Source organism: Schistocerca cancellata, chromosome 2, assembly GCF_023864275.1.
Source record: "Schistocerca cancellata isolate TAMUIC-IGC-003103 chromosome 2, iqSchCanc2.1, whole genome shotgun sequence".
Lineage (NCBI taxonomy): Eukaryota > Metazoa > Arthropoda > Insecta > Orthoptera > Acrididae > Schistocerca > Schistocerca cancellata.
The window spans coordinates 561,149,783-562,303,215 of NC_064627.1; the positions used below are offsets into that span (position 1 = coordinate 561,149,783).

Here is a 1,153,433-nt window from a genome sequence, read left to right on the forward strand (position 1 = left end):
AGAGCACATATGCGTAATTGCAGCGTCGATTCCGAACCAAGTACAGTGCTGACGAGCAAGTTGTTTCGTACGCACTATACCCCAATGTCCTTGGTGGAGAAGCTTTAAGACAGAGGACTGTAACGAACGTGGGACCACGACCCTAGACTGATCATTATCAGAACGCAACAACAAAACACCACGTCGTACAAAAAGTCTCTCCCTGTGAGCAAAAAATCGGCGAACCATCGGATCCTCGATCCGTGACTTCGACAAGGGCCATTGTGTAGCAACAAAACGCAAAACGGTAGCAAGGACAGGGTCAGCAGCTGTGGCTGTAGCTACACGACGAAAATCAATCGGAAACGATTCGACCACGTCATCGGTTTCCGCATCAATGAACATGCAAGCAAGTTCGGAAGAATCGAATGCTTTATCCTCAGCAACAGGCAAACGGGACAACGCATCTGCGTTTCCGTGCTTAGCAGTGGACCGGTACAAGATACCGTAGCGGTACTGCGATAGGAAAATAGACCAGCGAATGAATTTCTGCGCGGTACGCGGAGGTACAGGCTTGTTCGGATGAAAAAGCGATGTCAAAGGTTTGTGGTCTGTGATGATGGTAAAGTGACGACCATACAAGAAATCGTGAAACTTTGTAACACCAAACACGAGAGCCAAAGCTTCTTTCTCTATCTGGGAATAATTTCTTTGCGCTGACGAGAGCAATTTGGACGCAAAGGCGATAGGGCGATCACGCGAACCTTCTTTGTGCGCAAGCACTGCACCGATCCCGAAATCCGATGCATCTACCATCAACAAAAGGGGTTTCTGGGGATCGAATGGCGTAAGGCAAGTATTTGAAAGCAACGCCGATTTCAATTGGCGAAAGGCGCGTTCGCATTCCGTCGACCAGACGAACGGAACACCTTTACGGCGTAAGCGATGAACCGGAGCTGAAATGGAAGAGGCATTGCGCAGAAAGCGATGATAATAATTAATTTTTCCCAACACACTCTGTAGCTGCTTCAAAGTTTGTGGGGCAGGCAAGTCCTGTATGGCACTGAGGTGCTCTGGACTCGGATGGATGCCTTGGGCATTAAGGACATGGCCCAGATATGGCAAGTCACGAGCAAAAAACACACATTTGTCCTTCCGCAAGCGAAGACCATTCTGTCGCAAGACCTGAAATAGTGTTCTGAGATTTTGTAAATGTTCTGCTTCTGTCTTTCCTGAGATCACTATATCGTCCAGATAGTTAGCTGCAGTAGGGACCGACGCACAAATAGTTTGTAAATATTGCTGAAACAATGCAGGGGCGGATGCACACCCGAATGGCAGTCTTTTGAATCTGTATAGTCCAAGATGCGTGTTAACCACCAATACGCGCTGGGAATCTTCGTCCACCGGTATTTGCAAGTACGCATCTGCTAGGTCCAACTTTGAAAAATATTTTCCCGGGCACAGTTTGTCAAAAAGATCTTCCGGGCGGGGCAAAGGAAAAGTAGCAGTCACTAGTTGTGGATTCACTGTTGCTTTGAAGTCCACGCAAAGTCTCAATTTGCCGGAAGGTTTTTGCAAAATCACTAAGGGTGAGGCCCAGAGAGAAGCCTGCACACGTTCAATGACACCTTGCGATTCTAAATCTTTTAATGTTCTTGCGACCTCATCACGCAATGCGTGGGGAACATTGCGCGCTCTGAAAAATTTCGGTTGCGCGTTGACTTTTAGTTCCAAATGTGCTTCATAGTTCTTAGCGCAACCAAGGCCCGGTGCAAATATGTCTGCAAATTCCTCACATAGACTAGAAACACTGGCTGAAGGCACAGTCTGGTTCACTGAGAGAACCTGATTCACAATAGACAAGTTAAACAATTGAAATAAATCTAAACCAAACAAGTTCACTGCAGCAGAAGAACGAAGAACGTAAAACGACACAAGTTTTGTTTGTCCCTTGTATGTTGCAAGAAGGCTGCACTGTCCTAACACAGGGATATGCTGTCCTGAATAACTAGTGAGCTGAACTTTTGCGGCACGCAACGGCGGTGCGCCCAGTTGTTTGTACGTGGCGGGATTGAGCAATGAAACTGCAGCTCCGGTATCGAGCTGGAATGGTATCACTTGTCCGGCAAAGTCCAAATCTACAAAAAGTTTATTGTCCTGCTGACGACAAGAGCGACTGTTTTGTGCAACGTGAACAGACACTGGTACAGAATCACTTGCGACGTGACGGGATTGCCGTCGACGTCGACGCACACTTTTTGTGGGACGAACACAGTCACTGTTAGAAAGAGTAACACTGGGCGGAGTGGCATTAACTACGTGAATGGCCATGGGCGAAGGTTCCCGAGCCTGAGTGTCCGTGGTTCGATTCCGGCGCGAAGCAAAGGGCCTGGAACGGTTGTGATTGTCTGATCTGAGCTTTTTCTGGCAAACACTTTGAACATGTCCTTTCTTGTGACAGTAAAAGCAAATAGCTTGGCGTGACGGGCAATTTTCACGCGAATGTCTAGTAGCACACCGCGGGCATGATTTCACTGCATTTGCGGGCTGACGAGGCACACCTGGTTTAGAGCGCGGCGTCAGCTGCGTCGAAGTGCGCGAGGGCCGGTTACCGGGCCGCGCAGCGCGTCCAGCGGGCCGGTTAATGTTACACACTGCTGGCGAAGCTTCAAAAGATTCCTGAGCACAGTCAAGTGTGTCTTGCCTATCCAATATGTCTATCACTTGTGGAAGGGAGGGATTAACTAGTTTCAAAATCTGTTCCCTTATGCGAACATCAGAAACGTTCTGTGCTATTGCATCACGCACCATTGTATCTGAATAAGGAAGGCCACAGTCACACTGAAATTCACAATCCCTAGTAAGGCCTTGCAAAGTTGCAACCCACTCCTTATTAGTTTGACCGGCCGTACGTTTCGTACGAAAGAACGTATACCGTTTTGCAACCACATTAACTGTTTCTTTGAAATAGGCATCTAAAGCCGACACAATTTCTTCGTAGGACAGTGTAGCTACGTCGCGTCGGGGAAACAATTTCACTATCACACGGTACGTTTGCACGCCGACACAAGACAATAAGTGAGGCTGCCGCTCGTTACCTTGAATTCTGTAGGCTGCCAGATGAAAATCCAGCTGTCGGGAATATTCCGCCCAAGATTCTTGAGTGGAATCGAACCGGCGAAACGGCGGTGCAACTGCATGTTGTGGCTGCGGTAGCTGTGAGGAAGCGGCGGCGGCCGCATCGTTGTGCAGCGCACGTTGACCCTGGACGAGCTGTCCCAGGGCATCCAATAACGCCTGCGTCTGCTGATTCTGCAAGCGATAAAATTCGGACAGTACATCTGGAGATTGTGGCGAAGCCATGACACAAGCAAATCAAATCAGAGCAAAACAAGTAGGAAGAACACGTTGACTCGTCGCCAAACTGTTGTGGCGTAGCAAGACAGCCACACCACTCGGAGGTAGCCGAAAGGCACGCTAACTAATGCAGACGGGCGTGAAGTCTGAAACAGGATAACTATTGAATGGTAGCAAGAAAAGTACGTAGTTGCTTTATACTTAACTTTTATTCTCTGATGAATACAGCGTTCTTCTTGAGACATTTATACTATAACTCTCAAAGTAGGTAAGGCTAATGGCGCCTTGCTAGGTCGTAGTCATGTGCTTAGCTGAAGGCTATTCTAACTGTCTCTCGGCAAATGAGAGGAAGGCCTCGTACGTCTAGTCGCTAGCAATGTCGTCCGTACAACTGGGGCGAGTGCTAGTCCGTCTTTCTAGACCTGCCATGTGGTGGCGCTAGGTCTGCAAGTACTGATGGCGGCGACACGCGGGTCCGACATGTACTAATGGACCGCGGCCGATTTAAGCTACCACCTAGCAAGTGTGGTGTCTGGCGGTGACACCACAGTTCGTAGCCCACTTGTTGTTCTGACACACTATTTCCCTTCGTGCTCTGGGAAAGAAATCTGTAAACTGGCGCTGTGGTAGCAGCTTGGCTCCTCCTGCAAGATTTCCATTCTACCACTGCGTTGCATTCTTGCAATGCTTGGCCTAGCCCTCCTCGTATAAGTAGCCCAGTTGCTGCAACCTGCTGCCTCGAACTGCTGCCACTGGATAGCTAGTTTCTGCGGTAACGCCCAAAAATAATCATGGCGCTCCAGTAGTGGACATAGATCGATACGAATAGTATCCTTTCCCTTGTTTCTCGTGTATGGTGTTAATGTTGATTCATTTCAACTTTTTACGGATTTTTCTCTGTACAAATGCTAACTCAGAACATATGTTCGAAAGTAGCCGCTATGTAATTCTGCACGTAAATGTATGATGCTGTTATAACTCTGTGTAGTATTAATGTAATTTTTGTGATCTTATGTTAATGAAGTACTATGTCTTCTACGACCAAAGTTAACATGTTTGTTTTTTACTGAAGATGGAGACAGTGAGAATGAGAAATGATTAATTAGACTTGGAAATACGTTAATGGAGGAACAATTTATATCTTGAGGAAAGACGAAGTAATTTGAGACGAGGTGGAAGCAAACGCCATTTTCCGCTATCGTGATCCAGCAGCATCGCGGTGGCGAGAGAACACGTCCGTGCAGGTTCCACTTCCAGCAACTGCTACTATCTCTGGTAGGCGATTTGCAAAAATACATCTTTGTAACCTTCACTTCTAAAACAACAACGTAATATGCCGTAATTTTCTTTAAGTCAATGCTGTTAGTGCTTTAATAACCTACTAAAACAATCTTGGACATTTAAATATTACATTTTAAACATAGGACTATACAGCCAACCAGTTGCCGTTAACTGGTAGGTACATTGACCTAGGTTTCGACACCTACTAGGGGTGTCTTCATCAGAATGAAATTATGATAAATCGTAAAATTATATTGCCAAAAAAGCAATGGTCAGAATTTAGAGCGGTTATGCTCAAGTCAAAAGTGCATAGCTCCTCGAAATTCTGACAACTGCTTTTTGGCAATGTAATCATAATTTCATTCTTATGAAGACACACGCAGTAGGTTTCCAAACCTAGGTCAACGTACCTACTATTTATGTAAAACCGGTGGGCTGTACAATCCTATGTTGAAACTAGTTCACGGCTGCTGAGTAACAGCCAAGTTTAAAACTATTCAAATATTAGATCATAGAAGTTTAGCTCATTGGAATTACGAAAACTATAGGCAATTCAGTCGGAGGAACATCCACAGCTCAGCATTACACCAGAGGTTGAAAATACCGTTACAGCTGCAAGGTTCTTTTATTTAGAACACGAAGGATTACGGGCTCACACGCCCATCTTCATGAGTTATTAGTTCGTGCTGTGACCACGAGCGCCGCGGTTGACTAGTATAGGACGCGCTGTATTACCAGCGACCGCAGAGCACGGAGTATCCGTGCTCTGCACTCGCTACTGATACACCGCGTGCTGTATGCGTCCACCGCGGCGCACGGGGTCACAGCACGAACTAATAATAACCTCTGGGAAATTATAGGAATAAATCCAGGGTATCAGTATTGAGGCTGCCACACAGTTATTTCCCTCACAGCTATTAAATTTTCTTTTATGACCGTGTACCACTACACTACAGAGAGCCTACAAGTCAAGTATAACCCATGCTACTCAATAAACACAGCAGACATGTGCGGCCCGATAGACATGCGTCAGCAGAGCAACCCACTCTCACGCATACTACTACCTAACGTTACTGCATTCTCTGCACATGCTGGAGCCCTCCAAATCATGCCAACTGTCGAGACCAGAAACAAAGAGCAAAGCACTGTCAAGTTCACACGACACCAAATCCTCTCTCTCACAAACGTACGGCATTCAATAAATTGATACAACACGAACATTTGCGGTCACATACAGACTATACGATCTTCCTTCCATGCGGTAAATGCCTTGGCATTAAATTCAGGTATGTTGCTGGATGCACAGAAATCTGATATAAATAACTGCCCGCTGTTTGCGGTGTCCTTTGTGACGAGGTCTACGCATGTACAGGGTGGCGCAAATGAAAATGTCCCAGAGAACAGAGAAAGACAGAAGTGGAAGGGAAATACAGCACTAAGCTGACTATAGCAGATGTTGAAAGTGACCACCATGCATCTCTTGCCACTTTTGTTCCCTGGTTAGTAAGTTGCTGGAAGCAGATCGAAGGTGGTCTGGAGGGATTGTTGAAGTCTCATCCGAAATGTTCTGCTGCAGTTTTTGAATACTGCGAGGGTTGTTGCGATATACCTTAGGCTTGAGGGCTCCCCACACAAAGTAATCGCACAGTGACAGACCAGGTGGCCTGTGTGGCCAGCTGAGGCCGCGACCAGACTGACCTCTGCTAACATCTCTGTCAGGTGTGAAGATTGTGTAAATGTTCTCCATGGATCAGCCGGGTTTACGCAAAGTTGCTCCATGCTGTTGGCAGTAACTGTAGGTCTTTTCCTCCTCCGTTAATACTTCCACAAATGGTTTCAAAATGCTTCACAAATAAAAGAAGCTAAACGCGTATGGCAAAAAGCAAACTGCCTTGCATTTATCTGCATAGACAGAACACGCCTCCATACCAGCATCCTTCCCCCCTCCTTCGGATTCTCCGCTGGCCATTCTGTGTGTTGACATAGCTACTCATCTGAAAAAAGACATAGAGAATAGATCTATGTCAAAGCCATTCATTCTTATCTCAGTGAAGAGTCACTCAGAAAACTGGAGGTACAGAGGAGTATCTGCTGGTTTTAATGCACGAACAACAGATTCTGGGTGCGTTTTGTAATGTTCCTTAACTTGTTAAAAACAGATCCCCTTTACGCCATTTTCGGACTAAACGTTGCTTGACACTCTTTCAAAAATGGTTCAAATGGCTCTGAGCACTATGGGACTTAACATCTATGGTCATCAGTCCCCTAGAACTTAGAACTACTTAAACCTAACTTAACCTAAGGACATCACACAACACCCAGCCATCACGAGGCAGAGAAAATCCCTGACCCCGCCGGGAATCGAACCCGGGAACCCTGGCGTGGGAAGCGAGAACGCTACCGCACGACCACGAGACGCGGGCTTTGACACTCTTTGCTGGCAGTTAGGTACCATTAAACTTCTCAGGAAACAACTGATCACACCGTTTTCACGGCTTTGTTCTCACGTAACCTTCCACAACGAACACCCGCTGATCCACTCACACCGACGCAGCCCGCACTTCGCTCTAAACTGGTGTGCATGACGTGGCGCGCATACATATGGTGTGCTCGTCATGGGGTGTGGCTGTATGCATACATTCACGTCCAATAGTATCCTCTCGTCGTGTCACTTTTATTTGTTCCACCCTGTATTTTGATGGAAGCTTTGTTGTGTTGGCATCTAGAGAAATATCACTTAAGCTCCAGACCGCTGTATCTTTATCATTTTCTGTAATACGTTAATAAAATTAACGTTGTTGTATCTCCGTATTCCTGTGACGCTGAAAGCCGATATTAAATTAAAGAATGTATACAATCTCTATTCCAAGAAGTTTTCCGAAGTGGAGATTTTTCTGTGAGTACCGCTGTTCCTGTGGTAAATACTGACTTGCTGTGACGGAGAAAAAATGGTTCAAATGGCTCTGAGCACTATGGGACTTAACGTCTGTGGTCATCAGTCCCCTAGAACTTGGAACTAATTAAACCTAACTACCTAAGGACATCACACACATCCACGCCCGAGGCAGGATTCGAACCTGCGACCGTAGCAGTCGCGCGGCTCCGAACTGAGCGCCTAGAACCGCTAGACCACCGCGGCCGGCTGCGACGGAGAGACAACCTAGAAATTACAAGGCTTTACTCTTGTATTAAAGACTGTTTTAGCCCTGACAGGGAACGCTTTAATCGCAACAAGCCACTGCTTTTAAGCGGTTGTCTGGAAACTTTTGTTAATGTTTGGCTTTTCACATTATGGTAGCAGGTAAATGTTGTACGAGGTGAGTACCTTAGGAAAAGGAATTTAGAAGCGCAGGTTCGTCCTATGAACTGCGTGGTATTGAGTCATTCCTGTCAAAATACAAATCTCCATCACGTTGTTTTTTTCAGTAGGAAAACAAAAAAAAAATGGTTCAAGTGGCTCTGAGAACTATGGGACTTAACATCTGAGGTCATCAGTCCCCTAGAACTTAGAACTACTTAAACCTAACTGACCTAAGGACATCACACACATCCATGCCCGAGGCAGGATTCGAACCTGCGACCGTAGCAGTCGCACGGTTCCGGACTGAAGAGCCTTGAACCACTCGGCCACCGTGGCCCGCGGAAAACAAAAACTGGTTTCACGTTATGGTCCGCGCCAGACCATACTCAGTGCAAGAAAGTTTTCTTTCTTAGGGAGCGCTGTTACAACTGACCGATGGCGGTCGTGCAGTGGGATAGCGGGCACGAATTCGAGAGGAGAGCGCCAAGCTGCTGCGATTTTGGACACCAGTGGTGAAAATTGGAAATCCTGGTGCCACCGCAATTCCCTGCAAACCCACTTGTTCGCCCGACATCCGATTCGCATAGTCTGAACACTTTGTTCTCAGTCGAGGGTGAGTGGTGGACTTTGGCGAGTTTTCATATCCCTGGCCGGAACGCGGAAGCGATCGCTGGCCGCACGGCTGCCCCCTTACACCTTATCAATAGGTACGAGGCGCCATGTTTTTTCGTGGAGCACCCATTCACTTCCCACGGAACTTCACTGGTCCGTGAAACACAGTTTCGCTCACTCTGGGTTAGAGGAATCATTCTTTGAGATCACTGATGAATTGCCTGCCGAAATCGAATGTCGATCAGTCGCATTATTCTCAGAGTGCATTCGTCCTCGCAGATCTAGAATAGGAAAGGTTGATTTGATATTAGTGCACATCAGCTGATCGACGAAACAACAAAGCACAAAAATGTTTGCTAAAATCAGGAATACAGAAATATAAGTTACTTTGGAATGAATTAAACAACAACGGCTGGGAAGCTAAGGCGAAATGGCTGCCTGAAGAATTGGAAGAAATTGAAAAAGAAATGTTTGTCAAAAGGACTGGCTCAGCATATAGAAAAGTCAAAATAAGTATCGTTGAAATTAAAAGGAATGCTGGTAACATTAAGAGTGCAGTGAGATCTCCGCTGTTCAGAGGAGAGAGCAGATAGACGGAATGAGTACATTGACGGACTCTCTGAAAGGAAGGACTTGTCTGAAGACGTGGCAGAAGAAGAAACAGGAGCCGACAGGGAAGAGAAAGGGGATCCAGTATTAAGATCAGGATTTAAGAGAGATGCCCGTAAAGTACCAAACTTCTCGGTCCGTCACCTGCACACGTATTTTACTGCCCATTGTTTCCACGGGAAGATATGGCAAAAGGGACTCCATTAAGATACCAAGGAGGAGAGAATCTCTAAACTTTGCAACAAACCATGTCCCAGATAACGGTTAATGAAGTGTGAAAGCAGAACACAACCACACTGAAACTGGTGAAATAGTAACTCAAATGTAACTACATGTACATATTGTGTTTAACGAAGTTATCATCAACAAAAAAATCAAGATGAAACGTCGTAACAGATCTTGCGAGAGACAGCTCACTCTGTTCGTCCATGGAACCCAGAGCGTGGATGACAAAAGTGTTCACGTTGATACCGTGTTCCATGATTTCATTAACGCATTTTATACAGTTCCACAACGTCGTTAAGTGAAAAAAATACAGGTGTATTTGGTAACGGATTTGTAGCTGGATGCAGGCTTCCTTGCAGGTGGAAAACAACAAAAGTGGGTCAAATGGCTCTGAGCACTATGGGACTCAACTGCTGTGGTCATAAGTCCCCTAGAACTTAGAACTACTTAAACCTAACTAACCTAAGGACATCACGCACATCCATGCCCGAGGCAGGATTCGAAACTGCGACCGTAGCGGTCGTGCTGTTCCAGACTGTAGCGCCTTTAACCGCTCGGCCACTCCAGCCGGCTGGAAAACAACACATTGTTCTTAACGAAATCAAATCGATAAATGTAAAGGTAATTTCTGGGGAAGCCCTAGTTCATGTTACAGTTCAGCTACTATTTGCTTATATTAATGATCTAACGGATAACGCTGTAGGCTCAGAGAGGCTATTCGTCAACGGTGCTTTTGTTTGTAGGCATTCTGTAAAGCCGGAATACTGTAGCGGATGCAGAAAGACCTGTAGAGGTTCACTGGTAGAGGGAGGGATTGAAAGTTGTCCTTAAACGTAAATAAATCTAACGAAATATACACAAATAGGTGCCGAGGTAAACTACAGTTCGATTACACAATTGGCATCAGTTCACGGGAGACAGTAACTACCATGAAATACCTAGGAGTTACCATCCGTAGCTCATAGCGTGGAATGACCACAAAAAGAAAAAAAGTAGGAAAAGCAGATTCCAAATTGAGATTTATTGGGGTAACCTTAAGGAAACGTATTTCATTTACGAAAGAAGGGGTTGGAAAACACTGGTTTGACCGTTTCTTGAATATTGTTCAACACATCGAGAAAATTCAATAAATTAAATATCACACGGAGCTTTATTGGCTGTCATTTTTCCCAAGCACCATTCGTGAACAGAACAGGAAATAGAGCGGGACAATATTGTGGTACTAGACGTACCCTTCACCATATACTATAAGATTACTAGTGTAGAACAGATGAAGATGTAGACGGTTTGCGGAAATACCGGTATAATGATCTACATGTGTATCTTTTATATTATAAATTTGCACAGTCATCGATAACATTAACGTTTACCTCATGTACCAATTAATGTCGAATCAACCAGTCAGTCTTGTTTTTCTTTACTTGGTGGTGCTTATGGAACAGTGCTTATAACTCTTACCTAATATGCTTCACTTAATAATGTTTATACCGGTCGTAATACGAGTTAGATACAGATTTGTGACGTCACTGTCAGGGGCATAGGACAGCATATAAGAAGGAAGCTACTACATTTCAACCCAGTTGGATTTGCGGATGTGGCAGACACGAGTCAGTCCGGTAAGGTGGTTTGGGTGGTAACTCATTCGCGGCTGCTGCTATCGTCCACACTTAAGGTTCTTAGCTACAAATTTTTCGGAGTTAATCTCGCTCGTGAATTACTAAAAATCGCGAGTCACGTTAAGCAGTGAATAGCTGCCACGAACAATGAAGCTAATTGGGTAATAAGAATGAGGTTATGAAACTCTGTCGGAATATCTGTAAATTACCAGTGCAGCATTCATGGTGCAACTCTGTTCAACTCTGTTACAGTTTGATTATGAACTTGAGAGTTACAGAGAACTAACCGCTGGTATTTTATTGCGAACCGGCTTATATCAAGCCAAATGCTACCTATTTTTGAATAACAGCCCCAATATAAACTCATTTTTAGTAACAAACTTTCTTTAAAGCTTCATTAATCTACGTGCCACCCATATCATTTAAGCTGGTCCACATACTTACTGAGGTATATAAACTTTTCGGCTAGTCACTGCTATCTTAGCAACAGGTAAGTATGATACTGAGGTAAGTACGATACTGAGGTATATAAACTTTTCAGCTAGTCACTGCTATCTTAGCAACAGGTAAGTACGATACCCGTAGTCGATGCAGAAGAATATTTCCGGACGCTCATCTGATCCGGCGGACGATGGTAAAGTTGTAATTTGAACAGCAGCAGTCATCTAGTACCTGCATCTCTCATTTCCCGTTCATTTTACGAAGTCGTAATCGGACAAGAATGCATATACCAACGATGAAGGATGGGATGTGGTTTTGTCGGTATTAACTAGATATCTCTCCGATACTGCTGCAATTGCTATCAGCCGCAGCAAATACGTCGTAAGAACCGGCTATACAGCCGTATGGATCAGTGATGGAGAACTCCTCGCTTTACATTAGGACTCTGTCGCTGGAATGCGGTCGTTCACGGTTACCCACTACAAAAAACACGGCACAGCTGTCGCTGGATGTATGAATTGGAATTACATTGTTTTATCAATCACAGCATTCTATGAAAAGAATTATATTTTCCGTATCAAAGATGTGCTGCATGTTATGCTGTGAGATAGCGTGCCAAACTGTTGACGTACTTGGGATATCGCAAGTAATTCAGAAGCGATGGGACGAAAATGTTGTCCCACACGTTCATCGCATCAGGTAAAAGTGGGAAGTGGGCACTATCCTTTAGAATTTCGTGAATTAGTAATGTCAACAGTTTGGGTTGGATTGCACTCTGAATATTTCATGCATTGTTCTGTGTGCCTTCAAAAATCACCACATGTCTGCAGTCATTTTTCTGCCTCTAATAGACCTTTTGCTGGCAGGCAAGACATGGAATTTTCAAGACGACGTGGCTCTGACATAAATATTTTACTGTTACTCGTTCATGTTATTCACGATTCACTCATTGCCAAAGCACTACAAGAAAGAAACAAGCTTTACTCTTTAGGGTCAAAGCTTTTCCAAAGTTAGTCTATATTCATTCTCTCTTACACTGAATATAATCATGGTAATAAACAAAAGTCACGCACATACTTAAAATAAGACTTTATATTGCTTAATATAATGGTTTTACGGGTTTGTATAATGTATTGTATTGTATTGTATTGTATTGAACTGGGGACGTAGAAACGACGCAGAGGCTTCGTCCCCGCCGTAGCCCTCAATGGTACACAACCCTACAATAGGATACAGCAGTCCACTCATCCCACCCCACCACCTCACCCCGTGGTAGAGTAATTATGGTGTACCTGTACGTGGAGACCAATTTTTGCGCAGCAATCGCCGACATAGTGTAACTGAGGCGGAATAAGGGGAACCAGCCCGCACTCGCCGAGGCAGATGGAAAACCGCCTTAAAAGCCATCCACAAGTTGGCCAGCACACCGGTCCTTGAGACCGAGCGAGGTGGCGCAGTGGTTAGCACACTGGACTCGCATTCGGGAGGACGACGGTTCTATCCCGTCTCCGGCCATCCTGATTTAGGTTTTCCGTGATTTCCCTAAATCGTTTCAGGCAAATGCCGGGATGGTTCCTTTGAAAGGGCACGGCCGATTTCCTTCCCAATCCTTCCTCAACCCGAGCTTGCGCTCCGTCTCTAATGACCTCGTTGTTGACGGGACGTTAAACACTAACCACCACCAACACCGGTCCTTGACACTAATCCGCCGGGCGGATTCGTGCCGGGGTCCGGCACGTCTTCCCGCTCGGGAAGCAGCGCGTTAGACTGCTCGGCTAGCCAGGCGAGCTCGGGTTTGTGTTGTTGCCTTATTTCTATCTCAGAATTCAGCTATTGTCGAGAAATAATTTTTAAGGAGGAAAAATCGGAAACTATATTCGTAGTTTCTGGTAAAGACATAATATAACATTGGGCAAATTCTCAGTGTTATACCTCTCCACGGTAAAGATCACTTTACTAGAAATGCATCTAACTTTTACTTTCTGGTACTGTATATGAATACTGAAGTTCAATAACGCATTTCAACTACAGATAAATTTAAAGTGGTTAGCAAGGAACTAAACATCTATGGTCCTTAGCACGCTAACACAACAGTGTTGGCGAGCCCCCGCACCACAGTTACTACTGGTAAGCCCAGTTGCTCGACCCGCCGAAGAACAGGCAATCGCAGGGAAGCCGTGCTGTACACACACCCCGTACAGTGTGAGCTGATCTATGGCCGATCGCCCACTAATGTATGGCGACCTCGGACTGTTACAGGGACGCAGCCGCTGCAGCAGGTCCAGGAGAATTCAAAGGAGCTCAGCTGCAGCGCCCGGACTGACCCATCTACAACGAGCACCCGCGACGACAAAGGTAACGAGGCACGATACCTCGCACTAACATAACCTCACCTACCTCTTCGCGGTAGAGGATCCTTACCGGATAAGATTGACGGAGTACATCGAGAAAGTTCAAAGAAGAGCAGCACGTTTTGTACTATTATGAAATAGTGGAGAGAGTGTCACTGAAATGATACAGGGTTTGGGATGGACATAATTAAAACAGAGGCGTTTTTCGTTGGTTTATAAGTATATTTCAACAGGGAAAAGATGGATATCGCCTACAGGAAAGTTAAAGAGGCCTTTGGAGAAATATAGCGGCTGTATGAATACCAAGACCTCAGATGGCAAGAGAAACAGTCGTAAACAAAGATAGGAAAGCTAAAGGTGGAAGGCGTATACAGAGAACCTATAAGGAAGATGGACTTGTGGGCGGTATTATAGAAATGGAAGAGGACGTGGATAAGGATGAGATGGGAGATATTATACAGTGAGATGAATTTGACAAAGCACTGAAAGACCTAAGTCGAAGCAAGGCCCCAGAACTTCGCGGACTTCAATGTGAGATGCTTATAATAGTTTCTACAACGAAACTTTGTCTAAATACACGGCAGAAAATCCAAAGAGATTCTCGTCTTATGTGAAACATGCTAGCGGTAAGACACAATCAATGCCTTTTCTGTGCGACAGCAATGGAGATACTATCGAAGATAGTGCTGCCAAAGCAGAGTTACTAAATGGTTCAAGTGGCTCTAAGCACTATGAGACATAACATCTGAGGTCATCAGTCCCCTAGACTTAGAACCACTTAAACCTACGGACATCACACACATCCATGCCCGAGGCAGGATTCTAACCTGCGACCGTAGCAGCAGCGCTGTTCCGGACTGAAGCGCCTAGAACCGCTCGGCCACAGTGGCCGGCAGATTTACTAAACACAGCCTTCCGAATGCCTTCACGGAAGATGTTGAAGTAAGTGTTCCAGAAATTGAATGAAGAACAGCTGCAAACATGAGTAACGCAGAAGCAGATATCCTCGGAGTAGTGAAGCAACTTCAATCACTTAACAAAATCAAGTTTTCTGGCCCAGACTGTATACTAAGTAGCTTACTTTCAGAGTATGCTGATGCAATAGCAGTACTTAACAAACATATACAACCGTTCGCTCGACGAAATAGCTGTACCCAAAGACTGGAAAGTTGCAGAGGTCACACCAATATTCAAGAAAGGTAGTAGGAGTAATCCAACAAATTACGGGCCCATCCCATTAACGTCGATACGCAGCAGGATTTTGAAACATATATTGTGTTCAAACATTATGAATTACCTCGAAGATAACGGTCTATTGACACACAGTTAACACAGGTTTAGAAAACATCGTTCTTGTAAACACAACTAGCTCTTTATGAAGTGTTGAGTGCTATTGACAAGAGATTTCAAACTGATTGGGTATTTCCGGATTTTCGGAAGACTTTTGACACTGCACCACACAAGCAGCTTGTAATGAAATTGCGTGCTTATGGAATATCGTCTCAGTTATCTGACTGGATTAGTGATTTCCTGTCAGAGAGGCCACAGTTCACAGTAACTGCCGGAAAGTCATCGAGTAAAACAGAAGAGACTTCCGGCGTTCCCCAAGTTAGTGTTATAGGGCCTTTGCTGTTCCTTATCTATTAAAAACGATTTGGGGGACAATTCAAGCAGCCGTCTTAGGTTGTTTGCACGTGACGCTCTCGTTTATCGACTAGTAAAGTCATGAAAAGATCAAAAGAAATTGTAAAACGATTTAGAAAAGATATTTGTATGATGCGACAATTGGCAATTGACCCTAAATAATGAAAAGTGTGAAGTCATCCGCATGAATGGTAAAAGGAATCCTTTAAACTTCTGCAGCACGACAAAACTGTCTAATCTAAAGGCCCTAAAGTCAATTGAATACCTAGGAATTACAACTACGCACAACTTAAATGGAAGGAGCACATAGATAATATTGTGGTGAAGGCTAACCAAAGACTGCGTTTTATTGGCAGGACACTTAGAAAATGTAACAGATCCACTAAGGAGACTGCCTACACTACACTTGTCCGTCCTATTTCAGAATACTTCTTCGCGGTAGAGGATCCTTACCGGATAAGATTGACGGAGTACATCGAGAAAGTTCAAAGAAGAGCAGCACGTTTTGTACTATTATGAAATAGTGGAGAGAGTGTCACTGAAATGATACAGGGTTTGGGATGGACATAATTAAAACAGAGGCGTTTTTCGTTGCGGAGGAATCATCTCACGAAATTCCAATCACCAACTTTCTCCTCCGAATGCGAAAATATTTTGTTGACGCCTTCCTACATAGGAAGAAATGATCAACATGATCAAATAAGGGAAATCAGAGCTCGTACGGAAATATATAAGTATTCGTTCTTTCCGCCCGCTATACGAGATTGGAATAATAGAGAATTTGAAGGTGGTTCTATGAACCATCCGGCAGAATATGTTATTTGCAGAATGTCCATGTACATGTAGAGATGTAGAAGTAGATCTGATATACAAGATGTAGAAGGCAGGTGAAATACACTCAGACTTCAAGAAAATTGTAATAATTAAAGTTCCAAAAAATAGGATGAGCCTGACTATCAGTTTTAGAAGTTATGGTTACAAATTACGAATTGTTTACAATAGAATGGAGAAACTAGTAAAAGCCGATCTCGGGTAAATCAGTTTGGGTTCTACAGAAATGTAGGAACACATAAGGCAATACTGACCCTACGACTTATCTTAGAAGATAGTTTAAGGAAAGCAAACCTACGTTTATAACATTTTTAGAATTAGAGAAAGCTTTTGACAATGTTGACTGGAATACTCTCTTTGAAATTCTGAAGATAGCAGGGTAAAATACAGGGAGCGAAAGGCTATTTACAACTTGTACAGAAACCAGACGGCAGTTACAACAGTTGACGGAGGTGGAAAGGAAGCAGTGGTTGTTAAGCGTTTGAGACATGTTTGTAAACTGTCCTAGATGTTATCCAATAAAGAAAATCAAAGAAAATTGTGGAATTGAAATTAAAGTTCTGGGTGCAGAAATAAAACCTTTGGGGGTCTGCTGATGACACTGTAATTTTACCACAAGCATAAAATGACTTATAAGAGCAGTTTGATGGAGTGGCCAGTGTCTTGAAAAGATGATGTAAGGAGGACATCAACAAAAACACAACAAGCATAATGCAAAGTATTCGAATTAAATCAGTTGATTTTGAGCGGATAAGACTGAGAAACTACACACTTAATGCAGTAGATACTTACTCAAGAAGAGAAATTTGTTAATACCGAATATGGATTCTAAGTGTTAAGAAATCTTTCCCAATAGTATTTCTATGGAGTATTGCCATGTATGGAAGTGAATCATGAACGATAAACAGGTTAGACAGAAAGAGAATAGAAGCTTTTGAAATGTGGTGTTACAGAAGGATGCTGAAGATTAGATTGATCTTATATATCACGTACCTATGATGTGCTGAACAGAATTGGGGAGAAAAGAAATTTGTGGCACAACATGACTAAAAGAACGGATTGTTTGGTAACACACATTCTGAAACATTAAGGGATCACCAGTTTAGTATTGGAGGAAGCGACGGGGTAAAAATTGTAGATGGAGACCAAGAGCTGACTACTGTTAGCAGATTCAGAAGGATTAAGTTGCAGTAGTTATTCGGAGATGAAGAAGCTTTCACAGGATACAGTAGTATGGAGAACTTTATGAAACTAGGATTCGGACGGTACAGACGGTGTTTAGAAAGGATAGATTGCATGCAACCGGTGGTGGAGTGTTCGTCGCTGTTAGTAGTAGTTTATCCTGTAGTGAAGTAGAAGTGGATAGTTCCTGTGAATTATTATGGGTGGAGGTTACACTCAACAACCGAGCTAGGTTAATAATTGGCTCCTTTTACCGACCCCCCGACTCAGCAGCATTAGTGGCAGAACAACTGAGAGAAAATTTGGAATACATTTCACATAAATTTTCTCAGCATGTTATGGTCTTAGGTGGAGATTTCAATTTACCAGATATAGACTGGGACACTCAGATGTTTAGGACGGGTGGTAGGGACAGAGCATCGAGTGACATTATACTGAGTGCACTATCCGAAAATTACCTCGAGCAATTAAACAGAGAACCGACTCGTGGAGATAACATCTTGGACCTACTGGTAACAAATAGACCCGAACTTTTCGACTCTGTAAGTGCAGAACAGGGAATCAGTGATCATAAGGCCGTTGCAGCATCCCTGAATTTGGAAGTTAATAGGAATATAAAAAAAGGGCGGAAGGTTTATCTGTTTAGCAAGAGTAATAGAAGGCAGATTTCAGACTACCTAACAGATCAAAACGAAAATTTCTGTTCCGACACTGACAATGTTGAGTGTTTATGGAAAAAGTTCAAGGCAATCGTAAAATGCGTTTTAGACAGGTACGTGCCGAGTAAAACTGTGAGGGACGGGAAAAACCCACCGTGGTACAACAACAAAGTTAGGAAACTACTGCGAAAGCAAAGAGAGCTTCACTGCAAGTTTAAACGCAGCCAAAACCTCTCAGACAAACAGAAGCTAAACGATGTCAAAGTTAGCGTAAGGAGGGCTATGCGTGAAGCGTTCGGTGAATTCGAAAGCAAAATTCTATGTACCGACTTGACAGAAAATCCTAGGAAGTTCTGGTCTTACGTTAAATCAGTAAGTGGCTCGAAACAGCATATCCAGACACTCCGGGATGATGATGGCATTGAAACAGAGGATGACAAGCGTAAAGCTGAAATACTAAACACCTTTTTCCGAAGCTGTGTCACAGAGGAAGACCGCACTGCAGTTCCTTCTCTAAATCCTCGCACAAACGAAAAAATGGCTGACATCGTAATAAATGTCCAAGGAATAGAAAAGCAACTGGAATCACTCAACAGAGGAAAGTCCACTGGACCTGACGGGATACCAATTCGATTCTACACAGAGTACGCGAAAGAACTTGCCCCCCTTCTAACAGCCGTGTACCGCAAGTCTCTAGAGGAACGGAAGGTTCCAAATGATTGGAAAAGAGCACAGGTAGTCCCAGTCTTCAAGAAGGGTCGTCGAGCAGATGCGCAAAACTATAGACCTATATCTCTGACGTCGATCTGTTGTAGAATTTTAGAACATGTTTTTTGCTCAAATATCATGTCGTTTTTGGAAACTCAGAATGTACTATGTAGGAATCAACATGGATTCCGGAAACAGCGATCGTGTGAGACCCAACTCGCTTTATTTGTTCATGAGACCCAGAAAATATTAGATACAGGCTCCCAGGTAGATGCTATTTTTCTTGACTTCCGGAAGGCGTTCGATACAGTTCCGCACTGTCGCCTGATAAACAAAGTAAGAGCCTACGGAATATCAGACCAGCTGTGTGGCTGGATTGAAGAGTTTTTAGCAAACAGAACGCAGCATGTTGTTATCAACGGAGAGACGTCTACAGACGTTAAAGTAACCTCTGGTGTGCCACAGGGGAGTGTTATGGGACCATTGCTTTTCACAATATATATAAATGACCTAGTAGATAGTGTCGGAAGTTCCATGCGGCTTTTCGCGGATGATGCTGTAGTATACAGAGAAGTTGCAGCATTAGAAAATTGTAGCGAAATGCAGGAAGATCTGCAGCGGATAGGCACTTGGTGCAGGGAGTGGCAACTGACCCTTAACATAGACAAATGTAATGTATTGCGAATACATAGAAAGAAGGATCCTTTATTGTATGATTATATGATAGCGGAACAAACACTGGTAGCAGTTACTTCTGTAAAATATCTGGGAGTATGCGTGCGGAACGATTTGAAGTGGAATGATCATATAAAATTAATTGTTGGTAAGGCGGGTACCAGGTTGAGATTCATTGGGAGAGTCCTTAGAAAATGTAGTCCATCAACAAAGGAGGTGGCTTACAAAACACTCGTTCGACCTATACTTGAGTATTGCTCATCAGTGTGGGATCCGTACCAGATCGGGTTGACGGAGGAGATAGAGAAGATTCAAAGAAGAGCGGCGCGTTTCGTCACAGGGTTATTTGGTAACCGTGATAGCGTTACGGAGATGTTTAACAAACTCAAGTGGCGGACTCTGCAAGAGAGGCGCTCTGCTTCGCGGTGTAGCTTGCTCGCCAGGTTTCGAGAGGGTGCGTTTCTGGATGAGGTATCGAATATATTGCTTCCCCCTACTTATACCTCCCGAGGAGATCACGAATGTAAAATTAGAGAGATTAGAGCGCGCACAGAGGCTTTCAGACAGTCGTTCTTCCCGCGAACCATACGCGACTGGAACAGGAAAGGGAGGTAATGACAGTGGCACGTAAAGTGCCCTCCGCCACACACCGTTGGGTGGCTTGCGGAGTAGAAATGTAGATGTAGATGTAGAATATTCTTATGACAAACGTTGTTACCTAACTGTTTAAGCAATTCTTCTACAAAGCTTTGGTTTATAGTTTCAATTTTCATCATAAAGTAGTCTCAAAATAACAGTTAAAGCTGGTTTTATATCAAATTAGTTCTTAGTAAATATTTAATTGCTCGAATTTGGAGGGAAATACTTGAACTACTTAATCCAACTATGCAAATTCAAATAACAGCTTTTACACATACATCATTTACTATTATGTCTCTGCTTCTTTGTTTGACTTGACAATAACGTTTATATCAAATTTAAAATGTGATTTTGCAACTTTAATCAGACGACATGGTAGATTACCAAAAAAAAAACAATACGAACAATGGGCATGGTCGAACCCACTTCAGTGCATATTGTAATTTCTTCCCATGTGCAAGAAATTCATTCCTCAGTGAATAATTCGAAGAGCCTAGCGTAACATTTTGCTTTCTTTCTCTTAAAGAAGACCAAATAAGGTATGAAATGAATTATGTATCCCATAAAAATGCGATTCCTCTAATACAATGTTACGAGTTTCAGAATCGATATCTTTGAATGTGTCACAGAAGGTCGCCACTTCTAGAATTCAACATTTTGATAATATGCTCACTGAAAGCGTAAACAGCAGTCTCAGTAGCATAGCCCTTTAGAAATCCAAACAGTGATGCATTAAGTTACGTTTACAGTTTAGGAAGAAATCTAGAAAACACTGATCTAAGTGACAGAGAAACTAATGGAAAATGGCACTGAACGGACAAAAAGTTATCGAAGAGGGCCAAGTTTGTACTGAGTACAGAGCCTGCTTTATTTCCTTTATACTTTGTAATTAATTTGTATCATAGCCTACAGAGTGAAATGGTGCAGTAGTTTTCAAATTGGACTCAAATTGGGGAGGACTAGAATTAAAATCCACTTTAGATTTTGTGAGTCCATGAACCATGGACCTTGCCGTTGGTGGGGAGGCTTGCGTGCCTCAGCGATACAGATAGCCATACCGTAGGTACAACCACAACGGAGGGGTATCTGTTGAGAGGCCAGACAAACGTGTGGTTCCTGAAGAGGGGCAGCAGCCTTTTCAGTAGTTGCAAGGGCAACAGTCTGGATGATTGACTGATCTGGCCTTGTAACAATAACCAAAACGGCCTTGCTGTGCTGGTACTGCGAACAGCTGAAAGCAAGGGGAAACTACGGCCGTAATTTTTCCCAAGGGCATGCAGCTTTACTGTATGATTAAATGATGATGGCGTCCTCTTGGGTAAAATATTCCGGAGGTAAAATAGTCCCCCATTCGGATCTCCGGGCGGGGACTACTCAGGAGGATGTCGTTATCACGAGAAAGAAAACTGGCATTCTACGGATCGGAGCGTGGAATGTCAGATCCCTTAATCGGGCAGGTAGGTTAGAAAATTTAAAAAGGGAAATGGATAGGTTAAAGTTAGATATAGTGGGAATTAGTGAAGTTCGGTGGCAGGAGGAACAAGACTTCTGGTCAGGTGACTACAGGGTTATAAACACAAAGTCAAATAGGGGTAATGCAGGAGTAGGTTTAATAATGAATAGGAAAATAGGAGTGCGGGTAACCTACTACAAACAGTATAGTGAACGCATTATTGTGGCCAAGATAGATACGAAGCCCACACCTACTACAGTGGTACAAGTTTATATGCCAACTAGCTCTGCAGATGACGAAGAAATTGAAGAAATGTATGATGAAATAAAAGAAATTATTCAGATAGTGAAGGGAGACGAAAATTTAATAGTCATGGGTGAGTGGAATTCGAGTGTAGGAAAAGGGAGAGAAGGAAACGTAGTAGGTGAATATGGATTGGGGCTAAGAAATGAAAGAGGGAGCCGCCTGGTAGAATTTTGCACAGAGCACAACTTAATCATAGCTAACACTTGGTTTAAGAATCATGATAGAAGGTTGTATACATGGAAGAACCCTGGAGATACTAAAAGGTATCAGATAGATTATATAATGGTAAGACAGAGATTTAGGAACCAGGTTTTAAATTGTAAGACATTTCCAGGGGCAGATGTGGACTCTGACCACAATCTATTGGTTATGACCTGTAGATTAAAACTGAAGAAACTGCAAAAAGGTGGGAATTTAAGGAGATGTGACCTGGATAAACTGAAAGAACCAGAGGTTGTACAGAGTTTCAGGGAGAGAATAAGGGAACAATTGGTAGGAATGGGGGAAAGAAATACAGTAGAAGAAGAATGGGTAGCTTTGAGGGATGAAGTAGTGAAGGCTGCAGAGGAGCAAGTAGGTAAAAAGACGAGGGCTAGTAGAAATACTTGGGTAACAGAAGAAATATTGAATTTAATTGATGAAAGGAGAAAATATAAAAATGCAGTAAGTGAAGCAGGCAAAAAGGAATACAAACGTCTCAAAAATGAGATCGACAGGAAGTGCAAAATGGCTAAGCAGGGATGGCTAGAGGACAAATGTAAGGATGTAGAGGCTTATCTCACTAGGGGTAAGATAGATACTGCCTACAGGAAAATTAAAGAGACCTTTGGAGATAAGAGAACCACTTGCATGAACATCAAGAGTTCAGATGGAAACCCAGTTCTAAGCAAAGAAGGGAAAGCAGAAAGGTGGAAGGAGTATATAGAGGGTCTATACAAGGGCGATGAACTTGAGGACAATATTATGGAAATGGAAGAGGATGTAGATGAAGACGAAATGGGAGATATGATACTGCGTGAAGAGTTTGACAGAGCACTGAAAGACCTGAGTCGAAACAAGGCCCCCGGAGTAGACAACATTCCATTGGAACTACTGACGGCCTTGGGAGAGCCAGTCCTGACAAAACTCTACCATCTGGTGAGCAAGATGTATGAAACAGGCGAAATACCCTCAAACTTCAAGAAGAATATAATAATTCCAATCCCAAAGAAAGCAGGTGTTGACAGATGTGAAAATTACCGAACAATCAGTTTAATAAGACAGAAGCTGCAAAATACTAACACGAATTCTTTACAGACGAATGGAAAAACTGGTAGAAGCCGACCTCGGTGAAGATCAGTTTGGATTCCGTAGAAGTGTTGGAACACGTGAGGCAATACTGACCTTACGACTTATCTTAGAAGAAAGATTAAGGAAAGGCAAACCTACGTTTCTAGCATTTGTAGACTTAGAGAAAGCTTTTGACAATGTTGACTGGAATACTCCCTTTCAAATTCTAAAGGTGGCAGGGGAAAAATACAGGGAGCGAAAGGCTATTTACAATTTGTACAGAAACCAGATGGCAGTTATAAGAGTCTAGGGGCATGAAAGGGAAGCAGTGGTTGGGAAAGGAGTGAGACAGGGTTGTAGCCTCTGCCCGATGTTATTCAATCTGTATATTGAGCAAGCAGTAAAGGAAACAAAAGAGAAATTCGGAGTAGGTATTAAAATGCATGGAGAAGAAGTAAAAACTTTGAGGTTCGCCGATGACATTGTAATTCTGTCAGAGACAGCAAAGGACTTGGAAGAGCAGTTGAATGGAATGGATGGTGTCTTGAAGGGAGGATATAAGATGAACATCAACAAAAGCAAAACGAGGATAATGGAATGTAGTCGAATTAAGTCGGGTGATGTTGAGGGTATTAGATTAGGAAATGAGACACTTAAAGTAGTAAAGGAGTTTTGCTATTTGGGGAGCAAAATAACTGATGATGGTCGAAGTAGAGAGGATATAAAATGTAGACTGGAAATGGCAAGGAAAGCGTTTCTGAAGAAGAGAAATTTGTTAACATCGAGTATAGATTTAAGTGTCAGGAAGTCATTTCTGAAAGTATTTGTATGGAGTGTAGCCATGTATGGAAGTGAAACATGGACGGTAAATAGTTTGGACAAGAAGAGAATAGAAGCTTTCGAAATGTGGTGCTACAGAAGAATGCTGAAGATTAGATGGGTAGATCACATAACTAATGAGGAAGTATTGAATATGATTGGGGAGAAGAGAAGTTTGTGGCACAACTTGACCAGAAGAAGGGATCGGTTGGTAGGACATGTTCTGAGGCATCAAGGGATGACCAATTTAGTATTGGAGGGCAACGTGGAGGGTAAAAATCGTAGGGGGAGACCAAGAGATGAATACACTAAGCAGATTCAGAAGGATGTAGGTTGCAGTAGGTACTGGGAGATGAAGAAGCTTGCACAGGATAGAGCAGCATGGAGAGCTGCATCAAACCAGTCTCAGGACTAAAGACCATAACAACAACATGGCTAGGACGAATTCCGGGATGATTCACTTGAGTATGATACTGCCGATTGCCTCTCACGAACTTGCACCATCTGAAGCAGTGCTTCGTCTCTAACGACAGTAATTTAAACTCAACGTGTTTTTCTTCTTTCCTTATCAACTGAACGAAACTACCTGAAGATGTTCGTTGATAAAGTCGTATTAATCCTCTTTGGTACTCATAGATATTTCTCCCTTCCACATTATCTTCAATATTACCTGAGTTACCTTAAAGCCGCTTAGCTATCGAAAATTAAAGTTAATTCTATCACATTGTCTTCTGGCCTAAAGATGCACACATCTCTCCATCTGTGGTTGAAGATCTTAAACTTTACCGTACATTTCTCTGTGAAGCTACAGTGCGTCCACAAGCAGAGTGTGACTCCCTCCACTGATGTTAAGCCGCCGCTACATTTCTTACTTCCTTCTTCATCATCTTCATAACTTTTGAAGCACTATTTTAATGGTTGGTCGGTAATTGAAAAAAGTATTTTCTTTTGTTTTTGTTTTTGGAAACAGGCATTTGACGGCTACACAGTTTTCTTTCACTTAGACTGTGTGACAAAAACAAGTGAAGTACTCGGAAGACATGTTGTAACCTCCCCACAAAATTTCGTAAGACTATTATTTAATATAAATGGAGCCAAGTGTAACCTCCCCACAAAAATTTACAAGACAATATTATATAGAAGTGGGACCCAAATGAAACCTTCCCACAAAATGTTGACCGGACAATAATTTGAATGCTAACAAGAATACAACCTAACGTAGTCTCCCAGCAAATAAGTTTACTGACAATGACAATTAAACAAAAATTAGCAATCTGACCCAAGCATAAGCTACTCACAAAAAATGAAAGTCCATTCAGTGATAAGAAAATCTCAGTGATAACGAAAATTCAATTAAACCGAAATATCGGTCTTTGGCCCTGTGCAAAAATCAGAATTAAATTCTAACCTCATTGTAACTGCTAGTCAAATTTCTGCTCTTATTCTTGCGCACAGCTTGGACGAACTGCATTGCAAATAATAATATTCCTTTTTTTATATATATAATTAAACTGAAACCTTTGTTTAAGGGAAGTGGAACGAAATCGTTAGTTCAATTAAATAAATTATTTTTTTTTTTTGAAAATTGCTTTTGAAATCAAAATTATTATTGGGGCACTTGTTGGAAATTAATTACAATAAATAAACTTTACATTATCTGATGATTACCTTAATTAACAATATACCTCATTCAGCATCTTGACCAGAATGCCATGTCGACGCTCCCGACTGCGTTCTGCTCGCGACCGTGACCGGACCAGACCACTACAGAACTGCACTACATGACGACTACAGCCGAACTCCACTACATGACAACTACAACTGTACTGCTCGCAACACTCGCGCGGTCAAGTGCAGACTAACCACGAAAATAAGCTCTCTGGTCAAAGATTTTAACGTGCCTCACCATCGCTGCTATGTTACATACGTGTTTCATAACCCTCCACTGGGGGGGCAAAAATTTGGCAGCGATGGTGAGTTATTTGGACTTGCCATCGCAAGAAATTTTTACAATTTACAGAATATTCAAATTTAGTACATAAATTAAATGTTGTGCACGTGCACCGAGTACAAAACATTTCAGACAAAGACAGGATGTGAGTACAAAACATAGTAGTAAATCAGAAAACTGTATATACAAATTATTTGACAGATATCAAAGTGCACACGCACTGAAAAAATTCTTTAGTATTTTCAGAACGAATAAACAGAATGGCAGAAAATCGTGTTGATAAGTGACATGAGTGTACTCGCACTGGAGTTGATAACATATTAGCAATTTACGAAATGTATATATATATATAATTAGTAACAAATGAGATAAGTGCATACGTACTGAAGTATTGAATATACAGAATGAGTACAAATCATATTGAAAAATGAGAAAAGTGCACAGGCACTGAAGTTCAGTAGAGAACATATTAACACACAACATAAGTGCACATGCACTGTAGTTCAGAACATATCATTAAAATAAAATAATAAAAAAATGTATATACAATATAAAAGACAAGAGTGCACATACTGTACTTGAGAACAAATCGAAAAAAATGTCTTAGGCATTTTTGCAATAAATAAACATAATGGCAAAAATCATATCGACAAGTGACATAAGTGTACTCGCACTGGAGTTCAGCAAATCAAAAAAATGTATAACCCATGAACATAAAGAATGTTAGCAAAAAATGATTTTCACTATGTGACAAGAATTAGGATAGGAAAGGGAAGGATTGCATCATGGTTGTAGCACTTTAGATTGCACACAGCTGTTCTGAAAGTCCATATCTTTCCACAGAAGTATAACACCAAGTGACACAATTTGAAGTTCTTTTCCCATCAGAATTTACCAGTGTAGCCAAGACACTGAACTGTCGTACTAATGTTCCATGTTCTCATTTTGGCAGTACACTAGGTACACCAAACAGTGGGACCATAATAACGTCTTCATCGCTCACGGTGGTGGACAGCATGTCGTGTCAACACCACGCTCTTACAAGGCACACCAACGTAGAATTAGTGCAAAACCAAAGATAGTGCTCCGTGATCACTAGGATAGACAGGACAAATGGACATTGCAGTAATTCAGGGTAGTTAGCTCATGAGGTGAAGGACATTAAGTCACATAATATTGATAATTACAGTCTTCATTAGTAGTTTGCGGCATTCATAGCCCAGTGATTGAACATTTCTGTACCAAGTGTGTAGTATTACAGAAAAATGTTCATTAATTGTTTTACATAGAAACAGTAACCTTCTTTTCCTAGTTACAAAGCATTATTAAATAATCGCATTCTTTTCCAGTTACAAAGTATGGCATAGTTAATTAATCATTGGTCATTCCAATAGTAATAATCATTAGCCTTCTCCTAATTACAAAGCATTATGAAGCAATCGCATTCTTTTCCAGTTACAAAGTATGGCATCGTTAATTAATTATTTGTTATTCCAATAGTAATACAAAGCATTATTAAACAATCACATTCTTTCCCAATTATAAAGCATAGTTAATCATTTGTCATTTCAATATAGTAAGAATCATATTCTTTTCCAGTTACAAAGTATCAACATTGAAAACAAGAGCTAATTAATGGCATAATTAATAACATAATTCATTGAGTGACATTAATTATTGGCACTCAGTGTCCAGCAAGTATTAAATAGTACAACATTTTTTTTTATTCATTATTATTCAGAAATCTCTTAATTCATTATAAAAAATCAGTTAATTACAGTCATAGCATAAATAATCAGTAGTACTCAGAAATCTCTTAAGTCATTATTAAAAATCAGCTTATTACAGTCATAGCATTAATAATCATGGGCATTATAAGTAGTCTCATTACAATAAACAGTGGCAGTTATTAGCCAGTTATAAAGCATTATTTTATATATATATATTTTTTTTGTATCATGACGAAGTCATTACTGAAGTGATATACTATTCAGAGTTGATCAGTATTATTCAGAACTTTCTCAAACTGGTATCGCTATTTGGGACTGGTAATACATTTTTTTGTTGGGATCGATAATTAATTGCTGAGGCATAACACTATTTGCTTTTTGACCTATTGCTGCAAATGGGGATAGGTAACGTCATTCGTCAAGATGTCAGCTGTAGCAAGGTTATGTAACAAGGCAGTATATGTGATCACATTTATAAATGATAAACACAAATGGGTTAAAAAAATGCAAGTACTAGAACAGGTATAATAAGTAACAGGTTTAGTATGTATCATGAAAAACTTCTCCTGGAAAAAATACAAAATGGATTATTGACCTGAAAGAAGAAACGCACACTATGCTGAAAAGTAGTGAACTTCGAATTAACAAGTAGTGAAATGTGTATCAACATGTGTTCCATAGCTGTCCTTTCCAAAACTTTCCGTCATCCTACTATGCAATATAACACCTGCTGTCAAAACAAACTGCAACAAATACTTAAATAACTACGTAGCATAAATACATAACTTCAAAATTATCCTCATCTGTAAAGAAGAAACTTCATTATCAATCACTTCATTATCCATATTATCATAACTTCATTATTATCATCACCTGTAAAGAAAAACTTCATTATTCATAATAGCATATTCTTCATCATTATTCATCAGTATTCATTATCATCTGCAAAAATATCACTTCATTACTCATTATACAACTATTCCTTATCTCTAGCATATTTCATCACTAAAACTAAGATGTGTAGTTCTGTCCGACAGCCTGCATCAATCACCTTGTATTCTGAAAGAAAAAATTAGTTAAGACTGCTATTCTACGATGAGTATAGTATATTCTTGTTAATGCTTGTTAATCCTGATCCATTTACTCTTCCTCATAAAGTTATTGCATCTTCTATCGTTTATTCCGTAGGTGAAATTCCCATTTCTGTTGAATTTATTTCTTACACGCATCATTTCTTTCTGAAATTGATGAACAGAGATTAACGTCTTGCATTTAAATCATATACCCACTAAATAATGACTGGTTTATGGTGACACAATTAACCATACAGCATAACATTACAGACAACGTAATATGTCAAAGACATTGACAGTGTTCAAAGCCAAAATGTACAGAGAATATCACAATGCAGCAGCAAAAAATGTAAAAGTCACGATGTTGAGATGTCATAAGCCCAAAAAAAAAAAAATGTCAAAGTCGACTGGTGTGTGTTATATCTTAACTATTTCACAGTGCATATAGACAAAACTGGAATACAATCGTACATAAAAAAGTGGAAAATGTGCATGGTCTGATGTGTAACGACAAGAAAAGCGACCTGCTAACCTTACCTTGCCGGGCACTTGCCAAGAAAAAATACGATAATCATCAGTAATTAGTCAGGTGAAATAATTGCATTAGTAAATTACATCATAGTGTATTGAATCATAAAGTGTCTTCATTCAATAAACGGTTTAATGTTTGAGATATGGTGATTGCCTTTCGATTTTCTGGTTCTCAAAGTTTCGACGTGTACAACATTGGGGTGAGGGATGCTGCGAATCCGATATGGACCTGCGTATAGAAGTTCAAATTTACTGCACTTACCTTTTAATTTGCTGGATAAATAGTGTGTACGTACTAATATTTTCTGTCCAACGTGAAAGTCGCGGCGTGTACAAACCTGTTTTTGCTGTCTTCTCCGGCGCTCTGCGGCACGTTTGATGTTGTTCAGCGCAATGTCAATTATTTCGTGGTGTCGTAAGCGACGAGATGTAGGAAAATTTACAAATTCTTTAATTTTGTTTGGTGGTTCAACGTTTTTCAATATAACAGACGGAGATAGCATAGTGGATTCAGTTGGTATGGAATTAATTACTTCCTGGCATGAGTGTATGTGTCTGTCCCAATCAATATGTCTTTTATGGCAGTAAATTCTACACAGTTTACCAATTTCTTTCATCAATCGTTCACAAGGATTCGAAGAAGCATGGTACTTGGATATATAGATCGGAGAAATGTTTCTAGCTCGTAACATACGTGTCCATATTGCAGATCGAAACTGTGGTCCATTGTCGGAAATTACTTTCATCACATGCCCTACATGAAATAAAAAATGTTTTACAAATGCTTTCGAAACAGTTTTAGCAGTAGCTTTGCGTAACGGAGTGAAAGTAACAAATTTTGAAGTGAGCTCAACAGCGACAAAGATGTAGCAAAAACCTCTGTTAGTTCTCGGAATCGGACCAAAAATATCTACTGCGGCCATGTGTCTTAATTTAACAGGTACAATGGGATATAAAGGAGGAATATGTGAAGTGGTGTCTGATTTAGATTTCTGGCAAATTTTACAAGACGCTAAAACTCGTCGTATACGTTTCTCCATGTTGTTAAAATAACAGTTGTGTCTCAGTATAAGAAAACATTTTCGTGCTCCGTAATGTGCGTAACTTAAATGAGTGTACCAGATTAATTTGTTAACAAGTTCGTCAGGGATGCATAATAACCAATTGTTGCTGTAAGGATGGGAGCGGCGAAACAGAATGTCATTGCGTACAGTGTAATAGTTTCTAATCGTAACATTATTCTTATCTTGCCAAAGGTGTTTAATTTCTTTCCACACGTTGTCTTTACTTTGCTCTTTTGCTATATCCTGTAATGACGACGAAATAAAATTTTCAAATGCTACTTGCTGAATGTACATGACACTGAAATTTGTTTTGCAGAAGTTGGTTGCTACGTCTTGCTGATTGTTGCCGAGAGAACGCGATAGTGCGTCTGCTATAACATTTTGCGTACCGGGAATGTGAACTATTGTAAAATTAAATTCCTGTAAATAAAGTTTCCATCTGCTTAATCTGTCGTGCGTGAATTTGGCCGAAAGTAAAAATTGTATCGCTCTGTGGTCTGTGTACACGGTTGTATGTCTGCCATAAAGAAAGTGCCGAAATCTCGTGAAAGCCCATACAACACATAATGTTTCCAATTCTGTAACGGAATAATTTAGTTCAGCGGGTGACAAAATGCGGCTTGCAAATGCAATGTTTTTAATTACTATCGAACCATCTTCTTCAATTTCCTGGAAAATGTGTACGCCTAAAGCGGTGTTAGAACTGTCGGTGGCAATGGAAAAATTTCTAGTAAGGTCTGGGTGCGATAAAAGTGGAGCATTCAACAAGGCTTCTCTCAGGTTCACAAATTCAGAATGTGCTTGCTTATCCCAAGACCAAATACTGTTTTTACCTGTCAGTTGACATAATCTAGGTGTGTCTAAAGCAGAGTGATGAATAAATTTACGAAAAAAATTAATTAAGCCCAAAAAACTGCGTAGTTGCTTTTTTGTCGTAGGAACAGTAATGTCACGTAGAGCTTGAAGTTTTTCCGGATCAGGTGCAATGCCTTCCGCTGAAATTACGTGTCCAAGAAATTTTATAGAAGTTTTGCCAAAGTGCGATTTACTAAGATGAACTGTAAGTCCTTGTGCATGGAAAGTTTGTAACAGTTGTTCAAGAATCAGATTGTGATCAGACCAGTTAGCTTCTGCGATAAGAATATCGTCTACGTACGTCGTAATTCTGTACTTAAGTTCTGTCGGAAGTATTGTGTTCAAACCGCGAATAAAAGCTGCAGAAGAAATAGTTAAACCGAATGGTAATTTACAAAATTGATAACAGTCGCCGAAACAGAGAAAAGCTGTATATTTTCTGCAATTTGGATGAAGTTGAATATGTCAAAATCCCGATTTCAAATCTAATGTAGAATAAATAACAGTACCGTGAAATTTCTGTAAAAGTTCCTCTAGTGTCTGTGGTCGATCTGTTTCATTAATAATAATGTCATTAATGTGACGTGAATCAAGTACGAGGCGAAGTGAGCCATCTTTTTTCTTAACAATATGTAGCGGGTTTATGTACGGACTAACTGCTGGTTCTATAATTCCTTGATCAAGCATATCCTGCAATTCTTTTTTAACTTGTTCTCTGTGAATATACGGAATAGGATAATGCTTTGCTTTAAATGTGTCGTGCTGTTTCACTTGAAATTCATACATAAAACCGGACATAGTACCAGGAATGTTGTCAAAAACTGGAGCTTGCTGTAAAAGAATTTTGTGTAGTTGCATTCGTTCGTCGTCTGTAGTTGCACTGCTTTGTCTAACTTTATCGGAAATCATTTGCATTACGTCGTAGTCAGCTTCGTCTGGAGTATTATCGTTGTGTACGTACGTATTCGTGAACAATGTGGGATTACAGTCTATGTCACGTGTTGCGGAAATGACCTCTGTGCGGTTAATTGTTTGTTCTTCCGCTGATAAAGAGTGCTGAAATTCTATAGCCAATTGTACATTTTCATCCTTTAACATTAAATAAGAATTCTGAAAGTCAATGACTGCATCGTGTTGTACCAGAAAATTCGTACCTAAAATTACGTCTGTTGTCAATAAAGGAACAATCCAAAAATTAGAGTGGAAAGTATGACCTCCAATACAAAATGATAAATGTGTCTGCAATTTAACGTCTACTCCTTTACTCGATACTGCTCCTTTCACTTTTGTTTTGCCTAAAGGTAATGTCGGATAAGTATTCTCTTTGTTGCACTCGTTAAAAGTCTCCTCATTTATTACTGATATAGGTGATCCGGAATCGATTACTGCTGAGAATTTTGATGAACCAATTTTAATTTCGATGACAGGATGTGAAATAGTTTTCTGAACAAATGGTCTTTCCTGCAAGAGAGTGTCTCTGATATCGTCAAAAGTAATTACATTTTCGTGAACAACATTTTGCGTGTCAAACGTAGTGCTTGTGTTATTGGAAGATGCGTCCTGTACGGTATCTAGTCAGATTCTATCTGACGTGTTATTATTATTAGGAGGATTCTGTGGCATTTCGACGATTTGAACTGTCCTATTACTTCTTCCAGACGTATTACGCTCTGGATGGTACCTACTGTCGGGTTCATTCATGAGAATATGTTCTTGTTGATTACTTTGTTGCTGGTAGGACCTACTGTTATTATATGTACGCTGATAATTGTGTTCATCATTTTTACGTCTGTCGCGATAGTCATTCCTATACGGTGTATTGCGATAGGAATTGAAATACTGTCTTCTTTGTACATAGTTGTTTCCTTGCTGTCGTGTGTTACTATTTGTTGTATCAGGGACTATACGTGCTCGCGGCGGAACATTAAAGCCTGGTTGACCTTGTGCATTACATTGTTGGTTACGTATGCTAACCGGTTGACTTTCATGCTGTTGCGGTGGAAAACTTCTATTGTTACCAAAATGTGCTTCCTGTTGCTGAAAATTTTGACAATATTGATAATCTGAATTTTGTCTGTGATTTAAGTTCTGGTAGTTATCGTTTCTAAAGCGTCTGTTATCCCTTCTATTGAAATTACGTGTCTGATCATAATTCCTGTACTTTTGTTGACCTTGGTTATTATATGAAAAATTTTTGTTTACAAAAGAATAATCAGATTGTTGTACTTCCAAGAGCTGTAAAAGATCTCTGAATGCTGAAATGTTTTCCTTTTGCTGCCCCGTTAGAAGTGACACTCGTAATGACCGTGGTAATTTGGAAATGCATAATTGTATAAGTGCGGATTCACTGTACGGTTCACTTAGGTACTGGTTCTGTTGCACCATGTGCTCAAAAAATTGCGTCACACTGGGAAAATTTGAGTTCTCGTAATTCGGCAAACTAATTAACTGATCTTTAATTCCGCGCTGTGTCGTCTTCGACCAGTACGCTGATAGAAAAGCATTCTGAAATTCCTCTACCGAGTAACACTGTCTCGCGATCGGTCTCATACGAGTTGCCGGTTCGCCTTCCAAAAAGCTGCAAATAAATTCAAGTTTATGCGTAACAGGCCAAGTCGGTGGTAGAGCAAAGCTAAATTGTTGAATCCAATCCAGTGGGTGAATCTGTGTTCTATCGTTTTTAAAAACTTTAAACTTTCTCACTGACAGAAAATGTTTGTAATCGAAATTATCATCTCTGTGTGATGGAACAGGTTCAGGATCGTAAGAGTATCTATTGAACTGTGGTTGTGCGGAATCTAAGTCCCGTACTCTCTGCAGATTACCCAAATTATACGCGCTGCGTGAGTCTGACAAATGTTCATAAAGTGGCGTCTGTTGTATGTTATTATTAACTGAAATATTTTTAATCTCTGTTACCTCTTGCTGCAAACTTGACAATTTTCTACGCAACGTGTTATTAGACGAATCGATCTCATTAATTGTCTGCTGTAAATTTTGAAATTCAGGTGTTTGGTTAAATGAAATCGGTGCAGTATCGTCTGATTTATTATCATTACTACTTTCAATAGCATTAATACGACTGGCTAATTCATCATATTTTTCAGTCAGTATTTGTGCCTGATCATCGGTTTTAGAATCGGACGCATTAATCTGTTTTTGCAACTTACGCGTAGTTTCGCTCAGTTTTTTAACATCAGCTTTGATGACATCGCAATCCTGCGTTAGTTCTAATTGTTCGAATCTGTCTGTCACTGTTTGAATATTTACTGTGTGTGTATCTGTTTTTGATTTAAGATCAGAAATTTCATCCCGTAATTCCGCGTTCAACTGTTCTATGGTATTAATTTTGTCGGACACTGTAGTAATATTATTGTCTACATACGTCTTCGCTTTCGCGAACATTTTACGTTTGTCTTCTTGTCTCTGAGCCGTGATTGTTTCCATGACTTGTCGTTTTACTTTGTTTTGATCTTGAATAAATTTGCGGAAACGCGTATCACTGTTCTGTATGTGCTGATTAAAGCGTTCGTCAATCTGAGTGTTCTGTTGGTCGAATTTGGCGTCGATCTTTTCATCCATTGTGCGCAAAAGTTCTGCTGTCATTGCTTTAAACTCGTCGCGTAATTGTGTAGCTCTTTCAGAGCATTGTTTAGCGACTCCGCTAATTTCGTCTCTGAGTGTTTCTGTTGCGGCTGTTTGCATTTCCCTTAATTCTTGCGCAACAGACTTAATTTCTTCGCTATTTTTTCGTGAACAAGCCTCAATTTCCACGCGCAACTGTTCCTTAGTGTCATGGCACTGCGCGGCAACGGCTCTAATTTGTTCACTAAGCTGTCTGGAATTGTCGTCTAATTTTTCATTTAACTGTCTGGAATTGTCGTCTAACTTTTCATTTAACTGTCTGGAATTGTCGTCTAACTTTTCATTTAAGTATTGTTTGAGTTTTTCGTTACCTTGTTTGACCTGTTCACTAAGTTTGTCTTGTTTTTCGTTCTGTTGTCTGGAATTGTTATCTAGTTGTTTGATATCTACACTAAGTTGTTTGGAATTTACAGTAAGGTCGTTCTTAAACTGTAGCATTATTGCCATAAATTGATTCAAATCTAAAGTAGCTGTTGCATTCTCAGTACTCTGTGATGGAGAACATGCAATTGTCACGTTTTGTGTGACCATTTGGTCATTCTGTAATTTACAAAAACGTTTATCAGTCGAATGTACACTGTCAGACACTATTTCGGAATTGAATAGATCCGTCGTACTTTCACTACACTGACCATTTTCATTAGAAAAATTTGTATGTACATTACTTGGATTTTCTAAATCGGGTGTGTTAAGCTCGGCAGCGCTCATTACTATAGACCGCTCCGCGTCATCAATTGTCGTCAAATTAACAGACGAGACAATTGAGTTCGTTTGTTCATCATTAAGGTAAAAGTCATCATTAATGGTTGGAACGCATTGACTGTCAGTGAACGCCGGATTGTCGTCATTACACTGCGTGTCACAATTACTATCGGTCACGTTGTTTAAGTCGGTAAATTCATTTATAATACCTCGCGATACACTATTCACAGTCTTTCGCGGTATTTTTACAATAGTCACAAATATTCACAAAACAAATCAGCACAAATGCAAAAACAACACACAAATACAACAGAGCAACGAATGGCCGTTGACCTGTAGAAAGAAAGTCACAAGTTAATAAAAGCGTTGCGCCAAATCCTAATTATATCTAAGCAAATAAGAGCAGATATCTGACTGTTGTTCAAAAGACTCTCAACGAAATACGATCCTGGACTGGGTGTCGCCAAGTGTAACCTCCCCACAAAATTTCGTAAGACTATTATTTAATATAAATGGAGCCAAGTGTAACCTCCCCACAAAAATTTACAAGACAATATTATATAGAAGTGGGACCCAAATGAAACCTTCCCACAAAATGTTGACCGGACAATAATTTGAATGCTAACAAGAATACAACCTAACGTAGTCTCCCAGCAAATAAGTTTACTGACAATGACAATTAAACAAAAATTAGCAATCTGACCCAAGCATAAGCTACTCACAAAAAATGAAAGTCCATTGAGTGATAAGAAAATCTCAGTGATAACGAAAATTCAATTAAACCGAAATATCGGTCTTTAGCCCTGTGCAAAAATCAGAATTAAATTCTTACCTCATTGTAACTGCTAGTCAAATTTCTGCTCTTATTCTTGCGCACAGCTTGGACGAACTGCATTGCAAATAATAATATTCCTTTTTTTTTTTATAATTAAACTGAAACCTTTGTTTAAGGGAAGTGGAACGAAATCGTTAGTTCAATTAAATAAATTATTTTTTTTTGAAAATTTCTTTTGAAATCAAAATTATTTTTGGGGCACTTGTTGGAAATTAATTACAATAAATAAACTTTACATTATCTGATGATTACCTTAATTAACAATATACCTCATTCAGCATCTTGACCAGAATGCCATGTCGACGCTCCCGACTGCGTTCTGCTCGCGACCGTGACCGGACCAGACCACTACAGAACTGCACTACATGACGACTACAGCCGAACTCCACTACCTGACAACTACAACTGTACTGCTCGCAACACTCGCGCGGTCAAGCGCAGACTAACCACGAAAATAGGCTCTCTGGTCAAAGATTTTAACGTGCCTCACCATCGCTGCTATGTTACATACGTGTTTCAATGTTTGGATATCAATATAACTTCTTTCATGTACAAAACCTTCAGCCTAGACTTGAAATTCCCTACGACAGGTAGGACGGCGAGCGGAGTGCCTTATTGTTGTTTATGTTTAGTATTGTAACCTGGCCTGGTAGGGTGTATAATGGGCCGACCAGCGTCCGATGTCTAATGGTCAGTGTGAACGCAAAGAGATGCAGAATACACGTGTGAGACAGCGTTATCAGCACCTGACGGTGTCTGGAAGGGATCACATGGTGGGCCTCAATTTGACTGTCTGTCCAAATAAAAAAATTTTCGGGTTTGTGACGCATTCTGTTGTGTCAGTGGCTTGTTGTTGGAGTCCATGGGAACGTTAGGCCAGGCATACTTGTCGTCCATGTTCCGGTAGGTCACGCCTGTTCATGGCAATGGAGGATTGCCGTACCGTGCACCGATCTCGACACAACCCCTTCACGTCTGGCCTGCTATCCGATAACAAATAATGGAGTTCCTGTAACATTCTGCGTCATCCAGCAACATCAGTCAGAGCCTGGGCTATGAAATTACCGCGTCATTTGTAGGCTGCCATTAACACCACAACATAAACAGGTGCATCAGGAGGGTTTCCGTGGCCAGGAAAGATGGGCTTTTAATGAATGTTACCTTACTGTGTTCAGCAATGAATCGCGGTTCTGCGCTTCTGATCGTCGTCAGCAATTATGGCGGTGACTTGGGGAGCGTTTCTATTCTTCCAATACTTTACACAGGAACGGCGGTGTTACTACTGGCGCTACGATGTGTGGAGCCTTCGGGTGTGCCTTCACTTCAGGACTGATAGCGACTGAGAGGATTGTGATGCACAGCGGTACACCACGGACATCCTGTGGCCTCATGAGTTACCTCGCATGCCACGGTATCATGGTGCCATTTTTCAGCAGGTCAGTGCTCGTCCAAACATAAACATGTATCTGTAGATGGTCTGCTTGATGATGAGGTACTCCCGTGGCTAGCAAGGTCCTCCGATTTGTCACCAATACAACATTTGTGGTTCACATCATACATCAACTCTGTCTCAGTGGCAGGATATCAAGGACCAGTTACAACATTTGTGGGCCAGCTTGCCTCAGGAGAAGATACAACAGCTTTATGACACCCTTCCCAACTGAACCAGTTAATTCATCCTGGCGAGAGCGACTGAAACGTCATTCTGATAAGTGTGTTTATAATACCACAACTCTGTAGATGGTCTTACATTTTACACGTGTTTTACGAAGTTTATTTTATTAGTTGTACTGAATATTATTCTTGTGAGTATGTTCTCAACCTACAAATGCTGTTTGTTATTTAAGAAGAAGAATACGCATGGAATGTTAACATTTGTGTAAGTAGAAACGTTGGCCTAGTCAGGAAATAGATTTTGTTAAAGACTGTAATAAATTGTAAATGCATTACCGCTGGGCGTGCGAGCGCGCCAGAAACGTAGCAGTTGGGAGTCGCGAGGAGACGATTGGTGTCGTTGGTTGTGTGTATTCGCCGCTGTAAGTGTGTCAAAAGCGCGGAGACAAAAAGTCTATTTCTGAACTGCGGAACAGTGAAAACTGAAATGGTTTGCTTGGCGGATGTTTAATAGCAGCAAACTATGACATTTACTGGGCACAATATAAATGCAACAAGAGTAATTCACATAGCATCGAGAGTAGTGTGGGCCCTTGTTGTTAGCTATGGTATGGCGAGAAGATCAACATGTGCCCTATTTTACCGATTAATGAAGCCACTCGACAAACCTACCGCATCATGAAGTGAAGAAAGATCTACACATTTTATAATTAGAAGTGTAATAGGCCGACAAGCAGGTTGGAATTTTATTGATTAAATAACATTGTTTTCATGCATATTGTCACGTAAATAATTTCACAAGTCCTCATCCACGTAGTATCCATCCTATCCCTTTGTATGAAACGAGACAATCAGAAAATGATTTGAAAAGGAAGTGAACATTAATTTATTAGATTATCAAACATAGCTTTTACATCTTTCGGACAATTACGTAATAATGAAATCTTTGGCTGTAGTAAGAATAATGTCAGAAAGAAAATGATGCAAAATCCAGTATTAATTCATTTGTTAAAAACAGATTAACTTTCATAAGAAAAAATTGATAGCAGAACTATACAGAACTTGGACACTGAATTTTACTGTGAAGGCACTGTTCTAATTTATAGCTTGTGACATAATGTATAACTTTCATTACAAAGAAATATCAGAGTAACTGTTAGGTAAACAACAGTCCTTACCAATGACTAAATTCAAATAATGTTTCTGCTTGCTACAATTATGACGGTCAGTATTACGGTGAGTAATGTAAGAAAAAGTTTCTGTCCATAGCCACTAAACAATCTTACTTTAATTCATCTTTGAAAATTAATATAATATGCTGTATGTGTTTGCTATTTTATCACTATCAGGCTACTCTGACATCTGTGGTGTGAAGTACTTGAAAGTGTGCGTTAGCTCCAGTTCCTACGTTATGGCGCCAGTAACTATTCCTAGTAAGATTGCTTACGAGTATGAAATTCGGTTTCTATTTAATTAGTCTTGTTCCGGTGAGGAACTGAAACCGTTGGTTCTTTTCATTAATGACATACTTTGAAAACATTTTTCCAAATTTTCCACTAACTATTGTTAATTAAAAACTAGTTTACGTAATAAGATGTATAAAGCTAACCGAACTTTGTTTCTAATCGTCATTGTTAAAATACAGAGCAGGGACGATTCAGTTATAGCTTCATCTATTTCTCTCGGTTTTGCAGTATTCTTCGAAGTAGATGCCTTTTCCCCATAGATTAGGCATTTCAGGTACACGGTCATGTAGAAAAGCCTAATTAGCTGGAGAGGTAGGTGTTATAGGCTCAGACTGTTAACTTCTTTGTAATTTAACTTGATTTTCTAATCACTAAATAATGTCACATATCCACTCACGCTTTGACGTTTCATTTACTAATCTCCTCACCTTTTGGGTGCTTCAGTTCTTCTTTTCTTTCTTTTTTTTGTCAGGCAATATTTTTATCTTCCATTCGTAGTTTTAGCTTCCGAGTCGTAACCGCAATTTCAGGGCAGGTATGATTGCCTGAAAATGAAGCTAAGAGCGAAACTGGTAACAAGAATGCAGGGTAAATAAGTGAATGTCGACTTCTGTTGGACACCTCAGCCAAAATTGATGTTAATTTCTGTCGCTGATTGAAAATAAGGTGTACCTGCTCAAAACCTTTACTTGGACAACGGTAAAAAAAGACTCATAACTGAAACGGCACACAATAAGAACAACATTTTTGGGATGTTAAGCGACGGGTAGTAAGGGCCACACTGAAAAATGTGGGTTTATAAAGAAAAAAGGCTTTTATGAATCATAAACAAATTAATCTGGTTATACACGGTGACTCAGCTAACCCAACCAATGGGTTTTTTACAACCCAAAACACCTTCAAATACGATGTGCAAGATTTTCAGACTCTCTCTCTCTCTCTCACTATGTATGAACTATTAGTCCTCTAGATAAAATGAGCAGGACCTTTATGTAAGAAATTTAATAAAGTTAAATTTTATACTGGGATACCTTTTCGGCACAGGCTGTGGTTTCCGAATTATTCAAAACGAACGTACAAGAAAAACCTACAACCGTGTTTCTTTTAATAATTCGGAAACGTATATCAATATAAAATGTAACTACATTAAATTTCCTACAAAAAGGTTCTTTTCATTTTTCCTGTGGTACTGATAATTGGTGCATAGCGGGCAAGAGAACACGAAAATCTCGCATGTTGGGTTTGAAAGTGTCGTGGATTGTATAAAACCCAGTGGTAGAGGGGATCTGAATTAGCCTGTATATTATAAGGTAATTTAAGAAACAACAGCTGGTTTAATAACCATTTACCTGTTGGTCGATTGAAGCCGACACAACGCATTAAACTTGTTGAGTGACGCTTCCAGGGTGAACATTAATAATGCTGACAAACTGCAGGACAGAATCCTGACCGGAAATGGTGGGAAAAAAGCCCTACGAATGTGGTTCTGGAAATGCATCGTTGCCAAGGTAGACGGCGGTGACGAATTACAGTTCCTCTGACTACATGCCGTGTGTTCCCTACGTGTTGCAAGCTGTGTGACTGACGCAGCGTACCGTAAGCAGCAGAAAAGTCCGATATTCATGTCAGGATCAAACCGAGACGCAGCACGGCTGTACCAAAGCAAGTAACCTCACATCCATATCACACAATATTTCAAGCCCTTTTTGGGCGTTTGGGTGATCATCGGTTTTTTCAGAGAGATGAACTTGCAGGTAGGTGGCGGACTGTGTGTACACGATATCTGGAGGACCGGGTTCTACACGGTATTGAAACTAGCCCTAGTATAAGCTCCAGGCGAGGGGCTCGCCAACATGGTGTAAGCCAAAGTACGTTTATGTGAATCCTGCATGACAATGTCCACCTGCTTAGCAGGGTGGTTACGTGCTCGCCTCCCATGTAGCAGGTCCGGGTTCGATTCCCGGCCGGGTTGGAGAGTTTCTCCGCACTTGGACTGGGAATTGTGTTGTCTTCACCATCATTTCTTCCTCATCACCGACACGCAAGTCGCCCATTGTGGCGTCGACTGAAATAAGACTTGCACTCGGCGGCCGAACTTCCCCGAATGGGGCTTCAACCAACATTGCCATACGCTTATTTCATTTCACCGCTACTATCCCTGTCACATGTAATCCCATGGAGGCCACTTTGAAAATCTGTTGTGACGTGGATGCGCTGCAGCTCTTCACTATGTACTGTTACGATTTTTTATCGTTCCACGCACACTGTTCATTTCCGGAGGCATATTCATAGGACCTAATTCCTCCATTTCCAATCAGGAAACCGACCCTGCAGTTTGTCGGTTTCATTAATGTTCACCCTGTATTACTGATTGCCACATGCTACCTTGCTGAAACTGAAAATTAAAACACGGTGCAAGCAGAAATCGGCTTGAAAGAGCGGAATTATTACGATATAGTCCACATTAGACTGCGAAAATTTTTATACTAGTATTAAAATATTTCTTCATACATTTAAAAGTATAAACCGTTGCTGAAAATTACACCAGTCACCAGCTTCGACGCTCAAAATGAAATAAAATTTACTTGTCACAGAAACGCTTTACGGTAGCCGATAAACTCCAAGTGGACCATCTTACCTACCGCCCTATACTTACCGCTGTTCATCTAAATGACATGAAAGCAGTGTAGCTGTGGAACGTCTGTTTCCAAAGCAAATGTTGTATATTAATTAACAACTTTCATCCTCATAGTGAGACAAGTATCAATTAGGCAAGAATGCTCATAAAGACAGAAAAATTAATAACGCATATTAACTAAATAATTACATCAAAATAAACATTCATTTTTTAAATTTCCTGACTAAACATGATGCAGGATATCGTTGCAGACTTCTTGTTGACATTTGCTGTCGTCCAGCTCTCTTACTGCACAGTCCTCCTGTATAGATCCGATAATGATGGTGACTTTGACCAAATCAGCTCTTTGAATGCGACGAAGTTTGATAAGTTGTTTTAAACCTGAGACTTAAATATCGTAGATTTGTCTTGTATTTAATCCTTGACAGTGCTTAGTGTGCGAACCCATGTATTTTAGGTTGACCACGTAGATGATCAGTAGTGTTGTGGTGGGTGATGTTCCTGTAGTGGACTGGCCAGACAGCCAATCCACTATGACCGGTAGCCGAAAAGCACGCGTTAAGCTCACGCAGGCTAGCGTGAGGTCTGGAACAGGACAGTGTAATTAATATAGCCAATAAGGTACGTTGCTGCTGGAATACTTAACTTTAATCCATAATTGGTGTAAATCGGTCTGACGGTACAGGCATGACAAGATAAATAGTAAAGGATAGAGGCGCCTTGCTAGGTCGTAGCAAATAACGTAGCTGAAGACTATGCTAACTATCGTCTCGGCAAATGAGAGCGTAATCCGTCAGTGAACTCTCTCTAGCAAAGTCGGCTGTACAACTGGGGCGAGTGCTAGGACGTCTCTCTAGACCTGCCGTGTGGCGGCGCTCGGTCTGCATTCACTGACAGTGGCGACACGCGGGTCCGACGTATACTAGCGGACCGCGGCCGATTTAAAGGCTACCACCTAGCAAGTGTGGTGTCTGGCGGTGGCACCACATTCCTCCCCCGCAAATCGGCGAACGGTTGTGTTATAAGGCTTCCGCCCGCCGTGGGTAGGACCCCATGTTGACGTATGCGACGAGGTGAGGAGCCTAACAACAGGCGAGGCTGTGCCACCCGCACCCTGCCATTCGGTCCGAGGGGAGCTAGGAAACGCCTGGAACCTAGTCCAGGGTGCACGCCAACATCCGGTGTATGCGCCCGTAGATAGTCAGGAGGGGCCGAAGGGTCGACCTCCATCGAGTCAGAGCACCCGACTGGCGAAGACGACAGATGGTCCGGAGCGGGCAAGAGTTCCATGGCGGAGGACAACTGGTCACGGGAAGCGATCGGCGGCGCATGACCCAGAGAGGCGCCCGGCGGTGGCAGCGACGCGTCCACTGCGGGCGTCGTCGGCGGGAGAACAGGCGGCAGCGGTGGCGGCGGCGGCAGCGGCGCGTCACCATGGGGCAAAATGGAACGCAGCATCGGCAATACCTGGGGCTGAGGCGAGCCAGCAGATGGGTCCCCAGGGCGCTGACCGGACGGCACCGTCGCTGAAAGCAGAGGGGGAGCGGCAGAACCCGTGCGACGACAGAGGCGCAGCTGATTGAGATGCCGACGCACCTCACCAGAGGCCCCCAAAACCAGATACATCGCGCGGCCGAGGCAGCGAAGAATGCGCCCTGCGAGCCAACGCCGTGAACCTCGATAGGTGCGGTAGTAGACAAGATCGCCGGGGGCAAAAGCAGGTGTCTGCCACTGCACAGGAACCGGATGCGGCGGATGTAGCAAAGACATCAAGGTGCGATGAGGGCGATCGTGAAGCAACTCAGCCGGCGAGCGACCATCTCCAGGCTGAGAGCGATACGAGGACAAAAAGAGCAATAACGCGTCATCCCGACTCTTTCAACTTTAACATCTGTGACTTGAAAGTCCGAACCAAACGTTCAGCGGCACCGTTGGAGTGTGGCGAAAACGGCGCGGACGTCAGATGTTGAATACCATTGGCCTTGCAGAATGACTGAAATTCTGCAGACATGAATTGTGGGCCATTGTCGGAAACAATAGTCTGTGGCAGACCTTCAATGCAAAAGATAGCGGATAACGCTTGGATGGTGGCAGAAGACGTCGTGGAAGACATCCGGGCAACAAAAGGAAAATTACTGAAGGAATCGACCACAACCAACCATCGAGCATTCCAGAAGGGACCAGCAAAATCGATGTGTAAGCGTTGCCAAGGGGAAGTGGCTTTTGGCCATGCAAAGAATTTCCGCGGTGGTTCGGACTGATGTTCGGCACACGCCATACAAGAAGAGCACATATGCGTAATTGCAGCATCGATTCCGAACCAAGTACAGTGCTGACTAGCAAGTTGTTTCGTTCGCACTATACCCCAATGTCCTTGGTGGAGAAGCTTTAAGACAGAGGACTAACGAACGTGGGACCACGACCCTGGACTGATCATTATCTGAACGCAACAGCAAAACACCACGTCGTACAAAAAGTCTCCTTGTGAGCAAAAAATCGGCGAACCAACGGATCCTCGATCCATGACTTTGACAAGGGCCATTGCGTAGCAACAAAACTCAAAACGGAAGCAAGGACAGGGTCAGCAGCTGTGGCTGTAGCTACACGACGAAAATCAATCGGAAACGATTCGACCACATCATCAGTTTCCGAATCAATGAACTTGCAAGCAAGTTCGAAAGAATCGAATGCTCTATCCTGGCGGTGACACCACAGTTCCCTTGTGGCTATTGACTTCTAAAGGCACCTCCAGTACTCAGAATTGTTTCGGCGTTTGGAGTCCTTGTCGAGTCGGTGTGTCGAATGGGGACACGGACTCCTGGTGCCCTGGCAGGTCGGTGTAGCCCATACGAAGGTGTAACTGAGGTACTCACCTGACTTAGGTGGGAGTCCTTGAAGGATGGACGACGTAATTCTTGCTAAATCTGGTGCGAAAATGTGGGCAACGGGTATAGAATAAAACTGCCCGACCATTCTGCTGGCATCTTCGTATATCTCGCACGGGATCGTCAGAATAAGATGAGAGATTAAGGCACTTACGGAGTCAACAGCCATTTTTCCGTCGCTCATTACTTGAATGGAGTAGGCCACACAATCTGTAATACTGGTATGATGTACCTCGTGCCATGCACTGTGCAATGACTTCGTATTTATGTTTATGTATATGTAGAATTCCTACCTTCTTTGACTTTCATATTACAGCTGCAGGTCAGTGTTCTTGTGTTTTCCGATTTGTGAAAGTTTTGTTTTCTTTTCTTTTCTTGAGATCATACAGTTCAGAGAAAATCCGTTTCGGTTGTTAGTACCGATGGGTCTTTAAAACTACGATTTGCGTACCGCAAATCATTACTTGAAGCAAGGTTTGTACTAAACAACATAATCATTTATGATTCTGCCTGTAGCCACTGACAATAATGCCTGGAGTCACTTCTTTTTCTCATCTATGGAGTTGTGGAACCTACATATTGCTGATCTGACGAGTGACATGCTCAGCTACTGGATGAATTACCATGTGATCGGAAGTCAGTAACCTCCTACCCTGACAAAGAATGTGAGGCATTTCATGGACACAATCATCAGCGAAATTAATGATTTCATATTTGTTGTTTGTAGAGGAATCAATGTAATCTCCAGCTCCAGCAACAGGTGCAAATAAAGATATACGCATCAGCTGTTACGACCTCAAACGGTAGGAGAAGCTGTAAACATTTCCGAATAGGGAACATCACGGGGTGTGCATTGTGTAGAACAGTTAGAACAGTGAATCACCCCCACCGCGTGGATGAACGTGAATTAGATTCTGCATGAATAATGAGAACTACTTCCCCTTAAACAGTGTCTCAAATGCAGAACAGTTTCTGGTTTATATGTCGTTTCACAGTGAAACTACGCACAATAAAAATACCGGTGACCGCTACCTTTTGATACTACACGGCGCACACACGGCAAAATGACCACTTTAGGCGGCCAAAATACAAATACGTTAAATAAGATGTTAATTTATAGTTAGAAAGGCTTCTGACTTTGGGTTTGATGTGTATTCAGACCTGACAAGATTCTGAAAGTACCTACCAACCTAAAAGGTGATTTATAGGTAGCTAAAAATGAAGAGCCTCGGGAGAGCCTCGGGAGAGCCAGTCATGACAAAACTCTACCATCTGGTGAGCACGGTGTATGAGACAGGCGAAATACCCTCAGACTTCAAGAGAATATAATAATTCCAATCCCAAAGAAAGCAGGTGTTGACAGATGTGAAAATTACCGAACTATCAGTTTAAAAAGTCACAGCTGCAAAATACTAACGCGAATTCTTTACAGACGAATGGAAAAACTGGTAGAAGCCGACCTCGGGGAAGATCAGTTTGGATTCCGTAGAAATGTTGGAACACGTGAGGCAATACTGACCTTACGACTTATCTTAGAAGAAAGATTAAGAAAAGGCAAACCTACGTTTCTAGCATTTGTGGACTTAGAGAAAGCATTTGACAATGTTAACTGGAATACTCTCTTTCAAATTCTGAAGGTGGCAGGGGTAAAATACAGGGAGCGAAAGGCTATTTACAGTTTGTACAGAAACCAGATGGCAGTTATAAGAGTCGAGGGGCATGAAAGGGAAGCAGTGGTTGGGAAAGGAGTAAGACAGGGTTTTAGCCTCTCCCCGATGTTATTCAATCTGTATATTGAGCAAGCAGTAAACGAAACAAAAGAAAAATTCGGAGTAGGTATTAAAATTCATGGAGAAAGAAGTAAAAACCTTGAGGTTCGCCGATGACATTGTAATTCTGTCAGAGACAGCAAAGGACTTGGAAGAGCAGTTGAACGGAATGGACAGTGTCTTGAAAGGAGGATGTAAGATGAACATCAACAAAAGCAAAACGAGGATAATGGAATGTAGTCAAATTAAGTCGGGTGATGCTGAGGGAATTAGATTAGGAAATGAGACACTTAAAGTAGTAAAGGAGTTTTGCTATTTAGGGAGTAAAATAACTGATGATGGTCGAAGTAGAGAGGATATCAAATGTAGACTGGCAATGGCAAGGAAAGCGTTTCTCAAGAAGAGGAATTTGTTAACATCGAGTATAGATTTAAGTGTCAGGAAGTGGTTTCTGAAAGTATTTGTATGGAGTGTAGCCATGTATGGAAGTGAAACATGGATGATAACTACACTCCTGGAAATTGAAATAAGAACACCGTGAATTCATTGTCCCAGGAAGGGGAAACTTTATTGACTCATTCCTGGGGTCAGATACATCACATGATCACACTGACAGAACCACAGGCACATAGACACAGACAACAGAGCATGCACAATGTCGGCACTACTACAGTGTATATCCACCTTTCGCAGCAATGCAGGCTGCTATTCTCGATCGTAGAGATGCTGGATGTAGTCCTGTGGAACGGCTTGCCATGCCATTTCCACCTGGCGCCTCAGTTGGACCAGCGTTCGTGCTGGACGTGCAGACCGCGTGAGACGACGCTTCATCCAGTCCCAAACATGCTCAATGGGGGACAGATCCGGAGATCTTGCTGGCCAGGGTAGTTGACTTACACCTTCTAGAGCACGTTGGGTGGCAGGGGATACATGAGGACGTGCATTGTCCTGTTGGAACAGCAAGTTCCCTTGCCGGTCTAGGAATGGTAGAACGATGGGTTCGATGACGGTTTGGATGTACCATGCACTATTCAGTGTCCCCTCGACGATCACCAGTGGTGTACAGCCAGTGTAGGAGATCGCTCCCCACACCATGATGCCGGGTGTTGGCCCTGTGTGCCTTGGTCGTATGCAGTCCTGATTGTGGCGCTCACCTGCACGGCGCCAAACACGCATACGACCATCATTGGCACCAAGGCAGAAGCGACTCTCATCGCTGAAGACGACACGTCTCCATTCGTCCCTCCATTCACGCCTGTCGCGATTCTACTGGAGGCGGGCTGTACGATGTTGGGGCGTGAGCGGAAGACGGCCTAACGGTGTGCGGGACCGTAGCCCAGCTTCATGGAGACGGTTGCGAATGGTCCTCGCCGATACCCCAGGAGCTACAGTGTCCATAATTTGCTGGGAAGTGGCGGTGCGGTCCCCTACGGCACTGCGTAGGATCCTACGGTCTTGGCGTGCATCCGTGCGTCGATGCGGTCCGGTCCCAGGTCGACGGGCACGTGCACCTTCCGCCGACCACTGGCGACAACATCGATGTACTGTGGAGACCTCACGCCCCACGTGGTGAGCAATTCGGCGGTACGTCCACCCGGCCTCCCGCATGCCCACTATACGCCCTCGCTCAAAGTCCGTCAACTGCACATACGGTTCACGTCCACGCTGTCGCGGCATGCTACCAGTGTTAAAGACTGCGATGGAGCTCCGTATGCCACGGCAAACTGGCTGACACTGACGGCGGCGGTGCACAAATGCTGCGCAGCTAGCGCCATTCGACGGCCAACACCGCGGTTCCTGGTGTGTCCGCTGTGCCGTGCGTGTGATCATTGCTTGTACAGCCCTCTCGCAGTGTCCGGAGCAAGTATGGTGGGTCTGACACACCGGTGTCAATGTGTTCTTTTTTCCATTTCCAGGAGTGTAGTTTGGACAAGAAGAGAATAGAAGCTTTCGAAATGTGGTGCTACAGAAGAATTCTGAAGATAAGGAGGGTAGATCACGTAACTAATGAGGAGGTATTGAATACGATTGGGGCACAACTTGACTAGAAGAAGGGATCGGTTGGTAGGACATGTTTTGAGGCATCAAGGGATCACAAATTTAGCATTGGAGGGCAGTGTGGAGGGTAAAAATCGTAGAGGGAGACCAAGAGATGAATACACTAAGCAGATTCAGAAGGATGTAGGTTGCAGTAGATACTGGGAGATGAAGAAGCTTGCACAGGATAGAGTAGCATGGAGAGCTGCATCAAACCAGTCTCAGGACTGAAGACCACAACAACAACAACAAAAATGAAAAAGTAGAATGAAAACCAAATTAGTATATTTTACTTAAAGTTTACAGACAGTAAGACAGTATCTCTCATCATAATCATCCATTGTCATCGTCGTCATCGTCGTCGTCATCGTCATCATCATCATAATCATCATCATCATCATCATCATTCATGGGTTCTTCGTCACAATTATCTTCAAGCATTTTCACAACAGGTTCTTCTAATATTAACAGCACCTCCTTAGGAAAGGGTTTTCTTTTTTTAATGTGCCTCCTCCTCTTGGACGCAATGATAGGATCTGAAGCTATCAGCATCCAATGGACAATATCGGTATTGGTATGTATTCTTGAAGTTTTCCTAGCATGGAAAAGTCTTAAACCTTTCTATTCTTTCTGACTAGAATCCAAGACGTCTTCTGAAAAAAGCCCCATAGGCAAAGGTAGTTCCTTTCTTGTGTCTGCACCATATATTAGTGGCTTGTGCACAGATGCACTCATTTTGTACGACTTGTACGTTTATAAACAGATGTTTGCTGTTTCGAGGCAATAGTTTTTATAATTACTGTAATTAACATTAAATCCGCAAGACAAAACGCTTAGGATGTTTGCAAATCTTTGAATAATTTCGGGCTCTAGACCTGTTATGGTCGCAGACTTCGTGGGCTCTGCAAAAAATTTTCTTGCAGTATTCAAGTCATTGGAGTTACCTCCTCCTTGCATGGGCTGGTCTACCACTAACCCCATTTCACGATAGAATTTAGTGGTTATTTCTTCTTTTCTTCTTTTTATATTTTCTTTGGTTTTTTTACCTCTTGCTTGCCATTGCTTCAGTTACAGTTTATATGATATATGTAACAAGTACTCGTAACATCTAAGGTATGAGTGTAAAATAGATATTCCAAACTTAAATGAACTAGTCGTAGAATATTGTTTTTGCAAAAGTAAGTCAAGGTTGTTGAGTTCTTTGTGTGTTGCCTTGCACACATTACACGCTTGTGTTGACGAAGTGACTGTGAGCACATTACACGTTTCTCCGTCCGTCATTGTACATACAGCACGATGTTTAAATGTGTAAGATTTATCCCCGAGAGTCACCTCAGTAGGCTGCAAACTTGATATTTGTTCCTCAGTTGCTTCGTAATGGAGTTTTACTGATTCCTTTGTCTCCTTTCAATCTGCAGGCGAATGATGCGATTGTATCTCGACGAAGAAGGACTCGGGTTTTCCCAGAAAATCTGTTTACCATTCGTTGTGACCTCAGACATTTGCTATGGAACTATAGTACATAGAATTATGTTGTTATCTGCATACAGTGAGTCGTTGGTGACACATTGTTTGTAAATGGTACGTCCGCCACTACCGTTAAGGCCCCACTTATAGATGACTTCTATCGCTGAGTTTGCAGTGTGATCGTGGTGTAACACAAGTACATCCTGCTGTACATGAGAAAGTCTTTTGATTCTGTGGTCCAAAATACCTTGAAATGCCATTTGCACCTCTGTCTCCGTGATTGTTATGTTACTTGGGTAACACTGCTTCTTTGTTCGTGCTATGACATTATAAGGTGGATAAAAGTTCACGCCTCGGGATTTCGCACCTTTTTGCCAATGAATATAATCTTCTTCTCCCGTGTTAGGGTCAATAATGAGCGCTAAGGCTTCTTCGGGTGAGTAAGGCTTCATAACCGAATATGATGGCTTTTCGTGAATGTGTTTCACACGTTTGTATCTGCGAGGGCTTAAGGCTAAGGTTACTACTTGTGCAGCTGTTCTTTTTCCACTCTTGCAAAGGCTGCTTTGATCAGAAGTGCACAAAAGCTCTGGGGTCGACTCAGCAATAATTGGTTGCACTATTCTTCGTTTTGATCGTTGACAGCTCTCTTCGAAAGATTTTGCACGTCTTCCTCTGGGTTTTTTCTCGTGGTTGCAATGCTTAGAACTGGCAAGACCAAGTCGTTCTTTAACCATTCTGAATTTGATTTGGTAAACCTTTCCATATTCCAATTGGACTTTTTCCACTTTTGTAGCAATTTTGAGACAAACACTTTTAAAATGACTTAATTTTACATACACTGTCTTTTGACTGTTTATATTCACTAAATTTATCCAATATGTGAGTCGTTAATCGTTCTATACACTTAGACTGTGATAGTTTGTAACAGTTCTCCATTTGTAACACTGAAACTAGATCCATTTCCCTCATATTTAATTCCGAGTGACTTGGTCCACTCCGACTACCTCTAAAGAAAAGAGCCGGGTCTCACAATGCATTGGTTTGAGTTCCTAGAATTTACAATACTAATAGCCAACAAATGCACAAATGTAAATATTTAGGACAGAAAGCGGTACTAAGCGGAATTTTTTTTTGAAAGTCTAAAGAAAAAATATTTTTTATAAAATCGTCATTTACTATTAACAGGGGTAAGAATATGAATTGTACGTTGTCTATTTAATGAACACACCTGTGGCTTCCTCCTCCATGACAAATATTGAGGTTTTCGTATGAGATGATCAAAAAATTCACGTTATAATACTTTCGAGTTTCGAATGCAACTTGTTTGCCAGACCCTCGCACGCCTTTATCATCAACATAACTAAGGATATTTTACGGCAGTGCGATGGACCAGTCACCTGAGGTGAAGAGTACAAGGACGTTTAGACCTAATCTATAAGTGTGAAAATCGATTTTGGCCGCCTAAAGTGGTCATTTTGCCGTGTGTGCGATGGTTCCGAGCGCCGGTTCCTCATGTGGTATGAGTAAGTTGCTTGTGATCTGATGATGGATGTTACAAACGAAATACCTCACCATGAATTCTAAGAAAATATATTACGATTTAGAATGGTTCAAATGGCTCTGAGCACTATGGGACTTAACATCTGAGGTCATCAGTCCCCTAGAACTTAGAACTACTTAAACCTAACTAACCTAAGGACATCACTCACAGCCATGCCCGAGGCAGGATTCGAACCTGCGACCGTAGCGGTCGCGTGGTTCCAGACTGATGCGCCTAGAACCGCTCGGCCACAACGGCCGGCCGATTTACAGTTTATTATTATATATACGAAAAGTCGCTGACTTTTGCCAAAATTTCATACTGTGAAACCCGTTTTTTTGAGAGTATTTAATAGGCTGTACCTGAGTTACGAAAGAGAGAATTATAACAAAATTCTATTGATGATAAAGAAGGAATTAATACAAAGTAGTTGCTAAAGATGGAGATATAGTCTGTTCTTTTACTCGGCAGTGGTTGGAGTTCCTGGAACTATCATTGGGCAATGATCTAAGACACTTTCTGCATTGCAGGGAAGCAGTATGACGAGTTGAGATCACTGCCTAGGCTATTAACGGAGCAGCTCTTTGCTTTACTCGCAGGCTCGGGGTAGAGGAGCAGACGCCGGTCGAAGACAGTGGGGAAGGAGAAGAAAAAGAAGGTGAGAGGGTGGAGCCAACCCTGGGGACGAGTCGGAATTAGATAAGGCACGCGACGCGACGCGGTCTGTATTTATTGGCCGTTGGGGTGAGCGATCGACCGCCACGGGCCACATAAATAACTCGTGAGGTGGGTATAAATTCCGACACCCGGATTGGTTCCCAGGGAGAATCGTTTTGAGGCGTGCCAGACGGCCGGGAAACGTATCTTGCCTCAGTTCGCCGGGCAGTTGGCACGACGTGCCGATTACTCTGAACCTCACTGAGCGGCAAGACACATTCGCCTTCGTAGATAGAAGAAGAGCCACAGGGAGCTAACATTTCATTTTATCTCAAGTTGCGACTTGAAGTCGCACAGGAACTCTGCGACTATTACGTAACTTCTGGACACGTCTCCTGTCACTTCTTCATTACGTCACTGAAATCAATGTATCACTTGTTAAAAATTATATTAGCTGACGTGTTTCAGGCGTAGCCCATCATCAGTCATCTGCCAAAATGAAACATAATTTTTATGAAAATAAAAGCACAACGAGTACATGACATACGAGTGAAAATACTTAAATCATTCGCAATTAAGCACACAGACAACACAAAACTCCTTATGCCACATAATAGCATACTGACGTTGGTGCTCTTCTGATAACACGCTGCCGTTTCGAAAATTAACTACAATATTTGGCACCGGGTGACACAGTTGTAGTGGCGTTAAAGGCTTTTCTGCGTTAAAAACTGAAGGACAAATTAGTTATAAAAATTATATTAGAAAAGATGAAAAGGTAATAGGAGCAAAATCCAACCAGTAAAACTAATAACAACAGTCACAGGTGTATAATCAAAAGTACTTCAATAAATCACATGTTTGAGGCTTGGTGGGAGCGGAATGAAAAGAGGAGAGGGGCGAGCATATAGGGACAGTCAGAAACCAATTTTAACGTTACTCATACCGATAAGAGACAACAACACACAATTTTCATAAATCATGTATATTGTTTCTCAAATCAACATCCGTTTTTATCAGCACATACTAAACGTACAGGGTTGAATGAGGTATCCTAAGAAAAATGATCGTATGGCGTTGTTGGTCGAGGCCTCATTCGGGCAAGTTCGGCCGCCGAATGCAAGTCTTATTTCATACGGCACCGCATTGGGCGACTTGCGTGTCTGTGATGACGATGAAGTGATGATGAGGACAACACAATTCCCAGTCCAAGTGCAGAGAAAATTTCCAGCCCTGCCGGGAATGGAACCAGGGCTGCTGCATGGGAGGCAAGCACGTAACCACCCTGCTAAGCAGGTGGACATTGTCTTGCAGGGTACACATAATCGTACTTTGGTTTACACAATGTTATCGAGCCACTTGCCTTGACCTTGTACTAGGGCTGGTTTCAATATCGTGTAGAACCCGGTCCACCAGATTCTGACATTACACACTAGTTTTGCGCTAAAACTTATTACTTCTGGAAAACCATAATATAAAATAGTCTTTTACCTATCCTATCCAAAAGGGGATCATGGATACCAAGCTTCATACCTATATTTTACGAAGTTAACTTATTAATCACTAATAAAAGACTTCATTTTCATATTATCTTATTGCAAATATCAATTTATTTGTTTTAAAGTGCTTATTAACGTTATACACTGAAGCGCCAAAGGAACTGGTGTAGGCATGCATAATCAAATACAGAGATATGTAAACAGGCAGAATACGGCGCTGCGGTCGGCAACGCCTATATAAGACAACAAGTGTCTAGTGTAGTTGTTAGATCGGTTACTGCTGCTATAATGTCATGTTTTCCAGATTTAAGTTTGAACGTGATGTTGTACTCGGCGCACGAGCGATGGCACACCGATCTCCGAGGTAGCGATGAATTGGGGATCCTCCCGTAGAACCATTTCACGAGTGTACCGTGAATATCAGGAATCCGGTAAAACATCAAATCTCCGACATCGCTGCTGCTGGAAGAGGATACTGCAGGGATGGGACGAACTACGACTGAACAGAATTGTTCAACGTGACAGAAGTGCAACAATTCCGCAAATTACTGCAGGTTTCAATGCTGGGTCATCAACAAGTGTCAGCGTGCGAAACATTCAACGAAACATCATTGGTACGGGCTTTCGGGGCCGAAGGCCCATTCAAGTACCCTTGGTGACTGCTCCACACAAAGCTTTACGCCTCGCCTTGGTCTGTCAACACCGAAATTGGACTGTTGATGACTGTGAACATGTTGCCTTATCGGATGACTCTCGTTTGAAATTTTATCGAGCGGATGGACCTGTACCGGTACTGAGACAACCTCACGAATGCAAGCAGGGGACTGTTCAAGCTGTTGGAGGCTCTGCAGTGGTGTGGGGTGTGTTCAGTTGGAGTGATGTGGGACCCGTGATACGTCTAGATACGACTCTTGAGAGGTGACACGTACGTAAGCATGCTATCTGATCACCTGAATCCATTCATGTCCATTGCGCATTCCGAAGGACTTGGTCAATTCTAGCAGAACAATGCTACAGCCCACACGTCAAGACTTGCAAGAGAGTGCCTCCAAGAAAGATTTTATGAATTTAAACACTTCCGCTGGCAACCAAACTCCCCAGATTTGAACATTTTTAGCATATCTGGGATGCCTTGTAACGTGCTCATCAGAAGTGATCTACACCCCTCTCGCACTCTTACGGATATATGGATAACCCTGTAGGATTCATGATGTCAGTTCCCTCCACCACTATTTCAGACATTAGTCGAGTCCATGCCACGACGGTTGCGGCATTTCTGCGTGTTCGCGGTTGTCCTTGCTTCCAATGTAGAAAATACCGTGAGTGTTGCGATAGTCGATTACTTACGCCCAGAGTACTAGTTGACTTTTCAAAACGAATCTACTTTCCGAAACGAGAACCTTATTTGTCACTGTCATATTGAACTGTGACTTACCTGTACTAACGTACAGTCGTGCTCAAAAGTATCCGAACGACCTGGAGTGCATTTCGCCTGATTCGCATGCAACCCACATAACGCAGCTGTCTAGCAGGTCCTCTAATCGCTCCTTGCTACAGTAGTTTGACTATTGAAAATGGTTCCAACACGTCACCACTAGAAAACACTACTCTGTATCGCAATAACTCAAGACGTAAAGTAATACTACGATACTACAAATATCGGGGACAACCTTATCACGGGTAAGACTGTCCTTGAGGCTTGTAAGCTCACATTTATTACAATAAATGACATATCTGAAATGTTACCACTCTCATTACTACGTCAGATAGGTAATGCACGTAGTAAGTTCGTCGTATTCATGATTTCCTCTTCAAAGTAACATAACGTACTTATTATTTAACACAAAATGACATTAAAAATTTAAGTTATTCAAGAGCAGATAGTTGAGAATATGTATCAACTTCCAATGACATGACGAACCGTCTCGTTTTGCATATGGATTCAAACCCAGGTCATGCAGACTAAGCAAAGATTTCGTGACTGACGCAAACTAACAGTCATTCCTGATTAGGCATACAGAGAGTGATATACCTCGATTTTAGACAGTATCAATTAGCAAATACCAAATTTCAATTACATAACGCAAACATTTTTAACGGATGCGAATTCCTAACCTGCACCTATTGTCCCTGTTAACGAACTACGAGAGATGTTAAATACTGCTTCTTAACACGTAACTTACTTCAAATGCCGTGAGGTAAAGATTTGTGTTTTACAGGGATTCGAACGCAGAGCCTAATCGGATAGCTAACTGGACAGGGATTCGAACGCAGAGCCTAATCGGATAGATAACTGTGACATATAGCATTTTCTCGGCAGTAGCTAGATCTTTTAACTGAAATGACGAGACTAAACATTAATTTTTATCCTTCCCAGGGCTCCAACCCAGCACCTATCGCTCTTATATTCTAGAGAAAACGAACGTTAAATATGGGTTTGTTGCACCAGCAGCGACATATGGGCATGTTAGAACTAGAAATAATATGACGAAAATTTCAGTGCTGACTGGGAATAGAACTCCACACATATCGTTGTTGACTACACACAAAGAGACGTCAGCTACCGAATTTTTCTCCACCAGCAACTCGGAATAACATCTTGAACTTACAGTGATCTCGAAAATAGTTCTGTGTGTCACTGGGAGTCAAAAACGTCAAATATCGTTAGTGTTGACACCGAATGAAAATACATTAAAAATCGAAATTATTATCCACCAGCAGATAGGTGTTCTCATGCTAGATCTTGATAATAGATAATGAAATCTTTAGTGCCGGGCCAGGATTCAAACTCATTCTCGCGCAATATGTGGAGATGTTGAGGAATCTGCAGTTTTGAACAAACAACAAATTGTAGCTGAGCTGTATTGTCACGAAGGGATCAAATTCCACGTTAAGGGTGGTCTGAGTTGCATTCCCACTTCAGAACCAATTTTATCGACATACAGAATCTCAGATAAAAGATGGAATAAGTGTCCTATGATCCTACATAGCGTTTGTTTCGTCACTATAAATAAATAACTACTATAAGAAAGGTTACTGGTGATAGAGTTTCTACATGTCGCCACTTCAGACTTTATTGTGGCTCAACCTAACGTCTACTTGGTAGAGGGGGAATATCATTTTTAATTTGAATTTCAGACCACAATGCCATTATATCTTCTTCACTTGGTGTAGCCAAAACAGAATGGAATCTGTCTCTCCCTATCGAAATCACTGAACGAAGCTGGAACCGAACCTAGACCATAGAAATATAAACCTAATATCAGCCCAACAGACCACAAATCCTCTTCTCAGTGGCTCATTTTTCCATCATAACGCCAATGTGCCACACTTGCTGAGTATTCTAACACACAGGCTTCCTGTATCAAATTGCAGCATGCTCAGGAAATTCATTTACTTGGTTGACTGAATCGCCATGAAGTAGCTTCCTCGGCTACGCAGTGCATACATTCAACTTTATTTTGTAATCACCAAATTAAATCCCGTATCTGCCACCCACACAGAACTGCCAACAGTGTAGGATGCAGAAATTTAAATAGGAAGTGTTCCTTTCCTCTTCATCTACTCTATTTCCCTATGTATTTGTTGAAAAGTCGTGCAGTGCAAAAGAAAAGGTATAACTGTTTGTCTCTCATAAGTATTGACCTGGCCATATGCATTATCCACAGCGCTGTGGAATGTAGAAGTTCGGGAGCTGTAATAGCTATGTGTGAGCTAGTAGCATAATGCTAAGTATCGCGCACGGTAAATAAGATATCGCGAGTTCGAGTACATTCACTGCTACATTTTTTTAAAACGCAATTCTGCTGTCTGCTAAAGTTATCAATCTAATCGAACTTGTAACATAATTCCCTTCACTTCTCAACCCAAAATCGCTGTACGTGGAAAAAGGGCTCACTTCTGCGACATTTTGTTCATTTCAGGTTTAACAGACAGTCATACAGTAGATGCATCTCGAAACTTTTGTATTATGTATGGGGAGAGCGCATCGTGCCAAAATACGTCGGAAAAGTATTTTCTACATTAGCTGTCGTCTGGTAGTGCCATTTTATTCTTCTTCAAACCTTGTTTGGCAACTTTAACTCAGAACACGTTTTCTACATGCATGTAATCAATAAACTGCATGCGCATTTTCAGACTGTTGTAGATAACATCAGAGAATTCGCAAGTATCGTAGATGATTAATTTCTCTCTCTTGTTTACTATTGTTTTAACCACATTAAAAGAAACCTTACGAAAACTGTGAACTGTATTAGAAAAATGAAATAAAACTACCCACGATAACCTTACGACAAATGTTTGTTTTAATAAAACCAAGTATCTGTACACAAGAGTGCCTCTGTCGACACGAATTGTTAAAATACTACTCACTTAGATTCTGATTGGGTCTGTGGTTAATTGGTGTTCTGTGCAATACCCAAGAGGGATGCAAATGTGGCATTTCATAAATATAGTTATGTATTCCTGGAAACCCAAAATTTGCTTGTCAGCAGCGGAAAGAGGCGTTACCTGTTGTGCAGCATTGTAAGTTTTTCACCATGAGCAGAAAGTATTTTCTTGAGATTTCCTTAGCGATGTCTGATCTGATTGCTTGTAGCTCTTTCACATAAGGGATAAATAACGCTACACTCAGTGAGACTGGAAATGCGAACCATAACAGATGCTTTTTCACAGATCAGCACGTTGCCACAGACCTGGCGAAGAAGAATGTGTCTTAGCTTCCTCTCACGAGAGCAATAGTGGCTGCAACTCGTAAACCGCTATTTAAAAGACGAGATTAGTTGCGATTTCCACGTGCAACGACATTTCTGGGCTGAAAACCGTAAAATTACAACCTTTTGTTACACCTCAGGCGATAATAAATCAGATTATTCAATGGAAGTGACAGGTAAAATCAAGTAAACTTTGAGGCTTAATTCCGTGCACACCAGGAAGTAACTCGTTGATCACAGAGTTGCCAAAAATACGTTGCCTTGTTGCCAAATCTCAGTTACATTACCAGCAGGAAGAAGACGAACCGAAGTGATCCTACAGCGGACTAGGAAGTGACCATAGCTGGTGACTCCAAGTCGCGGCTACAACGGCTTGGAATACGTCATGCGTCTGATTCGAATTTCTGTAACTAGGTTTAGGGACTGGAGCGTAGTTACTAATAATACTCAGAACTGACTGCAAACTAAACGTCATAAATCAGTAACTCTCATAGTTGTTTCTATATTTCTTTCGTAAGTGTACTCAAAACTAAGTAAGTCATTCACAGACGTTTTCGTGCCTCGCCGATATTCGAGCACAACAAACAAATAAAAATAAAAAAAAGAATGTGTGTGTGACAGAGAGAGATAGAGAGAGAGAGAGAGAGAGAGAGAGAGTGAGAGATAAAAATCAAAAAGAATGAGAGAGAGAGTAAAAAATTGTAAAGAGATTGAATCATGGTATCTATAGAAATCTTTCATTAAAATGACACGTTCCAAATCATTACGAAATATCATATTCGTGATCTACGAAACAAGAATTAATCTATTGTAATCTAATCTAATCATATCATATTGATGACTACCCATGCAGAGTCGTGAATTACCGAAGTTTTTGCCAATACCAGTAACCAAATCTAAAATTGAAAATAAATGACGACAATTTTTGTAATAAGCCAGGCCTTCTATGTAGACCCTTTCGTCCCTGTTAATTAACTACGAAAGATGCCTGGTATACCTCTATTCTGAAGTAACAAAGTGTGCATGCATTTACAGATGAATTGCATGATTTGAAGTTCTGCGATGGAGATACGAACCCAACACGGTTCTTTCCCTGTCTACGGAATCCTTTTCATGTCAATATCAAACATCTGCAATTACTCGTAGATTTCATTAAAACAAATGCAATTCATGAAGACTTTACTTGATGACAAAAACGCGCTGCCTTTCTGCATTTGCGCCTAGAAATGGGTACCGAGTACTACCAAACCAAAAGGCAAGAGATCTTACTGCCTTCCGATATACGCCGCTGTCAGTTCTTCCATATGATTTGGTCGACATTATCTGTTTAAAGTTGTGTATGACACACGATGTTTTAGAAAATCAATTGTTTTCCTTTGCAATAAACAGAAAGATTTTCATTCTAAGCTATCCAAGTACAAAATTTTTGCATTATTAGTTCACATTTGATATTCGCTTCTATAATGTAGAAAAGTATTTCACAGTTGCAAAACTCGCATCCGACTCATTGACCTTACACTTAGTGGCTGACTATAAATTCTAGCTCAGAGTGACACCAGATTAAGCAACCTAATGTAGCGAAGGCTGTATTCCAGTGCTCTTTCTCAACAGAAAATACGCAATTCACTCATTGGGCTTCATAAGTGCATTGTAACAGTGATTTCTGTGTATATGCAATGCATACGGATTAGAATTTAGTGATGCTGTCTCTTCCACTTCTGTATACAATATGCCTGACCTAAACGGGCCCTTTATCATTCCAGGCCCTGGGCAGTTCAACATCATACTGACAACAGTAATGTGCTTATACTGACAACCTGACTGTTCGTTTTACCTGATTTTCTAATCATTTAAATATAACAACATGACCTTCCAGTAGGAGACATTTCGTCCCCCTCTTCCTTCTGTGAAATTTGTCAGGAGGCTTTTTGCCTTCCAACCAGCGAAATGCGTCAGAGTACGGTCGGTAAACGGTTCACAAACCGCGATTTAGTGTCGTTAAGACGATTTCGTTAAACATTGTCGTCTCTGAAGGAATTTAGGTTCGTCTTAAATCGTCTTAAACAGCAACGTTCAGAGACATCTCAAATAGGAAAAAGCTCATTATCCTGGTACGAAGGTTGTAAAACAAACTTCCCACAGTTTGTGTCAGGTTGATCTTTTCGTCTGATAGCACTGTGTAAGTATTTTGTCTAAGAAGTATCACAAGTAGTGTTCCTGTAGCTGTGGGAATCATTGGTTGAAAACGAGTTTAACACCAATAGGTACAGTACTACTAAATATTCAAAATGATTATCAACCCAAGTCTGAGGTCATCCGCAAACTGAGGCGAATTTATAATATTGAAGCTAGACTGTGTATCCTTGTCTTCCTTGAGTGGGCATTGGAAGGCGTTTCCACACACGTATACAATACTATGAATACTTCGAACGATATAGTTAACATTGCTCTCATAAACTACTTTTGTTTTTCAATTCTTCCGGGATTTCAGTGTGCAATATGCTTTGTAAATACAGTCTTAGATCCAAATATTGACCGCCGAGTCGTTCACGTAAGGTAGGCAATACAGTCGTGCACCTCTCAGAGTCCTACGTCCGGCAATATGCTCGATCTGCCAACATTGTAGACTGCGGCACTTTCCAGAAGAAGTCTTGACTTCAGTCTTAGTACTTTAATCTGGACTACGACCGTAGTCTTGAGGTAAAACGCGAGACTAGCTAATAAGATGTCTGGTAACTAAAAGCACACGTCGACAAAGTTTTTATCGCCCCTTTCCTCTCGGTGCTGAAGCTATGAGTGTAATTCAAGAGAATCTACAATAGATTTCGCTTTCTGTCACACTGGTAATAACAGTTTGGTCCAACAATGTTTTAGCAAAAGATTTCTTTGCCCACCATCTGCCTCTGAACACTGCATGCGTCTAGAGTTCTCTGGGACCCGTTTACTGCCTACCGGCGGGGGCTGTGGCACTGCATTGTCTCGCCTTCTGCCGACAACGCCTGCTCCACTCCGAACTCTCGACCATGTAAAATGCTTTAATGTTGTTGAGTGGTGACCCATAAAATCTTTCTACGATTTGTGTTTCACCGTTGATAGCAAAGGAGGCACAAAACCATTTTATTTGATGATTATTTTATTACACTAGAATGCAGTACATCAATGTGGCACCCAAATAATTACATTGTTTCTGATCCACTGCACTACAATTAAAGCGTCACATTCTGTTCTTTTTCCTTTCATGGGAGGTTCCTCAAATAATAAATGCATAAATAAACAAATAAATAATTTATTATTGTCATGGATTCATATGTGTTAGTCAAGGCACAAAGAGTAAATACAATGAAATGTGTTTGATTTCTTTCTTTGATTGTCTATGGTGAATGAATGCAAAAGATTGAATTAGTACCTATCAGAACCTGCTCTATAGCCACTCAGGCAAATTGCTTGTTTTGAGGTCTGTACATTAAGTAATGGAGAAGTGAACGCTGTTCACAAGTGATATTTAAAATATTCAATTGGATTTAAGGCGCCAAAATTGCTCGTATTTGAAGATACCCAGAGAAAAAGTAAGTTGCTAGAGCTGCTGTTAGCAAATGTCTGCAGGGAGTTCCTAATTGCTACTGTGTAAATTCAGCATAGAGGCCCTATAGTAATCAAGAGGTTCATTTCCTTCATACTTATCACCCTGGCAAGTGAGTCTTAAGTGAAGAACAATATTGAAATTCGTATCGCTGATGGTCGATTCGAATTTCTTCAGAGACGCTGGTATTGCGAAGCAGCTTGGCAGTCAGAAAGCCAAGATCTATGACCATTAACACAACTTACTGAGTCGAGCTACCAAGAGGATTTGATGTGTAAAGGTTAGAACTGGCGACTGATTGAGGCGTTCTGACCCGAGACACGGGCGGTACCACCGGGCTACGGACACACTGCTGCCTGTACGCCACTCTCATCATGGTGTTTGTCGCTCAGCCTCATAACACATCGTGAAAGATAATAAAAGTTATCACTTATGTGAAGAATAGCATATCTTTAGGCAAAAAATTGAATTTTCTGTCTCAGTGTCTTTGTTTACATGAGGATTATATAGCACGAGTCATTCAAATGGAAAGGGAATATCAATGAATTTAACGAGTCAATTCAGTACCATACGCGGAAGTGATTGCACTGTCACAGTGTTGCCTAATGTTTGTGACGACGTTGCCAATTCTCAGCTGTGCTAGGAACAGCTCTGTAGCGGTATGCGAGGAGAATACCGTGCTTGTGTCATAGGAGGATGTGGAGAGGAGGTGCGGGGTTTGGTTAATATGCAGCGTTTTCTCTACCAGTTGTGTCAAACATTCACGTGTATAATCTTCCATCACAATTACAGTTTCCTACAAATTACATATGAATAAAACACTTACCTTGTTACTTTGTGACAAAAGATTATTTCAGCACAATAAAAAGTCTTTGGAAATCACTTATGCCCACCTGTCACAAAAGTAAGATAACAAACCCTTTGCACCTCGAAATCGATTGCACCTATGTGCAGTCTTGAGACGTTTAAATAAATCGACTTAACGGCAGTAAATCGTGGTTTGTGAATTATTTACAGGCCGTACTGGGCCGCATTTCACTGGTTGGAAGGCATAAAGCTTACTGACAAATTTCACAAAAGGAAAATGGCGACGAAATGTCCCCCACTGGAAGGTGATGTTGTTTTATTTAAATGATTACAAAATCAGGTAAAACGAACAGTCAGTTTGTCAGTATAAGCACATTACTGTTGTCAGTATGATGTTGCACTGCCCAGGGCCTGTAATGATAAAGGGCCCGTTTAGGTCAGGCATATTGTACACAGAAGTGGAAGAGAGAGCACCACTAAATTCTAATCCGTATGAATTGCATATACAACAGAAATTACTGTTAAAGTGTACTTACGGAGCCCAATGAGTGAATTGCATACTTTCCGTTGAGAAAGAGCACTGGCAAACAGTCTTCACTACATTAGGTTACTTAATCTGGTGTCACTCTGAGCTAGAATTTATGGTCAGCGACTAAGTGTAAGGTCAATGAGTCGGATGCGAGTTCTGCAACTGTGAAATATTTTCCTACATTATAGAAGCGAATATTAAATTTGAACTAATATTGCAATAATTTTGTACTTCGATAGCTTAGAATGAAAATCTTTCTGATTATTGCAGAGGAAAACCATTGATTTTCTAAAAAAATGTCTGTCATACACTACTTGAAACAGGTAATGTCGACCAAATCATATGGAAGAACTGACAGTGGCGTATATCGGAAGGCAGTAAGACCTCTTGTCTTTTGGTTTGGCAGTACTCGATAGCCATTTCTAGGCGCAAGTAAATGAAGAAAGGCAGCGCGTTATCTTATCAAATAACGTCTTCATCAATTACTTTAGATTTAATGTAATCTACGAGTAATTTCTGAGGTTTGATTTTAACATGAAAAGGATTCCGTAGACAGGAAAAGAACATGTTCTTGGGAAACTATATCTATAGTGACCGAAAGGCATCAAATGATCTTCAAGTAGTGTTCCAGCAGCGGTATGAAGATAATGATAGTAATAATCGAATTATCCGGTAACTTCACACTTCCCAGTGGATTTTCTCGAACTGAGAAATTTACTGAATTTGTTAAAATTTTGAAATGGCTTCGCATCGAGCCTATGATGCCTAGAAGAGTATTTACATTCTGCTGACATGAGAATAGCATAATCTCCACTTCAGAAGCTTGCTTCTACTTACCCATGTAATTGACTCTCGTTTTTTCCACCGTGACTAATTTTGTAAGCTAAGCACATTATCTGATACAGCACACTCTTGGGGCGGGGAAATGTGGCCACAATGATCTGGCAGAACGAACTATCACAGATGCAATGCGTGGGTTCAGGCATTTACTTTTAAGAGGCACAAACAGATTTACTTTTACCTCTGGTAACAAGATAAAGACGTTATAATCCAGAATCCGCATTAAACATCACGTTCCTTCATTAATAACTGGGCAGAACAGGTTTATGTTGGGATATGACACTGAGGAAGTAATGGTAAACAGAAATACTGTCGAGAGTAAACTTACTTACATTAGAAAATTTTATTTTATTTGATGAACCAATAGCCAATTGAAGGAACAGGGCTCTTACTGTTCTTGTACTTGATTGAACTAGAGACGTTGAAAAATTTGGTGCTGGACTGTGATTCGAATTCGTATCTCATTTTTCGGGGATCTGAATCTCTTGGAACAGTATAGTTGAATCATTTCATTTTTTTTCTCAAGACTGCAATCATCTCTAGGTCTCCTCCGAAGGTAAGTATTTGGGTCCGAATCCTGATCCAGTACAAAAATATTCATAATTTCATTTCAAGCCCTATCACGTGCACAGTGGCCTGTTAGTGAAAATTAACGTATATTTTTAATGTCTGTTCGTGTGTTGGCAACAATCGTAACAGGTGCCGTTATTTCTGGTCAAACATGCACACATCTTACTATTGGTGAGTAAACAATTGATACTTAAGCTATATCCGTGGATGCACGGTAGGTGTGCGGTTCGATTGTCGCTTAGGCACACAAGATTGTATCCTTATTTTAGATTCAAACACCTAACAGCTGGTAAGAAAAACCGATACGAAACATTTGATTTTACTTAGTTAGCAACCCCGATTACGTGTTGGGTTCGTATCTCCGTCACAGAACTTCACATCATGAAATTCATCTTAATGCCTGCATACTTTGTTACTTTAGAATAGAGGTATATCAGGCATCTTTCGTGGTTAGTTAACAGAGACGAAAGGGTCTTGATAGAAGTCCCGGTTTATTACAAAAACTGCCGTCTTTTATTTTCAAGATTAGATTTGCTTAATGGTGTTGGCAAAAATTTCGGTAATTCATGACTCTTAATGGCTAGTCATCAATATGATATGATTAGATTAGATTACATTAGATTAAATCCTGTTTCATGGACCATGAATACGATATTTCGTAATGATGTGTAACGTGTCATTTTAATGAACGATTTCTTTACATACCGTGATTCAATTTCTTTACAATTTAGTACTCTCTCTCTCTCTTTCTCTTTGATTTTTATCTCTCACTCTCTCTCTCTCTCTCTCTCTCTCTCTCTCTCTCTCTCTATCTCTCTCTGTCACACACACACACACACACACACACACACACATTCTTTTTTATTTTTATTTGTTTGTTGTGCTCGAATATCGGCGAGGCACGAAAACGTCTGTGAATGACTTACTTACTTTTGAGTACACTTACGGATGAAATATAAAAATAACTATGGGAGTTACTGATTTATGATGTTTAGTTTGCAGTCAGTTCTGAGTATTATTAGTAACTACGCTCCAGTCCCTAAACCTAATTACAGAAATGCGAATCAGACATATTACGTATTCCAAGCCGTTGTAGCCGTGACTTGGAGACACCAGCTATGGTCACTTCCCAGCCCGCTGTAAGATCACATCGGTTCGTCTTCTTCCTGCTGGTATTGTGAGTGAGATTTGGCAACAAGGCAATGTATGTTTGGCAACACTATGATCGACGAGTTACTTCCTGGTGTGCACGGAATTAAGCCTCAAAGTTTACTTGATTTTACCTGTCATTTACACTGATTAATCTGATTTATTATCGCTTGAGGTGTTACAAAAGATTGAAAATTTACGGTTTTCAGCCCAGAAAAGTCGTTGCACGTGGAAATCGCAACTAATCTCGTCTTTTAAATAGCGGTTTACGACTTTTTGCCACTATTGCTCTCGTGAGAGGAAGCTAAGACACATACTTCTTCGCTATCTCTGTGGTAACGTGCTGATCTGTGAAAAAGCGTCTGTTATGGTTCGCATTTCCAGTCTCACTGAGTGTAGCGTTTTTTTATCCCTTCTGTGAAAGAGCTACAAGCAGTCAAATCAGACATCGCTAAGGAAATCTCAAGAAAATACTTTCTCCTCATGGTGAAAAACTTACACTGCTGCACAACAGGTAACGCTTCTTTCCGCTGCTGACAAGCAAATTTTGGGTTTCCAGGAATACATAACTATATTTATGAAATGCCACATTTGCATCCCTCTTGAGTATTGCACAGAATACCAATTAACCACAGACCCAATCAAAATCTAAGTGAGTAGTATTTTAACAATTCGTTTCGATAGAGACACGCTTGTGTACAGATACTCAGTTTTATTAAAACAGACTTTCGTCTTAAGCTTCTTGTGGATAGTTTTATTACATTTCTTATAACACAGCTCACAATGTTCGTAAGGTTTCCTTTAGTATTGTTAAAACAATAGTAAACATGAGAGAAAAATTAATCATTAATGACATATGCGAATTCTTTGATGTTACCTATAACAGTCTGAAAATGCGCATGCAGTTTACTGATTACATGCATGTAGAATACTTTTTCTGAGTTAAAGTTGTCAAACAAGGTTTGAAGAAGAATAAAATGGCACTACCAGACGACAGCTAATGTAGAAAATACTTTTCCGACGTATTTTGGCACGATGCGCTCTCCCCATACATAATACAAAAATTTCGCGATGCATCTGCTGCCTGGTTGACTATTAAACCTGAAAAGAATAAAATGTTGCAGAAGTTAGCCATTTTCCCACATACGACTATTTTGGGTTGATAAGTGAAGAGAATTATGTTACAAGTTCCAATACGTTGGTCCGCAGCTCGTGGTCGTGCGGTAGCTTTCTCGCTTCCCAAGCCCGGGTTCCCGGTTTCGATTCCCTGCGGGGTCAGGGATTTTCTCTGCCTCGTGATGACTGGGTGTTGTGTGATGTCCTTAGGTTAGTTAGGTGTAAGTAGTCTTAAGTTCTAGGGGACTGCTGACCATAGATGGTATGTCCCATAATGCTCAGAGCCATTTGAACCAATACGTTGATATCTTAAGCAGACAGTAGAAATGCGTTTTAAAAAATGTAGCAATGGATGTACTCGAACTCGCGACCTCTTTTCTACGGGTCACGACACTTACCATTACGCTTCCAGCTGACACATAGGTGCAACAGCTCCAGAACACAAAAACAAGTCCTCCAGAACTTCTGCATTCCACCGCGCTGTGAGATAATGCCAATGGCCTGGTCTAGAATTCTGAGGGACAAACAGTTATACATTTTCTTTTGCACTGCACCATGTTTTCAACAAACAGATAGCGCAATAGAGTAGCTCAAGTGGAATGGAACACTTCCTATTTAAATTTCTCGATTCTAAACTGTTGGCAGTTCTGTGTAGGTGGCAGTTACGTGATTTTATTTCGGTGATTACAAAATGAAGGCGAATGTATGCACAGGGTAGCCGAGGAAGCTACTTCATGGCGATTCGGTCAACCAAGTAAATGAATTTACTGAACATGCTGCACTTTGATACAGGAAGCCTGTGTGTTAGAATTCTCAGCCAGTGTGGCACATTGGCATTATGATAGAAAAATGAGCCATTGAGAAGAGGATTTGGTGCTCTGTGTGGCTGGTGATAGGTTCATATATCTATGGTCTGTGTTGGGTTCCAACTTCCGTCAGTGATTTTAGATAGGGAGAGACAGATTCCGTTCTCTTTTGGCTACACCAAGTAAAGAAGATATAATAGCATTCTGGTCAGAAATTCATATTAAAAATGATATTACTTCCCTACCAAGTAGTCGTTAGGTTGAGCCACAATGAAGTCTGGAGTGGCGACATGTAGAAACTCTATCACCAGTAACCTTCCTTATACTAGTTATTTATTTCTAGTGACGAAACAAACGCTATGTAGGATCACAGGACACTTATTCCATCTTTTATCTGAGATTCTGTATGTCGATAAAATTGGTTCTGAAGTGGGAATGCAACTCAGACTGCCCTTAAAGTGGAATTTGATCCCTTCGTGACAATACAGCTCGGCTACAATTTGTTATTTGTTCAAAACTGCAGATTCCTCAACATCTCCACATATTGCGCGTGAATGGGTTCGAATCCTGGCTCGGCACTAAAGATTTCATTATCTATTATCAAGATCTAGCATGAGAACACCTATCTGCTGGTGGATAAAAACTTCGATTTTTAATGTATTTTCATTCGTTGTCAACACTAACGATATTTGACGTTTTTGACTCCCAGTGACACACAGAACTATTTTCGAGATCATTGTAAGTTCAAGATGTTATTCCGAGCTGCTGGTGGAGAAAAATTCGATAGCTGACGTCTCTTTGTGTGTAGTCAACAACGATATGTGTGGAGCTCTATTCCCAATCAGCACTGAACTCTTCGTCATATTATTTCTAGTTCAAACATACTCACATGTCGCTGCTGGTGCTACAAACCCACATTTAACGTTCGTTTCCTCTAGAATATAACAGCGATAGGTGCTGGGTTGGAGTCGTGGGAAGGAAAAAAATTAATGTTTAGTCTCGTCATTTCAGTTAAAACATCTAGCTACTGCCGAGAAAAGGCGATATGTCACAGTTGATTGTGCTTCAATATCTATCCGATTAGGCTCTGCGTTCGAATCCCTGTCCAACACAAAGCTTTACCTCACGGCATTTCAAGTAAGTTACTTGTTAAGAGGCAATATTTAACATCTCTCGTAGTTCGTTAACTTGGACAATAGGTGCTGGGTAGGAATTCGCGTCCTTTAAAAATGTTTTCGTTATGTAATTTAAAGTTGGTATTTGCTAATTGATACTGTCTAAAATCGAGGTATATCACTCTCTGTATGCCTAATCAGGAATGGCTGTTAGTTTCCGTCAGTCACGAAATCTTTGCTTAGTATGCATGACCTGGGTTTGAACCCATATGCAAAACGAGACGGTTCGTCGTGTCATTTGAAGTCCATACATATTCTCAACTAGCTGCTCGTGAATAACTTTAATTTTTAATGTCATTTTGTGTTAAATAATAAGTACGGTATGTTACTTTGAAGAGGAAATCGTGAATACGACGAACTTACTACGTGCATTACCTATCTGATGTAATAATGAGAGTGGTAACATTTCAGATGTGTCATTTATTGTTATAAGTGTGAGCTTACGAGCCTTAAGGACAGTCTGATCTGTGATAAGGTGTTCCCTAATATTTGTAGTATCGTAGTATTACTTTATGTCTTGAGTTATTGCGATACAGAGTAGTGATTTCTAGTGGTGACTTGTTGGAACCATTTTCAATAGTCAAACGACTGTAGCAAGGAGCGATTAGAGGACCTGCTGGACAGCTGCGTTATGTGGGTTGCATGCTAATCAGGCGAAATGCACTTCAGGTCGTTTGGATACTTTTGAGCACGACTGTACTTTGATGATGTACTAAATGCTACTTTATTGTCATGTTGATAGGATACCTGAACAATGAATACATTTTAGCCAATGGAGTACGCTTAGTTGTGACAAAAGTTAATGAATTTTCGATCAATGTTCGGCTGATAAAGAGACAATAGGAACTGAAAACGTACCGACGGCTCTCATTGCACACCGAGATGAAGAAAGTCATGGGACAGCAATATGCACATATACAGATGGCGGCAGTATCGCGTAAACAAGGTATTAAAGGGCAGTGCAATGGCGCAGCTGTCATTTGCGGTCAGGTGATCCACGTCAAAGGATCTCCGACTTTATTATGGCTGTACGATGGGAACTAACAGATTTTGAACGCGGAATGATAGTTGGAGTTAGACATATGGGACATTCAATTCCGGGAATGGTTAATAAATTCAGTATTCCGCTAAGGTCGCAGGTTCGAATCCTGCTTCGGGCATGGATGTGTGTGATGACCTTAGGTTAGTTAGGTTTAAGTAATCCTAAGTTCTAGGGGACTGATGACCACAGATGTTAAGTCCCATAGTGCTCAGAGCCACTTGAACCATTTTGAAATTCAGTATTCCACTATCCACAGTGGCCGAAAATACCAAATTTGAGGTATTACCTCTCATCACGGACAACACTGTGACAGATGACCTTCACTTGACCAAGATTAGTGGTGTTTACTTAGAGTTGTCATTGTTAACACAAAGGCAACACTCCGAGGGTACGGCAGAAATCGATGTGGGTCGTACGACGGAAGTCCCCGAAGGACAGTGCAACGAATTCGGGCTGTGGCAGCAGACGACCAACGTGAGTGCCTTTGCTAACAGCACATCACCTGCTGTGCCTCTCCTGGGCTCGTGACCATCTCAGGGGGAGGGGGGGTATGCGAGCTAGACCCTGGAAAACCATGGCTCTAAGCTATCTGAGGTCATCAGTCCCCTAGACCTAACTAACCTAAGGACATCAAACACATCCATGCCCAAGGCAGGATTCGAACCTGCGACCGGAGCAGCAGCGTGGTTCCGGACTGAGGTGCCGAGAACCGCTCGGCCACAGCGGCCGGCTGGAAAACCATGGACTGATCGGTTGGTACGAGCTGACGGCAGGATTAGAGTGTGATGCAGACTACAGACGCCACGCTATGGAGTCAAATTGTCAACATGGCACTGTGCAGGCTGCTGGTAGCTCTGTAATGCTGTGAGATGTGTTTAGATGGGATGTACTGGGTACACCATCTACCATGCACAGTGTACCATGTCAGTGGGTCACAGTTATTCGAGATTGGTTTGGAAAACCGAGGGAATGATTTTGCCACCCAGTTCACCCGACATGGGACGTAATCGTGCACAAAACCTTATCAGCTGACTTCTGGGATTATGGACTGCTATAAAGGCATCATGGCTGAATATTTCTACAGGAGAGTTCCAACGACTTGTTGAGTCTATGCCACATCGAGTTGCTGGATTACGCCCTGCGAAATGCGGTTCCACACGATATTAGGAAATATTTCATGACGTTTGTCACCTCAGTGTGGGTCAAATGAATGAATATTGTTTCTTTCAACTAAAATTTTCAAATGTGTGTGAAATCTTACGGGACATAACTGCTAAGGTCATCAGTCCCTATGCTTACACACTACTTAACCTAAATTATCCTAAGGACAAACACACACCCATGCCCGAGGGAGGACTCGAACCTCCGCCGGGACCAACGGCTTTTTTTTTTTTTTCATTTTGTTCGCTTTAGTTCGTTCCATCTGCTCGGGATGGACGTCGTAAGACATCCATTTAAGTTCGTTGTTGATCTGTTAACTCAGTTATTTTATTACAGAGGCCACATTACCCTCTGACCGAACACGCTGAGCTACCGTGCCGGCTGAACCGCTCGGCTAATCCCGCGCACCTTGTTTCTTTCACACCTTCGTTTGAGATATCGTTTGGTGTTTCAAATAGTAGCTTAAGCAGTTTCGACGGATGATCCTTAGCAATTCGTAGGGAGGACAGGTCTTATGGCAACCTGTGTTACGCAGCAGAAGAGACTGCTATGAGTTTGTATACTGAGCAGAAATCGATTTTGTCTTACTCCACAGATAGTCACCCGTTTTGAGCAAAGAGAAAAATACGACTGTGATGTAATAATTGTTTGCATGTAGCCAGAAAGTATGTTTGGTAACGTTTAAGCTAATAATATGTTTAGTATGGACAGTACGGGAACCATCCGCTGCCAGTTACCACCATTATCATTAGGTATTGCTTTAATGTCAAACAGGAGGTGCACCGCACACCACTGCAATTCACCCGCTTTACCTTGAATCTGTTATTCGCACCTTAGCGCGAAGGCCTGCATTTTCCTCTGGGCTATTTGCGCTCTGCTTTATCTCCCCTCTTTTTGTTGGGAGAGCTTCGTATTACAGGCGTTTTTAATCAAGAGATGGGTCGATGGTGGATGCATGGGTGCTTTCAGCTAGCGCTGTTGTATTTTTGTGTGGTGTCTAATATATCACCGCGGCTTCTTATTGTACTTACATCCATTCATAACGAGAGCTCTCTGTTGCGCCGAAGTACAAAGACTGCTATTACGTGCAAAATTACAGTGGAAAGAACTATCACAGTTGTTTTCACCGACAAGAGATAGTTCGCTAAGATCTAAATTTAAGATACGGCCAGTGTTTTCCTATGAAAAATGAAATGATCGTATGACATTTATTGGCCGGGATATCCACTTCGGGGTTCGACCGCCGTATTGGAAGCCTTTTTTAGTTGACCCCACTTCGGCGACTTGCATGTCAAGGATGATGAAGGACACACAACACCCAGTTCCCTGCCGGGAATCGAAGCCTGGGCACCTTGCCTAGTAGGCGGTAAAGGTACCGCTGCGCTACGGAATGGAGGAACTTCCAAACTTCTTATCTACGCGAGCGATAAGTTCCAGCAGTTGCCATTCGGGTGGCTATAACATATTCAATTAATCTATCGTATCGTGGAGAACCGAATGACTTTTGGTAATAATAGGAAACAACTGTATAAGTTATTTGGGCATGGCATTGTTAATACGGTAAAAGATCAATCATATCGAAAGAAAATTAAAATGATTTATGAGAAGTGCTAAGAGGTGTCGTACACTTTCAAACATTACTCGAACAGAGGGAAATATGAATTTTCTTTGGTCGTCAGTCACAAAAAGTCGTATGACGTGGTTAACGTACGGTTGGCTGTAAATTTTACGTTACTGCAGGCGAACAACACAGCGTACAGCATACTTAAAATATTTCGGTGATACGACAAGTTTTGTATAGCAGCGTTGTCAGCCTGCGTCTGCATGTCCAATACACCGTGTCCCCTTGCTTGCAACTATGTAAGCGGCCTGAGAGTATCGAACAATGTACAAAGAGACGTGGTGTGTAACAGAACTGAAATGATGGTGGGCTGACAGTAATTTGGAGCCCGCGCGTCGGAAATGGGCGCGCTTGTGTGAGACTGCCAGGGAGTGCACCCTGATGCCATCTATTGGCGAAACTGGGAATTAGCGCTGCCTGTCAGACAATGCACTAAGCTCTCAGAGTCAAATGTATTCTTTTTCTTGGTAATTATAAGTTATTACTGTATAATTTAATGTTGTAAAGCGCTAGTAGTAAATTATTATGACTGGTATGGACTCCAGGGTAGTAAATATAAATATTCTTAAATACTAAATGATATCGGTAAAAAGGTGGTAGGGGAACGCCCCCACTCTTGGTGATACGAGCGTAGCTAGGGGTAGCTGGAGACACAGGAACTGAACAATGGAATGGCCTGGGGAGTGTTGACGTGATCGGACGTGCGTAACTGTGCTCACGCAAAAGTGATTGTGCAACAGAGAAGAGGCGAATATCGTCGCCGTTTTTGGAGTAAAACGCGACGAATGGTTGTTGAAGCCGCCTCTATGCCACTGGGGCTGATTGTAAGAGTTCCTGCGCCCAGATTTTATGGCGGACGTGCAGTAGCTTATACGAGTGCTACAGCTCGTAGTTCCAGCCGCCATTAAGGGCATGAGGCGTGAAGAGCTGCGTTAGCCACCGGCATCTCACCACCAGCACCGACACGTCTAGCCAAGGCAAGACTGCTTGCAATTGTTAAGTCGAACTTTGTATACATGTAAAAGGAGAATACCAGTTTTCTTTTATGCAAGTGCAGAGGACAGAATATAGTAATGAGTAAAATTACGACGCATGTTGTTCATTGTAAAGTGTAGTAACCTCAAACATAGTATAGTGAAATCAGACTGAGGCCACCATCGCCTCTTTCATTTACAATTCTTTTGGTTGTAGAATACTTTAGCGTATGAGAATGTTGAAAAGAGCAATGGTCACACCAGAATGAGTCGCCTATTTACAGTTACTTAAATTTTTCTGAGCAACCTTTCAAGTAAAGTCACTTAACTAATTCTGTATCAATGGTCCAAAGAGTAATATCCAAAATCATTAAATAAGTTGAAGGATAGAATTTTGTTAACCGAAGTTGCATAACCTGTCTTGGTAGTAATTACCAAGCCAACTCACAGAAATTGAGAGAGTATTTGCTTTGTAGAATCATCTAGAATGATCAGAAATAGTAATATTCAGAATTAAGTTTAAATTCAACTCAAGCCATTTCACTTTGAAACGAGCCCAAAAATTGATTTATTCTTTTGCTCCTTCAGAGCTGGCGACCGTAGTTATAAGTACTTTCAGGAGGATTCGACGGTAAGTCTGCTGCTCTCGTCCTGCTGATAGGATTATCCACTGCTGCTAGCAGTGGTGATTGGATACATAAGCTCACTACCAAGTTAAGTGGGTCAGGTAGGCAGTGTTACCGTGTGAACTGTAGGGCACTGTAGGCCGTGGATCGAACCCGTTCAATTATCACAGCTCTTAGGGAAATAGTCCGGTTAGGAGTGTACTAATCATTAGGTAAATACTGGCGAGTAACGGTCAAAAATGTATACGTAAGTGAATTTAGCAAGGTCCACGCAGTACCTAGTTAATGTGGTGCAATGGCGAGGGTAGGAGTGGAGTAAACGCGAGCTGAGCTTGTGGCAGCTGTGCTGGATTTAAATATTAACTACGTGAATTCACTACTGCCTCTTACCATTGGGACTGAGCTATTTACAGCTAAAATACGTAGCAGTAAGCGCAAAGGCGTGACAGCTACAAGTCCGTATTGGTTTTATACATACGGAATTGGGAAGTGGGTCATTCCGTCAGTGGAGGGGGTTAAAACAACCGAGTCAGTGGAGAACATACCCCATTTACTGATGGAAAGATTCAGCAGTTCGGTCGCATGTGGCGACCGTGACAGGACTAACCAAGTTTGTAGAATAATGGCTGCAATAAAAGTGATTTATATAAACTTGTAGTTTCAAGAAAATTTTAAATTTAAAATTCTGTTGTAGACCAATATACCACAATTGGTAAGTTCAAGACGACAACCTGCAAAGCAGCAAAAGAAAGTCCAATAGTAGGTGTTAAACAAGTAATACTTGGTTTAATAAACATTTCTATTAGGCACGAAATACAGCAGCATAAGATGGAGTCGAATAGTAACAAGCAAGACGAAAACATTACAAGGTCAGACCCAGAATTAGGGACCATAGATACTGTTGTAGGGTTGGAAAATCTTATAGATGAATCCACACCTATAAGACCGGAGGAACGGGAAATGAAACCAAAGGTAGTGAAAAGTGAACCCAATGTATCTGTGGATGCAAGTCACAAGGGAGAGGATATGGAATTAACAAGTTTGTTAAATAGGATGATGGCGCAAATTCGAGAAGGGAATGCTAGTTTGAAAGCAGAAATGGCTAGTCATATATCCCAATTGGATGAAAACCTATCTGGTAAAATAAAAGCCAATTTAGATATTTTGAATACGCAAAGCCAACGTATCACAGAGGTAAACAAATCAGTAAATAGCATTAGGGCTGTCATAACAAATGTTCAGAGAAAAGTCACAGAAATAGAGAAAAGATTTGATACCGAAATTCAGAGAATAGAGAAATCAGTGGAACCTTTGGTTAGTGAAAAATTAGAACCGATAATTGAAAGTAAATTACAGGTGATAGTACCAGTTCTAAAGAAAGAGATTGTTAAAGAAACGGCAGCTGATATTGAAACACTGCGCAATACCATGTTGAGTTTTGATGCATGTGTGCAGGAGCAGGAAAATACACTGCGTAATGAGATAAAATTATTAAGTCAGCAAGTTCAGAATCAGACGTTTCTTAACTGTAGTGGTATCCCATTGGTATTGCAAAAATCGGAAATACTGAGTAGGGAGGAAAAATACGATCCTCAAAAGAAACAAGGTGGATGGCATCCAATGGATTTTATAAAAAATTGTGAACGTGTCTTACCAACAGACATGTCGGATAAAGAAAAAATTAATTTAGTAATAGACGCTTTAGCAGGTCATGCTAAACGTTGGGGATTGAATTTGGATATCGACAATTTGAAGTTTACAGACTTCAAAGAAAAGTTCCTTGAGGAATTCTGGAGCACACAACAGAGAGATAGGTTGTGGAGAGAATTCGTTGTCGCCAGAATGCCAGAACATGGGCGTGGGCTCATGAAAGAATACTGTGAAGGATGGTTCAAGCGTTTGGAGTATCTTAAAGATCGTAGATCAGAATCGGAGATAGTGTGGGAGTTGTGGAAAAAGCTACCTGACGATTCAAAGCGTTATGTAGGAGGCATTCATCGAACATTCGACGAATTTTTAGAAAAAATCGAGAATGAAGATAGGTGGCGTGAAACTAGAGAGTTTCGAGGTTTCAGAAATCAGAATGGAATAGTAAAAGGTGGTAGGAATGAACCGCAAATTAACATGATGAGAGGAAGAGGTCAAGAAGGTAACTCTCAGCGAGGGAGAGGACACTATCAGGGAAACAGGATGCATTATCAAAATCAGGAAAACTAAATACCGCGCAGGTCAAGGGCCTAACGCGCGCGGAAAGAAAGAAATGGCCCAAATATAGGGAAGATCGGAGTAGTCAGTACTATAGTAGGATAGTGCGTCGTTCGCCTGAAGAGCAGTTACATAAACGAAACTTTGCGAAGTATAATGCAGGGATACAAACAGAGGAGAGAGAGCAGGGAGGAATTATTAAGGGAAATGAAATAGGAAAAGAATATCGGTCGGATGTGAAGGCTCACGTGAATGAAATAAGTACAATTCGCGGTCAGAGTGACGAATTGATGAAGGAAGAGTCAGAGAAGGCGTTGTTTGTCGGTAGGGATGGCAACTGTGCAGAGAGGCAGGGGCAAGGGAGGAGTGATGTGACTTATGGTAAAAGGTTCGTACGAATAGTCGACGAATCGCATCGAGAAGTAATTAAAGAGGAAAGGGTGGATAAGAAAAAGGGGCATAGTGCAGAGACGCATGCCGATTCAGAAATTGCCTCGTATGCAGAATATATACATCAGCTCAAAAGCCAGCCAGCACAATTAGAAAGATCTTCCACTCAAGTGATTAATTTGGACCCGAATATGACAGTGTTAGAGAGCCATACCGATTATGATGTGTACCTAGTGACAGCAAGAGTACATGACTGTGGTGAAGATTCTTTTAAAGAAATTAGAGAAAGTGTATCTAACCAAGAGAAAGAGTGTTGTGATCCCTGTAGTACTGAAGCAAATGAGTTGAGTGAGACTGGAATTACATTAGTAGGGGAAAATAATGAAAGTAAGAGTGGCGAATGCACTATCCAACAAAGGGAAAGTGTTGAAATGGATTATAATTTGCGAGAATTATTTGAACCCGAAGAAGGTCATATTTCCAAGGAGGAGGAATTATCGTCGGAATCATCAGAAAGCATCCAGGGAGAAAAAGAAATAGAGGAAGTTTCCGATTCCGCAACCGAGAGTTCAGGCATGACAGATTTGAATGAGAACGCGATGGCATTAAAGAGCCTAGACGAAGGACTATTAGAAAAAGTGGTGAAAGAATTTAGGATGAAAAGGAGAAAGAAACCTCCGGATGGAATGGTCAGTATAAAAACCGGAAAAATAATATGGCAAGACTTGGCGGTGGAAAAGGATTTATTATGGGAAGATAAAGAAAGTATGAAAGAGGACAATAGGATGCAAACAATCCTACCTATTAATGTATGTGGGTACGATTTATATGTATTGTTGGATACGGGTGCTCAAATAAGTGCTATTTCGCACGCATTTTTTGAGATGATCAAAGAGCAACGAGGAGTAGTCATGATGCCAGTAACAGGTGTTAAAGTGATAAGGGCGACAGGGAAATGTAGTAAACCTGTTAAACATCGAGTGATGATGGAATTTAAGATAAAAAAAACAAGCTATTTTCTAATGCATTTTTAGTAGTTCCAGAGCTCAGTGCCGAGATCATTTTAGGCATTGACTGGTTAATAAAACAAAAAGTAATTATAGATTGTGACAAAGGGATAATAGTTTGTAAAGTTGATAGTGCGGTATTAGAAATACCATTTGAATCATCTAGAGTAATGGAAGAGAACCAGCTGAGATGGGTAGAATTTAGAGATGATCATGATTCAGGAATAGGTCAAAAATTCGATTGGTTTCTGGTGAGGCAGATAGTTGAAGATGGAAATAAGGAGACACTCCTTCGAAATGTAGTGGATAAAACGGAAGGACTATCTGATGCCCAAAGGGAGGATCTATGGCAAATTCTGAAAGAAAATCAGGAGGTATTTTCGGACAAACCGGGACGAGTGATAAATTATGAGTACTGCATGGAGGTAGAGGAGCATGAACCTTTCTTTAAACCACCATATAATGTACCCTTGTCTAAGAAAGAAGCAGTTCAAAAAGAAATAGATAAAATGGTTTCATGTGGGGTCATTGAACGGAGTTCTAGCCCATATAATAACCCATTGGTGATAGTAGGTAAGAAGGATGGAAGTGTACGAATAGTGATAGATGCTCGTACTCTGAATAAAGTAGTGAAGAGGGAGTTGGATCGTCCAGAGAACATAGATAATTTATTGCAGAAGTTTAATGGTGTAAAGTACATGACTAGTTTAGACCTAACGGCAGGATACTGGCAAATCCCATTAAGTGAGGAGTCTAGGAAGTACACGGCATTTTTATTCAATGGCAAATGCTACCATTACACAGTGGTACCATTTGGCCTAAATACTTCCGTTTCAGTGTTCATTCGGGCTTTAGACAAAATTTTAGGGAGTGAACTTAGTTCGCTAATCACGGTTTATGTAGATGATCTGTTAATTGCTACAAGGACATGGGAAGAGCACATGGAGTTATGCGACAGGGTGTTCAAAGCTTTAATTAAAGGAGGAATGACCCTGAACCTGAAAAAATGCGAGTTTGTGAAGAAAGAAATAAAGTTTTTAGGTCACATAGTAACACCAGAGGGAATTGAAAAGGATCCCAACAAAGTCAAAGCAATAAGAAATTGTCCGGCTCCCAAGAATAAAAAAACAACTAAAGTCGTTTATAGGACTTTGTTCCTTTTATCGTAAGTATGTGGATGATCAGGTGTTCAATAGCCCACACCTGAACAACCTACTTAAGAAGAACAGTGTGTATATATGGACTGAGGAATGTGAAACAGCATTCAACCGGCTAAAAGACAATTTGGCTAAAAACATAAAGTTATGGCACCCTGACCTGTGTGAACCATTCCACATGGCAACAGATAGTTCAGATTATGGATTGGGAGTATCCATATTTCAGGAGGTAATGATAGATGGGGAAAAAACTCATAGACAAATAGCATTTGCGAGTAGAACCATGTCTAAGTACGAAAGAAACTATACAGTTTCAGAAAAAGGAGGCTTTAGCTGTAGTATGAGGTTTTAGGAAATTTCAACTTTTCTTATGGGGACATAAGACTGTGGTCCATACAGACCACAAAGCTTTAATATTTTTGAAGGACTGCAGATTGTTACATAACAGTTTGACCAGATGGGCGCTGTTTTTACAACAATTTGATATAGAGATCAAGTATGTTAAAGGGAAAGAACATGCAGTACCGGATGCTTTGTCGAGATTACCGGAAGGATGTAAGACACTAGAAAGTGTAAAGAATAGGGAAGATGTTTTTGAGGTGAATTACTTCAAAAAAGCGGAAGGAAGAGAAAAAATTAGGGAAATATGTCGAAATATGCGAAGATATCAAAGTGATGATGATGCACTCAAGTCGGTAAAGGTCAAGTTTGACAATCCGGATGCAACTAACATAAGGGCTTCATATAAAATACATAAAGGTGTACCGTATCTTCAAAGATTAAATAATCCAGGGAAGTGGAGAGTATGTTGGCCGGAACAACACACTGAAGTGCTGATAGATTATGTTCACTTGGCATATGGCCATTGTGGTGCACGGAAGTGTACCGATAAGTTAGATGAATGCATTACCTTTAACAACATGGCACGAAGGGTAGCACAGAGGATAAGATCTTGTGATCCATGCCAAAAGGCGAAAGTAACAAATGCAACTAATCAAGGGCCCATGCAATCAATAAAACCTGATGAAGTATTAGAAATAGTAGCAGTAGATATCTTTGGACCATTACCGAAAACCATGGGGGGTTTTGTGTACATATTTGTAGCAGTTGAACTTTTCTCAAAGTATATAAAGCTATATCCCTTGAGAAAAGCTACTGCCAGAGCTGTGTATGATAAAATGGTGTTCAGTTTTGCTCAAAAATGTGGAAGGATGGGATAACTGAGAAACAGGTAGAAGTGGTACATATCTCAGCTTATCACCCATCAAGCAATCCAGCAGAAAGATATATGCGTGAGATAGGTCGGTTATTTAGGACGTACTGCCATAGTAACCACAAGAAGTGGGGCATGTATGTGAGTGAATTCGAAGAAATCATGAATTCATTAACAAACGAGAGCACTGGATTTACTCCAGAAGAAATCCTGAAAAAGACAAGAAGTAAAAGTCTAGTAGAAGACCTACTAGAATTTCCAAATAGAGTTGAATTAGATTATGATAGTAAAAAGAACTTAGTAAAAGACAAGATGAGAAAACAAGCAGATGCGAGAATTCGTCGTCACGACGAAAAAGTAAGGAATCCCAAATTCAAAATAGGTGATTTCGTTCTTGTAAAAACACATGAAAAGTCAAGTGAAATTAATAACGAGATCAGCAAATTTAAATATATATATAATGGACCATTTAAAATAGTGTCCATACCCAATGTGAATGCTTATTATTTAGAGTACCCATTAACAGGCAAACGCCTGGGAGTAAGAAACATAGTGGATCTCAAAAGGTATGAACCACGAATTCTACCAGATTGAAAATAAATATATAAATAGATATTAAAGTAAACCAATATGTAAATAGTTGAGTTTCTTTTGTTCTATGTGAAAGGTAAATGCTCACTAAAATATATTGCAGTATTCTAATGAAACTTCTAGTTTAAGTAGAGACTAAACGGACTGGGAAAGACTGAGCTTCTAAGAAAGCCTTAATAGACGTGTAAATAAGTGTTGTGGAAGAGGTAGAAAAGTGAGGAGGTAAAGTAAAAAGGACGGGCTACAAAGTAATAGGCGCATAACGTGTGTTTTACTTGCCTGAATTAAAAGAAGTGTATTTAAAACTTGGTAAAAAAAAAAGATGTTTAAAGTGTACTGTGTTTAGAAGTAAGAAAATTTGAAAGAATATATGTAAATCATTTATGTAATGTTTAGCAGGAAAGAGAGAAAGAATTGGTGTTTAATTTTAAATATGTAATATAAGTATCGAGGTGTATCAGTAAGAAAGGGAAAAACCTTGGTAAAAAGCTTATCGAACATTTCAGATTCATTATAGGAGAGACTTCTTATTGAATTATCACTGTAAGATACTTCAATAAGAAGTGGGGCATGTGTAACAGAACTGAAATGATGGTGGGCTGACAGTAATTTGGAGCCCGCGCGTCGGAAATGGGCGCGCTTGTGTGAGACTGCCAGGGAGTGCACCCTGATGCCATCTATTGGCGAAACTGGGAATTAGCGCTGCCTGTCAGACAATGCACTAAGCTCTCAGAGTCAAATGTATTCTTTTTCTTGGTAATTATAAGTTATTACTGTATAATTTAATGTTGTAAAGCGCTAGTAGTAAATTATTATGACTGGTATGGACTCCAGGGTAGTAAATATAAATATTCTTAAATACTAAATGATATCGGTAAAAAGGTGGTAGGGGAACGCCCCCACTCTTGGTGATACGAGCGTAGCTAGGGGTAGCTGGAGACACAGGAACTGAACAATGGAATGGCCTGGGGAGTGTTGACGTGATCGGACGTGCGTAACTGTGCTCACGCAAAAGTGATTGTGCAACAGAGAAGAGGCGAATATCGTCGCCGTTTTTGGAGTAAAACGCGACGAATGGTTGTTGAAGCCGCCTCTATGCCACTGGGGCTGATTGTAAGAGTTCCTGCGCCCAGATTTTATGGCGGACGTGCAGTAGCTTATACGAGTGCTACAGCTCGTAGTTCCAGCCGCCATTAAGGGCATGAGGCGTGAAGAGCTGCGTTAGCCACCGGCATCTCACCACCAGCACCGACACGTCTAGCCAAGGCAAGACTGCTTGCAATTGTTAAGTCGAACTTTGTATACATGTAAAAGGAGAATACCAGTTTTCTTTTATGCAAGTGCAGAGGACAGAATATAGTAATGAGTAAAATTACGACGCATGTTGTTCATTGTAAAGTGTAGTAACCTCAAACATAGTATAGTGAAATCAGACTGAGGCCACCATCGCCTCTTTCATTTACAATTCTTTTGGTTGTAGAATACTTTAGCGTATGAGAATGTTGAAAAGAGCAATGGTCACACCAGAATGAGTCGCCTATTTACAGTTACTTAAATTTTTCTGAGCAACCTTTCAAGTAAAGTCACTTAACTAATTCTGTATCAATGGTCCAAAGAGTAATATCCAAAATCATTAAATAAGTTGAAGGATAGAATTTTGTTAACCGAAGTTGCATAACCTGTCTTGGTAGTAATTACCAAGCCAACTCACAGAAATTGAGAGAGTATTTGCTTTGTAGAATCATCTAGAATGATCAGAAATAGTAATATTCAGAATTAAGTTTAAATTCAACTCAAGCCATTTCACTTTGAAACGAGCCCAAAAATTGATTTATTCTTTTGCTCCTTCAGAGCTGGCGACCGTAGTTATAAGTATTTTCAGGAGGATTCCACGGTAAGTCTGCTTCTCTTGTCGTGCTGATAGGATTATCCACTGCTGCTAGCAGTGGTGATTGGATACATAAGCTCACTACCAAGTTAAGTGGGTCAGGTAGGCAGTGTTACCGTGTGAACTGTAGGGCACTGTAGGCCGTGGATCGAACCCATTCAATTATCACAGCTCTTAGGGAAATAGTCCGGTTAGGAGTGTACTAATCATTAGGTAAATACTGGCGAGTAACGGTTAAAAATGTATACGCAAGTGAATTTAGCAAGGTCCACGTAGCACCTAGTTAATGTGGTGCAATGGCGAGGGTAGGAGTGGAGTAAACGTGAGCTGAGCTTGTGGCAGCTGTGCTGGATTTAAATATTAACTACGTGAATTCACTACTGCCTCTTACCATTGGGACTGAGCTATTTACAGCTAAAATACGTAGCAGTAAGCGCAAAGGCGTGACAGCTACAAGTCCGTATTGGTTTTATACATACGGAATTGGGAAGTGGGTCATTCCGTCAGTGGAGGGGGTTAAAACAACCGAGTCAGTGGAGAACATACCCCATTTACTGATGGAAAGATTCAGCGGTTCGGTCGCAAGTGTTTCGGACCTTTTGGGTCAAATTGAAACAGGTGACAGTGAGTCCACAACCGATTATATGTGTATAGAGAACCAATCGTCGGATTGCGTATTTATTGTGTGCCGCGCGGAGTGACGGCATGGTTAAAGGCACCATGTCACGGAGTGCGCGGCCCCTCCCGCCGGAAGTTCGAGTCCTCCCTCGGGCATGTGTCTGTGTGTTGTTCTTAGCATAAGTTAGTTTAAGTAGTGTGTAAGTCTAGGGACCGATGACCTCGGCAGTCTGGTGCCTTAGGAATTCACACACATTTGAACATTTACTAATTGTGTTATGGACATACACAGCGCGCACCGCATAACAACAACGTAGTGACGGCAGCCTGTCTGGTTACATGCTTGGCAACGTTCCATGGAGATCTGCCGCACTCTCTCAAAGATCCCTGGCGTCTGTTGTACCAGGAACCATGCAGCTTGGACCCTAGCAAGTAGGCCAGGGGTATACGATCTTTATCACCCGCTGCATTTTCCAGTGCACTACAGACACCCGGGATCTTCGCGAGGGTGCAGCAGAACGGCACGCGCTGTGCAGTACACACACTGAGACTGGTGGTCGTCGCTTTGAACAGTTACTGTGAGCTACGTTGTTGTTATGCTCTGTACGCTATGTATGTCCACAACGTAATAAATACGCTTTTCTGACCACTAGTTCAATATTTCATTATAGTCGGTTGTAGACTCACTATCAACAGTTTCATTTCACCCTGTTTAAACAGTTCCGTAAAATGTATATTTGTTTGCATCATAAATGTACTCGCTAATTTCATTACAACCTTGAAGTAACAAATCCCAGATTGAGGACTAAATATGAAGGATAGTCATAAGCTTTCATTATTACCATAAATACACTCCTGGAAATTGAAATAAGAACACCGTGAATTCATTGTCCCAGGAAGGGGAAACTTTATTGACACATTCCTGGGATCAGATACATCACATGATCACACTGACAGAACCACAGGGTCATAGATACAGGCAACAGAGCATGCACAATGTCGGCACTAGTACAGAGTATATCCACCTTTCGCAGCAATGCAGGCTGCTATTCTCCCATGGAGACGATCGTAGAGATGCTGGATGTAGTCCTGTGGAACGGCTTGCCATGCCATTTCCACTTGGCGCCTCAGTTGGACCAGCGTTCGTGCTGGACGTGCAGACCGCGTGAGACGACGCTTCATCCAGTCCCAAACATGCTCAATGGGGGACAGATCCGGAGATCTTGCTGGCCAGAGTAGTTGACTTACACCTTCTAGAGCACGTTGGGTGGCACGGGATACATGCGGACGTGCATTGTCCTGTTGGAACAGCAAGTTCCCTTGCCGGTCTAGGAATGGTAGAACGATGGGTTCGATGACGGTTTGGATGTACCGTGCGCTATTCAGTGTCCCCTCGACGATCACCAGTGGTGTACGGCCAGTGTAGGAGATCGCTCCCCACACCATGATGCCGGGTGTTGGCCCTGTGTGCCTCGGTCGTATGCAGTCCTGATTGTGGCGCTCACCTGCACGGCGCCAAACACGCATACGACCATCATTGGCACCAAGGCAGAAGCGACTCTCATCGCTGAAGACGACACGTCTCCATTCGTCCCTCCATTCACGCCTGTCGCGACACCACTGGAGGCAGGCTGCACGATGTTGGGGTGTGAGCGGAAGACGGCCTAACGGTGTGCGGGACCGTAGCCCAGCTTCATGGTGACGGTTGCGAATGGTCCTCGCCGATACCCCAGGAGCAACAGTGTCCCTAATTTGCTGGGAAGTGGTGGTGCGGTCCCCTACGGCACTGCGTAGAATCCTACGGTCTTGGCGTGCATCCGTGCGTCGCTGCGGTCCGGTCCCAGGTCGACGGGCACGTGCACCTTCCGCCGACCACTGGCGACAACATCGATGTACTGTGGAGACCTCACGCCCCACGTGTTGAGCAATTCTTCGGTACGTCCACCCGGCCTCCTGCATGCCCACTATACGCCCTCGCTCAAAGTCCGTCAACTGCACATACGGTTCACGTCCACGCTGTCGCGGCATGCTACCAGTGTTAAAGACTGCGATGGAGCTCCGTATGCCACGGCAAACTGGCTGACACTGACGGCGGCGGTGCACAAATGCTGCGCAGCTAGCGCCATTCGACGGCCAACACCGCGGTTCCTGGTATGTCCGCTGTGCCGTGCGTGTGATCATTGCTTGTACAGCCCTCTCGCAGTGTCCGGAGCAAGTATGGTGGGTCTGACACACCGGTGTCAATGTGTTCTTTTTTCCATTTCCAGGAGTGTATATCAATCTACTAACATAATAAGTGAAGTTGTTACTCGTTCTCGAAGTGCACTTTAAAGCGACAGAATTTTCCAACGCTCTGTGTCATGGCTGTCAATGCGAACCATCATGCAGTGAGTTCTGCATTGATTTGGCACTTGATAGCGTGTAGGTTGCACCGCATGTGCTTTTAGCGGGAAGTGGCGGGCTTTATGAGAAAGTAAACACGCTGTCATCAGTCCCCTAGTACTTAAAACTCCTTAAGCAAAAAAAAAAAAAAAAAAAAAAAAAAATGTTCAAATGGCTCTGAGCACTATGGGACTTAACATCTGTGGTCATCAGTCCCCTAGAACTTAGAACTACTTAAACCTAACTAACCTAAGGACATCACACAACACCCAGTCATCACGAGGCAGAGAAACTACTTAAGCCTAACTAACATAAGGACATCACACACACATCCGTTCACATCCATACCCGAGGCAGGATTCGAACCTGCGACCGTAGCGGTTGCGCGGTTCCAGAGTGTAGCGCCTTGATCCGCTCGGCCACCGCGGCCGGCCTATATGTAATAGATGTAACCATACACATAGAAGGTATAAAGCAAAGAACTGTCTCGTCATATCTAACAAGGGGAGGCCACGACATTTGGAACGCGGATTTACTTCAAACTTCGTACACTCGTAGTACTCCATTAGGACAAAAGAATGTCTAAGCAGTAGCGTGTACTTTTCAAGCATTATTGAGAAAATCGCAAGATAATTTCGGTCGTCAAATATATACCTGTGCTTGGCCATGTTTAACGTGAAGCGATGGCAGCAGATAGGCATAGCCGGCGCGGTAACTCATCGTGCTCGGTCAGAGGGTTAGCTACCCTCTGTGATACAAAACTGAGTGAACGGATCAACAAAGAACCTAAACGGCTGTCATCGGACGTCCGCCACGAACAAATTCATTGACCAATATAGAGCAAAATGAGGTCTAAGAAAAAAATAAATAAATTAATAAAAGAAAGTGGTTAACGTTCGAGCCGCGGGATTGCTTGATCGAGTCGCGTTCGTCAGTGTTTTTATTTTTATTTTTTATTTTCAACATAGTCATTTCCTTTACTATTTTCATTGAAGTTGATATAATGGGAAAAATACGTGTAATCGGATGAACGTTTATTAATTTTACAATGTTATTTGACAGTCTACAAATTTTTATTATCAGAAATAATATAATATTCATAACTACCGACTAGTAAACGACCAAACGTATAAAGTGATACTGAAAATGTATGCTTGTCCGTGATTTGAGAAATCCCTTATACCTGGAAGGAACCCGAAACGACTTGCTACGTCCAAGTTTTGACCGGCACAGACGGCTTTCGAAAGATGTACAATTAATCGTCTCTCTCGACATTACGAGTAGAAGTTGCAGGGTGTTATTTTTAGTAAAAAAACATGGAAAACATAAAGTTAAACGGCACCAGCTGCATTGAATAAATGCTATGTTTCCGCATACGCAAGATCGTTTGAGGTTTCCGGTGGAAAAAAAAACCTTGTTAACATTTTCAAAAACTTCTCTTTCAGACGATAATTTGGAAGCAAACGATGCATAACCCATTATTTCCTTAAATATCGGCGCTGATAATTGGTCATGCTGGATCGAGTCTATTTTAATGGCGTCTTCACCAGAAGCAATTTCTAGTTCTCTTTCGATTAAATACGAACAATTTTGAAGACACGAACAAGCACACATTTTTAGTATCACTTTATCCGTTGGTCGTTTACTATATTATATGTGATAATAAAAATTTGTAGACTGCTAGATAACATTGTGAAATTAATAAAAGTTCATCCGATTACATGTATTTTTCCCATTATGTCAATTGCAATATAAACAGTAAAGAAAATGACTGTGTGGAAAATAAAAAGTAAACTGACGAATGTGACTGGATCCAGCGATCCTGCGATTACGGGGCTTCAACGTTAACAACTCGGCTGCCGCCGCTTCATGTTAAAAATGGCCACGCACAGGTATAAATTTGACGACCGAAATTACCTTGCGATTTTCTCAATAACACTTGAGAAGTAAGCGCTATTGCGTACACATTTTGTTGTCCTCATGTAGTAGTACAAGTGTACGAAGTTTACAGTAAAACCGCGTTCCAAACGTTGTGGCCTTCCCCTTGTAAGTGAAACTGGCATCTCTTATTTCTTCCATTAAATAAATTTTAAATTTTAAATTAAAGTACATCCACAACCTATTTTGTATCTTATTTGTTATCGTTATCTGAGTTAGCAACAAGTTTAAACAAATTTGTATATACAAGTTTGTATATTTTCATTTGTTTTTTGCTTTATCCTTTTGTAATATTCTCAGAAAAATGCGCTAGTAATAAAACTGAATCTGTATGACATAACATGTAAAAATCACAGGATGTTCGATCTGCTATATAACAACAGGAAGCAGTACTTGAGCAACAGAAAAAAAGTCAATGAGATTCCACGCCGAACGTGCACAACGTCACTGCAGACTGGCTTGTTGGTGTACAAAGGTCAATGGTAGTCGCGGAAGGGCTGCCGTGAGCTCAGCCTAGTTTCGGTGAGTCATCTATTAATGGCCTTTGTCGTTACTGAAGCACCAGTTGCACATCGTATCAGTGATAATGTTCAAACCGGGAATGTGAGTGCCTCTCTCACGACTGCTAGGTCCTCACATTCTGTAGCCGGCCGCTGTGGCCGAGCGGTTCCAAGCGTTTCAGTCCGGAATCACGTGGATGCTACGATGGCAGTCTCGAATCCTGCCTCGGCCTCCGATGTGTGTGATGTCCTTAGGTTAGATAGGTTTAAGAAGTTCTAAGTCTACGGGACTGATGACCTCAAATGCTAAGTCCTATAGTGCTTAGAGCCACTTAAACCATTTTTTTAACGTTCTGTCGTCTCTTTAGGTTAACCGTTTCCCTCTTGACAGTGTGTTCAGTCATGGTTCACCCATGCCTGCCAACAAAGTCGAACAGTAGCATCGCTCTTATGCAAATGTCTAGCGATTTCCCAATTACTCCCACTGGCTTGTTTGAGCCCAACTACGCGTTTCTCTCAAATGCTGACATATGCGTATGTTGTTTACGCTCTTGTTTTTGAGTCATATGAGGAGTTACTGTCCAACTGAGTACACAGCAAAGAATTCCCAAAGACTTTATACCCTGGTATGAACATGTCCCCTTTTATTATCATTTCCAGCTGTAAGGCGAAGTGGCGCTGCGACTTGACACAGATTCATCCATCAGTCGACAAAGTTTACATTTTTTATCCGTTATCAATTTCCACTCTTTCCACTACATAATAAGTAGATATTCGACCACCAAGGCCTCCGTTCCTTCACCATGATGCTAAGTATGGTGCTGTGTAATGTTTATTTTTTGCGTAACTGGGGGTTTGTTACCAAAGGTTACGTAAACAATATAATGTGAAAAAAAAGTACCTCATTTTATTTATTTACAAAGTATGTGGATAACATGAACAAAAAATAGCATACTTTGGATTTTAGTAGGAACTGCCTGTACGGAATATAGTGATTTTTGGTACTGATCCTGGGTTGTTTACAGAAGTGTGCACTATATTGTCATCTCCTGGCTTTCTATGTTTCATTTGGACGCTACTATAGTTTGTAAAACAAAATTGTTAACATTTCCTGTAATGTAAAATCGATATTTGCGTAGTTTTTAAAAATGTTATTAGTATGTGACAGTGGGTGCGGTATTAACTTACAAAATTAATAGGGAACCATATGGGCTACGTATATATTTGTGAGGGCGACACTTACTAACTTGTCTTGTCGATTACAGCATATTCGTCAGTTTGGTTGCGTCGTTCAGAAGCTATTCCTGCCTTATAGTACAATACTGTGTGAGTAGTTACGGTTAATAATAGGTACATCTACAAGAATATCAGTACGAGGGCTATTCGGAAAGTAAGGTCCGATCGGGCGCGAAATGGAATCCACAGTGAAAATTCGCTGACGCTTAGCACAGATGTGTTGGGAAGAGTCTCTAGTATGCCCATGGACCGCATCACGTCACCCTTTTCAGTTCTAAGCGCACAGTGAGCACGTAAAGATGTATTGAAATTAATGTCTCCCGCCAAGGACGAAGTCCTGGGAAAGGGTTTTGCCTGATTTCATGAAACTCACGTAATGTAATTGTCATGCATTCCCTTCTGCGTGACAGTTCTCCTCCACACTCTGCAGGGACAGTGAAGATATTCCTGCAGCGTTTTCGATGGGAAGTGTTTGATCATCCACAATACAGACCGTAACTGGCTCGCCCAGAATTTCATCTCTGCTCACACTAACCGCTGACTGTTTTGGCGCACACAGCGAGCTCTAGACAAACGTAGAGAACTGGCGGGAAGCACAGGCGGCTGTCATTTAAGGGAACGGTATTGTCAATTTCGTACGACACTAAGACAAATGTCTATTTCGGAGCGGAAATTACGCAGAGAAGTAGCTGGAAGGTGTAGATAACTGTTGCAAATAAAACTTTTTTGATCTTCACGGAAGCCGAGCGGTCTAGGGCGCTGCAGTCATGGACTGTGCGGCTGGTCCCGGCGGAGGCTCGAGTCCTCCCTCGGGCATGGGTGTGTGTGTTTGTGCTTAGGATAATTTGGGTTAAGAAGTGTGTAAGCTTATGGTCTGATGACCTTAGCAGTTAAGTCCCATAAGATATCCGACACATTTGAACATTTTTTTGAACATTTTCACGGAGGTATTCATTTCTCGACCGATCGGACATTACATTCCGAATTCCCCTCGTACCTATAATTCGGACATGCATGCTGTATGTAAACATTGTTGTACAACATGTACTTCGTAGTTTTTAGATCTGTGGTTTGAGAAAGACCGTGTCAGCCAGAAATCAGTAACCTCTGCAGCAGAAAATATATGTTCATGGAACTGAGACGGATAAGGCCATTAAAATTGCTACACCACGAAGATGTGCTGCAGACGCGAAATTTAACCGACAGGAAGACGATGCTGTGATATGCAAATGATAAGCTTTTCAGAGCATTCACACAAGGGTGGCGTCGGTGGCGACACCTACAACGTGATGGCATGAGGAAAGTTTCCAACCATTTCTTATACACAAACAGCAGTTGACCGGCGTTGCCTGGTGAAACGTTGTTGTGATGCCTCGTGTAAGGAGGAGAAAGGCGTACCATCAGGTTTCCGACTTTGATAAAAGTCGGATTGTAGCCTATCGCGATTGCGGTTTATCGTATCGTGACATTGCTGCTCGCGTTGGTCGAGATCCAATGACTGTTAGCAGAATATGGAATCGGTAGGTTCAGGAGGGTGATACGGAACGCTGTGCTGGATCCCAACGGCCTCGTATCACTAGCAGTCGAGATGACAGGCATCTTATCCGCATGGCTGTAAAGGATCGTGCAGCCTCATTTCGATCCCTAAATCAACAGATGGGGACGTTTGCAAGACAACAACTGTGGTGTCACCGCCAGACACCACACTTTCTAGGTGGTAGCTTTAAATCGGCCGCGGTCCATTAGTACATGTCGGACCCGCGTGTCGCCACTGTCAGTAATTGCAGACCGAGCGCCACCACACGGCAGGTCTAGAGAGACGTACTAGGACTCGGCCCCAGTTGTACGACGACTTTGCTAGCGACTACACTGACTAAGCCTTTCTCCCATTTGCCGAGAGACAGTTAGAATAGCCTTCAGCTAAGTCCATGGCTACGACCTAGCAAGGCGCCATTAGCCTTACAGTTCTTGTATTTAAAGACTCTCAATTGTATCGTCAAGAGCGATGTACCACAATGATGGAATAAAGTTAAGTATTCGTGGAGCTACGTACTTTTCTTTATAGCATTCATTAAGTGTCCTGTTTCAGACCTCACGCCAGCCGGCGTGTGTGTACGCGTGCCTTTCGGTTACCCATCACTGTGGACTGGCTGTCTTGTCAGTCCACAACAACAACCATCCGCACGAACAGTTCGACGACATTTGCAGCAGCATGGACTATCAGCTCGGAGACCAAGGCTGCGGTTATCCTTGACGCTGAATCACAGAGAGGAGTGCTTGCGATGGTGTACTCAACGACGAACCTGGGTGCATGAATGGCAAAACGTCATTTTTTCGGATGAATCCAGGTTCTGTTTACAGCATCATGATGGTCGCATCCGTGTTTGGCGACATCGCGGTGAACGCACATTGGAAGCGTGTATTCGTCATCGCCATAGTGGCGTATCACCCGGCGTGATGGCATGGGGTGCCAGTGGTTACACGTTTCGGTCACCTCTTGTTGACATTGACGGCACTTGGAACAGTGGACGTTACATTTCAGATGTGTTACGACCCGTTGTTCTACCTTTCACTCGATCCCTGCAAAACCCTACATTTCAGCAGGATAATGCACGACCGCATGTTGAAGGTCCTGTACGGGCCTTCCTGGATACAGAAAATGCTCGACTGCTGCCCTGGCCAGCACATTCTCCAGATCTCTTACCAATTGAAAACGTCTGGGCAATGGTGGCCGAGCAACTGCCTCGTCACAATACGCCAGACACTACTCTTGATGAACTGTGGTATCGTGTTGAAGCTGAAGGGGCAGCTGTACCTGTACACGCCATCCAAACACTGTTTGACTCAATGCCCAGGGGTATCAAGGTCGTTATTACGGCCAGAGGTTGTTGTTCTGGGTACTGATATCTCAGGATCTATGCACCCAAATAGCGTGAAAATGCAATGGTATGTCATTTCTAGTGTAATATATTTGTCCAATGAGTACCCGTGTATCATCTGCATTTCTTCTGGGTGTAGCAATTTTAATGGCCAGTAGTGTAGAAAATTGTCAAATTTCTTCAATACTTCTCAACGTTAAACTGTTGCGGACCTACCGACCCAAGGCTGCATGCCGCGAATCAGCAAGTCAGTATGGGCCAAAATGAATGTAGTGGTAAAAATAGGGGTCTGGCACTAACAAGCTGTGTGGTGTGGGTAGTGTGGCGACACACACAGCGGCGCCATGACAGCAGCCGGCGTGGCCTCAGATGCTCATTCCAGATAAGCGGCGCTGCAGCGGGGCTCGGCCCTTATTTCACGGCCATCCCGTCGCGTCGCCACGGCTGCTGCCGCTTAATTAGGCATGGCTAATGACCGGCCTGCTCGCCGCCTGACACACACCCAGTGCTGTAATTTTCCGATCGTTACGACTCGGCGCCCGCAACGAGTGGAATTTTACTGCCATCCGTGTAGCTAGCCTCACGAAGTTGCTTTTGCGTCGGTGGAGCACTGCTGAAAAATCCGGACGGCTGTTCCGCTTGAGTCGACAGATTAGTGGTTACGTATAAAGGGAAATGAACTTGTAATATTGTTGGATAAAGGAGGCCTCGCAGTTGTTAGGCAGCGTGATGGATGTACGCTCCTTCAGAATTTGGAAGCTACTCCCAGTAACACCTGGTCGAATCCTCACCGCGTTACACAGAGGAGCAGAATCTGAGAAACATCACCAAAATTTGTAGGCAACGTTTGAATTACATTGTACGGTGCGGCTTTGTCGGACGCAGAGACTCAGTGCCACTTCTGTAGCAGAACCGGATTTTTTTTCCGGTTGAACAGGAAGCGCAGCAAGGGTGAAGGAGTGGTTTGATCTGGCTGACTTCTGTTTTTGATGCATCTTCATACAACTAATGTGAGAAATTTCGCTGTTTATAGTGCCCGAGGCACATTAGAAATAAAGAGAAGAAGGAAAATTTTTCAAATGTACTTTTTCCTTCAACTCAAAAGGGAACAGAAATACCGATTTCATGATATGAGTACTGCAAAAAAATTGTTTGCATGTAACTGCGTAGGCTTCCGCGGCCAGAGTCAGTCGACATAAAAGTTTTCTGGGTTTGGTACCGCGTAATAATGTAAAACTACTGCTGCTGTAGTAGTTTTTACATTATGACGCGGTACCAAACCCAGAAAGCTTTTATGTCAAATTGTTTGGCGTTTAGTAGGATGTGAGCAGATTTTGTTTTCCAACAAGATGAATCTGCTATAGGATTCACAAAAGTATTACTGACCGTTTTGTATCCTGGTACAATGACAAATTCCGCGATAGCGCTTTTTCCAATTTACGTGTGGACTCCACATCTGGGATAGTCATGCCTGTAACTACTGTGGTTGCGCGAAGCTCGAGTTAGGGAGGCCCTCAAATGTTGCCTCACCCACACTGTTGTGGGGAATATATCATGCTGTAAGCATAGTTTTTAGTCTAATGTTGCTTGGTTTGGTAATGCCCAAATAATTTACCCTCTCTCTACCTGTACGTATAAAAGACAATTGAGGAATAGCCGGCCGGTGAGGCCGAGCGGTTCTAGGCGCTTCAGTCTGGAACCGCGCGACGGCTACGGTCGCAGGTTCGAATCCTGCCTCGGGCATGGATGTGTGTGATGTCCTTAGGTTAGTTAGGTTTAAGTAGTTCTAAGTTCTAGGGGACACATGACCTCAGAATTTAAGTCCCATAATGATCATAGCCATTTGAGCCAATTGAGGAATATTGTTATTTATCACGTTAGAGTGGCAGAGACAGTATTGCACCAATAGGCAGCGAAGGAAATAAGTTAAGATCGACATTTCAATGGCTCTAAGAAACATTGTTAAAACGTTTTTATTGTCGTTGCTGCTTTCGCGGCCACTTGTTGACGTGGTAAATGTTGATAATTGTCTCAACATCTTCCGCCGATAGTCATTTTTATGGACTCTAGCCAATTGAGTGTAAATCCTTGACGACGCAAGCCACTCGTGCAGGCAAAACGTCAGACAACCTACTAAACAACAGACGTTTGATGCTGTCATCTAGTCATCTAGTCATAAAATAATTGTCGTATAAGAAGTAAATGAAAAACAGCAAAATTTCGGTCCTTTCTTTTTTTTACAAACACTACTACACACGAGATCGTCCTTTTGGTTTATCCAAATATAATATATTACCTCGTTTTCAAACGCTACAGTGTTCACGGAAAAAATGCTGCGAAGTGGGGCACGCGAAGGGTATGGCATGACAGAAGAGAGATTTCGTTCATTGTCTTCTTTTAATTTTCAGCTCTTCTTGCTGCACCTTAGCCCCTATCTTTTGTCTCGTCTGCTACAGTCGTCACGTTCATTGCGTATTCCAACACGCAAGGCTAACTCCTGGATATTTGTGAACGGCGTTCCACTCTGCATTGCGTTACTTAAATGAAGACTAAATTACAGACCTACTTCGAAAGCTAATATTTCTATATACAGTGCTTCCGTAAAATGGAACGCAGTTGTGTACCTCAAAGAGATATAACAGTGAATTAATCACGATTTCCGGTTAGTCCGTTCTTGTTATTGAGTTTTTCGTAGTATGAGAATACTCCTCGTTAAGAGGTCTGATAATTTAGTTCTGTCTACATTTCACACCACTTATTCTCAGATATATATTGCCGAGCAGTTATCTTTCATTCGAATTCCCTTTGTTACTCACCGTTAGTCTTTTATCTGCAATTATATTTTACGAATAGCTACTTCCTCTTATGCTTCTTGAATAAAAACCGCTGCATCTATTGTAAATCCTTTATTAAAGGTACGATCGGTTTCGTAATTTTAAATTACATCACCCACTTTTCGGTACTCTGTACAACCCTTCCTCTCGCCCCGTTTGTCCATAGATTCCAGTTTTATTGCCGCGTTCTAATCCATGACTGTCTTAAAGAAAGGGTTGGGATCGGACTGTAAAACTGGATTCACGATTTATGTATGTGCTCAGTGTTATGGACACTGTTTATCACTGTGATATTGTCTTTGCGTAATGTTATTTACTTTCTCTCTCTTGTTTTCATTCATATTTGTTCCTGATGATGTAATTTAAAATTACGAACCAGGTCGGGTCTTTAATAAAGAATTTACAATAGCTACAGTGGCTTTTATTCATCACGCAAAAGTTGGGTATGGACCCTATTATTACGCAGTTACATACTTTCTTTTACTTTATAGTTACATTCATTAGAGTCCCCGCTCTACACTATCTGCGTACGTAGCCAGGGCAAAATTACTGTTAGGTTCCTCACATACTATAAATTCATTTATCTAATATTAATGATCCCTGTGCAGGGTACATAAGTAAGAAAAGTTCTTAATTTGTTAAACTGTTAACCTCGAATATCAGACTTACCCATATTAATTTCACGGGAAAAGTTTACACTTTCCTCAAGACTATAACGGTCCGTTACGATCCTAGGACTGCGTTTCTGATTCCCCCGTCGTCTGTACCTGAAAGTACTTGAAAAAGACTTCAAATATGGGAAATTATTTTAGAATCGATAGCGCTAACTCTGTGATCGAATAGTGCCGAATTCTATTTGTATGTGTCCACATTTAAAGAACGCAGCCATTCAGCTGCACTTCTTCGATATATCAGTGAATCTCAATCATTACTACAAAGATTTTTTTTTTCATTTACGTAACAAGTCTCAGTCCTGTACACTAATTAAGATTAAATAAAAATAGTGTAATTTGTATTTGTTTACAAACGAAAGTATTTTTCACTTTGTTGTTAACACAGTGTACAAGCTAACAATCAAATTGTTTCTGTAGAAACTAGTAGTTTTGTGTTTCGGATGGGGTAAAACATTGAGGTGACTAAAGTCATGGAATACCGATATGGACGTATACAGCAGGCGCTAGCATCGCGTACTCAAGCTATAAAACAACAGTGCTTTAGCGGACGCGTCATTTGTACTCAGGTGATCCACGTGACAAGGTTCCGACGTCATTTTGGCCACACGAAAAGGAATTAATAGAGTTTGAAAGCGGAATGGTAGTTGGAGCTGGACGCATAGGACACTCTGTTTCGGAAATCTTTTGGGAATTCAATATTCCAATATCCAGTGTCAGGAGTGTGCCGTGAATATCGAATTTCAGGCATTACCTCTCACCGCTGCCAACACAGTGGCAGATGGTCTTCGCTTAACGACCGAGAGTAGTGCCGTGAGCATAGAGTTGTCATTACTAACAGACAAGCAACACTACGTGAAATAACCGCAGGAATCGATTTTGCACGTACGATGACAGTGGGGCGAAAGTAGGCATTAATAGGCTATTGCAGCAGATGACTGGAGCGAGTGCCGATGCTAACTGCACGACATCACCTGCTGCGCCTCGTCTGGGAACGTGAGCACACCGGTTGAACCCTTTTTATTTTTTGAGTCATCAGTCTTCTCACCGTTTTGATGCGGTCCGCCACGAATTCTTCTCCTCCAGCCTCTTCATCTCAGAGTAACATTTGCAACGTAACTCCTCAATTATTTACAGGATGTATTCCATTCTCCGTCTTCCTCTACAGTTTTTGCCCTCTACAGCTCTCTCTGATGTCTTAACAGAGATCCTGTCATCCTGCCCCTTCTCTTTGTCAGTGTTTCCCATATATTCCTTTCCTCTCTGATTCTGCGGAGAACCTCCTCATTCCTTACCTTATCATTCCACCTAATTTTCAACGTTCGCCTGTAGCACCACATCTCAAATGTTTCGATTCTCTTCTGTTCAGGATTTCCCTCAGTCCACGTTTAACTACCATACAGTGCTGTGCTCCAGACGTACATTTTCAGAAATTCCTTCCTAATATTAAGGCCTTTGTTTGATACTAGTAGACTTCTCTCGGCCAGGAGTGCCCTCTTTGCCAGTGGTAGTCTGCTTTTGATGTCCTCCTTGCTCCGTCCGTCATTGGTTATTTAACTGCCTAGGTGGTAGAATTCCTTAATTTCATCTACTTCGTGACTATCAGTCCCAATGTTAAGTTTTTTGCTGTTCCCATTTCTGGTGCTTCTCATCACTTTCATATTCCTTCGATTTACTTTCAGTCCATTAGGTTATTCATTCCGTTTAGCAGATCTTGTAATTCATCTTCACTTTCACCGAGGATAGCAATGTCATAAGCAACCTTGAATTTCAATTTCGCTCCTGAACCTTTCTTTTATTTGTGTGATTGCTTCTGCGATGTACACAATGAACAATAGAGACGAAAGACTACATCCTTATGTTACACCCTTTTTAATCCGAACAATTCGTTCTTTGTCGTCCACTCTTATTATTCCCTCTTTACTCTTGTATACGTTGTATATTCCCCGTCTCTCTCTAAAACGTACCCCAATTTTTCTCAAAGTTTTGTACGTCTTGCACCATTTCACACTGTCGAACGCTTATTCCAGGTCAGCAAATCCTATGGACGTGTCTTGATTTTTCTTTAATCTTGCTTCCATTATAAACCGCCACGTCAAAATTGCCTGGCTAGTGCCTTTACCTTTCCTTAAGCCAAACGGATCATCATCTAACACATCCTCAATTTTAGTTTGAGTTATTCTGTTTATTATTCTTGTCAGCAACTTGGATGCGTTAGATGTGAAGCTGATTGTGCGATAATTCCCGCAGTTATCGGCTCTTTCAGTCTTCGGAATTATGTGGATGATATTTTTCCGGGAATCATATGGTATATCGACAGCCTTTTACATTCTACACATAAACGTGAATAGTCGTTTTCTTGCCACGTTCCCCACGTTCCCCAATGATTTTAGAAATTCTGATGGAATGTTATCTATTCCTTCTGTCTTATTTGATCTTAAGTCTTCCAAGGCTCTTTCGAATTCTGGTTCTAGTACTGGATCCCATATCTCCTCTAAATCGACTCCTGTTTCTTCTTCTACCATATCACACTACTCTTCCCCCTCATAAAGACCTCTTTCCACCTGTCTGCTCTCTCCTCTGCATTTAACAATGGAATTGCTGTTGCACTCTAAATGTTACCACCCATGCTTTTGACATCACGGCATAATGTTTTGGCTTTCCCATATACTGAGTCGAGTTCTTCCGACAATCGTTTCTTTTTCGATTTCATCACATTTTTCATGCAGCCATTTCGTCTTAGCTACCCTGGACTTCCTGTTTATTTTATTCCTCAGGGACTGTACTCCCGAATTTCCCTGAACTTTTTTTCTACTTGCTTCTTCTATCAATCAACTGAAGTATTTCTTCTGTAACCCGTAGTTTACTCGCATTTAGCTTCGTTTTATCTACGTTTTCTTTGCAAATTCTGTGATTGCCCTCTTTAGAGATGTCCACTCCTCTTAAAATATACTGCCAACTGAGCTATTCCTTACTGCTGTATCTACAGTCTTAGAGAATCTCGTCATTCATCTTGGGTATTAATAATCGCTTCAGCTGTATTTTGATCCTTTATTACTGTACCACTACCCGTTTCGTAGCGTTAAATCCATATCTTCAGGTGACATCTGTATAACAGCATATCCAGAATGAATAACTACCCTGACACATACAATAGTGTGGTAAATGAAGATTTTAAAAAAATATTAAAAGTTTTTACATGAGAATATGAAAATATTACCACTCACGTGATTAAAACATTAGAGCCGAAATGCTCTGAATCTTTTTTCCAACATTCGTTGTCTTTCAAATACAAAACACCGCTAAAAGACGGTATGTCACGGATTAAAAAGTCCTAAATTCCAATATAGCGGATGGGTCCAAAACAAATCATATCGTAGTGATCTATTGGTAAGAAGAAAACAAATGAATATAATTAATACCTGATTTTAGGCGAGAATGAAAAACCAAGAAGTGGTTGCCACAGAGTGGAGGGATGCTCTACCTAGACAAAATCGTCAAGTAAATAGCTAATGGCAGAAAAGCAGAACCTGAGAAACGCACTTACCGCTTTTCCTATCTGTATGGAACCGCGTAGAGGGGATGCGGTCACGTGCTCTGTCATACTGACAAACAGTTTGCCTGTGGACTCTCGCGCATGCACTGATAAAGCGGCGGCTCGACAGAATGATTGGTGGTCTTTCGGCGATTACACGAATGGTGAATGAGAACAAACAATATTGGGATAAAAAGTACAGAAACATATCAATATAATAGTGACAGCAGACATTTTTCGTTAACAACGTCCCTAAGTGATGTTGAAGCCAGAGTGTAAAAGAGGAACATTAGTGCATATATGCCAGGGCAACGAAACAAATGTTACGGCAGAGTACACTGAATAAATCCTGTAACTTGAGTACATTAAAATATTAAAAATTATGTCTAGGTGAATACTCTTAGCTGTGGCGGCCCCACCTACAAGGTACTCTCGTCATTCCTTAATAGATCTTCTCTTGCGTATTGATTCTTCCTGACTAAACTCTTAAACTTCAGCCTACTACATTGTGATCTCAGTCTATATCTACTCCTGGGTACACCTTACAATCTGATTTCGGAATCTCTGTCTGACTATGATGTAATCTAACTGAAATCCTCCCGTATCACCTGGTATTTTCCAAGTATACCTCCTCCTCTTGTGATTCTTGAACAGAGTTTCGTTATTACTATCTGAAATATATCACAGAACTCAATTAGTCTTCATTTTTTGTCCCAAACCAATATTCTTTTGCTACCTTTCCTTGTACTACTTCACTTGTAACACCATGGCTTACACATTACATAACTTTTGTTGATTCATTTAGCTTTCTGTTTTGTTCAACATCCCATCGTTGAACTTCTGTAATTAGTGTATGATTAATTCATACTGTAATGAAGTGTAATCTCTGTAATATGAGCAAATGATATGTTTTGCAATTCTCACATAATCTCTTTGGTTATATTTGAGGTTGAATAATGTTGTTTAAATAATTTTTGGTAGAAATGTCAATATGTGCAAATGTTCTGTTTTGTTTAATATGTTTGGTTGCTGTTATGTAAACTGCTGACCTTCACTTAGGGTTCTTAGTTATTTTGTATGTAAAAGGCGTTGTGGTTCCCCTCCGGAACGGAAACATGTAGCGCGCTCAAAATGTGATTGGTATGGATAGAAAAGTGGAACCAAGAGTCAGTCGGGGATGAGCTACTGAACCACCAGCAACTCACGAAAAGGTTGTGGTGCTCACGTAAAGGTTGTGAATTGTGCTGGTGCCGAGAGGGGCTTTTTGTGTAGTTTTCCAATGTGCCATAGCCTCAGATGGATGCATTAACTAGCTGGAATTATGATGGAACTCATATCTATCATCGCCACCAAGAAATGACAGAGTCCAGCAATTCTACTTGCAAATACACCTACCAGCGTGCACTCGCCACCACATTGCACAATCACTGTAATGGAACAGAAGAACTATGATAATGTACAGTGAAAGATCAGCTCATAGGATGTTATAGTGTACCCAAATATAAGGTAAATTTTGACTGAACTCTTGTGCCTACCATGATTTTCCTCAGTCACATATCCACTTAGGGTCCCTCCCACACTAAGTTGCTTACCGAGTGTCCTTTATTGAAAGCATATTAAAATTAATATGGCAATAGAGTGTGCTAAAGTTAATATTGTTTGTTGAAAGGATCTTACAAATATCTCAATGTTGTTGTTTCACTGCAGTAAAAGTTCAGACCTGCACCTTTTGAGCGTTACATGTTCATGCTTGCTAAGTACTTGTTTCACTAATATAATGAAAGGGCGTTTATTTTTCTCTATTACAGTGGTCAAGATTAATGCCCCCCCCCCCCCCCAATTGAAAGTAATCGAAATGCTCAAAGTTACTTAATTATAGAAGGTTTCAATTACTCTTCCTATTCCTGTGAAGTTCTGTACAATATTGGATTCCTCTTGTTTATTAAAACTGCATATTAATGGTGTAACAGGATCCACAGTTTGTCTATTGTGCTCATGCTAGATAACGATTAATAGAAAGACCACTATCTATGAAAACAGTAACTTATCTATTCAAATGACAGTGAGTAGTAATTTGTTAGTAAACTCCATTTATTTTTCATTCTAAGTAGAAAGAAGTTTAGTGGTGAGAGACTTAATCTATGCACAAAAACTAATTTTGCTGTGAACCATATCCATATTTCATGTCTAATAGAAATATGTTTGAAAAGTAATATTGAACCGATGTCCAATTTATGATTCTACAGTGAATATTAATAGTAATATTATTGAGACCATTCATTTAACTAAGCCCTGATGGTAATAGTGTGTATCGTTCTCTATTATATTTATGAAAATAGTTTATTCTGCTCTAACTGTCAGCTCCAACCTTAACGTGAATATACGCAGGTGCCAGAGTTCATTGCACTCCCGTGTGACAAAGTATAGGCTGTGTTTGCCCGTTGAAGTTACTTATTTTCGGTTTCTTGAACAATTAGGCTGGCGACCATTTCTTTATTCTTTGAACAGTGTGGATAGGTAAAATTTGTTTGTTACTGTTTAAATATTTACGTAATTCTGACTTTCACTTCCGATAAGCCACCTCCGTTAGGTACATCGCGGTCAACACAATAAAATTCCTTTCAGAGGGTAAGATTGCTCTGTTGCTTTATACCATAATTTCTAAAACAAGATAATTCCATCTTACGATCTGCCTCCAACTTTAAGGTTATGGTATAGCAGTAGCAGACGGTAGTGTTATACCCTTCAACTGCGTTCCCGTCCTCCATGATTATCGAATTATCATCTCGCTTTACGTATTATACTACCCTTTCAGTATCCTCACATAATCCCTTCATCTTTAGTTTGCGACGTCGGTATGTATACCTGAACGATTGTTGTCTGTGGGGGTTTTACTGTCGAGTCTGAGAAGGACAACCCTATCGCTGAATTGTTCACGGTAACACACTCTCTGTCTACCTTCCTATTCGTAACGAATCCCGTTCTTATTATACTCCCTACTATATACAGACAGAGCATTTACATTTCACTTTTCAGATTTTTTTAGCTTCCCTACCATGTTCAAGCTTCTGACATTCCACGCTCCAATTCGTAGAACGTTATCATTTAGTTGTTTATTCGACCGTCTCCTCGTCGTCAGTTCCTCCTTGGCAGTCCGCTCCCGGAGATTCGAATGGGGGACTATTCCGGAATGTTTCGCCAATGGAGAGATCATCATAACACTTTTTAAATTACTGGGCACATGACCTAGGGATATGCATTATGTGTCTTTAATGCAGTGGTTTCCATTGTCTTCCGCATCCTCACTCCATTAATCATTGCTGATTCTTCCACCTTAGGGGCAGTTTCCCACCCCAAGGACATGAGAGTGCTCAGAATCTCTGCCCGCTCCTCCGTCCTCTTTGACAAGGCTGTTGGCAGAATGATGGATGTTACGCCGGAAGTCTTCGGCCGCCAGTGCTAATTACTATTCAAAATTTAAGCGGTGGCGGGTTTCGGACCCGGGACAGAGGACGTTTTTGTTACTAATTAGACACGCTATCCTTTTTTTTCTGTTCCGTGACCTACAAGTTTCGAGGCACAGAATTTCAAGATATTTTTATTTTACATTTTTTAAATAATGTTTAGACTTCACCCATATTACCCTCAAAAACCTATCTAACCTAAAAAGTAAAACGATGCTCGTGCCACCGCCGCTTTCACCCTAAAATCTAAAGCTAACTACTACTGTTGTTTGCCACCACTTGAGGCTCCACCACCGAACAAAAATGAAATATGCCGCTTATCGTTTTGCTGAAAAAAGAAAAAAATAAACGAAGCGGTCGCAGGTTCGAATCCTGCCTTGTGCATGGATGTGTGAGATGTCCTTTGGTTGGTTAGATTTAAGTTGTTCTATGCTCTAGGGGCTGATGACCTCGGAAGTTATGTCCCATAGTGCTCAGAGCCATTTTTGAACCTAACCGGGCCCTTTATCATTACAGGTCCAGGGCAGTGCAACATCGTACTCACAACAGTAATGTGCTTATACTGACAACTTGACTTCGTTTTACCTGATTTTGTAATCATTTAAATAAAACAACATGACCTTCCAGTGGAAGACATTTCGTCCCCCATTTCCCTTCTGCGAAATTTTCTCCAACCAGCGAAATGCGGCAGAGTGCAACGGGGAAACGATTCACAAAACACGATTTAGCGCCGTTAACACGATTTATTTAAACATCACAACACTGCACATAGATGCAATCGATTTCGAGGTGTAAAGTGTTTGTTATCTTACTTTCGTGACACTTGGGCATAAGTGATATCCAAAGACTTTTTATTGTGTTGAAATAATCTTTTGTCACAAAGTAACAAGGTAAGTGTTTTATTCGTATATAATTTGTAGGAAACTGTAATTGTGATGGAAGATTATACACCTGAATGTTTGACGCAACTGGTAGGAGAAAACGCTGCATATTAACCAAACCCTGCGCCTCCTCTCCATATCCTCCTATGACACGAGCACGGGATTCTCCTCGCATACCGCTACAGTACTCTTCCTAGCACAGCTGAGAATTGGCAACATCGCCACAAACATTAGGCAACACTGTGACAGTGCAATCACTTCCGCGTATGGTACTGAATTAACTCGCTAAATTCACTTGACATTCCCTTTCCATTTGAATGACTCATGCTATATAATCCTCATCTAAACTAAGACACTGAGACAGAAAATTCAGTTTTTTGTCAAAAGAAATGCTATTCTTGACATAAGTGACCACTTTGAGTATCTTTCACGATGCGTTATGAGGCTGGGCGACAAACACCGTGATGAGAGTGGCGTACAGGCAGCAGTGTGTCCGCAGCCCCGTGGTACAGCCCGTGTCTCGTGTCACAACGGCTCAATCAGTCGTCAATTCTAACCTTTACACATCAAATCCTCTTGGTAGCTCGACTCAGTAAGTTGTGTTAATGGTCATAGATCTTGGCTTTCTGACTGCCAAGCTGCTTCGCAATACCAGCGTCTGTGAAGAAATTCGAATCGACCATCAGCGATGCGAATTTCAATATTGTTGTTCACTTAAGACTCACATGCCAGGGTGATAAACATGAAGGAAATGAACCTCTTGATTACCATAGGGCCTCTATGCTAAATTTCCACAGTAGCAATTAGGAACCCTCTGCAGACATTTGCTAACATCGGCTCTAGCAATTTAGTTTTTCTTTGGGTAGCTTTAAATATGGCCAATTTTGTCGCCTTAAATCTAACTGAATATTGTAAATATCACTTGCCAACAGCGTTCAGTTCCCCATTAATTAATGTACAGACCTCAAAACAAGCAATTTGCCTGAGTAACTATAGAGCAGGTTCTTATAGGTATTGACACAATGTTTCGCATCCATTTACTATAGAGAATCAAAGAAAGGGACCAAACACATTACACTGTATTTACTCTCTGTGCTTTGACTAATACACTCGTGGAAATGGAAAAAAGAACACATTGACACCGGTGTGTCAGACCCACCATACTTGCTCCGGACACTGCGAGAGGGCTGTACAAGCAATGATCACACGCACGGCACAGCGGACACAACAGGAACCGCGGTGTTGGCCGTCGAATGGCACTAGCTGCGCAGCATTTGTGCACCGCCGCCGTCAGTGTCAGCCAGTTTGCCGTGGCATACGGAGCTCCATCGCAGTCTTTAACACTGGTAGCATGCCGCGACAGCGTGGACGTGAACCGTATGTGCAGTTGACGGACTTTGAGCGAGGGCGTATAGTGGGCATGCGGGAGGCCGGGTGGACGTACCGCCGAATTGCTCAACACGTGGGGCGTGAGGTCTCCACAGTACATCGATGTTGTCGCCAGTGGTCGGCGGAAGGTGCACGTGCCCGTCGACCTGGGACCGGACCGCAGCGACGCACGGATGCACGCCAAGACCGTAGGATACTACGCAGTGCCGTAGGGGACCGCACCGCCACTTCCCAGCAAATTATGGACACTGTTGCTCCTGGGGTATCGGCGAGGACCATTCGCAACCGTCTACATGAAGCTGGGCTACGGTCCCGCACACCGTTAGGCTATCTTCCGCTCACGCCCCAACATCGTGCAGCCCGCCTCCAGTGGTGTCGCGACGGGCGTGAATGGAGGGACGAATGGAGACGTGTCGTCTTCAGCGATGAGAGTCGCTTCTGCCTTGGTGCCAATGATGGTCGTATGCGTGTTTGGCGCCGTGCAGGTGAGCGCCACAATCAGGACTGCATACGACCGAGGCACACAGGGCCAACACCCGGCATCATGGTGTGGGGAGCGATCTCCTACACTGGCCGTACACCACTGGTGATCGTCGAGGGGACATTGAATAGTGCACGGTACATCCAAACCGTCATCGAACCCATCGTTCTACCATTCCTAGACCGGCAAGGGAACTTGCTGTTCCAACAGGACAACGCACGTCCGCATGTATCCCGTGCCACCCAACGTGCTCTAGAAGGTGTAAGTCAACTACCCTGGCCAGCAAGATCTCCGGATCTGTCCCCCATTGAGCATGTTTGGGACTGGATGAAGCGTCGTCTCACGCGGTCTGCACGTCCAGCACGAACGCTGGTCCAACTGAGGCGCCAGGTGGAAATGGCATGGCAAGCCGTTCCACAGGACTACATCCAGCATCTCTACGATCGTCTCCATGGGAGAATAGCAGCCTGCATTGCTGCGAAAGGTGGATATACACTGTACTAGTGCCGACATTGTGCATGCTCTGTTGCCTGTGTCTATGTGCCTGTGGTTCTGTCAGTGTGATCATGTGATGTATCTGACCCCAGGAATGTGTCAATAAAGTTTTCCCTTCCTGGGACAATGAATTCACGGTGTTCTTATTTCAATTTCCAGGAGTGTATATTGCACGCTGAAGACCCAGAAGAATTAAAAAAAACGAAAGTAGTTTATTAGAGCAACATTAACTATACCGTTCGAAGTATTCATACTATTGTATACGCGTGTGGAAACGCTTCCAATGACCACTCAAGGAAGACAAGGATACACAGCTTCAATATTATAAATGCGCCTCAGTTTGCGGATGAACTCAGACATAGATTGATAATCATTTTGAATATTTAGCAGTACTGTACCCATTGGTGTTAAACTTGTATTCAACCAATGATTCCCACAGCTACAGGAACCCTACTTGTGATACCTCATAGACAAAATACTTACGCAGTGCTATCAGACGAAAAGATCAACCTGACACAAACTGTGGGAAGTTTGTTTTACAACCTTCGTACCAGGATAATGAGCTTTTTCCTATTTGAGATGTCTCTGAACGTTGCTGCTTAAGACGATTTAAGACGAACCTAAATTCCTTCAGCTACGACAATGTTTAACGAAATTGTCTTAACGACACTAAATCGCGGTTTGTGAACCGTTTACCGACCGTACTCTGACGCATTTCGCTGGTTGGAAGGCAAAAAGCTTCCTGACAAATTTCACAGAAGGAAGAGGGGGACGAAATGTCTCCCACTGGAAGGTCATGTTGTTTATTTAAATGATTACAGAATCAGGTAAATCGAACAGTCAGGTTGTCAGTATAAGCACATTACTGTTGTCAGTATGATATTGCACAGCCCAGGGTCTGTCATGATAAAGGACCAGTTTAGGTCAGGCATATTGCATACAGAAGTGGAAGACAGAGCACCACTACATTCTACAATACGTATGCATTGCATACAAACAAAAATTACTGTTACAGTGTTCTTATGGAGACAAATGAGTAAATAGCGTATTTTTCAATTAGAAAGAGCACTGGCCAACAGTCTTCGCTACATTAGGTTGCTTAATCTGGTGTCACTCTTAGCTAGAATTTTTGGTCAGCGACTAAGTGTAAATTCAGTGAGACGAATGCGACTTTTGCAACTGTGAAATACTTTCCTACATTACAGAAGCGAATATTAAATTTCAACTGATATAACGAAAATTTTGTACTTGGATAGCTTAGAATGAAGATCTTTCTGTTTATTGCAAAGGAAAACAAGTGATTTTCTAAAAAATTGTCTGTCATACACAACTTGAAACAGGTCATGTCGACCAAATCATATGGAAGAACTAACAGAGACGTATATCGGAAGGCAGTAACATCTCTTGCCTATTGGTTTGGCAGTACTCGATAGCTATTTCTAGCCGCAAGTAAATGAAGAAGGCAGCACCTTTTTGTTTTCAAGTAACGTCTTCATCAATTACTTTAATTTTAATGTAATCTACGAGTAATTGCTAATGTTTCATATTAACATGAAAAGGATTCCGTAGACAGGGAAAGAACCTGTTTTCAGGGAAACTACTTCTATAGTGACCAAAAGGCATCAAATGATTTCAGGTAAAGTGTTCCAGCAGCGGTATGAAGAAAATGATATTAATAATGACGGTAATAATCGAATTATCCAGTAACTTCACACTTCCCAGTGGATTTTCTCGAAGCTAAGCAGATCATCAGTTATAGCACACTCCTGGGGCTGGGAAATGTGGCTACAATGGTCTGGTGGAACGAACTATCACAGGTGCAATGCGTGCGTTCAGGCATTTACTTTTAAGAGGCGAAAACAGATTTACTTTATCTCTGGTAACCTCAAGAGAAAACGTTATAATCCAGAATCCGCATTAAACATCACGTTCCTTCATTACCAACTGGGCAGAGCCAATGACATAGCGAAAGTCATGGTAAACAGAAATACAGTCGCCAGTAAAATTACTTGCATTAGAAAATTTTATTTTATTTGATAAACCGATAGCCATTTAAAGGAACGAGGTTCTTATTTTACTTGTACTTGGTTGAACTAGAGACGTTGAAAAATTTGGTGCTGGACTGTGATTCGAATTCGAATCTCCTTTTTCGAGGATCTGAATCTGTCGGAACAATATAGTTCAATCATTTCGTTCCTTTTCCCAATACTGCAATCTTCTCTAGTTCTCCTCCAAAGGTAAGTATGTGGGTTCGAAACCTGATCCAGTACAAAGATATTCATAATTTCATTTCAAACCCTATCACGTTCACACCAGCCTACTAGTGAAAATTAACGTCAATTTTCAATGTCTGTTCATGTGTTGCCAACAATCGCAATAGGTGTCGTTATTTCTGGTCAAACACGCACACATCTTACTGTTGGTGAGTAAGCAACTGATACTTAAGCTATATTCGAGGATGCAAGGTAGGTGAGCAGTTCGATTGTCGCTTAGGCACAAAAGTTTGTATCCTTATTTTAGATTCAAACACGTAGCAGCACGTAAGAAAAACCGATACGTGACAGTTAATTTTACTTAGTTAACAATCCGATTACGTGTTGTGTTCATACATCCATGACAGAACTTAACATCATGCACTTCATCTTTAAATGCATGCACGCATTGTTACTTCAGAATGGAGGTATACCAGACATCTTTCATGGATAGTTAACAGGGACGAAATGGTCTTGTTCGGAGTCCCGGTTTATTACAAAAATTGTCGTCTTTCATTTTCAAGTTTACATTTGGTTACTGGTGTTGGCAAAAATTTCGGTAATTCATGACTCTTCATGGCTAGCCATCAATATGATACGATTAGATTAGATCAGACTAATTCTTGTTCCATAGATCATGAACACGATATTTCGTAAAGATGTGGATCGTGTCATTTTAATGAAAGATTTGTTTACATACCATGATTCCATTACATTACAACAATTTTTTACTCTCTCTCTCTCTCATACTTATTAATTTTTATCTCTCTCTCTCTCTCTTTCAAACACACACACACACACACACGCGCGCGCGCGCGCGCGCGCGCGCGCGCGCGGGCACACACAAATTCCTTTATTATTTTTATTTGTTTTTTGTGCTCCACTATCGGCGATGCACGAAAACGTCTGTGAATGAGTTTCTTATTTTTGAGTACACTTACGAAAGAAATATAAAAACGAATCTGAGAGTTACTGACTTATGATGCTTAATTTGCAGTCAGTTCTGAGTAATATTAGTAACTACGCTACAGTCCCTAAACCTAGTTACAGAAATGCGAATCAAACGCATTACATATTCCAGGCCGTAGCAGCCGCGACTTGGAGACACCAGTTATGGTTACTTCCCAGCCTGCTGTAGGATCACATCCGTTTGTCTTCTTCCTGCTGGTACTGTAACTGAGATTTGGCAACAAGGCAACGTATGTTTGGCAACTATGTGATCGACGAATTACTTCCTGGTGTGCACGGAATTAAGCGTCAAAGTTCACTTGATTTTACCTGTCATTTCCATTGAATAATCTGAGTTATTATCGCTTGAGGTGTAACTAATGATTGTAAACTTACGGTTTTCAGCCCAGGTAAGTCGTTGCACGTGTAAATCGCCACTAATCTCGTCCTTTAAGTATTGGTTTACGAGTTCTAGCCACTACTAGTCTCGTAAGAGGAGGGTAAAACATGTCAGTCTCCGCTAGCTCTGTGGTAACGTGCTGACCTGAAAAAGCGTCTGTGACGGTTCGCAGTTTCATTCCCACTGAGTGTAGATTTTTTATCCCTTGTGTGAAAGAGCTACATGCAGTCAGATCAAACATCGATAAGGAAATCGCAAGAAAATCTTTCGACTCATAGTGCAATGGTGAAAAACTTACAATGCTGCACAGCAGGTAACGCCTCTTTCCGCTGCTGACAAGCAAATTTTAGGTTTCTAGGAATACATTTTCATACTTCTTGAGTATGACACAGCATACTAATTAAACACAGACCCAATCAAAATCTAAGTGAGTAGTATTTTACTAATTCGTGTCGATAGAGGCACGCTTGTGTACAGATGCTCAGTTTTATTGAAACAGGCTTTCGTCGTAAGGTTATCGTGGGTAGTTTTATTTCATATCTCATGATACAGTTCACAATTTTCGTTAGGTTTCCCTTAGTGTTGTTAAAACAATAGTAAACACGAGAGAGAAATTAATCATCAAAGATATATACGAATTCTCTGATGTTACCTATAACAGTCTGAACATGCACATGCAGTTTATTGATTACATGCATGTAGAAAACTTCTTCTGAGCTAAAGCTGCAAACAAGGTATGAAGAAAAATAAAATGCCACTACCAGACGACAGCTAATGTAGAAAATACATTTCCCACGTATTTTGGCACGATGCGCTCTCCCCATGCATAATACAGAAGTTTCGAGATGCATCTGCTGCCCGGCTGTCTATTAAATCTAAAAGGAACAAAATGTCGCAGAAGTTAGCCCTTTTTTCGCATGCAACTATTTTGGATTGAGAAGTGAGGGGAATTATGTTACAAGTTCCATTAGATTGATAACTTTAGCAGACGACAGAATTGCGTCTTAAAAAATGTAGCAAAGTATGTACTGGAACTCGCGACATCTTATCTACGGTGTGCAACACTTACCATTACGCTACTAGCCGAGTGGTAGCTAGAAGGCCTCCAGAACTCAAACACAATTCCTCCAGAACCTCTGCATTCCACAGCGCTGTGAGATATTGCATATGGCCGGGTCTAGACTTCTGAGAGACAAACAAAAACATCTTTTCTTTTGCACTGCACGATGTTTTCAACAAACAGATAGCGCAATACAGTAGCTCAAGTGGAAAGGAACACTTCCTAATTAAATTTCTGCATCCTACACTGCTGGCAGTTCTGTGTAGGTGGCAGTTGCGTGATTTTATTTCGGTGATTACAAAATAGAGTCGAATGTATGCACTGGGTAGCCGAGGAAGCTAGTTCATAGTGATTCGGTCAACCAAGTAACTGAATTTACTGAACATGCTGCAAAGTACTACAAGGAGCCTGTGTGATAGAATTCTCATCCAGCGTGGCTAAGCGGCGTTATGATAGAAAACAGAACCACAGGAAAGATGATTTGGTGGTCTGTTGGACTGATGATATGTTCATATACCTATGGTGTGGGTTCAATCCCAAATTGTTCAATGATTTTAGATAGGAAGAGACAGATTCCATTCTCTTCTGGCTACACCGAGTGAAGAAGATATAACAGCTTTGTGGTCTGAAATTCACATTAAAATTGATATTCCCTCTCTACCAAGTAGACGTTAGGTTCGACCACAATAAAGTCTGGAGTGTCGACATGTAGAAACTCTATCACCAGTAACCTTTCTTAGCCTAGTTATTTATTTCTAGTGACGAAACAAATGCTATGTAGGCTCACAGGACGCTTATTCCATCTTTTATCTGAGCTTCTGTATGTCGATAAAATTGATTCTGAACAGGGAATGCAACTCAGACCACCCTTAACGCGGAATTTGATCCCTTCGTGACAATACAGCTAGGCTACAATTTGTTGTTTGTTCAAACTGCAGATTCCTCAACATCTCCATATATTGTGCGTGAATGGGTTCGAATCCTGGCCCGGCACTAAAGATTTCATTATGTATTGCCAAGCTCCAGCATGGGAACACCTATCTGCTGGTGAATAATAAATTTGATTTTTAATGTATTTTTATTCCTTGTCAACATTAACGATGTTTGACATTTTTGACTCCCAGTGAGACGCAGAACAATTTGCGAGATCACTGTAAGTTCAAGATGTTATTCCGAGCTGGTGGTGGAGAAAAATTCGGTATCTGACGTCTCTTTGTGTGTAGTCAACATCGATATGTGTGGGGCTCTATTCCCAGTCAGCACTGAACTCTTTGTCATATTATTTCTAGTTCAAACATGCTCGCATGTCGCTGCTAGTGCAACAAGCCCATATTTAACGTTCGTTTTCTCTAGAACATTGCAGCGATAGGTGCCGGGTTGGAATCCTGCGAAGGAAGAAATTAATGTTTCGTCTCGTCATTTCAGTTATAACATCTAGGTAATGCCGAGAAAATCCGAAATGTCACAGTTGATTGTGCTTCGATATCAATCCGATTACGTTCTTGGTTCGAATCCCTGTCTAACACACGGCTTTACCTCACGACATTTCAAGTAAGTTACTTGTTAAGAAGCAATATTTAACATCTCTCGTAGTTCTTTAACAAGGGCAATAGACGCTGGGTAGGAATCGTGTCCTTTAAAAATGTTTGCGTTATGTAATTTAAAGTTGGCATTTGCTAACTAATTCTGTCTAAAGTCGAAGTGCATCACTCTCTGTATGCCTAATCAGGAATGACTGTTAGTTTGCGTCAGTCACGAAATCTTTGCTTAGTCTGCATGACCTGTGTTTGAATCCATATGCAGAACGAGACGGTTCGTCGTGTCATTTGAAAAATTGTTCAAATGGCTCTGAGCACTATGGGACTTAACAGCTGAGGTCATCAGTCCCCTAGAACGTAGAACTACTTAAACCTAACTAACCTAAGGACATCACACACATCCATGCCCGAGGCAGGATTCGAACCTGCGACCGTAGTGGTCTCGCAGTTCCAAACTGACGCGCCCAGAACTGCGTCATTTGAAGTTCATACATATTCTCAACTAGCTGCTCGTGAATAACTTAAATTTTTAATGTCATTTTGTGTTAAAAAATAAGTACGGTATGTTACTTTGAAGTGAAAATCGTGAATACGACGAACTTACTACGTGCATTACCTATCTGATGTAATAATGAGAGTGGTAACATTTCAGGTATGTCATTTATTGTAATAAGTGTGAGCTTACGAGCCTTAAGGACAGACTGATCTGTGATAAGGTGTTCCCTGATGTTTGTAGTATCGTGGTATTATTTAACATCTTGAGTTATTGGGACACAGAGCAGTGTTTTCTAGTTGTGATTTGTTCGAACCATTTTCCATAGTAAAACGACTGTACCAAGGAGCGATTAGAGGACCTGATAGACAGCTGCGTTATGTGGGTTGCATGCGAATCAGGCGAAATGCTATACAGGTCGTTCGGATACATTTGAGCATGACTGTACATGTTGTTGGTTGGAGAATTTTTCAGTCGTTATCTCATGCCATAGCGCCCTCATCGCGGTGGGAAGGAATGGCGAGTGTATGTTACTCCATAACAGCCTCCACCCAAACGCCGGGTGTCGGCTTCCATATTAGCAGGCAATGTCCGTTGAAAGTGCGCTAAATGTCCTGGTTGTAGGAGCCCGTGAGGTCAGTAGGACATCCAACAGATAGCTCATGTCGACTATACAGGTGCGAATGTGGCTCGGTGCCGGCGCGTTATGTCCAACAGGAACCGGCGGCGTGAGGGATCGATTTGCCACTTCCTCAATTAGAGTACCAGGGAAGAAAGTAGGTGATGCTTCGTACGCAGAAAGAATGCGCGCATCCTGCTGTGCACGTTTATCATTCCAATGTCGTCTGCATGTGTGGGCAACGTTAGTGTCTCGTAAACGTTCTTGAACACCCTACCATCGCTGACGAAATTACATAAGGCCGCCCGAAACTTGGCAGCTACCGTAGCGACCCTTGGGAGAACGTGTGTGTAATGATTAAGTTTAGGAGCGAGGTAAACGTTGAAAAAATTTACCGGCATGATCCAGTCAATCGTCCACATAGGCACAACATTTAAAATGCACATTGCGGAGGCGAAAGCCCTGCAAACGCTGTCGTAGGCCATGAAGTGCATAGGGCGACTGAGCGCCGAACAGTGAACGGTGGCGATCAGTATCCATTGGCCATGAGGTAAGGCTCTCCGTAGATGAAACGGAGAACCACACCTGCCGATATTGGGGACAGTCCCATCTTCTACTAGAGGGCGTATATTTATATAAGTAAGTAATAGGGGCATCCCCAACACTGATCCCTGGGGCACTACCCACTTGACCATACCCCACTCAGACCCCACGTCACAGCCATTCTCAGCGCTGTGAATAACGACCTTTTGCCATCTGTTGCTAAAGTAAGAGGTGAACCAATTGTGAGCAACTCCCCATATTCCGTAATGGTCCAACTTCTGGAGCAATATTTTGTGATCAACAGAATCAAACGCCTTAGTTAAATAAAAATATATGACTAGCGTTCGAAATCTTTTGTTTAACCTATCCAGTACCTCACAGAGATAAGAGAATATAGCATTTTCAGTTGTTAAACGAGTTCCGAAGCCGACCTGTACACTTGATAGCTAATCGTGTGATATAGAATGATCTATTATCCTCAAATACACAGCCTTCTCAATACGTTTAGCAAACACTGATGGCATAGAAATACGTGTAAAATTGTCTACATTATCCCATTTTCCATTTTCATAAAGCGGCTTTACTACTGAATACTTAAATTGTTTAGGAAACTGACCATTCCTAAAGGAAAAATTACAAATATGGCTAAACACAGGGTTGACATGTGCAGCACACTATTTTAATATTCTGCTAGGCACTCCTTCAAATCCATGCGAGTCCTTAGTCTTCAGTGATTTAATTACTGAAACTATCTCCCCTTTGTATGTATCACACAGGAGTATTTCAGACATCAATCTCGGAATTCCCCGCAGAAAATAAATTTTCGTTCAATTCATCAGCAATGCTCAGAAAATTATTGTAAAATACTGTACATATATCTGATTTATCAGTAACAGAAATGTAGGAAATAGTGCTCAACTCGGTCAAATGCGTGGTCTAGCTCAGCTGCCACGAGAGCGCCTTCTAAAGCAGCATGCCGACATTAGCGCCGCCATATCTCTCTAACAGCTTAACGCCATGGGTATATTATTTCCACCTCCGAGACGTGTTTGTTCGGCATGAATGCCATCTTTGACAATAGCGAGGAGGTGAGCACGAAGTATATGGGCGAACAGCTTGTAATCCGAATTCACTAATGTCAATTGCCGGAAGTCCTGCGGTCCGCACCCCCGGTTGGTTTTGGCACAGGGATGATCATGCCCTCCAAAAATTCGGGAAAGCAAAGGGGGGGGGGGACGAGAAAGTCAGGATCCACAGTTCGCAGCATATCAACTGCCAAACTTCCTCCATCATGTCAGAAAAGGTGTAAGACCAATAAGTCCAGGGGTTTGTTTCTCGCGCCCCTCGACAGGGCCATGCACATTTCTTTCGACGCGACGCCCTCCAAGAATGTGGCGTCATGCAGGTCATGCAGGATGTCGTCAATGCCATTGTCAGGCCGCTGACCTGCTAGATAGAGAGTGCGGTAATAATCTGTGAGGACACGGGAGATGGCAGGGTGTGTCTTTGCACGTTGCCCATCCGCCGAAGTAACTGCCGTGATGAGTCGCGTCTTTCGATGTCTCCGTTCTCTGACGATGTGATAAGGAGAAGCACGTCCCTCAGGGATGGAATCTTGCAGTCTCACTCGAACTCACGTGCCGTCCCATCTGTCAGCCGTGATCTGCAGAAGCGATGCCTGTGTCCATTGGACGTTCGTTTCGCGCTCTGATGAAAGATGTTGCGACGCTGGTTCTAGCAACATCGTGTAGTAAAACTCAGAGGTCGATCGGAGCCAAAGGGCCCTTTCTTGTTCATACGCCATGAGCGTGCGGCGAAGAGCTGGTTTGGAGCAGTGTGTCCACTATCGTGTCGTGGAATCTCAGGTATGTCGCCGTCGCTCACATTTGTGCCAGGTATCAGTGACGGCTGCACTGCAAGTCTCTTCTGTTGTTGTGGCAGAGTCACTGCGCAGATGAAGCCCTGATGGTCGGTGAAAACAATGGGCCACAGCTCGACACCGACAGTCGCTCCCTGAAGACCTCGGGAGACGTACATCCTGTCCAACCTGCTGGCCTAGTGGCTCATGAAGTGTTTATATCCGCGTCGGTCACCGTGGATTAGTGTCCACGTATCAAGCAAAGCGTGGTCCCTGATCGTAGCATGAAAGGGCGGGCATGGGGCAAGGTGAGGGATCTGATCCCCAGGGCGTAAGACGCGTAAGTCCCCGCCCACCACAAAGTGCTCTGTGGCGCCTTGAAACAATGGAGCTACCTCAGGAGAGTAATAAAGAGTTTGCAGTACCAGATTCAGAATGCAGACAGCGCCAATGGTGAGTGGAACACTTCCTACTGATGCAAATATTGAATATCTGTTGTTCAATGCCATCGCTTAGTTGAATGCCCGTACCACAACCACTGTCGGAAGTTGTATTGACGTAAGACGCGTATCCATAAACATCCAGGCGCAGATCACGACGTACCTCTCGAAGAAACACGATATCAATGTCCGCCGCCAGAATAATGTCGTTTAATAGCTGGGTTCTGATCGTGGAACTAATGCCGTTGACATTGACTGTACCTATCCGATACACCTGGGTCATAGGAGACTACGATGACGTATCCTAAAGTCGTTAGGCCAATAAGCGCCACGTTGCCCTTCTAACCGTCCCTGTCACCCTCACCATATATACAGGGTGTTACAAAAAGATACGGCCAAACTTTCAGGAAACATTCCTCACACACAAAGAAAGAAAATATGTTACGTGGACATGTGTCCGGAAACGTTTGCTTTCCATGTTAGAGCTCATTTTATTACTTCTCTTCAAATCACATTAATCATGTAATGGGAACACACACCAACAGAACGTACCAGCGTGACTTCAAACACTTTGTTACAGGAATTGTTCAAAATGTCCTCCGTCGCATGGAATCCCTGATGCGCTGATGCAATGGCGTATTGTATCACAGCCGTCCACAATACGAGCACGAAGAGTCTCTACATTTGGTACCGGGGTTGCGTAGACAAGAGCTTTCAAATGCCACCATAAATGAAAGTCACTTCGACTGAAATGTGCAGGAGCTCCATCGTGCATGAACCACATGTTGTGTCGTACTTGTAAAGGAACATGTTCTAGCAGCACAGGTAGAGTATCCCGAATGAAATCACGATAACGTGCTCCATTGAGCGTAGGTGGAAGAATAAACTAAAATGAGCTCGAACATGGAAATCAAGCGTTTCCGGACACATGTCCACATAACATCTTTACTTTATTTGTGTGTGAGGAATGTTTCCTAAAAGTTTGGCTATACCTTTTTGTACCACCCTGTATACCTTATGACTATTTAACAGCATCTATGACAGCTGTTAGCAAGAGTTCTCAGTGATTATCAGCTGACCCTTCTTATTTGATATATTAATTACATCTACGAAGCTGCAGCAGCAACAGCTGCAGGCAAATTAAAGTTAAACGTTCCATGGGCGACGAGGTCAGAATGATGAGAGGTAATCGGCTATCGAAGAATTCATTAGGGAAATCATGAGAAAGCTACATCTGGATGGCTGGACGGGTACTTGAATGGGATTGTCAGTACGAGACCAGTAAATTAGCACTGCGTCACGTCGCCAAGGCAGGCGTTACTTTTATGTTAGTTTTCACTGCAAGAAAATTTTGTCTTACATTAACACGTTCACACGCTGGTATATCACCAACAGTATCTTATTTGCAACAGCAAAGGGCTGATAGGTGTAAAGATGTTCTGAGGTGTGCTGTCTTACTTACACAACAATCTGTCATCAGCACCAGATTGATTCGCACAAAATAAATAAATAAAATGCACATATGTGTTACTTCCTTTTTTAATTTGTTATAGAACTACGTCCACCATTTTATCTGCATGGAAGATCACTGTGACGTAGCCGTGTAATTGAGCTAGTGTTTCTTCGGGGAAATAAATGAATCGTTCCTGGCAATAGGAGTTACTCAGAATGCCTTGCTTTTGAACTGAGAAATACAATTTGAGAAAACGGATAGCCTTCTTCATCAATTTCCAGAATTTATTTATACAAATCGGACGCTTTTTACCCATTTTTGTTGGCACATTCCTGTTCCGGTTCTTCGAATACGATAAACTTGTCTTGCCAGAGGAGATAGCATTGTGTGTATCCTATTCCGTGCTGCCGCTGAGGTTGGGTGGAGGATGGTATCTCGAATGGAAATCTGACCGGACTTCTCCGTGCGCGTATCCCGGGGGTCTTCGGTTTCAGAAGCTATTGTCGTTCCAGTAAAGGCGTTTAGCCTAAAGATAAGCAGAGCAGCAGGGAAAGGAGACAGAGCCGTGGAAGATATACTTCGAAACAATCGTCTTGCCGGAAAAACAGTCCTCAGCGGAAGCGGAGGCAAATCTCTTCTGAGCAGAACAACACCGACACTAACAAACGCGGTGACTCGCTCGTCATATCGAACTCCCGGATTTAGAATGGACTTCAGACGGCAGCTCCTGTTCCTCAGACAATCATCATCTTTATTTTGCCTTCCTCAGAAAAGGAAACACATTTAGAGACAAGGTCCCCGTCTCAATGAGAGAAAATTCATTATTTTACTTATTTTGCAATCCATATAAATATAAAAAAAACGTTTTACAACATCAATAGTAATCGTGGAAGAATAATCAATTATTCAAACTGACAATCACAATCGTATTATTTATTTTGCTGCAAACCGGTTTCAACACGCGATGGGGTCATCTTCAGGGCAATTTACACCATTTGGTCGCTCGCAGGAGTCGTCACCCTGCCCGTGCAAAGGCAGGGTGACGACACCAGCGAGCGACCAAATGATGTAAATTGCCCTGAAGATGACGCCATCGCGGGTTGAAACCGGTTGGCAGCAAAATAAATACCTAGAGATAGTTACCAACTGTGCACAGGCAGGGTGACGACTCCAGCGAGCGACCAAATGGTGTAAATTGCCCTGAAGATGACCCCATCGCGGGTTGAAACCGGTTGGTAACAAAATAAATAACCGATTGTGATTGTCATTTTGAATAATTGATTATAAATAAATTAATCGCTGTTATTTCCACGCAACTATGTTGTCTAAAAATCTGCGGAAGAATAAGATGGGAAGACCAAGAATGAAGTGCGCGGATTAATGTTTCAAATGGCTCTGAGCACTATGGGACTTAACTGCTGAGGTCAACAGTCACCTGGATCTTAGAACTACGTAAACCTAACTAACGTTAGGACATCACACAGATCCATGCCTGAGGCAGGCTTCGAACCTGCGACCGTAGCGGTCGCGCAGTTCCAGACAGTAGCGCCTAGAACCTCTCGGCCACTCCGGCCGGCTGCGCGGATTAAAAAGGGGGTTATCTGTACATGGAAGAAGCAGTAATAGACATATAAGATAGGTTCAGGTCTGTCATTCAGACTCAGGGTAAAACAATATCAATGATAACAACAGCTGAAAACATTCCTACTCTTAGTGAAAACCAGAAAGATTTTGCTTAACGCCTCCAAAAATAAAGTAACGTGATTCTTTTTTTTTTAATTTTGTTTCCAGGTGTATGTAGTAGTCCTCGCAAGAAATTAAATCCCTGCGCCACAATACGTAGCACACCGCTAGAGGATTCAGAATAAACAGGCACTGCACATTAGTGAAGTGGAGATGGGATTCGCCTGCTTGTTTTGGCTATTCTGGCATCACATACGGTTCCATGACGGGGGGACTGCAATGTATACCTGGAACTCTGACATTTACCTTCAAGCAAAAAAAAATAATGACGTAAAGCCATATTTTCGTGTTGATAATTAAAACTTTACCTCGCATGCTGTTACTGTATTTCACTACTGCTCGTAATGCTTTACACACTGTTCAAATCTCCGTTGTCTTGTTGAAAGATACCTCATCAGTAGATTCAGTTCGTATGTTCATTTCATTTCATAAATTCAGCTTCTGTGTGTTAGTTTAATTCTCCTTTTAACAGCAAGCAACGCTGTTGTATTTATGTCAGAATTTACCGTCTCATACTGTCTCTTGTGTCTATTAAATTTCTGGGAAATACACTCCTGGAAATTGAAATAAGAACACCGTGAATTCATTGTCCCAGGAAGGGGAAACTTTATTGACACATTCCTGGGGTCAGATACATCACATGATCACACTGACAGAACCACAGGCACATAGACACAGGCAACAGAGCATGCACAATGTCGGCACTAGTACAGTGTATATCCACCTTTCGCAGCAATGCAGGCTGCTATTCTCCCATGGAGACGATCGTAGAGATGCTGGATGTAGTCCTGTGGAACGGCTTGCCATGCCATTTCCACCCGGCGCTTCAGTTGGACCAGCGTTCGTGCTGGACGTGCAGACCGCGTGAGACGACGCTTCATCCAGTCCCAAACATGCTCAATGGGGGACAGATCCGGAGATCTTGCTGGCCAGGGTAGTTGACTTACACCTTCTAGAGCACGTTGGGTGGCACGGGATACATGCGGACGTGCATTGTCCTGTTGGAACAGCAAGTTCCCTTGCCGGTCTAGGAATGGTAGAACGATGGGTTCGATGACGGTTTGGATGTACCGTGCACTATTCAGTGTCCCCTCGACGATCATCAGTGGTGTACGGCCAGTGTAGGAGATCGCTCCCCACACCATGATGCCGGGTGTTGGCCCTGTGTGCCTCGGTCGTATGCAGTCCTGATTGTGGCGCTCACCTGCACGGCGCCAAACACGCATACGACCATCATTGGCACCAAGGCAGAAGCGACTCTCATCGCTGAAGACGACACGTCTCCATTCGTCCCTCCATTCACGCCTGTCGCGACACCACTGGAGGCGGGCTGCACGATGTTGGGGCGTGAGCGGAAGACGGCCTAACGGTGTGCGGGACCGTAGCCCAGCTTCATGGAGACGGTTGCGAATGGTCCTCGCCGATACCCCAGGAGCAATAGTGTCCCTAATTTGCTGGGAAGTGGCGGTGCGGTCCCCTACGGCACTTCGTAGGTTCCTACGGGTCTGACACACCGGTGTCAATGTGTTCTTTTTTCCATTTCCAGGAGTGTAGTTCCCTCTTTACATTTGCACAATCTATCCAATCTTTCTTTGTTATTTTTAGTTTCTAACCATCGTCTCTTTACAGGGCCCCTTCTAATTTCATCATTTAACTGTGGCGCTGCTCTTCACATTAGTAAAGACTGGTGACCGGAAATGACCAGCAGATGTCCCTTATGAACTATCTCTCCTTAAGCCATGGACAACCTATAGTTGCACTGAAATTTACAAATCCGTTTCTTGTGTGACAGTGAATAATGCACACCCGCGATAATGTTTTTGTTTTTTTCGTTTTTTTTTGTTTTTTGGTGACCAGTCTTCTGGCCTGTGACTGGTTTGATGCGGCCCGCAGCCTACAACGAATTCCTCTCTTCTGTCAACCTCTTCATCTCAGAGTAGTATTTGCAACCTACGTCCTCATATTCTGGATGCGTTCCAATCTCTGTCTTTCTCTAGAACTTTTACCCTCTATAGCCCCCTCTAGCACCATGTCTCTGCAGATGTCTTATCATCCTGTTCCTCATGCTTGCCAGTGCTTTCCACATATTCCTTTCGTCTCCGATTCTGCGCAGAACCTGCTCATTCGTTACCCTGTTAGTGTACCTAATTTTCAACATTGGTCTATAACACCACATTTCAAATGCTTGGATTCTCTTTTGATCTCGTTTTCCCTCAGTCCACGTTTCATTACCATACAATGCTGTGCTCCAAATGAACATTCGAAGGAATTTCTCCTCAAATTAAGTTCTGAATATAATACTAGTCAACTTGGCCAGGAATTCTTTCTTGAAAGTGCTAGTCTCCTTAGAATGTCCTCCTTACTCCGTCCGTCATGAATTGTTTTGCCACTTACCTGGAAGATTTCTCTAACTCCATATACCTCGTAAGCACCGGTCCTGATATCAAGTTCCGTCCTGTTCTTTTTTCTGCAATTATTCATTACTTTCGTCTTTCTTCGAGTTACTTTCACTCCATATTCTGTACTGATTAGACTGTTAATTCCATTCAGCAGATCCTGTAATTCTTGGAGATGGGATTCGCCTGCTTGTTTTGGCTATTCTGGCATCACATACGGTTCCATGACGGGGGGACTGCAATGTATACCTGGAACTCTGACATTTACCTTCAAGCAAAAAAAAATAATGACGTAAAGCCATATTTTCGTGTTGATAATTAAAACTTTACCTCGCATGCTGTTACTGTATTTCACTACTGCTCGTAATGCTTTACACACTGTTCAAATCTCCGTTGTCTTGTTGAAAGATACCTCATCAGTAGATTCAGTTCGTATGTTCATTTCATTTCATAAATTCAGCTTCTGTGTGTTAGTTTTATTCTCCTTTTAACAGCAAGCAACGCTGTTGTATTTATGTCAGAATTTACCGTCTCATACTGTCTCTTGTGTCTATTAAATTTCTGGGAAATACACTCCTGGAAATTGAAATAAGAACACCGTGAATTCATTGTCCCAGGAAGGGGAAACTTTATTGACACATTCCTGGGGTCAGATACATCACATGATCACACTGACAGAACCACAGGCACATAGACACAGGCAACAGAGCATGCACAATGTCGGCACTAGTACAGTGTATATCCACCTTTCGCAGCAATGCAGGCTGCTATTCTCCCATGGAGACGATCGTAGAGATGCTGGATGTAGTCCTGTGGAACGGCTTGCCATGCCATTTCCACCCGGCGCCTCAGTTGGACCAGCGTTCGTGCTGGACGTGCAGACCGCGTGAGACGACGCTTCATCCAGTCCCAAACATGCTCAATGGGGGACAGATCCGGAGATCTTGCTGGCCAGGGTAGTTGACTTACACCTTCTAGAGCACGTTGGGTGGCACGGGATACATGCGGACGTGCATTGTCCTGTTGGAACAGCAAGTTCCCTTGCCGGTCTAGGAATGGTAGAACGATGGGTTCGATGACGGTTTGGATGTACCGTGCACTATTCAGTGTCCCCTCGACGACCATCAGTGGTGTACGGCCAGTGTAGGAGATCGCTCCCCACACCATGATGCCGGGTGTTGGCCCTGTGTGCCTCGGTCGTATGCAGTCCTGATTGTGGCGCTCACCTGCACGGCGCCAAACACGCATACGACCATCATTGGCACCAAGGCAGAAGCGACTCTCATCGCTGAAGACGACACGTCTCCATTCGTCCCTCCATTCACGCCTGTCGCGACACCACTGGAGGCGGGCTGCACGATGTTGGGGCGTGAGCGGAAGACGGCCTAACGGTGTGCGGGACCGTAGCCCAGCTTCATGGAGACGGTTGCGAATGGTCCTCGCCGATACCCCAGGAGCAACAGTGTCCCTAATTTGCTGGGAAGTGGCGGTGCGGTCCCCTACGGCACTTCGTAGGTTCCTACGGGTCTGAAACACCGGTGTCAATGTGTTCTTTTTTCCATTTCCAGGAGTGTAGTTCCCTCTTTACATTTGCACAATCTATCCAATCTTTCTTTGTTATTTTTAGTTTCTAACCATCGTCTCTTTACAGGGCCCCTTCTAATTTCATCATTTAACTGTGGCGCTGCTCTTCACATTAGTAAAGACTGGTGACCGGAAATGACCAGCAGATGTCCCTTATGAACTATCTCTCCTTAAGCCATGGACAACCTATAGTTGCACTGAAATTTACAAATCCGTTTCTTGTGTGACAGTGAATAATGCACACCCGCGATAATGTTTTTGTTTTTTTCGTTTTTTTTTGTTTTTTGGTGACCAGTCTTCTGGCCTGTGACTGGTTTGATGCGGCCCGCAGCCTACAACGAATTCCTCTCTTCTGTCAACCTCTTCATCTCAGAGTAGTATTTGCAACCTACGTCCTCATATTCTGGATGCGTTCCAATCTCTGTCTTTCTCTAGAACTTTTACCCTCTATAGCCCCCTCTAGCACCATGTCTCTGCAGATGTCTTATCATCCTGTTCCTCATGCTTGCCAGTGCTTTCCACATATTCCTTTCGTCTCCGATTCTGCGCAGAACCTGCTCATTCGTTACCCTGTTAGTGTACCTAATTTTCAACATTGGTCTATAACACCACATTTCAAATGCTTGGATTCTCTTTTGATCTCGTTTTCCCTCAGTCCACGTTTCATTACCATACAATGCTGTGCTCCAAATGAACATTCGAAGGAATTTCTCCTCAAATTAAGTTCTGAATATAATACTAGTCAACTTGGCCAGGAATTCTTTCTTGAAAGTGCTAGTCTCCTTAGAATGTCCTCCTTACTCCGTCCGTCATGAATTGTTTTGCCACTTACCTGGAAGATTTCTCTAACTCCATATACCTCGTAAGCACCGGTCCTGATATCAAGTTCCGTCCTGTTCTTTTTTCTGCAATTATTCATTACTTTCGTCTTTCTTCGAGTTACTTTCACTCCATATTCTGTACTGATTAGACTGTTAATTCCATTCAGCAGATCCTGTAATTCTTCTTCACTTTCATTGGGGTTAGCAATGTCATTATCGAATATTATCATTGTTGGCCTTCATATTCAATTTTCATTTCGTTCTTGAACCTACCTAAGCTACCACAAGAACTCAAAAATCTTAGCAGTAGCCCAAACTCTTTTAAGTCTAAACTGAAGAGTTTCCTCATGGCTCACTCCTTCTATTCTGTCGAGGAGCTCCTGGAAGAGCTAAAAAATTAAGCAAATTCCAGTGTTACATTGTTGATAGTCTTCATTTAAACTTACGACTTGTCACCTGAATATGTTTTTTTTTTTTATATTTCATTTTATCTGTTTCTAATATCGTGTTATAATTTCATGTATTGACTCGTTCCATGACCATGGAGACTTCTCCTTGATTTGGTCCCACGGAACAATAAATAAATAAATAAATAAAATAAATAAATGACACACATCCATACCCGAGGCAGGATTCGAACCTGCGACCGTAGCAGTCGCGCGGTTCCAGACTGAAGCGCCTAGAACCGCTCGGCCACAACAACCGGCAAAAGGCAGGACAAATTAGTTTTACTAAGTTTCTGCACCGACTTAGCACACATACTGACTTCGTACTGTAAACACCGGGCGCCGGAGAACTCATGTCTCCAAACCCACGGCAGCATGCTGAACCCTCCCGCGTGGCAAACAAAATTGCTCCAATGATCTTCTCCACAACTCACCTACGAACTTAGGGCCGGAGTGCGATTTTCGCAGGTGCACAACTGGACTTTGCAAGGCGGGTCGAGCTGAGGACATAGGAGCTGACTGCCAGTTTGAAACATGAATGAAGTTATCGACGGAGAAGCTCATTTGTATTACCAAATGATTATCTGCAGAGGCAGGAGAACGGTTTTATGCGCTGTGAAATATTCTGACGCGCGAACATTTATTTGGGAGGAAGGGGGTTCCCTGCTCCGTTGCGCCACAGGACGAACATCCACTGTCGTATATGTTCACGGATGAAGAGTTTGTAGATTTTTACCTCTTTTAACAGTTCAGCGAATGCTGTCAAAGAGCGGCATAATGACTCAATTCTAAGTAGTTACCGCAATTGCAATTGCAGGGCTGTCACTGTACTTTTGCATCTGAATGTAGAAGTTTTGTCACTGTATGTACACTCTCAGACAAAACATAAAGGATGCACCTTGAAGTAATTATCAGAATGGTGTGGAAATCGGTGGATGTGATGCAAACGTGCAGAAAAGCAAATGATTACAAACTGATCAAGTCAAAAACCTATTAGTCCACCTCTTGCCCGTATGCAAGCAGTTGTTCAGCTTGGCCTTGACTGACAGAGCTGTTGGGTATATTCCTGGGGGATACTGTTCCAGATTCCGTCCAAGTGACGTGTTAGATCGTCAAAATTCCGAACTGGTTGGATAGTTCCACCCATAATGCTGCAAACGTTCTCAGTTGGGGAGGGATCTGTCGACCTTGCTGGCCAAGGCAGGGTTTGGCAAGCAAGAAGACAAGTAGTAGAAACTATCGTCGATCGCAGGCAGGCATTACCTAGCTGAAAAAGTAAGTCAAATGTCCTGTAAGGTTCTGCAGATGACAACCTGCTATGGAAAGAAACGGAAACGTGGATCATCCTGGTTGTAGGGTTGTTGGGCCGTGTGGCAGGCGACAGTCTGGTCGGCTTCCAACCGGTCTGCGGCGTCACCACGCATGTTTTCACTGGTTACCGGTGTTCAGCTCGAAGCGAGCCTCGTCACTGAAGACAGTTCTTCTCCAGTCAACGAGATTCCTTGCCAAATGTGCCCGACACCACTGTTAATGGGCTTGTTGGTGTATAGACGCCAATGGTAAACGTCACATTACAACGATTTCTGCCAACATCATCAAATAGTAGCATCACTCCTGTTCACATGTTGAGTGATTCGCTGATTACTCTGAGCCCAATTACACGTCTCCCGGGGCACCACCAGTGATGTAGGGGTATTCTTGCTTAGCGTGTGGGGCGAAAAGGTTCTACCGCAGTGCCCTCAGAGATTCCTTGTTTCCCTTCTGTGTAGTGCGAGTCCTTGTGTGTGTCTCATTGTTGTTTGTCTCTCAGTATCTCCTGCTTGTGAATCAATTATGATGCGGCGTACCCATGTGCCATGATGTTATCCAAGGCTTTCAGGAACATTCCACGTACAGCAACCATCAGTTTTATTTTTGACACGTCCACGTGTCATGTGCAACCAGGTTTTTCGTAAATTGATGACTGGCTTGTAGACACGATCGAGGTAACTCTATAACAGGTTCACATGGCTCACATCGCTTCTGAATTGTGTGTGTCTAAAGTCAAGTTTCTAAACCTGATTCAGGCTGACATGCTCCTTTTGTGGCACACGCAATAAACCCCTTTCATTCATCGGCATGGTTCTAAAAGTATGGTTCTTCTGGTGAATGCATAGATGGAATATAAGAATGTCAGGGTGTTTAGCTTTCCGTCCGAAGTTGGTGACTGTTTCCTCATGACCGTCTTGCTTCCGTTTGATGCAATTATTAGGTCGTTTCCTAATGACAGATCATATTTTTCGACTCCAGTGACACATATTACAACCAGATCTCCGCTTTACGCCAGTCATACCTTGGAAAACAGCGTGGTTCCACGTTAGTCCTCCTATCCTCCTATTGGGAGTCGCCTCACCGTTGCCCAGGGTCATTCACAATCTGATGCTGACCAATCAACGACTCATGTCATCAACCTAATACGTTACCACACAGGCTTGTCTCTTATGGACGAGAACAGCAGCAGTGAATTCACCGATAGCTGGCTTTCGTTACCCGATCAACTTAAGATATTTCCATAGTTGAACTTCTCTACGCGGGCTTTCTAGTTTTCCGTCGAACGAAATCTAATACAATCGTATGGATCTTCGGACGCTACACCCACTAAGAAAAAAAGTTCTCTTTTGAATACTGGAACTGTGTAATTCATTTCTAAAAAAACATTAAAAAAACAGCATAATGAGAGGTTGAGGATGGGGAGGGAGATGGGGAGGAACATGAGTCCTTGTGACCAGGGCTCGGGATTCAACCCCTGCCCACCTTGTCTGCACACAGCCTGCCGCTACGAGAAAGACTGGGTCCGTTTCTTCCTGTAATGAAAGAAAAGGGATTGAGTCTGCGGCAAGTCCCCCTTCCAATCCCCACCACTGCCTACATTTTGATTAAAATTCGGCATAACAAGTCAGCCTCGTACTGCCGACGCATTTTTCATAGAGGACCGAGGAGGGGACAGAGGTTCAGGTCATTCTCTTGTCCTTGGGGTGAGAAATTGCCGCTAAAGGTGGAATAATCAGCAACGATAAAAGGAATGAGGACGAAGAAAGCAATCCAAATCACTGCATTAAAGGCACATGATGTATGTCCATAGGACATGTGACCTGCAATTGAAAAATTGTCATGATGATCTCCCCTTTGGTGACAGATTATGGACTAGTTCCCCATTCGGAACTCCGTTAGGGTAGTGCATGATGGAGGTGACCATGAGAGAAAGATAGAATAACCAGCGAAGGGATAACGTTCTATGTGGCGGAGCATAGAACGTCGGCAGTTTCAACGTAGTAGAAAAGTTAGGAAAGCTGAAAAGGAAATACGAAGGCTAAATCTAGATAGAGTGGGAGTCAGTGAAGTGAAATGGTCAGAACAACATAAGATAATATCAACAGCAGCACAAAATGATATAACGGAACTAGAATTTTGGACACTAAATAAATTTTCAAATTCTGAGATTTCTAAAATCCTGTATTCACATAGATTACCGTTTTCGGCGTTTCCCTGTTGTCGCCTTTGGATCTACGTTTGCATCATTACACCGTCTTCTCTTTCAGTACTAAAACAGAATATGGTCCAGTGATATAAACATAGATTCGAAGATGATAACAGAGAATTGCCAAAATTGGAAATCTAAATGAATAAATGATTTTAGCGATCTTGTCAGTTGAAAATTTATTCAGCGTTCATAACACTACAGACTACCCCCACTCTGACGATGTCAGAAAAACATCAGGGTTAGACAGAGATTTCGAAACCAGATATTGGATTATGCAGTATTTGATCAAATGTATACAGACACTCACAAAAACATATGTTTTTCATATTAGGTGCATTGTGCAGCCACCTACTGCTAGGTACTCTGTATCAGCTACCTCAGCAGTCATTAGACACCATGAGAGAGCAGAAAGGGGCTCTCCGCGGAAATCACGGGCTTCGAACGTTGTCAAGTGATTGGGTGTCACTTGTGTCATATCTGTCATACGTCTGTACGCGAGATTCTCACACTCCCAAACATCCCTAGGTCCACTCTTTCCCATGTGATAGTGAAGTGGGAACGTGAAGGGACACTTACAACCCAAAAGCGTATAGGCCGAATTCGTCTGTTGACTGACAGAGTCCGCCGACAGTTGAATAGGGTCGTAATGTGTAATAGGCAGACATCTATCCAGACCATCACACAGGAACTCCAAAATACATCAGGGTCCACTGCAAGTACTATGACAGTCAGCTGGAAGGTGAGAAATTTTGGACTTCATGGTCAAGCGACTGAGGATAAGCCACACATCACGTCGGTAAATGCCAAACGACTTTTCGCTTGGTGTTAAGAGTGTAAACATTGGAGGATTGAACAGTGGAGAAATGTTTAGTGGAGTGACGGATCACGGTGCACAATGTGGCGATCCGATGGCAGGGTGTGGGTACGGCAAATGCCCCTTGAACGTCATCCGCCAGCGTGTGTAGTGCCAACAGTAAAATTCGGAGTCGGTGGTGTTATGGTGTGGGCGTGCTTTTCATGGGGGAGGCTTGCAACCCTTGTTGACATGCGTGCACTATCACCGTACAGGCCTACATTGATTTTTTAAGCACTGTCTTGCTTCCCACTGTTGAAGAGCAATTCGGGAATCGTGACTGCATCTTTCAAAACGATCGAGCACCTGCTCATAATGCACGGCCAATGGCGGAGAGGTTACACGACAATAATGGACTGGCCTGCACAGTATCCTGACCTGAATCCTATAGAAAACCTTAGGTATGTTTTGGAGCGCCGACTTCGTGCCAGGCCTCACTAACTGACATCGATACTTCTCCTCAGTGCATCACTCCCAGAAGAACGGGCTGTCATTCTCCAAGAAACCTTCCAGCACCTGATCGAACGTATGCCAGCGAGAGTGGAAGCTGTCATCAAGGGTAAGGGTGGGCCGACACCATATTGAACTCTAGCATTACCGATGGAGCGGCCACAAACTTGCAAGTTATTTTCAACCAGGTGTCTGGATACTTTTGGTCACATAGTGTAAGGCGTACCAAGCAGCAGATATTGACTCAGGTGATGTAGTAATAATGAATAGTAGACTGAAGTTTAAGAGAATCAATCGAGACAGTTAATTTGTAAAGAAGTGGGGTACTAAAATACTGAGGAATGATGAGACGCTTTTTAAGTTCTCTAAGGATGCGGGTACTGCGATAAGGTATATCGTAGTAGTCAGTTCAGTTGAAGAGGACATTTATAAAAATGGCAAACACAGAGGTTGGACATACAATCTTTTGTAATAGGGTGGTGAACGCAAAGAAATCTTGGCGAACAGAGGAAATATTTATGTTGATCGACCACTGGAGGAAGTACAAAACTGCTCAGGGAAAGAGCGGAATGCAGAAATATAAATCACTTATGAATGAAAGAAAGAGGAATGCCGGGAAGTGAAAGCTAAATGGCTGTGGGAAATATGGGAATAAATAGAAAAAGAAATGATCGTTAGAAGCGCTGACGCAGCTTGTAGAAAAGTCAAAACGACGCCCGGCGAAATTAAAGGAATGGTGGTATGATTAAGAGTGCAACTGGAAATCCGCTGTTAAACGCAGAGGGGAGAGTGGATAGGTCGAAGAAGTGCGCTGAATATCTTTATGAGGGGGAGGACTCGTCTGAGGACATGACAGGAGAAGAAACTGGGGTCGGTGTGCAAGACTTAGGGAGCCATTATTAGAGTCTGAGTTTAAAAGATCATTGGAAGGCCGGAGATCAGGTTAGTTGAAAGGATAAATAACATTCCTTCAGAATCCCTAAAATCATTGAAGGAAGTGATAAGTAACCGCGTGGTCGCGTTCGTGTGTAGTATATACGAGACTGTCGACATACCATGAGATTTCTGGCAAAATAACATACACACAACTGCCAATATAGCAAGAGCCGATAAGTGTGAGACGTATCACACAACAAGCTTAACAGCTTACGCAGCGAAGCTGCTGACAAGAATGAAATACAGGAGAACGCAAAGTAAAACTGAGGATCCGCTAGATGAAGATTAGTTTGGATTTGTGAAATGTAAACGTATCAGGGTGGCAGTACTCATGTTGCTTTTCACGGTGGAAGCAAGAGTGAAGAAAAATGGAGACACGCTCATACGATATGTCGACCTCTGAAAAGCGTTTGACGGTGTTAAATGCAGCAAAATGTTCTTAGTTCTGAGGAAAATAGGAGAAAGGTACAGAAAAAGAGGGTAATATACAGTATGTGCAAGAAACAAGAAGTAACAAAAAGATTGGATAACCAGGAAGCATGTGCTCGGATTGCTTAAGGTAGGGATGTAATCCTTCTTCCCTACTGTTCTATCTATACATAAAAGAAGCAATGAAGGAAATAAAGGAAAGGTTTAATGGTAGGGTTAAAATTGAAGGTGAGAGGATATCAATGATAAAATTCACTGATGACATTGGCATCTTCTATGAAAGTGAAGAAGAATTACAGGAGCTGTTGCATGGAATGTACAGTCTAATTTGGATATGGATTGGGAGTAAAAAAGAAAGAGATCAAAGCTAGGAAAAGCAGCAGAAATGAGATCAGTGAGAAACTTAACATCAAGACTGATGACGACGAAGTAGACGCAGTTATCTTGGAAGCAAAATACCCCGGGACGGACGAAGCAAGAAGGACATAAACAGTATATTAGCACAGACAAAGAGGAAATTTCTTGCCAAGAGATGGCCACTGGTACCAAACATACGCTTTCATTTGAGGAAGAAATTTTACGTTTTGAGCACAGCATTGTGTGGGACTGAAACATGAGCATAGGGAATGCCGCAACAGAAGAGAATCGAAGCATTTGAGTTGCGATGCTACAAGCCTCTGTTGAAAATTTGATTGATGAGAATCAGTGAAGAAAGTAACATTTGGAAAACACTGCCGAGAAGAAGTGACAAGATGACAGGAAATGTACTAGAAGGAGCTGTAAAGGGTGAAAACTGTATTGGATGATAGAATTTTGAATAGAGCCAACAAATAATTGAGGACGTAGGGTACAAATGACCGTGTCTGCGAGCCATAGTTTCTGTGCAGCTGAATGCACGGAGAGAAATTCGCAAAGACTTTATGGCCTGGTATCGACATGTCGCCTGTTTACAATCCTTGCTAGCCGTGCGGTGGTATTGGACTATAGCGTCATAAATTCATCTATCGGCCGCCAAAGTTTGCAATTTAGCATTTTCGGTCGATACCTGTATGAATATAAATTTTTGACAGATTTGCGTAACTCCGTAGTGGTGCGTCGCTTTTTTTCCCTCAGAGTGTACTCCGAAATTTTGTTGGCAGATTTCTGGTTCATAATTACCTCTGTAACTCTAAGAGTTACAGAAAAGACACACATCATAGTGGGCAGTTCATCTCTCCAGATTTTTAACGCGCATCACGAGTGCTCGATATGAGCTCCGGTGATCATGCATCAAATGTCGCGAAACGACATGGAGGATATTAGCGACTGCATTTATTATCCATCCTTGCAGCTCTTCCAAACTATACTGTTGTAAAGTCAGGAACACCTGATATTTGACATAACGCCAGAAAAATTAATCATATGGAGTTAACTCAGGTAACCATAGAGGCCATCGACGAAGAGAAGAATCATGATAGTAAGCACGTCCGATTCAACGCTATGCCAATTCGGCACTGAGGTAGTCACGAACGTCGGAAATGAGGGATGTGGTGTATCAGCGTTTTGTTGCAAAACGAAGTCACCATTGTGTTTCTGAATTGTGACATAGGCCACTACTGTAGCATGTACAGGTACAGGAAATTATTCACAGTTTTCTCCACAAAGAAAAAGAGTCCATTAATTTTTGAAGAGGACATGACACAGAAGACGTTAACTTCACGTTAATCACGAATGTGTTACACAATTACAGGTGGGACTTACGTGCCACAGACACTCGACTGCGGTATCTGCAGTCCTCTCCTTGCACTTGTCGTCAGTTTCTTTGGGCTTCTGACGAAAGGTTCCGGCACACGTTCTACCTTCTCTATTGACGGCCTCGATCGGCTGGTTCTTCGCACCACACAAGTAGTCAGTCTTACGAAACGTTCTGTACCATCGTGGACTGTTCAGTATGTCGGAGGCATGCCTTGATATTTCTTGCGAAACCTTCGCTGAACTTTCAAAAATGATTCATCTTTAGCAAATTCAAGGACAAAGTCGCACGCATCGTTCCACTAGAAGCCACGTTCTCACACGCCAGTCTCTAGCTCTACGACAACGGGTGCGCAGCACAAATCGAGATTTGGAGAGATACTCCTAACACTATAAGCGTCTCCAGAATGAGATTTTCACTCTGCAGGCGAGTGTGCGCTGATATGAAACTTCCTTGTCTATTAAAACTGTGTGCCGGACCGAGATTCGAAGTCGGTCCGGCACACAGGTTTAATCTGCCCGGAAGCTTTTCTATAAGCGTCATTTTTCTGTGTGTCTTGTACTTTTGTCACAATCGTCTTCTGAAATGCAGAGGTTCTAATGAATAACCGTGTGAGCTCGTACACTTGAAATCTTGTCTCCTTTCGATTTCACTTGTCTGACTCCTGTATCTAGACTGAGGTTTCACCTGTTTTTTCAGATTTTATAGCATCCCTGCTACATTCAAACTTCCGACATTAACGGCCCGACTTCTAGTCTGTTACCGTTTGACTAGTTTTTCAATGATTTCTTTATGTTCACCTCACTGATTGACAACCCCTTTCCAGAGATCCGAATGGAGGACTGATCCGGAATATCTTGCTAACATAGAGATCATCATAACACTTTTTTCTATTAAGGTTACTTTTTCTGTGGATGCAAATTATTAGTTTGTAACCAAGCTTTCAACTGTCTTCTGATTTCTCATTTCATCGATTATTACTGATTATTCCGCTCTGAATATCACTTTTTCTCACCAAGGGCAGAAGCGTGCCGTGAACCTCTGCTCTTTTTACTTTTTGAAAAGGTGTTTGGTGAACTGAAGGTGACTTTTTGCGTCAAAATTTTTCACTGTCATTGCTCGTTGTTTTGTATTCAATATCTGAGCTGTGGCTGATACTGCACCTTTTAGTAGGACCTGTTGATTAGTAGTGAAAAAATGAATATAGTAAAATCATAGTGTAAAAAAAGTGTTCGGAGATAAAATGTGCCCGCATTTGTAAGCTGAACCGTTCTGCATGTGCCAAAAGAGGCTATAGCTCAGACAACATTTTTCGTCAGTTGCAGACGAACTTGAGAATGAATGGATGTGTATCGCAACGAGCTGTGGAGCTTACACACAGGAAAAGATAGGAGGAAGGCTTGTAGCTAGGCAAGACGTTTAGTCCACAGAGTTCGAGAAGATTTGTATGTATTATGTTGGGAATAATCCCATGCCTCGGGCATGGATGTGTGTGACGTCCTTAGGTTAGTTTGGTTTAAGTAGTTCTAAGACGTGACTGATGACCTCAGATGGTAAGTACCATAATGCTTAGAGCCATTTGAACCAATTATTCGATGTTTTTTTTTCTGTCAACTCGTTGTTCATATTGGTATTGCAGTGTGAATAGTCCGTAGTGTCCATACTTTCCCAGCGGTTGGTGAAGCGATATTCGGATATTCTCGTTACAAGATTCTAAGAATTGTAGAGCAGAGTGAGTACATAATATTTTGAATAGGAATTCGTGTCCGGAAAAGTACGGTTCCGTTTTACAACGGTTTCACTTCCCATGGTTAACTCATCCACTTCTGCTTGAGGAACTGAGCTGAGCGTGATGCACGCTAATTTAATAGGTAACTATTCCAAAGGAAACATAACGAAACAACGTTGACTGTCGCCACATCGAGCCGCTGTTGTAATGCAGCAATACTGTTCTGTACGAACAGTATGCTGGTTCTATTTTGTTCTGGAGTAATGTAAACATGTAATGTTTTGTGTTAACACAAACAGATATGATTAGGTGATAATGAGTGTTTTTTATGGTTACTTCCGAATTGTTACCTAATAACTGTACTGCGTCACACCTGATAGAATTTCTCAAGCTGAAGTGAATGATTTAAATATCTTAACTGAAACTGTCCGGACATTGGTTCCTATTCAAGAAATTATGTATTCACTCATCTTTACAAGTCCTAGAAGTCCAACGAGAGTTTCCGAACACCCTGTGTTTGTCAAACGTAAACAAAAATGTTTTCCTATTATTGAACAACTACACTGGGTTTGATCTATGTTTATTCTGTGATCGGTATACTAGTGCATGGTTTCTTAAACTTTCAAGAAACTGGAACCCCTTCTAATATTCACTTTTAACTGAAACCCCTGTAAATGGATTATTTGTATCAAAACCGACAATTATTTCAAACATCATTTATTTGTTTCGAAAGTTGTTTCAAAATTAACCTACGAGTTCCTAAAGAAATTTATATTTAAAATAAGTTTAGCATCAAGTCTGTTGCAGTATTTATTTTTTGTGTACATCTACTGAGAACCCTAATTCTTGCAAATATATAGTTGTAAAAGTACCAACGAGTACCAATGTGACCTATAGCGCTCAGGCGATAAAGACAACCATATTCGATATCGGTGTCACTTAGTTATCGGCTGTTCAGACAAACGAGTGCAAATGGTGGTTTGTCATTATGCTGTTGTTTTTGTAAATTTTATGGTGGCGTAATTTTTTAAGTTACATTCTTTAATATTAAGAAGAAAGGCACATGTTTGACGAGACCCAATGGTTTCGTGGGAATTAGTTTAAGAAAAACAGGTCTAGTGGAATCAAGGTCACAGTTTGTTTGGAACATTCTACTAGTATTTAACTGTCCAGTTATTGGTTCCCCACGATGGCTGATGCTACTAAGGCGGTCAAGTAGTACTTATTATGATCTATGATTGTCGGCGACCCGTTAGCTTCTTCTTATAATTTAAATGAATATACCGGCAAGTTGTCACTGTTATGCCTGCTGCTCTTACACGCCGCAACTATATTTGTGACAGACTCAAAATATAAATATATGTGGTGACGATACATTCCTATTTGGTGTTGTGTCATGATGACTTTTTTACATCTGGATACATTCACTGATAATTCAATAGACACTTTATTGTTGGTGCGCTATGGTAATCAGCTGACTTCTAGATGTTTGTTTTTCTATGGCTTTAGAAAATTTTATCACCATTCTTCAAAACATTAGTAAAACAATTAATTGAAGACTGAAAATTTATATTACCTTCTGCAGAGCACTACTGAATGGAAATAATTCAAAAGGTCAGCCGATTTCTTCACATTTTCTGCCCAATCATAAACATTTAATTTTAATTCTGGACGATAACTTAAAAATGGCTCTCACTTTTTCGGAATCTGACATCACTTTTAATATCCCTTACCTATTTTGCATAGTGTTTCTGCAAATTTTTCTGTTTTGTTCTTTGACTGTGTGGTCGGTTTAGTAGAAGAAGAATATAATTTAATGGTAATTTCTTTCAGCAACTTTTTATTGGTACATAGGAGACTGAAGGAAAAATTTAAAAAGACTCATTTTTTAGATTATTACTGGTGTATTGAGCAAATAACCATTGTTTTATATACAACGCTTTCCTCAATTTATTTCACTGAACATTTAGGTGACATTCTTGCAGAAAACATAACTAGTAATGTTGTTAAGTGATTTTCTTTGTTATAAAGTCAGTGTTAAAATTAATGTACATTTACATATATTTTCCTTTACATATCTGTCTTACATGTAAACACTGCATTTGAACACGAGACCATTGACTCATTACATCCACAAAGATATAGATTTATGTCACAGAAGAAAGTTTCTTTCATTCATTGCAGAAACTGCAAAAATGTATGTAGCCTTTTGACAAAAAAGACAGTAAGAAAATAGTTATAGATCTGTTTACAACTCTTGTTTAAAAATTTTATTTAGGTATTTTATTACTTTCTCAGTCTTAACATACTTCATATGCAATGTTCCAAACAAGTAAACTTTTCATTTATGAGTTTTAATTAATTAATTTCAGACATTTTTCTTACTTTAGAGCGCTATTTTATTTTACTGAGTTACGATAGAATCCGAAATTTAGACAATACATTTTAGGCCTTCTGTTAGTTTTAATGCAGTGTTAGTGATCACTGAAGCAAGTATCCATGCAGAAAGCATAAGTGACTACACCTTAGATAAATAAAATTACTGAAATTGTCTTTTAAAGAAGCCAGCGACAAGCACACCGCCTGCTAAAAATGTCGTCAGAATATGTATGGTGTAACAGGTATGAGAACCAGAGACACAAAATGTAAGACCTTGGGAATAAATGAAGTTGAAACAGAGTACCATCTTCCATACAGACTCCTGTCCACATTTAGTTTACAAACAAAACATTGAGATATTTGCAGGGGCCAATCAAAATGAAATGACATTTGACACATGAAATAATTTTATAATAAAGTTTAAGATACACATTCATTTGACATATAAAATACGACCTCAGACATACATTCCACACAAAGAATAATAAAGAACATCGAGACACATAAGGTATATATGAATATCAAATTCAGAGTGCACATTTACATGAATCTCACGCGAAAACGAAAATTTTTTTCACATCACATCTATAACTTTTCACATCTATCTATATATTGATATACAAACACAGCAATTAATGATGATGACAAATGACATCATCTATCGTGGAACGTAGGAGTCTGTCTAAAGAACAGATGCCTTGCAGAGCTCGTACTACACAGGTTACATAATAGCTAAAATAACTGTCACAGGAATTATATTTACCCTGAAAATCAGAAGTGCAGGGGAAAGGAAACATTTTCCTTTACGTTTCATTTGCCCTGCACCAAGCGAATACATTATACAAAAGAAAATGTTTCTTTCTCTTTTTTTTTAATTGCTAAAATTTCTGTTAGGCCTCTGAATTCAAGATCTGTTAACTAACATTACTTTTCGCTCACACTGATTACGTTTATGCTCCATAGATAGAAATATTCTTTGCTGTTACTGTCATTAAGCATATAGCATTCTCAAAATAAATACTTTTAATCACGGTCTAAATATACGGAATGTTGAGGCCTTTCTTTATCAAACACCTCGCAGCATTACTGACGATAGTAAATAGCTATCATCGTTATTGGTGATCGGCCCACAGTACGATTTTACGAGATCATCTACAAAGCTTATCCTATTTTATACATACAAAACACTAATACATACAAAACACACAAAAGTGTAATAACACATTGATCCCAGATAGTTTGTTGCAGTCGTCATCAATTAAAGCCCTGGGTTACTTGCTATATCTGTGTCCCGATTAGTGATTCTCCTACGCAGAGAGAGATTCTCGTGGCGAATTCTTTCGTGTACGTAACTTTTGAAAGGCTCACTGCCATTAATGAATGTTGGATGCAAGGGAAGTGTGGACCTGAAAAGAACACTCTTCATTCGGACTAACGTCTCGACCTCTAACGTGTTGGGCAATTTCGATTGCATCGCAAACAATCATGTATGCACGTTTCCTTCGTGTTTAAAAACAGAAAATAAATTGATGCTTTTCTGGCAATGTGAAACTTATTTGAAGACAATTAGCTATTCCATCCAACAATATGTATTCAAACGATATCTTTAACTGCAATACTTTCAATTATCATCATATGTTTTCAGTCAGCAAACACTTTAAAAAATACGTTGGACAGATCTTCTGGAATTACTGGTGGGATGACACAAAGCTGGTCGAAAAGTAAAATTCAGTGATGGGAGATCACTTGTAAAGCAGAGCGAAAACAAAACGCTGAGCGTAATAACGTTCACCTTGTGATGCATGGATCTCAGAACGCACTTGCTTTAGCTTTTATGTGACGCGTTTTAATCAGTGTTCAGAAAGTGAGTAGCTTGCACAACAGGCCACAGAAATAAGTTTTTAGGAGTGAACGTTCTACTTTGTATGAAGGTTGTTAAGTATTTTAGTGCTAAATATTTAATGTGGAATGTGGTGTCACAATAGTTTCAAACTCACTGAATTTCGTACTTTAGTCCACAAGCATCTCTATAACAAAGAAATCAGCTTCATCGTAACAATGCTGTGCAAATATTGACCATTAATTTCATGCGAAAATGTTCAACACTATTGCTATAGCTGAACAATAAACAAATAAGTACTGTTCTTACATTTCAGGATTTATAGAATGTGATTCTGATTCTACTGTCGTCCCCATCTTCGGCGTCTAATACACTTCCTTAATACCTCATATTTCTTTCCCAAGAGTTGGATGCATTTTTATTTCGAGCTTCCTCGGTGAGTATCAAGCTTTGTTTGGATGCTACAACTCGTACCTCAAGGCGATACGTCACATTTTGTCAGATAACGTTCCTTCCGTATGATGAAAGATATGTCTAAAGTTACTTCCAGTGTTCACTTTACGAACATACAATGATCTTCCCCTTAAAATCAGAAATGCATTACTGCGTTTAATAAATGGGTAATCTTATTCTCGTGTTCAAAAATTTTTGTTACTGCATTGATTAGTATCAGTTCCCCGTATATCCTGCAATAGTGGTCTACACTTCTCTCAGCTATTGCAACAGCACATTCTGTAACTTCAAGCAGTTTCACGTATTTACATTAACTGCCTGTCTGATCGCGGGATAGGTGTTACTCATGTCTCCAATTTGTTGACTGCTCATCAGAGCATCGACTTTTCATATACAATGTAAATACGTTAGTGCCGTTTCCGATAGCTTCACTTCGGCTTTCATTCATTGAAAATTCTCGTATTTGCTGGTGGCTTTAGCTTCCCGCTTAAACTCTAAGAAAGCTAAATACTTCGTCCAACCAGCGTTTTTACTTCAAAGCGCTCCTGGTAGCGCTTACTGTGACATACCACAGTCGGAGAAGTTTAACGTCAGTTTCACAACTAAGCAAACGAGCTTTGTTGGCGGACTGTCGAGGTTCACGGTTTGTGACACAGTGTGGCCCAGGCGCGGCACTAGATGCTACCAGAAATACACGTGTCTCCCGCACTTCGTGTGCCGGGAGTTGAGCCACTAAGAGGCTGCAGGAGGAAGCCGCCCTAGACGGGGTTGGTGCAGGCGCAGGGCGCGCTGCAGCAGAGCACGGGCACGGGCACGGCCCCCGGCGGCGGCGGGGCCGGCGGCGCCGTCGACGTGAGCACGATGAGCGCCAGGGGCCGCGGCGGGCAGCAGGGCAGGCGCAGCAGCTGCGGCGGCGCCTTGTGCGGCTGCTTCTGCTGCTATGCCAGCGTCACCAGCTGCTCCGGCTCCGGCGACCAGCAGTTGTCCGACAGCCAGCAGCCGATTACCACCGTCACGAAGCCGATCAGCAGCGCCAGCACGATGTACGGCTCAGCGTTGCCTGCAACCGGCAGCACACGCACACACCTCTGTAAGCCCATACTCACCACGGCATGCACAGTGAGTCACTAACTGTTGCCACCTACAGTAACTCCGAAAGTATGATAGTAGCTGGAAAGGTTGTGGGACAAACGTTGCATGGGACATCTGGGGCCATATTACGACTTTGGGTTTTTGTTGCTAGGTGCGGTCGCGTCAGAGATATGAAGGTCAACTTGTCTTCTTAATGGGATGCTATAGTTTGGTACTTATTTTCTGATAGCGGTTATCGAAACGAATCCAATGGTGTGGAACAGTAAGGTCTTTCAAGGTCACCGAAGGTTGTAACACCATATCTCTAATACTCTACTGCTTTATTTTGCTTTTGTTTTATTTAATGTTACATCGTTGAGCTTCTGTATATGTTGTTTGACTGAATCGCCAACACAAAATTGTTTACTCCTTTCTTTGTATAAACTTTGATGTCATGGTTTGATTCTATAGAAAATAGTGTATCTGTCATTTAAATTCTTTGTCCCGTTTGGAAGGAACAAAACTTACTGTTTATAATTGTAATTTCTGTGTGAATAATTTTTTGTACAAATGTCAATATGTGCAAATGTTCTGTTTTATTTAAAATGTTTGTTTGCTGTTATGTATACTGCTGACCTTCACTTAGGATTCTTAGTTATTCTGTATGTAAAAGCTGTGTGGTTCCCCTCGGGAACGGAACTGACTAGCGCGCGCAAATTGTGGTTGGCCTAGGTAGGAAAGGTGGAACAAGAGTCAGTCCGGGACGAGCTACCAAACTGTGCACTGGCATGTAAAAGTTGTATATTGCGCTGGTTCCGAGAGAGGCTTTTTCTGCCAGTTTCCAATGCCTCGGATGGATGGATGGATAAATAGCTGGAACGATTCTGGAATTGGTATCCATCATCGCCACCAAGAAGGGACAGAGTCAGCAATTCTGCCTGCAAATCCACCTACCAACATGCAGTTGCCACCACATTGCGCAATCACTGTATCGGAATGCCATAATAACGTACAGTGAAGGATCAACTTATTGGATGTTTTAGTGTGCACAAATATAAGGTAACTACCTACCTTGATTTTTTTCCCTATTACATCACCTCTCAGGTTCCTCTCCATTTGAACTATGATTATCGAGTGTCCTAGTTTGTGGAAAAAATGAAAGCCTCAAAACATTAAATGATGTTGTTTGATCTTTGGTAATAAGAGAGTATTCAGGTTTACTGTGGATTTCATGAAATTGTGGGAGGTAATAAATGTACTTTTGTGAAAGCCTCCCAGTGACGGAAATAGTCCAATTTATAGTGTTGTGGAGTTTCAAAGGTACCTATTTAATCATTTACTTGCAAGTAGAAGACTGTGGTAATAAAGACAATTTGCTGTTTCTTTTAAAGATTAAAAGTTCATAAAACTAAGGCTTATAAAGTTTTGCTTAGTAAATGATCACATTGCTGCCAGTAGTAAATTTTAAAAGGTGAGACAGTTTCTTGCAATATTGTCAACATTGTGTTTCACTGTAGTAAAAGTGGAAAACAGCAATAATAGAAAATTATATGTTCATGATTGCAAAGTGTTTGTCTCTCTTGCGTATTGTATGTGCATATTAATAGTACAACAGGATCCACAGTTTGTCTATTGTGCTAATTCTAGATAACAAATAGAAAGACCACTATTTATGAGACCAATAATTTCTTTATTCAAAAGGCAGTGACAAGTAATCTGCTAGTGAATTCCAATTAACTTTCATTTTAAATAGTAAAGTATTTAATTGAGAGAGATTTAACCCATGACCAGTTCATAATTTTGCAGTGAACTACATTTATAATTTTATGTCAACTAGGAAAGTGTTTGAAAAATAATACTTAACCTGTGTTCCATTTGTGATTCTGCTGTGAATATTAATAGTAATTTTATAAAACTTATTCGGTTTGAATAAGCCCTGACAGTAATAGTGTGTTTCGGTATCTGTTATATTTTTGCAAGTAGTCTGTGCTGCTCTAGCTGTTAGCTCCAATCTTACCGTAAACTTTTTATGTGTCAAGAGTTCATTACACTCGCGTGTGGCCAAGTATAGGTTGTGTTTGTCCGTTAAAGTTACTCATACCTACTTTCTTAAACGAGAACGTTAATCTTTCTCTTGCCTAACTAGGCTGGCGACCGTTTTCCTTATTCTTTAAACAGTATAGCTAGGCAAAAATATTGTTTATTACTGTTCGAATACTTACGTAATTTTGACTTTTATTTCCGATAAGCCACCCCCGTTAGGTACAACACGGTCGACATAACAAAATTCCTCTCAGAGGGTAACACTGCTCTGTTGCTTTATACCATAATTGTTTTAACTAGATAGTTTTATTTCACGACCTGCCTCCTACTTTAAGGTTATGGTATAGCAGTAGCATACAGTAGTGTTATAAGGTGACAAAGGTGGCATGAACGTCCTTTTACAGAAGGTGTACGAAGTCGTGATCATTGTCATCAACGCAGTGCTGCAATCTTCTTATCATGGATTGAGTAAGTATTCCTTATCACATTAGCACGTATCGAAGCTCATGCTCAGCCAATTCTCTCTCGCATATCTGCAGGTGTAGTTGGAATGCCTTTATAAAGAATGTCTTTAACGAATCCCCACAAGAGGCGTCAGGTCTGGCGAATCAGCCGATCACGACACATCTCCTCGGCATCCATCCAACGATTTGGGAAATGTCTCTGCACCTCATTTCTAGCCATCAGCGAAAAATTTGGCGGACACCCATCGTGTTGATACCACATTCCGTTCCTTGTTCGTAAAGGTATTTCTTCCAATAACAGACATAATGTTTCTTGCAGGAATGTGGTGTACTTGCTACCATTAAGATTTCCTTCGATGAAATAGGGGCCTATATATCTGTCCTCCAGAATCCCATACCGCGAATGCACAGACAGTGCCCGAACTCTTACGGGAATCGGCAACGCGCCGCGAGTAATGAGTATAATGGGCGGGGGCACTACGAATGTAGTGCGGGACAATACGTTGAGAATGTGGGTTTCGCGAGAGGCGTGCCAGAGATAAGTCCCTGCAGTCGCACTATCCTCTGTGTCCTCGGTGGTTCAGATGGAAAGCCGGCACGGTAGCTCAGCGTGTTCGGTCAGAGAGCTGGTTGGCCTCTGTAATAAAATAAACTGAGTGTAACGATCAACAAACGAATCTTAACGGATGTCATGGGACGCCCGCAACGACCAAACACAACGATAAAAAAAAAGGATGGATAGAGCGTTGCCGTGTAAGCAGGAGATCCCGGGTTCGAGTCCCGGTCTGGGCACACATTTTCATCTGTCCCCGTTGATATACGTCAACGCCTGTAAGCAGCTAAGGGTGTTCATTTCGTCGTAATACCATTTTTTGGTCTGCAACTTGCCGCAACCAACATGGATTTTCAGTCGCCCAATAAGGCATGTTATGCAAATTAACATTTTCACGGTTTGTGAGTGTTGCCTCGTCTGTAAATAAAGTCAAATTAATAAATGTGTCATGCCTCTGAATCTGCAGTTGAGCCCAATGGCAGAATTCAATGCGACGCATACAATCCGTACCAGTTAATTCTTGGTGGAGACTGATATGGTAAGGATGATATTTACGGCCATGCAGAACACGAACTGCGCTTCTATGGCTCATGCCAGATTCCCCTGAGATTTGACGCGAACTAACACAAGGATCACGAACCACAGCGGCAAGAGCACCAGTTGCCGTTTCCTCGTTAGTAACTTTCCTTTGCCGGATATGTTTCCGATGCGTTAAAGGTCAAGTTGTTCTCAATTTACCATACACATATTTAAATGTACGACGTGTAGGGTGAGTACTTTGAGGATATTTTTCAGCTGTAAGCTTCTAGCTCTCACTGAATTTCGTTGACATTCTCGTTAAATGAGAAGCCTATCGACTTGTTCTTCGAAGGAATACATAATTCACATTCGCTTGATTCGACGATACTAGTCTTACTGTTTCTATTTGTGTTGTATTGTGAAACCATCGAATGGTTTTTACATGTCAATGGCAAGTATTCGGCGAATATTTACTATTTGCACGATATACTAGAGAGAACTGTCAGAGCATGATCTTCGATAAGTGCCGAAGTGAAAAGGAATACCACTCAATCCATGATAAGAAAACTGCAGCGCTGCATTGACACGAATGTGTGCCGTCCTTAGCGTAAGTTAGTTTAAGTTAGGTTAAGTAGTGCGTAAGCTTAGGGACCGATGACCTCAGCAGTTTGGTCCCATAAGACCTTACCAGAAATTTCCAATTCTTTTTTCTTAGCAACCCCACCTAGCAACAAAAAACCAACGTCATATTATGTCCCCCGTTGTCCCATGCAACTTATATCCCACAAACGTTTCAACTCCTACTTTCGGAGTTATTCCAGGTGGCAATAGCTGGTGACGGACTCTGTATATCTAGTTCCTCCCCACAGGCCCACATTTACATTGGGCAACACTTTTCGAAACCCCGCAATTGTGTCCCATTGCGTCGTAGGGATTTGAAATATGCCTCATAGGTACCCACAACCTTCTTCTGTAAAGGTGCAAAACTGTTGCTCTTTGAGAGCACCCTCGGCAACACCTCAAACGGCAAGGTGTCGACACATGCGAAAGGAAGACCAGAGCTCAATTGTGTCCCATTGCGTCGTAGGGATTTGAAATATGTCTCATAGGCACCCACAACCTTCTTCTGTAAAGGTGCAAAACTGTTGCTCTTTAAGAGCACCCTCGGCAACACCTCAAACGGCAAGGTGTCGACACATGCGAAAGGAAGACCAGAGCTCAGAAGTTCACGTGAGGGGTAGGGTGGGTTAATGATGTCACACTGACAACAAAATGAACCACATTTCTGAGCATTGTCACTGTGGATGTGTCACGCGACAGGAAGGTCGTCCCACTCCCCCTCGTGCACACATTTCACCCCACCTATCGACGCCTCTGCGATGGAGCTCAGAACCGCGACACCCAGCGTTGAAATCCAAGGGCTTGTCTTATGGGTGACTGAAGGAAATAATTCACACACCGTCGCTCAGAATGGACAAGAACAGGCTTCAGGGAGTGTCATAAACGACGTCAGTGAAACAATCCCTTCTCCTTGGGTCTTGATTTGCACCCATTTCGCGGTCGAAAAACGACAATTTGCAGTCCAATGAGCAACAGGATGACGATCCAGATAACGTTAGACACTGCTGATACCTCCCGACGTTTCAGCCCACCTCTAGGGACTTTGTGGGGCTGCATTCACATTAAAAGTTATCGCACATGTTTGGAGTGCAGCGTGACCATAATGTTGTTCTTGTGTATATGTTGGAGCCACTAGGGACAGCTGTAAACAATTCGACGTGTTCTGAAGCAGCACAAGGTGGTGTTTCACGCCCTTCTGCTCCGTGATCACGGGAACTGGGGTGGAGGGAGAGGGAATGGGAAGTGTGTGACGTTAACACTGCGTGCATAAAACGGCAAAAGGTCCCTCTAAGAACCCCACGGCTCAGGAGCACCTTCTGTGGTACCTGCCCACCTATACTGCGAGTTTTTAAAGTATGTCTTTACAGAGACAATCTGTGAAGCAGTCCAAGGTATCTGCAGGCACACATCTGTTATCATATTGGCGTAAAAGAGTTGCCTGTAGGCGCCTAGCACTACTTCACAGGTAAATTTTCATAATTGTCAAGAAACGTGGGTTGGTGCCACAAGATTATTGCAGAATTGTGTGCTTCTTAGAGAGACCATCTCCTGTTTCATTCATGCAAGTGTCAATGTCACACCGTACCGCGATCAAGCAACAGGAGCACGTGAAACGGAGGGCTGAAAATGTGTAAGCTCTTTTTACTGCTTCTGATCTCATTCAAATTTCGTGGAGTGGTTTTCAACGGTCACTGGTGATTGCAAACTGTACACCAGAGCAAAAATTGCTGTCACGCTTTACTTCAAACGGCTATTATCCCGTCCAAACGGGATGCATCACCAGAATGTCCTTAGAGAAGCGTTGAAACGTTCAGGGTGTAAGTAGGCTGTTTAGGTTTTCTTATTGGTAACGCCACGTAGCGCTCTGTATGAAAATCACTGGCTGTGCTGTGTGCAGTCTGTGGCTAGTTTGCATTGTTGTCTGCCATTGTAGTGTTGGGCAGCTGGATGTGAGCAGCGCGTAGCATTGCGCAGTTGGAGGTGAGCCGCTAGCAGTGGTGGATGTGGGGAGAGAAATGGCGGAGTTTTGAAATTTGTAAAAATGGATGTCATGAACTGCTGTATATATTATGACTTTTGATGACTATTAAGGTAAATACATTGTTTGTTCTCTATTACAATCTTTCATTTGCTAACTATGACTACTAGTAGTTAGTGCCTTCCGTAGTTTGAATCTGTTATTTAGCTGGCAGTAGTGGTGCTCGCTGTATTGCTGTAGCTTGAGTAACGAAGGTTTTTGTGAGGTAAGTGATTTGTGAAAGGTATAGGTTAATGTTAGTCAGGGCCATTCTTTTGTAGGGATTTTTGAAAGTCAGATTGCGTTGCGCTAAAAATATTGTGTGTCACTTTAGTGAATGTTTGAGTACGTTCAGTTTTGCTCAGCTGTTTGAAAAGCAAATAATGTAAGAGGTTTATCAGCACAGTAATTCAGAAATTGTTCTAAGGGGACGTTTCAAGGGATATTAGTAGTGTCAAAGGTTGTCGAGAACGTCCGTTTCTCATAGTGTTTTTTGTTTTGATCGCGAAATGTGTGGGAATCCACACCCCAAAGAAACGGCGTGGTTTCATTGACACCATTTATGCCACCACCTGAAGGCTAATCGTATCGCGGTGTGTCCATGATGTTTTCCTCGGCCATCCATAAGAAAAGAGCGTGATTTCAACGCCGCACGTCGTAGTTCTGGCCCGCATTGCATAGGCGTCAAAAGAAAGAGGAGGTATCGAGACCATCCCATAGTGCAACAAGTCCGCGCTGGTGCTGGACAGAGTTTTGGTGAAATCTGATGCCAATGTGATATCACTAACCGAACTTACACGTCACATGAGCTTCCGAGTTTGCCATTTTTTCTCATGTGTCGATATCTTGCTGTCTGAAACAACTTCGGGGTCGAAGATGACATCTCAGGGCGCCACACTTATGAGCTCTGAGAAAGGAAGGTTGTACGCCCATTTGAACCAAATTTTAAAATTATGCATCGCAATGGGAGACAGCTAGTGAGTTTCGATGTAGTGATTCTTTAATGTGCTGCGCAGTGTATTTCTTCATTTATTATGATCTGAGAAACCTGGTGTTGCCTGGCTATTTATTTATTCCATTCTTCTATTAATCCATGTGCTCCTCTCTCTTCTCTTTGTCCATCTACTTCTTCTTCCTCTCTCTGTCCATCTCCTCTTGCCCCTTATCATTGTCCCTCCTCTTAACGCCCCTTTCTGTCGCCCTCCCACTCCAATTTTTACCTGTCCCCTCTCACTTTATCCACCTCTCTTCCCTCCTCTTTCTATCCGTCTCCCGTTTTCCCTGTCCATCCTCTCCACCCTTATCTCTGTCAATCTCCGCCACCCCCATGCTCTATCAGTCTCTTCCAGCCCTTCTCTGTCCATTTACTCCTCCCACCATCTCTCAGTCAATCTACTCCTCACCCCGCTATCCATCTACTTCTTCTTCTGTCCATCTTGTGCTGCCCCTCTAATTCCATTTCCTCCACCCCCTTTGGCCAATATCAGCTTCTTCCTTCATCTCTCTCCGTCTTACTCTCCCTCTGTCTGTCCATCTTCGCCTCCCACTCTCCCTGTTCATCTCTTCACCATACCTTTATGTGCCCGTCGCCTCCGTTGCCCTCTGTCACTATTCTCCACTTCATCTGCCCATTTTCCTCCTCCCCCATCTCTCTGCCTGTCTCTTCCTTCCCCTGTCTATGTCTATCTCATCCTCTTTCGATGTCCATCTCCTCGTCCTCCCTTCTGTCTCCATGTTATAATACTGGCCCCAATAGGAGGCTAGTGGTTCTTACACCCACATTATCTCTTTCTGGATTGTAAATAATAAGTGTACCAAATTTGATTGAATATGTTCCATGGGTTTAGAATGAGCTTTCTACCTGTGCATTTGTTCCCTAAGCGAATTTCAAATATATTTCACACATATTCAACTTATTTCACGAGTAATTGTACACATATTTCAGCTCTATGTCTAGGAAATGGCGGCCTGGAGTTTCATTTTCACGCAGCTTAATATTCAAGACACCGTATCTCCTTAAACTATATGCCGTACAATGATATAATTTTGCTGATGTGTTGAGTGGTACAAGTGCCTACTGCCTGCGAAATGTGTTGTGAATAAATGCAGTAAATAAGTCATAAATTGAAAGGTCATTCATGATTGGGTAGTTTCTCACGTATCTCAGTGTTGGTGAGGTCGTATGTCCTGAACTGTTTGTAGCAAAATGATATGTTTTTGCAGGTACATTCAGCGGCAAATGGGGATACTGTCTGAGAAAAGTGTTGCGAATAACTTTAGTAGCAAAAAAGAAATTTAAATGTCAGTCATTACGTGGTACTTTTTTACGCATTCAGCGTTTACGACATCATATCTGCTGAACTAAGTGCCATACAGCGATGTAATTTTTCTGGTACATTCGGTGGCAAATGTGAATACTGTACGGGAAAGTGTGACAAATACAATCTGTTGTAAAGAAGTAATAAACAAAAACATATTGCTTAGTTTGGATGTTTTATTGTATGAACTGCGAAAAAGTAGTAAGGGATAAAATTTCTTCCTTTGTCATTTTGTCAGCGAAAAAATGTTTAATAAAGATTTGAAATTATGAGTAAAGTTTATTGCAAGTCTCTTAGTGGCCTCATTTTTTAATACTGAGTGACTTTGTTGTAGATATTCTCACTATACGGAATACACTGATGTTTCACACCCACGCCTTTGATAGATGGGTGGTTCTTCATTCCACAGTAATTATTTCCAGACAGTAAAGGATACATCTGACAAGTTTGGATGGAATCGGTCCATTGGTTTAGGAGATGTGGTATATACACTCCTGGAAATGGAAAAAAGAACACATTGTCACCGGTGTGTCAGACCCACCATACTTGCTCCGGACACTGCGAGAGGGCTGTACAAGCAATGATCACACGCACGGCACAGCGGACACACCAGGAACCGCGGTGTTGGCCGTCGAATGGCGCTAGCTGCGCAGCATTTGTGCACCGCCGCCGTCAGTGTCAGCCAGTTTGCCGTGGCATACGGAGCTCCATCGCAGTCTTTAACACTGGTAGCATGCCGCGACAGCGTGGACGTGAACCGTACGTGCAGTTGACGGACTTTGAGCGAGGGCGTATAGTGGGCATGCGGGAGGCCGGGTGGACGTACCGCCGAATTGCTCAACACGTGGGGCGTGAGGTCTCCACAGTACATCGATGTTGTCGCCAGTGGTCGGCGGAAGGTGCACGTGCCCGTCGACCTGGGACCGGACCGCAGCGACGCACGGATGCACGCCAAGACCGTAGGATCTTACGCAGTGCCGTAGGGGACCGCACCGCCACTTCCCAGCAAATTAGGGACACTGTTGCTGCTGGGGTATCGGCGAGGACCATTCGCAACCGTCTCCATGAAGCTGGGCTACGGTCCCGCACACTGTTAGGCCGTCTTCCGCTCGCGCCCCAACATCGTGCAGCCCGCCTCCAGTGGTGTCGCGACAGGCGTGAATGGAGGGACGAATGGAGACGTGTCGTCTTCAGCGATAAGAGTCGCTTCTGCCTTGGTGCCAATGATGGTCGTATGCGTGTTTGGCGCCGTGCAGGTGAGCGCCACAATCAGGACTGCATACGACCGAGGCACACAGGGCCAACACCCGGCATCATGGTGTGGGGAGCGATCTCCTACACTGGCCGTACACCACTGGTGATCGTCGAGGGGACACTGAATAGTGCACGGTACATCCAAACCGTCATCGAACCCATCGTTCTACCATTCCTAGACCGGCAAGGGAACTTGCTGTTCCAACAGGACAATGCACGTCCGCATGTATCCCGTGCCAGCCAACGTGCTCTAGAAGGTGTAAGTCAACTACCCTGGCCAGCAAGATCTCCGGATTGTCCCCCATTGAGCATGTTTGGGACTGGATGAAGCGTCGTCTCACGCGGTCTGCACGTCCAGCACGAACGCTGGTCCAACTGAGGCGCCAGGTGGAAATGGCATGGCAAGCCGTTCCACAGGACTACATCCAGCATCTCTACGATCGTCTCCATGGGAGAATAGCAGCCTGCATTGCTGCGAAAGGTGGATATACACTGTACTAGTGCCGACATTGTGCATGCTCTGTTGCCTGTGTCTATGTGCCTGTGGTTCTGTCAGTGTGATCATGTGATGTATCTGACCCCAGGAATGTGTCAATAAAGTTTCCCCTTCCTGGGACAATGAATTCACGGTGTTCTTATTTCAATTTCCAGGAGTGTATAATGATACATACGTATATCCATTTTTATTATTCGTGTAGATTTATTCTCTGTTTGAAGAAGTAGAGAATGCTGTTGGGGATCCGACCCATTACGTGGTGATGGTAGCGGTCAGCCGTCTTCACGCTGCTGCCTCGGAGTGTAGCGGCAGTGGGGAGTCCGGTGCGTCGCATGTTACACCCCAGGTGTTACATGCTTCACCCACTGTCCCTGCTGTCGAGACATCTTCGCGGGTACCGGGCGCGGTTGGGCCACCCTCTCCCCAAGGGGAGTGGCGTGTTCAGCAGCGTTCGCGGCGCACGAGGCGGAGGGTCAATGTGGAAGCTGGCCGTGTGGCATCACCCGCTCTGCCTGTCAGTGGACATGTGGCCGCTCCTTCAGCAAGGTCCGAGCAGGCACACGGGGGGAGGGGTTTATTAGTTATTGGGAGCTCCAACGTTAGGCGGGTGATGGAGCCCCTTAGGGAAATAGCGGGAAGGTCGGAGAAGAAGGCCAGTGTTCACTCTGTCTTCTTGCCGGGGGTCTCATCCGAGATGTGGAGGAGGCCCTGTCGGCGGTGATAGAGAGCACTGGGTGCACGCGACTGCAAATTGTTGCTCATGTCGGCACCAATGACTCCTGCCGTCTGAGTTCAGAGGTCATCCTCAGTTCGTACAGGCGGTTCGCGGAACTGCTGAATGCGGAAAGACTCGCTCGCGGGGAGGAATCTGAGCTAACTATTTGTAGTATCGTTCCCACAACCGATCGCGGTCCTCTGGTTTGGAGCCGAGTAGAAGGCTTAAATCAGAGGCTCAGACGATGCTGCGGAGATCTGGGGTGCAAATTTCTCGACCTCCGCTATCGGGTGGAGAAATGTAGGGTCCCACTGAACAGGTCAGGCGTGCATTACACGCCGCAAGCGGCTACAAGGGTAGCGGAGTACGTGTGGAGTGCACATGTGGGTTTTTTAGGTTAGAGAACTCCTTCCCTAGGCCCGACAAGACGCCTCCTGAGACGCGGTAAGGTAGGAGTAGGCAAATTGCAACAGGGAATAACAATATTAATGTGCTAATTGTAAACTGCAGGAGCGTTATAGAAAGGTCCCAGAACTGCTCATTAATAAACGGTCACAATGCCCATATAGTACTAGGAACAGAAAGTCGGCTGAAACCAGACGTAAACAGAAATGAAATCCGAAACTCAGATTGGAATGTATACCGCAGAGAGAGGCTGGACAGTGAAGGGGGAGGCGAGTTTATAGCGATAAAAAGTGCAATAGTATCGAAGGAAATGGTAGGAAATCCGAAATGTGAAATAATTTGGGTGAAGGTCACGGTTAAAGCCGGTTCAGACATGGTAATTGGATGTCTCTATAGGCCCCTGGCTCAGCAGCTGTTGTGACTGACCACTTGAAGGATAATTTGGAAAATATTTCGAGTAGATTTTCCCACCATGTTATAGTTCTGGGTGGAGATTTTAATTTGCCGGATGTAAACCGAGAGACTCAAACGTTCATAACGGGTGGCAGGGACAAAGAATCCAGTGAAATTTTTTTAAGTGCTTTATCTGAAAACTACCTTGAGCAGTTAAACAGAGAACCGACTCGTGGCGATAACATATTAGACCTTCTGGTGACAAACAGCCCCGAACTATTTGAAACAGTTAACGCAGGACAGGGAATCAGCGATCATAAAGCGGTTACTGCATCGGTGATTTCAGCCGTAAATAGAAATACTAAAAAAGGTAGGGAGATTTTTCTGTTTAGCAAATGTGACAAAAAGCAGATTTCAGAGTACCTGATGGCTCAACAGAAAAGTTTTGTCCCAAGTACAGATAGTGTTGAGGATCAGTCTACAACGTTCAAAACCATCGTACAATATGCGTTAGATGAGTATGTGCCAAGCAAGATCGTAAGAGATGGAAAAGAGCCACCGTGGTACAACAATTGAGTTAGAAAACTGCTGTGGAAGCAAAGGGAACTTCACAGCAAACATAAACATAGCCAAAGCCTTGCAGACAAACAAAAATTACGCGCAGCGAAATGTAGTGAGAGGAGGGCTATGCGAGAGGCGTTCAATGAATTCGAAAGTAAAGTTCTGTGTACTGACTTGGCAGAAAATCCCAAGAAATTTGGTCTTATGTCAAAGCTGTAGGTGGATCAAAATAAAATGTCCAGACACTCTGTTACCAAAATGGTACTAAAACAAAGGAAGACAGACTAAAGGCTGAAATACTACATGTCTTTTTCCAAAGCTGTTTCACAGAGGAAGACTGCACTGTAGTTCCTTCTCTAGTTTGTCGCACAGATGACAAAATGGTAGATATCGAAATAGACGACAGAGGGAAAGAGAAACAATTAAAATGGCTCAAAAGAGGAAAGACCAGTTCGATTTTACACAGTTTACGCGTAGGAACGTGCCCCCCTTCTTGCAGCGGTGTACCGTAGGTCTCTAGAAGAGCGTAGCGTTCCAAAGGATTGGAAAATCTACATCTACATCTGCATCCATACTCCGCAAGCCACCTGACGGTGTGTGGCGGAGGGTACCTTCAGTACCTCTATCGGTTCTCCCTTCTATTCCAGTCTCGTATTGTTCGTGGAAAGAAGGATTGTCGGTATGCCTCTGTGTGGGCTCTAATCTCTCTGATTTTATCCTCATGGTCTCTTCGCGAGATATACGTAGGAGGGAGCAATATACTACTTGACTCTTCGGTGAAGGTATGTTCTCGAAACTTTGACAAAAGCCCGTACCGAGCTACTGAGCGTCTCTCCTGCAGAGTCTTCCACTGGAGTTTATCTATCATCTCCGTAACGCTTTCGCGATTACTAAATGATCCTGTAACGAAGCGCGCTGCTCTCCGTTGGATCTTCTCTATGTCTTGTATCAACCCTATCTGGTACGGATCCCACACTGCTGAGCAGTATTCAAGCAGTGGGCGAACAAGCGTACTGTAACCTACTTCTTTTGTTTTCGGATTGCATTTCCTTAGGATTCTTCCAATGAATCTCAGTCTGGCATCTGCTTTACCGACAATCAACATTATATGATCATTCCATTTTAAATCACTCCTAATGCGTACTCCCAGATAATTTATGGTATTAACTGCTTCCAGTTGCTGACCTGCTATTTTGTAGCTAAATGATAAAGGATCTATCTTTCTGTGTATTCGCAGCACATTACACTTGTCTACATTGAGATTCAGTTGCCATTCCCTGCACCATGCGTCAATTCGCTGCAGATCCTCCTAAATTTCAGTACAATTTCCCATTGTTACAACCTCTCGATACACCACAGCATCATCTGCAAAAAGCCTCAGTGAACTTCCGATGTCATCCACCAGGTCATTTATGTATATTGTGAATAGCAACGGTCCTATGACACTCCCCTGCGGCACACCTGAAATTACTCTTACTTCGGAAGACTTCTCTCCATTGAGAATAACATGCTGCGTCCTGTTATCTAGGAACTCCTCAATCCAATCACACAATTGGTCTGATAGTCCATATGCTCTTACTTTGTTCAATAAACGACTGTGGGGAACTGTATCGAACGCCTTGCGGAAGTCAAGAAACACGGCATCTACCTGTGAACCCGTGTCTATGGCCCTCTGAGTCTCGTGGACGAATAGCGCGAGCTGGGTTTCACATGACCGTCTTTTTCGAAACCCATGCTGATTCCTACAGAGTAGATTTCTAGTCTCCAGAAAAGTCATTATACTCGAACACAACACGTGTTCCAAAATTCTACAACTGATCGACGTTAGAGATATAGGTCTATAGTTCTGCACATCTGTTCGACGTCCCTTCTTGAAAACGGGGATGACCTGTGCCCTTTTCCAATCCTTTGGAACGCTACGCTCTTCTAGAGACCTACGGTACACCGCTGCAATAAGGGGGGCAAGTTCCTTCGCGTACTCTGTGTAAAACTGAACTGGTATCCCATCAGGTCCAGAGGCCTTTCCTCTTTTGAGCGATTTTAATTGTTTCTCTATCCCTCTGTCGTCTATTTCGATATCTACCATTTTGTCATCTGTGCGACAATCTAGAGAAGGAACTACAGTGCAATCTTCCTCTGTGAAACAACTTTGGAAAAAGACATTTAGTATTTCGGCCTTTAGTCTGTCATCCTCTGTTTCAGTACCATTTTGGTCACAGAGTGTCTGGACATTTTGTTTTGATCCACCTACCGCTTTGACATAAGACCAAAATTTCTTAGGATTTTCTGCCAAGTCAGTACATAGAACTTTACTTTCGAATTCATTGAACGCCTCTCGCATAGCTCTCTTCACACTACATTTCGCTCCGCGTAATTTTTGTTTGTCTGCAAGGCTTTGGCTATGTTTATGTTTGCTGTGAAGTTCCCTTTGCTTCCGCAGCAGTTTTCTAACTCGGTTGTTGAACCACGGTGGCTCTTTTCCATCTCTTACGATCTTGCTTGGCACATACTCATCTAACGCATATTGTACGATGGTTTTGAACTTTGTCCACTGATCCTCAACACTATCAGTACTTGAGACAAAACTTTTGTGTTGAGCCAACAGGTACTCTGAAATCTGCTTTTTGTCACAGGTCATCCCCGTTTTCAAGAAGGGACGTCGAACAGATGTGCAGAACTATAGACCTATATCTCCAACGTTGATCAGTTGTAGAATTTTGGAACACGTATTATGTTCGAGTATAATGACTTTTCTGGAGACTAGAAATCTACTCTGTAGGAACCAGCATGGGTTTCGAAAAAGACGGTCGTGTGAAACCCAGCTTGCGCTATTCGTCCACGAGACTCAGAGGGCCATAGACACGGGTTCACAGGTAGATGCCGTTTTCCTTGAGTTCCGCAAGGCGTTCGATACAGTTCCCGACAGTGGTTTACTGAACAAAGTAAGAGCATATGGACTATCAGACCAATTGTGTGATTGGATTGAAGAGTTCCTAGATAACAGAACGCAGCATGTCATTCTCAATGGAGAGAAGTCTTCCGAAGTGAGAGTGATTTCAGGTGTGCCGCAGGGCAGTGTCGTAGGACCGTTGCAATTCACAATATACATAAATGACCTTGTGGATGACATCGGAAGTTCACTGAGACTTTTTGCGGATGATGCTGTGGTATATCGAGAGGTTGTAACAAGGGAAAATTGTACTGAAATGCAGAAGGATATGCAGCGAATTGACGCATGGTTCAGGGAATGGCAATTGAATCTCAATGTAGACAAGTGTAATGTGCTGCGAATACAAAGAAAGATAGCTCCCTTGTCATTTAGCTACAAAATAGCAGGTCATCAACTGGAAGCAGTTAATTCCATAAATTATCTGGGAGTACGCATTAGGAGTGATTTAAAATGGAATTATCATATAAAGTTGATCGTCGGTAAAGCAGATGCCAGACTGAGATTCATCGAAAGAATCCTGAAAAAATGCAATCCGAAAACATAGGAAGTAGGTTACAGTAGGCTTGTTCGCCCACTGCCTGAATACTGCTCAGCACTGTGGGATCCGTACCAGATAGGGTTGATAGAAGAGGTACAGAAGATCCAACGGAGAGCAGCGCGATTCGTTACAGGATCATTTAGTAATCGCGAAAGCGTTACGGAGATGATAGATAAATTCCAATGGAAGACTCTGCAGGAGAGACGCCCAGTAGCTCGGTACGGGCTTTTGTTGAAGTTTCGAGAACATACTTTCACCGAAGAGTCAAGTAGTATATTGCTCCCTGCTACTTATATCTCGCGAAGAGACCATGAGAATAAAATCAGAGAGATTAGAGCCCACACAGAAGCATACCGACAATCCTTCTTTCCACGAACAATACGAGAATGGAATAGAAGGGAGAACCGATAGAGGTACTCAAGGTACCCTCCGCCACACACCGTCAGGTGGCTTGCGGAGTATGGATGTAGATGTAGATGTAGATTACACCGGGTCAACCCGAGCTCAACCAATAAAATATTAGTATGTTGTAAGCGGATGTTCACTGACAGATTTGGGATTAAGGAACTGTGGTCTCCAATGACACGTCAAAGAGTAATGCATTCCTTGTGATTTGTTGGCCCCCACTTATCCGTGTGTCTGTGTCGCCGTGGACTGTACGCACCGAGCGGCGTCTTGCTCTTCCAGAGGCTGTTGATGAGCGTGGGGTCTCCGCGGCGCCACTCGCGCCAGACGCGGCCCCTGCGGATGATGGGGCCGCCGCCGCCCGGGTTGGGCGTCGACGGGGAGCCCGCCTGCGGCTGTCCGTGCTGACCCTGCGGCGCCGGCGAGCTCACCGCCACTGGAACACGACACGAGGCGGCGAGTGAACACCGCGCGCGTCACATGGCTGTACTTTTGGTCACATTTTGGTCACTCACGCATTCATTGAGAGCTGAATGTGCCGCCTGATTCATCAGGTTTTAACCTTCACAATTAGATTTACTAGGTGATCAAAAAGTCAGTATAAATTTGAAAACGGAATAAATCACGGAATAATGTAGATAGAAAGATACAAATTGACACACATGGTTGGAATGACATGGGGTTTTATTAGAACCAAAAAAATACAATTGTCCGACAGATGGCGCTTCATCTGATCACAATAGCAATAATTAGCATAACAAAGTAAGACAAAGATGATGTTCTTTACAGGAAATGCTCAATGTGTCGACCATCATTCCTCAACAATAGCTGTAGTCGAGGAATAATGTTGTGAACAGCAATATAAAGCATGTCCGGAGTTATCGTGAGGCATTGGCGTCGGATATTGTCTTTCAGCATCCCTAGAAATGTCGGTCGATGACGATACACTTGCGACTTCAGGTAACCCCAAAGCCAATAATCGCATCGTCTCGGGACCTGGGAGGCCAAGCATGACGAAAATGGCGGCTGAGCACACGATCATCACCAAACGACGTGCGCAATAGATCTTTCAATCGTCTAGCTATATGGTGTGGAGCGCCATCCTGCATAAACATCGTACGTTCCAGCAGGTGTTTATCAGCCAGGCTGGGGGTGATGTGATTCAGTAACATATCGGCGTACCTCTCACCCGTCACAGTAGCAGTTACAAAACCAGAATCACACATTTCCTCGAAGAAAAAAGGCCCGATAACGGTAGGTGTGGTAAATCAAACACATACCGTGACTTTGTCAACCTGCTGCGACTGCTGGCGCATCTGATTCTCTCTCTCATTACAGCTCCTTTTATAAACGATTGTCATGCGCAGTCACTGACGTTTTGCTGTCCAGCGCCATCCGTCGAACACTTTGCGAACTTCGTTTTTTTTTTTTGGTTGTTCTAATAAAACCCCAAGTCATTCGAAGCACGTGTGACAATTTTTACCTCTCTATCTACATTCTTCCGTGGTTTATTAAGTTTTCAAATTTATACTGACTTTTTGATCACCGGGTATTTCTTACGACGAACTTTCCATAAGTAATGCAACACTTTTTTTTCTGAAACCAGGTTAGTTTTAATCGGGATTCGAATACACCATATTATTTCCCAACCTTTTGGCTTCAAACTCCTATTTTTCAACATAATTTCGGCTCAATGCGACGGCCTTACGTTGTCTTACTGGGAGGCATTAACAACATCCGAATCATCCACTTACTGTTTCCAGCGAAGTGCATCCTCCATCGGACCAATGAGACGCTCTTTGTCGTCTTCTGTTAGGCGGCAAGGAAACCAGCACAAGCACACTTTTCACTACCCCGAACGGTGGACAAGTGTGTCATTACAACCAGCAAAGACGTCCAGTTCTGCAGCGAGGTGTTTGATTGTGATCCGTCGGTCACGTCGAATGAGAGTATCCGCACTTTCCAACATTGTACGCGCCACAGCTATGTGCTGATGGCCAGCAGGCCGGAGATCGGACAGTTTTGCCTCAACTCGTTGTGATGAGGGGTGATACACTACGCCCAACAACTCACCGTGCTTTTGTTCACTGCCAAATCTCCGTAGACATTCTGCGAGCGTCTATCAGTGTCTGCCATGCTCTGGTTTTCCACCAAAAGAAATTCAATGACAGCTGCTATATATAGCGTCGTCATCTGTCTGAGCGTCATGGAACTATAGAGGCAGAAGCAGGAATATTCTACCATGTCCCACAGCAAATTCCGCATTTTTTGTCAACCTAAACTGGCTGAGAAAAAAACTTGTGTTGCATTACTTGTTGAATGCCCCTCGTACAATGGCCCGTAAGCTCTCTACATCAGATGAAATCAGTGGTTTATCAGTAATTATAGTAATGTAGAAATTTCCGAAGAATTATGTTTCACCAACAACAAAAAATAATAAAATAAAATAAAATCATTGACCGTTAGCACGATAGTAATACCGCTAATTTATTGAGCCGTGTCACTTTATCGATTACGCTTATTATGTTCGAGACATCATTCGACTGTTATCAAAGAAGTGATCTACAGCCTTTTTTTTTTTTTTTTTTTTTTTTTTTTTTTTTTTTTTTTTTTTGGGGACCCTGAGACTGGAGGTGAAACGGCCAGTATTGTGACAGGAGTCTTCTGTTGGTAGTACTGCTACCATGACATCGGAGGAGACATAGATTACCGGAAGCGCAACGTACCGTATTATGACTGATTGTGAAGGAAACACTTTCAAACATTTCATCTGGAACTTAGCAGCCCGAGATAAATACAACGTTGCTGAACAGTTACACATTGCTGTGTCACGTCAATTTTAGTGCTCAAAACATTTAATGAATTTCATTTGATATCTCACGAAGTGCACGAACATTTGACCGTGCAGACTGTGCGATAAACTACTAACAATCGGTTGGAATTGTATATGCATGAATTCGATCACATTAAGCCTGTAATCTTCACAAGCATTAAAACCCTTTCATAATTAAAATTTTATTAAACTGATATATCAGTTTTAAAAAAAAGTACAAGTTGAAATTTTCTATAAATAAATGAGCTTAAAACAGAGCATGTCTTGTTCAATAAGTACTTTTATTGTTAATGACAATTCTCATACATGCAGACATGCAGTCTGCATTTAGCCTTAACCTATACAATAAAAAAATGAAGCTGACTTCTCCATATTCATGTTCCCTCTTCGATCGGTCAAGTTCTCGGCAGGTCTTGTATCGTCTCCCTCTGGTCTTAACATTAATTAGGTGTATTAGTGAATACGTTCCAAAGTGTGCAGCAGCTCGTCTTTCTACCGATTTTAGTTATAAGTAGACTGGGCGCACCGGCAGGTAGGTTACGCTTGTACGGAAACGCGTCAATAATACAATTCAATTTTATTTTCGATCATGAACACTTCCTACTGGTGTGACATAATATCGATACTCTTGGTTTAAATCTTCACTCCCCCTTCCGAAAATTCGCAAGGTTAACGTACCATTTGCTTACGCAACGCAGTCGATCACCAACTCAAGTGCTCGTCATTCGTGGTGGGTGCATTCCAAACCCATGCACGGTGACCTAGGCCAGTGGCGCTGCTACCACTGGACAAGACTCCCGTCACAATACTGGCCACGCCGCCTCCAGAGTCCACACTCTGCCCCCGGTCTATGAGCGATGGCTGGTCTTGCAGCAGCACGCATCGTACTCACCTCCAGAGCTTCACCTTTTACTGACCACCGCTCTGTCTCAACCTGCGACTATTCTCCTCCTCGTACTCTGTCCATCGATTGATTATACATACACATTGCATAGTCCATTCTTTGAAAACAGCCGAATACAGGCTCGATCATAACCTACCGTAGTCGGTAATGTGATGCGTCTCGTTAATAAAACTTCATGTACTGATCACTTTTCTCATTTCATAAGTCATAAAAACTTAGGTGATCCCCTGTGACAAGAAAAAGGGAAAAAGACAGAGAAAAATAATTTCCTAAAGAGACCGATACCAATGAACACCACCCCATTTCATCTCAATATTTTAATGTACTTGCTATAAATTCTAATAATAAAGTTAGCATTACATATTACAGAACTTCTTTCTAAAACAAAAATATTCCAATACGTCTTTTAATAACTTACAAAGTGGTAGAAAACTACCTAATAACGCTATACTTTAAAGTAGTTCCATCGTAACATTGGCTTATAGAACGTTCTGTTACTTCCTATAGAAGCTACCCTATATGTAATTACTATGTGTCTAATTTAGATTTTTTCTCAGATATAATGTTCAAACATTAACTTGCAGATAGTATTTCACCCTCGCCACCCATGGTCACAGTTTGTTTTGTATGACGCAGGCTGTCTCATAACACTTACAAGGGAACCTCCCCATCGCACCCCCCTCAGATTTAGTTATAAGTTGGCACAGTGGATAGGCCTTGAAAAATTGAACACAGATCAGTCGAGAAAACAGGAAGAAGTTGTGTGAAACTATGAAAGAAATAAGCAAAATATACAAACTGAGTAGTCCATGCGGAACATATGCAACATCAAGGAACGCTAGGACGTGGGAGCGACGTGGTCCCCTGGTTAGCGTGAGCACATATGGAAGCAGAGGTCCTTGGTTCAAGTCTCCCCTCGAGTGAAAAAGTTTAATTTTTTATTTTCAGACAATTTTAGTGTGGGAGTAGACGTGATTACCATTCCTCCAGGTTGTACACCTCTTGTGCAACCGTTAGATGTGTTCGGTTTTCGGCAAGTGAAATACTTCGTGAAAAGATTCTATGATTTTGCGAAGCTGCACAGGTACACAGAGCAGTACTGTTTACGTGATCGTGTGTCAATTATCAAAGTTCAGGCACTCACACATAATCAACTTCGCTCTCCAAAATTCGAGGACATGTTCAGATTTGCTTGGACGTATGCAGGATTTGACGGTCTACACACGGAAAATTTTGAAAACGTTAAAAACATATGTTTTGACAGGGAAAACTGTGCGACTGTCGAACTGTTGCATTCATTTGTTGCAGTTTATGTGACAAACTCTTATGTTTTCATCACTTTTTGGGAGTGATTATCACATCCACAAGAAAACCTAAATCGGGCAAGGTAGAAGAATCTTTTTACCCATTCGCCAAGTGTAGAAGTTAGGTGGGTCGACAACATATTCCTGTCATGTGACGGACATGCGGTCACCAGTGTCGTATAGAATATATCAGTCGTGTTTTCCTGTGGAGAATCGGTTGATCTATGACCTTTCGATCAAATGTTTTCGGTTCCCATTGGAGAGGTACGTCCTTTCGTCTACTAACCGCACGGTTTTGCGGTGCGATCGCAAAACACAGACACTAAACTTATTACAGTGAACAGAGACGTCAATGAACGAACGGACAGATCATAACTTTGCGAAAATAAAGAAATTAAAATTTTCAGTCGAGGGAAAACTTGAACCAAGGACCTCTCGTTCCACAGCTGATCACTCTAACCACGGGACCACGACGCTCCTGCGCTCATGTTCTCCTTGATGTTACCTATCTTGCACATGGACTGCTCAGTTTGTATATTTTGCTTATTTTTTTCATAGTTCCACACAACTTCTTCCTGTTTTCTCCATTGATCTGTGTTCAGTTTTTCAAGGCCTATCCACTGTGCCAACTTATAAATAAATCTGCGGGGGGTGCGATGGGGAGGTTCCCTTGTTAGCAATAGTCCATGGTGTATAGTGCAACTGTGGACTGTTTTTCATTCGAGACAATTATATTAGAACACTTTTTCTTCATGTTGTCAGTAACTTCTTGTTCATGGGTCGATCCTGTGGCTTGCTGTAAAATATTTATGGCATTATTCTGTGCTAGAGGACATCTTCTAAATATTTCGACTCTGGACACAAGCTTCCCATTAGTGACACAAAATTATTAACTAGTGTAATACCCATGTGATTTTTGCATGAAATCTGCACATTTTTAGTTCCATTTATAACACCTTAAAGGTATGATCCTGAATTTCGGTTAAAACTGTTGACATGTTTAAAAATTTTGATGTAACAAGGCTTCTGCTTAGAGATCTTGGCACTTTTTGTGTCTCATTAGTTCAGACATTCCGCACGAAAGATCAAAACTACAGATTTTGCAGTAAGCTTTTGTAACTCCCTTATTATAGCTCTTTAGCCAAGACTTAAACTCAGGATGGTCCAACCAAGAAGTTTAAAATTTTTGCCTATTTTTTTCCTTTACTTAATACTTGCTTTGATGATCCTAAATTATAAGATATAGAAAGTGATCTGTCATCATTTTCTTCCGCGGTTAATAAAATAAAGCTCAAATGAATAATTAATAGAACATTTTGTCGCAATTGTTTGGCAATGCGGAATGAAAAACAAACATATTGTACAATACCTGTACGAGAAGCTGACCGATTGTACCAAGAAACTGATTGTTGCATGTCGGAAGCAGTCGGAATACTTGGAGGCGACTACATTTTTATGCCATGGCAGCCAAAGTCAGCGATCTAACAGCTGTGGCATTCCTGATTCCTAGTATTACAAAAGCCGTACGACTTCAACATTCGTTTTTCCAATAGGTGATTTCAGAGATCCATTTCCCTTCTGAAGAAGACAAATTAATGTTTGTCGAAACCATGGTGAAGGACACATGGTAAAGGGTTAGTATTAATCCTGCAACTGGCTGGCTGTTGTTTTGAAGTTATTCAAGTTTCTACGTGTACCGTTGGTGAAGTACAGCCACGTTTAAAATTTTATTACAACAGCCTTATTCTATTTTCATATTCTTTCCAACGAGTAAGTGCCACATTTCAAGATGACTCTGTATAACCCGCATTCACGAAACCTTGTTAGTTATATGTGTTATTTTTCTCACATTAACTGACGAGTGTAAGGCGCGTAGTGCCGTAACATATCCCGAAAACATCTCCCTTCTCGCGTCCCGACATCGCACAGCAGTTTGTCTGCTTTACCTCTATACTTCATACGCTCCGCTGAAGTTGGTCAACTTTAAGTGCGGTTACCGTAATTATACGCTAAAGCGCTAAAGAAACTGGTATAGTCATGCGTACTTAAATACAGAGATACGTAAACAGGCAGAGCAGGGCGCTGCGTCGGCAACGCGTATGTAGGACAACAAATGTCTGGCGCAGTTGTTAGATTGGTTAATGCTGCTACAATGGCAAGTTATCAAGATTTAAGCGAGTTTTAATGTGGTGTTATAGTTGGCGTGCGTGGAATGGGACACGGCATCTCCAAGGTAGGGATGAAGGGATTTTCCCATACGACCATTTTACGACTATACCGTGAATATCAGAAATCCGGTAACACATCATATCTCCGACACTGCTGCGGCCGGAAAAAGATCTTGGAAGAACGGGACCAACGACGACTGCAGAGAATCGTTCGACGTGACAGATGTGCAACTCTTCCGCAAATTGCTGCAGATTGCAATGTTGGGCCATCAACAAGTGTCAGCGTGCGAATCTTTCAACGAACCTCATCTTCATCCCCTCGTACTCTTACGGATCTATGGACAGCCCAGCAGGGTTCATGGTGAGACCTGAGTTCCTCCTGGCGTATACAACTTTCAAATAACTTCCGGGAATTCAGCCAGGTAACACTTTCAGCGACCGCCGATATTTCGGTGGCAGAACACCCCGCCGTTTCCAAGGCAAACAGCAATGGACAGGCAACGTACATGCAAATTTAAAACCTCGGTTCTCGGACTGATGCAGGAAAGAGAACAAACACACTGAACTCTTTTGCCACCAAAGATGACCATGTCAGAGATATCGATAGACTACGAACTCGCGGGTGAGGTAGCATTGACTCTGTCCCTCTGTTTTTTGACGAGGGGGAGAGCCGGATTCCAAACAGAGTTTAAACAAAAAACTCCATCCCTGTTAACGAGGTTGCACGCTTATTTAATCTCAACTGCCTCCTTAATGACACTGTCCCTATAGTTGGACTTGCATGTCAATATCTCGGTGTTATTATATAACATGGCGTGACCAGTATCCAAGCAATGTTCGGCGATAGCAGATCTACTTGGCTGCTGTAATCGTGTGTGCCGGTTTGCTCAATACATCGGTCCTCCACGCTCCTGATAGTTTGACCAATGTGTGCCATGCCGCAACTACAATGAATGCGATATACACCCACCTTACGCAGACCAAGATCATCCTTAACAGAACTCGAAAGCACACTAATTCTAGATGGAGGTCGGAAAACACTTTTCACATCGTATTACCGTAAAATACGACCGATCTTGTTGGAAGTGTTTCCTACGTAAGGCAAAAAGGCAGTAGAGAGGCGAAGAGAAAAGTGAAAACATGGCTACGTAGAGATAAAAGGAAGTGGATAGACGAGCAAGCAAAGTTAGCTGAAGAGGCAGCAAAACAAGGAAATATAAAAGAGCTCTATAACATAACCAAAAGGTTGTCAATTAAGAAAAATTTCAAGGACAACAGTCACCCAAGCAAAATACAGCAAAGAGCAATAAGGGGTCATGGTGTATCAGTTACAACTAATATGGTCACATTGCAAGACAATGCTGTGTACTGGAGAAAAAACCCAACAAGTTAATCTAAAATGATAAAACTTCCATCGTAGGTTTTATAGATTCTTCTTATTCAATGAACCCGGTCGTATGAACGTGGAGATTTCTGAGTGCACTAAACAAATTGTGGGTGGATGTGTGATGTACGAAGCCTACTGATATTTATCACAACTGTTGCCAGTAAGACGCCGCTTCATGTGGAAAGTATGAGAAATGTCAGTTTGATACTGAATGGTGACTAAAACAGAATTGAGTTAAGAGATGAATCATATGTACCCAAAACTTATTGGTAAACTTTAGACAGTTAGTGCAATGGTCATAAACAGATGCCAAGTAAATTTTAAGAATGAGGGGTGTGACATACAAAAAAGGGAGGGAACGCCTGTCTGTGTTCGGCGGAACTGACAAATAATTTGTATTTTGCTAAATAAACACAAAGTGAATGGAAATTTTACGAGTACATTGCAAAACTTCGCGGCATAGTACTTCTCTGAGGCCTCCAAAACTCTTTAAGAAGAACCACGAACTTAAATTGATAACGCGAAAATTATAGCCTTAGGGGTACATCTTAAGGAGGAAAACTCGCACAGTATTTCCCAATGACTAACGCTATGTGACAGGAGTGGAATGTTGGATATTATTTTTAGCCAATGACTAGACACAGAGTAAAAGCCTCCAATTTAATGTAAGTGATGGGACCGATCAGAGATAATGATTAAATTTAATATTTTCATTTATTCATAAGCACATTTACGGGAACAACAAATAAAATGAACAATCAAAAACCAGTGACAATTATATCTGTTCAAATTTGCATGAAGATTAAATAGAAAGTAGTGTCACTCCTCTGTTACTTAAGAATTTACTGTCCCACAAAGTCCTACGATAACTGACAACTATTTAATCCTGTAATTCTCGATCAGAACAGTGACCGGAAGTTGGTGACTAATACCCAGAAGTCCACACATTCATTACCACTGCAAAAGGAGATGAGACAGGCGATCTTCCTGGATTCCACAAGTGTGAAATCAACTTGAACTACTCAGCAGGTGCTGCGATTTATGCTCATCGGACCTTGCTGCACCGATCTGTGTGTTGCATATGAGCTGGCTCTTCACAAAGACAGAGTCGTTAGCAACCTTTCGGACTCCAAGATGACGCAGTCTCTACCGCACTGCTACGCTAAATCGATCAGAACACCGTTGCATCATAACGCAAATTCGATGCGGACACTTTTAATTTCATACTCGGATCTGCTTACTTTGCAGTTCTGACTTATGTCCCACCTGTTCCTTGCCGCCAAAAGGCACCAGTGGCCAGTCAAAATACGAATCACTGCGGTCCAATAACGAGGGTTCCCTTCAATAGAGAATTCTGCCAGAATTTCGGGTCTTTTTCAGAATCCACTGACAACAAGCAAAGCTCTCCCCTGGTACCAAAAAGCATTCACTTCAGCGCTGCGATCTGGCGTCCCATGTCTTTACGTCAACCGCACATTCCCCCACCAACGTCCATAAGGTCGCAACCGGGTTCGAGAAATTCACAGAGGACCGCTACAAGGTTAGAGTTTATTTCCTGCGGGCCTCGCTTTCTACAGATGATACTTTTATGACTAGTATTAGTGATGTCAAATGACAATCAAGTAATAATGGTCGAAGGCTACATTTCTGATGGGAGAATATCTACGGGTACTCCGATAAAGGATTACAACTTACACCAGTAAAGAGAGAAAGAAGAGGAGGGTCTCAGTTTATTTCGCCCAATTCCATGTTTGAATGGTCCTGAGACTGTTGAAGAAGATTTATCATCTGCTCGTAGTGGTCCATGGAAAAAAGCAATTGTAGAAGAATATGACTCTTTAATGCAAAACACAAGTTGGCCGTTGACAGATCTCCAACAAGGGAACAGATTATTACCTTATAAGTAGAAATTTAAGAAGAATACAAATGAGAAGAGAGAAATAATTAGGTATAACCCAGCATTAGTGGTTAAGAGAAGTGTTCAAAGGAAAGGTGCTGATTTTGATTAAGTCTACTCACCAGTTACAAGGTACACTTCAGCTCAGTACCTGTCTGCTTCACCCGAAGGATACAGCCTAGACATGGAGCAGATGGATGCAGTAAGTGCATTTCTGGAGAACACTGACATCGAAATTTATGTGTCATATCCAGCTATGTGCTCAGAAAGCACACAGATCCGTTAGCTACATAATTGTCTGTCTGGTTTGAAGCAGGACACTGGAATCTGAAGTTGAGCAATATGCTGCTTGAAATAGGACTCAAAAGGTCAAGAATGGAACTCTGTGTGTACTACTTTGTTGACAGATTGATAATATTATTCCTTACAGTGCGTGCACGTGACAAATTAATTTTTGCTGTTTATTACTGAAACTAACTAGAAATGAAAGAAAAACCGAAAGAAAAAATTTTCATGAAAGATATTGGTGAATTAAACCAAGGAATTGGCACAAACTAGGAAGTGACTAGAAATCGTTAAACATGCGTGATTAACTAGACCAAAAGAGATACATAATTGAAGTATCCTTTTGGAATTTCAAACTGCACACCTGTTCGAACTTCCATTGAATAAGGGCAAAATCTGATAAAAATTACACTGAAACAAAAGACAACATGCACAACAAACTAGGGATAGGTTGTCCGCTATATCGTACATAAGTGACAACACTAGATATTTCATACGCTGTAAACAATTTAAGTCAATGCTGCAATGATCCACAGAACCAACAATGGCTCGCCGTGAAACGAGTTTCCAGGTATCTTCAGGGAGCCAACGATCTGCAACTACGTTTCACTACAGAGGACTCGACAGCAAGCCTCGATCTACGGGGAAGGAATGGGCGAAAACCGGGTAGCAATTTCAGGCGGCACCAATTGCGTATTCTTGAAGAAAAAAAAAAAACCTTGTTCCACAATGCGCCTAGCATCCAGCGCACGTTCGTCTATTGATTGTTCATATGTTTTTGAAACGCATCCCTGTTGGTCTTTGAACATTTTTAGCACATTCTAACTTTATTTCTGAACGAATCACAAGTTGATTTTTGATGCTTCCTTAGTGTACGTGAAGTCTCTGCTAGGGGAATCCTGTCGCATCTAGAGATAAAAAACTTTGCCGCAGGCAAAAAGGGACGGAGCTGTACTAGCAAGTCGAATAATTCCGAACGGGTAAATGCCAGTCTCTCGTGGTTTATGAGGTTGATTGGGTGCGCGAATGATCGGAGTTGTTACAATTATTAGCGAAATGCATAGATTCAGACTAACACAGTGGAAATAAACGTCTAACTGGAATGACAGGTAAGAAAGATTACATATTAATCTTATCGGCGTATCCAAGAAAATGAAATTTGACAGAAAATTTTTTCCAGATCGCTGCATTACTAAGGGCCAGTTGTACAGTCCCCGGCTAGCAGCCACTTAAGTTCTACTCATATTCTCAAAATACTGCGGAAAACGCGTTGTACGAACACGTAATGACGCCGAAGCGGAGAATAAACGCGGTTTTAGCTAAATTGGTGTTACGGCAGGGATGGCGATGTTAACTGGAGAATAAGTTATGACAATGGCAGAAATAGCTACAGAGTTAGTGATGACAAGATTGTTCGTTAGTAAGAGGAAGGAGAAGAAATGGGGACATCATACAAATTATAACGAAGAATATGCCGATTTAAAATCTATTTAAAAATTTAGTATTGCTTCTTCTCAATCTCATGCTTGAGAAACTGGAGCGTGTGAATGAGATCTGAAACTATTTCCTAACATCAAGGTTTTTATTTGTAGTAGGTCTAATAGACATTTGATATTGGTACTTCTTGAATTATAGTCTGTTGTGTTATTTATGCAAATGAGATGAAAATGATCAAAGCAGTATCGCTTATTTCGCGTGTCTTACAATTGCTGCAATATTACGTTTTATTTAGCAGAGAAAATAGACGTAATCAAATCGAGAAACCACAACAGTCTTTGGTATTATTTGCATTTACAGTTCTTTCAGTATTAGACAACGGTAGTTTGGTATTTCATGTGGCAAAACGTTTGACGAACTTTGATGAGGTAATAGATTCTTTCGCAGAAAGGAAAGCACGCCTTGTAAAGCTGTAGCAAAATTGTATGAAAAAAATGTTGGGACCGAAGGATTGAAGAAGCTTGTCTCTTGTCTTTACTGGTTTTATGTTTATTATATTCAATTTTATGTCTCGCAAATTAGAAAGTTGTCAGCTAATAGGTAATAAGGAGTGATAATTTTCTGAAGAGTTCCTCTTCTCCCGGTTGCAAACAGTCCCAGCCAGTATTAGCTGTGAGTTTTTCTAAGGGCGTGGGCTGTCAAACCGGCCGACTCGAAGCAGGAGAGGCGCTACAGGACATTTTAATTTCCTCTGCCTGAACATAGGTTTGATGGCTTCCATTGCAAAATATACATCTTTGTGTTTCACACAGCGAAATAAAGTGGCGTCCGATAGAAGAACGCTGTGTGAAGAGGCGTGGCACTGCACTTTGTCACCCTTAAGACCAAATAAAATGTCTTCCAGTTCCTCCAACATATATGTTTTATGTACCAAGTTCTCTCAGAAAGATGTGTACTACAAAATGAACAATTTTTTTGAAAAATCAGTTTTTAAAAAAAATTTAACTTGCTGTCTCGATCGCTCGAGGACACAGAAGCGGGAGGGGGGGTGGGTGGATGAGGGCGCTACTATCAAGTTTTTCCCCCCGGTTCGGAAGTATCATTGATCCGGCGCTGCTCGACAGGAATAACTGGATACTGCGATGCGGCCTGGGAGATTCGTCTTTCACTTTCAGAAAGGCGGTATTGCATGGAATTCGTACAAACAGCGAACGTTCTCAGGGAAAAATAATGTAACGAGGAAATAAATCGCGTGATATGTTGGCAGATAGCTTGACTAAAGGAACAATATGCGAAAATCATTTGTCGACATTTGTATTGTGCCAATAAAACGGGTTTGTCTTGTTCGTGGAGTGATCATATGTGCAGCACCAAATTGAATTCCCGTCCGCTTGCTTTACAATAGATAAGAGTGTCATGATTAACCAATAGGAATAATAACTGGCGCATTGCTTGCATTTTAAGCGTACAGTCATAACCACAAAAACCAGTTCATTTTCATGGAGTGATCATATGTACACCATCAAACTTGATTCCCATCTGCTTATTTTATAATAGACAAGGGCATTGTGATCAGCTAACAGAAAAGGTGACTGGCGCATCGTTTCCATTATAATCGTACAGTCATAGCTTCACTCATTATGTACTACAATAATTTAAAAAAATTACGTGTTACAAGTTGATGACTACTGAGTCATCGGCACGTATTTTATAGTAACAAACACTTGCAGTATGAATATTCAAATTCTTTAAAAAATCGTAGTTCTGTGTTATTTATATAAATGTCAGCCAATGTCCGCAACAGACAGCTACCTACAGCCAGACGACCCTCTCGTGCATAAGTTTCTCGTTAGAAAATAAAACATTCATTGGCCACAGTCAACTATAACATTTTCCTGTATTTCATTACGGTTTCCCATATTAACTCTAAGATCTCAGTTTTTTTGTATATTTGTATGCACATTACCTGTATCAAACGATATAAGATTAGTGTACCACTGTCCACTATACACAGAGCCTTAATTTCTTGTGCTACAACTTGTCAGTTACGAACCTTACATCGTTTTTTATACCTGTAGTATTCTTTAAACAGTCCGTCTAGGTTTTTACCTAAATTATATGCAGGGCTGTTTAGGAATTAACAGTGGTCTAGTTCGGAACACACTCTACATATTTTTGGAGTGCTCAGATTCATACTAATACCTTCTTTAGGCTCCTTATCAAGAGAATGACGTTACAGTACTTGAGCTTTTTCTTAAAATATCAATGAAATTAACAGTGAGGACTTTACTTAGTTTGTTAATTTTGCTTTACCAATAAAACTGTACTATTTTAGCTTTTTAAACAATTTCCTTCATAGTTAAAAAATCTTGTTGCCTAATCTGTCTGTGAACTGATTGTCTAATTTGTTCTCAGTGTCTCCTTGATGCTTTCAATGATTCTGTAATCCTCATTACTTTTTGGTAATTATTTTTGAATCTACCTACACACTGTACTAACAACTTTACTTGTAATTACGTTTTGTTCTTCTACTTACAGCAAACGAACTTTCCAAGGAGAAAAACATACACAACAGCATGGTCATTGGTTCACATATTTGTAAATAATCTGTGAGTAATTTTTTTTTTATTTTGAATATTCAGGCTGTGAATTGTTACTATAAAAGATACAGTGACGGGTGAGTAGCCTTGTTGAAGGCTCTCTGACTGAAATACAATCAACGCATTATGATATGAATAGCATCAATCAAAAAATTCAATTTACCAAAATCATTAATTTCCTTGACTTTAAAATTGTTAATACCAGCAACAGACAGTAGATACAAAGTTTCCAGAAACTATCAACTACTGACGGTTTAAATATAATGACTGACGTAGTCACAAAGTAAACATTAAAATGCTTCCTTCAACTATGCGGTACACTGGTACACCAGTCTTCCACTGAACAGTGAAGAGACTGAGACAGAACTAAATTTCTGCAGTCAACAATGGCTATATACCAGATGTAGTCACAATATTATAAGAAAAGAAAATAAGTGATAATAAGGCCTTGATATTGTGAAAAGTACCCCAATTAGAGGCGACAGACAATTGAAAAAGTATGCATTTGTTAGCCTTCCTTACTTAGGCACTGCATCAAACAAAACTTCTAATACATTTGATAGAAAAAATGTCTCAGTAGGTTTCCACACCAATAAAAACTTAGGCAACACCCTTAGACACAGTATAAATAAAACCATCACTATGAGAAGATCCAGTCTCTACAAGATTATATATCACACATGTGACATATAGTACATTGAAAAGGTTGGGTGCTCTTCTGACAATAGGTTTAAAGAACATGTTTTGAAACAGAGAGATGTATTTCAGCATTCACAAAGTTATTACAGAAGAATAACCACCAAGTGAAACGTAGTGAAGTGGCATTTTGCTTGTGCATACACTACATGAAAACAAGAAAATGAATATGGTATAGGAAATGGAAATACAAAACTGTGTGATTAACTCTCTGCATGATCTACTAAACAATCAACTATTACAGCATCCTTAGACATCATTAGAGAAGTGTTATTTTGTCATAATCTTTAATACAATCATATATCTTTTAGGACACTATGAAGATTTTTCACCAACCAAAGGATTTAGGTTGGTCATGAGTGTATATAAATATTTTTATGCTGCAGTTTTCTATACTATGTTCCTATATTAGGACCATAGTAATTTGAATTTTATAGATGTACACAATATATGTTGACAATGTATGGTGATAGCCAATTTTCTTTTATTTTAGCTACTGGGCTACAAACATTAACTGTGTTGTAATGTCAGGTTCATATTATCTGCGTAACGATACCATCGAACCCTGACTGTATGCCTGAATCATGAAAAACAATAAAGGTTAATTCAGTACTAGTATACTATCCCAATAATGCAATCATATGTCTCATAGTACCTTTCTATTTCTACTAACTTTTAATATTTAGAAACTGGCAAATAAATTTAATACATTTTCTTAGTTATTATTTGTAAATGATATCTCAAGACAGTATACAGAACCTATTATATGTGCTTCAGATGTATGCATGGTAAGATTAGTACAACAACATTAATATAAAATTAGAGAATGTTTATGTAATACTTCTGTATATGGTTATGTACATAATGCAGACTGTTAACATACCATCTTCAGAACATTTCTCCCTTTCCCACTTCCACCTTCCCTCCCTCACTCCAGTTTCATCACCCTCTATCTCCTTTATAAAACTTTTTCCAGTAAGTTTTGACAGATTTTTTTATATTATTACTTACAAAGTGAGTGTTTTAGTATTTTAGTTCAAAAATGTATATAACGCTCATATGTGTTTCAGATCTCCATATGATGGTGTTATTAAGACCACAATAATGTGAAGTTGAATGGTATTACTACAGTATATGTTTATGTATATGGGAGGGGATACCAAAATAAACCAGATTTATTTTTTATATATTTTCTAACTGTTTACAAAACAAATCTCTTTCGGAAGACTCTCCATTAAAGCTAATGCATTTGTCTTACCGGTGCTTCCCCTAATTGAAACATTTTCTGTAGTCATCTTTAGGAATGGCTGGTAGCTTCTCCCTCGTTTTTTCTTGACATCTTCAATGTTGTCAAATCAGTGTCCTTTCATGCCCCTTTTCATGAGTGGAAATAAGAAAAAGGCGCACAGAGTTAGGGGAGTAATGTGTGGGGCAGCGAAACCACGCCATTCGTAGCCAAAAACTATCTAACAGAGGTGGATGTGTGTGCAGGTGCATTGTCATGTTGGAAAAATCAGTCTCCTGTCTGTCACAAATCGGGCCTTTTTTGACGAACACTGTTGCGCAATCTTCATAAAACTTCCAAATAAAAGATTTGATCGACAAGCTCTCAAATTTTTTGTATGTTTTGATGATTTGGATAGTTGATAGTCGTTAAGAACGAGGTTTGTCATCAATCGACATACCGCCATTTTTTAAGCGAGCGAACCAGCTGTACACTTGAGTTTTTACCATAGTGTCATTCTAGTACGCTGTTTTCAACACTAAAACAGTTTCAGCAGCATTTTTACTTAGCAGAAAACAAAATTTCACAGCTGCACATTGTTCACTTAAACTTGCGATCATGTAAAACGAAACAAGTTAAAAATATCGCTAGCAAAAACAGTCACTACACATGAACACAACAGGTGAGGTCGGCCACACAGGAGGCACTGCATTGGCAATGAGTTGCACTATGCTACAACTAGTGGCAGAAAAGCGTACTACACAAGCTCTGCCCAGAGCAGTGTTACTCTTTTTTGGATGGTGCACCTCCTTATAACGTGAAATATCAGTGTTCCGTCCTTCACTTGTTCCCGTTCCACTCTCCCTCCCTCCTTCACCAACTTCGACCCTATAACACCGCCAACGTTCTTCTACTTTAACTTCAGAGCTACAAACACTAATACCTTATACTGTCTAAGTATTGACGCCACTGAAACTGTGAATGCATTCGTGAATTTAGATGAGCCATATAGACTAAGTCAGTACTAAAACAGTGTCTCCATACTATAGGTGTACACTGATCAGCCAAAACATTATGACCACCAACCTACAACCGATGTAAAACTGCCCAGGCGATAGCAGCGTCACCTGTTGAGGAATGACTGCTAGTCAGACACACACACACAATGCATGTAGTATCATTGAGCATGCTTCCCGTGTGTAGAATGGTGCAGGCACACAATCCATCTGAGTTTGACTGCGGGTAGATTGTGATGGTCCACATGCTCGACATGAAGATTTCGGAAAGTCTACGGCCTGTGATGTGTTAGAGGAGTATTGTAGCGAGTGTCTTCAACACTTGGTGAACCCAATGTGGAACCACGTCTGGACATAATGAGGTTGGGCGGCCATCTTCATTAAAAGGATCGTACGTCGTAGTCTGGTCAGACTGGTAAAACAGGACAGGCTGGGAATTGTGACAGAATTAATATCAGACTTTAATGCTGCGAAGAGTACAAGTGTACGTGAACACACAGAGCACTGAACACACGTAACAAAGAGCCTCCACAGCCGACGACACAAGCATGTGCCAATGTTAACGCTGCAATATCGACATTTATGAATTAAATGGACATGTAACCATCGGCACTGAATGATAGCAGAGCATTGCATGGTCTGATGAATCCTTTTTCCATTATGAAGACGGCAGGGCACAAATCCACCATCTACTAGGGGAATAGCTCCTTGACACCCGTACTGCAGGACACAGATAAGGTGGTGGCGGTCCCATTATGCTCTGGGGAACATTCGTATTGGGCATCCGTGGGTCCACTGGATCTTGGGCAAGGCACCATGAAGGCCAAGGATTATTGTGCACTGGTTGCAGACGCATTGACCTCTTCATAACGATCATGTTTCCTGATGGCAGTAGCATTATCTACAAGATAATCCACGGTGTCACAAGGCCAGGAGTGTAGCTGAGTGGTCTGAAGAATGCAGTGGCGATGTGATGGTCTGCTAACTCGAGGGTCTGAACCTGATTGAACAAATTTGCAACATGATTCAATGTGGCATCAGAGCTCATCCCCTCCCTTTCTGGAATTTATGAGATGTAGGTGATTTTCATGTGCAGCTACAGTTCCCCCTCTCTTCACTAACCTACTAAGGCCTCATTGCTTCTATGTCACGACACGCTGCCGCTATTATTATGCCAAAGTGGACATACCAGCTATTCGGTAGGTGGTCTTAATCCAATAACTTACCTGATATTTAATCTCTAATAACTTTCCAACAGTTCTTGTTAAATATTCTTCCTTTATTAACAGTTTCCTGTTATGACAATTTCTTGTGTGTTTGATACAAATTCTGAAATTATTTTGAACTAACTTCATTATTACCTAGAGACTTGAAACATTCAAAATATCGTAGAACTGCAAACAGTGCAATATTAACTGTCTTTCTTGTATGGGAGTGTAGCCAAGGGTACTTCACTTTTATATCTGTCTAAATGCACTCATCAAATTTTGCAACTGACTTCAAATTAACTTCTCAATAAGCTAGACTCTTCTGACTGTAAATATAGTTCAGAACAGGACGACAATGGAATAGTAATTTCCTTTACGTCTGTTGTGTTAATTTGTTCTTCTGTCTTTTCTTTCTGTTTGATAGAAATTTCGTAACTGATTTCAAACTAATGAGCTAGAGACTTGGAACTACCTGCATAACCCAAAATTTGATAACGATGCAATATTGATTCGTTTTATTCTCTGCTGTTTGCCGGGGGATATTTCGTTTTTCTTTCTTGCTTATTTTTTTTTTTTAGGAAATGCACAGAATACATAACTGAAGTATGAATATTTTGACTTATAACTAATACCTATCTTGAGCATACCATGTTTTCCATTGTAAGTCTTACATGTATTTTTGTAGCTATTACAAATTTGCAATCATGAATTGTCAAAACTACATGTATTAAATCAGAAACCTATATGGGGCTGGGAGAAATCAGTTTACATTATACTTTTTACTTCATTTTAAAAACAGGTTATAATATATTTAAATGATTATTATTTGTACAATATATTTTATTTTTAGAACACTTTTTTTGAGTTATCAATTGTCTGACTGGTTTGATGCATTTCACCACGAATTCCTCTGCTGTGCCAACATCTTCAACTCTGAGTGGCACTCTTAGCCTTCCTCCTCAGTTATTTGCTAGGTGTATTCCAGTCTCTGTCTACCTCTTCAGTTCTTACCCTCTACAGCTCCCTCTAGTACAATAGTAGTTATTCCCTGATGTCTTAACTGATGCCCTACCATCTTGTCATTCCTTCTTGTCAGTATTTTCCATGTATTCGTTTCCTCACCGATTCTGTGGAGAACCTCCTCCTTCCTTACCTTTCAGTCCCCCTAATTTTCAACATTATTCTATAGTGTCGCATCTCAAATGCTTTGAGTCTCTACTGTGTAGTTTTCCCACAGTCCATGACACTACCATACAAAACTGTGTTCCATATGTATATATTCAGACATGTCTTCCCAAAATTAAGACCTATGTTTGATACTAGTAGACTTATCTAGGCCAGTAGTGCCTTTTCTCAAGTGCTAGTCTGCTTTTGACGTCCTCCTTCCTATATCCATCGTGGGTTATTTTACAGCCTAGGTTGCAGAATACCTTAGCTTCATCTAATGTGTATTCACCAGTCCTAATGTTTAGTTCCTCACTGTTCTCATTTCTGCTGATGCACGTAGAATATACTTTGTGTACTTCTAATCTTTACATGATGTAATTAGTAAGACAACATTAATATAAAATTAATTAGTTTCTTGTAATACTGCAGTATATGATGATGTATGTAGTGTAACATGCCAGTGTACCATTTGCGTTCCTTCCTAGCCTTCCCCATTCCATCCTCTCTTCTGCACCTCCATCTCCACCACCACCCTTATCCACTTCCCTTTTATCCCCCACCCCATTCACCTTTCCACCTTCCTCCTTCAGTACAATCATGTTTTAAATAGTATGTTATAAACACTGTCTTCTTTTGGGAATGTGTAAGAAACAACATTAAGAGTGTTCTGCACTCAGGATTTTGCAGGTGTATTGGTTTCTGAGTTTTGTGGTGTTTTTTGTCATTCGCATGAGTCTTGTGAAGAGTCGTGTGTATGCATTTCCTTTATGTACATCACCTGGAATAAGTAGACTACGATCTTATAGCATTGCATCTGTGTGATTTCTTTCAGGATCACGTTTTGTAACATATCTTAAAATGGTCATATTTACATTCTGAGAACGGAGTTTTGTATTCTTTCGTTGTAAGCATTTGGTATGTGCATGTATTATAAGTGTATGTTAAACACTATGCCAAACCAATAGTCTCATTTTGCTTTCCTGGTACTGCCTTGGGAAATCCAAAGATTATATGATTCACACTACGATATAACTTCATAACGATTTGTGTTTTTTTGGCAAATGTTAATGTTAGTTGACGTCTGGACATGATGCATGCAGGTCAAGCACTGTGTCAGCTGTCATATATGCAATACTGTATGTTAAGGTTCGTTTGCTGTGCACACTATCAGCGGAATTATGTTCGATCTGTGTTCACGTCCTGTAATATGATGACTGATTTATAAGCACACAGATATGTTAATTCGACGACGACATGTCATCTTATCATGTTGGGCATCATGTGATATGTAAGTGATGTTCTCAACATTACTCATACTTTGTATGATATGTACATTTTATTGTTTTTCAGTTCATTGTTTTCTTGATAATGGTGACAAATCCGACATAACGATTCTGTGAAATAATAGAATAGTAATACAGAGAGAAAATTCCATATAAAAGTTTGTACATCATTGTGGTCCCCAACGAAGGAAAGAGAAAAGAAGAGACATGACAGAAAAAATTTCAGATAGCCTATGACAAGCAAATCGTGAAAGCAACATTTTTAGTCTGTTTGCATGAGAAAATGAATTCAGGAATGTATTAATACTGACGTTTATGATGGAAATAAGTTTTGAATACAATGGAAATGAAGTCTGAAGATTGGAGACTAGTGCTTCAAGGTGCAACAGTATCTACTTCCGTGAGCGTTTACTTTTCAGACAGCCGCTGAAGTACTGTGACACATCAATTTGACAATTGGAAAGAGTGATAGAGAGCAGCAGTTGGCAACAGCAGTAGCAGTGGCATGCAGAGGTTGGCAGACCTGTGAGGGTGAGCAGCAGGACGAGCCCCGTGGCGCACACCCGCCGCATCCCGCCGCGCCGGCTACCTCCTCATCGCCGCCGCGCCACACCTGCAAAACACACGTTACATCACCATTGAACATGCTACTCAGTACTTCTGATGTCGTTTGTGTTCTGCTGCCTTAAAGAATATTATTACAATGGCACAAGGATCCTTCTGTTACCTTCATTGGAGAAAAGTGAATACTTGCTACAGCCACCAAGAGACATTAGACTCGTAATCTTCAGTGAGTACTCTCCGTATATAAAGATTGGTTCATTCACGCAGGTTTAAGTTTTCTATTGATATGTGGATGAGATTGTGTGATTGTTGAACAACTCTCATGTTTTTGCAATTCTGCTCGTTGAGTAGTTGTCTATTGAATCATGTCAATTTCTTCCTGCTGGTGTATTATGTAACTGTACCATAGACTTTATGTGTATAAAATTCTGTTTCATACTAAAACTAATTAAAATAAACTTTGTACGAACAGGCCTTGGAAGGCCCAAAGGTACAGACTAATCGCCATTACTTGAAGCCTCAGTACGTCGACCGTAGTACTGTACACACGAAATAAATGAAGAGATTGATGGAAACGGGCGACTTTAACGGATTGTTTGTAGAACGTACCAGGCTCTTCCTGGTGCACCGAAACCGGATTGCTGAACTCTACTGTTTATTGCTGTGGATTTCTTATATCCGTTAGCTTTTCGGTTTGTACAGTACTGTCGAAGGACCGGTCAGAGAGGTTCGATAGAAGCTGAGACTTCCACTATTTTCTATCAGTCATGGGTATGAATGAAGTAGTGTGTTGCTCATCAATTGAAAGTGACAGGTCGTTGTTCTGAGAACAGGTATTGGAATTCAGCAAACAAATTCTTGTGTCATGCAGAATGGTACTTCAAAGAGTATTAACAATCAACAACAGAGACCTACGTGCCGAATACTTTTAAGGCGGTCATTCATAACATAACAATCTTAGCTACATGTCTTTCAGTAGAAAGCAGTTATACGTCTGTTTTATAAGAGTGATCGCCTTGAGTAGGCTGAAGCAACCTGTAAAATTTATGATCTCTTAGTATTTATTGCAGCATGCCAAGGCCGTCATCGTCACATCGCCTACATTTTAGTGTATAGTTCACCATTCCTAAATTAGGTACTCAATTTTTAAAGTAAACATCAGCAACACAAGCATTACTTGAAAAAGAGATAAGAGCACTTTAAGTTGTGGACAATTAAATCAAAGTTCCTTTTTTTCTCATAGAAACTGATGTTGGTGAGTTGGGTATGACTACAGTCCTTTCTTCGTTAACAAGACAAAATATGTAAACAAGTAGGCTGTTGTAAGAAAAGTAAAAAGAAAAATTAATTTTATATACAGACTGAAATATTCAAACCAGATTAAACTATGACGCTCCCTTTCAATTCAAAAAGTTTCGAGCCTGAGTTAACAAACAGCATAAAAAAGTTGAGATAATGATTTTGATGCTTCAAGTGTACTACTAATTCTTGCCCCCCCCCCTCTCCTTCCCTCCCTGCTTTACTAAAACACAAAGAGGGTTCATACGATCATGTGAAAGTGCCAGAAAAATCCTACTTACAGACATTGTTCAGATCGAGCGTGACACTGACTTGGATGTCGGTTATGTCGTCAAACCGTTGCACCTTCACATAAATTTCTTCATTTTATGGTTCTGTGGTTGGTTCGTATTAACCACACTAGATTTTTTTCCAGACGAGAACTATTGATCTCTTGCATTTCAATGAAATCTCGACAGGCGTTAAAGCATTATTGTTTTCGATTGAGAATCAAAGTGAGCCGGACAAACTTTGTACAAACTTCTCTCATTTTCGAAACATTCTAGAAAATAAATTGAACACTTGATTTAGTGATGTCGCTCCGTTACGATTTGTGGAACAACAACGCTGAACCTCTGTATCTGCTCACAACTGAAAGATGGAGAACGTGTATGCTGTTTAAAGTTGTTCAAGCTGCCGCCGTGGTCACTGAGCTGACGTCGCTTCTACGCCTTTGTTAAAACCAGTCTCTGAATTTTTTGGACGGGCGGTGTAGACACATATTGTTGTTGTTGTTATCTTCAGTCCTGAGACTGGTTTGATGCATCTCTCCATGCTACTCTATCCTGTGCAAGCTTCTTTATCTCCCTGTACCTACTGCAACCTACATCCTTCTGAATCTGTTTAGTGTATTCATCTCTTGGTCTCCCTCTACGATTTTTACCCTCCACGCTGCCCTCCAATACTAAATTGGTGATCCATTGATGCCTCAGAACATGTCCTACCAACCTACCAATCAATCGCTTCTTCTAGTCAAGTTGTGCCCCGAAGTTCTCTTCTCCCACATATAGTAACAATAATAATGAAATTAAGTTAGGGGCAAAAATCTGCAAAACCTACATCTGTATTCACAATCGGAAAGTCCTCCACCGCACACCGTCTGGTGATGAGTATTGAGTATAAAGCATACTAGACCTATACCCCCCCCCCCCCCTATCCACCGCCACCGACCACACCTTCCCAGTTCCATTCGCAGAGAGTATACGGGGAAAAAAGTTGTTGGACCTCGCTGTTTAAAGCCAGATACCCCAATTTTAGCATGGTGGTCATTATGGTATATGCTGTAGGGTCACCATTAAGCGAATCCCTTATCACTATCACCCTGAAGATCATTTCTTTAACTCTCTCCGTCTATAAAATAAACCGTGTCGAACTGTGCATTCCTTGTATGAATGTTATCTATATTTATCGTTGTTTGAATAGCACTGGAAAACTGAAAAGTGGTTTTGTGAGAGATCTCCATCACATGTTCCTTAGCGTTATTGCAACAAATTTGAGCACATCACTGGCCTTATCCACAGCTGGACTGATATGGTAGTTCCATCATACATCACACCGTACAAATAGATACTCGGGACAACCGTTGCACCTTGACGGTGGGCTTGTTATAGTCTCTCAAGTTGTTTGCTAATCTCTTGAGGTGCTAGAAAACAAAAGCCAATGAGATCGTCACCGTAATTATGTCAATTGGTTCAAATGGCTCTGAGCACTATGGGACTTAACTTCTAAGGTCATCAGTCCCCTAGAACTTAGAACTAATTAAACCTAATTAACCTAAGGGCATCACACACATCCATGCCCGAGGCGGGATTCGAACCTGCGACCGTAGCTGTCACGCGGTTCCAGACTGTAGCGCCTAGAGCCGCTCGGCCACCCCGGCCGGCTTATTATGTCAGTGCGGTAGACATTTGGAAAAATACGTTACAGAAATAGTTCTGTGCACAGACAGAAACGATAGAAAGGAATACTGTAACGAAGGTATACAACTATTGCCTTAAGGTTGCTGGTTTACCGGTCCCGTACACCGAACACTATGGACACCATATGACAACGTGTAGCTGCAGGATGAAATTTTCGCTTTGAAACGGGTGTGCGCTGATATGAAACTTCCTGCCAGATTAAAACGGTGTGCCGGACCGGGACGGTGGAGCACTTGGCCGCGAAAGGCAAAGGTCCCGAGTTAGAGTCTCGGTCCGGCTCACAGTTTTAATCTGCCAGGAAGTTTCATATCAGAGCGCACTCCGCTGCAGAGTGAAAACCTCTCTTTCTGGAAACATCCCCAGGCTGTAGCTAAGCCGTGTCTCCGCAAATCCTTTCTTCCAGGAGTTTTGCTAGGTTAGCAGGAGAGCTTCTGTGAAATTTGGAATGTACGAGACGAGATACTGGCAGATTTGAGGCTGTGAGGACGGGTCATGAGTCGTGCTTGGGTAGCTCAGACACTATAATAGCTAGCTGTGGTGTAGGGGTAGCGTATACAATTCATAAATGCCGGCACGGCATCTCAGCGTGTTCTGTCAGAGGGTTAATTGCCCTCTGTAATAAAAAAAAATGAGTTAATCGATCAACAGCGAACTTAAACTGATGTCTTACGACGTCCGCCCCGAGCAGATGCAACGACCAAAATCGAACAAAATGAGATTTTAAAAAAGAAAAAAAGGAGACGGTAGAGCACTTACCCGCGAAAGACAAAGGTCCTCAGCTCGAGTCTCAGTCTGGCACACAGTTTTAATCTAACAGGAAGTTTCAGGTATTTAAATGTTGTTGGTGTGGGGTTTGAAGTGTTTTTTACTTTTATGGAGACGATGATCTATAGAGATTAATATTTTGATACTAAGGACAGATGGGCTGTTAGATGAAGTATGAGAAAACTTTGCATCTGAAGTTACTGGGAAGGTTGCATACCTATATGGTTTCTATACAAATATTAATTTTGATAGCAGATACAACCATATGCTTCCACGGCCATTGTCACAGCCACTAAAATTGTTGTGTGTTTCTGACCGCATTGTCAATATGTAAGACTACGGACGTTTCGATCAATGTTGCAATTGACCTACTTCAGGGTGTTTCTGTTTTTTAAACAAACAAACCCAGACGTTCACGGATATAATTTGCAACTCTACGCTACTATTCACACAAAAATTCGTACCTATTTATTCAGCCCACTATCATTTACATGATTTCATGAAGGACGACTATGGATAATGTTTCCTTACCTATTAACATTCTCGTGAAAACACGTGTGAAGTAACTTCCTAGATCACTTGCAAGCCAATATCTCGAGGTCGTGGCTGTCATGGCGGAATATATCGATTATCTGTTGCTTTTGTGTCCAGCTTTTATAACTACGCATGTTGTGATAGTTCCGGCGTAGTGCCAACTTGTAATACTGTCACCTGGCGGGAGTTAATTCCGAGATTGTGTACAGGGGAAAGTAGTTTAGACTTCGGAATATCGCTTATTGGCGAATAACGATTTTAGAAATTGGGTGGATTGTCATGGGGAGACGTGTGTGTATAAACTGGTAAAAAAAAAGGAAGACCGACATTGATTTCTCGTTTCGTGTGAAATGATATAAAAGAACTACGATCAGGAAAAATAATGGGTCGATAAATAAAAACTGACGATAGAGCAAAGTATTATTTTAGTCTCTTATTGGGTTAAAGAATATTCGTTGAAGTCACTGCTTCAGAAACTGAATTATCTTACAAACGCTGCTTGGGGTTACTATGGTTTCTGTAGGGCAGTGCGTTATGTGATTTTGACAACCTGAACGTATTTCAGTACCTGTAGTTTCACAATTTGCGGCAGTGTGGCTAAAAGCTTCCTTTTAGACTCTCACAGTTTTCCTGAGAGATAAAACTACAGTGCACTCTGGCTACGGCAAAAAAGGATTGCCCCGGCTGCGTACGCAACACGTGGAATTGTCGATGATGAAGATCTGGATGACGAGTGAGGTACGTTAAATTAATGTCGTCTTACTCATATCTGTTGTCAACGGGGTAAACAAAATCTATATCTGCCACCATGATAATCGTGCGCTCGATCTATATCGCTTGTAAGTGATCTTGTAAATTACCATGTATAGTATCCTGGACAGTTTCTGCACACTGGGTGCAGAAGCTCCGCGTATCTACAACGCGATTTTGTAAACGTTCCTAATGAAACGCCCCATTATAGCTCTGCAGACGGCTATTGCTTTCGCCTACAGCCGTTTGCTCTTCGCAATTGATAGCTGTCAAAGGCGCTGCCTGCTGTCTGGAATTTCCTTAAATTCAGTCGACTTAGGGGTGACTCAGTAGTAAAGAGCAGATGTAGTAAAACTTCATGGGTGATACGGCTGTTTTTCTCGCATCTCGTTTTTTATGTCGTCATGTCTACCGAACTAGCATAGGTAGGTGATTCTTATCTTTATTGCAGCTTTTACTTGACAATAAGGGGTATACACTATGTGATCACAAGTATCCGGACACTTGGCTAAAAGAAAAATACAAGTACGTGGCGCCCTCCATCGTTAATGCTGGAATTGATTATGGTGATGGCCCACCATTAGCCTTGATGACAGCCTCCACTCTTGCAGGCATACGTTCAGCCAGGTGCTGGAAGGTTGCCTGGGGAATGGCAGCCCCTCTTTCACTGAGTGCTGCACTGAGGAGAGGTATTGATGTCGGTCGGTGAGGCCTGGTACGAAGTAGATCTCAGGTCAGGGCTCTGTGCAGGCCAGTCGATTACAGGGATGTTATTGTCATGTAACCACTCCGCCACAGGCCGTGCATTATGAACAGGTGCTCGATCGCGTTTAAAAATGCAATCGCCATCGTCGAGTTGCTCTTCAATAGTGGGAAGCAACAACGTGCTTAAAACAGCAGTGTAGGACCGTGCTGTGATAGTGCCACGCAAAATTACAAGGGGTGCAAGCCCCTCCATGAAAAACACGACGCACAATAACTCAACCGCCTCAGAATTTTACTGTTGGCATTACATACACTGGCAGATGACGTTCACCGGACATTCGCCACACCCACACCCTGCCAACAGGATCGCCACATTGTGTACCGTTATTCGTCACTCCACCCAACGTTTTTCCTCTGTTCAATCGTCCATTATATACGCTCCCTACACCAAGCGAGGCGCGTTTGGCATTTACCGGCGTGATGTGTGGCTTCAGCAGCTCAACCATGAAATACAAGTTTTCTCATCTCCGACCAAACTGTCACAGCACTTGCAGTGGATCTTGATGCAGTTTGGAATTCCTGTGTGATGGTCTGGATACATGTCCGCCTATTACACATTACGACTCTCTTCCACTGTCGGTGGTCTCTGTCAGTCAACAGAAGAGGTCGGCCTGTACGAAATTTTGGAAATTTGTGGTAAAATCTTATGGGTCCCAACTGCTGAGGTCATGGCTCCCTATGCTTATGAACTACTTAATCTAACTTAACTTACGCTAAGGCCAGCCGGAGTGGCCGTGCGGTTCTAGGCGCTACAGTCTGGAACCGGGCGACCGCTACGGTCGCAGGTTCGAATCCTGCCTCGGGCATGAATGTGTGTGATGTCCTTAGGTTAGTTAGGTTTAATTAGTTCTAAGTTCTAGGCGACTGATGACCTTAGAAGTTAAGTCGCATAGTACTCAGAGCCATTTGAACCAACCTTACGCTAAGAGGACAACACACACCACACACCTATGCCCGAGGGAGGACTCGAACCTCCGACGGGCGGGGGGGGGGGGGGGGGGGGACGGCCTTTACGCTTTGTAATGTACATGTCCCTTCACGTTTCCATTTTACTATCACATCGGAAACAGTGGACCTAGGGATGTTTAGGAGTGTGGAATTCTCGCGTACAGACGCATGACACAAATGACTACCAATCATCTGACCACGTTCGAAATCCGCGTGTTCCGCGGAGAGCGCCATTCTGCTCTCTCACGATGTCTAATGACTACTGAGGTTGCTGATATGTGGTACCTGGCAGCACATTGCACCTAATATGAAAAACGTATGTTTTTGGGGGGTGTCCACATACTTTTGATCACGCAGTGTATGTACCAAGTTTGGATGAAATCGGTCCAGTGGTTTAGGAGGAGATGAACACACACAGACACATGCATACATTCACTTTTATAATATGAGTGGATCTGTCAGAAACAAAGATGCAACAACCAGCAAGAAATGTTGCAGGTAGTTCGTTATTGTAAGAGTATATGCTATCGAATCCAGACCAAATGAAACATACGTGTTACTGTAAAAGATGCCCAAGAGGTCTCATGAGTAAGCCGTTAATCACACTGTCGCAGTGCAAACACGCTGAAGGGCATTCTGCGACAGATGGTCTCAAGCATCTTGCAATCTTTGTTACAATTCGGTAGTAGTTCTTGCAGGCTCTGGAGCACCTCATCATGTCCCATTCGTGCTCAATTGGCAAGCTACCTGGTGATGTGGCTGGCCATGGCAATACCCGTTCAGTGTACATGCAAAGTCCTGCTGATACAGCACGTCACCCTCCTTTCGCAGAAACGGCAGGAGCACCGAGTGCAGCTGGGCAGGCAGTTGTTAACTATCTTGTAGAATCAGCAAATGTGACAGCGAGCTGCAAGTGACTGGCTCCCACATCTTGATTCCTGGGATGAAATCTTGGTGTCATGGGCGAATGCACGCCGAGATGGACCGCTCATCAGCTCTACGCCGTAACGTGTGCCTCTATCAGTGGCATAGAAGAGAGCACCATTCCAGGATCCATTCGATTCTTTCACGACACTAGAGTAGCCGTGCTTGATGGTGTAGTGGTGACAGTAGTAACCTGGCCAGGGGCACGGGTTGTTTTAGTCCTGCTGCAAGCAGACTGTTGTTCCCAGTGGTTCTTAGTGACACAGCAGGTGTGCCACGTGCCGTACTTCTTCCCTGGACGATTTTCAGTCAGCCACCGTTGCTCGCATCATGCATCGGTCTTGGCGTGCACCTGTACTATGTTGACGTCCAGAACCTGGTCTACAGTTGTGAGAATGTTCCACAGGCCACTGCTGGAAACAGCAAGATGTCACCGATACATTGTGCCCAGCATGTGCAGCAGTTCGTCGACACGTCCATCCAGGTTCGTGCCGGCCCAAAATGCGACCACGTTCAAGTGGCTGAAGTTGTTCTACACGGGTACCCCACAATGAACGCTGCAAACACTCTCTAAACTTGTCACGGTTACTTCTTGCAGTGTCACAATAGAGGGTGTAGAAATGTTATGGCTTCATTAAGGAAATAAGACATCGCGATTCTATGATCAATTTTGTTAATTTATTTATTCACACACTTTTGTCAAGAGAGGTCACATTTTCAGCAAATTTAGAGGCCATTTATTTGAACCTGAATGTATTAACTGACATCTTTTATACCATGATTTGCTCAATATTTCATATTTTGTACTGTTAAAAAAGCTAGCTCTTCATTGTCACTTTAACACATATTTTTTTCTAAATTCCATATTCTCTTAAATCAACATAAAATAACTTTGTCACTCTTGTGACCAATTATGATTTGTAAAACAAAATAATTAAAATTCATACGACTTAGAACATTTTTCATGAAAATTGTTATCGTCGATGCAACTTAAGTCAAAATAATAAATTCTGCTTGTATTTACCTTTGCATGAATATCACCTTAACAAGAAAAATATAAGTACTTAAACAGACTGCAGTGGTAAGATACTAATCGCTGTAACGAAACTACACGAGAAATTTTAATATTTCTTGGGCCTCAGATGTTAGAGAGTATAGTTTGTAAACACTTGCCATGTAGTTTTGGGGAGAGACGGAGTGTGAACTCATCAGAGATACGATGTTGTTGTTGTTGTTGTTGTTGTGGTCCTCAGTCCTGAGACTGGTTTGATGCATCTCTACATGCTACTCTATCCTGTGTAAGCTGCTTCATCTCGTCTGTAAAGCATTCGCGTTAGTATTTTGAAGCTGTGACTTATTAAACTGATAGTTCTGTAATTTTCACATCTGTCAACACCTGCTTTCTTTGGGACTGGAATTATTATATTCTTCTTGAAGTCTGAGGATATTTTGCCTGTCCCATACATCTTGCTCACCAGATGGTAGAGTTTTGTCAGGACTGGCTCTCCCAAGGCTGTTAGTAGTTCTAATGGAATGTTGTCTACTCCCGGGGCTTTATTTCGACTTAGGTCTTTCAGTGCTCCGTCAAACTCTTCACGCAGTATCATATCTCCCATTTCATATTCATCTACATCCTGTTCCATTTCCATAATATTGCCCTCAAGTACATCGCCCTTGTATAGACCCTCCATATACTTCTTCCATCTTTCTGCTTTCCCTTCTTTGCTTAGAACTGGGTTTCTATCTGAGCTCTTGATATTCATGGAAGTGGTTCTCTTTTCTTCAAAGGTCTCTTTAATTTTCCTGTAGGCAGTCTCTATCTTACCCCTAGTGCTCTACATCCTTACATTTGTCCTCTAGCCATGCCTGCTTAGCCATTTTGCACTTCCTGTCGGTCTCGTTTTTGAGACGTTTGTATTCCTTTTTGCTTGCTCCATTTACTGTTTTTACATATTTTCTCCTTTCATCGATTAAATTCACTATGTCTTCTGTTACACAAGCATTTCTACTAGCCCTCGTCTTTTTACCTACTTCAAACTCTGCTGCCTTCACTACTTAATCCCTCAAAGCGACCCATTCTTCTTCTACTGTATTTCTTTCCGCCATTCCTGTCAATTGTTCCCTTATGCTCTCCCTGAAACTCTGTACTACCTCTGGTTTAGTCAGTTTATTCAGGTTCCCACCTTTTTGCTGTTTCTTCAGTTTTAATCTACAGTTCATAGCCAATAGTTTGTGGTCAGAGTCCACGTCTGCCCCTGGAAATGTCTTGCAATTTAAAACCTGGTTCCAAAATCTCTGTCTTACCATTATATAATCTATCTGAAACCTGTCAGTATCTCCAGGCTTCTTCCATGTATACAACTTTCTTTTATGATTCTTGAACCAAGTGTTAGCTATGATGAAGTTATACTCTGTGCAGAATTGTACCAGACATATTCCTCTTTTAATTCCTACACCCCAATCCATATTCACCTACTATGTTTCCTTCCCTTCCTTTTCCTACTATCGAATTCCAGTCACCCATGACTTTTAAATTTTCGTCTCCCTTCACTACCTGAATAATTTCTTTTATCTCATCATACATTTCATCAATTTCTTCATCATCTGCAGAGCTAGTTGTCATATAAACTTGTACTACTGTAGTAGGCGTGGCTTCGTGTCTATCTTGGCCACAATAGTGGGTTCACTATGCTGTTTGTAGTAGCTTACCCGCACTCCTATTTTTTTATTCATTATTAAACCTACTCCTGCATTACCCCTATTTGATTTTTATTTATAACCCTGTATGCACCTGACCAAAAGCCTTGTTCCTCCTGCCACCGAACTCCGCTAATTCCCACTATATCTAACTTTAACCTATCGATTTCCCTTTTTAAATTTTCTAACGTACCTGCCCGATTAAGGGATCTGATATTCCACGCTCCGAACCGCAGAACGCCAGTTTTCTTTCTCCTGATAACGACGTCCTCTTTAGTAGTTCCCGCACGGAGATCCGAATGGGGGACTATTTTACCTCCGGAATATTTTACTCAAGATGAAGCCATCATCATTTAACCATGCAGTAGAGCTGCATGCCCTCGGGAAAAATTACGGCTGTAGCTTCAGCCGTTCGCAGTACCAGCACAGTAAGGCGGATTTGGTTAGTGTTACAAGGCCAGATCAGTCAATCATCCAGACTGTTTCCCCTGCAATTAATGAAGAGGCTGCTGTCCCTCTTCAGGAAACACATGTTTGTGTGGCGTCCCAACAGGTACCCCTCCCTTGTGATTGCACCTACGGTACGACTATCTGTATCGCTGAGGCACGCAAGCCTCCCCACCAACGGCAAGGTCAATGGTTCATGGGGGGGGAGATACCATGTATGCATGTTAAATTAATCTGATTTGTATCCGATGTGAACTTGGCGAGGTTTACAACAGCGTGCTACCTTATAATGGGCATTATGTGGTGGAGAAATATAAACAAATGGGATTAAACAGGGGTCAGCCACTTTATTAAAGATTCATTTGTATATGTTTCAAATGAAACCCCCCTGTGCGTACAATTTGTTTTTACAAAGTAACAGAACATGGTAATCGGTAGGATGTTACATGAAGCACATAAAGGGCAGGTGCAGTGCGTTAAACTATAAACGATATAGGCATTGAAATCAAACTCCACCGACCATATTTCGGATGCTGTTGAGGGTCGTTTTCTGAGTATTTTTCTATAAAGGTAGGTGTTCCCCTGTGGCTCGTTACAAGTAATTGTATTTCCTATGACTTCTTTCCCTAATTTTTATTTACTTGTTTATGTACTGCAGAGAGCTACACAACACTGCAGATGTCGACAGTATGCGATGTGCGTATTGTATTTAAGTAAGGTAAGGCTATGTACGAAACCATAGAAGAATGCCAGGTAACGAAACACATTGTCATTTTTGATTCAGTGTTGCAGACATGTAAATCTTGGCTGTAGTCTTTCCCAAACTGTCTCTTCATTTCTTGCGTTTAAGTGATTTCTTACCTTCAGAGAAATTCTCCTGTGACCATGACTGTGGCAGCGTCAGTGTTCTTGTTTTACTACAAGCGTTCTGCCGAAATTACTGTATGAATATACTGGGACAGAATGGGACAGTTACAGGCAAGAAACAGCTAGTAAAGTTTTAACATAATGTAGGAATATTCTTTAGTATATAATAAAATCTAAGGCAGCATTTCTATTATGGTGAACCACTAATATACAGTGTTGGATTATAAGTTGAAATAGGCCTCTTACAAACAGAAGACTCTTAGAACAAAAAGTATTGGTACTGAAGTTCGCTTACTCCGTCTACAGAATGGTAAACTGGAACGACAAGACGGCATCAGACCATTTAACTATCGTGACTCATTAGGAGAAACAAAAGAAAAGCATTCGAATTTCGAATGCACACAAGTTAAAACTATCCTGAGACAGTATGAAGTTGTTGACTGCCATCAGAGTTTTACAGGTGGTACATACAGAACGTCGCTGACGAAAGCAAGAGTCCAAACAGTCAACAAAACATCAAGATTCTGCCTCTACATCTCTTAGTTGTATATTACGTGATGCAAACACATACCCATATGTGATGAAATACACGTAATTTTTTGCGGTGAAATACTTCTACAGTCTACGTCACAGCAGATTATGGGTTACAGAGGTCCAAGCGTGATACTATACAAATTGATACTTGACAAAAGCTTAGGCGTATGAGTAGACATTAAAGATATATGTATACTACCTTTGGAGGTATGTAACCTCACTAAAGTTATGATTTAGCCACTGAGACGTTGTAGCTCTTGCATACATGCCATGTGAATGATGCTAACATATGGAAGGTGAATGGGGTCGGGTGGGCGGCTATAATAAATTGATGGTGGACGTAGAATCATCTTAATAAGTGGTTTCCCTTGATTAACAACGCATCGATAGAGTGTAAATGGGTGTCAAGTCGTAGCGTGCACCCCAGGCATGCATGCCCTCTACTCCACCATCTAAGGACGACATCAAGCGACGCAATTAGTGGTAAGTCTGGTATCCACGAGTCTGACGAGTCTGACCGACCACAGCAACAGTGGTAGCAGGCACTGTCAATGCTACAGGATAGCTGCGCCGAACTACCCCTGCTAAGTCTTTATGATGAGGACGAGGAATGTCCATGTAGCGCCAACGTGAACACACGGAGATAATGTTTCCGATCGTGGGTCACGAAAAAATTGAGCATTAACGATTTTCCTAACAGCCACCGTAATCTTGGCATTTGTAACAAAAGTTATTTATGGTAATTACATAATTATTCTGACATCAAACCAGATAGTCCCATATTTCCACTACACGTTGGCAGTTTCAAAAATTTGCCCGTAATTGATTTACTGGAAACTGTTTTATGTAATAAGTTTATGTGCCTCCTTCGTATTGTTACCCTGAAATTTTTCTAAGTGTATCAACCGCAGGTGGACAAACCTCAGCTAATGTGTCGTCCAATCCCTGACAAAGGAAGAATAAAAAAATGGTTCAATAGTCTCTGAGCTCTATGGGACTTAACTGCTGTGGTCATCAATCCCCTAGAACTTAGAACTACTTAAACCTAACTAACCTAAGGACATCACACACATCCGTGCCCGAGGGAAGGAAGAATACTTAACTGACATAACAATAGTCGTACAAGAGCCAATTGCATGAATATTCGACGAGTTGGATGGCATTATAGGCAAATATTAGTAAAAAAATAACTTTTTCTCGACTTCCTGGTCCCACGGACGTTCCGCCTTAATGCAGGGCCATCCGATGTTGGGGAAGATTTCAGCTGAGCATTAATTTGAGAAGAAGAGAGCGTAAATTGGTAAGCGGTAAAGCAGTCGCATTGAAATTGGTGACACAGACACAGCATCACGAAAGAAGATGGTGGTTTTTATCGGAATCGCCCTTGTGGTGCCGCCGCAAAACGACCAACAGAAGGACTCTTTCCTCACCTCTACAGTCAAAAGCCGCTGGGGCTGCTCCGCACCATGGGGGTAGGTTAAGGAACTATTTTCTTTTGAAGTAGCCGCTCCATTGTATTCCGTTCGAGACAATAAAACCGAGAAGATTCGTTCTCAGAGCCCACACTTAAGCAGCCTTCAGAAGCAGCTCAATCGCTAGCAGATTCATGATGGCTTTGTTAAATCATTAGTGGGGAAATCGGCGTCTTATGTAGTTAATATGAACCAGCTTGCATTGCACTGGAATCGCTCCTCTGTAAAATCACATCAGTAGGATTCCACTCGAGGCCGCGCAAGAATGCACGTGTTTGCGCCATTGCAGTTATGTGCACTCACTGCACGCTTTGTGAGCTGTCGGTACCACTCACTGATGCTGAAGGGGTACGGGTTGCCGTGTTTAGTACGCTCCGTATCCAAGTCTGTCGTCTCTCACGGAACAATGGTATGTTTTGTCAATTTATTAAAATTTTTTCTTACCTTACACTCGTTAAGACTCTCTAGGGGCTGGAGAAATCTTTATTTCTTATCTGTTTGCTTTCTCCCTAATTATTTTTCTTTCTGTGAAGGAACGTACCCGAAGAGTAATCCAAAACTAGGGACTGATATCGTTCTCTGCTGTAACAAGGTTACGTCACATTGATAATTGGTTTTTTCAATAGTCGGTATTATTTTGCCATTAATTTACTGCTTATCTATTAAGAGATTGTGGACTTCCCAGTGTTCACAACTATATAACTTTTTCTCCTGGAAGTACCTGCTTTAGGGACGAATTGTGATGCTCTATAGTCAGAAGACCTGCAGGTAAGTGGTCTTTTATTTGCTTGTGTACAAGTGAAACCATGTGTGAAAGCTAGATGTACGTATTTCTTCTGAACTTCTATTCATCAATGATTCGCATACGCTACAGTATAAATATAATCCACCCGTGATTGCGCTCAATCGATCTGTAATTTCATCAACTGTCAGAATCTGTGATCTGAATTTAATGGTCTGGATCTAAAATGCTCTATCTTAGTACTGATTGGATTTAATGGTTGCTCTGACCTTGCCAACGTTTAAAACTTGAAGTGCCGTTTGTAATTACACATCAAAGTGTCTGAAAAGTTTAAAACTCCCATTTAAATTATTACAACTTTAAAACATTAGGTATTCCAGGTTTTGTGCGATGCTTTTTCAGTGCGAGCTAGTTGTAGCTGCAGCGTCCACAACAAACTCCGGCACAGTCCAGAGGGTGCTTCAGCGGACACGGAGGCGTCCGTGTTTGCCGTAGCGACCGCCGCGGGCGCTGCCGTCGCGCGACAGCGGCCGGCTGATGTTTGTTCAGGCCGTGCGCTGCCGCAGGCGTCTTGTCTAACAGCTGCGCAAACAGCTGGAGTGAAGAAGACTGTGCAAGCCCAAGGCCCCCGGCACTGCGCGCCCTGTCGGCATCCGGAGGGTGCAGCGCAACACTGCGGCACAGCTAACGAACCGCTCGGGGATTATGCTGCGGCGTGCGTTAACGGGAGGGCGGTAATCCGAAGCTTAACGGCCGATGGATCGATCGATCACGTTGTGCTAGCGAGTCCTTTATACGGCATAAAGCAACGTTAACTGCGATACTATCGGCGGCGGGATATACGGGAGACAGGAAAAAACAAACCTTCGCTTAAGAAGGGTCAGCAGGCTCTTTATTAAGATCATTTACAAAGCAGTACACACATCATCTGTGTTACTGAACCCGATAGCTGACAAACAAAAATATATTGCTTGTAATATTCACTGGCCTCATTAAGTGAGATGCTAACGTACCTTCTACAAAGCTACAGACAATAAAACTGCCTGTAGAAATATAAAGAGATTAATGTGCGAGCTTCAAAGGTGAAAAGAGAAATGCATAGTATGAGGTAACCGGCGAGTTGTGGTGCCCAGAAAATATTCTAAGTTCGGAGCTGGCGTGGCCGTGCTGGGGCCTCTCGGCAGGCCGCGGCTCGCCAGCGGCCACGTGGTGCCGAATGTTAGCCGGGGTCCAGGGAGCGCGTGGCTGGGAATTCCATGGTGACGCTGTGTCGATGAAAGAGTCTTGTATGCCCAGAGTGCCAAAGATGGCGGACTTTGTGAAAACATCATGGCAAACATTTCACAGTTTGTATAGAAATTAATGGTATCCACATGAATCATGATACCTCAAAAAGAAACATGTACATTACCTTTATTTACTCGACGATTCCGATGGTGTAATCAGATTTTCAATATCTTTATGAAAGTTTGGTATCTGACTATAAATTGTACAAGTAACACCCGGCAACGGATTTCCAAAATCTAAACGGTCCATCCGATTTTGTCGATCGACGTGTCTTTAGAAAGCTATTAGTGTAAACCTAACTTGGTATAAATTGCAGACATATAACTTGAATAGCACATAAGTTATTGGAGGTCAAAGTGGCCAATTACTACGATCGCGTCAGGCCACAGTTACACGAAAAAACGGTAACACCATGCTTGTAAATATACTTACTCGTCTATGTCTATTTTTTATATCCGAGATATACTATTCGTGAAGAAACTGGTCAAATTTTTACTGTGTTTTAGACAGTACAGAGACCTAAGGCTTCTGGCCTACACTTTCTCGTAATTCCTTTGATTTTTTTTATGTATTTATGTGTTACAGCGTGTTTATGGCCCAGCCGTAGGAATATTTATTTAATTTCAAGTTATTTAAATCTAAACCCAGTATTTCGAACGTTTTCAAAATGTTTGTGAGTGTGCGTTGGCTTGGAGACGTCGCGTGAGCGCAACCGAGAGTCACAGCGCTCGTTACTAAGGGAGGCGACTGCCGAAGTGAATGGAGGAAGTTCGGGACAGTACGGCACAGGTCACGAGAAGTGCTGGGCGCGACGGTGTGACCTACGGAGAGTCGCGGACAGACAGTGTGGAGCAGTTTGCGCGTGGTCGCGGCAGATAGAAACACTTTGGAGTGCCGACTTGTACACTTGTGAGATTTCTGTGGATTCTACAGTGAAGACGTAGCGTGTGTTTAGAAGTGAATGCCTCACAAGCTATATTGTTGTTCATAACTAATTACGTGCAGTAGGAATGTATTATTTCCCTATTATTCAGCCGGCTGGATTGGCCGATCTGTTCTACGCGCTAGTGTCTGGAACCGCGCGACTGCTACGGTCGCAGGTTCGAATCCTGCCTCGGGCATGGGTGGGTGTGATGTCCTTACGTCAGTTACGTTTAAGTAGTTCCAAGTTCTAGGGGACTGATGACCTCAGCAGTTAAGTCCCATAGTGCTCAGAGCCATTTGAACCCATTATTCAACTTTTACTTAATTGCTGGACCACCGACACCAATAAGTGTTTTTCAGAAGTATACCGCATTCTCAAAAGTGCTTGTACTATCGTACTCATCATTTAATGTCGTTAAGATAGTACGTGCAGATTTTATTTAATTTCAATCTTTCATTTAAAAATTTCTACGGTACATTCGCAATTGCTGAGTGATAGGAACCTTAGACCATTCGATTCGTGTGTACATTCGTGTTGTATAGTGTAGCATCAGCAGTATTTGGCTTGTAATGTTGCAACTATACAGGGTGTTACAAAAAGGTTCGGACAAACTTCAGGAAACATTCCTCACACACAAATATAGAAAAGATGTTATGTGGACATGTGTCCGGAAACGCTTAATTTCCATGTTAGAGCTTATTTTAGTTTCTCACTATGTACTGTACTTCCTCGATTCACCGCCAGTTGGCCCAATTGAAGGAAGGTAATGTTGACTTCGGTGCTTGTGTTGACATGCGACTCATTGCTCTACAGTACTAGCGTCAACAGGTTAGTGTTCATCATGAACGAGGTTTTGCAGTCAGTGCAATGTTTACAAACGCGGAGGTAGCAGATGCCCATTTGATGTATGGATTAGCACGGGGCAATAGCTGTGGCGCGGTACGTTTGCATCGAGACAGATTTCCAGAACGAAGGTTTCCCGACAGGAAGACGTTCGAAGCAATTGATCGGCGTCTTAGGGAGCACGGAACATTCCAGCCTATGACTCGCGACTGGGGAAGACCTAGAACGACGAGTACACCTGCAATGGACGAGGCAATTCTTCGTGCAGTTGACGATAACCCTAATGTCAGCGTCAGAGAAGTTGCTGCTGTACAAGGTAACGTTGACCATGTCTGTATGGAGAGTGCTACGGGAGAACCAGTTGTTTCCGTACCATGTACAGTGTGTGCAGGCACTATCAGCAGCTGAATGGCCTCCACGGATACACTTCTGCGAATGGTTCATCCAACAATGTGTCAATCCTCATTTCAGTGCAAATTTTCTCTTTAGGGATGAGGCTTCATTCCAACGCGATCAAATTGTAAATTTTCACAATCAACATGTGTGGGCTGATGAGAATCCGCACGCAATTGTGCAATCACGTCATCAACTCAGATTTTCTGTGAACGTTTGGGCAGGCATTGTTGGTGATGTCTTGATTGGGCCCCATGTTCTTCCACCTACGCTCAATGGAGCACGTTATCATGATTTCAAACGGGATACTCTACCTGTTCTGCTAGAACATGTGCATTTACAAGTACGACACAAGATGTGGTAAATGCACGATGGAGCTCCTGCACATTTCAGTCGAAGTGTTCGTACGCTTCTCAACAACAGATTCGGTGACCGATGGATTAGTAGAGGCGGACCAATTCCATGGCCTCCACACTCTCCTGACCTCAACCCTCTTGACTTTCATTTATGGGGGCATTTGAAAGCTCTTGTCTACGCAACCCCGGTACCATATGTAGACTCTTCATGCTCGTGTTGTGGACGGCTGTGATACAATACGCCATTCTCCAGGGCTGCATCAGCGCATCAGGGATTCCATGCGACGGAGGACATTTTGAACAATTCCTGTAACAAAGTGTTTGAAGTCACGCTGGTACGTTCTGTTGCTGTGTGTTTCCATTCCATGATTAATGTGATTTGAATAGAAGTAATAAAATGAGCTCTAACATGGAAAGTAAGCGTTTCCGGACACATGACCACGTAACATATTTCCTTTCGCTGTGTGTGAGGAATGTTTCCTGAAAGTTTGGCCGTACCTTTTTGTAACACCCTGTATGTCCCAGCCCCTAGTCAACGAAACCAGCCAAAACTTTAATATTTCATCACGGAGTCAGAGGGTACGTAATTGAGGGCCAACATCATTTCATTCACTATTGTCTGAAAGCCCGCAATAGGTAGAAATAAGATGCAAACAGAATTAGTGAAGGACTATGGCAGGAAAAATGGGACTTCCCGTCAGGTGAGTATAGGTTTACCAAAGTAAAATGAAACAGAGTTAGCGCAGGAGTAGATCTAATAATTAGTAAGAAACTAGGAGTGCGGATAAATTACTGCGGACAGCACTGTGAACACATCATAATAGACAACGTAGATGACCCATCAATGTGGTACAATAATACAGGGTGAACATTAATAAAGCCACAAACTGCAGGGACGGATTTCTGACAGTAAATTGAGGACAAAACGTGCTACATACATGTGTCTGGAAGTACAGCGTTGACGACGTAGATAACACTGATGAATGCTAGTTCCTCTGACTACCGGCCTTGTGTTGCACGCTGCGTGATTGATGCAGCAAAATGATCTGGTATTCATGTCGGTAACAAGCCGAGATTGTGTTTGGTTACGGCCAAGAAGATGGAAACGATCAAGAAGCAGCACATCTATAGCAGAACACGTACCCTCACAGATGCTAACCACATCACACAATATTTCAAGCCCTTTTTGGGGTGTTTTGTGATCATGGATTCTTTCAGACAGATGAATGTGCAGGTAGGCGGCAGATTTTGGGCACCAGATTTGGAGGATCCGATTCTACAGCATTTTGAGATGAACCCTAGTATAAGTTTCGGGCAAGTGGTCTGCCAACATAGAGTAAGCCAATGTACGATTATGTGTAGTCTCATTGCAACAGCTACTATCCTTATCACCTGCAACGAATGCAAGGATTATCAGCAACAAATTTCCCTGTAAGGGAAGGATTTTGTTGATGGTTTTTGCACCAGACCATCACAATTATGGGATATTTGTCATCAGTCCTCTTTACCGACTAAGCAGCCATTACCAGAAATGGCATCACCAATCTGCATTGCATCCCATGGAGGCCACTCTTAAGATCAGTTGTGACATGGATGCGATGCATCTCTGCACTGTATTCTGGGACGATTTGTTGTTGCACGCACATCGTCCATTTCCGGACATATGTCCATAGGACCTTTTTCCTCCATTTCGAGTCAGGAACATGTCGCTGCAGTTTTTCGGTTTTAGTAACGTTCTCCCAGTACACTCTTATTAGCTCCAAAGATCACGAAATTTAAAAAAGAGTGAAGAGACAAAAAAAAATTATTCAGTACTTTAAGGTGGACTGAAAACTGATCATGTGCAAAGTGTTAAAATATCTAGATCTCTGCTACGACAATAGGAAAATCTGGCTGCATATATGAAACATAGGTATTAGACGTATGAAATTAATCAACCTAACACTAGTGAAAACTAGCATTAAATGAGGACCTTGTCAAAATATGTGACTGAGCATACACTGTGCATTGGTAAGTCCACCCTTACACTTTGCATTCCTTTGTTTCTTGTCTGCTGCAGACGGCATTTTGCAAAAACTAAATAAGCACTAATACAAGGCTATCAGAATGTTGGCACCGTGGCATTTAAATCAGCTAATTCACTTTTCGTTGCAAAAAAATTGAAAATGATATAACTTTGTCTAAAATCCCTTACGAATTCAGCAGAAAAAATCTAATAAATTAATAGTTTTTCCCAGGTCTGACTTGTCCCCTGGCGACGATGGATGCTAATCAGGTGGTTGGCTATTAGAGGGGTCCTAGTTCAGCCTGTGACTAGAGAAGCTGATGCTGGACCACGTGGCGGATGGTCCTGTAGGATTCAGACACAAAGGTAACGGCGTCGTTAGTGCCGGGTAGTGTCGACCCCACTGTAGGGTGAGAAATCACAAGCAGACTTGTCAGGGCAGCACCTAGGTGTGCAGGTTCCTTAGCAGGAAGACGGAGCATATCCAGCCACTTTCGGTTTGTAACTAGTTGACTTATTTATCTTTTACGGCGTGCATCAGCGATTCAATGCCCACTGGCAGCAGGTAGGGATTGGGCGTCGAATCCATGGTTCTTGGCAGCAGTGTGCTTTCAGAATCCTATAGACATCTATAGACAGTGCAGCATGGCTCAGAACAAAGCAAGCTTGCTTGCTAGAGAGGCACCTGGCACAAATGATGTTGGTCATGTAATCCTGCCTCATGGCCTGGCGGTGGCCGAGTGATTTTGCTGGTTGGCCCGTCAGCGGCACACGGTGAATGCAGTATCATCCAGAGTGTGAACTCTGGTCTCCGATGTCTGGCTCTTTCGCCTGCAGGCGGCAGTTACTAACTGGGTCATTGGCTACAAGTGAGCTGATTTGGTCCTGGGTCCAATGGAGCTTTTGCTCACCCGCATAGTAGGTGTTCTTTCAGGATGACAGACACTAGTGGCTGCACCTTTGGGCACCAGTATACTAATGATGGACCTGTCGTCTAGTCGATGCCTTTCATTGTCTAGTGTAGCAACCCTGTTTCTGTTTTAGCTTTTTCGTCTAATAGGTGAAAGTTTGATTTTATTTTTTACACACTGATTGTGACTGAAGGGTTTTACTTTTATTGAATATTGTCCCGGCTAAGTATAGGTTTGATTACTTTTAAAACCCAATGTTAAACGTGGGTCACTACACGTGTACTCTTTCCAAATCCGAGAGAAAAAAATCTTTAGTAGCATTACTACCAATGTTTACAGACGACGATACTTTAACCTTTCGTTCAATTGTTTTAGTTACGAATCGCTAGTTTGTTTTTGGCATAGATCACGTAACCTTAACGTTTATTAATCTAAGTTACATTAATGTTCAAGACTTGTATTATGTTTCAAATTAACACCGTCAGTTAATTGACAAGAATTATTAATAAATAGGTTCACTCATACGATCTCATTCAAAGAATTTCTTTAATTAGATGTCTAAGTAGGATTCCCGCTAGCATCAGAGATGTTAGATAATATCCTGTCCCTTTCGGTAAATAAGTTATTTCTATTTAATATCCGCAAACTGTCATTAACTATGATCACTAGTCGCGTGAAGTTAAAGTTTCCCACTATCACAATTCAAAGTCCGAATCCGGTTAAAATTCTCAATTCAGTAAAGCGTTTAAATATTCACACGAATTGACATTAAAGCCAAAGAGATTACTATTCACCTTCCAGTTTATTTAATCCGATAAATGACCAAATTAAACTCTTGAATTGACAATCCTCAAAAACAATCTCGTCACGACCTGTTCTTGATCCCCATTTAATAAAGTCCCAAGTGTTGTTCTCTCAAGTTGAACGTCCTAATTAACTTCCGAGTAGAACAGACTAGAGACTGGAGTATCGTAATTGCAACGTATGGCTATTTGTACTTTAATAAACACTGTCTTTGATATCCCAGACCTATGTTCTATGGCTATAATATTGATTTTCTTACGTATTGGAGTAACTAATATTTTAATATTTTCTACTGTTTTCCCCTTCCCATGTTTCTAACATTTATAATTAAGTTTTCCTTTTCTTTTCTTTCGCTTTCTATACTAGATATTTTCCTCTATTTGTTTTTCATTTATTTTTCGTATTTACTACTTGTGGAGGGACTTGGGTCATTTTGTGAATTGATATTTTAAGGACATGGGAGCTAATTTGGGTGCTATTTTTCTTTTTTCAACACCGAGAGGCGCTGTAGGTGTTACATCGCCTCCCCCCCCCCCCCCCCGAGGACTATAATAAGCGTAAACTGCCTCCTAGGCAGCCAGTACTTATACACTCCATGGCCAGGCGTGTTGAAATGCAAACGATCCAGGAAACACATGGTTGCCACGTCGCCGTGCTGCAGGTGTGTCCTGATCTTAGTAACATCGCTGGCTATAGACCCTACGGTCGTACCAATCAACTGAGGCCAGCCATGATGCCGGGCGATGTAGGCGAGCGGTTCTAGGCACTACAGTCTGGAACCGCGCGACCGCTACGGTCGCACGTTCGAATATTGCCTCGGCCATGGATGTGTGTTCTTAGGTTAGTAAGGTTTAAGTAGTTCTAAGTTCTAGGGGACTGATGACCTCAGATGTTAAGACCTATAATGCTCAGAGCCATTTTTGAGCCAGCCATGATGGCAAAACGCCGCGCGCTGCTTGATGCAGCCAGCGTGATTACAGCAGCGGTGGCTTGCGGGCGCCAGCGTCCGTAGAAAAAACCATAAATCTTTGTTTTAAACATTGCTTATTTGTTATGAATACCGATACAATAATTCGTTTCTACAGTTGGACAGGTTACTGATTTTAGCACTGACAAATGAAAACAGAAATACTTTCAAATTACAAGAAGTAGCATCTGTAGTGCAACACTTTGCAAAACGCTGACTTGAATAGTTAAACTTTCAGTTGTTTCTGTAGTCTGTTCCAGAAGCATCAACTGGGAGAGATAGTTCACCATAAACTCAGATATGTAATCAAACTTGTCGTGCAACAGACTGCATAATAAGAAAGGAAAGACCTTGTAAGATGAGTTCTGGATGCCGCTATTACAGAATTATCGAGAGTCAGTAACTGGGAATGTTATCCATCTACCGAATTCAGATTTTTGGTCCAGACTAACTCCATTTTTATTCGCTCTTTCTGAGCACACAGACCAACAAGTAGCACCCATTAATGTAATTTACAAATAAGAAAAATAATAAAATGAAATACAAACAGTGAGCATCAGAATAATTTAACTTTTACAGGATCATTGTTGTTATCGTTGTTGTCTTCAGCCCTGAGACTGGTTTGAACCTGCTCTCCATGCTACTTTATCCTGTGCAAGCTTCTTCATCTCCCAGTACCTACTGCAGCCTACATCCTTCTGAATCTGCTTCGTGTATTCCTCTCTTGGTCTCCCTCTACGACTTTTACCCTCCACGCTGCCCTCCAATACTAAATTGGTGATACCTTGATGCCTCAGAATATGCTCTACCAACTGCTCCCTTCTTCTAGTTAAGTTGTGCCACGGATTTCTCTTCCCTCCAATTCTATTCAATACCTCCTCATTAGTTATGTGATCTACCCATCTAATCTTCAGCATTCTTCTGTAGCACCACATTTCAAAGCTTCTATTATCTTCTTTTCTAAACTATTTATCGCCCATGTTTCACTTCCATACATGACTACACTCCATACAAATACTTGAAGAAACGACTTCCTGACACTTAAATCTATACTCGATGTTAACAAATTTCTCTTCTTCAGAAACGCTTTCCTTGCCATTTCCAGTCTATACAGGATCATAAGGAATACTTAGGAGAAGAATGTCGATCATCTCAAAATACTTTTCCCTCAAATACAAAATATCTCTGTTGGGTGCATAAAAATTGCTCCGACCGTACCAAGTTACTAATTATATATGCAAATAACTAAACCCACTGAGTCATGAATGAACCCTCTACTACTACACATGTCAAATCACGTTATCTAATGAAGTGTAAAAGAAATGAAACGAAATTACCTAACCATTTCTTTCGGGCTATGACAATAGCTCAGAATGGCAGGGCCTTACAGGATAAAGCGCCAGTCGTGTAACAAAATTTAGGATCATCTGGAACTTTACCTTCTTGAATATTGATTGAGCTACATTGAAACGCCAAAGAAACTAGTACAGGCATAGGTATTCAGTAACATAGATATGTAAACAGGGAGAATACGGCGCTACGGTTGGCAACGCTTATTCTGTGTAAGACATAAAGAGTCTGGGGCAGTTGTTAGATCGGTTGCTGCTGCTACAACGGCTGGTTATCAAGATTTAAGTGATTCTGAACGTGGTGTTATTGTCGGCGCACTAGCGATGGGACACAGCATCTCCGATGTAGCGATGAACTGGGGATTTTCCCGTACGACCATTTCACGAGAGTACTGTGATGTCAGGAATCCAGTAAGACATTGATTCTCCGACATCACTGATGCCAGAAAAAGATCCCGCAAGAACGGGACCAACAGCGACTGCAGAGAATCGCTAAACATGAGAAGTGCAACCTTTCCGCCAACTGCTGCCGATTGCAATGCTGGATCATCAACAAGTGTCAGCGTACGAACCATTCAACCAAACATCGTCGATATGAGCTTTCGGAACCGAAGGCCCACTTGTGTATCCTTGATGGCTGCACGACACAAATCTTTACGCTTCGCCTAGGCTCGGCAGCATCGACATTGGACTGTTGATGACTGGAAAAATGTAGCCCGGTCTCGTTTCAAATTGTATTGAGTGATTGGACGAGCACAGGTATGGAACAACCTAATGAATCGATGGACCCTACGTTTCAGCAGGGGACTGTTCAAGCTGGTGGAGGCTCTGTAATGGTGTGGGCTGTGTCCAGCTGGATTGATATGGGACCCCTGATACGCCTAGGTAAGCATCGTATTTGGTCACCTGCACCAATTCATGCCCATTGTGCATTCCGACGGTCTGCGTAAATTCCATCAGAACAATGCGACATCCTACATATCCAGATTGCTACAAAGTGGCTCCATGAACACTCCTCTAAGTTTAAGCACTTCCGCTGCTCACCAAACTCCCTGGACACGAACATTATTTAGCATATGTGGGATGCCCTACAACGTGCTGTTCAGAAGAGATCCCCACCCCCTTGTACTCTTACGGATTTATGGACAGCCCTACAGGATCAGTCTCCTCCAGCACTACTTCAAACATTATTCGAGTCCATGTCACGTCGTGATGCGGCACTTCTGCGTGCTCTCGGGGACCCTACAAGACATATTAGGCAGGTGTACCAGTTTCTTTGGCTCTTCAGTGTACAACCGACCGTATTCGACTACTATGACTGACAAAATGCTGATCCGTCTCCTCTAAATTCTCACGCACGGAAATTTTAAGCATACTTTTCCTCCAGTTTAGCTGAACATTACACTGACACATGTAAGTAATTTCCCAAAACATGTGATCCCCCATTTGTTCAGATCAAACAGTTTATCTTCAGTAAGATATCTGCCTAAACAAACTGTACAATTCGTTGTGTGCCACTGCTTCCCAGTATAATGGCGGATAATGAGCAGCATGTCACTTACAAACTACACAGATGGAAAGGCATTTTCAATTAAAAATGAATGAAAAGAAATAAAACTGTAATTTTTACCTGATTCCTGTTAATAGCAATCATTTGCAATAATAAGGTCAGTATCTGAAGTTAAAGTCATTATGGTTATGGAAGGAAATAATATAATGGAATAAACCAATGTTTTTGCTAATATTCTGAATGTTTCTGAAAAGAAATTAGAATAGCACTAAAGCAGGGTAATTTACTATGGAGCGGAATCAATAATGATGAAAAGCTGCTCTTTCTGCAAAATGAGTTTACACATTACTGCTTGAAAAAATATAGTTTGCGATATTTCACACCCAACTTTCCTGTCAAAACGGTCTACACTTAGCTGGTCCTGTTGGCGAGTCGTCGATGTCCGCGTAATCCTTTAGCATGTATTCCAATAATTACTAGCTTCGAGCTGATCGTCGTTGCGAATATAACAGGAGAGCTCGATGTCTCTGGAATTAATTCCAGTTTGCGTATCTGCGAGTAACGACGAACAAAACGAACGCTTCTCTCCGTTAACGAGTGACGTAACACGACGTCATTGTTTGTTAGTGTTTTTTTCTTTTTTTTTTAGTCGTCAGTCTTCTGACTTGTTTGATGTGGCTTGCACCATTTTACACTGTCGAACACGTCTCTACTGTGCCAAAAGCTTCATCTCAGAGTAGCATTTGCAACCTACGTCCTCAATTATTTGCTGACTGTACTCCAATCTCTGTCTTCCTCTACAGCTTATCCCCTCTAAATCTCAGTCCCTGATGCCTTAACAGATGTCGTATCATCTTGTCCCTTCTCCTTGTCAGTGTTTTCTACACATTCCTTTCGTCTCTCATTCTGCGCAGAACCTGCTCATTCTTTACCTTATAAGTCCACCTACTTTTCGACATTCGTCTGTAGCATCATCTCAAATGCTTCGATTCTCCTCTATGCCGGTTTTCCCACAGTTCATGTTTCATTACAATACAATGTTGTGCTCCAAAAGTATATTCTCAGAAATCTGTTCCTCTGATACTAGTAGACTTCTCTTGACCAGGAATGCCATTTTTGCTCCATCCGACACTGGTTATTTTACTGCCTAGGTAGAAAAATTCATTAACTTCATCTACTTCGTGACCATGAATCCTGATGTTACGTTCCTCGCCGTTCTCATTGCGGCTACTTCTCATTAGTTTCTTCCATTTAATTTCATTCCATATTTTGTGCTCATTACACTGTTCATTCCATTCAGCAGATCATGTAATTCTTCTTCACTTTCACTCGGGGCAGCAATGTCATCAGCGAATTCTATCACTGTTACCGTTTCACCTTGAATTTTGATTACACTCCTGAACTTTTCTTTTATTTCCATCCTTGCTTCTTCGATGTACATATCGAAACGTGGGGACGAAGGACTACACCCCTTCCACCCTTTTTAATCCTTGTATTTCTTTCTATGTCGTCCACTCTTGTCATTCTCTCTTGGCTCTTGTACTTATTATACACTCCTGGAAATTGAAATAAGAACACCGTGAATTCATTGTCCCAGGAAGGGGAAACTTTATTGACACATTCCTGGGGTCAGATACATCACATGATCACACTGACAGAACCACAGGCACATAGATACAGGAAACAGAGCATGCACAATGTCGGCACTAGTACAGTGTATATCCACCTTTCGCAGCAATGCAGGCTGCTATTCTCCCATGGAGACGATCGTAGAGATGCTGGATATAGACCTGTGGAACGGCTTGCCATGCCATTTCCACCTGGCGCCTCAGTTGGACCAGCGTTCGTGCTGGACGTGCAGACCGCGTGAGACGACGCTTCATCCAGTCCCAAACATGCTCAATGGGGGACAGATCCGGAGATCTTGCTGGCCAGGGTAGTTGACTTACACCTTCTAGAGCACGTTGGGTGGCACGGGATACATGCGGACGTGCATTGTCCTGTTGGAACAGCAAGTTCCCTTGCCGGTCTAGGAATGGTAGAACGATGGGTTCGATGACGGTTTGGATGTACCGTGCACTATTCAGTGTCCCCTCGACGATCACCAGTGGTGTACGGCCAGTGTAGGAGATCGCTCCCCACACCATGATGCCGGGTGTTGGCCCTGTGTGCCTCGGTCGTATGCAGTCCTGATTGTGGCGCTCACCTGCACGGCGCCAAACACGCATACGACCATCACTGGCACCAAGGCAGAAGCGACTCTCATCGCTGAAGACGACACGTCTCCATTCGTCCCTCCATTCACGCCTGTCGCGACACCACTGGAGGCGGGCTGTACGATGTTGGGGCGTGAGCGGAAGACGGCCTAACGGTGTGCGGGACCGTAGCCCAGCTTCATGGTGACGGTTGCGAATGGTCCTCACCGATACCCCAGGAGCAACAGTGTCCCTAATTTGCTGGGAAGTGGCGGTGCGGTCCCCTACGGCACTGCGTAGGATCCTACGGTCTTGGCGTGCATCCGTGCGTCGCTACGGTCCGGTCCCAGGTCGACGGGCACGTGCACCTTCCGCCGACCACTGGCGACAACATTGATGTACTGTGGAGACCTCACGCCCCACGTGTTGAGCAGTTCGGCGGTACGTCCACCCGGCCTCCCGCATGCCCACTATACGCCCTCGCTCAAAGTCCGTCAACTGCACATACGGTTCACGTCCACGCTGTCGCGGCATGCTACCAGTGTTAAAGACTGCGATGGAGCTCCGTATGCCACGGCAAACTGGCTGACACTGACGGCGGCGGTGCACAAATGCTGCGCAGCTAGCGCCATTCGACGGCCAACACCGCGGTTCCTGGTGTGTCCGCTGTGCCGTGCGTGTGATCATTGCTTGTACAGCCCTCTCGCAGTGTCCGGAGCAAGTATGGTGGGTCTGACACACCGGTGTCAATGTGTTCTTTTTTCCATTTCCAGGAGTGTATATTACCCGTTTCTCCCTATTGTGTACCCCTATTTTTCTCGTAATTTTGAACATCTTGCACCATTTTACACTGTCGAACACTTCTTCTAGTCGACAAATCCTGTGAACTAGTCTTGATTTTGCTTTAATCTTGCTTTCATTATCAACCGCAACGTCAGAATGGCCTCTCTGGTATCTCTACCTTCCCTAAAGCAAAACTGATCATCGTCTAATACATCCTCAATTTTCTTTTCCATCTTCTGTATATTATTCTTGTCAGCAACTTGAATGTATGAGCTCTTAAGTTAATTGAGCGATAATTCTCGCACTTGTCAGTTCTTGCTGTCTTCGGAACTATGTGAATGATATTTCTTCGAAAGGTGGACGGAATGTTGTCAAACTCATATATTCTAGAGTCCAACGTGAACACTCGTTTTGTTGACTCTTCCCCTATTCATTTTAGAAATTCTAATGGAATTCTATCGATCCTTTCTGCCTTATTTGACCCTAAGTCCACCAAAGCTCTATTAAATCTGATTCTAATACTGGATCCTCTATGTCTTCTAAATCGACTCCTGTTTCTTCCCCTGTCAGACAATTCATCCCCTCACAGTGGCCTTCAATGTACTCTTTCCACCTGTCCGCTCTCTCTCCTCTGCATTTAACAACGGTTGCACTCTAACTGTTACCATCCTTGCGATTAATTTCACCGAGGGTTGTTCTGACTTTCCTATATGCTGCTTCAGTCCTTTCGAGAATAATTTCTTTTTCGATTTCGTCACATCTTTCATGCGACTATATCGTTTTAGCTTCCCTGCACTATGTATTTATTTCATTTCTCAGCACTTGTATTACTGTCTTCCTGAATTTTCTAGGACATTTTTGTACTTCTTTCATCCATCAGCTGAAATATTTCTTGTGTTAACCAAAGTTTCTTTGCAGTTAACTTGTTTGTACCCATGGTTTTCTTTCCAGCTTCTGTGATTGCCCTATTTAGAGATGTCCATTCTTGTTCAACTCTACTGCCTAGCGGACTATTCTTTATTGCTGTATCTACAGCCTTAGAGAATTTCAAATGTATCTCTTCATTCCTGAGGACTTCCGTATCCCACTTTTTGCGTATTGACTCTACCTCACAAAATTGTTAATCTTCAGAATGCTCTTCATCACTACTAAATTGTGATCTGAGTCTATACGTGGTCCTGGGTACGCCTCACAATTCAGATTATGATTTCGGAATATCTGTCTGACCATGATGTATTCTAATTGAAATCTTCCCATATCAACTGGCCTTTTCCAAGTTAGTCGCTATACCCACATATTTCATATTTGTGTTTATTGTTCGACGGTAACTTGGCAGTAAGGAAGTACATTAAGTTACTTGTAACTTACATGAACAGTCCGCAGTATACACCGAACAATTGCACCTCTTACAATAGTTACAGTGGTCACATCAATTGCACAGCGATCGAATCTCCATACGAGTCACATCAGTCCACGACAAGGAAATGCGTTACCATGTTTTTTGTTTAATTTTACAGACCTTGGCACGCATTAAACAGTATATGCAGTCGAAAATCAACACAGTACACTCGCAGCGTTCACGTAGCTTAGTTGTTTGTGCACTATACTTTTTAAGCTTAATGTGTAGAATAGCAGTTCAGACAGACAACCAACACGAAACGAAATTAATTCCTTGTGTGCAGTGCGCACCCAAAACCACAATACGTGTCACTGTTCAAGCAGTTATATTACATTAGCCACGGTCGTGGTAAACACACTGACACTCACGCAGCAAGACTTTATTGCTCGCGCTCCCGACTCTGCACTGACGCTTTCTCTGTCGACCTATCGATATGTTTCTACACCGCTCAACTCACCGCTTCACATTACATTTTCATAGATTCCTAGTACATCACTAAATAGTTTCATACAAAATTACAACTTCATCGAAAAAGTATACAAAAACATTTTCATAAATGTTAAAACATACATAAAAACAAATGAAAATGGGAAACACATTCATAATAATTGCATGACGTAAACAGAAACACAACTGCACAATGAAATTAGTTTACACAACTTACTCTGGATTAAACCTTTAAATGAATCACGAAAATAAAGTAGAATACAAGCAAAAGAAATTGTAGGAAAATAGGAAAAAATCTATATCGTTCAGTAGTATTATCTTCACATGTGTTACCCCCTCCCCAACAAGTTTATCATGTGATGTTCGCTAGAACCTCTCGCAATAAAACTTCTCAAATAAAGATGAAGTATGTTGTTTGCATACTGCTTGTATTTATGTAAGTTGACATAACTTGAAATACAACTGTTATCTTTTGAGCATAAACAAAATTGCATACAAATTGTCATTAGGACATATAAGAATAATCATTTCATTTCTCGTTAATTGCTAAATTATCATCTAAGCAATAGAAATAACATGACATAGTGAAAGAACAAATTTCATCTAACCTATATTGCCATAAAACAAAAGATAGTACAATGGATATGCTACATAGTACCACAATAATCACTTTTTGGGTCTTACTATTCTTAGTCCTTACATTACAAGCATTGTGGCATTTATGCTTGTTATTTTCTTTAATGCTACAAGTAATCACACAGTCTATCCGTTATTACTAACCTTAAAAATCAGTTGAAAATTATAGACCTTCATAGATTCCAGTTCTATATATAATATATAAATCTCTTTTATTGTTACCTTTCCTAGTGTTTTCTTTTTTTCATTTGCACTTTGTAGCCAAATTTAGAGTGGAAACACAGAACTACTAGTACATTAACACTCATCATGCTATGAAATTATCTACGCCTTTCCTTGCAAACTCAAATAAATAAAAAATTCACTTTTGTATTTTAAAAGCAAAATTATACACTCTCCACACGAAAATGCAGCTCCTCTGGATGCTCTAAGTGTGAAAATACGTCTCTTTATGGTCAGATATGCAATTCTCCAGTTATTATCCACTGAAATTTAATATTGCTGTGTACCTTTTCCAATCTTCCTTTAATTTTCTATAATGTACACCATTACGGTACTCACCGATTTCCATGTTATTTGTTGATCCCCCAAAACATAATACCACTTTGCTTATGCTTTTTAATGAATTCCAATTATGACTATATTATGGCAAAGCTACCTAAGAACATCCACTTATAATATTCTCTACTTTTTCTCCTATGTTACACCCATATTTATTTCTCTTTACCTCATAGTCCTCACATTATTTCTCACCTTACTTTATCCATTTCATCATTATCATTCTCGCCTACTCCTTCTTCACTTGACTAATCATTTAATACTTTCCCTTACTGTTGTGTGCCAAAATTCATGATTTTATCCGGCAGTTACATCTTACTCTTTAATTCTTCCACACAGGAAAACAGTCAAAAATTTCAATTGCATTCCTCCACATACCTACCATGCATCATTAATACCTTCTATTTTTAATCATTATTCCTATACAGGACCAACATCCTCCAAGTTCTCCTTTACTTCTGTTTAGATTACACCATCCCAAAACAAATTCAGTTAATTAGCTACCCTACTTATACACCATTCTTGCTTTTTGTCTTATTCTTATTGATTCCCAGAGCTTATATTTATCACTGACTTATCATTTCATATAGTCATACTAGGTTATATCTACTCAATCCTGACTCTACGTAGTTCGTTAGTTGCAGAGCTGTTTTTGACATATATATAGCACAGTAGAAGAATAGTAATCAGTGCAGGAAACTAAAGAAAAGCACTGCAACAACTTGGGTTCCTATGCACGTTTCTGTAAACATTCATTAAAGTATAGTGAACCCCTGTGATTTTTTTTGTCACTGCTGATCACTTCACTCCTCTTCCTCCTGGATGTCACAATTTATGGTGTTTATCAAAGTTTTCTTTCCCCTGCAGGCAACAAAGTGCTGTCTAGCAACACCTCTCACACTATTAAAGGAATTCTTCAGGCTATAATCCTCACCTACCAACTTAAATCTCTTTTCATAAAGCAGTTTCCTTACCAACTCTTCAACAAAATCACTCTTTTTCTGTGTTGTCCTAATGTTTTATTTTGCTAATCTCTTCTGCTCTACATGCTTTCATATTTTCCTCAAACCACCTATCATAATCTGGGTATGTTTGACAAACTTCCATTATTTTACTGTGTCTATCCCCAAACCAGCACAAATCCAAGAATACTGCAATAAGTTCTTTAAAATACTTTTATCTCTCTGGAGCACATACACGCCATTTTAATCCTTTTTGAAACTAACTCTACCGCTTCTCAGTTTAATATTTTCTAAACATTCCGTTGTAATCTGGCTTCTGACAGTGTTTACAACAGAAAATCAGTTACTTCCCCACTGCAGTTACAGACTACGTTGTCACTCTGTATTTGCATTATTGAAGAAGTCCTCAACGTTCTCTTCTAATGTATCTACCCCATTTCTCACTGTCAAAAGTGTTCTCTTTAATTTCTTCAACATCTGCCTCATTCTCAGTACTAAGTTCCTGTGAAGCTGATTACAGTCCGTCTCTGCTTTGTCTTTCTCTTGTTCGTCCTCAACAGCCTGGGCTTCAACGTTTTTATCCAAGCATTCAACTTCTTCAATTGTAATTCTTTAGGAATCATCTTGTTTTGTAAATATTATACTTTAAACTGCAGCGATTGATCTATTGTTTTGCCTTGCTTATGTAGCGTTTTCTTTTGTGATTCATCTACCTTCGTGCTATTGTCCCCACTCTGCTTTTTTTTTCATTTCTTCCTGCCCTGCTTCCATTTCTTTCTGCAATTTCTTACGCCCTTCTTTCATTTCCCCTTTCCATTCTCTTCTGCCCCTCTTCCTCCTTTCCCAGTATTAATTGTAAAGAGCTTTCCATTCCTCCATTCACGTATACTTCTCTTCCGACTCGTTTCTGTATATTTTCTGTAACTGATTCTGCTTTTTTATCTCCCAACTCTTCGCTTCCTCATATCTGGAAGCTAGTCCCGTTAATACTCTTAAACTTGATATTGTTGACCTAATGAAAACAAAACAAAACAGAACAAATTACACCACTCACAAAATTTCGAACTTCGACCCGAAAATTGACAGATCCCCTCAGGACAGCATTAAACAACAATGTCTTTCACAATACGTTTCATACTTGTGAAGATAACGGATCAGTGATGTCACAAAATTTAACTATGTGATTCGAAACAGTACTTCCCCGAATACTGATTGAGCCAGAACTGATAGTGTTTACCTATTAAGACTGAGGAAACCCCGATCCGTCTCTTCTAATTTCTCAGGAACTGCGGTTTTAAGGTACCTGAAACGAGAAGTACTAAACTTTTCCCACAGCTTAGCTGAGCATTACACTCAAGCACGCAAGTAATTTCCCAATAACTAAAGCTTTATAAATGTTCACGCATTATGTCAAATCAAAAAGATTACAGTTGATAAGATAGTCACCTAAAGAAAGTTAGAAACTCATTTCGTGCTACTACCTGCTACAGTAATAGAGGGTAGCATGCGTACTTCATCGGCACAGCATTGGAATTCACAGGAAGGAGATTAAATGCAAAACAATAAAACATCCAGATGTAGATAAACACAAACTACATAAATGAAGGGGCATTATCAATTGAAAAGCGAATGAAAGAAAATAAAGCTATTTATCTTTTACGTGATTGGTAATAATAGCAATTTTATCTAACAGTAAGGACAGTTTAATAAACGTAAACATGGTCCATAGTAGGTTGTAACGTAATTTTTATTTAATCGCGTGATAGCTAATTTCTACTACTTGTCATTGTCAAGTACTTGTAAAACCGACATTGTCATGCACGCTTCGCACGTATGAATGTTCGAATGTGTGTGTGAATTCCTAAGGAACCAAACAGCTGAGGTCATCGGTCCCTAGATTTACACACTACTTAAACTAACTAAAACAAACTTATGCTAAGAACAACACACACACACACACACACATGCCGGAGGGACGACTCGAACCTCCGTCGGGAGGGGCCGCATAATCCGTGATACAGCGTCTCAAACCGCGCGGCTTCGCATATATAACTAACACTTAATGCAATGCATGCTGACAATATAGTGCTTTTCCATGTTGGTTTTACAAGTGCTTGACAGTGACATTGGTCGAAATTAGCTTATCACACGATTGAATAAAAATCACGTTACAGCCCACTACGGACCATGTTTATGTTTATTAAACATCTGGAGGCTGTGGATCCCCACAAATACAGAATAATAAGGACAGCGTCGAAACTTAACGGGGTTGCAAAATTGTTGTGATTATGGAAAGAAATAATGAATGAAACCAAATTTTCACTATTACTCTGAATGTTACTGGACAGAAATTAGCATGGCAGTTCAACACGATAATTTATGGCCCATGGTACGCACTAAACAGTCTGTGCCGCCTACAATCAAAACCGCACAGTGTTCACATAGCTTAGTGGTCTGCATATCATAGTTTCCAAGCTGAATTTGTCGAATAGCAGTTCCAATTAATATGCAACGCGACACGTAAGCAGTTATTTTTCAGGGTACACACCCAAAATCACAAAACGTATCACTATACAAGCAGTTGCATGACATCAGTCATGGACACCTTAAACACACTAACACTCAAGCGGCACAACAATTTCTTTCTTCCTCTCGCACCCGACGCTCAGTTGACGCTTTCTCTGTCGTCTTATCGATATTATTATACCCAGTTCAACCTAATCGATTCAAATTACACTTTCAAAAATTCCTAGTACGTTGCTGTACAGTTTCATACAAAATTACAACTTTATATTGTTCCGTTCGTGGTAAAGGAATTGAAACAGCACGTTAATAAACGTGAAAACTTGCAGCATGAAAACAAATGAAAATATTAATCACATTCATAACAACTGAATAACGTAAACAAAAGCCTAACTATATAAAGAAATAAATTTGCAAATGTTATCCTGAAATAACCTTTTCAATGTATCACAAAAATATGAGAGGAAACATATAAAAGAAAATATAGGAAAAACTTAACGTATATCGTTCTGCAGTGTTATCTTCATGGTCTGCAACACCTGCGGCCTGCTGGGAGCAACAGATTTCACTGTGCAACAATGAAAATGTAAATCGAATGAAAATAGCCAATTCCTATTAATTCTAATGTGCTGAACGCAAATATCACAAAGACAATTCAAACTTCACTCTAGTCTTCATTTTACACTGTTTTTTATGGTGAGATAATCATATAAGGATTTTTATGATTAGTTTAAAATAAAATATTATAATGGTTTGTCAAGGTCATTATAACTAGCAACAATGTATTATATTACTGTCCGTGGTCTTAGTTGTGTGCAATAATTGGGATATAAACATTTTGATACAAAGTTTAGTGATCTTTCTGACTCCCTGCTCTTCAACTTTAGTGACTTTGCTGATTAAAATTCTTCTGGGTATTATGCCGCGTCATTGCTAAAAACTAACAACACGCCCCGACTCGTAGAACGTTATCCTTTCGTAGATTATTCAATCTTTTTCTCATGGTAACCTCTCCATTGGCAGTCCCCTACCGGAGATCCGAATGGGGGACTATTCCGGAATCTTTTGCCAATGGAGAGATCATTATGACACTTCTTCAATTACAGGCCACATGTCCTGTGGATACACGTTACGTGTCTTTGCGAGTTACGTTGTCTCATTAGAGACTTGGTGCTCTCTAAAGCTAAGACTGATGGCACCAAGATTGCAGCAGCGAAATTTTATAGAAAGCAATGTAAATGTTTCATTCTACCAAAGAAGGGAGCAACAATATATTCCTTTTTTAACATGCAAGAGAGTCCTGTGGCATGTGTAGACATAAATGATCTAACGAAGGTTCTCAGAATTAATTACAATCCTGATGAGTGGAGACTCTTCACTGATTCGTCAAAGTTGAGCTTAAAACCAGTGTTTTTAAATATTTGTAATGAGCTTCCTTCTCTTCCAGTTAGGCATAGTACGCATATGAAACAGTCATACCAATACATGAAAATTTTACTAAGCCATCAAGTATAATAACTCTCAATGGCAGATTTGTGGTGACTTGAAATTGGTTGCACTGCTATTAGGTATGCAGCTAGGGTATACTAAATATTGCTGCTTTCTCTGTGAATGGGATAGCCGAGCTCATGCATCTCATTGCAGTAAACATGAATCGCCCACCAGAAAATCTCTTCAACCAGGTATATAGAACATTAAGAGCGAACCCTAAAAAGATTCTGCTCCTGCCCTTGCACATCAATTTAGGTCTCATGTAAAACCGCGTTAAGGGAATGAACAAAGATGGTGACGCGTTTAAGTACTTCAGGCAAAAATTCCCGTACTTAAGTGATGCCAAATGAAAGGGGAGCACCTTTTGTAGGCCCACAGGTTCGAGAGCTTTTTGGAGAACATACTTTTGATGGAATTACACAAGGTGATGAGACGCATGCATGGTAATGTTTTAAGACAGTCTGTTTACATCCTTTAGGGAATAAACGAGAAATAAATTACAAGGAGATTGTAGATGAAAAACTTGGTTGCAACATGTCATTGAAAATGAATTTCTTACATAGTCATCTTGACTTCTTCCTCAAAGATTGTTGTGCAGTAAGTGAGGAACATGGGATGCGATTTCATCAAGATATTGCCACATTTGAGAAGAGGTATGCCGGAAAGTGGAGCCCAACTATTTTAGCAGATTACTGCTGGACAGTCATAAGGGATGTTCCTGGTTATTTTTATAAATGTCAAGCCAAGTGAAAACGGTCATTTTCTGAATTTGTCTCTGAAAAAAATATGTAATTGTATGTACTGTACATATGGACACACAAAATTTGTAATTCCTTATATACATTTGTAACCAATTAATTTATATATTTTCTTTTGTGCATTACATAGTTCTGGTACAAAGCAGACTTACAAAGCATTTTCATGCATGTAATATTATCATTTTTTTAATATTTTGCATTTATACTTCCAGAATGGCACTGAAATTTATCAATGCGTAACACATAACATAATTCAAGCAATTATTCACTTAAAATTTGTTATGCTGAATCTTGGAACATGAATGCATATTTAGTTATTGAGTTATTTATACAAAAATGTAGATTCCTTTTTTTAAAAAATCGGGAGCTAAATATATATGATTAGGATGGTGTTGTATCATTCTATAATTAAATAAGTCAGCAGCTCGTGGTCGTGCGGTAGCGTTCTCGCTCCCCGCCCCCGGGTTCCCGGGTTCGATTCCCAGCGGGGTCAGGGATTTTCTCTGCCTCATGATGACTGGGTGTTGTGTGATGTCCTTAGGTTAGTTAGGTTTAAGTAGTTCTAAGTTCTATGGTACTGATGACCATAGATGTTAAGTCCCACAGTGCTCAGAGCCATTTGAACCATTTTATAATTAAATAAACATAACTAACTCGAAATTATGCAATTTACACAATTTCATTCCAGATATTGTTCAGTGTTATCAGACATGAAGTGATGAGCTGAGTCTCGGATACAAGTCCACGTCTTTCATCCAGGTATCTCCGTAAACGTCCAGCGACCAGGTCGAAGTTTGTCCATCCGCACCTCTCGTCCAATTCTAATCTTTCTTTTTTTTTTTTTGTTTCCAATTACGTTGCCTCTCTGCTCCAGAGTTACCCACGGAAGGTCAACGGAAACCTTCCTCCACCAATGGGAAAGCTCGGCCAGGGATTAACCAAAGAGGTTTTAAGAAATGAAGTTAGGAGATCCCATCAAGAAGATATTTCTTAAGCTTCCCAATGAGGTGCTTTCTTGAGATGGGAGAGAAAAATTTTTGTTTTGTGTGCGGTCTTGTATCTGGGGGATGCTTGTCCTCCACCACGAAAAGAAGAGAAGCTTTAACTGCTACAGAGCTTTTCCACTTGATAACTGAACTGTCTTCCACCCAGGATGATGCCAGCTTTCTCTGAAAGCTTTTTTGCAAAGAACACGCCCAAAGAAAGTTCTTTTAAGATAGTTGGCAGATCGTAAAATACGCGCTACGTGCACGTGAGTACTCAGGGAGCTGCCCTGTGATAGGCAGGTTCACCGCTTCTCCTTGTCAGTGTTTCCCACATATTCTTTTCCTCTCCGATTCTGCACAGAACCTCCTTACCTTATCGGTCAACCTTTCTTCAGCAGTCTTCTGTAGCACAGTTTGTCAAATGCCTCGGTTCTCTCCGCTCCGATTTTTGCACAGACCATGTTTCATTTCCATACAATGTTGTGTTCCAAATATGCATTCTCAGAAATTTCTTCCTCAAATTAAGACCGATGTCTGATTCTAATAGACTTCTCTTGGCCCAGGAACACCCTTTTCGCCAGTTATGGTCTGCTTCCTATGTCCTCCTTGCTCCGTCCGTCAATTATTACTTTGCTGCCTAGGAAGAAGAATTCATTAACTTCATCTACTTCATGATCACCAGCTGTGACGTTAAGGTTCTTACTGCTCTCATTTCTGCTGCACTTTATTACTTTCGTCTTTGTTCGATTTACTCTCAATCCACATACTGTCCTAACTAAACTGTTCATCCTATTAAACACTTCCTGTAATTCTTATTCACTTTCACTGAAAACAGCAATGTCATTAGCTAATTTCACCATTGATATCCTTTCACCTAGAATTTTAATTCCATTCTTGAACCTTTCTTTCATTTCCCTTATAGCTTCTTTTATGTTTAAATTGAACGTTAGCGGCTAAAGATTGCATCCCTGTCTTACACCCTTTCTAACCCTAATATTTCGTTCTTGGTCTTCCAGTACCTCACCTTTCTTGAACATATTGTTTATTACCCGTCTTTCCCTATAGCCTACCCCTACTTTCCTCGAAATTCCGAACATCTTGTACCGCTTGCCATTGTCGAACACTTTCTCCAGGTAGACAAATCTTACCAACAGGTCATGATATTTCTTCATCCTTGCTTCCATTATCGACTGCAACGTCAGAAGTGCCTCTCTGGGGCCTTTAAATTTCCTAAAGCCAAACCGATCGTTATCCACTAGAGACTCAATTTTCTTTTCCGTTCATCTGTAATTATTCTTGTTAGCAACTTCGATGCATGACCTGTCAAGGTAACTGTGCTATAATTCTTGCACTTACCGGTCCTTGTAAATTTCGGAATTGTGTGGATGAGGTTTTACCGAACGTTTGATGGTATATCGCCGAGCCGGCCGTGGTGGCCGAGCGGTTCTAGGCAGTCTGGAACCGCACGGCCGCTACGCTCGCAGGTTCGAATCCTGCCTCGGGCATGGATGCGTGTGATGTCCTTAGGTTAGTTAGGTTTAAGTAGTTCTAAGTTCTAGGGGACTTATGACCTCAGAATTTAAATCCCATAGTGCTCAGAGCCATTTGAACCATATATCGCCAACGGGAATATTCTTTTTTTTTCACTTCCCCCACTAATTCTAACCTTCTGCCTTTTTAGATATTAAGACTTCCACTATGTTTTAAATTCCGATTCTATATAGACACCTTTCTTCTTCTATCACATGATTAGACAAGTATTCCCCCTCTAAGGGGCCTTCAATGTACTCTTTCCACCTATCCGCTCTCTCCCTTTCATTTAATAGTGGAATCCCAGTGCACTTTTAATGTTACAGCCCTTGCTTTTTATTCCACAAAAGGTTGATTTGACTTTTCCATTAAGTTTCGGGTGTGCAGCCGCAAGAAATCTCCTTCTTCTTCTAATATTTCGGCTGTATACCGTCCAGCCATCTTCAGAGTGAGCCGCAAGACTGCCGCTCCAGTGCTCCCTTCGTCCCTTTATACTCGTGTACCGCGCGACTGCGCATGCGGCCACAGATGCAAATGCGCCAGACACGTTGGTCGGCGGCAGAGACGTGCATAATGCGCAAGTTTTATCTATGACTCCGCAGTCGATCTGGGTTGGCATGTCGATATATCATTGTGAGCTGCACTGTGATGACGTCTTTGTGAGTTAATTACAGCAAGTGCCGGATTCCATGATTTATCAAGATTGAAACCACTATCTCTATTAATTAAATTCGTCGTCAATCGAATTTCTATTGCCTCCTTTACTATCGAGTCCCAAAAGGATGTTGTAGTTGCCCAAAATTTCGACGTTGTCATACAACATACTGTGACCATTATCAATGTAGTGCTCTGCCACTGCCGACTTGTTAGGTTATAAAAGTCGTGTGTACCTTCGGTGTTCCGTACATCTTTCTTGGACAGTACGAGTTGTTTGTCCAATGTAAGAAAGGCCACATTCACATGGAATTTTGTAAACACCAGATGTTTGGAGCAGCAAATCATCTTTGACGGAGCCCACGAGTGCAGCTGTCTTGGGTGGATGACGAAAAATCACTTTTACTTTGTGTCTACCTAGAATCCGTCCTATTTTTGATGAGAGGCTACCCACATATGGCAGGAAGGCCATCGATTTAAAGGTGTCTTCATCTTCTTCTGCTTTCTTTGTGGCCTCTTTCTATTTCATTTTCAGTGCCCTCTGTATTTATTGTGGAGAGTATCCATTGTCTTCAAACACTCTTTGTAAGTGGGAAAGTTCATCTTGCAGACTGCTTTCGTCAGAAATAATATGTGCTATGTGGGTCAAAGTTCGGAGAACACTCATTTGACTTTTCTATCAGTTGAACAAATTCTTCATAAAATCGTTTCTTTTTCAATTTCTTCACTGTTTTCAGGCAGCTATTTCGCCTTCGCTTCCCTTCACCATCATTCCCAAGTGTTTTGTACTTCTGTATATCTTAATTTGCCTGCACATTATTGTAATTCCTTCTTTCATCGATCACCTTAAGATGGCACAGTTAGCGCGTGTTGAGATAATACAAACCTCGAGGGTAAACTATTTAACTTTCAAAAAGTAACATGATTATAGCAGATGAATTAATCACAACTCTAAAAGCAACTCTTACTGTTCAGCAGCAGTAAATCACTATTTCGTATTAGAAATTAGCAGTCTCCAAGCTAAAGAACGCGAAACTGTACAAATAAATAACTCCGTAGTATGTAGATTAGAGGACATATTAAGAGATCTAAAATAATAAAAGTCATGTCAAAATTTACTGTGTAGTGTCAGTGTGAGATAAATGGAATGAAAATGGCAGATGAGATGACCAAACAGTTTATGAAGGGGAATAAAAACCCTTTAATGTACCGGCACCGTATGTTGTATAAAAATACAACGGCTATCCTGAAAGTAAGGTCTGATAGATCGAGAAATGGAAACGACAGTGAAAATAAGACGAAAGTTCACACAGACGTGTTGGGCAGTATCTCTAGTAAGCCCGTGGATGGCGTCACATCACTCTTTTCAGTTTTGAGCGCACAGTGAGTACGTGAAGATGTCTAGAAGAAAGTGTCTCAAGGCAAGTGTGAGGGTCTGGTGAGAGATTTCGCCTGAAGCTATTCATCCCACATAACGTGACTGTCATGCATTTCCTTCTTCAAGAGAATTCACGTCCGCACTCTGCAGGGCAAAGAAGATGCTCCTGCACCGTTTTCGATGGGAGGTGTTTGATTACCAACAATACGGCCCGTAATTGGCTTCCACTAAGTTTCGTTTCTGTTCACATGAACCGCCGGCTATGAAGAAAACATTTTGGCACAGGCAACGAGCTGTAGACCAGCGCAGAGATTTGGCGGAAAGCACAGGCGGCTGCCATCTGTGACGAGGTCAATGGTAAGTTGGTATAACGCTCTGACAAATGTCTGAGTCCGAGCGGCGACTATTTAGAGAAATAGATGGAAGTTCTAGCTAACTGTTTCAAGTAAAATACACTCCTGGAAATTGAAATAAGAACACCGTGAATTCATTGTCCCAGGAAGGGGAAACTTTATTGACACATTCCTGGGGTCAGATACATCACATGATCACACTGACAGAACCACAGGCACATAGACACAGGCAACAGAGCATGCACAATGTCGGCACTAGTACAGTGTATATCCACCTTTCGCAGCAATGCAGGCTGCTATTCTGCCATGGAGACGATCGTAGAGATGCTGGATGTAGTCCTGTGGAACGGCTTGCCATGCCATTTCCACCTGGCGCCTCAGTTGGGCCAGCGTTCGTGCTGGACGTGCAGACCGCGTGAGACGACGCTTCATCCAGTCCCAAACATGCTCAATGGGGGACAGATCCGGAGATCTTGCTGGCCAGGGTAGTTGACGTACACCTTCTAGAGCACGTTGGGTGGCACGGGATACATGCGGACGTGCATTGTCCTGTTGGAACAGCAAGTTCCCTTGCCGGTCTAGGAATGGTAGAACGATGGGTTCGATGACGGTTTGGATGTACCGTGCACTATTCAGTGTCCCCTCGACGATCACCAGCGGTGTACGGCCAGTGTAGGAGATCGCTCCCCACACCATGATGCTGGGTGTTGGCCCTGTGTGCCTCGGTCGTATGCAGTCCTGATTGTGGCGCTCACCTGCACGGCGCCAAACACGCATACGACCATCATTGGCACCAAGGCAGAAGCGACTCTCATCGCTGAAGACGACACGTCTCCATTCGTCCCTCCATTCATGCCTGTCGCGACACCACTGGAGGCGCGCTGCACGATGTTGGGGCGTGAGCGGAAGCGGCCTAACGGTGTGGGGGACCGTAGCCCAGCTTCATGGAGACGGTTGCGAATGGTCCTCGCCGATACCCCAGGAGCAACAGTGTCCCTAATTTGCTGGGAAGTGGCGGTGCGGTCCCCTACGGCACTGCGTAGGATCCTACGGTCTTGGCGTGCATCCGTGCGTCGCTGCGGTCCGGTCCCAGGTCGACGGGCACGTGCACCTTCCGCCGACCACTTGCGACAACATCGATGTACTGTGGAGACCTCACGCCCCACGTGTTGAGCAATTCGGCGGTACGTCCACCCGGCCTCCCGCATGCCTACTATACGCCCTCGCTCAAAGTCCGTCAACTGCACATACGGTTCACGTCCACGCTGTCGCGGCATGCTACCAGTGTTAAAGACTGCGATGGAGCTCCGTATGCCACGGCAAACTGGCTGACACTGACGGCGGCGGTGCACAAATGCTGCGCAGCTAGCGCCATTCGACGGCCAACACCGCGGTTCCTGGTGTGTCCGCTGTGCCGTGCGTGTGATCATTGCTTGTACAGCCCTCTCGCAGTGTCCGGAGCAAGTATGGTGGGTCTGACACACCGGTGTCAATGTGTTCTTTTTTCCATTTCCAGGAGTGTATTTTTGAACTTCACAATCGTTTCCATTTCGTGACCGATCGGACCTTACTTTCCGGATAGCCCTTGTGTAGACAGCTAATGAAAAACGAATAGAAGAAAAAATGGTCAGAATCCTCAAAAACATTACGCAAGTACATCATCTTTATTGCACGCAATCATGCGCGCTTAGACAGCTTTTACATAGGATTTATAGAGCCGAATCACTGCTGTTTCATTGGGGAGTCGCAGAGGATACGAACCACTTGTTTGTTGGATGATGCAAGCAAAGACAAAAGTTGTCAGCATTGATGCAGCACTTGGTGACACTAAAAAGTGCTTTTTCACAATTTGCGTCGACACTTCTCTCTACATGAATCTACACGATATTTAATCAACTCTTTCGTCTGTGTACAGGAAAGGTATAAACAATTAATCAGATCTGTCTCAATCTAGCACTTATGGGACATCACCGGATGACAACTCCAGCGGCATCCACGAATGGCATTAACCGCCCCTGTATTGACCGACCAAGTGCAACAGGCATGAACACCATCCCCCTACTGACATCCGGCACCTGCGCATTACATTGTACGCACGTTGTCATGCCTGCATTTAACATTCTTGCGGTTACACCGGTTATTAATGTAGCAACATTTCACGCCTGCGATGGCTTATCTCACGCTTACGCTAACGCGATCTTGCAATGTTAGTCTGTTAAACGTATCACCCAGACAAACGAGTTTCCGAAATTTCATTAGCCTATTTTAATTATTGATTGGTACTGCGATTTTTTTCCGTCAGTGTATTTTGTTAAATTAGGATTTAAGTAAGCAGTAAATATGAATTTGTCTTTCAATTTGCATTATTACCCCCCACCCGGGTAGCCGGGTACGTTACAGCGCTGTCTTCCGGAAAATGGGGGAGAACGCCACTCCCGGATCAAAACCGCCCAGCGGATTAACTACAAGGGCCAGGATGAGGCTGGTGCGCAGGTCCCATTTCAGCCACACGCTTCGCAAACATTTAGGAAACATTCTCACACGTGCAAGTGAGATGACTCTAAATGCAGATAATTGGAGTACACAAATTCTGCCCCGGTGAGGAGTCTGGTGAAGGAAGACGTCTGGCCACCCTCTATCAGTAACATTACCAAATACAAAGCACACTGACGGAAAAAATCACAATACCAATCAGTAATTAAAATAGGCAAATGAAATTTCTGGAACACGTTTGTCTGGGTGACATGTTTAAGAGATTAACATTGCAAGATCAAGTTGACGTAAGCGTGAGATAAGCCATTGCAGATGTGAAATGCTGCAACATTAACAACCGGTGTAACCGCTAGAATGTTGATTGCAGGCATGACAACGTGCTTACATTGCAATTAGGTGCCAGATGTCAGCTTGTGGGATGGTGTTAATGCCTGTTGCACTTGGGCGGTCAGTACCGTGTAGTGTCACAGATTAGTAAAGAGTTGGAAACATGGACTATTGTCAAAGTTTCATTGCCTATGACGAGAGCCAGAGGCAGTAGGTTAGCCAAGAGGTAAGCGTGGTGTCACCGCCAGACACCACACTTGCTAGGTGGTAGCCTTTAAATCGGCCGCGGTCCGTTAGTATACGTCGGACCCGCGTGTCGCCACTATCAGTGATTGCAGACCGAGCGCCGCCACACGGCAGGTCTAGAGACACTTCCTAGCACTCGCCCCAGTTGTACAGCCGACATTGCTAGCGATGGTTCACTGACAAAATACGCTCTCATTTGCCGAGACGATAGTTAGCATAGCCTTCAGCTACGTCATTTGCTACGACCTAGCAAGGCGCCATTAGCAGTTACTATTGATGCTGTAAAACATGTACCGTCAAGAGCGATGTTCACCAATTATGGATTAAAGTTAAGTATTCCAGCAGCTACGTACGTTTTTTGCTAGTATAATTTCCTTGACCTGTTCCAGACCTCACGCCAGCCTGCGTTAGCTAAAACGCGTGCCTTTCGGCTTCCTCTCATAGTGGGTTGGCTGTCTTGCCCATCTACAACAGTAAGAGGATTGCACATGTATCGGAATGCGTCATCACGCAGGGGCACTGGCCTGGTTACACACAACAAGCGAGAGAGAATTGGTTAGCACGCGGGTTTGTGTTAGACGGAGACTATCGTAGAGTGTAACACAGTGGTATAGCGTCAGCTGTACTGCATTTAGTAACTTTGCGTAAGTCTGCTGTAACAACACGTAACTCTGTCACAAGAACACGTAAGAGGCGAGTACGACAGATAAATCAGCAGTGTAAGTGGAACGAATGCGTTCATTACAAACGAGCAAGACGTCTGGACCTCGCTCGTGCTTCCTTTAAATACGCCAGCTTTGATAGCAGCAGTTTGACTTGCAGTTAGATGTGTACTGGAACGCTGCGTAGCGCTCAGCTGGAGATCGGCATGTTAATCTTTATTAAGGACATGTTGCAGTAAGGGCTGCAGACGTGAGGGGACAGTACCAGCTCTGGTCCTCTCTGCTGCCGCTGCCAATCATCAGCCCAGGATTAGCAGACATCACAGCAGACTCGCTTGCCGCCAATGCTGACCACATTAGTGAGCCGTCGACGAGATCGTGCGGGACCTAGGCCCTGTGCATCCGCCATCACAACTGGGTAAGCTGACGACGCTGGGGCACTGCAGCCCGTTCCGCACCACGGACGAGCCACCAGGAGGAGCACGAAAGAAGATGGGGTGGGATAGAGTACACTCCGCACTACGAGAATGCTTCTTGTGCCGACAGCGCCGGGACTCCAACCCGGAGCCTCCTACGTGCAGCGGCCTGCTGTCCGCCGCTGAGCCGGCCGGCCAGCCGGACGCTGCCAGCCATGCGCGGCCGAAGTAAGGGCGTTCCCCCGCTACGTCACAGCACGTGGCGCTGCGCTAGCAAGACTGATGCGACCCGGAGCTGGTGTCATCGCTCCGAGTCAGTGAGGACTTGAGGAAGGTCGTTGATATCATCAAGCTCAGCCAGCCTGTGTTATGCGAGCCACGTTGTACTCGGCAGGAATAAAGGTGTCCTGAATTAATAGTTTCCTTGGCGTTTCTGACGCGTCCACAGTCATTTCCTAGCATCCTGACAACTGGAGAGGTCAGCGCTCGGCTTCCAGTCCACCATAGGCGAGCTTGACCACCGAGGCGCTGAAACAGGTGCGGTTAATGCCATTTGTGGATGCCGCTGGAGTTGTCGTCCGATGATGTCCCATAAGTACTAGATAGATCTGGTGATCGAGCACGCCAAGGTAACATATCACCACTCGGTAGAGTGCATCGGGTGCGAACAGCGGTATGTGGACGACCGTTATCCTGGCGGAAACACCTCCTGGAGTGCTGTTCATGAATGGCAGCACTACACTGAAGTACCATTTAGCAGGCAATATGCTCGGGATGACCACGAGAGTGCCCCTGCTGTCATACGAAGTTGCACCACAGACCATATATCCAGGTGTATGTCCAGTGTGTCTACCACGCAGACAGGTTGGGTGCCGGCCCTCAACTGGACGCCTTCTAACTAACACATGGCCATCGATGACACCGAGGCAAATCCAGTTGTCCATCATAAAACACTACAGACCTCGATCCTGCCCTTCAACGAGCTCTCGCTTGACACAAGTTGCAAATTGAGGTGGTTTATGGTCATTGGAAAGCACGCTACAGGGCATCTGGCTCGGAGCTGTCCTTGAAGCGACCGATTCGTGACAGTTCATTGTGTCACAGTGGTGCCAACTACTGCTCAAAATGCTGCTGCAGATGCATTACGGTATGCCAGAGCCACACGCCGAACGCAATGCTTTCCTGTCTCGATACTGCCATCTGGTCGTCCACAGCCGGTCTTATTACTACCGTACGTTCTCGTGACCGCCGCTGCCAGCAATCATGTACACTGACTACTTTCCTTCCATGTGTTTCTGCAATATCGTAGAAGGAACATTCAGCTTCTTGTAGCCCTATTACACGGCGTCGTTCACTCCGAAATATTTCGTCTTTGTTGCTTTAAGGGCATTCTTAACTAACATCAACTTACCACGTCCATTTTCAAAGATAATTAAGTTCACGATTGTTACAGCGTGTATTTAAAGCAAATCTTATTTGAATACTCACAGTGGCGGTACTATCACCACTCTTATACGACTGGTCAGAAAACTGAATAGAAATAATCTTCCAAATGCAGGAACACGCCTAGAAACTTTAGCTTACGTTGCTCAACTCCTTCCCGGTGCTGCGATTTTTTTCTTCAAGTGTAACATGATAACACCGCGACGACACAAGATAAGACGAGAAAAATAAAGGAAAAGCAGGAGAAAAAGATTTACGTTACTGAACAGAGTAAATTCAACTGTCTTGTGTACGATCTGTACAGCATATATTATTACTATTATTGTTATTATTATTATGTAAATTTATTAATGTCTAGTACTATAGTGTGTAACTTACATGATGGACTTTCATGTCTCTCTTTACTCTGTTACGCGAGAAAATTAGTACGGAAACTGACAGAAAAATGTTCTCTAAGTTCGAACAGTTAGCTTTACTCAGTCACGCCGAAGAGACGCCAGCTGCCAGCCGGGAAGCTGTGGCGTTCCGACGCCCTTACTGGGTGATGTAGACAGCAACCTTGACAATCTTAAGAGAGGCAACTCAGCAGAAAATGGTTAGAACAGTGCAGCCAAACTGTCTTCTCTGCTTTGTAGGACGCAACAACATCCAGAGGTAATTTGACAAAGCAGTAAAGATACTGCAATAGATTCGTTAAGTGAGACGTGGGAAGAGCAGAATCAATTCCGTCATTACGAATGACGTTGTAGAGCAGATCAGAGCCACGGTGATGTAAAGCCTCCACCCTCACTAGCTTTTGGCACAAAAACCGGTACAGTGTACACATGGAAAACCTCAAAATCCTAATGAAAATTACATCTCCGTGATAGGAAAACGATGCCCCAAGGCAACGTTTCCAAAACTGCTGATGAAGTTACAGCGTGTGATCCACGTTAAGTTTTTAACTGTGCTAATCTTGGCAGACTACGGACTCTACACACTCTGGGATTTCATCCACGACTTTCAAACTGTCAAAATTGAAGGAAATCAGTAACAAAGTGATACAGCTGAAATTACTGTTACTCAGCTTGAAAATCAGGTTAACCTAAGAGAAGAAGTAAAGAAAAGACTGCCTGAAAATGAAGAGAAGAATAGATGTGGTGTGAACTAGTTCACCCAGATAAGTTAAGGCCTAATACAAGTACTGTTAAAACTTTGATTTAGGTTTCCCGTAACCTATATTTTGGCAACTTTATGTACCTTTTCGCTACAAACCACTGTCATTAATGTACTTAAATTTGGCATACAGTTATTCAGTACTACAATGAAGCATTCTGTGGAAGGAATTTTCATTTGGTTCAATAGTATGGCATTTATGTTAGAGAAAATTTATAAAATTCTGTACATTTTCCACTGAATTCTAGGGAGCTATAAAAAAATCTAGCAAAAGAAGAAATAAATATAATGTTCCACAGTTATTGGTAACAGTGGTATCTCAGACTTTGTACAAAAATACATATGTACTACGTCATGTTGAAAAAATTTCAATTGTTCTTAATTAAAAAGGTGTAACTTCAATAAACATTAAAACGTATCTATATATTCAAATAATACTCCTTAAGAACTGTGCCAAATTTGGTTGCATTTCCTTTAAAACTTTGGACTTAATAACGTTTTGTTCAAAATATAGCAATTTTGCATGCGTCCACACCGATACTAAAAGACTCAGTTCATTTGCGTGTATCATATGTTCCATAGTGAAAGCCCTACTTCTGTTTCAAGGCACAATGCGATGCATGAGCGGCGAAGGATGACTTAGCTGTCCACACGTTATGCAAATTATTGCAAAAATATGTACTCACCCTAAAATTCTGTACATGAACACGTAGCTACATACTCCAAATAGCTTTACTCTGTCATACAGAACAAATGTGCTGAAGGCAAAGCATTTACAAATGTTGCGCTCAACACACACACACATCTAAAAACTGTAGGAAATGCAGGAAACTGCTTATCACGATCAGTAGCGCTCGTTCTTTCATATGATTTTGAAATCTGTCACCATACTGAAGCATCGGCCAAAAATTATCGTATGTTTCTAGGTACACTACCTCCTACACTTGAATTTGGTCGGCATGGTTGGCATATCTAGCCTGGATACATTAATGTGGTCCGTAAACTCATGTTACGCAAGGCCAAAACTTTCAGAGATATCAACTGAGCAGGAGCCTCATTCTAACTCCCTTAATACCTCTTTTTCTCCACTCGATTGGTTCACGGTTTTGAAGAAGAGCTTCTGTTCGGATTAAATCTTCGATATATTTAAGAAGAAACTTCGTCTACAACTTACGCATGCATTGCCACAAATACCGCAGAACTGGGCGAGTAATTCAGCGATAGCTGATAGCGTATCAGCGAGGTGTCACGGCGGTGATAAGCCTGCGGGCCGACCGGAGGTGTGTTTGTCGCTGGTGCGCCCGGTCAGTCGAGTGCGGAGCCCGGTTCTGTCTGGAACTGGAGGACATCTTGAGGCCCGCATGCTGACGCGCCGCCAGGTGAACGGCGGAAAGGCTGGGACATGATTAACTTTCGAGCGCAGTTCACCACTAGCGTACTATTTTCGCTGCTGACCTTCATCACCGCAATGTACGGCGTTGTGGCGTTGGACGAAACAGGAAAATGTGATCTTGCTTTCGACGTTTTAGACTGTTCCAATCGTGGACTTTATTCAGTTCCACAGATAGAGAACATAAACGTAAGTTTTCCATTAAAACTGAATCTTTCGTACAATCACATATCGATCGATACAGATGAAATCTTTGATTTCTTGTATCGTCGGCCTGATCACCGCATGTACGTCTCTGAACTTTATCTCGACCACAACAGAATACAGTACCTGCCGGCGGGAACACTGAACCCATTTGTGAGGACTGAGGTTGTGGACTTATCGTGGAACCAAATGAAGAATATTGCGGATAAAGAATTCTCGAGCCTACTGGAACTAAAACGGCTGTCTTTGGCCGGGAACCCAATCGGCAAGTTGAACATAACACTGCCACCCAAGCTCGAGGAACTCAACGTCAGTTCGTGCGAGCTGTCGTCGCTCGGAGAGCGAACGTTAAAGGGGCTGCACCTAAAAAGCCTCGACATTTCGAACAACAGCCTCGTGGCTGTGGACTGGTCTCTGGTGGACAACGAGACCTCAGTGCGTGCGAACAGCAATCCTTGGGACTGCAGCCTGTTGTGGCAGAACAAACCTGAGTTCGCCAGGAGTCAAGAGCGATGTGCGACGACCACCGGGTCTGCAACGACCACGCCAGTTGCACCTGAGGTGGGCCCAGAAGCGTCGACGACTACGGAGGGGGCTCGGGTCCCTGAGGAGCTGCTGTGGAGCTCCTTCGGCATCGTGGAGGCCGTGCTGGTCGGCTGGCTGGTGTACTTCCTGCTGCTGGGGTCGGCGGCCTGGCTGCGAGCGCGCTCTCTGCAGAGGGAGCTGGCGCGCGACGGCAACTGGTGGCTCGAACCCCGCCTCTGACGCGCTGTGCCATCTACTCCACTCTTTGGAGTCCTTGATTGCGCCCGCTCGTTCGCGGTTCCGCTGTGTGCGTAAGTAATTGTCCATCCTCTTGTGCACCTCTCAAAATGGAATACGTGAACTGTTAGCTACCAAAGTAGCCAGCAAATGCCCTTTGTGATGTATCGGCCCCATGTTGTATCCGCGGACTTTCGCACTGCTGTGATGGATTCTACGCACCATTTACGACTGGACCACTTACACTGTGCATGTCGTTGCGTGTTGATTGACGATGAACTCTAATCATCATTTGCGCGAACAGTCACAGATATAACATGTCCAGAAATCCGAGGCCAAAGTGTCCGACACATGATGCAGTAAGAAATTTTAGTTAGAACTGTACTGTACCAAAGCGTTGTAAGATACACTTTTTGCCAGAAAAGTCTGGTAACGTGTTCTGTGTGACAACATTTCGTATTGGTAAGAGAGATCGGCTTAGATTCCACAGTGCCAGAATGAGATACTCCGTTATCACTATTCCTGTCCCGGAGTCTGAAAGTACAAATGTTACACTCGTAAATAAGATAATGGTGCAGAAGCACATAATATGTTAGCTTGTTCCATGTACTGTACAATTTTCTCACTTTGTTCGAAGCCTTGGATGTGGATTGAATATCGCTAATAATCTTTTTGGTGTTACCAAGATTTCATAGTGCGTGGGGCGAATATTTAGCTGGAACGTAAGTGCCATTTTTCCATTTCACTAAGAGTCGACTGCAATGTGAAGCTGTTGTGGCCTGTTTAAAACTAAGAACTGATTTTCATGTATAATATTTTGGACTGATGCTCAGTATATTGAATTAACGTTGAAAGTTATGTGACCATAAATGATAATCTGTAATAACTTATATTGGAACCTTCCTTAACATTTTATATTCTATCTTTTTTTGTTTGTTTGTTCACCTTTAAGTAATTTGCAAAGAGTCACAGACAATAGAAACTCAAATTTACTCACTGAATGATCCCATCTACGTCGATGTAGGACAACTTTTGCCAATTTGGATATAAACAGCTTGAAAAAGTCGTCAGACTTTGAAGAAAGTATCGTCAGGCAACGTCCACTACACCAGTAGAAAAGTTTAGTACGATAGACTTCAAGAGTGTTACACAAGGAAATATGTGAGTCAAGAATTTTTAAGAAGATAATTTATTGATTCGTGTACATAGATATGTTTATAAAGTCGTTTCTACACGTGCCTCAATCGTACATATGAACTGTGTGAGCGAACCCAACAATAAAATAAAATAACTTTGAGAAATTTTGGTTTTTTCTCTTTTCCTTCAATGACGGTTCCCATTTCAATACCCGAAAAGTAATTTTTGGAAAGGAAATAATAGTGGCTTGAATTGTATGTAGCGCTATTATACCTAATCTAATTCATTGAAGGTGTGAAAGTTCTCACAAAAAAAATGTCATTTACATTGTATCTGCCCTGATTCAATAATCACTTCCTGGTGGATACCGAAAGCCTCTGTGAGGGAAACTATGAGTTAATATAGACAAAATTTTATATTGTACGCACTTTAGTGGATATAATTTGACCATATTTCTCTATTCATATCAATATGAACATTCTTAAAAGTTTGTGTACACTATCTCATACTCTCTTAGTTAGTGCTTATTTAGCTGAAGAAAATTAAGAATACACCGAAGATAAGTTAATTGAAATGACGTAATCATAAACACGTCTAATTTCCCTACATTTAAATGCAGCTGAATGTTCCCTTATACCAACAAGTTTCTTACAGTTCCATTTCCGCCTTCGTCAGTTTGGTTGCAGTCCTCGCGCCCATCTTGCGCACATCCCTGTATTCAGATATGTTTCACACATACGGACAACTATTCCCTCACTGCCTATTATGTAAGAATTTTGTTCATGTTTCAATTGCTTTCCTTTTAATTTTGGTAATTTTGTGGAACTAAATGTAGAGGATTAAGAAAAGAAATAAAGTTTTAGTCCTAACTGAAACAACGTGGATGGAAAACATCATTTCGTACTCCGTGAACAGATTTGAGAGCGCGACATCGCTAAATAAAGCACGAGACAAAGTTTAACCTTCTCTATACATTTCGGTATGCGAACTATATTCGTAAAACCCGAAGAACTCCATTTTGTAACGATGGTTGGGACATTGAACACATGGGATCTACCGTGAACCGACAAAACAAATTCTTGTTGGTATTCATGCCAAGTAATTACAAAATAGCAGTTTCTAGGGGAAACAATATTGGCTGAAAATATTTAATAAGAAGAAAATTCGTGCTTTTTTCTATCAGAACTGTTTTTATGATTTTAGCTAATTCAGGAGCTATGAAGAAATTGCCTACTCTTTGTAACAAATTTCAGTCCAATTTTAGTAGTGACCGTCAGATCTGCAGGGAGATTTGAATTGCAATCGGAAAGTAGGCTTGGTAGATCTGCATCTAAACATGGCACTGGTTTGAGAATAAGCTTTAGCTGAATTCGATGACAGAAAGTGGTAGCCTTGAACGGGATGTCATAATCTCTGGTGAAAGGCGAAAAATTTGGTTTCTAGAGAGCAAGTTACATGAAGAGACAGAGATTGAGATGTGAATGTTTATTTCCAATTTCTGTTGTTCTGCAGTACGAAATACGTAGAACACCGGCAACATCTGTAAGCCTAGACTGGCGTGTTGCGGCTTATCTGTTGTCTTGGATGACGGAGATCCAGTTCTTCTTGCCGTTATCTTATCTCACTAGGAAAACAGAGTTTGAAGTTGGGCTCGGCTACGGCCGAAGATTGCGCCTGTACATCCATACATTAAGATAAGAGTAACGAGCGTTGCTGCACAGTAATTCTCCAGGCAGCAGTCTACATGCGTGCTCAAAGCTATAAAAGTTGCGTCCAGTAACTCAAGTAAGGTTCAGACGTCTACAGGCGAAAAATGTCTATGGATTTTACTGTAATAACGTGTACTTTGTGCAAACAGAAACGTTATTTTCACTAAACATTTTCGCACAGTGATTACGTCACATCCCGCAGACGATTTAATGGTGAAGACTATGGCCGCGGTGGCTAACGGTCACTGCCCCATAATTTTTTTACGCTGATATGCATTCCCATTTCCGTGTTATTCGCAGTAAACAAGAAAAGGAAAATAAGAAATGTTTTTTGATGGAAGCAGTCATCGAATAATGCCTGAATGTTTCGACGTTGTTGAGAATACAATGCACCTTGTACTGTAAAGTGCTTTTTACCATTTGTTCGTTCCCTCTGAATTTTTTTGGAAATCAAACACCTCTTCTGCCTTAGTGTAAAACATAATAACATGAGTAACTGGATTGACAGCAAATCAAAATTATTATTAAGTAAAATTATAGCACGTTCATCTCGATTTGAGAAAAAACAATCACGAGAATGACAGAAAACTGAAAGTGGGTGCTTTTTGTTATGTCAAATATGAGGAACCGCTTAGGTTCCACGAAAACCGTATTTTTTCCGAGAAGGTTATATTGTTGTATAACAAATTATTGCAATTCATGGACCGGTCCCCACCCGATCTTCTCTCACAGACAGGCACAAACGACAGAGACAAGAAATGAACGCCTATGCACAATAGGCCTACATCCGGCTTGGAAGGATTGTGCATGAAAAGTACCGATCACATAACACTACAAGTGACGTTTGGCTGTAAGTGACCACCGTGGGGGCTTTGTATGCAGTAAGTGATTATTTTTCTGTATCATTCCACTATTTGATATGTTAACAACTGTTTTTAATAACATTAAATGCCCATAGTTTCGAGTGAGTTCTAGTAATCGTCATGTGAATGACATAATGACGCAATAAATTACTCTAAATTAAAAGTGAAAGTACTTAAAATTAATGCATTACGCCTGTGAGCATGTGTGTTTAGTTTTCATTTCCTGATACTGGTGTCGGGTCTGCTCTTCCCTTCTACCACTGTATAAGTCGCTGCGTGCGTTCGAAGACGACAATAATGTTAAGAAATGATATAGATGGATACGGATGTCAGATGATTTTACAGAAAGCTGTTATATAGCACTGAAAGTAACTGGAAACATGATAGTACTAACGTCATTTTTTTACGTTACTGTTCGTGTTCACACACGCATGCCACATGGATTCTACTTTCAAGCTTAAACAGTCTATTTTCTTTTTAATACATGATTGCTGACTAAAGATCAGAGTTTGATTATCAATTCTGGATGGTCTAATATCTGTGAGTTTGCAACTGTCAATCAATACATGATTGGTTTCTGATGGTCGAGCGCCCTGTCACAAATGACATATAATTTACTTACATAAATACTCAGTTTGTTCAGGACAGTGTATAACAGTTGGTCCCGACAGCTCTAACACGGCTAATCGAATATGATTAACTTTATTACTATTCAACTGAAATCTCTATTTCCAGTTAGATCTTGTATGCACCCCCAGGCCACACGGTGATCTCAATGGTGTATTGAATAAACAATACAGAGTCTGTAATTGATTTGGCTTCGAAGTTTATTGCTTACAGCAATTTATTATGACCTCATTTAGGGGGGTTTAGTACGAAATTTAAAGCCAGTTACATTATACACAACTCTGCGACACCTAAATGAGCTAGGCAGCTAATTTCCTTGCACAATTCTTCAGATAGGGACTGAATCCGTCATTGTGGAGCAAATTCAAACGCCCTTATGAAACTGCATAACAGATTCAATTAGTATGGCAGAGTAGGATTCGAATCGTATTCGTGTCTTCCACTGGCAATGCTCTTGCTGACTAAATTTTTGCTGTCTTCTATTGAGATGCCAAAAATTACACATACCAGAGTCTAACATTACTGTTCACAATGAATACACATACCATAAGGATCGTCTTTAAACATGGACATGTAGCAAAGGGAAAGAAAAGTGCAAGGTAAATATTATAGTACGTAAAATATGGAAGGACCTATTGATGAACTGGTGTTACATATCACACATTATAAAGTACGGTAAAAAAAGACAAAGAACGTAACTTTGAAAAAAAACTGCATGAATCAGGGCAAAAGAGGACACGACATTACCGTTCTCTGGACATGCGAAACGAATATCAGCCAGGAGCATGACAGTGAAAATATTATTGGCAGTGACAGTCACACGAATAAAGACGACCAACGTACTGCAAAACCTATTGAGAGAACTGAAAGTACTGCTTTACACGGCATAAATTACGAAAATTTTCGTCTACACGTGCTGAGACCACACAGATGAAGATGGGGAAATATTAAATAGCCCGTAAGGGTGCAAACAAGCGGTCATTATTCCCATGTTGCCACCCAAGAATGGAATGGGAAGACACACTAATATACGATGCAAAAACAACTACACTCCGCCACAGCTGAAAGTGATTTGCAGAGTGTAGCTGATGCTTCAGATATCTTTATTAATAGAAATGGCAGTACATATGGTTTTTAAATCCTAGTCTGTGTGGAAAGGTGCCAAATCTGTTCCTGTCTTGGTTCGTGGTTATCCACAGATCGGTGAACTACGTCACCTGATCTGATTAATTCTGTACTTTGGTCGTGCATTTTTTTGTCATTACTCAGATTCGAATAAAAAGGTAACGATAACATTATTTAACGAAGTGTTAAATACAGAGACATATTTTAATTACATATATTATATATTAAATCTATTATTGTTATTATAGTTTGTATTGATCATTCAGTGATTGTTTATCTATTACATTATTGCAGCTCATGTTCTACAGGACAGGAGTCGCTTTTTAGGTGGCCAATGTTTTTGATCGTTCCCCGTATGCATCCCCAAGGTTAAGCCGTCGCAACACGGATAGTGCTTCCAACGTTGAGCGTGCCGACGTGACCGTGTTGCTGTCAGAAACGACGCGACTTGTTCATACGGTACGTGTGCCTCAACGTGGTATACACGATCGCAGCGCGCTCCAGCGGCAGTTGTCCGCTGTATCTGACTCGCGCATTACAATTTTTACGAAAAGAATGGGTCTAAAATTTCTACGTTAGCTCTATCAATACGCACATTTTCTCCCTTGTCCGTGTGTTAGTCATGTTGTTCTGTCTGTAGTATACATAAACACTTCAGTATCCATGGACTTGTTAATGCCGAAAGGAAAGTACCATGTCCAGCCAATTAGGTCAAAGGCTTATAAAACCTCGATTACAAATAGTAGTTCTCCACAAAAGATGAAAATAATTTCATCATTCTCACTTTTAGTAATATACTAAGGACATTCTTACTACATCATTTTCCCTGTTCAGCAACACATTCTTTGCAACACGTGAAATACGAAACTTACAAAAGTGTTAAATATCTTCCTGCAGGTAGTGCAAGCTGTCTTGTAGATTAAGCCAATCAGGCAAACCCACTCCTTAGGAATATTGCACTTATATTTACATAACATCGAATATTAGAGAATTTACGTTTATCTATCTAATAAGAAAGTATCATAACTTATTAACAAACGCGAAGGATAGTAAAGAGATTTTGGATACAGCGAGACGCGAACCAATAACAAATCACGTGATATCTTACAATTCTGCAACTCTGCTCATTGCGCGCTATCGCCCGCGAGCATTATGCGATCACACTTTGTATTTTGATATCGCCTGAAAGCTTTCATTGTAGATATTTTATTAACTGACATTTAATTATAACAAACTCTACCAAGAACATTGAATGTTTTTTGGATTCTGGGTGTGATGTTGCCTTGAAACGCTATAATCCTATAATACGCACTTTATTGCAAAAAATAATAAATTAACAATGAGAGATCCTCAGTTTTTTTTCTGATGCATAACAAATAATAAATTAATGACGACAGATCTTCAATTTCGTGATGCTTAGAAACGACATATATACATACCGGCTTCAATATGGCGTCTCGCGACTCTGTACTGAAGAGAGATGGCGTGCACGTGACATAGGTGGCATTCTTGTGTTTCATTTGTCAAAGTTCAAACACATGCTCAGAGTATGTGTCACGCTAGATATTGCTCTGCATGTTCGGAAAGACTTCCAACGTTGTTTTTTTTTTTACGCTATGACGGCAAATAGTTGGCATGTTTTAATGCGCCACCCCTGTGACGATAGGTTTGCCTGCATCTCACTGGTCGGGGCAGAGAGAGCTTCCATCCGGGGTGGTCTTTTCCTTTCGATATAGGGGTGAAGGTCTCTTATCCATGATATGTTTACTTGTTAACTCAAGACATAACTCAGTCGCCTGGAATGGCTAGCAAAAATTATTTAGTTATCAGAAATTAATCACCCATCATAATTTTTACAATACGACTGCCATAATGATCTTGAGTCTGCCCAGTTTCACTGGATAAGTTGAGATGATGGTGGCGGTAGCAATGCCAAAAGACTATCTCCAGTTTTGAAACAGTCTGGAACTAGATACATGCATACAAATAGCGGTAAAACCTAACCACTAAACTGTAGAAAAAGGAGGCTGTACTCCAGTTGGTAGGCTATTGAAATAGTAGCAGTTATAGTAATTCGTTTCGTTCCTAAGATTATCTGAGCACTAAAATCAGTTTTTAACAGACTGAACTGTTTCATAGAAACTGGAATTAATCAGGTTTTGAGTCAGTTATTGAGTATAGTAGATTAAACTGAAGAAACTGCAAAAAGGTGGGAAATTAAGGAGAAGGGACCTGGATAAACTGACTAAACCAGAGGTTGTACACAGTTTCAGGGAGAGCATAAGGGAACAACTGACAGGAATGGCGGAAAGATACAGTAGAAGAAGAATTGGTAGCTTTGAGGGATGAAGTAGTGAAGGCAGCAGAGAATCTAGTAGGTAAAAAGGCGAGGGTTAGTAGAAATCCTTGGGTAACAGAAGAAATATTGAATTTAATTGATGAAAGGAGAAAATATAAAAGTGCAGTAAATGAACCAGGCAAAAGGAATACAAACGTCTCATAAATGAGATCGACAGGAAGTGCAAAATTGCTAAGCAGGGATGGCTAGAGGACAAATGTAAGGATGTAGAGGCTTATCTCACTAGGGGTAAGATAGATACTGCCTACAGGAAAATTAAAGAGACCTTTGAAAAAAAGAGAACCACTTGCATGAACATCACGAGCTCAGATGGAAATCCAGTTCTAAGCAAAGAAGGGGAAGCAGAAAAGTGGAAGGAGTATACAGAGGGACTATACAAGGGCGATGTACTTGAGGACAATATTATGGAAATGGAAGAGGATGTAGATGAAGATGAAATGGGAGATACGATACTGCGTAAAGAGTTTGACACAGCAGTGAAAGACCTGAGTCGAAACAAGGCCCCGGAGTAGACAACATTCCATTAGAACTACTGACGGCCTTGTAAGAGCCAGTCCTGACAAAACTCTACCATCTGGTGAGCAAGATGTATAAGACAGGCGAAATACCCTCAGACTACAAGAAGAATATAATAATTCCAATCCCAAAGAAAGCAGGTGCTGACAGATGTGAAAATTACCGAACTATCAGTTTAATAAATTACAGATGCAAAATACTAACGCGAATTCTTTACAGACGAATGGAAAAACTGGTAGAAGCCGACCTTGGGAAAGATCAGTTTGGATTCCGTAGAAATATTGGAACACGTGAGGCAATACTGACACTACGGCGTATCTTAGAAGAAAGATTAAGGAAAGGCAAACCTACGTTTCTAGCATTTGCAGACTTAGAGAAAGCTTTTGACAATGTTGACTGGAATACTCCCTTTCAAATTCTGAAGGTGGCAGGTGTAAAAAACAGGGAGCGATAGGCTATTTACAATTTGTACAGAAACCAGATGGTAGTTATAAGAGTCGAGGGGTATGAAAGGGAATCTGTGGCTGGGAAAGGAATGAGACAGGGTTGTAGCCTATCCCCGATGTTATTCAATCTGTATATTGAGCAAGCAGTGAAGGAAACAAAAGAAAAATTAGGAGTAGTTATTAAAATCCATGGATAAGAAATAAAAACTTTGAGGTTCGCCGATGACATTGTAATTCTGTCAGAGACAGCAAAAGACTTGGAAGAGCAGTTGAACGGAATGGACAGTGTCATGAAAGGAGGGTATAAGATGAACATCAACAAAAGCAAAACGACGATAATTGAATGTAGTCGAATTAAGTCGGGTGATTCTGAAGGAATTAGATTAGGAAATGAGACACTTATACTAGTAGATGAGTTTTGCTATTTGGGGAGCAAAATAACTGATGATGGTCGAAGTAGAGAGGATATAAAATGTAGACTGGCAATGGCAAGGAAAGCGTTTCTGAAGAAGAGAAATTTGTTAACATCGAGCATAGATTTGTCAGGAAGTCGTTTCTGAAAGTATTTGTTTGGAGCGTAGCCATGTATGGAAGTGAAACATGGACGAGAAGAGAATAGAAGCTTTCTAAATGTGGTGCTACAGAAGAATGCTGAAGATTAGATGGGTAGATCATATAACTAAAGAGGAGGCATTGAATAGGATTGGGGAGAAGAGAAATTTGTGGCACAACTTGACTAGAAGAAGGGATCGGTTGGTAGGACATGTTCTGAGGCATCAAGGGATCACCAATTTAGTATTGGAGGATAGCGTGCAGTGTAAAAGTCGTAGAGGGAGACCAAGAGTTGAATACACTAAGCAGATTCAGAAGGATGTAGGCTGCCGTAGGTACTGGGAGATGAAGAAGCTTGCACAGGATAGAGTAGCATGGAGAGCTGCATCAGACCAGTCTCAGGACTGAAGACCACAACAACAACATGGAGTATAATATAAAGGGTGTTAAAAAAGTGTCGAATATATTTAAAGGTAGTAGTACCCACCAAAAGAAGAATAATAATTTCAGTAAACATGGGTTCAAAATACATACCTTCGGACTTATGAGCACTTGTTTAGTAGAAGAGAAGTGTTTCAAGAAGCGAAGATGAACAAGTGCTCATAGCTCTTAAGGTATACATTTTAAAGCCCATATTTCTTGGTCGGTACTATCACCTCTGAAAATATGAGAAATTTTTTTTACACGGTAACTAAATTACTGATGCACTAAACGTAGACTCACCAGGTCCTAATCTGTTTCTCGCAAATGTGATGGATATTTCTCACTCATTGCTGATCTCATCGGTAGAGTCCCCTTCGCGAGAGTGACTAATGCATAGTGCGTCCTGCTGAACTTCTTACTTTTCGACTTCTTTTCAATGTTCTTATTAGAAAGGCGCTTTAAAATGAATTTGGAGGTGGATAAACAAGTGGACTAATGGCGAGCGGATCAAAAGTACTCTTTTTAATCATTGATTATGTCGATTTTCGAATAACACTTGTGTTAACTCACCTGGACAGTCACCCTGGACACATAAGCCAATACCTACTGAAACCGGTGTTGCAGACAACCGCGCATGGTTTTCACCGAGTTCCTTACCATGTTACAGAAAAAATGTCCACATGTGTGTGAAATCTTATATGACTTAACTGCTAAGGTCATCAGCCCCTACGTTTACACATTACTTAACCTCAATAATCATAAGGACAAACACAGACACCCATGCCCGAGGGAGGACTCGAACCTCCGCCGGGACCAGCCGCACAGTCCATGACTGCAGCGCCTTACCATGTTACATTCTTGACGTTAATGCCACGAGTTATTTTACAGTTTTGCACTGGAAGTGTGCGAACAGTATCTCAGCTGCAAACATTCCTTCTATGTGTTCAATCGGAATCTAAATTTTTATAGTGCACAAAAATGCACCTACGCTCTCACGTCTGAACAGCGGCACATACATCGTCTTCAACTGCTAAGATCCTGTATACTATGACGCCAACACAGCTACGCTCACGATGCAACGCACCACCATCCACCACAGCTATTCCATATCTATTGCCCACCACTGCACCCACACGTGTGGTGTCCCACTGTGCTCCGTTCAGCTTATCTTGCTAAGACGAAAGCCGGCTGTTGTGCGTTCCATTTAGCTTCCGTGACACTTCCATTCATTTTTTCCCAATCAGTATTGATTTCGTAATCGGTTTTCTTTCCTGCATGCGCATAATTTACTTGTCTTCGTTGTCTCTATTGAATTTAACTTTTATTTTGCTTAAGTTCGTTTCGTTTCAATATCCGACAGTACAATATTTTAACTTTAAACATTCAAATCAACCCCCGTCACTGTGTCCGTCAATCAGCGGCCTCCCCTAAGAATTTCCTTCTTCGGTCGTCCTACATGCGCCATAGCACTCCTTTGGATTATGCGCCAAATTGGGCCAAAGTAACCCTGCTTTAAATTAAGTACGTAAACTTCTGCAGGAGAAACATGCTGCTGTAAAATCACTGCCATTTATGCCACGATCAACTGATTTCGACGCTACGATCGCAGGTTCGAATCCTGCCTCGGGCATGGATGTTTGTGATATCCTTAGGTTAGTTAGGTTTAAGTAGTTCTAAGTTCTAGGGGACTGATGACCTCAGAAGTTAAGTCCCATAGTGCTCAGGGCCATTTGATTTGAACTGATTTCGACTTTTTGCCCTTTTGACGTGCGTACTCCTAAACTCGTAAATTTAAACGGTCATTCTGTGCCTGTGGATACAAATGTACATCGCTCACTTTAGTAACTAACGCCAGTCGTGAAAAAAAAAAAGAAAACGAATAAGAACAACGTTCCACATTTGCCAATGTTATAAGAAAACGTTAGTGCCGTAGTCGCCTACAAACGTAAGCATAGAAACTCATAACACAGCACATGGATCATTTTTCTATGCTTATTATCTTGGATCCTTCCATTCATTCTGCCGTTTATCATCAGCGTGTGACATAACCATTTACCATTCCATGTCAGATGGACGGCGTCGTTGGCTTTCCAACAGTGGGCCTTGTGACCCATGACGTCAGCTCTTGCTTCCGATCATAAATATTTCAGCCATGGGTTTTCCGACCGTCAAAGGAAACCGCAATAGTGAGGGAAGCTCTGACGACAGTTTTGTACTAAAAGCTCCCTTCAGATTCCGTTCTACGCCAAACTTACGCAGCGTTCATGATCTGGTGCCGCTGATTAAAAATTTCACATTTTCATTGGGATACAAGGACCTTCCATCCACTGACTGACTGCACAGCCTGCGAATTTTACAAGCATTCCTCCACTGAGCATTTCGTCCATTTCCATCACACACACTTCATCAACACCGTCTGATGGGAGATGTATTACTGCTTCACAAACGCGGCAAAATAATCGAACTTCTCTATCCGGGTACTCCTCCGCTAATCCTAGTTCCTGCACATTCCGCCACAGACATTAGCTGAAGTGAAAATTGGAACGGGAAAGGCATATTTTACCTGTTTTCATAGTTTCTGTGGTAGCCATTTCAAGTTATAGCACCGCAGTATTCGGTGGCCACGCGGGCATCTTCCTTTTCAGTCGAGAAAAAATTCTCTCATACGTATTTTGACTTTTGTCTGTGAGTGAAGGAAAAACAATCGCAACACCAAGAAGGATTGTTGTTGTTTTGGGGAAGGAGACCAGACAGCGAGGTCATCGGTCTCATCGGATTAGGGAAGGATGGGGAAGGAAGACGGCCGTGCCCTTTCAGAGGAACCATCCCGGCATTTGCCTGGAGTGATTTAGGGAAATCACGGAAAACCTAAATCAGGATGGCCGGACGCGGGATTGAACCGTCGTCCTCCCGAATGCTCCAAGAAGGCGATGGGCGACATAAAAGAAAGTTGATACGCGTATTTCTACATCTGAAAGATGATGTCTGTTCAAATTTCACAGTTGCGAAAGAGTGGCGCCAGTAGCGCCACTAACAGCATGCAAATCAGGTGTGCTTTAAATACGCCTTCTCAAGGTCGTGAGCATTAGCTGCCTTTAAGATTAGATGTGGTGAGTTTATGTTGGCCAAGAATGTCTTTGAGGGGAGCAAGACGCCATTATCAACAACTCATTGAGTTTGAACTAGGTCTTGTAATAGGGCCACGAGAATCTGGAGGTTCCTTCTGCAATACTGGAGAAATGTAGCCACGGCACATGGTGGCCATGAGACCGTCCGGTCGTGAGATGGCTGGTCTCCGGACGGCCATGTAGCACTACCGAGAAGGCAGATGGCTCTGTCGTATCGTACTGCATCTGCAGCAGCAATCTGAGCAGCAGTTGGCACCACAGTGGCACAACGAGCTGTTACGAATCTCTTACTTCAAGGAGAGATCCGAGCCAGACGCCCTGTAGTGTTCAGTCTACCGATCCCAAACCATCACATTTCTAACTTCAGTGGTGTCAAGCGAGAGCTCATTTGTGTCTGATGAAATCTGGTTCTACCTCGGTGCCGGAGGTGGCCGTGTGTTTGTTAGGTGAAGTCCTGTTAACGGCTTGCAACCAACCCGTCTGCGTGCTACACACTATTGACCCAAACGTAGGGTTATGGGCTGGGTTGCGATTTCGTATGAATGCGGGAGCACCCTCGTGGATGTCCCATGTACTGACTGTAAATTTTTACGTCGGTCTGGTGATTCGACCTATTATGGTGCCATTCATGAACAGCATTTAAGGTGTGTTTTCCAATTGGATGATGCTCACCCATATACCGCTGTTGAAACCCAACATACTCTACAGAGCGTCGATTTGTCCTCGATCACCAGATCTGTTACCAGTCGAGCACATGTGGGACATCATTGGAAGAGAACTCCGGCGTCATGCACAGAGCATTATCCGTCCATATATTGATTGACCGTACGCAACTGGCACGTAACACCATTCCACAAACTGACATCCGGCACCTGTGCAACACAATGCAAGGACTTTTGCATACTTGCATTCAACACTTTGGCAGATGCATTGGTTATTAACATACTATCAGTTTGTAAGATGTCCATGACTAAGGAATTTCTTGCTAGCGCACTCGAGCAGATGTAATTTCGATGGATTGCTCACGCGCTGCCTGTGGTACGTAAGCTATAAGAGAATCAGACCAGAGAGCAGTGTTGACTGCAGTAGGAACTGTGTGGCAGTAGGAGTAAGTAGTAGCTAGTGAGCAGTCTGGTGTATCGAGTTGGCTGGGCCGGTCGTGGGGAGCGATGGCGGTGCCTGAGCCTTGTAGTATAAGGTAAAAGCAGCCTCGCGCATATGTAGTATTGTTATATCAAGTCCCAAGTAATTTTTTTTAAATTTATTAATAATAATCTTTCTTATAAAAATTAGCTTTTGACAATCATTCATATCAATTTAAAGAATTTACTAATTTCTCCAATCCAAGGTCATACCGATTATTGTAAAGAAAAACCAGTTGTTTCTTTTTATACATGACAAATCTATCGGCCAGCAATGCACTGGGCTGTGCCAGAAAAATTTCTTATAGGAGCAGATATATACGCGTTATCCGGCGACTTCATTGAGGTAAGAGTTTTCAATTTATTTAGTGTGATCTTTCAGGGCCATGACGTAGCACTGTTGACGACCAAATTTACCAGTTTAGATTCACAGTCAGTTATTGAAAGGTTAAAAGTAAGTCACAATTTTATTGAGAGGTTAGTCACATTGTATTATTGGTAGGTTATACTAAATGTGAATGTTATACATAATTATTTTTACTGTGGCGAGGTTACACTAAATGCCAATGCTATTTATACTCATATTTTTTACTGTTGCGAGGTTACACTAAACGCCAATGTTATATACTTATATTTTTTATTGTTGGGAGGTTACAAGTTCACATTTTCAATGCCGTATCTCGCGCTTACATTAGCCTGAGATCTTGCGAAGTAAGTCACTTAGATATGTTATCTAGACAAATTTATTTCCGAAATTTCATTACTCTACATTAATTACCTTTTGGTGATGCGATTTTCTCCCATCAGTATATTTCTATTACTCACGGAGTATAGAAATCAAATAGCTTATGTCTGCTAAACTATACGCAGCAAAGGCTGTCGGCGAGAGCGCGTCCTGACAACACATCCGCTGTTAGTGAACGAATGCCGTAAATCAGCGTAGGGGAGCCGCTGGTCGGAAAGCCAACGGTGCAAAACGGCTTCGTTGGAACCTGAGGCAAGTAAAAAAGGGTCGGGATGCTCCCGTAGCCGAATGGACATTCTTACGGTCCAGTGCTTCGATCTTTGAGCACCGGTCTGTTTGTCTGACCTCAGCTTCCAAATACAAAAGTAACACGTCCCCTGAGAGCTGATCACTGCAGACTATGGTCGCCTTGCGCCCGGAGCTATTACTGCAGCTGTCAACCAGCAGAAGAGGCTGAGCCGACCTGGACCGCCGTGTTAGAGACTCAGGGCACGGGAGACGAAGGCCACGTGATACCAGGGGCGGTCGACAGCGACATTCGCACAGAGACTGCATAAGCTGCCCACGCTCGCAAGTAGTGAGGTGAAGCGGTTTATCCCTCCCTCTACCTGCCCAAGTACTGACACGGGGCTACGCTCAGTCAAATAGGCTGAGACTGTATTTGTACTGTTGACCTGTGTATAAGAGTAATGAACGTAAATGTTTCCAAGTATTTATCATTTCCGTATTCAGTCCAATGCATGTTGGCCCTTTGTGTTGGGTGAATTTGTTATCGTATTAATCCATCAGTACAATTTTATTTTGCTGCACGTACTGGCACCCAGTGTGGGACCGTTTGCATATTAATTTCCATCAATCAATTTAATCCATTATATTTTGACACCCAATGTCGGGCAACTTCATGCCGTGTCAATCAATCCAATTCATTACAACAGATATGCGGAGAGAGAACGGAAGAGACGTCAATCTATTCTCATTATTTAAAAAAATCTATTTTTTGTAGTAAAAATTATTGTTGTCATAAAATTTAACTCATCTTCCGCAACAGTTTGATTCAGGTTTATTATTTACAGAAAAAGCCATTCGCGAGATTGCAATTATTCAATGTGCTGTTAACTGCGTGTCTGATTAACTCATAGGCTACATCATATAATTCCCCATGGAGTTCATCACAGACGATAGTTATTAGTACTGTGATTGCTCATTCGCTTTCCTTTATTTTTGTTTGTTGTTCTCGCCATGTTGTCAGGATTAAGAATCACAAATCTCTTTAAAATATACAAAACAGTATTAAAACAACAACTTAATAGGATAGAGTTGCATTCGAGTTTATATAAAACAAAAATATATAATTTTTGTGAGTTTAGCAAAACATAAATATGTAAAAATTGGTTTTTGCGTTTTAGGTGTGAAACCTGATGTTTTTCTCTGTATATTAGTGACTTTTGTATCAACAATGCAGTAAGATCTGTAACCTCCCCACTAAATTTGTTTCTGTATGAAATTTTTTGCACAACTTTACTTCCCACACTATAAAAGTCCATGTATAACCAGAACTATGTCCCCCACAAACTGTCATCCAACTTAAGCCCGTAAGCTAACCATCACCTAAACAGAACATAATTTGAACTGAACTGTAACTGATCTGAATACAACTTGTCTTTATATTAAGCACACAACTGAAGTAAAATAATTATCTGGCCCTAATCAAAATGTCCTCTTACATCGCGTCTTCACAACATTGTTGCAGATTTCACGAAAGCACATCATGCAGCAAAGAGGTAATGGCTAAGCTAGATTTCTAAATAAAATTTGCAAGTGTTCCGTAACACATATGGTAATGCCTGATGATAAACAGTCGGGACGGGGAGGGTAACTATTACTATGAAATGATAGACAACGGTTTTTGAATGAAGTATATATTCAAAAAGACTGAGTAAAACTTCACATGATCTGGACACATACCACAGGTCTGAAAAATACTATGCTTAAAAAAGTTGACAATGACTTAAAAAGGGTGCGCTGTTAACGGAGAGTTTCTATAAAAATCAAACAGCTTAATCAGTTAATATGCTGATGCATGACTGAGAGATGTGGGGCTGTCTTTCCCTAACTCTGAGCTAGTGACACAAGTTAACTAGCTCCCAATAATCATTTCTGCAAATTAGGTGCGCAGTGCTGCAGTCTTACCTGAAACTTCTTCTCTTTAAAAAATAATAGTTATTCAACATTTAAATTCCTTTCGCTTTCCAACATATACATCATATTCATCCTTGCTGTCCTTTGCAATAAATCTTTCTTTATCTGACAGATACATTCACACGTCAAAACACCTTTAGAGAATACGTCCGTCATGTATCACACTTCGACTAAGAATATATGAGCCTACTCAGAGGCAAATTCTGTGCCACAACAAGACCAAAGATTGTTTAACAGATACATAACTTGTTCTGTCTTTCTGAGGTGCACATCGGCAACATACAAAAACCAATATGATACGACCACCTTACATATTTGCTAAGAGGTGAGATACAGTACTTCGAGTGTGCGTTGTTTTCAGCAATTTTAACAAGGGGTAAGTGAAATAAAGGAAACAGTGTGTTTTTGTATGACTCATTAATGCTACTACATTCCATTACGACTGGTCTACTGCTTTCGATATTCTTCTCATACCCTCCTTTAAAAACGCTATTCATTACGTTATGTCCATAGACATACTGAAAAAAAATAGTAATTGGGAATTGTGCGGCATAAACGACAGTTGGTAGGTGTGTTCCAATATCTGAAAGATGATCTCTATTAAAATTTCGCGCCAGTCGCCTGAGTGTGGCGCTAGTAGCGACACTATGAGGATGAAACTCAGGTTTTCTTTAAATACAAGCTGTATTCGTCGTGAGCGTTAGTTATATTTGAGATTGGACGTAGTGAGTTGATGTTAGTCAAGAATGCTTTTAAGGCGACAAGGCGACATATCTACACTTGAGATGTAGCGATGTCGTGTAATATGACTGCGAAGCTGGAGTTTTCTTCTTCGATTCTGCAGAAAGACATTGCAGGAGTGTAGCCACTGCTCATTAATGCTGGCAGCGGTGGTCACGAAAGTGTACAGTCGAAAGAAGATCTGACTGCGGACGGCTACGTGGTACGTCGGAGACCGAAGACCGACATCTTCGGCGTATGGCTATGGCGCACCGTACTGCACCTGCAGCACCAGTACGAGCAACAGTTGGCACCACAGTGGCACAATGAACTGTTACAAGTCTGTTACTTCAAGGACAGCTCCGAGCCATATGACCTTCATTCCACTGACCCCAAACCACCGCCATTGGAAGCTTCAATTGCGTCAAGTTAGAGCCCATTGCAGACCAAGAGGTCTTTTCTGTTTTCTGGTGAAAGCTGGTTCTGCCTTGACGCCAGTTGTGGCCGTTTGTTCGTTAGGAGGAGGGCGGTAGAGGGTCTGCAACCAACCTCCCTCTGCATGCTGGACGCTCTGGATCTACACCTGGATTTAGGTCTGGGTTGCGATTTTGAACAAGAGTAGAAGTACTCTTGTGGTTATCCCAACCACCCTAACTCAGTATTTGTACGTTAATCTGCTGATAAGACCCGTTGTGATGGCATTCACAAGCAGCATTCCAGCACGTTCTTCAGAGTGTCGACATGTTGCCTTGGTCTACTCTATCACCAGATCTGTCTGCAATTGACCACATATGGGGCATTATCCACAACCAGCAACAGCCATCCATGTATTGATCGTCTAAGTGCAACAGCCATGGAACTCTGTTCCACAAAGTGACATCCGGCACCTGTACAGCACAGTGCATGCAGGTTTGCACTCTTGCATTCCACATCCTGATGGTTACATCGATAATTAGTGTATCAGCATTTCACTTGTCAGAGACTTAACTCACGCTTACATTAATCTGTGATCTTGCAATGTTAATCACTTACATATTTTACAGAGATGTATTTCCGAAATTTCATGACTGTTTAAATTATTTTTCGGTTTTGCGATTATTTCCCATCAGTGTATACAAGTGGATATCTGAGGCTGTGCTGCTTTTTATCCACCAAATGGATATACACATCAGAGCAGATTTGAACCTATATGCCTCTGTACATGCAGTAATCACTACTATCTTATTCTCACGATGGGGCACAATATTGCTCGAATACTGGTACTTTTCCTTCGTTTTTTGGGCACCAGCTAACATGTACTTAGATCCAACGTCTTTAAATGATTTATTGGACATAATTCCAATTTATGTCTTTCCCCTCAGTTTTCTGCTCTGCCCTCCAAGTCTCTCTCTAGTACCATGGAAACTATTCCTTGGTGTTTTTAGACGTGTTCTGTCACCTTGTTGTTCTTTTTTCGCAGTATCCTTCATACTTTCTTTCTCTCGTCGTTTATGCAGAGAACCTCCTCATTTACTGTCTTAAGAGCCCAAATAGTCTTCAAAGTCCATCTATTGGACCACACATCAAACGCCTCAATGCTCTTCTTTTCAGGATTTTTTCTCAGTCCATCATTCAGTTCCAAAGAACGCTGTGTTCAAAAAGGCAAATCTGAAGGAACTTCTTCCCAAGTTAAGGCTAATATTTGATTCTGCTCCGCGCACACATTGCGACCTAGTTCGGCAACACCGTCGGTGACACCCACCCGCCTTTATTGAAAATTAAAAAAAATGTATCTGTAGCGATACAACTTGCGCAGTAGTTCTAGACGCCTGCCGACAGGCCCCAGCGATTCCAGATGCCTACCTACAAACATGTAGGACTAATGAACAGGCTGTCTCCATAAAATGAAACGACCTCCTCCCCAGACCATGACGGCCCAAGGTATGTCTACCGGCTGCTGTGTCATCCTCTGCCTTCTGGCTTCCTTCAGGTGCAGTACAGATGTACTTGTGGTCAGCACATCGTTCTCCTAGCCGTTCTGGAGACACCACACAGTGGACCCGCCACTACATGATAAAATAGCTCCTCAGTTGGCATTACTTGGCTGAGGGAACCAGCTGCCAGTCCTCCCACAAATGAAAAATCTTCACAGTAGTGGAATCGAACTGAGGTTCTCCGCAGGGCAGCCAACGATGCCCACCACTCAGCTAGAAAGGCTGTCTCTGGAAAGACACCATTCGCAGTAAAGATGGTAATGGACCTTGCCTACATGTCGCTAATAGGCTGCCTAAGAGATGCAGTGTTCTCGGAATGCTATACCCCAAGCACATAAAATTAGTAGTTTTATTTCTATAAAGCAATTGACAATACTTAACTTTGAAGATACATTGCTGTCACAATTATCATGCAGTCATGTTGTTGTTGTTGTTGTGGTCTTCAGTCCTGAGACTGGTTTGATGCAGCTCTCCATGCTACTCTATCCTGTGCAAGCTTCTTCATCCCCCAGTACTTATTGCAACCTACAACCTTCTGAATCTGTTTAGTGCATTCACCTCTTGGTCTACGATTTTTACCCTTCACGCTGCCCTCCTATGCTAAGTTTGTGATCCCTTGAAGCCTCAGAACATGTCCTACCAACCGGTCCCTTCTTCTTGTCAAGTTGTGCCGCAACTCCTCTTCTCCTCAATTCTATTCAATACCTCTTCATTAGTTATGTGATCTGCCAATCTCATCTTCAGCATTCTTCTGTAGCACCACATTTCAAAAACTTCTATTCTCTTCTTGTCCTAACCACACTCCTGGAAATTGAAATAAGAACACCGTTAATTCATTGTCCCAGGAAGGGGAAACTTTATTGACACATTCCTGGGGTCAGATACATCACATGATCACACTGACGGAACCACAGGCACATAGACACAGGCAACAGAGCATGCACAATGTCGGCACTAGTACAGTGTATATCCACCTTTCGCAGCAATGCAGGCTGCTATTCTCCCATGGAGACGATCGTATAGATGCTGGATGTAGTCCTGTGGAACGGCTTGCCATGCCATTTCCACCTGGCGCCTCAGTTGGACCAGCGTTCGTGCTGGACGTGCAGACCGCGTGAGACGACGCTTCATCCAGTCCCAAACATGCTCAATGGGGGACAGATCCGGAGATCTTGCTGGCCAGTGTACTTGACTTACACCTTCTAGAGAACGTTGGGTGACACGGGATACATGCGGACGTGCATTGTCCTGTTGGAACAGCAAGTTCTCTTGCCGGTCTAGGAATGGTAGAACGATGGGTTCGATGACGGTTTGGATGTACCGTGCACTATTCAGTGTCCCCTCGACGATCACCGGTGGTGTACGGCCAGTGTAGGAGATCGCTCCCCACACAATGATGCCGGGTGTTGGCCCTGTGTGCCTCGGTCGTATGCAGTCCTGATTGTGGCGCTCACCTGCACGGCGCCAAACACGCATACGACCATCATTGGCACCAAGGCAGAAGCGACTCTCATCGCTGAAGACGACACGTCTCCATTCGTCCCTCCATTCACGCCTGTCGCGACACCACTGGAGGCGGGCTGCACGATGTTAGGGAGTGAGCGGAAGACGGCCTAACGGTGTGCGGGACCGTAGCCCAGCTTCATGGACCGGTTGCGAATAGTCCTCGCCGATACCCCAGGAGCAATAGTGTCCCTAATTTGCTGGGAAGTGGCGGTGCGGTCCCCTACGGCACTGCGTAGGATCCTACGGTCTTGGCGTGCATCCGTGCGTCGCTGCGGTCCGGTCCCAGGTCGACGGGCACGTGCACCTTCCGCCGACCACTGGCGACAACATCGATGTACTGTGGAGACCTCACGCCCCACGTGTTGAGCAATTCGGCGGTACGTCCACCCGGCCTCCCGCATGCCCACTATACGCCCTCGCTCAAAGTCCGTCAACTGCACATACGGTTCACGTCCACGCTGTCGCGGCGTGCTACCAGTGTTAAAGACTGCGATGGAGCTCCGTATGCCACGGCAAACTGGCTGACACTGACGGCGGCGGTGCACAAATGCTGCGCAGCTAGCGCCATTCGACGGCCAACACCGCGGTTCCTGGTGTGTCCGCTGTGCCGTGCGTGTGATCATTGCTTGTACAGCCCTCTCGCAGTGTCCGGAGCAAGTATGGTGGGTCTGACACACCGGTGTCAATGTGTTCTTTTTTCCATTTCCAGGAGTGTATTTATCGTCCATGTTTCTCTTCCATACATGGCTACGCTCCATACAAATACTTTCAGAAACGACTTCCTGACACTCAAATCTATACTCGATGTTAACACATTTCCTTCTCCAGAAACGCTTTCCTTGCCATTGCAAGTCTATATTTTATATCCTCTCTGCTTCGACCATCATCAGTTATTTTGCTATCCAAATAGCAAAACTCCTTTACTACTGTAAGTGTCACATTTCCTAATCTAATTCCCTCAGCATCACCCGACTTAATTCGAGTACATTCCATTATCCTCGTTTTGCTTTTGTTGATGTAAATAGTCGTTGGTAAAGGCAAAGTCCAGACAAGTAATTGATAAGTATCACAACCAGTTGTTCTTGTAGCACGCTACTCAAATACGTTCCACTAATGTCAGTACACTGAGGCGATCTGAGCCCCGAGGCTGGCAGGAGCGGCGATTATATTCACATCTTTCAGATGTCGCTAATGGCGCGGTGCGGTCCAATTCCGCGCACCATTGGCAGATGTTTCCTCACTGCCTTCTCTGGTCCTGCGTTCCGTATCTTCGTTCCGTCGCTTGTGGTTAAGCCAGAACAAGTGAGCAATTGACGCTTTTATTCGCGCATGTGTTAGTGCCACCTACAGGAGTGTTGATAAGCCACCTTTGCTGCTTGGGATCAAATTCACCAATGGCGCAGCAGACAACACTGTAGGGAAGGTAACCACAGCTACGGTTAGTACTATTGGGTATTAAAAAACCACTACAGCTGTATTTAATCCTTTATTATTAGACCATTACCGGTTTCACGACACTAAAAGCCACATCTTCAGGTGAACATATAACTATATTGTAATCCGGCTGTTTTATTCTATGACATACCTCCTTTTAGCATTGTTTTGTTCTGACGGTCAATGAATATTGTGTACAAAGTCCCGAGCTTTTTAAGTCTAATGAAGATGTGGATTTTAATATCACGAAACCGGTAGTGATCCAGTAATAGAAGATTAAATATAGCTGAAGTGGTACATTAATATCCAATATCATCGAATGGTTTTCAACCACCCCTAATAGTTACAACGTGTACACGAGAGCCAAAATTGTGGTCGTGCTGCACTCCAAAGGACTGCTATCATGTTCAGTGGCGATGCAGCCCCACATTGTCGTCATAGAAGGGTTGGAAGTTCCAGAGGCGTCAGCAGTGTCAGAGGTTATCAGGAACGTAGTCGTATAGCTCATCTGACTGCGAACTGTCTTTTCGACACGAAATGCGAGGGAATCAACACATCAAGGAAAGGAGTGGTCTATTGACGACATTTACGTCATACACTGAGACCTTGTCGTGTCGATTTTGAGTGGTGGCGTGTTTCGTCAGCCGCCCATTAGAAAAGCGCGTGATTTCAACTCTGGGCGTCACTGTTCTGACACCCATCGCAGAAGCGTCTAAAGAAAGGATGTAATGTTGGTGAAACGTCCACGATGGTGCTGGGGAGATTTGTGCTAAGATTTGGTGGAAATATGACGTTATTAACCCACCTTACACGTCACATGAACCTCTGAGCTCTGGACAGTTTTTCGCATGTGTCGACACATTGCTGTTTGAACCGCCGCCGGGCGCACGCTTTTGCATCGTTACAGAGGGTGGTTGTAGGCACCTTAGAGCCAAGCTTAAGCTTCTGTGTCGCAATGGGAGACAGCTACGGGATTTCGAAAATGTTATCCTTTAATTGCGCTGAGCACCGTAGTACACTTCTTTGTCATGGAATGCTCTCTATGCCAGTGATTGTCTCCTTTTCTTTTTGCGCATCTTAGTTCACCCACAGCGTGTTATTTGTTCCAGGGTACAGAGGTTGGATAAAAAATATGGAAACAATGCGAATAATGCAGGCTCGAACATAAATTCAGATGCTAACAAGCATGCAGATTGCGCTGTTGTATTTGACCATGAACAGCATCAGTGCAATGTCCTCAGTACGTGGTAACTGACAGCCGTGGTCAGAACATTGTTTATAGCTATGAGTGCATTATGTTAGAGCTACGTAAATTCGAACATGGGCGAATTGTTTTTGCTCATACGGTGCCTGCATACGAAACGAAGTCAGACGAAGTGTTTGTTGTTTCAAGAGGCACCGTAACGAAGATTTAAGGCGCTTAAATGGAACGCGGAAAACATCATCCATTAAGCCAAAACGCGGATGGAAGTGGGTGTTGAGATATTGTGAAAGAGGATCACTGACGAAGACTAGCATGACAAATAAGAAGAAGACAACTATAAAAGTGACGACAGAACTGAATGTTACAATCGTGAACACCGTCAGCACTAGCACAACGCGAAGGGAGCTCCGTAAGCAGCCTATTGGAGAGTGAGTTGAAATTCCAAAACCACTCATTAGTGATTATAATGGTAGTTACAGATAAACGAATTGCTGCAGCCACAAAATCTGGACATTGGAATAATGGAAGAAAGTCAACCGGCCGGTGTGGCCGAGCGGTACTAGGCGCTTCAGTCTGGAACCGCGCGACCGCTACGTTCGCAGGTTAAAATCCTCGGGCATGGATGTGTGTGATGTCCTTCGGCTAGTTAGGTTTAAGTAGTTCTAAGTTCTAGTGGACTGATGACCTCAGATGTTAAGTCCCGTGCCGGCCGGTGTGACCGAGCGGTTCTAGGCGCTACAGCCTGGAACCGCGCGACCGCCTCGGCATGGATGTGTGTAGTGTCCTTAGGTTAGTTAGGTTTAAGTAGCTCTAAGTTCTAGGGGACTGATGACCTCAGATGTTAAGTCCCATAGTGCTCAGAGCAATTTTTGCTGTCCCATAGTACTCAGACCCATTTGAACCATTTTTTTGAAGAAAGTCATTTCGTTTGTAATAGTCACGTCCAGAGAGTGAACCTTGGCATGGGTTCGGTAATTATTTGGGAAGCCATGTAGTGGTAATTCACGAGCCATGGGCCCCATGGCTACTCTGCAAGGTCGCATTACTGCCAAGGAATATATTATCAGCCTGGCTGATAATATCCCACCCATGGCACTTCTTCCCATATGGTGACGCTGTTTCCCAAGATGAAAACGCCCCTGCGTATACACCTGGCATAATCCAGGATTGGTTTTGCGGGCACGAGTACGAACTGTAGTGTATGATATACCCACGACAGTCACATCACTATACTACTGAACCTTTGTGACCCAATCTCAAGAGGAGTGTGAATGGTCTCTATCCACTTCCGTCATCTTCACATGAGTTCGTCCATAGTCTGCAGGAAGAATGGTGCAGATCATACAAGTCCAGTATGTAACCACTCCGAGGCAGCTAGAAACTACACTACTGACCATTATAATTGCTACATCACGAAGATGATGTGCTACACACGCGAAATTTAGCCGACAGGAAGAAGATGCTGTGATATGCAAATGATTAGCTTTTCATAGCATTCACAAAAGGTTGGCGCCGGTGGCGACACCTACAACGTGATGACATGAGGAAAGTTTCCAACCGATTTCTCATACACAAACAGCAGTTGATCGGCGTTGCCTGATGAAATGTTGTTGTGATGCCTCGTGTAAGAGGGAGAAATGCGTACCATCACGTTCCGACTTTGGTAAAGGTCGGATTGTAGCCTATCGCGATTGCGGTTTATCGTATCGCGACATTGCTGTTCGCATTGGTTGAGATCCAATGACTGTTAGCAGAATATGTAATCAGTGGATTCAGGAGGGTAATACGGAACGCCGTGCTGGATTCCAACGGCCTCGTATCACTAGCAGTCGAGATGACATGCATCTTATCCGCATTGCTGTAACAGATCGTGCAGCCACGTCACGATCCCTGAGTCAACAGATGGGGACGTTTGCAACATAACAACCATCTGCACGAACAGTTCGACGACGTTTGCAGCAGCATGGACTATCAGCTCGGAGACAATGGCTGCGGCTACCGTTGACGCTGCATCACAGACAGGAGCGCCTACGATGGTGTACTCAACGACGAACCTGGGTGCACGAATGGCAAAACGTCATTTTTGCGGATGAATCCTGGTTATGTTTACAGCATCATGATGGTCGCATCCGTGTTTGGCGACATCGCGGTGAACGCAATAATGGCTCCGAGCACTATGGAAATTACCTTCTGAGGTCCTTAGTCCCCTACAACTTAGAACTACTTAAACCTAACTAGCCAATGACATCACACACATCCATGCCTGAGCCAGGATTCGAACTTGCGACCGTAGTGGTCGCGGGGTTCCAGACTGAAGCGCCTAGAACCGCTCGGCTACTCCGGCCGGCGTGGTGAACGCACATTGGAAGCTTGTATTTGTCTTCGCCATACTGGCGTATTACCCGGCGTGATGGTATGGGTTGCCATTGATTACACGTCTCGGTCACCTCTTGTTCGCATTGACGGCAATTTGAACAGTGGACGTTACATTTCAGATGTATTACGACCCGTGGCTCTACCCTTCATTCGAACCCTGTGAAACCCTACATTTCAGCAGGATAATGCACAACCGCATCTTGCAGGTCCTGTACGGGCCTTTCTGGATACAAAAAATGGTCGACTGCTGCCCTGGCCAGCACATTCTCCAGATCTCTCACCAACTGAAAACGTCTGCTCATTGGTGGGCGAGCAACTGGCTCGTCACAATACACCAGTCACTACCCTTGATGAACTGTGGTATCGTGTTGATGCTGCATTGGAAGCTGTACCTGTACACGCCATCCAAGCTCTGTTTGCCTCAATGACCAAGCGTATCAAGGCCGTTATTACGGCCAACGGTGTAGCCGAGTGGTTCTAGGCGCTTCAGTCTGGAGCCGCGCGACCGCTACGGTCGCAGGTTCGAATCCTGCCTCGGGCATGGATGTGTGTGATGTCCTTAGGTTAGTTAGGTTCCATAGTGCTCAGAGCCATTTAAACCATTACGGCCAGAGGTGGTTGTTCTTGGTACTGATATCTCAGGATCTATGCACCGAAATTGCGATAAAATGTAATCACATGTCAGTTCTAGTTCAATGAATACCTGTTTATCATCTGCATTTCTTCTTGGTGTAGCAATTTTAATGGCCAGTAGTGTATTTAGAATGCCACCTGTTTTCTTACGCTGTATTAGAAATGGTTATGTGTTGTGTTTTTGGTGTTTCTATATTTTTATGCAGCCTCTGTAGCAGACTTTCTTCATTTGCCCTACTTTGTGCTCCCCAAGTTGTTCCTACTTGTATTGAACGAGAACGAGGTCGCTTTTTTCGATTGATTACCACTTGTGTTCCGTATAGCTTATACTTCTGTAGAATTCGCCGGCTAGGGGAAGCTTGCCCGCAGTCCCGCGGCCCTACGGGCGTGTCGGCCGCTGGTGGCGGCGCGCGACCGCAGGCGGTGTGTTTGGTTTGCATGGGGCGGCAGGGCGCGCCCGCGTGCCACCAGCTGCATCGATCGCCGGCGCCGCGCGCGCAACCTGTTGAGCGCGCCGCTCCTCCAGCCGCCAACCCGGAACTGGAGGCTGCGCCGGCGTCTGGAGTCTGGCCGCTTCTGCTCCGCCAGGGGTGCACCGCTCCTAGCAGAGCGCTCACCTCGTGTGGAGTGTGGCTGCACCGGGACTCGTAGCCACTACAGTACCTGTGCATCTGTATGTACATGCACACATGTGATAGCATGTTGCTGAGCACACTTTGTGTCTCCCGTGCGAAGTACCACGCAGTTGAAGAATTCCTTGTTCAACTGGGAAGACAACCCAAACGGTCGAGACAGTGACACTCTTGTACTAATGTACACTGTTTTGTCTTTTATTTTATATCAACCATAAACTATGGACTTTTTATAGTTACGTAACACGATTGTTTATCTTGTGGTGTCACCGCCATCACCACACTTGCTAGGTGGTAGCCTTTAAATCAGCCGCGGTCCGTTGGTATACGTCGGTCCCACGTGTCGCCACTATCAGTGATTGCAGACCGAGCGCCGCCACACGGCGGGTCTAGTCTAGAGAGACTTCCTAGCACTCGCCCCAGTTGTACAGCCGACTTTGCTAGTAATGGTTCACTTTCTACATATCCTCTAATTTTCAGAGACGATAGTTTTAGCATAGCCTTCAGCTACGTCATTTGCTACGACCTAGCAAGGCGCCATATTCACTTACTAACAGATAATATTGTGAATTATGTACCATCAAGAGTGACGTTCATCATTAATGGACTAAAGTTAAGTATCAAACTAATTACGTCCGCTTTCTGCATTCTAATTCCTTGTCATGTTCCAGACCTAACGTCAGTGTAGTTCTTCCCCCCTCATGCCAGCCTGCGTGAGCTAAAACGCGTGTTATTTCGGCCTCCACTAGTAACACGGTGTTGGCTCTTCTGCCAACACAACATACAGGGTGTTTCAAAAATGACCGGTATGTTTGAAACGGCAATAAAAACTAAACGAGCAGCGATAGAAATACACCGTTTGTTGCAATATGCTTGGGACAACAGTACATTTTCAGGCGGACAAACTTTCGAAATTACAGTAGTTACAATTTTCAACAACAGATGGCGCTGTGGTCTGGGAAACTCTATAGTACGATATTTTCCACATATCCACCATGCGTAGCAATAATATGGCGTAGTCTCTGAATTAAATTACCCGAAACCTTTGACAACGTGTCTGGCGGAATGGCTTCACATGCAGATGAGATGTACTGCTTCAGCTGTTCAATTGTTTCTGGATTCTGGCGGTACACCTGGTCTTTCAAGTGTCCCCACAGAAAGAAGTCACAGGGGTTCATGTCTGGCGAATAGGGAGGCCAATCCACGCCGCCTCCTGTGTGTTTCGGATAGCCCAAAGCAATCGCACGATCATCGAAATATTCATTCAGGAAATTAAAGTTTAAAAAATGGTTCAAATGGCTCTGAGCACTATGGGACTCAACATCTTAGGTCATAACTCCCCTAGAACTTAGAACTACTTAAACCTAACTAACCTAAGGACATCACACACACCCATGCCCGAGGCAGGAGTCGAACTTGCGCCCGTAGCAGTCCCGCGGTTCCGGACTGCAGCGCCAGAACCGCTAGACCACCGCGGCCGGCAGGAAATTAAAGACGTCGGCCGTGCGATGTGGCCGGGCACCATCTTGCATAAACCACGAGGTGTTCGCAGTGTCGTCTAAGGCAGTTTGTACCGCCACAAATTCACGAAGAATGTCCAGATAGCGTGATGCAGTAATCGTTTCGGATCTGAAAAATGGGCCAATGATTCCTTTGGAAGAAATGGCGGCCCAGACCAGTACTTTTTGAGGATGCAGGGACGATGGGACTGCAACATGGGGCTTTTCAGTTCCCCATATGCGCCAGTTCTGTTTATTGACGAGGCCGTCCAGGTAAAAATAAGCTTCGTCAGTAAACCAAATGCTGCCCACATGCATATCGCCGTCATCAATCCTGTGCACTATATCGTTAGCGAATGTCTCTCGTGCAGCGATGGTAGCGGCGCTGAGGGGTTGCCGCGTTTGAATTTTGTATGGATAGAGGTGTAAACTCTGGCGCATGAGACGATACGTGGACGTTGGCGTCATTTGGACTGCAGCTGCAACACGGCGAACGGAAACCCGAGGCCGCTGTTGGATCACCTGCTGCACTAGCTGCGCATTACCCTCTGTGGTTGCCGTACGCGGACGCCCTACCTTTCCAGCAGGTTCATCCGTCACGTTACCAGTCCGTTGAAATTTTTCAAACAGATCCTTTATTGTATCGCTTTTCGGTCCTTTTGTTACATTAAACCTCCGTTTAAAACTTCGTCTTGTTGCAACAACACTGTGTTCTAGGCGGTGGAATTCCAACACCAGAAAAATCCTCTGTTCTAAGGAATAAACCATGTTGTCTACAGCACACTTGCACGTTGTGAACAGCACACGCTTACAGCAGAAAGACGACGTACAGAATGGTGCACCCACAGACTGCGTTGTCTTCTATATCTTTCACATCACTTGCAGCGCCATCTGTTGTTGAAAATTGTAACTACTGTAATTTCGAAAGTTTGTCCGCCTGAAAATGTACTGTTGTCCCAAGCATATTGCAACAAACGGTGTATTTCTATCGCTGCTCGTTTAGTTTTTATTGCCGTTTCAAATATACCGGTCATTTTTGAAACACCCTGTATCTAGTAATGAGTTCCTCCTTACACCTGCTCATTTATTAACTTCTTTGGTTTCTTTTTCGGTATCGTGACCTTCCTTCTTCCAGTGTAACGCTAACCTCCACGAGGTGTTTTCACCACATCGGGCTGTTCGCAATACGGCGGATGTGAGCACATCTTACAGGAATTTGCCGGCCGGGGAGGCCGAGCGGTTCTAGGCGCTTCAGTCTGGAACCACGCGACCGCTACGGTCGCAGGTTCGAATCCTGCCTCGGGCAAGGACGTGTGTGATGTTCTTAGGTTAATTAGGTTTAAGTAGTTCTTAGTTATAAAGGACTGATGACCTCAGTACTTTGGTCCCATAGTGCTCAGAGCCATTTGAGCCATACAGGAATTTATGTTTTGCTCCCATCCGTTTTACACAGCTGGTGTCTGCTGAATCCTGTAATATATCCTAAAGGATGTTAAGCTATTTTTCATATTTTTTCCAATCTCTACGTTTTAGTTCCGTTCTGCAGTATTAATATTTAGACGGTATCTTCCAGTGTACATAGTACTTTCCCTAGACGTTAGCTAATATTTATTGATTTAATCTACGGTCATATTAGTGTCACATTCTTTATTCGTTTCTTCTCCCCTTTTTTCAAGGCCTGACTCATTCAGAAGTCAAGCTTTGTACACTTCTGACGAACATCTTTTGGGTATACTTAGTTTTACTATGACAAGCCACCAACGCGGCTTGCCTTTTGACGTGCATAATTTCCCGAATACTTGAAGTCCGTAAGAGTCCATCTAACATTATGAAAGTGTAACAATTGCCAGTACTTGCCAAGGTTTTTGTTGGATGCCAAGACTGTCTATGGTTCTACATTTCTACTATGTCGTAAAATTTCACACGGTGATTTGTATCCTCGTCAGATATACTGAAGAAGCGTCTATATTGTCGTGAAACCGGTGCTTCAGTTTAAAACACCTCCTTAGAACTATGCGGCTTTTGGTAACAAATAATCATATTTAATCTTTTCAGTTGTTATAAATTTTCTGATAATTCAAATGATTACCGAGTGTTAACCGTTTTTTGTCTTATGTACTATGACTTCCCCAGAAACTTCCTATGCCATGGGCCCCTAACACTCCTGAAACGATGAACGCTAGTACAGAAATTAACTGAATATGTACTTAACGAATATTGATAATCATGGAGTTAGAGATGGAAGGATCCGGACCATAAGGACTGGAATGACATCACCATAGAAAAGGAAAGAAATAAAAAACGCTGAGTGGGGCAACAGCACATTGCTAGTAAATCTTTTGTGAATGGTACAAGAAGTTATGTGGAAACAATTTTTTTCTTCAGACTAATTTAATAAAGAAAAATCTGTCATGCTAAACAACTTCAGTCTGCTCTCAAGTCAGCAGAAGCTAATCGAATGAAAGCAAGTTACTTTTACAACGCCAATCTTTCAATTACTAAGTATACAATACACTAACAAAAGAACTTACTTTTTGTTGTGATTCACTAAAAATAAATACAGTTTCTTCATAAAGTATTCCCCGTATTTAAAATAGTAAATATATTTTCTGCTTTAACCTGCAGACAGTCTGTTAAGTGTGATTCCTTTCGTAGCAATTCATATTTATGTAGATAACTAGTCATTTGAAAGTTCTCGTAGTACTACTTTCATCTACCTGAGAAAGTCGCCATTGAGCGGGTATTTATTCAGAGATGTTCCCGAGACTTCGCACTTCTGGAATTTATTTTTGATTTATAAGGCTTATAACGTTTGAAGTAGTATGACTGGGGACATGAATGAAGACCTCTTTTGTTTTACTATGTCAAGAGAATGCCATGTAAATCAGCCACCCGAAAAGCAACTGACACAAATGTCCATTTCTGCAAGATGCAGTGTCTGCCCTTCTACTTTGTTTATGATCATGATATAACCTCACCGGGAACCCTGCACGTTTGAAGCGAAATTGTAAATTGTTTGGCACAAGACCGACTCAGGGTGTAAAATTTCGCTTGCCTGCACCACATCCCGTCAAAATATCCGCTTCAATGATGTTAGGTGCTTAGTGTTTAACGTCCCGTCGACAACGAGGTCATTAGAGACGGAGCGCAAGCTCGGGTTAGGGAAGGATCGGGAAGGAAATCGGCCGTGCCCTTTCAAAGGAACCATCCCGGCATTTGCCTGAAACGATTTAGGGAAATCACGGAAAACCTAAATCAGGATGGTTGGAGACGGGATTGAACCGTCGTCTTCCCGAATGCGAGTCCAGTGTGCTAATCACTGCGCCACCTTGTTCGGTGTTCCAATGATGTTACGTCGGCGAGGAGTAACTGTAAACCTGTGTGAGCGAGTGCTTGTGAGGAGTGAGATAAGAGATCGTGTCTCAGTTTCCAGAGAGCGAGTTAAGGCCTCATAATCTTCATTGGGTTCTTGAGACAGAATAATCATCAGACTTTTGTCCATTCTGGTGTGTCCAGAAAGACTATCTTATGCTTGACACTTTTACTCGCAAACGAAACGAAATGAAAAAGTAATGAGTAGGTACCCAAATCACAAAGCAAACTTAATAAATCCGGTTATTCCTAGTAAACACTATAAATTAAACCTATAGAAAGAAGCAAAGCAATGTCGTTGAGTCTTAAATACCTTAGCTAAGTAAATTTGCTGTCAGTTTGTATTTATAAATTTAATATTGTAGCGTTTAGTTTAATCAATGACGTAACGAAAACACCTGGCACTAAGTTAAAAAAAAACGAACAGTACCGTCTGCCGGTTCTTTGGTGTCAAACGAAACTAACAGTGCTTTATGAACCACGTTGTATTTGTTAAACGTCCGAACTATTAAGTTGAGGATAGAATTTTAGACAAAATATGACAGAGATGATGGTTGGAAATAAAACTTTAATCTACGATTTTTTCCCATAAACCAGTTTTGATTAAATGAAGCCTCTACGTTGCCCCAGGCTCTGCTCAAGTTAGCAGTGGAACGCCATGAAAATTCATGTAGTTGATTTGGAGATTAGTGTGTTCAAACAGACAGGATAGTTTTACACTTTTATTATTAGTACAGGCTAAGTCTTTCCTTATCTGAGATTATATGGAAATGAATACTGTAAACTATGGCTACTTGTGCCCTGAATCCGAATATCCTTAGTGACGTTTACGTGTTGAATGAAGTAAATGCACACCGCAGTTTGTAACTAATTTACGTATCTTTTCATGTAGTTCAATAATTGTCATTCCTGTACATGTCCCAAAGCAAGGACATTATTGGCACGGAATCAGCAATCTCTTTGATTTATTAATAACTAGAGGCATCTTAATAATATTATAAAACATTTCAGTCTTACTCCATGTGATGCTAATTTATAGTAGTTCACTTCGGAGGTCATCCTTTCAAAATTACGTCGGAGCAGAGACAACAGCGGAAATGTTGCAGCTGTGTGAAGCCAACCCAGATGACGTCTTTAATCAGCTAATCACCTTTAAGAAGTTTTGGGTGTCTTAATACGATCATGAGACACAGGAATTAAAAACAAGGTACATGTGGTTTCATCACCGCCCAAAAAGGCGAACACGCGACCATCATTGAACAAGATGCTGCTGCGTGTTTTGTGGACTACCATGGTGTGGTAGTAACAGATTATGCTCGTGAGGGGTAACCCGCACCCGAAGCCATAATCCCCTTACTATGATACGGAAGCATTTCACGGAGAAGGTCCCAACAGAATTTCATTGCTCCACAATTTTCCATCTAATTGCGGACAAGACACATTCACAAATGTTACTTCTTTTTGTTATCAAACTTTCCCTAATCCCCAGTACTTTCCTGACGTGGCAGCCATTGATTTCTTCCTCTTTTGTCGAATGAAGGGTCTGTTGCGTGCCAGGCGTTTTCAGAATTCTACACCCAAGGCCTCCGCGAAATAATCTGTCGTGACGAAAAATGTGTCGCATTTTTGGTGAACGTGTGGGCTGGGAGTAACACCGGCACTGAGTTCCAGGGTCGCTGTTTGTTTTTCAGCGATTAAAATTTTACTATCCTCGAACGTACTGGTCCCACAGGCCATCAGTAGCAGCAGTAACAGCTGACAGATTACTAATAAAATAATGAAGATTTGACGAAAAAGCAAGATACAGTTCAAAAAGCTGTCGTACCATAGCTGATGATCGGTCCAAAAGGCACCCTAAAATCAATGACACTAACAAAATCTTCCGCGCTATATGGATGCTTCAGAAAGAAACCGGCTTCATAAAGGCTATGTGATGGGGTTAGCACTTACAGTCTAATCTGGATAACATGAACATGCTATCCCAAATACGTTTATCATCATACCGTGACCAGTTCAAAATAAAAAAAAAGTTCAAATGGCTCTAAGCACTACGGGACTTACCTTCTGAGGTCATCAGTCCCCTAGAACTTAGAACTACTTAAACTTAACTAACCTAAGGACATCACACACATCCATGTCCGAGGCAGGATTCGAACCTGCGACCATAACGGTCGCGTGATTCCAGACTGAAGCGCCTAATCGCTCGGCCACACTGGTCGGCCCCGACCAATTTCCTACCGAATCATAGGTGTTTGTGATTTTGTAAGAAAAAATTACTAACTGATTCTTCAAAACTGCCACAAGGAAGTACTTTACCAGCAGCTACTTCCAACGTTTTTGTTAAGGATTTAATAATGGCTGCAATGACCAAAACTGTTATCTCAGCATTGGACTTGCCATCTTATCTGCGTAACGCAGTCCACAAATGGACTTCGCTGAATACAGGAATAGTATAGGCACATTTCGAAAGGCAGTGTAATTTCGCCCCTTTGAAACTTACATGTGATATCGTTTATGAACTTGTTTGGCGGTCGTATTTTTAAGAGAGACGATTGCGAACAGATGATGTCGGACACAGAAGAAAAACGTCTATTTAATTCTCGTGAAGTGTCTATAGTTAATGGCTATTTTAATGTATTATTTCACAGCAACGAATGTTCGTAACTATGCCTTCGACGGCGACATTTTTAGAATCTGTTTGATAATTTGTCATTCCGGAGATGTCACCATTTACCAGATCTTGATTCGTTCATCGACACTAGTTGCTGCATTGCTACAGTCTCCTATCGATCGTTAATTCACGTAATTTATCTTCAGTTGTAATCGCACTAAGGAGGCTAACTCTACCTACTTCTGCTTAACTTCTATTGACGTGACAATTAATAATTGCACGACTTCTTACTACAATTCGTCCTATGTAAACTCTTTAGCTTTTACTGCCACCAATCTCCATCTTGCCGATCCGACCAACACCTTCAGCGCCAGGCACCCACTGTACTCACATGCCTGCACATATCGTATTCGAACATGGCGATGCGGCTCGACAATGCTCCCGCTGCCGAACTGAAAGGCGTGTAAGGCACCTGAAGTTCTAGGATATCAGACGCGCAGGTTAGCTAAGAATACTAGTCTAGCTGGCACAATACTCTTTCACGGTCTTCAGCAAAATCCCTATAGTTTAACTGTCATGATACACCACACCGTACGTAGGCATACATCTGCCATTTATTAACTACGACAGTATCTGCAGCATTGCCAAACACGTGAGATTACATATTTTCTGGCTTTTGGAGTAAGCTGATGGAGAAGGGGCGTTTCGCAGTACAGAGAAAGGCGGAAGAATATTGTGTACCTGGATCATCGTGTGTAAGTTTCCGTAACTACCAAATCTCTGTGTAGGGAAAGCATGGCCTTCCTGGTCCCCTTCTCTTGCTGCCATCTCTAGTTCGTGATTGGCTAAAGTCGCGTTACGTGATATTTCTAGCCACAGTGCGCCCTTCTGTTACATCTGTTAGATACTTAATTACATAATACAGTGGTCATCTAAACGGCTTACTTTTATCGAAGTAATACATAACGAGCAGTTTTACAGGATATGTATGCTTGATTATTTTCAATGCAAGTGCACGTACAAACAATTCATAAATTGCTAAATGGCACATGGGCCTAAATTTAATGTCAATAAACAAATTACTTGTCAGTCTTACTCATGCAGCTTTATCTTTAACATTTTTCTAGCTTACCACTTTTAACCAAATATATTCCATGACATAAGAGTTGTCCAGAAGAACTGATTTAAAGTTATGCTTACAACTTGCTGTACTACCTGTGACATTTTTTTTTTTTGAGCGGGGTGGGGGTGGGAGAGAGAGAGAGAGAGAGAGAGAGAGAGAGAGAGAGAGAGAGACAGAGAGAGAGATTGCTAAACAATTTTGTTGGTGCATATTGAACTTCCTTCTCAGCAACTGACAGCTTTAATAATAAGTATTAATGTACATTTTTCTCTTAGTGTTGTAGGTATGGGCATTTTCTCAGATTGTAATGTGTTATTTATGACGAATTTCATTAGCGATCTGTTTTGTGAAGGTGTAATTAAAATGTGTAGTTCCTTTAAGAAGTGACTACAAGATGACTGGTGAGCACCACATGAATACGTCTTAGTTTGGTGCAATCAGTCTTTGCTTTCTAAGTGATAAGACCCCTATTCTATTATTATTCCGTAAGGTCGCATTAAGAAGGATCGTGGCAGTATAGATGGAAAGAACGGTACATCTTACCCTGTGGACGATCTACATCGTTATATTTGTCGGCTATATGAGAAGATAACTTTATGACTGTTTTCTTTTCGTACTTTTGCTATTTTGAACACATGTTGTGAAGATTAATATCGAACTCGAGGATTGATATGTACTACGCAATTTATACTTACTGCGGAATTCATAAAGAGGGTTCCGTCAGGATTGGTAATAAGTAATAAATTGCTGTTAGTGACTTATGCACAAATACTGACAGTCACATTTCGTTCAGAGTCTTCAATTCTTCCTATAATCTTCACTCCTTTAAAGGTCAAATCATTTCTATTCAAATTAATACTTACCCGTTGCCTGTTGGAAGACTATTCAATGCGTCACAGATAACTGGAGCAGTAAACACTGAAATATTAGGTGTACAGATTCCCAAATCATTTAATTTTCAGAGGACGTAGATAAAGGCCCACTGCTGGCACACCAGCTGTTGTGAACCGTTTTGAGAGATGAGCAACACAAACTGCAGATTTTCTGCTGTATCAGTATATTTACCGAACCGTTTTTCGACTTACTTAGCCATCGCCTGACAGTAAATGACGATCGTCAGAAAGTTGGAAAGGCAGTATCATTATAAATTAATTATAAATATTTTATCTAAACAGAAAAGTGAAGTGTATATACCAGAAAACTTTAATAATATTAATTGTAATTTCATCGTGCGTGTGTGTTTGGGTGTGTATGCTTGCACGAGAATGAGGTGCAAGGGAAAAGGGACAATATGAATAAAGAAACGATCCGTTGTCTCACCTGTATCTAAATTTACAACTGTAACACATATGGCAGGATTATGTATTAAATATGGAGAACTACTCTCAATAGAAGAGAAGATGTACATATGGTAAAACAACAGAATATTTAGCAGTTCCAATTAAAAGAATAAAACAAATGCAAGACATTTTCTCTTTAGTGTTGGAGAGAAACATGCAAACGTAATAGATGTGGCTTTAAATGCGTGTATCCATGATATGATACTGGCATAGAATGTACTAAAATTTGGGATATGTTGGGGTATGTTGACATTCATGCTAAAGTAAATGAATAGAAGGAGGAATGGGTGACCACGATGTAAAAGATGGTGGAGAAGAAAGTGAGAAATGTAGGACTTAAGCAAAAGACAGCGCATGGGATGTATTCAGCTGAGTTTTATCTTTCATTACTGAAGGCAGAATATCAGAATTTTGTATTGTTTGGTCATGAATGTGATGTTGTTGTAGCAAGAAGCAACAGAATAATCGATTAACATGCCGTGAAACATACTTCGGCACGAGACCAATATATATGTATGGACTTTTGTAGATGCCAAAATTTTATATACACTGAAGAGCCAAAGAAACTGGAATAGGCATGCATATGCAAACACAGAGATATGCAAACAGGCAGAATACGGCACTGCGGTCGGCAACGCCTATATAAGACAGAGTTTCTGGCGCAGCTGTTAGATCGGTTACAGCTGCTTCAATGACAGGTTATCAAGATTTAAGTGAGTTTGAACCTGGTGTTTTAGTCGGCGCACGAGAGATGGGACACAACATCTACGAGGTAGCTATGAAGTGGGGTTTCTCCCGTACGACCGTTTCAGGCGTGTACCGTGAATATCAGGAATCCGGTAAAACGTCAAATCTCCGACATCACACCGGCCGGAAAAAGATCATGTGAGAACGACACCAACGACGACTGAAGAGAATCGTTCAGCTTGACAGAAGTGCAACCCTTCCGCAAATTGCTGCAGATTTCAATGGTGGGACATGAACAAGTGTCAGCATGCGAACCACTCAACGAACGCTGTTGCTGATGGTTGATGAGGAGACTCGCGCAAGCACGAAAGACAGAGAAGGGATCGAATGGTACGGAGGGAGGCAATTTGCTTGCGGCCGGCAGTACGTGGAAGGTGGTCCAGGCGACTGTTTGTGGTGGCTATGTGGTGGATAGTCAAGTGTAAAGTAGCTGCTTCTTCGGCCATCTCCATTGCCCTTTTACTACCTTCTGGAACATTCGACGTGGTGGAGCCAGGTTTTAATTCCGTCACGAGTACACTTCATCGAGGTTCACATACTGCGAAAGTATGTGGCAGTTATTACCTTCGTATAAAGGAAGCTGAAAGTGAACACCGGTCCGCTATATTGCTTAATGACTGAGTTGTGTCAAATGCGCGTGTACTTATTGGCTTTGAGTTAAGGCGCTCTAATAACGTTTTATTTTAGTCAAACTTCGAAGAGTATATATGGTACTGCAGTGTCTACATTCGTATCCGAAAGAACAGGCACTGTGGCGACTGCAGTCGCTATGAAATACATTAAACGTATTCGCAGTTGCCGGCCGGAGTGGCCGTGCGTTTCTAGGCGCTACAGTCTGGAGCCGGGCGACCGCTACGGTTGCAGGTTCGAATCCTGCCTCGGACATGGATGTGTGTGATATCCTTAGGTTAGTTAGGTTTAATTAGTTCCAAGTTCTAGGCGACTGATGATCTCAGAAGTTAAGTCGCATAGCGCTCAGAGCCAATCCATTTTATTCGCAGTTAGTTGTGAATACGGACAACCATCAAATGTGTAAGGGAATGAAAGTTCGCTCCGGACCGAGTTTAAAAACCCGAATTTCCTGCTTTGCGCGAGCGGTCGCGTTATCTGCTTTGCCTCTCCGTGTACGATTTGCGGCCAGACCCAAACTTCCATAAGTCGTCGTTCCTGCGTCATACTTGTATGTCCGAAGGAACGTTGCTTCCTTCTCTTTTAAAAACAGGGGTATTGCGATATCTGCCTATACCAAGCAGCGACGTTCAATTAAAATGTCCATCTCTCTACGGGAATTACGTAATGAGCTTAAGAGTACACGTTGTAATGCAGAAAAAAGTGTTCGACTCGATCCCGCAAAAGTTTTCACTGTCGTCATTCCCTTATACAGCTGATGGTTGGTCGTATTCACAACTACGAGTACATCTCATGCATTCTAATGGATAGGCAGTGATAACTTTCGTGTGTATTGCGAAGTCTGTATGTGCCCATAACTACTGCACCATCCGGGCGGCATTTTCCAATAAATAGCATTTGACACTTCCTTAAACGTGCACAGGTCTGCCAAAGGGGCCGTGCAGTAACTGTTTATCCATGGGTGAGACTATTGAGGCAGTTCAGTGATGTTATATATGCAAAATTGTTTCCTTATTTCAAGGGATATGTGATTGTTTTTGAGGTGCTATTACACGTTTCGTAACATTCTTCTTTTTCTGTTTTAGAGCTATAAAATTGTTCTTATTCTATCCGTGTAAAACTAGTAAGACGACCGCTTGTGACCAGTGTCAAATGAAACTGCCAACGAGGCCTTGGCGTTCTACGTCGAGATGGAACCAGAATTGTCATTGGAAGTCTGCTCGTACTAAATTTAAATCCGTGAAACGGTACAGTGTTCGTTTAAATTACTAGCATCTTTAAAGCAAGTTGTGATATTAAGTCGCTTAATTAGGCCTTTGAGCTCTTTTGATGCTAAACTGTCTTCTTATTGGTGCCTTTTAAAATTATCTTTCTATATTACAATTGCCTAATTTCGGTTTTTGCGTTTTGTTAAGAGTGACTTCCGATCCCTTTATTGGCACCCCTTAAATGATTTTGATTTTTAAATATTACCCTGGGTGTTTCCCCATCAGATCTTTTATTGTCACCTTTTCGTTCACTTTTATAGCGTTTCATGTATAGTAGATAGCTTGATGATAATTCGCATTTGCTTAAATGAATAACTGAATGGGCTCACTCTACCGGCGTTTGCCTTGTATAAGTTGTTTGTGTTAAGTAAGATTGAAAAAATTGGATTGATAGTGTAGGTCACTTACCACTCACCGTATCCCTGCATCCTATACCGATTCAGCATCCCTGAACAACTTCTGAAAGTTTGTCGGTGGAGTTGTGGCTCTCCCTGTATATAATATTCCAGTTGTGCCGCTCTTTGGGGGACTCACTATCAGTGACGGCTCGATGACTTCAACACGTCGCTGTTAACGGAACCAAACGGACAGATGTGAAGGTAATTTCGGGAGTACCCGAAGTAAGAATGATAGGACCGTTACTGTTTACAATCCAACGAAGAACGGCGTGTTTGAACGCCCACGACGAGAAAATTCAAGGAATTAGAGGCAATAGAGAGACTTACGGACAATCGTTCTTCCCACTACCATTCGCAAGTGGAACAGTGATGCGGGATATTAGTTAGTGGTTGCAGAGGTATCCTCCACCACACACCGCCAGGTGGCTTTCGGGGCTATTAACGCAGATATAAGAGTAGCGAAATGTTGCAACACGCTCCTTTGTCGCCAGTTTATGAAATTCATATTTCTTGTCTGTCATTAGGCTAGTTCCTGGTGCGGGCACTATTCCTAGCCGCTGGTAGCACGTGCTGGGCTATTTTAGGGTGCCGGCAGCTTCCGCCGTTTCCAGCTGAGACGGCACTCAGCTATTCAGCACATGCAAATTAACGTCAGCAGCGGTAGGCGGGCTCTGAATAAACCATTCTTCCTCCTGGATCTTCGCCAGTTACCTGTGCCACGCCTACAGAGATTTCCCAAAGAAAGTCACAAGAAAAACGTAGCTTTCATTTCCGCTCCCAACTGTAAAGTTAAGTACCTCCGAGCGTAGATGCACGGAAGTCTTCCCAGGAAAGCTTTTCAAAACAAAGAAAGGCTTTCCTCTTGCACGGACACAGTGATGAAAATGTCGAGAAGTCGTTATCATGCCGTGATGAGAACTGAGAATTTCTGCGCAGTTCGCGTTGCGAAGTTTCTCCGACATTTATTTCCCCTGAGACTTCTCTAAACAGGTTAACGTAACCGAGTTCTCCGGCGGCTGCAGTCGCTGTTGAAGCTGTGCAAAGCGAGCAAGTTACGTGCGTGAATGGTCTCAGCGGGTCTCCACGTAGCATGTGCTCCTGGTCCGACGAACACAGCTAAAAATGCGCACACATACTTGTAGAGCCGGGAGGACAACGAGCTATCAATTAACATCACAGCAGATGCTACATTGAAACGATTCTGCGCTACGAAAATGATTTTAGTGGCCACTATCAAGACTTAGTATAAATACGCCATTTCTACTACCCACTCTGCAACTCCGTGTCGGTAAAGGAACGTTGACAGAAAGTTGTATTCACATTTCAGGTTCTTATAAGGAATGGTGATGTCTCATATAGTAATAAATTATAAAATAATGATTCAAATAATTTGTTACTACTCACACGGACAATGTTTACCCAACAGCTCGTCACAGAACGCATAGACAGTAAATCATTTCATTTTTCTATCTTAATAATAGGTAAGAGAGGAAAGGGCAGGGTAATAGTCTGTTAGTACGAACCATCCACAATAATGAGATGATTCGGGTAAACTACGAAAACTCGGAGCGGACAGACAAATCTTTATCCAACTGCCTATTGGCTTCTGTCTCGGGTTCTTCGGCCGACGTTCATCTAATGATTTTTCTGACGTTTCGCCAGCACGAGTCGCTGGCATTGTCAAAGCTTCACCCTCCATTGCCGGTTCACCACCGGCAATGGAGGGTGAAGCTTTGACAATTCCAGCCACTCGTGCTGGCGAAACGTCAGAAAAATCATTAGATGAACGTCGGCCGAAGAACCCGAGACAGAAGCCAATAGGCAGTTTGTCAACAAGTGGCCACGAAAGCCTTAACAATTTTGTAAATCTTTATCCTCTTACCTGAGCAGGTTTTTCAGTGCATTTTATTGACTTGCAATTAGTATAATCAACTTGTCATTAGAAAATATGTTAATTGAATACGTCGGGACTTTTGAGTTGCAACTTGGTAGGGCAGTATCCCGTTCGTAAACAATTTGACTGTAGTTTCCATAAATATAAGAGTTGTCCTAGCAGAATGGTCAATATTTAGAATATGACGGGAACGATCCGTCGAAGAAGAAAAGTCTGGTGAACATGTATACCTCAAGAGCTATGATCACTTGCTCATCTTCGCCGCTGTGAAACACGTATCGTCTGCTCAACAACTGCTTACAGCTCTCCAGATTTACATTCTACTCCCATGTTTGCTAGACTTATTGGCTTCGAATGGTCGTTCCTGTCATATCACTGAATACTCGACATTCCTCCTTGGGCAAACTGTGTATGCGTCTGCTGATTAATTACCTCGAGTTTCGTTAAAATTCAATTTCTGAACGTGTCATCTATCATCGACCCTACACACCTTTCAGTCGATCAGTGACCATAACTTTACATGGTAGTTGAAGTCTGTGTCTTTATGGTTTAACCAGTTGCTCCGTCGTAAAGCTGTTATTTAATTACAGGGTGCTTATAATTAAACTTCTGCAATTTGAGGTAGTGTAGACGGAAAGCTGCTCCATTAAGTTTCGGGAATGCAGCCGCATGAATTCTGCTTCTTCTTCTAATATTTCGGCTGTATACCTTTCAGCCATCTTCAGAGAGAGCCGTACGACTGACGCTCCAGCGTTCGCTCCATCCTTTTAAACTCGCGGACTGCACCACTGCGCATGCGGCTGCAGATAAACTAGACGCCAGTGATGTTGATCGGCGGCAAAGACGTACAATATGCATGAGTTACGTCTGTGGCTGCGCAATCGATCCATGCTGGGAGGTCGATGTATTACTGGGAGCTGAACTGTAGCGACGTCTTTGTAAGTTCAATATTGAAAGTGCCGGATTCCATGATTTATCTAATGTGAAACCGCTGTCTCTATTAATTAAATTCTTCGTCAAGCGGATTTCAATGGCCTCTTTTACTACGGAGTCCCAGAAAGATGAAACAGAAGTCAGAATTTCCACATTTTCATATACCATAGAGTGACCAGAATCAATACAATGCTCTGCCACAGCCGATTTACTGGGTTGTAAGAGCCGAGTGTACCTGCGATGTTCCGTACACCTCTCTTGGACTGTACGATTCGTTTGTCCGATATATGAAAGGCCACATTCACATGGTATCTTGTAAACTCCAGGCTTGCGGAGTAGTAAGTCATCTTTAACGGAACCCAGGAGTGCAGCCGTCTTCGCCGGTGGACGAAAAATCACTTTTACTTTATGTTTAGTGAGGATCCGTCCTATTTTAGATGAAAGGCTTCCCACATACGGCAGGAAAGCCATGGATTTAAATGTTTCCTCGTCATCTTCTGCATTCCTTACGGACACTTCTGTTTCATCTTTCTGGGACTCCGTAGTAAAAGAGGCCATTGAAATCCGCTTGACGAAGAATTTAATTAATAGAGACAGCGGTTTCACATTAGATAAATCATGGAATCCGTCACTTTCAATATTGAACTTACAAAGACGTCGCTACAGTTCAGCTCCCAGTAATACATCGACCTCCCAGCATGGATCGATTGCGCAGCCACAGACGTAACTCATGCATATTGTACGTCTTTGCCGCCGATCAGCATCACTGGCGTCTAGTTTATCTGCAGCCGCATGCGCAGTGGTGCAGTCCGCGAGTTTAAAAGGATGGAGCGAACGCTGGAGCGTCAGCCGTACGGCTCTCTCTGAATATGGCTGAAAGGTATACAGCCGAAATATTAGAAGAAGAAGCAGAATTCATGCGGCTGCATTCCCGAAACTTAATGGAGCAGTCTTTGCGCCGCGAAAACCTGAAGATTCACAGACGGAAAGCTATTTACGATATGGGTACGCAGCTTTATAGGAATGACGTTCAGATTGTGCGCTGCAGTATTTGCGTTGTTAGCAGTGTTAGTGTTGTGAGCTGCTGTTACCCTTCGGTACTGGTACAGCGACGCAGAGCTGAAACACAGGGATCAATGTGCATTACAGCTGCAGTCAACATGGGCCCCGATAGGGTCGTCGTGTGACTAGGGCCTACCGACGGGTAGATCGTTCGCCTGGTGCAAGTCTTTCGATTTGAGGCGACTTCGGCGACTTGCGCGCTGACCCGACAGGGTGAACAGAGCTTTACTCGTTAGGCTGTTTTATCGAACGACGTATTAAGGAATACGGAGATGTCCTCTTTTTGCACCAGGGCTGAAGAACATGATTTGGAACTTCGAATTAACTGTCGATTTGAAAAATACTTCTGAGAGAGGCAGACGGCTATTTGCACCACAAATTATCTTTAAGAAGAGAACTATCACGGTAGATGAACATTCCATGGTCCATCGCTGTTTCGGGCAAAAGAAGAGAAATTTCTAGTGCAGTTCCGGGCTGTCGTGGTAAAAGTGATTGCCACAATGACCAACGTTTGTAAACCGAAACGTAAACATCGATCTACGTGCACCAACAAATATTTCATTTTGATGGAATTTTGGGTCTCTATTAGGATAACGTTTAGTAATTCAAATCGTTACTGGGCTACTTTTAGCTATACACTATACCTCAAATATTGAAATACCATTTAGTAATGTAATAAACATCTTTCGCAATCACCAAATGTTATCCTCTCATGTGGAGAACAAACTGACTTTTCTTCAATGGTCCTCATCCGCATCTCATTACAAATGCTTCCAAAAGGTTTCATTGTCCTATGATCACTCGTTTATCATGGGCCCTCTCAAGTAGCGAAAGTTTAATTATGACCAGCCTGTGTATAAAGTACGACTATACCTCCGCTTAGGTTGAACATATGGAACTATACGCTTAATATAGCGAATGTTGACTCTGTTCAGCTACATGTTTTTATTAACTACAATGATGAGCCAATGCAGCCACCTCATTAGTAGTGCGTTGGTCCACATTTAGAAAGCAGCACAGCAACGATTCCACTTGGCATGGATTGGCTGAATCCTTGGTAGGTTTCCACAAGTTTGTGACACCAGATTTCCGCGCCTTATAGTGTCTTAGATGTTTTCCATCAGGTTCAGATCAGCCAAATTAGGTGGGCAGGTTGATAACGTGAGTTACCTATCATGCTTTTCAAACCACTGTGCGGTAATCTGACCTTGCGAGACGGCGTTAGTCCTGCTGGATGGTGCCATCACCGTTCAAGAAGTCCGCAACTCGTGGTCTAGTGGCTAGCGTTGCTACTTCTGGATCACGGGGCCCCGGATTCGATTCCCGGCATGGTTTGTGTGTGTGTTAATTCCTGCTGCGGCCATCGGTCCCTAGACTTACACACTACTTAAACTATGTCAGATTAATTTTTGCTAAGAACAACATACACACCCATGTCCCCGAGGGACGACTCTAACCTCCGGGGGGGGGGGGGGGAGGGAGGGGGCGGCGCAATCCCTGACGTGTCGCCTCAAACCGTGCGGCCACTGAGCGCGGCCGGCCAGGTTTGGGAATTTCTGTACCCGGGGACTGGGCGTTTGTGTTTTCCTCCTCATTTCATCATCATCCTCATCATTCATGGCAATGGCTATATTGCATTGTGTAAAAACTGGACTGTCTAAAAATTGGGACTTTGTATGGGCGCTGATGACTGCGCAGTTGAGCGGTCCACGAAGTAATCATCATCATCATCATCATCATCATCATGCAGGAAGCCATCGACCATGAGTGGAAGCAAGTGATCAGCAATAATGGTCACGTAGACCACTGGTGTCATGGTGTCTTCATTTACTACCATAGGTTCCATGGAAGCCCAGACGAACGACCCCCAATAGCATAATATTCCCCCCAGTGGCTCGTGGTCTATTTCAATCAGCCGTTGATCCACTGCACCATTTAGATTATCCCTTGCCGACAGCAATCGTAGTTGACTATCTAGTTGATTCAACATGGGAACGTGTAAAGATCGCGAGCTGCGATGTCCCATGTTCAACAATGTGCGCTGAACGATGTGCTCCAAAATACGTGTACCTGCACTATATTGTCAGACCTACCAGAGTCACTGCTTATGCTATTCTACAGAGCGTGTAAGTCTACGACTTGTAGATTCTCCGACGAGGCAATGGACAGGCAACACCCTGTCCCAGACTCGTGGTTTCAACGTCCATCAGCCGCTTTCCATCGATGCCGAAGACAGAAGCACGCGAACAACAATCCTCCCTTTTTCAGGGTCGTCTACGGCAGTCCGTATCGTCGGTAGAATGACTCCATTCGTCTCAGCTCCATTTATATGCTTTCGTTTCGAGAAGACTTGCCCGCAGCATCTCCAGGAGGCATTCACTCTCTCGCTGGCCAGTCGTCGTCAGTGTTTTGGCTCGTCAATGTATGAAGAACTCTGAATCATCATTTATATTTTACTTAACATTAGAGGCACGAAGTCTTTCCTCACAGAGACACCATAATAATGATGATGTAGTACACATCTCGAAGCATCAGTATTGTGTTGGTACTTTTGAAGGGTTGTATTCATATCATAAGGCAAATGTAAAAATATTTGCGATGCATATCGACTAAGGTTTTAACTGCAACAAATGCGAGGGTCGTTCAATAAGTAGTGCAACATATCTTTTTGTGAAAGCAGGATAGTTTCAGTCAGGAGTCCAATGCACCATATTATCGCCATTCTTCTAGATACAAAGCCATATTTCTCAACAGAATCTCTGTTCAATGCGACAGCATGAACGCCACCTTACTGGGATGGCTTGGGTGCCCCCATGGTACCGCTGTACTGGCGACGTCAGACTAAACGTCTTTCCGCGTGAATAACCTCCCCATCATCCACGTACTGCTTCCCGCGGAGTTCGACTTTCATTGGGCCAAACAGGTGAAGGTGGATGGTGCGAGATCCCGACTGTAGGATGGACGAGGAGAACAGTCCAATCAAGTTTTGTAACCTCCTCTTGGATACACAGATTCCTAGGAGACGTTGTGTTGTCACGGGGAAGGAGAAGTTCCGTTGAGTTTTTGTAGCGTCGAACACGGTGAAGTCTTTTCTTCGATTCATTGAGGGTTAGCACAATACACTTCAGCGTTGATCGTTGCACCGCGAGGGAGGACATCAAACAGAATGATCCTTTCAGAGTCCCTGAAGATTGTCGCTATGACTTTACCGTCTGAGGGTGCGGCTTTGAACTACTTCTTCGGGGGAGAGGTGAGGTGGTGCCACTCCTTAGATTGCCGTTGTGTTTCCTATTCGAAGTAATGAACCGATGTTTCATCGCCTGTGACGATGTTCGACGGAAAATTGTCACGTTCAGCCTCCTGACGCTCAAGCGATTCCGCACAGATGGTCTTTCGTTGCTCTTTATGGTCTTCTGTTTGGAGGTGAGGAACCTAGAGGGGCCCATCTTTCAGTACATCAACTGATGGACGAGTGCGTCGGCATTACTAACAGGGACGTCCAGTTGAGGAATGAGGTGTCTGATTGTGCTCTGTCGATCACCAAGAATGGGTGTATCTGCTCCAACATTGCACGACTCAGCTGTGCGCACGGGAAATGGGACACGTTTGCGCAGCCTGGTTGGGATGGTGACAGCTGCTTCGCCCAAAGACTCACCGTGCTCTGTCCGATCACCAAGAATGGGTGTATCTGCTCCAACATTGCACGACTCAGCTGTGCGCACGGGAAATGGGACACGTTTGCGCAGCCTGGTTCGGATGGTGACAGCTGCTTCGCCCAAAGACTCACCGTGCTCTGTCCGATCAAAAAGAATGGGTGTATCTGCTCCAACATTGCACGACTCAGCTGTGCGCATGGGAAATGGGACACGTTTGCGCAGCCGGGTTGGGATGGTGACAGCTGCTTCGCCCAAGGACTCACCGTGCTCTGTTCGATCACCAAGAATGGGTGTATCTGCTCCAACATTGCACAACTCAGCTGTGAGCACGGGAAATGGGACACGTTTGCGCAGCCTGGTTGGGATGGTGACAGCTGCTTCGCCCAAAGACTCACCGTGCTCTGTCCGATCACCAAGAATGGGTGTATCTGCTCCAACATTGCATGACTCAGCTGTGAGCACGGGAAATGGGACACGTTTGCACAGCCTGGTTGGGATGGTGACAGCTGCTTCGCCCAAGGACTCACCGTGCTCTGTTCGATCACCAAGAATGGGTGTATCTGCTCCAACATTGCACAACTCAGCTGTGAGCACGGGGAATGGGACACGTTTGCGCAGCCTGGTTGGGATGGTGACAGCTGCTTCGCCCAAAGACTCACCGTGCTCTGTCCGATCACCAAGAATGGGTGTATCTGCTCCAACATTGCATGACTCAGCTGTGAGCACGGGAAATGGGACACGTTTGCGCAGCCTGGTTGGGATGGTGACAGCCGCTTCGCCCAAAGACTCACCTTGCTCTGTCCGATCACCAAGAATGGGTGTATCTGCTCCAACATTGCACGACTCAGATGTGAGCACGGGAAATGGGACACGTTTGCGCAGCCTGGTTGGAATGGTGACAGCTGCTTCGCCCAAAGACTCACCGTGCACTGTCCGATCACCAAGAATGGGTGTATCTGCTCCAACATTGCACGACTCAGTTGTGAGCACGGGAAATGGGACACGTTTGCGCAGCCTGGTTGGGATGGTGACAGCTGCTTCGCCCAAAGACACACCGTGCTCTGTCCGATCATCAAGAATGGGTGTATCTGCTCCAACATTGCACAACTCAGCTGTGAGCACGGGAAATGAGACACGTTTGCGCAGCCTGGTTGGGATGGTGACAGCTGCTTCGCCCAAAGACTCACCGTGCTCTGTCCGATCACCAAGAATGGGTGTATCTGCTCCAACATTGCACGACTCAGCTGTGAGCACGGGAAATGGGACACGTTTGCGCAGCCTGGTTGGGATGGTGACAGCTGCTTCGCGCAAAGACTCACCGTGCCCTGTCCGAGCACCAAGAATGGGTGTATCTGCTCCAACATTGCACGACTCAGCTGTGAGCACGGGAAATGGGACACGTTTGCGCAGCCTGGTTGGAATGGTGACAGCTGCTTCGCCCAAAGACTCACCGTGCTCTGTCCGATCACCAAGAATGGGTGTATCTGCTCCAACATTGCACGACTCAGCTGTGAGCACGGGAAATGGGACACATTTGCGCAGCCTGGTTGGGATGGTGACAGCTGCTTCGCCCAAAGACTCACCGTGCTCTGTCCGAGCACCAAGAATGGGTGTATCTGCTCCAACATTGCATGACTCAGCTGTGAGCACGGGAAATGGGACACGATTGCGCAGCCTGGTTGGGATGGTGACAGCTGCTTCGCCCAAAGGCTCACCGTGCTCTGTGCGATCACCAAGAATGGGTGTATCTGCTCCAACATTGCACAACTCAGCTGTGAGCACGGGAAATGGGACACGTTTGCGCAGCCTGGTTGGGATGGTGACAGCTGCTTCGCCCAAAGACTCACCGTGCTCTGTCCGATCACCAAGAATGGGTGTATCTGCTCCAACATTGCACGACTCAGCTGTGAGCACGGGAAATGGGACACGTTTGCGCAGCCTGGTTGGGATGGTGACAGCTGCTTCGCCCAAAGACTCACCGTGCTCTGTCCAATCACCAAGAATGGGTGTATCTGCTCCAATATTGCACGACTTAGCTGTGAGCACGGGAAATGGGACACGTTTGCGCAGCCTGGTTGGGATGGTGACAGCTGCTTCGCCCAAAGACTCACCGTGCTCTGTTCGATCACCAAGAATGGGTGTATCTGCTCCAACATCGCACAACTCAGCTGTGAGCACGGGAAATGGGACACGTTTGCGCAGCCTGGTTGGGATGGTGACAGCTGCTTCGCCCAAAGACTCACCGTGCTCTGTCCGATCACCAAGAATGGGTGTATCTGCTCCAACATTGCACGACTCAGCTGTGAGCACGGGAAATGGGACACGTTTGCGCAGCCTGGTTGGGATGGTGACAGCTGCTTCGCCCAAAGACTCACCGTGCTCTGTCCGATCACCAAGAATGGGTGTATCTGCTCCAACATTGCATGACTCAGCTGTGAGCATTGGAAATGGGACACGTTTGCGCAGCCTGGTTGGGATGGTGACAGCTGCTTCGCCCAAAGACTCACCGTGCTCTGTCCGATCACCAAGAATGGGTGTATCTGCTCCAACATTGCACGACTCAGCTGTGAGCACGGGAAATGGGACACGATTGCGCAGCCTGGTTGGAATGGTGACAGCTGCTTCGCCCAAAGACTCACCATGCTCTTTTTCACTGCCAGATCTCGATATACATTCTGTAAGCGCATATGAATATCTCCGATGCTTTAGTTTTACGGTTGAGGGAAACTGTATGACCACCGTTACAGACGTCATTTTGAAGACTACGTGTAGTGCCACCACCCATCGGAACTTCATGAACTTACAGGGGTTGAAGTGGGAATATTCTACGATGTATCAAAACAAATTCCACATTTTTTTCAACCGAAGTTCGTCGAGAAAAAAAAATTGTTATATTACTTACTAAACGATCCTTGTACAACTCATTTTATGGGGACTACTACGCAAGAGAGTGTTATCTGACAAGTTCTACGCAGTAGTCTCACAATCGTGAAACAGTGTAAATATTCTTTGGTGCTTTTTCCTAATTTTCCGCAGGTGGTTCAAATGGCTCTGAGTACTATGGGACTTAACATCTGAGGTCATCATCCCCCTAGAACTTAGAACTACTTAAACCTAACTAACCTAAGGACATCACACACATCCATGCCAGAGGCAGGATTCGAACCTGCGACCGTCGGAGTCGAGCGGTTCCGGACTGAAGGGCCTAGAACCGCTCGGCCACAGCGGCCGGCTCATAGGAAATATTTAGGCGAATGTTTAGGATATATTCTTTAAATCTACATCCGTTGTAATTTATGAATGACATGAACGAAGCATAAATTTCTTTTGGATGCAAAATTTATGGCATGAAACTAACATTCAGAATAATATTGAATATTGCTTAGTCGGTATAATCATTTATAATCAGTCAACATTCATCATTCAGTACTCAAATATGCCAGGAAAATATGCTTAACTGACGGAGTTTGTGGAAAAGTATTTACCTGAATGCAACAGTTACGCTCCTACGCGTTTAAAAATTATGGCGTCACCGCTGCAAACTCTCTTGGCTGAAACTAACAGGTTTTCTTCTCGACAAAACTCGTCTCTATTGAAGCGGCGAGACGCATTCGCAGTTATTAATACCGCGCAGAGCTTTCCCCCGCGAGCAATATTCGTTAATCATGGGAGCCATTACGGAGGATTTAATCGCTATGAACTGTGAAGCGCCCTACGTAGCCACTTACCAGCGGGCAGTCCTTGCGCGCTCTTGAATTGCAACGGCCGTCCGGTGCTGCGATTACCTTTTCATTGTACTTGCTAATGGCCAATTCACTACGCTTGCCAGGGTGGATGAGAACGCAAGGAAAGTGTGCTAATAGCAATTGTAAAATGAACATGTCTGTAGCTCTGTCAATATCGCTGCACAAGAATTTCATTACCATGCGGCTTTGACGCTCCTTGCCAGAACAAATCCAACTGAACCAAACCTAACTTTTTAGTAACTTGTGAATCTTCATGTTTTCACGGCGTGTTGTTTCTTCTTTAAAATTATGGGGATGCAGGAGTATCCAGTACTTTACTACTGCCGACCTTTCGACTCGGAACCGTCTAGCCATATTCTTGGCGACCGCACGCGATTTCCGCATATGGACACAAATCGGAGAATTATCGGCGGAGGAGATATGTACTACTGACGTTCTCTCTATATTAACACAGTGTCATAACCTCTTGTTGATATACACTGTGTATTGTCATTGAGAGCTGACTATTTAATGTACAGTATTCCACACTCTCATTCGTCAGATTTCGATGGCTTCCTTGATCTCCAGTGAGGATGTCGTTAGAATATTGAGATTTTCGTAGACTATTGAGCGACCTATCTGAATACAGTGCTCCGTCGCCGCTGATTTTTCACGTTGTAGACAGACGAGTATAGCGCCGATGTTCCGCGCACCGTTTTCGAACGCTTGTTGTTGTTTGCCCGACACGAAAGTTCACACTGACAGGCGGTCCTGTACACCGTTGCCTTACATACGCCAAGCAATCCTTCATTGACCCGAGTGACTGTCTTCGATTCTCTTGCGAAAGATAACTTCACTTCCATACTCTGAGAAGATCGGACGTATTTTAGAAGAAATTCTTGCTAGAAACGAATGGGTTGCATTGGATTTAAACCTCTCCTCTTGAGCAGTTTGACCCAGGCTGCTCATCTTCTGTTTTGACAGCAGAACCTAGCTTATTTTATACTGTGGGTAGCCGCTGTCTTCAAAACTTTTTTGAGGTCTACACTTACTTCACTTTACTGTTTCGTCTTGCACAGGACCCTTAGTCCCACTGGTCGTCATCTCCGTTACAGTGACCCCATCTGATGTTTGCTTTCACCTGGGTCACCTCTGTTCTTATGTGGTGCAGGGTCATCCACGTTTTGTCCAAAGTCATGGTCTGATGGCTAGTTTTGCTGCCTCCGCATCACGGCGTCCTGGGTTCGATTCCCGGCCGGCTTGGGGATTTTCTCTGCCCGGGGACTGAGCGTTGTCCTCATCACTTCATCATCATTATCATCATCATCATTCGTGACAGTGGTTGGACTGGACTATGTACAAAAACTGGCCTGTGTAAAAATTGGGACTTCGTACGGGCGCTGATGACCCCGCAGTTGAGCGCCCTACAAACCAAACATCACCATCATCATCCTCCACGTTTTCCAGTTTGCTGTGGAGCCGCCAGCCAATACCTGTGCTGATGAACAGTCAGGTAGTGGTTCTTCAGTGGCTGCGTTTAAGAACATTTTACGCGGTCTCAGTCGTCCATGTCCGCATTCAATGCCAGAAAGAGGCTGTCGATCATCAGTGGTTTGGCTGAGCCTCTCTGCGAATTCGTGCCGGCCGGTGTGGCCGTGCTGTTCTAGGCGCTTCAGTCTGGAACCGCGTGACCGCTACGGTCGCAGGTTCGAATCCTGCCTCGGGCATGGATGTGTGTGATGTCCTTAGGTTAGTTAGGTTTAAGTAGTTTTAAGTTCTAGGGGACTGACGACCACAGATGTTAAGTCCCATAGTGCTCAGAGCCATTTGATTTTGCGAATTCGTGAGATGTTCTTCGGGAGCCGGGACTCTCAAGACCAGTGGCTCTGTAAAGCTTTGGTAGGGACGCGGGTTAATACACCCCACTGTTATTTGACCTGATTCATTAAGGCCCATGTCAACTTTCTTCGTGTAGGTTGACGTAGTCTGTAGCGGACAGGCGTATTCAGCCGTAGAGAAGCATAGTGCTTGAGCAAGTTGCGCATGCAAATGCTCCTGGTCCAATATAATGTGTTCTCTCTAGATAATATATTTGTAAGGGATGGTGATAGCTGTCTGTTTGCAGATAAAAATCCAAATGTGTCGGATTCCGGTACCTTCAGCACCCAAAGTGTCATCGGTTTTGTAGCAAACAAAATATATTAAAAATTCTTTGCTCAACAAGGCGGATGTATGGTCTGGCGGCCAGGACGTCTACTGGCTCTCAGTGTGTGATTAGTGGGGCTTCGAGGCAGAGAGGCCGGGGCAGAGCTCGCGGCGGTGAGAATGCTGGATGGAGTTGTGAGGCGCCGAAACTGACATGTGTAGTCCGGTACCGATATGCGACATGCAGGCCACGTTCTTGTGTATGCGAGGAGTTCCTCGACGGGGCTCTGGTTACTCGCGTCTTCTCTGTGGAGTTTTCAGCCGATTTCTGCGGCTGTTCTCTTGCTATCAACTGTGTCTCCTCCTTGAATCGGCGACCACCATGTCCGTCGCTCGTGTCTACGTTGGAATTCATGTATACGAACTCATCCCAAATCTTATCATATGGTGAGCGGGTTTTTGAGTAGAGCATGGTGATGTGCAAGCTTCTAAACATTGCCATATTGTTTGGAGGACCTATGATTTTGATGAGCCATCCAGTTCGTTATCACTCGGAGTGAAATTGGTGCCAGTTTTTCTTGGTCCATCATACGGACCGTAATTTTTTTCCTTCAGGCACTGACTGTGGTGCTCTACTCAGGTTCCCATTTAAGTGGCAGCACAGTCCAACTTAATCCCTGTGTAAGCCTTGGCATTTTAATTTTTTTCAGTAAAAGGCGCTAATCCTTATATTTTGTTCTGCAGTGTGGTTCTTCCCAAGTGCCAAATTTTACGTGAAGAGGTATTTTGTAGCTCTGGGTTTAATTGTAGCTCTGTAAATTCGGCTTTGTCTCTTACATGATGATCCTGCCTCGGGCATGGATGTGTGTGATGTCCTTTGGTTAGTTAGGTTTAATTAGTTCTACCTTCCAGGTACTGATGACCTCAGAAGTTAAGTCGCATAGTGCTCAGAGCCATTTGAACCATTCTTACACAATGAAAGCGTACTGCCGTGTAGTCGGTACGGTGAGGCAGTACATCAGTCCTTGTCTATTCACGCAAGGGGAGCATCAGCTACTGTTTTGGGTGTACTGCTTACTGCATTCCGGTTGGGCGGTGTTTTCTTAAGTTCTGTTTCGTACCCCCGTATTATCCGCTCCCTTTGCGCCTGAAATCTTACTTAAATGGTTTTAATATAGTGTTGCCTTGTTTAAAATGTTTGTTTAAAATTGTTCACTGAGACAGACAAAGCAGAGATTTAAATGACGTCGGTGTGAAGCTGCTACTCTCGATACGTTCACGCTTGTGAAACTGAAGAAACACTTCACAACCGTGGGGCAGCAGGTAGTTAGTTTCTGTTATTGGTATTATCTCCCACGAGAAAACCTTAAGAATTAATTTTTAAATTTTGGCTAAAGTTATTAAAATCTCTTTCCTATTGTTTATTTTATTAGGGTTGATTAAATACTTAAATCATGAAAGTCTTTTCTTAATTAACACCCGCTACCTAACCCACTCATCTCTGTCGTCTCGAGACGACGACAGTCCGTGGTAATTTAAATGCCACTCTGAGGCGATACGCGCGCTGCGGCAGTAAGGTGTGCCGCCGAGTATGGCCTTGCGGATGCGCTGACAGCTCGCCTCTGGCAGTGGGCTTCGGTCTGGGAGTGTGCAGGGCTTTTGCTTGGGCGACGCGACCGCGTCTGGAACTTCAGTTGCAACCGTTTGTGGACGACGGTTCGACAGAAAACGCGGAATTGATGGCCTGTAAGATGCCGATCTCTTGGACCTTGGACTCCGGGACTATCTGGCTTTCTTAAGTGGTTGGTATATTTTATAAATGGTCGAAAAGTTTTGCAATGGTGATGTTTTTACGCAGTAACATTGTGGCGTAATGCAGAGAACATTGGTACAATTATTCCATGTTAATAAAGCAGAGTCCATTTGATCGTCATTTCAATTTTTTTGATCACTAATTGTGGCAGTAGGTTTCCTTGTATATCCATGATATGAGGGCTTGCTGAAAAGTAATACCTCCGAGATAATGTGAAAGCTCTTAGAACATTTTAAATAAAACAAAGTCTTCAAAAAGATTTCGGGCTTGCAGTCGGTCGTCGTTAGCTTCCACCCACGATATTTCGACAGGACAACTGCCAGACATCCTCAGGTGAGCCATCGAAGACTGACGAAGACGCCCTCCGCTCCGTAATATATAGCGTGCAGCGAGTATTCCGCACATGTGTCAAAATCATATGGACAGACGAACCACACCGCCCGCCAGCAGCGCCGTCGCTGGTGGGACTGCAGAACCCAGCTGTCTCCGGCACTGTCAATTGCCGCGGCCATCGGAGTACTCTGACGTCTTCGTCTGGAGCAGATCTTAGAGATGACGGGGTTCCACGCATTATCTGGCTGGTAGCCATTGTCACGGTTGATGCCTACCAGCCAGATAATGCGTGGAACCCCGTCATCTCTAAGATCTGCTCCAGACGAAGACGTCAGAGTACTCCGATGGCCGCGGCAATTGACATCGTCGAAGACAGCTGAGTTCTGCAGTTCCACCAGCGAGGGCGCTGCTGGCGGGCGGTGTGGTTCGTCTCTCCATATGATTTTGACATACGTGCGGAATACTCGCTGCACGCTATATATTACGGAACGGAGGGCGTCTTCGTCAGTCTTCGATGGCTCACCTGAGGATAGCTGGCAGTTGTCCAGTCGAAATATCGTGGGTGGAAGCTAACGACGACTGGCTGCAAGCCCGAAATCTTTTTGAATGTTTAGTTCTCCCGGAAAATTTTAAATTTCACATCAAAACAAAGTTATTAACATTCCAAATTTTTATTATTCTACATATTTATTTCTCAACACATTCACCATCGCAGCGGACACATTTCACCGATTGAGAGACAGGTTAATCCATACCGTCACTGTTGAATATTGGACTTCGTTGACGGAGCCACGACATCAGTCCTGATTGGACCGCTTCATCACTATTAAAGTGAAGCCCTCGAAAGTGTTCTTTAAGTTTTTGAAACACATGAAAATCTGATGGGGCCCAGTGGGAACTGTATGGAGGGTGGTAAATGACAGCGAACCAAAGGGGTCGGAGTGGTGCAGATGTCGCAGCGCTCGGCATAGTTATTCTGCAGGAGATGGTGCTCCACGTGTGGACGAACTCTTCGAATTACTAACTAGATTACAGCACGCTGTTTCTCTCGCACCGTCTTGGTTACCTTGCACACTGTCATGTTACACGCTACAATTCAGAGCCGTCTAGCGTCAGAGAGCTGAATATACGTAGAAATTAAGAATAATATGTAAAATTTTAATAAAGTTTCTTTCATTTAAAAATCTCTGAATTTCCAGATAAAAATATCAGAGGAATTAGTTTTCATCACGCCCCTCGTATTTTAAAAGATGCGTAAAAACTGTAGCTGAAGGAGCATTGTTTAAGTAAATGAGTAAAGATTTTGTTGATTACACTGGTGTTACAATTTTAATTAGTCCTCATGCTTGTTAGGTCCAGTGATCTGTCATATAAATGTAGAGTTATTCTATTTTATTACCGGTCAGCCCCTCACTATTATAAATATATTTTGGTAGGAAGTGCCCCGAGGGCATTTAATTTTTAAACGATTTTTGGAGAAGTAATGTGGTCATATGAATCTTTAGCAGTCAACAAAGAATTTCCAAGCGCGATCCACGGATTGTAAGTTGTAGTTACTGCCTTGAGTTTTCTAATTATTGGTGTCCCTTTCTTTATTCTAATGCATGAAATTTTTGTGAAAAGAATATTTAAGATCAATGGTCGTTCACTGTTGAATCCAGCCGTACCACTTCCTTCGACCACTACACCATCCTGTCCCAGATGAAGGCTCCACACTCCGTTTCCTCAGCTGCCATCACTGTTCCATCCCAACATCTACATCCCAACTATCTGTTGCTTCCCACATCCCTTATCCTTTTCCACACAACATGCTCCGCAAGATCTAAACATCACACTCCGATGCACGGTACAGAGGAGCTAACATTACATCATTCTGGTTATGATTTAGAATAAACATCATCATCGTCTTTTGTATACTCATCATCTCATCAATCCTATTTTAATCCGAACTGTTGTGGTCCCTAGTCTGACGTCTGGTAGGCTTCAGTCCTCCATGCTAGTCTTTCCTGTGGGAACCTGATCGTATCAGAATAACAGCTGTAGTTTCTATGCGTTTGAACAACGGCTAGATTTTCGTATATAATATTTACCCCTCACATTTCCTTCAATTGCCAAACTGACTATTCCTTGATGCCTCAGAATGTGTGCTCGTAGCCGATCCCTTCTTTTACTCGTGTTATTGCATAAATTTATTTTCCCCGCAATTCGGCTCAATAACCCCGCAACTAGTTGCTCGATGTACACATACAATCTTCAGCATTCTTCTGCAGCACTCTACTTCTCTGACATCCACGTTTCCTTTCCGTACAATGCCACAGCCGATCAAATGCTTTGACTTCGTAATTCTAAAAATTTTATTCGATATTTTTTGCTTTTGCCAGTCTGAATTTTATACCCTCTTTATTTAGATTATCACCAATTATTTCTCTGCCAAAACACAGATAGCAACTTTTAGTGCCTCATTTCCTAATAGTTTGCTCAGCATGGCTTGATTTGACTTGTCCGATTATATTACCTTTAGTTCACTTTGTTGATGTTTATCAAACACTCTCTTTTAAAGTCAGTACCCATTCCTTTCAACTACTCATCCTTTCCAGAATGAGATTTTCACCCTGCAGCGGAGTGTGCGCTGATATGAAACTTTCTGGCATATTAAAACCGTGTGCCGGACCGAGACTCGAACTCGGTACCTTTGCATTTCGCGGGCAAGTACTCTAGCAACTGAGCTACTCAAGCACGACTCACGCCCACATCCTTTGCCGTATCTGAACAGTTGCAGTATCATCCGCAGATCTTTAAGTTTTTAGTTCTTATACCTGAACTTTAATTCCCCTTCCAAATTTATCCATGGTTTCCTTTACTGCTCGCTCACTTTACTGAATCAGTAACATCGGGGGCCACCTATAACACTGTCGTAGTTTCTTCTCAATTTTTGCTTTCCTTTCACGTCCGTTATAGCTGAAGGTTCGTTTCGAGTGCAAGTTGAAAGCAAACTTTTGCTGTAGCTATATTGGTGGTTGAACCAACAATGCATTTTACATAATGCGTTTACACAAACCACTCTTCTCAAAATACAAGTCAATTCGCTGAATAGGAAAGAAGCTTGTGTGGGCGTATGACATCGCTGTCAGGGAGGCCCTACCCGGGGAAGTTCGGTTGCCAAGTGCAGGTCTCATTTCAGTCGACGCCACGATGGGCGACCTGCGCAACGGTGATGAGGATGAAATGATGATGGGGACAACACAACACCCGGTTCCCGAGCGGAGAAAATCTCCTACCCGGCCTTGAATCGAACCCGAACCCGCTTGCATGGGCCACCCAGCTAAGCAGTCGGACGATAGGGATGAAATAATCATATGAAGGCCGTCGTGGTCAAGAATGACGTCTGTGCAATAAATGTGTGGCGGGATTCATTCCAGTTTGACGCGACAGCAAGGTGATGACTGACATTGCAGAAAATAATCATCGATAAAAAATTGGTAATCATTGCTCCATAACAATGCGAATAGCACAATTAATCTACGTTGCTAGTAACATAAAAATTGCTATTCGCTGCGAGTAGGAAGTAAACTCATCAGCTTATAATAGATCCCATTATCTGGATGTAGTGCTTACCATAGCTATGAAAAGGTCCCTAACGGAAGGGGCAGTTGTAGTGCAAACGCCGAACGGCATTAAAACTGGGGTAATTTTTGAGCCGCGAGAATAGTTTGAAATACTTACCTCAACTCCTAGCCACATGGGATAAATACTTTCATCTTGCTGAATCACCCTTCTTAGCTTGCAAGGACAGTCAGAATGTGGCGGTGATTGTCGTGGATGGATTCCTAACTAGATCAGTAAGGAACCATTACATAAAGGTAAATGGCTCTGGGAATAAAACGATTCATGAGCCTTACCACAAGCTACCCCTAACGCCTCGTGTTCTTCCACGCATGTTCACATATCCTAGATGGATACATCTAGACAGATGTGCCAGTACCCATCTACGTCTACATGTAAAAGCCTGAAGCGCCGTTTCTGTATGTGGCATAGAGAACTTCTTGCAGAACATACATTTTCACTTTTTTAGTGTTCGTAAGTCATGTACGTGAAGAACGATTGTTATTAACCTTCCGTTTTAGCTGTTTCCTTCCACTTGATCATTCTGGTCATCTCGTGAGACTGATAAAGTACCATGCGGCTCAGAATTTAATTTGTGTATCACTCCCTGAAGCATTATGCCGCTCCTGTCGTGTCTACGACTGGAGTTGGATGAGTATCTCCGATTATGTGTTTTCTGAGCGAACCCTACACATAACGCGCTACCCACTACTAAACTTTACCCCTTCTAACAATCTCTCACGCTAAGAGATCCAGATGAGCAACAGCAAAGAGCTTCGTAACGGAAGTCAAAGACCGAAACGTGCAAAACAATGTTATTCAGTTATTAATATACAAAGCGACATCAGTAAATGCGAGTATCCTAGCCAAGTAAATTCTCTGTTAGTTTTTATTCATAAAGGTAAGACTGCAGCGCCTAATTCAATCACTGACGTAAACTTCCGAAAATACATCTGTTAATGACATAAAAAAAGACTAACAGCACTATCTATAGGCTCTTTGGTGTGCTACTGACCTAACAGCGGTATCTACCTCGTCACTAAAGTAAACACCCGAACTACTAAGCTGAACAGACTACTAATACGCTAATACGTTAATAACGACCTTTTTTCGTTCCCTGATCCAGTTTTGATGAAATGAAGCCTATATTATGGCCCAAGATATGCTGAAGCAATCTATGGAAACCGCACGAAAATTCGTCAAACAGACATCTCGACGAGTTGGTGGTTTTGCTACTTTTTGTAAACCCTCGTCGCCAGTTTTGGTTGGTTGGTTTGTGGGATTGAAGGGACCGGACTACTAGGGCCATCGGTCACGCCAATTTTGTGAAGGACTCGTCGCTACTACTGCGGAGGCCGAGTTTCCACTGTTATTACGGCAGGCCGAGTTTGTGAGTCCGTGACACGGCTTCTGGTGCAGAACACCACTAAGACCATTTCTGCCTTCCACTATTGCGCAGCTACGCCCCAGGATCAGGTAACAGAATAGCAGAACGAAGGTTCGACAACACCCCAACAAATTCGTAACAAAGCCACACAAATGAGTTAAAAGGTTTACTTATCTTTGTCAGTAGTTGAAAAATGAAGTCTGCAACACTGCTTGTAATATTACACGAAAAAGACAATCAATGGCTAAATGCGAATAATTGTAGGTAAACTTCACAGTACAAAGAAAATCCAATTCACAACAACTGTCTGTTCACTTCACTAAACGAAGTTCCCTGTCTAAGTCAGCCCTGGACGATGATTTTTTTTCCACCTGCCGCCCTGATTTTAATCCCCCACCACCTAATTGCTTAAGGTGGGTCTTTATTGACCACTTAGCCGCTGCGATCGGTATATGGGTGCTGATATGGCTGAACCTCCACACCAGTTCCCGTATCCGATCGCACCGTTGCCCGCGTCCCGCCACGTGGAGGCGGATCATAGTGGATCGTGTTTTGTTTTTTTCTCTTTTATTTGGTTTTCTTTTACTTGGTTATCTTTGTTTGCTGTTTATCTTTCTTTTCTTTTCTTTACGGCAGCTTTCCCAAACCGTTTAGCAAAAATTTACATGAAGTTTAAATTTTGAAAAAGAAATACAAAAATACAGTTTAGAATGAAGAAGAGGAAAGAAGATAGGAAAGAAAGAAGTTTATAGTCCCTCCACCCTGGGGAACTGAGTATGAAAGCCTTTGAATTAGTCGTCAAGCCATTGATACTCAGTCTGCAATCCTTTGCTCACCTTTAACTAAGAAGATCTATGCTAATCTATAATTTCTATGCTCATTACTAAAGCTGTTACTAAGATAATTACGCTATTAACAGGTTTTGTGTCGTGTTTGCCTGTGGCAATTGCGACGGTGCGCCGACACTGTTTACATCTATTCATGTTGAGTTTTAGTTATGAGTAATCTATTGTGAAATGTGTACATTATGTTTAGAAAATGCATTTCTGTCGGTCTTCTTTCTGTTTCAGTTTTCAACCTCTGCACCACGGCGTCTATGTAGGTGCTGCATCTAGGTTTGTCGTCTGTATGGTCTCTTGCGTCTGTACTCTTTATGGCATTCATCTGAGATTTCTTCTGTCAGTACGTTTAGTTCGTCCCATAATTCTGGTCTTCTTATTGCATCGTATATGTGTCGTTCAGTTTGTAAGTGTTATATTCCTGGTGTGTTCCTGTGTTGTCTGTATTTCCAGCATAATAGGATTGTGTGTTCGGGCGTTCCCATACCTCCGCATGTACATGTAGATGTTTCTCTTAGACTCTCGTGGTTCAAGTGCGTGGGATAAGATCCACAACCAAGTGGGCTAGAGCTGCTCTTCTGTCTTCCTAGTGGGCTTCTGTCCGTTGTCGTCCGGTCGTTGGAGGTTTGTACTCGGCCGGCAGTTGGCCGAGATGAAGTCGATATGTTCATCCTCAGCGCCGCCCGTGGCAATGGTGGAGTTCGCGCGAGTGCTGAGTATCTGTGGCGCTGGCACCAGCTTGCATCTTTCAACATGTGGTGCTCTTTCCCTGGCTGTGTCTTGTTCCGACGACACAGCATTATTAGTTTGGGTAAGTCGAATGAGGTTACTGTAACATAACCTCCTTAAGCTCTTTCCACTGAATCTGTCTGGAGTTTGCCTACCCTGCAAATAGTTTTGGCCGATCCATTTGAAATTTTTCCTGATGCATGCTAGATATTTCGCCCTTTGTTTTCAGTGATTAACAATCGTATAACCAAAGAATAATATTCCATATCGTTTATTTACGTATGTCACATTTATTCTGGTGGCCAACTGCCACTAGTTGACACAAAAAGTTTCGAATCTCTGAAACTGTTCCTGCTCATTGCCGCAATATTCTGGCGTTGCGAGCAAGCTGTGTGCTACAACATCTTATGAAAACTAAATACATTTCTGGTAGAAAACTACACCTTGTCAATCAGCAGCAATCCAGCTAGCATATGGACTTTCCTGTGGACGCTTTACTGCTAGAGCTGTCCTCACGTCTGGTTAGGAAGACCCTGCATAGCGGCATGGGTGAGCTGCTGCGGTAGACGTGAATCATGTTGCCTGCTGGTTTGTTTCGATGGTTGGCGGTTGCACTGTTACGTGTCCGTTATAATATCCGCGTCACCGAGGCCACTGGTTAACACTAACAACAACGTCACGTTGAGCCACACAAATTCGATACTATTCTTACATTACATGCAAACCTCACAGCCGCAGGTCCGTAAATCTCCCCTATTCAGGAAAAGCGTACCCTACGACTCAGAAGTGGGAGAAAATCACTTATTAATCTCATAGAGTGCCTCCGCTCTCATCTATCTCAGCAGCAAATGATATGCATCTGGACTACCTGTCACTCTCCTTGTATATCCACTTCGTTAGTGTATATAGACATCAATCCCGAAGTAGATTATTCCAAAGTAACTTAGCAGTTGTTGTTGATAATTCTTCCGGGTTATATGGCCGTGGTCCATGGAATTCTTCTATTCCTAACGTTTCGTCCAATACTACGTTGGACATCCTCAGAGGTATGGCTGGTCCTGCTGAGTCCTGTCGACTGGCGAGTCGGGCGTCGGAGAGCGGCCTAAATACCGAGGAAAGTGGGCGTGGTCTAGCTTGCACGTAGTAGCAGAGAGAAAACTAGTCAAAGATAAAATGTAACTATCGATAATAGTCCGTCATAGATAAAAATCACTTATCGATTCTGTAACGCCACTGTCCATATCTCGGTTAATATCAAGGCCTCTTCTTTTCTATTAAAATTAACTCCATGTTTTCCGGTCGTGGAAGCCTTCATTGTATAACTTAACAGCTAATATTTGCAGGAGATTGGCAGCCTCACTAGCGTTGTTTATCCATACTGAGGAAAGCCTATTGCCATCTCTCAACACCCTGAGGCATTTAAATCAAGGAAACTTTGGTTTTAATCCTTGACTCAATCACAGACTACTTCGAAAATAAATCATGTTTCCAATATTCCAGTACACGATAATGTTCTATAATGACGCTACTCTATAGGTCTTATTGTAACCAAATATATCAAAAGTAGACAAATGACCGTTTCATAAAAGGAAGGTGTGTTTTGAATCTTCCTGTACCTATAAAATCATGTTCTACGACCGTCGTCTGATAAGAACAACTTTATTTTCGCTACCAGCTTCAAATGCTACTAACCATCATCATGCGCAAGAATTTTCTGAATTACTATTTCTGAACGGTTACATGGACACTTTATGTCTCACTCTATACAACAGCAAGAATTCGAACCGGCCAACACAACTCAATACGTACCTGTTTAGAATATCAAACAAGTCGATAATTTATTTATTTCACTGCAAACAGGATTAATAACAACTACCTTCCGAAATACACTGCATACTTCCAAGAACAAATGGATTACAGTAATAAAATCATGGGATTGATAAAAATGACGGGTAAGTAGGAGATCATCACTTACTTGCGACGCAGGCAACTTTGAAAGGCTCTGTTGGATCTTGCCCTGTAGAGAGGATCGACTCTGGATGCCCGCTGCCTGTAAAGGTGGAATACGAGAGCTCATTAATTATTCGAAACGTAGTTAACGTAGCAAAAGAGCTGCAATCTGTGTCTGGTGCAACACAAGACAATAAGTACCAGTTCATTTATTCCTCGCGAATTCGAAAGCAAGAAACTGAAGTCAAACTAAGAAGTATTATATCACAAAAATTTGAAGTAATGCAGTTCGCGTGCCATCAGGCAAAGAATAATAGTCGCTTTTAGTCTTCTTTTCGTCTCGTTTAACTTTTGCCTGTCTCCAAAATAGAGTACCGATATTCTATCAGTAACGACGTGGGGACAGTTTTCACATAACTGCTGTCACCTTCATCGTATGTATCGGTATAATTTCATGGGAAACGAATACTAAGGAAAGGTCTGCAGGTGGCACATACAGTACACCCAGACTATGGGAGATAGATATCGTATCTGCATACCTCCCACGTAAGACACACGAAAAAATTACGTTCACTTCAAGTTCTACAGATTATTAGTACGATAGCTAAGAGAATGATGTAGAACGAGTCTATTTACCGGTTATGTGTGTGTGACTGGTATGTATGGTTTCATACTGGTCATATACAGATCACTAAATAGCAGCAAGGTTTTAAATTTACAAGAGAGAATTTACTTTTACTTTTGTTATTTATTTTAGTTATATACTACGTATACCACTAATTAGCAATTAACAATTTGTCTAAATAATAGAAAATGTTATCCAGAATAAATGATTTCATTTGCGTTTCTACCTGTCAGATGTTTTCTGTAACTGAACAGTCGACCAAAAATTGTTCTGCCTACATACTGAATAAAATAATCAATCGGAAATACCTCAGGTCGAATCTCACTTTAGAAATCATATCGAGGAAATCCTATTCTAACCCATAATCAAGGTCATTAATAATAAATGTGTAAATTTTGATAAGAAATTGTACACCGCATTGCAAGTTTGTTTCTTGTATCACGTTATGAATTCCATTCAGAAATCCCATGAATGAGTCGACGTCTTAGAGTCATTCCAGGCGGAGCACTATTCATCACCTTTGACGTTACTACACGGTATACAGTATCTAGTCAGTTGCAATAACAAATATATTACTGTGAATTATAAGGCGGTAATAAATTTAATTGATCTCTTAACACAAATGCCTCTCGTTCCAAGGTTAATTTACACACAAAACAGCGAAGTATTTATGGCATGCTCACTAACAGTTAAGATAAGGGATATTTTTATAATTATTCAGAGATCACATAATATTGTGAACTTTTCTGAAGTTTCCACTAATTGCGACAAACAGAAACGGTTTTGCCATCAGCCAGAAGCTACCTCTACAGACAAAATTATTGGTAACACTTTATGCGATCTGACCCAGCAAAAGGAATTATTTATGTACATCATCGTTAACAGAATTCTCTTCGATTAAGTAGAGATGGAGCTGCAACTGCTCACCAGCCCCTTGAACAAATTTAAGGAAAAGCAAGATGGTAAGACTGGACCCCAAATTCAGCTTTATTTGCAACAATTTCTGCTGCTTTCAATTCATCAATGTATACATGATATATTCAAACAAATATTTTACAATGTACAAAACACACAATAACCCAGATAATATAAAACCGAAGAACCTGTAAAAGGGGATTTCAGTTTAAATTTTCCTCACATAAAAAATTTTAAATTCGGTTTTACAAATTCCAAAAATTAATCATTATCCCAGTCAATAATCAAACTATGAGAATCTGTGGAGTAGGCCTCCAGGGCAAATTTTCAGCGTAAAGCTCAAGTTTTTTTAATTCAGTTGTACAGAAAGTTTAAAATAATGTATAATCAGCCTGAGTATCCGTTAAACGGTGAGAATCTGTGGAGCAGGCCTCCACCCTAAATTTTCAGCGCAAAGTTCTTTACGCAGTTTCAGGCTTGTTAGTTCATTTTTACAAAAATTTGAAGATAATAAGTAATCAGTCCAAATAATACTATACAGTATGATTTCAAAGGATGAGCGTTTAATTTAAATTCCCAGAACTTAAAAACTCCCTAATCTAAGTAACATGGAATGACACCAGCTTCACAACGTCTTCAACCCTGAATAACAGGCGTTGAGGCTTTGTCTTGAATTTGGGAAACGCCGTGTGTAAATTGGAGCTCTGCTGGAATAGTTCAAAGTAGCTAAAATAAAAACCTGGTCCCCTGAAGTGGGATAAGTCTAAAACAAATACAATGTTTAATGACGGAACCCAAGTACCAAGCATGATCTGAACGTAGAAAGACTAAGTATGCTCTAAGAGGAAACATAATACAATATGCAGTAGTGCATATTGTTTAGCGAAACGCCAGATAATTTAACTTTGGTATGAATGTGGCGAGAAGGATAAAGGAATATCACGGGCACAAGCTATTATACCATACACAGCACCCATACGGCTGGACTGTCAAGAGGAAACGTTACAGTCGATATATGGACCAATCATTCGGCCAGCTCCGAGCGTATTTACCACAGCGCTAACACAATAAGCGATAGCAGAGTGCCTGCGGTACCGATTGCAATAGCTATCCTGAAATACAGTTGTTCATAAAAGTACGAGACACCCAGATTTCTAGTAATTACAAAACTATTTAGAAGTCTCCCAATGTACTGGCAAGGACACAATTAATAATAACAATTAAGTTCACTAAAATGGATTGGTAAATGATAGAATGAGAATGAAACAAGAATCTGCTAAGGTCTAGGACGCAATTCACACAAAATTTTAATAGCTACTTACAATTTGTAATACGCAACTTCATTGCCCTGTCCAACCGGTATGTATCAGACCGACTATACATGGTGTTACAAAAAGGTATGGCCAAACTTTCAGGAAACATTCGTCACACACAAAGAAAGAAAATATGTTATGTGGACATGTGTCCGGAAACGCTTAATTTCCATGTTAGAGCTCATTTTATTACTTCTCTTCAAATCACATTAATAATGGAATGGAAACACACAGCAACAGAACGTACCAGCGTGACTTCAAACACTTTGTTACAGGAAATGTTCAAAATGTCCTCCGTTAGCGAGGATACATGCATCCACCCTCCGTCGCATGGAATCCCTGATGCGCTGGTGCAGCCCTGGAGAATGGCGTATTGTATCACAGCCGTCCACAATACGAGCACGAAGAGTCTCTACATTTGGCACCGGGGTTGCGTAGACAAGAGCTTTCAAATGCCCCCATAAATGAAAGTCAAGAGAGTTGAGGTCAGGAGAGCGTGGAGGCCATGGAATTGGTCCGCCTCTACCAATCCATCGGTCACCGAATCTGTTGTTGAGAATCGTACGAACACTTCGACTGAAATGTGCAGGGGCTCCATCGTGCATGAACCACATGTTGTATCGTACTTGTAAAGCCACATGTTCTAGCAGCACAGGTAGAGTATCCCGTATGAAATCATGATAACGTGCTCCAATAAGCGTAGGTGGAAGAACATGGGGCCCAATCAATACATCACCAACAATGCCTGCCCAAACGTTCACAGAAAATCTGTGTTGATGACGTGATCGCACAATTGCGTGCGGATTCTCGTCAGCCCACATGTTGATTGTGAAAATTTACAATTTGATCACGTTGAGATGAAGCCTCATCCGTAAAGAGAACATTAGCACTGAAATCAGGATTGAGACATTGTTGGATGAACCATTCGCAGAAGTGTACTCGTGGAGGCCAATCAGCTGCTGATAGTGCCTGCACACGCTGTACATGGTACGGAAACAACTGGCTCTCCCGTAGCACTCTCCATACAGTGACGTGGTCAACGTTACCTTGTACAGCAGCAACTTCTCTGACGCTGACATTAAGGTTATCGTCAACTGCACGAAGAATTGCCTCGTCACTTGCAGGTGTCCCCGTCGTTCTATGTCTTCCCCAGTCGCGAGTCATAGGCTGGAATGTTCCGTGCTCCGTAAGACGCCGATCAATTGCTTCGAACGTTTTCCTGTCGGGACACCTTCGTTCTGGAAATCTGTCTCGATACAAACGTACCGCGCCACGGCTATTGCCCCGTGCTAATCCATACATCAAATGGGCATCTGCCAACTCCGCATTTGTAAACATTGCATTGACTGCAAAACCACGTTCGTGATGAACAGTAACCTGTTGATGCTACGTACTGATGTGCTTGATGCTAGTACTGTAGAGCAATGAGTCGCATGTCAACACAAGCACCGAAGTCAACATTACCTTCCTTCAATTGGGCCAACTGGCGGTAAATCGAGGAAGTACAGTACATACTGACGAAACTAAAATGAGCTCTAACATGGAAATTAAGCGTTTCCGGACACATGTCCATATAACATCTTTTCTTTATTTGTGTGTGAGGAATGTTTCCTGAAAGTTTGGCCGGACCTTTTTGTAACACCCTGTATAGGTGTGCTACAACCTACATATAAAGTCACACTACACCTTCATGTCGGTTGAGATTTGACAAAAACTAAAACTATTTCAAATGACACATTAGACAAGGTAGAACATCACTATTGCCAAATTTTTCTTAATTAAATTCGGGGTTGCTTAGTATTGAACCCAAGGTTTAAAATCTCATTTGCAAATGCAGATACAGTATGTTAAAGTCTCGCTCACAATTGCTTGAACACATTACATGGTAATTAAAATGTTACTTTTGTTATTTCTTACATCTATGACCCTTCAGAAGGAGGTCATTGCATCTTAGCCGACGTGAGACAGTCATGGGCGTTCAAGGTCGCAAAACGAAAACCACCTTTAAGCCTTCTTCTCGCCGCAAAAGGGGCAAGAGGATGAACTTCACCTCGGCCACGTTCCAGGGAGAAAACAACAACAGCAGGCTCCACCACGGCTCCCAAGTGACTAAACACTTGCCGAGCAACTCCGCACACAAGAGCTAGTCGTCAACTCCGCAAACACCTCTCTGCGCGCGTCACAGGAAGGCTCTCTCGCCGCAGGCGCCACTTGATTATCGGACCCGGAAAGGAGGCACAGATCAACTTTTTGCGGTCACAGATCGACCGGATCGAGCCACTGGAGCATAAGTCCAGTAAGTCCATAGCACTGAACAGGACAGCAAAATCAGAAATAGCTGTTTAAAACTACAATGTATAAATGTGTGGTAGAATATCCGACAAAGTAAGTGTTCCATTTCGGAAATTCAGTCTTCATATTTCGTATACAATACAAAACCATTAGTAATATAATTAATCTACAATATTAATATGTACCATTGCAGATCTGTTACAGCAGGAACCTAGGAAATACGTCGCTCATATTGCAATGCCAGCTATTTGGACCAGATAGGTAATTTCGAAACTACGTTTAAAAAGAAATCGAGTTTTACCACTCATCTCTTTAAGAAAAAGTACATCAGACCCTATTCGAATGTAGATTCCTCTCGTGAATATAATTAAAGTAATCAAAATAAATTCTACGCTCGTAATGGTACAATGCTCAAAATAATCAGCGCATCTTGATAAACTTAAATTGTGCAGAAGAATTCGAGTCCACGATTAAGAAGTGTATTTGTAAGTAATCATCTTGTCAGAACTATAATTTGAGTCTCCAAATATCTTAACAGAAATGTTATAAATTCCAAATGGGCTAGCCTATCGTACCATTTCCTTTTCCTAAGATAATAAAGTCGGGAGCTGTAACTTAACGTTACTCATCCTGTTATCACATCAATACTTTAACACCCACTATGTTTTAGGTCCCAGTGCACACGCTGCTGTAGCTGTCACTTCACTCAGCTGAGGACGAGGGTGTGTTTTACGGTAGTGACTTCTGTCTTAGCTGTGTCATCAGGAATTCAAGATGTCTTACGAATATTTGGAGAACCTCCACCCTAGGAAACATTTTCGACTCAGTGTTCATCTATCGTTATTAAATATTTATCAGAGAGTAATATTCAGTTCATCAAAGAGTAATAATCTGTTCACATGTCCTCAAACATTACGATTTTAATCAGTTACATAAGTTTAGCAAGTATTAAAAATTTTTCTCGTTGTTTTCAGAGCTTCCATGTATTATTGCACTATGAATGAAAGAATCGATACAGCGCTTCTGTTGCACAGAATATAAGTGAAGAAAGAAGCAGGTAATAAGTGTTGGGCAGACGTCACGTAATCTATAAGCGGACAGATTATGCAGGAGGACACCATAGGGCAGCTTACAGTCAGTGCCCAAAAATGTTCGTCTCTCCACCGTCACCATGTGGAAGCAACTTATAACATTTACTCGTGACACAGGCTAACGGTCGGAACAGACATAATCATGAAACTGTTAGAATTGACCATCACTTTGCCGAAATTTGAACCATAAAATTCAAAAATTTGTTTGAAAAAAAAAAGATATAAATTTATCAGGGCGTTAGTGGCCGCAGCAGTAGGAACACACAGACAGGCAACGGCAGCAATGCTGGACAGAGTCGCTACAATAAAAAACAACTTTTCCTGCTCAGCAATACCGTCACTCGTACAACAAAAGTATAAGAGTAACAAAAAATGGAATATGCTTTTGTTTTCAGACTAATGAGTGTTTCATCTGCTTTGGTAGAATACACGTCACTGCCGTTACGCCTCCCTGTATTCTATTCACGAAAATTAGCTGCATTACTCGCCTCTTGGAAAGAAGGACTGATGGAAGTATTGAAGCTGGACGTTTCGTAGCCGTAGCGTTCGTCGGAGTCGAGGATTAGAAAATTAAAAAGGAGTGACAATCTATGGCTTAAGGAACAATCTCAGAATTCTTCTAAAAAAAGACTGTACGGGAAATCCAAACCTGGGACGCCGGACAGAGGTTTCAACACCGCTCGGCCAGAAATAAGACGGGAGTTCAATAATTAATGCAACAAATATTTTTTTCGGCCGGTTTCTGTTGAAAAAAATGCAGAAAATTTCGTGGGACATCGCAGTACGTTCTCGCTTCAGCCCCTATAATTTCACGAAATTTCAATGGGTGGTGGCGCCATCCGTAGCCATCAAAAATGACATCTCTAACGGAGGTGGGTCCCAATCAGAGTGCTGTCATTGAGTGTCTTTTGGCGAAAAACCAGAGTATTGCAATTTTTCATAAGCGCACGCAGAATGGCTGCGGAGACCAAGTAGTGAATAATAGCACGGTGAGACGTTGGGCTGTCGTCACTGTAAAAGGTCGCGGAAACCTGTGACTTCTGCTATGTTGGAAAGTGTGGACACCCTCACTCGATCACAATGAAACAGCTCGCTGCTTAGCTGAACGTCTCTGTTGGGAGTGCCGACATACTCGTGCAACATTTGGGGTTCTTAAAGGTGTGTGCCAGATTGATTCCTTTCTGTCGAACGGAACACCGTAAAGAGTAACAAAGGGCTATCTGTGAGGAATTGCTTGCATATTGCAAGGGTGATCGTGAAAAGTTTTTGTCGACATCGTCACAGGCAGCGAAACATGATTTCATCACTTCGAACCGGAAACAAACCTGCAAACCATGGAGTGGGATCACACCAATTTTTCTCCCAAGAAACGTAGCCACACCCTCAGCCAGAAATGTTCTGCATTCTGACTGATCTCCTACCTCGTGGTACAATGATTAACACCGGGGTGTATTGTGCGACCATCAGAAAACTGAAGAAACGACTTCAGCGTTTTCGTCGCCACAAGAATGAAAGCGAACTTTTCCTTGACAACGCAAGGCCTCCCACGAGTCTGCGCACCCAAGGAGCTCACAAAACTTCATTAGACTGTTCCTCCTCCTAGACCCTACAGCCTCGTTGTCGCACTTGCCATCTCTTTGGGCAATGAAGGATGCTCTCCGCTGGATCATTACGTGGATGATGGGGAGCCTATTGATGCAGCAAGACGTTGGCTCCGACGTCGACCATTTGTGTGGTCCATGCGGGCCCTCCCAGTAAGAACTGAAAGAAGAATATGTTGAAAAATAGGGTTTCGTAGCTAAAGGGCTTGAGAATAATATGGTGTATTGGAATCCTGAAGAAAGTAAAACTGCTTTCAGAAAAAAAGCGTGTTGCATTACTTACTGAACGCCACATGTATATCTATAGCGTCGTCTTGCTTGTTTAACATACCGCTAGATCGTCCAGGAATGTTTCTCAAGATCGTGGATGGATGGTTGGTTGGTTGGGTGATTTAGGGAAGGGGCCAAACAGCGATGTCATCCGTCCCATCGGATTAAGGAAGGATGGGGAAGGAAGTTGGCCGTGCTCTTTCAAAGGAACCATCCCGGCATTTGCCTGAAGCGATTTAGGGAAATCGAAGGAAAACCTAAATCAGGATGGCCAGACACGGGTTTGAATCGTCGTCCTCCCGAATAAGAGTCCATTGTGCGAAGTACTGCGCCACCTCACTCGGACTGGACCCATTTTGGATGACACGTCATTATCACTATAAACTCTTACCTGTCTAGGAAATATCTTTATACTACTTGGTAAAGTTTAGTTACTTTCAACCAAGCCTTAAATCCGACGTGTGGAAATTGTCGTCTCTATTATGTAAGCAGAAACATCCTTACGTAAAATTTCCTCGTAGATGGAGGCTGTGGTTTGAAATGGGGGAGTCAAATATGTTGGTTTCTTCCTAGAACATACTTGAACATTTATATTCCCAAGTCAAACACCGGCTTCTATCTACATCTACATACGTACTACGCAGACGACCATAATGCCTGGTGAAAAGTAATTTCTGTTATTTGGCATCCCTTCTGTGCTTCACTCGCAAATGGAGCGAGCGGAAACGATTATATGCTTCCGTACGATCTCTGATTTCTCTTTCCTTCGCTGTCCTGAAGTGCGATATTTTCACATGAAAGCACACGAGTTCGAAATGCAGTTGAACAGAATCATAGACATACTTCCGCATTGCGATATCATGTAAAGTACAAGTAAGGTTTGTACAAAACATAATAATACGGTTCCATACGAGCTCCTTTAGTAACCCATGAAATGTCTAGACCATATTCTGTGTCACCCCTGTGCACATAAGCGTTTCTGTGTGATAGGTAGCAAATGTTGTGCCGATAAACCTTTATACACATGTTGAAGGATGCTTCGTCAGAGGAAACGATGTTTCCCTGATCGTTTGCTTTTTTTTTGTCCGATCCGTTCCAATATACCAATAGTAACTTCGTGACGAAGGTGCAAGTCATTCCGATTTAATATTTACGCTGTATCAACTTTGTAAGCGTGCAAGAGGAGTCATTTAGACAGCACCTAGTGAGCTGTTGAGCGAAAGACCCTTAGCTCTAGTCATGTTCGACAAACTATCATTGATAGGCTTCCTTGGAAGGTCTCTCTGGTGAGGTATAGCATTTCTTAATTTGTGCGCTTACTGTCAGACCCTGACTGTCTGTTTACAGTCCCAGTGTCTAGGAAGTTATCATGCCAAGCCTAAATCGTCTTAATGTCTGGTAACTTCCTTTAAATTTTATGTCGGATACTTCTTTGCAGTTCCCTTCCGTATACTAGGCCATGTATTGGACTCTGTCTTGAGGTTTATTCGTTTTTGGCTCTGAGGACTATGGGACTTAACATCTATGGTCATCAGTCCCCTGGAACTTAGAACTACTTAAACCTAACTAACCTAAGGACATCACAGAACACCCAGTCATCACGAGGCAGGGAAAATCCCTGACCCCGCCGGGAATCGAACCCGGGAACCCGGGCGCGGGAAGCGAGAACGCTACCGCACGACCACGAGCTGCGGACTTTATTCGTTTTTGCTAATTGTTTAACACCTGTAACAAAATAAACGGAATCGTTTCGAAAAAAAATCTACACAAAACTTTTTGAATTGCTTTACATGTTGCCCCAAACAACTAGTATGTATTTATCATAGTTCATTTTTAATTTCGTGTGGAAATCAGGAGGATTTCATGTGGACACCTTGTTTGTTGGTGGGCAGAATCTTTCTGTAGTCTGTGTCAGACGCCAGTTCTATAAACGTTCTCAATAGGGTAACGTGAGAAAGCACGTCGTCTTTCCTCCTGGGACACCCATTTTCATAACACTCGCTTGTTGACAGAATCTGCCGGTGACAGATACGGCTGCTTGCCTCCAGATTGATTCGATGTCTTCCTTTAGTATGACACGGTTGGAAACCCAAATACTGAAGCAGTACTTAACTATGTGTCGCATTAGGGTTCTGTACGCAGTCTCCTTTGTAGATCAGCTACATTTCATAAAATTCTCTCCATAAATCAAAATCGATTATTAGTCTTCTCTACAGTCGACCTTACGTGCTCGTTGCATTTCGTGATACTTTGCATCGTTACGCCTAGATATGTAATCTAAGTGACTGTCTCAAGGAGCATACCTTTATTACTGTATTACATTATTGTACGATCGTTCGTCCTAATAGTCTGCATAAATTTACACTGGTCGACATTTACATCAGTTTGCGAGTCATTACAGCAAACAGGAATTCCGTTCGACTGATCCTGTATCCTCAGACAGTCACCTAAAGACGACACTTTCCCGTAAACAACAGCGTCATCAGTGAAGAGTCACAGATCTCTACAAACTCTATCCGTCAGATCGTTTACGTGTACAGAGAACTACAGCGGTCCCATCACATTTCACTCGGGTACTCATGATATCAACTGGTACATACCGTATAAAAAGCATTTCATCCACTGACTATTACGTCTGAGTGACGTGATCAGCACGAACGCTGAACCTTACGGCTAGAAAAAATTTATCTCATTCTGCCATGATGATCATTGAATGTCAAGTATATGCAAGGAAGTAAAATCTTTCTGCTGCGCTTCATGTAGGACTTTATGTTATACAATACAATCCCCCTTAATGGGCTCCGGAACGCCCTATACTTGCAATGTTAAAATAACGCTTATAAATTACATCTTTCCTCTCAAAGTATTTGAGGTAGGAAGTTGAACTTTTTACAGATTATTTATTGGAATATGGGCTACAACTTAATACAGGGATTTTACAAAATTTTAGTTCAGTTATTAAAGATGATTTTTTTCAATTGTAATGAAAATTCACAAATTTTTTTGCAATTTTTTATTTATATATTCAAAAATATACAGTTTTTTGGAAAAAGGCTGTGTTAAATTATGCAGAAGGTACTGTGTAACATTTACTGAAAGTTTGAAACAAATATGTTTGGAAGATCCATAGAAAACATGTATTTAGTATGAGAAAATAAAAGTTTTGGGAATCGAGCGACAAAGATTGGATTAACTTTTTAGTGCATTCCAGATCCATAGGATGGATTATCTTCATCCTCTGCAAACTCCGCCTCCAGCTTCCTCTTGTTCCTCCTCCTGTTTACTCTTGCTTGTATTTCTAGACTCTTTACAGCCCTGTCTGCAGCCCGAAGGCGTTCCTTGTCTAAAGCAAGCATCGCTCATACCATGTTAGAACCTATCTTCATTCCCATATTTCTAAATACCTTGCACCTTACAATGTTGCCATCATTGAAAGTCGCAACAGCATCATACACACCAAAGTGAAGTGTTTCTATTCCAACAAATACAGTCTTGGGGATTCTCGACCATATAACACTATTTACACTTTCATTGGGGTTTTGAGTTTTTCCGTGAATACATTTTTTCAACACTTCAGGTGCTGCTAAGTCTCTGAAAATAGGTTTTATCACCTCCATTATTGCATGAGGCACACTATGCTTATGAGTGTACACTTCACCAGTTAGCAATCCTTTGTTATATTTACACCAACTTTCTTCTTTGGGACACAAGCTATGTTGGGGATTTTCATCGGTTGAAGAAGTATGAAAAAAAATAGCCCAAACAGCCTTCTTCATTTCGTCGACACTTTGTGTATTTATAATAACTTTACTTTTACTCATTATTATGCTTCAACAAAACAGAGACTCAAGAAACAGAATTAATTACGAATATTTTCGAGATAACGACAGAGTAAATAAACATGAAACAATAGACAATCACACCAGCGATATATATTGAACCATCACAGGTTAGCCACAACACATACTTTATCTCACATCACTAAAATGTACCTGATGAACACGGACGTTAATAATAACACCATTTGACAGCAGTTTAACAGCGCCACAGTGGGTCACGCCCATGTAGAACACATTTCAAAAAAAAAAAATTTAAAAATAGTTGTAGTCTTCGGAATTGAATAAATTATATATCTATTCTGCAGATTCAGAAAACGCAAAAAAGTAAAAATTGAACTTTTCATGATTTTGAGCCTTTCCGAAGCCCCTTAAGACTGATGTGCTTATCCGAGTCAATTATTTGCTTCACTTAATGTGATTTAGTGTCTCACGATGATGAATAGTGGTTAACAGTTGGGCGTATGGTAGTTTTGTAAGTGGCCGTCTTTGAGGGTCAGTTACATTTAATTCAGGCTGTTGCATTACGTCAGCTTTCTTCAGGTAGCTGGCACCATTATTTACACACGTTGCAATTCCACTGCTATGTTGTCTTTTGAAAAAAGAAAATGTTCAAATGTGTGTGAATTTGTAAAGGATCAAACTGCTGAGGTGGTCGGTCCCTAGACTTACACCCTACTTAAACTAACTTATGCTATGAACAACACACACACCCATGCCCGAAGGAGAACTCGAACCTCCGGCGGGAGAGGCCGCGCAATCCGTGCATGGCTCCTCAAACCGCGCGGCCACTCGGGCTTTTGCCTTTTATTTCATGTCTATCAGTATCTCTCCAATGAAAAACAGCCATACTTAATATCTATCTCAATTTATCCCACCTGGGACTCTCTTTTCCGCTAATACCAGTGTACCTTGTATTTGGCTGACAAGAACTGAGGCTCCATAACGGGCCATACCTCAACCAGCCTTTTCCACCCCTTGGAGTAAGGAATTAAACATAATTCCTGGTACGTTGAGTTTAAATTGACGCGCGTATTCAAAAATTCGTTTTCTGTATGGATTATTATACTCTCGTCTGTGGTGTGCATTGTGTCCAGGTGCACAGTTGCTTGATTTATTACGTATTCCCTGTGACCACAGCACGCTGACTATCGATATCATGTGCAGTTGGTTGTTTTCCGTTCAACACATTTCAGAAATCACTGAAATCATTCGCAATGAGTTGGTCGTTGTTATAGTTCACAAACAGCTGCATTCAGCGTACCTAGCAAGATACTATTTTTAAAAAAATTCTTTTTTTTTCAATTTCATTTCATATATCAAAAGACAAAGAGAGAGTTGATCTGAGGCTCTTGCAAGTGTATCTCGAAAAATTTTCGAATATCCAGAAAGGAAATGGATAACTGTAAACTATCTATCTGCCCTCTGCAGTCACTTCTCAGACTGTAATTTGCTGTGTAATTATAACTGCTCGCCTTCAGCAAGTCTTTGATTTATACTTCAGCCTTACATTTAGTCTGGTAGTCTAATATAAGGTCCAGATATTGACCAGGTTGTCTTCGGTACCGACATTAGTGATAGTTAAGTAATCATGTGTCACAAGCGACCGGTCGTGGGGGCTTCCTTGGCCGCTATTCTCTAGCCTTTTGTAGAAAGCAGAAAATATTCATGTTCAACGGAGGGCCGCTCCGATTATCATGAAGATACATACCTCCACAGCAATTTCAGGTACATAAAATTTTTGGAAACTTTATCAGCCATCTTATTTTAATATGATAATTAAAAAACAGTTTTGATCGCAAATTTCTTTTAATCGGAGTGACCGGTTTCAGTCCTAAAGGATCATCTTCAGACTCTGGTATAACACACGTACAGATATAGAGATCCTTACAGTAACGCATATACACTGAAATAAGACTACAAACTACGTATACCCAGAACGCCGATCCACGACTCTCAACTGACTCCTAAATGGATGGCCAGGGAGTGGTCTTAAATATCCCTAGTCCCACTCGCCGTCCTGTGTATGACATCAGTGTTAACCAGTGTGTACTATTAGCATAAAATGTATTACAATAGTCTATATTACTAAGATTTGTAGACGAGTTATAGGTAAAATACATCGTAAAATTGCTATGAAATAGCTATTCGTCAAAAAATATATATTGAAGTAAATAATAAGCTTAAAATAAAGTAGTCTATGTTTCCCTCTGTTATCCGTTCCGTAATATACGTGCTGTTGGCAAAGATACATGGAATAGCTGTCAAAGGTTGCTATAGCGATAGAGAGAAGCTACTAGCAAAAATAATCTATATGGACGTTGAGGGTTGCCGTAGAAACGGCGTCCTATATTGATGCGACATTCTGAAGAGCTGCCACAGAGTGCTGTAACGACAGCAAAGCCGATCTATGTAAACGTTAAGGGTTGCCGTAAAAACGGCGTCTATATCGATATGACACATCAAAAATTAATAGAAAATGTAGTGGTGAATATAATAGTCGTTAGAGATTATTCATAGTAATAGGAATGATAAATAGCGAAACATGGGGCGTTAATTAAAAAGCAGTCTTCCCTAATATGTTGGAAGGAAACATAGACACAAAGGGCAGCATAAGGTTTTAGATACACAGAGTTCCATTACAACTCGTGTTAAACACGAAATGGTTATAAACTCATGTAACAGATAACATTGTGTAAAGTAATGGGGATGCGGAAATGACCCATTCAACATTGAAGGATACAAAATCCGTTAAAAGGTGACTGTAGGCGAAAAAACAGTTTGTGAAGAAAAAGGGGAGGGGGTTGGGAATAGAACATTAAGAATATCAACATAACATAAATGTTAAATATAAGGAAACTATAACGTCATTAATCATAGAGAAATGCTAATGATAATATCACTACTTGGCATTATTTGTATAGAAAGAAGGTAAAATAAAACGCGGGTTGGAGAAAAAACGAAAGAGCAGTCAAAATTATAACAAGTCTTCAAAAAAATAAAAAAAATATTTTTCAGTGAATGTTACGTTGTTAGACAACTCTTCACTAAATAGCAGCACAATAATACACCAACACAAAACGAATTTTCATTTCATTCAGTCTTCTATTTAATGTCTCATGCATACGACACGCGAAGATATTTCCTTTTTATGAGGCTGTATAACAGTGAAAGATAGAAACGAAAATCCAATAAAGCACGAGGCAGCGGCCATCATAATAACTGCGTTACGAAAATATCCAGCAAAGTTGCGCTACTGCGAACAGCGCGAGATGTGCAGTGGCTATGACGCTGAACTCATATTTGAGAAAATTGAGGATCAGAGTAGTCCATACAGACTCATTTAATTTCACTGGCATTTGTGTAGGTAAAGGTAAACAATGCTGACAATATTTTCTTTTTTTTTTTCTTCGGTTTCAACATTTCGTTGACCGGGAACAGCAAGTATACTTAAATCCTTTACAGCGTTTATTAATGTTTCCGTCAACAGTTGCAGTATACGTTAGGGGACTAGCTTCGAACTTGACAGATTTCAAGCCTGGCCTATTGACACCGTACTGACAGTGCCTGATCTTAATAATAAACGTTGAGTGACAACACATATGCTCTATAAATGTTTGTAGGATGAATGTGGCATGCCTGTTACCAAATCAAATCCTTTTTTTTTTATAACGCCATTTCCATTTGGCGTTGATTTAGTATATACAGAATTAAAGGGTTATTCATTTGAAATCCGTAACTGTCTATCACTGCAAACAGTGGTTTGAACTTTGGTTCAATGTTCCCCACAGTCTTCCTATTTAGTGGTGCAAAAGCGTGGCGTGCTACGTCACCGTAAGGCACGGCGACACTTCACGTAGCGAGGGGTCGACATAGGCAAAAAAAATGCCAGACCTCAGAAGTTCATGAAATATGTTAGGTATTTTAATGATTTCACATTCACACCAAATTTTACCACATTTGTACCCAGTGCCACCTTGGGCGTGTTACACCGTGGGAAGGTCGTCACACCCCTTCTCATCAACATTTCTTCTGTCAGCGCTTCTGCAATGAAGATCAGAACTGCGACGGCCAGCGTTGAATCAATTGTTTCTCTTATCGGTGGTGTGGGAAGATTCTTCAGACATACTGCCGCACAGAATTGACACTAAAGGCCTCAGGGAGTGGCATAAAGAGCGCCAATGAAACCACCCCTTTCCTCGGGACGTTGATTCCCATAACTGTTCGCAGTGCTATGAGTAACAGGACGACACACTTGACACAGCTTTCGACATTTTGTCTTACTCGTTTGGAGTATAGCATGACCACAATTTTTGGTATGGTATGTGGGCTTTAGTTTGCACCCGTGGGCTCGAACCCCACCACCGCTTAAATTTTGAATAATAATCGTCAGCAATAGCGGCCGAAGACTGACGTTATAAGAAGTCACCCTCATTCATCCAATGGCCTTGTCAAAGAGGTTGGAGGACCGGACAGAGGGTCAGGACTCTCTCTTGTCCTTGAAATGCGAAACTGCCCCTAAAGACGGAGAAATCAGCAACTAGCAACGCCATAAGGATGCAGAAGCCATTTATATCCACACAACATGTGGCCTGTAATTGGAAAAAATTTCGTGATAATTTGAAAGGTAACTTGTTTGGACTATTTAATTGACTGAGAATGTTAGCAAAACTTAGTGTACTAACCACATTTATTTTACCAAACAAGACATAAATTATACAAAACAAGTTATATACTGAATTCCCTTAACCGCTAACAGTTAAACAAGGTGATCAGTGAGACAAGTACATAGCCCTAAAAATGTGGATAACGCAAACTGAAGTGATCTGACGCTGAGCAGACTTTGACTGATAAAAACTACTGAAGGTTCTCTCATAGGTGCAGCTGAGGGCAAGTGGCGATTGAGATTTATACTCCTTGACAATGCAAGAGATGCAGTACGTTACCCTGTGTACTTCGTCGGCGAAGTGATTTGCAGCTGGCGAGATGTGTGCAGCGGAGGTGTTGAGACAGGGAGGCGGCACATGTGAATCGGACGCGGCCACGAGAGAAATGCAAAAATCTCACGGTCTAGCGATCAGGCAGACGGATCGCAATTTACTCTCTACCAGAACCCTGATATCAAAGTAGATTTCTGTGTGTGACACACCTGATCGCTAGTCGTACCAAGGACTAATTTGGCTCACCTTTACGACAGAGAGCACACGAATACCAAACGTCAAGACTGGTAAACCAAAAATGAATAAGTGTGCCCTCGGCAGACCAGTAGTCTGAGACGTTTGAGGTCACACTGTCGGTAGAGTAAGAACTTCACCACAGGCTCCCCAGTCTAAACTACTTGCAAGTGAAGTCAGTCTCAGGACTCGTATCAAGTACCAACCATACATGTCAGAGCTTCGACAAGAAGTGCTTACCAGACCAAAGTCCCACACCCGAGTGCTTCCCACCTACTCAGAAAAAATTCCGTTTTACTGTAAAGTGCATGAACGACACCGCTTTCACACCATCTTGAGCCAATCACAAGGCTCTACAGTTTCTAAATCTCCTCTCCTGTACGACAGCACAAACTCGTGTCGAGCCAGGGCAAGAGTTAAAAAACCTGCGTCCCTGGAAAAAAAAAGAAAAGAAACCGCCAATTACCGGCTTTTTTAAGTTTTTGCAGAGAGGGAAAAATGATTTTCTCCAAAGTCGTGACTCTTCCCATGGCAACAAGTGTACTGATATAATCTGAAAGATCTTTATCTAAGTCGCCTCTGACTTGGAGCATGTTCTTCCTAGCTATGAAGTGTAATAAAGATTCCATCTCTAAACGTTTCTCAGATGCTGGAGTTCTCTTACACGGTTGGGGCGGCCAAGGGAAGTGGCTCACTTGCAATATCGGTGAACACAAAAACATGTGAATTTTTATTACGTGTGGTTCTGCACACAATGCCTGGTTTATGACTCTACTGTGTAGATGTGTCCCTTCAGACCATCACCCCTGCCCAGACTTCTGCTGGCTCTATGGCAGGTATCGCAGCATTGTTCTGCTGGACCCCTGTCTGGCAACATATACTAAAGGGTGGGTTCACCACTAATTGCTTTCAACTCCAAAGAAGCCATTTCTATGAGTTAAGAATTAGAAAAATACCTCATGCTTTTAGCACATACCAGACTCCATCAACATCTCCACAGGCTGTTAACTTTCTAGAATCTTGTTGAAGGTGTATCAGGTTGCAAGAAAACCTTTAATAATTCCCATATACGAAAAATAGGTGAGAGAGCAACTTGTCTTCACTCAAGTTTTTCCACTGGCAAAAGATTCCTCCATTAGGATCTCGGTGACGGACTGCCAAGAGAGAAGTGACCGTATGAAAAATATTGGATAACCAGTGGAAGAATAACGTCTATGAGTCGGGGTATGAAATGTCTGAAGTCTGAAAGTGGCACAGAAGCCAGAAAATCTAAAAAAAGATGCTAAGCAGGGGTCTAGATATGGTTGCGGTTGTGAAAGTGAAATGGATCGAAAATGACTTCTGGTCGCATTAGTATATGGTAATATCAAGAAGAGCAGAAAGTGGTAGAGCAGGGGCAGGATTCGTTGTGAATAAAAAGGTAGGGCAAAGAGTGAGTAAATGTGTACAATTAAGTGAACGAGTTTTTCTCATCAGGAACGACGGCAAACCAACGCCGCCAACAACACATGCCTACGTCGCAAGCTGAAGATGAAGAAATAGAGAAAGTACATGAGTATATTGGACCGGTAATTCAGGATGTAAAGGGAGATGAAAATCTGGTAGTCATAGGGCACGGGAATGTGGCTGTAGGGGAAGGAGAAGAAGAAAGGGTTATGGGAGAATACGGGCTTGGTACCAGGAGTGAGAAAGAAGAATGTGTAATTGAGTTCTGCAAAAAATTTTAGCTACTAATATCGAATACTCTGTTCAAGAACTACAAGAGGAGGTGTATACTTGGAAAAGGCGGTGAGATACGAGCAGATTCCAGTTAGGTTACATCATGGTCAGACAGAGAGTCCAAGACTGGATTTTATTTCGTACTAAGGAGCAGAAATAGACCCAGACCACAAAGAAGTTGTGATAAAGAGTAGGCTGAAGTTCAAGAGATTGATTCGGAAAAGTCAACACGCAAAGAAATTTTGGAAATTTGTGGTAAATTCCTATTCGACGAAACTGCTGAGGTCATCGGTCCCTAGGTTTACACACTACTTAATCTAACTTAAACTAACTTACGCTAAGGACAACACACACACCCATGCCCAAGAGAAGACTCGAATCTCCGAGAGGGCGCGCCGCGCGAACCGTGGCAAAGTGCTTCCGACCGCGCAGCTATCCCACACGGCAACACGCAAAGAAGTGGGATGCAGAATTACTAAGGAATGAAAAGAGACGCTTGATGTTCTCTAAGGCAGTAGATACTGCAATAAAGAATAGCTTAGTACGCAGTTCAGTTGTAGAGGAATGGACATCTATAAACAGGGCAATCACAAAAGCTGGAAAGAAAAACACAGGTACAAGCAAGGTCACTCCAAAGGAACGATGGTAACAGAAGAAATACTCCACCTGATCAGTGGAAGAAGGAACTACAGAAATGTTCAGGGTAATTCAGGAATACAGAAATACAAGCCACTAGTGCAGGAAATCTAAGGTGAAATCGCTCCAGAAAAAATGTGAAGAAATCTAAAAATAAATGATTGTCATAAGGATTGACTCAGCATATATAAAAGACTATTTTGCTATTTGGGAAGCAAAATAGCTGTAAGACAGTAGAGGCTATAAAATGAAGAATAGCAACAGAAAGAAACGCGTTTCTGAAGAAGAGAAATTGGCTAACATCAAGTATACATTTAAGTGTCAGGACGTAGTTTCTGAAAGTATCTGTATGGAGTGTAGCCAAGTATGGACGTGAAACATGGACAATAATAAACAGTTTAGACAAGAAAGAATAGAAAATTTGAAATGTGGCGCTACAGAAGAATGCTGAAGATTAGATGAGTAGGTCACTTAACTAATGAGAGGAGTTGGGAAGAAGAGAAATTTGTGGCACAACCTGACTAGAAGAAGGGATCGGTTGGTGGGACGCATTCTGAGGCATAACGACATCACCATTTTAATGCTGGAGGGAAGCGTGGGGGGTAAAAACCGTAGAGGAAGACCAAGTGATGAATACAATAAACAAGTTCAGTAGGATGTAGGCTGCAGTAATTACTCGGAGATGAAGAGGCTTGCACAGGATTGAACAGCATGGAGAACTGCATCAAACCAGTCTTTGTACTAAAGACCACAACAACACAGAAAAGTCAAAACAACCTTTGGTGAAGTTAAAAGCAAACGCGGTAACATTAAGAGTGCAATGGGAATTCCACTGTTAAATACAAAGGAGAGGGTAGATAGGAGGAAGAAGTACATTGAATTCCTCTGTGATGGGGAAGACTTGTCTGATGACGTGAGAGGAGAAGAAATAGGAGTCGATATAGAAGAGATAGGGGATCAAGGGTCAGAATAAGAATTTAAAAGAGGTTTCTAAGACTTAAAATCGAATAAGGCAGAAGAGATGGATAACACTCCATCATTCAATAAAAAAATACCAATCGCAGTTATATAGATTTATTTCTATGCCTATATAATGGTGATCGGTATTGTTTTTATTGAACATTGAACAGCCGTCGTCCCATACTCCACCAGAATATGGACTTATATTCATTGAAAATTCCATCAGGGTTTCTAAAACCGTTGAGGAAATGGCAACTAAACGACTATTCACGTTGTGTGTAAATTGTAGAGTCTCGCGATATACCAACTGACTTTCGGAAAATAAATCATACTCATGTTTCCGAAGATTGGAAGAGCCAACAAGGGCTTAGCATCTCATGTATACAAGTTGCTGATATGAATAATATACAGAAGAATGGAAAAGAAATTACAATATATGTTGTATGTCGACGAGTTGTCTTTAGAATAGATATAGGCACCAGAGAATGAATTTTGACGCTCTAGTTGACAATGGAAGCAATACTGAAGAAAAATCAAAACACGTTCGTAGAATTAGTCGACCTGGAAAAAGCGTTAGAGTATGTAAAATGGTGCAATATATAAAAATTCTGAGAAATATAGTTGTGAGCTATAGGGGAAGGCGGATAATGTACAAAATCTAAAAGAACCAAGTGGGAACAATAAGAGTGGCTGACGAAGAACGAAGTGCGTCGATTAGAAAGCATGTAAGACGGGGATCTAGTCTTTCGGCCCTACTGTTCAATCTATACACCGAGGAGCAATGACAAAAGTTAAAGAGAGGTTCAAGAGTGGAATTTAAAGTTCAAGGTGAAAAGACATCTATGAAAAGATTTGCTGATGACGTTGCTATCCTTAGTGAAAATGAGAAAGGATATAGAATATGCTGAATGGAACGAACAGTCTAATGAGTACAGAATATGAACTGAGAGTAACTCGAAGAAAGACGAAAGTAATGAGAAGTAACAGAAATGACAACAGCGAAAAACTTAACATCAGGATTGTTGATCACGAAGTAGATGAAGTTAAGGATTTCTTCTGCTAGGCAGCAAAATAATCCACGATGGTCGGAGGAAGGAGGACACAGAAAGCGTACGAGCACTGGGAAAAATGGCACTCCTGGTCAAGAGAGCTCTCCTAGCATCAAACGTAGGCCTTAATTTGAGGTAGAAATTGCTGAAAATATACGTTTGGAGCAGGATAGTGAAACATGGACTGTGTGAAAACCAAAAAAGAAGAAAATCGAAGCATTTGAGATATGGTGATACAGAAGAATGTTGAAAATTTGGTGGACTGGTAAGGTAAGGTATGACGACATTCTCAGGAGAATCGGCGAAGAAAGGAATACGTGGTAAACACTGACAAGGAAAACAGACAGCAATTAGGGCGTCTGTTAAAAGTTCACAGAATAACTATAGGGCGCTGGACAGGGTAAAAACTGTAAAGGTAGACAGACACTGGAATACATTCAGCAAATATTCTGAGATAAAGAGATTGGCTCAGGAGAGGAATTTGTGCCAGGCCACATCAAACTACTCTGATGACTCATAAAATACATGCTGGGACCAATAGCGACCATTCAAAACGATTCAACGAAATCTCGACGCTGTCTAAGCGATCCTCCCGTTGCGCATCTTCCTGTATCGTGATCACGGGGTAGAAGGGGGGTAAGGGTGTTGCAACATTGGCACGTGCTTGAATAAAATGGTCCCTGTAAGACGACTCAGTTTGGCAACACCGTCAGTGCCACCCGCACTCCATTGTCATTGTTGAGCGCTTTAAAAACGTACTTGTACCTACAGGTCGACACTCATTCAGCTGAATGGCGCTCCGACGCCGCTCTAGCACCTGAGGGCAGGCAACCCCTTTGACACCCCTCCAATTATGCATGCCTGCAAGTAACGACCGACGGACAGATTTCTCTAATGGGAGCCAGCTTGTCAGGAGCACGGTTGTGCTGTCTCACATCTGCGTCATCAAATCGGATGCACCTTGAAATTGGCGTAAAGCGATTCCTAGCCATTGCTTCACTAAAAATGGGTCTACCATCCTCTTTATTCCACAGATGTGTAACTGCTTCATTACGGGCCTTGTAAGCGCCTGCTAGGATCAAGACACCGATAAAGCACTTCAGTTCAGTGGTATCTAGTGGATTCCATTTACTACCGTAAACAGGACTACCCTGTTTGTTAGTCCACTTTAGGGATTTCTGCCACGGGTTTTGGCCCCAGCGATTTACACTTTTATCGTTAATACCAGTTTTGCTTCGTATTGCTTACGATCAGTAATCCATATTTAAGACACTACATGAGTTCATAGTAACATGACAGGAAGGTGACCAAATAGTGTGTCAAATATGCAAATATGCACTTCTGTTTTAATTGGAGCCCTCTTAAGTGGATGCACTTTGTCAAATATCTTTCCAGTGAGTAATGTCATTCCCTGAAGTATGATTCTGAAAGCTTTACAAAATATCCATATACATTTTTAATAATCTCTTGTTATTTCTAGTAATTTGCACTTTGTATTCCCCATTTCCCTGATTAAAAAAAATGAATTGAACACAGTTGCATTGTCCTGATGAAGGTTTATTTCTTTAGAATACAAACCTCTACCTATGTATATTTTTCTTTTTAATTTTCCTGATACTCGTAATTTTATAATTCTATCTTTTACATATTAATATGTAAGAACAACTCAGTCAGTATCTTTGAAAATGCTAGGCATAACTCTTACAGTAAATGAAATATATCTCGCCTTCGTGGTGCACGACCATCTATTTTTTGTACCCACGGATTTGATTGCTGTTTCATTTATGGTGTGAAGTGGTGAAACCACTCATCATTCACAGAAACATCAGACTGACGTACGGAATCTGCAGAACCATTTTTAAAACAGTACAGTCATTACTGACATCAAAACTATTCTACTCTGCGGCGGAGAGTTCACCGTTTTGAAACTTCCTAACAGATGAAAGCTAGGATTGGAACACGGCAGACTTCCGGTTCGAGTTCTGGTCCAACACATAGTTTTAATCTGCTTGGAGGTTTCGTTCTTGGTTTACCTTGCCCTGTTTTCTGGCTTACCTTGCCCTGCATTGACAAAAATGGTACCCGTCAAGCACAATGCTATATTAATGTTGTATTAAGTTTACGTTAGGTAAGATACGCTACTCATTCCGTAAAATCGTAGTGAGAAGCTCCTGTAGATTGTGAAACATGAGGAAAAACAAAGATATGTTACACCTATTTACAAAAGAAAAATGTTTATGTTTCTGTTACCACTGCGAAGTGAGGTGCTCATGAGTATTGATAAAAGTTAAAATTTCTTTGTTTAACAACACGTTACCTGAAAACCGTGCTTAGGATATTTGTATACACACATACGAAAGTGAATAACATAATTACTAGGCTTTTTCGTCCATCATCGACAAAGAGACAGGGCATTAAGTACGGAGATCAAACTATAGCACAGAGGCTGTGAAGACGTCAGGTTTTACACAAGATTCATGTGATGTGATAGTGTTAATAGTAAGTGTATGAACACATTTAGCTAAGAAATTCATCAACGTACTAGATTTCTCCTAAATTGTACTGCTGCCAAGAAACTGAAAATGTGTGTTCGTGAATAGTAGACACCTTTCCGAACCAAATTGAATGACATTATGTGTTTATATAAAACATCCTCTACTGTTCCTATTTACCAGGCTACTACGTAAGCTACTCTATACACCTTCGACTCTTGTCTGTCTGACGCCTTACATTGCGTTTACTGTGAAGTTCTAGTATACCATCCTTCACGTGGATAACGTAAACATTTGTCCAGTGACCATTTTCAAGTTTCAGAATGAAGAAAGAGATACCTTACCAAATTTCATTAACTTCGGAATACGCTGTTTAGAAAAAAAAAATTAATGTAATGCAGTCACGGCACACGAATTTATCGCCCTTAAAACGCACATATAACAAGAATACTTTCAAAGGCCTCATAAACAAAACTATTCCACAGATTATTACTTAACACGTACTTGCGTAGGCCTATAAGGAAACTAGCTTCATTGATACACCATTATCTCTGTGCCAGACCGTGATCTTTGCATCTAGGCGTGTAACGTATTAGGAAACTCCTTCAGCACATTTGGAAATGGGTCGACATTAATGAACAAAATTAAAACTTTAGTAGTTTCCCAATATATTCCTTAAAAAGTATTATAATTCTTCTTTTCTTAAAACGCGAATATTGAAAACTGAATAATTACACAAGGGAACCAGGACATCAAAAATTCCTACATTTAACGAACGTATCTCGCTGTCTGTTACGTCTCATAAGCTCGCGCAATAGATAAACAAAGTTTCTGATCGGTCACAAGGTGCATATCACCTATACGTACACTTGATAAGATACGAATTATCCCAGCTGCAGGAAAGAAGGTTATTGACGTTCTGGAGAACTGCCTCGGTATTTCAAAACTTTATTTTCGCTGCCATGTTGATCATTGTCTTTCAGCCTGTGAAATGCGAAATCGTCACGTGTATGTGGTCGTGATGAAACTATGTGGAATGTAGTTATTGAGTTTTGAATAAAAGCTAGCATCGCGCAGAGCCTCCTTGCCTGCATATAACGATGAAGCCAGAGCTTCGATTACAATCCAAGAGGTGGATCTTCATCAACAGTGCGACGCTATTCTACGCGACGTGACTCAAAAAAACACTGAAAAAATTCAATTTAATTCAAGACAATGATGCGAAGGCTGATAATCAGAAATTTTATGACACCACACGCTTCTTGACTGCCAAATATCGATGGCCAAATTTTCTTCCTGTACCAGGATTCGAACCAGCTATAAGTCAAACACCACATCACAAGGATATTATATCTATTGTATCTACAGTGGCATTTTTCTGCTTTTCTGTAGCTTGTCACACGCTCTTCTGAAGAAGGTGGATTTCATCCGTACTGCTACAAGCGCTGCCAAAGAAGCGTGAGGCACTGTTGATCACCCAGAGTCATTTATGTCGGACGTCAACATCATCTGTGAAGAAGAGTGGGGATCGATCAGCCACGGAGAAAGCACTCAGAACCAGTGGAGAGCAATAAAAGAAACTTAGAAACCAAAATGATGACTGGTCACGCAAATCTGGCGACGCAGATGTGCGGCAAACCAAAAAACAGAAAAAGTATGCCACTGTAACGCTTCCAGTGTTACAAGCAGCTGAATTTCTTTGTCACTAGGTTCATGCTAGAGTACATAACCTTTTGAAATATTGATAGGTCGACAAAAAGCAGGACACAAATAATACTGTGGTCTCTATTCTTGAAATTTAAAAAACGAGAAAAGTCCGTTTTGCCTTGCATGGCAATTAATAACAGCAATATTTATTAAAAGAGCGTACACAGCTGAAGCTACCAATTCTTGAAAAATAAATCGTGAAGAGCTGCTGTATGATACTTTAGAGTTACATATTTATGTACACCTAAAAGAAGAATAGCACATGGGGGATTAAAAATACATAAAAATTTCTATAAATAGCGAGTATATACGAAGAAGACAGTATAATGTGATATACAAACTGAAATAAAACGAATTTAAACACAGTAATCAACTTAGTTATTTTCAGACAATTTACAGAACAATGTTGTGCGCCTCGGGCGTCCCAGTTTTTCCAGGCAGCTACGTATATTTCGAAGACCGCCGGCAATATCTCCTCCACAGGTGACTGTCATGCACGTCATACACTCCTGGAAATTGAAATAAGAACACCGTGAATTCATTATTCCAGGAAGGGGAAACTTTATTGACACATTCCTGGGGTCAGATACATCACATGATCACACTGACAGAACCACAGGCACATAGACACAGGCAACAGAGCATGCACAATGTCGGCACTAGTACAGTGTATATTCACCTTTCGCAGCAATGCAGGCTGCTATTCTCCCATGGAGACGATCGTAGAGATGCTGGATGTAGTCCTGTGGAGCGGCTTGCCATGCCATTTCCACCTGGCGCCTCAGTTGGACCAGCGTTCGTGCTGGACGTGCAGACCGCGTGAGACGACGCTTCATCCAGTCCCAAACATGCTCAATGGGGGACAGATCCGGAGATCTTGTTGGCCAGGGTAGTTGACTTACACCTTCTAGAGCACGTTGGGTGGCACGGGATACATGCGGACGTGCATTGTCCTGTTGGAACAGCAAGTTCCCTTGCCGGTCTAGGAATGGTAGATCGATGGGTTCGATGACGGTTTGGATGTACCGTGCACTATTCAGTGTCCCCTCGACGATCACCGGTGGTGTACGGCCAGTGTAGGAGATCGCTCCCCACACCATGATGCCGGGTGTTGGCCCTGTGTGCCTCGGTCGTATGCAGTCCTGATTGCGGCGCTCACCTGCACGGCGCCAAACACGCATACGACCATCATTGGCACCAAGGCAGAAGCGACTCTCATCGCTGAAGATGACACGTCTCCATTCGTCCCTCCATTCACGCCTGTCGCGACACCACTGGAGGCGGGCTGCACGATGTTGGGGCGTGAGCGGAAGACGGTCTAACGGTGTGCGGGACCGTAGCCCAGCTTCATGGAGACGGTTGCGAATGGTCCTCGCCGATACCCCAGGAGCAACAGTGTCCCTAATTTGCTGGGAAGTGGCGGTGCAGTCCCCTACGGCACTGCGTAGGATCCTACGGTCTTGGTGTGCATCCGTGCGTCGCTGCGGTCCGGTCCCAGGTCGATGGGCACGTGCACCTTCCGCCGACCACTGGCGGCAACATCGATGTACTGTGGAGACCTCATGCCCCACGTGTTGAGCAATTCGGCGGTACGTCCACCCGGCCTCCCGCATGCCCACTATACGCCCTCGCTCAAAGTCCGTCAGCTGCACATACGGTTCACGGCCACGCTGTCGCGGCATGCTACCAGTGTTAAAGACTGCGATGGAGCTCCGTATGCCACGGCAAACTGGCTGACACTGACGGCGGCGGTGCACAAATGCTGCGCAGCTAGCGCCATTCGACGGCCAACACCGCGGTTCCTGGTGTGTCCACTGTGCCGTGCGTGTGATCATTGCTTGTACAGCCCTCTCGCAGTGTCCGGAGCAAGTATGGTGGGTCTGACACACCGGTGTCAATGTGTTCTTTTTTCCATTTCCAGGAGTGTATAATTTATCAGGTGGAAGATTTAAGCAAGGTGCATTTCCCATTAACCTTCCTAGGATGTCACGAAATAATTCATAAGTGCTTTTAAGTGAAATACGATAGTCAAACAAACGAAACAGTGTGTGCAAGAGAACGCTTTTAGTGTATTTATAGCATAGCAATAAGAGACTTTTCTCAAACAGAAAAAAAATCAAGATTCACCGAAATAATTCAGTCAACATACATTACCCAAAATAAGTTAACCCCACCATTTATTAACATATGGTGATAAAAACACAGGAAAGAAATCTTATTCTCAGTGAAATCCGTTTCGCAGTAAGCGTCCTTTCTAGCTGCAGTTGTAAGTAGGCTGTTTATGTTTTCTTTATGTAAGTAGGCTGTTTATATTTTCTTATTGGCAACGTTACGTAGCGCTCTGTATGAAAATCACTGGCTGCGCTGTGTGCAGCCTATGGCTAGTTTGCATTGTTGTCTGCCATTGTAGTGTTGGGCAGCGGCAGCTGGATGTGAACAGCGCGTAGCGTTGCGCAGTTAGATGTGAGCCGCCAGCAGTGGTGGATGTGAGGAGAGAGATGGCGGAGTTTTGAAATTACATATATTATGACTTTTGATGATATTAAGGTAAATACAGTGTTTTTTCTCTATTAAAATCTTTCATTTGCTAACTATCCCTATTAGTAGTTAGTGCCTTCTGTAGTTTGAATCTTTTATTTAGCTGGCAGTAGTGGCGCTCGCTGTATTGCAGTAGTTCGAGTAATGAAGATTTTTGTGAGGTAACTCTTCGAAGGTGAATGAGCACCTCCACAGTCGCAACAGATGGCTGCTGGCCGTCACTACAAGGACTACAGTGGGTCTGCATCTTTGATGACTCACCAATACCATTATTTCTGCATGGACTACAGTGGGTCTGCATCTTTGATGACCCACCAATACCATTATTTCTACAAGGACTGCAGTGGGTCTGCACCTCTGGTGGCCCACCAATACCACAATCTCTACCAGGACTCCAGTGGGTCTACTCTGTGATGACCTACCTACCAATATTCATCAACTTCGACTGACTCTGTTGTCGGTTTGCTCTGTTGTGGCCCATTACCTGTCAGCATGTCAAGAGTCAGCACTGTCTTTCTGTTGGAAGGACAACACTACTTCTTCAAGACTGCATGGACATCCACTACTTCCGTGTGCATTGTCTTTTACTGCTCAGACTTTGATAAAAGAAACGGCAGTTTTACTGTGATGAATGATCAGGACTGTCTTTATGGACTGTGAGAATATTTTAGCTTTTGACCAACATTGTATTAATAAGTGTGTGCATTTGATATCTTTGATATTGTAATTATGAAAAATTTTTTCAAATCATTATTGGCCACTGCCCAAAAATATTTTGTAAAATTTTTTGTGGGGAGCATGGGGGCTATGTAAGTAGGCTGTTTATGTTTTCTTTATGTAAGTAGGCTGTTTATATTTTCTTATTGGCAACGTTACGTAGCGCTCTGTATGAAAATCACTGGCTGTGCTGTGTGCAGCCTATGGCTAGTTTGCATTGTTGTCTGCCATTGTAGTGTTGGGCAGCGGCAGCTGGATGTGAACAGCGCGTAGCGTTGCGCAGTTAGAGGTGAGCCGCCAGCAGTGGTGGATGTGAGGAGAGAGATGGCGGAGTTTTGAAATTACATATATTATGACTTTTGATGATATTAAGGTAAATACAGTGTTTGTTCTCTATTAAAATCTTTCATTTGCTAACTATCCCTATTAGTAGTTAGTACCTTCCGTAGTTTGAATCTTTTATTTAGCTGGCAGTAGTGGCGCTCGCTGTATTGCAGTAGTTTAGTAATGAAGATTTTTGTGAGGTAAGTGATTTCTGAAAGGTATAGTTTACTGTTAATCAGGGTCATTCTTTTGCAGGGATCTTTGATAGTCAGATTGCGTTGCGCTAAAAACATTGTGTGTCAGGTTAAGCACAGTCGTGTATAAATTGTTCTAAGGGGACGTTTCACAGTGACGTATATTGATACCTTTCCCACACAATATGAGTTTTTACTCAGTGTAGATGCCAAAAATATCTACTGCTGCATTCGGCTGTAACTTGTGAAAAATGCATCGATCGACTGCATTCTGATGTGTTCGACTGCACTTAGCAATTTTCTGTAAAATATACATTCTTCCCCATTCCTAAAAATTATGAAAAATTCAGACTTTTGCTGAATTAAGTAATGGGTTCGTAATATATTAATATAACTTTTAGAAAATATTTAGTTTCTCAGATAATCAAGAGAGAACCACTGAATACCATTGAGGTTAAATGTGACCCCATTTCTCTCTTGCGGTATCATTACCCAATAATGCTGCATTGAATCCGTAACTGTTGCTACTTTTCTTTGTTTTATTCTTGTAGATAATGTTGTAACGTGTGATTGTTGCCAATACTTTATAAGCTGACAGTTATTTGTTCCATACAAGTGGAGACTACTATTGTGAGTGTTGCATTTAGTAGAAAATGTCTTGTCACCTTTCCAAAGACGAAGTGCTTGAAATATTACTGCAGGATAATCCTCTATCTGGAGAATCAAATAGTGATATCAGCGATATACTTTTTGATGTCTCATGCAGCGATGGAGAAATTGATGTCTTAGAAGGGAATATTCCTCAATCAGACGGAAGTTCAGAAGAACATTTGGACAGTGCAGATGTCCTGCCTGAACAGGAAGTAACACATATTTCTGACCGTTATATGTAAGCACACATTGTATTTTTGTAATGGGCATTAGGATCTAGCACCAAGATATATCCTTTGTATTTTTTATTTTATTTTTTTATTTTGTGTAGGTCTAAAAACGTGGCAGAAACACGAGTTGAGAAGAGCTTGTGGAAGAGAAGGGAGATGGAACAAGTAAGTAGGCTGTTTATATTTTCTTATTGACAACGTTACGTAGCGCTCTGTATGAAAATCACTGGCTGTGCTGTGTGCAGTATGTGGCTAGTTTGCATTGTTGTCTGCCATTGTAGTGTTGGGCAGCGGCAGCTGGATGTGAACAGCGCGTAGCGTTGCACAGTTGGAGGTGAGCCGCCAGCAGTGGTGGATGTGGGGAGAGAGATGGCGGAGATTTGAAATTTGTAAGACTGGATGGCATATATATTATGATTATTAAGTGTTGGGCAGCTGGACGTGAACAGCGCGTAGCGTTGCGCAGTTGGAGGTGAGCCGCCAGCAGTGGTGGATGTGGGGAGAGAGATGGCGGAGTTTTGTAATTTGTCATGAACTGATATATATATTATGACTATTAAGGTAAATACATTGTTTGTTCTCTATTAAAATCTTTCATTTGCTAACTATCCCTATCAGTAGTTAGTGCCTTCAGTAGTTTGAATCTTTTATTTAGCTGGCAGTAGTGGCGCTCGCTGTATTGCAGTAGTTCGAGTAATGAAGATTTTTGTGAGGTAAGTTATTTGTGAAACGTATAGTTTAATGTTTGTCTGGGCCATTCTTTTGTAGGGATTTTTGATAGTCAGATTACGTTGCGCTAAAATTATTGTGTGTCAGTTTAAGCACAGTCTCGTATACAATTGTTCTAAGGGGACGTTTCAAACATAATGCGAGTAAAGCCAGGTCCAACAAAATTCACAGTGAAAAATGTAGACTCCATAGAAACAGCTTTTCAGTTGTTTCTTAGGAGTAACATTGTTGATGTAACTCTAAAGTGGGCTATCAAACAGGGTAGTCCTGTTTACGGTAGTAAATGGAATCCACTAGATACCATTGAACTGAAGTGCTTTATCGGTGTCTTGATCCTAGCAGGCGCTTACAAGGCCCGTAATGAAGCAGTTACACATCTGTGGAACAAAGAGGATTGTAGACCCATTTTTAGTGAAGCAATGGCTAGAAATCGCTTTACGCCAATTTCAAGATGCATCCGATTTGTTGACGCAGATGTGAGACATCAAAACCGTGCTCCTGACAAGCTGGCTCCCATTAGAGAAATATTTGAAATGTGGGTACACACATTGCAAGAAGCATATGTTCCTCACAGCAGCGTAACAATTGATGAACAACTTGTTGCATTTTGTGGTAGATGTCCATTTCGGCAATATTCCTTCAAAACCAGGCAAATATGGGTTGAAATTATGGGCTGTATGTGATAGTGCAACGTCTTACGTTCTCAATCTCCAAGTTTACACTGGTCGACAAGTACATGAATCTCGTAAAGTTGGTCAAGGCAATAAAGGTGCTTTAGATGTGGTGAAAGGCTTAGAAAACAGTGGCAGAAATGTAACAACTGACAATGTTTTCACTAGCCTTAGTTTGGCGAGAGAACTTCTGAAAATGAATCTCACACTCTTAGGAAAAATTAGAAAAAATAAAGGAGAACTACCACAAGCTTTCACTCAAACCAAAGGTCGAGTCAAATATTCATCTATTTTTGGATTTCAAGAGCATGCTTCAATTGTTTCATATTGTCCGAAAAAGCGAAAAGTTGTAACCTTCCTCAGTACTCGTACAATGCATTCGGGGAAGGTAGTGAAAGATGGTGAAGAATGCAAGCTAGTAATGATTCTGGATTGTAATAAAACAAAATCAGGAGTAGATACCGTGGACAAGCTGGTTAGAACGTACGCTACGTAGAAGGTGAGCAGAAGCTGGCATATGGTATTATTTTACAACATGATTGATATCAGTGCTCTCAATGCATTTGGCATATGGCTACATCTTACACCAGACTGGGCAGAAAGGACCAACTACAAGAGACGGGCATTTCTCATAGAATTAGGAAAGCAGCTCGTCGGAAGAAATCCAGACAAAATTATTTCCCCATTACTTCCATCAACAGTACAGACAAAAAAAAGGAAGGTGTCCGTTTTGTAAAAGGTCTAAGGATAGAAAACTCACCGATAAATGTTCAAAATGTGGATATTCTGTGTGTAAAAACCACTCTGCAATTTATTGCTGCAAGTGTAATGCGTCATAAATATCAATGCGGAATTTAATTAAAATGTTTGTAGTTTCATGAGAATCGTTTGTAAATTTAACGGAAATAAATAATTTTAAAAAAATATGCATTTTAATTTAATGAAACGTCACTGACATCATGTTTTAGATTGTGGAAAAAATAAGGAATGTGATTTTATTCTACCATTATTAAAACTATCCTTAGTAAAAATAAATTCCGTTTGGGTCACTAAAGACGCCAATGGTACTCAGTGTAACAAAAAATGCTCGGTATTAGAAGGGTTGTGGTGTTCCTTAATATGCTGCTGCATTTAAATTGAAACCTTTGACTGAGGCACTTGTCGTCTTCCCGAGAAACAGCTGCCCAGGAGGGGCGAAAATCAGTAGGGATTTCCTGTAACACGACCTTGCAGCTCTGTTTCTTATTGGTGGATTTGAAGTCTCCCACATTTATTTTCGTTTCGTAGTAAACAGATGCTGCTTCCATCGTTCTGTATTCCTGGTTACGATTTCTTGTACGTAAAGCACTCTTTCATTTGCATTGTGAATATGTTACTTGTAACTCTGCTCGATTTTTTTTCGCATCCGCAATATTGGGTGGAATAACTGATTCTATGTGTCTTTTTGTTACACTTAAAGAAAGATCGTTTCGTCGCATAGAGTCCTGTGGAGTTATGTTTGTTCCTGATTAAGATTCTGTGTGTGAACAGCACGGTTCAAATATGTAAATATGTTTATGGTATTCTACTTTATTTTAGTTCACATCAGTATTTCCCATTTTCTCGCATTTAATGGAGAACTCCGTGTTAGTAACTTCTGACAGAATTGGTACTCAACTTTATTCCATCTCGTCACGGAATAAGTGTGTATTTCTGCTTTGAATGGCGTTGCTTCTTACACTGCTTTTTAATGTTATTGACAGAGTACGCATTTGTTCTGCATCAAAGTGCATACTTGTATATGGGATTGTGTAAGAGAACTGTGAACGTCCTTTCACTGTACTGAATGCTGCTGCATTCAGTAAACCCTAGTTATACAAAATTCACTAGTAGATCCAATGATGAAAGACTGTGGATGTGAATTACTTGTTTTTAAATTCTCATTTGAGTGGGTGGATCGTAGTACCACATCAGTTTCTAGTAAAGTGTATCGTTTGTAGTACCTCTTAATAACGTGTGATCACATTTGCTTAATTGTAGTTGCATTTTTAGCACTTGAATGGAAGAATGCCCGATAATTAGTCGCTAAGTTACGTAGGAAGTTGCGTTGCTGTCTCGTTTGCCAATATCTTAAATAAGACGATAAATTAATACTGGCAAATGTTCCCTTATCAATACGAGAAATAAGAGAAGTGTTCATATTATTCCTGATGTAACGATTTAATAGTCTGAAAGTGGCTAACGCACATACCCCACATGATAGGTGTGTCGTTCCATAGACTCAGAAATAAAAGAAATAACATAAATGAGATATAGGAAGTACCAGATTACAATCTTGTTACAGCGTGATTCTGAACATACGTATCGTAAGTGCAAGCGATGATTGCTCTCTGTTCACTATCATAATGTTAATTTTCAATGCATGAACTGAATTCCTACATCATAACAATAAGAGTGCTACATATCGTAGCCGTTGTATGCTCTCGAAACCACCAACACCACCTTGTGATGTACTTAAGACTTCAAGAACACTGACCAACGGCATGTCCCCAGTATCATGCGGAATGACTCCAACCAGTGGAAGCATTGGGGTCGGATTTCCCATGGATGGGGTTTGACCTGTAAGGAAGAGACGCCTTGCTTCTCCTCATATATGAGTAATGTTTCTCATGGCAACGACATAGACGTTCCGTAAAGTAAAATACCATGACGAGGTCGCGACGAAGTAACATGTGGAACGAAGCCATCTTTTACAACAACATATTTGTAAACACATTGTGTGGTATAGTGTGAACATCCTTTAAGCGTGCTGAATGCTACTGCATTCAGTATATACTAACTATAGTAAATTGACTATGAGATCCAATGATGAATACCTGTGGTGCGTATTATTTATTTTTCAATTCTCTCTTTTTCCCTAACAATTCGCTTAGGGCACTACGGCAAATCCGACATACACTTCTTTCGTCATAAACTGTCAAATGTTAAAAGTTTTAATTCATGCTGGCTAATGTTAAAAATTTTCATTCATGCTGGCAAATACTACTTCTCTTTCTGCAGGGGAACCATGTGCTAGAGATGCTTTCGTTAATGCCTTGTAAACGATGGGACTCGGTTTCGTCATTGCCCGCTGGCTGAGATGCGTAAGCCTTTCACCGGAATCACTGCTGCAAAAAACGCCGAGCATACTGGGATATTACGGCAAGGTAATTTGGACTAAGATGCAAGGCACTGGTCGTGAACATATACTGACAGTTGCGTAATATCGGAATTCGACGTGCACAGATTAACGATGGCTATCCTACACAGGGTCCGCAGCTCGTGGTCGTGCGGTAGCGTTCTCGCTTCCCGCGCCCGGGTTCCCGGGTTCGATTCCCGGCGGGGTCAGGGATTTTCTCTGCCTCATGATGACTGGGTGTTGTGTGCTGTCCTTAGGTTAGTTAGGTTTAAGTAGTTCTAAGTTCTAGGGGACTGATGACCATAGATGTTAAGTCCCATAGTGCTCAGAGCCTTTTTTTTATCATACACAGGGAAATAATATGTAATGTTTTATCGATGCGCATCGGGAACTCAGCTCAAACAGAATGAATAACAAAAGCCCTGCAACAACTTCCGGATGAGATGACAGCGGCAATGCTTTCCGAGAAGTTTATACGGCACTTCGTGAGCCGACTCATCTTTGCGATAGGCCATCTCCGGACATCTACACATCACTTCAGTAACACAAATTTCCGTCACTCTTTCAAAACTGTTGTCTTCTTTGGTGGATGGGAGAATTTCTCCACATAGTTTTTTAAATCGTCGTGTACATTCGACTGTGATAGAACGAATTCCCCCCGCCCAAAAGAAAAGAAGTCTGGTCCATAGCAGTCCAGATTTGAATTCAGTTATCTTCCGCTACGTGACCTGCAGTATTGTCTACTAGCGCATCTTACTATTAGGCGTGCGTCGCTCTGCGAAAACGCAGGATGTAATGTAGCACGTGTAATAATGTGACAGTTGTGCTATTTGTTCGAAACTTTTCCATAGGGTAGTTTTCCGACAGCCATCTCGTTGTGAGACGGTCGCAACCTGGTGGAATAACTAGTGTGTATGCAGAGTTGACGATACTGTGCGACGTGTACATACGTTGCAGAACTGAATTCAATTGCATGTTGATCACGCGCTATTACAGTCTGCCAAGTTGTCGATTACATTCGAATAACGTGTTCCAACATATGTGCTTCAAACTCAAATGGTTTCAACTGGGACAGTGATCCAATAGAATTACTGATCCTTGTGTTACACCATTGGCTTCTTTCGGCGGTACATGGTAGAATAACGATTTATTTGCGAAAAGAAAAGGAGAAACTGTCGTTTACTTAATCCACTTCTTTCGGCTTAGAACAATACCAACGAGTGACAGTGGCTGAACTTCATCAACATCAATAATTTTCGTACTTATAGTCTGTAATACATTATATGACAAAAAAAGAAATAAAGGATAAAGAAAAACACGCACCACGAAAGAATTATACGAATGGGATGGACATTGGTAGATGTGATGTACATCTACAGACAAATAAATGATTACAATTTCAGAAAAAAGCTGGATGATTTATTCAAGAGAACGAGCCTCACAAATTGAGCAGGTCAGTGCCGCATTGATACACCTCTGGCTCTTTTATGAAAGCAGTTACTCGGCTTAACACTGACTGACAGAAATGTTGGATATCCTTCTGAAGAATATTGTTCCAAACTCTGTCTAATTGGTGCGTTAGATCGTCAGAGTCACGAACTGTTTAGAGGACCTTGCCCATAATGCTCCAAACGTTCTAAATTGTTCAGAGATACTTCGAACTTGCTGGACAAGGTATGGTTTGGCAGTAGATAGTCTCGCCGTGTACGAGTGGGATTTATCTTGGTGAAATGTAGGCCCAATGAGGTTTGCAACGAAGGGCAACAAAACCGGGCGCAGAACATCGTCGACGTTCCGCTCTGCTGTAAGGGTGTCGCGGATGACAACCGAAGAGCCCTTGCTATGACCGGAAATGGCACTACCGATGATCACTCTCGACTGTGTGGCCGCATGGCGGGTGGCATTCAGGTTAGTATCCCACCGCTGTCCGGGGCGTCAACAGACACGTCTCGGATGGTCATCGGGGCTCATTTCGAAGCGGGACTCATCACAAAAGACAATTCTATTCCATTCAATTAGATTTCAGGTCGAAGACGTGTCTGGATACGCCACGGACAGAGGTGGAATTTCTATTTTGCACTCGCGAAGTAATTCAAGTACAGACAGGTAAGTGTATAATTCTTTGCAGAGGTAAAATTGGGAAATAGAGCATAAAGTCTACATGAATACATCAGTATTTCAGTTTTTGTCTCAGACTTTGATCTTTACCGTAATTTGAAACTAACGTGAAACTGAGCGCAGTATCACACTCCTCATGGCGTTTAGGACTCATTCAGGTAAGCTTTTCTCGCCCTTTGATACAATGAATCGACGCCGAGTTAAAGCGGTCTCTCTGATACTCGAATGCTTGTGATGTGCAAATGAGGACTTTATAAGTTAAATGAAACACATGGAAAATCCCAATAACGCCCTCCCCACTCCCCCTCCACCAGCCTCATGTTCCTTATAGTTTTAACATGCCGTACTGCAGGGAAAATGAAAATGCTACATAATTAATAACTGTGCAATTAACACCGAACATCTGATTTATGAGACAGCCTCAGAACTTAAGAAGACAATTACGAAATATCTGTGACGCAACTCAAAAGTCATTGTTTGCTATTTTCTGAGAAAGCAAGTTGTTGTTGTTGTTGTTGTTGTTGTGGTCTTCAGTCCTGAGACTGGTTTGATGCAGCTCTCCATGCTACTCTATCCTGTGCAAGCTTCTTCATCTCCCAGTACCTACTGCAACCTACAGCCTTCTGAATCTGCTTAGTGCATTCATCTCTTGGTCTCCTCCTACGATTTTTACCCTCCACGCTGCCCTCCAATACTAAATTGGTGATCCCTTGATGCCTCAGAACATGTCCTACCAACCGATCCCTTCTTCTGGTCAAGTTGTGCCACAAACTTCTCTTCTCCCCAATCCTATTCAATACTTCCTCATTAGTTATGTGATCTACCCATCTAATCTTCAGCATTCTTCTGTAGCACCACATTTCGAAAGCTTCTATTCTCTTCTTGTCCAAACTATTTACCGTCCATGTTTCACTTCCATACATGGCTAAACTCCATACAAATACTTTCAGAAATGACTTCCTAACACTTAAATCTATACTCGATGTTAACAAATTTCTCTTCTTCAGAAACGCTTTCCTTGCCACTGCCAGTCTACATTTTATATCCTCTCTACTTCGACCATCATCAGTTATTTTGCTCCCCAAATAGCAAAACTCCTTTACTACTTTAAGTGTCTCATTTCCTAATCTAATACCCTCAACATCACCCGACTTAATTCGACTACATTCCATCATCCTCGTTTTGCTTTTGTTGACGTTCATCTTATATCCTCCCTTCAAGACACCATCCATTCCGTTCAACTGCTCTTCCAAGTCCTTTGCTGTTTCTGACTGAATTACAATGTCATCGGCGAACCTCAAAGTTTTTATTTCTTCTCCATGGATTTTAATACCTACTCCGAATTTTTCTTTTGTTTTCTTTACTGCTTGCTCAATATACAGGTTGAATAACATCGGGGAGAGGCTACAACCCTGTCTTACTCCCTTCCCAACCGCTGCTTCCCTTTCATGCCCCTCGACTCTTATAACTGCCATCTGTTTTCTGTACAAATTGTAAATAGCCTTTCGCTCCCTGTATTTTACCCCTGCCACCTTTAGAATTTGAAAGAGAGTATTCCAGTCAACATTGTCAAAAGCTTTCTCCAAGTCTACAAATGCTAGAAACGTAGGTTTGCCTTTCCTTAATCTTTCTTCTAAGATAAGTCGTAATGTCAGTATTGCCTCACGTGTTCCAGTATTTCTACGGAATCCAAACTGATCTTCCCCGAGGTTGGCTTCTACTAGTTTTTCCATTCGTCTGTAAAGAATTCGAGTTAATATTTTGCAGCTGTGGCTTATTAAACTGATAGTTCGGTAATTTTCACATCTGTCAACACCTGCTTTCTTTGGGATTGGAATTATTATATTCTTCTTGAAGTCTGAGGGTATTTCGCCTGTTTCATACATCTTGCTCGCCAGATGGTAGAGTTTTGTCAGGACTGGCTCTCCCAAGGCCGTCAGTAGTTCCAATGGAATGTTGTCTACTCCGGGGGCCTTGTTTCGACTCAGGTCTTTCAGTGCTCTGTCAAACTCTTCACGCAGTATCGTATCTCCCATTTCTCTTCATCTACATCCTCTTCCATTTCCATAATATTGCCCTCAAGTGCATCGCCCTTGTATAGACCCTCTATATACTCCTTCCACCTTTCCGCTTTCCCTTCTTTGCTTAGAACTGGGTTGCCATCTGAGCTCTTGATATTCATACAAGTGGCCTTCTTTTCTGCAAAGGTCTCTTTAATTTTCCTGTAGGCAGTATCTATCTTACCCCTAGTGAGATAAGCCTCTAAATCCTTAAATTTGTCCTCTAGCCATCCCTGCTTAGCCATTTTGCACTTCCTGTCGATCTCATTTTTGAGACGTTTGTATTCCTTTTTGCCTGCTTCATTTACTGCATTTTTATATTTTCTCCTTTCATCAATTAAATTCAATATTTCTTCTGTTACCCAAGGATTTCTACTAGCCCTCGTCTTTTTACCTGCTTGATCCTCTGCTGCCTTCACTACTTCATCCGTCAAAGCTACCCATTCCTCTTCTACTGTATTTCTTTCCCCCATTCCTGTCAATTGTTCCCTTATGCTCCCCCTGAAACTCTGTACAACCTCTGGTTCTTTCAGTTTATCCAGGTCCCATCTCCTTAAATTCCCACCTTTTTGCAGTTTCTTCAGTTTTAATCTACGAAAGCAAGTTATTATGCCTATTAAGGTTAAAGTTCAATCGTCATTTCAATGAAATATACTGCCACCGTGGACTTAGGTTACTAATTTCGTTCCAGCTGTAATGCCTCGTGTGTTATTGGACACCGCGTCCTACACAGAGAGAGAAAATTCTCGGTTGTTGAAGAAAGAGCCATAGCATTTTATTCCACGGGGATAGATCAGTTTGAGTTTCAGAAAAATGCAGGAGCATGCAGGTCCTTACCGATACCCCGAAATGTCTTATTGGCAAGGAACGACACGGCTACCTACGTCTGCAGCATTTGGAGATCGGGAGAAAGCTCGGGACTATGTTGACTGGACTACACTGCTTTAAATTCTGAGGATAGCATGCGTAAAATACAAAGAGTGAAAAGTTATCTATAACTTGTATAGAAACTAGACAATTTCTTGTAAGAATCAAAGGACATGAAAATGTATCAGATATGAAGGAGTGAGACATAGTTGTAGCCTCGCGCGATGTTCTTCAATTTGTACACTGAGCAAGAAGTAAAGGTTCAAAAAATGGTTCAAATGGCTCTGAGCACTATGGGACTTAATATCTGAGGTCATCAGTCCCCTAGAACTTAGAACTACTTAAACCTCACTAACCTAAGGACATCACACACATCCATGCCCGAGGCAGGATTCGAACCTGCGACCGTAGCGGTCGCGCTGTTCCAGACTGAAGCGCCAAAACCACTTGGCCACTCCGGCCGGCCCAAAAAGTAAAGGAAAGCAAGGGCAAATTTGGGAAAGGTATTAAAATTCAAGGATAAGAAATAAAAACTTGAGACTTGTGCACTGAAGAGACAAAGAAACTAGTCTACCTGCCTAATATCGTGTACCGTCCCGGCGAGCACGCAGAAGTGCCGCAACACGACGTGGAATGGACTCGACTAATGTCTGAAGTAGTTCTGCAGGGAACTGACACCATGAATCCTGCAGAGATGTCCATAAATCCGTAAGAATACGAAGGGGTAGAGATTTCTCCTGAGCAGCACGTTGTAAGGCATACCAGATATGCTCAATAATGTTCATATCTGGGGAGTTTGGTGGCCAGCGGAAATTTTTAAACCCAAAGATTGTCCCTGGAGTCACTCTATAGCAATTCAGGACATGTGGGGTGTCGCATTGTCCAGCTGGAATTGCCCAAGTCCGTTGGAACGCACAATGGACATGAATGGATGAAGGTAATCATACAGGATGCTCACATACGTGTCACCTGTCACTGCAGCTGCTCATGCCCCATATCATTACAGAGCCTCCACCAGCTTGAAGAGTCCCCTGCTGATATGAAGGGTCCGTTGATTCATGAGGTTGCCACCTCATCTGTACACGTCCATCCGCTCGGTATAATTTTAAACGAGACTCGTCCGATCAGGCAACATGTTTCTAGTCATCAACAGTAAAATGTCGGTGTTGAGGGTCCCAGGCGATGCGTAAAGTTTTGTCTCGTGCAGTCGTCAAGGGTACACTAGTTGGCCTTCGGCTCAGAAAGCCCATATCGGTAATATTTCGGTGAATGTTTCACGCGCTGACACTTGTTGATTGCCCAGCAATGAAATCTGCAGCAATTTGCGGAAGGGTTCGACTTTCGTCACGTTAAATGATTCTCTTCAGTCGTCGTTGGACCTGTTCTTTCAGGATCTTTCTCTGCCCGCAGCGATGTCGGAGATTTGATGGTTTACCGGATTTATTATAATCACGGTACACTCGTGAAATGCTCGTACGGGAAAATCTCCGTTTCATAGCTACCTCGGAATACTTTGTCCCATCACTCGTGCTCCTACAGTAACACCACCTTCAAACTCACTTAAATCTTGATAACCTGCCATTGTAGCAGTAGTAACCGATCTAACAACAGCGCCATACATTTGTTGTCTAGTATAAGCGTTGCTGACCGCAGCGCCGTATTCTGCATGGTTACACATCTCTGTGTTTGAATACGTATGCCTATACCAGTTTCTTTGGCGCTTCAGTGTACATGGCACTGTAATCTTCAGAGGTGGCATATGACTTAGAAACGCAGCTGAAAGGAATGGATACTGATAGGTACTGATTTATTTCAATTACATCTCATTATCATCATTTTGCTTGTCTCATTATTTAATTTATAACCTCTTTGAAGATATTATCCATTTCTTTACTGATAGAATTATATGAGGTAATGAAACACAAGAAGCGGTATATGAGTTTTGGTGTTTGAGCAACAAAACAAATGACAATGGCCGAGTAGAGAGAATATAAAATGCAGTAGCCGGCAAAGTGTAGGAAGCCTTTTCTGAAGGTATTTGTATGGAGTGTAGCCTTGTACGGAAGTGAAACGTGAATGTAAGCAGTTCAGACCAAAAGAGAATAGTAACTTTTGAAGTATGTTGAAAATGTGATGAGGAGGTCGAATAACAAATTATCAAGATCTGAATCGAATTGAAGAAAATGAAATTAGCGCAACCTGACTGGAATGGATCAGCTTACGACAAATCCGAAGGCACCAAATAACATCAGTCTGGTAAGGGAGGAACGAGTGCGCGTTAAAACTGAAGAGCGAGACCAAGGCTCGAATCCATAAACAGGTTCAAATTTACAGGGTTGCATTACGTAGACTGCATAAATCATACAAAAATAAAAAAAAACCTTACACGGGACGGATTAGCGTTGAGAGCTGCATCTGACCAGTAACATGACTGAACACGGGACCAATAACAGAGACGATATCCAAATAGCAACAGTGTTCGTAGAGTAATTTCTCATACGGTCATATATGCAGAGGGCAAACTCTCCTTTTCACGTTCGTATACTAAGTAAAGCCATATGACACAGAGACATTAAATAAGTTCGCTAAGTGGGTCTAAGGCTTCTAGCCAGTCAGTCGTAGACTGGCATGGCAGTAGAAGATAGTAAAAGTAAAGACAAAGTTTCAAATTTCGGGTTTAAGAGATCATTCACGCAGGAGAATCTTACCAAGATAGCGTCGTCTGACCATTGTAGAGACTCCCGTATGGAGGACATAGCAATAAACATCGCTGATGCAGAGAAGCCAGTGAAAAAGTTGAAAGCAAAAAGGTGCCAGATCACGATGGAATCCCGTTTCTACAAAGAGCACTCTACAGAACTGGCCCCTTATTTAGCTTGCAGTTATCGCGAATCTCTTGTCCAGCGCGAAGTCCCAAGTGACTGTAAAATATTACAAGTAACTCCTGGGGTGGCCATTTAGAACGAATGGATGGATGATAGATGCCTAAAAATAGGTATGAATGTAAGTTTCAGAGGAAAGAAGGAAACGTGGTCGACCGCCTATTCTGTATGGTTTCTGAACGTTTGGACAGTTAACAAGCGAATGTGGAAATGGTAAACGTAGAGTTTTATGTGGAGGGATATACACATGGAGATAGACCAGACGAGCGATGCAGGAAAGGTAGGTAGCGATAGAGGACGGAGAGGGGTGAGGAGGGAGGGAGGAAAGAAATGGATAACGTTGAGTAAGGCCCGTAATGAGAGCGAGGGACTGGAGGGAGGAGGGTGGGGCTGACTGATGTGGGCGGAGTCAAAACTGGGGCATTAGCAAACGACAGTCATTTATTCTGGCGCGTCGTCGGCCGCAGAGGCTGCATCATTTATTACGGGCCTCACAGGCTTCCATCAGCCGCTGGCAGGCAACGCTTCTTCTGCTGGCCCAGGCGGTGGGCGGCATCGGGAGAGGGAGGAAGAGAGAGAGAGAGAGAGAGAGAGAGAGAGAGAGAGAGTATAAAGACCCGAGCAAAAAATCACCCAGCCACTGACTCCTGGTGTCATTCACGCGCCGCTGATTTCGGCCTGCTAATGGATGAGATCGATTGCCCCAATTTCACAACACTTAAACTTCAGCTTACACTTATGATTTGCTAGGTGGCGCTCGTTTGCTATAAATGCTTCCATGCAATCCATAATAGGTACTTATTCTCGTTGAAGGCAGAGAAGCTCAAAGGAAATTTATACGACAGGAATCAGCTATTAAATTGCCAGATATCTTATCTGCAAATATTGATTTATTGACATTTATGTTCATCTCCATACTACAGCACACCTTTCACTTCAGACCGTTTTAAATTTCCGATTAGTAGCAAAATAAACTGACTTAGAGGGAATATAATCACTCTGAAAATGTAGCCCAGCTTACAGTCCTCAGTAATTGCTAACATTTCTCCTTATCAAACATTCAGTTTGTGATGGAGGAAACAATTTTTTTGTGGCCGACGTGCAATGTAACACAAAACAGTGCTTCTACATCTGTACTCCGCAAGCCATGTTACAATATGTGGTAAACATCAGGCGTGGTTCACAGTGAGACGATACGATATATGTCTTTCTTCAGGTCGCCATAAATGTGAAAATCACATGGTGAAAGGTCGTGGCTGCACGGAGGACGTTGCTCTGTTTACCAACCAAACCGCTGAAGCTTAGCCTTCGTCTATTGACAGTGTGGGGTCGGGCGTCATCGTAAAACAGGATGATTCCGTCGCTCAGGATTTCGACAGCCCACAGGCAAAAGGCGAAGCCAAAAGTGGAAACATCCAACGTCTCCCCCCCCCCCCCCCCCAAAAGAAATCCAAAGCTGCTCCGGTAAGGTCATGATGATCTTCTTATTTGACTACATGGGGCCTCTTCTCGTCGAGTTCCTTGGCAGTGGAACCACAATCAATGTGCAGTGTTATGAAGACATTAGGTAGTGACTGCGACACTCCAAGAAATCAAAACACTCAGGAATACTGTCAGACAGAATCATCCTGTTGCACGATAACGCTTGCCCCCACACTGCCAATCGGACGAAGGCTACGCTTCAGCGATCTATTTGGGAAACACTACAACATCGTCCGTACAGCCTGGACCTTTCATCGTATGATTTCAACATCTTTGACGAGCTGAAGAAAGACACGCCTGGACGTCGGCTTCAGTCAACGATGAAGTGCAGCCGGTTGTGAATCCGTCATCGGACGACCGCTTCCTTTGAGACAGGAATTGATCATCTCCATTCCAATTGGGATTCATGTATACTTTACTGAAAGTGGTATATACAATACATAAATAATGTTTACAAATTAAAAGAGCTCGGACAGAATTTCTTCCATTGTTCAGTGTCACAAGGTAGTATATGATACAAGCTGAGGAGTATTCAGATGAAACGTTGCTAGATTTAAGGGGCTCCGGAACGCCCTATACTTGCAATGTTAAAATAACGCTTATAAATTACATCTTTCCTCACAAAGTATTTGAGGTAGGAAGTTGAACTTTTTACAGATTATTTATTGGAATATGGGCTACAACTTAACACAGGGATTTTAGAAAATTTTAGTTCAGTTATTAAAGATAATTTTTTTTCAATTGTAATGAAAATTCACAACATTTTTTTGCAATTTTTTATTTATATATTCAAAAATATACAGTTTTTTGGAAAAAAGCTGTGTTAAATTATGCAGAAGGTACTGTGTAACATTTACTGAAAGTTTGAAACAAATATGTTTGGAAGATCCTTAGAAAACATGTAATTAGTATGAGAAAATAAAAGTTTTGGGAATCGAGCGATAAAGATTGGATTAACTTTTTAGTGCATTCCAGGTCCATAGGATTGATTATCTTCATCCTCTGCAAACTCCTCCTCCAGCTTCCTCTTGTTCCTCCTCCTGTTTACTCTTGCTTGTAATTCTAGACTCTTTACAGCCCTGTCTGCAGCCCGAAGGTGTTCCTTGTCTAAAGCAAGCATCGCTCGTACCATGTTAGAACCTATCTTCATTCCCATATTTCTAAATACCTTGCACCTTACAATGTTGCCATCATTGAAAGTCGCAATAGCATCATACACACCAAAGTGAAGTGTTTCTTTTCCAACAAATACAGTCTTGGGGATTCTCGACCATATAACACTGGTACTGGCAGAAGTACAGCTGTGAGTACCGGGCGTGAGTCGTGCTTCGGTAGCTCAGTTGGTAGAGCACTTGCCCGCGAAAGGCAAAGGTCCCGAGTTCGAGTCTCGGTCGGGCACACAGTTTTAATCTGCCAGGAAGTTTCATATCAGCGCACACTCCGCTGCAGAGTGAAAATCTCATTCTGGAAACATCCCCCAGGCTGTGGCTAAGCCATGTCTCCGCAATATCCTTTCTTTCAGGAGTGCTAGTTCTGCAAGGTTCGCAGGAGAGCTTCTGTAAAGTTTGGAAGGTAGGAGACGAGGTACTGGCAGAAGTAAAGCTGTGAGTACCGGGCGTGAGTCGTGCTTCGGTAGCTCAGTTGGTAGAGCACTTGCCCGCGAAAGGCAAAGGTCCCGAGTTCGAGTCTCGGTCGGGCACACAGTTTTAATCTGCCAGGATGTTTCATATAACACTATTTACACTTTCATTGGGGTTTTGAGTTTTTCCGTGAATACACTTTTTCAACAGTTCAGGTGCTGCTAAGTCTCTGAAAATAGGTTTTATCACCTCCATTATTGCATGAGGCAGACTATGCTTATGAGTGTACACTTCACCAGTTAGCAATCCTTTGTTATATTTACACCAACTGTCTTCTTCTTTGGGACACAAGCTATGTTGGGGATTTTCATCGGTTGAAGAAATATGAAAAAAAAGAGCCCAAACAGCCTTCTTCATTTCGTCGACACTTTGTGTATTTTGCCTAATAGCCATTCCATAATAGTTCTGTATTTTGTCAATTACACTGTCAGTTAACCTTCCCTTCCCATCCAACCCTTTACCATCACTGAGTTTGTGTTTTTTGTACGAAGCTTTCAGTCGCCGAAGTCTTGTTCCCATTCGCTTCTGTACGTGTCCAATACACTCAAATTTCTGCACTACAACATCATCACCATAGGTCTTCAGTCCTTGAACATGTTTGAAACTTTTAGAATCACCGTCACCAAGGTAATTAACATATCGCACAGCGCCACAATGGGTCACGCCCATGTAGAACACATTTCAAAAAAAATTTAAAAATAGTTGTAGTCTTCGGAATTGAATAAATTATATATCTATTAAAAGGTAATAGTCTGCAGATTCAGAAAACGCAAAAAAGTAAAAATTGAACTTTTCATGATTTTGAGCCTTTCCGGAGCCCCTTAAAGAGAAATCAGTCACCATCAACATTGTGGCATTGGGTGATGAACTCCGAGTAGGGATAGAAAATGTGTTTTGAAGAAATGGAAGAAGACCCTGATGATAATGAAAATACTGGCATATACTGCTCTGCTTCGTTCGGGTGCTTGTTTAGAAATAACATGAGCTTAGCGTTAAGACATTTTTACACCTGTCACAAAGTTACCTGAAATCAGGGACTATAGACTGAAAAAATATCAAATCAACATCATTAGTTGATGACTCCAGTGTCTTTTCGTTTCAGTAAGTCTTCAGTTTCCATCGTCTGCTTTTACGGCAGCATACTAAAGAAAGAAATAGGAGGTACCTCCACAAGCAGGCCATAGCATGTGGTTGAGGTTCCCGGCGTAACGCATAGCTGCCAACCTCATTACGGACAACGTCCAGTACTCGTCACACATTTTATCGAGAATGAAAGGAGGATGCATATATAAAACACTTAAGCAGACCCATTAATGAAAACATGCAAACCTATAAGGAGAGAAGAAATGTTGCTAAATGTGTAGAAAGAAAAGCACGTCAGGACCATTGGGGTAGATTTACTTCTAATGTCGAGATTGATGCTCACGGGAGACAGCAAATGGCCTAAGGTTTTGAAAACACTAAACAAAAAAGAAAAAGAGAAGAGATAAACAAACAATAGGGAAGAAGAACAAGAGATAAATATCTAGACAGGGTTACAGCACGATGATACAGCACAAGAAAGTGAAATTGAAACAGTAGACAAGGGATTAGACGAAATGCCTTCTCACGAAATAACGTATGCCTTAACACCACTTAACAGAAAAGCGACGGAAAGAGATGTATTAATGCTGAATTGCTAAAATATGGAGGAATGATGCTATGTCTACGAATGCTACATCTCATAAACGAATGTTGGAAGAGAAAGAATATCCCCAAAGACAGGAAGATTACTACAGTGGTATCAGTTTTAAAAATTAGACAAAAGCCTGTGCAGTAACTACAGAAGAATAAGTTTATTGGGCTCAGCAAGCCGGACATGCGCTAGAAGTTTAAACACAAGCCTTAAAAACATTACGGAAGTAGTACTGCATGGGGAACAAATGGACCCACTACGATAGATGCAGTTTTTATTTTAGAACAGATAACACATAAAACCAGAGAATATAATCAAGAACCACAGATTACTCTTATCGATTTTGAAAAAGTTTTTGATATTGTTAACAGATTGAAACTTGTAGATAATGACGAATCGTGGATATTCACAACATCTAATAAACGCTATAAAACCTTCGTATCAGAACATCACTATCATTCCAGCTTTCAACGGAAAAATGACTAATGAGATACCATCCAGCTTGTTGTGTCTCCCTAGCTTTGTTTAAAATTTTGCGTACTTGAAATAATACATATATGCAAAACATAATTTCAAAAAGGTATATGCCTAGACAGGAGGACTCTTTTAAATAATTTACTGTATGCTGACGATGCAGTGATCCTAGAAGATAAAGAAAAGAACATTCAGAAAGGAATCTACTTCTGACACAAATAAGTGCGGAATTTCACGTGGAGATCTCAACAGAAAAAACTAAGACAATGGCCTTCACGGAGAAGGAACATATTAGAACGAAAATAGTGGTAAATCAGAAGGTTTTAGAGCAAATAAAGCACTTCAGTTACCTTGCATGTGAGGTGACATACGGCTACAGCAAAGATATAGAAATTAAGCTTAGCAAATTCGACCGGGTATGGGGAACTATTAACAGAAACATTTAAAACAAAACTAGGAAAGACACTGGAATTAAATTTTACAAATCTGTGTAGTTACTACACTGCTCGACGGAAGTGAGACCTGGATGATTATCAAAAAGTGAGAAAGTGGTATCCAGGCCCAATAGAGAAATTCCTGAGACGAATTAAAGGTTGCACAATACAACAAAGACTAAGGAATCACGATATTAGAGAAGAACCAAAATTTTTCAGCCTAAACATTAACGTTGTAGATTATAGAAGAAAATGGAATGAGCACCTAGAAAGAATGGAGTGTGAGAGAATCCCCTTAAAGTCCAGAAATTTTAAGTATCGCGAAAAGTGAGAGATGGGTACCGTAAAAAGCGATTTCGCCTAGTAGCTGAAGAGAAGAAGAAGAAGAAGAAGAAGAAGAAGAAGATGATGATGATGTTGAAAAGACGTATCGCTGTCTTTCCACCGTTACATTTCTCACACTGTAGTCTGCGAAATAAAACGTGCCAAATGTAAAATGGCCAGTGATTATATTCTTCACCGCAAACTTTTCAGAAGACGCCCACTTGTTTACTTTTCTGCAAAGTATCACAATAACTATGAACAACAGCAAAAGAATTTTTTTTTTTTTTTTTGGTTACCGAACAGTCTCCTCAAAATCGATGAGAAACACTGGAGGCGAACATGTGTGAATCACAGAACAGTGGTTTTTAAAATTTTACGTGAGAAGTAAAAGGTTTACTTAGAAACTAGCCACAGAGACGAATCTAGTTTTGCTTCATGTAAAAAAATAATAATAAAAAAGAATAAAAAAAATTGCGCATCTGATGATCAGCTGTTAACACAGTGGAAATTCCAAGAACAGTCTTCTACATCGTTAGAGGGTAAATTTTTTTTAGCATGATTTGGATGGTCGTATGAGAGGGAACGCACAATATTCGGCAACACCTACCTGTCTCATCCACTTCCTATCCTCACAACTGTGCAAATCCGCCTTCTCTCTGTCACACAATACTGTCGTCCCAAATATCACCACTCCTCTCTTATCTGCACAGGGGAAGTCACATTCTCCGTTTCACATGTTCTAGTATGCCTACAATCACGCGTGCTCATTATCCAGCCCTGTACACCTTCCAATGTTCACTTCCGACCCACAGAAATACGTGCATCCCCGTTACCTTTACATTCATCCCATCAACAACAAAGCTTAAACAGGGAATGCGTCACCCGTCGTTTCTGTATGTATAATATGGTTTTCACAACCAAGGAAAGCTCTACTGATTTTACTAACCCATTAAAATCTCATGTACTAACTCTCAACACGATAAAAATCTGAAAATAAGATCCAAAAACCTCAGAACACATGTTACATTGAGTCTCTGCATGTCCATCTTCCTACAGGTGGTTGCAGGACCTCATCTGTACCGTACAGAATATCAAATCACTTTTAGCCGTCTAAATTTCCAAATTGTTATTTTACGGGGCAACCAGTTTCGGCGATATATTAAGCCGTCTTCAGGTCTTCTGACCGACTGGTCCTACTTTTGGTTCAATCAAAATAGAGCCGCCATCCAGACTGGTATATGTAGATTATTGAGACAACGATCACCTCAAGCATCACCTACCGGCTCCATTCACGTGCGACAACGTAGCTTGGCTCTCCGTAATCTCAAGCGTTTACAATTTCTTACAGGCCCTCACTTCATCTCGCCTTATTTATCTAACTACCCCCACACTTATTCTCTAACAGTCACTTATCAGCGTCCTTGAACAAATCAATAAAACCTATACATCCTAGAAATGAAAATTTGTTTTTCAATTACATACTGTCCAAGTATCGGTTAATGCCACAATTACGTCAACATTTACCTTCCATACGTTCCAGACCCAGACCCAGACCCAGAAACATCTGCACTTTAAGATAAGATCTGAATAATAGCTCCAGTTCTCCATTTTCCACATGCAAGAGGGGCCTCACGCAGACGAAATTTATAAGTAACACAAACAGTAGGTGCTCAGAAGGAAATACATACATTTTGGTTTATTATAATATTTATATGCCTGGTTTCGATACTATTAGGAATCCCCCCTCCCCCCCATGAACCATAGACCTTACCGTTGGTGGGGAGGCTTGCGTGTCTCAGCGATACAGATAGCCGTACCGTAGGTGCAACCACAACGGAGGGGTATCTGTTGAGAGGCCAGACAAACGTGTGGTTCCTGAAGAGGGGCAGCAGCCTCTACAGTAGTTGCAGGGGCGACAGTCTGGATGATTGACTGATTTGACCTTCTAACACTAACCAAAACGGCCTTGCTGTGCTGGTACTGCGAACGGCTGAAAGCAAGGGGAAACTACGGCCGTAATTTTTCCCGAGGGCATGTAGCTTTACTGTATGGATAAATGATGATCGCGTCCTCTTGGGTAAAATATTCCGGAGGTAAAATAGTCCCCCCTTCGGATCTCCGGGCTGGGACTACTAAGGAGGACGTCGTTATCAGGAGAAAGAAAACTGGCGTTCTACGGATCGGAGCGTGGAATGTCAGATCCCTTAATCGGGCAGGTAGGTTAGAAAATTTAAATAGGGAAATGGATAGGTTAAAGTTGGATATGGTGGGAATTAGTGAAGTTCGGTGGCACGAGGAACAAGACTTTTGGTCAGGTGAATACAGGGTCATAAATACAAAATCAAATAGGGGTAATGCAGGAGTAGGTTTAATAATGAATAAAACAATAGGAGTGCGGGTAAGCTACTACAAACAGCACAGCGAACGCATTGTTGTGGCCAAGATAGACACGAAGCCCACGCCTACGACAGTAGCACAAGTCTATATGCCAACTAGCTCTGCAGATGACGAAGAAATTGAAGAAATGTATGATGAAATAAAAGAAATTATTCAGATAGAGAAGGGAGACGAAAATTTAATAGTCATGGGTGATTGGAATTCGGTAGTAGGAAAAGGGAGAGAAGGAAACGTAGTAGGTGAATATGGATTGGGGGTAAGAAATGAAAGAGGAATCCGCCTGGTAGATTTTAGTGCAGAGCATAACTTAATCATAGCTAACACTTGGTTCAAGAATCATCAAAGAAGGTTGTATACATGGAAGAACCCTGGTGATACTAATAGTTATCAGATAGATTATATAATTGTAAGACAGAGATTTAGGAACCAGGTTTTAAATTGTAAGAAATTTCCAGGTTCAGATGTGGACTCTGACCACAATCTATTGATTATGAACTGTAGATTAAAACTGAAGAATCTGCAAAAAGGTGGGAATTTAAGGAGATGGGACCTGTATAAAATGACTGAACCAGAGGTTGCACAGAGTTTCAGGGATAGCATAAGGGAACAATTGTCACAGATGAGGGAAAGAAGTACAGTAGAAGAAAAATGGGTAGCTTTGAGGGATGAAGTAGTGAAGGCAGCAGAGGATCAAGTAGGTAAAAAGACGAGGGCTAATAGAAATCCTTGGGTGACAGAAGAAATATTGAATTTAATTGACGAAAGGAGAAGATATAAAAATGCAGTAAACGAAGCAGGCAAAAAGGAATACAAACGTCTCAAAAATGAGATCGACAGGAAGTGCAAAATGGCTAAGCAGGGATGGCTAGAGGACAAATGTAAGGATATAGAGGCTTATCAGAATAGAGATAAGATAGATACTGCCTACAGAAAACTTAAAGAGACCTTTGGAGAAAAGAGAACCACTTGTATGAATATCAAGAGCTCAGATGGAAACCCAGTTCTAAGCAAAGAAGGAAAAACAGAAAGTTGGAAAGAGTATATAGAGGGTCTATACAAGGGTGATGTACTTGAGGGCAATATTATGGAAATGGAAGAGGATGTAGATGAAGATGAAATGGGAGATATGATACTGCGTGAAGAGTTTGACAGAGCACTGAAAGACCTGAGTCGAAACAAGGCCCCCGGAGTAGACAACATTCCATTAGAACTACTGACAGCCTTGGAAGAAATGGTTCAAATGGCTCTGAGCAGTAAGAGACTTAACATCTGAGGTCATCAGTCCCCTAGAACTTAGAAATACTTAATCCTAACTAACCTAAGGACATCACACACATCCATTCCCGAGGCAGGATTCCAACCTGCGACCGTAGCGGTCGCGCGGTTCCAGACTATAACGCCTAGAACCGCTCGGCCACACTGGCCGGCCCTTGGGAGAGCCAGTCCTGACAAAACTCTACCATCCGGTGAGCAAAATGTATGAGACAGGCGAAATACCCTCAGTCTTCAAGAATAATATGATAATTCCAACCCCAAAAAAAGGAGGCGTTGACAGATGTGAAAATTACCGAACTATCAGTTTAATAAGTCACGACTGCAAAATACTAACGCGAATTCTTTACAGACGAATGGAAAAACTTGTAGAAGCCAACCCTGGGGAAGATCAGTTTGGATTCCGTAGAAATATTGGAACACGTGAGGCAATACTGACACTACGGCTTACCTTATAAGAAAGATTAAGGAAAGGCAAACCTACGTTTCTAGCATTTGCAGACTTACAGAAAGCTTTTGACAATGTTGACTGGAATACTCCCTTTCAAATTCTGAAGGTTGCAGGGGTAAAAAACAGGGAGCGAAAGGCTATTTACAATTTGTACAGAAACCAGATGGTAGTTATAAGAGTCGAGGGGTATGAAAGGGAATCAGTGGCTAGGAAGGGAATGAGACAGGGTTGTAGCCTATCCCCGATGTTATTCAGTCTGTATATTGAGCAAGCAGTGAAGGAAACAAAAGAAAAATTAGGAGTAGGTATTAAAATCCATGGAGAAGAAATAAAAACTTTAAGGTTCGCCGATGACATTGTAATTCTGTCAGAGACAGCAAAGGACTTGGAAGAGCAGTTGAACTTAATGGACAGTGTCTTAAAAGGAGGATATAAGATGAACATCAAAAAAAGCAAAACGAGGATGTTGTGGAAATAAGTAGGGTGATGGTGAGGGTATTAGATTAGGAAATGAGACACTTAAAGTAGTAAAGCAGTTTTGCTATTTGGTGAGCAAAATAACTGATGATGGTTGAAGTAGAGAGGATGTAAAATGCAGATTGGCAATGGCAAGGAAAGCGTTTCTGAAGAAGAGAAATTTGTAAACATCAGGTATAGATTTAAGTGTCAGGAAGTCGTTTTTGAAAGTATATGTATGGAGTGTAGCCATGTATGGAAGTGAAACATGGACGATACCTAGTTCGGACAAGAAGAGAATAGAAGCTTTCGAAATGTGGTGCTACAGAAGAATGCTGAACATTAGATGGGTAGATCACATAACTAATGAAGAGGTACTGAATAGGATTGGGGAGAAGAGGAGTTTGTGGCACAACTTGACTAGAAGAAGGGATCGGTTGGTAGACATGTTCTGAGGCATCAAGGGATCACCAATTTAGTATTGGAGGGCAGCGTGGAGGGTAAAAATCGTAGAGGGAGACCAAGAGATGAATACACTAAGCAGATTCAGAAGGATGTAGGTTGCAGTAGGTACTGGGAGAAGAAGAAGCTTGCACAGGATAGCGTGGAGGGCTGCATGAAACCAGTCTCAGGACTGAAGACCACAACAACAACAACAACAACATAGAAATCCTATAATCATTATTACTGAACTTTTACTTCATTAGATTTATTTTAATGTCAGATATAATGCATTTGAAAATTATAGATATAAGGACCACTTGCTAAGGAAGAAAGACGCCAATGTTTATAATTATACCTTCGCGAAGCATTTATTAATTTAGGGACACAATCCAAAAGGAGTAGACAAAATGGCTATTCTACAGAGAGATAAGAAAGGGTTTAAACATGATCTCTTGGAAGAACTTGAGATCTATAGACACATGGTCAGTAACTATGTCCTCATCTTAAACGAATAACTACAGTTAAGAAACGAAAGCTTCTTTGACGCCTTTAAGGCATTGCTCGCAACTTCATGGTGCTTTGGTTCCTGTTTCTGTTCTCTTCCATTTCGGAAATGCCGTTCTCCCTTTCCTTTACGGACTCTGTACTTCCTTGCTGAAAGCAAGCCAGATGGTACTGTAAACTACATTCTATTTTGCAGATTTTATGTAAAATATAGCATGTATTTGTAATTAATCATTTTAATCGTTCATTTCTACATATTGTCGTTTTAATTTTGGAAAAAAATATTTTATTCCTTTTGCATATTTTATACATCCTTACTCATGTGCTATATATAGTCTACTCAGGTTAAAACATCTAACTGATGTAGTACTCTAACAGTTGTGTATTTTATACAGTTGAAGTTCATTACGCTAGTAGTACCCAGCAATAGTTTTAACGCCATGTAACTTACGTAAGTAACAGTTTTGATCGATGATGTCCATTTCAGTGTTGTAAAGTATTAAGTATTTTAGATGTTTATTTATAATATGTTTAAGACGTTATAGGTGATTTTTCTTCTGAAGAAGATACCCTTAGTGGTACTGAAACCTTGTCCTGTGCAGCCGGTTGGCTGTATACTTTATTTATCTAAAAAAAGTGGAAATTATACCTTCTTTGACACCTTATAGTATATAGAAAATAAATGCATATCGTTTTTTAAATAACAGAAAATTTGTTTGTCTAAAGCGATCAATAAAGGAATTGGCGAAGGTTTTAACATGTAGAAACACATTGCGGGCTGTTATGTTTATTTAGGGATCATGCAAGCTCTAAAGGCGAAATAAGGCGTAATTTCGCTTGCCTTGTTTCTCCAGTCAGAAAAGTGGTCGTATTTTTCTAACAAAAACGTTGTTCGTGCGAAATACGCAAAACAGAGCTAACCTTTATGTTTGGAAACTATAGTTTCACTGCAGCCAAGAGAGATAGAGAAGGTTCAAACAAAACTTCAATACTCGTCAATCCATTGTTCGACGAACACGAAGTTGTCCAAAAAGTTGTGCAAAAACAACTACGGAGAACGCATTGAAGCACTGCATCACGAAAACGACTACACTAGTGCTTCCTTTCTTCTTTTCTTGTAGAATTCAAGCGCCGTTTACTGGTCATGTAAGCATTGCCCAACAACACCAGGAATGTTCAGGTGCAAATCTGACGACCAAGGAACGGTTGTTTCGGGAAACTATCCGGAATTATTATGAGAGACTGTACAAATGAAATCGCTGAACGGAAGATCATTTTATTATGTAAACTGAAGGTCGAGGAGAGGAGAGCAGACGAGAGGAGAGGAGAGCAGAGAAACTATCAAAACATGGTTCAAAAGGCTCTGAGCACTATGGGACTTAACATCTCAGGTCATCAGTCCCCTAGAACTTAGAACTTCTTAAACCTAACTTACCTAAGGACATCACATACATCCATGCTCGAGCCAGGATTCGAACCTGCGACCCTAGCAGTCCCGCGGTTCCGGACTGAAGCGCCTAGAAGCGCACGGCCACCGCGGCCGGCGTAAGGAACTATCGATGTCGGCTGCATCGAGACTATATGCAGACTCAGAGGGGAAGAGTGAAAATGTGTGCCAGACCGGGGCTCGAACCTGTAGTGTCTTACTTATTAGGCAGCTGCGTTAACCACTGCGCCACCCGGACACAGTGTGTGTCACAATTGCGCAGACTCTCCCGGCACGCCTCTCAGCCGACCCACTCTCTCATGTAGAACCACCTATTCGCAGTACCCGTCTATGAGTCCTACACTTGCTGCTTTGACATCCCCACAAGAGGTGCACCCGTCCTAGAGCTGGTGGATTTATTGCCTTTCGAGGCCAATCACTTATATGAATGCGTGTGGTGTCTGTTCTTTTGGATGTGTCCTAAAAGTGGGGTATTTATTATGTAAACTGAATGTGGAGGAGGGACGAAGGAAAGGAAGGGAACTACCGTAGTCAGTTGCATCGGAAATTTATGTGGAATCTCGTCGCCTCTGATTTCGCATAGAGTCGCGATGCGGTGATATCAGTAATTCCTTCATTTCCTTTTCTTTCTCCTCCAGCTTCAATTTACATGGTACGTACCACAGCTGCATACTCCGTGTTAATGACGAAAGATATGTTTTTACTCTGGACAGCGGTAGTGATAAGCATTAATAAACCTGTACTTTCTGTTTAACTCGTAACTCGTATGGTGGAGTCATGCGGAACTCAGTTTTTCTTTTTGTCTATTTTGAAAACTTGTAACCCTGTAGTGCTGCAGGTCTCGTACCATCAGACAGTGTGCTCTGAGCTGCTGAACAGAGTGGCCGTGTATAACAAGGATGTTTGTGAGCGAAGACCGATTTTTCTTTCCGTTGGGGTCAGACTGACCCCACCATATCAGGTAATACATGTTTCTAAAGTAGCATTTTATGCTATCCTAGTTTGAATGGCGTTACCTTCTCATAATGAAATTAAAGTAAGTAATCCTAAACTCTAAAAGTGGGTGTAGTCAATCCTTGATGAAAAAGAGAGTGAGTTCATCTGCAGTGATGACTCAGATCTTGACCCAGATTGTAGAAACAAACAGGACTGTGATTCACATTTAGGAGGTCAAGAGGGAAATGAAAATGAGATGGAAAGTGAAGAGGTTTTAGAAACAACCAGAACAAAAGACAGGAAAACAAGAATTTGCGCTATTACCTGCAACACACGAACGTGCAGTAACTATGCAAAAAGTGTTTGTAAGGACTGTGTATATAGCTCTTTGTAGTCACATCCTTGATCAAGTGTTTGCAATCTATATTATTTTATAACTATGGCTCCAATTGCTATAATTCATCAATAATTTCTGAATGTCAATAATTTTGTGAAGGCAAAACTCGCCATTTCTTTGTACTGTGAATTTTTGTTACTTTAAAATACTTATTTAACAAGGAAACTTTGCAGTTCATTGCAGTTCACACTTTTGAAGTACGCACATCTTAAAAAATTAATAACTATTAAGATTAAATTCACTGTACGGGCTTATTTTATTGTCACACACTCAATTTTGAAAAACGAAACTGGGGTCCTGATGACCCTACCATTCCAGTAATGGAAAAAAAACTTAACCATGCTAGTTACTGGCTAAATAACGCATTAAAAGTCAATCCCTAACTTATTTCTACAGCGTGGAAAGCAACTGACTATGCCTCCTTTAAAGACCCATTCTGTAGATCATCTTACGAGACGGGGAGCAAGACCTTATTATGAATAAAAGTCTTAATTTCAGCACGGCTCGCACCCCTGCACGAAATCAATTAGTGCGACGTGCTTGTGAAGAGCCAGATCGAACGGTAATTGCGATGCTATCGTAAAGTACAGTGTGAGGTTATTTAACAACAAAAATATCAGCTCACAGGGCCGTGATTCTAATGTCGATCCAAATTTTTCAGTTTTAATTAATGTTATCCTATAAGTATTTGTATAGGGACCGATGACCTGAGCAGTTTCGTCCTTTAGGAATTCATACACATTTGAACGTTCTGAGGATTTGTGCCGCCTCGCTACGTACAGTCTTCAGACTGCCTTTCATTGAATGATCAATTTTTTGTGTGAGCATTGCGCAATTTGTTAAATATGAGAAATAAAATAGAGGAAAGAAGAAATGTGTAACATACAGAAGGTTGAAGTTAGTTGGCAGAAGGTATAGCTGATTGCAGTGAAATAGCGGGCAGATCTGAAAAGTGGAACACTATTTCTCCTTCGCCACTCCAACATCAGTTATTAGTAAATTCATTTTACTCGGGTACATTATTATTATCATTATTATTATCATTATTATTATTATTATTATTATTATTATTATTATTACAATTCAGTTTATTTCATTTCTGTTCATTTAATGAAATGACATGTCCCATGAACCGCTGAAAATGTCGAAGTGAAGCTGTGGAAAGAAAATTGATATGAAGCGTAACAGACGAAATTATGTAACAATATGCTATTTTATATTTTTCTTATCCTGTGTGAATATTTTCCGAAGATACGACTACCACCCTCTTCGTTACTGTAGTCTACAATAAACTATTGTTGTTGATGCTGCTGTTGCTTTTGTTGTTTTTCAGCAATTAACTCCCCATTTCCCCATTGCTGGACAAAAGACTCTCCCTACTTCCTTCATTAATGTCTGCTGTGGTCGTGTTTAAGGTTGGAGCTTGTCCCCCCCCCCCCTCTTCTTCTTCGAGTTCCTTCTATGAGAAGCCGTTCTATTGTTAAAACACTCCATCTGTCATCAGATCTAATCAAGACTTGCCATTTTAGTGTATTACGTTCAGTCATCGAATTGTTTAATTTCTTCCTCTTAGTGTTAAATTTAATATATTGTCTCTGCATCACTTAGGTTTTGTTTTCCTGTTTATATATTAAACATCAGGTCTGAAAGTCATAAGTAAGGAACAACTGGCAACATCGAGACTGTCTATATTCAGATACTGCTTTTGTATTAAAAAGAAAAAAGGTTTGTGAGGCACCAGACACTTTAATTTTCCGTTATTTTCAGCGACCCCACATTCCGTAAGTTATCTTCTCATGAATAATGTGCACTATTACGTTGTAGAAATAAATTTACCAAGTATGACTTGGCTATTCTATTGAAATAATGGCACTTCTCCCCGCGTTTCTCATTGTGACTACGAGCAATAGAAACTGTTGTCTCAATATTGTTACGCAAGGCCTTAGCCACTTTCAGTCTACTTCTGCTTTTTCTCTTTCTTCTTTATCTATCAATTACCTTACCCTATTTGTAAATATTGACAGTAATGTATAACATTACAACTCAGTGCCACGTAATTACTAATTAATTTTTTTTTATTTTTATTTAATTTCTTAGAAATATACGAACCTCGTTATTGTTATCAATGTTCATTACTTAAAATCTGTAATTTAACTGGGAATGCTACGGTAAAACATTGTGATAGAACTATGACAAAGTCAGGGAATTTCGTTTTGTACAAAATCCAAAGAATATGTTTCACTTTCGAGTGAAGCAATAGTATCGTTGGGCACGAGCACGCTCAGAAAACGAGAGATCAGTTGCAAGTTATCGGACGTGAAGTGCCGACGTAGTGTAGCTGTGTTCAAGGACGTAATGAAGTGTATTGTCGAAATAGCGTTTTAAGTATTGCAAGCGTGGATTATCGTGCTCGTACCTGGTCACAATGCAAAATATGCAAGAACAACAGGTAATTAAAATGTTGCAAGAAAAATACTGTTTGGTCCAAGTTATAAATAGCTTCGCCTTACTGAAAAAGAGCCCGTTGTCATTAATTATTGCCACAAGACGCACTAAATTCATTAGTTACGTATACGCTTACCAGCGTCAGGTGCAATATTTTGAACATAGAAGTCTTTTTTGGTTGCACTGTAATTGATTTGAGTGTTGCTCATTATCCTACTTCACTAACCATAAATAGGCTCCTGTCCTTCCACCATTATTGGCGAATGAATCACAAGTAAAACAGATAATATTATTTTAACTGAGAGAAATTTTATTGTACTTGCCAATTAACCCATATTCAATCAGTTCATTCAACTACGTGCGGTAATAATTAAAATCAGAGTACACAGCAGTGTTTCTACTACATCCCATCAGCAACTAAGTAACGATTGTGTAAAGTAAAATTAACTTCGTATTTCTGGTAAATTGAAGTAAATATTCAATTCTGACTAAAGTGACAATTAAGCTTTTATCTGTGCTTGCAAATAATTCATGTGACTTGATTTTTTTTATCACTGATGTTGCGAGGTGATTGTTCTCGTTTAATGAAATTATCACAAATTTTTCTGAAGTAATGTTTAATACAAAACAGAGATTAGTCTTTGGTATTTGCTTCACAAAATCTGATGACGGATCGCACGACAGTGACTGATGAGCCGAAGTTGTTGAACAATGGGCGACTTAATTATCGCCGATTGGTGTTGGGAGCAATGCAACTAAAGATGTGCGTTTGTGGAATTTTTGGAATGTAAATTGCATGTCACGATCTGGTAGCCGCTTTATGCTGTGTAATTAAAATTCTCGGACTTCTTCTTCAAAGGACTGCAGGTTCAGACTGTACACTAAGCGAAAATATGACATTGACAGTTTCTAAAAAAGTCATGCCAATGGCGAATCGGTGCCACGTCGAAATGTGGCATCTGTCGCACAAAAGCGTGAAAAATAAAACTGTTAATAAAATGGTAGTTTTCGTAAATATGTGGAATGGTATGGAAATAAAGTATTCGACCATATTTTGATCGAGAGTTAGTTTAATGTATTATAAATTTTTCAGAGCTACAGAGAGTGGTGATTAATGGCGAGATCAGGATGGAAAAAGACAAAAGCGAGCAGCCAGGCATCTCCTAGCTACCATCGAAAAAACTAAAGACCGCTCCCTCGTTTATTGTACACATAATGTAAATGTTAACGTATGAAGTCTTTAGTCCACAATCGTTAAACAAGATTTTACATACAAAAATAATTTTTAGAATGGGCCATTACATGTTGTGTAGTGCATTCCGTGCCATGTACTGCTATTAGATAATCAGAATTGGATTTTATTGATTACAAAGAATTCTAATGCACCAATAATTCACTTAAATTGATTTTGTCATATGTGACTTCCATTCAAGCTCGCATGTGTGCTTTTTGTGTTCTTATACTGTCTACCATAAACTTATGATTATTACGATAATTTCAATCTCAATTCAGTACTCAACAGCTGCTAACTGTTACGTTTGAACAGCCAACCACAATTCATTTACCAGCTGTAATTAAATTTCATACAGTTTGAGACACAAATTCAAAATTATATAAAGCTACAGCGCAATATTGACATCCATGCGGATTTTCTATCCAATCTCTGTCACACACGATAAGGGTCTGTGCGACGGTGTTCAAAAAACATTGCTTGTATTCTTTTGGTCGCAATTATTTTTCGGAATCGATGCATTTTTTTGTAAAATGCGGAACGTTAGGTAACAGGGGTCATTAAATCACATAATTAACAATATGAACCAGGTACACACTTTCATTTATTGTTTTTAATTGTAACATAATAACAAGTATTCCACATTATAAATAGTGATACCTCCTGTCCCATGTAGGACACGGTTTGAAAGCCCTAACGCGACGAGAGCCAAGTATTAAATAAAGAAATGAATCTTTTCAGTAGATGTTTTCATTGTCAGTAGGATCAACAGGGTCCGCATACGGAATTCTCTTAGAATAATTATTTCGTGGACGCATAAGAGAAACAATGTTTTAACAGCGACCTATAAAAACTGACGAATTGAAAGAGTGATTCTCAGAAGTACGTCGATGGCCTCTACCTTCAGAAATACTTCAAGGCACCGAAAGTTAATGGAGATTCGTCGCAACTGTACTTCTTACAAGAATGTCAGAATTCTGGACATCTATTACAGTAGCCTGAAAACGGACTAAAATCTTCTCTTATAACAATTTACGAAAGTGAAAGTTATTCACGTTTATAAATCGTCATATACTTGAGTTGTTAAAATACCAAATCTATGTTAAATGTAATTATAAATAGAACAGAAAGCGTTTTCTTCGCAACAGAAATAAACGAAGTTGTTTCAGGCTCATCTTTAACCTATTAATCTTTTCCTTTCCTATAGTAATGATCAAAGTATTAAGTTCAAAAATATTTTAGGGAAAATTTTTAAAATTTTTTTAAAAATTATATCAAAGAAAAACATACAAAAGTGAGAGTTCTAATATGCGACACTAATTTTATACCATTTTTCCTTTCGAAATTTTGAAGCTAGTTTCATTTTCTACAGGTTTCAGCAGGTTTCAGTCAGTGTTCGCCACACCAATTTCTTTTTAAAACATGGCTGAAAAGAGTTTTACCAAGAAACGTTCTGACACAACTTTTTTCCGGTAAAATGACTTGACAAAGAATCGCCGTAGTATTTAGGAAAATTCTTGCACCAGTGGTTGTGACGTAAGTAACCGGAAACATTTAAAGTGACGTCTCCTTATAGATAAGTTAAACTAGTGCACTCGCCATACGGACTGTATAAGAGTGTGGAACAATGACGAGTTTACAACTTCTAATAGATTCAAACGCAGGTGATACCTACTGACAGCGTATACATGCCTCTGAGCGGCAGGACATTCATTTTCCACATATTTCAGTCAACGTTTTACCGTAGTGCTGCTCAGTACGACCAACATTTCCCCATATCAGGATCCCACCACCACCAATCTAGTCCTGAGCTGGGACACACTATCAGACGTTTGGTGTACAACTAGACAGCTGGTTTCAAGACATCATTAGATTTCTTCGTTGGCTTAAGCCAGAAAGTGGTTCTGTTTAGATGATCAGTACTGATATAAGTATGGCGGAAATTTGAACTGTTTGGGTAGAATTGTTAAAGCCTAGAAATAACTTTCATTCGTTGGAATTACGTCGTAAGCTTCACTGGGGAACAGCACTGTCTTCACGGCGATAGTGCAAACAACGCTAGGGTATTGTGGTCCTAACATTCAGATTCAGTTATCTTTGATTCCTTGGCTGTGCAGAGAGAATATTGATCGTAATTTGCAGTATTTGGTTACTTACCTTTCTTAATTTCATCGTTTCTCTTCACCTATGGACACTTGTTCATTTCTGTATTCCATAACATATAAGAATTATGTAATTTATACTACAGAATAACAGTTTTGGAATGAAAAGTGTATAGCAACATTTAATAACATATGTTAATACTGCGTGATTTATAAAGGAGCAAGTTCACGCCAAAAAACCGTACTATGTACCGCTACGAGTAACGGTTTTAACACAACAGATCTTTTGCCAGATGTCGAGAAAAACTTATTGGTCTCCTATCTGCAGGAACCAACGCCAAGACTTACTCCCATGGCAGCCTTCATGATGAATGGATTGTCATTTCTCGCTAAAACTTGGCTCGGCAGGTGCGACTGCGAGCTCGGCGACCGTCATAAAAGTGAAGGATGGGCCAATCGGTTACTAGGAGCCATTACGCGAGATGAGCCTCTGAGAAAACTTTGGCTCCAGTTCCAGAAATAAACATAAAAAGACGGAAAAAGAAGGATAAAAAAGCTCAGAAGTTGAGCTTGTGTTAATGGGTACGCCATCTGAGTCGGAAAACAGGTTCAACTCAATAAGAATGAGGGCGGTAATCACCCAGTGTGTTGAACAGTAAACCGCATCTATATTTCCTTAACTTTCACCAGCTGAACGATTGAAAATTCGAACCTGGATCGATATTTAGAACTCGGCTTTACCCAATACCTACCCGGTGGCTTAACCATTGCACCACCTCTCTCAGGTATATTACACTTTTGGGCTCGCCCATTCCATACTCACCCATGACTTCGATGTAGAACGATAATTCTGAACAAGACGCTATGGGTCAACTGGTATGAACTAATTAGCCAGTGGTCTTTCTGAAACAATAAAACGTGTACTCACTTGTAATGAAGATTTTGATACGGTCGAAGCTACACAAGGATTGAAAGAAGGACTTCCAAGGTAAAGCAAATGTTCGTTTTAGCAAACTACTGAAATTTACAAGTATGACACCAAAGGTGATTGACACTGTCTCGTACGTAAAGTTTAGTGAAACTAACATCAGAATTAATGGTGAACATATATATTCACTGTGATAGCGTAGTTCGGAAGGGAATGACAGTTTATCATTATAGATCATCGCCCAGCTAATTTAATTTTCAGCATATGTAGATTCATTGTCTTGAAGTTTTATTTACTTTAATTTTTCATAGTGAGTATCTGACAACACAGTTTCTTCGCGCTCATTTGATAAAAATTTCTGTAACAGGCTATACACTGGTAATTCCAACAGGGTGTGGATTGTTGGAGCAAATATGTACAGTGTTTCTCACATCGTTACCCACCTAAGGCAGAACACTATTCACGCAGGCATTCCTTTCCGTCTCTGACCTACTGTATGAAATGCTTCCAGCTCTTTCAGTTAATTTCAATGATTACACTTAAAGGATGAAGAACCTGTGCTGTGAAAAACCTGTGCTGTGGACGTAATTTTGGAAGAATTTGGTGCCTCGTAAATTTATAATATAATCTGTTTAATTCAGAACTTTGTGTTTGGATTCCTGTATCAGTCTTTCTGTGACATTACTCAGTTTCTAGAAACTGTTTTAATCTTCCTTTTCTGGTGTTTTTCCATGGTTAAGCCTTCACAAGCACAACATAAAAGAATAGAAAATACGAATCTTGAAAAATTGTCATCGTCATGTTTAAAGAACATAGTTATGTATTTGTTAATGAATTATTTTTATTATCAAAAACGTAGTACATCATTGTGATCATCCCATAAATATCGAGAGGTTTCTGCAGCTTCATACCAAAAGATAATAATTACTTTGTTTAGAGTCATGTCTGCTATCTAAACAAGCAAATGGTTCTCACAGAACGCTTTATTAAGACATTGGAAGATGTGGTCCTGATGTAGATTGATGTCAAACGGATAGATTGGAATACGATACTACCCCTCGTAACATTCACATACAACACAGCGAAAGGAAGACAGTAGAAGCTTAATTCTGTTCTTTCTGCTCCATGATGGCTAGGCTGAAACTTGGCTGTATATTTCCTTTCAAGTGGATGATACTTAGGATGACTTCGTGGTGCACCTCATCACCACGCTGAAGTTAAGCAGCTGTCTCATATACGGACACAGGACGCTGAGGAGAAAGAGCAAGAGCACTTACAACGCCAAGCACTGGCGAGTGCGATAAAGCGAGCGAGACGGTACTGATTTTTACGCACGTGGAAAGTGGGAGTATGGGAATGAATACCAAAGCCCTACTTCTGGCCGTATAGTGCCCTTCATTGGTAACTGGATGTCACATATGAAGTCGAGGATTATGACCTCTCATCATGAAGTCAAAAACACAAAGACGTTGTCCGTGTTCTCCACATTAATCAGTACTACAGTTGTGATGGGGAGAACGCCAACGAAGGCCTCTGGTTCCAGGAAAATGGAGACCCACCCGGCGATCGGAAAGTTCCAGTGGGAGGAGCTACTTCTGATCCTCGTCATAGCGAAGTGGATGCGACAAAATGGCCAGAAAGTGGCGCCCCAAAGAGGACCAGTGACAAGATCTAGATCCACAATGCTGGTGTCGGCTCCAGTGAGAACTTCTGAAATCGAGTGTGTTGTTTCTCCATTAAAGTGAACTTTGCCGTGAGCTGTGGTGCCTACAGTGTGGTGTAATGGTTAGCGTTGCTGAATGCTTTGCTGTGGGTCGTCAGTTCAAACCCGAACACTAGCAGTCATTTAGCGAGTATCATTTCTGATACCCGTCAGGGTAGCCGAGAGCGCTAACGCGCTGCTTCCTGCACTCGGGTAGGCGCACCGGCCCTGGATCGAATCCGCCCGGCAGTTAACGACGCGGCCCGGTGTGCCGGCCAGCCTGGATGTGGTTTTTAGGCGGTTTTCCACATCCCGCTAGGTGAATACCGGCTGGTCCCCACGTTCCGCCTCAGTTACACGCGTCGCAGACATTTTTAACACGTCCGCACTATTTCACGATTTACACTAGACGCAGACAGTTGGGGTACACTGATTCCGTCCTGGGGGGTACAGGGTGGCGGCAGGAAGGGCATTCGGCCATCCCTACAACTAACATTGCCAACTCTGTTGTAACCACACCGACCCTGCGATCGCTGTGGGACTATGGCGTAAGCAAAAGAATTTCTGATGGGTTCTTGAAATTTTTTGTATTTTTACTATATGTATAGCCTGGAATATTCGATGTTGGTATAAATACCAGCACACTCTGTCACGAGTTCAGCTATGCTCCGATCTATCTGTATACTGGTGTTCATAGTAACGTGCTTTCAGTGCTAACTGATGTACTTCATTGATGATCCTGCTTTCGGGTTTGGTCTTAATGGTGGTTATGACGTGACATTTCTGGAGAAGATGCTGGGTACATGAAAACATAATTATCAGTATGGCTACAATTAGGCATTGAAAGAGTCATCGCCTGGACAAATAGGAACCGGAATACAAGCAGTACATCGTTCTCTTTTGTCATATATTCAGGAGACCAATGGGTTCCAAAACGGCTGTTAAGTCAACTGCACATCAGTCATCCAACAGTATTTACCAGAGACTAAATGGCTGAAAGGATTCGACCGAGTCGCCAAATACAACACGTGGGTAACACAATGTGTTTAGCAGTAGTTCGAGAAGAACGAAGAGAAGATCAACAGCGCGTATAAATTCCAGGTAAAAGTGAAGGAAACGTTTGGTGAAAATCACTAGTTCGCCCGTATATTGGAATAAAAACTGAAGAACAGGGTCCGGTGTCGTGGGGAAACGACGTAGTCCTAGATACAGAACTCTCTGGTCCTATGCCGCATTGTGAATCCGAAGATGACAGAAAATGATCAATGTAGCGTGAAAACGTCATGCATACTCCAGCTGTCTGTAAGTGTTATAATACTTTCTTAGGAACTTTCAACTGCTTCAGTTAGATCTGTTTAGTCATCATCGCTTTATTTGTTTTTTATTTCAACACTGATCTCCTACATTGAACAATGTAACATGTAATTGAATTTAAACCATCTGGAGATAGTCGCAGTCCCAAAAGCGGTCGTGCATTAAATAAAATCGGCTTCTATTGTGACTGGTAACTGTTTTAATTCTACGTCTTAGATATGCATTCGACAGGCTAGTTGTGGGCAGGAAATATTAAGAAGTGAACGTTTGGCTGTAATGTGCCAGTGCTGTTGTGACATAATCGCAGTAGAACGCCTCTAAGCGAGTTGCTGAACACATTCTCTAGAATGTTTTGAGGAAGAGAAAAGTGTGCGCCAAGCTTGTCCCACACACCTTGTCTCCAAAGCAAAAATAATAACGCGTGGATGCCTGTTGCGACTTGACTGAAATGACGAAACGCGGACAGTTCTTTTCTGGGAAAACTGGTCACGGAAGACTAGAATTGATGTTATCGATACGAATCTACCAGAAAATGACAAAGGGCAAAAACTCACGTGAAAGGTCAACGATTTGACGACTTCACCGACGTTAAGACCAATGTGATACGCAAGTTGAACGACATCCCAAAAAAGAACTTCTCTGACAGTTTAACATGGTCGTATGAACGCTTTGTGTATCGCACTCAAGTGGGGGAAGAATATGCGGAACATCTGAAGTATTAAATCCACTGCCTCAACGTTTCCCCATTTTTAGGGTTCCGTGCCGCAATTACTAAAAACGGCCGTCTCTGTTTGTCAATCTGACCTACTGTGGTATAAGAAACTGAGGCTTCGAAATCATCACAATCAAAATATACGGCAATATATGTCACGTATTCTGCTAATCGCAAACTCACTCATCAAAACCAGCAGGGTACTTGCCGTTGGCCTAGGACCATGAAATTTGGCAAGAAACGAGGTTTCACGGTACAGCTACAGAAAAAAATCTGAATATTGTTAATCTGTAATTATATCAAACGAAAAGAATCTTTTGTAATTCGTTTTCTGACTGCCTGTCCGTCCTTCTGTTAACTTTCCATTTGTTCAGGATCAGGTAGACGTATCAAGTTGGATTTTACGTCACATACTTAGATCCACGGTTCCTTCATTCTGTAAAAAAGTTAAGCTTCTAAATCAATGCATCCAGAAGATACGGTAATTTTTATCACTTAATTTGATACTCGCAAACTCACTTATCAAAACCCGTGGGGTACTTCCCACTGGACTAGAACAATAAAATTTGGCAAAAAGGAAGGTTTCGCAATACAACTAAAGGGAAAATAATCACAAAATTGTAAATTTGTAATTATATCATACAAAGAAAGTATATAAAGTTAATACATTCTCGAACGTGTAGGAATTCAGAGCGCCTATGTGTCGATACCAGGCAAAAGGCGTCGAGATTCTCGATTCCCAAAGTTAATGAACTATCCATGCACATAACAGGGCCGTTGCCACTACGTGTTTGGCCACCCTTGACGAGAACTGAAAAATGACGCCCCCTCTCTCTTGCTACTATCCACCCCCCCCCCCCCACTAGCACCAAGACACAGGGACACAACAATGCAAATCTCCTATTGTAGTTTCAATCATTAATCTAAGGCGACGAGTTGTCCAAATTTTCTGGGGACGGTTCTCAGTTCCACTGACACTATTAAATTGATCTGCAGACACAAAAGCAAAAAGAGGAATTCATGGAGGTATGATCACATGATCACAGACCAGCGCACGAGCTCCCCACTCCAGCATGTGACGTAGATGAATCAACGTCATGTTTGTTTCCGTTTTGTACTCACTAGTGGCTGTTTTCGTTCTGAGGTAGGTACAGGCTATGTGTCTACTTTCGTCGAAGTGAGTAAAGACTTATTAAGTAACTGTTCTTTAAGCTTTTGAAAACCACTCGATGTTTTACTTTTTCTTCTTTTTCATACTTTTTCTCCTCATTTGATCAGCTTTTCCGATAGCTGATTTGAAAAAAAATTTAAAAAAATTTTGCCGCCCTAGGCGGCCGCCTAGTCTTGACTAATGGTAGAAACGGCCCAGATAAATAATTAGGTTTTCACGGAACCCTCAGTGTGCGAGTCCTATTGGCACCTGGCCCGTCCCAAAACTTTTTGGTTGACGGGAGTGTATTACTACTCTGCTTTTTCCCTTCCGTCCGCTAAAATTCGAGAAAACGCACTCAGGAAGACAACTTTTGTCCGTGCAGAAGTAAATCCGGTAGCGTAAAATTTGCATTTATGTGAGAGTTTTTTTTTCCGAATGCTGCGAGCAGAGACCAGGGGAGCCGCCGTGCCGGCTGGTAGGAACGTCTCGCCTTGCAGCCGCTCTGCTTGTAGGTGGCAGCGCTGTTAACGGCGGCGCGTGGTGATAGCGTTAGCGCGGCACTCCCTGGGAGGGGGCTCCCCGCGAGCAGCCGGCAGCCACTCAGACGCCGCCATTTGCCTGCACAGCTGGCTGTTCCCGGCTTCAGGGGCAGCGGCGGTAATCCGCCTCTCGCTCGCCGCCACACCCGCCTCCGCCTGCGGCCCGCCCCTTCCGGCCCCGCGGCATTAGCACGGTGCTTCCTATCCTGTCCGTCGCTCCCGGGGCGCTTTTAACGGCGCGTCGGCAGACGCTCCCACTGCTGTACTCGGACCGGCGCCGGGCGTGTCGCGGCGCGGTCTGGAATCGTTAACGCCTCCCCACGCCCCGTCCCCCCCACCACCGTTTCTCCAGCCACACTTAACGAAGCGGCACCCTTCTGCCGCTGGCCCCGTTACACCGCGTGGATTTCTCGGCCGGTCGTTCCGTCTTAAAAGGCTCCGCACCCCACCGCAACAATGTACTGCCAACACGACTACAGCTGCAAGAAGTACTCCAGCTTCCGAACTCTGTTCTTTTTGGCGCACGAAGTCGAGATCTTGGCGTCGCGGCATTCGGTATCTATGAGACTTAACGCTTCAAAAAAACGAAACGCTTCTATCATATACAGCTTCTACTAATTTGTGGAAAATCATGGTTTGCACACAGCTGTATTCTCTTTTAAATTACAAGTTTCGCTCGTAAACGGATCATCCTCAGTTACCAGTTGGTTATACACTGAAGCGCCAAAGAAACTCGTATAGGCATGCCGATTCAAATACAGCGACATGAAAACAGCCAGAATACGGCGCTGCCATTGGCAACGCCTATATATGACAACAAGTGTCCGGCTCTGCCACAATGGCAGTTTACCAAGATTTATGTGAGGTTGAACGTGGTGTTATAGTCGGCGCACAAGCGATGGGACACAGCGTCGCCGAGGTAGCGATGACGTGAGGATTTGCCCATAACGACCATTTCGCGAATGTACCATGTGAAACCTTCCATTAGAAAAATTATGAATGACAATGCTGGTAAACCTCTTACGTTATTTGATTTTCAAACAGCTGAGCACAACTGAACCTTCTCTGACGTTTCTCTCTTTACTTATTCTGATCAACACTAAACTGACACACAATATTTTTAGCGGAACGCAATCTAGCTTTCAATAGTCCCTAGAAAAGAATGGCCCTGACTAACAATAACCTATATCTTTCATGAATCACTTACCTCACTAAAATCTTCGTTACTCAAGGTACTGCAATACAGCGAGCGCCAATACTGTCAGCTAAATAAAAGAGTCTAACTACTGAAGGCACTAACTACTGATAGGCATAGTTAGCAAATGAAAGATTTTTATAGAGAACAAACAATCTATTTGCCTTAATAGTGTTCAAAGGTGATAATATATATCAGTCCATGATATCCAATATTACAAATTTACTCTTTCTGATGGACACACGTCCAGATCGTCCTCTCTCAAAATTCCGCCATCTCTCTCCCCACATCCACCACTGCTGGCGGCTCACCTCCAACTGCGCAACGCTACGCGCTGTTTACAGCACTACAATAGCCAACAACAATGCAAACCAGCCAGAGACAGCACGCAGTACAGCCAGTGATTTTCATACAGAGCGCTACGTGGCGGTGGCGTTACCAATATAAGAACCTAAACAGCCTACTTACAACCATGAATATCAGGAATCCAATATTGTGGTATAGTCAATGTCCACACAGTGGCGCCTGCAGCTGCGTGGCCACGGTCTTTACGTCATACAGCCAACGGCCGGAACGCCCCGCTTATGCGCATCTCTGCACAGCTGTGCAGCGCAGGCGCGGGCCTCACACACTGAGTGCCTCCGCACTGTCATGGCAACCTCGGCCGGAGTCCTCCCGAGAGACAGTTACGTGAGGCCGTGCCGCCAATCATAACAAAACACGACAAGCGGACTCGGTTACGGCGGGCTTATTCCTCCGCCAATCGCCCTATATAGCCGCATACGCCGCCACGCCTGGCAGTATCGTGTTGGGCTACCTACTGGCTACGTCGACGTCGCACCCAGGAACGACGCTACACTGTGCTACGACTGTTTACCATACCGGACTTGGACTCTGCAGCCCAGTCGCTGCTCTTGATCAAGCACCAAGCTGTGTTAGTATTGTGGAACTCTTGGCAATAAACAGAATTTGGAACTCACGCCAATCGCTATTTGTTGTTTCTTCAATTACGGATACAACCAGTATAACATCAAATCTCAGACATCCCTGCGGCCGGAAAACGATCCTGCCAAGAACGGGACCAACGACGACTGAAGAGAATCGTTCAACGTGACAGAAGTGCAACACTTGAGCAAATTGCTGCAGATTTCAATGCTGGCCATCACCTAGTGTCAGTGGGCGAACCATTCAGCGAAAAGTTGTCGATAATAGTGATGGGGAGCTCGTGAATGAGTCGTTTAAATGAACGCTTCACTCCAGTGAAGTGTGAACTAACCACTCAATTTCAATGAACTGATACTTCAAACTCTTCACACTTCACAGATAACACACTCCACACTTTTTTCTAGTTCACTCACTCTCTTCCCCTCTCCCTCATCCCATTACATCGGCGCTACGTCACTTATTCTCCCTTCACCTCAGTTCCCCCTCTACTGCCTGTCGACGAATCGCGCGGCGTTTGTGGGAAACGATAGGTTTGCGAATGGTTGAGGTGGTGAGGGGCGAGGGGAAGGCAGCGTCAGCTGCTTCCTGCAGTGCTGACATCATTACCCGTGACTATTTGTGCAGTTCAGTTATACTTCGCGTCTACCGGTAGCCTACCGTTGGCAGCGCTTGCGGACCAATGAATATTACAGATACAAACGATGAGGCTGGCTGTGTGAGCACGCACAGCCAACATGTTAATAACACTGAAATCGTACCAATGACTGCAGGTGACAGTTTACGTTTTGAATCTGGAGGGTTATTATTCTCAACAAAAATAAATCTACAGGAAAACTTCTGAATTATTACTTAAAGTAGATATACAGACTTTGTGACAATGGTAAACATACACATTCTATTTTGGATTAAATTTTAAAAGGAACATAAAATTGGACTGCATTTCGTTGGTAGCCCTAGTTTTCAGTCCATGAATACAACAAGTAATGTTTCACTTGGTAGATAAAGACTTTTTTGGGCGCTTCATTAGAAAATGTCGAGCAAGATTAAATGTAATACCTTCTTTATATGTGACAGGCTTCTCTGTTTATCTTTCCTTTGTCCCCTTCGACCATACTCTATTTAAGTGAGCTCAGACGTAAGAGCGTAAAACGTTGCGTGCACGTTACTGCATAGTTCGGCCATCTGTTGGTAAAATTATGAAGTATTACGAAGCTTTATTGTACGAGCGAGGCGAAGCGAGCGTAGCCGCGGCTGAGCGGCGAACTGGGCAACTTCGCCAGGCTTCCGTACTTCATGAATGAACTACTTCATTTGAACGCTTCACGGCAAAGAGTGAAATGAATGAAGCAGTTCACGGGAATGAACGAGTTCGACCCATCTCTAGTCGATAAGGGTTTTTGGTACCGAAACTACACTCGAGTACCCTTGATGACTGCACGACAAAAAGCTTTACGCCTCGCCTGGGCCCGTCAACGTGGTCATTGCACTGTTGATAACTGGAAACTTGTTGCCTGGTCCGACGAGTCTCGTTTCAAATTGTATCAAGCGGATGGACGTGTTCGAGTATGGAGACAACTTCATGAATCGATGGACCCTGCTTGTCAGCGGGGGAGTGTTGAAGCTGGCAGAGGCCCTGTAATGGTGTGTGGCATGCGCAGTTGCAGTGATATGGGACCCCTGATACGTCTAGATACGACTCAGTCAGGTGACACGCGTAAATCCGTTTATGTCCGTTGTACATTCCGACAATTCCAGCAGGACAATGGGACCCCACAGGTCAAGAATTGCTGCAGAGGGGCTCCAGGAACTCTCTTCTGAGTTTAAGCGCTTCCACTGACCACCAAACTCCCCAGACATTATTGAATGTATCTGGAAGGCCTTGCGAAGTGCTGTTCATAAGAGCCCTCTATCCCCTCCTACCCTTACGGATTTATTCAAAATTCGTGGAGTCAGCTCCCCCCAGCACTACTTCTAACATTAGTCGAGTCGTTGTCATGTCGTGTTGCGGCATTACCGCGTGCTCGCGGGGCTGCTACACAATATTAGCCAGGTGTACCAGTTACTTTGGCTCTTCAGTGTGTAAGAGGTCCGAGCAGATGTAATTTCGATGTATTGCTCATGCGCTGCCTGCGATATGCAAGGTATAAGAGAATCGCTGACCAGAGACCAGTGTTGACTGCAGTAGGAACTGTGTAGCTGTAGCAGTAAGTTGTTGCTAGTGGCTAGTCTGCAGTCTTCTCTGGTCTGGTATAGTGTATCGTGTTGGCTGGGCCGGTCGCGGTGCAGCGATCCCGGAGCCTGAGTATTATTGTATAAGGTAAAAAGCAGCCTCGCGCATATCTAGTAATGTTATCTGAACTCCCATGCAAATATTTTAAAAATGTCCTAATGATAATCTTTGTCATATAAAGTAATTTTTTTTTACAAGCATTCATTTCAACTTAAAGAATTTACTAATTTCTCCAATCCATGATCATTCCGATTGTTGCAAAAGAAAAATCAGTTGCTTCCTTTCATAAATGACAAATCTATCGGCCAGCATTGCACAGAGCTGTGCCGGAAAAATTTATTGTAAGAGCAGATATATAGGGGGACTTTATTGAGGTAAAAATTTTTCCTTTTTTATTCACAATGATCTTACAGGGCCATGACGCAGCACTGCTGTCGTCCAAAATTTACCACGTTACTGAATTAATTTTTATTACGAGGTTCAGGAATTTTTTGTTTCGAGCTTACATTAAATTAGAAAAGAATTTTGTGGGTACATTAAATGGGAAACAAATATTGTGTGGAGGTTAAATGTGAATGAATTTCTGTAGGGAGGTTATGAATGGGAACCAGTTTTATTCTGAGGTTACACTAAAATTAGAATCACATTCATATTATTATTATTTATACAATTTTGTGGGGAGATTACACTTGGCGACAACCGGCCAGGATCGTATTCCTTTGTGAATCTCTGAGAAGTAGTCATATATCTGCTCTTATTTACGTAAATGTAGTTTGCATCGGGCGCAACGCATTTACTAATTTGTCACTTTATCTTTCACAGATCATCGGCAATTTATTGCTCTTTGTGGTAATTGTTTGTTCCATTTCGCTTTGTCTTTGTTTCAATTTGTGGTTAATTTTGATTTGTGAAAAATCCCGCGAAGAACTGTTAACAGTACATCGCGATGTGCAATGAGTGAAATAGTCGACTCGAATAATTTGACCGATAATACTTGCGACACTCAGTGTAATAATGATGATCCCTAATTACAGATAATCAGTGCCTTCCGATCACTAGTATTGATTCAAATCGTAATGATGGGCAAATAAATTCAATTATGTCGACAGTAAATTTAACAATAATTTATGACGCGGCACGTTCCGATACAATGAACGCTGCCCAGTTTGACACATCCGTTTTGCAAAATTTGAATAGTGAACAGATAAATTTTTCGCACGAAGATGAACAATGTAGTCAAAATACATCAGATTTATTTAGTTCCGAGGTAGTGACCCACAGTGCACATCCGATTGGCAAACCTTTTCGAGAATCACAGAATGACCAAATGGTTACACAAAACATGACAATTGCAGGTACGCCATCAAACAGCACAGAGAATAGAGTAGGTAATTTTGACATGGATCAAGTTGTAGCATTATTACTACAATTCAAGAAAGAACAAGGCGACAGTTTCAAACAACTTAATGAAAAACAAGACAACCTTAATGAAAATTTCAAGCAGTTGAATGAAAAACAATAGAACCTTAATGAAAATTTCAAACAGTTGAATGAAACACACGACAACCTAAATGAACAGAACAAACAACTTAGTGAATAGATTACAGCCGTTGCCGCGCAATGTCATGATATTAAAGAACAATTACGTGAGGAAATTAAGGCTTGTGCCAGGAGTAGTAGTGAAGAAATTAGATCTGTGGCTCAAGAATTAAGTAATACACATGCAGTCACAACTAAATTACTTAGAGATTAAATTGGTGCAGTCGCTAAACAATGCTCTGAAAACGCAACACAGTTACGCGACGAGTTTAAAATAATGTCAGCAGAACTTTCACGTACACTGGATGCGAAAGTAGACGCAAAATTTGACCAACAGAACAGCCAAATTGACGAACGTTTTAATTAGCACCTACAAAACAATGAAACGCGTTACCGTAAATTTATACAGGTACAGAATAAAGTAAAGCAACAAGTCATGGAAACAATTACTGCACAGAGACAGGAAGATAAGCGTAAATTGTTTACGAAAGCAAAAACATGCGTAGACAACAATATTGCTACAGTATCAGACGAAATTAATACTATCAAACAGTTGAACACCGAATTACATGATGAAATCTCTGATCTTAAAACAAAAACAGACACACACACAGTGGACTTTCAGACAGGGACCGACAGACTTGAACAATTAGAACTAATACAGGATCCCGATGCCATCAAAGCAGACGTTAAGAAATTAAACAAAACCACACGTAAAATACAAGAACAAATTAATGCTTGTGATAATAAAAACGATGATCAGGTAAAAGCACTGACTGAAAAATATGATGAATTGGCCAGTCGTACTGACGTTATCGAAAGTAATAATGACACCAAATCAGACGATACGTCACCAGTTTCGTTTAATCAAACACTCGAATTCCAAAATTTACTGCAGACGATCAGTGAAATAGGTTCGTCCAATAATACATTACGTAGAAAATTGTCATCTTTACAGCACGAAGTGAGGGAGATGAAAAATATTTCAGCCGTTAATACATCACAGCATACGCCACTCTCCGAACATTTGTCAGACTCACACAGCCAGTATAATTTAGGTAATTTACAGAGAATACGTGAGTTACATTCTGAACGGTCAGAGACAAACAGATTATCATACAATCCTGAACCTGTTCAGACATACAGAGACGATAATTTTGATTACAAGCACTTTCTATCCGTGAGAAAATTTAAGCTATTTAAAAATGACAGAACACAGATTCACGCTTTGGACTGGATACGACAATTTGCTTTTGTATTTTCATCAGCTTGGCCTGTAATGCAGAAACTAGAATTGGCCTGGATACAACAATTTGCTTTTGAATTTTCACCGGCATTGCCTGTAACGCAGAAACTAAAATTTATTTGCAGCGCGTAAGAGACCTCAGGGGATTCATTACATTTCGATGAATATGTGCCGTAGCGTGCACAGGGCCCCGAGCCGTTGTAGTGCTATTTCATCTTTAGTTTTCTGCACTGCTGCCTTCTCTTTTACTATCCTTTATATCTATCAAAACAGCTCTTCAACTATCGATCTATCTAGGATTAAGGATGTGTAAAGAAAACCTGATATGACAAGTTTTACCGAAAGTGACAGTTTTCATTAGACACTTCCGAAATGACAAGAAATACCAGTGTAATTTTAACAACAGGCAAAATTTTAATCATCAGTATGTACAAAATTTCAGCTATCGCAGACGAATTTTGGTAACAATAGAGGCTTTTCTCCACAACAGCATCAAAATCAGCCGGTTAGCATACCTAACCAACAATGTAATGTGCAAGATCAACCAAGCTTTAATGTTTCGCCGCCTGCACGTATAGCGTCGGCTCCGCCAAATAGTAACGCACAGCAACAAGGAAGTAACCACGTATCGAAAACACACCATTTCAACTCATATTGCAACGCGCCTCATAGCAATGACTGTCATGACAAACGTAAAAGTAATGAGCACAATTTTCAGCGTACGTTCAATAACAGTCGGTCTTACCAGCAGCATAATCAACCACAACAACACATTATCATGAATGAACCAGACACTCGGTATCATCCCGAACGTAATACGTCAGGAAGGAATAGCAGAACAGTACAAATAGTTGAAATGCCACAGCATCCTCCCGCAAATAATTGCACGTCAGAAAGAATTTGACTAGATACAGTACAGGTTGCATCTTCCAGCAACGTAAGCAATACTTTTGACACAGAGAATCTTGTTCACGAAAATGTTATTAGTTATGACGACATTCTTACTGCAGAAGCTAATTGGTCTGAACACAATTTGATTCTTGAACAACTATTACGAACTTTTCGTGCACAAGGACTCACAGTTAATCTCAGTAAATCGCGCTTTGGCGAAACTTCTATAAAATTTCTTGGACATGTAATTTCAGCAGAAGGCATTGCGCCTGACCCGGAAAAACTTCAAGCTGTACGTGACATTACTGTACCTACGACGAAGAAACAATTACGCAGCTTTCTGGGATTAATTGTCTTTTTTCGTAAATTTATTCATTACTCTGCATTAGACACCCCTAGATTATGTCAATTGACAGGTAAGAACACTATTTGGTCCTGGGATAGCCAAGCACAGTCTGAGTTTGTTAATTTGAAACAAGCTTTGTTGAATGCACCACTTTTATCACATCCAGATCTTACTAGAAATTTTTCCATTGCCACCGACAGTTCTACCACTGCTTTAGGCGTACACATTTTTCAGGAAATTGAAGAAGATGGTTGTGCAGTAATTAAAAACATCGCCTTTGCGAGTCGCATTCTGTCATCTGCTGAACGTAATTATTCTGTTACAGAACTTGAAACATTATGTGTTGTATGGGCATTTACGAGATTTAGGCATCTTCTTAATGGAAGACACACTACCGTTTACACAGATCATAGAGCTATACAGTTTTTACTTTCCGCAAAATTTACACTCGACAGGTTAAGCAGATGGAAACTTTATTTACAGGAATTTAATTTTACAATTGTTCACATTCCCGGTACACAAAATATTGTAGCAGACGCACTATCCCGTTCTCTCAGCAACAATCAGCAAGACATCGCAACCAACTTCTGCAAGGCAAATTTCAGCGTCATGTATATTCAACAAGTTGCATTTGAAAACTTCATTTCGTCGTCATTACGAGACATAGCACAAGAACAGAGTAAAGAGAACGTATGGAAAGAAATTAAACACCTTTGACAACATAGGAATAATGTTACCATTAGAAACCATTACACTGTACGCAATAATATTCTGTTTCGCCGCTCTCACCCCGACAGCAACAATTGGTTACTATGTATTCCTGACGAGCTTGTTAACAAATTAATTTGGTATACTCATTTAAGTTACGCACATTATGGAGCCAGAAAATGTTTTCTTATACTGAGACAGAACTGTTATTTTGCCCATATGGAGAAACGTATTCGACAAGTTTTAGCTTCATGTAAAATTTGCCAGAGAGCTAAGTCAGACACGACTTCACATATTCCTCCGTTACATTCCATTGTACCTGTTAAATTGAGACACATGGCCGCTGTAGACATTTTTGGTCCGATTCCCAGAACTAATAGAGGTTTTTGCTACATCTTTGTCGCTGTTGAACTCACTTCAAAATTTGTTACCTTCACTCCGTTACGCAAAGCTACTGCTAAATCTGTTTCGAATGCATTTGTAAAACATTTTTTATTCCATGTAGGGCATGTATTGAAAGTAATTTCCGACAATGGATCACAGTTTCGATCTGCTATATGGACACGTATGTTACGAGCAAGAAACACTTCTCCGATCTATATATCCAAGTATCACGCTTCTTCGAATCCTTAACGTCTAATGAAAGAAATTGGTAAACTATGTAGAATATACTGCCATAAAAAACATATAGATTGGGATAAACACATACTGTCATTAGTGGATGTAATTAACTCGATACCAAATGAATCTACTATGCTATCTCCGACTGTTATATTAAAAAATGTTGAACCACCTAACAAAATTAAAGAATTAGTATCCTTTCCTACATCTCGTCGACTACGACACCAAGAAATAATTGACATTGCGCTGAACAACATCAAACGTGCCGCAGAGCGCCGGAGAAGACAGCAAAAACAGGTTTGTACACGCAGTGACTTTCACTTGGACAGAAGATATTAGTACGTACACACTATTTATCCAACAGAGGAAAGAATAGATGTAGTAAATTTGAGCTTCTATACGCAGGTCCATGTCTATTTCGCTGCATTCCTCACCGCAATGTAGTACACGTTGAAACTCTGAGAACCAGAAAAAGTAAAGGCAATCACCATGTCTCCAATATTAAACCCTTTATCGAATCAACATACTTTATGATTTATCACACTGTAATGCCATTTTCTGATTTCTATATGACCAATGATGCAATTATATTTATGTGACTACTTACTGATGATTATCATATTTTTTCTTGGCAAGTGCCCAGCAAGGTAAGGTTAGCAGGTCGCTTTTCTTGTCGTTACACATCAGACCGTGCGCATTTTTTCAGATACACTTACATATTTAATGACCAATTATGCAATTCTATCTAGTGACATATTAGTTTTATCAAATTCTTTCTCCATTAAAGTCTTCAACTCTCGCCTCTATCAACTACACAACATACAAGCTGAACACAAAGAAAGTCATTTCATGTCGTTATATATCAGACCGTGCACATTTTCCATTTTTCTTGTATGTATGATTGTTTTCCTGTTTTGTTTGTATGCACTACGAAATCTTTAATATATAACAAACACCAGTTGACTTTGACATTTTGCCTTATGGTATCTCAACATCGTGACTGTTTTACATTTTTTTTGCTACTAAATTATGATACTCTGTGTACTTTTGTTTTTTTTTTTTTTTTGCACCTGAACACTGTCTGTGTTTTTGATATAATACGTTTTCTGTCATGCTATGCTGTATGCTTATATATATCTCCAGAAACCAGTTTTTATTTAATGGGTATATGGTTTAAATGCAAGATATTAATCCTTATTCATCATTTTCAGAAAGCAATAACGTGTAAAAGAAATACATTAAACAAACCACAGTGGATTACTATGAAATGGGAATTTCACCTTCGGAATGAACGAAAGAAGATGCAATACCTCGTCACGAAGAGTAAATGGATCAGAATTAACAAACATTAACAAGAATATACTATACACATCGTATGATAGCAGTCTTAACTAATTACTTTTCTTTCAGAATACGAGGCGATTGATGCAGGCTGTCAGACAGAACCACACATCTTAGTTTTAGTGATGAAATATGCTAGAAATAAGAAACTCTGTACTATGAATAGTTGTGTGAAATAAATAGTAATATGAATAATGAAGTGTCTATTTTTTGCAGATGATAATAAATGATGATGAACAGTTATATGAAGAATATGGTAATATGAATAATGAAGTTTTTCTTTGCAGGTGATGATACTGATGAATTTTATATGGCCACTTAACGCACCACTTTTAAGCTTTTCTTTGCAGATGAGCATAATGATGAAGTTTATATATTTACTATTAGTTAAGAGATGCTATGTAGTTATTTAAGTATTTGTTGCAGTTCGTTTTGACAGTATGTCTTATGTCGCATGGTATAATGACTGAATGTTTTGGAAAGGACAGCTAGAGTACATACATATTGAGCATAATATACGTTTCTTCTTTCAGCTTAATAATCCATTTTGTATTTTTTCTAGGAGAAGCTATTCATGAGATTTATGTGCTATAAGCAGTTAGTCATTAAACCTGTTCTAGTACTAGCATTTTTTTACCCATTTGTGTGTGTCATTCATGAATGTGATCACATATACTCTACTTGTTTCATAACCTTGCTACAGCTGACTCATGACAAATGACGTTACTAATCCTTATTTGCAGCAATAAGTCAAAAGAAAATATTTTCATGCCCCAGCAATTAATTATCGATCCCAACGCAATGCATTGCTAGCAAAAAAAAAAAAAAATGTATTACCAGTCCCAAATAATGCTACCAGTTTAAGAGAGTTCTGAGTAATACTGAATGATGTTTTCTAACCACAGACCTTGAGTAATAGTTACAGTGTGTTACATCTTAAATATGTCGTATGTCACTTGAATGATGAGTTCTTAGTAATACTGAATGATGTTTTCTAACCACAGACCTTGAGTAATAGTTACAGTGTGTTACATTTTAAATATGTCCTATGTCGCTTGAATGATGAGTTCTGAGTAATACTGAATGATGGTTTGTAATAATGCATAAATACTATGCCAATAATTTCTGTAAATAATATTTCTGTTATACTCTATAAATGCTATGCCAATAATTAACTCTCATTTTAAATGATGACTTCTGAGTAATACTGAATAGTGTTTTATAAAACTATATGAATACTTTGTAACTGGCCAATGAGTGCCAATAATTACTGCAGTCAGATGAGTTATGAATAGTGTTTTGTAATATTCAATACTTGCTACATGTTTAGTAACTGGCCAATGAATGAAACTTCCTGGCAGATTAAAACTGTGTGCCCGACCGAGACTCGAACTCGGGACCTTTACCTTGCCCGCGAAAGGCAAAGGTCCCGAGTTCGAGTCTCGGTCGGGCACACAGTTTTAATCTGCCAGGAAGTTTCATATCAGCGCACACTCCGCTGCAGAGTGAAAATTTCATTCTGGCCAATGAATGCCACTGTTTCTTGTATTTTAAATTTGTCTTATGTCACTAACATGATATCATATATGAATACCAGTAGCTTGATGCTACATTCATTAGCACCTGTTTTGAATGATGACTTCTGAATAATGCATAAGAAATGGTTTATAACTGGCCAATGAGTGCCAATTATTACCACAATCAGATGAGTTATGAATAGTGTTTTGTAATATTCAATACTTGCTACATGTTTAGTAACTGGCCAATGAATGCCAATGATTACTATAACTAGATGAATTATGTAAATGGTATGCCATTAATTAACTTTTGCTTTGAATGATCACTTTTGAATAATGCATAAAAATGGTTTGTAACTGGCCAATGAGTGCCAATGTTCACTGTAATCAGATGACTTCTGAATAATATTCTGTAATACTTCATACATAGTACAGATATGTTTAGTAACTAGGCAATGAGTGCCACCAATTACTCAAATCGGTTGTTAGACTAGTGTAATTCTCAATTATGGCTAGCATAAGACTTAATGTCCTTTACCTTCTGACCTAATTACCAGAAATTACTGCAATATCCGTTTGTCCTGTCCATCATCATGATCATGGAGCACTATACTTGGTTTTTGCACTAATTCTACGTTGGTGAAAGAGTATGGATTCTGCAAGAGTGTGGTGTTGGCACATCATGCTGTTCACCACCTTGAACAATGGAGATATTATTATGGTCTCACTGTTTGGTGTACCTAATGTACTACCAAAATGATAACATTGAATATTAATATGACATTTCAGTGTTTTGGCTACACTGATTAATACTTCAGGGAAGAGAACTTCAGATTGTCTCACTTGGTGTTGTACTTCTGTAGAGAGAAATGGACTTTCAGTGCAGCTACGTGCAACCTACTGTGCTACAACCATGATGCAATCCTTCCCTTTCCTATCCTAGTTCTTGTAAAATGGTAAAAAAATAAATACAGTACGTGTGCACTTTATGTCATTTGTTAATATGTTTTGTACCCATTGCGTATACTAGTTCTTGTAAAATGGTAGAAATATATACAGTGCGTGTGCACTTTATGTCATTTGTTAATATGTTTTGTACTCATTGCGTATACATTTTGTAATTTCTTGATATGTTCTGTACTCAGTGCATGTGCACACTATTTCATTTTATGTTCTGCACTTTTATATATATATACACATATATATATATATATACTCTGTGACTGTAAACTTAGTTAATTAAGAAAAATTTGTTGCTCATGGCAAGTCCAATTGACTCACCATCGCTGCCAAATTTTTGCCCCCTCCCAGTGGAGGGTTATGTAAGAGGTCCAAGCAGATGTAATTTCAATGTATTGCTCATGCGCTGCCTGCGATATGCAAGGTATAAGAGAATCGCTGACCAGAGACCAGTGTTGACTGCAGTAGGAACTGTGTAGCTGTAGCAGTAAGTTGTAGCTAGTGGCTAGTCTGCAGTCTGCTCTGGTCTGGTATAGTGTATCGTGTTGGCTGGGCCGGTCGCGGTGCAGCGATGCCGGAGCCTGAGTATTATTGTATAAAGTAAAAAGCAGCCTCGAGCATATCTAGTAATGTTATCTGAACTCCCATGCAAATGTTTTAAAAATGTCCTAATGATAATCTTTGTCATATAAAGTAATTTTTTTTTACAAGCATTCATTTCAACTTAAAGAATTTACTAATTTCTCCAATCCATGATCATTCTGATTGTTGCAAAAGCAAAATCAGTTGCTTCCTTTCATAAATGACAAATCTATCGGCCAGCATTGTACAGAGCTGTGCCGGAAAAATTTATTGTAAGAGCAGATATATAGGGGGACTTTATTGAGGTAAAAATTTTTCCTTTTTTATTCACAATGATCTTACAGAGCCATGACGCAGCACTGCTGTCGTCCAAAATTTACCAGGGTACTGAATTTATTTTTTATTACGAGGTTTCAGAATTTTTTTGTTTCGAGCTTACATTAAATGAGAAAAGAATTTTGTGGGTACATTAAATGGGAAACAAATATTGTGTGGAGGGTAAATGTGAATGAATTTCTGTAGGGAGGTTGCAAATGAGAAATAATTTTGTTCTGAGGTTACACTAAAATTAGAATCATATTCATATTATTATTATTTATACAATTTTGTGGGGAGGTTACAAGTGTAATTAAAATGCAGCAACTCACACAGATCTTGTGTGGGCAGTGTTTATTGCATCGCGACGAAAGCTGATAGATGTTCTAATGCGAAACCGATTCACGATGGAAACAAAATGTTAGTCCCAGTTTTGACCAGCAGGTGCATATGTGCAAACGCCAGGAAGTCGTATAGAGATGTTTCCTTACGTAATGACTTGGGAATGGGACGTGAGCAGGAAAGGTCAAACAAGTAAGCAACGCGTAATGTCGATTTTATTATTGACTGCCGCTTACACAATATGTTCACTACGAGCAATGGAGTCGTCGACGAGATGCTGCAACGACGGGATCAACATTTGCCCGTTGCGCTTCTGGTGGAATCCGAGCAACGTGCTGCTGTACACTTGCCTTCAGATCAGGTGTAAAGTGTATGTGGGAAACTATCAGGTGATCTTGTAAGCAATGCATAGTAAATCCTGGAGGAAAAAGGTTCGTGGAGGACTACATTAAGAATATCTCCCTTGGACGACTGACATGAGATATTGTCCATTCTTGCATCAAAACAGTGATTTCCACACTACTGCGCTCTTCCAAAGTAGGAGTCAGTTGTTGTACACGGAGGTTTCAATAACATGAAGATGTTACGATGCACCTGTCTTCAAAGATGAACGGACCGAGAAACAATGTGCCCGCGGAACTGCACCACGTAGTCACATCCGGCGAGTGCTGTGGCTCTTCGTGCAGAAGATGCTGTTGAACAGTGACTCAAGTTTGGCGGCTCAGTATGCACAGGGATATGCGTATGTCGTCCTCCATGGAAATGGCGCATTGCGCAATGTGTCACATATTGTTCCAGCAAGGTTTCTTTTGCTGCTATAGATTGAGAAATTTGGCTCAATAAGTACGACACTTGACTCGTATTCTGAATGCGTTCGTCATTTGGATATTGTAACGTCCCGATTTTGTCATCTCCAGAAGCATCGAGAAATGATGGTATGAAGAATGGTAATGTTTCGAATTGTTTTAGCATATTTGTAATTATCTCTGTTGTAGTATGGTAAATTTTCATAAATGGTGACCAGTCCAAAGCAAAAGCAGATGTCGCTATGCCACATGGCACCTATGTGGTGCTGGTCGAGATGACTGATGGAAAACGCAGAAATTAGCTCACTCGGTGACTCACCAAGAATAATCTAAGATTCAATGAGCAAACATAATGCGTACAAACCAGTACGTGTATTGATAAAAGGACATTCGATAATGCTAGCTGAGAGAGAGAGAACCATACTTTTGTCTGTTAGGCGATAACTCGCGCGTCTAGAAACATTTTTTGTTATGAGGAAAATTCGAAAATTATAAAGTAAAACGTACACCGTATCACAAGTGTCTTAAATGTGTGAATGCACTGTATAAATCATTTTAAACTAAACGTTTTTTCTACCTATTTGTTGGGTAGAGAGACGTTTGTATCTAAATTTGTGTGCAGTAGAATGCATTGAAAGACAGTCTGATCAAGAAAGCTGAGCTATTAAAGGAAAATACTGGTCCCATTAAGATCACTATTATGAATTACAAGTATATAACGACACCATCAGTACTCAACTGATTCTACTGCAGAGGGAAAATTGTGTCAACAACAATAAGATTTCTGTCACCACGCAAAATTTTTCTCAGACCAACATTTATCTGTAATTGTCATTTCGTATTACAGATGCATTCAGTTAAGGCTCTGTGGTTTTAAATTCACAAATTAATTTTACGCAACAGCAACTGTTAGGCAGCAGCATTGCTAGTATCGAGTAGCGCTATAGATGTAGGCAAGAATAATGTCTTACGCTTCTCGTAATAAAAGAGACGATGAAAAAGTTTTTGTTCGCAGGTAGTAGAATACAAATCGGTATGCCACTCTGGCGAAATCACTTTGAGCGCTGAGGCAATCGCCCCACTGACGCGCCATGTTCAAGATACCCATTTGGTAAAACACTGTATTCTGCTGCTTGCAGAAGTCCGTAACAGCCTGCTGTACATCCTCCACCTTTCAAGGCCTCTTTTTAGGAGACCGAAGGCGCAATAGTCTCGTGCGGAGAGACCAGGACTATAGGCACGTGATCGAGTGTATCCCACTTGAGTTGACGAAACTTCTGCGTTATGATATCTGCGGTGTGGGAACGTGCGTTATCATGGAGCAACAGCACGGAACTTGTCGCACCATTCTGCAACGGTGGTTTTCGGCAGTCAAGGTGCCCAATGAAACATTTCTCATTCTCCTATGGATGTATACGGGTGTCTGTTGTCCATCAGCAGCCAAGAAAAGAATAACAGCACGTTGGTCGTTTGGACTCATTTGGTAATACCGTCACCATAGTTAACTTTTCCTTATTTACCCCACGAAATACACTAATGCCACTCTGATCTCTGGTCTACACATCGCCGTACATATATCCACATCGTAGTTGCGCTACATTGCATATACGCTGAAGCAACGCCCTCAAACGGAAAATTTTTTGATCGCCTGTTGTACCTACAACAGGCCGACGTGCTAATGAAATAACGTGATTAATTTTGCTACGTCAGTAATGCAACCAGTGATTAATCGGCTTCTGTTCCCGTCTTGGGCAGAAGGGGTAAAAGAGGAATGCTGTACCGTTAACGATGCTGTTACTCACAGCTACATTCGTTATCGACTTCAGTCCATTATCCTAGAGGCTGAAGCGTATTGGGTTCATTTCTCGATTTTTAGGAGGTGTAGGACTCAGCAATACACCGATTGATTTTCCTAAACCCACTGAAGACAATGCTGGGTTGGTACCTTTGGCTGGACCAGAATCGATTTCCTTTTCTATCCAACAAACCACGTACTCCTCCTTGATTACGATGCAGACGGTGGGACGTTGAGACGATTGAGTTCTGTATACAGGGTTATTCTAAATGACGGACCCATTTTCAAAAATTCGTGTGTATCCAAATACAAATACAAAGTGAACAAGCTTTATACCAATGAAAAGAGGAACTTTCAAAGTTTTCGGCGGGCGGCAGCGGGCGGGCGGTGATGGTTTCAGAAGCGCCCAGTGGAGTTCGTGTGGCAATAGGGCCGTCATTCCGTTTCAACACTCTGAACGATCTGTGGAACTGGATCACTGCTGCCGTGCACTCAGTAATAGCAGATTCGCTTTCGCGTGTGTGGGACGAGTTTGGCTACAGCGTCGATGTTTGTTGTGCAGCCAACGGTGGCAACATTGAACATTTATAACATTTATCACTTTTTAATTATTAACAATTATTAAAAGCTGTTTAATTACAAATTGTTACAAATTATTAAAATTATTAAATTGATATCGAACATTATGAGAAACTTTGAAACTTTCCCTTTCCATTGGTATAAAGCTTGTTCATTTTGGATTTGTACTTGAATGCATACGAAGTTTTGAAAATGGCTCGATCACTTACAATAACTCTATATTTTTGCTGACAATCTCTCTCCTACACAAACCATAATTCTCCGGTATCCTAACGATTTCCTGGGAAATACTAAGCACCCATATTATCTGCGAATGAGACTACTTACAAAAATACTTGTATAGTTTACAGAGAAATACTTCTTAGGTGCAATTAATTTCACTAACTTTCATTATGGGCCGGTAATTGGGAAGTCCTATTACTAGAAATCATTCGGCATTCTCTTGAAATTGTTTGCTTAAACAATATACTATAAAATGTCCTGGTTCGGGTAAAAAAAGTCACTCTCTTCTTGATATGGTTCATTATCATTCTCTCCACGTGATCAGTCGCATTAAGTTATAATTCGTCCCTTTCACTGTTCAGAGATGTCATTAAATCCGCCCGAAGATGTAAACAACCATGCATGACCAGTGCTTATTAGAAGAGGGGGTCCGACAGCCGATAAGGTCTAGTGGAAGGAGGTACACGGCTCGTGTTGTCTGTAGTTCAACCATGCCTAGATTAGCAATACCGTAGTTCGATCGCGTCCGCTTTGTTACTTTGTGCCAGCAAGCGTTCTCAACAAGGGAAGTGTCCAGGCGTTTCGGAGTGAATAAAAGCGATGTTGTTTGGGCAAATGGTTCAAATTGGTTCAAATGGCTCTAACAACTATGGTCATCAGTCCCCTAGACTTAGAACTTCCGGCATAAGAAGTCAGCCTCATTCTGCCAACGGTCTTGTCAAAGAGGGCGGAGGAGCGGATAGCGGTTCAGCGCACTCTCTTGTCCTAGGGGTGGGAAATTGCCCCTAAAAGGCGGAAGAATCAGCAGTGATCAACGACATGAGGATGCAGAAGGCAATGGAAACCACTGCATTAAAGACACGTAACGTGTATCCACAGGACATGTGGCCTGTATTTGAAGAAGTGTCATGATGATCTCTCCATTGGCAAAAGATTCCGGAATAGTCCCCCATTCGGATCTCCGGGAGGGGACTGCAAAGGGGGAGGTTACCATGAGAAAAAGATTGAATAATCAACGAAAGAATAACGTTCTATGAGTCGGGGCGTGGAATATCAGAAGCTTGAACGTGGTAGGGAAACTAGAAAATCTGAAAAGGGGAATGCAAAGGCTCAATCTAGATATAGTAGGGGTCAGTGAAGTGAAGTGGAAGGAAGACAAGGACTTCTGGTCAGATGAGTATCGGGTAATATCAACAGCAGCAGAAAATGGTATAACAGGTGTAGGATTCGTTATGAATAGGAAGGTAGGGCAGAGGGTGTGTTACTGTGAACGGTTCTGTGACTGGGTTGTTCTAATCAGAATCGACAGCAGACCAACACCGACAACGATAGTTCAGGTATACATGCCGACGTCGCAAGCTGAAGATGAACAGATAGAGAAAGTGTATGAGGATATTGAAAGGGTAATGCAGTATGTAAAGGGGGACGAAAATCTAATAGTCATGGGCGACTGGAATGCAGTAGTAGGGGAAGAAGAAAAGGTTACAGGAGAATATGGGCTTGGGACAAGGAATGAAAGAGGAGAAAGACTAATTGAGTTCTGTAACAAGTTTCAGCTAGTAATAGCGAATACCCTGTTCAAGACTCACAAGAGGAGGAGGTATACTTGGAAAAGGCCGGGAGATACTGGAAGATTTCAATTAGATTACATCATGGTCAGACAGGGATTCCGAAATCAGATACTGGATTGTAAGGCGTACCCAGAAGCAGATATAGACTCAGATCACTATAAAGTAGTGATGAAGAGTAGGCTGAAGTTCAAGATATTAGTCAAGAAGAATCAATACGCAAAGAAGTGGGATACGGAAGCACTAAGGAATGACGAGAGACGTTTGAAGTTCTCTAACGCTACAGATACAGCAATAAGGAACAGCGCAGTAGGCAGTACAGTTGAAGAGGAATGGACATCTCTAAAAAGGGCCATCACAGAAATTGGGAAGGAAAACATAGGTACAAAGAAGGTAGCTGCGAAGAAACCATGGGTAACAGAAGAAATACTTCAGTTGATTGATGAAAGGAGGAAGTACAAACATGTTCCGGGAAAATCAGGAATACAGAAATACAAGTCGCTGAGGAATGAAATAAATAGGAAGTGCAGGGAAGCTAAAACGAAATGGCTGCAGGAAAAATGTGAAGACATAGAAAAAGATATGATTGTCGGAAGGACAGACTCAGCATACAGGAAAGTCAAAACAACCTTTGGTGACATTAAAAGCAACGGTGATAACATTAAGAGTGGAACGGGAATTCCACGGTTAAATGCAGAGGAGAGAGCAGATAGGTGGAAAGAATACATTGAAAGCCTCTATGAGGGTGAAGATTTGTCTGATGTGATAGAAGAAGAAACAGGAGTCGATTTAGAAGAGATAGGGGATCCAGTATTAGAATCGGAATTTAAAGGAGCTTTGGAGGACTTACGGTCAAATAAGGCAGAAGGGATAGATAACATTCCATCAGAATTTCTAAAATCATTGGGAGAAGTGGCAACAAAACGACTATTTACGTTGGTGTGTAGGATATATGAGTCTGGCGATATACCATCTGACTTTCGGAAAAGCATCTTCCACACAATTCCGAAGACGGCAAGAGCTGACAACCGCGAGTATTATCGCATAATCAGCTTAACAGCTCGTGCATCGAACCTGCTCAAAAGAATAATACACAGAAGAATGGAAAAGAAAATTGAGAATGCGCTAGATGACGATCAGTTTGGCTTTAGGAAAAGTAAAGGGACAACAGAGGCAATTCTGACGTTACGGCTAATAATGAAAGCAAGGCTAAAGAAAAATCAAGACACTTTCATAGGAGTTGTCGACCTGGAAAAAGCGTTTGACAATATAAAATGTTGCAAGCTGTTCGAGATTCTGAAAAAAGTAAGGGTAAGCTTTAGGGAGAGAAGGGTCATATACAATATGTACAACAACCAAGAGGGAATAATAAGAGTTGACGATCAAGAAGGAAGTGCTCGTATTAAGAAGGGTGTAAGACAAGGCTGTAGCCTTTCACCCCTACTCTTCAATCTGTACGTCGAGGAAGCAATGATGGAAATAAAAGAAAGGTTCAGGAGTGGAATTAAAATACAAGGTGAAAGGGTATCAATGATACGATTCGCTGATGACATTGCTATCCTGTGTGAAAGTGAAGAAGAATTAAATGATCTGCTGAACGGAATGAACAGTCTAATGAGTACACAGTATGGTTTGAGAGTAAGTCGGAGAAAGACGAAGGTAATGAGAAGTAGTAGAAATGAGAACAGCGAGAAACTTAACATCATGATTGCTGGTCACGAAGTCAATGAAGTTAAGGAATTCCGCTACCTAGGCAGTAAAATAACCAATGACGGACGGAGCAAGGAGGACATCAAAAGCAGACTCGCTATGGCAAAAAAGGCATTTCTGGCCAAGAGAAGTCTACTAATATCAAATACCGGTCTTAATTTGAGGAAGAAATTTCTGAGGATGTACGTCTGGAGTACAGCATTGTATGGTAGTGAAACATGGACTGTGGGAAAACCGGAACAGAAGAGAATCGAAGCATTTGAGATGTGGTGCTATAGACGAATGTTGAAAATTGGGTGGACTGATAAGGTAAGGAATGAAGAGGTTCTACGCAGAATCGGAGAGGAAAGGAATATGTGGAAAACACTGATAAGCAGAAGGGACAGGATGATAGGACATCTGCTAAGACATGAGGGAATGACTTCCATGGTACTAGAGGGAGCTGTAGCGGGCAAAAACTGTAGAGGAAGACGTCAAGCAAATAATTGGGACGTAGGTTGCAAGTGCTACTCTGAGATGAAGAGGTTAGCACAGGAAAGGAATTCGTGGCGGGCCGCATCAAACCAGTCAGTAGACTGATGAAAAAAAAAAAAAAAAAAAAAAAAAAAAAAAAAAAAAAAAAAAAAAAAAAAAAGATGTGGAATGTTTATATCTTTTCTTTTATTTAAAAATCCTTAAGAGTTTTCACATAAACAAACGGAGGTATTACTTTTCAGCATGCCTCCGTATATCAACCATATAATTTTAAAAAATTATACATTGCATCATTTGAATTCTGAGTTGCATAATCCAAAATAGATTTGTTTCTGATTTTATCGCTTTGAAAATAATACACGCTACTCTTTATACAAGGAGAGAATCTGTAATAGGTAATACTAAGTAGGATCAACTACATATATGGTGATTTGAGGAAGCTCCAGCAACATACGTGTGTGTACAGTAGGCACCTCACATCCGGACAACACGTTCCAGAGCTTCGAATTGATTTTACAACACAAACACCCGTGAGAGGCAGTGGTTACTTGGCCAGGCCATGCAGACTATCACTACTGGATGACAAGCTATGATTTTCACTGCGGTTCTCAAAAGTATCACTACAGCAGATTTCAGGAACAATGGTAGACCGTTATAGCGGAAAGTTATCCAATAACCGTTACAAACAAATAGATGATTGCACACAATATTGTTTGGGTGCTCTTGCGGCTGTCTCCTGTATCATTACACAGGTATAGTAGTACAACACAATGGCAACCCGTTATCCGTCGAAAATGAAGCTGAACGGACAGTATCCAAAAATTAGACAATCATCCAATATGAAAGCAATATACACTACAGGCAAGTCTACTTAAACCAGTACGTCGTATACTAAAGACCAGCACGCTTAAACATTTTTGACAGACTGGTATAGCCAGCCGATGGACAAAATAGTCATAAGTAGAACTAGCCCCCTTACCGTATACCTAGGGGTGACTGTTAGCTGTACATCATTTTGGTCAAGGTAACGATTTGCTGCTCCCACCAGTATTAAAATTTTTGCTCAATCGGATAAGGGTTAGGCGACCCCCCAACGGAATGAAGTTGGGAAATACTATAAGCAAATTTCATTCAAAAGCAGTATTCTCTTTCCCATTTCCACTATGTCCTTCTTTGTTCTAAAAACCGTTATGAAAACATATCAAAGCCACTACAATGCAAATTACAAACTTTTCTGTACCTCTCCTGCTGTCACCATAAGCTGAAGTTCGGAGGACCTGCTTAGACACACTGACGGTGGAACTTCGTGTACCGGTAGGACACTTTTCAAAAATTTTCCTGATAAATATTACACAAATTTTTTTCTTGTTAATAATGCACGCTACTTCTGTTGAACCCAAAAATGGCGTGAACGAACAGACATTGAACTTTTTTTTCCTACGAAAGAATTCGATAACTGTTTTCATTCTACACCTTTGAACTGTAAAAAAACGCTAAGGACATCAAACACATCCATGCCCGAGGCAGGATTCGAACCTGCGTCCGCAGCAGCCACGTTGTTCCAGACTGAAGCGCCTAGAAGATAGAAATTGTAATTTCTCGGTACGTCGTACGTTTCTATTAGTAGCTTGGCAAAATGAATACCCGTGCTGGATTTGTCAGCCAGTATTATTATACAGTAACTACAGCTCGTATACATGTTTAGAGACTAACACTATAAAATATCATATGTTGCCATCCTTTATGTTCACCAAAAATTCCCATGTTTCTTTGGTGTTTTTCGCATTGCAACCGACGACACCTACGTGAAATAATAAGAGAAATTCCAAAATATAAAAAAAACATTGTATGAAAATCGTAATCGTTCTAATAGACACAGTCTTTAAAAACTGCGACGAATATCAGCAACCAGGCTGGCCAACAAACTGTTTAATAACACCAAATCGACAGGCTCCCATCAACATCATACCGCAGCAACACACAGCGTTAAACGGGGGAACAAAGCTGCTGCAGCAGAAGGAACGTACCGAGTCTGCTTCCCGTTTTATGTCCTTAGTGTGTTACATGGCAAAACATTTCCACTGACAAAATTTCAAACGTAAATGTTATAGCTAAATGCAGTTCTTTAGATAAAATGTTATTTCCAGGCCTTTATGCTAAAATCTTCACTGTTTCCCATTGTATTTGGTCGTATGCACTACTTCAATCGCCCGCATCTCGTGGTCGTGCGGTAGCGTTCTCGCTTCCCACGCCCGAGTTCCCGGGTTCGATTCCCGGCGGGGTCAGGGATTTTCTCTGCCTCGTGATGGCTGGGTGTTGTGTGCTGTCCTTAGGTTAGTTAGGTTTAAGTAGTTCTAAGTTCTAGGGGACTTATGACCACAGCAGTTGAGTCCCATAGTGCTCAGAGCCATTAGAACCATTTGAACTACTTCAATCTTCTCGAAAAGGAGCCGTGTATTTATGAAAATTTATAACAAATATCACGCATGGCGAAGAAAAACGCTCTTAATCTTACGTGTAAATTATTACAGCTGCATATTTTTTTCTCAGAAAAACGTTATCGAGCCTCGCTAAATCTTGGTACCCTCTTTGTCATTTTCTGAATGTCAACCGGTTTCTGGAGAATAAAACTATTTCTCTGTCTGCGTTCATGCAGTGGTGTGCTAACAAGGGAAATTTCCCATCGCACCCCCCTCAGATTTAGTTATAAGTTGGCACAGTGGATAAGCCTTGAAAAACTGAACACAGATCAATTGAGAAAACAGGAAGAAGTTGTGTGGATCTATGAAAAAAAAAATAAGCAGAATATACAAACTGAGTAGTCCATGCGCATGATAAGCAACATCAAGGGGAGTCTGAGCTCAGGAGCGCCGTGGTCCCGTGGTTGGCGTGAGCAGCTGCGGAACGAGAGGTCCTTGGTTCAAGTCTTCCCTCGAGTGAAAAGTTTCATTTTTTATTTTCAGGCAATTATTATCTGTCCGTCCGTCTGTCCGTCCGTCCTATGCGAGGTAACTGCACCGTAGTATGGGGACGCTACACCTAAACACTTTTTTTGGGAGTGATTATCACATCCACAAGAAAACCTAAATCGGGCAAGGTAGAAGAATCTTTTTACCCATTCGCCAAATGTACAAGTTAGGTGGGTCGACCACATATTCCTCTCATGTGACGCACATGCCGTCACCAGTGTCGTATAGAATATATCAGAATTGTTTTCCTGTGGAGGAATCGGTTGAACTATGACCTTGCGATCAAATGTTTTCGGTTCCCATTGGAGAGGTACGTCCTTTCGTCTACTAATCGCACGGTTTTGCGGTGCAGTCGCAAAACACAGACACTAAACTTATTACAGTGAACAGAGATGAACGAACGGACAGATCATAACTTTGCGAAAATAAAGAATGCAACTTTTCACTCCAGGAAATACTTGATCCAAGGACCTCTCGCTCCGCAGCTGCTCACGCTAACCATGGGACCACGGCGCTCCTGAGCTCAGAGTGCCCTTTATGTTGCTTGGACTACTCAGTTTGTATATTTTGCTTATTTTTTTCATAGTTCCACACAACTTCTTCCTGTTTTCTTGATTGATCTGTGTTCAGTTTTTCAAGGCCTATCCACTGTACCAATTTATAACTAAATCTGAGGGGGGTGCAATGAGGAGGTTCCCTTGTAAGATAAAGACACACACTTTGTCATCTCTAGGCACCTATCGAGGTGAAAATGATAGCCAGACATGAAATCGGTATCACTTGTCAGAGTTCGTTCACAGTGTGTGAGTGCTGCGTAAGTATACTACAATATCTAAGGTCTGCCGAGAAAGGCAGATACATCAACCATTCAAATAAAATTTCAGAGAAACTGACGCATTCGCAAACCACCTGGCATTTGGTCCTGTTCTACATAGATCCAAAGATGCCAACTGTCCACTAGTCGTAAAACTGTGTATGATAGGTATACGACTGAAACGGGAAAATGAAGAACGCCCATTGAATGTAACCGCTGGGGCTGCTCCGTAGACAAGGGCTGTTGTCCCTGTGTAGGAAATGAGCATAGAAGTTAGGACAGCATATGGTTTTAAGAAGTAAGCAAATCAGATCGAAAAAATGGTGATCCCTTCGTCAGATTTCTGCTATTTGACGAAGCCTCTTATCAAGTATTTCTCATCCACTCCAGCTTCCTGTGGTGGTGTACCCATACGCAATGAAATGAGATACTATTTCAATCAAATTCATCTTATCCTGCCACATGATGAACAACAAACGCAGTGAAATACATGTCCCTGAGTCGTGATGAGTGGAGGAGAGGTACGTTAAGCATATCAGACAACGGAAAGAATTCTTTATTAGTGGAGCCGTTGATCTGGATTATTTGTATATTTCTTAAGAGATAAATCCTGAAGTACATAAAATCCTTTTTGCTGTTATACATCTCACTTTGACAGAGGTAACATTACGCATGCTCTTCTCGAAATTGGAACGAGTGATAAAGCTATCTTTTATTTCCCTTTATAATTTGTAATGTTTCACTTTAACCTTCATAACAATAAGGTGTATGTTGCAATACTGCCAGTGCCATCAATATGAAGAGCATGGATTAACTGCTAAAATACTGCGGACTAAGTTAATATCATATATCAACTTGCATATCACAGACGAAATTTATCTCAAGTAACCTTACAGGGTTATTACAAATGATTGAAGCGATTTCACAGCTCTACAATAACTTTATTATTTGAGATATTTTCACAATGCTTTGCACACACATACAAAAAATCAAAACGTTTTTTTAGGCATTCACAAATGTTCGATACGTGCCCCTTTAGTGATTCGGCAGACATCAAGCCGATAATCAAGTTCCTCCCACACTCGGTGCTCACTGCAGGCCGACCCGTTGATTTCCCCTTACAGAGGCATCCAGAAGCTTTAAACTGCGCATACCATCGCCGAATGGAGTTAGCAGTTGGTGGATCTTTGTTGAACTTCGTCCTGAAGTGTCGTTGAACTGTTATGACTGACTGATGTGAGTGCGTTTCAAGTACGACATACGCTTTCTCGGCTCCTGTCGCCATTTTGTCTCACTGCGCTCTCGAGAGCTCTGGCGGCAGAAACCTGAAGTGCGGCTTCAGCCGAACAAAACTTTATGAGTTTTTCTACATATCTGTAGTGTGTCGTGACCATATGTCAGTGAATGGAGCTACAGTGAACTTATGAAATCGCTTCAATCATTTGTAATAGCCCTGTACGTGCCAGGTAGAACATTATTAGACTATCCTTTCGTTTGTTACAATGTAACAGCAAGAACGATCACTTACCCTGCTGCGAATATCGGGCTACTTTGGAAACACACAAGTTGAAACTGTTTGCTGAATTTGGTTTGAGTCCTCGTCTGACAAGCATTTTAATACATCAGAAAATTCCACCATAACAAGAACAGTACTGATGTCAAAAAGACGTCACAAATATTTCTTCCAGAGCTTGGGCCAGATATTTTAACACTAGAATATTAGGTAACGCAGAAGAATTCCTGACACTCCTTTTCGGTGTAGTTCATTCAGTTACTGAGCGAAATGAATACATTCTCCATCGCTCAAGAGAGGTCATTCAACAGAAACCAAAGTAACTTCTCGTGGATCTCGTATTTTATCAACTGATATTGTAGTCACAAAGTTTCTAGAAGCCAAATCCCTAAGGTATTTAAGGTATAATTTTGTGGACCCACAATGGACAACGTGGTAAGCGTGTGCGATTTCATTATTTTACTGATGTAGATGAAATATAACCACAGACTAAAGCACAGAAGCGAAAATCCTTGTTTTGGATTTTCCTGAATTTAAATGCAAATTGCAGCGTTACTGTCAGCTGTCGCCACTCATTTGCATAGGTACCCATCTACGGTTGAAATCATATTCTATCTCTGAAATTGGATGGTAAGTCATTTGTAAACGATGGATCTGTTTTGATCCTGACTTACATCCTACGATATTAACTACTATATTGTATCAAGTACATCACTTTAGTTTCATCATAGTTTGAAAGCGTGTAACTGAACTATATCGAGGCTCACAAATCCAACTGTTTTGTGCCACATAAGCCGGCCGGAGTGGCCGAGCGGTTAAAGGCGCTACAGTCTGGAACCGCACGACCGCTACGGTCGCAGGTTCGAATCCTGCCTCGGGCATGGATGTGTGTGATGTCCTTAGGTTAGTTAGGTTTAAGTAGTTCTAAGTTCTAGGGGACTTATGAACACAGCAGTTGAGCCCCATAGCGCTCAGAGCCATTTGAACCATTTTGTGCCACATAAGAATGAGCATGGTACTTAGCAACAACGGTTGCACCAATGGAATAGTTAAAGAAACACCACCAGTTAAGAACATCTATCAATTGTTTATTATGTCAGTGCCTCATCCTGGACCTGTCCACACTTGAAGAACTATAGAAATTCTGACTATACCTTTCTTGTCTTCTTCTTCTCTTCTCTTCTGCTTCGTATAATTTCTGTGTCGTCAAAAACAGTAGAAACGAGACATATGCACCTACGTTATGCCACAGAACGTTAAGAGCAGCGGTGTACACTGCACAGTGCCTGCCCACTAGTGCCTGCAAACTAGTATGCCTCAAACGGAGGGGGGGGGGGGGGGGGGGGCGCTTAGCGCATATAGACTGAGTCCAGCTCAGTGTCGCCACATTCCTGTCTACCTGTATAAAAACAGTCTAGATCGCGATGGTTACGAACACGCACTAGGACGAAACTACATCACACTAGCGCCGACCGAACCGACGCACATTCCCTACCGGAGGGGACACAGGCCAGACGTGTTAGACATGGCCCTCATCAAGGGCATAACAACGACACTCAACGTTGCCGTTGAAAACGATCTGCCCTCAAATCACCAACCCGTTATACTGTACATGGAAGAAACACTGCAGCACATGGAACAACGTAGGATGTTAGACTACAGGCGCGCGAATTGGACACAGTTCAAGGAAACGCTTGACAGTCGCATCCCACCCACCCACGCGATTAACGAGACAGCCCAAATTGACGAGGCAGTTGAAGCCCTCACCGGCGCCGTCCAGGACGCAATAGCCGACACCATACCAATCCGCACGCCACAACAACACAGTGCTGCCCTGCCCCAGGAAATCCTGGGCCTAATCTCAATGAGGAACCGCCTCAGGAGACACTGGCAGCGCACCAGGCGCCAGCACTTCAAACGGCACATTAACAGGCTCCAGGGTATAATCCGGGAAAAGATACAAACATTCAAGACACAACAGTGGGAGCAGAAACTCGTAGGGCTGGATACCACGCGACCTGGCGTGTGGCAGCTAGCCCGACACTTCACCAGGGAGAAACTGTACACCCCCACGTTACAAGGGCCCGACGGACCAGCATATTCTGCAGAAGAAAAAGCGGAACTGATGGCCCTCACACTCGCAGCGTCATTCACACCGAACCTGGATCCCTCAGACCCAGCGTTCACACTTGATACGGACCAGGTCACACGCATCCTGGCCCAACCGGCGCGCTACAACATCCGACAAGCTAGTACAGCAGAAGTCAAATGGGCCATCATGCATACCACCACTAGGAAGGCCCCTGGTCACGATGGCATTCAGAACCGTGTCCTCCAGGAGTTCACGGACAAAGCTGTAGACTACCTCACACACATCACGAATGCCATACTCAACCACCAACACTTCCCCGCCTTTTGGAAGACGGCCAAGTTCCTGATGTTCAGGAAGCCGGGGAAAGACCACTCCCTCCCACAAAATTACCGACCCATCAGTCTGCTGAGCGCGCTCAGCTAGATCGTTGAGAAGGTAATATTAAAACGACTCACCAGGCACTGCATCACAAACGACACCCTGAGGCCGGAGCAATTCGGTTTCAGGAATCACCACTCAACAACACAACAACTCCTCCGCGTAGTTGAATACATAACACACGGATACAACACAAGCAAGGCAACAGGGGCGGTGTTCTTGGACATCGAAAAGGCTTTCGATCGTCTATGGCACAACGGCCTAATACGCAAACTTAGCGACGCAGGGTTCCCCGGCGGGCTCGTACGTCTCATACACTCATACCTCACGGACAGGAGTTTCAACACCGACGTGCAGGGCAAACAATCGACACGACATGGTATACAGGCAGGAGTCCCCCAAGGAAGTATCCTGGGGCCCTTACTGTTTAACCTCTACATTAACGACCTCCCAGCTACACATAACACGACGGTAGCAATCTACGCGGATGACACTGCCATCCTTGCGCAAGATTGGAAGCCGTCTAACATTAACGCACGACTACAGACTACACTCAGAACGGCGGAGCCTTGGCTGGTGAAATGGCGTGTTAGAGTAAACGTCGACAAGTGCGAGGCCGTTCTGTTCACTAGACGACCGAAGCAACTGCGCAAACATCAGCACTGCAACCCAATAACACTACACACACGCCCAATACGTTTCCGCGAGAAGGTCAAATACCTCGGTGTCTGGCTGGACAGGAAACTACTCTGGGGGGACCACATTCAACACGTGACCAACAAAGCTAACGCGAGGTTCTAACAACTCTACCCTATGCTTAACAGGCGTAGCACACTGAACAGGAGGGTGTCTAGGTCCATGTACATGACACTTATCAGACCCCTGATGACGTACGCAGCCCCTGTCTGGGGATACGCTGCGCCCACTCGCCTGCGCCGTCTGCAGCTCATACAGAACAAAGTACTCAAAATCATAAGCAACGCTCCGCGCTACACACGCATCGCGGACCTTCACCGGGAATACCGGCTAGATACTATCTTGCAGGTATTCCAAAAACTCTCCACGCGACTGTACAATAACACGAGACACTCGCGCAACCCGTTTATCCTTTCTCTGGGTAACTACGACCACAACCATAGATGGAAGCATAACAGACCAAAGACATTACTGGTTAGGAACTAAACATCTATGGTCCATAGAACGCTAACACGACAGTACTGGCGAGCCCCTGCAACACAGTTACTACTGGAAACCCAGATGTGCGACCAGCCGGAAAACAGGCAACCGCAGGGAAGCCGTACTGTACACAGCACGCAAACCAGCCACGCACACCCCCTACACCGTCCGTGAGCCGATCTATGACCGATCGCCCACTAATCTACAACGACCTTGAACTGTTGCAGGGACGCAGCAACCGCAGCAAGCGCCGCAACAAGCTCCAGCAACGACAAAGGTAACGATGCACGATACCTCGAACTAACATAACCTCACCTTGCATGCTCTGTCGCAGCTAGCATGCCGCTACTGCCCTTACTACCCGTCCTACTGTCGCAGAGGTTTTTTCCCTTGGCTCTTGCCTTAGCACTTTTTTCCTCTGCCCTTACAACCGCTGCCCTTCAATCGTTTTCGACCACTTCTATCTCCTGATGGACCATGTTAATGAGTAATCTTACCCAGACGCATGGATAACATCACAGCCCGCATCCTGTGACGCCTGATTCAAAAACTAACATGTTTACGGAGGTGACAGTAGAACTTTTGGTTTGGTCACCACGTTGGTGTGGGCGTGGAGGGGCCCCATCCTTTGTGTAAAAAAAAAAAAAGATGGTTATTTTATTGAAATGACCGGTTTCGGCCTAGTCTTAGGCCATCTTCAGACAGCACCATCAGCTGAAGTTGACAATACATAGAGCAGTCAGTTGACCTCATTCTCTGAAACTGTTCACTTGGTCTACCTGGACCAGCCCAACCGGTTTTGCTATCCTGCTCACATATCGCGACATAGAACGACCTCACTAAACAAGTCGCTAGTGTGCAGAACCAAGGCCATGACAGTGCCAATTACTGGTTAGATAGTTACTTGTTGCGTAGACCAACTGACCTATTTTTTATCGAAATGATGTGGAATGAGTCAACTTCCACGATATCTAGTGTGTTTAGTACCAATATTAATGAATATATTATTTTTCAATCCCACTCAGGCAACCAGACTTCAAAACCTGGTCTCTTATTGGCTACCAGTTTTAAATAAAAATTAGTTAGTAGAATGGAAAGAGTTTGCCCAGAAGAAATTGTTTCAGTTTACATTTTAAACTTGTTTTGCTACCTGTCAGACATTTTAAGTTATTAGTCAAATCATCAAAGACTTTGTTGACACCTTCTGAACTCTGTAAGAATGTGTAATAGCTTCCCAGTGAAATATCAACAGTGTACTCAAGACAACCATACCCAGAGGATGACGTCGGTCAGCATTACTTCGCGTTTGGAATGATAATGCATTTTAATTTTTGCCAAGTGACTATGTACCACTTTGTGTTAATTGTGACGCTCTCTCTCCATGTAATTTACATGTTTTTGGAGTCCCGCAGAAAGACATTCACGGCTGTCGATTTGCTTCGGACGACGAAGTGCACATCTTGGTACAATCATGGTTCTGTAGGCAGCTGCAAGTTTTTCTTCATGAAGGTACTGACAGTCTTCTCTGATAGTGGCATAAATGTGTTAAAAGTTATGACGACTACTTTTGAAATAATAAACAGTTTACTTTGATTTTTCCAGCTGTCTCATTTTCATTTGAATGTCCCTTATATGACTGAAACTATATCAGAAAAATAAACAACGTTTGTGATGTACGCTGCTTCTTATATGGTAAAAGGAGATAAACTGAAGAGCCAAAGAACCTGGTATACCTGCCTAATATTGTGTAGGGCCCCGGCGAGCACGCAGAAGTGCCGAAATACGGCTCGACTAATGTCTGAAGTGGTGTCGGAGGCAACTGACAGCGTGAATCCTACACGGGTGCTCATAAATCCGTAAGAGTACGAGGGGGTGGATATCTCTTTTCAACAGCACGTTGCAAGCCACAACCAGATACGCTCAATAATGTTCATGTCTGGGGAGTTTAGTGGCCAGTGGATGTGTTTAAACTCAGGAGAGTGTTCCTGGAGCCGCTCTGTAGCTATTATGGACATGTGGGGTGTCGCAATGTCCTGTTGGAATTGCCGAAGTCCATCGGAATACACAACGGACATGAATGGGTACAGGTGATCAGACGGAGTCATATCTAGACGTATCAGGCGTCGCATATCACTCCAACTGCACACGCCCCACACGATTACAGACCCTCCATGAGCTTGAACTGTCCGCTGCTGACATTCAGGGTCCATTGAATCGTGAGGTTATCTTCACACCCGTACAAGCCATCCGCTCGATACAATTTGAAACGAGACTCGTCATACAAGTCATCAACAGTAAAATGTCGGTGTGACGGGCCCAGGCGAGGCGTAAAGATTTGTGTGGTGCAGTCATCAATGGTGCACTAGTGGACTTCGGCTTCCAAGCCCATATCGATGATGTTTCGTTGAATGGTTCATAGTCTGACACTTTTTGTTGGCCCAGTACTGAAATTGCAGAAATTTGCGGAAGGGTTGTACTTCCGTCACGTTCAGCGATTCTCTTAAGTCGTCGTTGGTCCCGATCTTGCAGGATCTTTTTCCGGCCGCAGCGATGTCGGAGATCTGATGTTTTACCGGATTCCTGATATTCACGGCACACCCGTAAAATGGTGGTACGGGATAACCCCACTTCAACGCTACCTTGGAGATGCTGTGTCCAATCGCTCGTGTGGCGACTATAAGACCACGTTGAAACTCACTTAAATTTGGATAACCTACCATTGGGCAGCCGTAACCGATGTAACAACTGCGACAGACGCCTGTCTTATATTGGCGTTGCCGACCGCAGCGCCGTAATCTACCCGTTTACATATTGCAGGCCTCTACCAGTTTCTATGGCGCTTCGTTGTATTTTGCGGTAGCTGTGTTTATAATGGATATATTTTTAAATTCTGTTTGATTAAATGCAATGTATAGATATGTAGTGTACATGTTGCTGCTTATGCTTTGGCAAAATAGCCCTTGTACTCTCAATGTATCCCACCACATGCGGGTAAGTTACATGAAATGATATGCTCCCTTCACCACCTTGACGAGATGAGCATTACAGGCGTGGAACACAGAGCCTGGGACTGCCTGTGGCTCGCGAACTACGGGCGAGCCGGACTGGACGGTACTGGTTGTTTAAATGGTCAGCACGTTTCCGGCAATTTCCATTCAAATGAATGTGGTATCTCCATTCAACTGCAATATACAATATTATCTGAGCTCATACAGCATGCCATTCGTCAAAATCTGCGATACATAAATGTTTATTTTCCTCTGTAACGACCATCTCTGGGGTCTCTGTTTTGTGCTGACTGCCCAATAAAACTTACCTGAAGGAAAATGTAAAACATAGAATGAGGATAAAGGTCTGAATATTCAGAGTATTGAAAGAGGCTTCAGTACAGATAAATGACCGGCTACCCGAAGGGGAAACATGTTCTTCGAAGTCTCTGTGCACTTTGAGCTGAAAAAAAAATTGACGAACGCTTATAATTCCGAGCCTAACAGAAATAGTACATCTCAATAGAAAATCATTGTGTAATTACTACTACCGCCTCAAAACAAGCGAGCAAGTAATCAGAACGTGTAGTTGGCCAGTGTTGCTGAACTAGGTAGAAAGCAAGCCCTAAATTTTAGCTCCTGACCTCACAGCTTGAACCTTCTGAAACACAGGTCCACGAATCTCTCTATCCACTACAGTAGTAGCCTCTTGGCGGCCTGAGCGAGGCATGACATCGACAGTTCCTGTATCTCTGTATCTCCTCCATGCCCGAACAACATCGCTTTGATTCACGCCTGGACAATTCCCTTGCTGAGAGCGCTTGCTGGCACAAAGTAACAATGCGGACGCGATCTAACCACGGTATTGATCGTCTAGGCGTGGTTGAACTACAGACAACACAAGCCGTGTACCTCCTTCCACTAAACTTATCGGCTGTCGGACCCCCCTCTTCTAATAAGCGCTACTCATGCATGGTTGTTTACATCTTTGGGCGGGTTTAGTGACATCTCTGAACAGTCAAAGGGACTGTGTCTGCGATACAATATCCACAGTCGACATCTATCTTCAGAAGGTCTGGGAATTGGCGTGATGCAAGACTTCTTTTGATATGTGTACATAGAAATATCTCCAATTGTTATGGATTAGGAACGGCACGTGGGCTTTTCAGGTGACAGTGTGAATGTCGTACCAACTCACAATCTGTCTACATCACCAGATTTGCACCTCAAGGCCAAAATTGGAACTAATTTTTTTTTCCAGTGTAAACCAGCTCCACATTAATGCATTAGTATATATACCAAATATCGCTCCCATACGATGATTACAGCCCACACTTGTCCTCTCTGGGTAGCTGCATTTTAATTATAAACACCCGATACTTGGCCTCTGAAATCTTCAGACATTACACCACACGGCTCCTTCTTGTTGGGATACGTGAACGAATGTATTTTTATTCCCAGCCGCAGCTCGCGTCATAAAGAGGCTAAAAATAACAGTTGGAGAACAGCAATAACTTGTATCAATAAAGATGTTGTACTGTGACGCCCTTACCGCGGAGCGCCAGCGATCGAACATCTGCTCGCCGCACGATTCACATTCCCGCGTCTCCACTCGAACCACGGAAGGAGCCGGAAGTCAGGCAGTAGACCGCCGGATGGCGACGCCGGTGGCCGTGCCAAAATCTCAATCGGCGTACAATTAGCACTGGCGTGCTCTAATCGAGACAATATTCTGCTCCGCGAGCCGGCCAAGCAGCCTGTCAGAAAGATGAAGTACTCCGCATATCGAGGATTTAAGCTTGCACCAGGAGAGCAAAAGGTAGTGAAATCACCAGCCTGGAAACGACAAATTTCACCATCGCCGCCGCCATGCAGTCTATTGTCCATCGCCACTCTTCAACCAAGGTGGTGTGTCCTGAGGACTGGAGTTGGCCAGCTTGGAGCGACTGGACTTTGTCATAGTTTCGGTTATTGTGGGTAGGAATGTTAACTTTTCATTAGTCGTGCTCGGCATAGACTTAGTGTCCATTACGAGTGTGCACCATAGTGGCTTGCCGGAATTTCAACTTTTGTTCCACCAGTCATATCTTCCAGCAAGGGCTTTGTTTATTTGTTTTCCAATTGTTGATGTTTTGCAAGATTGTACTGTTTACTACAGTGTTCAAAAATAGCTATCCTTGCCACAGTAAATACACTAGTGGCCATTACAATTGCTACACCACGAAGATGACGCGCTACAGACGCGAAATTTAACCGACAGGAAATATGCTGTGATATGCAAATGATTAGCTTTTCAGCGCATTCACACAAGGTTGGCGCCAGTGGCGACACCTACAACGTTCCAACATCAGGAAAGTTTCCAACCCATTTCTCATACACAAACTGCAGTTGACGGGCGTTGCCTGGTGAAACGTTGTTGTGATGCCACCGACTTTGATAAAGGTCGGACTGTAGCCTATAGCAATTGCGGTTTATCGTATCGCGACATTGCTGCCCGCGTTGGTCGAGATCGAATGACTGTTAGCAGAATATGGAATCGGTGGGTTCAGGAGGGTAATACGGAACGCCGTGCTGGATCCCAGCGGCCTCGTATCACTAGCAGTCGAGATGACAGGCATCTATTGACTCTATTTCACTCAATGCCCTGGCGTATCAAGGCCGTTATTATGGCCAGAGTTGGTTATTCTGGGTACTGATTTCTCAGGATCTATGCACCCAAATTGCATGTAATCACATGACAGTCCTAGTATAATATATTTGTCCAATGAATACCCGTTTGTCATCTGCATTTCTTCTTGGTGTAGCAATTTTAATGGCCAGTAATGTATAAATTGTTGGGTATTGGGTATCGGGTCGTTCGTTCTGAAGCAGCTTGTATTGCAGTCAGCACCAGCCTACGGCGCGTTGCACAGCAGCAATGCGCCTGGCCCGTGGCGCATAGCTGCAGATAAACCGGCGCCGGCGTGCCCTTGCTGTGTCCCGCCGGTTCGCCGCACCCCTGCGTCCCTCGCGGGGCCCGGCAGCGCGCCGTGCATTCACTTGTCGGCCGGCCGCGGCGCTCGTTTTGCAGGCGCGGCACGCTTTATGGCCAGATTCCAACGGGGCCGTCCGGCAGCGGCTGAAAAAGCGCTCACCGGCCGCCGCTCGTCCCATTCGGCCGGCAAAGTGCGGGCCGAATCCCCGCCTATCTCGCGGCCGTTGCGCGTTGCGCGCGCGCTTCCCCATCTGCTGCCGACGTGTTTAGAACCGGGACGTGGCCGTAAGGCACGCTGCAAATGACGACCGCATGGCAGGCTGTGTCCATTACACCGTCGATCGTAAAGTTCATCACCGTTGTAATGTGGCGTCCTACCCCTTTATTTAGCCAACTAAAAAAAAAAAAAAAAAAAAAATTCGCGCTCAGAAGCCTCGTTCTGCCACCACTAGTATCTCTACCTGTAATTAGTTGAGTTTCTGCTCTCATTATAAAAGTTTTTCATCCCGTAGGACAAAGGTAACTTTTTTAAAAAAAGTGAAAGACAGACCCTTCTGACAGGGTCGAAGACCCACCATCCGTTCATGGGATCGATGAACTGTAAGGCTATCAACGCCGGAGGATTGACAACAGTACATAAAGTTAGACTAACATTCTTTCCGTTATACCTATCACACACAAAGACTACGGTGCACACTGAAAAAGAATCGACTACGTAAAGTAGGTATGGTACGCGAAAACACTCGAAGGATATAAGACTAACTACTGATAACAGAAAGTGTTTCATTAATTTCCTTTAATCAAACGTACTTCTACACCCTTTGACTACTTTTTCAACGGAAGAAATTTACGAAATGATTTTTGTGAACTAAATGAAATATGTAAGAAATATGATAGGAAAATAACTTCGACTAAATCTCTGTCAAAGGATTTTTGCAGAGAAGCGTCGAGTGGGAACTAAGACAGTTGTCGTTGAAAACAGAATAGAACAGGTAAAATGTTTTAGCTATCTTCAATGCAAAATATCGTATGATTAAGAAGAAGATATACAGTTTACGTTGAACACATGTGGAAGAATCTGTGGAACAATTAACAGAACTTAATAGCATAAAACACGAAAATAAACAAGAATGAAGTTCTATAAAACAGTCGCATTCGTAACCGTATTATATGGAACTAAATCGATGATACTGAATAAAAGATAAGAAAAAAAATACAAGGAGTAGAATTGAGTAGTGAAGGGATGTAAAAGAATAAACAAAATACGAACTGAAGATATCAGAACTGTGATGAAAACCTGGAATGGGACATTTAAACTGGATGAAAAGAAAAAGAAATGAAATCGTGATCTAGAACGAACGGATCCAAAGAAATAACCACAAATGATAAAGGACCTTGATCCAAAGGGAAAACAGATGCTGTCAGACTGAGAAAAAGATGAGGTATGTAACTTACCACAATTGCCCTAACATGTAACGTGAAGGAGAGGAAGAAGGAACGGAAGGATTAATTTAACTGAGTAACACTCTTAGACACTTCAAATCCCTCAGACAATGCTAGTTACCGTAACAGCTACGTGTCCTCCAGCCTTCCTCCCATCCACATACAAACTATAGAGACCTCGCTCCTGCATTTTACCTTACCATGTGAACATGTGGCTCTTTGCGTCAGGTAGAACTACAGAACTGTCTTCGAGTTGGTTACACTCTATCCCTCTTGCCACAGTCACCGCTCACCATACACAGTTGCGAACCCCAATACCATGTTAATATCAACCGCCTGAGCTCGCCTCATGCTCCTGCACTCGGACACACTTTTCGCCTTCTTGCTCTTTTGATTGATCCTCTCGTAAAGGTACGTAGAAATTAGTTCTCATTGCTCATTCTGCTCCTGTGATGCCGCCCACTGCCGTGCTTGGCCCTCACAACCTAATTCACAATGTAACCGTCGTCGTCAAACGTAGATACCACTTCAGAAAAGGGAAGTAACACATTGCAGCCACATTCGTCTTGCGTTCACAAATTTCCCCCAGTTTTCGAGAGACGCTACAGTTGCGTAACTACTCAAGTTGTCTTACAGGCTTTATAGCAAACATTACGGTGGATGGTTGTACTTTTCTGCGTCGATCGATCCCAAAGGCTTTCTGCCCGAGCACTCAGGTAATCCAGCATCCCAGTTTCAACGTTTCACCGCACAATAAACACTAGCATTATAGCTAAAGACATTTCAGACCACTTTGACTGACCTTGAACCCAGACGACGTTATGAGCAGTTATTGACGTTGTACTTACTGCGTCAACAATGACCTTGGCATTTGCGAGCATGTCTTGAATGACCTTGAATACGTGACGTTATCAAGATTGCAAATGGCGGGAAAATTAAACATAGCGGGTGGCGAGAAATTTAAATATTAAATATGAGAGACAGTGGGAAACTTGAATATGAAAGATAACAGACGAGTGACAAATTTATAAATCAAGGATAACGGATGGTGGGGAATTTAATGATATGCTAGATGGCCCTGGTGGGAAATTTTAAAACTGCAGGATGGCACTGGCAAGTCAATTTTCATTAAAATGAAACTGTCAGTCACACCACAGTACCAAATTCAGCTCACAGTGTAGCCAACTTGGCCATTCTCAAAACTGTCTCAATGCTCTGAAATTTTTGTGCCATGTGCAAATGTATTTATCAAAAAAATTGCATAAAATAGCACCTGCACATCTTCAAAGGACGTTTTCTGTACCATAGAGTCTCAAATTTATTTTCCACACCTGAATTGTCCTATGGTGCTTGTAAAGTGTAACAGGGCAGGCAGGCAGGCAGGTATTGGCAAGACTGAACTCGTTTTGTTTGTTCAGACAAGTCCTGCTTTGCAGACATACAATGAAATTGACGCTCAGCTTGTTGAAATATGACGTGGAAAACTCATATCGACCCTACTGCTGATCTAATTTGTGGCTCTCAGTACACTTGTTGACGAGAATTACCAAAGTGAACAATTTTATTCCCACGTATAAATTCGGGAAAAGCTCGTCTGTAAAACCTACATCAATGCCAGCCAAATATTACAGGAACTGCATCTTGCAGATCAAACCGATTGTAACCTTGTGCTGTCTCACAGTGATGGAGACACTTTGATGTAATAGAAAAATGAGAAGTGGTAACAGACTGTTTTATAGGTAAGAAACGATGGATGCTATGCTGTCAAAGTCAGTCAAACATCGTAAGGATTGCATGCTGGAGAATCAACTGTATCTTTCAGTACATTTGCTCAAAATACCAAACATTATAGTGCAGTAGTAATACACATTCATGCAAGTAAGAAATTATGTTTGCTATGCTTTCAATTACCCACTTTCAGGGTCCGTTAGACACAATATTTACCGCATTGTAGAGGTAGTAACTTAATCTCCCAGTAGGAAACGTTTGTCAGTTTCTGCTGATAATGCTAAAACATGCTATCTTACAATATAAACTACTGACTGTAAGTGTCCGGCACAGGAGGAGTGCAGGGGGGGGGGGGGGCGGGTTGGAGCTGGTGCCAGCTATTGGGGTGTCCGTTACTGGGGTGAGTTTTTCAGTGAGCCTAGAAAATGGATAATATATAATTGTAACAGGTAAAGCATAACGGGAAATTTATTATGGGTAATGCTCGGTGTTGAACAATAACTAGTAAGTGATAAATGGTAAATAGGTAATGCTAAATTGCATCTTGTAAATGAGTTGGGTTCAAATGGCTCTGAGCACTATGGGACTTAACATCTGAGGTCATCAGTCCCCTAGAACTTAGAACTACTTAAACCTACCTAACCTAAGGACATCACACACATCCATGCCCGAGGCAGGATTCGAACCTGCGACCGTAGCGGTCACGCGGTTCCTGACTGTAGCGCCTAGAACCGCTCGGCCACTCTGGCCGGCTGTAAATGAGTAATAGGTAAGGAGTAAAGGGTGAAGGGTAAACAGTAAGGGGTTGGAGAAGTAAACGGATAAATTTATAAATGGAGGGTTAAATGATTAAACATGTAAACAGTTAAACAGTTGAAAGAGTACATGGTAAAACAGTAAAATGGGTAAAAGGTAAATGGTAAGCTCGATGGTCATGCAGACATCTCGCTTCTTGCCAATGACCTTTTTCCTGCAGCTGTCCACATTACTACAATTCTCTTACTTGCTACCCCTTACCCATTTACGTTTACCTGTTACCCATTAACCATGGGTTATGTATCACCCATTACCATTTTCCTGTTTCTCATTACTTATTACTGTTACTTACTTATCATTTACATTTACTGTTGACCCTTACATGTTCTGCTTTATTTTTCTTCTTCCTTCTTTTTTTGGTCATCAGTTTTCCTACTGGTTTGATACAGCCCTCCACGAATTTCACTCCTGTGTTAACCTCTTCATCTCAGAGCAGCACTTGCAACCTACGTCCTCGGTTACTTACTGGATGTATTCCAATCTCTGTCTTCCACTACAGTTTTTTTTTCTATCTACAGCTAACTCTAGTATCATGGAAGTCATTCCCTCATGTCTTAACAGATGTCCTATCACCCTGTCCCTTTTCCTTGTCAGTGTTTTCCACTTATTCCTTTCTCTCCGATTCTGCGTAGAACCTCCTCATTCCTTACCCTATCAGTCCGCCTTTACTACTGCTTCATTATAAACCATTTACCTTTAACAGTTCATTGTCTATCATTATACATTATCCATTACCAACAACCTATTATAAACTACCTACCACATATTACAAATTTATCATTTACTTTTTACCATTACTCGTTTCCTGGTTACATTAGAAAATTGGTCCCAAGAGCTGCCACCCCCCTCCCCTCCCCCTCTATCTATCGCCAACTAGCTGACACCGTCAGTAGCTGACATCCTAAAGCAGATGCTATTAAGCTATACGAAGTTCACGGAACAACTCTGACGTATAACATTTCTGGAATATCAAGTTTAAAGATAGTGTTTCCAATGTGTGACAGAAACATTGAGTATATTAGCAGAAGATGATTAATATTTTGTGCTGCAATGTAAAATTAATACCCTAGATTCGGGTAAAAATAATGTCTGTAGTTGAAAGCATAGCAGCCATAGTTTCTTATCTAAATAGATGTGTATTGCACTGAAGCGCCAAAGAAACTGATACAGGTATGTGTATTCAAATATAGAATATGTAAACAGCTAGAATACGGTGCTACAGACGGCAACACCTATTTTACACAACAAGTGTCTGGCGCATTTGTTAGACCGGTTACTGGCGCTACAATGGCAGCTTATCAAGACTTAAGTGAGTCTCAACGTGGTATTATAGTCAGCGCCCGAACGATGGGACACACCATCTTCCAGCTAGCGATTAAGTGGGAATTTTCCCGTACGACCATTTCACGAGTATACCGTGAATATTACGAATGAGTAGAACATCAAATCTCCGATATCGCTGCGGCTCTAAAAAGATGCTGCAAGAACGGTATCAATGGCTACTGAAGAGAACCGTTCAACATTACAGAAGTGCAACCCTTCCGCAAATTTCTAGAGATTTCAATGCTGAACCATCATCAAGTGTCAGCGTGCGAACCATTCAACGAAACATCATCGATATGGAGCCGAAGGCCCACTCATGTACCCTTCATGACTGCATGACACAAAGGTTTGCGTTTCGCCTGGATCCGTCAACACCGACATTCTACTGCTCATGACTGGAAAAATGTTGCCTGGTCGGACGAGACTCGTTTCAAATTGTATGGAGTGGGTGGATGTGTACAGGTATGGAGACAACCTCATGAGTCCATAGATCCTGCAGTCAGCAGGATAGTGTTCAAGCTGGTGGAGGCTCTGTAATGGTGTGGGGCGTGTGCAGTTGGACTCATATGGGACCCTTGATACATCTAGATACGACTCCGACATGTGATATCATCCATTCATGTCCATTGTGCATTCCAAAGGATTTGGGAAATTCCAGCAGGAAATGCGACACCCGACACGTCCAGAATTGCTACAGAGTGGCTCCAGGATCACTCTTCTGAGTTTAAACACTTCCGCTGGGCACCAAACTCCCCAGACATGAACATTATTGAGCATATCTGGGATGCCTTGCAACATGGTGTTCAGAAGAGGTCCTCAACCTGCCCTGCAGGATTCATGGTGTCCATTCCCTCCAACACGACTTCAGACATTAGTCGAGTCCATTCCACGTCGGGTGCTCAAGGGCGCCCTACACGATATTAGGCAGGTGTACCAGTTGCTTTGGCTTTTCGTTGTACTAGTGTACTGTAATGCTTGGTATTATCAGCAGAAGTTGGTAAAGAATGCGTATCGATGCTGTTCATTATGCTGTTCAATCGAAATGTTATGTAGTTTCCACTGTGTGACAACAGAAGAAGACAGACGTTTTGAATTGCGTAATGAAGCTAATAACCTAGGATGGAGTCACTATAATGTTTGACTGACTTTGTCATAGGTTTTAGACGTGTTTTTGACGAATTTAAACGTTACTTTGGTAACTCTTGGCGATGAGTGCACTTTAATCTGTGGATTAGACCAGCAATGGTGCCTGGGCGTGTTTTGTAATGCAGCTTGAGGATCATATTATGCTGACTAAGATTGTCAAATGCATTGGATGGCAGCAGACAAGACTAGATCAATTTAAATGTAGAAAACAATTAATATGAGGCTCCACTGACAACATCATAGACCAATTTAGGTGTAGAAAACAATTAACTTGAGGCTTCACTGTGCTCACACTATCTACGGCACAAAAATCGAACTTTACATGTATTTGCTGCTTAACATAATGCTTTGGATAAATACTTTTCAAGATGTCGCAAATAATTTCGGATCGTTTGGATACATCTGAATACAGCCAAGACGGCTACGTTATGAACGGATTGTTTCATTTTAATGGCCCATGAAGTAGCTTCAGATGTGGAAATACTGCAAGTTCCATCCTTTACATAAGTATTTGGATAAGTACCTTAAACACAATAGGAAATAAAATCAGAGCATTAAGGTGCTACAGAAATCAAACTTCGCACATGCATAATTGATGTTTTATGCAATACTCCTCAACATACAGCAAAAAATACGTTTTTACAGATCTAAGAGCATTATGATAAACTGTTTCATTTTAATGCACTGTACATGTGACATCAGAGATGGGTGACCTTGAACGGTAGTTGAAACTAGATATTTGAAAGCATCGCAGCGGATATGAAAAAATGATGAAACTAGGCGGTTCAAAGTGCACCAATAATCATTTCATACTTCTATGGACATGATGCAAAAAAAATCAGAGTACTCAGATCATATGGGTATAGCCAAGATGGCTACATTGTAGGCAAGTTTCGTTAAAAATGCTATACTGGGAATGGAAATTTTATTTTTAAGAAAATTATACTGTCGGTACCCCCTCGCATTTTTAAAATTTCCAGCCAGCGCCATCTTGCAAATTTTTAAATTTACCGTCAGCAGTTTGGAAGTTTTCTGCGTTCCAAAATGTTTAATTTTTAAGTAGCGTGCCACTTTTAATTTTTATATTTCCTTCGAGCTGATATCTTTAATTTTAAAATTTTCTGCTATCTAACAACTTTATGACATAGTGCTTTCATCGTCACTGATGACGCTATGCGTTCAAAGTCGAAGATCACACGTGACGCCCTCAGAGTTCTAGACTGTTTATTTTTCTGCTATGCTATAGGCACACTACTCAATCTTCTTTTAGTGTAGACATTTTGCAAAGGGATTTTCAGTTTCCCTGCCGACGAATTGTGATGGCAGGCCATTGCAAATTTTATCCAAATTTTACCCAAGATTGATATCCACTGAGTTACACGTTTCTGGAAAGAGATCCTCCCCGAAAAGAGATATGCCCAAGGCTCGGTCTGTCCCGACGTTTCTCCATCCTTCGCGAAAAAGTTCGGTACGGTGCGTCATTTCATGTAGTACATCGATATTCCTCTGTGTTTGCTTGTGGTTTAAAGGAAATGTAAAGGAACAGTGGTTGTTACAATGGCACATACATTCAAAACGAGGCAGTTTAGCGACATACTGTTACGACCATTGAAACGTCAGTGACAGTTTTCGAAGAGGACATAATCGTCAGGCACCGCAAATATGCCGTAGGACGCACTGCATCAGAATGCACAAGGGATTAAACATTTAGTTGGCGATGAAAAAGAAAACAAGTTGGCAGACATAAAAAGATACAGTGCTGCACAACGAGCGGTCTCAGTGTGAAAATCGTTGTGTTTGTGCTGTTTGCTTTTCTACGTATTTGCATGTGTAAACCCAGTGCGTTTACGGTCCATTCTATTGTTTCTTACTTTTAGCCTGCAACAAACTGTAGCTGCCTGTCATTAAAAGTAAGCTACGGAACAGAGCTCATAATTGCCAGATCTAATAAACCTTTAGAGATTCATTAAAAAGTGTATTTCTGAGGCAGTGTAAATCGCGACGTCACTGGGAGTATAGTATAGTCTTTCGTGACAAACAATACCTCGCCGCATAACTGTCATGGGAGACGATTTACTGAAAATGCCACCAAAATCACTGCATTCTCGATGGGTTCAGACATGCCGATAGACATTTCGGACGTGACGATCTACATTCTTGGAGTCGACAGCAGTTTTCACGTGACGGAAGAATGGTTTGATATGATGCCAGTGAAAGATACAAGAGAGGGGTCGACTAGCTGAAAACTGTTGAAAATTTGAAGCAGCTGGCCTGAATTGGAACATGTTGGCCCCAGCTGCCACCGATGGAGCGCCAGTGACGCGAGGGGCATGAAATGGGATTGTAGTATTTTTGCCCAGAAAACTATGATCAACAGACGATAGGTACGGAAACCATTTCGCACATCAAGGCGCACTTTGTGCTGAATTTTAAAGGATGGAGCACGTCATGACACTGTTGCCCTGAATAGTAAATTGCCTAACGTCACATGGGTTATTAAGTCGTCAGTTTAAAAAAGGTTTTGATGGAACTGCAGGAGCAGTATGGGGACGTGACTTGCTACAACGACGTACATTGGTTAAGTCGAGGGCATGCATGGAACGATTTTTCAACTTAGGATTTCATATTGTTCAATTTATGATGGAAAAAGGGACGCAGGAGGCAACGTCAGAAGATCCGGAATAGACTGCAGACCTCGCATTTTTAGTTGGGTTTGCTGCACACTTCAACACCTTCGGTAAGACGTAGCAAGGTGAAAAGCAATTAATATCTAAGGTGGATGAATTTAACGTGAAAATCATATAGTTGAAGGTACAACATCTGAAAAAGAGCACCACCCATTTCCCTAAGCTCTCTGGTGTTCATGAAAATGTGAATTTTGAACAATTCATTTTGGTGCTCAAAGAAGCACAGAAACTGTTTTTAAAACGTTTTCAGGGCTCTGCCAAATTCGTATCTGTTTCTGAGATTTTTCAATACCATTTGCAGTATCAGTTGCAATTTCGATTTCATTTTAATTTCTTGTCGTTGTTTGTATATACGCTTGTACCAACAGCCAGTAACAATATAATACCGCTCTTCAAAATACATAGCTTAAGTTTTTAGAATTTCCTAATATGGCACAATATGAAAGCAAGCCACGTGCAAGCCGATCTCTGTTCCGCGCGCGATCGTTCTACCGTCTAAGAGGCGCACTTGCAGTTCCCGCTCAGACAGCACACCGAGGTCGTGAGAAAACTTTCATTGAGACGAGACAGAGCGGCCCGAGCGCCATACTGCCACCCACGTGACAAGTTTCTGGAGGCATCTCATCTAAGTCAAAATCACAACATATGTGCATCTCTGCTTGCTCTTCATAAAGTGACTCGCGAACAACATAGACGATTCCTGTCCTGTATTGCTACAGGTAACGGGAAATAATTTCTTTATGTTAACATAAGGAAACAAAAGGAATGGTTGAGCCCAAACAAAGCAGCAGCACCTCATACAAAGACCTTACAGCATCTACGACAGATACTGTTACGCATCTGGTGGAACAGTGACGGCTTGGTGTGCTACGAATTGCCTCCCCGAGGCGCAATCATCACTGGTGACGTTTACTGCCGACAACTGACACCTCTTGCAGACGCAATCCAAGAACAGCGACCAGGAAGACTGTGTAAAGGTACACTGCCCATGCAGTTTAAACACGATACCACAGTTCATCAAGAGTAGTGACTGGCGTATTGTGACGAGCCAGTTGCTCGGACACCATTGACCAGAAGTTTTCAATTGGTGAGAGATCTGGAGAATGTGCTGGCCAGGGCAGATGTCGAACATTTTATCTATCCAGAAAGGCACGTACAGGACCTTCAACATGCGGTCGTGCATTATCCTGCTGAAATGTAGGGTGTTGCAGGGATCGAATGAAAGTTTCACCCACGGGTCGTAACACATCTGAAATGTAACGTTCACTGTTCAAAGTGCCGTCAATGCGAACAAGAGGTGACCGAGACGTGTAACCAATGGCACCCCATACCATCACGCCGGGTGATACGCCAGTATGGCGATGACGAATACACGCTTCCAATGTGCGTTCGCCGCGATGTCGCCAAACACGTATGCGACCATCATGATGCTGTAAACAGAACCTGGATTCCTCCGAAAAAATGACGTATTGCCATTCGTGCACCCAGGTTCGTCGTTGAGTACACCATCGCAGGCGCTCCTGTCTGTGATGAGCGTCAAGGGTAACCGCAGCCATGGTCTCCGAGCTGACAGTCCATGCTGCTGCAAACGTCGTCGTACTGTTCGTGAAGATGGTTGTTGTCTTGGAAACGTCCCAATCTGTTGACTCAGGGATCGAAAGGTGGCTGCACGATCCGTTACAGCCGTGAGGATAAGATGCCTGTCATCTCGACTGCTAGTGATGTGTGGCCGTTGGGATCCAACACTGCGTTCTCTATTACCCTCCTCCCTCCTGAACCCACCCATTCCAGATTCTGCTAACAGTCATTGGATCTCGACCAACGCGAGCAGCAATGTCGCGATTCGATAAACCGCAGTCGCGATAGGCTACAATCCGACCCTTATCAAAGTCGGAAACGTGATGGTAAGCATTTCTCCTCCTTACACGAGGCATGACAACAACGTTTCACCAGGCAACGCCAGTCAACTGCTGTTTGTGTATGAGAAATCGGTTGGAAACTTTCCTCATGTCAGCACGTTGTAGGTGTCGCCAGCGGCGTTAACCTTGTGTGAATGCTCTGAGAAGCTAATCATTAGCATATCACAATATCTCCTTCCTGTCGGTTAAATTTCGCGTCTGTAGCACGCCATCTTCGTGGTGCAGCAATTTTAATGGCAAGTAGTGTAAGTAATACAATACTGAATCCATCAATACAACAAGAGCTGTTAGATACCTACATGTAGTTCACAATGTTCAATACGTAGGCATCTAAGAGCTCTTATTGTATTATTGGATTATTATATTACTTATTGCTACAGAATATAGTTTTAGGACCATGTCCGGTGCAGTACACACTTTACTGACACTCGCAAATAATGCGACAGGTATAATATTATGAAGAGGGGCCCTAAGTGCCCAAAACTAGTAAAGAAATTAAATTTCCTTTATGAAACTGACTGCTTATTAGTTCATTATACACAACTAAAGTTGCTCACGTTGGATAATATACTGAACCAACCTAGTATGTACCATCTCAGTATAGTTGTTATTTTCATCCAGTAAAAGATAATATCTTCGTTTATGACAAATATGTGTGTGTGTGTGTGTGTGTGTGTGTGTGTGTGTGTGTGTGTGTGTGCTATACGTAAATCACAGATTTTTTATTCATTAATGTTGCGTTCCGCTTAGCAGAGGGAGCTTATTTGCACTACGAGAACGATAGCTTTGGAACATACTCATATAATATTATTGATTAACTTGGCTGATCAACCTCTGCAGAAACACTAACTCTTTTGTTTTAGTTGCCATTTAACACTCCCACCTCTTTTGTTGTTGTGGTCTTCAGTCCTGAGACTGGTTTGATGCAGCTCTCCATGCTACTCTATCCTGAGCAAGCTCCTTCATCTCCCAGTACCTACTGCAACCTACATCCTTCTGAATCTGCTTAGTGTATTCATCACTCCCACCTCTATTGTACACATGCTCGTCCACTAAAAGCGATCGAATGTTGGCCAAACCACATAAAACTTCAAATGGCTGCAATAAGCACATGAGGTTAATGCAACATTAAAAAGACTTATAGTACGAACTTATCATTCATCCCATGTAAGAAAATGTACTCAAAAAGTGTACAGAGCTATTTTACTATTATTTTCAGATGCCTAGTGATTTCGCAACTATTCTTGGCACCTATAGTGCGGCTGAAAACTGATATTAATTCCACTTTTTAGTCACGCCGCAATTTTGGATTTCAAGTTCGTTCATTTTATTGCTACCAAACTATTTGTAATTGACCTGATCAAACTTTTTGTTGCAATTAAGACCACATAACGCATTACTTATCCAGTTGCTACAAAAGACATTTGTAATATTCTTGAGTCCTTATTTCGCCGCTAGGAAGATAATTAACATTAAAAACTCTTTTTACGTTCCATAAAACCCTTTCCATAAAACCCTTTCCATAAGCAGATCAAAACGATCCCATCTCTATTAATACACGAACACGTGACACATATACGATGTCTTTTAGTTTCCATCATGAAGTGGTAGCACTAAGCAAACAAAATTGAGTGCACCCACTTTAAAACTGTGCTAGCGTTGCTGCAGAAGTGTTTCCGCATTTACGACGGTCAATATAATAATAACAAAAATATAGCTCGCATCTTGCACGATGCTTTCTTATGTCTACGCTTGATGTAATTCTCCTTGTAAGCTTAACGAGCCTATTTTTGTCCTCAGTTGTTGGATACTCGTCTGACGTTGTTGCTCAACGTGCAACAAAATAACAAAATGAAATTTTATTGATATCAATAACATTTCTCTAGTGGTCCGAAAAATTTTCATCTTGTCTACTCATTTCTGACGAAAATTTTGTTCTTCAACATGCTTTCGAGCTACATCGTCTGGCTGAATTTCAGCTAGTGATGCAAGGCAGAGATTAAGGGAGTCTCGATATTGCAGTTCATATATTAGAGTGAAACATGCTCAAAAATATTACTTTAAGAACAGGCTATTTTGCATTGACGCTTGACTAACGTTATTGTGCAGCAGGTACCAGCTCAAAAAATCATTTTGTCAATATAATGCCTGTACAGGGCTACGAATGTTTTACGTTACCTAAGATACGAATAGTAACCCTTAGGGAGAATCGCGCTAGATGAACTGCCTGATCCCTCCTACCTTGTTCACATACAATAAAAGTCACATGATTTGCACACGGGCAGCGTACATGGCTTTTCTCAAATATTTCTAGTGTAATTAACTGAAAACTCCAGAGGAGGCAAACGTACATTTTGAGCACGCACCAAGAACGGGAACAACGGCATGTAAGTGATATAAACTTAGTGTTTATACGTGATTTCAGATAACCTTCTCCATAAAAGGAATATTATTTCACACATTGTAAAATCTCTAATTATAAGAACAGAATTATAAAGTAATGAAATAATCAATTTTTTCTCATGGTCGTAGTTTTGATTCCCAATACATAATTTCAATTTTTATAGTTAACATAGCTCAAATTCAACATTTGAACCGATACGCAATTTATAATATTGTTTTATCTTTGCACTACCACTGCATACTTTTATTACAGATATTAGTTTACAAATGTCCATAAATAAAGTCACTGTGTAAAATCTGCAAGCTGTAACTTCCTTGTTCGCTCCACCTGTGATACTGTTGACCATCCACGATTCAGCGAGTAATTTGACTCTGATTCTGTGGCCGAATGCCCCTCTTCTCGCCACATAAGTTAGTCACCTTAAGGGACCAAAGACGTTAGCGCAATCCGTCTTTGATCGACTAAAAGCTTGTCTTGTGTGAAGTTGTGATTTAAATGTTGCTGCGTTGTGTCTCCGAGCACGTAAATCAGCTTGACATTTGCGCATGGAGATTTGAAAAACTCTGTTGCTCTCTTTGTGACCAGTTTAACTGTTTATGAATGCTACAGCAGTTTCTCCATTAACTTATCTGGGAAGTGTTTTCTATAGACTTCTGTCCTCACCTAATATTTTACTTATGTTTTCTAAAGACTTCTGTCCTCACCTAATATTTTACTTATTCTTCATTTCCTGCTTTATCTCAGACATAATTTTAATATTCGTGGACAGCACCAGATTTAAAATGCTTCCAGTTCTTCGTCTTCCATATTTCCAATGGTCCAAGTTTCAGTTCTCCGTAATGATGCGTTCTAAACATTGGGGCAAGTTAGAGTTCTGTATAATTCTATGTTTCTCTTCTCCGTCAGTTCCATATCAGTATCTGATATCGGTAGCGCTGTTCTACCTAAGAAAACTTTCATTTCCTTTGCCTCTCTCCTTTCTTGAACATCTTAATCTTTTTCACTTGGTAGGTGAATTATTTCACTTCTTCCACTACCACATCAACCAAATTTCGTTGCTAATCAAGTAATTTTAACTAACCTTCGTATCCTTTCTTGGCTTTGTTTATTTTTGAACCTTGAACCATATTCCGTGCCAAATATGTCGCAATGTTTTGTTAACAGGCTTCCTAAGTCTCCTTTACATTCGGCATTTAGCGGTCCTATACTTCAGCTGTCTCCACTGTTTTCGAGGTATCACGAACTGAATAAACTGTTTTCTACAAGCATTTGGAAGGAAGAATTGTAAGAGTTCAGATGAAACACAGGATTGGAGAACGACCTAGTACAAACGATCCGATTCGAATATATTCAAAATGAGGTAAAATAGAGAGATATTGGACGAAAATAGAATTGGCGTAAAGGCTCGAGTAGGATGCGAATGTAACATTCGGTCTTTTCAAAGGAACAAAGCTGGATCGCACATTACGTGATATAGGGAGTTCTCTAAAGACATAAACCCGGTGGTGTGGGAGAGACTTGGACTTCACTAACCCGAATGGTCGACCAGTGCCTCAAATACTGTGCCGGCTCGAATGGTCTTCCGAACTTAAGTACCGACAGATGCAATCAGCAGCAAGCAACTACTTACATCTGCGTGTTTGTTAAATAATATGATATTATTAACAGAACATGAGACATTGACAGACTTTAGGAAGGAAATTTCCACTACAATCTCAGTTTGCTGAAAATTGTTGCCCAAATAACACACCAAGCGGTTCTTACGCCGGTCCGCCAACCTTACGGCTACGCAGAGTCCTACTGCATCGGGAAATATCTCTGTACCAAACACAACCAAAGTAACACATTCACCACAGCAACAGGTTGTTTCCCGCTATTGACTTCTCTTTCTGCTTGAGTACTCACACGCGCACTGGTCACTCGCGGATTTGCTGCCCACTGAAAGTTCTCTCTGAAAGTAGTAAAAATAAAAGCACTCGAGAACCGACAAATGCCGTTCATGTCTAAAGTTAGATGTAAAGTACGAAGTGCTGTACTCCTGACTCGCTGATACGATCCCAAGAACACGGCTTCTAAGTGCAATGACTGATCTGTTTCTTCATTGTACAGGTTTTCTGTAGTATCCCTACATAAAAATGAAGCAAATGCCACCACTATTTCAACTCGAGGCCATTACGAATTCGTTTCCTTGTTGACAGCGAGGAAAGAAGTAATCTGTATTTAATTCATTGGAAGAATCCTAAGGAAATGCAATCCGAAAACAAAGGAAGTAGGTTACAGTACGCTTGTTGGCACACTGCTTGAGTACTGCTCAGCAGTGTGGGATCCGTACCAGATAGGATTGATACAAGACATAGAGATCCAACGGAGAGCAGCGCGCTTCGTTACAGGATCATTTAGTAATCGCGAAAGTGTTACGGAGATGATAGATAAACTCCAGTGGAAGACTCTGCAGGAGAGACGCTCAGTAGCTCGGTACGGGCTTTTGTTAAAGTTTCGAGAACATACCTTCACCGAAGAGTCAAGCAGTAAATTGCTCCCTCCTACGTATATCTCGCGAAGAGATCATGAGGATAAAATCAGAGAGATTAGAGCCCACACAGAAGCATACAGACAATCCTTCTTTCCACGAACAATACGAGACTGGAATAGAAGGGAGAACCTATAGAGGTACTAAAAGTACCCTCCGCCACACACCGTCAGGTGGCTTGCGAAGTATGGATGTAGATGTAGATGTAATGAAGAAGATGTGAGCGTGATTATGAAAAAAACTAACATGTCTGCTGAAATACTTAATTACGACGAGGGAAACGATAAAAACTTCAGTACGCTGAAAGGAGCTTGACTATTATAAGTTCGCCGTCGACAAGATCCTGCAATCAAATCAGTGTCTTGTCTATTGTACATGTATGCTGACGGTCACGAAGCAGTTAACAACTCCAGAAAACTGTTTTGCCTATACGGAAGTCGGAGTTGTTTTGTACTACAGTTTGTTTGATTTGATTAAAAGACAGAGGTTACTCTGTCTGATGTCAACGTTGTTATGATAAACCCTGCAATCCACTTACCGAGATATATCTTTCAGTATACATTGGCAAGATGTACATGAGACACTCAATCAGATTTTAGAGGTAGGAAATGCAGGTTGCTGTTCTGTTTGATCAGCCAAGTCCGTAAATGAATGGAAGCAAATCTTAAACAAACAGCTTCTTGATATATATAGAAGCTGTTTAATATTTGCTCTTCGATGTCTGGTCGGATATATATATATATACACTACACGCCATTAAAATTGCTACACCAAGAAGAAATGCAGATGATAAACGGGTATTCATAGGAGAAATATATTATACTAGAACTGACATGTGTTTCCATTTTCACGTAATTTGGGAGCATAGATCCTGAGAAATTAGTACCCAGAACAACCAAATCTGGCCGTTATAAACGGCCTTGCTACGCATGCGCATTGAGTCAAACAGAGCTTGGATGGCTGCCCATGCAGCTTTAACACGATACCACAGTTCATCAAGAGCAGTGACTGGCGTATTGTGACGAGCCAGTTGCTCGGCCACCACTGACAGACGTTTTCAATTGGTGAGAGATCTGGAGAATGTGCTGGCCAGGGCAGCAGTCGAACGTTTTCTGTATCCAGAAAGGCCCGTACAGGACCGGCAACATGCGGTCGTGCATTAACCTGCTGAAATAAAGGGTTTCGCAGGAACCGAATGAAGGGTAGAACCACGGGTTGTAACACATCTGAAATGTAACGTCCACTGTTCAAAGTGTCGTCAATGCGAACAAGAGGTGACCGATACGTGTAACCAATGGCACCCCATACCTTCACGACAGGTGATACGCCAGTATGTCGATGACGAATACACGCTTCCAATGTGCGTTCACCACGATGTCACCAAACACGAATGTGACCATCATGATTCTGTAAACAGAACCTGGATTCCTCCGAAAAAATGACGTATTGCCATTCGTGCACCCATTTTCGTCGTTGAGTACACCATCGCAGGCGCTCCTGTCTGTGATGCGTCGTCAAGGGTAACCGCAGCCTTGGTCTCCGAGCTGATAGTCGTCGAACTGTTCGTACAGATGGTCGTTGTCTTGCAAACGTCCCCATCTGTTGACTCAGGGATCGAGACGTGGCTGCACGATCAGTTGCAGCCATGCGGGTAAGATGCCTGTCATCTCGACTGCTAGTGATACGAGGCCGCTGGAACCTGCACAGCGTTCCGCAATGCCCTCCTGAACCCACCGATTCCATATTCTGCTAACAGTCATTGGATCTCGACCAACGTGAGCAGCCATGTCGTGATACCATAAACCGCTGTTATTATTTTTATATATTTGACTCCTTGGTATTAACGTTTGTTACATAAATTACGAACGTTTTACTTCTGACTTCCCACGCCAGATGGTGGCTATTATGTTTTTTAAAAAAAACCTGTGTTACGCCTCATTTTATGTTATTCATTTATTATTCTTTTGCATTATCTTTTGCTTTTTATATGTTCTGCACTCTAACAACTTATCATCGATCTATTTTATGTTTTATAGTTTATAAAAAACATTACGCCAATGTATTTTAGATATTCCCCTGCGTCTGCTATGTGTTGTACGTACATTTTAAATTTGAATTACTACATCATTCACAAAAGTACAAGAGTTATTTAATGTTAATAATTCGCAAAACCAGTAATACTATGTCTTCACGTGACACATGTCACATAGAGGGCGTGTCAAACCCCGTCACACCGAGGTCTGCTGAACAAGTGCAGGTAAACAGCGACCTCAGTCTATGTGATTGCCGTAAGCTTAGTGACAACAGTGCATCCTAATTTAAGTTATACAATATAGGTTTGTTTCTAACAAGTGTTATGTTCATATGCAGATGTAATTGTGATGTTCTATGTTATACTCTCTGATCGTAATGTGAAAAAATTTTTAACTTCTAGCACTGAAGATGGTCACTCAGTGACAGAAAATCGATTTTGCGATAGTAAAAAATATACGACCAATGCTGTCTCTTTTTTCAAATAATAAAATACATATCCTGAGTCTATTGAACTAAATGGAGAACATAATGTAATGTATAATTAAAATTATTTACGATAACGTACAAAAAAGTGTAATTAAAAATTTTATTTCCGAAGGCAGTGGCTGAAATGCAATTATTTTAGTTCAGTAGACTCAGTACATACAGTTTAATGTCCAGTAAAAGTTTCATGTAAATGGCTACAGTGGTTCCTGAAATACAGGGAAGCCATGTAACTAAATTTAACATTGTAGGAATGGGCCTTCCATCTCCCCTTAAGTGGGGATAACGGGCAGGTAAGTCCATTCGCCGAAAACTCTCTCATTCCAAGAGCTCCTGCTCCTGCAGGTCACGCATTGTCGGCCATAAAAATGCAGTCAGGATTTGGAGGTCAGTACGCATACGCAACATTATGACTCCCCACACCATAGCACCTGGACCACCAAACGAATTCAGCCGTGCCCTTTCAAAGGAATCATCCAGGTATTTGTCTGAAGAGATGTAGAGAAATCATGGAAAACCTACATCAGGATGGCCGGACGCGATTTTGAACCGTCGTCCTTCCGAATGCGAGTCCAGAGTGCTAACAACTGCGCCACCTCACCCGTCTATAAGAAATCTTATCATATGACACACGTACTATCGCTAATGCCGTGTACGGTACACTAGACGTGTTTCTCGGTGGAGAATTCGATTCAGTTATCGCCTTGTCATCAAACATTTGCGGTTTACCATTAGAAACCCACTTCCTTTGCCGGCCCGGGTGATCGAGCGGTTCTAGGCGCTACAGTCTGGACCGCTATGGTCGCATGTTCGAGTCCTGCCTCGGGCATGGATGTGTGTGATGTCCTTAGGTTAGTTAGGTTTAAGTAGTTCTAAGTTCTAGGGGACTGATGACCTCAGAAGTTAAGTCCCACAGTGCTCAGAGCTATTTGAACCACTTCCTTTTGGCTGCTAGTTGAGTAGTTGAGCAGAATCAACTGTGATTATAGGCCCCTACGTTACACCTCGCTGTCGCAAACAGATGTTATAGCACGACACGGGCACAAACTTCAATAAAGCGAACAGCGAAAGAAAAAATGGTACTAGAATTTTTTTTTAACATGGCGCGCCCGATGGGCAGTCCAAACGACAACTTAATCTACGACGCCGCTGATGTTGCAGGCTGCTCTTTATAGCTCTTCCTGTTCGTGGACCTTCACTGTTTTTATTTTGCTTTTCTTTCACAGTCCAATAACTTTCTTCCTAATCAAAATATCCACGGGTGTACTGCCGGTCTACAGTGTCCAACGCGCTGTGGAACAGATTGCGATGGCGCGGGGCGCGGACGGCGGAAGTTGTGCCCCGCGGGCGGAGGCTATTTAAATCGGCCGCCGCCGCGACCGAACCCAGTTCCCCCTGAGCAGCCATAGCGTACGGATCTCCGTACTGGCACGTTCACAGGAGCTCAGTCCGTCAGTTCACCTGATGATGGCGACATGTATGATCGCCGAAATATTGTGTCCGTTGGACACTGTAGACCGGCAGTACACCCGTGGATATTTTGATTATCAAATACGCCGAGAGAAACTCAAGAATCACAAATTTCTTCCTGTTTTCATGCTTCACGTGTGTTCAGTTTTTGACGGGCTATTCACTGAGCCCTCCTACCACTAAATATGCGGAGGGTGCGATGGGGAGTTTCCCTTGCTAGTAGCGTGCTGAACAGTAACGTCTGGCAAACATCCTGGCCCGAGTCTTAGTCTAGAGCCAGGGAGTTCCAGAAAGTGTGACAACACTGCTGTGTAACTGTTGTTTTATCTGTTCTACAATTAAAATATCAATGACTTAATGTAACTGAAAAGTACTCTCTCAGTGCTCTACAGACCATCCGACTCAGACCAGATAATTGATTTTCCTGACGTTTGGGAGCTGCGCGCAGCAGAATGTTTATGACGATGTACGTTTAATGACACGCCATTACCTCGCTGATTCCGGAGCTCTCGTTTGGGTTATCGAGTCGCGTGGGAGGTCGGCTGTGGCACGTTGCGGCGACACCGGCTTAATGCTGGCGCGGACAGCACACGGAATTGCTTTTACGTTAAACTGCGCAATCGATATCGACGCCCGCGAGCTGTGGGCGCTGATGCCGGCCGCCACAATCTCGTTGCTGCAGGCCGGCTGGGCGCAGGGGCGCCGCCTCCGGCGGCCAGACACCCACCCACCCACAGCACTCCGCGAATTAAAAGCGCTCCACCACCGAGACTGACACCGTTTCACAATGCCTTTAGACCGGTCGCCTCCTCTTCAGGGGATTCCAGCCCAATTATCGACTTCTTCACTTCTGTTACCCAGAACAGACTTAACTGATTTCATTACGGAGTTACTGTGAACGAAGAAGGTCTCGTTTCGAAAATATCAAAGAGTGCCCTAAATATTCTGGGATTGTAGAGAACCACTTACTGTCCGCAGCTAGTGGTCTAGTGGCTAACATTGCTGCCTCTGGATTACAGGGTTCCGGGTTCGATTTCCAGCCAGGTTGGGGATTTTCTCCGTCCGGGGACTGGGTGTTTATATTGTCCTCATCATCATCATTCGAGACGTGGCGAGACTGGAAATGGAAAGATTGGGAACTTGTATGGGCTCTGATGACCACGATGCCGGCCGGTGTGACCGAGCAGTTCTAGGCGCTTCAGTCTGGAACCGCGCGACCGCTACGGTCGCAGGTTCGAATCCTGCCTCGGGCATGGATGTGTGTGATGTCCTTAGGTTAGTTAGGTTTAAGACGAGGTACTGGCAGAAGTAAAGCTGTGAGGACGGGGCGTGAGTCGTGCTTGGGTAGCTCAGTTGGTAGAGCACTTGCCCGTGAACGGCAAAGGTCCTGAGTTCGAGTCTAGGTCCGGCACACAGTTCTGATCTGCCAGGAAGTTTCATATCAGCGCACACTCCGATGCAGAGTGAAAATTTCATTCTAGTTTTAAGTAATTCTAAGATCTAGGAGACTGATGATCTCAGATGTTAAGTCCCATAGTGCTCAGAGCCATTTGAACCATTTTGTTTGACCACGATGGTGAACGTCCCACAAACCAACATCACCATCACTTCCACTAAACAGTTTCTTCATCTGAGGAAAGGAGATGAAGAAGCTGAAAGCTGGACGTTCATATTCCCTTTTTTTTTTTTAAGTTGAGTATTGATTCTGCTGTTGCGTGCATACATAGACTCTGAGCCTGAGGAATTATCATCGCGAGTAGTATCGAGCGAACACTTGTTGGTATTCGGACGTAGCCTGGCTTGGAGAGCAGCCGTGCGTCAAAAGAGGTCGCAGCCCGCTCTGAGCGTGCTAGTAGCGCCAGAAGAGATTTTTGTATTAATCGAGGATATGTGCTAATTTGCATCTCTGCTGCTGGTAGCTGTTGCTTGCTTCCGCACTGGAGGTTTCTGTCAGATTTGTGTATGCATACATTGAAAGTAATAATCGTATTGTCGATGTGACCGGAACGTTGTGGAATGGATAAAGTATTTGCTAATCAAATTGTCGAGGAAAAGAAAGGTCTGAGTAAAGTTTGTCAGTGTTGTGAATCGTCAGTATTCAGAATGTACTAAATTAAAAGCTTTTATTGATTCCTTTCATCTTTTACACCGTTTAAGGCTTGTTGACTGAACCACTCCCAACCATGTAATTTCTGTAAAAAAAAAAAAAGGAGTAGTTGCATCAGTAGTTGTGACCATGCATTGCACTCTGTACGGACTGCAGTATTTCTTTTGAATTACTTCAGCGTGTTTCTGGATACAGTATGTGTGTGCAGTTGCAGCGGCAAGACGAGGTAAGTCGTCTGTTGCGTGCAGGAACATTACAGTATAATTGTTATGAGATGTTAGAGAATATTTAAAAAATATGGCAGTCAGATACAAGAGAATTGATTTGTCATGATTTGTTGGAAGAGTAGTTCATTTCAAATGGTTCAAATGACTCTAAGCACTACGGGACTTAACATCTGAGGTCATCAGTCCCCTAGACTTAGAACTACTTAAACCGAATTAACCCAAGGACATCACACACGTCCATGCCCGTGGCAGAAATCGAACCTGCGACATTAGCAGCCGCGTAGTTCCGGACTGAAGCGCCTATAACCGTTCGACCACAGCGGCCGGCAATATTTCATTTCTGTTCTTTTTTTTTTTTTGTCGGAATGCTATCATATCTGAAAAAGGGTTTTCATAATACAGATTGTACAGCTACATGTTAGATTTTATGATAGAGAAAAAGTACAGGTAACGATAATATTCTCAGAGACAGAAGCTTTACATACGGACTTGGGTTGCCACAATAACTATCTTTGATAATAAAACATACACCAGGTTAATAATAATAATTAAATTAAAATGTGATATCATTAAGGCGTAACAAAAGTTTCGGCACTCTCGTACAGCAAAAACACCGTCTTGGTCAGCTTACGGGTACACTTCGTCTTGATGATCGTAACATCGTCAGTAGCTTTCAGTAATATGGTCTTTCAACAGTTTTCCCTTTAATAGCATAATATCTCATTATTACGTCAGGAGAGTTCCGAGAAACACCCAGCATTACTTTTCCCGATGATGGATTCACATTTTTTGACTGTCGTGACTCTGTGTGTTACTAAAACTTCCTTTGCTCCTTGGTCTGGGGTGATTGTGGTACACGCATCTCTCACCTGTAATGATTAGGTGGTTCAAGAAGTAGTCTGTACTGACCCATCACAGCTGCAGCATTTCCACTGCTGCCCTCGTTGGACGAGACCTTTGAATGGACGTGAGCAGTCTTGGAACCCAGTGAGAGTCGACCCTTGTCATGCTCCAAATTTTGTGCAAGGTATTGAAAACTGATCAATGAGAGACATGCGGGTCTTCCAGCAGCAGAGCCTCCACTTCTCTTACGATATCTGCCTCTTCGCAGAGACCTGGTCTGTTACTTTTGTCTTCGTCATTCAACCTGTTGGAAGCGTCTAACCACTGTGTCATATGACAGATTTGTTGACGCATACAGCATGAATTCTTTCTGTATTGTACTCCTTAAGCTGTAGGAACGATTCCATGCTATTTGTTGACTACCGTTTCGTTTCAGCGGCGTGGTACGGTGCTGAAGTGCTGCGATTTTAATGTGTACCAGAGCTGCAGACGTGTACTTGACAGAAAAACAACTAAACGGCAATCCAACGTTATTTTGCACGTAGCTGACAAATGCCAGGCAAATCTATTAATTATTTAAATACCAATCTGAAACGGATGATCCTTTAAAGCCCATAAGTTACATTAAATTAGTAATGCTGAAACTATAACACAGGCAAATAAACATTCTGTTGTACTGTAATGTTGCTCCACCTTTTCCTTAGAGATTTACGGTATGTACCGGCAACATTTCAGGTTCGAGTACCGTTCCTGCGCATGCTTTTAATCGACGAGGAAGATTTAACAAGACCGTAAGCTAAACTGCAGAGGAAAAGGTTGAGTTATGTTACACTCCTGAATTCACCTGAGGTGACTTATGAAGAACACGCTAAGATAGCCATTTGATTGCTAATTCTATCGAATACTAATTTAGTAGCGATGAATTATTTTTGTGTTTATTGTTTCGTTCGGTATGTTCGTACAAACCTAATTAATAGTTCACTTTACAGTACTGAAACCGATGAAACTAAATCTTTCAGTATAATTCATTTGAAGTACTGTGAGTATGGGAGAATCCTTATTGAAGTATCGTAACAGCTGAGTTTTAACCCATTCTGTATAATGTGCTGTTCACATTGTTTTTTGATTTATCATTTTCCTGACTAGTTTGTTGTGGCTGTCCAAAAATTCCGCTCCAACACTCTCAGAATAGCATGTGCAACCTAGTCGAATTATTTGTTGGATGTATTCCAATCTCTGTCTTTCTGTACAGTTTTTACCCTCTATAGCTGCCTCTACTGCAATAGAAATTATTTCCTGTTGTCATAGCACATGACCTACCATCCTATCATGTCTTCTTGTCGATGTTCTCCGTATATTACTTTCTTTGCCGATTCTTCGGAGAACCTCCTTATTCCTCACCTTATTAGTCCACCTGATTTTCAACATTCTAATCTAGCACTACATCTGAAACACTTCGATTCATTTTTTTTCTGTGCCGGTTTTCGCACTGTATATGATTCATTACCATACATTGCTGTGCACCAAACAAACATTCTCAGAAATTTCTTTCCTGTATTAACTCCTATGTGTGATACCAAAAGACTTCTTTGGCCCTATATGCCCTCTATCCCTGTCTACTCTGCTTTTCATGCCATCCTTGCCTTTTCTGGCATGGGTTACTTGGCTTCCAAGATAGCAATATTCCTTAACCTTGTCTACTTCCCGATCTCCAATTTTGATAAGAGTCTACAAATTCTCATTTCTGCTGCTTCTCATTACTTTAGTCTTTTTCCGGTCTACACTCAATCCATACTGTGTACGCATTAGATTGTTCATTCCATTCATAGGATCCTGTAATTCTTCCTCACTTTCACTGATGATGCCAATGTCATCAGCGAATCTTATCGTCGATATCCTTTCACCTTGAGATTTTATCCCACTCCAAAATCTTTCTGTTATTTCGATGGTCGCTTCTTCGTTGTACAGAGTAAACAGCAGGAGCGAAAGACTACATTTTCGTCTTACACCCTTTTAAATCCGATCGCTTCGCTCATGGTCTCCCAATCTTATTGTTTCCTCATGGTTCTTATACCTGTTGTATGTCACTCGTCTTTCCCTATAGCGTACTCCTATTTTTCTCAGAATTTGGAACCTCTAGCACCATCTCAAACTGACGGAAGCTTTTTTGGGATCCATAAATCCTTTAAGGGGTACCTTGAGTTTTCTTCACTTTTGCTTCCAAGCAACGTCAGTCCAGCCTCTCTGGTGCCTTTATCGTTCCTAACGTCGAAGTCATCGCCATCTATCGGATCCTCAATTTTCTTTAACATTCTTTTGTGTAGCATTCTTGTCAGCAGCTTGGATGCATGAGCTGTTAAGCTTATCAAGCGATAGTTCTCGCTTTTAACTGCCCGTACTATTTTCGGAATGGCGTAGATGATATTTTCCCGAAAGTCTGCCGCGCGGGTAGCCACGCGGTCTTTGGCATCTTGTCACGCTCCCCACGTCGGAAGTTGGAGTCCTCCCTCGGGCATGGATGTGTGTGTTGTCCATAGTGTAAATTAGTGTAAGTTAGTTTAAGTTAGATTAAGTAGTGTGTAGGCTTAGGGGCTGATGACCTCAGCAGTTTGGTTCCATGAGACCTTACCACAAATTTCCAATTTCCGAACGTCTGATATACGTCATCGCTTCATAGATTCTCCACACCAATCAGAATAGTCTCTTCGTTGCCCAATGATTTTAGAAATTGTATTGCATAACAACAAGCTAGACATTCCAAAAGGTATACCTTTCTTTGTTTTTATCTTATATCAACGCACTAAGCTTCATGCAAATTACAGCGATTGCATGTTGATATAAATGGTGGCCTCATGGTCTAGGGGAGGGAGGAGGAGGAGATAAGTGATCTGCGCTATCAGAAGAGAAATGCGGAAAACACAAGTCCGAAAACAATTTATTGGACTCACCAAAACGAAACAGTAATGCAATCTCTAAAAGAACAACAGACTCGATCCCAACTGCGGATCGTCACAAAAATAACAAATAATAATAGAAAAGACTCGACTCTTCACGGGGATCTATCACAGTAAAAGAATTCTACAAAGTCAAGATGTTCGTCGACTATACCAAGTCCATCTGCAGAGATCGGCCAGCTAGAACAGGCGTCTGGCCGTGGCTGTCCGGGTGGCGGCTCTGTTTACTTCCAAACGGTGCGTCGAACTGCCCTTTGCCGGCAGTGCGTCACCCTATAAAGCCGGGTTGGTGGATGTATCTGCCGGAACTATTTGCTGTCACGCGCCTGGCGTATCAAAGTAGTTCCTGGGCTAGATGCGACCTTTGGTGAAGCTGTTCTGCAGGCTCCGCGAACGAGTAGCAGTCCCTGGCGGCCGTTGGTGGAAATCTGGTGTTGTGTTGTGTTATGGCCGCCGGCAAATACACTCCTGGAAATTGAAATAAGAACACCGTGAATTCATTGTCCCAGGAAGGGGAAACTCTATTGACACATTCCTGGCGTCAGATACATCACATGATCACACTGACAGAACCACAGGCACATAGACACAGGCAACAGAGCATGCACAATGTCGGCACTAGTACAGTGTATATCCACCTTTCGCAGTAATGCAGGCTGCTATTCTCCCATGGAGACGATCGTAGAGATGCTGGATGTAGTCCTGTGGAACGGCTTGCCATGCCATTTCCACCTGGCGCCTCAGTTGGACCAGCGTTCGTGCTGGACGTGCAGACCGCGTGAGACGACGCTTCATCCAGTCCCAAACATGCTCAATGGGGGACAGATCCGGAGATCTTGCTGGCCAGGGTAGTTGACTTACACCTTCTAGAGCACGTTGGGTGGCACGGGATACATGCGGACGTGCATTGTCCTGTTGGAACAGCAAGTTCCCTTGCCGGTCTAGGAATGGTAGAACGATGGGTTCGATGACGATTTGGATGTACCGTGCACTATTCAGTGTCCCCTCGACGATCACCAGTGGTGTACGGCCAGTGTAGGAGATCGCTCCCCACACCATGATGCCGGGTGTTGGCCCTGTATGCCTCGGTCGTATGCAGTCCTGATTGTGGCGCTCACCTGCACGGTGCCAAACACGCATACGACCATCATTGGTACCAAGGCAGAAGCGACTCTCATCGCTGAAGACGACACGTCTCCATTCGTCCCTCCATTCACGCCTGTCGCGACACCACTGGAGGCGGGCTGCACGATGTTGGAGCGTGAGCGGAAGACGGCCTAACGGTGTGCGGGACCGTAGCCCAGCTTCATGGAGACGGTTGCGAATGGTCCTCGACGATACCCCAGGAGCAACAGTGTCCCTAATTTGCTGGGAAGTGGCGGTGCGGTCCCCTACGGCACTGCGTAGGATCCTACGGTCTTGGCATGCATCCGTGCGTCGCTGCGGTCCGGTCCCAGGTCGACGGGCACGTGCACCTTCCGCCGACCACTGGCGACAACATCGATGTACTGTGGAGACCTCACGCCCCACGTGTTGAGCAATTCGGCGGTACGTCCACCCGGCCTCCCGCATGCCCACTATACGCCCTCGCTCAAAGTCCGTCAACTGCACATACGGTTCACGTCCACGCTGTCGCGGCATGCTACCAGTATTAAAGACTGCGATGGAGCTCCGTATGCCACGGCAAACTGGCTGACACTGACGGCGGCGGTGCACAAATGCCGCGCAGCTAGCGCCATTCGACGGCCAACACCGCGGTTCCTGGTGTGTCCACTGTGCCGTGCGTGTGATCATTGCTTGTACAGCCCTCTCGCAGTGTCCGGAGCAAGTATGGTGGGTCTGACACACCGGTGTCAATGTGTTCTTTTTTCCATTTCCAGGAGTGTATTTGTGTTGATGACAAAGACGGCGTAGATTTTCCTGGTGAATATACGCTCTGTGATGCAGGCATCCCATGTTGGTTGGGCGTGAAGTTGGATGCCGATTCAGTAGGCGCTACAATGTATGAAGTTGGAGGCCACAGCAATAAGCGTTCAACGGCCCGTCGACAACGAGGTCATTAGTGGCAGTACAAAAGCCCGGATTACGGAGAGATGGAGAAGAAAAGCGACCATGCCTTTTCGAAGGAACCGTCTCGGCCTATCACGGAAAACCTAAACCAGTATGGCTGGACGCGAGTTTGAACCGCCATCGTCCCGAATGCGAGTCCAGTGAGCTAACTACTGGGCTACTCTGTTCGGTCTAGAAGTCACAGTCACTCGCTTTTCAGTGGTTGGTTCTCGAGTGAACGGTTGCTTACGTATCCGCAGTGATGAAAAAAAAAATCGAAACGCCAGGACTGTATTATGTGACATAAATGGAAGTCGGTAGGCATGTCTTTTCATTGGAAATGTGATGTCTATTAAAATTTCGCCCCAGCCGCATGCTGTATCGGTAATGAGCGTTAGTCAACTTGAGATTGAACGTGATGAGTTGATGTTAGTCAAGAAAGCCTTTAATATGACAGAGATGCCATTATCAATACCTTACTAACAAGTTCGTGCAATAGGGCTACGAGAAACTGGACGTTCCTTCCGTGATACTACAGTAAGTTTTTGTAGGAATGTGGCTACTCTACACGATTGCTGGCAGCGGTGGTCACGAGAATGTCCGGTCGCAAGAAGACTGGCCTCTGGAAGCCATCTGGCGCTACTGAGAGAGAGGACCATCATGTTCAGTGGATGGCTCTTGCACATTGTACTGAAGTGCAGCAGCAAACTGAGCAGTAGTCAGAACCACAGTGACACAATGAACTCTTAATTAGTTCAAGGACAGCTCTGAGCCAGACATCCTGTGGCGTGCATTTCACTGACAAGAACCCCTGCCAATTGCGACTTCAGTGGTGTCGAGCGACATCTCTTTGGAGGGCAGAGTAGAGGTCTGTTGTTTTTCTGATGAAAACTGGTTCTGCCTCGTTGCGACTGATGGCTGTGTGTTGGTTAGAAGGAAGCTAGTTGAGGGCCTGCAACCAACCTGACTGCGTGCTAGAACACTGGATCTATACCTGGAGTTATTGTCCGGGGTACGATTTCATATTACAGCAGGAGCACTCTCGAGATTATCCTACACTCCCTGACTGAAAATTTGTACGTCAATCCGGTGATTCGATCTGCTGTGCTGCCATTCATGGACAGCATTCCAGACGGTGTTTTCCACCTGGATAAAGTTCGCCCACGTAACGCAGTTATAGCCCAACATGCTCTACAGTTTGTTAACGTGTTGCGTTGATCTGCTCGATCACCAGGTCTGTCTCCAACCGAGCCCATAAAAAATGTCACTCGACGATAACTCCAGCGTCATCCACAAACAGTACTGATCGATCAAGCGCAACAGGCATGGAACTCCATTTCACAAACTGACGTCCACCATCTGTGCAACACAATGCATGCACGTTTGCATGCTTACATTCAACATTCTGGCTGTTACAACCATTGTTAATGTACTAGTATTTCATATTTGCAATGTCTTATCTCGCGCTTACATTAACCTGTGATCTTGCAGTTCTAATCACTCTCATATGTTGCCTAGACAAATATATTCCCGAAATTTCATTACCCTATATTAATCTTTTTGTGTTGCGATATTTCCATTTGTTTATATACGGCTCTAAGCGTAGCCTGAAATTGGATGGTAAGTAGAGACGCTAAGATTACTTTTCGTGGTTATATAAACTCCTTGGTAAATGAGTAATGGGAAATAATTTGGAACTATTTATGCTCGTTAGAGGAATTACTTACCTACGCGCTTACTCGTTGGCGCTACAGCCCGTCTAGGGCCTTAGCCTCCTGGTTAAAGAAATTAATAATACTGATTCATCCAAAAAACTACTGAGAGGAGTACGACGTATACAACGTACTTGCTGAAACTTTGTTAGTACGTAGAAGACAGTAGCTACGTTCTCAATAAAGCCATGTTTCTTTGGATGCGTAACTTTTTTATGTTGTGCTTTGTAGGACTGGGTATTTGGACCTCTTTTCACTGTAAACCGTGTTGTAAGTTCCTCCTCTGATGTTACCCACAACATTGTTGCATCTTCTGCTGCCGTTTGTTGAAAGAGAGGGAGAAAGAGAACGACTTGACGGCCTCTAGTTGACATGATTAGTAACGGCTCACAAAATCGGATTGGGGGAAAATATAGAACAAAGAAAATTATAGTTTAACTACTAGTCGAGCGAGGTCATTAAAGGCGCAGCAGAACCTCATATTTAAGGAAGGATGTAGAAAGAAATAGGCATTCCTCTTTTCTGAGGAATCATATCGGCATTTGCCTATACCTGTTTGGGAAGCATATCCGTGGCTCCCATTTCTAAGAAACCATACAGGCATTAGCCTTAAACGATTTAGGGAAAATCACGGAAAACATAAATCTGAATGGAGGGTTGGAAAAAAATTCTATCTTCTGCGTGAGACCTGTATCGGTTCCTGCCGATAGCAGTTTTTCCTCTCAGTATCTTTGACTTGGTCGCCTAGCAGTGCGAGCTGTGGCTTCCCGCTAGAGCGAGCAACTCACTCGGCCACCCTGCATCCAGAGCGCTGTCCACGGAAGCTCGCTTTCCACCACCCCTGCACTTACACACGCTCCACCTATTCTCCATCTCCCCCTCCCAGACCATGAACTCCGACATTTCCTCATCGTGCCAGCTGTTAAGTCTATCCCATCCAATCCAAGTCATTAGTGCTTCTTCTCCATCCCTTCCACCACATTTCCTTATCCCCGCTTTTTTTTTTCATTTGCCTTTCTTTCGACATCCTCCTCTTTTTCCAACAACCATTAGCGTCACCACTTCCCCTTCTACTCCACCCGTTCATCTCTTTTCCGCTGGTATCCAAATCCTTCCATTTCATTTCCCCCTCCTCCCCTATTTACTTGTCTCTTTTTCGCCTAATAAGATTTTTACCGTCAATTGACCGAAGATCGGGTTGCCTGTACCGCTGACAGTCCACCTCCTGGCCATATGGCGCATGGTGGGGATTAAATAACAACAACAACAATAATAATAATAATGAAGGAAAAAGGCCTGCTCTTAATCCGTTTGGGGTGCTCGTGCTGCAGCTGACAAGTGCAGGAGGCGCTGCAGTGGCCTATCCGCTGTTCACATTAGCCCTTGGGAAGTGACGCACTCGCCGGACTGTATTTGAAGTGACGCGATGCAGTCAGTAGGTTCCGGGAAGTGCCAGAGGCCGGCTGGCTCTAAGAAGCTAGCTGTTGGCGACTTCATCCCATTCACTGCTGGGGACAATAAATTTTGTGAAAAGGCTCTCAGAATATTCGCTTGCAGCGTTTGTACAGCCACTAACTGATGTTTGCACTAGAGGAACCTTAGCTAAACTAATTTTTTTTTTTTTTTTTTTTTTTTTTTTGCCGGACTTCGTCGTCTTCTGCAATGTTAGGACAGAATGATGTAGCTCTAGTGGCGTCTAAAGTTATTTGTAAGCTTCTAAACCACTGTCATTGGACTTGGTAATCTTACTAAGGTTTAATACAGGAGAAACCTGGCGTTTCAGGGTACTTATTAATTCCGTTCTTCTACTAGTCCATATCCTCCTCTGTCCATCTTCTCTTGCCCCTCTCTGCCCTCTCTCTGTCCACGTCCTCTTCCCTTGTCTTTCTATACCCATTTCCTCTATATTTTTCTACTTCTCTTCCCTCTTCTCTGTATTCATCCCTCCTGTCCATGACCATCCCTCCCCGTCTCTGTCCTTTTCCATCGCCCCCTCTCTCTGTCCATATTCTTCTCCTCCTCCTCCTCCTCTTTGCTCTGTCTATCTCCTCCTCTTCCTTCTGTCTTACCATTTCCTCCTATCATTTCATCTCTTTCCTTCTCCTTTTTGTCCTCTCCCTTTTCTCTGTCTCCTCCTCTGTCCACTTCCTTCTCTCTTTCTTCTATCAATTTCTTCCTCCTCCTTACATTTGTGCCTGTCTCCTCAATGCCCTTGCTACCTGTCCATCTGCTCATCCTCCTGTCCCCATGTTATCACATTCACCCCAATAGGAGGCTGGTGGTTCTTACGCCTACAGTGTTTCTCGTCACGTTGTGTACCAAACGTGACTGGAATCCTTCCAGGGGTTTAGGATGAACTTTTCACCCAGGGCTTTACTAGCATACACAAATGTCAAAAATATTACACACACAGGTACTTCTACACATATTTCATCGATATATCTAGCGAATTTCCCCTGATGTTTCATTTTCAAGCTTATTAATGTTTATGATGTGGTATCTCATGAACTGCATGCTGTACAATCAAGTAATTTTACAGATACAACCAGTCGTATGTGTGGCTACTGTACGCGAAATGTGTTGCGAATAGAATTGACAGTCGAGAAATAGTAAATTAAAACGTCATCTATGATGCGGCAGTTTTTCCCGTGATGGTTTTTCAGCATTTAGTCTTTGCGACGTCGTATCGCCTGAACTAAATATTGTGCAACGATGTAGTTTTTCTGGTACGTTCAGTGATATATGTGAATATTGTCTGCAAAATGTGTGATGAATATGGTTAGTAGAAAAGACGTAATAAGTTAAATCAGCATGCTTCATGTAGCATGTTTATTGCATGAACAGCGAAAATGTAGTAAGCTACAGACTTTCATCATTTTGTGGGGGTCGTCAGCGAGAAACAGTTTCGTAGAGGTTTCAAATTTCGTGTTAAGTTTGTTGCAAGTATCTTCAGTGCTCTCATTCTCAAACACTGTATAACTAAATTATGGTTATTCCTGCGTCGTGGGCTACACTGCTTTTTCAGGTCCATCGCTTCTCCTTTGATAAGTGGATGGTTCTTATACCCACAGTGGTTTTCTCCGGACGGTAAATAATACTATGTGCACCACGTTTGGTTGAAAATGCTACAGTGGCTTAGGAGAAAATGTGGAACGTCATATATACATACGTATGTCCATATATAACTGCCTGATTTTCTTTTCTTCCACTGACTTTAAAAAATAAAACAAGTGCTTAATTTGGCATAAATTTTTCTTGGTCAAGCCCGTTCACTCCCAGCCACCCCTTTAAAATTTTTCACTGGGAACATCTATGGGAATATATTTCATCGGTGTAAAAGCCTTGTGGAAGAACTGGGGACGTAATTATTGCGAAGGGAGAATCTTATTAAGAAATCTATGAACATACGTAAGTGACTAGCATACAGAGAGACTGAAATAAAATATCTTCATACTTTAAGATGTGACTATTGTGCAGTAAATACATTAGACATTGGGTGAACATAATGTGCGCTAGATTTTGTGATACAGTTTTACTCAGTGTTGTAGTTAACTACAGTGAGCATTTTGGGTACTCGTACTGGCTGCTGTCTTCGACCATCCGTTCAATTCCACTGCGCTGCATATCTTCCGTCCGGATAAAGTTCCTGGACATAATTCGAAGAATGCCATGCCAACTCGCGACTAGGTGACTATCTCACCTTTTCCGTTAAAAATTCATTCGCTCTGCACAGCTGCCGGAGAGATCAATGCAGTCAACGCTATAGCCGACAGCTATATGAAGAATGACGGGCCAAAGTTATCACAAATGTTCGCACCATCGAGGTCGAAGGCCAACTCCTTGGGAATTACAAACCTTGCAGGACGATCAGCTAGGTATCCACTCATAAAGAATGAGTACAGAATGGTATTGTTGTAACGGGGTGATGGAACTGACGGACTGTAATGGCATTCAAGCGAATGCGAAACAATATGTCATGGAGCTTATCGCGAAACTGGCTCTCCTTTAAGGCATAGCTGCAGATTTTACGATAATGTGTTTTATGGCTCTGAAAAAAGAAACATCAAGATGGTGAATATGAGTGCAGGCTTTCTCGGCGAATTTCATATATGAAGTCTTCACTCATCTTCGCCTGAAGATGATGGAGTCGCATTCCATAGAAACGTTGCTACGAGACGACGACGCTACTCGGCTGACAACCCGTGCAGACTTCATATATCAAATTGGTGAATTTGTCCAGTGATGCCCAGGGCTATGAACTGCTATGTTATACACTTTTCAGGAGGGATAGTTTGCTTTACAGGAGTATGATTTTTACACGCAAACCAAGAATCAAGCGAAAGCATTTTATTCTGACCAGCTACTGGCCACAAGCAGTGCCATACCATAGTTGTTCTCTTACATTCATTTTGCCACTCTTGCTGCTCTTGTAAGACCAAGCAGACGAGAAAGAATCATAGGGGGCAGAGAACGTCCCACTTTTCACACCATAATAAATAACTTCTCGGCCAATTTACTATCCACATTAACTATCAGCATAATTGTATACTAACGCTTTAAGACATTGATGTTAGCTGATCTTCGTACAACTCTCTTGATACCTCTGATTTCCAGGTTTCCTTTCATACGAACTTCCTCTTCAAATCCCTATTGATGGGAGTTGAAAAATTCCTTGATCAACGACGACAAGTTTGTTTAATTTATCTTCAAATTTTCGGGGTGATTCTGCAGTTTGCTGTGCATAGTCAAGTTGATGCTTTACCTGAAATTTCGTTATCTTACATCTTCCAATTCTGTAGCGCTGTTTGAAGTTATGCAATCATCCTCTGCCTCCCTTGAAATCTATGTCGCACGCAGTTTGATGTGCATATCGCAATAGATCACTATCTTGTACATCAGTTAAATTGTATTGAGCTACATTGAAATGCGCAAAAACAAATTTTTGTAACAAATGCGTCCTACCCTCCCTGGAATACCTGCAGTTTTTCTTATGCAATGCTGCAATAAAAGTTTTATCGCTGCGGACTTATCTGATATTTGTTCATAATTTTTTTTACTGTACTGTGGATGATCTTTCATGTACGTAATTACATTTAGTACCCTCTCCTTGGACAACGATTGTCCTCCATTACGTTTCACTGGAGACTGGATTTGTGGCCCCCTGTCAGACAAGGATGATGAACTACGTGACTCTACAGCTGTTTCAGTATCTTTCTCACTTGTTGTCTACGTGTCGTGATTATTGTACTCCTCGTGTACATTTTTCGCACAGTCGAGCGTATAGGACACCACATATTCCACTGGCTTACCCTTAAAGAAATGTTGAGTTCCATCTGCCACTTCTTTTTCACTCCTTCCTGACCAGATGTCAACTTCGGCAACTGTTGTTGCAGATATAAAGTAATGTTTGCTTTGTTCATCGTTGCCATTGCTCTGCTTTGTGTCAACACCACGAGCACTGTAGCTCGGCTACGAGTTGCTCGTCGGCTAAGCAGCTGACCTACGCTTTGTACCCTCATGCTATGCTCACCATTGGATACTTCCAGTCTCGCCCCCTGTCGCTATTTGCAGCGAAAATTGTGGTTGCACGGTACACAACATGTGGGGCGTCGAATGTAATGTCGGAGACATAAATATAATTGGCCTTTTGCGGCCTCGCACTCAAGGGGTTCCTTGCTAGTCTGTTATCGGTACTGCGTCGTTGCCGGATTTCGCACATCATGGCCAGTGTCCATCGCAGTTGACAACATGTAGCTATCGTTTCGACAAATTGTGGAGTTGTTTTCTTGGATCTACAGCTTCTCGCTGTTTCCCAAGGAATATATGAGGTTTTTTTGAGGGGACACACCTTTCGTGCCTTTTGACACTCGTGTTCATTTGCGTTGTTATACGTCATGTAACCCATCTGCAATCCATCTGTATCATCTTTTACTGAACCAAGGATATACCTAACGTTGTTATCGTAGGAAAACACAAACTGCATTCCGCTGAAACGCGTTTCTTCCATTTAAAGGGCGTCCGGGCTAGAGATATTTAAAAACGTCTATATTTCAGTACCTATTAAGATTTATAAGTATATTCGTTCAACATTGTACAAGAGTTCAAATACTTTTGTGCATATAGGCACAATTTAGTGAGGTCACCGTTTGTAGATTGACAGATATCGAAACGGTACACCACTTCTCACCTCATGTTCATAAAGACGTTAGGTGTTATGGCCTGTACTGTGGCTCAGATCTATTGTCTCAAATGAATGAGATGTCGAACCTCTGATCTATAAACAACGCCCTCGATAAGCCCAACAAACCTCCATGCACTGAAATCCATCGGAGACCGCGGGGATCGGCTAGTGGGACCCATTCCCCTTCCGATCCCATGCTCAGGAAACGTCTCATGGAGAAATGTCTAACATCTTCAGGGTAGTGGTAGGCCAGGGGGGGAGGGGGAGAAGGCACCGTCTTGCTGGAAAATGACGTCGGGAGACATTTGTGGAAATGCAGTTTGCCAAAATGTTGAGATAGGTGTGGCCTATCACTGGCGCGCATGCGCCATTCGACTCAGCGCTGTTCATGAAATGAAGAGGATCACATGTTGGGGAGAGGCTCTGTCGATTGTGTATTTGCCAACAACATAAAACGTCGAGTTCTTCCATTATAAGTATTTGTTGGTCTACACCTCTAGCCTGGACATCCTGTGTGATTAGTTATGTCTCAGAGAATATTAGCCACTGCAACCACTCCGTCCTTCCTGGAGTTACAAAATCACAGCACTTCAGAGTAAGCACAAGGCCCACCGAGTTGCGAAGTTTTCCGAAGTGCTTATAGACATAGAAGCCAATCATCGGGAAGGAACGAGTACGGTCAACAGATCCCCATTCGCCAATCTGTTCTAGGTCTTACGGTCTCATTGTTGCTCGTAGTTGTCCTTATTTATGTCTGCTGGTTTTCTTGAAAGAATTAATGTTTCGTTAGGTTTTGCAGTGGAGCCTGCCACATACTATCGTGATTTTCACATGTTTCCATTGAGAACAGTTGTTGCCATAAATTATTATTCTGAATTGTGTTGCGCACTATTTTCAAATTATGATATAGCTGTTCTGGCGACTGCAAAAATAATCATTCGTATTGAATTAGTTTTAGTAGGAGGCGAATGAGATTGTTCCCTCCTGTCTGCAGCAGTGTTCGACTGGAATGAACGTGATGAAACAGAAGAATGTAATTTATTCTGCCTTTCCAATATTTATAGCACAAATATTAAATTTTATTACAAAAGCAATTCAGCATCAGAATCGCAACTCTCTCTCTGTCTCTCTCTCTCTCTTTCTCTGTATCACACACACACACACACACACACACACACACACGCGCCTACATACATGCACGCGTAAACCCGAGCGGAAGATGGAGAAAATAGTTGGATAGACAGGTGAGAGAGAGTTTGCCCTATTGCCATCATGTCTGGTCGACTCAAAATGGAAACAGAAAAGAAAAGATATACAGGGTGAATCACCTAACGTTACCGCTGGATATATTTCGTGAACCGCATCAAATACTGACGAACCGATTCCACAGTCAGAACGTGAGGGGCTAGTGTAATAGTTTAATGAAAACCATACAAAAATGCACGGAAGTATGTTTTTTAACACAAACATACGTTTTTTTTAATGGAACCACGTTACTTTTGTTAGCACATCTGAACATATAAGCTAATACGTAATCAGTGCCGTTTGTTGCATTGTGAAATGGTAATTACGTCCGGAGATATTGTAACCTAAAGTTGACGCTTGACAGGATGTTGGACGGGCGTTTCATAGGACGTGGAGGACGCATAAATTGGCCAGCCCGGTCTCCTGATCTTACACCTCTGGACTTCTTTCTGTGGGGTACGTTAAAGGAGAATGTGTACTGTGATGTGCCCACAACCCCAGAGGATATGAAACAACGTATTGTGGCAGCCTGCGGCGACATTACACCAGATGTACTGCGGCGTGTACGACATTCATTACGCCAGAGATTGCAATTGTGTGCAGCAAATGATGGCCACCACATTGAACATCTATTGGCCTGACATGTCGGGACACACTATATTCCACTCCGTAATTGAAAACGGAAACCACGTGTGTACGTGTACCTCACCCCTCATGGTAATGTACATGTGCGTCAGTGAAAAAGACCAGTAAAAAGGTGTTAGCACGTGGACGTAATGTGCTGTTCCAGTCTCTTCTGTACCTAAGGTCCATCACCGTTCCCTTTGGATCCCTACGTAATTCGGTGCTCTCCGATACACACGATCGAACAGCGGAGGAGTGGTACTCAAGCGTCAACTTTAGGTTACAATATCTCCGGATGTAATTAACATTTTACAATGCAACAAACGGTACTGATTACGTATTTGTTTATATGTTCAGATGTGCTAACAAAACTAATGGGATTCCATTTAAAAAAACGTAGGCTTGTGTTAAAAACATACTTCCGTGCATTTTTTATGGTTCGTATTAACCAATTACACTAGCCCCTCTCCTCACATTTGGTCTGTGGCATCGATTCGTCAGTATTTGATGTGGTTTGCGAAATATATCCAGCGGTAACGTTAGGTGACTCACCCTGATGAGCAGTGGGATGGCTCCAGGAAAAAATATGACAGAATACGAGTTTCGGTTAACTGACTAAACCATATTTCTGGGCGTAGAAAACATAACGAGTTTTACATTATCACTCTGCCTGAGACCTGACCAGAAAGCCGAGTGCGTGCTCCCGGTGCACGTGGACGCCCTCCTGTCCCTGGTCGAATCCGTGAGGGGGATCAAATGGTTCAAATGGCTCTGAGCACTATGGGACTTAACATCTGAGGTTATCAGTCCCCTAGAACTTAGAACTGCTTAAACCTACCTAACCTAAGGACATCACACACGTCCATGCCCGAGGCAGGATTCGAACCTGCGACCGTAACAGCAGCGCGGTTTCGGACTCAAGCGCCAAGAAACGCTCGGCCACAGCGGCCGGCCCAGGCAAAGGAGAAGAAGGAGATCATCATGCTCTCCTAACGGTTGTGTTGTGTGACAGAGAACGGTAAACACTTTGTCGGATGTTAATGAGTGGACTGGTTTACCAGCTACGCTATAACATAATCGCAACTTTAATATGGGGGGAAGGGCGAACGATGTCAAGGGTGTCCATTATTCAGAATTACTGGAGCTGGCAAACAACAAAATCATTTGTACTCTTTCTCCAGAGATTGAATGAATTCTCTGAAGCAATTACCAAGAAAGTAGATGAATTCACGAAAATACTGAACAAATTTTTCGTGGGGGCAGGGAGTCGGATTGTACACTGTTGCCAATCCTTTTGTGGAAGATTTCGAGGCACGTGCCCTGCATTCGGCGGCAGTGAAACCTGAATGCTTCTTTAGATATGTGGATGATAATACTGTTATTTAATCTAGTGGCAGTGAGAATTTGTGCTATGTAGATGGAAGTGGATGATTGTTTTCCTTTCCTTTATACATGGCCCTGTGACCTGTCACAAGCCTCAACAACCTTCTTGTGCCGCGCGGACGTGCAGGAAGAGTGTGAGTGAGGTCCTGGGAGGTACCGACAGGTATGTGGACCCATAATGACTCCAGTGTTGCTGGGTTTCTCGATTGAGGTTACATGGCACGAACAGCGCTATCGAGATGGTCCCACAGAATCTCGTTGTGTTTAAATTCGGGTAGTTTGGGGGCCAGAAGAGTATGGCAAACTCGTCCTGGTTATCTTCGAACCACGCTTGTACACTGCGAGCTGTCCTGCTGGCAGGTGCCATCGTACTACGGAGAAATCAAACTGCATGCAGGCGTTGTCATGGTCCCCAAGGATAGATTGATACTTGTGTTGACCCACTGTGTCTTCCAGAATGACAAGAGCAACAAGGGAATGACATGAAAACATTCCGCAGCCTACAGTGATCCCTCCTTCGGCCTGATGATTTATGCAGGGCCACACTCACCAACATCCAACTACGCGATGGAGCATTAACCACGACCCTTCTGAGAAGGCCACCTATTATCACACAGTCCACTTCCAGATGCGGTATTGGCGTGCAAATTCCAGCAGTCAGGACGGGTAAATGAAGCAGGCGCATGCTGTGAAGACCCGTATTTAGCAAAGTTCCCTGACCGGTCTTTAATGCGATACTGTTGGTAGCCCCTTGGTTCATCTGGGCGGCCAGTTGCACGACTATTGGGCATCTGCGCAGCCGTCGTTCATCCCTGTCATCTACGGCCAATGGTGCACCACAATTGTCTCGGTGCCAGTTTTGGGTAGCGCTACTATTCCAAGCACGGTATACTTTAAGCACGGTGGTACGTGAGCACTTAACAAACTTACCTGTTTCAAATATTCTTACACCCTTCGTCCGAAGTCCAATAATCATGCCTTTCGAACGTTAGATAAATCACTCTGTTTCCGCATTACGATAATGACTGCTTCGTGTACTGCCGCCCCTCCCCGACTTGCTTTATATAATCTCCAATGCTAGTGCTGACACGTGCCCTCTGTGAGTGGTTGTTGGATACTGACGTGGAACGTGGGCAATGCTCATATCAATATGACTAGACCGTGTATGTTAGTTAAGAGGAAGGGAGATGCTGCGTTCCTAATTGCTGTTTTTAGGATGATATATCTCACCATGCGGTCCTTCGTAACATGGTTCATAAAGCCTCTGGCAGGTCTGCAAACGAGAGGGCGAGAGCTGCGGCCGGCCGCTCTCCGAAGGCAGCAGTGTTCGGGCTCTAAGAGAGGAGCGAGGAGGGGAAGTAACACGACGGATGCAGGCGGATACCGCTAGAGCAATGCAGTGCCTTTGTTAAAAAATACTACTTGTGTTAAAGAAGGTTTTCGTTCTGTATTAGGAACACTATGGCGTCTAATCAACTGTCCAAAAATAAAAAATAAATGGCGAAACCAGATAGTTCAAAGCAGAGTGGGAACAGCCTTCTTTTTGAATGATTTAAGGGCATTTCAGACTGCTTAACATTCCAGCGTACTATTATGAGCTGCAAAAACACTTATTGGAACGTCACTTCACTATCACCCACAAAGACTCTATGATGCACTCTTTTTATGACGAACGGCAGTTAAAGCTGGCTCAACTGAATGTGGCCACTACGGAAAAAAAGTTAGTTAAGAGTAAGTAGAGCGGTGACGACGTCTTTTGTAGCCGTCATCAGTTATTTGAATTCATTGAGTGTATTAATGAGAGGCGAGACTATTAGGTAACAGATATAACAGATGAGATTGATGCTATCAAACAGAAAGTAATCGCTTGGGAAAATCAGTCTCAAGTTCATAACATAGAACTTTTCCCGTAACTCAAGGCAGTTATTTGTGGACAAGATATGGCTGACTACGTTTCAGCAAATGAAACATTGCATCATGAGCTCTCCAAGACATTACACGACAGAAGACGGATTTCGAAATATTTGTCAGATCATTCTTCAATTTGGCTGCTAATGTCCCTCTTTACTTTCAACTTGAGCTGATAGGCGTACATTTTAGACTTAGCTCAACGACCTTATTTGTCCAATCCAATAATTTACAAGACTTTTATAAAATATAACTCCAAGAGCAATATCTTCGACTGCACAGTCAAGCAGATAAAGTTATTTCACTCATGGCTGAATACGTGCGTGTGATTTTTTTTTCCTTCCCATATTTCCTACATGTGTAGCCTTCAGTATATAGCCGTCTCATTCACACGCACAAACTCGGAATAGCGCAGTGATAGGAGAAGCCGAGGCAGCAAATCTTGGCCAGGACTGACCCTGAGAGTTCGTCAGCTGAATGAATAGATTAACGATGTTACGGATATATACATGGGTGTGACATTACAGCGATTTTCGTTGGTCAACTCGCTATCTTCGCACCTATAGGTGATCTTCTTCTTGTTTCCCTGTGTTAACAAGTAACCTCTGTAGAAAACTGCTTCTACGGCGATTACCATCAGAGAACTGTAAACTTTATCTGGCAGATATTTTATATATTCTGTAAATAGCAACGGTCCTTCATCACATTTCTGAGACCGACTAGACGCTACTTTCGATTTTTAAACGAAGTCCGGCATTTTGTTTGCTAGGAAAAATCAGTCAATTTGCAGACATGTCCTGTACTGAATAATACACAATTTGTTTATTAGGTATCAGTGCAGAACTGTATTCAAACTGCATGGCATTGCCTTAGCAGTACTCTCTTTAGGTTCGTGAATATCGTATACGAGGATAGAAAGCTGGACTTCACACGAGCGGTATCTGCGCTGATTCCTGTAGAGGAAATGTTTGCTCTCGAAAATTGTCGGCGTACCAGAGCTAGAGATATGCTTCATAAACGGTCCATCAGCCGCTTCAGCTTTGTTTTCCGTAGGTACACTGCTAGCTATATGGATCTGACGTTAGTTAGCCTCATTTACTCTTGCTCCATCTGGCCAGGCTGCTTTCGTGACTCAGTACAATAGCTGTGTTGTATTTTTACACAAAGTATTATTCATACACGAAGAGAACTTGGATTTTAAAGTGCCGTCAGGGACAGTACTACCAGAAACGAAGCACAAGCTATGATTAAAGAATGGTAACGAAGAGTAGGCCTTAAATGATTTAGGGAACTGATGAGATCAACCAGTTGAAATATATACCTGAATCACAAACGTGAACCAAGTGTCACAATGACTACGGCACCTCGCATGGGGATTTCACTCAGAAAACCTCCACTAAAATACCTTTGATGTGCCTATTTGAAGCAAGATTTTAGTAAGCACGTTGATGGGAAACAATGGTTTCTGGAAAGGACAAAGAAGCATCTTGGAGAATTCACATCTTAGTTGATGGAAATACTCATATGTGCCACGCCCTTTGAGTGCGTTACCGAACATATTCTGCCTGAGTCACCCCGAAGACATGGTCTCATGTCAGTGTAACTCAGCACATCTGCGGATATGTAAATGATTAGAGTTGCACTTCTTTGTGAGAGATAGTACGGACGCCAGAGAGCTTTAGTGTTGTCCTTATTGCATTTTGTTACCGGGCTTAGCAGGGCATGTAAGGAATGTTAATACCGTCAAACGTTGATTGACTGCTTTGAAGGGCATGGACATGCCACTTACTCGTAATAAAGAGCGTTATTATCACCTGACAGAAATTGATAGGGGTCTCATTGTAGAACTCCATTTGACCAGCTTGTCCAATCATGCAACGTACAGATTTTTGGGGCATTCAGATGTGACAGTGGCGTGATGTTGAACTGTATGGGCAGGTATTCTCGTCGTCTGGGTTCCCGCAGACGATGTCCGTGCACTACAAGGCATGACCGCCGTACTGTGCACCAAGCACGTCACAACCTCTTCATATCTGCATATCTGCCATCCGAGAGTAGGTCATGGACGGCCTGCAGCATTCTGTGTAATTCCGCACCGTTTTTTGGAGACTTGCAGCAACCTAACTAAATATCCGCGTTTCGCGTGGTGTCATGACCGGGCATTGCAGTGTGTTCAGCAGTGAATCATGTTCTTTGACTTCCCAGTTGATTATGGACGGCGAGTATTCCGACGAACTTGGGATAGGTACACCTCTTCCAATGTTCTGAGTAAGCATTGCAGCGATATAATCCTAGCGTCATGGTGTGGGGAACCACGGGGTAGGACTTCTTCTGACGCCTGGTAGTGACTGAGGGAACTGTAACGACACAACGTTATCTCGTGGATATCCGACTTCCTCATGAGTACCTCAAAGGCGACAGAATCTTATCGTACACGCGCGCCTTTGTGAATTGCCTGCATGGTGTTTAGATACACCTCTGGCCAGCAAGACCTCCAAATCTGTCTCCCATAGGACTTGCGTGGCCCGGACGTCAACTCCGTTTCAGTGCCAATATCCAGACTATCATGTGACAATTACAAGACTTTTGGGCCAGATTCCGCAATGAGATGGTACAATGCCTACGGCAGCTTTCCCAACCGAATCGGGGCATGCATCCAACTCATAGGGGGTGTTATATCGTACTGATAACAAGAATCGTTTTTGTAAATTTAACTCGATTTTGTGACCATTAAAATAATATCACATACCCTCTCAACCCGTGAAGTTTCATTTATTTTTCTGCTCCCATACTGGACGCTTCTTTTTTTTTCTTTTTGTCAGGTGTTGTATAATGGGTATCCTAGGAGGAATTGTCAATATTCAGGTTTATGACAGGAACTATTATTCGAAGCAAAAACGTGTGGTAAACAGGGTCTCTAAAATGCATACCTTAAGAGCTATGAGAAATTCATCCTCGATGCTGTGAAACGAATCTGTTCTACTGGGAGTTCTCTGCTTTCTATATTTTGGAGGTAGTATGAACCAATACAAGAAAAAATTATATAGTAAACAAGGACTGTAAAATTCATATATTTAGAGCAGAGGAAACGAGTCCAGTACGAGAGGTATGTTTCATAATAGCGAGAGGAAAAGGTACTCGTAGCTCTTAAAATATGCGCTTTAGAGCCCATGTTTACTGGATATTGTTTCTTGTTTTAGTCCAAACTAATACCTCTCAAAATATGGGAAGCAAAGAGCTTGCTGCAGAAGAGATCTGTTCCGCAATATCGAAGATGAAGGAGTTCTCATAGTTCTTAATGTTGTTTACTGGAGATTTTTGCTTTGGATGATCGTTCCTGTCATATCCCTGAATACTGACCATTCTCCTGGGATACCCTGTGTTTGTTGATGGACATGTAGATTTATGTAGCTCTCCATTACACAACTATACATGAACAGCCACGGTAATTCTGAGACCTTCACCAAGATCCCTCGTATTTAGAAGGAGGTAATGAGAGGATGGACACAGCTGGTAGGTACCCGGCGGTTAGATAATACCAGCCAACAAATCAGAAGCGTTCCTTCAAACCTCATTTGCGAAAGTGACATAGCGTTTTTGTATCAATGTCTATTAGAGTGGCAGAAGAAAGAAAACTAACTTCTACAGTACACTGTTTTGTTGCTGATACTGAGTCTTTAAATTGGATTCAATAGAATCACTCCGCCTCTCTTTTGTCGGTTTTCTGAAGCAGCCATTGCAGTCAGTGTCCAAATGTCCAAAACAGTGGACCTTGTATTATGCACTATACTGGCGAAAGTCTTATCCTGAGGAGCAGTAAGAGCCTCTAGTACAGAGCAATGCTTTTGTTTCTATAATTTACACAATCGGAAAATGATCTTCGGGCCAGCAGTCTACTGCCACAACAGATATGCTATTGCCTACAGGCTGTGTAACAAGCCGGTGGTAACGTCCACTGTCGTTTGTAGTTTCTCGTATTTCTCTTTCTCGCTTGCCTCATACCTGTAATACCTTTCGAAATACAAAATACTAAATGTGTACAATTTTTAATTGATTTCATTTTCGGATAACAGCTGAAGCCTGTTATCAATACTAGTTCTCTCTGTACATCCGATTTCAGTGCATCTACGTATACACAGGAATTCTGCAAGCCAGCGTATGGTGTACGGCGTGTGTGGGGGGGGGGGGGGAGGAGAGTGGGGGCAAGGATACTATGAACTACTGCTGCCCAAGTTCCTTTCCTGTTCCACTCGCAAATGGAGCGCAGGAAAAACGACTGTCTATGTCAAATCTTGGCTTCGCTGTGTTTATGCGAAATGTACGTTGGCGGTAGACGGCTACAAATCCTGTTCTATAATTTTTTTCAATAGTGTTTCGTGAGAAAATGTCTTCCCTCCACGGATTCCCATTTGAGTTCACATTGCTTCTCCTTAACGCTTGCATGTTGATCGGACCTATTGATAAACTAGCTGCACGCTTCTCAATTGCTTCGAAGTCTTCATTTAATCCTACCTGTTGGGGTCCAAACTCTAGAGCAATACTCAAGAATAGGTCACTCACGTGTTCTACATGCGGTCTCCTTTGAAGATGAGTTACCCTTTCCTAAAACTGTCCCAATAAACCGAATTCGTCCATTCGTTTTCCTAATTACCGGCCTTACCTGCTCGGCCCTTTTCACATCGTTTTCAGCGTTATGTCAATATATTTAGTCGACATCACTGCGTCAAGTAGCACACTGCTACTGGTGTCTGAGCCGTGGTGGGACCGACGCCAGTAGTATCTCTCACATGAGTACGATCCATTTCCTAGTACAGAGGTTCGTCTTTGGGCTTGGGCCGGCTCGGGATATAAGCGGGTGACGACCGCGAGTAAGAGGAACAACGCTTTGAGAACGGAAGGCTGTGGTGAGCAAGTCGGCGATTGGTTGTCGGTCAGAAGCGAGTGGAACAGGCCGGGAGGCGCTTATCACGTGGTTATACTGGAGGCGGCGGGAGTTGGCCGGCGCTGTGCATTCTCCGGTAACCTCGTGAGCTGTTGGTGTGCCCGCTTCCTTGGAGGGACGCGCTGCTAAGGTCTTGCGAAGTGATGGTTTGACATCTTCGCAAAATCGCCCCAGCATCAAGACACCCAGTCATGTGACTAGGGCCTCACGTCGGGTAAACCGTTCGCCGGGTACAAGTCTTTCGATTTGATGCCACTTCGGTGACTTTCGCGTCGATGGGGATGAAATGATGATGATTAATACAACACAACACCCAGCCCCTGAGGGGAGAAAACCTCCGACCCAGCCGGGAATCGAACCCGGGCCCTTAGGATTGACATTCTGTCGCGCTGACCATTCAGCTACCGGGAGCGGACACTCTAATTACTAAGAGAGCTTAGTTGACTGTGAACTTGATCGATCTTGGTACAGTAAGACGTTGCTGGACGCGTGATGTTATGTGTGTTCGATTTCATTTGATGCCTCCTACTAAGCGTGTGCTCTGATTCCGCAAAATATTGATGTATTTGCAGAATGTTATTTCATTAGCTATTATTAGCAAGTGTTTAGTTTGCTTACGATATCGGTTAACCCATGTCTATATTTCCTCTGCGGGAAATCTGAGTTTTTATTCCTAAAGGTTACCGTATTGAGCTTTGCAGGCCTACTTAAGGTGGAAAATATGTGTGTCATTAAGTGCTAGTGAGTGTCGGCTCTCGTGAGCCAGTTCATTTCTCACTCTTAGAGTTTGTTTACCAGGTACCTTTTTACTTAAAGAAAGGACTTGCGAGTGAAATTAGTTGTTGTTTAGCCTTGATTTTATAGTGTTAATCCACTGGTCAATCTTGAATGTTAAATTTAAGGAAAGTTTTTTGGCCTCCTGTTGTCGGGTGTGGTATGTGTTTCAGTGAGCTGAGGCAGCGGGCAACCGAAGCGCAGAGCTTCCCTTTAGATTACAAGTTCCGTTTACGGGCAGTGGACTTCGCCTGATCTCGTGTGTTCCTCTTCAGTAGTGATTGCTGGGTTCACATTTCGGTGGCCTACTCGATGTGGGGTTGCAAACGGAGCAACGTCTTGGTTCGAAGTTAAGTATTGCTTCCCTCAGTCGGTTCCACTGTTCGTGGTTACACTTCGGCCTTACAAGCTTGGGCCTTACTTCTGTTGTTACACATTTCTGACTGTACCAAGTTGTAATTTTCTAAGCCCCAAAAGCCCATATTACAAGCAAATGGGCATATGACATTTGCCACTATTTCGTGGTTCGCTCTGCAATGTTCTCTAGTCCAGTAATTAGCAAGATTGCCCAAGTTACGTTTTAACAAATATGTTGTACGTATTCGTGTTAAATTGAGGCTCTGTGTCCACTGTTAGTTTTACTCGTAATTTTAAAGTATTAGAATTTAAAGGGTCTTACATAACGTGTCTTAAGTAGAGTTGTTTTGTTAAAGTTATGGTCAAATTCAGCCTTAGTGGTGTCTGTCAGTTTTATATGTGATTGTTGCTAACGTTTTATTAGTTTATTAATGATTTTGTGTAATGAGAGAGTTTCTAAAATATTTTGCCTGAGTGGCGTTTCTCAATGTTTATGGGAGATCGTTGGCTAATGATTTATTAACTTGCTTATGATTCTATGTAATGAGTGCTTCGTAAATACTCTCGCCTGAGTGGCATCTGACAATTTTTATGATTGGAATTGAAATGTTCACTTTATTGGGTCAGCCCTTCCACTCCCTTTAGATTTAAAGGTTAAACACAGCAGGTGTTAAGTAAAAACGTTCCAGCGCATTCGAACATCACAGGCTTGTATTTCTTATTCATCGCCATTAACTTACATTTTTCTGCGTTTAGAGCATTCTGCCATTCATCAGACCAAATAGAAATTGTAAGTCATCCTGTATCTTTTTACTGCACTCAGTGATGGTACTTTCCCGTGGAACATAGCGTCATCAAAAAACAGCTGCAGATTGCTGTTCACCATGTCTTTTAGAATCAGCCATATATGTAGTGAGTAAGAGCGGTCCTTTCACTCTTCCAAGGGTACTCCTGACGATACTTGTCTGTGATATCCACACGTCACCGAGGGCAGTGTAGTGGGTTCTATTGCTTAAGAAGTATTTGAGCCACTCACATAACTGGGAATCTATTCAACATGCTCAGACTTTCGTTAACAGTCTGCACTGTGGCACTGTGTCAAAATGTCATTTTGTATATTTCATTAAGCACATGCAAATAAACCAAACTTTTATGAACATTCTGCATATCTGCGAACTTTCGTGGGCTTACATTTAAGGGGAGCATAGAATAAAAGAATAAGCCTTATGCAACAAAGAATACTGTGTAACTAAAACAAAACAATAACTGTAGTGAAGGCAGGTCTTCGCATATCCATGGAATAAATCTGCTCTTGGGTAACATTCAGTAGCCGGCCGCGGTGGTCTAGCGGTTCTAGGCGCTCAGTCCGGAGCCGCGCGACTGCTACGGTCGCAGGTTCGAATCCTGCCTCGGGCATGGATGTGTGTGATGTCCTTAGGTTAGTTAGGTTTAAGTAGTTCTAAGTTTTTGGGGGACTGATGACCATAGATGTTAAGTCCCATAGTGCTCAGAACCATTTGAACCATTTTGAACATTCAGTACAATGTTTACTATTTAGTACCATAATCATGTCCGTCCGTCCGCCCGTCCATTCCGTCTCTTCCCCACCATCCCCTACCCAATGCGTTGTAGCACACTTGAGTTTCTTTGGAATGTTGTCCGAAGATTATTGGGAAACGGCAGCCTGGTCCACTCCTCAACGGCGACCGTCGTGAGGTCAGGAAAGCGTTTTAGATGACGCACTGCAGGTCTCAGCTGGTCCCAATCCCAGTCAGTCCTATTTACGTTAGCAGAGACCGAAGAGCTGTCCTTTTGGCTGCTTCCTACCACCGCGTACGAATGATGAATTCATCGCAGAAATTTCATCTGTGGGACTGGAATCGCAGAAATTTTATCTGTGGGGCTTGGGAATCGTGTCACTAAGCTGGACTGAGCAGCGTCCAACATCCGAGGCTGCTTTTATTCCTGGCATATAAGCGACGTCAGTGCAGTTATTACGGTGGCAGCTTGAACTGACATTTGTAAACAACAGATGTGTTCTCGACCGGTCAGTTGTGAGCACATAGTGTTAAGTAGCGGAAGGGCACCATTGTGTGCCAACGTTGTTGTGTCATAAATGGCAACGGAGCAATATCTCCTCAATCAAGTGCTCCAGACATTCTACAGACTGTTTTGAACAAGAGAAAAGTGTCTGCAAAGTGTATCCAGCGCACCCTGACTCCAGAACAAAAGCAACGTCTTAAGGATGCTAGCCGCGACGTGATTTGAATGCTACAGATGGACATTTATTTCTCAATAAAGTCATCACTGATTGCGAGATTTGCTGTTATCAACTCGAATCTACCACTCAACGAAAAAGTGGACAAAGTGCTGAAATTCACAATTGTCAACGCTCTTACGGCATAACCGGCAATCAAGTGAATGTGACGAGCGAGTTGAACAACACCCCAAAAGAAGGACTTTTCTGACAGATTCACATAGGTGCGTGGATGTTCCGTGCGTTGTATTCGAGTATGGGGAGTCTATGTAGCACACCTGAGGCGTTAAAATAACCATTCTCAGGTTTATCTGTTCTTTATCAATCCAGTCTCGATATATTTTGGGCTGACACGTTTAGTTTGAAATGATTCTTCGACGCACGTCGCCAATCAATCGTTTAGACATCTTACGTTGTCCCGTTTATGACTGGAGAAAGTACGTGACATACTGAAATGCACTGATTACCAGACGGATGGCACTGTGTACCAGTTTCCTGTAGTTGAGAGAACATCGTGAAACAACTTCCGATTTAAAAACCAAGAACAACGAACTGTGCTACTCACAATGAATGCACTAAATGTTTTCTGTGCGCAATGTATTTCAACTTTCGATCCACATTTAGGGTCTTCACCTTATTAGCATTATGATATCCTGTTTCCTATTTACCCACAGTCCCATCATTTTTTTAGATTGCAATAATGGCGCATACTTATCATGCCACTTTCGGGTAAGACACCGGTGTAGGAAGAAAATGATCCGATGATATAAAAACAGTGTTTTATTGATTGAAATCGACAGCATAATTTCAGCGGAAAAGCTGGTTTTTGGATCAATATAATATTAATTGCATAACATTTGCCGTAAAAAAGGTGTAATAAAGGCACTGTTCAAAATCTTAATTACAAGCAGTCGTGGTTCTTGAGGCTGGAAACCACTTCTCGCAGGTGGTTACCAATCCATCTGTGAACGAACGGCTACGAAGCATTTGGATTCTGGTGGGCCTTAGTTATCAGAATCACACCAAAAATCACCGTTTCTTTGCAGGCTACCAAAAAAAAAAAAAAAAAAAAAATGAAAACCCCTCAGATTTTATAAACAGAAATACACCTACGTTCAGAAATAATACGAAACGTACAGAAGGCACGGAATTTTCTATAAATTAATTAACTGGTATTCTCTTTACCACTAACACAGCGTTTTCCCTTTCTTTCCTCTCATACAATAGTACAGCCCCACTGAAAGGACCTAAGATACATGCTACTAGATTAATTTTTCCTCTGGAACGTGAATAAATGCGAGTGCGGAGAAGACACTTTATCGCACGGTCATAACTCTCGCTATTTTTTGGAGCGATGCCCAGAATCTTTCCAGCGAATATTCAGAGCATGAACACAGATAGCGCACAACCCTTGTAAATGGGAAACCGCTTTGTAATTTTGCCGACGGACATCGTTCTTCCTGTCTGGGGTGTGGTTTTCATATTGCGGAAGGAATCTCAACGCTGAAGGTAGATTCCGGCCGATATTACTTTACATCACAGGGAAAAAAGTATTAGATGTACTGTATTATATCTAATTTAAAATAGCGAGATTTAGTGGGTGAAATAATATAACTACTTGAAACTTTAATATGATGAATTGCATTCCTTCCAATAAATCTATTTATCCAAATAATAGACGATCTTAAAAATGTCTGTGATAAAAAAATCATATTTCAGAATCACAAGGACTGCTGCTGGAATACTTCTCTGTTTTCTATTGGTTTCAGTCCTATGATAATTTACAGCCATCAAAAAACTATTTACTGTAGTATACGTGGGCATTTTATTACTGTGCCGTCAGATAAAATAAAAACAATCCTGCGTCACTGTCGTCAAAAGGAAAAAAGGTTGTACAGTAACTAGTGCCATACACTAGCACACTTCATCGGTTATACATACTGTCGATCTGGTGTCACTTTATAATGTGGACTCACTCTACAGATTGTTGTTGTTGTCGTCTTCAGTCCAGAGATTGATTTGATGCACCCCTCCATGCTACTTTATCCTGCGCAAGCTTCTTCATCTCCCAGTACTTACTGCAACCTGAATCTGCTTAGTATATTCATGTCTTGGTCTCCCTCTACGATTTTTACCCTCCAGGCTGCCCTCCAGTACTAAATTGGTGATCCCTTGATGCCTCAGAATATGCCCTACCAATCGATCCCTTCTTCTAGTCAAGATGCGCCAGAAATTTCTCTTCTCTCCAAATCTATTCAATACCTCCTCATTAGTTACGTGCTCTACCCATCTAATCTTCAGCATTCTTCTGTAGCACCACATTTCGAAAGCTTCTATTCTCTTCTTGTCTAAACTAGTTATCGTCCATGTTTCACTTCCATACATGACTACACTCCATACAAACACTTTCAGAAAAGACTTTCTGACATTTAATCCTATACTCGATGTTAACATATTTCTCTTCTTCAGAAGAGCTTTCGTTGCCATTGCCAGTCTACATTTTATATCCTTCTACTTCGACCTTCATCAGTTAATTTGCACCCCAACTAGCAAAACTCATCTATTACTTTAAGTGTATCATTTCCTAATCTAATTCCCGCAGCATCACCTCATTTAATTCGACTACATTCCATTATTCTAGTTGATGTTCTTCCTATATCCTTATTCATATCTACTTATTAACAAAAAATAATTTTGTGACACCTGAAGATCTTTACAAGATCGCAACTTTTAATAAATGAAGAATTATTTTAACAATAACTCCTAGTGGCTTGACGCACAATATTTTTCAAACACTTAAGATCTATGATGCACCACCTCACAAAGAATTTCTCATTGGAGATTGTGACTGTCACTTGTCGTGTATATGTGGAGATATTATTTGTTAGTTACCAATTTATGGTTAACAGGTACTTACCTCCCTGGCCTGGAAGTCTACACCAGCCACTGTCTACAAGGGATAATAGGATACCTAACAGTGCTGGACTCATATTTTGCAAGACCACGGTTCAAATTCCCGTCCTCAAATACAAATTTATGTATTCACTGTCCTACTTAGTTCGTTTCAGGCAGATTCTGCAATGGTTCCTTTGAACAAGACAATGGTGATTCCCTAAAACATTTTTGTAAAATCGGAGCTTGTACTCAGTGTCTAATGACCAATCTTTAAATTGTTGTTACAGTTTATTGTTATTAATTTTCTTCTTTCTTCTAATAACATTTACGTCTCCTGAAAGTGAAATCACAACCTTCCTCTCAAAGAACTAAGATTAAGCGTTGACAGTGGAGAAATGGCAGCCTCTTTATTTCTCAAGAGCCGAAACGAGACAAGACAGATGTGCTGGACGCTGGAATTTGAAGCGACGTCGATGTTCTAGCATCCCAAAGGTGTTCCATGGATCGAGGTCAGGACTCTGGAGCAGACCAACGTATTTTAGAAATCCTATTGTCCTCAGACCTTTGCCTCACAGACGGGGTGCGTTGTCAGACTCATGTGAAAACTCATCGTCTCCAAACTATTCCTCTGCTGTATGCAATACACAGTGTCGTAAACGGTGTTCATACCCTTCTGCATTTCGTATTTTATTAAGTGCAAAGCGATTACATCCTAACCACAAAAAACACCCTTGTATAGTAACGCCACCTCCTCCGTACTTCACTGTTGGCACTGCACAGTATGGCAGATAACTTATAAGACATAATTTATCACTTCACACAGCACGGATACCCGCTGGTGACTGCTGCACCACGAAAAGGCTTCCGTGCTCCTTCCCTTCCGACAGTCTGTTTAAGAAAACTCTCTTCATGCATGCCTTCATGTCGTTGCTTCAGTCAGTCTGTAAAACTGAATCCGCATCCCCCGCAATTATAAGTGAGATGTTGAACTCAAGAGAATGACGTCAAGTCACGTACTGCAGATCTAGGTATATGATTTTCTTATGTAAGCATTACACTATAATGTAATGCTTTGTAATGTGACAGGATGTTACAATTGTCCCCTTTATTTGTTAACCACTGCTCTGGATCCTCTAAGTAACATGTAATCGTTCAGTATGCATTTCGTATGAAGTATGTTGTAGCAGCCTTTTGAAATAGATGTACGTTACCAGTTGTTTCTTGTTCAGTGGTAGTTTATTATTTAGCTTCATTCCGAAGTAGGACATACTGTTTTGAGATTTTTGTTTGTCTGTCTTTGATAAACGTAAGTCCAAAGTGGTACTTGTTCCATGGTTGTATACAGAACTATCGTAGAAATATTTAGTAATGTATTCTCTGATCTACAGAATAGACTGATAGATACTCACTTGGTGCATTAAGGAGATCCAGGTTTTTAAACAGTTCTTTGCAATGAGCCCTACTACTAGTTATTATTCCTAAACATCATTTCTGCAATTTGAAAATTGTGTCCATGTTTTGTGCCCTTGATCTCCAGAAAAGATTCTCACAGCTAAGAAATGAGCCCATATGGAACACTATGTCACTACACGACACTGGTTGCTACAGACTGGTGACGAACCCTAAGAGCATAACATTCTGATGACATTGCTTTTGCCAGAATCTTTGAGTGTTCATACCGTGTTAATTGACAATCAACGTTCACCAGTTCAAAATTCCTGTTTGTAACACAGTAAATAGATATGTCATCTAAAATGCGACTGTTTTCCTTATTTACGCGGAAGTGGATGCTGTTCATTTCCTTAGTGTTCTGTGTTAATTTATTGTACACTGTTCAAGGTAAATATCGTTGAGGATTTCATTTTATTTCTCTAATGGGAGCTTTGTTATTCTATCAGTGACTACGGTGTTGCTGACAGCAGGAAAGAGATCTTCTTTGCAATTCTTACACCGTCTGGAAAGTCATTGATAGATATTAAGAACTGAATGGTACCTATGCAAAACCCTGAGGCGCAAAAATGTCTCTACTTTTGTAGCCTGTCTTATAGGTAAAACTGGAACCACTCGTTTGCGGTTTCCTTTCTAACTTGTTTAGAAGTATTTATTGTAATCAGTGTCAAAAGAATATGCCTGTAACACATTCATCCTTGACAAGGCTTTCAGGTACCATTTCAGTGAGCTCCATAACGTCCAACAATGTTCAGACACTTCAGAAATCAAGCATCCTTCGTTAAAAAGTTTGTTTTACTCATATAACTCATTAGTCTACCTTTCACGATTGGTTTTTGACAAACCTGACAGTATTGAGCCCACGGCCTTGTCGCAGTGGTAACACTGGTTCCTTCAGGTTACCGAAGATAAGCGCTGTTGGGCTTGGTTAGCACTTGGAAGGGAGACCATTCCTGTCTGCCAAGCGCGTGGTGCACTCGCCTTTGTGAGACCAATTTAGGAGCTGCTGCATTGTACGTGCTTGAGCATTATCCTGCAAAATTATGGTCGGGTCCTGCAGAAAGTGTCATCACTTCTGCCTCTATGCTGTTCATTTTTGGAACACGGCCTACGACCAGCTTAGACACAGAAGTGATGACAATTTCTGCAGGACCTGACCATCATTTTAAGGACAATGCTCAAGCACGTACAGTGCAAGGTGTTACTGATTTACGATAACAATGGAGGCTGAAGAAGTGGAAGTAATCAGTCAGACAAATCAGTAAAAATATATTTTCCTTAACACATTTAAGTCTCTAATTTTAGAGACTTAAATGTCTCAAGGAAAATATATTGTTATTGATTTGTTTGACTGATGGGACTGCCAAGTGCTATACCACCTACTACACTCCCCTGACTTAAGCCCTCGTGAGTTCAACTCGATTTCTAAACTGACGGAAACACTTCACGTCATTCGCTTCAGAACTGCTACAAATTCGTCCGGCAATAGACCGCGGTGCTCGAACTGTCAACACAACTGGTACTGCTATGAGTATCTCACGACTTCCACACCTCTGGCAACGAGTTATACACAATGCTGGTGACTACTTTTAAGATCAGTAAAACTCTGAAACACGTATCTATTTTGTACGAGCTGTAAAAAATAGTTACCACTATCAAAGTTCCAACACTCGTATATTATTTTGTCACTAAATGATTTATTCGTAGTATGCAGGAACCTGTTGCAGATTTATCTGTACGTGTTATAGTAATCTAGAAATTGTGGACTGGTGTAGGGCTTTTGCAAAGAACTGAGAAACTGAAGAATCTAGGAGGGCTTTCTAGTAGCTACTGTTGTGCTTCTATTCTACTCAGCTGCTACTGTCGAAGTGGCTTCATTTGCAAGTATCTTCCAAAAAATTAATTTAAACAATGTGCAGAATTTGGAGAATTTAACTCTAAATTCTTTTCCATACGCACTTCATCCCAGGTTTGATTTGCGAATACTATAGCATAAAGTACGTAGTTTGCCATCCGAGGAGACTCTTGTAAGTCTGCTGTTGGTGGGTTTTAACAAGCCAGTCTTTAGCTTTGTATGACAAACAATCACAGATTGCGAAATCTTATAAATACTTCACAAAGACGCCTAGTTTTAAAAATAAGTCACAAATTTCACTATCAGAAATTGTAGGTATTTGCTCTCATACAAGTACTGAAATTATGGATAACTTAGAAGCAGCATTTATCATTTTTGTCAGGCAAAAAGTGTTCATAATGTTACGGAAGTTATTCTTATTTTAAACGTCAACACCAGTATTTTTCTTCTCTGCACGTATTATTATGTTAACAATTATTTACCCATTTTACTATATGTTGAGTTCCATGGCTGTAGATTATTTTATTTTTATAAATACATCTGACATTCACTTTTTATCCATTTTTATTTAACCTAATATGCTTTTCGGCCTTTCACACGTCTTCAATTAGCTTAGTAAATATTTGAATCTTCAGTCAGTACATACACTGGTGGACAGAAGTATTCACACATCACGATATATCATACGTACTTTTAAAGTTTAGACTACGTATAACATTTGTGAATACAAGCGACGAAACTGAAACAATCTATTCTCCATGTATTTCCGTTTAACCACACTTAAACATAAATCATCTGTAATACTGTTCCGAAAGGAAAATTAAAGTCTTAGCTGTACTGTGATAGTGGACGGTCATACGTATTCACACAGTCACTTATGTTGCACAGTTTGATTTAGCTGCAAACATGTAATAGCGTGTATTCATTCCCTTGCTTCTAAAAACAGGCTTCGGCCTGTCCTGTGTTGATTGTACTAGCTTTCTTGTTATTCCTGGGTCAATCTTCCCCCATAGTTGAGCAATTACTTCCTTCAGTTGTGTTTTACTGGAAATATGACGCTTTCTGATTCTTCTTTCTAACTCGTCCCACAAAAGTTCAATAGGGTTCATGTCTGGGGACTGAGGTGGTGTTTGTAGAGTGTGGGGCTTTTTATACAGAAGTCACAAACGTACATTTTATGCTGTGTGTTTTGGATCATTGTGCTGTTGGAAATGGTAGTCAGTATTCAAACCTAGTTTTTCAGCACTGACGTTCAAATTTCCCTTTAAAATATCCAGATGTACATACTGATCCATAGTTCCATCAGTAAATACCAGTTACCCCACACCTGAGGCAGCCATGCGCCTCCAGATCATAATACCGCCACCACCATATTTTACAGTACAGGCCATATTAGCAGCTTCGAACTCGGTATGTCATCTTTTCCATAGTGAAATACGTCCATCGTGAAGGAAAAAGTTTAACTTGTTCTCGTCAGAGAAAATAACTCTGTTCCAGAACTCTGAGTCTTTGGTCACATATTGATTTGTAAATTGCAACCTTTTCCTCCCTATGCCTTACTTCTACAGGCCTTCTTTCTTGGAACTCGAGCTTTGTAACCGGCGCGATGAAACATCCTCCGGACAGTCTTTGGGTGAACGTGTTTCCCATGAAGCTCGTGTACTTTTGCGGCAATCTCTGATGAACTTATTTTAGGTGTTTTCTTAATAATCCTTACAATTAAACTCTCTTCTCTTTCTGAGACGTGATGTGGTCTTCCAACACGATGCCCATTTATCAATTTTTTTGTTTTTTTGTACCTTTTAACAACATTGGACACTGTATAACGGGCTTCTCTTAACTAACGTTGCTATTTCGGCTTATGATTTACCCTATTCATGCAACGTTACCATTATCTTCCTCTGTTCTGGAGTTTTCCCTTTCCTTTTCTACCCATGTTGTTGTTACTGGGGTATTTGCATATTCGGCACACTGGCCTTGCTGCTGTCTTCACTCAGTGACATCCAGCTTGGACCTGAGGCGATGTGTTCGCATTGTACCGCCGGTGTGTGAATACTTATGTCTGCGTCAACTACAACACCTATCAGCGTTTCGGTCTCTGTTTTCTAACTAGTGCTTTGGATTTAATTAAATTTGTGCATACGCAAACATTTGGGGCACATGGCGCGAATAATGGACATAATAACATCGACAGATCGTCACCTTCATTATGAAGGTATGATCTACTACAAACAGGACTGTGTGTGAATACTTGTGTCCACCTCTGTTGTTACACCATCGGTAGCAAACTGGATGCTGCAGCTGCCCCGTGCAAAATAAAAGTTTTGTTTAGCTACTACACTTAGCGAGTTGTATATTTATTATATATTTGCTGTTTAGGTGTACTTAATTTCTAAACTGGCTGTTTTTATTCCGATATTCGCGTTCTTTTTTTCTTTCCTGAAACAGTACCCGCCATGTTGCCGGACTGACATCTTTGTTTACAACCGAAAGATACATCGATGGTTAAAGGTTATATTTTGCTTTCAGATTCTGTTATGCCCAAAATCATATTTTGCTTATGGGTTCTGTATGATTAAAAAGGACTGAAACTGTTTAGCATGAGTGTGATGAGTGCCCTGTATAGTTATTAAATAAATGCATTACTGACCGTAATTAGATGATATGGGATATTATAAAATAAAATAATATAGTAAAATCAATATAGAAGAAATAATGTTACCATATTTTCTCTTAGTTGGAACGATATAAACAATAAAGACAATACTACAATCTCTACAATGCGTAGAACTATCTTTTGTACTGGATGGGCTCACATTGGATTATGTTTTTCCCAACATATATATACAGATGTCACAATCAATAAAACCTCATGCCATTCAGATATACACGAAATTGCTTCATTCAAAGTAATGCTGAACTGAATGCACAAAATGCCATTAGAGGCATATGACGAAACCGACGAAGTAAACATCATTAAAGCAACTATAAAGGCTACAATCCAAAACTTGTAGATGAGCTGGGTATAAAATAAATTTGCGCATAATCAACCGCAAAGGCAAACCGGCAGTAGATAACACCATATCACCGTTAACAGAAATATATGTGTTGTTGTTGTGGTCCTCAGCCCTGAGACTGGTTTGATGCAGCTCTCCATGCTACTCTACCCTGTGCAAGCTTCTTCATCTCCCAGTACCTACTGCAACATACATCCTTCTGAATCTGTTTAGTGTATTCATCTCTTGGTCTCCCTCTACGACTTTTACCCTCCACGCTGCCCTCCAATACTAAATTGGCTCAAATGGCTCTGAGCACTATGGGACTCAACTGCTGTGGTCATAAGTCCCCTAGAACTTAGAACTACTTAAACCTAACTAACGTAAGGACGGCACACAACACCCAGCCATCACGAGGCAGAGAAAATCCCTGACCCCGCCGGAAATCGAACCCGGAAACCCGGGCGTGGGAAGCGAGAACGCAACCGCACGACCACGAGATGCGGGCAATACTAAATTGGTGATCCCTTGATGCCTCAGAACATATCCTACCAACCGATCCCTTCTTCTAGTCAAATTGTGCCACAAACTTCCCTTCTCCCCAATCCTACTCAATACCTCCCCATTAGTTACGTGATCTACACAACTAATCTTCACCATTCTTCTGTAGCACCACATTTCGAAAGCTTCTTTCTCTTCTTGTCTGAACTAGTTATCGTCAGTGTTTCACTTTCATACATGGCTACGCCCCATACAAATACTATCAGAAACGACTTCCTGACACTTAAATCTATACTCGATGTTAACAAATTTCTCTTCTTCAGAAACGCTTTCCTTGCCATTGCCTGTCTACATTTGATATCCTCTCGACTTCGACCATCATCAGTTATTTTGCTCCCCAAATAGCAAAACTTCTTTACTACTTTAAGTGTCACATTTCCAAATCTAATTCCCTCAGCATCACCCGACTTAATTCGACTACATTCCATTATCCTCGTTTTGCTTTTGTTGATGTTCATCTTATACCCTCCTTCAATGACACTGTCCACTCCGTTCAACTGCTCTTCCAAGTCCTTTGCTGTCTCTGACAAAATTACAATGTCATCGGTGAACCTCAAAGTTTTCATCTCTTCTCCGTGGATTTTAATGCCTACTCCGAATTTTTCTTTTGTTTCTTTCACTGCTTGCTCAGTATACAGATTAAATAACATCGGGGATAGGCTACAACCCTGTCTCACTCCCTTCCCAAACACTGCTTCTCTTTCATGCCCCTCGACTAACTTTAATCTAGTGTCTGTACAAATTGTAAATAGCCTTTCGCTCCCTGTATTTTACCCCCGCTACCTTCAGAATTTGTAAGAGAGTATTCCAGTCAACATTTTCAAAAGCTTTCTCTAAGTCTACAAATGCTAGAAACGTAGGTTTGCCTTTCCTTAATCTAGCTTCTAAGATAAGTCGTAGGGTCAGTATTGCCGCACGTGTTCCAATATTTATACGGAATCCAAACTGATCTTCCCCGAGGTCGACTTCTACCAGTTTTTCCATTCGTCTGTAGAGAATTCGCGTTAGTATTTTGCATCCGTGGCTTATTAAACTGATTGTTCGGTAATTTTCACATCTGTCAGCACCTGCTTTCTTTGGGATTGGAATTATTATATTCTTCTTGAAGTCTGAGGGTATTTCGCCTGTCTCATACATCTTGCTCACCAGATGGTAGAGTTTTGTCATGAGTGGCACTCCCAAGGCCGTCAGTAGTTCTAATGGAATGTTGTCTACTCCCGGGGCCTTGTTTCGACTCAGGTCTTTCAGTGCTCTGTCTAACTCTTCACGCAGTATCGTATCTCCTATTTCATCTTCATCTACATCCTCTTCCATTTCCATAATATTGTCCTCAACTGCATTGCCCTTGTATAGATCCTCTATATACTCCCTCCACCTTTCTGCTTTCCCTTCTTTGCTTAGAACTGGGTTTCCATCTAAGCTCTTGATATTCATACAAGTGGTTCTCTTTTCTCCAAAGGTCTCTTTAATTTTCCTGTAGGCAGTATCTATCTTACCCCTAGTGAGATAAGCCTCTGCATCCTTATATTTGTCCTCTAGCCATCCCTGCTTAGCCAATTTGCACTTCCTGTCGATCTCATTTTTGAGACGTTGTATTCGTTTTCGCCTGCTTCATTTACTGCATTTTTATATTTTCTCCTTTCATCAACAAAATTCAATATTTCTTCTGTTACCCAAGGATTTCTACTAGCCCTCGTCTTTTTACCTACTAGGTCCTCTGCTGCCTTCACTACTTCACCTCTCAAAGCTACTGATTCTTCTTCTACTGTATTTCTTTCCCCCATTCCTGTCAGTTGTTCCCTTATGCTCTCCTTGAAACTCTGTACAACCTCTGGTTTAGTCAGTTTATCCAGGTCCCATCGCCTTAAATTCTCACCTTTTTGCCGTTTCTTCAGTTTTAACCTACAGTTCATAACCCATAGATTGTGGTCAGTGTCCACATATGCCCCTGGAAATGTCTTACAATTTAAAACCTGGTTCCTAAATCTCTGTCTTACCATTATGTAATCTATCTGAAACCTGTCAGTATCTCCAGGCTTCTTCCATGTATACAACCTTCTTTTATGATTCTTGAACCAAGTGTTAGCTATGATTAAGTTGTGTTCTGTGCCAAATTCTATCAGGTGGCTTCCTCTTTCATTTCTTAGCCCCAATCCATATTCACCTACTACGTTTCCTTCTCTCCCTTTTCCTACTACCGAATTCCAGTCACCCATGACTATTAAATTTTCGTCTCCCTTCACTACCTCTTTTATCTCATAATACATTCTTCGTCATCTGCAGAGCTAGTTGGCATATAAACTTGTACTGGGGCTTGTACGTCGGCTTCGTGTCTGTCTTGGTCACAATAATGCGTTCACTATGCTGTTTGTAGTAGCTTACGCGCACTCCTATTCTTTTATTCATTATTAAACAGACTCCTGCATTACCCCTATTCGATTTTGCATTTATAACCCTGTATTCGCCTGACCAAAAGTCTTGTTCCTCCTGCCAGCGAACTTCTGTAATTCCCACTATATTTAACTTTAACCTATCCATTTCCCTTTTTAAATTTTCTAACCTACCTGCTCGATTAAGGGATCTGACGTTCCACGCTCCGATCCGTAGAACGCCAGTTTTCTTTCTTCTAATAACGACGTCCTCCTGAGTAGTCCCCGCCCGGAGATCCAAATGGGGGACTATTTTACCTCTGCAATATTTTACCCAAGAGGACGCCATCATCATTAAACCATACATTAAAGCTGCATGCCCTCGTGAAAAATATATATGTATATCACCATTTTTAGGAAAAGTATCAAATAAAGTAGCAAACCTTTTCCAAGAAACAAATTTCAGAATCAGTTTCTATACAAATAATAAAATTAAGAGCAAGGACATCCATAATATCAAACATAACAGCAAGCCATACAATCGATCAGGAATATACATGGCTAACTGCAATATATGTTTAAAAATGTATATTTGGCGAATAGGAAGAAATTTCAACATATGATTCAAGGAAAACTTAAGCAAATCCACAATTGTCCTATATGTAGCTGAGGATGAACATCAAGGGACATATAAAGCTTGAGAAGTGGTACGCCTCTCTATCACTTTAACATCACTGTCATTCACATTAATTATCATATTTCAGGTCATGATCTCGGTTTTCACGAGTTGTACATTTTATGTGTGTGGTTTATTACTTTTTTACATGAGGAAATTGTGGGCAACATGTTCATATAACTGCATGTGTGGCTTGTAGAGAACTTGTACGCTAAGAGCCGCAGTAGAGGCGAGGGAGAACAGGGGTAGAGTGATGGATTTTGGGCCATAGATGCTGGGTCTAGCGATCTGCCTGTGTGAGTGACTCTGGGAAGCAGCACTGTGTGGATTGTACCTACAGAGGGACTTTGGGCAGTGGCACTTCATGCTTTCAACTTAGAGTTGGAGCAGGAAGGAGCCAATTCGCAAAAGCTTGTACCTGGGCCAGACAACAACCCAATCCTGAAGCTGGCCAGTTGTTGGAAAGTGGATGGAGGAATCCATTTAAGAGAGAATGCTGTAGTCTCAGCTTTTGTGCAAACGGTTGGCAGGTCATAAAACTTCAAGGATTCTCATGTTAGAAGCTGGATGATACGGTCAGATCAGCTGATTCACATCTTTAGTGTTGGTAAGATTGTAACCCCCTGATGCTAGAGAGTCGCCAGGTTCTTTTAGCGAGCGGCAAAAACTCGTTGGATGAAAGAATTCAACGTCGGTTTCGGTGTTTCCTGCTGCAATGAATTACAAGCAAACACGGTACGTTCCTGCAAGTCCTCTGGAGTTGTTGGAATATCGCAATAGACAGAGTCTTTATATGCACACCTAAGAAAGGCTAGAAAATTTAATGTAAATTTTATTTTTTAATTACCGTTACCAGTCTCAAACTTTGTCAACTATTGTATTACTTATTTATTTAGCGACATGTTTCGAGGTAATGCCTCATATTCAGGCTACACAGCATTGCAAAAACAACTTTACAATAAGGCCATACTGATGTTACATAGTCTTTTCGTAAACGCTGTGGTCATCCTATGGAAGAAGAGAAATTAGTAAGAGGCGATGTCACTATGGAAGCTGGTCTGATGTTTCCACGAAAATGTTTTGTAACAGTCATTTACTTTTTTCTTCTGGCGTGACAGTCTCGTTGTGATGCCCCGGTGTGTTTCCTTTGCCGTGGCTCTCTTGGTCACTGTTCACAAATTGGCACTAACATAGCAGTAACTAGGAAACACGATCACAAACAGATCTGTAGTGCAGTGGACAAGATGACGATCGAAATTATTAGACTATCGATTTTTCGATCTATGTTGTGTCTGATGGCCGGCCGCGGTGGCCGTGCGGTTCTAGGCACTTCAGTCCGGAACCGCGTGACTGCTGCGGTCGCAGGTTCGAATCCTGCCTCGGGCATGGATGTGTGTGATGTCCTTAGATTAGTTAGGTTTAAGTAGTTCTAAGTTCTAGGGGACTGATGACCTCAGATGTTGAGTCCCATAGTGCTCAGAGCCATTTTAACCATTTGTGTCTGATGTTTACATGTGTTCTGCACGTCTTTTTATCGTATTACAGATGTAGGTTGACAAAATACATTACAAATTGAGCACCTGTTACAATATTATTGAACACATCATGATATAAACTGTTTATTCTGCACATTTCTAACCTATAGCTGAGGCTACAGTCAAATGACTGTCATGTTATGTATCTTTTATTGTAGGAGCACTGTAGTGAAATTGGAAAAGAAATGCGAATTTTTGAAGTCTGTCATTTCATTCAGGATCTCGTTATTCCCCATGTGGCCATGGATGAATATTTGCGTTTCTTCGAATTTGTCATTTTCCAGCTCTTTTCTAAGTTATGCAGTACTCTGAGATCGTTGTATATTGTAGCACTGTGTCCTGTTTCATTTACGTGTTTCGCTATAGCTGATTTATTCGGTTCAGTGAGAGATCTGGCTGGCCTCTGCAACAAAAAGCTGAGTGAAAGGATCAACAACGAATTTCAATGGATGTCGTGGGACGTATGCTACGACCAAATACAACGAACAATAATGAACAAAATGCGAAAAGAATCTGTAGAGCTCGTGTCTCTGAAAGACAAAGGCCCTGAGTTCAAGTCTCGGTTCGGCATACAGTTTTAGACTGACGAGAAGTTATATATCGGTGCACACTCTGCTGCACAGTGAAAATTTCATTCTGGATCCGCCGGGATATCACTCTCTCCTCCTCCTCCTCCTCAGTAACACTACGCTTTCCTACGACGAAGCTAAAAGAAAAGTAATACGATATATTTTCGAAGTAAAGACTGCCATTACACTACACAACATAACTGTACATAACACACCGTATAAAAGTTCTGAACTACTGTACTAGCCATTTTGCACTTCCTGTCGATCTCATTTTTGAGACGTTTGTATTCCTTTTTGCCTGCTTCATTAACGGCATTTTTATATTTCCTCCTTTCATCAAGTAAATTCAATATTTCTTCTGTTACCCAAGGATTTCTAAGAGCCCTGGTCTTTTTACCTACTTGATCCTCTGCTGCCTTCACTACTTCATCCCTCAAAGCTACCCATTCTTCTTCTACTGTATTTATTTCCCCCATTCCTGTCAATTGTTCCCTTATGCTCTCCCTAAAACTCTGTACAACCTCTGGTTCTTTCAGTTTATCCAGGTCCCATCTCCTTAAATTCCCACCTTTTTGCAGTTTCTTCAGTTTTAATCTACAGGTCATAACCAACAGATTGTGGTCAGAGTCCACATCTGCCCCTGGAAATGTCTCACAATTTAAAACCTGGTTCCTAAATCTCTGTCTTACCATTATATAATCTATCTGATACCTTTTAGTATCTCCAGGGTTCTTCCATGTATACAACCTTCTATCATGATTCTTAAACCAAGTGTTAGCTATAATTACGTTGTGCTCTGTGCAAAATTCTACCAGGCGGCTTCCTCTTTCATTTCTTAGCCGCAATCCATATTCACCTACTACGTTTCCTTCTCTCCCTTTTCCTACACTCGAATTCCAGTCACCCATGACTATTAAATTTTCGTCTCCCTTCACTACCTGAATAATTTCTTTTATATCATCATACATTTCTTCAATTTCTTCGTCATCTGCAGAGCTAGTTGGCATATAAACTTGTACTACTGTAGTAGGCGTGGGCTTCGTGTCTATCTTGGCCACAATAATGCGTTCACTATGCTGTTTGTAGTAGCTTACCCGCACTCCTATTTTCCTATTCATTATTAAACCTACTCCTGCATTACCCCTATTTGACTTTGTGTTTATAACCCTGTAGTCACCTGACCAGAAGTCTTGTTCCTCCTGCCACCGAACTTCACTAATTCCCACTATATCTAACTTTAACCTATCCATTTCCCTTTTTAAATTTTCTAACCTACCTGCCCGATTAAGGGATCTGACATTCCACGCTGCGATCCGTAGGACGCCAGTTTTCTTTCTCCTGATAACGACATCCTCTTGAGTAGTCCCCGCCCGGAGATCCGAATGGGGGACTATTTTACCTCCGGAATATTTTACCCAAGAGGACGCCATCATCATTAAATCATACAGTAAAGCTGAATGCCCTCGGGAAAAATTACGGCTGTAGTTTCCCCTTGCTTTCAGCCGTTCGCAGTACCAGCACAGCAATGCCGTTTTGGTTATTGTTACAAGGCCAGATCAGTCAATCATCCAGACTGTTGCCCTTGCAACTACTGAAAAGTCTGCAGCCCCTCTTCAGGAACCACACGTTTGTCTGGCCTCTCAACAGATACCCCTCCGTTGTGGTTGTACCTACGGTACGGCCATCTGTATCGCTGAGGCACGCAAGCCTCCCCACCAACGGCAAGGTCCATGGTTCATGGGGGGAGGACTGTACTACATGCAGATGTATTTTAACCAGGGAAATATTACTGTAATGGTTACTATTCTGCTAAATTGCATTCTTTATACGTGATTAGCGTTTCCAACTTGCCTTCGTTTGTGTGCATTGTACTCGTACAGTCCTTTAACTGATGGCAGTAGCGTTAGTAAGAAGTGGGCATTTTTCTCGTGAGAACCCCGCTAAACCTGCTGGGCAGAACTGGTGATTAGGATTGTGGAAAGGGACAAATAAGGTGTCGGTCAGGTTCACTCAAAATTGTAATTTGTTGTAATTTAATAACACCTTTAAAGTAAAAAGGCACATAGCCGGACCTTTAGAACTACAAGTTTCAAAAAGGCAATTATTTCACGGCTGAAGGCCTAAAATTTTCAAGATTTTAAAATAAATTGCCATAACCTTTCAAAGGCAGAGGCCACAATGGTTTTTTTCTTTAACTGGCTGAAGGCCCACAATCGGTTTTCCAAAATTCAAAAAACATAAAATCCAGTAAAAAAAGAATTTTGATAAATTATAAACAGGCAAATAAACACTTGTGAGTAGGACAATAAAGAAAACGGCACTCAGAAGCCTCCAGGGAGGTCGGTCTGCCCTCTTTCATTTAGGTGAGACAGGTGGTGAGCCCAACTACAACTGATCCGTCGGAACCCAACCAGGGGACACCCACGGACCGACCACCCAAAAGACTTGCTTCTTGTCAATCAGTACATGATAACTCAAACAGAAAAGGTTACAAACGTGATAATCAATAATGGAGTATGTATTAGCTGTCAAAACTATACACCATGCTGGACAGCGACAACAGGTGAGTAAAGGACGCTGCCTGAAATTACGTTAGTGGCCAGGGCACGTAACTGGAACACTAACGGCCACAAGGCAGAAAATTCCGCTGGTGCACTTGAATTTGAGATACGGTGATATAGTTAACTTCACCCAAAAGGAACACTGCCTGAATTTACGTCAGTGGCCAGGGCAGATAGCCAAAACACTAACGGCCGCAAGGCAGAAAATTCCGCTGGTGCACTTGAATTGTAGCCGACCAATATAGTTAATTACACCTCATGGCGGCTAAATTTCAGCAACAGAAACACTCGGTGTTTCTCACAGGACAACCTCCCCAACAGCGAACCACCGAAACGAGCCACACAACATGAATGGACGTGGCTTGGGTAGTTGAAATCACTACTTGGTGGACTACGAAGCTCGTAGCAATCGGACAGCTCCACACACGGTCCGACACTGTGCAGGAACCGCCAGCGGACCCAGCCGACTGCACCACAGAACTTCCCTGGACCGCAACAACCAACCGACTCACTGCAGACCCTCTAGCCAGAAACTATATGCACAAAACCAAAGATGGTACACGGTACAAATATCGATACACATCACTGCTGCCACACACAGAAGGAAGAAGAACCACGATGTGACTGCAACAAGGGCGGGAAACCAAACACAGATAGACAACTAAGTTCATAAAAACGCATAGCTGGGAGTGAGCATGGCTCACTTTGCATTTCCATTTGTTTTTTGTCAACTCCAGGAAGTGAACGATTTTGTTTATCCAGGATACTTGCACTATCTGCTAGTACAGGATAGTCGAAATGCCCGGTTTACATTAATGTTGAACTGCTAAGGTTTAATCATTAAATGCCAATGGGTGTCCATAGAAATTTGTGCAAGAAGGCACAAGATACTAACATTACCATTTTTTAAGATCTGAAAACATGAAAATGTCATATTGATTATTAATAATACCAGCAAATATACAACTTATTGAAATTCCTCAAAGTGAATAAACAAGAAGGGTACTTTCAAAATGGCTATTCAACGTATTCCACCACTGTTTTCTTACAAAACTTCACTTATGATCATACTAACTGACTTCGTTGCATTATTTTCATTCCTTTTTTCTTTTAAAGGAACGTTTTTTTAGGTTATGTCACTAAAGTGTAACTCAGGCAAAAATTAAAGTCGGAAACCTACATAAATGCAAACTGCCCGTTACACTCTGCCTAAGATTGAACAAATATGAGACATAGTCCTTGAACCCTCTATCACCCCTCCCTATCCCCCATCTGAGAATTTAGTGTGTAGTCATGCAAACTGGACCGCTGAATCCATAACTCTATTACTGAATAATTCTATCACAGAATTTTATATTGTGCAGCAGCTGATGCAGCTTCAAAAGTTCCTGTTTCTTGAAATGGGGGTCTTTACAATCTTGATTTTTCATACTTTATTTCCTCTGATCTGCCGCAGAAAATATTTCTCATTTTCGATTCATGCATTCTGCTCGATAGGTGAGTTACAGATGAACACACCTACGCCATAGAAAGACCGTATATTTCAGTTCTTCCAAAATCACTGTGCGACTGAAAAGCATAATGCGGTCTGAGAAAACCATGAAAAGTCTTCTTTGACCATAGACAAATGGTGAATTACAGTTGCGATTTAGCTGTACAGTAAGAGGAAGGAGTGACTTCATGTGGGATCAGGAAGGATACTGGGCAGGTACACTCCAGCTATGCTTCCTTCATGCTTAAAATAGCTCTTAGAATTCACGCAACAGTGTTGGAATGGACCCTCTCAGCAGTTCGATGGCGACTGGGTGAAGATGGGTCAGAGATTAGTTTGAGGGCTATATGTTAGCAATGTTCTGTAAACAGTCACAACAGCCGTGAATGAGATGATAGATAAATTTCAGTGGAAGACTCTACAGGAGAGGCGCTCAGTAGCTCGGTACGAGAATATACCTTCACCGAAGAGTCCAGCAGTATATTGCTCCCTCCTACGTATATCTCGCGAAGAGACCATGAGGATAAAATCACAGAGATTAGGGCCCACACAGAAGCATACCGACAATCCTTATTTCCACGAACAATACGGGACTGGAACAGAAGGGAGAACCGGTAGAGGTACTCAAGGTACCCTCAGCCGCACACTGTCAGGTGGCTTGCGGAGTATGGATATAGATGTAGATGTAGAATGCAGGACAATACCGAAACTACCACCGCGACGAATGAAGGGCATAATTTCCTGTGGACAGCCTGAGCCAGAATTCTGCACCCCAAATTCCAGAAGGGGAAAAAGTGCCTCCTCTTGCCCACCCCCACGACTACCCTCGCACTCGCGGACGCCTATGTAATTTCGGGTCCGACGCGACAGTTGCCGGTCCATTTACTGATAGATTCATCCGCAGAGAGGCGCCGGACCGCCGGAGGGCCGCTTTAAGCGCGCGTGGCGGGCTGTCGGCGGCACCTGTTGCTGTCGCTGGCGGGGCCTGGCCGCTACCACTTGTCGCTCTGGCAGTTGGCCAGAACCCCGGCAACGCCTCTCCACTTCACGTTGGTCTTCCGATGCAGGCCGCACGCTCCACAACCCACTTTTCTCATATTTCTCGTAAGTTCAGAATAAAAGAAGCAAATTTGCCCATTCAATTTTCTCGTGGCTTCAGCCACATATCCGTTCGACAAATATGATGCCCCCCCCCCTCGCCCCTCTATTTGTCCCTCTCCCTCTGTATGTCGACCTCCTCCTCCACACAGTTTTTCTGTACATATTCTCTTCACACCTCCCTATTCATTTCCTCCTTCTCCATCTGTCCTCCCCTCCTTTCCCTTCTCTCTCCACTACTCGCCTTTCTCTCTCTCTCTCGTCTCCCTCTCACCCCTTCCTCCAATTCCTCTTTATGTCCATTTTCTCCTGCCCTTTTCTCCCCACCCATGCCCTCCTGTCCCCTTCGTCCCTCTATCTACCTCAACCTTCCATCACATGATATCTTGCGAACCATGGATGAAGGGTATCAGACGGATGCCATATTCCTTGACTTCCGGAAAGCGTTTGACTCGGTGCCCCACTGCAGACTCCTAACTAAGGTACAAGCATATGGGATTGGTTCCCAAGTATGTGAGTGGCTCGAAGACTTCTTAAGTAATAGAACCCAGTACGTTGTCCTCGATGGTGAGTGTTCATCGGAGGTGAGGGTACCGTCTGGAGTGCCCCAGGGAAGTGTGGTAGGTCAGCTGTTGTTTTCTATCTACATAAATGATCTTTTTGATAGGGTGGATAGCAATGTGCGGCTGTTTGCTGATGATGCTGTGGTACACGGGAAGGTGAAGTCGTTGAGTGACTGTAGGAGGATACAAGATGACTTGGAAAGGATTTGTGATTGGTGTACAGAATGGCAGCTAACTTTAAATATAGATAAATGTAAATTAATGCAGATGAATAGGGAAAAGAATCCGGTAATGTTTGAATACTCCATTAGTAGTGTAGCGCTTGACACAATCACGTTGATTAAATATATGGGCGTAACATTGCAGAGCGATATGAAGTGAGACAAGCATGTATGGCAGTTGTGGGGAAGGCGGATAGTCGTCTTCGGTTCATTGGTAGAATTTTGGGAAGATGTGATTCATCTGCAAAGGAGACCGCTTATAAAACACTAATACGACCTATTCTTGAGTACTGCTCGAGCGTTTGGGATTCCTATCAGGTCGGATTGAGGGAGGACATATCAGCAATTCAGAGGCGGGCTGCTAGATTTGTTACTGGTAGGTTTGATCATCACGCGAATGTTACGCAAATGCTTCAGGAACTCGGGTGGGAGTCTCTAGAGGAAAGGAGGCGTTCTTTTCGCGAATCGTTGCTGAGGAAATTTAGAGAACCAGCATTTGAGGCTGACTGCAGTACAATTTTACTGCCGCCAACTTACATTTCGCGGAAAGACCACAAAGATAAGATAAGAGAGATTAGGGCTCGTACAGAGGCATATAGGCAGTCATTTTTCCCTTGTTCTGTTTGGGAGTGGAACAGGGAGAGAAGATGCTAGTTGTGGTATGAGGTACCCTCCGCCACGCACCGTATGGTGTATTGCGGAGTATGTATGTAGATGTAGATGTAGACCTTCCTCCCAGTGGTTCCCATCCACAGTTGTAGCCCTCAGGCAAAACAAGGGCATTAAGCACGCTGGTACCACTTCACAACAAACCTATCATGCAGGGCAGTCTACATATTACAAACCTAAAATCCGTTTTTTCCCCACAACGTATAGGCTGCCGCCCAAAAGGAGGTCGGTAAAGCAGGCCAATATCACTCCAACACAACATACCTACTGTGCAGGATAGCATACACTTGGATGGCTGCAAAACTGTTCCTATCCTTTGCGTATATATATGTGACTACTTGGCATACTACCACATGTTAGGGGGTTTCTCAGGCTCCTGTTGTGTATGAGGCTTTGAAAGAATGACTGCTTAAATGTATCTGTGTGTGTGTGTGCTGTAATTTGGCGTAACTTTGTCTTCACGGGCCCTGTAAAAGGATTACCCGATTCTTCACTTAATACTGCTTCAAGAAATTTTATAAGTAGGTACACGATGGATAATTTGAGTCTGTTTTTAAGAAACAGCCTGTTCATGTATTCTTTTTATCATTTCTATGATAAACTCCTGTAAGTTACATAAAGATGTCACCATCTGAACCACCAGTCTTTGTTTACGTTCAATATACTATTTTAATTTTATCTGGTATGGGTGTCACATACTTCAGCAATATTTGATACGCAGAAGTAATCTGTAAGAAGTCTCCTTCCCTTACTGCATTTTCACAGTATCCTACGAAGTCTATCGCCTGCTTTTCCTACTATTAAGTCGCTGTGATCACTCCATTTCATATCCCTATTAACTGTTACATCCCTATATTTGTACAAGCCCTTCTTTCTTCTTCTTCTTCTTCTTCTTCATCTTCTTCTTCTTCTCCTTTCCTTTAATGGGTTAGGTGACTTCACGTGTTCACTCAACAAGGTCCAGCCATCTCTTCCATGATTTTCCCTTTATCTTGTTTTGGAAGTCTATTTTCAGGCATTCTATCTATATGTTCTCACCGTTTGTTCCCATTTGGATCGATTTTCTTGTCCACCACATCAGCTTGTATTTCTGAAGCGATCGTCTACAGTGGACCCTTAAACACTGTAGATAAATGACATTTCTACAGTCTGGATACTGCTCATGTCTTTTTTCGTGGAACACCAGCTTTCTGATCCGTAGACAATAGTAGATACTGCCATGACTTCGTAAAACTTCACCTGTACCTCTTTCATGGTTTGCTTTTGTGGCATATTACTAATTTTGTCATAGATTGCGTTAAATTTTAGGATTTTGGTATCAATGTCAAGATCAAAATTTGTTCGTGTGTCAGAGCTGAGAAATTGAAAGTCGATTACGTGTTCCAGAACTACATTACTTATTAAACTATTACATCTTACGAGGGTTTCCCTTGAATGCTATAACTTCTGTTTTATTAGTAAAAATTTTCAAGTTATACTTACAAACAAACAAATTAATATAATAGACAGCTCTTTGAAAAATATATTCATTTTCTTGAGTCATTATTTGATCATGTATATATAGTGGGATACTACTAAAAGGCAACATCTCTCTGTTTACCTCTTTGCTGTAGGTGACATTTTGTTTCCAAGTCCTGACCAGTTCATCTACGTAGATGTTGAAAAACAGTTCGAGGCAGGCCACATCCTTGTCTACGTCTGTTGTTTTTAATTGTATAGACAAATTATATCCCTCTATTATAATTTTTGTCTCTTTGTGAAGAGCTTTAATAGTTAATTACATGCACTAGGAATTCTTTTCCTTCACGATGTCCCACAGTAGTTATCTACTGATTTTGTCAAAAGCATGTTCATAGTCTACAAACACTGTGTACGTTTCTCTAACGGTAGCTTTACACTAAAAATAGAATCAGTGCAGGATCGAATTTATGTAGAACCTATTCGCTCATCTAACAATCTGTACCGGAGATATAAATGGTTCAAATGGCTCTAAGCACTATGGGACTTCACATCTGAGGTCATCAGTCCCCTAGACATAGAACTACTTAAACCTAACTAACCTAAGAACATCACAGGATTCGAACCTGCGACCGTAGCAGCAGCGCGGTTCCAGCCTGAAGCGCCTAGAACCGCTCTTCCACAGCGGCCGGCATGCCAGAGATGGGGCGAAGTCGATTATTTCAGATAGTACAATAAATTTTATAGCCTGAGTTAACGATGATAATTCCTCTATAGTTGTTTGAGTCGCTTCTATTGCCTTTCTCTAATTTGGAATATGGAGAAAATTTTAGCCATATTTCACTATATGTCACTCCTGATATACCTCACCGCAGTTCAACATAGGTTAATGAGCTATAGTATGCGTTCCATCACTGGAAGACCTCCGTATCTAAACAATTCGGAATTTACTCTTGTCTGTCCCTGTTGCTTTCCTCTTCTACAATCTTTGCACAGTTGCCTCTAATTCAATCATTTCGATGAGCTCTGTGTTTCTGTTGATTAAGCAATTCTCACAATATTTCATCGCGGCTGAACCACCAACCCAAAGATTTTTATAACGCTGTTCCGATCGTTCTAAAGGTACTACATTTATTTTCGCTGTATTTTTCGATTTTTTCTACATGTGTCTCATTACTCTGTATGCTAGAGACTGTCGTTGATGAATGTTATCTTTAATTTCGTTACTGAAACTTTCAATTCCATGATTCTAATTATGACTTACTGGTATTCTAGTCATAGAATATAACTCTTACTCGTTTTGCAAAGTGCATAATTTTACATTTTCGTAGGTTTAAAGCTTGTTGCTAATCTTTGTACCACTTCGAAATCTTATCAAGATATGATTGAATATTTCTGTAGCTCGTTTCAGCCACTCTTCCATTGTAGATAACTGCATCGTCTGTGAAAGGTCCGAGGTGGACGTTCATGTTGTCTGGTAGATAATTAATACACAACATGAACAGCGATGGTCCCAACGCACTGCCCTGGGGCATGTCTGAGCTTACTTCTTTCTACTTCGGTTGAAAACTCTCCATCAAAGATAACTTGCTGTATGCTGCCCACCACGAAATCCTGAATTCAATCAAAAATTTTGTTAATAATTCACATAGTCATATTTTTGCTAGTAAGTCTTGGTGTGATAAGAAAGGTACAAGTTTGTTTTCGCATGATCGGTATTTTCGGAATCCGTGATGGTTGACTTGGAGGAGGTAATTCTACTCGAACCTCATTATATGTTCTAGGATTCTATAAGGCTGTGAATCGTATCTGTTACCCTTCCTGTAAAGTGGACACAGCTTTTTGTTCTATGAATCTGCGATATATTATGCGCAAAATGGAAGCTAACTCAGCAGTAAAAATCTGGCCATGGCTCCTTACACAACTTTAAAAATTTTAGCTGCTTCTCAGTTCCATTGACGCTAATGCATATATCACTCACTTTAGCGCGGCGTGAGAAGTAAACTAGGGAAGTATATCTGTTTCTGATTTGCAATGATCAGGTTATTTCTGTTTCTGTGTCATCCCCAAGTGGACACTAGCTTTTGGGTCACTGAGAGCCTCTTCACATGAGGAGAACTTCATTGAGTCTTTTGAGAGATCTTTCGATAAGGTTCTGCCACGGCTGTCATTGAAGTCTTCTTGCACTGCCCTGTCGACAGCCAAATACGTTTCATTCAACACCTGTCTAGTCTATACTTTTATTTACATTACGGAAAAGTCGTTCTTTCTTTAGAATATTCTTTACAGAGGCTGTAAACAATGGAACTTCCCTCCCAAACTAATCTACTAGTACATGTCTATCCAGCGCATGGGAAAATTTGATCCACAGTTTCTGTCCAAAGAAAGCTGTTTCTCTATGACATGTTACTCGACTAACTCGCTATGTAACTTACTAAATGTATAAATCTTCCTAATTATTCTTAAGGTGCCCTTTGTCCTTAAGTAGTCATTATTGCTGTAACTCTCTCATCGGCACTCATACTAGTTAGTATCAATACGAAAATCCGCAAAGAGGTGAGGGCTGTTAGTTTCCATTAGGATATATTTACACATATTGTAGGTAGCTTCCAGAGTACGACTTTATTAATGTTTCGCAGAATGTCTTGTTACCCCCACCACTTCAGATGCCTTAATGTTCTTAGTTGATTGTTGGATCATTTAAGTTCTCTCCAACTATATCAGGGTGATTGGGGACTATTCGTAATATCGAACTGAGGCTTTCTCTGAAGTTTTCGGTTATGTCCAGGATTGAGTCTGGCGGTCGACAGAAAGATTCAATTACAAGTGTATGATATTGAGTCTTTCTCAGGCCATCCCAGGTGCAACTTGAATTTCTATCTCTGTGGATTTGAGTTTCTTGTCTAATGCGACGAATATACGACTTCCATTTCCTAGTACCCTCTCCTTGTGATATGCACTTAGATTTACTCGATAAACCTCCCTGCTATCAGTTTCTGATTTATCCATCTTTCTGTACATAACACTGTATGAGGTTATAACTTTTGCAAACTCAGGGACTTCGTTGTAAATGATTCGGCAGTTGCTCACTAGGATTCTTACTCAAGAGTCGAAACCAGAGAAGGTAGTCATGTTGGATGCTGGGATCTAGAGCGTATTCGACATAATAACTCACCCCAGACGTTTTTCCATGTGTTCAGATCGGAATTCCTGGCAAGTTGGTCTCCTTCTGCGAAGTCATTTTCCATAAACCACAGGTGCTGCTTTATACAGGTTGCGTTTCACACTAGTACAATCATCGGCCTGCGAACTATTCGACTACTGTACGCAATAAATAATGCTGAACAATCTGCTCATATCCTTCCGCTTTCATCGACTTTTCAAGTGTAATAAGGGACCATACTTAAAGATGCGAAACGCTCTTTTGCTGTACCACCATCTCCCTGCGTGCTTCACTTTTGCCACTACACCTGATGGCAGGCCACGTTCTCCAGGCATTCCATAGGAATGTCGCACGTTATGGCTGCATCCATTACATCAGATCACTCGTTTTCAGTCATATAATACACTGTCCAGTGAAACAGCTCTTTTATTTTATTTTTTATGTTTTACAGAAGTGCTCCCTTCTTCGAAGGCGGGACTTGTTCATTTGTGTTCCACAATAACTGTAACAATAGTCGTGCCTTATCAGGACGTTAGACTGAAGCCCTAATGACCTGCTCTAGTATTGTTTCTACATGGCTCTAGGTACTCAAACGCGATCCTGGGTTGAGCGGGCCAGTGTACTCCAGGTGTCTGGTCGTAGGCCTGGGTACTCACACTTCTCGCAATAGCTACCGTGTGTGGTTGTTGATGGTAATATATAGTTTATGCTGAGTTCTTCGTGTAATTCTGATGTTCTAGCCCATCTGGACGCTTTTAGGGACAATATTATATTTCATTATGATCTTCATCTGAGTCTTTGAGAGCTGTGGGGATAACTTGTGAATAAGACGAACCATTTTTCTTTTTTTCGTTTTTGTCGTAGTGTGTAATCTGAATAGATGTTTACTTTGCTTTATCTGGCCAAGGTATTTGACCCAGTCCGTCCACTGGATTTCAGTATTGCTGATGACAAGTCTGTCCCTTAAGTCTGGTCTTCTTTTGTATGAACATTACCACCTTTGATTTCTTCACTTTTAACCGCATCATTCTGGTACGTACCCACTGTTCTGTTACTAATCGCTGGAGTCTAAAAATTCCTGCGTTCATTCTGCGACTCCACGCTAAGAACGCAGTGGTCTCACTCTTTGTACCACTTCAGTTCTTGTTTAGCTTCGTGTTTTTATAAGCTGCTCAACCACTATAATCCATACCTTTTAACCCCCGGTGCATAGTCATTGTGGTGTTTGGCCTGCTGGTAGGTAGCACTTTGGAATTCGTGAGTGAATCATTCTACTTATTTCAAGCGATGATTTACAGCCATCCTTCGCAATAGCCATGTACCGTGTCGGGCAATATATGAGGTCAGCTTGGTCTTGGCTCAGCTGTGGCCGTTCCACCGTATTTCCACTTCACAATCACATCACCAACAATCGACTTGGGCAGCTTTAGAAATAATGATATGTCCCTCGTGGATTTGTAATTCAGGTTCAAAATGGTTCAAATGGCTCTGAACGCTATGGGACTTAACTTCTGAGGTCATCAGTCCTCTAGAACTTAGAACTACTTAAACCTAACTAACCTAAGGACATCATACATCCATGCCGGCTGTAATTCAGGTGATATCCAGTGAGTGGTATATGTTCTAAGTCAATGAACTCGCCCAACAGACCCGGTATGCTGTTACTAGTTCTCTAATGACAATTTTCACCTCGTCCTTTTATCCTGGCGGGTATACCTTTTGTGACATTTAGCGGTCACTTTCACGTTATCTAGGCGTGTCCGGTTCCTTTTGATCAGATAGTGTACAACGTCCAACAAAATGTTTTGTTTAAATAACGAAGGAAAAAACCTGCGATCAGACTCACAGATTTTTCTAAGATAATTTCGTTTCTGGAACGTTTTTTAGACTCTGCTCCCTATCAAACTTCATAATAACGTCGAAAACAGTATTAAGTTCCCGTTTATATGGACAATATTAACGCTGTTGAGGTTGGAAAATAAATGAACCACGACAGTTACGATAAACAAAACAGTTGTGACATAGAGGTTAATTTTGTAAGAGAGAAGGTTACATAGCAAACTTAAAATATGAAACAGGTGCTAGTGTTTTTGACCGGTAGTTAAAACGCCCTTGGTCGCAGATTTGATCAATACAATGCTGGAATCTTGAATAAATATCATCAGGAATGGCGGCCGGAAAACTTCCAGTTTGAGGAGTCACCCTCAGTCTGTTAACAGAGGGTGGAGGGGCTCACAGAAGGTTCGGGAACCCTTTGCCCTAGGAGTAGGTAACTGTTCTAAAAGGTGTATACCCCAGCAATGACCTACGAAAGGGGATGCAGAAGGCAATATGCATCCACAGGATATGTGGCCTATAACTGAAAAGAGTTACGATGACCCCTCCACGGACAAATGATCCCGCATTATTTCCATATCCTGATCTGCCTAGGGGAAGGTGACCAAAGAATGGATACGAGCCTCAGCGTGGAATGTCAATAATCTGAACGTGGCACGGAAGCTAGAAAGTTTGAAAACAGAAATGGACAGGCATAGTCTAGATACAGAGGGGATCAATGAAGTGAAATGGAAAAGAAAATAAGGGTTTATGATCAGAACAATATCAACAGCAGCGGAAAATTGTAAAATGGAATAAGTTGGGCAGAAAGTGAGTTACTGTGAAGAGTTCCGAGTTAGGACTTTTCTCATCAGATCCAACAGAAAAGCAACGCCGACAACTAAAGTTCAAGAATACATGCCGACGTCACAAGCAGAAGATGAAGAAATAGAGAAAGCATATGAGGAAAATGAGGGGATAACAGTACTTACAGGGAGATGAAAATTTAATAGCCATCGAAGGTTAGAATGCTGTTCTAGGGGAAGGAGCATAAGAAGGAGTAACGGGAGCATATGGACTTGATAATAGGGATGAGTCGGGATACAGACTAATTGAGTTCTGCAATAAATTTCTGCTGATAACAGGGAACACTCTGTGCAAGAATCACAAAAGTAGGTGGTATACTTAGAAAAGGTTTACGTAGTGGTCAGATAGAGCTCCAAAATCAGGTATTGGATTGCAAGAAGTATCCAGGAATAGATATAAATTCATATTCAACTTAGTGATTATGAAGAGCAAACTGTAGCTTAAGAGAAGCGGACAGGATAATCGATGTGGGAGGAAGGGGAATACTGAAGTACTGATGAATGATGAGATAAGTTTGAAATTTGCTAAATATGTGGGTGCTACGATAAGGAATACCACTGCATGGATTTCTGTTGAAGAGGAGCGGACATCTTTAAAAAAGCAACCACAGATATTCGACAGGTATAGATACAAGATAGGTATCTGCGAACAAACTTTGGGTTAAACTTTCATCGTGAAAAGAAGGTACTACAAAAATATTGAGGGGAAGACAGAAACACGGAAGTATAGACCAGTTTGGAATTAAATAAATAGGAAATGCAGGGAAGCCGAGACGAAACGCCTGCAGGAAAAGTGTGAGGAAGTCGGAAAAGAAATGTTGGTCGCAAAGACTATAGAGCTTATAGAAAGGTGTGAATTAATTTTTTACTTGTGCTTTACTATTATGATCACTGGAGGAAAATTTAGTCACTTAATATACACCAACTCAATTTTATTTAGGGCTTTCGAGTAACTGATCTTCAGAATATCAAATGAGGTAAGGGGCTTCATACACACAGTATGGAGTCATGTACAAGTAACGAATGTCAGAGTACTCTGAAACTAGTTACCTGTACATGACGTCATGCCGTGTGTATATATTCCAAAACTGATTACTTGTACATGACGCCTTATCTTGTCCATGAAGCCCCTCATATTCTTTGTTATTGTGGATATGAGCTTGCTCGAAATGTGTAAATAAAGTTAGTTGCTGAACTCAGGTGACTAAATTTTTCTCCAGCGACATTACAGCAGTGTATAAATAAAAAAATGTTAAATTTATAAAGTAACCACTTTCCACTTATGTGTTTTCATGTCACATATAGAAAGTCAGAATAATCTTCTGTGAAATAAGAACCAAGAGTGACAACATTAAGAATGCAATTAGAATCCCGTTGTTAAATGCAAACAAGAGAGTGGATAGGTGTAAGGATTGAGGTAGTTGACTTGACAGAAGAACATAGAAGAAATAGAAAATCGTGTATTAGTACCAGAATTTAAAAGACTATGGAAGATTTGAGATAAAATAAGTAAGAAGAGATAAAGAAACATTCCATGTAAATTTCTGAAATGGGGAAGTGGTAACCAAACGATTATTCACGCTGAAATCAATGAAACAGATGACATACTATGAGACTTTCAGAAAAATATCATCTACACAATTCCTGGATATCAAGGACAAATTAGTGCGGCAACTACAGCACAGTCAGCTTTACAACTCATTTATCTAAGGAGGATGTCAAATGAAACACCTTTCAGCCGTCAGTTTGGAACCTTATTTTATTAGCCAACCTGTTTCGGTGCTTTATTACGCCATCTTAGGCACCTGACCAACGTGTAGAAATAATCTACCTCTCTTTTGATAGAAACAGGGGCCAGCAATACTGGTATTAGTAGATATCTATTTGCTACAGTGACCACTGCAAACATCACCAGCCGACTGTCATAACACACTATGGAGTCATGAACAAGTAACCAATGTCAGAGTACTCTGAAACTAGTTACCTGTACATTACGTCGCCTGAAGATGGCGTAATAAGGTGCCGAAACAGGTTGCCTAGTAAAATAACGTTCGAAATTGACGGCAGAAAGGTGTTTAATTTGACATCCTCAATCTAACAGCCGATTCCCGCGACCATCGCTAAGAAGATGGACATACAGAGTTATTTATCAAAGTGTCTGAAACGAATAATACTCAGAAAAATCGCAAAAATGGCATAGTGTTAGATGAGGATCGTTTTAGGAAATGTAGACGCACAAAGAGACATAACGGAAGCAAGACTGAATAAAAATGAAGACAATTAACAGTGTAATGAGAACGGAATATGGACTGAGAATAAACTGAAGAAAAACGAAAAGAATGAGAAGTAGCAGAAATATGAAAAACAAGTAGTTTAACACGATAATTGGTTATCACGAATAGACGAAGTTAAGGAATTCTGCAACCTTGAAAGCAAAGTAGCTCATTACGGACGAGGCAAGGAGGACATTAAAAGCAGACTAGCCCAGGCAAAAAGCAAAGTTCTGATCAAAAGAAGTCCATTATTATCAAACACAGGCCTCAGCTGAGGAATACATTTCTGAGAAGTTATGTTTGGAGAACAGCATCGTATAATATTGACTCATGAGCTGCAAGAAAGTCGGAGCAGAATAGGATCGTAGTGTTCGAGATTCAGTGTTACACAACAATGTTAAAAAGTAAGTGGTCTGATACTGTAAGGAATGAGGAAGTTCACAGCAGAAAAAAGGACCATATGAAAAACACTTGCAAGCAGAAGGGACAGGATGATCGGGAAAATTTCATACAACTAGAGGAAGTTGTGTGTTGTAAGGGAAGACAGTGAATGGAGTACATTCAACAAGTAAATGAAGCCGTTGGAAGGCAGAATGAAATACCGTGAACAGTTCAGTGATAAGTTTACTCTCATCAGAATCGACAGAAAACTTAATGACCAGAGTAATATTTCAGATATAGGCCCTAAGGGTGAAGGCCCTAAAGGCCAACGTTACAAGTAAAAGGCGGAGCGAAAGAAAACGTAGATCCGTATGTAGAGAGAGACGACGTCGTGACGTAACAAGAAACTGGAGTCGATGTGAAAGACGTAGACGATGCGTTATTGGAGTCACAGTTTCCATGGATCTGAGATTACCAAATAAATGAAGTGACGTCTAGTGTGAATCACTATTAGACCACCAACGAGGGGCTGGAAAAGAAATTTATATTTTTGCCAATCTATGGTTCCTTATCAGATAAGAAATCTGCCTGCTTAGAATACAACACGTGTCCAGCGGCAGGCCTCCGCCGAAAATGCGGTAATTGGTGAGATGCTGCACGTCTTAGAGAAATTGGAGATTACATAACGTACTGTGAGTCCGGCCAGTCTCATTAATGACAAACAGTGCGGCCTTAGAACAAGGAACGAAGAAACATGGGATTTTTTATCCTACCCTACAGCGGAAAATCTGTTTTAGCTGAGTCTTCCAGAAACGGTCACCGGACCAAAACAGACGACACATCTGTCATGACCCGCACTAACGGGTTCTGGGGCAGTTTAATTAAGGAAGTGACAAATAAAAACACATAATAGAGACTGTGGCCTGCAGCCCAGCTCGACACGTGATCCAGCGATTTCGATGTTGTAGCGGACGAGTCCAAAGCGGCTTCAATGTACAGCTACTTATGGTAGTTGATTTTTCGAAAGCGTGTGGCATTTCAAGCACTTGACGCCACGTGATGCCCTACAACATTTTCCTACAATGTTTTATTCACTGCATTTTTACTGTTTTGCAGCAAACTCGTACCTGTTGAGCAAGCCAGTGGCCTTCGTACCGACCTTGTATGTATCTGCCTGATGTTGGCTCCTAGTCAGGCGTGATGTGGGATCCCAATCCAAGTCGTACAGCAATATGCAATACCTTTTTGTAGACGTACTTCAGCGCTCTATTATCCGAGTAGCCTACCATTTTCTCTACCTACAGCTAAGCATACGTTCTCGTTCCACTGAATATCTCTTCACGTCGGTATTCCAAATAATCTAAGTGTACCACTCTTATAAGTTTCGTGTAGTGCTCGACCATGCAATATCTACATCTAGCTCTAGTTGAATCCTTTGCAGCAAGTGGGTATGTTTTGCAAACTAATTCGATACAAAAATTTTACCGGATAGTCTTTCTCCAAATAGAAAGGCTTTAACTACGAGAACTCTGAAGTTACAGCAGATAATATGCGTCAGTAAAGTACATCATGAATATTACAACATTTCCTTGGGGGTTCTTACCTATGGTGACTGGCTCTGCTCGCATGATCGCCTACCATTTACTACCAGTCGTACACCAGGGCAAACATCCCGTAGCTCTTTTTTTCTTTTTCGAGTCATCAGTCTCCCGACTGGATTGAAGCGGCCAGCCACGAATTCCTCTCCTGTGCCAACCTCTTCATCTCAGAGTAGCAGTTGCAACCTACGTCTTCAATTATTTGCTGGATATATTCCGGTCTCTGTCTTCCTCTCTAGTTTTTGCCGTCTACAACACTCTCTAGTACCATCGAAGACATTCCGTGATGTCTTAACTAATGTTCTATATCCTGAATCTTCTCCTTGTCAGTGTTTACCACATATACCTTCCCTCTCCGGTTCTGCGGAGAACCTCCTCGTTCCTTACCTTATCATTCCACCTAATTTGCAACATTCGCCTGTAGTACTACATTTCAAATGCATCAATTCCCTTCTATTGATGTTTTTCCACAGTCCATGTCTCACTACCATACCATCCTGTGCTCCAAACGTATCTTCTCAGAAATTTCTTCCTCAAATTAAGGCTTATGTTTGAAATTAGTAGACTTCTCTTGGCCGGGAATGCCCTTTGTGCCAGTGATACTCTGCTTTTTATGTCCTCCTCGCTCCGTCCGTCATTGGTTATTTTGCTGCCTAGGTAGCAGAATTCCTTAACTTCATCCACTTCGAGATCTTGAATACTGATGTTAAGTTTCTCGCTGTTCTAATTTCCACTACTTCTCATTGGATTTACTCCCAATCCATATTCTTTAGTCATTAGATTGTCCTTTGCATTCAGCATAAACATGTAATTCTTCTTCACTTTCGCGCAGGATAGCAATGTCATCAGCGAATCGTATCGTTGATATCCTTTCGACTTGAATTTTAATTCCACTCCTGAATCTATTTTTATTTCCATCATTGCTTCTTCGATGTACAGATTGAACAGTAGGGACGAAAGAATACATCCCTGTCTCATACCATTTTTAAACTGAGCATTTCGTTCTTGGTCGTCCTCTTCATTATTCCCTCTTGTTTTTTATACATATTGTATATTACCCGTCTCCCCCTATAGCTTACTCTTTGCACCATTTTACATTGTCGAACGCTTTTCTTGGTCGAAAAATCCTATCCGTGTCTTGAATTTTCCTTTAGTCTTGCTTCCATTATCAACCGCAACGTCAGAATTGCTTTTCTCGTGCCTTTATCTTTTCTAAAGCCAAACTGATCGTCATCTAACACATCCTCAATTTTCTTTTCCATTCTTCTGTACACAATTCTTGTCAGCAAGTTGGATGCATGAGGTGTTAAACTGATTGTGCGATAATTCTCGCACTCGTCAGCTCTTGCAATCTTCGGAATTGTGTGAACGATATTTTTTCGGAATTCAGACGGTATATTGCCAGACTCATACATTTTACACACCAACGTGAATAGTCGTTTTGTTGCCACTCTTAATGCTACCATTACTCCTTTTAACTTCACCGAAGGTTCTTTCGAGTTTCCTATACGCTGAGTCAATCCTTCCGACAACCATTTCTTTTCCGATTTCTTCACATTTTTCATGCAGCCATTTCGTTTTAGGTTCCCTGTACTTCTTGTTTATTTCATTCCTCAGCGACTTGTATTTCTGTATTCCTGAATTTCCCTAAACATTTGTGTACTTCCTTCTTTCATGGAAGTATTTCTTCTGTTATCCTCGGTTTCTTTGCAGTTACCTTCTTCGTACCTATATTTCACTTTCCAGCTTCTGTGATTGCCTTTGTAGAGATGTCCATTCCTCTTCAACTGTACTGCCTACTGGACTATATTTCTGCATCTACAGCCTTAGAGAACTTCAAGCGTATTTCGTCATTCCTTACTACATCAGTATCCCAATTCTTTGCATATTGATCCTTCCTGACTAATCTCTTAAACTTCGGCTTACTCTTCATCACTACTACATTGTATTCTGAGTTATATCTGCTTCTGGGTACGCCTTGCAATTAAGTTCCTGATTTCGGAGCCCTTACCTGACCGTAATGTAATCTATCTGAAATCTTCCTGCAGCTCCCGGCCTTTTACAACTCTGATTTCTCCTCTTGTGATTCTTGAACACAGTATTTCCTGATACTAGATGAAATTTATTACAGAACTCAGTTACACATTCTCCTGTCTCATTCCTCATTCCAAGCCCACATTCTCCTGCAACCTTTTCTTCTACTCCTTCCCCTACCACTGCAAATCTTACTCCCATTCTAGCATTTTCAGCTGCTGTTCTTAATACCCCGTACTCATCTGACCAGAAAACTTATCTTCTTCCAGATTTTCTTCCCTACCATATTCAAGCTTCTAACATTCCACCCCCCGACTCGTAGAACGTTATCCTTTCGTTGGTTATTCAGTCTTTTTCTCATGGTCACCTCCCATTTGGCAGATCCGAATGGGGTACTATTCCGGAATCTTTTGCCGATGGAGAGATCTCCATTACTCTTTTTCAACTGCAGGCCACATGTCCTCTGGATACAGGTTATGTGTCTTTAATGAAGCTGATTCCATTCTCTTCTGCAACCTCATGCCGTTGATCATTGGCCTTTAGGACAGTTTCCCATCCCAAGGACAAGAGAGTGTCCTGAACCTCTCCCCCCCTTGACAATGCCGTTGGCAGCTTGAAGATGACTTCTTATGCCGGAAGTCTTCGGCCACCAATGCTGATTTTTAGTCAAATTTTAAGGGGTGGCTAATTTTTAACCCGTGACCGAGGACGTTCTGAATACTAATCGAAGACACTACCCATAGTAACATTCTTTATTTGGAAAGCGTCGATATGGTACTCAGTCACCATTTAGACACGCGAATCTTTCTAGTTTCTTCTATCCGTGGCACGAAGCATATCGTATGCGAGTGGGGTTTCAAGAAGTTGTTGCTTTCAAAACTGATGCTCCTTTCCTAGGAGAAGTTAAAATGGAGAGTATTGCAGACCTTCCTCCACGTGAAGAAGTCTATGTGATTGCTGGATAATGAGACTTCTCGTCTACATCTACATCAACATCCATACTCCGCACGCCACCTTACGGTGTGTGGCGGAGGTTACCCTGAGTACCTCTATCGGTTCTCCCTTCTATTCCAGTCTCGTATTGTTCGTGGAAAGAAGGATTGTCTGTATGCTTCTGTGTGGGCTCTAATCTCTCTGATTTTATCCTCATGGTCTCTTCGCGAGATATACGTAGGAGGGAGCAATATACTGCTTGACTCTTCGGTGAAGGTATGTTCTCGAAACTTTAACAAAAGCCCGTACCGAGCTACTGAGCGTCTCTCCTGTAGAGTCTTCCACTGGAGTTTATCTATCACCTCCGTAACGCTTTCGCGATTAGTAAATGATTCTGTAACACAAGCGCGCTGCTCTCCGTTGGATCTTCTCTATGTCTTGTATCAACCCTATCTGGTACGGATCCCACACTGCTGAGCAGTATTCAAGCAGTGGGCGAACAAGCGTACTGTAACCTACTTCCTTTGTTTTCGGATTGCATATCCTTAGGATTCTTCCAATGAATCTCAGTCTGGCATCTGCTTTACTGACGACCAACTTTATATGATCATTCCATTTTAAATCACTCATAATGCATACTCCCAGATAATTTATGGAATTAACTGCTTCCAGTTGCTGACCTGCTATTTTGTAGCTAAATGATAAGGGACCTATCTTTCAATGTATTCGCAGCACATTACACTTGTCTACATTGAGATTCAATTGCCATTCTCTGCACCACGCGTCAATTCCCTGCAGATCCTCCTGCATTTCAGTACAATTTTCCATTGTTTCAACCTCTCGATACACTACAGCATCATCCGCAAAAAGCCTCAGTGAACTTCCGATGTCATCCACCAGGTCATTTATGTATATTGTGAACAGCAACGGTCCCATGACACTCCCCTGTGGCACACCTGGAATCACACTTACTTCGGAAGACTTCTCTCCATTGAGAATGACATGCTGCGTTCTGTTATCTAGGAACTCCTCAATCCAATCACACAATTGGTCTGATAGTCCATATGCTCTTACTTTGTTCGTTAAACGACTGTGGGGAGCTGTATCGAACGCCTTGCGGAAGTCAAGAAACACGGCATCTACCTGGGAACCCGTGTCTATGGCCCTCTGAGTCTCGTGGACGAATAGCGCGAGCTGGGTTTCACACGACCGTCTCTTTCGAAACCCATGCTGATTCCTACAGAGTAGATTTCTAGTCTCCAGAAAAGTCATTACATTCGAACATAATACGTGTTCCAAAATTCTACAACTGATCGACGTTAGAGATATAGGTCTGTAGTTCTGCACATCTGTTCAACGTCTCTTCTTGAAAACGGGGATGACCTGTGCCCTTTTCCAATCCTTTGGAACGCTACGCTCTTCTAGAGACCTACGGTACACCGCTGCAAGAAGGGGGGCAAGTTCCTTCTTGTACTCTGTGTAAAATCGAACTGGTATTACATCAGGTCCAGCGGCCTTCCCTCTTTTGAGCGATTTTAATTGTTTCTCTATCCCTCTGTCGTCTATTTCGATATCTACCATTTTGTCATCTGTGCGACAATCTAGAGAAGGAACTACAGTGCAGTCTTCCTCTGTGAAACAGTCAAGATCGACTGCTGACCTTCCTCCCTTATACTTAAATGGAACTCATTGCTGAAGAGAAACATCTTCGGTCTATATGCTTCCCTGTGTGCATGGAGGAGTGCCACTGCCAACTCTAACTCTTGACGCTAGCCGGGAGCGTCAGACATAAAAAGCCATTCTCAAAAGCCTTCTGTTCACAGCGCTCTTCGGCAGCACCCATACATGTCTACGTTTCTCATGATTCTTCCAGACTATACAACTCTTGCGGGATCATACCGCTGAAATTATTTTTGGTTATAAGTCGATATTTTAACTAGCATTAATTAACTTAAATATCTACAAAGCTACTTCACTGATTCTTATTATGCAGAGTCGTTATAATTACACTTTCGCTACTTGAGAGTGCCCCATGAAAAACGAGAGATAGCAGGGCAATGAAACTTTGTGGAAACTGTGGTGTCACCGCCAGACACCACACTTGCTACGTGGTAGCCTTTAAATCGGCCGCGGTCCGTTAGTATACGTCGGACCCGCGTGTCGCCACTATCAGTGATTGCAGACCGAGCGCCGCCACACGGCAGGTCTAGAGAGACTTCCTAGCACTCGCCCAGTTGTACAACCGACTTTGCTAGCGATGGTTCACTGACAAAATACGCTCTCATTTGCCGAGACGATGGTTAGCATAGCCTTCAGCTACGTCATTTGCTACGACCTAGCAAGGCGCCATTACCAGTTACTATTGATACTGAGTCACGTACAGTCAAGAGCGACGCTCATCATTAATGGATTAAAGTTAAGTATTCCACCAGCTACGTCCGTTTCTCTAAAGTCTAATTTCCTTGTCCTGTTCCAGACCTCACGCCAGCCTGCGTGAGCTAAACGCGTGCCTTTCGGCTTCCTCTAGTATACCGGTGTTGGCTCTCCTGCCAACCCACAACAGAAACAATAGTTACGACATGCGGAAGAGAACTAACGAATAAACCATTGAATGAAGCAAATTTTAATTATCACGTGAGAGGATAAAATTGGTTAATTGCGGACGATGTTTATCTTCCAGGTTAGAAACGTTGCTCAACGTGATGACCGTGTGCAACCACGTCAGCCTGGAACTGCACTAGAGACTACATTTCATAAATGTTCGCCATACTTTTTAAACGGTGGACATACACTCCTGGAAATGGAAAAAAGAACACATTGACACCGGTGTGTCAGACCCACCATACTTGTTCCGGACACTGCGAGAGGGCTGTACAAGCAATGATCACACGCACGGCACAGCGGACACACCAGGAACCGCGGTGTTGGCCGTCGAATGGCGCTAGCTGCGCAGCATTTGTGCACCGCCGCCGTCAGTGTCAGCCAGTTTGCCGTGGCATACGGAGCTCCATCGCAGTCTTTAACACTGGTAGCATGCCGCGACAGCGTGGACGTGAACCGTATGTGCAGTTGACGGACTTTGAGCGAGGGCGTAGAGTGGGCATGCGGGAGGCCGGGTGGACGTACCGCCGAATTGCTCAACACGTGGGGCGTGAGGTCTCCACAGTACATCGATGTTGTCGCCAGTGGTCGGCGGAAGGTGCACGTGCCCGTCGACCTGGGACCGGACCGCAGCGACGCACGGATGCACGCCAAGACCGTAGGATCCTACGCAGTGCCGTAGGGGAACGCACCGCCACTTCCCAGCAAATTAGGGACACTGTTGCTCCTGGGGTATCGGCGAGGACCATTCGCAACCGTCTCCATGAAGCTGGGCTACGGTCCCGCACACCGTTAGGCCGTCTTCCGCTCACGTCCCAACATCGTGCAGCCCGCCTCCAGTGGTGTCGCGACAGGCGTGAATGGAGGGACGAATGGAGACGTGTCGTCTTCAGCGATGAGAGTCGCTTCTGCCTTGGTGCCAATGATGGTCGTATGCGTGTTTGGCGCCGTGCAGGTGAGCGCCACAATCAGGACTGCATACGACCGAGGCACACAGGGCCAACACCCGGCATCATGGTGTGGGGAGCGATCTCCTACACTGGCCGTACACCACTGGTGATCGTCGAGGGGACACTGAATAGTGCACGGTACATCCAAACCGTCATCGAACCCATCGTTCTACCATTCCTAGACCGGCAAGGGAACTTTCTGTTCCAACAGGACAATGCACGTCCGCATGTATCCCGTGTCACCCAACGTGCTCTAGAAGGTGTAAGTCAACTACCCTGGCCAGCAAGATCTCCGGATCTGTCCCCCATTGAGCATGTTTGGGACTGGATGAAGCGTCGTCTCACGCGGTCTGCACGTCCAGCACGAACGCTGGTCCAACTGAGGCACCAGGTGGAAATGGCATGGCAAGCCGTTCCACAGGACTACATCCGGCATCTCTACGATCGTCTCCATGGGAGAATAGCAGCCTGCATTGCTGCGAAAGGTGGATATACACTGTACTAGTGCCGACATTGTACATGCTCTGTTGCCTGTGTCTATGTGCCTGTGGTTCTGTCAGTGTGATCATGTGATGTATCTGACCCCAGGAATGTGTCAATAAAATTTCCCCTTCCTGGGACAATGAATTCACGGTGTTCTTATTTCAATTTCCAGGATTGTAGTATGTTGAGCTGTCGTGACATAGCTCGTGCACTGGTTGTAGATAGCACACTGCGTCCAGCATTCTCAGCCACGGCTACATTATCTTCATCAACAATTGGTAGTGCAATTGGCCATCGGCCTCTCCCAATACCAATTCGTAAATTATCAGTTAATTCGAACTTCCGAATCATGTTCTTCAACATCGGTGCTGAAAGTCGACTTCCCTATGTTTAGTCAAAGCTCCCATACTCGCGAATAACAGCAGCACTATTGTTTTGATAAAATAGCTTTACGAGTAAAGCCCTACTCGCCTGTCGAGCCCGACGTTGACTGTCTGCAAATGTAATGCACGCTAACGCTTGTATTTCAACCACACGTCGCCCTACCTGTAACAGCTCCTAGCCACAAGTCATGATATTAACACTACCAACAATCAGTTGAAGACATAAACTCTAAAAATGAGTCCGTGACCATATTTTTGTTTCTAACAGATCCTAAGATGGTCATATTTTTGTTTGTAAAAGATCTTAAGATGGCAGTAGCCGAAACCGGTAATAGCGAATTGTAAAAATTTGTGTGATCAAGACGGACCGGTAAAATAAAGTTCCAAAAATATTATCACGGATTCATGTTCACAATTTATGTCTTCAATTGATAAGTTTGTTTCAAGTCAGGCCAAGAATGAGGTAAAGCTGGTCCTTAAAACAAAAATACGCATTGTGAAAGATATAATGTAAATAAGATTTAACACATTCTGTGTGGATGAGGAGATTGTTCCTGAATACGTTAATGTGAGGACTAATAATAATTCTACAGCAGCGGTACGTGTGAAACGGAAAAGTGAGATTATGAGGATAAGGACTGAGATCAGGGAAGCATACAAGAATAAACAAAAGCGTAATTTGAAAGTATTCACACTTCAGTTACTTTTAGGCACGTTACTCTCGCCATTACAATTGTCATGTCTTTCCAAAGGTGTTAATACTGTAGTCGACAATGAACAGAAAAAGATCACTATGAAACATAGGAAGAAAACCTCCAATTTACAGGTGAAGAATAATGTAAGAATAGACAAAAAGCGGGAAGGCAAACATCAGTTTTCGGACAGGGTGGTTAATCTCACGAACATAAAAATGACGGATAATGAAATGGGTCTTTTGACTAAGGATTGCTGGCCGCAGTGGCCGTGCGGTTAAAGGCGCTGCAGTCTGGAACCGCAAGACCGCTACGGTCGCAGGTTCGAACACTGCCTCGGCCATGGATGTTTGTGATGTCCTTAGGTTAGTTAGGTTTAACTAGTTCTAAGTTCTAGGGGACTAATGACCTCAGCAGTTGAGTCCCATAGTGCTCAGAGCCATTTGAACCATTTTGACTAAGGATTTACAATTTAGTATTGCTCCGAAATTGAGCCCACGCGTAATTAAAAATACTACTGCGGAGGTAAAAGTTGCTTGTGACGTGGCTAAAGAAAATTAATTTGATCAAATGTACATAGCAGTAAAAACTAACAAATGTCTATCCAAACTAAGTCGCTACGACCGTAAAAATGCAAAACATTTAGAAGCACTTAAAAGCCTAAATCAAAATTTGGAAATTGAAAGGGAAAGGAAATTCGGCTGTCGCAATTTATGATTCAGATTACATCCAAAAAAACTGAAAAATTTCTTGCAGAAAATAAGACAAGAGAAATCCTGTGAACAAATTTCAGTCAGATATAAGGAAAACAATTGAGAACAGTATCTATTCTGTTTCCTGATGAAAAAGAGAAATGTAGATTAAAAATGATGAATCCGTCTATTCCTGTGCTTCGTTCGCAAATTCAATTTCACAAGAGAGGGGAACAGATTCGGACGATTATTAATAATATGTCGTGTTTCAATTACAAATTGAACCGAAAATGCCACAAGAAACTAAGAGCAGCGTATATTATAAAACTATCATTCAGTGTCAAGAATATTCATGCATTTGCGAATGCGATTAAGGATGTACCAATATCAGCTGGAGCTACATTGGCTTTTCTTGACGTTGTTAACCTGTATACCAACGTCTCAGTAAACGAAACGTCGGAGATTATAAGGAAGAACTTTCTAACGTATAAGAAGATTAGTCAGGGCGAAATAGAACTTTCGGAAATTTTAGAACTTGTATTGTCATTTAATTACTTTAAGTTTGACGACAAGATATTTATTAGGACTGACTCGCAATGGGCAACAGTTTGTCTGGTACTTTAGCTGAGGTAATTCTAAGTGAGTTAGAAAATAAGTTTTTTGAACAAAATCCTGACGTCTGCGAAAAAATTGTCTGTTACAGACGTTATGTAGACGACATCATACTATTGTACAAAGGTGATGAAAGTGAAACAAGCGAGCTAGCAGAAAGAATGGGTGGGATGCACTAAAAAGTCAAATATACAGTGGAACTGGAAGAAGAAGTAAGTATAAGTTTTTTGGATCTTAGATTAACTAAAAGGGATGGAAGTTATAAGATTAGCATATTAAGGAAGACGACGCCAACTGACACGATTATAAATGTGAAACCCTGTCACTCCAAGAAGCATAAATGAGCTTACTTCAGAGCTATGCTCAACAGCATGCTAAGACTGCCACTCGCTCCTAATGACGAGGTGGAAGACTTAAGTTTGATTAAACAAGTAGCTAAGACAAACGGATATAAGGATCGTGATGCAATCATACTTTATTGTAAACTAAAATAAAAAATATGTGAGAAGAAAGAGTCAGTAGAACAAGAGGGCAAGAAGTTTGTTGCTATTTTGTACAATGGTGCATTTTCCGACAGAATTGCGCAGCTTTCAGAAAATCGAAAATAAAAATTGGATTTCGAACGAGAGGTATCGTTGGATGTAGGCTACGCCACACAGTTGACAACAACAGCAATAAATATTTGGAATCTGGTGTTTATGAGAACAGCTGCCAAGTCTGTGACAGGTTTTATATCGGTCAGACAGGAAGGAATTTCAAGACTCGTTTTAGAGAACATACGTATAATCAAATCAAGAGCGCTTACGGTACACATTTAGACAGAGAAAGTCATTCGGTAGGAAACATAGAGAATAACATGAAAGTAACGCATAGGGCGCCCTAGGGACAGTTACTGAACCTACTCGAAAAATAGAGATTTTTGTGCACAGAAAAAGGCAACCGGAATTACCGCTGAATTCACAGAATGAGTGTATCCTAGAGCCGGCTTATGTGACCGAGCGGTTCTAGGCGCTACAGTCTGGAACCGCGCGAACGCTACGGTCGCAGGTTCGAATCCTGCCTAGGACATGGGTGTATGTGATGTCCTTAGGTTAATTAGGTTTAAGTAGTTCTAAGTTCTAGTGGACTGATGACCTCAGCTGTTAAGTCCCATAGTGCTCAGAGCCATTTGAACCATCCATACTCTGTAATCATTAGACTGTTCATTCCATTCAACAGGTCTTGTATTCTTCTTCACTTTCACTGAGGACAGAATGTCATCTGCAAATCTTATCATTGATATGCCTTCAGCTTGGAGTTCAATTCCACGCTTGACCCTTTCTTTTATTTCCGTCACTGCGTCTTCGATGTATATATTGTGTAATAGTGGCGAAATACTACATCCCCGTCTGACACCCTTTTTCTACATCTACATCTACATCCATACTCCGCAAGCCACCTGACGGTGTGTGGCGGAGGGTACCCTGAGTACCTCTATCGGTTCTCCCTCCTATTCCAGTCTCGTATTGTTCGTGGAAAGAAGGATTGTCTGTATGCTTCTGTGTGGGCTCTAATCTCTCTGATTTTATCCTCATGGTCCTATACGTAGGAGGGAGAAATATACTGCTTGACTCTTCGGTGAAGGTATGTTCTCGAAACTTTAACAAAAGCCCGTACCGAGCTACTGAGCGTCTCTCCTGCAGAGTCTTCCACTGGAGTTTATCTATCATCTCCGTAACGCTTTCGCGATTACTAAAAGATCCTGTAACGGAGCGCGCTGCTCTCCGTTGGATCTTCTCTATCTCTTCTATCAACCCTATCTGGTACGGATCCCACACTGCTGAGCAGTATTCAAGCAGTGGGCGAACATGCCTTAGGATTCTTCCAATGAATCTCAGTCTGGCATCTGCTTTACTGACGATCAACTTTATATGATCATTCCATTTTAAATCACTCCTAATGCATACTCCCAGATAATTTATGGAATTAACTGCTTCCAGTTGATGACCTGCTATATTGTAGCTAAATGACAAGGGGTCTATCTTTCCATGTATTCGCAGCACATTACACTTTTCTGCATTGAGATTGAATTGCCATTCCCTGCACCATGCGCCAATTCGCTGCAGATCCTCCTGCATTTGAGTACAATTTTCCATTGTTACAACCTCTCGATACACCACAGCATCATCTGCAAAAAGCCTCAGTGAACTTCCGATGTCATCCACCAGGTCATTTATGTATATTGTGAATAGCAACGGTCAGATGACACTCCCCTTCGGCACACCTGAAATCACTCTTACTTCGGAAGACTTCTCTCCATTGAGAATGACATGCTGCGTTGTGTTATCTAGGAACTCTTCAATCCAATCACACAATTGGTCTGATAGTCCATATGCTCTTACTTTGTTCATTAAACGACTGTGGGGAACTCTATCGAACGCCTTGCGGAAGTCATGAAACACGGCATCTACCTGGGAACCCGTGTCTATGCAATTCGTTCTTGGTCTTCCACTCTTATTGTTCCCTCTTGGCTCTTGTATATATTGTATATTACCCGTCTTTCCCCATAACTTACCCCTTTCTCTCTCGGAAATTGGAACATTTTATGCTATTCGACGTTGTCGAATGCTTTTTACAGGTCAACAAAATCCTATGAAAGCGTTTTTCATCAGTCCTGCTTCTATTATCAACCGCAATGTCAGAATTGCCCCTCTGGTGCCTTTACCATTCCTAAATCCAAACTAATCGACATCTAACACGTCCTCACTTTTCTTTTCCATTGATCTGTATAAAGTTCTCGTCATAAACTTGGATGCATGAGTAGTTAAGCTGATTGTGCCATATTCTCGCACTTTTCGTCTCTTACAGTCTTCGGAACTGTGTGACTGATATTTTTTTGAAAGTCTGATGGTACATCGCCAGTTCGTTACTTTCTAAACACCAGTGTGAACAACGGCTTTTTTCCACTTCCTCCATTGTTTTTAAAACTTCCGATGGAATGTCATCTACCCCTTCTGCCTTATTTGATTTTAAGCCCTCCAAAGCTCTATCAAATTCTGGTTCAATTAGTGGATCCCTCATCTCTTCATTGTTGACTGCTGTTTCTTCTTCTATCACGCCATCAGACAAGTTCCCCCACTCATATAGGTCTTCTATGTACTGTTTCCACCTATCCGCTCTCTCCTCAGGAATTAACAACGGAATTCCCATTGCCCTCTTTAATGTTACAGCCTTGCTTTTAATTTCACCCAAGATTATTTTGAGTTTTCAACAAGCTGAGTCAGTCCTTGCGACAATCATTTCTTATTCGGTTTCTTTACATTTACCTTGTAGCCATTTCGCATTAACTTCCCTGAAATTCCGATTTATTTTATTCGTAAGTGTCTTGTATTTCTGTATTCTTGAACTTCCCTGAAAATTTTCGTGCTTCCTTCTTTCGTCGATCAACTGAAGTATTTCTTCTGCTACCGATCGTTTCTTAACGGTTACCTTCCTTGTACTGAAGCATAATAATAAAATAATCTTGCAATTTTACGTTGTCGAACTCCTTTTCGAAGTCGGCAAGTCCTATGAACGTGTCCTACTTTTTCTTCAGTCTTGCTCTCATTGGCAGCCTCAACGTCAGAATTGCCTCTCTCGCGCCTTTACCTTTCCTAATGCCTAACTGATATCCTTTACTTTCTTTTCCATTCTTCTGTATATTGTTCTTGCCAGCAACTTGGATACATCAACTGTTAAGTTGATTGTGCGATATTTGTAGCACTTGTCATCTCTTGCAGTCTTTAAAATCGTGTGAATCATATTTTTTCGAAAGTCAGATGGTATGTCGCCACACTCATACATCCTACACACCTACCTGAATAGTCGTTTGTTGCCACTTTCACAATGATGTTAGAAATTGTGATGGAATGTTATCCATCCCTACTGCCTTATTTGATTTTAAGTCCTCCAAACCTCTCTTAAATTCTTATTGTAATAATTTATCCTCCATCTCCTCTGAATCGAATTCAGTTTCTGCTTCTATCATATCAGGCTAATCTTCCGTGTCATAGAGGCTTTCGATGTACTCTTTCCATCTATCCGCTCACTCCGGTTTATTTAACAGCGGGTATCCTACTGCAGTCTTAATGTTACCAACCTCGCTTTTAATTTCACCGGAAGTTGTTTTGACCTTCTTATATTTTAGGCCAGTCCTTCCACCAATCATTCCTTTTTCGATTTCTTCACATTTTCCGTGGAGCCATTTTCTTAGCTTCTCTGCACTTCCTATTAGTTTCATTCTTCAGCGACTTGTATTTCCGTATTCCATAATTTTCCTGAACTTTTTGTACTTCTTTATTTCGTCGATGAACCTAAGTATTTCTTCTGTTACCCATGGTTTCTTCGCAATTACCTTCTTTGTATCTGTGTTTCTTTACAACTTCTGTGATTGCTCATTTTAGAGATGTTCATTCCTCTTCAGTTGTACCGCCTAATGAGCTATTCCTTATTGCTATACCCTTAGAGAACGTCAAACGTATCTCGTCATTAGAAATTTTTTGCCTATTGATTCTTCAGCCTACTCTTCATCACTGTTATATTATGATTTATATCTGCTCCTGGGTAAGCCGTACGATCCAGTATCTAATTTCGTAATATCTAATTTGGTAATCACTCTCTGACCATGATGTAATCTAACTGAATAACCTACGAAAAGGTAACATTCTACGATTTGGAGCGTGCAATATCAGAAGTCTAAATGTGGTAGGGAAGCTAAAGAATCTGAAAATGGAAATTTGAAGGCTTAGGCTCAATTACTGGGAGACAATATCAACAGCAGTAGTAAAAAGTGTAACGGCCGAGGGTTCCGTCACGAAGAGAAAGATAAAGTAGAGTGGTACGGTCAATAGTTCAGTCATAGGATTATTCTCATCAGAAGCGAAAGCAAACCAACGTCAACAAAGTAATTCAAGTACACATTCCGAAATCACGAAGAGATGATGGGGAGATAGTGTGTAAGGATATTAACAGTATAATTCAATATGTATAGGGAGAGGGTAATCTAATGACATGGATGACTGGAATGCTGTACTAGGGGATGTAATAGGTGGAGTTACGAGAGACTATGGGCTAGGATGTAGGAATGAGAGAGTACAAATTGAAATTTGCAACACATTTCAGCTAATTATAGCGAATACCCTGTTGAAAACTCACAAGAGGAGGTTATGTACTCGAAAAAGTCTTGAAAGACTCCAGCTGCGTTACCTCATGATCAGAAAGGCATTCTGAAACAATATTTCGAAATGTAAAGTCTACCCAGAACAGATATGCGATTAATGTTTAGTGAAGAGTGTGCTGAAATTTAAGAGAATCATCTGGCGGAATCAATATGGAAAGGAAACTGCAGCTCTGAGGAATGATAAGATCCGTTTAATGTCTTCTAAGTCTTGCGATACTGTGATATTCATTTGTATGGACATTTCCAGAAAAGGGCCAGTCGTAGAAGACGAATGCTGGTATGAGGAAGGTAGCTGCGAAGAAACTTTAGGTAAGTCTGGCCACGCATCTCTCGATTAAATCGCATCGGTAGCTACTAACACTACGGCTACAAGAACTTCCGATTTCAAATTCACTGATGTCGAAAGTTATTGAAAAACATGCAGAATATAATTGAGAACTCGTCTAATGTTTGTTGATCTGTGAGACGTAATGAGGAAAAGGGGGTACTCATTTCAGCTAATAGATCTCTAGAAATCTAAATCAAGAGAACTCAATGATCAAGTTAGACTAACGGGGATGAGGGTGGGGTGAGAAGGAGCAATCAAGGGTGCAGCATTTCGCCCACGACTTGTATCGGATTATTCCCTAAATGGGAATTTCATGATTTTAGCTGCAGTGAGTATAGCTGTATCATCCAATAGTGATGTACGAAAATTTATGCCGGCCCGAATTCTAAACCGGATTTCCCGCTTATCGTTTGTCGCTTTAACCATGTCAAATATCAGTGAACGCTCCCCCGCCTGATATAAACATTACTTGATTCCCTCTTAGGGAGTATGGCACTACCACAATGAATCTAAAACATTTTTATCGTGGTAGAACCCGTCTCGGCTTATATGATTTGATGATGAGAAGCCTGAAATCCGCCGTTTGTTGCTGTTGTGATTGCTGATCAGCTTCTCAATGAGAAGTTACGTCGAAGTTGTGCTGGGGCTCGGCAGTTGTGTGTGCAGTCTGTTTACCACGTTTACGGCTCCCAACATTAAAATACTATACAAGCGAGTGCAATGCTCGTTATGCATAAATTTAACAAGTTAACTACAATTTCCGTAGTGCGGCTACCTGTACTGCAGCGGAAAAGCCATGATAGTGAGACAACAAATTAGGTTTGTAAGTAACTGACTATATACACTCCTGGAAATTGAAATAAGAACACCGTGAATTCATTGTCCCAGGAAGGGGAAACTTTATTGACACATTCCTGGGGTCAGATACATCACATGATCACACTGACAGAACCACAGGCACATAGACACAGGCAACAGAGCATGCACAATGTCGGCACTAGTACAGTGTATATCCACCTTTCGCAGCAATGCAGGCTGCTATTCTCCCATGGAGACAATCGTAGAGATGCTGGATGTAGTCCTGTGGAACGGCTTGCCATGCCATTTCCACCTGGCGCCTCAGTTGGACCAGCGTTCGTGCTGGACGTGCAGACCGCGTGAGACGACGCTTCATCCAGTCCCAAACATGCTCAATGGGGGACAGATCCGGAGATCTTGCTGGCCAGGGTAGTTGACTTACACCTTCTAGAGCACGTTGGGTGGCACGGGATACATGCGGACGTGCATTGTCCTGTTGGAACAGCAAGTTCCCTTGCCGGTCTAGGAATGGTAGAACGATGGGTTCGATGACGGTTTGGATGTACCGTGCACTATTCAGTGTCCCCTCGACGATCACCAGTGGTGTACGGCCAGTGTAGGAGATCGCTCCCCACACCATGATGCCGGGTGTTGGCCCTGTGTGCCTCGGTCGTAAGCAGTCCTGATTGTGGCGCTCACCTGCACGGCGCCAAACACGCATACGACCATCATTGGCACCAAGGCAGAAGCGACTCTCATCGCCGAAGACGACACGTCTCCATTCGTCCCTCCATTCACGCCTGTCGCGACACCACTGGAGGCGGGCTGCACGATGTTGGGGCGTGAGCGGAAGACGGCCTAACGGTGTGCGGGACCGTAGCCCAGCTTCATGGAGACGGTTGCGAATGGTCCTCGCCGAGACCCCAGGAGCAACAGTGTCCCTAATTTGCTGGGAAGTGGCGGTGGGGTCCCCTACGGCACTGCGTAGGATCCTACGGTCTTGGCGTGCATCCGTGCGTCGCTGCGGTCCGGTCCCAGGTCGACGGGCACGTGCACCTTCCGCCGACCACTGGCGACAACATCGATGTACTGTGGAGACCTCACGCCCCACGTGTTGAGCAATTCGGCGGTACGTCCACGCGGCCTCCCGCATGCCCACTCTACGCCCTCGCTCAAAGTCCGTCAACTGCACATACGTTTCACGTCCACGCTGTCGCGGCATGCTACCAGTGTTAAAGATTGCGATGGAGCTCCGTATGTCACGGCAAACTGGCTGACACTGACGGCGGCGGTGCACAAATGCTGCGCAGCTAGCGCCATTCGACGGCCAACACCGCGGTTCCTGGTGTGTCCGCTGTGCCGTGCGTGTGATCATTGCTTGTACAGCCCTCTCGCAGTGTCCGGAGCAAGTATGGTGGGTCTGACACACCGGTGTCAACGTGTTCTTTTTTCCATTTCCAGGAGTGTATGTTAAATAATGGTCGCCTAGCGAGGATAAAGACATGGGATAACGGGGATTGTACTTGCAAAGCAAGGTTTCAGCGGACAACATCGATTTTTTTATTATATTTCTACATGAATCAGTGAAAAAGACTTAAGCAATTATCATAATGCAAAAATCAATTGACGGAACCTTAACAGCAGACATTGGCTCCTTAGAAGCTTAATTTCATCTGAACGTGCCTCTAATACATTGAAAGATACCTCAAATCTAACTGGAAGACTGCAATAAAAGTGCTACAAGCTTTCGTAAGCTGCACAGCTTTCAAATTCAAAGTAATCAAGTGTAAAAGTCACGAAATAATGCAATTACTCAAGGAACCCGAGTTGTGCAGCAAATCCTGCAAATAGTGAGCTGCTCATACAACAGGCAGCGCTTAACTGCAAAAGACGATACATACTTATAACTCGGCGATCGTGAGCCATTGTGATGATTGACGAAAGAAGGAAGTGGAAAATGCTTTGGAACAGACAGGAGTACAGCAATATCTCACTCTGGAATGGGATAAATAGAAAGTGCAGGGAAGCTAAAGCAAAATGGCTGCGAGGAAAATGCAAGGAAATAGAAACAGAAATGTTCCTGTAAGACATCCATCTGATGATGAGCCTATAGCGACTTGATAACTAGTTAACGGTATAATAAATTTTATATAGTAACTTCATAATTAGCTAACGGTATAATAAAATTTAAAAAAAATTTAAGGATAGCAACTAATTGTATAGTAAATCATGTAACTTGCCGATTCAAGCCACTGTTACAGTTCGCCACCTGCAAGCAAGGTAGTGAATTAACTCAGTGTCAGCTATTAAACAAATAAATATGTGGGATTTTGTTACTTCATATGTTGTACGTAAATCATGTACAGTACATAATAGTTTTGGAAGTACAAATTGTAGATATTAATGAGCTACCCAATCATCAAAAACAGGTTTTTCAGCAGTAGTTTGATGACGACTCGGTCCATAGCCCTCGCAAAATTTTTAAGTGGAATCACACCGCTTTTGGCTGTTAAAACATTATTTACTGCAATTCTAATTTCAACGCATGATCATTTTCAAGGATTGTGGGATGTTGTAACCTCCTCAATAATATAAAGCTGTGACATGCTGTTTAAGAACAGTTGTGATGTTCGATTCGCCAATACTAAATTAACAGGAGTAATTCGCTGTATTACAGACCCACAGCACTAACGTCGATCTGCAGTAGTATCTTGGAACAGATATTGTTTTCGACGAATTACCTCGAAAAAAAAAGAAAGGTTAAAAAACTGTCTGTCTCTTGCAACACAACCAGTTCTCTATTCTCACGAAGTAATAAGCACTGTTGACAGGGTGTGTCAAATTGATTCCGTATCTTTAGGTTTACAGAAGGCTTTGAACACCGTTCCCCACAAGAAGCTCCTAACCAAATTGCGTGCCTGTAGAGTCTCGTCTCAGTTGTGTGACTGGATTTGTGATTTCCTGTCAGAAAGGTTGCTGTTCGTAGTAATTGCTGGAAATTACCGAGTGAAGCAGTAATATCTGGCGTTCTCCACGGCGGTGTTATAGGCCCTATGCTGTTCCTGATCTACATAAACGATTTAAGAGACAATATGAGCAGCTATCTTAGAATATTTGTAGATAATGCCGTCATTTACCGTCTTATAAAGTCATTAGCTGATCAAAACAAATTTCAAAAGCAATTTAGACGAGATATAAGAGGGCTATTCGGAAAGTAAGGATCCATAGGTCGTGAAGTAGAAACCACAGTGAAAATCAAAACTGTTTTATTTGCAACAGTTAGCTACAAATTCCAGCTACTTATCTCCATCGTGGCCGATCCGACTGAGACGTTTGTGGTAGCGTTGTATCAACTTTCCAGTACCCTCGTTATAGAAGGCAGCCGCCAGTGCTTTCCGCCAGTTCTCTATGCCCGCCTACAGCTCGCTTTCCGTGCCAGAATGTTGTCTTCATGGCCAGCAGTTCATGTGAGCAGAGATGAAACTCAGAGGCAGACAATTACGGTCTGTATTGTGGGTAATCAAGCATTTTCAATTGAAAATTATGCAGGAGCATCTTCATTGCCCTGCAGAATGCGGCCGGGAAATTGTCTTGAAGAAGAAAACCCACGACAGTTATGTAATGTTGGCTGCATAGCTTGAAGCGAAATCTGTCACCAGGCCCTCGTACACAATTGTTCTAGGTATCCTTATGTGCTCCCTGTTTGCTCAGAACTAAAAAGAAAGACGTAACGCGATCGACGGGCATACTAGAGACACTGCCCATCACACCTGTGCGAAACTTCATCGGATTTTCACTTTTGTTTCCATTTCGCGACCGATCGTTCCTCAGTTTCCGAATAACATTCGTATCTATGATGTGAAAAGAGGCAATAGTCTCTAAACAATGAAAAGTGTGAAGTCATCCATATGGGTACGAAAAGGAAGCCGCCAAAATTTGGTTACTCGATAAATAATACAAGTCTAACGGCTCAAAATACAGCTAAATACTTGGGGATTCCAATTACGAATAACCTAAGTTAGAACGATCACACAGATCATGCTTGTGGGGAAAGCAAACAAAAGACCGATCACTTAGAAAAAATAACAGGTCTACTAAGAATTTCCGGAGGACATCGAAAAAGTTTAAAGAAGGGCAGTTCGTTTTATATTATCGCGAAATATGGGAGAGAGTGCCGTGGGTATGATACACGAGCTGAGGTAGCAATCATTAAAAGACATTTTTCGTTGCGGCAGACTCTTCTCATGAAATATCGATCACAAACTTTCTTCTAGAGTGCGAAAATATTTTGCTGACGCCAAGAGCTACGTGTTCGTTTTTCCCGCGCGCTGTTCCAAAGTGAAACAGTAGAGAAGTGGCTTGAAGGTAAGGTGATTCGATTAACCGTCTGCCAGGCACTTCATTGTTAATTGCAGAGTAATCATGTAGATGTAGATGCAGAAGATGGAGTTTATATCGCAATTTCAACATCTTTCTAATGGGTATGGTATGCGGAACAGCAGATAAATTCAGACCACAACATGCACTAGGTGGAATCATTGCATGTAAAAAAGTATTTTTTGCATTCGAGTCATCCAAAGCGACAGTGAAGGCAATATAATTGTGTGGAACATAAAATACGGATAACGTATCGGCGTTTTTATGGTACGTTTCCTAACAGGTTACGAAAACAAATGCACAGTTATTTTGTATTTGCTGTACATTTATCCCAATCCTTGCTTTATATCCCTGATGACCTTCCCCTTTCGTAATGGGAAAGTAGCGGTCTCCGGTCCGTATGCTGTGTTAGCTGGAAGTCTTGGTACAGGTTAACCGCGAGCGCTACGCGGCGCACTACGCTGTGTTCGATAGCGCTTGTCGTTGCGTGCGGGAGAGCACTCCCTACACGCGTGCGGATCTCTGACGTCACGCCAGCTCCTGGGGGTCGTGTGACGTCAGCGCTGCCTCGCGCTGCAGAAGCGTTCGTTCTCGGATCTGTTCCGCAGCCGTTCGCTTTGCTTTGTCAGACGCCATCTCAGTAATTTTCTTTTCCTCGACTCACAAGATATGACTTCTAGCACCCACACACAATCATCTTTTCTCTAGATGAGTTTCGGCAGCCACCGCCAGTGCAGGGCAGTTTGGTAGTAGTGGTACTGGTGCTCACTGCCATTCAAAAATATTATACTTCCTTCTGTCTACTGTTCCTTTGTTTCCCGAACTGATTTAGCCCTTTTTGACCAGTCTCCTATATTTTTCTGTGCAGATGCAGAATTAACTAGGAACAAAAGCTACAGAAACAGATATGATCCGTCACTTGACATAACAGCCACCAAGTGCTGAACTGTCAAAGTGACATCGGCTGTTCCAGCTGCCTCCTAGGCGTTGGAAGAACTACCTCCCACTTCTAGTTTCTTAGTAAAATATGAGTAGAATAAATGTAAGAAAGCAATAAAAATCGCTACCTCTTAGGATCACGCTTCCGACTTCGGTTTAACTATCATTAGACTCGTCTGCGGTTGCAATTTTAGTCTGTGCGTCGTCTGCTACACATTGCGCGCTTATAAGGAGAACTGATTATGTACCTGATTGACCAATGATACACGTACCACAATAAGTCGCGACGTTTACTTTCTCATAAAATAGTGCACATCCTACTATTTTAATAACTAATATAAAATAGTTAGTTTCATTGACATATATACTTAGGTTGGGCAACAATATCGAAACAACGAGAGAAATGCTTGCTCGAATAAAAATGCAGACGCTCGACAAGCCTGCAGACTGCGCTGTTGCAAAGTCCTGTGGAAATGTCCTCAAAGTGTTAAATGTCTCACTCGCTGCCAGAACAGTGTCCTGTGCAGTTGCGAGTTCATTGTGTCAGAGGTATTTACTTCGAACTTGGTACACTGTTCCTGCTAGTATGGTGCGTGCTTCCGTAACCAATCTACTACAAGTGTTCTGTTTTGCAAAGGCACCATATTGGAAATTGTTACCGCGTACAGAGAAAGGTTAAAACTTCACACGCTAAGCCACAGTGTGGGCGAAATTGTGTGTTGTATGATGGTGGCAGACGGGCGCTGAAGAGGACTGTGGCAAAATTAAGAGAATGACAGCTGCAAAAGTCACTGAACAATTGAACGACGCACTCGCGAAGCCTGTCTGCAGCCAAGCAAAATGAAAGGGGTGGGAACTGCAGGGGAAGCTGAAATTACAAAACTATGGTAACAGTAATAACATGAATCCATAGAGCATGGACGATGGAGCGATGAAAGTCATCTGGTCGGACGAGTCCTGTTGCAATTTGTTTGCAACTTCTGCCAAGAATGAAACATTGCAGTGTTTCGGTGCTAATTTTAGCGGCCATATCGTCATTGGCTTTCGACATTTACGTCTACACAAATACTCCGCAAGCCACCGTACGGTGCGTGGCGGAGGGTGCCCTGTATCACCACCAGTCACTTCCTTTCCGGTTCCACCAGCAAACAGAGCGAGAGAAACCGACTGTCTATATGCGTTGCGTGTTGTTCGAACCTACTGGTAACAAACCTAACAGCCCACCTCTGAATGACTCCGATGCCTTCCTTCAATACGACCTGGTACGGATCGCAAACATTCTGGATGATAGGACGCAGTTCTTACATCTCGTTGCATTTTATATCGCTTTGCAACGCTACGCCCAGATACTTAAACGACTTGGCTGTGCCAAGCAGGACACTAGTAATACTGTACCTGAACATTACAGGTTTGATCTTCCTACTCATCTGTTTTAGTTTTCGTTTTTCCACATCTAGGGCTAGCTGCCATTCATCACACCAACGGGGAAAATTGTCTAAGTCGTATCTTCGCACACTCACTCAACTTCGACACCTTACCCTACACCACAGCATCATCAGCAAACAATTGCACATTCCTGCCCACAGTGTCCGCCAAATCATATTTATATACAGAGAGCAACAGTGGTCCTACACTTCCCTGCGCCACTCCTGACGATACCCTTGTCTCTGATTAACATTCGCCGTCGAAGACAACACACTGGTTCCTATCATTTAAGAATTTTTCGAGCCACTCACATATCTGTGAACCTATTCCATATGCTCGTTCCTGCAATGAGGCATCGTGTGAAATGCTTTCCAAAAATATAGAAATATGCACTCTGCCTGTTGCCCTTCATCCATAGTTCGCAGAATATCATGTGAGAAAAGGGCAAGCTGAGTTTCACATGAGCAATGCTTTCTAAAACCGTGCTGACTCGTGGACTTCAGATTCTCTATCTCAAGAAACTTTATGGCAGTCTGATTGAGAATATGTTCAAGGATTCTGCAGCAAACCGAAGTTAGGGATATTTATCCGTTCTTTTGCCCTTCTTATATACTGGAGTCACCCACGCATTTTTCCAGTCGCTTGTGACTTTTTGCTAGGCGAGAGATGCCGTGGAGTGCTCTTTGTGAAATCTAGCTGTGATTCCATCCGGACGTGGTGATTTATTTGCTTTTACATTTGTCAGTAGTTTCTCTATGTCAGGGATGCTTAACACTATGTCGTCCATACGGAAGTCTGTCCGACGGTCAACTGATGATACATTTGTACGAATCTCTTGTGTGTAAAGTCTCTTCAACATGAAATTTAAAACTTCAACTTCATTCTGCTATCTTCAGCTGCCGCACCAGACTGGTCAACAAGGGACTGAATGTAAGTCTTCGACCCGCTTAGCGATTTTACGTAAGATCAGAATATTCTCAGGTTCTCTGTCAGACCTTTTGCTAAGTTGTGACGGTGGTAGTTGTTGTATGCTTCGTGCACAGATCTTTTCACAGACTCACGAATATCTACTGACCTTCGCTTGTCGATATTTGTGCGTTCCCTTTTGAACAGACAGTACAACAGTCTCTGATACCTCAGCATCCCCCGAATTTCGTTATTAAACCATGGTGGTTTTTTTCATCCTTTATGGAGTTACTAGGCACATAGATCTCCAGCCCAGATTTACAATCCACTTAAATTTTGCTCATAATTCCTCTACATCCATCTTACTGGAACTAAGTGATGCCAAATCGCTGTCTAAGTAGAAGCTAATAACTGCTTATCTGCTCTGTCTAGCAGAATCACTCTCCTAGCCGACTTGACTGATTTATTAACTTTCGTAATCACAGTTGCTATAATGACGTCATTATCACAAATTCCCGTTTCTATACTGACATTGTGGATAAGGTACGGTCCATTTGTCGCTACTGTGTCTAAGATATTTCCATTGCTGCCGAGCTAGCTGCATCCTTCGAATTTCGTTATTAATCCACGGTCGGACTTTTCCATCCTTTATCCACTTACTAGGCACACAGCTCACCAGACCACGATTTACAATCTGTTGTAAGGTATTTCGCATGATTGTCAATCTGTTACCCCCGCAATGAATCCACTGACATCCCCATCTATACCCGGCAGATTAAAGTCGCCTCCAACGAGTATTACATGATCGTTGACTTTCTTTGAATGAGAGGTGTTACATCAGAATCGGGTGGCTAGTAAAAATACCAGTCTGGCCTACACCTATTACCCGCGTCCAAATGACTTCACCGTCACAGTCAACTTCAACCTCAATGGAGACAAAATTTTTGTGAACCGCATAGTACGCTCACTCTCCTATGGCCTCTAATCTGGCTTTACGATGTATGGTCCACGATTCGCTAAATATCTCAGAGCTTCCCACTACGGGTTTCAGCCAGCTCTCCGTCGCAAGAATAATGTCATTGAAGATACAATGTGTTCTACAGTATTTGTTTTGTTGACCTACAAGCGACTAAATGAGTAATAGCTGCAAAACTTAGATGAAGTATTTGTTCATTGCTGTTGTGTTCTGACTAACAGCGATAGAAATTTCATTAATGTTAACATTACAAACTGTCTATCCATATAGGTTCCACCATTCCCTCCATTTCTAAAGTCATAATGCTAAATCTCTCTGTCGAAGATAAAGCCCACGAGTCAGTCTTCTAGATCCGCCAAGATTATTAGAACCGATATTTTGTATAGATGTGTCACCGTGTTATTTATAACTTACGTTAGCTTTTCTGTAATTCAAGTGCCAGCGTTGTTTTTCTTTTCCAGTGACTCTGCTGCTCTTAGTATTGTCAAAAATAGTGTAGCTATGGAGACAGCTACAACAGAAGTGACAAACAGCCTAACGCAGACCGAGCGAAGTGGTTAGCACACTGGACATGCATTCGGGAGGACGAAGGTTCAGGATTTCTCTAAATAGCTTCAAGCAGTTCGCCGGATGATTCCCTTGAAAGAGCAGCGCCCGTGTTCTTCCTCATCCTTCCCTAATCGGAGCTTGTGCTCCGTCTTTAATGACTTCGTTGTAGACGGGTCGTCAAATACCAATCTCCTCCTTCCTCCACTTAATGCAGAATATCATAGGTAAAGTCCAAAAAGTAGCAATAATTGAGAAGATCGTCAACTTCAGAATGTGTGATGTATTGTAAGTAAGGTTACTTTCCGTTCAGTAACGGAAATGTCGAGAAACATTTAGAAAGGGACAAGCAAAGCACACCAGGAAAAAATACCATCAACGACCAAGTTACATGACCGTCAAATATCCCTACTCAAACATTCGTCATGCAACAACAAATTTCCAGCAGAAGCGCAAGGAATGTAAACTTCAGGTGTTGAACATACAGAGATGTTACAGTGCACATAACTAAGTAGTGCACTACAATCCAGAACGAAAAGTCAGTCGTACAGTACCGAAATCTAATCAGAAGGCAACATTGCAGGACTTCCACACACATGTATCTTCTTGCTGATAGAAGCAAATAGCAAACACTATATGGGCTACATACCGATATCTCCATCCTCTATCATGCATTGTTATTAAGTCTGAACAGATAGGGGAATTTAAAAGAGAAATTGTAGTTAGTGAAGAGCTGAGCTGTTAGTGGGCCGTTTAGTTTTATTTTCTTGCTTCGTTTCAATAGGAGCAAACATTTTTACGCTTCCTTTTGTAAATTTCTGTTGAGATGTGATAGAAGAAAACTGTTTTGCATCCCGCAAAGAAGTGCTTCCACAATCTCAACTATCACTTTCCACAAATTATTGCAAAAGTTGTTAGACCCAGACAGGCATTTGGTCATCTATACATCCATACTTAGAACACCATATTATTCACCTACAATCGTCTTAGGACGCAACGGAAGAGCTTTATGAATGAGCGCATTCGAACTTATTTTCAATACCAGTCATCGTTCTGATTATTTTCCATTATTTTCGTGATTGCTAAAGGGATTGTGAAATGTGTGGTCTTCACATTAGAAGTACTAGCGTGGATTCTGTAGGTGTGTCATGTAATGTTCTCCAACTCAATAAAGAAACCGAGACGAAAATCCACTTGGAGCTGACAGTATGCACAAATTTCATATAATATATCCTCCGTAATGGCGCACTGTTATTATAATGTAAGCTTTTCCTCTAGTTACATTTTTTGTCTTTTTCGAGTGAGACTCTTAGAGTACTGTGAAAGCTGACCGCTGTTGTACAAGAAGTTTCGGGTAATTTTTATTGTCCCTGTTGTTTTAACAGATTTTTGTAGGTCACTTTCTTATCTGTTTGTCTGTTCGGTACATATTTTGTAACTGACTTTATACCTTCCCGATGAGCTAGAGATGTTAAACTTTCAATAGGTCAGAACTGGATGACAATGCAAGATTAACACTTTTTCGTGTCTAGTGATTGGTGGAGGATACTTTGTTTTCCTGTCTACTTGTCCATTCGGTCAAAATTTTGCGATTTATTTCAAACTCTTCCCATTGAGCTAGACACTTGATAACTTCCGATATCGCTCAGAACTGGATGAAAATGCAACATAAACTAGCTGCGGTGTGGCAACGGTACTTTTTTTACCATTGATATTCCGCATTTTCTGTCCCACACAAAAATGTTTAGCCGTAAAAACGATTGCTGATAAGCTTGTGTGTGATCTGGAATCTCTCTCATGTCTACTTCATTATCGTGCCCGCGAGATATGCGTAGGAGGCAGCAAGATATTGGCTGAGTCAGGTCAAGAGAAATCGAAATAAACCTGAAATTTACCACATGAGTCTCTTGTAATCTCATCAATATGTTTGATATCGATTGAAAAATTTCACATACAAGACTAAAAAGCAGAAAATAATTATCTAAGTAAAAAATTCTTTTTAATGTTACACGTTTTCAAAACAGACCAAAAAGTATGAAATAATTTTTCTTAGTCCATACAGATTCCCCACCCCATACAAGTAGCCCTAAGAATTTGTACTAGCGTATTTTTAGTAGCTGCGACAATACTAGCAAAATTTAAGATCAAATAGTTTGTTGCATGAAATAGATAATAGCAAGGAGTTTAGAGAGTAGCTGTCGTTCAACAAAATCACGTAACAGTTCATATAATTTGTGGTCCAATGAAATTGTTTGTGTCTTGGCGAACTATTCATACTCCAATTATCTGTTGCACGCAACCGAAGTTTTTCGTTTAAAATTTTACAAATATTAACAGGCACAGGACTACCTGTTGGAGATAGGAATCTGTATGGGGCTAGAAGCAATTACTTTCTCCTTTTTAGTCCGTTTTAAAGAGGTGTTATATTAAAAGGCTGTTTATTTAGGTATTTTATTTCTAATTACTTTTCGATTTCATTTTGACTTGGACATCAGGTCGAAATGGCATATTTCTAGACTAAAAAAAAATATACAGAAAATGCCTTCAGTAGGACCCAAATTTTGCTGTTACGTTGTGAATTAAGGATCCCGTCTACCTTGCGTGCGTGCATTTTAAAATGAAGCTCTCTATTAAAGACATTTTCTCCTAATAACTTTAAAAAGGTAACGGTAGTTACACTTTTAATGGGCGCCGAGCGGGAACCTTTTGTAAGATGCCATCTCTATTGCACAACCGTTTAAAAATTATTAAATGTAAGTACCAGTTTTAAAGAATAACTTTTTGGTTCAAATGGCCCTGAGCACTATGGGACTTACCATCTGTGGTCATCGGTCCCCTAGAACTTAGAACTACTTAAACCTAATTAACCTAAGGACATCACACACATCCATGCCCAAGGCAGGATTCGAACCTGCGACCGTAGCGGTCACGCGGTTCCAGACTGAAGCGCTGGCAGTAACTTTTTCTGGCATTCTTAATTTCACAAATAACCTTCGTTGCTGAGATTGAACATCAACTACAATGAGATTGTCGACGAAGAGGAGAACAAAGGACATGACAGAAAGATGCTAGAATTAAATTCCAACACTGTGAATATAATTTGATTAAACGCCGAAGCGAGAGAGGTATTGGAAAACTGAATTCCGTCGCTGCTCGTGTTTAACAATATTGGAATATCTGTAAGAAGCACTGCTTCTTTTTCTTTTATTAAACGAAATGCTAAGTAAGCGTATTCGCGGGTCGAACAAAGAAATTCTATTAACCGCATAAATATTCATAAATCTTTTGATTTTACAATATACCAAAAAAAATATGCAGAAAGTAACAACTGGCAATTGAATCAGTTGTGAATCGTTGGATAAGCTCGTGACAATTTTAGTATTGAGAATTTTAGCCCTTCTCTCAGCCTGAAACGAGATGTTTTTCTGGGTGCTTTGCTGCCAAGCAAAGGATATCTTGGCCTTGTGGAAGCAACAGTGGTGCCACCAAGTTGTCGTTCCTGCTTGCTTTCTACCTCATAATGAAGATTTTATCCTAATCGTTGATACAAAGCATTACCGAAGCAGGCGATAAGCACAGTAGCTCCGTATAGAGCCATAATTCTTATAATAATGTAAGTTCGAGTGGTACGGCACTCTAAATGACTCTGGTGCCATACCATCAGCATTAAATAACTGTAAGATCGCCTCCTCGTAATCTATGTCTGTATTAAGTTTTTACTAAAAATCTTGAAAAGTTATTAGCTATTTTTCTTTATTTATAAATTATAGAGCGCAGCAATCAGTTGTCCTTTTTTTTGCAGGTTTTATATGGCAAATCCAGATTTCGGCTAGTGCCTAGCCATTATCAATGCACTATTTTCTAGTCTCGATGCATGTCAGTTCCCTGTTGTTCGGGCGTCAGTCATAGTTATTTGAATACTTCACTTTATATCCTTACACGACACGCTTATTAAATATATGAAAGTAACAACTGTTGTTATTAAAAATGTCGAGTAGTTCTTGGGCAATTTAATTTCTCGCACGATCCTCTGATAAGCATTTATTTAGGCCAAGGACACATATTTTTTTAAACAGTAATGTACAGGTTTTCTGTTAATACCAACTGCGAGGATTAACTGCTGAGCTATGCTATGAAAATGTACGGTTTCTGTATGTTTCTCGCACTCAGTTTCAGCTACGATAAGAGGGCATGTAAACCACTAGACAAATTACTTTCTCGCATGTATATTCTTTATGTGTACACACACTTTCGAAAAAAAAATTATACACAAAAATGTACTGTTTTGCTTTCTTCCTTTCCATCAGCTTCACAGGAAACAGGAAAGTTTTGTATATGGTTTATCGTCTTATATTAGAATACTACTACGGAATCTGAATCTTTTAATCCTGACCACTCACAGGTTAAAACTAAGCGAAGTACTGTCATTGAAGCTACTATCCCCACAGATCCAGCTGCTGGAAAGATGTCTCTTATACCCACTATACCAATTATCCCAACCAGTTATTGCTTCTTGAAGAAAAGGAATGTAAAATCTAGTAATGTATATTCAGCGACAGTGAAGGCGCTATATGCGCTCCTATGATTGTAATAAGCATGATATTTGTCTCGTGGTACATAAGAAAAGAACTTTTGTTTCTTTGTGCTCTGCTTCTCTTTCATCTTCTTGATTATGACGTCCTAGCTGAAAGGTCGCATGTAGATCACAGTCTCTAATTAATTTAACTTTATGTAGTGTAATTATAATTTTGTTAAATGTATATGTCAGTATCCAATGTAGCATGTGTTTTTGTTAGTAGGAAGAAAGTACCTTCCCTGCCCCTTATTTAATTACGTAACAATTAAATGTTGCCCAGGCCATTTTGTGTAAGTGCATTGTTGAGCCGACACCTTTGTTGTTAAAATGATAAAAACTTTCTTAATAGTCATTTAATTCTGAAAGTATTGAAAGGATTTAATCGCAATAAATAGAAAACGGCGTCTTATAATATATCCTATTTCATTTTAAGCCAGAGGTACAGTTTTATTAAAAACAATTATTTCAATTGTATACGCTGCATTTGCACGTAGGCGGCTATACTGGAGCATCAAGCCTCACAGAGAAAACTAAATAATTAATTGAGTATTGTGTTTAATTTGCTTATCGTAAAACAGTAAAGAAAAATATTTTTTTGTATCCATCGTAAGACGGATGTCTTCACCTTCGAATAAGTATGATATTTCTGGCGATAGCGTCCTGAGAAAAATTAGCCGTGGCTTTTAACGAACATAAAAGATGTTTTTTAACAAAACATTTCACTCCAAATTTAACAGAATATTTAATTTCATTCACTTTTCAAAAAGTTGAGCGATGCGATTTATCCATTTATTTTGAGCGATTTCAGTTACCAATCTAAAAGTCGTTTGCAGGAACAATAAACGAAGCTGAAGGTCAGACCGTGCGATAAGAGAAGTGAGGGGGAGGAGCAAACGGTCATAGAATGAGGGAAGGAGGAACATTCAGTTTTAGGTCTTCTGTGTCTCCTCTAATCCGACGGGCATACGCAAGGATGGCTCCTTTGGAAAGGACGCTGCCTTTTTCCTTCACCAGCCTTATTCGTTCCGATCTTGTGCCACGTCTCTACCGAAGTAATCGTCAACCTGACATAGCGCAATCTTACTTCCTTCGTCTTCTAGTGGCATCGCAAGAACATTTTCCGTCATCGGTCACGTGATCCAGACAATTTTGTGACGCATTCAACACCTCTACGAAGTTATTACGCCACGGCCAGCGAACACTTCATTGAGTCACCCTCAACAATTTCATAACATCTGTGTGTTCTTTGATCAGTTTGGAAGCCTCGCTATGGCACACAAAAATACGCTAATTAATTGCAAATCTTACACCTATGGTTTGAGCCCTGTTGGTATCAGATCGCTCTCAGAGAAACTGAAAGTCCGATCAAAGAGCCGGAGGTAATACACTGATAATGCCATACACGTAACTTCCCAACTTGTACCGGAGAACCTGGAAATAAGTTTCACGGCTTTAGTTAAAAAGTGCAAGAGTCTATCAGATACACAACTCTTAAATTTCTCGTACAATTATTTCATGAATATGACAACACAACTACTTTTTATGGTAAACTAGGATTCGATCAAAGTGAGATAAGTGCTAAACATTCTCAAGGTCTACCAAATTCCGAAAAAGTCGTCATAAAACTTATATGAAATGAATGCAAAGCATTAATGGAGTAAACTGACGCAGTTAGTTGACTTCCAGACCAAACACTGCGAATATGTTACTTTTTGCGCAAATATTCCGCTAAAAAATCTACATATTGAATTTACTGATATTCAAAACAGAGTATAACAGAAACTTGTTGGCGCATTTTTACAATATTTGTCTGTGAGAAAAACTGTAAATATACAAACCGTAAATTTACACTTAAAAGCATTTCTTTTATTTTCGGCAGCCCATATTCGATTGGTACTTGATCAGTTTTTTGTTACATTGTATAGCAAAGTGGAATAATAGATGAAAACTTCAAACGTTGTGTGTGATTATTCTTAAAAAAAGCATACGTGAAAATTTATGACCTTGTGTATTAAATACAGGATAAATCTTCAAATTAAACTTCAATTCATTAATAGTACAAAAAATTACTTGATATTTACACTAAAGCATAATATGACGTATAAATGAAATGTAGAGGCTCGAGTTGTGTTTATTAACATTCTATTAACTTTTCTAATAGCTAACTTGTGCCAGTCGGATATGCAGATCTCGTACCGCATAATGCACGTCAGGTGTGATGTTTCATATTGGCTGAACATAGTACCACTGCGTGAGACTCAACATACACCTTTACATATCAGTAAGCCATAACACTAAAGTTTTGCTGAAATTTCTGTAGTTAAATGTAGCGGAACCAGCAGTCATTACCTCTGTAAAAAAGCTGCAGAAACAGAAATATTAAACGGTCGCACTGCGAACGTTATTGCAAACGGGAAACAAAAGCATTTCATCAACTTTCCCACTGAAGGTAAAAACTGGACGTCGACATCACGAAGAACGTAAAAAATTTCGTTCGTGTGGACGGTCAATACAGTACGATATAACCGAAGAAATCTCATATTTCATAAGTCTACGGCTTTCTGCGAAGTCAGAAGAAAAGCAATCAGATACTGGCGTGCAGAAAACAACGAGAAGAAAATATCATTTTCCCCAAAGTTCTTGCCGAGAACTTTACACATAAGTGTTTACCAACAGACTGTATACACAGAATTTAGTCAGGCCCTTGCTACTAGTTCAGCTATCAGTTTTATGAAAGTTGAAGAGTTCGACAAACGTAATAGCTAACAACACTGTGCAAAAGAAAAATATATTGAGGCGAGCTACAACGGACAAAATGCCATTCCGTAAGAACAGAAATACTGAACAAGCACTAAGCTCTATGCAATTGATCTTTGAAGGAACTACGGTCACAAAACAACAAAAATTAGAAGAAATTTATGAACATTGAGGCTACCACAGTCCATGCACAATTCTCAAAATCTATTGTCAAAGTACTGTTCGAATCACCCTCACCTACAGTCTTGAAACCACTGCGATGTGTATGGTAGAGGCTACTTCCGATAATACCACTTACCCTTCTTCCATTTCAGTAAGAGTATGGGCGTATGTAACGTAGCAAGAATGATGGTAAGGTACACGGAACGTAAGACAGCGAAACAGACACGTAGTTTTCTAGAGAGGTAGGAATTAGTGACTTCTACAGAATCACAATACAGCAACAAAGATAAATCCAACTTGCAGGTCATTTTTTTTATTTGGAAATGTAACAAATTTTTCCGAAGTGAGTCATTCGCTGACTCTTGGCACTTTAGTAAAAACCGAAAAAAATCATAAAATCAGACGCTGGAAACGAAGATAACATAACTATAATAGTTGTTTAGCAGTAGCAGTCGAAATCCGTAACACAGTGAAAAAATTAGTTAAATACCAACTGTTTCGTTTTTCTTTTCATGAAAATTATGACGAAGTGTAAAAGCATTATTAGCTGCAGATAACAAACTGTATTAAAACATTGCTAGCCATCAACATGGCAATAAACAACAGTAGCAGCAAAATGTGCTCCTCAGTTCAAGGTTTTGTGAAACTAACGGTGCTCTTTTTATATTATTTACTTTATTCTGTTAAATAAAGGTAACTCCAATTCAGCTCCAGCAAAATATGTGAGGATTAAACAACAACAAACTGTTTTTTTTTTGTGTCAAGGCGGAATCTGCAAACACATTTCTTTTGCTTAAGCTAACGAATGCACGAAGAGTGAGCCTTCTGAGAGGCATATGGGGTACATTCGTAATTTAAGGACCATTTGCTTACATTTAAATACTGACAGCTCAAAACAAAGTTGCACAAATTTAGCACAGTCTGTTGTTTTTTTTGTTTTTTTTTTTTTTTTTTTTGTTTCTTTGATTCAGAAGCTGTTTCAGTGTCGGTTGATGCAAATAACAATGGCATCGTAAACAGTTTCTCCCACCCGTTTCTAAGCGGATGCTGTAAATTGATTACTGTCTACTAAAGGATCTACAGAGTCTCGATTTCATCATCAGCTGTGTCGAGTTCGTTGTTTTATAGCAATTTGTGCAGGTAAAATTAGGCAGTTTAGCCGAGACTTAAAATATGCCGTAAGAATGTTACCGATGAGAAGTGAGGTGGCAGGCCCATGATCTAAATCGATGAAATCGTGAACTTCTCAATAATTAAGAGTCTATCGAAAATTGACAAATGGCGCTATGGCTAATTTATTCGTGTAGAACGCTGCATTAGTTGCACGACTGTCAAGGAAAAACTCGGATGTCTCTAATTGTGTGCTTAGGCCTATTGCCCAGCTTATAGAACAAAGACTGTCCAAGAGGTTTGGGCCGTTTCGACAGTGTGGCGGTTGGCGGCATGTTTATCCACGAAACATGGGTGAGCTATATCACCCAGAATCGATCGACACAACGCAGTAGCACCATTTCATCTTACCAAGATGAAAAGTAAATTCAATTAATCTTCTTACTCGGGTCGAAAACCATTTTCTGGACGGTAGTGTGATTTTTGTTGATTACATGTAACGTGGGTCAGTAATTACAGCTGAAATGTTATCTGAAAAGCATAAATCTCGTATGTGCCCTCCCTAATCGGCGGTAGGGAACAACAATTCTATCCTTACCGACGATACGAATCGGAATTTCATTTGGGACCTTTTCGACTACCATCTCTACTTGAAAAACCTCTAACCCTGCGATTACTATTTTCTATTGCCTTTGAAGCAATGGTTCGCTGGATAACAGCTCGGAGACAATGAGAAGCTTAAGACCACCGTCGTCGAATGGATCAACTCGTAATGGGAAAACTTTTTCGGGAGGTTTGAAGATTCTTAGGAAATTGTAGACATATTTATTTTGCGAACACACATTGCTGTTTCAATATGTAGACATTATATGATGAAAAATATCCGGATAACCCAGTGTCGCGACATGCCTGCTCGGCTGCTACCTCTGCTCTGTCATTCTCCGCAGTAGCCATGTTCCCTGGGTAGCCGCTGTGATTGGAGGAAGGCGTCTTGCATATTCTGAACTCCTTTATCTACTCTGTACAAACGTTGTAAAGAGTGAAGGGCACTCACAGAAACGTAACAGAAATGGAATTTAGCACTCGAACCCCATATCATCTACTCCAGTGCCTGTAAGAACCCATATAATTCGTCATCAAAAACAGTAACGTCTTGACGCAGTCAGACCTTGAGGACACGAACTGAGAAAACAATGGACTAACCAACAGAGTCGGCATGTTTCCATCCAGTTGTAAAGACAGCTGTCAACCAGTTGTGCTCAGTTAAAAAGTTCTTAAATAATGTATTAAGAACGTATGCAGGATTGTGACCTCTCCTGGACTACGCTAAATGTAAAATTACTCTGGACTTCTGCAGTAACCAGGGTGGCAGACGGTTAAAACGCTTTTTTTGATGTTGTATGTGCTTCATACCAAGTGACTCCAGCACACGCTGCACGTGGATCCTAAACAATGTTGCTCGTGGACGATTGGAGGAACGGCATTCCAGAGGTGGACGAGCAATAATGTGGTATGCATGTGAAGTCGGAGCTGTGAGGAACATACATGCATGAGGCAGCGTGCGGAGTTTGCGCCGGATGGTGAGTAATGGTTCCCCAGCCTCAGCCCAGAGGGTGGATATGGGGCTTGCCTTTCAAGCGCTTGTGGGCAGTCTAATCCCCTAATGGTGGATAGCATCTTCTGGTAAGAAGGTCTCACTGATCCACACACTGTGTATCCATAGTCAGCCGTGAACGCCCTATAAAACTGAAGCAAGACCTGTGGCTAAGGCATTTATTGATATTCAGCGCCTTATGGGTTCTGAACTCCAGATCTCTCACGTATGGTAGCCACTACAGTCAGGAGTCGAAAATGAGGCTCAGAAACCTCACTGATTCTTTAAAACGTAGAATGGCATGCCTCATATCCAAGTAAGGTAAAGTAAAAATATGAAAAAAATGATTAAAACGAACACACCCACACTTATCTGCAGAAAACTGGAAACCCAGTCTTTGCAGCCCACTCCTCTAATCTCTGTACTGTAAGTTTCAAGTGACAGGTCTATGTTTCAACCTGGAGGAACATAAAACTGGAGGAAAATAAAACAGTGAAATCATGTACAAATAAAGAGAACTGTAAAGGACCCCTTACCATAGATGCGAAATTGTTGATTGCTCTGGTAAAGAGGGTAACACTTAAAACACTGCCCTGAGAAATACCATTCTTCTGCTCAACATGATCTGACAGTACGTAACCTACTTGAGACCTAAAAAAGCGCCTAGACAAGAAAGATTCTAAGAAGATGGTGTGGTAACCACGAAAGCTCCGTTGATAGAGTTGTATGAGAATACAGTATCTCCAAGTAGAGTCTTATGCCTTGTATCAAAGAATATACTAAGAAAGTGATGTTTACGTAGGAAAGCCTTTTGAATAGCTGCCTCTAGTAGGGTCAGGCTGTTCAAAATGGTTCAAATGGCTCTGAGCACTATGGGACTCAACTGCTGACGTCATTAGTCCCCTAGAACTTAGAACTAGTTAAACCTAACTAACCTAAGGACATCACAAACATCCATGCCCGAGGCAGGATTCGAACCTGCGACCTTAGCGGTTTTGCGGTTCCAGACTGCAGCGCCTTTAACCGCACGGCCACTTCGGCCGGCAGGGTCAGGCTGTCAGCAGTGCACCTAAATCTCTGGAATTTACGTTGAGAGTGGCTGAAGAGTTGCCTAGTCTGTAACAACCAAGCCAAACGACGTTTAACCAGCCGCTCCAGGGTCTTTCCTACACAGCTCGTTAAAGCGAGGCTCCATTAACTACTGGACCATGTGCCCTTCGTTCCTCATTTGAGGAGAAGTATCAGATCTGCCTCTCTACACGACTTTGGAAATTTGCCAGTCTGCCGTATAAAATTACAATATTCGAAGAGCATTTCCATCGATGCTGCTGACGAATGTTGAAGCATGCAGTACCGGATTTGGTGGTGCCTGGATGCAGTAGCAGGAGTCCCACAGTGCCGATTCCAGCTCCCACCTGGAGAAAGGGCAGCTATAGGACTTGGCATTGTGGTTCTGGAGTCCAACTTGCCTCTGTCTGCAGTCGTACGGTAGCGGCGAAACGCCGGATCCTGGCTGGTATCGGCAGTAGTTGCTGCAAAATACTCTGCCAACGTCTGAGTGATGTCTCCGGGCGTTGTTTCGAGTCACCACCGTTTCAGCAGTGCTGCCATTGATAAATGTGTTCACCGGAAAACATTGTAATGGATTTCTATACCTTTACATACCAAGCGAACGGTTGATGGAGTCCAGGAATACCTGCTATGACCTCTTCTTACTCTCTTTAATTATTCAGCAAGCCTTGGCTTTCGCTACCCGGAAGGCTGTGAGGTTGCCTGTTGTTGGCAGCATTTAAACCGTCGGAGAGCCATTCGCCTGTTGCAGATTGCTGAGTGCTACTCACTGGTCCACCAAAAGCTGGTTACCTCCCAAGATGATGAATCACTTGTGTACTGTGGTCCAGCGATTCCTGAACGCTGTTGTAATGCACAAGCACAGCCATATGGCTGAAGAGCGTTGAGTTACCTCTGCTGATCTTCCATTTCGGTGGCTTCTCCTCAAGTAATCGTCCACCCAGTAATTGGATCCGTGGCGGGAAGTGAGCACTGGAGTAAAGGTCATCACCTGCTTCCTGCTGTACCTCGTCTCCTATCTTCCAAACTTCACAGAAGCTCTTCTGCGCTTCTGTGAAGTTTGGAAGGTAGGTGCCGACGCACTGGCAGAATTGAAGCTATGAGGACGGGTCGTCAGTCGTGTTTGGTTAGCTCAGTTGGTAGAGCTATCGCTCGAAAAAGGCAAAGGTCCCGAGTTCGAGTCTCTGTCGCGCACACAGTTTTAATCTGCCAGGAAGTTTCACCTTTAACTGGTATGGACCCCAAGGCTTTTGGCCTTCTGAATGTATGTCACATGTTGGGAACTTGAGGTTTTGACCAACAGCATCCAATTCCGCAACTGCTTGACAGATTTTAATGTGCCTGCAGTCCCCTCTAAATCCTTTCGAATTTGGAAAGGTGAGGATCCGGAAACATCCCTGAGTCTGGAGGACGGGCTACATGAGCCATCTTATTTTTTGGGATTGGCACCCTCCACCGAAACACCCATTCTGCTGGGAGGTGAAAGAGCAAATTTCAAAGGATCCATCTCGGTTCCGCGAGCAGTTGGGGAAATAAATGTCCACCTAGACAGAGCCCTGTGTGCCTTGGTAAGCCTTACACAACTGAGGTGCAGCAGGTTCAGCGACGTTGCCCACTAATGGATGTTCCACGTCAACAGCCATGGATCTCACAAGCGCGCAGCACACCTTTAGTCTGAGGGCTTTTTTATAGTGATTTGTACCAGCTTCGCGATCGGGCGGTCAGGCCAAGATTCCCGTTCTCTGTGACACACAACATTCCGTCGCCGCACTGCACGGTGATCGCTGAAGCATGACCAGAACTTACAGCGACTGACGGTGCATACCGCATACCAGTCACCAGTGGAGGAACCCCAGGTCGCCAAGCCCATACCCAGAAAACGAGTGCTTAGACCCTAAGAATGCCAGTCATTGATTACCAGAATCAAAAATGCTCCTGCCACAGCACAAAAGTGGCGAAAATGTCCTGGGCAGAATTAGGGATATAAAAAAATGGACCTCGCTTTTGTACTTATCTGGAAGCTTCAAGGACATCTAATCAAAACATATTAACATATTTGAGCTTTTTTACTTGTCAGTATTAGTACACATTTCGTGTAATATAATGCGTCGTGTCCTATAAGGTAACATGATAAATGATACCTCGTCGTATAAATTGATACATGCCATCATGTCCTACATGGCGTTTGTCGTGACGTGCAATATTACACAACGTATCATTAAAATGTAGGATGCATGCATACCCCGTCTAGACTAGTTCCTATTGTAGATGTACCTCCACCCTTCGATGCTTCTATTGTATATGCAGCCACTATCTTGAAGCACCAAAATTTTTGTCCATTTGTTCTTGCATTCCTCACAATACTTCTAACAGGGGATGGGTGTGAGACAGCTAACTGCGCTGGGGAAGTAGGTTAACTCGTAAAAAACCGCCAACATGTCAATATGTTTTGATTTAAATGTCTCTGTAGCTGCTAGGTAAGTCTAAATCTAGCTCAGTTCTTTTACATTCCTATTTATGCTCACGACATATTCGCCTTTTTTGTGCTATGAGGGGTGCGTTTTTCGTTCTGGCTACCATCTTCTACTCTACCATAATCTTGACATTAGAACGCCATAGCTGGGCAATCAAAGTAAAATTTTCTTGACTTGGACGACCACTGATCCATTGTAGGTTTCTTTATTGTCTTTTGAAACAAGTTACTTACATCGTGGCAACGGATAAAGCTTCCACGAAAAAACAGAAAAACCATTAAAAATTTCAACCGAGTCGCTCTAATCTGAAACATAGACATGGCGCACATAAAGGACCACCCAAAAACATATCTTTTGCACATAAAATCTGACTGAAGTTACATATCTGAAAGACAAGTTTTCAGTTTTATAGTAAGAGTGATTTTTTTATTTATTTGAATCACTTTAAACAGTTCCGCCATTCAATTAACATGACAATAATTTTTACCTGCTACATTTACTTCGAATGTAAATCGCCATCTCTCAACAACGGATAAAGATGTTTGGATAAAAAAATTTCGTTTTGAGTTTATCTATTTATCTACCTGAGTGTAAAGTTTGAACCGATTTGTGGTGATTTAAAACAGAATTGGCACGCTTCGAAAACCTCCCACAAAAACGTGCTTTTTTCCACCTATTTGCGCGTAAATCCGATCGGGGACCGTACAAGTGTTCTAGCTCAATTAACATATTTTTTAAATGAATTACTCTATTCTGACAGTTTTCATGGGTGCCAACTCCGGTTCCCCGTTCAGATCCTGCTTAATGTACTGTAACATAGCTAAAGAAGACAGTTGTTCGAATGGCTGTAGAAACGGCCGCTGGTTGGAGCTAAAGAAAAAAGTTTTGGCCTCTTGTTCAGATAAGAACTGAGCACTAAGACCTCTCTCCCACAAACCGAGATTCTGCGTGCGGTATTATCAAACATACGAGGCTAAGTCAATCATTATCCTCAAAGTAGTTATAAAATTTTATTGTAATCAAATAGGGAACTTACAAGAACATCATTCTTCAACATTGTCTCCTTGCATTTCAACGCACTGGGTCCATCCTTGTACAAGCTACCTGATGCCCTCATAAAAGAAGTTTCTCGGTTGAGCTGCGAGCCAGGAATGCACCGCTTCTTTCACTGCTTCGTCCGAGGCTAATCGACGGCCCTTTAATGCCCGTTTGAGTGGACAAACAAGTGATAGAAGGGGCAAGATCGGAACTATATGGAGCATGATCCAGTACTTCAAATTTGAGTTTCTGGAGAGTTTCAGCAGTGTGGGCAGCAGTATGCGGACGGGCATTGTCGTGCAACAACACACCTTTTGACATCAATCCTTGGCGTTTGCTTCGAATTGCAAGTTTTAGCCTGGCAGTAAACATCTCACTGTAACGTAAACTGTTTATTGTTCCATTCCATACTCTGCCGTTTACTCTCCGGTTCGTAATGATTGATCTATGTTTCGTCACCAGTAATGATCCTGTCTGAGAAGTTGTCCCCTTCGTTACCCCAGCGATCCAACAGATGTCCAGCGCGTTCGTTATTGCAACTGTGTGAGTTGTTTTGGGACTCATCATGCACAAACTTTATGAAACCCAAGTCTGTTGTGGATGATTTCAAAAGCAGAACTGTGACTAATTTGCAGACGATGTGCTACTTCACTAGTTAATCGTCTAAGAGAATCATTTCATGTGAACGCTCAATGGTTATCCGGCTCCTTCATCGTGCGCAACACTTGTGCGACAATTTCTGAATTTTTCAATCCATTCGTAGACACTCCGTTGTGGCAAAGTACTTTTCCCGTACTGTACTGAAAGCCTTTGATGAATTTCGGCCCCTGATACGCTGTTCCGACCACAAAAAATGGATCACTGAACGTTGTTCTTCTTTGGTGCAAGTACACAGCGGAGCAACCATGATTAACAGCACGGCAGCGATAACGAAAGTAGCCTGGCAGCTAGAAAATTGCAAAGATATAACAACAAATAAACAAAGCATGCGTCATCAACATAAAACGGCAGTACTACCAAAATAAACAAAAATATAACTAAATTGCTGATAATAATTGACTTACCCTCGTATTTGTTGCAGCTCTGGTCACGTAATGTTACCAGATTGTGGGGACGTTGATGGCTGCGATTCACCCGCTGTTGCAAATGGGTGGAGGCATTTCCTATGGGACTACGATCGGTTGTTTCAGCAGGCCAGTGGAGGTGTGACAGAGTGCGTGAGTGAATTTCAAAGGAGGAATGTAAGCGTGCACACCTGTGAACATAGTCTTTTCATATTTCAGGAAGGGAGTGTCCGCGGGAAATTCATTGGTCACCGTGTGTCGAAATAAACGTCCTGGTTTATGTTGATGATAAACTGAATGAGTTGGGAAGTTGAACGTCACAGAACCACCTCCCATCGGACTATATTCTCCGCACGCTGGGTGTCAAACGCCCCGTTGGAATGTTGATGCACTCGATGCCTTCCATCAGATAAAAAATCTCGCTGTACCTCAAAACACACTCCCCGTCACCTACTGTCCGGTTTCTGCCTTGTTTGGCTACGGTTACCATACGTCCAGACAACCGGGCTCGCCCCGGATTTGAGTGGTGTAAGTAATGTCCTGTTCATCAGAGTAAAAGCCCCAGAGTTTCAAAAAGTAATCTGTTTTCGTAGACAGCAAAGAAACATAGTTTAAACATCCGCCAAACTTCATGAAACTTCCTTTACCTATGAGTTGTCGATACTCAAAAATAATCGATTACCTTATCGCTAGAGTTAATAAACTATCGAATTATCGCCACTTTTCTGCTACATCCTGCGTCGCCGCTTCCTTTCTAACTAGAATACTAGAAAGAGTCGTTTGGGTGGTTCTGTGTTTTAAGAAGAAGAATTTGTAGGGATCCATCAAATTCAGTTTGGTATTCCGATAAGTGTTATCGAGTGTGAAATATTTAAGAATTTTAAGGTCGTGGCAACAAAATGGAAAACAACATTTGAAGATACACAGACTGGAGAATTTCTTTAAGTGAAATGAGGTCGAAGTGAACATGAAGCGGAATGTAAACTCTGAAAATAAGTACATTTGTATAATTTTTAAATAAAAATTAATTGGTGAAATAATAAGGGGGCTTCTATTCCTAGGAGCTACAATTACTAATTTTAAAAATATTCCTCTTCACACTTACTGTTTTTTGATTGGACTTAGGGAAGGGGGTGGGGCTCTAAGGGAAGGAACCTCAGAGATCGCGTAGGTACAGTGAAGTACAGGTACAGGAATGCCATGAACCGTGCGTCCTCCTATAAGGAACGTACGAATTGCATGAGTAGTAATTAGTCAGAAGGAAATAAAATAACTGCCGCAGTGGCAAAGTGTAGTCTAATACGTGTACAAGCAAATTATTCCCAACAATGTACAGCGATTCGAGAAATGCTGCAACACATTCAACTTCGAAGATAAAAAATGAAACAGCGGTAAATAATGTATTGTACAAGCATAACTACAAGAAAATCATTCTAAAGGTGATGTGATTTTCTTAGTATTAGTACAAACACCAGTAATCATAAGTATCATATTTGGTGTGATTATTTAATACTTTGAAAAATGTGACGGTATTCAGTCAAAACTAGTTCAGTATAACAACGAAGGTTTTGAAACAGTTTCTGAATTTATTCATAGTTTTACAGAACACAGCAGTGTCAATGGAGCAATAAGTGAATAGGGGAGCGCAACTAAAAATATTTATTTGGGGGTTTGGCTAGAAAAGGTCAGAACAATGTCCTTAGAAAATTGAAGTCTGAATTAGAATGAGCAGTTTTAGGGTTTTGACGTCGAGCCCATATTCTTCACAACTTTGCAAACTCGTCCTGACTGATTTTCTAAAGGCATTAAAGATCTAATTGTAAAAGTCTTAAATCACTTTTTTCTCGTATATACTGTTAGAATTGCATCACTCACTCGGTGTTGTAAATTCGTTAATGTTACATATAAAGACTTTCAAAGTAATATAAAACATGGTTAAGCTAATATCTACAACTGAAAGATTTTTGTACATTTTGTACATTTTGTTGGCGCCATTCTCCTTAGGGAAAAATGATCATCAATAAAATAAGAGAAATCAGATCTGACACAGAAAAATTTAAGTGTACGTTTTTCGCATACACTGTTTGAGAGTAGAATGGTAGAGAAGTAGCTTAAAGGTGGTTCGATGAACCCTCTGCCAGGTACTTAATTGTGAATTGCAGAATAATCTAGTAGATGTAGATGATCGAGACATTAAAACCTTATTTCACCTCACTCGACGAATGTTCTGTTCTCCTGAAGTATTTTCGCAGAAATGACGTTGGTGATGATTATTTGTGGCTTCTTATGACAGATTTCAAAAGTCCATTGCCAAAATTGAAATTTGGTTGAATTGAGTTAGTATGGTACTACATGAAGTAACTGACACTTTAACGGAAAAGCAGAATGATGCGTTTTATAGTACAAAAGAAAAGGATTTGCTAGATGATCTACCCAAAGCATTGAATCAATCGCTGTCACAACAGTAGCATTAGGGACTGGTTACTTCTGCAGATGACAGAACATTCTTTCAAATGGCTAGGTGCAACTGAAGGAGAGTATTGTATTTGATCAGGTCCTGAATTTAATTTAAAAGAAACACAAAGACTTGATTGCAAAAATATGTTTCAAATGTTACATTTTAATGGTAATCGGTTTCAGTCTTTGAAGATCTTCAGCAGATCACTACATGTTTCTTAGTTGATGTGCAGATACGCCGGGCAAAACAGGTACACATGTCAACAGGTAGATTTGACAGGTGTTTGTATACCACCTAAGGAACATGTAATGATATGGTGATGATCTTCAAAGAGTGAAACCGGATAACACTAAAATACAATATTTTAAAAATAAACTGACATCAAGACTGACTATTTCTTTTCAGTTTTCCAACTATGCTACCATAAATCACCAAGAAATTATTCTTTTAAGAAAGAAAACAAGTAAAAAGCAGAATACGGTGGTTTGTTAACTAACAAAAAGTGGTCATCGCTCTTCAAAACCTGTATGTGGAAAGAACAATGCTCGAAACAGTCCAGTTTTATTTCTCTATTGCTGGCCGTAATGTTAATGTGCAGACAGTGTTCAAATGGTTCAAATGGTTCTGAGCACTCTGGCACTTAACATCTTAGGTCATCAGTCCCCTAAAACTTAGAACTACCTAAACCTAACTAACCTAAGGACATCACACACATCCATGCCCGAGGCAGGATTCAAACCTGCGACCGTAGCAGTCCCGCGGTTCCGGACTGCAGCGCCTAGAACTGCACGGCCACTGCGGCAGGAGACACAGAGTCCACTAATAAATGTTCACTGGAGTAAAGACAGAACTTAAATTTTGACATCGGTTAGGGCCATCCTTGACATTCAGTATAATACGGTAAATGTCAGTAGTTGTAAATTCTATACATTAATCACCAGCGACAAAATGATGAAATACCTTGACTCTGTACAGTCTTCACAAAAGTACAACTGTTATCATCTACACATATTATAAAAATAGATGGACATATTTGAGCCATGATGGCTTTACAGGTATCGATATCTGTTCAGAGATGCTAATTTTTCGGTGCTTGTGGGTCGGTCGAGAGGTGGTGCGGCGGTGAGCGGATCGACGGACGAGCGAGGGAGGTTTCTTGGACGTGGGGAGGAGGCCCGTTCGGTGAAGAGGTGTTTTGAAAAGTCATTTTGTACAGGACAGTTGTAACGGCTGTGTCTTGAGAAGCTCTGCCTAGCCAAGCAGTTGGTGGCCGTTGACCGATTACAGTTTATTGGGCGATTGTACTGGTGACCTACTTCTCTGATGCTGCTGGACGATTATTTCGCTGACCTGATAAGGTGACATCATTCTAATTATGTCTTTCGCTGACCATGCATCTTCTGCCTTCCATATTGCATGTTCACCTCACCTGAGACGAACTATTAGCGAGTGCTCAGTCATGAAAGTCTGTTAGTAATCCATGTTGTGGTCCGACGCTACGCAATGTGTTACATCATTCCGATCGAACTGCTGTTGCTTAGTGTCTAGTACCGTCGGCATTCTGCCTTACCATACAAGCCCTGGGGCTTATTGCGTATAATGTTTTAAAACTGAGGGTTTGGTCTGTTCCAGACAATATTGTGCAACTTGAACACTTGTAACGAGGTTTGAATGTCGCCATCCACCAAAGGCTCGATTATCGTAAGGATAAAATATCATTTGGTGTTTTTTTTGTTGCATCAGGTGTGGAAGGGAGTTCAATCGGTCACTTAAAATATCTCAACCCTAAGTCTTGTTTAGTTGTTACTTGCAAGCTAAGCCGGCCGGTGTGGCTGTGCGGTTCTAGGCGCTTCAGTCTGGAACCGCGTGACTGCTACGGTCGCAGGTTCGAATCCTGCCTCGGGCATGGATGTGTGTGATGTCCTTAGGTTAGTTAGGTTTAAGTAGTTCTAAGTTCTAGGGGCTGATGACCACAGATGTTAAGTCCCATAGTGCTCAGAGCCATTTGAACCATTTTGTAAGCTAAATTTAGCAGTGACAATTTCTTTTAACTCTTGCGATACTGTCACTATGCCTTTTTATTTAAAGTTGTTTTAAGTGATTGATTTTGGTTTTATTAACATAGCTCTGCTTGAGACATTTGGTTGTAGAGTGTTGCTGCTGCGTCAGCACACACTACTTTTTAGAGTTTAATTGTTGACAATTTGTTCTACATCTGTGGCTAGGTGGTGGGTCTGGGCTACACCTTCGGATTCTCGCTTGTTCTTGCATCAGACGGAACTGAACTTTCCGTTAAGGCCCAGGAGGGGTGACAGCCATCTGAGTTAAGCGTTCGGGGGGGATGGGCACCCGGGGATTGAAGTCGGACGCACCTACTGTACTTCGCGCCTTCGGTCGGGCCGATAAATCGGGCCCGAGCGGCACAACCAGGTGTGGCCCGTGTTGGCTGCTCCGCAGGACGTTGACAGTTTATTTATATAGTTCGATACATTTATATATTTTGGAGCATAGAAACAACAGATAAGTAAGCCTAATAAAACGGTAACACAAAAACATTCATTTATATATTTTCTTGATACTTTCCCCATCGCCGGCCGCGGTGGTTTAGCGGTTCTAGGCGCTCAGTCCGGAACCGCACGACTGCTACGGTCGCTGGTTCGAATCCTGCCTCGGGCATGGATGTGTGTGATGTCTTTCGGTTAGTTAGGTTTAAGTAGTTCTAAGTTGTAGGGGACTGATGACCACAGATGTTAAGTCCCATAGTGGTCAGTCATTTGAACCATTTTTGAACTTCCCTCATCAATCACAAATCATCGAAAACTACAGGTTTATAATTTCTATCTCAAAAGAGAAAAAGTGACATTATGAACATTTTACTGAATTTGTTGTATTTCCATTTTATAAAATTTTTGGCACTTATTTTAAGTTATTTTCAGACATGGTGAACCATTTCTAACCCTTTTTTCACTGAAGAACCACATGTTTATGTAGACGTGAAGTTCAAAAGAGACAGGGTGCCAAAGATTTGTTGGTGACCAAATGGTGACTAAAAACATAGTTTGGTGACTTCAGAACCCTTGCGAAGTTCTAGAAACCCTTGCTATGTTTTCGGTTTGTCAGTTCAAACAACATTTACGTCTGAGACCGGTTATTACGTGAATATTTTACGTGTATAACTATGGTAACACATCATTTGGATCTCGGTAATGAATAGTGATATCGGAGAATATCATGTTAAGAACAAATTACGACACGCTGCCATGAATAGAAACTATCCATCCCCGTAGATGGTACTTTCGAAAATCATGGGTTCTCTGGAACCACCGTTGAACAAATAGTGCTTTCATAAACCGCCAAAGGTGCACTCTAGACTACACGTAATGCAAAAGAACCAAGCGATTTGCTCATTTTTCCTGGTTTAGAGGAGTGTGTTACATTTAAATTTTGACTCTGGCGTAGGATAGGAACACTTTGCTCGTTTTTCGAAAGGCATACAAATGGTCGCTAGGCCAACGGCTATCCAAAACACTTGACACCTTATCTTTGTGTCCAGTTGAGCCCGAGATACGGTCCCTGACAAATCAGGTTTTCTTGCGCTGCTCAATGGAACACATTGATACCGTGCGTTGTCGTGCACGGACCGATTACTTATTTCATCGACAGGGCGCTATATTTAATTACTAATATGCATTTGTACCAGTTTTCGTGTAACAGAATCATGGCAACCCTACGTCTGGCCCACTGAAGACGGAATGTAGTTGAGCTATATTTACATTTACTGACAGCCATAAACTTGACATAAAATCGATTTGCTTTTACAAGACGTGACACCCGTCTCCGTTCCTTGTCTGCTGGGATCTACACTGAAGCGCCAAAGAAACTGGAGTAGGCATGCGTATTGAAATACAGGGGTGTGTAAACAGGCAGAATATGCCGTTGCAGTCGGGAACACCTGTTTAAGACAACAAGTGTCTGGCGCAGTTGTTAGATCGGTTCCTGCTACTACAATGGCGTGTTATCAAGATCTAAGTGAGTTTGAACGTGGTGCTACAGTTCACGTACGACCGATGGGATACAGCATAACCCGAGCTAGCGATGAAGTTGGGTTTTCCCGTACGACCATTTCATGCGTGTACCGTGAATACTAGGAACCCGATAAAACGTCAAACCTCCGACATTGCCGAAAAAATATCCTGCAAGAACGGGACCAACGACAACTGAAAAGAATTGTTCATCATGTCAGAAATGCAACCCTTCCGCAAACTGCTGCAGATTTCAATGCTGGGCAATCAACAAGTGTCAGCGAGCGAACCATTCAACGAAACTTAATTGATATGGGCTTTCGGAGCCAAAGACCCGTTCTTGTGCCCTTCACGACTGCAAGACACAAAGCTTTACGCCTCGCCTGTGCCGTCAGCATGTTGCCTCGTCGGACGAGTCTTTTCCAAGTCGTATCGAGCGAATAGAAGTGTGCGGGTATGGAGACAGTCTCTTGAATCCATGGAACTAGCATGTCAGCAGGTGACTCTTTAAGCTCGTGGGAGCTTTGTAATGGTGTGGGACGTGTGCAGTTAGAATGAGATGGGAACCCTGACACGTCTACATACGACTCTGACAGGTGACACGTATGTAAGCATCCTGTCTGATCACATGCTTCCATTCAAGTCCACTGTGCATTCCGGCGGATGTGGGCAATTACAGCAGGACAATGCGAGACCCCACAGAGTACTGCTACAGAGTACCTCCAGGAATACTCTTCTGAGTTTAAACGCTTCCGCTGGCCACGAAACTCCCCAGGCATGAAAATTATTGAGCATATCTAGGATGCGTTTCAACGCGCTGTTCAGAAGAGATCTCCAACCCCTCGTACTCTTACAGATATATTGTCCGCCCTTCAGGATTCATGGTGTCATTTCCCTCCAGCACTATTTCAGTCAATTGTCGAGTCCATACCACGTCGTGTTGTGGCATTTCTGCATGCTGGCGTGGGCCCTACACGATATTAGGCAGGTGTACCAGTTTCTTTGGGTCTTCAGTTTATTTGCGACGGGTTGCACTGTTACGAGCGGGACATAATTCCTTGTAGACACGTTCGACACCCGGCGTTGACGCACTAAAACATAGGGCACGGGCAAAAAAAAATAGTTTCTGTATGCTGTTTTGACATGTCTCCATGTCGAGGTGGCAAATATACGTGATATCCCTCACCCTAAAAGACTCTCTGACCCTTGCATTTAGCTTGTAATATGAAGTTCTGAATTACCGGTCCACAATCTATCAGCTCAGAGGGTCGGATCGTACTTTTGCTGCTTCTACTAACGTTTCCCATCTAATTTCATCAACGTGGCTCTCATCGATCAAAATAGTCACTGACGGCTGCAATGGAAGAGGGGGCACCACCTTTGCTTTCTTATGTGGAGATCCACTATCTTAGGATATGTTTAAGTTACCGACAGAAGCCGGCATCTTCATTGCTGAAGTTCTTGCAATTTAGCAAACCTTACAACACGCAGCAAACCGGGTCAACGGCGCCCTTTTTGTCACTGATTCGAGAATTGCACTGGAAAACCTGGAAAAACAGCGGTGAGGCTCGTATATTAACCGTCATGTACTCGATGCAATTAAGAAAACCTCAAAGTATGAAAGTCAACATTAACGTGTCCCGTTATAATGGATCCAGGGTCACTGGTATTTCATGCAACGAGATGGCGCACCACATGGCGAGAGAAAGTGTGTTTGCTCAGAAATTTTAATACAGTTACGTTCTACATACAGATTTTGTTGCTGCCGTAAAGAAAAAGGTCTATGAAGAATGCTCACAGACGTGGGAGATCTCACAACAGCCCAAAGGAAGACATTATGCCACACAGCCGACTATTCCATGTAAAAACTGGTTCTCCCCCATCAAGGTGTCCAAAAATCATACCATTACTTATAACGCTCATCCGGCTGGGTTACGGCTGTTATCCTTCACATATTTATAGGATGGAAGTTCAGCTACCTCCATACTGCGAAGTCCACCCAACTGAGATTGAAGACCTTAGACATATGACACTAGGGTATTCACGCTATGAGAGACAGCACCCCAAGTTTCTTAAGGCCTTAATCTGAACAGGAATTCACCAACCTACGTCTATGACAGCCTATGTCAGTATTGCCCGGTTTCTGCAGGAAGCGGATATCTAGATACAAGTCAGACACAAAGGTTACAGAGTAAGAAGTTATGATGTATGGCCTGTATTGAGTATGTGAATGTACAAAGTGTATCATGAAGTTTACCTGTAATTAATGTAATATCTAATACTTAAGCTGTGTATGTCATATTGTATGCCAGATCTGTAGTTACTCACTTCCCTTGCTAAATGGTTAATGCCAAAGGCCAATAAATTAATAAAACAACATTTTACCGCGCTTATTCAACACAAACGACTGGTACATATGCACCACTCCACTGCCACGACTTATATCGATAATTGAGGACCACACCACCAACAGGTACAAGTTAAGCAACATTTATAGCAGTTCCAAGAGAGCAGTGTACTCTTCGAACGGAGTCACAAATATTTTCTCCGGCGAACTAATTTTATACCACATGTTTGTTAAGCCTGTAATTCCAGGAGCTGTGTGACAGTTGCTTCTCATTGCAGGCAACAAAAGAAGGGAAAAAAAGAATGTAAGTTTATTTAGAGGCTTTTTTCTCTGCGGGAACTTAGTTAAGGCTCCTCGCAGGAGGTAACGGACTCGTAATTCATTTAGCGCACGCGCCCGGCACTTTGCGGTAGGAGCACTAGAGGCGAGAACAATGGACGCAGGTTCGTTTGTGTTTACTAATTATGTGCTGTACATCTCCTGCGGTATTATCCAAACCGAACACGCAGCAGGCAATTAGCCACGAGTTACTGCGAATATAGAGGAGCGAGATAAGGTCCTGCCCCTGGAACGGAGCAGCGCACACGGTGACCCTTCATTGCTGATTCATGTCTGGCCGCGAGCAGCATCTGAAATTGTGATCGAGAACTGCGGATGCACAGTCCTGTTTTCGATTCTGCATTGCATAAGCGTAATTCTGTTCTTCTGCAGCTATCACCGTAATTAACATCATGTGCTAATTCTCTCATAGTAGCTACCGAACCCAAACCCAGGCAAATGATACGTCAGTTGAAGGTATTTTTATTTAGAAGTTATCGTAGTTCTTATCCATTCGTTCTTGATATTTGTATTTCGTGCGTCCATATGTTACAGTAAATAGAACTGATCAAAACTAAATCTATCTTATTAAAAACTGAAATACAGAGTGTTAATGTTCCGCAATAATACTTGTTTTGTAGTTCACTGTGAACCGACTGTTGGCTTTCTGGGACATCCTAACACAACATAATACTAAACACTCCACACATCGTCAGTGAGATTCTATGTTTGTGTACAAAAAACACAAACATAAAGGAGATATAAGCTAATTAATAAACCTTCCACTAGATTATGCTCAAAGAATCAAATTATACGAATGTACAGCACTACACGAGTGAGTACTGACACAGGTGGGAGAGGAGAGGAAAAGAGTGTGTAATTTGGCTGGGGAACATCTATAAACTTTCCATTAATGTGAGTCACCTTAGTTGGTTTATATTTATCGGAAGAAAAAAAATGTTCAAATGTGTGTGAAATCTTATGGTACCTAACTGCTACGGTCATCAGTCCCTAAGCTTACACACTACTTAACCTAAATTATCCTAAGGACAAACACACACACACCCATGCCCGAGGGAGGCCTCGAACCTCCGCCGGACACAGCCACACAGTACATCACTGCAGCGCCTAAGACCGCTCGGCTAATCCCACGCGGATTTATTGGAAGATACACGACTATCCCTTACTAAGAAATTTTAATTCTTCTTTACATGTTTATAGTTTTCTTTTATAACGTTGGGAGGCCAACCGCGCGCACATCTGCATTTTTCATAAGCGGAACCTTGCTAATTAAATTTCATATTACAGTCTTTATTTGTGTAACCCACATTATTCTGTTGCGTGATACATATTGTCACAGCTCGCCATCAATAACTGCTACCCAGTAACAACTCTGTACCTAACTACAAAAGAAAAAATAACAGCAGCATATAATAGCCGTTTTTTACAAGTAGGAAGTTCACATTCATTGTAAATTGAAACTGCCGTTTTATATTTGAGATGCTGAGAACCACAAGGACCTAAAGCTCACCGTAATCGGTTCTAAGATTGTAGCGCCATTGCATGCTCCTGACACCTGGATCTCTATCTTTGGTCCTACATTGTACATTCATGTACGTTCACTGTACATTCACGACAAGGCGTCTCACCGATTTCTCAGACATTCGATTCTGTACGGGTCCGAAGCACGAAGCATGATTTTGTTGCTATGCAGTGCTCAATTGAGAACATAATTTAGTGTCTACATCATGCACTAGTAGCGATAGTTCAGTTTTATGTGAACCTCAGATCACGGAATGTTCTGAATGAAAATGACGATAGCAAGGACAAGGAAGTGTTAGAACAGGTATTAATTGTGTGTGTGGTGCATTTAGTATGTGTTCTTTCTGTTCTAATTCCAGTTTCAAGTTAATTACAAACTTAACAACTGGCAAAAAACACTATAGTCAGTAATCCACAAATGGAAATTTTGTGACTTATCATAAACAATAAGTCTAATTTCAAATATTAATTAATATTTCAAAACATAAAGTAAGTACACTATTCTTGCTAGGAGATATAGAATGTTGAGACGTCTTTAAAAAACAATTTGGACCTATGAGATTGCTTGTTTGTCTATGAATTTAGTTTTCAGAAAGATCAAATTTTCTCAAAAGTGTTTCTGTGCTTTAGGCCCTTATAATTATCAGTGTCACATTACTTTACTAAACTCCTGCTTTGATCACTGTGATGTATCCTCCTTTCGAATAATCAACTTTCGGAAGAAGTAAGTACAAACATATCATTCCATACCAGCTTTTTTGAATGGTATACATTACGCCATGTACCTCTTTCCATATGAAAGAAAACTTCGTGCCCACACCAACGGGATGATACTTGTGCTGATAAACTAGCATCTCAGATATCACCAAATTTATTCCTCATGATAAGTTATCGATACTTCACTAATGCTAAGACATGCAACCTTACTACACTACTGGAAATTGAAATAAGAACACCGTGAATTCATTGTCCCAGGAAGGGGAACCTTTATTGACACATTCCTGGGGTCAGATACATCACATGATCACACTGACAGAACCACAGGCACATAGACACAGGCAACAGAGCATGCACAATGTCGGCACTAGTACAGTGTATATCCACCTTTCGCAGCAATGCAGGCTGCTATTCTCCCATGGAGACGATCGTAGAGATGCTGGATGTAGTCCTGTGGAGCGGCTTGCCATGCCATTTCCACCTGGCGCCTCAGTTGGACCAGCGTTCGTGCTGGACGTGCAGACCGCGTGAGACGACGCTTCATCCAGTCCCAAACATGCTCAATGGGGGACAGATCCGGAGATCTTGCTGGCCAGGGTAGTTAACTTACACCTTCTAGAGCACGTTGGGTGGCACGGGATACATGCGGACGTGCATTGTCCTGTTGGAACAGCAAGTTCCCTTGCCGGTCTAGGAATGGTAGAACGATGGGTTCGATGACGGTTTGGATGTACCGTGCACTATTCAGTGTCCCCTCGACGATCACCAGTGGTGTACGGCCAGTGTAGGAGATCGCTCCCCACACCATGATGCCGGGTGTTGGCCCTGTGTGCCTCGGTCGTATGCAGTCCTGATTGTGGCGCTCACCTGCACGGCGCCAAACACGCATACGACCATCATTGGCACCAAGGCAGAAGCGATTCTCATCGCTGAAGACGACACGTCTCCATTCGTCCCTCCATTCACGCCTGTCGCGACACCACTGGAGGCGGGCTGCACGATGTTGGGGCGTGAGCGGAAGACGGCCTAACGGTGTGCGGGACCGTAGCCCAGCTTCATGGAGACGGTTGCGAATGGTCCTCGCCGATACCCCAGGAGCAACAGTGTCCCTAATTTGCTGGGAAGTGGCGGTGCGGTCCCCTACGGCACTGCGTAGGATCCTACGGTCTTGGCGTGCATCCGTGCGTCGCTGCGGTTCGGTCCCAGGTCGACGGGCACGTGCACCTTCCGCCGACCACTGGCGACAACATCGATGTACTGTGGAGACCTCACGCCCCACGTGTTGAGCAATTCGGCGGTACGTCCACCCGGCCTCCCGCATGCCCATTATACGCCCTCGCTCAAAAGCCGTCAACAGCACATACGGTTCACGTCCACGCTGTCGCGGCATGCTACCAGTGTTAAAGACTGCGATGGAGCTCCGTATGCCACGGCAAACTGGCTGACACTGACGGCGGCGGTGCACAAATGCTGCGCAGCTAGCGCCATTCGACGGCCAACACCGCGGTTCCTGGTGTGTCCGCTGTGCCGTGCGTGTGATCATTGCTTGTACAGCCCTCTCGCAGTGTCCGGAGCAAGTATGGTGGGTCTGACACACCGGTGTCAATGTGTTCTTTTTTCCATTTCCAAGAGTGTATTTAGGCATTTCGGTTTAAAATCAAAATGATGTCTGTATCAGGGGTTGAACACAATCTGTGATGTAGAGTCACACCTTTTTATTAAATCAGCAAGTACAAAAGCTTTTCAGCCATGACTGGTGCATATGACAAGTCGCTGTATTTGCCAAAAATGCAACTGAGATAGGTGAACAACTAACGCCGTTGCTGAATCAAGGATAGATTACCTAAAGTAGCAGAAAATCGTGATAATATACAGTGTTCAAGATGATTTCTGATAATACGAGAAACTGAAACGGATCCTACAGTGATTTTTTCAAAATAAGTGCTGCCTCAGAAGTATCAAGCGCAGGTGTGCTTCATTTAGTTATGTAGCATACGCCGCTGTATCAGTACGCCTAAATGTAGGCAGACCACAAGGCGCCAGTGTCCTCTGCAACTGTTCTTATATTACTCTAGCCCGATAACATTTCAGCTGCAGTCTCCATCTAAGCCATTTATCATAAACGAAAGCTCTCAACACTTTAAATAGCTACACATTTACAAAAATTAATTATGTGCTTGAAAAATTGAGAAACTCCTCCGTATTGGAAGTCGATTGAAAATATAAAAAACGCTCTAGCGCAGTGGTCTTCAAATTGCGGCCGCGGGCCGCATGTGGCCCCAATCAAGTATTCGTGCGGCACGCAGCACTCAGCAATATTTTACAATAACATGCATCTAACAACTAACAGCCTAATCCGAAAACGTCAACAACGTTATGAGTCATCTGTCTTGAATCTTCTTAAAATGTAGTGTTATACTCAAGAAACTTATATAGTATAATATTTTAAAGCGTGCTAAATTTTATTTGACATTGGTGAACTCGGCCGTGAGGTAAGTAAAGTTCGCCGTTTACCCCAAGGGCAAATGGGTAATTAACGTGGCCATTGCGGGGAAGTTAAGGTGTATGAGAGGGCGAATATTTTGTTGTTTGTCTTCCAGTACTGACAACTCACAGCTGATACGGCATACATTTTGACACATAAGTAATATGGAAATATAAAAGTCGTCAAATATATGCTAACTGAAAAACATTTAATTGTCATTTTTTGAGAAGTTCATGTCTTCTTATTTCCAATTACATATTGCACAAAAAAAATCCAGTCTTCATTGAAAATATAAATTATTGATTACCAATCTTTTTAAACAATTGTTAACAATGATAGTTTAATTTGAAAAAAGTATTACAAGCTAGTTTTTTCTTCTTTATGTATTTTGCGCTTAACGGAAATGCTCGCGAACCACGCACTTCGTTTCAAAACTTCACCACAACCAAGAATGATTGCATTGCTTATTAATGAGAAAATCTTGTCTCCGTTGGTAAACGACCCCGGCTTAAAGCAAACGAGTCTGCTTCAGACCATATTTCTCAAAGAAATTTTCCTTCGGCGTTTCATTGAGACATTCCTGTTTCAACCACTTTCGGTCATTTCGCATCCTATGTAGACTCTGTACCTAAAGTAAGTCTTTCACAATGTTGACCCGACTCCACAAGAGCTGTTCCTCTTTGTTTTTAGACTTACACCTACGTGACATTTGCAAGTTTTAGTGAATAAGCTTGTGTCTCGAAGCTTCATAGCCATTCACTTCACTGTAAAGGACAAACCTTGATACAGATCGTCAAATTCCGTGAGTGTAGGCTGAGAGCTGTTTTTATTGTGCCTCTTGTTCTGTTCGACATCTACAGCGGTCAGCGTGAACTACGTGTTTCATGGAGCCGTATTGTCAGTTATAAGTTCTGTGGGATGAGGAGCTGATCGTCTGAAGACAGCTTTCGGCTAAGTTTTTCTGTATGTGGCAAAGGAATTATCGTTATAAGGTAAGTAGGAACATAATGTTTTATTTATGTATGAATGTACATGAAGTAACCTTACATTTCAGGTTGTCCCCTATCTGAATTTATTTGTGGGAAACTGAGACCGAAAAAATGACTTCGTTGCCAGTAATGTCCGCTGTAAGTTCGCAATATTGTACGGGTGCGATTTAAGAAACTTGCTCTTATAGTGAGCTTCAAAATATATTTAGCATTATTAGTGAACATAATGCTTAGAAAGGATGGGATGAAATTTCTAATGTGATCGTTATACTCACTTATTAATCAAATAATAATTTTTGTACTACAGTGTGGCAACAGGAAGACGTTATGGAAAGTGGAGCACAGGTGAATAGCCTTTTGCTGTAACAGTGTGTCTAAATGGGGATCATGCATTAAACGATTGTGCACGCACATAAAATGTTCCTAAGCCAAAATTAAGAGGCATGCTGGAAACAAAAATAAAAATGCAAACGAGGTACAAACATTTTTTGCACCAGAGAATCTATTTCCCAATAAAGGTGAATATTAATTGCAAAAGCATATTGTAACGTATGGAGAGATTTTGCGTGCTGGAAGAATTAAAAATTGCTTTTGGCACAGCAGAAACAAACGGAGTTATAGCTTCACGTGTGAAAAGGAAGGGTTTTGTAGACTCTGCGCGGAAACCACCACAGAAATTTGTTGGTAAAAAAGAGGAATGATACTGCGGGTTGTACGGGTAAAGTCGAATGGAAAAACATCATCAGATGTATGAAATAAAAAATGTGGATAAATGAGAAGTGTGCAGGAGTGAGAAAAGGAGTGAAAAATTATACTGTAATGTCTGAAAATAGGAATAAGAACTAATATATGGAACATCTCCGTAAACTTAGAGTAGAACATATCTTCAAGCTCAGGGAAATGGTTTACAAGGGCGGTACAGTTCATGGACCAATTGGTACAAGCTAGGAAACCTGATTCTTAAATTGTACCGCTAGCAGAGGTTTAGAAAATTAAGTGTAGTGTATCTCTTTCTCCCAGAAGATCCATTTTTTAATTCAGATACCAAGAACATTCTACAGTTTAGAGTGGCATTGTTCAAATAGTTTTATAACTTACTGTTTACCGTATAATAAATGCAACCTCAGAAGCACAAGTCAGGCATCTCTCCCCTATATGGGTATGTTTTGCTCCTTCCTCTCGTTACGAAGAACAACTTCGGAATTTCTATAAACTTTCTCTTAAGGCGGTCTAGATCATCCGTCGTTACCTCTTACAGTTCCTCAGCTGTTATTCCAAAGCATTTTTATTTTAAAAGTGGAGAACTGAAGAAACCTTAACCATCAATAAGACTGAGTAAATGGAATTAGCTAATGAGTATGTACAACGAAGTTTCACTGCAACTTATAAGCATGTAGCTCGACTTAATTAATAAGGATGGTTGATGGAAGACGATTCTGAGTCGTTCTGTGACTTACATTAATACCTATACCTTCAAATGTAACGAAATTTTAGGTCTCCCTACCGTTTCCAGTACAAATATTACAAGCTAACTAAAACGGGCTCGCAGTAGGACGTCTAAAGGAGAACAGTAGCACGCGGGATTTCTGAAATAACAGTATTATTATGGTCACTACTGGCGACGAGACTGAGGTAACGCACTATGAATCAGAGGCTTTCACCGGAGTGAAACGGAATTTTGATGGCATGAGTAATGACTGACCCAGCACGATGGCCAACGCAGCACAACGAGCACGTGTTTGACCCGGTTAAGACCACAGTTCCCCAGTTTCGAGCAGGAGCGATTCTCGCCACATATGACGGGTTGTCTGTGTACTGAGGCAGCTACAACAGTATGAATAACAAATTAATAATTTTCAGTACACATACAGAATTCTATCATCCATTCAAATGTTCTTATTTGGGTGGCATGCATATTTACATACCAAAAGGACTTTTATTTATATTTGAAATTTACAATTTCCTGCGGACTTTAAAGGTGTTATTGCTGACTTTTTACTATCAGCTTCTCACGATATTTTCAGCACTCAATTTAAAGTATATTAATTTATTTATGTGATTTCTCTATTTAACTGCCAAACCACTGTTTATTCATGTTATTTCTGTTGCCACAGTCGGGACAGCAGTAAATCTATACAGACTCTGGAACCGTTCTAAACATTATGCTCACATGATGATACAATAACTTTGTCAGCTGCTTACCTTTGAAATTCACTTATGCTCGCAATTCTCACTAGAAAGAACAAATTCCCAACAGATTTCTATTTTACTCCAGACTGGTTAACAATGAATTGAATTCATCAACTAATGACAAAGTAAGCACACTACACAGTTTGAGACACACGAGTTGTGGTCGCTGCAGGACAGTCTGCAGAGATACTATGTGTGATAGAGCGTTTTTACCACCTCATCATTCGTAGGGACATTGCGTACAACGACCTTGATGGTCGTCACATCGAACGTTACTTGTAGTAGATCAGAATAATACGGGTCCTTTGAGAAGGACAAAAACGGTTCATCTGTAAACAACAATGTTCGTGAGAACTGATTAAGTCTCTTTTTTTCCGTTGATTATTAATGTGTGGAACTGTAAAACAAATGATGTACTGGGTCACGCCTAATAAATTACACGTAAAAGTGGTCGTATTACCAACATGTTTCTAAAACTGGGCATGGGTACACGTAATATGTAAGCGCTATAAACGACGTTTCTAAATTTGAAAAGCCAAGCTTAGCATATGAGTATGTCTTTCTTATGAGAAGTTCATGTCTCCTTTTTTCTAATTACATATTGCACACAAAATGTGCGTTGGAAGTGGAAAAAGTGACACCGAATGTATCAGAAGCCACACAAATATTTTATTTTGCTTTTATCTGTTAGTACAAAGCATTGTTATCGTTAAATGGTCGACTACAAACGCTGTAATTACTAACAGACACTCACTCACTCCTGCACTCCATTGGTCTCTTTTGAAAAGTGACGATCCTCCACCGTGTTTACTATTTTCGACTTCTTCAAACCTCCAGTTCTTACGTCTCGTGCCGCTTCCTTACATTCACTATGTGATATCCGTAATTCACTGATAGCATAATTATTAGAGTCAAAATAAATCACTATTACTTTTTCATTCACTCTGTATACACGTGCCACCAAACTTAAGTGAAAAGTTTGAGAAGTACTAAAATTAATCAAAATTTGAAACCTGAAGTATAAAACGAAACTGTTATCTAAATCAATGCGAAATCTTATGATTACAGTGTTAACAAGTTGGACACAACCTGTCTATAGTGCTGTATAACAAAAAGTAAGATCATACAAATGTACTGTTGGAAACCCAACTAAAGTCAACTGAGTACAGTGGCTTAGGGTTACTAACGTAGGACTGCTACTCTTACTAAAAAGTATTGTTGGAAATGTATGATCTATCTCTTATGAGATGGAATGGATATACCTGAACAGTGCAGCCAGAAGTAAAAGGTTCGTTAACAATTATGTACTGATAGGTAGCTGATGGATACTTGCACATTACAGGTTGCATTAGGAGTACTGAAAATTGAAACTTAGTGAGATGACGTATTGGTTAATGCTTGTAATTTATACTTGGTAAACATGGAATTAAAAAACAACTGAGATTTAGCTTACTGGCAGGTTTCCTAAATGACTTCGAGAGAATCCTGTCACCCATTCGGTTAGGTCTACGACTTTCCGTCCGCTGTTTTGCAATAAATATCCGTAGGCGGAAGTGGTCGTACAGTAAGATTAGACAATTTAAAACAAGGTCATCAAAATAATATTGGATTTGTAATTGCATCATAAATTTATTCTCGTTTGAATACGTCAACTTACGAGCCCAGTTCTTGTCATTTGCCGTATATTTTTGTTTTCGGCTTTAAAGTGAAAAAAATCAACGTCTGAGGCTCATAAAACGCTCGGTACGACCTATGGCGAGGCACGTATTAGTGAAAGAACGCACACAGAATGGTTTTAACGCTTCAAGAACGGTGATTTTGACCTCCAAGACCGGCATGGTGGAGGAAGACGAAGGTTTTCGAGGCTGCTGAAACCGACAGAAACAATTGCAGAATGTGTTATCAAAAGCAGTTGATGCGATTGATCGGAGCACTAAAAGACAAAAGGCCACAGCACAGCGATAGACATGAAAACGTTAATTTCCAGCATGCTAATGCTTGACCCCATGTTGCAAAACCCAGCAAAACCTACTTGGGGGCATTGAAATGGGGACTCCTAACCCACCCGTAGTATTTTCCAGACGTTTCTCCCTCTGACCACTATCTTCTTTCGACCAATAGCACAAGGCCTGGCTGAATTACACTTCCATTCATACCAACAAGTGAAAATTGGATCAGTTCATGGATCTCCTCAAAAGACGCACAGTTATTCCGTTGTGGGATTCGTATGCTGCCCGAAAGTTAAGAGAAAGTAACGGCCAGCGATGGCCAATACTTTGAGTCACATATGTTTTCTTAAGTTTTTCACAGTTAAGCCCTTGAACTTCGACAAAAAACGGCGGAAGCAATGTCTTAGTAGGTTATGTAAAACTCTTTCGAGAAAAACAGTTCATAAACTGAAGTAACATCTCCAACGTAAGTGTAGCCATGAGCAAATGAATGCCGACAGGCACTTCCAGAATAACGAAACCGTCAAAAATAATTACGAAGCATTTACATTTTTATTTCTATAGTCGCTCTTGGCTTCCTTTTCATGGCAGAAGTTTAATGGTCAAGGACAAGACTACATATTGGTGGCATTAACAGGAGGTTTTTATGCAAGCCAATATAATATTCACCAAAGTCTCGTTATTATTTTATCATGTAGATACACAAAGAATCACGATAAACTGCGAATGACTCTCATAATTGAAACGAATGATATGCAGTGTAGTCTATAATCTCACTGACGCTGACATGTTCACATGTGGATCGCAACCGTTTCCCTCAGAGCGGTGATATATCCGAACTATTATTGGCACGAGCTTGTCAGCTTGTTATGTGAATGTCAATCAGTGTGTCGGACCGACAGTCTCTCTAGCATATCTACGATTGACTGCCATTGTGCAGCTAGAGAACAACCTACCTGATTCCTTCAGCGCACGGTGTACAGCTTCACGGATCAACAATGCTCCTGCGCTGCTTTGACTCGACGCAGCTGATCTCTAATATTCTCTCCTTGGAGAACACCTGAAAAAGAGAACAATAATTCTGAAAAATTAATGCCTTTGTGCTCAAAAACGAAATAGAGCTACTGCGCTAGCTTCTTAGTACCCAATAGCAGTTGTATTTAGACACAATTCCTCTTTGGAAAAACGTATTACGAGCAAATTTTTTTCTGCAAATAAATTCCTAATTGGATGGCATCGCTATGAAGTTTGCTTGATACCAGTGTACCTTTTAATATTCCCTTCATTTGTATCAAAACGTTGTTCAGTCCTTAAGAGATGGAAAATTTGTAAGTTTGTGGTAAGGTCTTATGGTACCAATCTGCTTAGGTCGCCGGTCCCTAGATCTACACACTAGTTAATCTAACTTAAACTAACTTAAGCTATGGACTACATACACACACAGGCCCGAGGGAGGACTCGAACCTCCGACGGGGAGAGCCGCACGGACCGTGACCAGGCGCCTAAGACCGCGCTGCTACCCCGCGCAGCAAGATAAGAAATAAGTCTCGAGAACACTAAATCTTTTTAAATTTGGGGATGATCCTTCAATATGTTTCAAAGCCGAAGCACGGTTGTGCTCTAGTACTTGCCCTCATGGAAGTGATGTTTTTTTTCGTTTTAAAATACAAACTTCTTCAAGTACAATTGTTTAGGTCGGTCCAGAAATTTTGCGACGTATTCGCCTGTTATTACTTTAACCGTTGCAGTGCAATTAATTACAGAGCCAACATCTTGGACACAGGATTTTGACTTATTTCGTTTCCAAAGATACAAACACATGTCCCATTCTTAGAAAAGCAACAGCAAAAAATTTGTTGAACTATGTTTGAAACAATCCAAAATTTGCAGTGAAAAGCGTTCTTGCCCATTCATTTTGACAACAAGTGTAACACTGATTTTGTAACAAAGCTTTATCGTAATTAATCTTCATGCAAAATATACTGACACTTTTTCGTGTAGTATAGTTTGGGCTTCTTCTGTTTTATGAAAAATTGCATCAGGTAGTACCCACAACAAGACTGAACAAATACTGAATAATCTCGTCTGTGGTTTCTATTTTTTCGGACAACTGTCAGTAGTACTGCTACTGGAGAAACAGAAGGAAAAGACTCTTTGCAAATCTCACTCAAAACCTGGAAGAATTTCCGTTGGCGATACTTCGTAAAAATAAAAAAAAAATAAAAAGCACACTGTGGTCCTGTTTTCCTGTTAATGCATTCCAACGAAATAAACTAATTTAAAAATGAGGACTTACATTTTCCGCGGATCAAGTTGGGATCTATCTTTGGTTATCGCGTGACATGTTCTAATACTATAGAAGCCACATTCCATTGGATCAACACCAAGTTTATATAGTGCCGAGTAATTCTTTTCTTCAATAGAAACAACATTTCACTGGATCAACAATGGCAAGTAATTCTCTTCTTGCTCTCATATGCTGCTGTCTCTTTTCAGCAAGCAGAGACCCCGGTTAATAAAGATGGAAATAGCATTTGTTTCATAGGTAATGATTTATACTGGTCACATTAATGAAGCACGCTTTCATTATCCACCAAAGAAAATGAGGAGAGCCACAACGGTACAGTTTATGATCAACAATTTGTGGAAAATTTCTCAATTAAATTTATTTGCCCATTGTGCGCTGCTGTAGAACAGTGACCGTTACCAATCTTAGCCTAGTCGTTCAGCAATCATGAGACAGGATGTCATCAATTTAGATGTAAAATGTTTTTGCATAAACAGTGCCAGTTTTCTAGTTGCTCCTGTTGAGGTGACATGGTCAGGGGTTCTCGAAACGAAAGCTTTAAGTTGTTTCGGCTTTAAAACAGAAACCGTCTGGGTAAATTGAAAGTGTATGTACTCCACACAATACCATCGTACACAAGGGAACGACATTCCGTTGGTGATACTTTGTGCGGAAGCTGTGCATATCAGATGAGATCCATTTTCCTTTAGTCTATTACTTGATCAAACACAACTAAAGTTTCCGTGCAGATGTAACAAAATTCAAGAATTTATTTTGGGGTATCATGAACAGTTTTATAAAAACTTTTATTTTTGGCGCCAGTCGCAAACCTTTACCCGCCCGGGTAGACGTGCGAGTAAAAGGGCTGCTTTCAGGACGTGGAGGTGGCCGACTGCATACCGAATACCGAATCCGCCCGGTGCGTTAACAACGGGAGTCTGTGTGCCTGCCAGCCTGGATGTAGTTTACAGGCAGTTGCACACGTCCCACTCGTTGAATATCGGGCTGGTGCCCAAGGCTCACCTCAGTTGCACCATTTCGCAAACACAAAAAACTTTCGCATACTTTCAGATGGTTAACGCTACACAAAGGTAGGTAGGGCACAGGTATTCTGTCCCGATGCGTAATAGGGAGGAGAAAAACTGACTGGTTAAAACTGATACCGGCAGTTTAGTTCTAAACAAGCGGTATTTTTCGGTATTTGTTTGGTCTCGGTAATAAGAGGTGTTTTTTTTTAATTCTTCCTAATAAAGGGGGAGAAAATCTAAATATCAATTAGCCAAAGGGGCAGTACTAGATGTTTATTTTTTAAATAAACCTTTTACAAAAAAAGGAGTATTTTTATTCGTAAAATTTTTTATTTCCTTGAAATATTGCGTTTTTATAGAAAACGGGAAAAGCGATCAGTGTTCTATTGATAAACAAGCCGACAGAAAAGAGCAACGAACACATGGCTTAAGAATTGGTACAGTTTTACACAATTTACATATTACGATGTGGCTTGGTCTACAGGATGGCGCATGAGTACATGGAGTGAGCGAGACTTGGACCATGTGGTCTCTACGATGGTTGTTGTTGTCAGACATTATTTGTATTACAGAATGGCACTATCACCAGTCTGAAAGTACAACATACTTGCGGCTTTACCTAAGGACAAAACACAACAATTCATTCATAGTTTACAACAAAAATAAAAAGCATCTGATCTGTTGCCTGTGCCCATATAATATGCCTTTATCTGACTATAGCCTTATTCCTCACCCTCAGGTTTCACCCTTTAGCACAAGCCACTCGTAACACCGAAATAATGGTATGATTCTCGATTACAACATTATCACGATTTTTGAGCAGAGTTTCAAAAAATTAGAATCTGTAGGAGAATACTGGCGTTTTTTTTTTTTTTTGTAGTATTCGAACACTTTCCACTTCTCGACAAAAGCAGCGATCGGTGGACGGACTAAGTTTTCTTTTATTTATCTATTTAATTTAATATTTCAATTCTGTATATCTTGAAACAGAGGGAGCCGAAATATTTCAGTCTTTGTTGGATTTTTACGTTTATCACAGGAAATAATAGGAATAAAGAACTGGAATTGGTTATTTCGGGAACGGGTTATTTTGAGCGGTTTTAACACTCAGGTTAAACCGATGTAAAAAGAAAATGATGTAACCGAAAACAGGTTGTTTCAGCGATAACCGCTATCCGTCAGGCGTAATGGAGTAGCGACAGAAAGGGCATACGGCCACCCCTTAAGCTAAACGTGCCATGTATTTTAATAACTATGTCGACCCACTACCTATGTGCGACGAAGCCAAAAGAGAAAGAAGGAGAAAAACATGACCAGACGCAAACTTTTATATTTACAATTAGCTTCGATGTTTAAGACACCATCAAAGAGCTATTATTAAGCATAGACCGTTACTAGTCATCTGGTACGTGAGAAGGCGTTGATGACGCAGCAGTTTAGTGTCCTAAAACTATAATAACCGTATCCTACTTTGTGATAAAAGATTAAACCTAAAACCTAAAGGATATTATCGATGAAATTGGTACCTATCGTTAACGAAGATATATATCAATATTCGCACGTTGTGGCTAGTGACCCACCTACGTACGACGTCTTCACAGCTGAATGGGCAACAGCTGTTTATCATCTGGTTAGGTGTAGTCTGGTACGCTGTCAAATAGCGCTCTCCGGTCTCCCCATTACCGATATGATCCTATTTTGTCATGATGGTCTGTTAGGCATTTTTTAAAAATCTTTCAGCATCTAGTGATGACGTTATTCTTTCTGTAGAAACGGCTATCTGGTGATGGCAACTTTGAAATAGAGCTGTGTAAGTTTGTGATTTGGATTGAAAGTAAAATTGTTTTATAATGACTGGCAAAGTGCTCCGTCGCAATACAGCTCGTTTAAGTGTTGTGCAGATTTCACGCGAGATTAGCTGACCGGGTGTTTTCGAAAACGAATAGGGGACCACGAGGCCTTTCAATTTATATCGTTATCTTGCTACTATAATCTTTTATTTCGTTTGCATCGCACAGTTTTCCACATATTCAGAATTCCTGCAAAAAATGTTACAGTATCACGTAATTCTCTGGTACCTATGTGTGAAATTGTACTGTATTCGTGGCCCTTTCGGATTCAGTCCGAATTGCAGGAGTGGAAGTTCGCAGTATTTGTCTTATTTTTTATGTGATATCATCTTTAGAACCTTGTCTGCACTAGTTGGTAAAGGACAATCTGAAAGATTTAAATAACGAATTCGTAATGAAATTACTCTTATCCCACTGTTGGTACGAAAAGTTAAAATTTCGGCAGCGGAATAACTAAAAAACTGTGGTAGCTAATTTTCCCAACTTAGGGGGAGAACTTGTATATAAATATCCTCTTCATTACCCTTAAGTCACAGGTATGGAAGTTACTGACATTCAGAGAGCTATAGCCTGAGCTTGCACCTAGAAAATTTCTACCACCTCAGTTTTATGCCATCTGCAGTAAACGGATATAGCGAAGAGAACATCAGCCATAAACCGGCGTGATTCCTCTATTTTCAGGACTGTTAAAGTTCGACTCTCACTCAATAACTTTGTTATTATCGGAAAAGTACAAGGTTTACAAACACTTATAAGTGTTTGTGCACAGTTGGTTATATGACTTTTATGTATCAAATTACTACAGAAATATGTACAATGTTTTATGAAATTAAGAACAAGTTGTGAACTGAAACCTACTGACAGATTAAAACTGCGTGTCGGGACCTTTGCCTTTCGCGGAAAAAGTGCTCTACCACCTCAACTACCCACGCACGACTCACGCCCAGTCCTCACAGCTTTACTTCTGCCAGTACCTCGTCTCCTACCTTCCAGACTTTATAGAATTTCTCCTGCGAACCCTGCAGAACTAGCACTGCTGAAAGCGCACACTCCACTGCAGAGTGCTAAATCTCATTCTGGAAACATCCCCTAGGCTGTGGCTAAGCCATGTCTCCGCAATATCCTTTCTTTCAGGAGTGCTAGTCTGCAGGGTTCGCAGGAGAGCTTCTGTAAAGTTTGGAAGGTAGGAGACGAGGTACTGGCAGAAGTGAAGCTGTGAGGACGCGGTGTGAGTCGTGCTTGAATACCTCAGATGGTAGAACACTTGTCCGCGAAAGGCAAAGGTCCCGAGTTCGAGTCTCGGTCGGGCACACAGTTTTAATCTGCCAGGAAGTTTCATATCAGTACACACTCCGCTGCAGAGTGAAAAATCTCATTCTGGAAGTTATGAACTGTTTCTCGTAATGCAGTTTGTTGTAGCGAGTGTAACAGATTTGTTTGTGAAATATCTTCTCGGATATTGACAGATATCAAAATAAAACTGATGCGGCGAGCCAAAGCTACAGTGAGTAAGTAAATACGTAGTTGTGGGCCCCGTTTACAATACATATTTTTAAAACGATCATATTTTAAAGGTTCAAATTCTGTTAACAAAATGTATTGCTTCTTTCTTCTGTTTTTGAGCTAATCCATCTTTGTTTTGTGTACTTAGTACACCTCTCCGCAATAACAAAAGCGACTGTCACCTCCTAAATTTCGCCCATACTGTAATGGGCAGGATCACAAGATTTAGCTAGTACGCGGATTTCGTACAGGCTGTTCCTACAAAAAATCAACTGCAAGAAAGCGACTGATGGAAAGGTGGAAGCAAAGATGGTTTGTGTTAGGAGGCACTCTCCCAGTTCTCCCCTTGTCTGCTTTCCTCGGAAAGAGTGTGGTGTAGCCTGTTGCAGCCGGTGGGCTCAGTGGAAGGAGATTCAGAATTAGTTATTTATTTCCATAAGTTACACACAGTGTGTTGATTCTCCGTTGACATCGACTGTCGATGACCGTCGAGGATTCGCGTCTTAAGCGGCCTTGAGCCGGCTCAAGGTAGCTGACGCTGTTCTCTCCGTTCCTGACCGGCCACTGCTTGGCATTCTGCCGCCCGTGGTGTCTCCGGCGCTGTCCGTTCCGCGGTGCCGCGGCAGTGAGTAAAGGCGGCGCGTGTGTTGGACTTACACACACTGATTCTGGAGGTGCTCTGTCCCCTCCCACTCGCCGCCGTTGTTCTTCATCTGTCGAACCCCGATAACGATTACCATGTAGCCTGCCTTTCAGAAACGCAGGCGTTCTGACCCGGGACTGTAGGGAAGACTCCAGGGTCCAACCATCTGCAACAGGGGCATGCTGTGATGTTGAACTCTGTGACTCGTGATTATGACGCTGTAGCCATCTCTCCCAGCAGCAGCTGTCGTTCCTCAGTAGCGTGCAGGAAATCTACAACAGTCTTGGGCCAGACGTCACTTTAGTGAAGTCAGGGAATCGAGCGGGAGCGTTGTGTACGAGGGTTGTCCAGAAAGTAAAGCACTGTAAATTTTTTCTCAGCCGAAAACAATAGTCCAGTGAAACTGTCAGAAAAAAAGCCTGTACCCTGCATATTGTTGGAAAGGTTAGAAAACCAAGTTTTGCCAACAATATTTCTCTTGGGAAAACTTTCTCCAGTCAAAAAACTTCGAAAATTTCGGACTTTTTTCAGTTTTTCCAAAATATCTCAGTTTCATTTGCTCCTATCGCTTTGACGTCTATTTTCTTATTTAAAGAGCAAAAAATTCTCTACAAATTTTTTACCATTTTTTTCTACTCCCAATATCTAAGGCGCTACAGCGCGACAAAAAATACCAATTTTTCAAATTTCGAGCAAAATGGCAAATTACCTAACTTTTGAACACTGTTATTTCGGTTTCTATTTGTGTGGTATAAACATATTACTCATCATGTTATTCATTGGAATTTACCATCTCACTCTGCTGCAGGGGCAGGACAAACAGCATCATATTCAGTAACTACGAACACATTCACGTCGGATTGCGTGAAGTTTATTTGTGTTACAATATGTAATACGACTGCATGCAGGTGCCGTACATTTTCCACAGTTCATTGACGTTAATGATCAGTTATAAGGAAAAGTATGTAGGAATTGTTCTTTAGCGCACAAAAGCGTATTTATTCTTTGGCGGGCGGAAGGCAATTATCTCTAGTGATTGTTCACAGCGCGCTGACAGCTATTAGCACACAACTATAAGGGTCCTACAGTTTGGAGTCGCTTCCATTCAGTATATGTTGTGGTGCTAAAAATGAGTATGTCTGACATGAATTTGTGATTCATTTGCGAAAAAACTGTGGTGAGTGGTGGATGCAATGTGAAAAAGAAAGGACTGAGCACACTTATCAATTGTAGTGCTAAACGCAGGGAGTCTGCTCACACCCGTTTTTTGAAAACGCTCAGTGAAGTGATGGTGCATGAAGCATGCTACAAGAAGTACATTAATGAGAGAATGATAGCAGCTAGCCTTCGACATCCTCAGGAACCAACTGGCGTGCTACGTCGGTCGCAGGATAAAGCTCAGTTCAAGTTCAAAGAGAAATGCTTCTTATGTGCAAAAGGAAATTCTGATTACTTTTTAACCAAGCAGTTAAGACTGCCATATGCCAAACGAAATTTTGATGGAGGGTACATTATCCAAAAAGTGACTTGGACTCGAAATATTTGCTTCAAGTCAATAGCCCAAAGCTATGTCTCTTATCTGCAATGTCAATTTGGATCTCAATTTGCTATTGTATTTTATGGGTATCCATGTGATGGAGACAAATGTAGCACAAAGACTGCTGAGAGGATTCGTAGGTGCAAAAAACATTCTTCGTTTGACGTTGTGGTTGAATCAGAGATGGTGAACCAAGTCCCTCAGGACAAGTTCTTGTACAACGAACGAAACAAAATGCGTTTGATCACACTTCTTGAACAGGAATTTCTGGAGTGTAGCGTTGAAGTGCACCAGACACAAGAAGATGCTCACGTTATGATTGTAACATATGTCATTTCAAGAACCAAAGATTTTGGAAGTGTTGTCATTGTAGGAGAAGATGTTGACCTGCTTGTGCTCACGACCGGTTTGGGGCAAGGCATTGAAAACTTATTTTTTCTTAAAGCCAGGAAGAGGAAATGCAGAAGGCAAGTGGTTTTCCACTGCATCTTACAAATTTGACATTGAATATATTCTGTTCACTCACGCCTTTAGCGGATGTAATACAACATCCGCTTATTTTGATCAAGGAAAAATTAAGTGCTGCAATATTGTTGGGAAAAATAAACACCTAACCTCAGCGCTTTACACGTTCATTAAACCACATGCTACCCGTGAAGAAATAATAACAGCAAGAAAACAGGTTAATATCGCATTGTATAGTGGAGGTGTCAGCAGTTCCCACACACTAGACCATCTGCGGTACCAGCTATTCGCCAAGTCTGCCACAAAAAGCAAACTGAATCTTGCACGGTTGCCACCTACACTAGATGCTGCACAACATCATTCGTTGCGGACTTACCAACAAGTCCAAAGTTGGATGGGAAACTTGAAACCTCCTGAGAAATGGGGCTGGAATCACAGTGACCACGGTCCAGTACCCTTTATAATGAGCCAAGATGCAGCACCAGAAGCACTTCTTCACGTTGTTTCATGCTCTTGCAAACTGAACTGTGGCGGAGCGTGCTCCTGCAGAAATGCGGGTTTGAAATGTTCTTCAATTTGCAAGAAATGTATTGGGGTCAACTGTGAAAACGTGCCAAAATGTTTATATGAAGGCAGTGAAGAAGATGTTATGGAGCATGTTGAGTAAACCGCTGACGATATCAACGAACTTGCTGAGGCTGACTCGCTGTTTAAAGAAGAGGTCAATCTGGAATCAGCTCTAGGTACAGACCTTGAATCCGTAACTCAAGGTATTTCTGGTGACACTGAGGAACCTGGCCCATCAAAACGTTGGAAGTGATGCTCATATCTGTCTCAAATGCGCTAATTTGCAATATTATAAGTATTACATACCCAGAACTGTCAAAATTTTAAGTAACTGACAATGCATTTTAATTGTAATTACTTATTTTTAATGTCAACTGTGTGGCTTTTATACACAAGTATAATTACCTACCTAATTAGGTTGCCTATTGCAGCTAATAATAGTTCAATTTCCTGAGACAATTTATTTTGTGTGTGTGTGTGTGTGTGTGTGTGTGTGTGTGTGTGTGTGTGTGTGTGTGTATGTCTCTTAATGATGTATTTTTATATTTATAGTTTTGCAAATACTAGGGCTGAGGTGGCCCATAGTGAACTTCAGGTAGTGATATAAGAATCACAATAGTTGGGTGCCTACCAATCCTCATGTTGCATACAGAGAAATTGAATAATTGAAAGTGAGGTAGTAAATTCCAACATATAACATGATGTATAATGTATTTATACTACACAAACAGAAACTGAAAAAAGCAGTGTTCAAAAATAAGGTATCTTGCCACTATGCTCAAAATTTGAAAAATTGGTATTTTTTGAGACGCTGTAGCGCCTTAGATATTGGGAGTAGGAAAAAATGGCAACAATCAAATTTGTAGAGAATTTTATGCTCTTTAAAAAAGAAAATAGACGTTAAAGCGATAGGAGCAAATGAAACTGAGATATTTTGAAAAAACGGAAAAAAGGCCGAAATTTTCCAAGTTTTTTGACTGCAGAAAGTTTTCCCAAGCGAAATTTTGTTGGCAAAACTCGGTTTTCTAATATTTACAACTATATGAACGAGTTGAAAAAATAAACTCTTCTACCCCACCTTTTGCAAGGTATTCCTGCAATTTGACTGGACTAGAATGCTACGAATGCGAAACGTTACGTATGCATTATTTGAAATCTCCTGCGTGAGCGCGCCAAGTTTCCGTCACGACAGGTAGCGTAGATGCAGGATAGTTTCAAAATGGCCTCGCTAGGAGATGTACGTTACAAGCAACATGCCGTCATTGAATTTCTCACTGCAGGGAAAGGAACTGTGAGAAATATTCACAAAGGGTTGCGCAAAGTCTATGGAGCATCGGCTGTAGACAGAAATAGTTAGTCGCTGGGAACGGAGGGTGAGGTCATCAGAAGAGAGTTCGTCGGAGCTCCAAGATTTGCGGCGATCGAGGAGACCATCCACGGCTGTCACACCTGACACGTTGCAGCGAGCTGGTGTTCGGGCCATTACAGGATGTCATTAGTGAAAGACATTTTGAAGACGATAAGGAGGTGATTGATACAGCTAAGCACTGGCTCCGCCACCGGGACAAGGATTGGTACCGAAAGGACATACACGCCCTTGTTTAGGGCTGGAGGAAGGCCATAGACGGGATGGAGATTACATGGTAAAATACAGTGATAGATAAAACACCGTTCTTTCGTGTATGTAATTCTCATTACATTAAATAACGACCTGCTGAAGGAAAAAGAAATGCAGTGCATACTTTCTGGGCAGCCCTTGTACACCATCGCTCGTTTACCGACTGCCTTACGAGCTAAGTGCTGGGGTGTCTATAAAGCGAAGCATTCGCTGTATTGTTACGTGACGTCACTTGTCATGACCGCACAGGTCCTGCTCTTATGAAGGTATCCGCGATTTTGACTCTGGTTTGCTGACTTGTCGAGTTCGTTACAGTGGAGGACTGGTTCGTAAAAGCTCTACGTACATGTTGTTACATTAGCAACACCGTCTCGTTCATCACGTAATGAAGGTCACATGATCTTGTCTAGTTGCTCTGTCCCACTTTATTTCCGCTGAGGTACGCTGTCTGGCTCGTCAGAAGCGCTAATGTTGTGTTTTTCCCTGATCGACTCTCGGTGGCGAAACGTCATTCTTCGTGCCCACCTCGTGTCGACACAGCCGTAATATAACCGAGATCACTTCGCTCTGGGACTTAAAGAATTTAACCGTTAGCTGCATTGCACAAGGTAGGCATGCAACAATATATCGGATTACAAAAGGAGTGTCATACTGTCTATGAAAAGGACACAGCAAGGAAAACAGGATGACGAGAGAATTTTACACTCCTAACGTGGTACTCAAACAGAACTTTTAATACTAAAGACCATACGAATTTTTTTTTAATGCGATGAAAATCAAAATCATCGTCAGAACCAATATGAATCTGAGAAATGAAGAAGAGCAATTACTTGTCATCGCAGATCGACGATTTCAATCCTGTGATTGTTTCTGTCTAGCGGCGTTCTCTTTGCGATTATACGCCACACTTTAAGTACGCCCACTAAGTGGTAAAATAAGGCACCTGATTCAAACACGTGACACAGGCCTAATCTTCATTTATGGACATCGATGTGTAATGGATATGCGTTTGATACAAGCCAGGAAAATTATTTTATAGTATGAAGTAATTATTCTGTTGTCAGCGGTAAACTGAGTGGTGTTATAGGCTCTGATTGTCTCAGTTTCCTTGATTACCTGTAGTATTTCAACTTTGTTGTCCAGAAGTATCGAATGCGGCGCTACTTGGAAGATAATGTGAAAGCGTCTTAAAGTATTCACTACCACTAAACAAAGAAACTTCGATCATCAAGGCTTGGTAAATGTACCAGAAGCGCATCTATCGCAATTTTTATTTGTGTTCTTGTAATTTTGAACAGAATGCCCGGAAATAAGTAATGCTTCGCTTTTTGTAATGTCTATCACTTCAGTCGTTTATTTGCATCTACGTTCATCACGCTAAAGCACACAAATTATAAGCATTGCTATGATATTCAATATCCGGAAATTTTGATTCGTGAAGTGTAAGCGTTCAGAAGTACGTACGGAATATAGAAAGTAAGTTACACACACGTCGTCCAACGCCGAAACCAGTGCGAAACAGGAGTAAGGAATTGACAGAAGAGAGTATATGATCCGGTTTTTACTGCAGACCCCGTTCTGTTGGGGTACGGATAGCAGCTGCATCATTGTAAGCTAATAAAATTTCTTGGCAACTAGGAACGTACTCCATGGCTGAAGTGCTGGTGCAGTACTTTTCTTGTGAATAAAATGTCTAAATTGCACACAGAATCACCATGAAATTCAAATGCTATACGGACTAAATACAGTGTTGCGTTCAGCCGTAGTGAAATGGTGAAAACAATTTCAGCAAGATCGCAAAGATGTCGCTGATGCTGATCCGTCATTCAGTCGAGACCTTACTCAATGCAAAACGGTATCTTACCAGTGTTCATAAAAATGCTTCGCGATTTTGAATGCGAGTGTGCAAACACATTCATAAAGGTAAAGAATAAAAAATTGATGAATTAAACTTAACGACTGATAAATGAGAACAGAGACTCCAAGTATAACTATGCTTCACTAAGCCATAACAAAAATAAACCCTTTCATAAAGTTCCTCCAACTAGACGAGTTAGCAAAATATTTCTTAATCATTTTCCTGCGTACCGCTTCTTTCCGTGACATTTGTTTCAATTATAAGTAAAAACCATAAGTTGCATAATAATATTTCTACACTAAAATTCAACGATACGCAATGTTCCAACAATAAGAAATTTCCTCTTTTGATATTCTTACATCCATATAATCCGATTTCCACAAAAATTTTCCTCAGAACGTATTATTACAAAATAATTTTTAAATAATGCTGCCTCCACTGCACGGCAGGCCAGCGTCCATCCTTCTCAAACCAAGTCTATTGTCAGACTCTCTAACACACACAGACTGTTCTAAAGAAGTAACCTCTCTGACAAATATCTGTGGTCTCACGAGCAGAGTCACAAAGAATATGGCTATATAGATACTCCAGAGTTCAGTACATTTATCACATTCGTTAGTTGAGTCACATTTACGGCCAGAACATCGTGAAAATCGTCATGGAAAATAGGACAGTCCTCTTTCCACTACTTTTCGGCCAACTGAAAGAACGTCTGGATGAAAACGGCTTTCCGGTTATCAGGACATACACACAGAGATTCTCGATTGGCTCCGTGATGAAGGAGCGGACTTCTATCGTCGGGAGTTAAACGACAGGAAGAGCATTCGGGCTGTTCTTTCAGAGATTCATGTTGACAAAGACTGTCTCTTTAAAGCGTAGTTCAGCATTTATAAAGGTTAATTTGTCTGTCCTAACTATGTCAGACATTTTTTTAAGTCCTCTCGTACGTTATTCGACATAAATCGTCTTTTGTTTCTATGTTTTGTCGTTGGTTACAAAGACATTCAACTATTATTTTATTTAAATAATGAAGTTTTAATTAAGATAGGCATCTTACAACTTGTATTACCCAAGGTCCAGGTCAGTAGTTTCCCAAGGTCTTGCTTTGGTGAATATGTACAGCACATTTTATTTTGGGCCTCTTGCCTAATGATTAGCCCTAACCTGATTACTCTGCTCCTTATATATGCTCCATTTACGAATTATACAAATAGTAACTCATGTTTAAGTACTTAGTAGACCGAGGTCTAGGTTTAGTACGCCCATGTAACGAGTTTGATGTTGACGCTTACAACTCATATCCAGATATAATGAACGTAAGTGTTTCACTGTTTTGGTTGTTGTTACCTATTAATAACATTCTCATATGACACGATACTTATTACAATTTATAAATGTTGGTTTATAGTATTGCAACCCCATAATGGTAGCAATATTTGCGATGTTTCGTCTTTATTATTGATCTAAAACTGCCTAACAGAAAAATAAGATTCACACGGGACTTCATCTTTTCAAGTATATTATTATATTTGTCTGCCGCATTGTGGCTCCACGATTAATATATGTTAAATATACCATTAGATTCACATACTGACATTTTAATAATCTCGATTTTATTAAATGTTTTATTATGATTAGACGAAATGTCACTATAAACTTAAATAATAAATCGTTGTTATGGACGCCTTTTGTTGAGAATATTGACGTTTGTTGCCAGCCTTGGCTAGACTATAGATCCTACACTGTTTGGCTGTAGATCCTCGCGCTTTTTTAATCTTTAACATTATTATCTTGGACAGTTACTCTGTAATTTATACCTCTGTAAGCCTGAACTTACTAGTTGTCAACAGCTGAGAGTAGACTACTACATACTACTGTATTTTTATGGTCAATAATATTTTCAAAGTTATCGAGTTTATGCATGCCATTACTGAGCAAGTTTGTAGTGGACATCCAGTTGTATTCTGTTTGAATTTAATGTACTTTTGATCCATAGATGTACAGCTTTAAAAGTACTTTCCAAACGATCATCCGCCACACAAGTGTTTCGTGTTTCTAAAAAGCTTGTCTGTATGTACTACAAATGTTTTTACGATTCTTTATGTGCTAGCTCTCCGTGATGATGGTTGCTAAAACTGAAGCCAGTTGAGAATGAAGGAGTGTAAGTACATTTGTTAGCTCAAAATGATTTTCTTCTGTTTCTGTTATTATTTTGAGAACCATAGTTATTTGTGTTAGAGAAAAGGCCGAGCGGTTCTAGGCGCTTCAGTCCGGAACCGCGCTGCCGCTACGGTCGCAGGTTCGAGTCCTACCACGGACATGGATTTATGTGATGTCCTTAGGTTAGTTAGGTTTAAGTAGTTCTAAGTCTAGGGGACTGATGACCTCAAATGTTAAGTCTCATAGTGCTTAGAGCCATTTGACCCATTTTTTGTTAGATAAGAAACCTCATTTGTATTTTATTTTGAGCTCATGTAAAATTAACGTATTTTGGAATACTTAGCTACCGAGTTTAATATTGCAGAATTAGTCAGCAGGCAGCTACAAAACGACAGTGTTCTCTGTAGCGCTCTCAGCACACGTCAGTCTCCCAGACAGCGGCGAATAACTTGTAGTGAGGCGTCTTCAGGTTTGCTAATGAGGGCTCACTCTGATGGACGTGAAGTAGCCCAGCTGTCGCGAGAAGCTGCGCTGCCGCCAGGAGGCTGACAGCGGGTCTGAAGCTGCTGGATCTGACTCGTGATCTCTGTAGCGTCGCACTCTACAAACTGGTGCGTAGGAAAGGGGGAAAGTAAGATACCTTGATGTAAATTCATCCAGACATAGAAAGAAATGCTACAGTATAGTAAAGAAAGTACTGAAGAAATTACTCAATGAGACAATTAGGAATGACGCTGTCATTCGAAGACAATAATTACAATGAAGTCACCATGATTCATGATGGTCCCCTCCACATTAAAGATGGCGGGACATGATTCTCACTAGGATGTGTGATCACCACGGACTATAAGCTTTGAAAAACTTTTTTTGTTACTGCAAACATTAAACGCGCTTTTCCTGAAACAAAATTTTCTAGCACGCGAAGTGCTCTACGGCCTCGACAAATCAACCCATTCATCTGATTTTTTTTTTAAATTAAGGATAATTAAACATTGGGGGCCTTAGCGAGAGCGTCTTTCGTAGTCGAATTTTAAATATATTTTTAAACATTTTAAGATAGAAAACATTCCAAGAATACAAAATGGTTCTAATGGCTCTGAGCACTATGGGACAACATCTGAGGTCATCAGTCCCCTAGAACTTAGGACTACTTAAACCTAACTAACCTAAATACATCACACACATTCATGCCCGAAGCAGGTTTCGAACCTGCGACCGTAGCGATCGCGCAGTTCCAGACTGACGCGCCTAGAACCGCTCGGCCACATCTGCCGGCAACATTCCAAGAAATTGAGATGGTTTTCAAACAGCTGCAATGTTTTCCAAGTATTTTCAAATCCCCATCGTGACTGGGACAAAAATTCATTTCAATTTCGGAATTTTCTATTTTTACGGGTTTCAGAAATAGCCTCAAGTTTGTATCATGCTGCGCGCGAAGCAGAACGCCTTGAGAGGGACATATTTTGACAAGGGCTGCAAGCGCCATTTTTAATTTGTTAAGAGATAAAAGATATATGTATGATAAGTAATAAACTGGTAAAAAACTTCATTTTAATAAGAAGAATCCTTGCTCGAAGAAAATCTCTGGACTTGACACATTTTCACTTCCTCTCGACGATGGCAAATAAGCAAACACAACAGTAGTCTGTTGGTGTGTAATGTGATACACAATGAAAAAACATGACGATAACCTGGTACAGAGTTCAAATCAGTCTCTGTTTTCTGGAATGTCTTTAGTGGATGCGGGTCGTCGCCAACCGTGAGTGGATGAGCACATCCGCCGACAGGCCCCGGACTTCAGTGCCTGTCAGGACCCACCGCGGTTCTTACCATCGGCGTAGGTCATCGCAGTTTGGGATCCGCCGAGAGATACTTCCTCAGGATCGACAGAGGTTCGACGCTGATCTCGAAATGATTCCCCGTGAGTTAAAAAAAACGGTTCATATGGCTTTAAGCACTATGGGACTAAACACCTGATGTCATCAGTCCCCTAGAACTATTTTTTTTTGTCATCAGTCTACTGACTGGTTAGATGCGGCCCGCCACGAATTCCTTTCCTGTGCTAACCTCTTCATCTCAGAGTAGCACTTGCAACCTACGTCCTCAATTATTTGCTTGACGTATTCCAATCTCTATCTTCCTCTAAAGTTTTTGCCCTCTACAGCTCCCTCTAGTACCATGGAAGTCATTCCCTCATGTCTTAGCAGATGTCCTATCATCCTGTCCCTTCTGCTTATCAGTGTTTTCCACATATTCCTTTCCTCTCCGATTCTGCGTAGAACCTCTTCATTCCTTACCTTATCAGTCCACCTAATTTTCAACATTCGTCTATAGCACTACATCTCAAATGCTTCAATTCTCTTCTGTTCCGGTTTTCCCACAGTCTATGTTTCACTACCATACAATGCTGTACTCCAGACGTACATCCTCAGAAATTTCTTACTCAAATTAAGGCCGGTATTTGATATTAGTAGACTTTTCTTGGCCAGAAATGCCTTTTTTGCCATAGCGAGTCTGCTTTTGATGTCCTCCTTGCTCCGTCCGTCATTGGTTATTTTACTGCCTAGGTAGCAGAATTCCTTAAATTCATTGACTTCGTGACCATCAATCCTGATGTTAAGTTTCTCGCTGTTCTCATTTCTACTACTTCTCATTACCTTCGTCTTTCTCCGATTTACTCTCAAACAATACTGTGTACTCATTAGACTGTTCATTCCGTTCAGCAGATCATTTAATTCTTCTTCACTTTCACTCAGGATAGCAATGTCATCAGCGAATCGTATCACTGATATCCTTTCACCTTGTATTTTAATTTCACTCCTGAACCTTTCTTTTATTTCCATCATTGCTTCCTCGATGTACAGATTGAAGAGTAGGGGCGAAAGGCTACAGCCTTGTCTTACACCCTTCTTAATACGAGCACTTCGTTCTTGATCGTCCACTCTTATTATTCCCTCATGGTTGTTGTACATATTGTATATGACCCGTCTCTCCCTATAGCTTACCCCTACTTTTTTCAGAATCTCGAACAGCTTGCACCATTTTATAGTGTCGAACGCTTTTTCCAGGTCGACAAATCCTATGAAAGTGTCTTTATTGTTCTTTAGCCTTGCTTCCATTATTAGCCGTGACGTCAGAATTGCCTCTCTCGTCCCTTTACTTTTCCTAAAGCGAAACTGATCGTCACCTAGCGCATTCTCAATTTTCTTTTCCATTCTTCTGTGTATTATTCTTGTAAGCAGCTTCGATGCATGAGCTGTTAAGCTGATTGTGCGATAATTCTCGCACTTGTCAGCTCTTGCCGTCTTCGGAATTGTGTGGATGATGCTTTTCCGAAAGTCAGATGGTATGTCACCAGACTCATATATTCTACACACCAACGTGAATAGTCGTTTTGTTGCCACTTCCCCCAACGATTTGAGAAATTCTGATGGAATGGTATCTATCCCTTCTGCCTTATTTGACCGTAAGTTCTCCAAAGCTCTTTTAAATTCTGATTCTAATACTGGATCCCCTATCTCTTCTAAATCGACTCCTGTTTCTTCTTCTATCACATCAGACAAATCTTCACCCTCATAGAGACTTTCAATGTATTCTTTCCACCTATCTGCTCTCTCCTCTGCATTTAACAGTGGAATTCCCGTTGCACTCTTAATGTTACCACCGTTGCTTTTAATGTCACCAAAGGTTGTTTTGAATTTCCTTAATGCTGAGTCTGTCCTTCCGACAATCATATCTTTTTCGATCTCTTCATCTTTTTCCTGCAGCCATTTCGTCTTAGCTTCCCTGCACTTCCTATTTATTTCATTCCTCAGCGACTTGTATTTCTGTATTCCTGATTTTCCCGGAACATGTTTGTACTTCCTCCTTTCATCAATCAACTGAAGTATTTCTTCTGTTACCCATGGTTTCTTCGCAGCTACCATCTTTATACCTATGTTTTCCTTCCCAATTTCTGTGATGGCCCTTTTTAGAGATGTCCATTCCTCTTCAACTGTACTGCCTACTGCGCTATTCCTTATTGCTGTATCTATAGCGTTCGAGAACTTCAAACGTATCTCGTCATTCCTTAGTACTTCCGTATCCCACTTCTTTGTTTATTGATTCTTCGTGACTAATGTCTTTAACTTCAGCCTACTCTTCATCACTACTATATTGTGAACTGAGTCTATATCTGCTCCTGGGTACGCCTTACAATCCAGTATCTGATTTCGGAATCTCTGTCTGACCATGATGTAATCTAATTGAAATCTTCCCGTATCTCCCGGCCTTCTCCAATTATACCTCCTCCTCTTGTGATTCTTGAACAGGGTATTCGCTATTACTAGCTGAAACTTGTTACAGAACTCAATTAGTCTTTCTCCTCTTTCATTCCTTGTCCCAAGCCCATATTCTCCTGTAACCTTTTCTTCTACTCCTTCCCTTACAACTGCATTCCAGTCGCCCATGACTATTAGATTTTCGTCCCCCTTTACATACTGCATTACCCTTTCAATATCCTCATACACTCTCTCTATCTGTTCATCTTCAGCTTGCGACGTCGGCATGTATACCTGAACTATCGTTGTCGGTGTTGGTCTGCTGTCGATTCTGATTAGAACAACCCAGTCACTGAACCGTTCACAGTAACACACCCTCTGCCCTACCTTCCTATTCATAACGAATCCTACACCTGTTATACCATTTTCTGCTGCTGTTGATATTACTCGATACTCATCTTACCAGAAATCCTTGTCTTCCTCTCACTGACCCCTACCATATCTAGATTGAGCCTTTGCATTTCCCTTTTCAGATTTTCTAGTTTCCCTACCACGTTCAAGCTTCTGACATTCCACGCCCCGACTCGTAGAACGTTATCCTTTCGTTGATTATTCAATCTTTTTCTCATGGTAACCTGCCCCTTGGCATCCCCTCCCGGAGATCCGAATGGGGGACTATTCCGGAATCTTTTGCCAATGGAGAGATCATCATGACACTTCCTCAAATACAGGCCACATGTCCTGTGGATACACGTTACGTGTCTTTAATGCAGTGGCTTCCATTGCCTTCTGCATCCTCATGTCGTTGATCATTGCTGATTCTTCCGCCTTTAGGGGCAATTTCCCACCCCTAGGACAAGAGAGTGCCCTGAACCTCTTTCCGCTCCTCCGCCCTCTTTGACAAGGCCGTAGGCAGAATGAGGCTGACTTCTTATGCCGGAAGTCTTCGGACGCCAATGCTGATTATTTATCAAAATTTAGGCAGTGGCGGGGATCGAACCCGGGACCGAAGACGTTGGGATTATGAACCAAAGACGCTACCCCTAGACCACGGGTACCCTAGAACTTAGGACTACTTAAACCTAAGTAACCTAAGGACATCACACACATCCTTGCCTGAGGCAGGATTCGAACTTGCGACTGTAGCAACAGCGCGGTTCCGGACTGAAGCGCCTAGAACAGTGAGTTTCAGCTGCACTGACAAGGGAAGGCCCCTACTGAAGAACTGCGGACGGTCGCCGCCTGACAACGGAGGAATTCTCACTATGCAACCGCAGATCGGCCGAGCGGCGACCTAAACAGCCGCGTAGCGGATGAATACAGGGGACAGCGCGGGAGGGCCCGTACCGGAGGCAGCGATGTGGTGCCGCGGGCAGCGCCCCTTGTTACGAGGGTCGCGCCAACAAGACTCGTGGCGACCGCTAGAGAATGGCTGGAAAACAGTTTGTATGTACTTCGGAATAGTTTCCAGTGTCCGTGTAACAAGCGGGCGGGAAAATCGGCTACACGCAATACACAACTGTAGGAAGGGTAGCAGTACTGTAGGCTCTGGCCGTCCAAATCCTTAGGAATTGACTTTGTCAAGTCCGGAGACAGGCGATCCGTAGCGTTAAAATGTGCGGATAAGAATCCTAGGTCAAACACGCTACAATTCGTTGTTGGTTACTCATTTCAGCTCATTGAAGAGCAGTATTCAGATAAAAAAAAATATTACTTAATTCAGTGTGAATAAGACAGTAGATATTACACATTCTTGATGGCGTTCAACTCAGCAGGCTACGGCGATGTATATCTGGTGGATGACGCACTCTCTGTTAAGTAACAATTTTTATTTATCTGAATATAATTTATTTTTCTAAAGATTGAGCTGAAACTAGTAATCAATTTTAACGATCTTTACCTAGGATTTTTACCCATACGTACTTACGGTTCTTCCAGAAAATACATCTGCATCTGCATTTGCCAGGCTTCTTTTGTGAGGTCGATCCATTCAGCCAATGTGATCCTACGATTTTCAGTCCATACATACAGATACTCTTTGATACTTGACGGCTGACGTATCCTATATGACGTAACTAAACAACACCGTCCTTATGAAAATGCTCTCACAATTTACAAATACGATTGTACAACGGCTGTGCGATTTACTTATAACATGCGAAAAATTTGTGCTGGAGTAGGACTCGAACCCGTATTTCCATCTGGGTCCAACCGCTTTGGCTGTCCGTGCACGACTATGCCGTAGTGTCAACGTCCCGTAGCGCTCGAGTGCAAATCGTATGATTCCCGGACAGGGAGAGGTGTTCTTCCTCAACAGATTACCTTGCTTTGACACGAGACACAATAGGTCTGTGTCTCTATTTTACAGTGTCTGTGTAGTTCGATACAATATCCCTTCGGACACACATACATGTCCTAAGGAATACTGCATTCCAAAGGACATGCATGTGTGTCCGAAGGTACATCGCATCGAAGTATACATACAGCGTAAAATATGGACACTGCCCTAATGGATATCGTATTTTTTATGCACATTGCAGTATATTTCTATACGTTTGAGGGTGTGGTGGCAAGATTTGAATCATGTGCCACTCATCCGGAAGTATCTATGTACACTCCTGGAAATGGAAAAAAGAACACATTGACACCGGTGTGTCAGACCCACCATACTTGCTCCGGACACTGCGAGAGGGCTGTACAAGCAATGATCACACGCACGGCACAGCGGACACACCAGGAACCGCGGTGTTGGCCGTCGAATGGCGCTAGCTGCGCAGCATTTGTGCACCGCCGCCGTCAGTGTCAGCCAGTTTGCCGTGGCATACGGAGCTCCATCGCGGTCTTTAACACTGGTAGCATGCCGCGACAGCGTGGACGTGAACCGTATGTGCAGTTGACGGACTTTGAGCGAGGGCGTATAGTGGGCATGCGGGAGGCCGGGTGGACGTACCGCCGAATTGCTCAACACGTGGGGCGTGAGGTCTCCACAGTACATCGATGTTGTCGCCAGTGGTCGGCGGAAGGTGCACGTGCCCGTCGACCTGGGACCGGACCGCAGCGACGCACGGATGCACGCCAAGACCGTAGGATCCTACGCAGTGCCGTAGGGGACCGCACCGCCACTTCCCAGCAAATTAGGGACACTGTTGCTCCTGGGGTATCGGCGAGGACCATTCGCAACCGTCTCGATGAAGCTGGGCTACGGTCCCGCACACCGTTAGGCCGTCTTCCGCTCACGCCCCAACATCGTGCAGCCCGCCTCCAGTGGTGTCGCGACAGGCGTGAATGGAGGGACGAATGGAGATGTGTCGTCTTCAGCGATGAGAGTCGCTTCTGCCTTGGTGCCAATGATGGTCGTATGCGTGTTTGGCGCCGTGCAGGTGAGCACCACAATCAGGACTGCATACGACTGAGGCACACAGGGCCAACACCCGGCATCATGGTGTGGGGAGCGGTCTCCTACACTGGCCGTACACCACTGGTGATCGTCGAGGGGACACTGAATAGTGCACGGTATATCCAAACCGTCATCGAACCCATCGTTCTACCATTCCTAGACCGGCAAGGGAACTTGCTGTTCCAACAGGACAATGCACGTCCGCATGTATCCCGTGCCACCCAACGTGCTCTAGAAGGTGTAAGTCAACTACCCTGGCCAGCAAGATCTCCGGATCTGTCACCCACTGAGCATGTTTGGGACTGGATGAAGCGTCGTCTCACGCGGTCTGCACGTCCAGCACGAACGCATCCAGCATCTCTATGATCGTCTCCATGGGAGAATAGCAGCCTGCATTGCTGCGAAAGGTGGATATACACTGTACTAGTGCCGACATTGTGCATGCTCTGTTGCCTGTGTCTATGTGCCTGTGGTTCTGTCAGTGTGATCATGTGATTTATCTGACTCCAGGAATGTGTCAATAAAGTTTCCCCTTCCTGGGACAATGAATTCACGGTGTTCTTATTTCAATTTCCAGGAGTGTATTTAGTAACAATTTTTAACCACATTATCTTTCTATACAAAGTGCGTCGTCTGCCAACTGTGTCAGAGAACTACAGATCTTATTCTGGAGGTCACGTCACGTACGGTATCAGTCCTGCCATAATATCTTGAAGGACTTTTAAGTAACGTCAGGTAACGAAAAGGAGTAAACTCATTGTTCCTGACCAGAATCATGTGCCCTAAATGCGGTGTCAAAGTACCTCTAGCCTTATGGAACGTTGCAGTTGTTAAACCGTGTCGGCTTTCGATGAACATATCTGGACGTTACAACACCAGGAAAAGCTAGAAACTGCATGCTTGAGAAGAACTTATAAAGTGCCGTAAACATGCTGGTGTCGAGCAATGGACAACACTGTGTGGTATCCACAGTTCCTGTTCCGTGTCATGGTCTCCACCCGTTAGCACTGGATTATGGTGGGAAGGTGATGTCTGATCAAAACCGGTCACCACCTGTGAATAAAAGTGGTTTTTGTGATCAAGAGTGTTCTATATGATATTTTATAACTGTTCATTGTGATCACTGCTATGCGTAATACATTTACAAAGACCCTCTATAAACACCAACATAGATTACAGAAACAGTAACCTGCGAATCACTACTCGCCCTGTTCGTCCGTTTAATCCAGACAGCCGTACACAAAGGCGCCCAAGTTTGTGTGCTCCTTGACTTTTGGAAGGTATTCGGTACAGCTCCACTATGTCGTTTAGTGAACGAAATATGAGCTTACCGGACATCGAGGCAGATGTGTAACTGGATTCAAGACGGAGAAATCAATTTGTTTTTCTTAACGAGATAAAATCGATAGATTTAAAAGCAATTTTTGTAGCACCCCAAGGTGGTGTTATCGAGCAATTATTCTTTATGTTTTAATGATCTAGTAGACAACGTCGAAAGCTGTATGAGGCTTTTTTCAGACAACGCTCATGTCTGAACGCCAGAAGACTAGCGACATGTAGAATGACACGCACATTACCGATTATTAGTGCAGCGACTGTAAGTTAACCAATAACGTAAATAAATGTAACATGTTGTGCCTAAATAGAGAGAAAGATTCATTACTGTTCGATCACGCTCTTGAGGAAAAATTACAGGAAAGAGTAACAACTGCGAAATGATTCTAACGAAACAACAAGTTTATTGTAACCAGTCACTTTTTATTTCCCCAACGAGTTTCGTAGATTTCAACCACCATCGGCAGGTGGATCCAATAAAATAAATCATAAATAATAAATTAAACGGTTACTGGTAATAGTATACGTGTTGTTCCATTCGATATCAATAGTAGTCACGGTAAAACCTATCCTAAAACGTCCGCATTGAAATATAATGTGAAATATCTAGAAATATCAGTGCAGATCGGACTAAAGGGTAATGGACACACAAAAAATAGTAGGAAAAAGCGGATGCTGGGCTGAGATTCAGTGGGAGAATACGCTGTTTGATCAAAAGTATTGAAACGTCCCCTTTGAACAATTATACATGACTGTGCTTAAACTGGCACACAATATTTTTAGCGCAACGCAATCTGACTTTCAAAAATCCCTGCAAAAGAATGGCCCTGACTAACATTAATCTATACCTTTCACAAATCACTTACCTCACCAAAAATCTTCGTTACTCGAACTACTGCAATACAGCGAGCGCCACTACTGCCAGCTAAATAAAAGATTCAAACTACGGAAGGCACTAACTACTGATAGGCATAGTTATCAAATGAAAGATTTTAATAGAGAACGAACAATGTATTTACCTTAATAGTCATAATATATACAGCAGTTCATGACAAATTTCAAAACTCCGCCATCTCTCTCCCCACATCCACCACTGCTGGCGGCTCACCTCCAACTGCGCAACGCTACGCGCTGTTCACGTCCAGCTGCCGAACACTACAATGGCAGACAAAATGCAAACTAGCCACAGACTGCACACAGCACAGCCCTACAGAGCGCTACGTAACGTTGCCAATAAGAAAACATAAACAGCCTACTTACATAGCCTGCTGTCCGTCAGCAGATGACGTCTGATTTGATGTTTGGTTTGTGTAGCGCTCAACTGCGCGGTCATCAGTGTCCGTACAAAGTCCCAATTTTTACATAAACCAATATCTTTACACAGTTCAATGTAACAACTATCACGAATGACGACGATAATGAAATGATGAGGACAACACACAGACCTACTCCCCGGGCAGAGAAAATCCCCAACCCTGCCGGCAATTGAACGGGACCCCGTGATACAGAGGCAGCAACGCTTGCCACCAGACAACGAGCTGCGGACGGGTGCCTGATCTTTATTAGCTATGGCTGCTCTTTCACGTTTCCACAGTCGACTTCGGCAGCTTTAGACGCGTCGAAATGTCTGTGACGGATCTGCTACTCCATGACAAGCAAAGATTCCTTCGGCTTCGAAACCAGTGAGCGCTCATGACTGACCTGTTCTGCCGTTACTGCTTCTCTACAGGCAACAGAATACTCGCCGCCAACTTTTATTTTAGTGTGTCCACCTCCCGCGGTCAGTCTTCCTAACATACTTGTGGAACTTCACTGTAGATGACCATCAAATTTTATTTCTATGCTCAGTTGAGCATAAAAAATCATCAAATCATTATCTGTTTACTTTTGTGTTCAACTGAGCATCAAAATAAGGTGTATTTCCTTTAGATTCTCCTAACGATTCTCAGCCTAGCACCTGGATGACCGGAAACGATTGATTTGGAATGATGTATCATTCTCCACCCTCTTACATTAGGGTAGAGTGGTTTGGATGAGGCGATTGCCTGCAGAATGATACATTGCCAACAGTTTAGTTCAGGGGAGGTAATTAAACACTACGGGGATGTTTCTCGTGCTGAATTGTCTTGCCTCCCATTACCAAGCTTTTTCACACCTCTATTTTACCAAGCGGGATATTTGGACTACCCCAAAACAATTTTGTGTTTTATTGTAATATTTGTTCTCAGATTTCGTTATTTCCATTCAATGAGTTTATTTGGTATTGACAAAGAACTTTTCAGGTTATTAGAAGTATTTAATTAGATCACAAATACAAAGTACAAAAAAAATTTTATATCTTTCACTAAATTCAGTACTCAACGAACAGATAATTAATAATCTATGTACCTCAAGAGTCATTGCTACCTCAACAGTCACTGCAGTAAAATAACACAAGACTTTATTCAACTTTTCAGTCAAGTACATTTTTGCACTACAAGCACTTCACAGTCACAGTTTCTTCTCTGTGTATATTACAAACAGGTTTCTTGCACGTTACACAACAGAATCTTGTTTTCCGATCTTAGTTTCTCTTGCAATCTTGACATCGCTGTGGCGTTGGTAAATTGGAACACTGGGTCTGGATCACTGCTGTAGGAATTGCAATACCACAAGCTTTCAGTGTATCTTGTACATCTTTATGAAGACCACTGATATTTTTGGCTCTTTCTTCCATGTTTCCTTTGCTGAGTCCAAATGCCAGTTCAGCTATGAAGAGTTTACGTCGGCTTCGGTTATTCTTCTGCCAAGACAGGAAATCTTTGAGTGTACAGAATCTATGCATTCAGTGCTGCAACATCTATCATTTCCATGAAGTTTCCTAGTGGCCGTCGCCTCGTTCCTCTAACACAACTGTACTTTCTTGTCATTTTGTCCCCATTATCTACAGCACCTTTGGTTTTGTTTTAGTGCAGCATGATTTCGGGTTTGTGTTCACTTTCTTCACCACTCACTTGTCTCTCATTATGCTGAGTAGAGAGTAGTATTACTGCCTTTCCCTTCTTTTGAACATAGGAAACTAGGGTCAAGTCATTTGTGAAACCAAACATTGAAGAGTGAAGTTCTCTCTTTATGTTTGGCAAGAATTCCTTCGGAATCCCTTTCTTATTGGAATGCAGGGTACCAACCAATGTCGTGTTTCGTTTTAGTAGCTCAGCAGGCAATGGGAAACTGGTGAAAAAATTATCAGTTGTTACACAATGACCGTTTTTCACAAATGGTTTCATCAGATCCAAAACAACTCTCTGTCCTTGATTCACTTCCCGAGTACTGTCCACCATTCCTATGTAAATTTGGATCCGTAATAAGTAAGATGTCTTCACATCAGCACAAACCCAAATTTTAATGCCATACTTGCCAGGCTTTCTCTTCATATAAACCCTAAAAGGGCAGTTTCCTTCGTACGTTGCTAATCGTTCATCAGTAGTCACGTATTCATAAGGATAGAAGATCTTGTAAAAGTTAGAATGAAATTTGTCGACCACTACCCTAATGGCTTGTAGCTGGTCCTTGGTTTCTTCAATTCTCTGTGCTCTCGTGTCTCTGTTGTCAAATCGCAAGAATTTCAGTATATACAAAAATCGGTTTCTTGAAATGGCAGCAGAAAAGAATAGTTGCCGAAAGGCAACATTACCTCCCCACAGATCGGAAGCACTTGTGCGATGTCCATGAGTTCGACCAGCTCCTATTAGAATTGCTTATACAGCGTACACTTCAGTTGCATTTATATCTCTCCATGTCATTCATGTCATTTTGTTCGAAGAATGAGCTGCATTCCACAAAGAAATTACTGGTTTGACTTCCCTGTTCGTTTCTTCTACAATGATGCTCACGATTTCCGGTGAGATAAATAATAAATATGTCTCTTTTATTGTTTTTCCATCATTCACTGGGCCAGGTGTTAGGTTCAAAATGTTGCGACGTCGACGCGACCCACCTTCTGGTGGTTCACTAGAAAATTGTAGTCCACTTCTAGAAACAAACAAATCTCCAGTGTCTTCTTCTTCTTCTTCTACTTGTTCACGTGAATGTGTAGTGTGAATGATATTTCATTATCAGCTTCATCTGATGCTATGATACGGTCTTTGTCAAGAGGTTCTATAAATTCATTCAGTTCATTATCAATGTTCCATTCATTTTCATCGTCATTGACTTCAGAATTGTATATAATTTCCAAGATCACGTAGCTAGAAAGTCCTTTGGACATCCTTACTTTCTGATGAAATACTGAGTCGTGTAATGTCAGATCAACAGTGAACGTCATATTCAACTCAGCAGTAGTAACCAGCAACAATAACAAACATTGGATCTATGCCAAAACTCAACAAAGAAGATGAATGACAAATATATTTCCCAAAATCTTTTTTATACAAATAAGACAATAAGACGTTTCATACCAAGCGGGGTAGTCTCACAACCCCACCAATAAATGACTTGAATAACAATGATAAAGCAAGAAAAATTAACAGTCTTGAGTGTGAATTCAACGTCAATCATTTTAGTACAAAGTCATGAAACCACAGGAATGTGGCCCTTCAGATAACATTATTATAGGGAAAAAATCAACCTGGGGCAGTCAGAATAACCCGCTTGGTAATGCGAGGGTTAAGGGAACACTAAATGCGGAAGGATATGAAAATATGCGTACAGTAGAGGAACTGTTCGGACGTGATGATTCTTTGTATCTGCATGACAATGAATCCTGTGAGGGTATGACTTGTTGACAGTAAATTCTTAAAATGGACTACCCTTCTCGAAGTCGCGACCTGAAAAAAATTAAATACATTTGGCATGACTTAGAACGTCGACATCGCTTCATATATCACTCTGGTTTCGGCTCTTGAGGAAAACTGGGCTTCCATGCCTCCACAGTCATTCACAAACTCACTGAAGTGTCACCAGCAGAGATGTAGTCGTCATAGGGCAAAGAGTGCACACATCCCATAACAGTGTCTGGTAATAGGTGTCCGGATACTTTTGATCAGCTAGTGTATTACTCATCCACAAAAGCAGTGCCTTACGACGTACTTGTGAAACTTCACTATAGATGACCATCAAATGTTTATTTCTATGCTCAGTTGAGCACAAAAAACCATCAAATCAGCAGCTGTTTACTTTTTTGTTCAACTGAGCATCAAAATAAGCCACTGATGGTCATCTACAATGAAGTTTCCAATCATTTGACAGCCGCAAAGCCCCACTTCATCACAAATCTATGTATTTGTTCGATCGATTCTTAAGTATTGTTCACGAGTCCTTATCAACTAACATTAACAGAATGGAGAAAATCCAACGATGAGCGATACTTCTTGTCAAGCCATCGATAATTAACGATGAGAGCGTGCCTGCAAGAGAGGCTTGTATACCACGTAGTGGTTTCCTGTAGACATTCCGAGAGCGTACGTAAAGAGAAGAAGTTGGGTAACTTATTACATCCCTCCAGAGAAATTGGAGCTCATACGAAAGTTTATCGACATTTGTTCTTCCGGGGCACCATTCATCAATGATACACAGAAGGAGGGAAATTATAGATGTAGATGTGGAGTAGAATTTGTGAGACCAAGGGTTGGTTAACCACACAGCAGTTCGTTGAAGACGTAGGAGGCAGCCGTTAATGCGGGGACAAAAAAGCACAGGGTAGTCTAGCATGGAGAAATAATCTCTCAGACATATAAAACGATGCATCAAGAAGCAGTTATCCGGATGGGATGGAAGTCAGCGGATGTGACGTACATCTGTAGACAAAGAAATGATAACAATTTTAGAATAATTTGAAGTTTTATTGAAGAGATAGTGTATCATAAATTGAGCAAGTCAATAACGCGTTGGTATGCTTCTGGTCTCTATGTAAGTAGTAATTCTGTCTCGAATTGATTATCAGAGTTCTTGGATGTCCTCCTGAGAAATATTGTGCCGAATTCTGTCCAATTGGCGCTTTCATCTTCAAAATCCAGAGCTGGTTGGAGTTCCCTCCCCATAGTACTCCAAACGTTCTCATGAGGGAGAGATCCTGCGAACGTGCCGGCCAAGGTTGGCTTTGGCAAGCACGAAGACAAGGCCTAGAAACTCTCTACACTCTCGCCGTGTGCAGATGGGCGTTATCTTGCTGAAATGTACGGTCAGGATGGCTTGCCATGAATTGCAACAAAACGGGCCGCAGAACATCGTCAGCGTACCACTGTGCTGTAAGGGTGGTTCAAATGGCTCTGAGCACTATGGGACTCAACTGCTGAGGTCATTAGTCCCCTAGAACTTAGAACTAGTTAAACCCAACTAACCTAAGGACATCACAAACATCCATGCCCCAGGCAGGATTCGAACCTGCGACCGTAGCGGTCTTGCGGTTCCAGACTGCAGCGCCTTTAACCGCACGGCCACTTCGGCCGGCTATGTGCTGTAAGGGTGCCGCAGGTGACAATCAAAGCGATTTGTCGGTAACTGGTAGCAGTTACTTCTGTAAAATATATATCTGAATATGCGTACGGAACGATTTGAAGTGGAATGATCATATAAAATTAATTGTTGGTAAGGCGGGGGCCAGGTTGAGATTCATTGGGAGAGTCCTTAGAAAATGTAGTCCATCGACAGAGGAGGTGGCTTACAAAACACTCGTTCGACCTATACTTGAGTATTGCTCATCAGTGTGGGATCCATACCAGGTCGGGTTGACAGGAGATAGAGAAGATACAAAGAAGAGCGGCTCGTTTCGTCACAGGGTTATTTGGTAAGCGTGACAGCATTACGGAGATGTTTAGCAAACTCAAGTGGCAGACTCTGCAAGAGAGGCGCTCTCCATCGCGGTGTAGCTTGCTGTCCAGGTTTCGAGATGGTGCGTTTCTGGATGAGGTATCGAATATATTGCTTCCCCCTACTCATACCTCCCGAGGAGATCACGAATATAAAATTAGAGAGATTCGAGCGCGCGCGGAGGTTTACCGGCAGTCGTTCTTCCCGCGAACCGTACGCGACTGGAACAGGAAAGGGAGGTAATGACAGTGGCACGTAAAGTGCCCTCCGCCACACACCGTTGGGTGGTTTGCGGAGTATAAATGCAGATGTAGATGTATGGCTGGCGGCAATCAGGTTGGTATCCCATCGCCGGCCGGGGCGTCACTAAGACGTTTTCGGGTTGCGATCTCGTTGAATGGAGTAGAATTGTCTACAGTAATGAGTCCCGTTTCGAACTGAGGCCCAATAACCACCGAAAATATGTCTGTGGACTCCCCAGACAGCGGTGGAATACCAACCTGACTGTCACCCGCCGTAGGGCCCGACAACCGGGAGTGATGTTCTGAGGCGCAATTTCTTTTCACATTAGGAGCCCTTCAGTGTCATCCGCGGCACCCTTACCGCCGCACAGCGATATATCTACGATGTCTCTACGACTCGTTCCCTGTTTCGTTGTCCTTCATGGCAAGCCATATACTGCGCTTATGTTTCAGCAAGACAATGCCCGCCGGCACACGGCGAGTGTTTCTACTGCTTGACTTCGCGCTTGCGAAATCCTATGTTGACCACACAAGGTCGCCGGATCTCTCCTCAACTGAGATTGTTTGAAGTATTAAGGGCAGGGTCCTTCCACTAGCTCGTGGTTTTGACCATCTAACGAGCCAATTGACAAGAATTTTGCACGATATCCGTCAGAAGGACGTCTAACAACTCTGTCACTCGATGCCGAGCAGAATAACTGCTTGCATAACGGCCAGAGGTGGGCTGACGCTCTGTTGATTGCCCAATTTGTGAAGCTCTTTCTCTTGAATAAATCATACAATTTTTCTGAAATTGTAAGCATTTGTTTTGCTTATCTCTACATCACATCTACTGTCCCTTTCGGATAATTTCTTCATGTTGCGTCGTTCTATTTTTCCTTTTTTCTACCTTAGAGTGTATATGAATTCAGTTATCAGGCAGAGGACTACAACAAGGAAAACAATACACATTTATAAGTATACAGGGTGTTACAAAAAGATACGGCCAAACTTTGTGGAAACATTCCTCACACACAAATAAAGAAAAGATGTTATGCGGACATGTGTCCGGAAACGCTTAATTTCCATGTTAGAGCTCATTTTAGTTTCGTCAGTATGTACTGTACTTCCTCGATTCACCGCCATGATTTCATACAGGATACTCTACCTGTGCTGCTAGAACATGTGCCTTTACAAGTATGACACAACATGTGGTTCATGTACGATGGAGCTCCTGCACATATCAGTCGAAGTATTCGTACGCTTCCCATCAACAGATTCGGTGACCGATGAATTGGTAGAGGCGGACCAATTCCATGGCCTCCACGCTCTCCTGACCTCGACCCTCTTGACTTTCATTTATGGGGGCTTTTGGAAGCTCTTGTCTACGCAACCCCGGTACCAAATGTAGAGACTCTTCGTGCTCGAATTGTGGACGGCTGTGATACAATACGCCATTCTCCAGGGCTGCATCAGCGCATCAGGGATTCCATGCGACGGAGGGTGGGTGCATGTATCCTCGCTAACGGAGGACATTTTGAACATTTCCTGTAACAAAGTGTTTGAATTCACGCTGGTACGTTCTGTTGCTGTGTATTTCCATTCCATGATTAATGTGATTTAAAGAGAAGCAATAAAATGAGCTCTAACGTGGAAAGTAAGCGTTTCCGGACACATGTCCACATAACATATTTTCTTTCTTTGTGTGTGAGGAATGATTCCTGAAAGTTTGGCCGTACCTTTTTATAACACCCTGTATATGCCTGCAGACTCTTTCTGGATCACGCTTGCCTACGGACTCCTCTGCCAGAATGTCAGTCGGCCCTCTGCTGTGTGCAGAGGCGGTCCCCACACGGCCCGTTATGAAGGCTCCACCCTCCGCCTGCCACCTGCTGGATATGAGTGTTCTCTTCCAGCCAGCCACAGATTCAATAAGGCGAGCCGCCGCCTGGCGCCGCTCCCAGCCACAGCGCGGCCACCTGTGCTCCAATATGGCAGCGGGCCGCACCTGCTCCCCAGTAACGTCTTTACGGGCTCCTCAACTTTGATTCCTCTTATCCCCGCCCACAGTATCAGATTCCTAAGTTCAGTGATCAGATTGCCCACTCTGTCTACTTCCCGCAATACGGAGCAAAGAGTTTTCCGACACTCGTTGATTCATTTACGTCGTTGAAGGCTCTGCAGTCGCACTTCCCGTAGCTTATCTTCTCTTTCACTGCAGTTTCAGCTGTTTTTTCGAGATTTCGTTGGTTTTCAAGGACTCCCTACTGACTGCCAAGAAAGGGAAAAACTTGTAGTAAAATCTATAAATTCTGAAATAAAATATTACCTACTTAGATTAAAATGTTAATCAATCCTCGACAATTAATTTATTATTTCATGGCAGCTTAGAGGGTTAACAAACATAGAAATTCATAAAACTAATTTTTATGAAATGCATTTTTTCATATTTTACAACTTTCATTTCTATCTATATGAGGTGACCATATGCAAAGGGGTGATGATGATGATGAGGTCCCATACTCCGAGGAGCGTAGGGAGCGATGCGGCCGACTAGACAAGTGACATTTTCCACAAAAACGAGTTACTTACACTTAGAGCATGGTACGTCATGTAAAATTATTGCTCTGTGCTCGTCCATGGTGAAAGAAAAGAACACTACTTACGAGATATGAGGAAACAGTTATTTACATGTGAGGTTATACAGGGTGATTCAAAAAGAATACCACAACTTTAGGAATTTAAAACTCTGCAACGACAAAAGGCAGAGCTAAGCACTATCTGTCGGCGAATTAAGGGAGCTATAAAGTTTCATTTAGTTGTACATTTGTTCGCTTGAGGCGCTGTTGACTAGGCGTCAGTGTCAGTTGATGCTAAGATGGCGACCGCTCAACAGAAAGCTTTTTGTGTTATTGAGTACGGCAGAAGTGAATCGACGAGAATCCACGGGAAACTACTCAGTATGAACGTGACTCGCCTAAGGTGAACGTTTTCTGTGCCATTTCAGCCAATAAAGTTTTTGGTCCCTTTTTCTTCGAAGGTGCTACTGTAACTGGACTACAGTATCTGGATATGTTAGAGAATTGGCTGTTCCCTCAGCTCGAACAAGAAGCACAACAATTCATATTTCAGCAGGATGGAGCGCCACCACATTGGCACTTACCTGTCCGTAACTACCTGAACGTCAACTATCCGAGGCGATGGATCGGCCGCCAGGCAGCCCGTGAAAGAGCACTTCATCACTGGCCTCCAAGAAGCCCTGGTCTTACCCCCTGCGATTTTTTCTTATGGGGGTATGTTAAGGATATGGTGTTTCGGCCACCTCTCCCAGCCACCATTGATGATTTGAAACGAGAAATAACAGCAGCTATCCAAACTGTTACGCCTGATATGCTACAGAGAGTGTGGAACGAGTTGGAGTATCGGGTTGATATTGCTCGAGTGTCTGGAGGGGGCCATATTGAACATCTCTGAACTTGTTTTTGAGTGAAAAAAAACTTTTTTAAATACTCTTTGTAATAATGTATAACAGAAGGTTATATTATGTTTCTTTCATTAAATACACATTTTTAAAGTTGTGGTATTCTTTTTGAATCACCCTGTACACTGAGGTAGCAGAAGGCATGGAATACCTCCTAATATCGTGTCATCGTGCCATACCTCCTTTTTCCCGGCTTAGTGTAGCGACTCAATAAATCGTTGGTAGTTCGCTTCTAAGGGGTAAAACACACCCCAAAAGGTACTTTGACGTATTAGGTTTAGAGGTAATATCTTCGAAAAGATTATATGCAAAAAAAAAAACGTTTTTCAGCGAATATCTTCGAAACAATGATATAATATAAACGTTTTTCATAAAGAAGACGATAGGTAATTAACGTTCTTGAAAACTGTATAATCAATTTTTCTAATAATTTGAAACTTAGCAAAATACCGCACAATTTTCAAAAATGAAAGAAGCATTCAAGCCACATCATTCATGTGTAATATAACTACTTTCTGAAATACCATTATTGAAAAAGTAGCTATACACAATGTGCTTTAAGAGTATTTTTAGCTTTCTTAATTTAAATATCTAAACATTCGATATTATTCTAATTTTTTATTTTACATGTATTTGTTTAATGTTTTAAATTTTTTACATTCATGTTTTTTAAGTTACCGTTTCACATACGTGTACTTTGTTAGTTGAATATAATAAGTAACTTATTATTATGATACACACTGTTAGAATAACTATAATTTGGAAAGAAATGCTTAAAACATAACTTTTTTACGCTATTCGCATACAATGAAAGGAATTTCTTCACATAATATACACGACTGAGAAAAAAATTTAAAACGGAAGTCAGTAGGGTTTTGAATCGTTGCTCGTGATCCTCTAAATATCCTGATTTGTAGCAGACACATTTCAGTACATTGGTAAGCATTGGCGAAGAGACATGATTATGTACTAGTGACTGCAGTTTGATTATTTTGTTTCTCAAGTGGAGGCTGAGATCATAACCATTCAATAGAACTAGATCTCAAGATCTTCTCCCTAAGCTCTTCCAACGTCGAAAGCCGTAAACGTCCCAGGGATATATATGAACCCTTTAGGATTGCCACATGACCAAGTTTTATGGGCTCGGGTACGACGCTCAAAACAAATCTTTTCACGCGGAATGAATGTTCCTGATGGATTCAAATAGTCTCGAATGCTGATGCAATTGAAGAGACATTTCGTAATGCTTAGTAGCGTCGTGCCGCCTTGATGCATTTTTAATTATACTCTTTTTTACTAAATTTTATATAAATTGAAGGTGTTAACGATGAAGGGGGAGAAAGGCAAGGGAAGGAGAGGAACTGATTGTATAAGCTTCATTGGGACTGTACGCGGAATCAGCGGCGACGAGCGGAAATGTATGCCGGACCCGGACTCGGGATATCGTGCTTGCTAGGCAGCTGCATTAACCCTACGCCACGCGGACACAGTTTCTGTCTCAAATGCGCGAACTGTCTCGGCACGCTCACCGGCCGACTCAGACTCCCAGCTAGCGCCATCTATCCGCTGTCCCGGTGCATGTCCTCCTTGTTGCTAACCGCCATTTGACTACTTATTACCGTATTTATCTTCTGTTCCGTCTAGATTTCGACTTTTAATCCATTATCAAGTATAATGCTAAAAACTGTTAGACCATTGTTACGTCATATGTGTTCAGGCTGTCCAAAGCAGGCAAACGAGACTAATACATGTGCTAGAGAGCGGACGTGCTATGTGTTTCCGTTTGTAGTTCGGACAAGCGCGCCTTGGTCACTTCCTTAGGCCGACATTAGCATGACGCGCGACAAGTACATAGCGAATCAGTACCGAAAATCAGCATTGAGATTCACTTTTAGAAAGTACTTTACTAGATCATAAGCACTCTATGTCTAGTGCTTTCCGATCGTAAGTAACACGGGCTATGTGAAACTTACTAACGATACATGCGACAGGATCCTTCAACACATGAAACAAGGACGATGTTTCTGTCATGCAGACGGAAATGTTAGCAACGACGAGATTGCTCATGCCGGACTGGGACTAAAGACTATACGAATATTCGAGCCACCCTTCGAACTATCGGAAGCAGACATCGCGGTGGCGCTCCATCCCTACGGCACAATACACGAACACGCGCCTGAGAAGTGGACCAAATTTAAGACGGAGTATGCCAGATGCGCACTGAACTCAGACGGCAGGTACCATCAAACCTCCAAATAGGAGATTTTTTTAGACGACATAGTTGTGTGGAGATAACAGCGATTAAATTACTTATACTCAATTATTCAGAATGACAGTCACAATTGCATTATTTATTTTGCCTTCAACCCGCGATGGGGTCATCTTCAGGGCACTTTACACTGTAAAGTTATAATATTGGTAAGTAATCCTGTACGTCATCTACAAGCCATTAGTCAAAGTTACATAAATACACTCCTGGAAATTGAAATAAGAACACCGTGAATTCATTGTCCCAGGAAGGGGAAACTTTATTGACACATTTCTGGGGTCAGATACATCACATGATCACACTGACAGAACCACAGGCACATAGACACAGGCAACAGAGCATGCACAATGTCGGCACTAGTACAGTGTATATCCACCTTTCGCAGCAATGCAGGCTGCTATTCTCCCATGGAGACGATCGTAGAGATGCTGGATGTAGTCCTGTGGAACGGCTTGCCATGCCATTTCCACCTGGCGCCTCAGTTGGACCAGCGTTCGTGCTGGAAGTGCAGACCGCGTGAGACGACGCTTCATCCAGTCCCAAACATGCTCAATGGGGGACAGATCCGGAGATCTTGCTGGCCAGGGTAGTTGAGTTACACCTTCTAGAGCACGTTGGGTGGCACGGGATACATGCGGACGTGCATTGTCCTGTTGGAACAGCAAGTTCCCTTGCCGGTCTAGGAATGGTAGAACGATGGGTTCGATGACGGTTTGGATGTACCGTGCACTATTCAGTGTCCCCTCGACGATCACCAGTGGTGTACGGCCAGTGTAGGAGATCGCTCCCCACACCATGACGCCGGGTGTTGGCCCTGTGTGCCTCGGTCGTATGCAGTCCTGATTGTGGCGCTCACCTGCACGGCGCCAAACACGCATACGACCATCATTGGCACCAAGGCAGAAGCGACTCTCATCGCTGAAGACGACACGTCTCCATTCGTCCATCCATTCACGCCTGTCGCGACACCACTGGAGGCGGGCTGCACGATGTTGGGGCGTGAGCGGAAGACGGCCTAGCGGTGTGCGGGACCGTAGCCCAGCTTCATGGAGACGGTTGCGAATGGTCCTCGCCGATACCCCAGGAGCAACAGCGTCCCTAATTTGCTGGGAAGTGGCGGTGCGGTCCCCTACGGCACTGCGTAAGATCCTACGGTCTTGGCGTGCATGCGTGCGTCGCTGCGGTCCGCTCCCAGGTCGACGGTCACGTGCACCTTCCGCCGACCACTGGCGACAACATCGATGTACTGTGGAGACCTCACGCCCCACGTGTTAAGCAATTCGCCGGTACGTCCACCCGGCCTCCCGCATGCCCACTATACGCCCTCGCTCAAAGTCCGTCAACTGCGCATACGGTTCACGTCCACGCTGTCGCGGCATGCTACCAGTGTTAAAGACTGCGATGGAGCTCCGTATGCCACGGCAAACTGGCTGACACTGACGGCGGCGGTGCACAAATGCTGCGCAGCTAGCGCCATTCGACGGCCAACACCGCGGTTCCTGGTGTGTCCGCTGTGCCGTGCGTGTGATCATTGCTTGCACAGCCCTCTCGCAGTGTCCGGAGCAAGTATGGTGGGTCTGACACACCGGTGTCAATGTGTTCTTTTTTCCATTTCCAGGAGTGTAGATGGATTTTTATATCCGATTGGTCGCTCGCTCGTCATGGTAGCCGCTTCGTATAAGTCGTCTGCTGTAATATCATATTTGCGCGACGTTCGTTATGGTAACAGCATACCGTAACGATTCTTCCGCCATGTTGTTGTCAATCCATATGGTCATCTGCTGCGACGTTATCTTTGGACAGCATGCGTTGTCGTGGTGTGTTCTGGCTGCTATCCATAAAAGTTGTTCCTTAGTAAAAAACTTTACAACTGGAACAAACTTTAAAACCTACGATTTATTGCTTAAGCATGTAACTACCGTTGGTCACCGTGGAGGGCGTTACCATCTGCCCACGTGTTGTTGGCAGTTATTTAAGCTCATGAAGAGAACCAACCATGCATAGTTACCAACCGTGTACAGGCAGGGTGACGACTCCAGCGAGCGACCAAATGGGTATAAAAATCTGTTTATTTATGTAACTTTGACTAATTGCTTGTAGATGACGTACATGATTACTTACTAATATTATAACTTTACAGTGTAAATTGCCCTGAAGATGACCCCAATTGTGACTGTCATTTTGAATAATTGATCCAAATAGGAGACTGCCGGACCATAGTTATTTATGACGGTCAGCCTAAAACGTGTTCCGGATGCGGTAGGGAAGAACAGTAACATACCGAGTGCCTCCAACATTGAACCACTCAAGATCTACGGCAGGACGTGGCACCTCCACCGACGTCGGTAATCTCCTCAGTAAGTAACGCGGCTGTGCCCACGACGTCTCCGTCCGTCCAGAAGCAACAGATCGACCGGAACCAATCATGAAGAGTCAGACGAAGTGTAAGAGACTAGTCAGGAAGAATCCATGTGTATAGAAATGGGATACGCAAGTACTTTGTGATGAAGAGACGCGCTTGAAGGTACGAGGCTATAGATACTACAATAATGAACAGTTAAGTAGGCAGTTCAGTTGAAAAGGAATGGCCATCGGTAAAAAAAGCAGTCACAAAAGTTGGAAAGAAAAACATAGGTACGGAGAAAGTAGTTGGGAGGGAACCATGGGTAATAGAACAAATATTTCAGTTGATCGAAGAAAAAAGAAAATACAATAATGTTCAGGGAAATTTAGGAATACAGATACACAAGTAACGAATGAAATAAGCAGGAAGTGCAGGGAACCTAAGGCGAAATGACTGTGTGAAAAGTGTGAAGAAATCTTAAATGAAATGACCTTTAAGAAGATTGACTCGGCACATAGAAAAGCCAAAACAACCTTCGGTTAAAGTAAAAGCAAGGGAGGTAACATTAAGCATGGAATGGGGAACCCACTGTTAAGTGCGGAGAAGAGAGTGGATAGATTGAAAGAGTACATTGAAGGCCTCTATGACGGGGAGGACTTAATCTGATGACGTGACAAGAAGAAACAGGAGGCGACAGGGAAGAGATAGGGGTTCCAGTTTTAAAATCAGAATTTGAAAGACCTTTGTAAGACTAAAAAGCGCGTAAGGCAGAAGGGATAGATAATATTCCATCTGAATTTCTAAAATCATTGGGGAAAGTGGCAACAAAACCACTATTCACGATAGAATGTATGAGACTGGCGAGATCCAGCAGACTTTCGGAGAAACATCATTGATAAAATTCCAAAGATAGCAAGAACCGACAACTGCGAGAAATATCGTATAGTCAGTTAACAGCTCATGCATCCAAGTTGCTAACAAAAATAAGATGCAGAATAATGGAAAAGGGAACCGTGGATCTGTTAGATGACGACCAGTCTGGTTTTAGGAAAGGTAAAGGCACCTCAGAGATAGTTCTGACGTTCTATTCGACAATGGAAGCAAGACGGAAAAAAAAATCGAGGCACATTCTCAGACTTCGTCGATCTGGAAAAAGCGTCCAACAGTGTAAAACAGTGTAAGATGTTCGAAGTTCTGAGGAAAATAGAGGTAAGCTATAGGGAGAGAAAGGTAATATACAACATGTACAAGAGCCAAGAGGGAGAGATAAGAGTGGAAGAGATAAAATGGAAGATCAACAAGTAAGTGCTCAGATTAAAAACGGTGTAGTACAGGGATCTAATCTTTTGCCCCTGCTGTTCAGTCTATACATCGAAAAAGCAAAGACAGAAATAAGAGAGATGTTAAAGAGTGGGATTAAAATCCAAGGTGAAAGCGTAACTGTTCAGATTCGTTGATGACATTGCTAATTGGGATAAAAATGAAGAAGGATTACAGAATCTGCTGAATAGAATGAACAGTCTAATGAGTAAAATTATGAAGCGGGAGTATATCGAAGGAAGACGTAAGTAATCGGAAGTAACAGAAATGAAAACAGTGAGAAACTTCACATCAGAATTGGTGATCACGAAGTAGATGAAGTTAAGGAATTCTCCTGTCTAGGCAACAAAATAACTCTTGACGAACGGAGCAAGGACGACATAAAAAGCAGACCAGCACTGGAAAAATGGCATTCCTGGCAATGAGATGTCTACTAGTTCAAACATAAGACTTAAAGAAATTTCTGAAAAAGTACATTCAGAGTACAGCTTTGTGTGGTAGTGAGACATGAACAGTAGGACAACCGGAACAAAAGTGAATCGAAGCATTTAAGATGTAGTGCTACAAAAGAATGCTGTAAATTAGATTGATCGATAAGGTAAGAAAGCAAGAGATTCTCTGGAAAATCGATGAGGGAAGGAATATATAGAAAACAATGACAAGAAAAGGGACAAGATGGTAGGACACTTGTTAATACATCAAGGAATAACTTCCATGTTTCTAGAGGAAGCTGCACAGGCTTAAAATCTGTAGGAGTATTGATATTGGAATACAGTCAGCAAATAATTGAGAACGTAGGTTGCAAGTGTTACTGTGATACGAAGAGGTTGGCGTAGGAGAGTAATTCACTGCGGGCCGTATCAAACCAGTCAGATGAATGATGAAAAAAAAAAAAAAAAAAGAAAAAGAAAAAGAAAAAAAAGAAACGCTAGCCTATCAGGGTCGTAGGTAGGGAGGTCATGAAAATTTAGAGTCTTTTAGTGACGCGCACTCCGGCACTTGCTCCCCCTCACCCCAACCCCACCCCCTCCAATACCGAGTTATGGAAGTGCTCTCTCGAGCTCGCCAGCGGCGCGCTGGTGGTAAACTTAAAAGCGCCCTCTTCCTCGTAGCATCGTCGCGCCGGGTGTGGTCTGTGAAGACACTGCCGATACTGCAGAATGCAGGACACCTGATTCCTAAGTACATCTTGCTTGTTCGGTGAAATCTCATCGTCCCATGGCTAGCGAGAAATAATGGGGCCCCCTAGCAAAGCGGGAAGCGTCAGCCAACATTTTGTCTCTAAGTTGTTCACCATGACATGATCAATCACACTTAGTCGTTTGTTGCAAGGACTTCGAAATACCCCACAAACAGCCACCTGACGGCACTGTTTCCCCTCGTTGGGAGAAAATACAAAAGCAATTGCGTAGTTGACTGGTATCTCCGATCGTGGTAGGTGTAGATTTCTGAAAAAGTACAACCTCAATCTGACGAGGAACATATTGAGTGCAAGGTCGCAAGTGCAGTCTTTTGTAAGGCCCATTTGAAAATGTTGTTTAACAATTATGACAAGAAAAATATTAGCTGCCAATGACTTAACATGTGTTTCAGAAGGGCGACTGAAAATAAGTGTCCGGCAGGTGCAGAGATCAACCTATCGGATGTATGTATTACACTTTAACAAAATGGATATCCTCGACATAAAAAAAAAACATTTTCTTACTCCATGACCACAGTATGAAAAATGTGGGCCACAGTGATCCCAAAGGTTTGCACCATCAAGATCGAAAGATCGAAAGCTAAGTCTTTGAGAGTTACAAACCATGCAATATGCTCAGCTAGGTACCTAGGTAGCCACTCCTAAAGAATGTATATATAACCATATAGGGTAACAAGTACTGAACTATACGAAAAAAACGTAAATTAGTTACAAACTACGGCTTGCACACACTTTATTCAACATGTAAACATCACTACAAATATTCAGAATTAGGTTATGACATGTTCGATACGCCTACCATCATTGACGATGATGTGACGCAGACGAATAGCGAAACTCTGCATGGCCCGCTGAAGTGACGGAACATCGATGTTGTCGATGACATCCTAAATGGCTGTTTTCAGCTCAGCAGTGGTTATGGGGCTATTGCTGTACACCTTATCTTTTGTATAGCCCCACAAAAAGGAATCGCATATGTTCAGATCCGGAGAATATTGTGGACAATGGAGGCCCACGGCAATGGCCTCTGAGCAACACAGAGCGGCAAAGTGGTCTTCCAGGACATCACTCACTCTCTTGCTTTGATGGGGTCGAGCTCCGTCTTGCATGAACCACATATTGTCAAAGTAGGGTCACTCTGGATAATGGGGATGAAATAATCTTCCAAAACCTTCACATACCGTTGGGTACTCACCGTGCCATCAAGGAATATCGCACTGATTATTACGTGACTGGTCATTTCACACCACACAGTCACCTGTTAAGGGTGAAAAGACTTCTTGATCACGAAATGAGGATTCTCTGTACCCCAAATGTGTCAGTTTTGCTTATTGACGAACCCATCCAAATGAAAGTGTGCTTCGTCGCTAAACCAAACCATATAGCGCATACTGATTCCCATCATACCCCGCGGCCAACCGTACAGTTTCAATGTCCTAACGCAAACCGTTCAGAAGTTATGACGATTTTATTTCATGTAGTTCAATAATTGTCAGCCTGTATTTTTGTACCGATATGATGAGAACTGATCGAATGTTATGGCACGCAACCGAATGTGAAACAGTCTATCATTGTTATGCAATGGCTGCTTTTAAGGTGTAGTTGCAGGTAGTGCGATAATATGTTTTATAGACACGGACGAAAACGTCCAGAGGCTGAATCTGTTCAGTGGTTCAACGTGATATGACTTGCACTGGTACACACTTTTCAGGAGGGGTAGTTGGCTCTAAAGGAGTATGATTTCTATACGCAAACCAGGAATCAAGATGGAGCTAATTGGCCAAAAGCAGTGTCCATACTGTAGACTTAGTTGTAGTTTGAGTTACGCCCATTTGCCCACTCCTGATTGCTGTGACGTAAATATTCCCTTCTGCACTTGCAAGATCAAGCAGACAAGAAGGAATTGCAGGGGACAGAGCACCTCCAACTTACTGCAGGACAGTAAATGACTTTCCAGCCAATTTACCATCCAGATTAACAGTCAGTGTTATCGTATCCAAATGCATTAAGGTATTGATTATAGTTGATTTCATACAACTCTCTTGGTACCTCTAATATCCAGGGTTCCTTTCATATGCGTTTCCTCTTCTGATCCTGACTGGTCAGAGCTAGAAACAAATTCGTTAGTGAACGATGTGATATATCATTACCAAATTTTCAGGCGCTACATGGTCATATTGTTGCGGACTTATTCGAAATCTGTTCATAAGCGTCTTCTACTAGGCTGCGGATGATCTTCTGTGTAGGTAATTATGTTTATTAGCCGCTCCTTGTACAATGATTGTCCTCTACTACGTTTCACTGGAGGCGGGATTTGTGACTTCCTGTCCTGATAAGCTATATGGCTCGACACTTGTTTCAGTATGATTTTCACTTGTTAACCTCGCATCGTCTTATTGTACTCTTCCTGTACAGAGTCCGCACAACGAGCGTATACGACACCACACATTCCATTGACCCATCGTCCAGAAAGCTAATATTTCATCTGCAGCTTCTTACTCACTCTGCGAAATTCTATGAGCTCCTTCCTGTCGAAACGTCAACTTCGGCAAGTGTTGTTGTAGATATAATGCAATATTTGCTTTGTTTATCGTTGCCATTCTTCTGCACTTCCAGTGCACTATCACTGCAGCACTGTTTAGAGTTTTCTACTGAGCAGTTCAACTACGCTCACGCTGTGCTCATTATTGGATACCTGCAGTCCCGCCCCGTGTTGCCATTATCAGCCAATATTGTGGTTGTATAGTATACAATATGTGGGCCGTCGAATGCGATAAACATCGTTGGTCTTTTGGGACTTCACACTCAGAGGGTTGCTTGTGTGTTATCTCCCCGTTTAACGAAAACATGATACGTTACTGATTTTATCTTGTAGCGAAGTCGAAGTAGACACTCCGTGCGAATTGGTATGGGTGGAGGTTATACTTAACAGGCGAACTAAGTTAATAATTGGCTTCTTCTACCGACCCCCAGACTCCGGTGATATACACTCCTGGAAATGGAAACAAGAACACATTGACACCGGTGTGTCAGACCCACCATACTTGCTCCGGACACTGCGAGAGGGCTGTACAAGCAATGATCACACGCACGGCACAGCGGACACACCAGGAACCGCGGTGTTGGCCGTCGAATGGCGCTAGCTGCGCAGCATTTGTGCACCGCCGCCGTCAGTGTCAGCCAGTTTGCCGTGGCATACGGAGCTCCATCGCACTCTTTAACACTGGTAGCATGCCGCGACAGCGTGGACGTGAACCGTATGTGCAGTTGACGGACTTTGAGCGAGGGCATACAGAGGGCATGCGGGAGGCCGGGTGGACGTACCGCCGAATTGCTCAACACGTGAGGCGTGAGGTCTCCACAGTACATCGATGTTGTCGCCAGTGGTCGGCGGAAGGTGCACGTGCCCGTCGACCTGGGACCGGACCGCAGCGACGCACGGATGCACGCCAAGACCGTAGGATCCTACGCAGTGCCGTAGGGGACCGCACCGCCACTTCCCAGCAAATTAGGGACACTGTTGCTCCTGGGGTATCGGCGAGGACCATTCGCAACCGTCTCCATCAAGCTGGGCTACGGTTCCCCACACCGTTAGGCCGTCTTCCGCTCACGCCCCAACATCGTGCAGCCCGCCTCCAGTGGTGTCGCGACAGGCGTGAATGGAGGGACGAATGGAGACGTGTCGTCTTCAGCGATGAGAGTCGCTTCTGCCTTGGTGCCAATGATGGTCGTATGCGTGTTTGGCGCCGTGCAGGTGAGCGCCACAATCAGGACTGCATACGACCGAGGCACACAGGGCCAACACCCGGCATCATGGTGTGGGGAGCGATCTCCTACACTGGCCGTACACCACTGGTGATCGTCGAGGGGACACTGAATAGTGCACGGTACATCCAAACCGTCATCGAACCCATCGTTCTACCATTCCTAGACCGGCAAGGGAACTTGCTGTTCCAACAGGACAATGCACGTCCGCATGTATCCCGTGCCACCCAACGTGCTCTAGAAGGTGTAAGTCAAGTACCCTGGCCAGCAAGATCTCCGGATCTGTCCCCCATTGAGCATGTTTTGGACTTGATGAAGCGTCGTCTCACGCGGTCTGCACGTCCAGCACGAACGCTGGTCCAACTGAGGCGCCAGGTGGAAATGGCATGGCAAGCCGTTCCACAGGACTACATCCAGCATCTCTACGATCGTCTCCATGGGAGAATAGCAGCCTGCATTGCTGCGAAAGGTGGATATACACTGTACTAGTGCCGACATTGTGCATGCTCTGTTGCCTGTGTCTATGTGCCTGTGGTTCTGTCAGTGTGATCATGTGATGTATCTGACCCCAGGAATGTGTCAATAAAGTTTCCCCTTCCTGGGACAATAAATTCACGGTGTTCTTATTTCAATTTCCAGGAGTGTAGTTGCTGAACAGTTCAGAGAAAATTAGTCTCGTAACAAATAAATACCCCACTCATACAGTTATAGTCGGTGGGGACTTCAACCTTCCCTCGATACGTTGGCAAAAATACTTGTTCAAAAGCGGTGGTAGGCAGAAAACATCGATTGATACGTAGTCAGCATGGTTTCAGAGAACATCGTTCTTGTGCAACGCAGCTAGCTCTTTATTCGCACGAAGTAATGGCCGCCATCGACAGGGGATCTCAAGTTGATTCCGTAGTTCTAGATTTCCGGAAAGCTTTTGACACTCCTAATCAAGCTACGGGCCTATGGGGTATCGTCTCAGTCGTGCGACTGGATTCGTGATTTCCTGTCAGGAAGGTCGCAGTTCGTAGTAATAGACGTCAATTCATCGAGTAAAATTGAAGTGACATCAGGTGTTCCCCAGGGAAGCGTCCTGGGACCTCTGCTGTTCCTGATCTATATAAATGACCTGGGTGACAATCTGAGCAGTTCTCTTAGGTTGTTCGCAGATGCTGCTGCAATTTACAGTCTAGTAAGGTCATCCGAAGACCTGTATCAGTTGCAAAGCGATTTAGAAGAGATTGCTGTATGGTGTGGCAGGTGGCAGTTGACGCTAAATAACGAAAAGTGTGAGGTGATCCACGTGAGTTCCAAAAGAAATCCGTTGGAATTCGATTACTCGATAAATAGTACAATTCTCAAGGCTGTCAATTCAACTACGTACCTGGGTGTTAAAATTACGAACAACTTCAGTTGGAAAGACCACATACATAATATTGTGGGGAAGGCGAGCCAAAGGTTGCATTTCATTGGCAGGACACTTAGAAGATGCAACAAGTCCACTAAAGAGACAGCTTACACTACACTCGTTCGTCCTCTGTCAGAATATTGCTGCGCGGCGTGGGATCCTTACCAGGTGGGATTGACGGAGGACATCGAAAGGGTGCAAAAAAGGGCAGCTCGTTTTGTATTATCACGTAGTAGGGGAGAGAGTGTGGCAGATATGATACGCGAGATTTTTCGTCGCAGCGAGATCTATTTACGAAATTTCAGTCACCAACTTTCTCTTCCGAATGCGAAAATATTTTGTTGAGCCCAACCTACATAGGTAGGAATGATCATCAAAATAAAATAAGAGAAATCAGAGCTCGAACAGAAATGTTTAGGTGTTCGTTTTTCCCGCGCGCTGTTCGGGAGTGGAATGGTAGAGAGATAGTATGATTGTGGTTCGATGAACCCTCTGCCAAGCACTTAAATGTGAATTGCAGAGTAATCATGTAGATTCTGATTTGAATAAGGCTTTTGTCTTATACGGAAGAGAAATGATCATACTACTTTAGATTAACGGAAATTCAGGTGTTTCCGTTCTCAACGCGCGGGAGACGGTACGTGGGGCGTCAAATGCCGCAAACACCGTAGGCAACAAGAAAGCACGTATTAGTAAGGTTTATAGGAATGGCAGCTACGCTGACTGCTGCAGTAGAGGAAAACATAGTTGCCGCAGTATCTTTGCACGGAGGCTGGGTAACGGTACGTCTAAAGCGTCGGGAACGGAGAGCGAACGGTAGAAAGGTGAGGCCGTGGAGCCGCATTTCAACCGGCGCGGCCACACTCGGCAAGGTTTGTGTGCGCTACGAGGATGAAGCAGCCGGTGAGTAAAAGCCGGGTGGGAACCCAAGCGCTGGCGCACAGGAGCTCTGGTGGCTGGAGCAGGGGTGGTAGGGTGGGGGAGGAAGAAGCGGCGGCGGGCGCTCAGCAGGTGAGGTGGAGGGGATCGATGCGACCGCCGCCGCTGACTTCTGTTCTGGGGCCGACCTGGAGCACACGGCGGGTCCCGCTGTACACGTGGCTGGTTGCGATTAGAAATCGATATGCTCCGCCGCGCAGGACTGGCCGTCACGGGAGAGTACGGGACACGCTTCCAGCACGTGCAATAAGCGTTCACCCACCAGCCAGCGGCAGACCAATGAGACAGCGACACCTAATGGGCGTTGGGGCGTCTACCTTTCAACTAGAGTGGTAATTATGTTAGTCTGCAGGTTTCGTGGACGATGTCACTGAAGTTAAAAACCTTCTGAGTCGTTAGCCCGCATAATATTTCTTCAAACAATCGATGTTCGATCCTCTGCTGAGAACTTCTTCAAGATTTTGTGGTGTCCTCTGTAGATTCAGAGCACTGTCAGAGACCTTCTCTTATAAAGGTGCTTTTTCTCTCGCTTGTGCTGGAGAAGTGCGGTTATTGGATAAAAAATCTTGGGCTACCAACGGTGGGCCATCGACATTGGATAGTAAGAGAAATTTTCCCGAGCTAATGCTGAAGAAGCAGGTTATTGGCTAAATCTCCTGTGGCTACCACTGGTAGTTAGAGGGGGATTTATACCGCACTTATCCTGCCAAAGTGTTATTGGTAAAATTCCTTTTGCTGCTGTTGGTAAACTCACATAATTGACTAGAAGAGAAACGGTCAGACTATCCCAATGGTAGCCCAGGGGTTTTTACCCAATAATAGCATTTCTAGAGCACAAGCGTAAGAGAACTCCACTTTATAAGACAAGGCGACACTGGTCTCTGACGCTCAGTCTACGGTGAGCACCACGATATCCTGGAGATGACCCCAAACGAGGGATCGAAACGTGGATCGTTAGCAGAAATATGACGCGACCTAACAACAAAGAAGATTTTTCCTTCACAGTCGCAATTACCCGTAGTCGCAACCGTTATCAGACTGGAAAACCGCCTTCTCGTCCTCAGTCTTACCCTTGGTAAAAGGAACAATGTTTAATTTTTCCGTGTTGCATCTAATTCTTTGATATCTGCTAATATAATACGTACATATTATGAAAATGTATATGTGTATGTAAATCTGTATGTAAATGTAATATCTATGTATTTCTGTAAGTGTGTTCCACATCCCCTCCAAAACCTCTAGACCAGGGGCGGGCAGGAATCCTGCATGTGTGCGGTGCACTTGCACGCGTGCAGTTAACAGGTGTTCTGCGTACACACAGGGGCAAGCTGGCCACCCGCTTACCTCCTCTCCCCACCATACCTTCTGTCCACTGCGTTTTGTTTTCCTAGCTTGCTTTATTGAATGATGGAATAAGGTTAGCAGGAGTGCCTGAAATAAATCGTGGTTTGAAAGAGTACCTATTAACTACGATACGTTTTATTTAATTATCACAGGTGGAGTTTACAATACGTTTAATATCTGGAACAAAATTTCTGCATACAGACAAACGCAAACAGTTACGTAAATTTTCATCACTTATGTTTGCTCTTAACCGAGGCTTATTAATTCAGCAAATGGTTTTCCAGCTCTCACTGTATTAAGCGCAATTTTATAGCTTGCACGTACCGCTGGGCTATTATTGTTGTCGTCCTGAAAAATTGAAAACAGTGCTCCATAAAATGTTAAATCAGTTAGATGAGAGACATGACGAGAGAAAGTCGCAGATCTCTCGTGACAACGGCAACTAGGACAGATGCATCTAATATCGTCAGGTCGCTCTTCTTAAGCTCAGTCAATTTTCCCATCCGCTCAGAAACCGACAATAAATTGTACTCGTCCTTGTGAAATTTATTATAATGGCCTTCAATACTAAACTTCCGCTGACCAGCGAGAATACTGCCACATATTAAACATTTCGAATTTTCACGTCTTTGCACAAAGAAAAAGTGATTCTCCCATTACTTTTTAAAAGATAGCAAATCTCCACGTCTCCGTTTCCTTGATTCACTCTGCATTTTCCGGTTCTTGAAATACAACGTTCACTACGTAGTGGTCGCTTCGCGTCAACGTCCGCGGCTTAGCCTTGTACTACACTGCCGCAACCTGCCGGCTGTCGCCACTGCCCCATTCGACAATTGCACGCGAGCAGCACACGTGGAGCGTTGTGCGCTCAAGAGCCGCGTGCAACGTTTGCCCGCCCCTGCTCTAGACTGATTTCTAACAAACGTGGTACACATACCCCTTATTGTCAGGCAACCATCGCTGTGGGGGCAAGAATCACCCACCTATCACAGTTCAGGAGATATGACGTCACAAACAATGAGATGCTTAAAATACTGCCGCATAAGGCATGACACTTTATCACTTCTGTGTTACTAATGATATTCGTGATAAATTTCGCATACAGTACCCACATAGCCGGTGAGTGCACGAAGAAAAACCGATGATGGTATCACACGTAATTCAGAAAATATGAGATCGTCCACACTGAGAGGCATGAAACCAATTCTATTAGCAACACATTTTTGAGAAAGTATCCACATACGCCACCGAATTTACGTACAAAATTATTGTATGACTTGCAGATCATGAAACACTATGCGATCAGAAGTATCCGGACACGTGGCTGAAAATGACTTAAAAGTCCGTGGTGCCCTCCATCGGTAATGATGGAATTGAATATGGTGTTGGCCCACCCTCAGCCTTAATGACAGCTTCCACTCTCTCAGGCTGCTGGAGGGTTTCGTGGGGAATGGCAGTCCATTCTTCATGGAGTGCTGCACTGTGGAGACGTATCAATGTCGATCGGTCAAGTTTGGCACGAAGTCGGCGTTCCAAAACATCCCAAAGATATTCTATCGGAGTCAGGTAAGGACTCTGTGCAGGCCAGTCCATTACAGGGATGTTGTCGTGTAATCACTCCGCCACAGGCCGTGCATTATGAACAGGTGCTTGATTGTCTTGAAAGATGCAATCGCCATCTCCGAATTGCTCTTCAAAAGTGGGAAGCAAGAAGGTGCATGTGATAGTTCAACACAAAACAACAAGGGGCTCCAGCCCCCTCCATGAATGCACGACACACCATAACACCAACTCCTCCTGTTGGCACTACACACGCTGACAGACGACATTCACCGAGCATTGGCCATAACCACACCCTGCTGTCGGATAGCCACATTGTGTACCGTGATTCGTCACTCCACACAACGTTTTTCCACGGTTCAATTGACCAACATTTACGCTCCTTGCACCAGACGAGACCTCGTTAGGTGTTTACCAGTTTTATGTGTGGCTTATGAGCAGCCGCTCGACCATGAAATCCAAGTTTTCTCATCTCCCGCCTACCTGTCAAAGTATTTGAAGTGGATCCTGATGCAGTTTGGAATTCCTGTATGGTGTTCTGGATACATATCTGCCTATTACACATTACGATCCTCTTCAACTGTCAGCGGCCTCTGTCAGTCAACAGACGAGGTCGGCCTGTACGATTTTCTGTTTTCGTTTACACTTCTCTATCACATCGGGAACAGTGGACCTAGGGATGTCTATGAGCGTGTAAATCTCGCGTACAGTCGTATGAGACAAGTGAAACCAATTCACCTGACCAAGTTCGAAGTCCGTGAGTTCCACGGAGCGTCCCATGCTGCTCTCTCACGTTGTATAATGACTACAGAGGTCGCTCATATGGAGTACCTGTCAGTAGGTGGCAGAACAATGCACTTAATACGGAAAACGTATGTTTTGGGCGGGGGGTGGGGGGGGGGGTGGGTGTCCGGGTACTTTTGATCACGTAGTATATGTCATAAACACTGAGTTGAGTGAAAAACAGTTGCATCATGCATAACGTTTAAATTTATTACTTCTTTGTTACTAACTCTATTCGAAAGATGTCTCGCAGACAGTATCCGCTGAATGTACCTATACAAATGTATCATTGTACGACAGACAGCCCACGAAATATGACGTCATAAACACTGAGATGCGTGAAGAAATGTCGCAGCTTGCGTACATTTATTCTTTTCTTCTAAGACGATCCTGCAGTCGGGTCAACTGAAGGAAGTCCGCGACGCCTGGCAGTGCTTTGGACGGCTTTCAACTGCAATGTGCACACGGCTGTAGGCTGAAACAATAGCCGTCTACAGAGCTACGAAGAGGTGTTGCTACAAAGACGTTTACAAAATCGCGTTGCAGACACCAAAGCAGCTGATCCCAGGTTATGTCGCTTGCTCAAGAGCTAGCTCACTTAATAATTTATTCATCGTTGCCCCAAGATGTACAAATAGAAAAACCGTTTATAATCGAGTTCTGGGTTAAATAAACATTACAGAGGATCTGTAAGTTCCAGACTATGTTTCTTAGTTTGGATACTGTACTTATACATCTGTAAATTATACATATTTCTTTGTACGACTGTTTCATAATTTCAAAGATGTTTCCGGGAATGAATGAAATGAATTTTTTTCGATATTACACTGTAAACAAATATGATCTTTTGTTTTCGTTTTTAATGGAAAATTGTCAAAATGGATATTGGGGCAATCCCGTGTGTCTAACTTGTCATTAATAACTGATATTTAAATGAGTTAAGCACCTGATGATGGCAGCCTGCTGCCAAAACGCGCTGTACGAGAAAATAATAGGGATAAAACGTGACTGAAGCTGAGGAAGTACTTTATAAATGAAGAAAGACAATTACGCTTTATCATCCGAGTTGATGACAGGAATGGGCGATATTTAATGATGTATTAAAATAACACACTTACTGATCTGTATCTACATTTTTTGATCACCAGAGTCGTGACTTGTCTAATATGGCTCACCACGAGTCCCATTCCACCAGCCAACAAAATTTTACTTCTTTCTGCAACTAGCATGAAAACAGTTAATATTGAGTTTTTGTATGTCCACCCTTTTCACTGGAGGCGTTCACTTATGTAATAAAATCAACTACAGCCGTTCTTAATATGTCATTTATCATATGACCACCTGTTTCGGTGCTTCTGTTAATATCGATGTTTTCGGGTGTGCTGATTACAAAAATGTTAATGAAAATGGAATATTAGCTTTCGCTTTGAAGTTATGATTACTTTATTGCCTATATAAGCTTATGCTTATATTTAGATTAATATTATCCCTCGGAAGAAGGTCATTGATGGCTCAACTGCCTTGTCTGGCGTTTGTAGTATTCTGCTGGCGATTCCCCAATTAATGATCAGTAGTAATCGGCTAATTGATGCACTGCACTTTCCCTGGCATCTCATTTCCACGTCCAAAATTTGCTAGTGGAATCGTTACCCGCATTCGTAGGTTACGCACCACATTTATCAGTAAAGAAGTCCTAGTGGGAATATAGGAAATGTAACTTTAAGGACATGTTGCATCCTAGTCTACTTTAGCAGTGCAGAGGATTTGCCAGAAGATGCTTACAGTTTTCTGTTCTCTTTTTTTCGTAGTAGGCTTGTTGACATTTGAACAAACGCCTCACTAAGACGTGAAAATTTCTCGTGATAATAGAGAAATTCTTTGTTTTGTCCATGACCTTAACGAAAGTTTTTCATTGGGCCAAATTTTATATGAAGAGCATGGAGAATTATGTTCTTGGATTTGACAAGGGAGTCGTGAACAACACTGTGAGACCTTGGTTCAAGTGATCGACGCTTAGGCCAGTCTCTCTTTAAATGCTATGGCGGCGCTGCCCCAGGGGCACAAAATGCAACAGAATTTTGCGTGGATACCCCTATGACTTGCAGATACCCAGGAATCTGCCCTTTATACTTGTGATAGCTTAATCGCAATAATAACTGTTTCGTTATAGTGTGTTTCCTTCATTTAAGGTGCGTACCCAATCGGAATCGATGGTAACGCGTTGCCTCTACGCAGCAGCACACACTTGAGACTAACTCGGGAGAAGTCGATGAACAACCTTCACTGATCACTTTCACAGTCAATGCCCATAGCTGCCACAAGACACTGTTTATCACTACAAACTACCAGTTCTTTTCGCTTTCGTAAAATGGAATGGCATATGCGATTAAGGAACGCATTCACATTTACCGTCTTCTCAAGACCATTTCAACACTGTACGTTTTCGCCAACAGTTCAGCTTTACCCCACAGTAATTTCAAATCTCTCACTAGGTCATTATGTTCACACTGTGTTATTTTTTAAATCTCTGTGCACTCGTTACATACAAAATCAGTATTTCCGCAGAACTGGATTTTGAAGGCGATGGTGCAGCAGTAATTTCTGTACCGCCCTCGTCGCTGTCACAATCAGTTGGGACAAGGACAGACGGTCGGTCTCCGTGAGGTACTGGTCACATGGCAGACAGTACGTTAGGATATGTCCAGGAAGAGTTTTTCTGCTTGGAAATACCATGCGTGATGTCATACAAAAGTAACATTCATTCACATGGATTGATGGTTCTCGCCATATCATGTGTATAACAGACACAAAGAAAGATTTTTTACGATTTAACCACGAATGAAGACTCCGGATAGGTGACATAGAACACGCATGAGGAGCCCAGGGCATGTCATACTCCCTGATTTTACTGCCAAAATAGAGTCTGTAAGCCTTCCTAATATATGCTGTTATTGGCCTCCTTTGCGGTTTCAGTGTAGGCTGTCCGCAAATGCAGCAAACATTGTCAGCACTGTTCACGAATTTTCTAGTCATATTGAATCACAGAAATTAAAGTGACCGACTTCACTAACTACACTACAGTAACCCGTTCTTCTGGCACGCGAAAAGAACACAGCTTGTAAGAGACTGAAACTACGCTTAAATGGAACATTCTCCGCTGCTCCCTTCCCCCTCCCCTTCACCTTGCTGCCACGAGCCCTGGCTAGAAATAGCGACAAAACAAACACAGCTAATGTTGCCTGAAAATTCGTCACCCTGTCTACCACCAGCGGGATTTCGAAGCGTGAAAGGAAAGATACTGACAATGAATGCTAATAAAACACAATTACAATTAAATGCACCGCTTCAACTTGGAAATGAGAGCTAATTCGAGTTTTTCATTGGTGTTTTCGTTATCAGGGTGGTCGATATAATTGACAAACATTTATTTCACCCCAGTTACATTTTCGGTGTTGGCTAGTGTTCTTGTATCGGCTTCTCCATCTTGAGGTAGCACTTGCTGCCAGTGTCCTCAGTTACTTGTCGGCTGTATCGAAATCTTACAGCTTTTACCTATACAATTTCCTCTATTACCATGAACGTTATTCTCTGACGTCTTAACAAATGCCCTATGATTCTGTCCCTTTTCCCCGTCAGTGTTTTCCACACAGTACTTTCCTCGCTGTTTCTTTGGTCAACCTCCTCATTCTGTACCTCAAATGTATACCTAATTTTAAAAATTCTTCTGTAGCACCACATCTCAAACGCTTCTTTCCCTGTTTTTCCACAGTCCACCTTTCACTTCCGTACAATGCCGTGCCCGAAAGGCACGTTCTCAGAAATTTCTTTACCAAACTAAGACCTATGCTTCACACCAGCAAATGTCCTTTAGAAAGGAATGTTTTCTTTGCCTGTGCTAGTTTGTTTCTTACAACCACCGCGCGTTATTTTACTTCATCGTCTTTATCGATAATCTCATTTCTTCTACACATTTATTTCTCCTCTTTCTTTGGTTTACTCCCAGTCCACAGCGCGTGTTCATTACGCTGTTATTCCATTAATACACTCCTGGCCATTAAAATTGCTACACCACGAAGATGACGTGCTACAGACGCGAAATTTAACCGACAGGAAGAAGATGCTGTGATATGCAAATGATTAGCTTTTTAGAGCATTCACACAAGGTTGGCGCCGGTGGCGGCACCTACAACGTGCTGACATGAGGAAAGTTTCTAACCGATCTGGCATAGCGCGCGGAAAGAATGAACACCTATATCTTTCCCTATGAGCTATGATTTCCCTTATTTTGTGGTGGTGATCGTTTCTCCCTATGTAGGTTGGTGTCAACAAAATATTTTCGCATTCGGAGGAGAAAGTTGGTGATTTGAATTTCGTGAGAAGATTCCATCACAGTGAAAAACGCCTTTCTTTTAATGATTTCCAGCCCAAATCCTGTATAATTTCTGTGAGACTCTTCCCCATATTTCGTGATAATACAAAACGTGCTGCCTTTCTTTGAACTTTTTCGATGTACTCCGCCAGTTCTATCTGGTAAGGATCCCACACCGCGCAGCAGTATTCTAAAAGACGACAGACAAGAGTAGTGTAAGCAGTCTCCGTAGTAGGTCTGTTACATTTTCAAAGTGTCCTGCCAATAAAACGCAGTTTTTGGTTAGCCTTCCCCACAACATTTTTTGTGTGTTCCTTCCAATTTAAGTTGTTCGTAATTGTAATACCTAGGTATTTAGTTGAATTTACGGCTTTTAAATTAGACTGATTTATCGTGTAACCGAAGCAGCGCGATTCCGGACTGAAGCGCCTGGAACCGCTCGGCCACAAGGGCTGGCAGATTTTCTCCGCTCGGGGACTTAAGTTCGTATCGTCATAACTGACATTCCACTTCTGAGATGCCTGAATGGGTACACCCCGAAAGTCAACAAATTAAAAGAAAATAAAGACTGCTAACTGCATTCGGCTTAGATCCCTCTCTATATAATTCTTACCTCCACGTTTCCCTCCGTTGCCAAACAGAGTATTCCTTAATGTCTCAAGATATTTCCTATCAACCTATTCCTTCTTGTAATCAAGTTGTGGTATAAAATAGTTTTTTCCCAAGTCTAACTGCACCCTTTCTAATACGAGCGTTTGTTTTCTGTCTTCCATTCCTATTATTGCATCTCAGTTCCTGTACACATTGCTTAGTGCGGTTTCCTACCCGTAACTGTTAGGCAAAGGATACACTAAACGGAGGACACTACTAATCTTTTTAGGGTACGGTACTCCAACAGAAAAACTAGTTTTCGTCGTTCCCTCGTTCCTGGGTAGGAATGAAGAAACTATTAATTTTGAGTATGACCTTTATTTGTGCTAGCATTCGTCTTCAGATCACAAAATACCGCTACATAGCGTAACATGGTACATGTTGTACAATCAAGTATTGAGTCACTACCTGGTCGTACAGCACGTGACGCGATACGCTTTGTAACAATATTGTAAGATCCGAAGATGATTGCTAGCAATATCGAAACCGGTCATATCATTTTAGGAATCCGCAATCCAGGAAAACAAATGTTATATGCTTTTCCTTATTCTTGACCAAGTTAGGCACATTCCGTTAAATTACTTTTGTTCTTGGTGTTAAGAGTTCCTAAATCTCAAACTGATCAACATAATCGTGCCTTGTCACTCTAATGAGTAGCCGCAACGTGTTACACACAGATTTTTTCATTGCGGTCAGGGTTTCACGCACCTGCGTTCCTTCGGAAAGCTACACCAAAGTCACTCCGTGCTCCAAGCCTGACACACTAAGAGAACCACACGGAACAGGGTGCGTGCAGTTCGCGGCTGAAACATAATTTACCTTCAGTAACAATAATCACCGTGTCCCCGTAGCCTATGGATAGCACTTTCGACTAACAGTCAAAATGGTTTGGGTCCTGCTTCGATCCCAGACACAGCTTAGATTTTTTTTTAAATTCTTTATTCTTCAGTACATGATACATAAGCAACCCACCACCTAATACATTAGTGGGTGTTACTTGATACTAATACAATTATTACTACTGCAGCTTCTGTTCTATAAACGTTAGTACTACTACTCTTCCACTATGGGCACTACTGCTATGTCTCAAGGTTACCAATATTTGCTATGTCTACTACTTATCATAGTTTACTCTACATGCAGCGTCACAGGTGTGCCAGCGAATAAAACCTGCATTGGTTGACCGTGCCCTCAGAGCTAGTCAGGTGAGCATGCCCCTGGCACTGCCGCTTTGGAAAAAGGTGTTTAGTATTTCAGCTTTACGCGTGTCATCCTCTGTTTCAATGCCATCATCATCCCGGAGTGTCTGGATATGCTGTTTCGAGCCACTTACTGATTTAACGTAAGACCAGAACTTCCTAGGATTTTCTGTCAAGTCGGTACATAGAATTTTGCTTTCGAATTCACTGAACGCTTCACGCATAGCCTTCCTTACGCTAACTTTGACATCGTTTAGCTTCTGTTTGTCTGAGAGGTTTTGGCTGCGTTTAAATTTGCAGTGAAGCTCTCTTTGCTTTCGCAGTACTTTCCTAACTTTGTTGTTGAACCACGGTGGGTTTTTCCCGTCCCTCACAGTTTTGCTCGGCACGTTCCTGTCTAAAACACATTTTACGATTGCCCGACATTGTCTGTGTCGGAACAGAAATTTTCGTTTTGATCTGTTAGGTAGTCTGAAATCTGCCTTCTATTACTCTTGCTAAACAGATAAATCTTCCTCCCTTTTTTTATATTCCTATTTACTTCCATATTCAGGGATGCTGCAACGGTCTTATGATCACTGATTCCCTGTTCTGCGCTTACAGAGTCGAAAAGTTCGGGTCTGTTTGTTATCAGTAGGTCCAAGTTGTTATCTCCACGAGTAGGTTCTCCTTTTAATTACTGGAGGTAATTTTCGGATAGTGCACTCGGTATAATGTCACTCGAAGCTCTGTCCCTACCACCCGTCCTAAACATCTGAGTGTCCCTGTCTATATCTGGTAAATTGAAGTCTCCACCTAAGAGTATAAAATGCTGATAAAATTTATGTGAAATGTATTCTGGATTTTCTCTCAGTTGTTCTACCACTTGTGCTGCTGAGTCGGGAGGTCGGTAAAAGGAGCCAATTATTAACCTAGCTCGGTTGTTGAGTGTAACCTCCACCCATAATAATTCACAGGAACTATCCACTTCTATTTCACTACAGGGTAAACTACTACTAACAGCGACAAACACGCCACCACCGGTTGCATGCAGTCTATCCTTTCTAAACACCGTCGCCGGCCGCGGTGGTCTAGCGGTTCTGGCGCTGCAGTCCGGAACCGCGGGACTGCTACGGTCGCAGGTTCGAATCCTGCCTCGGGCATGGGTGTGTGTGATGTCCTTAGGTTAGTTAGGTTTAAGTAGTTCTAAGTTCTAGGGGACTTATGACCTAAGATGTTGAGTCCCATAGTGCTCAGAGCCATTTGAACCATTTTTTAAACACCGTCTGTTCCTTTGTAAATATTTCGACAGAATTTATCTCTGGCTTCAGCCAGCTTTCCGTACCTGTAACGATTTCAGCTTCGGTGCTGTGGCGAGTTTTTATCAGAACGGTCAATACTCTACACAGGCGTTTACTGCAGCTACGCTTAAGATGGGTTCTACAGGGTCGCAACAAAAATTTGGGTGCAATCATATAAATTACATGTAGCATGGCTCCGCATTCGCGTAACAGAAAGGCACCAGTATGGATTATAAACATAGAAAAAAAAGCAGAGACGTATACACTGAGCTCATGCCATATGAGTCATCGACCTGACTCCCATCATTTATCTCTTGGTCTTCCAATTTTAGTGCTCCGTCTTGATTATTATATACATTATACGGTAAATATCTGTCTTTATGTATAGTTTAAACCTATTTTTCTGACAATTTCAAACATGTTGCACCACTGTACGTTGTCGAACGCATTTTCTTTATCGAAACATTGTAAGTAGGCTGTTTAGGTTTTTATTTTGGTAACGCCACATAGCGCTCTGTACGAAAATCACTGGCTGTGCTGCGTACAGTCTGTAGCTGGTTTGCATTGTTGTTGGCTATTGTAATGTTGGGCAGCTGGATGTTAACAGCGCGTAGCGTTCCACAGTTGAAGGTGAGCCGCCAGCAGTGGTGGATGTTGGGAGAGAGATGGCGGAGTTTTGAGAGCGGATGATCTGGACGTGTGTCCATCAGAGACAGTAAATTTGTAAGACTGGATGTCATGAACTGCTATATATATTATGACTTTTGAACACTATTAAGGTAAATACATTGTTTGTTCTCTATCAAAATCTTTCATTAGCTAACTATGCCTATCAGTAGTTAGTGCCTTCAGTAGTTAGAATCTCTTATTTAGCTAGCAGTATTGGCGCTCTCTGTATTGCAGTAGTTCGAGTAACGAAGATTTTTGTGAGGTAAGTGAATTGTGAAAGGTATAGGTTAATGTTAGTCAGGGCCATTGTTTGTAGGGATTATTGAAAGTCAGATTGCGTTGCGCTAAAAATATTGTGTGTCAGTTTAGGGTTGATCAGAATAGGTAAAGAGCGAAATGTCTGAGTACGTTCCGTTCTGCGCAGCTGTCTGAAAATCAAATAATGTAAGAGGTTTATCTGCATAGTAATTCATTAGGTTTTCTAAGGGGACGTTTCAACATTCTTGCATTTTCTTAGGTCTTGCTTCCAGCCACCTCAGTGATTCTTTCACCTTTCATAAAGCCAAACTGACCGTGAATTTTGTTTTCCGTTCTCCCGAATATTATTCTGTTCAATAACTTGGAAGCATGAGCCGACAGTTCTCGCGCTTAACTGCGGCTGATATCTTCGAGGATAGGCGGCTGATATTCTTTCCGCATGCCTGATGGTATGTCTCCAGACTAATAGGGTCTACAAACCAAATTGAATGTCTGACGTAATCCGTTAGAAATTTTCCCATCTTTCCAGGCCTTTTCCAAGTCCGCCTCATCCTTTTGTGATTTTTGGACAGTGTATTACGATTGGAGAAGTCAATTAGTCTTGCACCTCGCTCATTTTCATTCCCGAGCCCATATTATGTCGTAAATCTTTCTATCCCTTCCGCTATCACCGTGTGGCAATCATTCACGATTATTAGAGTTTCATCTCCCTTTATGTACTGAATCATAATTTCAATGTCCTCATATATTTTCCCTACATATTCTGCTTGTTGCGTCGGCATGTGTATCTGAAATATTGTTGAACCTCGTTTACTGTACATTAATTGGTTTACTCTACTCTTCCAATCATGAAGGGTTATACTCCCGTTATTCCATTCTCCAGAAATAACAAAGGTACATAAAAGTTGTAGCTTATCGCACCACAGACAATAATGCGTGGGATGTGGCAAACATGTCTTGGACTAATGAACCCTACGAGACAGTGCTCTTCAGCTCTACCTTTTACGTACAAATGACCATCACTTGCGTGTAAGCAGTATCTGCTTTCATCGCTGAAGACCAGGCGTCACATTCCAGGCGATGCTCTGGCAGCAGGCCAGCCACGCTCGTCTATGCTGTGGCGTAGATGGAGGACGGTCTAGAGGTCGAGTCTCTGGCGTAAGTAGAAGACAGGCTAGAGGCGTGCTTGCACCTAGTACCACTGCTAATAATCGGTTCGCAGCAGGTCGTGTTGACACTTCTGGTCTCACAAGAACTCTTACCTGTGCTGTGCTAGCTGCACGATATGCCACTACAGTAAGACGAACATGGCGGGCGTCTGTGATACGTGGACGTCCAGAACCTCGTCTACCTGTGTGAGAATGTTCACGTAACCCGTGATACCAGCATCGTTGCACAAGTGAAGCAGCAGATCTACCTTTGTGCATTCTGCGAAAGGACCATCCCGCCACTCGGAAAGCCACAATTTGACCCCTTTCAGGCTTACTCAGATGGTTTTGGGAAGCGCGAGTCCGTCTCTATACTGTGGTTGCCTGCTTGCTTCACACGTTTGCGCCACACTGAGCCTTTTGTCTGTGAGCAATCCCTGTTAAAGAGGAGAGGCAGATGGGGCTCTGGTAGGCATGCAACTATGCTATCTTATCAGAAAATCTAGTCCCCCAGGTGGTATACCCCGTCATTAGATCAGAGTCGACGTCGTCTGTCCAGGTGTACTTTTTCTTTACCGGCACTTTATGAAAGGTCGAACACAAAGTAGAAAGAACTGAAAGCGGATGGTATAGTCTACCATTTGCAACAGCACATTTTAAAGGCAAAGCGAGTAATAAGTATAACTAATATGTTGATAACTAAATAAAAAAAGTAAAAAACGGCGACGGAAAATTAGAAAGCATAATCAAGGACATGAATGGTGCCAAAGTAATAGTGACGATAGTAACTCCATTAAATAAAAAAATGCAATGTGGTTTGGCACAGACAGTCCAGGTAACATCATGCGACTGTATCTGTAACTACACATATAGCGACTCGGCAATAGACAAATTATCAGAAGCAGAGATCGTTTCGTATTTCGAAATATAAACTGGTTTAATATATGCTTTTTTTTTTTATTCTGGACGTAATAACTTTCTCTCAGCGGCGATCGTATTCACACTTTATCATTCCTTGCCACAAGGCGATGGTATAATTCTAACCTGCGATCTAGAAGTGAACTGTCACAGTGATTTTAATTGAGCAAAAGTAGTTCTTTGCGTGAATGTATTGGTATGGTATGGTTTTAAGGCTTTTTTTTTAATAGGAATAGTCAGACGTCTGAATCAGGATCTCAATATCAGGATTTGTATCCTACTTATACGTCTTCAGAGAGCGAGTGAGTGTCAGCTCCACGTCGCTTGTCTTGAAAAGTTGTAAGCTTACAGCACTCAACGAGCGGTTCAAGCGACTTTCAGCCGACTAAAAAAACCGTTACTTGCAGCAGCAAAAGTGCATCCAGTAGCTCGGAATATTCCTGACCCCGAAAGACAGCAACTTACCACTTTATACCGCGGAGCTTTCAGCTTCTTTGAAAGCCTGCCCATCCTTGGAGCTCACAGATAGCGCACGCGCAACCGTATCGTCTACAGGGGGCGGGGTGGGGGGGGGCGAGGGGGGTGGTCTTTCGCAGGCTTGAAGAGAGCACGTTTTTAAACTTGTGGTGACTAAAGAGCTTTTTAACGACCGCACGCAGGAGAGGTCACGTTTCAGCATGTAGCGTCGAAACGCTACAACGTATTTATCAATCATCGTCAGAGAAGGAAAAGCCGTGATCATTATGCATTATTTGTAGCTAATCAGATTAATCACTGTTAATGCTTTCTGACTTATCTGAAGTAAGGAAGAAAGTATTACATGCGTTAGATTTCGCATAAATTGCTTAATTAATAACGATGGGAAAGGACTGCTTGTTTTCGGTAACTGCACACCGAATTATAGCTACCTCGAAAATGCTAATTAAGACTGTCACAAGTTTTCTACAACAGCTGAGGATATAAACGCGCAACACTGTAAGTAGCTGTCTGCTGGGCAACACATTCACAAAACGTTGTCTCTCCACCGTAAACCTGTCACTGAAGATTGGTCCTTTTGTGACATCGCAACACCACTTTTCTATGTGGCCTTGGGCTCGAAGTGTCATCCATGAATCGTTCTCCTGGGTTTTCACACGCCATGTACGTCTTCTGATTTGTTACTGTGGTTCTATGATTGTCTCAGTCATTGTAAATAAACACTTTCTCATCGTGATTTGTGAGCGTACTTTCCGTGAATAAAATGAGAACGATCTGAAGAAGTTACTGCTTTGGTCTTTTTCCCTCTGGGTACTACTCCTCTTCGAATTTCAGGAGGTATTCCACCAACACTTATTCCAGATTGGTGAGCCGAGATTCAATTCTAGGAATTCTTATGTGTTAGCCGTGCGTGGCTCATGTTCCCGCCACCATGTATTTTACACCCTGCTTTTAACGTACTTCCACCTCACTATGTTAATTTAAATTACTGGTGTTACTGAGTTGCTGCTTTGCCTGACCGTGACCGGCGCTATCAGTACGTATCGGTATATCCCCTCTCGTGGTATCTTTCCTCGACTGCTATTACTTCCCAGTCGTTGTCTGTCGTAAGCTAGTTGAGTTCGGGTCGCGAGTTCGGGCTGCTAATCATTTGTAACGCGTCTGGAGCGCAGTCCGAGCCTGCAAGTCGGGAAGTTGCAATGCGGCAGTAGTGCAGTCGGGTTGTAGCAGCTTTGAGGTCTGCGTCGACATGGCTCGCCCGACCATTGCCACCACGCATCGCTTGAGCCGGATCGGATCTTGGTGTATCGTCGGTCGGTCGCCCTATCAGACGACGCGTTTTGGCTCGCTGATTGTTCATGAGTCGGCTGTGTGTGTGTTGCCTGGTGAAACGTTGTTGTGATGCCTCGTGTAAGGAGGAGAAATGCGTACCATCACGTTTCCGACTTTGATAAACGTCGGATTGTAGCCTATCGCGATTGCGGTTTATCGTATCGCAACATTGCTGCTCCCGTTGCTCGAGATCCAATGACTGTTAGCAGAATATGAAATCGGTGGGTTCAAAAGGGTAATACGGAACGCCGTGATGGATCCCAACGGCCTCGTATCACTAGCAGTCGAGATGACAGGCATCTTATCCGCATGGCTGTAACGGGTCGTGCAGACACGTCTCGATCCCTGAGTCAACAGATGGGGACGTTTGCAAGACAACAACCATCTGTACGAACAGTTCGACGACGTTTGCAGCAGTATGGACTATCAGCTCGGAGACCATGGCTGCGGTTGCCCTTGACGATGCATCACAGACAGGAGCGCCTGCGATACTCAACGACGAAGCTGAGTGTACGAATGGCAAAAAGTAATTTTTTCGGATGAATCCAGGTTCTGTTTACAGCATCATGATGGTGGCATTTGTGTTTGGCGACATCGCCGTGAACGCACATTGGAAGCGAGTACTCGTCATCGCCATACTGGCGTATCACCGAGCGTGATGGTATGGGGTGCCATTGGTTACACGTCTCGGTCACACATTGTTCGTATTGACGGCACTTTGAACAGTGGAAGTTACGTTTCAGGTGTGTTACGACCGGTGGCTCTACCCTTCACTCAATTCCTGCGAAACCCTTTATTTCAGCAGGTTAATGCACGACCTGCATGTTGCAGGTCCTGTACGGGCCTTTCTGGATACGGAAAATGTTCGACTGCTGCCCTGGCCAGCACATTCTCCAGATCTCTCACCAATTGAAAACGTTAGCCAATGGTGACCGAGCAACTGGCTCATCACAATACGCCAGTCACTACTCTTGATGAACTGTGGTATCGTGTTGAAGATGCATGGGCAGCTGTACCTGCACACGCCATCCAAGCTCTGTCTGTCTCAATGCCCAGGCGTATCAAGGCCGTTATTAGGGCCTGAGGTGGTTGTTCTGGGTACTCATTTCTCAGGATCTATGCACCCAAATTGCATGAAAATGTAATCACATGTCAGTCCTAGTATACCCGTTTATCATCTGCATTTCTTCTTGGTATAGCAATTTTAATGGCCAGTAATGTAAATTGTCCTTGTGAAAGACTGAAGAGTGGTGTGAAGCACTTCTCTGCGCTAGCCTGTCCGGACCAAGTATTTCGATCTGTACAACTCAAATTCATTTGTACTTGCTTACTGTTTTTTAACCTTGGTCTCCCTCCATAATTCCTACCCCTTCCACTCATCGCGAGCACACACACTTCCCTACATTACAAAATTAGCCCTTGGTGTCTCAGGCACAGAAACATAATTAGTGCTAGGGGATGTCTATTAGTTAGAAATGCTTTTCTTACTATTGGTAGTCTATATTTCATATCCACTCTACGTCTGCCATCAGATTTTTTCCTGCCCCAATAGAAAAATGTAGGTACGACTTTTATTGGCTCGCGTCCAAATCTAATTCCCTCAGTATCGTCTGATTTATTTCGAGTACATTCTGATTTCCTAATTTAACTTTAGAAGATGTTCACTTAATAGCCTCCTTTCAAGACTATCCATTCCATTCAACTGCTCTTCCATTTCCTTTATTCTCTCTGACTAAATTACTAAGTCGTGACAAAACTTCACTTTATATTCAGTCTCCATGTAAGTTAATCGTCTTTCAAAAATTCTTCTTATTTTCCTTTACTACTTGCTCAGTGTTCACATTGAATTGCATAGAGTATAAGCTACAACACTGTATCACTCTCTTCTGAACTGCTTCTCCTCTTCCTGGCCTTCGACTATCGTAACTGCAGTCTGCATCTTTCACCATCTGTAAATAACTTCGTGTCACCGTTACTATATTCTGAATTGAAAGGAGTATTGTCCAACCGACACTAATTTTTTTTTAAGTCTACACCTGCCTCAAATTTTATTGTATGTTTCTTAACAATCTTTGCTAGGATAAGACTAAGTACTGCCTCGCGTGTACATTTCTCAGGAACCCAAAATGACATTCCCGGAGGTCGGCTTCTGCGAATTTTTGCATTCTGTATGTTATTAGTATCAATATACGCATGTGTGTCCACTAATTTCACAGCCGTCACCACACACTTTATTTAGGACTGGAATTTTTATATTCATCTCGAAGTCTGAGGGTATTTCCCCTGCCTCAAATACCTTGCGCAGCTAACCTAAGGGCATCACACACATCCATGCCCGAGGCAGGATTCGAACCTGCGACCGTAAAGGACGCGCGGTTCCAGACTGAAGCGCCTAGAACCACTCGGCCACACTGGCCGGCGCCATCCTGGTCACCTGACCTAAACCCATTTCATAATACAAGGGCATCACAAATTGAATGTCTTTCTCCGAGACCGATCTTATAATTTTAAAGAGCCACGAGCGTTGATTGAGCTATTATGGATAACGACAGATTCCCAAAGCTTCCGGATATCTTACTACTAAGAGTCACGACCTACAAGGAAGGTAGCTTTAATTTAATTTCTCATATACTTATTTTAACGCACTGGACCATCACCGTACTTCAATAGAACAAACCCACGGTAAACATCGATGTGAGCCATTTTGGCACAGAGCACATTTAACTGTCAGCATTTACAACTGATATCCATTCAAGCATAACTGCATTACAGTTAACCTTCCCGCTCAATTTGTGTGAGTATTGTAGCTGTATAAGGGTGACTATGTTTGGAAATAACAGTAGGGACACATCGGTGAATTATGAGTGATACCAATAAAAGTTAGTTAACAAATACCTCTGAACAGGCTATCTTGGTGGGGAAAAATTCCCTTTCTATTCTTTACTCCTTTGGCAGGTATTCCGTTAGCAGGAAGATCTTCTCGTAATACTCAGTAGATTATTTGGATTATGATGGCCGGCCGAATAGGCCGTGCGGTTAAAGGCGCAGCAGTCTGGAACCGCAAGACCGCTACGGTCGCAGGTTCGAATCCTGCCTCGGGCATGGATGTTTGTGATGTCCTTAGGTTAGTTAGGTTTAACTAGTTCTACGTTCTAGGGGACTAATGACCTCAGCAGTTGAGTTCCATAGTGCTCAGAGCCAATTGAACCATTGATTATGATGTGGAAATGCTATCGCCTTGTATATGGAACCAATCCAAAGTCGTCGAAAGTGATTAAGAAGCACAGAAGAAAAGTAAAATTACAGGCATGGAAAGCGGAAATGTGTCTCACTATCCCTTTTGTAACAAGGATGCCTTCATGGTCTTCCTTAACTGTGGCTAGGCTATCATCCAATATTATATCTGGTTATGTGAGACAGAAAGACTTTCCAGCTATCCTTCGTCAATGACAAGAAATTTTTCCCTGCTATTTCAAATCAGTGGCATTTCATGTGCAATAGTGGCCTTAATTATGAAAAATAGTAACAAAGAATTAACTACAGATGCGCAGAGGAAAGGTCAGTTCGCTGGAGGTATTTCGGCTTGGACTTTTTTCACATCATTCATTTGATATAAAATATATAAACTCGCAAATATTGTAGCTTATTTCGCTGTGAAAGATGTTGAGGTGTCTGAAGTGGTGCTTTGTGCAAATGATGCAGTACTCACAAACAGAGGTGTGCCTAATTGGGATCTGGAGACAATTAGCGACGAGTCATTATATTTAGGTTAGAGGCAGGCAGAGCGGCAGGTAAATGAACGAACCGACGAGTCGGACGTTGAAACGTAATGAGTGTTCCGAGCAGGTTGTGGTTACAGCACGTAAGAATTTGAAAAACGACTTATTTCAATCATCAGCGGACGTTAATACACAATTATATATTCAGAACCGGTTTCTATCTTCAGACATCATAAACTTTTATAACAGGTTGCAGAAACAAACACAGAAAATAAAACGTTCTTCTGTAGGTTGTTATAAATACTTTTACCGTATCTGAAAAAAGATCTGAAGGTGTAAACCTGCATTAAATAAAGATTTATTTATCAGGAGTGGTTGAAAGAGGACGTTTTCCTAAAGAGGTTTGCTTATCCAAAGTACGGGATGCATAGAAAGCATCGAAGTAGCAAGCCTTCCCAAGGCAACATTTTTAAGAATCGTCGAGTTTTTTGTGACACCGCATTTCAATAATTCAGTACCCTGATTCGATGGCGTTAAGGAACAGCATAGTTTGAACATTGCAATAAACTGTGGCGCTGTTAGTTATTTCACACTGTAGACAAAATTAGATGGAGGCAAATGGAACTTCATCGCTTTTGGAGCTAGTGGGTGCAGTTTTCTTCCCAATAAACTGAACCAAGGACCTTCAGAAAATAATATGTCGGTCTTCCATCAGTCAGCGTACAATCGTATGAGATATGGAACTTTATTATATAAAATTGTGAGACAAGTAAAAATTATGTTTGTCTGTGTGTGTGTGTGTGTGTGTGTGTGCGCGCGCGTGCACGCGTGTGCGTGTGCGAACACCTGGCTGTCCGTCTAGGTACCGAACGTAACCCCAGTTGATCAGCCAGCAACGTGTAACTTGACAGTTAAAGCGGAAATCACCTTGGCATTTTACACACACACACACACACACACACACACACACACACACACACCTCAAATATAAACTTCACACGAGGTGTTAGAAGACGACTTGAGACTCGTATACGGTAGATCCCCGAATATTCGGAGCCAGTCTGGATTAGGAGTCAAGAAACATCAATCCTACGAGTGAAGTTCAATAAATGATGTAACACATTTTCTTTCTGGGCCACTTTCCGTCAGAAAAATGTGGAATTTGTTATGGGACATCGTGGAATATAGCCGCATCAGCCACTTCAGTTTCACGAAGTTCAGTCAGGTGACGGCGCTATACGCAACCTTAAAATGGGCTCTGTAACGGAGAACGTTCCAAGCAGAGAACTGTCACTGAGTTTCTCTTAGCGGAAAACCAGAGCATCGTAGATATTCAAAGGCACTTGCAGAATGCTTTCGGAGACCTGCCAGTGAGTAAAATCACGCTAATTCGTTGAACGAGGTGTCGCCATCATCGCAAGAAGGTCGCGCAAACCCATCAGAACTCCCGCGTGCCGGCCGGTACTGCAATATACACTCCTGGAAATGGAAAAAAGAACACATTGACACCGGTGTGTCAGACCCACCATACTTGCTCCGGACACTGCGAGAGGGCTGTACAAGCAATGATCACACGCACGGCACAGCGGACACACCAGGAACCGCGGTGTTGGCCGTCGAATGGCGCTAGCTGCGCAGCATTTGTGCACCGCCGCCGTCAGTGTCAGCCAGTTTGCCGTGGCATACGGAGCTCCATCGCAGTCTTTAACACTGGTAGCGTGCCGCGACAGCGTGGACGTGAACCGTATGTGCAGTTGACGGACTTTGAGCGAGGGCGTATAGTGGGCATGCGGGAGGCCGGGTGGACGTGCCGCCGAATTGCTCAACACGTGGGGCGTGAGGTCTCCACAGTACATCGATGTTGTCGCCAGTGGTCGGCGGAAGGTGCACGTGCCCGTCGACCTGGGACCGGACCGCAGCGACGCACGGATGCACGCCAAGATCGTAGGATCCTACGCAGTGCCGTAGGGGACCGCACCGCCACTTCCCAGCAAATTAGGGACACTGTTGCTCCTGGGGTATCGGCGAGGACCATTCGCAACCGTCTCCATGAAGCTGGGCTACGGTCCCGCACACCGTTAGGCCGTCTTCCGCTCACGCCCCAACATCGTGCAGCCCGCCTCCAGTGGTGTCGCGACAGGCGTGAATGGAGGGACGAATGGAGACGTGTCGTCTTCAGCGATGAGAGTCGCTTCTGCCTTGGTGCCAATGATGGTCGTATGCGTGTTTGGCGCCGTGCAGGTGAGCGCCACAATCAGGACTGCATACGACCGAGGCACACAGGGCCAACACCCGGCATCATGGTGTGGGGAGCGATCTCCTACACTGGCCGTACACCACTGGTGATCGTCGAGGGGACACTGAATAGTGCGAGGTACATCCAAACCGTCATCGAACCCATCGTTCTACCATTACTAGACCGGCAAGGGAACTTGCTGTTCCAACAGGACAATGCACGTCCGCATGTATCCCGTGCCACCCAACATGCTCTAGAAGGTGTAAGTCAACTACCCTGGCCAGCAAGATCTCCGGATCTGTCCCCCATTGAGCATGTTTGGGACTGGATGAAACGTCGTCTCACGCGGTCTGCACGTCCAGCACGAAAGCTGGTCCAACTGAGGCGCCAGGTGGAAATGGCATGGCAAGCCGTTCCACAGGACTACATCCAGCATCTCTACGATCGTCTCCATGGAGAATAGCAGCCTGCATTGCTGCGAAAGGTGGATATACACTGTACTAGTGCCGACATTGTGCATGCTCTGTTGCCTGTGTCTATGTGCCTGTGGTTCTGTCAGTGTGATCATGTGATGTATGTGACACCAGGAATGTGTCAATAAAGTTTCCCCTTCCTGGGACAATGAATTCACGGTGTTCTTATTTCAATTTCCAGGAGTGTACATCCCAATCAAAAACATACATTCTATACATCCCAATCAAAAACCTCGCTACACAACTTGATGTGTCTGTTGATAGCATTGATAAACTCATCCACCAGTTGGAATTCTCAAAGCCGTGTGCCCGCTCTGTTCCTCGACAAGCAACAGAAAACCATAAAGAGCAACGAGAGACCATCTCTGCGGAATTGCTTGCGCATCACGAGCCTGACGTATATATTTTTTGTCGAAGATCGTCACAGGCAATTACACATGGGTTAATCACTTCGAACCAGAAACAAAACGTCAATCCATGGAATGGCGCTATACCACCTCTCCTCCGAAAAAAAAGTTCAAAGCCGCACTCTCAGCCGGTAAAGTTATAGCGGCGGTGTTCTGGGGCTCTGGAACGGTTGTTCTGTTTGACTACCTCCATCGTGCTGCAGCGATCAACTTTGAAGTGTATTCTACTACTCTCAGGAAACCCAAGAAACCACTTCAAAGTGTTCGTCGTCACAAAAATACAGAGTAACTTCACCCTCTCCAGGCCACAAAATGCCTCACAAATGTGTGCGCACCCGAGTGGAGGTCACAGAACTTCATAGCACTGTTCTTCCTCATCAACCTCCCCCCCCCCTTGTTTTTGTGTCATTAGTCTTCTAACAGGTTTTATGCAGCACTCTATGAATTCCCCTCCTGTCGCAACCCTTTAATCTCGGAGTAACACTTGCAACCCACGTCATCAATTAGTTGTTGCATAGATTCCAGCCTCTGTCTTCCGCTAGTTTTTACTCTCTACACATCCCTCTAGTACTATGGAAGTTATTCCACTATGTGTTAACACATGTCCTGCTATCCTATCCCTTCTTCTTGTCAGTGTTTTCCATGCATTCCTTTCCTAGCCGATTCTGCAGAGAAACTCTTGATTTCTTACCTTATGAATCGATCTGATTCTCAATATTCTATTGTAGCACCACATCTCAAAAGCTTCGATTCTCTTCTGTTCTGGTTTTCCCCATTATGTCTCACTGTCATGAAAAGCTGTGCTCCACATGTACATTCTCAGAAATTTATTTCTCAAATTAAGGCCTATGTTTGATACTAGCAGACTTCTCTTGGCCATGAATGACGTTTTTGCCAATGCCAGTCTAATTTTCATATCCTCCTCGCTCCGTACATCGTGGGGTATTTTGCTGCCGAGTTACAAGATTCCTTCGTGATCACTAATTCCGATGTTGGGTCCCTCGCTGTTCTCATTTCTGCTACTTCCCATTAGTTTCATCCTCCTTCGATTCACTTTCAGTCCACATTCTTTACTCATTGGATCGTTCATTCCATTCAGCAGATTCTGTCACCTTCTTCACTTTCACTGAGGATAGCAATGTCATCAGCGAATCTTTTAATATCTTTTCGCATTGAATTTTTATTCTACTCTTGAACCATTGTTTTATTTTCGCCATTGCTACTTCGATGTGTAGATTTAATACTAGGGGCAAAAACCTATATCCCTGTCTTACATTTTTTTAATCCAAGCACTTTTTACTTGGTCTTCCACTCTTCCTGTTCCCTCTTGGTTCTTGTACATTTTGTATATCACCCATCTTTCCCTACAGCTTATCCCTGTTTTCCACAGATTTTCGAACTTATTGCACCAGTTTACATGATCGAAAAGTTTCTACAAGTCGACAAATTTTATAAATGTGTCTTGATGTTTCTTCAGACTTGCTCCCATTATCAAATTCAACGTCAGAACTGCCATCCACCCTACGACCTCGATCTCGCACCTTTCGCTTTACATTTGTTTGCCCCAAAGGAGGATACACTCCTCGGGAACCAGTACGTGGATGATGTGGAGGTTGTTGATGCATCAAGACGTTGGCTCCGACGTCGACCAATAGAGTCGTACCACGCAGTGCACAGGCCCTCGCAGTAAGGTGGTGTAAAGCCGTCGCATTGGAAGGATATTATGTTAAAAACAGGTTTTTGTAGCCAAGAGATTTGTGATAATATGGTGTATTGGAATCCTGAATAAAACCAACCAGCATTCAGAAAAAAGGGTGTTGCATTACGCCCTTCGCAAAAACGAAAATATTACTTACACAGCGTGAAAATGTTGTATCAACATAGCGTCACTACCGCTGGTCGCTCAACTTCTATAAAGTGGAACATTGTGATACCTCGCTGGACGAAAAATATGACTATAGCTACTGAATTAAAAAAAAATGTTAATGATCTACCATATAATTAGATATATAGTCATGGCCATACAGGATAACGTAACAACTTACATTTGACACTTGACATGTATAATAAAAGTGGGAAATATGTGGGAGACCGCTTCAAAGTAATTTTTTAGCTATTGAACGACGTTAACTAAATTATAATTATCCCTGCCAGCTCGAATAGTCAGTTGCTTCCAAAACTGGAATGTATAGGTATGTCTCCATTGAAACAGTGGGATTTCAGAACATGACTATGAAAGGAATAAGGAAACATATTGATGTTGCACAGTATATGAGACTGATTTATGAGAAATGAATTCTCAGTTAATGAAATTTCATATGTAAAGTAGTATTCGCAGGACGGAATTACAATCTGGCAAACGATCAAAGTGAATCATTCTGTCAGTGTGAAACTGCATATTGGTGTCAGTGGCGTTTAGAAACTACTAAAATCATTAAGGTCAAACATGTCTCCAGGGGATGATGGGATCACAGCCACATTAAACACAGAATTTTCAGCTGAGTTATCTCCCAACTGAATAATAATATACCGTAGAAACCTTGAATAAAAACTTATGGCCATACATTGAAAAAAAAAAAACAACTTTTAGAACCCATCTACAAGAGGGGTAACAAATCTCATACAAAAAACTAATGTTCCGTCTCATTGACGATCCTCTCTTGTAAAATCCAAGAAGAAATTCTGAATTCAGGCGTAACGAGATATCGCGAAATAATGACTATCTCGAAATAATGACGTCATCCGTGCCTACCAGTAAGGATTAAGAAAACATCGATCTTGAGAAGCTCAATCTGCGCTTTTCTGAAATAGTGTTCGTACAGAATTGGATCAAGGAAGTCAGGTGGATTCAGTATTTCTTGACTTCTATGAAAAATTGACTCTATACGTTTAGCAATAAAATGGAAAATTGTATGGAGTATCAAGAGTATTAAACAATATATGTGATTGCTTTGAGGATATCTTGGAAGGTAGGATGCAGCACTTTAGAGTCATCGACAAAAGTAGAAGTAACTTCAGGCTTGCCCCAAGGAACTGTGTTTGGATCCTTTTTGTCCATGTTACGTATTAATGACTTGGTAGCCAATATTAATAGCAACTTAAGAACTTTAGCAGATATTGCAGTTGTCTATAATTAAATATTGTCAAGGAGGTAACTGCAAAAATATACAATGACAACTTGATAAGAGTCCTAAATGATGGAAAGATCACAAACTTGCTTTAAATGTACATAAATGTAAAATTAGACGCCTGATAAAATGAAAAGTAATCTATGAACACATCAATGATTCGTAATTAGAATCAGCGAGCTAATCCACATACGTGTGTGTAATAATCTGTAGTTATAAGAAAAAAAATAATCGTATAGGCTCAGACTTCAATCCAGTGAAAGACGTGCGCTTGTTTCGCACTCCTTTGATGTTTTTGTCGTCGTCTTCAGCCCAAAGATTGGTTTGATGCAGCTCTGCATGCTACACCATCCTGTGCAAACCTCTTCGTCTCCGATTAGCTACTGCAACCTACACTCCTGGAAATGGAAAAAAGAACACATTGACACCGGTGTGTCAGACCCACCATACTTGCTCCGGACACTGCGAGAGGGCTGTACAAGCAATGATCACACGCACGGCACAGCGGACACACCAGGAACCGCGGTGTTGGCCGTCGAATGGCGCTAGCTGCGCAGCATTTGTGCACCGCCGCCGTCAGTGTCAGCCAGTTTGCCGTGGCATACGGAGCTCCATCGCAGTCTTTAACACTGGTAGCATGCCGCGACAGCGTGGACGTGAACCGTATGTGCAGTTGACGGACTTTGAGCGAGGGCGTATAGTGGGCATGCGAGAGGCCGGGTGGACGTGCCGCCGAATTGCTCAACACGTGGGGCGTGAGGTCTCCACAGTACATCGATGTTGTCGCCAGTGGTCGGCGGAAGGTGCACGTGCCCGTCGACCTGGGACCGGACCGCAGCGACGCACGGATGCACGCCAAGACCGTAGGATCCTACGCAGTGCCGTAGGGGACCGCACCGCCACTTCCCAGCAAATTAGGGACACTGTTGCTCCTGGGGTATCGGCGAGGACCATTCGCAACCGTCTCCATGAAGCTGGGCTACGGTCCCGCACACCGTTAGGCCGTCTTCCGCTCACGCCCCAACATCGTGCAGCCCGCCTCCAGTGGTGTCGCGACAGGCGTGAATGGAGGGACGAATGGAGATATGTCGTCTTCAGCGATGAGAGTCGCTTCTGCCTTGGTGCCAATGATGGTCGTATGCGTGTTTGGCGCCGTGCAGGTGAGCGCCACAATCAGTACTGCATACGACCGAGGCACACAGGGCCAACACCCGGCATCATGGTGTGGGGAGCGATCTCCTACACTGGCCGTACACCACTGGTGATCGTCGAGGGGACACTGAATAGTGCACGGTACATCCAAACCGTCATCGAACCCATCGTTCTACCATTCCTAGACCGGCAAGGGAACTTGCTGTTCCAACAGGACAATGCACGTCCGCATGTATCACGTGCCACCCAACGTGCTCTAGAAGGTGTAAGTCAACTACCCTGGCCAGCAAGATCTCCGGATCTGTCCCCCATTGAGCATGTTTGGGACTGGATGAAGCGTCGTCTCACGCGGTCTGCACGTCCAGCACGAACGCTGGTCCAACTGAGGCGCCAGGTGGAAATGGCATGGCAAGCCGTTCCACAGGACTACATCCAGCATCTCTACGACCGCCTCCATGGGAGAATAGCAGCCTGCATTGCTGCGAAAGGTGGATATACGCTGTACTAGTGCCGACATTGTGCATGCTCTGTTGCCTGTGTCTATGTGCCTGTGGTTCTGTCAGTGTGATCATGTGATGTATCTGACCCCAGGAATGTGTCAATAAAGTTTCCCCTTCCTGGGACAATGAATTCACGGTGTTCTTATTTCAATTTCCAGGAGTGTATATGCCCCTGAATCTGTTTACTGTATTCATCTCTTGGTCTACCTCGACAATTTTTACCCTCCACGGTTACCTTCAGTAATAAATTGGCGATCTCTTGATCCTCAGAATGAGTCCTACCAACCAATCCCTACTTTTTGTCAGGTTGTACCACAAATTTCTCTTCTCCCCATTTCTACTCAGTACCTCCTTATTAGTTCTGTGATCTATCCATCTAATCTCCAGCATTCTTCTGTAGCACCACATTTCAAAAGCTTTTATTCTCTTCTTGAGTAAACAGTTTATCGTCCGTGTTTAACTTCCATACATGTCTAGACTCCTTTACTTTTTGCTCAATATACAGATTGAATAACATCAGGGATTGGCTACAACCCTGTCTCACTCCCTTCCCAACCACTGCTTCCCTTTCCTGCCCCTCGACTCTTATAACTGCCATCTGGTTTCTATGCAATTGTAAATAGCCTTTCGTTCCCTGTATTTTACCCCTGCCAACTTTAGAATTAGAAAGAGAGTATTCCAGTCAACATTGTCAAAAGCTTTCTCTAAGTCTACAAATGCTGGGAATGTAGGTTTGCCTTCCCTTAATCTTTCTTCTAAGATAAGTCTCAGGGTAAGTATTGCCTCACGTGTTCCAATATTTGCACGGAATCCAAACTGATACTCCCCGAGGTCGGCTTCTACCAGTTTTTGCATTCGTCTGTAAAGAATTCGCGTTAGTATTTTGCAGCTGTGACTTATTAAACATATAGTTTGGTAATTTTCACATCTGTCAACACCTGCTTTCTTTGAAATTGGAATTATTATATTCTTCTTGAAGTCTGAGGGTATTTCGCCTGTCTCATACATCTTGCTCAGCAGGTGGTAGAGTTTTGTCAGGACTGCAATGTAGTAGAATTAAATCAGGTGACGATGAGAACATTTGATAAAGAAATGAGACAATTAAAGTAATAATTGAGTTTTGCTGTTTGGGAAGCAAAATAACTGATGATGGTCGAAGTAGGGAGGAAATAAGATGTAGATTGGCAATGGCAAGGAAAGCGTTTCTGAAGAAGAGAAATTTGTTAACATCGAGTATAAATTTAAGTGTCAGGAAGTCGTTTCTGAAAGTATTTCTATGGAGTGTAGCCATGTATGGTGTGAAACATGGACGATAAATAGTTTGGACAAGAAGGGAACTGAAGCTTTTGAAATGTGGTGCTACACAAGAATGCTGAAGATTAGATGGGTAGACCACATAACTAATGAGGAGGTATTGAAGAGAATTGGGGAGAAGAGGAGTTTGTGGCACAACTTGACAAGAAGAAGTGATCTGCTGGTAGGACATGTTCTGAAGCATCAACGGATCTCCAATTTAGTATTGGAGGGCAGCGTGGAGGGTAAAAACTAAGCAGATTGAGAAGTATGTGGGTTGCAGTAGTTACTCAGAGATGAAGAAGCTTGCACAAGATAGAGTAGCATGGAGAGCTGCATCAAACCAGTCTCAGGACTGAAGTTCACAACAACAACAACAACACAACAACATTCCATTATCCTCATTTTGCTTTTGTTGCTGTTCATCTTATATCCTTCCTTTACTATCTCTGACAGAATTAGAACATCATCATCAAACTTCAAAGTCTTTATTTCTTCTCCCTGGACTTCAATTCATACTCCACTTCTTTCCTTTATTTCCTTCACTGCTTGCTCAACATATGGATTGAATGACATCTGGGATAGGCTACAACCCTGTTTCACTACCTTCTCAACCAATGCAACACTTCTATGCCACTCGCATCTTATAACTACCGTCTGGTTTCTGTACAAACTGTAAATAGCCGTTCGCTCCCTGTATTTTACTCCTGCCAACTTTAGAATTTGAAAGAGTGTATTCGAGTCAACATTTTCAAAACCTTTCTCTAAGTCAACAAATGCTATGAACGTAGTCTTACCTTTTCCTAATCTCTCTTCTGTGATATGTCGTACGTTCAGTGTCCCTACATTTCTCCGGAATGCAAACTGATCTTCCTCAAGGTCGGATTCTACGAGTTTTCCATTCTTCTGTAAAAGATTAATGTTAGTATTTTGGAGCCGTGACTTATTAAAGTGATAGTTCAGTAATTTTCACACCTGCCAGCACCTGCTTTCTTTGGAACTGGGATTATTACATTCTTCTTGAAGTGTGAGGTTATTTCGCCTGTTTCATACATCTTGCTCACCAGAGGGAAGAGTTTTGTCATGGCTGGCTTTCTCAAGGCTGTCAGTAGCTCTAACGGAATGTTGTAACTCCTTCCATAGCTTATTTGGTTTTTATTCTTGTGATAACATTTGCAAGCTAACATCCCAAAGATGTTCGGGCTCACATGCGGTGCCTCTTCGACGAAATGTCTTGGCTCAAACTATTCTAGGGGTTGAGCCGCACGTGTCGCATTACACGCCCTAAATTAGGCACTTGTGACCCTTTGGTTAAATTGTCTCGCTGGTGGCAAATTTACGAAATAAAAAGTTAATATAACATATAATAACAGTAATAATAATATTGGAAACTAAATTAACGACTCATAAATGGTGTAAGCCACACAGTTGCGATTTGGTTAGAACAATGTTTATTCAGAAAGCGAACTAATATCGAAACTGGTAGTAATTAGAATTACTGTTACACTCGAGTGCATATCCATTTCAAACAGTTCGATCATTCACAATCTCATTGCGAAACGCAAGTCCGATACTCCACCTGGTCATTTACACGAACAGTTCGTGCCAGGCGCGTGGCTGCTCACCGCTCTGAGACTATGTCCCGCGATACCACACTACTCGAAATTTTCTAAGTCGTTTCACTTCCTAAAGACCGACTGTCTGCTTTCGCGTCTCAATCCGAACTGTGCCCTTTGGTGTCTAGACCAGAACTGTCCCTCTGCCCGTCTCCGGCCGCGTCCCCCACGTTAAATAATCAAAGCTTGGTCACTTTCACGTTCTAAATAAAGTAACAATATATATCCATTACGTAATAAACGTTAAATTCTCTTACATAAAACCAGTACGATTTTCTTCCTAACTTTGAATGCCACGGCCAGGAGCCTTGCATCAATGTGCTTTCTGATATATAAATAATGAACATAAGTAACTATTATGCACTAAACTTTACAACACATATTCTATTACCTAATGATTCAACGAGGTGTCATGCTGTCGTCGTTCAGTGTGTTCTGTGTGGAGGAAATTAGGATCTGATGCTTAACTAAAAATACTGATAATATAAATTTACTATATCTTTTAAACAAATAAAGTTACAGAGTTGATACTTACAACATTCGTCATTTCAATGATGCGCTTCTGTATGAAATGTCGATCGTTAAGATCGACCAAAACGTTCAGGTTCTAGCAATCAGGTCTTTGTTACAAAACTTTTTAATTTGACTTAAACAGTCAATACTAAGCTATTACAGATATGATCAATGCTCAACTTTTAATTGGATCACTATGAAAATTTATGAAGGATGGTAGATTAAAATTACTGTGACTTCATTTCTTGAATTACTACAGAATTAAATAGTTTTCATAAATGTTTCCCTTTATGGCCGACCTTAGATCCGCCATATTTAACACTGCTACGTCTCCTTGGCCACAAACAACTTCTACGGGGTTTTCCCCCACTTGCACACTACAGCGCCTAGGCCTCATTCAGCACAATCGACGCCTGTGAATTTTCCTATCTCATGGCGAATCTCCGCTCTTTGTGGCAAACGGTCCTGCACGACAGGGTTCGTTTTACAATTCCTGAAAGTTGACTCTTTCGGCCATATATTTAAATGAGAGATAAATACTCGTTAACTCACAAATTACCTTGTTGCTCTTAATTGGAGCATCAAAATCTTACTTGACGAAATATGGGAGCAGGTAGTTTGTTATATTTTTCCTCAAATGCAGCAGTGCCTCTGATGTAGCCATAACAGTTTCCTTTTCCCGTTTTGACCTTTTGGTTCGAAAGCACGAGTGAATGGTTTGAATGCTTTGTAGAAGTCAAAGAAGTAAATTTTCTTATTTTCCGAGGTGGCATTATAAATGCTAAGAATGTCGCGTTTTAGGTGTCGCAAATATGTCTCCCTGAACCAACTTTAGCGAATCACAGGCCTTCCCGCCTTCAAGTCAACTGCTAAAACAGCAAGAAGCCCTTAGCGGCTTTTCTGCCCATCCTCGTTGGGTAGTGTAGCTGGCGCTACCTCCCTCTCCTCAAATATTCGGATTCCGCTCTGAAAAAGCGATAGGGGTTGACTTTGTGTTGAGGAATGGTAAGCAGTTGTATTCCTAGTGGACAGGAAATTAGAATAAGTCGCGATGTATCTGAGTTTGGAAATCACTAGACTTTAAATAGTCAGCGCTTTCTTGTTGCCCTCTAAAAAATTCTTAGTGTATTATGTACACTCCTGGAAATGGAAAAAAGAACACATTGACACCGGTGTGTCAGACCCACCATACTTGCTCCGGACACTGCGAGAGGGCTGTACAAGCAATGATCACACGCACGGCACAGCGGACACACCAGGAACCGCGGTGTTGGCCGTCGAATGGCGCTAGCTGCGCAGCATTTGTGCACCGCCGCCGTCAGTGTCAGCCAGTTTGCCGTGGCATACGGAGCTCCATCGCAGTCTTTAACACTGGTAGCATGCCGCGACAGCGTGGACGTGAACCGTATGTGCAGTTGACGGACTTTGAGCGAGGGCGTATAGTGGGCATGCGGGAGGCCGGGTGGACGTACCGCCGAATTGCTCAACACGTGGGGCGTGAGGTCTCCACAGTACATCGATGTTGTCGCCAGTGGTCGGCGGAAGGTGCACGTGCCCGTCGACCTGGGACCGGACCGCAGCGACGCACGGATGCACGCCAAGACCGTAGGATCCTACGCAGTGCCGTAGGGGACCGCACCGCCACTTCCCAGCAAATTAGGAACACTGTTGCTCCTGGGGTATCGGCGAGGACCATTCGCAACCGTCTCCATGAAGCTGGGCTGCGGTCCCGCACACCGTTAGGCCGTCTTCCGCTCACGCCCCAACATCGTGCAGCCCGCCTCCAGTGGTGTCGCGACAGGCGTGAATGGAGGGACGAATGGAGACGTGTCGTCTTCAGCGATGAGAGTCGCTTCTGCCTTGGTGCCAATGATGGTCGTATGCGTGTTTGGCGCCGTGCAGGTGAGCGCCACAATCAGGACTGCATACGACCGAGGCACACAGGGCCAACACCCGGCATCATGGTGTGGGGAGCGATCTCCTACACTGGCCGTACACCACTGGTGATCGTCGAGGGGACACTGAATAGTGCACGGTACATCCAAACCGTCATCGAACCCATCGTTCTACCATTCCTAGACCGGCAAGGGAACTTGCTGTTCCAACAGGACAATGCACGTCCGCATGTATCCCGTGCCACCCAACGTGCTCTAGAAGGTGTAAGTCAACTACCCTGGCCAGCAAGATCTCCGGATCTGTCCCCTATTGAGCATGTTTGGGACTGGATGAAGCGTCGTCTCACGCGGTCTGCAAGTCCAGCACGAACGCTGGTCCAACTGAGGCGCCAGGTGGAAATGGCATGGCAAGCCGTTCCACATGACTACATCCAGCATCTCTACGATCGTATCCATGGAGAATAGCAGCCTGCATTGCTGCGAAAGGTGGATATACATTGTACTAGTTCCGACATTGTGCATGCTCTGTTGCCTGTGTCTATGTGCCTGTGGTTCTGTCAGTGTGATCATGTGATGTATCTGACCCCAGGAATGTGTCAATAAAGTTTCCCCTTCCTGGGACAATGAATTCACGGTGTTCTTATTTCAATTTCCAGGAGTGTACTTACTGCCTGTCAAATTCACTTACTCTTTTAGCGCTTTGGACTTTGTGCTCTTGCTTTGTCCCTTATTCATTTTCACGCACGTAGACCCGAAGTGTATCCACGCTAAGTAACGTCTTTAGCCCTTATTTAGATCAGTGTAGTGATTTTCCTGCTTATTCTTTAATTGGTGTGCTAAATGAATATTTACGAGTCAGTAAGTTTTCAAGAGATAGAATCTTATTGCTTTGTGCTCAGTCCTGATACCTCGTGGCGAGTAGATAATTCGTTGGTTAAGTCTACAGTGGAGTTAACTGATTAATATTCTTGTCCTTGTTATTAGTAGTGACTTTAATTTCCAATGATCCAAGATTTCTTTCCACAACGGTCGAACTACCGCCCATACTTCCCTTTTCTCTCCTAATCACTTTATCTTATTCCTTATTCTAGAGAGATACGACTACTGAGACGATATGCACACAAATCATAATATTTTGTGGAATGGTATAGGGACTTACAATAACTAGCTTTTATTTGCAGCCACAAGGAAGACAATTTGAGTAATAAATTTGATTTTCGCACATGATATCTCCTTTTTAATCATTATATCACTGCCTCCCTCCTACAGCAGAAAGTTAACGTATTAGAATTTGTAGAGCACTTGTTAAGAATTTCATGACATTTGAAAGGAAATAATGTGAGTTGGATCATGTCGTCGTACGGTGTGTCGGGTGTTGAATTACCATTGCATATCATTTGATGAATTAGTTTCATGACAGGGCTTAATTTCTTCTCTGACCTGGCAGGATCATTGTATATGTGACAGACATTTATAGATGATTTACTTGTCATTCTTACATAAAGTGTGCCTCATTGGTTGGCATTAAACTAAAATCCACCTGCTGCGGTGAAAGAGAGTATATAATAGCAGAGTTATTGTGAGACATTAATTACAGGCATCTTAGGCACGTTTCCTATCCCTTATATAAAATCCTATACCCCTTTTTGGTTGGACTGTTCCACCTAATGAGCGTAATCTGTCCTATAAATCCCATAATGCTACTTCTCATTACCAGGCACCTATTTTGCCAGTGGCAGGATTCCGAGAAAATGGTCGGTTTACAAAGGAGACTGCTTAAAAATTGTTTGTGCATCCCCAATTAGAATAGTGCCCATGTGTGTGTATGATCTGCACCAGTTAGGACTAGTGGAGATTATTCAACGTGTAGAAAGCAGAGCGGTACGAATGGTCCTAAGTTTGAATGATGGAATTGCTGGGTGGAAATAAAATATTCGAAATATCAACCTCTTGAAAATAGGTGAAAACTATCCCGTGAATTCCTGCTTACTAGCACTTAGTGAAGAGTCGTATTCTTCAGCCCTCTATGTAGCGCTCCGTAGGGACCGTCAGTACGAAATAAAATTACAGCACCCACAGAGACAATTAGACGTTAGCTCCGCCAAGGCACTTCACGCAGATTTTCAGAGTATGTATTTAGATGTGGAAGTATTCGGTATGTGAATCCCTCACACACTGCCTTCTTGACAGTACAAGTCAACACCGTGAAACAAAAGTTTCCGCTATGAAATGAGGTCCTTGAGAAAAATAGGTTGCAGACGCTTTTAACGTCAGATGATACTGAAGAAAGCGATGCGGTGTATACACAGCGACATGTTTACCTTGCATATATAGCTAGCTTATCAGCAGAGCAACTGTTTGCCGCGAGAGCCCCAGTTGTAGAAAGATAACTGGGAACGATGCTGCTCCGCTACCCGTTTAATTACAGGAAATAAAAGTTCTGGAGTTTGCACAGCACACAGCAGTCGGAGCAGTGGAGCTAAGCGGAAGGGGTGGAGAGAAGTTCACGTGAATTAGTCCAAGGGCGGATACGGAAGTGCGTTTCCCGCTAATAACTTTGTTAATCCATATACTGCACATACACCAGGCCCCCTAGAAAAAGTTACATTGTTATATCAGAGGAAATTTCCTAGAATGTTAATTATACTTTTGTTCATTTCATTCCAAAGTTTCTGAGGCGAAAATATAATTACTATCTTACATGACAGCACGCAGTAGTCACACAATAAAACGTTGCTAAAACAAACTTTTGCTAAAACGAACTTGAAAATTCTTACCCTTCTATGTAGCTGTGTACGTAGTTCACACCTTCAACTTGGCAGGCGTCAGCTGCTGGAAACTTTCATATGTTATCAATTTTACCACCTTTAGAATGGTTTTATGCTTCATTTCTTCTTTTACGATCTTGTGCTAACCTTGAGACATTGCACATCACAAAGACTCGGTCGGAAAGAGTGGGCGCTGTGTTGCGGTATTGTAATAGAGGAAAGTCTGAGGTCCTATAGGTAGGCGTTCACAAGTCCGCTCGGTGAGGACACTCTCAGAAGAGCATACAGATGTGAATCCCAACGTTCAGCTGCCGGTCAGATAAATCCTAATGGAGAATGCGAATGATGAAACATAAATGGCCAATAAGCAAGTAATATGCAGCATGTTTCAGGCTGAGTAGTAAATAAGTCATGACTAACTGCACTCCATGTGAAGCGCAGTAGCAAACCATCTAATGAAAAGTACGCCTGGCTCAAGTGTAATGCAAGGACGTGCAGCCACGCTAAGCACATTAAGCTGTGGTTTCAGCCACTGTGTTCCAAAAAGTGCAATGTGACGGCACACAGTTACCAAATGCAATTTTCATGAGGGGGTCGGTGGTAGAAATTCGACTTGTTAAAGGACAAAGAGACTAGCGTTTAAAACTATATTGAAAGTCTGATTCTTTAACAATTGAAATCAGACTTACAAAAATCACTAACGCAAAAGAACATACTCTGCCACGATTGAGTTAATAAATGCTAAAGGAGTGGCAAATCTATAAATTCTGAGTGCAAGCCGGGTGAATAAATAACTTTACTTGATGTCAAGCTGACTGACCAGAAAATTAAGAAAAATTCCACTAAAAAATTCCCCTTTTGAAGCACAACATTAATTATGTGCAAGCAATCACCGCAGCAACAACGTACCTGAAAATCTGCACACTTCTCAAATCGAGCATTACGAAATCATACTTCCAAAATTCAACGTCCTCTCCATTTTTATCTCTGTGGTCTCTTAGAATTTTCAGACCACTTAGCAGCAAGACGAACACCCGACTCACCTAATTTTCACAGAATGATACTGGCAACGACAATGCTACTGGCAACCAAAGACCACATTGCCACATTGCTTGTACTCACAACCTCTGAAGACTATCATAAAAATATCCAGTGTACAGATATGTTGCATGACATATAGAATGAAAATAGAGCTCACATTACTTTAACTGAATACAAAAAAAAAATTAGAAACATTAACAAGGTTTTCATTTCGCTATTGTTTTATATATTGATTAACATTTTTGTTTGATGTTCATGCTGTGAAGTTGTGCTTCAGGTTACATAACTGAATTTTCTACCATGATTTGTTAGTCAATTCTACTGTATCGTTCAGGCACGCAGCACATCTTTACAAATGCCGGATATATCGATATGATATTTGTGCATGGGTTTTGTAATCCAAAGGCTTCTGCTGATTGTAGAGAACACAGTAGTAGATTTCCTAACCGCAGGGCACCGATTAATGAGTATTTATTCCCATTTTCACTGAGCCGCGTCAGGCTTGTGCAGCACCCTGCGGTCATATATCTCTTTAGAGTGTGAATGAAGTGGATGATATTTTTCAGTTGGTAGAACACAGTCATTCAAAAAGAACACTCAGAATTTCTACTCTTATTGTTGTACCACACACAGGACGGGGAAAATTGAACTGGACCAGGAATTATACTCTAAGAAAAAAAAATTATCCGAATAGGACGGAAATCGGTGTGTGACGCACATGTACAAACAACTAATAGTAATCCATTTAATTTGTGGCATGCACCAGCGCAAATACTAGTTCTTCAATAGATATTCGGCCGCATATCATTCGTCCCGGCTGGACGACACCCGGGCGAAATATCACTTGGAGAAGTGGTATTTGCCTGGCTGCAAGCCCGAAATTTAATGGATTATTCATCACGACACGAGAAGATAAAAATGCACAAATGGTTACAGTTTCAGAGAAACAGAAAAAGAGCTTCACGTTTTGGGGTAGTCAGTAATTCGTTGGGTCACCTCTGTCCCTCATGCAAACAGTTACTCGTCTGCTAGTTGATTGATGCAGCTGTTTAATGTCCTCCTGAGGTATCTCGTGCCTAATTCTGTCCATAATGCTCAAATCGTTCTCAACTGTGGAGAGATCCGGCGACATTGGTGACCAAGGTGGGGTCTGGCAAGCACGAAGACAAGGAATAGAAATATTCGCCGTGTGTGGGCGAGTATTATCTCGCTGTAATGTAAGCCCAGGATGGAAGGCCATGAAAGGCAACAATACTGGAAGTAGAATTTCATCGCTGTACCGCTGTAAGGGTGCCTCGCAAGACAGCCAAAGGGGTCCAGCTTTGAAAATGGTCTTCCAGGTTCAGTTTGAAGTGGTGATTATCACTGAAGACAGTTCGACTCCAGTCAGTGAAATTCCAGGCCGAATAAGCATCTGGAGATGCCCTGAACAACGGTGGGATACGACCCTGACTATAGCTCGCCATGCAGCACGACAGCGAGTAGTGACGCTCGGGACTACCATTTCGTTTCATAGCACGAAGCCTTTGGTTGTCATCCGCGCCACCCTTACAGCATAGCGGTACGCCAACGATATTCGATAACTCTTTTTGTTGCCCTTCATGACATGCCATCATGAGTTTACATTCCAGCAAGATAACACCCGCCCGCAAACGGCGAAAGTGTCTATTGCTGGTCTTCGTGCTTTCTAAATCATATTTTGGCCAGCAAGGTCACTGGATCTCTCCTCAGTTGAGAACGTCGGGAGTATCTGGACAGGAGACTCGTACCATCTCGGGATTTTGACAATAACGCGTCAATTGGGCAGAATTTGGCACAATATCACTCAGGAAGACATCCAACCGCTATTAATCAAGGCCAAGCAGAATAGCTGCTTGCATAAGGGCCAGAGGAGGACAGTGCTTTACTGACTTTGCTAGTTTGGGAAGCTACTGATTTCCATGCCAGGGTGTATTCCTTCTTAGAGTGTGTTTCACGCATATTAGAAAAGGCAAAGCAAATTATATAATCTGTCTCACTTGGGTTCCATTGAATATTTCATGGGCCAGTTTTATTTTGCCAACTTTGTACAAGAGTATGACAGACATTACGCGTGTACAGCTTCCATCAGTTTCATTTATGGCAGATTTAAAACTTTACAGAAGGCGTTGAACGAAAACGATTTGTTTTTTTGTTACTGGACATCTGCAAGTCGCCCATTAATCATATTAATAGTGCATACTAACGTAGTCATTTTCACTCGTCATTGCATTAATAACACTCATTACTCATATCAGTGGTCCGATCGAAACCTACTTTTGTTTCTGGAGACGCACTTTGATGAATGCTTTTCTGTAAAGGTGTGTCGTGTTATGATAGTTCAATGGTTCAAATGGCTCTGAGCACTATGCGACTTAGCTTCTGAGGTCATCAGTCGCCTAGAACTTAGAACTAATTAAACCTAACTAACCTAAGGACATCACACACATCCATGCCCGAGGCAGGATTCGAACCTGCGACCGGAGCGGTCACGCGGTTCCATACTGAAGCGCCTTTAACCGCACGGCCACACCGGCCGGCGTTATGATAGTTGATTGGAGCTTTAGTGTTACGGCATCGTCTTACAGGGCCCTGTTATCTTGACTTTGTTGAAACGAATTTTCAGCATTATCGGAATGGTCTTTGAATCTATGCGGATCATCTTGCGCTTAGAGAGTGGCGTGGCCGCTGCTCATTCTGATCATCAACTAACACATCACCCAGACCTAACATTTCCAGGAAGACGAAACAGCTAAATTGGTCACTTTTAATGACCATCAGGATACTCCTTAAGAACTTTTCCTTTTGCGATGGTTGAACGGCGAGGTCTACGATGAAAGAGTAAACACAAGAGACGAGTAGATCGTGGGGTTTGTGAATGGCGCTGTCCTCATAAAAGAGCGCCGACAGAAGAGCTACAGGTGATCTTGTAAAGAGTATTAGAAAGCGCACTTAAGTCGGAAGTGGAATTTATGAAAATCAACATTTAAAGTAACCATTTTCCATTGCTAAAAACCCTCCGTCAGCATTTATTTGGGTGACGTTCTAATAGCTCTCTCTCTCTCTCTCTCTCACACACACACACACTCTCTCTCTCTCTCTCTCTCTCTCTCTCTATGGTATCAATTAAAGCCCTACACAGGTTATGTGGAAATTTTTATTCGAATTAGTCTAAATTACCACCTCCAAAAATATTTACTAAACACCGTGAATATATGGACCGTTGTGTCTCCATGTTATAAAAATCTCTCATTCAGAAAGCAAATACGTCGTTCGTCTAGAATCTATTTTAACGACGACTTTGCGGCGCGACGCTCCATCTGTGACGATTGTGCTGTGAACACACAGCAGGATGAATTTTTAAATAAATTAATAACCATTTACAGAATCATCCCACAGAAATATACAAGGGCTCAAACGATAGTCAGTGAGGAGTGCTTTCAGTTTACCTCACCACATTCCTGTATGACTATACACAGTCTGTCTGTGACTATACACAGACTGTAACGGTCAAAGGCTAGAACTATTCGTTAATAAAAGTTTTAGCACGGAACTTGTCTCTTATTTCATAAACAAACAACGGCATGTGATAACCTAGAATAGTTTTACCTTAAAGTGTCTTTCAGTGTTTCAACCGCATTTTGCGCAGTTGCAGTTTTACTGGTTAAACCATAACCATGATTCATAAATGGCACATGGTACGCAAAACGGACTACGCAAATCAAAATAGTGGACAAAAAACAGTATGTATCATCATATCGTACTTATCCATTATAATATTACCAAGATGAAAAATGCACCAGTCATAACCCAAGAAAGGCGAATGTGTCCTGTGCAGAGTAAGGGATGTAAAAGAAAGGAAGTAGCTTTTAGATTTATTTGGCAGCTTCAAAGACAATTATATTTAACATCTTCATATATTCCTGCTTGTTTACTCGTTAGTATTAGTATCCATGTCACATAATATAATTCCTATTACATGTGTACTCCTGCTCTCTGATACTTCGCATTTTAAATGCATCCGACTCTCTAGAAACACACAAATTTGCGTCTCACCTTACTCGTAAGAAGTGGTGGGTTTGATGGACAAATGGTTCCTTCGGAGAAAAATAAGCCCCTACGCAGAAATAATCTTTTTAGCGACCCCCTCCCTCAGAAACATTTCCATGCCTAGAAATTTTATACCCCCCAGACTAACGTTTTAGCTATTACATGTATGCTCTTGGTATTATCTGACGTAAATTTTCTGGCTTTCGGGCAGAAAAACAAGGAATTTATCTTGTAAATTGTAACTAACACAGCTCATGTCGGCCGGCCGAGATGGCCGTGCGGTTCTAGGCGCTGCAGTCTGGAACCGCGAGACCGCTACGGTCGTAGGTTCGAATCCTGCCTCGGGCATGGATGTGTGTGATGTCCTTAGGTTAGTTACGTTTAGCGAGTTCTAAGTTCTAGGGGACTAATGACTTCAGAAGTTGAGTCCCATAGTGCTCAGAGCCATTTGAACCATTTTGAACAGCTCGTGTCGTTGGGAAGTAGGGTTAATTCATAAAAAAGACGAATATTTCAGGATGCTTTAGTTTAAACGTCTTTGAAGGTGCCAAATACACTCCTGGAAATTGAAATAAGAACACCGTGAATTCATTGTCCCAGGAAGGGGAAACTTTATTGACACATTCCTGGGGTCAGATACATCACATGATCACACTGACAGAACCACAGGCACATAGACACAGGCAACAGAGCATGCACAATGTCGGCACTAGTACAGTGTATATCCACCTTTCGTAGCAATGTAGGCTGCTATTCTCCCATGGAGACGATCGTAGAGATGCTGGATGTAGTCCTGTGGAACGGCTTGCCATGCCATTTCCACCTGGCGCCTCATTTGGACCAGCGTTCGTGCTGGACGTGCAGACCGCGTGAGACGACGCTTCATCCAGTCCCAAACATGCTCAATGGGGGACAGATCTGGAGATCTTGCTGGCCAGGGTAGTTGACTTACACCTTCTAGAGCACGTTGGGTGGCACGGGATACATGCGAACGTGCATTGTCCTGTTGGAACAGCAAGTTCCCTTGCCGGTCTAGGAATGGTAGAACGATGGGTTCGATGACGGTTTGGATGTACCGTGCACTATTCAGTGTCCCCTCGACGATCACCAGTGGTGTACGGCCAGTGTAGGAGATCGCTCCCCACACCATGATGCCGGGTGTTGGCCCTGTGTGCCTCGGTCGTATGCAGTCCTGATTGTGGCGCTCACCTGCACGGCGCCAAACACGCATACGACCATCATTGGCACCAAGGCAGAAGCGACTCTCATCGCTGAAGACGACACGTCTCCATTCGTCCCTCCATTCACGCCTGTCGCGACACCACTGGAGGCGGGCTGCACGATGTTGGGGCGTGAGCGGAAGACGGCCTAACGGTGTGCGGGACCGTAGCCCAGCTTCATGGAGACGGTTGCGAATGGTCCTCGCCGATACCCCAGGAGCAACAGTGTCCCTAATTTGCTGGGAAGTGGCGGTGCGGTCCCCTACGGCACTGCGTAGGATCCTACGGTCTTGGCGTGCATCCGTGCGTCGCTGCGGTCCGGTCCCAGGTCGACGGGCACGTGCACCTTCCGCCGACCACTGGCGACAACATCGATGTACTGTGGAGACCTCACGCCCCACGTGTTGAGCAATTCGGCGGTACGTCCACCCGGCCTCCCGCATGCCTACTATACGCCCTCGCTCAAAGTCCGTCAACTGCACATACGGTTCACGTCCACGCTGTCGCGGCATGCTACCAGTGTTAAAGACTGCAATGGAGCTCCGAATGCCACGGCAAACTGGCTGACACTGACGGCGGCGGTGCACAAATGCTGCGCAGCTAGCGCCATTCGACGGCCAACACCGCGGTTCCTGGTGTGTCCGCTGTGCCGTGCGTGTGATCATTGCTTGTACAGCCCTCTCGCAGTGTCCGGAGCAAGTATGGTGGGTCTGACACACCGGTGTCAATGTGTTCTTTTTTCTATTTCCAGGAGTGTAAGTCGAAAAGCTAATTCCCTTCTTTTACATTTTTGACTGTGACCAGGACATATTTGCCTTTTTTGTGCTATGATAGTATCATTTTCCTTTCTGTTTCCCAAATTTTACTATATACTATATACTATATATCTTGACATTAGCCCTCTATAACATCGCAAGCGATGTAAATATTTGTTGACCATGACGATGACACATCCAGTAGAGGCTTTTCTTTGTTTTTTTCAGCCATGGTGCTTGTATCGTGGCAACAGTTAATGCTTCCACAAAACAAAGAAGGACCGTTAAGTAACTGTGTTTGTCAACCTTCTTAAAAAAATTTAACCGAGTCGCATAAGTTTGAAACGTAGAAGTGGTACGAGAAAAAAATTAACAAAAACATGTCTCTCCATGTAAAATCCGTATGAAGCTAAACTTCTGAAACAGGTTTATTAATTTTATCGCAAGACTGCATTTTATTTATTTGATTCGCTTTAAACCGTATGGAACAATGTAACACTTTGAATCAAAGTACTTCATATATTCCAGCCCCTGCAAATCTCCTTGCTTTAAGTTCAGGAAAATATTGGACGTGCGTGTGATCGACTCGAAGACAGACAATTGGTCAAAGTTTTTTGCAGTGGCCATAGCCGACTACCAAAGTACTGAAGCCCTTTGTACAAAAGCGTGCAAATTAATGCGTTTTTTAATATTCAGTATCGGCTTGACGGGAAATTCTTAATATTATCACTGAAGCAAATAAACTTCGTTCTGTCGAAGGGACAGCAACTTGCTAGTCGTAAGTTACTCATCTAAGACCGCGTTTTCTTCACATCATGTGATACTAGAAGCACTCGGGGATCGCGATAAATAAGTTGTTTTCAGAAGGGTAATAAGTAAAATATTGAAGAGGACAGTAATGAAATGAAATGTCGTGTGGCTAGGGCCTCCCGTCGGGTAGACCGTTCGCCTGGTGCAGGTCTTTCGAGTCGACGCCACTTCGCCGACTTGTGCGTCGATGGGGATGAAATGATGATGATTAGGACAACACAACACCCAGTCCCTGAGCGGAGAAAATCTCCGACCCAGCAGGGAATTGAACCCGGGACCTTACGATTGACATTCTGTTACGCTGACCACTCAGTTACCGGGGCCGGACAGGACAGTAATGAGCTTACGGAAGAGTTCATACTCAAAACCTTCTCCGTATCACTACTCTATAATTTGGGGGTACAATTACAACATAGGAAGGCGTGATGAAATCAATCCAGTTAATGCAAGAACATATAGCAAATCAAGGTACTTTTCAGCCAAAATCTGATAAATGTAAAATATAAAAGGCAACAACAGATTCATTCGCCAGCGTAACAGGTTTACAGACATTTAACTTCTGACGACTATGCACACATTAAACTCTCCATAATCAAACCACATTTTCTGTAATTTCGTTGATCTGGTGTGTACATCTGTAGATTATGGTCGACATTAGATCTGAAACTGTACTTGGACTTAATGTCAATTTCTCTGAGATTTGCTCTCTCAAAAATGAACACGGTCGCCGAAAGAAGCTTCCTATACAAGATGTAAAAGCTCTATGCGATACTTACATCCAGATGTAAGAGAAAGCAGCCTATTTTAACGATGTGGAAGCAAAAACACCCGCCGAATGCTTCCTAGTGGAGACACACAAGACATCGCCACCGTCAATATAAGAATTTTCCACGCTGCTTAGTAACGAATTTGTAAGAGGAGAAGTACCCTTAAAAAATAAGGTCTGAAAGCTGCAGTATTATATTTGTTATTATTGTTACGATTATTATTATTATTATTATCATTGTGTTTTCACCAGAAATTGTGGGACTTTCCATTTTGAAGTTCATTGGTAGTGGGTAGTTGGAGTCTTACACAAAAACTGTAATATTTTCGAGGTTGCTGTTTCTAGGCAGGACAAAATTTTACAAACATTTCGTTCCCTGTGTGACCTCTCCATGACAGAATAAAAATTTTAACGTTATCGAGAGTTCATATATTCAAAATAATTTGATTGGTATTGCAATATGAATAAAAAATTATCGAGAATGTCAAATATAGCAGTGCTGGACAATACAAAGGAGAGCATTGCTATTACAGTACCTAATGAGCATCCTACAATCGGTTAATAAATAACTATGTTCAGTAACAAAATGAATTAAAACCAGTTGTAACAATAATGAAGTTTATTCGTTGTGCCCATCATAAATACTGTATCTTAACATCCCGTGAAGAAAGCTGTATCTAACAGTCTTCCGGAACGCCAAATTAACTAAAATATGATGTAGATGTCTTTCCTAGATGTTTTAACAAAATTCTGTATTACAGTTTAGTTCTTAGATATACAGGGTCAAGAAAAATTCGCGCATTTGGACTTCGCAGGAGATTCCTCACATACTGGCAATACAAAAATGTGTCTCATAAAATTTCGTCCTTCGTATACTTCGGGCAGTAAATGGCCGTTAAAGATTGACAATCTGGCAACACTGTAATCACGAGTTGGTGACTACATCTGTCTGGATACATCAATAGTGCTGTGCAGTTGGTGCAGTACATAGCCTTTTGGGTTAGAATGGAGAGGCCAAGGGTTCGACTCTGCGTCGTGAATTATTTGTTTTTATTTGCAACCAGTAGTCCGCAAGGTACGGTATCTGGCGTCTCAATCGTCATACAGTGATTGCGGTGGGTCTTCTGCAAAACATTTTCAGTTACGTATTACGCACACAGAAATACGATCGTTTACATTGCTGAACTTTTAAAGAAACCTTTTACACGTCGTCGACGCGAATTGTTTCGCACCAATGCATCTACTAGATTCCAAACTAGTTTTATGTGTACGCTCCCCCAATGGTCCTATCAATTAAACTATTATTCTTGCCACGTTTAGTTTAGGTCCATTAGAATTATTTAGGGCTTCAGTCACTAATAGGGCTGGCAACGTACTTTGTAAATAATTTCAATTGGACCATTGGAGGAGGGCACACAGAAAACATCTAGTAGATGCAGTGGTGCGAAACAATTCGCGTCCACGACGTGTAGAAGGTTTGTTTAAGAGCTGACGAATAAAACGATTGTACTTCTGTTTCTGTGTTCGAAGTACGTAACTGTAAAAGTTTTGTAGAGGCCCCACTGTAATCGCTGTATAACGATTAAGACACCAAATACCGTACCACGCAGACTACTTTTAACAAATATGCCTCGTTCCAGAATCGAACCCTCGACCTCCTACATGCCAGCCCAAAACCTATCCGCTGCACCAACTGCACAGCACTGCTGCATACGCTGACAGAGGTACTTACGATAATGTGGTTACAGTGTTGCCAGTATGCCAATCTTTAACGCCCGAAACACGTGCAGGACGAAATTTTGTCAAAGATATTTCTGTATTGCCTTTATGTGAGGAATAGTGCTGAGAAGTCCGGGTGTGCGGATTTTTCTCACCTTATAAAAACGGGCACATTTCGAAAATGAACACGGTAAGCTTTAGTACATCATTCGACTGCCAATTGAAAATTTGTTCCTGATCAAAACGGTAACCATATTGTTACCTAAATTTATCATTTTCATATCCATTTAAAACTTTCAGCAAAATTTTAAAGGTCTGTCTGTACGTTGATCTTCGTCTTAGCCATCTTAAATTAGTGACAGACCTAAATGGAATGGTGGCACATGCTAGGATTGTACAAAAATATGTAAACACCGCGACAAGTGCAGGCTTGCATTTAAATGCAGATGGTATCCCAGCCTGCAGGTTGCGCTGTTACATTCGACTAGAAACGCCACCTGTGCAATGTCCTCAATTTGTTGCAAGGATCAGGCGCGGTCACAACAATGTTATGTACAGGTTTGAGTACATTGATCGAAGCAAAGTGATTTCAAACTTGAACAGATATTGGGTATTGTATTGTTTTGTACTGTGTGGACTGGGGACGTAGAAACGACGGAGAGGCCTCGTCCCCGCCCTAGCCCGCGGTGGTTCAAAACCGCCATCAGGCTACAGCAGTCCACTCACCCCACTGCCGTCTCACATCGAACATAGGGTTATTGTGCGGTTCACCCCCTGTGAACGCCCCTGGGAACGTCTTACACCAGGCGAGTGTAACCCCATTGTTTGCGTGGTAGAGTAATTATGGTGTTCGCGTACGTGGAAAAAGTGTTGGCGCAGCAATCGCCGACATAGTGTAACTGAGGCGGAATAAGGGGAACCAGCCCGCATTCGCCGAGGCTGATGGAATACCCCCTTAAAAACCATCCACTCGCTGGCCGGTACACCGGACCCAGACACTAATCCGCCGGGTCGATTCGTGCCGGCGACCGGCACGCCTTCCCACCGGGAAAGCAGTGCGTTAGACAGCACGGCTAATCGGGCGGGCGCATGTAGGGGTGCTTCAGCATCCAAGTTAGCCGAAAATGTTTCAAGAGGCACCGTGTCGAAGATTTATTCTGCGTACAGGGAAAGCGGAAGAACATCAACAGCAAAGTCAAAACTCGGACAAAAGTGAAACTGAACATCGCAATTGTAAAACCTGGCAGCACCGAAACAACACGAAGCGAGTTCCGTAAGCAGGGAATTGCAGGACTAGGTGGAATTCTAAAACCACACGTCTGTGTCGCAAATTCGACTAACAGGAAAACGTGGTGCCGATGCCATAAATCCTAGACTATGGAGCAACTGAAGAACGATGATTTTTTGTTTCTCAATGTTTCCAATTTCTAGACCAGTTTACGTCCAAACACTGAAACGTGGCCGGGATACGATGATGATTTGGGCTGCCATATTGTGGTATTCCATGGCCCCCCATGGTTACTCTGCAAGGTCTCATTACTGCCAAAGATTATCCGATTATGTTGCATGATCAAATCGAACCCATGGTGAAATGTTTGAATCCCCAGTGGTGATGTTGTGTTCCGAGACTACCTGTTCACACTGCTTGAATCCTAAAGGACTGGTGTTATGGGCACGAGGACGAATTGTCGCACCTCCCCTGGCCACTCTGGAGAGAAGGATCCGTGATCACTGTCCACCTCCGTCATCGTTACCTGTACTTGTCTCTATTTTGTATGAACAGTAGTATAAGGGTTCCTTGAAAATAATACCCGGATCTATATTTACCGAGACGACTGGAAACTATTTTGAATGCCAACGGATTTCATTTGTCGTATTAGGCGTGCTAATGTCTTGTGTTTCTCGTGTTTCCATATTTTTGTTCAATCCTATCTATGCGAGCTCTGTTCTTCCGCCCACTTTAGGTTGCAGCTCCTCCTATAAAATAGTTCAAAGGTAGTAGGACGGCAACGACAACTAAACCATGTGTAGGAGAGCATTTTCGGAGCAAGCTTATTTCGTCACCGTCTCTTTCAATATATGTTCCCCCTACGAAATCAGTTCTATCACAGTATTACAGCAATTTGTTAAAAGAATATAGCTGAAAACGGAATGCTTCCATTGTTTTCTGAATTGGAAAAATGCTATTAATCATCCCCCTTAGGGCATACGTGTACCTTCTTACACAAATGCATTTTTTTTAGTTTACATCTGGTATCTTGCTTTCTGCTTTTGTGGCTGTCCAACTCGCAAACACATTACCTATATTTGACCATGCGAGGAATACGATACATTGAAAACGATCTCCTCTACACTGGAACGTTTCCCCTCGCGCTTCATTAATGGTCATAGAGTACCCTAATCTTAGCGGAAATGTGAGACATTTGAAGTTGAATAGTAAGGTGAAATGAAAAGTATGGGTTAATATTTCCGCTTCTGTGGCGTTCTTTAGAAGTTCTTTTGAGAAGGCAACCTGGGAACACCAAGCAAATTTAGGAATTTTATTGTGAAGTTAGCGATTTCATCTTTACTCATCATTGCTTGAATGGATTAAATATTTTTAAGTGCCCTGGTCTCAAAATTGTATGTGTTGACTTTTTTTCTGAAGTACATAATTTTTTGTTGTTATGACTGTCAGCTCACACACCCATTCTTTTTACTTAGTTTATTCTGTACAAGCGGAATCACTTTTCTTTCTTCGTTGGGTAACTCATCGCTTAAAACAATTTTGCCGGAGAACAGATCAACGAAATGTGCGGCGTTTTAAAACAGCGTTCTAGATCATTCGAGAACAGTCTGCAAGTCTCACAAACACCTGTAAATATTGAGAAATACTCGTCATAGGCCAAGAATGTTAGGAAAATCGCGAATTTTTCCCTCTGAAAGGGACAGGAAGGTCCAGATGGCCATTATAATGAGATGGCGACCACGTCAAATACCCATAAAACTACCCGACCTCTCTTAACCACAAGAGCGAACCCAGCACAACGGCTGTAGTACAGAATAGGAAAACCGAGGGATGCACCTGACACAAAAACCACTGATTGGCGGTGTGTAGTTTTGGAGGTATCATCAACCTCACCCTCAAACACTAAGTTATATATACAGGGTGAGCCACATAAGACATAAATCCCCGCCGGCCGGTGTGGCCGTGCGGTTAAAGGCGCTTCAGTCTGGAACCGCTTGACCGCTACGGTCGCACGTTCGAATCCTGCCTCGGGTATGGATGTGTGTGATGTCCTTAGGTTAGTTAGGTTTAATTAGTTCTAAGTTCTAGGCGACTGATGACCTCAGACGTTGAGTCCCATAGTGCTCTGAGCCAAGACATAAATCCCCTTTTACTTCGTGAACAGTTACACATATTGAAACGGCAAATGCTAGAGCCCCGAGGGGCACGTATGGTTTTGTTTATTCAATTTTTTTTGCGCTGGTATCAAATGGTTCAAAGGGCTCTGAGCACTATGCGACTTAACTTCTGAGGTCATCAGTCGCCTAGAACTTAGAACTAATTAAACCTAACTAACCTAAGGACATCACACACATCCATGACCGAGGCAGGATTCGAACCTACGACCGTAGCGGTCGCTCGGTTCCAGACTGTCGCGCCCAGAACCGCACGGCCACTCCTGCCGGCAGCGCTGGTATCAAGGGAGATATTGACGCAAGTACGTTGTTTTTTTTTATGTACTCGTATACCTTTTATAACTGCATTCAGTAGCTCTTGAGAAGACAATTACAGCGGTAAAGCGATTGTTAATGTTGACTTTGAAACCTGTAGTAAAAAGATTCGAGAAATGTCATAGAGTGAAGGAGCACGGTGGCCGGAAACGGCATTTGCGGTGCAAACAGTGCCAAGCAGGTGTCTCGGTCCAGGCTGCACAGGTGTATATCGTAAGTTAGGCCTGCGCTAAGAGAATTATCTTTATTTCCCCTAGAACCGTCTTACGACCTAGACCCAGTTTCATCTAAGAATGTTGTATATGGAAGAGCAACGTAGGCTACAATCTAGGGTATCACATAGGGCTTACGAAAATTATTTCAGTTTGTGTATCCTCCCAGATTTACGTGAGCTGAAACAGAGTAATCAACTGTTTATTCTTCAAAAATAAAGTGGTTGGTACGTGGTCACCTTTTCGTACCCACCATATCTTAGATACCATAAAAGAGGAAGCGGGATGGAATCATGGTTGGTAGTCACAATTTATAATGAAGATAGTTTATTACCATTCCGACTTTTAAGGAATTTCACAATTAGATCTTCTAAGGAATTTGATAGTTACAAATTGTGGAGGAGCTTTGCAAATACAGTTAGAAACTCAACGTACTCAGGACACAAATAAACAGTCCCTTAAGAGAAAGTCATAAAAAATTATCGTGCCAGGCATTTATAGGAACTTTAAGCATAGTAGTTATCAATTACGTGACATACCAACTTCATCAGACTCCTTAAAATCAGGTATTACATTAAGATGGCCACACTTAACATTCTACACTAAAATACCCTTATAAAGTTACTATTTCAATCCGTTAAAGAAGCACTTGTTAAAAGATCAATTACAAACTTAACGTTGCCGGACACTAATACACCTCGCTTTATTTTCCATTATTAAGAAAACAGAATTACTGACAAACTTCAGAAATTCAAACTCCCATATAATATTTCCCTCAAAATACATATGATGTAAACAGTTACCAATAAAGGGTGACGTAATGACACTTTTAAACTAGTGCCAAGCTAATATCCAATTACATAACATGACAGAACCACTTGTTTAAAAAACTGTAGCAGAAACACTGATCTTTAAAAATGAATGTTCACGTGCTCAGACTTGTTAATAAAAGACTACTAGAAAAAGCTGCGCAAGGAACTCAGCAGACAGATTCCATGCAATTTAATGTTTATCCAGTTGCCAGGCGCTAATGTATAAGGAAACAGGTTCATATGAGAACGGGTTACATAAAATATATATTTATATATTTATCAGCGTAACCCGCCTTGGCGGAAGAAAGATAAATACTAAACTTTGGATGGCGATATGTGAACAACTCCCGGTAGTGGCCAGATTCTTGAACAGTGACAGGTCTAGACCTCGGATGACATTTCACTCCACACCAAGGCGCTGACACAATCGCAGGTTTTTACGCGAATCACAAAGACATTCCAGTAACTCTGAAACATAGTACACTCGGCAGAACCTTTGACTCGATACATGGGTAAGCGTGTAAAAGAACACGTTACACTACTGACAAATTCGCAACTTTGACCTTAAGCATTTTACACATGGACAACTATATTAATAGAGTGCATGCATTGAAAGCGCTGACATAAAATCATTTGATTACAAGAAACACAGATCACTAGTAAAACTTCTGCGAAAACTCTAAAATAACGGCCACCATTTAACTAGACCAACTGAACTCTTCCACACCAAATTAAAGTTCAACTGTGAATGTCTCACCATAATAATAAAAATTAAATGCCTCTGAGTGCGTCGGTCAACAAAACACAATTACGACCACTTACTTCATATCACGTACACAATACGAAGGAGCGGGTTCCACAGCCTCACCGCTTCACTTCAAATTTTGTTCCCAGCGAAGTCACAGAACTTGTATCTCCAAGTTGCCCATGTCGCCAAAACGCCCGACCAATTTCACACCACAACATATAACGGTCATCACGCTCGTTTGGCAGCCGTCGACACTCGTCTCCCAGCGAATGTCACGAGATCTCGAGGGTTACCCGTCGAAGGCTAACAACCCAATCCCTTCGCCCGCCAACCCGGAAGATAAGAAACGCGAAAATCAAAGATAGTTTATTTCAACCACAAATGACGTAAACGATACATGAACAAAATAACACTGGCGCCAGCTCGCCACGGCTCAGAGGTCTTATACGACGAAAAAAGCACCTAATGTGTTAAATATCTAAACGTTAGAAGCAAGATTTGTTTTCCTGTACATGGCAGTGTGTTGTTTAGAAGTAAGATACATGCCGTCGGACAACTGTCTCTACCTACACTGCTCTAAATTATATCATATGGGGTACATTCTTTGAACTAAACATTTTATTAAAAATATTTTGGTGACCTATACGTAGCAAAAACGTAGTTTCATGCTGAACGTTAAGCACGTAATGCCAGCGTTACCAATTGTGTCCAAAACACATTGTCGACTTGTTTGTCATTGCATTACGATTTCGTACACACGTAAATGAAATAAACATTTTAATAATAATGATTCGATAACCACCCACATAACATAACATAAATGTTGTCTTCCAAAACAATAACTTTATCCTTTAATTTAGTATGTGTTTAAACTGTTGACCATGGACTGAGAGGCAAATTTGCAAATTTACAATCGCCGTTCGAAAGATCGATGAACTGATGTAATTACAATGGATGACATAGTAGAGCAAGCACTGGCGAATCGACGAGACATATCGACTGGCGTAGTTGGGGCATCGTCGTAGACTGCGTTTTTGAGTGCTCTCCAAAACATCAAGGGAGTCTAATTGGGTGACCTCGCAGGCCATTTGAAAACAGAATTCCGTCCTATCCAATATCCAGGAAAGATCTCATTCAGTATTTTCGTTGTAACACGGGACGAGTGAGCTGGACAAACATGGTGTCGCAGCCACACACATTTTCTAATATCCACTGGTGCGTCTTCTAGAAGAATCGACAGAGTATTCGTCAGAAATGTGCTTACGAATGTCCATTTAGAGCGCTTGAGATAAAGTAAGATCTCACAATGTAATGTCATATGATACCGCGCCGTAGGTTTACGCTCCACGACCGTTGATGTTGCACTTGACGAAGCCAGTGTGGATTTTCGGATGCCCAGCAGTGCATGTTGTGCAAATTTACATTAACGTGGTTAGTAAACGCTGCTTCATCGGTGAAAAGCACACGTTGAAAAAACGTAGGATTGTCTCTCAGTTGCTGAAGGGCAGACCGACAAAATTCTATACTACGTTCGGAGTCACTGTTGTCGAGTGCCTGATGAAGTGACAGATGATAGGAATGCAAATTCTATCTGTGCAGGATGCGAATGACACTATCCTGCCTCATTCCACATTCCTTGGCAATAAATCTCCTACCAATGTGTGAGTTAATTAGCGTCTTAGCGAGAACAACTCCTTGGTGTTCTCTTTCAGTTGCAGCCTTATTCTTGTCCTCTTTTTTATGTTCAGGCAACCTGTGCGCTCTAGAGTCTTAATGATTCATACAAATTGTCAGACGCGTCGGAAATTGGCGCTCTAGATAGACAGCCATATACTCTATAGTGGTTTTGCGGCATTTGTTTCACATCCACCATTTTTATTACTGGTTTTATTCAGCCCGTCACAAACTTCTCTCCTGTGAAAACCCCTTTATCTCTGAGAAGGGCTTGCAGTCTACGTCCTCAATTATCTACTGGATGTATTCCAATCTCTCTAGCACCATGGAAGCCAAAATCTGATGTCTTACCAGATATCTTATCGTGCTGCCCCTTCTCCTCGTCAGTGTTTCCCACATATTCCTTTCCTCTCCGATTCTACACAGAACGTCCTCATTCCTTACCTTATCAGTCCACCTAATTTTCAACATTAGTTTGTAACACCACATCCCAAATGCTTCAATTCTCTTCTGTACCGGTTTTTTCACAGTCCATGTTTCACAACCCTACAATACTGTGCTACAGACGAACATTCTCAGAGATTTCTTCCTCAAATTAAGACTTATATTTCTTCGCCAGAAATGTCCCTTTTGCCAGTGCTAGTGTGCTTTTGATATCCTCCTTGCTCCGCTCGTCATTCGTTATTTTGCAGCCTATGTAGAAAAATTCTTTTTATTTATCTCCTTCGTCACCGTCAATCCTAATGTTAGGTTTCTCGTTGTTCACATTTCTGCTACCTCTCATTACTTTCGTCTTTTTTCGATTTACACTCAGTCCATAATCTGTACTTATTAGTCTGTACATTCCATTCAGCATATCATGTAATTCCTCTTCACTTTCACTCAGGATAGCAATGTCATTAGGGAATCGTATCATTGGTACCCTTTCACCTTGAATTTTAATTCCACTCCTGAACCTTTCTTTTATTTCCATCAATGCTCCTTCGATGTACAGATTGAACCCTTCTAAATCAGAGCATCTCTTGGTGGTCCACTCCTATTATTCCTTCTTGTTTCTGCTACATATTACGTATTACCCGTCGCTCCCTATCGCTTACTTCTATTTTTCTCAGAATTTCGAAAATCTTGCACCATATTACATTGTCGAACACTTTTTCCAGGTCGACAAATTATTTGAACGTGTCTTGATTTTTCTTTAGTCTCGCTTCCATTATCAACCGCAACGTCATGATTGCTTTACCGGTGCCTTTAGCTTTCCTAAAGTCAAACTGATCGGTATCTAACTAGTCCTCAATTTTCTTCTCCATTCATCTCTATATTGTTCTTGTCAGCAACTAGGCTACATGAGCTTTTAAGCTGACTGTGTGTTGAATCTCTTACTTGTCAGCTCGCCAATCTTCGGAATTGCGTGAATGAAATTTTTCCGTAGGTCACATGTTATATTGTTAGACCCATACACTCTACACAGCATCGTGCATAATCATTTTTTTACCACTTCCCCTAATGATTTTAGAAATTCTGAGGGCATATTCTCTATCCCTTCTGCTTTATTTGATCTAAGTCCTCCAGAGCTCTCTTAAATTCTGATTCTAATATTGTATACCCTATCTCCTCCAAATCTATTCCTGTTTCTTCTTTCATCACATCAGACGAATCTTCACCGCAAAGAGGCCTTCAATGTACTCTTTCCACCTATTCGCTCTCTATTCTGGATTTAACAATGGAATTCCGGTTGCACTCTTAATATTACCACCCTTGCTTTAATTTCACGGAAGGCTGTTTTGCCTTTCCTATATGCCGAGACAGTCCTTCTGACTATCACTTCTTTTCTGCTTCCTTCAGATTTTCCATGCTTCCATTTCCTCTTAGCTTCCCTGCACTTTCTATTTATTTCATTACTCAGCGACTTGTATTTCTGTGTCCCTGAATTTCCCTGAAGAGTTTTGTACTTCCTTCTTTCATCGATCAACTGATGTATTTCTTCTGTTACCCATAGATTTTTGCAGTTACCTGCTTTGTATATATGTTTTTCTTTCCAGCTTCTGTGATTGCCCCTTTCACAGGTGTTCATTCCTCTTCAACTGTACTGCCTACTGGAGTATTCTTTATTGCTGTATCTACATATAGCTTTAGAGAACTTCAAGCGTATCTCGTCCTTTCTTAGTACTTCCGTATCCCACTTCTTTGCGTTTTGCTACTTCCTGACTAATCCCTTAAGCTTCAGCCTACTGTTCATCACTATCGCATTGTGATCTGAGTCTATATCTGCTCCTGCATAAGCCTTACAATCCAGAATCTGATTTCACAATCTCTGTTTCATCATGATGTAATCCAACTGAAATCTGCCCTAATCACCCGGCGTTTTCCAAGTATACGTCTTGTGATTCTTGAACAGAGTATTTGCAATTACTAGCTGAAATTTATTACAGAACTAAATTAGCCTTTCTCCTCTCTCATTTCTTGTCTCAAGCCCACATTGTCCTGTAACCCTTTCTTTTACTCCTTCCCCTACAACTGCATTCCAGTCCCCCATGTACGCAGCTCGTGGTCATGCGGTAGCGTTTTCGCATCCCGCGCCCGGGTTCCCGGGTTCGATTCCCGGCGGGGTCAGGGATTTTCTCTGCCTCTTGATGACTGGGTGTTGTGTGCTGTCCTTAGGTTTAAGTAGTTCTAAGTTCTAGGGGACTGATGACCATAGATGTTAAGTCCCATAGTGCTCAGAGCCAGTCCCCCATGACTATTAGATTTTCATCTCCCTCCGCGTATTCTATTACCCATTCAATACCCTCGTATACTTTGTCTATCTCTTCATGTTCAGCATGCGACGACGGCATGTATATCTGAACTATTATTTTCAGTGTTGGTTTGCTGTCGATTCTTAAAATAATAACCCCCTCACTAAACAGTTCACAGTAACCTTCTTATTTATAACGAATCCTGCTCCCGTTGTACCATTTTCGGCTGCTGTTGTTATTATCCTATACTCACCTGGTCAGAAATCCTAGACTTCTTCCATTTCACTTCACTGACCCCTGCTATATCTGGATTGAGTTTTTGTGTTTCCCTTTTCAGATTTTCTAGCTTACCTACCACATTCAGGCTTCTAAAATTCCACGCCCCGACTCTTCGTACGTTATCCTTTCGTTGATTATTCAATCTTTTTCTCACAGTGAGCTTCCCTTTGGGAGTCCCCTCCCGGAGATCCGGATGGGGGACTGTTCCGGAATCTTTTGCCTATGGAGAGGTCATCATGACACTTTTTCAATTACGGACCACATGTCCTGTGGATACATTCTGTGGGTCTTTAATGCTGTGGTTTCCATTGTATTTGCATCCTCATGTCGTTGATCATCGCTGATTCTTCCGCCTTTAGCAGCAGTTTCCTAACCCGAGCACGAGAGTGCCCTGAACCTCTGTCCGCACCTCCTCCCTCTTTGACAAGGCCGTTGACAGAATGAGGGTGACTTCTTATGCTGGAAGTCTTCTGCTGCCAATGCTGATTATTAATCAAAATTTAAGCAGTGGCTGGTTTCCAACCCGTAACCGATGTTTTGAGTACTAATCAAAGACGCTAACACCCCTTTTCTCTAGCTCTCATTGCTGATTATTAATTAAGTAGTACATTCAACCTCTAATTGGTTGCGTGTCTGCACGGAACGAATTTTGAATCATAAATGAGCGGTCGGCAGTGCAGACAGATATACAAGCAAATCTGTACATTCTGACACAGTGTAGCACGAGAGCTCTAATTGGCGGTGATTGCAACGCTAACGTCTGTGTCGGCCATCGTGCTTTCAAAAGGCTAACACATTTCTCGAATACTGTACAATAGGTTTAAACGTCAACATTAACAAATGCTACATCACAGTAAATGTCTTCTCAAGAGTTATCGAATGTAGTAGTAAAATGTTTTCTGTTCCACTTAAACCGTGCTTGCTCCAATATCCCCGTTCATACCAGCGCTAAAAGGTTAACCAAACAAAGAAAAAGATGTGCTCCTCGACGCTCTAAGATTTGACGTAAATCTAGTGTAAACAGGGTACTTCAGAACTGATGGTCAATGTTAAGGGATATGACAAGAATGATGATTCGAAACAAGAAAGTCATGCAAACATAGGCTCTAAAACGCGTACCTTAAGGGCTATGAGCAATTCTTCATCTTCACTACTCCAAAACACAGCTTCCCTAGTGAACAAGTGCTCATAACTTTATAAGGTATGCATTTTAGACCAGATGTTTACTGGACTTTATTTCTTATTTTAGTCCATACTGCCACTTCTCAAAACATAGGGAAGCAAAAAGATTGCAGTAGAGGAGGTTTGTTTCGCAGTAGCCAAGATCAACAATTGGTCATAGTCTTTAAGGTATGCGTTTTAGAGCCCATGTTTGTTTGATCTTTTTGCTGCGAATAGACACTCCTGTCATCCCCCTGTATATTGACAATCACTTCCGAAACACCGTGTATACAGGACGTCTCTCATAGAAGTCATGAGGTGCATTGTCTGGTGTTTCAGTAGATATTTGCAGTTTGATTTTCCAAAACAAATACTGCTCCTCACGTGTTTCATAGGCCATTCAGCACCGACGAAAAGCGTCAGTTTGTTTCCCATTACAAAACAAAATGACTTTTAAATTAATATATTGCGATATTCTTTTTATCGATGTGTGTTAACAGGGACTGATTACACACACACACACACTTATATATATATATATATATATATATATATATATATATATATATATAGTCGAGGTAAATTACTTTGCAGTGTAAAATGTGACTCGTGTTTTTCGTACTAGCTGGTTTCGTAAGGATATCTATCGACCAAAAGATTTTTGTTGTTGCCTGCATAGCTTCTGTCATATGCACAGTCTAAAGCTGTCAGTAGCGAAAATAAAAGCTTTGAAGCTCTCAGTTATCTCAGTAGGATATAGGCTCTTAAAGGAGGCCCCTATACCCTACTGGCGTAATTAAGAACTTGAAATCTTTATTTTCCATTTAAAATAAATTCTTATATAACTAGATACTAAAAATAATGGACTAATGGTCTTGCTGAATATGGAATGGAATGTGATCGTTATCATTCATAAGACCCCGGGCAGTTCTTCGTACATGGGAAAAGAAGCTCCTGAAAACGACGTTTTCAGCTGTTTCCCGCTTCTGTGCGTGCCTGATAAATGTTTTGTATCACCAGCATCAATGACGTTGTTATGAAAGGGAGAGGTCCTAAATTAATTCTCTCATTTCGCTTTAAAGAATTCTTTAATTAGAGCGCTGCAGTTGAAAGAGTAGTATGAACTCAATTTATGAGGAATTGTAATTGTTTCCGATAGAGTTAGAGAGTGTAATTAGCTTCTACGGAACTCTGTAGCAGATTAAAGTTCTGCAATGGCAATTATTTTCACATTAGTGCCACCCCTGCTGAAATTGTCTTTGTGCATGTACACACATTCCGACGCACACGAAACATACCGTTAAGCTGCAGGTTGACACAACTATACAATGTATTCCCACAGCTAGGGTGCTAATTAAAATCTGTTTTCGGAATACGGTAATGAAATGTTTGTTACCCTGAAGCAACAAACGCTCCAATTAGCTTACCTAGGGTCATACTGTGATAGCGGTCTTACGGCTGGACGCCCCTTCGGCTGCTGGCGTGTCTGGTCCGTTGGATGTGCAACTGTACAGTGCTAATGATTGCCTTGTGTTTCTGTGGAAGCAATATTGCTCCATATTCACCGGTAGAGCTCTCACCCTCAGGACAACAGGAAATACGTGTCAACTGTATGGTAATGTGTGAGGTGACCTAGTTTTTAACCCTTTGAGCCCCAGTGGTTTGCCGGTCGCTGTGGCAGAGCGGTTCTAGACGCTTCAATCCGGAACCACTCTGCTGCTACGGTTGCAGGTTCGAATCCTGCCTCGTTAGGTTGAAGTAGTTCTAAGTCTAGGGGACTGATGACCTCAGATGTTAAGTCCCATAGTGCTTAAAGCCATTTGATTTTAACGCAATGGTTTCTGTCTCGAACCACCATTTTATAGTTTTTTTTTCTCCTTCAGGTACCGTTGCCTTTCGCTTGAAACCAACGATGCTAATGCAAGACTGAGAATCCAAGCGGTACGCAGAGGTATTTCTACGAATGTAATGCATGCAGCAGGCGCTCACCGCGCACAAAGCTACACTAAGGGGCGGAGTCTCTGCTAGGTGACTGTAGAAGATTTGTATTCGCAATTTTTTGCTACATGATTCATTTGACATGTGGTTTTTGTATATTCATCATTGCGATCTTCGAGATCATTGACTTTGAAAGTAAGTATACCTGTAGTACAGCTTTCTCGAGTTGTTCCTAAAGGGAACCATTTGCACTCTATGTACTTTTATAATAAATTTTGTAACTGGTTGTAAATTTATTAACTTTAGGCCCATTTTATACTTGTTATTTCGGACACTAATTTGTTTTAGGTAATGAGTACATGGAAGTTTCTAGATTTTACCCATGATGCAAACGACCGTCTTTTAAAGAAAGACACTCCAAGTGATTTGGATTCAAAGGCATCTGAGGCAGAAAAGGCTTCTGTGAATACTCCCCACCCAACTATATCAGGGACAGCGTCTCCTTTGCCACGTCCTGAACTACTAATTGACAACGCAGTTCAGAACGATGCTAATGACGACTATGAAGATGAGCCTGCCATGATAAACTCACAAATAACATGGTTTACATCGTACAAATTAGCTACTATGAGGGACTTCCCTAAAGAGATAGGACAAAATGTTGATGTAAGCTGTGAATCTTCCGTAGAAGTGTTTCTGAGTTTGTTTCCACAAGGAAGGGTATGTGACAATGATTCCAAAATGAAACCACATTCATAAAATAATTGGTTATTTAATTTTTGACAATTTGTCGTATTCGTTGCTTGCGATGACAATACAGGTTAATTTTGTGAAAATTTTTAAATTACATATTTTCTCACATTTTGTTGGGACTCAGGAGATCCCGAGTTCATTTCCCGTTGGGTCCATCATTATTGTGGTCGGTCGTTTGCTCAAATCACTTTAATGCTGCGATGTTTCCCATGAAAGCTTGTGCCTCACCTGTAAATACGGCAACGTTCATGTGATGTTAAAATTACACTCTAAGAAAGAAAAAACGGCGAACCACAACAGAATAATCAAAATGGAACGCGAATTGCTAGATGTTATGTACTTGTAAAGACAAACAATTAATTATAGTTTCAGAAAAATTGGATGACATTTTCTATTTCTTGTAAGGGAAAGAGATTCACAAATTGAGGAACTAAATAGCGCGTTGGTCGACCTCTGACCCTTATGCAAGCAGTATTTCGACATGGCACTGATTAAGAAAGTTGTTGGATATCCTCCTGAGGGTCATCGTGACAAATTCTGTCCTATAGGTGCATTAGATCATCAAAACCCTGAGGTGGTTGGAGAGCCGTAACCATAATGCTCTAAACGTTCTCAGATGGCGAGAGATCCGGTGACCTCGCTGGCAAAGGCACGAAGACAAGCAATAGAAACTGTCGCCATGTGCATTATCTTGCTGAATTGCAAGCCCAGGACGGCTTTCCATGAAAGGCAACAAAAATTGCGTAGAATACCGTCAACGTTCCGCTGTACTGTAAGGGCGCCTAGGATGACATACAAACGGGTCCTGCTATGAAATGAAATGCTAACACAGATTAACACTCCCGTTTGCACGGTCGCATGTCGGGCGAAAGTCGGGTTGGTATCTCACCGCTGTCCAGGTGTCTCCAAAAACGCCTTTGCTGGTCATCAGGACTCAATTCGAAGCGGGACTCATCACTGAAGACAATTCTACTTCACTCAGTGAGACTTGTCTGGACACGCTCCTTACTGTGGTAGGGTATGAACCAGTCGTCCGTCTTACGGCCCGACATGCAGGAGCCAGTTGATGGTTGTTACAGTCTGCGGAAACCAGTTCGTAGAGGTTGGCCACTGATGGAATTGTGTCAACATTGGTGTTAGCCCCCACAGGGTCAGTTAAGGCGTGGTGTCCTCAAGAACAGTAATTGGTAGCCATATAATATTTTTATTACATAAACGGCCAAAGTCCCTCAAACCTTCAGTCAGAAGGATGGACACACATAAACGTACAGGAGTAAGGGCGACATTTCTGTTCATAGCAAGACCCCATTAGGTGTCACCCGCGACACCCTTACAGCACAGAAGTACTCTGACGATATTTCACCCCCGTTTTCTTGCCTTTCAAGGCAAGCCCTTCTGGGTTTACATTTCAAGAAGATAACGCCTGCCTGCACACGACGAGTATTTGTAGTGCTTGTCTTTGTGCTTGCCAAACCCTAACTTGGGAAGCAAGGTCGCCGGGTCTTTAACCAGTTGAGGATGTTGGAGCATTATGGGTAGGACCAACCTGCTCTGGATTTTAAGTATCTAACATGCCAGTTCGAGAGTATTTGACGCGATATCGATAGGGTGGTCATCAAACAGCTCTATCAGTGAATGTCAAGTCCAATAAATGCTTGCATAAGGGTCAGAGTTCGACGAACGTGTTACTGACTTGAGTAGCTTCTGAGGCTCTTTGGCTCTCATTATTTTTTTTTGAACTGTAATCATTTATTTGTTTCTAAATGTATATCACAGCCACCGATTTGCGTTCCATTCGCACAATTCCTTCACGTTTAGTCTCTTTTTTATTAGTCTTAGAGTGTATTTTCGACGATATGGTGCCAATACGAGAACATCTGCAGAACGTGCTGCAGGGAAACCGAAATCACTATAAAAAAAGTAAAATAATCATCCGAACTGGAGTTAAATATTATTTGGGTAGTTCGGTGTAGATGTATAAAGGCTCATATAGAATAATAACGTGTTGTACAGGTAACTGCATAGTAAGAAGTAGGTATAACGGATCTAGCACTACTAATTTGTATTAGTACCTAGCTTCGGCTAGTTCAAGATTTAATGAGGCCGACATGCCGGCTCTTTTTTATCGTCGTCAGAAGTGTATACCAAATTGGGGTGACTCTGAGGTAAATGACAGTATGCAATAAGATAGAAGTTCCTCTTACCGAGAAATGAGAAGGACTGATCTTTATGTACTTTAAAGAAAATTTTTATATTCAAGATCGCGTTCAAAAGTATTTTTATTGATTAGTTTTGATAGGTAAGACTGTCATTTTTAGATCTTCAAATACTTGATACTTTATGTTCCATTGTCTGTTCATTACTTACGCCACGTAAACAACTTAGTGGAGAGAATATTGCACATTCCACATAGATTTGTCAAAAATAAAATTATTAACAGGTCTGTCACATACAAAAATATAGACAGCTAAAATGCATATTGCGGAGCTTGTCATGTCTACAAACGTAGCACTCCTTTGACGTTTGTCAGTTGTCGCTATATACTCGTATTGTGGATTTTAACAACTGACAAACATCAGTTGACTGCTACATATGTAGATATGCCAAGTTCTGCAAGGTGCATTTTAACTGTGTATATTTTTACACTGAAGCGCCAAAAAAAAAAAAAAAAAAAAAAACTGGTACAGGCATGCGCATTCAAGTACAGATATATGTGAACAGGCAGAACACGGCGCTGCGGTCGTCAACGCCTATATGAGACAACAAGTGTCTGGCGCAGTTGTTAGATCGGTTACTGCTGCTACCGTGGCAGGTTATCAAGATTTATGTGAGTTTGAATGTGGTGTTATAGTCGGCGCACAAGCAAAAGCACACAGCATTTCCGAAGTATAGGTGAACTGGTGATTTTCCCGTACGTGTACCGTGAATATCACGAATCCGCAAAAACATAAATTCTCCGACATCGCTGAGGCCGGAAGAAGATCCTGCAATAACGGGACAAACTACGACTGATCTTCAATCGTAGTTCGTCCCGTTATTGCGGGAAAATCACCAGTTCATCGATACTTCGGAAATGCTGTGTTCGTTCAACGTGACAGAAGTGCAACCCTTCCCCATATTGTTGCAAATTTCAATGCTGTGCCATCAACAAATGTCAACGTGCGAACCAATGAAACATCATCGATATGGGCTTTCGGAGCCGAAGACCCAGTCTTGTAGCCGGCAGGAGTGGCCGTGCGGTTCTAGGCGCTACAGTCTGGAACCGGGGGGCCGCTACGATCGCAGGTTCGAATCCTGCCTCGGGCATGGATGTGCGTGATGTCCTTAGGTTAGTTAGGTTTAATTAGTTCTCAGCTCTAGGCGACTGATGACCTCAGAAGTTAAGTCGCATAGTGCTCAGAACCATTTGAATCATTTTGAAACCAGTCTTGTACCCTTCATCGCTGCACGACACTAAACTTTACGCATCGCTTGGGCCCGTCAACACCGACAATGGACTGTTGATCATTGGAAACATGTTGCCTGGTCGGACGAGTCTCGTTTCAAATTGCATCGAGTGGATGGACGTGTACGGGTATGGAGACAACTTCATGAATCCATGTACCTTGCATGTGAGCAGGAGCATGTTCGAGCTGGTGGTGACTCAGTAATGGTGTGGGGCGTGTGCAGTTGGAGTGATATGGTACCCCTGATACGTCGAGATACGATTCTGACAGGTGACACGTACATAAGCATCCTGTCTGATCACCTGCATCCATTCACGTCCATTGTGCATTCCGATGAACTTGGTCAATTACAGGAGGTCAGGAGGTCTATGCGGCACCCCAAATGATCAGAATTGTTGTAGGAACTCTCTTCTAACTTTAAACGCTTCCTCTGGTCACCAAACTCAACAGACATGAACATTATTGAGCATATCTAGGTTGCCTTACAACGTGCTGTTCAGAAGAGATCTCCACCCCCTCGTGTTCTTACGGTTTTAAGGACACCTCTGCAGGGATTCAAGGTGTCACTTTCCCCCAGCAGTACTCCAGACATTAGTCGAGTCCATGCCACGTTCTGCTGTGGCACATTTGCGTGCTCACGGGGACCCTACACGATATTAGGCAGGTGTACCAATTTGTTTGGCTATTCAGTGTGATAAACCTGTTTGTAATTGTATTTCTGACAAACCTATGTAAAATGTGCCGTTCCAGGCGCTACAGTCTGGAACCGCGCGACCATTGCGGTAGCAGGTTCGAATCCTGCCTCGGGCATGGACGTGTGTGATGTCCTTAGGTTAGCTAGGTTTAAGTAGTTCTAAGTTCTAGGGGACTGATGACCTCAGAAGTTAAGTCCCACAGTGCTCAGAGCCATTTGACTTTTTTTTGTAGAATGTGCACTACACCCTCCACTATAATGGTAACATGGTATGTGTAACTAACGCAGAATGGAACCTAACGTGCAAATATCAAAGGCTGTGAAGATCCGAAGATTACCGTCTTATCTGTCTGAAAGAATCAACAAAAATAGTTTTTACCGCGATCTTAGCTACACAAGATTTCTTTTAAAGTGGGCAGTAACGAATCTTCCCGTATTTAACTCTGTTATTGTGGCATCTTCATATGTTGGAGTCTCCATGAAGATAAATTGAAGGCATTTCATTCGGAATAACCATCGTCTATAGAATGGTTGCAGGAGGAGAAGAATGTGCGCGCATTTGCGTGGCTAGTTAGGTGCGTACTGTGTGCCTTCCCACGGTCCCCTGCGGCCATTGCCAGGCATCGCCCACGGTCCCTGGGGGCCTGCATGTATCACGGCGGCGCTACTGGGAGCGGCGCGCTGATTGCGGCCGAAGCGCTGCAGCGTGAGGGTGGGCGTGACAGAGGGTGGGGGGTATGGGGGCTGCCTTTGATTTTCTGGCGGCGCAGCGCGGTAATGGCGGGGTGTGGGCGTGCAGGAGGCAGAGCTGGGCGTGAAGCGACTGCAAAGCATATGCTCCCTCCCGCCGGGCCACCTCTGTTCAAACTGCCAGCTGCATTCACGGCAAATGACCACACTAAACCATCTCTATCACTGTACTTTCATTTTTTGTGCTAAGAAGAAATTCGTTTTGAAAGTCATTAAATGGGAAAGGCGACCGAAGTTCCGTGAACAAGCATCATTTCACAGGCTGCTACAGACGGTAGTATTATGGGACTTTATATGAAACAACGAAAAGTGATGTACAGCGAAAGTGTGCTGTCACTATATTCTGAAGTAAGTATAAGCCAAAATGTATCTGACTGTGTACCTGATGGCTATCGGTATTGTTGTATCCGCCTGGTGGTCGATTTTGCTGCACACCAGGCATGCTGTGCCGGCAGCTGCCCCACCAGGAGGACGAGCGTGATTGATCAAAACATAGAGTTTCCTTGTATCGCCTGCGGTGCATACCACGAAGTTACATGTCACCTCCACAGCGTCTGGGAGGGCCAACCTCGCCGATAGGGAGCGTGCTGTTCGCAGCAGAGAGAGATCAGCACGGCACTCTTTTGCTATACCAAGTCACGTGCCCTCACAGCGACTAATGGATAACAATCCTCTCCCTACTACTTAGGTTACTGTCAGATAATGGGAAGCCAGATACATCTTGTGCCTCAAGTTGACACTACCAGCAGTTCCATCTAGTCGCATCAGCAGTTCACTCCCAGCGCCACATACCAACAGTTTCGTCTCAGCGCTCTACACCAGCTGACCCAGCCCAGCGATTTTCCAGATTTTCATGCCTTGCCTGTCACGACTGTGGGACTTGTCGTGTAGGCATATCACAGATAACCTCATAGCAGAGATATATCTTTTATATATAGCTCTGAGGATATTTAGCCAAGGACATAACTGAGTTTGGTTTTGTTAATGGACGATTATTCTTTTAAAGTGTCTTGTATCACCGCTCAGGATGAGGATATTTCAGATATCATCTATCACGATTTGCACAGAACTTGCATCAACAACAAATAATGGTATATGTGAAACTCTTTTGGGATCTTCAGTATTTTCACTCCAATCTCCTCCCCAATTCTCTGTCATTTCCTAACATGGAAGTAACATCTGTACGCAAAGTCCTCAATTATTTCTATTACTTTTTCTAAGTATCTCTTTTATAATTTTTATTCTCTATGGCTTCCACTAGTGCCATGGAATATATTCTGTGGTGAAATGTTCTGTATCATCCTAGTCCTTGCTCTACATTTGTGTACTCACATATTCTTTTACATGATCCTGCGAGAAACCTCTCCATTTCTCACATTATCTGCCTACCTAATTTTTAGTGTTCCTATATAACATCACATCGCTAACATTTCTGCAGCAGATGATTCACTTCATAACACCGCTGTGATCCACATCCACATTTTTAGAAATTACTTTCTGAAATTGAGAACTGTGTTTGGTACTAGTACCCTTTTGTTGGCAAGTTATGAACCCTTCGCTGATGTTAATCTGTTCATTATGTCTTCCTTGCGTCGTCTGTGTTACGTGGACAGTTTTCTTTGGAACGGTCATGCATCATATTTCAGTATGTTTATGTGCTCACTGTCTTGATCAAGTAGCTGATCTCCGATGCTGTAAAATAACTGGAATCAAGATTCAGTAACACCAACGGCTGTCCCTTCCTGTTCCCTTTCATTTGTCTGAGTGGAGGAATGCAGACCTGGGGGCAATGAGTGTAGTTGGGAAGATAGAGGTGTCTTTCTTATATGTCAGGGGCGATATGCCTGTAGGAAGACGAGGAAAGGTTTCACCTCCAAGTTGCCAGACCGGCATTGTCCTCCAGCCCACGCTCTCCATATGGTGGATTGGACAGTTCTTTTCAGCCGAAAAAATAGCCGTATTCTGTGTAGAATCCTTTAGAAAGATAAGGAATTTCTAGTCAGGTGTTGCTCTCCTGAGGCTGTCGTGAAAACAGCCATTTGCTTGAGGTGCGACACCAAAAAATAGCGTTCAGTTTCAATTTCAGAACCCAGCTTTCTGTCTGATTCCCACACTAACTTTGCATAGGGCAAACGCGTTCTCGTCTGGACCCACATGCCGGCCGTTTCAAAGGCCTGTTACGAAAATTTTCTGTGGTGTCGGAGATCTTTTCTGCTTTCTTCTCCAACCGTGCCATGTCTGTTAAACATAGAGTAAATCTGAAAGATTAGAAGAACTGGATGGAAATCCCTATGCCACCACTGGCTGGGAAGATACTGTGTCTGACAGGTACAGCGAAATCTGTTCTGGCGTAAACAGTGAAGACAAAGGCCGCTAGGCGATCGGGGGGTAAAGAATTGTTGCAGATAACTGAGAAGACAAGACTTGCAATTGCACAGAACTATGTCTCGACTTGAGCACTGAGCACAGAGGGAGACAGAGCTGGAATCAGATTCTCCAGTCATTACCGACACTGCCTTCTCCATTATGTTGCGATTTTAGTAAGATGGACCAAAACTTCTACCATCAATTCTGTAGGATTGCGATGTTAGTTCACTCCCTTCAGGAGCCAAGTATTGCATTTTAATGCTTCGTAGTCTGCTATTTGCCTCGGTTACGTAGTTTGGCGATCTCACTGGTGTTCGATCCTATTTTTCCGCGTTCTTCCATTAGTTTACTAAATATTCTGCGTATTCGTGTGTTATTCACATAACTTTGCATCTATCGTGATCACCCAGCTGTGTTCAGCATTAAAACCCCTTGCCTTAGGATTAATGTTCAGTTATTTGTCTCAGTAGGTAACTAATGTGTTTTGCTTTTCAGTAATAAACCTGATTGCTGTAATAACCACTTTGTTCTGTTATAGGTAAGATTATCACTCCTTTCATTAATACGTCTCTGCGCATGGTATGATGCCCGTATTTTCATGCTTGACTGGGTCACCTCTAGTAATTCTCATTCGATTACATGATTCTGTTGTGCAACATTATCATTTCCATTAATTAATTTGAAGAACCATATCGGGTGCTTTCTTTCTCTGTCGGTCACCAGAGATCGGAGGGGTCTGCACAACAGTAATCTGACACCCCCACATCCCCCATGCATTATTTTTCTTACATGGAAGCAAAATTCCTTCACTTGCTCTATTACGTGGTAGACAATTTACATGTTAAGTCTGTCGGTACTCTCATTTGTGCTACTTCTCTATAACTTTTTCTTTATCTCATTTACTTTCAGTACACACTCTGTTCTCAGTAGATTATTCACTTAATTCAACAGATGTTGTAAGTCCTTCTTACTTTCGCATAAGATAGTGACGTCAGTGAATCCAATCACCGTATTCTTCCCACCATTTGAACCCCCACTTCTGAACACTTCTTTTATTTCCTATGTTGCTTTCTCGATAGACGCAGGGTCGACTACAAGAAAAAATATACCGCGTCACCATCTTATACAGCACCACTGTTAATCGAGTCATTTCTGTGTTGGTCTTTGTATAAGGATGTGAAAATGGAAATGGATTAATAATTCCTTGAATAATTGCAAAACCTGACTGGACAGAATAGTTGAGAAAGTTTTGAGGGTAATTTATGAATCTGTGCACAATTTCTGGTGGACATTAACTGATACGAGTGCCAACAGACCTTGAATGTCATTACATTCAAAGTCAATAAACATAATTTGCATTGCTTACTGCTGCTTCCATTACTGTGCGGTATCAAATAATCACCGTAACTATAGAAACTGTCGATCTGTCTGTAAGTTCGTAAACACACGAAGCACAATATTTTTAGTGTAAGCAGTAGGTGCCTAACAAGTCTGAGTCATTACCTTCACATTAATTCCACTGTGTTTACTCTCGAGTGTGACAATGTCGATGCAGGAGCGCTCCTCCAAATAAATCGTTAGTTATTCTTGTCTGCGCCGAACCTCTTGATGCAGGATCACGGCGGCGAGTGAAATGATGAACAGATAAGGGTTGAACTTATAACCGTGCGCATAAATAATCCTTTTCTAATTACTTTTTATAATACATTTAATAAACGGTTAAATTTCACATTTTTAACAATGCTGGTCCGACGGAATCAAGCACATGTCCGTACGCTACCACTTCTCGGAACAAAGCGGTGAAGATACATGAATTAATAAATTGAAGAGAGTATTTCTTACTTTGTTTCATGCAGATATTTAAGGGGACCCGGAGGTGCCTATGCTGCCCATGTTAAAATCACTAAGTTTGAGGAACATTTATGAATAAACTACCAAATAGAAAAATTTGAATTTTTTTTACGTATAGAGTGGTTTAGTACTGCAGTTATGTCAGAGGGATTTTCGAGTATCTTTTCTAGTTTCCTTCCAATTATTTTTTTTATTAATGACCCAATTTTTTTACAAATAATTTGTTTATAATTAAACTGAAATGAAACTACTGAACATAGTGCTAAATGGCTGTGTTACAATGTAAGTTTGACCACTAGGAGTGCTGTATAAGAATTTCACCTCTCTAGCTTGAGTGGCTTTTGAGAAAACGTTCCTTATATTCGAAAAATTCTAATTTATGGGAAATGGCTATCAAAGTTTCTCAATACATTCCTGCACTACAGGATGGATTATCAGGGTCTTCTTCTTCATCCTCCAAAAGCTTCCTCTTCTGTCTTCTTTTCTGGCCTGTTGTTCCATCATACTTCATATGCCTTTCTCTTCTTTCTGTTCCTCTTATCCTTTCTCTGTCAATATTTCTTAGTGCTCGTACAGTGTTCACCACAGCTGTAAATCCTAATGCCTTCAGAACTTCACACTTCACACTGTTCCCTTGGTTGTAGGTTGCTATTGCATCATAAATGCCAAAGTGCAGTGTTTTTATGCTTACAAACACCCTTTTAAGAATCACTTTCCAAATAAATTTGTTTACGCTCTCATTAGGATTCTGCGTCTTTCCGTGTAGACATTTGTGTAACAATTCTGGCTGTGCTAAGTCTTGAAAAATTGGTTTTATTGCTTTTATCACAGCTGCTGGCAAACCATGTTTGTGATCATAGTCCTTTTTTGCATTATATTTGCACCAGGAATCTTTTGGGCACAGGTTGTGTTGAGGTTATTTATTGTAAGAGGCAGTATGAAGGAACAATGCCCACACTGCTTTTCGCATGTCACTAACATTAGTAGTATTTTGCCTTATAGCATACCCATAGTATCTCTGTAGACGTTCAATCACCTCATCAGTAAGCCTGCCTCTCCCTCCTACTGTCTTTCGATCACTGAGCTTACATGAACCCAAAGTTTGTTTGAGCCTTCGAAGCCGTGCACCCATACGCTTTTGCACATGCACAATGCATTCCAACTTTTCATCTACAAATTGATTTCCATATGGTTTCAGTTCCTCTACAGTCTTGAAACCTTTGGAGTCACCATCGCCAAGGTAGTATTTGTATCTAACATTGTATCTGGGAACTGAACGTTCAAAAATTTGTTTCACTCCATCCACTTCCATTGCTCCACTTGATCCACTAAAATTTGCCTCACAGGTTCCACTGTGCTCTCCTTTGATTTTATTTTTGCACCTACAATCTTTTGATAATATTGCAACATCTATCACTTTTGCACTATCACCACAAGTAGCAGTTACAACCCCATTCAGGGATTTATGACCCCTCTTTTGCCAGGAACCATCTAATGCCACTACCAAGTCCCTAGAACCATCGTTCATTTCTACAGATTCCTCCACTGCTTCCTTCATGGTTTTCAAAGCCACATCTTCAACAGAGGATCCTACCAGTTCACAGTAGTACCCAAATTTGCTTGGAGGCGATGGCAAGTTCATAATACCACAAAACAGTTTACCAGCAGCAGACCCTTTTCCAATGGATCGAAGACCATACACAAGTCGAACACTCACATCAAACACTCTAGATTGTCCATTTTCACCAAAGAGACTGGCATGTGAATTGTAGAAAGTCACTTGATACTTGCAACATGCACAGATTATCTTCATCTCACAAGCTAAACCAAAGTGCTTTGTTACCTCTAGTCCCACTCCTACACTTGAGCACATTTTGCACAGAACACTTCCTTTCAGCACAGAAGATAATAATCCAATATTCAGCACTTCGTTAATATCATCACTGTCACTAACATATTCACGAAATCTGTCACTTCCACCAGTCAGGTTCTTGCTAGAAGATGTCACAGGGCTATGGCCGGCCTTGTGTTGCTTAGCAGAAGAACGCACTGTTTCAGTAATTGTAGTATCGCAACTTGGTATTAGTGTTAATTTTCTTTTCCCTACATTTTTCCTCTTCTTATATACACGGTTACTAAAACGTGGCATCGTAACCAGAACAACGCTTTACACAAGAAGTATAATACTACCAACTACAGGCGCAACACTGAACTAATTCGAAACGGTAAACAGCTGATATTTCAAGAAGTATGCACCCCGCCATTTTCAAGGCACAAAAGCACCGAGAGACCGCTGTGCAAGTGCAAGGAAATTTATGAACTCGGTATGCCGGGAAACGCTGATCAAGAACCACACTACGACATATGCAAAAAGACAGCATACGCAGTGTAAACAATAGCACCAGGTCACATCCTAAAACGATCAACATCGGAAGTTATTGATATCGAATATTAATTAGCAGTGTGTCATCAAGTATTATTAAGTCTGTCCCTCTGTTGTTTCACCTTGATGGACCAGTTTTCCAAGCAGAATTTAGACAAAGACCTCTAACCTGAACTTCTTCTCTAAAAACATTATAACAGTAGTTGTAAGTGCACGTTAGAATCTCTGTGTTGTTATGCTACATAAGACGACCAGTACTAAGACGACCAGTACCTAGGAAGTGTTCTGCAATAACAGATTTGCTCCTCTGTTAAACTGTATGTGACGCTTATGCTGATTAGACCGGTTTTCCGTGGCCATATTCTGATCAAAGTATTAGATGCCATAACTCCAAGGAATACGATAAACAAAGCCTTCTGCAACACGAGATCTTCCTTCACAGACTCTTAAGCGGCCATAATGTTAGATGGTATTTGAAAAACACGCATCGTACCTTCTGCTACAACCAGTCTCGTTACCACCTTGGTAAGGCAAACAGGCCGCAGACTTAGTTGACACTTCCTTATTTTCATCACCCACCCGATTCACAGTTGGTCGACAATACAATGAGCGTTTCATATTTTCTTTGACGATAAGGATTCAACTAAAGTTGAACCAACGTGGGCTAACTCTTCTGACATTCCTTTAGGGTCTGTGATGACCAGAGCTCTATGAACTGAAGTACGAAGTATCTCTTCACACTGAGCCGGATGGCGACAACTACCAGTCTGAAGACAGAAGCCGGTGTGCGTTGGCTCCCTATAAATGGTATGTCCGAAGGCATCATCAGCCTTCTTCCTGACCAACACTTGAAAGAAGGAATGGCAGCCACTCTTTTCCACCTAGATAGTGAAAAGAATATTCATATGGATTATATTCAGGTGTTCTAAAAGGTGTCTAAACTCACTTGTAAAAAAAAACACAGCTTTCAACGCCGCTGACTCCAGGGCACATATATAGAAATCTTCCATCAATAGATTGGCAATAACTGGTGACAAAAGACTCCCCATCATAATTCCATCTGCCTGTTCATGGAACTGATCATTTAATAAAAAGTAAGTGGACGGCAACAACTGTCGAAATAGCTTAGTTAATTCAACACCAAATTTAACCTCAATTAACCTTAACAAATCACAGAAAACAACTTGAGTGAAGAGGAAGACCAACTTTAAGTGATGAATCCAAGGATATACTATTTATCACTCCCTTTGAGATCATGATGACAGGGTAACTTCATGCGTGAATCATCTGCCAGGCCCTTAACTGAGAATTGCAGGTTAATCAGATGTGGAGGTAGATATGTGAAGGGAATGGTACAATATCAAACACACTTTGACAAGTACTTCACAATAGTTTGGGGAGTTCAGGTGTAGATATGGATATAGACATAATTAACTGAATATGCACTTCGTTAGCTTAGCTACGTGTGTGTCTTAATAATCGCTCACAGACACGTATTAGAATAGTTGTAAATTAGTGCTCTCACAAGCGATGTGCGGTCCATATACTGTAAACTACTCGATATGATACTCCCTAAAATGTTATTGACGTTTATTCAACACGTTATCCCAGGCTGCGTCGTACAACACTGTGTGTGAGTTAGAGTATTATGCATTAACACCTTGCTTAATAAATTCAATTCAAATCTTCAACTTCTTTTTTTGAACTAAGGAAAAGATATTAAATACGCGTATTTTTATGAAACAGAATGGTTGAAATCACAGCAAAGAAGTAATAAATGATACTGCTTAGAAACCGGCAGGAGCTGATCCATTGCAGCGTTCGAGGGTGGAAATGCCCTCTAGCTCAGTATTACGGGGAGGTTCGAAACACTATGCGAAAGTGAACTTAAACAGTTCAGGTGATAAGATGACTACACATGACGTTGCAGTATGTCTTCTGTTAATATGTCTCTGTGTATTCCAGTGCGATAGATTTGAGACTATGCTAGCTGATCACTATCTAAATATACGACTTGTCGATAAACAGTAGTTTTGAAAAGAGTGCTTAATTTAATTGGAACGCCGGAAACCACGTCCAGTTTTTATTCTACTGCCAACTTGCTGGAATCTAATTACCAACCGTTATTATTGCTGCAGAAATCAATATCCACATTTGATTTCATTACAATTAATGAATTCAGCAAGTAATTTTTTCCAGCTCAACGAGTAAGAAACGAAGTGGCATTCACAATAATTCACACTGAATAAGTTATATCTTTAACGCCTATCTATTTTTGCTGACTAACACAACCGTGCAGTGTGCACTAAACAAATCTCAGTTTTCGGCTCCCAGCCACCACAAAATGCTGATTAAATTAATTCTCCGTCCATTTAATTTTTGTTAAAGTGACTTTTTTGCAAATTCGGTAGTGTTACATACCCGTATATTTAATTCGGCCAATATGTCTGGAGTCACTAAGAACGTGGAAGAACTGATAGACAGCGATGTGTGTGAGAAAGAAACAGGTAAAAGACAACCGAATGCAGATGGGTGTTGGAATTGGATTTCTCAATTTGAGCACATCATTGGATGCCCACCAAACATAACCATAACCACAGCGGCCCGTACTGCTTGTGCGATCGTCTTTCGGTGCTCAAGGCAAAAATTTCATTAGTTATTAATCTAATTATTCGGTATGGTCTACTGGTTTTTAGCATACATATCTGCAAGATGTGTTGTTTCTGTTGCGATTTCATTAACTTTCTAAGCTGGCTGCTTGCGTGTTACAAGCTACCCTGGTGGATCCAACAAGACAGATGGAATAATTGACAAAGGCAAGTGTAATGATTTATGCCCCAATGAAAATTATATACAATATCGTCTCCAACTTTTTGAGGATAATCTGTAAAATAACTGCTACGTCTGGCTAGTTTTGGAGTCACATATACTGCCCTTTTTCACCGTGGATTCATGTGCTGGACAATGCCCGATGACATCAAGCGAGAAATGAGGAAGCCTCCTTAAGAGAATTGCTCCCTGGCCCGTACGTTTATTTGACATGTCGCATAGAACACATATCGAATGCAATTGTTTGCCAACTTGTCGTCATTGAACTCCAGCTGTCACTTTTATTGTTTTATAAAGACACACATAACCCGTAGGAAAGAAGATAACCAATGAGTGTATACGACATTTCAACCCTCTTCGATTCTACGCCAAGTCTTCTAAGAACTGTGGCTACAGTTCCAGTCTCCAAGTCTGAGACAAAGTATACTTTGTAAATCTAACTATTCGTTCATTATAATGTACCTAATTTGTGGTTTACTGTTCATATCGGTCACACATATCCATCCTTGCTTTGCAATTTTTCCATTTACGTATTTGTTACACATTCGTTTCTAATACAACTAAAATGCTGATATGCCGAAAGTCTGCAGGACTGGGCAACTTCTACAATCAAAGCTCTGAGCGTCAGTTGTAAACTATAGCAGTCACTCATCATGTGAAATACGCTGAGCAGCTTCTAATTTTCATCCGTGTGATTCACTGAAGAAGCGTATACATCTCCTACGCGTATCCAGCTTAATAAGAATATGGACAGAACAAATGCTTGAGTAAACACTGTGACTACTTTGACCATTAGTGGTTAACAGCGCCATCTTGTAATAATATCTGAATAACTCTCTGTTCAAAGAAACAACCTCGATGAGTGGAAGGCAGATGTTTTATTAGGGGAGCCTTCGATCTGAGACCCACACCAAGTTAGCAGATCGCAAGTACCGGGTGATCAAAAAGTTAGTATAAATTTGAAAACTTAATAAACCACAGAATAATATAGATGGAGAGGAAAAATTGACACACATGCTTGGAATGACATGGGGTTTTATTGGAACAAAAAAAAAAAAAAAGTATTCCTAGACGCGTGAAAGATCTCTTGCGCGCGTCGTTTGGTGATGATCGTGTGCTCAACCGCCACTTTCGTCATGCTTGGCCTCCCAGGTCCCCAGACCTCAGTCCGTGCGATTGTTGGCTTTGGGGTTACCTGAAGTCGCAAGTGTATCATGATCGACCGACGTCTTTAGGGATGCTGAAAGACAACATCCGACGCCAATGCCTCACCATAACTCCGGACATGACTTACAGTGCTGTTCACAACATTATTCCTCGACTACAGCTATTGTTGAGGAATGATGGTGGGCATATTGAGAATTTCCTGTAAAGAACATCATCTTTGCTTTGTCTTATTTTCTTATGCTAATTATTGCTATTCTGATCAGATGAAGCGCCATCTGTCGAACATTTTTTTAACGTTTGTATTTTTTTGGTTCTAATAAGACCCCATGTCATTCCAAGCATGTGTATCAATATTGTACCTCTCTATCTACATTATTCCGTGATTTATTCAGTTTTCAAATTTTTACTGACTTTTTGATCACCCTGTAGATACGAAGAATCCAAAGAAGAGCTGCACGACTGGTTTCTTCATTTAGCATCTGAGTGTTACAGAGATCAACAAGCTGTAGCATAAAACCTTACAAACCAGACCTTGTGAATCTTAAAAGGCCTTAAAAAGTACAAGAACTAAAAGAAGCTTATTACTTCCTGTAACATATACATCGCGTAGTGATTAAGGCATTAAACTTGGAGAAACTCGAGCTCTTACTGAAGGATATCAACTATCTTTCCTCCTGCGCACCGTTCTCGAATGGAATGGGAAAAGGCAGAGGAGGGACTGGGATGGGTGGGGATGGGAGCTGGGGGTGGGGTGGTTGGAAGGGATTTTTTGGTTGCAGTGTGTACGCAACAACAAACACGGCTTGCGGGTTGTAGATGTAGATGTCTGTTTGTGAAATGCTGGCTAAGTTACATGTAACGCACATGAAGTTTGTCCGTCAGAACGTTTGTTCCCTTTTTTGAATCGACCTGATACATAGTAATATTATAATATCACAAGCTGTCCTAGAAACAAATTCCTATATATTCCCCTTAAACACAGAGACAAGTAGATCACAATAGTTATTTAACACAAGTGCACATTGATTCTATTATCATGGACTTGTCGTGGCTTGGGAAGACTAGAACACGTATCCTTAGGGAAAGGAGGTTATTATTTGCTTTCCTGGCATATTTGCCTTTAATCAAACTATATGGTTCCAGAGACGATTTCAAGCCACAAACATCTATTACGTATATGTACACTGAAGTGACGAATGAGAACTTGTACCATGGCTGGGATTCGAACCCGGGTCTCTTCCTCACTAGGCAGATGTAATAACCACTACACCATCCGAGCACGGTGACTTTGCACAACTGCAGGGACTACCCTGGCACACATCCGTCCTGAGTCGAAATCCCCACATGAGCTTCAGCGATAAACACGAACAGCATTGCAGAGGCTCGCCAACTCTATTGGAACAGCACTTCAATATCGAACGCAATGGGGGTTCCTGATCATCCAGTATAGTTGGAAAGCCTCTGCAATGCTGTTAGAGTCTAGGGGGGATAAAAAGTGGACTGTCATGAATTGGGATTTAGACTCAGAAGGGAGGCATGCTCGTGTAGTCCGTGCAGTTGTTCATAACTACTGTGCCAGGGTGGTGTAGTGGTTACTGCATCTGGCTAGTGAGCAGGTGAACTGGGTTCGAAGCCCAACCCTGGTGCAAATTTTCATTCGTCGCCAGTCTGCATACATTCATCGTATTTTTCATTTTTAAACACGAAGATGTAAGTGATCTTTTCTTTCAGTCTTGGTGTTCCTGGGCTGTGCCGCATGGGGTAGTCGTGCAGTCTAAGGTGCCTTGTCACGGTTTGCGCGGCTCACACTCTCGGAGGTTCGAGACCTCCCTCGGCCATGGGTGTGTGTGTTTAGTTTAAGTTAAATTAGGTAGTGTATAAGCTTAGGGACCGATGACCTCAGCAGTTTGGTCCCATAGGACTTACCACAAATTTCCAAACCTTTTCCTGGGCTGTATTATCCTTCCGCCCTCATTTAGTTGCTTTTCTCAGTGATCGCTGTCCGATGTCTCGTATATTTCGGCAGATAACACTTTTTTCCGCTGAATGTATCATTACTGTACAGGAACACCAATGTATCAACTCAAGCCAAGTATCATTCCTCATCTCCACTCATTTTCCAATATTTGCCATGACTATTGCTGATTAACCTCATCAGATACGCGACACATTTAACTACGTTATCGAAGTTTATAGCTTACTGATGCTCTAGTAACTGTATTAGGGAACTTATAAAAGCTGACTGAAGCAAGGAAATTCTCAAATCGACACAGTGTCATTGGCAAAAGAGAGAAATGAGATGTGAAAAGTGAGCCGAGCGGTTCTAGGCGCTACAGTCTGGAGCCGCGCGACCGCTATGGTCGCAGGTTCGAATCCTGCCTCGGGCATGGATGTGTGTGATGTCCTTAGGTTAGTTAGGTTTAAGTAGTTCTAAGTTCTAGGGGACTGATGACCTCAGAAGTTAAGTCCCATAGCGCTCTGAGCCATTTGAACCATTTTTTGTAACAAGCGAATGAAATATTTTTCTGTGTAAGGACACAAATATTAATTACTGTCGTCATTAGATATTATTTTACGGTTGTAGTAGTGAAATATATGACCTCTGAGGCACTAAGACCATGAAATTTTACTGTGTATGGGACAAGATTGCGTTACACGCGATAAAAAATAATAATTTACTGAAACAAATAAACATCTTACCTATCATTTTGCCGAAATCCTAAAAAATAAGAATGTGCAGGTAGATGTACAGGCCTGAAATTAGGATGATTCCTGAAACTAAATCGGTAGTACAACGTTCGATCGATGTGAGGCAGTGACACGAGGAAAACTGGAAAAATAGCAGCTAAAGAATTTCAAACGTGGTGCTTTAAAACAATATGAGAAATTAAGCGGGTACAAAACTACGAAACGTAGAGCTGTTAGTTTGAATAGGCATGGCAGGTAATCATCAAAACTTTCACCAGAAACAGGAACAGGTTGACAGGTAGTGTGCCAAAGCATGGAAAACTAGACAATTTGAGAACAGAGGGAACAGCGTCGCGGGAAATATTGCGAATTTCTTTTCTTTATAACAGGTTTCTGAGTAACTATTGCGCACAACGAATAAAGAGTTGATAGCATTCAGGCAGCACACTATGAAAGCAATCACTGCTGCAAATCGTCCAAACGAATGTGTCATAGGAAAGTCACTCCACCCACAAAAATCAGTGAAGGGGATCTGCGACTTGTTGATGCAGCAGCATACACTCCCTCCACAGGCTCTGGTGGGCTCATAGGTACCGACCAACTTCCGTGTCATCCTATGTCAAAAGCGTCATTGGATATGGTATGGAAAGGCGGGGGTCAGTACACCGCTCTCCCGGCCGTTGTCATTTTTCTGACCTGGAGCCACTGCTACTCGGCCACATAGCTCCTCAATGCGCGTCACGGAGTTGAGCACACTCCGTTCCAGTCTTGTCACCAAAGAAATATCGGTGGCAGTACTGGAATCGAAAGCAGGTCTTCCATATGGAAGTCAGCCGCGCTAACCCCTCACCTACAGAGGCAGACAGATGCGGAAGCAATCTGGCGAAATTAAACGTAGTACAGGAGTGAGCAATGGTCTCTCAAATGTATGGACGTCTAAGAAAGCAGATCCTCAGCTTGGGCTTGCACCTAGTGAGAGAAAGAGAGAGAGAGAGAGAGAGAGAGAGAGAGAGAGAGAGAGAGAGAGAGTTGAAGATGGGGATAGAGAGTGAGTGAGACGCAGAAGTCTGTTCTGTCCCTTCACTTAAGTATGGAAATGTAGGTCCTTCTATTAATCTGGCTCATTTATTCAAGCAGTGAGCACAAGGGAAGCAGGGACGCCTGCAAATAAGCTTCTGCAGTCAGGGATTGAATTAAATTAAATTCTCCGTAGCTAAATACTGCTTCTCTACAAAACTAAGGTTGAGTAGAAAAACTTTTCTAAATCAATGATCACATAACAATTCACTTTCTAAGAGTATCATTGTGATGTAGTACCAAAAGCTATTAAATCACTCTATTCTAATTTAGTAACACCTTTTTGGTGGTAAAAAGATGTCTTTAATATAATTACTGAAAGCAGTAGAACGCAACTCAGGGGAGAATAATCTACTTTTTGAAGAGTGTCCGTCATCTTCCAAAATTAGCTATTTACGTGGCGAGGTAAGTAAAAAATAACTACACATTATAGATAAATTTGATGTAGTAAGTAAGGAATATTATTTCTTTTTCAGAACATTAACTATAACAATAGCCTCGCTTTTAGAAAGTCCCTGATAGTTTATTCTTATTTTAGTAGTGAAGTTTGATGATGATACCTTAGTTTTATTTTAACGTAATTTAAATAAGTCAATTCACGATCATGTAGCGAATACTAAAGGACAAAAAACTGAAGTAAAACGTGATGACATTACATAAAGACAAGTATTCAGTTCGCTATGATATACGATAGTAGCTTGCTTAGGACATTACTGTTTTAATTTTCAAAATAGTCACAAAAACATTATCCACGTGTCTGCAGGTCTTGTTTATGTTCTTGTTTGCAGCTTAGAAGAAAGAATCGTAAAAGGCATAAGCAAGTGGAAGAACGTCATGAGTTTCGACTGGCTTGGAGATCCGCTATGTATCAATGCTCATTCGTAATCACTACTTGGATGTGTCACAAATACACCCGACATTGACTATCATTTCACGCTGTTTCCAGGTGTAAATGCATATCATCAGTGTAAAATATACAGGGTGTCCTAGCTTTATTGTCCACCCAAAATATCTCTGGAACAATAACAGCTATTGGAAAACGACTTTCACCGGTATCAATGTAGGGCTGGGGCCCATGAATGTACATATTTGGAAACATTCTAAAACGAAAGCATATGTGTTTTTTAACACAAACTTATGTTTTTTTTAATGGACCTCCTATATTTTTTCTTCAGCAATCCATAGCACGACAAAGCACATACACAATGGCGTTGATTGCATCGCAATACTCCCATTAAATCCCGAGATATTGAGACGCGAAGTTGCCGCTTGAAACACCCGACATGCGCTGCTAGCGCACGTCCTGAGGCTCAGGCGTGAGCCCCATGCTGCCCGTAATCGCGATGTGGTTGACATGCGTAATCACACTTCCATACTTATCAAGAGGTCCGAAACGAATAATACGGTCTGCTGCCATCAACTCTCATAAGCATTTAATGGTTTCCCTCTTGCACGTTTTACGTATCTACGTACACAATATGAACCAGTACCGATCGGTGTACATCCGTCAGGTTGTCTTATTTACCCTGCACACGCAAAATAAGGTTTATCTAATGCGTTATATGACCCATTGTGCCTGTCGCGCAGGGCCTGGCTCTACCTAGTCAAGTCTCCAACGTCGTTCCCACTACTGCCACAGTTACCACTTCGCCTTTTTTGTGATTTGCGACCCATGCAAACTCCTGTACTCCACCACCCTCCGAGCATTCCATTTGTTGTTGCTTTGGCGTGCAGTACACCTCTTCCCAGTGTAGTCGTGCTTCAGAGTAATCTAGTGACGGCACGGAAGTAGTACACATTGTGAATAAACGTTGTGTTGTGGAACTTATACTGTACAGTATAATGTACACACATGAGGATATGGTAGAAATACTGCTGATCTATGGAGAATGTACGTTGACGGGAAATACGTTATGAGATTGCTTGCTTGTTGATGGTTCAAATGGTTCAAATGGCTCTGAGCACTATGGGACTCAACATCTTAGGTCATAAGTCCCCAAGAACTTAGAACTACTTAAACCTAACTAACCTAAGAACATCACACACACCCATGCCCGAGGCAGGATTCGAACCTGCGACCGTAGCAGACCCGCGGTTCCGGACTGCAGCGACAGAACCGCTAGACCACCGCGGCCGGCATTTGTTGATAGTACTGTTAGCGAACATTATGATTATTAAGTTAATATGTCTGTTTTCTACCCTACTCTACATACCTGTACTGTACCCTGTTGTAGGTGGAGGTCATGAGGTGTTCAATTGCGTCTTTTATTAGAACATGTTACACGTTTCGGGATTACACCCATCTTCGGACATCGCAAACGTCAACTCTTTCCTAACCAATTAGGCGTACAGCCTTGACATCTCAAAGAAAGTGTCCAATAACATATGACTATAACTGCAACACAAGCAATTTTGAAGCAGAGCATATACTGACTCTCGTCATATAGTTACTTCCTACACATACTATACGTAATCATACTACCAGCTGAAAGACTTATGTATTACCATTAAAGTACGTAAAGGACCACGAGCCAAGTTTGCTGTAAGTGACAAGGGATGCGTTTCAACTGTATGAGTAGCATTTGGATGAAACTCATAGGTCTGGGCCATTACGAGTTGGTGAACGCAGTGGTGAAGTTTCCCTGTTCGGGAAACGCCTAGTTTTCGAGCAAACGGCCATTCATTTGTGAGCCATATGCCCGTTCTTTTTTAGGAAAACGGCTTTGTTATTCCCTAACGATATTAAACTCCGAAATATACTCTATACTACAAAACGGAGGAGGCTGTTTAAACAATAGTGACACATTTATTTTGATCCTTTAACATTCTCAGATACAAACCTACATACATAAATAGGTGCATAAATACATGTATGATTATATGTACAAAGGTTGTATTCATTCGCAGTCAGTATAACAAATACAGGCTTGCAATTTTCTATTGTAAAATATCATTTCTATACTGATATACCTTACCGCATCATACGACAGTATTTTAAGTGATAATTAGGTATTATTCCAATATGTTTTGGGAGAAATTTTGAGTACAGTGCAAACAGTTATTAACAGCGCCGTCTTCAAAGTGTTTGATAACCCAGTCACTATTCTCTGCTCGTAACATTGACTCTAACGCAATACTGATATTCGTTACATTTCCCTTTGTCACACATACACAGGTATAAATAAGCATGTCCTTGAAAACTGGCAAATACATCTGGTGATGAACAACTTAATGAAGTTTTATTAATAGTACTCGGTCATGTAATGTATCTTACGATGCCTTCAAAATAAATTTATTCCTAAGGTAATATTCAAACATGCGAACAAGAATTTTATATTGTGATACCTCCGCCCGGGGCCACTATCATCAACTCACAGCGATAGCGACCGAGGCGGATGAGGGAGCCGGACTCCACGCGGTGAACGTCGAGAAGCGAACGCAGCAGCCACTCTGCAACTACATAGCGGGTGTCCAGCGGACGTCATCGCCTCGCTTAAGAATGGATACGTTGCAAAGAGCCTGGCAGGCAGTAAGAAGCGTGCCGAAAACTGATGGACCCTGCAGCCAGTAGTATGGAACGTCAAGAATGTAATCGCGAAAGCATGTGTTTTCTTCTGACCTGGCAGCATTCGTTTCACCTGTGTTAGAAAGTAGGAATGTCCCGTCAATTCCAGCACTCCACAGGCACTAGGAGGAGCCTACACAAAGAGTGAAGAATTCGCACAGGAAGGCGTGTGAAGGAAGTCAGCCTTCTTAAAGAGACGTTTCCTGGACACTAAGAACGTTTTACATCTACATCTTCGTGATTACTCCGCTATTCACAATAAAGTGCCTGGCAGAAGGTTCAATGAACCACCTTGAAGCTGTCTCTCTACCGTTCCACTCTCGAACGGCGCCGGGGAAAAACGAGCACTTCCATTTTTCGGTGCGATCCCTGATTTCTCTTACTTTATCGTGATGATAATTTCTCCATATGTCCGCCCCTGGTAGCTGAGTGGTCAGCACGATGGAATGTCATACCTAACGGCCCGGGTTGGATTCCCGGCTGAGTCGGAGGTTTTCTCCGCATGGGGACTGTGTGTTGTGTTGTCCTTATCATCATCATTTCATCCCCATCGACACGCAAGTCGCGGAAGTGGCGTCAACTCGATCGACTTGCACCAGGAGAACGGTCTATCCGACGGGAGGCCCTAGCCACACGGCATTTCCATTTGCATTTCTCCTTTTGTAGGCGGGTACCAACAGAATGTTTTCCCAATCGGAGCAGATTCCTTCGCATCGAAAACCACCTTTGCTTTAATGATTGCCACTCCAATTCACTTATCATGTTTGTGGCGCTATCGCCCCCATTTCGCGATAGTACAAAACGAGCTGAACTTTCTCGTTGTCATTCATTAGTTCTACCTGATGCGGACCAAACACCGCACAGTAATACTCTAGAACAGGGCGGACAAGCGTGGTGTAAGCGGTCTCTTTACTACGCCTGTTGCACCTTTTAAGTGTTCTGCCAATGAATCGCAGTCTTTGGTTTGCTCTACCCGCAGCATTACCTGTGTGATCGTTTTTTATTTAGGTTATTTGTAATTGTATTGCCTAAGTATTTACTTGAATTTACAGCCTTCAGGTTCGCGTGACTTATCGCGTAAATCAAAGACGCCAGCGGACTCTGTGACGAAGCCAAGACATGAGTCTTCAAAAATGGTTCAAATGACTCGAAGCACTATGGCACTTAACATCTGAGGCCATCAGTCCCCTAGACTTAGAACTACTTAAACCTAACTAACCTTATCACATCACACACATCTATGCCGGATTCGAACCTGCGACCGTAGCTGCAGCGTGGTTCCGGACTGAAGATCCTATAACCGCTCTGTCACAGCGGCCGTCTAGACATGAGTCTGTTTAGGTCCCACGCAGATAGTGGATACAAAGAACTTTTGTGTGGCTGCTGTTAAATGTGAAAAAGATGCCAGTTCCCAATTCACACACCTGCTCACGCAATGGGAGGCGTTGTCATGAAACGGCGATAAATTATTGGGCCGCATTGAAAATTTGGTCCGCCGATGACAACGTCGAGCGCAGAAAAAAAATCGAGAAATCGTTGGGCTGAGAGGGATGAGGAGTGAAGAGAGGGCCAATGAAGCAGGGAGGAAGCAAGATGACGTGGGGGCTCTTCCATCACCAACGTCCGTCTTCCGACATCACAGCTTCGCAACGCCGAGATCGTACCTGGGCCTCGCGCAAAGCAGTGCTAACTGATCAGTGCAGTCGACTCACGCTCCGAAGCCACGCGCTGCATCGTCTCAGTGCCTGCATACGACGAATGATCACATATAATGGTGAGACGATTCGTCCCTGAGTCATGTCGATGCCCATTCGAATCGGCCCCGGGATTTGTAATAATGTGTTGTGTAAACGCTGCTGAAATAAATACATTTATTTTACGTTGTAATCATCAGTCAATCTTTCCTGTTTGATATCAACCCCTTAATGTCATAACCTTTTGGGCTTTTCACTTAATTGATGTCAACTATTGGCTGCCAGTGTGGGGATACCTCATTGATAATTTTCATGTTATGTGACATCACTAACAATTTCTCGCGATCACTACATTTTTGGCTAAAAAAACGGAGATCTTTAGCGGATGGATGTATTTAGTGGTTCGTGCGGGGATTATTTCTGAGCAAATATTATTTCTGAGCAAATACGTTTTTCATGTAAGGATACCTGAATTTCAGGTTCTTGAAGCATACCTCTGTTGGTTTGTCCAGCGCAAGAGCTAAGCCACAGTAAGGTGTCGCTTTTTAAATTGGGAATGAAAACATTTTCTAATCAACGGATACTATGGTTCCGTCTAATCTTACCTGAAATGTTAGCATCAATAAGCAAGTCAAAAGGATTTTCCCGTGTTATTAAGCAACCCACCCTTGGTTCAAATGGTCCATATTGTTTAGAATACAAAAGTAGATCTATGTACCGAGATTTCCAGCACGTGACATACGGAGTTGTACAGTATATGAAGCAGTTACAGCTGAAATAGAGTTCATCATAGCACATGTGTGCTTTTCTCCTACATTCGATAAAGTTCGTTTATTTGTAATTTCATTTTAAAACGTAATTAATAAATCAGTGGAAAAGACTCTGCATCGCTGTGGTACTTTATTAAAACGACCTGTTTCAACCTATACTTAGTCTATCTTCAAACAGCACCATCAGCTGAAGGTGACTGTGCATCTAACAGCCAGCTGAGGTGGTCAGGCCGGCCGGAGTGGCCGGGCGGTTCTAGGCGCTACAGTCTGGAACCGCGTGACCGCTAGGGTCGCAGATTCGAATCCTGCCTCGGGCATTGATGTGTGTGATGTCCTTAGGTTAGTTAGGTTTAAGTAGTTCTAAGTTCTAGGGGACTGATGACCTCAGAAGTTAAGTCCCTTAGTGTTCAGGGCCATTTGAACCATTTTGAGTTGATCAGTTTCAGCAACTGCGATCAACTGCCTGCTAGGAGCATCATCGTTGTCAGTTGATGGCACTGTCTAAGTATAGGCCGAAACCGGTCGTTTTAATAAAGTACCATCGCAATCTAAACAGTTTGATTACTGATTTTATATAGATTACGAGTTCGCTGCTTCCGGAAAGTTATCAAAGATTTTAAAATAGAAATTGGTCTGTATTGGAAATACTGTGTCTTCTGTACCATTGGTCTGCGATAAGGCGTTGCCCTTGTATATGATTGCTGCAATAGACCCGAGTATTTCTTTTTCGCCCCCCCCCCCCCATTTTTTTTCTTAGAAATTGATGTTTTTTACGGGAACGACTGCAGTTTCTTCTTTTAAATCTGTCTGAAAAAGCTTTCGTCACGGCAAAAATAATAGCACAGTTTCGTAAATTGTTATCATCGACAATCAGACTACGACTCCGTGTATTTTTTTTTTAATTTTTCAAACATTTCCTTTTTTATTAAAGAATAGTGATTTGATTCTGGAGCGATTTTACAAAATTTTACCACCTTATTAACTACATTCGTGTACAACCAAACTTCTTTGTGGCCGCCAGTATGTACTTTCAACCACGCTTCTTTTTAATTTTATCTACATCTGCATACTTTTTCTTGTACGTCTCTATGGTGGTTTCTGTAAACTGGTTTCGCTTAGCTAGTCATCATGGTACATAGTTGCTTGTAGAATAACCACCCCCATTCCCACTTTCAACTAATGCCGTCCATAAACACATCAATACTCAAAGAAATTCTCATAATCAACATCCAGTGTGTCATTTACAGGTAGAGATATTCCTTCGAACAGCTTACCGTTAATAAGTGCGAATAGGGTGTGGCAAAAGAGCGGTCGTCTATTCCATCTTCCATTACATTACGATACATAGCTTTCTAGACGATACATAATTTCGTAAAATGTCCACGCCGTGAATTTGCCTGATGCGATTCACGCTGGTTGACAAACAAAATTTAAATTATTATTGTGAAAACTTTTAACGAGAAGAATAATTGTACTAACAGTGCGAACGTAAAAACATCGCTATTTATATTAAATATACTAGACTGTTTAACAACATGCAGCCATATCTAGGATCTGTAAATACGGTACGCACTAGTGCACTGTGGTTAGTTCCATCTGCACAACTATAGTGGGTATTGCCTTAATGAACTTACCGTGAGGGCTCATAACAGTACCGAACAGTATGTAGTGCAGTGGTGTATGTGCGCGCAACAAGGACATATAGTTCACATAGCTCACATCTTCGTAATTCAAAAACTAGACGTTTCCTCAACAAGGGACTACCACCACTGCAATCAGCGGCACACAGAGAGCCCAGTACATTCATTTCATCCAGAAAAGGCTCATATAGTTGGAATGCGTCGGTACTGGAGTGGGGTCAATGAACGGGAAGGAGTAAGCTGGCCTGTGTCCTATCGCTGCCGCCCACCTCAGAGTCGCCAGAAGCCTGCAGTGGAAGCTGAATGCTCCCAGAGTATAAGAGCACCTGACGTCATCACCACCTGCCGGTTAGCAGAGACAATGAGGTGCCTTTTGTGGGGACCTGAGAGCAGACGTCAATGCAACTGCTCCTGCCAAATTAGAAACCGCTTTTGTTCGCCAGCCGGCTTTTGTGTGCAGCCGTTCGTTCAGGTGAGAGAGATTATCCACCGTCAAAGCTGGTGACTGACGGCGGCCAAAATTGGTTTTCGCCGTCCTCAGCGCCGTCAACTCCAGGTGTCAGTGTCTGGCTGGGCCTTTCCATAGTAGGCGCTGCGGGTAACAAAGGCGACGGGTCACTACTAAGAATTCCGGGAAGCAATTTCAGTTCCTCCTGTGTTCACCTCGAAGCTATATTCCGCCATAGCCCTAGAAATCAGAAGCTGTGAACTTTCTCAAGCAGCTTAAAACAGTCACTGGAACGAAGTGAGTTAACAATTTTAGCAGTTTCTTACCAACATTCCTATTACAGTGCACCAAAGAGAAAATAAAATCTATTAATTCGAATAGAGCCTTGTCGAAAAGATCTGGCCTCAGACATGTTTTGTTCGATATTTATGCGGCAGATATTTTTGAAAATTGGTTGTCCAGTAAGTTAGACATGATCGACAAGAGAGCAAAGGACACACGTCACTGTAAGGAACCATTCGAACAGCATTTCAGCTGCACTTGCAGGAAATTTACAGACAGAAAACGTAATTATATTGTTGCTCCTATTGGCTTGAACACAATACAGAATGAATTTAAGGGACAGTTATTTGGAAAATATTAAAGTGCAGATGACGCAGGTAAAAATGGAATGAAAATATTTTAACGAAAATGAATTATTTTGAGCAATGTGTATTAACATTTCTTACAAAATTGTTTTATATCTCCGCAGTTCTGTCATTTATTACTTTTAACGGGAATTAAAAGTTTGTAAGACGGGCAGTTACTGTAGCAGGTAATTCCAGAGCTTTACACAGAATTGAGTACTCCCATTACTACTCTATCCCCACTGGCTAAAATGACGATTGCAAATTTTGTATTTTAAGAAAAAAACCGCACATAATGCATAGGAAAAATATTTTGTTACCTTTCACAACTTTCACAGCACAGTTTAACAGGTCGATCAACATGGCATTCTCTATAAATTACAACTTTTAAAACAATAGTAATAATTAGAAACAAGCACACATCACTCTGAAACTAAGTAACTTGTAGAAGCTATGTAATGTATTACACAAAAAGGGCATCAATTGTTTAAGAAAGAAATAATAATAAATTGCTTTCAAATTAGGTGATTTTTCTGTACACATATACACTCCTGGAAATGGAAAAAAGAACACATTGACACCGGTGTGTCAGACCCACCATACTTACTCCGGACACTGCGAGAGGGCTGTACAAGCAATGATCACACGCACGGCACAGCGGACACACCAGGAACCGCTGCGTTGGCCGTCGAATGGCGCTAGCTGCGCAGCATTTGTGCACCGCCGCCGTCAGTGTCAGCCAGTTTGCCGTGGCATACGGAGCTCCATCGCAGTCTTTAACACTGGTAGCATGCCGCGACAGCGTGGACGTGAACCGTATGTGCAGTTGACGGAATTTGAGCGAGGGCGTATAATGGGCATGCGGGAGGCCGGGTAGACGTACCGCCGAATTGCTCAACACGTGGGGCGTGAGGTCTCGACAGTACATCGATGTTGTCGCCAGTGGTCGGCGGAAGGTGCACGTGCCCGTCGACCTGGGACCGGACCGCAGCGACGCATGTGATGTATCTGACCCCAGGAATGTGTCAATAAAGTTTCCCCTTCCTGGGACAATGAATTCACGGTGTTCTTATTTCAATTTCCAGGAGTGTATTACAGTTCGCATTGGTTTGCTGTATATTCTACTGTGGACAACCCAATCACTGAACTATTCGTAATAACTTTCTGAGCTACTTTGCTATTCGTAACCTTTGTACCAGTTTCTGCCGATATTGATATTACCTCTTTTCGTCTGCCCAGAAATCCTTACCTTCTTTCCATTTCATTTCACTGCCCCACTATTTCAAATTCTCTCTCCTGGTTACCTCAATCTTGCCAGTCCACTTCATGACATCCGAGTTCGGGACCCGGAATCTTTAGTCAACTGAGAGATCATCATAACAGTCTTTTAATTACAGGCCACATGTTCTGTTCATGCCTTTATGTGGCTTTAATGCAGTGGTTTCCATTGCCTTCTGCATTCTTTTGCAGTTGACAATTGCTGATTCTTCCGCGTTTTAGGGGAAGTTGCATCACCAAGGACAAGAGAGTGCCATAAACCTCTGTCTGGTCCTCCGACCCCTTTGACAAGGCCACTAGCAGAACGACTGCGGAACCTCATACGGGGCGACTACGGCCGCCAGTGCTATGGATTTAGTCCATGAAAATAGACAAACGATCAGAATTACAGGTTGTTAGTTTGTCTACAATCGAAGAGACATCTATATGTTCTACTAATATTTTAACAGCGGAAGTAGCTCTGTTTGTTATGTTTTCGCAATTAAATTGCTGAAACGATTTCCATGATATCTGGCATGGAAATAGCTTGAACGCCGACGAAGATCACTGGCTACTTTATAAAGTTTGTAGTATATCTGTAGACTGCTGAATATAACCGCGAATTTAGCAAAAATATTCACGCTTTCAAATATCTATTTACTCTTTGACTTTTGAGCTTTAACATACTTGTGAAAATGCTGTTACTGGTTGGTATGTTCTACGTAATGCGATTCAACGTAATGAATACAATGCTTACATAATCGTCAATATGCTTAATCCATACTAATATTAGTAAATGCAGAACTGACTGTCTGTTATGTTTTCGTGAGTAACCCTCAGAGCAGATTTCCATTAAATTTAGTATAGAGATAGCTTGGGTTCTAAGGCAAAGCGTAGGCTACTTAAAAAATAAAGTCGGCCGCACGCATGACCCGGCAGCGACACTGTGCATGCCGCGTCGTTGCCTGCATTGGTGCAATTTGCATCACGAACTATACTTACCTTAACAGGTAGACACGTGAGGGCAGCTGACGTACAGTAGCTCAGTTACTACCAACACTCATCATAACAAAACTACCGATACGTGAGTGCAGTTGCAGGTAACAGCCGGTATTGTATATGGACTATGAGTTATTTCTTACCATACGGGTGCCTAAGTATGGAGAGCAACTGCATGATATTCTATACTGTAATTTATAATAATAAAATTCTGCCCAGACCGCAATAAATTATTTACTTTTCATTCCGGTAAACTGGTTTTGGTCCATCTTCAGACTACGAGCAGTGTGTGATAGGCACCAGTAGGAGGGACACAGCGGCTGTGTAAACAGGCTTCTCACTTCATCTGGAATCTTTGGTCTGAGAATGGTCACAAAGACCAAACACCGAAATCCGTTATCGTGATTTAATACAAATGATTTATTACATTCGAGGCTGTTTTTATATTATAAAATGAAGTTCGATCGCCATAGTTCCTCAATGATGCAAAAATTACGAACTGTAATTGATACTATAGTAATAAGAATGATGACAATCTGTGGGAAGTGACTGACTGAATGTTGTTTAGACACTGGTTTCGAATGATGTTACATCTGAAGACATAATACGGTCCTGTCATTATATATTTACAGATACACAGGCAACAGTGGCATTTGAGCATCAATGATCTCAGTCTGTGAAACGGATTTGTATCAAAAATTGTGCAAAAATTAGGTGTTATCCTTCCTTTGAAAGATTTAATGTATATACGGATGTACACTCTACCATCCATTTCGGAATGAAGCAACTGATACTTCACTGAATGACTCTCTAAAGTAGGAGATGTTATACTGCAGTTTTGCAGAAAGCAGAAAAAGCGGTTTCTACAAAGTACTTTCCGCAAAACATGCTCTAGTTCTTGTTTGAATCAAGACATAGAATTATGTTGACGTCTTTGCATATGTAAGAGAAAGTGATATGACTACTTACATAAATTCCATTTCTTTTGTATTGTCATTTATCAATTACTATTTTATAAACGCACGAGGGAACTGACATGCATCGAGACTAGAAAATAGTGCATCGATAATGGCTAGGCCCTAGCCAAAATCTAGATTTGCCAAATAAAACCTGCAAAAAAAAAAAAAAGAAAAAGAAAGACGACTGATTGCTGCGCTCTATAATTTATAAATCATATCACAGTCAAGTGCACCCACTTTCCTAATGGGGGGTAACCTGGTGAATTATTATTTTATATATATCAGGAACAAATATCAAGAAGTATCTGAAATGCAGAAGCTTCCTGTTCATGAAACTAAAATATTTTATAATATCTGCGTTTCTTTGTACTCTTTCTCGCACCAAAGACTTTCATGTGTCATTAAATAGCTCAGAGGCATAACAGCAAATGCGTTATATGCCATCAGCCGCTGCTACGCAGCAGCACACAAATCCAATGGCCAGAGGAGCCGAAAGTGGAATTGCTTTCTGTGCAGCCAAAGGAGAGTGGGGTGATTGAACGCGGAAAACACTTTGACCGTGTTCGAGGGCAAAGAATGGGAGCGTCTGGGACATTTGTCAATGTTTCGTTCCAGTATCGTAAACCACAACTTGAGGGATAACTCTCTCAAAACGACGGCAGATGTATAGGTCCTGCCAATCCTAACAATATTGATTGCCTAAGGTTAATCAATCACTGTCGTAATGCTCATTCCTACTTTTTCTGCTGTTTTCTTATCTTTAAGAAAAGATTATTAATAGATATTCGAGGAGGAATATCGTTGGCCATAAAGTCATAGGACTGTTTTAAGTACATAAAACAAGAAACAAAATGCATTAGTATACGACATATGGTACATATCACTTCTTAGATCATTAATCTAGAAGTACAGTGAAAACGTCTGTGTGTAGTGAGCCATGTCATATCCTGAGAGCCGTATAGGAAGACAAATTTCTACGGAGATGCTATGCTGTCGCATAGGATTCCTAATTCTTGTTGCTGTACTTCTTTCTGCGCTATCTGATCAATAATTTTACCTGTTGAACGTAACCCTTGTTTAACAGGAACAAATAAAGTTTCAAATACACTTCGTTATAAGCAATAAAAGGTGAAATGAGTGTGGAATGCGTGTCTAATGATGATATATATATATATATATTATATATATCACGTTCTCGTTGTATACTAAAGTTTGGTATTCACGTTTACTTAAAGTCAATGTAACAGTGAATTGTATTGAGACATCTACAGAATATCAACAAGCGTCATAATTAGTTCACGTATAATAGCAATTCACGGACTTCATGATACGCGGATGAGTCAAATGTATACTTTAAGTACTTTTTTTAGATTTCTTTTATTGAACGAAAGTGGAGCACAAGTGTATCATTTTTCGACAGTCTCCCTGTCGTTGAATACATTTCGTCCAACTCGTAATAAGATTCCTCTGAAAAATATTTCTTTTGGTCGTGTGCGTAGTAACTCTTGCACCACCTGCTTAACCTCCTAAGCGTAACGAAATTTGTTTCCTCCCATTGGCTCTTTGGGTGGTCCAAACATGTATTAATCAGTCCGTATGAGGTCTGATGAATATTGCGGATGTGGGTGAGTATCAAAGTGCAGGTCATCAATGGTTGCAAGTACTGCACGGGCAGTAATAGGCCGAGCATAGTCATTTTTCTGAATGACACCAGTAGTGAAAAGTCCACGTTGCTTTGATCTTATTGCTGACGAAGCTGATTTTTACAACATATTGGAATAAGATATCCAAGAAAACGCCTCGTTCATCCCAAAAGATAGTCGGAGGAAGTTTGACTACAGATGTTTGCGTCCGGAACTTATTCAGTTTTGGTGATGAGGAATGGTGCCATTCTTTACTTGCCTCCTTTGTTCCGGATTGTTGGCAATGTGCCCAGGTTTCGTCTCCTGTAACGATTCTCGCGATGAAGGCATCATCTGCTTCAAAAAGCCACAAAAATTGTTCACGCTTTCACACACGTCATGTGTGTCTCTTTCGGCTCTGGATTGAGCTGTTGGAGCATCCAACTTGCAGTCACTTTACGAAACTTATGCACTTCATGAATGATGTGGTCTGCTGAGCCATGAATAACGCCCATATTTGACGCTAGTTCACTCATGGTTTCAACTGCAGCCGTGGACCTTGGTCACAAAACGCAGTTTGCTTGACTGGGCGCTGAGCTTCTGTCAAAGATGTCACGCCATTTCCGAACATTCTGGACCACTCATACATTTCCCAAAGTGATAGACACGCTTCACCAAACTGGATCTTCATTCGCTGATGGATATCAACATGTTTCGCACCTTCAAAGCTCAGAAAATGTATGATAGGACGTCGTTCTTTGGTGCATGTCGTATGCAGGGAAACCATTTTGAACTGTTATTGTGGCTTCGATTCCCTTATCTGTACTATGCGCTGACTGTAGGGCATTCCTTACACCACTGGTAACAGTACTGCCAACTTAGGGAAATGGCACAAATTTTCGATTTTTATTCCATTTTAAGGTTCTCTTTCGACTCTCCCTCGCATATAAAACTTGGGGAAGAACAAATGAGTTCAAAGAATGCTTCATCTACAGATACAGATTTTCGGAGTCTAATGATACATCCCATTATTATAAGATGATTATTAAGCTGATGAAGGCTGGAAAATTTTATGAAATGAGTGACACACAGCTTGCTATACGTCCTTTATAATTGCTACTGGTTTCGGTTAAATATCAAAATCACAGTATAAAAGTTCATGTATCCTTTACGTTTAATGTCACGCCATGTCATTCACAGGATGCACCAGAACCCCACAGACAAGTTTTCAGAGGTTGCAGAGGTTATCTTTTGAGTATTTTGGTATAACAGGCCCACGGTCTCCGGCAGCTCGTTACGGAGTTACTGTATTTCGTTTGGTTTCTTTCCCCAGTTATCTTTGTATATGTATCGCACTGACAATAGTGCACAACAATGAAACAATAGTAAATATGTCGACAATATACACTGTTTGTTTTGTATCAAAACGAACTTGTTCCATAGACTCGAGGGTACTACCTTTTGACAGCAATAACACCCATTTTACACTTCGCTCTCAAGCTTTCATTCCGTACTGCACTGTTCAATCTCGGGCTTTCGCAGCAGTGTTAGTCGTACCTTATTTGTGATACACAGCAGAAGGGAAACGATTGCTGATGAAGAGCTGGTCGATAAGCAACTCATTTGTGCGATCAACGAAAGCAATGGAGGAGCAACATAACCACACCAGGCTGAAATTTTGCCACAGCGACGAAAACACACTACAGCACTTTTCAAGGGTGACTGCAGTGACAAATCAAATAAACCATAATTAAATTATTACTCTGTAACGACGAACTGAATGGAATGAACAGTTTAATGAGTACAGAATATAGGTTGAGAGTAAATCTAATAAAGTCGAAAGTAAAGAGAAGCAGCAGAAAAGAGAACAGCGAGAAGCGAAAACTTAACATCAGGATTGATGATAACGAAGTAGGTGGATTTAAAGAATTCTACTGCCTAAGCAGCAAAATAAAAGGTGACGGATGGAGAAAGGAGGACATCAAAGGCAGACTAGTACTGGCAAAATGGGCATTCGTGGCCAAGAGAATTCTAGTAGTATCGAACATAGGCCTTATTTCTGAGACTATACGTTTGCAGCACAGCTTTGTATGGTAGTGAAACATGGATTGTGGGAGAACCGAAACAGAAGATAATCGAAGCATTTGAGATGTGGTGCTACCGACGAATGTTGAAAATTTGGTTCACTGATAAGGTAAAGAATGAGGAGCTTCTGCACATATTGAGAAAGGAAAGGTGGAATACACTGACAAGGATAAGGGACAGGATGATAGGATATCTGTTAAGACATCAGGGAATGACTTCTATCGTACCAGAGGGAGACGTAAAGGACAAAAACTGTAGAGGAAGATAGAGATTGGTTCACATTCAGCAAGTAATTGAGGATGTTTGTTGCAAGTGCTGCTCTGGGATGAAGGCGTTGTTCCAGGAGAAAAATTTGTGGCGGGCCAATTCAAACCAGTCAGAAGACTATTAAACTGAAACAAAAATGAGGAGCCAGTGTACGTAGGAAGGTATCCTTTAACAATGTATGAAAATTTGTCATTAGAGTTCTGGTATATGAGCTGGCATGATACGTAAATAATACACTGACATTTTATACCATCGTGAACGTTATTAGAAGAACCCGACAGTGATAATAATGAACATATATACAGCCGTGTGTCACGTATTTCAAAAAATACATAATAGCTGTGGCAGTAGCCTTCAAGACATGTTTAAGAATGAAAAAGATGGACACTAAACCTTCGTGATTTCCTAAAGATCGTATCATTCATCAATGAATATCATTGCAGTTTATATTTTTTGCAGAATACAATAAGATCCCACTGATGAGAATTTTTTGAATGTTCTGCGAAAGCCTTTAGCTGCTTCTTCATAACGTTAACGCAATGTTTCCGCTTTTATTATATCCCTACAAAAATGACCGAAATAAAGAACTGCAATGTTATTCCCTGATAAAGATTGAAACATAATACCGCCCTTATCTCTTTGCCTATTGTTATTTTTACTCTTGCTTTCGTCATCATCATCATCATCATCATCATCATCATCACCATCACGATTTCCTTCCAGCGAGCGGGGTAAGAACTTTGTGAACGGGGATATGCCTCCATTGGTTTCTGTCCTGGTATAGCTTTTCCCTTTCCACTACTACATCCCATGTTACTCCTCTCCTCTTGAGATCTTCCGTCCATCTCTTTCCAGGCCGCCCATTTGGTCTTCTCTTTCTAGGCTGCCCAACTGGTCTTCTTCCTGGTACCTCTATCTCCAAATACTGGCGTGGATTTCGAGTCCGGTGCATTCGCTTCACGTAACCGAACCACTTCAACCTCAAAGCACTCATCCTGTCCCCTGTAGTCAAGTCACCTGTAGTTCTCTCCTTACATAATCATTCCTGACTCTGTCTCTCCTAGTTTTTTGTAGAGCTGACCTAAGGAACTTTTTTTCAAATGCTTGTATTGGACTCTCTTCTCTCATATTTATGACACAGGCCACTAGACTACATATCATGACTGGCAGGTGATAAGTTTTATACAAGGTCTGTTTGGCTCTTTGAGGGACTTCCTTGTCCCAGATTAGATTTCGTACTTGTTGGAAGAGGCTAGATCCTTTTGTTATTCTGTTTAAGACTTCTAGTTTGGAACTTTCATCGCGTGATATGGTGCTACCCAGATAATTGAAGCTTTTCACACATTCAACCTCCCCCCGCCCCCCTACAGCATGATTTGAGAAGGTATGGGTGTCTTGCTCAGCTTCATTGCCACTGTCTTGTTCCTAATTGAGTTTTTTAAATTTTGTGTTTCAGTAATCTGGTCTCCTCTGAACCTCAATTTCTGTCTCTCCCCAAATGGCGATGTCATTAGCAAAAACAAAAACGTTGAGATCTTCATTTTCTTCTTCCTTGATTTCTTTCATGTTTTTGTCCATAAGTGTAATGAAGAGTAAAGGGGAGAGCAAACTACCTTGCTGAACACCTCTATATCTATTAAACCAATTTGGTCTTCCACCTCCTACTCGTACACTGCTCTCATAACCATCGTACATCATCTGGACCTTTTTAATTAATGAATCAGGAACATTATGTTTTCTCAAGCATTACCATATTTTATCCCTTGCTACACTGTCATATGATTTTTCCTAATCCACAAATACTACTATCAAGTCCTTTCCTTTTCCCCAATACTTCTCCATTCACTGGCGGAGGGAGAAAATGAGATCTTTTGTTCCCCTATTACTTATGAACCCATGCTGTTGTTCCTCTAATTGGTGTTGTAGAATTTTCCGCAATCTTTTTTCTATGACCTTTTCCATTATCTTAAGGCAGTGTGATAACAGTGTGATTCCTCGGGAGTTGGTTCATCTCTTTCTGCTACCTTTCTTGAACAATGGTATTATAATTCCTTTTTTCCATTCATCCGGCACTTTGTTTTCTTTCCATATCACCCCCAGCACCCGGTGTAACCATTGTATTCCATGGATTCCTGCGGCTTTAATCATATCCGGTGTCAACTCATCTACTGCAGCCGCCTTCCCACTTTTCATCCGCTTGAGGGAATTCTCAGTTTCTAACCGACAGATTGGATCCTGCTCCTCCTCCAATTCAATGACTTCGGTGTCACTTTCTTGTGCACCTCCACCATTGAGTAAGACTTCAAAATAATTATTCATCTCTTCTCTGATACCTTCCGTGTCCCTGATAATATCCCCATTCTCCGTTTCAATAGAAAAAAGCGGTGTATCGGAACGAATAGTAAAATGAAAGCTACTGGGAATTTACGAATGGCGGTGCATAATAAAGTTTAGTGAAACAATCGCACGAAAGTGGCACAATATGGTGCTTTCATTACAGCAGGGAATTTACATAATAGTTGAAAATATTAACAACCAATTATTGTGTCGTTGTATCCATTATCCCGCTTAATAAGTACAAACTTCACGTTAGAAGAGAAATGGCAGCGTCGCGCATTTGCCGTGCGGTGGCGGCGAGAACAAACGACATTCCATTGGCGACAGGTGTTCCAGTCGGTCCCGTGTCAGGCATGCAGCACGTTCGCGGTTGATGTTCGCCGCCGGCGTATTGCAGCCATAAAGCTAGTGTATGGCATTATCCGGCCGCGGGTGACACGCTGTTTGCTGTTGCGCCCGCGTCACGTGCAACCGTACTGGGCGCGCGCTGTGAACCGAAATTTGCTGCTGGGCGGCCGCCCACCAGTAAACGTAGGTATTCTATCGTGACCACCACAAAATTTAGTGAAGCGTTAGGGAACTAATGTTGTTACGCATATGTGGGGTACAGAGTCTGTCAAATACAGTTCACAGACTAGCTAACCAACATATGGTTACTATGACAAAACAATGTTAAACAATATTCATTTACATCCACATGGCTACTCTGCAGTTCACAGCTAATTGGTTGGCAGAGGGTTCATCGAACCACCTTCATGCTATTTGCCTACCGTTAAACTTTGAACAGCGTAAGGGAAAACCGAACATTTAAATCCTTCTTCGTCAGCTCTGATTTCTGTTATTTTATTATGATGATCATTCCTCCCTATGCAGGTGGGAGCCAACAAAATGTTTTCACACTCTGAGGAGGAGGCTGGTAATTTAAATTTCATGAGAAAATGCTGCCGCAACGAAAAACGATCTTGTTTTAATGATTGCCGTCCCAGTTCACAACACCGAGCGAGGTGGCGCAGTGGTTAGACACTGGACTCGCATTCTGGAGGACGACGGTTCAATCCCGCGTCCGGCCATCCTGATTTAGGTTTTCCGTGATTTCCCTAAATCGCTCCAGGCAAATGCCGGGACGGTTCCTTTCAAAGGGTACGGCCGACTTCCTTCCCCGTCCTTCCCTAATCCGATGAGGCCGATGACCTCGCTGTCTGGTCTCCTTCCCCAAAACAACCCAACCCAGTTCACATCATACGCGCGACGCGATAGTACAAAACGAGCTGCCCTTCTCTGAACTTTTTCGATATCCTCCGTCCATCCTATCTCAAGAGGATCCTACACCGCACAGCAATACTCCGGAAGAAGACGTGCAAGCATAGAGCAGGGACTCTCTTTAACAGACCTCTTGCAATTTTCTATGAGTTCTGCCAATAAACCATTGTCTTTGGTTTACTTTACCCCCAACATTATCAATGTGATCGTTCCAACTTAAGTTTTACAAAATTGTTATACCTAAGTGTTTACTTGAATTTACAGCTTTTAGATTTGTGTGACTTCTGTTGTAACCTAAATTCATCAGATGAAATCTGATGACCTTATAAGACTGTAAATGACAGCAGGATCTGCAAACAATCAAAAAGTGCTACTCAGATTGCCTACTAAATCATTTATGTAGATCAGGAACAGTTGAAAACCTATAATCTTTACGAATGCCAGATATGCTTCTATTTACTCTATGTCTTTCTGTCAGTCATTATGAACTTTGACCCTTCAGACAGGAAGTGACGAACCAGTCACACATCTGAGACGGTAGTCCATAGGCACGCAATCTGATTAGAAGTAGCTTGTGAGGAACGGTGTCAAAAATTTTCTGGAAATCTAAATGTATGGCATCAGTTAGGCAATCCCTCTCAATAGCACTAATTTCTTCAAGAGAATAAAGAGCTAGTTGTGTTTCACAATAATGATATTTTCTGAACCCGTGTTAGCTGCTTGTAAATAAATCGTTTTCTTAGAAGTAACTGACAATGTTCGAACAGTACACTTTCCAAAGCGCTACTGCAAATCGAAGTTAGCGATGTGAGTGTGTAATTCAGCGGATTATTCCTGCTTCCTTTCTTGGGCATTGGTGCGACTTGCGCATCTTTCTGTTCCTTAGATAAGGATCTTTCAACAAACGGTAGGTTGTACGTGATTGCTAAATATGGACCTGCTGTATCAGCATACTCTGAGAGTAACCGGACTGATAAACAATTAGGACCGGAGGCCTTCCCTTTATTAAGTGATTTAAGCCGCTTCGCTACACCAAGGATATCTAAGTCACTCATGTTGACAATTGTTCTTGGTCCGATTTATGGAATATTTACTTAGTTTTCTTTGGTGAAGGAACATCGAAAAACCGTATTTAGTAACTCTGCTTTATTAGCACTATCGTCAGTAGCATCATCATTGTTATCACACAGTAAAAGCCGGCCGCGGTGGCCATGCGGTTTTAGGCGCTTCAGTCCGGAACCGCGTGAATGCTACGGTCGCAGGTTCGAATCCTGCCTCGGGCATGGATGTGTGTGATGTCCTTAGGTTAGTTAGGTTTAAGTAGTTCTAAGTTCTAGGGGACTGATGACCTCAGATGTTAAGTCCCATAGTGCTCAGAGCCATTTGAACCGCACACTAAAGGTATTGACTTTGTCTTTCCTCCGGTGTACTTTACATAGGACCATAATGTCTTTGGATTTTCTGTTAAATTTAGCGACAGCGTTTCGTTGTGGAAAGTGTTACAAGCGTCTACCACTGAAATTCGTGCTACATTTCAAGCTTCTGTAAATATTGAGGGTTTGACTATTTTTTTAATTAGGCATGCTTTTTTCGTTGCTTCTGCAAATGTGGTTTGACTTGTTTAGTGTTCAATGGGCGATCAGTAACTCTTACTAAGATATTTGGTATAAGTCCCTCAATAGTTGTCGAAGAAATTCCTTTGAATTTAAATCATAACTGGTCGGCTTTTACATATTCAGATTCGAAGGAGTACAGATTGTCCCTTAGGAAGGCCTCAATCGAATTTTTATCTGATTTTTCAAATAGATATGTTTTGTGTTTGTTTTTGGTGGGTATGGATGTTATGGCATTCAGTCTCTCTACAACAGCTTTGTGGTCATTATTCCCTGTATACGTCACGATGCTTCCTATTTGCTCAGTATTATTTGTTGCTAAGAGGTCAAGTGCGTTTTCACTATCATTTACACTTCGAGTAAGATCCTGAACTAATTTTTCAAAACAATCTTCTGAGAATGCATCCAGAACAATTTCGGACGACTTTTTATGCCTACCTCTGACTTTAAACATGTGGTTTCGCCAGCACATTGAGGATAGACTGAAGTCACCATCAGTTATTACAGTATGAGTGGGGTACCTATTTGAAATGAGTCCCTCTAACCTAAAAAAAAACACCCAGTCCCCTCTACGCATCCCCTGCTAAAAGTTTAGGCGCCTCATATGTGTAGGGAACCCATGGTCTATCACTGGTAACACTATAGCACATTACATAAAGAAATGTTGTCTCAGAGTGACGTACAGCCCTAACTGCTTTATCGCACACACACACAGAAAGGACAAATTTTGATTACATATTTTAAAGTGTCATTTTTGTATTTGTCTTTGCACTCGTATTATGTGATTTATGACTGTAACTCATGTGCACGTATAGTCATTATTAAATTATTTATTTTTTCCAATGCACAGCTGTGAAAGTTTATGAAAGTGAAATACTTATAAAAAAGGGGTTATACTAATTGTAATTTTTGTGAGCTCACAACCAGTAGGTAACTATATCATAAATCTTTGAACCTAGACTTGTAACGAAAGTTAGGAAATTGCCTGTATGGTATGCTAAAGTTGTTGCTCACGTGACAATTTCAGTCTGGAATAAGCAGTGCTCTATCTCAGACGTATCTTATTTAACGGTTGTTTGTGAGGCCATATAGCAAACGGCAGCATTCTATCAGTTCTCAAACATAACTTACCATTACCTCGTATGGACGAATAGTAACGAGGACAGATTTCTGGAGAAACTACTCAATGTGTTGTGGTCGGACAAGAGAAAAACATTTTAGTGATGCCTGTGCTGCTGAGTTTTCTACAGTATGTCGGCCAGTGACGAACTGAACCTATAATTTCCAGTGTGAAAGGCATGAACATTTCTTCTTTTATGTGAAACGTTGCAATAGGGTAGTGATCACACTCAATATTTGCAGTGACACATCACATATAAGATGCTGTGTGCCTACGTGTACTAAGTACCTTCCTCATTCCAAAATAATAAAGTTTCGTACTACTTGTTATTTATTCAAATAAGATTATCAAGTGGTGTTGGGTTAAGTTAGCTAGTTACATGTCTCACAGATCATTTGGATGACTTTTTTATCGAAAAGACTTGAAAAAAGTCAGTTTACATGTATACATGATAAATGATTATTGCTGACATAATGAAGAAATTATATTTTAGTCCTACTCATACCTCTAAAGTTAAATTCCAGATTTTTTACTTTTTTGTTATAGGCTGCCAATTTCCAAATAGAAATTCGTTCACAGAATAGCACTTGTCCAAGAGAAATGATTTTAGGTTACGGGTCTAACATTTTATGTTACTATGAAATTGACCAAAACGTTTTGTCGCTGGATGTTAGTCTTCTCTCTGAGCCACTGACAGCTTTAATACAGCGTAATAAAGGTCACTTCTTCCTCCAGTGTTTTTGATATGGATGTCACTATTCTTCTCAAATTATGATGGATTATTTATGACGAATTTCATTAGTGAATGTCTGTGTTGTGACGGTGCTGCTAACATGTCCAACTCTTTGAAGAGGTGCCTAAATGACGGCCAAAGGTAAACACTATATATCCATGTATTATTCTTACTAATCGCTTTTCTTCAGTCATTAATTTTCTTTCCAAGATATGAGATAGCCCGTAAAATTAATCCATAACACATTATTGATTTGCGCTATGCAAAATATGTCAGAAGGCTGATTCGTTCGTGTCCAGGATTACCAATTACACGAAGAGCAAAAGTAGCTTCTTCCAGTTCACGTTTTCATCAATATGTACACCCATAACTGAAGAGAACTCTACCGTATCTAATGACGCATGTTAATGTGTTACATCAATTTTATATGACTATTTATCGAACAGAGTTGAATATACTGTGATTTCCCAAGATTTAGAGACAATACAGAGAGCTCTCTAATGACACCTTGTGATAACACGTTGTAAAACATTATTAAAAATCTTTTCTGTTGTTTTCTCCCTAATGATATTTATTCTAACTCTAGTATTGTCTACAAAAAGTACCAGTTCTGTATCTCTAAAATTGAGTGAAAGGTCATTTACGTATATAAGGAAGACGAATGAGCTCAAAATTGCACCTTAGTGGTACTCCCTTTGTGATTTCTCACCAGTTGCAAAAATTTTCTGTCTTTCCAACATTGCCTGAATTATTCAGCATGCCTTTTTGCATTCTGTTTGTTGTGTGTGAAGCCAAAAATTGCATAAAACTTTTTTCTCAGAGCATAACTTGATCTACAGAATGGAACACCTTGAAAAGCTCATAAAAAACCAGCTGGCGACATTTTATTACTTAAGGCTTTCAAGTACATTTCTTTATGGAATATTTTAGAGAAGATGTCAGTAGGGCAACTGACGCCAATTATTTAAGCATCATTGATGTGTATGTCTCAGTCTTACTGTCGTAGATGCGTGGAACAAAGAGTACCAAGTATGTGTCCAGTGGGTACACTGTGTAAGGAATATGATATTCATACGTCCGTTTCACAAAACAAGTAATTGTTGGTAACTTACTCAACCAATATCACAGTCTTACAAATGGTGATAATACTAAAGATGTTTTAAAAATAATGTAGTTAAATCACCTCTAAGGAGATTACATTTTCCTCTCAATGGGGAACAGGTTGGGAACCGGTGCACTACAGTGTAGCTTCACGGACGTATTAAGATCTTAGCACAGCGTCTCTGATTTCCTCTTATGCCAGTTTGATGAGAGTCCAAATACTGAAGCAGTACTTATTCCAGAGGCACCCCAGTTCTGACCTGCTGTTTACTTTTCTGATGCGTAACGTTTCAAAAATTATTGACTTAGGTTTCAAAAGTTTACCGGTAAACACGCCTAGTTACGTGTATTGTACTCACGCAGAACTGTCTTTCGTTACACTAAGTTTAAATGTTATTTTTGCTCCATCCTAAGCACATTGTTTGTACTTCTGTTATTATGAATGTCTATACGTATACGGGTGGCGGGACCTCTGAACCGAATATCTTCTTTAACGTAGAACTGAAAAGCTGAAATTTCCTGACGACATTGTACTGTGTGCCACATGGGCACTTGTCTTTCGCGGGCAGTACTCTCATCCACTCGTCGAGTTGATATCGTCTCATAGCCAATTAGGAGTCTGGATCCGTCGGTACCTACATAAGAAACAAACTCAAATTATCATCAGTTCTCTCTTTTGATTTCATGGATCTATTCCAGTAGTAGCTCATCTGGGTTGTTTGTAAAGTGATAATTCATAGTAGTTATCCTTGTAAGCCAACTGTACAAGCTTGTCCTAGATTGATTCCCAGGTTTTATGTGTCTGGCACCCGATATACAGCACGCAATCCGCTATTTGTAAGTGCTCTATATATTCCGTGATATTCATTATGTGTGTGTGAGACACTAGAGAAATGTTATACTTTGAAACTGTCAGCATTCTTCGTTCCGCAAACAATGCGTATTATTTCCTTTTGCATATTGCCTGTTTGTACATTCAATGCGGCAATTTTCGCTCAAACTGTGACGCTTGCGTATTTGATTCTGTAGTGTAGGAGAGAAATCTCAGAGGGTTATGGACAATGGATGCTTCATTAAGAGCCTCTGGGGGCTCTCGAATGCAGACGGTGGCCACAAAATTGCAGCGCTCACCTGAGGCCACCAGGGACTTAGGAGAGCCAAAGAGTTGTAATGTTTCATACGTTACGGTGGAAAATAAGCGTCTGCGGTAACTATAGGACAACGATCGAGAGCGAATAAGGTCAAAAGCTGAAAAATAATTAGTAGTCAAATGTAGATATTGCGTTAAAAGTATTCAGGAAGACAGCTTTAGGCAAACACTCGGCATAACATGGGACGACCGGTCGCTGACACATGCAGTAGAGGTAGGACATACTAACTCTAGGCCTGCGTGAATACAGGCGGTGGACAAAAACATGGGAGCACGAAACACATAAAAAACAGTTTTTTATGTTGCTGAGCAACGGTCAACAATAATTTTTAAATGAACACACCACCACTTGGCTGTTCTGTTGTTTATTTAATTACGACTCAGTTTTCGGCCTTTTATGCTGTCATTTTCAAGTGACTGAGTTTATGTCATTACTATATATTGCAGAACATCAACTTAAAACTTGCCAATAATATGGCGAATATTTTTCTTAATTTATGGCCAGTTTAAGGTTGACATCCTGCAATATATGCTAATGATATATAAACTCAATCACTTGAAAATGGCGTAAAAGGACGAAACCTGAGTCGTAATTAAATAAACAACAATACTTAAATGGAGGTGTATCCATTAACAAAAAAAAAGAAAAAAAACACACACAACAAGTTACCATGCCTCATACGAAGTAGGAAAACCGTTGGGATTCAAAACAGCTTCCAGTCGTCACGGAAAAGATCAACACAGGTGTTGTACAACTTTCAGGGAAATCTTATGCCATTCTTCCTGCAGAACAGGGTTGAGTTCAGGTAACGATGATGGAGGTGGATAGCTATCACATGGAGGTGGTTAGCTATCTCGCACCCTTCTCTCCAGAGTAGACCACAATGGCTCAATTAATATTGAGACCCTAATGTTTAATGAAAACCGCGTCAGCTGCATTATTACACATTTCCTCCCGGCGCAAGAATGGCGAATAGACACGGCATTCTGTGTTCAGTAAACTGCCCAGGCAGCGTCGCACTACGACACAGGTAAACATGTAAACCTGGTATTCGGCCTCTGTCTGGTGCGATAATCCACTGTGCTACAACAGTAGCTACAAGAAACGAAAAGAACTTAAGTACAGTTACTGGTAGAAGCAAAAAAATTTGTGTAGTGATACACCTAAGGTGGCTTTCATTAATCAATCACATTAGTATCAGCTGTGGTGCTTAACAATATGAAGATTATATTAAAATCTGGAGACTAGTGGGCCGGCCACTGTGTCCGAGCGGTTCTAGGCGCTCCAGTCCGGAACCGCGCTGCTGCTAGGGTCGCAGGTTCGAACCCTGCCTCGGGCATGGATGTGTGTGATGTCCTCAGGTTAGTTAGGTATAAGTAGTTCTAAAAAAATGGTTCAAATGGCTCTGAGCACTATGGGACATAACATCTGAGGTCATCATTCCCCTATAACTTAGAACTACTTAAACCTAACTAACCTAAGGACTTCACACACATCCATGCCTCAGGCAGGATTCGAACCTGCGACCGTAGCGGTCAGGCGGTTCCAGACTGAAGCACCTAGAACCGCACGGCCACACCGGCTGGCTTAAATAGTTCTAAGTCTAGGGGACTGATGAGCACAGATGTGAAGTCCCATAGTGCTCAGAGGCATTTGAACCATTTGACTCTGGTGGCCAGGGGAGATGCGTCAGTTCTTCCTCGCCCTCGCCAAGCCTTTCCTGGATGATACGAGCTGTGTGAACCATATCGCCTTGGAACATAACATAACCGTAGGGGGAACAAACATTGTACCATGAGGTGGAACTGATCATCCAGAATGGTCGCGTAATCTTAGATAATAATGCAACCTTGCAGACTAACCAAGGGTCCCAATTGAATACCATGATATGGCTGCCCAAATAATCACCGAACCCCCTCCATGTTTCACTCTTTCGACCTGAACTCTTTCTTTCTTTCTTTGTCGGAGCCTTGTCTCGCAGGTACGCAGAGTCGGCCATGGTTAATCGGATGTGGCATGGTAAGTTTAAGGCGTGGCCGGATGCCCTTCCTGCCACCACCCCGTACCCTCGGGGAAGGAATTAGTGTACCCCAGCTGTCTGTGTCTAATGTAAGCCATGGAATAGTGCGAATGCGTTTCAAATGTCTGCGAGTCATGTAACTGAGGCGGAACGTGGGGACCAGCCCGGTATTCACCTAGGGGGATGTGGAAAACCGCCTAAAAACCACATCAAGGCTAGCCAGCACACTGGCCCTATGTCGTTAATCCGCCGGGCGGATTCGATCCGGGGCCGGCGCGCCTACCCGAGTCCAGGAAGCAGCGCGTTAGCGCTTTCGTCTATCCTGGCGGGTTTTTGGACCTAAACTCTGCCAGAAGGAAACAGTGCGAAACAAGACTCATCCGACCAAATGACTTTCTTGTATTGCTTTGTAGTCCAGGTTTTATTGCTTCAGCACTAAGTTTTGTACCACTGATGTCGGTTTTGGAATTCCAGCTCTCCTTGCAATTTTGTGCTTAATGAGCTCTCTTAGTGTTTTTCTTCCGTTTTTATTTGTTCGGACAGGGTTCGCGAGTGCAACATTCAGTTTTGCGCTGACCTTTACAGCTGCTGTCCTCTTATTTTTCGCCACAATTGTCTTTAATGACCGTCTGTCTTCATCACTCAACACGTCCGCGTTATGGTTCTGAGGATAATGTTTTTCCGCTTTCCCTGTATAAGATATAAATCTCCGATACGGTGCCGCTTGGAACAACAAACACTTCGGTAACCTTGACGACGGTTGCACCCACCATAAGAGCACACAATTAGCGCACATTTGAAGTCTCTTAGTTCCGACATAATGCACTCACAACTACATAGAACATTGTTCTGACCACGACTGACACTTGCAGCATTATTGCACAGATGATGTTCATGATCAGATTCATCAGTGCATCCTGTATGCTTGGCTAGCATTTGCGTTTATGTTCAAGCGTCCATTTCTCGCGGCGTTTACATATTTTTGTCCAAGTATCGTAAGTTTCCTAGTTTGAAGAACACTCGGGCAGCCATAGGACCTAGACTGACCCACTAATTCAGTCATGTTAATCCCATAGGAAATGTCTGACAGTATTCAGCTCGCGAAACGTAGCAGTCGTGTTTTACAACGTAGTTCAGCTCACTGACACTAAGTGAGCAACTTACGGGTTCCCATTGTATAGCATAAGAATAAATGTCGATTTACTTTAAACAGTTGCACACCATAAAGCCATAAACACGTTCGCACTGCTAAGAGGAATCGAAGCCTGTTTTTGAGTATTCATTACAGGCTTCAGTCAAGTGAGTCTCGATGTGCAGCTGGTATAATATCTCAGGTAAATTGACACAGAACCAATACTCAGTTATCACCATGTAGTCAGATTAGATTAGATTAGATTAATACTAGTTCCATGGATCATGAATACGATATTTCGTAATGATGTGGAACGAGTCAAATTTTCCAATACATGACATAATTAAGTTAATTTAACAACATACTTAAGTTAACATAACAACTTTTTTATTTTTTGCGTTTTTTATTTTTTATTTTTTATTTTTTTATTTTTTAAATATTTTTTTGTTTTTTCTCTTCTTTTTTTCTTAATTTATATCTAAAAATTCATCTATGGAGTAGAAGGAGTTGTCATTCACAAATCCTTTTAATTTCTTCTTAAATACTTGTTGGTTATCTGTCAGACTTTTGATACTACACTCCTGGAAATTGAAATAAGAACACCGTGAATTCATTGTCCCAGGAAGGGGAAACTTTATTGACACATTCCTGGGGTCAGATACATCACATGATCACACTGACAGAACCACAGGCACATAGACACAGGCAACAGAGCATGCATAATGTCGGCACTAGTACAGTGTATATCCACCTTTTGCAGCAATGCAGGCTGCTATTCTCCCATGGAGACGATCGTAGAGATGCTGGATGTAGTCCTGTGGAACGGCTTGCCATGCCATTTCCACCTGGCGCCTCAGTTGGACCAGCGTTCGTGCTGGACGTGCAGACCGCGTGAGACGACGCTTCATCCAGTCCCAAACATGCTCAATGGGGGACAGATCCGGAGATCTTGCTGGCCAGGGTAGTTGACTTACACCTTCTAGAGCACGTTGGGTGGCACGGGATACATGCGGACGTGCATTGTCCTGTTGGAACAGCAAGTTCCCTTGCCGGTCTAGGAATGGTAGAACGATGGGTTCGATGACGGTTTGGATGTACCGTGCACTATTCAGTGTCCCCTCGACGATCACCAGTGGTGTACGGCCAGTGTAGGAGATCGCTCCCCACACCATGATGCCGGGTGTTGGCCCTGTGTGCCTCGGTCGTATGCAGTCCTGATTGTGGCGCTCACCTGCACGGCGCCAAACACGCATACGACCATCATTGGCACCAAGGCAGAAGCGACTCTCATCGCTGAAGACGACACGTCTCCATTCGTCCCTCCATTCACGCCTGTTGCGACACCACTGGAGGCGGGCTGCACGATGTTGGGGCGTGAGCGGAAGACGGCCTAACGGTGTGCGGGACCGTAGCCCAGCTTCATGGAGACGGTTGCGAATGGTCCTCGCCGATACCCCAGGAGCAACAGTGTCCCTAATTTGCTGGGAAGTGGCGGTGCGGTCCCCTACGGCACTGCGTAGGATCCTACGGTCTTGGCGTGCATCCGTGCGTCGCTGCGGTCCGGTCCCAGGTCGACGGGCACGTGCACCTTCCGCCGACCACTGGCGACAACATCGATGTACTGTGGAGACCTCACGCCCCACGTGTTGAGCAATTCGGCGGTACGTCCACCCGGCCTCCCACATGCCCACTATACGCCCTCGCTCAAAGTCCGTCAACTGCACATACGGTTCACGTCCACGCTGTCGCGGCATGCTACCAGTGTTAAAGACTGCGATGGAGCTCCGTATGCCACTGCAAACTGGCTGACACTGACGGCTTCGGTGCACAAATGCTGCGCAGCTAGCGCCATTCGACGGCCAACACCGCGGTTCCTGGTGTGTCCGCTGTGCCATGCGTGTGATCATTGCTTGTTCAGCCCTCTCGCAGTGTCCGGAGCAAGTATGGTGGGTCTGACACACCGGTGTCAATGTGTTCTTTTTTCCATTTCCAGGAATGTATTTGGTAAGTGACCAAAGACTTTAGTGCCAGTGTAATTCATCCCTTTATGTGCCAAAGTTAGATTTAATCTTGAATAGTGAAGATCATCGTTTCTCCTAGTATTGTAGCTATGCACACTGCTATTACTTTTGAAATGGATTTGGTTTTTAATAACAAATTTCATAAGAGAGTATATATACTGAGAAGCTACTGCGAATATCCCTAGATCCTTAAATAAATGTCTGCAGGATGCTCTTGGGTGGACTCCAGCTATTATTCTGATTACACGCTTTTGTGCAATAAATATTTTATTGCTCAGTGAAGAATTACCCCAAAATATGATGCCATATGAAAGCAATGAGTGAAAATGGGCGTAGTAAGCTAATTTACTAAGATGTTTATCACCAAAATTTGCAATGACCCTTATTGCATAAGTAGCTGAACTCAAACATTTCAGCAGATCATCAATGTGTTTCTTCCAATTTAATCTCTCATCAATGGACACACCTAAAAATTTGGAATATTCTACCTTAGCTATATGCTTCTGATTAAGGTCTATATTTATTAATGGCGTCATACCATACACTGTACGGAACTGTATATACTGTGTCTTATCAAAATTCAGTGAGAGTCCGTTTACAAGGAACGACTTAGTAATTTTCTGAAAGACAGTATTGACAATTTCATTAGTTAATTCTTGTTTGTCAGGTGTTATTACTAGTATCATCTGCAAAGAGAAATAACTTTGCCTCTCCATGAATATAGAATGGCAAGTAATTAATATATACACTCCTGGAAATGGAAAAAAGAACACATTGACACCGGTGTGTCAGACCCACCATACTTGCTCCGGACACTGCGAGAGGGCTGTACAAGCAATGATCACACGCACGGCACAGCGGACACACCAGGAACCGCGGTGTTGGCCGTCGAATGGCGCTAGCTGCGCAGCATTTGTGCACCGCCGCCGTCAGTGTCAGCCAGTTTGCCGTGGCATACGGAGCTCCATCGCAGTCTTTAACACTGGTAGCATGCCGCGACAGCGTGGACGTGAACCGTATGTGCAGTTGACGGACTTCGAGCGAGGGCGTATAGTGGGCATGTGGGAGGCCGGGTGGACGTACCGCCGAATTGCTCAACACGTGGGGCGTGAGGTCTCCACAGTACATCGATGTTGTCGCCAGTGGTCGGCGGAAGGTGCACGTGCCCGTCGACCTGGGACCGGACCGCAGCGACGCACGGATGCACGCCAAGACCGTAGGATCCTACGCAGTGCCGTAGGGGACCGCACCGCCACTTCCCAGCAAATTAGGGACACTGTTGCTCCTGGGGTATCGGCGAGGACCATTCGCAACCGTCTCCATGAAGCTGGGCTACGGTCCCGCACACCGTTAGGCCGTCTTCCGCTCACGCCCCAACATCGTGCAGCCCGCCTCCAGTGGTGTCGCAACAGGCGTGAATGGAGGGACGAATGGAGACGTGTCGTCTTCAGCGATGAGAGTCGCTTCTGCCTTGGTGCCAATGATGGTCGTATGCGTGTTTGGCGCCGTGCAGGTGAGCGCCACAATCAGGACTGCATACGACCGAGGCACACAGGGCCAACACCCGGCATCATGGTGTGGGGAGCGATCTCCTACACTGGCCGTACACCACTGGTGATCGTCGAGGGGACACTGAATAGTGCACGGTACATCCAAACCGTCATCGAACCCATCGTTCTACCATTCCTAGACCGGCAAGGGAACTTGCTGTTCCAACAGGACAATGCACGTCCGCATGTATCCCGTGCCACCCAACGTGCTCTAGAAGGTGTAAGTCAACTACCCTGGCCAGCAAGATCTCCGGATCTGTCCCCCATTGAGCATGTTTGGGACTGGATGAAGCGTCGTCTCACGCGGTCTGCACGTCCAGCACGAACGCTGGTCCAACTGAGGCGCCAGGTGGAAATGGCATGGCAAGCCGTTCCACAGGACTACATCCAGCATCTCTACGATCGTCTCCATGGGAGAATAGCAGCCTGCATTGCTGCGAAAGGTGGATATACACTGTACTAGTGCCGACATTGGTGCATGCTCTGTTGCCTGTGTCTATGTGCCTGTGGTTCTGTCAGTGTGATCATGTGATGTATCTGACCCCAGGAATGTGTCAATAAAGTTTCCCCTTCCTGGGACAATCAATTCACGGTGTTCTTATTTCAATTTCCAGGAGTGTATTAAGAACAACAAAGGACCCAAGACTGACCCTTGTGGAACCCCATTCTTAATAGTTCCCCAGTTTGAGGAATGTGCTGATCTTTGCATATTATGAGAACTACTTATTTAAACTTTCTGCACTCTTCCAGTTAGGTACGAATTAAACCATTTGTGCACTGTCCCACTCATGCCACAATACTTGAGCTTGTCTAGCAGAATTTCATGATTTACACAATCGAAAGCCTTTGAGAGATCACAAAAAATCCCAATGGGTGGTGTTCGGTTATTCAGATCATTCAAAATTTGATTGGTGAAAGCATATATGGCATTTTCTGTTGAAAAACTTTTCTGGAAACCAAACTGACATTTTGTTAGTACTTAATTTTTACAGATATGTGAAGCTACTCTTGAATACATTACTTTCTCAAAAATTTTGGATAAAGCTGTTAGAAGGGAGATTGGACGGTAATTGTTGACATCAGATCTATCCCCCTTTTTATGCAAAGGTATAACAATAGCATATTTCAGTCTATCAGGGAAAATGCCCTGTTCCAGAGAGCTATTACACAGGTGGCTGAGAATCTTACTTATCTGTTGAGAACATGCTTTTAGTATTTTGCTGGATATGCCATCAATTCCATATGAGTTTTTGCTTTTAAGCAAGTTTATTATATTCCTAATTTCAGAGGGAGAAGTGGGTGAGATTTCAATTGTATCAAATTGCATAGGTATAGCCTCTTCCATTAACTGCCTAGCATCTTCTAATGAACACCTGGATCCTACTATATCCACAACATTTATAAAATGATTATTAAAAATATTTTCAACTTCTTACTTTTTGTTCGTAAAGTTTTCATTCAATTTTATGGTAATACTGTCTTCCTCTGCTCTTGGTTGACCTGTTTCTCTTTTAATAATATTCCAAATTGTTTTAATTTTATTATCAGAGTTGCTGATTTCAGACATGATACACATACTCCTGGATTTTTTAAATTACTTTTCTTAATATAACACAGTAGTTTTTATAATGTTTGATAGTTTCTGGGTCACTACTCTTTCTTGCTGTCAGATACATTTCCCTTTTCCGGTTACAAGATATTTTTATACCCTTAGTAAGCCATGGTTTGTTACAAGGTTTCTTACGAGTATAACTATTTTCTTGGGGAAGCAGTTTTCAAATGCATTTACAAAAATGTCATGAAATAAATTATATTTTAAATTGGCATCAGGTTCACGGTACACCTCATCCAAGTCTAACTGCTGTAGGCTTTCCCTGAAATTTGCAGTTGTTAAATCGTTGACTGAACGTACTACTTTGGAGGACTATTTAGTATTGCTGAATGGAGCTATGTCATATATTGTAACAAGCTGTGCACCATGATCAGAAAGACCATTCTCAACAGGCTGAGCATTTATCTGGTTAAACTTATCTTGGTCTATAAAGAATTTATCTATCAGTGAGCTGCTATTCTTTACCACCCGAGTAGGAATATCAATAATGGGTCTCAAATTGAAAGAACCGAGTAATACTTCAAGGTCATTTTTCCTATTACCCTCTTTCAGAGAATCTACATTGAAGTCCCCACAAATAATAATTTGCTTCCCCCTGTCTGACAAATAGCACAACAAGGAGTCCAAATTTTTCAGAAATAGATGAAAATTTCCTGATGGGAACCTATATACAGTTACAATTATAAATGTGCCTTTATTTAATTTAAGCTCACAGGCACTCGTTTAAAGTAAGGGAAACGACATAAAAATTTTACAGACCAATACCTAACTCCACCTGAGATCCATGATGCCTGCATCTGAGCATTTGTTGCAAATCAGGAAATATATTTTCCGTAACATCAACTATTAAAAGTCAAATCCAAAGATACAAGCTTATATCGCGAAATACATTTTAATCACGTAGTAATAAGCACTGCTGCTGCACTATCGTTTCCAGTGGTTCGGTATAGTCTCTCATCTCCTAATGTTTGTTAAAATTGGAACACTCAAAAAGTGTGTCTCCAATGAAAGAAACTTTCATCCATACGACACTGCATCAGAAGCAACAGTTTACAACTAAAGGGAGATGATTTTCATGCAGGAGTAACAGCGTAATCTTTTCTGTGAATCGAGCCGGGTGGTTCACAGGTGAGACTCTGGTTGGGCATTCGTGACAGCTACGGTTTTTATCCTCGAAATGCCGCGCGGGATTAGCCGAGCGGTCTGGGGCGCTGCAGTAATGGACTGTGCGGCTGGTCCCGGCGGAGGTTCAAGTCCTCCCTCGGGCATGGGTGTGTGTGTTTGTCCTTAGGATAATTTAGGTTAAGTAGTGTGTAAGCTTAGGGACTGATGACCTTAGCAGTTAAGTCCCATAAGATTTCACACACATTTGCCCTTATCGTCGAAAGACCATCCAGATATAAGCTTTCCGTGATTTACCTTAATCTGAATGCGAGGATGGTTCCTTTGAAAGGGAACTTTCTATTTATTTCCCCATCCTGTCGCTTCTGAGTTTAGCAGCTAATCACCTCATCGTCGACGGAAATACAAAAGCTAATCATCGTTTCTTTCGTTTCTGTGGCATGCAGAGTGCTCTGTCAGTGAACAATCCTTAGGTGAAGTGGAGACCTGAAATAACGTAATGCCTTACATTAAACAAATGGTGTATCATTGGAATGCTCGGTCGTTGGGAAATGGGTTTGTCACACCAAGACATCAGAAGCAATACACGGTGTGTTGATACTGCAGTGATGCTTGTGTGCAACCAGTGGACAGAAGACCGTAATGGCTGGATCAGGTAATGAGAACACGTCACGGTTGCCGTACTTCTTTTATCAAGCACTGAGTAGATATGTAACTTGAAGAAGAAAAATAATCATGTTAGAGATGTACAGTCACTGTAAAGAAATTTATAAGGGAACAGGGACTGCAGTACGATAGTTGGAAAACAAAGCATAGGGCCACAGATGCTGACAGAAACCTGTTTCACTTTAAAGATGGCACTTTGTGAAAGATTCAACTGTTCCGTAGCAGAATGTTATCAGAAGACCTCTCCGAAAACACAAATAAATTCTGGACATATATAAATGTCGTCAGTGGGTGAAACCTGAGTTTAGAGACTTAATAGCTGACGTAACATTTCAAATATAACCATATTTTACTGACTAGAACAATATTTCATACTGAAATCAATAGCGACTTGTAACGACACATTCGTTATAATTTACTTGCAAACGGCTCTTCTGCCGGCTCAAGTTTACTATAATCTTATAACTTCTATTATGGCGTACCCTTATCGAAGCTGTGGTGGTCTGGCAGATACAGCGCTATGCTCCAGCGTGGGTTTCCAGGTCCAGTTCCACACAGGGACAGGGAATTTTCTCGTTTCCGTCCTTCCAGGACGTCCCCATGTCCATACTGACCACCGCGAACCGTTTCCGAGGATAAAAGGTAGCAAGAACGATGGATTCGCCATCCTACCGTTCCTACTGAAGCTAGAAACGAAAGGCTGTACTCTACCTGCAGTCAGGGCAAAAGTCCATTCAATGATTGATTGCTACAACCTTTACCTCTGTTTTGCTTCACCCTAAACAAAGGAGGAAATGGCAACAAAACGGCTATTCACGTTTGTGTGCAGAATGGCGATATGTCATTTGACTTTCGGAAAAAACATTATTCACACAATCCCGAAGATTGCAAGAGCTATAGTTGTCGTACAGTGAGATTAAGAGCTCATGCATCCAAGCTACTGACATGAATAATATACAGAAGAAAGGAAAAGGAAATGAAGTACGCGTTGGATGACGATCAGTTTGGCTTTAGGAAAGGTGGAGGCACCAGACAGGCAGTTCAGACGTCGTGGTTGGGAATCGAGAAAGACTAAAGAAGAATCAAGACACACTCATACGATTTGTCGACCTGGGAAAAGAGTTCGACATTGTCACATGGTGCTAGATTTTCGAAATTCTGAGAAAAATAGCGATAAACTATTGGGAAAGTCGGCTAATATACAATACGTACAAGAGCCAAGAGGGAACAGTAAGAGTGGATGGGCAAATCGACGTGCGCTTATAAAAAGGGTGTAAAGAAGCATGTGGTCTGTTGCCCCTGTTATTCAGTTTATACATCGAAGAATCAATGACAGAAATGAAAGAAAGGTTCAAGAGGGGAATTAAAATTCAAGGCGACAGGATATCAATAACAAGAGTCGATGATCACATTGCTGTCCTTAGTGAAAGTGATGAAGAATTACAGGATCTGCTGAATGAAATAAACAGTCTAATGAGTGCGGAATATGAAGTGAGAGTAGATCGAAGAAAGACGTAAGTAAACAGAAGTAGCAGAAATGAAAACAGCGACAAATCTTACATCAGGACTGCCGACCACGAAGTACATGAAGTTAGTTCATTCTGATACCTAGGTAGCAAAACAACCGACAGAGTCGGAGCAAGAAGGATATCAAAAGTAGACTAGCACTGGCAAAAATGGCATTCCTGGCCAAGAGAAGTCTACTAGTATCAAACATAGGCTTCAATTTTAGGAAGAAATTTCTGAGAATATACGTTTGGAGCCCATCATTGTATGGTAGTGAAACATGGACTGAGGGAAAATTGAAACAGAAGACAACGGAAGCATTTGAGATGTAGTGCTACAGACGAATGTTGAAATTAGGTTGGCTGATAAGGTAAGGAATGAGTCTCCGGGGAAGCGGCGAGGAAAGGAGTATATAGAAAACACTGAGAAGAAGAAGAGACAGGATGGTAGGACATCTGTCATATCAGGAAATAAAAATGGTTCAAATGGCTCTGAGCACTATGGGACTTAACTTCTGAGGTCATCAGTCCCCTAGAACTTAGAAATACTTAAACCTAACTAACCTAAGGACATCACACACATCCATGCTCGAGGCACGATTCGAAACTGCGACCGTAGCGGTCGCGCGGTTCCAGACTGAAGCGCCTAGAAGCCCTCGGCCACCCTAGCCGGCTATCGGGAAATAACCTCGATGGTACTAGAGGGAGCTGTAGAGGGTAAAAACTATAGAGGAAGACAGAGACTGGAACACATCTAGTCAGTAATTGAGGACGTAGGTTGCAAGTGCGGCTCTGAGATAAAGAGGTTGGCAGAGGAGAGGTATTCGAAGGGGTTGCATGAAACCAGTCAGAAGACTGACCACAAAAAATAATTTTAAAAAAATCTTCCTGTTAGTAGGACTCGATGATTGTACTTGAACTTCTAAAAGAAAAAAAAAATCTTATTTCAGTCCGTACATCTCTCTTCAAATATTGTTCTTCCCGCTAATGATTCGAACAGTTCGTAATTAGTTCGTACGCTGAATAAACAGGATTCTGAAGAGATCTATTATGGCAAAATGTATTCCTAGTGTGTTAAAACACTACGAAACTGCATCAATAATAATATATTCATTGCAAACATCCTTCAAGAACAGTGAAACTATTGATTATTTTGTGCTGAAATTCAGCTTTGCAAGGCAACTGAATAAATCAAGAGTTTCACTCCGCATCGGAATTTAATGAGCCTTTTGCCCATGTTAAACTGCTGAATCCGAACTCTACAAAATTTCGCCATTTTTATACTCAGCAGAAAACTTCTGATAGCTAGAAGCTGAGCTGTGTCGGAAACGAGAGATTTTCTGCAGCGTATACAGTTTGAAAACTGTTGCCCTTCATGAATTTCATTAACAGATTTCAGTATGACATAGTTACTTTGTTGCTCAAGGCATTTGGATGTTTTGTACATTAAAAAACAAACCAGTTTATAATTAGTGTTAAATTTTTTTTTTTAAAAATGCAGTCAGAATGCAATAAATCTCGATTATATTACCAAATAGTGGGTTAATTACGGAAGTAAGATTTCACCGCTATAATGTCAGTCTCCCACAAATCAAGACACTCTCTAGTAGTAAGGACCGCCATCTGTGTTCTTATATGTGCGTACTTCCAGCCTGAGTTCAAAGCAGTAAATACTATAGAGGAAATCAGTTTGTGCTTGGATACTACCACTCAGGACGACCCAGTCACATTGGCAGGAGACCAGAACTGCCGTGAAGACACACCTTCGCGGAGAACGACAGCCGCTCGGGATTAGTCGAGCGGTCTTACGCGCTGCAGTCATGAACTGTGCGGCTGGTCCCGGCGGAGGTTCGAGTCCTCCCTCGGGCATGTGTGTGTGTGTGTGTTTGTCCTTAGCATAATTTAGGTTAAGTAGTGTGCAAGCTTAGGGACTGATGACCTTGGCAGTTAAGTCCCATAAGATTTCACACACATTTTTTTTTTTGAAAACGACAGACGTCATGAACTGCTTGGAAGAGGAAGGCTTTGCACTTGCCAATAACAACTTATTTCTGTCATAACGGTTCAAGCCAACTGACGTTGTATTTGTGAAATCCAAACGTAAACGATTAGAGCAACGCATCATCCTGGAAGTGAAAAGGAAACACCTAACAAACATCGCTATAACTAGAGAACACAGTAAAAAATACGCCGAAAATTCCACTCAAACTAAGCAGGAAGGCAGACATACCAGCACACATCAGCAGACATATCGACACTAGTACAATAACAACATTGCTACAAGGAGAGAATTGCAATGAAGCAACATCATGGATACAAGGACTCATCCTAAAAGCAACTCACACAGTAGACATAGCAAAACGGAAAGCTAAATCGTGGTTCAACAAGGAATGTTATGAAGTCAGACAGAAAGCCATCAATGCCATTCATATAGCCAGAAGAACTCAATCACGGGATGACTTCGACCGCTGTGGTAAGCTGAGAAGAGAGTATAGAACCAAGATTAAGGAAGCGCAAAGGGTATTCTGGGAGGAATAGGAAAAACGTCTAATAGAATCAGCGATACAGAGACCGTACAAGGCTCTTCAGCCGAAGCAACCAAAATTCCCAGCGAACATCCCAATGGAAGTTTGGGAAAGACATTCAAGCTCAATCGTTCAGGCTAACGACACACGCCCGCCGGCAAGAAGCCCCACAGCGACTCCAGCCCCTAAGCAGGAGATTGAAGTTTTCACAGAAGAAGAAATAATCCCACACAATTATGAGCACGAATAACAATAAAGCATGTGGCCCAGACAACATCTATAAAGAGCACCTGAAAACTACGCTCCCTGTTCTAGTGATTCCACTCACAGCGCTCCTCAATGACTGCCTGAAACGAGGAATTGTACCGGTTCAGTGGAAACATTCAAAGGTGATAATACTGTACAAGGGAAAAGGTAACACGGCTGACCCAAATGCGTACAGGGGCATTGCACTAGAGAACACCCTATTCAGTATCTTTACAACACTACTGTGCAAGTGTCTTAGAGATATCATCGATGAGAAACTCCTCGATTCAAAGTTTGGTTTCAGATGTGGGAAATCAACAACACAAGCTGTACACTGTTCCAAACCGATATAAAAATGGCCTTAACGAACCGAGTGGGGAACCTTCATGCAATTTTCATAGACTACACCAAGGCGTTCGACACAATCAATAGATCCATTGTAATGAAGAAACTGTAAACCGCCTTAGGTCAAAGACATTACCTGTTTCCAATCATTAGACATCTTCTTAACGGGTGGAAATACATGGAAGTATAGATAAGTCGAGCCTGATACAGCAATCAGTTGGAGTGTTGCAAGGTGACCCACTGAGCCTCTTGCCCTAGATTTTAGCTACGGCAGACATCATTGAGACAATAAAACACGACAATGTAAATCTACTCTTGTATGCTGACAACATGGCATTAACCTGAGGTTTAGAGTGTGATCTGCAGAAAACCTTCAACCAGTTGGTGTACTGGACACGAAAAAATGGCCTATCCTTGAATGAAGAGAAGGAAGTCTCCTTGGCCTTCAGAAGAGGAGGAAGACCCGGCACTTCCTACTTTGGAGGGACGCCGCTAAAGTCAGTCATCAGTTTCACGTACGTAGGAGTTACTCTTCAGTCACAGGGGACAGAATTCAAATGCCACATAAAATAGGCAAACTCTCCCTACGACTGTTTGAACACAAAGCTGAACCTGTTGCAATTTACCGATTGGAAAACATATGGATTCATCTGAAGAAGACAGATCTCGAAAAAAGCTGAAGGCTACTGGCTTAAAAAGGGTGTAATGTCTCTCCAAATACACACTCGTGGCTTGTGTATGAATTGGCCAGAGAGCCATTCTTCATAGAAGAACTGTGACTGAAGCACTTACTACCAATGACGACAGCCTACCAGGACTTATTGACGGAACTACAGGAGAAGAAACGCATGATATGGAAGGATTTCTGTGTTACAGATGCTATGACAAACCGTGAATGGACGCAGAGAGGATACGAACTCCGCCACATAGTGACAAGACCCTCTCTTCACCACAAACAGTGCAACATCCAGTGTTTCCACGAGCCCAGCACGAACTGTATACGTGCGAGGTGCGGTGACCAGCGTGAGGGATATCATGTGCTAATCTGTAGGATGAGAACAGAATAGCTGGTGAAATTCAGTAGTGACTAAGAATAATAATAGTGAATAGAGAATAATTCCTGTACTTCACGCACTAAATGGCTATTTGGCTGCAATAAATCTATTATTATTGTTGGTATTATTATTATTAATGTTTGACGTTTCCTGCTCTACGATCAGGTATTATGGTTACCTGAGAGTGACCAGAATCTACACAGGATGTTTCAAAACTCGACAGCAAAACATCAGCAACGGATGCCTCAAATAACAAGAATAAAAGAAAATCTGGTGTACATTGGCTCTAAAATGCATACCTTAAGAGATATGAGCACCTCTACGTCTCGATACTGTGAAACAAAATTGCTCTGAGCACTATGGGACTTAACATCTGTGGTCATCAGTCCCCTAGAACTTAGAACTACTTAAACCTAACCAACCTAAGGACATCACACACATCCATGCCCGAGGCAGGATTCGAACCTGCGACCGTAGCGGTCACGCAGTTCCAGACTGAAGCGCCTACAACCGCACGGCCACACCGGCCGGCTACTGTGAAACATCTCTCTTCTACTGCAACCTCTTCGCCTTCCATATTTTGGGAGGATGTAGCATGGACCAAAACAAAAACAAAAAATGATCGATGAACATGCGCTCTAAAATGCATACCTCAAGAGCTATGAGCGTTTGATTTCTTAGTTACCGCGAAACACTTGTATTGAACAAACACGTTAACAAACCGGGTCCCTCCCACATCCGTTCGCTTACTAAGACGTTACCAGAATGACGTTACCTATTACGGAAAATTTACCTTTGAAATCCTTAGAGTGAATCAAGATACACAAATGTCTCGTGTAAAGATTATAACAGGAATGTTACTGAACGTAGAGTGGAGTACCGACTGTCATCCTTTCTGCACACCATTCATAAGTAACATATAAAAGAGAGACCTGAGGGGAAGGCACTAATACTCTATGCGTCGTCTGCTACAAATCATTTGCTGACTTGTCAAGCCCTCATATTGACGCAGGTAGGTTTCGTGATTACTTGTGTACAGTATTTTGCTTTTCGTCGAGCTGGAAACTTACAAAAATGCTGTTGGTATACAACGTAGTGTAGCTATATTCACAAGGGATACTTTTCTGCACAGAATGTTACCATTTTAGAGGTTCCCAGAAGTTCGCCACATCCATTATGCGTCGAGTGCCTGACAGAACATCATTCCCTTTGCGAATGTTGCAAATACCCGACATTGTAACATTCTGTTAATGTTTCCTTTGCTACCACAATCACAATTGATATCGAATGTACTGAAGCCTCAAGAGCGGAGTGGTCTTGTAGGATCTGCCCACTACTGATCGTAGCATTTTAAAGCCTTCCAGATCAACTGGCTTTCTTTGTGGCCAGAGAGTAGCTGTTGCTCTGTTCTCAATCAGGCGTGGTGCTGTTAAGCTGTCTTCTTCTTCCGCAGTTCCATGTTTGCCTTCTCACGTGGAACGTTAAGAACTTTCTGGAAGCCAGTTTTTGTGTAACCTCAGCGTCGACGGGTGGAATATGTTCTTGCGGCGATCAGGTACTAGAGATCAAAAATGAGCTCCATATACGTGCTTTGAACCCGTCAGCTGGTACTAAGACGTCATCTCCGATATCGCCGTCTCTCTTCCCTAGGAGAATCGACGACTCGCGAGACTTTGCCACTGCCCAATTACGACGCTAACCTTGCGGAACTTGTCGAGTAAAAATGGGCCAACGTGGAAAAGAGAGCTAGTACAGGAGTTCCCAAGTATAGCCGAGGAATCGCGGAATTGTCTCTGCAGTAGCAATCTTTAAGCATCAGGATTATTATACGCCAATTCAATGACTGATCGACGCACAGTGCGTCGCTCCTAAGAGACGTCAGGCTCGTTTTCTCCGGTACTTCGGCGGATGTTTGTGATTCCGTTCCTGAAATATGCAGCTGCAGTCATGGCAAATTAATACTCTTCATTACGTCTTTCAATTTCTGTTAGTAAAATGGTTCAAATGGCTCTGAGCACTATGGGACTCAACATCTGTGGTCATCAGTCCCCTAGAACTTAGAATTTCTTAAACGTAACTAACCTAAGGACATAATACACATCCATGCCCGAGGCAGGATTCGAACCTGCGACCGTAGAGGTCACGCAGTTCCAGACTGACGGGCCTAGAACCGCTCGGCCACACCGGCCGGCTTCTGTTAGTACGTCGCAATGTGTCGAAGAAGTATCGATTCGTTTCCTGATACAAATATAATAATTTTTAAGGCAAATTTTACGTGTTCATTCGAAAGAGTAGTCCCAGATTAGTCCAGTCAAATATTCATTTCATTGATATGCACTAACAAGGACCTTTAGATAGGAAGAACAACCAGTGCTCCAGCACAGTCCTGGCCCGTGCTGCCTGCAGCCGGCATGCAGCAGCGCTTCTCGGTGGCTGCTGGAGTACAGGTTATTCTTCTTGTTTTACTCTCCCTTTCAATACGTAGCAATTAACCGAATATTGAACTAGACTAATCTGTAACCATTCTTTCGAATGGACACGTAAAATTCTGCTTTAAAAATCATCTTGCAAGGGGAAACAAACAGATACTTTCTGTCGACACTGGTAGACTGTTGTGAACATTCGCAAATGTTTGTATGCAGTATATCGAAAACCTTGTCAACAGATATACGATTAGTCGCTCGGCAAAGAGGCTGATGCTACACTCCGGGCCATTAAAATTGCTACACCATGAAGATGACGTGCTACAGACGCGAAAATTAACCGGCAGGAAGAAGATGCTGTGATATACAAATGATTAGCTTTTCAGAGCATTCACACAAGGTTGGCGCCGGTGGTGACACCTACAACGTGCTGACATGAGGAATGTTTCCAACCGATTTCTCATACACAAACAACAGTTGACCGGCGTTGCTTGATGAAACGTTGTTGAGATGCTTCGTGTAAGGAGGAGAAATGCGTACCATCACGTTTGCGACTTTGATAAAGGTCGGATTGTAGCCTATCACGATTGCGGTTCACCGTATTGCGACATTGCTGCTCGCGTTGGTCGAGATCCAATGACTGTTAGCAGAATATGGAATCGGTGGGTTCAGGAGGGTAATACGGAACGCCGTGCTGGACCCCTAAGGCCTCGTATCACTAGCAGTCGAGATGACAGGCATCTTATCCGCAAGGCTGTAACGGATCGTGTAGCAACGTCTCGATCCCCGAGTCAACAGATGGGGACGTTTGCAAGACAACAACCATCTGCACGAACAGTTCGACGACGTTTGCAGCAGAATGGACTATCAGCTCGGAGACCATGACTGCGGTTACCCTTGACGCTGCATCACAGACAGGAGCGCCTGAGATGGTGTACTCAACGACGAACCTGGGTGCACGAATGGCAAAATGTCATTTTTTCGAATGAATCCAGGTTCTGTTTACAGCAGCATGATGATCGCACCCGTGTGTGGCGACATCGCGGCGAACGCACATCGGAAGCGTGTATTCGTCATCGCCATACTGGCGTATCACCCGGCGTGATGCTATGGGGTGCCATTGGTTACACATTTCGGTCACCTCTTGTTCGCATTGACGGCGCTTTGAACAGTGGACGTTACATTTCAGATGTGTTACGTCCCGTGGCTCTACCGTTCATTCGATCCCTGCGAAACCCTACTTTTCAGCAGGATAATGCACGACCGCATGTTACAGGTCCTATACGGACCTTTCTGGATACAGAAAATGTTCGACTGCTGCCCTGCCCAGCACATTCTGCAGATCTCCCTCCAATTGAAAAGTCTGGTCAATGGTGGCCGAGCAACTGGCTCATCACAATGGTATCGTGTTGCAGCTGCCTGTACACGCCATAGAAGCTTTGTTTGACACAATGCCCAAGCGTATGAAGGCCGTTATTACGGCCAGAGGTGGTTGTTCTGGGTACTGATTTTTCAGGATCTATGCACCCAAATTGAGTGAAAATGTAATCACATCTCAGTTCTAGTATAATATATTTGTCCAATGAATACTCGTTTACCATCTGAATTTTTCCTTGGTTTAGCAATTTTAATGGCCAGTAGTGTATTACGAGAGGGTGGTTCGACTGAGCTCCAAGGTTTGTAGTGTTCGGGGAGGACATCCACGGCAGTCATACGACAAGATGCAGCTTGCTGATATGCTCATTCGCGAGGACCGACGCGTAACGACTCGGCAGTGCTCTTGATTATTCATAAGTGTGCCCACGATGGATTCCGCGCTGTCTTACATTCGGACACAAATCTATCAGAAAAAAAGACATTTGTTCTGAGTTGGTGCAAAGCTTTGAAGCTGAGGAGGAAGATTTCTTGTCGCGGATTGTGACACTCGATGAAACCTTTGTTCAATGTTTTGAGCCCGGAACAAAACGAAAGTCGATGAAACGGCGTCATCTTCACTCTTCACAGAAGGAAAAATTCAAAGGAACTGCTTTCGCCGGTAAAGTCTTGATCACTGTGCTTTGAGACTGTGAGGGTGTCATACTCATTGATGTGGTGCTAAGAGGCTGCACCCTCGGTTCTGAAGCATATGCAAACACGTTAACCAAACAGAAAAAGCACTTCCAGCGACTTCAGTGCCATAAAAGCCCTGACTGCGGTGACGCTCGGACTTATACAAGTTTGAGGACTTCGGAGGACATCACTAAACAGGACTGCTTAATTTTTATCCCATCCAGTGACCTATCCCCCTCAGTGAGTACGTATCGTTATGTTCAATAAATAATTATTCGATAAAACAGAGTGGAGCATTCATATATATATATATATATATATATATATATATATATATATATATATATATATATATATATGTGTGTGTGTGTGTGTGTGTGTGTGTGTGTGTGTGTGTGTGTGTGTGTGTATATATGTGTGTGTGTGTGTGTATTAAACAGTTTGGAAGAAAGCTGCAATTTGTCTTAATATTCAACCTGCATTCAGAGAACGCCCAACAAGTGCATTGTTAAACAAACACTTTTGGCAGTTAGGACGACAGTACAAGAAAACAAGACACGAGGACGGTATGTCTTCTCTAAATGGTGATTAATTACTAAAGTAAACTTAGAGAAGTCTTAGAAAAATGTTATGCAAATGAATGGCAAGCTACAAGCTCGCCGTTACCCATAAATTCAAGTTGCTAAGACTAAAAGAATTCACAAATAGCGCGGTTTTCGATCACAGGGACCTAACAGTGGCGCTACTCTGTACCCTGTATTTTATTTCAGCGAGCATATGTCTCCTCTCATGGTGGAGATGGAATAACCAAGAATACAACCACTTTGCTTACGTTAGGTGAAATTGTAAGTTTCCCGTTTGAACGGTAGACTACAGCATCTAATTTTTTTCCCAGACACCACTGTTTCTGTTGTGGAGCACATTCTCCAGTGAATACACTGCATCAGTTAGTTTTCCTCTTGAACCCTCCACAGCTTCAGAAACAACAGCTTCTTTAAAAAGACATCTGATCCCACCATTTCGCCCTGTCACTCCTACATTACAACAGCGTGATTTTTCCCTCAACTAAGTACTAGTTTGCGACTTCCTTCACACCCCCGCACGCTTCACTAAGCGAGAACAAGTCGACGAGTAGGAGGCCACAGCAACGGCACCTTCTCAGACTCCTCAGACTCGCAGAGCTACAGCGCGAAGGCGAGGGGCCATTGCAGCACTGACGTAACAGCGGCGCCTTGATGTCTAAGGTATGCCATCCTCAACAACGGATTCTTACTGGGGCCATTTCTGATCTCTAGCGTATGTTATTTGTTTTCATTTGTTAACTCTTCTTATTGCCTCGTGCACCCGTGGTCTTGGGATACCGTCTTTGCTTATTAATCAAACAGGCCACCGTTTAAATTCTGATTAATAATCAGCATTGGCGGCCGAAGACTTCCTGCATAAGAAGTCACCCTCGTTCTACCAAAGGTCTTGTCAAAGAGGGCGGAGGAGTGGACAGAGATTCAGGGCACTCTCTTGTCCTTAGGTTGGGAAACTGCTCCTAAAGGCGGAAGAATCAGCAATGATCAACGGCATGAAGATACACAAGCCAATGGAAACCATTGTTTTAGAGACACATAACGTTTATCGACAGGACATGTGGCCTGTAATTGAAAAAGTGTCATGATGATCCCTACATTGGCAAAATATTCCGAAATAGTCCCCCATTCAGATCTCGGTGAGGAGACTGACAAAAAGATTGAATAACCAACGAAAGGATAACGTTCTACGAGTCGGGGCGTGGAACGTCAGTAGCTTGAATGTGGTAGGGAAGCTAGAAAATCTGGACAGGGAAACGCAAACGCTCAATCTAGATACAGTAGGGGTCAGTGAAGTTAAATGGAAAGAAGACAAGGATTTCTCGTCAGATGAGTATAGGGTAATATCAAAAGCAGCAGAAAATGGTACAAATGGAGTAGGATTCGTTATGAATAAGAGGCATGTCAGTTCAGTGATAGGGTTGCTCTTACCAGAATCGACAGTAAATAAAAACCGACAACGATACTTCAGGTATACCTGCCGACATAGCCAGCTAAAGATGAAGAGACAGAGAAAGTATATGAGGATATTGAATGAGTAATAAAGTACGTAAAGGGAGATGAAAATCTAAGTCATCAGGGACTGGAATGCAATTGTAGGGGAAGGAGTAGATTAGGTTACAGGAGAATGTGGGTTAGGGACAAGCAATGAGAGACGACAAAGACTAATTGAATTCTGCAATATATTTCAAAAAAATGTTTCAAATGGCTCTGAGCACAATGGGACTTAACATCTATGGTCATCAGTACCCTAGCACTTAGAACTACTTAAACCTAACTAACCTAAGGACATCACAGAACACCCAGTCATCACGAGGCAGAGAAAATATATTTCAACTAGTCAAAGCGAATACTCTGTTCAAGAATCACAAGAGGAACTATACTTGGAAAAGGCCGGGTATTACGGGAAGATTTCAGGTAGATTACATCACGGTCAGGCAGAGATTCCGAAATCATATTCTGTACTGTAAGGAGTACCCAGGAGCAGATAAGGACCCAGATCACTATATAGTAGTAATGAAGAGTAGGGTGAAGTTTAAGAGATTAGTCAGGAAGAATCAATAGGCAAACAAGTGGGATTCGGAAGTACTAAGGAATGACGAGTTATCCTTGAAATTCTCTAAGGCTACTGATAGATCAATAAGGAATAGCTCAGTAGCTAGCACAGGTGAAGATGAACGGATATCTCTAAAACAGGCAATCACACAAGTTGCAAAGAAAGACATTTCTACAAAGAAGTTAACAGCGAAGATACCCTGGGTAACATAAGAAATACTTCAGCTATGCGATGAAAGAAGTACGTATAAAAATGTTCAGGGAAATTCAGGAATATAGAAATACAAGTCGCTGAAGAATGAAATAATTAGGAAGTGCATGGAAGCTAAGACGCAATGGCTGCATGAAAAATGTGAAGAATTCAAAAAGAAATGACGGTCCCAAAGACTGACTTAGCATAAAGTAAAGCCAAGAGAACCTACGGTGGAATTAAAAGCAATGGCGGTAACAATAAGAGCGTAACGGGATTTCCACTGACAAATGCCGAGGAGAGCCCAGATAGGTGGAAAGAGTACAATGAATATGAGGTGAGAAGTTGTGTCTCATGTGATAGGAAAAGAAACAGGAGTCGATTTAGAAGAGATAGGGGATACAGTATTAGAATCAGAATATAACAGAACTTTGCATACTTAAGACCAAATAAGGCAGAACTTATACATAATGTTACATCAGAATTTCTAAAATCATTGGGGGAAGTGAGAGCAAGACGATTATTCAAAACGGTGTGTGGAATGTATGAGTCTGTCGTCATACCATCTGACATTCGGAAAAATACACTCCTGGATATGGAAAAAAGAACACATTGACACCGGTGTGTCAGACCCACCATACTTGCTCCGGACACTGCGAGAGGGCTGTACAAGCAATGATCACACGCACGGCACAGCGGACACATCAGGAACCGCGGTGTTGGCCGTCGAATGGCGCTAGCTGCGCAGCATTTGTGCACCGCCGCCGTCAGTGTCAGCCAGTTTGCCGTGGCATACGGAGCTCCATCGCAGTCTTTAACACTGGTAGCATGCCGCGACAGCGTGGACGTGAACCGTATGTGCAGTTGACGGACTTTGAGCGAGGGCGTATAGTGGGCATGCGGGAGGCCGGGTGGACGTACCGCCGAATTGCTCAACACGTGGGGCGTGAGGTCTCCACCGTACATCGATGTTGTCGCCAGTGGTCGGCGGAAGGTGCACGTGCCCGTCGACCTGGGACCGGACCGCAGCGACGCACGGATGCACGCCAAGACCGTAGGATCCTACGCAGTGCCGTAGGGGACCGCACCGCCACTTCCCAGCAAATTAGGGACACTGTTGCTCCTGGGGTATCGGCGAGGACCATTCGCAACCGTCTCCATGATGCAGGGCTACGGTCCCGCACACCGTTAGGCCGTCTTCCGCTCACGCCCCAACATCGTGCAGCCCGCCTCCAGTGGTGTCGCGACAGGCGTGAATGGAGGGACGAATGGAGACGTGTCGTCTTCAGCGATGAGAGTCGCTTCTGCCTTGGTGCCAATGATGGTCGTATGCGTGTTTGGGGCCGTGCAGGTGAGCGCCACAATCAGGACTGCATACGACCGAGGCACACAGGGCCAACACCCGGCATCATGGTGTGGGGAGCGATCTCCTACACTGGCCGTACACCACTGGTGATCGTCGAGGGGACACTGAATAGTGCACGGTACATCCAAACCGTCATCGAACCCATCGTTCTACCATTCCTAGACCGGCAAGGGAACTTGCTGTTCCAACAGGACAATGCACGTCCGCATGTATCCCGTGCCACCCAACGTGCTCTAGAAGTTGTAAGTCAACTACCCTGGCCAGCAAGATCTCCAGATCTGTCCCCCATTGAGCATGTTTGGGACTGGATGAAGCGTCGTCTCACGCGGTCTGCACGTCCAGCACGAACGCTGGTCCAACTGAGGCGCCAGGTGGAAATGGCATGGCAAGCCGTTCCACAGGACTACATCCAGCATCTCTACGATCGTCTCCATGGGAGAATAGCAGCCTGCATTGCTGCGAAAGGTGGATATACACTGTACTAGTGCCGACATTGTGCATGTTCTGTTGCCTGTGTCTATGTGCCTGTGGTTCTGTCAGTGTGATCATGTGATGTATCTGACCCCAGGAATGTGTCAATAAAGTTTCCCCTTCCTGGGACAATGAATTCACGGTGTTCTTATTTCAATTTCCTGGAGTGTATAATCCACACAATTTTGAAGACTGTAAGAGCCGACAACTGCGAAAAATTTCGCACAGTCGACTTAAGGGCTCATGAATTCAAATTGCTGATAGGAATAATATACAGAATAATGGAGAAGAAAATTGAGGCTGTATTAGATGAAGAGCAGTTTGGCTTTAGGAAAGATAAAGGCACGAGGGAGCCGATACAGACGTTGCGGTTGATATTGGAAGCAAGACGTTGCTATCGTGAGTGAATGCGAAGAAGAATTACATGATCTGTTCAATGAAACGGACATTCTAATAAGTAGAGAATATGGACTGAGAGTAAATCGAAGGAAGACGAAAGCTATGAGAAGTAGCAGAAATGAGATCAGCAAGAAGATTAACGAGTATTGATAGTCACGAAGTAGATTAAGTTAAGGACTTCTGCTACCTAGACAACAAAATAACCAGTGATGGACGGAGCAATTAGGGCATCAAAAGCGGACTAGGACTGGCTAAAAGGGCAGATTAAGCTATTATCAAACAAAGGCCTTAATTTGAAGAAGAAATTTCTGAAAAAAATTAATGAAGAGAGCTGTGATTTTTAAATCATTGGTTTGGATAGTCAAAAATTTCAATAGAATGATTTACCTGTTTTTTGTTTACTGTATTATCGGAATGCTGTCTTGTTCTAAGCTCTGTAATGCCCCTTCTACGCATTGTTTGGATCTCCTGTAGTACCTCAGTATTCGACAGCCACTGTCCTGTTTAACAAAATCTGTTTTTCGATTTACTTAAAGTCAAAGAAACTTATTACCGTGCTGCGTCTATTAAACATGCCCAGAACAACTAATAGAATTGACGACTTAGTGTGGACGTCTCTCCGAATGCATCGAACAACATTAAAATTGTTACAAATCGCCTCTTTATCAACTAAAATTTGCACCGTGGCAGGGTGTTTCTTTGCAGTCGTTTTCGAACCAAATGACTAATAAATTTATTTACGAATGTTTAGTAATAAAATGGATTACAAAACTTTTATCTAAAGTAAAGGTTTTAAGAAAATACTTTTCAAGCGCAGCTATAGTCATATGACGTTTATGTTTCATCCTGAAAATTATCTTCGACTCGTCGACGCTTCAGTGATTCTTTGAAGATATCATTATCGCATACCCCCATTTAAAACATTCAAAGTTTTGAAAGTCACGGAAAAATATTAAATTTTAATAGCTACATTGAGCGACACTGAGTTTAAACCAAAAAAAGGTTCAAATGGCTGTAAGCACTGTGGAACTTAACATCTGAGGTCATCAGTCCACTAGACTTAGAACTACTAACTAACGTAAGGACATCACATACATCCATGCCCGAGGCATGATTCGAACCTGCGACCATAGCAGCAGCGCGATTCCGGACTGAAGTGCCTAGAACCGCTCGGCCACAGCGGCCGGCACTGATTTTACAATCTCTTCCCATATTCTGTAGCTGTCTTTCTTTCCTCCAGTTTCCACAAAATCGTCACGTTTATCGTCCAGCCCCTCCCGAAACGTTACGCTAAAGAGAATTTCATCTGAGCATTTCCGACGCATCCTACTCTGAAACGGCAAGCGGTGCAGGGTAAGGTAACAGACCCGGGACAGGTGGTACACAAAATATAAATGTTTCAAGGTTGTTGGGAAGCTCAGCGAGTCTTCTTTCTTAAGTTCCAAACAAAAATGGTTTTCAGAAAACAAGTTTTTACTTTTCGTGCGCCTGCCAGAGAATTGGACGGCCAAAGAAACTACTGAATTGGCCAATGATAGAATTCGTCCTAAGACTTGCGAATCTCTGATTTGAGGAAAACATCTTAACAGAGATACACGATACATGTTACGTTCAACAGTTGCTCTTTAGCCTGGAAACACCTCCTGTATCTCACTAGCATACCGCTTTCCATTATTAACCATTCTCTCTTCGCACGCAGAGAAACACACAAATCTATGTGGTCATTCTTCCGCGCTGGAAAAGTCTTCGCCGGCCTGAGTGGCGCCACAGTCTGGAGCCGCGCGACCGCTACGGTCGCAGGTTCGAATCCTGCCTCGGGCATGGATGTGCGTGATGTCCTTAGGTTAGTTAGGTTTAAGTAGTTCTAAGTTCTAAGGGACTGATAACCACCGCAGTTAAGTCCCATAGTGCTCAGAGCCATTTGAACCATTTTTTGAAAAGTATTCAGCCAGTCTCTTTGTCAACGCTTCTGTGCGTTTACTGTAAAAGTAACGATGTCAGTGATGAATACTATACACTAAATTCTGATAAGGATCTCATTAAACCGTGTCATGCGTCACATGTGGTCTTGGGGGAACAGGAGCTGCTCGTCGCCGTCCGCTGTGGCCGAGCTGTTCTAGGCGCTTCAGTCCGGAACCGCGCAGCTGCTACGGTCGCAGGTTCGAATCCTGCCTTGGGCACGAATGTGTGTGATGTCTTTAGGTTAGTTAGGTTTAATTAGTTGTAAGTCTAGGGGAATGATGACCTCAGATGTTAAGTCCCCTAGTGCTTAGAGACATTTTTGAGTTGCTCGTCCTACCCAACCAGGGCTACAGCGTCTCGTTCAATTTTGCCTTACACTAGTAACTAAAATGTACTGGTACTGCATCATACGTTTGCCACATTCCCCGATGAAGATGCCATGTATATGGGAACCTAACGTAACAGTTTATACCTCAAATACATTTTTAATAATTGGGACAGTATCATTAGGTCAGTGGCACCTTGTTACCACATATTCGCAGTCGTCTTCCAGGCAGCTCATTTGCGAACGAATGATTACCTTAACGTGTTTGCTTCAGTTTTGGTATACTGTTACCCACTCCAGGCACCCTTGTCCAATGTTACTATCTCCGTTGGGTATAATGCGGCATTTCTAATTGTTGACATATGATGTCCTAATTCGGCCCTCCTCAAATGGTTCAAATGGCTCTGAGCACTATGGGACTTAACGTCTGAGGTCATCAGGCCCCTAGAACTTAGAACTACTTAAACCTAACTAACCTAAGGACATCACACACATCCATGCCCGAGGCAGGATTCGAACCTGCGACCGTAGCGGTCGCGCGGTTCCAGACTGTAGCGCCTAGAACCGCTCGGCCACCCCTGCCGGCCGGCCCTCCTCCATAGGTTCATTTGCATAGACTGTCTCTGCAGTATATCGTTATATCTGCAGTAGTTAATATACTTCTACTGTGCTCTCCTTCGTCTGTACCTTATTTTGTGTGGTCTCCCTCCGATACTAGTAGATCAGGGACTCCATTACAACTACTACAAGAGAAAGACTCGAAATCTTGCACATCCGTTCGATCACAGGGCTTTTCTCCTTAATCCTTCCAATCTGCCCAAAGGTCTTTCAATTATCCTGCATCACTTGAACAAGGAAGGGGAAAGGCACAATGCAGATAAGTCAGCCAGTAGCTTTCTTTTGAGAGAAAATCAATTCCATCGTCGCTGGAGAGCGTGAGATAAGGACGGCTGCAGCGCGACTACAGAGGCCGATCCAGTTCAGACCAAGTAAACTCGCATAAACGAAGCTCAGAAGGTCTCCCTCTGGGAGCGAGGTGAGAAAGAGGAATGGAGGAACGAGGGAAGGAGTATTTCAGTCAGTATAAACTGATGCTGAAAACTCTTTCAGTGAGAGCGGACATCGTTTCATGATAATTTTCGCACAGAGACGTTATTGAATTATCGAGCTTTATCATTTTCTAATTTCGGAATAATTTTGAAGTGTCACTGAGCAATTTTGTAGGCCTGACTCATTCTATGAAATAACGATCTACATGTCTCAAAACTGTTAGTAGGCTGCTGGGACAACGGTTCCAGTTGAGTACGATTGTTACAAATATTTGGACAAAAATCGGCGGTTACTTGGTCCCATCAAGACAGCATGGCACACTGCGCAGAAAGGCTTCGTTTATAAGTTGATACTGCTATAATATCTGACAGTTGCACATTTTCACTTAGTATCTCTGCAGTTGATAGCTCATAAGAATTGATCACAGCGTTGCAGTTCTCCACGCGCATGACCCCTTGGGTGATAGATATTAGCAGGTAAAGAACTCTTTCAGATGTTTCTGCAGGTTTCATGACAAGCCTATCAGGATTCTCTGCCTTTAGGATTGTCGTTGTATACGATAATTTCTAGATACCCCAAAAAATAAAAATCTAGAGGATAAAAACAACGGAAATGAATCCTATAAAAATGGTCGAGTCTGTTAATCAGTCACAACAGACATTCAGCAGTGCATACTGAACAACTTCACCTATCGTGAAATATGCTGGAATCCATCACGTATTAACCACATGAATCTTTTTATTCCACTTTTCCTAATTATGGAATGATTTGTCAGCTGCGTCAGTACAATGTTTAACAAGAGTAGTGTTCTTTCGATAATAACTAAGAAACGAAGCAAAACTGAAGCAAACACGTTACAGTAATCATGCGTTCGGAAATGAGCTACCTGAAAGATAACTGCGAATGTGTGGTAACAAGGTGCCACCTGAGATTTATTTCTCATTTCGGAATAATGTAATTATTCTAAACATTGTTCATTTATTTAAATATGTATCCAAAAGTACTCAATTGCGTTGTTCTTTTGTTTCTCTTTCATTGTTAAATTTTGCCAAACGTTGTCGAATGACGTCAAAAGATTATTTACGTTACGCTGATGTTCACATTTTTTTCCTTATTTTGAGGAAACTGAGCTGAAGCAGAAATCATAGTAAATGTATACCCCACTATTGCAAAAATTCGCCTTTGTTTCTATTTATGAATTCAGCTAGAGATTTTCAAAGCCATTTTGAAGCGTCTTCAGCCATAACTTGCTTGTTATGTTTGTAAGGAAGAACTTGAGCATCCCACCGTGCAAAGTGATAGATTTATATGAGATACGCGCCTTCTGTCTGCGGTTGCTTTGTGTTTAACTATTAGGACATGCACAAATCGGGAATGAAAACGACTCCACAAATATATGAAGAATATAGTCTGCGACAAGAGGTCATGGCATTTGCAATACATAGAGAAATTTTTATTCTTGTTTCAGATTTAGACAATCTTATATCACTGATATTAGTGCCTAACGATACAAAATATTCACTAACTTTTTAGTATCGTCCGAATTAGCAGATCGCCGGCGTCAGAAGAAGCGAATGGTATTGGGGGGGGCGGGGATATTAGCTGTCATGGAAATTAACAAGTACGCATTACCTCCGCTGCATGCAGAAATCGCAATTACAATAGAGAAATCTACATACTACGTGCAACCAATAATGAACACATCAAATTTCAGCAACATTTATTATATCAATCATATAGACGTTACCTTGGGCTTGCTACGGCGGAATAAGGAAACGTAAGGGATTCGAGTATGATGATTGGCTATACTCTGGCACACTTATAGGAATTTGTAAGTTGTCTTAAATTAATAAATGGTGTTTGATATGGATTCTGAACATTCAAAACACTGCTTAGAGCGAAATTCTGTTGATGTGTGCTGTAGCAACAAACAAAATAACGTAGAGGAGTTTAACAAGGTTATTTTTAGATTTATTTTTCTGGAAAGAGTGCTCCTTAAGCAAAAAACAATTTCTTTTATTTCTTTTATTTCCCAGACACGTTTCGCTGAAGTTTCTACATCATCAGTGGGCTTTTATTATCTTTCTGTAAAGCAGGAAAATGCTGCTACTTGTCTACATACAAATTCTAGTCTTTAAGGCAGTATTTACAAATGTGAAAAACAAAGTTTTGTATTCTTTGTTATCACATTCTGTGGTTCCCTGGATATTTATGTTTTTTGTTGCAGTTGTTTTCTTTCATAGTTTGTCATCTTCACGAACTTCTACGACTGGGAAAGTTATGGTTATGCCTGATATTAAGTAAATCTGTTTGGAAGAGTGTGTGTGTGTATGTGTGTGTGTGTGTGTGTGTGTGTGTGTGTGAGAGAGAGAGAGAGAGAGAGAGAGAGAGAGAGAGAGAGAGAGAGGAGGGGGCGGGGTGATTTTGAGTATTTATGGGTTGTTTTATCTGATAGTACTTTGAAGGCAGGGCACAAAGTTCCTCTCCAAAGAACTGTGTGTTCATTTATTATTTGTTTTTCTTCAACTATGGCTTTTGGATCTGAGAGCTATTCTTCAATTATCAGTTTCTGTTGGGGCTATTGCTGTATTTGAGAATTTTCAAGTCAGTGTTGATCTTTGTTGGTTTGTGTTTCATGTCCATAAGGTGTTTTGCAAATGTAGAATGGCAGCTGTAACTTTTTAATGCTCTTCTGTGTTGTATGTATCTGATATTAAAGTTTCTCGTTGTCTGTCCTATACGACTTGATTTGCTGTCCTAGCATGCCAGTTGGTAAATTCCAAATGTTTTGAGTTGGTCTGTGCTTGGTTGCCCTTAATTTTCTCTGTAGGCTATTTTAGCCCTTGTTTTTTGAGTATGTTGCCTATTCTATGGGATGTTTAAGTGACGGTGTACTATTTGCTTGTTGTTACGGATGTTTCTTGTCCATGTGCGCATGTGTCTTTGTTCTGTGTGTCTGTGTTCTATGTGTTTATGTTCTACGTGTCTGTGTTTGCTGTTATGAGTGTTTCTTGTTAATAGCGTCTTGTGTGTGTGCTCTGAATCTCTGTGTTTGTAAGTGGGTGACAGGCTGTTTGCCTTTATGTGCTAGGTGTCCTCTTTATTTTTGTATTAATTTTGTGGTTCAGTTTCTCTATAATATTTGTGTCATATCCAACCTCTATAGCCATTTGTTTCATTATCTGTGATTTATTTTTGTAATTTTTTCGCTGAGTGCAATTTTGTTCAGTTTGTGCTCCTTAAATTTGAAACTGGCTCGTTTGTGCGCAACTGGGTGATTAAAGTATTTGTGTATGGCAGTACATGTGTTGGTGACTTCCCTGTACATGAAGAACTGCAGTTAGTTGTCGTGGCTATATACTGTGAAGTCGAGGAACTTCAATTTTTTTGCCATTTTCCGTTTCTTTAGTGAATTTTTTTGGGTGAACTGTGCTCATATCACTGTGAAGTTGTGGGATACGACTAGCTGTTTCATTTAGAAGGCATTTGATGTCATCAACATAGCCGTACCAATATAGTATCCTGTATTGTTTGGGTCTTACTATCGTTTCAAATACTTTGCTTTCATGTGTTTGAGGAAGCAGTCCACTGACTGATGACCCCATGGGACGGACATCCTGTTTGAGTAGAACTGGTTGTCAAATGATAAATAGTTTTGCTTCAGTCAAATTTGCGCGAAACTATGAGAGTTTCGAACTTTCATCAGTGTCACAACTTTCCCATTTTCCGTTTACAGAGACGTATAATTTCTGGCATTCAGCTTTTGTCAGCGCTTTTTTCACTCCGGAATTGCGACGGTAGAAACACAAACAAAATTTGTGTGTTCATTCCTTGCTAAGAGAGCGCTGAGCTGCGTCATCTATTCATATTTTTTGGAGCAGAAAGCTCGAATTTTGAATAATTAGAACTGGAGAAGGCGTAACTCTGGCAGTCGGTAGCTCTCAAATGTGCATTGTTTCGTTGCCTAACAGGCGAGGACGTGCCGCAGTGATACAAAAATATTACTTAATGAGGATTCCTCCAATGCGGTGAAGTATTCAACTTGTGGAGGCCAATTCGGTTTCCCGATAGGATACTGTGAGCTGACTTTTACAGAAATTCCTTAATTACTGGTGTGTAATGGCAATATGATTTCGGCTTAACTCATTCAGACGATAAGTGAAATGATCTGTCAGGTGTTCATACATCAAGAAGCGCCAAAAAGGTGTTCAGTCGTGTAGTATTACCATGGGGAAGCAGTAAAATGGGTGTTCTCGCAATACAGGTAAATGTATGACACTGGTTTTGTTGGTACTGCGGAGATACAACTATGTCTGTATATAACCTTGTTTCATGTGGTCTGATGCCATTCAGACATGGCTGAATTTTACTTGGACGGCGATATCTTAGTACCACAGCGTTTTTATAAAAGCGATGAGTTAAGCTTATGCTATACTTGGTTGAAAGAGCTCCAGTGTTACGCCTTCTCACCTCAAAGCCTCAGCCGTATAGCTACTATGGGTGTCTTTCAGTCCGGGTAATTTTGGTAGAATATCCTTCAAGCGTTATGGAGAGATGGCTGTAAGTTACTGTCCTTACAATACATCCCCCCCCCCACCCGTACCCCCACCCGCAACCCATCACCCTACCACAACTTTATTAATTACAAATCACTTTGACTTCTACCAGTCAGTGTACCGACGTCGAAAAATACAGATTTGACAGTGATGTCGTCCGTTATTGAACTTTCTTTACATATCAAGTCTTCTCAAACTCACCCCAACATCCAAGAGTTTTGGAGTATATTTCGCCCACAACATGTTTATACAATCAATTGCATAACTAATCAGTGCTTTATAGAGAATTTTTTTTTAATTTGCTCCAAATATTCCTGAGTCAAGCTCCTCTGTTACCCACTCTCCACCGACACCGCTATGGGTGGTAGGAAGTTCTAAGCTCCACAGAAGTTTCATCGTCATCGAATGAATGGTATAGGAAAGCACTGAAAACGAATTCCAAATTGCAGGCCAATTCCGAAATATGGCAACAAAAAAAAGGTTCAAAATGGCTCTGAGCGCTATGGAACTTGATATCTGAGGTCATCAGTCCCCTAGAAGTTAGAACTAGTTAAACCTAACTAACCTAAGGACATCACACATCCATGTCCGAGGCAGGATTCAAATGGCTCTGAGCACTATGCGACTCAACTTCTGAGGTCATTAGTCGCCTAGAACTTAGAACTAATTAAACCTAACTAACCTAAGGACATCACACACATCCATGCCCGAGGCAGGATTCGAACCTGCGACCGTAGCGGTCGCTCTGTTCGAGACTGTAGCGCCCAGAACCGCAGGGCCACTCCGGCCGGGGGCAGGATTCGAACCTGAGACCGTAGCGAACGCGCGGTTCCAGACTGAAGCGCCTAGAACCGCTCTGCCACTGCGGCCGACTGGCAACAAAACAAAGATAAACATGCGTCAGCTTCCCATTTGGCGCTCTGCGACATAAACTATAATTATGACTGTTGACTATTTTGACACGATTACATTTATAGGGGCAGTCAAATGAAAACGAGACATCGGTAAAAAGTAAATAACCTGTTTACTGTTTCGAAAGTAATCGTCAGGCTGTTACCACATTCGTTCCAGTGTGAGACAAGACGGTGTATACTTTCATGGAAAAATGTTTGCGGTTGCCAACGGAACCTGGTTGTACCCAAGCGTGCACATCTTGGTCCGAAACAAATCGTCGCCACAGACGTCTTTCCTCAGGGCTCAAAAATATAAAATCGCATTGGGGGGGGGGGGGCGGGGGGGAGTGGGGAGTGAGTTCGGGATTCGGGCACCAGGACTATAATGGATGATGTGTAAGGTATTCCCACTGAAACTTCTGCAGCGTTGTTTAAACAACCTTGGCAAGATGTGGGCCAAGGGTGATTCGAGTACACTACACAAGTTTTGCTGGGAAACCCTTACATATCCTCACTACAGTCCAGATCCCTCCCCATGCGATGTCCATATTTTTCGAGCCTGAAGAAAGACATCCGTGGCTGTACATTTGCTTCGAACGAAGACGTACACGCCACGGTACAATATTGATTCCGTTCGCAGTAGCAAACGCTTTTCCATGAAGGCACCGGCAGCCTTGTCTCATAATGGAATAAATGTAGAAAAAATTATGGTGTTTACTTCTGAAATTATGAATGGTTTACTAAATGTTTTTTCCATTTGTCTCGTTTGTATTTGACTGCCGCTTATATAAGTATTGTATTGTCTTAATTTACGAGCCTTGTTGCTGGTTATACATTGGAGGAATCATTTTCTTTTAGCAGTGAACATTCTATGTAATACACAAAGCAATAAAACAGAAAAGTAAATAAGAAAATAAATTAACGCAACCGTCATAAACAACGCCGGTTTTTTCCAGCCAAGGTCCTTAATGCCTAGAGGGACTTTAATAAGAAGATAATGATGTTATCCATCAAATGAAACGTTAATTTAAGGTTCAAAAAATTTATGGTAATGCTATAGAAAAAGAAATATAAACATAAACAAAGATATGAAACAATGTGTGCAAGAATTTTTACTATGACCCCAAGAATTTATAGTGGGGACAAACGTTTTGAGGCTGTGACAACGCTACATTACCTCTACTGCGATAGCCATTGTATCTACAGCGTCGAAGGAGTTAGAAATCTTCTATGGTTGGTGAAACGATGTGTAAGACACGAGGTTCAAATAAATAACAGATCCGTCTCTTGACGTCACTTTTGTCGTATTAATCTTGTTTATAAGCAAAAATTAACATGATACAGTAAATGGGTCCCTTTGTGCCTTCTCCGGCGAAGTTGCCAGTTTTTTAATGACTGTCACAGAGACGCGTAGACTGGAGACGGAGACGTTAGGAAGAAAGGGAAGTTCAAATGGTTCTGAGCACTATGGGACTTAACATGTATGGTCATCAGTCCCCTAGAACTTAGAACTACTTAAACCTAACTAACCTAAGGACAGCACACAACACCCAGTCATCACGAGGCAGAGAAGAAAGCGAAGAAAAGCAGGAATAGGCATCAACGGAGAATGGAAAATTCAAAAAAAATCCAGGTGTTAAAAACTGTATTTATTCATACACTGAAAGGTAATATTATTTCCTTCTGAATTTTATTAACTCTTTAAAGCTGAAACCAGCACAACTTTAATTTGGTTTTAAATTTTTGTTCAATTGAGAATAACAAGGACAGTATAACATAAGAGTGTTCAGCCCTCAATAAAAGTCACTAGAGTCATATGATGCAAAAATCTGAGCCTGTTAATAATTCAACGCTCAATCCAAGCTGACAGTGTCGGTGATGCACTGAAGTTCGGTGACGTCACAGTTTTCCCATATTTCGCTGCGTTGTACGGTATCCATTCTCAAAGGCTAAGCAACTTTAGTTTCATCCGTGCAATACTCAAATAGCCGCAGCGTCACAAACCACCTGGTCGACAATGGCGTGCCTCTCACATAGGGCGCCTTCTAATGCTTTTGCCAAAGGAACGGCATTAAACATCCGGCCACCGCTCCTTTCCATCCTGTACTTTCAAGACGCAAATAAAATGAAAGTGATCTCTGAGGAAGCACTACTATACATTTTCGTTTCGTGTACTTTCACTGCTGTACCCAACCATAGTTGAACCCACATTCAGCATGGGCGTAGCCACCTTAACCTCATTGATCTACAGCGCCTGAGTCAGTAAGCCATACTCATACTATTGCATGGAACCTTTAGTGTGGGCTCATACGAATGTCCACCATCAGAGATGCAATCAAGGGGCAGTCTCTGTGCGACGTCATACTCAACTCTGGCAGGCACAACTGCATGCCGCCTTGTCCCCAAGAAGACATCAGGGCCGAGTTAATTATCTGAGACCGTCTTTACTGCTGGATATGCCTCCCAGCTGGGCTATGGCCTCACCGCTGCCTTCCAATCCCAGCGAAAGACCCCCGACTGAGTCCTCACCCCATTCCCCCCCCCCCCCCCCCCCCCGAATGCACGGACCGCCGTAGACGAAAGACTGTGAGGAACTATGCGGTTTTTACTGCTGTCACCAGCTATCCCATCTCCGCTGGAAGGGAAGAATAAGCCCCTGATGTCATTGCCAAGCCATCTATTGACACTGAGGCGTTGGCAGGGATGCCCGACTCCTTTACCCACCCATAGTTGAACTTACATCCAGATTGGACGTAGGCACCGTAAAGAAGTTGATCTATAGCGCCTGAGTCTGCAAGCTTAGACTCAATTCGCCGTTCATTACCACACCAACGTGGCTGTTAAAGCGGAGATGGACCCAGTGTTGCGACACTCCAGCCATATGGTAACATGTTCGGGAGTGGCGGCGGTTTTATTTGTCTACAGTCACTTCGGCTGATGCGTCGCCAGAGTTCGAGGCAAAGACATCACATGGATATGACCGTTGGTCCACTACGTGAAACAGATCTAGTGCTATCAACAGCTACCACATCGTTACTGAAATTTATGTACCCTGTATCGAGTGAAACTGTCATCTTACTTTCTGGAGCTACATTATTAGACTCTGTCCGAACAGGCTTTGGGAGGCCCAACGGTACCGACCGGCCGCCATGTTATCCACGGGCCACAGGCGTCATTGGATGCGGATATGGAGGGGCATATGGTCAGCACACTGCTATCCCAGCTGTACGTCGGTTTACGAGACCGGAGCCGCTACTTCTCAATCAATAGCTCCTCAGTTTGCCTCACAAGGTCTGAGTACACCCCGCTCGCCAACAGCGCTCAGAAGACCATATGGTCACCCATCCAAGTGCTAGCCCAGCCCGACAGCGCTTAACTTCGATGATCTGACGGGAACCGGTGTTACCACTGTGGCAAGGCCATTGGCTACATTCTTAGAGATCTGCGACATTTCGTGTTATCATTTAAGACAGTTCAGGCTTTACACGTTGGCATTGATTTAAGCTCATATTATTTGTAATCCTAGCGTTTGCTCGCTACTGCGTTTTTGACTGTCAACGTAGGTCTGAGCTTGCTTTCCAGGCACTGTGTGGTCATTGGCAGTAAGTTCTACATCTGCATCAACAATTCGCAAGCCACCTGACGGTGCGTGATGGAAGATATTTCTGGTACGACTAATTGATTCCTCCTTGCTTGGCGTGGGGAGAATGATTGTCGGTAAGCCTATGTATTAGCTCTAATGGTGAGCTGGCTCGTTAGTCAACTGACGGCTCAAAAGGTACTGAGGGACAACGCAGCCATTTTTATTGTTACCTAGCTATCGTTGAGAACAGTGAAAAACATTGATTCCTATGTTATCCCTTTTAACACGAGAGAGCATTTTTTTTAAAAAAGCACTTTACGCGTTCTCATTCAATTTTAACTTCGAAATATTTGCATTTTTCACAAATACTTACAAAAGATACACTGTACGCTTTCGGGTGTATTTTGTGGCAGTTGCAAATTTCGCCAGCGCAACTCCACGAAACCTGGCGACCATGGCGCACTTCGCAATGAGTGCTGGTGCCTCTAGGGCAGCACGCATCGCGGAGCTGACACTGGGCGTTCGTCCCCTCCGTCGTTCTCGCTGGGTTCTGAAAGATTTAGCAAAGTTAACCCATTATAGCACGTTGGGAAGGCCATACAGCGGGAGACTGCAAGGTGTAACTGGAATATACCAGACGACTTGCTGTGGATAAAATCAGTTCATTTAGGGTGTAACACATAACAGAAAAAAAACTTTATACGTGGACTCATTGCCGACTGCAATATTGTTAGTATGCTCCACCGAACCAGCGCTCACGACTTCCGGAAGATAGCGTTTTCTGTTGCATAGCCACGAAGCAAAAATGGTGCTGTGGTATTGATAAACCGGTTTCGTGAACAAAGCGCCTACTGATTTGTATTTTCAAAACCTTAATTAACGGATGTGGAGGTACTGACAGCTACTGAATAATGCAACGATCAATTTGTCTGGCGGAGCTCTCCCTGTTTGAGTGGAAACACCCCACAGTTGCCATCACCCTTCTTTTAATCTTTTGTCGCAATGAATATCAGTTTCATCCTATTGGCTACTCTTATTAATGTGATACAATATTCTTTTCATCAGGTTTTTTTGTGAATAATTGACGCCACATTCATATGAATCGTATAATCGTATTTCCTCTGACATACTAATGGGAACATTTCTAACCAAATGATGCAAATACATTTTTCCGTTAACGACAGACTGTAAAGACTGTGACTGAAAGCGCCTTTCGATGGGCTAACTAGAGTAAACGAAATGATAATGGCAACACTAAGCTTGCAGCTTGATTTTGCATCTTGAAACACTGTTCTACTGAAAACCCAAAATGTTACATTGACTGCCGATCGCAAGATTGAATGCCACCAATAGAGATGCAGCCACGTGAGGTACAAAGGAAAGCATATCGGCGGAGAAGACACGAATAGAATGTCATTCTAGCAACGAGACGGGCCGCAAGTAGTGAAGTCCACTGACAAAGAGTATATCGTTACGGCCCTATACCTAGCGGCGAGTGACGAGCTTTTCGGAAACGGTGAAGCGTGTCGGCTTTTACGTGATACTGTCGTCAACGTCTATGGGAAGTGGTTTAAGCATGGTGAAGTGAAGAGTAGACGAGAAGGTGTTGAACGTCACCTCCCATCTCAGAACGTGGAGGTCGGAGGCTTGCTCTTTCTGTACGACGATCTGTGTCCAGCGTCCTTGTAAATTACACATGCATAACCTGGTGTGAAGTCACGATCATGAGATCCTAAGTATGGCTGTTTCGGCATCTTCAGTGAGATAGAGTATTTTACACTACTGGTCTTTAAAATTAGTACACCAAGAAGAAATGCAGCTGATGAAGGGGTATTCATTGGACAAGTATATTATACTGGAACTGACATCTTATTACATTTTCACGCAATTTGGGAGCATAGATCCTGAGAAATCAGTACCCAGAACAACCACCTCTGGCCGTAGTAACGACCTTGATACGCCTGAGTATTGAGTGTACAGGTACAGCTGCCCATGTACCTTCAACATGATACCACAGTTCATCACGAGTAGTGACTGGCGTATTGGGACGAGCCAGTTGCTCGGCCACCATTGACCACACGTTTTCAATTTGTGAGAGATCTGGAGAACGTGCTGGCCAGGGCAGCAGTCGAACATTTTCTGTGTCCAGAAAGGCACGTACAGGACCTGTAACATGCGGTCCTGCATTATCCTGCTGAAATGTAGGGTTTCGAAGGGATCGAATGAAGGGTAGAGCCACGGGTCTAACACATCTGAAATGTAACGCCCACTGTTCAAAGTACCGTTAATGCGAACAAGAGGTGATCGAGACGTGTAAACAATGGCACCCCATACCATCACGCCGGGTGATACGCCAGTATGGCGATGACGAATACACGCTTACAATGTGCGTTCACCGCGATGTCGCCAAACACGGATGCGACCATCATGATGCTGTAAACATAACCTGGATTCATCCGATGGCGTTTTGCCATTCGTGCACCCAAGTTCGTCGTTGAGTACACCATCGCAGGCGCCCCTGTCTGAGATGCAGCGTCAAGGATAACCACAGTCATGGTCTCCGAGCTGATAGTCCATGCTGCTGCAAACGTCCTCGAACTGTTCGTGCAGATGGTTGGTGTCTTGCAAACGTCCCCATCTGTTGACTCAGGGATCTAGACGTGGCTGCACGATCCGTTACAGCCATGCGGATACGATGCCTGTCATCTCGACTGCTAGTGATACAACGCCGTTGGGATCCAGCACGGCGTTCCCTATTACCCTCCTGAACCCACCGATTCCATATTCTGCTAACATTCATTGGATCTCGAACAACGCGAGCAGCAATGTCGCCATACGACAAACCGCAATCGCGATAGGCTACAATCAGATCTATATCAAAGTCGGAAACGTGATGGTACGCATTTCTCCTCCTTACACGAGGCCTCAGAACAACGTTTCACCAGGTAACGCCGGTCAACTGCTCTTTGTGTATGAGAAATCGGTTGGAAACTTTCCTCATGTCAGCACGTTGTAGCTGTCGCCACCGGCGCCAACCTTGTGTGAATGCTCTGAAAAGCTAATCATTTGCATATCACAGCATCTTCTTCCTGTCGGTTACATTTCGCGTTCGTAGCACGTCATCTTCGTGGTGTAGCAATTTTAATAGCTAGTAGTGTATCTGTTGTTTCTTGCAGACAAAGTCTTTGTCATGATGTTATCGTCTGCTTTTAAGAATTAGATTTGAGGTACCTTTTTTAGCTTCAGCGAATTAATTCCATTCCTTTCCTTTTTCAGAATATGTTGCTAACTTTTTTAGGACATCTGCCTTGTATTCTGTTTACATGTTGCTTCCATTTCTGCTCATATGTATCTTATTTTGTGTTACTGCAAATATTTTAAGCTTATTTCCGATATTATCTGTTTCTTATCCATCTTCTAGTTTACATCCTTTAATTGATCTAATGAACTTCACTTCTGATTCGATTTAGTTCTTCCTTGTTTGCCGTCGAAGTCTCAGATACATAAAGCGGCACTGGAGCAGTCGCGTTTCTTTACTTGCCTTTTTGTTCAATGTTCTTTTCATTGTTCCAGAGATACCCTGAAATTTTGTTGTTTTATTTTTTATAACATTATCATAAAAGAAACTTCGCACCCCATGTAGTAAAAATAATCTGTTTGCACGATGATTTTGTTTTTGTCACTATTTCTGAGTAACGGTTATTTACCTCGGAATGCCATTCCTCACCTTTTCATTTTATATAATTATCCTTATCTACACTCTTTTTATGCCCTTTTTTTCCAATTATATCATTTGTATAGAAGCTGAATAATACTGGCGAAAGGTAGCCTTGTTTAATTTCTTGGTTAATTATAATGCCACTATTATTTATTTTGCTCCTTTTTTATTAGAAATTTAATTTCGTTGTATAAGTTTCTTTCTTTTCTTGCAATAATGACCATTTAATGTCACTCGCCTGTCTGTTGGCAGTTTCCTTTGGCTAAAATGTTCTACATTTCTGTCTCTTGCTAATGAATCATAAAACGAATGGTCGAAGTATATCATCACAAGAATTACTAACTGTAGTCTTTGAAAAGAGTTAAAATCCGGCATAATATCTGGCACCAGTACCAAAGAATGTAATACCTCATGAGTCTGTGCTACGCATCGTCAGGATACATGAAGTTTTCGTTGACTGCGAGATCCCATTCTGTACTTCTGTATCTTTCAAGCACTCTACCAGAAAATTGTCATCACAATTTTTTTTTAATTTTCGCCAATCGGACTGATTAATTTTTAACAGAGATTACATCCTTTGGTTGTATTCGCGTCTAACAGTGACTGTGCGCCCTTCATCAATATGACCATTGTTATAATCGTTATTATGAGTCTAATAACTAGGAAGGTGCTGAACAATAGCTGTTCAAGTAAAGTTTCATCTCATTTCTCCAACTTTCATGAAATATAAATATGATTTTAGTCTGTACATACGTAATGTTGATATGATTTTACCTTTGTTACATGTGAGTCAATTACCAGCATTAACTTTTCCAGTTACCAGAAATATTTAATTTCAGTTTCATTCTGCGTAAATCACTTTGTTAGTGCCGTTCGTACATCAGTAATTAAGAGAGTTTCTGGTGCTTTCGAAACGAAGAATTGGCAAGACAACGGCAACTATCTTTAGAAATGAAAGACAGCACACTTTTTTCATGTTGTCGTAACATTCATTTTAAAATAAACACCAAGAAATTATGAAAGCAGCAGCTACACACGTCTCAGACCGAATGTCTCGACGGATTAAAACTTCTTTTCACGTAGCATAAATTTCGTTCGTTATTAATAGCTATCTGAGCGACTACAATTGTTACAGTGATTGTTTATATATCTTTGTCAGAGCTAATTCATACCTTGTGCTGCCGGGAGATGTGCATAATTTCAGCTACATAACTACCAGCAAATGTTTTGTTTAGCCCTGAATTGTGTGCCCACTGTTGCAGAAAGACCACGCGTAATTACAGGGCGTGGGTGGGAAAAAAGTGGCGAACTCAGGCAGCGACGGAAGGGCAGCCGCCAACTACTCCAACTATTCAAGGTTCTCAGAGCAGAAACCGTAAATTCTGCATAATGAAAATTGCAGAGACCGGGTTCTGTCTGGTCGAAATGCCGCAGGATTTTTATAACCCGGCTGCCTAGGCACGCAGACATCTCTCTGCGAAGCAAAGAACACAGGAATTTCAAAATGGTACGCTGCAGCGAAGTACAGCACTTGCAATCTGGAACAGTCGGTTTCATTTCCCATCAAATCCTCTTAGTGACTCCATTTTGACATGACTTCCTAAGCTACTGCTGGTCCACGGTAATACAACCGTACATTTTATTTTTTACGATGACTTATTCCATTAAGGAAGGAGATTGGTAGGAAGGAGATGGTTCTCCGTAAGAAGCTTGGATATAGGTCACCAAAACAAATACAATTTCGCTCGGACTGGAATCTGATGGCTGTGAGGAGCTGATAGAAACTGAAAAAAATTGCATATATCCACATTGGAAATCAGAAAAATAGTAAGTTAATAGATGATCAAGTAGAAATTATTGCAAGTTTCAGCAAGTCGGAGGCACTTTTCTCTCTTCTATGCTTCGTATATTTGCTTTCCGCCAATCTGCGTTTTATTAAAATTCTTTGTTTTTCTACAGATATTTCATTATTTTTTATTTTCCGGTTATTGCGTTTATACGTTTTAAGGAGTTGTCTGAATACTTTAAAGACAAAATATTTCTGAAATTTCCTACTAGATTACAACCGTGTACCGGACCAGGATTCGAACCTAGGATCTTTGCCTTTCTTAGGCGTACTATACCGAGTGATCTGTAATGCACGACCCTCGAACCGACCTTTTAGCTTTACCTCCACCTGTACCCCATCTCCTAGGTTTCAGTCTTAACAGAAATTCTCCTGCAACGTCACAGTAATGGCGGAAGTACAACTGTGGGGACAGGTCGTGAGTCGTACTCGGATAGTTAAGTTTCCACTGTTCAAAGTGCCGTCAATGGGAACAAGAGGTGACCGAGACGTGTAAACAATGGCACCCCATACCATCACGCCGGGTGATACGCCAGTATGGCGACGACGAACACATGCTTCCAATGTTCTTTCACCGCGATGTCGCCAAACACGGATGCGACCATCACGATGCAGTACCTGGATTCATGCGAAAAAAATGACGTTTTGCCATTCGTGCACCCAGGTTCGTCGTTGAGTACACCATCTCAGGCGCTCCTGCCTGTGATGCAGCGTCAAGGGTAACCGCAGTCATGGTCTCCGAGCTGACAGTCCATTCTGCTGCAAACGTCGTCGAACTGTTCGTGCAGATGGTTGGTGTCTTGCAAACGTCCCCATCTGTTGATTCAGGGATCGAGACGTGGCTGCACGATCCGTTACAGCCATGCGGATAAGATGCCTGTCATCTCGACTGCTAGTGATACGACGCCGTTGGTATCCAACACGGCGATCCGTATTACCCTCCTGAACCCACCGATTCCGTATTCTGCTAACAGTCATTGGATCTCGACCAACGCGAGCAGCAATGTAGCGATACGGTAAACCGCAATCGCGATAGGCTACAATCCGACCTCTATCAAAGTCAGAAACGTGATCGTACGCATTCCTCTTCCTTACACGAGGCATCACAACAACGTTCCTACAGGCAACGTCGGTCAACTGCTGTTTGTGTATGAGAAATCGACTGGAAATTTTCCTCATGTCACATGTTGTGTGAATGCTCTGAAAAGCTAATCATTTGCGTATCACAGCATCTTGTTGCTGTCGGTTAAATTTCGCGTCTGTAGCACGTCATCTTCGTGGTGTGGAAATTTTAATGGCCAGTAGTGTATGTTTTAAATCGTGATTGGTTGCAGCCTAGTGGATTTAAATTCCATACGTTTGCTTCCGACAGTTCTTGCAGAGTGAAAATTCAGTTTGACTATTCATATTTCGACTTGAAGCTATAATCCTTCTCATACGACCACAATACAGTTTAAAGTATTCAGTCCCAGTATCTTCTTTTAGCTATAAGTTTTTGTTTATTTTCATTTAACGTAACTTTTATTTCTAGTGTCTCTAGTGTACCATTTTAATGTATAATTCTTGAGCATACAGGTTATGACTTAGTTACATTATCTGAATTTATTTTCCTAGAGATAGATTTTGTGCTTAATATGTCACTTATTTACACTTAGTGCTCTTTCCAGACCCCTGAGATTTGTACACGTCTTTCGAAATGAATTGCACAAACTGATCGAGTCAGAGTTTTCACATTTGATGACTGTGGTGGATTATGTTTACCAAGTGCGTGATCCATTACTTTCTTTAATGCAATACAACTGCAGCTTGAACATGGGATGGCTCTAAGACAGCAGCCTTCTCTGCTTGAGCCAGTGTAGACAGAAATTGTATTCACCATACGGGTATCCAGAGTTATAGGAATGATTTTCAGGCTGTGCGTGCAGGATTTGCGTTGTTAGCAGCTTTAGTGTTACGACTTATCGCTAGGCGCCGGTACTAGTACGGCGACGTAGTGTTGAAACACAAGCATCATTGTTCGCTGGAGTTGCAAAAAGTCAACATGAGTCCGGACAAGAGCAGGTCTTTACTCGTAAAGTGTTTTTATCGAATCAGCAATACCACTGCTGCTCTTTGCGAGTACCGACGCATTAAAGGATTACGGACAAGCCCTATTTCTGCAGCGGGATTGAAAAATATGATTTAGAAGTCCGAATTAAATGGCCATTTGTGAATTGCACCTGGGAGAGACCGACGGCCAACTGCACCACAAATTGTTGAAGAAATTACTGTTGCCATGGTGGAGAATGCTTGACGCAGTGTGCCATCTTCAAGCAGTGGGCGAGCTGTGTATAGACAGCTGAACAATGCATGGTCCACAGTTCAAGAAGTGCCACGAACCATCTCTAGTGCGATGTCAGGTTGTCCTGCATCCAGATGGTCTTCACATTGAGCAACTTTTGTAACCTGAAACGTAAACATGATACGAAATTAGAAAATGTTTCTCTCTCATGTGGAAATTAAAATGTTATTCTTTCAATAGTTTTTTTCATTATTTCTCTTGCGCACGTCCTTACAGATGTTTCCACAAAGTTTCATTGTCCTACGATCACCCTCTCGAGTAGCGAAAGTTTCATTATAGCCACCCTTTACATTCAAGAAAAGCCTTTGCCAATTTACAGGAATCGGCAACATTTCATCGTAAATGCTTCTTGTCATCTTCCTAGTAATTACTGTGCTCTGTCAAGTGAATTGTTCCCCTCGTTAACCCTTTGAAATCAAACGACATAAAAAAATTCAATCTAAAACTTTCGCAGAACTGGCATTTATCGTAATAGTAAGCAACGAATGCAAGAAGTAAACAACCAGTTATTTTATAGAGGTTGCTTAATTTTAATATATAATTTTGAAAATTTTCACCAAATTAACCTTTACTGTCATAGTAGGTAGTGACTACAAGAAGAAATTGGCGGAAAATGAACAATCAATTGTTTTAAAGTTGTGGTTTCACTTCGGAACCACTGCTACATACATCTTTCAACCATCCATCGTTTCACAAGATATATTTGAAAGCAATTTCGCACTTTTCTTAGACACAATCACACTTCTCAACACCTTCATGGATTCATAATGCTTAAAACAGAATTATAGTACTTAATTACAAGCCAAAGTGTGTCTAAAACTTAAAAAATTTATATCAAAAGTACATACTGCTCCAGCGGTATTATTTCGAAACCACTCATAATAGTAGTAGTAGTACAAACTCAAATATGCGTTACAATAACGTTACGTTATCTCCTAAATATCATCACTATTTAAAAAAAACGTATATCAATGTTCAATAATGACGTTGAGCAATGGCTTCATGTGAAAGGTATATGGTGGCTATAGGCAGAAACCATTGGTACTCAGGGGTTTAAGTCTGTATTTGTGCTTGGTAACGGATTCCGAATTAAGTTTTGAGTGGGGGCAAAAAGAGAAACAAAGGCGCTAAGGAATATAGCAGAATGAAATAGACAGGAAGAATTACTCATCGTTAGCACGTTTCCCCTTTTTCCATTCACCAGGAAAATAGTCCGTTTTTGGCTCTTGACAATTAGTGCCACCTATACACACTGAAAACAGATGATGAATCTCGTTTACTGTAAATACAAAAGACTGTAGTACTTTTTGCCGAGAGCTCCAGAAAAAAGAGAACAATCTTTCCCAGAACGATATATGGTTAACTCAAAAGATATGCAAGACTCTCCTTTGGTATATCGTGTACCATTTGAGAATGCGAACTAACGAATAATTATTGATGGCGAAATAAGTTTGGGCACCTCCAGTGCAGCCTCAGTAGATTAGGCTGGAGAAAGAACCAGTTGGTTCGAAAGTTGTCGCCAAACATATTTATTGCTACTCGGAAAGCTTTGTCGATAAATGCTTCTTGAAAAAACTGGAATAACAGTTGAATGATCCGAAGAAATACTGTCTCATGCTGGCATATGGGATGAAGAAAAGTAATGACGACGAAAGTGACAAACTCTGATTCGCCGTTGGACAGACAGAAGCTGGGGTTCGCGAGAAGGAAGCTACACAGATGGCAACACGTAAAACTTCAATCCCCTCTAGAATGCAGTGTGTTTTAGGACAAGACGCAGGTTAGTTATCGCATGTTGCATGAAAGTAATTGCGATCTCTCGCTATGAAGAGGTATAAGTCCGTTTACAAGGATAATAAAATTAGTGACAGAGAAATATGGCAACTTTCTGACTACTTATTTTATGGCGTTTTACATTAATTTTCAGCTATCAGCAGAAATATTTATTTCTCGTACAGAAATTTATAATAAACTACCTTCAGGCACATAGTAAAACACATAGCATTAGTGCACTTTCAAAATTTGGAATAGAATGAGCTGTAAAGCTCTTGCGATTCGTCTTTGTTTTTTAAGCTAATTATATTATGTATTAGATTCCTGACATCGTTGGGTTGGTGCACCAAGATATTTTTTTGTGGATTGCTAGCCCACTCCTTTGTGTGGCACTGAGACACAGGGTTGGATAGTAATTAAATCACTTCTCATAGCTTCGTTTCTGTTGTTTCTGTGGTGTTCAGTCTGAACACATGTTTGATGCTGCTGTCGAAGCTAGCCTATCACGTGCAGGGCTCTTCATCCCCACATAACTACGGCAGCCTACATCCTGTTGGACTTGCTTACTGTATTTGTCCCTCGGCACATTGCCGTCCGTTTCCGGACGACGCTTTGCTGGCGCCTAAACATCTGTCGTGAAAACCGGGCCCCTCTTTTAGTCAATCTAGGGCACAGTTCTCGTTTTCTCCCCAGTTTCATTGAGAAAATTGTCATTAGCTACAATGAACCGATCTAATGTTCAGCTTCATCTGTAGCACAACATATCTAAGGCTTCTTTTCTCTTCTTCTTGCCTGAGCTGCGTATCATCCAGGTTCCCATTAAAGACTTTCTATTGCTTAAATTTTTGTTGGTTGTTAACAATCACCTCTTTTTCAAAAACAAATTTCTTGATGTAGCAAGTCTGCCAAAATAGCAAAACGTAACTTGTACTCTTCGTGTCGCATATCCAAATCCTATTCCCTGAGCATCGCCCGATTTAATTCCACTATACTCCATTACCATTGTTTCCGTTTTGTTGATATTCATCTTATAAACTCTTTTCGATATACTATCCATTCTGTTCAACTGCTCTTGCAAGTCCTTTGCTGTCACGGACATATTAATCAGTATTAATACCATTTTCAAAATTGGTTATTCATTGACAGTAAATATTGTACAGGAATAAATGTAGGTATAGTGCCACCGTCAGGCTGTTTCCAGTATGCTCCACTGTTTAACCAACTGTCTACATGTGTCGAATACTAGTGACAATGTATGGTGTTTTCTTGTGGAAATTTCTACATGAACATATTGTGTTTCTGTGTATGATTCTGTTCTTGAGAGAATGAGAGAGAGAGAGAGAGGGAGGGAGGGAGAGAGAGCAAAAGAGAGAGAGAGAGACAACAGGACCATGCAACAATGAGATTTTTATGATTTTCTTACATTTTGTCGTACATGAAGTTCACAACTGAAGAATGAATCAGCCAAAGCAATTCGATGCGACTGTCAAAAATTGTGCAGAAAATCGGCTTTGAAGTCCTTCAGGCGGCTTTAATTTACTAAAGGTAAAACGATTTTTAGTGGGCCTTGTAGCTGTATTTGTAATGTCAGGCTAGTAATCTCAGGACTGATGATTGAGTCTCGAATCGGGGCATTACTTTTATATATTATATTCTTTCAGTTCGAATACCTAATTTACTTAAATTTAAAATTCATGAAATAAATAACAAACATATCTTATGAAAGCTGCATTTATGTTGGAGGAAAATGCGAACTAGAAGTGTTGACAGAAGGGCTCGCGCAGGATTACTTGGCCGGTGCGCAGAAACGCATTCTCGTTTCCAGATCTGGGCGAGTTCACCCCCATGTTCCTAAGGGGCAGCCGCCTTGGTTACTAATTGCTTAAACAGCTGTGGAGTTTTGTCCGTTAGGAACAAACCATTCTCCTTTCGCCCCGGCTATGCTGCAACAATAAAGACGTGTGCTTGCCAGTTGCACTGCTACTTTTATCAAATGATTTGTAGAAACTATTGGGTAAAAAAAATTGATTGTCACACCATCTCATAGCCTCATTCGCAGCTTCATGATGAACTGCCTATCATTTCGTTAACGGTCATAGTTGTTGCAATATTTCTGTATTTAATAGAATACCCTGCTAAATTTGAATTCTTTGCAGTGAAAAATTGGGGTCGCTATGAGTTTGCGTTTGGCACCTGTTAGTCTATACGTTGCTGTGTAATAAATGGACGTAACATACTGAATTTTTCTTGAGATGAGATCTACACCTATAGCCAATCTCAAGAATGTAAATTGTATGTACCGTGCTCACTTCCGATCGTCTGCGCAAACGACAGCTGAAGTGAAATATTCCTATTATCCTTTGATTCTCATAAATGGTTGGAGATACAGGAACGAATTTTTGGCAAATGACAGCACGCAAAGACGGGGGTCGGGTTGTTTCGCGGGAGGAGACCAGACAGCGAGGTCATCGGTCTCATCGGATTAGGGAAGGACGGGGATGGAAGTCGGCCGTGCCCTTTCAAAGGAACCATCCTGGCATTTGCTTGGAGCGATTTAGGGAAATCACGGAAAACCTAAATCATGATGGGCGGACGCGGGATTGAACCGTCGTCCTCCCGAATGCAACTCCAGTGTGTAACCACTGCGCCACCTTGCTCGGTAGCAAGCAAAGCAGAAAGAGTTTTTCCACATAGCTAAAGTTCATAACTTTCTTATCTATTGCTGTATATGAATGACAACAAATGTTTTCAATGAAATAATGTAATTCTATCAGGGGCTATCGACAACAGCTGGTGAAATGAGAATTAAGTGGATTTTGTAACAAATAAATGAAGGAATCAAGGTTTTACTTTCTCACTGAGCTTGAGATTTTCGTTATGTTATTGACCTCCTATTATCCTCAATTGTCTGATTAATAGTAGACTGTTTCAGGTTCTGCCGCAGTTGCAGCTACATTAGCTTGTTAGTGGGCGTGTACAAGTCAAGCGAAAATAAATCGCCCACTCTGATCTAATTTCAGCGTACTCCTGTGCCCACTGTGTTTTTAATAATAAACAGTTGACTTGTCGAATTATTTGTCGTACTGGCATAATCTGTTAGCAATGTCTTTTACGGACGCGCTGGCCGTAACTTACAAGTTCTGTGCGATTTCCGTTTGTCCACAGGCTGCCACGCTCTCCTGTCAGCAAGCGATCCCCCACCACTACCGGTGTCACCTCACGTACAGCCCCTTCTGCGCAGATAGTGGCACTCCACGCACTTCTATTTGTTATCTACATGTATTTACAAACTTTGAAATACGTGCGTTAACACTGGTTGACAATGTTAACGACGGTTCTCAGAACCACATCGCATGCCATTAGCCTGCTGCTCACACCACTAGAATTACCTGTGGAGTGGGGCACAGCTGCTTGAAACGAAATATTTTGGTGAATTCCTCGATGCTTGGAAGGGATACGTCATCTTTTGCAAAGGATGGCTGTAACTTTAGTAGCATTTCAGCGTTCGTTGCAGAAGCAATGTTTGACGACGTTTTGCCCGAAAATCTTCTAATCCGGCAAAGAAAAAATTCTACTATCGGATGTGAACGCAGGAAATTTCGTCCTTTGGCGGCACAATAAGATGTTGCTGAAGACTCCTTATGTGCTGAAGTGACAAATGTTCTTGTATTGAACGAACACACTGGCGGTGAGTCTGAAGAAGCAGTATTGTAGCTAACAGAACGATTTTCCATTGTAACTACAAAACGTAGACAAAAAATGTTCGTAGCAACTGAAGACTTAATTCTGAGTTCATAAAACAGATAACTATACAGACTGATAACCATTTGGGCTTTATATTCAAAACTAGAGAACCTGTCAATGCTACACAATTGCTAGATACGTATGAGAAATTTATATATATCCTACATTCCTTCCCCTCTGTCTATCCATTTCGTCCTCCCCCCTCCCTCTGACCACCTCCTCCTTTCCCCTCCATATCTCCACCTCCTCTCCACTCTCCATCTTCTTCCCTCTCTCTGACCTTGGAGTTGTTATTGTTATTCCAGAAATTGAAGTCGCTGAAAATGAAGGCGGTAAATCAGTTGAAATCGTTGGTACATGAGGTATGAGAGGGGCCTCTCCAGCTGCTAAATCTGTGTAGCTTCAATGACACTATTTCACATAATTTCAGTCTGCGAATAGGTAGGTTTAGAAAAGTTTGGAAATTCAGAATGCAAAGCAGTATTTTAATCATAAGCTCATAATCCGTAAACAGAATTTAGTTATTTTCGGTAAAACTGACTTCTAGGAATGAAATAGCACATTGACATATTGTTTAAAATTGTATATAAAGAGGAAGGATGTATGAGGGAAAATAATTCGTCTAATAGTTTGCTATCCTAGTTAAAAGTGACTGCGAGAAGGAAAACAAACCGCACATTTTTATCATACCGCATTTTCTTTCTCACAGTCGGTTTTAAAAGAAAACCTGTATAGTATATGTAAAATTGTGAAGTACGATAATCTAGTCAAGAACTTTTCGAGACTTTTGAAAACATTTCCCCTATATAGCCTTTTTCAATCTGAATGTCTATTACAATCTTCTTTATTAATTTGAAATAAATCGTCCAAGAATTTTTCGAGTTTTATGGTGACAATACTTCCCATTTAGATTTTGTATCAATACGAATATATATTACACACACAGCACTTAAAATTATATGTAGCTTACGTCTGTCGTGATTTTTACTGTAGCAATCATGTACCAATCTTATGTAAATCGGTTAGCATTTTTCGATATTTTTGGTAGCAACATTAAACAACGATTTGTCTTTATATAGATTGTAGATGAAATAGGTAACCGAACTGTCAAAAAAAAAAAAATACATAAATAAAATCTTAAGTTCAAATGTGTGATATCTTATGACACTTAACTGCTAAGGTCATCAGTCCCTAAGCTTACTCACTACTTAACGTAAATTATCCTAAGGACAAACACTCACACCCTTGCCCGAGGGAGGACTCGAACCTCCGCCAGGAGCAGCCGCACAGTCCATGACTGCAGCGCCTTAGACCTAAAATCTGAAGTATGACTCGAAACAGGGATCCACCAATTATCACTCTCAAGTGTTACCGATAATAATGGCCAGTGGTAGCTCGTCCACAATTTTAACAATGTTCTACGATGTGGTGGGTTACAGAATTTTGACTTACAAGGAGTGTAATCGTAAGTAAATTGGCCACAATAATGTTATGTACATAAATTTAATTGTTTAATAGATTTAAATTTTGTAATTCATTGTTTAACACAGCAAGGAATAAAGTAAAATGAAAAAAAAACATAGTATCTGCAGGAATCGGACCCAAGCCAATGTAATGACAATATATGAACTTTACCACTTGACCAAAGTTGTGTAGTGTCAGCTGTTCCTCAAGAATCCCTCATACCATACCCTTGAACAATATGTTATATGCACTTCCAAGGAAAAGTACTAAGCTGGTGTTCTGGGGAACTTAGCAATTCCAGTGTCAGAAAGGATGACGTTACGTCAGAAGCTGCTCAGTTGAAAGCAGGCAGCTTTGTCCCTTCCCTGAGTATATTGTATTGCGGCTGAAGATCGCACTTGACACAGGCTTCTAGTTATCGTAGAGAGAGCACTACAAATAAGTTTCCACCCGTTTTATTTGCATACCAACGTGCGCTCAAAGAGAAATGAGTAATTTTATGTCAATTTTCGGCCAGCACTTACGTGACGTGTGTAAGTTTAATGCTATATCTGACCGAGATTCCCAGAGAAACGGCAAAATTTTAGTGCGATGTTGACAGTGTGCTGTAGAACACACCTGATAACCAGCCGCCACTGGATACGTGGCGCGTCGAGAGATGTCCACCTTTCATTAAATGAAAGTGGCTCGTAGAAATTCAGAATCGATTTTCACGAAGGAATTCAAAGTCGACTTTCTCGGAAATTTTTGAGGATCTTTACAAAGTGCTTTGAAAATTGATATGTGATTTCTGAAGTTCGGGTACCACAAATACAAAAATTACAAAAAATCCAACTGTCATCTGGTCTTCTTGCGAGACAGGAATAGAGAGAGAGAGAGAGAGAGAGAGAGAGAGACAGAGAGAGAGCGGAGATCGGTGGAAGGGGGGGGGGGGGGGAGGCAGAGAGCCAAGGATGGGGAAGAGAGAGAGAAGGACAAAGTTGCCGAACTTGACAAGCCGGTCCAGAACTTGTGCACTTGAGTACGTCCCCAGAGTAGCGGGCAGCTCAGAGCTGACTCAGCACGCTGTTACTGGCACGGCGCAGCTAGCAGAGTGCCTGGCAGGCAGGCATATCGGCTACTCGTAGCGGGGACGCCGAGTGCTGCGCGCTCGGGCCATCTGAGCACGAGGGCGGAGCGGCCGGTCCGGCGCTGACCCCGCGCGCCCGGACAATCGATCGCCGGCTGACAGCAGCCAGCACGGCCGCCGCCGCGATCCCAGGCGCCTCACCTCCACAGCCCCGCCACGGCCGCGGCCGCGGCCGCGCCTCCGTGTCCGCCTATTGTTGCTGCTCACACCGGGCGCATGCGAAGTGGGCTGAACCTACCTGCTCGCAGCGAGGAACCGTGCCTCTGGGTGTCCTGACTCAGTATTCCCCTACAGCCTTTACCACCAACGAGCAGAGACTGGAGGCGAGCAATTTTCTCTTGCTTACTTTACTTATTTCTAGAAGCCAATGGTCGAATCTATATTCCCCAAGACGAAGTAAATACTGGCTGCAAAATAAACTGAAGAGCCAAAGAAACTGGTGCAACTTCCCAATTTCTTGTATGGACCTCGCGCGAAAGTGCTGCAGCTCGACGTGGAATGGACTCCACTAACGTCTGACGTAGTGCTTGAGGGAAATGACACCATGAACCCCGCAGGGCTGTTCATAAGAAAGAGTACGAAGGGGTCGAATTCTCGTCTGAACACCACGTTGCAAGGCTTCCCAGATATACTCGATGATTTTCATGTCTTGGGAGTTTGGTGGCCAGAGGAAGTGTTTAAACTCGTACAGCCACTGTGGACGAGTGTGGTGCCGCATTGTCATGTTGGAATTTCCCAAGTCCGTCGGAGTGTGTAATGGACACGAATGGATTCAGTTGATAAGACATGGTGGTTACGTACCTGTCACCTGTCACAGACGTATCTAGACGTATCAGGGGTCCCATATCACAGAAAAGAAACTGCACACGCTCCACACCCTTACAGAGCCTCCACCAGTTTGAACAGTTCCCTGCTTAAAAAAAAAAAAAAAAAAAAAAAAAAGATGGTTCAAATGGCTCTGAGCACTATGGGACTTAACATCGGAGGTCATCAGTCCCCTAGAACTTAGAACTACTTAAACCTAACTAACCTAAGGACATCACACACATCCATGCCCGAGGCAGAATTCGAACCTGCGACCGTAGCAGTCGCGCGGTTCCAGACTGTAGCGCCTAGAACCGCTCGGCCACCTCGGCCGGCTCCCTGCTTACATCCAGGGTCCATGGATTCATAAGGTTGTCTCCATACCCGTATATGTCCATCCGCTTGATACAATTTAAAATCAGGCTCGTCCGACCAGGCAACATGTTTCCTGTCATCGACAGTCCAATGTCGATGTTGACGGGCTCAGGAGAGGAGGAATGCTTTGTGTCGCGCAGTCAAGTGTACACGAGTGGACCTTCGGCTCCGAAAGCCCCTATCGATAATCTTTCGGTGCACGGTTCGCAGGCTGACACTTGTTGATGGCCCAGCATTGAAATCCGCAGCAATTTGCGGAGTAGTTGCACTTCTGTCACGTTGAACGATTCTCTTCAGACGTAGTTCGTCCCAATCTTGTGGGATCTTTCTCCGGCCGCAGCGATGTCGGAGATTTGATGTTTTACCTGATTCCTGATATTCACGGTACACTCGTGAAATGGTCGTATGGGAAAATCCCCACTTCATCACTACCTCGGAGATGCTGTGTCACATCGCCCGTGCTCCGACTATAACACCACGTTCAAACTCACTCACATCTTGATAACCTGCAATTGTAGCAACAGTAACCGATCTAACAACAGCGCCAAACAGTCTCTTGTACAGGTGTTGCCGCCCGCAGCGCCATATTCTGTCTATTTACATATCTCTGTATTTGAATACTCATGCATATACCAGATTCTTTGGCGCTTCTGAGTACTTATTACTAAAAATCACGATCGATTTCACGCTGCTAGAAGACGCATCCTCAGGTGATGGTTACAGATGATAAGGAAATTTTCTTTTATGAAGAATCCTTAAGAATGGTGTAAAGAACAAACGGATACGAAAGTTGCAAAGTTCTGCGTGAAGAGTACTCACAACGATTCTTTTTAACAAATCATTGCCGTAAGGTAACTGTGTTAATGCCCTCCTTATCGTTCACGCGCTAAAAGCGGTAGTTCTTATTCGAAACGAATAAAAGAACATGGTCAGCGAATTTACTAATATCAGTCTTGACGAAAGTACACAAAATGTTGATGATTAAATCAATAACATTTTAACAAAGTCATTGTCTTCACTATCTCCCTGGATTAATCACAAGAGCCTCTCAGAGATTTTACTTCTCTGCATCAGCGTAGAAGTCTACCACCGACTAGCTCATACGTATCGCAGAACGCAGACGGTATATTTCAAGGTACGGATCTACATCTAACGTTTGTGAACACTGGTTCTGAGACATGGTGGTATCGTCTTCTCACAGGTAAGTGAACGATAGACGATATTTGGTGGGCTGAATTTCAATACCTGTCGTCACCGATTAGAAAGCATCCTTTCTCTTTCAATCCAACCGTTTCAAACAACACATTTAAATAGTACTAGATCGATACAGACCAAATCAGATTGCATACGTATGACAATAATGCTAGCATGAGTCTGCTAAACATCGGACACATGTTCTGCGAGTACAAGGACGTTTCTTCATAGTCACTGTTTGGGTTTCCTTGTGTAATTTGCCTAAAAAATTAACTACGCACACACATTACAGCAAAAGGGTAACGACATCTATCTACCGATTGTCGATGAGTCAAATGGTTAACACTTATTCTTGGACAGTCAGATTAATCGTAAGGCATTGAAAACTAATTCTGTTCCGATTTGAAACAGTATTTACGAGAGTGAGCTGAAAAGTAATTACTCCTATTTATTTATTTGAAAACGCTCAAATCTTTATTTTATTTTTAAAAAAAACTTTAAAAAAAGCACGTAACATTTCTGCATGTAACGTAACTACGTAGGTACGTCGGAACGTGAGAAACAACGTGCTATAATCGACTTTGTAAATCGAATAGTTTGTCCCTGACAGTGCCACACCACACACGAGCGCTGCGATACTTGCAACAATCCGACACCTTGTGTTCACTGTCGTCGATCATCCTCCATACAAGCTAGATTTGCCTCCACCCGATTTTCAACTAAAACTTAAAGAACACCTGTAATAATGAAGCGGTGCAAGCACAAGTGAGTTCGTGGGTCCGTCAACGAAGTCAGACATTTTACAGTGACGGTATAAACTGGTCTCTCGTTATCAGAAATGTGTTCGTTGCCAAGGTGACTATGTTGAGAAATAAATACGTATACATGAAGAATAAAGGACGTTTATTCCAAAAAGTTTCAGAGTTTTCATAGGAAAAATAGGCGTTAGTTTTCAGTGCGCCCTCATAAATGTGTGACATACTTTACTTTCTGCAATTCTATCTCTTGAGGCAGTTAATATTGTAGAGCAGTCACCTCACTAATCGATGTCAACGCTCTTCCAACATAAGATAATGGAATCTCAAATCAAAATTCTACCGTTTAACTTCAAGCGACAACTTGGGAGTCCATGAGCTGTACATTCGACCTTTAAATTGAAGCTGTCAACAGTAACTACTAAAAAAATCTTCGCATAGCAACTCTGGCATTTTCCTAACTGAAAATTTAAATCTACAGAGAGCAACACTAGATACTGCATAGAAATTTACGTGATCATATCCTTACGAACAGACTGTCCCCTATATTGTCATTTCAGACACGCGGTTAGGGAAGTGCTTTGACTATCCTGGGATACAAAAATGTTCCAGAGCTTTCCAGTCAGTAGCTGGTTGATGCTAAGTCGGAGAGCTATTTTAATAGGCTGCGATAGAGGGTGACCAACAGAGTTTGGCATGGAACGTTTCATAAAATTAGTAAATTAAATCCCACTACAATATAAGACAGATCAGGTGTACATATCAAAATAGATGCATTTTGTGGTTTCTAGTAGAAAATTTATCAACGTATAATTACATGACTATTTTTGAGCTGTGGGAAAACTCATGTCTATTCGCACAAACTAGGAAGTAATACTTTTTATTTTTTTGAGTCAACAGTCTTCTGACTGGTTTGATGTGGCCCACCATGAATTCCTCTCCTGTACCAACAACCTCTTTATCTCAGAGTAGCACTTGCAACCTACGTTCTTAATTATTTACTGGATGTATGCCACTTTCTGTCTTCCTCTATGGTTTTCTACAGCTCTCTCTGTTGTCTTAACAGATGTCCTCTCATCCTGTCCCCCCTCTCTTTTAGTGATTTCCACATGTTTTGAATCTCTCCAATTCTGCGCAGAACTTCCTCATTTCTTAATCGGTCCATCTAATTTTCAACATTTGTCTGTAACACCAATCTCAAAAGCTTCGCTTCTCTTCTGTCTCATTTTTCCCACAGTTCATGTTTCACTACAATACAGTGCTGTGCTCCAAACGTACATTCTCATAAATTTTTCCTCAAATTAGGGCAGGCGTACGTCTGATACTAATAGACTTGTAATGGCCAGGAATGCCCTTTTTACTAGTGCTAGTTTGCTTTTGATGTCCTCCTTGCTCCATCCGTCATTGGTTGTTTTGCTGCCTAGGTAGCAGAAAAGGTTATTTACCTGTATTAAAAATATAGTTCCGATTGTTGTTATTCTGATTGATTATAACATTTAAATAGAATTTACGGTCTATATTCTGACAAAACCTGTAATTAAAGCTTAAGAAAATCATTAAATGGTAATATCTGGTCACGTGATCGAAAACGCTCTTTAACTGCTGATGATCTGGTGACGTCACAAGCTAGGAGTAAAACGAAGCTATACTTGTGTTATTGGAGCGTTATCCGAAGATACACGGTTTTTAAGTACTTATAGTCCAAGCAGTTTAGCTGTTTAGTGATGGGAAGCACAATTACAACCTTTAAGTAACAACAGAATGGAATTTTTTGAACACTGATAGTGAAAGCCTTGCGAAAGTTGTTGCGCTTATGCTCCTGTCACTTAGAGCGGTGATATGTGCAAGGATGGACATGCAACGATGGACATTCTTTTCTTTGCAACTTCATTAAGCTCGCTCAAATCTACGGAACTCTATAACTTTTTCAAATGCACTCAAATATTTGTCGACTATCAGTCATGAGATACAACCCAAAGACAATAAAATTATTCTTGACAAAACTTAGTTCTGATTTCCTGCGTAGAGCACACTCAGCAGAGGTATGTATTTGTCAGGGGTTCCGTGGCACAACGGATAGCACATTCGACTACTGTGCAGGTCACATGTTTGTAATTGTTTTGCACGAAATACGGAAATAGCGTTTGCAAGAACTGACTGTAGCAGTTGTTTCGATTGTGGGATGTATTATATACAACTTCACATTAGTCTTAGTCTTAGAAACGGACAACAGAGGATAACTGCATTTACTGTGGGCACAAACAATTTCTAGAAAGCAATGCTAGTAGTGAAGATACCATCATACATCCAAGTATAACGAAGTGTAGGACGATGAGGTTAAACGGAGAGATAAAGCGTGTACAACATGTAGGTGACACCCACGCAAGGGGTGTGATGGTTGTGAGCGTAAACTGAAGTTAGCGTCTGAAGACGGCTTACTTCATCTTTGTGTAAGATGATGAAAATGCGCAAGTTTAAGCAATAATAATCCTAGCTAGACATTACGAAGATAAAAACATTATTTCTAATAAAGTATGTGGCCACATTAAATAGACAATATCTTTTTGAACGTGACATTTGTGAACACCAATTGTAAACATAAGCACATGCAAACAGCAAGGAAAACAATAATGTTCTGTTTCTGATCGACGTGGTGAAATTTTGTAGTAGTGATTTAGTTTTCACATGAGAGCACTGTCGAGTCGTTTTCTAAATAAGTTAAATTGTTGTTTCGGGTTAGAACAGAACCAGCGATATATGGACATGTTGTTGTTGTTGTGGTCTTCAGTCCTGAGACTGGTTTGGTGCAGCTCTCCATGCTACTCTATCCTGTGCAAGCTACTTCATCTCCCAGTACCTACTGCAACCTACATCTTTCTGAATCTGCTTAGTGTATTCATCTCTTGGTCTTCTCCTACGATTTTTACCATCCACGCTGCCCTCCAATACTAAATTGGTGATCCCTTGATGCCTCAGAACATGTCCTACCAACCGATCCCTTCTTCTGGTCAAGTTGTGCCACAAACTTCTCTTCTCCCCAATCCTATTCAATACTTCCTCATTAGTTATGTGACCTACCCATCTAATCTTCAGCATTCTTCTGTAGCACCACATTTCGAAAGCTTCTATTCTCTTCTTGTCCAAACTATTTACCGTCCATGTTTCGCTTCCATACATGGCTACACTCCATACAAATACTCTCAGAAATGACTTCCTGACACTTAAATCTATACTCGATGTTAACAAATTTCTCTTCTTCAGAAACGCTTTCCTTGCCATTGCCAGTCTACATTTTATATCCTCTCTACTTCTACCATCATCAGTTATTTTGCTCCCCAAATAGCAAAACTCCTTTACTACTTTAAGTGTCTCATTTCCTAATCTAATACCCTCAACATCACCCGACTTAATTCGACTACATTCCATTATCCTCGTTTTGCTTTTGTTGATGTTCATCTTATATCCTCCCTTCAAGACACTATCCGTTCCATTCAACTGCTCTTCCAAGTCCTTTGCTGTCTCTGACAGAATTACAATGTCATCGGCGAACCTCAACGTTTTTATTTCTTCTCCATGGATTTTAATACCTACTCCGAATTTTTCTTTTGTTTCCTTTACTGCTTGCTTAATATACAGATTGAATAGCATCGGGGAGAGGCTAAAACCCTGTCTTACTCCCTTCCCAACCACTGCTTCTCTTTCATGCCCCTCGACTCTTATAACTACCATCTGGTTTCTATACAAATTGTAAATAGCCTTTCGCTCCCTGTATTTTACCCCTGCCACCTTTAGAATTTGAAAGAGAGTATTCCAGTCAACATTGTCAAAAGCTTTCTCTAAGTCTACAAATGCTAGGAACGTAGGTTTGCCTTTCCTTAATCTTTCTTCTAAGATAAGTCGTAAGATCAGTGTTGCCTCACGTGTTCCAGTATTTCTACGGAATCCAAACTGATCTTCCCCGAGGTCGGCTTCTACTAGTTTTTCCATTCGTCTGTAAAGAATTCGTGTTAGTATTTTGCAGCTGTGGCTTATTAAACTGATTGTTCGGTAATTTTCACATCTGTCCACACCTGCTTTCTTTGGGATTGGAATTATTATATTCTTCTTGAAGTCTGAGGGTATTTCGCCTGTTTCATACATCTTGCTCACTAGATGGTAGAGTTTTGTCAGGACTGGCTCTCCCAAGGCCGTCAGTAGTTCCAATCGAATGTTGTCTACTCCGGGGGCCTTGTTTCGACTCAGGTCTTTCAGTGCTCTGTCAAACTCTTCATGCACTATCTTATCTCCCATTTCATCTTCATCTACATCCTCTTCCATTTCCATAATATTGTCCTCAAGTGCATCGCCCTTGTATAGACCCTCTATATACTCCTTCCACCTTTCTGCTTTCCCTTCTTTGCTTAGAACTGGGTTTCCATCTGAGCTCTTGATGTTCATACAAGTGGTTCACTTATCTCCAAAGGTCTCTTTAATTTTCCTGTAGGCAGTATCTATCTTACCCCTAGTGAGATAAGCCTCCACATCCTTACATTTGTCATCTAGCCATGCCTGCTTAGCCATTTTGCACTTCCTGTCGATCTCATTTTTGAGACGTTTGTATTCCTTTTTGCCTGCTTCACTTACTGCATTTTTATATTTTCTCCTTTCATCAATTAAATCCAATATTTCTTCTGTTACCCAAGGATTTCTACTAGCCCTCGTCTTTTTACCTACTTGATCCTCTGCTGCCTTCACTACTTCATCCCTCAAAGCTACCCATTCTTCTTCTACTGTATTTCGTTCCCCCATTCCTGTCAATTGTTCCCTTATGCTCTCCCTGAAACTCTCTACAACCTCTGGTTTAGTCAGTTTATCCAGGTCCCATCTCCTTAAATTCCCACCTTTTTGCAGTTTCTTCAGTTTTAATCTACAGGTCATAACCAATAAATTGTGGTCAGAGTCCACATCTGCCCCTGGAAATGTCTTACAATTTAAAACCTGGTTCCTAAATCTCTGTCTTACCATTATATAATCTATCTGATACCTTTTAGTATCTCCAGGGTTCTTCCATGTATACAACCTTCTATCATGATTCTTAAACCAAGTGTTAGCTATGATTAAGTTGTGCTCTGTGCAAAATTCTACCAGGCGGCTTGCTCTTTCATTTCTTAGCCCCAATCCATATTCACCTACTACGTTTCCTTCTCTCCCTTGTCCTACACTCGAATTCCAGTCACCCATGACTATTAAATTTTCGTCTCCCTTCACTATCTGAATAATTTCTTTTATTTCATCACACATTTCTTCAATTTCTTCGTCATCTGCAGAGCTAGTTGGCATATAAACTTGTACTACTGTAGTAGGTGTGGGCTTCGTATCTATCTTGGCCACAATAATGCGTTCACTATGCTGTTTGTAGTAGCTTACCCGCATTCCTATTTTCCTATTCATTATTAAACCTACTCCTGCATTACCCCTATTTGACTTTGTATTTATAACCCTGTAGTCACCTGACCAGAAGTCTTGTTCCTCCTGCCACCGAACTTCACTAATTCCCACTATATCTAACTTTAACCTATCCATTTCCCTTTTTAAATTTTCTAACCTACCTGCCCGATTAAGGGATCTGACATTCCACGCTCCGATCCGTAGAACGCCAGTTTTCTTTCTCCTGATAACAACATCCTCTTGAGTAGTCCCCGCCCGGAGATCCGAATGGGGGACTATTTTACCTCCGGAATATTTTACCCAAGAGGACGCCATCATCATTTAATCATACAGTAAAGCTGCATGTCCTCAGGAAAAATTACGGCCGTAGTTTCCCCTTGCTTTCAGCCGTTCGCAGTACCAGCACAGCAAGGCCGTTTTGGCTATTGTTACAAGGCCAGATCAGTCAATCATCCAGACTGTTGCTCTTGCAACTACTGAAAAGGCTGCTGCCCCTCTTCAGGAACCACACGTTTGTCTGGCCTCTCAACAGATACCCCTCCGTTGTGGTTGTACCTACGGTACGGCTATCTGTATCGCTGAGGCACACAAGCCTCCCCACCAACGGCAAGGTCCATGGTTCATGGGGGGGGGGGTCTTATAAAATTCGACGGCTTAGCGCTCTAACAACTGAACTGGCAAACAATTGAGGTGTAGCTGGATAAAACGAAAATTTCCACTATAAGTTTAATTTCGTTGAATGATGCTATTCTTCGTTGTAACAGCGGGAAAGCATATCTCGGAGATAAGTTAACAATAACTTCACAGTACAACACATTTTTAATTTAGTGTCGACATGGTGATAATTTACAGGTATAGCGCAACCACATTTTACGCATCTTCTCATTTACGCTTCTTCTAATTCTCTGGAACACTCAAAAACAACTTTTCAGGAGTTTTTGTCAATTTGTAGAGCATGGTACTACGCACAATTTGTAATCCGTTTTCCAAAACAAATTCCAAAACAGGACATCACTATGAATTAGCATCATGACAGAAGGAGCAGCGAGCTAGCCAGTGACATCACAGGCATCACAAGACTCGAATGGAGCGTTTTACAGGGCGTTCAAATTATTTGAATTTCATTTCCTTTTTGAAAATTAATACTGAAATTCAAGAGGATAAAAGCATATTAGAGGCATAAAATGACATAATTATGCATTTAAGACGATTTACATAAAAGATTCAAATACCCTGTTCCTTAACTTCATCTACCTCGTACCCATCAGTCCTGATGTTCTAATTTCTGCTTCTTGTCATTCCTTTAGGCTTTCTTCGATATAATCCCTGTCAGTATTCCGTTCTCGTTAGATTGTTCATTCCTTTCAGCAAATCATGCAGTTCTTCTTCACTTTCACTCAGAATAGAATATCATCAGCGGATCTTATCATCGATATCCCTTCACCCTGAATTTTAATTCCATTCTTGAACCTTATTTTTATTTCCACCATTCCTTCTTCAATGTACAGATTGAACAGTAATGGCGAAAGCCTACATCCCTGCCTTTTTAATCCGAAATCTTCGGACTTGGTCGTCGATTCTGATTATTCCCTCTTGGCTCTTGTACATACACTCCTGGAAATTGAAATAAGAACACCGTGAATTCATTGTCCCAGGAAGGGGAAACTTTATTGACACATTCCTGGGGTCAGATACATCACATGATCACACTGACAGAACCACAGGCACATAGACACAGGCAACAGAGCATGCACAATGTCGGCACTAGTACAGTGTATATCCACCTTTCGCAGCAATGCAGGCTGCTATTCTCCCATGGAGACGATCGTAGAGATGCTGGATGTAGTCCTGTGGAACGGCTTGCCATGCCATTTCCACCTGGCGCCTCAGTTGGACCAGCGTTCGTGCTGGACGTGCAGACCGCGTGAGACGACGCTTCATCCAGTCCCAAACATGCTCAATGGGGGACGGATCCGGAGATCTTGCTGGCCAGGGTAGTTGACTTACACCTTCTAGAGCACGTTGGGTGGCACGGGATACATGCGGACGTGCATTGTCCTGTTGGAACAGCAAGTTCCCTTGCCGGTCTAGGAATGGTAGAACGATGGGTTCGATGACGGTTTGGATGTACCGTGCACTATTCAGTGTCCCCTCGACGATCACCAGTGGTGTACGGCCAGTGTAGGAGATCGCTCCCCACACCATGATGCCGGGTGTTGGCCCTGTGTGCCTCGGTCGTACGCAGTCCTGATTGTGGTGCTCACCTGCACGGCGCCAAACACGCATACGACCGTCATGGCACCAAGGCAGAAGCGACTCTCATCGCTGAAGACGACAAGTCTCCATTCGTCCCTCCATTCACGCCTGCCGCGACACCACTGGAGGCGGGCTGCACGATGTTGGGGCGTGAGCGGAAGACGGCCTAACGGTGTGCGGGACCGTATCCCAGCTTCATGGAGACGGTTGCGAATGGTCCTCACCGATACCCCAGGAGCAACAGTGTCCCTAATTTGCTGGGAAGTGGCGGTGCGGTCCCCTACGGCACTGCGTAGGATCCTACGGTCTTGGCGTGCATCCGTGCGTCTCTGCGGTCCGGTCCCAGGTCGACGGGCACGTGCACCTTCCGCCGACCACTGGCGACAACATCGATGTACTGTGGAGACCTCACGCCCCACGTGTTGAGCAATTCGGCGGTACGTCCACCCGGCCTCCCGCATGCCCACTATACGCCTTCGCTCAAAGTCCGTCAACTGCACATACGGTTCACATCCACGCTGTAGCGGCATGCTGCCAGTGTTAAAGACTGCGATGGAGCTCCGTATGCCACGGCAAACTGGCTGACACTGACGGCGGCGGTGCACAAATGCTGCGCAGCTAGCGCCATTCGACGGCCAACACCGCGGTTCCTGGTGTGCCCGCTGTGCCGTGCGTGTGATCATTGCTTGTACAGCCCTCTCGCAGTGTCCGGAGCAAGTATGGTGGGTCTGACACACCGGTGTCAATGTGTTCTTTGTTCCATTTCCAGGAGTGTATTTTATTTTACCTACCTCTCCTTATAGCTTACCCCTATTTTTCCCAGAATTTCGAACAGCTTGCACCATTTTACATAGCCAAACGCATTTTCCAGGCCGACAAATCCTCCTAACGTGTCCTGATTTTCATTTAACCTTGCTTCCAATTCAATCGCGACGTCAAAATTGACTCTCTGGTGTGTTTACCTTTCCTAAACCCAAACTGATTGTCATCTAACAGATCCCCGAATTTTTTTCATTCATCTCTATCTCATTATTCTCACCAACTTGGATGAATGAGCTGCCATGCTGATTGTGCGATAATTCTGGCAATTGTCAGCCTTCGGAAGTGTGTGGATGATATTTTTAAGAAAGTCAAATGGTATGTCACCAGACCCACACTTTGATTTTAGAAATTCTGATGGAATGTTATCCATCCCTTCTACCTTATTTGATCTTAAGTCTCCCAAAGCTCTCCTTTATTCTGAGTCTCTGTCTCGGACCATGACGTAATCTAACTGTAATCTTCTCGTATCACCCGGTATTTTCCAAGAACACCTCCTCCTCTTAAGATTCTTGAACAGAGTATTCGCTGTTACTAGCTGAAATTTATTAAGAACTCAGTTAGTCTTTCTCCTCTCTCATTCCTTGTCGCAGGCCCATATTCTCCTGTAAACTTTTCTTCTGCTCCTTTCCCTAGAACTGTATTACATTCCTCCATGACTATTACATTTACATCTTCCCTTACGTACTGTATCACCCTTTCGATATCCTCATATACTTTCTCAATCTCTTCATTTTTAGCTTGCGACGTCGGCATGTATACCTGAACTATCATTGTCGGTTCTGGTTTGCTGTCGATTCTGGTAAGAACAACCCTATCAGTAAACTGTTCACAATAACATGCTCTCAGCCATACCTTCCTATTCGTAACGAATCCTACTCACATTATATCATTTCTGCTGTTGTTGATATTACTCATCTGATCAGAAATTGTTGTCTCCTTTCCAGATCAGTTCACTGACCCTTACTATATCTAGACTGAACCCTTGAATTTCTCTTTTCGGTTTTTGAAGTTTCCCTACCACGCTCAAACTTCTGACATTCCATGCCCTGACTCGTAGAACATTATCCTTTCGTTTGTTATTCACTCTTTTTCTCATGGCTACCTTCTCCTTGGCATTCCCCTCTCAGAGATCCGAATGGGGGACTATTCCGGAATATTCTGCCAATGGAGAGATAATCACGACAGTTTTTCTATTACAGGCCACATTTCCTGTTGATACATGCTATGTGTGTTTAATGTAGTGGTTTCCATTGCCTTCTGCATCCTCATGCCGTTGATCATTGCTGATTCTTCCGTCTTTGTGGGCAGTTTCACATCCCAAGGACAAGAGATGTCCTGAACCTCTATCCTCCGCCTTCCTTGACAAGACCGTTGCAGAATGGTGACTGCTTAAAGACTTTGGCCGCCAGTGCCAATTATTAATCAGAATTTCGAAACCACTCACCGTTTTGTTTACTAATCAAAGACGCTTCCCGTGTCCTCATGTAATATCCTCTTGTAATACTAGGATACATAAAATGAACCTCATCCGCTTGCAGATCCTTTCAGGAACAGGGTTCGACATTGATGTATAACCTTACGAAACAACTGCAAAAAAAAACATGAAGTGTTGCTGTTCCATGAAGCCCAACTTTAGCAGATATGAAACCCAGAGTCAATTCAGCCTCATTGCCCTAGTCCCAAGTAGCCTGGATTTGGCAAAAGAGGATGTAATTCAACAGTAAACAAAGAAAAATAATGCAGCGAAATAGTGCATCAGCCATCTCCAGATAATACGAAACAAAGTTTCTTTTGCACATAGACCGAAAAAAAAGAGATTAGGCTGCTCTTCACAGACTCGTTTGAGAGAAAGGAAATGTTGATCCTGATCTTGTTGGCAGCGTAAAGTGTTGCTTGAACGTGCCGTCAACCACGCAGAGGCTTAGTAAGGCATCATCAAGCAGCGTACTATATACACAGTTCGCGTAACCCTTTGAACGTTATTACGAGCTACAAGTGAACCACATTCTAAAGTTGTAGGTACTTGAACCTTCCTTTATCACATATGGGATGCATTTTGACTTAAAAGTTTTTCATGAAAGTTACAATGATATTTCGTTTGAAACCCACACATATGTCATTCACTTATTAGGCCCGCTTTGCCTCTGCTGGATATTTTAATAGAGTGGTCTCGTTAAGGATAACGAGAATCACCATACGATTGCCATTAGATGACACAGAACATCTGTCAATGGTATACGTTCCTGAAAAAGTTTTTTCCTGCATAAACTACGAAACCGCTGTACACACCACCGCTTTCTGTGTACAACAACGTCTAGTTTCAGCGAGGTGGAGCCGCCAGCAGCTTTCACTGTTGAGGGCGACGCACAGTTAAATGTCGGTTTTCGGAAACACTGGACAGTTCGAGCAGGACTCATTCCACGGCCAGAGCTTTTGGCCTGTTTAATGCCTCTTAATGCGTCTTTCTGTGACTGCGTCACACGAATGTGTCGTACATTCCGAATGGAAAAACAGACGTGCTTGACTTTAGAGAGCACGATCAATGCTAGTAATGTATGAGCCTCAGAGCACTATATTTAAAACCGCTTTTTTATGTATTAGAATACACCTTTCATAAATATTCAGTGGAGTTGTAATTATTATTCATCTCCAAACACATACATCTCATGCATATAACTTAACGCGTAGGTTAAGAAAATAGTGGTTCGCTCAACGTTTGCCTTCAAGGATTACGGTAAACAACAGACAGTATCTGTCATTAAGATGTTACACATAATGTACACTGCTGAGACTAAACATAATATCATGTCTTGTCTGCCTGCTTAGCTAGGCCGTAAGTTCTAGCCTACCGTGCGACAGGTCCGGGTTCGATTCCCAGCTGAGTTGGAGATTTTCTTTGCTCGTGGACTGCGTGTCGTGTTGTCCTCGTTATTTCATCACCGACACGCCAGTCGCCCATTGTGGGGCCACTTGAAATAAGACTTACAACTAGGCGACCGAATTTACCCGAATGGGGAACAGTGTTTTGGTGCACCTTTGGAGGGTAATACAGGAGCAATTCTGCATTACATGTCTGGTAAGTTTACGGAGTAGCGCGCCACCAGATGTCTACCCACAGGTCACACAACCAACGCAAACCACCAACCGGTGGTTTGTGGGTGTGCCACTGGAGCCCGATACCATTCCACACTTATCAGACTGTGTTCAGTCTAACGAACTCAGTGGCCGTGACATCTTTAGTTCACTACCGTACCCCTCCATCAACAGGTCATTGTCAGACGTATAATTATCCTGTTGGAGGACGCCGTCGCCATCAGAGACGACATCAGGCATGGGGGTTTGCAGATGGCCCACAATAATGTTTACATAGCCCACTGTAGTAGCGGTGCCTTCAAATACCACCACAGGTGGCATAGAAGTTCAGGTGAATTTCCTTTAAAGCATAATACAGCCAATGCTAGCTTGCGTACATGTTTCGTGCTGCCATTCTCCTGCATGGTGACACATCCGTACTCAGTCATCTACTAGATGTATTAAGACACGTGATTCGTATGACCCGGTTACATGTTTCCATCGATTCCAAGGCCAATCTAGATGATGCCGTATCCACTGTAATGATTAACTGACGATATCTTTGGATCAACATGCGATCAAGTAGAGGTCATCTGCTGCGGGGCTATATATTCAACAATAAGGTCTGCAACCGCATTGTATTCTGTCGTCAGATCTGCTACGGATAGTCCCCTATCCTGGTTTGCAGAGTACGTAAACCTCCAGCCTCCATGTTCTGTGACGAGTCGTGGACTTCTAACATCTGGACACCTAAATATGGTTTCACCATTCTTAAACCAATTTTCATAAATGCTGACGACAGTACCACATCAACAGCCGCAGCTTTGCCGTTTGAAAGGTGATCATTCCCAGACGTAGGTCCATAACAGTCTACCATTTGTGAAAGCCGCTTACTTCAATGGATATCCTCATTTGCCGCCCGTATCGGCTCTACAACTCCCCATTGGACTCTACTCCGTCCATAGGCATTGCTTACCATGTCACGTGGCCATAGCGCCACCAGGCGACTTTAGGTCTTCCGGTGGGCAGTGGCTAACTTTCTGGCTTATTGATTTGTGTAAGAAATGGAACCAGAAATAAGTATTTTGATCGTTAAGCAGTGCAGGTAAGCCACCACATTAAGTAGTAACAGCCAACTTTGGCCCAGGACAAGACTATAGTCAATCGACATACGAAAATTTAAAAAAAAATGGATTGTAGAAATTGACTGTTTTCCATAAACTGAAGGAAATACCACACAAAAATGCCTCTGAGCACTATGGGACTTAACTTCTGAGGTCATCAGTCCCCTAGAACTTACAACTACTTAAACCTAACTAACCAAAGGACATCACACACATCCATGCCCAAGGCAGGATTCGAACCTGCGACCGTAGCGGTCGGGCGGTTCCAACCTGTAGCGTCTAGAACCGCTCGGCCACCCCGGCCGGCGAAATACCACACATCTTCGAATGTTAGTTCCTGTCGATGGTATATACGTATGCTGTGAAAGTAGTCACTTACTTCAATTTCTCTGTTTATATTTATTTCTCTTTTAACACAAGCATAGGTAACAACGCGTACGCAGCCAGACGGGGTGGCCGAGCGGTTCTAGGCGCTTCAGTCTGGAACCGCGCGACCGCTACGGTCCCAGGTTCGAATCCTGCCTCGGGCATGGTTGTGTGTGATGTCCGTAGGTTAGTTAGCTTTAAGTAGTTCTAAGTTATATGGGGCTGATGACCTCAGCTGTTTAGTCCCATAGTGGTCAGAGCCATTTGAACCTTTTTGAACAACGCATACGTCATCATACTAGTGTAAGAAGCAGTCAAATGAAAACGAGACAGATGGAAACAAGTAACTGATGTATTGTTTCAAAACCAATCGCCAGAACTGCTAATACATTTACCGCAATGTGAGACAAGACAGCCAGTGTCTTCGTAGAAAAACGTTTGTGTTTACCTACGGAACCGTGACTGTACGCAGGCATGCACCTCTTCGTCCGAAGCGAATCTACGGCCACGAATGTCTCTCGTTGGGAGAGATCGGGACTGTGTGGAAAATGGGTACTGATTTCCCAGGGAAACTTCTGCAGCGTATTCGGATCAACCTTGGCAACACATGGACCATGAAGTTTTACTTCTGAAATAATAAATAGTTTAATTACTTTTTCCCATGTGTCTCGTTTTCGTTTGATTGCCCTTTATAATTTAAGTCAGTTTTTCTGTTTCTGTTCTCTTACAGTAAAGAGTACTGCCTGATACCTCAAACATACATTAGTAGTTTTGGTGCTCCTTTGGCCAGTGTCGACATTTTCTACAGCTATATGCTGATGTGAATCCTGGATAGGGGTTACTCAAAGCATTTTACAACATGTAGCCACGAAACACACCGTAATCAGCTGCCGCGAAATGTTTCGTAATACTTCATCGACGATGAGTCGGCGTCATTGGCCAAACCACAAACTTTCGCAAAGAAAATTGTGACTGTCTATGTAATTTTCTTAGGTTTCGGGAGATGGAGGAACCGTGACAGAGGCGTAAGACGTGCTGCAGGACACAAATGACACAACATCAGATTGTAAGTGGAGCGTGTATCGCTTGTAGGATGTGATGTACCGCCAGCAACTTTGTTAATTCAGAACTCGGAGAAGTTTGTCATACCGGCGACGAACAGACGAAACTGCTAGCGCTTCCGAATTACCAGGTAGTAGATGCCGTTACGCTGTATTGTTTCGCTCTTGACACAAAGGAATAAATAGCTTTTGTCGAGACTACACGCAAATAAGGTAGCATGTGTAGAGCTCATTTTTGTTAGAATCGACTAATATAGTTCACTAAGTTCACGGGTATATTTTTGGTCGTCGTACCAAGATATCGTCAAGACACCATTGCAGTTTGCAAATCTTCCGCGTTATGCTCCAAGAGAGGGCCAAGAACGTACATTTCATGAGAAAATTCTGTGTGTGTGTGTGTGTGTGTGTGTGTGTGTGTGTGTGTGTGTGTGTGTGTGTGTGTGTGTGTGTGTTTGTGTGTGTGTGTATGTGTGTGTGAGGGGGGGGCATGGACTACAAAAAGAAACTTTGTTCTGCTCTTTTCCATATCAGAACTTCATGTAGTTCAGCGAAATGATAAATGCGGTACTGAGGCGCAAAAATGAGAAAACAACAACTTGGTATGTTCTTAGATACTTCCATTCTCAGATACTTGCGTATCTTGCCTTACTCGGTGGCTTTCTCTGTAATATCGTCCCGCTAAAGCGATATGCGAAAAGTTCCAGAAGCGTTTGCCATTATTCACCAAAGACTTAAAACAGATTTTTACAACAAACTTTCTTGCTTTCGGCGATACTCATAGAACCGTTTAAGTGCACTTGTTATTTCAACCAGAGAATCAATTGTTTGTTTTAGATTCTACGGTTTCAATAAATCTCACCCCTTGTGGCGTCTTTCAGACGTACGAAAGTCATAAAAAATTGTTTCGAAGCTGTATGGTTTGAAATTATTAATATTTGTGTATCTGAGCTCTTCATGGAACTGAACAACTGCTTCCGATTTTTCACTCATTCCATATTTTTTCTCGAACGGCTTTCGAGAAACTTCCGGTTGCATCTTATGTTTTTCAGGGTGATGGGGTGTGTCGTAAAACGAGTAATTAAACGATACCTGTTTAAATCCATAGTGTGCTTGTACGTGCATTAATTGCGTTTTGATACACAGTCTTAATCACTGAGAAAGATGCGAACATTAGTGAACCGCTGAGGAACAGTGATATTTCGTTTGATGTCACCCTTAGAGGAGTAAGGGTATTCCCTTGTACGAGCGTAATGTATACTCGGGAAAGGTTTGAATGTGATGTGGAATTTTTCGCATTCGACGGTCCCGTGAGTAACGGGAACTCCTTTGTCAATAAACTGGGATATATGGTTACGAACGAACCAAATGTGCCATTATTAGCTGTATACAGGAATGATTGTGAATACCCGTGCGGGAGAAACAAGTCAATCATTCCCGAATTACTACGCTGATAGCCTAATATAGCTTGAATTATCGACATATTTCGCTGTAAACTCTGGAAATTGCAGTGTTTCCAGTTTCAGGTTTTGTACACGAGCTTGATGATTATCTCGGGCGTATGTGATTTGAAGTTGGCTCTGATCGGCAGTGACAATCAGACCCGCGAGTGCGATGAATTAAACAAAAGTAGTGTTATTGTACGGCTTTAGCTTAGTATTCGGTCAGGGAACTTAATGTGTGCTGACGGTACACGCTCGAATACACAGACACAAGACACAGTCACCCCCCCCCCCCCACACACACACACACACACAACTAAAGACAAAAAGCAAATGGGGAAGTGTTTGACTTTGATATGGCTTTCTGACTTTCACATTTGAACTGTTGTCCTAAAGCAGCTCTTTGCTGGAACTGGTGAGAACTTCGGAAGATCAAATGGAGGTTAAACGCTGGCTCTTACTGTTGTATATTTTGAGTCTAGTGGTTGCACCGTGACATTTGTGTAGTCAGCAGTGATAGGTTCCGCCTGAGCTGTGATTGTTAAGCCTTGTGTTACGCGTTACCAACGACGCTGCCGACTTTACAAAAAAAGTGTCCGCTGGTTAACAGTTTCTTGGCTGACCGATGTGTAGTTACAGTACGAGGATCCCAAACGGCCGACCGATGTGGCCGAGCGGTTCTAGGCGCTTCAGTCCGGAACCGCGCTGCTGCTACGGTCGCAAGTTCGAATCCTGCCTCGGGCATGGATGTGTGTGATGTCCTTAGGTTAGTTAGTGTAAGTTGTTCTAAGTCTAGGGGACTGATGACCCCAGGTGTTAAGTCCCATAGTGCTTAGAGGCATCTGAACCATTTTTTTTTTTTAATTCTAAACGTCTGGAGGACGTGGTTACGCGATTTCGCACAGGTGTCACGTTGAGGTTTATCCTAACATTGTTGCCCTTCCTCTCGTGCTCATATCATGGTTTCTAATTTTCATCCTGATGTGTCAAAGTACTTATAGCTGTTGCTGATGAGAACAATACTGGTAGTTTCATATCTTCTGATTCTAGTTCACTGTGACATAAAACGTTCAGGTAGTTAAGTCCCAACAAGTAAAACAGAGACGGAGGGACATGGATTATTCAATTACAGTCATTTCCCACTTCCACATTAGCGATACACTCAAATATTATTGATAAGTTGTAAATATAAACTCATAAGCAGTTATGGGATTCACAGGAAACAGCTACCCAGTAGTCAGTCTCACTTCCACTGCTTTGCAGCAACGGCACTGAATGCATTGGAGAGGGAACGTCATTGTTTCAACTAATCGCAAAGGGGTCTGGGCAGTTCAGTCTATTTCAGGAATGGTTCTGTCCAGAAAATGTTGCTTCCCAGACGCGGCTTTATGTCGAGGTGTTTTGTAATACTGATGCAAACAATCACTGTGAACTGTTCCCCTACTGTACATAGTGCACAGTACTGTAAAAATGCGTTCATATCCTTTCACATTTAGCGTTTTCTAAGCGCAATAAGCAGACCACATCCTAACACCGAAAAATACGAGTACTCCTATTCCGTAGTATCACCTCCTCTATACCTCACTGTTGGCAGCACACACAAGGGCAGGTAATCTCCTCCAAACTTTCGCTATGCTCAAACCCTTCCATAGAAGAAAGCGTGATTAATCACTCCAAATCTCTGGCTTCCATTCATCCACTGACCATTGGCGTCGCTCTCCACATTACCTAAAGCATCAATTAACGTTGACGTTGACGTTGATGTTGACGTTGACCCGATCGCACTAAAGCACTGCTTATCCCATACGGGTGGACAAGTCTGCCTCGGATCGAATCCGCCCGCACGAGGCCTGGCGAGTCGGCCAAACAGGATGTGAGAAATCGTTCTCACGCTTGATCACAGACTCGGATTAGTTGGAAGTGGATGGGAAACGCAGATTCTGTTCCGGGGAGGAATCGTAGCGTCAAGAGAGGCAACCATCACAAACATTGCCTCAACCCATGTAACAATGCCGACCCCGTAGAAGAAACGGGGAAAGACAAAGGAGGAGAAGGAGGAGGAGGAGGAGGAGGTGAAGGAAGAAGCGTCGCTTAGCACTGAGTGCAGGAATGTGTGGCTCATGAGAGGCTGGTCAACTGTTCTACCCTACACTTCTTAACTCCCTAAGTACAGTCATTGTACTTGGTGGATTGGAGGAAGCACTTTGAAACTCACGAGTCATTCCTTCTGCCGATTGTGCCATTTATACAACAAGGCTCTCCAACTATCGATGGCCCCTGGGCGTCAGCACATGAGTCCTGCCTGGTCCTGGTTTAGCTGCAGTTATCCCTTCACACTTCCACTTTACAGTCACATCACCAAGAGTCAACTGCAGCACTTACAAGGGTTGAAATTACACGAAGGATTTATTACTCTTGTGACAACGAAAACTAATTATATACAATGTCACTTAACTCTACAGACCGAGCAGTTCTACTGTTACTGATGCTCTAACGACAACAAAATACTTCCCATCTCCTGCTGGATCTGTCGTGGCATCTAGTGGTCAGTTCCCCATTATGTAGGCCTGTTACGACAGTTTCGATCAGAATGGGGCCCCTTAGGGATATGGCAGCAAGAGAGGGGAAGAAAACCAATGTGCACTCCGTGTGCATACCGGGGGGAGTCATTCCAGATGTGGAAAGGGTCCTTCCGGTTGCCATGAAGGGTACAGGGTGCACCCATCTGCAGGTGGTCACTCATGTCGGCACCAATGATGTGTGTCGCTATGGATCGGAGGAAATCCTCTCTGGCTTCCGGCGGCTATCTGATTTGGTGAAGACTGCCATCTCGCTAGTGGGATGAAAGCAGAGCTCACCATCTGCAGCATCGTCGACAGGACTGACTGCGGACCTTTGGTACAGAGCCGAGTGGAGGGTCTGAATCAGAGGCTGAGACGGTTCTGCGACCGTGTGGGCTGCAGATTCCTCGCCTTGCGCCATAGGGTGGTGGGGTTTCTGGTTCCGCTGGATAGGTCAGGAGTCCACTACACGCAACAAGCGGCTACACGGGTAGCAGGGGTTGTGTGGCGTGGGCTGGGCGGTTTTTTAGGTTAGATGGCCTTGGGCAAGTACAGAAAGGGAAACAGCCTCAACGGGTGCGGGGCAAAGTCAGGACATGCGGGGACCAAGCAGCAATCGGTATTGTAATTGTAAACTGTCGAAGCTGCGTTGGTAAAGTACCGGAACTTCAAGCGCTGATAGAAAGCACCAAAGCTGAAGGCGGGTACCAGGTTGAGATTCATTGGGAGAGTCCTTAGAAAATGTAGTCCATCAACAAAGGAGGTGGCTTACAAAACACTCGTTCGACCTATACTTGAGTATTACGCATCAGTGTGGGATCCGTACCAGATCAGGTTGACGGAGGAGATAGAGTAGATCAAAAGAAGAGCGGCGCGTTTCGTCACAGGGTTATTTGGTAACCGTGATAGCGTTACGGAGATGTTTAACAAACTCAAGTGGCAGACTCTGCAAGAGAGGCGCTCTGCATCGCGGTGTAGCTTGCTCGCCAGGTTTCGAGAGGGTGCTTTTCTGGATGAGGTATCGAATATATTGCTTCCCCCTACTTATACCTCCCGAGGAGATCACGAATGTAAAATTAGAGAGATTAGAGCGCGCACGGAGACTTTCAGACAGTCGTTCTTCCCGCGAACCATACGCGACTGGAACAGGAAAGGGAGGTAATGACAGTGGCACGTAAAGTGCCCTCCGCCACACACCGTTGGATGGCTTGCGGAGTACAAATGTAGATGTAGATGTAGAAAGTGTATGTCGGGGTTGGCCGCAACATATGAGCACCGAGGCGTTACTGTTAATTGAAGATATGGTTTTGATGTGGTTTTAATGGTGTAAAAGCGGGCGATTTATTTTAGAAAAGAACACTCCAATAACAACTGGTGAACAGAAAGATAGCAGGAATTTATACGACCTCATGTGGTTATGCTTATGTCACAACACGATGAACTCTGAAAAAATTTCCTGATATAATGATAGAGGGGGAGGGGAATTTCTACGAAAGCAAAAAAAAAAAATTTAAAAAATAAGAAAAAGATTGTTTAAATGTGCCTGGACAAATCGAACAGGTTCCATAGTTTCCGATAGTTAAGACTGACACCTCGTTTACTGCATGAACTGCCAACCGCCTGTCCCGGCTACTTGTAAATTAATGTGTCTAAAATGGTGTAAAGTGAAACTAAACGCTCCTCGAAACAGGAAACATCCCCAGGGCTGTGGCTCAGCAATATCCTCTCTTCCACAAATGCTAGTCTTGAAAGCTTCACAGGAGAGCTTCTGTCAAGATTGTAACATAGGAGAAGAGGTACTGGCGGAAGTACGCTATGTGGTGGGGTCATGAGTCGTGCATGGGAAGCTCAGTCCATAGAGCACTTCCCCGCGAAACTCATGGGTTCAAGTCTTGGTCTGGCACACGGTGTTAATCAGCCAGGAAGCCTCGTACCAGGCTTCATAGATATGTTGTGTATCATAACGTCAGTGACTGAAGACTACTTAAGAGCATACGAACAGGTATAATAAATTATTTTATACATTACATTAATATACGAAATTCCAAATTTCACAAAATATTGAAAAGTGTCCAGTCCCTTAATTGCTGGCAAGCCAGACTTAACGACTGCCTCATATCATAGGTTGTCATTTTCTGAGTGCTACGTATAGGCGCACAGAAGCCAAACTATTAACAATTTCTTACTAAACAGTAATCCATATATGTATTACTACTGACGAATCGGCAAAGTCCTTCATTTACGTATACCAATAAACGTATGTCTGTACGTTTACTTTGTATTTCAATGTAACGGGTAAGTAGTGACAGTAGGTAACGAAAACGCAAAAGATGGCGAGTATAAACGACACACATTTGTGGTTACACTTTATTGGACACGTTAGGTTGCCAAACGATCCTCTCAAAAACGTGTATATCATTTTGCTTTAAGCATATTACCCCATCACATCATTTGAGATAAATGTACAGAATGAGTTAATAAAGTTGAGAAACCCCTTGTGTAAATTATTGCATGATGTACATGGGACAAAAATGTCAGTTTCTACAGATTCCTTAATGAGAGTAACTAGATATGAAAGTGGAATTCACTAAACTTTTTTCGAAATTACGTAGAGGGTACCAAAAAATAAGTAAAACTTTTTAACCTCTATCAACCAATATATAATTTAAGGCAGCACTGCAACCAAATGGCAGATTTGGTAGAAGTGTAGGAACCAATATTGAGTACATCATGTAATTCATGACTTACAGTAAATGATAATATAACAATATAAAAGAAAGTATCTAGTTCAACGTAAATTCAAAATAACGTGGAAAGACAACGTTGAAAAATGAAAATGAATGTTCCTGAAACACAAGGGTCTGCACAAATAGTATCAGGCCAGTTAAAGTGAGAACAACACTGAAGCATAAACTCTGCAAGCATTAACACCACATTCTTAAAAAAGAACAGTTTGTGACGATACATACTCAACGTTTACTGCAGCATACGTTACTAGATACATAAGGAAGCCAAAAAATTGTTCATACAATCTTATGTATGCAGCTAACATTGAGCAAAATACCTGGTAACATAGCACAATGTTTCAGGAAATACATATGGTAACCAACTAGCAAGATTAAGAAAGGCATAGGTTAAAATTATTGCATAATGTACGTTGAGTAAAGGTATCAGCTAATACAAACCACTTATTAAGAGTAAACAAGGCGTCAAAGGACATAAAATGCTGAGAGCGGCAGCAAACAACACCTGCAATAAGAAGTATAGCAGTCACTATTGGGTACACCATGTAATAAAGACATAAAATGTGTTCTGTTGTCATGATAAAAATACGGTATAAAATTATAAAACAACCACAGAGACCTTTGAGGTCAGTGCTATGTAAACCCAAATTGTCATAGTCAGGTGACACCAGAAAATGAAAACATAGAAAGACTCAGCACAAAGGGTCTGAGGCCGCATAACAGTAAGAGGAACATCCAAATGCATTATACAGAGACTAACACAACGTTTTCGTAACATTCTACAGGTAATTCCTGCTTTTCAAATCCGTTTGTTCATTTAGAACACGCTCGGGATGTACATTAAAAAGCGCCATGAATTACCATTTCTTCATGGATATTCATCACTCTCCCCTTATTAGTAATATGTAAAACTCCCAATACATTATGACCATTTGCTTTATGTGTATACCATATAAGTGATTGCTGAGCGAAGATTAGTTACTGCTACTAATATTCCTGTCCATCAACCTAGTTCCATAGACTCTCTCCGTCTATCTCATGTTATATTTTCCAAAATCATCACAGTTGACTTACATAGTCAACATTGCTTCATCGCTTCTGCTTGTAGGTGTCATGGCATAGAGATCTGCCAATCTGATTTTACGTCCGAAAACTTAGCTGTACTTTTATATTACGGAAAGCTCTAGCTATCTACTCAGAAACGTGCCCATGGTATGGGAACATAGCACACCTCACTTTTTCTTTGTAAGTGCAAAATAATACAGGTTCTTTTCCCTAGAGGTATTCCGTTCTTTTAATATGCAAGCTGAAACCATTCTATCGTCATAACCATTTCTACAAGTAGTCTCCTTCAACTCTGTACTCACTTCCTTGCTTTCAAGAGGAATGTTTCATATCCCGCTTATAATCGCATGAAGAAGAGCACGTTTTGTATGAATAACGATGGCATGAGTCGTTATCGATTATAGTCTCGGTTGTCGTTGGCTGACGGTGGGTGCCAAAAAAGCATAACACTGTTACTTGTAGTGTCACTTCCTCATTTAATTTTATCAGTAGCATCTAAATCAATTTGACTACACTCCAGAATCTTTGTTTTACTATTATTGCTGTCCAACTTGCAATATCTTTTGAAGATACTATTCATTCTGTTCAACTGTTCTAGCAATTCATTTGCCGCCTCTGACTGCTAAGTTTTTATTTCTTCCACTTAATGCCCATTCCAAATTTCCCCTTGGTTTCCTTTATTGCTTTCTCAATGTAATTATCGAATTTCTTCAGCGAAAGGCTACAACAATGTCTAACGCCCTCCTCCACTAACAGTAATACCGAGCGAGGTGGCGCAGCGGTTAGCACACTGGACCCGCATTCGTGAGGAAAACGGTTCAAACCCGCGTCCGGTCATCCTGATTTAGGTTTACCGTGATTTCCCTAAATTGCTTAACGCAAACGCCAGGATGGTTCCTTCTAAAGGGCACGTCTTTCAGATTCCGAATTGCTGAGTCCTAGGGGTGACCGCTCCATCTCCTCTGCTCTTCTTCCGTCTTAAGATACCGGCAGGGCCCTCAGTTTCGTGTGGAATCGTTCCATCCAACAGTGTCCCTGGTAGTTACGACCGATCTTCCTCTAGTGAACCGTGCTGTCCTTCTTTCATATGCCCTGAGAAAACATTCGAAGTTTTATATACCTTTTGTAAGGGTTGTTCATTTGGTCTCCTGGGGATGTTCTGAGCGACGGAGTCGCTTCTACGTTTATCTATATTCTGCAAAGCGCTGTGAAGTACATTGTAACACAGTAACACATATACTCTCGTTCGAGTCATATAAGGAGAGCGGGAATAACGCTTAAATATCTCTTTGTGTGATGTAATTAGTCTAAATTTCTCTTCGTGCTCCTACATGAGCGACAGAGATTTTTGTAGTGCATTTAACAGTCCTCACTTAACAATGGTTCTCGAAACTCTGTAAGTAGGGATCAGCGGCTAATAGCGTGTATCAGCTGAGTCTTTCCGCCTTCCCGTGATGCTCGCGCTTGAGCCAAGAAATCTATGTACCATTGGTGCTCCTCTTATTTGTATACATTTAACATCCCCTGGTACGGGTCCCACACATTTGAACAACAGAATGAATTCAAAAAAATGGTTCAAATGGCTCTGAGCACTATGGGACTCAACTGCTGTAGTCATAAGTCCCCTAGAACTTAGAACTACTTAAACCTAACTAACCTAAGGACAGCACACAACACCCAGCCATCACGAGGCAGAGAAAATCCCTGACCCCGCCGGGAATCGAACCCGGGAACCCGGGCGTGGGAAGCGAGAACGCTACCGCACGACCACGAGATTCGGGCAACAGAATGAATTAAGCAGGTGCTTTCTAAACAATCTCCTTTGTAGACTGGCTGCATTTACTCAGTATCCAACCAATGAACTGAAGTCTGCTACTTGTTTTATCTTCTTTGATCACTACATTAAAAATACTAACACGTGAATATTAGTATGAGGGACAATGAAGAGATGGTTCTGTAAAATACGTACCTCGTAGGAGGGGAGGGCGACAGAAATCGTATTCACGATATGAACCACTAGAGTTCAACGTCGCTAGGGATGGAGCAGTAACTTGGGTAGCAGCGATAGGTTAACGGTTAGAAGTTCGCGATATTTAATGTAACATCTCTGCATCCGTAGAGAAAACGCCTGAATCGTAATCAGACGGCCAGAGTAGATGTTTGAACGCTGCTCCTTTAGAATACAAGCCCACCAGGAACGTCTTAGTAGCAACGGCCGCTCGTGTTGGCTCGTGGGAGGCCGTTCTCGATTTTGTATTCAGGGAGCGCGCAGTTGGGTGCACAATCAATCAGCTATTCACCCACGATGGTCCCTGCAAGCACCTCACGCCCGCAACCGTTTTTCTACCGACGATCCTGCTCCCGTCCTACTGCGCTCAGCTACAAAGTGGTTCTCAGACGAGAAATGGACAGAAGTGATTCACAAGCGTGTGACTTTCTTCTAACAAGTGCTCCCAATAGAATTTTTCGACATTTCCCTCACGCTTTCTCGCTGACTAAACAAACCCCTGACGAACCACGCAGCTCTACTTTGAAGACAAGTATAGACGCCATTCCAAGACATATTAAGAGCTGACTATCTGAAGATTACGGCTAAAATCTAAGTCGTTTTTCAAATGCAACTGAAAAAATAGTTGTCTTATTTGAAGCATGTATTCCTATTTTTCTAATTCGTGTTGGTAAGTGTTTCAGAGTGACGAAATATACTCAAGTATTTTCGAACGAGTATTTTGTAATCGACGTGCTTTGTCAGCACCAATACATGATATATGTCGAGATGATTCCCTTGAAAAACGACAGCGTGGGAAATTTGCCGGGTGGGACTAAAGGAGATTGATAAGATCTAAAGTAGAGCAGAGCGTTTCGTTATGTGTTTGTTTAGTAAACGCGAGACGGTTACGGAGATGCTCTTCAGTGTTCTATGGCAAAGGCAGCAACAGTGTAGATTCACACCTCGTAGGATGTTAATGTCGAATTACCGTGAACGAACGTTCAAGGTGTCAGGAAACATTATTTTCTGAACCCACTCCGTCCTATTTTCCGGAAAAAATGGTGATAAGGAAAGCAGTCCTCAAACAGAGGCGTAACGGGACTTGTTCTCGGGACGTACCACGCACCAATGAAGCATGAAATAAGGGAAATCGTTGTTAAAATGATCCAAATGGCCCTAAGGACTATGGGAATCAACATCTCAGGTCCCCTAGATTTAGAACTACTTAAACTTAACTAATCTAAGGACATCACACACATCCACGCCGGAGGCAGGATTCGAACCTGTGACCGTACCAACAGCGCGTTTCCGTACTGAAGCGCTTAGAACCGCTCGGCCACAGCGGCCGGCGGGAAGCCGTTGTTGTACCGGCAATATACCACACACATAAGGGTTGCTTACGCATTTATTGGTGTGTATCTGGAATTGTTTACTCGCAAAAATGTGATTAGGACTACAGACCGATGGAGTTCACATACGACAACGCTGCCATACCTTGTGTGACTGGTATCTGTGTTACGTGTAACAAAACTATCTCCTCTACTCATTTTTTCTTTGCACTGGTATGCTATTATCGTAATACAGTGCTTGAAATATGACAGACAGGCGTGTCCCGACACCGGCTGGCACAGCTCGCGTGGAGGTAGCGTCTGGAATGCCTGTTTCATCTCATTCACCCCTAAGCGCAGTGATATCTATATAATTCTGAACTACTTTAATAAGCCATTATATTTGGACCACTAATGGAACACATTTGCAATTGTAGGAGATGATAATACACAACTGGGAGGCTACTTACATACGTACACACAAAGTTCTCATAGCAAATATTGGGTGTGCTCACCACCAGCATTGATACACACCTGTCCTTGGTTCACTATAATCCGCGGCGTTCTGTTAAATGTGTCCTTGCCAATGCTGCTTATTTCCTGAGTTATTGCCTCAAGGAGTACTGCAGTTGCCCGTGATCTATTCTTGTACACACCGCTTTTAATATACACCCACAAGAAAAAATCTGGGGGGTTAGGTCAGGTTATCGGGAGAGAAGGAGAGGAGAGGAGAGGAGGTCAAAGTGTTTGACACTATTCAGTCACCAAAGAGACTGGTTACAAATTGCATGGAAGCGTTAGATGTGTGACGCGTAGGCACGTAGGCACCACTTCTGTAAGTTCGCCTTCATCCACCTGCTCCACAAATGTTCTGGAGATGCCCGTATAAACTGTGGTGCCTACGGTCGTATCAAAGAGAACGGGACCAACAATCCTGGAAGCTAACACTGTGCACTGCACTCCAACCTATTCATCATGCAGTGGTGTTTCGTGGAGGATATGGAGGTTTACGCCAGCGCAGTATCTGTTGTTTTGTGTATTGATGTAACCTGGTAAATGGAACCATGCCTCATCTGTAAACGGTGTTGTGGAGGGAATGACTGGACGTTGAACATTTTCTCATGATCTGTTTCTTGCAGTGCTCGCATCATGTGCGCTCAGTGTGGTCGCAATTCCTATGTCTTCACGTCTCTCTGACAGGTGTCCAATGAAATGCCTCTATCGTGCCCCATTCGACACATCGATTTCCTTGTTGAATTCTCCAAGTGTCATATCAGCAGCTTCTGCACTCAATGACAATCTGCTCTTACCACTGTCACTCTTTAGGACACAAGTTGTCTTCAGCTTTCTTACAATTGATACAATTGTTGCCTTTGTTGGAACACCGCCCACATCGAAATATCTCCGGAATGCCCCTTATTGTGGTAACAAATAAGTCTGCTTTTCCTGTATGTTTTCGCAATAAAAACCTGCTGTCGAAGCGAGTACTGCATGTTTCTGTCAGCTGAATGCTGTGAACTACGACTTATTTGCTATTTATTGTCGCGCGGCCCGAACTACACGCTCACTGCACTGACTTCACAAACCGGGACCGACGAAGCTACGAAGGAACTAACTCGAGTCGAGCAAGCACGGCATTATACCGAACAAAGAACCACATGAACAAAAGAAAAGAAAAAAAGAACTTGCCAACAACGGGCAGTGCTTCTGATTCTCCCAAACTTACTGAGACCATTAAAACAACTTTCCCGTTTCTACGAGCTTTCGGGGGGGGGGGGGGGAATTATGACCCACTGATGCAGTACAGGTTTATATGGATCGCCCTGTATAGGGGCCGTGAGGTGAGCTGGCTGTCATAGTGACAGCACGAAACCTGAAGGCATACTGTGAGTGATTTTGCCCGGCTGAGTGACCGTCGCCGGCCCCCCGCGTGCTGTGAGGGGGCTGTCATGGCCTAAATTCAGAGCTCACGAACTATTTTACGGCCACCGCGTAAGTTCAATCCATATTAATAAAGGTACAGAATAGGCAGTGGTACTACAGGTAAAGGAGAAACGAGACGACGAAGCACGTCTGAGCAGCTGTCGTGTAGCGGTCAGCACTGGAACGCAATGGCGCGAATTTTTCAACATAAGTAACCAAAACATCTTCACTTTAATAGTTTCTTTACATCATTTAAAAACGTTGTGAGGTACAATTACAGTTAAACAGACATTGTCTTACATTTTGTTCTGGTTGTAAGGCTTCACCACCCCAAGGAAATTTCATTATGTGGGAAAACAACAAATGAAAGCTAATGTAAAATGTATGTTAACGTGAATGAGCCAATATGAACTGCAATGTTGGAAACCGGTAACGGTGCTATTTAATTAAATGCATAGCATTGTAAAAAATGGATAGTTGCTGTCATATGTTAGGTAAGGGTCAACCTGCATTAGAGACGCAGCACAAAGTCAGCCGGGGTGGCCGAGCGGTTATAGGCGCTACAGTCTAGAACCGCGTGACCGCTACGGTCGCAGGTTCGAATCCTGCCTCGGGCATGGATGTGCGTAATGTCCTTAGGTTAGTCAGGTTTAAGTAGTTCTAAGTTCTAGGGGACTGATGACCTCCGATGTTAAGTCCCATAGTGCTCAGAGCCATTTGAACCATTTTTTTGCAGCACAAAGTCGGCTTAAGAAACTAGGCGACCCTGTCGCACTGCCCTTTTTACAGATCCCATATTTTTTCATTGACGTTTGCGATTTAGGCTATGAATGTTGATTTTATTCAGAAAATTCTTCTTAGCCAAGATACCACACAGGGAATTTGTTAACTAGTTTCGACCGTTATCGTCCATCTTCTGATCAAAGTAAGCACAGCAGTGACTAAGGTAAGAGGAGACGTTGTCAGTGGGCTGTTAACAAGGCAGGGGATTGTCAGCTTCGAATTAGTGACGTGAGTAAATCTTGGATACAGAGTGACGCATACAGAAGTCACGCTGTCTGGAGGCAGTGACAGTCAAAGTCTCCGTGATGGTAGTTTAGTCTCTTAAATGTCTGGCCATCTATTTGAACAATTGTCCATCCAGATAAGAGGCCGGTGTCTTGCCAATGTTCTACCTTGCGTGCTGCAGGGCATTAGATACTTATATTAATGTACGACCGAAATTACACCCGAACATAACTACAAGTGACAAGTTCATTTGGTGTGCCTTTAGTATTCGAATCCGGATTTTCGTATTATGAGAAGAAGCCTGCTACCTCTGGCTCCACGGGGTACGAACGTACCACGACCTAGGCACAGACTTCTAAATAATGGGATAGCGTCGTTAGAGAGGCCATATAACTTCGAACCAGGCACGATCTCATCAACTGAGATGGCGTCTATAACCTTAGCAATGGCTCTGGAACTAGCATAGAGTTTCATTAAGAAGACTCTCAGCAGGCAAAACGATCTGGCGTCCAGGGCGGACAGAGAACTTACATCAGCGCCATCTCAGACACAGACGCTAGCGTCTCCGCAGTGTGCCGGGCAGTCTGGACGTGTGGTGTTTAGGCATCGGACAAGATGAATACGATTTTAGACTATCAATCACTGAACCGGATGTGGTATTGCGCCAGATCTTAAACCTGTAGAAATAAGAGAGCAGTAGTTGTTATATGGCTTTAATACACACACTGTATAAATAGAAATCTATGAAACCATTGAATATACGTGGGCATTGTCCTAATGCACGTAGGGTTGGATATCACCATTCAGTCTACATAAGGGCCTAAAGATAAAAATAATGTAGTGTAGAAACTGGTCGCGTTATTATTTTACAAAAAGGACGGCTGTTGGTATTTCTTGTTTGTACAAGATTAGGAACGCGCTGGTTCCCACGTCCCGCTTCAGTAAAAAGAATGTACAACTTTGAAAACTTTCTTACTGGGGTAACACTAGACCTCTGCAGATTGGGTACAAATTACCAAATCGAGAACCATGTGCCGATCTCGTGAAGGCACGGGATAAGGCTAGGAGAAATAAAGTCTGAAAAGTAATGAAAATCATCTAAATAATTATACCTCTATAGTCACCGTTTATATATCATTTTCTTTTCTCAATTCAAGATTAACGGCAGGGCCCCGATTACTCATCACTCCCCACATTAAGTAAATGTACGTTGATTTGTTTTTTTTTTTTTAATACATGGTTCAAATGGCTCTGAGCACTATGGGACTTAACTTGTTAGGTCATCAGTCCCCTAGAACTTAGAACTACTAAAACCTAACTGACCTAAGGACATCACACACATCCATGCCCGAGGCAGGATTCGAACCTGCGACCGTAACGCATAGTGTGTTGTGGGGCGATCACTCTGTTGTAGAAATAATACAAAAGCCAAGATCGCTTAAATACTGTTTACTGGATGACCGGTTTCAACACACTAAAGGTGCCATCATCGAATCTGACTGTAGCTTGACATTTATAAACCATTTGGATATAACGATACATGAGGCAGACCATCTGATACAATCATTGTCACAGAAATAAAAAAATAAAAACAACTGCTCTTATGGTCATTTTATTCCATCAGATATGTTTTCGGTTAGGTTATGGGAAAAGCGAATGCTCTATTATGTTAGACTACTCCAGCATTCTAAAAGCATCTTGTAATCAGTTCTGTCATTGGTTTAATAGTGATTAGAGAAGAGTGTCTCATAATTTTCAACGTCATTCGCTGGCGCTACATTCCGTATAGCGTCGTTGTACTTTACTGCCCGCCCGTTCCCTGCAACATAATCGTTTTGTCGGAACATTGCGCCTCTTTGCAAATCGCCGACGCTCAATAGCATGGTCGTTCATCTTCAGCTTTGCCTCCGCAAACAGTATTTCAGTAACATCAATGTCGTCAGGCGTCATTTAACGTTTTCGATATTCAGTGGGGCTATCGAACAATGCTGCTCTATGCAGAATTCAGGCAGGCATTCAGGCTTCTGCAGATGCTTATGGGCATAAAACAGATGCCTGTAGCAATCGATTTTGTTTTTCCACCAGTCGACAATGACGTACGGTTTAACAATCTTTCTTGAATTTATGGCAGTGAAAACGTATGTTCCATCGATTAATTTTCAAGTCCTCCTAATTTGTGTATGTATTTTTCACAATGACAGAATAAGACACAGTTATTCAAAAATAAGTAGATCTCAAAAATTTATTTCTCACAAAGGGTATAAGCACAAGTCCAACGCTTCTGGTTAGAGAAAAGTTCAGATACCAGAGTTCAAAGGGTTGTGCACTCACGGGGATCATCATTTGCTACACAACAAACATCAAAACTGTACCTCATTTCATGCCACACACGAATCAACCGTTGCCTAGTTTGCGAAGTAGCAGCTTCAACAGTAAGATATCGCAGATTTTTAAGAGTAGCAGGAATAGGTGCGGCAGAAACACGCTCTTTTAGGTTCCTTCATAGATAAAGATCGCAGGTGTAAAGTTTGATGACCTGATCTTATCCTCTACCAATCCAACGTCCTGGAAACGTGTAACCTAGGTAAGTAAGGTGGGGTGCCACTTGGCAAGAAGATGAAGTTACGTCAATCACTTTAAAGTTAGTGAAATAACAATTTTTGTAGCATTTTCAGATGTGAGATCCCTGTGAGAGTGTTCTCAGCGAAAATGAATGGTCAATAACTACACTCCTGGAAATGGAAAAAAGAACACATTGACACCGGTGTGTCAGACCCACCATACTTGCTCCGGACACTGCGAGAGGGCTGTACAAGCAATGATCACACGCACGGCACAGCGGACACACCAGGAACCGCGGTGTTGGCCGTCGAATGGCGCTAGCTGCGCAACATTTGTGCACCGCCGCCGTCAGTGTCAGCCAGTTTGCCGTGGCATACGGAGCTCCATCGCAGTCTTTAACACTGGTAGCATGCCGCGACAACGTGGACGTGAACCGTATGTGCAGTTGACAGACTTTGAGCGAGGGCGTATAGTGGGCATGCGGGATGCCGGTGGACGTACCGCCGAATTGCTCAACACGTGGGGCGTGAGGTCTCCACAGTACATCGATGTTGTCGCCAGTGGTCGGCGGAAGGTGCACGTGCCCGTCGACCTGGGACCGGACCGCAGCGACGCACGGATGCACGCCAAGACCGTAGGATCCTACGCAGTGCCGTAGGGGACCGCACCGCCACTTCCCAGCAAATTAGGGACACTGTTGCTCCTGGGGTATCGGCGAGGACCATTCGCAACCGTCTCCATGAAGCTGGGCTACGGTCCCGCATACCGTTAGGCCGTCTTCCGCTCACGCCCCAACATCGTGCAGCCCGCCTCCAGTGGTGTCGCGACAGGCGTGAATGGAGGGACGAATGGAGACGTGTCGTCTTCAGCGATGAGAGTCGCTTCTGCCTTGGTGCCAATGATGGTCGTATGCGTGTTTGTCGCCGTGCAGGTGAGCGCCACAATCAGGACTGCATACGACCGAGGCACACAGGGCCAACACCCGGCATCATGGTGTGGGGAGCGATCTCCTACACTGGCCGTACACCACTGGTGATCGTCGAGGGGACACTGAATAGTGCACGGTACATCCAAACCGTCATCGAACCCATCGTTCTACCATTGCTAGACCGGCAAGGGAACTTGCTGTTCCAACAGGACAATGCACGTCCGCATGTATCCCGTGCCACCCAACGTGCTCTAGAAGGTGTAAGTCAACTACCCTGGCCAGCAAGATCTCCGGATCTGTCCCCCATTGAGCATGTTTGGGACTGGATGAAGCGTCGTCTCACGCGGTCTGCACGTCCAGCACGAACGCTGGTCCAACTGAGGCGCCAGGTGGAAATGGCATGGCAAGCCGTTCCACAGGACTACATCCAGCATCTCTACGATCGTCTCCATGGGAGAATAGCAGCCTGCATTGCTGCGAAAGGTGGATATACACTGTACTAGTGCCGACATTGTGCATGCTCTGTTGCCTGTGTCTATGTGCCTGTGGTTCTGTCAGTGTGATCATGTGATGTATCTGACCCCAGGAATGTGTCAATAAAGTTTCCCCTTCCTGGGACAATGAATTCACGGTGTTCTTATTTCAATTTCCAGGAGTGTATATCCCAGAAATAGCACAGAAGGCCTCAGTCTTTGGTAAGTGACGGAGTTATATTCACTAACCCAGAATCCAGAATTTCGACGATTAACTCTACAAATGTGGTGAAAAAATCATCCTGAAAAACTGTCCTCTTCCTTGTCCTCTAATATTTCAGCCCAAAATTCATACCTTTTTGTGTGATCGTCAGAATGTAATGAATGCTTACACTATTTGCGGTTTAAAGGTTAAATGATGCAAACGTTGTTTGAAAATTCTCCGAAATTTTTCCAGAGGGACTGTGTTTGCTCGGGAATTTTCTAGGCCTCCCTTCGTAAGCTGACGGGAGACGCTCGACGTTTTCGTTCGATGTTTGTGGACGACCCGTACTTATCCGTTTCATTACGTAATCATCTTCTACGAATTTTCAACGCTCCTTGTAAATCTGCGTATGACTTGGCGGATCTTGGTGAAATTGGTGTCCAAACGCTCGTAACACATAAGCAGGGAACTCTAACTTGGCTAACTGTAGTAAAAAGAACGAATCTTCCTGTGGTGCCATTTTCTACAACCACGCAACTATGTGACTTTAACTTTCAACCGAAAATTTACGTGAACTGAGCAAAACTTTCAACTTTTCTCTGTGTAGGAGTTTTACTGCTACTCTGTGTGAATTTTGAGAGACAAATCTCCTCATTCTTTTTAAATAGCTCTTGTTAGTTTAAAGCAGCAGATCCTTCCTATGTGTAATGCGTGTGGGGAGGCGGTTTTATTCTTAGAGAACAGTCAACAAGTCACGCGATACATTCACTAACATTGAACATCCGACAAATAATGCAACCTAAACAAGTCACAAGTGGTCATCATAGTGTAAGCTCTGCTAAAGAGTGAGAATGTAATCTGTGATTTACCTGAAATTGAGATCAAGGATTCCACTAGACATCTTCCTGTCTTGGTTGCTAGTAGAGACTTATACTGTTTCTTCCGTACATAAAGCGTGCACGGAAGGTTTCACTGAAAATTTACTGCAAGGAACGTATGCTCTCGATTAGTAGTGTGTGTCTTCGATAGGGTAATCAAACACATTTAGTAATTTCATTCTACATCTACATCTACGGGATTACTCTGCTATTCACAATAAAGTGCCTGGCAGAGGGTTCAATGAACCACCTTCTTGCTGTCTCTCTACTGTTCCACTCTCGAACGGCACGCCGGAAAAACGAGCACTTAAATTTTTCTGTGTAAGCCCTGATTTCTCTTATTTTATCGTGAAGATCATTTCTCCTTAAGTCAGTGGATGCCAACAGAATGTTTTCGCAATCGGAGGAGAAAACTGGTGATTGAAATTTCACGAGAAGATCCCGTGGCAACTAAAAACGCCTTTGTTTTAATGATTGCCACTCCAATTCACGTATCATGTCTGTGACACTACCTCCCCTATTTAGCGATAATACAAAACGAGCTGCCCTTCTTTGTACTTTTTCGATGTCATCCGTCGGTCCCACCTGATGCAGATCCCACACCGCACAGCAATACTCCAGAATAGGGCGGACAAGCGTAGAGTAAGCAGTCTCTTTGGTAGACCTGTTGCACCTTCTAACTGTTCTGCCAGTGAATCGCAGTCTTTGGTTTGCTCTACCCACAATATTATTTATTTATTTATTTATTTATGCATTTATTTTACCTGGAAAGATTAGGGCCTTCAGGCCCACTCTTACACCTAACCAGGCATACTAAGATTGAACAAATTTCAGTTTCTACAGAACATTAAGGAAATATAACATGTTATACAGTATTAATGTTAAAGAAAAAATAGAGATTATAACAATAGTGCAATGATAATTATAACAATCAAAAAATAATTATAACAATCAAGAATAATAATAATAGTAATAATAATAATAGAAATGACTATGTATATGAAAAAACATATTTTTCTTTTATGAATGTCAGTCCTATTGCTAGTTGGGAATTTTCTAGTTATATTCTTGCAGCTTGTCAGTTATTCTCATCGAGCAGAGACTGAAGACAATAGAATGGGGTGAAAGAGATATAGAAGAGGTAGATAGGTTAGAGGAAGAGAAATAGAATGGTGAAATTACTGTCTATGTGATCGTTCCAATTTAGGTTATTTATAATTGTAATCCCTAAGTATTTAGTTGAATTTTCATCCTTCAGATTTGTGTGACTTATCGCGTAATCGAAATTTAGCTGATTTCTTTTAGTACTCATGTGAATAACTACGCACTTTTCTTTATTCAGGGTCTATTGCCACTTTTCTTACCTTACAGATATCTTATCTAAATCATTTTGTAAGTCGTTTTGATCATCTGATGACTTTACATGACGGTAAATGACAGCATCATCTGTAAACTATCTAAGACGGCTACTCAGATTGTCTCCTATGTCGTTAATATAGATCAGGAACAATTGAGGGCCTATAACACTTCCTAGGGGAGCGCCAGATATTACTTCTGTTTTACTCGATGACTTTCCGTCTATTACTACGAACTGTGACCTTTCTGACAGGAAATCACGAATCCAGTCGCAGAACTGAGGCGATACTCCGTAGGCACGCAGTTTGATTAGAAGACGCTTGTGAGGAACGGTGTCGAAAGCCTTCTCGAAATCTAAAAATATGGAATCAATTTGACATCCCCTGTCAATAGCACTTATTACTTCATGAGTATAAAGAGCTAGTTGTGTTTCACAAGAACGATATTTTCTGAAACTCTGCTGACTATGTGTCGTTTTCTTCGAGGTACTTCATAATGTTCGAATACAGTATATGTTCCAAAGCCCTACTGCAAATCGACGTTAGTGATATAGGCCCGTAGTTCAGCGGATTACTCCTACTTCATCATTTGGGTATTGGTGTGACTTGAGCAATTTTACAGTCTTTAGGTACGTATCTTTCTGGGAGCGAGTGGTTGTATATAAGTGCTAAATATGGAGCTATTTTATCAGCATATTCTGAGAGGAACCTAACTGGTATACAGTCTGGACCAGATGCCTTGCCTTAATTAAGTGATTTAAGCTGGTTTGTTACACCGAGGATATCTACTTCTATGTTTCTCATCTTGGCGGTTGTTCTTAATAGGAATTCAGGAATATTTACTTCGTCTTCTTTGATTAAGGAGTTTCGGAATACCGTGTTTAATAAATCTGCTTTAGTGGCACTGTCATCAGTGACTTCACGGTTGTTATCGCGCAGTGAAGATATTGATTGTGTCTTGCCACTGGTGTGCTTTATGTATGACCAGAATCTCTTTGGGTTTTCTTTGGCAATCTTGGGGATTTTGCGTTCTTTTAAGTTTGGGATGCTTTTTTCGTTGACTTATGTAATTACATTAATGAAAATTTTCTCACAAAATGTAAGAAGTTTTCGGATAAGATGTACTTCAAATTGCCTCCCATCTGCCTGAAACCTGCAAATTTGACTGTCCTTGAATATTTTTAGGGGTACCTTAACAATAGTATCTCACCACCTATATACAATAATTATGAGTGCGGTTCCATAAGTCTACCAGTAGTTATACGGGGTAGTCATACAGCACTGACCCATTCTTTCATGTGTAATTTCACCGTCATTCTATATAAATAATGATCGTACCACAGTCTTAAAGAAGGATGTTTTGTTTCAAGGTTGCGCATAATAATATACAGCCTGTAGCAGCGGAAGTGTACTTCGTAGTTGTAGGAGAATATGGCGGCCTAAGCAACCGATTGTAACTGATGTAAGGTTAAGTGCTTGGAACAGATAGCGATACTGGTCTTAAAAATACAGCAGTTTCCTGTTAGTCACGGCCCGGAATTAGTCATCGTATGAAAAATAAAATATTTGAACTTGGACTGGTTTTTCGTCATTAGTTAAATTTCATGACATAATTGTTCAAAGAAAGTGACGCACAGGGGAACCAAATGTAGCGATGTAGTCCAGAAAGCCTGTAAAGAATCATTAACATTATGTCAGAAACACTTATTTGTTGACGGTTGTGGTTTTCACAGACGAACCTGAGCACTAATAACATGCTAAAGCAGGCTGCTTCTTATACGACGTGTAAAGGTGATCAGCGGTATTCGAAACGTGTCATCTGTGAACATAAAAAGTTACTTTGTCAGGTAATAGAAGACTTAAAAATTTTGTGAATAAAGAACGTCATCTTTAACAACGTATTAAGTTTTTGAAGTACTTAAAGTATTACTCAGGGTCACATACAAATATGTGAACAAAGACAGCCTGTATTTAGCATTGCAAATATCAACAGTGAGAAACATTACACTAAAATAATTTGATTGTCTCCCGTATCAAATGCAATTAGTCTACATACTGCACACTAATGAGAGGCAGGCGTTTTGTGTCAATGTTGCGGCAGTTATTGAAAAGGTCAAACTTTTGCAAAACAAATCGTTATGAGTGATGAAACGACAATTCATTAATCAGGAAAACAAGACTGCAGCAACGAGCCAATAGAGTGATCTGGAAAATAAGGGAGGAAAATCAGGGTTTCCTGCCACGTCCATGATGACGTCATTCGAGATGGAGCACAAGCTAGGGTAGAACCAGGATGACGAAGAAAATCAGTTAACTCCGTTTGAATGGAACTATTTCAACGTTTTGGGAAACCATGGAGAACCTAAACACGTTAAGTCGGAAAAGGCAGGAAAATGATGAGGCCTAGCAGTAGCTCCCAGACTGCGAGTTTACTGGGCGATCTAGAGGAGCTGGCGTATGACAGCTAGCTGGTTGGACTGCACCTGTACACCAGTTGGAGCCTGACACTGTCGACTCCCACTGTACTGCAACTTTAGCTGCGCATGGCATTGTGCCTACCAGACCTTAAGTAGGAAACTTCTCTGAACGCCATATTTTCGCCTGTATCTAGAAAAAAAACCTAATTTCAGGTCTAACTTAAATTAACAAGGGTTTTGAAACGCTAAAAGGCACTATAAAGATCGATACCTTTGTACGAATTCAAGAGTGTTTAAGTTGTTTTTGCACGAGATACAGGCCCTAAATTTGCTCGAGGTAAAAATTGACAGTACATTTTTCTAACCTAATGTAAAGAAAACACAATGCCATATGCGACTTTGGGAAGAAACGTAACTGAACGAGGTGCTTTGCTAATCAATGAAAGAGAATTATTTCAGTGAGTTTATTAGTTTCGGAGATACGACGTGATAGCTTCGCTGCCCAGTGGCACGTTGTAGGATGGCTAACGGGCTACAGATGGTGAGGTGCACTTCACAATACGTAGAAAGGGTCTTAGAACTACAGTAGTGGTGAGTCCCAGTTTGAATCGGCCATCTCACACAAATATCTGTGTAACATTTTATGGGGATACGAAATAGAATGATCACGTAGGCTTGATCGGAATTAAAGCAGGTGGCAAACACCGGTCCATTAGCAGGATACTGGGAAAATGTGGAAGGCAACATCATCATCGTCATTCATGGATTAGGTTCGAGAACCCTGTTTCGGCTCCATTGTCTTAGCTCCACTGCTTCCTGGGCCGACCTACACCCCTTATCCCTTTTGGTAATTGTAACAAAACTTTTATATGATATTTGCCTTGCTGCCTTCTGTTTAACGGTTGCTACCATTTCTGCTTGTACGAGCCGATTCTTTCTGTCATTACAAATATTTTAAGCTCTTTTCTAATGTCTTCGTTTCTTTGTCTCTTAGTTTGCATGCGTTATCTTATCTGAGGCATTCCCTTTATGTTTTCCTTGAACTGTTGTAGTTGTTTTTTGTTGTATGTTTTTTTCATTCTTCCGCAGACATCCACAAATTTTGCCGTTTTATTATTTGTATTACCATCATAATCAAAAGAAACGTCACAGCTCAGATATTTAAAATGGCTCAGTTGCTCGATTATTTTACTTTCTGTCACTAGGTTCTTTCTCCGAATACCATTAGCTTTGTCCTTTGCTTAAGTATTTTGAAATTATAATTTTGGCCAATTTTGTTTAATTTAAAAATGTGTCTTTATAATACTTTCTCTGAAGGGGCTATAATGTCTGGTCGTCAGCATATATTTACGTTTCTATCCAGTGACCCTTTGCTCTTTTTCTATCAGCATACCGTTTTTCAATCATGTCATTTATACATAACTTGGATGTAACTGAAAAGAGACTGCAACCTTCTCTAACTTCTTGGTTAATTATACTGCCATTATTACTTATTTCACTCCCTTTTTATGTCAAATTAATTTCATTATGGCCCATATCCAGTGTCGTGAAATTTCGCTGTCGTGTAGTATTGACCAGAGTTTTTTCCTGTTTAATCTACCAAACGCCTAGACGTACTCGATAAAAGCTGTTTGTGTGATATTATTAACTTATCTTATTTCATTGATCAATATCTTCAAAATAAATACACGAACGGAAAAAAATCGCAACACCAAGAAGGAGTTGTGAAACATAAATGAAAGGTGGTAGATGTGTTTTTACATCTGGAAGATGTCTACTCAGATTTCCCACCAGTCGCATATGAGTGGTGCTAGCAGCATGCAAATCGGATTGCTTTACATCTACGCTGTGACGGTAGTGAGCGTTTGTTACCTCTGAGGTTGAACGGGGTGAGTTGACGTTAATCAAGTATGCCTCCAAGGCTACAAAGACATCATTATCGACACCTCAATGAGTTCGAACGAGGTCGTGTAACAGGGCTACGAGAAGCTGGAAGTTCCTTCTGCGATGGAAAGACTTGGCCGGATTGTAGCCACTGTACATGATTGCTGGCAGCGATGATCACGAGAATGTACAGTCGCAGGAAGACCGGGCTCCGGACGACCACGACGCATTTCCGAGAGGGAAGACTATCGTGCTCGACATATGCCTCTGGCATATCGTGCTGCATCTGCAGCAGCAATCTGGGCAGCAGCTGTCACCACAGGGACACAGCGAACAGTTACAAATCGGTTACGTCAACGACAGTTCCGACCCAGAGCCCTGTAGCGAGCATTCCATTGACTTCAAACCATCGCCATTTGCGACTTCAATCGAGTCAAGCGAGATCTCATTGGAGGGCAGGATGGAGGTCTTTTATGTTTTCTGATAAAAGCTGGTTCTGCCTCGTGCCAGTCATGGTAGTGTATGATTAGAAGGGGGCCAGCTCAGGATCTGCACGAAACTGTCTGTTTGTGAGACACACTGGATATACACTTGGAGTTATCGTGTGGTGCGCGATTTCGTATGACAGCAGGAGCGTTCTCATGGTTGGCCCGCGCACGGCTACTGCAAATTTGTACGTCACTCTGGTGATTCGATTTGATGTGCTGCCATTCGTGAACACCAGCCCAGAGGACGTTTTCCAACAAGATAACACTCACCCACATTCTTCTGTTGTAACCCAACAGAGTGTCGACATGTTACCTTGGCGTCGTCTGTCACCAAACCTGTCTCCAAAGGAGCACATATGGGACATAATCGGAGGACTGGCATTAACCGCCCCTGTACTGACAGACCAAGAGCAACAAGCATGGATCTCCGTGCCACAACCTGACAACCGGCAACTGTACGATACAGTGCATGGACGTTTGCATGCTTGCGTTCAACATTCTGGCGAATATACCAGTTATTAATGAGCCAGCATTTCACACTTGCAGTGGCTTATCTTGCGCTTACTTTAGCAGGTGCTCTTGCAATATTAATCAAATATGTCACTTAGACAATGGTCAAAAACTGACTAAAACCTGTTACCACTCAAATAAATATATTTGTGATAGAGACACTAAAACAACTATAGCACCAACGTTTCGACGATCTTTACTGCGTGCTGATCAATGTGTCTAAATAATAATTTAGTCGCTTCGATGAGTACTGCTACTAAGAAAATCGTGACTATGTCGCTGTGTGTGGTTCTTTCTTCAACTTTTTTTTTTTAAATCAGATTCCTTGGTGTTGTTCCGGTTAATCTGCGCTTGACTTCTCCCTTCCAAATACGATGTTTATGTTGACAAGAAAACAACCAGTCTTAATCCTGGTGTTTCGACACTGCTCATGATCTAAGACATTTTTCCCAAGAAATGACTCCCTATCTCTAGTTGTAACAAGAAACCCCTTGAGCGCGATGTCGCAAAAGGTTAATGTTATTTACTATGTTTGGCGGGCCACTTATTATCTACCATACTGTTGTTGTTATGATCTTCTGTCCAGATACTGGTTTGATGCAGCTCTCCATGGTACTTTATCCTGTGTAAGCTTCTTCATCTGTAAGCTACATCCTTCTGAATCTGTTTAGTGTATTATGCCCTGGTCTCCCTCTACGACTTTAACCCTCCGCGCTTCCCTCCAACACTAAATTGATGATCCCTTGATGCCTCAGAATGTGTCCACCAACCGATCTCTTCTTGTAGTCAAGTTCTGCCACAACTTCTATTCAGTACCTCCACAATAGTTACGTGATTTGCCCATCTAATTTTCAGCGTTCTTCTGTAGCACCACATTTCTAAAGATTCTATTCTCTTCTTGTCTAAGCTATTTATCGTCCATGTTTCACTTCCATACATGGCTACACTCTGTACAAATTCTTTGAGAAAAGACCTCCTGGCACTTAAATCTATACTCGATGTTAACAAATTTCTCTTCTTCAGAAACGCTTTCCTTGCCGTTGTCAGTCTACAGTTTATATCCTCTCCACTTCGACAATCATCAGTTATTTCCTAATCTAATTCCCTCATCGTCACCTGATTTAATTCGTCTTCATTCCATTATTCTCGTTTTCTTTTGTTGATGTTCATCTTATATCTTGTCTACCGTGCAACTACAATATTGGCTGCTGATGGCAACAGGGGGAGAAACTGGAGATATCCATTGGTGAGCGCAGCATGAGGCTACGGAGCGTAGTTGAACTGCTTAGTCGACAAATAACTCACTACAGTGCTAGTGGTGTTGGTACAAAACACTGCAATGGCGACGATAACCGAAAGAAACATTGCATTACATCTACAACAGCAGTTGTCGAAGTTGACATTTCATCTGAAAGAAACCGCAGGAATTTCGCGAAGTGAGAAAGAAGTGGCACGTAAAATATTAGCTTTTCTCCAAATGATACAGTGGAATGTGTGGAAAGAGTGTAGTGTCATATTTTTTGTTTCGTAATCAAGAGAGAAGGGAGAAGGGAGAAGGGGTGAACCCTAGTGCAGGCACTTAGCCTACTTCCCTCGAATAGAGCCAAGGAGACTTATGAGCTTCGTGTTAATGAATCACCATTAACAGATTCATATTCCCATGCTTTAAGAGAGACTGTGGAGAGATTCTGAATTTAATCCAGAATATCTGCTCAAAATCTGATGGCCAAGAAATTAAAGCAAGCACTTTTCTTTCCTTACTGGCCATTCACTGGCGAAAATTTCTTTCAACTCCAGGATTCATATAATCTACCTCCTATCGAACGCCACTGTAGAGAGGCAAGAAATTTTACAAGCTTTTTACCCCTTATCTTCACAGTCAGCATGTTAATCTGCATTTAGTAATGTTAGTGAAAGAGGGTAGCCAGATGCCCTTCCCTTACACCCTTCCCCTCCGAGACGGAACTTACGTACACCATCTGCATCTAATGTTACCACTTTTGAAAGCATGAGAACGTTTCCGAAATGATTGTGAATTGTGTAACTGAGGCAGGACGTGTTTATTAGCGCAGTATTTACGTAGTTGGATGTGGTAAACCACCAGAAAGTACATTCAGGTTGGCTGGCATATGGACCCTCATTGTTAATCTGCTGGATGGATTTGATCTGGGACTGTTGCATCTCCCTGAATCCTGGAAGAGGCGTGCTAATATCATCGAGTATAGATGTATGCGTAATACCAGGTATACTTGACATGTCATCCAAAACATGAGCGTTTGTCATTCAATAATCACTATTCACACTATTTAAGAGTTATTGACTGACAAGTCACTCGAGTCACTTCTCGTCGCATCGTATCCCACACGTGTTCGATGGAGACAAGTCCGAAGATCGTGCTCGCCACTGAAAATGCTGCACATCTTGAAGAGCACGTTTAGTTTCACAGGTAGTGTGTGAGCGATCATTACTCTGCTGGAACAACACATCACCTTCTCGTTGTAAGAACGGAAAAACAGCGGATTAACTTACCGGGTGCTGGTTAGTGTCCTCTCCAGAAACCGCAAAGGTGAACGAAAGTTGTAATTTATCGCATCCCGATATCATAAGGCCTCGGTGGTACCAGTGCGTCGTGGACGAACGCACTCTACGAGACAGTGCTCAACAGGTCGACATTGCATGCGCGAACGACCGTCACTTGCTTGTGGAATCGCTGAAGATCACAGCTAGTCATTCCACCTACCAAATGATCCTCTGATGGCACCAGTCGAGTAGTGCATATCAATGATGCGGCATGATTAAAGATGATGCGTTCCCATAGTCCCACTGCTAACAAACGGTTTGCAACAGTTCTTGTTGACACGTCTGGTCTGACAAGCCCTCTTATCTGTGCTGTGGCAACTGTACGATCAGCCACTGCTGCCCTTACAATCTGACGATCCTGGTGCACTTCCGTGATGCGTGCACGTGCAGAAACTCATCTACGTGTGTGAGAATGTTCACGTGACCACTGATACCGGCATCGTTGCGCAGGTGAGGCAGCATGTCTAGCTAGCGCGGAAATTCTACGAAAGGACCATACCGGCACTCGGAAGATCGGAATTGGACCCCTTCCAAACTCACCAGTAACTGTAAAGAAGTACGAGAGAATCTCGGTGGCATGGTTGCTCACTGGCTCCACACGTCTGCACAACACTGAGCCTTCTGACTGCGAGTACTGCGTATTAAAGGGTAGACACAGATGGCGATCTGGTAGCTAAGCAACTACATTACCTGTTGGCGGACTACGCTGACATCAGTACGTCTGCTATCCCAGAGGAGGCATATGCTAAATTCATATTAAAATCGATGGCGTCTTTCTAGGTGGACTAACTTTTCTTTCCGCCTGTTTATATGTACAGCATATTAGGCAAGGATTTCTTATTGTTTAGTCAGTTGTGCCCCTTAACGTTTTTATTGTTATTGTGGGGTGAGAGGTTAAAAATGGTTCAAATGGCTCTGAGCACTATGGGACTTAACTTCTGAGGTCATCAGTCCCCTAGAACTTAGAACTACACTAGTGGCCATTAAAATTGCTACACCAAAAAGAAATGCAGATGATAAACGGGTAACCATTGGACAAATATCTTATACTAGAACTGACATGTGATTACATTTTCACGCAATTTGGGTGCATAGATCCTGAGAAATCAGTACCGAGAACAACCACCTCTGGCCGTAATAACGGCCTTCATACGCCTGAGCATTGAGTCAAACAGAGCTTGGATGGCGTGTACAGGAACAGCTGTCCATGCAGCTTCAACACGATACCACAGTTCATCAAGAGTAGTGACTGCCGTATTGTGAAGAGCCAGTTCCTCGGCCACCTCTGACCAGACGTTTTCAATTGATGAGAGACCTGGAGAATGTGCTGGCCAGGTCAGCAGTAGAACTTATTCTGTATCCAGAAAGGCCCGTACAGGACCTGCAACATGCGGTCGTGCACTATCCTGCTGAAATGTAGGGTTTCGCAGGCATCGAATGAATGGTAGAGCCACGGGTCGTAACACATCCGAAATGTAACGTCCACTGTTCAAAGCGCCGTCAATGCGAACAAGAGGTGACCGAAACGCGTAATCAATGGCACCCCATATCATCACGCCGGGTGATACGCCAGTATGGCGATGTCGAATACACGTTTCCAATGTTCGTCCACCGCGATGTCGCCAAATACGGATGCGAGCATCATGATGATGTAAACAGAACCTGGATTCATCCGAAAAAATGACGTTTTGCCATTCGTGGACCCAGGTTCGTCGTTGAGTATACCATCGCAGGCGCTCCTGTCTGTGATGCAGCGTCAAGGGTAACCGCAGCCATGGTCTCCGAGCTGATAGTCCATGCTGCTGCAAACGTCGTCGAACTGTTCGACTGTTGACTCGCAAACGTCCCCATCTGTTGACTCAGGGATCGAGACGTGGCTGCTCGATCCGTTACAGCAATGCGGATAAGATGCCTTTCTTCTCGACTGCTAGTGATACGAGGCCGTTGGGATCCATCACGGCGTTCCGTATTACCCTTTTGAACCCACCGATTCCATATTCTGCTAACAGTCATTGGATCTCGACCAACGAGAGCAGTCATGTCGCGATACGATAAACCGCAATCGTGATAGACTACAATCCGACTTTTATCAAAGTCGGAAACGTGATGGTACGCATTTCTCCTTCTTACACGAGGCATCACAACAACGTTTCACCAGGCAATGCAGGTCAACTGCTGTTTGTGTATGAGAAATCGGTTGGAAACTTTCCGCATGTCAGCATGTTGTAGGTGTCGCCATCGCCGCCAACCTTGTGTGAATGCTCTGAAAAGCTAATCATTTGCGCCGGCCGGTGTAGCCGTGCGGTTAAAGGCGCTTCAGTCTGGAACCGCGTGACCGCTACGGTCGCAGGTTCGAATCCTGCCTCGGGCATGGGTGTGTGTGATGTCCTTAGGTTAGTTAGGTTTAATTAGTTCTAAGTTCTAGGCGACTGATGACCTCAGAAGTTAAGTCGCATAGTGCTCAGAGCCATTTTTTTTAATCATTTGCATATCACAGCATCTTCTTCCTGTCGGTTAAATTTCGCGTCTGTAACACGTCATTTTCGTGGTGTAGCAATTTTAATGGCCAGTAGTGTACTTAAATCTAACTAACCTAAGGACATCACACACATCCATGCCCGCGGGAGGATTCGAACCTGCGACCGTTGCGGTCGCGCGTTTCCAGACTGTAGCGACTAGAACCGCTCGGCCATTCCGGCCGGCGGTGACAGGTTACTTTCATGAATTTTTATGCTATTATATCACATGTTGAATTCGTTTGGAAAACGAAGAGCGAGCTCCTTCTTTGTTTTGTCTTATGGATTCAGAATCGTAATTGTACAGTTCGTACAGTAAATAAAATTTAGTTAGTATAGATCTTTTACTATAGGTTATGAGTCTACGATTGCACAGTCGATGCTTGAGCAGCGGCTGGCCGAAGTCCACACCCACCGGAATCCTGGGCCACGCTGTTGTTTGCACAAAAAATTTAGTCAGCCTCTTTGAGCCCGCTGTTGGGTTCTGCAAATTTCGTTCAACTGTATTAAAAACAGTGTTTTGTGATACAGTCAAGTGATTTGTAGGCACTATTGCTAACTTATTATACGTCCTAAAGGGAAAGTTGTTGTAAAACTACGGTATTTTAAATTATTTTCCCCTAGAGAGGCGAACACTTATCCTGTATTACGACAGCCACAAAATCCTTTGTCCGGCGCGTCGCTTCGGCTGTAAATCCTTGATGGCGGAGCCCGCGGGCCAAGATTACAGCGCCGGAGGTGCCGCAGGGCTCCGTTTATAGCCCGGACCAGCAGAGGGCGGGCCCTGGAATGCGGGCGGGCGCCGCTCGACTGTCCTCAAAGGGTAGCTAAGGGAAGCGAGGCCCGCATGGGCACGGTACACCGCCCTCAACCGTGCTTAGCGGTTCAACTGGCGTTTCTATTGCTTTATGGAGTTCACTGCATAGCATGCCATCCCAGTTCCACTCTTCACAGTATTTCACAATATTTTCCCTTTCTCCTATGACACAACGTTAAGATCATATTTTCGAGTGTAGGGCTAACATTACGTGGCAGTAGAATTCAAATACGATCCTAGATCAATGACCACCAACATTATTTTACACACACATCACGTTTTACCTCCAACAAGCACACACTTTGGTGAAACCAATTTTGTACAACACAGTCGTATCACGAAACTAATGATGTTATCTTAGATGTTATAGAATGGTGTGATCTTATAAAATAGAGGTTGATCGGAGACATTTAGAGCACGTAGCGAAAACTCTATAGCAGTCCAGCTCAGTGTAGAAGGAACAGGGTTGTATACCCTTCAATTAAAAAGAAGATTAATTTAATCTGAATCTTCCTGGGTGATTAAAACTGTGTGCCGGACCGAGACTCGAACTCGGGACCTTTGCTTTTTAAGGGCAAGTGCTTTACCATCTGAGCTACCCAAGCACGACTAAAGACCAGTTCAAATGGCTCTGAGCACTATGCGACTTCTGAGGTCATCAGTCGCCTAGAACTTAGAACTAATTAAATCTAACTAACCTGAGGACATCACACACAGCCATGCCCGAGGCAGGATTCGAACCTGCGACCGTAGCGGTCGCTCGGCTCCAGACTGTAGCGCCTAGAACCGCTCGGCCACTCCGACCGGCCTCAAGACCCGTCCTCACAGCTGTACTTCTGTCACTACCTCGTCTCTTACCTTTCAAACTTCACAGAAGCTCTCCTGCGAAACTTGCAGAAGTAGCACTCCTGGAAGAACGGATATTGCGGAGACATGGCCTAGCCACAGCCCAGGGGTGTTTCCAGAATGAGATTTTCAGTCTGCAGCGGAGTGTGCGCCGGTATGAAACTTCGTGGCAGATTAAAACTGTTTGCCGGACCGAGACTCGAACTCGAGAATTTTGCCTTTCGCGGGCAAGTGCACTACCATCTGTTTTTTTTTAATTCTATGTTTTTAAAATATTTAAATGGTCTGACCATTTCTTTTTCCACTTCAGGTGTTGGCCACTATCACCCATACTACCCCCAAAAACCTATCTAACCTAAAAACAAAAACAAAGCTAGTGCCACCGCCACTTTCAACCTAAAAGCTAACTTGGACGATTGTTTGCCACCACTTCAGGCTCCGCTCACGAAAAAAAATTCAATACGGCTCTTAACGTTTCGTTAAAGGAAGAAAATGATACAGGAAGGGGTACAATACTTGTAGTATATTTTATTTGTATTTCATTTTTGTTGAGTTATGTTTTTATTTGAAATTTTTTCGGGGGTATCCACAGCAGCCAGACGGCGAGGTGTCCAGGTTGTCTTCGCGTTCAGTGATGGTGAAACACCCTGTAATTACCGTTTACGTCTCTCATCATTTACTATAACTCAATCTCTTCTCACACCCTGTACACCCCGATGGTCTGGAAGGCGTGTAAACAACGACCACAAGTAATTCGCAAATAGCGAATCAAACGAAGCTTTGTACCGTAAAACCGTGTAGTTGCTCATTAAATAATGCCAAAAATCTAAATCCTCCAACGCTCTCACTAAAAAAGTATGAAAATGCCATACCCTGTACCTATACCGTGGCGTTGCGTTATGACGTGTAGCAGGGTAGTAAGTTACATCGGAGTGGATCAGTTCGGCGGGCTCTACGGACTGAGGCGTCCGTCGCAGCAACAAGGCCAACATGCGCCGTGTGAGAAGCCAGCAGATGGCAGCCGTCCAATAAACGAAACGCTGCATGTCGGTATCGACAGTGGCTCTTTTGGGGCAGACAGTATCCTCGGCAGGATACGAGTATATCGTGTGTAAACGTCGTCGGGTGGGGAATTTCAGTTGTTGTACAGTGCCCTAACCATGGTGGGAAGGAAAGGCGAGTGTATGTTACTCCACACCCGCCTCCAACCAACCGCCAGACGTCGGCGTTCAACCACATTAGCAGGCAGTATACGCTGAAAGTAGCGGTGGAAGTAATTGATTCTAGGATCCTGCCTGTTCGGTAAGGCATCCAGCAGATAACCCATGTCGACCAGATACGTGCGAATGTGACACAGTGCTGGCGTGATATGTCCAACAGGAATCGGTGACCGGAGGGAGTGAGGCAATACCTCCTGGATCAGTGTACCAGGGAGGGTTTCCTTCTCCGAAGTAAGTAGGCGATGCATCGTCTGCAGAAAGAGAGCGCGCGCCCTGTTGTGTACATTTATCAGTCCAATGCCGCCTGCATGTGTGAGCAACGTTAGCGTCTCGTAACGGTTCTTGATCATCCTACACTCGCTGACAAAATGACCGGAGGCCGCCTGGAACTTGGCAGCTACCGCAGCGGCCACTGGGAGAACGTGTGTGTAATGATTAAGTTTCGGAGCGAGTTAGACGTTGGCAAAATGTACCCGCATGATCAAGTAAAGTGTTCGAAAATTATGGAGGCGAACTTGCATGCGGATCGCATTGAGTACTGCGATACGTATCTGTTGCTGTAAGCTGCACGTGCCCTACGGAAGGTCACTCCCAAACATTTCATTGTGGGGCTCTTGGTAATGGGCGCTTGATACGGCTCATGGTCACCTCGCCGTATCGCTGAAGCCATGCGATCGCCGTACATACATCTTCTACCGCCCTCGCCAAGAAAACTGCTTAGTTACAACATTTAAAATGCACATTTCGGAGGCGAATGCCCTCAAAATGCTGTCGTAGACCATGAAGGTTCGAGGGCGACAGCGAGGAAAAAGGATGAGAGTGGGCATCCTTGTTGCACTGAGCGCTCAGTAGTAAACTGTGGCAGCGGTAGCCAATGATCAGGACTTTGGAAGAGGCTCCGTGGATGAGACGGAGAGCCACACCTGCCGATATTGGGGACAGTCCCATCTTCTCTAAGACAACCTGCAAGAAATGTTGCTCAAGTCGGTCAAATGCGTAGTCTAGGTCAACTGCCACGAGGGCATGCCGACATGAGTGACACGAGATCTCTATAAGAGCTTAACACCGTGTGTATATTACTGCCACCTCCCAGACGTGTTTGGTCAGCATGAATGGCGTTTTTGACAACAGCGAGGAGGCGAGCACAAAGAATTTGGGCGAACAGCTTGTAATCCGAATTCGCTAACGCCAAAGGCCGGAAGTCTTGCGGTCTGCAACCCCTGTTTAGTCTTGGGGCAGGAATGATCATGCCCTCAAAAAATTCAGGGAGGGGGCGGAGGACGCGAAACTCTGGATCCAGGTGTTTGCAGCAGAACTGCCGCAAAATTTTCAACATCAGGACAGAAAAGTTGGTATAAAATTCAAGCAGAAGACAATCAGGTCCAGGTGATTTATTTCTCGCGCCCCGCGACAGGGCCATGCGCATTTCTTCCCACGTGACGGCCTCCAAGAATGTGGCGTCTCCTTGCGTCCTACCGGAAGGGGGCTGGTCGTGCAGGACGTTGTCAACGTCAGTGTCACGCCGTTGATCTGGTAGATAAAGAAAGCGGTAATAATCTGTGAGGGCACGGGAGATGATGTCTCTGTACGTTGCCGTTCCGCCGCAATAACTGCCGTGAAGAGTCGTCTCTTACGATGTCTCCGTTCTCTGACGATGTGATAAAGGAAAGGACGTTCCTCTTGGATGGAATCTTGCGGTCTCGCACGAACCCGCGTGCCGTCCAATCTGTCAGCAGTGATCTGCAGAAGCCGTGGGTTTGTCCGGTGGACGGGCATTTGGCACTCTGGCGAAGGTTGTTGCGACGCTAGTTCCCGCAAGACCGTGTCGTAAAACTCAGAGGTGGATTGGAGCCAAAGCGCCCTGTCTCTTCCATACGTCAGGAGCGTGCGGCGAAGAGCTGGTTAGGTGCAGTGTTCCACCATCGTGTGGTGGAATCATAGATATGACGCCATCGCTCACATTTGTGCCAGGTAGTAGTGAGGCTACACGGCAAGCCCCTTCCCGGAGAATGTTGACGTTAACAGTCCATTGTCCTCTACTACAGCTCGTCAGTTGTGGCAGGACCACGGTGCACATGAAGGCCCGGTGGTCGGTGAATACGGTGGGCCACAGCTCTGCACCGACAGTCACTGCCGGAAGACCTCGGGAGACGTAATTCCTGCCCAATTTGTTGGCCGAGTGGTTGGTGAAGTGTATATATCCGCGTCGGTCACGGTGGATGGGTATCCATGTATCATGCAAAGTGAGATCCCTGGCCGTACCTTGAAAGACTGGACATGGGACATGGTGATGGCTCTGATCCTCAGGGCGTAAGACACTGTTGAAGTTTCCACCCATCACGAAGTGCTCTGTAGCGCCTCAAAAAAGTGAAGCTACTTCAGTGTGCTCGCTTTCGACGCTTCGCAGTACCAGATGTGGCATACAGATTCACAAGGCAGACTGTACCGATGGTGAGCGCAATGCCTCTCGCTGATGGGAAATACTGCCGTTGGTTCGATGCCATCGCGTAGTAGTATGGCCGCGCCACCACCGCCGTCGCGTCGAAAGTTGGGTTGACGTAAGACTCGTATCCATAAACATCCCGGTGCACATCATGCCGTACCTCTTGAAGAAACACGATATCAATGTCCGTCGCCCGAATCAAGTCCTTCAACAGCTGGGTTTTGATCGCGGAACTAATGCCGTTCACATTGACTATACCTATCCGATACACCTGGGTCATTTGATAGTACGATGAGGTATCCTGCAGTCGTTTAAGCCAGTAAGCGCCACTTCGCCCGTCCGACCATCCTGCCATCCGCACCGTAGATATTACTGATCGACACAACCAAGATGTCCGTCCGACGATCCGCTGGCCACGGTCATCAGGTCTGATATTCTCTGCATCTCCATCTCGTTAGCCCAGTCGCCAAGCTCGAGGTGTGGTACGTTATGCGACGCACTAAGTTCATCAGGTGTCTTAGCCGCAAAATCCCCAGGGGGCTCGTCGGTGAGTTGAGCATCGTCAATGTGGCTTTGTTCTTGGGCGGACGTTGCCAGCAGCGAATCAGGAGCTGTTGGAGTGGGGTCCACAGCCCGGGCCGCATATGGATTTTCCTCATCCTATTGCAACGTGTCACCATCTCGCAAAGCATTTCCTGCAGAGAGCTTCCTCTTCTTTCGTCGCTTGGGCAACTTCTGCTTGCGGGTACTCATGTCCGCATCCTGTGGATCACGACAAGTAGTAGGCACCTCCCGCATCTCCGTGTCCGAGCTCGAATCGATCTGCTGGTGCTTTCTTGCCTCACACGGCTGGAGTGCAGACGTGGTCAAAGCTGTCGAGCACGGCGACGGTTCCGATAGAGGCCGCGTCGTCGTGGGCACGGAGCCCGGTCCCACGCGGTTCGGTAACTGGAACGGAACAAAGCCTGCGTCCGTCATATTTCTCGCTGCCTCAACATATGTAATAGGCAGCGTTGCAGGTTGCGATATAAGTGTCGTGTCTGCACGTGGTATCTGGACGAGGCATCTCTGCAGGAATTCAGAGGTTACATGCCCTTCCTGCCGGCACCCTTAGCAAATCCACGGTTCACCGTCATAAATGACGATCGCTCGACAGCCACCAACGATCACGTACGACGGGATGTATTTGCGCAGTTCAATTCACACCTGACGCACTCCGTTCAGAACAGGGTATGTCTTGAACGTATGTCACTTTTCTTCCAAGTGACTCAGTACTTCCCGGAAGGCCACAGCGCGTTCACGACAAGCGCGGCGGCACTTCAACGGCAGCTCGAAGATTCGTATGTTCCGAACGCCGACTCCTGCATGGTCAACAGTCACTACGCCCACATTACCGTCAGAATGGTGGGAACGATATCCATCGGTGGAACGGCGAATAAGCCGTTCGCATGCTGCTTCATCGACAAATTTCAGGTAAACAATGCTGGATACGATCGAACAATGTATACCGAGAAGTTGCTGTGGATCGACGTGCATTGCTTCACACAGGAAACGCTCCACTTCGTATGCTTTAGGTTTTGCGTACTGACCATGGATCGTTAATTTAGGGATAGATGACCTAGCAGTTTGGTCCCTCGCCCACACCCCCCACCTCTTTAAACCAACCAACCGTTACTTTAATCGTAGCCTTTCTACAAGAAAGTGCCATCGTCTTTCGAGGTGATCTGTTTACACTACCCGCGCGAGTAGGCAACGGCCCGCTTGCGAAACGCCGTACAGAACCCCGCGCACGTCCGCTTCCAACACGGCTCAGAGCCGACTGACTTGCAGAAGTAGCACTCCTGGAAGAAAGGATACAGCGGAGACATGGTTTTGCCACAGCCTGGAGAATGTTTCCAAAACGAAATTTTCACTCTACAGCGGAGTGTGCGCTGATACGAAACTTCCCGGCAGATTAAAACTGGGTGCCGGGTCGAGATTAAAACTAGGGACCTTTGCCTTTCGCGGGCAAGTGCTCTAGCATCTGAGCTACCCAAGAAAAGCTCAGGCCCAGTCCTCAGAGCTTTACTTCTGCATCATCTCCTACCTTCGAAATTTCATATCAGCGCAAACTCCGCTGCAGAGTGAAAATTTCATTCTGGAAACATCCCCCACATTGTGGCGAAGCCATGTCTCCGGAATATCCTTTCTTCCTGGAGTGCTAGTTCTGTAAGATTCACAGGAGAGCTTTTCTGAAGTTTCGAAGGTAGGAGACGAGGTACTGGCGGAAGTAAAGCTGTGAGGACGGGTCGTGAGTCGTTCGTGGGTAGCTTGCGGTAGAGCACTTGCCCGTAATAGGCAAAGCTACTCGAGTTCGTGTCTCGGTCAGGCACACAGTTTTAATCTGCCAGGAAGTTTCATATCAGCTTACATTCCGCTGCAGACTGAAAATTTCATTGATTTAATGTGCTTGTTTAGATTATAAGTAATTTTCCTAAGCCAACTGAAGCCAACAATAGCTTCCCTAAGTAGACGTTACCGAATGGCTTAGAGGACCAATTTTCGTGATTACCAATAATTTAATTCTTAAAATACGCAAGGTGACCTTAAGTCTTCAGAAGTTCCAGTCTCCGTTAATTCAAGCGGAGGCAACTATTGCGCAGAGGGACAGCTACCTGTCTCGTGGACATAGCGATGGCGCCGCCCCCACGAACGCAAACTTGCGCGTGAGCAGGCCGAACTGACCCTCTGCAGAAGGACTAAGTCACCAGCTGCCTGCCTGCCTGCCATCCTCGGAGGAAGCATACAGTGTCCGAGGATCCGAGGCTACGAAAGTGCCAAGAGGCGCCCTCCCGGCCTCTGTTCGTTGCAGTTCTTGGTAGGCTTTACTTTGTGACCAGTAGCAGTGTGGTAGTTGCTGCCTGTTCACGGTACATGCTTTTTTTTTAACTGCTTGGAAGTAAATGTAAACAGTTACGTTCAGTTTTAGCCAAGATGTTCGCGGTAGAATTCCCGTAACACTTCCGCACGTTTGTGAAGCCGAAGTACGCGGTTTACACAGCAAGGAATTAGCTTCATGATACCCACAGTTCTAGAGTGGTCATATTTGTCGCGGTACACCTGTCCACGTGCTGGCGGCCTATGTCAGCTCATGGCTCATTATCTTCGCTTGTGATTCAATTCCTCGAGATACGATTCACTGAATCAGTACTAAAGACTAGTTATCATTATTTCTGTTGTGTTTTATGTGTTTCCCTCTTCATTAACAAACTAATTTTAACAGGCAATCGAAATGTCCGCTGGAATTGAAGGAGTCTGATGCCACCACAAGCCAGGAAACAGTATATTTTCAAGTGAGGTCTACTAGTCCAATAGTAGAGAAGGTAACAGGAAGAACACATCGCTTTCATGATCTATTCGAAGCCAATACCATCTACACTCTCTCACGTTAAGCCATCATATCGACTCAATGAGTGTCTTGTCACGTGTACGAGCTAGAACACTTCAAACTCGCAACAGTTTTGTACGCATTTGGCGTGTCACCTTCAATAGGACGAAGTGTAATAAAGTGCTACAATTTTCAAATGATCCTTCAGGTTGAGAAAAGCTTTATCTTTACACAGGGAGCTCTCACCTACAGCAGCGCCATATTGCATAGAGCTCTTTGTGTTTAGTATGTGTGTCTCACGACAGGTATCAACTTTACACTCTCCACTTTGCTCCGTGTGTGTCCCTCCGATATCCTGCTACTAGCTTCGTCCATTCTTAATGTCTATCAGCTTACTAATTCTACTTCTTGCTACCGTCTTATATCTATGACTCTACGTTGCTGGTAGTTTCTTCGGAGTATGTGTCCCAGCCAAGACATCTCCCTTCTTGTTATCATGTCTACTGATTTTCTTGCGTCTCCTATAATTTTATGTTGTTTTATTCGTCATTCTGTTTCTCCAGTTCACTTAAAGTATATTTCTCCACAACCACCTTGCAAAATTGTTGAAATTATGTTCTGCTTTTCGTCTGTCCATGAATTGTTGACATACGTTACTACGCTTCAGACAGAATACAGGCGAATTTTTCTTTTTTCGGGATTCGTTCCAAAAGCTGTTTTAGCTATAGATGTTATACCTCTTTTCCCCTCACTTTCTGTCACCAAAGATCCCAAGTACCTAAAAGATTTTACTTCATTCCTTCCAATTATATTTTGGCAGATCTTTCACGTTTGACGTATCACCACTTTTACCTTTTCTACTTTCATTCTCTTTTCACATTTTTACAATCCTCTCCGTCTAAAATTATAGTTCTTGCACTGATTTTCAGAATATTACCCGGACATCTGCTAACTTAAATGACATTATCATTTCTCGTCTCACTATCAAGCCTCTAAAAGTAACTAATGTGTTGTCTTTCAGTTCTCAGCATAAAAAGTGAGAACCGTTAGTAACAAACAATATGCTGTAACACATCTCCCGATGCTTGTTTTATTTGTTTCCTTGTGGTAATCTTCACTACAGTAAGGCGTCGTTGAAAATTACACTAAGGTACAACGTAGACAATACCGAAGCATTACTGATTCTCACTTCGAGTTCCACCGTAGGCAATAATTACCGAAAAGAGAAGTTAATAGTACTTTTGGCATTCTGCCATGTATAAGAACTCTCGCCATACACAAAGCAACATACTTTTACGGAGCCGTCATAAGTGTATTTATAAGGACCTATTATTTAAATACACTGTTGTGCTAAACTTAACGACGAAAACAACTTTCACACGATGTGCCACTGCCAAGTACCATAGATCCGTAGAAGTTTGACTATTCACACAAATAACTGCAACAGTACAGCACAACACAGTACCGAACATAACTGAAATAAATGCGCTATGATTCCAACAGAAATGACACTTTTATTGAAACACAGTATTTATACTGAAGTCACCAAGATATAAGATGATGCCCTGGACATTACAAAAGGCGGGATACGGTGTGTGATCATTACTGACGGCAATGCATGCGCTGTAACGTCCTCCCACAGTGGCCACAAGGTTGGTTTGGAGTCCCTGAGGCAGGGCGCTCCATTCCACCAAGTGCGTGGTTGATAAGTGCTGCTTACTAGTTGGTGTTTACCCTCTTATTCAAAGAGCTCCTCCACATGCGATTTTCGATGCGGTCGCGCTCTATCATTCACAAAAATAAAGTCGGAATCGAATGTGCCTCTGCAAAAATGCACATTGGGAAGGAGAACACTGTCGAAATAAAATTTAATGTACCGTGTTCAAAGATTTGGAGATCAGAACATTATGCACCACCATACCTGTAACACAAAAACTATTACGTTCGACAAAATGGTTCAAATGGCTCTGAGCACTATGGGACTTAACATCTGTGGTCATCAGTCCCCTAGAACTTAGAACTACTTAAACCTAACTAACCTAAGGACATCACACACATCCATGCCCGAGGCAGGATTCGAACCTGCGACCGGAGCGGTCACGCGGTTCCAGACTGAATCGCCCAGACCGCACGGCCACACCGGCCTGCACACGTTCGACAATGTTGCTTGGAACGTTATGTTTTTCCATTTCTCGCCATATGAGGACACGTCCAGTATCACAACTCAGACTGATTCTGCAATCATCCGAAATGAGCCAGTGACCCACTCTTAAAGGTGCCGCCAATATGAGGGTGTCAACAGAATACAACATATTGGTCGTCTGGAAAAGATAAAGATGATGATGATGATGATGATGATGATGATGATGATGATGATGATGACGATTGGTTTGTGAGGCGCTCAACTGAGCGTTCATCAGTGGCCGTACAAATTCCCGATCTGTACACAGTCCACTTTCACGAAATGATGATGGAATGATGACGGCAACACAAACACCCAGTCCCCGGGCAGAGAAAATTCAGCCGGGAATCGAACCCAGGACCCCATGGTCGTCTGGCAAAGAGACCACCTCATGTGGTTGCTATGCCAAAGTGCAGCATGATAATAAGTGCTTTGCAGTCTTGCTAAATGTGTATGCAATTGCACCCACTGTTCGACGTGGGCCCATCTTGCCTGTTTCACAATGTACCGTCGTCTGTTGCTGTACTAGACCAATCGCGACCACTTACTCTCCTTCGTGTAGCAGTGCCTTTGGTCCGGAACGCTCCGCATGCACGTGAGCCATGCTGTGTGTCACACTGCAATCGTCTTCCAGTTCCCCGATGATTCTTCCCCATGTGAAGTCATCCAAAAGTTGCCTCCGGGGCACTTTGTTATGAGGAACACCACCACAGTGCACCTTAACAGCTCGTTGATTAACATACACAGCCTTTCGTTCCTTCAACTGCCTCCCATTGCCTCATTTCCCATTTGCCGGCAAAGTCACGCTGACCTCATTCCATGTGACGTACAGTTTTTGTTCACGATCGGGAGTCATCTGGCAACACGATCCCGCTCTTTCATTCGCTCCTCCCGAGTCATTAACATACGCCACCTGTGGGATAGTAGATGTACTGATAATGATTGCTACGTCTTCCGCTAACAGATAGGGTAGTGTCACAGCTACAAGAGCGCCATCTGTGTGCACACTTTCATAGGAATTGCTAACAGCAAGAAGTTTCAATGTGGTGCTACCGCGAGAAGCAAGCAGGCAACCATGCGACAGAGCCGCACTCGTGCTTCCTACAACAAACTGAGCGAGTCTGAAGCCGGCCGAGCGGTTCTAGGCGCTACAATTTGGAACTGCGCGACCGCTACGGTCGCAGGTTCGAATCTTTCCTCGGGCATGGATGTGTGTGATGTCCTTAGGTTAGTTAGGTTTAAGTAGTTCTAAGTTCTAGGGGACTGATGACCTTAGAAGTTAAGTCCCATAGCGCTCAGAGCCATTTGAACCATTTGAGCCATTTGCGAGTTAGAAAGGGGTCAAATTGTGGCCTTCCGAGTAGCGGAATGGTCGTTTCTGAGAACTGCCACACAAGTTGAACGTGCTGCCTCACGTGAATGGTCTCACACCCATAGACGAGGTTCTGGACGTCCACGAGGCACAGACTTTTTTGTAAGGGCCGCAGTGGCAGACAGTACAGTAAGCGCAGCAGGGATAAGAGGGCTTATGAGACCAGACGTGTCAGCACGATCTGTTGCGAACCCCTTATTACCAGTGGGACTAAGGGCACGCACAATCCATCCTTCCATTCATACCACAGAACAGACGCGCGTGGCCCAACTGGTGCCGTCAGAGGATCACTTAGAAGTTAGAATGGCGCGCCATGGTCTTCAGAAACGAAAGCAGATTCTGCCTGCATGCAGTTACCTTCCTTGGCGTTACTGGACGCGTTATTCCAATACAGTAGGAGCTTATTCGGTCAGCTGTTGTAGTATCAAGGTCACTGAAAGTGATTTAGAATCACGAGGGGTAGCAAAAAAATTGTAAATGACTTCTTGAAAATATGTGTCCTGTGCGACATCGAAATGCTCTCCCGACAGTGCCGTAGCACGTCGCCAGAGGAGGAAAATGCAAAATGACGTAGCTGACGATTGAAGTGGACATGTATGTGTAAACAAACAAAATATTTACAGAACTTTTTATTTTCGAAATGATAATTAGTACATTATGACTAGCCCTCGTAAACATCGAACGTCTCGTGGGTACTGTTAATACAAGGATGTCTTATCTGAAACAGACTGATCACTGAGGCGACAACGGATCGAAGAAATTATAAGAAAATCGCTACACAGTACTGTAAATAACTAGGCTATTTCTCCGTAGAGAGAGATAGTGTCATAGCACAGTCGGTTACGTACTCACTCAGTAATTGGGAGGTTCTTCACTCCTCGGATCTTGTTGTACGCAGTCATAACGAATCACGAATGGTGATAGTAGGTCCTAACGCTTTGTTGCCTTACGATGCCTTTCGAGAACATATTTATGTATTTGCAACTCATGGACTAGGTACTAGAAGAAAATGTTGTCCGTTAAACAAACAAAAGTCAGAAAGGCTAAAATATTCATACGATTGAATGTAATTGTATTTGCCATATGAGATTTTTGGTTAACGAATGTTACCTTGTTTTCATTCGACACATACGAAGAACAGAAAGTTTATTGAAACGGAAGCCAACAACTATCAGTTCTAGAGGTCAAAATCTGTATGCTTCCTCGCTTCATGGTTCCCAGTACCTGCGAAGAACATAATCCATTGTATAATGTTACAAAAGTGCAGAACGGGAAGTCTGTTTTGATAATCGTGCAATCGGTTCCACACCTGATGCAACCATACACGCAGGCGAAAAGGGCAAATTCTTGTATAAGTGGAGATCAAAAAGTTGGCGTTCGAGGATGTTGCTACAGCATATGTGCAAGAGAGCGCAACTCCGATGAGGATATATAAGCAGGCAACGCACTAGTGTGGCATGTCTTGCCTCCCGACGTGTGTGCGACAAATGTGGGAAGATGAACGATGGCAGTGTTATTGTCAAATAGAGATGGGTAAACTAAAACACGTAACTGTTTCGAAACAAATGAAACAGTACGGTGTAATGTTTCGATACGCTGCCTCGAAACAGTGAAACAGTTTGTGTTTTGTAATCTAATAAATCTACACATTTTATCATCTTGAATGTCTACTGTATAAGTATGTCCATATAAACTCAAATGAGGTGCGAGAGCGCTAATCATGTCGCAGAAAGTATGAAACTATCACTTAGGCGTCTTGGCAGTTTCGTATTTACTGCAGCAAATGCTCTGCACATTTTATCATCTTGAATGTCTACTGTATAAGTATGTCCATATAAACTCAAATGAGGTGCGAGAGCGCTAATCATGTCGCAGAAAGTATGAAACTATCACTTAGGCGTCTTGGCAGTTTCGTATTTCCTGCAGCAAATGCTCTGCTTTCGTGTCGTGTGACTTTCATACTTTTCAATTGGCTGAGGACAGCCACAGCTGAAGGCAGAAGAACCACCACGAACGGAACTGGAGGTGGGAGCAAACTGCATAAACAACGGATATGCTACTGGGATTCCCACATTCCGTTAGTATGGGTAATATACCCATCCTGATAATTTCCATGCGCACAAAGGGAATCATTGTGGATAATAGGCACAGTGACTATAAACTCACAAATAACGCCAAATAATTCGAATAAACAACAAAATATAACAGAAAAAAATTTTGTATTTCTAGGTGTTTTGAACCGTTACGATAAATTCACCATGCTTCCCAGCCCCTCCTGTTCACCATTACACTATCAGCGACATGTCAAACAGATTGCTTGCAATTATACCTACATCAAATTTATGTATATGTCTAATAACTGTCACTCTACGCCTTTTTTTATTCAAACTGTTGTAGGCTTACTTGCGTTTCTTAATACGGTTACTGTACATGAACAGAGAAGCGTATGTTATAAATAAAGTGTAATTTAACTGAATGATTTTCACATATTTATTACTTTGAATGTGAATAGTATACGTTGTTTTATGTTACGCCATTTCGGAATAGGGCAGTTAGCTAGAAACGAAGCTTTATTTTCGGATGTCTTAAGCTTCATGCTATTGCTTGTCAAAAAGATTTCGACACTCTTGAAAGTGTTTCATGAAGTGGTATGTTGTGTTTCAGTACCTGTTCCGAGCCCGAATCTCGTCCAACACAGAGCGGAATGAAACATCACTGTTTCGATACAATTAGTCCGTTCCAAGCACAGGTGGACTGAAACAGCCTTATTTTGAAACAACGATACAGTTTCTGTGTCTGGCTCGAGATCGAATCTGGTCCGGTTATCTGAGACAGAGGCGGAATAAAACACCACTGTTTCGAAACAGTGAACCACAGCTGTTCCGAAACACTGAAACAGTTCCACGTATCGATACACTGTATCGAAACATAGAAACAGTGGCCAAGTCTATTGTCAAATGCATCCAAACAGGACCAAAATGCTGTTATCCTTTTGTTGGCTACCGAAGAGCAAAAACAAAAAACAAAAACAAAAAAAAAACGGAGAATGAGCAATGTTTATAGGGCAGCATGTCTGTAGAAAACACCTCCAGTCCCCTAAAAAAGGCCCTGAAAGGTCGATAAACCTGTCGCACGAGCATGTGTAGCGGGCAGTTACGCATTTCTTCACGCAGAAGGGCACGAAGTTACACCTGGTGCGACGAAGCGATGATTGCCGTAATGCTGACGGTGATTTTGCCTGATTGACACATCGATTCTGCACTGAACGCCTTGGAATGGATATTTGGGCGCCCTTTATGTAACGTAAATGTATTGATAAAAGAAGGGAAACCGTTATTTTGAAATACTTCTCCTACATTAGACTACAGTTAATCGTGGTAGAGGAGAGGGCGGTCACAAAGGCAGTGAATTCCAAAAAGTATTCTACCCTTTGATAATCATTTTTTCTCACTGCAGCTTGGAAATAATCAGATATCCACAAGAGTTTAGGCGATCTGAACTCTGAAAAAAAAAAGACACACAGTACAGAACAGGCTAACTGGCCGATGTAATCTACAGATTACAGCAAAACACGATATGGAGGATTATAATTAGCGCAAGATTATGGAGCGATTAAACGAAGAACAAAAGCATACAAGCTGTACTTCATCCGGATCAGAATGCTGCGAGGATTAAAAGGGACAACAAATGAATCAGGATTACTACCTATTACGACACCGAACAGCGGAGTGAAATTTCCAGCTATTACGTAGAACGCATAACATTAATGAAATAAAAATGGTATACCACAGGGGCACACACAGTCGGGGCTTATCGAAATTCGGTAAGTGAGTTTCGCATGCATTCCGGAACAAGAAGTGTAATAGTTAAGATGGTCCGCTTTTAAGAATAAAACGGAGATATTTCACTCAGAGACAATTAAACTAAAGATCCTAGTTTTGAGTTTCAAATTTTACTACTTTGCAAGTCAGAGAAGACTAAGAACCAACACAGTTGTCGATTACGGTAGTTTTGGCCATATATACAGTAGCAAACTAAAACATCTAGAACGTGTCAAACGACATGTACACATTTGCGATAAGACATCAACGACAACTATCTATACGCTTGATCATCCAGTACATTACGACTACCTACTTAGTGTATTGTAACAAATAAGCCCTCGGTCACAAATATTAAGTCAAAAATTGACCTGGTTTCGACGCTACTATGAGCGTCGTCTTCAGAATTAGACGAACTGTGCTAAAACGTTAGTTATATAGTACATTAATAAAATTAAAGTTTTTACTGACTCGAAAAGATGCAGTACTTACAAGTCACATATTAAAAAAGATCTCAGCGGGAAAGGCGACGTCATGAACACTTCTCAGATGGCGAGCCGCTAAGGGCTGCTCATACTGTGGACAAGGGTTGCAACAATACTTCTACGTAGTAGCTGGTATGACCACCTTTGACAGGATGACAGCGACGACGCGTCATGGCATTGAAACGACTAGGCCTTGATAGGTCACTGGATAGAGCTGACACCACATATGCGCACACAAGTCACAGAATTACGTAAATTGCGGGGAGGGGGGCGAAGAGCTCCGATACACGTTCGATCCCATCCCAAATGTGTTCGATGGGGTTCAGATCTGCTGACCTGGGGGGCCAGCACATCAATTGGAACTCGCCACTGTGTTCCTCGGACACCTCGGTCACACTTCTGGCCTTGTGAAATGGCGCATTGTCTTGATGAAAAATATCACTGCTGTCGGGAGACATAATCGTCATGAAGGGTGTACGTCATCCGCAGCCGGTGTAAGATACTCCTTGGCCACCAAGGTGCCTAGCGCGAGCTGCACTGGGCCTATGAGTGTCCACGTGAATGTTTTCCAGACCATAATGGAGCAGCCCTAGTTTGTCTCCGCCCCGCAGTACAGGTGTCAAGAAGCTGTTCCCCTGGAAGACGACGTATTTGCGCCCTCCCATCGGCATGATGAAGAACGCACCGGGATTCATCAGACCATGCAACACCCTGTCACTGCGCCAACGACCGGTGCCGATCAATGCGTGCCCATTTCGTGATGTTAATATTGGTACATGCACGGGTCGTCGGCTGCGAAGGACCATCGTTAGTAGTGTTCGGTGCACTGTGTTCAGACACACTTTTAGTCTGTCCAGAATTAATCTCTGATGTTAGTTCCGCCACAGTTTGCCGCCTGTCCTATTTTACCAGTGTTCCCAGTGTACGACGTTCGAGTGGTGGCCGCGCAACCCCTCGACTTTTGGATGTGGTTTCACCTTGGTTTCGTCACGTGCTGAAGATACCTCGGTACTACTCGAACACTCAAAAAGTCGAGCACTTTTCCAAATGCTCGAGCCGAGCCCCTGGGCTATCACAATCTACCCTCGGTCAAACCCAGACAGACTGCTCGCTTTCCCCATTCTGAACACGGACAGAGACCTCACTGATGCTACGCGCACTGTGCATGTGTCTAAACAACAGTCATTCCTTGCCAGGTGATGCCCCTATCGCCTGGACAGGTTAATATCGATAGTAGGTCCGCGGTCACAACGTTATGGCTGATCGGAACATTATCAGATCAGTGTATATTTTCCTCTTACTGCGAGCTATCAGAGAAAAGAATAAATACAACGCTTTTACTTAAAATCGGCGAATATCTTAATGTAAGCGTCTGACATTGAAAATGAGAACATGTACGCTTCTTTAGAGCAGCGTTTCATTGTTTCGCATTTTAGGAACGAAGTCGTATTGCAGCTAGGGACGCTTTCTGGTATTCTGTACCGCATATACATGCCATCAAGAATGGTCGTGCGTCATATACCCAAGCATCAAAGGAACTGGTACAGACGTGCCTGTTCAAATAGAGATATGAAATCCGGCGCTGCGGTTGGCAACATCTATATAAGACAAGCGTCTAGGGCAGTTGTTAGATATGTTACTGCTGCTACAATGGCAGGCTATTAAGATTTAAGTGAGTTTGAACGTTGTGTTATAGTCGGCGCACGAGCGATGGAAAACAGCATCTCAGAGGTAGCGATGAAGAGGGGATTTTCCAGTACGACCGTTTCACGAGTGTACCGTGAATATCAGGAATCCGGCAAAACGTAATCTCCGACATCGCTGCGACCGGAAAAAGATCCTGCAAGAACGAGGCCAACGACGACTGAAGAGAATAGTTCAACGTGACAGAAGTGCAGCCCTTACGCAAATGCTGCAGATTTCAGTGCTGGACCATCAAAAAGTGTCAGCGTGGGAACCATTCAACGAAACATCATCGGTATAGGCTTTCGGAGCAGAAGGCCAATACGTGTACGCTTGATGGCTACAAGACACAAAGCTTTGCTCCTCGCCTGGGCCCATCGACAACTACATTGGACTGTTGATGACTGGAAACATGTTGCTGGTCGGAAGAGTCCCGTTTCAAATTGTATCGAACGGATGGCCGTTTACGGGTATGGAGACAACCTTATGAATCCGTGGACCCTACATGTCAGCAGGGAACTACTCAAGGTGCTGGTGGCTCTGTAATTGTATGGGGCGTGTGCAGTTGGAGTGATATGGGACCAGTCTGACAGGAGAAACGTACGTAAGCTTCCTGTCTGAACACCTGCATCCATTCATGCGTATTGTGCATTCCCACGGACTTGGGCAATTCCAGCAGGACAATGCGAGACCACACACGTCCAGAATTGCTACAGAGTTTAAACACTTCCACTGGCCACCAAACTTCCCAGACAAGTACATTATTGAGCTTACCGGGGATGCCTTGCAACGTGCTGTTGAAATGGTTGAAATGGCTCTGAGCACTATGGGACTTAACAGATGAGGTCATCAGTGCCCTAGAACTTAGAACTACTTAAACCTAACTAACCTAAGGACATCACATACATCCATGCCCGAGGCAGGATTCGAACCTGTGTCCGTAGCAGTTGCGCGGCTCCGGACTGAAGCGCCTAGAATCGCTCGGCCACAAAGGCCGGCAACGTGCTGTTCAGACGACACCAGTACTTCCTCGTACGCCTACAGATTTATGGGCAGCCCTGCAGGATTCATGGTGTCAATACTCTCAAGCACTACTTCAGATATTAGTGGAGTCCATGCCACGTCGCATTGCTGCTCTTCTGCACCTGTTAGGCAGATTTATGTTTCTTTGGCTCTTCGCTGTATAATGAACGTGGAAACTTTACTATTAAAAAGTTTGCACATAGAAATTTGCACATATAAGTTTACTGTTGTTTGCAATGGTAAAGACACATCAGATTTGTGAAGATAAATAATTAAGAAACGTTTCTTTAGAAACGTAACCCGATGTTTACTACAAAATGATTAGTGATGACGAACTGTTTTCGAGTCAAGGAGCGAAAATTGGTGACCACAGGGGAATAAAATGAACTGCTATTGAATGATACTCTTCAAAAGCAATGTAAATAAGTTAGTACGCGTGATGAACAGGTCAGTCTAAGCACGCTGACCGCTAAAGATATGTCATCACTTGTGCGTCTAAAACCTACTAAACTGTCCATCAAAGTACAGCTAGAAGTTATGATAAGTTCCTTCTCTTTCATGTTCTCTGAAGACATTGACGGTCATCTGTGGTACTCCTACCCTCGGCCAAGAACCCCAGACGTTATATTAAAGACGGAGCGGAGATTTCATACTCGGCTAGCCTGCACGAAGATCCAAACGTCAATAACAGCTGATTGGTGTGACAAAGCCTACTTAAAGTTCGTTGCTAACTTTTTAACATGAGGAATGGCACACTTTCTGTCGAGATTTCCAAAATGCGCAATCGTTAAAGCGATCCTACAATGTTTTATCTTACGTCTAGGTTCCTAATGGAATATTAAGTCTCTTTTAGGAAGTGTATCTGAATCAGATTCACCACACTACTCATGAACAATATACAATAATTGCGGTGTCATTCGTGTTTTACACTTCCATTAAAGATTCATCTTCTCAAAAATATTGTTTTATTGATTATCCTAGTGATTCTAACAATCTTAAATGCTGTTTAGAATTACTTAAAGATTGACATCTACGACAGAAGTAGAAGCAAGAGGACGAGGGACAGAACCCACTAGAGAGGCACGACACACATTCCATCAATCTCAGGAGCCCTGTAGCGGCAGCAATTGCCCGAAGCTGCCAAATCTTCACCGCCTCCTATGCAAGACTTCCCGCCTGCATAGTGCTGCAGTTTGAGGTAGTTTTCTGTCCTGTGTTTTTGTTGAACCCTGTAGCTTTGTTTGTTATAATTTTTACTGTCCCGGTAGTTTTTATTTTATTCGTTGTTACTGTTATTTTTTGTAAGGTAGTGAGCAATGTCAGAAGGAATTTCGTCGAAAATTACGAGTGATGAAGTTAGACGTAGTTCTCTTAAGGGATTCCCATTCGAGATCGAACGAGAGAAATGATTTCCGCGTTGCCGTCCCACTTTGAGACTGAAATAACTGCGGCCCGCTGCTGTCTGTGCGGCTTGTCCCGGCGGAGGTTCAAGTCCTCCCTCGGGCATGGGTGTGTGTGTTTGTCCTTAGGATAATTTAGGTTAAGTGGTGTGTAAGCTTAGGGACTGATGACCTTAAGAGTCAAGTCCGATAAGATTTCACACACATTTCAACATTTTTTTTCACTCGAGGAAATCTTGTTCAGATGGTTCAAATGGCTTGAAGCACTGTGGGACTTAACATCTGAGGTCATCAGTCCCCTAGACTTAGAACTACTTAAACCTAACTAACCTAAGGGCATCACACACATTCACGCCCGAGACAGGACTCGAACCTGCGACCATAGCAGTAGCGTGGTTCCGGACTGAAGCGCCCAGAACCGCTCGTCGGAAATCTTGTCAATAGTGTGTCTGTTACATTATTACTCTACTACACACCGACAACCAGTGAAATCAAATTAAGTAAATTATGAAAAACCATTTACAAGTTAAATACATTTTGGAACAGAACCTACTGAAAACTGAGATACATCTGTTTTCAAGAAAGGTAAAACTGCTAAAAAATTAAAGAAACTCATTTAATTTACACATCTTCCATTGTTCACCTTCTTCCGTTTCAAAGGACACATTACATAACTAGTTTTAGAAACGTATAGAATTTCGCTCACCATAAAATTCTGTAACTGAACGATTAACAGTATCTTCTAGGCAACTTTAGTATATTATACAGCACATAATGTGTAGGTATGAAAAATTTACAAACACTGCACAAAACAAAAACAGTAGAAAAGGCTGTAAACAGCTCACGGCTGTCTCTGGTGCGTGTTCCTTCATGTGATACTACAATCATTCACTAAATTGAGACGATGGCCAGGAACCATGTGTTATTATGTACACTACACGTTGAGGTGACGAAAGTCATAGGGTGACCAAGTGTACATATACAGATAGCGTTGTTATCGCGTACACAATGAATAAGGGAGCAGTGCAGCGGCCGAGTTGTCATTTGTACTCAGGTGATTCACGTGAAAAGGTTTCCGACGTAATTATGGCCGCACGACTGGAATTATCAGACTTCGAACGCGGAATGGGACTGTTAATTTCGTAAATCGATCCACATTGTCAAACGTGTACCGGGAATACCGAAATTCAGGCATTACCTCTCACCACGGAGAACGCGGTAGCCGACTCCTTCACTTAATGACCGAGAGCAGCGGCGTTTGTGTAAAGTTGTCAGGGCTAACAGAAAAGCAACACTGCGGGAAATAACCGAAGAAATGAATGTGAGACCTACGACGAACGTATCCGTTATGACAGTGCACTGAACTGGTAATGGAAGCACACGACCGATGCGAGTGCCGTTGGTAACAGCACGTCGTCGTTTGTAGCGCCTCTTCTGGGCTCCTTACCATGTCGGTTGGACCTCACAAGACTGGAAAATCGTGGCCTGATGAGATGAGTCCCGATCTCAGTTGGTAAGAGCTGATGGTCGGATTCGAGTGTGGCATAGAGCCCACGAAGTCATGCAGTTTGTAAGAGCTATTGGTACAATTGGAATATGGCACAGACCCCACAAAGTCACGAACACAAGTTGTCAACAAGGCACTGTGCAATACCGAAATTCAGGCATTACCTCTCACCACGGAGAACGCAGTACCCGACGCCTTCACTTAATGACCGAGAGCAGCGGCGTTTGTGTAAAGTTGTCAGGGCTAACAGAAAAGCAACACTGCGGGAAATAACCGAAGAAATCAATGTGAGACCTACGACGAACGTATCCGTTATGACAGTGCACTGAACTGGTAATGGAAGCACACGACCGATGCGACCGTAGCTCCATAATGGCGTGGGCTGTGTTTACTTGGATGGATTGGACCCTCTGATCAAATTGAACATATCATTAACTGGAAATGGTCATGTTCGGCTACTTGGAGACAGTTTGCAGTCATTCATGGACTTCATGTTCCAAAACAACGATGGAATTTTTGTGGATGAGAGTGCGCAATGTCACCGGGCCACATTTTTTCGCGATTGGATTGAAGAACGTTCTGGAGTCAATAGCATGGCCACCCAGATCGCCCGATATAAATACTATCGAACGTTTATGAGACATAACCGAGAGGTCAGTGTGTAAACAAAATCCTTCACTGGCAATACTTTCGTAATAATGGACGACTGTAGGGGCAGCAGGGCTCAATATTTCTGCAAGGGACATCCAACGGCTTGTTGCGTCCTTGACAGGTTGAGCTGCATCACTGCGCTGGGCAAAAGGAGGTATGCCATGTCTTCTGTCACTAATTGTATGCAGGTACGTTGTACTTAACTCAGAGTCATATGTAACTGGAATGATTTCTCGTTAAAAACTGTGACACTTTTCCGGTTTGGAGCACATTTCTTCCTGTAATATATTCACCTTACTGCAAATACAAAAATGTTTTCTTCACGTAGGAAATTCGGTTCGTTGTCAGAAAATACATTTTCGTAAATTGTCCATAATGCGCCTTGATAATTTGTTGGCCGAAGCAAAACAAATCAAAGCGTAGCGTTGCTCTTACAGAATACATTAATGCCAGTTCCATATTTGTACATTGAATAGACTGTCTGTCTGCGCGAGTTGCATGAAGCACAAGATTACTCTTGTGCTCCTGACGGGACGTGGTAGCTCTCGTCAGTACCACGATCTTGGGGAAGATCGTTGACGAATGTTTAAACCAATTCATCCGTCAATCCAAGTGGCAACTCTGCACCGCACCTCCAAGTGCTCCTGAGGAACTGTCGCTTCTATAGTAGTTTTGAAAGAAGAGTAGCTGATTTATTATCCGTTCTGAATGCTCAGTTTTTCAAATGACGGGTTTCATTTCAACACGAACCATCCCCACATCCCAATGTAGCGGTTACAAGGATGTGCCGTCCAACTACCAGCAAATTTACATGCTACGTCACATTTTTGTTATGTGATGCAGCATGTAAATGTGTCGAGGTTTGGACGATACACTCTTTTAATCGATATTTAAATCTGAGGATGCTTCATATTGTACAGAAACCAGCCATTTAAAAAATTAATGCAATCAAGACTGATAAAAGCTCTGTTTAAAAACCATGATTGCGGATTTGTTCTCCACGACATTACGTCCATTTTTGCAGACTGTAGCTGCATATATCTTTTTCACACCCGCAGTGGCTCGTAGTTTTTATTTACGCATCAACATGCAGAGACCTGCGGTCCCTTTGAAGCATTCTTTTATTGTTTGTTTTGACTTTTACGCAACCCTTTGAAAACAAGCACCATATTAATTTCAGTAGATACTTCATTCAAGCAAATTACGAATCTTACTCACTCAAAACTTGTACTGACATTGAATTTCAGTACGAAAGTTTCAAATAAAGAAGACTTTCAGAATTTTTCCGCATATGACTCGTGACTTTGATAAACCTAATTTCTTGCTCGTATTGGTACACCATTAGGTTTATGATTATAAGTGCACGAACCAACCGACAAATTCAAGCCTTACCAGTTCTGATATTTTTGTAATGGTTACATCAGATAATTTGCAAGAAAAATTGTAGCTACAATCACTAGAACTAAAATTACCATTAGCTATTTGACAGGTAAAATTCTGTCACAGGAGGAAAGTAAACACCTGCTAATCTGTGGTACTAACAGCGTCGCTCTTCATACCCATTTACGAGAAGTAGTTATTCGTAGTGGCGTGTCTCCACTTGCTTCTGCAACCCTGAATCTTCAAACACGTTCCTCAAGAAAATCTCCGATCTACACCCTCCAACACTACCAGTAAATTTCATTCACTACGTCTAATCAAACAGTCCCTGTCGGCCTCCTCCCTTTGCTTTCTTTGGCAAAATACCTTGTATGTCTGTACCTACGAATTCAGTGTTTCTCTGTACGGTCGCCACTGTGTGCTCGACACACACCTGTCTGAAGTCAATAGGTGGTTCGTAAGATCTCTTCTATGTCTCCGATAACCTGCTCCCGTAGCCGTTGCTTGGAATATCACTTCATTCACAGATAGCAAGTTTAAAAGTGGTTGAAGAAATTTCCATGCCATTTACTGTGATAGTATAGAGATGTAGAGATCATGGTGTAATAATGGTAATCGCTACATATTCCGGAAATGTACTGGATTAAGTTCCACATGTCTCTACAGTGCTTCTTGAAGAGAGGGCATGCAACAATTATAATGACGGTTTGTCCGTTGAATGAGGACAGTAAGCTCGGCGGGCCCATTGGTTTTATGCAATGTGTCCACAGCAAAATTCACTCTCTCCTTGTATTTCATACGATACACAGCCACAACACAATAAATCATTACACAAGTAGTCATGAGTCAACATCACTTTTCAGAAGAGGTGGGAGAAAGGCAATGGAAAAGTGCTTTCACTGGAACCTTGTCGAGGACACGAGTTCTAGATTTCAAGATTGTTTTGAACAGTCATGCTTGTGTAGAATTCATCTGAATGTCTGTCACGAAAACGTCGGTTCCATCACCTAAGTTAATATTTTGTGTCCCATTATCAGGGTAAGTAACAGGTATCAGGTAGATATAACCCTTGATGTGGCTAGTGTCACACACGAACAGAGCGCTAATGAACGACATTGTAACATTATATGTACGCTGAATAATATTCGTAAGTACGTAAGAAGACTGTAACAACAAAAATAAATCTATGAGGTCGGGTCGTCAGTTGTACATGGGTATCACAATCGGCAGAGCATTTTCCCACGAAAGGCAACGTTCCCAAGTTTAAGTCCCTGTCCGGCACATAATTTCATTCTGGCAGGAAGTTTCAGTCTGCGGGTATTTGCATGACAATTTGTAATCTCGGTGTTCCACCAATTGGTTTATCACATTTAAATATTATTTCTGTACATATTTCATATAGATCCCCATGTTTCTTTATGCACATACTATTTGGCTGCATAGTAGAAAAGGCAACCGGGAGTTTTAGCTGAAGAATCCTCAGGAAATTTAAGCTACAAAGGCAGTAGCTCCCAAAACCCTCGATCGAGCAAAACCTGAGTATTGCTGTTGAATCTGCGACCTGTAACAGGTAGTGTTGATAGAGGAAATAGACAAGACCGAAACAAGGGCAGCCGGAATAGTGCACAGTTACATCTACATACATACTCTGCAAATCACTGTGAAGTGCATGGCAGAGGGTACTTTGTATGGGACCACAAGATTTCTTTCCGCACTAATCGTTCAGATTGACTGCTTAAATGCTTCTGCGCGCATTGTAATTACTCTAATGGGACGGACTCGTTTTTTTTTTAGCGCAAAAGCGTCACGGAGAAGCTCATCCACGCCTACTGGCAAACGCTGCAAGAGGAGCCTTATACATTATGACTTTAATAGCATACGTTCCTAGAGGAATCGACTAATACATTGCTGTCTTCTGCATCGCTCACTAAAAGGCAGTGGAGGTAAAGTTATAGAGACGCAAGTTTATAAATATCAACACTTTCTTTCCGCGAATCATTCACTTCCGGAACATGAAAGGGGGCCTGGGGTGGTGCACGCAGTACCCTCCGCAACGTTCCGTCAGGTGTCTTTCTGAGTATTTATGTAGATGTACATATCTGCAGTGATTGCGTGTATAATTAGCGAATCGTTGCAGTGATGTAAGGGCCTCATGTGGACATATCTTAAAAATTACATACGTCGCTGCTGAGCAAAAGAAAGTGGCTGCAGATATTTTAGTGTTAACAAAATATGTTACTAATAAGAGCAAAATTTATGGGTACTGTTGACTGTGCTACGTAAATAAGCAGATATATGTTGAAATAAATGCACAAGAAACTTATAGGTAAATGTTCAATATGTAGCCATATTTATAAATTAATTTGCGATGTGAATGCAAAAATGACTCGTTCCACATCACTACGAGTTATCGCGCAAGTGATCCATGGAAACAGAAACTAACTAACTAACAAAAAAAGTTCGCAAACACGAAAGCTGATGTTGCTACCATATTTTTGCATGAAAAATGCAGTGCTTATTACCCCATTTTCAAACTAATTAAGAATGCAGTCACACATATTTTCAATTATTATTTTAACGTCACAAAACAGAGGAGATATAACGATTCAGAAGCTTGCAGTAATTAATGGGCAGTCTAATTAAACTTCTGCGCCTATATGTTTTTTCTTGAAGAAAGGGGTCGCATTGTTTCTCCAAAGGAATTTTTATGAGTATGAATAATAATTTAAGAGTATTCGGAATAACTGCAATTAAGAACACAGACAAACTTCAAATTACTGCCATTCCTAAGACTGAAAAGGAAAATTATTCGAAATTACTGAAGTGTTCGGTTGTTTACGTATAACAGGAACTTAAAACTTGTAAACATATTTTTGAGCACAACTGAAGTGGCGTTTAAACTTCATTTATACACGCTCAAATTTCTGCAAGAGTAACGTTCCCAAGCAAAGTTTCCAGTTGTGGTCTAGCGACAGCGTGTTTAACTAGTAATCAAAAAGTCCTGTGTCGTGAACTAATTCAGCTACTGCTTAAATCCTGAATAAAATCCACTTGCAATTTCGGTCGAAAACTCCGATATAAGAAGTCGCTGTCGTGCGCACAACAGTATTATCAAAGAGGGCAGAGGAGAGGGCGAAAGAGAGATTCAGGGCAACCTCTTTCCCTTCGAGTGGCACAAGAATCAGCAGCTATCATGGCATGAGGATGCGGAAGGCATTGTAAACCACGGAAATAAAGACATGTAATATGTATGCATAGGATTTGTGACCTGTAATTGAAAAAAAAATGCCGTGATGACCACTCCACTGTCAAAAGGTTCTGAAGTATAGCCCCCATTCGTATCTCCGAAATTGCCAGCGGGAAGATGACAATGAAACAAACACTAAATTACCAACGAAAAGAAAACCGTTTTTAAGAGATCATTCTTGTGCCAAAACCTGTACTATTTTATTTGCTCTCTACTGGTTTCGGTACTGGCTACCATATTCGCAGGAGATAATACTGTACCTCAATTGGTCAAACATACATCTCTGCGAAATACGGCAACATCAAGTACAATTGTTCCACTGAATTTCCACTGTAGAAGATTAACACAATCGAAGAGTTACAACGTAAACATACTTGATTTTAACATCAAATAACCACCACAAGCTCAATCAGAGCTTGATCTATACAGGAAGAGAAGGTTACTTTCTACGATTAAATAAGATATAAGAGATGGATAACATTCCTTCGGAACTTCTAAAAATCATTGCGGGGGTGGGGGGGGGGTGGATGGCAACCAAAAGACCTACAAATTGGTGTGTAGAACTTCTTACACTTTCGGAAAAATATCTACCACTCTGTTCCAAAGAGAGCAAGGGTTGATAAGTGCGAGAACTATCGCACAATTGAAACAACGGCTCGTGCATCCCACTAGCTTACAAAAATAAAATATATAAGGATGGTAAAAAAAATCTGAAACTGCTAAATGGGGATCACTTTGGCCTTTGAGAAGGCAATTCCGCCGCTGCGCTTGATAATGGAAGCAAAGCAAGAAAAATCAACTCCCTTTCACAGCAGTTCTCGACCTAGAAGAACCGTTCAACAATGTGAAATGGTGCAAGATGTCCAAAAATCTGAGAAATAAGTAAGCTGCAGGAGAAGGCGGGTAATATATAATATCTACATCAGCCAAAAGGGAACCAAGCACTTGGATTAAAAAGGGTTTAAGACTGGGATGCAATCTTTCGCTCCTACTGTTCAGTCTATACGTCGAAGAAGTAATGATATAAAAGGGCAGTTCAAGGGTGGGATTAAAATTCAGGGTCAAAGGATATTAATGATAAGATTCACTGATGAAATTGCTATCCCCAGTGAAAGAGAATTACAGGGCCTACTGAAGCCAATCAATAGTCTGACTATAGAGTACGGAATGAGAGTAAGCCGAATAAAGACGAAAATAGTGAGGACCAGTAGAAGTGAGAGTAACGATAAACTTAATCTCAAAAATGTTAGCCACTAAATACATGAAATTAAGATAGTTTTCTGCCTGAACGTAAAATAACGCATGATGGACGACGCGAGGAGGACAGGAAAAGGAACTAGAGCAGGTGGAGAGGAGATTCTTGGCCAAAAGAAATCTGCTAGTAATACACACATACCTTAATTTAAGGAAGAAAATTCTTGGAATTTACGTTGTACGGTAGTGAGTCACAGAGTGTGAGAAGATCAGAAAATCGAAGCTATCAAATGTGGCGTTGTAGGATGATATTAAAAATTAAGTGGACTGATAAAGAATGAACAAACGAACTTATGGAAGCAAATGAAAAGATGATATTAAGGAATGATAAGACATGTTAAGACAATAGGGAGTAGCTTCCGTGGTATCAGAGGGAGCCAAGACAGAGATTGAAATACATCCGACAAATAATTGAGGATGCAGAGTGAAAGAGCCACTCTGAGATGAAAAGGATGGCTCAAGGGAGGTTTTGTGGAGGGCTGGTGATAAACGAAAAAAATCAAGATTAAATTTAAAAAAGCGAAAGGTTCTACGCAAGCTGTCGCTCATGGTAACGGGCAGCAAGGAAAAGCATAATTTACTTTTACCGAAAGTTACGTATTTCGTCTGATGACATTAAGGTAAAAGAAATTACCAGAGAATAACGGAAAGCCCACACGATTTACAATACTAAATAACGTATATGCAAAGCAGTGGTTAAATAATGATATTAACATGAAACGAAACGATTTTAGTAATACATTTTAAAACGAAACAAGTTTTTTTGCTGGCATATATCTCGAATGCGGAAACCGTAACAATATCTATACGAAGGCGAAGTTCTGAAACCAATGTATCATTAAATATTATTGGTACATGTAACTTCTCGACCGGAGAGACAACGTGAACTGTACAAGAAACCATACCCTTATCAACAGATATCTTTCCAAATGCTGTAGCGCATGAATTTACCAATCTGTTTGCCACTCGTAGTAAATATTGCTTACTGTACATAAATAGCAAAATAAAACACAGTTTATTCGAAAATTACCTAATTTTTCTGTACCACCCATGCAATCGATTGTAACGATATTAGTTAAGTATGTTCTAGGTCTTTTTCTTAAAATTTTGTAAAGAAGAGCAATTCATACGTGCCAATGAAAACAAAATGTGAGGATTGCAGCTGACTTCATTTGTACACTAAAACAGACATCTCTCTAACGGTAACGATACAAGAATAGTTGAGTCAGCATGGACATATTATTCTGGCAAACTGTAGTTAACAAATACGTTATTTAGCTTGACTGAAAATGGTCTACACGTCCACGTAATGATTCTCATTACCAAAGCCAGAATTTGTGATGGTTCAACTGCATATGCTGCAATGTAATTTGATTGGTAATCATGTACTGCTTTTACGAAAAAATGGTGAAAGAACGTTATTTACTTAAATTATAATCCTTTCAGGATCATTTAGAAAAAAATACTATGTGCTACTAACTGAACATGACATAAAATAGATTTGGTGATTGTGACTATAGCAGATGACTATTATTATCAGTGTAGGTAATATTTTTATTCTCACAAGATAATTCCACAGAGCATTCATGAAATACTTCATCTACCTATTTATTGCATAGACAACAATCGTGTTCGGAAAAGGAGGTGATTTTTATTCTACTATACATCAGAGTCATTTTTCGTCTCATCGTCTTACGAGTACAATGAATGTTATTTATATTTTTCGCATTGATAGACGGTTCAGGCAGTTTTCTAAGCCTCTTCAGGGGAGACCACTTTCGAGTTTTTGCGCTTGAGAGATTTCACTATTTCTGGCAACGTTTCTTTCCTCTTTTCTCTTTCCGACCCTTGATAGTCCGATGTAGTATGGATCCAACACAATAGGATGGTAATCCGTTGCGGGAGGTATACGCTTATTGAATGGAATCTGTCTTGTACACAAGATAGTTTCCCAGTATCTTACCTGAGATACGTAAGCTGCACAGTTATTAGAAGGTGTTATCTGAGGTGGATTGGCAATAAAGTCTCTCCTATATCTGCAGCTAGACCTATATTTACATTTCATTTCGTACCTCCATACATATTTATTTGCACGAACTTGTATAACATCGCCAGCTCATTAGTTGTGTAACGATAATCTATTGAATTTCCACAATTCGTGAAGAGCACAATTTTACATTTGTCAAGATTAAGAGCTGGTTGTTAGTATTTCCATCAGGCTGGTGCTTCATGAGGATGAGACTGAGTAAGGGTACGATTTTATCAGTTTGCATGTATTTTATCAATAAGCGTGAATCTAACACTATCTATTAATTCATTAATTTATGGTAATGATCCTCATACGAGTTACTGCGGTAAATCTGAAATTGCTTCCATGTTTATGGATGACTCCGCAACGAGCTGCACTCTGGCTGTAAAGTCATTTTCTGTTCTGTAACAAGCCTAATGTTATACAGAAGTCAATGCATCTCTTTCTGGGGGTACTGAACCCCAAACATAGCGGTATGTAATCCACCTTTTTAACACTATAATGGGCTCTTAGGATGTTGTGTGAGCATACCACGTGCGTGGTTTCAAAAAAGTTCAATATTTTCGTGTTTAATATCACAGGCTTTACAAAAGGTACTTAAATGTTGGAGATAAAACCATTTTAATAGGAAGTGGTCAGGAGCGATTCAATATTTTTAAATGCAACAATATGCATCACACCCATAATTACACAGAATTATCTTCATTACACAGTCAGTTTCAGTCTGAAACCTGCCACTATCACGTTTGCATGAAAACCCAGCGTACTTAATTGATCTCTACAAGTTTAATGAATCACTTCATAAATGTGAAAGGAACTGGCCATGCATTTGGTGAGCAATATCCATCCACGTTATTAACACCGACTGATGTACAACGTGTTGTGAATTGTTCGAAGAGCTAAGAGCCAGTTGTATGTCTCAATTAAGTTGTCATTGCTACTCAAATACATGATCAGTTCAGTTCATATTCGTGTGAACAACGCAGGAAGATGTGTGACGTAACAAAGATAACGAGTATTGTTGTAAACTTATCCTCCCCTTCTTCCAACTACTTAATATTTGCAACTCTGAGTGACCAAGCTACAGGACAGCAATCACTAGTGAATATTAAAGTCATGGACGTTGGAGCGTTTGGGCACTAGTAGAACACTCTCTGAATGAGTTAGAAGCTTTGTCTGTAGGCTGGGAAAAAATACTTGTCAATAAAGATGACCCCTATTTTTGTCTTTAGCCTCCACGAACAAAAATACAATTGAATAAACTTGTAAGTCCTCCATCGTCCGCTTACATCAAGATGGTCGAGTTCAGACAAACCGGCTGTGTAGTAAAAATTAAATCTGCTGCGAAATACTATTATGATATTCAAAAGATAGATCCATTATATTAGACCTCACAACACATTCTAGAGTCGATGGTAAGCGATATCAGTAACACATTAGTTCTGTTAGGCAGCACCGAATGCACCAGATGCAGCCGGAGGTGGATTGGCGTCGTAGAAGTACCTCGTAACAGGGAAAAAAGTTCGCGTACTCACCGGCCACCAGAGCAGTGCTCGTCCACGCAAACGAGTGCTGCCACCACCTGTCGCTTCGCGTCCCCTCTGCCACCTCCTGCGACGCCAGCCAACGCGCCGGCCGGCCTACGGTCGGACACTGTGCGCGCCTGAAAGGCGACGACCCGCGTAGCTCGGCAGCCCGGGCTCGCGAACCCAGTGGCGACAGCGGCGGCGGCGGCGACTTCGACGGCGACGGCGCAGCGGCCGAGCACGGGCGGAAGCAGCGGCGCGCCCAGCCACACTGCCCGCGGACCCCAGTCGCCGCCACCTGGAGCCCGGCACTGCGCATGCGCGCTCCACGGCCTAGTGCTCCGACGGTAAATGTTAATGCTCGCAGCCGGAAAGCGTCCTCGGGGAACCGCACTGCAACACGGGTCACCAGTCGAGCAGTCCACCAGGTAATTGCGCACTTCGAGCAGCACCCTCTGTGTGCGAGGAAGAGTCTGCAAATAACCTTAAAAGTTGGCCGTACAAATTTCACCACGTACTTTTCTTCGACCGAAGACAACTTCGATAAGATCCATATTTACACTCTGCGAGCGTGGTGGGGTACTTCTGGAGGCACTATCCTTTCCCATACTCCCTGTGCCGCTCGCGAATGCCGCGTGGGAAGAATTTTTGAGGATAAACCGTAGTAGTTTTAATTTCTCTTATTCACACGTTGTGGCCGTTTAGTCAGACGTATGTGGAAGAAGTAATGTTGACCCGTCTCTTTTGGAACATACGATCCCAGAATGAGATTTTCACTCTGCAGCGGAGTGTACGCTGATATGAAACTTCCTGGCAGATCAAAACTGGGTGCCCGACCGAGACTCGAACTCGGGACCTTTGCCTTTCGCGGGCAAGTGCTCTACCAACTGAGCTACCGAAGCACGACTCACGCCCGGCACTCACTGCTTTACTTCTGCCAGTACCTCGTTTCCTACCTTCCCAACTTTACAGAAGCTCTCCTGCGAACCTTGCAGAACTAGCACTCCTGAAAGAAAGGATATTGCGGAGACATGGCTTAGCCACAGCCTGGGGGATGTTTCCAGAATGAGATTTTCACTCTGCAGCGGAGTGTGCGCTGATATGAAACTTCCGAGGTCCCGAGTTCGAGTCTCGGTCGGGCACCCAGTTTTAATCTGCCAGGAAGTTTCATATCAGCGCACACTCCGCTGCAGAGTGAAAATCTCATTCTGGAAACATCCCCCAGGCTGTGGCTAAGCCATGTCTCCGCAATATCCTTTCTTTCAGGAGTGCTAGTTCTGCAAGGTTCGCAGGAGAGCTTCTGTAAAGTTTGGAAGGTAGGTGACGAGGTACTGGCAGAAGTAAAGCTGTGAGTGCCGGGCGTGAGTCGTGCTTCGGTAGCTCAGTTGGTAGAGCACTTGCCCGCGAAAGGCAAAGGTCCCGAGTTCGAGTCTCGGTCGGGCACCCAGTTTTAATCTGCCAGGAAGATTCATACGATCCCAGAGTTTTAAAAATAAGCCTTTTTGAGGTGTAAAATACCTCTTTTGATTTGTTGTTGCGCCTGACCCCGGAGTTTTTTTAAATATCTCTGTAACGTTTTCGTTTGAGTAAACGATCTCCTGACGAAATGCGCCGCTAGTCGTTGTATCTTCTCTGTCACTTCTGTTTACCCTACAAGTGTACACCAGTTTCAGACTGACCCTGGAGTATTTTGTTTGTTACTGTGCATGCGCCACGACACATACACATCCCGTTGCCACCGTGCAAATTCAACCTCGAATGAGACCTAGTGGAGGACGGATATTCAAAATTGTAAGATATTCTTGTTTAGTTAATATGACAGAAATGACAGATTGTGTTACTATTTAGTCTTTCTTTCTTTCTTTGTCTGAGCCTTGTTGGGTTGTTTTTGAGGGAGGATACCAGACAGCGAGGTCATCGGTCTCAGCGGATTAGAGAAGGACCGGAAAGGAAGTCGGCCCTGCCCTTTCAAAGGAACCATCCCGGCATTTGCCTGGACCGATTTAGGGAAATCACGGAAAACCTAAATCAGGATGGCCGGACGCGGGATTGAACCGTCGTCCTTCTGAATGCGTCTGAGTGTTGTCCCACAGTTACGCAGGATCGGCCATGGTTAATCGGATGTGGCATGGTAAGTTCAAGGGGTTTCTGGATGCCCTTCCTGCCGCCACCCCGCACCCTCCCGGGAAGGAATTGTGTACCACAGCTTTCTGCGTCTAATGTAAGCCATGGAATAGTGCAAATGTGTTGCAAATGTATGCGAGCCTTTTAACTGAGGCGGAACGTGGGGACCAGCCCGGTATTGACCTAGGTGGATGTGGAAAACCGCCTATAAACCATATCCAGGCTGGCCGGCACACCGGCCCTACGTCGTTAATCCGCCGGGCGGATTCGATTCGGGGCCGGCGCGCCTACCCGAGTCCAGTAAGCAGCGCGTTAGCGCTCTCGGCTATCCAGGTGGGTGTGTTGCTATTCAGTCGCTGAGTGTGAAATAAATTTATGTGGAAATCGGACATATGAATGACACTTTACTAGCGGAAGGAAAACTCAATCATGACAGTGACGTAAATGATTTTCCTGATCAACGTGGTTCTGAAGGTGATGCTCCTGCCGGATTTATGGACAATGCGGAAACTGATCAGTCTGCCGAATATTCAGACAGCGATGAAGAAAATACACTCCTGGAAATGGAAAAAAGAACACATTGACACCGGTGTGTCAGACCCACCATACTTGCTCCGGACACTGCGAGAGGGTTGTACAAGCAATGATCACACGCACGGCACAGCGGACACACCAGGAACCGCGGTGTTGGCCGTAGAATGGCGCTAGCTGCGCAGCATTTGTGCACCGCCGCCGTCAGTGTCGGCCAGTTTGTCGTGGCATACGGAGCTCCATCGCAGTCTTTAACACTGGTAGCATGCCGCGACAGCGTGGACGTGAACCGTATGTGCAGTTGACGGACTTTGAGCGAGGGCGTATAGTGGGCATGCGGGAGGCCGGGTGGACGTACCGCCGAATTGCTCAACACGTGGGGCGTGAGGTCTCCACAGCACATCGATGTTGTCGCCAGTGGTCGGCGGAAGGTGCACGTGCCCGTCGACCTGGGACCGGACCGCAGCGACGCACGGATGCACGCCAAGACCGTAGGATCCTACGCAGTGCCGTAGGGAACCGCACCGCCACTTCCCAGCAAATTAGGGACACTGTTGCACCTGGGGTATCGGCGAGGACCATTCGCAACCGTCTCCATGAAGCTGGGCTGCGGTGCCGCACACTGTTAGGCCGTCTTCCGCTCACGCCCCAACATCATGCAGCCCGCCTCCAGTGGTGTCGCGACAGGCGTGAATGGAGGGACGAATGGAGACGTGTCGTCTTCAGCGATGAGAGTCGCTTCTGCCTTGGTGCCAATGATGGTCGTATGCGTGTTTGGCGCCGTGTAGGTGAGCGCCACAATCAGGACTGCATACGACCGAGGCACACAGGGCCAACACCCGGCATCATGGTGTGGGGAGCGATCTCCTACACTGGCCGTACACCACTGGTGATCGTCGAGGGGACACTGAATAGTGCACGGTACATCCAAACCGTCATCGAACCCATCGTTCTACCATTCCTGGACCGGCAAGGGAACTTGCTGTTCCACCAGGACAATGCACGTCCGCATGTATCCCGTGCCACCCAACGTGCTCTAGAAGGTGTAAGTCAACTACCCTGGCCAGCAAGATCTCCGGATCTGTCCCCCATTGAGCATGTTTGGGACTAGATGAAGCGTCGTCTTACGCGGTCTGCACGTCCAGCACGAACGCTGGTCCAACTGAGGCGTCAGGTGGAAATGGCATGGCAAGCCGTTCCACAGGACTACATCCAGCATCTCTACGATCGTCTCCATGCGAGAATAGCAGTTGGACCAGCGTTCGTGCTGGACGTGCAGACCGCGTGAGACGACGCTTCATCCAGTCCCAAACATGCTCAATGGGGGACAGATCCGGAGATCTTGCTGGCCAGGGTAGTTGACTTACACCTTCTAGAGCACGTTGGGTGGCACGGGATACATGCGGACGTGCATTGTCCTGTTGGAACAGCAAGTTCCCTTGCCGGTCTAGGAATGGTAGAACGATGGGTTCGATGACGGTTTGGATGTACCGTGCACTATTCAGTGTCCCCTCGACGATCACCAGTGGTGTACGGCCAGTGTAGGAGATCGCTCCCCACACCATGATGCCGGGTGTTGGCCCTGTGTGCCTCGGTCGTATGCAGTCCTGATTGTGGCGCTCACCTACACGGCGCCAAACACGCATACGACCATCATTGGCACCAAGGCAGAAGCGACTCTCATCGCTGAAGACGACACGTCTCCATTCGTCCCTCCATTCACGCCTGTCGCGACACCACTGGAGGCAGGCTGCACGATGTTGGGGCGTGAGCGGAAGACGGCCTAACGGTGTGCGGGACCGTAGCCCAGCTTCATGGAGACGGTTGCGAATGGTCCTCGCCGATACCCCAGGAGCAACAGTGTCCCTAATTTGCTGGGAAGTGGCGGTGCGGTCCCCTACGGCACTGCGTAGGCTCCTACGGTCTTGGCGTGCATCCGTGCGTCGCTGCGGTCCGGTCCCAGGTCGACGGGCACGTGCACCTTCCGCCGACCACTGGCGACAACATCGATGTACTGTGGAGACCTCACGCCCCACGTGTTGAGCAATTCAGCGGTACGTCCACCCGGCCTCCCGCATGCCCACTATACGCCCTCGCTCAAAGTCCGTCAACTGCACATACGGTTCACGTCCACGCTGTCGCGGCATGCTACCAGTGTTAAAGACTGCGATGGAGCTCCGTATGCCACGGCAAACTGGCTGACACTGACGGCGGCGGTGCACAAATGCTGCGCAGCTAGCGCCATTCGACGGCCAACACCGCGGTTCCTGGCGTGTCCGCTGTGCCGTGCGTGTGATCATTGCTTGTACAGCCCTCTCGCAGTGTCCGCAGCAAGTATGGTGGGTCTGACACACCGGTGTCAATGTTTTCTTTTTTCCATTTCCAGGAGTGTAGTTGAGGGTAGCTGTGACCCTGGTGCACAATTCGAGTGACAGTTTCATAGGTGTACACTACTAGATTAAATCCCATCTGAAAACTATCCCAAACAGATGAGCAGTAACTAAAGAATCTGTCGAACATGTGTTCTGTAAATGACTTCTTTCGTCGGTGAATTACATTTCCTGAATATTCTCCCAACGAATGTCAGCTTGATACCTGCCTTTCCTACAAACCTTTTTATGAGGTTATTTCACTTTAGAGCGCTCTGGCTAACTGGATAACTCCTAGCTGTTTTACGATAATGACTACCTCCACTGATTTGTCGCCAATAGTTCAGTCGACAAGCACTGAGTTTCTTCGCCTACTTCCACGCAATACGGTACATTTATTTACGTTTAGCGTGAACTGCATGTCCCTTCACTTATTAACGTTCCTCTGCAGGTCTTCTTGCAATTCACGACGGTTGACTGGCGTCGCTCCCCTCATATAGGAAACTGCAGCGCTTGCGAACATCCTTCTACATGTTCCAGTTTTATACGTGTAGCGGTGCTATCAATCGTCCTTGGAGTACCAAAATTACCACAACATACATCGTTTCAGTTGTACTAAGAGCAACATGTTCAGTTATATGTGCAAGGAAGTCATGAATAAAATCGCAGATCCATTCTGATACTCTGTAAGGCCGTATTTTTGTTTGTTATTCTGGTTTTTTTTCATTAAATGACAGCACGGAAGTGTATGGAATGCCTTCCGAAACTCAGTGAAGAGATTATCAGCTGTGACACTGTCATCTACAGTGTTCTGGATCTCATGAACAAACAGAGCGAACAGAGTTTAATAATATCTGCCTTTGCGGAATCCAATTTGATTTTATACAACACATTTCTTGGGTACTTCTAGTTGCGATACAAGGTTATCGAAAGAGTACGGAAGGATTCCAAAATTGTATTACACAAATCATAGTTACAGAAATAGTAGAAAGTCGTATTTAGGAACCATAGACAGCTGTTGCTGAAATACATCTTTATTAACTACTAGTTTCGATCAACTTGTAATATCAGATATCACAAAAGTGTTTGCAGCAACGTGTATGGTAACTGTCCTTATGTGGCGTCAAATAAAGTAAAAGCCATCCTGGGCCTTTACCATGAGTAGTGAAAGGCTGCGCAACAGTCATTCGTTAAATGCATTGTTATAGTAAACTGATCCTCGTGAAGTGCCAGAATCAGATTCTACCCTTCTACGCGAGGAACACAATAAGAGAGCGACCGCTTACATCCTGGTGAAAATTATATTATGATATGTTATGATGATCAGATGATAGGCCATTAATAAAGATTTATTTGATCATCAGCTCTTGACAACTCTGAAATACTGCATGTATATTTTTTACTTACTTACGAGTTGTAGCGTACAAAATACATATTTTAAACTGCAGTAATCATAATGTGCAAGCTTCTATAAACATCAAGTGGATTTGGATTTCTGTACTATTAGTTGCTCGCCAAATGTCAGAACGATAGCTACTCCAAGACGATATCTCCCGATGCATCTCAATAGTTCCAGTTGTAATTGCTTCTCTACATTTTCGTTAGCTGATCTGGATAATGTTCCCGCTGTAAACAGTGTTCTTACAGTATTCCCGAAATGAAATGGTGGAGGCCAAGGATCTGAGCCACAGTTCTATGCACAAGTGGAGATTCGTCAGTGTATTTCCTGAATGAATCTGCTATCATTGCTGGTTTTTGTAAATAAAACCTGTAAGCATATCGGTTCGAAAGAACCATTGAGTGGGACTTCGCAGGACACCACCAGGCTTTTTCATGTGTCTCTTAGCACGAGTTACTTTATGTGGAATATCGATTTCTGCGAACAGTTGGAATGTCTCACCATAGATTACTTTATCCGTTGATGTCACACAACATTTCCCATTTGTTTCCCCAATTGTTGGATTATGAGGGGTGGAACAGTAACGTGGCCACCACGTTCTCCAGGCCTCACTCATATGGTTTTCTTTTCGTGGTAGGAGATGAAGCGTTTTGTGTACGAGACACCAACTGACACTCTAGAAGCGCCGCATGCCCGTTTGGATGAAGCTGGAGCCATTATTCATCAAACACGTATTTGTTTGGAGCATGTTTGACAATCATTAACACACAGATGTCAGTTGTGCATCAATGTAAACGGATGACATTTTGAGCAACATATCTAAAACAGTACCCATCACACAACAGTTTGAATACCGTCTCTGCACATTACTAGCATCAAATCATTGAACATGTGATATTTTTGTCACATAAAATATATGTTTCTTTAGATCTTCTTTAAACTCTAAAATTTCGTAGGCATAGTTGTTTTACACCCCGCAGTTACAAAGTGGATCTGTGTAATAAGCATTATGGGTATAAATCGTATTCGATATTACCTAATTTTCTTCATTTATGCCAATAGTAGACAGCAGTATCACTAATGAAACAAAACATCACGACCAACTGCTTAATAGCTCGTTGGACAACATTTCGAAAGCAACGGAGTTAAGATTGTGCAAGTCACGTCTTAGACAAGTCCTTGGAAGTCCTGAAATTATGTGAGAGAACCTGTCTACGCACAGAGCATGCAGTTCCCATAAACTAAGGGCTGGTGGTTTGTGGACACGGAGTTGATGCCCTACGCCGTGACACATGTATTCCAACAGAATAAGATCAAGTGAACTAGCAACCCAAAAAAGTGAAGAAAGTTCATTGACATGCATCTCAAACGACCGTAGGACGATTCTGACCTGATGATATGCAGAGTTATTCTACTGGAAGATGTCATAGTCATGTCAGCATCATTCATGAAGGGGTGCAGCTGGCCCGAAATAGTGTTCTCATATCACACAGCTGTCATCTTTCCTTTGAGTATTGCCCCAGGTCCCATGGCAGCCCATGTGAGTATCCTCCATAGTATAAAACAGCCAACACTGTCCTCCATACGTTAAGTGGTGAATTTATTGAACGGTTGTTTGTTGGGCTGACAACAGTTTCGGATACGACCATCCACTTGGTACAACGAAAAACATGGTTCACCCGATCAGGCGACACGTTTCTGTTGCTCCGTGGTCCAACGGTGATTATCTGGTGTCTACTGCTATTGAAATGACGGTGTCATTGATTCAACGTTGGGACGTATGGGTCATCTGCTGGGAAGTCAGATGTTCAACAATTTATGCTGAACGGTGTGCTCCAAAACACTTGTGTCTGCACCAGTGTTATGTTCTGTCCTCATATCTGCCAGAGATCGCCATTCGTCTGCTTAGTGGGAAAGACTCCATCCTACATGTGCTGTGATGAGGCGTGGACGTCTGGAACCTTGTCGCCAACACCTTTTTCACCGTCCTTCTACCGTTTTCCATAGATATGATAAAACTACGCAAACAGACGAGCAACTTTGTTATTTCCGAGATGCTCGTCCCCAAGCGCCCTATCATTACGGTGTCTTTTTTTCAAGCCTTGTGTCAGTGTGTTTTCCCATTCCAGCCCCATTGTCGCTAGAACGATACCCTAGCGTTCCTATTCCGATAATATACTTTCCCTACCGCGTCACGTGCCAGGAGTGTCACAAGTGGCAGCTAGCCTCTAGGTGGGCAGTGAACATAATGAATGAAATTTTCACTCTGCAGTGGAGTGTGCGCTGATTTTGAAACTTCCTGGCAGATTGTGTGCTGGACCGAGACTCAAACTCAGGACCTCTGCCTTTCGCGTGCAAGTGCTCTACCAACTGAGCTACCCAAGCACGACTCACGACCCCTCCTCACAATTTTACTTCCGCCAGTATCTCGTCTCCTACCTTTCAAACTTCACAGAAGTTCTCCTGCGAAACTTGGAGAACTAGCACTACTGGAAGAAAGAATATTGTGGAGACATGGCTTAACCACAACCTGGGGGATGTTTCCAGACTTCCCCCAAGCTGTGGCTAAGCCATGTCTCCGCAATATCCTTCCTTCTGGTAGTGCTAGTCCTCCAAGTTTCGTGGCAATGGAGCTAGACAATCAGAAACGGAAAATCCTGAGGATCAAACTAATATAAAGGGGGCAGTTAGGTGAATTGCGAACATGTCTGGACGGATGACTACAGATTCATATCATCAGAGGCAGAAAATAAGAAAATGGTATAACGGTTGTAAGATTCGTTATTAAAGGGAAGGTAGGTAAGAGAGTGAAAACAATTCAGTAATAGGGTTGTTTCCCATCATAATTGACAGGAATCCATCACAAGCCCACGTCGCAAGCGGAAGATGAACAGATAGAATAAGTATATGAGGATGGTGAACATGTAATTCACTTTGTAAATGCCCCCAGGGGCTCAGCACTTCTTTGCTGGGTACGGGCTTGGCGACCACGGAGTTCCTGAGTTGGGGACTGGTAAGCGCCGCCAGTCCCCCGTCACCGTAAGCTGAGTATACTTCAGCGACCACCGTGCGGCGCGACGGTGGAATGTTGTGTGTCTCAGGGAATGGGGATCTTGGCTTGACCGCCCGGATAATGAGGGTGGAATAAACCTCTATAAACAACCCCTCACTCTCAAGGAGTGCTGCACGCTGATGAGATGCATGGCTGTTGAGGTGGAACAGTCGTTAGCGGGCACCCTCTGGGGAACCTGCCGCACCTCCGTTGTATAAGGCTTACGTAGGCACGCGGCGCTCTGCTTAGGTAGACTTGTAGTTCCCTAGCTGCTCTAGTTCCCTAGATGGAACCCTCGAACTTTTCTTCTTCTCCTCCCAGCGGAATGGGTGGGCCGCTGGTAGTTTCTAACACCCAATCTAACAAGAGGGCTCGTGTAGCCAGTCCTCTACATCTACATCTACATCTACATCCATACTCCGCAAGCCACCTGACGGTGTGTGGCGGAGGGTACCTTGAGTACCTCTATCGGTTCTCCCTTCTATTCCAGTCTCGTATTGTTCGTGGAAATAAGGATTGTCGGTATGCCTCTGTGTGGGCTCTAATCTCCCTGGTTTTATCCTCATGGTCTCTTCGCGAGATATACGTAGGAGGGAGCAATATACTGCTTGACTCTTCGGTGAAGGTATGTTCTCGAAACTTTAACAAAAGCCCGTACCGAGCTACTGAGCGTCTCTCCTGCAGAGTCTTCCACTGGAATTTATCTATCATCTCCGTAAAGCTTTCGCGATTACTAAATGATCCTGTAACGAAGCACGCTGCTCTCCGTTGGATCTTCTCTATATCTTCTATCAACCCTATCTGGTACGGATCCCACACTGCTGAGCAGTATTCAAGCAGTGGGCGAACAAGCGTACTGTAACCTACTTCCTTTGTTTTTGGATTGCATTTCCTTAGGATTCTTCCAATGAATCTCAGTCTGGCATCTGCTTTACTGACGATCAACATTATATGATCATTCCATTTTAAATCACTCCTAATGCGTACTCCCAGATAATTTATGGTATTAACTGCTTCCAGTTGCTGACCTGCTATTTTGTAGCTAAAAGATAAAGGATCTATCTTTCTGTGTATTCGCAGCACATTACACTTGTCTACATTGAGATTCAATTGCCATTCCCTGCACCATGCGTCAATTCGCTGCAGATCCTCCTGCATTTAAGTACAATTTTCCATTGTTACAACCTCTCGATACACCACAGCATCATTTGCAAAAAGCCTCAGTGAACTTCCGATGTCATCCACCAGGTCATTTATGTATATTGTGAATAGCAACGGTCCTATGACACTCCCCTGCGGCACACCTGAAATCACTCTTACTTTGGAAGACTTCTCTCCATTGAGAATAACATGCTGCGTCCTGTTATCTAGGAACTCCTCAATCCAATCACACAATTGGTCTGATAGTCCATATGCTCTTACTTTGTTCAATAAACGACTGTGGGGAACTGTATCGAACGCCTTGCGGAAGTCAAGAAACACGGCATCTACCCGTGAACCCGTGTCTATGGCCCTCTGAGTCTCGTGGACGAATAGCGCGAGCTGGGTTTCACATGACCGTCTTTTTCGAAACCCATGCTGATTCCTACAGAGTAGATTTGTAGTCTCCAGAAAAGTCATTATACTCGAACACAATACGTGTTCCAAAATTCTACAACTGATCGACGTTAGAGATATAGGTCTATAGTTCTGCACATCTGTTCGACGTCCCTTCTTGAAAACGGGGATGACCTGTGCCCTTTTCCAATCCTTTGGAACGCTATGCTCTTCTAGAGACCTATGGTACACCGCTGCAAGAAGGGGGGCAAGTTACTTCGCGTACTCTGTGTAAAATTGAACTGGTATCCCATCAGGTCCAGAGGCCTTTCCTCTTTTGAGCGATTTTAATTGTTTCTCTATCCTCTCCTCCTGATTCAGTTAGTAGTAACAGAACGCATGCTGCTTGGCAGAATGTGTTTCTTATAATTAGATGAAAGGATGGGAGTTTCGATAAAGTTTCACCATTTTATATACAGAAAGGCTTAGAAGATATTGCTGGCACATTAAAATCTGTAAAGCGCTTTTGAAATGGCACCTTTTTGGTTGAAACAACTAGCTTCCAACAAGTCAAGAACCTTCAGAAGGCACAATTCCTTGGGGAGTTTGCGATAAAGACTGAATTTCACAACACCTTGAACTACAGCAAAGATGTTGTGACCTGCAGGGATTTCGTTGACATTCCCCAAGACGAACTGAAGGCTGAATGCTACCGGGAAGGAATTTTCGACGTGCAACACGTTATGAAACGGGTGGATGGTGCTCTCATGAAGTCCGACTCATTTATCCTTACTTTTAACAGCACCAAATTGTCAGAGCAGGTGAAGGCAGGTTTCCTACGTCCCAACCCCATGCGGTGTTTTAAATGCCAACATTTTGGACACACTACTCTCGGCTATAGAGGGGAAGCCACTTGCGGGAACTGTGGCAAAGCCGCCCATGAGGGAGTTGGTTGCTCCTCTCCTCCCAAGTGTGTCAACTGCTCTGCGGATCAGCCTGTGTGGAGTAGGGAATGCAGAGTTTTCCTTGAGGAACGGAAGATCCAGGAACTTAAAACCAAAAACGCATCCCGTATGGTGAGGCAAAGAAAATATACAAGTCCATGCAGTCGCCCACATTCGCTGCCTCCTTTCTTCCGTTCTGAAACAGCCAGTCTTGAAAACTGATGCCGCTACACAAACGGAGGTTGCTACTGGCAGCAATAGCACCTGCGTTTGTCAATGTACGTGTGCTGTTGCAGTTCCTGTGAAGCCTGCTGCTCCCCCCCCCCCCCCCCCCAGCCTTCTGACCAGGCCGTGGTCGCTGAACTTCCTGCCCCTTCCCGGGTCCAGTCTTACGCACTGCCCAGCGCTGCTACACCCCCTACTGCTTCTGAGGTTTTAGCTCCAATGCCACCTCAGACCAAAAAATCAAAGCCAAAGCCAAAGGTAAACACTCGACCGTTGAAGGAGAGTTACACAGTCTGCTGATGTTGATGTCATTGTCTCTGACGTCTCACTCGACTCCTCCTCGGAGGCGACGGAGGTTGATGTCAGACTGAGGTAATCATCTCGCCCCAAAACTGAGCCTCCACCCGTTGTGGGCTCTCTACCCTGACAGAAAGTGAGGATGAAGGTACTCCCACCCTGATAGATGGCTCCCATTATACAGTGGAACAAGAATGGATTCTGGGCACATGTGGAGGAACTGAACCTCCTAGCACAGCAATGCCCCCTGTACTTGTGTTTACAGGAAACGCATTTAAAACCATCTGATGCTCCTGTACTAAGGGGCTATACGCAAGGATGACCTGACTGGGGAAGGGCCAAAGACGGGGTCGCCATGTTTGTCAATAATGACCACTACTCCTCTGCTCTCCACCTGGATACTGACCTGCAAGCAGTTGCAGTTGAAATTCATTCACGTCAGAGGCTTACCGTTTGCTCCCTTTATCTACCTCCTCTGGATGCAGTGAACTTAGAGGCTCTTACAGATCTTATCGCACAACTCCCCTGCCGATTTCTCCTCCTGGGCGACTTCAAAGCCCATCATCTCCTGTGGGGCTCCACTTCTCTTTGTACTCGTGGTCGACTTTTGGAGAGCCTCCTGACATCCCAAGTGTTGTACATCCTCAACACTGGTACTCCAACTCATTTCTCTGCTGCTGCTGGGTCATTCTCAGCCATTGACCTATCTTTCTGTTCTCCAACCCTCACCGACTCTGTTCACTGGGAGGTCATTGACGACCTTCATTCCAGCGATCACTTCCCCATCCGCATTCATCTCCTGGATAGTGTATTACTGGAGCAGAGGCTGCCATCGTGGATAATTGGCAGGGCTAACTGGCCACTGTTCAGTCAGTGGCTGTCTTTGACCGCCGCAACAGCGTACAGGAATGGATGGATCACATCACACTTGTCATCCATCATGCTGCTGACCTGTCCATACCAAAGTATTTTAGCCCTCTTAAGCGGTGCCTTTGGTGGACAGAAGAGTGCCATTCAGCCATCCGTGTCAGGCGTGTGGCTCTTCGACGATTTAAATGCCGCCCTACAGGGGTCAATCTTACTGCCTTTCGAATCGCGAGAGCCAGGGCACGCCGTGACGAGAGCAAGAAAAGGTCATAGCAGCAGTTCCTGGACTCCATCAACCGTTCCACTTGTTCCACAAAAGTATGGGAGGCCATCCAGAGGATTTCCGGTAAACGCATCCGTTTACAAATAGCTGCAGTCCTGAACCAGGGATGCCTCCAAACGACATTCAGAGCCACTGTTCAGATGCTGGTAGAGCATTTTGCACAAAGTACTGCCACTGCAAACCAGGATCCAGCGTTTCGTCGCTACCCTTGCGACTGTCGAAAGAGCGAACTTGGACTTTCGGTCGAACCGTTCTGAGGCCTACAACTCCCCTTTCTCCATGTGGGAACTTGAATCGGCACTTAATGAGACTTCTGGCACTGCACCAGGTCACGACCGCACCCGGTACTCCATGCTTTATCATCTGCCATCGGCGTCAAAGGAAATCCTCCTCGAATGTTTTAATCTCATATGGCAGACAGGAGTGTTCCACACCTCGTGGAGGGAGCCAATTCTCATCCTTCTCCTCAAACCAGGAAAGGATCGCACATGTCCCAGTAGTTATCGGAGTATCGCCTTGACAAGCTGTGTCGGAAAGACCCTGGAACGGATGGTTAACCGTCGTCTGGTCTGGCTGTTAGAGACCAGACAGCTCCTTAGCTCCTCTCAGCGTGGATTCCGAAAATTTCGGTCCCCTGTCCACAACCTGACCGTCCTAGAGGCGGCTATTCAGCAGGCTTTCCTCCGTCAGCATCACTGTATCGGTATCTTCTTTGATATCAGTAAGTCATATGATACTAATTGGAGACACTGTATACTTGCACAACTGCATCAATGGGGCTTTCGTGACCGCCTTCCCATTTTCATCCGCTCTTTCCTGTCTCAGCGGTTGTTTTGGACCCGAGTTGGTAACACACTGTCTGATCGCTTTGAGCAAGAGAACGGTGTCCCCCAGGGCAGTGTTTTAAGCGTTACCCTCTTTCCTATAGCCATCAACAGTCTAACGTCTACAGTGAGGAGTCCAGTACAGTGCTCCTTATTTGTGGACGACTTTGCTGCTTTATGTTCCTCCTCCAGTGTTGCAACCGTGAGCCGTCAGTTGCAGCTAATAATGCGGTTGTTGGAGGAGTGGGCTGCAAAGACGGGTTTTCGTTTTTCTGCTGATAAGTGTGTTTGTGTTCATTTTAATCGTTCTCGTCGTCTTTTTACTTTGCCTGCCTTGCATATGGGGGATACTGTCCTACATTTTAGAGACAAAGGACGGTTTCTGGCTGCCATACCTCCGTGACTTGAAAGCCAGAACCCTGAAGGCACTGAACATCCTCAAGTGCCTCAGCCACACGTCTTGGGGAGCGGACAGGGCGCGTCTCCTTCAGATTTATCGAGCTTTTGTGCGTTCATGGCTGGACTATGGGTACACAGTGTATGGGTCAACGAGGCCGTCTTATTTGAAAATCCCTGACTCTGTCCACCATGCTGGGATTCGACTGGCCACGTATGCTTATCGGACCAGTCACATACCCAGCCTCTGTGCTGTGGCTGGGGAACCGCCACTTACTATCGGGCGGCAGCTCCTGCCGGTGCGCCAGGCTTGTAAGTTTCTTGCAGCTCTGACCTCGCCTGCTCACCATATTGTTGCTCATCCACCTCTGGACCGCATTTTTTCCCACCGTCCCCGGGCTACGTTGGCGTTTGGGATCCGTGTGCAACGTGTGCTAGAGTCCCTCGGTGTGGAGTCTGTACAAACCCAAATCCAGGGTTTTAACCGCCTGCCACCCTGGTTACTGAAGAGGCCCGGAGTGATTTTAGATTTATTGCAGTACAAGAGAGATTGCACTCCTGCCACAGTTTTTAATGCAGCATTTTCTGCCATTTTATCTGAGGGCCACGACAGTGTAGCTGTTTTTACGGATGGGTCGAAACAAGGGGATTCCGTTCGTTGCTCTGTTGTTTTTCCGGATCGTGTCCTCAACGTCCGACTGCCTCAGACTTTTACTGTCTTTGATGCAGAATTGTCTGCGTTCTTGCGGGCACTGGAGCAGATGAGACATTCTTCCTGTCCTAAATTTCTTGTCTGTTCCGATTCACTAAGTGCCCTTCACTCATTGCAACGTTTGTATCCAGCAGATAAAATAGCCCAGACCATCCAGGATGCCCTCCTCCAACTACAGCGACTGGGGAAGGTGGTGGCTATCTGCTGGGTTTCGGGGCATGTCGGCATTGCTGGCCAACGAGGCGTGTCTCGATCCACAAGTATCTCAGTGTGCTATCCCCCTGCATGCACTCACCTCGCTGTTGAACTCACGGGTCATGCTTCGGTGGGAGGATGAGTGGCTGGAAGTGACTGACAATAAGCTCCGTATAGTCATGCCCACAGCGCGTGTGTGGTGTACTTCCTTTCAGCCCTGTCGACGGGACGAGGTTCTCCTCACTCGGCTTCGGATAGGCCACAGCCCTATGACACATGGCTTCCTGCTCCGGCGAGAGGACCCTCCAATGTGTGGTGCTTGTGGCGTCCAGGTCACTAAGCGCCACATTTTATTAAATTGCGTTTTATTTTCTGACCAGCGGGCCGCGGCTGACTTGCCAACGGACCTGCCATCTCTTTTAGGCAACACTCGGACGAAAGTGGTTAAAGTTTTAAAGTTCTGTGCCATGTCAAATGTTTTTAGAAATATTTTAGGGAGAAGGTCTTAATTTGCTCATTGTGTGACAAGCTCGCCCACGTTTTATGTAAGTGGCCAGCCCATGACAATTTCCTGTGGCATTCTTGTTGCTACGTTTTCCCCTTTCCTTACATTTTACTTTCTTATGTAGCATTTTCCTTCTCTTCCTGCTTTGTTTGCGTGTGTGCTTCAGTTTTATTAGGTTTGTCCACATTCGTTCTTTTTAATGTGTGTCAGGGCGCTAATGACCACGACGTTGAGCGCCCATAAGCCCCAACACACACTTAGTAAATGGGGCTGAAAATCTAATGGTAATGGTATACTGAAATGCTGTTGCAGAGGAAGGAAGTGAAGGAAGGGTTACGGAGGAATATTGGCTAAGTAGTAGAAATAATGCAGGACAAAGGCAACAAATTTCAGCTAATAATAGCGAATATTCTGTTCAAGAAAGACCTACCAAAGAGAAGATATAGATCCGGATCACAATTTAGTGGTGATGAAGAGTAGGTTGAGGTGTAAGAGACTAGTCAGGAAGAATCAGTTTTCAAAGGACTGGGATTCGGAAAAACTAAAGATACAAGGGATACGCGTGTCTATAGATTCGGCGACAAGGAGTAGTTCAGTAGGTACTTTGGATCAACAGAAATATACACCTCTAAAAACGGCAATCACAGAAGTTCTAAATAGAAACATATGTACAAGGTATATAACTCTGACGAAACCAGTGGTAACGGATAAATACATCAGCTGATCGACGAAAGAAGGAAGTACAGAAATGTTGAGGGAAATTCGGGAATACAGAAGTGCAAGTCACTTAGGAGTGAAATAAACAGAAAATGGCTGCATGAAAAATGTGAAGAAATTGAACAAGAAGTAATAGTCGGTGTGACGTCTCCTGTAAAGACATTTACAAAATTGTTAGAATATATATAAAAATTTAAAAATAATCATTTATCTGTATTATTTTATTATTTAATTACTGTATGAACGGTTGTAGATTATGTATAAAAGGAATAACAATTTTTCAATTTTATGTTTGTGCAATATTTATATACACTACTGGCCATTAAAATTGCTACACCAAGAAGAAATGAAGATTATAAACGGGTATTCATTGGACAAATATATTATACTAGAACTGACATGTGATTACATTTTCACGCAATTTGGGTGAATAGATCCTGAGAAATCAGAACCCAGAACAACCACCACTGGCCGTAATAACGGCCTTGATACGCCTGGGCATTTAGTCAAACAGAGCTTGGATGGCGTGTACAGGTACAGCTGCCCATGGAGCTTCAACTTGATACCACAGTTCATCAAGAGTAGTGATTGGCTTATTGTGACGAGCCAGTTGCTCGGCCACCATTGACCAGACGTTTTAAATTGGTAGAAGATCTGGAGAATGTGCTAACCAGGGCAACAGTCGAACATTTTCTGTATCCAGAAAGGCCCGCGCAGGACCTGCAACATGCGGTCGTGCTTTATCCTGATGAAATGTAAGGTTTCGCAGGGATCAAATGAAGGGTAGAGCCATGGGTCGTAACACATCCGAAATGTAACGTCCAGTGTTCAAAGTGCCGTCAATGCGAACAAGAGGTGAGCGAGACGTGTAACCAATGTCACCCCATACCATCATGCCGGCTAATACGCCAGTATGGTGATGACGAATACACGCTTCCAATGTACGTTCACCGCAATGTCGCCAAACACGGATGCGACCATCATGATGCTGTAAACAGAACCTGGATTCATCCGAAAAAATGACGTTTTGCCATTCGTGGACCCAGGTTCGTCGTTGAGTACACCGTCGCAGGCGCTCCTGTCTGTGATGCAGCGTCAAGGGTAAACGCAGCCATGGTCTCCGAGCTGATAGTCCATGCTGCTGCAAATGTCGTCGAAATGTTCGTGCAGATGGTTGTTGTCTTGCAAACGTCCCCATCTGTTGACTCAGGGATCGAGTCGTGGCAGCACGATCCGTTACATCCAAGGGGATAAGATGCCTGTCAGTTCGTCTGCTACTGATACGATGCCTTTGGTAGCCAGCTCGGCGTTCCGTATTACCCTCTTGAACCCACCGATTCCATATCCTGCTAACAGTCATTGGATCTCGACCAACGCGAGCAGCAATGTCGCGATACGATAAACAGCAATCGCGATAGGCTTCAATCCGACCTTTATAAAAGTCGGAAACGTGATGGTACGCATTTCCCCTCCTTACACGAGGCATCCCAACAACGTTTCATCAGGCATCGCCGGTAAACTGCTGTTTGTGTATGAGAAATCGGTTGGAAACTTTCCTCATGTCAGCACATTGTAGGTGTCGCCACCGGCGCCAACCTTGTGTGAATGCTCTGAAAAGCTAATCATTTGCATATCACAGCATCTCCTTCTTGTCGGTTAAATTTCGCGTCTGTGGCACGTCATATTCTTGGTGTAGCAATTTTAATGACCAGTAGTGTATTGATATTTCACAAATAACGTCTGTGGTCGGCGAATGTATGTATCGAAGCAGACAATGATAATTAGAAATAATTACAAAGATGCATATTAAATTACCTATAAATAGTAGAGGTTAAAACATTACTGTCTTTGTCTTCTTGCAGCCGTTGAAGTTGTAATAGCCTGTGACGCTCGCTTGAATGCTTAGGTAGCCTTCGTTGTCCTTTGATCGAGAAAGACGCGGTTGGAGGCTGATATTTGTAAAAGGTGTGTACGTTCAATTTATGTTGATTTATGATGCGATTCTCTGTCTTTAGCAGCTACTGTGACCGCAGGGATTAATTAGTCTTCGCAAATGTATACTATCAGAGATAAATACTTTTGAAACATTGCACAGCTTTGTACACAAAATTTCCCGTAAAACGTCTAAAAATTGATTGTGCATCCTGCCTTCTATACTGTATGTACACAATAAGAAAAATTTCGTTTACTATCCTTCCAGGTGTGGCAGTTTCAATAGTAAGTAGCAGTTTTTTTTATATAGGTTGAAGGCCGGTGCTACAGCAACGCCCCTTTACATTTACCTGCACTCTTCTGACGTCACACCGTCACTGCCTATATCAGTAACATTTGTAAACAAAGACAAGTAGTTAGCAGCGTTTCTGAATACCTATTTCAGTAAGATATGGGTTGAGATCACTCGAGCTGATTATGTGTTTTGTAGGCAGAGACTGCCCCCATAACAAGAGTTGATAAGTGTATGCATCTTCTTCTTTCGGTTCTTTAAGTAAACAGCTAATATTTACAAGAGGATCCAAGTAAATGGAAAGTCCATACAACAGAAAGTCAAATACATCAACATACCTCCGTTCTGAAGTATCGTGAACACAAAAGAAGACATGCTTGTAAATTGGCAATAAATAAGTAACAAGAAAGAGTGACAAACAATAAATATTCGGCAGATGAAGACAGATTCTTGTGCTCTGACTTAATGACGTGGTTTGAGAAAGAAACAGACGTAGTTTGATGTTCCTGGCTATTACATAATTGCTAATTGTCTACTGACAAATTGTCTTCTAGTCATAGACACTACTATATATATTCTGCTCTGACGATAACTGGCGACGGTCGAAAGTAGCTATCCAGTTTCCTCTATGAGATCTTGGCTATTGAGAATTTTACAAAAATGTTAAAAATCTTTGAAATAATAAATCGCGTCTCTACACTGACAACGTCAGGTAATCAGGTAACTACACAATATAATTATTTGAACACTAGCATAACGTGTCACAGTTCTGTATTCACTGAAATAAGTTTGGAAGTAGTCACTTCATGTTTAGTCAGAACTTAATCATTTAGTGGACGATCAAAGGGGCGGAAATGAAGTATAGTCTCAGGTCAGTATTCAAATTCGAAGCCATTAACAATCAGGAATCGTCACCAATTGAGGCTACAACTACAGAAATCAGTAGTGATCACTGCTACCCGTCCAAGGGGCTCGTGATAATTTACGGAGCTATACAAATAACTGCGGTGCCTCACGTTATTGGAAATTTGTCTTTGAGGGCAAAAATCACTTGAACTGAACCCCATAGAAAATATATGGGACTTGTTGGAATAGAGGGTAAAACATCGACATCATCATCCCCACAGTTTGGTGAAACTGCGCGATCAAATACCCAGCAAGTCGATCAGTCTGGACACGTCGTAGGCTAGATGGAGGTAAAACTCCACAATTTTCAATTTCTCTAATATTGTGGTCAATGGAGGGTAGAATTCTCCGCGATTTCAGACTGAAGTCATAGCTAGGGTTGTTACCTTTATCCCATCCTAATCCCATCTCTCACTGAGATTGATTACCGAGAAATTTGCAATTTAGCTAAAATAAAAACTGAGTCTTAGCCCAAAAAGCGAGTAAAGGCCTGCAGTACGGGTCTTTGCCCCAATTGAGATAAACATTGATGCAAGTGGATTACTGTATAATAAAACACTTTAAATAACCCTTTGTAACATTGATGTATTGTAGCCAAGTTATGCAATACAATATTGAACAGAAGTGTGTCGTAAATTTAAACATAACGCATAAAGATACTTGTACAAAAAGTGCTTTCTTCCTCAGAAAAGGAGGGTTAGTAGGACAACCTGAAGGAGTTCAGTTACTGAGGCTAAGCTATTTAGGTACGTAGTAAATAGTGCACTTTATTAGGGCCCCTAGACTTCCTCGATGTACTAGGCTCTTGTTATTCTTCTTTTTCTTCTTCTTCTTCTTCTTCTTCTGGCACTTCTTAATCAGATAGTGAGTCCATATTTATGTCTGACCTGCTGTCATGGTGTGAGAAGTCTGAACCTGACTCTGGAGAATAATCAACTAGTTGATCAGTTTGCTTCCCTTTTTTGACATTGATGTAATGAATTCTTCCGATCACGAAAACTGACAACGGCCGGGAGACCGGTGTGCCGACCACACGCTCTTTCATATCCGAATACAGTGACGCCTAGGGATGGCACGGCGGTATGTCAGTAGCGTTTTGTTTCTATAGCACACACTTTTATTCTTTGACATGTCATCTTAGTAGCTAGGCAGGTAATTCAGAAACTCGGAGTGGATGTCTACTCTAAGTAGACATGTCTACTCTAAGTAGACATCCCCCACCCACCACTATCCTGTCTACACAACCTTGTGGATTCACTTCCTAACCGTATTCAGGCAGTTATGAAGTCCAGGGTCGGAATTACATGGTGTTAAATGATGGTTGTAATGCTGTCTCCAGGGGTGATTAATGTTTTGTCCGCTAAACTAATAAAACAACCGTTCGGATGTATCCGAAAGAGAAGACACCACGCATTCATATAACTGATTCGCCTCGAATGGCAATTAAACCACCACGTTCAGTGCGGATGCGCAATTACGTCCGACCTCGCGTGGTAATCTGAAAGTAGCGAGCATGGAGGACATGGACAAGGGCTGAGAATAGGTGGCACTAGGGGGGGGGTAGGGGGGGGGAGGAATGTGGGTCGGCCGAGAGGCGTGTTGAGATATCCCGCGCAGTTAGATAAACACTGCGTCCGGGTGACGGTGTGGTTGACACAACTGCCTAGTAAGCAAGAAATCCGGGTCTCGAATACCGGTTGAGCGAAAAGCTTCGTTCGTCGCCGTTGATGCCGCACATAGTTCTGATGCAGCTGATATCAATAGTCTATTACTTTCCTTTTGCTGCTCCCCCCTCTTCCTTCAATTTACATAATATGTATCACAGCCGAGACATATTCGAAAGAACAAACACCACGCATTCATACAATTTTTGCTTCTAAACATTGCTTAGTTAGTTGGTTGACTTGAGGGGAAGGGATCAAACAGCGAGGTCATCAGTCCCATCGGATTAGGGTAGGTTGGGGAAGGAAGTCGGCCATGCCCTTTCGAAGAAACAATCCTGGTATTTGCCCGGAGGGATTCAGGGAAATCAGGGAAAACCGAAATCAGGATTTCCGGACGCGGATTTGAACCATCGTCCTCCCGAATGTAAGTGCAGTACTCGCTACTTAAGACAGTCACAATGTAAAAGATAACGAAACAAAAAAAGTAAAAAATAAATTACAAGTAGCATAAAATTTGATACTAAGATATTACACAATAAAACAGTCCACACTGTAATAAAATATTAAAAGCAAAACACCAAATTCATGTAGCTATTTTTACATGTAGCGTGTATATACTATTCATGTTACTATAAAACAATGACCTGGCCGTCAAGCTTTTAATCAGGTAAGTGTTGTTTTGACAATAGAACCATGTATCAAACACTGAAAATTATTTTTATTGAGAATAAATCGAGCATTCAGAGGGAGTGGAGTTGTAAAAGGCTACATGGGTTAGCTTTGGTATCAGGGGATGCAAAGAATCACAATACGGATTCATACAAACATGCGGTGCTTTGAACGTTATCATGTTGTGGAACTTCAATCCAGTTGTAATATTCTGAACCTGGCAGTGCTTTATATCTATAAGGTATAAGACACCTTTACGTCCATAATTACTTCATGCATTTGCAGCTTAAAACCAAAAGTCCAGTGCATTTAAACATCACGATGCTAGGACCCCTATGATCATAAAATCAATCTGTACTTCAATTATTAAAAACATAGTAGGCAGTGGGGTATATCGCAATAAATATCATAAATTTGCACGTAATAGTATTGCACAGCTTATGTCGCAGGGGGTAGGAAGCGGCCGGGGTAAGGCAAAAGGGGGGATTTAAGTTATGGGCCTCAGAGAAGGAAAAAGAGATAACTTTTTACAAATATAGTAAAAATTAGAAAGCGGGGTGGGGGAGCGGAACGGAAGGTTATTAAGATCAATAAATCGTCGATGAAAAGTGTATCTAGCAAATAACCAAACGAGGCAACCTTATAGATATATTTTGTGAACAGTTCTAGGAATTATTTTTCCTTGTGCTCTGTTTGATCGTTGAAAACTTATCCGTTCTACTTTTCACATTACTGTAGATCTACACATTTTTTGCAAGACGCTCATCCGCGAGCTCTACGCGGCAATATGGAAAATATTAAAAATGTTCCCTTTGTGTTGCATGATTATTTTGAATAAGATGTTGCCGAAGGCAAACTATTTTTTTTTTTTTTTTTTTTTAGTTGCCGCAACAGAATTTTTTTTAAACCTCGTCAGACAGTTGCATCCTGTTAGTCCCATATGGAAACTCGTTATAAGAAATTTTGCAACAGAATGCGTTTCTGGCGCAGCGGTTTATACGAAATTAATGTTATTGGTTTCAGTTGAACAATAGCCACTGAAAAATGTCGACGACCGGAAACATGACACATCAGCTGTGTCGAGTGCTGTACAATTCAGTTACTCGTTCCAGAAGTGCACGCCATTCCGCGTAATCTACTTCAGTATCTTTCTCATTTTGTGACTGCATTCAGTTGTCACAAACACGAACCGGAAATCAACGCTGCCGTTTTTTCTATGGTAGCATGGCAACGGCAGCTGATTTATGAACTGTAACTCATTTTGAATTACGCATAATACACAAAAGTCTTATACACAGTGTAAATGCTCTTTTGCGGTGTGCCGTACATGATACATAATTTCGGCAAAACAGTAATACTGTATTACAAACTGTGTACTTTAACTGGATTTAGGGTTCGTATCTGGTGTAACACGCAACTATCGTCATGGATCACGCTAAATTAGTTTTTAAGTACGGTTTTGTGTGAAGATAAAGAGAGTTGACGAAAACCTAATTTACGTGCACTAATGTGGTCACGATACTCCGGCACACGTCTTGATAATCTACCCTGAAACGTTTGTTTGGATGGCGACCAGTTCTATCCTTACTTTTCTTGTAAATAAATGGTTTCGGGTATTCCACTCTTGTGGCCTCGTCTCCCTTCTCTTCATTTTCAGCAAGCGTACATCAGAAAAAACTTAAAGCTGTATAAACATCGTATCTTATCTGTTTATTCGGTCTTCAAAATTTTACAATACTGTGGAAAAGCTCTCATGATTATTTCCTTCGCACTCTTGCTGAACTTTGGTTTTCTAAAGCATCTAAGCAACTAACATCAATCGTGAAAAATCACATACAATACGGTTTACGTAATGTTGAATAAAAGTTTGTAATTTGATTCTTTTTTGGATACGAAATGTATCTTAGAGGCACTTAAAACTATATTCCCAGTTAATGTTCATTAGCGGAAAATATTCTTTTGTTCACGTATAACTCTGATTTTCTTTTTGGATGGCACTGAATAATTAAACTCACTAAAAACTATTTCAGGATAATTCTGCACTTCTGTTATACGGCGTTAACATTAAACAAAGAATTCCAAATAATACGAACATATACACCGGTGCGCAAAATGAAAGCAGGTTTTACACAACGTGCTACTCCCGAATAAGATAACTGTGTGGAACTTTGATCATACCTGGAAAGAACTGCTACAGTGTACTATAGAGGATAACTGAAAGAAATAAACAGCAAGACGAACAGAATTTTGAGCAGTCTCTTTTATACATTGACTGCATTCTCCCAGTGTTTTTTCTCTGAACCTGATCGCATATCACATCATTCCAATTGCAGTTATGATTCATCGAAGTCGTAGTCATATGGTACCACTTTCTGCATTTTGTGAAGTGCATACCTTTACATATTTGAATATTTAAAACAAGTTGACAATCTTTTCACAACTTTTAAAACCTATCTAGATCTAACTGTACATCTGTCCAGTGTTTGTTTCTGGTAGAATTTCGTTTCAGATAACTGCACCATCTGCGAAAAATCTGAGCTTATTCTTAATATTTTCCACCACGGTCTTAATATACAACGTGAACAACAAGAGTTTCAAAACACTTTCTTGGGGCATGCGTGAAGTTACTTCCATCTACATCTGCATGGTTACTTCACAAATCACACGTGAGCGCCTGGCGTAAGATTTATCGAATCACCTTCACAATAATTCTCTATTATTCTACTCCCGAACACAGCATGGAAAAATTAACACCTCTCTCTTTCCGTGCGAGCTCTGATTATCGTTATTTTTTTGTGATGACCATGTTTCCTATTTAGGTCGGCATCAATAAAAGACACACATCAAAAAAAGTTTTGCATCACCCCGGTTCCCAGAACCCCTGGAGATAGACGTTGACTGTGGGTATTGTATCACAGACACAGTCGCTTTGACTGTTCAGACATGTTACTAGAACAGCCCAAAGATGTAAGCAACCATGCATGAGCAGAGCCTATTAGACGGAGCGGGTCCGACAGCCAATCAGTTCGAGTCATTCCACCAGGGAGGAGGTACACGGCTGGTGTCGTCTGTAGTTCAACCACGCCCAGACGGTCAATACCGCGGTTCGATCGCATCCACATTGTCACTTTGTGCAAGGAAGGTCCCTCAACAAGGGAAGTGTCCAGGCGTCTCGAAGTGAACCAAAACGATGTTGTTCGGGCATGGAAGAGATACAGAGAATTGTCGATGACATGCCTCGCTTAGGTCGCCCAAGGGTTACTACTGCTGTGGATGACCGCTACTTACGGATTATGCCTCGGAGGAACCCTGACAGCAACGCCACCATGTTGAATAATGCTTTTCGTGCAGCCACAGGACGTCGTGTTACGATTCAACTGCGAGCAATAGGCTGCATGATGTGTAACTTCACCTCCAACGCCCATGTCGGAGGTGAAGCTGCGCATCCACGACACCATGCAGCACGGTGCAGATGTGCCCAACAACATGCCGAATGGACCGCTCAGGATTGGCATCACGTTTTCTTCACCGATGAGTGTCGTATATGCCTTCAACGAGACAATCGTCGCAGACGTGTTTAGAGGCTACCCGGTAAGGCTGAACGTCTTAGACACACTGTCCAGCGAGTGCAGCAAAGTTCCTTGCTGTTTTGGGGTGACATTATGTGTGGCCGACGTACGCCGCTGGTGGTCATGGAAGGCGCCGTAACGGCTGTACGATACGTGAATGCGATCCTCCGACCGATAGTGCAACGTTATTGGCAACATATTTGACGAGGCGTTCGTCTTCATGGACGACAGTTCGCGCTCCCATCGTGCACATCTTGTGAATGATTTCCTTCAGGATAACGACATCGCTTGACTAGAGTGGTCAGCATGTTCTCCGGACATGAACCCTATCGAACATGCCTGGGATTAATTGAAAAGGGCTGTTCATGGACGACGTGACCCACGAACCTCTCGCCGTTGAGGATTGGGACAATCTGGACCAACCGTGCCTTGATGAACTTGTGGATAATATGCCACGACGAATACGGGCATGCATGAACGCAAGAGGACATGCTACTGGGTAATAGAGGTATCGGTGTGTAGAGCAATCTGGACCACCATCTCTGAAGGTTCCGCTGTATGGTGGTACAACATGCAATGTGTGATTTTCATGTGCAATAAAAAGGAAGGATGTTTATGCTGATCTCCATTCCAATTTTCTGTACAGTTTCCGGAAATCTCGGAACCTAGGTGATGCAAAACTTTTTTGATGGGTGTATTTTCTCATTCGGATGAGAAAGTCGGAGAAAATCTTGTCGTAAGGAAAAACGCCTTTGTTTTAATAATATACACCCCCAAATCCTACATCATGCCCGTGACACCCTCTACCATATTTATCGATAATACAAGACGTGCTACCCTTCTTTGAACTTTCTCATCTACTTCATTAATCCTCTCTGGCGAGGATTCCACACCGCGCAGCAGTACTCCAAAAGAGGACGGACAAGCCTAATGTATGCAGTCTCCTTAATAGATCGGTTGCATCTTGTAAGTGTTCTACCAATAAAACGCAGTTTTTATTCGCCTTTTCCACAATATTTCCTGCTTTACGTGTCATTGATTTTTTCGTATAATCAAAGTTAATGGATTCCTTTTAGCACTCTTGCGGATGACCTCACATTTTCCATCATTTAGGATCAAGTGCCAATTTTGGAACATGTAGTTATCTCTACTAAAATGGATTGCATTTCTTTTTTTTTTGTTTTCTGACGAGTTTACTTAACGACAGCGTCATCTGAAAATAATCGAAGACGGCTGTCCAGATTGTCTCTTATATGGTTTATATAGGTAAGGATCGTCAGAGGCCCTGGGGAACGCCAGAATTCACTTCTGTTTTACTCGATGACTTTTCGTCAGTTACTAAGAACTGTGACTTCTCTGACAGGAAAAAGCGAAACCAGTAGCATAGCTGAGACGATATTCCATGAGCGCGGAATTTGATTACAAGCAGCTTACGAGGTACGGTGTCGAATCCTTCTGGAAATCTAGAAATACGGAATCAATGTGAAATCTCTTGTCGATAGCACTCAGCACTTCATGTGAGTGAAAAGCAAGTTGTTTTTCAGAAGAAAGATGTGTTCTAAATCCGTGTTGACTGTATGTCAACAAACCGTTCTCTTAGATGTAATTCATGATGTCTGAACACAATATAATGTTATACTACTGTCAATGGCTGTCCATACAAGATAACACGTCGTGTCCTCCCTACCAAGAAATCCTAAGTGCAGTCACAAATTTTCTTTAATAACCCAGTTAATGGTTCTTGTGTTAATAATTGGTGTCCCACAGGGTCAAATTATTTTCGGAAGTCAAGGAATACTGCATCTACCAACGCAGCAAGATGATGCGACGTGAAGGCGTAACAGAATGACAGTTCGTAGTTCTACAAGGCCCAGTCATCTATGAGTGTCTTGAAACTTGTGCCCTGTCGTTCTCGTATAATTGAGACAATTGTCAAGCAGATAGTTGGTGCTACATGGTAATAGTAAGATGTCCCGTAGGAGTGACCAATTTTTCGTCCGGTGCGCTTATCTGTTCTATGTATTAACTTATTCCAGTACTCCGCGCCTAGCTTTAGTTTTATGTGACTCTTCCACTTTAAATCACTCTGTAGAAGCCTCATATACGGAGTGTATCACCTAAGACTTGCAGAAGTGGAAAGTGCTATTGATGTGCGGTTTTCACATAGTCGGTTGGTAGTCGGGGGCTCATATTGTTAGCCAATAAACAGATTGTGATAATTCTTAGAAAGTGCATTTTTTTCGCAAACATATACATTTTTAAATTGAACTATGCCTATTGACATTAAAAAACTAAAATTAGGATAAATTAGAATGTTAATGGTGTTTGTCACAGGATCCAGTGCGAGCTGTTTACGAGATATCATGTTTTGAAATGTTTCCACACTAACAGTTGTTTGTATGATTCAACCAGCGTACTTGCTAGGTATAATGTTCTTGTGTATGCTTACAGTGTGTTGTATGATAGTGCATTGCGGATTGCTGGTCAGTTAGTGTGTTACTATCCATGCAACGGGTCGTGAATGGACGATGGATTTAACAGCGTAGAAAAATCCGGCTTGCTAATGGTGTATGGAGAGTGAAGAAAGCATACTCGGCTAGATATCCCAGTAGACGTCAATCGTCTCGGCGATCCTTTATCAACCTCATCAAACAATAGTGTAACATCTTGAAAACGTAACAGAAGGGAACAAGTGATAACAGAATAGGGTGAAATTTATGTTCTTACAGGTGCTGCAGTTCGCACCTTAGCTTCCGCGCAGTCGTACGAGGAAGCGACATTCTCCATCGACATAAGTTCCACGGCTATCTCGTCTCCCTCCTCCTTTAAGAGCTGCATGGAAACGATTTTAAGAATCATGTTAAGTCCTGTAGATGGGCATTAAGACAGGATACTCCAGATGTATCGTGTAGCTTGTGCCACATTTACCAAGCATGATCGGATCAACCTGAAAACATGCACTCTTAGTCTGTTGACAATTCCCGTTGTATTCGGCGGGTGGAACGTCTCGTCAAAAGAGTGTAAACGTGTGGTGTGGGATAGGCTCATATTTCATAGACGGAACACTGAACGCGCACGTGTATAGCAGTCTCCTAACAGATCATCTCCCACGGATGCTAGAAGACGTTCCTCTGCAGACTAGAGAAACCTGTGATGCCAACAAGATGGCTGCATGTCTTCATGAACTGTTTTTAAATATTGGTTTGGACGCACAGAACCTGTACCTTGGCAGGCTCGTTTCCCTATTTGCCGCCTGTAGACATTTCTCTGTTGAGAAGCTGAAAGACGTTGTCTGTAAGGACATACCAAGTACACCTGGTGATATGCAACACCTTATTACGGCATCCTGATCGCACATCTCGGCTGAAATTCTTGCGTGTGTGCCAGTTGTTCCATACTAGACAGAAAGCGTGTATTCCACTGCCGGTGGTCATTTTGAATACAACCTGTGATGGTCAATCGTCTCATTACTGGTCAGATCCACATGATTAGTGTATGCACTTGTGTTATACCTTAGGGCGTACTGGCACAGATGTTGTACAGTCGTCGGTGTGGGAACTTTTCGGAATACGATATCTCATAAAAGACTCGCACTAGAACCCTGCAATAAACACCATTGACATTCTAATGTACCCTTTTTTAGTTTGTTAATGTCAATAGGCATTGTTCTTTTTAAAAAGTATAAGTTTGCACAAAAATACACTTTCTAAGTATTATTACAACCTGTTTATTGGCTAATAGTATGAGCCCCTGAATGCCAATCCATTCTGTAAAAACCGCATATCAATAGCACTTTCCATTCTCTCAATGTTTGCGGTTCAAGTTTTAAGTGATTTACACTGTACGCAGAGTCTTTCAGAACTACACCGACAATCTTCGAGTGGATGTAGAAGGTGTCTTGAAGGACAAAACGACAGGAACCCGTGTCCGAAAACGTCATCCAGCAACGTCGAAGTTATAGGTACCGGCGCCTGTTAATGCAGGTAAATTGAGTGTGACTTCACGATGACGTTACACATTTTCAGGAATGATGGAGAAGCATCAGTCTGAGGCAAGGAAACTGGTCCAGGAAAAAACGGACCGAAAGTTACAATGAAAATCATTCAGATACCTCTACAGAGGAAAACATGTTGTTGCTAAGATTGTAGGGTAGGCGACTTTAAGAGATGGTAGTATGGACCAAAAGATGAAAGATGTCGAATAAAAAATGGCTGTAAAATGCATGCCTTAAGAGCTATCCACACTTTTTCAATAGAGGAGATGAGTTTCACAGTAGCGAAGATGAACAAGTGCCCGTAGCTCCTCAGGTATGCATTTTAGTGCTCACTTATTTCTATCGACTCGTTCGTTTCAGGACCAGGGTCCCTTACTTCATACTGATAAATTTATCCTTCTCCATCATCCCTGAAAATTTGTACCATAATCGCGGAATCATCTTGTATACAGAGTGATTCAGCTGCCCCTACCTCTAAGTTTCAAGCAACCCGCAACACCTTCATAAAACCCGCAAGAAATTTTTCATATTCTCTTGCTCGCTGTGCGCAAACTATTAGTCCTACAGCAAAAAATCAAATCAAATGGTTTAAACGGCTCTGAGCACTATGGGACAACTTCTGAGGTCATCGTGTACATTAATACACAGGTGCCTCAAATCACCTCATACATCCGTTCGAATTTTAGATGTTTGTTGCTGTAATTTTGAAGCACACACTGGGGAAAAAAATCGCAACACCAAAAAGAAGTTACGGCCTAAACGAAAGTTTGTAGGCATGTTTTTACATCTGAAAGAAGATGTCTATTCAAATATCGCTGGAAGAGTACCACAGACATTGGACTTGGTTTCTTGATGTTGGTCAAGACTGTCTCTAACGTAACAACACCTCACTGGGTTTGAAGGAAGTCATGTAGTTGAGCTACTTGAATCTGGACGTTCCAACTGCAATACTGCAGAAAAATTTGTCAAGAATGTAGCCACTGTATGGCGAGGCGCAGTCGGTCGTCTGCGTTGCTGTTAACGCTATCGTTCAGTCCACCTACCTCGATAGGATTCTTGCCGATGTCCCTTCACTCTGTGGTAGCAGATACGTGCTAAGCAGTGTAAATCAGCGTTGATGAAACCTCCACCTAATACCTACGACACAGAGGCCGAGTAACATTAGTTGGAAGTCAGTTCCTGAAAGTTCATGATTAAAAAATGGAGCGTTCGGGATATTCAGTCTACTTGCAGAAAAGCGATTGAAATTAGATTAATTGTGTGTTTTATTTATACTGAAACATATGAAATCTCTCTCAAGTCAGTATTTCATAAGGTGACACGTTATCATTGAAAGTTCACTGTCTGTATAAAAAATATTCACTCGAAAAGCAGCCGAATTTTAGCAAGTGCGACCCGACAAATTTTCACGTACTACGAGTCACAGACCCACAACTATTCGTGAGTTAGACATTCGGTCATTTCAGTGGTCTTCTTCGTAAGAAGCGCTCACCAAAATATTCCGTACAGAATACGAAACATGCCACACAGAGTTGTTACTAGGACCAGAAAGTTCACACGCTCATATCTCTCAAACTATTTAACGTAGATACACCAAACTTTCATTAAAATGTCTGTAACTCCAGTAGCTTCTGTCACGGTATGTTCGAACCGAAATTAGCTCACTATTTCCTCATCTTACAGAGTATTTTTAAGGGACGATCTAAAATCATGTTATCCACAGGCCGGCTGGCAAGCAACTCTCTCGAGGTACTCTCCTCTCTGCACACTCCTCTATTCGCGTGGGAACAGCTTAATTCTGATTGGCTGTTGATCTAAACGACCAACGAGATCGTTCCTTCCTGATCATTCTCGCAGCCAGTCTTGCCTTATCCAATCACTAATTTGATAGTATTTGATAGTAATTAATGTCAGCAAAACTTCAATGTCTTGTATTATGTTTAATCAAACTATGCAAAGTGCGAAATATTCTTCAAATTGATAAATAAACTTATTCCGCATCTAACTTCCATTCTGGCTGCTTTTGTACAAAAGCATGCTCACACAGACATACGTCACCTGAATCGTGGTTGCAACTTAACTTTCCCACTGTTCGTTTGTACAAGGTTTTACATAAAATGAAATATTAAATTTTAATGTATGTCCCACATACACTCACTCAATCATTCTCACGCACTCACACAACAAAATATATTCAAATAATAATTTTGAACAACTTTTTGAATTACGTGATGCAAAGTGACTAAAGTTTTAAAAATAAAATTCAAATTAACTGATGTTTTATGCACTGACAACTTTGTAATGGCTTCAAATGATAAAAAAAGTCAATCTCTTATTGTTCCTAACTTGGTTTTAAGAAACAACCGGAGGTTCTAGGCCTTTTAGGTAATTCTCTTTATCTGCGGAATTATAATAAATGAAAATCTGAAATTTGACAGCATCACTCCATTAATAACAAATGGCTGTGTAGCAAAATGAACAAAAGGGATAATAACTAATGTGGATTTCTTAGATTCGTAAAGAGTATGAATCTTCGTATTTATTGAATGCTGCGCTATGCAGTTCTCACTGCAGGCAGCGTCAGCTGTGCTGTGAGCAGAGCGAAAGAAAAACATAGCCATCCCGCAGCCACCGTACTAGACGGCTGCGTGCCGTACTGCAACGAATGTTATCTAGCAATAACTTTCTGCGTTACAACTGTGCATGAATGCTGCAGGAGTGGTCTCGAGAATGTTCAGTCGCAAGAAGAGTGGGCTCCGCACTTTCGCGTGACTCTGTCCAGAAGGAAGATCATTGAGTTTGGTGAATGGCTCTGGCACATTGTACTGCATCTTCAGCAGCAATTTGTGACATTACAGCCTTTATCACTGCGATTTTTAACATGTAAAAGTTTTTTTTTTTCTGTATTCGCGTCAGTATGTGCGAACTTTTAACATATACCAATGAATGTTGTAACCAGATATCTTTGCCGCGCTCCTGAAAAGCGCAGAATATCGCGATAGCTATAAACTGTTATACGCTGCTATCGATCAGTAAAAAAACGATGCACCTATGTTTCAAAATAATAATTGCCAATTTTTACTTCTGCAGGGAGCCGCGCCGCTCTCTAGCTGTTCTTCTGTGAATGTGTTGCGAGTCGGACGCAAAAGTATTGTGCTCCATACTGATATAATCATTTTATTGTAAATTTAAGAGTTTAAGTGATTAAAAATATATGTAGCCACAAACAAGCGAGAGTGTGTATCATGAAAATTCGCTCCACCGTCACAATGGGTGGCCATGTTAATGTAAGTTTCCGTTTCATAATATAATACTTGAAGCCTTGAAGTTTATTTAATTTCAAAGAAAATCTCCCAACCTTATTTTCATTAATTATAGTTGTGATAATCTTTTCTGTTTAAAGGATTTATGCAGCTTATGATCCAGCGTGTGTTCTGTCGGAACAGGAGGCTGTCGTGACGACATCGTTATAGTATTTATTCCAAGTTCTTTCAGTTCCGTTTATATGTTCGTACAAATCAAATTAGTTGGTCCCTTAGGTTTCTTTCATGTAACTTCTGTCTGTTTTCTCCGCGTGATCTTCCTCTGAAAAAAAATTTCTGTTCATTTTTTAGTAATTTTCGATATCGCGAATGAGAAAAGACAGCCGTCTCCTGCTCCGAACGGAACACCACGACTTTTCTAACGTCGGAGAGTACCGCACGAATTTTCCGCTAAAAGGTAATAGAATTTCTTAAAGCTGGATCAATTACACATGTTGCTGCTGTTCTCCGACAAATCTGGTGTGATTAATAGTAATTTATTCTGTCACGACAAAAAGAACCAATTTTATTTTTACCAAAGCAACAAAGCTTTCAATTAAATTACTAAAAAAAATCATACCAGAAATTTGAGCACCGTTGGCAACACAGTGACACAAATCGTTCACTTCAGTGACAGCTCGGGACCAGATGCTCTGTAGCGTGCATTCCACTAACCCCAAACCACCGTCATTTGCGACTTCAGTGGTGTCAAGCGAGAGGTTGTTGGAGGACAGGGTGGAGGTCAGTTGTGTTTTCTGCTGAAAGCTGTCTTTGCCTCGGCACCAGTGACGGCTCTGTGTTGATTATGAGGAGGCCAGTTCAGGGCGGGCTAGACGCACTGGACGTATACATGGAGTTACCGTCCGGGAAACGATTTTGTTTGACATCAAAAGCGCCCTCGTAGTTATCCTAAGCACCCAGACTGCGAATTTGTACATAAATCTGGTGATTCGCCCTGTCGCGCTGCAATTTGTGAAAATCATTCCAGGTGGTGGTTTTCAACTGCGTAACGCTCGCCCACATTCCTCTGTTGTAACCAAGCATACTCCGCAGAGTGTCGACATGTTGCCTGGCCGGCTCGATCATAGATCTGTCTCCAATCGGGCACATCATCATACAACAACTCCAGGTTCTTCGACAGCCAGCATTAACCATCCCTGTAGTGACAGACAAAGAGCAACAGGCATGGAACTTCACCCCACAAACTCACATTCAGTACCTGTAAAATACCGTACACGCACGTTTGCATGTTTGCATTCAACATTCTGGCGAATATACCGGCTATTAATGTACCAGCATTTCACATTTGCACATATCAAATGGTTCAAATGGCTCTGAGCACTATGGGACTTAACATCTATGGTCATCAGTCCCCTAGAACTTAGAACTACTTAAACCTAACTAACCTAAGGACAGCACACAACACCCAGCCATCACGAGGCAGAGAAAATCCCTGACCCCGCCGGGAATCGAACCCGGGAACCCGGGCGTGGGAAGCGAGAACGCTACCCCACGACCACGAGATGCGGGCTGCACATATCACATTTGCACGTTTCACATTTGGAATTGCTTATGTTATGCATACAATAGCCTGCGATCTTAAAATATTAATCACATAATTATACCTACAAGACCAAAGTGTTCCTCAAATTTCATTACATTATCTACACACTATTTAGAATAGAAGAACCACATGAAACTAATTCTACGTACAACTACTAAAGAGCCTAGAATGTACTTAGTGTTGTTGAAGAACATGGAATTTTGCCGTTTATGGAGGGAGTGAGGGAATCATACTGTGTTGTTTCCTATGTTCCATAATCTGTGCCCTGTTGAGCTAGCTGTAGACGAAACCTAGCAGAAATTTAGGAGGGAAATCAAAGTTCAGAGGGATGGTAGCTGTGATGTTTGAAATTTTTGACGACGTGACACGGCCCGTCAACGCGGAAGTTTTAACTGAAGTTAATGCCGACCGTGACAGCATACATTGTATGGATAGAAACGAGTGATTTACATGTGATGTACGTCGCAATGAAGGGTGTGTCCCGTTCTAAAACTGAATGAAAGGTGAAGGAACCCACAGTTTCTCAAGGACCTGAGTTACCTAAGTGAGGGGCCTGAAGGCCTACTGTTAAGTTACAGCCTCCTGAGCTAGTCATGAATGCTCAGAATTCGCATTCGCAGACATTAACCACTAGGTAACTGGCCGCAGCGTAAGAGGCCAGCGCTGTGACTTAACTTGAGACACTGTGGTAAAATTACGAATTCTACGTGCACCATGCTGGGCACCAAGATAGATATGCGAAGCTATTTCAGAAGGAGATTTTACGAATTTTTCGAAGTGCGATCGATAAGTTCGTTGACATGTAACCAAGACTGGCAGGGTGAATTTACTTACCCTGTGTGACCAAATGTATTCGGACACCTGGGTGAAAATAAAGTTCGTGGCACCCTCCATCGGTAATGCTGGAATTCAATATGGTGTTGGCCCACCCTTAGTCTTGATGACAGCTTCCACTCTCACAGGCATACGTTCAATCAGGTGCTTGAAGTTTTCTTAGGGAATGGCATCTCGTTCTTCACGGGGTGCTGCAATGAGGAGAGTTATCGATGTCGGTCGGTGACGCGTGGAGCGAAGTTGGCGTTCCAAAACATCCCAAAGGTGTTCTATAGGATTCAGGTCAAGACTCTGTGCAGGCCAGTCCATGACAGGGATGTTATTGTTGTGTAACCACTCCGCAACAGGCCGTGCATTATGAACAGGTGCTCGATCGTGTTGAAAGATGCAATCGCCGTCCACGAGCCGGAAAACTATACGTGCCCCTTTATGGTGGGGGAAACTTCCCTCCCTGTTGCTCCTGCACTACCTACTTCGGGAGCAACACCCATCCACCCCCCCCCCCCCACCACCACCACCACCACCGCCACCATATCAGTCCCCAATTCTGCGAAGGAGAAGCGTAAGTTTTCTTCCCCTTCTCTCGCTTCATAGGGATTCACGCTCATCCTCATTCCTAGAGACTGAATCAGTGAAGTCCTCCCAGCCAGGGAAATCCAAGTAGCAAATCCAAAAAGAAAATCACCTAGACCAAGGGAATTGCAGTGGCACCCACACCACCGCTACCTACAACCTCTGTGTCTGCAGATGAGGTGAAGATTCTAGCGTCCGCTGAGGACCTAGATGTCGCCGGTCCGTCACACGCAATGGATATAGACTGCTCAGGCAATAAGTCGGTGGCAGCAGGTGACCCTGAGGCGTAAACTGCCTCATTGAATGATTCATGCCTTCCCAGTCTCACCATGGCGTCATCCTCCAATGGAATTGCGGCGGTCTTTTCCGCCACCTGGCTGAGCTATGGCAACTGTTAAGCTTTACGTCTGCATTCTACACTGCCCTACAGGAAACCTGGTTCCCGGCAATGCGGGCCCCTGCCCTCTGCGGCTATAAGGGGTACTACAGGAATCCTAACGACTATAATCGAGTGTCAGGTGGAGTTTATGTCCTAAACTCTGTAGTGAACCTGTGCCCCTTCAAACCCCTCATGAAGCTGTGGCTGTCAGAATAAGGACGACGCAGGAAATAACTGTCTGCAATGTGTGTCTTCCTGGATGCATTAGCTGCACTGATTGATCAACTCCCTAAACCTTTCGTACTTTTAGGAGATTTTAACGCCCATAACGCCTTGTGGGGTGGCACCGTGTTTACTGGCCGAGGCAGAGATGTCGAAACTTTACTGCTTCAGTTCTACCTCTGCCTCTTAGATATTTGGGCCGCCACACATTTCAGTGTGGCTCATAGTAGTTGTATTGTATTGTATTGCATGTTAACCGGGAGTCTAGAAACGACGGAGAGGCTCCGTCCCCGGCGCAGCCGCAGTGGTCCACAACCCCACGACGACTACCGGAGTCCACTTCACCCCTCCGCCGCCCCACACCGAACCCAGAGTTATCGTGCGGTTCGGCTCCCGGTGGACCCCCAGGGAACGTCTCACAGCGTACGAGTGTAACCCCTATGTGTGCGTGGAAGAGTAATGGTGGTGTACGCGCACGTGGAGAACTTGTTTGGGCAGCAATCGCCTACATAGTGTAACTGAGGCGGAATAAGGGGAACCAGCCCGTACTCGCCGAGGCAGATGGAAAACCGCCTAAAAACCATCCACAGACTGGCCGGTTCTCCGGACCTCGACACAAATCCGCCAGGCGGATTCGTGCCGGGGACCAGGCGCTCCTTCCGGCCCGGAAAGCCGTGCGTTAGACCGCACGGCCAACCGGGCGGGCCTCATAGTAGTTACTCGGCCATTGATTTATCAATTTGCACACCAGGACTCCTCCCATCTGTCCTCTGGAGAGCACATGACGACCTGTATGGTAGTGACCATTCCCCATATTCCTGTCACTGCCCCGCCGTCAGGCACACGGACGCCTGCGCAGATTGGCTTTAAACAGGGCGGAGAGGGAAACTTTCACCTGTACTGTCACTGTTGAATCTCCCCCACACGGGAACATCGATCTGATGGTTGAGCAGGTGACTATAACAACCCTTTCTGTGGCAGAAAACACGATCCCTCACTCTTTAGGGTGCCCCTGGCGAAAGGCAGTCCTTTGGTGGTCGCCGGTAGTTACTGAAGCAATTAAGGAGCGTCGACGAGCTTTATAGTGGCTCCGCATTGGACACGCATGGGTGACACACGGCTACTTCCTGCGCCGTGATGACCCACCTCAGTGGCCTCAGTGTCCCATATCTTGGTGAGCTGTCCTTCTTTCGCTGTTCTGCGACGGACACTTCAGTTACCGGACTCGTTGCCATTAATTTTAGCTGACAACGCCTCATCGGCTAATTTAGTTTCACGTTTCATACGTGATGGTGTGTTTTCTCATTCCGTATAAGTTTTCCTTTTTCCCGTTGTGTTCTCCACTCTAATGCCTTCAGGTTGGATTTTTTAATGTGTCGCAGATAGGCTGGCTTTTCCTTTTTATTCTCGTGCTCGGCCAGCACGGTCATTTGTTCTCTTGTTTTTATCCCTTCCACCTGTTTCTTGCTTCTCTCTGTGTTTTCTTTTCCTGTTTTGTCCATAGAAGTGTTGGTTGCCGTTCTGTCGTTCTTCTGGTTCTTCCATTCTCCTGTTATTGTGCTGTACGTCTCCTTTCTTTTCTTCTTTCCCTTGTGTAATTATTTTACTTATTTTACCGGGAACCAGGGACCAATGACCTCGAAATTTTGTCCCTTCCCCCCCTCCTTTAAACAAACCAACCAGCCAACATAACAACTATTGAAGTCGCAGTTTAGAATGCATGTGGTGGGCGATATACCATTCGACTTTTGGGATACATCATCAACACAATCCTGAACACACCAAGAGCTGACAAGTGCGAGAATTATTGCATAATCAGCTTCATGCAGTTCATGCAAGCAAGCTGCTGACAATTACATTATAGAGAAGACTGGAAAACAAAATTGAGGATTTGTTACTTGACGATCAGTTCGGCATTAGGAAAGACAAAGGAGTCGGTGAGACAATCCTGAAAATGGATGATAATGGAAGCACGACTGAAAAAAAATCAAGACGTGTTGATAGGAGTTGTGGACCAGGAAATAGCTTTCAAAAACATGAGATGGTACAAATTCTGAGAAAAATAGGAGTTAGCTGTAAGGAAAGACGGGTAATAAAGAATATGTACAAGAATCAAGACGGAACAATAAGACCAGAAGAGTGAGAACAAAGCGCTCGAATTAAGAAGTGTACAAGACGGGGATGTAGTCTTCCGCTCCTACTGTTCAATCTAGACACCGACGAAGCAATGACGGAAGTGAAAGAAGAACGAGGAGTGGGATTAAAATTCACCGAGGAAGGCTATCAGTAAAAAGATTCGTTGATGACATTGTTATCTTCAGCAAAAGAGAAGAAGAATAAGAGCGAAGAGCGTATGTTGAACGGAATGAACAGTCTGATGAGAAGAGAATATAGATTGAGAGTAAACTTAAGAAAGACGAATGTAATGAGAAGTAGCGTAAATGAGTACAGCGAGAAACTTAACATTGGGGATCACGAATTAGATGAAGTTAAGGAATTCTGTTACCTCGTCAGCTAAGTAACCCTTCGTAACTGGAACAAGAGGGACATAAAAAACAGACTAGCACTGCAAAGAAAGTCATTTCTGGGCAAGAGATGTCTACTAGTACCAAACATACACCTTCATTTGAGGAAGAAATTTCAGAGAATGTACGTTTGGAGCGCATCATTATATGGTAGTTAAATGTGGATTGTGGGAAAAGAGAAACACAAGGGACTTGAAGCATTTGAGATGTAGTGCTACAAAAACTGATAACGTAAGGAATGAGGAGGTTCTCCGCAGAAAAAAACGAGAGAAGGACTATGTGGAAAACACTGTAAACAAGATATCACACGTTAATAAGATATCTTCTAAGACACCAGGCAGTAACTTCCATGGTACTAGAGGGAGTTGCAGAGTTTATGAACTTCAGAGTAAATAATTGAATATGTAGGCTGCAATTGCTACTTTGAGATGAAAGGGTTGGCACGAGAGAAATTCTTGCTAGCCCACGTAAAATCTGTCAGAAGACTGATGACCCAAAAAGAAAGTCGAATGTAGTCTTCTGCACAGAAATTTGGGGGACGGTGCTCCATAGCGCAATTGCAGGAACAGTACTGACCTGGCTGCAGGTACCGTGCTGAATACAAGCATTGAACTGTGAGAATGTCCTCGGCCGATCGTCTTTTCTGCCTGTCGGCGGAGGGATTTCCATCTCTGCCAGTATTTGCTGGATATGTTCCAACCGCTGTCTTCCTCTACAGTTTTAGCTCTCTACAGCTCCCGCTACTACAATGGAATTCATTCCCTCATGTCTTAACAGATATCCTGCCATCCTGACCCTTATCCTTATCAGTGATTTCCACATATTCCTTTCCTCTCCGATTCTGCGCAGAACCCCCTAATTCCTTACCACATCAGCCCTCATAATGTTCAACATTCATCAGTAGCACCACATCCGAAATATTTCGAGTCTCTTCTTTTCCGGTTTTCTCACAGTCCATGTTTCACTACCATACAGTGCTGTACTCCAAACGTACATTCTCAGAAATTTCTTCCTCAAATTATTTTGCTGCCTAGGTGCAGAATTCCTTAACTTCATCTACTTCGTGACCATCAATAATGATGTTGAGTTTCTCGCTGTTCTCATTTCTACAATTTCTCATTACCTTTGTCTTTCTTAGATTTACTCTAGTCCATTCTCTGTACTCATTGTACTATTCATTCCCAAGAGAAGATCATGAAATTCTTCTTCCATTTCACTCAGTATATTAATGTCATCAGCGAATCGTATCATTGCTATCCTTTAACCTTCAATTTTAATTCCGCTTCTGAATCTTTTTTTTTTATTTCCGTTATTGCTTCCTCTATGTACAGATTGAACAGTAGGGTCGGAAGGCTACATCCCTGTCTTACACCCTTATTTAATACGAGCACTTCGTTCTTGGTCGTTCACTCTTATTATTCCCTCTTGGGTGTACATGTTGTATATAACCCGTCTCTCCCTATAGCTTACCCCTACTTTTCTCAGAATTTCGAACATCTTACACCATTTTACATTGTCGAGCGCTTTTTAAAGGTCGACAAATCCTATGAACGTGTCTTGATTTTTCTTTAGCCTTCCTTCCATTATTAACCGTAACATCAGAATTGCCTCTCTCGTGCCTTTACCTTCAATAAAGCCAAACTGATCGTCATGTAGCGCATCCTCAATTTTATTTTCCTTTCTTCTGCATATTATTACTGTAAGCAACTTGGACGCATGAGCTGTTAAGCTGATTGTGCGGTAATTCTCGTACTTGTCAGCTCTTGCCGTCTTCGGAGTTGTGTGGATGATGTTTTTTCTAAAGTCAGATGATATGTCGCCAAACTCATACATTCTACACACGAACGTAAATAGTCGTTTCATTGCCACTTCCCCAATGATTTTAGAAATTCTGATGTAATGTTGTCTATCCTTTCTGCCTTATTTGAACTTAAATCCTCCAAATCTTAAGTTTCTAAGTCTCTATTAGATTCTGATTCCAATACTGGATCCCCTATCTCTTCTAAATCGATTCCTGTTTCTTCTTCTTTCACATGAGACAAATATTCCCCATCATGGAGGCTTTCAATTTATTCTTTCCATTTATCCGCTCTCTCCTCTGCATTTAACAGTTACCACCCTTGCTTTTAAAGTCATCGAAGGTTGTTTTGACTTTCCTGTATGTTGGTCTGTCTTTCAGACAATCATTTCTTTCTCGATTTCTTCACATTTTCCTTGCAGCCATTTCGTCTTAGCTTCACTGCACTTCCTATTTATTTCATTCCTCAGCGACTTGTATTTCTCCATTCCTGAGTTTCCCCGAACCTTTTTGTACTTCCTCCTTTCATCGATCAATTGAAGTATTTCTTCTGCTACCCGTGTTTGCTTCGCAGTTACCTTCTATGTGACTATGTTTTCCTTCCCAACTTCTGTGATTGTCCTTTTTAGACAAGATCATGTCTCTTCAACTCTACTGCCTACTCAGCTATTCCTTATTGCTGTATCTATAACTTCAGAGAACTTCAATTGTATCTTTTCATTCCTTAGTAGTTCCGTACCCCACTTATTTGCGTATTGATTCCTCCTGACTCATGTCTTAAACTTCAGCCTACTCTTCTTCACCACTATATTGTGGTCTAAGTCTATATCTGCTCGTGGGTACGCCTTATTCCGGAATCTCTGTCTGGCAATGATGTAATCTAAATAAAATCTTCCCCTATCACTCGGCCTTTTCCAAGTCTACCTCCTCTTCTTGTGATTCTTGAACAAAGAATTCGCTACTACCGGGGCTGAATCTTGTTACAGAACTCAAGTAATCTTTCTCCTCTCTCATTCCTTGTCCAAAGCCTATATTCCCCTGTAACCTTTCTTCTACTTCTTTCCCTACAACTGCATTCCAGTCTCCCATGACTATCAGATATTCATATCCCTTTACATACTGTATTACTCTTTCAATATCCTCATACACTTTCTCTATATCTTCATCTTCAGCTTGCGACGTCGGCATAAAACATCTGAACTATCGTTATCGGTGTTGGTTTGCTGTCGATTCTGATAACAACAACCCTATCACTGAACTATTCACACTGCTGCCCTACCTGCCTATTCATTACGAATCCTACTCCCGCTATACCATATCTGCTGCTGTTGATATTACCCTATGCTCATCTGACCAGAAATACTTGTCTTATTTCCACTTCACTTCACTGACCCCCACTATATCTAGATTGAGCCTTTGCATTTCCCTTTTCAGATTTTCTAGTTTCCCTTCCACGTTCAAGCTTCTGACATTCAACGCCCCAACTCGTAGAACGTTATCCTTCCGTTGATTATTCAATCTTTTCTTTTGGTAACCTCCCCCTTGGCAGTCACCTCCCGGAGATCTGCATAGGGGACTATTCCGGCATCTTTTGCCAATGGACAGAACTTCATGACATTTCTTCAATTACCGGCCATATTCCCGGTGGATACACGTTACGTTTTTCTTGAATGCAGTGATTTCGATTGCCTTCTGCGTCCTCAAGCCGTAGGTCATTGCTTATTCTTCCGCTTTTAGGGGCCGTTTCACATCCCTAGGACAAGAGAGTGCCCTGAAAATCTGTCCGCTCTTCCTCCCTCTTAGACAAGGCAGTTGGCCAAATGAGGGGTGACTTCTTATGCCGGAAGTCTTCGGCCGCCACTGTTGATTATTGATCAAAATTTAAGGAGAATCAAAGACGCTACCCCTAGACCACAGGTGCAATATTACTTACCGAAATGTCGAGTAGGCTCTTTAGGTGGACAGAATAATGGTGGTGCGGAAGACCGATCCATCTTACAGGAGGTGTTAGAGTTCTCCAGTAGATGGCAGCACTTGACGCCGCACTGAAGCCATAGCTGCTAGCGTCCCTAGCGTGGTATTGTGCACTGGATGAGTGATCAGTCGTGATGCTGTGTGAACTCGTGATTGATTGCTGTTTAATTCAGGGCATTGTGTCCGTGAATACCAACATGCCAGCTACGTTCACCCATCTACAATACAAAGACATGTTGCTTGAGTGTGGGTACTGTAATGTTAATCCCTCTGCAGCTGTGACAGAATACCAAAGACGTTTCCCTTATCGGTGAACCCTCTGCAGCAGGGTATTTCCCAGAGTTCTTCAACTCTTACCTGAACCCAGAACAATACCCAGTGTACACGTAACGTCAGAACGTGAGGAAAGTGACGACGTTATGGTGCAGCAGAGTCCCAACATCAGTACTCACCGTTTTAGCCGTTACCAAAATATTCCCCAAGCCGTACGTTACATTGCGAGGGACTGCACCCATTCCATGGACATCCAGGACAACATCTACATCCAGGTGACTCGGTAAGAAAGATTGGCTGTACGCAGAGACGTCATGCAATTCACTTCAATACAGATGAGGCCACAATGGTATCATGAAGACCCCGATGGAGAACCCACATGACACTGTTGTTGTTGTTGTGGTCTTCAGTCCAGAGACTGGTTTGATGCAGCTCTCCATGCTACTCTATCCTGTGCAAGCTTCTTCATCTCCCAGTACCTACTGCAGCCTACATCCTTCTGAATCTGCTTAGTGTATTCATCTCTTGGTCTCCCTCTACGATTTTTACCCTCCACGCTGCCCTCCAATGCTAAATTTGTGCTCCCATGATGCCTCAGAACATGTCGTACCAAGCGGTCCCTTCTTCTTCTGAAGTTGTGCCACAAACTCCTCTTATTCCCTATTCAATACCTCCTCATTAGTTATGTGATATACCCATCTAATCTTCAGCATTCGTCTGTAGCACCACATTTCGAATGCTTCTATTCTCTTCTTGTCTAAACTATTTATCTTCCACGCTTCACTTCCGTACATGGCTACACTCCATACAAATACTTTCAGAAACGTTTTCCTGACATTTATATCTATACTCGATGTTAACAAATTTTTCTTCTTCAGAAACGCTTTCCTTGCCATTGCCAGTCTACATTTTATATCCTCTCTACTTCGACCATCGTCAGTTATTTTGCTCCCCAAATAGCAAAACTCCTTTACTACTTTAAGTGTCTCAGTTCCTAATCTAATTCCCTCAGCATCAACCGACTTAATTCGACTACATTCCATTATCCTCGTTTTGCTTTTGTTAATGTTCATCTTGTACCCTCCTTTCAAGACACTGTCCATTCCGTTCAGCTCCTCTTCCAAGTCCTTTGCTGTCTCTGACAGAATTACAATGTCATCGTCGAACCTCAAAGTTTTTATTTCTCCTCCATGGATTTTAATACCTACTCCGAACTTTTCTTTTGTTTCCTTTATTGCTTGCTCAATATACAGATTGAATAACATCGGGGATAGGCTACAACCCTGTCTCACTCCCTTCTCAACCACTGCTTCCCTTTCATACCCCTCGACCCTTATAACTGCCATCTGCTTTCTGTACAAATTGTAAATAGCCTTTCGCTCCCTGTATTTTACCCCTGCCACCTTCAAAATTTGAAAGAGAGAATTCCAATCAACATTGTCAAAAGCTTTCTCTAAGTCTACAAATGCTAGAAACGCAGGTTTGCCTTTCCTTAATCTTTCTTCTAAGATAAGTCGTAGGGTAGTATTGCCTCACGTGTTCCAACATTTCTACGGAATCCAAACTGATCTTCCCTGAGGTCGGCTTCTATCAGTTTTTCCATTCGTCTGTAAAGAATTCGCGTTAGTATTTTGCAGCTGTGACTTATTAAACTGATAGTTCGGTAATTTTCACATCTGTCAACACCTGCTTTCTTTGGGATTGGAATTATTATATTCTTCTTGAAGTCTGAGGGTATTTCGCCTGTCTCATACATCTTGCTCACCAGATGGTAGAGTTTTGTCAGGACTGGCTCTCCCAAGGCTGTCAGTAGTTCTAATGGAATGTTATCTACTCCGGACGCCTTGTTTCGACTCAGATCTTTCAGTGATCTGTCAAACTCTTTACGCAGTATCATATCTCCCATTTCATCTTCATCTACATCCTCTTCCATTTCCATAATATTGTCCTCAAGTACGTCGCCCTTGTATAGACCCTCTATATACTCCTTCCACCTTTCTGCTTTCCCTTCTTTGCTTAGACTGGGTTTCCATCAAAGCTCTTGATATTCATGCAAGTGGTTCTCCTTTCTCCACAGATCTCTTTAATTTTTCCTGTAAGCAGTATCTATCTTACTCCTAGTGAGATAAGCCTCTACATCCTTACATTTGTCTTCTAGCCATCCCTGCTTAGCCATTTTGCACTTCCTGTCGATCTCATTTTTGAGACGTTTGTATTCCTTTTTGTCTGCTTCATTTACTGCATTTTTATATTTTCTCCTTTCATCAATAAAATTCAATATTTCTTCTGTTACTCAAGGATTTCTACTAGCCCTCGTCTTTTTACCTATTTGATCCTCTGCTGCCTCCACTATTTCTTCCCTCAAAGCTACCCATTCTTCTTCAACTGTATTCCTTTCCCCCATTACTGTCAATTGTTCCCTTATGCTCTCCCTGAAACTCTGTACAACCCCTGGTTCTTTCAGTTTATCCAAGTCCAATCTCCGTAAATTTCCACCTTTTTGCAGTTTCTTCAGTTTTAGTCTGCAGTTCATAACCAATAGATTGTGGTCAGAGTCCACATCTGCCTCTGGGAATGTCTTACAATTTTAAACCTGGTTCCTAAATCTCTGTCTTACCATTATATAATTTATCTGATACCTTTTAGTATCTAGGGAAACAAAATTTCAAACTAGGTTCTCAGTGAATGTCCGGTGTGGTATGACTGATCTGGTCATTGGGGCCATGTTCCCGCCAAACCGTAAGACAGCCGGAGAACACACACCTTTGCTGATAGAAGAACTACCTGCATTTTGGAAGACGTGACATTAGAGCAACAATGGCAAGTGTAGCTGCAGCATAATGGATCACCGTTTGACTGAACCACAGTTATTTCAGTATCTGAGTATTTCCTCAACGACAGATTGGCCGTGGAGGACCTGTTAACTAACCTGCCAGGTCACTTGTGTTTATGGGGCTGGTTAAAGGGGGAAGTGTACGCTATGAATGTGGATACAAGTGAAGAACTTTCTCGCATTACCGACAATGTTGCCTGCATTAAAGCCCGCCCAGATGATGTTGGATATGCAACACAACACTCACTCCTACGCCTTGACCAGTGTATTGGGGCACTTTTTGAAGAACTCTTGTTGAATGGACCAGTCATCTACCCTACCATTATTCTGTCCATCACAGTGCCGACATAGTGTTTCGATAAGTAATATTGATACTTGTCTTCATAATCATTAGGGCCCGGATTTTAATTACCTAAAACACAGCGAAATATGCAAGCATTTATGACCTAAAACTTACATAAATATTACCTTAAGAAATAAAATATGACTTAATAGAAGTTTATTTAAAGCATTCTTGTTTGTTTATTTAATTTTATATTCTCCATAAAGTAATACAAAATTCACTTCTCAAAATATTGTAAGTATAGTTCTTTCTTTCTGTAGGGTTTGTGGCTAATCTGCACCTATTTTTTGAATGTCTGAATGTTTTATTTTCTAAACACAAAGTAAGTGAAAAGATCATCTATCGAAACAGTAAAACCATGTTTTTATTTCTACATAGTATTTAAAGCGTTTCACTTTATTTAACACCGTATGTCAATCTTCAGTATCTGTAAAGTTGCACTGGATCACAAGGTGCATTTTCAGGTTTTCCATTGTCAAAGATCTACTGTTGTCACTGAGGATAGTTTTGTATCCGGAAAAGCTCCTCTCCACTTCACAAGGCGTCACTGGAGCGTATTTGAAGGCAGCCAGGTCACTGGAGTTCAGCTTTATTTCAGTATCTTCAAATGTTGCGGCATTCCCTGAAAGACAGTCACTAATTTTGCACAGTGTAGAATATCTAGGATTCCGTTGGAGACCACTTTACAACTTGGTTTTCACTTCGTCAGCCACATGACCACGAGCTCGATCCAACTCACTCTGCACATGTTGCACAATACCCAGGGCCTCACATAGCTGAGTGCCAACAGTTTCCAGTCGTTTGATGGCTTTTGATATCACTGAAAAATTGGTGTTGATGTATGCCAAGTTTCGAGACAATGTATCTGTAAAAACTTCTTTCACAAGCACTTGATTCATCGCTATCAAGCTCACAGAAGTTTGTCTTTATTTGGGTGTAGTTGGTGCAGTAATACTCAGCAGCATTAAGCCAAGAACCCCATCGTGTAAGAACAGGTTTAGGTGGGAGGGGCGTTGAAGGTGTTTGTTCCTTGAATTTCTGCACCTATAGCGTAGCATTCACAAGGATTTTCTTGCCACAGGAAATTAATTTGTCCACGTCAGGGTAATCTGATCGCACCTCTTCGGCAACTCTGTGCAACGCATGTCGCATGTGCAGGGCAAGTGGCGTACACATTCTGGGGTAGAGAATCTGAAGCCCTTTGGCTGCTTTAGCCATATATGAAGCACCATCTGTTACAAGCGGCAAAATGTTGTCTTTTTTCACACCATCCGGCCACAGTAGCTTCAGTGAGCTGTCAAACAAAATAGCAATCGTCGAATTGTTTACTCTATCGAGAGATTCACACGTTAGTAGAAACATATCTCCAGGGCCATCAACTTTTAGAACACCAACAACAACATTTGCAGTATATCGCCCACTAATATCCGTAGTTTCATCTACCAACAGCCAGATCTTTGCTCAGCAATAGTAATTCGTATTTTGTTGAGCACATCATTGTAGCATACGGATAAATAGTTCTTTCTCAGTGTAGATTCATCTGGAACTGGGTGTGTTTTGTACTTTTCCAAGAACCGTCTGAAGAGTGGAGTCTTCAGCTTCCCCAATTGGATGTAGTAGGACACCATCATCTCACACAAATCCTTGCAGAGTGATTGCACGGTTGACGATTGACTTGTCTGTTCAAATAACAGCGTTTGCCTGGTGTTATTTCCAGCACTTCGTTTCACACAGCTGCTGTGTTTAGTGGTATTACAGTGTTGTTGCATATTAAAGCCCTATTATGCACTAACTATAACTTCACACAGTTTACAAAATAATATTTTCCCATTAGTTCTAAAGAACTTCTCTCCAAATTCTCAAACACATCCTCGCAACTTCACACTGTCGGAGCACTTTTCTTAAGGCATGTTGAACAAGGCAAAGGCTGTATTCAAACTGGTTACTAGAAACACTTGTGCGACTGCGATGATTATTACGGCAGAAGCCGCCTTTGTTGGCTGTGAAAGCGTATTGTCGACTCTTCAAATCAATGTTTTAAGTTCGCGAAATGACTGTTGTGGTACACCGTTTTTCTGCTACAGTCGTGAGAAATAAAGCTGTGTACTAATTTATCTGTTTATCTTTCATAATAGCACGTTAAATATTGTCTCGTGAGCAACATATTCATTTTCTTACTCGTGTGTCCTGTAAGATACGAGAAAAACGGTATATGCATTTTTGGCAAAAATTGACGGAAATATGACCTATTATATTGAAAGTTAGCCGCAATATGACGTATTACTAAAATCTGTTGAAATATGACATTATATGCACAATCAAAATACATTTTTTGACACTAAAATGCCTAGATTTGTGTATAAATTGTTCTAAAATTCACCCTATAGTTCAGAAAAAAATATGACTTGTCATTAAAGTCCGGGTCCGGGCCCTAGTCATCATTCATGAACATGTGTAGTCTTGAACCAATTCCAGTTCCGTAACGGTCGAAAATCGGATACATGTTCATAGGACTTTTTCGGTTTAATTTCACATATAGAATCACTCCCAAAAATTGTGTGTCATTCATCATGAATTTCGCCGTAATTGAAATTTGGGTGTAGTAACGGCGAGGGAAGAAACTGAACGATGAGAATCGCCGTGAACTCAGGTGTGGCTACGCTACCAGACGGCAGCCCCGGGGGGCGCACAAAGACCACGAGATGTAGCTGCGCGGTCTGCGGCGCTGAAAGCATTGCGGGTGTAATCAGGTGCGACGCAGCGCGCCTTTCAGCCTCCAGATGCGGCCGAGATACAGCGGCGTCCGAGGCGCCGGTGGTGGGCGGCGAGAGGCGCTTATTTCCAGCGGGTATCCCGGACAAAGGACAGACCAGGCAGCAGCCGACCCACGTCTTCCGCACGGCTGGACACCGGTCCACGGAGGCAGCCATTCCGGCACTCGGGGTCAATAGCGCACTGCTATCTTCTCGAGCTTACTTCAAGGGGTGGAAACCGAAGATAATGTTGCAGCAATTCCCAGTAACGAACTACGGCGAACGATCTACTATTATTTAGAATTCTCTATACTGAGGAGGAGAACATGGCAAGTGCCATTAACACAATTTCCCAGAAACTTCCCTCAGTGGGAGAGATTCAAAATCAGCAAACAAGTGTCTCTGCACATACATAGATACTCGACCGTTTCTGAGAAAACGATGGTCCAAGGTACTTTAAGCGCCTGTTAGTGAATAATTAGCTCAGTGGAAGCGGTGGCACAGTGCACTGCTTCGAGGCTTTGCACATCCGCCCCCCTTGTTCGAAACACTCTCCTATTTTCATTTCTGTCTGTCATTTATCTACCCATGACCATAGAAAATTACTACACGAATATATGTCAAGTGTATTGAAATAAAGTTTGCCTTGATCGTCTACTAACTGTACGTGTATACCTTGTGCATGAATTTGTGGCAAACCTACCTTAACGCGATGCTCGGTGTGTGTTCGAATTTCTATGTTTCGAATGTGTCCACGATTAATATCATACAAAGAAATGCACCACACCTCCTTGAGCAATAAACATAAGCATACAATATAAGAATTAATTGCATTGGTGATTGTTCCGTCGGTTCTTGGTAAAATATTTTATACATCATGAATGAATTGTTCTACATCATTTATTATTTGTTAAATGAACCGGTTTTCGTTCATCATCAAGTATAAAGATAGGTTATGTGGTGCAGCGAATTTATGTTGGAGCAAACCTGTTCTGTACAGATGCTATGAACTACATGACGATGGTGTGCATCTTATTGTTGACACTCGCAAATAATGTGATAGGTATAATCTTCTGAAGAAGGACACATAAGTGCCCGAAACCGGTAAAGAAATTAATTTTCTTTTAAGCAACTGGTTGTTTATTATTTCGTTATATACAAGTCTAGTAGCTGAGGATGGTTAAAACACTAAAATAAATAAAAGCAATAAACAGGCTGCGAACACTGGGCGCAAAAATGAAAGCTTGCAACTGTAGCCATTGTGTCACCATCTCAGCTGAGACTATTGCGCGCAAAAAGAGATAAATTATGTCGAAAACTTTGAGCATCTTTTCTCAGGAATAGTCCAATATCTATGGATAAGCCGAGACACGTGTTCACTCATTTTGACTTCTCTTACAGTGAGCGAAATTTCTAGGATTAGCGTTATATCATTTCCCGTGTTCTCCTTCTGAGGTAAGCGCTCGATATTCCTGTCCTCATGTAAGTTTCGGGAAAGAGTACGCAGTTACAGATATCTGCTTAATCATTTTTATTTGAGTTACTTGAAGGAATACTGCAACCCTCCACTTTTTGATACAGCTTTATTCATTGCAAGCCACGTTTCGGGAATTCATCTATTTCCAGTTGGCGTTGTATATTTATATCTTCTTGAGTATCCGTCGCTGCAGCTGTCTTTTGTACTGTAATTTGTGGTTCATTTTTCTGACTTTGCATGCAAAGCACAAACACTTTAAGGTTTTACAGTGATGATGAAGGCTGAAGCAATGCATTAATATTTTTATCAGCACCAGTATTCGAACTTAGGTCTCTTGCTTCCTAGACATATGCACTATCCATTGTGACACAGGGCAATGTCACATAATTTGTGATGTGATTCTACATGTGAAAATAGACCGAAAAAATTCCTATGAACATTTTCGATTGTTCCGGAACTGGAGCAGGTTGAAGACTACTCACCTTCATAAATGATCATGAAGACAAGTGTGAATATTACTTATTGAAATACTATATAGGCGCTGTGGTGGACAGATTAATGGGGGTCGGGGTGAGGGGTCAGATGACTGATCCGTCCTACAAGAAGTGTTCCCCTATAGGCAGAAGTATCAGCAATGATCAACGGCATGAGGATGCAAAAGGCAATGGAAGCCACTGCATTAAAGACACAATGTATATCCACAGGACATGTAGCATGTAATTGAGAAAGTGTCATGATGATCTCTCCATCCCGGAATGTCCACCAGTCGGATCTCTAGAGGGACGGGAAGGAGGGTTTGTCAAGGGGGAGGTGGCCATAAGCAATCTAGTATCCCAATTATTTGCGCATTTATTTTTCCTCACTAGTCTCTTGAACTTCTCTGAGACTATAAACATTACGATGTTGAACAGATCTGTAGGCATTTCAGCTGAAGAAGAATGGATATCTCTAAAGAGGGCCACTACAGATGTTTGAAAGAAACCCGTAGATAGAACGAAGACAACTGCGAAGGAACCTTGGATAACAGATGAAATAGTCCAGCTGATAGACGAAAGAAGAAAGTACAAAAATCTTCAGGGAATTCAGGAAGACGCAAATACAAGTCACTGATGAAAGAAATAAAGAGGAAGTGCAGGGAAGCTAAGGTAAAATGGTTGCACGGAAAATGTGAAGATATCAAAAAAGAAGTGATTCTCGGAAGGACGGATTCGACATATAGGATAGTCACTACAATCCATGTTTATATGAAAAGCAATGGTGGTAACATTGAGAGTTCAGTGGAAATTCCACATTTAAATTCAGAGTAGAGAGCGTGTAGGTGGGAAGACTACATTCAACGCCCTACGAGGTGGAGAACTTTTCTGATGACTTCATATAAGAAGAAACAGTGGTGGACAGGTAAGAATTATGGGATTCACTATTGGAATCAAAATTTAAAAGAGCCTTGGAAGGCTTAAGATCAAAGGGAGAAGGGATGGATAAAAGATCATGGGAATACCTCAAATCGGTGGGGCAAGTGTCAATAAAACGATTACTCACGTTGTTGTGTCAAGTGAATGAGACTGAACTTCAGACATTCAGGAGCACATCATCCACACAATTCCGAAGATAGTAAGAGCCGACAAGTGAGAGAATTGTCACACGTCGCACAATCAGCTTCGCAGCTCGCGCATCCCAGTAGCTGACAAGAATAATATACAGAGGAATGGAAAAGATAGTTAGTGAATATCTGTTAGGTAACGATAAGTTTGGCTTTCGAAAAGGTGCAGGCACCAATTAGGCAGTTCTGACGTTGCGATTGATAATGGAAGCAAGACTGAAGAAAAATCAAAACACGTTCCTAGGATTTGTGAAACTGGAAAAAGCGTTCGACAATGTAAAACGGTGCCAGATGTTCCAAATTATGACAAAAATAGGAAAAGTTATAGGGAAAGGCGGGTAAAATACAACATATATGAGAAACAAGAAAGGAACAATAACACAAGAAGACCAAGGACGAAGTGCTCTGATTAAAAAGGGTGTAAGTTCGAGATGTAGCCTTTCGACCTCACCGTTCAATCTAGACATAGAAGAAGCAAAGAGGGAAATGGAAGGTTCAAGAGTGAGATTAAAATGCAGGGTGAAAAGATATAAATCATAAGATTCACTGAAGACATTCCCATCCTCAGTGAGAGTGAAGAAGAATTGCAAGATGTGTTGAATGGAATGAAAAGCCTAATGAGTGCAGAATGTGGACTGAGAAAAATCGAAGAAAGGCCAAGGTAATGAGACCAACGACAACTTAACTTTATCATTCGGGATCATGAAATAGACAAAGTTAAGGAATTCTGCTACCTAAGGCAGCAAACTAACCAATGACAGACAGACTGAGGAGGACATAATAAACGGAAGAGCATAGGCTAAAATGTCATTCCTGGCCATGAGATGTCTACTAGTATCAAACACAGACCTTAATTCGAGCAAGAAATTTCTGAGAATGTACGTTTCGAGTATAGTATTATATGTTAGTGGAACACGAGCTGTGGGAAAACAAGAACAGAAAGGAATCAAAGTATTTGAGATTTGATGCTACAGAAGAATGTTGAAAATTAGGTGGATTATAAGGGAAGGAATGAGGAGGTCCTCAGAAGGATGAACCAGGAAAGGAACGTATAGAAAACACTGACTGAGCCGTGTATCGACTCGTGCTACACCTTGTGTATAGATTGCATTTTCCTTTTCTTCCCCTGACATGTTTGTTTGATATGTTGTCTGTCTTTAAGTGGCTGCTTGGTTGTCTTTTCCCTGTGCTATCGATATCTGCGTTTTGCTTCCGGGAAACTGCTATGGAGGAAGTGAGATCTTGTAACCTCGTGTAGTGGCGCGGAAGTAGGGGCGTTGCGCGCAGAGAGTGTGGTGGACACGGGAGGGCAGTGTGGCTCTCCAGCGCGAAGCAGGCGTGGTCGGTTGAACCGAGTCGCCACGTGATGTATGTCGGTAGTGTGTAACGAACGGGTCGAGTTGACGGAAGAGCTCCCCGCGTGTTGGTTGTATACAGAATCGCCCCACGAGTAGTTGCTGTTAATTTCGCCTTGGTGGGACGTTAACAAGCTTCTTTAAACTCTCCGTTTCAACACTGGAGTTTAAAAGGAGACACCTAACATGAAGGAGCGGTCACTACCCGTCAACGGTGCAGTGAAGACGTTAACTCCGCGTGACCGTGGCGTGTTGGGTACGCTGGCGATGCGTGCGCGGTCGGATCCTTGCCATCAGAGGTCGTGTACTGCCTGTTCGAGCAAAATTGCAAGTTAAGTTCGTGGAAAGTTTAATTATTAAGTAATAATTTGTGTAACTATCGTCTCTTCTGCCTTGTGGCCTCCGACGACCGGGTTTCCTGTCCCCGGCACCGGTGTAATTGAAGACACTGATCTTTCCTCCTCCTCTGGTTATTGTCCGATGGGAGGTGTAGTTTTGGCAGTTTAATTGTTTTGCTATTCTGTCGTGGGTTATGAGTAAATTCCTGCTTCTTGTTGGTTGATCATGTAATCGCTCATTCAGGACTGTGGTGCTAAAGGTTAGCTCTAATTCTGTCAGCAAGTTAAGCCATCTTATGACAAGTTTTCGCTGGCTAAAAGTCGGTGCAGTGACCTGCCTGAGCGTGGCAATTGTGTTTACGGGCGCATTTAAATTGGTCAGTATTCTGTCTAGCCTGAGCATCCCTGAGTGCGTGATTTGTGGCCGCCTTACACGGGTCCGTCACATCTATTATATTCTAATGATATTCCAAGACACTTTTCTTTAAAAAAAATTTAAATTCCTCCAAGTTTTTAAATTCCTTTTATTGCCATTAATCATGTTTGCTGAGACCTGTTTAATTCTTTTTTAATGGCGGTGTTGGTAGCTTCACTACCTCACCGTACCTTATTAACAAAGTTCTGCATTTACTAATGTTCTTTAACATTTTTCTTTAAATTGTTGTATTGCTATAAATTAACTTGAATGCCGTTAGCGGCGTGTTTTGAAAGGTGGTTTATAGCCTACTGCTAGCTTCTGTGTTCTTTAAAAAAATTTTTAAGTTGTTCTATTGCTATAAATTACTTGATGGCCGTTAGCGGCGTGTTTAAAAGGCTTTTTATTGCCGTACTGCTAGCTTCTGTAAGATACCAATAAAACATTTGTGGAAATCTCAACTCGACAGCAAACTACTAGAAATTTGGCCCCGTTTCCCAACTTGTGGTGTGGTTTGTAGTAACCGTAACCACTGTGTGAAGGATGATAGCACATCTGTTAGGACCTCAGCGGATAGCTACCATGGTACTAGAGGGGGCTGTATTGGGTAAAATCTGTAGAGGGAGACAGGTGTTGAAACACATCTAGCGAACAACTGAGGAAGTATGGTGCAACTCCTGCTCTGAGATGAAAAGTTTGGCACAGGAGAGGAATTCGTTGCAGGCCACATCAAAACAATCAGAAAACTGATAACTCGTACAAAAAAGTTCTTCTATCTGGATATGTATGTATGCTTCGGCTGTCATGTACTTTGGCAGGAGCACAGGCACTCTCACCAAGTCATCAACAATACCACATCAGACGTTGACTGACAACTTAACTTCGAATTTTGTATCCCTAGTGACATATGGGTTCTCCATCGCCCATGTATGAGAAATGCAGGTGGTCATGACACCATTGCCCTTAAATGTAGTCTCATCTGTAAATAAAGCCTATAGCATGACGACTCTGTCTACAGCTAGCCTTTCACAAACTTGTTGACTGCTTGCTGAGTTACCTGGATGCAGATATTGCATAGCTGCACAAGCGCTCAGAACGTAGCGTACGTCACACTCGTGTTTGTGGACTAAAGAGCGGACGGCTAATGCGCCACGTACTGGTGGTGGTACTCTGTTGTATCATTGCAATGGTGTCTTCCATTTGTTCATCAGACTGAATGTTCTCACTTTCTGATGTTACGTGTACACTGGTTAGTGTTCTGGATTCACTTTAAGTTTGGGAAACCCAAGGAAATATCCTGATACAGGGAGTTAGTTGATCAGGGAAACAACTGATACTTCCATAGCCACTCGGGCACTGCCATTACGGTACCCTTACACAAACATGTCTGTGTATTCTGCATGGGTGAACATATGCGGCATGTAGCTATTCACGGACACAGTCGACTTGCCCTGTTAAACAACACTCAAGCATGACACGTTCACGGCCTCAGACTGCTCAACAATCCAACGCACGGTTGCACAAATAGTACACTTGCAGCTGTTGCCTCGATTCGATGTCACAGTGATGCGATCTGTTGGACAACCACCATACCGTCTTCTTCCTCCACCACGCACATTCAATGTCCTTGTTACACCTCCCCCTCCCCTGTCGGCCAATTCACTGACATTTTGCAGCAGAGTGTTGTGCCCAATGGCATTTTCTGCAAGCGCTCTAAGATAAACAGTATTTACAGTTTTGGGGTAACTCGTGTTATAGTTTTGGTGGAATATGTTACAATTTTTGCGGAACCCTTGCCGATTTTTTATCAGTATTGTAACTACCCACTGTCAACTTCTTTTCGAGATCCTCATTCATAAGCACATGTAGATTAATGTTTAACAATTACTACAGTGCAATATTTAAACAAATATGTCTTGTCACAACCACATCTATTTATACGGGAACGTTTCAATGTAAAGATTTTGTCCTTGGATTAAAAGTGTGTGAAAAAATGGCCGACACACTATGATGTTACCACCGTCCCTTGCCAATCTTTTTCACAGAATTCAAACAACGCACATCCAACTATAGTTCAGGATCGTTGTCAAAAGGCACACTAGATCACTTACAACATGAGACCTTTAAGGAGGGATGTAACGGAAAATGTAAACATTTATTTTTAAAAAATTATTACTGCCATATTTATTAATGTACAAATCTAAAATTTTGCCTGTGTAAAGCCAAAGAGCTGAGTTTTAACGTAAAAATGTATTAAAATATTCAGGATTAATATTTTGCCAGAAATTTGAATTTTTAATTTTTTATTATCTTTTTATAACAAGGCATTACTCAAAATCTAATAATGTAATTAATCTGAAAATTTTATTTTAATGCCCTGAGAAGCTTAAGATTACTGAACTATAGTTACTAATTTGTGGTACAAATTGTATCATTAACATAGTGAGCCACGTGCCGCCCGTGTTCGTGCCATTTATTACTTGAAATCTTGTATTTGTGGTACTGCTGTCCAGTTTCTTATTCGATTTACTGCCTCGGGCATGGATGTGTGTGATGTCCTTAGGTTAGGTTTAAAAAGTTCCAAGTTCTAGGGGACTGATGACCTCAGAAGTTAAGCCCCATAGTGCTCAGACATTTTGTAGCTTCTAGAACCACTCGGCCACCCTGGCCGGCCCTGAATAAGGAGAAAAGGAAAACTGTGAAGTTATTCACATGAGTACTAAAAGAAATCAGATAAATTTCGATTATGCGCTAAGTCACACAAATCTGAAAGCTGTAAATTCAACTAAATACTAAGGGATTACAATTACATATAACCTAAATTGGAAAGATCACATAGATAGTATTGTAGGTAGAGCAAACCAAAGACTGCGATTCATTGGCAGAACACTTAGAAGGTGCAACAGGTCTACCAAAGAGACTGCTTACACCACGCTTGTCCGCCCTATTCGGGAGTATTGCTGTGCGGCGTGGGATCCGCATGAGGTGGGACTGACGGATGACATCGAGAAAGTACAAACAAGGGCAGCTCGTTTTGTGTTATTGTGAAATAGGGTAGGTAGTGTCACAGACATGATTCGTGAATTGGAGTGGCAATCATTAAAACAAAGGCGGTTTCGTTGCGAAGGGATCTTCGCATGAAATTTCAATCACCAGTTTTCTCCTCCGATTGCGAAAACATTGTGTTGGCATCCAACTACATAGGGAGAGATAATCATCACGATAAAATAAGAGGGATCAGGGCTTGCACAGAAAAATTTAAGTGCTCGTTTTTCCCGCGTGCCGTTCAGGAGTGGAACGGTAGAGAGACAGCTTGAAGGTGGTTCATTGAACTTTATTGTGAATAGCAGAGTAATCACGTAGATGTAGATGTAGAATGTCTTATCTGTGGCCTTTAGCCGAATATTTACGTGAGCTTTTTTTAAAATAAGGCCTTCAGCCACGTGTATTCTTTAAAGGAACTTTTATAACTTGTGTTCAAACCTTCAGCCATTCTAGTTTTTGGTGCGGTTTTGGTCCTCAGTCCATGAGGTATCGCAAGTTTTCTTAACTTGGCCTTCAGCCGCATTGTTTTAATTGATCCTTTTAAGGCAATGTGTAATTAAGTAGTTAATAGGAGAATAAAGGTTTATGTTTGTTCTGCAAGTAACAGTAACTGATTATGGCCCATTCCACAACCATAACCTGATACGCTCCATCTTGCAAAACCAGATTTCACACAGTTTTTAATTTTGCATACCCAAAATTAACTTTTTTGTACATACAATCATCTAAAACCTAGAATGAAATTGCAGGATCTCGTACTTTTTAGTTCCACGGAGACAGTGACACGTTGCGACCGGTTCCTGAAAATTTCATAGCATTAGCGCATGTACTTTTTGAGAAAAGGCTTGTAATAACGTAACAAATGTAAAACAGAATATAGGGTTCAAAGAGTTTCTTCTTATACTTCCTCACGTAACAAGCTTACCTCAATTTTAAAATCCTCCAGACTGATACTCCTCTTCCTCCAGGTTTCTCTTCTCCCCTCTTCAAATATGCCTGGCCTGTATTTGCAGGTAAGACACTGATCTGTTAGCTTTCTTGATCATGCTCTCGTCGATGGTGTAAAATGCTTTTGTTGTAAACTCTCTTCAGCACTCATTTCTGTCGTTATTCCCGTTATTGTAACATAAAACTGCGTCATAGACACCTATTTCGAGTACTTCAAGTCCACAGAATGTCCTTCCTCAATAAATGTGGGTTTGCAAGAAACCTGAATGTGGGCTTAATTTCATTCATAACAGGTTCTGGTAATGAGTGTTTATGTGAATACGTCTCATTTCTGTTGTTGAACTTACCCCAATCGTCATTCGGACACAGATTGTTCATTAGTGTTTGGTCAGTGGATATTTTGTGGAAAAAATTGCCCACACATCACGCCACATTGTCTCTAGATTTTATGTGTTTCTCCTGATAGCTCTCCCATAAAATAATTTAAGAGAATCAATTTCTTTCAGAGTAAGCCTGCCTTTTCATTCTAGTGGTTTTCCATCCTCAAGTATTTCACATTACTTCTCTTTCAGCAAGCGACGAAGCCTCTTTTGGTTGTGGCCAAAACATTTCAACTTTTCTATTGTTGTATTGTATGGATTTTTATCTGCTACAACAATGAACAAAGAGGAGTCCCAATCGTCAAGGTATTTAGATATACTAACACCACACTAGTCCTCAGATAAGGAGAACATCCCCACAAATGCAATGGCCACCATGCTCCCATTTGAGAAACTATAATTTTTAGAGCATGGTGCTGCATGCTTTTCTTGCCACAGTTTCTCACTGTCTTCATTGTTGGACGTTTTACTTGTTGCTTACTGGAAATTTCTACAACTAAAACTTTACCTGAGTCAATACCAATAACAGATGCAACTCCATACAGAGATGTGTTACTCCTTTTTATCCAGGTCCCATCTACATACACACACAAGACAGTAACAATTTGTAGCAGATTCACTGACATGAATATCTACCTCAGGAGCTGTATGTTTTTGGTTTATTTCCTCCAATTCCTCCTCTGCTCTCTTCATAGAAACTTTGAGAGTATCGCATTGTTGCAGACCATCGATGGTCGAACCTGGGACTCCAGTTGTCAGCTGAATCCGGGGCCCAACGCGCCGTATTTCGTCAGCAGGCTGAGCAAGTTCAATAGCGTCAAGGGACAGTGCAGAGTGATACAGCGATATTAAGATAGTTTACATAAGCGTAATGTTGGTGGGCCACCCGCACGCTGTTCCGCAAGTACAGACGTCTCAGCACTCCTGGACTGCCGACACCGCTGCTTTGGTCATCAAGACTGCCCGACGATGGAAATCAGCCGTGCTCGCCGGGTCGCCGCCCGCCGAGGCGTTGTGACTGGCACCACTCCACTGCCCGTGTTTCCGGAGACTGTTACAGTCCCTGGTCCCCGCCGCCCTCTGCCCTCTGCCTCGTTTGGCCTGCTCTTTCCGACCATGGGACAAAGGTGGTTGTACTGGTCACCCGTGGCCCTCAGCCACTGCTGCTCCCAGGACAGGTTCTGACTCGAACCCGTGCTCTCCTGGACGCCATGCCGCAACTTGCTGCTAGTGGTGCTTGCCGGATGGCAACACCCGCCACCTTAGCTAATGCTGTTTCAGCACTGCTGCGCCTCCCACAGTGTGCGTCTCGCCCAGACCCCGGTACACCAGGTGTGAAGCGAACATGGCCCATCCTGGACCCGCTGCATACTGCTGTCACTGTCCTTCAGGCAGACCGTGCAATCTCAAAGTACCCGGCTGCGGTTCCGTCTCGCCCCAGCCACGTACACATCGTCACTCCTGGCTCTGGCCTACTGCCTTGCCTCATACATCGCAATACTTAAAGCAAAGTTCCCTGCCTTGCTGTTGCTCCACTCCAAATCGTACGTGCAATACGCCGCTGCAGCTCTATGCCATGTTTACTCTGCCTGGCCAACTGACTGCCGACTGTTACCACACACTGCCAGCGGCCCCAGACTTCATCACCCAACCGCACCTTTACTGAATTTTAACAAAAGTACCCTTTCCTACGACTAACTACATGTATGTATGTTATCTGGGGACCTAGAAATGACGGAGAGGCTCCATTCCCACTGCAGCCGCAGTGGTCCACACCCCACGACGACAACTGCAGTCCACTCCTCCGCCACCCTACACCAAACCCAGGGTTATTGTGCGGTTCGGCTCCCAGTGGACCCCCGCCCCCTTCCCTCCCCAGGGAACTTCTAACACCAGACGAGTATAACCCCTATGTTTGCGTGGTAGCGTAATGGTGGTGTACGCGTACGTGGAGAACTTGTTTGCGCAGCAGTCGCTGACATAGTGTAGCTGAGGCGGAATAAGGGGAACCAGTCCGCAATCGCCGAGGCAGATGCAAAACCGTCTAACCGTCAACAGACTGGCCGGCTCACCGGACCTTGACACAGGTCCACCAGGCGGATTTGTGCCGGGGACCAGGCGCACCTTCCTGCTCTGGAAAGCCGTGCGTTAGACCGCTCGGCTAACCAGGCAGGCACTAAGACTATTTTTTCAAACCTCACATAAGACGTAGGCATGTTCTGAAAACCAAACAGTAAATCACCTCCTTCCCTGCCCTTTCCAAAGCATCTCAGAGCATATGCTAACCAAAAATTGCTTTCATAGGTACCAGTGTCCGTTTTTTTGGAGGAGGAAAATGAAAGTTCATAGCCACATGTTTTACAAAGTAATTTAAAATCACAAGCTATTCCCACTCTCCTTTCTTAAACAACAATCATGTATTCCGTATTTTTACAGCTAACAGACGAACATGAAAACTTTACAGCCTGGCAGAAAGGTCGAAATCAATAAGTCTGTATCCAGTGGAATCCATATCAACATCATGCACGCACCTGTACAATTCTCCTGTCCCAAGTTTCGATACCGAAGCTGAGACCTTATATTCTTCATTTCGAGTTGCTTCCTCACTTTTGTTGATAAACCTATCTCCATGAAACCTCTGATTCCTAAGCACAGTTCTTCCACTACCCATTATGCATAAATCTTAACTTCCACGTAAGGCTTTGTGAATTCAACCTTCCAGCTACTAATATATGTTACTATGGTCAAAACGTAAATAAATAACACGCAAGAAATTTTCCAGGCTAAGATACAGATGTCAGTCCCAGATATAGAAGTCAGCCAAAGATATCGAAAGAAAATAGCCTTCACACTGACAAAAATTCCGCTGAAGGTAGCAGTTTCCAAAATATTGGACAAGGTGGGACTGGCCACCAGTGCAGAATTAATCTGTTTAACAACTTAGACATTTCTACATCTGCTATCACGATAAAATTCACACACAACATGGATGTGTAGATCAAAAAAGTAATATTTTTGAAAAATCTATTTTTTGGACCAAAATCCATTACATCCCCCCTTAATCTTTAGAAGCAGTATCCCTTGCCAATTTTATCGCAGCATTGCAACTACCCACTGGCAACTACTTTCAAAATAGGTAAGGAATGAGAGTTACTATCCTTTCAGATACCTAGTTTCGACTATATTTCAAGATCACCTAACTATCCACGTTTAGTGACGGCAGCAGGAGCTTTGTTAAAAATATAGCCACACTAAGGTACTTGGGCGTGCACCTGACAACATTATCAGCACTAGTGATCACTATATTTTATGTTTATACAAGTGCCACCAACTGGTGGGATAGGATAGGAGCAACTGCGACACATTTATTCAAACAAGCACCACACCGTAAAGTGCCCCCACGCACATCATGGAGTTCCACACCAGATCACGCTGTCTCACGCTACAAACTTATGCTTCCGCTACCTCCACCATTATGTGCGCGTTACGGGCACGGAATGTCAAATGATTACAATTCCAGAAGAAAAAAAAATGGGTGACTGATTCGAGTGAAAGAACATCACAAATCGAGCTAGACAGTAACAAGTTGGTCCACTTGTTGCCCTTATGCAAGCAGTCGAAGGATTGGCATTCATTGATAGACTGGTTGGATGTCCTCCACAGGGATATCATACCAAACTCTGCCTAACTGGTGCGTCAGAGCGTCAACATCCATAGAAGCGTTCGGAAAGCACAAAGGCAAGCAGTAGAAACCCTAGCTGTGCACGGGCGACATTCTCTTGCTGAAATGTAAGCCCAGGATGGCTCGCCACGAACAGCAATAAAACGGCGCTTAGAATACCGCCGACGTACCGCTGTGCTGAAGTGGTACTGCGGATGACAACCAAAGGGGTCCTGCTATTAAAAGAAATGGCACCCCAGACCATCAGTCCTGGTTGTCGGGCCTTATGGCGGACGATAGTCAGTTCGGTATCCCATTTTTGTCCTGGGCATCTGCAGTCACGTCTCGCACAGGAGAAGTCACTGCGCAGGACTCAAATGGTTCAAATGGCTCTACGCGCTATGGTACTTAACATCTGAGGTCACCAGTCCCCTAGACTTAGAACTACTTACACCTAACTAACCTAAGGACATCACACACATCTATGCCCGAGGCAGGATTCGAACCTTCCTGGTTCCGGACTGAAGCGCCTACAACCGCTCGGCCACCGCGGTCGGCTCCGCTGGACGCATAGAGATGAGCATCGTAAATGTTGGATGCGTCGGCGTGTTAATATTACAATAAAAGATTAATGCTTTAGCTGCTCCAGATTCTACTACGTACAATTGTTTTAACGTGTCTTTAAAAAGATTTATTTTGCGAGTGGTCACAAGCCAACACATTTTTGTAAAAAGTATGTTACACAGTCAATAGCTATTACGCTTTACACTAAAGCGCCAAAGAAACTGGTATAAGCATGCGTATTCACATACAGCGATATGTAAGCAGCTAGTATACGGCGCAGCGATCGGCAACGCCTATACAGGGTGTTACAAAAAGGTACGGCCAAACTTCCAGGAAACATTCCTCACACACACATAGAAAGAAAATATGTTATGTGGACATGTGTCCGGAAACGCTTACTTTCCGTGTTAGAGCTCATATTATTACTTCTCTTCAACTCACATTAATCATGGAATTGAAACACACAGCAACAGAACGTACCAGCGTGACTTCAAACACTTTGTTACAGGAAATGTTCAAAATGTCCTCCGTTAGCGAGGATACATGCATACACCCTCCGTCGCATGGAATCCCTGATGCGCTGATGCAGCCCTGGAGAATGGCGTATTGTATCACAGCCGTCCACAATACGAGTCTACATTTGGTTCAAATGGTTCAAATGGCTCTGACCACTATGGGAATTAACTTCTGAGGTCATCAGTCCCCTAGAACTCAGAACTACTCAAACCTAACTAACCTAAGTACATCACACACATCCATGCCCGAGGCAGGATTCGAATCTGCGACTGTAGCGGTCTCGCGGTTCCAGACTAACGCGCCTAGAACCGCACGGCCACACCGGCCGGCAGTCTACATTTGGTACCGGGGTTGCGTAGACAAGAGCTTTCAAATGCCCCCAGAAATGAAAGTCAAGAAGGTCGAGGTCAGGAGAGCGTGGAGGCCATGAAATAGGTCCGCCTCTACCAATCCATCGGTCACCGAATCTGTTGTTGACAAGCGTACGAACACTTTGACTCAAATGTGTAGGGGCTCCTTCGTGCAAGAACCACATGTTGTGTCGTACTTGTAAAGGAATCGAAGTCAACATTACCTTCCTTCAATTGGGCCAACTGGCGGTGAATCGAGGAAGTAAAGTACATACTGACGAAACTAAAATGAGCTCTAACAAGGAAATTAAGCGTTTTCGGACTCATGTCCACCTAACATCTTTTCTTTATTTGTGTGTGAGGAATGTTTCCTGAAAGTTTGGCCGTACCTTTTTGTAACACCCTGTATAAGACAACAAGTGTGTGGCTCAGCTGTTAGATTGGTTACTCCTGCTATAATGGCATTTATCACGATTTAAATGAGTTTAAACGTGGTGTTATAGTCGGTGCACGAGAGATGAGATATAGCATCTCCGATGTAGCGATGAAGTGGGGATTTTTCCCGTACGACCATATCACTAGTTTACCGTGAATACCGTCAATACATCAAATCTCCGACATCACTGCTGCCGAAAAAAGATCCTGCAAGAACAGGACCAACGACGACTGAAGAGAATCATTCAACGTGACAGAAGTGCAACCCTTCCGCAAATGGCTGCAGATTTCTATGCCATCAACAAGTGACACCGTGCTAATTATGCAACAAAAAATCATCGATATGGGCTTTCGGAGTCGAAGGCCCCGTCCTGTACCTTGATGACTGCACGACAAAGCTCTACGCCTCGCCTGGGCCCATCAACCGCGACATTGGCCTGTTGATCACTGTAAACATGTTGCCTGGTCGGACGAGGCTCGTTCCAAATTATATCGAGCGGATGGACGTGTACGGGTATGGAGACAACTTCAGGAATCCGTGTACCCTACATGTCAGTGGGGGACTGTTCAAGCTGGTGTGGAGCATGAGCAGTTGGAGTAATATGGGATTCCTGATTCGTCTAGATACGACTCCGACGGGGGGGGGGGGGGGTGGCGTATTTTATGGCGTATTCTCTAGCTCTGGACGAAAGTGTTGATGTCACTGGAATAGCGCAGCTTGCCATATTTATTAGAGGTGTTAATATCTTCAGGTGAGGGAAGAACTCCTCGATGTAGTAGTGATAAATAACACTACAACCGGAGGTGATATTTTAAGTAGTGTTGAAGAAAGTGTTAAAAATGTAGGATTGTCGTGGAATTCTTTAGTTTCAGTGTCTACAGACGGTGCACCAGCGATGACAGAGAAAAAATCCGGTTTCGTTGCGCTGTTGAAGGAGAAAATGCAAAAACTAACTGTGCCGAATGAAATAAGGGGCGTTCACTGTGTGATCCACCAGGAAAACTTATGTGCAAAGAGTATCGCTCTAAAAAATGTGATGAGTGTTGTTGTTCGCACAACCAATTATATAAGGAAGCATGGGCTACAACACAGGCAATTTAAAAGCTTTCTTGAGGATGTAGAAAGCCAGTATGGTAGCCTGCCTTATTACAGCGAAGTCCGCTGGCTTACTCGAGATGAATCATTAAATCGATTTTTTAGCCTATTAGATGAGATAAATATGTTCATGGAAATAAAACATGTGTGTTCCTGAATTGAAAGAGCCTTCATGGAAATGTGATCTCTCGTTCTTAGCAGATTTAACTAGCCTTCTGAATGCTATGAACATTTCACTAATCTGCTAATTACTCATTTCATAGATCGAATACGAGCTTTTAAAATGAAATTGACACTTTGGGTGAGTCAGCTGGAAACAGGAAAGCTAGCTCATTTTCCTAAATTTTCATCCATGCAAGATGTTCACAAAGACTGTGAACGTTATTCACATAGTTTAGTTGCCCTTAAGGAAGAATTTGATAAACGCTTTCAAGATCTGACAGCACTAGACAGTGATTTTGATCTGTTTTCCTCTCCATATTCAGCGAATATTGAAGAGATTCGTCCTGAGCTGCAACTAGAAATTATTAACGTACAGTCTGACAGAGAATACGGAGACAAATTTCAGAACAAGAAAAACATTTTGGAATTCTACAGGCACTTCCCTCAGGATGGATTCCCTCGTTTGCACAAACTGGCGGCTACAATAATATCAACGTTCGGTTCCTCGTATGTTTGTGAACTACCGTTCTCTGGAATGAAATGTAACAAGACGCGCCTGTGAAACGCATTGTCTGATCGAAATTTAAACTGCACGCTGCGCCTACATTGCACAAGAACAATTACTCAGAACATAGACGCAATTGTAAAAGGCAAAACGTTTAAGATAACCGAGAATCCCACACTTCAGTGACACCTTTTATTGGGTAACAGTTTACAAATTAATACGAATGTAGAGGCATACACTAAACTAATAAAATTATGTGGCACGTGTAGATTCTCCTTTATTTGTTTCATTTGTCGCAGTAATAATTCGTGAGTGATATCCCTGCATGTGGCCGCGGATTTATATTGACTGGCGGCAGCTGTTGTGTGCCCCACGTGACTCTCCCCACTCTCCGCTCTGGTCCGGTAGTGGGGGTAGCGTGCTCGCGCTGCTCCGTGCTCGAGCCTTGCTGCTCGCAGCTTGCTCCGCGAGAACGTATGTTGTGAAGCCCTGTAATCTAGTCCATGCCAAGTCGTGCTGTTTCACTTCTGCGTGCTCTCGGGGGCCCTGCGTGATATTAGGCAGGTGTACCAGTTTCTTGGGCTGTTCGGTGTATAAAACAGTTCAGTAAGCTGAGGTATCAGTTTTGCTACTGAGCTACAATGGTTTTCATTCCATAATGTTTTAAGCTTTCGCTTTGAAGGATTATGTTTAGTTATGTCCTGATTGCTACTCTGTTTCGAACTGATTAATTTAGTGTAATCTTTTACGAGTGTTCTCTTTTTTCTGTTTTAGTTCTTTTATCGGTATGTAGCTAACTGTTTCTGCCCATGGGTGGAGGCGAAGACAGAACTGATTAGCCAACTGCTATTATGCATTTTTTATTGTTAAATTCAAGATTATGTTAGAATTAGGATTCAAAAAAATGGTTCAAATGGTTCTGAGCACTACGCCACTTAACTTCTGAGGTCATCAGTCGCCTAGAAGTTAGAAATAATTAAAGCAAACTAACCTAAGGACATCACACACATCCATGCCCGAGGCAGGATTCGAACCTGCGACCGTAGCGGTCGCTCGGTTCTAGACTGTAGCGCCCAGACCCGCACGGCCACTCCGGCCGGCAATTAGGATTTACGTCTTTCCTGTTATGCTTATCGATTTCAAGTTATGAAGACAGACTCGCCAAGCTGGTTCAGTTTGTGTAAATTGTTAATTTGTTGTAATTTTTTGCTGTCAGTTGTGACGTTTCGTGAATTACAAATTTAGATAAAGGATTTTCAAATTTGTTTTAAATTAATGTTTATATTTTATTATCCTTTCCATTCGTTTCCCTGACTCTGTTTTTCAAAGAATAGTCGCTACTGCTTCAATGATGTATTGGTGTACGTCCAGCGACAGTAGAAACTGCAAAGCTCGACGAATCTGCTCCCCGGGACGTCAGTTCTGATTTAAATAAATGCTTAAAAGCTACACTCTCTTGTTTCAGTAATCAGCCTTAAAGGCAAAATAAGAAAGCCTACGAAGTCGACAGCAACTTAAAATTAATGAAGCATTGTTGTGAAACTGTACGACATGATTATTAGTTTAGAGAGATTCGCTTCTGTTGTACTACTTATTTATTCAAAGTTACTGTCTAATACTCTGTTCACTCATTGCCTTCTTGCCTACTACGGTACATATTTTTAAAAGTCTGTGAGGCTCAGGCTTATATTTTTCCCGTTCGTTTATCGTCTCTCAGCTATCTTTCAGAGTCATTATTGCTTTGTATGATGTAGGACGCTCATCCCGATCATTTTCGTTTGTTATTTCGCTGCTTGCGTTATTAAACCCACATTTTAGTCTTGTGATTGTTTTTATATATTTTATTTTACATCCTATAATGTACCGTACTCGAGACGATTTGCTTAGCATGATCTACCGGGTCGTTATAATTACGCTTTCCTGTTTAACACATTATAATACGGAAACTAATCACCGTGATACTTGGTAGCATTAATGACCAGAGTATGTGGTGGTTGATTTCCGTGCGTCACAGCGCCGCCGTCCATTTCCAACTATGCCACCGGGTGCTGTGATCAGTCATCGTGATTGATGATGACTGTTGATGTCTCAACAGGAGCTCGGACAAAAGGAGCAGGATATTCTTGGCCAAACTCTATTATCAGATCATCAGTAATGCTGCGGCTGCACTTCGAGAATATAGCCGGCTGAAAGGATTATGGAAGGGTCGTCTTTCTCCAACTGCTGTGCGGAGCGTGAGGAGAAAGTCTGAATCAACTGGAGAACTGGGCGTCGCTCCGGGAAGAGTCTGACGCCCGGTTGCACCACAGGTGACTGATGACATCGCTGTTGCTATGGCAGACCACGCTGCACGCAATTCCCGATCATCAGGCAGTGAGCACGCTGTGTCATTACAGTTGAACAACTCTTAGTCCACTGTACGGAAGGTGCTTCGAATCGTTCTCAAATGGTATCCATACAAGATGGATATCGTACAGTAGCTTGCACCACAGGACGCATAACGACTTGTTGACTTCGCTCTCCCCTTTTTCACAAGGATTGAAGTTGGCGATGGCTGCCCCTGGACCGTACTATGGACAGACGAAGCTCATTTTTCTCTGGCGGATGAGGTGAACACACAGAATTGCCGAGTATGGGGATCTTCACTGATGGGAGCCACATTGAGTCCCTTTTGTAGCAATAACGATACCGGTGTGTAATGTTATGATGTACCTCATCAGCACATTAAAAGTGTTTCAGTGGAACTGATTCTGGACCGAGCGAGGTGGCGCAGCGGTTAGACACTGGACTCGCATTCGGGAGGACGACGCTTCAATCCCGCGTCCGGCCATCCTGATTTAGGTTTTCCGTGATTTCCCTAAATCACTCCCGGAAAATGCCGGGATGGTTCCTCTGAAAGGGCACGATTGACTTCCTTCCCCATCCTTCCCTAATCCTATGAGACCGATGACCTCGCTGTCTGGTGTCCTTCCCCCAACAACCCAACCCAATTGATTCTGGATTATTTCTCTTCCGCATGTCTTTGACAATAATTCTATCAGGTGTGGTACTTGTACGGTAATTAGTTTCCGTGTTGTAACGTGTTAGATAAGAAAAGTTTAATTATAACCAACCTGTATGTTAGCATTATTGTTTATCACTATTTTTACTGTTTTTATCTCTTGTTCATTCATTTTGCCTACGCACCATTACCTTGTTGCCTAAAAACGCCACATATTGTTACATATTTGAAGTTTATTCAGCCTAACGGCAAACCACAGCTTGTTCGTATTGTATTGGCGGCCGAAGACTTCCGGCATAAGAAGGCAGCCTCATTCTGCCAACGGCCTTGTCAAAGAGGGCGGAGGAGCGGAAAGAGGTTCAGGACACTCTCTTGTCCTAGGGGTGGGAAATTGCCCCTAAAGGCGAAAGAATCAGCAATGATCAACGACATGAGGATGCAGAAGGCAATTGGAACCACTGCATTAAAGACACGTAACGTGTTTCCACAGGACGTGTGGCCTGTAATTGAAGAAGTGTCATGATGATCTCTCCATTGCCAAAAGATTCCGGAATAGTCCCCCATTCGGATCTCCGGGAGGGGACCGCCAAGGGGGAGGTTACCATGAGAAAAAGATTGAATAATCTACGAAAGGATAACGTTCTACGAGTCGGGTCGTGGAATGTCAGGAGCTTGAACGTGGTAGGGAAACTAGAAAATCTGAAAAGGGAAATGCAAAGGCTCAATCTAGATATAGTAGGGGTCAGTGAAGTGAAGTGGAAGGAAGACAAGAATTTCTGGTCAGATGAGTATCGGGTAATATCAACAGCAGCAGAAAATGGTATAACAGGTGTAGGATTCGTTATGAATAGGAAGGTAGGGCAGAGGGTGTGTTACTGTGAACAGTTCAGTGACCGGGTTGTTCTAATCAGAATCGACAGCAGACCAACACCGACAACGATAGTTCAGGTATACATGCCGACGTCGCAAGCTGAAGATAAACAGATAGAGAAAGTGTATGAGGATATTGAAAGGGTAATGCAGTATGTAAAGGGGGACGAAAATCTAATAGTCATAGGCGACTGGAATGCAGTTGTAGGGGAAGGAGTAGAAGAAAAGGTTACAGGAGAATATGGGTTTGGGACAAGGAATGAAAGAGGAGAAAGACTAGTTGAGTTCTGTAACAAGTTTCAGCTAGTAATAGCGAATACCCTGTTCAAGAATCACAAGAGGAGGAGGTATACTTGGAAAAGGCCGGAAGAGACTGGAAGATTTCAATTAGACTACATCATGGTCAGACAGAGATTCCGAAATCAGATACTGGATTGTAAGGCGTACCCAGGATCAGATATAGACTCAGATCACAATATAGTAGTGATGAAGAGTAGGCTGAAGTTAAAGACATTAGTCAGGAAGAATCAATACGCAAAGAAGTGGGATACGGAAGTACTAAGGAATGACGAGATACGTTTGAAGTTCTCGAACGCTATAGATACAGCAATAAGGAATAGCGCAGTAGGCAGTACAGTTGAAGAGGAATGGACATCTCTAAAAAGGGCCATCACAGAAGTTGTGAAGGGAAACATAGGTACAAAGAAGGTAGCTGCGAAGAAACCATGGGTAACAGAAGAAATACTTCAGTTGATTGATGAAAGGAGGAAGTACAAACATGTTCCGGGAAAATCAGGAATACAGAAATACAAGTCGCTGAGGAATGAAATAAATAGGAAGTGCAGGGAAGCTAAGACGAAATGGCTGCAGGAAAAATGTGAAGACATCGAAAAAGATATGATTGTTGGAAGGACAGACTCAGCATACAGGAAAGTCAAAACAAACTTTGGTGACATTAAAAGCAACGGTGATAACATTAAGGGTGCAACGGGAATTACGCTGTTAAATGCAGAGGAGAGAGCAGATCTGTGGAAAGAATACATTGAAAGCCTCTATGAGGGTGAAGATTTGTTTGATGTGATAGAAGAAGAAACAGCAGTCGATTTGGAACAGATAGGTGATCCTGTATTAGAATTGGAATTTAAAAGAGCTTTGGAAGACTTACGGTCAAATAAGGCAAAAGGGATGGATAACATTCCATCAGAATTTCTAAAATCATTGGGGGAAGTGGCAACAAAACGACTATTCACGTTGGTGTGTAGAATATATGAGCCTGGCGATATACCATCTGACTTTCGGAAAAGCATCATCAACACAATTCCGAAGAAGGCAAGAGCTGACAAGTGCGAGAATTATCCCACAATCAGCTTAAGAGCTCATGCATCGAAGCTGCTTACAAGAATAATATACAGAAGTTTGGAAAAGAAAATTGAGAATGCGCTAGGTGACGATCAGTTTGGGTTTAGGAAAAGTAAGGGACGAGAGAGGCAATTCTGACGTTACGGCTAATAATGGAAGCAAGGCTAGAGAACAATCAAGACACTTTCATAGGATTTGTCGACCTGGAAAAAGCGTTCGACAATATAAAATGGTGCAAGCTGTTCGAGATTTGGCAAAAAGTAGGGGTAAGCTATAGGGAGAGACGGGTCATATACAATATGTACAATAACCAGGAGGGAATAATAAGAGTGGACGATCAAGAACGAAGTGCTCGTATTAAGAAGGGTGTAAGACAAGGCTGTAGCCTTTCGCCCCTACTATTCAATCTGTACATCGGGGAAGCAATGATGGAAATAAAAGAAAGGTTCAGGAGTGGAATTAAAATACAAGGTGAAAGGATATCAATGATACGATTCGCTGATGACATTGCTATCCTGAGTGAAAGAGAAGAAGAATTAAATGATCTGCTGAACGGAATGAACAGTCTAATGAGTACACAGTATGGTTTGAGAGTAAATCGGAGAAAGACGAAGGTAATGAGAAGTAGTAGAAATGAGAACAGCGAGAAACTTAACATCAGGATTGATGGTCACGAAGTCAATGAAGTTAAGAAATTCTGCTACGTAGGCAGTAAAATAACCAATGACGGACGGAGCAAGGAGGACATCAAAAGCAGACTCGCTATGGCAAAAAAGGTATTTCTGGCCAAGAGAAGTCTACTAATATCAAATACCGGCCTTAATTTGAGGAAGAAATTTCTGAGGATGTACGTCTGGAGTACAGCATTGTATGGTAGTGAAACATGGACTGTGGGAAAACCGGAACAGAAGAGAATCGAAGCATTTGAGATGTGGTGCTATAGACGAATGTTGAAAATTAGGTGGACTGATAAGGTAAGGAACGAGGAGGTTCTACGCAGAATCGGAGAGGAGAGGAATATGTGGAAAACACTGATAAGGAGAAGGGACAGGATGATAGGACATGTACTAGAGGGAGCTATAGAGGGCAAAATCTGTAGAGGTAGACAGAGTTTGGAATACGTCAAGCAAATAATTGAGGACGTAGGTTGCAAGTGCTACTCTGAGATGAAGAGGTTAGCACAGGAAAGGAATTCCTGGCGGGCCGCATCAAACCAGTCAGTAGACTGATGACAAAAAAAAAAAAAAAAAAAAAAAAAAAAAAAAAACAAGAAAAGGTTGTAAACGCTTGGATCTGTCATTCCACATTTTTTATATCTTCGCTGGTAACCTCAGTTTATTCTGTGTCGCACCACACCTCCAGACCACTGGCGTTGCCGCCCACACAAGTGGTTGGCGTTCACACCGTGCGGCTGGCCGACGGCGGACATTGTGAGTATAGGGTTTGTTCTCGGTTTCTCTTTCTTCGTCACACCGACCCGGAAGTTACATTTTTAGGCCAGTTTGGTTATTATGCTCTCTCCTTTTTCTAGTACCGCCAAGGTGCAGTGATCTGGAGTCTTTGCACTGAGTGGCTTACGTTACGAAGTTCAATAACTGAGTCGCCTTGTGTCGGTAGTCTAATCTTCTGGTTTTTACAGATATGTTGCACTACATTTCTTCCCTCCTATCATTTGTATGTTTCAGTTTCATATTCCTGAAGATGGTATTTTAAAATCCCGAAACCGGTCCTGGTTTGAATAAATAAATAGTACAGCTGAAGCGGATTTCTCTTAATTAATTATCATGCCTCTCAGTTGCGGACGTCTTACATACCATATCTTTAGCACGAAACTACATCACTTTTGCAGTGGCCACGACTACCTGAAGCGCTATGCAGGGGGGAAAAAGGTTCTAGATGTTGCCTTACTGTGGTTGGTCGCCTCACGAATTCACCGCAGACGTTGCCGAACGCCGCGTCAGATCTCTGTGAGAGCTGGCAGACCGGGCCAGACTTTGAAAAACCGGCGTGGCGTGAAAGTTGCATCACTCCGCATCGGGACACCTCGCCGCGACCTTTGTGATATTTTCCCGCCGCGGCCACACGGCGGCTGGGCGGCCCTTGTTTAAAAATCAAGCACCGCGAATTATGCAGCAGGGTGCAGTGGGTGAGGACGTAGGAGGGAGGTTGGGAACTGGCTGGCGCCGGATGCCGGCGTGCATTATTCAGTGTCGCCCGGCCCGGCGCGCGCTGCCCGCCCTGCTCTGCTCCCGTCTGGTCTGCTACGGCTGCCCGCTGCTCCGTCTGTGTTTACAGTTTGCCCGCTGAACTAGGCGTGGCTCACTGCTCGGCGGGGCACTAGTCCAACACGTGGCCGCAGCGCTTGTTTACTGCCGGCAAACATTAGTTTACACGCTCCACTCTGCAGCCGAACACGCGGCGGGGGTTTCATGTGCTGATGTCACAGAGGTGTGTGTGTGTGTTGTGTGTGTGTGTGTGTGTGTGTGTTTCAACAAGATGGGTTGATCACGCAGGACAGTCACAAGAACCCAAAAAACAGTTTTCTAAGCGTACGTTACACGATGAAAAATGCTCATAGCGCAGTACATAATGTGCGATTATGTTCCTGTTTATTTACAGGGCTCTCACCGGTGTACCAGGTGCCTCACTGTACCTCCTTCAGCACCTTTAAAAACTACTCAATAGTTTTAGCATGCAACCGTATTCGCGTTTTTTTTTTTTTTTTTTTACATACTACTCACGTCAAACTCCCTCTACCTAGCGTAACTGTAACTCACAACTCACTCACACCCATTAGCCCTGAAAGCCATTCACCCCAAACTGCACTTTCTCTCTCACTCATTCAGCCCGACTCTTTATTATCTCTTTCTGTCATTCTCTTCCGTGTCACAGTCAAAGACTCCTTCGTTCTGTCCTTCTACTACAGTCTCCTCTCACTGTGTCTCCTTCTTGCTCTCTCTTACTGCTAATATCTCTTTCCTTCCTCCATACTGCTACTGTCTCTTCTCACTGTCACTCTTTCTCTCTTCCTCACTGTCATTGTCATATATACTATCTCTCAATATCAGTGGTTGTCACATTCTTCCACTCTCTATTTCTGTTCATTCCTCTGCCCCCCCCCCGCCCTCCCCCACGCCCTGGCACCCTGGCACTGTATCCCTCGCTCTTTTCCTAGCACTGTTAAATCACTGGCAACTATGGTCCACTGCCTCTCTTTCTCTCACACTGCCATTCTATCCTTCGCTCTTTCTATAACATAACCACTCTCTATTATCTTCCAGTACTTATTACCATTCCGTTTTCCTCTCTCTCACCATAAAAGAGCGCGAATATGTTCACAAATCAAAAATTATGCGAAAATTTTTACAGGTACTGAATGATGTAGAATGAGGCACCTGGTATACTACCTTCCGGTCAGAATCTTTTAAACACGAGTTATTCTCTCTTTTTCTGCTGTGATAGGAGCGTTGGTTCACAGGTTCCTTTCGTTTCCCTGCTGAAGCAGAGCATGTAACTCATATGAAAAGAAATGTATTGGTCAGTACGTCGTCATGGTAGCTTAACATGTTCGGTCAGCGAAATGGCAATTCTTTTCCTTCACTTGCACTGTGAAACCTTTCATCTTGCCGAATTTCATGATTTCATGTGAACAAGAAACACTTTATATGTTTCAGTGAGGTAGTCTGGAAGTACACTGACCAGCCAGAACATTACGACCACCTACCTAATGATCGGTTTATCCAGCTTTGGCGCGGATAACAAGGCCATGCGTCGTGGCATGGAAGCAATGAAGCCTAGGTAGATTGCTCAAGAGAGTTTTTATCGCATGTGCACGCAAAAGTCAACTAATATCCATAAATTTCGGGGAAAGGGGCGTCGGGGGCTGAGCTCTGACGCCACGTACGATCACATTCCAGATCGATCGGGTTCAGATCTGTCGAGTTGGGGGACCAGCACGTCAACAGGAACTCGCCACTGCGACTCGAACCACTCCATCACACTTCTGGCTTTGACATGGTGCATTACCTTTTGAAAACTGCCAAGATAGTCATGAAGGGTATGCATGGTCTGCAACGAGTGTACGATACTCCTTGGCAGTCATTGTGCCTTTCATGACCTGCATTGGACCCTCCGATACACACGTGCATGTTCTCCAGAGCACAATGGAGCCGCCGCCAGTTTGTCTCCATACCGCAGTACAGGTGTCAAGAAACTGTTCCCCTGGAAGACAACAGATTCACGACCTTCCGTCGGCATGATGAAGAATGTATCGTAAAACATCAGACATGCAACGCTGTGCCATTGTAGCAGCGTTCAATGCCGATGGTCACGTGGCCTTTTCATTTGTTGTTGTTGTCTGTGTCCTGCTGTTAACACTGGCAAATGCATGGATCGTTGGCTGCGGAGGCTCATCGTTAGGCGTTTTCGGTGCTCTGTGTGTTCACACACACCTGTACTCTGTCCAGCATTAATGTCTTATTTTAATTCCCCCACAGTTCGCCGCCTGTCCTATTTTACCGGTCTTCCAATACTATGACGACCAACATCTGTAATGAGTGGTGGCTGCCCAACCCCACGACGTCTGGACATGGTTTCTGTTCCGGCGTAAAGTCAAGCGCCGTCAGGACGGTCAAGCACGTTAGAGCAGAGAGGGGTGTGAGACGACGTCGGCGAATAGTACGCTGACCGACCCCTCTGTAGGACAACAACAAGACAGCAGCAGCATTTGCACGAAGAGGACATAAAGCGCCCCGCCGCCTGGTTGCAGCCCAGTTGAAGGTTAGCCGTTCTACGAACGCTACTGCAGTGACTTAGGAACTGTATTGTTTCGCTTGTGTTAGGAGTTTCATATACTGAAGAGACTACTTATTTGTCTGTCGCCATTGCTTGCAACACTTCTGAATTTCACGGAGTTAAGTATTGTCATTTATTTTCTGTAAATTAAATTTATTAATGTGATTTGCTTGAACTGTTGCCCAGCGATCCGAGTAGCAGGTTCCCTAGGCACTCCATATTCGACGAGTAGGCAGGACACAATAGTTTCACCTTGGTTCTGTAACATGCTGTGCAGTTTTCGAAATGCTCGTACCGAGCCTCCAGGCCATCAAAATCCGCCCTTGTCAAATTCAGACAGATGGCGAACCTTCCCCATTCTACACATGGACAACACGCTCACTGATACTATATGTACCATGCGAGTGTCTGACTAGCAGTCAGCTCATGGCAGGTGACGCTGCTGTAGTCTGGACGCGTTTATATCGATAGTAGGTCTGTGGTCATTATGTTCTGGCTGATTAGTGTACATAAATTGCCGTATCTTTTGATTGCACTGACTTTGAAAGTTTATTATTGACCTTAGTATTTGACGTAAATTTCAAATTCTGACGTCTCCGTATCCCTGAGAAACAGATTTTTGAACAACAAAGTGATACTATGAGGGTTCCGTTATTAAAGGCTGAGGTACTAAATCCTAAAAAAGCGATGATGTTTTAATCGATAGAATCTGTAAGATGTCGTGCAACATCCCCACAGCACTGCTGGAAAAAAACTGAGAAGTGGCAGGCAAAATGCAGGCACGGCTCCGAGTCACGGTGTGGCACGCAGCTTTCATCTACCGAGAAGTTCCAGAGTGGCATACACTCCGCTGCAGAATGAAAATTTCATTCTGGAAACAATACTTCAGGCTGCGGCTAAGCCATGTCTCCGCTGTATCCTTTCCTTCACGCGTGTCAGTACCGTAAGCTGCATAGCTGGCCCTAAGCGTGGATGAAATGTGAAGGCCTGTTCTTATCGGCGGAATGGCTTCCTTTGGCGGTAGGAAAAGTCACCCGTAAATATCTGTCTAATGAAATTTAATAAGTCCAGAGACATTTTCAGGTCTTAAACATCTTTGATGTATATATACAGAACTGAAGTAAAGAATGAAATTTTGTACGGAAACCAGGATTCGAAACCGGGTGTCCTCCTCAGCAGACTTACCCTGACACAGTGGCTTTTCACGACTGCACGGACTACCCTAGCGTGCCTCCCTCCTCAATCAAAATTCTCACTCAGACCTCAGTCCACATAGTATTCCCCATAAACTCGAACAGCATTGCTAAAGCTCTCCATCTGTATGGCAATAGCATCAGAGCATCGAACGAAATGGTAGATACTGAATGAAATTTGGATTGAGGAGGGAATCGTGCTAGAGTAGTCCACGCAATTGTTCAAAGCCATAGTGCAGGCTATTGAGCAGGAGACCTGGGTTACAATGCCACCTCTGGTACAAATTTTCATTCCTCGCTTCAGTCAGCGTAGGTACCTCACAAGATATATATGGTCGTAAACACCACGTCACTGGTTGCAAAGAAATCTGTAAAGCAGATGAGGTTCTGGTGGAAATGAAGCTGTGAGTGCGAGTTGTCTGAGTTGTGCTTGGATGCCTCAGTCGGTGGGGCACTAGCTCGCAAATGGCAAGGAATCGAATTCGAATCCCAGAGTGGCGAATTGTTTTAATCTCATACGAAGAATCAATTTTTTTTTTGTCTGCTGATTCATCTGCCCAGTTCTACTGAAATTGCCATCCATAAATTAAATATAGACCACACGGTTTTGTTGTTTCCCCTGTATCAGGGATTTAATTATGTTCTAGAATTGTAGACACTTACCTTGAAAAAATAACAATTAATTACGTAACTTTATTGTTTCGAGGTGACAGTTAAAACTGTATGATCACCATTCACACGTCCTCCATTTTCTCAAAGTACTTTGTAATTTTGTTTTGAGTCCTTTAGTGGTGTGCTATTGTGCAGTGTCATGGGCTTTCCGACTCTGGGCTTTGCAGCCCGTGACGTCAACTCTGTGTTTCTTGATGCAATAATTTACCAACAGCCGTATGTATTTTAGAAATTTATTTTATTTTATGAACTTCTATGAGCTACCAGTTTCGGCATTACATTGATGCCATCTTCAGGCCCCACTCGTCATAGTCGTAAAATCGTTATACGTACATGGAAGAAGCCATGTAACTGGATCCGTGAATCTATCGTCCTGCAACAGCTCTTGGTGGCCTAGCTCCCCTCCATGTAACTCTATCTCCGTCGGAGCAGGCCTCGCGAGGCCCAAGGGTACCGACCGACCACCGTGTCAGCCTCAGCCGAAAGCCGTCACTGGCTGCGAATATGGAGGGTGGTGTGGTCAGCACACCGCTCTCCCGACCGGTGTCAGTTTTCGCGACAGGAGCCGCTACTTCTCAGTCAAGTAGCTATTCAATTGGCCTTACAAGGGCTGAGTGCACCTCGCTTGCCGACAGTACTCAGTAGATCCGGACGGTCACCCATCTAATTGCTAGCCAAGCCCAACAGCACTTAACTTCGGTGATATGACGGGAACTCGTGATACCACTGCGGCAAGGGCGATGGCTTCCCACACTGTACCGCGAAAGTAACAACGACTGTACTGGCACCGTGACCTGGTCATCAGTTCCCTTTGCCCACCAATGAAACAGTCTCCAATTTCTCATATCGCTTCTGTTTCTTTATCTTCTCGTTAGAATAGAGCTCAACAACATCCCCCCCCATCCCACCCTGAAACACATAGTACTCATCACAGGTAATAAAGCTATCATCATGGTCCCTATATTTAACAATGTGAAAGACACCATTGTTCCAGAATGAATAGTTCTCTCTCGAGCTGCGTTTTATAATTCCTAGTGATATAAAATTGTGCGTCTGAAAGAGATTCTAGCTGGGAAACTTGAGTTTGGCCAACAAAGGTCTTCCCGACATTTTTTTCCAAATAGTTTGTTTTTTCCAAATAATTTGTTACACAAATTCATTTCTCCTTCAAACAGCCTGTTCAGACCCTTTTATAAAACACTCGATAGGTACTGGAAGCACAACTGGACAATAAAGAAAGATTAGAAATCTGAGATTGTTTCTTGTGCCTTATTGATAGGAAGAGGTTCAGTTGGTGGCTCTTCAGTCTTGTACATGTATTTCATTGGTTATCTTGCCGGCATCCAATCTGGTATAATTTTATCATTAATTCGCCAAATCTTAGGCTGATTAGCCAAATGGTTTTCGAAGACAACATATTCCAGTACATCTTTTAGTAGAAATTCACTTACCGTGCATCCATCGGTGTGATGTGCAGTTCTCACAGAATGGATTGGTAGTCGAGGGCGCATATCGTTAGCCAATCAGCACATTATACTAATACTTAGAAAGCTTATTTGTTGTGCAAAGACACAGATTTTTAAACAGCACTATTCCTATTGACATTAACAAACTAAAATTAGGATAAGCTAGTACGTAGTGGTTTTTGTTGCTGGTTTGTAGTGCGAGCTGCTTACGAGATATCGTATTTTGAAAAGTTCCCACACCGATACTTGTTCGTGCCATTCAACCTGCGTAATTGCTAGGTACGATTTTGTTATGTTTGCCTACGGTGTGTTTGTGTATTCCTTGAGTATATTGCGACTTGCTAGTAAGATAGTGTGTGATGGCCAGGCAGTAGGTCATGAGTGAATGGTGGGATTTACCAAGACAGAAAAATCCGACATGCTTATAGTGCATGGACAGCGTAGGACGAAGGCAGTTCGTTCTTGTATGTCGCATGTGGCAAGATATCCCAATAGACGTCAATCATCTCCGCAGTTATTTATCAACCCCTTCAAACAGTTACGTGAAAGTGTTATTGTAACATCTAGACAACGTAACAGAAAGAAGCAAGTGACAACAGAAAAGCGGGAAATTAAAATTAATGTTCCTGCTGTTACAGTTGATCCTCACGTTAGCTCCCACACTGTCGCACGAGAAAGAGGCTGAGGTATTCTCCATCGACATAGATTCCATCCCTATGACATTAAGAGCTGCACGGAAACGATTATGAGGATTGTGTTAACTTCAGTACATGGACATTAAGGCAGGATACTCCAGATATATCATGTATCCTGTTTTGTGATGACGCCACATTTACCAATCATGCCCAGGTAAACCGTCGAAACATATCCTTTTGGTCTGTTGACAATCCCCGTTAGCCTCATTAGGTGGAACGTCAACGTCCATGGAGTATAAATGTGTGGCGTATGATAGTAATCCATCAGCCAGTAGAACTATCAGTTTGTAGACGCATCTTTCATATACGGACCACTGAGCGCGCACAGGTATCGCAGGTTCCTAACATACCACCTTCCGCGGATGCTAGAAGACGTTCCTCTGCATTGTAGGAGGAATCTGTGGTACCAGCCTGATGGCTGTCCAACCAATAGTGCACGAAGTACTACAGCATGTATGCACGAATTGTTTCCAGATCGTTGGATTGGAAGGAGAGGACGTGCACCTTGGCTGGCCAGTTCTCCGGATATGACGCCTGTAGAATTTTTTTTTTTTATATGGGGAAAGCTGAAAGACGCTGTCTAGGGGACATGCCATGTACACTCAGTGGTATGCAACGCCGTATTACTGCAGCCTGCTCGGACATCTCCGCTGAAATGACAGCACGTGTGCTGCAGTCGTTCCATACCAGACTGGAAGCGTGTACTGACGCTATTGGTGGTCATTTTGAACAGTAATGACCAGCTATCTCGTTAGTCGTCAGAATCCACATAACCAGTGTGTACACTGGTATTGTTCTTTAGTGTGTGCTGCCACACGTACTGTACGCTCATGTTCAGAAAACACAGAACATCTCAACGAGTAGAGATAGCACATTGGTATGTCTTGCAGATATGATTAGCAGTTGAACCATGTCAGCCCGCTGGTTCAAGGTCAACATCGATATCGCTGCGCAGAACCACATACCGGTAAAATCAGCAAGCGGCACTCTTTGTCGCTGTAAAACGAAGGTAATGGATCAGTGTGATTTGAGTAGTCATGAAGGATGCCTACTCGGACCTATGTATGAATCATATCGTCAAATTAGTGAATCTGGAAGAGGGCGCGTTGTTGGCATGATAGAATGTGATGCATCCATGCGGGAAATTGCTGCTCATATGGGACAATGCGTTTCGGCAGTACAACGGGTGCGTAACAGGTGTGTATCGAATGGTTCACGGAAGGCCGTACAGCACGACGAGATGGGTCAGGCCGCACTAACCAGACCAACCCAAGAGAAGATCAACACCTCATCCGAATGCCATTGCAGGACAGATTTGCGTGCTCCTCGACTCTGGCGCAACAGGAGAATAGTGTAACATATTGTACAGTCCGTCGCTGTTTGTTGCGGCTTAGGTTATGCGCATCGTCGGCCTCTCCACCCACCTTAGACGATTGTGTAGAAATATGATAGATGGTAATAATGTATGGAACAACATCTTTTGGGACAGGAATGGCATCAGACAGCTTTTTCGGACGAATACAGATTGTTTGTTTCAAAATGATGGCTGCAGGGGAACGGAATCACAGAAACTGCATTCGCACAAGACATACTATGCCAACTCAAGCCTTATACAGGGTGAGTCACCTAACATTACCGCTGGATATATTTCGTAAACCACATCAAATACTGACGAATCGATCCACAGACCGAACGTGAGGAGAGGGGCTAGTGTAATTGGTTAATACAAACCATAAAAAAATGCACGGAAGTATGTCTTTTAACACAAACCTACGTTTCTTTAAATGGAACCACGTCAGTTTTGTTAGCAGATCTGAGCATATATACAAACACGTAATCAGTGCCGTTTGTTGCATTGTAAAATGTTAATTACATCCGGAGATATTGTAACCTAAAGTTGACGCTTGAGTGCCACTCCTCCGCTGTTCGATCGTGTGTATCGGAGAGCACCGAATTGCGTAGGGTTCCAAAGGGAACGGTGATGGACCTTAGATACAGAAGAGACTGGAACAGCACATTACGTCCACATGCTAACACCTTTTTATTGGTCTCTTTCACTGACGCACAAATACATTACCATGAGGGGTGAGGTACACGTTCGACGGGCGTTTCATAGGACGTGAAGGACGCATAAATTGCCAGCCCGTTCACCTGATTTTACACCTCTGGACTTCTTTCTGTGGGGTACGTTAAAGGAGAATTTGTACCGTGATGTGCCTACAACCCCAGAGGATATGAAACAACGTATTTTGGCAGCCTGCGGCTACATTACACCAGAAGTGCTGCGGCGTGTACGACATTCATTACGCCAGAGATTGCAATTGTGTGCAGCAAATGATGGCCACCACATTGAACACATATTGGCCTGACATGTCGGGACACACTCTATTCCACTCCGTAATTGAAAACGGAAACCACGTGTGTATGTGTACCTCACCCCTCATGGTAATGTAAATGTGCGTCAGTGAAAAAGACCAATAAGAAGGTGTTAGCATGTGGACGTAATGTGCTGTTCCAGTCTCTTCTGTACCTAAGGTCCATCACCGTTCCCTGTGGATCCCTACATAATTCGGTGCTCTCCGATACACACGATCGAACAGCGGAGGAGTGGTAGTCAAGCGTCAACTTTAGGTTACAATATCTCCGGATGTAATTAACATTTTACAATGCAACAAACGGCACTGATTACGTATTTGTTTATATGTTCAGATGTGCTAACAAACCTAATGGGGTTCCATTTAAAAAAACGTAGGTTTGTGTTAAAAAACATACTTCCGTGCATTTTCGTATGGTTTGTATTAACCAATTCCACTAGCCCCTCTCCTCACGTTCGGTCTGTGGAATCGATTCGTCAGTATTTGATGTGGTTTACGAAATATATCCAGCGGTAACGTTAGGTGACTCACCCTGTAGTGTGGGGTGTTATTGCATCCAACCACAAATCACAGTTGGGTAGTAGCCAGGGAACTGTGACCAGAGTGCTCTACGTGAATGGCATCCTGTGACCCGCAGCCATGCCCTTTCTGCACAGTAAACGGCGAGCTTTACAGTTTAGTACTCAAACATGTCACCTTCTGGTATTAATATATGCCACTGACTAACTTAATAGTATCTCTAGTATTTTGTCCAAGTATTGGTAAAACCTTGTTTATTTAAGCCAAAGACAAGTGTTAAATTTTTATCCAATGACGACGCTGTGAATTAAGAATCAAATTACATTACCCAAAATGCTTCAGTGTCTTTTACCGAGAGGCTTTTGTGTAAGGTGTCCCTTTATTTTAGAGGGTAAAAGGTTTTAATTGTTTTTTCTACTTTGAGACATTTATTATAATTGCTTTTTATGGCATTTTAGATTACTAAGGTGTGTCATCTACTCTCTATAATAATTCATATCTGTCTGAGAAGGGAACATGTCTGGAATGTCGGATGCGGCGTTTTCTCTGTGAAAACGTTTGCAAAATGTTGCACTCACAAAAGAACTATTACCTCATTTGATTTTTTACTTTAAATGTTTTAAAGAAATATTATTGTTATCTTTGGTGACTTCTATTAATGGTACTCAAATTTTTAAGCTGGAGTTACTTGAGAAAATAAAATTATGAAAAATTGTACGTGTTTATTTCTGTAAGCAGCACCACCATCGCCTGATCGAACAAATGGACAGTTTATTTTGTGGATCGTTAAATAAAATAGAATTAAAATGTCAACTACATATAAGAATACTATGGACACAAGATTATTCTTATGGGTAACTACGGAGTAATTATCTTTTAAGATGGGAGAACAATTTGCGTTGCATTTCATTTCGTAATTACAGCACTATATAGCTATTTTAATTAAAATTTGGACAAGTCGTCGTCGTTGTTGTTGTTGTTGTTGTTGTTGTGGTCTTCAGTCCTGAGACTGGTTTGATGCAGCTCTCCATGCTACTCTATCCTGTGCAAGCTTCTTCATCTCCCAGTACCTACTGCAACCTACATCCTTCTGAATCTGCTTAGTGTATTCATCTCTTGGTCTCCCCCTAAATTTTTACCCTCCACGCTGCCCTCCAATACAAAATTGGTGATCCCTTGATGCCTCAGAATATGTCCTACCAACCGATCCCTTCTTCTGGTAAAGTTGTGCCACAAACTCCTCTTCTCCCCAATCCTATTCAGTACCTCCTCATTAGTTATGTGATTTACCCATCTAATCTTCAGAATTCTTCTGTAGCACCACGTTTCAAAAGCTTCTATTCTCTTCTTGTCCAAACTGTTTACCGTCCATGTTTCACTTCCATACATAGCTACACTCCATACAAATACTTTCATAAATGACTTCCTGACACTTAAATCTATACTTGATGTTAACAAATTTCTCTTCTTCAAAAACGCTTTCCTTGCCATTGCCAGTCTACATTTTATATCCTCTCTACTTCGACCGTCATCAGTTATTTTGCTCCCCAAATAGCAAAACTCCTTTGCTACTTTGTGTCTAATTTCCTAATCTAATTCCCTCAGCATCACCTGACTTAATTCGACTACATTCCATTATCCTCGTTTTGCTTTTGTTGATGTTCATCTTATATCCTCCCTTCAAGACACCATCCATTCCGTTCAACTGCTCATCCAAGTCCTTTGCTGTATCTGACAGAATTACAATATCATCGGCGAACCACAAAGTTTTTATTTCTTCTCCATGGATTTTAATACCCACTCCGAATTTATCTTTTGTTTCCTTTACTGCTTGCTCAATATACAGATTGAATAACATCGGGGAGAGGCTAAAACCCTGTCTTACACCCTTCCCAACCACTGCTTCCCTTTCATGTCCCTCGACTCTTATAACTGCCATCTGCTTTCTGTACAAATTATAAATAGCCTTTCGCTCCCTGTATTTTACCCCTGCACCTTTAGAATTTGAAAGAGAGTATTCCAGTCAACATTGTCAAAAGCTTTCTCTAAGTCTACAAATGCTAGAAACGTAGGTTTGCCTTTCCTTAATCTTTCTTCTAAGATAAGTCGTAAGGTCAGTATTGCCTCACGTGTTCCAGTATTTCTACGGAATCCAAACTGATCTTCCCCGAGGTCGGCTTCTGCTAGTTTTTCCATTCGTCTGTAAAGAATTCGTGTTAGTATTTTGCAGCTGTGGCTTATTAAACTGATTGTTCGGTAATTCTCACATCTGTCAACACCTGCTTTCTTTAGGATTGGAATTATTATATTCTTCTTGAAGTCTGAGGGTATTTCGCCTGTTTCATACATCTTGCTCACCAGATGGTAGTGTTTTGTCAGGACTGGCTCTCCCAAGGCCGTCAGTAGTTCCAATGGAATGTTGTCTACTCCGGGGGCCTTGTTTCGACTCAGGTCTTTCAGTGCTCTGTCAAACTCTTCACGCAGTATCGCATCTCCCATTTCATCTTCATCTACATCCTCTTCCATTTCCATAATATTGTCCTCAAGTACATCGCTCTTGTATATACCCTCTATATACTCCTTCCACCTTTCTGCTTTCCCTTCTTTGTTTAGAACTGGGTTTCCATCTGAGCTCTTGATGTTCATGCAAGTGGTTTTCTTTTCTCCAAAGGTCTCTTTAATTTTCCTGTAGGCAGTATCTATCTTACCCCTAGTGAGATAAGCCTCTACATCCTTACATTTGTCCTCTAGCCATCCCTGCTTAGCCATTTTGCACTTCCTGTCGATCTCATTTTTGAGACGTTTGTATTCCTTTTTGCCTGCTTCACTTGCTGCATTTTTATATTTTCTCCTTTTATCAATTAAATTCAATATTTCTTCTGTTACCCAAGGATTTCTACTAGCCCTCGTCTTTTTACCTACTCGATCCTCTGCTGCCTTCACTACTTCATCCCTTAAAGCTACCCATTCTTCTTCTACTGTATTTCTTTCCCCCATTCCTGTCAATTGTTCCTTTATGCTCTCCCTGAAACTCTGTACAACCTCTGGTTCTTTCAGTTTATCCAGGTCCCATCTCCTTAAATTCCCACCTTTTTGCAGTTTATTCAGTTTTAATCCACAGGTCATAACCAATAGATTGTGATCAGAGTCCACATCTGCCCCTGGAAATGTCTTACAATTTAAAACCTGGTTCCTAAATCTCTGTCTTACCATTATATAATCTATCTGATACCTTTTAGTATCTCCAGGATTCTTCCATGTATACAACCTTCTATCATGATTCTTAAACCAAGTGTTAGCTATGGTTAAGTTGTGCTCTGTGCAAAATTCTATCAGGCGGCTTCCTCTTTCATTTCTTAGCCCCAATCCATACTCATCTACTACGTTTCCTTCTCTCTTTTCCTACACTCCAATTCCAGTCACCCATGACTATTAAATTTTCGTCTCCCTTCACTATCTGAATAATTTCTTTTATTTCATCATACATTTCTTCAATTTCTTCGTCATCTGCAGAGCTAGTTGGCATATAAACTTGTACTACTGTAGTAGGTGTGGGCTTCGTATCTATCTTGGCCACAACAATGCGTTCACTATGCTGTTTGTAGTAGCTTACCCGCGTTCCTATTTTCCTATTCATTATTAAACCTACTCCTGCATTACCCCTATTTGACTTTGTGTTTATAACCCTGTAGCACCTGACCAGAAGTCTTGTTCCTCCTGCCACCGAACTACACTAATTCCCACTATATCTAACTTTAACCTATCAATTTCCCTTTTCAAATTTTCTAACCTACCTGCCCGATTAAGGGATCTGACATTCCACGCTCCGATCCGTAGAACGCCAGTTTTCTTTCTCCTGATAACGACATCCTCTTGAGTAGTCCCCGCCCGGAGATCCGAGTGGGGGACTATTTTACCTCCGGAATATTTTACCCAAGAGGACGCCATCATCATTTAATCATACAGTAAAGCTGCATGCCTCGGAAAAATTACGGCCGTAGTTTCCCCTTGCTTTCAGCCGTTCGCAGTACCAGCATAGCAAGGCCGTTTTGGTTATTGTTACAAGGCCAGATCAGTCAATCATCCAGACTGCTGCCCTTGCAACTACTGAAAAGGCTGCTGCCCTTCTTCAGGAACCACACGTTTTTCTGGCCTCTCAACAGATACCCCTCCGTTGTGGTTGTACCTACGGTACGGCTATCTGTATCGCTGAGGCACGCAAGCCTCCTCACCAACGACAAGGTACATGGTTCATGGTAGGGAAGTCGTCCTTATCAACAACAAATTTAAATGAATCAGCCCATATCTTTGACACATATGTCACATGGTAATGTCCTTGAGCCAAACATAGTGTGTGTTTTCTTTTTTTTAAGAATAACTTAAGTTTTGTGGCGTCTATTGTAATTTTACTACTTAATATTCTAATTTATGTATAGAAACTATTTCTAATATGTCAACATAGCACAGAGAAAACAGTATAAGTAAGTGGATATAAAAATTAACATTTTCATAGTCACTTTCTAAAATACTTTCTCAATTTCTCGTAAATAATCTGGAGGTTGCGTTAATAATTCCTAAACTGTGTATAAGTATTTGTAAAACTTTGTCGATCATTGTATTTCATGATAATAAAATCCATTAAAAAAATGACTGTCAACAAAAACAGAACAAAAAGAGCTCAGTGGGCAAAAGAATTACCCAAGAAGCTCAAGGTTTGCTACTGTACAGGTGCATACACAAACACACACACACACACACACACACACACACACACACACACACACACACACACACACAGAGTTGAGAAATGCGCTCCTCTATTCGAAATATTAGCTCGATGTCGTTGTATGCTCGAGCCTTGCATATTCTTTCATTCCCAGCAGCCAAAAAGGCTGCAAAAATTACTTTTAACTTGGATCGCTCAGTATAAATTATCTGACCATCGGCATATTACGTGAATTTAAATATAAATACAAGTCCAAATAACATAAAATATAAATAAATTTAGTATACATGGTTGTAATCTTCCAAATAATTGATGTAGGCATTGCCAAAGGATTTATATTGAATGAAGTCATAAATTAATTAAAATACTCAAATGATTCAAATGGTGGTCCAAGAAATGTGAGTTTCAGCATGAAATATAATAATATTAATATCGAGTTTCAGTAAAATTTGCGTGACTGTATAATTACAGTGGTAGCAATTTCCCCAGATACTAATTAAACATCACTGGTTCACAGAAAACAGAGTCCCATTCTGTTAAACTATTCGCAAAATAACCGCCAGCCCACAAAATAAGTAAAGTTCAGTACAGAAATTAGCAAATCAGAACTCGCGTAAACATTAGCAGAGTACTGCAGGCGAACAGTAATAATTCTAAAACGCAGCAGAAATATATCGGCGTTCAAATCTGCCTATCGACTAACACTCCCGAAATGAATTTCATTCAGCTCGAAATTCTTTAAGTACAAACGAATGTTACTGTATTCTCTCCGCCATTTCCTGTCAAAAATCAGTCAGTTTACAAGTTCTAATAATGCAAACACCTCTCCAACATACAAGTTACCTTTGTGACCATCTAGCGTAGAATCACCAGGAATAGCCGTTAAAGCAAGCTTCTGAGACCTCCGTTGTACGCCAAACCTTACAAGGAACACACAACTGCATAATATGGACCACCATTTAAAATACAGGTAACTCAAAAATACAAAGTACATGTTAGGGGAATCATATTCCACTCCCAGTTTCCCTCAGACGGTGCACAATGTCCTATGTCTAATGACTTATGATGAATCATTCAAAACATGAAACCTGCGAGCGCACACACACAATATAAATGAAAAGGAAACTTTTGTTAATACATAAGAAAGAGTGAAGATAGTCTGATCAATAGAAGCGTCTCTTTAAACTATATTTAACGATGATATTAAAAGCTCTCTGGGCAAAAACTATTTATCCGCAGAGAAATCATCACAAGCATCATTTATTACCTTGTAATTCCGCCCCTGGGCTAGAGAACCGCCTGGATTCGGTTAGAAAGTGAGTCCACTAGATTGTGCTGGTACGTGCCATTCAGCATAAGCTAATCACTGAGGATTGTATCGAGCAATTCCACCAAATTACGGAGATGCTGAAGTCGTTTTACCCGCGGTTCCAAAGTGTTCCACAGGTTTTATGTGGGGTCTAAGTCGGGTTATTTTTCAAGCCAGTCGAGATTTAGTAGATTGGAAGAATGTTCAAAAAACTAGTCACATGTTCTTCCAGCCCGACAACCATGGTGTTGTCTTTCTGTGCGCCCGCATAAGCAATGGCCTCTTGGGAGGTGACTGATTCCAAATGCTTATTGCTTGCAGTCCCCGTCAGAATGTTCTCTCGCTAACATGATGGGATTGACATTCATTCACTGTATGCAGCTATTCCGGTCGGCTTTGAAAGCGATTTAGTTTCACAAGCCGTGAAACACCTTCATGGCCCCCTCAGTTATAATTTTTTATCGAGTACAATTCCCACGTCGTGTTTCGTAGCCACATCTTTAACCAGTGTTTGTAGACACGTTGAACAGTCCGCCACGAAACGCCAACAAATCCAGTAACTTTACAAACCGTTTGCTGGGGTGCGGCATAGCACGACTGTCCCATTTTATGTCCCCGTCACGTCTGTACATTTACCCATGCTGGCGCACAATGACCACTTCAGACATACATATCTCACTGATGACTACTTTCTTATGCTCACGAAGAGGCAGTATGCCTGTGGCTGAGCACGTGACTAGATTGCTGCCCTATATGCAAAAGCGTAACTATTCATCTGTGGGTGCACACTGGCGTGACAAATTTTTTATCCAGTGAGCTTATTTTATGTACGTATTACTCCTCCTCCCGAACAGGTCATGAGGGCCCAACGGTACCGACCGGCCACCGTGTCATCCTCAGCATATAGGCGTCACTTGATGCGGATATGGAGGGGCATGTGGTCAGCACACCGCTCTCCTGGTCGTAGGTCAGTTTCCGAGACCAGAGCCGCTACTTCTCAGTGAAGTAGCTCCTCAGTTTGCCTCATAAGGGCTGAGTGCACCCCGCTTGCCAACAGCGCTCGGCAGACTGGATGGTCACCCATCCAAGTGTTAGCGCAGCCCGACATCGCTTAATTTCGGTAATCTGACGGAACCGGTGTTACTACTGTCGCAAGGCCGTTGGCTATGTACGTATTACCGCTGTGAAATGACGAGTGTCTACATTACACAGAGTAGTAGCATTTCATTAATTAAATATGGAATCTCTTAATAAACTATACATATGATACATTCTTACATAAATAAAGGCACAAAGAATGTCATGCTAAATTCATTTCTTGCGCAGTTGTGGTGGATACGAAGACATTTACATAATTAAAAAGATGTAAAAAAACACTTTATAATTCAATAAACCAAATATTTATAAGCATGTGCCTTTAAGTGATGATAGCTAATGTCCTCCACTATCATTCAGTACTTTGGTTGTCAAGATCACATGAGGTTTTTAATAGTTTTTCTTGTAAGATCTCTCATTTACTTTGATGATGTAATTTCTGTGCATTTTATAAAATATATAGAGATTTAGCTGCCTCCACTGCTAGGTTTTATGCAACCCACAACACCTTCTAATACCGCATGCCTGATTTCCATATTCTCTCGTTTGCTAGACGCAGACTATCAGTCCTACAGAAAAATGAACAGAACCTTTTTGTGGGAAGTTTAATGTAGTTAAATTTTTTGTTGGAATAAGTTTTCGCCAGGGGCTGTGGTTTTCGAATTACTCAAGAAAAACGTGTAAAACTCATCTTCAAACGCGTCTTTCTGCAGTAACTCGAAAACCATGGGCTCCACCAGAAACGTGTCCTAGAGCAAAATTTAACTGCGTTAAATTTCCTACAGAAACATCCTGTTAATTTTTTCCAGTAGGACTAATAGTTGGTGCTTAGCTAGAGAGAGAATATGAATTGTTTGCACGTGTTTCTTGAAAGCGTTACAGGTTGCTTAAAACCCAGCGATAGGGGCAGGTGAGTCCCCCTATGTAACGTTAAAGTGTCAGTACTCGCTCTTCAGTGCCGTGATTACGGTGATGTGATTGGTTTTGAGGTAGAATGAATCTGTGAATTGTTGCTCAATTTTCAATTTTACGTAATAGTCATCCTCTGCCATTATGCTACAGCCGCCATTTTCGTGACCACTGTCCCAACCCATGTTTTCCAAGGCTTGTCGCCAAACGTTACCAACTCGTCCCGCCCGCAAGACTGGGGAAAACCCAGCTTCCGCTCTCTGGCCCTTGCAATCGTGGCCCTGGCCCCTGTCCTCATAGGTTCACCACAGCCTCACCTCGAAACCCTCAGCCGAGCAAATAGTCACAAATCCATGATTTCACCTGCGTTACCCAACTGATAGCCTTGCCAGAATATACGTCATGTCACAGGTTACGTATGGGAACCCCAGTCTCTTTGCAGTTTTACTCTTCCGGCAAGTCCCACCGTTATGTTAGCATGATTACTTTCACGAGTTACTACCATCCGTCCGAAACGCGCAAAACTAGTGTTTTCTGTTTATTTGAAGCAGCTTAATTGCAACTCAGAGCCACTGAAATCGTATACATGCACCCAAGGAAAGAATTTTATAGCTTAACATTTCATTGGCACCCTTAGACACGGAGTTAAAGTTCGGAATGGATAACAGCGAGGACGGATATGGACTGAATGATTGGCAAAATAATCTTTGCCGCATTCTTCTTGGTAGCATTAAAGCCACCACGAAAATCGGACGTTTCTTAAATCCCGCTTCTTAAACTCCGTTCAAGGTACTCCGAAAGAAGCGGGGTTGACCCTACGAAGTACTTGGGCGCTACAGAAGATATCTGGGGAACTTTCTGAGATCATCCTTTTCCAAATGGCCGGCAACTTTGTCGGAACTTCAGAATTTCCTTGGCTGCCTGGCGACAGAGGCCTTAATGCTTGTGTCACATCACTTATGGAGCGTCTCTACGTCAGGATCGGTGTCACACTGGTCCTTTGTGTTCCTTATGTCTCAGCACAAATAATACGTAGCTAATCTGTTGCTACCTTTTCCATGGATATGAAAACTTACCATAAATGTTTTTCACAAATTTTCTAAGCTTCAAACACAATTTTATTTAATGTAAGGTACGGATGTACGTAAAGCAACGAATATTCATAAAAATTGTTAAAGTCAAAGGACAAGATGATGTCTCTCTTTCATTGAATACGGTAAGCTGTTGACGGTGTACACCACAGTAAATTATTTGATTAATACTAATGAGGTCTGAGATGCATACAAAGTCTTTACTGCGGACAGCAGCTCAGTTATGTAAGTAAATGAACTAGCCAACAAAGTGTTAATTGACACAGCCTTTCGATGTGACACCATTCTATCCTCTCTGATGTTAACCATTCATTTAGAAGCAATTTTGTTGAACAAATGGACAGAAATTGAAGCTGGAGTTCAAATCAACGAATATTGAAGAAAGACTGCCTGAAGTGCTGATGACACTGTAGTGATAGCAAACAGTGTACAAGAGTTCAAAAAATCTCTGATTATTGTCAGTGGATACAGTGAGAAACAAGACAAATTTTAATAACAAGTAAACGAAATATATAATGACAACGTGGGGGAACCTGAAGATATGTTTTCAAACATGAACCTATCTTCTTGCATTTCACGAAGACCGTGAGTGTGGCAATTTAAATACCTAAGATAATGAGAGACTGAAGGCTGCATCGCAGATTCGAAAGTAAAATGTCGATCATAAGTCACTCGTAATGCGACTTAGGATATTTACAAATGCTCATACTAATGGAAATTAAATATCATAACCAGATTTGTAAAATGCTATGCCTAAACGGTATACTGAAAGTTTCCATGACCACAAAGTAACGAACGAAGGCGCACTATGATAATTGTGCCGAAATTCGGGATTTGTTACCCATAACAAAGAGAAGAAAAATTCCTTATTCATGTGAAACTTAAATTGGCCGTTATAAAGTCTGCAAATCAAAATAAAATATTAACCAAAGGGATAGAGGTAAGAAGAAGACGTAATGGCTGCAATGAACAGGGCTAAGAACTACGGAACACATTCTAGACACAGCAACAAATGTGGACAAGATTTTCAGTTGACTCGATAAGAAGATGATGTAATGGACGCAATGAACATGGCTAAGAACTACGGAACACTTTCTAGACACAGCAACAGATGTGGACAAGACGTTCCGTTGACTCGATAAGACAATGTACGAAAACTTTCAGCATGTTCCTTACAAGACAAAAGTTGTATTATGCGTATATTTTCTGTATTAGATGAAAAAATTTGATAAATACTACACAAATTCTGGCAAATAAACCAAGATTATTGCTGAAGAGTGGTTTTGGATGCATTATTGAGCTTGAACGAAAAAAAAAGATGTTACGGTTGTTCTTACGTGGTAGACCAAAGATCAAAACAAGTGCAGTACCACGAAACAAGTCATACTGGTTATCACCCATAACTGTGACAAATTTATTGGACAAATAAGAGGTACAAACGCAGAAGTGTACGGCCAGGACGCTACAGTACCTGCAGGGAGACGACAAATACCGCGAAAAGCTTTTAGTGCGCTTCATAATTAATGTAGGTCCGTTGCATCTACACCGAAGGTGATCAGTGCACTTTGTTCAGCTACATTCACATTTAGGGGGAGGAGGGCTACAGAGCACTCGAAATAAAACGGGATAGTGGACTATGTCTATAGGTAGAGAGGAAAAATATGCTATGCTCTCAGGGTTAACAAAGGATGCTGCACCATTACATACGAGTAGGTGGCACCATTACCTCTTTATTGTGTATGTACAATGAGAAAGTCATGCAGATAATCATGAAATCATAGTGGGGTCGAGATCATTGAGCTACTGGAGGTAAAGCGGAAGTGGCGACTTTCGTTTGCCATATGGTATTATACTCGTACCAAAAATTTTTCGAAAGCGGTAAATTGGAACCACTGGTATACATTTAGCATCTTTTCGTTTAACTTAGGAAAATTAATTGTTCAAAGATCCATTGTGAGAAGTAAAGAGCGCAGTTATTTCAGTAGTGTGAGTGAAAAAGCTCCTTATGTTTCGTCTCTAGTGACATTGTCACCGACGGGACGCTGAGCACTAATCCGCGTTTCTTCGTTACATAAAAAGTCAAAATCGTCTTACCGTAGATACTTTTACCACGACATTGAACTAACAGACCCTTTCGAAAGGAATCATGCTTGAGAGATAGCAATCAGACAGACCTTGCATTTTAACCATAGAGCGAACGCGCTCTTTGATGTTAGAGAGCAGTAACGCAGTGTTCTCGCATTGTTTACAGACCGATGATAAGTGGCCGTTTATTGCTATTGCTTTATCATTTTTTGCAGTAATTTGCATACCCATTAAATTACTGTTTAAGCTTATACTTAACAATGGTTACATACACGCTCTAAATGCTAATTTGTTACACTGGAATAATTTACTTACAAGTTAATTATGTTCGACCTCTGGTATTTTCCCATAGAACTGTTGTTTGCGACTGATTTATGCAAACTTAGTGTTGTGTGGAGCTGTTCTTCTCCTTCCACAAATTCCACATTGCTGTGTACAACTTCATACAGTATCGTAAGGAGAGGAAGACTACAAAGTGGTCCAGTAGCTGTCGTCGTAGGAAAGCTCGGCAGGAACAGAAATAATTAGTGAAAAAGTGAATACAGTAAACTGAACCTCTACTTAGCTAGTAGCTTTCTCCAAGCTTACGAAGACTCCTTACAAATGAACATGCGGCAGTGAAGTCCAGCTAATAAAATAGCAACAAGAGCATCGCAGGTTAAGGTTCTCTTAACTAAAGCATGTGCAATAGTAACTGGGCCGGCCACGGTAGCCGAATGTTTCTAGGCGCTTCAGTCCGGAACCGCGCAACTGCTATGGTCGCAGGTTCGAATCGTGCCTCGGGTATAGACGTGTGTGATGTGTTAGTTAGGTTTAAGTAGTTCTAAGTTCTAGAGGACTGATGACCTCAGGTGTTAAGTCCCATAGTGCTCACAGCCATTTGAACCATTTTTGATAGTGACAGGGCTACGACTGGGCTGCGTCTCGGTGGCGACTCTGTTGCGACTGAGCCGCTCCTCGTTGCGAATGCGCCGTGCGGCTGCTGCCGGCCACCCTATATCGTGGCGGTAGAGGGCGGTCATGGAACACAGCTGATAAAGGCATGGCTCAGCGAGCGTGCTCCATTGCCTCCGCGGTATCGCGCTATCGGCATCTGACGGAGACTTGCGCTTCCGTTACCAACTGTAGCACGCGAGTGGTGTGGCATCGATACATGATACCTCATACATTCACCTTCTTGATTCATTGGTTGCTCTTATACAGGGTGTTACAAAAAGGTACGGCCAAACTTTCAGGAAACATTCATCACACACAAAGATAGAAAAGTGTTATGTGGACATGTGTCCGGAAACGCTTACTTTCCATATTAGAGCTCATTTTATTACTTCTCTTCAAATCACATTAATCATGGAATGGAAACGCACAGCAACAGAACGTACCAGCGTGACTTCAAACACTTTGTTACAGGAAATGTTCAAAATGTCCTCCGTTAGCGAGGATACCTGCATCCACCCTCCGTCGCATGGAATCCCTGATGCGCTGGTGCAGCCCTGGAGAATGGCGTATTGTATCACAGCCGTCCACAATACGAGCACGAAGAGTCTCTACATTTGGTACCGGGGTTGCGTAGACAAGAGCTTCCAAATGCCCCCATAAATGAAAGTCAAGAGCGTTGACGTCAGGAGAGCGTGGAGGCCATGGACTTGGTCCGCCTCTACCAATCCATAGGTCACCGAATCTGTTGTTGAGAAGCGTACGAACACTTCGACTGAAATGTGCAGGAGCTCCATCGCGCATGAACCACATGTTGTGTCGTACTTGTAAAGGTACATGTTCCAGCAGCACAGGTAGAGTGTCCCGTATGAAATCATGATAACGTGCGCCATTGAGCGTAGGTGGAAGAACATAGGGCCCAATCAAGACACCACCAACAATGCCTGCCCAAACGTTCACAGAAAATCTGTGTTGATGACGTGATTGCACTATTGTGTGCGGATTCTCGTCAGCCCACACATGTTTATTCTGAAAATTTACAATTTGATCACGTTGGAATGCAGCCTCATCCGAAAAGAGAACATTTGCACTGAAATGAGGATTGACACATTGTTGGATGAACCATTCGCAGAAGTGTACCTGTGGAGGCCAATCAGCTGCTGATAGTGCCTGCACACGCTATACATGGTACGGAAACAACTGGTTCTCCCGTAGCACTCTCCATGGAGTGACGTGGTCAACGTTACCTTGTACAGCAGCAACTTCACTGACGCTGACATTAGGGTTATCGTCAACTGCACGAAGAATTGCCTCGTCCATTGCGGGTGTCCTCATCGTTCTAGGTCTTCCCCAGTCGCGAGTCATAGGCTGGAATGTTCTGTGCTCCCTAAGACGCCGATAAATTGCTTCGAACGTCTTCCTGTAGGGACACCTTCTTTCTGGAAATCTGTCTCGATACAAACGTACCGCGCCACGTCTATTGCCCCGTGCTAATCCATACATCAAATGCGCATCTGCCAACTCCGCATTTGTAAACATTGCACTGACTGCAAAACCACGTTCGTGATGAACACTAACGTGTTGATGCTACGTATTGATGTGCTTGATGCTAGTACTGTAGAGCAATGAGTCGCATTTCAACACAAGCACCGAAGTCAACATTACCTTCCTTCAAATGGGCCAACTGGCAGTGAATCGAGGAAGTACAGTACATACTGACGAAACTAAAATGAGCTCTAACATGGAAATTAAGCGTTTCCGGACACATGTCCACGTAACATCTTTTCTTTATTTGTGTGTGAGGAATGTTTCCTGAAAGTCTGGACATACCTTTTTGTAACTCCCTGTATATGCGTCTCTTGAACTTTGAATCGATGCAGATACATGCTAACATTGGCTGGTAAACTTCGTATCACAGCTCTTTCGATAAGATGTGGTATCATGAGTTGAAAAGAAAAATTGTTTAGAAAAACGCAACAGGTATTTACCGACCTTTCCTTAAAACAACACCTCCGCTTTGATGCCGGGTACAATCATGTGTACCATACATCCATTTTCCATCTTCTTGTCATTCATGTTATAGAATGTTTGCTGCACATTTGATAAAGAGTATCAACTCCACCGTTTAGCATATTATAATCTAGTATAATGTGAGGTTTCTTAGTGACATCATCTACTGTTACTTTATTGTGCATTAGCCGGCCGCGGTGGTCTCGCGGTTCTAGGCGCTCAGTCCGGAACCGAGCGACTGCTACGGTCGCAGGTTCGAATCCTGCTTCGGGCATGGATGTGTGTGATGTCCTTAGGTTAATTATGTTTAAGTAGTTCTAAGTTCTAGGGGACTGATGACCATAGATGTTAAGTCCCATAGTGCTCAGAGCCATTTGAACCATTTTTTATTGTGCACTGTGGAGATAAGTACAAAAGACTTGTTGTACACTGAAGCGCCAAAGAAACTGGTATAGGTACCCCATGTTCAAATAGAGAGATATGCAGACAAGCAGAATACAGCGCTTCGATCGGCAACGCCTATATAAGACAGAAAGTGTCTTCCGCAATTGTTAGATCGGTTTCTGCTGCTACAATGACAGGTTATCAAGACTTAAGAGAGTTTGAAAGTGGTGTTGCAGTCGGCGCACTAGCGATGGGACACAGCATCTCCGAGGTAGCAATGAAGTAGGGATCCTCCTGTACGACCATTTCACGAGTGTAGCATGAATAGCAGGATTGTGGTAAAACATAGAATCTCCGAGATTGCTACAGCCGGAAAAAAAAATCCTGCAAGAACGGGACCAACGACAACTGAAGGGAATCATTCAATGAGTCAGAAGTGCAATCCTTCCGCAAATTGCTACCGAATTGAATGCTGGGCCATCAACAAGTGTCATCGAGGCAACCATTCAACGTAACATAATTGATATTGGATTTCGGAGTTGAAGGGCCACTCGTGTACCATTGATGACTGCACAACTCAGATCTTTATGCCTCGCCTGGGCCCATCAACTCCGACATTGGACTGTTGATGATTGGAAACATGTTGCCTGGTAGGGCGAGTGTCATTTCAAATTGTATCCAGCGGATGGACGTGTACCTCATGAATACATGGACCCTGCATGTCAGCAGGGGACTATTCAAGTTAGTGAAGGCTCTGTAATGGTGTAGGGCGTGTGCAGTTCGAGTGATATGGCACCCCTGATACATCTAGATACAACTATGAAAGGTGACACGTACGTAAGGGTGACACGTACGTAAGCATCCTGTCTGATCATCTACATCCATTCATGTCCATTGTGCATTCCGATGGACTTGAGAAATTCCAGCAGGACAATGCGAATCTCCAAACGTCCATAACTGCTACAGAGTGGCTCCAGGAATAGTCTTCTGAGTTTAAACACTTCCAGTGGCAACTAAACTCTCCAGACATGAACATTATTGAGCATATCTTGGATGCCTTGCAACGGGAGAAGAGATGTCCACCCCCTCGAACTCTTACGGATTTGTGAAGATTTACGGACAGCATGAGGGATTCATGGTGTCAGGTCCATCTAGAACTACTTCAGACATTAGTCGAGTCCATGCCACATCGTGTTGCGCCAGTTCTACGTGGTCACGGTGATCGTACACGATATTAGGCAAGTGTACCAGTTTCTTTGGCTCTTCAGGGTATACAGGGCTTTACAGTACCATAGTCATGTTTTTCTAGTAAAACCTGCTGAACCGATTGTTCTTTTCTTGTTGGACTAAAACTCAGGCGAGAAATCGGTTTTATCCTTGCTTAAGGTGCCTACACAAGTGAATTTAATTGTAAGCAGAGAGACAGCCGGCGGACAGTTAGTATATCACATTTCTATTTGTGACTATTATCAGCTCAGTTAGTCTACACACAATATCCAATGGCTTATTAGAAACACAAAATGGGCCTTCCGGCTGTTTGGCACAGTACACTTCCAAGAAACCGGTGCATAATGACTTAGCTTTGCACAGAACAAATATTTTGATGCCATGTTTAGCTAGTTTTGTGGCAATGTATCGTATGAAGCAGCAACGACCTCTGAATGCTTCTAGCTCCTCGTCAGTAGTTTCAAATTCTCAAAGATAGTAACTATTCATACTGTTTTTCACAAATGCGCTCAGAAGGCTCGTAATAGCTGTTAACCCGTCTGTTTTACGTCTCATATCCGTAGTTTCTTTATCATGAAATCTAATAAATCTGAGCAGCTCTAAACAGCCATTCCTGTTCCGTCCCCTGACTAAAACTCAAATGTATCTGTGTCGTTTCCACCTTTGAGACCTGCCAAATAAAAAATGCCTAATACGGCACAAATTTCATTTCGGCGTCACAACTTAGCATCTCCTCCCTTAGAATAATTTTCTTCTTGCTTTTTGTGTGATGTATACATTTAGTTTCCTCTACAATACTATGTGCTATCATTTTATTGTCTTGAGGGAACTTGACATTACTTTTTGCTCATACAAGCGATGTACTTTTAGGCATATAAGTTTTCATGCAGTTTGTCCGTTTGTCCCTACCAATAAAAATATCGCCTTTAGTATGAAGTATCTTTCAATTTCAGAGTCAGTATCATGATCACTCAATAATATTACTTTTCCCCTCCGTCACAAAACAAATCATGAATACCACCACAGTCGCTTCTTCCTCAAGCACCTCTGAAAGCTCCAGTCCCTTCTCTGTCAAGTATTTTTTGTCCTTAAAATTAGACACACAAACTATAGTTAGCAGATAATGAAGTATGATAACCGCCGTCTGTAAAATATACTACCTTTTAGCACACCGCTTCGCGTAGACGTACAAGGGATAATCTTGACAATTTGAAATAGTACAGACACGATCAGGCGCGTGGTAAATACAGTACACCGCTCCTGCTGTTCCAGCAATAACTTATCTCTGTTCTGGAGCTGTTGATGCAACAATCTCTCTGTGCCGCTAAAGGTAAGACAAACTATGACTAGCAAGGTGACTATTAGACGTATACAGTGTTTGGGATTTTTCCGACAGAGGTCTAAAGGTGACTGTGGCGTATGAAACACACCAGCAAATCGCTATAGGATTAAGTTGCGTCCGCTTTACGCCTTGATCAATTTCAGAGAATGGTTCTAGGGCACATACTTGACTATTCATCCTTTTTACGTTGGACGCTCATAAGTATTTTTAACTTTTGTTGTAAGAGAAAGCAAGCAGAGCACAAAGAGGCACTGACTCGCTTTATACCGATATGTGGACGCTATTCAGAAAGACAAAACCTGTTCGCTTTACCATCCCATACATTCCATATTCATGATCTAGGAATAAAAAATGAAAGCTTTGCAACAAAATAGTTCTAACAATTGTATTTCTTTCTGTACAGTTGTTATTGGACTGCATTTGTTAGACATATCGATTCCACAAATCGTGTTTGGGATTTAAAATGGTTATACAGCCACACAACGTTATTTTTCGTCTCTGTATTTGTACGTGTAGTAAAAACTCTTGTTGTTTTTTAACAAAATGATTCCTTGACAGCTTCATCGATTTCTTTAGTACTTTAGTTTCGCTTTTAGCAAAGCTCAAAGTGGATGAGGTTTTAAAAACATCATTCATTCCTTCTCTCCTTTTCATCTGACCCTGGGAATGAATTGGGTCCACAGACCTGTTTATACCTTATCATAACACTAGTTAAAGCGACATCGTTCGAGAATTTTTCTACACTAACATACAAACTAATGCATGTAACAGAGCCTTAATACAAAGTACTGATAACATTGCTTTCTTGTCAGCTGCAAATCAGCGACATCACATTATGGCGCTTTTCAACACCGAAAATCTGCATACACGGTAAGGAAATGAGGTACTGTTCTCTGCGCCACATACAGCTAATGCACACGACTCATTACAGAATTCTCGTTGCAGCCAATTCAATTTTAGCTCCTCTGCATTCTGCCCTGGGCTGTGACGAGCTAAGCTCGCAGAGCAGAGGATTAGCCGCTGCAGCTAGCAGGAAGCCGCCGATGACTGCAGCGACCACCGAGCTGGTAACGAGAGGACAGCGGCGGGCGACGCCGAGTTAACTGGCGCCGGCCGCTGCGTCGTTACGCTAATGTGGCGCTCTGTTATGGCCGCCTGCTGTGTGATGCGCCTTCCTTCACTCTTGTGTCCTGAGCGAAGTAGCCACTGCAGCCTGCGCCAGACGGTAACTCACCTACCGTGACCAACGCCTTACTGAGGTCGTTTCCTTCCGTCGGACGTCATCAGCGAAAAGCAAACCAGCTTACCTAACCGAGATCGCTAACGTACGTCTGCACCGTGGCGCTCGCCTCGTAGTTAGTGTGTGGATTTACACAGCTGCCTGCGGTTTTGCATTCAGTAAAACGAAATATTTACGGAGATGGAGCAAGAATGCAATATTCGCATGTAAAATACTGTTCTGTCTCCAATGAATCTGAGTTCAGAGGTTGGGCAGAGGAGACAAAATACTTGTCATAAACCCATTAACTTGATTTGTATGTCTACGTGTTAATGAGTCACACGACAGTGTGCAAAGACGTTGTGACCTCAGTTCATAATCGTTACGTACAGGACATTTCAAAAGAAAGGCGATACAATGTCGCAAAGACTCACACCGACTTAATAACAACTTTTTGAAATTGTGATTAAACAGATAGAGTTGCAGAGTTAATAGAAAGCATCCAGCAATGTTGTATCTCATTGATTCTTGGGAAATTTTACACAGAAATGGGAAAAAGGCGCCTATTTCCGCTTCAAGGTTGAAACGTCGTTGTTTGTGACCAGATCGGCAAAGAAGTATTCCGCGTTGGCCAGGATACAGTGACTACAACCAACTGGCTTGCTGGTTCCGCGATTGAGTGGTGAACACGTTCTATTCCAAGTCTGTAGATTCTGGTTCGAGACTAGCTACTGAGTTTTAAGAAAAAAAACTTTTTAACGTAAAATACACTTTTTCTGGAAACGAACAACGTTCCAATACTGCTAATAAGTGTGTTCTTATGATGTCAGTGAACAGACAATGTGGCGCCGACATTTGTTAGCTCTACGTGGTAAAGCAAAGGCTTGCGTCTCCTGTTTTTACGGCGTCCAACTACATCAAAACACAAAATGAATTATATTAACCTTAGGTTAATGTTGTGGAAATATTCAGTTTACGTTGGCTATGATTTGCGAATGAAATGGCCAGCGTGCTAGGTGTTTGGCCAGTGGTAGTTTTATGCTTTCACAAAAACATCATACGAAAAATAACATTTTTAATAAAACAGACTAGTACTGCACTCATTTAGTAGAGAGATACAGATGGTTGCCCGAAAGTTTACACAGCAATTATAAACGCGAGTAGGTGTCCAGTTAGCTTCCTTTTACAATGAACCGAGTGTGGGTAGGTCTAGAGGCGCCGTTCTACAAGATGCTGGCCAAGTAGCAGAGTGAATGGTACCTATAAAACATACAAATACGAGGCGTGTTTTTAAGTACCGTTTTGAAATTTAAAAAAAGACGTGCTAAAATATCTCAGTAATATTATTTTTACATGAAAGCCTGTACCTTAATCTACTTTTCTACATAATTACCGTCAATATTGAGGCACTTGTCATAACGTTATACCAGTTTTTGAATACGCTACTCATAGAAGTCTGCAACCTGACTTGTTAACCAATGCATCACCAATGTCTTGACTTCGTCATCGTCTTGAAGACGCTGACCACCCAGGTGTTTCTTCAAGTGCAGGAACAGATGGTAGCCACTGGGCGCAAGATCGGGGCTGTACGGAGGATGATCTACAGTTTCCCATCGAAAAGATGTGATGAGATATTTGGTCTGATTCGCCACATGCGGACGGGCATTGTCTTGCAGCAAAACGATGCCCTTGCTCAACTTGCCACGTCTTTTGTTATGAACTGAACGGCGCAGATTGTCCAAAGTCTTACAGTAAGCTGCTGCATTGATTGTCTCATTACGAGGCAGAAATTCCACAAGCAATACTGCTTTTCTGTCCCAAAAAACTGTGCAGTGGTTAACAAGTCAGGCGGCAGACTTCTATGGGGAGGGTATTCAAAAAGTGGTACAACGTTATGACAAGTGCCTAAATATTGACGGAAATTATGTAGAAAAGTAGATTAAGGTACAGGCTTTCATGTAAAAATAAAATTATTGAGATATCTCGGCACGTCTGTTTTTTTAATTTCAAAACGGTACTTACTTAAAAAACACGTCTCGTAGAATACATTTAACAAAAGAACAATAACCACTTCACAATGCGGGTGTCTCTTCAAAACTTTACGGGATTACACATTGCACTGCACGCATTCAGAAATATATTTAAAATAATCTTTCACAATAGTAATAAACAATTTAAACCTCACAAATAAGAATAAGGTAGAACAATAGTGCATGTATCTAACGCCAATAGGTATTAACACTTCAATAATAAACCAACAACAACGAGTCCTGTAAAACTTGGTACAGGCATATATTTATTATGTTTCAAATGTGCAAGACACATGCTCATGACGGAAGTTTAATCGAACAGAATTCAACAAAATGTAGACTATCGACTAGTTAGGAAACTCGCAAATAAAATATCTTGAAACCGAGTGTACCAGATGAGCAAGTTCAGACCAGCTGTACCACCCAAATGCACTCTCGCCGTAGACCCGGTACTCAAACGAATAACTGGATACTTTAAACCGAGGGCAAATAACATTTCACTCTGTCCCGCAATAGAAAATTAACAGTCGGCAGCAGTTTAACATTAAAAAAAATCGACCCTTTTCAAGTCTGGCGGCGTCAATAACAAACACTAGGTAAGAAAACGATTGGAGACCAACAACGAGTGAAGTTTCAATAAATAGCACTAAACCAGGCTAGACCGTATGTTAAAAATCAGCTGTACGGCTCAAGGACATAGCTGCAGGAAATATTCTAGAACATGCTCACCAAGTTCATTTCTTTTTGGTTTAAAATGGTCTGTTCCAAGTTGTAACTGGTTCACCAGTCTTTCTCATTCGCGCCCTGTGACCTGAAATTTCCTTCGCTTGATGTACGGCCAGTCACTTCACCTCCTGTCTGCACGCTCACAGGGTTACTACGCAGGCACTGTGCAGACGTGCTGTTCTGGACACGCCCACTCAGCTTGTCCACTCGGAACGGACTCTGAGCTCCTGTTGCCAGCTGGAGCTTTCCTTCTTACCGCCAGACAGACTCCCCTCCGTGAGCCCGGAAAACATTTTAAAAGCCTGGAAGACATGACGCATGTCGTCTCGGGAGGCGCGTGCGAAACCATTGCTGGGTAACGGCCACGCGAAATGTCGATAAGAGCTCAGTGAAACCAAGTTTATTACTAAATGTAATGAAAGAATTAAGTAAATATGAATTATGAATAAAACAAAAATTAGAATATTCCCAGAATGAGATTTTCACTCTGCAGCGGAGTGTGCGCTGATATGAAACTTCCTGGCAGATTAAAACTGTGTGCCGGACCGCGATTCGAACTCGGGACCTTTGCCTTTCGCGGGCAAGTGCTCTACCAATTTTTTTTTTACGATTACCACTTTTGTTCTTTGTTTTTTTATTTAGACCGCTTTTTTTGTTCAGAAAATTATACGCTATCACACAACGCATTAATCATATACAGTAGTTGTTCCTTAGTTTCTTTTATTTTATTTATTTTTTATTGGGAAGGTCAGGGCGTGGTACACACCGCACTAGCAGTGGGGTCCCCTCACGGCACTGCCAGTGCATCGAGGCCGAAACCCCTCCCACCCCTTTTTTCATGTCCCCTGTTCAGAAATCTTAACACAAACTTCCCATTCTTCTATGTAAGAAAGACAAAGAAACCTCTTCTCTGAGTAGAAACTGAACACTGATAAAAACTTAACAATTCTTCTTGAATCACACAAATACTTTGGGAGTCGATCACGAGTAATTCTGAACAAAATGTTTTGAAAAAACTCTCCGTGTAACATAGAAGTTTCGGAAGCAAGGTAATAGTAAATAATAATAACACAAGTGGCTTTTAATTTTCTTCTGTTTGTTCTCGTTCAAGGTGTTGTAGTGGTTCCACATATTTAACCAACACCCATTCTTTCAAAAATGATCTTCAGCATGTTGCCGTAGTGCTTCTTGTGGTTGCGATACGTGCTGATTTTTGCGTATTCACACTTCATGTAAACGCGGAATTCTCTCTCGTTGTCCGACCCAAGTTTGTTGATGACATAACTAACATATTTTCCTAGTACGGAGCTAATGGCGTTGGTTTTTAATATCGGAAAGTATGTCATGTCTGGTCTCAGGAGGAACGATGGCGTTAGATATTCCGTCGAGGATCTGGTGAGAAAGTCGATTTGTTGCCTGATCCAATTCCAGTTATTCACATTGCCGCCACAGGTGAATCTGTGGATGAGTGTATCCACCAGATTGCATTTTGCACAAAGAAGAGTCTGGTTTAAACCGATCCCATATAGGCTCTCGTTGGTGCTGATGACATTGTTAACTGTTTTGTACCATGCGGAAATAGCGTCAGTAGATAGCCCGGCATAGTTGATATTCCGCCATGCAGCTTTCCAGTCACAATTAGGGAATTTCTTTTCAATTTTGTTTCTGCCCACATTTAACTTCCTTTCAAGTATGATGTCGTGCGCTGTGATACATGTGTTGCTTCTGATTTCGTCACTAAGATAACTTGCTTCGAGGAAAAAGTTCCTCACGTACTGCAGACGGGCATTAATCCTTCGCACATCAATCGGTGCTTGCAGGCTATGGGGTGTCACAGTCTCAAAGAGCTTTGCGGTTATACGTTGTGGAAGTTCTCTGAGTATATGGAAAGTCCGTTTGAGGAACAGTGCAGGCGCTTTATTTCGAATATCCACCAAACCGAGGCCCCCGTTTCTGACATCCAGTATAACGGTAGTCGCACCAACCCTGAATGTGTCTCCTCGCCATAAATAATTGGTAACAGTGAACATGATCCCTTTCGCTACTAGTTTGGGGATTGGAAATACCTTCGCAGTGAAATACGCTTTAGACAAAATGCAGGAGTTGATGAATCTGACTTTTTGCGCCTGGTCCATAGTTCGATGGATGTTCTCCATTACAGCACCATGAACTTGCCTCCTAGTTTCCGTCCAGTTAAAAGCAGCCATCCACATCGGACATGCCATTAAGGTTATTATTTTATGTTTGTTGTCTTGTTTTACCCATCCCAGTCCGAGGTGATCTAGGCCCCGCAGATTCAACATTTTACTTTTGTTTTCATTTGTTGTCGCTCCCGACGCTAGACAATACTTTTGGATTTCTCTTTCTAGTGTAACTGTCTCCTCCTTATTCCTTATTACAACACCCACGTCATCAGCATAAGCTCGTATGACAGTTTTCTCACCACTCAATGTTATGCCCGTTAATCTTGCGTGGACAGTGCGGAGAAAGGGCTCTAAATATACGGAAAATAAAAACATAGATAAGGGACTGCGCTGTGTAATTCCTCGCCTTATCTGTATGGGTTTAGATATTTGGCCATTGATTGCTATTTTCGCATATCTAAGCTACCTAAGCACGACTCACGCCCCATCCTCACAGCTTCATTTCCGCCAGTACCTCGTCTCCTACTTTCCAAACTTCACAGAGGCTCTCCTGGTAGAGCACTTGCCCGCGAAAGGCAAAGGTCCCGTGTCGAGTCTCGGTCCGGCACACAGTTTTAATCAGGAAGTTTCAAAAGTTTGAATAGTTTTCATATTTATAATTTCTTCCATGTAAAACTAAAATGAAAAGAAAACAAATGATGAAAACTATTTATAGCAACTAAATAATAATTACTAGGTGCAAGAAGCTGTACATTACGTAAGGACAGCGACACGAACCCCAGGTCTGCATAACAGGGCATGAGGAGACCTGCAGATGTGCTCACCAAATAGTTATGGTCGTTAGGACATAGGTGGCACAAAAGATTTATGTCAGCTTTCACAAAAACTACAGTGTGCCGAGCTAACCCTCAAATTACCTGAAAATGTAGTTAAGCAGATTCCGATCCTGGTGGCGGTGGAAATTTTTAGAGCCAATATTTGGCAGGTAAGAGGGCAGAAATAGTATTGTAAAGTTCCTGGTGACAAGTCTTGCGCCAGTGTCTTGCACTCCAGACATCTCCGCAGTGTCTTATGAAGTGAAGGCATGTGACATTGTTGACGGTGATCTGTCTGTCGGATGGGAGCTTGAAGCTTGGCGGTCCCCTTGGTGCTATGCGAGAGGTGTGTGCTATGTGCTATGTGCCAGCATCGTACAACACAAACATAACACTACACTACATGCGCGCCAATTACATTCACCTACTGTACACAGTTACACGAACGACTCAATTATTACATATCCTGATTTGAAACAATATTGTTTACAGCATTTTTTTATATTAAAAATTTAAATCACATGTCAATCGTAATAACCGGTTTCGATTATATGTAGATCACCATCAGATCATGTTTCTGAAATGCAAAAAAGGTATTCTCCTTAGAGGGTAACAGGTACCGAACTTATAAATTCATCTACATAATAAAGTATGGATACATAGCAAAATAGGACTTTTGTACCATTAATGGGCATTAATCCTTCGCACATCAATCGGTGCTTGGAGGCTATGGGGTGTCACAGTCTCAAAGAGCTTTGCGGTTATACATTGTGGAAGGGGAATCTCCGCCCTTCCCTTGGTGCACGATCTCATCGGGAGCCTATGAGGTTAAATATATGTGAAAACTTAAAATATCGGCAGGTGAGGGGCTGAACTCTCCCCTTTATAGCGCATAGCGTTTTGACGGTATGTAGCAATTGTTGGAGGTTTCTTCCGACACCTGCCAGCGCACCGCTTTTCGTCTCTGCTCAACACCCAACGTTATAAAAACCTTTCAATTTTATTGTCATCATGTATCCACATTTCATTTTGTAGATGCATTGTATAATTGTGGTACCTGTTACCTCTTAGGAGAATTATTTTTTGCATTCCAGAGGCATGATCTCATGATGATCTAGATATGACCGAAACCGGTTTACAATTGATATCGATTTTAATTTTTATTAAAAATCTGCGATCAAGATTAATAATTATTCGAAATTATCTAATCAAGTCACTGTTTTTTACAATTATGTTTCTCAAAATTTAGTATCTTACACACCTGTAAACAAAGTTGCCAATGAACACGAAAGAACACCCTTTTCTCCAAGCGGCTTAATCAGCCCCTTGGATCTCCCAGCCAAAAACGCCATACGATATTTACCGTGAAAGGCAAAATAAACTTTCATTACTAAGATTTGCAGGCTTGTAGGCTTGTGCTACATATCGTCGTTTCCTTCACAGTAAAAAGCACATTCTGATGCAACTACATTTCCAGTTGTGTTTACAAAGTGAACAAGAACTTGGAAATTGAAATTGGAGTAATGGAAACAAATTGTCTTTTGGATGGTTCACGGCTCCTCTCGCTTCAAGATGATGCAGTGGACTTGGACAAAACTCGGGGTATGACCACCCTGGTGCAAATGCATCATTTCCGCACGCTGTTCTCTTGTTTAGTCCACGTATATGTGTGTGCTCTACAAGCCTCTCTGCAGTACCTGGAGGAAGATACTTCATACTAAGGTGAATTGTAGAAGTATGGTAATGGAATGCAGACAAATTAAATCAGGTATGCTGAAGAAATTAGAAATGAGACACTAAAAGCTGTAGATGAGTTTTGCTATTTTGGCAACAAAATACATCTACATCTACATCCATACTCCGCAAGCCACATGTCGGTTTGTGGCGGAGGGTACTTTGTGTACCTCTATCGGTTCTCCCTTCTATTCTACTCTCGTATTGTTCGTGGAAAGAAAGATTGTCGGTATGACTCTGTGTGGGCTCTAATCTCGCTGATTTTATCTACATGGTCTCTTCGCGAGATATACGTAGGAGGGAGCAATATATTGTTTGAGTCCTCGGTGACGGTATGTTCTCGATACTTCAACAAAAGCCCGTACCGAGCTACTGAGCGTCTCTCCTGCAGAGTCTTCCACTGGAGTTTATCTATCATCTCCGTAACGCTTTCGCGATTACTAAACGATCCTGTAACGAAGCGCGCTGCTCTCCGTTGGATCTTCCCTATCTATTCTATCAACCCTATCTGGTACGGACCCCACACTGGTGAGCAATATTCAAGCAGTGGGCGAACAAGTGTACTGTTCGGAATGTTCGGAAAGTAAGGTCCAATCGGTGGCGAAATGAAAACCACAGCGAATATCAATAATTTTCTATTCGCAACACTTAGCCACGCCTTCCAATTACATCTCCAAATAGTCGCCGCTCCGATTTAGACATTTTTCGTGGCGTTGTACAAACTTCCCACACTGGTCTGCCTTTCGTTGTTTGTCTCAAAATGTTCTCTCCATAGCCAGCAGTTCATGTGAACAGAGGGAGCCAATGAAGGGCTGTATTGTGGCCGATCAAACACTTCGCATCGAAAACGCTGCAGAAGCGTCTTCATTCCTCATGCAGAATGCGGCTGAAAATTGTCTTGAAGAAAGAAATGCATAAGATTTATGTTATGTGTGCAGCATAGCTTAAGGCGAAATCTCTCACCAGATCCACATACTTGGCGGGAGGCACAGTTGTTTTAGACATTTCTACGTGATCGCTTTGCACTTAGAACTGAAAACAGCGACGTGAAGCAATCGGCAGGCACACTAGAGACAATGCCTAACACATCTGTGCAAAAGTTCCACTTGGTTTTCACAGTGGTTTACATTTCGCACCTAACCGAACCGAACCGAACCTTCCGAATACGCCTCGTAACTGATAATGGCTGAAACTGAGAGTATATAAAATGCAGTCTGGGTACAGTACAAAAACATTTGTGCAAAAGAATAATTTGTTAATATGTAACAGAAATGTATTCGCCTGGAGTGTAGTCTTATACAGAAGTGAAATGTGGACGATAATCAATTCAGCCATGAAGAAAATACATGATTTTAAAAAGTGGCACTACAGAAGAATGTTGAAGATTAGATGGGTAGATCGACTAACTAATTAGAAAGTTATGAACCAAACAGAGAGAGAAAGGTAAGGGACAACTTGACTAAAAGAACAGATTGGTTGATAGCATACGTCTGGTTCCTGAAGGATTCTTTAATTTGGTAATGGAGCAACGTGTGAAGAGTACAGGGTGACAACTATTGAACTGTATGAAATAGCAGTCAATAAAATATTTCTGGGTTTGTGACCACATTGTCAATATGTAAAACTACCGACGTTTCGGCTACTGTTGCAAGTGACGTCACAACCCAGAAAAATTTTATTGTCTGTGACAATGGCCGCGGAGGCCTACGTTTATGTATATGAAATAAAATCGTCATAACTTTTGAACGGTTTGCGTTAGTACGTTCAAACTGCACCGTTGGTCGCGGGGCGTGATGAAAATTAGTATGCGCGTGCGCACGGACCTTGTCAGCAAGTAAAATTGCCGCACTTGTGGGTGAGAATGCGCATTTTGCGATCGAGGAGTCGCTTCCCCCTCAACGGGTGACTGTGTGGTGTGCAATGCCCAGTTACGGAATAAACGATGCGATATTCCTTTATGGAAAACTTTTCCATCCCCATTATGCAAAGTGACACTGATCTCGACAAGGTGCGGCCAATGTAAGACGGAACTCGATGCCATCGAAGCAGGAAAGTGTTTGATGTCCTGGAGGAGCACTCTGGGGACCGCATTCTGGCTCTGGAGTACCCGGAGGCCACTAGCATGGGCCTCAGTCGGCCGCCATATTCTCAGGACGTGAACAGATGCGACTCCTTTTTGTGCGGCTGTATTAGAGTGAAGGTATACAGCAATAACCCCAGAATCATTGCTGAGCTGAAACAACCATTCAGGAGGTCAACGAGTCATCGACAGCATCGACGTTCCGACACTTCAGCGGATCACGCAGAATTTCGCTATTCGTCTGCGCCACATCATAAGCAAGGGTGGACAGTATATGGAACATGTCATAAACTATATCCAAATATGTGTAGTGACGTTTACATGTTGAATTAAGCGTTTGCACGCCGTAGTTTGTAACTAATTTACGTTTCCTTTTTCATATACTTCAATAATTCTCATCCTGAACTTCTTATTCGATGTTTCCTCGTGGCTGCAAACATGAAGGCAGTCTGCCGCCGGCAGTGTTACGGAGCGGTCAGGCGCCAGCGCTCTGCTAGCGAGGCACGTGTCGCGTGTTGCGCTTATTACGGCCGCTGCTAACAAGGGAACATCCCCATCGCACCCCCCTCAGATTTAGTTATAAGTTGGCACAATGGATAGACCTTGAAAAACTGAACACAGATCGATCGAGAAAACAGGAAGAAGTTGTGTGGAACTATGAAAAAATAAGCAAAATATACAAACTGGGTCGTCCATGTGTAAGATAGGCAATATTAAGGGCAATGTGAGGCAAGGAGCGCCGTGGTTCCGTCGTTAGCGTGGACAGCTGGGAAACGAGAGGTCCTTGGTTCAAATCTGCCCTCCACTGAAAATTTTGCTTTCTTTATTTTCGCAAAGTTATGATCTGTCCGTTCGTTCATTGACGTCTCTGTTCACTGTAATAAGTTTAGTGTCTGTGTTTTGCGACAGCACCGCAAAACCGTGTGATTAGTTGACGAAAGGACGTGCCTCTCCAAAGGAAACCAAAAACATTTGATCGTAAGGTCATAGGTCAACCGATTCCTCCACAGGAAAACACGTCTGATATTTTGTATACGACACTGGTGACAGCATGTGCGTCACATGACAGGAATATGTTGTCGACCCACCTAAGGGGTACACTTGGCGAATGGGTGAAAAGTTTCTTCTACCTTGCCCGATTTAGGTTTTCTTGTGGATGTAATAATCACTCCAAAAAAAGTGATGAAAACATAAGAGTTTTTCACATAAACTGAAAACAAAAAGTTAAAATTTTCGGTCGAGGGAAGATTTGAACCAAGGACCTCTCGTTCCGCAGTTGTTCACGGTAACCACGGGACCATGGAGCTCCTCGCCTCACATTGCCCTTAATATTGCCTATCTTACGCATGGACGACCCAGTTTGTATATTTTGCTTATTTTTGCGTAGTTCCACACAACTTCTTCCTGTTTTCTCGATCGATCTGTGTTCAGTTTTTCAAGGCCTATCCACTGTGCCAACTTATAACTAAATGTTAGGGGGGTGCGATGGGGATGTTCCCTTGTAAGTGCCGCCTTCCTCATAGATCACCTGGAGCTCAGCTATCGCAAAACGACTTTACGTTTCACATTTTGTTCAGACTTCACCCGTCCCAAGGCGCTTGACAGTGAACGGTTTCTTCGCGAAGATGTTAAAATACCACCATAGTTAGTAGTATCGTGTCCGTCAAGATGATTTAACGACGCTGCGTTCAGCAGGGTGCTACATACAGGAGGCCAACCGTGAGCTGCGTTTCAGTCATTCCGAAGGCAACGTAGGGCACGTTACTGTCGAATACACCGGACGCGGCCGCGAAGGATACGGATATTCGAACTGCCGCTCGAATTACCTGCGGACACCGTCCTTGCGGCGCTCCTGCAACATGTCGCTGAACGATGGGTACATTACGAAACTATCCCGTCTTAAATCGCGTCAGGTAGGTTTGTATCGATCTGCAGGAGCACGTGCCTTTGTATCGGACGCTGCCGTGCCATCATAATGTATGACGGTCAGCCCCACACCCGTTCCGGTTGCTGGCAGGAGGGCCATTTGCGCACTGACTGCGTCAAACGACGTGCCCCGCAGCTCCTATTGTCAGGAGCGTCCGTGCCACCCAAGCTGACCACACTACAAGTAATTTAAGCGGCAGCTCTCGCCACCGCTGCGTTTTCGTGCAGCCTGTCGCATGGTCTCTCCGATCGGCACGTCCCTCCATCCCACCACCCTTCGGGACGGTGCAGTCGCTTCACCTGACGACATGGCCGCTCGTTAATACATGAAACGACGCGTGGCTACCAGCGCGCCGGGCTCTCCTTACGGTCCACACCCCACGCTGACCGCGGCTATGGCGGACGCAGAGCAACAACATGATCGGCACCGCACCAAAGTTGCAGCTCCTCCGTGATACGCTTTAGGCCTCTGGCGTCGACGTCTCCCTTCCTCAGGAAGTTCGTGTTGCCACGCTTTCTCCAGTTTATGGCTAGTACTCATATATATCCGTAGGAGGACACTCTGCGAGTGGAGTGGCCTTTTACACGCGCGGAGGGATCTCAGTCACAGATATGATGATCCTCTCATCTGGCTGGGGCATGGCTGTAACCAAGTTTGACATCCATGTCGTCAACACCTATGTACCCTCTGGCGCCACATATGGTGAGCAACGGTCCACATTCTTCGAAAACGACGTGGTCCCTCTATTTTCTAGACGCTATGATCACTCCGTGGCGGGCAGCGATTCCGTCGTGCACCTGAAAGACCTGACGCCCGGTTTTTCCCCATGCCCAAATGCCCAACAATGCGTATCTATGTCCAAGACTTCCAACTTGTCGACGTTTCGGAAAAGATTCATGGAGACACCCTTGGCTACACCCATTATACAGCACATTCTGTGCGCAGACTCTATAACCCTACCACAACTATTCTAATTTAATATGCTTCTACCTAAATAACAGAAAACCCTGTCTCTGTGTTGCCACGTATACTATACCTCAACAGAACAAATAATCCTGTCACTGGAAAAACCACGTACAACCCTCTCACTAAAATTTACTTTAGTTTCCAAATGAAGGACACTATAGGAGAGCAGTCCTGTAAATTGGAAAAGATAATCAATAGAGTTACCCTTTTTACAGGATTTGACCTTGTGTTGTGTAAATCAGATTAGTCACCTCTTTTCCTAAGATCTTACCCAGCTGTTAGATAGAAACGCTGTATCAATAATATTATACTGAAGCCATGACAACCAAGTTCCAAGTTCATTTAGTGGTTACAACATGTACTAATGGTCGCCAGCCTATCTATGCAATTAAACAGTGAACTATTAGAAAAGCGGAAGTATGAATTTTCCCTACTTTATTGCGACTGTTTAATTTGGTCCTTCAAATAAATTTTACTCCACTTAAACAATGTTGGACTACACCCTTGTACATTACGGTTTTAAAATAGAAGAATCCCAGTAGATAACATCAAGAAAGCTAAAAATATTTGGCCAGGGGTGACCTTTAGAAAAGAATCAACAAACTTAAATACTAAAATGCTTAGATACTAAGGCACACACTTCTTATACTGAACATTTCACTTCAAGAAAAACTCTTTCTTACTGGAATTTACTTTCAAAAGTATTACTGTGTGAATTTATTCTGTATAGTCATTTAACAGATTCTAGTAACTTGGCTTCAGTCTGATTGAATTTTACGTACGTAAAGTTTTACTATAAGACTTTGCAATAGTTAAGAAAACACAAAAACAATTTTAATGGGGCCTCTTTATATTAACTTGGAACTTCATAAGTCTGTAAAACAGGATACTCGGGTTAATCAAGCACCAGGAAGGAACCCTATACAGGCGTATGATTAGGATGGAATAACAGCTTGAACCAGTTTCTTTAAAGTTCAAAAATTATTATTAAAACACAGTTTAAATTAATGATTCACGCTATACAAAAGTAAAAATACAAAAAACCATATCTGGTGGCCGTAGGCTTGGGTGTGGCGAATAGTTACGACAGCTACACTACCCACAGTACGGCCTGCAAGTATCTTGCTGTATGGGCTCAATTTCTCTTCTTGGCGTCGTTTAAGTTTACGTACAGCAGGCCAACAATTAGCAGGTATGCCGTAAGCCGTTTGCAGTCAACATCCGAGGCATTTTTGTGCAAATTTGCAGACAAAGCTTCTGCTGCTCCACTAAGGTGTTGCCTCAATCACTGCTGTCTACAGACTGTGTGGTTTTTACATAATACCTAATTTTTACACTGCTCCACAGCGTGACAATTTCTTAAATTGTCAAATTTACACCAACATGAACAATTTATACACATAAATATTATTAAATACAAAAGTCAGCAGAAAATTATTTAACGTAATAAACAATTTACATAGTATTTTACATACATTACTCACATTCAATGCAAAGAACTTCAAACTCTAGTATAGCACACTTTACTTTACATCTACATAAAATATATTACCAATATGCCAAAATTTTAAAAGAAAAAATTTAAAAATTCAAATGAACGATAAACAAATGATGTTATAACTCGACCTGTTCTATGTTTCTTCCGAACTTGGAAACAGAGTCTCCCAAACAGAAAAATGGCCCCTCGCGGTTACGGACCATTGCGCTTTCATCCGCACACTCACTGTACCACCTCTCTCAGTCTGGCGCAGTAAAGGGTTCTTGAAGCTTAACACTTACCTTCTTGGAGACTCTACAACGTATTCCCACTATACGGACATCCTGTGAAAAGTGTCTCCCACGGTATGTGGCCATGTTGCACTGGTGGCTCAAGTGTGTGATACTTGCAATCACAAACACCTCATGCAGTGTGGAAAGGAAACAGTAGCGCGGCATCGGGATACCACGAACTTTCAACGGGTGACTTGTTGGACCAATTCCTATACGCCGCTCTATGCGTCAAGGAGGCCCCATGTCCAAGCTCTGTATGCCATCATACTGGAGTCCCCTCATCACCGGTCTCATAACTCGCTTACACAGTCTCATCTTGTGTGTTTATAACCTGTCACTCCAGAGCCCACGCCGATGATCTCCTACTTTTTACGATCCACACCAGAACTCTATGACGGCATCCACTGATTCCAGTAGTACATACTTATTTCGGGTATTATCCTTAACGTCCGCAAGTCGATGGTGATTCATGTTGGATACGGATTTGAGGCTGTGGCGCCAGACCTGTTTCTAGTCGGTACCATCCCTCGTTATTTTTGGATCGATTTCACAGGTTCCATACGCTGTACCACAGCATTGGTACACCACGGACTTTTACAGTCCAGATGATACCATCTTTGTTGCCATGTCCACCTTAGCTTGAACCAACTACAAAGTACAAAGCGTGTCCCCTAAACTGGTGCATGTTACCCAGATCCTTCCAATGCCGTTACTCCTTGGTCACCTACTTTAATCAGCCTTCGGATACTTCATGTAAATAGGGGCTCTTTTCAAGGTCCGCTATAAATCAATATTACTGCCCCTTCTAAAAGGCGGCTCAGACTTGTCAACGTGCGAGTGCGAGCCACCACGTTCTTAGTGCATACTAAGCTGTGTGTCCTCCCCATCTCTAACACTCAATCTCTTGAATATCCTTTGACCATCGATCGACATAGTACACATCTCTCTCCATAGCTTATTTCGTCGAACTAAGCTACGTTCGAAAAAATCTCCCGGTCACGTGCCCTCCCTATGCGAAGGACTTTTATCCTTTGTGTGCATTGTGCACCCCTCTCAACCCCATGGAGATACATCAAAAAATGGCTCTAAGCACTATGGGACTTAACGTCTGAGGTCATCAGTGTCCTAGACTTAGAACTACTTAAACCTAACTAACCTAAGGACATCACACACATCCATGCCCGAGGCAGTATTCTTGAGGTCATCAGTGTCCTAGACTTAGATCTACTTAAACCTAACTAACCTAAGGACATCACACACATCCATGCCCGAGGCAGAATTCGAACCTGCGACAGCAGCAGCAGCGCGGTTCCGGACTGAAGCGCCTAGAACCGCTCGCCTACAGCATCCGGCGGAGATAAATCACCCAGACATTAACTGGTGCACGGTTTGGGAGTGCATCCACGCAAAAATTTTACTATTGAATGTGTTTGCACTCTGGTATGTCGTATTCAACGGTAAATTTGAGACCGATTTATCACATTTATATATAAGACACGGTACGTCGCCGCTTTCCTCTGAATGCCAACTTGATGTCACTGACGAGCATTGCCTTACACACGCCCTGAAATGGGACGTTTGGTTTCTCATCCAGAGCAACATGGACTGTTACCTCCATTATCAGCCCACGACGGTTATTCCAGAGTTCCTGTTGTTGCTCCAGAGATCACACTACCCTTGCAAAACACCAAGTCCTCATCTAGCTTCGATGACAGGCTTTAGGATACGTTTTCTACAATGGTCCCCATATGGTCCTCGACTTCTGGAATCGGATTGTAGTCGCACGCAGTGCACTCACCTGGTCGTCCCCTCATTACCGACGAAACTTCGCAGAATACCTCCACAGCTTCATTCTTGGCCCCTTCCGCTTACAGTTGTGATGTGCCCCGTCTCCCCATTTCATGACGCATCTGTGATCACCTTCCACAGTAAACTGGGTGGTGCGGTGGTTGGCACATTGTACTAGCATTCACGAGGAAGACGGTTCAAACCCACGTCCGGGCATCCCCATTCACTTTTCCTGTGATTTCCCTAAATCGCTTTAGGCAAATGCCAGGATGGTTCCTTTGAAAGGCATGACCGATTTCCTTCCCCATACTTCCCTAATCCGAGTTTGTACTCCGTCTGTAATGGCCACGTTGTCGACAGGACGTTAAACACTAATTTCAAAAATGGTTCAAATGGCTCTGAGCACTATGGGACTCAACTGCTGTGGTCATAAGTCCCCTAGAACTTAGAACTACTTAAACCTAACTAACCTAAGGACAGCACACAACACCCAGCCATCACGAGGCAGAGAAAATCCCTGACCCCGCCGGGAATCGAACCCGGGAACCCGGGCGTGGGAAGCGAGAACGCTACCGCACGACCACGAGATGCGGGCCACTAATTTCCTCCTCCTCCTTCCTCCTCCTCCTTCCACAGTAATGTGCACCAACACGTACAGGCCAACGAACGGATATAAAATGAAAACAAAAAAGAGCCAAGATTAATGATCATTGGGATCTCCTGTCCCTTATTTCATCCCCATTAAGGATTGGCACTCGAACGAGTGCCCCATTTTAGTTATATTAGTTTCCTTAGGTTGTGGGTGGGGGGGGGGGTGAAGGATTAGGTGTAGCTAGGATGGCAACGCTTGAAGCAGGATGTTTATTTTTGTTTGGCAGGATCACAAGTGGTGCTGTCCAGCAGGATTAGTCAGGGGTTGACCTGTGGTCTAGGGTTAGAATTTTTATCTGGCAATCATTAAGTCTTGATTGTCTGATTCGAACATAGGTACCGCTTTAATTTTCAACAAAAAGCATCAGAAATGGCAGTCGAGGACTTCCAGCGTAAGAAGTCACTGACGTTCTGCAAAAGGCCATGTGGCAGAGGGCGTACTAGTGGACAGAGCTTTGCGACATTCTCTTTCTCTTGGGGTGAGAAACTGCCCCTCAAATGCGGAAGAATTAACACTGATCGTATGAGGATGCAGAAGGCAGCGAAAACTACTGTACTAAAGACACAGGAAATGTATCCAAAGGAATGAAGTCTGTACGTGAAAAAAGGGTCATTAAGATCTGTCTATTGCCAAAAGTTTCAGACTAGCCCCCTGTGCAGATCTCCTGCTGTGGACTGCTAAGGGGTACGTGACCGTGAAGCAAGGATAAAATAACCAAAGGAGCGTTGAATGTCAGAATTTTGAACGTGGTAGGGAAATGCAAAGGCTCAGTCTAGGTATAGTGAAGGACAGTCAAGTGTCAGATGCGTATAGGGTAACATCAACAGCAATCAACAGCAACAGAAAATGGTTCAACGGGAGGGCATATATATTGCAAGGTAGGGAAGAGAGTTCCTATGAACACTACAGTGATAGGGTTGTTTTTATCACATTCAACAGCATATCAACGCCGACAACAATATCTCAAGTATACATGCCAACGCCGCAAGCAGAAGACGAAGAGCTAGAGTAAATATTTGAGGATATTAAACGGGTAGTTTGGTACGCAACGAGAGATGAAAATTTAATGGCCATGGGGAATTTTAATGCGGTTTTAGGGGAAGAGCTAGAAGAAAGGGGAACGGGAAAATATGGGCTTGATACTAGAAATGAGAGAGGAGAAAGACTAATTGAGTTCTGCAATAAATTTCAATTATTAATAGCAAATCCAATTCCCAAAATCGCAAGTGGAGTTGATATACTTCGAAAAGCCCTGGAGATACGGGAAGATTCCCATCGGATTACATCACGGCCACCGACACAGAAATCAGATACTGTATTGTAAGACGTACCCAGTAGTTGATGTACTCTCGGACCATTATTTAGTACGATGGAGAGAAGGCTGAAGTTTACGAGAATCGCACGGAAGCGCCAGTGTGGAAGGAACTAGGATACTGAAAGTCTCAGTAATTATGAGATGCATTTGAACTTTGCTAAAGATGTAAATACTACTAGAAGGAATACTATTGTAGGCAGTTCAGTTGAACAGGAGTGGATATCGCCAAAAAGAGTAATCACAGGTGGAAAGACAAATATAGGTACTTGGAAGGTAGCTGCGAAGAAACCTTAGCAGGCAGATGATATACTTCAGCTCATCTACGAAAGAAGGAAATACAAAAATGTTCAGGGAAAGACTCCTACAGCTATACAGATCACTCAAGAATGAAATAAATAGGAAGTGCGTGGCAGCCAAGGCAAAGTGGCTCGAGGAAAAACGTGAAGGAATCGGAAAAGAGATGACTGTTGGAAGGATTGTCTCAGCATACAGAAAAATGAAAACAGCCTTCGGTGAAATCAAAACAAGAGCGGTAACATCAGCAGTATAATGAGAATTCCTCTGTTAACCTCAGAGGAGAGAGCGGACAGTTGGAAAGAACCATTATGGAAAGTGGCGACATAATATATAAAACTGGCGACATATTACCGGGCTTTTGGAAAAATATAATTCATTCAAATCCGAAAATAGCAACAGCATATTAGTGCGAAAACTATAGGACTTTGAGCTTATCAGCTCATGCATCCAAGTTACTAACAAGAAAGACGGAAAAGAAAATTGAGGAACTGTTAGATGACGATCAGTTTGACTTTAGAAATGGTAGAGTTATAAGAGAGGCAGTTCTGACGTAGTGCTTGACAATGGAAGCAAGAGTGAAGAAAATCACAGGTTCATGGGATTTCTTAAGCTAGGAAAAGCGTTTATCAACAGTAAATGGAAAATGGTACAGCACGTTCAAACTTCTTGAAAAAAAATGGGAGGAAGATATAGGGAAACATGAGTAATATTCAACGTGTACAAGAACCAGGAAGGAACAAGACTCGAGGACCAAGAGCGAAGCGCTAGGATTAAAAAGGGTATATAACAGGTACGCAGTCTTTGTACCCTACTGCTCAATCTACACATCGAGGAAGCAATGACGGAGAAAAAAAACAAAGATTCAAGAGTGGGGATTATAGTACAGCATGACACTGCTATAGTCAGGGAAGGTGAAAAAGAATAACAAGATCTGTTTGTGGAATGGTCTAATGAGTACATGGATTAAGAGTAAAGCGGAAAAAAGCAGAAATGAGAATGGCGAGAAATGTAAAATCAAAACTGGTGATCACAAAGTAGAAATTAAGTTAAGGTATCTTCGAAGCAAAATAACCTATGACGGACGAAGCAAGGGGGACATAAAAAGCAGCCTTAGCAGAGGCAAAGAGGGCATCCCACGCCAAAAAATGTCTACTAGTATCAAACGTAGGCCTTAGTATGAGGGATAAATTTGTGAGAATGTACGTTCAGAGCACAGCATTGACTTGTAGTGTATCATGAACTGCAGGAAAATCGGATCAAAACAAAATCGAAACATTTGAGATGCGATGCTGCAGGAGAATGCTGAAAATTAGGTGCACTGATAAGGTACGAAGAGGGTCTCATGAGAATCAGCGAAGGAAAGAACATATGGAAAACACTGATAAGAAAAAGGGACTGAATTATAGCACATGTGTTAGGACACTACTCAATAACTTCCATGATACTAGAGAGAGGTGTAGAGCGCTGAAATTGTAGAGGAATATATCCAACAAATAAGTTAGGGAGTAGAATGTAAGTGCTGTTCTGCGACGAAAACGTTTGTACAGGAGAGGAATTCGTGGCGGTCTTCATCAAACCAATCAGAAGACTGGTGACTGAAAAAAATAAAAGAAAATCGATACTGGAGATTCAGCAGTAAAGACGCTCCAAATGTGGTTATTATTTTGTGTTCTTGCTTCGCGAGCTACGAACACGTGTGATCGTGTGCTTCTGTGGTCGTTTTCTCTTTTTCTGATTATGTACGTGGGATCAAGTAAGTGAGGTATTAATGATACAATTGATAACATCAAGTTACCAAGCTATATTTCAGTTGTCATCGGTGTCCCTAAGGAGCATCATCAATGGACTCTGACTAGGCACGAATCTCAGCGGAAGTTATATTTTGGCAACAAATCACATTTCTCAGCCAACAAACACACACACACACACACACACACACAGTTACGGGGAACCGTGCTGAACCGTGATTTGCGGGCTACAGCTGTCAATGCAGATGTCCGCCAATCTCGGTCGGAGCCTAATTGGTTGTCAGGTGCGTGTCAGGCTGCCCTCCTCCCCACCGACGCCACGCTGGCTGGCTGCTTCTCTGTGGCGGCTGCTTGCTTTCTTCTTTCTAAACATCTCTGCAAAACTTTTCAACTAAAGCACTGGAGGACATGTACTAGTTATTGGGGTACTTGAATATATATAGTTTTTAACATTAACCTCCTGCAACTTTGTCCATGGCGAATGTTACCTACTAATTAATTTCATCCTTGTACACAGATTGCAGAAAAAGCGACACAAGTAAATCCTATCTGAGGTCTGACAAAAATGAAGTCGAAACGTTCAGGAAATGCTACAATGCGGGTGTAAAAAGCGCATGATTACTGCTATTATTTGACCCAGTGACAATAGAATAAGTCAAACAAAATGTTACAAATAGTTTTGCCCATTCAAATTCGTATCTGACGCAGTCAAAACAAGCCTCGTCGAAGTAGCGTATGAAATCATGGACTCGAGGTTAGATGACTGAATAACATCTTCTTGATCAACCAGACTCGTCAAGTAACTATGCATACGCGTGATTTTGGCTGTTCTCAAGTGACCCGAAGCTAGTCACCAAGCAAATAAAATTGAAATTCTCAACTTTGGCTATTTTTCCGTTGTAATGAAGAAAATTACTGCCAAATAATACTGTGCAAAAATTTTATACGATCAAAAGGCCCTAAATATTGTTTTTACTGCAGAATAAAATATTGTTGACGACCATGCGCTGCCCTCCGACGCAGTACATTAATCTTAATATGCTATTTTTTTTCGAAAACTGACATTCTGAGACCATGGCTGTGTATAAAGTATAGACTAATTCTTGCAGAGAAGAAAACAGCAAGCAGCCACTTTCAGCAACTCTGATTATCGGTATAAATAGTGTCGTTACTGGTTTCGAGCCGAGGGGTTCATCATGAGACGGCTGTTCTCCTTATGATACACATTTGTTGTTGTTTTCATTAGTTTTTCACTTTTTATTCCCCCTTGTTTTGAAAAGTTCTTGTGCTGGTGGTGCACTACTACCAAAATACGATGTGTGAAACGGCCTATTTAACGGAAATTTTGCTTAACAACGGTTGAAAATAACGTTAACAAATAACAAAAAGTGAAATTTTTATTTCACTTATGTCGAAAACCCCATATCATTACGGTGACGTGCTGTCTTCACAGAATAGTGAAACTATATCAACTATCCTTTAGATCTCATCAACAAGCAACCTGTAATCTGAAGACGACCGAGATAGTCGAAACCGCTAATTTGAAAGCAAAACGTTAATGTCTATGGCATTAAAATTATTTTAACTAACATACCAGACACGCTCATTCCCAAGCGAAGATAGTTTTATAAATATTGCAGTTTCATTACGTGTTGTCTTCACATGTTGCATCATTTACTGGGAGAACATCGGAAAAAGTCACGGAAAAAGTCAGTCTGCTGAAGTAATGTACATTTACGCACTGTAAACTGAGGTATGACCGGAAACGCTGTCTTGCGTGGTACCAATATGTTCCAAAACCCTGCACTTGAAAATGCGATTATTCATGGGGTCATTCTTGTGTTCTATTGATCACAGAGGTATCCTGCAGTACAGGGTAGAAATTTAAACATTACGCACTTTCTTCAGCACAAACAAACTGAATTAATCGGTTGGCTTTTGTTATTACATGTACAGTGTTATTACAAATGATTGAAGCAATTTCACAGCTCTACAATAACTTTATTATTTGAGATATTTTCAAAATGCTTTGCACACACATACAAAAACTCAAAAAGTTTTTTAGGCATTCACAAATGTTCGATATGTGCCCCTTCAGTGATTCGGCAGACATCAAGCCGATAATCAACTTCCTCCCACACTCGGCTCAGCATGTCCTCATCAATGAGTTCGAAAGCATCGTTGATGCGAGCTCGCAGTTCTGGCACGTTTCTTGGTAGAGGAGGTTTAAACACTGAATCTTTCACATAACCCCACAGAAAGAAATCGCATGGGGTTAAGTCGGGAGAGCGTGGAGGCCATGACATGAATTGCTGATCATGATCTCCACCACGACCGATCCATCGGTTTTCCAATCTCCTGTTTAAGAAATGCCGAACATCATGATGGAAGTGCGGTGGAGCACCATCCTGTTGAAAGATGAAGTCGGCGCTGTCGGTCTCCAGTTGTGGCATGAGCCAATTTTCCGCGGGCTACGCGTGAAACTTGCCCGCATGCGTTCGACCGTTTCTTCGCTCACTGCAGGCCGACCCGTTGATTTCCCCTTACAGAGGCATCCAGAAGCTTTAAACTGCGCATACCATCGCCGAATGGAGTTAGCAGTTGGTGGATCTTTGTTGAACTTCGTCCTGAAGTGTCGTTGCACTGTTATGACTGACTGATGTGAGTGCATTTCAAGCACGACATACGCTTTCTCCGCTCCTGTCGCCATTTTGTCTCACTGCGCTCTCGAGCGCTCTGACGACAGAAACCTGAAGTGCGGCTTCAGCTGAACAAAACTTTATGAGTTTTTCTACGTATCTGTAGTGTGTCGTGACCATATGTCAATGAATGGAGCTACAGTGAATTTATGAAATCGCTTCAATCATTTGTAATAGCCCTGTAGATAGGGTGAACCTTAGACGGCTTACAAAAGTAATTGTTTATGAGCGGTTCCTGAGAAAATCCGGAAAAATAACATGTTTTATAGGTGCGAAAATTACCAAATGTGGAGATGGCCACACATCTGTAATTTCTACTCATGGCAGACCTTCCAAATCGTTGTCGGTTGCCGGGATACAGAGTTTCAAAACTACCGTACTCATGCAGAAGAGGGCAAAAAACGGTATTTAGCCGTTTCCACAGAGTAGACCGCTATTATCTAAATAAATAACAGTAGCAAATGGTTCATATTTTAACTGTATATTCTTTTACATTCGTCTAGAAACGCCGCTTTCCTTTTTCGAAAATATGTACTACTTATCAAAGTACCCCCGAAAAACCACGATTTTTCGATTACCAGAAGCATCAGTTGCGGGAATGGCCACTGCTATAATTTCTCTTTACGTCACATCGTCGAATCCTTTACCAGATTTTCAAAAATTACCGTACTTATGAACTTAAAATATGCACATAATGACCGGTCTGACGTGTAAATATAGTTTTAACTGGCATAGTGAACACGTGGAAAGGGCTATAGGGTAATCTTACGGACGCGCAAGTCACCAAACTGTGTTTTTAGACAGCATTTTTCGCCAATAAAGCTTTATGACGCGCTGCCTCTGTATAATGGGCAGTTCACGCCCATACAAATATACCAAATGCGGTACCACAGTGAGAAGAAATGGACAAAAAAGAGCCTTAACGTGCGTAAAACAACTTAAAATGATTGCCAAAAATTATCTAAGAATGGAGAGACTGCAGATTTAGTAAAATATTTCTAATAACATTTTTACTCTTCAGTATAAAAATCAGATGTCGGCTGTTTTCGATGAACTGCGATCGATGAGCGAAGTATAAAGAAAAAACGCAAAGCAAACGACTTTGCGTTAACCTTATGCATACTTCTTTGTTGATCATATGTGTATAAGTATATAGTTGTCTCGAAGTATATAAGTACATTGTCAAAACTTCACTGACTACAGAATTCATTTTATACAGGATGGCGCAGGAAGAAAGGTCAATATGCAGTGATACGTCAGGAAAGATCACTCGAAGCAAGGAAGTCTAGTAAACATGGGATCTAAAGTGCATACCTTAAGAGCTATAAGCATTTCTTCGTAGAAGAGACGTTTTTCACAGTAGCGAAGATTAATAAGTGGTCTTACCTCTCAAGATATGCGCTTTAGAGCCAATGGTTACTAAAAATTTGTTTCTTGTTTTGATCGACACCACCACCTCTCAAAATATGGAAAGCAAAGAACTTCCAGTAGGAAGAGTTTGTTTCACACTATCGAACATGGAGATGTGCTAATCCTTGTTATGAGTATACATTTTAGACACATGTTTGCTAGACATTTGTGCTTCGAACCATCATTCTTGTCTTATCCCTGAATATTCACCATTCCTCCTGCGTCACCCTAATATAAGTAGCACACCCTGCTGTCGGCTCGCCCGGCTTCGGCAACTTCTACCTGCTCGTGGCAGACCAACTTTACAAATTCGGCAAACTCGAGTTCTTAAAGTATATCGTAAACAATGGACCAATGAACAAGACATAGAAGAAAACAAATATTACATAAAAGCACAGATTTTATTACAAATTTCACGTACAAAAATATTTTCTGAAAACGACTGAATTTCTTTTATCTTGTGTTCTATTCACGGGTGCTTTGCATGAAATACACTTTGCAAATTCGAATTTGCCGATTTCACCATTTCTGAGTAAACCTATTTTATGTTGTGGGAAACCTTGCCTCTTCCTGGTTTAGTGCCCTTTGATAATGTGGCCAATTTTTGCAGATATCAATTTGTTTACGCTTCACACTTTTCACAAACTTGAAGCTCAAAATCTTAAACATGGTTGCGAAACAGCAAATGTGAAGAGGCTGAAAAATCAGTCAACCAGCTGCAATCAGAGGTTTACGAGCCCTTGTCCTAAGTTCCGATATTTGCAAACATATCTTCTTCAGGAATAGTGGGCCCTGTTACTTCACATGACAGTACATTATATTTCAATTTTCTGTTCCTGAAGTTTCGTTTAGAGCTGCGCTGGATGTCTTTGGAGGTACTTCTGGCGAGATAGGGTCTTGTCGACAGACACGTCGGGCGTCGGAGAGCGACATGAATACTGTGTAAAGTAGACATGGTCGAGTTTACACGTGACCAGCAGAGATAATTTTTGTCAGAGAAAAACCTTAACTCTCGACTGTTGCCTGTCAAGGATAAAAACTTATCGATTCTCCAGAGCCACAGTGCTTATATCATTGAAATACATTAAAAGAATTCGCTAATGCGAATAAGGACAACCGTCAGCTGCAGAATGGAATGACGACAATGTAAATTTGTGCCGGACAGAGACTCGAACCCGGATTTCCCTCTTATCGCTAGCGGTGCCCTACCATTTGCCTACCCGTGCACGACTCACGGCCAGATCCGAACCTCCATATGTCGTCATCCATGCGTCTACGACCTGTACTCGTATATCCATTTTGTATATTCCCGTACAGGTCAGAAGTTGTACTTGTAAGGTGCTTGCGCGGTCACGGCAGACAAATACGATATTGCACTGCCTGTGTTATTCTGACTACGATGCCAAGTTCCTTAGAACATGCATGCATGTCCACAGGGACAGGCGGCGACTACAGCGGGAAATCTGGGCTCGAGTCGCGGTCCGGCACAAATTTTCATTCCTGTCAACCCATCGTACAGTTGATGGTTGTCGCGTTAGGGAATTCATTCAATGTATTTCATAACGGCTGTAGTCGCCGCAGTGCCTGTTCCTTTGCACGTACGTGCATCTCCAAAGACACTTTGCATCGTAATCAGAATAACACAGGCAATAAAATATCGTATATATCATGAGTTTCATGGCTTCTTCTGTCCTAGCTGTCCAACGTCCGATATGTCAGTCGGTAAGACTCAGCGTCGCCAGGACCACTTGTGAATGTGTCCAGTGGAGCTCTGAACGAAAGGTCAGAAACCAAAATGTTTCTTCGGCCATGCCCACACAGCTCGGAAAATTCATCAACAACTATGAGATCCGGTCGTGGAAGCCTTCATCGTACTTTCGTCCAAAGCGCAGCATTTGTTTTAAGAAAATTCACTATCATTCTCCCGTTTAACAAGTGCTCTGGAACTACTGTATGGCAATGAGTGCCTCCCAAACGCGAAAATAGATCTTGGCTGCCCACTGTAAACAATTTCACAGAATACCGCGAATTTTTACCTCAGAATCGCCATCCACGTTCTTCAGTTCCTTGAATTCTTCTGTAAGGTTTGTATCTGGAACCACCTCAGGTTAAATAAACACTGTCCAGTCACATAAATCTTACCGCCTGACAAAGGTTGGAGTAACCACATTTTGCAGTGCGGACCTGTGGTAGGCGTGAAGGAAGAGTGTCAGTGCGATTTAAGAAGATACAGAGATGTGAAACTATGCCAAATCCAGTGTCGTGGCCAGCTGCGCTGCGTTTCTCGGGTGAGGTCCCATGGCACGAACGATTGAGGTGGTGCCACAGATTGCTATTGGGTTTAAATCCGTGGAGTATGGTAGCCAGGAAAATACAATAAACTCATCCTGGTGCTCTTGGAAACACGTACGTTCACTGCGCGCTGTATGACATGTTGAATTGTCCTGCTGGTAGTTGCCATCGTGTCGAGAAGAAACAAACCGCTTGCAAGGACAGATGCATATACGTTGATCCATTGTCAAGGTCACCCAGGAAATGGTATGGAAACATTCTTCACGCCGTAATGCATACAGCGTATTTGCTTTCAGATGTTTCACGCCGTAAAAGCCAAAGGCGTCTATCCGATGAAGCACAAAATGTCGTGCACCTGAAAAGGCCATGTGTTGCCACTTAGCGAACGTCCATTTGCGGCATTGTACGTTCCAGTCGTCGTCGCCTATGAACAGCAGTTAGGGTGCATGAACTAGGCGCCCGCTGAGGAGGCCATACGCAGCAACGTTCACTGGACGATCATTAAGGAGACACCGTTGGTAGCCCCTTAATTCATCTGGGCAGTCAGTTTCTCAACAGTTGCATGTCTGTTCGTCAGTACGTATCTCCACAACCGTCGTTCACCACTCTATCCATTATTCGTGGTGCACTTCAGTTCCCTCGGCGACGGTTTTGGATAACGTCGTTCTGTCATGCACGACATGCTTTAACCAAGGCGGCACGCGGCACCCTTGGCACGAAGCCAATGAGCATGCCATTTCTCCGTTTTGCATTACGACAACGACTGCACTGTTTTCCGCGTCCCCCTGAGACGCTTTGTATACCTTCCACTGTTAATACTGCCACTCGCCACCTGAGAATGGTTATAGGGAATGGTCACATTAATGTGACTGGACCGTGTACATTTCAACGATCACTAAAAATAGATTACAAAACATGACAATGATCCATATTTTTCGCTCCGATGACTGACTTGAACTACAAAACAAACACAAAGTTATTCTGCACAGATGTAAGTGAGATGTTGTCGTTCACAGGACTGTCGAGTTCGGTTATGGCCAGGGACATCAGCACCATTGACTCATACCTAGGGTCGGGCCGTCCTGCTACCTACATACTGGGTTGCCGAGTCCTTTTTGTGGTCATTGAAAGTTGCCGAATTCGAGGTTGCCCCATGCAGTTGTAGAGAACATAAGAGAACCAGTGGATAAATGCTCTTGTCTGGACAGGAAGTTTAGGATACCAAGTGACACAATCTTCATGCCGCCTTGCTCATCAAAAATATTGACATGCGAACATATTCGGGCTTTCTTTTGTGATAGAAGAGACGAGGGAGACACTGTGACGGTGGGTGAAAGAGAGAGGAGACGGTGTCAGTGGGAGAGAAAGAGAGAAAAGACAGTAAGGGTGGCAGAGAAGAAGTAGTAGCGAAAAACAAGAAGAGATGGATGGAATAATAGAAGAGGGAGCTAAAGAAAGAAGAGAAAAGAAAGAGTAGATATTGACGGCCAAACAGAGGCAATGAGACTAAAAGGAAAAGAGAGATGAGTGGAGACAGAAGCAGTGGAAGCTAAAAGAGAGGAGATAGTGGAAATGAAAAATACAGTTGAGTGGAGTTCATACATGGGCTTGAGAAATCTGGACCGTTCTAGACCGACGAACTTTAGCACGTACCTATAGTGCAAGACACATTCTGCATTAAAATTTGAAACACATTCGTATTGGGAAGAAAATAAGCTAGACACCTCAGAATTTTAAATCTGCTGCAGTTTGGTGGAGACAGTGGCCCTTGGAAAGAAAGACAAAAGGATACAGTGTACTTGGAAGAGGAGGTAATGGCAATGGGATAAACAGGGGACAGGCAAAATAATGCGAACACCTGTATTTACTTGTGAACGGTTTATAAATAAGAAGTTGGACCTCATTTGCCTATAATACAGCTGCGATTCTTCTTGGAATACTGCCGTATATTGATTGTATCGTCTCCAGTTGAATGTTATGCCACTCATCGATTAGAACCTAACTCCTGTAGTGACGAGGGTGGCGAAAACCCACTCCGGAGTCTGCGCTCCAATACCACCCACATACGCACGATAATGTTCAACTCCGAGGACTGTGCTGGCCAGGGAACTCACTGCAATTCAGTTGCTTGCTCCTCATACCACGATTGTACTGTCCTCGCTGTGTGAATGCGTGCATTATCGTCCTGAAATATGGCATCATTGTTGGGGAACAACACGTCAAGCCGACCGGAGTGGCCATGCGGTTCTAGGCGCTACAGTCTGGAGCCGAGCGACCGCTACGGTCGCAGGTTCGAATCCTGCCTCGTGCATGGATGTGTGTGATGTCCTTAGGTTAGTTAGGTTTAATTAGTTCTAAGTTATAGGCGACTAATGACCTCAGAAGTTAAGTCGCATAGTGCTCAGAGCCATTTAAACCGACACTTGAATCATGGGGTGCAGCTGATCACCTAAAATGTTCACGTATTCGTTGGCTGTAAAACGGCCTTTGAGAGTAATGATGGCACTAGCTGAATACCATGCTATGGCTGTCCACACCATCACACATCCATCTCCATGCTTAACCGTTGGAATAAAGCAATCAGAATTGTAGGATTCTTTTTGCGTTCTCCAGACGTAAACCCCGCCCGATGTTGGAAATAACGAAAATGTTCACTCGTCGGAGCATATGACGTGCATCCACTGACCAGCCATCCAGCATTTATGCTCCTGACACCATGTTTCACGCTTCTTAGCGTTGGTTGTCGTCACTAGTGGTTTTTTTATACTCGTAGCAGCTGGTCCACTAATATTGGCTTTATGGAGTTCTCGGCGGACAGTGTCGATAGATACGGGGCCTCGAAGATGGTTATTGAACTCTGTAGTCACTTTCACCACCGAAGTTTTGTGTTGTTTTGACACAATTCGTTTTAGCTTACGACGATCTCTGTGAATTAGTTTTGATTTGCGCCCACTATTACTTTAACACGATGATGTTTTTTCGATGTTTTGTGCAGTCTGTCATGACTGTTGAAGCAGTTGCTCTTGAAACATTCAATAAGTTTGCTTCTTGGTTATTGATGCTCCAGCTTATCGGGCCCCCACAATCTGCCTCTTTGGAAGTCTGTAAAGTCTTTCATTGGACGTCGGCCTTGACCTCTGAATGCAACACGAGTCGTAAGCAACCTGCACTGGTGCCTAGTCCATACTGAACACGCTCAGTCCAGCGCGATAAATGCCTTACCTGAGTTGTTGACCGTCAAACACAACCATTCCATTACTACTATTGTTCACATAATTTTGCCTATCCCCTGTGCTGTAAATCAAGGGGAAGTAAAGGAGGCAGCGGAAGTTAGGGGCTGACGCTGTGTATGAAGGTTTAACTACATGTAAAAAGATTTCAAATTGACTCTCGTAAAAGGGCACGAGTATGTTGGCGCGTCAAAATTTTTTGTGGGAAATACGGAGTGAGGGTTGAGACTGATGGTTCCCCATTTTTCTGTGACAGGTTTTTAAACAGGCAGGAGCATTTCTTTGCTTGTGGCGTAATGACTGAAGCCGCAACATGGCTACACCACTCCGAAAATTAGAACATACGTACAGGGTGTTTCAAAAATGACCGGTATATTTGAAACGGCAATAAAAACTAAACGAGCAGCGATAGAAATACACCGTTTGTTGCAATATGCTTGGGACAACAGTACATTTTCAGGCGGACAAACTTTCTAAATTACAGTAGTTACAATTTTCAACAACAGATGGCGCTGCAAGTGATGTGAAAGATATAGAAGACAACGCAGTCTGTGGGTGCGCCATTCTGTACGTCGTCTTTCTGCTGTAAGCGTGTGCTGTTCACAACGTGCAAGTGTGCTGTAGACAACATGGTTTATTCCTTAGAACAGAGGATTTTTCTGGTGTTGGAATTCCACCGCCTAGAACACAGTGTTGTTGCAACAAGAAGAAGTTTTCAACGGAGGTTTAATGTAAGCAAAGGACCGAAAAGCGATACAATAAAGGATCTGTTCGAAAAATTTCAACGGACTGGGAACGTGACGGATGAACGTGCTGGAAAGGTAGGGCGACCGCGTACGGCAACCACAGAGGGCAACGCGCAGCTAGTGCAGCAGGTGATTCAACAGCGGCCTCGGGTTTCCGTTCGCCGTGTTGCAGCTGCGGTCCAAATGACGCCAACGTCCACGTATCGTCTCATGCGCCAGAGTTTACACCTCTATCCATACAAAATTCAAACGCGGCAACCCCTCAGCGCCGCTACCATTGCTGCACGAGAGACAATCGCTAACGATATAGTGCACAGGATTGATGACGGCGATATGCATGTGGGCAGCATTTGGTTTACTGACGAAGCTTATTTTTAGCTGGACGGCTTCGTCAATAAACAGAACTGGCGCATATGGGGAACCGAAAAGCCCCATGTTGCAGTCCCATCGTCCCTGCATCCTCAAAAAGTAATGGTCTGGGCCGCCATTTCTTCCAAAGGAATCATTGGCCCATTTTTCAGATCCGAAACGATTACTGCATCACGCTATCTGGACATTCTTCGTGAATTTGTGGCGGTACAAACTGCCTTAGATGACACTGCGAACACCTTGTGGTTTATGTAAGATGGTGCCCGGCCACATCGCACGGCCGACGTCTTTAATTTCCTGAATGAATATTTCGATGATCGTGTGATTGCTTTGGGCTATCCGAAACATACAGGAGGCGGCGTGGATTGGCCTCCCTATTCGCCAGACATGAACCCCTGTGACTTCCTTCTGTGGGGACACTTGAAAGACCAGGTGTACCGCCAGAATCCAGAAACAATTGAACAGCTGAAGCAGTACATCTCATCTGCATGTGAAGCCATTCCGCCAGACACGTTGTCAAAGGTTTCGGGTAATTTCATTCAGAGACTACGCCATATTATTGCTACGCATGGTGGATATGTGGAAAATATCGTACTATAGATTTTCCCAGACCGCAGCGCCATCTGTTGTTGAAAATTGTAACTACTGTAATTTCGAAAGTTTGTCTGCCTGATAATGTACTGTTGTCCCAAGCATATTGCAACAAACGGTGTATTTCTATCGCTGCTCGTTTAGTTTTTATTGCCGTTTCAAATATACCGGTCATTTTTGAAACACCCTGTAGTTGTTAAAGGAACTGCTGTGGCCTTCTCCACCAGACATCACGGCGCCTAGAGTATCAGCAACCAAACTGACATGCAGCCGCGGTTTGCCCACCTCACAGGCACACCAAAGCACTACACAACCGTCAGGCAATATTGATGAATGGCCACAGCAACAACCACAACAACAACAACAACACAGCAAAGACACCAGCGACAACCAGTGGCCACTACCGGCCCACATAAACATAAGGAAGAGGTCGCTGCAGATCCCGGAACTATTTTCACACGTCAAACCACGCGGTGGAAAATAGTTCCGAGATACTCATCCGCCGAAGCGCTATAAAGGCTGGCGCTCGCCCGCACATCGGAGTTCATCGACCGCCAGCAGACTTGCATAGCTGCCGCCCCGGCAGCCTGGCTTGGATCTTCTCGCTGATCTCTGAATTAGGCTTGGTATATCGGAGAAGTCTCTGGCGGAGACTAGTAGGAAATTATTTCAGTAGTTTTCTATATTATTCTTGTATGTAGTTGTGATTCGAAGGCGGATCACTGTTTTGTGTTGGTGTTATACTTGGAGAATTGTTTCGGTTAATTGAACAGTCCAATAAATTGTCTTCGGAATTTGATCGTTAGTTTCTTCTGCTTACGCAGACATATCAGTGGTGACGAGTTGGTTCGTAGTTTTCACGCGTTTGTTGCTTGTTCTCCTCCATGGCAGAGGCTATTCCGGGAATCGATCAGCCCTCGGCACGCGCCCTCGCGCTTTTAGCGAGTATGCAGCTGACGAATGAACTTATTATTCAGCAGTTGCAGGCTCTGTCCGCTGCGAGTGCTCTGTCCGCTTCCCCACTCGAGGGGCTGTGGGCCACGCCTACCGCTTTTCCTAAGTTTGACAAGTCTTTGGAGCCTTGGGCAATTATGTAGCACGGTTGGAACAATATTTTTTGGCGCATGACGTCGTTGGCGACGTGCAGAGGCGCGCGCTTTTTCTCGCCTATGTCGGTCCGGAAATATATCATCTGTTGCAGCAGTTGCACCCCGACACGGAGCCGCACGCTCTCTCGTACGAACAGTTGACTTCGAGTCTGTTAGAGTATTTTGATTCTCAGGTTCACGTGGCGGCTGCCCATCACAAGTTTTTTGTTGTCAGAAGCTCCTCTCCCAATCTTACAGGGAGTGGATTGCCACACTTCAAGGCCTCTCCCGGGACTGTCGATTTTTTTGTGGTAACCCCTCGTGTAAACAGTCATGTGGATCAGCGCTCATTCGGGACATGCTTCTCGTACATGCTCCGGATGACTCCTTGCGGACAGACCTTCTTAAGTTGAAGGATCCATCGTTGGATACTTGCTTAAATGTTGTCCTAGTTCATGAACAGTCTACTCGCCCGTCGACCTAGTTGATTCCCCCAGCGCACACCCGTCGCGGCGGCGGCCGCTCCACCACCGGACCAGCCGCCGCGACGGCTGCGTCAGCCACCCCAGCCACCTCTGGATTAGGCTTGGTATATCGGAGAAGTCTCTGGCGGAGACTACTAGGAAATTATTTCAGTAGTTTTCTATATTATTCTTGTATGTAGTTGTGATTCGAAGACGGATCACTGTTTTGTGTTGGTGTTATACTTGGAGAATTTGTTTCGGTTAATTGAACAGTCCAATAAATTGTTTTCGGACTTTGATCGTTAGTTTCTTCTGCTTACGCAGACATATCAGGAACATTCCTAATTTTCTCAATAAGGTCATAAGTAGTTTTCACAGAGAAGTATTGCTGGAACATATAGTTTTTGACTCATATCTCATTCAATTTAGCACAGTGTCTGTAAGCAGGATTTACTATGTAATTAAAAACGTGTCTCATTTGGACAATGGGTTCATTAATCGTAGGCTGGGCCCATAAAAGAAGGGGACATGGATTCATTACTTCAAGTCACTTAAAGACATTGTACTAAATAAAAAAGAAGTTGCCCATAGCGTGTTTCATTTCGCACCGGCGAGCTGATTGTCGGTTTCGACGCGTAAACTGTTCAGCCTGCTGAAAACGAGGCCACAGGGCGGAGATGTGCCGGTGGTCCTCTCTGATGCTTGTGGACCACACGTCCATCGATGCTCCCGACTCTCTGGAGGACGCAGATTTCCTTTGTGCAGTCCGTCTTTCCGCCTTCCACGGCGGCAATCAGTCTGACGATACGGGTTGATGGCATCCCCCTCCTGTTTCAGGTGGATACAGGGTCTTCTGCCACCATCATCGATGCTGACTCCCACCGTCGTTTGGGTTCCCCACCTCTCCGTCCTTTTAATGAAGCCCTGCAGAGCTACAGTAATGATGTCATTAGCCTCCAAGGGTGTTTCTCTACTTTGGTCCAGTAGGTCCAGTACCGCTCGCATGATGTTTAGGCTCGGGTATTGGTCCTCTTCGCGCCCAAGGCCACGAATCTATTGGGCATGGATCTTTTCCTTTTATTGGGCTTGGAGATCCATGATTCGGAGCCAGTGATCCAGTCTCTTTCAGTGGGTGACCACCTCCAACAACTGGTGCAGGAAATCACTGACGTTTTCTCAGCCACGTCTCCGGGGGTTTCAGGGTTTGAGGCCCACATCGAACTCCTTCCCTCGGCTGTCCCGAAATTCCATAATGCTCGCTCAGTTCCTTTCGCCCTCCGTGACAAGTTACGGCAGGAGCTTCAACGCCTGGAGGATGATGGCGTCCTCAGCCCTGTTCCCCATAGCCGTTGGGCTTCAGCCATCGTCGTTCTTGAGAAACCCAACGGGTTCTTGCGCGTTTGTGGGGATTTTAAGGCCACTGTCAATCCTCAGTCTGCTATCGATTCTTACCCCATACTGAAGGTTGAGGACATTTAGTGGAAGTTGGCTGGCAGCAAGGTGTATGCCAAAATTGACCTGAGGGATGCGTACCTCCAGTTACCTTTGGATGAGCCGTCCAAAGCTGTTTTGGTCATCTCCACTCCTTTTGGGCTTTTCCGCTATAATCGCCTTCCTTTTGGGGTCGCTAGCGCTCCCGCCATTTTTCTGCGATATCTGGAGTCCGTGACGGACATTCTGGGTAAGGCGAACTACCTGGATGACATCTTAGTCATGGGCACCTCTGTTCCCGACTTGGCCTGGAACCTCTGCCACCTCTTCCGCGTCGTCCAGGCTGCTGGCTTACATTGCAACAAGGAGTCGTGTCTTTTTCTTGTGTCTCAGGTGACCTACCTCAGCCATGTCCTCAGCGCCTCTGGCATTCGGCCCACACCACAATATATCGAGGCCATCCAAAACCTGCCGCCTCCGTGGGACGTCTCCCAGCTCAAGTCCGTCTTGGGCCAGCTTAACTACTACCGCCGTTTTATTCCGCATGCCGCTGCCTTGGCGGAAACTCTCCACCGTCTCCTTCGGAAGAACGTTGTCTGGGACTGGTCTCCAGCTTGTGATAGGGCGTTTCGCCGTCTGAAGGCGGCTCTCCTGACGCCGGCTTGCCTGGTTCCGTATGAACCCGCTTTGCCTCTCACGTTGGCTGCTGGCGCGTCTGACTACGGCATCGGGCTAGTGCTGTCTCACATCATCGACAGGGTGGAGCGCCCAGTGGCTTCGTCTCGAAGACTCTCTCTCCGGCTCAGCGGAACTACAGCCAGATCGAGAAGGAAGCGTTGGCGATCATATTTGGCTTCAAGAAGTTCCATGATTTCATATATATTCGTCGGTTCACCTTGTGCACCGACCACAAACCGTTGGTCTCGTTGTTCAGCTCTATGTCCGCCATCTCCACCTGGTTTGGTCCCCGGCTCCAGTGCTGGGCTCTGTTCCTCGTGGGTTATTCCTACGACATCCGGCTTCAGGCCACGGCGATGCATGCCAATGCTGACCTCCTATCTCGCCTACTGATGGGGGCCGACCCCATTTTCGACGCCGACCACGTGGTTTGTTTCCACCTGGATGCTGCTGAAGCTGACGCTGTCGCTGCCTTGCCGTTGGATGCCAAGCCAGTGGCCCTGGCCCATCACATAGCCGAGTACCCTACCCTCCGGACTTTGCTGCGCTACGTCCAACAGGGGTGGCCGACGGACAGCCGTCACCTGCAGTCTCCAGAGGTCCACGCTTACTGGCATCGCCACCAGGACCTCACTGCCCGTGATGGTGTCCTCCTCATCTCGGGTGATGCTGATCATTGGAGGGTAGTCCTGCCTTCCTCTCTCCACCAACGTGCCTTAGAAGTCCTTCACGTGAGACACTGAAATGTCGTCTTGACCAAGCAGCTGGCGCGCCACCATATCTACTGGCGAGGAATGGACGCCGATATCGCGCACATGGTGGCTTCCTGTCCGTCGTGCCAGCAGCAGCAAGCAGCGCCACCGCGCTGCCTAGTCCTGTGGCTGGATGCTCCTTCTCCATGGTGCAGGGTACACCTCAATTTCACGGGTCTTTTCCTTGGATTTTCCTGGCTTATCCTGGTCGACGCTGGTAGCGGGTTCCCTTATGTCTCCTGCATGACCTCCACGACGTCCGCCCAGACCATCCAATCACTTTCCCACATGTCTGCAATTGAGGGTCTTCCGGAGATCCTGGTGACTGACAACGGCCCTCAGTTTACCTTGGCCGAATTCAAGGCTTTCGGCACCACCTTGGGCATCCGCTTGATTCACACCACTCCTTTCCACCCGATGTCCAACGGATTGGCCGAACGGTTCGTTCACACCTTCAAGGTCCAAATGTCCAAGCTGGGCTCTCTCCACTCCCTGGATGATGCCCTTAATATCTTTTTATCTTCCTACCGCTCCACCGTCCGAGAGGGGTCTTTCCCGGCCGAAAAGCTTCACGGCCGCCCTCATTGATCCGCCTTGTCCGTCCTGTATCCCCCTTCACCCCACCAGGTGCCCCCGCGCTCGCCGCGGCTACGATTTTGTCCGTAGGATCCAGTCTGGGCGCTGGTCTTCACCCGCATCCATTCCCGGTGGGTGCCCGCCCGGATATCGGCTCTCCTCGGTCCGGCTATGGCGGCTGTCGTCCTTGACGATGAGTCTGTCTGCAGGAAGCACATCAATCAGCTCCTCCCTCAGTGTGGGACGCAGCCCGCTCTGCCACCTCCGCAGTTGCAGCCGGATCGTGGGGTGGGTTGTCCCTCCTCCTCCCGCAGCGCCCCAACCGCCTCGCAGGCATACCAAAGCACTACACAACCGACAGGCAATATTGATGAACGGCCACAGCAACAACCACAACAACAACACCACAGGAAAGACACCAGCGGCCGCCAGGGGCTACTACCGGCCCACATAAACATAAGGAAGAGGTCGCTGCAGATCCCGGAACTATTTTCACACGTCAAACCACGTGATGGAAAATAGATGCGAGGTACTCATCCGCCGAAGCGCTATAAAGGCCGGCGTTCGGCTGCACATCGGAGTTCATCAACCGCCAGCAGACATGGATAACTGCCAACCCAGCAGCCCAGCTTGTATCTTCTCGCTGACCTCTGGATTAGGCTTGGTATATCGGAGAAGTCTCTGGCGGAGACTACTAGGAAATTATTTCAGTAGTTTTCTATATTATTCTTGTATGTAGTTGTGATTCGAAGACGGATCACTGTTTTGTGTTGGTGTTATACTTGGAGAATTTGTTTCGGTTAATTGAACAGTCCAATAAATTGTTTTCGGACTTTGATCGTTAGTTTCTTCTGCTTACGCAGACATATCAGGAACATTCCTAATTTTCTCAATAAGGTCATAAGTAGTTTTCACAGAGAAGTATTGCTGGAACATATAGTTTTTGACTCATATCTCATTCAATTTAGCACAGTGTCTGTAAGCAGGATTTACTATGTAATTAAAAACGTGTCTCATTTGGACAATGGGTTCATTAATCGTAGGCTGGGCCCATAAAAGAAGGGGACATGGATTCATTACTTCAAGTCACTTAAAGACATTGTACTAAATAAAAAAGAAGTTGCCCATAGCGTGTTATAACTGTTAAGTATGGCCATAGCCATATTTTGAAACACCTTTACTCACAAAAAATTCCTTAACTTTTACAGTACACACAGTAACATTTCAAATTCCGAGTTATTCTCTCTGTCAGCTTTCAAAATCAATACCTCACACTCTATCAATTTTAAATTAATGTTACACACTAATTTTCCATTGTTATTTGTCTTAATCTTATTTTCTTAACATTTGATGATTGGTTATGCTAATTTGCTGGTAAGGAAGTCTTGTTATGTGTTAGTAACTTTACAGAAATTGAAGACTTCTTCATTATCTACTGACATCAGGTTCATGTCTTTAAATCACAGCTTTCTATCAGCAGCATACTTATTACTGTTTTGCAATAACCCTAACTCTTCACAACTAAAGACAATGATTGTTTTATTAACTATTCTGTCGATAAATGACCACTGTGGGTATATTCCATTTACGTAGCATATGATGTCTTACGTTTGATTAACACATTTCCTTTTCATGGGTTTTAACTACAGTGTGCACCTTCGTGTGTACCACATTATTAACATAACGCACTATTCTATCAAACTGCTGGGTAGCCAGTAATTTATTAAGTTGTAGGTGATTCAAATAGACCTGTTTTAAAGGAAATCATCAGTCTGGTATAAGTTCCTAAGCTCTAATTTCATTTACAGTCTTTCTTGATACAACTTTTGTTGAAGTTGATGGCTGTTGTTATTTTCATTAGATTGATCTTATTAGCAATATATCTTCAGTACTGCCCCATTATCTGGTGGGGTGTGTCAAATCTGTGGACGCCCATCCCTGTAACAGACACAACACACTGTCCAAATTGTTGACACATTCTGTGGAACAGTCGGCCCATTGCAGAAATAAAGTATGTATGAAACACTGTGATGGCTGTAGCTACGCAATATGACAAGAAAGTCAGGAACATACCGAGAACAGACATTCGTTTGTATCTTTAAACACTTTATATTCAACAATCATTTGAAAACAAAAAATTCTGTAATAGGTGTCGACCTGAATCTTACTGTTTTACACTTCATAGACAAAGGAGGTACAATGTACGTCTTGCAAGATTTGTAAATTTATATCCACTCACATAATGAACCTCTGAATCTGCTGAACGAACACACAGTCCAAGAACAAATTGTTCTTTGACTGTTTTGTAGTTATACTTCGATTTTGACTGTTTACCGTTGAAAGTTTTGACCCTCTGTGACATGTATACTTTACATACTGTAATCCTGATGTTTGGGCCTACCATTCCGAATTTCCACAAATCACCTTTTCTTGCTTATTTTTCCCCAGATCCCTTTTGAAGCGTCATCCCATGCAACACGTACGATTTCTCGTTCATCCTTTCTAGATTGTTCCTTTTCCACATCAATAATCAGACAGCATGATACGTTATTACCACATCAGACAACATGATACGTTATTGCCAATATATGGTGTATACTCCTCTATTTTCCTCCCTAAAATTGTTATTTACGAAACTCTTTAAGTAATAAAATGATGAAAATATTCCTACCTATTTCACTTTAGTTATAAGTGTCCTTCTAAACGTCTACTTAGATGCACTAGTCACGCATATTGAGCGTAAGAATAAATCCTAGAATGTTCATTACACTCAAGTTGGTTGTAACATCTTTATATCTTGCTAACACTTCTGCTGACTACATGTGGACGTGTATCTCTACAAACAAGAATATTTATATTACACACAATAGTTGATACTTGACTGTTAACATAATCTTTTTGTGCCACGCTCCGGCTTTGAGCTTTAATTTCATATACTTCTGGTACAGTTGACATAGGTAATTGCTTCCAATACCTTCCTTATTTTGCCATATTATATCATGTATGGTTAACATTCTTCGACATGCCCCTCTACCCCCCTCTCCCCACTTCTGAGTTCGATTCCTTGCTGTGTTGCCTTAGTGTTTGCTACACCCCATTGTTGATATTTTGTGCCTGAGACACGTTACAGAAGTCTGATATGTAATAATGGTGTTAATTTTCACACCACTGCACCATTACTTGATGACATTAGTTGTATTAGTCTATTTCCTTACCTCCACCCCCTATATTTTTTATGTTCTGCGACATAGATATGTGACTGTAATATATTCTCTGACGGTGTCATACCATAATTGTATTCCATTATATATGACTTTCATTTGGTCCACCTTGACTGGAATTACCCAATGTTGTATTGTATACATTTCATTGTATATTATGACATACTTATAAGTCTGTATCAGGTACATCCACACATTTTTGGGTACAAACGACATATAGTCTGCCTTTCTTGATGTTTCCTACCTTAATGTTTCGTGTTTACTGCGTGACATGTAGAGATATATTCATGCGTATTACAGATATTATACGAAATAGGTAATTGTTTGTTTGTATGATCCACCATAATGGTTTTATGTTCATTAGTTGGATATGGATGCATTCATGTTTTCAGTGTGTACAGCTCATCTTGTGATTATCATTTGATGTGTTTGTTAAATAGTTCTGGGGATGTTGGGACACATGTTTTGTGTATGTCTAGTTATTTGACACATTTTTGAATGCATATGACATACTTGTTTGCTCTCATTACCGTGTTATGTTTCCTAGCTCAACATCTTGTATTTACTACTCAACATGTAGATATGCATTTACATTTTAGTTTTGATCACTTTTCCTATATCAGATTTTCTGATAACAGTTGACACTATTCTCTGTTTTGTTCTGTGCAAGGACTACTTGTCATATAGATACTCTTTTCATTGCTTTCTGATTTCACTGAATATACCCTTTCTCATATCTACCACTCTCTACAGATAATCTGTACACTTTTGTAGGCCTCAATCAGGAATAGCAGTCTATTATATCACCTAACTGCTCATGCATTATATGACAGGAAACGTTTTATATGGCATGAATGTAGGCATTCCCAACCACATAATAAATATGAATTTTAACTGGGTAATGTAACATATATGTATTAGTATCTCAGTTAATATTCAAAATTATATGGTTAGGAATTCCTAAATTAATGCCACATAAAACGTTGTACATCATTCTTAGGAATAAAGAATGCAGCTATAATATTCACATCCATCAGCCAATAAAGCACTTTAACCACAACATTACTATATTAGGGAATCCTAACGAACTTCTTCTTCGTCCCTACATCCTGCTCCAACAAAATGTTGCCTATAAACCCATTATTCCTACTCTTACTGTTTTTTCTCTATCAGTATCTGTCATGGTTGATTTTAAGGTAAATATTACAGGTAATACCGTTATGATGCAAAGTAAGCAACATAGCCTGATAGGGCAAGGCAACAACCACTGGGAAATCAATAGCAAAAGTAATATTAGGTATTTGATTATTCAAAGATGGTCCTAGTTTCCATTACAAATCAAAATAACATAATTGATTTATCTCCTACATAGCATCATCTTTTCCTTCATTTGGGACAATTTACCAAAGAACCTTTCCAATAAGCGCGAGAATTTGTGTTCGCTAATGAAGTGGCTAATGAAGAGCCTGTAACTAAATTTGTATACTGCTGCCGCTGTTTGCAGCTTTCCGCCTCCCACATAGTATCTAATCTGACTTTATGTTATTTATTTAGACTCTGTTCTCTCTCGCCGACACTTTCAGGTCAAGGGTGACTTGGATCAATTACAGTTGAAAGGTGCTTGTTCTGGGGTCGTATTCACTTTTGCAATTTAGCTTTGACTTTGCAGCTTCGACCTATTTATGGGTGTGCTCAGAAGAATGGATTTATCAGTTTTTTCTATTACTGTTAGCTTGTTTATGGTCTTGCAGTTTAGAGATAATGTTTTATTTTAAATTACATATACATCTGAAGATTGGGCTGGTCCCTGAAACCTGATAGTGTGAAGACTCCAGTCAATAAATAATTGTGCAACTATAGAGGATGTTTTAATCATCAGTCGTGGTGGTTACCTATGCCACAATTCTGTATGTGGTACAGTGTTTAGTAAACAAGGATTTTTCTTGCACACCGTAGTAAAGTAAAGACCACACGGGTTGGCCACAACCAGCAGCCCTTAGTGTGCTCTCCATGTCTTTCTCTCCAACACGTTAGCTATCTCTGATTTGCTTCCTCCTGGATATAATACTATTATTTTGTGTTGAGTTACATGTATGTTTGTAGACGTTCATTGCTGGAACCACGTTTCACGAAAATTTTCGGTTTTATACTGTATGTCATATTTTGGAAATAGTGAACCAATCTTTCGGCCTGTGTAGCAGAGGAAATCGTCGTTGTTGCTCATTTATTTTCAACACACTCCATGACAATAGTTTAATACTGCGTATATACATATAATGTCTGTGTGTGTCCAGTGCGTGTAGTGCTGTGTAATGTAACGTTTGCGTTGTGTAATGAAGATGAGAGAAGGGAGAGGGTGAAACCCAGTGCCGGCTCGTGGCCTGCTCATAGCAAATAGCATCAAGGGGGCCGCCAAGCTTAGTGCATCCAACGGACGGACCACCATCAACAGCGTCACATGTGCTCACTTCATGAGACACTGTGGTGAGGTTTGGTATTTAAATCAGGGAACTGGTGATCAGTAACTGTACATCACCATCTCTCCTCCACTTGCTGGCCAAATACTGGCTGTGAAACTTTTTTCCATTTGCAAGATTCCTCCAGGTATGTGTATAGAATTTTATGGAAGCGAATTATATATTTTCCACAATGTACTGAGTACACTCTTTATCAATCAGAAAATTGCTTTAGGAATTACCCTAAATCCTTATTATATAGAGTTTAGGCTATAGCTTGGAAAATATCTGTAATACTGTCTTTCATTCTCGAAAAGGACTGGGAAATGAAACTGCCTTTATAATCTATAGGTAAGCAGCAGAGAAGATTCACGTGTCGTGTACCCTGCTTCATTCTTTTTCTTCTTAATGATTTTGATTCCCTAGATAGAGCAAGCTGTTCGAAAATAATGGCCAACTGCAGAGTAAATACCGGGCGAGCCGATAGTGTAGCATAGGAAATCGTAACTAGGTGTATTTGGGAAGGGACTGATGATCTGAACGGCAACTAACAAGAAAAATTTGGCAATTGTAATAATCAATCGCCGAGTAAACTACAGCAATAACCGTCGTTACGGGAGCGGGAGAAACCCAGAACAGGGTCATGCCACCCCCAGTCAAATGCAAGGCCGTACGTAAAACATTTCTGAACCTACGATACACGCAGTTGATGTGACGGATAGGAGGATTAACCCTCCATCTCCGCCGCAGGGAAACAGCGATCGGTCGGGCCGAGCCACCTGCCAACGACCGTGAATGTATGCGGGGGCATAAGGCTTTTGAATGACGTGAGAGATGATCTTTATACAGATGAAGATCTGAGTAAAATTAAAGGATTGGAGGACGAAGCTATTATAAAGGCCAAAATTGCCAATACAAACGTACAGGTTGCGCTACACACTGGCGCAGAAATGAATTTAATTTCGAAAAAGTCTATTTGACAAACTACAGTACAAACTCAATTTGCCTGCTTTACCAGTACAAAATTGTCACATAATAACTGCACCGGGTTATAAATCAAAAGTTTTAATGTTGCAAACTTGTTCACCTGTTAATATAAATGTAAACTTATTTACACATTTACAAATTTGTAATAGTCGAAAAATTAATAGTTAATTCTTTGTTAGGCATGGAATTTTTCAGGAAGAATCAGGTAAAAATTGATCGAGGCCAAGCTAAGTGCCATTTGTAAGCTGACGAAAAACCTATTTCAGTTGATTTGTTGAAAACAAAGGCAAATGTCCACAGTCAATTGACAGAGATGGTCAATATTTAATTGATGTATCCCGAAATTTTATATATTCACGAAATATTTAACGACGTAACGGAAACCGAATCCAAATTGGCGAGTAGTGTATGTGGGACCTTACGTCATACAAAAAATATCACACCGGGAGGATGTTACTCACTAAGTAATCCCAAAACCGGAATAATGCGTGGATTGTACCTGCATAAAGATTTTAAAGAATTTAGACCATATGACGGAGGTCATGGACATCAAACATTACGTAGAATACGATTAGGGGAGAGTCATTGCCACATCACATTTGAAGGCGAAATATGGAGTTGAATATAAAAAGCACGAATTATTGTTAGGATCACATTTATTACACACCGTAGTCAATTTTGTATAAGGAAAGATGGGAAAGGAACCGAGTGCGATCACACACTTGTATGTACACCATGTCATCAACGGTATCCGGACACCTTGGTGAAAATGACTTACAAGTTTGTGGCGCCCTCCATTGGTAATGCTGGAACTCAGTATGGTGTTGGCCCACCCTTAACCTTGATGACAGCTTCCACTCTCGCAGGCACGCTTGCAATCAGGGGCTGGAAGGTCTCTTGGGGAATGGCAGCCCATTCTTCAGGGGGTTCTGCACTGAGAAGAGGTATCAATGTCAGTCGGTGAGGTATGGCAAAGAAGTCGGCGTTCCAAATCATCCCAAAGGTGTTTTATAGGATTTAGGTCAGGACTCCGTGCAGGTCAGTCCATTACATGGATGTTATTGTCGTGTAATCACTCCGCTACAGGCTGTGCATTATGAACAGGTGCTCGATCGTGTTGAAAGATGCAATCGCCATCCCCGAATTGCTCTTCAACAGTGGGAAACAAGAAGGTGCTTAAAACATCAATGTAGGCCTGTGCTGTGATAGTGTCACGCAAAGCAACAAGGGGTGCAAGCCCCCTCCATGAAAAACACGACCACACCAAAACACCACGGACTCCAAATTTTATTGTTGGCACTACACACGCTGGCGGATGACGTTCACCGGGCATTCGTCTTATCCACACCCTGCCATCGGATCGCCACATTGTGTACCGTGAGTCGTCACTCCACACAACGTTTTTACACAGTTCAATCGCCCAATGTGTACGCTCCTTACACCAAGCGAGGCGCCGTTTGGCATTTACGGCGTGATGTGTGGCTTATGAGCAGCTTTTCTCACCTCCCGCCTAACTGTCATAGTACTCTCTTCACGTTTCCAATTCACTATCACATCGGAAACAGTGGACCAAGAGATGTTTAGGAGTGTGCAAATCCCGTGTACAGATGCATGAAACAACTGACGCCCAATCACCTGACCACGTTCGAAGTCCGTGAGCGGAGCGCCCCATTCTGCTCTCTTACGATGTCTAATGACTACTGAGGTCACTAATACGGAGTACATGGCAGTAGGTGGAAGCGCAATCCACCTAATATGAAAAACGCACGTTTTTGGGGGTGTCCGAATACATTTTATCACGTAGTGTAGATTGAGGTGTAAACATAACGTAAAGTAAGTAAGTTGACTTGAAAGGAAGTAGTTTATAAAAGAATTTATATTGGTAATACTATTTGAATATGGAAATATTCCCAGTGCGCTGTGCACTGAAAGTATAATCAGTAATACGCATATATATATACAACAATACTATCTGCGCCATGTACGGACGACGCGGGAGCAAAGGGGACAGTTTGGAAGGTCATTCATCCCCCTCTCAGACACCTCGTCCTCACTTCCTTTCATGAGAACACAGCAATCATCTCACTTATGCGAAGGACTGCAAAATATTTGCAATACGCTGTTCATCTTCCTACGGAACAGCAACTAGAAGAGCAGTTAATATGACCAGTTAGATAAAGATTTTCAATTCATTTGAGAGTAAATGTTGTAAAAATAACTTTGTTGGCTAACGCTAACACATTCACCTGGCGTGTTAAGTAGCGATAAGTAATGTAAATAGTAAGGACCAAATTACGTACATATTTATCGTAAGGAATAGGGCACACTTGATAGCTGCGTATTTGAATAAAAAAAAATGTAGCGCCAGTGGTGCTACTCTTTATGAACTTGTAGGCAGAATAGCAAATAGATTAAGATAGTGGGAGGAAGACTGAGAACATTTACAGAAAGCAAACTAATTATTAAAAGAAGGCGATATAAACAAGAGGAAAAGAAATACACACACACACACATACACACACACACACACACACACACACACACACACACACACATACGAACTATTTGCAAACACAGAAACACATTGAGGAAGGAAAATCTATGTACAACGAGATTATTAAGCGAACGAAAGAGTGAGTTACACTGAAAATAAATACGCTTTATTTTCCATTAGCTACATCTACTTAATCGCCGGCCCGTGTGGTCGAGCGGTTCTAGGCGCTTCAGTCTGGATCTCCGCGACCGCTACGGTCGCAGGTTGAATCCTGCCTCGGGCATGGATGTGTGTGCTGTCCTTAGGTTAGTTAGGTTTACGTAGTTCTAAGTTCTAGGGGACTGATGACCTCAGGTGTTAAGTCCCATAGTGCTCAGAGCCACCTACTTAATCAAAGAACACCTTACGCTAAGTTTCCTACGAACTACAACAGATTAGGCTACTCAACTGCAAAGCACACGAAACTATGGCTAGGGAAACTTATATTGAATTGAATTACTGCTATTCTATACACGCGAAAGGATTCTACGCAGCACAGTGAATAGGAGCAAGCTTCAAGGTAAGTTAAAACGTCATCGTAGGAATCCTGATCCTGAAAACACATCACTGCAGGTGAATTCAATTTGAGATATTAAAACAAGAAGGTAATAGGAAGATTTGTTCTCAGGAAAGCAAATAAACAAGTGTCTAGCAATCTGCAGATGTATGTTGTTATGGTCTTCAGTCCAGAGACTGGTTTGATGCAGCTCTCCATGCTTCTCTATTCTGTGCAGGATGTATATAGCAGCAAAATTTATATGTATTTTATGCGTAATTGAGAAATTTAATAATTAACATAGTAATTAATGTTGCGTAGAGTATGTTGCAAATGTATAACCCAATTGAAGTAAATATTAAGTGTAGGCGGCCGGTACCCAAGAGGGTCCCACCCACCCGCCCCCTTGCCTATTCTACTAGTTTACAAGTATGTATGTTTGTGATTGTCTACAAGTCGTAATGGGAATTCCCCAAGACAAGTACACTTGTTCTTTTACAGTGCAGCGGTAAGCTTCAACTCTGTTGCATTGCTTCCAAAGGGAAAGAACAGACAAAAATCGCGCTAATGACAGTCTGTGTGATGGAATACTGAGGCAAATCTTCAGCACCAAGGCTACTGTGCAAATCACTTGAAACAAAGTCTCAAAAGATCCTTGTTCATTATTGACATTAAATTATACATAATATATAAAAGCCTATATGACTATTCTGTTACTCTAAAAGTACGAGAATACAAGGTCTTAGGAACTTTTATATACCCTAATGTTTGCTCAAAGTTGTATAACTTTGAAGATGAAGGTAGCTAGGAATAGTCACAGTTTAACAAATAGCTTGACTAATAAGTTGGTTAATGCACTCATTTCCTAACCTCTCCTTGTGTATGGTGGGAATGTTCTTACATATTTGATGACAGCAATATTCATGATTTTCTGACTCAGTTTGCGGATGTTTTCTCCCTTGTAATGCCATTTTCTCTGTGTTTGAAAGAGAAAACTTGAAAGAAAGAAGGAAATGGCGTTTCAGAAGGAAGTCTACTTCAAAACTAGCTAGTAAGGTGATACTAGATGGGACCTCTAATTTAAATTTTTAAAAATACGGAAGATTTGAAAACTTCACTTCTTCATAAATATGTCTGTAGGTAAATTTTGTTTACAACAATTTTTTAATTACCTTTAAGTGTCAACTGTTTGTATATGTTTGTAAATGTTGTATGTGGAAGTGTTAACATGCCTGATCAAAATGTGTGGACAAGAAAAAATCATGGCCCAGTGAATTAAGCGTCCCCAAGGTGTTACGATAAAGTGAAGTGGTAACGTCCAACGCAATGGAAGTGTTACATACCTCAGGTCAGTGAGGTACCCAGCCAGTGAAAAATTAATGTATGGTGCTTCGTTAAAAGTACGCTCTCCGAGTGCACAATTTTTATCAGCAAACCAGGAGAAGGCGCCAAGCTTTACGAGTGGAACAATGACGCGTTGTTAACAAAGACATGCGGTACTTACGTCATGTACCGAAATAATTTCGTCGGGCGTGGATGTTCCGACGGATTCTTAAGGCGATGCGCATCCGTCCTGTCGTCGGAGACTGCGTATACCGGAGGTAAAATTAAGAAGAAGCGGTTCCAGACTCCGCACGGTACCACATACGAGTAAAGACAATGGCACGACTACTCAAGCAATGAACGATAACTGACCGTGGTCAGTTATACTGCAAGTGGCTGTCAATTCCAGCCAGAGGGGCCAAAAAAAAAAAAAAATCACAATTTTCCATTCTCCTGCGACAATAAGGACCTTGTGTGATCCCACAATATTAATCGCAAAGTTTGCAAAACTTGTAAGAAAAAATGAAAAACAAAAATGACGTTTACCTCTTTTACTTATGTATTGGACAGAGAAAGGGGAAGTGAAAATTTTACTTGTGTACGTATGTCTATGTGCTGTAATATTACGATATTCTTTCCATATTTGTATGAGGTGGAGTGTAAAACTGTAAGGAAATATTTCACTTCCACAAGAATTGAGTAAACTATTTTCTCCTTTATTTATTTTGGTCATAATGGTAGAAAGCAATATTTAGAAGTAAAATTCGATCTAAGAGGTTCCCATCATAAGTAATTTAACATATCACCAAATTTTCCCGGACAATAGATTAAGATAACGAAAGGTCGAAAAATAAAGGCTCTGCGCTATGGCTTTACTAATAACGACACACTGCGTCCCCTTTTATAATTGTATATGTAAATTTTTATGATAAACAAAATCTTTAAGTAAAGATAATGATCAATTATCTGTAAGTGTTGTGTGCTGTATATCTTTGTAAACGTCACACAGTAGACGACAGATGTGGCGGCAATGTTTAAACTGATTGAAAGACTCGCTCTCTGGCCGCTAGACAGCGATGACATCTGTGACAACGATAAAAGATAGCGAGGCCAGAGATGATTATTAATGACCAAACCAGCGCGCACTATTTAATTAGTAGCTGCGTGTCTGTATTGGGAACTGAAAGAGAACATACGCATATAACTTGTGTAAAAAATGTTCGCACGCCAAGTATTATTAACATTGAGAATGTATTACGTAAATGTTGTCTTTGAAAACATATTCGGGACACTTTTAAAAATTTGTTTGAATATTTATTTGTCCATGAAGGTACATCGTAGTAAATGTTGCGACGATCTTGAGGTCTGGAAGGACACCAGTAATAATGGAGGGAAATACCAACGTGTCGCCGCAGTGTTTAAGAGGTATAAGAAATCATTTGAAGACGCAACATAACAACATTTTTAATTTTTATGTTTACGTATTCATAACGAAATCTTATTGCTCAATTGTTTTCTTCGTTTACTAAGGTGACGGCTCGGATAGCTGAAACCTTTTCTTCAAGCGATCCTAAAAAAATCATTTAATCCTTTAAATAACATTTCCCTATCATTTCCAAATTCTTTTCCACGATAATTTACAAGGTGCATTGCAGTCATGGCTCAATGAAGCATAGTAAAACTTGGTGTCTTGTTTCCATTGATCAGTCGCTAAGATTAGTTCCTATTTTTTCAGTCTTTACTTTCATGACTGTGTTTGCGTACTCGTATTGCACATCGCGTGTAGCGTACTGAGAAGAATTTTGTCACAACATACCGTCTTGCATTGTTCATCACAAGTACGGCAAATGAAGTTAGGTTTTAGACAATCACATCAATATTCCTAACAGGAATAGGTTGCAGAGGAGACGAACGTTCCGTGCGCATAGGTATGATACTAAATTATTATCAAAACTCTTGTCCATTGTAAGGTACGCTGATTGGCTGACGATATTTGTGAAAACAATATCAATGTTAGTTCAGACGCTTGATGCCAGTAAAAGATTTCAGTAAAGTGCTGTCTTTTTCAAGCAGTTTTATCAGAAAGTCAGATGCGTTAATTTTTAGGTTCATTTGCTGTGTAATTACATTGACAGGTCTGGTACAGTGATTGTTTGCAAGACTAAGTGAAAGCCTAGCAATATTCAGGGCCAATATTTTTATAGGAATCATTTTGCTTTGTAGTCAGATGACATGTATATATTTTATTGAAAACAGATTGCTTTCTCGCAGACGAATTTTTTTATGCACTGGCAAGTCTGAATTTCGCATTGTACGTGTCTCTGTAAGAGCATTTGCTTAAGTGTAGAAGGTCAACGACATGCTCAACATCTGCAGTTTACGTGACTTCACCGTTTCAGTCTCTTCTGTCTGATTCTGTAACTGCGAGATGACCGGGTGTACCCCTACTTCAGAGCCAGGAATTTCCTTCCACAGCTGCCTTCTGCCTTCGTCACAGCACTCGGCCCCATATTCAATTTGTCGGAAACTACCGTCCCTAGAGGTGGGGATCTCGGTATTCTGGCGTCTCGGGGATTGCACTCCCGCACCAGTCTTCTACATACCACGTCGCACGCTGCGCGCAGTCCCCTCGAGAGAGTATATTCCGGCTTGGGCCCCCTGGCGCTCCTTATGCCCTCGCGTGCTATGAGCTGCTCCTGCCGTCTCGGCTGTGGCTCGCCATATTGTCTCATCCAGCTGTCGCGCTTCGTGGTCCACGGAATCTCGAGTCACATCTCTTCTCGTGATACGCTGTAGGATTTCAGCATCTTTTGGGGGTGTTTGTCAGTAATAAGTCGCGACGTGTCACACGTGTCTCTGTATAGTAATACATCCTATGTGTTAAAGACACTGAAGATCAACAAACGAAAGACTCCTATGAATAACAGTTGCCTGAAAGCTTTCATAATGTTAAATCATTTTCAGTGTTTCATTTCGAATTTAAGGATTTTCGCAAGTGGCAGAAAACACAAGGGAGTTTTAAGTAAGAGTACGTACTTTAGAAAAATTGTGGTTATCTAGTCAGTCTTTTATGGTAATCTAGCTAATTATACACCTTTCTGTTATTCAGGCTCCTACATATTAATCACTGTTCAAATAAGTTATTTTTTACTTTCAGCGCAGACAAAATAAAAGGGAGGTCAAAAAAGTTTTCTTTTCTTTCCGCTCTGGTTTGAAGTGGCCCGTCACAACTTCTTTACCTGTGGCAACCTCTTCATACACTTATACTTTCTCGAGTAAAACACACAAAACTGTCGACAAATTGGAAAAAATTCTGATCAGAACAAAGTAATATCTTATTACACAGGCAAACACAGATTTCTTATGAAATGTATTGAATTTTAGAAATCTGGTCTTGTCTCGCTGTAGCAACAAACAGCTTTGTTTTTAGATACGATATGAAATAAATAACCAAAGAAACAACAACTCGTAGTACTTGACAAATTACTGAATATTTTGATGAGTTACACAATTAACTAAATAAGAAAGGAACGGTAACCTAACTCACACGTGAGGAAGGTTAATAAGAAGTCCATTGTCTCTCGCCTTCTGATGAACTAAGAACAGCGTAACAGTTTTTCAACAGACAACATTTTATAAAATTACATGTCTGAGGATGGCACACACCTGCTGGCAAGATTCATGACTGTATTTCTCACGTTTAACTCACAGAGGCACTCTGTAAAGCTATTCCTCAGAAAAGACAGCGTAACTGAGGTTCCCTGAATTACGAAGTCGTGATAGATAAGTTGTGATAATCATGCACTGTTGTGGACTTCATTCTTTTGCTAATGATGCACTAGAGCGAACTCTGTGCTTGTGTGCAATGGCTTAGTACCCGTACTTTGAAAAAGTAAACTTTTCATTATCAGCATCGTTAATGTTAGACTGAAGTACCTTATTTAGGTGGGGCGAGAGACTGTAAAATAGATCTCGCATAACATCAACCACAGTGAACTTCTTGGATGTATTTCACATGCCACAATCTGATTACTATTTGGTCCAACGGCTAGGGTAGACTGATTTTTGCCCCAAACGCCCGACGTCGACTAGTCCATTTCCCATGTATTCCGCATTGGTCCCGTCCATAGGTCTCATACTTGCAGCATAGGATCAAGCTTTTTTCAATTTACGCAACGGTAGTAAAATCTTTTTTTTTTTTGGCGGAAACTGGGTATATCTGGTTATAGCATCAATGTCTTCAAATATTTGTTGGGTATATTGCCATCTCTTGTCTTCTCCTACAGTTTTTAACCTCAACAGCTCTCTACTGTAACAAGCAAGCTATCCTTAGAAGTCTTAATACATATCCTCTCATTCTGTCCCTTCTTCTTGTCAGTGTTTTCCACGTATTTCTTTCGTCACCGATTCTGTGGAGAACCTGCTCATTTCTTACAGGCAATGACGTGGCGCAGACGAGTAGCGAAATTCTGCGTGATCCGCTGAAGTGTCGAAACATGGATGCTGTCAATGACCCTCCTGAATGGCTATTTTCAGCTCAGCAATGGCTATGGGGATATTGCTGTACACCTTGTCTTTAATATACCTAAAAAAAAAAGGAGTCGTATGTTTACAGAACGTAGAATATGGCGGCCAATGGAGGCCAATGACAGTGGCCTCTTGGTAGTCTAGAGCCAGAATGCTGTCCCCAAAGTATTCCTCCAGGACATCAAACACTCTCCCCCTTCGATGGGGTCGAGTTTCGTCTTGCATGAACCACACCTTGTCGAAATCAGCCTCACTTTGGATAAAGAGTATGAAATCATCTTCAAAAATCTTCACGTAACGTTCGCGTTCGATATCGCACCGATTATTCCGTGCCTGGAAATTGCACACTACACAGTCACCCGTTGAGGGTAAAGAGACTTCTCGATCTCGAAATGTGAGTTCTCAGTCCACCAAATGCTCCAACTTTGTTTACTGACGAACCCATGCAAGTGAAAGTGTGCTTCATCGCTAGACCAAACCATGCAAGCACACACTAATTCCCATCATGCCCCGCGGCCAACCGTTCAGTTTGAACGTCCTAACGCAAACCGTTTGGAAGATATGACGATTTTATTTTATATAGTTCAATAATTGTCATTCTGTATCTCCCTCATCCCACCTAACTCTCAATATCCTTTTATAGCACCACATATCAAATGCTCCGATTCTCATCTTTTCCGATTTTCCTGCAGTCCATAGGAAAGATAATACATCAAAATTATGCACGTTGTTGCGTGCCAACAGCACTTATTAAATTACGCAACTAAACTTCTTTCTTAGCTTCAATGTTCTTCACTAACAAAGTTATCGGTGTAACCTTTCATCTTCAGGTATAGTAACACGGAACATTACTGTCATATACCAACGAAGAAGCTGTCGTCCTCCAATATCAGTTGTAAAACGCCGGCAGGAAGCTTAAAATCAAGAGGCACAACACCCATCATGGAACACAACACACCACATCGCCTTCTCACTATGAACAACTTAGCTGAAAATTGGTTAACAATCCTCCGAAAGTGGTAGCGTTACTAATAAAGAGCATTGTGCAAGAGGTGGAATTTTATTTATTACTATCGACTAAAAAATGTGGTCGAAACAAAACTCTTACTGAACTTACGTAATTTGTAATTAGTGAGAAACTAAAAGCTGCACGTTATTGCGAATGCTTCCATGAAGGGGGTTTAAACGAAAGAACTACCGGCTAGTTCCTCTGTTTATGTAATGTGCTAAAATGTATGTACTCACAGTCAATACCTTGTCGTGAAGCTGAAGGAAATCTGACTGTTTGATTGATAATCATAATTGAATAAGTCACTCAAAGTTTGAGTATTTCATGACTGTATTCCAGAGAACCATGATATGCTTGATGTAAGTAACTGTTCTTAATTATTCGACTGATATACGTCGTTCTCATTGAAGTAGTTTCTCCGTAGCTGATTTGCTCATGTGCTTATTATACAACTTTCAACAACTATAGGATGTTTCAACTTTCGTTAAGGGTGAGTAGGTTCTTTCACATAAATAAACGCAAAAACATTACTACATTGATATTTGAGGGAGATAAGAGCCCCAAAACGCGTTACCTGGAAGTATGTTATCTAACAAAAACCACTTGTCACAAAACAATGCTATTTTTTATGAAAGCAAACGTTAACAGGACGTATTAACACACAACATGGCGTTAGAGACTAAACCTCTTCATACGAAGGTCAGTCTAGATTAATGCCTCCTGTTCTTACCTTAAATAAAGGTTAAGTGGAAAACTTGAATTTGACACTACTGCAGTAGTAACATTCCGCGTCAACAGCCAATTCTGCAGTCACTTGCAAAAGCCCGACAGTGATGTTTGTACTACAGACAGTGCTGTGATAGAGTTCTTTAATGCTGAAGGTGAAACGCCCATTAGCATTTCATGAAAGACTGAAAAATGTGAATGGTGATGCAACATTGGATATTGGCACTGTTGGACTATGGATTTGTAGCTGTAACGAAGGCGACAGGCAGACACTCCTGGCTGACGAAACGTCAAGCTGCAAGCAGCTGACTGCAGTGGCTCCACACAGCATTCAGAAAGTCGATGACATCATTCTTGGTGAGCGCGGGTGAGTGCAGATGATTTGTGTAGCATTACCTCCCTTGGTAAAAACAATGGAATGATGATTATTCAACTAGGATACTCGAAGGTTTGTGCAACTTGCCTACCGAGAATGCTAACGAACAGAATAAAGAGACAAGAAAAATAATTGCTCCCCCAAAACGCACAGCGCTTCCGTTTCGAAGGAGAGAAGTTTATTGCAAAAAATTTTGACCAGAAACGAAACATAGGCAATTTTTTTTAACAGAATCAAAAAGGCAGTCAACGGAATGTCATCTCGAAATTCACTGAAGATAACTGTGCAGTCATGAGGGAAAGTTATAACTACGGTGTTCTGGAATGCAGAGGGTGTGATTATGGGCAGCCCAATACATTCTGCCCAGTACGTCACCGCATGACCGCTACGGTCGCAGGTTCGAATCCTGCCTTGGGCATGGATGTGTGTGATGCCCTTAGGTTCGTTAGGTTAAGTAGTTCTAGGTTTATGGGACTGGTGACCACAGATGTTAAGTCCCATAGTGCTCAGAGCCACTTGAACCATTTTTGAACCAGTACGTCAGAATTCTAAGCTTAAAGCACGTCTTCAGCTAGTTTGCCTAATGAAATTTATGGCGGATGTTCTTTTGCATGACGATGTAAGACCGCAAACCAGTCGTCACACTACTGACGAGATTGTGATAACTAGATGGGAAGTCTTGATTCATCCTCAATACAACAATGAGTTGGCACCATCAGACCTCCATTTGTTTGGGCTGCTAATTGAGGCTGATGGGACTCACTTTGAGGATGAGGAGGCCATGAAAATATCCATGCGTCAGTGGCTTCGGAAGCAGGACCGTGCACCTCACCACAATGGAATACATGCTTTTGTTGAAAGAAGGACCAAAACTGTGGAAAGGGATACAGTTTATACTGAAAAGTCATAAACTAATTCAACTTGTGAAGTTTTATTTGAAATACCTGAGAAATAAAAAACGGGGGGGGGGCATTACTTTACTTTTGACTTTTTGACTGGCCCTCTTACGTTATACTTAGGTACACATTCTCAGACACAGTAAAAATTTGTCACGCTGCACTTAATGACACGTCAAGAAAAATTATGCAAAAGCAGTGAAGAATGATCGCCTTTAAAATAAGTGCTAATGAGCTCAATTAACGTAGAAAGCACTATTTTCAGAGGGAGAGTGGACACATTATTTCATGGACGTAAGGCAGCCCACACCTCACACTGGGTAACCAGATCACCCTGTTTTAGTAGCCTTTAATGCAAACAATTATTTTTGTACTATTTCAGCCAATCATTTTTATTTTAAACACCTCTATGTGTTTCGATGATCACATCATCATCTTGAGGTGGACTACGTTATTTTTACATGGTGAATTTGTTTGTGGCATAGACGTATGTTGTCTGCTTGGCAGACAGCTCTGTGTCATCTTGCGCATTAGCGTTATCTGAACCACGAAAGGATTAATTAGGATTAATACATATCTCTCTAAATGTCTTCAATCTATACTTAGCTGTATAACTGCTGTAAGCTGCCACAGCTAACTCAACGCATTTCTCACTTGCCCTTTTTAAATATTAAAAGCTAAATTATTAAATCAGTTTCGATTGCATAAAACATTTATTGAAACAGTGACCGGTTTCAGTCTACTTTAAATGTCCTCAGATCATTCTCTGATTTAGATGAACGTCGAACAACAAGAGGTACATATTTAATCATATCAACATAAGAATAATTAAAAGGAAATATACACAATTTATAATAACACAAAATTATGAATACAGTGGAAGCTTTTAATTTTTTTACTGATAAAATATAATCACAAAAAGTTGGTTTGAGAAAGGGAAACTGCCTAGCTGGCAAGTTAGCAGCCTTTTTGTTTCTAATACCAAACTGCAATCTTTCAAAGACAATCCTGAAATCACAAGTAAAATCCTCTGTTACAAAAAATATGTTTATGAAACTCTTTTGCTTTTCTATGGCTCCAGAGGTGAAACAGGTTCACTTATTGATATTTTCAATGATGTTCACCATAAACTGTTCTTGAGAGTTGAACAAGAATACTACGGAAGTATAAATGTTTTAGATCTCAACATTTCTGATTGTGACAGCAGACATTGCTTTGCCATATATAAAAAGCCAAGTGCGACAGTTGTCATCATTAATGCTGCTTCCTGCCATTACTTTAAATACAAAGAGAATATTTTTCTCAATCAACTATCCATAAAACATTAAAATTATCCCTTAAGTCAGATGAACATCAAAAATAAATAACAGTTCTCAAATAGGTTGCAAGGCCAATGATTGCAATACAAATGAGGTTGATTTTTTGCTCAATAAGTTACGGAGAATATTTTCGATAAAATAAATATATTATTTAAAATATCTGAAATACCATAGCTTTCACTAGCGGTAATTCCTTGCAAAATAGGCTCAAACATACTATGGTTATGTGACAGTAAATATTTAAATTTTTTTGTTTTCAATATTCCGTGAGATGGCTGCGATAACATTATGTGGGCAGACCTAATGTCTCCATTCGGATCAGAGAGCATACATCAGGCACCAAATGTGGTAAATCATTACTTGGCCAGCACCTAACCCAATGTAACAATTTTGAAGTCTCTGTTCACAATCATTTAAAAATTCTCCATAATAACCCCAATGAACTCTCATTAAATACTCTAGAAGAGATAGAAATTTATGCAAATCACAAAAATTAACTGTTAGCTTTACCTGTGGTCTTTGAATAGCAATCAAAGGTTACAGGTTCGAACCACGCCGATAAAAATAATCAGCAGTGGAGACCTAAGACTTCCGGCATAAGAAGTCACCCTCACTGTGCCAAGGGCATCGAAAAAGGGGGCGGAGGAGTTGACAGTGGTTCAGGGCACACTCTTGCCCTTGGCAAGGGGAACTGCCCCTAAAAGGCGGAAGAATCAGCAGTGACCAACGGCATCCGGATGAACAAGACAATAGAAACCACTGCATTAAAGACATGTAATGTGTATACACAGGATATGCCACTTGTAATTCTAAAAGTGTCATTATAAGCTCTTCACTGGAAACAAAATTCGGAATAGTCCCATATGCGGCTCTATTTGAGGAGACTGCCAAAGGGGAGAAAGCACGAGAAAAAGATTGAATAACGAACAAAGGGGTAACGTTCAACGAGTAGGGGCGTGAAATGTCAGAAGTTTGAACGTGCCACGGAAGCTACAAAATCAGAAAAGCTAAATGCAAATGTTCAGTGTAGATATATTGGGGGTGTATAAAGTAGGCAAAGAAGGCAAGGATTTCTGATCAGATGAGTACAGGGTAATATCAAAAGCACACGCGAAAGGATCCAGCAGGTATATGATTCGTTAGGAATAAGAATGAAGGCGATAGGATTGCTCTCATCACAATCGATAAGCAAACCAACAGCGACAACAATAGTGCATGTAATACCTCCGACGTCAAAAGAAGACGACGGAGAGATAGAGAAACTATATGAAGATACTGAAGGGGTAATTCGGTACTTAAAGGAAGATGAAAATCTAGTACTATGGAGTTGTAGAGGAAGGAGTAGAAGAAAATGTTACGGGAGAATATGGACTCGCTAGTAGGAATTAGAGAGGAGAAAGACTAACTGAATTCTGCAAATTTCAGCAAGAAGCACGAGAGGAGGAGGTATACTTGGAAAAGGCCAGGAGATACGACAAGACTTCAAGTAGATTACATCATGGTCAAGCAAAGATTCCTAAATCAGCTATTGAGTTGTAAGTCATAAACAGGAGACTCAGATCACAATTTAGAAATGATGGAGAGTATGCTGAAGATTAACAGACTAGTCAGGAGGAAACAGTGTGCAAAGAACTGGGTCACGGAAATAGTAACGAATGAAGAGATACGCTTGAAGTTCTCTGAGGCAATAGATACTGCGATAATGAATAGCTCAGTAGACATTTCACTTTAAGAGGAATAGACTTCTCTAAAAAGGCAATCACAGAAGTTGTAAAGGAAAACATAGGTACAAAGGAGGTAACTGCAAAGAAACTATGAGTAACAGCAAAATTACTTGAGCTGATTGGTGATATAAGAAAGTATAAAATGGTCAGGGAATGTAGAAATACAAGTCACTTCTGTATGAATTAAAAAGGAAGTGCAGCAAAGCTAAAGTACAATGGCTGCATGAAAAATGTAAAGATATTGAAAAAGAAATGATTGTCGGAAGGATTGCCTCAGCATATGGGAAACTAAAAATAACCTTCGGGGAAATTAAAAAAAAAACGTTGCCACGTTAAGAGTGCTTTGTGAATTTCATTGGTCGATGCAGAGGGGAGAGCGGATGGGTAGAAAGAGTACACTGAATGCCTTTATAAGGGGGAAGACCTGTCTGATGAAGTGAGAAAGGACTCGATAAAGAAGAACAGAGAAGAAATTGGGGATCCAGTATAAGAGTCAGAATTTAAAAGAGCTTTGAACGACTAAAGATTAAATAAGGCTGAATGGATAGATAACATTCCGTCGGATTTTTTAAGTCATTGGGGGAAATGGCAACAAAACGACTGTTTTCACTCGTGTGTAGAATGTATGAGACTGTTGATATGCTACCAGACTTTCGGAAACGCATCATCCCAGCATTCCGAAGATAGCAAGAACCGACAAGTGGGAGAGTTATCGCACAATCAGCATGACAGCTCCTAATCCAAGCTGCTGACAAGAATAATGTACAGAACATTGGAAAAGAATACTGAGGATCTGTTAGGTGCCGATCAGTTAGGCTTTAGAAAAGATAAAGGCACCAGACAGGCGGTTCCGAGATTGTGGTCGATAATGATAGCAACAGTGAAGAAAAATCGAGACGCGTTCATTGGATTTTTCCTTTCTAGAAATGTCTTCAGTTTAAAATAGCGCAAGATGTTTGAAATTCGGAGAAAAGTAGGAGTTAGCTACAGGGAAAGACGAGTAAAATATAAAATGTACAAGAGAGAACAATAAGAATGGCGGACCAAGAACGAAGCGAGCGGATTGAAAGATAGGGGTGTAATCTTTCGCCCCTACTGTTAAATCTACACATCGAAGAAAGGATGATGTAAATAAAAGAAACACTCAATCACAGGATATCAGTGATAAGATTCGCTGATGACATCGCTGTCCTCACTGAAAGTAAAGACGAATTACAGACTCTGTTGAACGGAACGCACAGTCTAACGGGTACCAGAAGGACGAGAGTAATGAGAAGTAGCAGAAATGAGAACTTCGAGAAACTTAGCATCAGTATTGATGGTCACGAGTAGATGAAGTCAAAGAATTGTGCTATCTAGGCATAAAAATAAGCCATGACAGACGGAGCAAGCAGGACATGAAAAGCAGACTAGCACTGGCAAACAGGGAAGTTCTGGCCGAGGTAAGACTACTAGTATCAAACATAGGCCTTAGTCTGAGGAAGAAATTTCTGAGAATGTAATTTTGGAACACAGCTTTGCGTGGCAGTGAAACATGGGCTTTGGGAAAAGCGGAAAAGAAGAGAATCGTAGCATTTGTGATGTGGTGCTACAGAAGAATGTAGAAATTGAATGGACTGATAAGGTAAGGAATGAGGAGATTCTCTGCAGAATCGGCGAGGAAAGGGATACATGAATAACGCTGACAGGAAGAAGGAACAGGGTGATAGGACATCTGTTGGGCCGGCCGCGGTGGTCTAGCGGTTCAGGCGCTACAGTCTGGAACCGCGGGACTGCTACTGTCGCAGGTTCGAATCCTGCCTCGGGCATGGGTGTGTGTGATGTCCTTAGGTTAGTTAGGTTTAAGTAGTTCTAAGTTCTAGGGGACTTATGACCTAAGATGTTGAGTCCCATAGTACTCAGAGCCATTTGAACCATTTTTTGACATCTGTTAAGACGTCAAGGAATAACTTCCATGGTACTAGAGAAGCTACAGAGGGTGAAAACTGTTGGGTAAGACAAAGATTGGAATATGTCTGCAAATAATTAAGGACGTATGTTGCCAGCGCTGTTCTGAGACGAAAAGTGTGGTACAGGAGAGGGATTCTTGGCGGGCCGCATCAAACCAATCAGACGGCCGATGACTCAAAAAAAAAAGCCCTTAGTGAATAAGGAGCTAGATTCCTAGGAAAAGTATTTTTTTATCTTTTTGATGACTTGTAGAATTTACCTGCCCTTTTGTTTCCTATTTTAGTTGTTGATGCCTTTTTTTAAGTTTTAAAGTTATGTGCTTGGATTATACGATTAGCATGTCATCTCTTATATAATTTATCTTAAATCTCTAATTATTTCATTCAGTGGTGGTACATTGAGCGATTTTACTATTACGACTTTAATGGTGAGTTTTGTCTGTGTGCATAGCAAGTTTTAAATATTTCATTTTATGACCACCATTGGGCAACTTTCTTTAACTTTCATGTATCATTGGTGCCCAACGAGATTTTTCTGTTCGTCGCTGAAAAACTCGACGCAGAATTAGGCTTTCTGTAGCCACATCTAAAGTTACATTTGCCGTGTCGGCGATTCATCGTGATCTATATATCGCCATGATTACTAGTGGCGTCTACGTGTATGAGATAGAGTAATGAATCTTCGTGACTGATGTCCCATGTCAAGACGTAGCAGCGGCTAGTGGCTGTCCTCATCTCTGATGCTATGGTTTGGTTGCCTCAGACGGATCATGTCGATTCTTTGCGCTATCTCCATGTCTACCAACAGTGTCTCCTTAGTTTATTTTTGTTGTAGTTATGGTCTATCTATCAACGCTAAGTTCACGAACTGCTCATGCAGTTGGCATTCTGAGAACCGAATGTTATTGGTTCACTACCTGTAATGGCACTTAATGTATTCTGATAAACTGCTCCCTCTAGCACTTAGGTTTTTCTAGTTAGCTTAGATTTCACCTATTGTATTTTATTTTATGCTACTACTCTACATGTACATTGTTTTTGTAGCATTTTTACTTACTGTGCGTCTTATTGGCTGCTATCCACATCATGTGTAAGGCAATGGGTGGAGCCTCTCCTACTTCGTCTATAGCCTCTTCCCGCCATCCCAAAATTGACGTTCATACCTCAACACATGCTGCCTGCTCCGTTCACCACCTCCGCCAGCAACCATTGGCTATATTTTTCTTCAAATTACTCTTACTTTTATGTATTTAATTTGGTATCTCTTGTTAGAAGTCCCTCTAAGTCTGTGAATGTACTTGTATTTCAGAGAATGGTCTGAATGTGGTCTTAAAAATAGAATGTAACCGGTCACAGTTTTAATAAACTTCTTTATACGACCAAGATTGTTTTAATTTTTAAAAAGTATTTCACTTACGATACTGTTCTTCCAGTGATGCTTACAAAAATTATATTTTCCAATGTTACATTATTTACCAGTCATACAACTGAGATGTTTGCTTTCACAAAATTGTGGTCATATGGCAAGTGTTGCTTCAAAAATATGAAGATGTATTAATGCCACGTAAAATTATTTCTGTAATATAGTACAGTAATATGAAGCAAATCAGTCTTGAACTAAAGGTCTTTATAGAAACAACCTCCCATAAAAAAAAGATTCTGTTTTGCAAAAGATATGAGAGTGACACATTTCTTAGCTTTAATTGACACAACGAAGATGGCATCCAGCCTACGCTTCAGATGTTCAATAATATGTACAAGAACACACAATTCACATGTTAATGTGAAGAGGACAACATTCTATATCTAGATGTCTACGTGCAAAACGATAAACCAACCTTGCAAATTTACTGGAAACCAGACCACAGATGTTATTATACAGAACTCCTCATCCAGTCCCAATTTGCATCTAGTCAGTGGTACATACAGCGCTGTACTTAATGGGTGTAAGTCTTCACTTATAGGCAATATTGTAAAATAAATAAAAGTGGAAGTAGATATAAAAGTAACAATAAGCAAAATGGTATCTCACATTCAGGATACATATCTCAATAAATTGGTAACACCCTCAAGTCATATATATTAGAAGAACATTTTGAAATAAGCTAAGTTATGGATCATCCACAACATCGAAAACAACTTACATTTACTCAAAAGCTGGCATCTACAAAAATATTTGTTCTGAATGTCCTGTTTAAGATATGGGCCAAATTGAACGTAATTTGAATGTCTGATTTAAACGACACATAAAAGCTTTCCGATCCAATATGTCCGATGTATCAGCATAGTAACACGTACCAGAACACTGGACTTAATTCAAAAGCATAAAAAATAGTCTAAAAGTACCACATAAATTACAGAAATACCAGAAGGAAAACCTGTATTCAGATTTTCAAGCAGTTGTGACAGCAAATATTAAACTAGGAAAAAAGGACCCAACTCAAATTCTTTTAGAAAATCTCAAATATGAAGTTTAATTTTCAGCATTTTTCATTCTTTTACATCAATTTAACCTCACATTACTGTGTAGTTATGTAGAACCAAGTTTCCATAACAGTAACATATTTTCATGTCTTTAAGCTACTACTGACATATGGCCAGCCTCCGTGTAAAAGCAAGCATCTTTCAGCTGTAAGACTTGAATGTTAGAAAGAGTGTAGTGACAAACGCGTGAAGCTCGCTTTGACTGTGTACAGAAATGACACTTACCCAGGTATTCAGTACGTGCAGTTTCGTGTATAATTCTATATATGTAGATTCAGTGTTTTGAATAATGTCAATATTTCTCCATCAGTGCAAGAGCTCACATAACCTGGCTGCCATAGAGTTTTCTGCCAAACAGATAACATTTGTGTATAAAATAAACACAAAAATTTCAACCACGTAAAAATACCCTTATCCTCTTGAAGATGATGGCATAAACCATCAAATACATGGTGGTGTTGAAAATAAAAATAATTGTTTGTATTTTAACAGTGACATCCCTTAACCACCAGTCCATATTGGACGACATAGCTGTTAGCGCGTTTAGCTATGATGTGTCGAGCGGCCTTGGCACTATGGCCCTATAATATGTAATAACTTTGTCCTAGATGGTTATAGAGTAACTGAAGGTAATAACGCCGTGCAGGTTTTAGCGCCTTGTACAGTTTAATCGCTAGTTTGGAAATATTCTGATGGTGGCAGCAGCGTGTGATTAACGAATAACAAAGGACGGTGTGGCGCTTCCACTGCATGCTTGTAGCATCCTTGCAGCAATGGCAACCTCAGTGTGAGTTGGACAGCCGTCAGAGTTAGGTCGCATGTTAAAAGTTTGCTTTCTATCGACGCTGAATATTTTTCATGAGTTAAAGTAGGTACATATAAAGTTCTAACATCGTTCTCATTTAATGTTTCAATTACTACGAGATTAAAATGTGTATTAAAGCCTATAATTAGATTCTAAAATATTTAAATATTTTTCAGTATATTTGATAAAAGCTTTAATAAGATATGTGCAGGTGATAACGTCATTTCTGTATTTTTCTCATCTAGGTGACGATATAGATAAGCCCTGTCAAAATCTTCATCCAAAGTGGACCTGCCCTGTATGCCATGGAACCTCTTTCCATGGACTGCAGAGGCCTGATGGAGAAATTGGAAGTCAGAGAGAGGAGAATCCTCAGGGAGATCCTAGGTCCGGTAGAAGAAACTGGGGAATTCAGAAGGCGAAGTAACTCGGAGGTCTACGAACATATCGAGAGGCTCTCTGATTGTGCAAGGAAAAGGAGGGTAGCTTTCTATAGCCCATGTTGCAAGATTGTCTCCAAACAGATTGACCAACTGTCTGTTCACCTTCTGGCAAAACAAGAATGTACGCACCACTTGGCTGACAGAACATGGAAAGGACATTAAAGAACTGGGAATAACTGATCTCCAGAACAGACAGTCTTTGAGACGTACCCTGAAGGAAGTCCAAGGATTTCAGGAAAAGTCTCGAAGGAAAGGTACCCTCTCGATAGAAGAAAGGAAGGAGTTACATCAGCAGAAGATTCGACAGTACTGGGCAAAGATCAAAGCCCAACAGTTGAACAAGCGTGGTCCAAAGTAGGCCCATTCGAAACAAGAAGAAGAAGAAGAGGAAGAAGAAGAAGAATGAAAAGTTCAATCACCAAGAATAGCTCTATTTATTGAATTCAATTGCAGACTAACACAACCAGTTTCGCATATTTTAAGTTGCATCATCTGGTGTACAGCTGTAGAGACTTTTTCTATTAATGAAATCTTGATAATGTGGAAATGAATTATGTCTGAGATATTTTGAAAGTACTGTGGGAGCAGCCTTAAACAAGGAAGAAAATACAGGGTAGGGCAAATAAAAGTAGCCCAGCGAAATGGGTTAAAGGATAAGAAGAAACACAGCAGAGGAAAGGAAATACAATACTAAACTGGCAGATGTTGAAAGTGACCGCCATTCAGCTGGCACTCCTGAGCCCTTGTCAGTAAGTTGGCTGAGGGCGGATCGAATCATGACTGCTGGAATCGCTGTAGTCTCATCTGAAATGTTCTGCTGCAGTTCTTGAAGACTATGAGGGTTACTGCGATACACATCATAATTGGGGGCTCACCGCACAAAGTAATCGTACACTGACAGATCAGGTGACCTGGGTTGCCAGCTAGGACCGAGATCAGACTAACCTCTGCTGACAGCTCTGTCAGGGTGAAGACTGCGTCATTGGGCCGTATGAGCAGTTGCGCCAACCTCTTGGAAGTAACTGTAGGCCTTTTCCTCCCCCCGTTAACACTGCCACAATGATCGAGCCGTATCCAGTCCTCGGGACCACTCTTATTTGCCCCATCCTGTATTACTAGTCTGGTTAGCAAACTACCCTATTCGTATACAATAACTAAGATTTGTAATTTCATACCAAAAGATGGTTGCTTAAAATGCTGTCGTATCGTATAGGGAGATATTACAGAATGCCGCAGAGTAACAGTTGGCGTGGATAGGCAAACTTCTCAGCCTTCTTCAATCAGTAAAACCATCATCAATTATAACTGTTCACTATATAAAAGTGAAGGAATCAAATTAGGAATCAGAAACTGATCCTTGACTAAAAAGACGTGAAGCGTTAATAACTAAAGTGAAAAATTGATTTGGACCATGCCATGTAACGTGCAAGATCTGATAAAAAATGGACTGACTTGCGTTAGAATGACGATGAACTCTCTCTCACTTGACCGATTAAGATTGTTCCGGTGGACTTATGCCAAGTAACGAACGATGCCCATCGCAAACGTTATCCAGGAAATAATGGGTCCAGGAGTGATTGAAGAATAAAAGGTAAATAAATTTAATGATGAAAACTAATAAAATTAATGTATAAAATGCACTGAATAAAATTATTTTTAACACGTTTTGGGGGCTACTAATGCACGAATGAAAGCTAACACGGCCGGCAGCAGTGGCCGAGCGGTTCTAGGCGCTTCAGTCTGGAACCGCGCGGCCGTTACGGTCGCAGGTTCGAATCATGCCTCAGGTATGGATGTACTTGATGTCCTTAGGTTAGTTAGGTTTAAGTAGTTCTAAGTTCTAGGGGACTGATGACCTCAGATGTTAAGTTCCATAGTACTCAGAGGCATTTGAACCATTTGAAAGGAGACATTCTTATGTTTGTTTGCCACGGACATAATAGTGGCTGACAAAGCAAGCTACAAGGTGCCCAGTGTGGTGCCGCAGAGTGTGTGGTGGCTACCATTCGGGCATTCAGACGGTTAAGCTAATAGAACTAACGCGGGCAACCTATTAACGTGGGCAACACAGAAGATAAGAGAAGCGAGCTGTTAGTGCCCTGGTGAGGCACTGCGGCCGCCACGTGAACTATTAGACTCGTCTGTCCGTATTGCGTAAGAATTGAACGTGGGTGATACATTAAAACAGTGTACACAATAAATGAATCAGAAAGACTTAAACGTGGACTGGCAATGGGAAAACACTTGGGTATTAACATAAAGTAAAAAAGAAACTTGTGAGAAGTTCAGACCCCTTAAATGAAAATTCAAATAGTCAAAATTGGCCAGTAAAACTCGTTGTCTTCATTCCACTGAGTTGCTGAGAGTATTATCAGGGGACTGTCTTATGGACTTTATTATACACTGAACAGCCAGAACATTATAACCACCTACCTAACAGCCGGTATGTCCACCTTTGGCACGGATAAAAACGACGACGGGTCGTGACACGGAAGCCGTGAGGCGCTGGTAGGTCGCTGGAGGAAGTTGGCACCACATCAGCACCCACAAGTCTCGTAATTCCCGTTAATTCCGGCGAGGAGAGCAATGAGCTCTGACACAATGTTGAATCACATCCCAGATGCGTTCGATCCGGATCACATCTGTCTAGCTGGAGAGCCAGCACACCCCTCAATTGGAACTCGCCACTGTGTTCCTCCATAACGCTCCTGGCCTTGTGACATGGAGCATATATTGCCGAAAAATCACACTGCTGTCGGGAAACAATATCGTCATTAAGGGGTGTCCATGGTCTGCAACCAGTATACGGTACTCCTTGACCGTCCTGGTGCCCTGCACGAGCTCCTCTGGACCCATGGATGACCACATGAATGTTCCCCAGAGCATAATGGATACGCCGCCAGCTGGTCTCCGTCCCCAGTGTAGATGTCAAGGAACTGTTCCACTGGGAGGGGACGGATTCGCGCCCTCCCATCGGGATGATGAGAAAGGTATCGGGATTCATCAGAGTCTGTCACTGCGCCAACGTAGAGGGCCGATAGTCAAGTGCCCATTTCAGTCGTAGTTGCCGATGTCGTGGTGTTAACATTGGCAAATGCCTGCGTCGTCGGTTGCGGTGGCTCATCGCTAGGAGTGTTCGGTGCACTTTGTATTCAGACACGCTTGCACGCTGCCCAGCTTTAAAATCTGATATTATTTCTGCCACAATTCGCAGCCTGTCCTGTTTTACCAGTCTGCCCCGCCTACGTTGTCCGACATCTGGATGTGGTTTCATCTTGGTTTCGCCACCTGTTAAAAACACTCACCACAGCACTTCAAGAACACCCCGACAAGTCGTGCAGTTTTCAAAATGCTCGTACCGAGCCTTTGCTCCATCGAAATCTGCCATCGGTCACACAGACAGATCTACCAACTTCCCCTATTCTACACGCGGACAGCACGCTCACTGATATTACATGCACCGTTCGTGTGTCTGTCTAGCAGTCATTCCTCGTCAGGTGACACTGCTGTCGCCTGGATATGTTTATATCGATAGTAGGTCTGTGGTAATAATTTTCCGGCTCATGATTGTATACGAGGTGCCCATTTATCTTGATCACCCTAAATAACTGTTTGTCAAGATACAAATTACAAAATGATTCAGGCAAATGTTCTTTAGCCGCCAGGGGGACATCAATCAGCATGATTGACTTCGTTGTAGCTTTGTTTTTAGAAAGATATGAACAGCGGTGTGACTTTTTTAAACGGCACCCTGTATTTTTATACGTTAATTCATTTCCTCTCCTAAATACCTATTCAAAAATGTATCACAGTGTACCATTCACTGAAACACAACGTTGTTAATTACATAACAAAACATTGTCGCTGACGCTCCCAGCGCTTGGTGCAGGAACTCGGGGTAATATAACACGACCACGCGCTAATGTTGGCAGAGGACGAATGTAAACATAAGTACAATGCACACCCGTCGTTCCGTCAACCATCGTCGGATGAAGAATTCTGTAAATAGAATGTACACCAAAAAAGAGAAGGTAGAAATGCTACTCTTCTATGGGGAATGTAAGTTAGCAGAACAGTAATTGCAATACCGTTTTCCTATGTACAGGTACATTTAGTACAGTAGTTTACTCCTTTTAAATACTTATGTGTAAAGTAGGCATACAGTGAAGGCTGTCATTCCTACAAACTGGATCAATATAACGTTTCTTTTATTGTTGTTGTTGTTGTTGAAGGTAGGCTACGCAGGAAGCGGAAATGTACAGTCGTGGACAAAACGAGCGAGACCCCTCGCCTTTTCGTTATGCTGATCCGCGCAGCTTTAAAGTCTGCTACACAGCATAACAGGCATGGCGACGAAGTGCTACCAACATACTATGCACAGGCTTGAAATTGAAAAACTACCCGAACTTCCTCAGACTATTTTCAATCATGTGTAAGACCATATGAATGCTATTAGTGTGTTAAACACAACACGTAAATATAAGATATAAATCAAATAAGAAAAGCTAATTAGTATGAACTGTACTAATAAAAATTCATTTCAGCTTATCGCGATAACATAACTGTATAATAAGACAAAGTACCCATATCGTTACGAATTAGGAAAATATTATGTGCATTCGGCAGCGAAATGTTCTGTGTCAGCGTTCAGATCGGCCATGCTGGATTACCGTTCCTGACCTACCATGAAACAGTGCGAATTTAGCAATACGTGAAGTTTCATATCGAAATTCGGTTAAACATCATTCACTGCCACACTTAAGTCAATTCAGCTATTGACAGAAGCGGCAAAAGTAGGCAATAACAAGTATGAAATTCTACAAGAGTTTCATATTGACATCCACAGGGCGCCGGTACAGCATGAAGGCAGCAATAAAACGTATTGGGGGCACGAGAATGTCTTAAAATTGCTTTATTGATAGTCTATCTGCCCCCATCGAGATTAGAACTGTAAACAAACCAGACCTCCATCGCAGTAGCAAACACCTTTCACTACACAAGCAGCCAACGCAACAAACAGCCCTCTATTATTTCCCCAGACATGAATAAGCCGGCAATTTTGCAATTAAAATGGCAAAATGATCTGCATTTCCTGTTGCATAGAGCTTTTTGGACTCAAAACATGAATTTTCTACCTTTGTGTCACCGCTTACGTGACAATCATTCGGGGTTTTTATCGAAATAACAAAATACTGTCATTAGCGAGTAAATTTAGTAGGATAATTCTCCACCACCCCAAAAAATAAATAGCGACCTAGATGGTAAACGTATTCTACAATGTTTCGAATTCTCCATTAGACTCGCCGCAGCCAGAAAACGTTTATTAGCCGAAGTGTTTCTTAAGCTAGCTAGCAATGGGAATGCTCGCACTTATAAGACGCGGTGGCATTCATACTGGGATCTGAATTACCACATGTGAAGACAATTTTATTTACATTCCTGTATACGTGATTTGAATAGAAAGCGTAACTACGATTACTATGCTGATGTATCGACTGCAACTAGAACATTTAGAGTAATGAGTAGGGGAAATTATTTATGCGACCCTCATCTTCAGTAACCGAGCGAGGTGGCGCAATGGTCAGACACTGGACTCGCATTCGGGAGGACGACGGTTCAATCCCGTGTCCGGCCATCCTGATTTAGGTTTTCCGTGATTTCCCTAAATCGCTCCAGGCAAATGCCAGGATGGTTCCTTTGAAAGGGCATGGCCGACTTCCTCCCCCGTCCTTCTCTAATCCGATGAGACCGACGACCTCGCTGTCTGGTCTCCTTCCCCAAAAAACCCAATCCAACCCCTCATCTTCAGTAACTGTCGTAGTTATTTTCGTTGTTAGGATTTCGTCATCCAAATCGGTAAAAATGGAACCCTACTAGTCTCACTTTCTTGACCGTCTATCTGTCTACCCAACCCATAAAACCCGTTTACCTCGAGTTCGGGTAGACATAATAAGCAGGAAAAAAAGGTGTTACAAAAAGGTACGGCCAAACTTTCAGGAAACATTCCTCACACACAAATATAGAAAAGATGTTATGTGGAAATGTGAACGGAAACGCTTAATTTCCATGTTAGAGCTCATTTTAGTTTCGTCAGTATGTACTGTACTTCCTCGATTCACGGCCAGTTGGCCCAATTGAAGGAAGGTAATGGTGACTTCGGTGCTTGTGTTGACATGCGACTCATTGCTCTACAGTACTAGCATCAAGCACATCAGTACGTAGCATCAACAGGTTAGTGTTCATCACGAACGTGGTTTTGCAGTCAGTGCAATGTTTACAAATACGGATTTGGCAGATGCCCATTTGATGTATGGATTATCACGGGGCAATAGCCGTGGCGCGGTACGTTTGTATCGAGACAGATTTCCAGAACGAAGATGTCCCGACAGGAAGACGTTCGAAGCAATTGATCGGCGCCTTAGGGAGCACGGAACATTCCAGCCTATGACTCGTGACTGGGGAAGACCTAGAACGACGAGGACACCTGCAATGGACGAGGCAATTCTTCGTGCAGTTGACAATAACCCTAATGTCAGCGTCAGAGAAGTTGCTGCTGTACAAGGTAACGTTGACCACGTCACTGTATGGAGAGTGCTACGGGAGAACCAGTTGTTTCCGTACCGTGTTCAGCGTGTGCAGGCACTATCAGCAGCTGATTGGCCTCCACGGGTACACTTCTGCGAATGGTTGATCCATAATGTGTCAATCTTCATTTCAGTGCTAATGTTCTCTTTACGGATGAGGCTTCATTCCAACGTGATCAAATTGTAAATTTTCACAATCAACATGTGTGGGCTGACGAGAATCCGCACGCAATTGTGCAATCACGTCATCAACACAGATTTTCTGTGAACGTTTGGGCAGGCATTGTTGCTGATGGCTTGATTGGGCCCCATGTTCTTCCACCTACGCTCAATGGAGCAAGTTATCATTATTTCACACGGGATTCTCTACCTGTGCTACTAGAACATGTTCGTACGCTTCTCAACAACAGATTCGGTGACCGATGAATTGGTAGAGGCGGACCAATTCCATGGCCTCCACGCTCTCCTGACCTCGACCCTCTTGACTTTCATTTATGGGGTCATTTGAAAGCTCTTGTCTACGCAATCCCGGTACCAAATGTAGAGACTCTTCGTGTTCTTATTGTGGACGGCTGTGATACAATACGCCATTCTCCAGGGCTGCATCAGCGCATCAGGGATTCCATGCGACGGAGGGTGGATGCATGTATCCTCGCTAACGGAGGACATTTTGAACATTTACTGTAACAAAGTGTTTGAAGTCACGCTGGTACGTTCTGTTGCTGTGTGTTTCCATTCCATGATTAATGTGATTTGAAGAGAAGTAATAAAATGAGCTCTAACATGGAAAGTAAGCGTTTCCGGACACATGTCCACATAACATATTTTCTTTCTTTGTCTGTGAGGAATGTTTCCTGAAAGTTTGACCGTACCTTTTTGTAACACCCTGTACATCGCACTTCCTACGGTATACGGTCCCTTAGTGGTGTAAAAAAGTGAGCTTCTGTGTCAACGCAATCTAAACATACGGCCGTTTATGTAAAGAAAATTTACGCGAAGGTTAAAAAATGGCTCTAAGAACCACGCGACCAAACTGCTTAGATCATCAGTCCCCTAGACTTACAATTACTTAAACCTACCAAACCTAAGGACACGCATTCGGGAGAACGACGGTTCAATCCCGCGTCCGGCCATCCTGATTTAGGTTTCCGTGATTTCCCTAAATCGCTCCAGGCAAATGCCGGGATGGTTCCTTTCAAAGGGCACGGCCGACTTCCTTCCGCGTCCTTCCCTAATCCGATGAGACCGATGACCTCGCTGTCTGGTCTCCTTCCCCAAAACCAACCAACCAACCAACCTAAGGACAACCCACACATCCATGCCCAAGGTAGGATTCCAACCTGCGACTGAAGCAGCCGCACGTTGGTGGCTGAAGCTCCTAGAACTGCTCGGTCACCGCATCCGGCGAAACCCTTTTCACCTCACGTAAAATGTTAATACATACTGTCTAGTGAGCATAAACTGTATTCGCCAGCAACTCAGATCGTTTGATCACGGAACTTTTACGAAGCTACATTCAAATTTTGTTCGAAGTCGTTTGCAATATCCAGTTATAAACACCCTAGGAACGTCGTAGGTGGTATCCACTTCTGAAGACGCTGGCAGATACTGCAGTACCATAACAAGTAGTTAAGAATTTATTGTTATTGGTCCATGCATGATACTATATTTCAGTATCAATTTAACGCACCTAGGTGTTTGTCTATGGCTGAAAATAATCTACAAAAAATAAATAAATAGCAAACAACTTCGATGTTCAAATCAAATGTAACTGAGATGTCGCAATTACAACATAATTTCGTTGTTACATCAACATGACTAGATCTACAGGATTTCTATGCAATCCAGACTTACTTGCCTGACAGTTTGTCAATTTCATGCCTGTGCATAGTATGTTGGTAGCACTTCGTCGCCTTGCCTGTTATGCTGTGTAGCAGACTTTAAAGCTGCGCGGATCAGCATAACGAAAAGGCGAGGGGTCTCGCTCGTTTTGTCCACGACTGTACAGAGAGCGATATCCTGATAAGAACCCATCTTCCCGACGGACGTTTTCTCGTCTTGTTGCGACGCTTCGGGAAACGGGTAGTTTCAACCCACGACAACGCAATCGTCGTAGCACTCGCACAGATGAAACTGCCGAAGTTACTGTTCTCGCTTCCGTTGCTATGAATCCACATGTGAGCGTACAACAGCTTGAACACGAGACTGGTATTCCCAAAACCAGTGTACATCGCATTCTTGTACGTCACCGGTTCCATCCTTACCATGTACACCTACGTCAAGCATTGCATGGGAATGCTTTCCAGAATCGTGTACAGTTCTGTCAGTGGGCACAGCAGCAAATCCTCGCCAACCCGCACTTCTCTCCAATGTTCTATTTACTGACGAATGTTCCTTCTCAAACAAAGGAGAGTTAAATACAGGGAACATGCATTATTCGTCCAGAGACAACCCACGATGACGTAGACAGGTGAAACATCAGCGTCAGTGGAGAGTTAACGTCTGGTGTGGAATGCTTGGTACTACATTTATTGGCCCTTATTTCAGCAATGGTAGTCCAAACGGCACAGCATATGCCAACTTCCTCAGACGAATTCTTCTCCTCTTCTGGATGAAGTGCCGCAAGAACCAGAATGCTTATGTGGTATCAACACGATGGATGTCCAGCACGTAATGCCTTGCGTACGCGTTCTGAACCGAAGGTATCCTGCCAGATGAATTGGTCGAGAAGGAACAGTTACTTGGCCTGTTGGTCTCCTGATTTAAATCCTCTGGACTTTTTTCTTTGAGGATGCGTTAAAGACGTTGTCTATCGTGATATTTCAACAACTCCAGAGGACATGCAGCAACGTACCGTGCTTGCTTGTAATTCTCTTCAGCAGGCAACACTGGAAGCAGTAAATAATTCTTTCATTCAACGAGTGCGCCAGTGTACCCGTGTCCAGGGTCACCACTTTGAGCACCTTTGAATGTTCTGCTCCTGGGAAATGGTACAGGAGAGTCAAAGTCAATTTTGTGTTATGTTTTTACTTGGTTTTCATTTATTTTCTGACAACTCTGCCAAGTGGACAAGTTTGTGATCCCGGGCTCAACGTCAGTGTTGTGTTATGTAATTCATAACATTGTGTTTCAATGAATGGTACACTGTGATACATTTTTGAATAAGTTTTTAGTAGAGGAAATGAATTACCGAATTAAAAATACAGGGTGCCATTTAAAAAAGTCGTACCTCTGTTCATATCTTTGTAAAAAACAAAGCTACAACGAAGGCAGTCATGCTGATTGATGCCCCCCTGACGGCTAAAGAACATTTGCTTAAAATATTTTGTAATTTGGATCTGGACAAACAGTTATTTAGGGTCCTCAAGATAAACGGGACACCCTGTACCTCTCCTCAAGCATATTTAAAACACCACCCTACCTCCTATTGTGCACTACCTCCGAGTTATTGCGGGGATCTGTAATAAAGTATTGATTATCACGTAAGTGAGATGTCAGTTTGGATTTCGAACTGTTCCAATTGGAATGTTCTTTAAAGCGGATGGCGAAACTTCTACCAGTTTGCCTAACGTACTTCCGAGAACAGTCTTGTCAGGAATTTGAGTAAACCCCTGTGTTCTTACATGGATTGCTGAATGACTGTTCATTATGTCTATATTTGGCACCTATATTCTCCGAGATTTAAAAAGAAGAATTTATGTTGTTATTTTTTAATTCCTACCGATTCTTTCCGAAAAGGCAAAGTGGAGTAAACGTTGTTAGGGGAAGAAATTGTCTCCCACGATAATTCTTTATTGATAGTATGCATAAAATTTATATTGTGACCATTAGCAAGTGCAATACAATGTATAACCTGTTACGTTTGAAAGCCTAGGAGGGTTAGCGATACGTGATGGTGGTGGTAGAGAACCGAACGGAAGGCAGCATTTTTATACTTCATACTTCATTGAATGATTCGAAGACGTATGAAGCGCTGTGTCAGTGGTAGATGGTTGACATAAAAATCAAAAACAAAAGTATTGTTTCTTAATGTAATTAAGAACTGAGGTAATAGCACGGGCAATAACACTGTGTTCGATTGTAAATCTCTTACCTTGATATGTTAATCACGTTAAGAAACAGATATTCACCACAAACCGTCGACCAGTGATACCGTCTCCATCCTCCTTTAAACCATCCAATGAAGTATAAGAAGGCTACTTTTCGTTCGCTTCTCCACCCCCACCAACACGTCCCCCTAATCGCCCATGCTTTTCACCGTGAGTAACAGGTTATACAAAGTATTGCACTTGCTAATGTCACAATATAAACCTTGTGCACAATACTAATAATAAATTATTGGGGAAGACAATTTCTTTCACTAACCACGCCACACTTTCTTCCACTTTATCACTGGTTAGGCAGGACAATATTATCACTTACTATGATTCCTTTTCAGAAAGAATCGGCAAGCATTTAAAAAGGAATAACATAAAACCTGCGTTTTTATCCCGTAGAATGTAGGTGCCAATTATAGACTAAGTAAACAGCCACTCAGCAAATCACATAATAACAAACGGATTTATTCAATTGCCTGTAAAGACTGTTATCAGAGGTACGTTGGGCAATTGGGTAGAGGTTTCGAAGTTTCGAAATCGCTTTAAAAGACATTTAAACGTGAGCAGTTCGAAATAAACACTTACATCTCACTTACTATGGTAGTTAACACTCTGTTTCAGAGCTCCACAATAACTTGGAGCTTCTAAGTAAAGAGATAAAGGGCGGTGCTTTAAATTTTCTTGAGGAAATACACAGAACAAGGTCCATTAGACAGTCTCTTGACAATACTCTTAACAACCAGACGGAATTAAGACACCAAGATTTACTAGCCAGTCTCAGCATCCAACTAGTTAGCTAGCTTATTCAAGTTTTTTATGTTAACATCAAAGTTTACTCCAACCACCGATCCGTATGTATGTCATCTGCACCAGTTAGTGTTGTAGACAGTTTTAATTTTAGAGAAATTAAGTATCCACTTTTAAAAGATTCCCACCATAGCAACATTATTATATTAGTATCACCCGTGTTCAGTTCTTACTAATACGGACAGACGAGTCCAATAGTTCGCGTGGCGACCGCAGTGCCTCAGCAGAGCACTAGCAGCGCGCTTCTCTTATACGTTACCGGTGTTAGTTTAATTAACTAAACCCTCTCTGTACCCGGACGGTACTCAAACACAAGCTCCGGTACCACACTGACTCTTGCGTTAACAGCCGCTACGATTATTCTTATGTTCGCGACGAACACTCATAAGCATGACGGGTTCCTGTAAGTTTGACCTTCGGCACAATCTTCTTTCTTTAGTTCATTGGTTGCCCCAAAAACGTGTTACAATAATTTTATTCAGTGCATATTTATACTTTAATTTTACTAGTTTTCATCATTAACTTCATTCATCTCCCATTTCTCTCCCCCTCCCTCCCCCCTCCGGCCCCCACGAACCACGGACTTTGCCGTCGGTGGAGTGGCTTTTATGCCTCGGCAATACAGATAGCCGTACCGTAGGTGCAACCGCATCGGTGGGGAATCTATTAAGAGGCCAGTCAAACGTGTGGTTCCTGAAAAGGGGCAGCAGCCTTTTCAGTACTTAAGGGGCAACACTCTGAATGACTGACTGATCTGGCCTTGTGACATCAACCAAACTAATTTTTCCCGAAAGCATGCAGTTCTACTGTATGGTTAAATGATAATGGCATCCTCTTGGGTAAAATATCAAGGAGGTAAAATAGTCCTCCATTCGGATTCCTGGCAGGGGCTTACTCACGAGGGTGTCATCAGGAGAAACAAAACTGGCGTTCTACAGATCGAGGTGTGGAATGTTGCATCCCTTAATCGGGCAGGTCGGTCGATTAGAAAATTTAAAAAGGGAAAAGTATCGGTTAAAGTTACATAGTGAGCATTACCGAAGTTCGGTTGCAGGAAGAACTGGACTTGTGATCAGGTGAATACAAAGTTGTAAATACAAATAGGGGTAATGCAGTATTGGCTTTAATAATGAATAATAAGATACGAACACGGGTAGGCTACTACGTACAGCATAGTGAACGTATTATTGTAACCAAGGTAGACACGAAGCCCACATCCACCACAGCAGAGCAAGCTTATGTGCCAATCTAGCTTCACAGATGATGAAGAGACTGAAGAAAGGTATGGCGAGATAAAAGAAATTATCCAGATAGTGATGGTGGATTGGAATTTGACAGTAGAAAAAGGAAGGGAAGGAAAAATAGTAGGTGAATATGGACTGGGGATAGAAATGGAAGAGCAAGCCGCATGGTAGAGTTTTGCACAGAGCATATTTTAATCATTGCTAACATTTGGTTTACGCATCGAAGCTCTGTAGTGGAAGAGACCTGTAGATACCGGAACGTTTCAGACTGATTATGTAATAGTAAGACAGATATTTAGGAACCACATTTTAAATTGTAAGACATTTCGGGGGCATATGTGAACTGTTACGAACAGTAAATTAAAACTGAAAAAAATGGAAGAAAGTAGGAAATTAAGGAGATGGTACATTGATAAGTTAAAATTACGAGGGTTGCTGAGAGCTTCAGAAGGAGCATTAGCCAAAGGTTGACTGGAACAGAGGAAAGGAATACAGTAGAAGACGAATGGTAGCTTTGAGAGACGAAATAGAGAAGGCGGCTGACGATCAAATAGGTAACACAAGGCCTAGTAGAAGTCCTTGAAAAACACAAGTGATATTGAATGCAAGTGATGAAAAAAAGAAAATATAAAAATGCAAAAGATGAAACAGACGAAAAGGAATATAAACATTTAAAAATTAGACTGGCAGGAAGTGCAAAATGGCTAAGCAGGATTGACTAGAGGATAAATGTAAGGGCTTAGATTTCTCTAGTGGAAAGTTAGATACCGCCTGCAGGGGAAAAGAGAAGAAGCAGCATGACTATCAAGAGCTCAGAGGTCAAGCAAGTCCTAAGCAAAGAAGGGAAAGCTGAAAGGTGGAGCTAGTGTACAAGGGGTCTATACAAGGGAGATTAACTTGAGGGCAACATTACAGAGAGGGAAGTGGACGTAGATGCAGATGAGATGGGCAAATCTTGCGAGAAGGGTTTGACGGAATAATGATAGATCTAACCCGAAACACGGCTCCAGGAGTAAATGATATTCCGTCAGAATTACTGATAGCCTTATGAGAGCCAGCAGAGCCAAAACTCTTCCATCCGGTGTGCGATATGTATAAGGCAGGCGAAAGACCCTCAGATTTCAAGAAGACTGTAATAATCCTAATTCCGAAGAAAGCAGTTGCTGACAGGTGTGAAATTCACCGAACTATCAGTTCAATTAGTCATGGTTGCAAAATACTAACACGAATTCTTTACAGAAGAATGGAAAAACAGGCAGAAGCCGACCTCAAGGAAGATCAGTCTGGATTCAGAAGAAATGCAGTAACACTTGAACCCTCCGACATTTCTTAGAAGGTAGGGTAAGGGAATGCTAACTTATGTTTATAATTTTTGTAGACGTAGAGAAAGCTTTCGACAGTGCTGACTGGAATACTTTCTTTAAAATTCTGAAGGTAGAAGGGGTAAAATACAGGACACGAAGGGCTACTTACAACTTGTACAGTTATAAGAGACGAGACGCATGAAAGGGTAGCTGTAGTTGAGCAGGGTGTGAGACAGGGTTGTAGCCTATCCCCGATGTTATTCAATATATGCATTGAACAAACAGTAAGAGAAACCAAAGAAAAATTTGGAGTAGGTATTAAGGGTCAGGGAAAATAAATAAAAACTTTGAAGTTTGCCGATGATATTTTATTTCTGCCTATGACATCAAAGGACTTGGACGAACTGCTGAAGGGATTGGACATTGTGTTTAAAGGAGGATATAAGATGAACATGAAAAAAAGGATAATGGAAACCACTCGAATTAAATCAGGTGACGCTGCGGGAATTAGATTAGGAAACGAGACACTAAAAGTAGCTGATGAGTTTCGCTATTTGGGCAGCAAAATAACTGATGATGGCCGAAGTAAAGATGATATAAAATGTAGACTAGCCATGGGAAGAAAAGCATTTCTGAAGAGGAGCAATTTGTTAACACCGAATACAGGTTTTAGTGTTACGAAGTCTTTCCTGAAAGTGTTTGTCCAGAGTGTAGCCAAGTATTTAAGTGAAACATGGACGATAAGCGGTTTAGAAAAAAACAACAATAAAAGCGTTAGAAATGTGATGCTCCAGAAGAATGTTGAAGATCAGCTGGGTAGAACACGTAATTAATGAGGAGGAATTGAACAGAACTGGGGAGACAAGAAATTTGTGGCACAACTTGACCAAAAGAAGGGATCGGTTGATAAGATCAATTTCAAAACATCAAGGGATCACAGTTTGGCACTGGAGGGATATGTGAGGGGTAAAAATCGTAGAGGGGTGACCATAGGTGACTACAGTAAGCAGGTTCAAGATTATGTCGGTTCCATTAGTAATTCGGACATGAAAGGGCTCGCGTAAGATTATTTTAAAATTATCTGCACTCTCATATTACCTGCGTTTTTCTTTCCAACTTCCATGATTTCCGTTTTAGAGATACACATTCCTCTAGTGAGCCACCCATTATTAGCCTCAGACAACTTGCAGCATATTTCATTATTCCTTAGTACTCTAGTAGAGCACGTTGCACGTTGATTCCCCCAGACTAGTCTCTTAAGCTTCAATCTACACTTCATAATTACTAAATTGCGATCCTAGGCTATATCTGGTCTTGGGTACGCCTTACCTACCAATATCTGATTTCCGAGTCTCTACTGATGATGAGGCCATCCAACTGAATTTTTTTCGTATCTCGTTTCGTTGCTTATTCAAACTTGTCTCTTGATTAGCTCCCCCTTGGGAGTCCTCTCCCGGAGATTCTAATGGGGACTAATCCATCATCTGTTGCCTATAGGACCGGACGAGGTGTTGGTAGCACAATGGTTAGCACACTGAACTTGGGACGGTTCAAATTCCCATCTGGCCATCCTGATTTGGGTTTCAGTGATTTCTTTAAAGAATTTTAGACAAATAAAAAACAATAAAAAACAGTCTTTATCCCATAATTTTTTTACCGGATTCAACCTCTGGTAGTAGGCCACCTTCAATTAACACACCGTTCAGATGATAATGATGAAGCGTGGAACACCTGTTAGGACCCCAGACGCGAAACTAAAGTTTTGTGTCTGGGGTCAGCACAAATGTTCTAAGAGTCATCATCGTCAGTCGGATGGTGCCTTATCTGAAGATGTCCTACTACTAGGGCCGAATCCGGTCAAAAAATTAGCTATCCGGGTGATACTGCTTTTAGTAATTTTACTTAACTAATAGATCGCTTTTAAATCACAATACAGCAATCTAAAATTATGGATTTCAGGCAATTGCCGGGATGGTTTTTTCGAAAGAGTACAGCTGATTTCCTCCCCTATTCTTCCTTAACCCGAGCTTGTGTTCCATGTAATAACCTCCATCCCGACGGGACTTTAAACACTAATTTGCAAATGGAGAGACCACCGTGATACTTTTTTCAATTACAGGCAACATGTTCTTCCAAAACACTTTGTAGGCCATTACTGCAGTGATTTCCACTGCCTTTCACCGTCATGGCGTTGGTCAGTTGCTGATTCTTCCTCTTTTTAGGGTAGTTACCGATCCCAAGGGCAGAGGGTTGCTCTGAACCTCTCTGTCCTCTCTTCCGCCCTCTTCAACAAGGGCATTGGCAGAACGAGGGTGACATCTTATACCAGGAGTCATACGCTGTCATTGCTTCTGGATACTATTCAACAGTGGCTCGTTTCAGACTCAGGACATATCGATTACCAGTCAAAGACCCTGCCCATAGACGACGCAATCACCTACAGGTTAAGTTTCCTCTTTTTCTCTTACCTGTCAAAATTTCAATACCAGAGAATACCTTATTGCAGAAATTTGTTTCCACCCTCACCAGTCTGTTACAGAAATCTTCCATAACTGTGTTAACTAGTGTCATCTTGCATGCTACACCTGGTACAGCATCTTCTTCAGTTTCCATGTTCAGCAAGTTATAACTTAACCAATATGGTGGATGAATAACAGATTGATGAAAATATTTCAGGGTTGGATCTGGTCGGATTGGAGGAGATTTGGGCCTAGGGTGGCGGCTAGGAGTTCCGTTGGATGGGCCGAGTGACTAGCGACAAAGAAAGGATTAACGAAGATGCACAGTGCGTTTTACCCTAGTAGCCACTGACGGGTGTCGGCAGCTCACTTGCTCTAAGTGAGTAAATCTGGACACTGGCAAAAATTTAAGACTTATAAAGCACGGACAGTCTTAAATATGATTATGATCTGTTATTATTCAAGAAAAATGGTAGAGCACATTCAAGCACAACGAAACAATCCCCATAATGCGATACATCTAACAAAATGTCAACCGCAATTTTATCAATAAAACATAGAAGTGAGAAATTACAGAAAAACTAAAACATTTCAGAAATTAAGTATCAGCCAGCTGTTGGAGAATCGCGTAGGTCCACAGCTACTATCGCAACAAGCATAATCGCAATAGATTCATCATTTTGTACATGCTAAGTTGTTTTAGGTTTTAGAGGCCTTCACATTCACCCAACTAAATGAAGCAGTCTGGTACCGCGCGCCACGGAATTTGAATCCGCGCCAGACGTCATGGACGTCGAAGACCCATAGAGGTCTCTGCACCATCGCGCCGTAAGCTGTGGCAGCGCGCGCCTCCTGGCCCGCTTTTAGTGTCAGGGCGCCACATTGGAACACGTGGTCCCAGCGGCCAATAGCGGCGCCCCCGATAGCATACTTAAGCGCCTGCCTCGTGCTCAGCCAGCCGTCTCCTCCTACCGTCCCATCAGCCTTACCTCGGTCTTCAGCAAGGTCCTGGAATCTATCCTCACCCGACGCATCCACCTGCATCTCTGCCAGCACCGCCTCCTTCCCGTTACCCAGTGTAGCTTTCGGCCGTCCTTCTCTTCAGACGACCTTCTTCTTCACCTCACTCATCTCCTTTCCGAACAGCTTAATTCCCGTCGCTCCGCAATCTTCCTCTCCCTGGACCTCGAACGTGCTTATGACCGCGTATGGCATTCCGGTCTCCTCTTCAAGCTCCAAACCTTCGCCCTTCCCATTAACTACGTCCGTCTGATCGGCTCCTTTCTCTCCCGCCGTCCTTCCTATGTCACCATCCATAACACAGATTCCTACAACTTTTTCCCCTCTGCCGGTGTGCCCCAAGGCTCCGTCCTCTCCCCCCTTCTGTACCTTTTGTACACGGCGGACATGCCGCCGCCGTCAGCCCCCATCCACCTTCTCCAGTTTCCCGATGACACCGCCTTCCTTGCCCTTGCCCCCACCCTGCAGTGCTCCCAACACCTTCTCCAATCCCATCTTGACCGGTTCACCGCTTGGTGCAACCAGTGATTGCTCAAGGTCAATCCCTCCAAAACCCAGGCGATCATTGTAGGCAAAACCACCCCTTCCTTCCGCCTCCTTGATTTCTACATCACCATCTATGGCCGTCCTATCGCCCTCACTCCCACCCTTAAGGACCTTGGCGTCACCCTTGACCGTCGCCTCTCCTGGACTGCCCACCTCTGGACAATCCAAGCCAAGGCACGCTCCCGACTCAGTCTCCTCAAGCTCCTCTCCGGCCGTACGTGGGGTCTGGACCCCTCCACCATTCTCCACACCTATAAATCCCTCATCCGCCCTATCCTTTGTTATGCCCATCCAGCTTGGATCTCCGTCCGCCCTACTTTTTACAAATCCCTCCAAATCCTTGAACTCCATGCTCTCCACCTCGCCCATCGCATCCGTCTCCCCTCCCCTACGCGGATCCTGTACAATCTCATCCCCTTCCCCCGCCTCCTCCTTTTCCTTGAAAGGATATGGATCCTGTACACCTTCCGTAAACTCGATCCTCCTCACCTGCTCATCTCCCCGATCCTCTCCCACCCCCGCCCGCTGCCGCGCCTGTATTCCCATGTCCCACCCGCTCTCCATCTCTCCACCCTCCTTACCCTCTCCCAAAGTGGCTTCCGCCAGCTCCCCCTCCCTGATGATGTCCTCCTCCCCTCCATCTACCCCTCCTATCAACTTTGACCCTGTCCCACCCTCCACTTCCGGTGTCCTTTCCTTTAGGCACCCTCCCTCCCTTCTCTTCCCTTCCCTTCACTTTCCTTTTCCCCCGTCCCCTCCCTCCACCCCTCTTCCCCCGGGCTTCCCCTCCCCCTTCCTCCCACCCCCCTATCTCCCCTGCCCATGGCATCTCTGCTCTCCCCTCTCGCTCTCCCTCTCCCCTTCCTCCTCCTCCTCTCTTGGCAGGTCCCCGGACTCGCACAAGCATAGTGAACATTCGCGCGCCGGAGATCATCGCCGTCAGTGTCTCGTGTGTGTGCTTCGTTTTGTGTTTCGCGTTCTTTCGCAGTTACAACTCCACTGTTGGCATGCGCCGTCGCCGTCCTCCGTGTTCTGTGCGCCGTGTCAACAAGTGTTAGTGTTTTTATCGTCCAGCGTGAACGGCTTCATGTTTATTGTTTTTTGTCTCTACTCTTTTTGCCCACCATTTTCATTGTATTGTCTATGTCTCCTCTTTGTCACATGATTGTACCACTTAAGGCTGAAGAGCGGCGTACTATGCTGCTGCCAGCCCGCCTGTATGAGGTGCTAAAATTACAATAAAGAAAAAAAAAATAAAGCTCAGCCAGCAGTCTAACATCGCATGCGTCTCATGACATATCGCCTCAGACTGGGTATTGACTTTCGTGTTTCTATTCCAGTGGACGTGGTTGTCTTGTTTGGATCGTTACTCTGTTGTGTGTTCTTGTTGTGTCGTAAGGTCCTCCGTTGGTCGTGTCCGTCCTCTCCCGTTGTCCCGCCGCGTTTCCGTCACTACTACCCCGCGACCGTTCCAAAATTTTGGCGACGAGGTAAACGGCGGTCGTTGTTGGTATGGAGGCGAAGTTGGTCTGTCTGTTGGAGAAACAGCAGCAGCTCATGCAGCAGCAGCAGCTTCCTTTGGACATCTTACAAAAGTCGCTGCAGTTGCTAACAGACATAGTCGATGCCTCGGGTGTCCGATGCTTTCCCGCGTCCGCCGTCGTTTCCGACCTTTAATGCCGCAAAAGAGGATTGGAAAACCTACTTAAATCAGCTGGAACAACGTTTGACGGCTTTTCAAGTCACGGACGACTCCTTGCAGCGGTCTTTGTTTTTGTCTTGGGCCTCTCCGGACACTTTCTTTCTTCTCCGAAAGTTGCCACCGTTGTTCAATCTTGTGCTCTCTCTTTCCAGGACATCTGCCTTTTGCTGACATACTATTATTCCCAACGCTACCATGTGGTCGCCTCTCGGCTGGAGTTCCACCAGTATCATAAACAGCCTGGTCAATCGCATCGTTCCTGGGTGGCGGACTTGTAGGGTGTCAGCCGTCGATGCGATTTTACGTGAACCGCTGTAAGGCTTCGCATGCAGACTCCCTGATCCGGGATGTGGTGCTTCAGCTGGCTCCCGATCCTGAGGTGCGTACTGCGGCGTTGAAATTCGACAACACCTCCTTGGAAGAGATTCACCGCATTTCCCACTCCTTTGAAATTGCTGAAGCGGCTAGCGAGCGTCTTATGGCGCGACCGCAGGTGGCGGCGATCGCGGCGTCGCGACGGGTTTCGCCCTTGCGACGTCGACGTGGTCCAGCCGACGGAGGCCGGCGCCGTCGGGACTCCTCGTTGTCAGACGTCTCTATGGCATCGGCGCCCCCTGTCGCTCCTCGTCGACAGTTGCGCGGCCCACTTCCATCTTGCCCACAGTGCTTTACTGCTCATTCGCGGGCTGATTGTCCCTACCGCTGGAAACTGTGCACGCTGTGTCACAAGGAGGGCCCCATCCGATCGGTTTGTCGTAGTCGCCCGACTCGATCCCGTCCTGCTCCTCCTGCGCCTCAAGATACCGTCCATGCTCTACAATCGGTCATCCCACAGCGCGGAAGCTTTTCCTCAAGCTCCACATTTTCACATAGGATGTCAGTTTTCAGGTCGACACAGGGGTCACTGTCTCCCTGATTAATATGGCGACATATACACGGCTGGGCTCTCCTGCGTTGTCGCCCCCCTCTCGCCGTCTGGACGCCTATGGAGACGGTCCCATTCCCCTTCGTGGGCAGTTCGTCGTCCAGGCGACGTACAAGCGGGATCCATGACGCCTTACCCTCTCTGTCGACGACCATCCGTCGGCTTCGAATATTTTGGGCCTGGATGCATTTCAACTATTTGGCTTATCAATTTCCGACGAAGTTAAGGTAGTTTCCACGGGTGTTCCCTTTCAGGACTTGGACGATCTGTGATCCGCTTTTGCGTCGTTGTTTGCACCGGTTCTCGGATGTGCTTCTAGCTTTCAGGTGCACACCACCCTATGGCCGGATGCACAGCCTCTCTTTTTCTGGGCCCGCCCTTTCCAGTGGCCTTACGGCCAGCAGTCAAGCAGGAACTTGATTGGCTCCAGGCCGCTGGCGTGCTGGAACCTGAAAATTACAGTGCATGGGCAACACCACTAGTGATCATACGGAAACCCAATGGGTCCCTTTGGCTGTGTGGGGACGTCGGCGCTACAGTCAATGGTCAGTCCCTCGTTGACAGTTACCCATTCCCCGACAGGAAGACCTTCTTGCCAAGATTGCCGGGGGAGAGTATTTTTCCAAGATCGACCTGGCTGAGGCGTACCACCAGTTGCTCTTGGATGCCGAATCTCAGTGCATCATGGTTATTAACACGCCTTTCGGATTGTATAAGTACAAGCGCCTCCCCTTTGGTGTCTCTTCAGCAACGGCCATTTTCCAGCGATTCCTGGAGCAGCTTACACAGCTTATCCCTGCATGTTTGAATTATCTGGATGACATCTTAGTCACCGGGCGTTCCTGCCAGGAACATCTGCAAAACCTCAGCGCCTTATTTCACGCTCTGCAGTTTGCTAGTCTCCGCTGTCGGCTGGACAAGTGGCTTTTTTTTTTTTTTTTTTTTTTTCAACCGGAAGTGGAATACATAGGCCACTGGCTTAGCAAAGATGGCATTTGCCTTTCGGGTCGTAATGTCACAGCCATTGCGCCCTTCCTCGTCCCAAGGACTTATCTGAACTGCAGGTGTTTTTGTGCAAGATTACTTATTACTTAAAGTTCTTGCCCCCAGGCTGCCTCTGTTGCCCAACCCCGCAATCACTTGCGTCGCAAAGGGATACCTTTTGTTTGGACTCCTGCCTTTGACCAGGCTTTTCTCCATTTAAAGGTGATGCTTAAATCCGCCCCTTGCCTTACTCCCATCTCTCCCGACCGCCCCTTGGTTGTGGCAGCTGATGCGTCGGCATACGGCATTGGGGCCGTCCTCGCGCACCGGGATGCCGATGGCTCCGAACAGCTTATCGCTTATGCCCCTAAGACGTTGACCCCAGCACAACGGAACTACTCCCAGATCGAAAAGGAAGCCCTGGTGATCATGTTCGCCGTCCAAAAATTTCATACCTATCTATTTGGGGCAAAGTTCACCCTCCTGACAGACCATAACCTTGTTTACACTTTTCGGTTCCCACTCTCGCCTTCCAAAGCCGACGGCTCAACGTCTCCAGTGCTGGGCATTGTTTTTACGTAATTATGCGTACACCATCTGGTATAAGCCCACCGCCCAGAATGCTAATGCGGATTATTTGTCATGTCTCCCAGCAGACCCCGATCCTGCCTTTACCAACAGGAGGTCCTCTGCTTTCACATTGATTCCGACCACCCGGATGCGCTAGACAGTCTTCCTCTTATGGCTGCTGACGTTGCTGCGGCTACCTGCCACGACCCTGTCTTGCGGCAGGTTCTCAACTACATGGTCCACGGGTTGCTGTCCTATGTTACTCGTGGGATGCAGTTCAATTTCAGCCCCTGGCGCCACCTTTACCACAGGCTCTCCGTGGTTGATGACGTCCTTTTGTTCGCCACAGAGTTGGATGCCCACCAGGTGGTATCAATCCAGAATTGCGGCTTCGGGTGCTCAGTTGGTTACACTGCGGGCACTGGAGTATGTCCCGTATGAAAGTTTTGGCCCGCCGGCATATGTATTGGCCTGGCATTGATGGCGATATTGAGCGCCTGGTACATGGGTGTACTGTCAGTGTGCATCACCAGACAAGGCCTCCTCAGTTGTTTGCACCCAGGCCTGTGCCTCTCTGGCCCTGGGATTGCATCCATATCGATTTTGCGGGTCCGTTTTTGGGGTCCATGTGGTTATTCATCATTGATGCCTACTCGAAATACCCATATGTTGTCCGAATGACATCCACCACTACGGATGGTACACTCACGGCCCTGGCCCAGGTTCTCGCCATTGAGGGCCTACATGTTGGTCTCTGATAATGGTCCCCAATTCACAGCATCCTCCTTCCACGACTTCTGTCAGGCTAATGGTATCAAACATATCTGTAGCCCCCCTTTCCAACCTTCGTCCAATGGCGTGGCGGAGAGGCTTGTCCGCACTTTTAAACACCAGTTGACTAAGGCAGTCGACACTTCCCCCAACCACATCGGCCCTCACCCTGTTGTTTTAACCGAGCGGGGTGGCGCAGTGGTTAGACACTGGACTCGCATTCGGGAGGACGATGGTTCAATCCCGCGTCCGGCCATCCTGATTTAGGTTTTCCGTGATTTCCCTAAATCACTCCAGGCAAATGCCGGGATGGTTCCTCTGGAAGGGCACGGCCGACTTCCTTCCCAATCCTTCCCTAATCCGATGAGTCCGATGACCATGCTGTCTGGTCTCCTTCTCCAAACCAACCAACCTGTTGTTTTAGCAACTATCGCACTAGGCCCGGCAGAGCTCCTTCATGGGCGACAGTCACGCACCCTGCTACATTTGTTGATGCCGTCCTCCTCCCGCCCCCCACTCCTGGCCCTCGCAGCGGTATGCCCCTCATACAGCCGAGTACGGGCCATGGGCGGCGTGTGACGTCGGTGCAGACGTCGAAAGGTTTCGAGCGCCACCATCATAATCAGCTCTGCCCTCGTGCTGCCCTGGGACTCTCGCTGCTGCCTCTTTTCCTACCTCTCTCGGGTATGGACGTGGTCCTCGAGTCACCAACCTAGCCCCCAGTAGCAGTTTCCTCGCAGGCCTGCCACTGGCCCTCTCCGCCACCAGGTGGATCGGCGGCTCTCTGCCCTGCCCTGGACTCAGGATTGGCTGTCATGGATACCTCGGGGGTCCCTTCCTCCCCGTCAATTGCGGTTCATACGCCCAGTTCCTCTTCCCACTGCCACCCACCTTGGCACTGTCCGGGCCGTTTCCGCCCCAACGCCCAAGTTTCAGGGGGGAGGGATCTGGTGCTGCGCACCGTGGAATTTGAATGCGCGCCGGACGTCGTGGAAATCGAAGACATATAGAGGTCTCTGCACCATCGCGCCGTAAGCTGTAGCGGCGCGTGCCTCCTGGCCCGCTTTTAGTGTGAGGGCGCCACAGTGGAACACGTGATCCCAGCGGCCAATAGTGGCGCCCCCCCGATAGCATACTTAAGCGCCTGCCTCGCGCTCAGCCAGGCAAACCTATAAATCCCTCATCCACCCTATCCTTTGTTACACCCGTCCGGACTGGATCTCTGCCCCCCCCCCTACCTTTTATAAATCCCTCCAAATCCTTGAACGCCATGCTCTCTGCCTCGCCTATCGCATCTGTCTCCTCTCCCCCACGCGGATCCTGTATGATCTCATCCCCCACCTCCTCCTTTTCCTTGAAAGGATCCTGATCCTGTACACCTCCCGCAAACTCGATCCTCCTCACCCGTTTGTCTCAATCATCCTCTCCCACCCCTGCCCGCTGCCGCGCCTGTATTCACACGTCCCACCCGGTCTCCATCTCTCCAACCTCCTTACCCTCTCCTAAGGTGGCTTCCGCTAGCTCCCCCTCCCTGATGATGTCCTCCTCCCCTCCATCTACCCCTCCTACCAACTTTGATCCTCCCTCCCTCTTCCTGTATCTGTTCCTTTGGGCACCCTCCGTCCCTCCTCCCCTTCTCCCCACTCCTCCCCCAGGCCTCCCCTCCTCTGTCCTTCTCCTCCTCCTTCCATCTCCTCAGCCATTGGCATCCTTGTTCTCCCCTCTCCACTCCCCCTCACCCTTCTACCCCTCTTGGCAGGTCCCCGGACTCGCACACGCTACGTGGACTTTCGCGCGCCGGAGATCATCGCCATCAGTGTCTCGTGTGTGTGTGTGACGTCGTTTTGTGTTTTTAGTGTCCGCCGTCACGCTTCTACGTTCACTTGTGCCGTCGGATTCATCAGTGTTATGTGCGCCGTGTCAACGTGTTTTCAGTGTCGTTATCGTCGAGTGTGAACAGCTCCGTGCTTTTTGTGTATCTGTAACCACTATTTTTTGCCCATCACTATGTTCATTTTAATTCTCCGTTATTGTACTGTTATTGTCAACACTATGGCTGAAGAGTGGCGTAGCATGCCGCTGCCAGCCTACCTGATTGTTCAGGTGTTAAAATAACAATAAAGAGAAAAAAAAAACAAAAAAAAAAAAAGCTCAGCCAGGAGTCTAACATCGCGTGTGTCTCAGGACATACCGCCTCAGACTGCGTATTGACTTTCGTGTTTCTATTCCAGTGGACGTGCTTGTCTTGTTTGGTTCGTTACTCTGTTGTTTGTTCTTGTTGTGTCATAAGGTCCTCCGTTGGTTGTGTCCGTTCTCTCCCGTTGTGTTGTTGTTCGCGGCCCGCTCCGCGGGTCCCACTGCGTTTCCGCAACTACTACTACTCCGCGACCATTCCGGTCGCCGTTGATTATTTCATTTGTACTAATGTAATTGTTATTGTTTTATTATAAGCACGTGTCTGCTAGATTCGTATGTATTTGAGTCGAGGTATTGGTATGGAAAACATTGTGTTTAGTCTTTAGCGTTGGGACCCTTAGCAAGCAAACTTTATTTAAAATACACTCCTGGAAATTGAAATAAGAACACCGTGAATTCATTGTCCCAGGAAGGGGAAACTTTATTGACACATTCCTGGGGTCAGATACATCACATGATCACACTGACAGAACCACAGGCACATAGACACAGGAAACAGAGCATGCACAATGTCGGCACTAGTACAGTGTATATCCACCTTTCGCAGCAATGCAGGCTGCTATTCTCCCATGGAGACGATCGTAGAGATGCTGGATGTAGTCCTGTGGAACGGCTTGCCATGCCATTTCCACCTGGCGCCTCAGTTGGACCAGCGTTCGTGCTGGACGTGCAGACCGCGTGAGACGACGCTTCATCCAGTCCCAAACATGCTCAATGGGGGACAGATCCGGAGATCTTGCTGGCCAGGGTAGTTGACTTACACCTTCTAGAGCACGTTGGGTGGCACGGGATACATGCGGACGTGCATTGTCCTGTTGGAACAGCAAGTTCCCTTGCCGGTCTAGGAATGGTAGAACGATGGGTTCGATGACGGTTTGGATGTACCGTGCACTATTCAGTGTCCCCTCGACGATCACCAGTGGTGTACGGCCAGTGTAGGAGATCGCTCCCCACACCATGATGCCGGGTGTTGGCCCTGTGTGCCTCGGTCGTATGCAGTCCTGGTTGTGGCGCTCACCTGCACGGCGCCAAACACGCATACGACCATCATTGGCACCAAGGCAGAAGCGACTCTCATCGCTGAAGACGACACGTCTCCATTCGTCCCTCCATTCACGCCTGTCGCGACACCACTGGAGGCGGGCTGCACGATGTTGGGGCGTGAGCGGAAGACGGCATAACGGTGTGCGGGACCGTAGCCCAGCTTCATGGAGACGGTTGCGAATGGTCCTCGCCGATACCCCAGGAGCAACAGTGTCCCTAATTTGCTGGGAAGTGGTTGTGCGGTCCCCTACGGCACTGCGTAGGATCCTACGGTCTTGGCGTGCATCCCTGCGTCGCTGCGGTCCGGTCCCAGGTCGACGGTCACGTGCACCTTCCGCCGACCACTGGCGACAACATCGATGTACTGTGGAGACCTCACGCCCCACGTGTTGAGCAAATCGGCGGCACGTCCACCCAGCCTCCCGCATGCCCACTATACGCCCTCGCTCAAAGTCCGTCAACTGCACATACGGTTCACGTCCACGCTGTCGCGGCATGCTACCAGTGTTAAAGACTGCGATGGAGCTCCGTATGCCACGGCAAACTGGCTGACACTGACGGCGGCGGTGCACAAATGCTGCGCAGCTAGCGCCATTCGACGGCCAACACTGCGGTTCCTGGTGTGTCCGCTGTGCCGTGCGTGTGATCATTGCTTGTACAGCCCTCTCGCAGTGTCCGGAGCAAGTATGGTGGGTCTGACACACCGGTGTCAATGTGTTCTTTTTTCCATTTCCAGGAGTGTATGTCTAGCTCTTAGGACTTTGACACTGTAAGAAAGTCATACTTTCGGTGGACATACCTCAAGTCCCCATTGGGGCGGCGACCGGTCACTGGACAGGGCTGGGAGTGAAAGGGCTCTTGGGCGCAAGCTAAAAACGAAAAAGGTTATTATATAGGCCTTCACAGGAGACGGTAGCAACGTTTTACACGTTGCGCAATAGTAGGTTGGTAATATAAACTGACAAAGAAAATAATCGCAACACCAGCAAAAAGTTGTGCAACTTAAACGAAAGTTTGTGGGCGTGTTTCTACATCTGAAAAATGTCTATTCCAATTTCGCTCCAGTAACATAAGAGTGATACTATAGCACCACTATGAGGGTGCAAATCACGTTTGCTTTAAATACACGAGGTACCTGTCGTGAGCGTTAGTTACCTTTGAGACTGGACATGGCGAGTTGATGTTAGTCAAGAATGCCTTTAAGGTGACAAAGACGCCATTATCAACACCTCCCTGAGTTTGAACGACATCGTGTCATAAGGCTACGAGGAGCTGTATGTCCCTTCTCCGACACTGCAGAAATACTCGGCAGGAATGCAGCCACTGTATGTGACTGCTGGCAGCGGTGGTTATGGGAATGTACGGTCATAAGGAGACCAGGCTACGGACGGACACGTGGCATTACCGAGAGGGAAGACCACCGTATTCGCGAATGTCCGTGGCGCGTCGTATTGCATTTGCAGCAGCAATCTGAACAGCAGTTGTCGCCCCAGTGACACAGTGGACTGTCACAAATCAGTCACCTCAAGAACAGTTCCTAGCCGCACTCCTTGTAGCATGCTTTCCACTGAACCCAAACTACCGCCATTTTCGACGTCAGTGGTGCCAAGTGAGAGCTCACTGGGGGGGCAGGGTGAGGTATGATGTGTTTTCCGATGAAAGCTGGTTCTGCCTCGGCGCCATCAGTAGCCGTGTGTTGGCTACAGCCGGCCGGAGAGGCCGAGCGGTTCTAGGCGCTACAGTCTGGAACCACGCGACCGCTACGGTCGCAGGTTCGAATCCTGCCTCGGGCATGACCGTGCGTGATGTCCTTAGGTTAGTTAGGTTTAAGTAGTTCTAAGTTCTATTCGACTCATGACCCCAGAAGTTAAGTCTCATAGTGCTCAGGGCCATTAGAGCCATTTTGTTGGCTAGAAAGAAACCAGTGGAGAGCCTGCAACCAACCTGCAAGACACACTCGACCTACACCTAGAGATATCGTCTTGGGTGCGATTTCGTATGACAGCATGAGGTCTCTCGTGGTTATCCCATGCATCCTGACCGCAAATTTGTACGTTAGTCTCTTGATTCGACCTGTTGTGCTGCCATCGATGAACAGCATTCCAGGGAGTGTTTCCCCAACAGGATAAAGCTCGACCATGTACCGCTGTTGTAACCCGACATGCTCTACAGAATGCCGACATGTTGCCTCGGCCTGCTCGATCACAAGACCTCTCTCCAGTCGAGCACATATAGAACATCACTGGACGACAATTTCAACGTCATTCACAACGAGCATTAACAGTCCCTATATTGAAAGTCGAAGTACAACAGGTATGGAACTCAATCGTACAAACTTACATCCTGTTCCTGTACAATACAATGCAAGCACGTTTGCATTCTTACATTCAACATCCTCGCGGCTACACCTGTTTTTAACATAGCAGCATTTCACATTTGCAATGGCTTATCTTGCAATAGTAACCACTTAAAAATATTTACTAGACAAATGTATTCTCCAAATTTCATGGCTCTACATTAATATTTTTTGGTTCAAAAATGGTTCAAATGGCTCTGTACACTATGGGACTTGACTTCTGAAGTCATCAGTCCCCTAGAACTTAGAACCACTTAAACCTAGCTGAACCAAGGACATCACACACATCCATGCCCAAGGCAGGATCGAACCTGTGACCGTAGCAGTCGCGCGGTTCCAGGCTGTAGCGTTTAGAACCGCTCGACCACCCCGACCGGCAATTTTTTTTTGGTGTTGGGATATTTTTCCCTTAGAGTCTTTCATGTGATAGGATACTCTTGTAAGACTTCTGTTCTGGGCCATCGGAGATGCTGTCTTACACATTGTAAAATTTAGCTACAAATGGGACGTGTGACTTTCGAACTTCCGATGAATAGTTAAATTATTGAGGACTATACAACCAGTATCAACTGCTGTTTAATATTTATAATTATGTGACCACGTTTAAGTATATTTTGTAGGACCACAACTTCTGAATAACTTTACTTTATATTGGAATAAATTGTGAGGCTTTTGAAACTTTAAACTCATGGTTTTACCTGCAATAATTTCCAAATATATCGCAGTTTTATTATTTGTGATCGTTGTGTAGTGTACTGTGTACTAAACCGGGGACCTAGTAACGACGGAGAGGCTTCGATACTCCGTAGCCCTTGGTGGAACAGGCCACAGCAGTCTACCCACTCCACTACCGCCCCACACCGAATCCGGGGTGGTTGTGCAATTCGGTCCCCAATGAATCCCCACGGGAAAGCCTCAGACGAGTGGAACCCCAAATTTTGGCCTGGTAGAGTAATCATAGTGTAAGCATACGTGTCGACACTGTTTGCGCAGCAGTCGACGACGGGAACCAGCCCGCATTCGCCGAGGTAGATGGAAAACCGACTTAAAAACCATCCACAGGCTGGCCAGCACACCAGACATCGAAACTAATCCGCCGGGCAGATTCGTGCCAGGGTCCGTACGCCTTCCCGCTCGGGAATCAGCGCGTTAGGCCGCGCGGCTAGCCGGGAGGGTTTTGTGACCATTACTCATAACTGAAATTTATTATTATTAATTAATTCGCACAACTAACCTGTGCTTAATTTATTAGACCGTAAGACCAAAATTTACTACAGATTACTCGGCTATCATAGCTACTGGGTGGAAAGAAGAGGTGTACAGCTCGACCCCAGGATATCAGCGACCCACAATTTCAATTAGAACCGTAAACAGCCCAATACCGATTGGTGCTGCTAACTCACACTACTGAATGTATAGGAAGAGTGAGAAATCCGGTATATCGCAAAGTCGCCAGCCATTTTTCTAGTAACCTCAGTCGTTTTGATCTTAGTTTTATTAGCTTTTACATCAAAGCTCCATCCAGGACTTATCCTCCCTCCTTTTCCCAGCCAGATAGACTATGGCAACAGTAACCATGATTTTGACACTTTTTCCTTCCACTTTCATTTTGGTTAATCAGGAAAGCAGAAAGATTATGGTCTTTCTAAAGTAGACATAGAATCTGTTACAGTGTAGTAAGGTAGGACGCACTATTATGCATGATTTTTACTACAAAGATAGACGGCACTCGAAACCTTGTTATAAATTATACTGCAGTCTGTTGAGTGCGCTCAAAATCTTATGTGTGTGCGTAATAGCCTGTGTCATCGTTGAGTTAAATGGTTCTGTTTTGCGATAACGACCGTTTTGTCTTTCTAATGTTGCCAAAAGAGAAGAAAGTACTAAGGTGGAGGTTTTTGAAGTTCATGCTTTAGCAGAGTACAGAAGCGTCTTTATCTGTCGAACTGTTTAAGACTACTTCAGTGCCGTCGTTTTCTGAGGAATAATTCCGCCACAACGACGCTTAAACAGCATTAACTGCTTATCTTTTGTAATGCCGCAGCGCCGGAGACTGGCTCTGAAAACCCCTTCTTCGTTGTTGATGGCTTTCATTTCTCTACAGCCTTTTGTGCTACAAGCTTATTTCAGTCCCATTCTCTGGATCAAGAGACATGCGGCAATTATCTTTTGTGAAGTAGTCGACGGTTATGCAGGATATGCTGTCAGTCGAGAACCTATAACGAACTTAGATTATGCGATTTCTGTGTTAACTATTGTTCGCGAAACCATCCTCGTTTTAACGAAAACTGCGATTTTACTTCTCCTTTCTACAATGCTCATTCTAACTGCAGTTATAAAACGTACAAGCCATGTCTATTGGACTAATATGTTGTACTAATGTATTTACCATAATTCTATAGGTTTGAAACTTACGTCGAAACATGTTCGGACATTACTGCACTTCTTAATATAAAAGTTTTTGATCACAAAATTATTTATCCTATAGATGATCTCACTTCATACTAGTTATAACAAACACCACATAGATCGAATATTTTTTCCACATATAATTTACGTCATGGAAATTTACGATGAACTAAACAAAAAATTATTATGTTTCAAAAACACAATTAACTTTCTCGTAAATTTTGTGTAATGTATTTTGTTTAAGCTAATTAGATAATGTCAGTTACATGTGGCATATTTTAAAATAATTATTGAATTTATTTTCTTAGCTATTTCTGAGAATTTTGCAGTCATTAAAAACATAATTTCATTTAAATTTGTCTCAATTCCTAAAAGCATACACTGTGTTTGTTACAAATTTCTCACTAGGAAACGTCTAGAAGTTCTGGAAGCAATAATGTTTCATACATATATCGAGGATCGCGAGAAACGCCCACTTGAGTTTAGAAGCTCGAGCGTGAGCAATCAGTGCATGGCGATCGGACGGCCTGCACATGGCGCATATGGAATGCCTTTTGTTTCTATGAGAAATTGTTCATAGAAATTTTCCTCTTTTCCACTAAAGCTGTGTGTGTTTTGTTACATCACTTACGCTGCTTTTCAACTATCTTGTTACTACAAAACATCAAGAGGAAAAACGTTAAAATTAAAGGTCAGCGTGCTTTAGTTTTACACAGCCAAAAACACGGAACAAACGCATTTTAATAAAGTTTTATTGGACGCTGATGAAAAAATCAATGTAAGTATACAACAACTTCCCTTGGAACATGGGACGGAGCCTAATTGTTTTCTTCTGCTGAGCTTCTCTTCTAACAGCATCCGGTTCTTATACTTTAGGTAATTGGGCTGTGTACGGCTCTGTTAAAAAAAAAAATAGCTTGGTGTAGTCATGTGTCGAGCCGTGAACGTCTGCTTCCATGCCCCAGAGTTAATTCCCTGCAAATAATAACCTGTCACTGTGATCCTGCAGTCAAATAGTCTATGCTCGGCCTAGAGCTGCGACTTCAAAAATACATAGAATTACAAGACAAAAGTTAAATGAACAATTTAACAACGAGGATTGTTTTCTAACGTCTCTTATTGGTGTAGACGATATTATTACGCTGGATAATGTTTATTCAAGAAAGAACATCTCAAGTAATTGGAAGTGATCGTATAATATTCAGATATTCAGTTAAGATATAGACAGAAAGTACCCTATCAAATGCAGTAAAGTTACTTTGAAAGTGTTACGAGAGTGACAGCAAAATCCGAAAACTATACTAAAATCAAAGATTCAAGTCCATTTCATAATCACAATATCCGAAATATTCACCAGATCAAAACAGTTCATAGTTCAACATAATGAGTTACAAATTATCACTCGTGAAACAAAGAATAGCAACTTATACTCTGTGTATCCTTTGTTACATGACACAAGTTAAAGGAGTTTTCCTCTGAAGCACATTCAGATCTCAGTCTCTTTAGGAGTTAAAGCAGCCGTTCTCTGCCCAGATTCAAACACCGCCATGATTACCACTCGCTACCATAGCCAGGCATTCCTCTTTCTGGGACTGCCAAAAAAGTGCCCAGAATCGCTCTCTTGAGCTCCTCACTCGAAAAAGTCCCTGTCCTCACATGACACCCACAGCGTTCACTACTATCTGCTTTTCCATTGGCTAAAGCTGGTCCCCACCAAAAATTCATCATGTTTAAGTTGTAGAGGTATGATATGACAGGACCACTTTCTGACCTACACTAATATATTACAACAATATTTAAACAAATAAATGTTGTAAATATTCAGTCACATCAAGATCATTCAAAATTTTTATAAATAAAAATTTGTTCACAAATAAGTGAGTTAGTTTTCTTGAAAAATTTTGCTCACAGTAAATGAAAACGATTTGTCATGAAATATAATTTAAACAATTATTTATTCCTTATTGAAAGAAGCCTCTTTTAGTTCTCTTCCCAATGGTGGTGTCCACTAACACACGCGACTGAACATTTTTAAATTAGCACAATTCTGTAATAGCATTTCCAATTAATATTTAAATAAAGTTGCTGGCAAAATATTAAACTTTTCATTAAATTACTACAAAAGTATGTCAGGATATGAGGCACTAATGCAGCATTCATTTGCTGTGTAAGTGTGGAGAATACAATGTTCTGGCAAACATTTTCGTAATAAAAAAGGATATTAAAGACATCATAAGTCAATAAATAAAACATACACAGATGAGTGGTTTTCAGGTATGGTAGCTATTGTTCAATGCTGTCATCTGAGATATCTTTTGTTAAAACCGCATGAAGTATTTAAAATTTTTTAATTCAGAGGTTCGCTGTGACAAAGTTTATTCTCTGTGAAATATTAAGTTCCTTAGTTTTAAAAATATTTAAAATATTATTGTGCCATTTGGTGCGACTCGTTTTTCCGAGATCACAAATATGTTCAGATTTGCTTTGATGCTCGACAGTAAATTATTATAGATTCTCAGGGAGCTGTAAGAAGCCACCTTTCAGCTTGTCTGATACCCCAACGTTTATGATGATCTTCTGCACAAAGGCCATGCAAGCAACAACAGTCCAAATTCCCAGCTTTGGTATCATTCCCATTTCCGGCGACTCTGCTCGCCTTTGTACCTGGAATCGCCCTTACCAGTCACCTCGCGAGACCTGCCGCAGCGCGCCCTGAGCCCTGGGCCCATTAGCGTTCGTTCAGCCATACAGAAAATTCGACCTATCACGCGATAGGCCGCCCAGGACCGGCAATGAGAGGCCAATAGCTCGCCTTCATACGCGTATCGTTACAAACATTAGTAAAACAATGCAAAGACAGTGACGCCCACTAGAAGTGCATGTATGAAGTATTAGTAGCTTTTCCAAGGGATTGTTAAAGCCTAAAATGGTTTTCCAGTCAACTAAATACGACCGGCAGTCATAAAGTCATAAACTTTTGTGACGTAAGTCATCTAATTATTGTTTTGTTCCTTTGCAGGTACATGTCTGCAGTCGTGATGTTCACTGTAAGTCCCTCCTCCCCCCCCCCCCCGCCCCCATAGTACCGTAGCATGCATGCTCCTAGAGGAAACAAAATGGTCCAGGCCACTGATGAAATGGAGTGATTCGCAGATATTTCTTCCTCTGCATCTCAGATGCAAAGGATGCCAGTAGTTTGCCCACGATATGATACACTTACTAGATGGTCCATACCCTTGCAGAATGGTCAAAGAAGTCCGAATGACGAAGAAGGAGCTATTAGAGAAACTAGCTGTAAATAGCTGCGCACCGCTAAAAGAGTCAAGACGTATCACAGATGAGGCTACAGTCAAAAAAGTAAAAGTCATTCATGGATCGGTTTTCAACACCTTGCACGGCTTTCTGAATATGACAGAGGTCGCCGTCCGCTAATATCCACAACCTATGGCACCCATTCAAAAATCTCACAGAACCGAGGCAGCTACATAAATGCAGCAGTTGTATCAGGCCAATCCCGACGGCTTCCTTGGCCACCATATCACCAAGGACAAGTGCGGGACGTACCACTACGGCCCCAAAATGGAATAAATGGGGATGTGAAACTGTGTGGTCTCACAACAGCCGAAAAAAGTGAAGAAGCAACCATCATCGGGAAATGTGATACTGATTGTGACGGATTCTTGGAATTGCCAAGGTGTGCTGCAAGCGGATGATGTTCGTCTGGAAGAGGTTACAAGACGCTGTCAAGAAGAGTGCCATAGGCAGCTGTCCAAGATTGTGTGTTTGCTCTGTGACAACGTTCTAGATAATTAAAATAAATGGTTGTAACTCTGTGATAAGTTGCATTAAAAGCAACTTTTACTAATTTCTTGATGGTGTCTGGTTTCGGGCACCTTTGACCATTTTCAAACTATCCGTATCATAAGTGCCTCTGTAATGATGATCAAAGCGGCACTATCGCCGACTAAACGACAGTAATTAAACCACTAAGGACAGACGTTATGCAACTTAGCCACTGCAGGGGCAGCTTTTGTACGTAAAGTTTCGTCTATATTGATACATTTATGATACGGATGGTTTCAAAATGGACGTAGGTGTCCAAAACTAGTCACCATCAAGATATAAAGAAAGATATTTCTTAAAGCAACTTGTGATAGTAGCTCCATAAATTATAAAACAAGTTGTGGACCTAATTATCACCTGCAACATGCTGTAAGTTCGTTCTAGTTAATTGTGAGAATGACACACACATGCCGCTTCTTTGGGCTATCAGATTATTTCTTCCTCCCCACCCCTACACCCCCTCCACAATCGTATTCACCTCACATGGCACATTTGCATTTTTTTTTCTCTTCATTCGCACGAAGATGCCGTTGCGCGGCAGGCACTTCGATAATGGCTACGATGTGATTTACTAGGCGGAATATATCCCATTTCGTTAACACATACGTTTCTACAACCAAGGTCTCTGCCAAGTCATCCATCGCAGACAAGGGTAAAATTGCAGAGAGGCATTAAACGAGCATCTTGCTTCGTGATGGCAGTATTAATTTATCGACGATGTAGTTAAAACTTTGTTGATACCCCCACATACTTCTCATCAAGCGATACTGGAATTAATGTTTTCATAAAAATTTGTATGTATGAACATAGTGCTGTTTTTCTTTCTAATCTAAGACACAATGGAAGTTCACTTGGTAGGAAACGTAAACTACATTCTTGTTCTTATTGTTGTTGCCGGCCAGGGTGGCCGAGCGGTTCTAGGCGCTACAGTCTGGCACCGCGCGACCGCTACGGTCGCAGGTTCGAATCCTGCCTCGGGCATGGATGTGTGTGATGTCCTTAGGTTAGTTAAGTTTAAGTAGTTCTAAGTTCTAGGGGACTGATGACCTCAGCAGTTAAGTCCCATAGTGCTCAGAGCCATTTTTTTGTTATTGTTGTTGTTGTTGTCGCCTTCAGTCTGAAGACTCGTTTGATGCAGCTCTCCATGACAATCTGTCCTGTCAAAGTCTCCTCATCTCTGCATCGACACTGTAATTACATCTATTTGAACCTATTTCTGCATTCAAGCCTTGGTTTCCCTCCCCTCCTCCACCAAATTAACAAGTACTCGTTGCCTCAGCATGTAGCCTATCAACCTCATCTTTAAATTACTTATACTGTGCCTTAGATGTCCTCAGTAGTTACTTTTTTAGCCATACGGTCTTCAGTTTTCTTCTGCAAAATATTTTCAGGTGAAATTTCTTAACATCTAAATTGGTATTAAAAGTTAAAGTATCGCTCTTTTTCGGAAAAACGTGTCTTATTATAGTAAGTCCACATTCAATATGAATTACTTTGCTGCCTGAAATAGATTATTTTTAATTTTAGTATCTTAGAAAGCCTCTCACAGTTTCCTGTATGTCATATTTGGTTCAAAGCACATAATGAAATTTACAGTTCGCAGCCTGTCAATAAAATTCAGACAAATAACGGCCTCATGCAAATTTTTGCCAGTATGCTACAATGTGCTGGCCTCTATCCCTTTGACTTACAAAGGCACTAATTGTACCTAAACTAAATATACTAATTTTATATACACTCCTGGAAATGGAAAAAAGAACACATTGACACCGGTGTGTCAGACCCACCATACTTGCTCCGGACACTGCGAGAGGGCTGTACAAGCAATGATCTCACGCACGGCACAGCGGACACACCAGGAACCGCGGCGTTGGCCGTCGAATGGCGCTAGCTGCGCAGCATTTGTGCACCGCCGCCGTCAGTGGCAGCCAGTTTGCCGTGGCATACGGAGCTCCATCGCAGTCTTTAACACTGGTAGCATGCCGCGACAGCGTGGATGTGAACCGTATGTGCAGCTGACGGACTTTGAGCGAGGGCGTATAGTGGGCATGCGGGAGGCCGGGTGGACGTACCGCCGAATTGCTCAACACGTGGGGCGTGAGGTCTCCACAGTACATCGATGTTGTCGCCAGTGGTCGGCGGAAGGTGCACGTGCCCGTCCACCTGGGACCGGACCACAGCGACGCACGGATGCACGCCAAGACCGTAGGATCCTACGCAATGCCGTAGGGGACCGCACCGCCACTTCCCAGCAAATTAGGGACACTGTTGCTCCTGGGGTATCGGCGAGGACCATTCGCAACCGTCTCCATGAAGCTGGGCTACGGTCCCGCACACCGTTAGGCCGTCTTCCGTTCACGCCCCAACATCGTGCAGCCCGCCTCCAGTGGTGTGGCGACAGGCGTGAATGGAGGGACGAATGGAGACGTGTCGTCTTCAGCGTTGAGAGTCGCTTCTGCCTTGGTGCCAATGATGGTCGTATGCGTGTTTGGCGCCGTGCAGGTGAGCGCCACAATCAGGACTGTATACGACCGAGGCACACAGGGCCAACACCCGGCATCATGGTGTGGGGAGCGATCTCCTACACTGGCCGTACACCACTGGTGATCGTCGAGGGGACACTGAATAGTGCACGGTACATCCAAACCGTCATCAAACCCATCGTTCTACCATTCCTAGACCGGCAAGGGAACTTGCTGTTCCAACAGGACAATGCACGTCCGCATGTACCCCGTGGCACCCAACGTGCTCTAGAAGGTTTAAGTCAACTACCCTGGCCAGCAAGATCTCCGGATCTGTCCCCCATTGAGCATGTTTGGGACTGGATGAAGCGTCGTCTCACGCGGTCTGCACGTCCAGCACGAACGCTGGTCCAACTGAGGCGCCAGGTGGAAATGGCATGGCAAGCCGTTCCACAGGACTACATCCAGCATCTCTACGATCGTTTCCATGGGAGAATAGCAGCCTGCATTGCTGCGAAAGGTGGATATACACTGTACTAGTGCCGACATTGTGCATGCTCTGTTGCCTGTGTCTATGTGCCTGTGGTTCTGTCAGTGTGATCATGTGATGTATCTGACCCCAGGAATGTGTCAATAAAGTTTCCCCTTCCTGGGACAATGAATTCACGGTGTTCTTATTTTAATTTCCAGGAGTGTATAAAGTGGGCTGTTTAATTTATTCAAATTTTGTAATTAATAGTTTCAGATCGGAAGGAATAAAATAGAGTGAAAAATATGAATGACACTGAAAATCCAAGTATGAATTGTGAGCCAGTGTGCATAAGCGATCAGCCACTGTGCCATTACATCAACTGTACTTGAAATATCCTTTATGCTCTACGCTTCCACAATACGTTAGACACACTTTCAAAGAAAAACTACTGGCCTGGTGCTGTGAGCAACGTAGCACTCAAAGTGCTAGAAGGGCTGACGTCACATTAGAGTGGGGCCAACCACGGCATGTCATACTTCACGCGTGCAGGGTGAGCGGACCATGTGTTGGTCATGGCTGGGCTTGTCTCAGCTTTGCTCGGCCCTTCCCGGAAACACCAGAAACAGGTGACATTTCATTGAGGATTGCGGTGTGACATTTCTCGGTCAGCACAACTGTCTTCAGTTCAGCGGAATCATGGTGTCAGCGCTGTTTAGAAGTATGAAGGACGTTCACAGGTCCAGTGGCTCTTCCAGCATAAAGAGGCAGTTTAGTGATCTTCGTCGCAAACTATTAGAAATGGAATGAGAGAAGACAGGGATGAGAATCCTCAATATATGTTACGCACACGTATAAGCGACGGTTATTGCAAATTTGAAACAACAGCACAATTCCATGCAGAAAGAATCTAAATGTTTGGAGGACAACAAAACAGCAAGAAGTTACAACGATCAACAGACGGATTTCATTGTTCCGTAAATCGGTAAGTACTTTGAGCTAATGTTGCAGGCGTGGAGCACATGAAGAAATTGATTGTACGAAGAGCAAAATTACTGAAGTCGCGCGCTTTATTCCACTGTCAGTTGCAATGGTTTTCGATGGAGCTAAACGAAGAATATGGATACTTTATATATTACTGCAAAGTACGTCGGTTAAATTAAGAGCATGTCTGGACAGATTTTTCGATTTAAAACTCGCTGCTGTTCAATTTATGAAGGAAAAATGAGTGCATGGATGAAAAGTAGAACATCCGGAATTGATAGCAGACCTAGCAATTTAAGTGGACTTGAATGCAGCTTACCCATAGTAAGACACTGCAAGGTGAGATAAAACTTTCTCTTCTGATTTGACGGAGATGCATTTAACCCTTTTGTGAGCCGTGGGAAACATGCTTCCCACCTCAATGAACTCGCTCCTTGTCTCGTGGGATTCACAGTTCCCACCTCTGTACGGTGCTACCACCTAGTGAACAGTATAGGGTACTACTTCCAATCCGAAGTTCCCGCCGTTTTTGCCGTACCTTCGTGCAGAGGTATTGTGCCTCTGAGTATTGGTCTGTAGAGGAGCCTTTCAGTGCTGCTTGCGTGACATTTTGTGACTTTTTTTCCTCAAGATATAGTATAAGGTAAATACTTTTGATTTACCGAATTTTTTGAAGAAAAACGTATAATTGGAACGAGGAGAATTCCAGTTTGAAACAAAAGGAGACATTTCTGCAGTAAAATGGATGGATAACCGTCCAGTCACTTTCCTGTCCTCAATTCATGACCCATGAGAAACAACCACAGAGAAAAGGAAAAACAAGGATGGTACTAGTACAGAGATTTCTTGTCCTGAAGTTGTGGCAGAATACAACAAAATAATTGGTGGTGTCGATAAGTTTTTTCAATTACGAGAAAGATATGCTATTGTCAGACGTTCTGTAAAATGGTGGCACAGAATATTTTATTTCCTGTAGAAAATAAGGAAAAGAGAAAGTGGACAGCATGATCAGCTCACATACAGGATCCATCTAGTCAGACAACTGATCGCTGGCGTGGACAAAAACCTGTCTTTCTGGCAAAAAGGAGTAAAGTACCTGAAGATTTTCGTCATGTGGCTGTAGGGGAGCATCAACCCATTTTAGGAGAAACGTGCCGTCATTGCAGTACCAAATCTGCGGAAAAGAGCACTCGCTGTGTTTGTACGTATTGTCAAATACCACTTTGCATAGACCCATGTTTCAGAAAATTTCATGGCACGTAATTGTGAACAATCATTGTAACAAGAGAAGTAAATTTATCAAATAAATATGACATATATTGAAAATGTTGTTTTTGTCATTTAACTCCAAGGAAGGGAGTTCCATCTTGTTGTGTGACTTCACTTTCACAGTTGGAGCAAATTTGATATTCTGTATGATAAATATACCTATCTGTTAACTACTATCTGCTCTCCATTCATTAAAAAAAACTGCTCAATAATTTTGCCCACGAAAGGGTTAAAAAGCAAATCACGTTGTTGAAGGGATACGTTCTGACAAACACATTCTAATCTCGTTGATGTTGAAGATAACGTAAGTTCTGAAGAATTCATTGTGGCCCTGAAAAAATTGCAACGATTGTTTCCTAAACGTTTTGAGTACACCACCAACCACTCTTGAATCTGTTTTCGAGAACTTTTCTGTTTCAGTTAAGGCATTCCTGTGCATGTGCAGACGTAACTGATAGATCTCCAAGGTGATTCCCATTTTAAAGAAAAATTCCTTTAAAGCTAAAATTTTCCAGGGCATCTACATTGCTTTCCTGAGGTTGCAAAAGTGCTACAACATTATGACCAAGATACGTACGATAGACTATTTTCGATTATGAAACTGAAGACGTACCAGTTAAATGCCAACTTTCACGCAAAGAGTGTCTGCATCTGTGCGTATGCAGGCATTTTGTACCACATAAAAATTTTATAATGTCTAGAGTTCGCCAAAAATAATTAAATGATATTGAAAATTTGTTTTTTTTTTATCTTTGTTGTTGAGAAATGTGAAATACAAAACTAAGTCGTATGCAGTGCAACTTCATTGCTATTTAAAGACTGCACATCCGTCGTTCTCCCCTCTTCCCCTCCACGCACTCAGATAGTGTAGCATGGTAGTGCAGGAAATGTCAGCCAGGCCTAGCGTTGTGGCACTTGTGCCAGGTCACAGCTCGCGAGGGCCGAATTCTTGGCCGCCTCTTTGTTAGAGTATGCACAGTGGAAAACAGACAGCTGTGTCCCTTCTCTGAGTATGGCTAAACATAATTTCAGTACTCGACACAGGTTTCTAGTTATCGTGGACAGAGCGCAACAAAACATGTTTTCGTCCATTTTATTTACGTACCACCAGGCACTCAAAGAGAAATGGCGTAATTTAATGCAATCGATGGCTCGCATTCGAAGTGAAATGGCGTAATTTTAGTGCTATTTATGGCTAGTATTGGAATAGAAATAGCATAATTTCAGTGTGCACACTGGCACAAGATAACCAGCCACAACTGCAGGCAATACTGTGTACATTTCAGTATAAAAGGCAGTTTGCCAATTTGGCTAAAACTTGTATGAAATATGTGTTCTTCTAAATCTTCTCCGGTAATAACGACACTATGAAGGCAGGAGGTGACAGTTTAATTTCATTACATCTCGCCAAAAAGCATTTGTAGGTTCACACCGATTGATGCAAGAGTTAGTGTCTTCCTGCCAGCCACATGCACACAGGGTAGAGACGGTGCCATCTGTAGAAACGAGTACACTTTACAGGTAAAATTTTCAGAATTATTAGTGTTCCCTAATTCTAATGCAAACTAAAAAAATTTGAAAACAGCTCTTTCATCGTTATTGGCCGGCCGGTGTGGCCGAGCGGTTCTAGGCTCTTCAGTCTGGAACCGCGTGGCCGCTACGGTCGCAGGTTCGAATCCTGCCTCGGGCATGGGTGTGTGTGATGTCCTTAGGGTGGTTAGGTTTAAGTAGTTCTAAGTTCTAGGGGACTGATGACCTCAGATGTTGAATCCCATAGTGCTCAGAGACTTTTTTCATCATTATTGAAAAATCCTACGATTAAATGTTGACAGTAGTATTTGCTTGTCGGTCTGATATTAAATAGTCTGTTGGCCTTTAATGCTATTTATATGAGATTTCACTCTGCAATGGAGAGTGAGCTGATCTGAAACCTCGTGGCAGGTTAAAACTGTATTCTGGTCCGGACTTGAAACAGGGATTTTTGCCTTTTATGTGTGGAGGTTCTACACACTGAGCTACCGAAGCAAGACTCATGATGCTCTCTCTGTCTCAAAGCTTTATTTCCGCCTGCCGTCAAAACTACTCGGAAGCCCTCCTGAATAAATGTGGTAGAGTGAGCAAAAAATAGCTTATACCTGCGCAGAAAGACGGACGTGCGACAGAGGGGGTGCAGTTAGCTCGCGTAACTTGTAAACTACAGCTAGATGTCTGCAAACGATCGCAGCAAGAGGTTACCTCAGTAGGACAATAATTCATCAAAAGTTAAAAATAGCGTTATCAAGCACAACAACTGAGCTATTGGGAATTTTCGGATTTGATTTCTTTTCAGTCACCAATTTTTTCTAAGCAGTAATTCAGTCGAGCCGCAGTATTACTTTATGCGTGCATTTCAAGTGAATAGTTATAGCTCACATAATCAACCTTAAAAATTTACAGGAAAAACACATTTTCAAGCTATTAGGCTGTTGCCCCCCTTCTCCCCCCCCCCCCGACCGCCCCCCCCCTCACCGACTTGAGTATTAAAAGCGTATTTCGAACAAAAGTAAGACTCCTCCTGTAGGACGATTCATTTACCTGTTTTTAAATATGAATTAATTTATTGTATTCTATACAACTAGGTATTCAGACGATAGCTTTTCCTGTGTGTTTTACAGCGATGAGCTTTTAATCCTTTGCTTCATATATCTGAAAACGAGTTGCGTGTCATGTGGGAGTCATAAATACATCCTTCACCGACGTATCTGATAGGTCTTCCGTCTTTACGGTAATTTCTAACGTTACTAAACAATTCGGTATGATTACTTCATGTAACTTCAAATGGTTCTGAGCACTATGGGACTTAACATCTATGGTCACCAGTCCCCTAGAACTTAGAACTACTTAAACCTAACTAACCTAAGGACATCACACAACACCCAGTCATCACGAGGCAGAGAAAATCCCTGACCCCGCCGGGAATCGAACCCGGGAACCCGGGCGTGGGAAGCGAGAACTTCATGTAACTGAACGTTCAATAAGCACCTTCATTTTATCTGATGACCTTCTCCGCAAGGCAAATGTTATGCTATGTGAATTAAACGAACATTTAAACATACACTGACAGCAAAAAATTCGTGACAACACGCACGAGTTGAGCGACATAAACGAAAGTTGACTGGTGTGCTTCTACACCTGAAACATGCCTATTCAGCTTTCCTTCCAGTCGGAGGATGCAGATCAGGTTTGCTTTAAATACACGCTGTACCGGTCGTGAGAATTAGTTACCTTTGAGATTGGGCGTGGTGAGCTGGTGTTAGTCAAGAATACCATTAAGGCGACAAAGACGCTATTATCAACACCTCACTGAGTTTAAATGAGGTAGCATTGGGCTACGATAAGCTGTATGTTCGTTCTCCGATACTGCATAAAGACTTGGCAGGCTTGTACCCACTGTACATGACTGCTGATAACGGCGGTCACGAGAACGTACAGTCGCAAGAGGACCAGGCTTCGGACGGCCACGTGGCACTAAGGAATGGAAATATCACCGTGCTGGCGATTGGCTCTGGCGCATCGTACTGCATCTGCACTAACAATCTGAGCAGCAGTTGGCACCATAGTGACACAACGAACTGTTACAAATCGGTTACTTCATGGAGAGCTCCGAGCCACACACCCTGTAGGTGTATTCCACTGTCCCCAGATCGCTACCAGCAACTGCAGTGTTGTAAATCGAGAGCTCATCGGTGGGCAAGGTGGAGGTCTGTTCTGTTTTCTGATGAAAGGTGGTTCTGTCTCGGTACCAGCGATGGCCGTGTGTTGGTTAGGAGCCCCCTGATGACCTTTGTCTGCTTGCTAGACACACTGAACCTACACCTAGAGTTATGATCTGGGGTGCAATATCGTATAATGTTGATTGTGTTTACGTAAATCTATAGCGTGTCTCTGTTTTGGGCTCTTAAACATTTTATTTTACCTGTTATCACTTTTATGCTGTAATTTCATATATTGACACGTTCCACAATCCTGGAGATTTGCTCCTCAATTTGGCCCTAGGAAATTAGACGTGTAAAATAAATAAAAAAGGGGGTAGCACTCTCGTGCTTATCCCACGCACCGTGACAGCATAACTGTGCGTGAGTCTGGTGATTCGACTTGTTGTGCTGCCATTCATGAACAGTATCCCAGGGGGTGTTTTTCCAACAGAATAACGCTCGCCCACATACTCTGTTGTAACCAGATTCTTTACAAATTCTCGATCACCAGATCTATCTCCAGTCGAGTACATATGCGACATCACCTGACGGCAACTCGAGCGTTATCAACAAACAGCGTCCGTGTGTTGACCGACCAAGTGCAACAGCCATGGAACTCAATGCATGCACGTTTGCATGCTTGCAGTCAATATTCAGGTGGTTAAAACTTTTATTAATGTGTCATCATTCCACAATCGTAGTGGTTTATCTTGCGCTTAAGATAATCTGCGATCTTGCAATGTTAATCGCTTAAATATGTTACTTAGACAAATGTATTCCCGAAATTTCATTGCTCTGCATTAATTATTTTTGTGTTGCGTTTTTTCCAAGTGTAGATATTCATAAGAACAGAATCTTAGAAACTGACGTACCTGAAGCCTAACTTTTGTATTAAGGACCGTAATGATGAAACGTCTCCTATAAATGACGTATTTTCTCCGACAAATAGCACTAGTGACTTTAATATCGGTCGATGTTTATGTGTCTTGGTGAAATTAATCATTAGTATCCTAACAACACGTTAATCAAAATTATCCAAAGTTAAAGTTTTTTGTCCCTGCTCCACTTCTTTCTACATCTACATCTACATCCATACTCCGCAAGCCACCTGACGGTGTGTGGCGGAGGGTACCTTGAGTACCTCTGTCGGTTCTCCCTTCTATTCCACTCTCGTATTGTTCGTGGAAAGAAGGATTGTCGGTATGCCTCTGTGTGGGCTCTAATCTCTCTGATTTTACCCTCATGGTCTCTTCGCGAGATATACATAGGAGGGAGCAATATACTGCTTGACTCCTCGGTGAAGGTATGTTCTCGAAACTTCAACAAAAGCCCGTACCGAGCTACTGAGCGTCTCTCCTGCAGAGTGTTCCACTGGAGTTTATCTATCATCTCCGTAACGCTTTCGCGATTACTAAATGATCCTGTAACGAAGCACGCTGCTCTCCGTTGGATCTTCTCTTCTATCAACCCTATCTGGTACGGATCCCACACTGGTGAGCAGTATTCAAGCATTGGGCGAAGAAGTGTACTGTAACCTACTTCCTTTGTTTTCGGATTGCATTTCCTTAGAATTCTTCCAATGAATCTCAGTCTGGCATCTGCTTTACCGAAGATCAACTTTATATGATCATTCCATTTTAAATCACTCCCAGTGCGTACTCCCAGATAATTTACTGAATTAACTGCTTCCAGTTGTTGACCTGCTATATTGTAGCTAAACGATAAGGGATCTTTCTTTCTATGTATTCGCAGGACATGACACTTGCCTACATCGAGATTCAATTGCCATTCCCTGCACCATGCGTCAATTCGCTGCAGATCCTCCTGCATTTCAGTACAATTTTCCATTGTTACAACCTCTCGATATACCACAGCATCATCAGGAAAAGCCTCAGTGAACTTCCGATGTCATCCACAAGGTCATTTATATATATTGTGAATAGCAACGGTCCTACGACACCCCCTTGCGGCACAACTGAAATCACTCTTACTTCGGAAGATTTCTCTCCATTGAGAATTAGATGCTGCGTTCTGTTATCTAGGAACTCTTCAATCCAATGACACAATTGGTCTGATAGTCCGTATGCTCTTACTTTGTGCATTAAACGACTGTGGGGAACTGTATCGAAAAACTTGGGGAAGTCAAGAAACACGACATCTACCTGGGAACCCGTGTCTATGCCCCTCTGAGTCTCGTGGACGAATAGCGCGAGCTGGGTTTCACACGATCGTCTTTTTCGGAACCCATGCTGATTCCTACAGAGTAGATTTCTAGTCTCCAGAAAAGTCATTATACTCGAACTTAATACGTGTTCCAAAATTGTACAACTGATCGACGTTAGAGAAATAGGTCTATAGTTCTGCACATCTGTTCGACGTCCCTTCTTGAAAACGGGGATGACCTGTGCCCTTTTCCAATCCTTTGGAACGCTACGCTCTTCTAGAGACCTTCCTTGAGTAAAGTAGGCTTCTAGCTATGTTTTTGCCCTTATTCTTTAATGTCTCTCCCATGCGTCGAGAAAAGCCAGTGGTTGTTGCAACCGTCTCCTGTAATGGGATTTTTATTTTCTCATCTACCTCTTGCGACGTAAATTTTATGACACTGCACACAGTACCCCGTGCATACCTAAGGAGAACCTTTCCTGCACCTATGAAATGTGGTGACTGCGCTGTCATGCTGAGTGGAACAGACATTGCAACGAGAACGCTCGAAGCACACGTGTCGGCGTGTAACAGACAGCTGATAATTCAGACGGCCACCGCTAAGAGACGGAGCGCCAAGCTCAGCAAGTGACACGAAAATCAGGCGGCCGTCACTTCAGAACACACGGCTTTAATCAGCCAGGAAGTTTCAAATCAGCGCACACTCCGCTGTACATCGTGGCTAAGCCATGCGCTGCAATATCCTCTCTGCCAGCAGCGCTAGCCACTCAAATTGCGCAGCAGATCGTCTGTGAAGGCTGGAAGGTAGGAGATACTGGAAGAAGGAAATTTGTGACCGTGGGTCGACAGTGGCGCTTTGATAGCTCGGTCGGTGGCACACTTGCTGGAGGCTTCCAGCTTCCAGTCCCGGTGTGGCACACAGTCGTAATCTGCCAGGAAGTTTCAAATATTTCCCTAGTCCTTGACGCTTCGTGGACTTCACTGTATGCCAGATCAGTGCACTGCATGTACTCAATATTTTTTTTTTTAATTACAGAATTTGGGCAATTATAGAACGCTTAGAACCTAAGACATAGATACAGTCTTTTTATTTTTATTTTTCCTTAACTTCCTCATGCGTTGGCTGATGGCCTGCCTCTGTTCATTTGACATCACCCTTGTAAGTTGTGAATTTCGTTGTTGGACAGGAAATTTTGCAGTACTGATCGGTAGCTGAAACTGTCCCTTTTGTGTATGGGGTTTTCTACGATGTTAAGTTTTCTCAAGTCCTTTCTTGTACCTTCCGGCATCCCGTGGTGTTTTTTAATTTGGAAATGAAGTTAAAAATTTCCTTCGCTAGCCTGTTGTCATACATTCTGCACATAGGGCCGCAAAATTTTCATCTCCTCTTTCTTATTGTGATTGTTCCTATGTTTGTATAAAGATCTTCATCTCTCCTCTTCGTCCAGTTCTTTGTTCTTTTGTGGTCCTAAAATTTTTCTGAGTATATTCCTTTCCTCCTTTTCCAGTTCTTCTCGCTCACTTTTTTTATTCAGTGTTTGGCATTCGGATCCGTAAGGTGCTTTCGATTTAGTTACTGTTGCGTAGTGTTTAATTTTTGCCTAGAATGGTACAGATATTTTATTATATCGGTTTTGTGTGAGTTTGTATGCTAATTTATTTTCTTCGATCTCTCCTCGCTTGTGGTGTTATCTAATCCATTCGATTGTACCCATTCTCATAAACACTTAAACTTATCAACCCTTTTTGATGTTTCCGCGTTGCGTTTGTATACAGTTTTCTCTTTTGTGATTATGTACAACGTACTCCGTTTTCTCATATGATGTTAGTAGTCTGGTTTTAGCTGCAGTTTTGTAAAGTGTTTCTATCATCTGTTTTGTCCTGAGAAAGTATTGCAATACCGTCAGCAAAAGTATGTTTAAAGCGACTACCAAAAAAATAGTAAAAATAAGGAAAAAGTGAATAAAACAAATAGGGAGTAACATTCAGGTACGTGACAAGACGAAGCATCTACTTTCCCTGCATATTTTAGTACGGAGGTAGACTGATTGTTTGTTCCTGTTGTATGGACTTATATAAAGGCAGAGACTAACAGAACCTATTTCGTAAACTACACTGAAGAGCCAAAGAAACTGGTACACCCGCCTAATATCACGTAGGGTCCCCGTGAACATGCACGACATGGAATGGACTCGACTAATATCTGAAGTAGTGCTGGAGGGTACTGACACCATGAATCCTGCAGGGCTGTACATAAATCCATAAAACTACGAGGGCGTGGAGATCTCTTCTGAACAGCATGTTGCAAGGCTTCGCAGATATGCTCAATAATGTTCATGTATGGGGAGGTTGGTGGCCAGTAGAAGTGTTTAAACTCGGAAGAGTGTTCCTGGAGCCAATTTGTAGCAATTTTGGACATGTGGGGTGCCGCATTGTCCTGCTGGAATTGCCCAAGTCGGACGGAATGCACAATGAACACGAATGGATGCAGCTGAGCAGAGAGGATGCCTTCGAACGTGTCACCTATCAGAGTCGTATCCAGACGTATTACGGGTCCTATATGACTCCAACCGCACACGCCCCACACCACTACAGAGACTCAACCAGCTAGAATAGTCCCCTGCTGAGATGGAGGGTCCAGGAATTCATGAGGTTGTCTCCATTACACGTCCTTCCACTCGATAAAATTTGAAACTAGACGCGTCCGACCAGCAACATGCTTCCAGTCATCAACAGTCCAATGCTAATGTTGACGGGCCCAGACGAGGCGTAAACCTTTGTGTCGTGCAGTCATCAAGAGTATATGAGTGTGCCTTGGGCTCCGAAAGCCCATATCAATGATTTTTCGTTGAATGGTTCGCACGCTGACACTTGTTGACGGCCCACCATTGAACTCTGTAGCAATTTGCGGAAGGGTTGCATTACTATCACGTTGAACGATTCTCTTCAGTTATCGTTGGTTCCGTTCTTGCAGGATCTTTTTCCGGGCGTAGCGATGCCGGAGGTTTGACGTTTTACTGGATTCCTGATATCCACGGTACACTCGTGAAATGGTCGTACGGTAAAGAACCCACTTCATCGCTATCTCAAAGATGCTGTGTCCCATCGCTCGTGCACCGACTGTAACACCACATTGATACTAACTTAAATCTTGATAATCTACCATTGTAACCGATCTATCAACTGCATTAGCCACTTGTTGCCTTATATAGGCGTTGCCGATAGCAACGACGTACTCTGCCTGTTAACATATCTTTTTATTTGAATACGCACGCGTATCCCAGTTTCTTTGGCGCTTCAGTGTATGTTATTTCTATTGCTGTAGTAGAGTTAAAAAGCGGACGATTCTGCATTAAATGGACTTGCTTGCAAAGGTTGGCAGTGTCATAGACGAGCCAGCAGCGGTTCCAATCCTGCCGCTATCTTACGCGAACATCAAAATATCCCTCTCCCCTGCCCACCTGAAGCTCCCAAGTGTCCGCACTATACGCTGAGCTTCAACGTTACGCAGATAATGGATTTCTTATGTAAATAGCAGGCAGGCTTGGAAGGAAGTCGATTGTTTAGCTCAATATAGAATAATGTCTGAGAGTGGTTGTGGACGTAGTGGTTGCAACCGGCTGCGATTGTAGCCCATGTGTCTTGTGGGCTCTGTAGCTATCATTGGTTCTTTTAGCCAGCTTCCTGAATTGGTGAAGACACGCTGAATCGAAGGACGTTTTGCAGCATCGTACAAAGATCCGATAATGATCCTTTGAGTTGGAGCCAAGGAAAAAACTTAACGAATGCTCTGACGATTGAGTCTTGGATGCTGACTCCGTGAACTTAGGTATCGGGTGGTAAACTGAAGTTCAGGCTTGCACTATGCACAGTAAGCAGCTACTCGTTTACGTGTTCACACACATTTTTATTCTTAATTTTTTAGGTTAGAGAAACAGCGACACAGACCCGATAATGTGCTTACGTAATCAGAAAAAGACCAGCCGCATTAATCACAGAGGAGAAGATTCTTCGCCGGCCGCAGTGGCCGAGCGGTTCTAGGCGCTACAGTCTGGAACCGCGTGAGCGCTACGGTCGCAGGTTCGAATCCTGCCTCGGGCATCGATGTGTGCGATGTCCTTAGGTTAGTTAGGTTTAAGTAGTTCTAAGTTCTAGGGGACTGATGACCACAGCTGTTAAGTCCCATAGTACTCAGAGCCATTTGAACTACTTTTTGGTAACCTAGGTGAATACCGCTGGCAGATATACTGATTATAATGGGGCGAATTCAGTTCACCAGTTACAAGTTTCGAGACTAAAACAGGTGCTAAGGACAGGGATTTGGGGAACGATCGTTTTGAACGTCTTTTTCTGAACATACTTGGAATAGTTAGAGAACTTCGAAGAACAACGTCTTAAATCTGATGGTAGCTGATAAAACCCAGTTTTCCAGTCAGTTTAAAGAGCGAAGTGAATCAGCAATGTATTACTGAAACAGGAGTGTTAAAAGGATTATTAAGAAAGGCAGGTAAAATCTTTTTCTTGGAAAATGTCAGAGTAGACAAATTCCACATTATTTGAGCAGTGTATACCAAACAGTTATCTATGACGATAAAAATGTGGAACATCAATGGGTAGAGTTCCAAAATATTTTAATGCGCCGTAATCATGTTGTAGAGAAAGGTTGTGAAGGATGAGAAGGACCTGCTGTGGTTCAATAGCCATTTCAGAAGTAGTTACGGCAGCGATAAGAGCCTTATCGCAGGAACGAAGCCTCGTTGACAGAGAAAAGCTGAACGACGCTAAACTGAGTGCCATTGCTTTTACCCTACCTGAAAGTAAATTTTGGAGCTCAATTTGACAAAAATCGTTTGATGTTTTTGTATAAGTCAGTAAGAAGACCCAAATCCTCCCCTAGCAGCTCAGTGGGCATACTGCCACCGTCACATAAGACGAAAAGTAAAAGGTCGAAATACTTAATTCAGTGTTCTGCAGTTGTCCCACTGGACTCTTTTCAATCATCGCACGAATAACAAAATAGATGTCAAGATGCGTAATCCTAGAATATAAAATCAACTAAAATTGAAATCATATCGATGGTGAGACATATGTACGATTCTAAACGGATTATGCAAAAGGACTTACTTCCAGTGGTAAATGAGGGGGGCAAAATATAAAACTGTGCAGATAGTTCCTGCTATCAGGAAAAGCCACCGGACGCATGTTCGTTATTACAAGCACACGTCACTGACAGTCTGTTGTATAACTATACAATACACTTTAGGTCATTTTATTATCATCGTTCTAAAGAACTAAAACCTGCTCTGCAGAAATCGATAAGAATTATGTAAAACATATGAAACAATTACCTTATTCCATGACTCCCAGGGGGAAGTAGACGGTGGTATCGAGGTTGATATTTCCCCGACTTCAAGAGGGCATCTGATACAGTTCCATCTATGGCCATAATATTAGTTTACATAGTATATGACCGGGTTTGTGATGTGATTTAGAATTTCATGGCAGAGCATTCTCAATCGCCAGAAATCGTCTGATGGGAAACCACCTTAGAGCGAACCGCGAGAGGGTTTTGTAGGGCAGTTACTGATCACGATACGTATAAATTGTTCTGTAAAACGCAAGGACGCGGTATATATAGTAACATAACATATTAAGTACTTGGCAAAAACGAATGAAAGTCTGGGAATGTATTCCCAGAAGTTTCCCAATCGTGTCCAGAGATTTGGACGTTACATCAAACATATAGCGCGACGTACAGCTGACCCTACAACACGAGGCAATTGAAGGAACACTCTGAGTCGTTTACGGTGCACTGTGATGGTTTTCTTCATTACAACAGGGCCGACACATAACATTTAGATTACTTCACACGTGGAAAAATTGGCAAGAAAGTGAAAGAAGAAAGAATTGGCAAGTAACTGGAAGAAGTACGAAGTGTAACGATTCTAGCACAGGCGTTTGGTATTATTGGCGGCATTCTTTTATATACTTGAAGAGCGATCTCAACCACAGGCACCGCATCCCGAAGGAGAGGATATGGTCGATCACGGTCAATTAAAGCAGCAGATGGCCGTCACATTGTACAATCAGCGAGTGCAAATGCAACCACATTTAATAGGACTTCAAGGCAAACGAGGATAATGGAATGTAGTCGAATTAAGTCGGGTGATGCTGAGGGAATTAGATTAGGAAATGAGACACTTAAAGTAGTAAAGGAGTTTTGCTATTTGGGCAGCAAAATAACTGATGACGGTCGAAGTAGAGAGGAAATAAAGTGTAGACTGGCAATGGCAAGGAAAGTGTTTCAAGAAGAAGAGAAATTTGTTAACATCGAGTATAGATTTAAGTGTCAGGAAGTCGTTTCTGAAAGTATTTGTATGGAGTGTAGACATGTATGGAAGTGAAACATGGACGATAAATAGTTTCGACAAGAAGAGAATAGAAGCTTTCGAAATGTGGTGCTACAGAAGAATGCTGAAGATTAGATGGGTAGATCACATAACTAATGAGGAGGTATTGAATAGAATTGGGGAGAAGAGGAGTTTGTGGCACAACTTGACAAGAAGAAGGGACCGGTTGGTAGGACATGTTCTGAGGTATCAAGGGATCACAAATTTAGTATTGCAGGGCAGCGTGGAGGGTAAAAACCGTAGAGGGAGACCAAAAGATGAATACACTAAGCAGATTCAGAAGGATGTAGGTTGCAGTAGGTACTGGGAGATGAAGAAGCTTGCACAGGATAGAGTAGCATTGAGAGCTGCATCAAACCAGTCTCAGGACTGAAGACCACAACAGCAACAACAATAAGGCAGCCAACTCTCGCCCCACAGTGGCACCGCGGCCCAACGGCCCTATGTTGTGCTCCATTGACACCCGCATATCGACGGCACCGTTTGCAATATTATCAAGAGAATGGGAACTGGACCAACGAGGTGTAGGGTCATATGCTCTTCTCGGATGAGTGCAAGTTTAGATGTTCTGTGCGTGCGCGACATTCTTGGCGCTCAGTTATCGGTACTATCTGCCCTGTGTATGTCTCTGCCCAGTTACTGGGAAACAGAGGGCGCCAGCCCGCAAGAGGTTGCGTGAGCAGTGGCTGGCACGGACATAGAGGCGTGAGTGGCAAGCAGTAAGGAAGGGACTTGCTAGCAGCAGTGTTGAGAGTTGGAGGTACGGGTTTACCTAGGAAGTGTGAGTACTCCATTGGGCCGAACATAGCTGGAAGTCGGGGGCCTATCTTGTTGCAGTTGACTGTCAGCTACGCAACCGCTGACATCCTGCTCGAGGACCTGCTGCGTGCCTATGTTGTGTAGTTTATGGTGAGCCCCTTTCTGTAACTGGCGGTAGTTTTGCTTTTAACTGACGTGTGACCCACCGCATCCTGTTCCCTTTTCTCCTAACTGGTATTTGTGGTCGTTTCTCCGATATTCTGTTGTGAGCGAAGGCACTCGTTTGTACTTTTCTACAAGGCTATATTCAGCCGATTTTCTGGACGCGTGTTCGCGATTTGTGGTGAACGTATACTGTAATTTGAATTTTCACTGCTTTTTTCCAAGTTGCTGAGTAGAATGGGGTCGTTGATAGTGTGCGCAAGCCCACACTTAACGTTAAAGCTTACCTATTCAGCGCTTACCAACCTCGTTTTATTTATTGGTGTTTTGTATTTTATTAGAAAAGTGTTTAATTCTGCTTATGTGTGTGAGTTAAAGGACATATTAGCCATTCATTATTTAATATCTTCTTTACGAAATTCAAAAGCGAGCCCTCCGCCACGCACTGTATGGTGCCTTGCGGAGTATCTGTGTAGATGTAGATGCAGATATAGAAAGGGACCTCACTGTATGCTTTAGTTGATTTCATCATATCATTTTCGCCAAACAATCCTGTTGAAAGCACATCCGCAACTGAGCGTTATAGGTAGGACACCGCGCGTAGTACACATCCACCGCGGCGCTCGGGGGCCACAGCACAGTTGCGACACCTGAAGATGGGCTTATAAGAGCCCGAAACCAGTCATTTGATAATAAAAGAAATTTACAACTGAAGCGGTATTTTCAACCTCTGGTACACCATTTTGGGTAATATAAATTCCTCGTACATCTGTGGAAAAGGTCTGTATTTTCGTGAAACAGACAGCTAGGTGATAATAGTAAATCCGCATTCCTTGTTATTAGATGTTTACTGAACTAGACATTTGTGCAATAATTATACTGTGTTTTGTTTCTTCATCGTTTCTGCTTAGCTAATTGTTTCTGTATATTTTATCAGTTACTGACGTTGTTTGTTTGCTTGCCTGCAACTTCCTGAGATTATGAGTTTGTTTTACTTTAGCGACCTATGTTTCATTTGTATATGGTACCGTCCAGGGACCCTTTACTGTTATAATTAGTTTCCCTTGTGGTTTATTACAGGTGATTTCTAAATCACACTTAAGTAGATCCAAGCCTCACCGTCTAGAGGCGGCTGTTAAAATAAGTTAACTTCGGTCGTTTTTGGTTCTCTGTTCGTTCTAGGCAATTTGTCATGAAGGTCTTACGAACTTCAGGTCCCTTCAGAAAACTACTAATGGGCATCTTGCATTCTTCAATACCTTTAGTGTAAATATTAAAGCATATTCGCCCATTCTAAAGTTAGTTTACATAACCGCCGGCCATTGGTTCTGGGGTTCTGGTATCCAGACATGTCTTCAATCTTTTATGGGTAGTGAAATTTTGTTCACTTAAGATTGGTCAGTGTTGTCTTAAGCGGGTCTTTAGAGTGTAGGCATCTTGTCTGAAATTTGTATCTGAAATGTAATAATTTGAGGCGACCTTGTCGCAGCAGGCACTTGTCATTGTGCCTTAAAACGTTTGCGCAACAGCTAATTGTGGTTATTTATTTGATAAACTGAAATTATTGGCCTGTTATTGTCTCTTAACGAACAGGCCTTATGGCAGTTAATTATACTTGCTGCAGCTGCTTGGTACTTTAAATTATTTTCATACGAAAAGGAAAGAGATTTTTTTTTTTGGGTCTGCCAGGGAACGGTGATTTTTGCTCCGTCTCTTATCATCACATTGCAACCATGAATTTTAAGTATTGTATTTATTAATGTTGTGAACCTTGGGTTCAACTACCTTATTTACTTGTCAACAGTGCTCCCATTATTAAATTACTTATTTTACTAATTGTAAGGTGTTCAGACGTTTATTGATAATAACTATTTAAGATCTTATTAACCCAGCACTTTATCACGTCCCATCAAGCTCCTACCGTCTTATTAGTCTTAGTGACGCTGGACGTACTCTTTTATGGCAAGACGTGGGAAACAAAATGCACCCAGGAACCTTGTAGAACACGATCATTTTGGTGGAGCAGGTTTTATGTTGTACTGACTTCGAAATCTTTGCGCGGTGTACTCTATCCTCATATGAGTCTAACAGGAGTGCATTTGGCTCAGGCTTCTCTTTCAGGGCTCCATACCTTAGTCGGTGAAAAAAAAACCCTTAAAGGATCACATTGTTGTCTCTCGGTTTGTCTGTCCATCTGTTAAGATCCCATTTTCCTCAGGAACGGGTAGAGGTATGAAGCTGAAGTTGGTCTAATTCTCAGGCCTAATGTCCCTTGGAGGTGTAAACAATGTAAGTTTCTAAGGGAAAGCTGTGAAAACTAGCTCATCAAAACTTGTACACTACTGGCCATTAAAATTGCTACACCAAGAAGTAATGCAGATGATAAGCGGGTGCCCGTATCTCGTGGTCGTGCGGTAGCGTTCTCGCTTCCCACGCCCGGGTTCCCGGGTTCGATTCCCGGCGGGGTCAGGGATTTTCTCTGCCTCGTGATGGCTGGGTGTTGTGTGCTGTCCTTAGGTTAGTTAGGTTTAAGTAGTAATAAGTTCTAGGAGACTGATGACCTGAGATGTTAAGTCCAATAGTGCTCAGAGCCATTTGAACCATTTTTTTTTTTTAATAAACGGGTATTCATTGGACAAATATACTATACTAAAACTGACATGTGATTACATTTTCACGCAATTTGCGTGCGTAGATCCTGAGAAATCAGTACCCAGAACAACAACCTCTGGCCGTAATAACGGCCTTGATACGCCTGGGCATTGAGTCCAACAGAGCTTGGATGGCATGAACAGGTACAGCTGCCCATGCAGCTTCAACACGATACCACAGTTCATCAAGAGTAGTGACTGGCGTATAGTAACGAGCCAGTTGCTCGCCCACCATTGACCAGACGTTTTCAGTTGGTGAGAGATCTGGAGAATGTGCTGGCCAGGGCAGCAGTCGAACATTTTCTGTATCCAAAAAGGCCCGTACAGGACCTGCAATATACGGTCGTGCATTATCCTGCTGAAATGTAGGGTTTCGCAGGGATCGAATGGAGGGTAGAGCCAAGGGTCATAACACATCTGAAATGTAACATCCACTGTTCAAAGTGCCGTCAATGCGAACAAGAGGTGACCGAGACGTGTAAGCAATGGCACCCCATACCATCACGCCGGGTGATACGCCAGAATGGCGATGACGAATACACGCTTCTAATGTGCGTTCACCGCGATGTCGGCAAACAAGGATGCAACCATCATGATGCTGTAAACAGAACATGGATTTATCCGAAAAACTGACGTTTTGCCATTCGTACATCCAGGTTCGTCGTTCAGTACATCGTCGCAGGCGCTCTTGTCTGTGATGCAGCGTCAAGGGTAACCGCAGCCATGGTCTCAGAGCTGATAGTCCATGCTGCTGCAAACGTCGAACTGTTCGTGCAGATGGTTGTTGTCTTGCAAACGTCCCCATCTGTTGACTCAGGGATCGAGACGTGGCTGCACTATCCGATACAGCCATGCGTATAAGATGCCTGTCATCTCGATTGCTAGTGATACGAGGCCGTTGGGATCCAGCACGGCGTTCCGTATTACCCTCCTGAACCCATCGATTCCATATTCTGCTAACAGTCATCGGATCTCGACCAACGCGAGCAGCAGTGTCGCGATACTTCAAACCGCAATTGCGATAGGCTACAATCCGACCTTTAACAAAGTCGTGATGCTACGCATTTCTCCTCCTTACAATAGGCGTCACAACAACGTTTCACCAGGCAACTCCCGTCAACTGCTGTTTGTTTATGAGAAATTGGTTGGAAACTTTCTTCATGTCAGCACGTTGTAGGTGTCGCCACCGGCGCCAAACCTGTGTGAATGGTCTGAAACACTAATCTTTTGAATATGACAGCATCTTCTTCCTGTCGGTTAAATTTCGCGTCTGTAGTACGTCATCTTCGTGGTGTAGCAATTTTAATGGCCAGTAGTGTAGATGAGCTATCTACATGCGTAATGAAAACACTACATCGAACAGTGCAGAGCTGTTGGAATGAGAGTATACCCGGCGAGTGGTCTGGCCTCCCAATCCCCCCGACTTAAGTCCCATGGAGCACTTGTCGGACGCGTTGCTGAAGCATATTCGGCCACGTCAATATACGCCAACGAGCATGCAACATTTGCGAACGGCGCTGGTGTAGGAATGGAACGCCTTACAACAAGAACTCCTTACCAGCCTCTTGTCCAGGGTGGAAGCACGTTGCACAGGAGGATGAATTAAGCGCTCGTTTCGTGACTTAGTTAGGTTTAGATGAAATTATGAACTTTAAAATGTTCAGGGAGAGGAAACACAATAAATTATATGGAGCAGAACTGTTTACTCATTTAATTATGAGATTTTGTTTTGTATTTCCTAGTAAGTAATTTACTTTCGTTGCAGTTCTCAGTTACGTATAAATAGTATAGGCGAAAGGCCGATGTTCTCAGTGGTGTGTTTGATGACGCTAGACCACGCAAGGTAATTGATGTTCTCACTCACATGTAAAAATACTTTGGAAAAGGATGACCCATCTTTTTCTGTAAATGCAGCTTCACTTTAATTGACTGAATTATTAACGATAGAGCGCTAATGGCGAGCGATCACGACGGACACTTGCACTGACTAGTGATAATCATCGCGTACTTGTATGATGGTTTCACACTGAAGCGCCAAAGAAACTGGTAAGGGCATGCTTATTCAAAAACAGAGATATGTAAACAGGCGAATACGGCGCAGCGTTCGGGAATGCCTATATAAGAAAACAAGTGTCTGGGGCAGTTATTAGATTGGTTACTGCTGCTACAATGGCATGATTTTAAACGTGGTGCTATAGTCGGCGCACGAGCGATGGGAAACAGCATCTCCGAGGTAGCAATGAAATGGGGTCTTCCCCGTATGACCATCTCACGAGTATACCTTGAATATCAGCAATCCGGTTAACATCAAATTTCCGTCGTCGCTGCGGCCGGAAAAAGGTTCTGCAAGAAGCGAGACCAGTGACGACTAAAGAGAATCGTTCAATGTGCCGGAAGTGCAACCCTTCCGCAAATGGCTGCAGATTTCAATGCTGGGACATCAACAAATGTGAACGTGCGAACCACGCAACGAAACCTCATCGATATGGGCTTTCGAAGCCGAAGGTCCACTGGTGTACCCTTGATCACTGCTCGACACAAGGCTTTACGCCTCACCTGGGCCCGGCAACACCGACATTTGACCTGTGGTCGGATGAGTCTCGTTTCAAATTGTATCGAGCGGATGGACGTGTGCGAGTATGGAGACAGCCTCATGAATCCATGGACCCTGCATGTCAGGAGGGGACTCTTTAAGCTCGTGCAGGCTCTGTAATGGTGTGGGGTGTGTGCAGTTGCAGTGATATGGGGCACCTAATACGTCTAGATACAACTTATCCTGCCTGAAAACCTGCATCCATTCATGACCATTGTGCATTCCGACGGACTTGGGCAGTTCCAAGAGGACCCTACCCGTCCAGAATTGCTGCAGAGTGGCTCCAGCAACACTCTTCTGAGTTTAAACATTTCCGCTGGCCACCAAACTCCCGCCATGAACATTACTGAGCACATCTGGGATGCCTTGCAACGTACTGCTCAGAAGAGATCTCCACCCTCTCGTACTCTTGTGGATTTATGGACAGTCCTGCAACATTCGTTGTGCACATTCCCTCTAGAACTATTTCAGACATTAGTCGAGTCCATACCACGTCGTGTAGCGGCACTTCTGAGTGCTCTCTGGGGCCCTACACGATCTTAGGCAGGTGCACCAGTTTATTTGGCTCTTCAGCGTATGTCTTTTATAGAGGTCATTAGAGACGGAGCACAAGTTCGGATGAGGAAAGGAGAGGCAACGAAAACGGCCGTGTCCATTGAAAGAACCTATCCTAGAATTCGATTTAATCTCAGAAAATCCTAAGTCTGTATGGTCACACTAGGATTTAAATCGCTTCCCCACTCCCTCCTCAGACACCAGCCCAGTGTCTCACGACTGCGCCTAGCTGTTGCCTGACGACCTAGAAACATCAACAGTCTGCACAAGGGCTGGCAGCAGACTATAAGCGTCAGTAAAACCGATGAGTAAATAAATCTAGGGGCCAATTACTGTGCAATTAATTACTGGAAATGATAAAAACCTTAAAATTTATACGAGTAACACCCACAGTGACCTAAAGAGGACAGACAAAAACTTTGTTGTATGAAGAGCGGATGGCAATCTGAGGCTTATTGGAGGAATCATAGGTGTGGCACGATTACTCGGCACCTTAAAGTTCTGGCGCACTCGGCAGCAGGCAGGCGAGCCGCACCCTGAGGCGCAGGACGCGCGGAGCATCAAGGCAGCAGGGCACAGCCTGTGCCACCGCAATTCAAGAGTGAGCTAACGCGACAGCCTTGTGGAGTCTCGTGTTGGGCAACTGGCACATCGGAGCTTGAAATAGCAGGGAAGCATGGTCCGGAGCTGAACTCTAGTCCCTGCTGCCGACACCGAGTGTGCGGCTCTAAACACAGTAAGAATGTGCCAGACAGTGTTGTTCTTGTTTCCGGGAAGCAGAATGCTACTGAGACTCATACCGTGTGCCCTGTACAGAGGATTGCTCAAGGAAGCTTTCAGGGCTTGGAGTGCTTACTTAACAGTCCTAGGTAGTTGTTATGGATTCCGAGTGTAAGCAGATCTGCTTTGATGATAAACTCCTTGACGCTGTACTATTTACTTATCACTGCCTTCTGGAAGATGCGAAGTCGAGCGCGCCTTTTCGATGAGGGAGCAGCGTCTAATCGCAAATGCCCCACCTCTTGTGGTGATACGTCATCTTAGCGTGTGCAGAGGAATCTGTGTTGAGCTTTCGTTTGGAGCGGTCGCACGCAACTGCGCCGCGGGTAAGTAATGTGCACCAGCTGGTAAAAAGTGTAATTAATAGTGTTACATCATTTTGTTGAAGAAAAGTATTTCAGTTCTTTAGTGGAAATACGAAAAATATTAACTAAGTGTGTCGTGTGTGTGAATAGCCGTTTTCGTGGAGAAACATATTGACAGCAGAACGTAAACGAAAATGCTTCTTAATTAATGTTAAAACTCAGTGTGAATATGAAACAAACGTAACTGTTAATGGAGAGTGGATCAAAGTGGCCATTATTAGCGAAGTGTGTTACTTGCAAAAGGAACAATAAACCTAAGTCATTTGAATTGTACTGTTATTATTTCCAATTGACATTTATCATACTTTAATTGATTAACTTCAGTATTTGAAATGTATAAGAGACACATTTTCGTATTAGACACATGCCCAGGTTACTTTGTTCCGATGCGTGTTCTCGCAGTAAAGCTACCAAACCCGATTCGATAGCCGCAAAATATATGTTATTAAAACTGAAGAAACGGGGACCGGCTTATTACACATGGCGTATCAAAGTGACTTTGTTTAGTTCTGTGCTAGTTGTATAGTTTCGGAATTGTGTGGTTGTAGTCAGATTAAAATTACTTGATAGCTGATACTTCACTCGTTCGAGTTTGTTTCGTCCAATCGGAGCGCTCGACGTCACGCCCGAACCGTTCGCCGTTGCCAGCCTGCCACAACACTGCTCAGTTATCCTCCAATTCCTAATTCGTTGACAGGCTTTCTTTCTTGGTGTGTTTGGATGCTGAGTCCTGGGCCTAAGACTTTCATTTAGCATTTCATCACATATGATAATCACACCAGAAACACACAAACATATACAGGGTGTTACAAAAAAGTACGGCCAAACTTTCAGGAAACATTCCTCACACACAAATAAAGAAAAGATGTTATGTGGATATTTGTCCGGAAACGCTTCATTTCCATGTTAGAGCTCATTTTAGTTTCGCTCAGTAGAGCACGTTATAATGATTGTGCCTTTACAAGTCGACACATCATGTGGTTCGTGCACGATGGAGCTCGTGCACATTTCAGTCGAAGTGTTCGTACGCTTCTCAACAACAGATTCGGTGACCGATGGATTGGTAGAGGCGGACCAATTCCGTGGCCTCCACGCTCTCCTGACCTCAACCCTCTTGACTTTCGTTTATGGGGGCATTTGAAGCCCTTGTCTACGCAACCCCAGTACCAAATGTAGATACTGTTCGTGCTCGTATTGTGGACGGCTGTGATACAATACGCCATTCTCCAGGGCTGCATCAGCGCATCAGGGATTCCAAGCGACGGACGGTGGATGCTTGTATCCTCGCTAACGGAGGACATTTTGAACATTTCCTGTAACAAAGTGTTTGAAGTCACGCTGATACGTTCTGTTGCTGTGTGTTTCCATTCCATGATTAATGTGATTTGAAGTAATAAAATGAGCTCTAACTTGGAAAGTAAGCGTTTCCGGACACATGGCCACATAACATTTTCTTTCTTTGTGTGTGAGTAATATCTCCTAAAAGTTTGGCCGTACCTTTCTGCTTTCTGTAACACCCTGTATATATATATATATATATATATATATATATATATATATATATATATATATATATATATATATATAGTTGTGATCTTCAGTTCTGAGACTTGTTTGATGCAGCTCTCCACGCTACTCTATCCTGTGCAAGCTTCTTCATCTCCCAGTACGTACTGCAGCCTACATCCATCTGAATCTGATTAGTGTATTCATCTCTTGGTCTCCCTCTACGATTTTTACCCTCCACGCTGCCCTCCAGTACTAAATTTGTGATCTCTTGATGCCTCAGAACATGTCCTACCAACCGATCCCTTCTTCTAGTCAAGTTGTGCCGCAAACTCCTCTTCTCCCAAATCCTATTCAGTACCTCCTCATTAGTTATGTGATCTACCCATCTAATCTTCAGCATTCTTCTGTAGCACCACATTTCGAAAGCTTCTATTCTCTTCTTGTCCAAACTAGTTATAGTCCATGTTTCACTTCCATACATGGCTACACTCCATACAAATACTTTCAGAAACGACTTCCTGACACTTACATCTATACGCGATGTTAACAAATTTCTCTTCTTCAGAAGCGCTTTCCTTGCCATTGCCAGTCTACATTTTATATCCTCTCTACTTCGACCATCATCAGTTATTTTGCCCCCCAAATAGCAAAACTCCTTTACTACATTAAGTGTCTCATTTCCTAATCTAATTCCCTCAGCATCACCCGACTTAATTCGACTACATTCCATTATCCTCGTTTTGCTTTTGTTGATGTTCGTCTTATATCCTCCTTTTAAGACACTGTCCATTCCGTTCAACTACTCTTCCAAGTCCTTTGCTGTCTCTGACAGGATTACAACGTCATCGGCCAACCTTAAAGTTTTTATTTCTTCTCCATGGATTTTAATACCTACTCCGAATTTTTCTATTGTTTCTTTTACTGCTTTCTCATATACAGATTGAACAACATCGGGGAGAGGCTACAACCCTGTCTCACTCCCTTCCCAACCACTGCTTTCCTTTCATGTCCCTCACTCTTATAACTGCCATCTGGTTTCTGTGCAAATCGTAAATAGCCTTTCGCTCCCTGTATTTTACTCCTGCTACCTTCAGAATTTGAAAAAGTGTTTTCCAGTCAACATTGTCAAAAGCTTTCTCTAAGTCTACAAATGCTAGAAACGTTGGTCTGCCTTTTCTTAATCTAGCTTCTAAAATAAGTCGTATGGTCAGTATTGCCTCACGTGTTCCCATATTTCTACGGAATCCAAACTGATCTTCCCCAAGATCGGCTTCTACCCGTTTTCCCATTCGTCTGTAAAGAATTCGCGTTAGTATTTTGCAGCTGTGACTTACTAAACTGATAGTTCGGTAATTTTCACATCTGTCAACACCTGCTTTCTTTGGGATTGGAATTATTATATTCTTCTTGAAGTATGAGGATATTTCGCCTGTCTCATACATTTTGCTCACCAGACGGTAGAGTTTTGTCAGGACTGGCTCTCCCAAGGCTGTCAGTAGTTCTAATAGAATGTTGTCTACTCCCGGGGCCTTGTTTTGACTCAGGTCTTTCAGTGCTCTGTCAAACTCTTCAAGCAGTATCATATCTGCCATTTCATCTTCATCTACATCCTCTTCCAATTCCATAATATTGTCCTCAAGCACATCGCCATTGTATAGACCCGCTATATACTCCTTCCACTTTTCTGCTTTCCCTTCTTTGCTTCGAACTGGGTTTCCATCTGAGCTCTTGATATTCATACAAGTCGTTCTCTTTTCTCCAAAGATCTCTTTAGTTTTCCTGTAGGCAGTATCTATCTTACCTCTAGTGAGATAAGCCTTTACATCCTTACATTTGTCCTCTAGCCATGCCTGCTTAGCCATTTTGCACTTCCTGTCGATCTCATTTTTGAATGTTTGTATTACTTTTTGCCTGGTTCATTTACTGCATTTTTATATTTTCTCCTTTCGTCAATTAAATTCAATATTTCTTCTGTCACCCAACGATTTCTAATAGCCCTCGTCTTTTTACCTACTTGATCCTCTGCTGCCTCACTACTTCATCCCTCAAAGCTACCCATTTTTCTTCTACTGTATTTCTTTCCCCCATTCTTGTCAATTGTTCTCTAATGCTCACCCTGAAACTCTGTACAACCTCTGGTTTAGCCATTTTCTCCAGGTCCCATCTCCTTAAATTCCCATCTTTTTGGAGTTTCTTCAGTTTTCATCTACAGTTCACAAACAATAGATTGTGGTCAGAGTCCACATCTTCCCTTGGAAATGTCTAACAATTTAAAACCTTGTTCCTAAATCTCTGTCTTACCATTATATAATCTATCTGAAACCTGTCAGTATCTCCAGGATTCTTCCATGTATACAACCTTCTTTTATGATTCTTGAACCACGTGTTAGCTATGATTAAGTTGTGGTCTGTGCAAAATTCCACCAGGCGGCTTCCTCTTACATTTCTTACCCCCAATCCATATTCACCTACTACGTTTCCGTCTCTCCATTTTCCTACTACCGAATTCCAGTCACCCATGACTATTAAATTTTCGTCTCCCTTCATTTTATGAATAATTTCTTTTATCTCATCATACATTTCATCAATTTCTTCGTCATCTGCAGAGCTAGTTGGCATACAGACTTGTACTACTATCATAGGCGTGGGCTTCGTGTCTATCTTGGCCACAACAATGCGTTCGCTGTGCTGTTTGTAGTAGCTTACCCGCATTCGTATTGTTTTATTCATTATTAAACCTACTCCTGCATTACCCCTATTTGATTTTGTATTTATAACCCTGTACCCACTTGACCAAAAGTCTTGTTCCTCCTGCCACCGAACTTCACTAATTCCCACTATATCCAACTTTAACTTATCCATTTCCCTTTTTAAATTTTCTAACCTACCTGCCCGATTAAGGGATCTAACATCCCACGCTCCGATTCGTAGAACGCGAGTTTGCTTTCTCCTGATAACGACGTCCTCCTGAGTAGTCCCCGTCGGGAGATCCGAATGGGGAACTATTTTACCTCCGGAATATTTTACCCAAGAGGACGCCATCATCATTTATCCATACAGTAAAGCTGCATGCCCTCGGGAAAAATTACGGCCGTAGTTTCCCCTTGCTTTCAGCCGTTCGCAGTACCAGCACAGCAAGGCCGTTTTGGTTAGTGTTACAAGGCCAGATCAGTCAATCATCCAGACTGTTGCCCCTGCAACTACTGAAAAGGTGCTGCCCCTCTTCAGGAACCAATCGTTTGTCTGGCCTCTCAACAGATACCCCTCCTTTGTGGTTGCACCTACGGTATGGCTATCTGTATCGCTGAGGCACGCATATATATATATATAACGACCCTAACAAAAGATACACGTTTTACACACAGCAATAACCCAACACTACTGGATAATTCCGCACAAGAGGCGGTTCAGCTCGCATATATAATTATCACTGTCACAGAGAATGGCTTACATTAGATAAGTCTCGCACGACATTGTGGGAGGCCGAATTTGATCAGGCTTCAATTTCTCGTTGCAGTGGGGTCACCGAAGTCATAAATATAAAAAATAAGACCAGTATTGTAGCGTAGCGCAATTGTTAGCATATAAATCCTGGCGAGCAGTACGTTGTAGGCTCTAATCATATCAAATGTACCCTTTTTTTAATTTCTAGATCTATCAAAAGAGTTTGATTATTATTTTTATTCAGTTAATTGATTTAAATGTAATTTATTTCTAATTTTATGCCACATCATGAGATTGTGGTTAGGTTAGTACATGACTTTAAATTCTGGGCTACAAACTCTTCGTCTGCCGCATTTCAGTGATCGCTGACTTAAAATCAGCTGCCGACCGAGCATCTTGCATTTCCGAAGTACCTCGCGGCGGCCACTGTTAATATTGCGTTACACGTTGAACAGCTTTTGTAAAGTTACCCTCCTTGTTTGTGTGTCACCTATAACCTAGAGACAGTCGGCAACCGATGTGGCAACACTGTAGCGGCAAGTGATAGATGTCCGTTATCAAGTAATTCTATTCGGATTATAATTTCTCCCCGTCTACTTATGAACGATTTCGTAAAGCTTTGAAGTTACGTGTAAAGTTTCTTGGAAGAGTGCTCTTACTTTGATACACTGGATGACCGAAGTCTTGAGTATTTGAGTTTTAACGTAAGGTTATATCTCTTAATTAACAGATCAGGACAGAATTATAAATTTTTAAAGTGTGTAAACAACTACGCTAATTATGCGAAATTTTTTTGCCCTTGGAAGCCGTTAGACAGGCGACATGTAAGTGGCTTGGGATATTCGCTTAGTAATATAGAGGTGCAAACTGATTTTGTTTCTAAGACTCAGTAGCAGAGATATACAGAAATAAATGACACACGTTATCTTCAACAAATGAGAAGAGCTGATGGTAAATAAATCTTAATAAATAAATATTTATCAACTACCAATCTCATTCATTTGATTGTATTCACTATTTTATTCTCAGCGGATCCCACAGCGTCAATAAATCAATGACATGACTCCGCCAAGCTCTGTTTTAAAGTACTCTATTTGCACTACTAGTTTCGGACACTGCCCAATTCCAAGTGCATCTAAAAACTGTAGAACACTCCGCAAAATAATAAAAAAATTAATTTGAGAGCAAATACGTGACAGTCATTTACGAGGTGCATTCAAGTTCTAAGGCCTCCGATTTTTTTTCTCCGGACTCGAAAGAGATAGAAAGATGTGCATTGTTTTAAAATGAGGCCGCGTTCATTGTCAATACGTCCCAGAGATGGCAGCACCGTACGGCAGATGGAATTTTACCGCCAGTAGCGAGTATGAGAACTGTTTTAAATACTTAAAATGGCGACGTTTTCCTTACTTGAACAGCGTGCAATCATTCGTTTTCTGAATTTGCGTGGTGTGAAACCAATTGAAATTCATCGACAGTTGAAGGAGACATGTGGTGATGGAGTTATGGATGTGTCGAAAGTGCGTTCGTGGGTGCGACAGTTTAGTGAAGGCAGGACATCGTGTGACAACAAACCGAAACAACCTCGGGCTCGCACAAGCCAGTCTGACGACATGATCGAGAAAGTGGAGAGAATTGTTTTGGGGGATCGCCGAATGACTGTTGAACAGATCGCCTCCAGAGCTGGCATTTCTGTGGGTTCTGTGCACACAATCCTGCATGACGATCTGAAAATGCGAAAAGTGTCATCCAGGTGGGTGCCACGAATGCTGACGGACGACCACATGGCTACCCGTGTGGCATGTTGCGAAGCAATGTTGATGCGCAACGACAGCATGAATGGGACTTTCTTTTCATCGGCTGTGACAATGGATGAGACGTGGATGCCATTTTTCAATCCAGAAACAAAGCGCCAGTCAGCTCAATGGAAGCACACAGATTCACTGCCGCCAAAAAAATTTCGGGTAACCGCCAGTGCTGAAAAACTGATGGTGTCCATGATCTGGGACAGCGAGGGCGTAATCCTTACCCATTGCGTTCCAAAGGGCACTACGGTAACAGGTGTATCCTACGAAAATGTTTTCAAAAACAAATTCCTTCCAGCACTACATCAAAAACGTCCGGGAAGGGCTGCGCGTGTGCTGTTTCACCAATTGCTACAGGTAGCCACACCGAGGTGACAAAGGTCGTGGGATACATCCTAATACCGTGTTGGACTCCTTTTTCCCGCCGCAGAGCAGAAACCCGACGTGAAACCCAGAAACCCGACGTGAAACCCCTGCTGAAATACTAAGCCACGCTGCCTCTATTGTGGTGCACAATTTTGTTCAAGGCGATCTGGGTGGCCAAATGATTCGCTGGAATTGTCCAAAATGTTCTTCAGTTCAAAAGCCAGCAATTCTAGCTCGCTGACATGGCGGATTTTCATGCATAAAAAATTCCATTGTTGGTTGGAAAAATGAATAGCTGCAATCGTCTCAAAGTAGCCGAGCACAATCGTTTCCAGTCAATGATCTGTCCAGCTGGACCAGAAGATCAAATCTGTTCCTAGTAAACACAGCCTACACCATTGCGGAGCCACCAACAGGTTGCACAGTGCCTTGTTGATGTCTTAGGTCCATCAGCTCTTACCAACTAAAATCGGTACTCGTGTGACAAGGCCACTGTTTTCAAGTCATTTAGGGTCCATCCATTATGGCCACTATCCCAGAAGAGGCGCTGCAGGTGATATACTGTGATCAAAGGCATTCACGTCGGCTGTCTGCTCCCATAGCCCATTAACGCCAGATTTCGCCGCACTGTCCTAGCGCATACGTTCGTCGTACGTCCCACATTGATTTATGAGGTTATCTCACGCGGTGTTGCTTGTCTGTTAACACTGACAACTCTACGCATACGCCGCAGGTCTTAGTCGCTAAGTGAAAGCTGTCGGTCACTGCGCCGTCCGTGGTGAGAAGTAATGCCTGAAATCTGGTACTGAAATGGTTCAAATGGCTCTGAGCGCTATGGGACTTAACTTCTGAGGTCATCAGTCCCCTAGAACTTCGAACTACTTAAACCTAACTAACCTAAGGACATCACACACATCCATGCCCGAGGCAGGATTCGAACCTGCGACCGTAGCGGTCGCGCGGTTCCAGACTGTAGCGCCTAGAACCGCTCGGCCGCCCTGGCCGACGAAATCTGGTATTATCGACATACTTTTGACATTGTAGATTTCGGAATATTGAATTCCCTAGCAATATCCGAAATGGAATGTCCCATGTGACTAGATCTATTCAAAGTCTGTTAACTCCTGTCGTTTGGCCATAACCACGAAACCTTTCCACACGAATGCACATGAAATGATTTAAAACACAATCTTGTGGAATCATATGATTTTTCAAAAATGATCAAATTCCCTTGCCATAAAACTATTTACAACAGCCCATACAGCAACGTTTTCACTGTGGTGTAAAACGAAAACAATCCTGCGTTTCTGCCTTAATGGCAAAAAGATGTGGCCGCACCTGCTTCCTCTGAGCTGCATACGGACTGCTTGGGGCTTTGCCACTGCCAGCTCACGCCGGCCTGCTGTTCACGGTGCACCCCCCCCCCCCCCCCCCCCAACTCTGCCAGGGCTCACCCGGCCTCGGCGCTTGCGCTCCTGTAAACACAGCGAATCCGCAGTGGAGAGGCGCCGCTGGAAATCCTCTCCAGAAGCCGGCATCGGCGTCGCCGCTCATTACGGCGCTCTGCAGCCGAGATTACGATCTGCGCCGCCGCACCGCTCATTCAGAATACGGCAGCGGCCGGGCGCCCTTTGTTGTGGTGGTGGAACTGTTTGTATGCCTAGACAATGCTCGTTGCAGTCGCTTCTCGTTCAGCTGTGCGTAAAAGGGAATGCACAATGAAGGCTACGTTTACCAGATTTCCCTATTCTGGTTATCCTAAGTAATCTTGGCTAATTCCGTCGGTTTTGTTACTATTCTGAATGTCATCGCCGATAATGACCGCAGTAGCTTCTGCATGACTTCAAGAATAACTGTTCTTCTTAGAACTTCCGTAATTTGTGTGAGTCCCCGTTTTTCTCCCTCCTCTTTCTAACAAACAATCTTGTCATCACTAATTCTGTAGCTATTCCAGCCAGTGTCAAAACTTCTCTGGTTAGCTTCACTAACCCTGCCACAATCACCGGTTTAGTTATACCGCATTTATTCTCCGGTTAGGCGTTATTACCTGTTCGTACAACGCGTTTTCCCCGCTACTCCCGGAATAGAACTTAAGCGGCTGCTAGCCGGGGACTGTATGACTGGCCCTTAGTAGTGTAGCGGTGTGGCCAAAAATTTTCTGTCAAAATCTCATTCTCTTGGATACACGGAGAAGAAAATACGTTTTCCTGTTAGTCGTTTATTTCCACTCTGGTAGTCTGAATCTATGGAATTCTCTAGTAATTATAACAACGCTGATCATTTGCAAACCCAATCAACCACATAAACAGCGATTGGCATTCACTCGTTCGGCTTTATTCGCTCAGCTCGTATAGACCCGTCCGCTTTTGTCTGCAGGTAAGTTTACTTCTAGATGCGACGGGTATTCCCCTGTCACAGACAACACGTACGCTATGCACGCATTCAAAAATCAACTTATGATTCATTCAGAAATCAACTTAGAATTTGTTCAAAAACCAACAGGGATGCATTCAAAATCATATGAGTAATCTATAGACCAACGTAAGTTGGATGCTAGGCGCTTTGTGAAACACAGGACTGGTAAGGTGCCAGGCCATAAAAAGCGTAGCACCTCGTCCAGAAAAAGACAAATTTATTTTAAAAATTTCTCCTTACTCTCATTATGAATGAGAGCGTGGCTCGTGTTCGTGCCATATCTCATTTGACATCCTGTTTTTACTGTACTACCACCTCGTTATGTTAATTTCGATTACTGGTGTCACCGAGTTGCCACCTTGCCCGCCCGTGAGCGGCAGCAGCGGCGCTTATCGATATAAGCCCTGGCGTATTATTTTTGCTGACTGCTATTCCTTCCAGATTGTCGTGTGTTGGGAGTTAGTTCGGATATGGCATTGAGTTGCGAGGTGCTAGCAGCGCATTTCGGGACCTGGCAGTGTTTTGAGTTGGCACGCTGCACAAGTTCAGTAGGGGCGGGGCAGCAGTGAGGTCCGGACCGCCATGACTCGCCCAACGGTTGCCGGCACACACGATTGGAGTGGCGACGACTTTGGTTGGTAATCGATCGGTCGTCTTGCCGGACGAAACGTATGTGGCTGGCGATCGGTTATGGGTTGGCTGTGGGTGCTGACGTGTAATTCGTCCCTGTTATTGTACAACCAATGCCGTTAGCATTGCCTAGTTCTTAGTGCAAGTGTTCGTGAAACTGTGTGCAGTTCGTCTGATTTTGACTGACAACTTATTTTATACGTTGTTAGCGTACTGGCTCTGAGGAGTCGGTCGGTTGGTGTGGATCAGCCAGGATATCTCCGCACGGCGGAGTGGGCCGGGCCCGCTGGCGGTCTCTACGCGGTGGCGGAGTGTGTGGGAGCTGTTCCGATTGCTACGAGGCTCGTGGCTCGCCGACCCAGGACATCAAAGTTGAGTGGTGATTTAAATACCGGAGCCAGTCAGTTCACATTGTGTCCTTGGTTTTCCATGGTTGGCTGTTTGGGGTTTAACTCTGTTTAGGATATTTGAAGTCCAAGTGCACCAGCGGAATTTTCTGCCTTGTGGGCGTTAGCGTTCCGGTTACCTGCCCTGGCCGCTGACGTAAAATTCAGGCAGTGTCCTTTCCTTACCGTGTTGTCGCTGTCCAACACGTGTGTGTCGTTCTGACAGCTTGTGCATACTTGGTTGTAGGCGGCTACGTCTTTTACGTTTGGAGTTCCTTGTGTACTGGTCGGGTGGAAAGCAAGTCGTCTTGTCGGTGGGTCCGTTGACTGTCTCTTGGTTGGGTTGCCGGCGGATCGCGTATAGTTGGGCCGACTCCCTGTCTCCCCTAAGCGAACATTAATATATAAAGTGCAGACCGACCCCCGGAAACTTCTGAGCGCAGCTGGCTGTACTGCCTTTTCTTATTGGTGTTTGATTGTGTATTTTAATGGCTCATAGCTGATGGTTTGAATTTGTATGCTTTTAGCTGGGTTTTAAATAATGGGCCTTCAGCGGTTTTAAAATTGAAGGTTCCTTATTTGTCAAGTCTTGCATTGTTTGTGCCTTCTGCCTTTTGAAAATTCATTGCACTTGTGTTTTTCAATCATGGGCTTTCAGCCGTCTTCAAATTTAAATTCCTTACTTGTTAAATCTTAGATTGTTTGGGCCTTCAGCCTTATTCAAAAAAAATTATTTAAGGATAAAGCCTTGGGATTTCTGTTTTGTAAAAATTTATTGTAGTTGTGTTTTGAATCATGGGCCTTCAGCCGTTTTCAAAGGAAAATTCCTTATTGTTAAATCTTAGATTGTTTCGACCCTCAGCCCCTTTTTTAAAATTATTTAAGGATAAAGCTCTGGGCCTTCTGTCTTTGAAAATTTATTATAGTTGTGTTTTAAATCATGGGCCTTCAGACGTTTTAAAAATTAAAGAGATTGTGCCCTTAAACCATAAGGTTGTGTGACGTATTTAGTCGGTAGTTAAGCTCGGAAATTTGCGCTGTAATGGGCAACTAAATAAAGTTGCATGTGTTCGAGTGTAACTGACAGCCGCTCATATTTGGCCCCTTTCCACAGTTCCAACTACCTGTGTTGACCCGCGGGTTTAACCAGGCGTTTCAACGAATTTCTTTCAACAGGTGAAATTTCACAAAATATAAGTAAATGCAACAAGAGTACCAATAAGTCACTTATATACTTAAGCAATTTCCAGTTGAAGTTTGCAAACGTCACTCTACGTATATCTTCTGTCTCAAATAAATTCAATAAAGTAGTGAATTCAGACCTTACTAGAACAGACAGAAAAACATTTCAGTTAGTACATGCTTTAAAGGGAAGAAAAGTCGTAACTGTAAGCCGATCAGCCTAGAATTACCAAGGGATAACTGTTACGTTGGTGCATAAGTTTTTAGCGTTTTTTATTTTACATGTTGGTATTCTGGTTGCTGTGGGTGTATTTATGGTGTGTCGTTTTTATTTGTAGTTCACTGTTGCTATATGAGTTTCTGGATTGTCATATAAAGATAGTGAGTGGAGTTATGGACGACAGAAAATGGAGTAACACGTGCAGAAATCGTGTGCATTTCCGACAAATGTGTTTGAGTTCAGCAGAGAAGTTACAGTAGCGGAGGCAACCGGAAACATTTGCGACGTCTACGGGGATAACGCCACTGAACAGAGCACGACAAAAAAATGGTTTTCTCGTTTTAAGAAGGAACGCTTTGACATTAGTAACTCTCAACGCTCAAGGTTTGATGAAGATCATTTAGAAACATTAATCCACAATGATCAACGTCAGTGTACTCGGTAACTGCCAGATTTGATGAACTGTGACCATTGCTCCCCTTGTGACATTTTCAAGCAATGGGGGCAGGTTGAAAAATCGGGTATTAGGTTCCGCATGATGTAAGCCAAAATCGCAAAAATCAGTGGGTGCCCATACGTGCATCTCTGCTTGCCAGTGATCAGTTGACAACATCGACCATTTCTATCGTGTATCATTACTGGTAACAAGTAATGATCGTAAGGAAAAGAAAGGAATGTTTGAGCCCTAACAAAGCAGCAAGTCCCCATACAAAGACATGCTCGCATCCATAAACATAATGTTATGCATCTGGTGGAAAAGCAATGGTGTGATGTACTGCGAACTGCTTCCACGAGGTATAACAAACACTGTTGACATTTGTTGTGAGCAACTAAGCTATCTTCAAGACACAATCCAAGAACAACAAACAGGGAGACTGCATGAAATGATGTTCATCCACGAAAAGCTCGCCTGAATTGTACTTGACTGACAGAACACACTGCACAGGAGTTGGGGTCGGGAAGTCATTTTGCAGCTTCTTTATTCATCTGATCTTGCGTCCTCAGATTTCCATCCTTTCCACTCCCTATCGAACAACCTCTAAGGATCTTCGTTTCTGGATGAAAATGCACTCCGAACATGCCTGCGATGAGCTCTTCGCCTCAAAACCACGTGATTTCTACAGCCGCGGAATCGAAAAACTATCGAAGCTTCCCAAACTGTTGTAAATAGAGAAGGAGAATATGTTATTGATGACTAAAGCCTCTGTTATATGTATCTGCTGTGGTTATTAAACTTACGGAAATACTTGTGCACCAACCTAATATAAAATAATGGGAACAGAAACTACAGATAAAACAAAGAAGAGTTCTTTGAATTACCATAAGTAGGTGACAGTTGCTTTATTATTTAAAAAAACATAAAAGTTAAGGAGACTGGAATTCTCTTGGGCTACTTCTATAAGATAATATATACATAAAATTTAAACAGTAGCTTCAAATAGAAGAGCAAGTTGTAGAAACGAAGTAACATTAACCCTAAACACAAAATAAATCACACAAAATAAATTACGCAAAACCGGCACAAATATCGTTCATAAATCACCACTCACGCTCAAACCCAGCACACAGGAACAGCTGTTGTATAAAAAGACAGAAAACTTTACTACTTCATATTAGCCAAGCTGGAACGAATAACTCCTTAAATAAAATCTGCGTTAGCTAAATCTAATACGCATAGTACGAAGAGCCCTAAGGCACTACGGATATCTCCAAATAACTGTACGTATAGTCTATACACTAACATGCTAACGAAACAAGTCCGACAAACGCCAATAACTAAGTCTCCGAAGTCCCACTTTGCCCGTGAATTATGTAAACACCATGTAGCAGAGAACCGTCTCTCACTAAATCCAAGGCACCTGCTTCTCGGGCACGTAAGCCGATAGAAAAATGACACAAACACGATCAGAATTCTGGCTCAACAGCTGCTCTTATCGTCCATGACCCATATGCCTGCCATCACTTGTCGCTGGATGACCATCCTGCAGTGATCTGTCGTGAACGACAGAGAGCGAGCTCACGAGTCGTGTCATAATGTCGGTGCGGTAGAGAGCAGGCATGCTGCCTGAAAGGAAGAGCAAGTCGCTTCATTAGCTACGAAGGCAGACAGATTACTTCGCGCTTTCGGTTTCACATCGAAGCTGCGCAAAGATCAAATTGCAGAAAACAGCATTGTGAAGCTAACAGACGCTGATAATGACAGCCAGAAGTGGTAGATAAAATTTGAATGATAATGTAAAGAAGTATATCTGGGAAGTAGTAGCATGCAAGACCTATACAAATTTCTTAAATGAACCTTTTCTTTCGACAGCTGAAGAACTGCTTCTCTTCAACAGAAGCTTCTCCGCTGTACAGAATGATCGAAGCAGCTTATTTATAAAAATTTTCTTTATATTCCATCGGAGTCTAAAGTCGTTCTTTGGCTTCGTACACGATGTACATTCGATGCATGATACGTCCCATACAGCTGTACCAAGTAATACGTCCATAGCCGACAAAAAAAGTCGTTTTCTAGATACACTCTTTATTTCCCTTCCTGTAACATTGATTTCTCAAGGATAGACTGCCTTGCTTTGAGCCGGGAGACGAGATTAATTCGCTACAATCTTGATCATTGTTGCTAACAGCGCTTAAGAAAACCCTACGCCGTTTACTGAACCATATCGCGTAGAGGCTTTAAATAACCGCTTCCGGAGGCCTTACTGTGGCTCAGACACCTGGAGGAAAGGATTTCGAATGACGCCAGAGTCAAACGGTGCCTTAAGTGTAAACACTTTAGCTTTCACTGAAAAGTATACAAATTCCTTCTTTCATCCAAAGCCTTCTTCAGCTCTGTACTAACTTTACACAATACCGCAGATTGACAGTTACAATTAAGGCACATTGATTCACAATTCCCCCTTCAGTGACTTCTGTGCAGTTGTCGCCAGTCACGAAAGAATCGAAATTTCCTGTACAACCTCCGTAACTCAAAGGCCACAAACATCGCCTTTTAGAAACTTAACTGCTGTACCTCTAACCCCCCTCCCCCCTACCTCACACGTACGACCATTAAAACAAGTTCTCTTCCCTCAAAAGCCTGTGCCCTTCAGAATTTCTCATAGTTACGGTAGCTGCAAGAACTCTTAAACCTTCAGACTTTCAGCCAAACACAGCAGTAGTTTAGTACAATCCTCTTCATATCTGTTTCCTTCTTCAGCTGATCGCACTTTTATGCTTAGCGGTCCCACCTGATAAAACTACCTTCGAGTAATGCACTCGTATTTTCCTTTTCCAGGAGTGAGAGTGTCATAGGCCTTCGGACTGGTTTGATGTCATCCGATACTGCTTCCTCTCCTGCTCTCCTGTACCTACCTCTTCTACTCGTTGTAACACTTATACTTGTAACTCTTACACCCCACATCATCGATTATTTGTTGGATATATGCCAATAACAATATTTCCTACCAGCTTCTGTTCTGATCTCTGCGGCTCCTTCTCCTACCATCGAAGTTATTGCCTAACGCCTGATCCCAAGTCGTATCATCCTGTCCCTTCGTCCCGTCAATGTTTGTCACGTGTTCCTTCTTATGTCGTTTCTGCTGAGGACTTCCCAATTTCCTACCTCAAACGTTCTGATTATTTATTTGCCAGTTTGCCAATAGTCCATGGTCTATTTCCATAAATTCTATGTTGAAAATGTCCATTCCCATAAATTTATTCCTCAAATTAAGGCCCATTTTAGCGAACAACACCAACTATGCCGGTGACTGGCTGCTTCTTACATTCTTTTCGCATCATCCGTTACGTGTTGCTTTGTTTTCAAATTAATGGACTTCCTTCTTGTACTAAGTGGTCCATAATTATGGTGTTAAGTTTATTGCTGATTTCATTTATGGTACTCCTCACTACTTATACCATTTATCAGTTTATTCTCTATTCATATTCTGCACTCGTTAGACTTGTTCATTCCCTTCTATAGCCAATTCTTCCTCACTTTCACTGAATATAGTTATTCCAGACAGCCCTATAACTGTCATTCTTCTACAATGAATTTTAATCGTCCTCATGAATTTCTCTTTTCTTCCATCATTGCTTGTTCGATATATAGGTTCGTCATTGGAGGAGAGAACTGCATTCCTGACTAAGGCCCTTTTTAAATTCGAGCATTTCTTTCTTGATCTTTCATTGCTTGTGTTCCCTCTCGATTCTTTAGCACGTGTATTACCAGTCTTTTCTCATATTTTATACATCTTTCTTCTGGGAATTTTGTCTTGCACCATTTATGCGTCTAAAAATCCAGTGAATGAGTTTCGATTTTTCGTAAATCTGTTCTCCGTTATCAACTGCAACGGTGGTACCGACAATCTGGTACCTCTACATTTCTAAACGATCCTCTTTCCTTTATTTCCATTATTCTATGTATTACTCTTGACAGACACCTCCACTACTGACCATCAAAATTGCTACACCACGAAGATGACGTGCTACAGACGCGAAATTTAACCGACTGGAAGAAGATGCTGTGATATGCAAATGATTACCTTTCAGACCATTCACACAAGGTTGGCGCCGGTGGCGACACCTACAACGTGCTGACATGAGGAAAGTTTCCAACCGAATTCTCATACACAAACAGCAGTTGACCGGCGTTGCCTGGTGAAACGTTGTTGTGATGCCTCATGTAAGGAGGAGAAATGCGTACCATCACGTTTGGACTTTGATAAAGGTCGGATTGTAACCTATCACGATTGCGGTTTATCGTATCGCGACATTGCCGATCGCATTGGTCGAGATCCAATGGCTGTTAGCAGAATTTGGAATCGATGGGTTCAGGAGGGTAATACGGAACGCCGTGCTGGATCCCAACGGCCTCGTATCACTAGCAGTCGACATGACAGGCATCTTATCCGCATGGCTGTAACGGATCGTGCAGCCACGTCTCGATCACTGAGTCCACAGATGGTGACGCTTGCAAGACAACAACCATCTGCACGAAGAGTTCGACGACGATTGCAACAGCATGGACTATCAGCTCGGAGACCATGGCTGCGGTTACCCTTGACGCAGCATCATAGACAGGAGCGCCTGCGATGGTGTACTCAACGACGAACCTGGGTGCACGAATGGCAAAACGTCATTTTTTCGGATGAATCCAGGTTCTGTGTACAGCATCATATTGGTCGCATCCGTGTTTGACGACATGGCGGTGAACGCACATTGGAAGCGAATATTGCCGGCCGTGGTGGCAGAGCGGTTCTAGGCGCTTCAGTCCGGAACCGCGCGACTGCTAAGGTCGCAGGTTCGAATCCTGCCTCGGGCATGGATGTTTGTGATGTCCTTAGGTTTGTTAGGTTTAAGTAGTTCTATGTTCTAGGGGACTAATGACCTCAATTGTTAATTCCCATGGTGCTCAGAGCCATTTGAACCATTTGAAGCGTGTATTCGTCATCGCCATAGTGGCGTATCACCCGGCGTGATGGAATGGGGTGCCATTGGTTATACGTCTCGGGCACCTCTTGTTCGCATTGACGGAGCTTTGAACAGTGGACGTTACATTTCAGATGTGTTACGACACGTGGCTCTACCCTTCATTCGATCCCTGCGAAACCCTACATTTCAGCATGATAATGCACGAACGCATGTTGCAGGTCCTGTACGGGCCTTTCTGGATACAGAAAATGTTCGACTGCTGCCCTGGCCAGCACATTCTCCAGATCTCTCACCAATTGAAAACGTCTGGTCAATGGTGGCCGAGCAACTGGCTCGTCACAATACGCCAGTCACTACTCTTGATGAACTGTCTTATCGTGTTGAAGCTGTATGGGCAGCTGTACCTGTACACTCCATCCAAGCTCTGTTTGACTCAATGCCCAGGCGTATCAAGGCCCTTATTACGGCGAGAGGTGGTTGTTCTGCGTACTGATTTCTGAGGATCTATGCACCCAATTTGCGTGAAAATGTAATCACATGTCAGTTCTAGTATAATATATTTGTCCAATGACTGGGAAGAAGGGTACGTTTTTCTACAATTTCAATAGCAACATCTGATTCTTTAGCCGCACAAAAAATTTATTACGTCATTGGCAATTTTTGTATCAAGTTTACTTACATATTGTGATAGTTCATATAAATGTATATAATTGGCAGTACTGATTCGCAGATGGAATTTATTTTGATCTCCGACGGATAGAATAAGAATTTGTCACACTATAAGATAGCAGGAAGGTTTCATTGCATTTGATTTCGTATCAGCAAACAACATCGCATTTACACTGGCTTGTCAAAACACACTGACCACAGTAAATACTGCATTGTATGAATGTACCATCGCATGTTGTAGCAACTTAAAGCCTAAGAGATAAGCAGAGGGTTGTGTAAACTACGCACTGATTGGTGTGAAACAAACCCTTTAGCAAATGCAACAGCTACCCGGGAGGTTACTATTCAGCTAAAGAAAGGGTGGGAGGCGTCAGTGAATAGAAATCTTTGGCATCTGAATGAGTTTAACACCTAACGAACACGTTAAACAAGTCATTTAAGTACAGATAATGGCTGTAAGTTCAGTCTCATGCAGTACGTTCATTTGCTTACTACTATAGCTTTACGTTACCAGAATCATAACGATAACTGTGGCTGATGGCCGTTCAAAATTTGCTGTGATGCTCTGGAAAATTAACTAGTGCAAAATCGTGTTTCAATATAATTAGGACAAATGCCACCACATCATTAATGTTTTACTGAACTCCAAAGCATTTAAAATGAAGGAAAACTCCTCAAACAAAAATGATTTGAGAGCCAATTACAGGAGTTCGAAAATTCATTGAGTCAAGGATGTGCAAAGAAATCATATTTATTCGAAGTATGCCACATGGCTCCGCCGTCGATCACAAGGAAATCAACAAAAGTATTCCTTAGAAATCAATAAAGCCCCTCTCGCTGAGCTTCTGTTAAGAACACAGACACTAAAACTTGATTACACCAGACCTTGATTACAGTTGTGAAAATGATGTAGATGTTATATCACGAATTTCTGAATGTTAAACTTCACTTAAACAAATGTCACGAACTTGTTTTCATCATTATATCGCAAAGGAACACCAAAAATTCCATAAATGATCCCAAAAAATTCTAACTTTGTTATTTATAGCAATAACTAAACATCGATAAACACTCGCGAAACTTTCAATTTCAGTTTCTTAAGGATCAGTTACACGTTTGGCGCGAACATGAGCTCGTCACCAAGAAACAAAGAAATAGCCATAAAAAGCAAATAAAATTCACAATAACCGTACACAGAATTTAATTATATCTCAACTGAGCAGATTTCAACTACCAATAATCACAAGTAGATGTGTTACGCAGACGGCCAACACGAGGCTCGAATGGTTGTCATTACATTTACCACACTCATTTATTTATCAAATTTCCGAGGATTACCAATTCTTTTAACGCTTCCTTATCTATACTCATTTTAAACAATACAATTCGAGTAGAATCCACGACAATATAACTCATTTCATACGCGTTTTTCTACCATACCAGTACATCCTCCTGCAGCACAGTGCCTAAACATGTCGCCCTAAGGACCAGTGTCGCCCCGTTCAGACTACTGGGGGTTGAGGGGGGAGGGGGGAAAGGAGGAGGAAGTCTCCTATTGGTTGAACCACCTGACGCCTTTTACATTATCGAAACCTTGTAAAAATCTCTGCCTATCTCTTTCCTTAGCCTTGCCCACAGATTTCTTTTAGTAAAATCACCACCTCCTACCAATCTGTAGCTAATCCTATCCTTCCGTTACCAATGATTCACACTTTAATCACTCATATTCTCATGGGGCGGTAAAGTGGGGATGTAGGAACTGTGACAGAAATAAAACACATTTGTAAGCATCCTCGAATCTAGTGGTCATGGCATGTGAAAACTAAGTCGTCTAGCTTCTTCTTTCGCTACACAAAACTCCGATGATCAACACAGTGATCCTTTCATGATGTGAGTCAGCAAGGCTAAAGAAGAGCGTAGTAACATTACCTCCTCAACCTATATCATCTTTATCCGAACTTACCACTATTTTGCATAAGTAATGGTATAATATACCCTTGTAAACCATACAGGACCTGTATTTATCTCTTCCGAGATGACTAGAAACTTTGCGAAAGCCAACGGATTTCCCACACCATATTAGAAATGGTAAAGCGTTCTGTTTCCTTTGTTTCCATATTTTTGTCCAACTCCTATATGCATTAATTACTAATAGAAGCAGAACTGTATAATTGCTACCTTGGTGTTACATCTTTAAAAGTGTCGGAATAAAACTTGAGTCTTGGTCCCACCCATATCTTCCTTCTGCCGATTAAGTTCGTGTCAGTGCACACTGAATTACTAAGCGACAGTTTTTATCAAACTGCTTGTGTGTTCGCTGGAGGTTTTCTCACTCTCATAGTCATTATCAACATTGTACCAGTAACATACTCATATTTCCTGCAGTTTGTGACATATCTGTTTTGAATAATATTATGTAGAGTAGGGAAATGAACTGGAAGGAAATATCATAATAAGAGAAGAGGATACCGATGAAGCCGAGAAGGAATATATGTTGCGAGAAAACTTTGATAGAGCACTGAAAGACCTAAGTCGAAACGAGATCCCTGAAGTACGCGATATTCCGTGAGAGCTACTAATATCTATGGCCCATTACTAAACAGTTGTGCAAAATGTATACTTCAAGAAGACAGTAATAATTCCATTTCCAAAGAAATTAGGTGCTGAGATGTGTGAATATTACGTAACTACAAGTTTAATAATTCACGATTGCAAAATACTGACAGGAGTTATTTACAGAAGAAAAGAAAAGTTAGTAGAAGCTGACCTCGGGAAAGACCAGTTTTAATTCCGCAGAAATGAACGAACACGCGAAGTAATTAAGGCCCTAAGACTTAGAAGATCGGTTAAGGTAAGGCAAACTCATTTTTATGACATTTATAGACAAAGGGAAAGCTTTGAAGAATGTTTACTGAAATACACTCTTTAAATTATGAAGGTGGACGAGTAAAATACGGAAACCGAAAGGTTATTCACAACTAGTACAGATACCAGACGGCAGCATTAACTGTCGAGGGCATGAAAGGGAAGCGCTAGTTGAGAAGGAAGTGAGAGAGGGTAGTAGCCGTAGTGTATCCACGATGTTATTCAATTTGTACACTGAGGAAGCAGTAAAGGAAACCAAAGAATAAGTTGGAAAAGGAATTACAATTAAGGAAGAAGAAATAAAATCATTGAAGTTTACCGAAGACACTGTGATTCCATGAGGGACAGCTAAGAACTTGGAAGAGCAGTTGAAAGGAATGGACAGTGTCTTGAAAGGAGGATAAGATTAACACAGACAAAAGCAATACGAGGTTAACGGAATGTAGTTCAATTAAATCAGGCGATGGTGAGGGAATCAGATTAGGGAGGGAGACACTAAAAGTAGTAGATGAGATTTGCTATTTGAGCAGTAAAATAACTGATAGTGGCCTAAGTAAAAGGGTCGCAGAATGTAGACTGGCAATAGGAAGGAAAGCGTTTCTAAAGAACAGAAATTTGATAACACCGAATGCAGATTTAATTTTCTGAAGGTATTTGTCTAGAGTAGAGCCTTATACTGACGTGAAACGTGAACGATAAAAAGTACAGATAAGAAGAGAACAGAAATTTTTGAAACGCGGTGCTACGGAAGGATGCTGAAGATTATATCGTTAAATCAGGTAACTAACGAAGCAGCAATGAGTAGAACTGGGGAGAAAACAAATTTGTGGCAGAACTGGACTAAAAGGATGGATGGGTTGATAGGAAACATTGTGAGACATGAAGGAATCATCTATTCAGTATTGGGGAGAAGTGCAAACTAGTTTTTAAATTGAAGACTGCAACAACTACATCTGGATTAGGACACTTCCATTTTTTCTGTTAATTCACTTCTTCGATTTCAAGCTTCTTTCTACTATTTGTAACGGTCTAGTTAAACACTGGCTCAGCACAAATGCAAATTCTTTGATGAGCCAAAACATTACGACTACCTGCTTAAAAAACTCGCTGGGCCACCTACCTAACGCAATACAACAGCGATTCAGCGTTGGTATGAATTCGATATGTCCTTGATAAGTCTTCGAAGGTTTGTAGGACCAGATTTTTACACACAGATCAAGTAATTCCTCTATCATGAGCCGGTAGTTGGTGGGCGCAGTGCTGACAAATGCTTCACATGGCTCTGAGCACTATGGGACTTAACTTCACAGGTCAACAGTCCCCTACAACTTAGAACTACTTAAACCTAACTAACATAAGGACAGCACACACATCCATGCCCGAGGCAGGATTCGAACCTGCGACCGTAGCGGTCGCGGGAGCTGACACTTGGAACATCATCAAGAGTGATGAAATGCAGACAGTCCGCAACAGTGTTCAAGAAGTCGCGGTCGTGGAGCCTTGGACTAGTACCACAGGCAACATGGAAGCCCAGATGAACGTCCCTCACGGCATAACAGTATCACCACCGACCTGCGTCAGTGGCACAGTCCACGTTTCGAGCAGCCGTTCGCCTAGGCTTTTTATTAAGTTTTCACAAAATTTTGACGTACAATATTTTGTAAGTAATTATTGTTATGTTTTTTAACTTTCTGTAGCTCTGCTTCATAAATTTTGTAAAAGTAATCGCCTTCTCCATAAATAATAATTACTGTGGAACAATTACTGTGGAACCAGTGGACGGCAAGAAAATTTTACTACCAACAGAGATTCAAAAGTGGGCTGTAGGTAAAAAATGTTGACTATGCCTAGCCTAGATGATGGCGTATTCGGACGCCACCATCGACTTGCTGTAACAAGAGATGTGATTCATCCTACCAGATGACGTTTTGAAAAGTGTGTTTCTAAAGGATCATAGACTAATGTCATAGGTATAAGTAAGTCCAGATATTTTGAGGGTATGCGGAATATAAATTACTAATGCCCTGGGAAACGAATTCGGTAACGCGATCTGACTCGTGAATAAGTATAAAATATTCACACAGCACACAATGTCATAAAGTCACCGCAATGAGAAGAAATGATGGCCTGCATACCTGTGTGAGAGACACATAAATGAGTAGGTTCGTGAACGCAATAAAATCACTTCGAACATGTATCTAGTCCCTGCTTAAAGAGTCCACCTGTGTAAAGGGGTTGTCTACCGTTTTTTGTGCACTACAACTCAGAATGCCGAAAACGATTAGCTATCAAAGCGATTAACTGCAATCTTAAATTCGCTTCGGACAGAATAAGGTGACACAACACGTTGTCCCCATAAGATTTATCAGGAGCCCAGCATCTGATGACTTACATTTTACCACAGCCTGGAAACTAATTAGCATACAGAGAGATTTTACTTATGATTATTGTTATTATTATTTCCTTTCTTTCTCAGACGTTATGTCTGGTTAAAAATGGAAAGTGATGCGGACCTTGATCAAGTGTGACTTCCTTTTAACTGTACGGTATATGTTACATTGCATTTAGGAACTTTCGGGTAATTGAACATGTATCAATAATTACAGATTTCTGTAGTTGTATATATACGTTTGGATGTAGCTGTATTGCGTTCCTGTACTGGTGGATATTGTGTGGTATGACTCCTGTAGTTGACAGTATAATTGGTATAATGTCAACTTTGTCCTGATGCCACATGTCCTTGACTTCCTCAGCCAGTTGGATGTATTTTTCAATTTTTTCTCCTGTTTACTTCTGTATATTTGTTGTATTGGGTATGGGTATCTCGATTAGTTGTGTTAATTTCTTCTTTTTATTGGTATGATGTCAGGTTTGTTATGTGGTGTTGTCTTATCTGTTATAATGGTTCTGTTCCAGTATAATTTGTATTCATCATTCTCCAGTACATTTTGTGGTGCATACTTGTATGTGGCAACGTGTTGTTTTATTAGTTTATGTTGTAGGACAAGTTGTTGATGTATTACTTCTGCTACATTGTCATGTCTTCTGGTGTATTCTGTATTTGCTAGTACTATATATCCGCTTGTGATGTGATCTACTGTTTCTATTTGTTGTTTGCAAAGCCTGTATTTATCTGTTGTGGTATTGGGATCTGCTTGCTGTAATATCTGGTGTTTATTGTTTGATCCTGTATTGCAATCATGAATCCTTCCGTCTCACTGTATATATTGCCTTTTCTTAGCCATGTGTTGGACGTGTCTTGATCGATGTGTGGCTGTGTTAGATGATACGGGTACTTGCCATGTAGTGTTTTCTTTTTCCAATTTACTTTCTTTGTATCTGTTGATGTTATGTGATCTAAAGGGTTGTAGAAGTGGTTATGAAATTGCAATGGTGTAGCCGATGTATTTATATGAGTGATTGCTTTGTGTATTTTGCTAATTTCTGCTCGTTCTATAAAGAATTTTCTTAGATTGTCTACCTGTCCATAATGTAGGTTTTTTATGTCGATAAATCCCCTGCCTCCTTCCTTTCTGCTTGATATGAATCTTTCTGTTGCTGAATGTATGTGATGTATTCTACATTTGTGGCATTGTGATCGTGTAAGTGTATTGAGTGCTTCTAGTTCTATGTTACTCCATTGCATTACTCCAAATGAATAGGTCAATATTGGTATAGCATAAGTATTTATAGCTTTTGTCTTGTTACTTGTTGTCAATTCTGTTTTCAGTATTTTTATTAGTCTTTGTCTATACTTTTCTTTTAGTTCTTCTTTAATATTTGTATTATCTGTTCCTATTTTTTGTCTGTATCCTAGATATTTATAGGCATCTGTTTTTTCCATCGCTTCTATGCAGTCGCTGTGGTTATCTAATATGTAATCTTCTTGCTTAGTGTGTTTTCCCTTGTCTATGCTATTTTTCTTACATTTGTCTGTTCCGAAAGCCATATTTATATCATTGCTGAATACTTCCGTTATTTTTAGTAATTGGTTGAGTTGTTGATTTGTTGCTGCCGGTAGTTTTAGATCATCCATGTATAGCAAATGTGTGATTTTGTGTTGGTATGTTCCAGTAATATTATATCCATAATTTGTATTATTTATCATGTTGGATAGTGGGTTCAGAGCAAGGCAGAACCAGAAAGGACTTAATGAGTCTCCTTGGTATATTCCACGCTTAATCTGTATTGGCTGTGATGTGATATTATTTGTATTTGTTTGGATATTTAGTGTGGTTTTTCAATTTTTCATTACTATGTATAGGAACTGTATCAATTTAGGATCTACTTTGTTAGTTCCAATATCTGTAGTAACCATGAATGGGGTACACTATCAAAAGCTTTTTGGTAATCAATGTATGCGTAGTGTAGCGACCTTTGTTTAGTTTTAGCTTGATATGTCACCTCTGTATCTATTATCAGTTGCTCTTTACATCCTCGTGCTCCTTTTCAGCTGCGTTTTTGTTCTTCATTTATAGTTTTTTCTGTGTTGTATGTGTCATTAATTTCTGGTTCAAATGGCTCTGAGCACGATGGGACTCAACTGCTGAGGTCATTAGTCCCCTAGAACATAGAACTAGTTAAACCTAACTAATCTAAGGACATCACAAACATCCACGCCCGAGGCAGGATTCGGACCTGCGACCCTAGCGGTCTTGCGGTTCCAGACTGCTGCACCTTTAACCGCACGGCCACTTCGGCCGGCTCATTAATTTCTGTTTAATGACTGAAATTAATATTATTATTAGTAGTAGTAGTAGTATTATTGTGTAGCATCCAGTTATTTATAATTCCCGGTGGAGCTCTGTAGCTGAATGGTAAAACGTAAATGTCGTGTGACTAGGGCCTCCCGTCGGGTAGACCGTTCGCCGGGTTCAAGTCTTTCGATTTGACGCCACTTCGGGGACTTGAGAGTCGATGGGGATGAAATGATGATGATTATGAGAACACAACACCCAATATCTGAGCGGAGAAAATATCCGAGCCAGCCGGAAATCGAACCCAGGCCCTTAGGATTGACTTTCTGTCGCGCTGACCACTCAGCTACCGGGACCGGACGGCTAAAGAGTGATTCCTCAGAATGACTGTGACTCGCGCAGTTAACTTTCGTAAAGACAACAGTATGGCGGCCCACCAGCTTGGCACATTCTAATAGAACGAGATATGGTTCTGGTAAGTGAATCCACAAGACATGAATGTAACAAGCAATATATAATGACCTTAAAGAAACAAGAAAAACTTAATAGCCCTGTAGGGTTTTCCAAGCTACTTTCAAATTAACGAACCAAAGCAACATCGTCTGAAATACGTGGTTTTGTTGTATTTAATTACTCTTACACTTGAGAAAATATTAACATATCTGAATTTAGAATAGCGCGTATTAAAAAAGTATTAGCAAGGCAATAACCAGCTTCCAACTCCACCACTGCCGGTCCCAAGTCCGGGGCCTCATTTCGCAAGTGATGAGGAAGGAGGAGGGGGAGGAGTAACACCTCGTTAAAAAACCTGGGTCCATCTGGCTCCGGATGGTAGCACCCAGTAAAGGCCCCTGCCTAGGGTTAGTAGGTGAAACCTGGTCAACGATCTCAAAGGCGGAAGAGGACGTTCAGATTCCCAACGGCGGAGAGAGCGGAAGATGTGGTGTCACCGCCAGACACCACACTTGCTAGGTGGTAGCCTTTAAATCGGCCGCGGTCCATTAGTATACGTCGGACCCGCGTGTCGCCACTGTTAGTGATTGCAGACCGAGCGCCGCCACACGGCAGGTCTAGAGAGACTTCCTAGCACTCGCCACAGTTGTACAGCCGACTTTGCTAGCGATGCTACACTGACAAATACGCTCTCATTTGCCGAGACGATAGTTAGCATAGCCTTCAGCTACGTCATTTGCTACGACCTAGCAGGGCGCCGTTACCAGTTTATATTGAGATTATAAACCATCTATCAACAAGAGCGATGGTCTCCAATTATGGATTAATGTTAAGTATTACATCAACTACGTACTTTATTTGCTACTATACATTCCCTTAACTGTTCCAGACCTCACGCCAGTCTGCGTGAGCTTAAACGCGTGCATTTCGGCTTCCTCCAAACCCCGTGAGTTGGCTCCTGCCAATTCACAACAGAAGAACTACCTCCAGGACTCACAATCTTGGTTGTACATTTTGTGGCCTTTGGGCCACACCCAAAATAACTTTCATCAATCATGGAAGTGTGTGATGTAAACTATTTTACCCCAGGTGGACGATCCACCGTACGCCAGTACGTCAGCAGACATTCGGATTCTGGGGAGTCTGCAACATTGCACAAAGACAAGTCGGAGTGTCTTGGAATCTCGTCCAAATTTCAATACAGGCAATCAACGTACCTAGCAACTTTCAATGCAAACACATTGTTGAAAACCGGAAAACTAAAACATCTAACAGATACGCTAAAGAACCACAACGTACTCATAACAACCATTCAAGAAACAAGATACATGGATACAGATACCTTCGATTCCGAAGGTTTTAGGATATACAAAGGGAAAGTGGGACCGAGAGTAATGAAAAATGTACCACATCTTTGGACAGCCTTTATAATCAACAAACAAATCTTGAACTCAATAGTTGGCTTTGATTCTCAATCAGAAAGAATCTCTAGTCTTACATTCACAAGCACAAGCAAAATCTACACAATTATCAATGCACATGCCCCTATAAAAGAGGATAACAGGAAAAACAAAGAAAAAGTGGAGGCCTTTTGGAATCATCTAGATGACATTATTCAGAAAATTCCAGATAAAAACATCATCATTCTTCTTGGAGATTTTAATGCACAGATTGGTAAAGAAAAAAGATATAAGACAATAGTTGGAAACTATCCTGCACACAAGAGAACAAACAGAAATGGTGTGAGACTAATAGAACTTTGCCAAGCACACAATTTAATGCTTAAATCCACAGCTTTCAAGAAATTACCACGAAGACAAAAGACATGGGTATCCCCAAATCCTAGCCTTGGGGAATTTCAACTTGATCATGTGGCAATCAAGAATATTTCTAGCAAAGAAATCATGAACGTTAGGGTACTCATGGGAGCAAACTTGGATTCAGATCATTACCTTTCTAAAATTAAGTTCAAAGTCATCCCAAACAGGAAACGCAGCATGAAACAAATTAAGGGTCGGACGTATAGCACAGAAAAGATATTAAAATCAGATGAATTCACAAAAGCAACAGAAACCATTCAGACACAAAGCTGGGGGGATATCAAGGAAAACCTCATTACTACAGCTGAACGGATAGCACCTAACAAAAAAAGTAAAAAACGTGCCTGGTGGTCGCAGGAATGTGATGCCCTCATTGAAACAAGAAAACAGGCATGGCAAAATTGGCAATCACAGAAAACAGAAGAAAGTAGACTGAATTTCATTACAGTTAGAAAACTGGTAGATAAAAATATAAAAAGGATTAAGAAGAGACATGAAAACCAAACTCTCCTCCAAATTGATGAAGAATTTGCTAAAAACAACACAAGGAGCTTTTCCAGAACTTTCAAACAAAGGTTATCAAGATACCAAGCACCCACCCTCCAATTTCGAGATGTAAATGGGACCATCGCTCACAACAACACGGAAAACTGTAAAATACTAGCAGGCTACTTTGAGAAACTCTTGAATTGTGAATCCATCCTCGAAAAATTTGAATTCATCCCAAACAACCGTGAGAAGCCGGATTCAGAACCACCGACGACTGAAGAACTACAGAAGGTCATTTCAGAACTTAAAAACAACAAGGCGTCCGGAGAAAATCAAATAGTGGCCGAACTATGGAAAAAGGCTGACAAAAATGCAGTTACATCCCTAAAGTATGTTTTCGACCAAATCTGGAAAGAAGAAAAGATCCCAGCAGAATGGAGAACAGCTCTCATCCACCCTATCCACAAGAAAGGTTTGAAGACAGACCCCAACAATTACAGAGGAATATCACTGCTGAATATAACGTACAAGATTCTTTCTAAAGTCCTTTTGAACAGGGCAGAGCCGCAGTTGGATCCGCAAATCGGGGAATACCGGGGAGGTTTTAGAAAGGGTAGATCATGTTCGGAACAAAACCTCAAAAACATTATGGCATACCAAAAATCAAGGGCAAAGACATACGTAATCCCCTTCATTGATTTCAAAAAAGCATGTGACTCGATTGACAGAGAATCTCTGTTATCAGTCCTGGAAGAAATGGGTTTGGATAAGAAAACAACTAATATTATAAAAGCGACCCTTACAAATACATTTTCGAAAGTTAAATTTATGGGTGAACTATCGGAACCCTTTGAAATAAAAACGGGAGTGCGACAGGGCGATGGGCTCTCACCGTTGCTGTTCAATTGTGCGCTTGAGAAAGTAGTCAGAGAATGGAACACAAATATTAAGAGTGGTATAAGACTAGGTTGCAAAAACAAGAACCTTAAAGTAAATTGCATTGCTTTTGCAGATGATATGGCCCTGTTTGCTGAAACAATGGAAGAAGCACGGGAGCAAATCCTTGAACTAAAGAAACAAGCAGCTAAAATTGGTCTTCACATCTCCTCTAAAAAAACTAAGATATTGACAAACATCAAGCACTCATGTAAATACCTCAAAGTTGAAGAACAGAAGATTGAAATAGTAAAAGAATTCAAATATCTCGAAGAATGGATTAGTTGGAATGCTGGGGAAAGCAAAGCAATGGAATCCAGAAAAAATAAACTTGAATTGGCCTTCCAACTAACAAAAAATACATACAACAAAAAATCCCTTTCACGGGGGCCAAAATTACACATTACACGACAGTGATTAAGCCAGAAGCACTGTATGCAGCAGAAACACTTAACATGAATTTCAAAGGCCAAATGGAGAAACTTGAAGTAAAGGAAAGAAAAATTTTAAGAAAAATCATTGGGCCAAAAATTTCAAAACAATAAGATTATATACATCAAAAATGAAACTCTCTACAAGAAAATTGAAAAACTTTCAGATTCTATGCGAAAAAGGAGAATAAATTTTTACGGTCATCTTCTCAGAATGAATTCCAACAGATTATCTAAACAAATCTTTGACTTCTTCCATAACCGAAAAACGAAGCCCAACTGGTTTAAAGAAACTGAGAAAGACCTAGTGGAATTAAATATTTCAGAAAATTCACTTATTGATCGAACTGCTAAATTAATTACTAAAGATGAAAACATAAGGTTCCAAGACAAATCCACACAAAAGTCCAAATCTTTCACCTCGGAAGAAGAGAGGAGAAGAAGATCAGAAAGAATGAAGAAATACTGGGCCCTAAGAAAAGAACAACGCACAAAGAAATGATTGATCCAGCGTACCCCAAAGAGGGTGAAACGAAAGAAGAAAGAACCAGCTTCCATGCAGTTATGACAGCAACCACTGAATGTCTACTGCACTGTGCGGAAACACACGATCCGGTAGTTACACGAGGAGTGATGCAAGTGAACTAACCACGGCGAACAAAAGCAAGCATTGCAGTGAACTGAGTTGCTCTCACCCATTTCTACATGCGTAGCAACGTATACGCAACAATGTGGACCTCATCCAGACAAACAGTTTTCTTATCATCAGCAACGCTGCACAAAATGTCTCTTCGGTTATACCATACCAGGTTCACGCAAGAAGTGACCAAGTGTAATGGGGAAGTATTTTCAAACTTGAATGACCACATGTTATTAGACCACAAAAGATTACTATTGGTGGAGATCAAAGCCGACTATCTGAAGACTTAAGTTTGTCACAGTGACTAAGCAAAGAGGTTTCTAAAGAACTTGTACCAACATCGAAACTGGTTAGACCATGAGTGTAGCAAATATTAAGTTGATGCATAAGTTCCAAGAGTTTTTGTTTCGTATGTTGGTATTCCAGTTGCTATGAATTTATTTATCGGGTGCCATTTTCTGTTTGTAGTTAATTGCTCCTATCTGAGTTTACATATGGTGATTTTTTTTTAGTTTGGAGATAGTCAGTGGAGTTGTGTACACTAGAAAATGATGCGTCAAGTGGGGAAATCGGAAAAACGACACATTCTTATGTTTAAGTTCAATAGAGGGGTGACAGCAGCGTAGTAAGTCAAAAACATTTGTCCGTCTATGGGGTAATGCTGTTGGACGGAGCACCGCAAGAAAATAGCTTTCCTCTTTTTAAGGAAGGTCGTTTTGACATTAGTGACTCTCCACGTTCAAGGAAACTTTCAGGATTCAATGAAGATCGTTTAAACGCATTAGTCCACAATGATCCATGTCATTGTACTCGAGAACTTTCAAATGTTATGAACTGTGATCATTCCACCATCGTGTGACATTTGCTTACAATGGGAAAGGTTCAAAAATCGGATGTATGAGTGCCGCATGTGCTAAGTCAAAATCACAAATATCCGCGGATGACGACTTGTGCATCTCTACTTGCTCATCATCAATTGGGTCGCGAACAACATTGTCAATTCCTAACCTGTATTGCTACTGGCGACGAGAAATGGTGTCTCCATGCTAACATAAGGAAAAGAGACGAATGAGTGACCCCAAACAAAACAGAAACTCTCCGAACAAAGACCTGCATGCATCAACAAACTTTATCTTGCATCTGGTGGAACAGTGACCGTCTGGTGTAATACGAATTGCTTACCGGAGGTGTAACCATTACTGCTGACATTTATTGTTAAGAGCTGAGACGCCTTGCAGGTGCAGTCCAAGAAAAACTACAAGGAAGACTGTACTACGATAACGCCTGCCCTCTTTCTGCTAGACTCAGAAAAAAACACTGTACAGGAATTTGGTTGGTAAGTCATTCCGTAACCGCTTTATTCACCCGACCTTGAGCCCTTAATATTCATCTTCTCCGCTCTCTACAAAGCAAACTTCAAGCAGTTTCCTTTCCGGATGAAAATGCGTTCGTCAAAACCAAAGGGTTTTTTAAAGTCGCGTAATCGAAAAGTTGCCCCAGCGTTGAAAGACTGCTGTAACGAGTGAAATAAAATATATTATTGATGACTGAAGTCTCTGTTATGTGTGTCTGTTGTGTTTATTAAACTTCCGGTAATTCGCCACGCCTCCCTTGGGCATGGGTGTGTATGCTGTCCTTAGCGTAAGATGATTTAAGTTAGATTAAGTAGAGTGTAAGTAGGGACTGATGACCTCAGCAGTTTGGTCCCGTAGAACATACAACAAATTTCCAACTTTTTTTAAATTCGCTACGAACTTACAGGTCGCAGTAGACTAAAAATCAAAAGTATACTTTGAGGAGAAGAAAATGTTAACAGACACCTTTAGACTGATCCATGGGCCATTCTCGATAATCGTGAGACTACAACAATCCTTGCTGACAATGTCTTTGGATCAACATAAGAAAACTCAAAACTCGTGTACTGGGATGCCCTTTCTTGTACACTGCCTACCGAATAGTGCGCACTGAGACGCTTGCGCCTGCACTGTTGTTGAAACTGCCACAGGTATCTAGCACTATAGATCGGAAGGACTTCTGACCTCAACGTTCCGTGATGACGGTGGCCGTCCAACGTGCAACAGCCTGTCGCTTACTCGCTGTTTCGCCGTCCTGCAAACCTTTTCCGCGGATGCTCGCTACAGCAGTGCGCTAACAGCCAACTACTTCCCTTTCCCCGAGATACTACCTTCCAGACGCTGCGCAATAACGATCTGTCTTTTCTCGAAGTCCCTTATATGAATTTCCTCCTTGCTGCCCTTATCGTCACTAAAATGATGCTCCAGTTAAACACTGAGGTGACAAAAGTCATGGGATAGCGACATGCACATATGCAAGTGGCTGTATTATTGTGTACACAAGGTATAAAAGAGCAGTGCATTGGAGGAACTGTGATTTGTACTCAGATGATACATGTGGAAAGGTTTACGACGTCATTACGGCCAAACGATGGGAATTAATAGACTTTGAATGCGGAATAGTAGTTGGAGTTAGACACACAGAACATTAGATTTCGGAAATCGTCATAGAATTCAATATTCCGAGATCCACAGTGTCATGATTATGCTGAGAATACCAAATGTCAGGCATTACCTCTCACCACGGACAACGCAGTGGACGACGGTCTTCACTTAACGAGCGAGAGCAGCGGTGTTTGCGTAGATTTGTCAGTGCTAACAGACAAGCAACACTGCTTGAAATAGCCACAGAAATCAATGTGAGGCGTACGGCGAACGTGTCCGTGCGTCGAAATTTGGCGTTAATGGGCTATGACAGCAGACGACCGAAGCGAGTGTCTTTTCTAACAGCACGAAATCGCCTGCAGCGCCTCTCCTACGCCTCTCCTGACCAAGTCGGCTGGACACTAGACGACTGCAAAATCGCGACGTGGTCGGATGAATCCCGGTTTCGGTTGGTGATAGTGGATGGTAAGGTTCGAATGTGGCGCATACCCCACCAGGCCGCGGATGCAAGTTTTAACAAGGCACTGTGCGTTTATAGTCATTCAAGGACTTCATGTTCCTAAACAACGACGGAATTTTTTGGGATGACAATGCGCCACGTCGCAGGGCCACAATTGTTCGTGATTGGTTTGAAGAACATTGTGGACAGTTCTAGCAAATGATTTGGTCGCCCTTATCGCCCGATATGAATCCTATCGAACGTTCGCGGGCATAAATGAGAGGTCAACATTTCGGCAATTACGGAGGGCTGTAGAGACATCGCGGTTCCATATTTCTGCGTGGGACTTGCAGCGCCTTGCTGAGTCTATGTGACGTCGAGCTGCTGCACTACGTCGGGTAGGAGGAGGTCCGACACTGTGTTAGGAAGTACCCCATAACTTTTGTCACCTCAGTGTATACTTGCCTTAGTGCGTCTCATTCTCTTATTGACAACAGGAGGCATTCAGTCTATTGGTGTGCAGTCGTCATAATGTGTTGCGTCGTGTGCGTATCATTTACTTTGGTCAGTTTTCTGGACCCATTAACAAGTAAGGTTCAAATGGTTCAAATGGCTCTGAACACTATGGGAATTAACATCTGAGGTCATCAGTCCCCTAGAACGTAGAACTACTTAAACCTAACTAACCTAAGGACATCACACACATCCATGCCCGAGGCAGGATTCGAACGTGCGACTGTAGTGGTCAGGCGGTTCCAGACTGAAGCGCCTAAAACCGCTCGGCCACGCTCGCCGGCAACAAATAAGGCAACTCTTCATAGTGTTAATTGACGCACTAGCCAATGTAGTTAGAACTTTCATTTGAAACATTATAACGAAAGGTAGTTTGAAATTATTCGGGAATATTTATTTCCAATTACACACAGGTTGGTGTTCTTCCTTCATGAAGCCTAGATCAAAGAGATTATTACCGTCTCTTCTTCTTACTAACAGTGTGCTACGCGGAGGTGATGGCACCACGAAATATGTTAGTAAATAATACATTCCTATTTACTTCGGTAACAGCGCCAGCAAGGTTCCGGCTGTTTGTTTCCTCCAGACATCTGTCTTCATCAAACCATAATATGTTGTTTCATGCTACTGACTGAATTTCAGAACACTGCATTGAAAATTAAAAGAGAGAGAGAGATCCTTCTCGCAAATGAAACAAGTTATCAAGTAAAAACTAAACCTATTATTCTCAAATTTCCATAATTGCCGTATAATATACTTAACATACGATATTCATCTACGTCATGCATAATTTATAAATCTCGCGATTGGCGCAAATTTAATGAATCACCAGAGTCCCCGCGAATTAATCGCTCCGTGGCGCTAAATGCACAGATTAGTTACCACTGCCCTGCCAGGACTAACGTTTGGTACGTGCTGTGACTACCGCATTAGGTTTTGTGAAACAGAAATGCCGAAAATAGTTAAAGATAAATACGTGAGTGTCACTTGTCTCTCAGTGTAAAAGTACATTTTTTCCATAACCGTAAAAGTACAGCAGTATTCGCTAAAGTGAAGAACTAGTCAGCGATGAATCTGCTAATTGCAATATGTATATAAATTATGTGCAACAATATTTTCAATGGTTGCATAAGGAATAGTGGAAGCGAGTGCCAGACTTACATTAATTTGTAAAATTCTGGATGTGAGAATGCCGTCTTCTGAAGAAAATCAATGGGTCTGCTTTCTAATATCACCCAGTAACATACGCTTCAAGTCGGATTCATATGGTTTACAGAATACAGATAGAACAGTTACCTCTACCTAACCTGTATGTTGAATTGCTTCTGTCTGAGAATGCTGACCGAATATCCCCATATTTCGTTTTCCTCCGTGAAGTTTCACTAGAACTGTTTCGGTGTCCATGTGAATCTATCGGATATCCCAGACACCTGAAGAAGAGCTACAGATGGTAAGCGAGTAGTAGGGCAACAGAGTAAATGTGACGTGCACGTGTAGGCTTTATAGGATACACTATTCCCGAGGATGGCGTAGGCCGCATATTTGTTATGATTTCAGAAAGAGAAAGATACCAATCCCAAAACTGCAAAGAGAACTTTTCGTCATGGTAGAGCGAACAAAAAATGGAAAGAATTTAATAAGGCAACTGCCTTGCCGCAGTGGATACACCGGTTCCCGTGAGATCACCGAAGTTGAGCGCTGTCGGGCGTGGTCGGCACTTGGATGGGTGACCATGCAGGCCGCTATGCACTGTTGCCATTCTCCGGGGTGCACTCAGTCTCGTGATCCCAATTGAGGAGCTACTCGACCGAACAGTAGCGGCTTCGGTCAAGAATACCATCATAACGACCGGGAGAGCGGGATGCTGACCCCACGCCCCTCCTATCCGCATCCTCCACTGAGGATGACACGGCGGTCATGTGGTCCCGGTAGGCCACTCGTGGCCTGCAGACGAAGTGCTTTTAGAAAGAATTTAATATTAGATAACTACATGAGTGTCTTATAGATGGTAATTGTGTCCACATAAATCTACAGATACAAGGGTAGCTGAAGTCGGATGTTACTAGCAATGAAATTTCAGATTCAGATTGTAGTATATACACTCCTGGAAATGGAAAAAAGAACACATTGACACCGGTGTGTCAGACCCACCATACTTGCTCCGGACACTGCGAGAGGGCTGTACAAGCAATGATCACACGCACGGCACAGCGGACACACCAGGAAACGCGGTGTTGGCCGTCGAATGGCGCTAGCTGCGCAGCATTTGTGCACCGCCGCCGTCAGTGTCAGCCAGTTTGCCGTGGCATACGGAGCTCCATCGCAGTCTTTAACACTGGTAGCATGCCGCGACAGCGTGGACGTGAAACGTATGTGCAGTTGACGGACTTTGAGCGAGGGCGTATAGTGGGCATGCGGGAGGCCGGGTGGACGTACCGCCGAATTGCTCAACACGTGGGGCGTGAGGTCTCCACAGTACATCGATGTTGTCGCCAGTGGTCGGCGGAAGGTGCACGTGCCCGTCGACCTGGGACCGGACCGCAGCGACGCACGGATGCGCGCCAAGATCGTAGGATCCTACGCAGTGCCGTAGGGGACCGCACCGCCACTTCCCAGCAAATTAGGGACACTGTTGCTCCTGGGGTATCGGCGAGGACCATTCGCAACCGTCTCCATGAAGCTGGGCTACGGTCCCGCACACCGTTAGTCCGTCTTCCGCTCACGCCCCAACATCGTGCAGCCCGCCTCCAGTGGTGTCGCGGCAGGCGTGAATGGAGGGACGAATGGAGACGTGTCGTCTTCAGCGATGAGAGTCGCTTCTGCCTTGGAGCCAATGATGGTCGTATGCGTGTTTGGCGCCGTGCAGGTGAGCGCCACAATCAGGACTGCATACGACCGAGGCACACAGAGCCAACACCCGGCATCATGGTGTGGGGAGCGATCTCCTACACTGGCCGTACACCACTGGTGATCGTCGAGGGGACACTGAATAGTGCACGGTACATCCAAACCGTCATCGAACCCATCGTTCTACCATTCCTAGACCGGCAAGGGAACTTGCTGTTCCAACAGGACAATGCACGTCCGCATGTATCCCGTGCCACCCAACGTGCTCTAGAAGGTGTAAGTCAACTACCCTGGCCAGCAAGATCTCCGGATCTGTCCCCCATTCAGCATGTTTGGGACTGGATGAAGCGTCGTCTCACGCGGTCTGCACGTCCAGCACGAACGCTGGTCCAACTGAGGCGCCAGGTGGAAATGGCATGGCAAGCCGTTCCACAGGACTACATCCAGCATCTCTACAATCGTCTCCATGGGAGAATAGCAGCCTGCATTGCTGCGAAAGGTGGATATACACTGTACTAGTGCCGACATTGTGCATGCTCTGTTGCCTGTGTCTATGTGCCTGTGGTTCTGTCAGTGTGATCATGTGCTGTATCTGACCCCAGGAATGTGTCAATAAAGTTTCCCCTTCCTGGGACAATGAATTCACGGTGTTCTTATTTCAATTTCCAGGAGTGTATATCGAAAAGACAGACTGGACGTCGGTGGCGGAAGAGTTTTCATCATCGTTAGTAATACTGCAGCATGTAGTGACATTAGTATAGATTCCGAGTCCAAAATATAAGTGATAAAGCTGAATATAACACAGTAGAACTTAGTAATGCGCGCAACCACAGCTGCTAAACTTCATAATGAATGAACGTAAAATGAACCACAAATAGCTGTAATTGGTAATTTCTTTATTGTCAAAATCGGTTTCGCTGCGTGTTAACAGTGCTACATTAGCGTACCAAGACGTTTGTAGGCAAAAATCAAATCCATGAAGAAGGAAGTCGTCAAAATAAGTAAAACAGGACATCGGGGAAAACAGTGTGGTGGCGCACCTGTGATGGTTGCAAGGGTACAGCACTGAAGGCGCTGAGGTGTACACAGAGGCCAAAAATAGTTAACGATACATACGTGAGTATCATTTGACTCTCAGTGTTAAAGTAATTCGCTTCCATAATCAGAAAAGTACCGTAGTATTCGCTTGAGGCAAGATCTCGTCAAAATGAATCTAGTGGCTCTACAAGAAAGGCAGCTAATAAATTGTGTGGAGCAATAATTTCAGTTATTGCAGGAAGAATAGCTGAAGCGAGTGCGGGACTTCAGTTAAGTGGTACAATTCTGGAACTGAGAATGCTGTCTGCTGAAGAAAATCATGTCATCTACTTTCCAGTATCACTCAATAACACCCATTGCAAGTCGGATTCACATGCTTTGCAGAATACAGGCAGAAGAGTTAGTATAAATTCAGAGCCCAAATAATTTGGGCGAATGTAAGTGGTAGAGGTGAATCAAACATGGTATAACTTCATAATGTGGACAGCCACTCCCGTTAAACTTCCTAATGAATGGAAGCAAGAAGCGAACCGCAAGAGAGCTGTAATTTGTTGTTTCTTTATCGTAACAATCGGTTACGCAGCATGAACACTGGATCCTCAAGTGAAAACATACATTTAGAACGAGAAAAAAAATACATCTCACCGCCTTCAGTGCTGTACCCATGCAACCATCACAGAGGTGCGCCAGCACACTATTCGCCCACTATTCGCCCCGATATCCTGTTTTATTTATTCTGACGACTTCAGGAACTAGATTTTTTACTCCGAACGTTGGGGGCGTCTTGGTTGCCTAATGTGACACTATTTTCACGTAAGAATGCTTATCAACGCAGCGAAAGTAGTTGTGACAACAAAGAAATCACCAATTACAGTTCTCTTGCGGTTCATTTGATTTCCATTTTACACAGTCACCCGCCTATGGAGCAGTAGAGGCGTAAAACTTGACGTAAAACATGTTTGAGGAGACCTGGAGGTTTACTAGTATTTTGTAATTCAAAAACTGTAATACAAATTGGAATGAAACTTCAACCACATAATTAGTGTACTCTCACCTCTACTTGGTTTGGTTTGGTTGTTTTGTTTTAGGGCACAAAAACAACTAGGGTTATACGCACTGAAACGCGTATGTTCTGTAGCGGCGGTGGCGAGCCAAGACAATCTCTGACCAGAGAGCTGTGGCGCGAGAGTTCTGTTGCATGTAGGGAGTCAGTAGTAGTAGTTGCTAGTCGCGCTCTGTCAGTGCTAGTGGCGCGCGAGAGATGGCCGGAGTTGTGTGTGAGGAGTCGGCGGGTGTCGATATGGGTCTCTGGTCGAGATTCAGGACAAGGTATATTGTTAAATAAGGTAATGAAGCAGCATTGCGCTCAGCTAATAATGTATGGTAATTGTAATTAATTTGTTCAAGAAATGCCCCAATAATAATTTTGTTTTCAAAGCAATTTTTTTTAAGAAAACAATCATTTGAATTGAAAGAAAGTTTCCCATGCATTTCCCTAAAGAAAAGTTTCACTTAAATTCAAAGTTGCACAGGGCCTAAGATCGACATTTCGGTCTATTTGCGTTTTCATTGTCACTGAGATTTCATTATCATTGAATTGTCTTACATTTTTGTGGGCAGCTTATATTTGGCTCAGATTGCTAGTTCTCGTTTATTGTCATTTGTCTTTAAATTTAATTGCTGGGAAGTTACACTTGGTTCTATTCTCGTTAACATTTAAATATTGTCATTCAAATTTCTCTGGGGAGGTTACAGCACCCTCGTCAGAACTGTACACAAAGGCAATGAGAGGAGATAAAAACGACTCCTCGTTAATTCTAATCGACGGAAGAGAAGACGGCTAAAAGCATGGGTGTGTAGAAAGATCTATAAAATATACCATAGAGAAGAGGAGATCATGAACTAAAAATTAAATGCCCTTCGCCACATTGCTACGACGGATAAAAAGTAAAACTCGGTCGACAGCACTCGCGTCGTTCGGTAAAACGGCCGATAACTCAGACGGCAAACGCAAACGAGAACGCAAGACGTTAAAAAAAGTTAATCCCTTCAGGAAATGGCACACCATCAAAGGTTGTGCGTAAGTGGTGGAGGAGCACTACTTAACAAATGGAGATGGCTGAAAAGGTAGTGCCCGATACACAACCTCGCTAAAATAATCTCCTTACGGCGATAGGGACAAGAGGAGGTTGTCGAAGCCCCTGGGAGAGGCTTGAAAACCCTGAGCTTGTTCCCATGACTGGAGGACCAGTGGTGAGGTCAAAGTGACACCACCTGCTGACGGACGACAACACAGAGGTCATCGGAGGGAATGTAAGAACTAGTGGGCTGAGGTTCGAGGGCTGCAGCCTTGGCAGCAGCGTCAGCGGCCTCGTTTCCTGGCAGACCGAAGTGACGAGGAACCCCAATAAACACCACAGTGGCTCTAAGTGACAGCTTTCTTGGACCCGGTACACTAAGGGATGGACGGTGTACAGCACAACAGAGGCTTTGAAGGGCGTTGAGACAGTCGGAGCAGATGACGCAACTGAAAAGCCTGTGTCGCTGGATGTACTGCGTAGCCCGATACACGGTGTAGAGCTCTGCTATAAATACTGAGCAGTGTTCCGGAAGCCGATATCGAAAACGTCGGTCACTCTATGTGAAAAAAAATTAGAAACTGGAGTACATAGTGAAGTGAATATTGATTTTTGTCTTATGTATTGAATTACATACAATTTTTGTTTTAGATATACTGTACTTCAACACTATTCAAATTAAAAAGTCAAAACAAATATTTTCTTTTCATTATTAACTTGTTGAATTTGCAAACCAGAAATATTAACCAATTTGTTGTTCTGTTTTGATATATACAGGGTGGTCCATTGATAGTGACTGGGCCAAATATCTCACAAAATAAGCATCAAACGAAAAAACTACAAAGAACGAAACTCGTCTAGCTTGAAGGGGGAAATCAGATGGCGCTATGGTTGGCCCGCTAGATGGCGCTGTCATAGGTCAAACGGATATCAACTGTGTTTTTTTAAATAGGAACCCCCATTTTTATTACATATTCGTGTAGTACGTAAAGAAATATGAATGTTTTAGTTGGACCACTTTTTTCGCTTTGTGATAGATGTCGCTGTAATAGTCACAAATGTATAAGTACGTAGTATCACGTAAAATTCCGCCAGTGCGGACTGTATTTGCTACGTGATACATTACCCGTGTTAAAATGGACCGTTTACCAATTGCGGAAAAGGTCGATTTCTTGTTGATGTATGTCTATTGTGATCAAAATGCCCAACGGGCGTGTGGTATGTATGCTGCTCTATATCCTGGACGACATCATCCAAGTGTCCGGACTGTTCGCCGGATAGTTGCGTTATTTAAGGAAACAGGAAGTGTTCAGCCACATGTGAAACGTCAACCACGACCTGCAACAAATGATGATGCCCAAGTAGGTGTTTTAGCTGCTGTCGTGGCCAATCCGCACATCAGTAACAGACAAAAATCGCGAGAATCGGCAATCTCAGAAACGTCGGTGTTGAGAATGCTACATTGACATCGATTGCACCCGTATCGTATTTCTATGCACCGAGAATTGCATGGCGACGACATTGAACGTCGTGTACAGTTCTGCCACTGGGCAAAAGAGAAACAGATTTTTTGCACGTGTTCTATTTAGCGACGAAGCGTCATTCACCAACAGCGGGAACGTAAACTGGCATAATATGCACTATTGGGCAACAGAAAATCCACGATGGCTGCGACAAGTGGAACATCAGCGATCTTGGCAGGTTAATGTATGGTGCAGCATTATGGGAGGAAGGATAATTGACCCCCATTTTATCAAAAAAAAATGTTCAAATGTGTGTGAAATCTTATGTGACTTAACTGCTAGGGTCATCAGTCCCTAAGCTTACACACTACTTAACCTAAATTATCCTAAGGACAAACACACAGAACCGTGCCTGAGGGAGGACTCGAACCTCCGCCGGGACCAGCCGCACAGTCCATGATTGCAGCGTCTTAGGCCGCTCGGCGAATCCCACGCAGCCCCATTTTATCAATGGCAATCTAAATGGTGCAATGTATGCTGATTTCCTACGTAATGTTCTACCGATGTTACTACAAGATGTTTCACTGCATGACAGAATGGCGATGTACTTCCAACATGATGGATGGCCGGCACATAGCTCGCGTGCGTTTGAAGCGGTATTGAATAGCGTATTTCATGACAGGTGGATTGGTCGTCGAAGCACCATACCATGGCCCAAACGTTCACTGGATATGACGTCCCCGGATTTCTTTCTGTGGGGAAAGTTGAAGGATATTTGCTGTCGTGATCCACCGACAACGCCTGACAACATGCGTCAGCGCATTGTCAATGCATATGCGAACATTACGGAAGGCGAACTACTCGCTGTTGAGAGGAATGTTGTTACACGTATTGCCAAATGCATTGAGTTTGACTGATAACATTTTCAGCATTTATTGCTCTAATGTGGTATTTACAGGTAATCACGCTGTAACACCATGCGTTCTCAGAAGTCATAATTTCACATAGGTACCTGTATCACATTGGAACAACCAAAATAAAATGTTCAAACGTACCTAGGTTCTGTATTTTAATGTAAAAAAACCTACCTGTTACCAACCGTTCGTCTAAAGTTGTGAGCCATATGTTTGTGACTATTACAGCTCCATGTATCACAAAGTGAAAAAAGTGGTCCAACTAAAACACTCATATTTCTTTACGTACTATACGAATACGTAATAAAAATGGGGGTGTCTATTTTTAAAAACGCAGTTGATATCCGTTTGACCTATGGCAGCGCCATCTAGCAGACCAACCATAGCGCCATCTGGTTTCCCCTTTCAACCTAGACAAGTTTTGTTCTTTGTAGTTTTTTCTTTTGACGCTTATTTCGTGAGAGATTTGGCCCAGTCACGATCAATGGACCACCCTGTATATATTTTTGAAATTTTCCTTAGAAGTAAACTTTTACTAGTAATAATTTAAAAACTTATGAGATGCTGCTGCGTAAAATATTTAATACACAGTTAAATAACATGGTTCACTGTGTGAAGGCAAGCACTACAACTCATGCAAAATTTTGCTGTTGTAGCTTTAATACTGGATGAGATAATTATATCTAAGTAAAACTGAAACTAAACGTATGCAAGTCATTTTCTTCTTAATTATAACATGCCAGAACATTCCAGCTAGATCGATGACTGTCATACTTTCAGCAGCTTTTTCAGCTTCAGCAACATGGCGCCTGTCTTCTCGTAGCAGCTATATTCTCGTGCTCTCCCCCAATTGTGATGCCTAGTCTGCTAATGGTTTTTAATCTGCTTGTTACTCTACCATTAAAACATAAATCGCGTCCATGGCACCGATCTCAAAAACTGGCTTGCCAAAAAAAAAAAAAAAAAAAAAATTGCCGTGTGAACATTTCTCCAAGTGTTTAGAAAGTGAAAGATTTCTATATATTGACTTTAGTTCTACCATAACAGTTTCTGACATAGGATGTTCATGTGCATGTTTTTGTCCATTTGCTTCACACCTATTATGCTTGTACCTTGAAGTGTTCATCGGTAGATATTCTGTGAAACAGCGTTGCCCAAATTGCTTTTCTCATTCCAATTGACATTTTCGCTGTTGCTCCTGATGGTTAGACCATAATATTCCGTGAGATTTTCTATTTCTGATTTGATGACTGTATTGTCCACCAATTGCTTTTCCATCAAAGAGTGGTTTCTTTCCCCGTAGTGTCTTTGCAGAATTTCCTAAGCCTTGACCCCATTCTCTTCTGCACTTGCCTCTAAAACACTTTTCTTTTGCACTTTTAACAAACGTCGGAGACACATTTCGCTGTTTACGTTGTTCACGAGAGCTCCCGATGCCCTCCGCACGGCGTACATAGAGACGAGGCGCACGCCAGAGCTTAAGTTAAGTCTTGATGTTGACTTAGTACTTATTTGCCGCATTTTTAAAATGTGACTACAGCTATTCAGGCTGTTTTAGTTTTATTTCTAGACCATGCCCTCTTAGACGAATTATAGAATCAGTTATATCTCTTGAAGAAGTCTCAATTATTTGGACTTAAATCTATGTTGGTTTCACTACCGCAATCGAGGCTGATAGTTTCTTACAAACATTCTTTTTTTTAAATTTCGGTTTCACCAAATGGTTTAAGAGCCACAACATTATTGAAGATTATAGTCACCATCACCAGGGTAGTGAGTGTATCGCACTCCTCGTCTAGCAGTTGACCTCATAGAAATAGACTGCCCTCTTGCTTTCAGTGCCACCACTGAAACATTCGAAGTTTTTGTTACATTCGTGTACATTTACCTTAGGGCACAAACTTGGCAGAGTTTTGTCAGACATTCATAGTCCAGCAACTTGCCTGTATTTGCAGAGTTAACTGTGACAATTCCATTCAGCGATGTATGACCTCTCTTCTGCCAGGAACCATCCAATGAAGAAACAATATGTACAGTTTCACTCATTGCCCTCTGCAAAGATGCTTCACTGACTTCTGTTATGGCATGTTAAGGAGACGTTCATAATGCCTATCAGATTTGACAGATGGTGGTGGGAGATCCATCACAACACAGAATATTTGGGCTGCTTTTCTTCCTTTCCAAATACTCTTCATGGCATAAGCAAGGCGGATATTCACTTGACTATATTTCGTACATCCTGCAGGAGAGGTCAGTGTATTTTTTATTATTTTACACACTTGACATTCTACTACAGTTTTGCTGGATAGGCCTATTCTCTTACTTATGTCCTCAATAAACGAATCTGATTTCTCACTGTTACAGTATTTACACTTAGCAGAACACCAAAGCAATTCTGAAAGCATGCACTTACTAATTAAAACGTAGCCGTTATTTTCACTGTTTACAACACCAACATCCTGTACTTTTTCCGTAAGATGTTTCAGCTTGTGTTTGGGTGCTCTGCCTGGTGAACGTTTGGGCATAACCTCGCTTCACTGCAGCGTACAATTTCATTTTTTACGATTTCCATCATCAACCTTGTGTTGATTACTGTAATATTTACGACTGCAATTAAACTTCTTCGGTTTTGGCATTTCATGATTCAAAATGGTTGGAATACGCAGTCACAGCAACAAGTTAACAACCCGAAAACACGCTAACAACATCGGTAAAGTCAAGTAATCTACGTGTGTCGACAGAAAGGTCGACTTTAATAAATCCCTGCTCATAGTACAGTCGATATGTTCTTCAAGGGTATTGCGCAAACTAGTTTCTAAGGAAGTAATGGCGCCAAATGTAAATAAGGAGGCTTTGTAGGCAAGATTTTGTGTTTATCAATAGATTGACGACTAGGCATTCACGCGCCACATTTACTTTAGAAAGACATTTAAACATGAAAATGGTGCGGTACTATAAATCAAGTCTGTTTTTAAATTCAGAAGGAATCACTGACTTTTATTAACCAAAAAAATCCATTTCCGGGATCTCATGAAGTCCAGGTCCCCTTAAGGCTGCAAGTAAATTTCCTTGTCATGCTACAGTATTTCAGTTTAACAGGTATAAGCTGGGAGATACAAGCAATTATGACGGGTAGTAGGAACAAGGAATCACGCGAAATTGTTCTAAAAACTCAGCAAAGAACGCGCTCTTGGGGGAAACATCTGAGATCTTGTAATGTTATGTGTGCCACACTGCTTTTTTTTCTTTAACTAATTTGTAGCCTGATTTTATTCTGAGAAGCTCAATAATGTAAGTACATACCGTAAATGTAAATGTGATTCAAAAAGTACTTGAAATGAAGTGAAGCGCAGCTGGACAGCAAGAAACTCTTTAGCGCGAAATCCCCGCAACGATAGTGTTAGAGAATCTTTGAGTATGGACTCAAAAAAAAAAAGACAATTGATTTTATTAAAAAAAGACTGTTAATCTGTTACTTGTTGAAAGAGGACGTGTTGCTAGGCCGTCGCTCAGAACGTATTGTTACATTTAATGAAAATTGATATTTTTATGATGAAACCGAGTGAAGTATGTGTAAGAGTTGCCAAGCATTTATGTATATAAATTTTCTGGAAGTGAAGAATAGAAATATCTTGTTTTTGGAAAAGGAGATGAACTTCATTGTCGTTGCCGTCTATCAATCGACAGAATTGTAAGTGTACAAAGTTCACTAAAATACAGGAAAAGAAATGCATTCTCTATAGTTTTCATTCAATAAGTAACAACCTCTTATAATTCTTAATTACAGTAATTGGATTATGTTCTTGTACAATAGTATGGTGCTGAACTCCACTGACCAATTCTGATGTAGCAGGACGTGTAGTTTGAAGGAAGTTTGTGTACCAAGCAATCTCCTTTTCTCACTTACAACAGTGGTCCCTTAGGTATGAAAAGCTCACGCCCGGGTTCCCGGGTTCGATTCCCGGCGGGGTCAGGGATTTTCTCTGCCTCGTGATGGCTGGGTGTTGTGTGCTGTCCTTAGGTTAGTCAGGTTTAAGTAGTTCTAAGTTCTAGGGGACTTATGACCACAGCAGTTGAGTCCCATAGTGCTCAGAGCCATTTGAACCATTTTTTATGAAAAGCTACGAAAACTTGGGCTCAAAGCTATCCGCAATGCGGCCAAGTAACTAACAGAGTCGTATTTTAAACCTTAAAGAACAATAACTTCCTCCAAATTACAATACATCGACAACTGGTGCAGAAACTGATCATTCAAGGAGGCAGCAACAAAAATTCAGGTACCGCAGCTTAAAGTAAAAATCTCAATCAAAACTCAATCTCTCTCTCTCTCTCTCTCTCTCTCTCTTCAAACATATATATAAATATTGATAGTATTTTTAAAAAAGTCATTTTTATAATCTCCTGGTTGCAAACACGGCCGAACACTTCGACTCTGTTTCCATAGAGCAGGGAATCATTGATCATAAGAGCGTCATAGCATCGCTAACTGCTGACTACACCAATGTAAAGAAAGATAAGGATATTTTTCTGCACTGTAAACAATACGAGGAAAGTGACAGACTCCTTGAACATGAATTTATTATTAGGCCAGGAATACGAGTAACTCTTAGAAGTTTCAGTCCAATTGATAATTACATTCACTCAGAACATAACCATTGATACAGGTGTATTGTACATTAAACACCTGGCATACTGGGTCACCACAAAGGAAGGAACTTAACAACAACATATTCTACATGCACTAAAAATTCTGGAAATATTTAGCTAAACTAGTATTTGATGAATTCATCAGTCCCACTATTCGGATGGATCAATGTGAAACAGATTCTGTACCATGTACCTCCAAACTAACAGCCTTACCGAACAATCGAAAGCTGGAACATAATAAAATGAAGTTCAAAGATCTGGAAACAATATTACACCAAGCTGTGCAATGCTAGCCGCAATTTGACCATACCTTGGAAATTCGGTGCATGACAACGACCATCAGATGAAGTTAGTACATCTCTCATCCATAGCTGAGCAACAGCAGATGATTACCCGGAATTGACGACAAGAAACGATCAGGCCATGCGCGACTAGACTGCGTTGTGCGATTCAAACAGACATGCTCACAGGACGCGACCGAGTTTGCTTGCCATTGGCTACCACTTGACTCTCCATAGTATCATTTCAGACTTCACTTCATAACGGAGAAGTATTTCTGTCCATGTACGTGGTGTGTTGTAGAGATCTGACGAGTTTATATATCAAAATTTTGCGTAGTTTTAATTAAACATAAATATACGATTAAATTATTTTTCTAGAGTTAAAAAGGCAAAACAAATCATACATGTATGGTCTGAGTTCATAATTGTATAAGAAGGAAGAACGCTATTAGGCTAGGAGGAGGCCAAGCTTTGGTCCCTGTTGTATTCTTTGGAATAATGCAACAAAGAAAAATCACTTAGATAGTGCTAGTCCATCGCAAATGAGTAGATGAAAAGGATGAAACTGCCTTTAAAAATCTGTTTCCTGACGCTGATACGTGACATACATACAGCTGTGGAGAAATAATATGACAAATTATCATCGCTTTTCCATTGCTATTACCTAATTGCGTGAGCCGTAGCAAGAGCGACAGATCTTACAAAACAAAGTGACTGAAAAGGTAAGAGCCCGCGAAACACGTTACGTGGTAATGAAGGGCAGCGGAGGCAGTTGTTTAGTTTGCCGCTCCCCCTGGAGAGGCGAGCAGCTCGGCTGCCCTCTACGCATGGCGGAGCACCTATCAGCGCGCCGACTTTAACGACGCTGGGGGCGCACTGGGAGATTTCCCAGAAGGCCGCGCGCTGCCCACAGCGCCTCGGGCGGCAGGTGCGCACCAGTGAAAAATGCAAACGCAGCAACTCGCGAGAGCGGCGGGCGTCCTCGAATTCCCTGTGGCCTCTGCATCACATTTCCGCTTCGAGCTCCTATAATCTCCACGGCCGCCTACATTTAAAAATACACTGCTCAACAAAAATTAGGAATACTATCGTAAAAGGTAGTCTACGATACCAGAGGTCTCATTGACCTAGGCACTTCATACATTATCCAGTTAGGGCCCACATACTGGACGGTTTTTACTACTGGCATGCTTTGTGGCCGTTTCCTAGGCATGTAAAAGTACCGCTGCCAGAGCGGCACACCACGAGCGGTCCAGTATTAGCGACAGCTTCATTCAGTTTGTGTTTATCACTGCAGTAACGTGCCACCTAAGAGCATACTACATTTTCATAGCGTCAGGATAATGGCTTTACTTTCCATAGGTCATACACAGCAAGACGTTGCCATCGGCTACATTGCGAGGTGCCGGGGCAAGCAGTGTATTTAACACTAAATTCTTCTAGAATCTACATATGTAAATGATGCTCTAAGCCCCCCCCCCCCTATTCTAACTCCGACTTTTGCTGTTGCACAAGGATTAAAAAAAAAAACGCGAACTGACTCTAATCAACCCTGCCAGTGGAGTAGAAGAGAGTTTGGCACCTGCAATAATTTAATTTGATAAATAAGTTAAATAAACGAAGGTTTCATTAACATAGTGAGGAATGATAGGGTTGCTCTACCGATAAACAGAATGAAAGTTCTGTCCAAAATAACAATATGATTTATTAAGACTAAACACAAAATAATAAACAAAAACACATGAAACATTTACAATACATCAAATTGGCTCAAATTGGATACTCAAACAAACGCTGTGAATGTGAAGTTGTCCCTAAAATAGATTGTGAGGATTATGACGAAGTGGTATGTGCAGCCAATTCCTTGCAACTCAAATCTTAGGGAAAACACATAGCCAACCCAACATTAATTGCTGCTACCCAAGACAGAACAAAGTTAGAAAAAGACGAACAGGCGCGCTCTGCTGAGCTCTGATCATCACCTAGGAAAATCCCTGTCTGCCGGTGCTGCGGACATACCTTACCAAACTGTCTTCTTAACTGCCAGAACACGATCTGGCGTACCGGAGACGATGGCTGGTTGCTTCGACGTCCTCGACCGAAAGGCGAGAGCCGACTACCTAGAGCACCCATACAGGCCGAACACACAACATTCCCACCCCCACGACAGTGGCCGTGGTTAAACGTTCCAATCAGCAACTCGAAAACCGGCGGAAAATTCCACTCTATTGCCGGAGCACTACCATTCCACCAATGGAGATTCTTGGCGCCAATTTCTGCGCTGATTTTGTTGCGTCACGGAGCTATGCCCTGAGCAAGCCAATCACAGTTACTATTTTGCAGAAAGCGCGGGAATTTTCCCGCCACAACTGCCTGGGTACACAAGTCATTCCCACGCCTTGCTGGTAGCCCGCCAGAAAGTGTTTTCGCTAAGTTTCTGCGAAGTAACGGAACCTCTAGCCCAGCCGCTACTTCAGACCCCTCCGGGCATGTCTTTTGACAATGTCGGCGTCTGCAAAGCATTCACTCGACTTCCTCGCACCCGTCGGCTTAAGGCTTTCCAGATCAGCAGAGCCCGCCTGTCACCGGACCACCTGGGTGACGAGAGACGCTGCGTGGGAAGTCCGCGTGTGAAGGAATAGCGACTTTTCACTGCATGCAATTAGAGAGGAAAATCGTAAGATAGAATTATGAGAGGGGGCTCATGCCACCTCTCAACATGTCACTCAAAGTGGTGCGTCTAAGACGGGAAATGTGAACGGGAGACCTCGCAGTCGTCGTACTCGTGTGGTGACACCAATGCAGGATCGTTTCCTCCAACTGTCGGCTCGCAGGTGCCCAACATCAGCTGCCAGAAATACTGAAAATGACTTCTCCTAGGCAACAAGGATTCGTATCTCAGACCAAACATTGCGTAAAAGATTGCATCAGTCGTCTTCGTTTCAGAAGGCCAATGAGAAGTTTTGCACTGAAACAACGGCAATTGACCCTGAATATAGAAAAGTGTGAACTTATTCGCATGAGTACTAAAAGAAATCAGCTAAATTTCGATTACTCGATAAGTCACACAAATATGAGGGCTGTTAATTCAACTAAATACTTAGGGATTACAGTTAATCTAAATTGGAACGATCACAGAGATAATATTGCGGGTAGAGCAAACCAAAGACTGCGATTCATTGGCAGAACACTTAGAAGGTGCAACAGGTCTACCAAAGAGACTGATTACACCACGCTTGTCCGCCCTATTCTGAAGTATTTCTGTGCGGTGTGGGATCCGCACCAAGTGGGAATGACGGATGACATCGAAAAAGTACAAAGAAGGGCAGCTCGTTTTGTATTATAGCGAAATAGGGGAGATAGTGTCACAGATATGATACATGAATTAGAGTGGCAATCATTAAAACAAAGGCGTTTTTCGTTGTGACGGGATCTTCTCATGAAATTTCAATCACCAGTTTTCTCCTCCAATTGCAAAAACATTCTGTTGGCACCCACCTACATAGGGAGAAATGACCATCACGATAAAATGAGAGAAATCGGTGCTCGCACAGAAACACTTAAATGCCCGTTTTTCCCGCGTGCCGTTCGAGAGTGGAACAGTAGAGAGACGCCATGGAGGTGGTTCATTAAACCCTCAGCCAGGCACTTTATTGGGGATAGCAGAGTAATCACGTATATGTAGATGTAGAGCCGACGCAATCGATGGTCCTGCGCTCTTACACATCAACATTGGACCATTGGAATAATGTCATGTTTGCTAATGAGACCAAGACTGGTTTGCGACAGGATACTAGACGTGTTAGCGTTTGGAGAAGCCCTAGACGACACCGGGACTGCCGATACTTTCAGCAAGTCCGTCCGTTTGCAAATGGCACAGCGCACAATGGGACTTAACTTCTGAGGTCATCAGTCCCCTAGAACTTAGAACTACTTAACCTAACCTAAGGACATCACACACATCCGTGCCCGAGGCTTGATTCGACGTCCGTTTGCTGGTGGAAGGGTAATGTTCTGGGTGTGAATAATGATGGAGTGGCATATCCCTCTAATTCCCATCTACGGCAATCTAACTGGTTGCTGATACAGCCCAGAGGTGCTAAAAACGATTGTAAGGCCCTATGGACGTGAAATCTGTGACAGCTTCACCCTAGTCGATGACAATACTAGACCGCACCGTAGTCTAGCAGTGTCTCGGTATCTCCAAAGATGCAACATCAATCGAATGCATTGGCCGGCACAGTCCCAAAACATGAATGCAACTGAGCATGTATGGGACCTGTTGAAGGTGGCCATTGCACAGCGTCCGAATCTACCTGAGAATCTTCATGGCCACACTGAAGCTGACATTGAATCGAGTGACCTCATACCACAAGAAAGAGGCATTATTGTTAGAGGAATGTTGTACACAGAGTAAGCTGCGCTTTCCACCGACGTGTCTTGAAATGATCAGGGTTCATGATATGCACTAGATACAGTAGACATTCTGCAGCCTTCATTTTCCTTTAATGTGTAATGCATCATTTCTGATATAATTTGTTATTTGGTATGAACACACACAGAGAAAAAAAATTCAGGAATGGGAATACATATCGATCTGATTTAACGGACTTCCCTCGTGTGAAAACACGCATATTTTAGTATATTAACTAATTTCACTGACTATAAAAGGAGGATTTTTTCAAAAAGAATACACTTATTACAAAGTATTATGTTATGAAAACTATAGATCGCTGCGCCACGGCTCGGTTGCTTTACGAGGGAACACGTTTTCTGTTTATATTCATTGGCACAGACGTTGGTTATTTTCTGTTTGCTTGGTTACCGTCACATGTTGCAAAATGGCTACACTGGAGCAGAAATCATTTTGTGTTGTCGAGCTTGCATCGTATAATTCCATGATTTCAGTGCAAAGACGTTTCAGGTTGAGGTACCAAACTGATCCCCAGGATGGATCTAACATACGCAGATGGTATCGACAGTCTGCAGACACTGGAAATGTATGTGAGGGATAGAGTCCTGGCCTTCCTCGTCTTTCTGACGAAAATTTCTCGCGAATTTAAACCGCTTTCCAACGTAGTCCTACTAAATCAGCTCTTCGTGCGAGTCGGTAGTTACAGTTGCCTACAACTACAGTTTGGCGTGTTTTGAGACTTCGGTTGGTTATGAAACTGTACATATTACAGCTGTTGCAGGCTCGACGTCTTGACGACAAACGCAAACATGTGGCATTTTCTGACGAGCTTCAGAATGCTGTTGACAATGATAACACTTTCGCACAACGAATCGCGTTCAGTGATGTAGCGACTTTCCACGTCGTGGGAAAGTGAAAAACACAGAATGTTCGAATTTGGGGCCTACAATTTCCTGACGAGTAAAGTACTCATTAGTAAAGCCGCTTCATAAAAAGGGAGAAAGGGGTAATGTAGACAATTTTAGACATGTTTCTATGCAAGCAGTGTTTACTAAAGTTATTGAAAAGGCTGTGTATGGAAGGATAATTGATAATTTTATATCATATGATTTGCTATCAAATGTACAGTTCGGCCTTAGAAGTCGTTTAACAACTGAATATGCTATATTCTCTTTTCTCTGTGACAACCTGGATGGATTAAACAAATGGTTTCGAACGTTAGGCATATTTTTTGATTTAACTGAGGCGTTTGATTGTGTTGATCACAAAATATTGCTCCAGAAGTTGGACCATACGGAATACAGGGAGTAGCTCACCTCTTACTTTAGCAACAGACAGCAAAAGCTCGTTATTCACAGTGTTGAGAACGGCTGTGAAGGGGGGTCTCAGTGGTATACAGTCAAGTAAGGGTGCCCCAGGGATCAGTGTTAGGGCCACTCCAGTTTCTTATTTATATACGAGGGTTATTCGGAAAGTAATGAACGATCGGTCACGAAATGTAAACCACAGTGAAAATCCAATGACGTTTTGCACAGGTATGTTGGGCAGTGTCTCCAGTACGTCCGTCGATCGTGTTACGTCATTCTTTTTAGTTGTGAGCACACAGGGAGCACATAAAGATACCTAGAACAATAGCGTCTCCCGTCAAGTACGAGGGTCTGGTGAGAAATTTAGCCTGAAGCTATGCAGCCAACATTACATAACTGTCGTGCGTTTTCTTCTTCAAGACAATTCTCAGCCGCATTCTGCAGGGGCAATGAAGATGCTCCTCCATCGCTTTCAATTGGAAATGTTTGATTACCCACAATACATCCCGTTATTGTCCCCATCTGAGTTTCATCTCCGCTCACATGAACCGCTGGCTCTGAGGACAACATTCTGGGGCAGACAACGAGTTGTAGGACAGAGTAGAGAATTAGCGGAAAGTACTGGCGGATGTCTTCTATAACGAGAGTATTGGAAAGTTGGAAAAACGCTACGACAAACGTCTAAATCGGATCGGCGATTATGTAGATAATTAGCTAACTGCTGCAAATAAAACAGTTTTGATTTTCACTGTGCTTTCCATTTCGCGACCTATAGTTCCTTACTTTCCGAATAGCCCTCGTAAATGATACGCCCTCTAGTATTACGTGTGCCTCTAAAATATTTATGTTTGGTAATGGGACTAGCTTGGTAGTAAAGGATGTTGTGTGTAATATTGGCTCGGTTTCAAATAATGCAGTTCATGACGTAAGTTCATGGCTTGTAGAAAATAAACTAAAGCTAATTTAGCTTCTGCAACAGTGTTCTGACGTGTTTTGTGTATCATGGTGGATCAGTCCCGACTCTTATTAACTTATGCAGTATGAATCTATCTGTTATTGTCGATACTGTATCTTTGAATTTGAGCCATATATGGTCTACACATACATAATTAGCTTCGATGGAATGGAGATTCTCTCTTAGGAAGGCATCAAGCGAATTTTTATCTGCTGTTTTAAATAGATCTATTTTGAACGGAGATTATGTTAAAAACCAGTTTTTTGCAGAAAAAAGGGCGGGGACTGATATAATTTATTGTAGCCTTGATTAAAATCAACCTTTTTCGGGAAAAAAATTGTTGCACTACTTACTGAATACCCCTCGTAGGTCCTGACGTGCAAATGAGGCAGGGTAATTAGGCAGAACATTTGTGATACAAGAGAATTCATGAGTGTTAGTAAGCTTTGAGACCTATACATGTAGTTATCTTGGAAGACAGGACTCCACAACGTACTGATCACGGGACGTAGATCTGGCCGCTGTGACCGAGCAGTTCTAGGCGCTTCAGTCCGGAACCGCGCTGCTGCAACGGTCGCAGTTCCGAATCCTGCCTCGGGCATGGATGTGTGTGATGTCATTAGGTTAGTTAGGTTTAAATAGTTTTAAGCCTAGGGGACTGATGACCTCAGATTTTAAGTCCCATAATGCTTAGAACCATTTTGAACGGGACGTAGAAGAGGGAATGTTGAAACAAACATGCTAGTTGGTATTCCCGATAACCTCAATCAGCCGGCCCAAACCATGGTGCTAAGCTACCCTCAAAACTTCAGAGAACCACGTCTGGCCTGCATTATGTCCTTTACACAGTGTTGGTTAAACGCCTCACTGGACTGTCAGTGCACTCATGCCATCCACCATTTGAAAAGAAGCCGAACCGCGACGCGTAAGAACCTCTAAACGCCTTTAGTCAGCTACTCTCTAATTTCTGAAATGTTTGTCCCATTGAAGACGTGCAGCTTTATGTGGAGCTCTGACTATGACCTTTTGCCCGGCACCCGATTCTAAATGTCAAATACCTGCAGTATCCTCTCGGAACCTCCATTCTCTCGCAATTTGCATTCACGGACAACAGCAACTGCATCTTCGTTGATCCATTATGGACCATGGGACATTGGCTGGCATGTAATTCTTGATACAATAATTTACCAACAGCCATATGTATTGTAGAATTTTATTAACCCTTATGTGCTGCCATTTTCGGCATTACATTGATGCCATCTTCAGGCCCCAAACGTCATAGTCGTAAAATCGCTATACACGGAACGAGCCATATAACTGGATCCGTGAATCAAATCGTTATGCAACAGCTCTTGGTGGCCAGACGACACAGACAAATAGAAGGACTCTCAGCGTCTCCTGAAGCAGCCATTGTCCACGAAGTATTTACGTTCTACTGATAGCGACGACTCAGGACGAGATTAGATTAACCAGTGGTCAGCTATTTTTATCGTGCTGAAAATGCTGTGCAAGACTGTGCAAGCTGATTTTCACTTTCTTTGACGATCGCCTCGACTACAGTATGCCTACTTTCGAGCGCCATAGCCTCCTCTTGTCTTGCGATTCCCAGTTCTCCAAAGAGGCATATGCACCGTCCTCCGTCATTCAGACTACGTTCATTGGACTGTAAGCGACTACATCCTTGCAGTACATGTCCACCAATTCAGATGGTAGCAGCATTGCCTCTCTTCACATTCAGGAAACAAATGACGCGCGAAACTACACTCAATCAACAGGCTGCGCCATTTTGTTTTGCCTTCTCTAGAGACGTGCTATGCTACTGCGGCACGGAAATTTCGGTGTATAACAAGATGACCACCACACCTGTTCGTCACAGATTTCGATGAGTCTGAGATATGTTGTAGAAGAACCTGTCCTGATCGCCTGTCTATCGCCTTTGCATACGTCGACCCTTGGATTCCGAGAAAATCGATGTTGAAGTTTAATGAGTCCCCACCTAAACCGGTGATGTTCATTATCTTTCGTCTGAGCGTGGGAAGCGCATGGGCTAAGGTTCTAGGCCACAACACTGCCAGTGCGGGTTCCGATCCTCACTGTGTACTTTTTTTTCCAACTTCATCGTACAGTATATCATTAAATAGTATACGTTACGAAAAGTTATTCAAGTGTATTTATCTTCGTCTTAGTAATTTCAGTAGCAAATCAGTCATTACAACTTACTTTCTGTTCAAATGTGTCTACCTTTTGTTACAGAATGGATTACAGAATCGTTTAACTTGCTATCGCTTGTCGTGCTAGAAGCGTATTCGTGATGCTACAACAGCGAAAATCAATATAAAGGTTTCGATATTTGTGGGATATTTAACATTCTCGGTTGAAATAATTGTGCACAGTCTGTATGCAACAGTATGAGATCCAGTATTCCGACAAACACAACCAAATGGTATCACATTTGATGTCAGTAGCACAGTATATAACAAGAAATCAACAACTCATATGGTATAGGGTGAAACTCGGTATAAAAGCAGATGCTAAATAACCCCACTGGCAGACGTTAGCAGAGAGACGTTGTGCATCACGGAGAGATTTACTACTGAAATTTGGAGATAGCTGTTTTCAGGAGGAGTCATACAACATATTACTTCCCCCCCACATGCATCTCGCGTATTGACCACGAGGAGAAAATTCGAGAAAGTAGAGCCAATACAGAGGCTTACCGACTATTATTCTTCCCACGCACTATTCGCGATTGGGACAGAGTTGGAGGGATCAGATAGTGGTACCTAATATACCCTCCGCCACACACCATTAGGTGACTTGCGGAGTATGACGAAGATGGAGATGTAGATGTAAAGAAAGACAGTCGGCTCTGTGCGGAGGTAGTGTGTACGTACACGCATTTACTGCAGATAGAGACCAGACACCATTAATGACATGCGCGTTGTATAAATAAACCACGATTTTAGCAATGCCACGCTGAAAACTTTCATCTTGGAGACAAAAGTCTAATGTTTCAACAATATAATGCATCTGTGCTAGTTTCTGGTAAAACCAAAAGGTGGTCTGAAGATAAAGAAATCGATATCTTGTCCTGGGGCTGTACGTAGCTCGTTTTTGAATCTCGAGAGAAACCTTGGGGATAGTTGCAAAGAGTGTTTGTGGCAAGGGAAGGCAATCTGAGACCGAATATGAGCTGAAAAGGGTGTTACGAGAAGAGTGGGCAACAATTTCACTGCAAGAGCTGCAAAGGCTAACAAAAGTCAATGCCGAAGAGAATTTTTGAGCACATAGGGAGAACGGAGCTTGGACAAAATACTAACAATGCTATAACACAACAGGACAGTCAATACCTATATACCAAAATTCGCCCAGGAAATTTATAGGCCTTATTTTGTTACTAGTATTATAATAGAAACTATGTAGCCCTATCATGATTGTTCATGTCCTATATGTATCTACAACTTTCATAATAAATTCGATACATGTATGCTGCAGTCAGTGTAGTATTACTTACGTAGGAGCGCTGGCTTCATACTGATTTTCACTGCGGTATTAGTCGCAGAAGCAACCGAAACGCAAATTCGTAGAGCATCATGCACATTTAATGAACTGTCTTGCAGGCATACGGATTTTTCTCCCCCAGCGGGTTCGCGGGTAAGAATAGGCCCGCGGTATTCCTGCCTGTCGTAAGAGGCGACTAAAAGGAGTCTGAAAAGTTTCGGCCTTATGTCATGGTCCCCTCTCGGGTTTGATCATCTTTCTAAATTCTTCCGAAGAGCGAGGCAATTGGGGAAGGGCGCCTTACATGGTGCACTGTATCCGTCGTGCATTGAGACCTTTAGCCGGCTTTCTCGTCGTTGCAATGCTGTCCCGCTCGTTTTCCTTCTCTTGGGCGACGATACGTCCCTGGGTACGATTACCACGCTGCACTGTGCAGTGTTGCTTTTACCTGCGACGACAACCTTGGACATTTTTGCACATAAGATCCAGCGCGGTAGCCAGTCCGCTGTGGTGGGGCTGCCGTGTACCCTGTTGGTTGTAGCTCCCTGACAACACAGGGATCGCTCTACAGATGCCTGCGCCGTTAACTCCCCACGTATGCCAAGGAGTAGATGCCTATCCTCCTGGGGTATCGGGACTCCCGGCAACGGCCATCCTGCCAGGTGGCTCTTGCTGAGGCTGGGTGGCGCCCGTGGGGAGGGCCCTTGGTCGGAGTAGGTGGCATCAGGGCGGATGACCCGCAATGAAGCGTGGTACATCGTCTCTCGCTGGTGGCCAGCCGCCAGCAGCCTCTAAGCGTTCTCGGGCTCAATTTAATGCTCAGAAGTACGATCCGAAAACGTTCCCCTCCCTGGCCACACTATGGGTGGAACGTAAGGCTCAGGATGGCAGTAGCAGTTATTCGCCCCGATTCTTAGTTTGTATGAGAGCTGATGTGGAGTCTTTTCTCTCCACAAAGCCTCAGTTCTTCGTCGAGCATTTAGAGGACAAGTCTGGGGAGGTGGAGGGCTTGTCCAAAATGCGCCCTGGGTCAGTCCTGATACAAACAGCATCCTCTGCCCAGTCACGCAGATTACTTGCTTGTGACAAGTTGGGGGATGTTGCCGTTACGATCACACCCCATAAGAGTTTAAATATGGTCCAGGGAGTTATTTACCATAAGGACCTTCTTTTGCAGTCTGATGACGAGCTGCGCGCCAATTTAGAGTGCCGAGGTGTACATTTCGTCCGGCGCGTTCATCGGGGTCCGAAGGAAAATCAGATTGCTACCGGTGCCTTCATCTTGGCCTTCGAGGGTGATACATTACCGGAAAAGGTCAAGGTGATGGTCTACCGATGTGACGTCAAGCCCTATATCAACTGCGGGGAGCACCATTCACCTTGCTCGCCAGACTGCAGAATCTTCCAGGAAATCATGGAATATAAGACCCTGGACCGACTGACCTATACTGAGGCCAAGAGGAAATACGACTGACTGCATCCTGTGAGAATGACATCTTCCTACGCCGCTGCTACAACACCTGTGCTGGTCCCACCAGTTTCGCGAATTCTGGCCTGATCGACGAGTAGTACAACTCCTCCTGCCCCTTTGCCAGTGGGGGGCTCTACCCACCGGGTTGCTCCTGTGCCACCTACCTCAGGAGCAACACCATCCCACCCATCGGGGACGTCCGTGCCCGCTTCTAAGCCGGAGAAGTGTCCAACTTCTTCGGCTTCTCACGCTTGGGTCCCTCCCTTCTAAGGTTTCCACCAACGGGAAGGCTGACGACCGACAATGGCGTAAGTGCCCACAATCAGCTGTTCGTAGGGCTTCGCGATCCTCCTCCGTCTCGGAGACTGAATCGGTGAAGCCCTCCGAGCCAGTGAAACCCAAGGAGCAGCGTGAGAAATCCAAGAAGAAGAGCTTTAAGCTCAAGGAACTCGCGGTGGCACCCACCCCACTGCAACCTTCCAGCTCTGCGTCTGAGGACGGGTGGAGATTCTGGCATCTGCTGCGGACCTCGATCTCGCCGATCCCTCAGACAGCATGAATAGCACTAGTACAGGTGCTCAATCGGAGGCAGCAGGTGACCCAGCGGCGTAATCTGCCTTCCCAGTCCCGTCACGTCTTTCTCAGACATGGACAATATCATCCTCCAGTGGAACTACAGCGGTTTCTTCCACCATCTAGCTGAGCTCCGACAACTTATCAGCCTTCACCCTTTCTTCTGCATTGCTCTTCAGGAAACTTGGTTTCCAGCAATGCGAACCCCCGCCCTCCATGGCTATCGGGGTCATTCTAAGAACCGGGCAGCTTATGGAAGGGTATCTGGTGGCGTCTGCATCTATGGCCTTCACTCTCTTCACAGCAAGTCTGTCCCTCTACAAACACCTTTAGAGGCTGTCGCTGTTCGGGTGTGGACGCCATAGGCTGTTACCATCTGCAGTCTTTACCTTCCACCGGATGGTGATGTCGCGCATCATGTCCTGGCTGTGCTGATAGCCCAATTGCCGCCACCTTTCTTGTTACTGGGCGACTTCAACGCCCATAACCCTCTGTGGGGTGGATCAGTGGCGACAGGTCGAGGAGCCACCATTGACCATTTATTGGCAGAGCTCAATCTTTCGATTTTAAATGATGGTGCCTTCACACACTTCAGTGTGGTGCATGGCACGTACCCCGCCATCGACCTTTCGATCTGCAGCCCTAGCCTCTTACCTTCTGTCCAATGGAGAGTGCATGACGACCTGTGTGGAAGTGACCACTTTCCGATCTTTCTGTCACTGCCACAGTGTCAGTCTTCTGGGCGCCCTTGGAGGTGGGCTATGAATAAGGCTGACTGGGACTTGTTCTCCTCCACTGCCGCTATTGAGCCTCTTTCTAATGATGACATTGATGCGGTGGTTCACTCGGTCACCATCGGCATCGTTACTGCCGCAGAATCTGCCATTCCCCGTTCTTCTGGGTCCCTCGCCAGCAGACTGTGCCTTGGTGGTCGCCTGAGAGCGCTGAAGCGAACAGAGATCGCCGGCGGGCGCTCCAGCGTCACAAGTGACATCCCTCCATAGAACACCTTATCGCCTTCAAACGGCTGCGTACGCGAGCCCGCCGCCTTATTAGCCAACGCAAGCAGGAGTGCTGGGAGCGGTATGTGTCCACCATTGGCCTCCATATCACTCCATCGCAGGCCTGGGCCAAGATTCGACGCCTCTATGGCTATCGGACCCCTGTCAGCGTCCCTGCGCTCTCACTGAATAGAGCAATTTGTACTGACTCCAACGTAATTGCCAACCGCTTGACAGAGCATTTTGCTCTAAGTTCCGCTTCTGCCAATTACCCATTGGCCTTCCACTCCATTAAAGAGCGGATGGAACGTCGGAGCCTTTCATTTCGCACCCACCATCCTGAATCCTACAATGTTCCATTCAGTGAGTGGGAATTTCACAGTGCCCTAGCCCTGATACAGCTCCTGGGCCAGATCGCACCCACTGTCAGATGCTGAAACACCTTTCAGTGGATAGCCAGCGGTGGCTCCTCGACCTTTACAACCGTATTTGGGTCGAGGGTGAGTTTCAGTCGCAATGGCGGGAAAGCATTGTTATCCCCGTTTTGAAACCTGGCAAGAACCCTTTGGTGGTGGACAGCTACCGCCCCATTAGCTTCACCAACGTTCTTTGCAAGTTGCTAGAATGGATGATGAGCCGACGGTTGAGTTGCGTACTCGAGTCGCGGGGCCTTCTGGCTCCAGCTCAGAGGGGGTTCTGTAAAGGCCACTCTGCCGCCGACAATCTGGTGAGCCTGGAGTCAGCCATCTGTACAGCCTTTGCCCGCCGTCAGCACCTAGTCGCTGTGTTTTTCGACATGCCGAAGGCATACGATACCACATGGCGTCATCACATCCTATCTACGCTTCATGGTTGGGGTCTTCAGGGTCCACTGCCGATCCTCATCCGAAATTTTCTGCCGCATCGTACCTTCCGCGCAAGTCGCGGCCTCTCTTAGTTCCTCCAGAGTTCAGGAGAACGGGGTGCCACAGGGATCTGTTTTAAGTGTATGCCTGTTTTTAATAGGAATTAACGGGCTCGCTGCGGCGGTGGGAACGTCTGTCTCAGCGTCCTTGTATGCTGACGATTTCTACCTTTACTATAGTACTATTAGCATTGCCGTTGCTGAACGTCAGCTGCAGGGCGCTATCCGCAAGGCGCAGTCTTGAGCTGTTGCGCATGGCTTCCAGTTCTCGGCTGCCAAGACCTGCGTTATGCATTTCTGCCGGGAACGAACAGTCCACCATGAGCCGCGGCTTTATCTTGCCGTGGTGGAGACACATAGGTTTTTGGGAGTTGTTTTTGATGCCAGGTTGACTTGGCTGCCTCATATTCGGCAGCTTAAACAGATGTGTTGGCGGCGTCTAAATGCTCTGCGATGCTTGAGCCACACCAGCTGGGGCGCCGACCGATCTACCCTCTTCTGGCTTTACCAGGAATTAATCCAGTCTCGTCTGGATTGTGGGAGTCTGGCTTATGGCTCAGCATCCCCATCTGCGTTGCGGGTGCTGGACCCAATACAGTGGGATACGACTTGCCACTGGTGCCTTCCGGACCAGCCCTGTGGACAGCATACTTGTGGAGGCAGGTGTCCCTCCACTGGGGTTACGGCGCCAACATTTACTGGCTGCTTATGCTGTCCATGTTTTTATCTTGTCCGGGCATCCAAATTATCGTCTCCTGTTCCCACAGTCAGTCGTCCATTTCCCAGAACGTCGGCCCCAGTTGGGTTGTACGATCGCGGTCCGCGTGCGAGAGCTTCTCTCCGGGCTTGAGGTTTTCCCTGTTCCACCTCCTTTCTGGGCCCCTCTGCATACACCCCCGTGGTGTGTGCCTCGCCCTTGCCTTCGCCTCCAATTGGCACAGGGCCCAAAGGACTCAGTCCCACTGGAGGCCTTTCGCCGCCGCTTTCATTCCATCCTAGCCACGTATCAGGGCTCTGGCGTGTTTTACACTGACTGTTAGATGTTTGCTGGTCGTGTCGGTTATGCGCTAACTCTAGGGGACCATTTCGAACAACGTTCATTGCCGGCTGGCTGCAGCGTTTAAACTGCTGAGCTGGTCGCCATCTTTCGTACCCTAGAGTATATCCGCTCCTGCTCAGGTGAGTCCTTCGTGATCTGTAGTGATTCCCTGAGCAGTTTACGAGCTCTCTACCAGTGTTTCCCTCGTTCTCGTCTGGTGATGGCTATCCAAGAGTCCCTGCATACTCTTGCCCGTTGCGGCCGCTCTGTGGTCTTTGTGTGGACCCCTGGCCATGTTGGGATATCTGTCAATGAAAATGTTGACCACCTGGCGAAAGAGGCCACAAGTAAACCATCTCTGGAGATTGGCTTCCTGGAGCCTGATTTGCGAGCAGTCATCCGCCGCAAGGTATTTGCGCTTTGGGACGCTGAATGGCGCGCTCTCACCATACGCAATAAACTCCGAGTTATAAAAGAGACGACGACTGTGTGGCGGTCATCCATGCGAGCCAATCGCAGAGACTCAGTTGTCCTTTGTCGGCTCCGCATTGGCCACTTCCGGCTGACACACAGTTATTTACTGCGCCGGGAGGAGCCTCCTCTACGTCGCTGCGGGGCGGCTTTGACAGTGGCCCACATTTTGGTGGCCTGCCCCCTTTTAGCTGTGGTCAGGCAGATATCTGCGCTGCCTGATTCGCTCCCTGCCCTTTTACAAGATGACACTGCCATGACAGGCTTAGTTTTGCGTTTTATTCGGGCAGGGGGCTTTTATCATTTGCTCTAAGTGTCTAGTTTTATTTAGTATTGAGTCTGGCTTTTGGCCTAGTGTTTTAGCGTGAGTTTTTTAATATGTTTCTCCGTGGTTGGCTTTTCCTTTTTTTCTCTATGGTCGGCCAACCACCGTCACACTCTGTGTGATTTTAATTCGTTTTTTCTGGTCTTTGTCTAAGTTTCTCTTGTCCTGTGTCGTCTGTCATCTTTTCCATTTTCCGTTTTTACTCTGTGTTAGCGTTTTCAAGTCTTGGAACAAGAGACCGATGACCATAGCAGTATGGTCCCTTTAATCCCCCAAACCAACCAACCAACGGATTTTTCAGTAGCGTCAGTTCGCTTAAATTAAGAGAATGCTCCGAATTCGATTGACTTCAATGCGAACCACACGTATTTGATTGTTCCTGTGAAAAAAGGAGCACTAAACTGGTGTAGAGTTAAATAATTTATTTTTATGGTATCTTCCGTAGAAGCGATTTCTTTATTAGCCTATAGAAAGTCGGGAGCATGTTTATTTTTTTTGTAAAAATTTTAACCTGCCTCTAAATATAAGGAGCACAGGTCTGGCAAAGTGTAATACATTTAGGGGGATAATTTTGACATTGCAGGTGCATGTTTTGTCTACAAAGCTTTGGTCGTAAAGTGTCTGATCAGCCTCCCCGGGAATCAATAACGTACACCAGTTTTCCTGTCCCACGTACAGAAGACTGACAGGTTTTAGAAACTCCCCACGCAACCCTTTCGCGAACTTCTTTGATTTCGTGTAGGTCACAGTTACATTTTTTTTTTATTTACGCGTCAACTCGTCAACTCTTTGTTGAACATTCTAACAAAATTTCATACACAGTTCGTGCAGGCATAGAAAAACGCGAGAGAATAGCTATCCTGAAGCATTATGGTATAGTGTGCTGTGGAACGATGATGAATCTTGTTCAGATCGATTTCCACTCCCCGTTCCTCAAGGTATCTATTGTCCGTCGATTGAAACTGGCAGCCGATTTGATCGCTGTTAATTACATAATCGAGGACAAAATCAGGAAGGAGCATAATACATTCGTGGGTACCTGGAATACTTCCGTAGGTGCTAATACTTTTTCCATCTTTGAGAACATTTTAGAGGTATTCAGATGTTTGGAATTTTGATTACGAACCACAAACGGAGCAGTCATCTGAAGACAGTTCGTTGTAATGATTGATTTATTAATGAAATCACTACGGCGAAAATGACTATTTTTGAATAATTTTTTTTACATTTACTGTTTTATGATATTCCGTACGATGAAATTCAGAAGAAAATGTACCAAGGAAAGATGTGAACCCGCACTGCCAGCACTGTAGCTACCAACACTAGCATCTGCGCTTTGGTCGCTGGGTTCGAATGTAATGAGGTTTACGGCGATAGAGGGTACGCATAAAACTTCAGCATCAAATTTCTCGAAAACTAGGGGCCGTCACATGAAAAGTAGCTAGCTAGGTACTTAGGACATGTCCCGCTGCAACATAGCTGATACTCATTTAAGTCCGTGATTAATAGGTCTGATAGTCACCTTGTAAATATGTTCCATCACTATACATGTGTGCCTGCAAGCAAACAAACAAAAAAAATTTATTACTTAACGTTATTTTTCTAAGGAGATTACTAAAACCTGCTTCCATTATCAACCGCAATGTCAGAATTGCCTCTCTGGTACCTTTACCTTTTCTACAGTCTGCCTGATCGTCATCTAGCACATGCTCAATTTTCTTTTCCATTCTTCTGTGTATTATTCTTGTATGGAACTTGGATTCATGAGCTGTTAAGCTGATTGTGCGATAATTCTCGCACTTGGTAGCTCCTGCAGTCTTCGGAATTGTGTGGATGATATTTTCCCGAAGTCAGATGGTATGTCGCCAGACTCACACATTCTACACACCAACGTAAGCAGTCGTTTTGTTGCCACTTCCCCCATTGATTTCAGAAATTCTGATGAAATGTTACCCATCCCTACTGCCTCATTTGATCTTATGTCCTCCAAAGCTCTTTTAAATTCTGATGCCAGTACTGGATCCCCTGTCTCTTATAAAACGACTCCTGTTTCTGCTTCTATCACATCAGACAAATTTTGCCCCTTATAGAGACCTTCAATGTACTCTTTCCACCTATCCGCTCTCTCCTCTGCATTTAACAGTGGAATTCCCGACGCACTCTTAATGTTACACCCTTGATTTTATTGTCACCGAAGGCTGTTTTCACTTTCCTGTGAGCTGAGTCAGTCCTTCAGACTATCATTTCTTTTTTTATTTCCTCACATTTTTCATGCAGACATTTCGTCTTAGCTTCTCTCCACTTCCTATTTTATTTCATTCCTCAGCGACTTATATTTCTCCGTTCCTGAATTTCGCTGAAATTTTTGTACCTCCTTCTTTCATCGATAAACTGAAGTATTTGTTCTCTTACTCATTGCAAAATCGTGATTTACTACTGTACAGCAATGTATTTATGTGTAACTCAGGCAACGGTGGCACCGCATTAACCTTCTGCGTACAGCTACACTTACCATTTCATTTTCCACAGAGCCTCCATCGGCGTTTTATAGCGGTCATTTACAGACCTAGTGGCGGGTAACTGCAGTCTAAAATTTCTGCGGTATCCGAGCCGTTAGAAGGGCGAGGCGCAGGCTCCGTCCTGCATCTGTCAAACACACTCGCTGCCCTGTCGTTCCTACCAATGTCCGACGCACTGCCAAATCATATTGTACCCTATTCGCAGCGAGTGCAGTCTGCCGCAGGCCACGCTACCTGTCCATTCCAATTCACGGCTCGCAGTCCTGAATATATTCGCTATACGAGCGAAATGACAGGCATGATATGTATCTCTATGTTCCCTGGCGGAAATTTTCAGGCGGACGGTAACGGCATGTCCTCTCCTGGAAGAAATATCGCTATAAGATCAATTTCTGTGCCTGTTGTATACTATCTCCAAAATTAGCGGTTTGCTTTGTGACTGTTAATGTTAATAATTTGTCGTTAAAATTTTATGCTTTTATTGCTCCAGTTTACCACTCACCCCATCCGCTCCATACCGGACTTTAGAAGCTGAGTTTACTTCTCTTTTGTTAACTAGTGGCTTTGATGCATCACCGTCTTATGGCGGAGATTTTCTCCTCTGTAGTTCATTTAACTGTATACTGCTAACATTTTTTACCTTACTTATTGTCTATGGTTTTAATATTGAGTTAATTTGTAGTTTTGCCATTTCTATTTACATAAATTCTAAAACAGAATACACAATTTCTTTTTGTTTATAAACAATCTTATCCGTAAATGTGCAACATTTGTTGTGTTTTTCTTCAAAAATGGCTCTGAGCGCTATGGGACTGAACTTCTAAGGTCATCAGTCCCCTAGAACTTAGAACTACTTAAACCTAACTAACCTAAGGACAGCACACACATCCATACCCGAGGCAGGATTCGAACCTGCGACCGTAGCGATCGCGCGGTTCCAGAGTGTAGAGCCTAGAACCGCTCGGCCACCCCCGCCGGCTGTGTTTTTGTATAATATTAATGGAGTACTATGTCCGGCAGGCTTTAATTATCATCTGTGTTTACATCTATCTCGTTCAAGAATGAATAAAAGAAATGTGTGGAAAGATCGTGAGAGTCACGGAAGTACGTTGAGGCAGAAACAGTTTTTCTGTTGCGGAAAGAAGAACTATTTTGACAAAGGTTTAGAATATTATTCCTTATAAGACGGAGAAAGAAGTGCCGTAATAAGGAGGAGTTAAAGTGAAGCCGTGGTCGGGAAATGTCAGAGACTAAGTAATGGCGTCTTGGCAGAACGTACTGGCGAGTTTGTAATTGAACATCTAGTTTATGAATTATTCAAACGTGAAATCAGATCAAGAAACAAGGGAAGCGGGTCTATCGATGGTAGAAGAAGCGTAATTAACGTTCCGGTGAAATTTTCAAGACAAGGAGAAAAGAGAGGAAGAATCAATACTCGTTTAATGGCGGAGGGGAGACGCGGCCCGTTTTGAAGAATGGAATATTTAAGTGGACTTTAATTTGAATCTGATAAGCAGCAGATGAACGGACAATGTGTTACAGACAGTGGATTAACGTCAAGTGTATTGTTTAGTGCAGTGGGAGACTTATTTGCACTGTGGAATGAAAACGAGTTGCGGCAAAAATACGGACTGTATTTCGATGAATGACGAATGTCACTTGGTCTTGGACTTGCGAGATAATCTGGATCAGTTTAATTTCTTGTATGTGCATGACGTGTTTGTGCAGACTCTAAGTAAATGTGCACTTTTCTTATCAAATATAGCTACTGCGTGACTGTATAGTTGCTGTGAAAAGTTTGCGTTCTATCCGTATACCACAATTCAATCCCGTCCAGCAGCTTTCTACGGACATTACTGGTCGCTGACTGGAGTTGTAAGCTAGAGAAAAGTATTCATTTGCGAATTTACAAAATCTGAAGCAGAAGCATCTTGGTGCAGCGGTATCGACAAGATCTGATATCACGGCACCCACCATCCACCTCCGGCAACAACGACGATCTCAGGAAGGATGTTTGCAGAAATACATCCTTGGAAATGTCGCAATTGTCACAACAACATAATACGAAGCAATCTTCGTCAGTTAAGTGCCATTAGTGATTTAATTAAGATAGGACAATCTTGAAAATTAAGAAATATGAAATTCGTTTACATTCCAAGAACTGCAAGGAATAAATTCAAACATCAGTATTCGGCATATCTATCATTGTGTATACAGCAATACTAACTTCTCTCATAGATATCTAACATACTGCTTTTGAGTGTTTGCAGTAATTTACGCTTAGGTTATTTACGAAAATTTTAGAAGATCAGTAAGCGAGTAAGCGTTGAAACTACATGTTAGGGAATTCGCATGTTGCCACCGATGTTTCGTTGTTTCGCTAAACACAGACACCGTCCGCTAATTAACACACACTATTTAATTTACTCAAGTAAATATTATTATTGTAATTTATTCTTCTGTATTCATATTTTTGTTGTTACGTTTGAGTACTGGTATAGGTGTGAGTACGTATTGTCTACTGACTGTATTAGCAAGTGAAGCCATGGCACTAAACAGAAAAAATTTGTTTATTAGTGCATGTGCTCATCTAATGACCAGACCTAATGTGAATAAGATCAGCTTTTTGTGTATCACATCAGTATTACAGAGCACCCGCCACCGATCTAGTGAGATATTGATTAGACATAGAACAGACTGGACAATTGTGGTAAATGATTACTTAGTAAGGAAACATTCATGTTATATTTATAGAAAGCTTTAGCACTGTTTTAGTCACACTCTGGCCGTACATTACTTCTATAATTTAATGTTGAAGGAAACCTGAAGGCTAAACGAAGAGAAGTAAGTAAACTGGTTTTTGTCAGAAATGTAAGATATGATTTCAACCCAGCATTCCATCAATGACAGCCAACAGGCCGTTCACGTCATAGCGTTCAGGCCCTACCCACAAAATCTCAGAACTGTTAACATTTACTCTGTCCGAATTTGGCGTTTAAACAGTATATTGCGTTTCATCCACTAGGTACATATTTTGTGGAACGCATCAAATCAGGAGTGTCTCTTTTGTAGTAGCCGTAGCAGCAGCCGATATTTCATTTGGTCTACTGAATTTTCACCGAAACTAATTAAAAACTTTTGTGTGCGGCATATCTGTCCGTTGTGATGAGATTCTTTGCTTCCTCGCTATGCTTTCTGTGCGTTTAATGTTTCCCATCAGGAAAGGTTTAATATTAAAGGAGCGGTCATCCGAAAGAATGTACAGACATATACTCTGTTCTGAAAAGTTTCTGTGACAGATTTTATGCAACCCCATTTTTATTTTCTTTTTATTGACTTAATGTTTATGTCCAGCACATTTTTCCTCTCTGCTCTTTACGTTTACGTTGCGGAATTCTTTCCTTCCATAAAATAGCGTCAACTCTCTGACTTTCGTTGCTACGGTGAATGTCAACGTTTGCTAGTGCATCAGATTTACGCAACAGTTAACGTTGGTTTTACAAAGTGGTTGCTGAATATATCACGTATTTTCAGTAGTGCGGAAGTGCAGACATTGCGTATGTTTTCGGATTATATGACGGCAGTGTTCCTGCAACATTTGCAGGAATAGAATACGCTTTTAGGCTCGTCGCATTGCGGGTATTCGGTTGTCTGCACTTGTTAATACATCGTGTGTAGACGGTAGACAATCCAGCTTGTATGCACCATCGTAATTTGGATTTCATAAACGTGCAGAAATACACAGTATTAACCCGCGATCACTCGTGTTGTTAGAAAAAATCTAACATTTATGATTTTAGTTAAATATTCCAGCACATTTCAAAGCTAATGAACTGATGATCTGGAAATGCTTTCTTTCGTATCCCGTGCTTCAATTAATCTGTGATTCGACAGTCAAATTTCAACAATAGCTTGCTAGTTGTGCCATTACTTGCAGTGGTACGTAGTGTTAGATTTTTTCTAACACGGGAGCCTTTACGTAACAATTATTTCTCTTTTCACGGAATACCGCCTTGCTTCACCTTAAGTATGTTTCTTGTACTTGTAATATGCGGCTGTGCTCGGTTGGTTTCTCCTGAAAGTGTTCATCGTGTGTTACGTCTTTTAGAATGAAAGTACTTATTCTTATTGGGTTTTACGAATTGAATGAAGCAACTCTTTACATAGAGAACATGGAATTCTCTGTCGGATATGAATAGATATATAACTTTTCAGGGAAGAAGTCATATCAGAGGAACAGATATTGATGTGGCTAGATGAAAAACTAGACGAAGATATTTACATAGAGGGGAGGGCCTGTCATCTGATACTGACACACCATCTGAGCATCAAGAGATGAATACCCAACAGATCAGTCAGACAGCGAATCTGATACTACAGCTGTTTCTCAATATACTGATGCCGCGCGGAGTGGCCGCACGGCTTGAGGCGCCTTGTCATGGACTGCGCGGCGCCTCCCGCCGGAGGTTCCAGTCCTCCCTCGGGCCTGGGTGTGTATGTTGTTCTTAGCACAAGTTAGTTCAAGTTAGTCGACGTAAAAGTTTTCTGGGTTTGGTACCGCGTCATAATGTAAAAACTACTGCTGCTGGAGGAAAACCAACGTTTCGGCCACGATTGCAGCGGCCTGCTTCTGGGTCCAATGACCAATAGACCCAGAAGAGGGCCGCTGCAATCGTGGCCGAAACGTTAGTTTTTCTCCAGCAGCAGTAGTTTTTACATTATGATGCGGTACCAAACCCAGAAAACTTTTATGTCTACTGACTCTGGCCGCGGAAGCCTACGCAATTATATTAGTTCAAGTTAGTTTAAGTAGTGTATATGTCTAGGGACCGATGACCTTAGAAGTTTGGTCCCTTAGAAATTCCCAAACATTTGAACATTTGAACATTCAATATGCAGATCGTGAAACCTTTCCTGGTAAGTATGGAATAAGAGAATGGTTGCAGCAACATGCTCCTCCAGCAAAAACTTCCCGTCAGAATATTGTAACACAGCTTCCAGGTGTGAAGGGTGTTGCAAAAAATTCTAAAACAATTTTGGAATGCTGAAATTATTTTTTACAGTTAGTATAATTGGTCGCATTGTGGAATACACAAACCAAGAACTTGACAGAATAGCAGCATCTAAGATAAAATAATTAACTCGGGTCCTGTCGGATTCTCGAATGACCTAGCATGAAACTTCCCATTTGAATTTTGAATAAAGTAATTTTGGGTATGAGGGCGTGTCTTTATGAAACACTAAATGAAGAAAATTGCCGACGTTTCGGCCGCCTTGCTGTTAACAACTTTATGTTGGTGAGATTCACCAGTATCCAGTAGTTAACTGCCCTGAAGAGGACCTCAGAAAGTCGGTCGAAACGTCGGCAATTTAAATACTTTGATGTTTCGTAATGATGCAGCATCATACCCAAAATTATTTTGTTCCAAATGACACTTTTTCGAAATGGGAGGCCTGCCTTCGTGTGTGAGGCCTGCTGTCTGTAACGTAGGCTTACATTTGTCCCTATGAATCCTCTGACGTAGAAGCTCTACTATCATTGCCTGACTATGTTCCTTCCTCAATACCTGCAATAAAAAGAACCGTCGCCAAAGCCTCCAACATTCTTCTTCTGTTTTTTGTTGTGATCATCAGCACGAAAACTGGTTTGATGCAGTGATCTCCGCTAGTGTACGCTGTGCAAGTCTCATCTTCTCTAGATAACTACTATTCGAATTCACTTACTGAAACCTTAGTCTCCCTCTACCATACTTACTCCGAACAGTTATCTCCATTAAGAAAGTTAGGATTCCCCGATGCTTCAGGATGTGTTTTATCAGCTGATTTCTTAGTCAAGTTGTGACATTTGCTTCCCATCTGTGCATCTGATATTCAACACACTTATACAGCAGCATATCTCAAGATCTATTTTCTTCGTGTCTAAGCCGAATATCGTTGATGTTTCCCTTACGTGGATGGGTAAACCTAAAATATCTATCATATAAATGTATATTCCGTTCCAAAACATTCTCGTTTTTAGGGATGTTTTCGTGCCACTGCCAGGATGCATTTTATATTCTTTTTTTTTCTTTTCTTAAAAGACATCACAGTCGCCGTTGACTGTATTATACAGTCAACAGCGACTATGATGTCTTTTAAGAAATGACTGTGAATCCCAACCATGAGAAGTTAATTTTATATTCTCTCTGCTTCAGCCATCATCAGTTATTCTCCTGCCCAATTATCAAAACTCATCTACTACTTTGAGTGTTTCATTTACTATCTAAAGCCCTCACCTATACTTAATTTAAACCAACAGTATCCCACTGCCCTTGTTTTGGAATGTAGTAGTACTAACTCAGACGATGTAGAGGGAATTATATTGGGAAATGAAAAACTAAGCAAAAGATACTTTTACAACTAGTGTTAGTTTAAGAATAAAATAGGACACCGTTGCTGTGTACCAACAGAAAACTTAGCCGACCATCGGCTATACACACTCATGTTCCAGAACTTGATCACCTATTTTGTAGCGTGTTGGAACCAGATGCCTACGCACAGGTCACGCACCTGCCTTGAAAATATCGAGCATGAAGGGATGCAGGTGGTCAGCCAAAATACTTACGTGGACCGCAGCTGTCACTGTGCCTGCGATTACTACCGCAGGTGCCATGGAGCCACAGGTAAATGATCCCCATAGCATAATACTGCGCCCACTGGCATATGCCAGCGATACTGTTTTTTTCTGCACTTTTCCATTGATCCACGTTCTATTGTTGATGATGGAGTATCCACCTAAACGTAGCTGGCGATGCCGTTGGGTCAGCATGGCAATTCGTAGAGGTTGTCAGCTGCGGAGCTGAACGATGAGCCCTGAAACACTTCTATCCGCCAGAGTCGTATACCGCTGTCAGATGTGACACAGAGCGCTGCCTACGTTAGTTTACAAAGTGGGAAAGCCATTTTCTGTGAAAAGGCGTAGTCGTCCGACATCTTGTTGCCTACTTGCGGTTTCACAGTCCTCCAACCACTTGCCATAAATACTCACGACAGTAGTACGCAGACTGGCGACAAGCTTCACCGTTTCCAAGATGCTCGTTCCCAAGCTATGAGCGTCAACAATCTGCCATTCGTCAGAGACGGTCATTTCAGTGAATTTCCCTCTTTGTGACCCATATCGGCGATACAGTGATTCCTCATTCGTTCAGGAGGAACCTAGCGAACGGCGGGAAAATAGTTGTGGTGTAAGTAAACAACAGCGGATAACAACTACCACTGTTGCCGGAATTTTATTTTTGCGTGATAACACGGAATCCATAGTTTCGTGTTCACCATTGCCAAGACATAGAGTCTCTGATTACTCTTCGAAACGTCTGGATCCAGCATTCTATCGCACTCATTTGTATATTTTACATAAAAAAATCATCAGCAATGGCAGCTGAAGACTTCTGTCATCGGCAGAAGGCGGAAGAGAAGTCATAGATTCATGGCACCCTCTGGACCTCTGGGTGGGAAACCGCCCGTAAAAAGGTGGAAGGATCACTGATAATTACCTGCATCGTGACGCAGAAGTTAGTGTACACAACTGTATTGATTACAGTGTGTATCCATAGGATACATGGCCAGTTACTGAAAAAGCGTCGAACTCTCCACACTGCCAAGGAGAGGTAACCATAGAATAACGAATGGATAACCCACCACGATTTCCACTCCTGTGCCAACCTGTTTCTCTTAGGAGTACTGCTTGCAGCCTACGTCCTCGGGTATTTTCTGGGTGTATTCAAATCTCCCTCTACAGTTTTTACTCTCTACTGTTTCCTCTAGCACCACTGAAGTTATTCTCTGACATCTTAATAGATGTCTTATCACTCTGTCCTTCTTCCTGCCAGTGTTTTCCATGTATTCAAAAATGTTCAAATGTGTGTGAATTCCTAAGGGACCAGTAACTGTAAGTGTATGGTCATGCATTTTTTTTATTTTTTTTTTTTTTTGTGGGGCGTGGTCGTCAGACTTCTGAATGGCTTGATGCGGCCCACCACGAATTCCTCTCCTGGGCCACTGGGCCAACCTCTTCATCTCAGAGTAGCACTTACAATCTACGTTCTCAGTTATTTGCTGGAAATTTGGACATATTCCAATCTCTTTCATCTACAGTGTTTACTCTCTTCAGTTCCCTCTAGTACCATGGAAGTCATTCCTTGATGTCTTCACAGATGTCCTACCCTCTTGTCCTTTCACCTTGTCAGAGTTCCCCAGATATTCCATTCCTCGTCGGTTCTCTGGTGAACCTCCTGATTCCTTACCTTATGAATCCACCTGATTTTCAACTTTCTTCTGTAACACCTCACCTCAAACGCTTCGATTCTCTTCTTTATATGTTTATCACCATCCGGTCAATGTTTCATTACCCTACAGTGGTGTAATCTAAACGTATATTTTCAGAAATTTCATTACCAAATTAACGTCTGTGTTTCATACCAGTAGACTTCTCCTGGGAAGGAATACCATTTTTGCCAGTGGTCTACTTTTGATGTTCTCTTTGCTCCGAACGTCATGGATTTTTTTACTATGTAGCAGAATTCCTTAACTTCATCTACTTCTCGATCATTAATCATGATGTTAAGTTTATCGCTATTCTCATCTCTGTTACTTCTCGTTACTTTCGTCTTTCTTCGATTTACTCTCATTGCATATTCTGTACTCATTAGACAGTCCATTCCATTCAGGAGATCCTGTAATTCTTCTTCACTTTCACTGAGGATAGCAATGTCATCAGCGAATCTTGCTAATGATATCCACTCACCTTGAATTTGAGTTCCATTCATGAACCTTTTTTTTATTTCCCTAATTTCTTCTTCGGTGGATAGATTGAAGAGTAGAAGCGAAACACTACACCCCTTTCTTACACCCTCTTTAATCGGAGCACTTCGTTCCTCTTCTCGCGCTCTTATTGTTCCCTCTTGGTTCTTGTACGTATTGTATATTACCCGTCTTTCCCTAAAGCTTACCTCTGTTCTTCTCAGAATTTCGATGATCTTGCTCCACTTGACACTGTTGAATGCCTTTTCCAGGTCGACAAATCCTGTGAACATGTCTTGATTTTTCTTCAGTCTTGCTACCACCATCAGCCTTAACGTCAGAATTACCTCTCTGGTGCCTCTACCTTTCCTGAAGCCAAACTGATCGTTATGTAGCACAACCTCAGTTTTACATATTTCTGTATAGTCTTATTGCCAGCAACTTGGATGCACGAGTTCTTAAGCTGATTCTGTGATAATGCTCGCACTTGTCGGCACTTGCAATCTTTGGAATTGTGCGGAAGAAGCGGAAGATATTTTTCCGAAAGTCAGATGGTACACTGCCAGTCTCATACATTCTACACAGCTAAGTGAAACAACGGTTTTTGCCACGTCCCCCAATGATTGCAGAAATTCCGATGGAATGTTATCTATCCCTCGTGCCTTATTCAATCATAAGTCTTCAAAAAATGGTTCAAATGGCTCTGAGCACATCTATGGTCATCAGTCCCCTAGAACTTAGAATTACTTAAACCTAACTAACCTAAGGGCATCACACAACACCCAGCCATCACGAGGCAGAGAAAATCCCTGACCCCGCTGGGAATCGAACCCGGGAACCCGGGCGCAGGAAGCGAGAACGCTACCGCACGACCACGAGCTGCGGGCAATCATAAGTCTTCCGAAGCTCTTAAATTCCTATTCTAATACCGGACCTCCTAGCTCTTATATATCGACTCCTGTTTCTTCTCCTGTCACGTCATCAGACAAGTCTTCCCCTCACAGAGGGACTCCATTTAACAGTGGAGTTCCCATCGCACATTTAATGTTACCACCCTTGCTTTTAATTTCCCTGAACGTTGTTTTGACTTTTCTACATGCTAAGTCAGTCATTCCGACGATCATTTCTTTTCGATTTCTTCACTTTTTTCCCTTCACATATTTCGCCTTAGCTTCTTATTTATTTGATTCGTAATTGATTAGGATTTATGTAGTCCTCTGAACAGTTTTGTATTTCCGTCTTTCATCGAGCAGCTGAAGTATTTCTTCCGTTACCCAGGGCTTCTTGGCATTTACTTACTTCGTATCTACGTTTCATTTCGAATTTCTGTGATTGCCGTTTTTTAGAGACGTCCACTCCCCTTCAACCGAACTGCCCACTGAACTGTTTCTTACCGCAATATCTATAGCCTCAAAGAACTTCAAGTGTATCCTCTCGTTTCTTAGTACACCCGTACTCCACTTTTTTGTTCACTGATTTTTCTGGCTAATCTCTTAAACTTACACCTACTCTTCATCACTACCAAGCCGTAATCTGAGTCTACATTTGCTCCTTGTACGCCTTACACTCCAGTATCTGATATTGGAGTCTTTGGCTGACCATGATGTAATTTAACTGAAATCTTCCCGTGTCTTCTGACATTTTTCATGTATATCTCTTGTGATTCTTGCATAAGAATTTGCTATTACTAGTTGGAATTTATTGCAGAACTCAGTCTTTTTCCTTTCTCGTTCCCAGTACCAAGACCATATTCTCCTGTAACCCTTTGTTCTGCTCCTTAGCGTACAGTGACATTCGAATCCCCCATGACTATTCAATTTTCATCTCCCTTTACACACTCAATTACCCATTCAATATCCTCATATACTTTCTCTATATCTTCATCGGGTTGCGACGTCGGCATGTATACTTAAACTGTTGTTGTCGGTGCTGGTTTGCTATTGATTCTGATGAGAACAACCCTATCACTGAACTGTTGACAGTAACTCACTCTTTCCCTACTTTCCTACAAATAACGAATCCTACTCCCGTTATTCTATTTTCCGTTACTGTTGATATTACAGTATATTAATCTGACCAGAAATGTTTGCCTTCTTTCCGTTTTACTATACTGGCACCCACTACATTTAGATTGAGCCTTAGGATTTCCCGTTTGATTTTCTAGTTTCCCTACCACGTTCAAACTTCTGACATTCCTCGCCCCGACTCGTAGAACGTTATGTTTAGTTGGTCACTTCCACCTTGTCAGCCTTTTTCCCGAGATCCGAATGGGAAACTCGTCCGGAATTTTTTGCCGATGCAGAGATCATCAAGACACTTTTTCAGTTACAGGATATATGTTCTGTGTACACACAGTGTGTATTTTTAATGCGGTGGTTTCTCTTGCTTTCTGCGTCCTCATCCTTTTGATCGTTGCTGATTCTTTCGTCTTTAGTGTCATTTTTCCCACGCCTAGGATAAGAGAGTGCCCTGAACTTCTGTCCGCTCCTCCGCCATCTTTGACAAGACTGTTGGCAGAGCGATGGTGACTTGTTATGCCGACAGTCTTTCGGTCGTCATTGCTTATGATTTTTATTCAAAACTTATACGGTGGCGGGATTCGAACCCAGGACCGAATGGGTAATTAAAGACGCTCCCCCTACACCACGGGTAACAAACTTCAGATTAACCACTACGAGTCGGGACGTGGAATGTCAGAAGTGTGAATGCATTTGTGAAGCTAAAAGTCTGAAACCCGAAATGCAAAGGGTCAGCCCTACGTACAGTGAGGGACGCCGAACTGAAATGGAAAGAAAGTTTTCTGATCAGACGAACAGAGGGTAATACCAGCAGCAACAGAAAATGATTTAACTAGAATAGTTCGGAGAGTGAGTTTCTGCGAACAGTTCAGTGATAAGATTACTTTCATCAGAATCGGCATCGAACCAGCGTTCTCAAATACGATTCAGGTTGTTAAAAACGACATCATAAGCAGATGATGGCCGGCCAGTGTGGCTGAGTGGTTGTAGTCGCTTCAGTCTGGAACCGCGCAACCACCAAGGTCGCAGGTTCGAATCCTGCCTTGGGCATGGATGTGTGTGATGTCCTTAGGTTAGTTAGGTTTAAGTAGTTCTAAGTTCTAGGGGACTGATGACCTCAGATTTTAAGTCCCATAGTGCTCATAGCCATTAAGCAGATGATGAAGTGAGCGGGAAATGCAGTGTATAAAGGGACATGATAATCTGATATTCATGGGCACCTCCACCGTTGTCGTACCGGTAGGCAATGAAGATAGCGTTACGGAAGGATATGGGGTCGGTAGTTGAAATGAGAGAGGAAGACGAGGCAATGAGTTCTGCAGTAAATTACAGCTGGTAATAGATAACACACTATTCAAAATCAGAAGAGCCTGATGACATGGCAAGACACCAACTGGATTACATCGCAGTCAGAAAAAGCTTCCACAAAAAATGGTTCACATGGCTCTAAGAACTAAGGGACTTAACAAGCCTAGAACCGCTCGGCCACAGCGGCCGGCATGTTCCAAAAGACAAGGGATTGTAAGAAGACCCCCTCCCCCCCCTCAGCAGATATGGACTCACACCACAGTTATTAACTATGAAGAGAAGGCTTCAGTTTAACAAAGAAGTAAGACATTAATCCGCCAGGCAATAACCAGTTTACTGAGTAGTACTGGTTTCGAGCACGGCCCATACTGAAGTGCGTCTGAAGTTGTGAACAAATCGCCCCCGTTTGTGAAAAAATCACGTGTCATGCGTATTTGTGCATAGCACGGTCGTCAACGTTCATTATCTGGAAATGCATAGCTAAAAAAAAATTAAATTTGTAGTAAGTTTCAATGGGACCTAACCGCTAAGGTCATCGGTTCCAAGGCTTACACACTAATTGATGTAACTTAAACTAACTTACGCTAAGTACAACACACATACCCCTGCCCGAGGGAATACTCGAAACTCCGACGGGGGCAGCCGCGCGAACCGTGGCAAGGCCCCCTTAGACCACGCGGCTATTCCGCGCGATCCATAGCTAAAATCGTGCTCATACACACTTGTTCATAGAACTTCAGCGTAATAGCTCATTCATACAAATTATTGACCTTAACATTATACACAAGAAAGAAAAGGAAAGTAAGGATGTCTTAGGTGGCGTTCATTTGGACTTTAGGAGGGGGATGTAGCGCCACATGATGGACGTAAATCTTTTTCGTAAGATTTGTCGACTTACAGGAAAAAGTATTTGGTAATATAAAATGGTGCAATATGTCTTAAATTCTCAGAAAAATAGGTGTAAGCTACAGGGAAAAACTGGAGACAGAAAACATTTATAAGAAGCAAGAAGGGACAGTAAAAATTCAATGAAGTGCTTAGATTAAAAACAATGTAAGGCAGGGATGTACCTTTTCTCATCTACCGTTTAGTTTGTACATCGAAGAACAAGTCATGGGAATAAAAGTTTCAGAAGAGGGAATAAAACTAAGGAAGAAAGAACCAACGATAAGATTCGCTCTTGAGACTTCTATCATCGGTCACAGCGAAGGAGAACTAAGGGACATACTGAATGGAATGATAACGGAGAGTAAATCTAAGAAAGACGAAAGTAATGAGAAGTAGCAGAAATGAATTTAGTAGTAAACCTAACATATCCAAATTGGGGACCACGAAGTAGACAACGTTAAGGAACTGTGCTACCTTAGTAGCAAAATAACAGTGGCGAACGAACCAAGCAGGACATGAAAAAGCAGATTAGTGCAAGCAAAGAAGGGTTTCAGGAGAAGTGAAGTCTGTTAGTCCAAACATTGGTCACAATTTAAAGTACAAATTCCTGAGACTGTACTTCTGGAAGGCAGCACTGTATGGAAATGAATCATGTAAGAAAATCGGAAAAGCAGAGCATTGTAACGTTTGAGATTTTGCGTCATAGAAGGATGTTGTAAAGCAGATGGATTGGTAAGGTAAGAAATGAGGTTCTCTGTAGAATATCCGAAGAAGTAAATGTTGAAAAACATCACAAGAAGAAGGAATAAGAAGGTAACATTTATGTTACTAAATATGTTAAAACACCATGGAATAAGACCTGAAAAGGGTAAAAAGTGTATGGATAGCCAGAGGTTGAATACACTCAAGAAATAAGTAAGGACATTGGGTGTAAGTGCTATTCTGAGATTAAGAAGTTGTCACTGGAGAGGAAGTTGTGTGGCGGGGCGCATAGAACCAGTCAGAGGAGCGATTTAAAAAGAAAAAGAAAAAAGAAAAGGATAAAAAACGAAGAAAGAAAGAAAAAACACGGAATGACAAGAAATGATGCCATAAGGCACAGGAGAAACCAGGAGACAATTGTGACATCTCCAGTCATATGTGGAAGGCTGTGTTGTGTCCGACGTTCATCGCTGGTCTTCTGAGCCTTCCATTGCTCCAGTGGCCGCTAGATTTGCGGTATGACTGGCGAGCATGATCCGTATCGAGGCACTGAGTGGCGAGGCAGCGTGGAACTCGTTTTTTGCACTGAAGCGCTTACATTCAGTGAGCCACAATGAACAATTACAGTACAATTTATTTTCGACAAAGGCCAAATACTTGGTTGCGTACTGGACTGTTATTTAATTTCCTTATTTACTTGAAAACACAAATTAGTAACGCATTTGTTTATTTTAAATAACATGGTACTCTATTTCCTTTCATGTTATTTATTTCTGTTTGATCGCTTGGCTTTAATTCCAGCGGAGTGGTGACAGCGGTTTGATAATTAATTCAGTTCGGAGGAGCTTAACACAAGAACAACTGAAGCGGATAGATACATCTTTGTTTGGACTTCGGATGTTATTAGAAATAACAACAAAACAATAAAAAATAGTAAACAATTTAGTTACTTCTATTTCTAAACTCGTTTGTTGTGGCGTAACTCACCAAATCAAGCTAAGCTTTTCCGGCCCAAAAATCATTTCATACGTATTATTTGCGGAGTGAATTAAAGAGATTTGTTCCAGCAACTGGATATATTCTCCGTTCGCTATTTATTGCTGAATGAATTTTGTGATATATAATACATAAGTTATAATTTTCAGACCAATAGTTTCCTTTAATGGAGTCAACATAGATAATTTACACAAATCTTAAAGTCACTTACTTCGATCCAGAAAGTTGTCCTTTATCCTGGGGCACATACTTTCAATAACTTGCCAGATGCAATGAAACGTTTAGCTGCTAATCAAGTACATTTTAAGAGAAGTCTAAATGTCCTACCGGCGGCCAGCTCATACCACTGCCTTGATGAATTTCTTAGTAGTACCTTTCGATATATACGTTATTAATGGTGTAAAGTAACGTGAGTTTTACATAAAATCTGATTCTCACATATCTCCAGTGAGAGTGTGTAAACAAGTGTTCTAAAATTATCTTTTTCACTTCAAATTATGTGCATATACATATCTGTGATAACATTTTAATGAAATTAATTTTCAGATTTTTTTACTCCCTTGAGGACTATTTTAATTAGGATCTGTTCAAGGAACAGCAGCACACCTCTTCTTTTGTGAATATGTGTCAAGCAGTTTGGTGTTTCGACATGTTCTACATCCTTGAGGATACCATCACTATGGGCATATGGTATGAGGAGTATGTCTGTCAGTCTATCTAATCACTGGCTGATAATACTGTGAGGACACAAGATAACTGGCGCCCATCGTTGGGTCTGTGGAAGTCACCACTACGGCATCCACTCCTGAGAGGTTCGAAGCTGGTACCGTCCCCAGCATCTTCCTCAGCGCTTTGAACAATCTTATATGACAGTACATTTGATACTGAACATTTTTCATCTGTAACTAGATGAGGTATAAAGTAGTACCACGAAAAATCTGTCGCTAAAGGGCATACGTTCCTCATTTACAAATACTTTGCTTCCTTATGGCACGAAACCTTCTCCATAGGAAATATGACAATAACACGCAAATAATTGTAATCTGCCAATTCATTCCCCTGTTGCCGAAGTTATGTATTAGCAAACAACTGCAAACTCCTGTAGATCTATTCTGTAATGCAGACTTAAGTCGTGTGTAGACAGGAATGAGTTCGCCTTTAAATGCTTGTGAAATCTGATTTCCCAGGACAGAGCGGATCAGGTTAGTGTTGTGGGAAGGGGCCAAAATCAGTTACTGTCAGTTGCGCAAAACATACGAACTTTATTTTCCTAAAACGCTTAATCATACATACCCTTAAAACTATTCAAAAGCAATATGGCTGAAGACCCGAACACAAGTTATTAAAATTGCCTTTAGGAATACACATTGCTGAAGGCCTTAGTTACAAAATTTTACATAAAATCTCAGCTGAAGACCACACACGGAGATTGAAGAACTTAGGGCTTAAGAAAGAAAATTTTAAAAGGATTTAAACAAGTGACTTTTCAAACTTCAATTTAAGAAGGCTGAATGCGTTATCTTAAAATATTTCATGTAAAGTTCGGCTGAAGGATACATACTGAACATAGAACAACTCGAGGCTTAAGGCCTGGATAATAATAAGGATTTCCAATGGGCAAAATCCCTTTTTTTTAAAAAAAATAGTTTAAGCAAGAATAATCAAAGTTTTAATTTAAAACGTCTGAAGGCCTTATCTTAACATTAAAACTAAATAAATTAATAGACGGCTGAAGGCCTCGCACAGTACTTGAGACTAAAAGAATATCAGAATCCAAAACAACAGAACAGTGGTGCTCAGAAGTGCTGCAAGGGTCGGCCTGAGGAGGTAACTCTAACATAAGTTTAGGCGAGATGTTCAGCCAGGCATAATCCTAAATAATCTGATGGCAACCCGACCCAGGGACGGCTGAAGGACCGACCAACAAGCTAACCAATTCCCTTCTACTCGACCAACAGCATGACAAAAGAAAATTCAGCGAGGACGAAGATACCAGGAGCACTACGTCTAGAAAATTGGCGTCTAAATACAGACACAGTAACCACTCAAAAATGTGAACAACACCAAAGGTTGTCGAACTACACGCCCTGCCAGACAGCATCAACACGGTGAGGAAAAACACACTGCCAGAAAACTACACTAACGACCAGGGCAGGTAACCGGAACGTTAAGGGCCAGAAGGCAGAAGATACCACTGGTGCACTTCACTGATAAGAATCAACCAATTGAATAGTTAAACACCACACAGGAAGACAGCTGCAAAGTTTTGCCGACTCCAACACACCATATGTTGCTGCTTGCGGGAACGGCCCAGAAAGCAACAACCGGCAATCAACTTACAGTGTCCAGGTTAGGTGGGCGACGAACTTTGTAGCTCTCGCAGCTAGTGCCTTACAAATCCGTCTGCACATCACGCCGCCAGCGGCCCCGGTCTGAAGCCGCACCACGGAGACTTCCTCGCTGCTCTCTCTCAACCGACCGACTGCCACACACACCACACACGGAAATATAGTGGTCACACCAAAGGAGGTACAGCAGTACTAGTATCGATAAGCGCTGCTGCTGCCACTGATGGAGCCAAGTCAGCAACTCATTATGGTAGTTACTCAGGGAGAAGTAAGACGCCACTCGATTGTGACAAATGCCGAAGAACAAGGCATCAACGCGAGCCAGCCAAGGCTCAGCTTCTTCCATTAGTTTCTAGTAATCATGGACAAAAAGCAGTAAGGCAGATTACAGGTGTACCTTCTAGTCATCATTGCAGTATACTCTGCACGTTTTGTGATAAGTTATACGGTACTTAACGTTGCCTTTGAGGTTAATAGGCATTAGTGTTCGTGATTTTAGAATATCTCATCTCTTTTTCGTAATAAGGGTTGCAAATAAGTTTCAAGCAGAAAACATCTACCGTTTTACTTACTGGCAGGAGAACACGTACTGTCACAAAGTATGTCAGTCGGCCTTAGGCTGTATTGAGGCGCACACGCCTTGTCTGCATCTCGGCTGTTGTGTTACTCGCTAGCGAGCACGTGTTTGTTTATTTCCGCATAGTGGCTTGCCTCAGATGGTTCAAATGGATCTGAGCACTATGCGACTTAACTTCTGAGGTCATCAGTCGCTTAGAACTTAGAACTAATTAAACCTAGCTAACCTAAGGACATCACACACATCCATGCCCGAGGCAGGATCGAACCTGCGACCGTAGCGGTCGCTCGGTTCCACACTGTAGCGCCTAGAACCGCAGGCCACACCGGCCGGGCGCTTGTCTCAGAGTCTGACTTCATTGACCACCATGGCGTTTTCTTGCCGCCACAACTCTACTAAATTAACTTTTCCGTTAGATTACGAACGAACGAAGGCGTATAAAGTTGAATGTTGTACGGGATGAAATGCGTCTCCTGCCACAAGACGTTCTCGGAATATATTTTTCAACCCTTTGTACTGCTGAATACGTAAAGCTCGCGAATGATGAGCCGTGCGGCGACATTTTGCGGCGCCACGCTATCCCAAGTTTCGATACTCTGACGGACATGTAGGGACTGTAATGGCTGATCACGCTTGTCCTGGCCTCCGAACATTGCAGGTTTTCGAACGCTCGTTTAAAGTACCGTCGGATGCTGTGGTGGCCGCTTTTAAACCTTACGGCAACGTCGTCAGATACGTGGAAGACGTTGGAACCATACCGTGTCCTCAGTTGTGTCCGGCAGATAAAAACTGAACTACGGAGACACGTGTCTTCCTACTTGCTTTTTGCCGGCTGCAGGGCTGTCGTCATATACGATGGCCAGCCACGCGCCTGTTCAGGTTGTGGCCACGAAGGCCATGTCCGCTCTGTGAGCCTCCGACGTAGACTGGTTCAGACGCGGATCGGGGACGTCGCTCCACCTGTGGCGTCCACTGTATTACCTCTGTCTGCTGCCTGCTACGCCCCCTCTGAATCAGTCGGTAGCCGTGTCGGCTCCTCTCGACGCCGCGATGGACGTTTCGGCTGTCTCTCCTGCACCCCTGCCGGAAGCGGTACAAATGAACGACGACCGTCAGCAGGCTCGAACGGTATGTCCTGACCGCATGGTTGTTGATCATAGAGCTGTACCTACCTCTGCCTTTCTGCCATCTGGCCACATGTCGGACGGTAGCCGTGCGCCATCCTGTCAGGTCCCCAGAGGATTTAATTGACAAAATGACATAGCTATTCATAATGTAAAGGTTCAGCCAGTATTTCTTACGCGGACGCCGCGCAGTACCGCAGACACGGAAGGGAAAGTGTCACACAGTACAAATAGCCTGAGCTAATAAACACGTCGAGGATACGAACAGCGCGTCTCTCGGACCTTGGAGGGTGAGAAGGAACTTTCCGTCCGGGACTCGGCCCGACATATCGAAACCAATGTAGGTCCACAGCGACGAAATGTCCGGGAAGACCGAAAAATAAGTTAGGAAAAGCGGATGCGAGGGCTGCGTCCGAGCAGGGCAGACCTTCACAAGGGGTATTTAAGGGCATCCACGAGCAGCAAGAAGGAGAGTCGTCGCAGAAGTCGAAGAGGGCACAAGCAGCGCCCAAGGCCCGGCAGCATCGAGAAGGTAGCATCCGCTACTGATGAGTTTATAGTAACTGCAACTACGAGAAGACGGTGATGCTCTGGTGGAATCAACTACAACTGTCAGTTAAGTAGAAGTTTTACCGTGGAATAGTTTTGAACAGCGACAGTTGTCTCTGTCTCAAGTAGCCTCTACAGCTAGTTCAGCAATAGAAGGAACAAGCCACTGGCTGGTGCTTGTCTCCTGTGGATAGTACAAGGGTCCTTCATTTAAACGAAGAGTGAATTGGAGATTCTGGCTGAATCTATAGAAGCGTACAGAGTAAGGGGAAGGGTCTGACACCTCACATGTTCTTTGTGATATTAGTTTAATAAATTACGTTAAAGGAGACATCTCACCTTGCTGTTTTCAGTGCTGCCAATTCCCCCATTGTACCCGCTACCTATTGGAAGTATTGTATAAGGTATCTACACCTCCTACACGCCCTTAGACAGTCCAGGAGATTCTACTCCCTCTCATCTCCGTAATAAAGACTAGTTAAAGGGAACCGCAAACCCATAATTGTCGTCAACGTCCCGATTGCGCCACGCAGGCTCGACCAACTCTATATTGGCATCCGGGACCTGTGCCGGGACGCGACAATCCTACACGGAACACGGCATGTTAGGAAGCAACGGTCGTCGACGAGATGGAAGAGACAATGCCGTACACCTTCTGATGACAGCGTCCATCGGATGTGTGCACAGGATGACGACCCTACTACTGATGGTGCGCTGTCCATCTCAAGTGAGCGTCCACCTCACGACACCAACCTTCCCCCACCTGCCTCTGATGCGGTTGCCTCCCTTTTTGTGTTTGACGCTACCTGTGGGCTCACTTATGATAATGTTCCACTGAACGAGCCCGGTGACACGTCTGTCTCCTGGGTGGATGACGTCGATGCTGTCATTCTGGAGATGTATAGGACGATGGACCCTCCTCGGTGAGGTCGGCTCCCTGCCTGTCACAGTTATGTGCCCTTCCGTGGGGGCCTAACAGGGTGTTCCCTGTGCTTCCACCGTGATTCAATCACCTGTACTCACAGCGATGGCAGCTTTCCAGACTTATCGCACAGCCACAGTCAATGCCAACAATATTCGCGTACGTCACAAACTGGCTTTACTCCTGTCAGTCTGCCCTGTCACAGTGGGTGCTCTGTGCAAAGACAGCTCTCTGCAAGGCTTTGATTGGTTACGGAAGGGAGGTTGCAGTGTGTCAGCGACAAACTCAGGAATCTATTTCACCATTCCCCGGAAATGTACTATGATGCCGTATTCTCCATAGCGCCAGGAGATAGCGAATCGTGCCAAGGTACAGTTCACGTCCCTCTCTCGCCGCCCCCTTGCAGGAGATATGGTCAGGGCACGCACACACGGTGGGTTAGTTCAAGAGCGACCATCTGTGTATCATGTCATAGCGGAACGACGCCGCAGTCGGAGGAATTTGATTTATAACGACTGATGATGGGCAGTGTTTTGATACACAACGGGATATCAGGTCTGCCCTCCATGCACATTATGTTACGCAGTACTCAGAACAACGTCACAGCCCTGCCTACATTACGGCGGTCTCCAACTCTCCTTTGGCTTCATTCCAGTGGATGCGACGATGGCTCTGACTGCTAACGTCACGACGAAGTCTATGACGACATCCAGGTGGGTTCTACGAAAAGGTCGCCTTACCCTGACGGCCTCCCACTAGAGTTTTATCGGACACTTCGTCACCTTCTGGCGCCAGAGTGGATGGAAATTTGTCAGATCCTTATGTCACCTTTCACGTCGATTCCAGACGGTTTCCTCGATGGTTTCCTTATTCCCATCAAAAATCCTCGGGATACCTCACGGGTATGCGATTACAGCCCCTTGTCGTTACTCAACAGCGATACAATGATTTTCACCCGGATGTTGGCTACGCGGTACAGCTCGGTACTTGGTTTCCCCCAATAAGACTTCTTTGGGAGATACCAATAACACCCGCACTGCCCTCTGCCGCTATCTCGACACAATCGCTCTCGCTCACGTACCTCGTATGCCTGGACTTTTGGCAGCTCTTGACTTCAGCCAGGCGTTCGATCGCGTCGATCACGACTTCCTGGAAGGGGTGCTCCGCAATATACTACCGTCGACGTCGTAATGCGTCTCCTTCGTGGAGCTACGTCTCATGTACTCTACAATAGCCGTCATACTCCCCCCATCTCAATCCGTCCATCAGTGCGTAAAGGCTGCCCACCCTCTGCGCTGTTGTATGGATTCGCCATGGAACCGTTGCTATCCCTCTCTGGGATGTCTCTCACTATTTAGCCGCACTGCATATGCAGACTATCTAGTCATCATTCTTCGCAGCAGTGCACAGACATTTTTTCCCATTCCGCCAACCATGGCCCGCAGCATGCTACTGGCATTCGGTTCACTAGTTTGCCACGGCCTGCTATTTAAGATAAGGTACGAAACCACCCTCCCGCAGTGGAGGGGCGGTTAGGTCTGTATCATGTGCCCTTTTCATTGACGTCGTGGCACCATAGTCCTACGTGCTTTACCAGCCTACTGTTGGAGGCCCTTGCACGACACTCTCTCGCAGCACCTATCCAACTGTCGGAAGTCCAGCCGCCCTATTTTACTTCCGCTGCTTTTTCCTTGAACTGAGCTACGTCCTTGCTGTGATACTGCCGGCGCAATTGACATCCACGAAGGCGATCTATGGTTTCCGTCAGCAGAACATGTCACCGAATGTGGTTGAGGGGAAGTTCCTCACGTCGACTGGCGTGCAGTTTGGCGGTCGGTGTGCGCTCCTTATCTTGAGTCTGATGTCCGTACTGCATGGTACCTTACTGTAATTGAGAAGCAAGTCTGCCGATCACGCCTTCACAGGATTCACCTCGCAGACACCCCGTTATGTGTCGTCTGATGGACACAGACGCGCACCGCCTTATGTTCAGATCGGCGAGAGGAGTCTGGTTCCTGGTGCGACAGATGTTGTCCCTAATTACCCTTACGACTCTTCATTGGATACCTACTCAACTGCTCCTCTTTTCGGACGCGTGATACTTCCCGCAAGCAAAGACGAACTCTGTGCGGTGGATTTGTGGACACGCAGCTCCCTATTTGTTTGCTTAGGGCGCGAAATGCATCCCTGACTTTTGGTAGTTCCTTAATGAACGCCATTGTGCAGTTGTCCGCCGTCTAGAATACAGACAATTTTTCTCCAATATCGTCAGCAGTGTCTTCGTTAACCCACCCCAAAGCTGGGGTGTTCCTGTCATGAAGAATTGATCCCCGCCTCTCCCACTCTTAGAAACGATATAATCACTGGCAATCGGAATTTTCTCCTTAGTCTGACGTCTTGCTGCGCCCTCCTCCTCGTTACTGATATTGTCGGTGGTATTATTGACAAAAATAAATAAATAACAGTCACCTTCATTCTGCCAACGGCCTTGTCATAGAGGGCGCAGGAGCGGACAGAGGTTCAGGGCACTCCTTTGTCCTTGGGGGTGAGAAACTGCTCCTAAGGGAGGAAGAATCAGCAGTGGTCAACGGCATGTATTAAACATCTTGTTTAGCCGTTGGTCAAAATAATGTAGGAATTTTACAAAATGCATTACAATGTGCTGTCTATGTTAATGATATTTATTCTGCTATCGGTTTCGGTCTTAGACCATCTTCAACGGCAGATAAGTTTTCTGCCGCTGAAGATGGTCTAAGACCGAAACCGGTAGCAGAATAAATATCATTATCAGAGACAGAAAAGTGTAATCCATTTTCTGAAAGTTACATAACATGTATCCACAGGACAAATGGCCTGTAACTGAAAAAGTGACATGTGACCTCTCCATTGGCAAAAGATTCCGGAATAGTTCCCCATTCGGATCTCCGGGAGGAGACTGGCAAGAAAGAGGCGACCATGAGAAAAAGATTGAATAATCAACGAAAGGATAACGTACTGAGAGTCATGGCGTGGAATGTTAGAAGCTTGAAAGTGGTAGGTAAGCCAGAAACTCTTAAATGGGAAGCACAAAGACTCAGTCTAGACATAGTAGGGGTCAGAGAAGTGAAATGGAAAGAAGACAAAGATTTATGGTCATGTGAGTACAGGGTAATAACAATAGTAGCAGAAAATGTTATAACGGAAGCAGGATTCGTTATGAATAGAAAAGTAGGGGAAAGAGTGTGTTACAGTGAACAATTCAGTGATTGGACTGTTCTTGTCAGAATCGACCACAAACCAACATCGACAACGATAGTTCAGGTATACGTGCCGACGTTGCAAGCTGAAGATGAAGAGATAGAGGAAGTATATGAGGATATTGAAAAGGTAATACAGTACATAAAGGGAAATGAAAATCTCATAGCCATGGGGCACTGGAATGCAGTTGTAGGGTAAGGAGTAAAAGGAGAATATGGACATGGGACAAAGAATGAGAGAGAAGAAAGACTAATTGAGTCCTGAAATAAATTTCAGCTAGTAATAGCTAATACTCTGTTCAAGAATCACAAGAGCTGGTATATTTGGAAAGGGCGAGTGATAAGGGAAGATTTCAGATAGATTACATCATGGTCAGACTGAGATTCCGAAATCAGATACAGGATTGTAAGGCGTACCCAGGAGCAGATGTATACCATATCACAATGCGGTAGTGATGAAGAGTAGGCTGAAGTTTAAGACATTAGTCAGGAAGAATCAACACGCAAAGAAGTGGGATACAGAGGTGCTAAGGAATGATAAGCTACGCTTGAAGTTCTCTAAGGCTACAGAACAGCAGTAAGGAATAGCTGAGTAGGCAGCAGAGTTGAAGAGGAATAGACATCTCTAAAAAGGACAATCACAGAAGTTCGAAAGGAAAACATAGGCACAAAGAAGGTAACTGCGAAGAAACCATGGGTAACAGAAGAAATACTTCAGATGATCGATGGAAGAAAGAAGTACAAAACTGTTCACGGAAATTAAGGAATACAGAAATACTAGTCGCTGAAGAGTGAAATAAACAGGAAATGCAGGGAAGCTAAGACGAAATGGCTGCGTGAAAAGTATGAAGAAATAGAAAAGAAATGGATTTCGAAAGGACAGACTCAGCATACAATAATGTCAAAACAATCTTACGTAAAATTAATAGTCCAACGGGAATTCCACTTTTAAACGCAGAGGAGAGAGCAGATAAGTGGAAAGAGTACGTTATTCAAGGCCTCTATGAGGGGCAAGATTTGTTTGAAGTGATAGAAGAAGAAAGACAAGTCGAATTCGAAGAGATCCTGCACTAGAATTATAAGAGAGCTTTGGGGGATTTAATATGAAATAAGGGAGAAAGGATAGATAATATTCCACTAGAATTTTTAAAATCATTGGGGGAAGTGACAACAGAATGACTATTCACGTTGGTATGCAGAATGTATGAGTCTCGCGACATGCTATCTGACTTTCGGAAAAATATCGTCTACAAAAATTCCGAAGATTTCAAGAGCTCACAAGTGCTAGAATTAGTGATTAAAATTCTTCTGGTTATTATGCCGCGTCATTGCTAAAACATAACAACAATAATAAACTAAAACCAACGTTTCGGCCGAATTGCAACGGCCTTCCTCAGGGTACGACTGGTTTTGCATGGGGTTTGGTGCTTCTATTTATTGCAGACTATCCCTGTAGCTGCGGACATCTTCATGGAAGCTTTTGAGCAAACGGCCCTAGCTTCTGCTCCGTTACGTCCCAGTTGTTGGCTACGATATGTGGACGACATATTCGTTATCTGGCCTCACGGTGAAGCACTTAAATAGCCTGCACAAAAATATGAAGTTCACACATGAGACTGGAAACAATGGTACCTTGCCATTTCTGGATGTGGAAGTATACAGAGCTGCCGAAGGTAAACTGAGACACAAAGTGTACCGGAAACCAACGCACACTAATCGGTACCTGCACGCAGAGAGCCACCACCACCCAGCTCAAAAGTATTTAGTTCTGCATACTTAACTGCCCTAGCCTACCGGATAAGCGATGAAAATAACATGCCGGCTCAGGACTCTGCCGATCTTACTGGTCATTGCACCGCAGAATCCTGAGCCGGCAGGGAATCAGACCAGTCTTCCGGCCACCCAGGAAGTTTAAGGAAATGTTGCGACCTGTGAAAGATAATCTCGGCCTGAGAGTACCGGGAATTTACAGCATTCCTTGCGAATGTGCCAAAAATTATGTGGGCCAGTCTAAAAGAACTGTTGCCGATCGCAGTGTGGAACATCAGCGTCACCTGAAATACAGGAATCCAGAAAAATCAGCGGTGGCTGAGCACAATTTAGTAAATACACATAAGATTTTATTCAATGAAACAAGAATACTGGCTCACGCTTCAAAGTATTGGGACTCTGTCATCAGGGAAGCAGTTGAAATTAGACTGTGAAAATAATTTGAACAGAGACTCCGGAATGCACTCAGTAATGCATGGAAGGGTGTAGTTGATAAAGAAAGAGCACAGAGGGCGACTTTATACATTCCTCGCAGTTCTCCGCCTGTTGCGATGGATGACGCTGCAACCAGCGCTGGATAAAGCGTGCAAACAAAATCTATGGACATAGAGGCCGCCACCTCAGTACGCACTGTTTTCACCGTAACGTCATCCAGCCAATGAGAAGCCGTCCATTGCTTATAAAAGCGGAAGCCTCACCGGTCCACGACAGTCACTTTTACCTCTGACGAAGATGGCAGAGGTAGTCATCGAAAGCTCGGGATTTTATCCAAATTTGACGCGACAAGTAAACCGAGAATTATTTATGCAAGAATCAGTTTAATTTTTCAAGGAACTCCTCGACAGAATAGAAGAAGTGACCCGTAAGAAAACTCTTCAGTTTCGATGTGGTAGCTTAATGAATATGGATGCAGCAGTATACTGCACATCTTTCTGCACAAGAGTTAAGGAAGTCCTATCCAAACTCAGGTTTGTTTTCTGCCGAGTATTAACTGAGTGAAAGCTGCTTATTCTTGGAAATAAGCTAATATTTTTAACAAGAAATGACAGTAATGAAATGTATATTGAGAGGCCAATGTCAAAATACCCAGACTCGTGTACAGGGGCCGACAAGAGGTTCGTCAACGTACACCACTAATTGCCCGAATAGCCCGTTTCTGAGCCAAAAATATCATTTTAGAATGGGAAGAGTTACCCCAAAATATAATACCATACGGCATAAGCGAATGGAAATAAGCAATGTAAACTAATTTTCGAGTCGAACGATCGCACATTTCAGAAACCTAAAATACCTAGAAAACTAAAAATGGCAGCATTAAGTCCTTGAACAAGATTCTGCACGTGGACTTTACACGACAGTTTACTATCTATCTGAACACACTGAAATTTGAACTGTCCAGTTTCACTAATTATACACCCATTCTGTTAATTAAAATGTCGGTTTTTGTTGATTTGTGGGTTAAAAACTGTAAAAACTGAATATTACTGTGATTTTGCGTTAGTTTATTCTCTATAAGCCATGAACTCAGTTCATGAACTGCTCTATTTGAAACCGAGCCAATGTTGCACACAACATCCTTTACTACCAAACTAGTGGCAGCAGCAAACAGAAATATTTTAGAGTTACCCATAGTACTAGAGGGCATATCATTTAAAGAAATAAGGAACAGGAGTGGCCCTAACACTGATCCCTGGGGCAACCCCCACTTGACTATACCCCAGTCAGATCCCACATCACAACCATTCTCAACATTGTAAATAATGACCTTTTTCTGTCTGTTGCTAAAGTAAGAGGTGAATCAATTGTGAGCTACTCCCCATATTCCGTAATGGTCCAACTTCTGGAGCAATATTTTGTCATCAACACAATCAAACGCATTAGTTAAATAAATAAAAAATTATTTAACCCATCCAGTACCTTGCAGAGAAAAGAGAGTATAGCATTTTCAGTTGTTAAACGACTTCTAAAGCCGAACTGCACTTTTGATAGAAAATTGTACGATATAAAATGATCACGCATCCTTACATATACAGCCTTTTCAATGGATATAGCAAACACTGATGGCATAGAAATAGGCCTAAAATTGTCTGCATTATCGCTTTCTCCCTTTTTATAAAGAGCCTTTACTACTGAGGTAATCGTTCAGGAAACTGATCATTCCTAAATGAAAAATTACAAATATGGCTAAATACAGGGCTAAAATGTGCAACACAGTACTTTAATATTGTGCTAGGCACTCCATCATATCCATGAGAGTCCTTAGTCTTCAGTGATTTAATTATTGACTCAATCTCTCCCTTGTCTGTATCACAGAGGAGTATTTCAGACTTCAGTCTCGGAAAGGCATTTGCCAAGGAAGTTATATGATACCCTGTAGAAATTGAATTTTTATTTAATTCACCAGCAATGCCCAGAAAATGATTTGTTAAATACTGTACATATATCTGATTTATCAGCAACATAAATATTTTTACTACGAACTGACTTGACATCGTCAACCTTGTGTTGCTGATCAGACACTTCCTCCACAACTGACCATATGGTTTTAATTTTATCCCATGAATTAGCTATTGTAGTTACATACCACATACTCTTTGCCTTCCTAATAACATTTTAAGCACCTTAAAATACTGTTTGTAATGGGCTACTGTAGCTTCATTGTGACTACTTCTAACAGTTTGATATAATTCCCACATTGTTCTACATGATATCCTTATCTCACTAGCCAGCCAGTTGGGCTGCCTATTACTCCTATTGCCCCGTTTAGAACGTTCTAATGGGAAGCAACTCTCAAAGACCATGAGAAATGTGTTAAAGAAACCATTATATTTATCATCTATGTTATCGGCACCATAAACATCTTGCCACTCTTGTTCCTTGACAAGGCTTAAAAAATTCTCTATTGTTGTTTGAATAACATTACTACGTAGTTTGTAATTATATGTCACTTTCTTTAGAACAAAAGCCTTTTAAGGTTAAAATTCATGCATCATGGTCTGAAAGGCCATTCACCTGTTTATTAACGGAAGGCCCATCTAGTAATGAAGAATGAATACAAATATTGTCTATGGCTGTGCTACTGATCCCCTGCACCCTAGTTGGAACATACACCATCTGCATCAGATTATATGAATTTAGGAGATCTACCAACATCCTTTTCCTTGCACCATCATATACAAAATTTATATTGAAGTCACCACATATTACTAATTTCTGGTACTTCCTAGAAAATGAATCAAGAACCCTCTCTAGCTTGAGCAGAGATGCTCTGAAGTCAGAGTTAGGGGACATACAAATAACAACAATTAGATGTTTAGTATCACTAAATTCAACTGCCCCTACACAACATTCAAATATCTGTTCAGTGCAATGTCATGATATGTCTATGGACTCAAATGGAATACTGTCTTTTACGTGCATGGCCACTCCCCCAACCCGCAAGGAACTCCTCGAAAAACAGCCAGCTAATCTGTATCCTGGTAAAAGAAGGCTCTGAATTGTCAAATTATGTAAGTGGTGCTCTGATATACTAATAATTTCAAAGTCAACGTCTATAAGCAGTTCACGAACTTTACCCTAATACCTGTGATATTTTGATAAAATATGCTAAGTCCTTCTGTACTTGGAAACATTACGTCCTCTGAAGGTGAGTCCTTAGAGTGACTGCCTTTAAGCAGGTATATCTATCAGCTTACTTCAATATAAAAAAAGTGCAGATCTAACACCAATTACTACAGGTATTTTTTCATGAATGATCGCTCTACCACTCACTACCCTGTCACCTACAAGCTTTGCCAGCCTCCCCTTCCCATACCTACTGAGGTGCAGACCATGCCTAGTGGACCCGATCTACTGATAGACCAAACTAGCACCATTGAAATGTAACCCATGCCCCCCGCAACAGCGCACTCTCCAGCCCCATGTTAAGGTGCCTAACAGCCACATTAAGATGAGGCCGATACTGAAGCTGAAAATTGCAGTTGCACTAAATCACATGCGTAGGATGATATGACATCTTTTACGACGCCAGGGAATGACTTCCTTGGTACTAGGAGGTGCTGTAGGGGGCAAAAAGTGTAGAGGAAGACAGAGATTGGAAGAGATCCAGCAAATTATTGAGGCTGTAGGTTGCAAGTGCTCAGTGCAGGAAGAGGTTGGCACAGGAGTGGAATTCGAGGCGGACCGCATGAAATCGGCCAGGAGACGGATGAACAAAGAAGAAATAAAAGTAAGAAATAAAAATAGTGTAGAGTACCCAGCAACTGTCACAGTAGTATGTTAATCCATCATCGCAGTTAACAACGTCGTCGATTTGCTACCAGTCTTCCCACTTCAAAAAATTTACACTCGTGACATTAAGCTATATACTCCGTATTTCCTCACTTCTGTAATCCCATCTGTTGTAAATTCCTGATTAACGTTATCGTTGTACATATTGTATAATCTAAGTGATTTCTAAAGAAGTAGACTTTCCTACGTATGGCAAACAACTTCAACATCTCTCGTACATTAAGCTTCTCTATAGAAGTGGCAAGAAAGATTAGATTTCAAATAGCAAGCGTTAGAGATGAAGGACAATCATGGATTTGATAAGGCAGGATTACGGAATCAGCCGTGGTATTTTTAAGAGAAGAACCCGGCATTCATCTTGAATGATTTGCAACAACAACGGTGTACCAGAATCTGGATGGATGGTTGATAAATGCAAGCCCAGCCTTTCACCCGTTGCGCCACCTTCGTGCAGCTGTGTAGGATCTTCTGCTGTTGATACTAATGATTCACAAATACCCGATGTATTGCATCCATGTATAAAAAGAATACGGGAATATTTCAGTTGAGTTACATCATGATCAGGCAGAAATCCCGAAATCAGATATTGGATTGTAAGACGTACCCAGGAGCAGATAGAGACTCAGATCATACTTTAGCAATGATGAAGAGAATGCCAAAGTTTAACAGATTATTCAGGACGTGGGATACGAAAGTACTGAGGAATGAAGAGACACGCTTGAAGCTTTCTGAGGCTATAGACGTTGCGATAATGAATATCTCAGTAGGCACTTCAGCTGAAGACGAAATGACATATCTAAAAAGGCCAATCACAAAATTTATAAAAAAAACATAGGGACAAGGAAGGAAAGTGAGAGAAAATCGTGGATAAAAGAAAAAATTGTAGCTGCTCGACGAAAAATGGAGGTACAAAAATGTTTAGGGAAATTCGGGTACACAGAAATACAAGTCATTTAGGGATGATATAAAGAGGGAGTGCAGGGTTGCTAAGGCAAAATAGCTGCATGAAAAATGTGGAAAAAGCGAAGAATAAATTATTGTCGGAAGGAGTGAATCAGTACATAGAAAAGTCAATACAGCTTTTGCTGAAATTACAGACAAGCTTGCTAATATTAAGAATGCAATGGGAACTCCAAAGATAAAGACAGAGAGAAGAGCGGATAGGTGGAAAGAGTACTTGGATGTTTCAATGTGGTGGAAGACTTGTGTGATGAAGTCATAACAGAATTCGGCAAGGAAATTTAAAAGAACTTCGGAAGATTTATGATGAAATGAGCCAGAAGGAATAGATAACATTCCATTGTAATTTCTGAAATCATTGGGGGAAGAGGCATCAAAACGACTATTCAAAAGGTGTGCAGAAATGTATGAGATGGCGATATACCATCAGACTTCCTGAAAAACGTCATCCACACAATTCCGAAGATAACAAGACCCGACAAGTGCTACAATTATCAGCTTAATATCTCACGCATCCTGGTAGGTGCCAAGAATGATATACGGAAGAATAGAAAAGATACTTAAAGATCTGTTAGATAACTATCAGAGGCAATTCATACATTGCGGTTGATAATGGAAGTAAGACAGAGGAAAAAATCAAGACACGTTCGTACGGCCTGCCTATATGGAAAAAGCGTTCTACAGTGTAAAATGGTGCTAAGATGTTCGAAATTCTGAGAAAAATTGTGTTAAGGTATAAAGGAAGACGGGTGACACACAATAAGTGCAAGAACGAACAGGGAACAATACGAGTGGAAGTCTTTCACCCCTATTGTTGAATCTACACATCGAAGAAGCAATGACGGGAAAAAAGAAAGCTTCTGGAGACGGACTAAAATTCAGGGTGAAAGGATATCAGTGACAAGATTCGTTGATGACACTGGTACCCTCAGTGAAAGCGAAGAAGAATGACAGGATCCGTTGAACGGAATGAACAGTCTAACGCAGGGCCGTCCACGGCGTGCCAAACTTCACGCCTGCACTGGGTGCGGACTGTGGGCTGCGGCCTGTCACTCAGCTTCGATCGGTCCATCTCGTAAATTTGTTTCGTTTTAAGGCCAAAAAACAACGGTCATATAAAAATACATTGCCTAATACGCAAACTAGCTGAAACGATCGCCTCATGGCGAGAGGGCCGAGACTAGGTCGTCCAAGCCGCTGGGAGAAGTTTAATTTCCCGCAGCGTGTTCCCATGAGAGGAGGAACAGTGGTGATGCTAAAGTGACATCACATGCTGATAGACGGCAACACAGACTTCACTGTAGGGACTGGAAGAACTAGCGGGCCGACGTACCAGGACTGCAGCCTTGGCAGCAGCATCGGCACTCTCGTTTCCCATCAGACCGACGAGACCAGCAACCCACGAAACATTATGTAAGTACCCTGTGCAGCGCGACTTTTCATTTAACGTTACAATGCGGTATTTTTCGGTCGACATGACTTTCTAAGTTGGTATGCAACAGAGTTGCTGAGCACGTTTCTCGACATGTGCTTCCAAAATTTTCTGCATTCTGCAAACCGTGTCTGTTAAGACTCATCCTGGCTAATTTTGTCTGGTATCTCAAACTTCATCAGTCGCTGCAAAGATTGATTCCGATACTATGTTAGGTGTCTGGTCTTGCCTTTGATTATGCTTATAGTGGAGGCCTGTGAGCTTGGACTAATTGTGGGCCACTCTGTGTTTTGGAGCTCGACAAACCGGCTAACCTTAATTTGTATTTTTCCTAAATTTCAAAATTTTATTTTATTAATGTTGCTCGGCCTTTTGGAATCTACAAGGAGATTATCTTGCGTTTCCTCCAAAGCCCAAAACTGTAATTAAATTAATTTTTAT

The 1,153,433-nt window shown here is 42.7% G+C and overlaps 2 protein-coding genes and 1 pseudogene across 2 annotated transcripts; 1 reads left to right on the forward strand and 2 right to left on the reverse strand.

The window, feature by feature from the left end:
* Positions 1-140,229: 140,229 nt before the first annotated feature.
* Positions 140,230-830,444, reverse strand: LOC126146831 (uncharacterized). The gene is made up of 6 exons (XM_049915646.1): positions 830,271-830,444; positions 544,317-544,420; positions 294,930-295,004; positions 178,555-178,644; positions 156,881-157,057; positions 140,230-140,358 (listed from the first exon to the last, which is right to left on the reverse strand). The coding sequence occupies exons 4-6, from the start codon at positions 178,601-178,603 to the stop codon at positions 140,237-140,239; spliced, it is 348 nt and encodes a 115-aa protein (XP_049771603.1). The 5' UTR covers positions 178,604-178,644; positions 294,930-295,004; positions 544,317-544,420; positions 830,271-830,444; the 3' UTR covers positions 140,230-140,236.
* Positions 229,718-230,401, forward strand: LOC126156420 (phospholipase A2 inhibitor-like). Its single transcript, XM_049916308.1, has one exon. It carries the CDS (start codon positions 229,718-229,720, stop codon positions 230,399-230,401), a length of 684 nt encoding a protein of 227 aa, XP_049772265.1.
* Positions 733,610-733,727, reverse strand: LOC126164295 (5S ribosomal RNA; annotated as a pseudogene).
* Positions 830,445-1,153,433: the final 322,989 nt, after the last annotated feature.

What these genes read in the sequence shown, in the direction of transcription:
- LOC126146831 (XM_049915646.1), bottom strand. Translation starts at nt 178,603, where the DNA reads ATGCGGCGGGTGTGCGCCACGGGGCTCGTCCTGCTGCTCACCCTCACA. An exon ending in CCTGCTGCTCACCCTCACAG is followed by an intron (nt 157,058 to 178,554) that starts GTCTGCCAACCT and finishes GTCGTGTTCCAG; the next exon opens with TGGCGGTGAGCTCGCCGGCG. An exon ending in GAAGAGCAAGACGCCGCTCG is followed by an intron (nt 140,359 to 156,880) that starts GTGCGTACAGTC and finishes TGCCGGTTGCAG; the next exon opens with GCAACGCTGAGCCGTACATC.
- LOC126156420 (XM_049916308.1), top strand. Translation starts at nt 229,718, where the DNA reads ATGTACGTCTCTGAACTTTATCTCGACCACAACAGAATACAGTACCTG.